Source organism: Schistocerca serialis, chromosome 9 (assembly GCF_023864345.2).
Source record: "Schistocerca serialis cubense isolate TAMUIC-IGC-003099 chromosome 9, iqSchSeri2.2, whole genome shotgun sequence".
Taxonomy (NCBI): Eukaryota; Metazoa; Arthropoda; class Insecta; order Orthoptera; family Acrididae; genus Schistocerca; species Schistocerca serialis.
In genome coordinates, this window is record NC_064646.1 from 102,889,759 (window position 1) to 104,043,191 (window position 1,153,433).

The 1,153,433-nt window shown below is 43.2% G+C and overlaps 2 protein-coding genes, 3 non-coding genes and 1 pseudogene across 9 annotated transcripts; 4 read left to right on the forward strand and 2 right to left on the reverse strand.

The window, feature by feature from the left end:
- Positions 1 to 50,042: 50,042 nt before the first annotated feature.
- Positions 50,043 to 935,954, reverse strand: LOC126418503 (TBC1 domain family member 4). 5 transcript variants are annotated; one of them, XM_050085291.1, is made up of 23 exons: positions 935,822 to 935,954; positions 935,204 to 935,484; positions 520,797 to 521,030; positions 107,279 to 107,413; positions 95,727 to 96,146; positions 93,914 to 94,071; positions 93,625 to 93,700; positions 89,589 to 89,711; positions 89,306 to 89,420; positions 88,703 to 88,819; positions 81,938 to 82,139; positions 80,369 to 80,534; positions 79,567 to 79,736; positions 74,775 to 74,896; positions 74,559 to 74,696; positions 72,155 to 72,316; positions 71,493 to 71,657; positions 64,551 to 64,702; positions 62,117 to 62,369; positions 56,941 to 57,110; positions 56,079 to 56,225; positions 51,854 to 52,809; positions 50,043 to 51,761 (listed from the first exon to the last, which is right to left on the reverse strand). In XM_050085291.1, the coding sequence occupies exons 2-23, from the start codon at positions 935,333 to 935,335 to the stop codon at positions 51,746 to 51,748; spliced, it is 4,329 nt and encodes a 1,442-aa protein (XP_049941248.1). In that variant the 5' UTR covers positions 935,336 to 935,484; positions 935,822 to 935,954; the 3' UTR covers positions 50,043 to 51,745. The 5 variants fall into 5 exon arrangements, with proteins under 5 accessions (XP_049941248.1, XP_049941252.1, XP_049941249.1 ...); XM_050085295.1 differs by lacking the exons at positions 520,797 to 521,030; positions 935,204 to 935,484; positions 935,822 to 935,954 and adding an exon at positions 478,847 to 478,939; XM_050085292.1 differs by lacking the exons at positions 520,797 to 521,030; positions 935,204 to 935,484; positions 935,822 to 935,954 and adding an exon at positions 415,995 to 416,130.
- LOC126420206 (5S ribosomal RNA) lies at positions 58,044 to 58,161 on the forward strand (annotated as a pseudogene).
- Trnas-cga (transfer RNA serine (anticodon CGA)) lies at positions 134,245 to 134,319 on the reverse strand. Its single transcript has one exon. It is a non-coding gene; the product is annotated as a tRNA-Ser (tRNA).
- On the forward strand, positions 267,756 to 267,827 carry Trnae-uuc (transfer RNA glutamic acid (anticodon UUC)). Its single transcript has one exon. It is a non-coding gene; the product is annotated as a tRNA-Glu (tRNA).
- Positions 676,833 to 676,907, forward strand: Trnas-cga (transfer RNA serine (anticodon CGA)). The gene has a single exon. It is a non-coding gene; the product is annotated as a tRNA-Ser (tRNA).
- A 709-nt stretch (positions 935,955 to 936,663) lies between the features above and the next one.
- LOC126418506 (proteasome subunit beta type-3) lies at positions 936,664 to 937,626 on the forward strand. Its single transcript, XM_050085298.1, has 2 exons — positions 936,664 to 936,821; positions 936,905 to 937,626. Exon 2 carries the CDS (start codon positions 936,919 to 936,921, stop codon positions 937,534 to 937,536), a length of 618 nt encoding a protein of 205 aa, XP_049941255.1. The 5' UTR covers positions 936,664 to 936,821; positions 936,905 to 936,918; the 3' UTR covers positions 937,537 to 937,626.
- The last annotated feature ends 215,807 nt before the right edge of the window (positions 937,627 to 1,153,433 follow it).

The following is a 1,153,433-nucleotide window of genomic DNA, read 5'->3' on the forward strand; positions in this document are numbered from 1 at the left end:
CAAATTTCATAAGTATATTGTGAGGCTACAGTGAAGATCTCTAGCTCTGTAAACAAGTGTCTGCAGGATGATCTTGGATGAGCTCCAGCAATTATTCTGATTACACACTTTTGTGCAATGAACACTCTTTTACTCAATGATGAGTTACCCCAGAATAAGATGCCATACAAAAGCAGAGAATGAAAATAGGCGTGGTAAGCTAATTCACTGAGATGTATATCGCCAAAATTTGCAATGGCCCTAATAGCATTAGTAGCTGAACTCAGACGTTTCAGCAGATCCTCAGTGTATTTTTTTTAGTTCAACCCCTCATCAATGTATATACCTAGAAATTTTGAATATTCTACCTTAGCTACCGATTTCTGATCGAAGTCTATATGTATTAATGGTGTCATTCCATTTACTGTGAGGAACTGTATATACTGTGTTTTGTCAAAGTTTAATGAGAGCCCATTTGCAGAGAACCACTTAATCATTTTCTGAAAAACATCGTTTACAATGTCACCAGTTAATTCTTGTCTATTGGGTGTGATAGCTATACTTGTATCATCGGCAAAAAGTAGCAGCTTTGCATCTTCATGAATACAGAATGGCAAGACATTAATATATATTAAGAACAGCAGAGGACCCAAGACCGAACCTTGCGGCACCCCATTCTTGATTGTTCCCCAGTTCGAGAAATCACCAGTTTGTTGCATATTATGTGAACTGCTTATTTCAACTGTCTGCACTCTTCCAGTTAGGTACGATTTAAACCATTTGAGCACTGTCCCATTCATACCACAGTACTTGAGCATATCTAGAAGTATACAGGTTCGTTTGGCCAGTGGGAGAATGTCACAGAGATGCTGCAAGAACTGAACTGGCAAATGCTGTCAGATAGGAGCAAATTATCCTGTGGGAGCCTGCTTAGTAAGATCTAAGAACCATTATTAAGTGATGACTCTAGAAATATGCTACAACCCACTATGTATCGCTACCACAGGGATCATGAACACAAGATTATACTAATTATGGTGCAATATGAGGCATTTAAACAATCACTATTCCCACACATACGTTAATGGAACAGGAAGAAGCCCAAATGACTGATTCAATGGGAAATATCCTCTACCTTGCACCTCTCAGTGCTTTCCAGAATATAGATGCAGATGTACACTTAAAGCCTACATTGTGCCTGCAAATGAAAACATAAACTGACGAACCAATTGTCATTAAATAATCTTTTATTGACAGTGAAAAGTCAATTTCACAATATTTGGATGGTACTTTCGCTATTGTTCCACTTCTCGACTGTTTACCATACACACTTTATCAAGAACACCCATTAAATATGATTTGGCGATTAACAAAATTTCCCTTAATTGTGACGCATCACAGATGGTTTCCCACCAGCTCACTTTCATCGTTTGGTACAGCAATAAAGTAAAGTGTCCTTAGTGTTGACGTTTTATCTAGTGCAAATATACCACAATTTTCGAAAGAGAGACATTTCAGTAGAAGTGAAGAGACACAGTTGTTGATTATTTTTAAAATAATTTCTGTCCACCACAATCACATTAACTAATTAATTAACATCATTTATTTATTTTGTCCATATAAATTTCTTCTTCAGTATGTATATAGTAAACAGGATATTGGATAGAAAACTTTTTAGCTATTGGTTTTACAAACATCATTTAAATTTTTATAACAAATTGGATCTCTACAGTTAATGATTACAAATTTGATTAAATACTGTTTTTTCTTCAGTTAAAGATCCGAATTTCATTTTTTATGCATGAGATACTGTAGGATTGAATAGTAGCAGTTCTGCAATAGTTAAGCTGTCACACATTTTTTAAGTTTTGTAGTTTAGGAAGAGATTTTATGTGTCTTGGTAATATGTTGTATGGTTTTGTTCATGTATGATATACACCTTTTTGGCATAATGTTGTGTTACAATGATTAACATCTATGTCACTGTCTGACCCGTACTGCAATCATGGACACTTTTGTTTTCAGGAAAAAAGTTTTCTCTTCTCAGAATACTTTTTTTAAGATCTTTAAAGAAAGGTTTATTTGATTCTCTGCTGTTTGCTTGTGTCATTATTCTTACAATAGCCTTTTGTTTCCTGAAACTGTTATGGCCTGGTGTATGTTCCCTCAGAAAATGGTACCATACTTTCAGTATTGAATGTGCACAAGCAAAGTATACAGTCCTAACCATTTCTGTACTATTGCAAAGAATTCTTACTAGATAGCTCATTTTTGCTAGTTTTGAATTTAGGAATGTGATATGAGAGCTGCATTTAAGAGTTTACTAGATATGAATCCCAAGAAATTTAGTTTCACTGACAGCACTAATGTTTTGGTTATCTATATATACTACTGCTAGTGTTGCATTTTTATTTTGATCTGTGTGGAAATTCATGAGTGATTTTTTGGGGGATTTACTATTAGCCCATTTCTGGTAAACCATCTGACACATCTTTCTTAATATCTTTTGCAGATGCAGTAAGATTTTCTTCTTTATTTTCTTCAGTCAATAGACTGGTGTCATCTGCAAACAGTTCTTGTTCTGAATCTCTAACGTGTAATGGGAAATAATTGATGTATTCCAAAAAAGAAAGGGACCTATAATGGAGCCCTGTGGAACACCATGACTTAACATACATTGTTCTGAAAAGTGTAGTGTTCAGTTCCTTCCATGTACTTAATTTCAGTTATATGAGAGCGATATTCCAAATCTGATTTAATCCCTTCTACTTCTGAAAGGAAAACTTTTTTAGCAATTTTCGAAAACCATGGCAGTGGCGACACAGGCCTATAGTTACCCATACATTGCTGATCACCTTTTTTAAATAGCGGTTTTACTTTTGCCATTTTCAGTTGCTTTGGGAACACCACATAATAAGGATTTATTGCATATGTCTAATAAAAGAGAGAGGATCTGTCCTGCTGTTATTTTTATAGTATAATCTGGAATATCATCAATACCAGCTAAATAATTACTCTTCAGTGAATTAATGGTATTTAGGAGTTCAACTGGGCCTATTTGACTGAGGAACATGGATGTATTATTTATTTCAATAGATGGAAGTTCTTTCAATATTGTATTAGGTGGATATCCAAATTTTTTCTTTACTATCTCCCCTAGGATCAGTGACATTCTTGCCATCATGCAGTATCACACTATTTTTGTGTGTCGTCTTCTCCCCCGTATGATCCTGCACAGCTTTCCACATGGACTTAGTTTTATTGGATGATATCATAATGTATTGGTCATTTTCCTTAATCTTTGCCGCCTTTATGACACATTTCAAAACTAACTTGCATTTTTTAAAATAACTAAGACATTATGGACTGCTGTCAGTTTTTGAGCGCAGAAAAATTTCCCAATTCCTTTTACTCTGATGCCCAATGTAATCCAGTTTTTGAATGTGTCTATGCTTCTGGAAATCACTTTCCTTTGTGGAAAAGCTATGTCAAAGTTATGCTTGAGACTGTTCAAAAATGTTCCATCTTTTCATTGGTAATACGGGTATCATATACTTCTCTACAAGATTGTTTGCTAATTAGATACTGGAAGAAACTGATGACAATAGATGTTAAGTCCCATAGTGCTCAGAGCCATTTAGATACTGGAAGAGTTGAGTTTTTTTATTGACTATAATTGCTTTTTGTACACTGGTCTAAATGTGATTCACTGGTAGTTTTTGTTACGTGTGTTGGCAAGCTAACAGTCAGATATAGATTGTAGGCTTTTATAATATTTAATAACTTTTCTCTGTGATGGCTATGGCTCAGTAAATCAGTATTGAAATCTCCACACAGTACCACTGTTTTCCCAGTTGTCTTGAATTTTAGCTGGCTTGGGTGGCTGAGCGGTTCTAGGCGCTACAGTCTGGAACTGCGCTACCGCTACAGTCACAGATTTGAATTCTGCCTCGGGCATGGATGTGTATTATGTCCTTAGATTAGTTAGGTTTAAGTAGTTCTAAGTTCTAGGGGACTGATGACCTCAGAAGTTAAGTCCCATAGTGCTCAGAGCCATTTGAACCATTTTTTGTCTTGAATTTTCCTAGAGCAAGTTTCAGGTTTTTGGGGAAAAAAACACTTATATTGCCAACAGGAGATCTACACACACATAAAATAATAGTTTTCTTCAGAAATTAACTCAACAGCTGAGATATCAAAGTCTCTTTCACAACGTGGTTTACATACAGAGGCTATACTCTTATGATGAACATTTTCTTTTATGTATATACAAGTTCCCACATGTTTTGATTCCATTCTGCAAAAGCAGTTTGCAAGGTTAACATGCAATATTTTTAAATGATGAATATACTCATTTTGTACTCAACGCTCACAAAAACATAAAACTGAAACATCTTTCCATTTACTGTTGAGGAGTATATTTATTTCATCAACTTTATTTGTTAATGAGTGTACATTCCACTGTACAATCTTTAGTGTGTATCTGCAGTTAAACCTTTTTTTATACAGTCTACTTCCCTAAAAATGTCTTTCGCTTTTTTTATTAGACATTGCATTTTTCTTTATGACCCATTGGTCCAGTGTACTTTGAACTGCTTCTATACTATGCCTTTTGTAACTCAAGTTGACTAAACGACAGATTTCTTCAACCAAAAATTGTTTCCAACTGTGATTTAAATGAAGGCCACGGCTGGTATGCATAGCTCTGTCTAATGTGCTTACATTTATAAGTTCACATACAAAATTTTTTTGCGTACATTATCTGTCTCTTTTTTTGCTCTTTCTATTAATTTATTTACACATGACCAAGAAGGTAGGTCGTATCGGTGTGGCTGATTTTCCATTTGGCCACGATAACATGACGATTTTGCTAGTGCTGCCAAAAGCGGAGGAAATATTCATTAGTCTCCAAGCGCTGACAACATCCAAGCTGCCCGTAGATGCGAAATATTACAGAAGGCTTGCGTTAACTTGCAGATAACTTCTGGAAGTGCTTCTGAGGTGTTTACATTAGAACAAAAATTTACTCAGGTTTACTTCTTCAAGTCACTGGGGCAAGTTTCTTTCAGGAACTCGCTACAAGTACTTGAAACACAAGTTGAGTTATTCTTAAAAACCAGAGCAGTGGCCACTGTTGTTGCATTATTTTTAACAAATAAAAATCTTGACAAAACACAAAAACCAAAACAGTAAAAAAATAGAGCAGTACAAATGGTGTTACCAAAAAAAAAAACACTATTCAATTAACTAAAATTGGAGGACATCACTTAGAATAAAAACTTTGAAGATGTATATAAATTTCTAACATCTCTTGTCTATTGTATAATCAAGTACTCGATAACAGGAAACAAAAAGGCGGCGTTGTGTCTCGCCAAGAGACTGCCTTTTTATTACTTTTCGATTTTTGCAAGCAGTGTTTACTAATTTTATCAAAAATGTAATGCATTTATGTTTACGCTAACATTTAAAAAACACAGCTAAAATTTAAAGACGTCTGTAGTGTCGCCCTACTTTGCCTTCTGGTGAAAGAAATTGATTGCTAAACTCATTTCACAGTTCCTTGACTGATGGTGCCAATTATTTGTGTTTATAGGTTCCAACAGTAACTTTGTTTCGGCCCGTCTATCCTTGGGTCAGTCTCCTTTTCGAAGATGATATTTTCGCAACAGTACCAAACGTACATAACTTCTGTACGTTTGAGAAGAACTTCCACGAGAAGACAAATTCGGCAAGCACTTGCAGCAAGCTGTAAGAAATTAGAACGAATTTTCACCCGACAATGGAGCCTGTCTTGCTTTCAAACTTTCTTACAGATTAAAACTGTGTGTGCCAGGCCGAGATTCGAACCAGGGAACCCCATCTAGCACACAGTTTTAATTTCTCAGAAAGGTTCATGCAAGAAGCTGTTTCCGCTAACTTGCACACTACTTGAATTTGAAGAAACTAGTGGGTATAGATGGTGGGGGGTGGGGGTGGGGGGGAGGGTGGGAACTGCAGATATGGTCGTTCATAATATTCCACCCAGTTTTGTGATGGCACAGATAATGTCCCATACCACAGCAGGAAGCTCGACATAATGCCTAATAAATACGATTTCAGGATTAAGATTTTAGGATGATTGCGACCCAGGCGAATAAACTGGATCCAGTGAGGAAGGTTGAACAGATATCTAAAATGAAGGAAAATAAACCAGACGTGAAAGTGTACGTCGTGGATAAAATCGCGGAGCGTAGAGGCCACAAAGTACAGTGTTTACCGCCTTACAACTGCGATCTGAATCCGACAGAATTGGCTTAGGTCAAACTAAAACACAATTTCAGAGAGCAATATCACTGGTCGCATGTCAAACGAAAGACTGCGGAATTTTCTCAATGCTGCTTTCCTTTCAGTTACTGCACAGAACTGGCAAGTTTAATGCAGGAATGTACATCTGCTGGACACCAGATGCAGTAATGGAAACGGCCATCGATTAAGTGATCATCAGTACAATGCCTTCAAGCAATAATGATGATGATGTCTTGAAACAAACACGAATGACAATGATCTTTAGTGAACATCATTTTGACAGTTCTTTTAGGTGTAGTTAATAACACTTTGTAAACATTACTGCTGTCTGCGTTTAGTAAACGCATTGTTCAAGCACATTACAAAAATCAGTTTTTTACTTTCTATTCATAGTGTCGTAAGTCGTACATACATTCTTTATTGTTTTCGACAGATAAATAATACATAGCTTATAAGTTAAACTCTGGAGCATGAACATGTCAACAAACTACTTGATTTCCGATTCGACATAAGCGCCCAACGAGTTAAAATTTCATAGAGTGGCTGAGATACTAGTTACAGCGCTCCTAGCGGCAACCAACGCTAACTCGGCCGCCATGTTCTCCTTAGTCAAAACATTAGGAAAGCGTTACTGTTGTTTGTGTTGGAAGTGTGTCAGCTGTTGTGATATTACTGCAATATTTAACTTTTCTAGTTGACTTTTTTGTTACAAAATATAAAGTCAACATGCCTGCAGTGTGTTCAGCGTTCCACTACACAAATCGCAGCGATAAAAGAACAAATATTTCGTATTATAAGTAAGTATATTAGTACCGAAATACGACACACGTTTTTTAATGTTTATTAAAGAGTCATTTGCATTGGAACTGTAATTATGCTTAAGACAAATGCAGGAAGTAATTTACTTATCGTTGATTACAGATTTCCTTTAAAAGATAAGGAAATTACAAAAAGATGGGTTATAAATATGAAGCGAGAAAAATGGTTTCCTACTACAGCCAGTTACCTCTGTTCAGCTCATTTTGAAGAGAAATCTATGTACCACACAAATGTCCAGAGGTGCCTTTTGTCAAAACCAGTACCTACTATCTTTAACTTTCCACCACATTTACAAAAGCAAGATAAAGTATTGCGACCACAACCCAGAAAGCGATCTTTCAACAATTTGCAAGATAGTGCTATTACAGTGACATCATTAGCACAAAGTAAGTCAATAATTTAATTTTACTCCGTGTTCTTATTACTTTGAATTACATACTTTCTATTATAATCTTATGGTGTAACTCTGTTATAAACTTATGATGTAACTACATTCTTTCAGTGCCTGTCGGACCCACATCTGTTTCTGCTGACCACAATTACTGTCTACCAAGCCCTAAGAAGTTGAAAACACAATATAACAGAGTACAAGCAGAGAATGTGCGACTAAAGAAGCGGATAAAGCAAATGAAGCAACTTAGTGTACGACACAAAAGAAGAATAGTGCAGTTACAGACTTTAGTTGCTGGTTTGAGAAGAAGGCTATGTAGTTCAGTTTCTGATATGTTTAACAGTGAACATGTTGTTGGTTTGTTGAAGGAGCTATTGGAACTTCAGTGCAGTGCTAAAGTATGCCATTATTCTCAGCAAATAAGGAAATTTGCCCTGACCCTACACTTTTATTCTGCCAAGGCATACAGCTACTTACGAAAATTTGTGAAATTACCCCACCCAAGAACGCTTCGACTTTGTTATTGAATTACTATGCTTGTGTTAACTACTTGTAACACATATTTCAAATAAATTCTCGTTCACAGTGTACTGGTTTTTGAGGCTTTGACTGTTTACTTTGAAAATATCGCATTTCTGCGCCCGTTACTGTTTCTAATAGTTAACCACAGCATGTTTAGAAGTTTCACTGTAATATTCTGGTGGTACCTGCTCTAATTGCATTAATTTATGGGCAACAAGTAACGTTATAGTGGATGGACAGACTTATTTGAGTTGTCTTGTAGTGTTATCTACATCGAAAAGTTTAGCCATATTTCGACAAAAACATCCCTTTTTGCTGTCAGTGTACACTGAAATCACTGCTGTCTATTGCTTGTTTTAGAAAAAATAAAGCTAGTATGGGTTATTTCAAGTAAGTCAAACGCAGTTACAAGGGGGCGGGACACAGCAGACGAATGCCTTGACTAAAGAAAACATGGCGAACAGAACTTCAATTTGCTTCAAACATGGCGGACCTATAGCCACTCTATGAAATTTTAACTCGTTGTAAGCGCCACTTGAACGGCAATACCTCCGCGAGTGCCGCCTGTGATTTCCTGTTACGCGAAAACACGGGTAGTGGTACTGTTGCAAGCAACCGACGCTGCCTTCCCTTCTTCCCTTCACCGCCCCTCTGCCGTAGGCATCCACAGGCGTCTAAAGCTAGCGAAATGAGGGATGCTCAACTACCGGACCTACCAATAGATGGCTCTAGCGCGTGCCGGCAAGAGATTATATCATTGAGTGTCCGTCATATCTGAATTTGACAAAAAAACAAGTGTCAAAACACGGATGAAAATGTTTTTCGTTCTGCGCCCTCATAAGTATTTTATATTAGATGTTCTAGATATCTACACATCAACATAATGAAGTGTTTCTAATCTAGCGAGAAAAAACAGTGACAGTTCTGCTATGAAATTCCTAAATTCGAGTGTGTTTTGAAAGTTTGACAAGCTGACCTATAAATTGTTTACTATTTTATGAGTGCTTTACTTATTTGCCCGTTTTAAAACACTATTTAAGATTCAATGGAGGTCAACAAATTACCTTACTTGCCGAAGCTTTTAACTACTGGTATAATTCGGAAAATCAAGTGTGGACAACAGTGAAGACGTCTCTTGAAAAAAAGTTGACATCCTGTGCTTAGGGGTATCTTTACTGACAACAGAAATTATAACAGAACTATTAAAGTATTACTTACGTATAAACAGAAAAAATCGTTATTTTTTCTTTATCTGAAGTGACGCATTACCGATCTGCATATATTCTGACACTGTAATTGCAACATGCACTTACGAATTTGGCACTCTCTTTTATCAGTAATTTAAATGCTGTGATTTTATTAACGCCTGTACATGACACGGTGTGTTTAAACCGAGTGATATGGTAGAAGCACCAGTTTTTAATAGTGCTACAGTCTTTGATACGAGACAAGAAATACATTTAAATGAGATAAGCACAAAGCCCAACGTTAAGGCTCCTCTTAAATGCTTGACTTATATCATTTGGAAGTTAAGTCTAGTAATAATATTATATTGGACTGATCCATGATGATGTAGGAAGTGAAGGAACTTGTTGAAAATAACCTCGATCACAGATGTTAATTTTAAGGTTGGGGTGTCTTAAAACTGTAATTTTCCAGTCTGACAATTTTAAAATTGAATTCAAAACATGTCAGTGAGCAAAATTAATTACACTTTGAATTCCAACCATAGAATTCTATTTCTGTGAATCTTGGTTCCAGTTTTTGACATGGTGTCAATCACTGGAATGACAGGTTGTCAGTATACGGCCCAAGCAAAAAACAAACCTGAAAGTGAAAGCTGCAGAAACTGGCCAGACAGGCACCTCAATGTCTGCTACAATATGTGTGAGACAAGGGTGACATTATATTGCAAATTTAGTGTAAAAAGTTCCATATTGTCTGAATTTGTCCTATACTGACAGGACAATCGAGTCCAGTCGATTTTCTTATCCGCAAAAGTACACTAGCCAATACCAGTGGCACAAAGGTAGTGCCACATTACAAACTATCTGGTAGTAACGGAAGTATTGGTGGACAATGTACAGTAAATAATATGTAATAACCTGAGAAATTCAAAATTGGTTTGAAGAAATAGGACAGTATTTGGAAAGAGAGTAACATTTTGAAAGTAACAAATGACGCAAGTAGAGTTTTCAGTTATGAAAGCTCGCTTAAATTCCCCCCCCCCCCCCCCCCCCTCTCTCTCTCTTTTCGATTATCAAGGGAAAAAATGTGATAACATAAAAGTGCAAGAAAGTTGTGTACATTGTTGGAAATGATGAAAAAGAAAATCTCACTATGCTTCCTCCTCCATGTGAAGAGTATTCCTGTAATAATAGCTAATAGCATACCAAGAACATAAGGGTGTCACAGTGTAGATTTGTTTTCTGGTACAGACATCTGATACAACTATTCCACAACAAAACGTACTTTCAATAGGTGTGGTACCAGTGCACTCCCATGGGATAACAGAATATTATGTCCTCCAGGAATCACATTGGGTACACCACATACAGCATAAACTGTACAGCAACTACAATGCTTTGTGAGCAAGTAATAACAGTCAGTATCTTTAATTTTAACATAACTCTTGACTCCCATAATTATCTGCTTCTACGTGTGCTTGTACTACAGGTTATTGGTAAAGCAAATACTAATTGAATACGTCTTCACACTTTTAATACTTAGCAGAAATTCTGAAAAAAGTAAATTGTTTTATTACTGTATCACCTCTATGGTGAATTAAGAGGTACTGACTGGTTTCTTTGAACATTTAATAGAAGCCTTCTTTTTTACCTGCTATTGATAAAGAGCCATTCCAAGTTCTGTACAGAACAATCTCTCGCATTTTTCATGAGGTTTGTTATTCTGTACACTAATATTTCTTCTTCTAAATGGTAAATAATGCATTCAGACAGTGCTGGTATTAAAGGTAATTCATGAAACAAATTATATTTAAACCAGAAAATTAAAGGTTCCACATGGCACATGAAAAGTACCTTGCTACACACATGTATGTACAGATTCCAAAATGTCTGTGAATTTGAGTTACAAACTTTTTTAAATAGAAATATGAAGATCACAATACTTTGGGTCTGCAATAACTCAAACGTAAAATACTTTAGTTCCCTATGAGAAACTTTGTTCTTTACGTGACTCATGCAACTGCCTTCACTCTTAATGGAAAACTAAATGGTTTATGTTAAAGTTAACTAGCAAAAAGTGTAACCATTGTTACATAATTTCTGTGAAGTAAGATTCCTTAATGTTATTTCCTTCCTTTGTCATCATAACTCGATAATTTCAGTTCCGTATGGGACATGTGAACTAACAAAATGAAATGCTTTTATTACTATGACCAAACAAAATCTTTTTAACATGTAGTACACAGTTCAAATCAGCAAAAAGTGTAACCGTATAATTAAGGTAAATGTTAATGAAAATTAGGCATGTAACATGAATATTGAAATTTCCGAGATTTCCACGTGTACCTGTAATCACTGTATTCTGCACTTTGTAGTGCTAGAAAGATAATTCTATGTGATTATTTGCATTCTCTTCTCCCCCCCCCCCCCCTCCCCTCTACACAGGAAAATATAATAGAAAGACATCCTAGCAAAATAAAGACAAAATTCAGAAAATTAGGTTTTGCCTGACTCAGGTCCCCTTATTCTAGAATGGTTATAAAGTAATAACAATGCTTATGATCAACTGGAACATTGTGTTCATTATAGGAAGTATTAAAACAAGAATTAACAGAGTAACAATTTTATTGCTCTTATGTTGCAGAGTATCCACAAACTTTACTGTTTGAAACATAGGGCCACTGCATACTTCATTAGATCACATCCATCCTGTGATTAAACTGTTTTCTTAAAGTGAAAAATTCAAGGTAACATAGTTATTGAGGGACATATTTTCTCACACTGAAAGCCATCTGTCAAATAAGTCTCAGAACATTTTTTTTTTTTTTTTTTCATTAATTTCACACAAATCACCCGTTTTTAATGCAAGTGCATATTTTGTAACACCAAACATCTTAAAATAAGCTTATATAATAAACAATTATAATTTTGTTACAATATCTACACAGGATGTAAAGACTTAATTTTACTTCAATGTGATTCATCTTTTGAAGTTCATCATTACACAACAACAAATCTATGGACAAAATAGTTTTAAAAAATCTGTCAAAATGTCACACCCATCTGCATGGAATGTCCCATTACATAATTTTTCCAATTTGAGCACTATACATGATTAAACAATGTGAGTTTATTTAACTTCTGCCTTATACTTGATTTGTTGTTTAAAATTTTCTCAGCAGGCTTTTTTTCCACATGTTTTTAAGCGTATGCAGGAGTATAGGGATGCAATCTTACAAACAAGTTGAGTCTGATGTAAGTCCTCAATCCTAATTTCATAATGGTAATCATGACCAAGAGCAGGAAATGGGTAATCTACAAATTTATTTTTAACACAATGCAAAATCTTGGCCTGTATATATTTCTGTCACATATCCCCAGGAGTCACAAACATCTAAAACAGTTTCTGAGTATTCTACAACAGAGTACACACAGTCACTTGTTTTAACCAGTTTTCCCCAGTTAACAAAATTTACAAATGCATTTTTATTGGCCATATTGGGAAAAGCACAGAGAGAATCACATTCTAATGCAGATTTAACTACTGGTGGCTTCAGTACGTGAAGACAGTCTTTGCATGTGATCTGCCTTGAAAGGCGCAATGACACATACCCTGCAATATAATAGAGTATGTTTTACTTGTGAAATGAGAACTTAATCTTATCAAGAATGCACACCACTCCTCTTCTTCATTTCCTGCAGCACTTTCATCACTTTCTACTACATGCTTTCTTGCATGAAAATCATAATCAGGTGGCAAACAACACACATTAAAATTTGAGCAATTCCCATTCATTGCAGTGACACTGTTACCCAAGAGCAACTTTCTCATGGCACATTTGAACTGGTATGCATTTGGATTGTTGTTCCAACCACATCTGGACCGATTGCAGGGGAAAAAAAGCTCTATGTGGTCTTGTGACAGTTTATATGTTAGCAAATGCTTCAAAGGAGATTCAACACGAAGCATACTTGTCAGAGCTACGTACCTTACTGATTGCATATTGAAAATTATCCCAAAAGCAAAAGTATTTCTTGCATGGAGCAGCAATGGAACACCAATGATTTTTAAGCTTTTGATATAATTTTCAGTGTGTCTGAAAATACCAACGTGTTGACTGGGTATTGTGTGATGTCCTTAGGTTAGTTAGGTTTAAGTAGTTCTAAGTTCTAGGGGATGATCATAGATGCTAAGTTCCATAGTGCTCAGAGCCATTTGAACCATTTTTTTTAATTTTTTTTTTTTTTTTAATACCAAGCCAATAAGATTTGTTGCCAAGTCTCGGGGGTCTCTTATACCCTTTACCTAATGGATTTCTGGAGTTCAGAATATCAAAAATCCTATCAATATTATACAAAAATTCTACTGTTGCTTCACTTCCTTTAATATTTGGATCACCAACCCTCCTCAAAAACTCTATACTATCTGCCACACTAGAACTCAAAGTCTGTGGAGCTAATGAAACATTCATTTTTCTATTTACATAACTTATATGTTGTCCTGATAGTTTGTTGGCAAATGTCATACCTTCTTCTTGTTGTAACTTGTTCAATTGCTCAATGAAATGCCATCTAATAAGGCCAGTTGGAGACTCAATAGCAGATACTTCTGCTAGAGCATTCCTGGCAAACTTCATCATATGACATGTCCAACATACAATAAACATTGTAGCTCTTAAAATCACCCTTGAAAAAATTTAAAGTACAGCCAAGTGTACGTAAACTGCTTATATTTACCTTGCAGCCATCACATGTAACACACCAAACCCTAATGCCAGAACTATGCAGCCTCTCTAAAGCGGATTTCATCAGTGTGGCCTGATTATTTGCCTGTACACCGTTGATAAAGAAATATGCAATCGGGCATATAAATTTGCCTTTAATAGAGACGAGCATGAAAACCAGAGCCTCAGATGTCTCTATTACTTCTTTTGACTGAGGCACTTCCCCACTAAACTCTAAAAAATCTGTGTATTGCTTAGTTCCTTGGTCCCAAACTACTTGCTTCCTAAGTGCCACACTGTCTACAATTAGACATGAATCGCTGAACTGGTCCGTTACGATTGGGTTCGAATCAACGTACTTAAAAACATCTTTTAAGAAGCCAGTTTCACAGTCGACACTTGCCACCCGTTTGGAAATCAATGATTTATGGGTCAGAGGCATTAATTTTTGCAGGTATTCATATGCTGCTGGTGAATAAAAGTACACAGTCATCGCAAACATTTTCACATTTGTTGTGTATCTATTACCCTTTGACGAGAGAGAGTTGTCCACTAAATTGCACACTAATTCCACTTGTGTTCCTTTCTGATGATTGAGGAAGTTATGTAACTTCTCAGGAAGGTGCCCCTTCTCCTTCAATGAACTTATTTCATTCATGCAAAACACTTTCTTCTCTCTTCTTCGAAGTTTTTCACGGACACACTTCAGTTTACGTTTTAATTCGTGCACAATGTCTGAGAAAAAATTGCAAGTTTTGGTCGCCTTGTCTTCCATTTCGACTGTATACCACAATCAATTACTTGAGAACCGACTGCACTCTGATATAAAGAAATAATTTCGTTATATATGATTGAAATAACTCAAGGCTTGATGAAAAAATATTATAAGAAAACTTTGGGGGTGTGAAAACATCCTTATACTAACGATTTCGACACAATTCGCAGCTTCTGCATTGGATAAATGGGACATGCTTTCCACGGAAGAATTCTCATTGACAACATTCTCCACGCAATCAGTAGCTTCTGCAGAGGGCAAATCAAGCACGGATTCCAGGACAAAACGCAAAAAACAAAAATATGGAACTGTATTACAACATTGCTTAGACCTATGCAGCCCATTAGTGTCCGTACGAAATAAATTCACAAAAGTCAAAACCACACACATAGCAAGGAAATTAATTAGCTACCTCAAATGGAGAAGCATCGTTGTCACTCAAAATCCTAACATGTCGTTGTGGCTGTTTATTTGATGGCATCAAATGTGTCGGAAAGTCAAAAATTGTTGGCACTGCTTCGGGTCAGACGTTTCTTCCACGTTCCAGGGCTCACTACGTAATCATCTTGCCGGAAAAGGTTTCCGCAAAGAAAACTGCAAGACGTAGGTTTAAAATCTTTCCGCTTCACGGAAGTAATCCACTTCTTTAGCAGCTCTGGGTGCTTTAGAGGAAACATGTTCAAAAACATCGAATTCGCAAACGCACTAAGTCTGTATTGTTGTCGTATTGTACCGGTAGTCCTATTACCTGTGATATGGTAAGTCACTTTCCTTACTCCATCGCTTCGTACACTTGAAAGCGGAACAAGAAATCACCATTTCGATAATCCTTAATTCCTTATACACCGTACAGACCGAGAGAAACTTCTTGGCAAATTCAAATATGGCGGGCAATACAGACGACAGTAATCAGCTGGTAGAGCCATCTATCGGTAGGTCCGGTAGTTGAGCATCCCTCATTTCGCTAGCTTTAGACGCCTGTTAGGCATCCATAATGCGGGGTGACGGCCGTTCCCGACACCCACAGCGCCACTCGTCAGCTTATCGCAGGCAAACAGTAGCACACTTTCGAGAACTGTGATGAGTTCGCTACCCTTATCTTTGGCAACATCATTTGCACCTGCACAAAATACGATACAGTCTTTTGGGCCAAGGTTTTCACACGATTTCACCACTGTTTTCGTCACTTTTTTCAACGCCTGCTCCTGGCTTGACAAAGGCCTGGACACTTACACTATTTTGTGTCTCTGCCACCTTTTATGCTATCTGACGGCTATGATTATCGACAAAAATTAAGACTTTTCGTTCTTATTTGCACTCTTGAGGCCAGTCGATTGATTTTTTAATCACATTTCGTTGTTAATTTGTGCAACACGAGCAAAAAATTTACAATGCACGGCTGCTGTTGTAACTATTTTCTGGACTCATATGTTCTGAGTGACATTGTTTGTAGAATCACTTTTGTCATTATAGCTATTTCATGCACTTACTTTTATATTGCCAAGTTTTGTGTTGGTATCCACAGTGATTCACTGGTAACCGATGTTTCTTTGGGGTTGAGTCGATGCTCTGTTTGTTGAGTTTTATTCACAACCAAGATTTTGCAGCTGTTTCCCCACTAAGGCTACAGTCCTTTCAAGTTCATCGATTTCACTGTTTCTTTCGTAATTAAAACTAGACGAAAGTCCTCGCAGTGTTTACACATGGGTGTCACTGAACTTACATTTGCCACAGTTCTTACAATCGATTTTCATCCTGTAATGATTTCGTTTGGGTTTTTTAGTTTATTTTCGCAGGAGTAACATTTTCCAAGTAGAGCCACGATACGTTTTTTTTTTTACAATCAAGACTCATTCTTTTTTACGTTTTCGACGATACGACCATGGCCATCATCAGCTATCTTCAGATCATAAAATACATACCACTGTTCAATCCCACCATTACAACTGACAGTTGTGGTTTCCATTGTGGTAGGAATCAATGATCTGAGGATGTTTTATGATCTGAGGATGTCTGATTAGGCAAAATAGGTCATTACATATGAAATAAGTGTGATTGTGCCAGACAAAAAAATCATTTTTAGCTACACTAGTTGGCGGTGATGTAACCCACCATTCCATCGATTCCATTAACATCTAGAGTGAATTGGCATTAAGACCATTATCGTATTTGCAAGGGATTTCAATTAGTTCAACAGTAGCTTTAAATCTCTGAAAGCACAAATAAATTTTCTGTTCCACTTCATTGTAATACTTACACTCAGTGATTAATGCAAATACTTATTATCATTATATTGAAATCACAGTACCTTTACAATATTGACTGTTCAGTTATATGGATCACAGCAAGTCCATACTATCAGTTACAATACTTTTGGAGTATGTTGTGTTACTACAATGTCACTTTCTTACTTTAATACAAAGAAGTGATTATAAGGAACTTCTGAAGGTTAGAATAAGATTCTTGCCACAAATTTGGCAGGGGAGTTCTGTTAGAATGTAAATATTTTTGGATTAAAGGAGCTGACTCACTGAAAAGCAGAAATGCTGAGGCATCGACAAACACACAAAGAAAAGAAAAGAGCTTGCTAGCTTTCAGAGAAATCCTTTTTCGAGCTAGATTACAAATACACACAGAAAACACACACCCCCCCCCCCCCCACACACACACACACACACACACACACAAACAAACACAAACACACACGCTGTGCCTCTACATGGCCCTAACTGGAGACGCCACCACAGAAGATGCCACAGTCGAGGATGTCCTGGTGATCACTCAGGCATTCAAAGTCTCACAGGTTGGGACTGAATACTTTGAGGACTTAATGGGCATAGTGGTAGTGCGTTTGATTCCACAGCAATGGCATCATTCACTGACATATTCTTCATGTTAATTTTATTCACACAGTTCGCTGTCAGACCATGGCCCTTGCTGATGCAGTTTTCCCTTGTGTCCTGATTGCTTCCATGTGCACACCCACAGTCGCTTCCCACGCTGGTGGACATAGCTGCCCATGTAGCCAGTTCATAGGTGTGGACTTAGATTTTATGGAGGTTCATATGGTTACACCAGTGCACAACCAGGACCTCAGCATTCCCAGCACAATCTATATTATGCTGCAAATTTGACAACAGCTATTCCATTTCCTGGTCGATACTGGAGCCTCTGTGTCACTTGTGAATCTTGAATGCTTCATCGCTTGATTCGGCCTTTCCTTTCCCCCACTAACATTGTTTGGTCATGGCAATCATTTGATTCCTCATGGGGGCAGCTCATGATCGACGTTGAGTATCAGCATGTCATTATGGCAGCTATGTTGTGGTCATTACAGTGTAATGTCTGAAACCATATTTGGTCTTGATGCATTTACAGTTTTTGGCTTTCTAACTCAGGGTGCTGTCCATATAGTATCCGATTCAGTCTCCTTACAGGCATCTGATGACCTCTGCTACAAGTTCAGGTCTTTGTTTTCACTCGGATTGAGTGCGGCAAAATATTATGAGGTTTGTGACACACTTAAACTAATGGCTGCTACTAAAGTCTGTCATGCTCGGCCTATTCCCTTTGCTCTACGACTGTCTGTCAAGCAGGAATTTGCAAGTTGCACAGCCTTTTTATCATTGAACTGTTCCCTCCAGCAAGTGGGCTATGCCTCTAATTGTTATCTGAAAGCCTTTGGGTGCACTTCATTTGTGTGAAGATTTTAAGTCCACCATTAATTCCCAATTGATAGCTGTTTTCTACACTACTGCCTGCCTTGTAGAAGTACTTATGAAGCTGGCAGGCAGTGAAAGTTCTTTGAAAACGGATTTGGTTGAGGCATATCTGAAGATTCGGCTGGACCCTGCTTCTCAACAGATTATGGTTATCAACACTCCCCTTGGGTTGCACTATTATGCGTGCCTGCCGTTCGACATTGCGGGCACTCCCACCATTTTCAAGAAATTTTTAGGGCAGTTATTGCAACATATTCCATGATGTGCAAATTACCTTGATGAGATTACTGTCACATGTTTCTGCTCATAGGAATATCCCACAAACCTTTGGGTTCAGTTCACCAAACTGCAACAGATGGGCCTTAAGTTCATTCTGCAGAAATCAAAATATTTTCAGACAGAAATCAAATACATGTGCAAATTTCTTTTGGAAGATGGGGTCAGACATATGGTGCACCATGTAGCAGCTATTGACAACCTACGTAAACTGCAAAAATTTGGAGGAATACCAACCGTTTTCGGACGACGTCAGTTATTATTCGAAATTTTTCCCTAGTGCTGCGGTTATCATTCGTCTGTTGAACAAATTACATAAAAAAATGTTCATTTCCTTTTGTCTGCAGAATGTGACAGAACATTTGCTTGGTACCTTTAGACTAGGATGCTTCCCAAGACAGGATTTTGGATGTTCTGGCTCACAGAAATGCTGACATCTCTGAGTACCCTATCGTGTATGGATCCAAGATGTTGGCAAACACTCGATGCAACTGTTCTTATATACAAAAGGGAACTTTAACCATCATGTATGCAGTTCAGAAGTTCCATGGATAGACTTCAGGTTATGGCCCATTTCATAGTGCAGGCCATCTTGCAGGATCCCATGCTCCAACATGTGGTTCTGTCTGTATGCAGAGCTTGGCCTGAGTGACTCCACACCAAGGAGTCTGGTCTGCCCCATAACTATTCTGTCCCCTGCCACTGGCTGGTAGTAGCTGACGGCACTCTCCTCCTTAGCACTGATTTGAATGACCCCCCACATTGTCATCTCTCTGGTCCTGTGGTCTTGCATCCTTGCTTGCCTATGCCTGACCTGGTACTGATTTGGCAATCAAAAAGATCATCTGTGAGTACAAACAGTGCACTGAGCAGCAGGCGGTAACACATGAACTTTCGCTCCACGGCCCACACTAAGTCAGCAGTGGGACTGCATCCACATTGACTTTGCAGGCTCCTTCCATAATACCATGTGCTTGATGTTGGTCAACACACTGTCAAATTAACCTTGTACCATGTGCACATGTGTCACCATGATAGAAGCTACTGTGTGAGCTCTCAACCAGGTCTTCGTGATTCAAGGGTTGCCCTGGACGATTGTCTCCAATAAAGGTCAACAATTCACTTCAGCCTTGTTTCATAAATTCTGCACCCCCAATGATATTACCCACCTCACATCCTCATCATTTCACCCACAGCCAAAGGTGAGGCTTTACTATATGGGGAGCACACACCTTTAATATGAGGTCAGGTACTTCATCATAGCCACTAGAGATTTTATTGGGTAACAATTTTATTATGTTCCTAATTTCATCAGGGTTTGTTTCATAAACAAACATTGTAGCATTAGTGCTGTTTGACGTATTGGTGGAACTGAAGAACGATACCTTGCAGTTTGCCTGAATGAGATCTTCTGCTTGTGAGGTGAAATATTCATTGAACTTGTTTACAACTGTGTATGGATCTGTGACCTTAGAGTCATTAAGTGTTAGAGAAATGTTTTCCTTTTTAGGTGTTGAACTACAAGTTTCTTTTTTAATAACTTTCCACATAACTTTCATTTTGTTTGAAGAGTTTCTTATGAAATTGTCATTCCATAAAAGTTTTGCCTGTCTAATCACTCTAAGATAAGTTTTTTTGTAGGCTTTACAATAGTCAGAAAATTCTTCAGTGACTATGTATTTTTTGGAGCAATATTGGAGAAATCTGTTTCTCTCACTAGAAATTTTGATTCCTTTTGTTACCCACGACTTTCTGTTTTGATTGCTTGAAGATTTTGTTTCAAAAGGAAATGCCGTATTAAAGTAATAAAGGAAGGTGTTATGGAAGCTTAAGAACATATTATCAACAGTTGTTTGCATGTGAAGTGCATTGTTTATACCTTGGAAGAGTGACTGATTTTGAGAGTTAGATGTTTATTTTATTTTTTAAAGAGCTGTTATCTCTGATTGTAAGCATACTAAATAAATGTCTCGAAGTATATGTGGGTGTGGGTATGATTTCTGACCTTAATGGTCAAGAATTTTATTTGTAATTCTTCGTTCTTCCTTGAAGATTCTTCCCTGATCACCTTTTGTGTTGAGAATCCTCTTGTGAAATGCCGAGTCCTTCCACTGTCTCTCAGTCTTGAAGCACCCATGCCAGTTTCAACCAGTGAATTGAAATTGTGGAGGGCTTGGTATTCAGCAATATTTTGCTGTAGCTACAGCAATGTTTTGCTGCAGAATTCTGTAAGGTCCGGAGTAAGGCTTTTGATCGGGCTGCATGGATAGTGTTGTCATGAAGCATGATATATCCACAATTCTGTGACTCCTAGGGCACAAACACATGATGCACACTGTGAGTCTGAGGAGGGTTGTACGTTTATACTCAGCAGGTCATTCTATTTATGGCTGATCATATGTATAGTATGAACAGGAACGGTTTCATTCAGGCAGTAGTCCCACTAGATCCAGGTGTAAGTGCTGCAATCTTTCTATAGATATTGCATATTTGCCAAACTGTGGGAAAGCGTGATGGCTGACAATGCTATGCTGGCAGCTAATGCATGTGTGTGTCCAATTGTTGCAGTCAGATTTTATGATGGGCCACATGAACTGCTCCATGACCAACTTGAATGTCAGTCAGACAGCAGGTTGCAACAAATTATGTAAGTTATCAGAAATTATTCTGTGAAAATTTTGAGGGGCAGAGTATGTACCCTATGTTGTGAATGAAGATGATATTTGGTTTTTGGGGCACTCAACTTCATGGTTATCAGCACCCATACAAATTCCCAATCTTTTCCCAGTCTAGTCTCGCCACTTTCCTGAATGACGATGAAATGATGAGCACATAGTCTCTGGGTGGAGAAAATCCCCAACCTGGCTGGGAATCAAACTCGGGACGCTGTGATCTAGAGGCAGCAACGCTAGCCACCAGACCACGAGCTGTCAACTGTGTTGTGAAGTATTACACCATAGGAGCATGTCTGTCCCAGGAACTGGTACTTACTCGACAGTCGACCCAGTGGTGCTGTCCTTCTAGTCCTGTTGTTTGTGCCTCCACCATTCCGTGTAAGTTCTATTGTGGCTATCAGTGTGTGAATGCAAGACAGAAAATCAGTGCCTACACTATTGGCAACCTTAACACAGCAAATATCTGTTGTGAATTGCCCACTGTAGTCTACATGGCATAAAATGCAACGAGTTCAATTCTTACTGGGTTGCTTATTGCGTGCACAAGTGGCAAGTGATCAGTAAACATTGTTGGTGGGTGTCCCTCAGTGTCCTCACAGAAATGTTTCCCGGCTTGATCGTAGGCTGACTGCTTCTGCTGTGACTCTGTGAGTTTCTGAGGAAAGAATCAAACTTATCTCTCCTTTGTTGCATGATTGCACCAATTGCAATTTCACTGTCATCTGCTATTATGCACTAATGAACTGAATGAATGAGTGCACCAAGGTAACAGTGCTATGGAGGCAACCTTTCATTGTATGAAATGCAGGTTGCATCTCCAAGGTCCACTGCAGGGGCTGTTTCTTATGACCCTCTTACTGTCTACAGTGTTAATCAATGGTGCTGGGATCTTCACTGCCTGTAGAATATGACAGCAATAAGAGTTTATCATTCCTATCTATCTCCACAGTTTACGAAATGTTGTTGGCCATGGCATCTGTCTGACAAAGTCCTAATGTTCCTCAGTGAGGCGCATTCAGCATCACCAAGTAGGCTAAAATAGTAACCTCCTGTCTGTGTAGCTGACATTTGTCATTGTTTATAACTATTCCAATTGACTCAAGCCTATTGAAGATCATGCACAAGTGCTCTTCATGCTTTTTTTATTTTTATTTTTTATTTACATTTTCTTTGTGTGGAGCCATCTTAATGATGGCTTTTGCAAATGTCAGACTTAATACTATGGTTATATTTACACTTATAAAATACACTATATTCTGTAGCTGTTGCTTCTTATGTCTATTTTTTACATTTATCACATTACAACTGATATGCTAATGCCTCATGTTACAATCACTATCTTAAAATTCGTTGAAAGAATATAAACATTTTTCTATTAGAAAAGATTTTAATTTTGTTTTAAAACATTTCCCGTGTACGTTCTTAGAGCGTTTGGTAGCTTGTTATACCAAATCAAACCACTGATAAATGGACTTCTATCAATCATTTTTAATGTTGTTCTGTTACGGAAATAGTTACACTTTGTTCTAATGTTGTGATCATATATATCACTGCCCTTGATAGCTTCTGTTGGTTGACTTATAAAAAATACAAGTATTTTGAAGATGTACAGAGAATATATTATTAGATATTTGTGCTGCACAAACACTTCACGACATGAATCTCTATGTCCCATCCCATGTATATGTCTTATTGCTCTTTTCTGTAGCAGTATTATTCTTTTTAAATGTACATCAGCTGCACAGCCCCATAGTTCAATCCCATAATTGAGAAAGGGGTAAAGTGTTCCATAATATACCATGAGTGAGAAGTGTGGGCTTTGCCGTAGGTTCGTGAGTAGTGGATTGCGGTGTGAGACTTGTTCGAAGTATTTTCACTGGGGGGGAATGCAGTGGGGAAGCCAGTGGGCATTCTGGTGAGATCCTCTCCTGGAACTGCAGGTTATGTAGCAAGAGTAAGTTGATAGAGGAGCAGGAGCGTAAGATCTGTGCCCTTCAGGTGCAGTTGAAAAACGCACAGGAGGAGCTAGATAGGATGAGGAGGGAAAAGGGGGTTGGGGAATGGGAGCTGGCTGTTGGCAAGAGATCTGCTAGGAGAAGATTTTCAGATAGTTTTACTATTGGTGTTTACAATAGATATGACCAACTGTCAGAGTCTAGTGGAGAGGAATATATAGTAGCTGTAGATGTAGGAAGTATGCAGCAGACCTCAGTAGTTACTGTGCCTAGAACAGTTGCAAAATCAAAGAGGAAGAAGAAGGTTCTGCTGTTAGGTAGTTCTCATGGCAGAGGTGTAGGCCAGCAGTTGCAGGAAGTGCTGGGGAGTGAGTACCAGGTCACCAGCATTGTGAAGCCTAATGCAGGGTTGGCTCAGGTGACTGTTAACATAGGGGGGTTATGTAGGGATTGTACTAAAGAGGATCAGGTACTGATTGTGGGTGGGGCTGGTAATAGTATTGATAGGGATGGGGGTATAACATAGATGGTGACCTGGAAAAGACAGCCACTCAGACTGGCAACACGAATGTGCATTTCGTGGAACTTTTTCAGCGTCACGATCGGCCTCATCTTAATACAGCCATCAGGCGTAATAATATGAGACTTTGGGGTGCGCTGATGACAGAAAGCATGGGTCACATTTCAGTTGTGTCGGTGGAGTCTATCAGCAGGACGGGTTTCACTAGATTGCACCTCAACAGGTATGGGAACAGGAGGTTGGCAAAGCTTATAGGTGACAGCATAGGTGGGGTTGGTGGGATCACTCATGGGAAAATTCCTGCAGTAGTGGGTGTTAGAGCTGCACCTTTTTTAGATTGAAGTCAGCTGATAGGTATTCCTGCTTAAGGGAAGTCTCTCTAAGAAGGGAATCACTTTTGACAAAGCTTAGGTATCTGAGTAATGAGGGAATTAGTATATTTCATCAAAATATACAAGGTATTACAGATAAAGTTAGTGAACTACTTATAGATGTTGACTCTGAAATTATTGGTATATCTGAACACTTCTTAAATAAGGAGATAATTCAGAGGCTTCCTTTACCAGGATACAGGTTGGCTGGCAGCTTTTCGAGGAGCTCTTTGCGGTGTGGGGGAGTAGGCATGTATGTGAAAAATGGCATCCCATTTGAGTCAACTGATGTTTCAAAGCACTGCACTGAAAAGGTGTTTGAATGTTGTGCAGGTGTGGTTAAATTTAACGGAGCTAAACTTCTAACTGTTGTTATTTATAGATCCCCAGACTCCGATTTCACAACATTTTTGCTAAAGCTAGAGGAGGTTCTTGGTTCACTTTATAGGAAATACAAAAAGTTAGTTATACACTCCTGGAAATGGAGAAAAGAACACATTGACACCGGTGTGTCAGACCCACCATACTTGCTCCGGACACTGCGAGAGGGCTGTACAAGCAATGATCACACGCACGGCACAGCGGACACACCAGGAACTGCGGTGTTGGCCGTCGAATGGCGCTAGCTGCGCAGCATTTGTGCACCGCCGCCGTCAGTGTCAGCCACTTTGCCGTGGCATACGGAGCTCCATCGCAGTCTTTAACACTGGTAGCATGCCGCGACAGCGTGGACGTGAACCGTATGTGCAGTTGACGGACTTTGAGCGAGGGCGTATAGTGGGCATGCGGGAGGTCGGGTGGACGTACCACCGAATTGCTCAACACGTGGGGCGTGAGGTCTCCACAGTACATCGATGTTGTCGCCAGTGGTCGGCGGAAGGTGCACGTGCCCGTCGACCTGGGACCGGACCGCAGCGATGCACGGATGCACGCCAAGACCGTAGGATCCTACGCAGTGCCGTAGGGGACCGCACCGCCACTTCCCAGCAAATTAGGGACACTGTTGCTCCTGGGGTATCGGCGAGGACCATTCGCAACCGTCTCCATGAAGCTGGGCTACGGTCCCGCACACCGTTAGGCCGTCTTCCGCTCACGCCCCAACATCGTGCACCCCGCCTCCAGTGGTGTCGCGACAGGCGTGAATGGAGGGACGAATGGAGACGTGTCGTCTTCAGCGATGAGAGTCGCTTCTGCCTTGGTGCCAATGATGGTCGTATGCGTGTTTGGCGCCGTGCAGGTGAGCGCCACAATCAGGACTGCATACGACCGAGGCACACAGGGCCAACACCCGGCATCATGGTGTGGGGAGCGATCTCCTACACTGGCCGTACACCACTGGTGATCGTCGAGGGGACACTGAATAGTGCACGGTACATCCAAACCGTCATTGAACCCATCGTTCTACCATTCCTAGACCGGCAAGGGAACTTGCTGTTCCAACAGGACAATGCACGTCCGCATGTATCCCGTGCCACCCAACGTGCTCTAGAAGGTGTAAGTCAACTACCCTGGCCAGCAAGATCTCCGGATCAGTCCCCCATTGAGCATGTTTGGGACTGGATGAAGCGTCGTCTCACGCGGTCTGCACGTCCAGCACGAACGCTGGTCCAACTGAGGTGCCAGGTGGAAATGGCATGGCAAGCCGTTCCACAGGACTACATCCAGCACCTCTACGATCGTCTCCATGGGAGAATAGCAGCCTGCATCGCTGCGAAAGGTGGATATACACTGTACTAGTGCCGACATTGTGCATGCTCTGTTGCTGTGTCTATGTGCCTGTGGTTCTGTCAGTGTGATCATGTGATGTATCTGACCCCAGGAATGTGTCAATAAAGTTTCCCCTTCCTGGGACAATGAATTCACGGTGTTCTTATTTCAATTTCCAGGAGTGTATGTGGTGACTTCAATATTAATTGTATAAGTGAGTGTGCAAGGAAGAGGATGCTGGTAGACCTCTTTAATTCATATAATCTTATGCAAACCGTGTTCTTTCCAACGAGAGTGCAAGGGAACAGTAGAACAACCATAGACAACATTTTTGTTCATTCCTCATTACTAGAAGGGCATTCTGTTAGCAAAAAGGTGAATGGCCTTTCAGATCATGATGCACAAATTTTAACTTTAAAAGATTTTTGTGCTGCAACACGTGTTAAATATAGTCATCACCTCTTCAGGAAAGCTGATCCAGTTGCTGTAGAGACCTTTGTAAACCTTATAAAGGAACAAGAGTGGCAAGATGTTTATAGTGCTGATACAGTAGACAATAAATATAATGCTTTTCTCAAGACTTTTCTCATGCTCTTTGAAAGTTGCTTTCCATTAGAACGTTTAAAACAGGGTACTAGCACAAACAGGCAGCCTGGGTGGCTGACTAGAGGGATAAGAATATCTTGTTGAACGAAGTGGCAATTATATCAAAATGTTAGAAACAGTCAGAATTTAAATGCAGCAGCCCATTACAAACAGTATTGTAAGGTGCTTAAAAATGCTATTAGGAAGGCAAAAAGTATATGGTATGCAGATAGAATAGCTAAGTCTCAGGATAAAATTAAAACCATATGGTCAGTCGTAAAGGAAGTTGCTGGTCTGCAGAGACAGGTCGAGGATATAGAATCAGTGCGTAGTGGGAATGTCCGTGTTACTGATAAGTCGCATATATTTACAGTATTTAATAATCACTTTCTGAATATAGCAGGTGAACTAAATAGAAACCTAGTCCCAACAGGGAATCATATAGCGCTCTTAGAAAAAAGTGTTCCGAGACTGTTACCTGAAACGCTCCTCCATGATACAGACAAGAGGGAGATTGAGTTAATAATTAAATCACTAAAGACAAAGAACTCTCATGGGTATGACGGGGTATCTAGCAGAATACTGAAGTATTGTTCTATGTATGTTAGCCCAGTTCTCAGCCATATCTGTAACTTTTCCTTTAGGAGTGGTCGGTTTCCTGACTGATTAAAGTACTCGGTAGTGAAGCCACTTTATAAAAAGGGAGACATTGATAATGTTGACAATTTTAGACCTATTTCTATGCCATCAGTGTTTGCTAAAGTTATCGAGAAGGTTGTATATACAAGGTTACTGGAGCATTTAAATTCACATAATTTGCTGTCAAACGTTCAGTTTGGTTTTAGAAATGGTTTAACAACTGAAAATGCTATATTCTCTTTTCTCAGTGAGGTTTTGGACGGATTAAATAAAAGGTTGCGAACTCTAGGTGTTTTCTTTGATTTAACGAAGGCTTTTGACTGTGTTGACCACAAAATATTACTGCAGAAGTTGGACCATTATGGAGTAAGGGGAGTAGCTTACAATTGGTTCGCCTCTTACTTTAAGAACAGAAAGCAGGGGGTAATTCTCCGCAATATTGAGAGTGGTAGTGATGTTCAGTCCCAATGGGGCACTGTTAAGTGGGGTGTTTCCCAAGGGTTGGTACTGCGGCCACTGCTGTTTCTTATTTATATAAATGATATGCCTTCTAGTATTACAGGTGATTCAAAAATATTTCTGTTTGCTGATGACACCAGCTTGATAGTGAAGGATCTTGTGTGTAATATTGAAACAGTATCAAATAATGTAGTTCATGAAATAAGTTCGTGGCTTGTGGGAAATAATTTGATGCTAAATCACAGTAAGACTCAGTTTTTACAGTTTCTAACTCACAATTCAACAAGAACCGATATTTTGATCAGACAGAATGGGCATATTATAAGCGAGACGGAACAGTTCAAGTTCCTAGGCGTTCGGATAGATAGTAAGCTGTTGTGGAAAGCCCATGTCCAGGATCTTGTTCAGAAGCTAAATGCTGCTTTATTTACCATTAGAACAGTATCTGAAATAAGTGACACTTCAACACGAAAAGTAGTCTACTTCGCATATTTTCATACGCTTATGTCGTATGGTATTATTTTTTGGGGTAATTCTTCTGATTCGAAAAGGGTATTTTTGGCTCAAAAACGGGCTGTTCGAGCTATATGTGGTGTAAGTTCGAGAACCTCTTGTCGACCCCTATTCAAAAATCTGGGAATTCTGACATTGCCCTCACAGTATATATTTTCTTTAATGTCATTTGTTGTTAGAAATATTAGCCTATTCCCAAGAGTTAGCAGCTTTCACTCAGTTAATACTAGGCAGAAATCAAATCTGCATGTAGAATGCACTTCCTTGACTCTTGTTCAGAAAGGAGTGCAGTATTCTGCTGCATCCATTTTCAATAAGCTACCACAAGAACTCAAAAATCTTAGCAGTAGCCCAAACACTTTTAAGTCTAAACTGAAGAGTTTCCTTATGGCTCACCCCTTCTATTCTGTCGAGGAGCTCCTGGAAGAGCTAAAAAATTAAGCAAATTCCAGTGTTACACTGTTGATTTTCTTCATTTAAACTTACGACTTGTCACATGAATATGTTTTTTTACATTTTATTTTATCTGTTTCTAATATCGTGTTATAATTTCATGTATTGACTCGTTCCATGACCATGGAGACTTCTCCTTAATTTGGTCCCACGGAACAATAAATAAATAAATAAAAAATAAATAAATAAAGATTCAGTGTTTGGCTAGGAACTATCTTTGCAAGCTGGCTGAGGAGATATATGACACTACTGACTTTTCTGCATATGAAATTAATGTGGTACGTCCACTGCAAATTTTCATCAACATACACATCCAGGAATTTATAGTTACCATTTTCTGTTGCAGAGATATTACACACACTATTCGTATTGTTGTGGTGAGAACTGCCCGTTTTAAATATCAGTAGTTGAAATCTGGTGACATTCACCTTGAATCCCTGATCATTGAAGTATTTTGTTACTTCTGTTACACCACTAGTAGCAAGAGACTCTAGCTCATTAGATTCACTTCCATAGAATGAGACTGACAGGTCATCTGCATGGCTTACAATATGGGAGTTAATGGGTTGTGCAATGTCGTTAATATATATAAGGAAGAGAAAGGGTCCAAGGATTGAGCCCTGTGGTACACCTTGTAATACAGGTTCACTGGTGGACTGGGAGTTCACGATTTTATTACCTAGTTTGTATGACAATTTAGTGCTTTGCTTACGATTCAGCGGGTATGTGGTTAGAAGATTCATGGCTTGATCCCCAATAGTATAAGACCTTGAGTTTTAAGAAGTACCCTATAGTTTACTGTATCAAATGCTCTTGTCAGGTTCAAAAATATACCTGCAGTCTGCAACTTCTGGTCAAACCGACAGTAAACTTCATGGATGAACTATGTAACTGCTGTGGCTGTACTTAGCTCTTTTCTGAAGCCATGCTGCGATTCTACAAGCAGTTTATGTTTTGTGAAATGGCACTTAGCTCAGAAAGGATAATGCTTTCAAATATCTTACTAAAAGTGGGAATTAATGATATTGGTCTATAGTTGGAGACATCTTCCTTACTTTCCTTTTTATACAATGGTACCCTCATTTTTAGAACCGTTGGATACATGTTTTCTCTAATGCTGCAATTAATCAGGTGAATAAGAGATTTAGAGTTGGAGACATCTTCCTTACTTTCCTTTTTATACAATGGTACCCTCATTTTTAGAACCGTTGGATACATGTTTTCTCTAATGCTGCAATTAATCAGGTGAGTAAGAGATTTAGAGATTTCTTTTAAGCACACTTTAGTAATAGCACTGGATACACCATCCCATCCAGATGAACATTTTTTCTTTAGCATGTATACTGCTCTGCGAACCTCCTGCTCATTCACTTCCACAAATTCAAATTCAGTACACTCGGTGAGATGGCACTGGTTCTCTACGTGTGAATCTATAAGATGGGTTGATTGTTCACCAGAAATGTAGTAGTTATTAAAAATATTACATGTAGTATCCGGGTTTTTTTATGTTATCATCATGTCTTATGCAGATATGTTCCATGTTCATCTTGTTGGGATCTTTTTGGCATTTGTCAATCACCTTCCAGGATGCTTTGCTTATGTTGTCAGACTGTTCTATTGTTTTGCTGTTAATCTGCTTCCTTAGGTTAACAATTTCAGTTTTAAAAGTTTGCTTGGCCCTATTGTATTTTTCCTTGAAAACCTGCATAGCAGTAGCTTTATAAAGCTGGTTTAGATCATGTACTTGCTGCCTGAGCCTAATCAGATTTGGTGGGAGTTTTAATCTAGAGTTACTTCCAATTTGACAGTGTTTAACTACCTTCTGGATTTCAATTTCTCTGTTTGGACTACTATATACATAATGATGCAGTAGGGGTGAGTAGAATACATTCCATTTCTCATCCGATCCTTTTATCTGGTACACAGAATCCCATTTCTCATTCATTAGTTTGTCTTTAAGAGCATTAATATTTGAGGTATTCTGCATTCGTTTCTGTAGTACAATTTTTGTTATTTTAGACACAACTGAATTTATGTATTCTATCACCTGACAGAAGTGGTCAGAATAAAGAAAATCTAAGTTACTGTAATTTACCTTATCTATAACATCTTTGTTGATTATAGCATAATTTATTCTAATGGAACATGTGTCCGTTACTCTGGTGTCAGAGTTCACTATATTTACAAGATTGTATGAGCTCAGTACACCACTGAGTTTCAAGTTTACTATACTGTTTGAGTTTGCATCTATATTAAAGACACCTAATATAGTAAGGTCATTAGAACCGGCCTGACCAACAACACTACTAAGTTTATCCATAAACAGCATTACACCAGCATTTGGTGGCCTATATACTCCAATCACTTTATGCTTTGGTAACTTAAGATCATTACTGTGGAGTACAATAAATGTCATTTCAATTGATCCTTCTTCGGTGTGGTGCTCAAGAAAGGAAATTTTTTTTAGCTTCTATGTCCTTATTAACATAAACTGCCACACCACCACCTTAACGGTTTTGCCTACAATAACTATTTGCTAGTACCCGTATGTAACCTTCTAATCTATATTATTTCACTGCATTTTAGCCCACGTTCTATTTTTACTAGTACATGTGGCAAGTGTTCCTCTATGAATATTTGTACTATGTCTAGTTTGTTTCTGATATATTGCACATATAAGTGCATTAACTTTAAGGGTGTTATCCCTTCTTGTTTATTTACCACCTTGCACGAATCAAAATTGTTTGATTTTTGCCACATTTTGCATACACTGGTTTTTTAGAACTGTCCTGCAATGACTGATCACTTATTTCCAGCCTGGCTTTTCTTTGCTTGAACGGGACTCAGTCATATCCGAAATACTCCCTGAAAACTGTTATTATGGCTCTTTATTCTAAAAAAGTTTCGTGGTTGTAGCCCAGAGCAATTGGAGCTTTCTCAACACTGTGTTTCTCGCACGGTTTGCTTATGTGGGAAACTAGTTTGGCCTTCCCTTTCCTGTTTAAGTGAAAACCGTGTTTTGTGTGTTCATCACGACTCATCTTACTTAAGTCTATCAAACGTACATGGCTAAATTTATCACAGTTTCTTTAGGTCGGATCTGTAGTGTTGAATCTCTCTGTTTACACACGACCACAGTGATAAATCATGTCACACTGGCACGTTTGTGATGACAATGTTCGTTTGAAATAGTTTTGGTAATGTGTTACGGAAACATCACAGGGCTGTCTTGCTTTCGTTTTTGTATACGCCGTTGCCGCCACCAATAATCACAACGTGAGCGTCTTTGTTCAATTGACTTGTGTCTGTTGTAATATTCTCCATCACTGCATTTAACATTGCACCAGGCTTGATTTTCGCGAATGCATACATTCGTGAAAACGTTTGGAAAGATCTTTTCCACGACTGTTGGCATACAGAAGGAGCCCTCTGGTGCATCTTAAGGCTGGCAAGTTCTTTCTTGGTTCTTTAGCGGGAGTTTTGTGATTACTTTCTGGTTCGTTTATGTCTGTTGTGTCACCACAATCCGCTACTAGTGCTGAGAATTTGTTTGATGATGATATCACTGGGGCTGTACTTACATGTAGCTCTTGCTTGTTTGTTTTTTTTTTTTTTGGCACACGCCACATTTTTTGTGCGGAATGACAATTAACAACGGCGTTGTCTTGAGTTAGGCGATAATTCCGATCCACTGCTTTATATTTCGTTTCCAACTCTTCATATTTCCCCATAAGTGCCGGCCTCGGTGGCCGTGCGGTTCTAGGCGCTCCAGTCCGGAGCCGCGCTGCTGCTAAGGTCTCAGGTTCGAATCCTGCCTCGGGCATGGGTGTGTGTGATGTCCTTAGGTTAGTTGGGTTTAAGTAGTTCTAAGTTCTAGGGGACTGATGATCACAGCAGTTGAGTCCCATAGTGCTCAGAGCCATTTTTTCCCGATAAGTTCTTGATATGTTGTATTGATTGACACTAAATCATCTGTTAACGCGCTTATTATTTTTTCTTTTGGCTTTAGCGTGTTCATTATTTCGTTTTCCGTGGCACTTACGAAGCATTGTCGGCATGTCCAGACATGTTCGTCTTTTATATATTTCAAATTGACTTTTACACATTTATCGTGGTACCAGTACTTGCAGTCGACACACAGGATACCTCTTTTGACCTTCTTCACGCAAATTTTATAAACCTCACTATCATTTTTTAAAGAAACTGAGACATGACTACACGAAAAACTTTCACTCGACGCCATCTTGCCTTGACATGCTGTTCAAGCAAAGAAAAGAAAATCAGGAAAGCAGAAACGGAGTTTACTGAGGGCCCTATCAGTGAAACACTGTCAAGAGTGGGTGGCGTTTTTGGACACAAATGGCACGTGCAGGAATTTGAATAGTTTGAAAGGATTGATAATGGCAGTTTTTGAAATATCATCTGGGACCACTGAGATCTTTACAGTCAGTAACACTGAATATTTACGTGCCAGGTTATGAATATTGGGACCTGGATATGTCAGGTACTGTTCGAGAGGTCATTGCACAATAATAACCACACGTTCTGTATGTGCCATGCTTTTTTAGATACCAGGAGGATGGGGGAAGCCCACCAGTTGTCACACAATACAGGAATTTAACAAATCTTCAATAGTTGTTTATGAATGTGTAACTTAGCTGACACTAAATGTTGAGCTTTATGATAGGTGGGGTCCTGGCTAGGTACTGATTCTGTGGAGAGTGTTGTACCTAAAGCCACATGTTGTAAGCACAGGACAGAGCAACTGGTAGCTCTGGGGGAAAGTGGTGGTTCAATAGCATTACTCTCATTGACCTGTATTTGCTCTGATGTTACCTCCCGAAGTCCCCAGTTGTTATGAGAAGGAAGGTGTCGAGGATCCCTTTTCTCCCTCACGGTCACTGACTGTGTTTGAAGCCACGTCCCTGATATCTGTTTTATGTTCTCTCTGCCCCATGTCCACACCATCCAGCCACAACAAGACTGTAACATTTTGTCCAGGTAAATCCTCCCTGGAAGAGCCACTAAAATTGTGCATCTTACTCTGTAGTTGTTCACATATTGCAAAAGTGCTTCAAGTTGGGAGGTCTGAAAGTGAAGCTAATTTGGTGCTGAATGTTATGCTAATCTTCAACCATGACAGCCAATGCTGACCTTTTCTAATTTGATGCTCTTGTCCAATGAAGTCTTGTGTAAAACTAAAACTGAACGTTCCACATTCTTTCTTGCACACGTCTGTTTTGTTGTGACCAGCCGTGTCCTTAGAGAATTTTAAGTGTCTCACAGCTCTTTGGATGATGAGGTGCGGGAATCTCTCTAGTTGCGAGACACAGGCAAAGGTTATTTGCCAACAATGCCAAGCACTGCATCTCCACTGTTGCTCTGGTGAAGTCTGCTGTTTATCTAATCCAGGCACAGATGGATGTGTCATAATAAACCTGCACCGAACAGCGGCTCATTGATGTTGAAGTAAATGGGGAGAGCAGACCCAAATTGACTGTGCAATTTATGGTGTCATACATTCTAATTCAGCTGTCATTTGCTGCCTGGAGCTGTAGAAGAGAACCTGAAATATGCGACTGAGCTGCTGCCCTTGGGATGATGCTTACTTCAGAGCCCCGGTCAACGAGAAATTACTGATTTGTATTTTTGTCAAGAAACACATAATTGAGGCAAACTGGTTTGGCTCACATGCTTAAAATGGTGTCATTTTTTAATCGAGCAGTGATCTGTAACACCCACTGGCGGTCATGACTAGTGTTTGGGTACATGCAAAGTGTAAAACATTAGTGAGTGTTTGCTCTGAAATGTGAATGGAACCACAACCAGGATGTCTTCTGTCAGTTTTAATTGTAACTGTCAGTCAGGTTGGCGGGGGGGCCAGTATACCGTGCACCGCTGATCGCTAGGATTCCTGTGAGACTGCTGTTGCAACACCTTGTCCCTCTGGACATATTCATCTCACTTCGGTTGCCAGTCCTTGTAATGGGGTGCATAATAGCTACTATCATTGTAAATTGCTGTTGGTCCCTTTGTAGTGACGATGATGCAGGAGTGCAAAATTTTGGTCAGCAATTCACGGTTTGGTCTCTCGCATTTTGCTCTCACTTGACATCAAGGAATCTTGTGTTTTGGAAGGCAATTTAAGTGACAATGTAGCCCACAATGCATTGTCGGGCATAAGAATGTACCCCCATTTCTTGCATGCGCCTCCAGAACTGGGAAGGTGCTCTGCTCTCTAGTTTCTCAAAACTAATCACCTGCCGTACTTGTTGATACAGCAATTTGGACAACCAGTGCAGTAGGTTCACCTTTGCTGTTTCAGATTTTAATGTGATTAGAGGAGTATGGTTCACACCACTGATAAGATATGTATAGTCACTAGTATTGCATAGCAAGGCAGAAAACTTTTACATCTCATCGACAATGTCACAAGTAGTCAGAATAGTCTATGTGATAGCAAACCAAGTCTGTGGATAATCAGACTGAAATAACGGCCATGGTGTAGAAATATCATGAAAATTGTATCTGTGTGGTACTAGGTTGAGAGATTTGAGGGTGTTACCAATTGGGACCATGTTGGTTGTGTGTGGTGCAGGAAAAAAATATGGATTCTTCTTGTGTAAACCAGTTTGTGGGCTTCATTTGGTGGAAGAAACAGATTCATATGTATAGGTTCCGGCACAGAAGTACAATGGAATGGATATGGCGCATTGTCTTGGTGGTCAAAATTCGCACAAAAATCCTTAGTAGAAGCATAAATACAGTTTTGTATTCAGGTAGCTTAATTGGTTTCATAAGTGAACTCAGTAAGATCAAAGATTTATGCCATGCTATATTCGTGCAGATTTTCCACGTGGTTACCCACCTGTGTGGGAGGAGGAACATAATCTCCCATTTTTCACATCACAAACTGTGTGATTCTTACTGTCCATCACACATTGCAATCTACTAAAAACATCATGTTGTCCAGCTAAATGTTCTTTAACTTTTGTCTTACCGAATGATAGTTTGTATGGCAGTGGTGCTCCATTGTTTGTTATGTGTGTACTGATAAATCAATGCTTCTACCCAGCAGGTCACTATCTGTGGCTGATACCATACCTATAATATGTAACAGAAATTAATTGATTCAGTCAGTGGTCCTACTAGATTTAGGTGTACGTGCTGTGATCTTCCTTTAGGTATTGCATTTTTGCCATGCTGCGGAATGTGTGATGGCCGACCTCGCTCCCGTGGCAGCTGATGCACATACATATCCAATTCTTGCAATTGGATTTCACGTATGGGCCACACAAACCCATCTGTGACTACCTTTGTGGTCAGTCTGATAGCAGGGTGCGACAAGTGATGTAAGTCAGCAAAAATTTTTCTATGCAAATTTTGAGGGACAGAGGATGTACCCTGTGTTATAAAGTATGACAACATACATGCATGTCCATGCCATGAATGGGTACTTGCACCATAGTCAACCTAGTGTTGCTGTCCTTTTAAGAGTGCTGTCATCTGTGGCTCCACCATTCTGCTAAAGATCTATCGTGACACTCAGTGTGTGAATGCAAGACAGAAAATCAGCATCTACACTGTTGGCATCATTAACACGGCAAATGTCTGTTGTGAACTGTCCAATGTAGTCTAGGTGACAGAAAAGGCAAGGAGTGCAGCTATTACTGGGGTTGCTTATTGTGCACACCAGTGGCCATTGTACAGTAAACTTTGTTAGATTGTGTCCCTCGTGCCCTCACGTAAAGGTTTCCTGGCTTCACATAGATCCAACAACTCTTTATTGTAGACCGATCGCTTCTGCTGCAACTCTGTGAGTTTCTGAGAAAAGAATCAAACTGATTGTTGTTGGTTTTCTATCCTCTGTTGTATGATTGTACCAATTGCAATTTCACTGACACCCACTATTATGGACCAATGCAGTGAATGTAATGAGTGCATGAAGGTAACAGCACTGTGGAGGCAATCTTTGATTGCACCAAATGTAGGTTGCACCTCCAAGATCCACTGCAGGGGTTGTTTATCATGACCCTCTTACTATCTAATGTATTAATCGGTGGTGCCGAGATCTTCACTGCCTATAGAATATGACACTGATAAAAGTTTATCATTCCCATCCATCTCCACAGTTCATGAAACGTTGTTGGTCGTGGCGTCTGTTTACCAGAGTCTTTATGTTCCTCGATGAGGCAAATTCAGCATCACCAAGTAGGCTACAATAGTAACCTCCGGTCTATGTAGCTGACATTTGTCATTGTTTACAAGTATTCCAGCTGATTCAAGCCCATTGAAGAACAGGCACAGGTGCTCTTTGTGCTGTTCAAGCAAAGAAGAAAACAATCAGGAGAGCAGAAATGGAGGTTACTGAGGGCTCTATCAGTGAAGCACTGTCAAGTTTGGGTGGCGATATTTTAACACAAATGGCATGTACAGGAATTCATATAGTTTGAAAGAAGTGATAATGGCAGTTTTATAAATATTGTCTGGGACCATTGGAATCTATAGGTATGCCATTTCAGTCAATAACACTAAATATTGACATGCTAGGTAATGAGAGGTAAAATCTTGAATATTGGGAATTGGTCATGCCAGGTACCATTTGAGGGTTCATTGAACTGTAATACCCATACATTTTGTATGTGCCATGCTGTTCAGGTACGAGGAGGATGAGAGAAGTCCACCGATGGTCACACAATACCAGAATTAAACAAATATTTGATACCTGCTTTAAGTATGTGTAACTTGGCTGGCACTAGATGTTGAGCTTTATGAAAGACGTCGTCCTTGCTGGGTATTGATTCTGTGGACTGTGTTGTCCCTAAAGCCATGTGTTGCAGGAAGATGGGAAGCACATGACAGAGCACTGGTATCTCGGGGGAGGGGGGGGGGGGGGGGGGGGGAAGGAGGTGGTGATTCAATAATATCTCAATCGCTGACCTGTATTTGCTCTAAAGTTACCTCTTGAAATCCGTGGTTGTGAGCAGAAGGGAGACTGCAAGACCCCTTTCCTTTGTGATGGTCATTGATGATCCCAACCGATCAGCACATATGTGAATTGACTTTAAAGAGCATACAATGTTGACAATCTACAGTGGTAGAAAATAATTTGAAATTTATTCACTGGCTGTGAATTCTTTGACATTAGCTGTAATAGGTATCGGTTTACTATCTATTGGTGACATGTGAAGATTTGTGCCAGGCCAGGACTTGAATCCAGATTTCCCACTTATCGCAAGCAGTCAGCTTAACTACTTTGATGTCCATGTGCACTCCCTGGACCAACTGGAACCTCCATATTCCAAACTATGTCCTATTGCCATAGTCCACTACATTCATCACCTAATGCTCGCCAATTATTAACTGGTTTCCTATGCCAGGAAGAATGGGTCTACAAGGAATCGAGACCAATATTGTAATCCTCATATGCCAGTCTAGGCATGTAAAACTGTCTTCCATTTGTGAATGTTTCAAACTGCATCCCTGTGCATCCGTTTTACATCCTCTCTGCCCACTGTGTCCACGCCATCCAATGTAAACAAGATCTTAGTCACTCTTCCAGATAAATAAACCTCTTATTTTCCTGGAAAAGCTATTAAAATTGCTTTTCATACTCTGTAGTTTGTCCATATCTTGCAAAAGTACTTCAAGTTGGGAGTTTGAAAACAAAGGTAATTCGGTGCTAGATGTTATGCTAATCTACAGCCATGACAGCCGATGCCTGACGTTTTCTTTCTGCTGCTCTTGTCCAATGAAGTTTGTGCGGAACCAGGTTTTCATCCACTAAATTTGAAGGTTCCGCCTTCATTCTTGCATACGTCTGTTGCATAATGATCAGCTGTGTATTTACAGAATGGTAAGCATCCCACAACTCTTTGGTCGATGACCTGCAGGAATCTCTCTAGTTGGCAGATGCAGGCAAAAGTGGTCTGCCGACAATGCCAAGTACTGCTTCTCCATTATTGCTCTGATGAAGTTTGCTGTTTGTCTAATCTGGGCACATGTGTAAGTCAAGTAAAAAGTCTGTGCCCAACAGTGCCTTGTGGATGTCAGCCACAGTGAATATCCCAGTAAACGGGATGTGTGGACCCAAATCGACTGTTGCAATTGGTAGTACCATACACTGGGTATCACTTGCTGTCTGGAGCTGTAGGAGAGAATTCAAGATATGAACTGAGCTGCTGTCTTTGGGATGGTGCTTATTCCAGAGTTTGAGTTAGTGAGAAATCACTGATTTCTGTTTTTGTCAAGGCCATATAATCTGCCACAATTCCTGTAAAACTTGGGCAAACTATGAGGGGCATTCAATAAGTAATGTAATACATTTTTCCTTGGTCAGTTTCAGTTAGCAAAATGCAGAATTTGTTCCAGGGGCATCGTGGAATGTTTCTGCTTCAGCTCCCATAGTTTCATGAAGTTCCGATAGTGGCGTATGGTAAATATTCAGGGATATGACAAGAATGATTATTCAAACCAAAAACGTTTTGTACACACAGGCTCTAAGATGCGTAAGAGCTATGAGCACCCATCTCTGATAGTGTGAAATGAATCTCTTTTACTGCAAGCTCTTTGCAAAATAAGGTAGCCATTTTACAGTCTTTGTTTACCAGACTAGTTTGCTTTGAATTACTGTTTCTGTTACATCCCTGAATACTCACAATTCTTCCTGGAACACTCTGTATCTGTAATTCTTTTTTTCCCCTGCTGATTTCCAAATTATCTTGCTAATATTGAAAGAAGATTTAGTGGAAGGGGGGATGTATGTATGGTATCTTTGCTTTACAGTGGTCTTTCAGTTGTGTAGTAGTTGAATGGAGGTCAGCATGGTGAGTGGTTGTTAATCCGGTATGCCAAAGGAAATGACATATTTATAGAAAGCATAAAAACAGGCTGTGTGCCGAATAGATAAGAATATCACCAGATGAGGAGAAGGCATAAGTGCGTATAAATAATTTTATGTTCAGCAGTTGGAAAGTAGTTGTTGAGAGTAGCAGCTGAACTCAAAGATGATATCGTTAGAAGATGAGATGGAAATCCCTGAGCTAAGCAAAGTGGTGCTCATATTCATTTGGGTGAACAACAACTTTCTATAGAATAAATAGTTTTGGTCCAATTGTGGTGTGTAAACAGTTATCATCTCCAAATGACCAAAATAGTGAGTGACACACCAGGATGTTTCAGGTGGTACAGAAGGTTACTTGTGACAAGAACACCACTCTACGCCTAGCTGGATGGGAGTTTTTATCATCTCTCTGTATATAATTGTGCAAATCAACTAGTGTGCTACAATATGTCATCCAAGTGTGTCTGCAACCCACACACTTATTTCCTACAGTTTGCACTCATGTAATTATAGTCAATAATATAACATGATTAATATTGATTTTCTTGTATTTATCAAGAACTCATGTCTTTTTACGTAAGAATCAACCATGTCCTACTTTTCTGGAGTGGAATTAGGAAGTACTCATTGTTATTTTTTATAAAAACAATGGCAAGCCGAAATTAATATAATTTCATAATTGTTGCTTATTAAATAAAATCAAACACATTTTTACAATCAGGAGCCTTTGTACTTTATCAGTATGGGTTAATACTCCAGCAAAAATCTATTGACAGTGTTGAGTTTTTTAAAATAAGTGGCACTAAAAAACTAAGTATCACATTCTCGTGTAACGGTAAAATTTCTCAGCAAAATGTACACTACTGCCTGAATAATAAGAATTTGAAAAACACAGTATGTTAAGCAATTTTGGTATTTGCTAGGTAACTGTTGTCCTAAAGTAAATTGCAAAACAGGAAAAAGGATTTATTTACTCTAGGATTGATACCAGACCAAGTAGAGTTCCTCCACTTTAGTACAGTTCAGTATATTTGTTTATCATACCCTCAAGGAAGAAATAGTTGTGGATGAGGATACAGCTTTTCATGTGTATTATAGATTCAAGCCACGAACTGAATGATACAGCAAATCATTTTCTGGAGTGAAGCAGCTTGTTTCACAATTAATAGGACAATTTATGATTACAGTAAAACACTGTACATCCAGTTTCTCCATGCTGGCATAAAGCTCCCCTACAACAGTTGCACAGTTAGTGAAGCAGAAGCCTCAGGTTTCTAGGAATAAAAGTGGGAAATGGAGAAGATCTCATGGGAGGCACATTTTAATGGCTACTAAATGTCACTAACCTTCCTGTTGGAATATTATCTACAGGTCATTTCTTGACATTGAGGGCAATATGCTGAAGAAACTATTGAAGGCAAAAAAATATTTTCAGCCCAAAAATGAACATCAAAGCACTATGTAGTATTACATCAAGAACTACATGTAGCTCTCCATTTCACAAGCTAAGAATTAGTTACAAAACATCTACTTGGTTATGAGATTGTCAATGTAAACTGTACAGAACCTTGTTTATTTATTCTGTCCTAACGTGGGTTTTCCAAATAATTCCAGTCAATTGTCAGGGTGATTGTCACTTGTAGTAGTAGGCCAAAGGTGACAGACCACCGGCGCTTACCCATTATTAAGCTTTGTAAAGTGAAGTAAATTTTTATGATTAATATTTATTATTATAATAATAATTATTGTTACTGTTTTAAACACTTTCGTTGTTTTCATTTTGACAATTCATTTATAGTGTGATATATTCAATGACCATTAGACAACTCCAGTGCTTAAAAAAGGAGGCCTGGTGATGTAGGTTTGTTTTGGTATCTAGGAAAACACGGCGTTTTGTGGTGGCAGGGTTGTAGGCTGGAGTAACATTGGTGTATATTGAGGTGGAATCAACATTACATGCAGGGAGCTGGTGGCAATCAATTAGGAACTGTTGATGGGGGGATAGAGCAAATGGTTGGTGTATTTGATAAAGGAAGTCAGGCTCTGGGCGATGTGTTAGAGGTGCTGATGAACCAGCACAGAAATTCTTTCATTGGAAATGCAGTGATAAGCCATAATGTGACATCTGAGGTGGTTACACTTGTGTAACATATAGAAAGTGGAAGTGAGGAAGGAGATGGATTTTTTTAAAATAGATTTTTTTGAAAATATAAGAGTATACAGAAACTGATCCCACAATATTATAAGTGTCTTTTACAATTGATGATGATGATGGATTGGATTGTGGGCTGCTCACAGTTATCAGCATCCATACAAATCCCCAACCTTTGCTCAGTCCAATCTCACCACTTTCATGAATGATGATGAAATGATGAGGACAACAGAAACACTCAGTCATCTCAAGACAGCTGAAAATCCCTGACCCCGCTGGGAATCGAAAGCAGGACCCCTTGCTCGGGAATTGAGAACGCGACTGTGAGACCATGAGCTGCAGACTTTTTACAATAGAGGCACTTACACGGGTGATGTGTATAAAAGTAATCAACAAGATGTAATAACATTCAAGATGGGAAGATGGAGAAAATGCAAGGCAGAATTGGCTTACCCCTGCATGTCATTAAGCTAATTAATGATAAACTATATGTTTATCAAATCATAACTGAAATTGAATAAAATTATTGCTCGTTGTATACTGGAAGTCACGAGTAGCCAATAAAATAAATATTGCTCTGCTTTGGTTACAACAGCATTTTACCTTTTTGCCTCCTCCCATGTTATAACAAATTCTATCCCACAATAGCACAAATTTCAGAATGGAGACATTGATTGGTGGGTATCTAGTACAAACACACATGCAATAGGTCAAAAAGTCACACTAGGTTTGGGACTATCATATGTCAGTTTTGCTGCAGTCACATGTGTGTGTGTGTGTGTGTGTGTGTGTGTGTGTGATACTCATCAATCAACTACATTTGACTGCTTGCTCTGCCTCATTTACTAAGTTACATACCTATACCCAAAACTAGTATTATTAAGGAATGTGAATGAAATCTTCAGTTTGTGATCTGCCAGGTAAGTATCACATTTATGATTATGAAAGACAGTGTTTGAGATTAAATACCGAGATCTAATTAAGGGTCTATATCTCATGAACTAAGGAACTTTTAACTGTAAAAAGACAGTTCATGTGTTACAGACCATATGGCATATGCATGGCTGTATACATAAGAAATAGTTTGAAGATTGTTGAGAACTTGCCTTGTATTTTGACAGTTGTACTTTGTATTCTACCCATACAACTAACAATATCCATTTGTTTACCTTTTCTTACTAATAATATGGCATACGGGGGTAGTGTCTTGACTAATAATCAGTATCCAAGATCTTGGGTTAGGACCTAACCATTTCTTAAATTTTGAATAAAAATTATCAAAAATGGTGGCCGAAGACTTCCGGTATAAGAAGTTGTCCTCATTCTGCTAAGATTCTTGACTAGTCCCCCATTTGGATCTCCAGCAGGGGAATCCCAGAAGGGAGGTATTTATGAGAAAAAGACGCAATGCAATAATGAATAATAGGGTAACATTCTATGAGTCGGGAAGTGGAATGTCAGAAGCTGGAACATGATAGGGCAGCTAGGAAATCAGGAAAGGAAAATGTAGAGACTCAATCTATATGTAGTGGGAGTCAGTGGAGCAAAACGGAAAAAAGTCATGGATTTCTGGTCCGAGGAATATAGGATAATGTTGACGGCAGCAGAAAATGGTATAATAGGATTCATTATGAATAGGTAGGTAGGGCAGAGAGTGAGTTGTTACGAACACTTTGGTGACAAGTTTATTATTATCAGAACTGACAGCAACTCATGCTGACAACAGTAGTTCCGGTATACATGCTGCAGTCACAAGCAGGAGATGAAGTGATAGAGGAAGTACAGAGTGTTCCACAAAGGACTTTACAACTTTGGAAATTTTTTCAAACTTATTCTTATGACCTACAGACTTAGTCTTGGTGTCATTTTGAAGGAAAACTGAGCAAGTTTTGAATCATGTGGTATGCTAGTACAAGTGCTAGTGGCAGTTGCAGCGAAGATGGCTGCTTTTATCAGTCCCAAGTGTGCTTGCCATGTGTTTTGGTTTGAAGAGTCAAAGTCAACACCAAGTGTGAAACTTAATTTTTGTACAGAGTATGGTAAAGATCCTCTACGTAAGCCAACTATTTATGAGTGGCATTAGTGTTTTATTGAAATTGGATATTGGTAGAGGCACCTGTTTTTCGCAAAGTGCAAAATCGTGAAATTTTCACGAAATTTCACACATTTTGCTGAAAACGCGAAACTATTTACTTTTAAGCCAAATCGCGAAATAATTCACAAAACTTTGCAAAATCTCGTCATTTGAACTTAACTGCGGAAATTCGATTGGAGTTATGGTAATACAGTCTGGATATCGATTGTACACCATTTCGATATGTATAATATATCGAGTATTCCAAAGACATTCTACAATGTTCTGGCGGTGTATTCAGTACTGCGTGTTGGAAAACGTTGTGGATCGCTGGTGCATTGAGTGTGGTATTTTGTGTTGTGTTGTCATGCTACAGATGATTAATATGGTAGTGACAGTTTTCGACCGAGAAAAGGAATTTTCGTCCGAAGGATTTTATGTTTTCGACAAAAGTAGGAAGGTACTGGCTGTCTCTGAGCACTATTGGACTTAACATCTGAGGTCATCAGTCCCCCTAGAACTTAGAACTACTTAAACCTAACTAACCTAAGGACATCACACACATCCATGCCCGAGGCAGGATTCGAACCTGCGACCGTAGCAGTCGCGCGGTTCCAGACTGAAGCGCCTAGAACCGCACGGCCACAACGGCCAGCTAGGAAGATACTTATGTGCAAATACTGCAATGTGCGTATTGAGTGGCAGAGGAAGGACACGTGCCTGAAACACATTAATAACAGTTCTTCCCATAAGAAGAACAAGGAGAAGGCACTAACAACTACTGGTATAAAAAGATAAGCTACGCTCATGGAAGTCACTGCAGGGGCAAAACGAGCGAAAAATGATAAAGATTAATTCATTTTATCGACTACTCGAGCTTTCCTTGAGGCTAACATTCCGATGGAAAAAGCTGATTATCCGAAGCTGAGAGAATGGATGAACAAATACATACCAGGTTTGTGTAAAGCTGTTGCAGAGGCTTTGTGGATCCCAGTCAGTAATGTTGATAGTGAGATATCATTTTCTAGATACTGCAACATAATGTCTGACAGGAGAACAGCTCTGACTCCCAGTAATATGAAAGTCATCGTATCCTTGTCTTTCTCGGGCTGACTTGTGTGTTGTGTACATAGACTAGGACAGAATAAATGTTTTCCAAACTTTCATGATTTATAGTTTTTATGCTTTTTCAATTTATGTAAAACAAAAGATTTTTCACTGCAAATGTGCCATAAATGTATTTCCTGTACCTTTTGTTGTGTCGGTATCTGGGCCGACACCGTGAAGTTGAGATGGCTGAAAAGGCAAGCTAGACTAACGCAGACGGGCGTGAAGTACTGGAACAGGATACGTAATTAATGTTAGGAAGAAAAGTACGGAGCAGGATTAATACTTATCTTTAATTAATCATGGTGGTACATCGATCTTGACGATACACAGGAGACTTTAAGTACAATCACTGTATGGCTAATGGCGCCTTGCTAGTTCGTAGCCATTAACTTAGCTGATGGCTATTCTGTCTCTCGGCTAATGAGAGAGAAAGGCTTCGTACATCTGGTCGGTAGCTAGGTTCTCGTACAACTGGGGCGAGTGCTCTCTCGTATCACGAGACCTGCCTTGGTGGTGGCGCTAGGTCTGCGATTACACAGTGGCGACACGCGGGTCCGACATGTACTAACTGGACCGCGGCCGATTTAAGCTACCACCTAGCAAGTGTGGTGTCTGGCGGTGACACCACACCTTTTACTGCTGAAAAGTGGAAATAAAATTTAACGAAATTATTGACGAAATGGAAAAAAACCTAGCGAAAAATATACCGAAATAACTTTTTAAAAATGACGAAATCGGGCAAAAATTTTCCCCACAAACAGGTGCCTCTAGATATTGGACATGACATAGCAAATTCTCCAGTCATCCCTGTGCACTTGACAACATTGTAAAGCATTTGAGACAAAGCTTTGTGAAGAGTCCTACAATATCAACCCGGCATGCTTCTCAAGAGCTGGGTATCCTACATATAACTGGCATGTGTTAAGAAAACAGTCGCATCTCAATCCTACAAGTTTACAATTGTGCAGGAACTAAAAGACACTGATAGGATCACTCATAAGAACTTTGGAACATGAACACTATAGCCAAAATGTGTTTTGTGCACTGAGCAGGGGCAAAGTTTATGGACCTTTCTCTATTTAAGAGAGAACTTAACAGAATAGTGCACTATGGCAAACTTTTTAATCCGCTTGATTGATGATGACCAAAAGTGCACCATACATATTATGCAACATGGTGCACTACCAAATAACTTTTTCGATGTCTGGCATTTCCTAACACTCTGTTTTCTATGTTAGTGGTATGCCAATTGCATGCCCCCATGTTCACTGGCCCTGACACCCCCTAACCTTTTCTTTTGGGGATTCATCAAGGATACTGTGTTTCTTCCACCCTTACTAGCTTCTCTACCAGAGCTAAGAGATATTGAAGAGTTCACATCTGACCCGCTGCAGGAAGTTTAGCACGAAATGGACTTCAGATGGGATGTGTGCCACATAACCAATGGACATCACATGCAGCCTGTTTAGGTATAGGGGGAAGAAAAAAAAATATGAATGCTGCTGTAAAATGACACCAAAGCTATGTCTATAAATCAAATGAATAAATCAATATGAGTTTTCAAAGTTGGAAAGTCCTTTTCGATACACCCATTATATGAGGATATTGAACAGGTAATTCAGTACATAAAGGGAGATGAAAATCTGATAATCGTGAGGGTTTGGAACGTGTTAGTAGGGAAAGGAGTAGAAGAAAGGGTTACAGGAGAATGGGGGCTTGGTAGCAGGAGTGAGGAAGGAGGGTTGGGTTGGGTTGTTTGGGGGAAGAGACCAAACAGCGACGTCATCAGTCTCATCGGATTAGGGAAGGAAGTCGGCCGTGCCCTTTCAGAGGAACCATCCCGGTATTTGCCTGGAGCAATTAAGGGAAATCACGGAAAACCTAAATCAGGATGGCCAGACGCGGGATTGAACCGCCGTCCTCCCGAATACGAGTCCAGTGTGCTAGCCACTGCGCCACCTTGTTCGGTGATGAGAAAGAATAATTGAGTTCTAATAAATTTCATCTAGTAATAGTGGATGCTCTATTTAAGAACAAAAATGGAGGTATATGTGAAAAAGGCCCAGAGACATTGTATGATTACAGCTGGAGTACATCACGATCAGACAGAGATTCCAAATTCAGGTACTGGATTATAAAGTGTACTCAGGATCAGATATAGACTCAGATAACAATTTAGTAATGATGAAAATCTGGCTAAAGTTTAAGAGAATCATCTGGAAGACTCAACATGGAAGTGATGTACTGACATACTGAGGGATGATGAGACAAGTTTCAAGTTCACTAAGGATGTGGATAGAGTGATAAGGAATACCAGAGTAGCTAGTTCAGTTGAAGCCAAGTGGACATCTCTAAAACAGGCTATCAGAGATGCTGGCCAGAGAAATATACATACAAGAAAAGTAACTATGAAGAAACCTTGGGTCACAGAAAATATGCTTCAACTGATCAGTGAAAGAAGGAAGTACAAAAATCTTCATGTAAAGACAGGAATACAGCCATATAAATTGCTGAGAAATGAAATAAATAGAAAGTGCAGGGAAGCCAAGGTGAAACGACTGCAGGAAAACTGTGAAGAATTAGAAAAAGAAATGACTGCTGGAAGGACTAGCTCAGCATATAGAAAAGTCGAGACAATCTTTAGTGCAATTAAAAACAAGAAAGGTAACATTACAAGAGCAATAGAAATTCCAATGTTAAATACAGAGGAGAGAGTTGTAATGGATCTGGGAGATGTGTTATTTTTTACCGGATTTGTCGATACCAAATTGTAAATGTTTTCTTATATTTTTTGTCAGAATTTTTTATTATAATTTGCCTTATTATATGTTAATTTACTTATATTTTTGAGAGTGAAAGCATATTGATTACTATTAGTAACTGTGATGAAGAATATCAAAGAGACTGATTACAAGTGGAAGCTTGTGTGTTGTGTAAAATGTCTTTGACACTGGAGTCGTCTTTGACTGTACTCAGTCGGCAGTGAACTCTTGGTGTCCATGGTGTTGACGGTAGAACAATGTGCAGGTCACCGTTATAAATAATTTGGAAGTGGGAAAAAAAAAGAAAATAAAATTATGTTACTATTTTTTTTATATAAACTTTAAGAAGAAACCACATTCGAAAAAATGGTATTTGAAGCACCAAAAATGAGGCGAACACGTTGAACCAGGTCATTTCTGCAACCGACAAAACTGCATTGTGGAATCATACTTCCACTAGACAACTGAAGCCAAGACAAATATCGCCTTGTAAACATTTTACGGAAAAGGTACTGTCACAAAATATGTCAAATTTAAGTAAATAAAAAGTAGTGACCATATTTCAAAGTGGATAAGTGGAACAAGTACTTTGAAGGCATCTATGAGAGGGAGGAATTGTCTGATGACTTAGGAGAAGAGGAAACTGGAGTCTATATGGAAGAGATAGGGGATCCAGTATTAGAGTCAGAATTTAAAAGCTCTTTGGAAGACCTAAGATCAAATAAGGCAGAAGGGATAGATAATATTCGATCAGAACTTCTAAAATCATTGTGGGTGAGAGGCAATCAAACAACTATTCAAGTAGGTGTGTAGACTCTATAAGACTGGCAACATACTATCAGACTTTCTGGAAAACATTATTGACACACTCCAAAGACAGCAAGAGCTGATAAGGGTGAGAACTACCATATGATCAGCTTAATGGTTCGTCCATCTAAGTTGCTGACAAGAATAATATACAGAAGAATGGGAATGAAAATTGAGGATCTGTTAGATGACAATCAGTTTGGCTTCAGGAAAGGTAAAGGCAGCAGAGAGGCAGTCCTAATGTTGCATTTGATTACAGAAGCAAGACTGAAGAAAAATCAAGACATATTCATAGGACGTGTCGATCTGGAAAAAGCATTTGGCATTGTTGAATGGTACAAGATGTTTGACATTCTGAGAAAAATAGGAGTAAGCTATAGCAAAAGAGGGGTAATGTACAATACTTCCAAGTACCAAGATGGAATAATAAAATTGGATGACTAAGAATGAAGTGCTCGGATTAAAAAAAAAAGAGTGTATGACAGGAATGCAGTCTTTCACTCCTACCTATGTCGAAGGAGCAATGATAGAAATAAAAGAAAGGTTCGGGAGTGGTATTAAAATTCAGGGTGAAAGGATACCAATGATAAGATTCACTAATGGCGTTGGTTTCCTCATTGGAAGTGAAGAAGAATTACAGTATCTGCTGAACGGAATGAAAAGTCTAATAACTAAGAATATGGACTTAAAGTAAACCACAGAAAAATGAAAGTAATGAGAAATAGCAGAAATGAGAATAATGAGAAACTTAGCAAAATTGATGATTATGAAGTAGACACAGTAAAGGAATTCTGTCAACTTTGAAGCAAAATAAGCCACAACAGAGGAAGTACGGCGATAAAAAAACAGACTAGCACAGGCAAAAATGGCATTCCTGGCCAAGCGAAGTCTACTAGTATGAAACATGGCCAAATTTGAGGAAGAAACTTCTGAGAATGTACCTTTGGGGCACAGCATTGTATGGTAATGAATCATGGACTGTGGGACATCCAGAAGAGAAGAGATTGAAGCATTTGAGATGTGATGCTACAGAAGGTTGATAAGTAAAGAATGAGGAGATTCTTCACAGAATCAACAAAGAAAGGAACATATGGAAGACAGTGACAAGATGAAAGCACAAGATGTTAGAACATGCGTTAAGACAGCAGGGAATAATTTATTTGGTACTAGAGAGGAAGCTGTAAAAACTGAAGACAAAGATAGATACTTCAGTAAATACAACAAGTAATTGAGGATGTAAGTTGCGAGTGCTAGTCTGAGATGAAGAGGTTGTCACAGGAGAGGAATTCTTGGCAGGCACACCAAACCTGTCAAAAAAAGGTGGGGCTGGGAGAGGAAGGGGGAGAGAGAGAGAGAGAGAGAGAGAGAGAGAGAGAGAGAGAGTGAGTGTGTGTGTGTGTGTGTGTGTGTGTGTGTGTGTGTGTGTGTCAGCATTTCTGATGCCCCATGGTAACCAATACACACTTTTTTGTTGCCACCAATGGGTATTATGTGTGGCTATTTTTTCTTTCTATCCCTGCACAGCTTTTGTAACTAACAAAAGCTTTAGTATTGGCTATTGGCAAAGGACATTTTGTCATCCTGTACCACAGCAGAGGAGAGCCACGAATCTACTTAGAAATCTTGTTGGCCTTTATTCATAATTCTGAATGATATTTAATAATCAAATATCTGTTGTAGGATTCTGTGAACTATGACTGCTTAAAATCAGCCAATAAATGAAAGAAACAGCACTACTTGAAAACTGAAATAAAAATTTTATTAAGTAAATATCATACATAGTATAGATATGTGTTTCACATACTACACTGAGTTACTGGTAACACGCAAACAACAACATGTCATCATTCTCTCTGAATACTGCTATTAATATATCTTACAATCTAACAACAGTAATGAATCACAGTTTCAACTAAGACATAATGACTATTTGGTGCCATAGTACACACAGCAAAATGAATTTGCTCACACCAAGTATTCCCCACATCACACACATTTTCATACTTTCCTTACTATCTTGTACATCTGAAGCCATTGTCTCAAACACACACACACACACACACACACACACACACACACACACACACACACACACACACAAATATATATACATGTACATACTTTACAGTTAACAGAACTGTTAAGTACAAGGTTTGACAATAGTATATTTACATACTAACGATACTGTATATGTGTCAGAAACAATTTGTAACAGAGATCTTTCCTTTTCTCACTTAAAATTTCAAAAAATAATGACAACAAGATTAAAGTTATATCTTAGTTACTTCTGGATAACTGTTTTTGCTAAAGAAGAGTTTTTACAATGAAAAATATAGTCTGAAATACAAATATTGGAAAAAAATACATCTCAGGTTTGACCTGCATTTTATAACCTTTCTAAAGCCATGAAAAATACTGGCATCTGAAAAAACTGTCATACATTTCACTATCACTATAATATCAATATTTTGGCTACAAAAATAAATATTCTGAATCTGAAAATGTTAAATAAATCATAATACAATCCTATAAACCAGTTTCACAAAAGCCACAGGACTTCTCAGTCATGGTGTCAGAAATAAAAATGTTAAACTGGATGTTACTACTAAACTTTAGAGAATTCATGTGTTTCAGTAGCTGAATTCCATTACTGATGTGTATTGTTTCAATACTGGCAAGATTCAAAACATGTATCACATGGTTTTTACTAGCCTTGGTCATTTTTCACATCTTGCAGGGCAGAAATTGATATGCTTGGTGGGAAGGAAATGTTAGAAAAGTAAAACTGCCAATACAATTGTATGAAAACTAGAGCTGAACAGAATTTCAAATCCCAAATTCTCAAAATTATAATGGGGAATATATACATGCAAAACAATGATTTATTTTATGATAATTTGTGCGGCCTGTCCTCTTAGATGCTTAGAACTCACATATTCATTCAGTTTCATCAATGTTTCTGGAATGTGGCTACATTTTGATAAGGAAGACAATTAGGTAAATACATTCAGTTTGGAAGATCGACAGATTTCTGTAACATTAGGAGATGGAAGAGGAGGAACACTGCAGGTGAACTTCAAGGTTAAAGCTTGAGTGAATGGACATAGGTTAATACTTCTAGCAAGTCGCTGTTTTGACACATCATTTACATTATAGACATAATCTATTTGCACCAGAAACAAGAAATAGAACAAATAATAAAAAACGCATTAGTGAGTCACTGAATAAACCAACTATCTGCCTCAGCAGACACTCAATTCCATTTTCAGTTTGAAATACACTTACTGTTGATTTTATACTGAAATAAATCAGTAAATAGTGAACATACATTATGCAAACACTACCAATATGAAATGCCTCGATTTTGTTGGGCAGACTGCAAATACCACATGACTCATCAGATTAGGTATTCTGAGATTCAGGGATTTGATACTAACATTTCAGCTGGAGCTAAAACTGAAAATCAAATAAATGAACTATTTTTCAGTGCTATTTAAACAATATTACATTATATTTAAACAATATTACATTAGCACAGCTCAGGTTACCTCGTGAGAACACCATTACTCTGTGGATTGACACCAACAACAAGGGGCTGTTGTTCCTTCGGTCTCAAATTGACCATGTCCAGTCCGTCTGTTCCAGGATTAATTTTTAGGCTCTCTGAACTTGGATTCCGCTGTAGATTTGCACGGAGTGGTCTTATTGTTTTCAGTTTGGTTGTCCCACTAAAGGAAAAGTTTACACCCAGGCAGCTGTCAAGCGGATGAACTTGGGTGGAAGGAGATGTTGGAGTCACATTTCCACTGTCACCACTGTCATCAACAAGCTTCACAATCGGAGTTGTCAACTCATAGGAACTCTGAGACGGCCGAAGGGGCTTTGGCTTGGATGCCAGAGGGGATTCAGATTTCAATGTAGATGTGTCAGATAATGTTTTAATTGTCTCTGGAGCATTTTGTCTCTCTGTCTTTACAATACCATTTGGCTTAGCCATCTTCTGCCCCATGTGACGAGTGTCTGATGTTTGAGAATAAGCCTTTGTAGGGCCACCGGAGGTAGCAACAGCATTCGGTTTCTGCTGTTTATTATTATTGTGAGTATTGCTGAAAAGTGATGACACTCCAGTGAGACGGGCAGAAAGATTTGGGGAACTAAGTGCAGACTTCAGGGGATAGGGAGCATGTCCATGATGCTGTGAACTCAGCTCGTCGGCAGCAGAACTCGACCTCTGAACTTCTGTGGCTGGTGTCTCAATGACACTTGGTGCTGGCGTTTTAAGCGCTTCAATCTTTGGTTTCTGTGTTGTAGACTTGCGTCTCTCTACAACTGCGACTTGCTGAATTAAGCGCCGTACTTCTCCTGGAATTTCTATATCCTTTCTTGTGTCTACCAGCTCTGAGATGAAATTTCCCATAGTTGTAATGCTCACTTCCAAGCTTCGAACTTGCGCTTCCAGCTTGTTGATGGTTTGTTGCTGTCTGTGGGTAGCACTTGTAGCAATCTAAACAAGAAATTTGATATAAAAGATTTGTATCTTTTACAAAACAACCTAGATGATTATGGTATGAACAATGGAGAAGAGAAAATACATATTAAAACAAACAATTGTATTAATATTTAATGCTCGACGTTTGCTTCTTGTTCTTTAGGTAAGAATACACAAATATGCTTTATCAAACAATGGAAACCCCAAAAAGTTCAACAATGGAAAATCCAGGAGGGAATGCAACAATATTATGAAAAGAATCAATTTTTGACAAAATAAGGTAACTGGATAGATAAAGAAATCTACTTACCAAGTGGCGGCAGAACACAGATATGAAAGATTATAATTAGGCAAGCTTTCAGAGCCACTAGCTTGTGTGTGTGTGTGTGTGTGTGTGTGTGTGTGTGTGTGTGTTTTTTTTTTTTGTTCTATCTCTGATGAACACCCTGTTGGCTGAAAGCTCATTTTCTGACAATCTTTTGGTTGTGCCTGTCTGTGAATCACCATCTCTGCTATATGGTGAGTAACACCTATCCTTTTCATAATATTGTTACAATATAAGGAAAAGATAGCTTGCTGTTTACTGTGAAGATGACTCATTAAGTTGCACACAGTTGTTCCTGTATGCAATGTAATGTGTTATCTTTACCCCTAAGTAGCAATCTATCTTCTCCTTATGTTGCAAATATGTAACCTTTTAATTGCTCCCTTTATCTATTCTTTCTTTCCAAATTATTTAACCTGTCATCATATATGAATATATGCGCAGTAAATTTGCAACAGTATTAATCCCTCTGTTCACATTCAAATTTATCTCTATTTTTTCATATAATTACCAAAACGTACCTCTTCTTTTGTAATACAGTTAATACAATTCTATAATGCATAAGTGGTTCTGATCAATCTAATACATGTAGCTTTCTGACAATTATTTTGGAACATTTTGCAAAGTACTACATGAACTTGATGTTTTCAAAAGTGTAACTTCCTTATTACTGTAGTGACTGCAACAAGCGATTGCACAGTTCAGCCAGCCACTGTACTATGACCTTCTAGCCAAGTTATTAACCAACAGCACAGGCTGGAAGGTGGCACTGTCAGCTGAGTTAGTCAAGCTGCGAGCTTACAGCACTGGCCACTGTACTGCGCTGCTAGCAGACGGATGTGCTGTCCGCCACTGAACTATAAAACTGGATCCCAATAATAGAGGGTGCGAGTTTTGTGTGCAGTTTATATCAACAGTATTTTCATCCCACTGTGTGCCCAATTTAACGGAGACCAACAGGATTATGGAGCAGAGGCTTCAGATGTGTCCCAACTGCTGTAACTTCACTAGATTTGCGTAGAACGCATACTCACACAGACACAGGATAGAACGTGTTGATTCGTTATGTGTCAACCAATCGAATGTCAGCAGTTGCTGTTTGTGCGGCGGGATATGCTGTGGTTTCAGTGGTCACCCGATCGACAGACTGTGTAGTGCATTAGTGGGAGCCTTTTTGATAGGATATGTCAATGAGTGCACTGGCCACTCAAGTGATGGAGTGTGTACAGTGTTATTCAGTAGTTGCTCCTCTGACATATGATGTAATGTGATTAAGTTGTGACCTGTGTGACAGTGTTTTGTAATACTGTCATCATTTCTGTGACTAGTTTCTTATACTAGGAGTGCTAACAATGTTAATTTAGTGATCAACTGTTTCTTTTATGTGCCAGAAAAATGCTTGCTCTGCTTTCTATATAAATTATCCCAAACTATACTGACACATATATGAAGTACATAATTAAGCAATAAACCAGGAATTAAATATCTGATTACTGCATGAAAAAAATCATGCAATTTTAAGAAATGGAATTAAATGTGTGAAATAGTCCTAAATAGTGAAACAAATACTAACAAAGAGATAGAGGGGCTGGCCAGTACTTACTCCAGCTCAGTACAGCCGATAGATACACATAAAACAGAACTGAAAATTTACATTCCTAGCTTTCGGAACAAATGTTCCTTCATCGGGGAGGAGAGAGGGGAAAGAAAGGGAAGAAGGGAAAGGAGATTCAGTTACTCACAACCCAGGTTATGAAGCAACAGGGAAAGGAAATTAGGGAGGGTAGCAAGGATGGAGGCATGGTTGTCAGAGGGAAGCCAAAGATATTCTATATCTTTGGCTTCCCTCTGACAACCATGCCTCCATCCTTGCTACCCTCCCTAATTTCCCCTCTCTCCTCCCCGATGAAGGAACATTTGTTCCGAAAGCTAGGAATGTAAATTTTCAGTTTTGTTTTATGTGTATCTATCGGCTGTACTGAGCTGAGGTAAGTACTGGCCAGCCCCTCTATCTCTTTGTTAGTATTTGTTTCACATCTTTATATGAGATTTTCCATTAATCATTTAGATCACCTACATAGTCCTAAACAGGATTATCAGTAATAGTTAAGTCATAGACATGAACAATGAAAATGCCCAGAACATTCATCTAAGCATGAAGAAACAGGTTTTCTTGGTAAAATTGCTCTCAATATTTTTCTAGTGCAATACAATTCTTACTCATGCCTTGTGAAATTTTAATGTGCAGATCACAATCAAGCGAAAGTTTGCACTTTGAAATGCCTATAGCACCCTACTTCAGTACAGGTTCATGTCTTGTTTACTGTGGTGGACTTTATCATCTTTTATGTTGGTGCTATTGGCCGGACTCACAAAAAACTTTATTCTTAGCTTTAAAACAAACAGTTGGTATTTCAGACGAAGTTGTATTGTAAAGAATTCAATAGAACTCTTTTTTGTACCAAAAAGGGGCAGTAAGTAATCTGGTTTGTGTTCATATTATAATAGCATATAAGCTTATGATAGCTGCAAATGTATTTATATATTTACAAAATAAAACTCCACATATGAATGTAAACATTATAAATCAATCCTCCTAATTCTCCTAGTACCTGTCCAAAGCTCAGAAATAGAATATGGAAAGTATTAAGTGCACTGGAAGCACTAAGCGAATGCTGTGGGGTGAGCAGCGGACAATGCAGCAAATGAGGCAAAGCAGGCACATATCTCACACCACAGCCAGGGATCAGTTTGTACATCAGTATGGTTCAATTTGACATACTTTTTCATTGGGCTTATGCTCATGACTAAATTAGCTTATCTGTCAAATATCAGGATGAGAAGAAATTGTCCCAGAAACATTCAAATGAATCTAAGAGTACAAAAGAGGTTACTATTTTGGCAGGTCTGATGACAATTGAGGGATGTTGAGAAACGGGATGAAATATGAGATACTTGCCTCCAGTTGTTCTATTAAATTCCTATTTTCCGCCTCAAGTCTATGTACAGTTTCCATGTCTACACGAGGTGATGCCATCTCCTCCTTCAGTACATGGTACTCTACCTCATAATCATGAAGTTGTTTTGAAACATCACTTGTGAAAACCTGCAACAGTAATTTAGATTCACACATAAGCGACACTAGTACCTCACAATCGATTTACAGTGTTCCACTGAAAATGTCTGGGCTACTTTCACTACAGCCTGAGGAAGTGTAGTAAATTTGTTGCTTATAACACGTTAACTCTCTGCTTAGGTCATATATTTATTTCACTTTTCTACTTAATTGTAAAAGTTACTTTGTTTACTTTGCATCACACTATTTTACCACGCAAGTCTGGTGTAAAAATGAGTTTCGATTCAAGTTGATTTTCAGTTTTAATCTGTGATATAATACTATTTCTATAAAAAATGTTTTATGTGTACATAAAATCAGCAATCAAACATACATTTTAATCTTATAAAAATGATTTATAAAAATATTGAGACAACATACCAAAGCAACACATAATCCACGATCACAATTTTTCTGAAATACTATTATACACAACAATGTTAGTGGTTGTCATCTCTATTCATGGTGTCCCAAAGTGAATTACATCTAAAAAGTTTGCAGTAGACAAAAAAGATAATCAGTCGCTTCTTCGACTGTGATTAGAGTGTCTTTCTTTTTCAGCACCTATACCAATTTTAAGACTGTGGTGACTGCCAGTATACTGAGGTAGTGCAGAAAATACGTGCCACAATACAGATATGAACCTAATATGCTAAATAAATTTGATATAAGGAGATACTGATTTAGAAACTGCAAGAAATCTCACCTGCTTCATGATGCGATCAAGTGTAGCTTTGTCAATGGAAGGCACCTTTCCTTTTAGGTAGTCCATTATTTCTTCAAAATTATCACAAGCTAATAGGCCTTCCCTGTGTTCATTTAAGAGAGCAACAGCAACACGAACCACAACATCTGTGCTTTCAAAGAACAGCAAATCTGCAAAAAGAAACACTGTAAGTAGCAGCTGTCAGAATAAACAACCTTATCTTACACATGGCTCTCATGCACTGCTCTGCCCTTTTCGATTTTCTTCATACTTATAACATTTGGTCAATGCTCGGAGGTCAATTTCCTAAAATAGCATAACTCAGTTCTCAAAAGAACCTTAAGAAACTGCCCTTGAAGATTAGGAGCTTTTCCAGTGCTTTTAAGTATAAAGCATATGTAGACTGTCAACAAATTCATTGGTAGCTCAGTGTGTAGTTTAACTGGACTGTAATCAGAATGTTTGTGGGTCAAATCTCACAAGTAGCATGCTTTTGTAAAATTCCATATTTATTAAGAAATGGAAATGTTAATTAACAAATATGGAATCATAATAAAATCTTTTATTTTTTTATTGCTGTATATTAAAAATTTGTACAAAAGCACAAAACACTAAATAGAAAAAGCAAATACTTGATGTAAATAATTTTTTTTTCGCTTAATAAAAGGGCATTTCACATATCAGTATAATTTTAATTTATTTTCAGATGACCAACAATCAAAATTAAAAAAAGATGTTTCTATTAAAAACTATTGTTCCTTATTTGTTAATTAACATTTTTTTTGTTAATAAATAAAGAATAAAAAAAATAAAAAACATACAATGCTAGTGAGATTCAGATCAGTGACCTTACGATTATAACCCAATTACACTATTCACTGAGCTACCAACAAATTCGCTAACCTACAAATGTTTGGTACTTAACAGCATTTAGAAATCTTTTCATCTTCGAAGGCCAATTTTTAAGTTATTTTGAGAAATGCATTGTACTACTTTAGGAAACTGGTGTCCAGGTGCTGGATGTTCAGATCCTATATGAAGACATTCAGAGAGGACCGCTCTGTATGGTTCCCTTATTAATATACACTGTATCTCAAATAAATGCTAATGGCCTTGCCGCAATGGTAACACCGGTTCCCGTCAGATCACCGAAGTGAAATGCTGTTGGGCTGGGCTAGCACTTGGATGGGTGACCATCCGGTCTGCCAAGCGCTGTTGGCAAGCGAGGTGCACTCAGCCATTGTGAGGCAAACTGAGGAGCTACTTGATTGAGAAGTAGCGGCTCTGGTCTTGTAAACTGACATATGGCTGGGAGAGCGGTGTGTTGACCACATGCCCCTCCATATCCGCATCCAGTGATGCCTGTGGGCTGAGTATGACATGGCGGCCAGTTGGTATAGTTGGGCCTTCAAAGGCTTGTTCAGATGGAGTTTAGTTCAGTTTTAGTATCTTGAATACAATTAACCGGGACTTCACGTAATCTGTAGAGGAATTCTAAGACATTGCTTGAAAATGTCAGCTATTGTCAGTCCCTAGTTGCTGGGGTTAATGTTATTTCAGGAGTAACAGATATGGCAAAGCTGTGCTACAGCCTCAGGTAACAAACCATACCACACACTTGAGCAGAAGAAAATATGAGTCCAGTAGCAGTTTTCCATACCACCAGATCTGAGTAGTTATGTGCCACAATTGACTATTCACAGAAGACACGAAATGACAAATTTTAGATGAACCAATAAGATTTGTATCTTTTTGGTGTTTAGTAAAAGCATAAGAAAGGTTCTTTTGGAAATTGCTAGAACAATGATTTGCTTCCAATAATGTCACACATTTAACTATGAAACAATGACTGACAAGACTGAAACTTCTTTGTTATAAGAAGAGCATCTGACTCATTAAAAATACAAATATTTAATCTTAAGCAATGTTAAAGAACATACCATCTCATGAACAGGGTGACTCAAAATCACTTGGGAAAAAAACTGTCATTGTGATACAAGTCTGAGCATTTTGTGGGCCACATAGAGTGTAAGAACTTCTGAAAAACAGGAAAACTATTTGGCTATGATGATGATGAGTGGTGGAGTGATGATGTCAAATTTTGGGGAGAAAAGAAGGATGAAAAATGACATTTGTAGCTTATGAGTCTCTAATAAACAGCAAATTGATAGAGTATTGATGTCGGGATGACACCCCTCAAGTGTTGTCAAGCAACACAATAACTTTGCAAGGATGTTGCCCTCTGATTCTGAACATTTACTGCACAAAAAGAGCAAGAAGCTTTTCAGAGCAGGAAAAGCATTATCAGCCAAAAGTTTTGGCACAAAACAGGTTAGTTTGAAATTATTATCTTATGCTTACACAACTGTTTAAATTTTTTGTGATGGTTTATTCTGAAAAGCATAGATAGCTACCCATCAAAAATATGACACACTGAGTTGCAGACAAGTACAACAAAAAGTTTGTTACATGTTGAGCTTTCAGCCAAAGCCTTCTTCAGAAAAGAAAACACACACATTCACACAAACAAGCACACCTCTTGCACATGATCGCTATCTCTGGCTGCTCTGACCAGAACGCCACTGGCAGCGGCCAGAAATAACAGTGATATGTGCATGAGGTGTGCATGAGACGGTCTTGCTTGTTTGAATGGGTGTGTGTGTTTTCTTTTCTGAAAAGGGCTGTGACCAAAACACAATGTGTACAGCCTTTTCATTGTGTCTGTCTGCAACTGAACATATCTTTACAGTGGGTACCGGTCTATCATTTTCATAATATTGTTGGTATTCCAAACTCGACTTTCCACTGTTTGATGTCTTACTTTTGTTGAGCGGAGCATGTATGTGACTATAATGCACAGAGTGTTCCACTTAGCTGTTTTACCACAGAGCACTGAAACTTTTTTTGCCACATGATAGTCTGCAAAGGGCTAAGTACTTTACTTTGTGGTTAATGTTCATAATTTTTTACCTACCAAGATACTGAAACTAATGTAATGATGTACAATTTTTAATTCCAATTCAGAGTCCTCACGGGAAGAGGGACATGTCAGCTAGAATGCTTCTCATTGTTTGTGTAGTGACATTTTCTTCTTCCATCCAGTACTGTGCCACCCTGGATCACACTAGATTTGTGAGTGCATGTAGGCCTGCAAGCTAGTGGCTACCATACCGAGCCTAAGCATCTCTGTGTCTGCCAGGAGGCAGTTTGCATTGAGCAGCTAACAAGCGACTCTTGAGCTGCTCAGAGCACCATTCACGCTAGCAAGTAATCGGCTCATTAGATGTCAGGTTGCCAGTGTGTACTCATCAATTTGTCCAACCAACATCACCATTTCACTCATATGCAGGTCATTAACTACCTCTATTATGTTAAATAGCTGTCAGTAAGTCTAATTTACTCCAGCATAGACATTTAGGTAAAGAGAAGAAGAAATATAGTACTACTTCCAAACTATAGCTTGGCATCTTGCTGGCAAGGGGAGGGAGGGGGGTGTTGAGGGGGGGGGGGGGGGTTTGCAGGGAAAGCGAGTATTATTTACTTCAGGAAGAGAGGGAGAGGTGGTGTGTGGCGGATAACAAGCTCTGCCTCCACATATTGTAAGTACGTAGCACAGTGCAGGCACCACAAACTTGTGTTTTGAGCTTTCACGAGATTCTAATAGCTGGCTTTCTTTTCCAAACTGGAGCAGAAGGTAACCCCTTTGATGGGCCACCCACCACACCATCACTCATTTCCGAAAACATCACAATGAAAATAGTGCAACAAAACACAGACAGTGACAGCACAGCTTAGCGACAAAGCAGACAACAACGCAGTCAACATCAGATAATGGTATGCTGCACAGTTGGCAACAAACATCTGTAAATCTCTACAGCACAAAGTCTCCCGTCTGCTGCTGATCAGATCTGGGGAATCCCCTTGCCAAGTTCCCACATAGTGTGTAGCACCAGTTATTGAATATGTTAATTTGCTCTTTCATCTCATACTTACAGATATTAAATCTGTATGCTGTGCCATATATACAACCTGAATCTTTGGCTTTGGCTGCTAGCAATTCACCTTCTGAGATAGAGAACAAATGGAGTATCTAATCTTATCTCACCCTGTTCACAACTCTATCCAACCAGTAAGGCTGAAATGTCATCAGTCAACTAATGACTTGAAAACCATTTGGATACAATGCTAATAACAATCATTTTCGGTATCACCACCTTTCCTTCCCCATCCCCAGTCCCATGCCTAAGGATGCTAACCATATCTTACTACAAGAGTTTTTGCAGGAGGTAAGTGATACATGTGTGTATCAAGTTTTGTTGAATTTGTTTCACGCATTCCACACTTATACTTGACATGTAACATACTTCCCACATCCACACTTACCAACCCCTAAGGATGAAATTATGTTGCAACTGCCGCCATTCAGCTTAGTGACACCAAAAACTATGGCTCTTACACTAATAATAGTTATTTTCAATTATTTGTACATGTCACGACCCCCTGCCCCCACCCCTCCTCCTATCCACTCCTAGCAGTGCTACAGAGGTCCCAGCCCCCTTCCATCACACTAGTATTTTTTTTCCTAGATATTAAGTCATATTAATTCCAAGTTGGTTGAAATTCCTCCATGTGTTCTAGGATTACGCCTACATGCCAACCTGTTTCCTCCCCTATGCCTCCCCCTAACCCTAAGAAAGCTAAGGGATGTCCTAACCCCATAGCATTTTTTTCAGATAATCAGTCATACACCTAGCAAGTCTGGTTGAATTTTTTCCAGGCACTGTACAATTATGCTCACATGTCATTAATGTCTACTGCTTTCAATGGGAAGTCCAGGCTGGACTTTCTCATTCGTATCAGACACAGTCACAATGGCCATGTGTGTGTATGAGTAGTGCTTGTTTGAGTACGTGTCTGTTTTCCACTTTGTTAGAAGGACTTTTTCTGAAAGCTTAAATTTGGCAGTCTTTTTCATTGTGCCTGTCTGTGACTCAAAGTCTTCTCTATGTGGTGAGCATGAATCTATCGCCTTTCCACATCACTATCATTTTTGTATACATAGACCTCTCCTGGCGAGATTATGGCCACGAGGCCTTCCTCTTACATCTAATCAGCCATGTTGCTATTTTTTATAAAGGTAGTCAGACATATTTCAGTTCTGAAGCTACTTGCTTACCAAAGATTCTGACCACAAAGCCCAGAGGAAACTGCGAAGCAAACAATGTTAGGACCCACGGCGCCGCATAGAGTGTTGGTGCTATATCGTGTGTGTCAAAATGTGCATACAGATCAGGTAATGTGTCACGCAGAAGGCGTGATATCTGATAGAGTTGCACTTGCAGAGCACCCATGTCGGGAACATACTGGCGACGCATGCCACGCTGGAGCATCAAGTGTCGCAACATCAAGAAAGCACACTCTTCTGACATCTGCAACAGAGGAAAAGACAAATGTATTTGCTATTGATATTCTTAAGGCAACAGTTATGAAAAGAAACAGAATCATGCTGTATAAAAATAATTAGAGTTTAGATGCAAGTTTCCACTTTGCACCAGTTCTACAATTGTTTGTGCTGCTTGCCATAATGGAATTCATTGTATGACTGTGTTTAACCCGGTTAGCATGGTGCATTATTGTAAAGTAAGTACTTACTCTGAAGAATGTAGTCTTACTGTTTCAGCACTATTAAGTGTGAAGAATGACATAACAGAAAATAATTTTCCATCTTACAGAGAGCAGGCCACTGAGAACTTAAGTCCTGTTCAGTCATCACATTTTCTGTGGAATTCTATAGTGACCCAATTCATTTGTAATATTCCATTAACATGCAATTCTTGCTTTCTGCTTGCCAATACTTATCTTCAGGGGCCGAAACGTTTGGTACTGTCGACAAGATACAAATAAATGTAGAAGTGGTGACATAATCCTAGCTTTCAGAACTGTTAGTTTCTTCCTCATGAAGGAGGGATGGATAGGTTGGAAAGATTAAAAAGGAAGGGCAGGTCACCGAGATGCCGGAAGTCCCTTTCACCTCTGCCTTTATCTTGTCCTCTCACTACAGCAGGATTCCTGGGGTCTCAGTGACCTGCCCTTCTTTTTTAATCTTCTGAGCCTATCCCTCCCTCCCTACTCAAGGAAGGAATTAACTGTTCCAAAAGCTATGACTGTATCATCACTTTTACTGTTAAACGTGCCTCCTGGCAGTACTAAACACTTCACCTCCAGAAGGTAAGTAAAGACAAGAGTTCTGTCTTACTGTTTCCTTGACTGAATTTTCCTTGGATATAATTCCTTCTTCTTCCTGTTTAAGGCACCGAAGATTTGCTGTAGGTCTGCTGAGATTAGTTTTAGTGATACTGAATGTTCTTGTCTGGCTGTTCTTTCAATTATGAGTCTCCCATTATCCAAATGCCTTGTAAGGGAAGCTGCAGTGTTCACTCGTATATTCTTCAGTAAACTAATGGAGGTCGAATCAATGCCATCTATCTCAAGAGCTATCACGAGAGATTTTGTTGAAATTGGGTCAAATTCTTTCTCAGACTCAGTGAATTCCCATCAAAGTGGTAATTCATACTCCTTACTTAGAACTGAAATTTCATTCACCACTTGCAAATGATCCACTGTGTTATATCCACTTATAAAGCCAACTTGGACTTTGTTTTATTAAAAGCAAATGAAGATTCTATGTAGTTGATGATATTTATAGCAAACCCCTTTAATGAGGGAAAGGAAGTTGACAGATCTGTAGCTTTTCATGTGTTGCTTGTAGAACAATTGTAGTACTGCCCCAGTTTCAAGAAATTGTCACAAGACCTTCTGAAAATAATTTTGCAAGTTTCTTTTGCACCATATTTTCCCCTAGATTTAAATATTTCTATTGACTTACCATCCTCTCCTGATGGCTTTACTTTCTTCATAATTTGAAGGGCTTTATGCACATTAGAGGCTAGCACTGCTTCCAAAATTTCATGCTGATTATATCACTCTCCAATCCACATTACTCTCTTAAACCGTACAAACATTAAAGAAACATTGGAATGTGATAAATTTTAATTGCTGTTTACTGTGCCATCTAATGTAATGAAAGATGACAGTTACCTAATGTAAGCTCTGCTTTGATTTCTTCATACGCCTGTTGTTGGCAATTATTTCTATTACCAAATTTTTGTTTTGTTTTCTTAAATCCTTTTAAAAAGATTTACAAATAGTTTTGTTAACTGTACCATTTTCCATTATTAATTGCCTGGAACTCTCATCCTCTCTTTAGTAGTTTTTTGTTCCATTATCTCATTTTCATTTTCTCATCTTTTAATTTCTTCACCAATACAACCCCTTTACCCGAATGTCTATGTACCTTTGTTAAGTAATTGCGTCTTCTGTTTATGTCCGTATAATCTTCAGTTGCTAAGAAGCTGACTTGTCCCTCATTTAATCAGTTAAGCCTACTCATTCTTAAATATTTTCCCATTACCTAAATTTCTGATTATGAATCTGATGAGTTACTGAGCTAAGTATTTCATTAACTAACTACTGAACAAACATTATGGAATGCTTTAAGTGCTATGAAAGCAAATGCATCTTACACACAAACTTTTATATGAGATACTCACATGCAATAGGAGAACACCAGCTACAAAGCTAAGGCCCTGACAGTAACCAACTTCTGGATCAAGGAGAGAATAGGCCTTCAATAGGTTAAAGAGTGACAACTGTCCAGGTCCTAGAGGCCGTGAGAAGAATGGATGACTAGGAAATGTTCGTCCTGAAATGCAATTAGTTCTCTATGTGAATGCAAAGACAAATGATAAATAATAACAAACTTTTGCAATTTATGGACGAGAAAACTGCATACTAGTCTCAAAATTTTCATGACTTCTTTATTCTATGTTTCCCCTTTTTTAAAAATCTTATTGCTTCCATAACTTCAATGAGATATTTTCAGATTCTCACCAAGATCTGAGCTTTACACTAAGTTTACAATTACACTAAGTTTACAGTTGTTATTAAAGCCCAACAGATACATATTAAACACATGCATATGTATGTAAGTTGTATGCAAGCAAAATTACTTCCAAAATGAAATTACAATGACATAAAGATACAAAAGACTATCACTTATCAACAGACTTAAAAGTATCCCGTATTTACTCAAATCTAAGCCGCACTTTTTTTCTGGTTTTTGTAATCCAAAAAATCGCTTGCGGCTTAGAATCGAGTGCAAAGTAAGCGGAAGTTCTGAAAAATGTTGGTAGGTGCCGCCACAATTAACTTCTGCCGTCGAATATATGTAGTGCTACACAGGCATGCTTTGCAGGCACAAAGATAAATACTGGCGCCAAAACCTTGGCGTCAGTAAAAAAAGTGGAAGACGACCTTTTTTTTCTCCACCCCGAGTTTCGACCACTGCATTTTCATACATTATTCAACGAAGTAAATACAAATTAAGTATTGTTCATCTTCAAATTTAGCAGCATTTCAATGTATTACGAAAATCCGACTGGCAAGACTGTTTGGGATGTTTGTCAATATGGCCAACTCTATGTTCTGAATTTTTTCTTACCTGTGAGAAGAGATGGTTGTCAATAGGAACTTTTATGAATTGTGAATCACATGCAATATTCTCTTCACCATGAGAATAATACGAATATAAACATTTTACCATGTATTCTTTCATGTTTGCTGCTATCTCATTTAAAACCTGTCTGCCTAATAAACTACGAAACTAGAGTGAGACAACAGCAAACGCGGAAGAATATACATATCATGTCATGTTTATATTCGTATTATTCCTGTGCCTAATAGTGATACAGTCAGAAATGAAGCACGGCAATTGACTAGACTTTTAAATCTAAGATGACTTTAATTTCTGTGCAGAATGTAATGTACTATAGAGGCGTCTGCAAAGATTTTCAAACGGAGAAAAATTTTCGCTAAACTCTCGTTCGGAACATCTTCAATCATACGCATTCTGTTATTTGGTTCTTGTTGATCACTATCAAAGAAAGCAACAGTATAAGTAACAACAAATCTCTTGGCATTGTTTCGCTAATGAGATGATTCCTCTCTCTCTGTCTCTTTCTCTCTTTTTTTTTTTATTATTAAAAAAAAAAGAAACGGTGGTAGCGTGCACAAAAGCAAGCCATGCCGCGAGCGGCGACAGGCCGTAAACACAGAAGCAACAAACAATGCGTGACACAGTATAGTAATACATTTTTAGCTTAGAGTGACGTAAACACCTATAACAAAGAGAACGGCACTTATCATATCAAAGAAAAATAAGCAATCAATTCAAACCAGACGAAGCACGTGAAAAAGGAAGGGTACCCGTATAAATACGGACGGAGTGCCTGACGCATAGCAATGGCTACCCTGTATAGCTTAACTGCTAAGCGTACGACTCGAACCAAACTACTGTAGCTGTATCGTCATTCATTCGACCTAAATTGTGTCTCATATTACAATGGACCACCATTGTTTCGATTTGGAGGTGCTGCCTAAAACTTTTCTCTCCCCTTGAATTTCGAGTCCCAAATTTCAGATGCGGCTTAGATTCGGGAAAATTTTTTTCCCTTGATTTCGAGTCTCATTTTTCAGGTGCGGCTTAAGATTCAAGTAAATACAGTACACAAAAAGTGACAGGTGCTACATTCTGCACCTATACCTCTTCTTTGCAAATCATTGTCTTGTATGCAACAAATGTTTAAATGTGTTTGAATTCCTAAGGAACCAAACCGTTTAGGTCATCAGTCCCTCGACTTACACACTACTTAAACCAATTTATGATAAGAACAATACACACACCCATGTCCGAGGGAGGACTTGAACCTCTCGGTTACGGCTCCTACCCTTGTAACTGCCCCCGGTGTAAAACCTGTCCCATGCACCCTCCCACCACCACCTACTCCAGTCCTGTAACCCGGAAGGTGTACACGATCAAAGACAGAGCCACGTGTGAAAGCACCCATGTGATTTACCAACTGACCTGCCTACACTGTGAAGCTTTCTATGTGGGAATGACCAGCAACAAACTGTCCATTCGCGTGAATGGACACACGCAGACAGTGTTTGTTGGTAATGAGGATCACCCTGTGGCTAAACATGCCTTGGTGCACAGCCAGCACATCTTGGCACAGCGTTACACCGTCCGGGTTATCTGGATACTTCCCATTAACACCAACCCGTCAGAACTCCGGAGATGGGAACTTGCCCTTCAGTATATCCTCTCTTCTTGTTACCCACCAGGCCTCAATCTCCACTAATTTCAAGTTGCTGCCGCTCATACCTCACCCGTCATTCAACAACATCTTTGCCTCTGTACTTCCGCCTTGACTGACGTCTCTGCCCAAACTCTTTGCCTTTACAAATGTCTGCTTGTGTCTGTGTATGTGCGGATGGACATTTGTGTGTGTGTGTGTGTGTGTGTGTGTGTGTGTGTGTGTGTGTGGGCGCGCGCGCGCGTGTGTATACCTGTCCTTTTTCCCCCTAAGGTAAATCTTTCCGCTCCCGGGATGTAGCGGATGTAGGAAGAAGGTAGAAGGTATGGGTGCGGGGTATTGGTGGGGTCAGGAGGTTGATGGAGTCAGGTGAAAGGTTTTGTAGGGGGCCTAAGGTTCTGAGGATTGCTTGAAGCTCCTTCCTAAAATTCACAAACCCAATCATCCCAGCCGTCCCATTGTAGCTGGTTACCAAGCCCCCACAGAACGTATCTCTGCCTACATAGATCAACACCTTCAACCCATTACATGCAGTCTCCCATCCTTCATCAAAGACACCAACCACGTTCTCGAACACCTGGAATCCTTACCCAGTCTGTTACCCCCGGAAACCATCCTTGTAACCATTGATGCCACTTCCTTATACACAAATATTCCGCACGTCCAGGGCCTCGCTGCGATGGAGCACTTCCTTTCACGCCGATCACCTGCCACCCTACCTAAAACCTCTTTCCTCATTACCTTAGCCAGCTTCATCCTGACCCACAACTTCTTCACTTTTGAAGGCCAGACATACCAACAATTAAAGGGAACAGCCATGAGTACCAGGATGGCCCCCTCGTACGCCAACCTATTCATGGGTCGCTTAGAGAAAGCCTTCTTGGTTACCCAGGCCTGCCAACCCAAAGTTTGGTACAGATTTATTGATGACATTTTCATGATCTGGACTCACAGTGAAGAAGAACTCCAGAATTTCCTCTCCAACCTCAACTCCTTTGGTTCCATCAGATTCACCTGGTCCTACTGTAAATCCCATGCCACTTTCCTTGACGTTGACCTCCACCTGTCCAATGGCCAGCTTCACACGTCTGTCCACATCAAACCCACCAACAAGCAACAGTACCTCCATTGTGACAGCTGCCACCCATTCCACATCAAATGGTCCCTTCCCTACATGCTAGGTCTTCGTGGCAAACGAATCTGCTCCAGTCCGGAATCCCTGAACCATTACACCAACAACCTGAAAACAGCTTTCGCATCCCGCAACTACCCTCCCGACCTGGTACAGAAGCAAGTAACCAGAGCCACTTCTTCATCTCCTCAAACCCAGAACCTCCCACAGAAGAACCCCAAAAGTGCCCCACTTGTGACAGGATACTTGCCTGCATCTCGGGGTCGTGCGGTAGCGTTCTCGCTTCCCACGCCCGGGTTCCCAGGTTCGATTCCCGGCGGGGTCAGGGATTTTCTCTGCCTCGTGATGGCTGGGTGTTGTGTGCTGTCCTTAGGTTAGTTAGGTTTAAGTAGTTCTAAGTTCTAGGGGACTGATGACCATAGATGTTAAGTCCCATAGTGCTCAGAGCCATTTGACAGGATACTTTCCGGGACTGGATCAGACTCTGAATGTGGCTCTCCAGCAGGGATACGACTTCCTCAAATCCTGCCCTGAAATGAGATCCATCCTTCATGAAATCCTCCCCACTCCACCAAGAGTGTCTTTCCGCCGTCCACCTAACCTTCGTAACCTCTTAGTTCATTCCTATGAAATCCCCAAACCACCTTCCCTACCCTCTGGCTCCTACCCTTGTAACCGCCCCCGATGTAAAACCTGTCCCATGCACCCTCCCACCACCACCTACTCCAGTCCTGTAACCGGAAGGTGTACACGATCAAAGGCAGAGCCACTTGTGAAAGCACCCACGTGATTTACCAACTGACCTGCCTACACTGTGATGCATTCTATGTGGGAATGACCAGCAACAAACTGTCCATTCGCATGAATGGACACAGGCAGACAGTGTTTGTTGGTAATGAGGATCACCCTGTGGCTAAACATGCCTTGGTGCACAGCCAGCACATCTTGGCACAGTGTTACACCGTCCGGGTTATCTGGATACTTCCCACCAACACCAACCTATCCGAACTCCGGAGATGGGAACTTGCCCTTCAGTATATCCTCTCTTCTCGTCATCCGCCAGGCCTCAATCTCCGCTAATTTCAAGTTGCCGCCACTCATACCTCACCTGTCTTTCAACAACTTCTTTGCCTCTACACTTCGGCCTCGACTGACATCTCTGCCCAAACTCTTTGTCTTTAAATATGTCTGCTTGTGTCTGTATGTGTGGATGGATATGTGCGTGTGTGCGAGTGTATACCTGTCCTTTTTTCCCCCTAAGGTAAGTCTTTCCGCTCCCGGGATTGGAATGACTCCTTACCCTCTCCCTTAAAACCCACTTCCTTTCGTCTTCCCCTCTCCTTCCCTCTTTCCTGATGAGGCAACAGTTTGTTGCGAAAGCTTGAATTTTGTGTGTATGTTTGTGTGTCTATCGACCTGCCAGCGCTTTTGTTCGGTAAGTCACCTGATCTTTGTTTTTATACATATATGTATATATACACATATATAAAATGTCTGCTTGTGTCTGTGTATGTGTGGCTGGATATGTGTGTGCGAGTGTATACCTGGACCTTTTTTCCCCCTAAGGTAAGTCTTTCCGCTCCCGGGATTGGAATGACTCCTTACCCTCTCCCTTAAAACCCATATCCTTTTGTCTTTCCTTCTCCTTCCCTCTTTCCTGACGAGGCAACCATTGGTTGCGAAAGCTAGAATGAATTTTGTGTGTATGTTTGTGTTTGTTTGTGTGTCTATCGACCTGCCAGCGCTTTTGTTTGGTAAGTTTCATCATCTTTCTTTTTAGACATATATATATACACATATATATACACACACACACACACACACACACACACACACACACACACACACACAGATATATATATATATATATATATATATATATATATATATATATATATACAAAGATGAGGTGACTTACCGAACAAAAGCGCTGGCAGGTCGATAGACACACAAACAAACACAAACATACACACAAAATTCAAGCTTTCGCAACAAACTGTTGCCTCATCAGGAAAGAGGGAAGGAGGGGGGAAGACGAAAGGAAGTGGGTTTTAAGGGAGAGGGTAAGGAGTCATTCCAATCCCGGGAGCGGAAAGACTTACCTTAGGGGGAAAAAAGGACAGGTATACACTTGCACACACGCACATATCCATCCACACATACATCCTTCCCTCTTTCCTGATGAGGCAACAGTTTGTTGCGAAAGCTTGAATTTTGTGTGTATGTTTGTGTTTGTTTGTGTGTCTATCGACCTGCCAGCGCTTTTGTTCGGTAAGTCACCTCATCTTTGTTTTTATATATAATTTTTCCCACGTGGAATGTTTCCTTCCATTATATATATATATATATATATATATATATAGAGGGAAACATTCCACGTAGGAAATATATATCTAAAAACAAAGATGATGTGACTTACCAAATGAAAGTGCTGGCAGGTCGACAGACACACAAACAAACACAAACATACACACAAAATTCAAGCTTTCGCAACAAACTGTTGCCTCATCAGGAATGATGAGGCAACAGTTTGTTGCGAAAGCTTGAATTTTGTGTGTATGTTTGTGTTTGTTTGTGTGTCTGTCGACCTGCCAGCACTTTCATTTGGTAAGTCACATCATCTTTGTTTTTAGATATATATATATATATATATATATATATATATATATATATATATATCTGTGTGTGTGTGTGTGTGTGTGTGTGTGTGTGTGTGTGTGTGTGTGTGTCAGTGGGACATAACATGTCGTATGCACTGACCCTGTTATACAAAAATAGGAATTTTACAATTTTTGCCCTCTGAACAGATAAATTTCTGTGGAGTTCCGTGTAAATATTACACACAGTATCACATAACTTGATTGCTTGTGTAAGGGAATACTGTAAATTGTTTTGTTGTTTGACTATAACAGCCTAGGAATTACCTTACGCAAATCTGCCTGTTTAAGATAACTATTTTAAATTAATTTCAAATGAAAATCTCTCTCTCTCTAGGTCATAGAGAGCATCTTCATTAAGTGTTCAAAAATGGCTCTGAGCACTATGGGACTTAACTTCTGAGGTCATCAGTCGTATAAAAGTAACTTTGATGTTTAAGGTAAGGGTATGTTAAATCAGCAGCAGCATCCCAAATATTGGGGGTACACCGTGGTACAGAGTCCCATATTAATAACTATATAGGCTGAGACTATCCGCTGATAACTCACCTAGGTCAATGAGAATTACATGCTGGTGAGCAGTAAGCTGCTTGAGCAGGCCTTCATATGGTACATTGTAGTTTGGGAATTTCGATATGTCAGGAGGAGCGTGGTTCAAGCAATACTGATCAGCAAGGAATTGCCACACTTCCCCTCTCTTAGTCCTTGGTACACCTGAAACAAAGATATCTTACTGATGCTCACTGCACGAGTATTATTTCATGACAATATTATGAAAATCATGGATTGCTGCTCACCACATTGCAGAGATGCTGAGTCGCAGACAGGCAGAATGTAAAGACTACTAAACAAGTAAGTCTTCAGCCGGAAGGTTTTCTTCTGAAACACACACACACACACACACACACACACACACACGCAAACACAGATCTCACAGGCATGACCACTGTGTGTGTGTGTGTGTGTGTGTGTGTGTGTGTGTGTGTGTGTGTGTGGTTTACTTTAGAAGAAGGCCTTCTGGCCAACAGCTTATGCATTTAGTAGTCTTTTCGTTGTGCCTGTCTGCGACTCAACATCTCCACTGTATGTTGAGTAGCACTCTATCCTTATTATTATTATTCCATCCTAGATTTTCCATTGTTAAATATTATTTCATGGTTTACAAAATTTCCAATACAATAAAGTTTAATAGACAAGTCTAGTTATTTTACCCTGTTTAATCGCTTGAAGTAACATCTGTCTGTCACAACGGGTTGAAACTGCTGATTCCCGGCTCAGAAGTAAGTCCCACACTTCTACAAGCTCACGAACACAAGAACCAATCTCATCATACTCCAGTTTCAAGCGTTTTACAGTTGCCTCCTCCTGACGAGCTGTAAGAAGTTACAAATTAATATAATTAGCATATACAATTTTCAAAAATAAATTCCACATACTGTGACTGTCAATCAATATATACAAACAATAACATAGAAACCATCAAATAAACAACAATCTGAAGCTTTTTAACAAAATATGTTACCTTTGTGAAATGTGGCAGGAATTTTGTGGACATTGGTATGAAAATACTTCACACAAAAACCTCAGGTTTTATTGGTGATAGAAAAGTAAGGTCATGTGTTTTGGGTAACTCTCGAGGTAAGGGCCATTTGTAACTGAACATAAGGACTGTCACTAACCTACAGTGCAGGGTCAAAGTAAGAATATCACACACACACACACACACACACACACACACACACACACACACACACACACGTACAAAAATGATTTTTTACCATTCTTTTCTTACCAAAACTGAGCCAAGGATTACAAGGCAGCTATAAACAGCAAATTTTTATGCTATATTCCTACGATCCTGATCTTGAACAAACTTGAAAATTTTATTTATACCTTTATCAGTTTACAAGATGCACAGGTTCAAAGTTGACTTACATGTACATGTAAAATACGCACACAAATTCTGGTGCAAGGTAAAATCTAAATACTAAATAACCACAGCAAACTGAAAAACACCCCAAAACATGGTCTTCTGATACCGAAATTGAGCAATGGATTACACGACAGCTATACACAGCAAATGGCTAAATTTTTTCTGACACGTTCTTAAGATTCCAATCTCAAAAAAACTTGAAAATTGTACTGATATCTTTATCCATATCCAAGACACATGGGTCCAAAGTTAAGATTATTTGCAGCAATTTGGGTGCACATGTTTTCATTATTTAATAAGATTGAGAACATTGATTCACATATGATATATATCAAGCACCACTATAACAAATATATTGTAATATATGTGCGTTTGAAAAGATTTATATCTAATATCAGAACTGGTCTAACTGGCCACATAATTATATGCCACTGTACCACTCTACATTTGCTCTTTCAATAACCCATCTTTCTTATGTGAAACTACTCTCCCCCTTATTGGGAGTGACACATTGAAATTCCACACTCACAATCCAGGTGCACAATTGTAAGGTGCACCACAGAAGTCTGACGATGCTAGCACCGGCAGAGGCCTCCATTCTTGGATGCATGCGCAGTGCCTCCACCTTGCACTCTACTGGCCAGCTGACGGCCTACAAAGTCAGGTCCGGTCAACATCACTCACAGTTATAGGTTGACATTTGGACTATGTTTATCATACTAGTACCATAGCCATTCTGTAGCAAGTTATTCTAGGTGTAACAAAGTTTTGTGTCTCTTATTATCTGGGTTTTCTTGTAGACGGAACAATATCCTCACAACTGGAGCTACTTCCAATCCATCCTTCAAATTCAGGTTTGCCAGTTTATTTATCCCCCTAAACCTCTCCAAAAAAATTCCTCTCTGCTTCATATGTTTCTTTGTGTTTTTGTTACACAAATGGTACACTATCATAATAATCTGCTTCCAAAGCCAATTCTGTGCTAAGATACCACTAACATTTATGTTCCTAGTAGCACGACTTCGTCACCAACTCACAGCTAATCTGTATTCAGTACAGCCCTCAAACTCCAATATATAATCAGATAAAAATTTTCGAGCAACATTTTAATCTGAGCCTTATAAGGACTATTTTTGTTCCCTTGGTCATGACACTGTAAGTGAGAGGCAGGTCCAAATGAACAGATAACAAAAACTACATACATCATCTGAATAATCCATGTTGACAAAATACAAACATGAGTTCATTTTGCTTACACAAAGTTTAGTAATGATTGCATTAGTAGCTACACCACAGATAGCACAAAGAGTCATCTAAGAGTTAAAAGATAACTATGGAACTTGTAAAGAGAGATTTTACATGAAAGGCCAGCTGGTGAAAGATTATAAAGAGAACAGTAGAGTTCAGCTGCTTTGGTATCTTCATTTTCCAGCAATACCAGTTACACATACTGATAAAACAATCTTTTCTGGGGACTATAATTAATGTCAGACAACTGTTAATGGGAGGCCTAAACTGCATGACTACTTTATAAATCTGACATTACCTTGTGTTCAGTTATTCTTCTAAATAAAGTGTCAAGCCACACACTGAACTTATGATGACAAAAACAGGTACAATCTTTTGAAACACATATAACAAAGTGCTTACTCACAATGTGTTTCTCTCCTATCAACACTCACCCCTGAGACGAGCGTTCTCTCTTTCCATGCGGATGAGCAGCAGCTGCTGATTTATAGCTTTACGCCAAAGTGCCCTCAGTTCAGCACGGTCACGTTTTGTCAGTTTCTGCGGCCCATCGAGTACAACTGGGCTCCCATCTGCAAAAGTAACAAATAGTGTAAATAGCCACCTGCAGTGTACATTATCTACACGGAGGCAAGAAAACTGGTCCTTACCAGGTCTGACTTTCTTCGGTGTGACACTGTCGAATATCGACTGGCGCCATGAGCCTGACTGCCGGGAGCTGCCTGTAGTGTCTTTGCCCGGAGAAATGGGTGAACTTCCCACTTTCAAAAATCTGTAATATGATTAACACTTACTGTCACTGATTAATCTCTGCAATATTGCTATTTATTATTTCATTCAGTTATCGTGATCATCATCTTTCATGTCAGATAATGCAGAAACATTTTAACTGAAAGTCTGCAGTTAGAGACCGAAATACATACTAAATGGATGCAATTGCCCAACATATTTAACATTGTTAACCCACTCAATTTGAATAGTACCATTTAAGATTTTGCAAAAATAATGAAAGAAAAACTATTTCTGATACAATTTGTCCTATTGTTTCTTATAAGTAATCGACTTTTAAATTTGTATATTTTTGCATATGTTTGAACTAATTCTGGATTTTCTTTTCCATTTTGCTGTTGATACCCAAGACACAAGACACAAGGTATTGGTAGGACTCAAAAGCATCCCGAGATTATGGAAATCGCTGTCTGTGCATCATTTGTTCGACTTTGGAGAACTGCAGGAAGTCGTTATCCAATAAATTGAGTGAGTATGGTTAATAAGGTGTTAATCTGATGTTTTTATCTGTCAAATACTTGTTTCGCATACTACATGACACCTGCCATTGTCAAGATGAAGAATGTGATTTTTCTGATTCCCGCACACCATTCAGCATAAATCATTATTCAATTCTTTATGTCAGCTGTCGCAATACGTTCAGTGTGACCAACGAAATGACTGATCAGTTTCTTCAATGTGTTTTACAAACAAACAACTTCTACTGGCTTCAGTTCATCCTGAAATGCCCAAGTGATTGACTGTTGCTTACTTTCAGTCTCATACAACAGCACTAACTGATCAGAAGTATCTGCAAATCACTATGTAATGCAGAATTGACCACTAGATGTCATGAGAGGAAGTACCACCAGTATAAAAAGAGGATGGAGAGTATTGTTTTTTCAGTGGAGATGCAGTAAAAGCAGAATAGGTTGGGTCAGGAGAACACTGACTTTGAACATGGAATAGTCATTGGTCGTAATTTGAGTAACAAATCCATCAGGGACATTTAAACCCTTCTAAAGCTGTCAATAATATTTTCATATTTTTGGGCCACAGTCATGTAATAATGACTGAATGATATTTCTATCATTTGTCTGTACAAACTTCTTAATTATATATTACTATCAAGGATTTGGCATTAAGCCACTATCAAATAAAACAATGCTGGGTATAATTAGAATTTGTTCAGTGAAGTCCATCATCAAGATCTACTGAACTGCATGTCCAGTGTGAAATGTGTGGCAGATAAGGAGATCGAATTACAACCTATGCTGTTCATCTTTGACCATCAGTCAACCAATAACTTCCATAATATATTTTCAGACCATGTTCACTGCACATGTAACTACTGTATTATCTACCATCAGTACTGACACTGGCGTATGCAGGAGGTGGTGTTATGGTTTGGGAGTGTTTTTAACAGTTATTGCACTTACAAAAATACTAAATGTGAAAGGATATGAACATATTTTTCAAAATTTTGTACTGTGCTCAGTAGAGAACAAGTTTGGAGACAATGGTTGACTGATTAGCACAAGACATATGTGAGACAATGGCTTATGGACAGTAATATTCCTGAAATGGGATGGCCTACCCAGAGTTCAACCTGAACCCAAGAGGACACCTTTGGAAAGAGTCGGAAAGTCAACTTCTCTCCAGGCCCCAGCATCCAATATCACTACCTTCTCTGTATTTGGCTCTTGGGGAAAAATGAGCTCCACAGACATTCAGACATATCACTGAGAGGGTCCCCAGCACAGTTCAAGCCACCTTAAAGGTGAACGATGGACAAATTTCATATTAATGTCTACTAATAGATGTCCGGATGCTTTCAATAAGATAGTGTACATGCAATTTCATTTTCTGTTTAGATTGTATACAGACTTTGCATCTCCTTGGTTGAATTATTTGGATACTTCCTTACCCTATTTGAGATATGCTTTAGTCAGATCGCACAGAGTCCAAAAGCTACAAATATTTTTCAAAGCTAAATATTTATGCAAAACTGATTGTTTTTCAGCCTTAGCTTTACTTATGGACACTACTAACACATAGTAAGTCACATACTGATCTTTCTCAACCATGGTTCTGTCTGGCCAGGATTTCACTCCTCTACCACAAGTATAAGGAAAGTGAGAAAGATGGAAATTGAAGCAGAGTTGACAAAATCCTAGCCTTCCGTTATTGCTACAATTTTGTTCATCAAATGAACGAACAGGTTTTATGATCAGTTTTCATGATCATTATAGTGTCGTTATTACAACTGACAAGTCTGTCATTTAGTGTTTTAATCTTTATCACTACATTCAAAATTTACCATTTATTTAATATTCATCATTTAGTGTTTTGCAAATTCACTTCCAGGTAAAAAGTGACTCTAAAATGGAAAATGTGAGGGAAGATTTTTAGTATTAGATTAGTAAGTGGATGAAGAGATGTGTGGCATGAAAGTTAGGAATTAAGTGTGACCCACACAAAGAGAAAGAGAGATTCATTTGGAAACTGAATGGCTGAGGATAACAAATATTATACAAGCATAAAATTCTGTTTATTTCCAGTTATAATAACAGAATTAGCATTGTGTAGAGATATTTACAGCAATTACTAACTGACCTTAACTGTGTGTATTTGACACATATGGATTCAATACAGGATGATAAGATGTAAGGATAAACACAGTACAGACTGAGATGAAAATAAAACTACTGAGTCCTCTACATGTTTTGAACATCAAGCTATCTAGAGGTGAAAGGAACAAAATTAAGGAAAGAAAATATAGTAGAAAATCAATGCTGAAACTGTAATTATGAAAACTGAAAACTGTACTGCTTCCATGGGATGCTGGATTAATGGGCATTATAAAGGCCAGTTTACACTGGCTGTCACAGCACCATCACGTCATGGCAACATCACACCAAAAATGTATTCACACTGTCCATCATGTCACATCAATTCAATTCAATTCAACTTGCATGGCTTCCTCAACTCTTTTCAATATTAACAAATAAGAAAAAATAACAAATAAAGGAATAACAAAGAATGAATTAAAGACATAGAACAACAACTGATATCAACCACAAAAACCATGACCTAACAAAACACAACAAAACATAGTACTGAGGATGAAATCACAGCTGTTTATCAGGAAGAAATGAGCTTACGGGTCATGTGATCAACAGACAATAATGTCATGTACCAAAAATTTGTTCCTGAGAAGCCTTGACAGTGCAGTGACGTGACACGATGTGAGGGCCATTGTGGATGCCGCCATTTGAAATGCATTGGGAAATGTTTTGATGTAATGCGATGTGATGTGATATGACTTGATGTGACGTGACAGCCCATGTAAATTGGCCTTTATTGTGCCTTTTTCAGCAGCATTTGACACTTTCTATTGGAGGCTGTTTAAGCTCGAGTGTCTGCCCATGGACAATGGGGCACCCACAGGCAGATGTGGACAGGTGCAGGTAAACAGGTCACATGCATGCAGTCAGGCAGCCAAGCCACTGTCTATGATGCCATATGCTTCAACCAAATGCGGGCAGGAGTAGCCAAATGGCTTGCTCAAGTAACATGACAAGGTGCAAAGGCAGTGCTACAGGACCACCTGACACGTAGCCTATACAACCTGCATCTGCCTTCAGGTGAGCTGAAGGGCACTCATGCCCAACAGGACAAGTGGAACAGTCTTTTCTATCATTTCGTACTGACTGCACATTTTATGTACTCTTGACATACATCCATGACACATTGCATCATTCCATTTTCCTTTCGAATTGTTTTATCATCAGTAACAGCTAGGTAGTGTTCGACCATATGACAACAAAAGTTATACTCATAACAAATTCAGAAACATAAATTTAAACTCTTAAAAGTTTTCGAACACACAAAGTGTTAAGACACAAAGGAATAACAGACAATGGCTGTCAGTAGGCACTGATTTAATCATTGGGGAAGGTTGAAAACGTGTGTCATACCAGGCTCAAACTCTTACAGAAATTGGCAAAATGCCACAAGTAAAGATGATAATACACAAGGGGAACTACCATCATAGTGTGTGGATAGGTTGACAACGTGGGTCTGATGGAGGGCATGCTAGGGTAGTCCACGCAGCTGCGATGACCTCTGTGCCCTGATGGCGCAGTGGTCAGTGCATCTGCCTATCAAGCAGGAAGCTCAAATTTGAATCCAGGATGGGCATGCATTTTTGACCTTCCCCATTGATTTAATCCACGCCCACTCACAGCCAATGTCTGCCAACCCTTTGTGTCTTAAATCATAGTGACTGCTTGATGAAAAATGGTGTCTGTTCTTTTGGACATGTTCACAAGAGACACACACAAAAAGTATTGCATTTTGTGTTGCGGTGAACGAGAGAATGGGATGAGTGGAATAAAAACAGGGAAACCAAAACAAGCTATTAGTTTACTCCATGGTTCTGCTGCATTATCAGTACATGTGCAATTTTAACTATTATTAGTGTCACTGCTACAGTGATTTTGTGTGTGTGTGTGTGTGTGTGTGTGTGTGTGTGTGTGTGTGTGTGTGTGTGTGTGTTTGTTTTACTCCTACTAGAAAAATAGCAAGAGCTCAAAGCTAGTGTTAACTGTTTCCTATTATGTGTTTCTGTGTGCCATGTACCAATCCTCTATAGGTTAAGTATTAACTAACATGTTTTTCATTGGGCTCTCCTTCTGGTGTATACCAGCACAATGTAGATCAGAGTTGGAACCAGATGCTGCATGACGCATTCTCTGAGAGGATGCATTAGGAGAGTCCGGAACTGGTTCTGCTTGTTCACTGGTTGGAGAAGCCCTGGAACTTGTGTTTGATATACTTTCCTGGAAATAAATATTAAAACCAGCTGATAACATTCTGTAAATAGATTGCTGCATAACGCAAAAGTAATACATGTATTTCTACTTTACTTGAGAACCACCGAACCAATAGAATTTTAATTACAGTCTCGCTAAGTTTGTTTTTAATAATGAAGCATGAATTATGATATACAGCACTCGTACACTGCATTTTCTTCATAAATTCTGAACAAAACAGTTAGAAATGAAACAGCGTATCACTTTAAAATTAAATGAAAGCTGATTAAAGACTGGACAACAGAGTCACAACTCCAAAACATCTGAAGATGATTAATCTAGAGCTTTCAAAACCTGAGGTTACTTACTGAGAGTTTAATGGCTTCTATGGCAAGAGCTAGGGATGTAGGCGTACACTATGGAAATGTAAGACAGTTAACAGGAGAAGGAAAGTCTTGCATGTAGAATGCAAGCATATGCAGTGGACTAAAACTGCCAAGATTCAAGCTCATTAATGGATTCTTCTGAAAGATAACAAAGTTTTCATTGTGGTTTGTGTGCCTGTCGACGACTCAACATTTTTACCATTTAGTGAATTGCCTCCTTTACTCCTAAATTACTTATGTTCTAAAATCACTTATGAATTACTCTTCATGTACCTTCCACAATGTGGCGTTGCTGGGAAGACTCATTTCCTTCAACATGGGTCCCAAGTCATCACGGGATCCTTTCCTTTTCAGTAGCTGGTCAAATGAATTTGTTAGCGACCTTTTTGCTTTCATAAAGATAGTGCTGCCACCTAAGTACTGATTCAAAAATTCATGTCTGAAACAGAAAAAAAAACACAAAAAATTATCACATTATAAATAAATTGGTAAAGCTTACCGCAAATGCTTATATCAAACAAGAATGGTTCCTTTCTTCTTCTGCTCAAATCACATTTCTACAACATTCCTTTTCTACTGTGCATTAACATGTATCTATAGTCTGGTGATGGTACTAGCCACAATTATAACTGAAGAATGAAGGGGTTGGCAGAAAATGAAATTTGGAAGAGGCTAATATCAGAGACCAATCCAAAACTGAAATAAAAAAGGTGTCCACAAACAACATGGCATTTTTTTAACTTTGTTTGTACAACTGAAATAATAAGACAGCAAGTAATTCAAAGACAAATCTTAACACATTAGCAAAAAATAATGACTATAATGAAAAACCATTTGCCATCACTGAGTAAGTAGTGCTATCCTACCTATGTCATTGTAGTAAAGGTTATTTCAGTTTCTAGATTCAAAAGAAAAAAAAATGTATCTACATGTAGAAGAACAATAAAAATGGAGCTACATTTCACAATATTAGAATGATTTACCTAGCATCTTCATGACAATGCAAGAGTTGGGACAGCAGGTGCCAAACAAGTGGGAAAAAGAGGTACTACGTGGAACAGGGAACATGAGAAGAAATGATGATTATGGTTTAACAGCCTGTCAGTGACAACATTGATACAGAGAGTGCTGAAGCTTATTCTGGACTAGGTTGTGGAAGGAAATTTGTCACATGCTTTGCAAAGGAATCATTCTGGCATTCAACCTACTCTAGTTTAAAGGTATCTTGAAGAAGATGGGCTGTGATTATGAGTGTTACCACCTCCTCCTCCTCCTCCTCCTCCTCATAATTATCATCTCTCCTGGACTGTATTCTCCATACCACTAAACTCTCATCTAACTGTTTAGTCCCCCCCCCCCCCCCCCAAAAAAAAAATCTTCCAAAACAGTTGTATTTGCCTGAAAATATGTTATAACAGCATCTGTTTAGCTTCTATCAAGAATATCTATTAGCTGTTAAGTGATTTCTTATGTTGCTTCGTATGGGAGTATATTAAATTTAAGTTAATAGCATTGTTAATACCTGTGCATTAAAAACAATCAGAGTAAGATGAGGAAAGGATGTGATAATATATATAAGAGGAAGGTCAAAATCACCCACATCCCAATATTACCTCCAGAAATTATCATTCTACTACCCAAGTGTGACATCATTCTATTCCAATTTCTCTTCAGTATCATATTTCTCCAACACATTTGCCTCTACATTGATTCATCTGCTTCATATATTTGATCAACTGCTTGCATTTCAAAGATGAAGTTCTGAAAGATCTTTACTGTGTTTTTTAAATGTTTCAGAAGTAATTCATAGCTCACAAATAAAATGATTAACCAGGATTGTACCTGTTTTCAGCTGTATCGTGAACATGTCTGGCCTGCTTGCTCTCACAGTGGGCACGGAGCAACATCATCAGGAACTCATTCTGTTCTTGTAAGCCTTGTGTTTCAGCACCACCAAATTTTGTAAGGATACTTTCCTGTTCAGCTTCAGGCAAGCCTTCTAACCTTCGAAGAATTGTTGTCTGTGTCCGTTTCTCATTCTGCCCTGGAGAAAATATAAAGTGAGCATTAGCATCTCATTACATACGAAGCACAAAGAGAAAAAAAAGGACAATTATTCCATTACAGAATTCAAAGTTCAGGAACAGTACTTCACAAAGGAAATTTACTTTACAAATTTTAGATCACTGTAAGCATTCATTCTATTTTGTGTGTGCCTGTCCATGACTCAATAATTCTCCTATTCAGAGGGTGGTCTCCAAGTCTTTATGAGCTGTATACAGGGTGTTACAAAAAGGTATGGCCAGACTTTTAGGAAACATTCCTCACACACAAAGAAAGAAAATATGTTATGTGGACATGTGTCCGGAAATGCTTACTTTCCATGTTAAGAGCTCATTTTATTACTTATCTTCAAATCACATTAATCATGGAATGGAAACACACAGCAACAGAACATACCAGCGTGACTTCAAACACTTTGTTACAGGAAATGTTCAAAATGTCCTCCGTTAGCGAGGATACATGCATCCACCCTCCATCACATGGAATCCCTGATGCGCTGATGCAGCCCTGGAGAATGGCGTATTGTATCACAGCCGTCCACAATACGAGCAGGAAGAGTCTCTACATCTGGTACCGGGGTTGCGTAGACAAGAGCTTTCAAATGCCCCCATGAATGAAAGTCAAGAGGGTTGAGGTCAGGAGAGCGTGGAGGCCATGGAATTGGTCCGCCTCTATCAATCCATCGGACACCTAATCTGTTGCTGAGAAGTGTACGAACACTTCCACTGAAATGTGCAGGTGCTCCATCATGCATGAACCACATGTTGTGTCATACTTGTAAAGGCACATGTTCTAGCAGCACAGGTAGAGTATCCCGTATGAAATCATGATAATGAGCTCCATTGAGCATAGGTGGAAGAACATACTGACGAAATTAAAATTAGCTCTAACATGGAAATTAAGCATTTCCGGACACGTGTCCGCATAACATCTTTTCTTTATTTGTGTGTGAGGAACGTTTCCTGAAAGTTTGGCCGTACCTTTTTGTAACACCCTGTATATCCTCATCATATGTGCTGGCACTGTCCTTAGAAAAGGGACTCCCAGATCTACTGCTTTGTTTGAAGTGTGGATGTATTCTGTTTGCCTCCACAGCAAAGTGGTCAGTGCTGCAGAATGCCATGCAAGGGGCCTAGGTTCGATTCCCAGCTGGGTCATAGATTTTCTCCATTCGGGGGCTGGGTATTGTGTTGTCTTCACCATCATATTATCATCACCAACACGCCACCAAAGTTGCATCAATAAAATGATTTGCACCAGGTGACCAGTCTACATGATGGGAGGCCCTAGCCACATGTGTGCTGGGAGGATTGTGCTTGGTGTGGTTTGCACAAGAATTTTTGGTTTTCTTGTATGTTAATGTTTAGTCCAAATTGAAACAATAGAAAATCCAGAATGGAATAATAACAGTATTACAAAAAGTATAGACTGCTGCCCACCAGGAAGCTATGTGAAATTTTTAGGAATGCAACTGGATAAATATCTATCATGGGGCTCTCGTATACCTTGCAAAAAAATTTAATATCCTAGCATACGTAATGAGGATATTGTACAATTCTACCAGTAGGTACATATGAAAAGTAGTATATCACAGCTACTTTGAATCAGTAATAAGATACAGAATTGTATTTTGGGGTAACTCCAACCATATGTGTCAAATATTAAAACTTGAGAAAACCATCATTAGAAATACGCACAATGTAGAGTGAAGACAATCACATGGCCTACTCCTAAAAAATCTAAATATATCAAGTGTTTCCTCACTATAAATTTATGAGCTGATTATCTTTGTACATAGTCCCCCTCCTCCTCTCTCTATTCCCCCTCCCTCTGTCCCACTCCTCCTGCCCCCTCCCCTCTGTTCCTCTTCTCTTGCCCCCCTCTCCCTCCATCCCTCCACTATGTATCTCAAACTACCCCCCCCCCCCCCAGCCGTGCCCATTCACACATATAGGGTGTCCTGCAAAACTCATCAATGAAGCAGGCCAATACTACCTGAACACAATACACATACCGCATTGGGCAGCTTATTTCAGGGGGTGGAAAACTGTTTCTTGCCTCTTATGTATGGACCGCCCCGCAAAGCAGGCCAATACTACTCTCATTCAACTTGCCTACTGTGCAGGGCAGCTTGTTGTCAGTCATTCCTTCTCCTGTTCCACTTGCAAATGGAGTGAGAGAAAAATGATTCTCTGTGTGCACTTGCATGAACTATCACCTTCGTCATTTTGTCCTTTTGGCCTTATATGAACTCTGAGGCAGCAGATTCATTCTGCAGTCTGTCAGAAATCCTGATCTCCAAATTTCTGTGAAGTGTGTTACAGAAAGATCATCATCTTCGCTCCAAGGACTCTAATCTAAACTTGCAGAGAATTCTGTAACACACTCAAACTGATGGAACTGACCAGTAACAAATCTAGCAGCATGCCTCTTAACTGCATCAGTGTCTTCCAATTGATCTGTACATGGTCTCCTTTACAGGAGAACTCCCCTAATAAACTGTTGTCGACCATCCACTTTCGCTAAAACTGACCCTATATGCTTCTTCCACATCATGCCGTTGTGCAACATTATGCCTAGATATTACGGCTGCTTAGGCAGCAGGAGGTGGACTGGGCCAAGCAATGCAATACTGCAACCTTGGTGGTAAAATGGAACTCTTGAAGATTGAGGCAAGCTGTTTACACACTCACAGGCCTAGGGATGAGGAAAATCCAGCAGTTAAAACCAGTATTGGTATTTTAGTTACGAATAACCGGTATTTTTCAGTATTTGTTTGGTCTCAGTTACAACAAGTGCTTTTTATTGTTTACTAATAAGAGGATAACAAAACCAAATATCATTTAGCCGTACCAGTAGTGGTAAAATTTTTGGTTTCTAAATAAACCATTTTAAAAAATGAGTCTTTTTTTTGTAAAATTTCCTTTGCTTTTAAACATTATGTTATTATAGAACATGGGAAAAGCAATCATTGCAATTTTAATAACAATGCCAGAAGAAATAAACACGGACACATGGCCTAAGAATTGGTACAACACTGCTGAGACAATAATGAACCTGTTACCATGTGGCATGGTCTATTGTACACACATACACATAGTGTGGGAGACTTCCCCTGTATGATCTACATGGTAGTTTCATGCTGTCATTGCGAGGCATTAATTGTATTACCATATAGCACCATCCTTACTCTGGAAGTATTTTACTGTGTATGGTACAAATGAAGTACAGTGGTCCATTTCCTTTAAAAGATTAAGAATGGGAGGAACTACAACAAACTTGCGACACCATATAATAAGGAGAAAACTTATAACTTCACAATTCATTCATAGTTTACAATAAAAAATGTCTTTATGTAACATGACTATCTACTTGCAGCCCTTGAAAATAATAAATTAACATAAAGAATAGAGCTCTTCAAACTCTGTTTTCAACCTTTAGCACTGATTATTCTTAATGCCCAAATAGTGGTATGATCCTCAATTACAGTATGATTTCTGATCAGAGTAAATTAGAATCAACAGGAGAATACTGGTGATTTTTGTATTATTCAACCACTTCACTTTTAGTGAAAAGCAGCAAATAGTGGGTGGACTAAGTTTTCTTTTATATGCCTAGTTGATTCAGTATTTTGATTCTAACGTATTTTGAAACTGAGGAATCTGAATTTTTCAATCTTTGTTTAATTTCCACATTTATTACAGGAAATAATAGGAATAAACACCAAAAATCAGTTATTTACAAAACCTGTTACTTTCGCAGTTTTAACACTCAGATTAAACTGGCACTGACAAAAAGCGATATAACTGAAAACCAGTCGTTTCAGTGATAACTGCCATCCCTACCCTGTGCACCAATTTGTCGTACCAATTGTGGATGGACACAGCCTGTCGGCATAAGTGAGCAGGGAATGGGTATAAATAATCGTCAATTTGAGCCAGGGATCAGCAGTCTTGCAGCACCTACAGGGATGAGAGATGCCGTGGCGGATGACTGAGCACGGTCTCTACAAATTTAGGCAATCCATCACCACACATTCTGGTAGTGCCAAGTCCTCCCCCTTGGGCTTGGTACTTCTTGACTGCCAAGCTGCCTCTTGGCCCACTCTAGCAGTGTAACAAGACCCAGGCAGTACAGCAGCCCCCCTTCCATGCTGATGTAGGCACCTAGGTGCCACATGTCAATTTCTAGGCCAAGTTCCCCCACTGAGGGCTGACTTCCCCTGCAAGTAACTTGGCAGTCTTCCGTGCTGCTGACCCAGTCCACAAGCGGCCATGTCCTGCTAACTGGACCACACACTGCTGCGTATGCTACTGGAGTCAGCATTGCTGGGTGCTAATGTCACCACACGTTAGGTGTCAGATCACCACAGCTATGCGCCGTCCTCGCCACGTACTGTGAGGGGCCATGGCTGCCACCTCCACGGAGACACTATCAGTGTAGTCAAATGAGTGTCTATAGAATATTTTGCCTGTCAATGATGTTTGATTAAGCTAGCAATGGCCTGATCCTGCAACTTTACTATACTGCCATGACCCAACCCTGCACAGAAAAGGTCTAATGCCCTCAGACCTCTTCAAAACAAATGTTTTTTGAACAGTGGGATACAATGTGTTAAATGAATGAATTTCAAATTAATTTCAGGTAGCAACTATGTGAAGTACCTACATTCCTGAAACTAGTTTCCAGTTTTTGATTACATAGCCATTTTGTTTACCTTTAGTGTACTATGAAGTTTCCTAAGTCAACTGTACATATATACGAGGGTTATTCCAAAAGTAAGGTCCGGTTATAAAAAAAAATCAAAACTAAAATGTTTTTTCAAAACAATTGTTTTATTTACATTCCTTACATCTTTATCTATTTTTCTACATAACTTCCATACTTATTTAAACATTTATCACATCGTTCAACAAGCTTTTGAATGCCCATGTTATAGAAATCGGCCGCCTGTGACGATAACCAGTCCTTAACTGCTTCTTTCTCTTCATCATCTGTGTCGAAGCGCTTGCCGCCGAGAAACTCCTTTAAGTAACGGAACAGGTGGAAATCACTTGGTGCCAGGTCCGGACTGTAAGGAGGATGGTCCATCTGTTCCCATCCAAATTTCTTGATCAGAGCTTGCGTTTCATTTGCAGTGTGGGGTCTGGCATTGTCATGCAACAACAAGATTCCAGACGACAAAAGACCACGTCGCTTATTCTGGATTGCACGTCGAAGTTTAGTCAGGGTAGCGCAGTAGGCGGCTTTATTAATCGTTGTTCGTCTCTCCATAAAGTCGACTAACAATACTCCACGTCTATCCCAGAACACAGTCGCCATAACCTTACGTGTTGAGATTGTCTGCTTTGCCTTGACCTTGACTGGCGATGACGTGTGACGCCATTGCATTGACTGACGTTTAGACTCTGGAGTGATGTGAGAAACCCATGTCTCAACCCCTGTGACAACATTGTCTAAAAGACTGTCACCTTCCTTATGATATCGCTCCAAAAAATCAAGAGCAAAAGCCATTCTTTTCATTCGTTGGGGCTCAGTAAGCAGCCTGGGAACCCAACTGGCACACAATTTGTGAAACTTCAAATGTTCAGACACAATTCTGTACAAAGTTGTTCTACTCACATTCGGAAAATGCATGTCTATGTCTGTAATAGTGAATCGGCGCTCTTCACGAATTTTTTTGTCAACCGCATTGACCAAATCGTCTGAAATCGCTGATGGTCGGCCACACCGTGGTTCATCGTGCACATTATCCCGTCCTTCATTAAAAGCTCGCACCCACTTGCGCACTTTACTGTCGCTCATTATGTTAGGACCGTACACTTCAGTAATCTGCCGATGGATTTCCGCTGCTGAATTGTTTCTTGCAGACAAAAACCGTATCACTGCCCTTACTTCACAATCGGCAGGCTGATCAATTGTCTTAAACATTGTAAAGTGACACTGTCAACTACACTCAGCAACAGTAACAAAGCGAATGGCGGCGTTTGACGCGCAAGGCTTGCCCGGAGTCGGCGCGCATGCGTGTTTTGTCATTGGCGCCAAATTTCAATAGTTACGGCGAATCGGACCTTACTTTTGGAATAACCCTCGTAATTGTGCTAGGGGAACACAAAATAAAACATTTTAACATAAAAGCTGTTAGTTCGAAGGTGCTGCTTTCCTACTTTATAACCGGTACCTGCAATTTATCTACTTCCTTTTAAAGTGAAAAGTCATAGGAGGAATACAATTGATGAAATGAGCAAAGAAAACCGTTGACCATACAGAATATAATTTGGATGGTTGATAGGCACACAAACAAGAAGTTTAACATTGTAGCCAAGATTCTGAAAATGTGATTTTTAGAGCACGTGTACCAATACATGCAGTTGGGAGTTTGATAGCAGAACTGTAATGCTCAGCTTCCTATTTATGCCATTACTGATAGCATGATGTCTTCTCTGTACAGTGAGCTAGTGCCATTATTCATTCCATTTACTGCTTAACATTTACATGAAGTCCACAAAATACATAAAAAATAGACATATGCATATAAGTCACCTTCTATTTCAGCACACAGCCTACTATACCAGACCATAGGACAGTGATCACATGAGAACACAGGCATCCTTTCTCGCCTCTGAGCCTCGGATGTCGCAACAAAAGCTTGCGTTATAGCTGTAACAGGTTGGAAATCTTCATTAGATGTTTTCCTAGATATTTCTTAGAGTATTGTTTCATGGCTGTATATTTTTAGGAAAGACTTAAAAACATTTAAAAAAATTACTCTAATTCTGGAACAATATTGTTTGTTACTTGTGCTTTCAAAATGTTACAGATTTATCCAAATAACTAACATTTTGCAAATTACAAAAACTGAACTGTTAAAAATACTTAAACACAAGTGCCATGTATGGCTTTTAGTCATAAAATTACTACATTTGCAAAATTATCTTCTAAGCTACAAGAGGAAAATATATGAAAGAAACAAAAGAATGAAACAGAGATCATAGCAAAAGTTTTTCCTTAAACTGATGGTAGATGGACTCAGAAATGTTTTAGTCATAGAAGCTGAGGGAAACATAAACCTTGACAGACAATCTGAAGAGGACTACAGTATCCGAAATACTATTCTGACAAAATATGATCTATAATTATTCTTACCACCAACAACATCATCAGCAACAGAAGCTGATTCACACTTGAAAACATATGCTATAAAGCCTTCTACATTTGCCTCACGACAAATGAATCCAAAATGCTCTGGATTTGAAATACCCTGTAGAAAAGAGAATGTGATATTTGTAAGAAACTATCAAGAAACATGTCTAGTGAAACAAAAAAAGGCTTGTGAATTGCAGCTATACTTACTATGCCAATTTATAAAAGTATTTTACATTGGAAGAAAATTTATTTATGACGTAAGTCCTGTTTCAGGAGTACTCACCTGTATACAACTAGCAACATCCTTTAAATGCTTGTGCAGCAAGGTCTGCTTGCGATCAGGACTGATAAGTCTCAGATCAACACGACCAACCAGGAACAACATTGTGCGATTATCTGATGACACCTACAACCAATAATACACAGTACATGAACATTATTAGCTGCTTTCTGATGGCAAGATAAAATGGACTGACAGTACACAAATAATAAAAAAATTAAGTCGAAATTTATTAATGCTGTCTTCCATCTACCTAAATTTGAATCCGCTATGAGCTTTAAGGTAGTGCTAGCTTTTAAATTTACTTCTCTAGCATTTCGACTGAATACCAAGTGTTTTGAGGGTCAACTGCAAATATAAATGACTTATACGTGTTCAGCTAAATATGCCACATGTTTCTGTATAAAATAGGATTACCTTCACATCAGTCAAAATGTACAAATGTGGTGATGTCTCAGTAGCAACTTAGAATGTTCATCTTACTGAACTATACAAAGCCTTCTTCAGGAAAGATCGATATCTCTCTCTCTCTCTCTCTCTCTCTCTCTCTCTCTCTCTCTCTCTCTCGCACACACACACACACACACACACACACACACACACACACACACACACACGGCCACTATCCTCAACAAACGCAGCTACAATACTAATCTCGCATTGAACGAAAGCCGCAGCGGCCAGAGATAGCGGTCAAGTGTGCATGAGGAGTGCCTGCTTGTGATGTGTGTGCGTATGTTTTCTTTTCTGAAGGAGGTTTTGGCCAAAAGCTCAATGTGTAATAGTCTTTTTTGCTGTGCCTGTCTGCAACTCAATATGTCATCTTTGCGGTGAGTAGCAAGCTATCCTTTTGATAATATTGTAGATATTCTGACCTGGACTTTCCACTGTTTAATCAATACAAAGAAAGGATGAGAAAACAAGGTTTTTTTATATTTTTAAATTATAAATCATAGTTGGCACAAGCACAAAAATTTACTCCTCTCATTAACTGTAATTTCATGAAGGAAAGCTTTCCTATATCCGTTCTTTGGGGTAAAACTCTAATTCTGAGTTTGTGATCAAACCTAACTTCATCTTATGATCATAAATTATGGATCAAAACAACACACTTAAATCAAAGATATAATAATGAAGAGTTTATTTATTCTTCATGTCATCCCAACAAAACATTATCATTAAATATAAAAAGACTATAATTCAGGCAGTTCAACTTTCCCGGCAATTTCAAATACCCTATTTAGACCAAAACAGGTTTCTCACTACTGTAATGCCCAGATCTTTGCACGATTCAATGTAGGGAACATTTTAACCAAACATGGAGTAAAATCTCTGTATGGCCAGTCTTCTTTTCCCCTGGAATTGCATAAATTGATTTTTGTTTTGTTTTGTTTAAATGTCACATAAATAGCTAGCACTCATAGGTGCAATGTGTTGGGATCTTACTCACATGTCAACTTATCACAGCTACAGAAAAATTCTCCATGAATCATTAAATATGATAAAATCTTCACACAGTAATCACAAGATGGTGGCAAATCATTAATATCTAGGAGGAAGGGTAACAGTTCCTGCATACACTATCAGACACTTCATAATTACTGTATCTTGTCCAAGTATCTATTTCCTGTTACGGCTCTTCGGGTTCATTCAGTACGAAATGCTCGTATTCAAGACTTAATTTTTAATTTACAGTTTACTTAACATAGGTATAGCATCAAATGCTACCGTGAAATCTATTACAACAGTGTCAACTACTGATTCACAATCTAAAGCCTAAATGATGTGCAGTGTGTTATTTGCTTGTAGACAATGGGTGTTAATACTAATTGACCCATAACAACTTACTTCAGAATTTCGAACAGCTTATGGATTGATAAATCCATTCAAGACGCTAATCACAAGTGTGCCTTCTTGTTTATAATGAATTTAATCATTTCTTCTGTTTCCAGTTAAAAATTATTTTTGGTAATCTTGAAACTTCCACGATAGACAATCTGCTACACACTCTTTGGTTTCCATAAATTGGAGAAAAATCACAGAAACAGCCACAACTCTGTAGACTTAGAGACACTGATATGAAACTTACATCGTTCTGCACAGCTGTCAATTTACACTGGCAACATTGTGTCAGAGAGCATTTAGCTGCTGGAGCTTTGGATAGCCAACTCACCTGGAGGCAATAAGGCAAATTATTAACTGACTAAATACATTGGAGGGCCATTCCAAGATTGGAGGTCAAACTGACATGGAAGTAACGAGGTGGTTTCAACATTCATACTTAAGCTGGATGACCGACAACTGGTACTACACATTCAAAGGAACAACACTGCAAACTCATCCCAACACTGGCCTGCTCTTGCTGAAGTTGCAAGGAGGATAACATCATACAGTTTAGTATGTAAAAGGTTTCACAAAGGAGTTGTTTATGAGAGAGAGCCAGAAACAAATGTACATCTAGACAGTAGTCTTGGGAAGAAACGTTTGCAGTGGACCAACCAACATATACACCACATTGCTGATTAATGCATAAAACTCTCTCTGCGCAAGGAAGTCTAGCACTGACCGTTTAAAATAATAACGGACATCTTTTAAATTAACCAAAAGATGGGATCTGATGTCATTCATTAAAGTGCTTCCTTACAACAAGAGACTTTCTGTGTTTGGGATAACATTTCTGGATGGATACAAATATGAGGCATGCTCAGAAAGTAAGTGTACTGTGGCCATAACAGGCTGTATTGTTTTGTTTTTTGGGGAGGGCGGAGTGACTTGAATTGGAAGGTGAAGATTTTCTGAGCTCTACTGTCACCGGAGATGAAATTCGGGCGACTCATTGCTCGCCTGAGACAAAAAGACAGTCATCACAGTGGCATTTTTTCCCATCTGCCAAAAAATTCAAAACAACAATTTTGGGCAAAAAAAATCATTGCCTCATTGTTTTGGGACTGAAAATGCATCATTTTGGTCAAATTTCTGCCTTAGGGGGAGATCATCAATGCACAATGACATTGTGAGACTCTAAAAAACTCAAAATGAGCATTCAAAATGACGAGAGGTGAATGGTGATGAGAGGAGTGTGTCCGCTTCACGAAAATGCCCACAGCCTTAGCCACCAAGGTGCTCTTGGGCTCATTTGGTTGGGATGTTCCGAATGCCCTCCCCCCCCCCCCCCCCCCCATATTCCCCTGACTTGGCACCTTCAGATAATCACCTTCTCACCTCCCTGATAGCATTCATGACAGGAATTAAATTTTCAACCAATGGGCACATTGCAGGAAAAGGCTCTGAAGTGGGAAACAAGTTGGTAGTAGAGTTCTTTGAGGAGAACATAAAGAAGCTTGTGCTGTGGCTCATGACATGCATTGAATGGGAGCGCAGAGAGACAACGTCTCTGATGATTATGCACAGTCATAAGCCAACATGAAAGATGAGGATTTCACCTTGTATTATGGCAATGCCTGGCTGCATAGGGCTCGTATTGTCTATGAATATCTTCAACAGCAAACAATACAGCACACAGAATAGCAGCTGAATACTGTGTGTGAGTTAATGAATGTGTGGAAATCTCAATATTTTAATATGGATACCATGGAACTTGTTTGGATAGATCTTGGGAGTCTCAATTATACATCCTAGATCCTTGCTATGCTGAGAACACCTTTACAAAAAGGAAATGGTGTAATTCCCATGGAGCACATAATCATGAACTTCATATGTTGCTATACTGCTGTTCCACCTAACTGATATCCATTTAGCAAGTTTCAAACATGTTCCAAGATTGAACATAAACACGTTGCCGTGTAAGGAACTGGGTTTTTCAGTTTCTATAATAGTTCATCATGTATTCTGTACTCCAGCTACGTTTAATCACATTTAGCATAGCTTTCTGATTTATCATTATTTTCATCTATTAATACAAACTAATGTTTTTAGACCAAAATGAAAGCAGTCTGGCCCCTCTGCACTGCAAATTATGACAAATGGTTTGGAAACACTGCACTGTTATCTTAAACTGCATAAAAAAAAAACAGCATACCGCACTATCACCCTTCCGAAAATCACGAGCACTTCCAGCAGAGGCAGCTCTGGCACGCATAGGTTCCAGTGGAGGCCTAATGAAAAGAAGAATTTTTATGACTTTGGGAATCAGTTCCATTTAAATGTTTTACACAATCTTTAAAATATGAAAATACAATAGTCACACAATTCTTGCAAAGCAGTCACATGGATATGAAATGGAACATAGAAATACTCCACAATACAGTTTTCTATATAAATTTAGGCATAAACATGTAACCTACAATATATTCTTCTAAACTACTCACAACTGCTTTATTGGAGCAACTGGATTTTCTAAAGATGGTGTCACACATCCAGACTCTGAACGAACAGCTTCATCGCATCTTTTTGACGCAATTTCTGATGCAGCATTTACATCAGACATGCTACGTGTTATGAGAGACTCCGCTGAGCTAGATTTATCCTAAAGAGAGAATTTGTTCTCAGATAAAAAGTTTAGTACATTGTATTTATCTCACAGAAGACTATATAACAATGTAAAACATATTAGTTAGCCACAGTAATCATTATACATTCAGCAATAGTCTTGCATCTACGTAACCTTAGGTCAACAGTTTGAAGCTTTAAACTCAGAGACCACCTTCATTATCAGTCTGCAGATGGCTTGAAGGAGAACTGAGGCAGATTTTCTCATAACAACACTTTGATTCAGTATTTCTGTAGAGAAATGAAGGCAGAGTATAATATTAACCACAAGTCTTTAATGGATTGAAGACTTTATGGCAACTGTATTCCTTAACTGCAATGTCACATGCCCTTAGTTTCAGCATCAACGACATCAAAAATATGCACACATAATAAACTTCCGCACTGTGCAGTAACCCAAAATGCAACACATAAAATCAAATATGTTCAATAGAGAATCATCAAGATGTACATAGGTAAACAGTGTAACATTACTGCATTCCCATAAACATTTGGTAACATGAAATATTCGTCTACCTCGCAAGATGAGAAACATCTGGATCCTGTAACTCAGGTATATTCTGAATTTTACATTATCACAACATATTTGTCACCAGTAGATGAGGTAAATTATTCCTTGTTATTTTTACCTTGTTTGGAACCACAGTCACATTGTAACTGTGAAATATGACTTTCATATTCCTCATTACATTTTATTGTTTTAGATGTATTTGCCCCAATTACCCACCCAGATAGTCGTACATGTTAAAGCACAGCTTCCAGAATGGGGAGGTGAGCCAGCTGTGGATCGAATGTGTCTACTGGATTAACGAAAAGGGTCAGTGTATTTGCCAGCCTGAATGTGGTTTTTAGGTGGTTTCTCACATCCCGCTACATGAATACTGGGCTGGGTAACTTTCATCACTTTCACTTGAACAACACTACTTAGCATATGCAGACAGTTAAAGTACACACATACCATCCTAGGGTTAATACGACAGCAACAGGAAGGGCATATGGCCACCCCTTACATTAGCCATGCCATATCTGCTCATAACCAATATGACCTTGTACTGATACACGACAAAGACACAAGGAAAAGAAAATTTAGTTGCCCTAATTAACAATACACCTCATTCTATTTTCTGACAAAGAGCCAGAAATGAACTATAAAAGACAAAATTTAACAATTGATACTGTTAGAAAAATAAATATTAATCACAGTACTATGGGTGAAAACATTTACTGTCTACCTTCAGCTTGCAACTGCATGTGTAAAAAGCAAGAGATGATAAAAAAAGTAATCTTTTTTTTTTCTTCCACAGGTTAAAAAAGTAGATTTTTCAATCTAATAACCCCCTTCTTTTATCCGACATTGATATTTTAGTTGGATCATGATCATTTTAATCATCAGTCAATGAACATTATTAATCATCATTCATTGAATGGGGGTTTACAGCAGAATCTAATACAAGTAAATTAAAATAATAGATGCAGATCTGAAGTTTCAAGGAATTATAGCGAATTTGCTAAAAAATCCAAAGACTCATGGCTCCCTTTTTTCCAATGACAACACAGTAATCAACAGATTTATAATACACAACAATTCTGTAACAAAAATAAGACATAACTTTTATGATATGCTCGAGTTACCTGGAAATTGGCTTCTTCCTGCGCATTTCTTTTAATCGCCTCTGGATTACATTCATTCTGTTCAATCACGTTGTTGTTTTTACATGTTTTCACAGACGAATTTGAATTACTGTTTGCTACAGTAACTGCACTTCCATCACAGGTAGCAACACAATTGCCATTGTTACTTATTGTGGTGCTGTCTGCAATACTATTACTGCACATATTATTATTTGCATTGACATTGTTTAGAGTACTGCTACTCTCAGTCTTATTGTTACTGTTGCTGCCACATGAATTGTTAATATTGTTCCCAGAAGTTTTCTGTGCCTTTAGTCTTTCTTTTTCGGCTTCATGTGCTCTGAACTTCTGAAGTGCATCATCAATAAATGTATCAGGAACCCTCTTGTGTGTCACTTTGATTTTTCCGATATAGAAGACCTGCAAAGGATAAAATAAGGGCATCACCTAAGTAAAAAAAAAAAAAAAAAAAAAAAAAAAAAAAAAAAAAAAAAAAAAAACATTTTCCTGAAGATTTTAGTAACACTATAACAGGATGTTTTCCAATAATTGTTCTATATGGTAATGAAACTACAGTGTTTTTAACATGCATTAATGATCTGCCACAGAACTAATGAACTAACTAACAATCAAAAGCTGAAACTTGGGATGGGGAGGGGGATTTAGAAGAGATTTTTTGTTCTGCTCTTCCGTCCAAAGACTGGTTTGATGTATCTCTCCATGCTGTGCAAATTTCTTACCTCAGATGTGTACATCTACCTCCATACCCTGCAGACCACCATGAGATACATGGAAGAGGCTATGTCCTATTGTACCAGTTATCAGGGGTTCTTCCTGTTCCATTCACATATGGAACACAGGAAGAATAACTGTTTGAATGCCTCTGTGTATGCAGTAATTATTCTAATCTTATCCTCATGATCCCTATGTGAGGGATACATAGGGGATTGTAATATATTCCTAGAGCCATCATTTAAAGCCAGTTCTCGAAATTTTGTTAATAGACTTTCTTAAGATAGATGTAAACTGTCTCCAAGAGCCTTCCAGTTCAGTTTCCTCAGTATATCTGTGACACTATCCCAATGGTTAAACAAATCTGTGACCACTCGTGCTGCCCTTCTCTTGTACATTCAATGTCCCCTGTTCATCCTATTTGGTATGTATCTCACACACCTGAGCAATATTCTAATTCTAGGATGGGTGGCACGAGTTATTTGTAAGCAATCTCCTTTGCAGACTGACTGCACTCCCTCAGTGTTCTACAGATAAACTGAAGTATAACACCTGCTTTACCCACAATTGAGTCTATGTGATCATTCCATTTCATATCCTTACAAACTGTTACACCCAGGTATTTGTATGAGTTGGCAGATTCCAAAAGTGACTCATTGATATTATAGTCACAGGATACTACAGTTTTTCATTTTGTGAAGCGCACAATTTTACATTTCTTAACATTTAAAGCAAGTTGCCAATCTTTGTAACACTTTGAAATCTTATCACAGTCTGACTGAACATTTATGCAGCTTCCTTCAGATAGTACTTCATTATAGATAACTGCATGATCTGCAAAAAGCCAGATGTTACTATTAATATTGTCTGCAAGGACATTAGTATACAACATGAACAGCAAGGGTCCAATATACTTCTCTGGGGTACACCCAAAGTTACTTCTACATCTGACAATAACTCTCTATCCAAGATAACATGTTGCGTCCTCCCTTCCAAAAAGTCCTCAATCCAGTCACAAAGCTTACTTGATACCCCACATGATCGGAAATTTGACAATAAGCATAGGTGTGGTACTGAGTCAAACACTTTTTGGAAATCAAGAAATACTCCATCTACCCAACTGCCTCGATCCAAAGCTATCAGTATGCCATGTGAGAATAGTGCGAGCTGGGTTTCACAAGATCGAGGTTTTTGGAATCCATGCTGGATGACACTGAGGAGGTCATTCTGTTCAAGATACCTCATGATGTTTGAGCTCGGAATATATTCTAACATTCTACAACAAACTGATGTCAAGCATATAGGATGGTAGTTTTCTGGGTCATTTCTACTACCCTTCTTGTAGATTGGTGTGACCTGTGGTTTTTTCCAAGAACTGGCCATGTTTTTTTTGTTTGAGGGATCTACAATGGGTTATAGTCGGAAGATGGGCTAACTCGGCCACAAATTCAGTACAGAATCTGACAGGGATTCCATCAGACCCTAGAACTTTGTTCAGTTTTAATGATTTAGCTGTTTCTCAACACCACTGATACTAAAACTTATTTCATTCATCTTTTCAGTGGTACAAGGAGTAAATTGGGGCAATTCTCCTGGGTTTTCCTTTGTAAAGAAACATCTGCAAATAGATTTAAAAATTTCAGCTTTTACTTTGGTACCTTCAATTTCAGTCCCTGTCTCATTCACAAGGGACTGCACACTAACTTTTGTGCCACCAACAACCTTTACATATGACCAGAATTTCTTCAGGTGTTGTGAAAGCTCATCTGACAATATTCTGCTACGGTAGTCATTGAAGGCATCCTGCATTGCTCTCTTGACAGCCAAACACGTTTCATACAGCATCTCTCTCTCTCTCTTTCTCAAACTTCATTTCTCTTCTACAATTGTTGAATCCCACACCTCATTCCATTACCCAACTAAGTCTCTCTTGATACCTCAGGATGTGTCAAGTTGTGCCACAAAGCTCTTTTTCCCCAATTTGACTCAGTACCCATACTTCCTCATTAGTTATCATATATATGCCCATCTAGCCATCAGAATTCTTATTTAGCACCACATTTCAAACATTTCTTTTCTCCTCTTGTCTGTATTGTTTACTGTCAACATTTCACTTGCATATAAGGCTAGACTTCAGATACTTTCAGAAAATACTTGTTAATATTTAAATGCATATTTAATATTAACAAATTTCTTCTAATACACTACATCGATTAGGCAATGAGCCTGTGTTATCTACACAAACTGTCCGCCCACCTGTTTCTCTTCTTCAAAAATGGTTTTCCTGCTATTGTCATTAAACATTTTCTATCCTCTTCACTTTGGTCATCACCAGTTATTTTGCTTCCCACATAGCAAGACTCATTTACTACTTTTAGTCTCATTTCCTAATCTAATTCCCCTTACTATCACCTGATTTATTTTGGCTACACTCCATCAGTCCTATTTTACTTTTGTCAGTATTCATCTTATAATCCCTTTTCAAGATATTATTATTATTATTATTATTATCATCATCATCATCATCATCATCATCATCATCATCATCATCATCATCATCATCATCATCATCATCATCATCATCATCATCATCATTATTATTATTATTATTATTATTATAACGATTGTTCCCCTTTAGGAGAGCGATTGAACTTGAATTCATAATTTCATCTTCGGATGTTTTTCTTCTTTGCTTCCCGAAACCTCCTCATCCTCTCAGAATGCTCCTTCCGTTCCTCTGTCCATTTTTTACCAGACTGACGCGATGTTCCTTCCCCAAACTTTACACTTGTGATTTTATGCCGGCACTCGGTGCGATCTTCGAGAGTTTCTATGTTGATCTGCTGTAGATCCCTCTGGACTTCTTTCAGCCATTCTGTGCCACATTTACTCCTTGTTATAATATTGAATAATTTCTTTGCTGTTCTGGAGTCTTCCATCCTGTAGATGTGTGTATAAAATTTGGCTCGGCACTTTCTGATTTCATCTCTTACTTTGTTGATCTTTCTATAGAGTTCGTTTTATGGTCTCTTAATCCAAATGCCATTTTTGTTGATTGGACTGTAAATCTTCCTGAGAATTTTTCTTTCCTGCTTTTCTATTTCCTTAATTTTTGAATGACCATCAATCACCATTGTTTCAGCTGCATAGATTGCTTCTGGAAGAATCACTGTTGTATAGTGCCTTAATTTTGCATCTGTCGAAATGCACTTCTTGTTGTAAAGCGTCCATGTTCGCTTGTAGGCCTTCTGGAGCTTGGTAATTCTTTGTTCATTGGCAATTCGGTTTAATCCTGAGGACTGTATAGTTTCACCGAGGTATTTAAAATGGCAGACTTGTGCAGTTTTACCATATTTTGTTGTTAAAGGGGATTTATTTTCTGGCTGCCTTTCCATATATTGGGTTTTTTCAAAAGATATCTGTAGTCCAGTTTTTTGTGAAATTTCATGTAGTTTTTCCACTGCATGAATCGCTTCTGTTCTGTTATTGGTGATAATTGCAATATCGTCAGCGAAAGCAAGGCACTTGACTTTAATTCGGTTCTCTTTCTTGATACCAATTTGGATACCCTTTACATGAGGTTCCCATTCCCTGATTATCTTTTCTAGAACAATATTGAAAAGGATTGGGGATAGTCCGTCCCCCTGTCGGACTCCAGATTTGATTTCGAAGGGTTCTGATACTTCGCCCATGAATTTCACTTTGGCCGTTGTTCCTGTAAGTGTCTGTTCTGTGATTTTTCGTGTCTTTCAGTCGATCCCAAATTCTTCCATGATTTTAAACAGGGTTCCACGGTCCACTGAATCATATGCTTTCCTGAAGTCGATGAATGTAACTACTGTGTTTCTGCATTTCCTCATTTGTAATATTGTCTTTAAGCACCAGATCTGTTCCGCACACGAGCGTCCTTTTCTGAATCCGGCCTGGTATTCACCAATTAGTGTATCAGCTTGGGATTCTATCCTGTTTAAAAGCGCTTTGGAAAGGATTTTGTAAGCGACTGGGAGCAGGGAAATTCCTCTGTAATTGTTCATGTCTGTCTTGTCGCCCTTTTTGTGTAGCGGGTGAATTAGAGCGCATTTCCAGTCCTCTGGTATCTGCTCCGTTATCCATATGTCTGACATTATATGGTGTAATTTCTGCATAAGTATAGGATCGTTTAGTTTCCAGAACTCAGCAATGATCCCATCTTCTCCTGGTGCTTTGTTATTTTTCAACTGCTTGACTATCTCCATAATTTCTTCAAGATCCGTGGCATGTGAGTCTGGGTGTGTGAATACTGGAGAAGAGAAGACAAGTTTTTCTTGGGGTGGTTCGCAGTTGAGGAGGGAACTGAAATATTGGGCTAAGATTTTGCAGTTATTTTTCGTGTTGGTTTCCAAAGAGCCAACGGGTTTCTTGAAGCACAAGCTAGGTGCTTGGTATCCCTGTAAGTTTTCTCTGAAAGTCTTATAAAAATTTCTTGTATTATTTTTGATGAAATCCTGCTGGATTTCAGAGGGTCTGTTGTTGTCATATCCCCGTTTTTCTTTTCTAATTATTTTTGAGGTCTGTTTTGAGTTTTAAGAAAGTTCTCTCAGATTTCTTCAGTTTTGTGACTGCTAAATTTTTTCCATGCAGTTATTCGGTTGTCGACTGCCTCATCACAGGTTGCATTCCACCAGCGATGTTTCCTGTTGCGAGGGGGTTGTCCTAATTTGAGGGCTTCCTGAATTTTCTCTGTTAGTTTCTTCCAGTCTGTTGATTTTTCCTGATTAATTTGCTTGATGATTTTTTCTTTGTTGAGTTGCAGATATTCCGGATCTGGTTTGGTACTTTTGGGTGGCCTTTTTAGCATTCTGTTGGGTCGGAATTTTGTTTTTATTTGGAGAAGATGATGATCTGATTCAAAGACACCTTTGCGGGTTCTGATGTTTTGAATTTCTTTTATGTTTTCTTTGGAAATTGCGACATGGTCTATTTGGTATTCACCCTGTCTAAGACTGGGTGATCTCCATGTGGTTAATTTATGTGCAGGTTTTTGAAACTGGGTACTCATTATTTTAAGTTCAAAGTTTCTGCAGAAGTCGATTATTTTTTCACCATTCTTGTTGGTACGTTTGTGTTTGCTGTGGGGTCCAGTGGTATCTCTGAATTCTTTTTTCCTTTCCTAATTGTGCGTTAAAATCGCCTACTAAGATTTTCACATGGTGCCTAGGTACTTTATTTGTTGTTTCTTCTAGTGTTTCCCAGAAATTGTCCACTGTTTCAGGGTAGATTTTATTGTGGTGATTTGTGGGGGTGTGCTCATTGATCAGAGTGTGTGCTTTATTAGCTGATTTTACTGATAATAGGGAGACTCTTTCATTGGGAGACGTGAAGTCAATAACTGAGTCGAGTACGGAAGTGTGTACGGCGAATCCTGTTCCGAAAAGTGGTAGTTTGTCTCTTACTTTTATGGCAGGTTTGCCCTTGTAGATCCTGTAATTCTCTGTGTTAAAGTGTCCTTCATTTGTGAATCTTGTCTCTTGCAGCGCAGTGATTTTTAGGTTAAATTTTCCCATTGCGTTGGTAAGTTGCTTTAATTTACCTGTTTTAGTGAGGGTGTTCACATTAATTGTACCAATAAAATTTTTATGTTTCGTTTTGAGAGAGTGAGGAGTTTTTGAGAAGCTCAAATTCTTCTTCGCATGGTGTCCCTGATCCCCCAGAATCCGATGATCAGGTGAATCCAGTCTATCGACTGGTGCTTGGGGTAGTGACTCTGTGGTCGTCTTTTCCATCATGCGTTCAAGTTGAATTTTAGTTTTTGTGGTGATCTCTGTTGAGACCACAGGTATATGACTCAATTTTTGAGTTCGAGAAGATTTTGTGCAGCCGCCTCAACTAGAGGAACAGACTCTGGCCACTCGCCGCCAGATGCTGAACAGACACCACTGAGTTTATTGGTTTTTGGTCCGCCCCTGGGTATTTCATTTCCCCAGTACCACCTATAACTAGGAAGCTAATAAAACAGAAAGAAACATTCTACATGGGAAAAATATATTAAAAAAAAAGATTCCATGACTTACCAAACGGGAAAGCGCTGGTAGATATGCACAATAAAAACACACACACACACACACACACACACACACACACACACACACACACACACACACACACAAAAAAAAAAAAAATCTCAAGCCCCCACAACACACGGCCGCCTTGCCAGGAAAGGGGGAAGGAGAGGGAAAGATGAAATGATGTGGGTTTTAAGGGAGAGGGTAAGGAGTCGTTCCAATCCCAGGAGTGGAAAGACTTACCTTAGGGGGAAAAAAGGACAGGTATACACTTGCACACACACACATATCCCTAAAAACCTGTGAGAAGCTGCTAAAAAATGATCGGTTATGTGGGAAAAAACGGGAATGGAAATAAAACTAAAGTTGTTGGAAATAGCTGAAATGGTTGTTTAATGGGTGGAAGGAACTGAAGCTGTGAAATAGTATTCACGAGTTTACACAAAATGTTTGTAAACTGGGAACAGTGGATTTTATAGCAGCGGTAATGTTGAAAGCGTTAAAAATTTTTAGGTTATTGTTTGAAAGTAAATTACGTATTATTGAATATATTTAGGCAGGATAAAATGTATGGTAGATTACGGAAAAAGGGAAGATGAACACAAAGTGAAACTACTTGTAGAAACAAAAAGAGAAAGTAAGTTGACAGAAAAGATTTCGAAATGCAACAGTGACAATAACAAACGTAATTGTTGGGTTCAAATTAATGATATAAATAAAACAGAAACATTCCACATGGGAAAAATATATTAAAAACAAAGATTCCATGACTTACCAAACGGGAAAGCGCTGGTAGATAGGCACAATAAAAAAAACACACAAACACACATACAAAATCTCAAGCCCCCGCAACCCACGGCCGCCTAAACAGGAAAGAGGGAAGGAGAGGGAAAGATGAAAGGATATGTGCGAGTGTATACCTGTCCTTTTTTTTCCCCCTAAGATAAGTCTTTCCGCTCCCGGGATTGGAATGACTCCTTACCCTCTCCCTTAAACCCCACATCCTTTCATCTTTCCCTCTTTCCTGACGAGGCGGCCGTGGGTTGCGGGGGCTTGAGATTTTGTGTGTGTGTTTGTGTGTTTTTTTTATTGTGCCTATCTACCAGCGCTTATATATAGCATCAGATGTTTGAAGGGTGCATTCCTGTAAATAACAACAAAAGTGTGTTTCTGTTGTAATTGTAGGTACATTTCTCTTTTCTGAATCTGTCTTCTGGTAAGTCATAGGGTCACTATGGGACTAAGAATGAATTAAATAACTATGCTGCCTGTTTCTTACACTCCACTACGTAGCACCTTGCAGGGATTCTTACGACCAATGTAAAATCAATATAACTTTTATTACAATGTTTTTGGTATGATTAATACTAACACCGCTCTTTCATTCACTCACTCATTAATTTGTCCATCCATTATATTCTGTAGCTCTAATCAAGGACAACCTCTGCAGATGAGGAATAACTCAAGACATACATTTAACAAAGAGCTTTTAGAAAACAGTTCTGTACTATCCTGGATGGCCATTCTCAGTGAGTATGGTGGGCAACTTGGGGAGAGGTTCCATTCTTCCAATGTTTTGAAGACACACAGTGTATTACACCTGGCACCATGGTGTAGGGAGCCATCCAGTACGACTTTGGGTCACGGCTGCTAGTGACTGAAGTGACTTTGATGGCACAATGGTACATCACATACAGCCTGTGTCTTTGTGTGTTACCTCTCATGCGCCAGTATTGTGGTGCCATTTTTCACCGTGACAAAGCTCGTCCACACATGGAACATTCCAATTGATGATAATGTACTCCCGTAGCCAGTAAGATCCCCAGATCGGTCTCCTGTAGAACTTGTGGTACCAGTTTGGATGTTAACTCCACCCCTGCACCAGTATCCTGGATAATGAGGACCAGTTACAACAGTGGGGATCAACGTGCATCAAGGAAAATACAACTGTATCAGTGCACGCAACCAGGGCAGAGGGGTGCAATATCATACTGATAAATGGGCTCATATAACAAAGCTCTTTGCAAACTTGACTATTTTCTTATCACTGAAATAACATCACGTATCCTCTCAAGTTGAGAAGTTTCATTTCTTTGATTTTAAACACTGTCATTTACATGAACTTGGCTAGATTCAATGACTGAAGACTGCTGTTTATCAGACAATTCGTAGGAGTGGCTAATAAATTGTGTTCTCATTTTTTTAAAAAATCAGATTCCTAATTTATTGCTTTATATATGCCAGCAGTTTGTTAAAACCTGTGTATCAGAATTCCTATCCCCACTCTGAAGTATACAGGTACTGCAGTTGTGTAAAATACAAATTATTTGAGAGTGTATTTATGCATTAGTAGCAAATACCACTGAGGAGTACTTTACACAGTTTTTAAATGTTATTTTTTTGCTCAATAATTACTTTATTTGCTTTAGCCACTTTACTGCAGGGGGTGAAGTATGCAAAATTAGTATCTAAAGTCAACGCAATAAATTTTAATACTATAACTAAAGCTTTAACTTATTGTGATTGGGGAAAAAAAAAAAAAAAAAAAAAAAAAAAAAAAAAAAGGAGAGAGAGAGAGAGAGATCTCTAACTATTTTTCACATCACAGTACCTGATTGACGATCTAATGCAGACTTTCACGGGGGGTATTTAGAACCTGAGATTTAGTTATATGGGCTTTGGGATGTTCTCTACAGCCTGTTTCTTGCTTAGATCATGGTCTAATGCCCATACACCTAAAGACCCACAAGACGCAAATCGTGTAATTTACTGTATCAAGTGATGAGTAGTAAAATATTTGCGCCAATGTATTTAGAAGCAGGTGTAGCTGGTCGTAAGTAATGAGTCTTACTTGAGAAGCAAATGCATTACAGAAGCTCTTCAAAAGTTCCACGACAATTACTGTTGAACAATTATACATTTGTTAATAAAATCAAACATCAAAATAAAATTAACATAGTTTGCTTACTTGGGTTGAGGGCTATATCAAAGGCTTTACAGATTTCATTAAGTATCCCATTAACCCGGCTTTGTTATGTACAGCATTTTAAATCTCATGAATGAAACGAGAGCAAGTCTGTTTTCACATCTTCAGAGCTTACTTAAATCATTTGATTCGTAAGAGTGATATTCAATAATCTCCAAACAAGAAACATGTAAATATGAAGTATATGTTCCACAATACTACAAAAAATTAAACTCAGTGACAGAGGCCCATAGTTCTGTGATGCTGCTTAAAGACAAATTACCAGTGCCTTTCATCAATTACACGGAACACTGCTGTCCCAGTGGCCTACAAAAGACTGTTGCTACAAGGAGGATGATTACTTCTGCATTCCAATACAGAATATGGAAGGTACCCTCTCACGTCCATCAATGTTTGTTCTATCAAGTGTCTTCAGTTGCTTTTCACTTCCATGTTGTTATCTACCATTTCCTTGCCTATGTGTCAATCAAAAGTACAAACTGTGTTATGATATTTGTGGGTGAGCCAACTTCAAAACACAGAAGCATTTCACCCTGCATTTGATCACCTGCCACTTTGCTGTCACCATGATCAAAAAGCAGCTGGACAGATCACTGTTCCAGTGACTGCTTTCAATTGTCACATTCTGTAAATCCCACCAAGAAAGGGCACTGTAGTATCATAGATGCATTCAAACTGAAAAAATTAAATATCATTACACTGAACATGCCATCTGCACTAACAAAGCGTATAAATGAACATAAAAGTATCACAAAAACTATTAACCTAAAAATTCACTGTTCATTCCTCAGTTTGCTCAAAATTTACATGACTACACTTATAACTATCAAAGAACAACAATTATGTACATACTGTATGTATAGTGGCCTATTTAGAATAATTGTATTACTGGAAAGTGAGAGTGCAGATTTATGTTGATCTTCATCTTCAGCAAATATGTGGAATAATAATCATGCATTTATTTTAATTACAAAACTCCAGAAAACAAAAATCCACAGAACAAATGGAAATAAGCAAAAAAAGCCTGCACCCCGCCCTCAAGTCAAGTCAATACAATGAGAAATACTCCTAAATTCAAAACATGCTGAACTGAGCTTTTTGATTAGTTCATCTGGTGTCTAGTTCAGTGTACGACTATTAATATCTGTTTTTCATACCACCCAGTTACTATTGTTCATATTAAATTGCTGCCCCTGGTATTTATCTCAACAAGGTGCAATGTTTAGTACAGCCAACAGACTATCCAAATTTTTGGAACTAGCAGGAGAAAGTGATCGCCTGAGGAAAGGTCCTGCATGCCAAAGTCCTTTTTAATCTCCCTCAACCTAAATCTGTCTCATCCCGTAGGAAGAAACTATTAGTTCTGATAAATGTGTGTGTGCAGGGGGTGGTGGTGGAGGGGGGGTGGGGGGGGGGGGGTGGGGGGGGACGTATCTGTGTGTCATGTCAGAATCACCAGATAACACGAGCTCTTTCATATCAAATTTAATCCAGTTTTTACTTTGAGGACAACAATACTGTTGTCCAAGACATTGGCAGTATTGTAAAGTTTTGGGAAGGTAACCTACATAGGTTACTAAAAGCAGTAGACCATCACTTAGAATTATGAGATTTCCAAATTTTATGTCCCCCATTCTGAGTTTAGTTTTACCCTTGTGTTGTAGTTTCTTAATGTGGCCACCAATTTACGATATGGTAGCAAGACTCTAATGCAATGGCGTATGGCGGGTTTGGAGGGAGTCAGTGGAAGTTTAGGTAAGGTTTTCATAGACAGAAACACAGGAGCAACTCACCTCAAAGTAGTGTGACGTACTGGGAGAGATGTCTGGGCCAAGGGCGGCCGCACTGCTGAGGGAGCGCTCCTTGGCACCAGCGAGCACTGCTGGGTCCTTGCTCTGCTCCCTCATGGCATTGAAGAGCTCCACCACCTGTAACAATGTGGCAAGCTCATCTCCAATGTCTGAAAACACATTATGTATGAAAACTGAAATGTTTAAAGCTCTGCTGTCATTACACTGCAACAGGTCACATGTTTAGACATAAAATGTGAAATAGCAAGGTGAAAATATCTCAACTAGAAGCGAGAGATTTTTTAATCTAAAAATACAATCATTTTCCATAGTATTTCCACTTTTTTTAACTCTCCGCACTTGGCATTTTTTTCTTTCACTAAAAAGATTGTATCACTCAGTGTGGTTTTGGGAGGTTACAAAATACCTTTCTACAGGTGCCACAACCACATTATTTGTATTGACACTTTTTCTGCAGCTTGATGTTGGGACAGATGTAAGCCAGAGGGTGCTAGTTTTGCTGAACTGATGGATACTCCAATGATTCATATGAAGAGTCCATTAGTTCTGTCACTGTCACTGAAACACACCTCATTGAAGTCATGTGTGTTGTCCTGTGAAAATATATTTTTGTTCTTTCTAAATAATAGCTTCTCGTCTTGGATAGTTTTATCAGGTTTGTTAAAATACTCATTTGGAACTCACCAGTTATTGTTTCAATCTTAACAACAAATAAATAAAAAGAATCCATTTCCTATCCCAGTAAACAGTCAATAACCTTTCTGCCAGATGGAAACGACTGTCTTTTTGGTTCATGGCGCCAAGCTTTCCGCTACTAATCTGGTATCTCATTTTTGTTTTGAAACTGTATGCCCATGCCTTCTCCATAACAACTAACTAACACACAAATGCCGCGTTATTCTTCTCAAAACACCCAAACATTTCCATTCCATTCTTTGCATATTTGTTGTAGACAGGCATTAGCTGCCAAGTAATGTGATGTTGGAAAAGTATAGAATAGATTGCAGATTAAAAATATTTCTGAATTTTTGGTAGCAAGTGCTCTCTCCAAACTTACGATGTTTTAAAAGCAGTTTTTTAAAAAGATGTTATAATTTATTTTGTTTGCTGCTGTTTTTATTTCACTGCTTCAGTTTCAGTATTTGTGCCACTGTCAAGGATAAGATTTTACGTTACATTGTATCATGAAAATAGGTTAAAAATAATTTTAGGGCTGATAGCTGAGCTAGACGTGACTATGGATACAGGTAAATATTTTCATGGTTCCTTTTACTCTTTAGGTCATACATGACAGGAATTTTTAATGAGATGAAAGACATTTATGGGAGAGACACGCAATTACCTGCGACATATATTTTTAAAACTGTGTATAGTTCACCAAATTCACTATTCGGTATTTGTGTTTACTTCATTCCTTATCCATCCAGTCGTCTATGCTCATTTAAATACGAAATCTTACTGACTGATTTTTGCAGCGAAATTTTTCCAGCTGTCTATGGGAAGCAAACTTTGTTCTTAGCCTAATATCAAAAGACGATCTTCCTCCTCGGAAGATGTAATTTATGTAGTGTCTACTTCCTCACAAGAATCTCACATACTTTAACTATCAAGCGCTGACCGACCTCTCGGCGATCACCGGAATCCTTTTTGGTTTATTATGAAGCTAACGCCTGACGCTTATTATTGGTATTAATTGAGTTAACACTTTCATTTTTTAATAGTGATTACATATACACAGCTATTAGTTGTTTAGTTGCCCGTAACATAATAATTAAAGGCAGCACATATCTTTGAAGTGCCATGCTTAACATTATTCCGAAACTATTATCCCAATAATCCGTGTGACTAAAAGTTCGCCGCGACTTCTGAATTAACTGAAATTATTGAATAGCATTACAGATTGCACGCGTACAAGTCTGGGTTGCTCTCCTCCGAATAAATGGGGTTCGATGCAAACTTGCCCCCTTCGAATCCTTTACCTATACACCAGTTGTGAAGCAGCATCAGAGTTCCCAAATGTTGTGGGGATCCTCTATTTTGGAAATCAAGAAGACGCCACAAATTATTAATTCTGCATTAAATAAGGGATGATTCACTTGTTACACACCAACTTCTTTCCAAGATTCCATTGTCTTCAACGCAGTTTGCGCAGAGAACTATACGCCTAAGACAAATACCTGACATCTAGCTCCGACATGTTTTTATGTTGTTGTCCATTGTCCAAAGATCTTAAGGCGATAGAGTGGTTTGTAGCCACCGTAGGCACTGACCTCAATCCCTGATAGCAGCTCCAGTTTTACAGAAGTGACAACTTATCAATTTCCACCTGCTTCGCTCGACTCGCGCTTCCATTCGTCGTATGAAAAACGTATTTTTAATTCGAAGTTATAGACAAGCGGCAGAGTCAATCTGAATCCCTTTTAATCATGGCATTTTACATATGTTCAACGTTTATCAAATATCGTAAAGTTTATTTTAACGTAAGGGTATAAATTTGGCCCCCAAATAAAGAATTACAAGTACCTGCAGTGAACTGTTCACGAATACCTATAATATTTTAAGTCACCACTAAATCATTACTCCCATAACTCTCACATCAGTACTACCTTCTGCCTGCGAATACTGCAGTGAAATTCATGTAGTACAGAATTTTAGAGCCATACATTGCAAATCATTTGCCGTACATCGTTTTGTGTCAAATAAAAATCTCTGAGACTACAGTTGATTGGGAAAAAATCTGAAGTCGCACAATGTGTACGTATCTCAAAAATGTCATCTCGTCGCTTACAACTTTGGAAGATAAACATCAGCACTGTTTTAAGTAGATTGGCTTTGTATTCAGGAGGGTGTAGGCTCCAGCCTTCACTCGGCCATCCTGATTTAGGTTTTACGTCGTTTCCCAAATTACTTAATGCAGACGCCAAGATGGTTCTACTGTTAAGGCCACGGCCGGCTATCTGTCCCATCCTTGTCAAACTAGGTCTGTAAGTAAGTAAATGCCTGTATGCATGAAATTATATTACTTTTTGTTCTTCTTAAATTTGAATACCATGATATTTCCAGTATCCTTGTAAAAGTGATCTACGGAATATTACTACCACTTCTATACTAATACACCAAACCTACAAACAGTGAACATTTACAGTGTATGTAATGGCAGAAAAGTGCACTGCAGGAAAATAAATGAATGAATAAAATCGCATTTTCAACCTTAAATAACCTTGTGTTGTAAAACCAGAGAACATTCTTCTTTTATGGGTTTTTTCCCCGACACTGAAGTTTGGTATTGGTTCGACTTGTCACTTGTTTGAAAGCCTGACAAGGAGGTCTCTGTAGGCTCGGGGCAGTGTAATTATCTCATAAATTAGAGGTCAGGGGTTCGAGTTCTATTATAGCGCCCGTGCATATTAAAAGGTTGCCGGTCCCTGTCCTGGTAACGCACTTCATTTTAGGTCTTTCCCTAATCCAGTGTTGTTTATAGATTCCCTCTTCCTAAAAATAAAACGAAACAATACATTCTGATATTCAGTTGGATGCTTGAGGTTCACAGTAAAACAGGACCAGAGGAGAGATCACGATTACTGTTTAGTTTTAATACTTCGTTGCTCTAGTCGTAAGAGTTGAGAAAATGGGAAGTATAATTTGTGTTACAACAACACTAAAAAAAAAAAAAAAAAAAAAAAAAAAAAAAAAAAAAAAAAAAAATGAATGCACCATTTCTAAATTTGGTTTATCCATATGTTTTAAACACTGGAATGGAATTCCCATTAAATTCCTTGTTAGTACCCACATAGCGCTAACGCTAGTAACGTACTTACTTAAGAGTTCAATGTAAGCATCGAATAAATAGACTGCTTTCGTCAGACGCTTGCCTTTTGAGACGAAAGGTAGTAACAATTTTATTTTTCTGTTTCTCTTTCTGGAATATATATGTCTAAAATGTTGACAGCATTATCTTATGGAAGCTAGCTTTCACTTTATTTTTAACTTCGGGTAAATTTCGACGACTACTTCGTACGAGGGAAAGGTGATAATACCCGAAAATCTTATGTGATTTCATATAAACAAGCCACGGCTAACCCCACAGGGCAGAAGCGACAATCGTTTCCTGGCCACTCGCTATTCGTGACGTTTGAAGGAGAATTATAATGGACTTCCAATGAATATTTTTCCGCAGAAGTCTGACACGCCAAAGACCTCAGGCAAATAGGAGCCACAGAGTCAAAACGACAGTCAAAACAATGGACAAAGGCTGGTAAAAGTGCACCCAAGACGGCAAAATCATTTTGTCCGCTGGTAAGATGATGACCACTGTTTTTTTTGGGATCCATAACTGGATTCTGTTATGATTGTTGGATCGTTTGAAACTTGCGCTGCCTGGAAAAAAATATCAAGGTTGGTACACAAGGAAGTGCTCTTTCACGAGGATAATGAACCACCCCACACATCAGTGATAACAACGGTGAAAGTGCATGGACTGGGCTTCGAATTGGTTCCTCATCCACGCTATTCGCAGACTGACGACTCAAGCGACTTCTTCCTGTTCACTAACTTTAAACTTTCGCTTGCTGCAAAGGAATTTTCATTGGATGAGGAAGAGATCGTCTCAGTCAAAGAGTATTTTGGAGAGTTCGACAGAACCGATTTTTGCGATGGGATGAAAAAGATGGAGGATCTCTGGATCAATTGCATAACCCTCGAAGAAGATTATATCGAGAAGTAAGGTGAATTGTTAACGAAACAAATATTTTTTTCTTGCTCTTTTACTATAGTTATCAAACCACCCTCGTATGTCAGCTATGTCGTGGTTGCTGGTTGGTTGGATAGAAGCGACATTAAGGCGAGACCTTCCAGGAAGCAATGTAAAGTGAGACAGCGATAGACTGCACACATGCGAACAGTTGCTCTGGTGTTTCTTATGTAACACATGCTTAACAACGGTACGAGAAAATCATTCTAAAAAAAGGTAACTGCATCTGATTTAGTGAGGCATTTAGTAGCACTGCAACTAAAGACGTACAAGAAGAACTCTAAACCTAAGACAAATAGAATTTGAGAGAAGAGTTATCTTGCTAATATAGCAAGAGATACTGAAATAAAGGACACCGTTTTGCGCCAGGCGATACGATAATCATATCAGTGTTGTATCGCAGTTGTAGGAGTGTGAACTAGTTGAGATGCTGAACTACGTTCGTACGCGCTCCACCGATGGCGGTTGCTTTTAAGTCTTATCGTATCACATAATGTATCGCGAGAACCGTGCGTAACAGTAAGAGCGAGATTTCAGGCCCACACTGCGTCTCGAATGCTTCAGCCAAATCTGGAACTGATACGCAGAAAAAATTAGGCCACGAAGGGGAATCTGCTAAGGTAGAATTCCACAGTAGTTGCTAAGAGGATTACGAGGGAAAAATGTGTGTAACTGCAACACCGTGAAGCAATCGTAATGAAAACAAAAAAGTCGCGCAGGGCTAATGGTGGAGCAAACAAACTACTGAGTTGCAGACTATCTCAACCACAACAAAAAACTAATAGCCGTGCCGTCATTAGCTTGAAGGTTCGTTTGAACACGACAGTGCTTAGTAGATGTGAGCATCCATTATGACAGCTTGGTCAATTACAGGAGGGCGAAAAGTTTAATGAGGGAGAGGAACCGCTTAGCTATTCAGCATACGTAAGGCATTGCGTCAGGCAAGTTTCTTTGTTAAGATGTGGGAAGGAAACTCGTCAACTACGGATTAGATCTATACATTTGGATACGCAATGCGCAACCTGAGCAGTCAGCAAGCCATACAAAATGTAACTGTATGACGACCAAAAAATTTTGTGACACCACCCTGAGCTGCGATAAGACCACTTCCATTTAAACCCAAGAACTCTGAAGTGCTGTTCTTGTGTTTTTGAGTCATTACTTCGCATACTGTTTTGAAATGGGCTCCCAGTTCACTGGTAACAGATTTCTGCAAGATACTTTTTAGGTCACCTTCCGCCTGGATAGCGTCGCGCATCAGCACGCCACTTCTGGGATTCGGGGAGGTGTGCTGACTCCGGGACGAATCCACTGGATGGATTAACGACGGCCAGCCTGGACGTGGTCTTAGGCGGTTTCGCCACATCCCTCTAAGCGAATACCACGCCGTTACCCAAGTACTGCTTCAGTTACACAAGTCACAAACATTTCGAAAACATTCTAGCACGGCATAACACTACAGTAGGAGTCACGAACGATGGCGGTCGAGTTTAGGCTTGTCCTGCACACCTACGTCACGTATAGTGACAGCCAATGAGCGTCGAGTAGTGTTCTGCGTGCTCTGTTGTGAACACGGGGGTGAAAGCTGTATGGGAGAAGAGGCAACAAGCCAGGTTGTTCCTTCCAGACCACTAGAGGCGCTAGTGGGCAAACGAAGCTGGAATTGACCAATGAGAGCTATCCAATGGCGGTTGTTGATATTATATCGTCTCGCTCTGTACTAGAGTCAACGATTACAGTCGTCTTTGCATATGTTTCATATTTGCATAGTACTGATTTTCGTTATAAACAGGTTTTTTACTTTAAATTTCATAAAGTTCACCGTGGAATTGAAGAGATCTTCTGCTGAAAAAGTCTTCGCAATTAATCCTACGGTTAGCCATTTAATTTTCAGTAAATAATCTCGTAGCCTATAAATGAAAAGTATTCTCTTCTGTCGTGAATGGAGCTGTGTGATTTCCGTTTGCTTACTTAAATAACTTTGATATATCAGTGGTAGTTTTATTTAATGAGGAATTCTATGTTTTTTCAGAATATTCAATACAACAAATTGACGTTGAGATACTCCTATAAATTCCCTGGCTGTTCATCTGGATATTACGTCGGTTGAACGGAGAAACTTAGCAACAAGCATTTCTACAGGTTTCCAAAAAAACTTCAAGGATTGCTTCTGAAGTGGAAAAGTATTTGTAAACTGTCACTTGATGTGAATTGTGCTACTTATTTTGTTTGTGAAGATCATTTTTTCGAGGAAGATTCTATGAATAAAACTAGGCATAGGCTAAACAGGGATGTGTTTCCGAAACATGTGGCAGGTGTTCCATGTGAAATTTCTAATATCACTAGTGAATCAGGGGAAACTGTTGTTCATAGTGAAATTTTTGTCGTGTGCTTGAGAAATAAAAAGTAAGTTTTGTTTTCATTTCACTGTTTTCCTCCACCTTTCCTATTTTTGGTACTTAATATTTATGTCTTCTTTTTTATGTTGAAGAATTTACAGTGGTAAGATGTAGGGACATTTTTTAAGAAATTAATGGTCAGTAGTGCAAGTTTCCTGGGCAATTACTCAGAAATTACAGTACTGAAACATAGCTGTAACAAATTTCAGAATTCTTCAATAATTAACACTGTGAAAGATTTCTTAGTTGAACCTCTTTAACTGCCGATTTTCTCTTAATAATAGGTTTTTTTCCTCCATTGACCGCACAGCTTGTAAGATGTCAAAGTATGACATTATTCCGGAATATTTGTGGTCCAGTTTAGCTGCAACAATTTTTATTTAGCCTGTGACAGTTACTTATACTACAAGCTTGTTTCGACTTACTGTCAGTTTCAAGTGTTGCGTCTTGTTTTTGTGACGCACAAAACATCCTGGAGCTTTTATATGTTGATCGATATAAGCGTCTGACAGTTCCTGCTCAAGAAAACATCATAGGAGCAGCGACTGTCAGACGCAAACGTCAAAAACAGACTTGTAAACTGCCACAATTATACTGATTTCTATCAACATATAAAAGCTCCAGGATGTTTTGTGCGTCATAAAAACTAGACGCAACACTTGAAACTGACAGTAAGTCGAAACAAGCTTGTAGTGTTAAAAGCTGAAGCTAAATAAAATTGTTGCAGCTAAATTGGACTTGTAATATTCCTGAACAATAAGTTTGTCACTGCTGTATTGCAATGTGCTATAGCCGTGTTTCAGTTATTTTATTATGATGCTAGCCAAAATAATTACATAGCACGCCCAGAAAACTGAGATAAGAAAATTAAAAGGAAAAAAAGCAGCCTACATAAGCTAGGAGGGTTGCAACCCGCAATGTTATCATTTTTTAGTTCATCTTCATACCACTAGAGGCGCTGCTGTCGGTCAGTGTTTCACGGGAGTTGCGCTTCTCTTTTCTTGTTGTTCTGTGGCTGTGAATGCTGTAGCTAATGCGAGCATTAAACGTGATCAGAGCGAGTTGTTAAGTGAATTTCGATTCCATTTGTTGCGAGCAGTCATCGTTGATTGTGATGGTAAGCGATAAATTCTGCATAAGAAATCGATAGACATAATCTGCAGGATATACACTTCCTTCAAGCGAAAAGCATGCGCATGGGGCGCGTACCGCAACTGTCACTTGGAATCGTCAACAATATAATCCCCTCCGTTCCTCGACATGCGGCAACCGCCATGTCTGTGGATCGGACTATAGACGCATACTGATGGGGCACACAAAATTCCGTCCCCGTGGGGAAGGGGTGGCTGAAGGAATGACATCCCACCACCCTGTACGACTAACACTGCCAAATCTAGACAGACATGCTGATCTTGCGACGATATGGGATGACGCTAGGAAGAAGAAGGGGGATACTTTTATATCACCTGCCAAATAACTATATCGCGCATTTGTGTAGTCGATTGCATCTTCGACAGGTGAGCTGTTATCGTGGTGAAATATGGTTCCATGTATGTTTTGAGAAGCATGTCTTTGTTCTTTAAAGAGGTGTACTAATTTCTACTCGAAAAATCCATTTTCACTGATATGTTACGAAAACATTAAGCATGTCTGTTGGTTTAACTTCCAAAAATTTGTATGCATTCATCACTGTTACTAGAAAGGGAAGCCCGTCCGATAACATCACCCGTTTCTTTCTATCCATCACTTTACGCTGACGTGCTGAGGGCCAATATGTCTTCAGCAATAACGCTATAGCGCATGCGCCATTAATGATCGCAACATTTGTGACCGTGTCAGCCTCTGTGGCAGCAGTTATCAATTAACAGTTGATTGTATGAGATACTGATTGCTAGGTATCTGTGTTTACACACACCAGACAAATGTCTAATTCAGTGTTCTCCCCGTAAGAGCTTTAATAGTCTATGGCGACAGCTCCATTCCATACCCATCATTATTTCGAGATACTGTATTTTCTGTACAGCGATGTGTGTGCCAGAGTTCTCGTGTGTTGTGATTACATGTGTCTCAGTTTTTAGTCTTAGGTAGTTGGGTTAAGCACATGTTCCATGGATTACGATTGCGATCTCTCGCTGTGATACGGGCAGCATCAGTTAGTCTGCAATCGCAAAGGCATCACGCAGACCATTGGCATGATTACCTTTTACATTAATTTTTAGCCACTTTTACACGACTCAATTTCTTGTTCCAGTAGATAACTCGTAGAAAGTCAGTCTGCTGCAGCGTCTCTGTAATACAGGGCTATTACAAATGATTGAAGCGATTTCATAAATTCACTGTAGCTCCATTCATTGACATATGGTCACGACACACTACAGATACGTAGAAAAACTCATAAAGTTTTGTTCGGCTGAAGCTGCACTTCAGGTTTCTGCCGCCAGAGCGCTCGAGAGCGCAGTGAGACAAAATGGCGACAGGAGCCGAGAAAGCGTATGTCGTGCTTGAAATGTACTCACATCAGTCAGTCATAACAGTGCAACGACACTTCAGGACGAAGTTCAACAAAGATCCACCAACTGCTAACTCCATTCGGCGATGGTATGCGCAGTTTAAAACTTCTGGATGCCTCTGTAAGGGGAAATCAACGGGTCGGCCTGCAGTGAGCGAAGAAACGGTTGAACACGTGCGGGCAAGTTTCACGCGTAGGCCGCGGAAGTCGACGAATAAAGCAAGCAGGGAGCTAAACGTACCACAGCCGACGGTTTGGAAAATCTTACGGAAAAGGCTAAAGCAGAAGCCTTACCGTTTACAATTGCTACAAGCCCTGACACCCAATGACAAAGTCAAACGCTTTGAATTTTCGGCGCTGTTGCCAACAGCTCATGGAAGAGGATGCGTTCAGTGCGAAACTTGCTTTCAGTGATGAAGCAACATTTTTACTTAATGGTGAAGTGAACAGACACAATGTGCGAATCTGGGCGGTAGAGAATCCTCACGCATTCGTGCAGCAAATTCGCAATTCACCAAAAGTTAACGTGTTTTGTGCAATCTCACGGTTTAAAGTTTATGGCCCCTTTTTCTTCTGCGAAAAAAACGTTACAGGACACGTGTATCTGGACATGCTGGAAAATTGGCTCACGCCCAACTGGAGACCGACAGCGCCGACTTCATCTTTCAACAGGATGGTGCTCGACCGCACTTCCATCATGATGATCGGCATTTCTTAAACAGGAGATTGGAAAACCGATGGATCGGTCGTGGTGGAGATCATGATCAGCAATTCATGTCATGGCCTCCACGCTCTCGCGACTTAACCCCATGCGATTTCTTTCTGTGGGGTTATGTGAAAGATTCAGTGTTTAAACCTCCTCTCCAAGAAACGTGCCAGAACCGCTAGCTCGCATCAACGATGCTTTCGAACTCATTGATGGGGTCATGCTGCGCCGAGTGTGGGAGGAACTTGATTATCGGCTTGATGTCTGCCGAATCACTAAAGGGGCACATATCGAACATTTGTGAATGCCTAAAAAAACTTTTTGAGTTTTTGTATGTGTGTGCAAAGCATTGTGAAAATATCTCAAATAATAAAGTTATTGTAGAGCTGTGAAATCGCTTCAATAATTTGTAATAACCCTGTATTATTCCCGAGCTGAAGCTCGCTTGCACGAATTGTCTGGTCGTCTGTGCTTACACGACGGCGCCAAAATTGTGTATGGTATGTTCTGCGTGCTATCTGTTGCTTAAACCTGTACTGAATAGTGAAAGTAGTAATATGACGAAACGTTATTCTAAATCTGTACATAGTAACAGCATTAACGCAGTATCAGTGATAATATGGTTTATTGTTGACCAAAGCAAAATTCATAGTACATCTTCTTGACAAAGATCGTAAGGTAAATTGTCCACTTTTGTGAAAACTGAAAGAACAGGAAAACTGCCGCTCAAAAATCTCAAAACTGTGTCGTTAGTGTGTCGCGTATGCCACTGTCGTAAACAACAGAAGAAGCAAATCTGTTGTTTTGATATAGGCGTAACAGAAAACTGCTTCGCAGAACTGAGAATGCTTTATCTGTCGCCGGCAATCGTAGGTTTCAAGCCGAAATGAGGTTAAAGATAACTGAACTTGAATTAAGCCGCAGACAGCTTTTAATTGATGATTACTAACGATCTTTTTCGCTGCTTTAAAACAGCATCTTCAGGTTCTTAGTAGTGTCACATAGATTAGCACGTGGAGACGCCCCCAACGTTCGTAGAAATAGAATTCAACGCCGTGAAGAAAGGAAGTGACAGTCTATAGTGCTTAACTTCGCGGCAACCACCTACGGGGTTTGTCATTGTAAATGGGGTGCGCAGTTATCTGATTTTTATTCACGGTTCTGTTAGTTCGATTAAAATTGGCTGGCCGAGGTGGCCGAGCGGTTGGTTCTAGGCGCTTCAGTCTGGAACCGCGCGACCGCTACGGTCGCAGGTTCGAATCCCGCCTCGGGCATGAATGTGTGTGATGTCCTTAGGTTAGTTAGGTTTAAGTAGTTCTAAGTTCTAGGGGACTGATGACCTCAGCAGTTAAGTCCCGTAGTACTCAGAACCATTTGAACCATTTTGATTAAAATTAACTTGATAGTTGGCGTCTTCAGTTGCCTCTACAGTGTTGCTTACTGCTCGATTATCGGCGACACACACAAACATGGCGGGTCACTTCACAAATGCTGTTAATGTGTAACGCGAAACAATGTTGGAAGCGGCAGACACGAGGTATGATGGACTTCAAATGGGAGGCGCTCTGTCGACAGCTGATTTTAAGAGACCAGTGACTGAACTGCCGCAGACGACGCGTTCTGTAGCCCTGAATTTAAGCTCATGTCCTAACCCAACCACAACATTGTGGTGCGCAATGTATCCGAGAACACAGCGCTCAACAATTTGCGGCAGAACTAAAATCACGAGCGCTTTGTTCACGGCGGTTAACGCAACCTCTACGCGCAAAGCAGACAGCAAAATTTCAGTTTTATCGTTAAAAGCAAACTGGAATTTCTGGCTGCCATTGGTTACCTGAAACTATCCTCACGCTTGCTACACGAGCTGCAGCGTTACCAACAGATGAGCATTCCTGATTGGCATTTGGTTGCAAATTATAGGCTAACGAAGAAAGAATTATAGGAAGAAAAATAAGAGCAAATAAAGAAGTCAATACGATTTTGAAAATGACGCGACAAATGATTAAAAATAAAAATTACATTTAACTCAGTTAATTGAATAAAATGATAGTCAAAATCTTTAGACTCAGAAATTTAAAATACATTCGCTGCTTTGGACGAGATTCGAACTTACGGCCATCTACACATCAGTCAAACACGTTAATCACTGCGGCGCGCCATTACTCTGCGAAAGAGCGCTACATTTAGGACTCTAGTGCCCCAGTCGCAACGATTAATTGCTGCCTTCAAAAATTCAGCTTCACGCAATGTCGTGCGAAGCTTATCTAATGTAGTCCGATCTCTATGATTATGATAACTGTACAGGGTTATTACAAATGATTGAAGCGATTTCACAGCTCTACAATAACTTTATTATTTGAGATATTTTCACAATGCTTTGCACACACATACAAAAACTCAAAAAGTTTTTTTAGGCATTCACAAATGTTCGATATGTGCCCCTTTAGTGATTCGGCAGACATCAAGCCGATAATCAAGTTCCTCCCACACTCGGCGCAGCATGTCCCCATCAATGAGTTCGAAAGCATCGTTGATGCGAGCTCGCAGTTCCGGCACGTTTCTTGGCAGAGGAGGTTTAAACACTGAATCTTTCACATAACCCCACAGAAAGAAATCGCATGGGGTTAAGTCGGCAGAGCGTGGAGGCCATGACATGAATTGCTGATCATGATCTCCACCACGACCGATCCATCGGTTTTCCAATCTCCTGTTTAAGAAATGCCGAACATCATGATGGAAGTGCGGTGGAGCACCATCCTGTTGAAAGATGAAGTCGGCGCTGTCGGTGTCCAGTTGTGGCATGAGCCAATTTTCCAGCATGTCCAGATACACGTGTCCTGTAACGTTTTTTTCGCAGAAGAAAAAGGGGCCGTAAACTTTAAACCGTGAGATTGCACAAAACACGTTAACTTTTGGTGAATTGCGAATTTGCTGCACGAATGCGTGAGGATTCCCTACCGCCCAGATTCGCACATTGTGTCTGTTCACTTCACCATTAAGAAGAAATGTTGCTTCATCACTGAAAACAAGTTTCGCACTGAACGCATCCTCTTCCATGAGCTGTTGCAACCGCGCCGAAAATTCGAAGCGTTTGACTGTCATCGGGTGTCAGGGCTTGTAGCAATTGTAAACGGTAAGGCTTCTGCTTTAGCCTTTTCCGTAAGATTTTCCAAACCGTCGGCTGTGGTACGTTTAGCTCCCTGCTTGCTTTATTCGTCGACTTCCGCGGCCTACGCGTGAAACTTGCCCGCACGCGTTCAACCGTTTCTTCGCTCACTGCAGGCCGACCCGTTGATTTCCCCTTACAGAGGCATCCAGAAGCTTTAAACTGCGCATACCATCGCCGAATGGAGTTAGCAGTTGGTGGATCTTTGTTGAACTTCGTCCTGAAGTGTCGTTGCACTGTTATGACTGACTCATGTGAGTACATTTCAAGCACGACATACGCTTTCTCGGCTCCTGTCGCCATTTTGTCTCACTGCGCTCTCGAGCGCTCTGGCGGCAGAAACCTGAAGTGCGGCTTCAGCCGCACAAAATTTTATGAGTTTTTCTACGTATCTGTAGTGTGTCGTGACCATATGTCAATGAATGGAGCTACAGTGAATTTATGAAATCGCTTCAATCATTTGTAATAGCCCTGTATATGTAACGCTGAATAGCGCCAGTGCGAAAGGATCCAGTAGTGTTCGGTTAGTGCTGTGTATGAAGCGTGTGTACATCGTTAGTGTGTGTGTGTGTGTGTGTGTGTGTGTGTGTGTGTGTGTGTGTGTGTGCTCTTCGTTGACGAAGGCTGTGGCCGAAAGCTAAGTGAGGGTCTTTTAATCGTGCCTGTCTGCAACATGACGTGTCTTCTTTACGGTAAGCCGCAATCTATCTTTTCCAGCATTGTTGACGTATTGTTGGCGAGTGAACGCCAGCCCGCTCGCTGTCAAGTGGCAACCGAGTTAAACAGGCCTGTAGAGCACCAACAGAACTGTAACACATTCGTGAAGTTCGCAGTCTGCTCTAAGGAGCAAAATATTAATTTTTGGAGTGTTCAAATAAACAAGCTTTGACCCTGGAAGTTGTTGTCCCGCCTAGTTGGAGTATACTCACAACAGATCTGGAGACGAGGAAGGCCTCCATGACGGGCTGAGATGCGCTGCTTACTGACCGCTTTACGCGCGCGACTCGCCAAACACCCAACACGTGTATCGGTTTACAAAGCACGCCTTCATCACCGCACCGGAGCGCCGCTGCGCAGCCAGAAGTCGGCCAAACTCTATCCGCTGCGCCTGGCGTCCACACACTCGCTTACTACGGTATCACGAGCTCCCAAATGCGATTTCCCTTATAAACTGATCTCTCACTACCGCTTCTTGCTGGTCATGTAGAAACCCCAATATTGATCCTGGAGATGCAGTTCTGGCTGCCGGATTTCGTCTTCCACAATCGGTAGCTCGCTCCGTGTATACTTTTAAGATCGCTGCTTGCCTTTTACAACAGTCATTTACGGCATGTTGCTTCGCCCCCCTCCTCCTCCCCACGTATGTGTGGGATACAACATCCAGAGGGGGGAGGGGATGAAGGAAGAACAAGAAGCATTGGACTGTGGGCGTAGTTCTTCGTTTCCTTTACTGAATTCACGTCTGGCGTATCTGATATTTTTTTCTGCACAAGGAGACGCATTAATGTTGATATATTTACTAAATCAGAAAAATCGAACTGTGTGACAGTGATCTTACAGCCAGCGTACATGGTTGGTTTGTAATTGATCTGTCGGCCGTAGTGGCCGTGCGGTTCTAACCGCTACGGTCGCAGGTTCGAATCCTGCCTCGGGCATGGATGTGTGTGATGTCCTTAGGTTAGTTAGGTTTAATTAGTTCTAAGTTCTACGCGACTGATGACCTCAGAAGTGAAGTCGCATAGTGCTCAGAGCCACTTTTTGTAATTGCTGTACACAATCTCGCTTTTCGTGTCACAAGCAGTTGCGCACCTTGACAAGCTGGTGAAAACATAACTGCTAGGTAAGTGTACATGATTAAGAACATGACATTATCTCCTAGGAATTAATATTTTAGCCATTCCAAGACCGCAAAACACTGGAATGCGGTAATCTTCCACCAGTGGTCACTTCGCACTTTTTCCACCAAAAAACCGTGTATTTTACTTAATTAAGAAAATGTGGGTGACTGCGGAAGCCCGACGGAATTATTAACGATATTCCAAAAAAATTAATCAAATACACCACATTAGAATTTTAATCAATATTAATACTACTTTGTAACAGAAAATACTTTTTTTAAAGGTGAAAGTTTAATGATAATTTGTCAATGCGACAGAACATACTACACTATTTTACAGTAGTGAAGTTAAATGTGGAGAACGCTATAATAATGAAAGCTTATGACCTGATTGTAATAAATACATGGGTTGGCGGCACAGGCCAGGATGGATTTATAATGTGGAGTTTAATTTGACAATAGACTGAAATTTATTTGCTAAGGCGAAAATGTTGAGAGTATTTGCATGAAGTTATATATGTGGATCAACATATCCTGAAACAAAGGACCGCTATTTTTCCTAATCTGACATTACTGTTTCCATCACTGATGCGTGGTGCTATGTTACAGATTGTAAACCGTAAATATGCACCATCTTCATGTACTGACCTCAAAATTATTTTTTATTTATTTGGACAAGAATACTGAAAGACACGCCAGCAAAAGAAAGAGTCGACACAAAAACAATATCTTTTCCCAATTTGCGAAACTGAATGCCTACGGCAGCTGCTTGATCATGCCTTACTGTGGTCGTAACAGGCACTTCTTATACACAGTCCAGTTACGTTAATGTGTCCACCTGTCGAAAGCCTGAATATGTTCCCCAAGGGTAGATGTATACTTATGTTGATTCACTGCGCCTTCTGGTCGAGCGGTTCTAGGCGCTTCAGTCCGGAACCACGCGGCTGCTACGGTCGCAGGTTCGAATCTTGCCTCGGGCATGGATGTGTGTGATGTCCTTTGGTTAATTAGATCTAAGTAGTTCTAAATCTAGGGAACTGATGACCTCAGATGTTAAGTCCCATAGTGCTTAGAGCCATTTGAACCATTTTTTGAACTATGCCTTCCAGAATTAGAAGGTCATCCAGGGAAAGCCACGAAAACATTGCCCAGATCATAATGCTCCTTCCTCCGACCTGGACCCATCCGACAGTTGTTGCAGGGTGTTTGTTCTCAGACTTTGACGCCGTTCACGCCAACGAACATCTGTTCGATGGAGCATAAAACGTGATCTGTCTGGAAAGGCCACCTGTCACCACCCAGTGGATGTTGCGGTACTGGCGTGCAAACTCCAGCCTCCATCGCCGACGAACAGCAGTTAGCGTGGGCGTATGAATCAGGCGCCCGCTGCGGAGTCCCATTCGCAACAACGTTCGCTGAACGGTCGTTGAGGAGACACTGTTGCTGGTCTCTTGTCTCAACAGCAGGACGCCTATTGGCCCGTACACACCTCCGCGGCAGTCGTTCACCACTGTCAACTACTGCCCGTGGAGCACCCTCAGTTGCCTAAGCGACGGTTTTGAATATAGCCATTTTGCCATGCACAGTATATTTTAACAACGGCGGCACGCAAATTTAGCCGTTTCGGAAATGCTTCCAGTGTTGGCCCGAAAGATAATGATCATGCCCTTTTGGACGTCAGATAAATCGCTTCGTTTCCACATTACGACTGCGACCATCACCGTTTTCCGCGTTAGTCCCTTATCTGGCGAACAGTTCTTGCCAGGGATGTGCGCAGGTTGTAAGGTGTCAGGCAAATATAACACCTTCCATGAAAACCCTGACATGATAGCAAATCCGGCAGTATGTCACATAGTTCCAAATAAATCCTGACATTAAATTAACCAAAGTAATACGATCAACGAGTGAGCAAATGGAATACCACAGACTAACACAAGAACGCCTAAATGCATGTCATACCTTCCCACCGTGAAAAAGACGCAGTTCTGAGGGGAGAAGCGAGAACAGAAGCCGAGAGCAGAATCGTGTAGACTAGGAGGCCCTACGATAAGGGACGGACACCCACGTCACCAGCCGACCGCCAAAATCACCCCTTGCCCATGTTAAAAGATAGAGCCCTTCAGCCCATGTTAAAAGATAGAGCCCTGCAGAAGGACAGTATAGATCTTACGATAACACTAAAAGGGCCACACCAGCTGCAAGTTTTAGCGTGAGACTTTTTCGCGTCTCTGTTATGTTCCAAACGTTAAAAACATTGCCCCACCGCGAAAAGTATAACGTTTCTCTTTGGATAGACAAGAGTTTTTGTAGGCAGAGCTTAAGGTTAACATTGAGGCCCTGATTGGTCAGTTGCAAACACAGCCAGATAGCTTTTTTTAAACCAACTTCGGTTAATTGTAGTAAGGAGAAGTTAGGAGAGAGTTGCTTCCGAGACGGCGAGGTGCGTGGAGCTGTGCCGCCCGCCGCCCCCTGGCGCTGCCTAAACACCGACAAGGTAATGAACGCACGCGATGCCGCATTTTTGAGCGCATAAGACTTCACTCAGAACTGCAGAAGTCTCATCTGTTACACCCCCGTTTTGTGTAATACTAGTGTCGATCGTCAATTAAAGCTCATGGCATTCACATTTGCTACGTAAGTTAAAATCTGAAACGCGATGATTTCTCTGTTATATAATTATTCAGAAGCCACATCAGCCACTGTAATTTACGACAAGTTAGATAAGTAATTAAAGATAGTTGAGGGTCACAGTAGACCATTTTGATAGTTTTCTCTATTATGAAACTTAACTTAAATCTAGATTATAGATGTGATATGGCATAGGTCATCCTTCGATCCATTGTAGAACTTGGAAACCCATTCAGGGAATATTCGTTCACATTTTTGTTGAACGCAGTTGGTTTTTATCATCCTGTATTAAAACATTTCCTTTTATCAATAGTGCAATTTATAAACAATGTTTTGTGAGTAGAATAAAATTTCCAATGGTAAACTTAACTGCTTTTTCGACGTTATTTTACCAGCTAACTAAAAATAGGAAAGCCTTGAACCCCTTCCACTAAATTTAGTTAGTATTACAGGGAGTGCAGTGGAGCTGACGCTGAAATCATGAAGTATTTGGTTATATCATTGCTAGTCTCACTGAACTCTTCTGAATTCTACATGTCATGTGTGGTCTGACGTCTCCTTACCAGCAACAGGTCCCAGGTTCAAACTAGTCAATTCCCTAAGAAACACGCTCAGAGCGTCGTTGCGCGAAAGTGGTAGGGAGACACGACTTAGAACAAACAGACACCACGCAGAATGTTAGAAGGTTATGCACTAGAATGTTATTCCTGCTGAACCTTCCGATGTTGTGTTATGATGAGGTGATTTGCTGGATTGACCCCAGGTGATGTCCTCAGGCTGTTGTGGAGAAAATTACTCTCGCAGCAAGACTGGCCTTTGGAGATGTGGAGGTGAATTGTTCTTTGGCTGCTGCGGAGGAAATCACTCTCGCAGCAGGTGCGGCCAACGTCTTCCCGGCCAGCGGTGTTGTTCGTGGCCCAGTTGCAGGACGAGCCGATTGTGGGACTGACCGGAACTTCTTGTAGATAGCGCGAGAGTCTGCCGAATTCTGCATTGTTTTCGGCGTCCTCTCCGACAGGCCTTATACTAGGATCGTTCAATAAGTAATGCCCACATTTCTTAAAAAAAGCCATTTACATACATCTTTGATGTTTTTTCTCTGCGCCGATGAGGTTCCGAACCGTTCTGGCCGATGGCAGAGCCGTAGTACAGCGTCAAAATGGCGTCTACACACGACTACGTTACAAACAGCGTGCTGTTATTGAATTCTTGAAAAAGAAACCGTGGTGAACATCCACAGCCGGCCGGTGTGGCCGTGCGGTTCTAGGCGCTTCAGTCTGGAACCGCGTGACCGCTGCGGTCGCAGGTTCGAATCCTGCCTCGGGCATGGATGTGTGTGATGTCATTAGGTTAGTTAGGTTTACGTAGTTCTAAGTTCTAGGGGACTGATGACCCCAGATGTTAAGTCAATCCTGCCTCGGGCATGGATGTGTGTGATGTCATTAGGTTAGTTAGGTTTACGTAGTTCTAAGGTCTAGGGGACTGATGACCCCAGATGTTAAGTCCCATAGTGCTCAGAGCCATTTGAACCATTTGAACATCCACAAACGTTTGTGTGTACAGTGTATGGCGATGGTGCAGTTGATAGTACAGCTGGGCGATGGGTAAAGAAATTTACAGCCTTAGGAAATGCAGAAACAGAGCTCCATGATCAGCCACGCTCGGGACGTCCTGTCACAGCCACCGCTCCAGACGTGCTGAATCGTGCGGACGCCATTATTCCTGCAGACCGGCGCATCAAAATTCGACAATTGGCTCTACACTTGTCGGACAGCATTGGAAGTGCGTCTGCAATGATCGAGACTCCCGGATACTGAAAGAGGTGTTCACGATAGGTTCCAACCTCCAAGTCCAGACCTGGCACCCTCGCACTCCCATCTCTTTGGGCCGCTTAGAGTGTCTCTATGGGGAACACACTTTGAAGATGACGACAGTGTCAGTCATGCAGTGAAAACATAGCTACGCCTACAGGACAAGAGCTTTTACCAGAAGGGAATACACGCTCTTCCACAACGCTGGCGTATGGCCATGGAACGTGATAGGGACCACATAGAAAAACAGGACATGGGGAAGATATGGTGATGTATATTGTCACCAGATTCTGACTCTTAAGAATAAAACTTTCTGAGAAAAAAATGTGGGCCATTACTTATTGAACGACCCTAATATATAAACCTTCCACCGCTAGTGCTGCCACCTGGCGTTTATGAGTGCTTATTGCACGTTGACATCGAACTCAGGCGGTACTCACATTAATGTGACTTGACTGTGCATCTCGCTGTAGCAGGATAATCGACTTAAGTGAAAGGTTAGTTTTCCAGCCCGTTAGGCTCACACAATCATTTACATCGTCCGCCTATGCCTCGTTTTTCCACTGGGTCTATGTGTCGCTGTAGGTACCCTTCGCTCCTCCTTCCTTTGTGCACGTTGTAGCCATCGTGACTTATTTGCCGAGATATGATTTCAGATTTAATTCTTTTCTTGCGTCGTTACTTCGGGTTAGGACGCCTATACATTAATGACCTTGCAGAGAATATTAGGATAGTAACGTCAGACTGTTTCTACATGATGAAGTTTAATAGTCAGATAGAGAAAAGATTTCAAAATGGTGCACGGGCTGGTAACTTTCTTAAATGTCCAGGAACGTATAATTGTCCTCGTAGCAAAGGTGAAAAACGTAGTGTGTGCTATGATCACAACGTCACTGAGTCACAGCTGGAATCATACAAGTCATAGAAACAGAAATGGATGTAACAATCTCTTGGAACGTGAAACTGAATGATCACATAGGTTCATATGTAAAGTAGGTGCCGACTTCGGGTCACAGGCAGGATACTGAGAAAAATTCAGTCAGTCTACAAGAGAGGTTGCTTACGAAACACTCGTGAAGATAGACGTCTAAGTATCGCGTGAATGCCTACTCACAAGGTTTTCAGGACCAGAATTAAGTGAAGAACCTAGGAATATACTAGAATCCCTTACATACCGCGAGGACAAGATTAGTTGAATTAAAGAGCGCGCAGAAGCGTTTAAACAGTTTTTCTTCCAAGCTGCATATTCGAATGGAAAGGAACTGAACCATCACATCTAGTACTATGAGATGTATCATCTGCCACGCACTTCACAATGTCTTGCAGAACATCAGTTTAGGCGTAGAGGAACTATGTTTTCCTTTCACTGAATTCGAATTCGTGTCGTCCTTGAAATATCTGACTGTTTCTATACTGACCACTTGTAGTCTTTCGCAAGTGCGGAATCCCGTTGTGTCCTCGTATTTCAGTCGCCCCAGTGACGAGCAGCTCAGGAATAACAACGTGACACACGCCAGGCGCCGCTACTTGTGTAGCTTTCACAGCCAAACACCCCGCGCCACCACACAATTCATTAGGACCCGCCACGCGCATGCAGGTTACGCACAGCGAACGTGGTCGTTGCTGTTCCGAACAACTCTCAGGCTGCGCTCACAGTGGATCCGATATCGGTGGATTCCGCCGACGACCGACATCGGCCAGAAACGACAGAACTTTTCAAATTAGTACTCCATTACGTGCGAACACTGTAGCCGATGTTATCTCCCGAATGTACAGACTTCTGACGACAATCGGTGAAATTCAAAACAGTTTGTTTTCTTCGGTCAAATCGAGCGACGTTCTCGCACACGAAGTATGGAGCGTGAGAATCTGATAATTTTAGCCAAAGAAAGAGTGAATTTGTAGAATCCTGAGGATCAAAATATCTTAATCGGGTTATAATTCGGAATCTGTGGCCAGAATCGTAGGTTTACTCGAAACCTTAAAAAAAAAAAAATAAATAAATAAATAAAAAAAAAATTGGCTCTGAGTACTATGGGATTTAACTTCTGAGGTCATCAGTCCCCTAGAACTTAGAACTACTTAAACCTAACTAACCTAAGGACATCACGCACATCCATGCCCGAGGCAGGATTCGAACCTGCGACCGTAGCGGTCGCGCGGTTCCAGACTGTAGCGCCTAGAACCGCTCAGCCACTCCGGCCGGCTTTCGAAACCTCAAATAGGTGAAATCTTTATTGGACATTTCAGACAAAGATTATAACCTCAGCAAATAATTTGTTCAAGTGAAGAGGGTGGTGTATCTTATATGCTTACATCTACTGTAGTGGATCTTTTTTGTGGTATGTTGTCATTAATTGCCTACAAATTAGTATTACTGCTTGCTGGCGTTCTATGCCAGTAGGGTAGTGATTCTGTTAATATGAAGTGGTTTGCAAATGTGGTGTACGGTATGTATTTCCAATTTTAAGAGCTGTAGGTTTTCAGAGTATCTTATGCCACACTTTAGCTTGTCTTTCACTCGTGTGCTAAATGACAGTCATTGAAGGTTAATTGACGTACATGTGCACAACGTTAAATACAGCAAAACAGAGTGTTTATAACTTGCTTTCCAAAGTCACCACGAATTATCTCGAGTATGTAACAGAATGTTTCTCCCGTCGTCTCATATATTCGTAAAACTTGTTTGGTCATTTCGATAACTGAGGACAGAGTGTATACTACTCGCCATGTTCTTTACCAGACAGGAAAACTCATTCACATGCATTCAGCGTCTCTTAATAGCAGAAGCCGCTGTGCAGAACTCTTATCCAAGCAGAGAGGCATCGTGGTATCCACCCCACCCTAAGAGGTTAAAATATAACCTACATCATACAGAGAATAGATTCTAACCTAACCTACCCTCCTTGACCCTGCCAAAAACTAACGAAGAAGATTGGATGCACTACGATCCCGCTGTCGGCCTACGTTATCGGGCGACCTTTCGCGACGTTGTCTGACGACCGTTGTCGGTGCCGCTGTGAACGCAGCGTAATAGGCGCAGACCTTTGGTCCTGCAGAAAAGATTGATTTATCGCTACTCTACGCGTCAATTTACACTACTGGCCATTAAAATTGCTACACCACGAGGTCGGATTGTAGCCTATCGCGATTGCGGTTTATCGTATCGCGACATTGCTGCTCGCGTTGGTCGAGATCCAATGACTGTTAGCAGAATATGTAATCGGTGGGTTCAGGAGGGTAATACGGAACACCGTGTTGGATCCCAATGGCTTCGTATCACTAGCAGGCGAGATGACAGGCATCTTATCCGCAGGGCTGTAACGGATGGTGCAGCCACATCTCGGTCCCTGAGTCAACAGATGGGGACGTTTGTAAGACAACAACCATCTGCACGAACAGTTCGACGACGTTTGCAGCAGCATGGACTATCAGCTCGGAGACCATGGCTGCGGTTACCCATGATGCTGCATCACAGACAGGAGCGCCTGCGATGGTGTACTCAACGACGAACCTGGAAGCACGAATGGCAAAACGTCATTCTTTCGGATGAATCCAGGTTCTGTTTACAGCATCATGATGGTCGCATCCGTGTTTGGCGACATCGCGGTGAACGCACATTGGAAGCGTGTATTCGTCATCGCCATACTGGCGTATAACCTGGCATGATGGTATGGGGTGCCATTGGTTACACGTCTCGGTCACCTCTTTTTCGCATTGACGGCCCTTTGAACAGTGGACGTTACATTTCAGATGTGTTACGACCCGTGGCTCTACCCTTCATTCGATCCCTGCGAAACCCTACATTTCAGCAGGATAATGCACGACCGCATGTTGCAGGTCCTGTACGGGCCTTTCTGGATACAGAAAATGTTCGAATGCTGTTCTGGCCAGCACATTCTCCAGATCTTTCACCAATTGAAAAAGTTTGGTCAGTGGTGGCCGAGCAACTGGCTCGTCACAATACGCCAGTCATGAACTCTTGATGAACTGTGGTATCGTGTTGAAGCTGCATGGGCAGCTGTACCTGTAGACGCCATCCAAGCTCCGTTTGACTCAATGCCCAGGCGTATCAAGGCCGTTCTTACGGCCAGAGGTGGTTGTTCTGGGTACTGATTTCTCAGGATCTGTACACCGAAATTGCGTGAAAATGTGATCACATGTCAGTTCTAGTATAAAATCTTTGTCCAATGAATACCCGTTTATCATCTGCATTTCTTCTTGGTGTAGCAATTTAATGGCCAGCAGTGTATCCGCCAGACGCTCGTTTTGCGGTTGACAGAGAGAGGTTAGCGATGTTTCAGAAACGACTGTAGCATCTATTAGGCGAGAACAAGACAGAGGAGAGAAACCTCGAAAGTTGCGAGCGTATCCTACGGCACTGTAAAAAAAAGTGTTCCACTCGTTCTCCTCCTGCTCCTCTTCCTCCCCCTCCTCCTCCTCCTCCTCCTCCTCCTCCTCCTCCCCCCCCCCCCCACCCTGCAGGAGTTCTTCAGGCTTGAGTTATTGGACTACATGAATTTATTTTGCGGAAATAAATGCAACATTAAGAGAAGTGCTGTTCGCATAAGAACTTTAAGCACGATTTATCGTGTTTTGGCAGAATGTTGGGGAATTCTGTGTGGGGTACCTCCGCTTTTCTTGCAATACAGCATATTGATTAACAAGTAAATAAGTGCTGCTTCTATAAACTGCAGAGCAAGAGCTGACTGTTCCGCCATTTTTAGCCGATCATCCACATAGCAGCGGTACTGTTTACACAGTTTTCTAGTTAAACTACGTTCCGTAGAAAGCATGAAGGACGAACAGATGCCAATTCAGCTGCCGAATAACACGACGTTTGCACCTCTCCTATTCCCTACACCTCCTCAAGACCTGTAGAGAGATGGTGCGAAGACATATCTCACTTCACACGTCACAGTCAATGACATGCGTTTCACGCTGGTTCTTCGCACATAAGCCTTACCGCGTCCATACAGTGTGATTAACAGCTTGTACACGTGCTCTAGCCAATAAGGTCTGTATGCAGAGAAGGCAACTCTTCATCTTAATACATAAGAGCAAATAAAGAACCTCGAACGATAATTAGAAGAGTAACATACATTCTTCATCACGTAGCTACGGGACATATTTTCTTACTTTCTGTAAAGTACGTATACAGTCCTTCAGTTTCTTCAAGTGACACTATCAAACAGTATGGGGACTACTGCATTATATTCAATCCTGTGTTAGCTTCCTCCCACTCCTCCCACCCACCCACCCACCCTTTGGTGAATACCGGGCGCGGGGGCGTTTTTGCTATTAGCACCACAGCAGAAAAAAAGAGCTTCTAATCGGAAACAGAAACATATAAATACGCAATACGCTATCCATCACCTTCCAAATTAACCTTTTTATGCTACATTTCGGTCTGTTACCCGAATCTCCATTAAAAAAGACAAAGCTTGTTTTGTGACACAGTCGTCGGATTTGACAAGTCACAGCCGCACGGTCACTTTCCAACCTCATGTAGACTCTGCTACAGATAATTCAGTCACCACAAAATTCACTTTTCAAACAACATGTATCTAGTTGCTGTGATAAGTCACTGCTCAAAACAGGACAATAGTACCGAGATTTTCAATACACCGCACTCTCTGCATTTACGATTCAACTGTCCATATGAACATACTCCCTAAGCGCAGCTCCTCCGCATACCCAGAATCAATTTAAATTTACACCGAGGCGACAGTCATGGAATAACGATATGCACATAACATATTCCGGTAGTTTCACGTACGTACGGTATTAAAGGCCAGTGTATTGGCGGAGCTGTTATTTGTACTCAAGTGATTCATGTGAAAAAGTTACCGGCGTGAATATGGGCGCAGCAGGGGAATTAACAGGCTCTGAACGCGAAATGGTAGTTGGAGAAAGAATGCGTGGAACATTCCTTTTCGGCAATCTTAGGGAATTCAATATTCCGAGATCCAGTGTCAAGAGTCAGTCAGTTTCAGGCATTACTTCTCACAACGGACAACGCAGTGGCTGACGTCCGAAAGCAGTGGCGTTTGCGTAGAGTTGTCAGTGTTAAAAGACAAGCAACAATGCTAAAACTAACCGCAGAAATCAAAGTGGGACGTACGACGAACGTATGCGTTGCGACAGTGCGCCGAAATTTCGTGTTAATGGGCTATGGCAGCAGATCACAGACGCGAGTGCCTTTGCTAACACCACACGACATCGCCTGCAATGCCTCTCCTGGGCTCGTGACCACATCGGTTGGACTCTAGATGACTGGGAAACCGTGGCCTGGTCAGATGAGTCCCAGTTTCAGTTGCTAGGGGCTAATGGTACGGTTGGAGTGTGGCGCAGACCCCAAGAATCCATGGACCCACGTGGTCAACAAGGCACAGTGCGAACTGGCGGTGGCTCCATAATAGTGTGGGCTGTTTTTCCACGGAATGGACTGGTTTCTCTGGTCCAGCTGAACCGATCAATGACTTGAAATGTTCGGCTATATGGAGACCATCTGCAGCCACTCGTGGACGTAATGTGACTTACCCGCCTATCCAACACTTATGGGACATTATCGAGAGGTCACTTCGTGCACAAAATCCTGCACCGGCAACACTTTCGCAGTTACTGACGTATGTAGAGGCAGCATGGCTCTTTATTTCTACAGCCCTCAACGACTTGTTGAGTCCATGCCATGTCGAGTTGTTGCACTAGGCCGGGATAAAGAAGGTCCTACACGATGTTAGGAGCTATCCCGTGTCTTTTGTCACGTCAGTGTAGAGACAACACTATCACTCCAGTGCTACAGCACATGTCAGTTATTAGGCACACATTTTAAACTATCGGATTCGGATTATATAAGTAATAGCTGCAGTATCACACACACACACACACACACACACACACACACACACACACACACACAGGCAGGCAGGCAGGCAGGCAGACAGAGAGAGAGAGAGAGAGAGAGAGAGAGAGAGAGAGAGAGAGAGAGAGAGAGATGGGGGGCAACAAGTTGAATGAAATGACACCAGATTTTTGTTATAGGTTGAGTATCACAGCCAAAGCTAAAGTTTCTATAATGAGATTTTCACTCTGCAGCGGAGTGTGCGCTGATATGAAACTTCCTGGCAGATTAAAACTGTGTGCCGGACCGAGACTCGAACTCGGGACCTTTGCCTTTCGCGGGCAAGTGCTCTACCAACTGAGCTACCCGAGCACGACTCACGCCCCGTCCTCACAGCTTTACTTCTGCCAGTATCTCGTCTCCTACCTTCCAAACTTTACACAAGCTCTCCTGCGAACTTTGCAGAACTAACACTCCTGAAAGAAAGGATATTGCGGAGACATGGCTTAGCCACAGCCTCGGGGACGTTTCCAGAATGAGATTTTCACTCTGCAGAGGAGTGTGCGCTGATATGAACCTTCCTGGCAGATTAAAAGTGTGTCGGACCGAGACTCGAACTCGGGACCTCTGCCTTTCGCGGGCAAGTGCTCTACCAACCGAGCTACCCAAGCACGACTCACGCCCCGTCCTCACAGCTTTACTTCTGCCAGTAGCAAAAGTTATTGTGCAGCACACGCTCTCTCGCCGTAGAGTACATGCGGGATCGTGAATGGCGCTCCTGAGAATTATCAGTTGCTGCATCGGGGCAGCGTTCTCCCACAACACGCTCAAGGCCTGACCCGGCATCTGGCCGAAGAAAAGCAGTCAGGGCCACCGCACACGTCATCCGCTTGTGTTTTGCTGCCGAACACAGCTTGTAGAGTGACACGGCAGACTTAGTAACCACCATTAGTCGATCAGCATATAAAGAAGATTGGTAGGTAGGTTTTGCGCGACCGTAATGTACTTATTATGGTACAAAGTTACTTGTGTGATTTTCCAGTAACGACAGACCCCTGCAGTAACATACGCTATGTACCCATCGTTCTACTTCAGCAGCAAAAAGATTCTAGCTGGCACATACTGACGAGAATACTAACAGGCAGTGTCGTGCCTGAATCAGCTGCCAGAAACACGGATCGTTTTTGGTTCATTGGTTCTTCCAAGCCGGCCGCGGTGGCCGAGCGGTTCTAGGCGCTTCAGTCCGGAACCGCGCGACTGCTACGATCGCAGGTTCGAATCCTGCCTCGGGCATGCATGTGTGTGATGTCCTTAGGTTAGTTAGGTTAAGTAGTTCTAAGTTCTAGGGGACTGATGACCTCAGATGTTAAGTCCCATAGTGCTCAGAACCAATTGAACCTTTTTTTTTTTTGCTTCTTCCAATTAGAAACTGTAAACAGAGGCGGACTGATAAGGTATGCTATGAGGTGATTCTCAGCAGAATCGGAGAGGGAAGGAATACATGGAAAACACTGACAGGAAGACGGGACAGGATGGTAGAACGTAAGTTAAGCAGGGAATAACTTCCCTGGTACTGGAAGGAACTGTAGCGGGTAAAAACTGTAGAGGAAGTCAAGGATTGGAATGTATCCATCAAACAATTGAGGACGTAGGTAGCAAGTGTTACTCTGAGATGAAGAGATTGGCAGAGGAGAGGTATTGGTGGCGGACCACATGAAACCAGTCAGAGTACCGATGACTCAAAACAAATTATATATACACTCCTGGAAATGGAAAAAAGAACACATTGACACCGGTGTGTCAGACCCACCATACTTGCTCCGGACACTGCGAGAGGGCTGTACAAGCAATGATCACACGCACGGCACAGCGGACACACCAGGAACCGCGGTGTTGGCCGTCGAATGGCGCTAGCTGCGCAGCATTTGTGCACCGCCGCCGTCAGTGTCAGCCAGTTTGCCGTGGCATACGGAGCTCCATCGCAGTCTTTAACACTGGTAGCATGCCGCGACAGCGTGGACGTGACCCGTATGTGCAGTTGACGGACTTTGAGCGAGGGCGTATAGTGGGCATGCGGGAGGCCGGGTGGACGTACCGCCGAATTGCTCAACACGTGGGGCGTGAGGTCTCCACAGTACATCGATGTTGTCGCCAGTGGTCGGCGGAAGGTGCACGTGCCCGTCGACCTGGGACCGGACCGCAGCGACGCACGGATGCACGCCAAGACCGTAGGATCCTACGCAGTGCCGTAGGGGACCGCACCGCCACTTCCCAGCAAATTAGGGACACTGTTGCTCCTGGGGTATCGGCGAGGACCATTCGCAACCGTCTCCATGAAGCTGGGCTACGGTCCCGCACACCGTTAGGCCGTCTTCCGCTCACGCCCCAACATCGTGCAGCCCGCCTCCAGTGGTGTCGCGACAGGCGTGAATGGAGGGACGAATGGAGACGTGTCGTCTTCAGCGATGAGAGTCGCTTCTGCCTTGGTGCCAATGATGGTCGTATGCGTGTTTGGCGCCGTGCAGGTGAGCGCCACAATCAGGACTGCATACGACCGAGGCACACAGGGCCAACACCCGGCATCATGGTGTAGGGAGCGATCTCTTACACTGGCCGTACACCACTGGTGATCGTCGAGGGGACACTGAATAGTGCACGGTACATCCAAACCGTCATCGAACCCATCGTTCTACCATTCCTAGACCGGCAAGGGAACTTGCTGTTCCAACAGCACAATGCACGTCCGCATGTATCCCGTGCCACCCAACGTGCTCTAGAAGGTGTAAGTCAACTACCCTGGCCAGCAAGATCTCCGGATCTGTCCCCCATTGAGCATGTTTGGGACTGGATGAAGCGTCGTCTCACGCGGTCTGCACGTCCAGCACGAACGCTGGTCCAACTGAGGCGCCAGGTGGAAATGGCATGGCAAGCCGTTCCACAGGACTACATCCAGCATCTCTACGGTCGTCTCCATGGGAGAATAGCAGCCTGCATTGCTGCGAAAGGTGGATATACACTGTACTAGTGCCGACATTGTGCATGCTCTGTTGCCTGTGTCTATGTGCCTGTGGTTCTGTCAGTGTGATCATGTGATGTATCTGACCCCAGGAATGTGTCAATAAAGTTTCCCCTTCCTGGGACAATGAATTCACGGTGTTCTTATTTCAATTTCCAGGAGTGTATATATATAAGCTATTCCCTGCTTATATCCCTGCGAATTCGTAAAGACGCTGTGAAAATCTGAAACCATCTGTGGAAGTCGTGGATCAGTTATTTCGGCAGTAAATGTAATCGTCAGATGGAACTAAGCTTCACGCCATACATTGTTCCATTATGGCCATACATTGTTCCATTATGGCCGAAAGTTGGGTCTGGCAACAGAAAAGTGGCGGGATCGAATCCTGGTCGGACCTCGGAATATTTCAGTCCGCTTTTAAACTTGCCTACACCTCTCAATGATGATAAGAGTCGTCTGGAACGACATGTGGTTCATATTCCACGTTAACCTCTACGACCCCTTTGTCCGGTAGCATCACTAGGGCAGGTTAGGGACACGCAAATCATGTCACACGGGATTTATTATGGTGGGGAAAGCGGCAAGCCCAACGATATTTCAACAGACTGATAGCTACATTTTTGCGACTAAGAAGTCTTATTTGATATAGAAATATTTCCATAGTACAGGCAGGCGACCATTCGGACTTAGCACAACTTTGAAATACAGAAATATAGATCGCACAATTCTTTACTAAGCGATGATATTTTGAAACGCGTAACGCTTAATAAAGAACTGTGCGATCAAGACTTTTCTATATTTCAAAGTTTTGCCAGATAAGGAGTCTTAGCCACATACTAACTGCTGTGTTTTCAGGCTACTCTGTTACGATTCTCAGTTTATTGTTAGCAAATAGGAAGATGCTTGAAGGAGGCAGAATACCTTGCACTTTTATCCTAACATTACTGGCGACAATTTGTGTTCTTTGCGGCTACAGAAACAGGTAATTTTAGCAGCCACAAATTGACTACCAAAGATTGTCACGAGCGCAGAAAGAAGAAAATAAAAAAGCACACGTCCGGAATGAACCAGTCAATACCACTTGGTGAGTGTTAGCGAGGTGGTACAGGTAGGGAACCAGTTATAAACGATACCGAGATAGATACGCAGACCAGAGGGGAGAGGGGGCTGCTATGTAATCTACGATAACTGAGCATAAACACAATCGAATAAGAGAAGCACCAAGAGGTGGACGACGGACATGAGGTGGAGGAGAGCTTATTATACATCCAAATCTACATCTACATACATATTCTGTAAATAAATGTGAAGTGCTTGGCAGAGTGTATGTGACATGGTACTACATGTTCTGTGCGGTATTTAAGTTCAAAAATTCGCAGAGATACTGGAGGAATAATTTTTGCCGAGTGCCATACACGAATGTTTTTGGCAGACACCACAGCACGTGATGTAGTGGAGGCTGCCCTCTAATGCAGACGCAGAAAACGAACAGCTAGTGGCCCGCACTTTTGAGAGCCTTGACGCATGTCACTAATGGGCGGAAAACTACCTCCGTAAGCAGTGGCGCCGACTACGATTAACTGTCGTGGACAGGCGTTCCGAGTAGTTAAGCCAGAGAAGTAATGACTATTTATTTCCTGCAGTAGCTAAGCAGACTTCTACTTAAATACCTAATACACACAAACCCGCTTCCATAGACATGGTAGCTACCGAGTGTGGTGTGTGCGATTCGGTCTTAGGTGGAGGAACCATACTCTAGCAAGAGGAGTCCATAAAGGGTGTGCCAATGTCCTGCGTTAGATTACGCTACTGACGATAAACAGAAACCACTGTAAAATAGATTGAAGTAACCGTCAGGAGTAAACGAAAGTGAAATGAATACAGAAAACTACCTGTAGGGAAAGCAGATGGGACGCTGAGATTCAATGCAAGAAGCTTAATCAACGGCGAAATAAATGGCCTACAAAACACTTGTTCGACAGATTACTGAGTACTGCTAATTAGGCCGGTACCATTATCAGACTGGGTAAGGGCAGTCGAATGAAAACGAGGCAGATGAGAAATAAAAAAATAAAAAAATCAGGTAACTACAAGTAGGACTTGCATACTGAAGGTTCCGTAAAGCTTTAATTAAGGATGCAGATAGTTTTCCATCCTGGAAATCGAGAATCTAGACGATTTTTGCCTGTTATCGGTATCAATACTGGCAAGATATTGGTTCCGAGAATTCTAAGATTTTCTAGATTAATTCCAAGATAACTTTCGGATTATTTTCGCTTAATTGTGCCGTGAAGTCTTGATTCCTGCCACTTTTCATGATTGTAGATCAACGAGAAGTACCCTATAGGTTTTGATGAGTGTATCTGCGAGTATAAAATAACACTATGTGATCAAAAGTATCCGGACACTCAAAAACATACGTTTTTCGTATTAGGTGCATTGTGCTGCCACCTGCTGCTAGGTACTCCATATCAGCGACGTCAGTAGTCATTAGAGATAGTGAAAGAGCAGAATGGAGCGCTCCGCGGAACTCACGGACTTCGAAAGTGGTCAGGTGATGGGCTGTCACTTGTGTCATACGTCTGTACGCGAGATTTCAACACTCCTGAACACCCCTAGGTCTACTGTTCCCGATGTGATAGTGAAGTGGAAGCGTGAAGGGACGCGTACAGCACAAAAGCGTACAGGCCGACCTGGTCTGTTGACTGACAGTTGAAGAGGGTCATAATGTGTAATAGGCAGACATCGACCCAGACCATCGCACAGGAATATCAAACTGCATCAGGATCCACTGCAGGTACTGTGACAGTTAGGCGGGAGGTGAGAAAACTTGGATTTCATGGTCGAGCGTCTGCTCATAAGCCACACATCACGCCGGTAAATGACAAACGACGCCTCGTTTGGTGTAACGAGCGTAAACATTGGACGGTTGGACCTATGTGTTACATGGGATTAACGGAGTACACCGAGAAAGTTCAACGAAGAGCAGCAAGTTTTGTGTTGACGTGAAACAGGGCAGATAGTGTCACGGACATGTTAAAGGATTTCGAATGGACACCATTAAAACAAAGGCGTTTTTCGTTGCGGCGGAATCTTCTCACAAAATTTCAATCGCTAACGTTCTTCTCCGAAAGCGAAGATCTACATCTACATCTACATTTGTACTCCGCAAGCCACCCAACGGTGTGTGGCGGAGGGCACCTTACGTGCCACTGTCATTACCTCCCTTTCCTGTTCCAGTCGCGTATGGTTAGCGGGAAGAACGACTGCCGGAAAGCCTCCGTGCGCGCTCAGATCTCTCTAATTTTACATTCGTGATCTCCTCGGGAGGTACAAGTAGGGGGAAGCAACATATTCGATACCTCATCCAGAAACGCACCCTCTCGAAACCTGGACAGCAAGCTACACCGCGATGCAGAGCGCCTCTCTTGCAGAGTCTGCCACTTGAGTTTGCTAAACATCTCCGTAACGCTATCACGCTTACCAAATAACCCTGTGACGAAACGCGCCGCTCTTCTTTGGATCTTCTCAACCCGACCTGGTACGGATCCCACACTGATGAGCAATACTCAAGTATAGGTCGAACGAGTGTTTTTTAAGCCACCCCCTTTGCTGATGGACTACATTTTCTAAGGACTCTCCCAATGAATCTCAACCTGGCACCCGCCTCACCTACAGTTAATTCTGTATGATCATTCCACTTCAAATCATTCCGTACACATACTCCCAAATATTTTACAGAAGTAACTGCTACCAGCGTTTGTTCTGCTATCATACAATAAAGGATCCTCCTTTCTATGTATTCGCAATACATTACATTTGTCTATGTTAAGGGTTAGTTGCCACTCACTGCACCAAGTGCCTATCCGCTGCAGATCTTGCTGCATTTCGCTGCAATTTTCTAATGCTGCAACTTCTCTGTATACTACAGCAGATATTTTGTTGACGCCGACCTACACAGGGAGAAACGATCATCACAATAAAATACGGGGAAATCAGACCTCGCAAGGAAAGATACAGGTGTTCGTTTTTTTCACGCGCTCTTCGAGAGTGGAATAATAGAGAATTGTTGTGATGGTGGTTCGACGAACCCTCTTCCAGGCACTTAAGTGTGAATTGCAGAGTATCCGTGTAGATGCAGACCCTGTAGAAGAGAAGAAAGATCCAAGGAAGAAGGGCGTTTTAAGTCACGGCATCGTTTAGTCAGCGTGAGAGCGTTACGGGGATGCTGCACGAACTCCGTGGTAGACTTTGATAGGCGGTGTGCGCCACGTTTAGGATTACTACCGAAATTTGGAGAGAGTGCGTTCAGAAGTATCTGGCAGGATATGCTTTCTCGCAGGTATGTTCTGCGAGATGACCACAACGAGAGAAAGAGAGGTCGTAACGCAGATTTACCGACAATCACTCCTTTCGCAAATGGAAAAGGGAAATGAGGGAGGCAGGGGGGAGTGAGATAATGGTAGCAGAAGTACCCTCCACCAAACACTGAGAGACTGCTTGTGGGATGTAGAGGTAGCTGCAGCTTCTTGGCAGTGAGGCACGACAGGTTACTGGTGTTGACAGCGGGGGACACACAGCTCGGCCGGAGTAGGTAGTAATCCGGTGCTGGGTTTCACACACTCCACAAGAACACAGACGCAGACAGCTGGGGCACTGGTTGCAGGCGGCGCGCGCAGCCCCGGACGCAGAGAGCGGCTTACGTAGGAGCCCCTCCTGGAGTAGTGCGTGGCGCGGGACGTGTCCATCGCGGCGCGGCGTCTGCGGCAGACTGGCGGCTGCTGCCGCTAGCGGGCCATCAGGCGGAGCGCAGCCTGATAGCAGCAAACACTGTGCGACGGCGGCGCCTGCAAGGCCACGGCGGGCGTGGCCAGGGCCGCGTGGGGGCAGTGGCGGAAGCCGGGGCCCGACCTACTTAACACCCGCCGGCTGCGGCTCTACGGCCGGTGTCTGCCAGAGCGCCGGTAAGCTCACCACGTCTCGATGCTCCGGCAACGGGACAGCGCGGCCGTAACCTTGATCTTGATCGCAGTCTTACAATTACTCATGCCTGTGCTCACGTTCGAAGTAATGCCGTTGTTGTTCGTGATGTTGTTGTTGTTGTTGTTGTTGTTGTTGTTGTGGTGGTGGTGGTGGTGGTGGTGGTGGTGGTGGTCGTTGTCGTCGTCGTCATGGCGGCGGAGATCGTGTTAATTGTTATGACAGTATCAGTTATGGAGACTGTGTTGGTGATGGTGGCAACTGTGGTAATCTCGCTGATCATGGTGGTTGATTGTGTTCACTGCATTCATACTGCAGTCTGTTTTAGGTCTGGTTGGAGTAATAGTCGTGATGACGATTGTGGGTGTGGTGGTGGTGGTGGTGGTGGTGGTGGTGGTGTGGTGGTGGTGGTGATTCTCGCTATGGCAATTATGATGAATATTGTTGCAGTGGCAGTTGTTGCGGAAATGGTGGTTGCAGTGGCAGTTGTGGTGATAATGGTGGTGGTTGTGGTTGCAAATAGCAGTTGTGGTAATGGGGGCTGGTTAAAATGATGGAGGTGTGAGCTCGTTGCAGTGGTGGTGGTGGTGGTGGTGGTGGTGGTGGTGGTGCCGCGCGGGATTAGCCGAGCGGTCTTAGGCGCTGCAGTCATGGACTGTGCGGCTGGTCCCGGCGGAGGTTCGAGTCCTCCCTCGGGCATGGGTGTGTGTGTGTGTGTTTGTCCGTAGGATAATTTAGGGTAAGTAGTGTGTAAGCTTAGGGACTTATGACCTTAGCAGTTAAGTCCCATAAAATTTCACACACATCTGAACATTTGAATTTGTGGTGGTGGTGGTGGTGGTGGTGGTGAATTACTAGTTGTTGTACTGGGGCTGGTAGGAGTGGTGGTGGTGGTGGTGGTGGTGGTGGTGGTGGTGGTGGTGCATTACTAATTGTTGTACTGGAGCTGGTAGGAATGGTTTTGGTGTTGGTGCAGCCGGTTGCAGTCACACTTGTTGGTGGTGGTGGGGTGGTGGTGGTGGTGGTAGCTGCTGACAGAAGTGGACGTGATTGTAGTGGAGAATAGAGAACAGTAATGTAATAAGACTAGAATTGACCACTGTCATTGCAATGTCAGACCTCGTTTCTGTTGTGGCTCTGGTTTGATTTCCGAAATTTTTCCGTTTGGGTCCTCACAGTCCCTTTTAGTTATTCTGACAACCGGATTTACTTCAAGATGGTTTTATATGTATGTGGTTGAATAGCACTTTCGTAACCAGCACAATGAACTTCACTTGACAGTTTTACATTAATGTCGTTTGGTTTTAATTAAATTATTGGTGCAACTCAGAACAACGCCTTATAATGTTTTTAGGATAGTTATTTAACTAGCCTCCTTTTTCTTTTTTGATTCTCTGGTGATGCCTACCCGCGGCCAAACGCGTTATTTCTAAATAAAGAGGACTTCGCAACCACGAGTGTTCTATGTTGGAGGTAACTCATCGCAATTATAATCATGCCTTTACACACCAATGTGATGGTTTATTTTAGAAATTATGGTCAACAGTTTTGTTTATATGGTATTAGCTTCCGAGATGATTAATGACTGATAGTTCAACCAACTAATGATGCTATAACAAACTGTATGGCATTATTACGCTCTAGTGCTGTATATAAGACAATCACATTGTCATCGGATGAGACAGTAGCAGAGGCAGGAGGAAAGAAGGCATTTGAGTCAGAAACGTAAGTGCAGTACTATAACGAGCCGATTTAGTGCGTTATTGCTCAGAAAAAAAGGGGAGGGGAGGGGGATGTTTTGGCTGCCTTAGTTATTACACTGGGAAATACCTTTGTCAAACATATTTTATAAAATCTTTGACAGTGTACTGAGGTTTTTTATTATATCGTTTACAAATGTTTGAGTGTGCTCCTAAGTTTTACGAAATACTTGTCAAAGGACTTGGATAGTATAATAACAGCCTTAGGGATAGAGAGAAAGAGCTCTGTGGTGTCATGCTGTTTATGGCAGGCAGGAGCTGACTATGTCAGTAAGGCGATAGGGCAGTGGAGTGTGTCGCAGTCGGGTGACAGCAGTATTTAAAAGGAGATGATGCTGCGATTTTAGGGCGCGTCGCTTTCATTAGCATTTAATATTCATCAGACTAATAATTTTGTGGGTCTACATACGTTTATTAATTGTGATGCCTTGTCTCAATGACGTATTTCATGTGTCTTGTTTGATGTGAGGAAAAGTAATTTTCGCGTATTGAAACAAAACTGAACCTGTGAATCTCTGAAGTACTACATGACGGAACCTGGCCCATAACCATGATTTCGGTGAGTACAACGGCAATGCTACTGTCGGACAAATCTGAATAAGGGCTTTACTCCAATCAGTGCTTCCTAGTGTCATCACCGAACTAACTTTTTAAAAATGAAAACACGGAAGCCAGCAGATAAAGAAATTACATTTAGTTGCTGGCTTAGATCCGCAATTTATGTCGATAGCGTTGTACATAAATGATGTACTGCAAGTAGGCCGACTATAAACAGCGAAAGGGCAACCACAAACAAATCTGGCGTCCGTGTCAACTCATTTGGCTAAATCAAAAGACTGTCCTTGCATTGTGTGGACCGAATGTGCCATTGTATCGACACGACAGTTGTGTGAGGCACTGTACCTATAGAAATGACGTTGCATTTTGACAAGAGACGGATCCTAGGCGTGTCACAACTGGAAGAATGCACATGACGTGCCTAAACAGGAGATAAAGTAAGCTGCCTGGAGAGCCGTGTTGTTTCTGTGCTTGACAGCAACCAAGGCGGCAGTCTGTGGTCAGGTGCAGTACACTGGCGAAAAGCCCGGCCTTCGTGTGTGTGTGTGTGTGTGTGTGTGTGTGTGTGTGTGTGTGTGTGTGTGTGTGTGTGTGTCCTCCAGTGGTACCCTCGCCTGTCAGCCGCACACCATGTGCAGCGCAGGTGTTTTCCATTATCTGAGACAACGTCTCCAGCAACGTGCCACAAGTTGGCGTGCGCTGCCAAACACACGGCGCAGCAGACGCACTGCGCCGTTCTTGCCTCTGTCATTCTAGGACGAGTAAAGTTTGTTCCTGTCGAGAGGCAATGCTTTTCTGGAGCCTAATCGAGGGAACATCTCGTTAGCTGAAATGAGCCTTCTTTCGCCTTGCAGAACATGTAAAGAGCACTACCGCGAATTTACATCAAACAAAAAAAGTGTAGGAAAGTGCGTAGAGAATTTTAGTCACCCTTGTATTCCTCTACAGAGGGAGGCACGTATATTGGAACATGTTGGAATCCGATAACAACCATTCCATAGGTCAATGCCTCCTTGGAAAAATATTTGCTGTTGCCTACGGAACCATGGCTGTACCCAGGCGAGCATATCTTGCCAAGGTTATTTCGACTACGCTGTAGAAGTTTCGCTGGAAAGCCGTTAAACATCCTCCCTTCAGTCCAAATCTCTCCCCACGCGATTTAAATATCTCTGGAGCCCTGATGAAAGACATTCGGGGACTCCGATTTGCTCCCGAGGAAGAGGTGCACGTTTGAAAGCAATCATGGTTCTGCATGCAACCGCAAACATTATTCCATGAAGGCACGGATCGCCCTGTCTCAGAGTCCGATAAAAGTGTTACGATACGGCGATTACTTTTGAAATAGTTAACGATTTACTTACCTTTCCATCTGTCTCGTTTTGATTCGGCTGTCCCTTATACAAACGACGGAACCGTGCGCTAGAGCTGGTCGCACTGGCGCCTTGAGTTCGATTTCTGGACTTTTACATCTACATCTACATGGATACTATGAAAATCACATTTAAGTACCTGGCACGGGGTTCATCGAACCACCTTCAAAATAATTCTCTATTATTCCAATCTAGTACGGTGAGTGGAAGAAACGAACACCCACAGTGCCGGTCGGAGTGGCCGAGCGGTTCTAGGCGCTACAGTCTGGAACCGTGCCTCCGCTACGGTCGCAGGTTCGAATCCTGCCTCGGGTATGGATGTGTGTGATGTCCTTAGGTTAGTTACGTTTAAGTAGTTCTAAGTTCTAGGGGACTGATGACCTTAGCAGTGAAGTCCCATAGTGCTCAGAGCCATTTTTGAACACCTACATTTTTCCGTGCGAGCTCTGATTTCCCTTTTGTTATTATTGATGGTCGTTTCTCCCTACGTAGGTTGGCGTCAACAAAACATTTTCGTATTCGGAGGAGAAAGTAGGTGACTGAAATTTCGTGAGAAGATTCCGCCACAACGAAAGATGCCTTTTTTTAATGATACTCACCTCAAATCCTGTATAACTTTAGTGACACACTCTCCCTTATTTCGTGATACAAAACGTGCTGCCCTTCTCTGAACTTACTCGATATGCTCTGTTAATCCTATATGGCAAGGATCCCAGACAGTGCAGCAGTACTCCAGAAGGACGTAAAAGGGTAGCGTAGGCAGTCTCTTTAGCAGATCTGTCACATTTTTGTGTCCTGCCAATAAAACACGGTCTTTGGGTTGCCTTCCCCACAATATTTCTTTTGTGTTCCTTTCCAATTTAAATTGTTCGTAATTGTAATTCCTAAGTACTTAGCTGAATTTACGGCCCGTAAATTTGATTGATTTATCTTGTAACCGCAGTTCAACGGATTCCTTTTAGCACACACGAGGACGACCTGACACTTCTCATTATTTAGGGTCAACTGCCAATTTTCGCATCATACAGATATCTTTTCTAAATCGTTTTGCAATTTGTTTTGATCTTGTGATGACTTTACTAGTTAATACACAAGAGGATCATCTGGAAAAAAACCTAAGACGGCTACTCAGATTGTCTACTAACTCGTTTATATAGATAAGGAACAGCAAAGGGCCTATAATATTACCTCGGGGAACGCCATGAATAACATCTGTTTTACTTCATGACTTTCCCTCAGTTACTACGAACTGTGACCTCTCTGACAGGAAATCACGAATCCAGTCACATAACTGAGACGATATTCCATAAGCACGCAATTTCACTACAAGCAGCTTGTGTAGTACAGTGTCAAAAGCTTTCCAAAATCCAGAAATACGGAATCCATTTGAAATCCCTTGTCAATAGGACTCAACACTTCACGTGAGTAAAGAGCTAGTTGTGTTTCACAAGAACGATGTTTTCTAAATCCGTGTTGACTTTTCTACATTCTTAACAAATATACGTCATCTGTTCGATTTAATTATTACAGACAGAACGTGTTTATTTCGTTTTATTTCGTTGCATGGTATTATTCGTTAATATTTCAACGCTGTAACGTGTTCATTATGTTCGTCACTTATATTGTACCCACGTACTATTGGGCTGCTCCACTTACAAAGGGCCTTACAGACTTACAGGACTTGAAGGACATCAGTTTCAGAAAGCGGTAGGACACAATACAAAAAAAACTCTAAAAAATCGCCTTAGAAAGTTAGAAGATTTCTGAGCCCAGTTACACACAAAACATTTGGCTAAGACCAAAACGTACAAAGAAATGAATGCAAGTTTTGTAAAAGTAACTGACAGGTAGAAAAGTGAACAAACATGTGGATATAGCTGTCCAGAAGTTAGATAACAATGAAGCTGTTATTGTAGTGTAGTCTATTTTCTAAAATCATGTAACTATTGGACATTCGTGTGAATAATGATTCATTTGCGTAAAAAATATATCAAACATAAAAGTTTTGTAATCTTGAGGTCACTGGTTCGAGTCTGGATAGGAACAACCATTTTTTACTAAATCGGATATTACATTTGATAATAAATGTTATATTTGAATAAAAATAAAAAGAAGTGGCTGCTACTGAGAATCGATCCAGCGAGCTCACAACTGCAAAACTCAGCTACCGACGACTCTCAAGAAGTACAAAATGTTTTACAATTAACAGCGCTCGGGAATCTTATAACCGCAGAGGCTGATTTTCTTCGAGCTTTTTCAATAAGAAAATTGCCTCTTGTTAGTTGTGGACGGGCACTGCATTGCATTATCTCACATTTCTTGCACGAAACACAAATTCTGCCCAAGTAATTCTGCATTCCTTTCCGATCGACTAAATGACGATACTTTCCAACAGCGTGGAAACAACACTGCTGACTATTTGACTGGAAGATGCACCGAAGTATAAGAGTGTGTAACGTAAGTGACGTATGAGAAAAAATCGTTTATCGCTTGGGAATAGTGTCACTGAGAAATTATTTTAACAGCTGACACCGACCAAGTACCTTCTATTGAGCCTTAATAGTAATGTAAGACTGAACAATCCGTAGCAACGGAGGCAGGAGCTATATTACTTCCCCACTAGCAAATTTCTAGGACGCACAACTATTAAATCACTTAGGAGACACAAGTGCGGCTCACATACGAAATTTTCTCATAACGGAGAGCATCCTTAGTATTTCACAAGTCTTTCAAGATACTGACAAGGTTTTGAGCAAGTGACTGAACAAAAGTCGGCGAGCATTTCATCCATCGTCGTTAATTTTTTTTGTTTTGAGTCAGTGAGATACTGAACGAACGGTAACTCTGACGTCGTTGAACAGGGTGTGAAAAAACTTTCAGCACGGAGATTTATCCATTTTTGATGTTCATAGTTTTTCCAGACGATACTAGTGTTATAATAAATCCCACTAGAGAGAAAGCAACAGAAGAGTTAGTTAAATGATATTTTCCAAAAAAAAAAAAAAAATTAAGTGGTTCTCTGAAAATGGACTCGGCCCAAATTTTGGAAAAAAAACACTAAATTGAGTCCTGTACAACAGTCATACCAACAACTGATGTAGCACATGAACAGGAGACAGCAAGTAGGGTAGAATGCGCCAAATTTTTGGTGTATATATTCATAAAAACTTTAACTGGACGAAGGATATTACTGAGCTTCTCAAACAGTTAAGTTCAGCTGCTTTTGCCCTTGGTATAGTTGCTAATCTTGGAAACAATCGTATCAACCTCCTGATAAAATGGTTCAAATGGCTCTGAGCACTATGGGACTTAACAGCGGAGGTCATCAGTCCCCTAGAACTTAGAACTACTTAAACCTAACTAACCTAAGGACATCACACACATCCATGCCCGAGGCAGGATTCGAACCTGCGACCGTAGCGGTCGCGCGCTTCGAGACTGAAGCGCCGAGAACCACGCGGCCACACCGGCCGGCTACCTCCTGATATATTTCGCATATTCCCACTCAATAATACCGTACGGAATAATATTCTGGGGTAACTCATCACTTAGAAACGGGGAACGCGAACAGTACGAATAATGTATGTTCACCCACGTACGTCATGTAGGCACCTCTTCAAGGAGCTAGGCACTTTACTCTGCCGTCACAGAGCTCTCTCAGTGCCCTATGTCAAGTTCACACGGCAATGGGAGTTGATCTGCGCTACTCTAGAGATTACTCTTATTATTTTATGATGACTACCATGGAAAGCGGAAAATACGCACACAGTGAGGGAGATGGTTATTTTCTCACAGTTGCCACTAACGTGTTGCCTATCAGAGGAAGTGCGTGACGTGACGTAATTTCAGAGGTCACCTTCCGCCGCAATGTCACAGTGACAGCGCGTGCAAAAAACCCTACGTCGCAACACTGGCGCCGTTCAGCTGGGACGCCTGCTCCCCCGGCTCTCATACCTCGTATCGAAGAAGGCGCCACAGTCTGAGGATATTACGTTTCTTCTAGTTTTTGGTTATGTGGTAGCAGGAGGATATACACTGAAGAGCTAAAGAAACTGGTACACTTGCCTAATATCGTGTAGGGCCCCCGCGAGCACGCAGAAGTGCCGCAACACGACGTGGCATGGACTCCACTAATGTGAAATAGTGCTGAAGAGAACTGACACCATGAATCCTACAGCGCGGTCCATAAATCTGTAATAGTAGAGGGGGTGCAGATATCTTCTGAACAATTCCTTGCAAGGCATTCCAGATATACTCAACAATGTTCATGTCTCGGGAGTGTTTAAACTCAGAAGAGTGTTCCTGGAGCCAATCTCCAGCAATTCTGGACGTGTGGGATGTCACATTCTCCTGCTGGAATTTTTCAAGTCTGTCGGAATGCACAATGCGCATGAACAGATGTAGGTGATGAGACAGGATGCTTATGTACGTGTCGTCAGTCAGTGTCGTATCTAGACGTATCAAGCGTCCCATATCACTCCAATTGCACACGTTCCACACCATTACAGAGCCTCCACCAGCTTGAACAGTCCCCCGCTGACATGCAAGATCCATGGATTCATGGTACATGTCCATCCGCTCGATACAACTTGAAACGAGACTCGTCCGGCCAGACAACATGTTTCCAGTCATCAAAAGTCCAATATCAGAGTTGATGGGCCCAAGTGAGGCATAAAGCTTTGTGGCGTCCAGTCATCAAGGATACACGAGTGGGCCTTCGGCTCCGAAAGCCCATATCGATGACGTTCCGTTGCATGCTGACACTTGTTGATGGTCCAGCATTGAAATCTGCGGCAATTTGGGGAAGGGTTGCACATCTGTACGTTGAACGATTCTCTTCAGTCATCGTTGGTCCCGCTCTTGCAGGATATTTTTCGGGCCGCAGCGATGTCGGAGATTTGATGTTTTACCGGATTCCTGATATTCACGGTACACTCGTGAAATGGTCGCACGGAAAAATCTCCACTTCATCGTCACCTCGGAGATGCTGTGTCCCATCGCTCTAGCGCCGACTATAACACCAGGTTCAAACTAACTTAAATCTTGATAACGTGCTATTGTGGCTGCAGTAACCGACCTAACAACTGCGCTAGACACCTGTTGTCTTAAATAGGCGTTGCGGACCGCAGCGCCGTATTCTGACGTTTACGTATCTCTGTATTTGAAATACGCATGACTGTACCAGTTTCTTTGGAGCTTCAGTGTAAATTCGAACATAAACCTTTTAGGCCAAACTGCATCGCATCTACATTTACATCCATACTCAAAAAGCAAATTCAATGTATATGGGAGGGGCGAGTCATTGATTTGCTGCCTCGCGAAGTTAAGTCATTCGAAAAGTAAAGAACGTTTTGGTCTAACGATCCACGCAATTCTCCCCACGCGACCGCTGCTGTTGTCATGGACCTTGTAACATGTATAATTTTTTTGCTGAATTGTATGTAAATATTTGTAATTTAAATGCTTTCTTTTAATAAGTAAGGACATTGCTTCACTGTATGTGTAAATTTAGGTGCAAGTCTGTTGAAATTTCATTTTATTTATCTGTGTCTTGCTGTGAAACTTATAAGCTCTGGGAAAAAGCCAAAGCAATTGTTATTTGCATCGACTAGCAACAATAATAGCAGTGCTTGTGCATTGTAAAATCTCTGGGTAGGGAGTTGTTGCGCGGAGCAAGGGAGACGGGTTCCAGCGGTTGTAGTGTGCGGAAGTGCGGCGTTAACGCTCTCGCAGTAGAGAGTACCAAATTCGGCGGCATCATGTACGCGCTCCGGCCAGATGCCTAGCAGCAGGAGTAAGGACAGTGGACGGGCGGAAGAGGCTGTATTAATTACGATTGCTCGTTCCTGTAATTAGCCGTGCTCCACAAGATGCTACCGTCTTCAACTACCGCAGCAGTTCCAGCAACACAGATTCGTCGTCGGCTCAGAGTTTCGTCGTATGCACAGCGTTGAAGTAAGACTTTTCATTGGTAGAAAGTATGAACGGCTAACCCAGCAGCACAACTGAATGTGATTTGGTTGATAAAATTTATTTAAATAATCATACAGTTTAATTGCTTATTTTCAAATAAGTACTCGACTTTTTTTTTCAAAATTTATGACAAACATGACGTAAGAGTGACTTCTGAGTTTTCTTTATCATTACATAGTCACTTAAAATTAGTCTCAAATAACGTGACAACCTTCAGTTGCCACGTCAGTGTCTAATAATACATGTTTTTCTTTCCCATCATCTTGTACAGGATTTTGGATGTAAATTGCTCTAGTTGGCTGGTGACTGTTAATTATTTCCTTTTGTTCATTAGTGTAACTTTTGGATTCATGATCAGTGGTACCCCCTTTTTTGTCCAGTGTTGTTCGTGAGTGAACGCACAAAAGCTTTCATTTTTCCGAATTATAGCCCTGTTCGGTTTAATTACTTTTAATTTTAGTAGACTTTTCCATCAGAAGGGTCTGTTGTACGCTTTTCCTGCTTATCGGTATTATTTCTTCGGGAAAGATAGCCTTATCCGGTTAGTAAAAATCCATTAGACATACACGCGATCCACTGTCATATTTTATATCGCAAGCAGGATAGGACGATTAAGTAAGGGGGAGGTTACAACCTTCCTAATCGCTGGCGACAGTATGATGTGAAAAGCAAGCGGGAAGAGTTATTTACTGATTATTTATGTGGTTTAAGAAAAATACGCCAAATCGAAATTTACAGATATATAAAGTTTTCAGTGCGATAGGGTTCGCAGCTGCGATGAATTTTTTGAAAGACTTCTTGATGCCTTCAGCCGCCATTATCTTCATTTCACGTACGATTGTACAATTTCGGCCTTAGGAGATTTTCAAGTATTTTATGGATTATTGTTTAGTAGTAAATTATGTCATGTACGTCGCTGCAACAAGTGTTCGAAAGTAACGTGCGTCTAAAATAGCGTGACCATCTCTGATTTATTTTATGAGCATAACATGGTGTCATAGGAGCAACGACGTACATGACACAATTTACTACTAAAAAAAAATCATCCCTAAAATACTTGAAAATGGCCTAAGGCCTAAATTGTATAATCGTACATGAAATAAAGAGAATGACAGCTGAGGGCATCAATAAATCTTTCAAAAAATAAACTAAGTTTACAGAAATGTGATGAGTGAAGTTTCAATTCAAAAATGGTGCATCATGTTATAATGGCGAATTCGTGACAAAGAACGATGCGACCGACATTCAGTTGTGACTGAAGAACTAAAAAAAGGACTGAGGAAAACACTGAACAGAATAGATGTTTCTCTATTTATGGACTAAGGTCGTGCTTTCCTAAAGTTTCACGATTAGTTATTTACGAAATTGTTAGTGGTGATCTGGGTTATAGGAAAGTGTGTGCCAGGTGAGTTCCTACCCATTTACGATCCCCAACAAAACAAAAAAGGCCACGTAAATTCTGAACGCCAAAAAGGTTGTGAACACAGTGTTTTGATATCGAAAGCGCCTCCTATTCACCGACTTCACGCCTATCAGAGGAGAGACCAGAAATGCATTATGCAACCCGCTGTCGGAGCCTGCGCCGTTCAAAACAAACGGCGTGGACTGCTGTCCTGCAGCAAAGTGCTTCTTCACGATGACGCCTCGCCCGTATACTCCTGCGTTGACGATTTTGTACGGCAGTTTAAGAGTGAAGTTTGTGGGTGTTCTGTCTATACCCCGAACTTTGCTCCGATTGATTACCATCTTTTTCCCATGTTGAAGGATTTTATGGGGGACGGAGGTATGGAAATGGCAACGAGCTGAAAGACGCAGGAAACTTTTGATTTGGAAAGCGATTATGTAGAAAAATAGGAAAGATATCTAAATATATTGTAAAATAAGTTTTCTGTGCTTATCTTGAATAAAAATGTCTGGAGGAAAAAATTTCGTTACTTTTATCCTCCTATATATAAAGAATGAATGCGGTTTATTTTGTACTTTAGAAATTTTCGTGTTTTTAAACTGAACTTCTGTAGTTTTCTTTTAAAAAAAGCACTTTTTAACTTACTGTATCGGCCACCTTCACCTTCAGTGCTTTACAAAGAAATGAGAGGGACTATAGATACGTAGGGTTTCACGGCAGCCCTGTTAGGTTACCGGTACCTAATTATCGACATTACCTGCAATATACACGATTGTGATTTAGCACTCAGTTTTATGTCTCCTATGGTTAGGTGTGTGTCCATTGGCTCTTGTGTGAGCAAACCTCAGTCCACTGCGCGCCACAGCCTTTCAGTTTTGTACAATGATCAGCAAGGTTAAGACACGCTTTTGATTAAGAACTCTACAAAGTAGTCTGAGACTATGAGCGCTTACCCAAGGGCCAACGAACACACAAGCAAATCATATTAGACATAAAAATGAGTACTAAATCACCAGGCTGAACTTTTAGATAGCGTTAATATTAATGCAATCTAACAACGCTACCAAGGAATGCTACGCGTTCAAGGAAAAATGTAGTTTAGCAAACAGTTCTCTCTTTAAAACCATAATTTGTAATATGTGGAAGATGCGGTGAGAAAAATCCTTTGTTTGCGGTGACATGACGTCCATTATCAAACCATCGCCTTCATCGTAAGTACTGACATGTGATAAAACCAATAACTTTGCAAATAGCCACAATCGGCAATAATGAGTAACAAGTGCTGATCGCAAGAGGCACTGACAGTACACTGTAGATGAGTTTGTATATGTTACTCATGATTGCTGATTGCGTCTGTTTGCAAGCGTACTGGTTGTATTGCGTGCCTATACTTCATGCAAAGGCGACGGTTTGATAATGGACGTTGTGTCCGAAACTAGTTAGGTTGGGTTGTTTGGAGAAAGAGACCAGACAGCGAGGTCATCGGTCTCATCGGATTAGGGAAGGACGGGGAAGGAAGTCGGCCGTGCCCTTTCAGAGGAACCATCCCGGCATTTGCTTGGAGCGATTTCGAGAAATCACGGAAAACCTAAGTCAGGATGGCCGGACGCGGGATTGAACCGTTGTCCTCTCGAATGCGAGTCCAGTGTGCTAGCCACTGCGCCACCTCGCTCGGTGTCCGAAACTAGTCCCCGTAAATAAAGGATTTTTTTCACCGAAACTTCTACAGAATTACAAATAATAGTTTTAATAAGAGTAAGTTACTGACCCATTTTTCCTGCCTCATGCTGGAGGTTCGTAAATTATGTCTTTTCTTTGTCTGTAGACCTCTCAATATGCCCGAGATAATCAGATGAAACATGTGTGGCTGAAAACGATGACAAAAATGGAATTGCAGAAGATGAGTAGTAGTTATTCGTATCCGCTATATAAACAATCCAATCCCAAAGAAAGCAGGTGTTGATAGATGTGAAAATTACCGAACTATCAGTTTAATAAGCCACAGCTGCAAAATACTAACACGAATTCTTTACAGACGAATGGAAAAACTAGTAGAAGCCGACCTCGGGGAAGATCAGTTTGGATTCCGTAGAAATACTGAACACGTGAGGCAATACTGACCTTACGACTTATCGTAGAAGAAAGATTAAGGAAAGGCAAACTTACGTTTCTAGCATTTGTAGACTTAGAGAAAGCTTTTGACAATGTTGACTGGAATACTCTCTTTCAAATTCTAAAGGTGGCAGGGGTAAAATACAGGGAGCGAAAGACTATTTACAATTTGTACAGAAACCAGATGGCAGTTGTAAGAGTCGAGGGACATGAAAGGGAAGCAGTGGTTGGGAAGGGAGTGAGACAGGGTTGTAGCATCTCCTCGATGTTATTCAATCTGTATATTGAGCAAGCAGTAAAGGAAACAAAAGAAAAATTCGGAGTAGGTATTAAAATCCATGGAGAAGAAATAAAAACTTTGAGGTTCGCCGATGACATTGTAATTCTGTCAGAGACAGCAAAGGACTTGGAAGAGCAGTTGAATGGAATGGACATTGTCTTGAAAGGAGGATATAAGATGAACATCAACAAAAGCAAAACGAGGATAATGGAATGTAGTCGAATTAAGTCGGGTGATGCTGAGGGTATTAGATTAGGAAATGAGACACTTAAAGTAGTAAAGGAGTTTTGCTATTTGGGGAGCAAAATAACTGATGATGGTCGAAGTAGAGAGGATATAAAATATAGACTGGCAATGGCAAGGAAAGCGTTTCTGAAGAAGAGAAGTTTGTTTACATCGAGTATAGATTTAAGTGTCAGGAAGTCATTTCTGAAAGTATTTGTATGGAGTGTAGCCATGTATGGAAGTGAAACATGGACGATAAATAGTTTGTACAAGAAGAGAAAAGAAGCTTTTGAAATGTGGTGCTACAGAAGAATGCTGAAGATTAGATGGGTAGATTACATAACTAATGAGGAAGTATTGAATAGGATTGGGGAGAAGAGAAGTTTGTGGCACAACTTGACCAGAAGAAGGGATCGGTTGGTAGGACATGTTCTGAGGCATCAAGGGATCACCAATTTAGTATTGGAGGGCAGCGTAGAGGGTAAAAATCGTAGAGGGAGACCAAGAGATGAATACACTAAGCAGATTCAGAAGGATGTAGGTTGCAGTAGGTACTGGGAGATGAAGAAGCTTGCACAGGATAGAGTAGCATGGACAGCTGCATCAAACCAGTCTCAGGACTGAAGACCACAACAACAACAATATAAACGGTGTTGTAGTTGCAACTGAGGAAGAACAGATGCAGACTGTAACGATACTGAAGTCTGCACACGTCTCCGATCCTCCCGCAGCGAATAGAGAATGGTGCAGACGTACTGCTGACGTCACAGTGTACAGGTGACGTCACACTGCGCGCCTCGGTAGTTGGCGAGGTCGTTGACGCACAGCCGGCTCCTCCAGTCGTGGCAGGAGCAAATTTCCATCCCCGGTATACGTTCGCAAAGGGGAGGAAAAGGGGAGTGGGGACATTAGCGTACCGCGCAGTAGTACCTGGACTAACCTGAAAACCCACATGCCGGTCCTGAGATACAGCAGTCAGCACGTAAAAACACTTAACCAACTTTGATTCCATCAGGAACCGTCATGCGCAGCGACCGCAGACTATAAGGAAGGAGAGGCACCCAGCAGTCAGCCGCAATGCCATTAGTTTTTATTATTCTCGCAAATCCAGATTTCGGCTATAAATAGCAATCTTCAGTGCCTTTTCTTTACAGTTCAACAGACTCACGGCAATTCATATCACCATACGTTCTCACAGGTGTGTAGGCAGACAAGCTAATGGCATTGCAACTGACTGCTGTGTGCCTCTCCTTCCGCAAAAACATTTGTTTTAAAAGATTTTCGGTCAATTTAATATATTGGCAGGAATTACATATACGAGAATGGGAAAGCTGGTAGAAGCCGACGTCGCGGAATGTCAGTTTGGGTTCGTGACAAATGTACAAAAACGCACGGCCGTACTGCCCCTACGGCTTATCTTAGAAGACAGACTGAAGAAAGGCAAATCTAAATTGATAACTTTCGTAGACTTAGATAAAGCTCTTCACACAGTGTTCACTGGAATACACTCTTTGAAACTCTGACTGTACCAGGTGTAAAACACAGGGAGGAAAAGTTACCTATGTTTCTGAAAAGCGAAATTTGTTAAACCCGAATATAAAAGTAAAAGTGTTAGGAATTTTTTCTGGAGGTAATTGTGTGGAGTGTAGCCTTGTAAAGAAGTGAAGCGGGAACACTACGCATTTCAGGCAAGAAAAGAATAGAAGCTTTTAAAATGTGGTGATACAGAATAATGCTGAAAATTGGATGGGTAGATCACGTAACTAAATCGAATACGAGGAAAAAAGTAATTTGTAGCGTAAGATGACTAAAAGAAGGGATCGGTTGATGGGACACATACTGAGACATCAGGGGATTAATAACTTACTGTTGGAGGGAAGAGTGGGGGGGGGGGGGGGGTGTAAAATCGTAGAGGGTGACCAAGAGATGATATGAATACAGTAAGCGGATTCCGAAGGATGCAGGTTGCATTCGAGGTGAGGAGGCTTGCACAAGATGATGCAGCATGCACAGCTGCATCAAAGCAGTCTTCGGACTGAATACAACAACAACCACCACGACAACAGATAAATACGTTATCAGTGACAGCTTTAGAACTGAATTTCAATGCTCCTCGAGTTTACTTAACAAATAATGATTTATGCCTATCCCCTTGAAGTCCCACAAATTCAGCATGGACACGTAATTCTATCGGTCTCATTGGGCATTCCATTAATCGAGAATAGTACAGACTATCATCCGACGAAAGCTAGGGTTTTATGTGCTGCGAATCTAAGCAAAAAGGCAGACTACATCCATGATGAGGGTGCGACTAGAACGTACGTGTCATCCCGGCCATTTCGAAACGATAAAAGTTAAGGCGGCCACAAACCGCTGTCCAGACATTGAAGTTTTTTTCTGTTTCTCTTAATCACCTCAGGTTAAGGATGCGACGTTCACAACAACACTCTCCCTTCTCCCGGGTCAGTGCATCTAATGACAGATACGTTGACGGAACGTTGCTACCTTCCGCTAAATACGCCTTTGACTACTACGTCATTAGAAGACTCCCATTACGTCATCTACATGTATTTTTATTTTGCCACGTCTACAAGTATTTTAATTTGCCACGCTAACGTGTCCAGCATGTAGAAGCGAAAGTGAGAGGGTCTCTGCTGCCCGAGAAATTCACCGTAGCTGATTGGTTAGTTGATTTGGGGAAGGGGACCAAACAGCGAGGTCATCGGTCCCATCGGAATAGGGAAGGATGGTGAAGGAAGTCGGCCGTGCCCTTTCAAAGGAACCATCCCGTCATTTCCCTGAAGCCATTTAGGGAAATCACGGAAAACCTAAATCGGGATGGCCGCACGCGGATTTGAACCGTAGTCCTCCCGAATGTGAGTCCTGTGTGCTAACCACTGCGCCACCTCGCTCCGTTTCACAGTAGCCACAACAAGACAGCTGTCTCCTCCGCACGAAGCGGCAGTTCTTTTCCACGAAAATCCGAACGCCAACGGCCTGCCGTTAATGGAAGGCCTCTCGATAAACAGACTTAACGAGCGCAAACAATGCGACGGACCGCGGCTCCTGGCAGCCGATGTAATTCGCCCGGCACCAAGACACAGCATTGCCAAGAAAGCTGACAGACTAAGTTCGCGCGCACCTCTATAGTACGCTAGTCACCTTTTTTAGGGTGTGTGTGTGTGTGTGTGTGTGTGTGTGTGTGTGTGTGTGTGTGTGTCGGTCTGTACTTGTAGCGTTACTGTCATCCACTCCATGCCCTGTTCCACTGGCGAACATTGTGCTGAGTTTATCGTCATGATCTTTTCCGGGACGTACATGTGAAGAAATAATATGTTGGCGGAGTTTTGTTGGAACGTACGCTATCGGAATTTTAACTGTAAGCTTATCCGTGATGCACAATTCCTCTCTTGTAGCGTCTGCCAATGGAGCTTTATGAATGTCTCGGTAACGCTCTCGCGAATACTAAACGAACTCCTGCTCTTCTTTTTATCTGCGGTACCTCCTGCGTTAATCTTACAGAGTAAGGATCCCAGATTAACGAGCAGTAATAAACAATCGGCAGAACTAGTATTTCGAACGAGCGGTTCTAGGCGCTTCAGTCTGGAACCGCGCGACCGCTACGGTCGCAGGTTCGAATCCTGCCTCGGGCATGGATGTGTGTGATGTCCTTAGGTTGGTTAGGTTTAAGTAGTTCTAAGTTCTAGGAGACTGATGACCTCAGATGTTAAGTCCCATAGTGCTCAGAGCAAGTTGAAGTTAGTATTTCGAAAGCCTCTTGTTTCATGGAGAGTATTACATTTCCTTAGGATTCTAGCAATGATTATCATAGAGAGGCACCTCTCTTTTCTGCAGCTATTTTTGCCTGGTCGTCCCGTATTAGATATCTCCGGACACATACTGTCAGATATGTCCAATGCGTCTCAATACCCCTTACCATAAAAATAAAGAAACATCAGACTTTACTTTTCCTGCTTCAAATTTTATTCTTAAGAATTCGAATCTTCCTTGATGAGCGCACGAGAGATGTGCAAATACCCTAACAACGAGAAAAGTGAGAGATTTCGCTGCATTCTGCTGTTTCTAGATAAGCAGTTCAGTTCGCTGCAAAACAGGCTCGTCATTGCTATAAGAATGTGGTTCTGCTAGTAAGGCAATCGGAATTAAGCGAACAACACAGGTATTTATGAAGACCACATTTTTATTCTATTTCATTTATTTGTTGCTTATTATTACAGTGTATATGACGTGCCATTGAGGGGCAAAAACAGGCGGAATTTATCAATATTTTGCAATTATACACTTTCCTTTGTTAATAGTACATAAGTAACCGCCGAACTGCATCAGATAATCACACGACCTCCGCCATATTGCTCTGCAATATTAATAATACTCAATAAAATGAATTTACCTTTAACCTCTTCTAACTAAGGCTATTCCTTAGGAAGGGCAAGGAAGACGATCGATTCTTTACGAAGAAATGGCTGTGATATGACTACTAGTGGTACAGGGTATTCTCCGCCACGTACTATACGATGCAGATGTAGTAGAGAAATAAAGACTATAGAAAAGATGATCCTGCCAGCAAAGCCGCGCGAGGGTGGAGACCTTGCAAAACGATTCAAGACCTGTACTCCTGCTCGGATGCTACTTTTATGTACTGGTGCATATCTAATGCCGATAATCTAATGCCAATAATGTAATAAAACAATCTAATATCAAGTGTGGCGTGTGTCCTTGACAGGGAAGATACAACAATCAATAGCCTCCATTTGATTATTGACCCAGAAGAAGGTGTGGCGCTTAATGAGACCTGTCACAGTATCACGGGTTGTTTACGACCTACGTTATAGAGAAACCCCACTTTCTTGCTCGCACAGCCTCTCCTGAAATTGACGCGAGATAGCTGCTAGATACGAGTAAATACTATGACGATGAAAGGCCACCCTTTACATGGCCATCAGGCACATCCTCGGCTGAAATAAAGAAAGAGTTTCTTGGCAACTACTGAAGCTATTACAGGAACACCACAGCGAGTGCGGTGTAAATGTCAACGTTTGGAGAAGTGGATGGTTCAGAAGTAAGAGCTCCCCCTGGGCATTGAGACAAGTGGACAAGATGACAAGCCCTCAGCAGATTACACTCCAGTACCACGAGATGCAAGATCAATCGACAGAATTGGGGCCTTCCTGTGGGGTCGGTTTTTTGCATGTGTTATGCCGTGCAGACTAACAAGCATCTACTATAGTGTTCTTCATCTCCAGCCTCAATCACCATGAAAGAGTGGAGAGGACGAAACACAATGCACTCGACGTGGCCAGTTTCTGGTCTACTAATGTATAAACTGATGACAACTATTTGTACTTCCGACACGACAATAATGCACTCGAAGACAAATTATCGAATGGGGCGTAAATTAGTAGGTGCTACGCACATGTACGGACAAAAAAGTTATTACGATTTCAGGAAAAAATTGGGCGATATATTCAAGATGAAGTGCTTCAGAAACTGAACAATTCAATAACTCGTTGGTCCACCTCTAGCCCTCATGCAAGCAGTTACTCGGCTTGGCACTGATTGACACATTTGTGGAAGTCCTACTCAGGGATATCGTGCCAAACTCGGGGCCTGGAGTTTCACTGACTGGAATAGAATTGTCTTCAGTGGTGAGTACCGCTTCAAAGTAGGCCCCGATGACCAGCGAAGGCGTGTCTGGAGATGCCCAGGACAGCAGTGGGAAACCAACCTCACTGTCCCCCCCGCCCCCCCCCCCCCAATACTACCTGACAACTAGGGGTGATGGTCTGGGGCGCCATTTGTTTTCCTAGCAGGACCCCTTTTGTTGTCCTCTGCGGCACCCTTGTAGCACGGCGGTACTTCGGCGATATTCTAGGCCCCGTTTTGTTGCCCTTCATGGCAAGTTATCCTGGGATTTCACTTCAGCAACATAATGCCCGCCCGGACAAAGTGAGAATTTCTACCGCTTGTCTTAGTTCTTCCCAAACACTACCTTGACAGCAAGGTCACCAGGTATCTCCCAAAATTGAGCACGCATTGAGCATTATGGGCAGGGCCCTCCAACCAGTTCGGGATTTTGACCACGTAACGCGCCAATTGGACAGAATTTGGCACGATATCCCTCAGAAGGACATCCAACAATCTATCAATCAACGTCAAGCCGAGTAATACCTTGCATAAGGGCCAGAGGTGTACCAACGCATTACTCACTTGCTCAATTTGTGAAGTTCTTTCTCTTGAATAAATTATCCAGTTTTTCTGGAAGTGAAAAATGGCTGAGCACTATGGGACTTAACATCTGAGGTCATCAGTCTCCTAGAACTTAGAACTACTTAAACCTAACCAACCTAAGGACATCACACACATCCATGCCCGAGGCAGGGCCGGCCGGAGTGGCCGAGCGGTTCTAGGCGCTACAGTCTGGAACCGCGCGACCGCTACGGTCGCAGGTTCGAATCCTGCCTCGCGCATGGATGTGTGTGATGTCCTTAGGTTAGTTCGGTTTAAGTAGTTCTAACTTCTAGGGGACTTATGACCTCAGCAGTTGAGTCCCATAGTGCTCAGAGCCATTTGAACCATTTTTTTGAACCATGCCCGAGGCGGGATTCGAGCCTGCGACGTAGTGGTCGCGCGGTTCCATACTGAAGCGCTTAGAACCGCTCGGCCACACCGGCCGGCTTCTGGAAGTGAAATCGCTTCTTTGTCTGTGCATGTACATCAACTACCGACTTCCATCCCATTCGGATAATTCCTTAGTGGTGCGTCGTCTTCTTCTTCTTCTTCTTCCTCTGTCTTAGATTGTACATCACCCATCTTAGCAGTGCTGTGAGAACTACTTTGGGCAGTATTCGTGGGTTTTCTTTTGTAACTGAACGATAGGAAACTGAGTTAAGCATTTCTAATTTTGTTTTGCAACAGGCTCTGTTCCCATGTCATCCACGAGTGTGTGGAAGTTTTAGTGCCGCTTGCTGGCGGCGTTGCTTATGTTGTAGTCTCTCTCTCCCTCTCTCTAGGTTGAGGGAAAAACGAGTCTGCTGGGAAGCACTCGCTTTAGAGATCAACACCGACTCTAGCAAGCAGTGTTATAAGAACAGTTTGTGACCAAGAGTCCGACGCTGATTTTAAAACTTTAGAGTACAGCTAGCGTTCTAGAGGTATCGGATCGCAACTGCTGTACGTAAACACGTACAGCGATGAGTCAGAGGACACGGGCTAGAAAGCCATACTTTCAAGACGAGTACTGACGGTTTAGATTTGGGCACAACTATTCACTCACCGCCAACTAAGCGCGCACGGTGGCCGTGCAGAGGTCGACTTTGTACGCTTGCTTCTAGCAGTCGCCCATAAGCACGCGTTGCACAATGGGCACTCCCATTTTACTGCTCACTTGTCGCCTCTGGCTGCCGCTGGCCTGGATTGCGCTAACCGGATGGCTCAGCTAATAAGGAATGTAATCTTCAGCTCTTTTACTTGCAACAGGTTTTATGGACATAAACACCGTGTCATAACCACCTCTTGTGTAAATATATTGTTAGTCCACAGAAGTGCCGTAATGATACTGTGTTACATTTTAGCCGCACACTCATCGTGTAATAAACCCTTGAGTTGAGGACGGTCGCTCCAGCACGAGTGTCGACACGTGGCTACAACTAGCAATAGTGGCCGACCATCGCCTCCTGGCGGTGGGAAAATCTCTGAAAAATGTCGCCCGTTCATCACAGACACCGAAGCTCCCTTGAGAATGAAAGTAGGTTTCGAGACACACCGAGGTGACAAAAGTTGTAGGATACCTTCTAAGATCGTGTAGAACCGCCTCTTGCCGGGCGATTTCCATCAACCCCTACAGAAGTACTGAGCCACGCTACCTATATAGCGTCCATATCTGCGAAAGTGTTGCCGGTCCAGGATGTTGTGCACGAACCGACCTCCCGATTGTATCCCACAAATGTTCGATAGGATTCATGTCAGGCGATCTGGGTGGCCAAACCTTCGATCGAGCTGTCCAAAATGTTCCTCATAACAACCGCTAACACCTTTGAACCGATGGCTCAAATGGCTCTGAGCACTATGGGAGTTAACTGCTGAGGTCATCAGTCCCCTAGAACTTAGAACTACGTAAACCTAACTAACCTAAGGACATATCACACATCCATGCCGGAGGAAGGATTCGAACCTGCGACCGTAGCAGTCGTGCAGTTCCAGACTGTAGCGCCTAGAACCGCTCGGCCACTCCGGCCGGCCTGAACCGATGGTATGGCGCACTGTCCATCATTATTTGGGAACATGAAGCCCATGAACGGCTGCAAACAGTCTCCAAGAACAGATAGTAACCATTTCCTGTAAATGATCGGTTCAGTTGGACTACAGGGCCACGTCCCTTTGATGTAAACTCAGCCCACACCTTTATGGAGCAATAATCAGCTTAGACAGTACATTGTTGACAACTTGGGTCCACGGTGGCGTGTGATCTACGCCACACCCTAACTCTACCACCAGCTCTTATCGACTGAAATCGGGATTCATGTAACTGGATACGTTCCTCCTACGTCCCACACTGATTTCTACGATTATTTCACGCAGTGTTGCTTGTATGTTACTGCTGACAAGTATACCCAAACGCCGCTGCTCTCGGTGGTTAAGTAAAGGCCGTCGACCACTGCGTTGTTCGTGATGAGAGATAACGTCTGGAATTTGGTATTCTCGGCACGCCCTTGACACTGTGGATCTCTGAGTATTGATTTCCCTAACGATTTAAGAAAGGGAATGTCCCACGAGTCCAGCTCCAACTACCATTTCACTTTCATCGTCTGTTAATTCCCGTCGTGCGGCCATAATCACGTCGGAAATTTTTTTTACATGAATTTGTCTATCTATCTATCGCTTGAACCTCGTCCCGCAGTTACGCAGGGTCAGCCATCGTTAAACGCATTTGGCATGTTAATGTTTAAGGGATGGCCAGATGCCCTTCCTGCCGCCACCCCGTACCCCCGGGACGGAACTAGTGCACCACAACTGTCTGCGTCGAGTGTAATCCATGGAATAGTGGTGTTCAGATGTCTGCGAGCCGTGTAACTGATGCGGAACGTGGGGACCAGCCAGGTATTCACCTAGCGGGATGTGGAAAACCGCCTAAAAACCACATCCAGGCTGGCCAGCACATCGGCCCTCAGCGTTAATCCGACATGACCACAGCAATATGCTGCACGCATTTTGTTGGTGACACTCGCAAATTTTTGCGATAGGTATAACCTCCTGAAGAAGGGCACTACGTGCCTGAATCCTGTTACGTAATTAAATGTATTTTATGCAACTGCTCGCTGGTTATAACGAGATATTTCACAAAGTTACCGTGACAGGAAAAATCAGAGAAAGCCAGTTGGTTGATGTATTGAGTATACGCCCACGTGCAGCTGCTTAATTTTTAGGTCTGATATGGTTGCAAAGGTGAAACCGGTTATCAGTTTCAATAAAAATTACGATACCAAGACATTGACTTTTACAATCTAATCCTATGCGAAGGTCAGCAGTCTCCTCGGGACAAACGGCCTCATATCCCTCCTTTTTTTCTGGCCTTTATCCCCTATTTGCACGGGGTCGGCATTTTTCTCCGGAATTGGCAATGTTAGTGGCGGAAAGATCTTTGGGTCTGCCCAACAAGGGAGCTCGTGGAGCCGTAGAAAACAATCAAGAATTGTATGAGCTAATGAGGCAACCGAACGTCGTTCAAAAACTGAAAGCGCGGAGAATAAGCTTGGTAGGTCACATTGCTAGGAGACGAGATATATTGTTGTTGTGGTCTTCAGCCCTGAGACTGGTTTGATGCAGCTCTCCATGCTACTCTATCCTGTGCAAGCTTCTTCATCTCCCAGTACCTACTGCAACCCACATCCTTCTGAATCTGCTTAGTGTATTCATCTCTTGGTCTCCCTCTACGATTTTTACCCTCTACGCTGCCCTCCAATACTAAATTGGTGATCCCTTGATGCCTCAGAACATGTCCTACCAACCGATCCCTTCTTTTGGTCAAGTTGTGCCACAAACTTCTCTTTTCCCCAATCCTATTCAATACTTCCTCATTAGTTATGTGATCTACCCATCTAATCTTCAGCCTTCTTCTGTAGCACCACATTTCAAAAGCTTCTATTCTCTTCTCGTCCAAACAATTTATCGTCCACGTTTCACTTCCATACATGGCTACACTCCATACAAATACTTTCAGAAACGACTTCCTGACACTTAAATCTATACTCGATTTTAACGAATGTCTTCTTCAGAAACGCTTTCCTTGCCATTACCAGTGTACATTTTATATCCTCTCTACTTCGACCATCATCAGTTATTTTGCTCCCCAAATAGCAATATCCTTTACTTCTTTAAGTGTCTCATTTTCTAATCTAATTCCCTCAGCATCACCCGACTTAAATCGACTACATTCCATTATCCTCGTTTTGTTTTTATTGATGTTCATCTTATATCCTCCTTTCAAGACACTATTCATTCCGTTCAGCTGATCCTCCAGGTCCTTTGCTGTCTCTGACAGAATTACAATGTCATCGGCGAACCTCAAAATTTTTATTTTTTCTCCATGGATTTTAATTCCTACTCCGCATTTTTCTTTTTTTTTTCCTTTACTACTTGCTCAATACACAGATTGAATAACATCGGGGAGAGGCTGCAACCCTGTCTCACTCCCTTCCCAACCACTGCTTCCCTTTCATGTCCCTCATGAGACCAGACATCTCTCGGGCAAAAGCTGTGCTTAAGGGAAGACTTGATGGTAGCCGTCTAATCTGAAGACCCATAAAGGGATGGAAGGATGAGCTACATTTAGGAGTCCGTGACAATTGGATCCAAAGTGCACCAGATCGCCATCTGTGGAGGAGCATTGTGAGGTCGGCGCATGATCTACAGGGTCCTCGATCGCCTATTTGATGATGATGATGATGATGATGATGATGATGATGATGATGATGGTGGTGGTGGTGGTGGTGGTGGTGGAGGGTGAACGGATGCCTTTCCTGTCAGCTCTGCTCCCTGTCAGCTCTGCTCCCCCTCCGGTTAGCAATCCGGCGCGCTGACCATGCAGCAACCGAGGCGGACACGCTGAATACTTGCTCCCAGATACGACACGCTGTGACCCAACGACGCACGCCTCAACGTGGCGGACCAGGAAGCGAGCGGCGACCTCGACTTGACGAGGGGAAAAGCAGCCAAATCGCCGGCTGACGCGTAAACAAACAGCAGCAGCAGCAGCAGCAGCAGTAGTAGGAAGCGGACGCTGTCAGCAGAGCCACGGGTCAGCGGCCACTCAGCGTCCCCTACCCGTGTCAGCGATAGTGTTCTGAGCGCGGCACCAGCTGCGGTACATTTAATGAGCCCAAGTCACACTTATCGTAAACGGTTCCTCGATTTACTGAAGAGCAAGAACAGTACGCAGAATGACGAAAAACTGAAGTTGCATTCTTCTATATCTACACTACTGGCCATTAAAATTGTTACACCAAGAAGAAATGCAGATGAACGGATATTCATTGAACAAATACATTATAGTAGAACTGACATGTGATTACATTTTCACGCAGTTTGGGTGCATAGATCCTGAGAAATCAGTACCCAGAACAACCTCTGGCCGTAATAACGGCCTTGATACGCATGGGCATTGAGTCAAACAGAGCTTCGATGGCGTGTACAAGTACAGCTGCCCATGCAGCTTCAACACGATACCACAGTTCATGAAGAGTAGTGACTGGTGTATTGTGACGAGCCAGTTGCTCGGCCACCACTGACCAGACTTTTTCAGTTGGTGACAGATCTGGAGAATGTGCTGGCCAGGGCAGCAGTCTAACATTTTCTGTATCCAGAAAGGCCCGAACAGTACCTGCAACATGCGGTCGTGCATTATCCTGCTCAGATGTAGGGTTTCGCAGGGATCGAATGAAGGGTAGAGCCACGGGTCGTAATACATCTGAAATGATACGTCCACTGTTCAAAGAGCCGTCAATGCGAACAAGAGGTGACCGAGACGTGTAACCAATGGCACCGCATTCCATCACGCCAGGTGATACGCCAGTATGGCGATAACGAATACACGCTTCCAATGTGCGTTCACCGCGATGTCGCCAAACACGGATGCGACCATCATGATATTGTGAACAGAACCTGGATTCATCCGAAAAAATGATGTTTTGTCATTCGTGCACCCAGGTTCGGCGTTGAATACACCATCGCAGGCGTTCCTGTCTGTGATGCAGCGTCAAGGGTAACCGCAGCCATGGTCTCCGAGCTGATAGTCCATGCTGCTGCAAACGTCATCAAACTGTTCATGCAGATGGTTTTTGTCTTGCAAACGTCCCCGTCTGTTGACTCAGGGATCGAGACGTGGCTGCAGGATCCGTTACAGCCATGCGGATAAGATGTCTGTCATCTCGACTGCTAGTGATACGAGGCCGTTGGGATCCAGCACGGCGTTCCGTATTACCCTCCTGAATCCACCTATTCCATATTCTGCTAACAGTGATTGGATCTCGACCAACGCGAGCAGCAATGTCGCGATACGATAAACCGCAAACGCGATAGGCTACAATCCGACCTTTATCAAAGTCGGAAACGTGATGGTACGCATTTCTCCTCCTTAGACGAGGCGTCACAACAAAGTTTCACCAGGCAACGCCGGTTAACTGGTGTTTGTGTATGAGAAATTGGTTGGAAACTTTCCTCATGTCAGCACGTTGTAGGTGTCGCCACCGGCGCCAAACTTTTGTGAACGCTCTGAAAATCTAATCTTTACATATCACAGCATTTTCTTCCTGTCGGTTAAATTTCCTGTCCGTATCACGTCATCTTCGTGCTGTAGTAATTTTAATGGCCAGTAGTGTACATATAGGAGCGTACTCCATAAGCAATCGCACGGAGCGTGGCAGAGGGTACTCTCTACCAACACCAGTCTTTTCCTCTCATGTTCCAGTCGCAAAAAATGACAGTCTAAATGCCTCCTTATGAACACTAATTTCTCGTATCTTATCTTCGTGCTTCTTACGCGAAATGTAAGTTGCGGCAGTAGAGTCGTTTTGCAGTCAGCTGCAATTGCAGTTTCTCTATATTCTGTCAGTAATGTTCCCCGAAAAGAACGTCGCCTTTCTTCCAGAGATTCCTGTTCGATATTACAAAACATCTCCGTAATCCGTAATACTTGCGAATTGTTCGAACCTACCGTTAACAAATCTGGCACCGCTACTCTGTACTGCTTCATCGCCTTCCTCGAATTCGACCTGGTGCTGATCCCAAACAATCGAGCAGTACTCATGAGCAGATCGCAGTAGGCTGCTACAAGCAGTCTCCTTTACATATGAATCACACTTTCCCAAAATTCTTACAATAAACCGAGCTCTGGCATTCGCCTTCCCTGCCAAAGTCCTCACACGCCCGTTCCGTTTCACATCGCTCTGCCACGTTACGCCCGGATATTAAATCGACGTGTGTGTGCCAAGCAGCATACCACTCTCGCTGTATTCTAACATTACAGGTTTGTTCTTCCTACTCGTCAGCATTAACTCACACTTTTCCACATTTCGAGCTAGCTGCCATTCGTCACACCGACTAGAAATATTGTCTGAGTCATACTGTATCCTGCTACAGTTACTCAACCTCGACACCTTACCGTGCACCACAGCATCATCGGCAAACAACCGCAGATTGCTGCCAACCCTGTCCGCCAAATCGTTTATGTATGTAGACACCGACGAAGGGCCTATCACACTTCCTTGGGGCAATCCTGACGATAGCGATGAACACTCGCCATCGAGGACAACATACTGGGTTCTATTACTGGAGAAGTCTTCGAGCTCGAACCTTCGTAAACATTTTGCACTGGGTCACTGTGTCAAACGGACTCGGAAAACTAGTAATATGCAATCTGTCTGTCGGCCCCTCATCCATGGTTCGCAGTATATTGTACGAAAAAACCATAACTTGAGTTTCGCAAGAGCGACGCTTTCTAAAACCGTGCTGATTCGTGGACATGAGCTTTCCCCTCTCAAGGAAATTTATTACATTCCAACTCAGAATATGGTCAAGAATCCTGCAGCAAACCGATGTTAAGGATATGTACCTGTAATTTTGTGTTCACTTAATCTGTTTTAAAGGCAATGGAGTGGAAAAGAGAGCAGGTCACTTTTGTTTACAAAATGCACAAAACCTGGATTAACAGGACGTCCGTTTGCTTATTGTAACCTCGAAAATTATGACGTAACTCGACGATAGCAAGTTCTTCTGAATGAATCAGCACAGATTCAGGAACAAAAGAGACAACTGCGTGTTCCGTCCGCCTTTCAGAGCGTTAGGTAGCCTCCGAAGCGTAGATATGGAAGCAGGTGAAAGCTAACGCAATGATTGTCGCAGGTTTAGTCAAGAATATACGCCTTCCGCATCATATGGGATTTTCCGAAGCTACGCCCGTTGCATGTTCGCCCCGAAATAAACAACGTTTGTTGGATAGGCATCTTGTACGGTGGCCAAAATCTGTACGAAGTTAGTATCGTGTTTGCGATGGAAGAAGCCGCATGCACCGCGCGTCAAGATGCTGACGCGCCGTGTTTATTAAAGGTGGGGGCGGAACGGCAGGAGCCAAGAGATGGTGTTTTCTGCGTAGTATCGGAGTCGTTTCGCAGTTTACGAGCTACGTATCCCGCACATGCTCAAGGACGCGGCTGGAACAAACTCTCATTAACAAGGCGAACACGCCGTGCTCCTAATTCAGAGCGGAGTAGCGCTTTAGAGGTGAAAATCGCATCCGGAAGGATGGAATTCCAGTTCAGTTTATACGGCACTGGCCCCTTGCTTAGCTTGCATTTATAGCGAATCTCTCGTCCGGAGAATAGTCCTAAGCGAATGGCAAATAGCGCAAGAGACTCCTGTGTATACCAAAAGGTAAGAGAACTGACCGGCACAATTACAGACCAATCTCCTTAACATCGGTTTACTGCAGAATTCTTGGGCGTATCCTGAGTACGAATACGATAAATTTCATTGAAACAAAAGTTTATGCCCACGAATCGGCACGGTTTTAGAAAGCATCGCTCGTGCGAAACTCCAACTTATCGTTTTCTCGTACAATATACTGCGAACCATGGATGAGGGTCCGATAGACACATTGCATATTACTAGATTTCCGAGTGCGTTTGACACAGTGCCCCAGTGCGGAATAGGTTCACAGATATGTGATTAGCTCGAAGACTCCTTAAGTAATAGGTCCCAGTACGTACGCCTGAACATAAAGTGTTCATATCATCAGGAGTGCCCCATGGAAGTGTGACAGGACCGTTCTTGTTCTCTGTATACGTATACGTAAATGATCTGGCGGACAGAGTGAGCATCAGCTACGACTTTTTGCTGATGACGCTCTGGTGGGTGGGAAAGTGTCGTCTTTCAATGACCGTAAGAGGGCAGAATTTGTATTTGGTCTGATGAGTGACGACCTGTTGTGGATATAGGAAAGTAGTAGCAAATGTTGGACTGCAACACTGGTAGTATGCTGCCTGACAGTCACTTCGGTTAAATATCTGGCGATACGAAATGGACCGAGCAGCGTGAGGGCAGTGTAGGGAAGGCGAATGCTCAGAGAATTTTAGTAAAGTGTGGCTCATCTCTAAAAGAGACAGCATATAGCACTGCTAGAGTGTTTGAAATCCCCAACAGGTAGTAATGAAGTAACACATCGAAGCAATTCAGAGGCGTGCTGCTAGATTTGTGATCGGTGGGTTCTATCAATACGCGAGTATTACGAAACGCATCTTGAACTCAAATGGGAATCCCTGGAGGAAAGACAAAGTTCTTGTCGCGAAACACTATCGAGTAAGTTCTGGAAACCGTGATTTGCGGCTAACTGCAGAACTATTCTAGCGCCACCGACGCACCTCACTGTTAAGGACCGTGAAAACGAGATAGATCAGAGTTCTTACTGAAGCAAACAGACATCGTTTTTCCCTCGCTCCGTTTGCCAATCGAACAAGAAGAGGAATGAGCAGTAGTGGTGCAAGGTACCCTCCGCCATGCACCGTGTGGTGACATGCGAGGTATGTATATAGATGGTTGTTCAGTCATACCGTAGTCACCTCGATGCGGATTTTTCGTAGAGTGTGTGTGTCACTTCGTTCTTTTAGAAAAGGCTTTGCTCACCTGAAATCTAAAGACAATTTTCGATAAAATAACGAGCGAATCACTTCTGCTTGAACGCTTAGCTTAAAAAAATATATATTGTTCCCAATGGATTTCACACTAACTGAGATGAGCTTGTTTTTGTCCTTGGGTCAAACTGTCCAAGGGAATGTTCAAAAAATTCTATCGAGGAAATGCAAATCGTGTATACAACATCGTAGCAGGAGACGAAATTTGGACGTATTTGAACGAGCGAGAAAGTAAGCAACAGTCAACTGCTTGGGTGTTGCAACGAAAGAAACAAATGCTGTTCGTTTGCGAAGCAGTTCCCTTCTTTCTTTGGTTACACTGAACGTGACATAGCCATCGCTGTACAGAATTTAACAACAGTTAACGTTGAATGATACGCAACAATTTGTTTCCATAATTCATGGGTGAAATCAGGAAAAACTACCGAAAACTTCCCATCATTCATCATCATGATAATATCAGTTGTCACAGAGTACGTCAAACAATCCCATCATTTACTTAATTCTAACACTGAATTGGTATGAGAATACATTTGTAATTGGTTAACTAATGTTTCCGTCTGAGTTTCAAATAATATTTTTTTATTAGTTTCGAATATTTACGTTCGTGTCAAACCATTACCTACATAAGAAAGTAGAATGTTACTAACAAAACATGAAGTTCAACATTTTCAAGAGAAATGTACACATTACAGCGATACTATAATCTTTTACTTGTTTTGCAAATCTAACTACCTTTTCCCGCTGCTGGTTATTTTATTTATCCCATACGCGTTTCGCCTTCTTTTCTAAGGCATCACCAGGGATCTATAATGATACAGTTTTGTTATAGATTATCAAACAGTTCACTTCGCGATTTTTTTGTAAAAATGTAATTACTTACGATTTGCTGATCTGTGCTCCCTCACATCTGCCCTGAGGTCGCACCACCACTTTTATCACTGTTCTATATTCACATCTTTGTGTTTTCGCCATCCACACACTGTTCACCATGTTTCTCACTCTTTTTTTTGTGGTGGACTATCGTTCTTCTGTCACTCGATACAACTATTTCGTCGTACACTTCTTTTCACAGCGTAAATATTGCGACTCCATTATGTGTTTCATTGTCTTTGGTATGTTTACCTATGTGTTGCCACCCTAACGAAGTATATGTTCGTTACTAACTTCTGTTTATGATGTTTATACCGTGTGTGTGAGTATGAGAGAGAGAGAGAGAGAGAGAGAGAGAGAGAGAGAGAGAGAGAGAGAGGGGGGGGGGGGATAGAGAAGATTTTCTTTTGAGGGGGCGGGGCGGTTGTACTAGCTGTTAGCGAGTGGCTGCAAACTTTGGTGACAGCTGTTTTGACTTTTAGTTTTAATATTCTGGGGAGGGGTCATGGATGAGTGAGTGTAAAGATGTTGGGTTCTATTATTATTACATTGAACAGTATTATTATATTTACCCTTTTTGCGAACATTATTCTATTATTTTATCTATGAGTGTAAATAATGAATTGCTTGGCATGTGTACTTGGTCATTCAACAGGATTTTCTCCTCTGCTTTGGTTCTATGCATGTGGTAATTTTCTTGCGTGGTCAGAAGGTGCTTTTTATTGTTGATTCTAATTATTCTCATGTCATCTTTTATAACATATCTGCATTTATAATAGGTAACTGTACATAATCCACATAACAGTTTGAGAATGAACGAAACAATGCGAAAGTGGTCACTAATAAAAACATTATTTGCAATTCTGACAGAAACATTTATTAATACGGTTGCAGGTCCGAATCCTGCCTCGGGCATGGATGTGTGTGGTGTCCTTAGGTTAGTTGGGTTTAAGTAGTTCTAAGTTCTAAGAGACTGATGACCTCAGAAGTTAACTCCCATAGTGCTCAGAGCCACATTTATTAATAAATAACAAATTTATCATTTGCCGGAGGGAAACATGGAACTGGTGTCTTGCTGCCCATACTCCCTCGATTTTCCGCTTAAAGATTAGTTTTTGCTCCCTTATGTCAGACAAAAATGTGTGGACAGCAGAGATTTCCTCCACCTCAAGAACCGGTCATACTCTTGCAAAACCATGCAAATGGTATTAATTTTATTGGCAAATGTTGTGAGAAACAATGAAACGATTTCTACCAACAAAAGTTTTCCTTCACTTGTTTTTGCAGAAACTTACTAGTGGCTGTTGCACACAATTCGTGTCGACGCACTGCAGTTGTTACAGAGAGCACGGAGAAATGCCGTGGAAGGCTAGGCTAGCAATCTGCCTGCCTGCCCACACGCAGACTGGAGAGATGGGAGCGGTCTAGTGCCCGCCGCTTGCTGCCTGCTGGCTGGTCCACTATTTCGAGAGGCCAAGGATAGCTGGATAGCTGGCGGCCGGCGGTAAACAGACGGAGCTTCATCGTCCCAGCAGGACTGCCCGTCTCTCCGCGTCGCCATCACCACTGCCCCGTAGAGACGCCTGGCGCAAGAGGTTCGCTATCGCTGCCAGCGTACGGTAGGGGTCTGTGTCTCGTCGCTAACCTGACATTCTCCACTCCTGCCAGAATCTTTAAATTTCATCTCTGTGTCTGGAAGCAATTTTCCTTCTTTCGTGCACAGCTGTGTTGCAGCGAATAAGAGAGCAAGGAAAACGGACAGTAGCGCCGAAGTGCCACAGACGGCATAGCGCTTTCCTGTTGGTACCAGCGGAGACTTGGAAGAACTGTCTGCAGGGATAGACAGGGCACGTGCCTTAGTTCCATGTTTCTCCTTTCTTCTCGGTCATAACTCTTCTGACTGCTTTCAAAAATGCAGTGTAACCGTCTTGCGGGGGATAAATGTTACCAAAAGAAAACAATTCCAAGTAAACGTCTTTACGAAATATTAATTTTGCCAATAGTAGCAGAGATAAATGTTCTTAAAGTTGGGTCGTTGTAACTCAGTTGGTTAAAAGTAATACACGTTGACCAGACCTTATCTTTCCGTCGATGCTTCGCCGGAGTTGACTCCTATGTTTCTTAGCTGAAGACGGACAAAGAGAATACACGACAAAAGACGTGAAAAGTCAGTGTTTCAGGTGTACAGATTACTACGTCACACAGTGCTGCTCAAGAACTTACATCGTACTGGCCCTTGCACACGATTTCTCGCGGGCCTTTTATACTCTTGGCCGGCAGCTGTGACCGAGCGCTTTAGTCCGGAACCGCGTTGCTGCTACGGTCGCAGGTTCGAATCCTGCATCCAGCATGGATGTGTGTAACGTCCTTAGGTTAGTTAGGTTTAAGTAGTTTTACGTCTAGGGGACTGATGCCCTCAGATGTTAAGTCTCATAGTGCTTAGAGCCATTTTATACTCTTCCTAACAACTGATGTGTTAGTATTTTGCAGCCGTGACTTATGAAACGGATAGTTCGGTAATTTTCATATCTGTTACGAATGAAAAAACTGGTAGAAACCGACCTCGGGGAAGTTCAGTTTGGATTCCGTAGAAATGTTGGAACACGCGGGGCAATACTGACCCTACGACTTATCTTACAAGATAGATTAAGGAAAGACAAACCTACGTTTCTAGCATTTGTAGATTTAGAGACACCTTTTGATAATGTTGATGGGAATACTCTCTTTCAAATTCTGAAAGTAGCAGGGGTTTAATACAGGGAGCGAAAGGCTACTTACAATTTGTACAGAAACCAGATGGCAGTTATAAGAGTCGGGGGGCATGGAAGGAAAGCAGTGGTTGAGAAGGAAGTGAGACAGGGTTCTAGCCTATCCCCGATGTTATTCAATCTGTATATTACGCAAGCAGTAAAGGAAACAAAAGAAAAATTCGGAGTAGGAATTAAAATCCGTGGAGAAGAAATAAAAACCTTGAGGTTCGCCGATGACATTGTAATTCTGTCAGAGACAGCAAAGGACCTGGAAGAGCAGCTGAACGGAATGGACAGTGTCTTGAAAGGAGGATATAAGATGAACATCGACAAAAGCAAAACGAGGATAAAGGAATGTAGTCGAATTAAATCAGGCGATGCTGAGGGAATTAGACCAGGAAATGAGACGCTTAAAGTAATGAATGAGTTTTGCTATTTGGGGAGCAAAATAAATGATGATGGTCGAAGTAAAGATAATATAAAACATAGACTGACTACGGCACGGAAAGCGTTTCTGAAGAAGAGAAATTTGTTACCATCAAGTACAGATTTTTGTGTGTAAAAGAAGCCTTTTCTGAAAGTATTTGTATGGAGTGTAGCCATGTCTGGAAGTGAAATATGGACGATAAACAGTGTAGATAAGAAGAGAATAGAAGCTTTTGAAATTTGGCGCTACAGAACAATGCTGAAGATTAGGTCGGTAGAACGTGTAGCTAATGAGGAGGTACCGAACAGAATTGGGGAGAAGAGGAATGTGGGGCACAACTTGACTGAAGAAGGTATCGGTTGGTAGAACACGCTCTGAGACATCAAGGGATTACCAATTTAGTGCTGGAGTAAGGCCTGGAGGGTACAAAAACCAAGAGACGAATACACTAAGCAGATTCAGAAGGATGTAAGTTGCAGTGGTTAGTCGGAGGTGAAGAAGCTTGCACAAAATAGAGTAGCAAGGAGAGTTACATCAAACCAGTCTCTGGACTGAAGACAACAACAACAAATGATGTATTGTTGCGTACAGTAAATTCGCTGATTACAATTACAGAAATTGTTGATGATAGCAAAAACGTTATCATCCGATGATTGCAATTGGAATGCATGGAATAAGATACAAAGACAATTACAAGTCTTTTTAGTGTGAACAGAATATATAATACAGCAGCCCACATAATCACTTTGTTACAGTGTTAATCTGGTTTCGTTTCATAAATTATAATAAATACGAGATAATTAGATGTCGTTACGTTGCCCTGTTACATAGTAAGTTGACAGTATGATAAACAGGGTTGTTACAGGTTTCAAACATTGTAATTACAGTGGATTTGGTAGCCCTTCTGTTACTCGATTGTTCGTAAATGAAAAGTCCTAATTGGAGATAAAGGAACTGAGCGTAGTCTACATGTCTCTACCAGTGGATGGAAGTAATATTGGTGAGTAGTTTGACATGAAGTTGTTGAAAATTACGTCACAGAGCTCAAAAGGCGATGTCACTGATGTGGATCCTGCCTAATGACAAAACACTTAATCACGCAATCCAAATTAGCTTCGAAATCCTAAGAAAAATGAGCTGTTACGTATCAAAAGTGGTCCGCTACAATTTTCTCTCCTATCCCCAATCTCTTCATCTCACAATAGCATTTACACTGAACATCTTCAGTAATTTGAGGGTATACATTCTACTCTCTGTCTTTCCTACATATTTTTCTCTCTACAGCTTCGTAGCAGTCTTAACACATGTCCTATCATCGTGATTCTTTTTTTGCTTAGTGTTCCCACACGTTCCTTTCCTCGCTAATGTGAGGAGGATCTCCTCGATTCTGTCTGTTGCTTCCACAGCGCTGGAAATCAGTTTCTCATCCTACCACTCCACTTTATTTTAAACGTATTTGTGTAATGCCAAATCTCGAAGGCAACGATTCTCTTTTCTTCAAATGGTTCAAATGGCTCTGAGCACTATGGGACTTAACTTCTGATGTCATCAGTCTCCTAGAACTTAGAACTACTTAAACCTAACTAACCTAAGGACATCACACACATCCATGCCCGAGGCAAGATTCGAACCCGTAGCGGTCGCGCGGTTCCAGACTGTAGCGGCTAGAACCGCTCGGCCACCCCGGCCGGCTCTACGAAATAAGTTTTTATTTTTAAATTGTATACTTTCAGCTGATAGTAGGAGGGCAACGGTTTTCTCAGGATGGTATTTAACGTATTTGTAACTTGCATATTTGATGGGCAATTTCTAGCTAGTAACAAAGCTCGGAAGCGGTGGATTCTTGTACCTGAACGTTACGAGTAACAGTCCAGTGCTATGAAACGATTATGTGGCTCGGCAGCACAGTGGCCGGGTGCCAGAATAAAGGTCTGCGGTTAAAACCACAGTCGGTGCTAGCATCGTTTCTGTCATTTATTGCGTCTTTTACCCATGCCAGCGATATGGAAGGCGAAAAGGAAATGCCAAGTTGGTTTGTGATTTGACGTCAACGTTAAATTGTAGACACCAGTAAAGTGTGCTTGTAAGCCAGTTAAAAGGTAAGAGGTACGCAACGGACCAATAAGACAGTACCTACTGAATCACTGTTATTTTACATATAATTTCAGTTTCAGGAAAACGTTAGTTTTTTTAAAAAAAGATAAAACAATGTAAAAATGTCGCCAGGCGACTGTCTCAAAAAGAAACAAGGAGGAGAAGAATAAATCGGTGGTGGAACGGGAGAGGAGGGTGGTGGTGTGGGGGGAGGAGGGGGTGATGAGGTGGAGTTGGAGGGGAAGCAGCCGTAGCATTACGGAGCACAAACACCTGCTGACTGCGCTCAAGGCCGTTGTACAGGCAGTCAGAGAGTGGGGTTGGGTTGAATGTCACATCTGCTCAAGGTGAGGGACGCAGAACGCGTCAGGACCTCGGCTTGGTTTTATTTGCGGCTACGTGCGCAACCACAGTGCGCTGCGTAGCTAATGACTACCTGTCAATGCCTCAGACTCTCGCTCAGCAATCGATCTAATATCGCTAAATGCATCCATTAAACGTGCTCCAAGCAAACGGCGATTCAAACAGAAAGAACAGATTTCACGCACGCATCATGAGGTCCCTGTTCATTGGATCGACAGCTTCAGCAATTTTATTTCTCAGTTCTTGCAGAGTAGGTAGGTAGGTTGGTTGGTTGGTTCGGGGCAGAGGACCAAACAGCGAGGTCATCGGTCCCATTGGATTAGGAAAGGTTGGGGAAGGAAGTCGGCCGTGCCCTTTCGGAGGAATCATTATCCCGGCATTTGCCTGAAGCGATTTAGAGAAATCAGGCAAAACCTAACTCAGGATGGCCGGCCGCGGGTTTGAACCGTCGTCCTCCCGAATGCGAGTCCGGTGTGCTAACCACTGCGCCACTTCCCGCGGTGCCATAGATAGGGCAAAGACCCCGTCTCTTATGTAACCCCTTCCAAAAAATCGTAGGGTTTGAGGTCTGGTGACCCGGCAGGAACATGATCTTATTGTCCACCTCTTCCAATCCAGTGTTGTGGGATAATGCTTGTTTGGTTTTATGGGGCGCTCAACTGCGCGGTCATTAGCGCCCGTACGCATTCCCAATCTGTACACAGTCCCAGTCTGTACACAGTCCCAATCTGTACACAGTCCCAATCTGTACACAGTCCCAATCTGTACACAGTCCCAATCTGTACACAGTCCCAATCTGTACACAGTCCCAATCTGTACACAGTCCCAATCTGTACACAGTACCAATCTGTACACAGTACCAATCTGTACACAGTACTTTCACGAATGAGGATGGAATGATGAGGACAACACAAACACGAAGTCCCCGGGCAGAGAAAATCCCCAACCCTGAAGGGAATCGAACCCGGGTCCCCATGATCCAGAGGTAGCAACGCTATCCACTAGACCACGAGCTGCGGATCGTGTTGTTGGATGGTGTTGTTAAGATAATGCTGCACCTGAAGGTGAAAGTGAGGCGGGGCGCCGGCACGCATAAAAATGAAATCACTGGAATCTTAGAGAAGTTTAGGAAACAACCAATTTTGCAAAATGTCCAGGTATGTATGACATTCCTGCCACAGTTTCCTCCGCAAAAAAGAAACATCCATAAACTTTGTGAATGGAAACGGCACAAAACACATTCAGTTTCGAGAGTCTCTTTCACTTTTGACGACCAATCGAGGATTTTACGCTCCCAAATTCTTACATTATGGCGGTTTACTTTACCCAATATATGAAAAGTCGATTCGTCCGAAAAGATGAGTCATTCGGAGGAAGTGTCCCCTGCCATATCCTGGAGCACTGAAGTGCAAAATTCGTGCCTTCTGTTATGGTCACCGGGACGCAATTACCGCAATAACAGAAACTTGAAAGACTTCATATGCAGGCGACATTTCAGAAAACGTCGCACCATCGTCTGACGAAGTTCAAGTTTCTGGCCTGCCCCGTCTTGTGGGCTTCCCAAGGCTCCCTGTGAACGCATCTTCGATACGCTCGACGTTTTCGTCAGACGTGCGTGGCCGACCAGTGCTCTTCCCTTTCCACATGCGACCAACTTCCAAGAATTCTGTATGCCGGTCATAAATCTACTTCAACAGAGGTGGCTTCTTGCTGAACCGACGGTCGAATGCACATTGCACTTGAACAATGGATTTCAACACAGAAAACGATTTCCCTTGTGGTTTAGCCGCCATGTTGCTATCCAGTGACATGCGTAATGTGGTTCTATCTTTTAAACTTGGTCCCTGAGGAACAACTGAAATCTATTCTCTCTTTTTGCATTACCCGGCCATTTTACAAAAAATGGTTCAAATGGCTCTGAGCACTATGGGACTTAACAGCTGTGGTCATCAGTCCCCTAGAACTTAGAACTACTTAAACCTAACTAACCTAAGGACATCACACACATTCATGCCCGAGGCAGGATTCGAAGCTGCGACCGTAGCAGTCGCGCGGTTCCGGACTGCGCGCCTAGAACCGCGAGACCACCGCGGCCGGCGCCATTTTACACTTCAAATTTTACTTCCAGCTCTTTCGTATGTGGATATTGTGAAATCGCGGTGTTTACCAAGCAGTACACTCGACAAAGGTTTCAGAGTCCGTTCAAAATCTACATATTTCTTGTACAATGTGGAATGACAAAACCAGAATAGAAGCATTTCATCGAGGCCCGATAACGCGCAAGATCTGTATGCATATAACAAAATAGTAGAAAAAGGGAATGTAATCAAATAGTTTTAAAATATCAAATCTGAACGATGTAAATGTACCAGAAAAAAGTTGTTAAGTCAATAGGAACAGTAATGAAATCCTGTACACAACAGACTCGCACCCGCCTATGCGAAACCTTGGCAACACTTGTGCTTTTTACTATGGCAGCGAGGCATGGAATTTACATAAAATGAACGAGAGCATTATACCAGCTAATGATATGTGGTTACTGCAACAAACAGAAGGCTACACATAGAAGGTTGGAGAAAAAAAGAGGAGACCCAACTTGAACTAGGCGCAGTATTGTAGTCCGTACATCATTACCACGAAAAATAGCTGCAAAGTGCTACCCGCGGGCCGAAAACAAGAATTCCAAATGCAGTCCTCAACTGCAGACATAACGGCAGAGGATGCCCGAGGTGTCCCACAAATTGTTGGATGGAAAAATTTAATTTTAACTTCAGTTAATATAAATAACACGTCATATTTTTAATTTTAGACCATAAAAGTCCTACCACATATGATGATGATAACTGCTGTACAAAGACCGCCCACAAGAAACATGGGTCAACTTTCGCACCATATGATCACCTAGAGGGTGTTTTAAGCTCACTGCTTACGTCAGTGATCGCTTAACATGTTTTGAGGACGCTTTTTGGACGTTAGCTAACTTTTATCACTTTAACGTAATTTAGGTCACAGACTATTTGTGGCAGTATCCATATAGGGTTCAACAAAAGGGCACGCAAATCTCTCACGACTTCCTTCCACAAGAAAAAGAAAATATGTTGTATGGGCGAGGGTCCGCAAACGGTTTATTACCACACTAAGTTTCACTTTCTATAACTCTTCATGGCACATTAATAATGTGGAATGAACGGGTACACAGCGTACCAGCATGCCACATGAAACATTTTCTTACGTGGCCTTTGGGAAACGCTCTTTCGGTTTCATCTGATTACAAGTGCGATTGTCAGTTAACACCGGCAGAGTTTTGTGTTCCACGCCAGTGATGATGATGTTGACATTCGAATCACGTTATTGCGTTACTTACAAGCAGGTCGAACTGTTTCAGTGCGATGGAGGGTAATGATGTATCAATACTAACAGAGGACATATTGACAGTTCATGCACCATAAAGAGCTGTTGAAAACCGGTCTCACACAGAACCAAACCATTTCCGGAATCAATGTCCTGCTAACATACTCTCCTGGAAATGGAAAAAAGAACACATTGACAACGGTGTGTCAGACCCACCATACTTGCTCCGGACACTGCGAGAGGGCTGTACAAGCAATGATCACACGCACGGCACAGCGGACACACCAGGAACCGCGGTGTTGGCCGTCGAATGGCGCTAGCTGCGCAGCATTTGTGCACCGCCGCCGTCAGTGTCAGCCAGTTTGCCGTGGCATACGGAGCTCCATCGCAGTCTTTAACACTGGTAGCATGCCGCGACAGCGTGGACGTGAACCGTATGTGCAGTTGACGGACTTTGAGCGAGGGCGTATAGTGGGTATGCGGGAGGCCGGGTGGACGTACCGCCGAATTGCTCAACACGTGGGGCGTGAGGTCTCCACAGTACATCGATGTTGTCGTCAGTGGTCGGCGGAAGGTGCACGTGCCCGTCGACCTGGGACCGGACCGCAGCGACGCACGGATGCACGCCAAGACCGTAGGATCCTACGCAGTGCCGTAGGGGACCGCACCGCCACTTCCCAGCAAATTAGGGACACTGTTGCTCCTGGGGTATCGGCGAGGACCATTCGCAACCGTCTCCATGAAGCTGGGCTACGGTCCCGCACACCGTTAGGCCATCTTCCGCTCACGCCCCAACATCGTGCAGCCCGCCTCCAGTAGTGTCGCGACAGGCGTGAATGGAGGGACGAATGGAGACGTGTCGTCTTCAGCGATGAGAGTCGCTTCTGCCTTGGTGCCAATGATGGTCGTATGCGTGTTTGGCGCCGTGCAGGTGAGCGCCACAATCAGGACTGCATACGACCGAGGCACACAGGGCCAACACCCGGCATCATGGTGTGGGGAGCGATCTCCTACACTGGCCGTACACCACTGGTGATCGTCGAGGGGACACTGAATAGTGCACGGTACATCCAAACCGTCATCGAACCCATCGTTCTACCATTCCTAGACCGGCAAGGGAACTTGCTGTTCCAACAGGACAATGCACGTCCGCATGTATCCCGTGCCACCCAACGTGCTCTAGAAGGTGTAAGTCAACTACCCTGGCCAGCAAGATCTCCGGATCTGTCCCCCATTGGGCATGTTTGGGACTGGATGAATCGTCGTCTCACGCGGTCTGCACGTCCAGCACAAACGCTGGTCCAACTGAGGCGCCAGGTGGAAATGGCATGGCAAGCCGTTCCACAGGACTACATCCAGCATCTCTATGATCGTCTCCATGGGAGAATAGCAGCCTGCATTGCTGCGAAAGGTGGATATACACTGTACTAGTGCCGACATTGTGCATGCTCTGTTGCCTGTGTCTATGTGCCTGTGGTTCTGTCAGTGTGATCATGTGATGTATCTGACCCCAGGAATGTGTCAATAAAGTTTCCCCTTCCTGGGACAATGAATTCACGGTGTTCTTATTTCAATTTCCAGGAGTGTATTTTAATCCTCTATGTGTTGGGAAAGTTTGTTAATTTCGTATTTTCCAGATCCTGTGTACTTGTTTGTCAATATAGCTTACCTTTTCAAATAAACTGAATACATCCGCATATGAACTTGCAACACCACCAAATCACACACAAGTAAACGCGAAAAAATAATAATAACAGCTGCTTCCTCAACTGATTTTCTGATGCTGATGTTTTGTATTTTACATAATATCCTCGAGTATAGCGAAGAGCTGAGCTTCTCGTTTCATTTCCTGGTGAGGGAAGTGATGTGTGTTGGAAAGTGCAACGTGGGACGGAAAAGTTGTGCGTCATAGCATAGAACGCATCATTCTTAGCGGCTTACTTTTAACCAGTAGTAGTCTGTGTGCAATGGCGTTGTGACGTATCAAAACCAAATGGTTGCTCCCGTGTTTCTAGATGTTTGCGCTGTAGACATTTGGGATGGAAACGTGCATGATCGAGGGACGCCCACCCTCTCTTCATTTCGTCCGTTCCCTGGAGATGTTCTCGTTTTCCATCCAGTGAACTGCTATTCCGTCATTGGAGCACAAAGTAAAAACTGGGTTTGATCGTCAGTCACGATGGTCCCTTGAAAATCGTTATCGGTTTCCCCAACGACAACGTTCGTAATAATCCTTTGGTTTTTATTTTGATGCTTGAAAAGCAACCGCATTTGCAAAATAAACTGTATCATTGGGTTTCACCTGTTTATGCAGAGCACAAAATCTTCTACTTTTCGACGGAAACAGACGCTACATTGTCAGTGGGTTCTTGTTTGATTGAAATCTGAATTACCTATTGGTGAGGCTTTTCTAGGCCTTCATTATCGATCAGATAGCGTGTCATAGTTCCGGTGTTCTTGTCATTAGGCTCTTGTTATTCACGTGAAGAGCTAGCCACAAAAACGCTGAGGATGCTGCTTTTGTAACAGCACTCACGAACCAGTTAATCACTAGATGTCGAAGTGTAACAAGTGTGCCGAAACATTGGCGAGAGAAATAACCCTCTACGTAACTTGCAGACGAAAATTCCGTCCTCAGTTTCTTCGTTTGTGCAGTGGATCAGTCACTAACGCGACATGTTTTGTTCGTTTGTTTATAGGAACGTCCTTGGGAACCGCCAACGGTAGAAACAGACGGCTTGGCAGACATCCTGGTTCGTACCGTCAAAGCGCGGCAGATGATTTTTCCACAGCACAGCTCTGCTGTAGGCTCACCATTCCATCTTCTTCCGGAGTGGCATACGTGAAACCCCTGCAAAATGACAGGTATGCCACAGTCACTCGACGCCATGTGCAAAGTAGCCTGCCAGCCAAGCCGGAAAGCAGTATGGCGTTTCCAAAATTATGACCGCCTTCGGCTTGGGTCACTACAGAAATTTTTCGTGCAATTTGTGGGCGGGGTCCTTCGTTTCGCGGCTCCACGAAATGTTTGTCATGTGATCATTGCATGTATGAGTCAGGCTCATGCTCTTCCCACTTACCGTTTGTGAACTACAGAACGGTATTGGCAGATTTGTAAATAATAGTTTGTATAACAAAAATACTGTATACGTTTTAGATTTCTCTCTGCATGTTATGTACATTGTTTGATTTTCGGTAGATAGGTAAAAATCACTCTGTATATCAGTTTCTTTTGAAAAAGGCTTTTCTTTCATTTTTTTATACAAGTCTGTTCTGTAATTCATACTAAAATGTTTGGCAGAGGCTTCAGAGAATTACCTTCAGACTCCCTCTCTACCGTTTCGCTTGCTAATAGCACGTGGGGATAATGAACACCTAAATACTTTACTTTCACAGAGACTAGTTCGACTGCAGTAACAACCAAAATAAGTGGTAACCAGCGGAAAAATGCTCCTATCGGAGCATTAAATTTACGAATATGTTCCGATTTTGACTGAAAAGTGAAGTTCCAACTGCCATACTACCTTCCTCAGCACCTTTAAAAATTTTCCAAAAATTTTGGCATGCGAACATATGTGCATTTTTTTTTTAACATGCAGCTCACCTCAAACGCTTACAAACTCCCCTCACTCAAACCCACTAGTCCATCACTGTATGTCGCTCATACCCATCCTCTCCCAGTTGCCCTTTCTCACCCACTCACTCAATCCAGTTGATTGTCAATCTCTTTGTGTTCCTCTCTCACTGTCTCCTGTGTCACAGTCCCAGTCCCATTCGTTCTGCCCTACTACTGCTGTCTCGTCTCTCTCTCTCTCTCTCTCTCTCTCTCTCTCTCTCTCTCTCTCTCTCACTGCTACTATTTCATTCCTTCTTCCCTACTGCTGCTCTCTCTTCTCGTTGTCACTATCTCTCATTATCACAGTCTCTCACTTACTTCCACTTCCTCTCTCTCTTTATTCCTCTCCCGCCCCCATACCCCACCCCCTGGCATAGTCTCCTCCACTCTTTCCCTAACACTGTTTTGTCACTGTCAACTATATTCCACTCTCTCTGTGTCCCTCTCTTTCCCTCACATTGCCATTGTCTCCTCCTTTCTGTAACACAACCACTGCCTACTACCTTCCGGTATTTACTACTTCTCCGTCTCTTGGCCACTACCACTCGCTTCTTCTCTCTCAGCACAAAAAAGCGCGAATATATTTGCAGGCAATAATTTTTGGGAACATTTTTTCAAGGTGCTGAGGAAGGTAGAATGAGGCAGATGGCACCTCACTTTTCAGCCAGTCTTTTAAATAAAAGGAACTTTTTTTGCATTTTTGTGCTCTGATAGCATTATTTTTCCGGTGTTTCCCTTCTTTTCACTGCTGCAGTAGAATGGGGTAAGAGTAGGGAAAATTATTTTTTAGGAAAACATATTATACCTCTAAGAATAAATGGATGGAGCAATGAAACTTTTACACAATGTTGCCAAGATGTGAAACTAGGTGTTGCATGCATAACTGATATAATATTGGTGCAAGCCTTTTTTATTATACTTAGTACAATAAAAAAATGGTTCAAATGGCTCTCAGCACTATGGGACTCAACATGTGAGGTCATCAGTCGCCTAGAACTTAGAACTACTTAAATCTAACTAACCTAAGAACATCACACACGTCCAGGCCCGAGGCAGTATTCGAACCTGCGATCGTAGCACCCGCCCGGTTCCGGACTGAAGCGCCTAGAACCGCTCGGCCACAGTGGCCGGCGTACAATAAAAATGCGTATTTTTATCCCTGCCTATTCCACTTTAATCTTCCATGTGAATAAGTCTGTCTAGTAGTACCAAAATCTCTACAGTAGTTCCTGAGGTTAGCTTTCACATAGAGACAGAAAAACACGGCGGGGACTACAGATTAAAATATGTCTAGATGAGGGGGTACCAAAGCGAACTGAGGAAAAAGAAATTCATGGCACAATTTGACTATGGCTAAAAGAAGCGATCGTCTGATAGGAGCCATCCTGAGCCATCGAGGAATCGTAAATTTGGCAATGAAATGACGTGTAGGGAGTAAAAATTGTAGAGGGAAAGCCGAAGCATGGACACTTAACGAGGTAGGTTGCAGTATTTACTGAATTAAAAAAACATTTCTACCTGATCACTTTTCGTATCATTCGCATAGGCCGCGCAGGGTAGCCGTGCAGGCTAGGGCGCCTTGCCACGGTTCGCACGGCACCCGCCCGTTGGAGGTTCGAGTCCTCCCTTGGGCATGGGGGGGGGGGGGGGGCATGGGTGTGTGTTTGTCCTTAGTATTAAGGGGGGTAGGGCGTCAAACGGACCGACTTGGAGCAGGAGAGGCACCACAGGACATTTTAATTTCCACTGTCTATACTTTTACAAAAAAATTCACAAAACTTTGTCAGCATGACCAGGGAGGATTCAGAATTCACACTCATAGCAGTGGAAGTTCGAAAACATAACGAAATAATTTTTTTTACATGTGAAATTTCATCATTTTTTTCACTTACTAATGGCCGTATTTGTTGCTATAGGTACACTTTTCTTCATAAGTAAGAGAGATTCTTCGAGGAATTGTGCATGGCATACAAACCATACTTAAAGGTGTATGAAACTCTAGAATTTTCGGAATCTATTAAAAACTGTGGTAAAAATTGAGGTAATTAACTATATAAAATTGGCGCTGCAGTCATGGACTGTGCGGCTGGTCCCGGCGGAGGTTCGAGTCCTCCTTCGGGCATGGGTGTGTGTGTTTGTCTTTAGGATAGTTTAGGTTGAGTAGTGTGTAAGCTTAGGGACTGAAGACCTTAGCAGTTCAGTCCCATAAGATTTCACACACATTTGAACATTTTTGAACTATAAAATTTGTGTTTTTCCTACACATGAAGTTTAAAATATAACAGTTCATTCGTTTCTTCATAAATTAAATAAATTCTAGAGTTTCATACACCTGTGAGAATGGTATGTATGCTGTGCAAAATTCATCGAAGAATCTCTCTAACTTATGAAGAAAAGTATACCTATAGCAACAAATGCAGCCATTAGTAAGTGAAAAAATGATGAAATTTCACACGTAAAAAAAAAATTATTTTGTTATGTTTTAGAACTTCCACTGCAATGAGTGTGAATCCTGAATCCTTCCTGGTGATCCTGACAAAGTTTTATGAATTTATTTGTAAAAGTATAGACACTGGAAATTAAAATGTCCTGTGATGCCTCTCCCGCTCCAAGTCCGCCCGTTTGACGTCCTATCCACCTTAAGTTAAAGTTAGATTAGATTAGATTAAGTAGTGTGTAAGTTTAGGGACCGATGACCTCAGCAGTTTGGCCCCATAGAACATACCACGAATTTCCAATTGTTTTTCATTCGCATAGCGTTCGTGTAACCGGTTGGATGGGCATTACAGGGAGGGGGGGGGGGGGGGGGGGAGGGAGGGATGGGACGAGGGGGCGAAGGCTGTCACGCATCGCTTGTCCGTAACTCGCCACAGCAGCGGAGCGTGCGATTTCAGGCGCTGTTAACGACCTCTGGCATCCAACATCCGCACGTCAAGGCCTCCGACTAGGCTAATATGTGTATACGCGAGCGTGCCAGCGGAGAGAGAGGTGTTTGTCTCTGGCAGCTCTACGTACACGCGACGGGACATGGCAGTGTTTGCAAACGCCTACCGTGTGGTTACTGCGTTGCGGTGGTGTTTGTTTGTGGAAGCCTTAGGCCGCGCCTCCGACCTTCGAGTCCGGACGAAAGGAAAAGTGACCATGGGATGCGGAGGCAGCGGTATCATCTTCAATAGCAGCGGTAGCAGTACCGGTAGTAGCACTTTCTCAAGAGTAGCTCACGTAAAAGTTCGCAGCTGTCAGACTGAAGAGAGAATTTGTTTTCTCTCACCTACATCGAGACGCTGTAACTCGCCTTACGGTGTACACTATGAGATCAAAAGTATCCGGACACCTGGCTCTCAATGACTTACAAGTTCGTGGCGCCCTCCATCGGAAATGCTGGAACTGAATATGGTGTTGGGCCACCCTTAGCCTTGATGACAGCTTCCACTCTCGCAGGCATACGTTCATCTACTTCTACATTTATACTCCGCAAACCACCCAACGCACACCTACACCTGCCCATGTTAGGCAAAATTTTCTGCCTGACTCATGTAGTACTATAAGCGTCAGAGGGTGGTACGGGCCTACAAGTCCCACCGCCACACCTCCAAAGTGAATTGCAGTGACGCAGTCACTGCCCTGTGGAAATATACTGCCTCACCAACACAGTTAGACCGTAATAGGCCGGTGATGCTGTATTGCAACATATCACTAACTCCCTTTCCTGATCCAGTCGCGTATGGTTCGCGGGACTCAGCAATTTTACATTCGTGATCTCCTCGGGAGGTATAAGTAGGGGTAAGCAATATATTCGACACCTTATCCAGAAACGCACCCTCTCGAAGCCCGAACAGCAAGCTACACCGCGATGCAGAGCGCCTCTCTCGCAGAGTCTGCCACTTGAGTTTGCTAAACATCTCCATAACGCTATCACGCTTACCAAATAATCCTGTGACGAAACGCGCCGCTCTTCTTTGGATCTCCTCTGTCAACCCGACCTGGTACGGATCCTACACTGATGAGCAATACTCAAGTATAGGTCGAACGGGTGTTTTGTAAGCCACCTCCTTTGTTGATGGACTACATTTTCTAAGGACTCTCCCAAACAGGTGCTGGAAGGTTTACTGAAAAATGGCAGCCCATTCTTCACGGACTGCTGCACTGAGGAGAGGTATCGATGTTGGTCGGTGAGGCCTGGTACCAAGTCGGCGTTCCAATACATCCCAAAGGTGTTCTATAGGGTTCAGGGCAAGACTCTGTGCAGGCCATTCCGTTACAGGGATGTTGTTACCGTGTAACCACTCCGAGACAGGCCGCGCATTACGAACAGGTGCTCGATCTTGTTGAAAGATGCAATCGCCATTCCCGAATTGCTCTTCAACAGTGGGAATCAAGAAGGTGCTTAAAACATCAATGTATGCCTGTACTGTCATAGTGCCACGCAAAACAACAAGGGCTGCAAGCCTCCCTCCCTGAAACACACGACCACACCATACCACAGCCTCCGAATTTTACTGATGGCGCTACACACGATGGCAGATGACATTCACCGGGCATTCGCTATACCCTCACCCTGCCATCGGATTGCCACAGTGTGTACCGTAATTCGTCACTCCACACAACGTTTTTCCGCGGTTCAATAGTCCAATTTTTACGCTCCTTACACCATGCGAGGCGCCGTTTGGCACTTACTGGCGTGATATGTGGCTTATGAGCAGCTGCTCGATCATGAAATACAAGTATTTTTACCTCCCGCCTAGCTGTCATAGTACTTGCAGTGGATCCTGATGTAGTTTGGAATTCCTGTGTGATGGTCTGGATAGATGTGTGCCTATTATACATTAAGACCCTCTTCAACTGTCGGCGGTCTCTGTCAGTCAACAGACGAGGTCGGCCTGTGCGCTTTTGTTTCCACATCACTATCGCATCGGAAACACTGGACCCATGGATGTTTAAGAGTGTGGAAATCTCGCGTACAGACGTATGACCCAAGTGACACCCAATCACCTGACCACGTTCGAAGTCCGTGAGTTCCGCAGAGCGCCCCCTTCTGCTCTCTCACGATGTCTAGTGACTACTCAGGTCGCTGGTATGGAATACCTGGCAGTAAGTGGCAGCACAATGCACCTAATATGAAAAACTCATGTTTCTTGGGAGTGTTCGGATACTTTTGATCACATAGTGTATGTACGTGTGTGTGTGTGTGTGTGTGTGTGTGTGTGTGTGTGTGTGTGTGTGTGTGTCGGAGGTCCTAGAAATACCACCGTCCTTTTCCCTCTTCCGTGTTCCAGTCGCGAATGGCGTGAGAATAACTAGTGTCGATAAATCTCTGTGTGACCTCCGATTTCTTTGGTTTCCTTGTCGTGGTTATTTCGGAAGATGTGTGCTGAAGGAAGTAAAATGCCGTGAACACACGGATGCTCTCAGTCTCAACAGTCTAAATACAGGGTGATACTGCACCATAATAAATAAAGTCGTCGTAACTTCTGAACCGTTTGCGTTAGGATGTTCAAATTGCACGGTTGGTGCAAGCAATTAATAAGCGCTGTATGGTTTGGTTTGGAGTCGAAGTCCACATTCATTTGGATGGGTTCGTCATGAAGCGAAACTGGCGCATTTGGGGGTCTGGTAATCCGCATACTACGATCGAGAATCTCTTCACCCCCAACGGGTGACTGTGTACTGTGCAATGTCCGCTCACGGAATAATCGGTGCAATATTCCTTGATGGTACGTGAAGGTTTTGGAAGATTATTTTATCCCCATTGCCCAAAGTTACCATGATTTCGACAAGATGTGGTTCATTCCAAGACGGACCTCGACCCCATCGATGAAGGTAAGTGTCTGGCGTCCTGGAGGAGCACTTCGGCGACCGCATTCTGGCTGTGGTTTACCCACAGGCCGCTGGCATGGGCCTCGATTGAGCGCCTTATACTCCGCATCTGAACACGTGCGACTCCTTTTTGTGGGGGTATACTAGAGACGAAATGTACAGCAGTGACCCCAAAACCATTGCTGATCTGAAAGCAGCCATTCAGGAGGTCATCGACAGCATCGATATTTCAGTGGGTCATGCAGAATTTTGCTAATAAATGGCAGGCATATCGAACGTGTCATCACCTAAATCCAAATATCAGTAGCGACGTTTACATCCTGAATTAAGTGTGTGCACGCCGTAGTTAGTAAATAATTTTAGTTTTTTTCATATAGCTCAATAACTGCTGCCCTGTAAATCATCTTTCGCTACTCACAGGCTCAAAACGGAAACACCAGGATAAAAAAAATGGCTCTGAGCACTATGGAACTTAACATCTTAGGTCATCAGTCCCCTAGCACTACTTAAACCTAACTAACCTAAGCACATCACACACATCCATGCCCGAGGCAGGATTCGAACCTGCGACCATAGCAGTCACGCGGTTCCGGACTGAAGCGCCTAGAACCGCACGGCCACCGCGGCCGGCACCAAGATAAACATGGAAGAAAACTTAAGAGATATTACACTCCTGGAAATTGAAATAAGAACACCGTGAATTCATTGTCCCAGGAAGGGGAAACTTTATTGACACATTCCTGGGGTCAGATACATCACATGATCACACTGACAGAACTACAGGCACATAGACACAGGCAACAGAGCATGCACAATGTCGGCACTAGTACAGTGTATATCCACCTTTCGCAGCAATGCAGGCTGCTATTCTCCCATGGAGACGATCGTAGAGATGCTGGATGTAGTCCTGTGGAACGGCTTGCCATGCTATTTCCACCTGGCGCCTCAGTTGGACCAGCGTTCGTGCTGGACGTGCAGACCGCGTGAGACGACGCTTCATCCAGTCCCAAACATACTCAATGGGGGACAGATCCGGAGATCTTGCTGGCCAGGGTAGTTGACTTACACCTTCTAGAGCACGTTGGGTGGCACGGGATACATGCGGACGTGCATTGTCCTGTTGGAACAGCAAGTTCCCTTGCCGGTCTAGGAATGGTAGAACGATGGGTTCGATGACGGTTTGGATGTACCGTGCACTATTCAGTGTCCCCTCGACGATCACCAGTGGTGTACGGCCAGTGTAGGAGATCGCTCCCCACACCCTGATGCCGGGTGTTGGCCCTGTGTGCCTCGGTCGTATGCAGTCCTGATTGTGGCGCTCACCTGCACGGCGCCAAACACGCATACGACCATCATTGGCACCAAGGCAGAAGCGACTCTCATCGCTGAAGACGACACGTCTCCATTCGTCCCTCCATTCACGCCTGTCGCGACACCACTGGAGGCGGGCTGCACGATGTTGGGGCGTGAGCGGAAGACGGCCTAACGGTGTGCGGGACCGTAGCCCAGCTTCATGGAGACGGTTGCGAATGGTCCTCGCCGATACCCCAGGAGCAACAGTGTCCCTAATTTGCTGGGAAGTGGCGGTGCGGTCCCCTACGGCACTGCGTAGGATCCTACGGTCTTGGCGTGCATCCGTGCGTCGCTGCGGTCCGGTCCCAGGTCGACGGGCACGTGCACCTTCCGCCGACCACTGGCGACAACATCGATGTACTGTGGAGACCTCACGCCCCACGTGTTGAGCAATTCGGCGGTACGTCCACCCGGCCTCCCGCATGCCCACTATACGCCCTCGCTCAAAGTCCGTCATCTGCACATACGGTTCACGTCCACGCTGTCGCGGCATGCTACCAGTGTTAAAGACTGCGATGGAGCTCCGTATGCCACGGCAAACTGGCCGACACTGACGGCGGCGGTGCACAAATGCTGCGCAGCTAGCGCCATTCGACGGCCAACACCGCGGTTCCTGGTGTGTCCGCTGTGCCGTGCGTGTGATCATTGCTTGTGCAGCCCTCTCGCAGTGTCCGGAGCAAGTATGGTGGGTCTGACACACCGGTGTCAATGTGTTCTTTTTTCCATTTCCAGGAGTGTAGATGAATTTCTTGGAGGAATTAGAAATATACAACCACATTCACAGTAAGCCTAACTGCATGCTGAATGATCAACTAGAATTAAAAAAACCAAATCTACCTCCGAAATTTAATAGAGCTCCTATAACTTTAAATGCGAACATTTTTAGGTTAGGCTTTACCGTGACTGTTACTGACATTAAATGAAACAACAATTTCACTGTTACCAGTCACCGTTTTTTATTTCCACGACGCGTTTCGAAGGTTTAAACCTCCATCATCGGGTGGGTTTACATTAGTAAGTATTACATTTGTGTGTGTGTTGTGTTACGATTTTTGGGGGAACTTGTGGCACTGCCTAGTGGAGAAACGAGACACTATTTCAGAATATGGTTTAGGATAACTTTTATGAAAAACTAAACTGATATCTAATGGTAAACATTAAATAAGTAAACTACAGTACCTTCAGTGATCACAGGTTCCTTTTGCTGTCGTAACACATCACATGTATACTGCCACATTTGTAAACAAATATGGCGTCTGGAATCAGCTGGGTGCAAAGTTCGTATAGCAGAAGTGAAGACATAATCGCAAAGCGCAAAGAATATATATCATAACAATATAATAACAGAATGATTGCTTTAAGCATTTGGCGGTGTTTGTTTTCAGGTGTCAAATATATGTGTGTGTACTTCAGGTGGTATATAAATCCAATTCTGACAAGTTAAAACAGCAAACATTCGTACTTGTTTATACAAACAGGTGAAATGTTAAAATGGCTTAAACATCATACTTATTGATAACAATTAGGTGAAATGTTACAGACTATAATTTCAATGACCATATTGGCTACAACAGTAAAATCATACATACATTACACTCTTTGATTGGGGTTAATAAACAGGTGTGAAGTGAGGGGCTGGAGGCAGAAGGAGAGGTAGAGAGAGAAAAAGTGTGTGTGTGTGTGTGTGTGTGTGTGTGTGTGTGTGTGTGTGTGTGTGAGTGTGAAAGGGTGAGGGAGAGGGGGGGGGGAGAGAGGGAGAGAGAGAGAGAGAGAGAGAGAGAGAGAGAGAGAGAGAGAGAGAGAGGAAAGAGTGATTATTGAGAGGAAACATTTACATGGCAAGGAGTCTTATGATTGCATGTTGCATATAGTAGTTGCCTAAAGGTTGGGGAATACATTGGTTAATGCTATGAAATATGCAGATAGATACACATTTGTGCCATTAGTTGATGTACATACAGTTTTAAGCTGACAAGGGGTACAAGCTGTTGGTGTGATGAATTATCTTTGAATGAGGTCAATCTCTTGTACTCTTGGCAGCTGTCAATATTTATGGTAAATATTAGGTGTGTGTGTGTGTGTGTAAGTGTGTGTGTGCATTTTTATGAGTGTAGGCAGTTGCTGAAAACGGAGATGATACTATTGTAAATATTGTCATTTTTGTCATTTAAGATAGATTCTGGTTGTTTCATTTGATGTTTGTATATTTGGAGTGTTTCAAGGATGTCTAGTTTTCTGCCTTTTGGTTGGGTGTGTAGGATGCTAATGCTTGTGTTGTTAACATGGTGTTTTGTTTCATGCAAGTGTGTAGCTATTGCTGATGTGTGATATTTTTTTGTTTTTTAGTGCTGCCATGTGTTCCTTGAACCTAATCTCAAATGATCTGCCTGTCTGGCCTATGTAGAAGCAGTCACAGTCCAAACATTCAATTTTGTACACACCTGTGTGATGAAGTGGGTTTCGTGTGCCGATGTTGTGGGGTAACTTCTGTCCAATCTTGTTGTCTGTTGTAAAGGATATGCTTATGCCTTTCCGTTTGAAGACATTGGCAATCTGGTATGAAATGTTACCCAGAAAGGGGATTGTATGGAAGACGTTATTTTCTTTTTGTTTTTTGTGTTGTGATTCCTTTGCCATTATTGAGTGTTTTAGGGTGTCTACTATGGAGCTGTTATAACCATTTTCAATAGCTGTTTGTTTTATTATTTCAATTTCTTGATCACATTTATCTTCTGAGAGTGGTAGTTGGATAGTTCTATTAATCATGTACCGGAATGCTGCCATTTTGTGTGCTGCGGGGTGGCAAGAGTAGTTGTGGATTGTGGTATGTGTTGTGGTAGGCTTCCGATAAATTTCAAATTGATGTCTGTTATTCTTTATTCTAATGGTAAGGTCTAGGAAATTTATACTGTCGTCTTTTTGGTGTTCAACTGTGAATTTTATGTTTTCATGGGAGTTGTTGAAAAACTGATTCAACTCACTGATGTCATCTTTAGTGCCTTTGATTAAAATGATGGTATCATCTACATATCTGTAGTAGTAGATGATATTTTTGAGGAGACGGTGATTGGAATTCAGAATTTTGTCTTCTAGGTTACTTATAAATATTTCTGCTAGCAACCCGGAAAGATTTGAGCCCATTGCCAGACCATCTGTTTGTTGGTAGATTTTATTGTTAAATTTAAAATAGTTGTGTGAAAGTGTGAATTCAAGTAGGTCCATTAGTTCATTAATGTGAGTTGAAGGGATATTTTTGTGTTTATGTAGGTTGGCATTAATTATCTGTAGTGTGGGATCTATTGGCACAGAGGAATATAGGTTTTGTATGTCAAATGAGGCAAGTGTGGCTCCCTCAGGTACTTGTATGTTTTTGACATTTTGTGTAAATTCTGTTGTGTTTCTAAGTGTTCTCTCATTATTGAATGTGTATGCTTGTTTGAGAATTCTGAAGAGTATTTTATTGAGCTTGAATGTTGGGCTGTTCCTACAGTTCACTATGGGCCTGATGGGGGTCCCGTTTTTGTGGATCTTTGGTTGTGATCTAAGGCAAGGTGGTTGTGGGCTCATTGTTACAATGTTTCTTGCTTCTTGGATGGTGAGTAGAAAGTTAATGTTGTTTGAAATGTGTTTAATCTCCTTTTGTATTCTGGCTGTTGGATCTTTACGTATTTCAGTTATGTTGCTGGTTTGGAAGAAGTCTAAAGTTTTTTCTATGTATGTTGTTCTGTCCATTACAACAGTTGTGTTGCCCTTGTCAGCTTTTACAATTATAGCATTATTCACATTTAATTTAGTCTTAATGGTACGTGTAAGGGCTTCTTCTCTTTTCTTGTATGCTGGGAAAGGTTTTGCAATCTCCTTTTCAATGATTTCGTTAATTTTGTGGCAGGCTGATATTCTGTCAGTTTGCTTCTTAAGGGCGATTATGTCTTCACTTCTGCTATACGAACTTTGCACCCAGCTGATTCCAGACGCCATATTTGTTTACAAATGTGGCAGTATACATGTGATGTGTTACGACAGCAAAAGGAACCTGTGATCACTGAAGGTACTGTAGTTTACTTATTTAATGTTTACCATTAGATATCAGTTTAATTTTTCATAAAAGTTATCCTAAACCATATTCTGAAATAGTGTCTCGTTTCTCCACTAGGCAGTGCCACAAGTTCCCCCAAAAATCGTAACACAACACACACACAAATGTAATACTTACTAATGTAAACCCACCCGATGATGGAGGTTTAAACCTTCGAAACGCGTCGTGGAAATAAAAAACGGTGACTGGTAACAGTGAAATTGTTGTTTCATTTAAAGAGCTCCTATAACTTGAAATGATAGATGTAATAATTAACTGACAGAGAGAAAATTCTTCACTACCCATACCAGCATCTTTCAAACCTAAATAATTAAATATATAATTGTATAAAATAATCTGAACTACGAAGCACTATCTATGCAGTAACTAAAGAAGTGTACGGTATGTGTACCCGTACCACGTTCTTTGGCACACCAAATCAGCAGCCGATGTTAACAAACGTATTTGCGATCTTGTGTTTAAGATCGCAAAAGAAAATCAAACCTCTGGCTTGTAAAACGTAAAGGAAAGCTTTTCATGAAGTAAGTACAATGTATAGAGCATATATAAATGTAAAACTGTGTGATCACAAAAACTTTGTGATATTTTAGGACACAAAGGTAAAACTCGCAAAGAAGTGAACGCTACCGCTTGACGATAGGTTCAGGCCCGAAACTAGTAACGGTGCAATAAAATTATTTAAAACAAACTTGTGGCTGGTTGCAGTATTTCCTACAGCGTAACTTCAGCAGTGAAGATCACTCCATAATGCACAACGCTTCTCTGGTACCGTCTGCCACTGGAGCTTAATGAGCATCTTCCTTAAGTTCCCGCACTTGCTAACGACTTTCGTGGCGAAACACGCCGCTCTCCATCTGGTCTTCTCATTGTCTCCAATTAATCCCCACTTGTAAGGGTCCCAGAATCATAACCAATGGTCAAGAATCGGGCGAAGCAGAGTTTTGTAAGGTACCTCTTCCGTGACTGAATTAAAGTTCCTTAGTGTTCTTGTAACGTAAGACTGCTATCTGCTCTTCCTACAGCTACTTTTACGTGGCCGTTCGACTTAACGTCGCTCTGGATGGTTGCTCCTAGGCACTTCATGGGTGATAGTGTTTGCTGTGGGTTGTCGCCAACTGTGTGAGCTAACAGTAATGGTCCTTCCCACCTATTTACGGTCTACACGCTAAATTTATTTACGTTCAGGGTCAACTGGCACAAATCGCAGATCCTGCGCAGCTCGTGCTGAATTTTAGTGTAGTTTTGTAGCGTTGAAACTTTCCTACATGCAGTACCATCATCGAGATCATGCTCACAAACCTACCAAAGATATCCACCACATCATTTACATGCATCGTCAACCTTAACGCTGTTACAACAGCCCTTGGCCTATTCCTGAATCATTGCTTTAATTCCTTTATTGATTTGTCGATATAGAGAAATGGCATTAACATTCAGGCAGAAAGGAAGTAAATTATAGCTTTCGCTGATGACACTGCTATCCCCCGTGAAAGCGTGGAAGGATTACAGCACCTGTTGATTGGAGTAAACACACTGCTGGAAGGAGAATTTAATTGAAGGTAAAAGAAAAAGCATTCAGAAGAAGCAGAAATGAGATTTGCTACAAAACCAGCATCAAGACTGGAGTCCACGTACTAGAGGAAGTGAAGTAATTTTGCTCTGTTGGAAGCAAATTAACTCGGACAAAGTACGGACATGAAAGACAAGCTAGAGCACGCAAAGAGAGTATTCTTCGCCCAAAGAAGGCTGCAATCATTAAAGATAGAAATTAATTTGACACAGAAATTTCTGAGAATATACGTCTGGAACGCAAATCAATCTTGGGTTGGAAAAACCAGAAAAGAACACACTCGAAGCATCTGACATGTCGTGCCACAGAAGGATACAGAAAACTAATAACTAAATAATTCCCATTGCCCTAAATTGTACCGTAATAGGTAAAAATTGCTTGCAAATAAATATATTGCAACGCGTGGAACAAGTAATGGAGTAGCTAAGTGTTTAAGCGCTGTTATGAAATGAATATATTGGAACAAGAGAAGGAACTGTGGCGGACCAAATCGTAACAGTCGGAAAACTAACTTTTTTAATTTTATTTTACATTTGGTCCATAAAACCTTACATTCATCTTATTTCACTTAACGAAAGCTGTACATTGTAATTATCGTTCTTCTATCTAAAATGAGTCATATTAAATTTTTTGAGATCGATTCTACACAATAAACCCATGAACCACCTATAAATTAAATTACCTCTCAATTTCAAACAGTAAAACTGCTTTTCGGTATGAACTGAATGATTGCTGTAGGAACTTGGGCATTGTTGTCACTGAAAAATGAAGTAATGCTCCGTGGGAACTGGACGTGTGGTGAACTCAAATGTTGCAAACTTAAATGCCTCGCACGCTGCAAGGGAACAACAAACAGATGACTTAGATCTCCGACCGAGAACCGACAGCCACAACATGGCGCTGCACTGATGTTGATTCTATACAGGTTAGACGGACACAGCCACAGCCAATAAACTCGTTTAATCAGAACTAGCGTTTCATATCTATTGGTAGCGGTATCGATGCGAAGCTATTCTCGAACTTTCCTAGCTTCCGTTTGCCACTGGAAGTGACGTAATACACTATTCTGTACGTACTGTCTCTAGCTGTAGTGCTGGAATTGTTGTGGTCACTTGAGCGGGTATAAACTCTGCTGAAATAGTGAGAACTTTTCCGCAGGAGGGAGTTGCAGCCACGACGGCCTCTGTTAGTTCGCCGGTTCGATCCCCGCCACAGCCGGCGGCCGGCCTTCGCAGAGGTCCGTGGCCACGGCCCGCGTGGGCACAGCCCACTTCGTTCGCCACCTGTTGTGCTATGCTTTGTTCTTGCAACGGGCACCATTAGCTTAGGTTTGCAGGAGAGGAGCTGTGAAGTTTGGAAGGTAGGAGACAAGGTACTGGCGGAATTAAAGCTGTGAAGACGGGGCGTGAGTCGTGCTCGGGTAGCTCAGTCGGTAGAGCACTTGGCCGCGAAAGGCAAAGGTCCCGAGTTCAAGTCTCGGTCCTGCACACAGTTTTAATCTGCCAGGAAGTTTCATATCAGCACACACTCCGCTGTAGAGTGAAAATTTCATTCTAGAGCCATTAGCTTAGTTTCTTCCGCCGCTGTGGTGCCAATCGCCAGGGCACGATTATCGCATAGGAAACTCGCTATAGTCTCAGAGTGGCCAGGAACATTTAAGGAAAGGCACGAGTGTGCGATTGGGAGCAGCGCGAATGGATTGAAACATGTAATATTACATATGAGGCGCTATCAATAAAAACATTATGTGGACGTACCCTGTTGTTTCGATTGCCAATTCTACGGGTTCAATAATACCTTTTAGGGCATTAGGGCACGTCATTTTAAAACCAAAATCAGCTACAGAAACCAACGTTTCGTAACTTTTTTCGGCGGTCCTCCTCGAGCCTAACATAATGCTGGAATCTGGGGATGATCTTCCGGATACATACTGTCCTACTTCGGTTGTCGCGTGACAACAGAAGTCATTATACAACAACATCATTGGACAGTTCGAAGTGAGGATGGTTGTGGAGTGGTGGCTGTGCTACTCTGGCAGATGAATGGTAAGCAACAGCGAATAGGCAGCTTCTACCCAGCATCGAGCTTATGTTGCTTCTAACTTCGCACGTTATTTTTTTTATTTTTATTTTTTATTTATTTTTTGCTACGGAGAGGGTGGTGCCTTCCATTGCGCAGATTGTTGTTTCGCTTAAGGCTCATAACAACATACCCGTGATTAACTGGCAGTTATGATCCTGGACCGGAAATCTGGATGCTCTCTAACTGTTGTTTGCAGTTCAGCGCACGTGAGAACCAGATGGTCAGTTGGCCGGTGTTCAGAAAATGAGGAACGAACTTTGCTGCAACTCGTCTCGTGTTCAGTTCATCTGCTGTAATGGGTTGACATATCCCGTGTGAAATTCCAACGATTTCGCAAACATCGTGGACTGTCCTGTCTGCCTTTTGTCCTTGTTGATCACTCCACGCGCTTTCGCGATCGTTTCCGGAATTGGGCAATATGACGGCCGACTAGAGTAGTTTTCATTCTCCACAGACTCGCGGTCATCTTTGAACAGCTTATACTCAACTGTTCTAGCTTAGCTCAACGCTTGCTCAGCAAAATCCTGCCTTAGCGTGCATTTGGTTTCAGCTGCAGTTTTGCGAAGCTTAACACGAAACTTAATGCAGATATTTTGGTCGTTCTAGACAATCATTTTGAAATTCGTAGAGACGGTTGCACGGTAATGAAATCAACAACAGTGTACACACCGACGAACTCACAATGACGCCATGTGGTATCCTGACAACTGAAAGGCACAACTGGAGCCACCTAATGGTGGAAGCTTTTGTACTGCTCATAGTTTGGGCACAATGTTAAAATTCTCGGAAATCGTACAGTCGGTTTTCAGAGTCCTAGAGTATCACTCATTGCAGCAGGTATACTGGATACCACCGCCGTGATACAGGCGCCAAACTTCTGGTGAAGTGTAGTGAAGTACACAGTCGAGATTGCAACGGCGGCCAGTTCAACATGGACAGGGACGATGCAACGTATGGAATCCAGCGCTCATTTTGCGTATATCACACCAGGAAACACGTCAATGCCCCCCCACCCCCTCTCTCTCTCTTTAGAAATATGTGCCTATTAAATCGGTTTCTGGTGAGGCCATTGTCTTAAGACATTTTCCTTGCTTATAAAACTATGTTTAAGTTTTGGCGTAGCCTTCCTGTTGTATATGAATTTCTGCCGAGTGTTTTATTTGTTACGCCATCTGGTAACAGTAGCTAAGGCGGTGCCACTTGTGTGCCATTCACATTTTGGTTGGCGTTAAAACAGCAAGCAACGAAATCTACGCTCCTCACCTGACGAAGATGGAAATAGGAAACTTGTCGAAATATCGCGGACAGAAAAATGATAGCATTAACTCGGCAAAAAACGCAGACGGAAATAATTATTCATATCACACTGCATAATAACCTAGAAATATCAAACACGGAGTAGGGATGGAAAAAACAGACTGGTCAAAGCCGATACCGGTATTTTACTCCTGAATAACTGGCATTTTTCCGTATTTTTATGGTCTCTGAACAACAGCTTTTTTTTTTTTCAGAATGAGATTTTCGCTCTGCATCGGAGTGTGCGCTGATATGAAACTTCCTGGCAGATTAAAACTGTGTACCGGACCGAAACTCGAACTCGGGACCTTTGCCTTTCGCGGGGAAGTGCTCTAACAACTGAGCCACCCAAGCACGACTCACGCCCCGTCCTAACAGCTTTACTTCTGCCAGTATCTCGTCTCCTACCTTCCAAACTTTGCAGAATCTCTGCTGCGAACCTTGCAGAACTAGCAAGGTCCCGAATTCGAGTCTCGGTCCGGCACACAGTTTTAATCTGCCAGGAAGTTTCAGCTTTTTTTTTAATTTTTGCTAGTAACGGGTAAAAGAACGGGTAATCAATTCGCCAAGAAAGGCGCTAAAATTTTTGGCTTTTAAATAAAACTTTTTTAAAAAACGAGCAATGTTTTTTCGTAATTTTCCCATTTGCTCAGAGATAATGCGGTGTTACAGAAAATGGGAAAAAGGATCGGTGCCATTTGAATAACAACCGCGATAGAAGCGACAACAAACACATGACATAAGGATCGGTACAGCATTGCTGAGACAACACTAATGTACAATGTGGCGAGGCCCATTAGACGATGAGCAAGACTGACTGACAGCTGGTTATAAAGTAAGTAAATGTACCTGACCACAAAACGAGTTTTTAATTCGAAATAATTACGTCACGAATTTCACACATAAGCTTACTGTCTGCCATTTCTGAAATAAATAAAGTGAAAGGAAACCATGACAGCAGCAAAAAATCATAAAAATTTAACACTTCATTCATAGTTCACAATGAAAAGTAGTCGGTCTGCTGCTGCGTCTACATAGCACGCCTTAATCTGCTTGTAGCCTTACTACGAAAAATAAGAATTATCCAACCTTACTTTTCACTCTTTAGCACTCACTGTATATTCAGCAAGCAGTAAAGGAAACAAAAGAAAAATTCGGAGTAGGTATTAAAATTCATGGAGAAGAAGTAAAAACTTTGAGGTTCGCCGATGACATTGTAATTCTGTCAGAGACAGCAAAGGACTTGGAAGAGCAGTTGAACGGAATGGACAGTGTCTTGAAAGGAGGATATAAGGTGAACAGCAACAAAAGCAAAACGAGGATAATGGAATGTAGTCAAATTAAGTCGGGTGATGCTGAGGGAATTAGATTAGGAAATGAGACACTTAAAGTAGTAAAGGAGTTTTGCTATTTGGGGAGCAAAATAACTGATGATGGTCGAAGTAGAGAGGATATAAAATGTAGACTAGCAATTGCAAGGAAAGCGTTTCTGAATAAAAATTTGTTAACATCGAGTATAGATTTAAATGTCAGGAAGTCGTTTCTGAAAGTATTTGTATGGAGTGTAGCCATGTATGGAAGTGAAACATGGACGATAACTAGTTTGGACAAGAAGAGAATAGAAGCTTTCGAAATGTGGTGCTACAGAAGAATGCTGAAGATAAGGTGGGTAGATCACGTAACTAATGAGGAGCTATTGAATAGGATTGGGGAGAAGAGAAGTTTGTGGCACAACTTGACTAGAAGAAGGGATCGGTTGGTAGGACATGTTTTGAGGCATCAAGGGATCACAAATTTAGCATTGGAGGACAGCGTGGAGGGTAAAAATCGTAGAGGGAGACCAAGAGATGAATACACTAAGCAGATTCAGAAGGATGTAGGTTGCAGTAGGTACTGGGAGATGAAGAAGCTTGCACAGGATAGAGTAGCATGGAGAGCTGCATCAAACCAGTCTCAGGACTGAAGACCATAACAACAACAACAACAGCACTCACTATTCGTAATGCCGAAATAGTGGTATGATCAACAATTAGGAGATAATTTTTGAGCAGAGTTTCAAAAAATTAGGTTCAGTAGGAGAATACTGGTGATTTTAGTTGTTTTCAGTCCCTCATTATTTTTCGAGAAAAGCAGCGAATCGCCGAACAATCAAGTTTTCATGTGACTTCTGAAATTTTCCCGGCGTATTTCTTCATTGGGACATTCAATGGAATACAATGGAACAAAAATTTTAGCCCCGGTTTCCGGTTTTTGGGAATCCGTAATCAAGGAATCAGTGGAAATACGTCTTGCCAATAATCTTATAAATCGTGACAACGGCTTTCAGCTGGATAAAAATTGGAATCCTGTTACTAAAATTATACAATCACAGCGGAATCGACAGTGTCATTCGATACTCAATGACTAGATGAACCTTTATTTTCACCACCGAGGGCAGCACGTACAACTCGGCTATGCTGCGCATGTCAACACCTGACGCATGCGCTGTAGGATGCCAGTACATTTCGCATGCGCGAGATTCGGCATAAATACCGCGACTGCACCTGGGCTCTTCAGTAGTTGTGTACTCAACTGATGATGGCCGGACGTCTCTGGGCCGAAATATCGTGGCAGAATGTCGACGGGATCCGGCTGCATACCCGGAAATTATTAGAAGAATCAAGTTTTCTTTTATCTGCCTATTTCATTTGATATTTTGAGTCTAAGTATTTTGAAACGTGCTATACAAACGTCTGCGGGAGTCTTAGAATTTATCAATCACAATTCTACGTTGATTTCTGGAAATAGTAGCAGTAAAAAACCGAAAATCGGTTATTTTCGAAACAGGTTATTTCGAGCGGTTTTAACAGTCACGTTAAACAGGAGATGAAAAATATGGTATAACGGAAAACTGGCTATTTTAGCGATATCCGCCAACAACAACGCGGAGTGACTAAGTACCTGTAGCTGCAGGGTGACACAAAAAGATCACGTTGGTCGTACCAGTGGCTGCGCTGTCGCGCGCTGCGTCACGAGCTCCCTGTATTCTCGGTGGCAGTTCGTGCCGCTCTGAGGCGAGGCGAAACCAATGACGTATATAAACAAGTATATAAAGTTTATATAGGTGAAACAACCCGCAGACGAGGGTCTGACCACTACCACTAACAGACAAGGCCGCGGCGCGAAATTCATAGCAGGTCGTGACGTCACTACGAGGGGACCACCATGTTGTGTTTGGAAGCGTTCGTTTATCTATACGTTTATTGGATCGAGTGCTACATTCGTTCTTAGAACTAGCCATTACAGTGTTTACGTGTATTGAAGCTACTGTGAACATGGTTCAAATGGGTCTGAGCACTATGGGACTTCTGAGGTCATCAGTCCCCTAGAACTTAGAACTAATTAAACCTAACTAACCTAAGGACATCACACACATCCATGCCCGAGGCAGGATTCGAACCTGCGACCGTAACGGTCGCGCGGTTCCAGACTGTAGCGCCTAGAACCACTCGGCCACTCCGGCCGGCACTGTGATCATGTTTTACAAATGTTGTGTGCCAAGGTGTCGTGGGAATTGCGGAACTGGACCGAAACTAATGTTGTTTTCCTTTCCGAAAGATGCGAATATGCATCGGAAATGGCTTCCAGCGATTATCGGGACAATTTCCAACCCACTGAGCACACGAAGGTATGTGAAAACTATATACCTAGTATAATTATTATTGTTTCTAGTGGAATATCTTGAATTTTGGATACATTTGACTAAAATTGTGAGCAAAAGTTCACAGTAAATAGTATTCGTTTTCAAATGGCTCTATTTTGATTTTGAAAACGAAATATAAATTTGTGGATACTGAAGGCAGAGGAATTTAATATTATACGCAGTATTAGTGCAGAATTTTTTAAGTGAGTGTAAATAATAGTCGTCTGGTCCAGAAAAAATGTAGTTAATCACAGTGCATTTTTCACAAATGTACCCTATTCTATCATGTATATCGCAATGTTATTTACATCCCGCACTCGTACGTTTTCACTGGCTATTGATAAGTCTTAAGCAATTACATTACCGGTAGAAAAGAATTATAAACTATAGCTTCTGCTATATCGCGATAGATAAAGTTACGTATTTTAACCATACGGCAAAGTACTCTCCTCTTTGCGTGGTATCATTTGCCAAAATCTTGTTTCGTTATCTCCGGCGGTTTACGAGATATGAGAGGCGTTACGAATATTTCATTCCCGCGCGTTGCGATCGGAAGTGAACTTGCTGCAGATGCTCAATTTTTTCGAGATTGGAAGCAGATATTGATCCAAAGTTTTACGAAAATTTCAAAACCTCATTTGTATTTCATACTCAGCAATAGAATGCATAATATGCATCAAACACAAATTCATAGCGCCTCCTATTTTTGATGACAACGTTCTCAAATTTGATACTCATATGTGAAATACCACGATAGTTATGACCATTATCGAAATGATTGGCACTTCATCATGAAGCTGCCATATAAAGCTAAAAGTATTTCAGAAATCAATTATTCTTTACGGGAGAGATTCTGTAAAACCGTTTGACAAAGATTTGCAGGCCGTGCGTCTCGATTCTTTCTGCGCAGCGCCAAGCCAACCCTGGCCCGCTTTGCGTGACGTCACAAGAGCGCGCCGCGGCCTTCTCTCTAGGTGGTGGTGGTGGTGGTGGTGGTGGTGGTCTGACGAGATGACGGGTGGCGAGCGTTTAGCGGGATGCGGGATACCGGCAGCAGTATGCGGGCTCCAGCGCCGCTATTACACAGGCGCCGCGTTTACATAAGCACGTGAGGCGCCAGGAAGCCCGAATACTGCTGCCGCTAACGGCAGCAGCAGTAGCGGCAGCCATAGTCCGACACCAAACTCGGCAAATGTGCCGTGTTCAGCCTCTCACTTAGCATCTCCCACCACGCATTATGCGCAGTGTTGCAGCAGCGGCGACCGCTTGCAATTATCTGCTACACGGCTCCACCCCCGTCAATGCCACGTGGGTTCCTTCCTGCCAGTGCCTAAGCAGAACAGCTCGTAGGAACATTCTCACGTACGGCCCGTACCATACCGTCCGCAATGATGTTGTAATGTCACCGCCAGACACCACACTTGCTAAGTGGTAGCCTTTAAATCGGCCGCGCTCCGTTAGTATACGTCGGACCCGCGTGTCGCCACTAGCAGTGATTGCAGACCGAGCACCGCCACACGGCAGATCTAGTCTAGAGAGACTCTCTAGCACTCGCCCCAGTTGGACAGCCGACTTTGCTAGCGCTGGTTCACTGTCTACATACGCTCCCATTTGCAGAGACGACAGTTTAGCATAGCCTTCAGCTACGTCATTTGCTACGACCTAGCAAGGCGCCATAATGAGTTACTGAATGTATTCTGAACAGATAAAATTGTGAATCATGTACCGTCAAGAGCGACGTTCATCATTAATGAATTAAAGTTAAGTATCAAACTAATTATGTCCGCTTTCTGAATTCTCATTCCTTGACATGTTCCAGGCCTTACGCCGGTATAGTTCTTCCCTTCTCACGCCAGCCTGCTTGAGATAAGACGCGTGCATTTCGGCCCCCACTCGTAACACGACGTTGGCTCTTCTGCCAACACAACAGATGTACTTCTGCAAGCGTCACAAAATAGGAGGGGGGGGGGGGAACTAAACATTTTCTGCAATGAACAATTTAGACAATTTCTAACTAACCGACCTGTTTCTCCCAGATTTTTGGGCTAATTATCTGTTTTTCTTTCCCTGGCGTGTTTTTAGGATTCTGTGGCTCAGTCTGTAAAGACGGAACCCTTATACACAAAACGCCAAAGAAACTCTTATATAGCGCCGGACTTGGTGGCCGAGCGGTTCTAGACGCTAGAGTCTGAAACCGCGAGCCGCTACAGTCTCAGGTTCGAATCCTGCCTAGGGCATGGATGTGTATGATGTCCTTAGTTTAGTTAGGTTTAAGTAGTTCTAAGTTCTAGGGGACTGATGACCTCAGAAGTTAAGTCACATAGTGCTCAGAGGAACCATTTTGAAACTCGTATAGACATGCGTATTCAAATGCAGAGATATGTAAACAGGCAGAATACGGCGCTGCGGTCGGCAATGCCTATATAAGACAACAAATGTCTGGTGCAGTTATTAGGCCGGTTAATGCTGCTACTATGGCAGGTTATCAAGATTTAAGTGAGACTGAAAGTGGTGTTATAGTCGGAGCACGAGCGATGGGACACAGCATCTCCGAGGCAGCAATGAATTGGGGATTTTCCCGTATGACAATTTCACGAGCCTACCGTGAATATCAGGAATTTGCTAAAACATCAAATCTCCGACGTCGCTGCGACCGGAAAAATATCCTGCAAGAACGGGACCAACGACGACTGAACAGAATCGTTCAACGTGACAGAAATGCAACCATTCCGCAAAATGCTGCAGATTTCAATGCTGGGCTATCAACAAGTGTCAGCGTGCGAACCGTTCATCGAAACATCATCGATGTGGACTCTCAGAGCCAAAGGCCCACTCGTGTACCCTTGATGACTGCACGACACAAAGCTCTATGCGTCGCCTGGACCAAACAACACGGACATTGGATTGTTGATGCCTGGAAACATGTCTGGTCGTACAAGTCTCGTTTCAAACTCTATCGAGCGGATGGACGTGTACGGTATGGAGACAACCTCGTGGGTTCATGAACCCGGCATGTCAGCATGGCCGGCCGGTGTGGCTGTGCGGTTCTAGGCGCTTCAGTCTGGAACCGCGTGACCGCTACGGTCGCAGGTTCGAATCCTGCCTCGGGCATGGATGTGTGTGATGTGCTTAGGTTGGTTAGGTTTAAGTAGTTCTAAGTTCTAGGGGACTGATGACCACAGATGTGGTCTCATAGTGCTCAGAGCCATTTTTGAACCATGTCAGCATGGGACTGTTCAAGCTAGTGGAGGCTCTCTAATGGTGTGGGGCGTGTGCAGTTGGTGTTATATGGCACACCTGATACGTCTAGATACGAGTCTGACAGGTGACACGTACGTAAGCATCCTGTCTGATCACCTGCACTCACTGACATCCATTGCGCATTCCGACGGACTTGAGCAATTGTAGCAGGAAAATATGAAAAACCCTACACGTCCAGAATTGCTACAGAGTGGCTCCAGTAACGCTCTTCTGAGTTTAACACTTCCGCTGGCCACCAAACTGCCCAGAAATGAGCACTATTGGGCATATCTGGGATGACTTGCAACGGGCTGTTCAGATAAGATCTCCAGCCCCTCGTACTCTTACGGATTTATGGACAGCCCTGCAGGATTCATGGTATCAGTTCCCTCCAGCACTACTCCAGACATTAGCCGAGTCCCTGCCACGTCGTGTTGCGGCACTTCTGCGCGTTCGCAGGGGCCCTACACGATATTAGGCAGGTGTATCAGCTTCTTTGGCTCCAGTGTAGCAACGCTTTGCTGTTCGTCCGACCGTCTGTCACTGTTAAGAACCCTTGGAGGTGTAAAAATTTTAAGCTTCTAATGCTCTTAAAAAAATAAAAAGATACGGCCATTTGTGTCACATATTTTGATGCACGGAAACTCACCCAACAAAAGCTACAGGGTGCTTCCCGTTGACCTAGAATCAAGATATTTGGCAGGAAGCAAGATAAAATAAACAGTACAAATAAAGAAAAAATCCTAAAATTGTTAATTTGTAATTACATCACACGAAGAAATATTTCAGTCTTTTAAGACCCCTTTTTCTCTGGAATAGGTCGGCGTATCAAATTCAAATTTATGTTACATACTGAAGTCTATAGTCCCTTGGCGGTGTAAAAACTTTAGGATTCTAAGCTACTGCAATCTAAAGATTCCGTAAATTACGTCACATAATTTTGATACTCGTAAACGCACACATCAAAACCTATAGGGTACTTCCCCTTGACCTAGAACCATGAAATTCGGTAAGAAGCACGGTTTCACAAAAGGTAAAAAATGTGAAACTTGTTAATTTTGTGTTTATATCCCATAAAAATATCTTCTGCCATTTGATCATACATTACATAATAGACGAACATTACTGCATGCAAACACAAGCTGTAAACTGTAGTCAAGCTGTAGTAAGTAAATAAAAATATAACACTTTTAAACATTGCCGTTAATCAGCAACCGTATAGCAGTTTCAGCATAGGATTATACAGCCAACCGGTTGCAAATAATTGTCAGGTACACTGAGCTAGGCTTCGGCACCTAACAAGGGTGTCTTCATCACTATGAAATTTTGATAAACCGTATAATTACATAGTCAAAAGCTCTTAAATTCCGACTTTTGTTTTCGCCCTGTAATTTTACGGTTTATGGAAACTTCGTTCTCAAGAAGAAACCCTTAGTACGTGTCGAAACCTAGGTCGATGTACCAAACAGTTATCTGCAACCGGTTCGTTGTATAATCCTACGTTGAAGAAAAAATGTATCATCAAACTATTGAAACTCCAGGCAGGAATATCAACACTGTAAGATTGCTAGTTACCGTTAAGTTAGCACGCTAAGTTGCAGACAGGCACAATTATAAGACACTTACACAGAAGCTCTCGGCTACAGTCTCCGTCGGAAAAAGAGAAACATGAACCATTCATTCACGCGAGCAAGCACGCCTCACGCACACATGGCCCGAGCTGCCGGGGTTGGCGGTCATGTGTGCGTGAGGTGAGCTTGCTCGCGTGAATGAATGGTTCGTGTTTCTCTTTTTCCGACGGAGACTGTAGCCGAGAGCTTCTGTGTAAGTGTCTTTTAATTGTGTCTGTGTGCAACTTAGCATGTCATCTTTACGGTAAGTAGCTATCTATCTTTTATTACACTGTTAAAATGTATCATTAAATTTTCTCTCTCTACATATATAATTTAAAGTTCCTCGCTCGCTTTTTTTGGTTGTCCGGGATAGTCTGAGGAAATACTATCGATATTCTGATACGGTTAGTGCGGGAGTCGTTCTCGCACTTGGCCAATTTTTTTGTTTTTAATCGCTTCTTCCTCTCCACACAGACGTTTCCAACTGACATCACTAACAGGTACTTACAAAACACTACTGGGTAGATTTCCACTCCCAGTGGTATTATTAACGCACATCCAAGTCGCTTTCAGGTTTCACTAGGTCGTCGTCTTGTTCTTCCCAGCTCTTGCAAGCCAGAACAGAACTCCCTCAGTCTGTCTACTATCCTGTTTTTGGCTACAAACCCCGTCCAACTCCCCTTCGTTTTAATTTGTCGTGATTACATCTGAAAATACAGTATGTTACCTAAATCATTCATTTGGTTATTAACTTCCTGTAGAATTCATTTGGTTATTAACTTCCTCTAGCATAAGTCCTGTAATCGAATTTATCAGTAATACAGTATCATCATTTAGTAATGAACGCGATACATCACATAAATTCACTAAGTGATCCAATAAGGATCAATTTGCATTTTCATTTTTGTGCAAGTAGTTTGTAGTTTAAAAGACGTAAATAGAATGTTTATATGTGTTTACTAGAAAAACACATGAATGATATTAATTTGGTGTAGGTCTTGGGGTTTTCCCGGCGAGGCGTTGTCATCTTGGAAAATTATGTTTTCTGCTGGTAATCCGCGTCGTGTTTACACGATGTTGTATTATGCGATCGAAATGTCGTACAAATACGATGCGAACTACCAGCAGAAAACTCGATTTTCCAAGATGACAACACTGTCGTAAAGTAGCTGCTATGTCATTGTTCTATTCTCTTTGCTATTAATACATTTTTCGTTCTTTTTCGGTCTGGCACGGTTGGAAGGGAGGCACTTTACGCTGCGTCGAGTCGTGTATGGATGGGGAGGCATGATGGAACTAGTTGGAAAGTTGTGATTATGGTGTGTCAAGAAGTTGTAAGGAATATAATATAAAAGAGGTGTATGAAAGAAAAATATGTCTGCAGTAAGTTCTTTAAATGATCACATCCATATTGTAAACTAGCACTTGGAAATCATCCTGCAAGTAGGAACCAACAAAAACATCAAAATACATCGATCGATACTGCAAGTTAATTGGAAACTTTAATATTTATAACAATCTCCATTTGAAGAGCAATTTAATTTTATCTGTTGTTTATTAGAGTAAGTAGAACACATCACGCAAAGATATTGGCAGAGGTGATGTGTAAGATTTCACGGATTATTAATTATATTTCCACAAAGCAAAATAACAGAGGAGTTAGAATCGAATTGTTTAAAGGCCGTCGTTTTTTGCTTATGGCTGTTGAGATTTTTTATCGTGCTACTGCATCGATGCGCGTCAGCCAGTTCGCCTGGTCGAGCTTTAGTCCTATAAATTGTTAGGCGAACGCGTCAGAAATAAAGTGTGGGCTGGCAGCAGATAACAGGAAGGCCTGCAAAAGAGCCGAAACGAGAACGCGTCCTCGCTAGACAAGTGCAGGAAGCTTACACAGTGCAGGCGGCTAAAGCTGCCGTGTTTGTGTTCTCCAAGTGTTTGGACTAGCAGCAAGGCCTTGGTTGTTAGGCCGCCCAACACATCTCTCAAGAGCGGCGGGCTGCCTGTCCCTGTCGCAGAAGGCGCACCTCCAAGGCGAGCCAAGCGCTGGGTGCGTTCAAACAAGCACTCAGAAACCCTACAAGCGGTCACCACTGCCATCGTTTCCCCGTCGCTGTTCCCCCCTCGTCTCTAAGCTCTGCATTTCGACTTTTCTTCATTTCTACTCTGACCTTTCTTCCTCTTTTTTTCCCTACACGATTACAATTCACAGTTCGTCCTTTTATGGTTGCTGGGACACACAGGTTCCACTAAAGCAGGGGGTGAGCGATAGTTCTGGATCACGGACCATTTTGTGGAAGCGTAAGTTAGCGGAGGGTCGCACATTATAAAATGATTGCATGCATTGGCTAACTCTACATTTCAGAAAACATATACATTTTTTACATAAAAATTCTGACTGTCTTGGTGGACTGCACAAGAACCATTAGCACCCGGCATGCCGCCCGTGGGCTGTTATTTGCCACCACCTGTACTAAAGTAATATGCAGATTTGATTCTGTGTTCCATATCTGTTTAGCACTACCATCCAGAGAGGAACTTTCGTAATTTGGAGAAAAATACTAGGGATCGCGGCAGAATATATAGAAGGCTGTGAGAGATCAACTTGGGTGAGGGGGGGGGGGAGGGGGGGGGGGAGGGGGGGAGGGTATTCATAGGTGGCACACTGTATCTGTTTGACGAAATTAAAATCAAGTCACCAGCTCCTCCGTTCGATGAATGTCTCTCGTGAGTAACTGTACTTCTGGGCCGGCCAATGTGATCGAGCGGTTCTAGGTGCTTCAGTCCGGAACCGCGCTGCTGCTACGGTCTCAGGTTCGAATCCTGCCTCGGGCATGGATGTGTGTAATGTCCTTAGGTTAGTTAGGTTTAAGTAGTTTTAAGTCTAGGGGACTGATGACCTCAGATGTTAAGTCCCATAGTGCTTAGAGCCATTTGAACCATCTCTAACTGTACTTGCTCATATATTATAGACAATGTTTTGAAACATTACTACACTCACAGTAATTCTGCTGGTTTTTGCATTTGTAGTTAGATGTGTATGCCCATAAAACTTTAGGTAATTTAAAAATCGTTGGTATGTGATATGACAAAGCCAACTTAAAGTTTTATATTGACGCTTTGCATGCAATCTTTCACGTTTTTCACTGTTGAGGTGATAAATGTCTTTCGTCCTAATGTGTTACTTTTCCAAAATAAGTCAGCTTAGAGAAATGCAATATCGATTGTGACATTTTAGTCAGCAAAATGTTGAACAAGCATTAAAGGAAAGCAAAGAAAAATTTGGAGAAGGAATTAAAGTTCAGGGAGAAGAAATAAAAATTCTGATGTTTGTTGATGACATTGAAATTCTGTCAGGGACAGCAAAGGACTTGGAAAAGGTGCTGAATGGAATGGACAGAGAAATTCTGAATTATAGTTACTGTAATTTCTCTGGAACTACTTACTGGCCTTTGGAGAGTGAAACATCGATGAATTTGTCTGTCTGGGATTTATGATAATAGCGCCAAATTTACCACATATGTCTTCACGTTAACCAACAAACGTTACTGGGCGAAACTAAATTTCTTCCTAGCCACGAAATGCAGCTCAACTCGCGATCTACAGACCGACAGCAAGCAGATCTTGTAGGGTGAGGTGGCTAAAGCAGCGGTTAGCATGCGCTGGACTCGCAGTTGGAAGGACGGAGGTTCGATTGTCCAGTCGGACATCCAAATTTAGCTTGTCCGTAATTTCTGGCAATCGCTTAAGGCGAATGCCGGGATGGTTTCTCTGAAGACGGCGCAGCCGATTTCCTTCCCTAATCCGAGCCTGCGGTCCGCGTCTGACGACCTGGCCGTTTCCTTCCTCCCTTTCCAGTGAAATCGCAGTCTACAGAGTGCTCACTTCTCATTGGCCACTTTCAATTGCGTTGTTTCGTGAAGCACAGTCTCAAACCGCTTATCAGTGTTCCCTCACAGTACCTTCCGTCTAGAAAGATCGCTGTACCTCTGCGGCTGACATCAAAAACTTCGTGTTCTCTGTCAGTGGCTAAGAATGGAATGTACAGCACTTTCGTTGATTGTTTGTATATCGGTACTACCGAATTACTTATCTTGTTTACGACAGAGGAGTATCGAAACGTGAACCGTTATCTGCTGACGTTCTCGATCTCGCCTGAGAAAAATTATCGTGCTGGTAGTAGTCGCTTCTTATCCTACGAAAATGCTTGTCGCACCTAAACCTCGCATAAGTCCTCCTTCCTTTAGCGCCCTAGCAGTGGGGAGGGAGGGAAGGAGAGAGAGAGAGAGAGAGAGAGAGAGAGAGAGCACGTGTTGGCGCCGAGCACACAACACGCACATCGCGGCCTGAGGCCATCTATAAACGGCACAGTGCCGTAAACAAGGTGCGGCGAAAACACACCGTCCACCTCCATCCGTGGGTGGAGCCTCCTGCTAGGATCTCTTTCTTTTTAACGAGCACCTCTACATTAACTATTACCGCCGTAGGACACGATTCATTATCGTTTACTTCCAGTAATTAAGTTTCTACTCGACTACTATAGATATCTTTCTAGGTGACATCCGGCCAGTGGAGCCGACAACGTACGCAGCTCACACTCAATACCCTACCTTCAGACTAGTTCGTGGCGACTTCTGCGGAAATCCCCACTGGAGCGAACACAGGGTACTGGGTGGGAGGCTCGTACGTCCAAAGTCGCACCAGAGACAAACACTTCTAGTCTGCAAGTAAGCAACTGCGGCTTTTTCGCTTCAATCAGACCTCTCCAGCAGGCGCCGCCATGAAGTTAATGGCTCCACCTCTGTTTACCGATCACCTGCAACACTCGCCCACAAAACCATTTTTAGACTGTGATGGCCCAGAAGCTTAGCTTGAGCATTTCCGAAAATGCACGACTTTTCAGGAAGTGCTGCGGTGAGTGTCTTCAACACATGGCGAAACCAAGGTGAAACCACGTCCAGAGGTCGTGGGGTTGGGTGGCCACCCCCACAGATGTCGGTCGTCGTAGGCAGGGCAGACTGTTAAAATAGGACAGGCGGTGAACTGTGCCGGAACTATCATTAGACAGAGTACAAGTGTGAATGGAAGCACAGTGCACAAAACACTCCTAACGATGGGGCTCCGCAGTCGACGACCCATGCATGTGCCATTTTTCAAGAAGGGTGGTCGAGCAGATGCGCAAAACTACAGGCCTATATTTCTGACATCGATCTGTTGTAGAATTTTAGAACATGTTTTTTGCTCGCGTATCATGTCATTTCTGGAAACTCAGAATCTACTCTGTAGGAATCAACATGGATTCCGGAAACAGCGATCATGTGAGACCCAACTCGCTTTATTTGTTCATGAGACCCAGAAAATGTTAGACACAGGCTCCCAGGTAGATGCTATTTTCCTTGACTTCCGGTAGGCTTTCGATACAGTTCCTCACTGTCGCCTGATAAACAAACTAAGAGCCTACGGAATATCAGACCAGCTGTGTGGCTGGTTTGAATAGTTTTTAGCAAACAGAACACAACATGTCGTTCTCAATGGAGAGACGTCTACAGACGTTAAAGTAACCTCTGACTTGCCACAGGAGAGTGTTATGGGACCATTGCTTTTCACAATATATATAAATGACCTAGTAGATAGTGTCGGAAGTTCCATGCGGCTTTTCGCGGGTGATGCTGTAGTATACAGAGAAGTTGCAGCATCAGAAAATTGCAGCTAAATGCGGGAAGATCTGCAGCGGATAGGCACTTGGTGCATGGAGTAGCAACTGACCCTTAACATAGACAAATTTAATGTATTGCGAATACATAGAAAGAAGGATCCTTTATTGTACGATTATACGGTAGCGGAACAAACACTGGTAGCAGTTACCTCTGTAAAATATTTGGGAGTATGCCTACGGAACGATTTGAAGTGGAATGATCATATAAAATTAATTGTTGGTAAGGCAGGTGCCAGGTTGACATTCATTGGGAGAGTCCTTAGAAAATGTAGTCCATCAACGAAGGAGGTGGCTTAAAACACACTCGTTCGACGTATACTTGAGTATTGCTCATCAGTGTGGGATCCGTACCAGGTCGGGTTGAGAAGATCCAAAGAAGAGCGGCGCGTTTCGTCACAGGGTTATTTGGTAAGCGTGATAGCGTTACGGAGATGTTTAGCAAACTCAAGTGGCAGACTCTGCAAGAGAGGCGCTCTGCATCGCGGTGTAGCTTGCTGTCCAGGTTTCGAGAGGGTGCGTTTCTGGCTTAGGTATCGAATATATTGCTTCCCCCTACTTATACCTCCCGAGGAGATCACGAATGTAAACTTAGAGATTTGGAGCACGCACGGAGGCTTTCCTGCAGTCGTTCTTGCCGCGAACCATACGCGACTGGAAATGGAAAGGGAGGTAATGACAGTGGCACGTAAAGTGCCATCTGCCACACACCGTTGGGTGGCTTGCGGAGTAGAAATGTAGATGTAGATGTAACACCACGACAGAGACAACTACGACTGAAATGGGTTCAAAAATGGCTCTGAGCACTATGCGACTTAACTTCTGAACTCATCAGTCGCCTAGAACTTAGAACTAATTAAACCTAACTAACCTAAGGACATCACACACATTCATGCCCGAGGCAGGATTCGAACCTGCGACCGCAGCGGTCACGCGGTTCCAGACTGAAGCGCCTTTAACCGCACGGCCACACCGGCCGGCGACTGAAATGGGCATCTGAGCATTGTCACTGGACGTTGGCGCAGTGGCAGATCGTTGCATAGCCTAAAGAATCACGATACCTTCTTTATGATGCCGATGGGACGGCGCGAATCCGTCGTCTTCCAGTGGAACAGTTGCCTGACACATGTACTGCGAGACGGAGACGAGCTGGCGGCCGCTCCATTACGCTCGGGGGGGACGTTCACGTGGACATCTATGGGCGCAGTGGAGCTCGTGCAAAGCACAATGACGGCCAAGGAGCAGACCAGTACAGCTCTTAATGAAGACCATGTTTCCCGATGGCAGTGGTATTTTTCAACAAGATAATGCGCCATGTCACAAGGCCACATCTGAACCCAATTGAACACATCGGGCGTGTGAGTGAAAGTGGCATCAGAGCTCACCGCCCCCTCGCCGGAATTTATGGGAATGAGCCGACTTGTGTGTGCGGATTTGGTGCCAAATTCCCCAGTGACCTACCAAGGCCTCACTGCTTCCGTGCCACCATACGGCGGCGCCACCATTATCCGTGCCAGAGGTGGACACACTGCCTGTTAGGCAGGTGGTCATAATGTTCTGCCTGATCAGTGTGTGTGTCCCACGATAGGTTAGCAGAGAATCAGTGGGATTTTCTGCGTTTTATTGCTGTGTATCATGTGTCAAATTCGTTTCTGTTTAACTTGTCTTTTAAAACCTGCCATAGCACCCTTCACCCTTTCCCCGTTGTCTTATGCGTGAGACAGGGAGAGAGAGAAAACGGGAGAGTGAATGCGAATGAGGTGGGAGGGAGTGCATGAGTGTTGTTTTGTTCGTTTCATCCCCACTGTGTGCACCAATTTAACCGATTTTTACACATTCGCTTCTTTTAAAATGTGTCAAATTGCTTTGCAAAAAAAATTGATTGATACCTTATCACAGACAGGAAGATCGATGTGACTGTCACATGAGACACTCCAATTTGCGTGCAGTGATGAACAGCTCGTCATTTGGAATAATTACTGAAATTTCACATATTTATAATCGTAAATACGATCCAAGTGCTTTTCTGAAAATATACATCATAAATGGAAATAAAGAACGATCATTCATTTCATTAGCACTGGGACGTATAGGTCCCACGTCAAATTACCACTCGGACACGTACGTCACATCCCCCCGTGTTGGAAAACGAAACGGTGGTGAATATTTGTTTGATACTGTTACGACGTTAATTAAAATAATCAATACCGATAACTTTCACTTCGAAATAAACACTGGTAGTGTGTGGGGCGGCGAATAATTTGCTAAAAAAAAATCTAATTGCTGTATAAATGCTTGCATGTTGAATCAGTTTCTGGCTTTTAAAATGTTGTTAATGCTGTCTTTCGCCGTTCTCAACACTGGCTCTCTATTTACTTTTTAGCACCCAGAAAGTGATTTAACAAAACGTGAAGCCAGTACTTAGAGATCCTAGTGCCCACTTCATCTGAGAATACCATTATAGCTGCAGCTTATAGCTCTGCGGAATTAGGAGATTGTCCGGGATTTCTAATCAAAAACTGTTTTCCAAAATAGTTGAGTATATTCTGAAATTCACTGATAAAAAACACAAGTATCCCTACAACCTAACTAACAGAGCAGTTCAGAGTCTAATGCGCAGATGCAACTATAAATGTCCGAATTAAATGTTGAAATGAATGCTCGCCATAATTTGATGAAAATATTTCATCAAACGCCACGCTAAATATTTGGTAGAATGTCTGTCCCGCAGCGGCACGTGAAAATACGACAATACGCAAACTGAAGCTAGATAATGAAAATCATCCCAGAATTAACACTTCACTTGAAATGTTTTCATGGTTCCGCGTATCTCTAGTAACTTAATACGGCACCCGAGGCTGTTTGTAGCAGTGATACCGATGCGACGCGACTCCTGACACAGATGGCGTGTCATACAGCGTCTGGAGAGAACTGGGGCCTTACATCCTCGCGCAGCGTTCTTATATATAAAGCCGCGGTGCGGACGGCTAAGGGAACGCCTGATCAAATCGGCTCTCCCGACTAGCCGCTGGGCTAGTAACGCACCACTTCAAGTTACATACTAATTTATAGCTTCTTTTGCTGATGGTCGATGAAGCTCTTAATTTAAACGTGCATTCAGCACGCAGGTAAGTATTGATAATAAAATTTTGACGTGGCTAAATTAAATATTTTGGGCGAGAGAATTAATTAAATTACACTGCACGCAGTAGATGAGCTCTGAACTGGCCCTTTTGAGATCCGCTATCGCTATAATTTTATAAAGAAACTTTTCACATCTTCATAGTCATAGCGGACCTCCAACCTATTTAAATCTAAACATCCTAGCCTTATTTATTAGCCTACTTAATCTATCTTGCTTCCTTCAGTTTTGAGATGAAAACCAGAAAATCATGAATTTCCACTAAAATCTTAATTTGTGAAATCCAAAGTACTGTTTTTATTAAATCATTATGAAAGATGAATCTAAATATAAATTTTGAAGTCTCTAGCTCTTTTCTGTTGCGCCAATGATTTTTTCAGAGAAACGTCCAAATTTCGAAAATGGCTGAAGTTATCGATCTGATATTTAACACACATTAATTTAGTATTATTCCTGACATGCTAAAAAAGTTTTAGGTCATTTGCTTGATTTTTAAGGTATTGCGCAACATTTATGACGTCAGAGCTAGTTACAGCAGACTGGCTGGCACACAATGGAAACTGATGTGAATTTACTACAGCCTGAGTAGGCTGCTTCCCTACAAGTGGTACGCTTAGGGCAGCCTAGCAATCTCACGTCATCGTATATGTGGCGTAGCGATCATGAAAGAGTTATTAGCGTGTGTACAGAGGTACACAGACAGTCATTTTTCCCCCGCTCGATACGTGAAAAAGCCACAGACTTTATGGTTGCTTCCAGAGTATATTTATAGATGTACACCACAACACTGAACATTTATTTAATTCACGTGTGTATAAAAATTCTGCGTCAAGGTTGCAAGTTTTCTGTACTGATTGCCGGTTTAGGCTCACCCCGAGATATCTTCAAATCAGTCTAAAACGTTGTTCACTGCGTGACACTCATTGCAGATTGTCATATTCTTTTTTTTTAATGTAAGTCGCCCTAGTTCAATGAAATCCTAAAGAGGAAATCTTAGATCATTATGTAAATTGACAACGTTAATCGCTAGTCAAATATTTTACAGTGCCCGTTTTCCCCAGACATACGTGTCGATCGTTTGTAAGCATGTGTGCCAAAATGGGCACTGTAAAATATTTTATTAGTGATTAACGTTGTCAGTTTACATAACCAACTACGATTTCCAGTTTAGAATTTGATTGAACTAGGGCGACTTAGCTCTAAAAAATACATAGGCCTGTATCGAGTGTTAGACACTGAACAACATTTTAAACTGATCTGGAAATGGCTTGGTAATGGAGCCGAAACTGGTAATCGGTAATGGAAATTTGCGATCTTGAAATAGGATTTTTATCAACACATCTTTTAAATCAATAGGTCACATGTCTCCCCCCACCCTAATTGACCATGTCAAAGAAAATATTTATTTATTTATTGCTCGGATACATACAGGTGTACTACCCAGAAACTACAGTAGACCGTAACTGTTTATTGTTCACGATGTGTATTATTGTAGTATAATTTTATTGTCTGCTCTGCTGGTCTAGCGGTAAATCGCGTTCATGTAAACCGAGAGGTCGCGGCAGCAAATCCCGGTCGGACCACGGAAATATTCAGTCTGCCATCCACTGTTTAAGCGTGCCGCCAGCGCTGTGGTACTGGCAGCGGCCTGTTGGTTTGGGCAGCGTGTGTCCTGGGCCTGCAATGTACTTTTTTTACTGACGGTATCAGTGCATGAAAACATCAGTGACAAATTTAGAAAACGTATGTCGTAATTTTTATTCGACTATTCATTACAAAGAAGGCTTTAGATTAGCATGTATTACAAAAGGTAACCGCCTGTTTAGTTAATTTTCTCGCTGCATTGTGCCCGGATGCTTTTGTGCTTGCCTTGTAACAACCAGAACAATATCTATTCACTTTATGCACCTTTCCTTACTTTTTGTCCAACGAGTGTTTGCTTCTTCCTGTATCGATACTGACTGGAGTCTCTTCACGTAAATGCCGTGTGAGCGCACCTGTCAACTGTTTCCGAAGTATCGTGATTGACGCTTTCCATCACGTCAGGTCTTGCAATACATACACTGAACAACCAAAACATTATGACCTCCGTCCACCGCGACGTTGGATGCCACAAGGTGACATTGCGGGCACGTGACGCAGTAGCAAAGGTGTGGAAGTGGAGCAGACACGGACCAGGGGATCACCCAAGCGAAGATATGGGCTGCAAATGCGGATATATATTGAAATAAGCAACTTCGACAAAGGGACGATCATTATCACGCAGAGCTTGTACACTAGTACTTCGAAAACATTGAAGCTGGTCGGATGTTCACGTGATACTGTCGTCAGCTTATACGAAAACAGGTAGAAGGACAGTGAAACTACCACTAGGTGCTAAATAGTTGCGCTTCCACGACTCTTCTCAGAACGTGCGGTTCGGAGGCTTGTCTGTTGTGTAAAGAAGAATATATGGTGTTCTGTGGCATCTCTGCCGAAAGATCACAATGCTGGTGCACGCACAAATGCTTCGGAGCACACCTTTCACGTTACATTGTTGAACATGGAGCGCCGCAGCAGACCACCGCTACGTCTTCACATGTTGATCCAACGAGATCGTCAATTACGACTGCAGTGGGCACGGGACCACCGCGATTCGACAGTCGATCAATCGAAACGTGCTACAATGGTTTGAGGAGCATCATAGTGAACTAACGTTGATGTCTCGGCAGCCAAATTCCCCTGATGTAAATCCTATGGAATCCATCTGGGTCGTTATCGGGCGCCATCACTGCGTACGCAAATCAGCGCCCAATTATTTACGCGAATTACACGACCTGTGCATAGAGATATAATGCCACATACCTCCACAAATCTACCAACAAGCTGTCGAATCCCTGATATGCAAAATCAGTTATGTATTTCGTTCACAGACGGACAAACAGGCTATTACGCAGGTGGTCATAATGTTCTGGCTCAACAGGGTATAACGCATTCACAACAGCGGTGTTAAAAAGAGATCGAAAGCTAACTTCCGACCATTTTATTGTCTTTCTCAGTGGACTGCTCTATGCACTCATCTGACCTGAAAGGTGAATAGCAGTTTCTCCGATAATATTCAGTAACGAGATTTGGTTTTCGACAGACACCCCTTCTGGTTGTCACGTATTCCATTTCACTCGGTCGGCCGGAGTGGCAGAGCGGTTCTAGGCGCTATAGTCTGGAACCGCGCGACCGCTACGGTCGCAGGTTCGAATCCTGCCTCGGTTATGGATGTTAGTTAGGTTTAAGTAGTTCTAAGTTCTAGGGGACTGATGACCTCAGAAGTTAAGTCCCATAGTGCTCAGAGCCATTTGAACCATTTAACTCGAAAACGCTGACAAGCGGGACTGCCGCCTCAGCGGAAAGCCCAGTAACACCGACTCCGCACCCGACGTGTTAGTCTGGCCTACTATGTTAAAGACGCCAGGAGCGATCCATCCGTGGCTTGGATTCCAAGTTACACTGCGGGTCCCCCCCCCCCCCCCCCCCCCCCTCTCACCAGTTGGATAACTGGGGTAGGTCAGGGACACGCAAATCGCCGAAATGCCGTCCAATTGAAAGACATGCAAGCGTCCAAACCACACGAAATTATTATAATAATAATATTAAGTACATTTTTACAGAGAAAAATTATCCGACTATTTTTTTAAATGAAATCATTGCCGCCATTGGACTGCAAGCTTCTTATTGTTTATTTCACGATCGTCGCTTCGGCTGTAGAGCCATTTGCAAGCGCAAGCGCAAGGTGAAAACTGAAACCAATAAAACATATGGATAACAGACTGGTAGGTATAACATGGTAACACTTTGTGAACACAATTTAAGGAGCATTCCTCACAAATTCCGTAGGTACCAGACATATCTAAATACGTGGTCGCGAAACAGAATACATACTTCACGAACAGCTTACTAATTATTTGACATTGGATAACCTTTCAGATGAATACTAGTCCGGTTTCCGGCAAAATCGCAGCACGACGACTGTTCCTATATAGGTGATTCACGAACTGAAACAAGCTGTGGATAAACAACATGCGACTATTATACGCTCTTTGGATTTCAGCCAAGTTTTCGACACTGTCGAGTTTGACAGTCTACTTGCTAAACTTAGAGGTAAACACTTTTCTTCAAGTTTTGTACAGTGATACCACTCATGCCTTACATCTCGCCAACAGTGTGTTATAGTTGGAACAGAAAGGCCATAATGGAGGGATGTAGGATCTGGGTTTCCACAATCAACAGTACCGGGACCATTACGCTTCTCATCAAATATTAATTATGTGCCAACTATTTCCTCCTGCTGCAGATATCACCTATAGGCTGACAACATTCAGTTATATCTAACTTAAGTGCAAGTCCAAGAAACCTACACACTGCCATCCAGTACAAGATTGGAAGCAGAGGTTAGGTTTCAAACTTAACCCATCTAACTCTCAAGCAATCTCATTCGCTCGCAAAGGAATTATTAACCTTCAGTTCACAGAATCTCTTCCGTCATTAATCCTAAACAGAAATAACCTTTTCTTGTTCTGCAAGGAACTTGGGGATGGTTCTCGACCATCGTTTAGAGCGGACTGAAAACACAACTGCTCTCTGTAAGAGGGTGTCAGCGTTACTTCAGTCACTACAGAAATATAAAAAAGTTTTTCTTTTCGACCTGAAAAAGAAGCTCTTAGAGACGCTAATGCTCCCATACTTTTCTATGGTGATGCCATTCTCCAAGAACTTTCCTGTGAAACTTAACACAGACTGAAACTGGCAACTAATACTTGTGGAAGATACATTTGTGACGTACGCTTTTTCGATAATATTGTAGCATCCTACTAACATTTACCAAGGTTACGTGCCGATGAGTGTAGAGACAATCGTACTCTATGTTTGATGGTCATCTCAGTCACTGCACTCGCTCTTATTCCAAAATGGTTCAAATGGCTCTGAGCACTATGGGACTTAACTTCTGAGGTCATCAGTCCCCTAGAACTACTTAAACCTAACTAACCTAAGAGCATCACACACATCCATGCTCGAGGCAGGATTCGAGCCTGCGACCGTAGCGGTCGCGCGGTTCCAGACTGTAGCGCCTAGAACCGCTCGGCCACCCCGGCCGGCCCTTCTTATTTGTTTCAATTCTTACACTACTATCTGTACAGCACAACAGAAACACTCGTTCTCAACAAAGTAAAATTCCCTCTGTACCATGACCTAGCACTGTCATGTTTCCTAAATAATTTTCGTATCAGGAACCCAACTTTGGAACAATCTTCCTCAAAATATCAGAGAAACTAAATACCTTCCAAACTTCAAAAGACAGCAAACGGACCACCTTCTATCACAGTAGCGGCCTCTCCTACAATCCTTACAGCTCACTCTCGTCAGTCCCCCTCCGCCAGAACTTATTCCTACCCCGTATCGACAGAGTTCCCTGTGAATATTTTGTTCTTTCCTAACACAGCCACTTTTATTGTCATTTCAATCTTCTCCTCTTCCTTCATCCAATCCGCTTTTAATAATACTAAACATGGTTTCATACCATTCTAAATGCTCTTTATTATCATCATCATCATCATCATCATCATCATCATCAACAACAACAACAACAACAATATTATAATTATGGTTGAATAGATTTTGTAATGTGTTTGGTACGTGTTGTTCCTGGTCAGATGTAGGAGAAGGCCTTAATGCCGTAATTAGCCATGCTACGCAAGCAATAAATAAGTAAATACAGGCAGACAATTATTTAACTAGATGAAATAAAATCGTCATAACTTCTGAACGGTTTGCTTTAGGACGTTCAAACCGCACGGTTGGCCACGAGGCATGATGGGAATTAGTATGCACAAGCGCACGTGCATTGTTCTAGTCGGCCATTTGCACGTGAAAATGTCACGTTACAGCTCACTTGTGGTAATGAGAATCCTCATTTCCCGATTGAAAAGTCTCTTCACCCTCAATGGGTGACTGTGTGGTGTGCAGTGCACACTCACGGAATAATCGGTGCGATATTCCTTGATGGCACGATGACTACCGAACGGTATGTGAAGGTTTTGGAAGATGATTTCATCCACATTGTCCAAACTGACCCTGATTTTGACAAGATGTGAATCATGCAAGTCGGAGCTCGGCCCCATCGAAGCAGAATAGTGTTTGAAGTCCTGGAGAAGCACTTTGGGGAGCGCATTCTGACTTTGGGGTACCCAGAGGTCACTGGCATGGGCCTCGACTGGCCGTTATATTCTCCCGATCTGAACACATGCGACTCCTTTTTGTGGGGCTATATTAAAGACAAGGTGTACAGCAATAACCCCAAAACCACTGCTGAGCTGGGAACAGCCATTCTGAAGGTGATCGACAGCATCGATGTTCCGACACTTCAGCGGGTCATGCAGAATTGCGCTATTCGTCTGCGCCACATCATCGTCAATGATGGCAGGCATATCGAACATGTCATAACCTAAATCCGAATGTCCTTAGTGACGTTTATATTTTGAATAAAGTGTGTGCACAGCGTAGTTCGTAACTATTTTGCGTTTTTTTCATATAGTTCAAACATTGTCCCAGTGTGTGTCTTGTAGGAAACTGATGTTAGGGCACTGACCTTCAAATCCTAGAAGAAAGAAGAAAATAGGAGAGGCCTGAGCAGTTCGTGAAGCCTCCTTGCAAGAACGCTTTGACGAAATGGGACGGAGGGTGGTGAGCGGAATTTTATTCACGAAGAATGACGCCGCCATCTTGCAAATGGCACGGCATTCCGCTACACAGCGCAGGGCAGTGCTTTAGGAGCCGCCCCAGCAGTAATAAAAGAGACGGCACTCCAGGGCAGTAAAGCCGGATGCACGAAAGCGTGGCGGCAGGTTCTGGCGACCGCGACAGGACGCTGGGGGCCGGGGGATTCCCCGGGCAGTCGCCACACACGGCAGCGTAGTGGAGCCACTTTGCAATTTCACTGGCGGCCACCGCCGCGAGACAAACCCACCCGGTAGTGTGCGAGTGCCAGTCGCGGCATTACCCGCCATAACGGGCGTCGAACTTCCGTCTGCCGCATTTAATTCTATCTACCTCTCAGTACGATCACCATAATGCGTCAAGCGCTCCTCGTACTCTGAGCTGCTGCAGCGTCGCGAGTCTACGGGCCGAATATGTTCCAAAGATTAGCTACGAAACGTTCATTAATGGTTCAGAATCCGAAAAGATAAAAATATTTGCTTTAATGCACACTCTGAATTTTTTTTTTTATTTTTTTGCCTACTCGCTGCCGGGTTCGAAACCAAGGACCACCATTAGGCCACCTCCGTGCGCGCAGTCATCACGCTAATTTTCCAAAGCGGATTTGTCATACATGACGCACCAACCCAACAAGCACCTAGAAGCTTCCCCAGTTTCGAAAATTTCAAGCGAGCAACAAGCTGATAACTACAATCGTATGAATGCCTAATAACCATTGTTTTAAACCTTCCCACTTACCCAGGACTGCAAAACATTGTGAAATTGAAAGTACCCTTTCCAACAAGTCCTTCTCTTTTATTCTCTCATGAAGATACTCAAATACACTGAAGACCCAAAGAAACTGGTTCGCCTGCCTAATATCGTGTAGGGACCCCGCGAGCACGCAGAACTGGCCCAACACGACGTGGCATGGACTCGAATAACGTCTGAAGTGGTGCCGGAGGGAACTAACACTATGAATCCTGCAGGGCTGTCCATAAATCCGTGAGATACGAAGGGGTGGAGATCTCTTCTGAACAGCATGTTGCAAGGCATCCCAGAAATGCTCAATAATATTCATGCTTGAGGAATTTGGTTATCAGCGGAAATGTTTAAACTCAGAAGAGTGTTCCTTCAGCAATACTGGACGTGTGGGGTGTCGCATTGTCCTGCTGGAATTGACCAAGTCCGTCGGAATGCACAATGGACATGAATGGACGTAGGTGATCAGATAGGGTGCTTACGTACGTGACACCTGTCAGAGCCGTATCTACACGTACCAGGGGTCTCATATCACTCCAACGGCACACGCCCCACACCATTACAGACCCTCCTTCAGCTTGAACAGTCCGCTGCTGACAAGCAAGATGCATGGATTCATGAGGCTGTCTCCACACCCGTACACGTCCAGCCGCTCTATACAGTTTGAAACGAGACTTGTACGACCAGACATGTTTCCAGGCATCAACAATCCAATGTCGGTGTTGACTGGTCCAGGCGACGCGTAGATCTTTGTGTCGTGCAGTCATCAAGGGTACACGAGTGGGCCTTTGGCTCTGAGAGTCCACATCGATGATGTTTCGTTGAACGGTTCGCACGCTGACACTTGTTGATAGCCCAGCATTGAAATCTGCAGCATTTTGGGGAATGGTTGCATTTCTGTTACGTTGAACGATTCTGTTCAGTCGTCGTTGGTCCCGTTCTTGCAGGATCTTCTTCCGACCGCAGCGATGTCGGAGATGTAATGTTTTAGCGAATTCCTGATATTCACGGTAGACTCGTGAAATTGTCGTACGGGAAAATCCCCAGTTCATTGTTGCCTCGGAGATGCTGTGTCCCATCGCTCGTGCGCCGACTATAACACCACTTTCAGTCTCACTTAAATCTTGATAACCTGCCATAGTAGCAGCATTAACCGACCTAATAACTGCACCAGACATTTGTTGTCTTATATAGGCGTTGCCGACCGGAGCGCCGTATTCCGCCTGTTTAGATATTTCTGTACTTGAACAAGCATGTCTAGACCAGTTTCTTTGATGCTTCAGTGTATATGCAGTCCTTTATTTCATACAAGGTAGTAACGTGTGCTTATGAAGTTTGGTGTCCCACCTGTGATCGGATTGCATAAATATTATAATCTGCAGTTACATCCCCCACTCCCCAGTCTCTGTTCAGTACCGTGAAATACAGTACTGTAAACTAATCTCAAATCATTGTTAAAAATATTAATATTGAGCTTTACCTGCACATAAACAAATGAAAGAAAAAGGAACAACCGGAGATGCGGTCACCGCGCCGCTACACCGGACGGTCGCTCTCCCGAGTTTGTTGGCGTAACCTCCAGCCATTCCAGTTGCGTCGACAAACACCCCAATGCTGACGTCAAACGCGCCGATTGCGCAGCAGTTTCTAGCCACAGAAATAATCACCTCCAGTGTCCGACAATCTGACATGTGCGCACCTCAACGACAGACACGATCTGTCTGTCCGCTCTAGACAAATGGCGGAGCTTATTAACAAAGTTAATGAATTTCCTGTACGAATCCGCGAGCATTGGCGATACTTCTGTGAATAAAACCTTTTATAGCGCTTAAAGAAAATGGCGGCGCTGCTATAGGCCGATCGTGGGTGACCTCGGCCAAGGACGGCTCTGTCTTGCCGCTGATGGATGCAGCCTGGCCACCTATAGCTACACAGATTCAGTGCCGGCAACTATCGCGCCCAAGCTGGCCTCAACAGTCAGACTTTTAACCAGTGGCGGCTCGTGAGTATACGTTCTGGGTGTCCACAGATTTTTAAATTCTGATAAATACGAGAGTGTGAAATTAATAGCATCCGCTGTATAGCAGTTACGCTTATCGACATATTTACACAACTTCAGCCGCTGTCAATAACGACAGTAATAATAACGAATGGGAAAACTAGTAGAAGCCGACCTCGGGGAAGATCAGTTTGGATTCCGTTGAAATATTGGAACACGTGAGGCAATACTGACCCTACGACTTATCTTAGAAGCTAGATTAAGGAAAGGCAAACCTACGTTTCTAGCATTTGTAGACTTAGAGAAAGCTTTTTACAATGTTAAGTGGAATACTCTCTTTCAAATTCTAAAGGTGGCAGGGGTAAAATACAGGGAGCGAAAGGCTATTTACTGTTTATACAGAAACCAGATGGCAGTTATAAGAGTCGAGGGGCATGAAAGGGAAGCAGTGGTTGGGAAGGGAGTGAGACAGGGTTGTAGCCTTTCCCCGATGTTATTCAATCTGTATATTGAGCAAGCAGTAAAGGAAACAGAAGAAAAATTCGGAGTAGGTATTAAAATCCATGGAGAAGAAATAAAAACTTTGAGGTTCGCCGATGACATTGTAATTCTGTCAGAGACAGCAAAGGACTTGGAAGAGCAGTTGAACGGAATGGATAGTGTCTTGAAAGGAGGATATAAGATGAACATCAACAAAAGCAAAACGAGGATAATGGAATGTAGTCGAATTAAATCAGGTGATGCTGAGGGAATTAGATTAGGAAATGAGGCACTTAAAGTAGTAAAGGAGTTTTGCTATTTGGGGAGCAAAATAACTGATGATGGTCGAAGTAGAGAGGATATAAAATGTAGGCTGGCAATGGCAAGGAAAGCGTTTCTGAAGAAGAGAAATTTGTTAACATCGAGTATAGATTTAAGTGTCAGGAAGTCGTTTCTGAAAGTATTTGTATGGAGTGTAGCCATGTATGGAAGTGAAACATGGACGATAAATAGTTTGGACAAGAAGAGAATAGAAGCTTTTGAAATGTCGTGCTACAGAAGAATGCTGTAGGTTAGATGGGTAGATCACATAACTAATGAGGAGGTATTGAATAGAATTGGGGAGAAGAGAAGTTTGTGGCACAACTTGACTAGAAGAAGGGATTGGTTGGTAAAACATGCTCTGAGGCGTCAAGGGATGACCAATTTAGTATTCGAGGGCAGCGAGGAGGGTAAAAATCGTGGAGGGAGACCAAGAGATGAATACACCAAGCAGATTCAGAAGGATGCAGGTTGCAGTAGTTACTGGGAGATGAAGAAGCTTGCACAGGATAGAGTAGCATGGAGAGCTGCATCAAACCAGTCTCAGGACTGAAGACAACAACAACAACAACAACAACAACAACAATAACAATAATAATAATATGGGTAGCTTGTCTGAAAAAAAAAGAATTGTTTTTGTCGAAATTTGTTGTTTTGTTCATGATTAAGCACAGCTTATGGCAGGAACGAAATAATGTTTAATCTTTCACTACTCTCCGTTTCGCATTTGTGACGATGTGGCCAATTCTACACCTTATTTTAGATCTAAGTGACGATGCTGTGCTGAGTATATTTATATGTTTTGACGATGCCATTACGGCCTTATCACTTTAGGACATGGTGTAGAAAAGATCTGAGGATGGTCATTACTGACTGAAACCGCTTATCGACAAAAAAATGGTATTGTGCTCAAAGACTGGAATAAAAAACGTTCAACGTCATCTCAATGACTCATAGAATGTCTTTGGGAGAGGAAAAAGGAAATTTACCTTCTGTGAAGCAATGCAACTTCAGTATGTCAGTAGGAACATTTTTATCACCGTTGATACCAGAATGAACTGAACAAGCAGCAGTTTTTAATTAAGTGAGAGTACGCTGCGGACTACGCGCGTGATACAGATTTGCAATATTATTCAGTATTTTAACTTCTGAATAACGGTACAACAGATGCATTGCGTACGGTTTGCTATACGACTACATGTTTTAAGACGGTGAGCCAGCGCCGCAAATTCCACACATTGTTGAAATTAACACTTTATACCAATATATTATCTTAACCCTTAACTAGTATGGATAGTCTCTCAGTCCGGTGCAGGTTTTTGTCTCGTGATATTGCACACACCCTTATGGGGTGAAGTATACTCTTCTAATTACCTTCCTATTGGATGGCAAGCTACACGTGCCAGAAAAGATAGACCTTCTATGCAACTTTTTCTAATGCGAGACGGATGTGGGTGTTCAAGAACGCCTCAGTGAATTCTCAAATGAAGACTTTGATGACAGTGTTAATGACCCTGATTTCGAGTATTTAATGATCACGATGCTAACCTGGAGAAGGAAATTGAATCTAATGAAGATGTGACAGGTGATGAAATAATGAAACGTACTTCGTCGGTAAGAACAGAAAGACGTTTTCAGTCGAGAAAAGAGAAACCGCTAACGTAAGAACAGGATAACACAACATTGCTTTTGAAGCTGCCTGGACTGCAACAGATTCTGAAAAATCTCTGAGGAAACTTGCTGTTTTGGAGATATGAGCCTCAAATACGGAAATAATGTTTTGAAAAACGAAAAACCTCAGCCTTTTGTTATCCTTCTTTGAAATGGGGAAAAAGATATCCATGTCAACAGTGTGGTGTTCCAATTTGATCCGAGAATTGTAGGAGGGTCTGCGTGAAATGCATGCGAGCTGAAAGCAATCAAAATTTGATTCAGGGCCTCAGATGGGTAGTAAAATCAAAGCTGATTCCAAACACAATTTGTCATAACTGAAGTGTGATTTTCCATACAGTTACGTTGCGAATCTGTAATACTATCTTCCTGACGATAATCTGTGAGTGAGTAGAGAGGTAACTATGTACTGTTATTTTAGTAAGACAAAAAATAAAAATAAACTGCAAATTTTGCTGTTTTAGTTTTCAAAGTGTTTTAAATTCTGCATTGTTAAAAAATGCAAATTTCCATAAAGGATGTTCCCAAGAAGTATAACGAACAACAGGAAGATATGAAAATATGTTTTCACCAAAACAGTGGTTTTGTACGTAAAAATAAAAAGACGGTCTGAGAGACTCCTCCATAGTAATTGTATTCCTGTCAATATCCATAGTAGCGAAGGGTCCGAGTGAAAAGCATCGTGGGACCACACAATATGCGTGGACTTGTATTTCAAAACCTGGTTAGAAACACATCCAACATGAAACAGATTTCTAACGTGGGACTACTACGCCACTGCCGGGTGGACGATCCACGCAACACTTCACATCCTCACCCACTGCCTCGCATCTTTCAACCACGTCTCTCGTGCTATACAGAGTAGCAGAAGATTTTCCTGCACGTCTTGCGGAAGTAGTAGTGCCGGAGGTAATGAGAGACTACGGAGGGCATTCGAGACAGCCAGTGGGACGGGGCTGGACCACTAACCTGGCTTACCACGAAAGAAATGGCCGCGACTGAAGTCCCTGCCCGATGCACAGTTTTAATCTGCCACTGTCTCTCATAACCTATAGTGGTCCCCCGCAAATGTCTCGAACGCCTACAAATTGTGCTTGGAAAACTAATGTTTGAAATAGTTAAAAACATGGAAAAAAGGGATACAATTTAAACACTTTAAAGGCAGACTTCTCACAAGCAAATCAATCTGCACGAACTGTACTCCATCCAGGCAGATTACGTCCACCCACTTGAATTCCACAGATGTGTACACAAATGGCGATGCACGGTATCATGAATAGGAAGTAACCAAGATGAAGATGTGCGAAGAATAGCAAAGGAAAGAAAAAACAATTAAGTCTGATGATAGAATTAGACCAACAGGACGTATGATAAGATGGTAAATATGCTGCAACAATCTGTTAGCGAGAGAGAAGCGGAGTGAAAGAAAAGGACGTTCAAAAAAGGGAGGCACGTAAACGAGATGAGAATAATACATGTTATAAACACGCCATGCATCAACATGACGAATTTGGAGGTGCTGAGATTACGTTGTCACAAAATGCCGAAAACACTTGGAGGGAAATTTAAATTTCCCAGTATCGTGTAATGGAGCGATGTGTGAAGGCACGGGCTTGATTACGGAGACGAGGTTCCGGTGGATGTAGGTTGTAAGAGTTATGCAGAGATGAACAGAATTGCACACGACAGACCAGCTAGGAGGGCTGTATCTACTTTCGTACTATGCACCCACTTTACGGTATGTGGCTGAGGGTACTTTTTGGTACCACTGTCTTCTCCCCACTCCCCTGTTCCAAACGCGTATTGCGAGAGTGGCAAGAACGTCTGTGAAACTCGGTACTAGATAAAATTGTCTGATTTTCTCGTTATGGTCATCAAACCAATCTTCGGACTAAAGACCACAACAACATGAGAATACAGTCTTTCACGGCAAATTTCACTGCTGAAACTTTCTGGTTAACAGCAGATGCCAGTTCGTCTCGAAGCACCGAACCGGAAAAAGAGAGGGGGCCGAAATGTCGGATTCGGTCTTCCAAAATCGTTTCACCGCAAAGTACGTAACACGATCCCTCCTTTCAATGGTCATACGAACGTCAAAATGCCAGATACTGAGATAACAGATCGCGGAACAGAAAAACATCTACAGTCGCTTAGTAGTGGAAAGGCGTCTCGATCAGATGAGATACCTATAAGATTCTACAAAGATTGTGCGAAAGAACTTGCTCCCCTTCTAGCAATAATTTATCGTAGATCGCTTGAGCAACGAAAGGTACCTATTGACTGGAAGAAAGCGCAAGTCATTCCCGTTTTTAAGAAGGGCCTTAGGACACATGGACACAATTACAGACCTATATCGTTGACGTAAATCTGTTTTAGAGTTATGGAACATGTCCTATGCTCAAGAATTAAGACGATTTTTGAGAATGAAAATCTCCTCTATAAAAATCAAGAAAGATTCCGCAAACAGAGATCCTGCGAAACTCAGCTCGCTCTGTTCCTCCATGAGAATCGCAGTGCCTTAGGAAATGGCGCTGAGGTTGATGCCGTGTTCTTTGACTTCAAGAAAGCATTTGACACCAGGCCGCACTGCCGTTCACTGAAAAAATACGAGCTTATCGAGTATCTGAGTAGATTTGCGACTGGATTCAAGACTTCCTTGCAGACAGAACTCAACACGTCGCTGTTAACGTAACAAAACCCACAGATGTAAGGGTAATTTCTGTTGTACCTCAAGCAAATGCGGTAGGACCGTTACTGTTTATAGTATATGTAAATCATCTAGTAGAAAGCGTCGGATGCTCTCTAAGGCTGTTCGCAGATGATGCTGTTGTCTGTAACAAGGCAGCAACGTCAGACGATGGTAACGATTTGCAGAATGACCTCCAGAGAATTGATGAATGGTACAGGCCCCAGGAGTTGACCATGAACGTAAATAAATGTAACATATTGCGGATACACAGGAAAAGAAATCCACTACTGTATAGCTACACTATTGATGATGAATCGCTGGAAACAGTATCTGCCGTAAAATATCTGGGAGTAAACAGTATATGCCGTAAAATATCTGGGAGTAAGTATTCGAAGCGACGCTGAGTGGCAGGACCACATACAACGGGCAGTGGGAAAAGCATACGCCAGACTCAGATTCATGGGAAGAATCTTAGGGAAATGTATCTAATCCACGAAGGAAGTGATTATAAGGCGCTTGGGTATTTTTCTTCTATCTAGGTTCTCCACCAGACAAAACTGATAGAAGATGATCCAGCGAAGAGCGGCACGTTTCGTCACGGGATCGTTTAGTCGTCACGAAAGCGTTACGAAGATGCTCGACAAGCTCCACTGGCAGACGTTACAAGAGAGGCGTTGTGCACCGCGGAGAGAGTTACTATTGAAATTTCGAGAGAGCCCTTTCCCTGAAGAGTCTGGCAACATACCGGGTGATCAAAAAGTCAGTATAAATTTGAAAACTTAATAAACCACGGAATAATGTAGATAGAGGGGTAAAAATTGACACACATGCTTGGAATGACGTGGGGTTTTATTAGAACAAAAAAAAAAGCAACAAAGTTCACAAAACGTCCGACAGATGGCCCTGGACAGCAAAACGTCAGTGACTACGCATGACAAACGTGTATAAAAGGAGCTGTAATGAGAGAGATAATCAGATGCGCCAGCAGTCGCAGCATGTTGACGTTACCTGAAAAGTAGCTTTTGGTGAAGCTGTGTTATCAGAATGGGGAATGTGCTAGTTCAGCGTTACGATCCTATCACCATAGGAAGGGGATTCGAACGGGTAAAGGTCCGTTGATAAATGCAGCTGTGGCAAGAATGATATCAAAGTTAGAAGCCACGGGTTGTTTAGACGATATATCCCGCAGTGACCGACCGAGCACAAGGCGTAATACTGCTGAGACAGTTCAGGAAGAAATGGAGACTAGCGGGTTCGTCTATGCACGGGGGAGTAAGCGCTCGTGCAGTCGCACGTAGCACCGGCATTCCATACACTACTGTTTGGTTGGCACTTAGGCGTACACTCCGATGCTATCCGTACAAAATCCATCGGCATCATGAACTGTTACCTGGCGATTTAGTGAAGCGGAGGGCATTTGCGATGTGGGCGTTTCAAAAGATGGCGGAAGATGACGACTGGTAGAGTAACTTGTTGTGGACCGACGAAGCTCATTTCACACTCCGAGGGCCTGTCAACGCCCAAATGGTTCAAATGGTTCTGAGCACTATGGGACTTAACTGCTCAGGTCATCAGTCCCCTAGAACTTAGAACTACTTAAACCGAACTAACCTAAGGACATCACACACATCCATGCCCAAGGCAGGATTCGAACCTGCGACCGTAGCGGTCGCGCGGTTCCAGACTGTAGCGCCTAGAACCGCTCGGCCACTCCGGCCAGCGTCAACGCCCACAACTGCAGAATTTGGGCTACCGAAAATCCTAGAACTGTCGTGGAAACTCCATTGCACGACGAGAAAGTCACGGTATGGGTTGGATTTACCACATCTACCGTTATCGGACCTTTTTTCTTCGAGGAAATGCGTGATTCTGGTTTTGTAAGTGCTACCGTGACGGGTGAGAAGTACGCCGATATGTTACAGAATCGCATCATCCCCAGCCTGGCTGATAAACACCTGCTGGAACGTACGATGTTTATGCAGGATGGCGCTCCACCCCATATTGCCAGACGCGTGATAGATCTCTTGCGCGCGTCGTTTGGTGATGATCGTGTGCTCAGCCACCACTTTCGTCATGCTTGGCCTCCCAGGTCCCCAGACCTGAGTCCGTGCGATTATTGGCTTTGGTGTTACCTGAAGTCGCAAGTGTATCGTCATCGACCGACATCTCTAGGGATGCTGAAAGACAACATCCGACGCCAATGCCTCACCATAACTCCGGACATGCTTTACAGTGCTGTTCACAACATTATTCCTCGACTACAGCTATTGTTGAGGAATGATGGTGGACATATTGAGCCTTTCCTGTAAAGAACATCATCTTTGCTTTGTCTTACTTTGTGATGCTAAATATTGCTATTCTGATCAGATGAAGCGGCATCTGTCGGACATTTTTTGAAATTTTGTATTTTTTTGGTTCTAATAAAACCCCATGTAATTCCAAGCATGTTTGTCAATTTGTACCCTCTATCTACATTATTCCGTGATTTATTCAGTTTTCAAATTTATACTGACTTTTTGATCACCCTGTACATTGGCTTCAAGTGTTACATGGCTAAGGTCTGGCGGAGCATTTGTCCGCTAGGTATTCAGATTATCGTGGATTTTGCTCATTCATTTCATAGGTTTCTTAATAATTTGCATTAGATGTTTCCAGTGAATTCGGGCAGCGTTATGAAGATGCTCGACAAGCTCCACTGGCAGACGTTACAAGAGAGGCGTTGTGCATCGCGGAGAGAGTTACTATTGAAATTTCGAGAGAGCACTTTCCGGGAAGAGTGTGACAACATATTACTTCCGCCTTGCGTAATGACCATGGGGAGAAAATTCGAGAAATTAGAGCAATACATAGGCTTACCGACAATCATTCTTCTCAGGCGCTATTCGCACGAGTGGAACATGGTTGGAGGGCTCAGTTAGTCATACAAACAGTACCCTCCGTCACAAAGCATTAGGTGGCTTGCGGAGTTTGCTGTAGATGTAGATGAAACCAGTTATCACCAGGAGAACTTTCCGTGAGGATGAGCGTTAGGAAAGTGGTTGAAACGTTGCCTCAAGACGACGCTGCCACTCGGCTGATAAGTGAGAGGATTTCACCGCCAGTGAAATAATTCTCGCTGTCCTTTACTCGGGGTTGGCTACGGACATGGGATCTGCTGTTAGTGTCGGCTGCGTGTGTGAGGTGGACGACCCCGTGCAGCTAATTGCCCTCGCTGCTACGACTACTGCCAGTTGGTTCGACTTACAGAGAAGCGCGCCTCGCTTCCTGCAGCGGGTGCCAGACCGCTGGCGTACAGGTGCGTCGCCGAAGGCCGCCGGCTGTGCGACTGGCTGCAGCGGCGGAGGCCCCGGCCCGCGAAAACTACAACTACGGCTATAATTAGGAGGCGAGAGGCGGAATCCGGGGCGGGCAGGGCGGGCGTGTGGCGACCAGCTGGCGTGGGTGCCAAGTGTCCCCCCGTCCTGGTCAAAGTCCACCCGGGAGGGCCGCAGAAGGAAGGGACGTGGCACCTGAGGCGGAGACGACAGCGCCTACCTTGTCGAGTTGCCATGGCGTGCGTCCACTGAAACAGTTTCATTTCGGGACTACAGTCTACTTTGATTGAGTGTATGCAAAATACTGCTTCTGAGGTGGAAACTCATGTTTTAGTTCATTCTGGGAACAACATAGGATTATACAGCCAACTGGTTGCAAATAACTGTTTGGTTAGTGGCTATAGGTTTCGACACCTGAGAAGGGTGTCTTCATCAAAGTGAAATTTATATAAATCGCAAAATTACGTTGCTAAAAAAGCAATGGTCAGAATTTAGAGCAGCTATGCTCAAGTCAAAAGTGAACTAAAACTTTTAGCACTGTAATTTTACGATTTATCAGAATTTCATTCTGATGACACCCTTAGTATGTCCCGAACTCCAGCTCATTGTACCTCACACTTACACTACTGGCCATTAAAATTGCTACATCACGAAGATGGCGTGCTACAGACACGAAATTTAACCGACAGGAAGAAGATGCTGTGATGTGCAAATGATTAGCTTTTCAGAGCATTCACACTGGGTTGGCGCCGGTGCGACACCTACAACTTGCTGACATGAGGAAAGTTTCCAAACGATTTCTCATACACAAACAGCAGTTGACCGGCGTTCCCTGGTGAAACGTTGTTGTGATGCCTCGTGTAAGGAGGAGGAATGCGTACCATCACGTTTCCGACTTTGATGGAGCTCGGATTGTAGCCCATCGCTATTGCGGTTTATCGTATCGCGACATTGCTGCTCGCGTTGGTCGAGATCCAATGACTGTTAGCAGAGATGGAATCGGTGAGTTCAGTAGGGTAATACGGAACGTCGTACTGGATCCCAGCGGCCTCGTATCACTAGCAGTCGAGATGACAGGAACCTTATCCGCATGGCTGTAACGGATCGTGCAGCCACGTCTCGATCCCTGACTGAACAGATGGGGACGTTTGCAAGACAACAACCATCTGCACGAGCAGTTCGACGACGTTTGCAGCAGCATGGACTATCAGCTCGGAGACCATGGCTGCGGTTACCCTTGACGCTGCATCACAGACAGGAGCGCCTGCGATGGTGCACTCAACGACGAACCTGGGTACACGGATGGCAAAACTTCATTTTTTCGGATGAATCCAGGTTCTGTTTACAGCATCATGATGGTCGCATCCGTGTTTGGCGACATCGCGGTGAACGCACATTGGAAGCGTGTATTCGTCATCGCCATACTGGCGTATCACCCGGCGTGATGGTATGGGTTGCCACTGGTTACACGTCTCGGTCACCTCTTCTTCGCATTGACGGCACTTTGAACAGTGGAAGTTACATTTTAGATGTGTTACGACCCGATCCCTGCGAAACCATACATTTCAGCAGGATAATGCACGACCGCATGTTGCAGGTCCTGTACGGGCCTTTCTGGATACAGAAAATGTTCGACTGCTGCCCTGGCCAGCACATTCTCCAGATGTCTCACCAATTGAAAACGTCTGGTCAATGGTGGCCGAGCAACTGGCTCGTTACAATACGCCAGGCACCATTCTTGATGAACTGTGGTATCGTGTTGAAGCTGCATGGGCAGCTGTACCTGTACACGCCATCCAAGCTCTGTTTGACTCAATGGCCAGGCGTATCAAGGCCGTTATTACGGCCAGAGGTGGTTGTTCTGGGTACTGATTTCTCGTGATCTATGCACCCAAATTGCGTGAAAATGTAATCACATGTCAGTTCTATTATAATATACACTCCTGGAAATGGAAAAAAGAACACATTGACACCGGTGTGTCAGACCCACCATACTTGCTCCGGACACTGCGAGAGGGCTGTACAAGCAATGATCACACGCACGGCACAGCGGACACACCAGGAACCGCGGTGTTGGCCGTCGAATGGCGCTAGCTGCGCAGCATTTGTGCACCGCCGCCGTCAGTGTCAGCCAGTTTGCCGTGGCATACGGAGCTCCATCGCAGTCTTTAACACTGGTAGCATGCCGCGACAGCGTGGACGTGACCCGTATGTGCAGTTGACGGACTTTGAGCGAGGGCGTATAGTGGGCATGCGGGAGGCCGGGTGGACGTACCGCCGAATTGCTCAACACGTGGGGCGTGAGGTCTCCACAGTACATCGATGTTGTCGCCAGTCGTCGGCGGAAGGTGCACGTGCCCGTCGACCTGGGACCGGACCGCAGCGACGCACGGATGCACGCCAAGACCGTAGGATCCTACGCAGTGCCGTAGGGGACCGCACCGCCACTTCCCAGCAAATTAGGGACACTGTTGCTCCTGGGGTATCGGCGAGAACCATTTGCAACCGTCTCCATGAAGCTGGGCTACGGTCCCGCACACCGTTAGGCCGTCTTCCTCTCACGCCCCAACATCGTGCAGCCCGCCTCCAGTGGTGTCGCGACAGGCGTGAATGGAGGGACGAATGGAGACGTGTCGTCTTCAGCGATGAGAGTCGCTTCTGCCTTGGTGCCAATGATGGTCGTATGCGTGTTTGGCGCCGTGCAGGTGAGCGCCACAATCAGGACTGCATACGACCGAGGCACACAGGGCCAACACCCGGCATCATGGTGTGGGGAGCGATCTCCTACACTGGCCGCACACGACTGGTGATCGTCGAGGGGACACTGAATCGTGCACGGTACATCCAAACCGTCATCGAACCCATCGTTCTACCATTCCTAGACCGGCAAGGGAACTTGCTGTTCCAACAGGACAATGCACGTCCGCATGTATCCCGTGCCACCCAACGTGCTCTAGAAGGTGTAAGTCAACTATCCTGGCCAGCAAGATCTCCGGATCTGTCCCCCACTGAGCATGTTTGGGACTGGATGAAGCGTCGTCTCACGCGGTCTGCACGTCCAGCACGAACGCTGGTCCAACTGAGGCGCCAGGTGGAAATGGCATGGCAAGCCGTTCCACAGGACTACATCCAGCATCTCTACGATCGTCTCCATGGGAGAATAGCAGCCTGCATTGCTGCGAAAGGTGGATATACACTGTACTAGTGCCGACATTGTGCATGCTCTGTTGCCTGTGTCTATGTGCCTGTGGTTCTGTCAGTGTGATCATGTGATGTATCTGACCCCAGGAATGTGTCAATAAAGTTTCCCCTTCCTGGGACAATGAATTCACGGTGTTCTTATTTCAATTTCCAGGAGTGTATTTGTCCAATGAATACCCGTTTATCATCTGCATTTCTTCTTGGTGTAGCAATTTTAATGACGAGTAGTGTATTTGCAACCGGTTGGTTGTATAATCCTATGTTGAAACTAGTATGCTGATGCTGGGTAACAGCCCTGTTTAAAACTGAAAGTGCTTTGACCATCCGGACACCCTGATTTAGGTGTTCCGTTGCTTCCCTAAACGACTTCAGGCAAATGCCCGGGTGGTTCCGAGTATACTTTGCAAAAGAAGACGAAGTAAATATTCCAGAATTCGAATGAAGAACAACTGCTAACATGAGCAACTTGGGAGAGATCTTCGGTGTACTTGACACGTTAAAACACTTAAGAAAGGCCAGGTCTCCGGTCCAGATTGTATACAGTTAAAGTTCGTTTCAGAGTACGCTGACGATAAAATAGCCCAATAGTTAGCAATCATGTACAACCGCTCGCAGGTAGAAAGACCCGTACCCAAAGACTGGAAAGCTGCACAAGTCACACCAGTACCCAAGAATGCAGATATGAGTAATTCATTGAATTATAGGCCCATATCACTAACATCGATTTGTAGTAGGACTGTGGAACGTATACCGTGCTCGAACATAATGAACCATATCGAAGAAGACGATTTATTAACAAACAGCCAACGCGGATTCAGAAAATACCGTTCTTGTTGCACACAAATAGGTCTTTATTCTCACGAAGTAATCAGTGCTGTCAACAGATGGCGTCAAATTGATTGCATATTTATAAGATTTCGGAAGCCTTTTGACACCGTTCGTCACAAGCTACCTCGGATTAAACTGAGTGCCTGTGGAATATCATCTCAGTTGTGTGACTGGATTCTTGATTTCCTGTCAGAAACGTCACCGTCCGTAGAAAGTAAACGATTAAAACAGGAGCAATGTCTGCCGTTCACCAAGGACGTGTTATAGGGCCTATGGTGTTCGTGATCTGAGCAGCCCTCTTAGATCATTTGCTGTCTTTTATCGTCTCGTAAAGTCATCAGATGATCAAAACGAACTGCAAAATGACTTTGACAAGATATCTGAATGGTGTAAAACGTGGCTATTTGTTCGTAATACTAAAAATGTGAAGGCATCCTCGTGAGCACTCAAAGGTATCCGCTAAATTTTCGTCACACGATAAATCACACAAATCTAAAGGCTGTCAGTGTAACTAAATACTTAGGCATTACATTTATGAATAACTTAAATTGAAACGATAATATAGATAATGTTGTGGGTAGAGCAAACCAAAGACTGCGATTCATTGGCAGAACACTTACACGGTGCAACAGGTCTACCAAAGAGACTGCTTACGCCACGCTTATCCGCCCTATTCTGGAGTACTGCTGTGCGGCGTGGGATCCGCATCAGATGGAACTGACGGGTGATACCGAAAAAGTGCGGCTTGTTTTGTATCATAGGGAAACAGGGGACACAATGCCACGGGCACGATACGTGCATTAGGGCGGCAGTCATTAAAACAAAGGCGTTTTTCGCTGCGACAGGACCTTCTCGTGAGATTTCAATCACTAACTTTCTCCTTAGACTGTGAGAATATTTTGTTGGCGCCCACCTACAGAGGGGGAAACGGTCATCATAATAAAATAGGAGAAATCAGAGCTCGCACGGAAAGACTTAAGTGTTCGTTTTTCGCGTATGCTGTTCGAGAGTGAAACGGTAGTCAAGTAGCTTAAAAGTGGCTCGATGAACCGTCTACCAGGCATTTAATTGCGAATTGCAGGGTACTTATGTGGATGTGGACACGTCCTTGTCAAACTAGATCTGTAAGTAAATGTCTGCACGTATGAAATTTGTTTTTCATCTTAAACGCTAATACTATGACATGAGCAGTATCATTGTAAAAATGATCCGCAGATGACTAGCGCTGCTACTAAACTGCTGCGTTAAACTTGGGGCGCCACGCTGGCCTCACGCGGACTGTGGTGTGACTTTCCAGTCGGATAGCCAGCGATGCCAAAGTGTTGCCAAGTGGTTTATTCATTCTTGGCACTCTCGCCTTGTAATGGAACTGGTCAATGAATCACTGCCACCGTTTAGTTAACAACACGATACATCCTGTAAATTCACTACGTGTTTCAATAAAGACCAATTTGCAATTTCATTTTTATAGAAGTGGTTTGTAGTTTAAATGACAGAAATACAATATTTACGAATTTACAAAGAGTATGCATTTGAACAGAATAAATATACCGTATTTCGAAATTTTTATAACATTCTACGACGCGTTTCGATACTAAACACCTTATCTTCAGCAACATAACGGTCGATGTCCTGGGCGAAGAATATTTGGCATTATGCCAGATCGCACTGACATTAGGAAACGTGAAAGAGATATACTATTATTTAAGGAAAGATATTTCCGCCTTTTCCTGCGTTGGAACGTTAAAGTAACTCAGTGCCGACAGATGAAAATTCGTGCCGACTAGAGAATCGAATCCGGATTTCCCGCATTACGCGAGCGGTCGCCGACCGTCTGAGCACATTCCCCGTCCGTCCCCGATCTCCAGAATATGCTGCAGACTACAAATGAGCGTCCCCTCTCCAGTATTCCTCGTGGCTTACAGCCCCACTGTATTCCCGCTAGCCGGCCGCGGTGGACGAGCGGTTCTAGGCGCTACAGTCTGGAACCGCGCGACCGCTACGGTCACTGGTTCGAATCCTGCCTCGGGCATGGATGTGTGTGATGTCCTTAGGTTAGTTAGGTTTAAGTAGTTCTAAGTTCTAGGGGACTGATGACCTCATAAGTTAAGTCCCATACTGCTTAGAGCCATTTTGAAACCACGGAGGCTCCTTTTCATCCTTAATCCACTTACGTGACACACGTGTCTCCAGAGCGCTATTTACACTCAGTTTAAACTGTGCCCCTAATCCCTCTACGGCTGTCACTCTGGAGCTAACTGGGTCGCTAACAACTGCTTATCTGCTTTTCCTTGCACGAACACCCTCCTGGCCTTCTTGTCGAGTGTATTAACTTTGGTAACAATTGTCGCTATGATTACATCACGATCAGTAATCAGTGTCTATACTGGCATTGTCGTTAAGGTCAGACCTGTTTGTAGCTACAAGGTCTGAAAAATTTCCAATGCGTGTGGGTCGTCTAAATAGTTGTCCGAGGCAGTTTTCTGAAATCGTGATCAGAAGTACTTCTTACAGCGCGCGTATAGTACGGGTGCCATTATTGTTTCCCTCGTTCCCTGTTCGAAGAGTGCACGGTGTCCGCGACAGCAGAGTTCTTATACAGGGTGGGGCAAATAAAAGTTGCCGGGAGAATACAGTTCTAGGGTACAAAGAGATGCTGCAGAGTAAAGGAAATACAGAACTATCTTAACCAAAGCAGATGTTGAAAGTGACCACCATTCATCTGTTGGCACTTTTGGGTCCTGGTCCGCAAGTTGTTGAAGGCAGATCGAAGTTGTACTGCTGGAATTGCTACAGTCTCGTCCCAAGCGTTCTGCTGCAGTTCTTGAAGACTGTGAGGGTTGTTGCGATACACCTTACTCTTGAGGGCTCCCCACACAAAGTAAAAGCACACTGTCAGTTCAGGTGACCTAGGTGGCCAGCTGGGACCTCGACCAGACTGACCTCTTCCAACAACTCTGTCAGGCATGAAGATTGTGTAAATGTGCTCCAAGGTTCGACTGGCTGTATGGGCAGTTGCTCCATCCTGTTGGAAGTAAGTGTGTGTCTTTTCCTCCTCCGTTAATGCTGCCACAAATTCACGTCCAATAGTGTCCACTCTTCCGGACCACTTTGATTTGCCTCACCCTGTACTACTACTTTGCACATTCACGGCAGGCTCAACCAAAAAAAAGTTTCTTTTTTTTCTATGAAAGAGAGAAAGAACACGATAGTATCCGTTTACAGCTTTAGCACTGGTCACCTTCCGGAGTTCGTCGACTCTCATAAACGTCGGGAGGTAGTCCTCGCAATGAATGGAAGTAGTAAGGAGAGATAACTGAAGATTGGACTTGTTGAGACTATTGTGGGAGAGTGCCGTGCATCTGTTAAGGAGCCAGCACGCAAGACGCGGGTGCGACACTTTGCAGAGTACTAATCCAATATTTGGGTCGGTTGTGAAGTTGGCCTGGCGCCAGACGACGAACGAATTCAGGGTCGTGCTGCTGGAACTACAACAAGTCGGCATGTGTGAAACGGAAGTGTAGCAGAGACACTAAAGGAACTTAAACTGGGCCGGCCAGTGTGGCCGAGCGGTTCTAAGCGCTTCAGTCTGGAACCGCGCGACCGCTACGGTCGCAGGTTCGAATCTTCCCGCGGGCATGGATGTGTGTGATGTCCTTAGGTTAGTTAGGTTTAAGTAGTTCTAAGTTCAAGGGGACTGATGACCTCAGAGGTTAAGTCCCATAGTTCTCAGAGCCTAAACTGGGATAGCAGGGAAAAGACGACGATGTAGGTATCGCGATATTCTATCCAGTAAATTTTTGTAGCAACATTCGAGGGTGTGTATGCAACGGTTCTAGTGTCTGCACGATACGCCTATATTGCTGGTAGGGGCACAACAATAACAGAGAGGTTAGGGCTCGCTCCACCCATGAACGGAACAGGACAGGGAATGAATAATATAGGTAGTCACTCACAACTATGCATCGTGAAGTTGCTTGCGGGATGTATGAAACTTCTAAAGTTTGCAGCTGAGTGAAGAGTGATGGGATAAACATTTTAATGAAATTTGGTGTTTAGTACTCTGGAACGAGGAAGAAGTGATATTAATGATCCACAGCATTACGAGCTCCTGGGATGTCGCAAAAAGCAAGTGATTCAAAGGAAGAAGAAATGTCCATGACCTAAGGGAAGATGTGCAGACAACATTAGAAAAGATGTGGGAGCATTAAAGATGCGTGGAAGCGTATGGTCGGAGACCTTAATGCAGGAAGGCCTTTGTCAAACAGTAGATTTCAAATGGCTGATTATCATCCTCAATATTACGAACATCACTTTGAGGTCGGTCACGTAGTCCAATTACTACCATTACTTAAGGGATCTTGTGTCCTGCGGCTGTCAGGAACGGAAATTTCCGATCGGAGTTGTCCAGACCATTAAACGTGTACGAAACGGAATTTTGTAATATCAGTTAGCGTAATATGGCGGATTGACAGAGGCGATGTTTCAAATGCTGCATACAACGAAAGACGTTATCGCCTATTTTTCTCAATACTTTCTTATAAAATTAGTGTCGTAGATAAAAAAAGAAAAAATACGTGTTAAGTCCTGCTTCTAATAATACTGCCAGGTGCGAGATCCAAAGAGGTCACTGTCGCATTAGCCAAGCCCGTTGTGCGAAAGGTGTGTGTGTGTGTGTGTGTGTGTGTGTGTGTGTGTGTTTTGCTTCGCTCGGCCTGTGACAGGACTGAAAACGAGAACCCGGTTGCACTGTTGTGTACGAGACACAGCCAAGTTCTGCTGCCGCAGCGGGGTTTCCACCTGCGAACTATCATCTCTCTACAGAGAGGTAGCGATTCTGGACTTTCTCTAGAGCTCAGAGAGAGTAATGATAATTCTCTCAAACGTGCCCATTGTTAGCGCAAGTGTTTTGGAGGCTTTTTTAGAAAAGGATGCGCAGAATGTGTGGCTCTTCTGCGACGGACACCGGGGGAGATTTGGGACGTGTGAACAGAAGTGGACCACGTCCTGCATACACTGGGGCATTGTCTCGGCGCTGTGCCGAATTGTCTGCGGTCTGTGTATGTGTTTACTTGTACCACAAGCTGTCGCTAAAATAAGAACATTCCAACGAGCGGCGCTCACTTCCTGAAACTTGACTTTTGCTTCAAAACAAAAAAACCAATCAATCAGTCAATAAAAAAAGTAAAAAAAATCACATGCTGAGGCTCGAGTCAGATAATTGCTTTATTCATAAGTTACGAATGCAAATGAGTCATGACTCCAACATTAATGGCGAAGGATAAAATTAAGCAGCTGTGAAGGTGGTTGCAGTACAAGTACGGAGAAGAACGTCCTACGGTGGACAGTGAAATCTGAGTCCTCCCTGTAGCACGCTATTTCGGAATCCATCCATATATATTGATCGTATACAACAGTAAGTGTGTGTTTTCCACATCACCTCCTAAACCACTGGACCAATTTCAACCAAACTTAGTACACACATCCCTTATTGTCAGGCAACAATCCCTACGGGGTAAAAAGCACGTAACTACCATAGTTGTTGAGTTATGACGAGGTAAACAATGTGACGCGTGAAACACTGGCGCGTCATCATGATGTTTACATTTACTCGCAAAATATTTCATTGACAGTGTCCATATATGCCTCTGAATGTACCTACACAAATGTATCAAGGTACGACTCTCAGTTCAAGAGACATGTCGTCATAAACACTCGGACACGTGAAAAAATTCTGCATCATGTATGTAGTTTTAATACATTTATTCTTCACTACTGAGACACTCCTGCAGTCGAGCCGTCTTAGGGAAATCCCTCGCAGCGCTTTTAAGAGCTTTCAACTGCGAAGCGGAAACAGCTGTAAGGGAAAATGACTGCCGTCTATAGAGCTATGATGAAGGGTCGAGTTAGAGACGTTAACAAAAGAAAAGCGAAACAGCTGCGCACAGCATACAGAAACTGCCCCGCATCATGTTTCATAATCTGTTTACTGTACTTGTAAGTACGAATGTTTTGTGATTTCAAAGGTGTTTTCACGAATACATGAAAATTACATTTCCAGAATGAGATTTTCACTCCGCTGCTGAACGGAAATCTCATTCTGGAAACATTCCCCAGGCTATGGCTAAGCCATGTCTCCGCAATATCCTTTCTTCCAGGAGTGCTAGTTCTGCAAAGTTCACAGAAGAGCTTCTGTGAATTTTGGAAGGTAGGAGACGAGGTACTGGCACAATTGATGCTATGAGGACGGGTCGTGAGTCGTGCTTAGGTAGCTGAGTTGGTGGAGCACTTGCCCGCGATAGGCAAAGGTCCCGAGTTCGAGTCTCGGTCCGGCACACAGTTTTAATCTGCCAGGAAGTTTCAAAATTACATTTGTTTGATACTTTGTAAGGTGGTCATGTCATTCTAGTTTTTGTATGTTATCGATGTGCACGTCAGAGACAGAGCAAGTTACGTTACTGTAAAATAATATTTGGTCTCGTTGCGCCACAGTCATTGCCTCTGCGCAGACCGATACATTATTAGTTGGAGTGTGGCAGGTGATGGGCGTATTCAGTAGAGCTGTGTTGCCTTGAGACTGTATCTGTTACATGAAGAGAGCATGATTGTAAAGGACAGCAACGAGGAATAAGATTTATATGTAAAAAAGTGAAGAGAATACGCATTTTGAATAATGTTATTTTTTTAAGAGAAGAGGTTTGAGGTAAGACTGCAGCATTGCGCAGCTAGTTTGTCCGTATGATTATTGTCAGGTAGTAACTTGCTCAGAGGTGAAATAAAGACCACCCCACTTCCCTGAGTCACGCATCAATATATATACTGATTAAACTGTTTGATTTAGACATTCTAAAATCGTTGTCTTGGAATATCATTTCATAAGAATAGTTACCCTCTTCGTCCCATTATCATTTCGCTTACCACATTGTACCATGTACCGTGAAACAGTTTGAGAATAGTTTGGAAATTTTATAAGGAATAGGAATCTAGATTAGCCGCTGCCTGTTTCCTGTTTGCTGCTGTGTTATCAATACGCGAGGGATATCAGTTACAGTTCAGTTCAAATTAGGTTCTGTTTAGTAAAAGGTTAGCATACGAGTTTAAGTTGGGTTGCGGAGACATAGTCTTACTAATATGTAGATTTTATACAGTACGAGGTTAAGTTGGGCCTAATTCCATACAGAAACGAATATATTGGAGAGATTACAACTTCACAACAAACACAGTTCATTTGTTTTCCGTTTCTCATACAAACATGGCAAAATGAATACCCGGGTAGTGCCGAGTTTGTCCGTCTCTCTCTCTCTCTCTCTCTCTCTCTTTTTGTCATCAGTCTTCTGACTGGTTTGATGCGGCCCGCCGCGAATTCCTCTCGTGTGCTAACCTCTTCATCTCAGAGTAGCACTTGCAACCTACGTCCATAGTTATCTGCTGGATGTATTCCAATGTCTGTCTTCCTCTACAGTTTTTACCCTCTACAGCTCCCTCTAGTACCATGGAAGTGATTCCCTGATGTCTTAACAGATGTCCTATCATCCTGTCCCTTCTCCTTGTCAGTGTTTTCCACATATTCCTATCCTCTCCGATACTGCGCAGAACATACTTACCTTATCAGTCCACCTAATTTTCAACATTCGCCTGTAGCACCACATCTCCAATGCTTCGATTCCCTTCTTTTCCGGTTTTCCCATATTCCATGTTTCACTACCATACAATGCTGTACTGCAAATGTACATTCTCAAAAATTTCTTCCTCAAATTAAGGCCTATGTTTGATACTAGTGGACTTCTCTTGGCCAGGAATGGCCTTTTTGCCAGTGCTAGTCTGCTTCTGATGTCCTCCTTGCTCCGTCCGTCATGTGTTATTTTGCTGTCTACATAGCAGAATTCCTTAACTTCATCTACTTCGTGACCATCAATCGTGATGTTAAGTTTCTCGCTGTTCTTGTTTCTGCTACTTTTCATTACTTTCGTCTTTCTTCGATTTACTCTATTCATCTTCTGTGCTCATTACACTGTCCATCCCATTAAGAAAATCATGTAATTCTTTCTCTCTTTAACACAGGATAACAATGGCATCGGTTTGTCAGCTAGCATCTCAAAAAAAAAAAAAAAAAACAACTGTTGGCGTATTTTTGAGAGTTGTATCTCACGTTCTACCGATAGCTGTGTGTCTTTGTGTATTCCTCTTTATTCAGTTGTGCTTTAGGAAACAACTTAAATTTTATCCTTTTCCTTTCCTTTGTCGTCTTTTAGCGCCCGTCGAATTGTCCATTCTCGTGTCCGTACCATCCGGAACCAAAGAAATTCCCGTCTAACTTCACGCGCCGGTGTCGGTGTATGGCTAAAGGTGTCCACCATGCAGGCGCGTCCATCCGCATTTCCCGACTCGTGGTCGCACTGTGTGTGTGGAGGTACCGCCCGGCTATTCCGCGGACGTCTTTCGCCAAGGCCAAATAGTGGCCGGGATACTCTGCTGTTTTCGACCGCGGCACAAACAGCACAGTTACTCTCCTGCCAGCCAGAAATAAACTGAAGCGAACCGTGACGTCGTGCCAAGAGGCTACCGCCGCCGACCTTCAGCTAGCACGCTTCTGGGAAAACGGATGCTGGACCAGAGGCGCACGCGCGAAGCAAAGAAAGCGATTAGCGAAGTTGACCGTCCTGACACCTGTTACGTCTCAGACTAACCGCTTATACACTCCCGTTGGAACACACGATGTCACAATTCGTGCTGTCCCTGGATGCAGACAAACCCCTCATCGTCGACGTAAAGTTTGTTGTTGAAGAAATGGCTTTGATGCACTTGCTTGCTTGCTTTCACCCACAGTCCTTCGAAACATGTGGAAGGTAAGGTCAGTGACCGACTATTAACCTAACTGCAGCTAGAGCGCATGACTTCTGACTGGCGCGGCAATAGCAGGGGGAAAGTTGGTGGGTTCCTCGCACCATCCCCCTTTTATCCAGAAAAACCTGACCGATAGTCATTTCGACAGCTGGCTGAGTGGACCTGGAGCGATCGTGGAGAGACTGCCACGACGGAAATTCCCCGCCCTCACCCGATATTGGACTGGAAGGAGACCCGGTAGACCAGTACGGCTACTTTGAAAAGGGTCTAGATAAAACACACTGAAGCTCGTATAGGCATGCATATACAAACACAGAGATATGTAAACAGGCAGAATACGACGCTGCGGTCTGCAACACCTATATAAGACAACAAGTGTCTCGCGCAGTTGATAGATCGGTTACTGCTGCTACAATTACGGGTTATCAAGATTTAAGTGAGTTTGAACATGGTGTTATAGTCTGCGCACGAGCGATGGGACGCAGCATCTCCGAGGTAGGGATGAAGTGTGGATTTTCTCGTACGACCATTTCACGAGTGTACCGTGAATATCAGGAATCTGGTAAAACATCAAATCTACGACATCGCTGCGGCCGGAAAAAGATCCTGCAAGAACGGGATCAACGACGACTGAAGAGAATCGATCAACGTAACAGAAATGCAACCCCTCCGTAAATTGCTGCAGATTTCAGTGCTGGGCTATCAACAAGTGTCAGCGAACCATTTAACCGAACATCATCGATGTGGGCTTTCGGATCTGAAGGCCCATTCGTGCACCCTCGATGGGTGCACGATACTAAGCTTTACGCCTCGACAGGGTCCCGTCAGCATCGACATTGGACTGTTGATGACTAGCAACATCTTGCCTGGTTGGACGAGTCTCGTTTCACATTGTGTCGAGCGTATGGACGTGTACGGGTATGGAGAGCCCGCCCGGCTAGCCGCGCGGTCTAACACACTGCTTCCCGAGCGGGAAGCCGTGCCGGTCCCTGGCACGAATCTGCCCGGTGGATTAATGTCTAGGTCCGGTGTGCCGTCCAGCCTGTGGATGGTTTTTAAGGCCGTTTTCCATCTGCCTCGGCGAATGCGAGCTGGTTCCCCTTATGCCGTCTCAGTTACACTATGTCGGCGATTGCTGCGCAAACACTGTCTCCACGTACGCATATACCATAATTACTCTACCACGCTTACATTGGGGTTACACTAGTCTGGCATGAGACGTTCCCGTGGAGAGGGGGGGGGGCGGGGAGGGGGGATGTCCACTGGAGGACGAACCGCTCAATAACCCTGGGTTCGGTCTGAGGCGGCGGTGAAGTGGTTGGACTGCTGTGGCCTGTTCTGGTGTTGTGAACCACTGAGGGCAACGGCGGGGCGAAGCCTCTCCGTTGTTTCTAGGTCCCCGGTCCAATACACACAATACACGGGTGCGGAGACAACCTCATGAATCCATGGACCCTGCGTGTCAGCAGGGGACTGTTCAAACTGGTGGAGGCTCTGTAATGGTGTGGGGCGTGTGCAGTTTTAGTGATATGGGACCCCTGATACGTCTAGATACGACTCTGACATGTGACACCTAAGCATCCTGTCTGATCACCTCCATTCATGTCCACTGTGCATTCTGAGGGACATAGGCAATTCCAGCAGGACAGTGCGACACCCCACACCTCCAGAGTGGCTACAGAGTGGCTCCAGGAACACTTTTCTGAGTTTAAACACTTCCGATGGCCACCAAACTCCGCAGACATGAACATTATTGGGCATATCTAGGATGCCGTCTTACTCTCGCGGATTTATGGACAGCCCTGCAGGATTCATAGTGTCATTTCCCTCCAACACATTAGTCGAGCCCATATCACATCGTGCTGCGTCACTTTTTCGTGCTCGCGGGGGCCCTACACGATATTAGGCAGGTGCACCAATTTCTTTGGCTCTTCCACGGAGCAGCTACACAGACTAGTTCGCATTCATTTATGGATTAACTAATTCATTCTTAATCTACTAATGTAATCTGGCAATTCTCCTCTGACAATCCTGTTTCTGAGTCCATCTCCTGCATCTTGCTCTCTCATACTTTGTTTGTAACTGTCAAGACACGACTAGCCTAAAATGCAACGGAAATCTCCGGTTTCTGTACGTTTATAGTCGTCTAACATTTCGCTCGATGCTAAACGACTTTCCTTGCATTACCAGAATGTTTTGTCTATTTCTCAATAAGTAAGCGCCTCTATTACAAAACGTTCTTTCCATTTAAACTGTGTTTCGTACTTCTAACGCTGGATTTACTTTGCGACAGAGATTGAAAACAATGTAGCTATCGATATTTGTGCACAGTTCAAGCAGAGGTTCCGAAAGAGTACCAAGAATCAGTAGTGCGTCGGCAGTCATACTCGTAAACTGAGGAGCAAATGCGTTCGACGTTGTGCATCCAGGCGAAGTATCTTTTTATAGTGTTCTTTAAGTGCCACGTCACTGAAGTAGTATCTTTTCAAGTTATTAGCATTTCAGGAACGATGAATGAAAAGTGGTTCTCTGTGCCATGTGCTATTAATATTCTTCCCAACGATTAGTGCTACCTTTTGAGCATCAAGGGAACCGAAAATGTGGCCGATTAACATGTAATTTAGAGCATTCAAGACAAAAGTACACACTTCACGCTGCATGGTGATTGTTTAAGAGGCACCAACTGCTGTAGTTAAGTGATTCTGGACTTTTACGTGGTTAGCAGTTTTGAACAAAAGCTAGCGGTGGACAAGTGATTCTTTTCCATTCAGCAAGAATCCAGCTGCTTCATAAACATTTATCTAAATCTAATTGCTTTGTGGTATATATAATTCTTAAATTTATGCGTGCCACATTTTCTCGAACTACAACACCATTTCCGACATTTGTTGTCTTTACCCAAATGTGAATGTAAGTTTCAACTAGATGGCAGCAGTGTTTATCTACATTTTGGACTAATCATGTATCACTCTCTCCGAGTAGACGGGAGAACTTAAATGATGGTGTTAAATGACTTTCTCAGTTAATTTCGATGGACGTTTCAACGTAACTGCGTCTTATTGTTTTTCTTTTCTACTTTAGAATATTTTTTACTTAGCTTACGACATGAGTCGAGATACTCTATAGGTACTCCGTTAGTAGCGGACCAGGTTTTTTTTTTCTTTTTAGAAACAATTGCCTTAATTGTAGAGGTATTTATTTTTAATTTTTGATACAGAGTCAGACTTTTTAAGGATGAACAAATAAGTGGAGATTTGATTCTGTTACATAACCCCTATCATTTTCTAAACTTTTCGAAGAGTTATGTATTCAAAAGTTATTTACCTGCTTCGTCTTTAAAGACTGTACAGATGACGATCAAATGGGGACTGTTGAGATATAAAATTAGCAATCATTTAAAGTTTGTCATTTTTAATTGTTAAGAAAATTTCAGTTCAGAAACTGTCCCATTATTCCTTTTCAGTAAGTGTCTACAAAAGTCGCTCTCTCTTTAGTACTCGTTTGCAGCAGTACGCCATTCCCCCTGTTCTGTTTGCCTTCATTTTCATTTCCTGCAAGGAATGCATCGCACATCATTCATAATCCGCCTCATGTATGACATCCTTGATCGTCCCTGGCGATTCTTTCCCTCATCATCTTCTGCTATTGCTCCGATCATATTTTTGTGTCTAACTGTTTCCTACGAGTTTATCTCTTCTTGTCTGAATGTGCTCCACAGGAATCTGGTTTCCTATAGTCTTCCTCAGCACCTCTTCGCTGGTAACTCTGAAACTCAAGCTGATCTTTGTCACCCATTTGCAGCACTGTATGTCCAGGTCTTCTAGTCATCTTCTCTCTTGTTTCCCTATTGTCCACGTTTCACACCCGTACAGTGTTGTGAAAAATAGGAAATTTAAATGAATATTTTCATTGGATAATTTGTTTACCATTTTCGTTCAACCTTCGTAATCAATCGCCTTCAGAAACGCTGTTCACAAATGGTCTGCAGAATTTCGTCGTGGTAGTGATTCTGTCAGCAATATTTTTAGTGAAGAACGCCTTTTGTTCCAAAAAATCGGGTCTGTACTGCGAAATGACTGAATAGGAATGAGAAGTGTATCACCGTGAGACAGAGCGTATCCCTAGGAATTTGGAAGACTGAAGTGCATTCGATTTTGAAAGGACATTCAGCTGTGAAAAAGACATGTTCCCGACGCATTCCTGACAATACGGTTGAAGTTAAAAAGTAGTTTCGTGTCATTTGGTGTAGGACACGCTCAACAATTCTGACCGCGAGGAAATGCAAAGTCTGTATACGACAACGTAACAGGAGATGAAGGTTGGATATGTTTGTAGCATCCTCGAAACTCAGCAGTCAACTGTTTCCGCCTTCCTAGAGGCCGGAAACCAATCAAAGTGGTTCGTTCGAATAACGCTCGCATGAAAATCATCGCTTGTTTCTTAGGTTACGCTCAACAGGTCGCGACCGTTGCCATAGACTTTAGAGGACTGAGGAACAGTTATTGCTGAATGGTACACCGCAATTTGTTTGCCGGAAGTCACCGATGAAATCAGGAGGAAGGACTTACTGCCATCTGAGACACAGTGCGTCACCGTTTATTACAGAGAAAAATATCAAATTAAACGTCTCATTGCCTGTATTCATTTGAATTATCGCCTAACAACTTCTTTTTGTCCCGTTTTGTTAAAGAAAAAGCTCGCAATTTCCATCACCTCCAGAAATTGACAGCGAGTAAGTTACTCGTCACGTACAGCAATGCACCTGTAAGAATGCAAGTGTAAGAAAAAAATTAGCCAAATATTAAGAGAGCCCAACTGTAAGGCAGTCGCGTCCCAAGTGGGAATTTCTAGCTTTTATTTTTATTTTATTTGATTTTATTTTACGCGTCTAGTTCCACAGGATCAAATTGAGGAGCAAATCTCCAAGGTCATGGAGTGCGTCAGTACATGAAATTACAACATAAAAATAGTAACACATAAAATGAAATGTTCATGAACAAAAAAAAAGCCATAAGTTTAAGTAAACGTAATCAACAATATAACATAGGAATCAGCTTAATTGTTTAAGGAACTCCTCGACAGAAAAGAAGAGTGACCACGAGGAAACTCTTCAGATTCGATTTGAAAGAGCGTGCCTTACTGCTAAGATCTTTGAATTCTTGTGGTAGCTTACTGAAAATGGATGCAGCAGTATACCGCACACCTTTCTGTACAAGAGTTAAGGCAGTGCGATTCAAATGCAGATTGGGTTTCTGCCGAGTATTAACCGAGTGAAAGCTGCTAATTCTTCAGAATAAGCTGATATTGTTAAGAAAAAATGGCAGCAAAGAATATATATATTGAGAGGCCAATGTCGGAATACCCAGACTAGTTAACAGGGGCCGACAACAGGTTCGCGAACTTACACCACTTATTGCCCGAACACCCGCTTCTGAGCCAAAAATATACTTTGAGAATGGGAAGAGTTAACCCAAACTGTAATACCATACGTCATGAGCGAATGAAAATAAGCAAATTAGACCACTCTTTCGTGTCGAGCTAACACTTACTTACTTCGAATAGTAAAAATGGCAGCATTAAGTCTTTGAACATGAACCTCACCGTGGGCTGAGCTGAGCAGGATTTGGAATTTTATAATTTTAAAGAGATGGTTTCAAGGCCGAGTTTTCTGGGATGTCGTCTGAGATCTTTCTTAGTCAGTTTCACTGCCAAACTGAAACGTACTGCCTAAATTTATGAAAGTGTCGAAGTGGTGGGAAGACGATGAAAGAAAGGGAAAGGAAAAGCAGATTCGCTGGAAGGATGTTGTTAAGTACATAAATGTAACTGATCCACGAAAGTAATGGCTTGCGAAACTCTCGTAAGAGCGACTCTTCGTATTCATCACTCTGGAACCCTTACTGAATTTGATTAATAGAAAGATATATGTAAGATCCGACAAAGAGCGGCGCGTTTCGTCACGAGGTCCTTTAATAGTTGGGAAGCGCTATGTATCAGGGAAAGATTTACTATTGAAATTCCGAGAGCGTACGTTCGAAGAAGAGACGGGCAACGTATTACTCTCCCTCCCCCACCCCCACCAACATTTAGCATAATAAACACGACGAGGTGTTTACCCATATGGCACAACTACTGTAACACATGATAGCGGATATAGCACATACGGGAATGACACTTGCTTAGGGCTGTGTGTGGAAAATAGTGTTCCATTACAAATAATATATCTTTAACATAAAATTGTTTGTTTTCCAAAGATTCATGAATACACAAATCGTAATTCTACTTTATTAAACCGCATTCTACAGCTTTTAAAAATGGTACAATAGTTTTAATTACATCTTCTGTTTCAGTATGCTGAGCTGTGTATTACCACGAACATGCGGTACGATACTGTCCGCAAATATGATTTGCTTTATACTGTTCAGAAAGCTCGCCTAAAAATCATTCGTTTGTATGTTCTCGCACTAAATAACGTACGTCACTAAGCAAAACACACGGACACCAGAATTCTTTTTAAATCACGAGTGGTGATAGCGCGGCTCAGTTGGTCTTAGTTCAACCAGCGTGCCTTTTCAGTAGCTCTGTGTGTCATGTTCCAACGAATTTCTGTAAAGTTTCCACGCGAGCTTTAATGCTGAACCTACTGAGACACTCCCGACGAATGTTGCGATGTTACATTCCCCGTTTTCATCAACATGCATCCGGATTTCCCAACAGGTACATGGCTACGTTATAATGTGTGCCACAAACCTGTGGAATGTGTCGCGAATTTTTTGCTGTCCAGAAGTCTAATGTTTGTAAGTCATAAATGTAAGGTATTTTACTTTTTAATGTGAGCTTTAATAATTTATAATCAACTTTATGCACGCAGCTTCGTCTGCGCACGCATATGTGATATATATATATATATAAAATGTTTCACAGATGTTTTTCATTCGTACCTACAGCGAATTTCGCTCTCCAGTTTCATCTGAATTCTGATGACGCCATTAACTGATCGTCGTTTCGAGATAAAGGGCTACCGCTGGTAACTCTATGATTCCCCGCTGTGTTACACCATGCGACATGCGACTCTGTGGTATCTGGACGTGTGTTACGATATTTGATCCCGAAACACGATGCAGTGCCGATTCCCACGGTGTGCTGACGCACTGGACAGCGCAAATAAGAGAGACGTCGCGCTTGATACTTTCATCGTATTGGAAGTCACCTAATTGCAGGAAATTAATTACTAACAGGTCGTATTCGGGCGTTTCTACATATCATCCCATGCTATCGTCATTCCTGTCCCTACCGGTAGTAGGGACAGCTTACTGCGACATTTATATATAAAATGAGTAACGTATATACCACATTTGGTTGAAATTTCTGAAGGCGTTCCAGAGTTATGCTTTGATGTTACGCCTTTTTACACCATAAGGCCATATGCGTTCTAGGGGTCTATTACTGCCAAAGCAAAATTTTTCCAGTGATACGGCTGCCAATTTTGGTGGAAATTCCTTCAGGTGTTACAGAGATGTGCTGCTATGTCAGTCTCTCTGCACCCCTTCCCCCCCCTACCACCCCAGCCCCCGGCAGTCTAGTATTTCAGAAAGTAAATTTTCGGAGGCAACATTCTCGAATGAACTACGAAAGAGGAGTGAAGTACCTTCGTCTTGGCGGGACGGGGCGAGAGGAGAGGGTAGATGTAGATATAGGAAGATGATAAGCGCCTTAGTTGGAGAGGAGAAGGAAAGCAGTGGGCAGTGAACTCGAGAAAAACTGGCAGGACTTCAAAGTTGGCAGATGTGCAACGTCCAAAGACCAATAATGGTTCCGCATGTTGACACGAAGTCCGATACGCTCACATTCGAGCACAACGCACTGCTGGGGCCTTTTTGAATGACAGCTGCGACAGGCAGGTCGTTGGCTGCACGTGGCTCGGTAGCGAGGCCCACGAGAAAGACACGCTGTGGCTTGTACGTCACAGCTCGTGACATTGCAGATCTTACAGGAATGCCTGCAGCCGTCTCCGGCGGCGAGCGAGTAACTAATTCGGACGAATTTAATAATTCCTGACTGCGCGATTGAATGCATGCATGTTCTCGATAGCAAACAACAAAATGAACGCTACAAATAATTCAATACCTTCTCTTGTACGGGTAATGTAACTGATGATGATAAACACAAGGCCGAAATTCTAAACCTAGCTTTCAAAGACTCGTTTATGATAGAGGACTGCAGCACCATTCCCCCTTTCAATGATCGAAAAACGAAAGGATGGCTGACATTTTAGTGTATCTGGGATTGTAAAACAGTTAAGATCCTTAGACGCCAGAAAGGCATCTGGCCCAGACGGTATCCCCGTAAGATTTTATGTTGACTATGCTACAAATATTCTTATCCGTCATCTATCAGATATCATTGGAACGGCGGAAAGTTCCACGGGACTGGAAGAAGGCCCAGGCCATAGCAATCTATAAAAAGGATAGAAAATCGGATGCACATAATTACTGGCCAATTTCACTGACAACGATTTGTTGTAGAATCATGGAACATATTTTGTGTTCAGACATAATGACCTTTCTAGACTCTGAGAAACTCATCTGCAGAAACCAGCACGGTTTTAGGAAACAGCGGTCATGCGAGACACAGCTGGCACTCTTTGTGCATGATATACAACAGGCTCTAGATACCGGCTCCTAGGTTGATGCAATACTTCTCGACTTTCGAAAGGCGTTCGACTCAGCTCCGCACTGTCGCTTGCTACAAAAAGTGTGCGCTTACCGTCTATCCAATGACATATGCGGTTTGATAGAAAGTTTTCTAACAGACAGCAGTATGTCGTCCTGAACGGGGTAACTTCAACAGAAACAAGAGTAACTTCAGGTGTGCCCCGGGGCAGCGTAATAAGTCCTCTGCTTTTTACGATTTACATAAACGATCTGGTTGATGCTATTGACAGCGGCCTTAGACTGTTTGCCGATGATGCTGTAGTCTACAGGAAAGTAGTATCACACGAAATTTGTGAACAAATCAGTGAGGATTTGCAGAAAATAAATGAGTGGTGTAATGACTGGCAGTTGTCTCTCAATGTTAGTAAGTGTAACCTACTGCGTGTAACAAGACGAAAATCCCCATTAATATAGAGTAAAAAATAATTGTCCAGTCTTTGGAAGCGGTAAGATTCGTCAAGTATATGGGTGCGACTATTCGAAATGATCTCAAATGGAATGATCAGATTACACAAGTAACACGCAAGGCGAACTCTACATTGCGGGTTATTGATAGACCCCTGAAGCGATGCAGTCTTCAGTAAAAGAAATTTCTTTCAATACGTTAGTTCGTTCAGTCTTCGAGTATTGTTCGTCTGTACGGGACCATTACCAGTTGGGTCTGATTCAAGAGATTGAGAAGGTCCACGGCAAGATTCGTGACTGGTACATTTAGCCATCGCGAGAGCGTTACAAATCACATAGAAAGTTTGAAGTGGGATACACTTGCAAGACAAGTGGCTGCTCTCTAAATTCCGAAATCCAGTCTTCACCGAGGATGCAGAGCATATATTATTACCACCAACTTTCAAATCGCGTAATGATCATCATTGAAAGATAAGGTGTTGTGTACATAGTTCCGCGTAGTCAGCGCGTACACAACTCTCCCACTAGAGCGCGCCCCGCTAAGCACAACCGCGCAGGCGCAGCGCTCGTCCGTCTCCGCACTACGAGATGGTGCTGCCATAGAGACAGACCAAATTCTGCTTCCGCCGATCCGCGTATTAATATGTAATGCATTTTGGTGGTAACGTAGAACCCTTTCTCGTCGCGGATCACACTCGCGCAGTGATACATGAACGCGCGAAGTATTGTAACGAGTGCACAGACCTCCGATTAGTCGGTCTACATTTGTCTGTACCAGTCTGTACTAGTTCTACATTTGTCTGTACCAGTCTATAGTCAAGTTTCCGTCTGCGCCTAGTAAGATTACCATATTCCTGTACATAGCCATGAAGATAAATGTATAGACACTTTTGTCAAGTATCAGAGATATATGTGAGAATAAGATTAACATACCAATACCAAAGGAACTTCAGACTGTCAGTTGTAAATAGCATCCACAGCCAAGTTAAGTAATTTTTATGCTTGTTATTATTTTAATAAACGTGTGTGAAAATTAATCAAGTTCTGTTTAAAGTTGGTCACCGTCAATCAGCTACTCAACCATGCAAGTGGCATTTCTATCGTCTGACGTAACGGTACGCCACGATAAGACCACGAGACATATTGCTGACACTCGCCTACTTCGTTAGAGCGACAGGTCAAATAATCTGATGGTGTGTGTACCGAAGGTCTTACAGTACGCACACCACATAAGGGAAATAAGAGCTCGTACTGAGGCGATCCGCGAGTGGAACAGGGGGGGGGGGGTAATATGACTTTGGCACGAATTGTGCCCTCCGCCACACACCGTTTTGTGGCTAGCGGAGTATATATGTAGATGTAGAAAATGAAGACCATTAGTTGTCACTTTTTCAGTTAAACATAGATTCCCTGTGGGCCGTGCATGGAACCGAGCGTTCCTGCAGCGTGGTGAACAGGACTACTAGTGTGACGTCACAACTTCGTTTCAGGGCCCGTATATCTCGTTGGCCCCGCTGGGGCGTGAGGGGTCAGTGTAGGGTAGGGAAGGTTGGGCGGTGCACGCCGCCACCGCTGACTCACCTGTGGCCCCCTGCGCAGGTTGAGGCTGCTCGCGTCGCTCTGGCTGGGGCTGTGGTACGGGCTGGACTTGCCAATGGGCACCGTGATCATGGCCGCCGCGTGCTGGGCGTGCCCCACGCGTCACTCGGATCTGAACGTGAACGTTATCGCGAACGCGAACGTGGCGCGGCGAACGCGGACCGATGACGGAGAGAGCTCACTGGGTCGGCGCCTCTGGCGGTGCCACTAGGCGCACAGTGGCCGCGGTGCTTTCAGCTCCCCCCGAGACGGCGGGTGGCTACTGGCGGGCGGGCGGCGCAGCCTCTGGTTTTGTGGAAGCGGCGCGGCGTCAGGGGGTGACGCAGATGGGCTGCCAGCTGAGGCAGGAGGAAGGCGGGCCTAATTTTAGCGCCGGCAGGGCGGACTAGAGGACGCGCCGGCCGGCCGGCCGGCGGTGTCCACGCGGCCGCTGCGTGCCCAGGGCTGGCCACGCCACCGCACGGCACGGCACGGCCGGTGTTCCCGCAGCCAGGGACCCCACATACACGGCTCCGTAGCCGAGCTGGGATGTTATTTAAGATCAAATATGACACGTTAACGCTACAGTTCCGGAACGGTGGCCTCAACCTCACAAACGTGCCAAACAAAGCTCTGGCGCTTTACATGCGAGCGATGATACGAAATTGGCAACAACGAAAGCATACCATAACGTCAGCTCTGATAGAAGTACTTGTTCCGCCTTCGTACGAACCCCCTATTGCGGTGGGCAATATTTCGCCTTCTCTTGCACACATTGCCTCATTTCTTGTTGATTACAGTTACGTTCGTCTGAAAGTACCTTCGACGAGTATACCCACGACTCGGGAGATCTATAGATGCTTGATGGATCACCATGGCCGCAACATAATGGAATTCAAATACCCGTCGAGAACGTGGAACCACATTTGGTGTGCAGTGCATGCTCCGTTACTGTCAACAGCAGCGAGATCGATGTGGTATATTCTTATAAACCGTAAACTTGTGACCAGGAGTCGATTACATACAATTCATATGGTCGATTCTCCTCTTTGCACATACTGTGGACTGTTTAGCAACGGAAGAACATGGTTTAGTGTGTGGCGCAGCGAGGGACGTCTGGATTCTGACGCGTCGAATACTGGCCTTCCTTCGGCGCACTAACTACACAGAAATCACATCAGATGTATTTTTTCTACCGGACAAGACCTTTTTTCCCAAACAAAAGACGTATGCGGTCAATTGGATCGCTGGACATGCGACGAAATATTTGTATTCGTACGATATTAAGTCCGTGATGGATTATTGGATGTATTTACAAGAACAACACGAGCTCATACGGAGTCATACGAAATACAGGACTTACTTTTCCAATTTTTTAGGAAGTGTTTTTCACAATCCGCCCGACAGCTCGGGTGTCCCAAAACTGAGAAGACTCCTTCAGCAGAACGACTAGAGACAGTACTGCGCGGTTCAATTATATTGGTATATAGCACACTGAGAAGAAAACTGGCCCCTACCTGTTGGCGCCAGTTATGACTGGATTATGTTAAAGTGAACAAGAAAAACAAAACAAAAAAAACAAAAACACACACACTCAACGATGGTAAACACCGAAACCGCCTCAGATAATGGTCCTTGGAATGGTCGACGCAGGAGAAATACATGCCGCCCACAAAGGCAGAAATGGTCAAGATTATATGGCTTTCTGCCAGACTTACGATGCGACACCGTGTGCTGCAGGGTTTGTGATGCAGATGATAATTTCATTTTCACTCCCGCCCGTGACTAGGACTGACATTTACTTTATTCATGCTAAAAAAAAAGAAAAAAAGGCCGGCCTTTACGTTGATTTTATGGTTTCCAAATTGTTTTTGCTGTCTCGATAATTTTCTTATCCGTAGAACAGCACAATTGTACGAATAAAGATTGTTTACCCTTCCATCCTGTCCCCCCCCCCCCCAACCAAAAAAAAAAGCTCGCTAACGCAAGCTTGTGAGTTGGTACTCGGCTCGGCAGGTAAGCCAGTTCAAAACCTGGTGGTGGATCAAATTTTGACTTCCATTTTATCACCGGCTCCTAAACTGACAAACGAGGGGCGTTTGAAAAGTCCGAGAAATGGCTCGACCGTGTAATGGTACTTGAATTACGTAACCATTACGGCACCTCACCTCAACCCCTCGATATTAGCAATGTTCTACTGTGTTTCTGTAAAGTAGTTAACATATTTCTGAAACAACATTCAGATTTGATTTCATTAATGTAGAGCTACTTTGATACATCGATATGTTTATATTGCAATGACATTATTCTTATGTGAATTCTTTCCTTTGTCACTATGATCTCTGACGTACTTGTAACTCTCATTTTTGGGCGCGTAAGCGGTTATTACAGAGTCAAGTCTTGGTCGTCATGTTGAAAAGACGCAAATTGCAGTCAGTTTATGAAATGTTAGCTCTAAAACTGAGGAAGATATTTTCAAGTATGTTTTATATTGTGAAGTGTTGGTGCAACAAAAGTAATAAAAAAGAAGTGTAACTTAAATTCGGAGTGCCGATTTTTTTTTGCCGGCCGAAGTGGCCGTGCGGTTAAAGGCGCTGCAGTCTGGAACCGCAAGACCGCTACGGTCGCAGGTTCGAATCCTGCCTCGGGCATGGATGTTTGTGATGTCCTTAGGTTAGTTAGGTTTAACTAGTTCTAAGTTCTAGGGGACTAATGACCTCAGCAGTTGAGTCCCATAGTGCTCAGAGCCATTTGAACCATTTTTTGATTATTTTTTTACATCACCATTGTCCTAACTTGCAAAAGTTTAATCTTCAAGAATGGTTTATGAAACACATCTATAAAACTTTCGAATATCGCAGAAAAACACCTAGGCCTCTTTGCATCCGAGCTTGGAATCATCACTACCTAGATTTTCGACGATTGAGCCATGAGTTCACAACGAGACCAGCGAGGGAAACACGAAAAGATGAGTGCCTAGTTTATCCATTATTTCAAGAAATGACTTTATTAACTGTGCTCTAATGATACCTGCCACATAATATAACTTTGTTGTTGCCCGAAAATGCAATATTTAGAAGCGTGAGCAACACTACAATCATAATTAATTTATGACCTTTGCTGTGGCAGGGTTGTTAGAACCGTCACGTATCAAGGTCATGTTTAGTTGGTAGCATCTTTGGAAAGAATGCACACCAAGTTTCAGCCATATTGGTCTATTTCTTTCTGTTTGGCATTCGTGTGAATCAAGGAAGTTGAGTGATTGTCAAAAAATGGACGAAGAAGAATTTCGTGTGGTGATTAAACATTACTTTATGAAGGGAGACTAAAGAGAAGCTTGATAAACATTATGGTGACTCTGCACGTTCGATTAGAATAGTTTATAAGTGGTTTCGAACTTTTCGGAGTGGCCATATGGGCACAAGTGATGCTGAACGTTCTGGACACCCTGTGGAGGTTACGACTCCAGAAATCATTGATAAAATTCATGATATGGTGATGGATGACAGAAGAGTTAAGGTGCGTGAAATTGCTAGTGCTGTGGGCATCTCGAATGAACGGGTACATAATATTTTGCATAAACATTTGGACATGAGAAAGCTATCCGCAAGATGGGTTCCGCGATTGCTCACGCTTGACCAAAAACGGAATCGTGTGAAGTGTTGCAAAGGGTGGTTTGCAGCTGTTCAGGAAGAATCCGCAGGAATTTAAGCGTCGTTTCGTCACTGTGGATGAAACATGAATACATTACTATACTCCTGAGACTAAACAACAAACTAAACAATGGGTTCGCCGCGCGGGATTAGCCGAGCGGTCTAGGCGCTACAGTCATGGACTGTGCGGTTAGTTCCGGTGGAGGTTCGAGTCCTCCCTCGGGCATGGGTGTGTGTATTTGTCCTTCGGATAATTTAGGTTATGTAGTGTGTAAGCTTAGGGACTGATGACCTTAGCAGTTAAGTCCCATAAGATTTCACACACATTTGAAGATTTGAACAAACAGTGGGTTACCAAGGAAGAATCTGCACCGAAGACCAGTCCTTCGGCCGGAAAGGTTATGGCGACTGTCTTTTGGGATTCGCAAGGGATAATCCTCATCGACTATCTGGAAAAGGGTAAAACTATTACAGGTGCATATTATTCATCGTTATTGGATACCGGCAATTGGACCGCAAAAAAGTCTTTTTCCATCACGACAGTGCACCAGCACACACCTCAGCAGTTGTGGCCGCAAAATTAATGGAAACAGGATTCCAACTCGTTTCACATCCCCCCTATTCTCCAGACTTGGCTCCCTGGGACTACTATTTGTTCCCCAATTTGAAGAAATGGCTGGCGGGTCAAAGATTTTATTCAAACGAGGAGGTGATTGCAGCAACTAATAGGTATATTACAGACTTGGACAATTCCTAATATTTGGAAGGGATCAACAAATGTGAACAGTGTTAGACGAAGTGGATAAGTCTAAAAGGAGACTATGTCGAAAAATAAAAAAAAGTTTTACCCCAAACACGTAAGTAGGTTTTATTTTTGCACTGACTTTTCAAACGCCTCTCGTACGGCCGGGAAAGCGATGTGCTGACCACATGCCCCCCTCCCCCATCTCCGCATCCACTGATGCCTGTGGGCTGAGGATGGCACGGCGGCCGATTGGTACCGTTGAACCTTCATGGCCTGTTCATAGGAAGTTTGCTTTACTTTAGTTTTCTAGTACTTCAGTGGCAAGGTTGGAACACGGGGTGGAGTTCTTGATGCCAGTCTTTGCGCTAATGTGTGCTGGATTAAACTCCAAATCTCTACGCGGTGTCTTATGAAACGAGACCATCTGGTACTGTTGATGGTGATGCGTTCGTCGAATGGGGACCTCAACTCTGGCTGAACCACTGTTATTATTTGAGAGGAGTACGCTATCTGCCGGCAGCAGTTTTCACCCTCTCCCCTCTATCATCATCGTATCGCACCAAAACTTGGTAGGTATGCTAATGCAGTAATGCGGAACCGATTTACGCTGCAAAAACTCAATTTCAGTTCTGGCCACCAGGTGCAAAGCTGGCGCTGTACACTGTCTGTATGACAATGATATAACATCCGCGCTATCATCTGACAAACCGTAGCGTGAGTCAACAGTACGGCTATCGAGAAGAGAGAGAGTGAGCTGTTGCTGAAACTGTTTGATGTGAACGCAGCATCTACAGTGCTCCACTGAGACAGTATCACCGACTGAATGTTCTGAGGAGACACCTGATGTCACTAAATGGTTTGAAGATGATGATAATGAAATTCGAAAAACGGATGAGCTTGGTGTGTCATCTGGAAAGCGAAGCCGTCCTATCCTGGTGCAACTTATCGACGAGGTTGCTGCTTCTGTAACTGACCGTGTAGCACGCGTCTCAAGTGGTGCTAGTGCTCTGCAGTGTCACGAAAATCGTCCGTCCCATGGTCAACAGTACGGAAATATTTGCATCTGTATTACGCTGATACCCAGGCAACAACTGAAACCTCATGATCCGTAGCAATGTTCTGAATCTGCTCTTCGGTTTCTGACACGGGTCGACATGTGGCCAGGTAATATTCTACGGACTGTCGAGGCACATTTTACGGTACATGGTGCAGTGAACAAAACAGAACTGCGGAATTTCAGGTACTGTTAAACCGCGTGTTGTGCACGAAGAGCCACTGCGCTGGCTGTATATGGCTGTGTGTTGTGGATTCACAAGCACCTTTATTCTCGCTTGGTTCTTCTTTGAAGAGAATGCACCCAGAGCGCTTGTCATCTGTGCCGTCATACCAGTACGTTATCGAGATAATCTCCTACAGCTTATCATTCCTGCTTCGGAAGAGTGCAAACCACTTTTTTCATGCAAGATGGGTCAACACCTCACGTCGCTCGTATAGTGAGAGATGATCAGCCTTCCACGAACGTTTAATCTCCAGCCTGTAAGAGCACCGGACCTGAATCCTTGTCGCTTTTGGCTCTGCGGATATCAAACTGACAAGTCCGGTCTTTACCTGACGTGAAGACCAGTACACAGCAACTCGTTGCTCAAGTTCCACCGGAAATGCTGCGAGCAACTGTTGATCACATCGTTTTGTAGATGCAGCATCTTGCAGACATCCCCGGCGCTCATATTAACGAAACTGTGTAAAATCAGTATTATGCCTTTCTCACTTGTTTGACCTTTTCTGCCTACATCCCGTTCCTAATACACTACATAAGGAAGTCTTTCTTGCGTTCACAGTGCCGTGTTTGGATCTCGTGGCCAAAACTGGAACTATTTTTTTTCCGGCTTAAGTCGGTTCCGCATTAACACTTTAGCATATCTACCAAGTTTCACTGTCATACGATAGCCGGCCGGGGTGGCCGAGCGGTTCTAGGCGCTTCAGTCTCGAACCGCGCCACCGCTACGGTCGCAGGTTTGAATCCTGGCTAGGGGATGGAAATGTGTGATGTCCTTAGGTTAGTTAGGTTTAAGTAGTTCTAAGTTCTAGGGGACTGATGACCTCAGATGTTAAGTCCCATAGTGCTCAGAGCCATTTGAATTTTTGTCATACGGTAATTTCAGCACACATTGGACCTCTGAGTATAAGCAACCGTTACAATTAAACATAACACTGCACTAAACACGCATCCACTATGCTCACCTACAAAAAAAACGGGTCAAATGGCTCTGAGCACTATGGGACTTAACATCTGTGGTCATCAGTCCCCTAGAACTTACAACTACTTAAACCTAACTAACCTAAGGACATCACACACATCCATGCCCGAAGCAGGATTCGAACCTGCGGCCGCAGCGGTCGCGCGGTTCCAGACTGAAGCGCCTAGAACCGCTTGGCCACCAAAGCCGGCTGCTAGCATGGGGAAATGTCGCGTTGGATGAGGAGGAAAAGGAATATTGCATCGCCGCAATACCGGTACAAAAGGGGCACAAAAACCTATCTATTCTGTGTAGTGAGCATTTGGCGTGTGCCGCTAGTCTCAGTTGATGACGTCATCAAGCTGTCGCTTCCCGCCAGCAAGACGCGACAGTTCCGCGTGACGTCACCAACTCCAGCTTTCGTTAAATCGGTCTGATCCGGAAACAAGATACTAGCAGCAGAAATTACGATACTCTTATTTTACAAAACAAGTTGATAGCAGTATCTCTGTAACAAATATTAGAAGTCAGTGAAAACTAAAAACAGCATCTTATCTGGGTGAAAACAAAATTTCCGTTTCTGGTACGATACTGAATATAATTTAAAGTTAACTGCTTATGTGACTCACTTCTTTTGGTACACGTAGCGGACGTAATTTGTTCACAGCAGTAGCTATCTACCTGCTGCCTCCCATGTGGTCTAGTGGCTAGGATAGCTGGCTTTCACCCAGCAGGCCCGGGTTCGATTCCCGGCATGGGAAAAATTTTTATTTTGTTCACCCAAGATCACCGGAATCTTAAGGTTACAGAAATTATAAAGTTAGGTCTATTGCTATGTTAAAACTATAAATTTCGAAACACGTCCTCGACCGGTTCCTCTATGGCTTCACAATGTCTCAAGAATATTTTCTGTATAACGATCTTAGATGTTTGGCGTAACTATGACGTAAAGCTGAGGAAGACCCAATCTTGTAACGACCAACTCCTCCCTCAATAAATTCCGCTCCTTCATCGTCGTGCAGAACTACCTATCACGACCCTTGGAGCAACTTCCTACGTATTACGAGGACAATCACGTCACACCTAATCGTGCCAAAACTCTAACACGTGTGTGCCACATACAGAACAGACAGGCCACTAGCACCCTTCAGCTGACCTGGGAGGGCGCTCCACTGGAACACTGCGCGACCCCAAAATATCCAGACGTCACCTTCGACGGAACACTCACCTACAGCAAACACTGTGTGAACACTAAACAGAAAGCTGCAGCGGAAACATCATCCACAGACTGGCAGCAACTTCATTGGATGCACAATCCTCGGAGATAAGAACTATAACCCTCGGCCTGTGACATTCAGTAGCAAAGTGTGCGTGCCCGGAATGGCATAAAAGTCATGTCACGCCAAGCAGATAACATACCCCTTAGCGAATTGTGTCGTGTTTTTTAATAGGATGCCTCAGGCCAATAACGAAGGACAAGTTGCACTTTCTTGAACCACCAGACATCAGACGGAAACTGATTGTCAGAAAGGATAAACAAAGGCATTAACCTCAGCGATAAACTATCTATACGGCAACCTACCAGTCTACCTAATCGCTTAAACGTAGGTTCAAAGGTATGTGAATTCCCAAGGGACCAAACTCCTGAGGTCATCGGTTCCTACACTTACACACTACTTAAACTAACTTATGCTAAGAACACCACACGCATCCATGCCCGAGGGAGGACTCGAACCTCTGGCGGGAGCGGCCGCGCAATCCGCGACATGACGCCTCAGACCTCGCGGCCACTCCGCGCGGCTTAAACGTAGGCAAAGCCTTTTGTAGACCACACAGAGCTTCACTGATACTCCACGATCATACAGAACAACTGTTTCCGGGCCACACCGAGAAGTGGGCGACCTGGACATCTCTCGTAAGACGTCTCGAAATGGACTGCGCTCTGAAGCTACTAGGCCCAAAGAACACACGTGGGGGTGACTGTGGACAGCTAAAGACTACCAGCCACCTCTTGCAGCAAGAGCTGCGTCCAGAAACCTAGACAATGCAGGATCCACACAAGGCTAACCCAAACACACTCGACGTGGGTAGCGTTTGTTCCAAGACAATAAAATCTAAAACTATAGTATTGTTATATATATATATATATATTTCCTTTTTGCAGTTGCTTACATCAGTCGGTGAAAACTGCACTGTTATAAGATCACTTTGTTGTCTGTTTGTGCGACTGTCAAAACCATTTTTTCTCAGGATCAGGTAGATGTATTAAATTCAAATTTATCTCATACTAAGGTCTTTGATCCGTTGCTAGTGTAAAAACGTTAAGCTTTTCAGTCAATTCAGTCAAAAGATACGATCATTTACGTCGCATAGTTTGACACTCGCAAACTCACTAATCAAAACCTAGAGGGGTACATCCGTTCACGTGGCACAACGAAATCTGGCGAGAAGTAAGGTTTCACTGTACTAGTAAAGGTAAAAATTAGAAAATTGTTAATTTGTTTTGTCGTTCGATATTTGACTTCAAACTTGAAATAAAAACGGTGTCGATATATTTTTGAACACGGCTACAGTACAGCACCGGTTACGGAACAGCAGGCGTAACAGGCAGGCAGCCAACCAGATGCAATAAACGGTGGTTTTCAAATAACCTTTACCACGGTTTCGACGGATTGAAACCCGCCTTCCTCAGAAGGACAAACAAACTTCACATTAGCAGTCAGTCACTAAAGCTGCCTCCCCATGACGTATCGACAACTGTCTATACGTCCATAAGTAAAAACTAAGGCCTCTAGAATCAAGGGCTTGACACACCAGAAAAATCACACTCTTAAAATAACAGACCATGTAAGTAGCTACATGTCGGGATGTAGTTACTAACATAGCCCATTATTTTAAGAGAGTGATTTTACTGCTGCGTCAGGACCTTGATTCTAGGAGCCTTAATTTTTACGTACTTGGTAATGGCGTGAAAGCCGAGATCGAAATACTACACAGGAAATATACAGAAATATGCGGTGCAATAGGGGTGAATTCATTCAAAAAATGCTGGATGACTATGGGTCGGCACCATGGAAAACTTATTGCTCTGCGGTGAGGGCTGGACAGCAAGTAGAGGGAGCGAGGAAGTGGTCAACACTGCAGAACTTCCGCGAAACGTTTGCCTCCTCTGTTCGAGCGCCGCGTTCTGGCAGGCAGGCGGGCCGTGCATGGCTGCTCGACTGACGGGTGGCGTCCGAAATACAGCAAGGTGACCGCCAGCATGCGGGGGGCGCGTGATCGCTGCCCGACGAGGGGCACTCTCGCCTTTCTAGAAGGCGCGCGCTCCCGCCTAGGTTAGCGCGGGGGCTCCCGCTACCGTAAGTACGGCCGGGGTTAGTGTACAATGCGATGCCGCGCCGACAGACCAATGATGTCATAAACACGGCGGATTATCAGCCTCAAGAGTTACCAATGAATGACGTCACTTGCGTATTAACAAAATAAAATCCGAAGAATTAAGCGGACCTTCATGGGACCTTCAGAAGTGTTAAAAACTTGAAAATTTCAAACCATACGGGACTAAATGTGACTGTTGCGTACTGATGGTACCAAAAAAGGGTACTGTTCGAAGCAGAATGTCAATATCGCGGTCTTCAATGCAGCCGACATCTCCATTAGATCCTCCAACGTATTTCTTGGTCGAGTTTATCTGCTTGTTTTGTGGCTGTTCTGTACGCCAGAGGCGGTTTCCGCTGTCTGGCGTCGGGAGGATTTCTCCAGCCTGCAGATGATCGGTCAGCTTTCCGTACTACTCCTAAATGGGTTGTGGTCGAGACCAACTACACTGATTTCTACGGCGAGTAATTTTCCCCTAGACGGCTGATGTTCTCCAACAACCTGGTACGAAGAAACTTCTGAGGATGCTGATAAGATGGAACACCTTCTAGAGATGTTCTCTCAGGGCTAATGGAAGTCGTAAGCCTCCCGTACTATTTTATTGGCTCAAATGGCTCTGAGCACTATGGGACTTAACATTTGAGGACATCAGTCCCCTAGAACTTAGAACTACTTAAACCTAACTAACCTAAGGACATCACATACATCCATGCCCGAGGCAGGATTCGATCCCGCGACCGTAGCAGTCGCGCGGTTCCAGACTGAAGCGCCTAGAACCGCTCGGCCATCGCGGCCGGCACTATTTTATTGTTTTCTTTCCATGAATATAGGAGATTAATACTTGCTGTTATCCATTTGGGAAAGTTAGGCATCGGACATTAATACGTAGCCAGTCATAGAGGGCGAAGTTACTCCCAACGTACATACGCCGATAATGTTCTGACCGTGAACCTACGACGCATGCCCAATCTATTCACTGTTGTATGGCTCTCAAGTACATAAATCCAACACGCGGCATTGTGCACTTTCTCACGGGCCATGGTCCATATCCTGTACATCTCCACAGATTCGGCCTAAAACAGATTCACACTTGTACCTGTGGCGAGGGCACACCTGATCACCCAGTGCTCATCTGCGATGCCCTAGGACACACAAGACCGAGTTAGGATGACTTGAACTCTATAAACAAAATCGGAGACGAAGTATCGCGAGCACTATATGCGGCATACAAACAGAAGAGACGATACGCTAAAATAAGACAGGCTCCACATCGAACAGATCAAAAGTACACGTAAACGACACAGACGCAAGCACAGATATGGAATCGGATGCTATATCACACACATGGAGTGAAGACGAGATAAACATACAAATATAGCAAAAGTAAGTGGCGGTTCTGCAACACTAAACTGAGTCAGTCTGAAAATGTAACTCTCTATGTAGCTGTTTGTTATACTATTTCGTAGCATGTAACACTATCTGAAGATGTGACGTTTCTTCTTCTTTCGCTGCATCAAGTGTGACTGCTCGAAGTTTTACCGAGCCCTCGCACCTGATGCAGCTGACTATGACAAATGGCTCTGAGCACTACGGGACTTAACTGCTGAGGTCATCAGTCTCTTAGAACTTAGAACTACTTAAACCTACTAATCTAAGGACATCACACACATCCATGCTCGAGGCAGGATTCGAACCTGCGACCGTAGCGGTCGCGCGGTTCCAGACTGCAGCGCCTAGAACCGCTCGGCCACTCCGGCCGGCTGACTACGACATTTTAAATCAACTCCCCATCTCAAGTGTTACCGTAAGCTCGGAAACACATTACAACCTAACTAATCACCTTATTAAATTAAGTATTACCACTGTCAAGACAACATATGCAACCGGTGGAACCGTACATCATAACTAAGACAAATTGCCATCTCTTGTCTCTACCATTAAATACACTTCTAATTTTAATTTAAAATACAACCACAACCTATTATGTATCTCATTTATCACCATTATCTAAGTTACCAATACATCTAAACAAAATAGTGTACATGCATTTGTACTTATATGTATATATAATATTTATTCACTATCTTTTGTTTTATCCTTTCGTACACTTTTCCAACAAAAAATGTACCAGTAATAAAACAACTTGTATGACATAACATGTCAAATCCTATTATATAGTAACAGGCAGCATGTCTTTGACCAATAAATAAATAAAAAATAAAAATGTTCTATGGATTCTGTTCCTTTCCAAAATATTGTATTAGTAACGAACAGGTTTTAATCAGTGGACCCTTTTGTACGCTACCACTACTTTATTCCACTTTAAATTCAAGTAACACGTCCCTACTGGTTGAGACTGCATTCGCACTACAATTTCAATCAATCATTTATCACGTGCCTGTGAGTCTTCCATTGGAGGTTCATGACTGTACGACTGTTTCATTACGTAACAATTATGCCGGATAATAAATATAATTCGGAGCTTCGGAATTCAAGCTTTGCTCACAAACATGCGTGTTTCACCTCTGGTACTAGGATCAGTAAAATCTTCCACTTTAGGTGCAATCGCGAGTAGCGCAGGCACTCGGGATCTCTCTCTGAGCATGCTCCGACTCTGCTACAATATTCCATAAAAAAATCACGAAAGTAACTGACCATTTTACGCGTGATGCGTGGAGCACGAGCTCCCGCGACCTGCCCTGCAGGCTTGCTAAAGTCGTCGGCACACGGACCGTGCATTCGAACGTTGGGCGTGCTGAGTTCCTCACGTCACACCATGGCATAGCACGTTGCTGAGTCTTTCCGAACGTGCAGAGCAACACCTAGCACGTCAGATATCCGGAACGTGCGTTTGAACGTTGACCAACGAGATAACAGATCTCGCTTCAGTAGAGTCGCGAGACGCCACATTGAGCACCAGCACCAGAAAATTGAGCATGTCTCGAAAACCCGTCGTTAATTTAAGATTCGTTGTAATAAAATGACGAGAAAAGGCATGTTCGTGGTTAAAAAATTATCGTAACTTGCGTATTAGGAGAGTGTGCCGTTTGAAGGCAACTGCGCATTGAGGATCTATTAAAATCGCATTGTTCTTGGTAGAGTTTGTCACAATTCAGTTTCAGTTAGTAACATAGCTACGATTAAAGCTTTCAGGAGTTGGTAACCTGCTATGTACCGTCATAGTGGTCGGTTTACTGCAGTGGCTAGCGATACAAATTCGTAAGGAAAAATGTGACACGTTGGTGCTTCTCGTTCCAGTTCATTCATTGTACACTAAGCGGATTCAGAAGGATGTAGACTGCAGTAGGTACTGGGAGACGAAGAAGCTTGCGCAGGATAGAGTAGCATGGAGAGCTGCATCAAACCAGTCTCAGGACTGAAGACCAGAACAACAACAACAACAACAACAACAACAACATATTTTTTATTAGCTTAATGTAAATATATAGACAATAATACTCGACGTCATGTAAATACAAGAGCACACTTTTTGAGTCTGTTCGATCGGCTTAATCCACAGGACATCAGGTACTACTTGAAATAAGATAGTTTGCCTGCTTTTTTTCCCCTTAAGCTTTGTAATTTACAAGTTGTAGAGATTCTGCTAATTATTAGGAACAGTGCTCAAGTAATAATGACCTTAAGGTTTTAATAAACAGTGAGAATGATGAAACAATTTCTATCTCACGTGGAGAAAGATTGTAAATTTGTATCGCGGTATTTTTAATGGAAATCTTCTAAGCCGATGTCCTCATTGATAGGAAATGGCACTCTCATTTCTGCCTTTTAACATGTTCACCGACATACAATTATTTATTTACGTATACTACAGACCGAACAGCCTGACTAGCATACGGACAAGGCAGGAAAGTAAGTTTTAATAGAGCTAATATAGGAATTTTACGCCCGTCCATTTGGTAAACAGTGTGATTTACGGCCCAGATGGAGCTGACAACTGCCGCTGGAGCAAGTTGCGATCGTGTATAGCACGTCGGAGCCCACGTACCGTATGCACGAAGTCCACCGTTTCTGAGCGTTCAGCTGCGCGTTGGTCTCGGCAGGCTAAACGTTGACGTTCAAAAGCACGGTCCATGTGTCGGCGGCTTAAGGCACAACTGACTCACTCCTTCGCGCTAAAAGATCTCCACGGGCCAGTCTCTCCCTTCTACAACTGTGGCGCTGGGATGTAGCACAGGACGTAAGAATAGATGCGATCCTTCAAGGTAGCTTCGTTATCAGTATCAATACAAAGTGCCTAAATTCTGTTCCTAAGCTTAATTAGATCAGAGCTTCGCGGAACGTTTGAGAGCTCGTGAAATTGATGAGTCACCTGGCAGCTCCCGTTGAGTGTGCAAGTTGTGTGGCCTCCGGGTTGAAGATGATATTTCCTTAGCATATTTCTGAAGTCAGTGGTCGATGATCCGTTGTGATCAATCAAGTTATTTCTCTAAGTACGGACGACAGAGAATCCGAAAGCGCTTTCCCGCCCGCATGGATTTCAGGCTGAGTCATACAAGCTATTTTGAGCCAGTGTTGCGTCTACTGTGTGCGACGTCTCTCAGCAGGCAGAGACCGGACAACGGCCGAGTAGGTAGCTCGACCATGGTGTTCACTGAACGACACGGACTTTTGAGAGGTTTAAACGGAGGTACCTAAGCGGTACTGGTTGGTCATTCTAGGCTGATCAGCCTGAATTAGGCAAATCCTACGGTTTTTTACCCTACATGGGACAAGTGTGACCACCTCTCCTTCAGCAAACAGTCTAAGAGTAAGAATTGATGAAAATCTATATTGGATTGAGCACGCAACTGCAGTGTGCAAGAAGGCATCAACGACTCTCCATTCCCTACAAAAATATAAAAACTTCTTCCTCTTGACCTGAAAAGACAAATATACTTCCAGTCATTGATTACAGCGATGTTTTCCTGCAAAGCCTTTCTCAGGAAAGCTGACAGCGCGTGGAACTACACTTCTGGAAATTGAAATAAGAACACCGTGAATTCATTGTCCCAGGAAGGGGAAACTTTATTGACACATTCCTGGGGTCAGATACATCACATGATCACACTGACAGAACCACAGGCACATAGACACAGGCAACAGAGCACGCACAATGTCGGCACTAGTACAGTGTATATCCACCTTTCGCAGCAATGCAGGCTGCTATTCTCCCATGGAGACGATCGTAGAGATGCTGGATGTAGTCCTGTGGAACGGCTTGCCATGTCATTTCCACCTGGCGCCTCAGTTGGACCAGCGTTCGTGCTGGACGTGCAGACCGCGTGAGACGACGCTTCATCCAGTCCCAAACATGCTCAATGGGGGACAGATCCGGAGACCTTGCTGGCCAGGGTAGTTGACTTACACCTTCTAGAGCACGTTGGGTGGCACGGGATACATGCGGACGTGCATTGTCCTGTTGGAACAGCAAGTTCCCTTGCCGGTCTAGGAATGGTAGAACGATGGGTTCGATGACGGTTTGGATGTACCGTGCACTATTCAGTGTCCCCTCGACGATCACCAGTGGTGTACGGCCAGTGTAGGAGATCGCTCCCCACACCATGATGCCGGGTGTTGGCCCTGTGCGCCTCGGTCGTATGCAGTCCTGATTGTGGCGCTCACTTGCACGGCGCCAAACACGCATACGACCATCATTGGCACCAAGGCAGAAGCGACTCTCATCGCTGAAGACGACACGTCTCCATTCGTCCCTCCATTCACGCCTGTCGCGACACCACTGGAGGCGTGCTGCACGATGTTGGGGCGTGAGCGGAAGACGGCCTAACGGTGTGCGGGACCGTAGCCCAGCTTCATGGAGACGGTTGCGAATGGTCCTCGCCGATACCCCAGGAGCAACAGTGTCCCTAATTTGCTGGGAAGTGGCGGTGCGGTCCCCTACGGCACTGCGTAGGATCCTACGGTCTTGGCGTGCATCCGCGCGTCGCTGCGGTCCGGTCCCAGGTCGACGGGCACGTGCACCTTCCGCCGACCACTGGCGACAACATCGATGTACTGTGGAGACCTCACGCCCCACGTGTTGAGCAATTCGGCGGTACGTCCACCCGGCCTCCCGCATGCCCACTATACGCCCTCGCTCAAAGTCCGTCAACTGCACGTACGGTCCACGTCCACGCTGTCGCGGCATGCTACCAGTGTCAAAGACTGCGATGGAGCTCTGTATGCCACGGCAAACTGGCTGACACTGACGGCGGCGGTGCACAAATGCTGCGCAGCTAGCGCCATTCGACGGCCAACACCGCGGTTCCTGGTGTGTCCGCTGTGCCGTGCGTGTGATCATTGCTTGTACAGCCTTCTCGCAGTGTCCGGAACAAGTATGGTGGTTCTGACACACCGGTGTCAATGTGTTCTTTTTTCCATTTCCAGGAGTGTAGTTATGAATGCTTGTGTTCATTACATTTGTGATGTTGAATTCTTTAATCTTATTTCACCATCATTTGCACAGCTATTCTGGCTGCGTGCGGACAAGTGCAGATATTTCCATACCATCTGTCTTCTCTGCTGTGTTATCAACGTACAATGTGCCCCCTATCTCTCCTCGACCTTAATGCTTTTGTCTGAACAACAAGGCCGAAATACCCTCTCCCATCAGAGAAAAATCCCTTCTGTCCCACTCCTCGTTCAGCCATTTTCTCAAAGCCTTCCAGTAGCAGGAACCCGACTGTGGAACAGCCTCTCACATGATGTTAAAGAACTGAGTAACATCTCTAGCTTAAGGAGAGATGACATATCTACTAAAGCAACAATAACGATTACCATTGTCCCCGTAGCCCCGCAGATCCTGCTTTCCAACCAGGGCTTTCATATTTCCTACTTTTCTTAGCTGGTGCACCCTCCTTAAATTTCTTTTCCCAGAACCTACTACACATTATTATGATACAATATGTAATTAAATGTATCCGGGCACCTGGCTGAAAATGACTTACAAGTTCGTGGCGCCCTCCATCGGTAATGCTGGAATTCAATATGGTGTTGGCCCACTCTTAGCCTTGATGACAGCTTCCATTCTCACAGGCATACGTTCAGTCAGGTGCTGGAAGGTTTATTGAAGAATGGCAGCCCATTCTTCACGGAGTGCTGCACTGAGGAGAGGTATCTATGTCGGTCGCTGAGGCCTGGCACCAAGTCGGCGTTCCAAAACAACCTAAAAGTGTTCTATAGGATTCAGGTCAGGACTCTGTGCAGGCTAGTCCATTACATAGATGTTATTGTCGTGTAACCACTCCGCCACACACCGTGCATTATAAAGAGGTGCTCGATAGTGAGGAAAGATGCAGTCGCCATCCCCGAATTGCTCTTCAACAGTGGGTAGCAAGAAGGTGCTTAAAACATCGACGTAGGCCTGTGCTGTGATAGTGCCACGCAAAACAACAAGGGTTGCAAACCCCCTCCATGAAAGCAATCCCCCTCCAGGAAAAACACGACCACACCATAACACCACCGCCTCCGAATTTTACTGTTGGCACTACACACGCTGGCACATGACGTCCACCGGGAATTCACCATACCCACACCCTGCCATCGGATCGCCACACTGTGTACCGTGATTCGTCACTCCACACGACGGTTTTCCACTGTTCAATCGTCTAATGTTTACGCTCCTTACACCAAGCAAGGCGAGTCGTCGTTTATCATTTACCGGCGTGACATGTGGCTTATGAGCAGCCACTCGACCATGAAATCCAAGTTCTCTCACCTCCCGCCTAACTGTTAACAGTATTTGCAGTGGATCCTGATGCAGTTTGGAATTCCTGTGCGATCGTCTGGATAGATGTCTGCTTATTACACATTAGAACCCTCTTCAACTGTCGGCGGCGTCTGTCAGTCAACAGACGAGGTCGGCCTGTACGGTTTTGTGCCCTGCGTGTCCCTTCACATTTCCACTTCACTGTCACATCGGAAACAGTGGATTTAGGGATGTTTAGGAGCGTGGAAATCTCGCGCACAGACCTGTGACACATGTGACATCCAGTCACCTGACCACGTTCGTAGAGCGTGAGTTCCGCGGAGTGCCCCATTCCGCTCTCTCACGATGTCTAATGACTACTGAGGTAGCTGATATGGAGTACCTAGCAGTAAGTGTCGGCACAATGCACCTAATATGAAGAACGTATGTTTTTGGGGGTGTCCGGATACTTTGGATCACATAGTGTATATCACAAAACATCTAGAATTTGAAGCCATTTTGACTATTTTTCGACAGTGACGGTCTCAAGGTTTTTTAAATTACCGCTACCAGTCACACAGCTTAACTATTGTATTACTTATTTATTTAACGACATGTTTCGAGGGAATACCTCATCTTCAGGCTAAATGGCATTACAAAAACAATTTTACAGTAATGTCATACTGATGTTACATAGTCTTTTCATAAATGCAGTGGTTAACCTGAGGAAGAAGAGAAAACTTAGTAAGAGGCGATGTCACTTTGGCAGCTGGACTGATGTTTCGTAACGGCCACTCACTTTGTTCTTCTGGCGTGGCAGTCTCTTGTATTATTTCACAGAAGAGGCAGATAAGTCTTCACTCTTTTAAAGCATATCAAACATTGTACTCCATTGCTCCGTCTCTTCGTAAGACTATTTCCAGACGACGGTTGGTACAATTCTGCAATACAACGGATGTACGGCGACAACTGCCGAACAGACCAGGTTGGAGCGATTCTTACACACTGCGTGAACGTCCGTACCTTAAGCCACGATATGTGGCAACAGGGACGTTATTGTATTCTTACGCCAAGTGTTTGTTACTCGTTTCTGTTGGCAATCGTATTACAGTAGCAGTGATCGCTTTTTCCATTTTCTATAACAACACTATATCTCAAACCAATGCAAATTTCACAAATTAAAAATACTTCCTTTTTAAAAAAAGGCTTATTCAAAAACGAAAAATTTTAGCATTGTTGTTTTGTCTAATTGATATTTCGGTATTTTTATGGTTATTAATACAAAAACAAAAAAACTGTTTCATCGAGACAAAAATTATAGATAATATCACTTATTCGGAACTGAAACACCATTATGGTTTTAACAAGTCAGTTTTTCCCGGCCCTAGCGCTGAAACGAGCGCAGCCGTAGCAGACGGAAGCCGTAGTATCTGGAGCGGTCTTTCTCGGAGAAGTGACGAGTCCGGGCACGGAATCACAGCACGATTGAGGGGGGGGGGGGGGGGTATGGGAGTGGGGTAGTGGATGGCGGATGCTGGTGGGGGGTGTTGGAGGGAGGGTACAAGTGCGCAGCTGTTGCGTCGCCGCGCAGTCTGGCCGGTGTTGAGAGCCCCACCCTGGCACTGTGTGCAGGCCGCCTGCCAAACAAAACCGGCCGCTCCACGCCGCTCCATCCCGCAGCGCCACGGCGCGGCTGGCCAGAAAGCGTCGCCTAACCTCACCCCTGTTACTGCTGTTACACTGAAGCAACAAAGAAACTGGTGTAGGCATGCGTATTCAAATATAGATATATGTAAACAGGCAGAATATGGCACTGCGATCGGCAATGCCTGTATAAGACAAGTGTCTGGAGCACTTATTAGATCGGTTATTGCTGCTACAATGGCAGGTTATCAAGATTTAGTTGAGTCTGAGCGTGATGTTACAGTCGGTGTACGAGCGATGGGACACAGCATCACCGAGGTAGCGATGAAGTGACGGTTTTCTCATTCGACCATTTCACAAGTGTACAATACCAGGAATCCGGTAAAACATCAAATCTACGACATCGCTGCGACCAGAAAAAGATCCTGTAAGAACGGGACCAACAACGACTGAAGAGAATCAACGTGAGGGAAGTGCAACTCTTCCGCAGATTGTTGCATATTTCAATGCTGGGCCACCACCCAGTGTCAGTGTGCGAACCATTCAACGAAACATCATCGAGTACGAGTAATCCACTAAATTACAGGCCCATATCGTTAACGTCGATATGCAGCAGGATTTTAGAACATATATTGTGTTCTAACATTATGACTTACCTCGAAGGAAACGTCTATTGACACACAGTCAACATGGGTTTAGAAAACATCGTTCCTGTGAAACACAAATAGGTCATTATTCATATGAAGTGTTAAATGCTGCCGGCCGCGGTGGTCTAGCGGTTCTAGGCGCGCAGTCCGGTACCGCGCGACTGCTACGGTCGCAGGTTCGAATCCTGCCTCGGGCATGGATGTGTGTGATGTCCTTAGGTTAGTTAGGTTTAAGTAGTTCTAAGTTCTAGGGGACTGATGACCACAGATGTTAAGTCCCATAGTGCTCAGAACCATTTGAACCATTTGAATTTTGTTGAATGCTACTGACAAGGGATTTCAGATCGATTCCGTATTTCTGGATTTCTGGAAGGCTTTTGGCACTGTGCCACATAAGCGGCTCGTAGTGAAATTGCGTGCTTATGGAATATCGTCTCAGTTATGTGACTGGATTCGTGATTTCCCGTCCGAGAGGTCACAGTTTGTAGTAAATGAGGCTCTGTAATGGTGTAGGGCGTGTGGAGTTAAAGGGAGTACATATGGTGAAACTGGTTAAAAAGTGGGATTTTCTGATTATTATCTCTTACTAAAATTTGATCTCTCCTGAACAATCTGATGCGTCATTTGTCGATTAATTCCAGTTGGGAGTGTACTTTTTATCGTTTGAAAGTTAATAGTGCAAGTGTGAAAAAATCCGGTATTTCTGCATAGACTCACTATCTCTGGAACTATTCAATCTACAAGGCTGTGGTTTTACGCTACTTATTCGTTGAATTCGTGTGAAGAGGTTGGATGCACTGTGTAAACAGAAATGGCAGTATTGCACAAGCATCTTGTGGATTTACTTTGTGGGTGTAGTGTTTTATAGCTGCCTAACTACGAGACATAGTGGTTTGGTGTACTATTACACGTTCTTATACCTCTTTTCAATATGACGAAAACAAAAAGTTCTTTTATGAAGCGACGTTTCCATGGAAATCAGCATACGACTGGATCTGAATCCAGTGCTGATCCTGAAATAGATGTTTCACTGACAGACGAAAAGGCCACGCCTACTAGTGCTTGGAGGAGGAAACTTGGAAACCATGAGGATTTATTTATTGACAAAGGAGATCATGTAAATAGTTTAGGTTATGTTTTATTAGATACGAGTGTGTTATGAGAAGTTTTACAAGATACTGTATCATGTAAGGTTTGTGGTGGCCAGACATCTGCAAGGACTGGACTAGCTAACAAACTTGTTGTTCAGTGCAAAGTTTGCAGCCTCTCTACGTCATTTTGGACTTCTCAAAACTGCAAGGATGACTTATTTGAGAGCAATGTTAGATTCTTGTATGCAATGCGGTGCACAGGTAAAGGACTGACTGCAGCTCAAGTATTATGTGTGACACTGAACTAGTCAAACCCACCAACCAGATCAAGTAAGTACACAGAAGTAATTGGTGAATGTGTCACATCTGTTGCTGTTGCTTCTATGAAAGCCGCCGCTAAAGAAGCAGTAGAATTAAATGACATGACAGATTTATCTGTGGTAGTTGATGGTACATGACAGAACAGAGGCCACACATCTAAAAATGCAGTTGCAACTGCCATTAGTGTAGACACAGGTAAAATTTTAGACATCGAATTGCTAACTAAATACTGCCATCAGTGTAAATCAGTTGACAACGAAAGATGTGAAAGTCATAAAACAAATTGTGCCAAGAATTATGAAGGAAATAGTGGGAGTATGGAGGTTGCTACAGTTGTTTTTATGTTCGGACGCTCACAGCAGGAAAGAGGTCTTTACTACGCTGAGTACTTGTGGGATGGTGGTTCGAAGGCCTTTTTATATTTTCTCCTTTCATCAAATTAAATTCAAGTGAATTACAGATAAAAAAATGACAATCGATAAACAAACCCATAGCAAGCGGAACACCAACACGCAAAACAAAAACGGTACGAACTTATGCACCAAACTATTACAAGGTATTTTGAATAATCTGAAATCAGTGTACCAAAACATCTGATTCCCAGTGGTGATAGAAGAAAACCGACTTTCGTTCCTGGACGTGTTACTTAAGCGGAGACCGGATGACACACGAGGACACAGCGTGTGCCGACGCATGCAGATCAGTACTTGAATGACTCCAGCCATCATGCCACCTCACAATGAGAAAGCGTTCTCATTACACTGCTACACAGCGCTCGCTAAATCTCCGACCAAGACAGTTTAGCAGCGGCGTTGCGGCACCTACATACAATTTTACGCAAGAATGGCGACAACCACCACCAGATCCAGCGCAGCATAAAGCCAAAGGTGTTAAGGCCACAACTTCCAGGGGAAAATCAGAGACCTGCTTCAACGGTGATTATCAAGTGCGTCGGCAATGCATCGACGAAAGCAGACATAATACTCCGCAAGTATGTATTTTGCCCACCATGCAAGGGGAAGACCTTGTCGAGGTCTGATAAAGGCGATCCTGGACTCCTAGGGGTCTACTGCGTACTGTCTCGATACGGTCAAATATACGTAAGCCGTTGGAGGCAGCCTTGAACGTGATCAAAGTATGTCTACATCTACACTCCGCAAGCCACCTGACGGTGTGTGGCGTAGGGTACCTTGAGTAACTCTATCGGTTCTCCCTTCTATTCCAGTCTCGTATTGTTTGTGGAAAGAAAGATTGTGGATATGCGTCTGTGTGGGCTCTAATCTCTCTGATTTTATTCTCATGGTCTCTTCGCGAGATATACGTAGGAGGGAGCAATATACTGCTGGACTCCTCGGTGAAGGTATGTTCTCCAAACTTCAACCAAAGCCCGTACCGAGCTACTGAGCGTCTCTCCTGCAGAGTCTTCCACTGGAGTTTATCTATCATTTCCCTAACGCTTTCGCGATTACTAAATGATCCTGTAACGAATCGCGCTGCTCTCCGTTGAATCTTCTCTATCTCTTCCATCAACCCTATCTGGTAAGGATCCCACACTGCTGAGCAGTATTCAAGCAGTGGGAGAACAAGTGTACTGTAACCTACTTCCTTTGTTTTCGGATTGCATTTCCTTGGGATTCTTCCAATGAATCTCACTCCGGCATCTGCATTACCGACGATCAACTTTAAATAATCATTCCATTTTAAATCGCTCCTAATGCCTAGTCCCAGATAATTTATGGAATTAACTGCTTCCAGCTCATGACCTGCTATACTGTAGCTAAATGATAAAGGATCTTTCTTTCTATGTATTCGCAGCACATTACACTTGTCTACATTGAGATTCAATTGCCATTCCCTGCACCATGCGTCAATTCGTTGCAGATCCTCCTGGATTTCGGTACAATTTTCCATTGTTACAATCTCTCGATATACTACAGCATCATCCGCAAAAAGCCTCAGTGAACTTCCGATGTTATCCACAAAGTCATTTATGTATATTGTGAATACCAACGGCCCTACGATACTCCCCTGCGGCACATGTGAAATCACTCTTACTTCGGAAGACTTCTCTCCATTGAGAATGATATGCTGCGTTCTATTATCTAGGAACTCTTCAATCCAATCACACAATTGGTCTGATAGTCCATATGCTCTTACTTTCTTCATTAAACGTCTGTGGGGAACTGTACCGAACGCCTTGCGGAAGGCAAGAAACACGGCATCTACCTGGGAACCCGTGTCTATGGCCCTCTGAGTCTCGTGGACGAATAGCGAGAGCTGGGTTTCACACGATCGTCTTTTTCGAAACCCATGCTGATTCCTACAGAGTAGATTTCTAGTCTCCAGAAAAGTCATTATACTCGAACATAACACCTGTTGAAAATTCTACAACTGATCGACGTTAGAGATATAGGTCTATAGTTCTGCACATCTATTTGACGTCCCTTCTTGAAAACGGGGATGGCTTGTGCCCTTTTCCAATCCTTTGGAACGCTACGCTCTTCTAGAGACCTACGGTACACCGCTGCAAGAATGGGGGCAAGTTCCTTCGCGTACTCTGTGTAAAATCGAACTGGTATCCCATCAGGTCCAGCGGCCTTTCCTCTTCTGAGCGATTTTAATTGTTTCTCTATCCCTCTGTCGTCTATTTCGGTATCTACCATTTTGTCATCTGTGCGACAATTTAGAGAAGGAACTATAGTGCAGTCTTCCTGTGTGAAACAGCTTTGGAAAAAGACATTTAGTATTTCGGCCTTTAGTCTGTCATCATCTGTTTCAGTACCATTTTGGTCACACAGTGTCTGGACATTTTGTTTGATCCACCTACCGCTTTGACATAAGACCAAAATTTCTTAGGATTTCCTGCCAAGTCAGTACACAGAACTTTACTTTCGAATTCACTGAACGCCTCTCGTATAGCCCTCCTTACACTACATTTCGCTTATCGTAATTTTTGTTTGTCTGCAAGGCTTTGGCTATGTTTATGTTTGCTGTGAAGTTCCCTTTGCTTCCGCAGCAGTTTTCTAACTCGGCTGTTGTACCACGGTGGCTCTTTTCCATCTCTTACGATCTTGCTTGGCACATACTTATCTAATGCATATTGTACGATGGTTTTGAACTTTGTCCACTGATCCTCAACAGTATCTGTACTTGAGACAAAACTTTTCTGTTGAGCCATCAAGTACTCTGAAATCTGCTTTTTGTCACTTTTTGTCGGACGACGCGCTACTAAAGAGCTGGGAGGACACCATTTGGAAGTACGAGGGTTGCCCAGAAAATAATGCACCGCATTTATTTTCTTCAACAATTCTTCATTGAATATAATGAGAATTATACACACGAAATAATGGTGTTTTATCTACATACGCTATTTTTCCAGGTAATCTCCCTCCCGTTCTATGGCCTTCCTCCAGCGTGAAAAAGGGCGTGTATGTCCCGTCGGTACCAATTCTTGTCCTGGCGGTGGAGCCAGTGCTTCACTGTGCGAATCACCACCTCATAGTTCTCAAAATTTCTTCCACGAATAGCATCCTGTAATGGTCGAACATGTGGAAGCCCGAATGGGCTAGGTCACGTATGATAGCCGTGGATGATGACCCCGACAGCTGCAAATCGTGGATCTTTGCCGAACCGCCTTCTGATGGCCTCATCCTCCGTGCCCATCGACTAACTGTACTTCTATCGACAGCAGATGCTGCATAGGCTATGTACAAGCGCTTGTGAATATTCCCTATAATTTCTCTCTCTGCAGTGACAAATTCAATGACGGCATGTTGCTTGTAACGGCACATCACCTACAGACGCCATTTTGAAACTGTCCTGCAGCTACGCTATTTGTCGTAAGTGACGGAAACTTGGCGCGCTCACTCAGGAGACTTAAAATAAAACATACGTAACGTTTCGCGTTCGCTGTGTTGTTTTCGGCATGCACTCCAACAGCCCAGGCGAATGTCCGCCATAGCATAAAACTTCCCCCCGCGACCTACGTCCTTGACGCCGTATGTGTTTTGAGCAGCCGTTCGCCTGGATGGCCGCATATCGAGCTGCCATTAGGAGAAACGTGATTCATCCCACCCAGGCGACACGTTTCCATCGATCTGCAGTCTTGTCTAGATGATCCTGCGGCCACTGCGATTGTAATTAAAAATGTCGCTGCGCCAACATGAGAATACGTAGGTGTCGCCCGCTGCGGAACTCCATTTTCAACAGTGAGCACTGAACGCTGTACTCCGAATCACTTCTGAGCCTACAGCAGTGTTGCACTCTGCCGACAGACCTCCAACAGATCGCCGTCTAACCGTTTTACAGAGCGGGTAAGCCTACGACATCGCTACTCTCTCATGAGACTTTCAACCCCTTTTCGAGATGCTCGCGGGAGCAGTATGCGAACAGCCGACCAGTTTCGCCGTTTCCGGCCTGCTCGTTCTCTAGGCGCGGGTACGTAACAATCTGCCTTCTGCCGAAGTCGTTTATGTCAGTACAAGTCTCCATTTGTGGCATTCATTCTCACGGTGGGCAGTGGCCGTAACGGTTTGGCCAGTCAGTGCATACCGGATGATTCAAAAAAGGAAAGAAAATACTTCAGTTGTTAGTTACAGACAAACTATACAACATAGAAACGGATTGGGCATGTCACTGAATAGAGGAACTTTCAAAGTTTTGACACAGCTGCACGTGTTTCTAGCATCATCGCGACTACACCACAAGACAAATTACACTACTTGTCATTAAAACTGCTACACCACGAAGATAACGTGCTACAGACGCGAAATTTAACCGACAGGAAGAAGATGCTGTGATATGCCAATGATTAGCTTTTCAGAGCATTCTCACAAGGTTGGCGCCGGTGGCGACACCTGCAACGTGCTGACGTGAGGAAAGTTTCCAACCGATTTCTCATACACAAACAGTAGTTGACCGGCGTTGCCTGGTGAAACGTTGTTGTTATGCCTCGTGTAAGGAGGAGAAATGCGTACCATCACATTTCCGACTTTGATAAAGGTCGGATTGTAGCTTATCGCGATTGTAGTGTATCGTATCGCGACATTGCTGCTCGCATTGGTCGAGATCCAATGACTGTTAGCAGAATGTGGAATCGGTGGGTTCAGGAGGGTAATACAGAACGCCGTGCTGGATCCCAACGGCCTCGTATGACTAGCAGTCGAAATGACAGGCATCTTATCCGCATGGCTTAACGGATCGTGCAGCCACGTCACGGTCCCTGAATCAACAGATGGGGACGTTGGCAAGACGACAACCATCTGACGAGCAGTTCGACGACGTTTGCAGCAGCATGGACTATCAGCTCGGAGACAAGGGCTGCGGTTACCCTTGACGCTGCATCACAGACAGGAGCGTCTGCGATGGTGTTCAGAAATGGTTCAAATTGCTCTGAGCACTATGGGACTTAACTTCTGAGGTAATCAATCCCCTAGAACTTAGAACTATTTAAACCAAACTAACCAATGGACATCACACACATCCATGCCCGAAGCAGGATTCGAAACTGCGACCGTAGCGGGCGCGCGGTTCCAGACTGAAGCGCCTAGAACCGCTCGGCCACTCCGGCCGGCTGCGATGGCGTACTCAACGACGAACTGGGTGCACGAATGGCAAAACGTCGTTTTTTCGGATGAATCCAGGTTCTGTTTAGAGAATCATGATGGTCGCATCCGTGTTTGGCGACATCGCGGTGAACGCACATTGGAAGCGTGTATTCTTCATCGCCATACTAACCGGCGTGATGGTATGGGGTGCCACTGGTTACAGGTCTCGGTCACCTCTTGTTCGCATTGACGGCACTTTGAACAGTGGACGTAACATTTCAGATGTGTTACGACTAGTGGCTCTACCCTTCATCGACTGCTGCCCTGGCCAGCACATTCTTCAGATCTCTCACCAATTGAAAAGGTCTGGTCAATGGTGGCCGAGCAACTGGCTCATCACAATACGCCAGTCAATACTCTTGATGAACTGTGGTATCGTGCTGAAGCTGCATGGGCAGCTGTACCTGTACACGCCATCCAAGATCTGTTTGACTAAATCCCCAGACGTATCAAGGCCGTTATTGCGGCCAGAGGTGGTTGTTCTGGGTACTGATTTCTCAGGATCTATGCACCCAAATTGCGTGAAAATGTAATCACATGTCAGTTCTCGTATAATATATTTGTCCAATAAATACCCGTTTATCATTTGCATTTCTTCTTGGTGTAGCAATGTTAATGGTCAATAGTGTATTTTGTGTGTTACAGTTTGAGCGAAGTCAATCAATTGTTCAACCGCAAAGTGTATTGCGCCACCGATTCAGCAAGAACTCGCCTCTGCACAAGCAGATTTATGACTGCCATACTGTACAAAATTCTTGGAAGTAGGTCGCATATGCAGAGAGAAGAGCGCTGATCGGCCACAACTGCCTGATGAAAATGTCCAGCGTATCCGAGAGGCGTTCTCACGGAGCCCTCTGGAGTCCACAAGACGGACAGGCCAGGAACTTCAGCGCCCTCAATCAGCGGTGTGGTGGTTCTCAAACGACTGCCTGCATGTGAAGCCCTACAAGTTGCTGTTACTGCAGCAATCGCGTCCCGGCAACCATAATAGCAGGTACGAATTTTGCATTTTAATTACCCAGGATATGGTGGAGGGCACTTTTATTCCGAACGATTCATGTTTTTGGAAGAATCGACGCTTCATCTGTCGGGTAAAGTGGACCGCCATAATTTAAGAATTTGGGCGTCACAAAATCGGAGCGTCGTCGTCGTCCAACATGGAAGACACTCCCTGAAACTGAATGTGTTTTGTGCCGTTTCTGTTCACAATGTTTACAGATCTTTCCTTTTTGCGCAGGAAACAGTGACAGGAATTTTGCAAAATTGGTTGTTTCTTAAACTGCACGACGATTACAATGATTTAATTTTTATGCATGACTACTGCTCGCCTCGCTTTTAGCTTGAGAAGAGCCGTTATCTTAACAATGTATGGTATAGCGTCTCTGCGAACATATAACTTTGAACCTTCCTCCATCCAGTGACATGCGCAATGTGTTTCTATTTTTCACAGCATTTGTGTAATAAACAACTGAAATCTGTCCTTTGTTTCTCAGTCACCCTGTATATGACAGCCACTGTGTATATACAAGCACCTAACGAAAAATGACGACGGTTAATAGTCTCATGACACATTTATGTTACTGGAGAGAGGGGGCATATTAGATGGCAAGCACGATTCTCAATTTATGGAAAAGTATAGCCTTCTGGAAATGGAAGAGGCGTAGATGGAGATGAGAAGGGAGAAATGATACTGCCTGAAGAATTTGACAAAGCTGTGAAAGACCCCATGAGTAGACAACATTCCATTAAAGCTACTGATAACCGTGGGAGAGCCAGCCATAACAAAACTCTTCCATCTGGTGAGCAAGATGTATTGACAGGCGAAATACCCTCAGACTTCAAGAAGATTATAATAATTCCAGTTCCAAAGAAAGCAGGGGCTGACAGGTGCGAAAATTGCCGAACTATCTGTTTAATAAGTCACGGCTGCAAAATACTACCACGAATTCTTTGCAGACGAATGGAAAAACTCGTAGAAGCCCACCTAGGAAAAAATCAGTTTGGATTCCAGAGAAATAAAGCAAAACGCGAGACAATACTGACCCTAAGACTTCTCGTAGAAGATAGGTTAAGGAAAGGCAACGTACGTTTATAGCATTTGTAGGCTTAGAGAAAGCATTTGACAACGTTGACAGCAATACTCTCCTTCAAATTCTAAAGGTGGCAGGGGTAAAATACAGGGAGCAAAAAACTGATAACAGTTTGTAGAGAAACCAGAGGGCAGTTATAAGAGTCGTGGGGCACAAAAAGGAAGCAATGGTTGAGAAGAGACTGACACAGGATTGTAGCCTATCACCGGGTTTATTCAATCTGTACATTGAGCAAGCAGCAAAGGAAAGCAAAGAAAACTTTGGAGAAGAAATTAAAGTCCAGGGAGAAGAAATAAAAACCTTGAGGTTCGCAGCCGATGACTTGGAAGAGCAGTTGAACGGAATGACCAGTATCTTGAAAGGAGGTTATAAGATGAACATCAACAAAAGCAAAACCGGGATAATGGAATGTACTCGAATTAAATAAGGTGATGCTGAGGGAATTAGATTAGTAAATGAGACACTTAAAGTAGTAAAGGAGTTTTGCTATTTGGGGAGCAAAATAACTGATGATGGTCGAAGTAGAGAGGATACAACATGTAGACCGGCAATGGTGAGAAAAGCGTTTCTGAAGAATAGAAATTTGTTAACAACCAGTATAGACTTAAATGTCAGAAAGTCCCTTCTGAAAGTATTTGTATGAAGTGTAGCTACGTGTGGATATGAAATATGGAAGATAAACAGTTTAGACAAGAAGAGAGTAGAAGCTTTCGAGATGTGATGCTACAGAAGAATGCTGAAGATAAGATGGGTAGATCAGATAACTAATGAGGACGTACTGAATAGAACTGGGGAGAAGAGAAATTTATGGCACAACCTGGCTAGAAGAAGGGATCAGTTGGTAGGATACGTTCTGAGGTATCAAAGGATCACCAATTTAGTACTGAAGGGAATCATGGAGGGTAAAAACCGTAGAGGGAGGCCAAGAGATGAATACAGCAAGCAGATTCACAAGGATGTAGGTTGCAGTAGGTACTGGGAGATGAAGAGGCTCGCACAGGACAGAGTAGCGTGGGGAGCTGCATTTTTTGACTGAATACCACAATAACAGCATAGCTTTCTGACTGTACTTTCAATGATACAAACTTGACACATAAACTCAGCTGCGAAATTTGTGTCCGTTTCTGCACTTTAAACTGATAAAGCAACTCTAGCACGCCGTTAAGTAATTACTAAAGCATGTACTTGCTGGGTTTGCTACACTTTGGGCATCTTTTCGGGTCCCAATCGAGGTTATAGTGCTCGATCAACGCTACGCCGCTGGAAGTTTTGGGAATAACCGGCGTACTTGGGACACAGCAACAGAACTCCTCACGTCATTTCATTTCTGAGAAGGGCGCTTACGACTGTCAACTGAAGCTCCGTGATACAACACCAATTTTAGTGACTGGCTGCAAAACGTGTTTTTCCCTTCAAGAGATGCTCTTAAGGGCTGCCACCTAGTCCTAAGAAAAAAGTGGTTTAGTTTGAGTTCCTCGCGGAAGTTCCGGTGTGGTCGTCGTACCCCCTACACACACCAGCGACAAGGCCGTATTTTCTGAGCTCTTCTCCCCTCCCCTGCCTCGAGAAGGCGATTTGCCACGAGAGCGAGTAATCGGGGTCAACTGGCCGTTACGTGGGCCCTGCCGGCTCTTTGCGTAACGCAACCGCCGGTTCAACGCCACCTCGGAAAAAGAACTTGGCTCCTGGGACCGGCCGGCGGCCAGCAGGCAGGTAGCGAGCAAGCTGCAGAGGCCAGCGGCCAGGCGTTCTTTGTGCCCACTTCTGTCTCCTCAGCAAGTCTCCTTCTGCGACCATTAGGCGGGACACCCTGTGTTCCCTACGAGGTCTGTTCAAAAAAATCCGGAAGATTCGCAATTTCGCGCCAATGGTGTGTTGGAGCGAAATGCGGTTGGCATCCCTCCACACGCCTTTGTTACACTACTGGCCATTAAAATTGCTACACCAAGAAGAAATGCAGATGATAAATGTATATTCGTTGGACAAATATATTATACTAGAACTCACATGTGATTACATTTTCACGCAATTTGGGTGCATAGATCCTGAGAAATCAGTACCCAGAACAACCACCTCTGGCCGTAATAACGGCCTTGATACGCCTGGGCATTGAGTCAAACAGAGATTGGATGGCTGCCCATGCAGCTTCAACACGATACCACAGTTCATCAAGAGTAGTGACTGGCGTATTGTGACGAACCAGTTGCTCGGCCACCATTGACCAGACGTTTTCAGTTGGTAAGAGGTCTGCAGGATGTGCTGGCCAGGGAGGCAGTCGAACATTTTCTGTATCCAGAAAGGCCCGTACAGTACCTGCAACATGCGGTCGTGCATTATCCTGCTGAAATGTAGGGTTCCGCAGGGATCGAATGAAGGGTCGTAACACATCTGAAATGTAACGTCCACTGTTCAAAGTGCCGTCAATGCGAACAACAGGTGACCGAGACGTGTAACCAATGGCACCCTATACCATCACGCCGGGTGATACGCCAGTATGGCGAAGACGAATACACGCTTCCAATGTGAGTTCAACGCGATGTCGCCAAACACGGATGCGACCATGCGACATGCATTAAACAGAACCTGGATTCATCCAAAAAAAATGACGTTTTGCCATTCGTGCACCCAGGTTCGTCGTTGCGTACACCATCGCAGGCGCTCCTGCCTGTGATACAGCGTCAAGGGTAACCGCAGCCGTGGTCCCCGAGCTGATAGTCCATGCTGCTGCAAACGTCGTCAAACTGTTCGTGTAGATGGTTGTCGTCTTGCAAACGTCCCCATCTGTTGATTCAGGGATCGAGACGTGGCTGCACGGTCTGTTAAGCCATGCGGGTAAGATGCCTGTCATCTCGACTGCTAGTCATACGAGGCCGTTGGGATCCAGCACGGCGTTCCGTATTACCCTCCTGAACCCACTCATTCCATATTCTGCTAACAGTCATTTGGATCTCGACCGACGCGAGCAGCAATGTCGCGATACAATAAACCGCAATCGCGATAGGCTACAATCCGACCTTTATCAAAGTCGGAAACGTGATGGTACTCATTTCTCCTCCTTACACGAGGCATCACAACATCGTTTCACCAGGCAACGCCGGTTAACTGCTGTTTGTGTATGAGAAATAGGTTGGAAACTTTCCCCGTGTCAGCACGTTGTAGGTGTCGCCACCGGCGCCAACCTTGTGTGAATGCCCTGAAAAGGTCATCATTTGCACATCACCGCACCTTCTTCCTGTCGGTTAAATTTCGCTTCTGTAGCACGTCATCTTTGTGGTGTAGCAATTTTAATGGCCAGTAGTGTAAATGTGCGAGTGTTGTATTTACTAGAACGTTATGTCGCACAGTTTGCGAATTTCGAGATGGCAGAGTTAGACGAACAACGCGACTGCATTATATTCTTCATGAAACTCAAGAAATCCTTTACAGAGACACAACGAATGATGCAGGAAGCCTACGGTGACGAGTGTTACGAATCGTACATACGGTCTAAAATTGCCCGAACGGAAGTTAAGGACGACCGTCGTTCAGGACGCCCTTCGAAGTCTACCGACGACCCTCACGTCAGGAACGTCGACAAAACTGTGCCTGCCAATGGAAAACTGATTGTCCGAGAGATTGAAGAAGAATAAAACATTTCAGTTGGATCATGCTATGAAATTATGACACAGCATCGTGGAATGCATCGTGTTGCCGCCATGTTCGTCCCACGGTTCGTCAGTCCAGACCAGAAAGTCCTTCGCCTCGAAATGTGTGAAGAGCTTTCGGATCGCGCAAATGAGAACGAGATGTTCATTAAGAGAGTCGTAACTGGTGATGAGGCGTGGGTCTACGATTGCGATGATGTGACCAAGATTAAATATTCACAATGTGTCGGTAAAGGTTCTCCGTGACCGAGAAAGCTCATCAGCTCAGGTCAAATGTCGAAGCTATGCTAATTATTTTCTTTTACTTTGAAGGAGTAGTTCATCATGAATTCGTGCCACAGGGAGAAACTGTTAATCGATGGCACTATCGAGAAGTGTTGCGACGCCTACGAGAAAGTGTGAGAAGTAACCGGACAGAAATGTGGCGAGACAATCCGTGGCTCCTGCACCACGATAACGCACCAGTTCTTTCATCCCTGTTGGTGCGTGACTATTGCACAGAAAACGAAATCACTCTCCTGCTTCATCCTCCGTTCTCTCCAGACCTGGTCCCTGCGGGCTTTGTTTCATTCAGAAAGTTGAAAACCCCTTTGAAAGGACGAACATTTGCAACGATAGACGAGATAAAAAGAAAATTCGCAGACGGCGCTTCACGCGATCCAGCAAGATGTGTACCAAGACCTCTTCCTGAAGTGGAAAAGCCGTTGGGAGGGGTGTATCAGTTGTGCAGGAGAGTATTTCGGACACGATGCGCAACAAGCAAAACGTAAGTGTAGAAAACTTTGGTGGACAGAGTTCCGCAATTTTTTGGACAGGACCGCATTCATCCCCCCCCCCCTCCCAAAAAAATATATCCTTAGTATGCTGTGCGGGAAGGCAAACTGATTTGTTTTCAACAACGAACCTATATCCACAAACGCACAGCTTGGGCGCTGGAGAGCATCGAAGTCTGAGAACGAACGGGTGTGAGGCTTTGTTCCGATTTTTTTTGGTGTACGGATACGAAAGTTATGCAACTCTTTAGCAATCGGTGTACTGCGGATGGACGACCTGAGCGTAATAGCATTCCTGCGCATGAGCTACATTCCTCTACACAGGCCTTGTGCGCATTCTACTGCGGACCTTGCGTTGTCTGCTAGTGCAGTAACGATCTCGACAGGCGTGCCACATGTACCAGTACACAGCTATGAAAATGACCGACGTGGTGCTTGCATACGGAGGCGTATTAAATTGGAAGAGCTGATGCAAGATTGTATTGGGAACGCTTTCCCAACAGATGTACCCCACATCATTCCATGTTCGTGGCCATCGAGAGACACCAGAGAGAAACCAGAGAGAAACCGGAGAGAAACCGGAAGGTTGCAAAAGTGTGTGAATCTTACGGGACTTAACTGCTAAGGTCATAAGTCCCTAAGCTTACACACTATTTAACCTAAATTATCCTAAGCACAAACACACACACCGATGCCCGAGGAAGGGCTCGAACCTCCGCCGGGACCAGCCGCACAGTCCATGACTGCAGCGCCCTAGGCCGCTCGGCTAATCCCGCGCGGCGGGACGGTTGCACATAGGTACCTTCTTCCTGAGCTGTGTCCATTGTACAGTACAATAGTAGCACTCTGTGCTTGGTACATCTACTCTACATCTACATCCATACTGCGCTAGCCACCTGACGGTCTGTGGCGGAGGGTACCTTGAGCACCTCTATCGGTTCTCCCTTCTATTCCAGTCTCGTATTGTTCGTGGAAAGAAAGATTGTCGGTATGCCTCTGTGTCGGCTCTAATCTCTCTGATTTTATTCTCACGGTCTCTTCGCGAGATATACGTAGGACGGAGCAATATACTGCTTGACTACTCGGTGAAGGTATGTTCTCGAAATTTCAGCAAAAGCCCTTACCGAGCTACTGAGCGCCTCTCTTGCAGAGTCTTCCACTGGAGTTTGTCAATCATTTCCCTAACGCTTACGCTAGTACTAAATGATCCTGCAACGAAGGGCGCTTCTCTCCGTTGGATCTTCTCTACCTCTTCTATCAACCCTATCTGGCAAGGATCCCACACCAGTGAGCAGTATTCAAGCAGTGGGAGAACAAGCGTACTGTAACCTACTTCCTTTGTTTTCGGACTGCATTTCCTTGGGATTCTTCCAATGAATCTCAGTCTGGAATCTGCTTTACGGACGATTAATTTTATATGGTCATTCCATTTTAGATCACTTCTAATGCCTACTCCCAGATATTTATGGAATTAACTGCTTCCAGTTGCTGACCTGCTATATTGTAGCTAAATGATAAAGGATCATTCTTTCTATGTATTCGCAGCACATTACACTTGTCTACATTGAGATTCAAAAATGGCTCTGAGCACTATGGGACTTAACTACTGTGGTCATCAGTCCCCTAGAACTTAGAACTACTTAAACCTAACTAACCTAAGGACATCACACGCATCCATGCCCGAGGCAGGATTCGAACCTGCGACCGTAGCAGTCGCGCGGTTCCGGACTGCGCGCCTAGAACACATTGAGATTCAATTGCCATTCCCTGCAGCATGCGTCAATTCGCTGCAGATCCTCCTGCATTTCAGTACAATTTTCTATTGTTACAACCTCTCGACGTACTACAGCATCATCTGCAAAAAGCCTCAGTGAACTTCCGATGTCATCCACAAGGTCATTTGCTACTTGCTACTGTCCGTCCTCTGGTAGGTGCCGACACGTGATGGGGGTCGTTCACGTTCAATTCGAACACTGCAGTTGGAGGAGGAGTGCTGCAGTGTTCAAAGAAGACGCAGCCACTAGGTCTCACCATGTGGCAGAGGCACTGCACACGGGTGAAAGTGCCGCGTGGAGTGTTGTGCATGACCGCAGAAAGTCCAGGCATTAGGGGAGGAGGATTATCCATGACAGCTACAGTTTGAGTAGTGGTATTTACAACAATGCATACTCCAGCCACAATTCCCGATCTCGGTGAAATTCACGAATAAATGCACTTTACGACAGATCGCATTTGAAACCTGCACAACACGCACGGTTCGTTCAAATGGCTCTGAGCACTATAGGACTTAACATCTGAGGTCATCAGTCCCCTAGAACTTAGAACTACTTAAACCTAACTAACCTATGGACATCACACACATCCATGCCCGAGGCAGGATTCGAATCTACGACCGTAGCAGTCGCGCGGTTCCGGACTGAAGCGCCTATAACCGCTCGGCCACAGCGGTCGGCTCACCACGGACAGCGCAGCGGCCGACGGGTTCCACTTAACGACCGAAAGCAGCGGCGTTGGCGTAGAGTTTTCAGAGCTAACAGACAAGCAGAAATCAATGTGGGACGTACGACGGAGGTATCCGTTAGGAGAGTGCGGCGAATCGTAGCGTTAATGGGCTATGGCAGCAGGCAACCCACACGAGTGCCTTTGCTAACTGCACGACATCGCCTGCAGCGCCTCTCCTACGCTCGAGAGCACATCGGTTGGATGCTACATAATTGGAAAACCGTGGGCTGGACGTATCAGTCCCGATTTCAGCTGCTAAGAGCTGATGATGGGGTGCGAGTGTGGCGCAGGCCCCACGAAGCCTTCGACCCAAGTTGTCAACAAGGCACTGTGCAGGCTCCATAACGGTGTGCACAGGGTCCTCTGGTCCCACTGAACCGATCACTGCCTGAAAATGCTCACGATCAGCTACTTGGAGAGCATTTGCAGCTACTCATGGACCTCACGTTCCCAAACAACGATGCAATTTTCATGGATGACAATGCGCCATGTTATCCAGCCACAATTGTTCGCCACTGGTTTGAAGAACATTCTGGGGAACTCAAGCGAATGGTTTGACCACCCAGATAGCCCGACATGAATGCCATACAACATTTATGGAACATAATTAAGATGTTTGGTTTCTGGGGCGCTCAACTGCGCGGTTATCGGCACCCGAACAAATTCCCAACCTTTGCTCAGCCCAGTCTCGCCTCTTTCATGAATGATGATGAAATAATGTGGACAACACGAACACCCAGTCATCTCGAGGCAGTTGAAAATTCATGACATAATCAAGAGGTCAGTTAGTGCACAAAATCCTGCACCGGCAACACTTTCTCAGTTACGGACGACTATAGGGGCTGCACGGCTCAGTGTTCCTGCAGCGGACATCCAACGACTTGTCGAGTCCACGCGACGTCGAGCTGCTGCACTACGCTGGGTAAATGAGGTCCGTTACCATATTAGGAGGTGTCCCATGACTTCTGCCACCTCTCTTCAGTTAGCACGGATTCAGAAAATATCCCTCTTATGAAACACATCTAGCTCTCATCCATGCGATGTGATGAGTGCAATCGACAGCAGATGTGACATTGATTCCACATTTGTAGATTTTGAGAAGGCTGTTGATACCATTCCTCATAATCGAATTCTAGTCAGATGGCGTGCCTATGGAGTACAGTCTCAGTTGTGCGACTGAATAAGTGATTTTCTGACAAAGGTCTCAGTTTGTAGTAAGTGACGGGCAGTCATCGAGTAATACAGAACTGATACCTCGCGTTCTGTAAGGAGGTGCTGTAGGCCCTCTGTTGTTCCTAATCTACAGAAACGATTTAGCAGGCGATCTGAACAGCCATCTTAGACTGTGTACAGATGATAATGTCGTTTACACTCTGCTACAAATCAAAACGAATTGATGAATGATTTAGGCACGATATCTGTATGGCGCTAAAAGTGGTACTTGACATAACTGTAAAGCCCTCCACATGAGCACTTAAAAATTCCATGAAATTTCGGGTACACGATAAATCACAGAAATTTAAAGGTTGTCAAAAAAATGTTCAAACGTGTGTGAAGTCTTATGGGATTCAACTACTAAGGTCATCAGTCCCTAAGTTTACACACTACTTAACCTAAATTATCCTAAGGACAAACACACACACCCATGCCCGAGGGAGGACTCGAACCTCCGCCGGGACCAGCCGCACAGTCCATGACTGCTGCGGCCTTCGACTCCTCGGCTAATCCCGCGCGGCTAAAAGTTGTCGATTCAACTAAATAGCTATGGACTACATTTACCAACAACTTAAACTGGAACAACCACTTAGAATATGTCGGGGAAGACGTATCAAAGGTTGCGTTTTACTGGCATAAGCTGTCAGGATGCAACTGATCTATTAAAGAGACTGGCTACTTAGTTTGTCCGTCCTCTTCTGGAGCATTGTTGCGCCGTATGCGATCCTTACCGGACAGGAATGAAGGAAGACGTCAGAAAAATTCAATGAACTCAGTTCGTTCTGTATTAAAACGAAAGATGGGGGAGTTGCGGATAATAGACGCTACTTTGCCTAGCAATGATTAAAACAAAGGCGTTTTTCGTTGCAGCGAGATCTATTCGAGAAATTTCCGTCACCAACTGTCTCCTCCGAAAGCCAAAACATTTTGTTTTCTATCTCAATTTTTGCTTCTGTGAAAATACCATCAAAGCTGTGAGAAAGCTTATAATAAGCAGTCACCAGAAGGTGTCCGCCCCCTGTAGCTGAGTGGTCCTAGCAGAGGACTGGGTGTTGTGTGTCCATCATCATTGACTCGCAAACCGCCGATGTGGCGTCAACTAAAAAGGACTTGCAATACGGCGGTCGAACTCCCCGAATGGGGCCTCCCGGCCAACAATGCCATACGATTATTTCCATTTGGAGAAATGATAATGGCAGAAAAATAAGCGAAATCAGAGCTCGCACGGAAATATTTAGGTGTTCATTTTTTCCACGTGTTATTCGAGAGCGGAACGGTCGAGAAAATGTGTTAAAGTTGTTCTATGAGCGCTCTGGCAAGTACTTAGGCATCAAATTCAGAGTAGTCGTGTAGATGCAGGTGAAGGAAGTTGTCATTCCGAAAATATAATGACGGAAAAACAAATTTTAGGTGCAAAAAAATAATAAACTTAGAGTAATGAATTTTCGGGAATACATTTGTCGAGGTAACGTATTTAACTAATTAACACTGCAAGATCACAGGTTAATGTAAGCGTAAGATAAGATATTGCAAATGTGCTGTACTGGTACATTAATAACCGGTGTAACCGCCAGAATGTCGAATGCGAGCATGCAAACGTGCATGCATTGTACTGTACAGGTGCCGGGCATCAGTTTGTGGGATGGAGTTCACGCCTGTTGCTCTTGGTCGGTCAGTACAGGGAGACGATTAATGCTGGTTGTGCATGGCGCTTGAGTTGTCGCCCGATGATGGCCCAGATGTGTTCGATTGCAGAGAGACCTGGTGATCCAACAGGCCGAGACAACATGTCGATGCTCTGTAAAGCATGTTGGATTAGAACGGCGGTATGTTTGTGAGCGTTTTCCCGTTGGAAAACACGGCCTGAAATGATGTTCACGAACGGCAGCGCAACAGGTGGAATCATCAGACTGGCGTACAAATTTGCAGTCAGGGCACGTGGGACAACCACGAGTGTGGTCCTGCTCTTGTACCAAATAGACTCCAGACCGTAGATCCGGGTGAAGGTCCAATGTGACTAGCACACAGACGGGCTGATTGCAGGCCCTCAACTGGCATCCTTCATCTACATCTACATCTACATGGATACACTGCAAATCACATTTAACTGCCTGGCAGAGGGTTCATCGAACCATCTTCACAATTCTCTATTATTGGACTCTCGTATAGTGCGCGGAAAGAATGAACATCTATATCTTTCCGTACGAGCTCTGATTTCCCTTATTCTATCGTGGTGATCGTTCCGCCCTATGTAGGTCGCAGTCAACAAAATATTTTCGCATTCGCAGGAGAAAGTTGGTGATTGGAATTTCGTGAGAACATTCCGTCGCAACGAAAAACGCCTTTCTTTTAATGATGTCTATCCCAAATCCTGTATCATTTCTATGACACTCTCTCCCATATTTCGCGGTAATACAAAACGTGCTGCCTTTCTTTGAACTTTTTCGATGTTCTCCGTCAGTCCTATCTGGTAAGGATCCCAAACCGCGCAGCAGTATTCTCAAAGAGGACGGACAAGCGTAGTGTAGGCAGTCTCCTTAGTAGGTCTGTTACATTTTCTAAGTGTCCTGCCAATAAAACGCCGCCTTTGGTTAGCCTTCCCCACAACATTTTCTGTGTGTTCTTTCGAATTTAAGTTGTTCGTAATTATAATACCTAGGTATTTAGTTGAACTTACGGCTTTTAGATTAGACTGATTTGTCGTGTAACCGAAGTTTGAGTTCCTTTTAGCACTCATGTGGATGACTTCACACTTTTCATTATTTAGGGTGAACTGCCAATTTTTGCACCATTCAGATATCTTTTCTAAATCGTTTTGCAATTTGTTTTGATTTTCTGATGACTATTAGTCGATAAACGACAGCGTCATCTGCAAACAACCGAAGAGGGCTGCTCAGATTGTCTCCCAAATCATTTATATAGATAAGGAGCAGCAAAGGGCCTATAACACTACCTTGGGGAACGCCTGAAATAACTTATGTTTTACTCGATGACTTTCCGTCAATTACTGCGAACTGTGACCTCTCTGACAGGAAATCGCAAATACAGTAACATAACTGAGACGATATTCCATAAGCACGCAATTTTACTACGAGCCGCTTGTGTAGTACAGTGTCAAAAGCCTTCCGGAAATCCAGGAATACGGAATCGATCTGAAATCCCTTGTCAATAGCACTCAGAACTTCATGTGAATAAAGAGCTAGTTCTGTTTCACAGGAACGATGTTTTCTAAACCCATGTTGACTGTGTGTCAAATGGTTCAAATGGCTCTGAGCACTATGGGACTTAAGAGCTGAGGTCATCAGTCCACTAGAACTTAGAACTGCTTAAACCTCACTAACCTAAGGACATCACACACATCCATGCCCGAGGCAGGATTCGAACCTGCGACCATAGCGGTCGCGCGGTACCAGGGTGAAGCGCCTAGAACCGTTGGGCACTGAAGCCGGTGACTGTGTGTCAACAGACAGTGTTCTTCGAGGTAATTCATAATGTTCGAACACAATATATGTTCTAAAATCCTGCTGCATATCGACGTTAACGATACGGGCCTGTAATTTAGTGGATTACTCCTACTACCTTTCTTGAATATTGGTGTGACCTGTGCAACTTTCCAGTCTTTGGTTAAGGATGTTTCGTCGAGCGAACGGTTGTATATGATTGTCAAGTATGGAGCAAATGCATCAGCATACTCCGAAAGAAACTAACTGTTATATAGTCTGGACCAGAAGACTTGCTTTTATTAAGTGATCTGAGTTGCTTCACTACTCCGAGGATATCTACTTCTACGTTACTCATGTTGGCAGCTGTCCTTGTAATCAGCACACGGCTATCACCGGCTCCGAGGCAGAACCAGCTTTCATCAGAAAACACAACGGAATTCCACCTAGCCCTACAGTAAGCTCTCGCGTGACACCACTGAAGTCGCAAATGACGGTGATTTGGGGTCAGTGCAATGCACCCTAGAAGGTATCTGGCTCGGAGTCGTCCTTGAAATAACCGATTTGTAGCAGTTCGTTGTGCCACTGTGGTTCCAACTGCTACTCACATTGCTGCTGCAGGTGCAGAACGATGCACCAAAGCCATATATCGCACACCAGGGCTTACCAACCTCTTTAGCTGGCGGACCCCTTCTTCAGTCGAAAATCCATGGCGCACCCCTAGTCAGTCAAGAGCACAGTAACTTAAAATTTCAGTGCGAAACCCTTGGGAACTGAAAGCTTCTTAATGCAAGTGCCATGTTCCCAATTACTCCCCCCCCCCCTCGCCCTCCCCACCCCGAAGTACAATAGTCTTTGGTTTAGAGATGAATGAAAACAACTTGAAATTAACGATCCAATTTGAATTCCTTCTGTATCCAGACACTTACTAGTGGATTTACTCCCTTTGTTCAACACACTATAGTCTGATTAAAATTACTTGCTAATTGAAATTTCACACGATGGAGCTGTCTTCCTCCAAGAGCAATCAACGTCACGTCCAAACTGTTCGCTGTTGACAGCTACCGCTTATGGTCTGTTCACTTCGGCTACTGTTGTGTAAGGAGCATGTATATTTCGTAACAGTCGTGTGTGTGTGTGTGGGGGGGGGGGGGGTTCGTGAAATCCGAAGAAAAATGTTCAAATGTATGTAAAGTCTTCCTTTGGTCGTCCTCCCTCCTCATTCATTTCAACTGGAAACTTCCCTTGCTGTGAAGGCGATGGAGAATCTGCACCTTTCTTCAATAATCCTGACTTCAGCCACCGATCCATGTTAGAAGTAATGAACTGGTCAAAAATCGACCTATGAAGTAGGCAGTGCACTGACAAAGCAAGTTTAACATTTAATGATGTCTGGGGCCGCATACGTGCCAGCGAGCGCATGCGTAAAAGGTTTCAGCGCCGGCAGAACGAAGCAGTCGATCAGAGAAGCCGCATTCTCCGGCACTAAACTGTGTATGCGTTCTCACTTAGGAACCGCAAAGGCTGCTTGGGGATACGACCTGAAGTAAAAGTACGCATGTTTTTCACACGAAAAAAAAAAATGATGAATTTGATTTTCACATTTTTATTCAATAATTTTACTCATTATTTTACACTATTTGGTGAAAGATGGACGCCGAGCCCCTAGAAAGGGCCGGCGGACCCCTGAGGGGTCCGCGGACCACACGTTGGGAAGCCCTGCCCTACACGATGGTCTTCCTCCTCGGTAGTGCCAGGTGACCGTCCGGAGCCCGGTCTTCCTGTGACGGTATATTCCCGCGACCACTGCTGCCAGCAATCATTTACAGCGGCTACATAACTACCAAGTCATCCTGCAGTATCGCAGAAGGAACATCCAGCTTCTCGTAGCTCCTTTACACGACCTCGTTCAAACTTAGTGAGGTGCTGATAACGACGTTTTTTCACCTTAAAGGTATTCTTGACTAACATCAACCCACGACGTCCGCTCTTGAAGGTAACTGACGCTCACGGACCGTTACAGCGTGTACTCAAAGTAAACCTGATTTGCATCCTCACAGTAGGCTAATAGCGTCGCTCTTATGCGAATGGAGCGAAACCAGACATCATCTTTCAGCGGTAGATACACGACTACCAACTTTCGTTTACGTCGCACAGCTCGTTCTTGGTGTTGCGATTTATTTTCCAGCAATGTAATTTATGTGATCTTCAAGCCAGCAGAAACGTTATTCTGTGGCTATCGCAGTCCTTCAGACGTCTTCGTTTAGTCCCGCACAATGGGAAGGCCGCGCCCTGTGGAGCACAACGGAAATCCAGCAGCTGCAGCGTTGCGAAGTCGGCGCGCTATTCTCGGTGTGCTAAGAAGTCGCGGCCAGCCGCCCCGGCACTATTAATACGGACGTCGATGGCACGTCAAACTTCGCCTCCGCAGCGGTGCGCTTACTGTGTGTGTGTGTGTGTGTGTGTGTGTGTGTGTGTGTGTGTGTGCGCGCGTGCGCGCGCTGAAAGCAACAGGGCGTGAGAACAACTTGGCGGCTTTAGCCGCACCGTGTGCAACCGCAACAGCAATCACAACATACAGATTACGACGAACCGTAGCAACTGATAGCGAATCTCCTATATCACTAGATGATTAAACAGTCACCTGAGTCTAAATCATAGAATGTGGACGGGTAGATTTATTATAATGAGGAACAATTCTGAAACTCAAAGAATCCCAGCTGCCAGTGACACGTAAAAATCAAACCCTGTTGTTCGATTTCTTTGTTTTCCGAGAGTCATACACTACTATACTTTCCGGTAGATGCGTGTATTTACCAATATCGTTAACACAGAAAAGCTCCATCACGATAATATATGCTGTAAGTTCGCCACCATCGTGTTAGCTACTATACAGGGTGGTCCATTGATAGTGACCGGGCCAAATATCTCACGAAATAAGCATCAAACGAAAAAACTACAAAGAACAAAACTCGTCTACCTTGAAGGGGGAAACCAGATGGCGCTATGGTTGGCCCGCTAGATAACACTGCCATAGGTCAAACTGATATCAACTGCGTTTTTTAAAATATGAACCCCCATTTTTACTACATATTCGTGTAGTACGTAAATAAATATGAATGTTTTAGTTGGACCACTTTTTTCGCTTTGTGATGGCACTGTAATGGTCACAAACGTATAACTACGTGGTATCACGTAACATTCCGCCAGTGCGAACGGTATTTGCTTCGTGATACATTACCCGTGTTAAAATTGACCGTTTACCAATTGCGGAAAAGGTCGATGTCGTGTTTATGTGATCAAAATGCCCAACGGGCGTGTGCTATGTATGCTGCTCGGTATCCTGGACGACATCATCCAAGTGTCCGGACCGTTCGCCGGATAGTTACGTTATTTAAGGAATCAGGAAGTGTTCAGCCACACGTGAAACGTCAACCACGACCTGCAACAAATGATGATGCCCAAGTAAGTGTTTTAGTTGCTGTCGCGGCTAATACGCACATCAGTAGCAAACAAATTGCGCGAGAATCGGGAATCTCAAAAACGTTGGTGTTGAGAGTGTTGAATCAACATCGATTGCACCCGTACCATATTTCTATGCACCAGAAATTGCATGGCGACGACTTTGAACGTCGTGTACAGTTCTGCCACTGGGCACAAGAGAAATTACGGGACTATGACAGATTTTTTGCACGCGTTCTATTTAGCGCCGAAGCGTCATTCACCAACAGCGGTAACATAAACCGGCATAATATTCACTAGTGGGCATCGGAAAATCCACGATGGCTGCGATAAGTGGAACATCAGCGACCTTGGCGGGTTAATGTATGGTGAGGCATTATGGGAGGAAGGATAATTGGCCCCCATTTTATCGATGGCAATCTAAATGGTGCAATGTATGCTGATTTACTACGTAATGGTCTACCGATGTTACTACAAGATTTTTCACTGTATGACAGAATGGCGATGGACTTCCAACATGATGGATGTCCGGCACATAGCTCGCGTGCGGTTGAATCGGTATTGAATAGCATATTTTTGATGGGATTGGTCGTCGAAGTGCCATACCATGGCCCGCACGTTCACCGGATCTGACGTCCCCGGATTTCTTTCAGTGGGTAAGTTGAAGGATATTTGCTATCGTGATCGACCGACAACGCCTGACAACATGCGTCAGCGCATTGTCAATGCATGTGCGAACATTACGGAAGGTGAACTACTCGCTGTTGAGAGGAATGTCGTTACACGTACTGCCAAATGCATTGAGGTTGACGGACACCATTTTGAGCATTTATTGCATTAATGTGGTATTTACAGGTAATCACGCTGTAACAGCATGCGTTCTCAGAAATGATAAGTTCACAAAGGTACATGTATCACATTGGAACAACCGAAATAAAATGTTCAAACGTACCTACGTTCTTTATTTTAATTAAAAAAACCTACTTGTTACCAACTGTTCGTCTAAAATTGTGAGCCATACGTTTGTGTCTATTAAAGCGCCATCTATCACAAAGCGAAAAAAATGGTCCAATTAAAATATTCATATTTCTTTACGTACTACACGAATATGTTATAGAAAATGGGGGTTCCTATTTTAAAAAAACGCAGTTGATATCCGTTTGTCCTATGGCAGCGCCATCTAACAGGCCAACCATAGCGCCATCTGGTTTCCCCCTTCAAGCTAGACAAGTTTCATTCTTTGTAGTTTTTTCGTTTGACGCTTATTTCGCGAGATATTTAGCCCGGTCACGATCAATGGACCACCCTGTATACAACTGTATCGTTGATCCTGTATCTTATTTCCCTACTGTGTTTCCCGCAACTTATCTTTACTTCGGTGCTGGTACTGAATACAAAACGCACATATAAACACTCAATAAGACAACGCAACACCTGTAGAATTTTCATAAAATTAACTCTTTCTGATAGTAGAATTCATACGTCACACGTCGTGAGTGAGTTTCTTGCTTACTACAGAAATTAAACATTGATGAGCAGTCAGTAACAAGAATACAGTCTGTTTTGTCGACTGTGGACTGTCGTCTTTTTGATCTCACACGTCAAAGGGCCACTTATTGTTAATAATGTTAACAAATGGATCAAATGGCTCTGAGCACTATGGGACTTAACATCTGAGGTCATCAGTCCCCTAGAACTTATAACTACTTAAGGCCAACTAACCTAAGGACATCACACACATCCGTGCCCGAGGCAGGATTCGAACCTGCGACCGTAGCAGTCGCGCGGTTCCAGACTGAAGCGCCTAGAACCGCTCGGCCATCGCGGCCGGCTCTAATGTGTTCTGCCAATACATCCCAGTCTTTGGTCCGCTTTACCGACAACATTATCTGTGTGTTCTTTCCAATATAAGTTGTTCGTGACTGTAATTACTAGATATCTAATTGAATTTACGGCCTTTAGGTTTTGATTTATCGTGTAATCGGAGTTTAACGGATTCCTTTTAGCACTCATGTGGATGACTTCACGCTTTTCATTATTTAGGATCAATTGCCAATTTTCGCATCTTTTCCAAACCGTTTTGGAATTTGTTTTGATCTTCTGAGGACTTTAATAGACGATAAAGGACAGCATCATCTGCACACGATCTAAGACGGCTGCTCTGATAGTCTCCTAATTCGTTTGTATAGATAAGGAACAGCAGAGGGCCTATAACGCTACCTTTGGATCACCAGGAATCACTTCTGTTTTACTCGATGACTTTCCGTCAGTTACTACGAACTGTGACCCCTCTGACAGAACATCACAGATCCAGTCGCATAACTGTGACGACATTCCATACGGTGTCAAAAGCCTTCTGGAAATCTAGAAATACGGATTCAATTTTAAATTCTTTGTCGATCGCACACAATACTTCGTGTGAGTAAACAGCTAGTTGAAAATCGTAAGAACGATATTTTTTAAATCCAGGTAATTAATAATGTTCGAAAATAATATATGTTGCAGAATACTGCTGCATATCGACGTTAATGATACGGGCCTGCAATTTAATGGACTACTTCTACTGCCTTTCTTGAATGTTTGTGTGACCTGTGGAAATTTCCAGTCTTTTGGTAACGGTCTAGTTAGTGTATCAGCATACTCTGAAAGGAACCTAGCTGGTATACACTCTGGACCGGAAGACTTGCTTTTGTTAAGTGGTTTAAGACTAGGTTGAAACTGGTCAATTAAAAAAAAAAAAAAAAAAGCATCGCCAGCTAGTGTTGTTTTCAGTGATTTTTATAAATGTTTAGATTTCTTACCCTTTCTTGCATACATAAAGTGTGGAGAGACTGGCGGATCACACCCCTCTGTGCGTGATTTTATTTGCCTAATACTATCTGCATGATCTGTACCAGAAATTTATGTAGTGCGGTGAAGAATATTCGTAGCTTCTACCTTAAAAAGACGGGTTCTCGAACTTTTCCGTGCAGTTGCTTACGTAATATACGGTGTCTGCTTCGAAAGCCAGCTACTTACAATTTTTGAGCATTTCTGTTTCACTCTCTCGCCAGTCGAGCGGACGTGTGACAACTCGCACCGCCCTTCTTTCGTACTCTCGGTGTCTCCTGTCAGACTCTACATGGGTTCCTATACACTTGTTCAATATTCGTTTAAGTCTCCTGAGTCTAATATCGTTTGCAGACAAATTTCAGTTTCCCCGTCAACTTGCCAATGAATGGCAGCCTGCTAGTTGCTTTACCCACAACTTTTCCACTTTGGTCGTTCCACAACAAGTCTCTACACATTGTTGATCAATGAACAACCATTTGTCGAACACTACTTGAGTCCAGTTGTCATTTACTTCCGGATGGGCATCACAGTCTAGATAAATCTCATAAGAGACATCATTCCACTGAGTTATACTTTAAATTGTACTTCATTCAACACTACTTGCGCCGGCCATGACTCACTTTCAAGTGCCTCTGGAAATATAACAACACATCGCAATGAAAAGAACGTTAGAACATAAAAGCCGTACATTTACACTGGATGTGCTGTTTGCGTAAACATACTAAGTACGTATGGAGATACGGATGCATCGTGCTCGTCACGTCAGACACAAATCGCGTGCCAAGTGTAACAGAGCACAACGCGCTCTTCCAAGTGCAAAATCTGAAATATAAAGTGCACATGGTGGCTACGGCTGTGAGAACTATCGCAATAAGAGATTATTGTTATGCCTCATATGACCAACAACAACAAGAAGGCTTACCTCGGACGTGCAGCTTCAAAATACACCTACACACAGCTCTTTATCGTATTGACATGTATACAAGTGTGCAAGGTGTGACCGCTCAATGTCATTCAATACGATCACGACGACACCCCTCGATCGACGTTAGCACTCTTGGTGTCACTCGCCTTCATACATGGCAGTGGACGTTTGAAAATTCGTGACGCTAGCTCGATGGTCATCAATTGATTTAAATGTTATTCCCGGCTGACTCTTCAATTACTGCCACGGGGGTGAGGAGAAAGAACACATCCTGGTGATACCAGCATTATGCGTATTTAGATGTTCGATTAATCTGAATGGTTTGCAATGTTCCAGCGATTCTATTCGAACTCTATGCTGATGTACCGACAAGGACCATTTTCGCAGATAAACATGCAAGTACGTAATGGATGTTCAGTTTCTCAATATAGTTCGTCGCACTCACACATTATACATCCGCTGTAAGAACAATTTCATGCATTTACATTTTTGGTGTCCCACAAAATTGGTTGGCTAAATATTATGACGATACGTTGCATACAACTTCCACAGATATTGTTTATCATGTAGTCAAGACTACGTAATGAAGTCAAAATCTTGGATAAAATTGAAATGTAGTTTGTTTGTTACACTTTTCTTTTCACTAACTAAATATGAAATATGAATGGGGATTGGAGGTGATGATCCTATCCTTCTTTTCAGTATTAGAATGGTCGATATCGTGTTCTGAATCGCGTGTCATATAATGTCCAAATATCGACACGACCCAGGCTCTCAATTCGGCACTTAAATGTCTATTCTTCGCTCTCGAAATGTTCGATGTGATTGCCTTTCACACGCAGGGTTCAATTTAACGGTGTATGCACTGTTTTTAGTATTTTAGGTCCCCGTTAATTAATAAGCGAGCTATTTTTATGCTGGCGCGTTGTTTGTATCAGTTACCCCCGCAACTATCCAAGGATAAGATTCTCTTAATGTTCCGCGCACACGCGTTTCACAATTTCATAAAATGCAGAATTACGTAAACTTTAGCTTTCCGTTGCGTACAACTTTCGTGGGTTCCACAACCATAATAGTTTCCCAAGAGTATTTTTTCCCAGCTAACACAAAGTTCGAATTATGTTGTCAGGATCATTTTCACTTCACCCGACAATAAACGTCTCTGATCACTTCGCCACACGAAATGTATTTTGAACGTGCTTGAAGAGTCTTTAAATAATCTCCTTAACGAATTTCGCAGTCGCGTACCCTTTTTTTCATCGACTAGCCCGATCGCGATAACTGAAGGTAGAGAGCTCAATAATGTGTTACATGTTCTTTTTTATGTATTAAAAAACAAACGCGCCCCTATATCTTTCTGTACCGCTTGGTCTTTGCTACTTTGCTTTTTATTACTTTTTATTATATTGCTTCTTAATAATACTGTGCAATTATTGAAATTCATATTACTTTCCCCTTTTTAATTCTTGCAAAATAAAATCTATTTATCTCCGATTTTAATTAATATGATGCTAACTGACACGCCTGCCCGCAAAGTACCGTTATAAAGGGGAAATTATAATTAACAGTCAAAGAGAGTAAATACAAAGGATCTTACAGTACTAACGACACACAATTTCAAAGTACACCTTCCGTCTTACACTAACAGTTACATGGACGACAGAGAGACAGATCATATTAATATTTACGAAATAGTGTCGCGCACAAGCACCGTTGGCTATGGATAATGCAGAACCACATTTATGTATCGATAAAAAAAAAAATCGTTCAAATCATCTATGGCACATGTAGCTAACTGACATGAAAGGTCGACAGATGAATTCAGAAAACATGCAGCCAACAGCGTTGGTGTGTAAAGACGATGACCATAACCCATAGAAAGATCCAGAGAAGGCCTTGATCCACCAATGGGTGTGGTAAGGCGGCGGCTGCTGCTGCCGATGATGATGATGATGATGATGATGATGATGATAATAGTAATGATGAACTGATGAAACAACTTACAGAGTTTCTCAAAGAAAACATATTGAACAACTATTGCACCATTTCTCACAAACAATCTCGCAGTAAGGAGTTTGTTTTTATTGGCTAACGGCATAAGGAATAATATTCTGCGGTACATCACACTGCGTAATACCACTTCATCGCAAAAAAAAAGTGGGCAGTAGCATGTAGTGCTCACCTCTGATTTCCTCGTAGAAGCATCTTTGTGGGATTAGGCATTCAAAATGGAACGGGACACGATATAAGCTCTGTAAATAAATTTACCGCCAAAGAATCAGTGCTTATCGAGAACTGTAAGCTGTCAATTTATTATTGCCAGTGCTGAACGAATTCTATTTTTTTTCCACCACTAGAAATCGAACTGGCCAACCCCCAGCGGAAAGACACGTTCTACGTGCACCTGCCGGCCACCACACTGGTATCGTCCCTGTATTTTAGTTTTAAGGAAATCACGGCTGCGTGCGAGTACGATGTAACTCACGGGACACCGCTGCTGACCGCTACGAAGCAACGTCTTTACAATTTCTACGCTCCTGACCCCCCTCCTCCGCCTAACCAACAATCTCATCATCTTGCGATAAAATGGAAATGCGAAAATAACAAAGAACAAAAGAGAATAACTTTTGTCTCGCTGTCGGGTCACCGGACTTGCAACGGGACTGCAATCTCGCCGCTGTACGAACATTTTCCTCCAGCCGTCCAGCCGCCGCGGCGAGAAAATTAGAAACTGCAGTTGCCTGGCGCCCTCTTTATGAATGCCCAGAACCGCCGATCTGGTGCCTCGGACAGAGATCCCCCATTCATTCAAGCTCTGCCCACGCCGCCTTTGGTCTGCCCCCTATTGTTTCCCTGTGACGTATTGTTCCCTGGAGTCCATCGGGTTATGGTTCCGCTCCTGCTAACGTACGATAGGCAGCAACCGGACGCATGAAGTACGCTGCGAAAAGGAAATGGTTTAATGTCAGCTCGAGAAATAGGCTAATTCCGAGTCACATACTCAACCGCCAGTTACCAATTCTTTATGTACAGCTTTAATTAACTCTGTTACAGTCACTGCCGTGTATGCTTGTGACTTTTGGGTAAAACTGGCATGTCGATTTTGCTGTATTTTATTCAGCCTTTTCTGCTGTGTTTCTACATATGCAACGTCAGAACGGCAACTCCATAACACATTTTTTTTTTAACTTGATCAACTTCGACAACTATGCATTCGTTCTGGCGAGACCCCAGCTTTTCATTCTAACCGAGAAGTAGGCTTGGGTTGGTTGTTTCGGGAAGGAGACCGGACGGCGAGGTCATCGGCCTCATCGGATTAGGGAAGGATGGGGAAGGAAGTCGGCCGTGCCCTTTCAGAGGAACCATCCCGGCATTTGGCTGGAGTGATTTAGGGAAATCACGGAAAACCTAAATCAGGATGGCCGGACGCGGGATTGAACCGTCGTCCTCCCGAATGCGAGTCCAGTGTGCTAGCCACTGCGCCACCTCGCTCGGTAGTAGGCTTGGGGAGTGTCATTTTAGCCATCGTCATTTATTAGGCGGTGATTCCCAACCGCTTTTTGCTCATTGTCATCAGCCTTTGACGGTTCGCCATTTCGTGACAATCTTTTTTTTTTAACCACTTACGTTCTAGTGTATGTTTGCCGTCTGAGTTACGGTCACTTTAGCGAACGACAAGCGGGCTCTCTACCGCGTTTTACTTTTTATCCATCGTAGCAATATGGCGCAGGACATTTAATCTTTAGCTTGGGACCTCCGCTGTCTCCACGGCGTATTTTGTAGACCTTTGTTCTTAGCTGTCTTTCCTTCCATCGACTGCGCTTAACGTGTAGTCGTGGGCGCTTATGACTTTAGGTGTTTTTGCGCCCTAAAACAAACCAAAACAAACTACAGAATACTCTTATGAGGACGATCGTAGCGTGGCAACTGGGTTACCTACTACTGTATAAACGTCTCCCTCCCTTTTTGATTTTCATATTAAAGTCACAAAAAATTACTCCAGTTTAAAATAAATCCATAACGGCTTCACCTAAACTTAAAAAAAAGGTTTCCTTCGGTGCTTGGCAGGACATGACAATAATATTACAAAGGTAAGCGCTTCCTAGTGTTCGGCAAAATTATATTTATTTGGTAACGAACCGGCTTTCGGCTTCTGAGGCCATCTACAGGTGACAACTGAATGTCACAAATACAGATAAAAAGATGATGCGCGATTTACACAGATAATATTTCTACAGATGATACAAAAATATCAGTGTGTTTACAACGGAAAACATTACATTTTTGTCACATAGAAATAATTTAATTAACTAAATATGGGTTAAACAAAAATTGTTATGGGGAGATACTGGAAATCAACAAACCCATGACACAGAATGTCAGCCTAGTATTAAATGATCGGACTCGATTTCCATTTTCCCCTTTCTTAAATTAAGTTTTCGTTACAAATACTATATGCAAACTGTAAAGTCTTCACATTCCTCATCAGCTGTTAAATGTACCTCCACATAAAATAAATTTCATTATCCCCCTATTTTAGTTAATGTAATTATTTCTGTGTGACAAAAATGTTACGTTTTCCTATGTAAACAGTCACTTTTTTATCAAAAGATGACGTGATGAAACTATTTACTGTCGTAACTCAGTTTCTGCCTTAGATTTCCGTATTCAAATACGAGAGCGCACAGGAATTGACTTATAGAAGGCGATGAGTCGTTATGGGCGGCAAAGCTTCGGTAGTTGCAGCGGCTGGAAGCCAGATGCGTGTGTCCTCTGCGAAGGCAATCTTAGGCCGAGTTCACAGCGGCACCGACAACGTCGCCAGGAGTCGCCCGATAGCATCGGTCGATAAGATGGTCGCAGTGCGTGGTACAAGTATTACGTCCTGATTCTTTCTCCAGTTTTATAATCTTCAGGCGAGCAACAGTTTCTTTTACAGGCTTTTGTTTAACCACCCGTGTGCGGTGCAGTTACTTTGTACTATTCTCCAGTTTTATACCTTCAAAATTCAAATATCTTGCGCAATAAATTACATTCTCCCATCAACCACTTAACGTGTGTATAGTTTATTTCGTTACTGAGTACCAGCTTCACTATAAATTCTATGAAAAACATTACTGAGAGACATATCAATGGCGCCCAAGGGAAGACGTCCACCATATAGCGTATCAACGTCTTCGCGTGTTCTCACAAAATTCTCGTGGCAGACATGACTTGTAACTATCAGTATCTCGCTAATGTGTAACTCAGATTCAGAGAGGACACAAGTGCCTCTAAACTACAGTGGTCGTTCATTGTAGTTTCAACTTGATTATTATTTAGTGGTTAGCCACTTGCTTCCCAGGGCACTCTTTCATTAAGTTTCTTTCACAATAATTACAGCGTGTAGTGGCGAGGGTGGAACAGCAGGGCTATCCTTGAGTGCTGACTCAGAGAGACGCTAAAATGTGAGGTTTTGCGGCGCTCTCGGACTTACAAGCAGTAGAAATTATGTTGGCCCTTTGCCTAGCCTGGGTACCCAGCAGGGTGGCACCCATACACGCAAACAACTGGACAGTGACACCCATAAGATAATTATTCTAATACCTTTACGTCTGATTGAATTTGCTCATTATGAGAGTAACGGCGACCTGTTTTAATTGTTAAAAACCATTCAAAAGCCAAGATCGCACTATTTTTAAATTCTAGACAACCGCTTTCAACAGTCATAGCTGTCATCTTCAGGTCTGTAAGATGAAATAAGTGTGATTTGATATAAAAGATTTTTTTATAACACCAACCAAAATTTTTATATCAAATGAGACATATTCCACGTACTGCGTTTTCTTACAGACCTGAAGATGACACCCAAGACTGCTGAAACCGGTTGTCAAGATAAAAAAAAAAAGGTTTGTGCGATCTTGGCTTTTTAATGGTTTTTAATTTTCTGGTTTGGTATTATTGTAAACGATTATAGCGCATGTAAGAAGGAATTAATATTTTTAACATATCACAAGTCTGATAGCTACCACCATAACTTTTACGTTTGATGGAAGAAAGGTTGTTATCTTAAAGCCCAAGTTACGGAATATTAATAAATGGCAAAAACAAGATGGAAGGAAACGCAACCAGACACTGAAGCACTTTTGACAGCTCAGAAGTCTGGAATGTTGTCCTGCTCGGACTGCTCTTCCTCCTGGGCCAGTCTCTGTTGTTTTTAATTCACGTGCTACTTTGAACGGTACAATGGTTTCCAAGACGCAGGACCTACGAATGTCTTCCCGCCATCCCAAGCGATAGGAAAAGATCCAGACGACGACGTGACGGAAGGTCGGTACATAGCTTTATAAAACATCGGGAGCAACGTGGAGGTAAGGTTGGAAGCCTGGAACCTTAAATATCCCGTTAATTACGAGGTTAGCAGAGGCGAAAGATATTTGGGAGTAACAATGTGTAGCATTATGAAGTGGAACGACCACATAGGCCCAGTTGTAGATAAGCAAAAAACACCATTCATTGAAAGAATACTGGGAAACTGCAATTCGTTTACGAAAGAAATAACGTGCAAATCACTTGTACTGCCCTTTCCTAAATACTGCTGAAGTATGCGCGACCCGTATCGCGTCGGCCTAAGAGGAGCACGGTATAGGCTTGTCTGCTCGGTGGAACCGTCTAACAGAAATGCTGACAAATCTCGAACGGCGAACACTCGAACTAAGAAACAAAACATTTCGAGAGACGATTCACTGAAAAAAGAAGGAAAAAATCAATGACCACCTTTGAGAGCAGAAAGTTCAAATATTCTTCAGCCTCCTACGAATCTACACTGCCTGGATGAAAAGGTAAAGCGAGCAGATGGCGAGCAGGGAACGAAGTGAAACTTTACTGGTCGGGAGGATATGTGAGGTCATCGCAGTGATTACAAAATCAAATCAAATTTAAAACCCTATCCATATGACGTCGGCATGGATGCGTGCAGTGGGCTCACGCACTAATTCGGGTTACGAACAGCGCCATAAAGCCGTTCCATCGTCTCCCGAGACAACTGTTGTAACGGCTCCTTGATATCTCGGATACTGGCACGGGGACGCATTTGACATCAGAGCTGGTCCGAAATGTTTGTCGCGTGACCTTCTGCGGTGCTCTTGCTTTCGCGAAGTTTTCTCTGTCTACACCAGATACCAATAGTTCCCAATGTTTCTTAGACCATTACCTCTGAGCGCAATTAGACATTAGCTAGTACCCCTGCCCTCCCTGTTCTCCCCCAACTGAACTGCAGAATGAAATACTTTTCTTGGAACCCTTATTTTTAATGAAAGATGAATGATATTTAGTGTGTGTGTGTGTGTGTGTGTGTGTGTGTGTGTGTGTCTTAGAATTAATAACGAAGGTATCCGTGGTGAGAGCTACTCACAACTCCTCCTCAGATAAATTCAACTATCCACAGTGAGTGTGGACCCTTGTCACAAAACATACTTCCCCTGCATCTCTCCTCTCCATTGCAGCACTTGCTGGACCTGTGCACTGCAACCACATTTAAGATCGACCAAGTTAAAATGTGTGCACTGTACTTACTCTTCGTAAATTACTTGATTGCTGCATTCCTTATTTCTGAACTGGTAGAAATTGGAAGACTTCAGGCTGTTAATGCTTTGTGTCTGACCACAGCCATTAATAGTAATAGCAGTAGTAGTAGTAGTAGTTGTTATTGTTGTTGTTGTTGTAGAAGTACTAATAATAATAATAATAATAATAATAATAATAATAATGATAAAAGCAATCACTCATATAAATACATCGGCTCCACCAATGCAATGTCATAACCTCTTCTACAACCCTTTAGATCACATAACATCAACAGATAGAAAGAAAGTAAATTGGAAAAAGAAGCACCCGTATCATCTAACACAGCCACACATCGATCAAGACGCATCCAACACATGGCTAAGAAAAGGCAATATATACAGTGAGACGGAAGGACTCATGATTGCAATACTGGATCAAACAATAAACACCAGATATTACAGCAAGCATATTATTAAAGATCACAATACCACAACAGATAAATGCAGACTTTGGAAACAACAAATAGAAACAGTAGATCACATCACAAGCGGATTTACAATACTAGCAAATACAGAATACTCCAGAAGACATGACAATGTAGCAAAAATAATACATCAACAACTTGCCATAATGCACCACAAAATGTACTGGAGAATGATGAATACAAATTATACTGGAACAGAACCATTATAACAGATAAAACACCACCACATAACAAACTTGACATCATACCAATAAAAAGAAGAAATTAACACAACTAATCGAAATATCCATACCCAATACAACAAATATACAGAAGAAAACAGGAGAAAAAATTGAAAAATACATCCAACTGGCTGAGGAAGTCAAGGACATGTGGCATCAGGATAAAGTTGACATTATACCAATTATACTATCAACTACAGGAGTCATACCACACAATATCCACCAGTACATCAATGCAATACAGCTACATCCAAACTTATATATACAACTACAGAAATCTGTAATTATTGATACATGTTCAATTACCCGAAAGTTCCTAAATGCAATATAACACATACCATACAGTTAAAACGAAGTGACGCTTGATCAAGGTCCGCGTCACTTTCCATTTTTAACCAGACTTAACGTCTGAGAAAGTAAAGAAATAATAATAATAGTAATAATACTGTGTACAGCACTATAGTAGCCCTTGTACTTACTGCTGTGTCGTGCTGTCAATTAATTATTTTTTCTGTCTCGAAGCGGGTACTGAAGCAATGTCTGGACTATTGCATGTGCTACACGGTTACAGTTATTGAACTATGTTAAAAAGAAACGCAAGTTAGTTACAAACTACGGCGTGCACACACTTTATTCAACATGTGAATATCACTACAGATATTCGGATTTAGGTTATGACATGTTCGATATGCCTGCCATCTCTGGCGGTGATGGGGCGCAGACGAACAGCGAAATTCTGCGTGACCCGCTGAAGTGTCGGAACATCGATGCTGTCGATGACCTCCTGAAAGGCTGTTTTCAGTTCAGCAGAGGTTTTGGGATTATCACTCTTGTCTTTAATATATTCGCACAAAAAGGAGTCGCATGTGTTCAGATGGCGGCCAATCGAAGCCTAAGCCAGTGGCCTGTGAGTACTCCAGAGCCAGAATGCGGTCCCCAAAGTGCTCCTCTAGGACATCAAACACTCTCCTGCTTGGGGTCAGGCTCCGTCTTGCATGAACCACGTCTTGTCGAAATCAGGGTCCCTTTGGATAATGGGGATGGAATCATCTTCCAAAACCTTCATGTACAGTTCGGTAGTCGCCGAGTCGTCGAGGAATATAGCACTGAGTATCCTGTGACTGGGCATTCCGCACCACATAGGGTCACCAGTTGAGGGTGACGAGATCTCGATCGCGAAAGGCGGATTCTCAGTCGCCCAAATGCGCCAATTTAGCTTTTTGACGAACCTATCCAAATTAAACTGAGTATGTGTATATGCATGCGCATACTAATTCCCATCATGCTCCGCGGCCAACCGTACACTTTGAACGTCCTAGCGCAAATAGTTCACAAGCTATAACGATTTTTCAGAATGAGATTTTCACTCTGCAGCGGAGTGTGCGCTGATATGAAACTTCCTGGCAGATTAAAACTGTGTGCCGAACCGAGACTCGAACTCGGAACCTCTGCCTTTCGCGGGCAAGTGCTCTACCATCTGAGCTACCCGAGAACGGCTCACAACCCGTCCTCACACCTTCAATTCTGCCAGTACCTCGTCTCCTACCTTCCAAACTTCACAGAAGCTCTTCTGCGAACCTTGCAGAACTAGCACTCCTGGAAGAAAGGATATTGCGGAGACATGGCTTAGCCACAGCCTGGGGGATGTTTCAGAATGAGATTTTCACTCTGCAGCGGAGTGTGCGCTGATATGAAACTTCCTGGCAGATTAAAAGTGTGTGCCGGACTGAGACTCGAACTCGGGCCCTTTTATAACGATTCTATTCCATACAGTTCAATAACTGTTACCCTGGGTTATATAGTAACCTATGCATGATGGATTAGGTATGTTTAAACAGAAGTAGGGTATAGTAGTTATGCAAAGATGAAGAGGCTTGCACAGGATGTATCTGCATGGAAAGGCGCATCAGAGCAGTGTTTGGACTGAGAATCACAACATCGACAACAGGGGCATTTCATGGAAACCCTCTATTTTCCATTGCATGAACTCGGAATTCTGTTAATATTTAGTAGCGTAGTGTTCATCTTCAACTAATCACGTCCCACGGCTACGATAACAGAGTATCAGTTTAACATTAGCGTTGTGGCACATCTACCGGAGAGGACGGCGCGGAGTTGCAGAAGGCGCCGCTCTCCGTATTACCCCAGCCGGCAGACAGGGCCCCCCATTTAATATCCGCACCTCGCGGACTCACTTTTACGAGCTTACGTCTGGCGCCAGTCCTGGCACGCACTGCTTACCCTCGCCAGCAATGTCGCGATCTTGATCCTCTTTTACAGCGTTCAGTGCCACGCGCAAGGTCGCGTATACTGTTGCCAGCTATATGCGTGCGTCTGGGGCGGAAACTTTCTTAATGTAACCGGCTGGCAAAACAACGCTATAAAACATCGAGAACGGCCTTTCTTTCGCTAACTCTAATAATAAAAGGCACAACCGCGTTTAGTCGCAGCTCTCCAAGTGACTGGTAATTCGTAGTCGGCAGAGATTCTCAATGAAGCATTACGTATCGCCCCTCCGCGCCCCCCCCCCCCCCCCCATCCCTCATACCGACACTAAAATGCCTAAATGAACAACATGAGTCAAGCTAGGAGACAGCTGTTGCACGTTCAGGATGTTCGTGAATACATGCGTCAGTAACCGCGTAATTTTACCTTAGTGTTAATAGAGACATGATGCAAGCCATTCAATTTGGGTTTCAGTTTCACTGTTTAACTTAGATAAAACAAATTCCCGTCATATTAAAAGCTGAGGTGGTCATCAGATATCGAACGCGGGCGCCCCCACGCTACTTGCTAACCACTACACCGTATAGACGACATACTGAGCTCTAACTTATCATTATTCTACCTCCACATATGTAATTGCAAGCCACTACATGGTGCGTGGCGGAGGGTACTCTGTACCCCTACTACTCGTTTCCTTTCCTATTTCACGCGCAAATAGAGGGAGGGAAAAGCGACTGCGTGTATGCCTCCGGACTACCCCAATTTCTCTGATCTTATCTTCGTGGTCCTTACGAGAAATGTACGTTGGTGGCAGTAGTATCATTCTGCAGTAAGCCTCAAATGCTGGTTTTGTAAATTTTCTCAATAGTGTTTCTCAAAAACAACGTCGCTCTCCCTCCAGCGATTACCATTTGAGTTCACGAAGTATCACGGTAATACTTGCGTGTTGTTCAAACCTACCGATAACAAATCTAGCAGCCCGCATCTGAACAGTTTCAATGTCTTCCTTCACTCCGACCTGGTGCGGATCCCAAGCAATCGAACAGTAGCCAAGAGTGGGTCGCACCAGTGTCCTATATGCGGCCTCCTTTACAAGTGAACCACACTTTTCCAACATTCACCCAATAAACCGAAGTCGACCATTCGCCTTCCGCACTAAAATCTTTACATGGTCATCCCATTCCATATTGCTTTGCAATGTTACACCTAGATATTCAATCAACGTGACTCTGTCAAACAGCACACAAGTAATGCTGCACTGGAATATCACGGGTTTGTTTTTCGTACTCGCCCGCATTAACTTACACATTTCTAGGTATAGAGCTAGCTGCTATTCATCACACCACCTACAAATTTTTTCTAGCTCATCATGTTTCCTCTTACAGTCACTCAACGACGAAATCTTCCCTTACAGCACAGCATCATCAAACATCCGCCGACTGGAGCTCACCATGCCCGCCTGATCATTTATGTACATAGAAAATAAGAGCAGTCCTATCACACTTCCCTGAAGCACTTCTGAGGATAGCCTTGTCTCTGATGAACACTCGCCGTCGAGGGCAACATACTGGATTCTGTTACGCACGAAATCTTCGAGATACTCATATACCTGGGAACCTATACCCTATGGTTATACTTTCTTGAACTGAAGGTATGAAGCATAATCACCTACTGAACAATAGGGCAGATATTAAGCCTACGGTCATCCGCTGTGGAAGACATCTGGATGAAAGGAGATAATCTTCAGGTCCAAACCTGAAGATCACAGCAAAGAGTGTCGAAACCGGTTGTTGTGAATAAAGAAATTTGTATGTGATCTTGGCTTTAGAAAGTTTTGATCAAGCAGAAAAGTTCAGCGGACTTGACAAGAAGATTTTCTGAGAAGTGCGTTCTTCGCAGCTTTAGCTTACGCCAGGACACGCTGTGCATGGCGAAAGTAAAATTGATAACTGTGCGCATAGGCGTAGAAAAATCGATGGTAAGTCTGTCTAGACAGCTAGCAAAAGAGCTGACGACTTTCGCGGATTGACGGCTGCAGTACAAAGAAGTGGAGTTACTATTGAGTAAATGTACAGTGGAACGTCCCCTTAGAAAAATTATACAAGACTATGCTTAAACTGACACACAATGTTTTTAGCGCAAAGCAATCTGACTTTCAAAAATCCCTACAAAAAAATGGCCCTGACTAACATTAACCTATGCGTTTCACAAATCGCTTACCTCACAAAAATCTTGGTTACTCGAACTACTGCAATACAGCGAGCGCCACTACTGCCAGCTAAATAAAAGATTCAAACTACGGAAGGCACTAACTACTGATAGGCATAGTTAGCAAATGAAAGATTTTGATAGAGAACAAACAATGTATTTACCTTAATAGTGTTGAAAAATCATAATATACATAGCAGTTCATGATATCCAGTATTACAAATTTCAAAACTCCGCCATCTCTCTCCCCACATCCACCACTGCTGGCGGCTCACCTCCAACTGCGCAACGCTACGCGCTGGTAACAGCCAACTGCCCAACGCTACAATGGCAGACAACAATGCAAACTAGCCACAGACTGCACTCAGCACAGCCAGTCATTTTTCATACAGAGCGCTACGTGGCGTTACCAATAAGAAAATCTAAACAGCCTACTTACAACATTTTTAATGTGGCTAATAGCATAAAAGCATGTGGCTTATTTTGGAAAAGCGACTCAATAATCTGGTAAACAGAAAGGGACTGATTATAGAAGCAACATGCACGCGCTCACGTGAAGCTGTCAGGCCAACAACAAAATGGCTCTGAGCACTATGCGACTTAACTTCTGAGGTCATCAGTCGCCTAGAACTTAGAACTAATTAAACCTAGCTAACCTAAGGACATCACACACATCCATGCCCGAGGCAGGATTCGAACCTGCGACCGTAGCGGTCACGCGGTTCCAGACTGAAGCGCCTAGAACCGCATGGCCACACCGACCGGCAGGCCAACAACAGCACGAACTCAAACATTTAGGTAATATGATCAGACATGCATACACATTATAAAAATAGATGCATGTATGTGACTGTGCTCCGTATCTGCTCCTAAACCATTGGATCCATTTTAGCCAAACTGGTTGCACATAACCCTTACTGTCAGGCAACAGTCGACACGGGGTAAGAACCACCTGCCCACCATAGGTCAGGAGACTGACATCATAAACCATGAAATATGAGAAAAACTGCCGCATCATGCTTGACGTTTAAATTTATTTCTACTTTGCTACGAACTCTATTCGCTACCATATTTCTCATACAGCATCCACATATGCCGCTGAGTGTACCTTCGCAAATATATCATTGGACGACACTTAGTTCTACATCTACATCTACATTTATACTACAAGAGAATGACTGCAGTAAAGGCTGGGATCCGCGGAAAAGTGCCGCATCATGCATGAATTCTTAATACGTCTATTCTTTGCTACTGAGACACACCTACAGTCAACTCAACTTAACGGAAACCCTTCCACCCGGCAGCGCTTACTTACTTAAAGACCGCTGATGATGCTTTACCTCAATAAATCGAAACGCTTCAGATGGAAAAAGAATCACGCATTTTTGTGGTTGCTTTACAGTTCCTGAGGGCATTTTTTCCTGTCGTTGCAACTACGGACAATATGGCCACACAACTGAAGAATCTTTTTTTTATCTCTCGTGTCAACATTAAATGCGACTCATCAATCCAGACAATTTCTCCATGCTTCGAGTGTCCAACGCCGATGTCCCCACAAACATAACTGCGTGTCTGGCCCTCAACCTGCGCTTAGCAGACGTACCGTGGGGGACAGCTGTTCCCGTACTACTGGAGTACCGTTGACGGCGAAGTTATCAGAAACGGTGCACATAGGAAAGGAAATCGGTTATATACTTCCCTAAGGAACCATACCAAAATTTGCCTTTAGCTACTTGAGGACACCACTAAAGACATGATCTGGGTGGGATTTAAACCTCTTGGCGTTCCTGGTGCAGGACGGAGTCATGATGGATGAACGTATGGAGCGCAGTATCTAATTTGGTAACTGAAGGAATCCTCGTATCGCACAGAGGAGCAGGGCTGAAGTGCTGCAATCATACGTACTGCCTTTGACAAGCGCATTCAGTCCAGACGTCGTCCACGTGAACCATCACGCCTGTCTTCATCGAGTGGTTGAGGTGTGTGATTGTCTCACAGCTTGCAAATTATGCACCTCTTGGGCTGGCCAGTGAAGACTACGAATCTGAATCCTATCCAGGGTAACTAGTATGGTTTGGGCAGACAGACTGGACCTAATCAGCCGTCACCATGAGTCTTCAAGACTCCGCAGAAATCTTCCTGGGGAATGATACCAACTGGTTCAAGAGGTCTTGAACCGTCTCATAGAGAGCCTTGTAGGAGTCATGTTTGGGAAATGCCGCTTAATTGCATCTCTCGTTAACTGTTTTCTTTTTGGAGAGATTTTTTGGTTGTAAGCCAAAAGCATTTAGTTAAGGTTGTAACCCATCGTACAGGCAGTTCAGCGACCTCCCTAAATGCTGTTACACACGGAGCTAGTCGGCAGGAACGCTTATCTGTAAGTTACTGGGGGTGCTACAAGGACCCAGCAAGGACTGTTCTAGAGAAGTGAATGCAGTCATGATGGACCACTTCAGTGGTTGCAGGTATTGAGAAATGTGGTGTCCCGTCTCTCTATTGGTATATTCAGTGAGGGCTTGTCTTACAAATTCTATGCGGAAATAGCGTGGGTGCGTTTAGGATGTATGATACACCGCTGGAACCGAACCGCTTGGTCATAGTGGAAGTCTCTGAGATTCGGAAGGTGGCCCATTCTTGTTTACGGCGCCCGTTTGTACGACTACTGTCGCCACACGCAAGTCTGACGCGTCGGTGTCATTACTGAGAGTGCAGTGTCTTTGCTAGGCAGTATCAGTATACTTTGGATATGACACACAATGAGCAACTTCGTATGAAGTATGGCTGCAAGCTGCTGTTGATCATGATAATTCTTTAGGATATGAAGCTCAAGCATTTCTTTTGGAAAAATTTCCATTCTCCATCACCAAAGGACAAAACTCATATTTTCATAGCCGCTCATAAAGAAAATTCAAACTATGGCGCGTCTGTAGATCTGACATACTGTAATCTAGAAACAAAGTACCACGACAAACAGAACAGCCCACGAGGTACCCTGAGCGCCACTGTAGTTGCAGCAGGGCTCACGGGTGATTGTTAAGTCTGCATGGTCGGCGATAGTGCGTAATGGAACCTGAGCTCCGATTAACGACCATAAACATTATGATGCAGTGGGACATGGAGTCCAGCAGATTGTAAACGAGACATCGGCGAAGCAAACATAGCTCAGCAGTCCTTTTAGAGGAACAGTTTTCCGCAAATTTCTGTCAGTTGAAGTGTTGGCAGACTGCGTCGCTCAAGAGTAGCAAAAACTGTCTGCAAATAATTGGACAGCCAGTACAAAGAACAAGAAGTGGCCATCAACTATAGTACAATGATCCGTGTGAAGTTTGCAGACAAAAAGGAGACTGTAGGTTTCTACGTACTCCGGCAGTGAGGAACTGTTGCCCACTTTTAACTTCTGGAAAAAAGCTGCTACAGGATTTCGTCGTGAATTCTCTCTCTCTCTCTCTCTCTCACACACACACACACACACACACACACACACACACACACACACACACACACACACACACGCAAAAATTGCGGTGTGAATGATTAATTCATACTGAGATAAAACCAATGGTTGTACGCTCTAATTACATTCCTGAAGTAGGCACACACAATCCTTTAATTCCGCTGATTGCAAATGTTCCACTTGCGTGTAGTTTTATTAGTCTGTCTGTGGTTGCAGATTGCCACAGTTAAACGGATAATTTTTAAGTGGCAGATGTAATTAGCGTAAATTATCTCCATGAGCTCCATGGAATACTGAATAGATAACTATATAAATGAAGGGCTCGAAGTGCGCTCAATAAAAAGTACATCATCGAAAACAGTTTTCTTATGTGAAGCGCTCAAACTGTTATCTACAAATCTGCAAGTTTGCATTACGTAGATCACAATACGTGAGGCATGCTGTCAATGCTATCACTGAAGTACAGAAAGTAATACAAGCTTCCTAGTCAACAGATGGACAGTACCGAGGGATTCCCCAGAGTGAAGTCACGCGAGCTTTGCGGTCTTATACCGGCAATTCACTTCTTTTACGTAATCTGCACTTAATTTGCGTGCGATTTACAGAAATGATGTGGAACTAGTCAGTTTGCAGGTCACGTATGCAGGTTTAGTTTGGGAGTATTGTTGTACGCTGTTGACTAAATAGGATACGCTGTTAATAAATAGGACGCTGCCTTAAATGTATTAACAATGAACATCTTAGTCTTTAATCTCACACATGTAACTACTGAAACACTTAAATACATTTTTAGCTAAACATGCCACTAGTTTTCAATCAAAAAGTCATTTACGTGACAGTAGTAGTCGTCCACATGTTAAAGAGTTTAGGCTAGATTCAAAATTTGTTACCTGCAAACGTATTATATTATTGGGTAAAACAACCAAATTTATTTGTGGCTGCATATTTTGAAACCACTTCTGAACGACTGACTGCTTTAGTAAGAGGTTGTAAAGCTAATTTTTCCTAGTCTTTCAGGTGTGGACGTGACTATTCTTCTCAAACTGTGATGGAATATTTATGAATAATTTCAACAGCCAATATACACACGGTGAAGGAGCGGTTACATACGTAACTCCTTGTAGATCCAACTAGTACAAGCCAATTGTCAGCGGACGCTACGTTTTATCCTCACTGTTCGGTTTTGAGCAACCAATTTTTTTTCTAAGCGACGAGTTACGTCATGAAAGTATTCACGTGTGTGGCCATGATGTCCGGAGTTGTTTTACGATTATCTTTTAAAAAATTAGGACATCAGAAAATTATGCCTTTAGACACTGCTGAGTGCAAATTGTCAAATACGTCTAAAAGTTGATTTGTTGTTTCTAATATTTCCAACTATATGAAGAACAAGTAGTTGTTTGAAGAACTCAGTAACCTTTTCCTTGCGGTTGACTTTTCAATCAGTATTTGGAATATCTACAGATTCCTGTTTATGTGCTACACTAACTGTTGGTGTTACACCATTTTTTGTACAGAACTTGATGTACAGTGTTTTCCCTTTAATTAAGGGAGAATCTATTATGTGAGGACAACCCAATAATTCTTTGAAAAACATTGTTAGCTATATCTTCCGCAGCGGTCTCTCTGACAGAATCAACTACAAAACTTGTGTCATTTGAGAAGAGCACTAGCTCTGATTGATATATGTTAAATGGGAGGTCACTTACTCATGTAAGGAATGTCAGTGAAAAAAACCAAACCGCGTGTGAACGCTAAGATTTCGCATAATTCACTGAAATTATCTGTCCAACCAGCGCTGTCTATACTGTTTTCCATAAAGGTTTGCATGATTAGAACCAGTTTGTAAACTCGCCAAATAGATAACAGCTCACCTTTCCTAAAAGATTATCAAGATCAAAACGATCAAACCCTTTTGCAGGACTCAAAAATACCAATGGGCAATATTTTAAAGTAATACAATATTTGGTGAATAAATGTGTGAATGGCCTTTTCTGTCGAGCATCTCTTCTGCAAACTAAACTTCAACGTACTAGATAAGCGTTTCTGAAGAAGAGAAATTTGTTAACATCGAGTATAGATTTAAGGGTCAGGAAGTCGTTTCTGAAAGTATTTGAATGGAGTGTGGCCATGTATGGAAGTAAAACGTGGACGATAAATAGTTTAGACGAGAAGAGAATAGAAGCTTTAGAAATGTGGTGCTACAGTAGAATGCTGAAGATTTGATGGGTAGATCACATAACTAATGAGGAGGTATTGAATAGAATTGGGGAGAAGAGGAGTTTGTGGCACAACTTGACTAGAAGAAGTGACCGGTTGGTAAGACATGTTCTGAGGCATCAAGGGATCACAAATTTAGCATTGGAGGGCAAGGTGGAGGGTAAAAATCGTAGAGGGAGACCAAGAGATGAATACACTAAGCAGATTCAGAAGGATGTAGGTTGCAGTAAGTACTGGGAGATGAAGAAGCTTGCACAGGATAGGGTAGCATGGAGAGCTGCATCAAACCAGTCTCAGGACTGAAGAAAACAACAACAACAACAACAACAACAACAACAACAACCTAGATGAAATAGTTTCTGTTTATTTAATTTTCTTATTTTTTTCACAACACGCAAACTTACCTAGGCTGCTCACTACTTTTGGCCAAGTGTTACTGTCCTTTCTTTCTTCACCCTGGCAGGCTGCACAGCGGCATTTAGTGTTTACCGTTCCAGATGTGAGTCGCGGTGACGCGCTTCCTATACGCACGCTAGTCGCCTCGCCGCGTCTCGGTCCCTCCCGGCTCCGCGCGACATGCGTCACCTTCCAACGCCACACAGTGGTTGGCGGGCGTCTGCTCTGCCCTACTTCTGGTTCCAGTGCAGCGAGGGCGCTGCATAGGCAATTCCCATGTAGCGGACGCGGCCAGCTCTTCTCGTACGTGGCGCCCCTGGAGAGGGCTCCGGAATGTAAATAATGCACGCGTCTGGGGCGCCGCCGCCGTCTGCGGCGGCAGCGGGCCACCTCTGCGGGAGGTGTCGCATAGCCGCAGAGGAACGGCAGCTTCTGGCTACTGTGCGTAGCTCTGGAGGCGTCCCAATAATACGAGGGGGCCAGTTATGACGGTTCGCTTTACGTAATATCAAAAAGGCTTTCAGCAATCTAACCGCAAGTTGCACATGTGGTTATTCTCAGCTGAAGGATTTGCTGTGCCGAGTATTCATGGTGCTCTAAAACCGGGGCTTGCTAATATCACGATCTACACAAATCCCTCATTACGCGGCAACGTAAGGATCACGAAGAAAATCCATATCAACTGGGTGCCCCAGTAGGAATGGTCAATATTCACACGTATGTCAGGATCGATCATTCGAAGCAAAAAACTCTTGTAAGTATGGACTCTAAAATACATACCTTCAGAGCTTCATTAGGAGAGATGTGTTTCACAGAAGTGAAAATGAAGAAGTGTTCATAGCTCTTAAAATTTACATTTAAAGGCGATGTTTACTAAATTTTCTTTACTTCGAATGATCGTTCCTGTCATATCCCTGAATGCTGACTATTGCTCCTGGGACAGCCTATGTAATTAGTTCACACCGTTTGTTTCACAAATATCAATTGTATAACTGCAACACCGTACTTTTCGAGGAATGTTATTTACAAAATTTCACTTATAAGGATGACACGCAATTGATTTCACAAGGTCTTTGATGTTTGGCTCAATTGCTGGGGAAGACACGCGCAAAAGTAACTCTAAATTGTCATTCGCCAAGCGTTTCCTATTTTACGATTTGCTAACGTTCAGTTCAAATGGTTCAAATGGCTCTGAGCACTATGGGACTTAACTTCTGACGTCATCAGTCCCCTAGAACTTAGAACTACTTAAACCTAACTAACCTAAGGACATCACACACATCCATGCCCGACGCAGGATTCGAACCTGCTACCGTATCGGTCGCGCGGATCCAGACTGTAGCGCCTAGAACCGCTCGGCCACCCCGGCCGGCTGGTGTTCAGTAACGAAAACGTTCTGTCAGATACGTAATGACTTTGTTTATAAATAACTTTCTGCTACCAATCACGATTTTCTTTTATTTATGTTTTACGCGACGCGTTTCGGGAAAATTTTCCATTTTCAAGTGTGTATTTCTTTGAATTATGCCACTTTTTCGTAATATTCTCGATGTGTGACGCTCCGCTTTGTTTTGTTTTGTTGATTTTACTGCAATACATTATGCAATTTTGCAGTAAAGCAAAAAAGCCGAAGTAGAACCTCACACATCGAAAACATTACGGAAAAATTACAGAATACAAAGAAACACACATATGAAAATACGAATTATTTCCCAAAACGCGTCGTGTAAAACATAAATAAAAGAAAATCGTGACAGGTAGCAGAAAGATATTTGTATTCAAACCCGTTGTTTTGATAGTCCTAGGCTTTCAAGAAAACCGCGTATAACGGATAAAATCAGATCACATATATGAGTTTAGCAAAGGAGGCTACCCCATGTTAATGCATTACCTACCAATAGCTTGTAATTGTTTCTACCGACAGAATGACAGAAATTCAACAGGTTTTAATTCATCGCACGTAATTCGCAGTATCTGACCGTTTTGCTTCTCGGCCAGTTCCAGCAGAACCACTTCTGGTGCTTTCTCAGGCAAAATGGCGAAAGAGTTGCTAAATAAATCTAGCAGTAGCTTTAATTTCTGAAAATCAGTGAAAAGAGACTTGAAGGCTAATATCAAGCTATGAACTTTTCCAACGTATGCAATTTTAAAGCTGGCGTTTAAATTTTTTGACACTTTCTTGCAATTAGGAAAATGGACGTGATTGGTCGATTTCACTTGGGCTTCACTGGCAATCAAATTGAGTAATCAACTGATTTTTGCCTTGAAGCCTGGTATTTAAATTATTCAAATGATTAGTGATGCCGGTCAAAAATGGTAAGTTACAAAACGAACTCGTATTTTTAAACTCAGAAACATTTCCGCTCATTTCTTAACGGAAATTTCCGTAACCAACCAGTCGTATGGGAGGAATTAATAACTACTGATTTAATTTTGTAAATTTCTTTATTGGGTTTCCGGTGATTCTATTCATCCACCTACACGCATAATAGGCGTCAAGTATACTAAGATGATAAGTAATATTTAGCTAAACAATGACAGTACGGCCACAAAAAATGTGGCTACAGATTCGAACATTAAAATCATTATTTCGTATTTCATGAACGTCTCATACATCTACTCTTGCTTCAACTGTTTGAAGCTAACAGCACAGGTACCGAGATTTGTCAATGATGTTTCAGACGGCTAAAGTTTCTTAGTAAGTGCTTTAACAGGTCCTTCCCGCGCGCGCGCGCGCACACACACACACACACACAGACACACACACACACACACACACACACACACACACACACACACACACACACACACACACACGAAGAAAATGTTATTTAGGTAGGTCCCAGACTTCAAGGCAGTCGTACAGAGAACGTAATATGATGCCGACAGGATGCAAGTGGTATTGGAATCTATCGTGACTGAAAATGAAGCAGTGCGCAACGACTGAAAACTCCCGCCCGCAGCGTAGCCTATGGTAACAAGTTTTGTTTGGTATCACTGGCGTTAACATAGCGTACTGTCTTCGTCTTGTCGCCTGCCGGGCTCTCTACTCTTTGTCCCCAAATTTTGTAACGAGTTAATTAGTTTTGAATACATTGTGGGAGCGAACAGTGATCGAAATGTTACAAATATTTACTATCAAAAACAGTCTTGATCACAATTTATTTATTACGGTGACCGGTTTCGACCACTACTGGCCAAGACTGTTTTCGATAGTAAATATTTCTAACGAGTTGCTTTGGCCTGTGGAGGAAGTGTCTAGAGGTCAGTCTCGGGAGCTGCGGTGTCAGCGCGGCGGATTGCAAAGCGGAGGCGCCCGGGTTCGATTCCTGACCGGTTCGGGGGTTTTCTCCGCTCAGGGATTGGCTGTTGTGTTGTCTTAACACTCTTATCGTCATAATTGACATTAATATTGAGATGGACGAATGAGCGCGGCCCTAAGGTCAATAAACTGAAAAAATAAAGTGTTTGGACGGTACTTACTTGTGGTCTTTGCCATCGTTAATGGCTTTCTTCGTAAGAGCGTAAGTTATTTCATTGACATGTCTGCTCCTAGTCAGCCTACACATGCTCGTGACATCAAATAGGCTACTGGATAGCTTCCCCGGGTTAAAAAGCAAGGATGTTGTAGTTTTAAGAGCCCGACAGAATGACACCATGCTTGTCCAAATAGCCTCAGACTTAGACAAGATAATAATTGCGGTTCCAAAATAGTCTGACGCTGACAGGTCTGAACATTACTATCGTACTGTCAGTTTAATAACTCATGGTTGCAAAATACTGACAGGAATTATTTACAAAAAAAGGATAAAGTGGTTGAGGCCAACATACAGAAAGGTGAGCTTAGGTTCCGGAAGTGGAAATGCCGTGTGGCTAGGGCCTCCCGTCGGGTAGACCGTTCGCCTGGTGCAAGTTTTTCGAGTTGACGCCACTTCGGCGATTTGCGTGTCGATGGGGATGAAATGACGATGATAAGGACAACACAACACCCAGTCCCTGAGTGGAGAAAATCTCCGACCAAGCCGGGAATCGAACCCGGGCCGTTAGGTATGACATTCCGTCGCACTGACAACTCAGCTACCAGGGGCGGACTAGGTTCCGGAGAAATGCAGACATGAGCAAGATAACACTTACCTTATAACGTATCTTAGGAGATAGCTAACCTATGTTCATAGCACTTGTACACTGAGAGAGAGCTTCCGACAGTGTTGGATGCAAGACACTCTTCGAAATTATGATGTTGGCAACGATATAGTACAGTCGGCTAAAGGTTATTCGTAAACTGTACAGAAACCCGACTGCGGTTGTAACACTCGAAAGACATGAAAGTGAAGTAGTAGTTTGGAAGGGAGTGAGACACCGTTGTTACCTCTCCCAGATGTTATTCAATCTGTACACTGAACAAGCTGTGAAGTAAACCAAGGAGAAATTTGGAAAGGTAGAATGGAAAAAAAATTGAGAGACGCCAGGGGACCTGAATGGGAAGTAGTTGCAATAAATCAAGTGATGCAGAGGGAATTACATTAGGAAGTTAGACGCTAAAAGCAGTCGATGAGTTTTGATGTTTGGTCATCGAAATAACTGATGATGGTCGAAGTAGAGAGGATATAAAACGTAGACTAGCAATCAAGAAGAGCGTTACCGAAAAAGAAAATTTCGTTAATATCGAATTTAAATTCGTTAGTGTTTTTTTCTGGAGGTCCTGCACAGAAGTGAAACATGGACGATAAACAGACGAGAAGAAAACAGATGGTTTTGAAATGTGGTGATACGGAGGAATGCTGAAGATTAGATCGAGTAACTAATGAGTAGGTAGAACATGTTGAATGGAATTGGGAGAAAAAGAAATTAATGGGAGAACTTGACTAAATGAGCGGATAGATTACCAGGACACGTACTCAGGCGTCAAGGAAATGCCGGTTCGGTGATGGAGGGAAGAGTGGAGGGGTTTAGGAGTTGCAGAGAGAGACCAGGGCTTGAGTACAGTAGGCAGGTTAGGGCAGTTGTGCCGAGATGAGGAAACAGCCGGCTGTGTGTGCGCGCGCGCGCCTCGTCTGGGGCGGGACAAAGGAAGGAAGCGGCTTGGAGGAGCGCCACGCAGCACCGCCGGCTGCTTTGGGAATGGCTCCAAAGGTCGCCCGCCCGCCCACCCGCCATCTTCCACGCAGAAGGGCGCCTCTGCGTAAATCACCAGCAACAGCTCTCCTCAGGTCCGCTCTTAAAAGTATTTCAGGTCCCCGGCAACGGGACTCCGCCGCCCATCTGCACTCGCAAATATAGGAGCGTCGCTGACCCAGCGAAGTGAGTGCCACGCCAGCAGAGACACGCAACATCTTCGCGGAACCACGCAACAAAAGAGGGTACCTTTACAACAGCCTACTCTATGCAATCGGTCGCACCTGTCAGTCACACTTACTACACTACAAGCTTCTTGAATCATACGGTGCTCACCTGTCGATATCGCTATTCTCTCTCTCTCTCTCTCTCTCTCTCTCACGGTGCGTGTGTGTGTGTGTGTGTGTGTGTGTGTGTACTGTTTCCTATGTTAATACTGTTTCATACTCTTCACAAATAATGCGGGAAGAACCTTAGAGGTCAGATCTATGAAGGCTGGCTGGTTGGTTCGTTGGTTGATTTGGGGGAGGGGACCAAACAGCGAAGTTCAAATGGTTCAAATGGCTCTGAGCACTATGGGACTTAACTTCTGAGGTCATCAGTCTCCTAGAACTTAGAACTACTTAAACCTAACTAAGACAAGGACATCACACACATCCATGCCCGAGGCAGGATTCGAACCTGCGACCGTAGCGGTCGCGCGATTCCAGACTGTAGCGCCTAGAACCGCTCGGCCCCCCTGCCGGCTTCCCCCCCGCCCGACGGAGGTTCGACTCCTACCTCGGGCATGGGTGTGTGAGTGTTGTACTTAGCATAATTTAGTTTAAGCAGTGTTTAAGTCCAGGGACCGAGGACCTCAGCAGTTTGGTCCCTTAGGGATTCACACACATTTGATCAAAATCGGGACATTCGGTTTGTCGCTTAAGGCTTACGGGGGACACCCCGAGAAAATCTCGACCTCATGTGACCCGTACGCTGAGGCCCTCCGGTTGTCCAGCATGCGGCAAGTGGCAGCAGCACTTGCAGGAGACACGACGCGCGGCCTGAGGGACAGCGGACGCTCCATCTCTGATTTACGAGCAGGAGGAGGGGAGGGCGCAGTGGTGGCCACTCACACAGCGCCGTGTACGTTCAGAATTTAGTGCGGCGCGGGTAATTTTCTGTGCGGATGCGCCCCGCGGGAAATTTCGCGCACCGGCAAAATGCCGCCTGCCTGCCGGCCTCGTTTGCTGACGTCCGTATCGACAGGGCGTGGCTTCAGCAGTCCGTAACCTGGTAACCAGCGTCCAGTGTCCGCCCGCGCAACAGTAACCAACGCCAACGACAGCGGATGATTCTTCTTGTCAGCTAGAGGGTCACTCCAGGCAGTAGACAAACTGCAGTTTAAGCTGTCAACATCTGCGGGACGGATAGCATTGGCTCGACGTTAATTCGCAAGGTAGTAGCGTGCACTGAATGCACTCAGGGCAGGGTCCCAGCATAGTGTTTAGTCTCGTACGGTGATATCACTTGTTTATTACAGACATGCAAGATAGAAACGGACCGGACACGTCACTGGACAGAGGGAGGTTCAAAGTTTTGACACTGCTGCGCTGTTGTATCTTTGTAGGAACAAGGCGACTAAACCACAAGAGAAACGATTCTGTGTGTTAGAACTTGCGAGAAGTCAATCCGTTGTTCAAGTGCAACGTGCACGCCGCCGTCGATTCAGCAAGAAGCCGCCTATGCACGAGCAGATTTACGACTGGCTTTAAAAATTCTGGGAAGTTGGTTGAATACGCAAACGAAAGAGCACTGGTCGGCCACGCACATCTGATGAAAATGCCGAGAGCATCCGAGGTGCGTTCACACGGAGCCCTGGGAAGTGCACAAGATGGGCGGGCCAGGAACTTCAGTTCCCTCAAACAACGGTCTCACGTATTCTGAAACGACCGCCTGCATATGAAGCCTTAAAAACTGCAACAATTGCGTCTCGGTGACCACAACAGAAGGTACGAATTTTGCATTTCAGTTGTAGAGAATATGACAGCGGACACTTTTTTCCGAACGACTCATCTTACTGGACAAATCGACGTTACATCTGTTGGGTAAAGAAAACCACCTTGGTAAGATTTTGTGGGTCACAAATTCCTAGTGTCGTCGCCGACGATGAAAGAGACTCACCTAAACTGAAAGTTCTATAGATCTTATAATTAAATTTTCCTCGAGGCATTTGAGTCATTTTTATCTACGATAATGATGGAATCTTATGGAATGAACTAAAATTTGTACCATGGCCGTGATTTGAACCCGGGTCTCCTTGCTTAGTTGGCAGGAATGCTAACCAGTACACCAACGCAGCACTCTGCTTAACATTGCTAAACGGACTGCCTAAGTCTAGTGCCCTCTGCAACACAAACTTCAGTTCATATCTTCAGCTTATTTTCCCCTTCTTAGATCGTCGCTATTGCCGAGGCTCTCCGGCATTAGTGACGATCTAAGAAGGGGAAAATAAGCTGAAGATATGAACTGAAGTTTGTGATGTTGAGGGCACTGGACTTAGCCAGTCCGTGCAGCAATGTTAAGCAGAGTGCTGCGTTGGTATACTGGTTGGCATTCCTGCCAACTAAGCAAGGAGACCCGGGTTCAAGTCCCGGCCATGATACAAATTTTAATCCATTCCACAAGATTCCATCTTTATTGTAAGCAGGAAGTGTTTTGTGCCATTCCTGTTCACGAAGTTGATGAACCTTTCTTTTTTGCGGAGGAAACTGTGACAAAAATGTAATATATAGACAAGCTGCAAAATTGGTTGTTTCCCCAACTTCGCGAAGATACCAATGATTTCATTTTTACGCATGACTTCGCCCCGTTATCTTAGCAACACAATCCCACAAAACTGAATTGGAAGAGATGGACGACAAGAATGTGTTAATTGTCTTTGGCCTTCCAGTTCACCAGACCCCGCAGCTTGCAATGTTTTTTGTGGGGAGTACATAAAAGACAGAGACTTTGTCACACATATGGCAGCTGCTCTTCAAGACCTGAGACATCGAACTGTTGAAGCTGTCGAGTCAACAGACAGGAAGCTGTTGATTCATGTGTGAGATGAAACGGACTGCCGTTTCGATGTTTTTCGTGCGACTCATCGTATTCGTGTTCAGTGTACTGTGTAGTGTCTGTGAGAACATAAAACTTTCAGCCTGCCTCTATCTAGTGACATGCGCAATGTGTCTATCTTTCGTACTTTCTCTGTAATAAAGAATTGAACCTATGGTTTCTATTCCAGTCACTCTGTATTTTACGGATAGCGATGCCTCCACAATTCTGAGTACAAAATAGACGGTATAGTGTTTTAATTTTAAATTGGCTGACTGCGAGAGGGGTTGCGCGGAGCAAACGAGCAAGTAAGCAAGCACCGCCCTCACACAGACCTTCATGTGGTAAGTAGATTTGGAGGGGGGGTGGGGGTGGGAGGAGGGAGGGGGACGGAGCGTCCAAGCCCCTATCGACTTCGACAGCGCAGGCACCTTAACCTGTACTTCATGCTTTCGTGAGAGCAGAAGCCACGCAAAGAGCTATAAATTACTTAAATGTTTCTAGAATGAAATTTTCACTCTACAGCGGAGTGTGCGCTGATATGAAACTTCCTGGCAGATTAAAACTGTGTGCCGGACCGAGACTCGAACTCGGGACCTTTGCCTTTCGCGGACAAGTGCTCTACCAACTGAGCTACCCAAGCACGACTCACGCCCCGTCCTCACAGCTTTACTTCTGTCAGTACCTCGTCTCCTACCTTTCAAACTTTACAGAAGCTCTCCTGCGAACCTTGCAGAACTTGCACTCCTGAAAGAAAGGATATGCGGAGACATGGCTTAGCCACAGCATGGGGGATGTTTCTAGAATGAAATTTTCACTCTACAGCGGAGTGTGCGCTGATATGAAACTTCCTGGCAGATTAAAACTGTGTGCTCTAGAGCACTTGCCCGCGAAAGGCAAAGGTCCCGAGTTCGAGTCTCAGTCCGGCACACAGTTTTAATCTGCTCAAATGTTGTTCACACTCGATACCAAAATTGCCTTATGTATCGACACGACAAAAGGAAACGGTAAAAAATAGAACAGGGGTGTCCTGCCTTTTACCAGATAGATAAAACCGCAAAAATATAAAAAAAGCCGAAGAAAGAGAGATTCCCAGTCAACACGAAAACCAAACGAACAATCCAAATCTCTGAATAAGAAACGAAAGCAACATCAGAAAGAATGAAACAATACTGGCCTAATGGGCACAGAACGTTAAAAGTTTGTTTAACGTACCCCAAAGTAGAGTGCAACGAAAGGAGAAAAAGCGTGACCAGTAGGCGTATTGTAACACGTTTCTCTCCACATGCAGGCAGTTCTTACTTGATGCGAACTGCCTGCCTTTCTACCTTAAGAGTTCGTTATGTCTGAGTCTCGTCTGCATTAATTTCCGGGTCACGTACTGCAGGGTCATCAAGAGGGGAGGGGAGGGGAGGGGAGGGGGGGGGGCGTGACGGTGTCAAGTAATTAGGCAGCGTAACCCGAGTGCGCAGCGTAACTTAAGTAAGTGAGTGAGCAGCTAGGTAGGCAGCCGTGGTACGCAGAAAACGACCCACCTTCCCGGCCCTCCGCAGCACGAACGTAATTAACACACTAGGCGTGCCACTGTGGTTAAGCACCAGGTCGAGGAAATTTACTGGCCTCCCGTGTTAACGACATTACAACTCAAACGCGTATCAAAACGCAGCCTCTTTCTATGCTCTGTAGCTACTGAGTGAGTCACGTTAGCAGCGAGCACCATCTGATGTTGTCGGGTCCCCTTTCAATCGAAGACGAATACGAAAAAGAAGAAGAAGACGATAACGGCAGGAGGAGGAGGACGAGGAGGAGGGAAGAAAGCAATCGCTTGAACGCTAGCGGCCAATCTCATTAAAAAAGTGAACAGTGCTCAACACCTTAAAGTTAATCGGCCGAACATGTGACGGAGACTAGTTACTGAACGGTCAAATTATTAGTGTACGGACAAAAATATTCGTCACCCACACACCTTGACGCTTATGCTTCAGTTACACAACTACTCAGTACATAACGCCAATGTGATTTACTCGTCGGCAAACGACTTACAGAGTTTCTTTCTTTAATTCCAGTAAACGATCACGAACAAAATGCCAGACAGTCTATTTCGGTCCACGATGCCCATCTTGAGATACGAAGATGGTCATTATAAATTGAAATCGATACTCTGACGACCTCGCCGTCTTTATTCGCGACTAAGTCGCAACTTGTAAAAGCAGAGTTATAGATTATCCTATTATTAACAGAACTACTGACTGTTTTGATTCTTCTTACACATTTCTAAGACTCTTACAGACAAGTCAATGGCACGTAACAGCTGGTTAACTGTACCAGCGGCGGCTACTTAAAGTCTTGTATATAGAGACAAAATACGAGATAGATCTCTGCAAAAAGCCGCTGTACGGGAAGGTAGGTTTAGGTGAAACAGGAACACATGAATAAGTACTGATCTTCGATGACAAGATGAAGAACGGAAAACCCACATTCATAGCAGAGATATGGAAAAGGCGTTTATCAATTTAAAGAACAATACACTTTTTGATATCCTGAAGCTTTCAGGGATAAAATAAAGGGAAAGAAAGGTTGTCTGCAGCTTTTAGGTGTGCCAGATTGCAGTTATTGGAGTCTAAAGAGTTTAAAAGCAGCCTGTAGTCGAGAAGGGAGTGAGAAAGGGTTGTGCCTATCCCTAGTGTTACTCAATCTGTACATAGACCAAGCAGTAAAGGACACGAAATGGTTCAAATGGCTCTGAGCACTATGGGACTCAACTTCTGAGGTCATTAGTCCCCTAGAACTTAGAACTAGTTAAACCTAACTAACCTAAGGACATCACACACATCCATGCCCGAGGCAGGATTCGAACCTGCGACCTTAACGGTCTCGCGGTTCCAGACTGCAGCGCCTAGAGCCGCACGGCCACACCGGCCGGCAAAGGACACGAAGAAGAAATTTGAAAAACGGATTACAGTTCAGGGAGAAGAAATGTAAAACTTCGAAGTCTGTAAATGATTTTGCAGTTCTGCCAGTAATGGTAAAGGATGCTGAAGTCCAGCTTAACAGAATGAACAGCGTAATTAAAAGGGATTGTATAGTGATCATCAACACAAGTAAAAACAAGAGGCAGGGAGCAGCAATGGATTTCTGTCGAAATAAGTGAGAGTGATGCTGCGGGAATTAGTTTAAAAAGTTAAACACGAAATGCGGTAGACGAGTTTTGCTAATTGGGTAGCACAATAACTCAGAATGGAAGGAATAAAGAGCATATGAAGTATAAACTGAAGAAAAACTTTCCCGCAAGAGACAACTCTATTAACGTCTACCATCAACTTGTCTGGTAGCCTTCTCTGAAGGTATTTTTCCCGAGTGTAACTTTACATGTAACTGAAACTTGGGACCAAAAAAGTTCAAATAACAAAAGAATGAAGGATTTGGAAAACTGTGCCAAAGAAGAATGCTCAAGATTAAATGGATAGATGGGGTAACTGACGAGGAGGTGCGGAATCCAATAGGGGAGAAAACTAATGAATGGAACAACTTGACTAAATGGAGGGATTCGCTCATGGCACAGATCCTGACGCATCAAGGTATGGTGAATTTGGTTATGGGGGAACACGAACTGAAGAGCGAGGCAGGTGCTTGATAGCAGCTCAGGTGAATGTAGGTTGCAGTTGTCACGCGAAGGTGAAGAGGGTTGAAGTAGAGAGACCAGCACGGGGGGGCTGCGACACACCAGTCCTTCGACTGAAGAGGACGACGACGACAACAACAACAACAACGTAAGACCCGCGTCGGAACTGGTGGAGGACAACACATGAGAACACAGCTTACACGTCATAGTTCATATGGGCGACATACTGTATGACGAAGTGGGTAATGTCAACCGTGGAATCCCTGTACAGACGAACTAATTACATGAACAGGCCGGAGGTCATGAAACGTTCCTCCATTATTACAGCTGTTTACGCAGGCGAGACAGAATTCTGCGGCAGCTCGCTGACAGGCACTTGTGGTTGCTACTGCAGCTGTTGACGTCTGCAGTCCAACGACTGGTGCTCACTTTACCTCACGGACATGTTCTCACATCTGCTTTAACACTTCAACTGCGTCTGAACCAGCTTTTTGTACAAATGCTGGGTCCGCCTCAACAATTTTTACCTCGTACTCTTCCCTGCACATCAAAGCTGACAGTTCTTTTACGCCTCAGTGCGTGTCCCAGCAACCAATCCCTCCTTTACCGAACAAGTGAGGACGTATGCAATACCTGACGTAACTTTTTTTACTGCACGGCAAATAACAGGTAGACTTTAACGACTGCAGTCATAGAGTACAAACATCTCCGGAGTGAGCACTCTGATGCTCAGAACGAGAATTTTGTCCGCAACATCTCCTGCAGCTCATGTCACGTGATTCTTGAACGGCGCAATATTAGCCCGTATAGCGCTTAGCGTATTTTGAGCATTATTACTTCGCTGCTACAGACAGATCACCTTCAGAAGTACTGCGAAACTTACTATACGCGTTTTGGAGACATCTTATCACGAACTGAAGTTAGCATAAAGATGTGAAGACCAATGGTACTATGCTTTTTCGCCACAATATCGTAGCTCAAGTTCCACATTATTTACGTTTTTTTGTTAATGGGATATGAAGTGACGGCCAACTATAATTTTTTAACTTTTCTATTGCACTTATGGGCAGCAGCCTTTCAGTAGTTGCAGGGGCAACGGAAGCAGTGGTTGGGAAGGGAGTGAGACACGGTTGTAGCCTCTCCCGATGTTATTCAATCTGTATATTGAGCAAGCAGTAAAGGAAACAAAAGAAAAATTTGGAGTAGGGATTAAAATCCAATTTGAGGTTCGCCGATGACATTGTAATTCTGTCAGAGACAGCAAAGGACCCGGAAGAGCAGCTAAACAGAACGGACAGTGTCTTGAAAGGAGGATATAAGACGAACATCAACAAATGCAAAACGAGAATAATAGAATGTAGTCGAATTAAATCGGGTGATACTGCGGGTATTAGATTAGGAAATGAGACGCTTAAAGTAGTAAATGAGTATTGCTATTTGGGGAGCAAAATAACTGATAATGGTCGAAGTAGAGAGGATATAAAACGTAGATTGGCAATGGCAACGAAAGCATTTCTGAAGAAGAGAAATTTGTTAACATCGAGTATAGATTTAACTGTCAGGAAGTCGTTTCTGAAAGTATTTGTATGGAGTGTAGCCATGTATGGAAGTGAAACATGGACGATAAATAGTTTAGACAAGAAGAGAATAGAAGCTTTCGAAATGTGGTGCTACAGAAGAATGCTGAAGATTAGACGGGTAGATCACATAACTAATGAGGAGGTATAAAATAGAATTGGGGAGAAGAGGAGTTTGTGGCACAACTTGACTAGAAGAAGGGATCGGTTGGTAGGGAATATTCTGAGGCATCAAGGGATCACAAATTTAGTATTGGAGGGCAGCGTGGAGGGTAAAAATCGTAGAGGGAGACCAAGAGATGAATACACTGAACAGATTCAGAAGGATGTAAGTTGCAGTAAGTACTGAGAGATGAAGAAGCTTGCACAGGATAGAGTAGCACGGAGAGCTGCATCAAACCAATCTCTGGACTGAAGACCACAACAACAACATTGCACACTACAGAATCTCTGTTCTAATTAATTACGTTACTGTGACACTACAGACGGCGCCGAAGAGTCACAAAAGAACAACGCATTTGGCGAAGTTTTTACAGTAAGCACGGTAAGCGATTTGCAGCACCTGCGTGTCCGTAACTTTTTTCAATTTTTCTTTACTTCCGTTCTGGTTTTTATAGCCAAGTAAAGGTCTACGATATTTTTTCGCCATCCCATCAGAAAAGTAGAGCCGTAGACCATGCACAAAAAATAAAAAATACAACATCAGTTCTCGGATTCTGGAGTAATAAAAGCAGTGACAGCCAATAATGTTTTTTTACGTCTTCTGTTGCACTGATTCATACTGTCTAATGTGTTCCAATTAATTACGATCTAATAATACTTTTTAGGAAACTGTCTCATGCAGAAATACTTAGATAACGTAAGGGTTTGAGAAACTGCATAAATTGGAAGAAATTAATCAGACTATCATGTATAAATTTTATCTGCATATGAATGTAGCGCCAACATGTATATAGTGACTGCCAGTTGACACGAACACACTTGCAGATTTATCAAGCGCTTGTCTCGTAAACGTAGGGCCATAAAATCACAGAAATTGTCTCTAAATATCGGGCCAACATACTTTTGGTTGGTTGAGACGAAATAGCGAGGTCATGGATATCATCGGATTAGGGAAGAATGGGGAAGGAAGCCGACCATGCCCTTTCAAAGGAACCGTCCCGGCATTTGCCTGAACTGATTTAGGGAAATCACGCAAAACCTAAATCAGGAAAGTCGGACACGGTATTGAACCGTCGACCTCCCGAATGCGAGTGCAGTGGTTACTGGTGGTACTGCAGTACACCACCAGCCACAAACAAGAGGGTTGCCATGCGCCACCGCCTCCGGCAGTCATTCATGGTCTGAAGACGGTCTGATAAAAAGATCGAAACCGGTCACCATATTAAGAAAAGTTAAGCGATCAAGAAAGCTTCTAGTTTATTTATAATAATTACAGATCGCTGTTTTCCTATATAAGAACTATGTTTTTTTTAAGTGTTAAACAAGATTGTTCTTGATCACGCAACTACAGTGGCATAACTGTTGAATCACTGTCGTTGGCAGCAGTGAGACAGAGGACAATAGCGAAGAAGTGTTCCGAATGGTGCCGACATGAAGCGATCAGTACCTTTCGTACGCCACCGACAGTCCTGCTGGATGAGGAAATCACGCGCTTCCACGATTCCAAGATCAATTTGTTTATATAAGAGGTGGGTAAACAGTTTCATCTAATTGTTTTGAAAATGAACCGTAAAGATTAATCATTTGTGTGGATTTTTTTCAAGAAAGTAGGGGATAACAGTCATTTTGTAAAGTGCACCATCTGCATTAGAGATTATAAACATGATTAGGGAATAGGACTAATTTAAGAGACCACTAAAAAGAAAGCACGGTGAAAAACTAGGAACCACGTATTATCAATGGAAGTGTAAGGTGAGAGATCAGCTTGTGAGCTAGAACAAGTGCAAGAGGTGCAACCAAAAGAATCGAGACGGCCGCGGTGGCCGAGAGGTTATAGGCGCTTCCTACGTTCTAGCGGACTGATGGCCTCAGATGTTAAGTCCCATAGTGCTCAGAGCCATTTGAACCATTTTTGGAAAAGCAACGGGAATGAACGCATACTGCCATTGACTTTCCACTTTGTTATAGACGAAAAATTAGTTTTACCCATATTACAAGTGACAAAAACTGCAGGTCATCACAACGTACAATCTGTGCACACGTAACTAACATTTTTTTAAAATGTTTCTTTCTTTAACTCGTTAATGCCAATGCTGAGTTTCGTTCGAGTCTTGTGGTCGGTACATGTCGGTGTATGTCAAACCAACCTTGTTGATAGAAATCAGAAGCCGTCGTTTCATTTGTGTTGTTTACGGACACTACCAACCGTAATAAATCATTGAATAATTGCGTTACAACAGGCTTAATATATTTTCTTCTTCATTTCTACAAATAAGTAACACATTTGAACATAAATGTCTCTATAATGCGAATTCTCAAAACATTGTTACTTTCGCGCCCATAGTTTTGACTTGAGAGTTTGTGCGAGAAACGAACGTGAACCCCGACACCGCCTGAACCGAAATTAATACGGCATAGAAAAATCAGCTCGCAGAGGCGTTACAATCACTGTGTTGCTGTCTTCCGAGTATATAAACAACTTGCTTTTGTGGCGATTTATGCGGAAGTGCTTCCATTGTGTTAGCGGATCGGAACAAAATTAAAATTTTCGGTGCTTGTAAAACAGCGTCAATGTTAATGAATACATTTCCCCCCCCCCCCCCCCAAAAAAAAAAAAAAAAACCAATCGCAGCAGGTTGTAAATATAAGTCTTACAAACGAATCGGAACTTTCCAGTGGTAGTAGAAAACTCTCAGCTATTGTGTAATGGCAACTGCTGCATCGGCACTGCAGTGAAGCCGACGAAACGCTATCAGGTTCTGTCAAGTGTAAAGATTAAACGGCGCGGGTATATTATAGGAATGCATCAGTATGGTGGGTGAAGGTGCCAGCCAGCAGTGCTGTCTCTCGCCGCACGTTTCCTTATCCTTCATTAATACCATACTGTGTTCTTTATACCGCTCCGTGTGCTTCCCCCGACGAAAGGTCAAACACCCAACATAACGTCTAGAAGCTACACACTTCATGTCGACTGCACTAAGATCACAAGTGCCGCCGATCTCAGCGATGTAGCAGCTGTAGCACTGCAGTAGAGTGAGGGTGCCGGCGTTGTGGCCGAGCGGTTCTAGGCGCTTCAGTCTGGAACCGCGCGACCGCTACGGTCGCAGGTTCGAATCCTGCCTAGGACATGGATGTGTGTGATGTCCTTAGGTTAGTTAGGTTTAAGTAGTTCCAAGTTATAGGGGGCTGATGACCTCAGATGTTAAGTCCCGTAGTGCTCAGAGCCATTTGAACCATTTTTAGAGTGAGAGTCCCTTTGTTTTGTACTGAATGTCAACGCAACTAAGAGAAAACATAATGAGTGAAAAAGCCACCCGTGATCTCTTCAACGCAGTTTCATTCTTGTTATTCCCATGTGCATGGAGAGCTGCATCAAACCAGTCTCAGGACTGAAGACCACAACAACAACAACAACAACAACAACAACAACATTCCCATGTGCAGTTTGTACCGTATCTACCGCAGTTCATCAGCAAGCAGGCATATCTAAGGCAGCAGCATTGCGTGGCATAACAGGAACCACTTCCCCTCTCGCATCCCTATTCCTTATGGTCACCTTCTTCTTCTTCTTCTTCCTCTTGCTCTTCCTGCTTTCCCCATGCTTCTAAGACGCGGAAGCTCAACGTAATATCGACAAGTAATACACTGGCCCAATTTCTATAATTTTTTTTGTATACGAAACTAATTTTTCAGATAACAAGACGTTGAAAACAAATTTTTTGACAATATTATGCAAAATTTCGGTTACTTTAACATTACATTTTTTCAGGTCATCAATCAAATCTTACTAGAATGCAATATCCGTGATAAGACAGTACTAATGGTTACAGACGACGCTGCAGTTACGAAAAAGCTGCCTAAAACTTAAGGTTTCGACAAAGTACAAACACCCTCCCTCGCCCCCCCCCTCCCTCCCCCACCCTTCCCATCGCTGCATCAACTTAACTCTACAAGATTGTTCCCAAGCAGAAATATTTTCCAAAATTTTATTGAAAACAAAGGTTATTGTGTTTTTCCTTCATAACTCTACACTAACCAGTGACAAACTGCGCAATGTTAAAAAAGGGCAAACAAAAAAAGAACCTGAGACACATGCAAGAGTTGACGACTCGACGCAACAGCTCATGCCGCACGCTCAAAAGAATTTTAGGGAGTACGAAGTGAGCTTGACATTGCGATCAATGAAAGTTCCAAAGCACTGCCTACCCTCACCGCAAAAAATTACTTAGCTATACAAGAGATATTAGATCATCTTGGACCTTTTGAAGTAGCAACAAGAACAATCTCAGGGGAGTCATACATAACTGCTTCCTTAATTATATCTGTTATACGAAGTATTACTGCAAAGTTCTCAGACTTGTGAAATACCTTAACAACTAATGAAGGACGAAGTGTTCTGGATTCCTTAATTACATCAGTCAATGAAAGAGTGAAACAATTTAACGCATTGACTGTTAATATGCTTGTGACATTATTAGATCCTAGGTTAAAAAAAAAACTTGCTTCACGACATTTCAAGAGGCAGAGAACGCTGCACAAGTACTTCAGAAAGAGCACGTTGCATCAATTACAAGTTGAAACATGAGTCCGTGAGCAGTGCTAGGACGTGTACTGATATACGTCTAACAGTTTAAAGAGGATCATCAACTGTTTTTTGCCCAATTAGCAACAGGGAACATCGATGTCGTTACGCCAGTCACTGATTTGATGATTGACTTAAATCAATATCTTGAAAAATTTGTAATAGACAAGCATGCGTGTATATTACAATATTGTGGAAAATCTAATAGTATGTAGCGTGTAATGGCCACTAAATTTTTGTGGTGCCCAGCGACTTCAGTTCCTTGAGAGAGCGTTTTCTGCAAGGCAGTATGAATAATTACTTAAACGCAACAAACTAAATAAGAAGAACTTAAGCACTTTATGTGTATCTGTTAGTGTTGTATTTTAAACAACAGATTAAAGGACAAGAAGTAAAATACCTTAATTTTTATAAAATAAAATTTACATATCTTGTATTGTTGTATTTTAAGCAATAAAAATTGTTAGAAAGCTACACTACTGGCCATTAAAATTGCAGCACCACGAAGATGACGTGCTACAGACGCGAAAAATAACCGACAGGAAGAAGATGCTGTGATATGCAAATGATTAGCTTTACAGAGCATTCACACAAGGTTGGCGTCGGTGGCGACACCTACAACATGCTGACATGAGGAAAGATTCCAACCGATTTCTCATACACAAACAGCAGTTGACCGGCGTTGTTGCGATGCCTCGTGTAAGGAGGAGAAATGCCTATCATCACGTTTCCGACTTTGATAAAGGTCGGATTGTAGCCTATCGCGATTGCGGTTTATCGTATCGCGACATTGCTGCTCACGCTGGTCGAGATCCAATGACTGTTAGCAGGATATGAAATCGGTGGGTTCACGTCTCGATCCCTGAGTCAGCAGATGGGGACGTTTGCAAGACAACAACCATCTGCACGAACAGTTCGACGACGTTTGCAGCAGCATTGACTACACTGGTCAACACTCATTTTCTTGCCAAGGATATTTGAGTGGCTTTAGGATGGGTTAGTGGTGCTGAGGACGAATATAGCAACCATTTATGCAGTTTGGCTCTAGTTTTTGAGATAATGCATGATTTATTCAAAAAATTAGAAAAAATTGCTAATACTGAACTCGAGCGCTACAAACTACAATGAAAAAAGAAAATAATCTTTATAAATAGCTTCTATGAAAACCTGATAGGCATTTGTCCACGTATAAAACATAATTGAAAAGTTTCTCTATAAGTATATCATTTTCCGTCCATGACGAACCGCTTCCTGCACGCTTTCCTTTTATAGGTCTCTTCAGAACAGTCACGTTGCAGATTCCAGCAATAATCTGCCATCATATGCCTGTCCCATTTTCCTTTATATCTTTCCTCTATTCCTTTCATATCTTGATGGAACCGCTCTCCTTGTTCCTCACTGAAATCACCTAGATTACGAGGAAATCGATCCAAGTGGCTGTGAAGGAAGTGCAATTTTATGCTCATGTTAGCTCCTAAGTTTTGAAAGTTAGTGAGCATGTTTTTGACCAGTTCCTCGTAATTGGGAGCTTTATGATTGCCCAAAAAACATTTTACAACAGCGACAAAACTGTTCCAGGCCGATGCTTCAGTGACAGTCATGACACTTGTAAAATTGGTATCGTTGATGAGCCTGCGAATTTGAGGACCATCAAATATTCCTGCCTTAAGTTTTTCACTACTGAGTCCAGGGAACGTATTGCAGATGTATGTGAAGCAATTACCATTTCTGTCTAAAGCTTTGGTGAATTGCTTCATTAGTCCTAACTTAATATGTAATGGTGGAAGAACAATCTTGTCCCTACTAACCAGAGGTTCATTGCTTCACCAACAGCCATATGTTCCCTTGGAGGCCATGTTTTCTGCTTCCAATGTTCGTGCTTTGCCCTACTATCTCACATGCAGATAAAACATGGGTGCTTTGTGTATCCACTTTGTTGTCCAAGTAAGAAGTTCACCATTTTCAAATCAACACAAATCAACCACTGGTGCTGCATATACTGAATTTTCTGCAGAACCATCTTGATGTTAGCATATGCTTCACAAAGTTTTGTTGAGTGGGCAATTGGAATAGATGCGTAACGATTGCCATTGTGTAGGAGAACACATTTTAAACTTCTAGTGGAACTGTCTATGAAGAGATGCCAGTCCTCTGGTCTATATTCCGGCAGCCCCAATTCAAGTAAAAGTCCAGGTATATTGCTGCAATACACTATAACCTCTTCTTGGTTGAAGTATGGAAGAAGGTTTTCTTCTCTCGTCCGGTAAGCTGTTATTTTAACACTTGGATGAAGACAGTTCTTTTCCTTAAGCCTGGATGCTAAGAGTTCTGATGCTTGCTTTGAAAGATTGAATTCTCGTATCAAGTCACTGAGCTTCTTCTGGTCGAACTGCTGGGGTTGTGTCTCACGTCCTTCGTATTCCGAACCACTACTTGTACATTCCTCGCCGTGCACATCGTCATCTGATGATGTTAGCGTGGGTAATGTTGTGAAGGTTGGTACAGGAACATCGTTGCTGTGCACCACCGGTCTTCTTGCTGACTCCAAATCGGGATACTCCCACTTTCGTTTTTTGAACCTATTAAAACCTTTCACATTAACAATGCAAAAATAGCAATCATCTGTATGGTTCTTCTGCTCTCGCCATACCATAGGCACTCCGAAGTTTAAGCTTTTCCTTTTTCGTTTTGTCCACTGCCGTAAGCACTCCACACAGCATTTACAAACTTTATGGTGTGCCCACGCCTTGTCTTGATCTCCAAGTTTAATTCCGAAATATGCCAGATACGCTTCCTTCACAAAAGGAGTGATATTCTTCCTGTTCTTTTGAAGAACGTATTCACCACAAATGTAGCAGAACTCATCTGGATGGTTCACGCAAAGACGGCGTGAAGAACTCATGTTTTCCTAATACAAAATTGCACAAATACTACATATTATGCAGAACTTTCTTGTATTTGCATGTCAATCACATCCAACAAACATCATTAATTGTTTTGTGTGAAATGAATACTCACCTTTTATTTGCTACGTCACGATGAAAAGGTTCTATCTCCTTGAAGCTGCACTGCACATGTGTGTGACTTTTGACCATCGCCATTTTTCTTGTTTACACTGAACGCTACCTATCGGCTGTTGCGGGGATTACCTCGGCCAACAAATGAATGTCGAGTACCGCCGAATTCAAATCTGCGCAACCCTCAATATCTTCAACACACGCACCGCACAACAGGACTGAACACATGCTGACAGTGTGATGTTTGCATGATGTAATCCTCAACCACACAGATGCACTCCCTGAGCAAAATTGTTTAATAAAGATAGTACAATATCACTAATTAAAAAACAGGTAGCAAATACATTACACCATATATGGACCCTGCAGTCGATATTATCCACATGAAACTCTCATTTCCACAAATAACCTATATCTCAAAAACCAGAGCCAATTTGGAAAAAAGTACAAATATACTCGGAATGAGTATCATAATAATATCCCATTTTCGTTCAAACTTCCCTGGCAACGAAAAAAAAAATTTATTTTGTAGAGCTGTGCTATCAGCTCGGAGACCATGGCTGCGGTTACCCTTGCCGCTGCATCACAGACAGGAGCGCCTGCGATAATGTACTCAACGACGAACCTGGGTGCACGAATGGCAAAACATTATTTTTTTGGATGAAGCCAGGATCTGTTGACATCATCATGATGGTCGCATCCTATTTGGCGACATCGCGGTGAACGCACATTGGAAGCGTGTATTCGTCATCAACCGGCGTGATGGTTTGGGTTGCCATTGGTTACACGTCTCAGTCACTTTGAACAGTGGACGTTACATTTCAGATGTGGTACGACCCGTGGCTACACCGCTCAGCCGGCCGGAGTGGCCGTGCGGTTTTAGGTGGTACAGTAAGGAACCGTCTGACCGCTACGGTCGCAGATCCGAATCCTGCCTTGGGCATGGATGTGTGTGACGTCCTTAGGTTAGTTAGGTTTCAATAGTTCTAAGTTCTAGAGGACTGACGACCTCAGAAATTAAGCCCCTTGTGCTCAGACCTATTTGAACCATTTTTTTTTCCTACCCTTCATTCGATCCCTGCGAAACCTTACATTTCAGCAGGATAATGCACGACCGCATGTTGCAGGTCCTGTACAGGCCTTTCTGGAGACAGAAAATGTTCGACTGCTGCTCTAGCCAGCACATTCTCTAGATCTCTCACCAACTGAAAACGTCTGGTCAATGGTTGCCGAGTAACCTGCTCGTAACAATACGCCAGTGACTACTCTTGATGCTGCATGGGCAGCTGTACCTGTACACGCCATCCAAGCTCTGTTTGACTCAATGCCCAGGCGTATCAAGGCCGTTATTACGGCCAGAGGTGGTTGTTCTGGGTACTGATTTTTCAGGATCTATGCACCCAAATTGCGTGAAAATGTAATCATATGTCAGTTCTAGTGTAACATATTTGTCCAATGAATACCTGTTTATCATCTGTATTTCTTCTTGATGTAGCAATTTTAATGGCCAGTAGTGTATTTTTCGTTTGAAATACCTTCCCAAAAGAATCGACAGTTAATTACATCGATAGTATTCTTAAATACTATCTATAATATCATACGTGACCACTATCGATGTTTAAGTGACGCCGGTAATGGCTTCCAAGAATCTGGCAGTAAAGGTTTCGACTTTGGCTACCGCACAGGTGCACAGCACTGTTTTTAATACTTTGCCTCGTAAGGGTAAGACTGAAAATTGTAACAGAATGTTGCGAGAAAGACGGATCGGCAGCCGGAAGCCAGTGGGAGCAGATTATTGTCAGTGCTGCTGTGCAGCGTCTCGTCGCATTCTGCCTGCCTTCCGCCTCCCCGACGCGATCTCTCCACGCGGAGGCCGGGAGGCAGAGGCAGAGGAGGAGGAGCCGAGGGCGGCGACGGCGACGGCGACGGCGCCGGAAATTGGCTGCAGCTTCCGGCAGCCTCCGAGCTTTTTTCCTCAGACGCAGTGCGCCGTCCTACCACCAGATATCGCCTCGTCAGTCTTTCTGCTCTGCTACGGAAATTTGTTGCTATTACGCCCGCCTCTGTCGTCGCAAAGGACTTTGGACGAACAACGGCAGGGAAAATAGAGCATCCGGTTCCTGCATTACCTTTTAAATTTCCCGTCCTTATTCGCCGCCTCCCGTATTTTTTTGACGATTCCGTTCATATCCAAATAATTCTGACTGCTTCGTTGTTAAAAGCGAACTGCTATGCGTCTTCTTTATAGACAGAAAAAAAATTACCGTGTACTTCCGACAGTGATGTGGAGGCACACCATTTCCTCGCCGCTCTGTTACTTGCACGGTAAGACAGTCTGCTCACGTGATGACTCTCTTTGGACTCACATTATCGGCATTACGTTACTTATTTTCGTTCATCATAAACGAGGTTTTTTGAAAGTCTACAACTGCGCTTATTCGAGGCATACTGCTTCGCGATGATAGGTTCAAATGGTTCAAATGGCTCTGAGCACTTTGGGACTTAACTTCTAAGGTCATCAGTCACTTAGAACTTAGAACTACTTAAACCTTACTAACCTAAGGACATCACACACACCCATGCCCGAGGCAGGTTTCGAACCTGCGACCGGAGCGGTCGCGCGGTTCCAGACTGTAGCGCCTAGAACCGCTCGGCCACCTTGGCCGGCGATGATAGGTCCGCAAATGTTTAGTGCTGAGGAAAATATGATAATTTTTTCCGTTTCAGTTGCATGAATATAGAGTTTATTGCTGCAGTGGTTATTGGTTTTTCGCTGACTCGCCCATTCTCGAACTACACACCTTGTTGTTAATTGTAAATAGCTACACAAGATGGTGCTAAAAGACACGAATAGCGTCGTAGAAGGAAAGTGAAGCTGTGAGCAACAAAAAGTTTCGTTGATAAGAAAGAGTGGGTGTCTACTGTTGCACCTGAACGACATAATTAATCGTTCAGGTGAAACAAGAGACACATAGGCTTTCTTATCAATGAAACTACTTGTTGCTCACAGATTCACTTTCAAATACGAAGTTATTCGTGCCTTTTCGACTATTTTATGGTTAACAAGGTGTGTGGTTTCAAAATGCGAGTAATCTCGAAACTGGTCCTGACTGACTGACTCAGCATCGCCCAGCCCAAACCGCTGAGGACAAAACTTGACGTTTGTAGGCACCGTTTAAGAAGGGACTGTCCAAGATTCCAACCGTAAGCACGTGAAATAGCGGATGAAAGGCTTTTGGAAAGTATGTCGCTATTAAGGGAATTCTGAATATCAACGAAAACTGCAATCTGATTTCTCATTCGGAAAATAAAAAATTCGTGTTTCAGTATTTTTGAAAATTCAACCCTAAGTGGGTAAAATAATGGGTGCAAGCTATTTTTGAAAATAAATAATTACTAAAAAAATACTAACGGATTTTTAAGGCTACACCTATGATAACTGGTATTTTACTTCTCAGTTATAAAATTAAAAAAATACTTGTTTCACTTTTTCTGGAAATTCAACCCCTAAATGAGTCCAATAGGGGATGAAAATTTTTTGAAAGTATTTCGTTACATTAGAAAAAGATTTAAAGCTAAATTTATGAAAATTGTTGGGAGTGAAAGTTGATACGGTAATATCTCCAGAAGAACGCAAAAGGCGCGATGACAAAAACTTTGGACTTCAGCAACCAGAATCGCTGTTCAGTCGGTATTACATTTGGAAAACACCACGCTCATATGGCGTTAATTAGCGTGAAAAGCTTAGAATGTGTCACAATTGGTGAACAACATAAAATTTCGATTAAATAAAAAACAAAAAAATCCCACTTAGTGTACGCGAGAGAAGCAGTGGGCGCTATTCTAGTAAACTGTATATTTATGCAACTGTGACGGACAAAATGAACTACAACTGTTTCAATATGATGCACATAATAAAATACTGCAGCAGTTACGTTTGTTCTCCCGTACCACGAAGCGATTATGAAATTTATTCCCATCTTCAAGCGCTGTGGGAGTTAACATTACCATTCTACGTGACGTCTCCATGAGCTAGAGTTCGGCAACTTTACGACTACAGTCCTATTGCAGTCTTTTGTTTGTATCGCGTTATTTATTTTATTTATTTATCGTGTGGCAATACAAACTGAAATTCTCCTAACGCACATGAACTGCTTAATTTTACAAAATAAATAGAATTGAAACACCAAATCTAGAAGTTAATATCTAAGTTTTCTGCTCATTGAAGGGCAGCCTCTGTCGCTTCAAGGAAATCTTCTCCATTTTCATGGTAAGCTCGTCTGCTACAAGATACAGCTTGTTGCAACATGTATGATGGTCTGATGCTCACTGACGCACTCACAAAGGGAAGACAGAGCCTTTCCCCATCGGTGGATGCTTTCCTCATAGTTGCCACGGTACGTACGAATCATGTTATCTTCCAAGCAAGCCGCGCAAATTCCATGACGCCTGGCCTAGTACCAAGTCATATTAGAGTCTCATGTTCCTCATGTGGACAGCTATTCGACGCTTTGACCACTCTATTCGACGCTTTGACCACTCCCTCCTGGTGTTTAAAACCATTGCTTCAATCGATCCTGCAAAATGATCAGTGACTGCCTGGACTACAGTCGGCTAATTCTTCGTGCAGGCATGTCACAGTGGATTACGAGCTCGGGATTTTTATTAATTTTTCATATTCCTTCACAGGGGCACTCTGATTCCGCTTATCTGATGCCGTGCGCGCGTGCATGAGCTAGTGCGTGTGAATTTCTGCAAAATAAAGGATGTGCAGAAGCTTAGACCCATAAAAACGTGACTGCGGCCTAGGGAAGCAGAACAGGACACACGCAGACATCACACATGATACTAACGTAAACTGCCAAAGCACCTGAAAATGGAAACATTGCTGAAACGCTATGGATGAAAGTACATAACCGAGGTAGCATTTTATTATTAAAATAATTACTTTCCTCTTGTTGCTCTTTTCGTATAAAATGTAAAGAAGCAATGAACAACAGACAAAAGTGTGGAAGATTTATTCTCCAGGTACGCTTTGCTGAGTGCCGTAACAACAGAGATGGGGACTGCGAGAATCAGTTGTGCTGCTTTAGCTGCACACCTGTGCTGCTTGGTCTAAAGTTCTGTACACGTCGCACACCAAAGACTACACTAATCTCTTTGTCTGTGTTGCGCTACAAACACCGAATGACGTGGCGCAAGGATGAAGACACTGGGACTCTATTTCCAGAGAACCGTTGTTGAAATCCCCATCTAGCCATCCAGATTTAGGTTCTCCGTGGTTTCCCGAAATCGCAAAACCCTAACGCTAGGATTTCTTTCCGTAAGAATTTGAGTTTCTCCATAACTATCCACCACACACTTTATTAAGATGTTCAGTTCATGTATTGCCAATTTTAAGACTACGTAGTATCAACAACACATTCTAAACATGCCACAAATTGAGTGCTATAAGTGCTATGAACGTTCGTCCACAGCAGGGGACCTCCGTAAGCACTACAATACTCTGGCTGGTTTAGTTTTGCCGCCCTTCTCTCTTTTTTGTTTGGGTTGTGGGGCACTCAACTACGTGATCATCAGCGCACATACAAAGTCCCAATTTGTACACAGTCGAACTCCTTTCCCGCAGCCCAACTCCTTTCCCGCAGCCCAACTCCTTTCCCGCAGCCCAAATCCTTTCCCGCAGCCCAACTCCTTTCCCACAGTCCAACTCCTTTCCCACAGTCCAACTCCTTTCCCACAGTCCAACTCCTTTCCCACAGTCCAACTCCTTTCCCACAGTCCAACTCCTTTCCCACAGTCCAACTCCTTTCCCACAGTCCAACTCCTTTCCCACAGTCCAACTCCTTTCCCACAGTCCAACTCTTTTCCACAGTCCAAATTTTTTTCACAGTCACAAATGATAATGACGACGATGGTGATGGAATATTGAGAATAACACAAACACCCAGTCACCAGGCAGAGAAAATACCCAACCCGACCGGTAATCAAACCTGGGACCCTGTGATACAGAAGCAGCAACACTTGCCTCTAGACCACGAGCTGCGGACTTGCCGTCCTCCTGTACTGGACCAATGCTCGTGGTCCGTATGGTACTCTCTTTTTGAGTATCTGATGGTGGGACAATACAGTCTTCAGATCGATTGTACATCAAATCAACATCATGATAGATTCTGCGATACACAGATACCTGCTAACACCAACACCAAGGGGGCAGCCTAGAAAGTCGCGTTTGGCTTCCCCTCACGTGCGGATTCCTCCGGAGGCATAGGCCGTGTTGTGACACGTATGACTACTCTCGCCGGCCGGAGTGGCCGAGCGGTTCTAGGCGTTACAGTCTGGAACCGCGCGACCGCTACGGTCGCAGGTTGCAATCCTGCCTCGGGCATGGATGTGTGTGATGTCCCTAGGCTAGTTAGGTTTAAGTAGTTCTAAGTCCTAGTGGACTGATGACGTCAGAATTTAAGTCCCGTAGTGCTCAGAGCCATTTGAACCATGGTGACTACACTCTACTATTATTTGAATTCATCTCACACCAACGAGATCATGAAATCTTTTTTATGTGTTTGCAGCAATATTTCAAAAGAATCACCTATAAATTCGTCGTAATTGGGAGGGATGGTTATCTAACTTAAATAATATCTCTGAGTTTTGCGTCGAATTATTAATAAAGTCTGCATGTAATATTTTCCTTTTTACTCACGTTTGGTACCCATAATTTTCTTTCTTAAGGAAAACAAAAAAACTCTGATGTCTGCTGAAGCCATACTTCCTGAGTAGCTTCGGCTCCCATGGTTGCATTTCAAATATATAATCTACTGTAAAATTATCTGTACCGCGTAACCGAATAAAGTACCGGACTTCGAAACCAAATAAACTATGTGCAGGTTCTTTTGGACGGTAGACAGAAGTAATGAATAAAAGGAAAGAAAATAACTTAATGGCGCTACGCAAAACAAACTAGCTTCCATTAGTACAATCCCACATTTAACTATAATGTTTCGGAATGGTAAAGGATAGGAATTGACGCAATGAAGGTTGAAACAATGTTTTCAATCGTTATTATTTTTATTAGAAACAGACAATTACATTCACCAGAACAAAGGCAGTAGTCGCAGTGGTAATCGTAAAGACAAAAAGAAGAGCGTGAAACAGAATAAACGTGAATAATTCTATATATTGAAATACGAAACACGCCAGGAGTGTGTATGCTTACTATTTGACAAACATGACACTGTACACAAATCTTAACACTGTAGAATACAGATATTTCCATTATATACGTAGAATTACTTTGAAAAACTAATTACTAAGCGGTTCATGAAGAGGAGCCGCACACTCATCCTGCCCTGTGTACCATACACACCAGTACAAACCGAAATCACCACAACACCACTACTCACATGTATGGCTCAGTTCCATAAGCCACTGTGTTGAAGCCCACCGCTTTGGCCGAGCGGTTTTAGGCGCTTCAGTCCGGAACCGCGCAGTTGCTACGGTCGCAGGTTCGACTCCTGCCTCGGGCATGAATGTGTGTGATGTCCTTCGGTTAGTTAGGTTTAAATGGTTCAAATGGCTCTGAGCACTAAGCGACTTAACTTCTGAGGTCATCAGTCGCCTAGAATTTAGAACTAATAAAACCTAACTAACCTAAGGACATCACACACATCCATGCCCGAGGCAGGATTCGAACCTGCGACCTTAGCGGTCGCTCGGTTCCAGACTGTAGCGCCTAGAACCGCACGGCCACTCCGGTCGGCCTGCTGTCAGAAAGGTACATTTTTGTCAAATGCGCATTTTTTTCAGAACAAGAGAAAAGACTGCTTTGTACAACAGCAACGAAAGTTGCTAATTAATAACTCGCTTGGCGAGACAAACGATCAAAGGCAGCCAATCAGATGTAAGGACATGCTCAGAGAAAATTGTTCAAGACTATAGAAGAGAAAAATGGTTCAAATGGCTCTGAGCGCTATGGGACTTAACATCTGAGGTCACCAGTCCCCTAGAACTTAGAACTTTTTAAACCTAACCAATCTAAGGACATCACACACACCCATGCCCGACGCAGGATTCGAACCTGCGATCGTAGCAGTCGCGCGGTTCTGGACTGAAGCGCCTAGAACCGCTTGCCTATAGAAGAGAGAGACATTCCTGGACTTTATGTGAGCCACTTCGAAATCTGCTGAGAGCTTTCACAAAACAGTTCGTTTGCGAAATTCATGCTCCCGACTTATTCATTGCTGTTGGCCGTCTATTCCAGTTCAGCATAGCAGCTAGATGCACACCCACTTGCGGACGCTGGTCTTCTCTGGTGTACAGTATGGACACCGCCCAACCAGCGACTATGCCTGACTACATTACGAAGTAAAGCAACCCAGAAAATGCCAACCTGTCGGCATTTTGTCTCTGGCAAAAAATTAACAGTTGAGAAAGCGACCATGTACATTAGACATGTAATTTATATCTGCCTCTAAGTATACACGGCGTGTGAGAAAACTAATGAGCATTATTTTTTATCTAAAAAAATTGTTTTTTTTTTTTTTTCAAACAGCAGTATTGTCCCCTTCCAAGTAGCTCCTTTCGGTAGCTATACACGAGCAGAATCATTGTTCCAAGTCTCGGTAGCAGCGCTGAAAGGCTTCAAATGTTGCGGTGCTTAACACGCCGGTCCCCTTCTTTTGTGAACGGGGGGGGGGGGGGGGGGGGCAGGGTGGGGGCGGGGGCGGCTATGAAACAACAGAAACTCCTTTTGAGATCAAAAATTTCGTCGTGGAAGTGAGCGTGTGACACGGGGCGTTGTCATGATGCTGCATCCACATGACTGTGATGTCCGGTATCACTCGATTCACCTTTTCCTGAGCCTTTCAAGGACATTTTTGGAATCAGTGATCAATAAAATATTATGTTTTAACTAAAGTTCAGTCTTGATCATAACACTCATGTCTCAATAACATAGGTGACTGGTTTCGGTTATATTTATATAACCATCTTCAGAGCCATGGCTTCCTTGGAGGATGGTAAGCGGAGCTCTCCTCAGCTGCTACGAAGTCAACTGATGACTTCGTAGCAGCTGAGGAGAGCTCCGCCTACCATCCTCCAAGGAAGCCATGGCTCTGAAGATGGTTATATAAATATAACCGAAACCGGTCACCTATGTTATTGAGACTTAAGTTTTGTGATCAAAACTGAACTTTAGTTAAAATATAACTTTCAAAAACATCTTTGTAAAAGAATGGGTTGAGAGTTTATTCTCATGGGCTGGTATCACAAGAGCATGCACACGTTGGGGGTGTTCGTCGGTTTTTGAACTTGAAGGTCTCCCTAAGTGAGGTTCATCTTCAACGTGTTCTCGGTGTTCCAAAACTGATTTGTGCCAGAGAAAAAATTGTACTGTTCATAAAGAATGTTCTCCTTACGCCTGTTTCAACTTTTCAGAGGTCACACTCACGGATTTCCAAAGTTTAACATAAAACTTGATTACATAACGTTGCTCCAAATTTGGCTGTTCCATTTTCGTAACACACAACAAGGAGACACTGGTGGGGCTCTCAAAAATCACGTGATGGCTTGTACGAAGCTGAAACTCGGACTGAGCATCTAGAAGGGACGAACATACCGGTCTACACAAGCAAAACAACACAGCGCTGCCAGATCGATCGCAGTGCTGTGTGTCTCATTGCTTTTATAACACACATCGTGGTGTTGTGGTGGTGCACATCGCCTGCTCTCCACTTTCTCAAGCAAGTGGAACCCAAAGAGGCCGTACCGTGTGGCCCTGACAGTAACCGACTGGATCATACATACAGCTGTGAATCAAACCACCAGTATGAATATCGGGTAACTGTATGCGAGCAGAAAGGGCCGCGCTACCAACAATGGGAGGAACTCTAATTTGACTCATTTAAGATTTACATGCAATCAGTCAAACGAATATTAACCACGTAAATCTGGAGGAAAGAGTGCATTAGTATTCAATATCAGGTTTCCCATGTGATCAAGTAGCAGTTAAAATAAAAATAACAAAACTATGTCAAGGAAGATATTACAGTGTTCAAATGAGCAATATAGAGGGAAATACTAGCAATAAGGAGCAACAGTAGGGTACGCTGGCGTGCTACCCACACTATAGGCCGTAGCATTTTGCCGTGTTACGGAGATAGCAATTGGCAGTCTTTGGATCGCGTGAATCACGTGATGTCTCGCGAATATTCGATTTTCAAAGACTCTGACTGCTTCTCTCAATGTGTCATGCTTTAGAGCCAGATTTATGCCAACATGACGGCTACCACGAGATTCTCTGCGATGGACATAGACTTAGCGGACGCTACACCAGGACAAAAATGACTCTGAATGACCCTGCTACGTACTACAGCAAGAAAATAGCACTGTCAGCCACCTTAAACGACCGTTCCTTGAGAAAGCTATGTCTGTGTTACCAGAGACCCCTGAGGGATCTCTCCAGATGTGTTATGTTCTAAACGCCAACTATGTCCCACGAAAGTATCCCTGGGTTCTTGTCGACTTCAAACCAAACCAACGAGCCTCTCTGATGGTCACATCCATTTTGGTGGCCACTAATAACGACGATTTCAAATGCGTTGCATCAACATTAAAATGCTCTAAAATTCCTTGAGGCAATACTGTGAGACGTCCCCTTTGGAAAATTATAAATGACTGTGCTGATAAACCTCTTACGTTATCTGATTTTCAAACAGCTGAGCAAAACTCAACGTACTCAGACATTTCTCTCTCTACTTATTCTGATCAACACTAAACTGACACACGATATTTCTTAGCGCAACGCAATCTGACTTTCAATAATCCCTACAAAAGAATGGCCCTGACTAACAATAACCTATACCTTTCATGAATCACTTACCTCACAAAAATCTTTGTTACTCGAACTACTGCAAAACAGCGAGCGCCAACACAGCCAACTAAATAAAAGATTCTAACTACTGAAAGCACTAACTACTGATAGACATAGTTAGCAAATGAAAGATTTTCATAGAGAACAAACAATGTATTTACCTTAATAGTGTTCAAAAGTCATAATATATATAATCAGTTCATGACATCCAGTCTTACAAATTTAGTGTCTCTGATGGACACACGTCCAGATCGTCTGCTCTCAAAACTCCATCTCTCTCCCCACATCCACCACTGCTGGCGGCTCACCTCCAACTGCACAACGCTGCGCGCTGTTCACATCCAACTGCCCAACACTACAATAGCGAATATTCTAGCAATGCCGACCAGCCACAGACTGCACACAGCACAGCACAGCAGAGTCACAGAGCGCTACGTGGCGTTACCAACATAAAAACCTAAACAGCCTACTTACAACTGATACATAATTTCCGTCTTTCTCTAGTCGGCGAGACAAGTAGAAAATTAGAACGAAAGGTTCTTTGAGACAAAATGAATGTACCATGACGGGGTCCGATATAACGATATTGTTTGAGAATAAGTTTTGTAAAGAGTAATTGCTATCAGTCTAGCTGTCGTCCAAAACTGATACTTTTTGTAGAGATGAAACGTTCCCAATTAACTCTAAGTATAGTCCCGCAGCCGACGAACCCAATCCTTCAATTTGGTCCTGATTCGTACTGTCTCATTCAAGTGCAGCCTGGCCAAACTAATTATCATCAGCGTAAATTAGCTTATCACCGTTAACTAGCTTCACAACGTGCAGCTTGATACGAAAACCGTCGTTATATTAGTTAGTTTTCCAAAATGAATGTGGTACAGCACACTTCCAAAATGACGCCCAGCGAGGTGGCCGCATTTCCAGAACCCATCACCACATTACGGCAGCAACGAAAGGTACGATACTCCTCGATCTGTTCTCCAGGATTTTTCGCAAGCCACCTCCTTGTGGAATCCTTTAAGAGACAGTGGGAAACTTTCTGCCGCTTGCGGCCTCGCGCTCGTTGCCAGAAGATGTGACACAGGCCGTCAGCCCCGGCCTCGTGTCTCTCTCTCTCTCTCTCTCTCTCTCTCTCTCTCTCTCTCTCCGTCAGCGGGAAGCATCAGCGACACTGCCGGAGTGGACTCACCCAGACCGCCGGGCCGCTGTGTGTCTCGGAAAGCCAGCGAGTGGTTGTAGCGAACGGGGGAAGAAATGGCGAAGCGTCTGCAGCACGCGAAGGGAAGGCGAGAGGAGAGGAGAGGAGAGGAGAGGAGAGACAGAGGAAACGCAGGAAGGGCGGGAGGGCCCAGGAGGGCCCACTCACTCTCCAGAACAATGGGCGCCTGCCCTGGGGACGCACCCACGCACGAGCTCACGCACTCCTCTCTGCTGACTCACGCACTACTCCCGGCTTCCTGTCCTCGCCCGCTCTGCCTTCTGTAAGTCGCCAGCTGCCACTTGCGCTACCGGCTGCGCCTGGGAGCCACCGTTTACTACACAATCGACACATCTTCAAGCCAGGTTCTCTGTTTACGAACTTACACATTATTAACATTTGCAGCGAATCTTCCTCAGTCAATACTGTTCATCTCTATACAGGATGTTACAAAAAGGTACGGCCAAACTTTCAGGAAACATTCCTCACACACGAAGAAAGAAAATATGTTGTGTGTTCGGAAACGCTTACTTTCCATGTTAGAGCTCATTTTATTACTTCTTTTCAAATCACATTAATCATGGAATGGAAACACACAGCAACAAAACGTACCAGCGTGACTTCAAACACTTTGTTACAGGAAATGTTCAAAATGTCTTCCGTTAGCGAGGATACATGCATCCACCCTCCGTCGCACGGAATCCCTGATGCGCTGATGCAGCCCTGGAGAATGGCGTATTGTATCACAGCCGTCCACAATACGAGCACGAAGAGTCTCTACATTTGGTACCGGGGTTGCGCAGACAAGAGCTTTCAAATGCCCCCATAAATGAAAGTCAGGAGGGTTGAGGTCAGGAGGGCGTGGAGGCCATGGAATTGGTCCGCCTCTACCAATCCATCGGTCACCGAATCTGTTGTTGAGAAGCGTACGAACACTTCGACTGAAATGTGCAGCAGCTCCATCGTGCATGAACCACATGTTGTGTCCTACTTGTAAAGGCACATGTTCTAGCAGCACAGGTAGAGTATCTCGTATGAAATCATGATAACGTGCTCCATTGAGCGTAGGTGGAAGAACATGGGGCCCAATCAAGACGTCACCAACAATGCCTGCCCAAACGTTCACAGAAAATCTGTGTTGATGACGTGATTGCACAATTGCGTGCGGATTCTCGTCAGCCCACACATGCTGATTGGGAAAATATACAATTTGATCACGTTGGAATGAAGTCTCATCCGTAAAGATAACATTTGCACCGAAATGAGGATTGACACTTTGTTGGATGAACCATTCGCAGACGTGTACCCGTGGAGGCCAATCAGCGCTGATAGTGCCTGCACACGCTGTACATGGTACGGAAACAACTGGTTCTCCCGTAGCACTCTCCAGACAGTGACGTGGTCAACGTTACCTTGTACAGCAGCAACTTCTCTGACGCTGACATTATGGTTATCGTCAACTGCACGAAGAATTGCCTCGTCCATTGCAGGTGTCCTCGTCGTTCTAGGTCTTCCCCAGTCGCGAGTCATAGGCTGGAATGTTCCGTGCTCCCGAAGACGTCGATCAATTGCTTCGAACGTCTTCCAGTCGGGACACCATCGTTATGGAAATCTGTCTCGATACAAACGTACCACGCCACGGCTATTGCCCCGTGCTAATCCATACATGAAATGGGCATCTGCCAACGCCGCATTTGTAAACATTGCACTGACTGCAAAGCCACGTTCGTGATGAACACTAACCTGTTGATGCTACGTACTGATGTGCTTGATGCTAGTACTGTAGAGCAATGAGTCGCATGTCAACACAAGCACCGAAGTCAACATTACCTTCCTTCAATTGGGCCAACTGGCGGCGAATCGAGGAAGTACAGTACATACTGACGAAACTAAAATGAGCTCTAACATGGAAATTAACCGTTTCCGGAAACATGTCCACGTAACATCTTTTCTTTATTTGTGTTTGAGGAATGTTTCTTGAAAGTTTGGCCGTACCTTTTTGTAACACCCTGTATACAAGGTGTAAATTTTAAGTTGACATACCAGAATAACTCGGAAAATAAGCTTCACACGAAAAAATGTGTAGAATCCAAAGTTGATTATTTTAGAGAGGGGACATCTGCTGGTGCTAAAATTAGCCCGCCAATCCAGCCCCCCGTGGGTGGGACGGGAGGCAACTTTAAAATTTCAAATGGGAACCCCCATTTTTTATTTTAGAATCAGATTCTACATAAAAAACTACGTACATTTTGTCTTAAACATTTGTTTTGATTCTTAGTTGTTGGCGCTGTAATTCAAGAAAATCCGTGTTCTCATTTTTACATGGAAAATGGTTGTGGGTAAATAAAAAATACTTATTTACTTCGGGTTTGAAAGAGAGGAATTAGAGTTTTACAAATGTTCACCCAAATATTTGGGTCAACAGCTGATGTCCCCCTCGAAAATAATCAACTTTGGATCCTACACATTTTTTCCTGTGAAGCTTATTTTTGTAGTTATTTTGGTTTGTCAACTTAAAATTTACACCCTATATAACAGAACTGCCTCGCCATAAACCAGGCCAAACAGTTAAGTTTAGAAACTTCAAAAATATGGCCACCGAGTTTATCTTTTAGTGTAGGCATCGTTTACTACGGGATTGTTCGAAATTCCACCCCTAAGGCGATAAAGTTGGAGATTAAAGGTGTTCTGGAAATATGTCGCTGTCATAGCAATTTTGAAGCGAGAACTACGAAAATTTGTATTTGGTTTCTCGATCAGAAATTAAAAAAATGCGTGTTATAGCGTTTTTGGAAATTCGGCCAGTAAGGGTATAAAATAGTGAGTGAAAGAATTTTTTTAAGTAAATCTTTAGTAAAGTACTAGTAAAGCCTTTTTAAAGCTTAGTCTATGAAAACGGGTATCTGACTTCTGAGTTAGAAATGTGAAAAACAGCGTTTCAGTGTTTTTGGAAATTCGAAACCTAAGAAGGTGAAATAAAGGATGGAATTTTTTCATTATGAAAACATTTTTAAAGCTAAATCTATGAAAACCGATTTTTGGCTTCTAAGGATATATATGTTATGGCATGAAAGTTTCTATGGAAATAACGCCACAAGAGCTCAAAAGGTAGGACTAACGAAGAGTTCCGAATCGAGCTACCAAATCACTTTTTGCTCAGAAGTACATTCGGAAAAGACCAATATTCAGCCGGCCGAAGTGGCCGTGCGGTTAAAGGCGCTGCAGTCTGGAACCGCAAGACCGCTACGGTCGCAGGTTCGAATCCTGCCTCGGGCATGGATGTTTGTGATGTCCTTAGGGTAGTTAGGTATAACTAGTTCTAAGTTCTAGGGGACTAATGACCTCAGCAGTTGAGTCCCATAGTGCTCAGAGCCATTTGAACCATTTTTTGAACCAATATTCAACGGCGTAATTAGAGCGAAAAGTTTGTAAGATGTTGCACTTTATCAGGAACAAGAAAATTCGGTTAAAGAAAAACAAAACAAAATCTGTCCGGGCCATATAGTCTACGCAAGCGAGGCAGGGGGCGCGAAACTAGTCCATTGCTTTAGAACAACAGCAGCAGTGAACCATGTACTATTTAAAGTATCGGACTCCCATGTGTAAAAACAGTTTGAAACGTCTGATTACTTTACGAATGACTTAATGTTTTAAATATTTGATGTTAAGCATGTAAGCGGACAAAAAGTTTAGGAAAAGTTTGAAATTATGCTTAAAATTTGTTGCAAGTCGCTAAGAGGCCTTATTATGAGACACTGGATGAATGTAAACTAGGTAATTTCCGCTCCATTTTACGCAAAAGTAAGTTTTTCACGCACCTCAATGTTTATGTGTGGTAAAGTGGTATAATTTTGCAGCTGCATTCAGTGGTATATGTGCTCTGTACGCGACTACAATGGGTAACAAAGAAGCAACAATTTGGACGGTAGTAAGTTTTAGTTCATGAACAGGGAAAACGTAGTAGCGAGTAACTTTTTTCCTTTCATCTTTTTTTAGGGGTTCTCAACAGGAAAAAGTTTCATAAAGGTTTGAAATTATGTGTAAAGTTTGTTGCACGTCGCAAAGTGCTCTCATTCGCAAATACTGGACGAATAAAGTCAGGGTATTTCGGCGCCATCAGTTACGCTGTTTCGAGACAAAGACATAGCTTTCAACTGTAATACTCGTCTTATTGCGCTAAACTTTTGATATGAGACTATACCTCTTAATCAGTAGATGACAGTCTTTCAAAATAACGGAGCACAGCAATCAGTCGTCACTTCCTTTCAGGTTTTATTAAAGCAAACATAGATTTCCGCTATTTCCTCGCTATTATCAATGCACTATTTCACAGTTTCAATACATGTCCTAGTATGTTAGTTCCCTGTTCGGGCTTATGTCACAGTTCATTCAAGACTCCACGGTAGTCAAAGGACTGACATACTACGACATCTATCGAAACTATGAAATAGCGCACTGATACTGGCTAGGCACTGGCCGAAATCTGAATTTCCTTTTAATAAAGGCTGAAAGGAAAGGACGACCGATTGCTGAGCTTCATCATTTTGAAAACCATACCACAGTAGTCGAGTGCACTCCACATTCGTGATGAGACGTTACTTTATTTTCAGTAGATGACAGTATTTTAATATTTTAAATTCTGTCAGTAATTACAAGAAACATTGAAGATCAAATTTTTGTTGCTGTCTGAAGTAGTTAGGCAGCCTGCTACGGATAACGGGTTTCGGGATAGTCTATTTACTGATACAGATGTCCTTGTCGATCGTAGATATAATATGGGCATTAGGCCATGGTCGCAACCATGTTTTCCTGTCTAACTATCCGCCTGATAATGGTGGAGAAATTCTCAAACCTTATAAAGAAGGCGACAGTCTATTTCCGAGCCGAGCTAGTTGCACATAACCGCAGAACGATCGGTTCGTGACGTCATCCGACCGCTGGCACAGGTAGCGGGGTCGCGCCGGCGTGTGTCTACGGCAGGAAGAGGACTCACGTGAGACAAAGCTGCGGGCCTTACGGTTAGTATTAAAGAAAGCGAACAGCGCAAACCCTCCTGCACTACAAGCTCCGGAACAAAGAACGGCGCGAATCGGTGGTCTTCGTAGCCTCACTAGAAATACGGGCTCTGCAACGGTCTTGTCACGTCACAGCAGTCGGCTCGTGGCCGACGAAAAGGGCAGGCCCCGGCGCATACGTCACGAGCTGACTGTCACGTGACCAGGGCGCGCTGGCTCAGCTCAGCAGACGAATGACGTTTCTAAATCTTTTGACTGGTAATCGGCTGTGTACGTACAAACGAGGAATGCGTCTTCTACTAGATTCCGCTATTTCGGATTCTTGCTGATTTTGGTGCTGCAGTGGAACACAAGTTTGCGAGTATAGCGTAACTTAAGGTATACAGGGTGAGTCGCGTAAGACGTAACAACCCCTTTATTCCGGGTTACATGCACAATAATCACAACGTTTATATTGACCGAGATAATAAGGCAAGTACATGTTTTTTAAATGGGACGCTGTACTTTTTTTTACCATCGTTCGAGCGCTCTGGCAAAGACGCGTATAGTGATGCAACGCATGTTGCTATTGTGATTCAAACTTTGCTTAAAAGAGGGCGGATGAGGATTTACCTACGTAGCGTAGGCCGTGCGTGCTGCATAGAGCACGGCAACTCGGCCTGCGGATCGCGCGAGGCGTGTTTACAGTCTGCAACCGCTTCCGGCCGCCTCGACCTTCAATCGTACAATATTTCCCATCGTCTTTTAAGCGAAGTTTGAATCACAATAGCAACATTCGTTACATCACTATACGCGTCTTTTCCAGAGCGTTCGAATGATGGTAAAAAGAGTATAGCGTCCCATTTAAAAAACATGTACTTGCCTCATTATCTCGGTCAATGAAAACGTTGTGATTATTGTGCATGTACTAACGTATGTGCCCCATAGTCCGCTATGATTCGCCGAACACCGCTTGTCGATACGTGCAATCGCCCCCGCAATAATGGGGGGGGGGGGGGGTGTTACGTCTTACGCGACTCATCCTGTAGACTCAACACAAAAGATATAACCACACGTTTTTAGTTTTCAGTCTCTTCTGTCGAGTTCTTGTTTCGTACTACATGCAGTGCCTCATGCAATTGATAATCATACTGGAATGTTTTTTCAGTTTATTGTACATAGCACACACACGACAAATTGCTAATGGATCTCAGCATAAAAATACAAGGTAACTTAAAAAAATGGTTCAAATGGCTCTGAGCACTATGAGACTTAACTGCTGAGGTCATCAGTCCCCTAGACTTAGAACTACTTAAACCTAACTAACCTAAGGACATCACACACATCCATGCCCGAGGCAGGATTCAAACCCGCGACCGTAGCAGTCGCGCGGTTCCGGACTGAGCGCCTAGAACCGCGAGACCACCGCGGCCGGCGATAACTTAAAACTTATGCACATCACTCAGAGGATTCTCACGGGAAACGTCAATCGTTTATTTTAGATTAAGGATTGTGATATAGTCGTGATGCCTCTCGACCGTTTCCATCTACTTGGTCGTACACAGACACCATCTCGGTTTGTTCCCGACACGGATATCGGACCATTCAGCTGCTTACAGTACGCTGCGTCAATCACACAGTCTGCAACACACAAGGAAGACACGGCACGTGGTCAGAGGACCCTCCATTCGTCACCGGCGTCTACCGCGGCAACGATGCATTTCCTGACGCATGTTCATAAGAACCTCTTCTCTTCCATTTCCAGTCAGGAATCCTGCCCTGCAGTTTACCGGTTTTATTCATGTTCACGCTGTGTATGAAAACGCAGCTTTTAACTTGTCGAGCTCGATTAATAGCAACAAAGAAAGTGAAGAAAACCGCGTAGCAGTAAATGTAAGGAGTCCGGCACCCACAACGACACCAGAAATACTAAAATATCGCACTGTTCCAGCTGAGGGTTAAACCGGCCTCCCTATAAATTCTGCCTCCGGCCCTCTCACAGCGCAATAACAGTCGGAGACTTGACGCGTCGTGAAATGTAAATTTATCAGACGGCACAGTCGTGAGGTAGCAGAGAGCTGTTAATATCCTGGGAGGCAGGCTTGCGGCGTGAACATAAAACCAGGCACCCCGGAGCTAACGCCCGTCACGCAATAGCTACTACTGTGTGGGACCAAAGGGAATGTGGGCCACTAACAAGTAAACTCCCCATCGCACCCCCCTCAGATTTTGTCGTAAGATGGCCCAGTGGGCAGCCCGTCTTTAACTGAGGACACATCACGCACGAAAAGAGGAAGACGGAGTAATGAACTGTGAAAGAAGAAGCACAATAGAAACAGTGAACCGTCCAAGCTGAAGAAGTGCAGCATCGCGCATACTTAGCTAACAACGGCGTCGTGGTTATGTGGTACAGGTGTTGCACTGCGAACGGGGAGATTCGCCTTCAATCTTTTTTCACAAAATTATGAACAGTCCGTGCGGTTATTGACGTGGCTGTTCACTGTATTCAGGTTTATGTCTGCGTCGTGGTATAAAGTCCGTCGGAACAGCCAGATACAAGAAAGGGACCTCCAGCCGTACGTACCTCCTATTTGTTCTACACTAGTGCCACATGTTACGACTGCTGTGTTCCGTTTTGGAAGTTTTGACCTTCGAATTCCTTTATTGTAATACTGTTCACACCCGCTTATTTGCTGTTTTCATTTCTGTTAAAGATCGATGCGGTATCTCGCCTGCTCTCACTATTCATCACACTGACTTGCGACGGTAATATATTCTTACCACATGCCGTATTCTATAAACAACATATAGTATGACAAATATATGACAATTTCCAAGACCATAGAAGGAGAAAACACACGTCAACGACCGGATGGAAAGTTCATAATTTTGTGAAAAAAAAAAATTGGGGCACGGGCGAGATTTGAAGACGATGCTCCTCCGCAGTACAACACTGTGACCGCGCAACTACGACCCCGTAGCTGCCTAAGTATGCCCGATGCTGAACATCTTGAGCTTGCACCGTTCACTGTCACTACTTGGCTTTTTTTTTCGCAGTTAAGTACACCTTCCTTCTGTTTTCATGCCTGATCTGTGCTCAGTTTTCGACTAGCTGTCCACTTGGCCTTCGTACGACTAAATCTGAGGGGTGGGAGGGTGGGGGGGGGGGGGAGGGAGTTTCCCTTGTGAGTAGAACGGTGTGCATCTGACGACGCGAACGCTTTGGAGACAGGGAAAGGAGAGCGAATAAGTTCGGCCGCTATAAAGTTTCCAACACGTCTCCTTCGACAATAGATCCTAGTGCGTGAACAACAAACCACAGGCGTACCGTCCGGCGAACCGTGGTTCTACGGCAACGGGCGCACCCCGAATCCTCCCGAAACCAGGTAGGTAAGCAGGTAACAGGACCGAATCCTCCCAAACTGACACATTGTATGTTGTATTATAGACAATAATATAATTATCTCTGCCATGTTCCTTATATCCTTCCCCTACCCCTCCCATGTTTTAAACAAAAAAACGTTGATTCACTTATGCACGCTTTGCGCGTGACCTTGAGCGGGACTTGGTCGCTGGCGCTGTGTCGGCTGGACTTTATCTCAATAAGATAAAACACACGCGAAATGTTTTTACATCTTCTACTGTAACTTCATAAGCTTTCCTTTGCCTGCTTGGAGTATTCATAACGTTTAGAACTGCTACTTGCTGCGCCTGCGGCAACTGCTGCACCCCACCGCGATACGGTGGGTTCCAGGTACGGCCGGCGGCTTTTAACTACGCCACTCTTTGTGGCTCAGACTCGGCACACAATAGGAGACCTGTATAGACTGGGGCGCAGTGCAAACTGGGTATGAGAGTCTTGTTTTCGACGGCAAGTTTATTAACTGAAGACTCCCTCCAAATTGCTCGCAGCTTCTTCTAAATACAATCGTTAGTTAAATGGCTGCGACATTTCAGAATATTCATGCAACATATAGCTAGTTAATAAGCATTAGTCGCTAATGCCCCTCCCGCCGGAGGTTCGAGTCCTCACTAGGGCATATATATATATATATATGTATATATATATATATATATATATATATATATATATATATATGTGTGTGTGTGTGTGTGTGTGTGTGCGCGCGCGTGTTTTGTTCGTACCGTAAGTTAGTTTAAGTTTGTTCAAGTAGTGTGTAAGTCCAGGGACCGATGTCCTCAGCAGTTTGGTCCCTTATGAATTCACACACTTTTTTTTTCTGCTGCCGTTTGAATATTTTTGGCTCTAAAAGCCTGGCACATACTGTATCATAGCAGTCCACAGAAAGTTACTCAAGAGGAGGGACGTTCGGCTTTGTTATGTATGTAAGTGATTCTGTGACTAAGAAATGCAAAGAAAGTAATTTAATTTGACGGATGGTGCGAAATCTTGCTACATCTCGAATGTTTGATATAGCAGAAGATGTCAAGGCGACCGCTCATGACAAGCGGGAAATCCGGGTTCAAGTCCTGATCTGGCACAAATTTTCCTTTTTCACAAGTAGCTGACGCTAATACATATTCACAATATATGAATCCATTTCATGCTATATACTTTTTAAAGAAAGATTACTATAATAACTAAAAGGTAAGCGAATTTACTAACTGTATGTGAAGTACATTTTTTTGATGTAGTTAATGTGCGTACCTACGTCACCTTTCTGCCGTACTTCTCTGAAATTAAAGCCACATATGATTATGTGCAGCGCTTGCAACGACTCCAAAAATTAAGCTAGAACACATTTACAAAAGGATTTTTATTCATACACCTGTAATTCTTGGTTAGCTCTGAAAATTAAAAAAATTGAAACAGAAAAAAGATTCACTGAAGAAACCGTATTGGATATAAAAATGACTAGCAAAGAACGCCACTGATTAACAACCTTCAAAGTGGAGAAACAGGAAATAATCTTGAATAAGTGTTTCGTAACTGTAAAGCCATTCGAAACACTATTTTTTTTCTTTCCAAAATTAAGATCTGAAGGTGTTAACTCATTTATGGCATCATATTTACGTTCACGGCTTTTATTTGTGAACAAAACGTCTGTTTACAGGAACGAATACATTATCTGAGTCATTTCGGTAAACTACGTTTGACTGAGGACCAGCATATGACGAGATGAATATGGCAAACTTCCAAAACAGCCCTCAAATTGGGCGATACCCCTGACTACCACAGAAAAGAGAACAGTCCTCGTTTCTGTAGTTTGTCATCTAATTGTGTAGTCACGCCAACTGGAAACATGAAACAATAACTTCCACGGTATTTTGGTGGAGCTGCAGAGATAAAAACTGGAGACGAAGACAGAGACTGGAACACATACCCAAACAAATATCTGAGGACACTGGGTGTGAGTGCCCTTCTGAGATTAAGAGGTATTCGTAGCGGGTTCATTTAACCAGTCAGAGGACTGACACACCCACGCAAAATAAAAATAAACAAAATAGTCAAACAAGAATTGAGAGCGATTCTGATTGCTTCAAGACGCTGTTGAATATTTTCAAAACCTTGTTTTTGAAGTACCAGCATCAAAGTGGAAATGAAGTTTTGAGAACTGTATCGAATACGTACTCAAGGATCTGTATTTTAAAGCCAGATGTTTTGAGAAACAGTAAATTTGTAAGAAAACATTGTTTTTTATTGTTCTATTAAAACTTTTAAAAGGTAGCTCTAGTACGTGGGATTATATACACGAGTATTACTGGAAGAATACAGTTACGGCAATCTAAAAAACACTTCTTACTAGACAGCCACACACATGTTACAGAATTGCGACGCTTCGCCGTGTGTTGTGCGCAAAAAAAGAAGGTAGGGCCTTCATTACGGCGCATCCGCAGAGGCGAAAAAACGACAACAAAGACCAGGCCAGAGCGGTGTCGGCTCGTCGGACGAAAATGTGTGCCGCGTCCCGCGGGTGGCGTGCCTCGCTAATTAAATACAGCGGCCGACGCCCAAAGCTAGGGCCGGCCTGACGCCGCACACACGACCATTAATCTCCGGCTGGCGTCCGTTCACCGGCCCAGCGCTAGAAGTGCGTAGCCAAGCTCGCCGAGCAGCGCCGCTGCCTACTCCGTCTTGCAATGTAGCAGTACAGTCTGCATTTGTGTGGGACAGACTGCATTGGGAGCGTGGTGTGGGAGGGGGGAACAACAAGTGTTGACGGCTTGCAGCCATACACACTTCAGGTACCTGCTATATAGGCTGTATAGCGAGCATACGGCATTCAAGATAAATAAATTTCCATTCCTATATTGCGTTCGGAGATATGATACTGCGTGAAGAGTTTGACAAAGCACTGAAAGGCCTGAGTCGAAACAAGTCCCCGGGAGTAGACAACATTCCATTAGAACTACTGACAGACTTGGGAGAGCCAGTCCTGACAAAACTCTACCATCTGGTGAGCAAGATGTATGAGACAGGCGAAATTTTATCAGACTTCAAGAAGAATATAATAATCCCAATCCCAAAGAAAGCAGGTGTTGACAGATGTGAAAATTACCGAACAATCAGTTTAATAAGCCCCAGCTGCAAAATACTAACGCGAATTCTTTACAGACGAATGGAAAAACTACTAGTAGCCGACCTCGGGGAAGATCAGTTTGGATTCCGTAGAAATGTTGCAACACGTGAGGCAATACTGACCCTACGACTTATCTTAGAAGCTAGATTAAGGGAAGGCAAACCTACGTTTCTAGCATTTGTAGACTTTTTACAATGTTAAGTGGAATACTCTCTTTCAAATTCTGAAGGTGACAGGGGTATAACACAGGGAGCGAAAGGCTATTTACAATTGGTACAGAAACCAGATGGCAGTTGTAAGAGTCGAGGGGCATGAAAGGGAAGCAGTGGCTGGGAAAGGAGTGAGACAGAGTTGTAGCCTATCCCCGATGTTATTCAATCTGTATATTGAGGAGGCAGTAAAGGAAACAAAAGAAAAATTCGGAGTAGGTATTAAAATCCATGGAGAAGAAATAAAAACTTTGAGGTTCGGCGATGACATTGTTATTCAGTCAGAGACAGCAAAGGACTTGGAAGAGCAGTTGAACGGAATGGACAGTGTCTTGAAAGGAGGGTATAAGATGAACATCAACAAAAGCAAAACGAGGGTAATGGAATGTAATCGAATTAAGTCGGGTGATGCTGAGGGAATTAGATTAGGAAATGAGACACTTAAAGTAGGAAAGGAGTTTTGCTATTTGGGGAGCAAAATAACTGATGATGGTCGAAGTAGAGAGGACATAAAATGTAGATTGGCAATGGCAAGGAAAGCATTTCTGAAGAAGCGAAATTTGTTAACATCGAGTATAGATTTAAGTGTCAGGAAGTCGTTACTGAAAGTATTTGTATGGAGTGTAGCCATGTATGGAAGTGAAACATGGACGATAAATAGTTTAGACAAGAAGAGAATAGAAGCTTTCGAAATGTGGTGCTACGGAAGAATACTGAAGATTAGATGGATAGATCGCATAACTAATGAGGAGGTATTGAATAGAATTGGAGAGAAGAGAAATTTGTGGCACAACTTGACTAGAAGATGGGATCGGTTGGTAGGGCATATTCTGAGGCATCAAGGGATCACAAATTTAGTATTGAGGGCAGCGTGGAGGGTAAAAATCGTGGAGGGAGACCAAGAGATGAATACACTAAGCAGATTCAGAAGGATGTAGGTTGCAGTAGGTACTGGGAGATGAAGGAGCTTGCACAGGATAGATCAGCATGGAGAGCTCCATCAAACCAGTCTCAGGACTGAGGACCACAACAACAACAACAACAACAATACTGCGTTCATCGTAAGAATAAACTTGATGTAAACTTTACAGTATGCATTCTTCCGCGTTTGGTGGAATCTCATTGGATTTCGTTTCACGTGGCGAGGAAGCTAAGCAGTCTCGAGGACAGTCAATTACAATAAGCGTACGTTTCATGTTGTGCGTTACGGGTACATCGATTGAGCAACGATACGGGACAACAGCTTCACTCGGCACGATGCTTCTTACGTGACCAGACGGGAAACATAACATTTTCTCGATCTTAGCTAACATAGTACTCTATTTCAAAACAAGAGTGATTAAAGTTCCAATCTTAAGGGGGGTAGGACGTCAATCGAGCCGACTTGGAGCAGGAGAGTCACCACAGGACATTTTAATTTCTACTGTCTATACTTTTACAAATAAAGTCATAAAATTTTGTCACCATGACCAGGAAGGATTGAGGACTCACACTCATTGCAGTGGAAGTTCCAAAACGTAGCAAAATACCTTTTTTTACATGCGAAATTTCATCATTTTTTCCACTTATTACTGGCTGCATTTGTTGCTACAGATACACTTTTCTTCCTAAGTAAGAGAGATTCTTCGATGAATTTTTCATAGCAGACAAACAGTATGAAACTCTAGAATTTTCCAAATATATTAAAAAACTATGGAAAAATTGAGATAATTAACTATAAAACTCGAGTTTTTTCTAAACATGAAGTTTAAAATGTAACAGTTCATTCATTTTTTCATAAATTAAATAACTTCTAGAATTTCATACACATGTAACTATGGTTTGTAAGCTGTGCAAAAGTCATCGAAGAATCTCTCTTACTTAGGAAGAAAAGTTTACCTATAGCAACAAGTGCAGCCAGCAGTAAGTGAAAAAATGATGAAATTTCACATGTAAAAAAAATGCGTTTTGTTACGTTTTTGAGCTTCCACTGCTATGAGTATGAATCCTGAATCCTTCCTGGTCGTGCTGTTAAAGTTTTATGAATTTATTTGTAAAACTGAAGACAGTGGAAATCAAAATGTCCTGTGGTGCCTCTCCTGCTCCAAGTCGGCCCGTTTACGTCCTACCCCCCTTAAGCCTTTACGTGTGACGTAAAAGCGTACTGCAGGGATTACACCAGGTAGTTAAATATTGAAGCCACTGAAGATATACGTCATTCGTCTGGTAATGTCTGAAATACTTCCATATCAAAGTCCGAGGAATACATTTCAGTAACTGTCATTTGCAATCTTGATAACGAGGTGATCAACACAGAATCATCGAAGCCACCCTAAAAACCACATTTTCTCCTCTTCTGTTGTGATGGGTTGATGGTTCAAATGGCTCTGAGCACGATGGGACTTAACAGCTGTGGTCATCAGTCCCCTAGAACTTGGAACTACTTAAACCTAACTAACCTAAGAACATCACACACATCCATGCCCGAGGCAGGATTCGAACCTGCGACCGTAGCAAACGCGCGGTTCCGGACTGAGCGCCTAGAACCGCTAGACCACCGCGGCCGGCGATGGGCTGATCAGCATTTCGGCAGGGATCTACGACAAGGCTCCGTGCAGTAGTTCCAATAGCCTGACAGCTTAAATGTTTTGTTAGTTCTTCGAACTAATACCTTAACTTGGCTCCACATTAATTTTATTGGGTTCAGATTAAAGTGGTACGCTGGCAACTATAGAAAATGTTGCATTTGTACAGTGTACTCTATGCCGTGAAAATTATTGTTTTTCCATATTTCTAGGACGCTTATCACTCTGGCTCATGTGAAACCACATCTGTAGTACAAAACAATGGGCATATCCAAATAAACCGTATCTGATTTTTCATTTTTCTCCACAAAATCTGTGTAATGCTTTCTTAACGTAGCAATCTTTAACACTGTTTTATAAAATATCGATAATTAAGAACGTATTTGCAAGCAAAACTGGAATTTTGCGTATGATATGTAACTGGAAACACGAAGACGCGCATTTTTCATTACAAATGATCATAAGTATATGATAATTAGCTTGTATTTGATGAATTTCATATTTAAATGATGGCGGTGCTCAAAATGGACGAAAAAATTGCCCACAACGAGATTCGAACCAGCGTACCACCCCACAGTATACTCGATTATCAGGCTTCAACACTACCGACTGCGCCACCCGGTTCATAGCAAATAACGCCTTACAGTTAGTAAATACTACTTCTGAAAAAACTTCAAAGCCGATTTTGTCTGTAATCTTGCAAAAAAACGAGAACTTGTTTCTAAACATTTTTAACGGTGTTCTGCTCGCGCGTTTTACTACGAAGCGGGAAGGTGTGATAGCCATTTTCACTGTACGTATTAACAGCGCGACAACCATAACATAACACAACACAACACTGTACACCAATTTTGAAGTGAAAACTACGCGACCAAAGTATGATTAAGAAAAACGCTGATGGTTGTTAACACATTAGAATATCTCCAAAGAGCGTTGCACTACCAGTGTAAGCGTGCTACTGCTGCTGACCATTCATCGTGTACGTGTTTGCTTACAACAGGTTTATTGTTGTGATGAACGAAGTATAGCTGTCATCCAGAGCTACTCTGGACATCTTCAGAGGCGCCGGCTGTCAAGACACAGGTGAACCTCTGAAGATGTCCAGCGTAGCTCTGGACGAACGTTAGGAACGGAAAAGTTTGATGGACCACGGCCACACAACTTTAAGATTCACCAGCAAGTGAGATATACGGTAGTAAAACCTTCGTTGTATGATTCCAGACAGAAATTCGATTAGCTGGCACCTGGCATACCAACAGACATTCTGAAAGATGGAAGAGTTCGCAAAACGGCCATAGCTCTCAAATGAACTCCGATTCCTAAACAACCTACAATATATGCCATACTTAGGGGATGAACAATAGAAAATAACTCATCATCCTAAATACAGGATTACATATGCGAGTTTTCTCAAGATTCCAATATGTAAAGCTTATGACAGTATTTTGACATAAAACCATACATAACAAAACCTTAATGTGAATTCTGTGAAAGTGTCATCAACGAAATAGTTTAATGGACAATGCCTCAGAGATTACCGGAAAAGTGAATACGTTGTAGGTATATAATTATTTACAAAATAATTATTTTCTTTTATGTGATTTTAATACGTGAAAATTTTAAATACTATTTTGAAGAAAAAAAATTCGACTCGCTGGAATCTCAATAATACACAAATGCAGAAGTTATATGTCACAACAACGCTACTCATTACCGGACGAAGGAAACGCTTTGGGAGGTCTCGAGTTCGAGTCTCGGTGCAGCCCACAATTTTAATCTGCCAGGAAGTTTCATATCAGGCACACTCCGCTGCAGAGTGAAAATTTCATTCTGGAAACATTCCCCAGACTGTAGCTAAGCCATGTCTCCGCAATATCATTTCTTCCAGGAGTGCTGGTTCTGCATGGTTCGCAGGCGAGCTTCTCTGAAGTTTGAAAGGTAGGAGACGAGGTACTGGCAGATTTAAGCCTGGGAGGGAGGATCGTGAGTCGTGCTTGAGCACTTGCCCGCGAAACACAAAGATCCCGAGTTCGAGTCTCGATCCGGCACACAGTCTTAATCTGCCAGGGAGTTTCGTATCAGCGCACACTCCGCTGCAGAGTCAAAATTTCATTCTGAAGATTGTCAGTACTCCTATTTAAGAGGCGAAATATCCTCTTCACCTTCTGTGTCGTGGCTGCTTTGTCCTCCAGAAAATATGGACCACCGCCATACATACAAGAGCGCCGAGCTGCCTAGGACTCAGGCGCAACCGAGTACGGGATACTTCCAACAAAGGGCGTACAAGGCAAGACTACTTTACGCATCCACCTTACGTCACGCAAATAGTTCCCTAGTGGACATCCGCCAGCCAAACACAGATATAAGCCAATACACGGCTCCACTCAAGTCAGTATATCAATAGGGTATCGGTAGTGTATAAAAGCAACACCAGGATTTTGTCTACAGTCGCGGCCAACAAGGGTCCAACTGGACATTTTCCAAGTGATCGTAGTTATCGGTCATCACTTCTTAGCTGTGTGTATTGTCTTTTATATGATATTCCTTTTGTGTGTAAATGGTGCGTCTTTGCAGATTTTAGTGTATCCATTTTTCGTGTGTGTGTGTGTGTGTGTGTGTGTGTGTGTGTGTGTGTGTGTGTGTGTAGACTTCTAACTGTTTGTGCTGTTTTTATTTGTAACACATTACAGGAACTTTACAAATAAAAACAGCACAAACAGATAAAGTCTACACACACACACACACACACACACACACACACACACACACACACACACACAGATAAAATGCAAACAAAATTCAAATTTGGCGCCGAACTGTCTGGTGAACAAATGAACACTGCCTGGGCTGGGAGACACAACAAACCACAATCACACTTTGTTTCGGTGAAGTCAAAAGTGTTTTACTATGTCATTTGTGGAAAATACTTGTTATAGTTACGTGTGCATCACAACACCTCAGCATAATGCGGAGAATGGAAGTGCTTGCCACACGAAAACGTAAGTTAAAACGAATATAGGTGCGAAAACATCGCGACAAACTAAATTACATTCTAGAAGATAGGTTAACTCTCAGCAAAAAACTTTCTCATCAACATCGTTTGGTTACAGATGACAAGCTACCTGTAGTAATTAACACACAAGTGATCCACAAAATTTATGCACACCAAATGCAAAGGTATTTACAAAAAGAACCGATCTATTGTTTGAACTAAAGATGCACATAATTTTATAATCATTTAAGAAAAATGTTCACATTACAGAATAAATAAAAACGAAAACCCACTGATGATGGCACAGTGGTGCCGAAACATGTTTGGGTACTGAGAAGAAACGGTGTTTTGCATAACTGGCGGACCTCACATCCAACAAATTACATGATTAAAACGTATTGAACATTGCGGTGATATTACCACCGACTACGGCGTGTTGCTGTCTAAACATTTTTCTCGCCGAAAGTAACAGTGACACGCACATGATAACAAAGAAGATGCGTAGTCTTAGGAGCACGAGGCCATCACACGACATGTTTCACGACAGTCGACGGGGAATCTTTCTACACACTAATGACGCTCAGTCGCCTTCGAGATCCGTCGATGTCAGCTTTTGTAACATGTTCGTCGAGAAGGTCAAAAAAAGTGTTGTGAACAGGCTCTTCAACAACAACCCTCAACTAGCAATGAAAAATAATTCATTGGCAGTAGATACAACAAATATCTCAGAATTTGCACAAAAAACTAATCAATTTGTGCACGCCAAAATAAAAAAAATCATCCTTCCAATATTTTGCATCATTAGGAAGACAAGTAAATGCCATCAACACTGGTAAAGGCATTGTTTATAAGAATGGGTGGCGCTCGTTCTTCGGGACGTATCCTACAGAACACATACGACACACTCACTCATATAACTGATACGCCCAGATGGGCAATCAATCCACAACCTTCAGTGAGGATGCACATTTACGTTAGACCTCCAGCAGCAACTTAAAACTAGCGAGCATAGAGGATATGGATAGCTTTTGTGGATAGCTGGTGCTAGATGGGGATGTGAATCGTCCAGGGTGCGTGCCGAGATAGTCCGCACATTTGCGATTAAGACTGTGTTTGGGTGGCGCAGTGGTTGATGCAACTGCCTCATAAGCAGGTGATCCTGGGTTCGAATCCTAGTCCGGCAGAGATTTTGAATCCCCGCCGCTGATTCCGCATAAAGTCCCGACGCAGCAGATATCAATAGTTCCATCCGTTTCCTTTCCGTCCTCCCCCCTCCACCTTCAATTTACATAAAACACATACCTCATGGCATATAATGTTTGTGTAATTACATCATTAAATACATCCTTCCGTGTGTTTTAGTTTATGTTTTGCAAGGTCGCTGACATTACCGCAGTTCCCTACGAAATTATATATATGACGTATAGATCGTTTTAAATTAAAATGGTTCAAATGGCTCTGAGCACTATGGGATTCAACTTCCGAGGTCATCAGTCCCCTAGAACTTAGAAATACTTAAACCTAACTAACGTAAGGACATCACACACATCCATGCCCGAGGAAGGATTCGAACCTGCGACCGTAACGGTCGCGCGGTTCCACCAGACTGTAGCGCCCAGAATCGCTCGGTCACTCCGACCTGCGTTTTAAATTAATAACAGAACACAATTCCTCTAAAAATTTTCGTTAACTTTACCTGAGGACCCCGCTGACTTCTTTGGAATGAATCCGACTGAAGTAAACTGACTCTTACGGCACCTGTCTCATATTGCCTCTATCACCACGTTACAGCCTCAACAAGACTATGCAAGGGGTTAGGACTGAAATCATGTTGTTTAGCGCCTGACCAGTGTTACGAGGTCCGGCACACAGGAGAAACCATAGCAGGGCAAACCCGCTTACCGCGACTCGGGCGCTAGACGCAGCCGATCGTCCGTAGTCACACCCTCAGACACACAAATAACCAAGCACCGCAGACAACACATCGCTGTGAGACCTAATGTAATGGTGTTGGCGCGTTATGGTGAAGGCGACTGACTAGGGAGGGGGAGTGATTATCTCTTCTTTCCACTCATCTTTACAGTTCAGAGCAACGTTGTACCACAGAAGTCTGCTGTTCTACCATTCGAAGCCTCTCAAGGCTCCAGCAAGATAACGCTCGACCTCACAATGTTGCTGCACTTAGCAAGTGCCCTCAGGTCACGGGCAGCTGTCTAAGGCGCTTTGCAGCGTCTTATCTCTCCTTGAAGGAAGAAAATCGGCAGCGTAGTTTTCAAAGAGGAATCATCCCGGCATTAGCATTTAACGATTTACGCCGAAAAGGGGTTTGAACACCTGTCTTCCCCGAATGCTGATCCAGTAGCACATAATCTCGCACCATTTCGTAGTATAACATCCATGGTGTCAAATCGGACACGTCTTACGTAAGACCCTCCTCAAGTGCAGCAAACTCAATCCGCCTAGGGTCATTCTTAACAGGACGTTGCAGGCGTATTACCGTCCTGCTAGATGTTTGACAAACGAAGGTGACAGTGCTAAATGCTGCAAAATCAGGATGCCTATGACGTGTGTAATAATCATTGTCGGAATTATTACCGTGTTGTAGCGGCCGCAATACTGTTATTTATCTATATCTTTTCTGTTCATGATCGCAGAGTATTTTAGTAACACTGTCGTAGCCAAGCATTTTATATCGCATGATAGCGTATAACGCACTGCAGCTGGTCATATATTAATAAAAGTACTTTGTGATCGAGACAGAATTTTTTTTTAATGTTGCGAATTATTTCGCACTTCTCGTTAAGTGGTAGTGGTAGTAATTTCACATGGTCGGTACCCTCTTCATCCAATACAACTTTCTGGGTAGCGATGTAGCACAGGAGTGAGTCTCCTCACTGCCTGCCTTGTTATCCAGATACAACTCCATCCTCTGTCTACTTCTATACTCTGCAAGCCGTCTCACTGCCTATGGTGGAGAATACTTCTGTTAACAATTTTCCCCATTCTCATGAAACTTCCGAATGATGCATCGCAAGAAAGAGCCTCTGTATCTGCTCAAATTTTTTTGATAATTTGCGAGATGTACTTATGGGAAAGTAGTGCGTTGCCTGACTCCTCGTGGAACGCATGCTCTCGGAATTTCAATTGTACATCTCTCCGTGATACTTAAGCTCCGTCTTAATGCTTCTGCAATAGAGTCCAGTTGATTCTATCAAATACCTTCTCCCAGTCGATAAAACAAATATACACTTTTTTCTTAACTTCTGTCATTCTTTCTCCAATCGCCCTCAGACAATCTATAACATCTCTTGCTCCTTTTTGAACCCAAACTTCTCCTTAATATGACACTTATTACAGCCTTTATAACAACAAAAATAAGAGAAGTTCCATGAACAATTCAATGATGCTCTCGGGCTTGCTAAACGAACCCACCAAGAAACGCACCGCTCTTTTTTGGATCTCATCTATGTCCTCTAAAAGGAAGAAGCAAGACTGGCTTTAATGTGAGGATGTCGAGGTCAGTAGAGACGGAGCCGATTGTGTCAAGGATGAGGAAGGAAATCAGCCGTGTCCTTTCAAAGGAAAATTTACCGGGAGCGATTTAGGAAAATCACGAAAAGCTAAATCTGGATGGCCGGACGAGGGTCTCAACCGTCGTCCTCCCGAATGCGAATCCAGAGTGCTAACCACGGCGAAACCTCGCTCCTATCTTCTCTATTAATCTTACCTGGTAATGATCCCTCAATGACGAGAGCAGTTCGAACGAGTAAATATAAGCTCCGTCTTTCGTGGATGAATTACACTAAAGCGCCACAGAAACTCGTATAAGCATGCGTGTTCAAATACAGAGATATGTAAACAGACAGAATACGGCGCTGCCATCAGAAACGCCTACATAAGACAACAAGTGTCTGGTGCAGTTATTAGATAGATTACTGTTGCTACAGTGGCAGGTTATCAAGAATTAAGTGAGTCTGAACGTGGTGTTATTTTCGGTGCACGAGCGATGAGACACAGCATCTCCGAGGTAGCGACGAAGTGGGGATTTTCCCGTAAGACCATTTCACGAGTGTACCGTGAATATCAGGAATCCGGTGAAACATCAAATCTCCGACATCGCTGCGGCACGAGAAAGATCCTACAAGAACGGGACCAACGACGACTGAACAGAACCGTTCATCGTGAGAGAAGTGCAACACATCCGCGAATTGCTGCGGATTACAATGCTGGGCCATCAACAAGTGTCAGCCTGCGAACCATTTAAGGAAACATCATCGATATGGGCTTTCGGAGCTGAAGGCCCACTCGTGTACCCTTCATGACTGCACGACACAATGCATTACACCTCGCCTGCGCCCGTCAACACCGACATTGGACTGTTGATGACTGGAAACATGTTGCCTGCTCGGACGAGTCTCGTTTCAAATTGTATCGAGAGGATGGACGCGTACGGGTATGGAGAAAACGTCATGAATCCATGGACCCTGCATGTTAACACGGGACTGTTCAAGCTGGTGGAGGCTCTGTAACGGTGTGGAGCGGATGCAGTTGGGGTGATATGGGATCCCCGATACTTCTAGATACGACTCTGACACTGAAACGTACGTAAACATCCTCTCTGATCACCTGCCTCCATTCATGTCCACTGTGCATTCCCACGACTTGGGAAATTCCAGCAGGACAACGCGACACCCCACACGTACAGAATTGCTACGAAGTGGCTCCAGGAACATTTTTGTAAGTTTAAACACTTCCGCTGGCCACCAAACTTCCGAGACACGAACATTATTGAGCACATCTGGGATGCCTTGGAACGTGCTGTACAGAAGAGATCTCCACCCCCTCGTACTCTTACGGATTTATGGACAACGCTGCACGATTCATGGTGTCAATTGCCCCCAGCATAACTTCGAACTATAGTCGAATCCACGTCGTGTAGTGGCACTTGTGCGTGCTCGCGGGGGTCCTACATTATATTACGGAGGTGTACCAGTCTCTTTGGCTCTTTAGTTTTTTAAGAAACCTTTTTAACTCCTGTGTCGCTATTGTAGCAGCAGTAGATAGATATTGCACACCCTCCACTTCACACCTCATGATTGGAATGTTGTCCGTGGGAAATCGTTGGATAAAGAGCGCTCAGCTAACAGTGCAGCATTTTAAAACAAAGTGAGTTTTGTTTCACTAAAAAACCGCTCATTCGAATGTCAGATGCAGAAAGTCAGCCTTCTCCACGAAACGAGCCGCAGTTGCAGCCTGCTGACGATGCCGTGGGAAAGGTTGCGAAACGCTTCCGGCGCTTTGCACGCTGGCTTCACAATGCAAGGACGACGCGCCGATTGCCGCCATCCTCTGAAATTTCACGGTCAATTATGGTTACACAATCACTGCACGACAACGGGACCGCGGACAGGAAAGAAAAAAAAAAAGCTGTTCTATGAAATTCGTACATGAAGCTGGTTCAAAGAGCAGCCACTACATAGTATTAACTTCACTGTTCGTATTCCTTGTCCTAAAAAATGTCTGTGAATTCCTAAGGGACCAAACAGCTGAGGTCATCGGTCCTAGACTTACACACTGCGTAAACTAACTTAATGCTCAGGACAACACTCACACCCATGCCCAAGGCAGGACTCGAACCTTCGGCGGGAGGGGCCACACGATTAGTGACATGGCGCCTCTAACCGCGCGGCCACTCCGCGTGGCTTCGTTATCCTACTTGCTCACATTTATTGGAGACTAGTTTCGTACAAACTGTTCATTTTCAAACTCTTACCTCTATTTTAAAAGCACGTCACTTCAGTCAAGATATTCACTATCCGATCAGAATCATTCAAACACCCCTATGTACTGGGGAACTGACCACTAGCTGTCACGGCAGGCGGACCCACTAGTATAAAAGGAGGCAGGAAGTATGGTATTGCCAGTAGAGAAGCAGTAATCGCAGAATAGGTCCGTCGGAAGAGCACCATGACTCAGGACGTGAACTAGCCACTGGATTTCGCGTAAGTAACAAATCCTTCAGGGACATTTAAAGCCTTGTGGAGATGCACAAGTCGACGGTTGGTGATGTAAAGTGGAAACAGGAAGAAACGACCACAGCTAGATCAAGACCAACCAGAACTCACGTACTGTCGAGAATGGCAGAGGATGGCTGAAAAAAAATCGCATCAAGTCAGCGGATGGAATCACTTGTGTGTCGTGAGTGCTGCCAGGAGTCCAGCTAGCACAATGACTGCGCATAGGGGGTTAAGAAGAATGAGGATACAATGGCCGAGGAGCTGCTCAAAAGCCACGCACTTCTGTAGCTGCAGTACTAAGCGACGCTGGGGGTGGAGTAAAGAGCGATGCCACTGTGCAGTGGAAGACTGGAAATGAGTAAGTAGGAGTGACGAATCACGCTGTACCATGTAGGAGTCCGACGGAAGGTTTACCTGTCATCATTTGTAGCGCCAACAGTGAGTAACAGATGAGGTGCTGTTACGGCATGGGTTAATTTTCGAGTTTAGGGTGTGGTTGTCTTACTGCGCTTAAAGAACTCTAAATTCTGAAGCATATCAACACATTCAGACTATTGTGTACTGTGTGCGGTAGATGGCAGCTGCGAGACGATGACTGTATCAGCACGACAATGCACCCTGTCATAAAGCAGTATTCCGTGAGGCAATTGTTTATGCACGACAACATTCCTGAAATGGACTGGTCTACACAGAATCTAAACCTAAAACTCAATGGGACACTTTTTTTAAGAGTAAACGGCCGTTTGACTGTGTATAACTATATTTATCTTATGTACAATCTAGATTTCGGCTTTTACGTCACAATCAAGTACAATGCCAAAAGTTGTAAGACTATTATTATACCTGCTAAGGCAGTCCAAAGCAGGTGTTTTGGATTGCCTTAGCAAACAAACAAACAAACAAACAACGTCCGAAAAGGCCTTAAACGCCCGACAACACCGACGACCGCCGTGTCATCCTCAACCATTAGGCGTCACCGGGTACAGACTGCCTTAACAGATATGACATAATTATCTAACAACTTTTACCACTGTATTTCATAATGGCATAAAAAGCAGACATCTAGATAGTGCAGGAGATAAATGTAGTAATACACACTCACATGGCGGCTTACTCTTTTAAAAGAATATTGCATGGCTGTGGCTCAGCACCATCAAAATGTCTTTTCAAAAAAATGGTTCAAATGGCTCTGAGCACTATGGGACTTAACATCTGAGGTCATCAGTCCCCTAGAACTTAGAACTACTTAAACCTAACTAACCTAAGGACATCACACTCACAGTCATGCCCGAGGCAGGGTTCGAACCTGCGACCGTAGCGGTCGCGCGGTTCCAGATTGAAGGGCCTGGAACCGCTCGGCCACACCGACCGGCTAAATGTCTTTTCAATGGGACACTTTTGGGATGAGTCAGAACGTCGCCCTTGCTCTAGACCCCAGCGTCCAAAATCACTATCTTCTGTAGTTTCCGCTCTTGAGGAACAATGGACTGCCATTCTTCCACAGACATACAGACTCCTAATTCAAAGTGTCCCGAGCAGAGTTTAAGACGTCATAAAGACGAAGGGTGGACACATGCTATATTAAGTCCACTAATAAGTGTCCGGGCACTTTTGATCAGTTATTGTATGACAGGGCGAAGCATTATTATCAGCACTCTGTGTGTAAAAGATCTCAGTGTGCTTCACTATGATAATCACAAAGGTGCGTACAGTGTTAATAATCACCATGAAATAATTTAATCGCAAACTTACGAGCATGGGCGGCGGTGGGGGATGGGGGGCGGGGTTTGCAACCTGCTTCTCTGCCCTATTCCCCCCCCCCCCCCCCCCCCCCACGACACCGACCTAGGAAAGAAGCAGCTATGATCTTCGCAAAGGAAACTCTTAACCTGCCTTGCCACAAACACAGACGTTATCACTTATCATTTTGAAATAAGGGAGAACATGCAACAGATACTGGGAAGTAGTAAGTTTACCCAGAATTGTTGTGTCATGGAAACTCAAGAAACTCAAAACTCTTCCGCTGTTCGCCCCCTTTCCTTTACCTGAAAATGACAAATGGCGCTGTATTCTGGAAGCTTCTATTAGTGTTGTACAACATTAACTTCGCGTATTATTCCTCGTACTACCAGCGAGTGTCTAAACTACTAAATATGCTAGTACAGAAAGTATTCGCATGCATCCGAACGTTGTCTGCCTGGCAGAAAATAATGCCGACAAATTTTAAACAGAGACCACTATAAATTCGCTGTCGAATGCCCCTTTTGCGTCAAGTGGCGTGTAATACAGTTACTTGTAGTTAATGTGCAATCTGAATGATTGATTCTCGTGCATATCAGTGGATAACAGAAAAGCAGAGGTTCGGCGCCGTATTTAGTGACTTTCAATGTCTGATCGTTATAACGCGAGTCACCTGTACTCCAAGCAGTTGAAAGTAAGAGATGTTACTATTGGTCAGGCAGAGCAGCAATGGTGCAGATTTGAGCGAGATCATGTTAACAGACACCGAGCGGTGGCATGCGTTAAAAAATGCGTTGGGGAACTACTGACAACGGTAACCCAAAGCCATCGGTACTGCACACATGTGGTTCAAATGGTTCTGAGCACTATGGGACTTAACAGCTGTGGTCATCAGTCGCCTAGAACTTAGAACTACTTAAACCTAACTAACCTAAGGACATCACACACATCCATGCCCGAGGCAGGATTCGAACCTGCGACCGTAGCGGCCACGCGGTTCCAGACTGTAGCGCCTAGAACCGCACGGCCACTCCGGCCGGCGCACACATGTGGAGACAGCTAATGTCGACGTGTATCCAGACTGGATATGCAACGTCACGAGAGAGATAGCACCGACGGCACACGGGACGAGCTGGTTAACGTGATTATGCGCTCTCAGCGCTCCCCAGCGACACTTGTCGGCTTTATTTCGCTCTCACACAATACAACAATTTTCACGACAATGGACGCGTTTAAGATTCCTACGCTATCTCTACCAAAACGCGCATTTCCTGCCTTGTCCATGTGTCAGCCATGTTGTTCTGTCTGTGGCATACATAAATAAAAACTTCAATGCTTGTGAACTCGTAACAAGATAAAAAGGAAAGATACATGTCGAACCGGTAAGTTGACAGAATCGAACAAACTCACTTCTGATACAGAAATTTCTAATATTTACGTAACATCAAGTATACAGAAATTATTTCTATCAATCTCGTAAGAAAATCCCACAAACTTTTAGGAAGTGCGAAGGTGAAAAAAAATGAAAGAAAGATAATAGATTCAGCAGGACTCGAACTCTCAGCCAACGTTACCCCTGTTTCCTAACATGATGCCTCTACGCACTATTAGGCTGTAGCTTCAAGGAAAGTGGCTTAAAAGTTAGTATTATAGTCTTTTATAGGCTTTAATCGCCGAAATATTATTAATTTACATTCAGTTCTAACAAATTCTAAGCCGGCCGAGGTGGCCGAGCGGTTGGTTCTAGGCGCTACAATCTGGAACCGCGAGACCGCTACGGTCGCAGGTTCGAATCCTGCCTCGGGCATGGATGTGTGTGATGTCCTTAGGTTAGTTAGGTTTAAGTAGTTCTAAGTTCTAGGGGACTGATGACCTCAGAAGTTAAGTCGCATAGTGCTCAGAGTCATTTTTGAATGCAGGTTTCCCCTGAATCTTCAATGAGCCATTGCATTAAAAGAGCTTACTCTCACAACACACGAGTTATAACGCCATTATAACTAAATACGAAAGTTCTTGAAGAACCAATATGACGTTTCACTCCTTTTATTACAACAAATCGTACCAATAACGATTCGTTCTCGAGACATGCAATGTGCTAGTGCTTAAGAAACAGCATATTTTTATGGATTATTAGCAATAACACAAAACCCTCCGAATATGAGTTTCTACTGAGCACGAAAAATAGAAGACTGCGTCTTGCTTTTTACGGGCCTCAATCTTTCTGGTTGTGGCGTAAGGAACATTCATCCTTCCTACTGGTTATACTTTACTTGCCACGTCCCCCGAAATTTTGCGGAACTTATAGTGCGTTTCATGTGAGGAAATGGCTCCTCAACTTGAAACAGCAGCAGGGCCAACGATAAAGGCAGGCCTCGGCGTTTACGTCACAGCACGTGATACTGTAGGTCTTACGAGCGCTAACAGCCGTCTCCGTCGGGGAGCAAGTAACTATTTCAGACGAGTTTAATAATTCTTGACTGCATATTTAAATCACGCAAGTCCTCGACAGCAGGCGACAAAATTAAGATCTTTAGTGCGTACCTTTTCAAGTAAGTATTGATTTCCCATCAGCCCTACACTGAGTCGTGTGTTCGCAAAGTGTGGCGCACAAGCCCACTAGTGTGACGTCACAAGGTCTTTACAGGGTCCGTATACCCCGTTGGCCCCGAATAGCTCGAAGTGATGCCACAAAACTCGTAGAGAGCAGCGTCATAATTAACGCGCTGTTTAGTTATGCGTTAGAAGTTACGAGAGTCACTTCAAAAGAAATGCACACTATTTTTTTTTTTTAATCCATCTTTTATTCTACATGTTTGAAAGTTTTACAGTGTGTACATACATCCTTTAGGAACAATATTTTCATTTCTCCACATAATTTCCATCCCTGTCTACTGCCTTACGCCATCTTGGAACCAGCGCCTGTACAACCGCACGGTAAAATTCTGGACAACCTGTTGGAGCCACTGTTTGGCAGCGTGCACAAGGGACTCATCATCTTCAAACGTTGTTTCACGAAGAGAGTCTTTCAGTTTCCCAAAAAGGGATAATAGTCACATGGAGCCGGGTCAGGACTGTAACACGGGTGTTTCAGTGTTGTCCATCCGCGTTTTGTGATCGCTTCCATGGTTTTTTGACTGACATGTGGCCGTGCGTTGTCGTGCAACAGCAAAACATCCTGCTTTTGCCGATGTGGTCGAACACGACTCAGTCGAGCTTGAAGTTTCTTCAGTGTCGTCACATATGCATCAGAATTTATGGTGGTTCCACTTGGCACGATGTCCACAAGCAAGAGTCCTTCGGAATCGAAAAACACCGTAGCCATAACTTTTCCATTAGAAGGTGTGGTTTTGAATTTTTTTTTTTTCCTTGGGTGAATTTGCATGATGGCACTTCATTGATTGCCTCTTCGTATCTGGTGAAAAGTGATGGAGCCATGTTTCATCACCTAACACAATTCTTCCAAGAAACTCATCTCCACCATTCTCGTACTGTTCCAAAGTTCGCTGCATACCGTTTTTCTTGTTTCTTTGTGAGCCACTGTTAACATCCTGGGAACCCACCTGGCACAAACCCTTTTTAACGCCAACACTTACAGCATTCTGCCAACACTTCCTTCCCCTACCCCAACGTAGCGCGACAATTCATTCACTGCGATGCGTCTGTCAGCAGTCACCAATTCGTTACCTCCCTGCAAACTGTCTGGAGGGTGTGCAGTACGAGGCCTGCTGCTGCTGCTGCGAGGACAATCCTCAATATTGCCGTGCCCGCTTTCATCACGTAACCTGCTTGCCCACCGACTAATTGTACTATAATCGACAGCAGCATCTCCATACTTCTTTTCAACCTCTTGTGGATGTTTCTCACTGTCTCGTTTTCACAGCACGGGAATTCTATGACAGCACGTTGCTTCTGACGAACGTCAACTGTAGCAGCCATCTTGAAGACATGCTGTGACGGCGCCAGTCACGGGAACATGTTGAACTAACAAGGAGACGGCACGAGCGTGGGGTCGGGGATTTGTCCGAAATTTTGTGTGGTGAAAGAGGACCCCTAATACCTCACATGGTTAAAATATTAGGACGGACTACCCGGAAAATCCCGGGAAAAATCGGTCTAAAGTTTCTTAGGTGCCTTATGAGTATAAAATGTTAGTCCATTGCCGAGCCGCCGCCTGGCCTAGATGTTTAAGCCTCGGACTCTTACGCCAGAGGTCTCGGGTTCAATTCCTCCTCTGGCACTTTTCTTCTTCGGTTTCATTTTCTTTTGTTAGTCCACCAATTATTCAGAAAGTTTCCCAAACCTACATTATCTTTAACAAATTAGTTACATTACTGAATAAAAATTATTTTCTTTTTGTCCAACAACACAATTCGTGGCAGTGTGTTTTCCATTTTTCATTGTAAAGTATATAAGGAGAATCATGGGGTTTTTAATCAGAAAAACAAATTCGATTGGGAAACATTCAATTTTTATACATATAATAATTATAAACAAGAAACGCAGTGGTAATTATCGTAAAAGCAAACAAAGCAATAATTTTTGCGACATCTTGCGCTACATACAAAAGCGGATTTTTTACAATCACAGGGCGTTTGCAATAAATCTGTACAAAAATATGCCCCATTAACACTTACGAAATAGTTTTGAGTTTCTGATAATTTTGAGCCAAACCAGGCATATTGAATCATGTCTCGGAATATTGGTGACGATAACTGATGGTGAATTATAGAATGAATTTTTAAACAGTCTTCCTGGGAATTAATTTCACGATTCTCCTGTAACGATGCGCTGCAATTTTGCAAGCAACAGAAGAAAGAAAAAAGTACGAGAGGAGGAATGGAACCCGAGACCTCTGGCGTAAGGGACCAACTGCTAACCGTGTAGGCCAGACGGCGGCTCGGCAATGGACTAACATTTTATACTCATAAGGCACCTAAGAAACTTTGGATCGATTTTTCTCGGTATTTTCCGGGTAGTGCGTCCTAATATTTTAACCACGTGAGGTGTTAGGGGGTCCTCTTTGACCACACAAAATTTCGGACAAATCCCGGACCCCAGGGTCGTGCCGTCTCCTCGTAAGTTTGAAAACAAGCGGGAAGGATGTATCTACACACTGTAAAACTTTCACATATACAGAATGAAAACTGTATTTTTACAAAAATAGTGTGCATTTCTTTTGAAGTGGCCCTCGTACATACAAACTCACCAACTTCCAGGTTTCCAGCGTTGCTGATGACAAGGTTTGCAGACATACATTCGCGCGGCTGACAGCTCTCAAAAAGTCACGAGAGCCTCCCTACCATAGTTTCAGACACCACGTAGATATAACGCACCGTAAGAAGATGGGGGAAGCGAGAGTACTTGACCGGAATTTGAGACACGCATGTGCTGGTTACTCGTGGCTAGCGGCCAGCGCCCGCGTCGCCTCCTAGCTGTGTTTACCACTCTCTCTCTCTCTCTCTCTCTCTCTCTCTCTCTCTCTCTCTCACACACACACACACACACACACACACACACACACACACACACCAGTGTTTGTGGGCCGCGCGCCTGCATAAATCCCCCGGCCTGTCCTGTCGTCGCCGGCCGCTGCACGGTCCCCTCCCTGGCGACCTTTCGGTCCTTTCCCGCGCCTGGCCTGCACCGCTGATCCTTCGCGACGCAGCGTCCGCCAAGTTCCTGACTGCCTGGCATTTCTTTCCGCCACTGTCGCCGTCGCCGCACGCCCCCTACTGCCACAGCCACCGTATCGCTGCAGGCTCGCAGCTCTGCGACACGCCCAGTTCGCCACCTCCTAACGTTCACTGGGTTGATGCTTTTAAACCTTCCACTGTCAGTTTTCTTTTTCGCAGTGAAAGATATCAATGTATGGTTATTCCAATTATCGTTTAGCGAGTGACAATATGAGAATAATGTAAGACGTGTATATTTCTATTGTCAAATCACAATTTATGAAAGATGTTTATATTTTATTAATTGGATTAAGTAGGAATAATTAATAATTGTCATGTTGGAAATAATTGGGGTAGCAGGGAATGTCTGCACCAAAGTATTGTTGACAAGAGAGACCGCAAATTGATATAATTTTAAAAAGGGCGGGAGAGACCGCGTATGGATACATTTTAAGAAAAGAGCGGAAAAGACCGCGCATTGATACATTTTGTAATGGTAGTTGGGACTGTTTGCACCAGAAAGCATTGTTGGCAGGAGAGACCGCACTTTAGCGTTCTTAGGAAGTCAGTAGTAAGCGAGAAGTGAAGCGAGCCGGTAGCAGGTCTGAAGCGAGAGGTTGAGTGGAGCGGTGTGCCTGCCAGCCACTAGCTAGGATTTACAAGAGATTATAAACGGATGTACAGAGACATCACTTAACTATTATCGTAAGAGGAACTAATATTTTTTTTTTTTTTTTTTGAGAAACTCAAGACAACTGAAGGTATGTTTGCGCAATGCTAGTTGTAAGACTATTGTAAAAATAAGTCCCATTTGAACGTTTGTAAAATTATTTCATTACCAACAGTAAATATTTGAAGAATCATTTTCAGAATATAATTATTTTTGCCAGCAATATTGCATGAATGGTTATAATCCATCCCAAAAACCATCAACATAAAACTTTGCAAAAATTTTATTGTTGTCAAGAAAAATTGTAACTATGAATTACGTAACTTCAGTCAAATTAATTAAAGAATAACGTCAGCTTTGCTAGTAAAGAATAACGTCAGCTTTGGTAATAAATACAGCCACTTATTATGAAAGCCCACCAGCAGCTAACAGAGTATAGTAAAACAGAGTAAGTATATTCATGTCGCAGTTCGATGTAGCAGTCAGATGGCGATCCAGTAACAGTAAAAAAGGTAAGGAACAGTTTTTGAGGGCCACACGACGACACATTCTGTGTTTCGTCGAAATTCTCCGAAAATCACTTTTAAAAAGCAGCAACTAAATTTGTATGGGAAGATTGAGAAAGAGAATAAATTTCAAAGGGAAGATTTCATTTGTTATTATTAAGCAAGAGATAGAAATCCTAAGGAAAGGTTACATAGGTTACTGTAGAAGATTATCATTAACAAGAGAGATATAGAGGAGACGGGAAGGTTTCAATAATATTGTAAATGTCATTAGCAAAAACAGGATCCTCAATAGCAGTAAACTTAATTTCACTATTAATTACTGGGAAAATATTATTAGTATTAATTCTAGATCAGCAGTCGCACTAAATCAAGCTCTTGTCCTCTCAGTTCTAACAAGGTGGGCCCATGACGTTGGTATCACAGATTTACTTCACACTTTGTACACCTTTTGTAGGCGATCAAGACGCCACGATCTGCAAGTAGCAAGGTGCATTACTCCGGCAGTTCCGAGAAAATCGCGAGAGAATCCTCACGCGTCTATTACGTGGCTCATGTTTCTGTGCTCAGTACCGGACGTTGGAGATAATTGTGCTGAAGTGGTTAGCGTTCGAGCTTCGTTAAACGAACTTGTAAGAGGCGGCGGTTCGACTTCCGCTCAGACTTAACTCTTAATCTATGTTTTTTTTTTCATCACTGGTCAGACATCTTTTGCACCCAAACTATCGAAAGAAAGATAAATTTTTTCAGAATGTCAATGAAGTGTGTTTTCCCTTAGAAACTCCGAACGTTCCTTGAAAATGCGGAAAAACTGCATTCATTCGATGTAGTAGATGCCGTTTCAATTTATGTTTCCCATGTGTGTATGACAAATACCATGTCGAGTGCACATCCGACGAAAAGTCTAATTGCACATTACTTTTGTGGCCTGACACATTGCGAGACACTATATTTTCTGAATGTGAATAACGCTATTCGCATCATTATTTGTCGAGGTTTGACTTGGCCTTTCCAAGCCTGTCCCTCGTCCTTGAAAATTTTAATCAAAAACAATAAACAGTCAAATAACATATGAAATTCACTACTCCTTCATGAAAATGCACGTGTTTTTTTCCCCTCTGTATTACCTATCAAATGCCATATAACTTAAATAAAGTGACCAGTGATTGAAAAAATATAGATTACAAAATTAAGAGGCAATGAGATTCGAACCGCCGCCCCGTCCATGATACTCTTGCTAAGCGCGAGAGCTAGCCACTTTTTTTGTGATCTCATTTTGTTCGTTTTCGTTCATTTTATGTGTTCGGAACGGACGTCCCATGACGCTTGTTCAAGTTCATCGTTGAGCGAATAACTCAGTTTTATTATTTTTTTTTTTTTTTTTCAGAGGCCATCTAACCCTCTGACCGACCACGCTGAGCTACCATGTCGGCATACCAGTGGACCACGCTACCGTCTTACGGCCGGCACCTTCTCGCAGGTACACCAGATACACCATGAACGAATGCCAGAGCAGCGCTTACTGCTTGCACACTGTTGCTTTAATCGCCGAACAAAGATAAACAAAGTTTGAAGTAAATCCGTGATCCCAACGTCGTGGGTTCCCCTTGTAATACCTCTGTATTCTAGTAAAGACTGATAAATTTGCAGGGAAGAGATCCTCAGCGGTGGAATTGACTTTTTGCAGCCGTTTATACAGTGATGTAGATTAAGTCCTGAGGTATCATACCCTCCAGCCATCCATCCTGGTGGGCCCTTCTTTTCCAGTAATCGATGAAATAAAAATTTCGGAATTTCACATGATGATCTACAGCTGTAAAAAAGTGCTACAGAGACAGACTGTGCAGCGTAACGGTTAACGTACAGGCCTAATGTGCGGAGCCTAGTGGGTTCGAACCGTGTGCCCTGGGTGGGAATCGTCATACAAACATTTAAAACATAAACTCTTGTTGCGCTACGGACAAAGTAATGCAGATGAAGGTTTAAATGAAAGAAGGAATTATAAGTAAAACTAAATGCAAGCAAAATGAGGTATAGAAGCAACGAGTGCAAGGACGAAACAATAGGACTATAAAACAAGATATTAAATCGAAGTTAATATATAAAAATTATTAGAATAACATGAACAAAGAATCTAAGGGAAAAAAAATGATAGGAAGAAAAAATGAGAGCAACTGGAAAAATTAATGCAGTGATTAAAATGATGTGACAAAAGGAGAGAAACAAAAAAATATCTTTAAACCAATTAATTAAATGGAAATAATCACCAAATTCATTTTGACAAATACAAACAAAAAATTTCGAAGTATCTGATAAGATTCGATCCTACAACCCTCTGCTTTACACTACACAACTAGTCTGTGTAGCACACCATTTATGATTCTGTAGTCCACCTGCTTAACTGGGTGTGACCGTGCTTGCTTCCCATGCAAGTGGATCCGGGTTCGATTCCCAGCCGGGATGGAGATTTTCTCCGCGCGTGGACTGGGTGTTGTATTGTCCTCATCATCATTTCATCCGCATCTCCGGCGTGCAAGTCGCCCAATGTGGCATTCCGGCCAGCGATACCACACACACACACACACACACACACACACACACACACACACACACATATATATATATATATATATATATATATATATATAATCTGTACATAATATAGCCGGCCGGAGTGGCCGAGCGGTTCTAGGCGCTACAGTCCGGAACCGCGCGACTGCTGCGGTTGCAGGTTCGAATCCTGCCTCGGGCATGGATGTGTGTGATGTCCTTAGGTTAGTTAGGTTTAAGTAGTTCTAAGTTCTAGGGGACTGATGACCTCAGCAGTTAAGTCCCATAGTGCTCAGAGCCATTTTTTTGTACATAATATATAATCTGTACATATATAATCTGTAGAACAGCACGTGAAGTTCTGAAGTTTTTTTATCGTCAATTCCTCATAAATGAGGGCCCACCGGGATGGATGGTTGCAAGGTGTGACACCTGGGACCTTAACCTAAATCACCGTATGAATGGTTTCGGAAAGTCTATCGCACTGCTGGCGACTTGTCCTTGTTAGTATATCATAGATCTTCACCATCAACAGAACCAACTGGAACAATAGTTCTAGCATCAGGACTAGTTAAATAACTTCACCGCCGGCCGGAGTGGCCGAGAGGTTCTAGGCGCTTCAATCTGGAACCGCGCGACCGTTACGGTTAGTTAGGTTTAAGTGGTTCTAAGTTCTAGGGGACTGATGAGCTCATATGTAAAGTCCCATAGTGCTCAGAGCCATTTGAACCAATAGATGTGTTCGATCGGGTTCACATCTGGCGAGTTGTGGGGCCAGCACATCAATTGGAACTTGCCTCTGTGTACCTCGAAACACTCAAGTCCTCAACACACGTTTTCACACACTTGCCAGTCACTAAGCCTCAGTCCTCTTGCAAAATATCATTGGAGTGAGGAACCTGCTAGTCAAATATATAACATACTCGAGGTTCACGAATGAATGTTCAGTAACTTTTACGTAATTAGCATTCGAGACATCTATCGATTTATTTGAAACTGCCTCTTAAACACAAGAAAACTTTTCCCCTGCTGACTTAGGCTCTGTTCCGCGAATGCTGTACAGGGTGAGTGAGCCGTACGAGGCTCGTGTTCGTGCCATACCTCACTTGACATCCTGTTTTTACTGTCCTGTTTTTACTGTACTACCACCTCGTTATGTTAATTTCAATTACTGGTGTCACCGAGTTGCCGCCTTGCCTGCCCGTGAGCGGCAGCAGCGGCGCGCTTATCGTTATAAGCCCTGGCGTCTTATCTTTGCTGACTGCTATTACTTCCCGGTTGTCGTGTGTTCGAAGTTAGTTCGGATCTGCCAGTGAGTTGGGAGGCGGTATCAGTGCAGTTCGGACCTGGCAGTATTTGACTGAGGACGCGGCAGAAGTTCAGTCGGGGCGCGGCTGCGGTGAGGTCCGGATAGCCATGAATCGCCCGACGGTTGCCGGTACATATCACTGAAGTGCGGACCACCTTGGTTGGTCGTCGGTCGGTCGTCTTGTCGGACGACGTGTAAGTTGGCCGGCGATCGCTTATGAGTTGCCTGCGTGTGCCGACTCGTGATTCGTCCTTGTTATTGCACAGTCGCTACCGTTAGTATTGTCTAGTCCTTCGTGCAAGTGTTCGTGAAACAGTGTGTAGCTTGTGAATTCGACTGCTCAGTTATTGTAATGCTGTCTCCGTGCCGATGTGTGGGAATCGGTCGGTTGGCGTGGAGCAGCGAGGAAATCTCCGCGGGGCGTGGTTTGGCCGGGCCCGCTGGCGGTCTCTGAGCAGTGTCGGAGTGTGTGGGGCTGCTCCCATTGCTACAAGGTCCGTGGCTCACCGACCCTGGACACGGAAGTTGAGTTTGGATTTAATTTACCAGGAAGTCAAGACTGTCCACATTGTGCCGTCTGGTTCTCGTTGTTGGTTGTTGGGAAATTCCGGCAAGCAAAAACGTGTTTGCTCGAGTTGGCGAAGATTTAGCCACTGTCTGGTGGAGTCTAACTGTATTTGGTTATTTGCAATTGAAGTGCACCAGCGGAATTTTCTGCCTTGTGGCCGTTAACGTTCCGGTTGCCTGCCCTGGCCGTTGACGTAAATTTCAGGCAGTGTGGTTTCCTCATCGTCGCTGTCCAGCACGGTGTGTAGTTCAACATCTTAATGTATACTTGGTTGTCAGCGCCCACGCCTTTTACGTTTGCATTGAACTCCCAGTTGTGTGCTTGTCGAGTGGAGCACAAGTTACCTTGTCGGTGGGTCCGTTGACTGTCTTTTGGTTGGGTTTTCGTCGGATCGAGAATGGTTGGGCCGACTGCCTGTCTCACCTAAGTGATCGTTAGTATTTCAAGTGCTGGCCGACCCCCGAAACTTCTGAGCGTCCTTAGCTGCACTGCCTTTTCTTATTTTCTGTGGTGTGTATTTGTATGGCTCATAGCCGATGGTTTTGAATTAAAGTTAAATTGCTTTTAGCGGGCCTTCAGCCGCTTTAAAATTAAAATTCCTCGCCTTTCAAGTATTAGATTGTTTGGGGCCTTCAGCCTAAATTAAGATAAGGCTTTGTTGTTTAAATTTATTTTACCTTGAGTATTAAGTCATGGTGTCTTCAGCCGTTCTTAAATTAAGGATCTTGGTCTTTCGAGCATCACACTGTTTGGGGCCTTCGGCCTAATTGAAGATAAGGCCTTCTGCCTTGTGTTTTTTTACTTAATTTTACCTTGAGTCTTAAATCATGGGCCTTCAGCTGTCTTTAAATTAAGGTTGTTGCTTTTCAAGTGTTAGATTTTGGGCTTTCAGCCAAATTGTAGAACTTACTTAACGTGAGGCCTTCTGCCCTCTAAATATTCTTTTTGGCGTCTGAATTTTGAGTTAATGGCATTCAGCCTTTTTTTAAAAATTAAAGTGGTTGTGCCCTTAAGGGATAAGATAGTGTGGCGTATTCAGCCGATAACTAAGTTCAAGAATTTGTACTGTACTTGTATGTGTTCGAGCGTAACTGACAACCGCTCATTTTGGCCCCGTTCCACAATTCCAACTACGTGTCCTGTCCAGCGGGTTTAGCACGGCGTGTCAGTGATTTTTTCCACAGTGTTCAAACCCTGGGGATTGATCGATGAGAAGATACGGAGCAAAGAAGGTCTAATGAACTTCGGTCCAGAAATGCATGGTTTCCATGCTAGAGACCATTTATTCAGTCATACATTGTTACAGAGACCGCAATCTAATACACTTCTACCACGCAGCCGCCGTTACAGTATGTGTTGAAAATGCTTTCCATGTGCCTCAACGCATGCGTGTACGCGCCGTAACGTGTTCTGTCTCACACATTCACATTGACCAGGTTGCATCCGAACAGCGTCAAAGGCAACACGAACACCCTGCTCCAGCGTCTCCACATCTGGAATGGGCTCTGCATACACGATACTTCTGAGCTGACCTTAAACCAGAAATCGCACGGGTTGAGATCCGGGGAACGAGCAGGCCATGCAGCTGGACCCCCTTGTCCGATCCATCGACCACGGAAGACACGACTGAGATGCGTCCAGACATGACGGCGAAGAGGGCTGGAGAACCATCATGTAGCAGCCGCATAACCCTTCGAATCGTCAAAGGCACCTCTCCCAGCAGCGGAACCAAAGTCACCCGCAAAAAACGTTGATAGTACCGGCCTGTTAGGAGACACTGAAGGAAGGACTGGTCACAAAATAGGTCGCCTCTTATCCCGGCCCACACATTCCGGCTGCACCCATGCTGATAATTCGCTGTAACTGTATCATGGGGACCATGCATACTATCCCACAGATGACTGTTATGAAAGTAGAAATATCATTCCCCGTGAAGGTGGCCCCATCTGTGAATAGGATGGATGACACAAATCCCGGAATCGTGGTTGCCTGGTGAAAAGACCACTGACAAAACAGCTCCTGATGTGGAAAGTCTCTCTCTAGTGAGCTCTACGCACGCTGTAAGTGATAAGGGTAGTAACAGTTGTCTTGGAGAATTTTCCACACGATCGTCTGGATTATCCTTCACAGCGTTAATCACATTTTCCTCCATCTCTGATGCCCGAACATTTCGGGTACGTCCTTCATGATTTCCTGCTTCCTGAAACGACCCTGTCTCAGACAAACGGCGAAACACTATTGCAAAAATTGAATGCTGTGGTTGTTGCCGGAGGGATTAGGGACCCTGAAATGCCGGAGGATTAGGGGTCCTGAAACGATCTTGCTGTGCGCCGCCCGTTGACATTTGCCTTTCCGTAAGTAAACATCATGTCGGCGAGCTCTCGATTCGAATGCGTAACCTTCGTGTGCAACGCTGTATCACATCCACTACTAGGTAAGTCAGCAAGAGGTGTGAATCGGACCCATCACCAATTACTGTGGCAGGGGAGGGCACTAGGGAGTGACTGATGAGGGACAGTACCACCCACTAGGAGGAAACCGCGCAAACTGCAACTGTGGCTGCATGGTGCAGCGCGTATTAGACCGCAGCGTCTATAACAACGTTGTTGTTGTTGTTGTGGTCTTCAGTCCCGAGACTGGCTTGATGCAGTTCTCCATGCTACTCTATCCTGTGCAAGCTTCTTCATCTCCCAGTACCTACTGTAGCCTACATCCTTCTGAATCTGCTTAGTGTATTCACCTCTTGGTCTCCCCCTACGATTTTTACCCTCCACGCTGCCCTCCAATACTAAATTGGTGATCCCTTGATGCCTCAGAACATGTCCTACCAACCGATCCCTTCTTCTGGTCCAGTTGTGCCACAAACTTCTCTTCTCCCCAATCCTATTCAATACTTCCTAATTAGTTATGTGATCTACCCATCTAATCTTCAGCATTCTTCTGTAGCACCACATTTCGAAAGCTTCTATTCTCTTCTTGTCCAAATTACTTATCGTCCATGTTTCGCTTCCATACATGGCTACACTCCATACAAATACTTTCAGAAATGACTTCCTGACACTTAAATCCATACTCGATGTTAACAAATTTCGCTTCTTCAGAAACGCTTTCCTTGTCATTGCCAGTCTACATTTTATATCCTCTCTACTTCGACCATCATCAGTTATTTTGCTCCCCAAATAGCAAAACTCCTTTACTACTTTAAGTGTTATTTCCTAATCTAATTCCCTCAGCATCACCCAACTTAATTCGACTACATTCCATTATCCTCGTTTTGCTTTTGTTGATGTTCATCTTATATCCTCCTTTCAAGACACTGTCCATTCCATTCAACTGCTCTTCCAAGTCCTTTGCTGTCTCTGACAGAATTACAATGTCATCGGCGAACCTCAAAGTTTTTATTTCTTGTCCATGGATTTTAATACCTACTCCGAATTTTTCTTTTGTTTCCTTTACTGCTTGCTCAATATACAGATTGAATAACATCGGGGAGAGGCTACAACCCTGTCTTACTCCCTTCCCAACCACTGCTTCCCTTTCATGTCCCTCGACTCTTATAACTGTCATTTGGTTTCTGTACAAATTGTAAATAGCCTTTCGCTCCCTGTATTTTGCCCCTGCCACCTTTAGAATTTGAAAGAGAGTATTCCAGTCAACATTGTCAAAAGCTTTCTCTAAGTCTACAAATGCTAGAAACGTAGGTTTGCCTTTCCTTAATCTTTCTTCTAAGATAAGACGTAAGGTCAGTATTGCCTCACGCGTTCCAGTGTTTATATGACTGCATAAATGGTCTCTAGCATGGAAACCATGCATTTCTGGACCTAAGTTCATTAGTCCTTTTTTGTTCCGTATCCTCTCATCGATCAATCCCTAGAGTTTGTACACGGTGGAAAAAATATCACCCTGTACATTCTCCAATTGTCAATTTGTCCTCAATGTCCTTAAATTTGGTTTGTTCATTTTGCTGCTTCCACCGTTATGATAAATGAGCTGCGTGAAACTACCTGCGCAGACATGTGCGTAGCTATTCTGACGTCAAGGCGGACGGACAGCACAACCTGTTGTCAGGCGCAGCAGGCTGAATGGGTCGCGTGAAGCTCGCCAAGGTTGCGGAAACTCCAAGTTGGCCTGTTTTAATCACCGTGCTTCAGTGCACGGTAAGTACTCTTTCTGTCTCCGTTGCGGCAGGTTGAACTGCTTTAATGGCTGCAGTGGAGAAAAGGGCAGCAAGGCTGGAAGGAGAATATCTGATATCGCTGAGCCTGGCTCTGTACGAATTTCCGTACTGCAGCGAGCAGGTAAACTATTCCCCGTGAATTACAAGAAGCGCACGACAGTAGCGCTGCATTCTAACTAAAAACTTTATTGGAACTTGTCTCGCAGTTCCAGGAGCGACCAAAAACTGAGAGGCAAGTTGGCGGGCATGAAATTTTGAAGAGCCGCAACTGCGTTCCTTTTTAGCCTCGGCGCGGCGGGCATGGTCGCCGGTCGTGACGGGGGTTGTGATGGGGGGGGGGGGGGAGGGGGGTGTATCGGGAGCTCGCGGAGGAAGGCGGTGTTTACCGGCAGGACGTGCGGCTGTTTACCGCCGGGCCCGCGCGCCTAATTAGCTGCTCTTCTGCGCCGGTAAACACACAGTCGCGTAGCACGGAGAACGTCACCCGCTTCGCGTCGACTCCGCATTCAAGGGTGACGACAGGTCAGTTTTCGGGCATCGACGTTAAGGCGGTCTGCTCCTGCGCCGACACAATATAGGTCTGTCTATACTCTTCCCAGAATCCCTGTAGTAGGGACAGTTAAGCAGGAAGCAGAAAGGTGAGGCCTGGGTACCCTTCCACCTAATCTTAGGAAACCTGCAGCAGCAGCCACCCCCGGTTCCCGAACTTTTACCAGCTCGGCTACAGAATTTCCTCCCCGGACTATAATGTGGCTTCAGCCAGATTACTCCTCTGTATTCGAAGCAAACTGTCGTTTTGTCCGTTTTCATTTCTTACAGTTGCACGAGTTAGTACGAGCGGCGTTCAATAAGTAATGCAACGAGAAAAATGCGCAATTTGTTGTGGGTCATCGTGGGATATTCCCGCTTCAGTCTCTCTTAATTTCATGAAATTCCGATACGTGCCAGCGTAATATGCAGCTTTCAAAACGGCAACTGTAACTGAGATTGGTTCCAAGCAGAAAGCTGGCAATACGTTTCTTTTGGCGGAAAAACAGAGCGTCGCAGATATTCAGAGGTTCTTGCAGAATGATTATGGAGACCTGGAAGTGAACAAAAACACGGTGAGTCGTTGGGCGAGGCGTCTGTCATCATCGCAACAAGGTCGCACAAATCTATCCGATCGCCCGCGTGCTGTCCGATCACACGCAACTGTGACTCCTGCAATGTTGGAACGTGCGGAGGCACTCATTCGAGGTGATCGATGGATCTAGGGAAATCACGCGAATGATGGGGATATTATCCATACAGCAAGACGTTGTCTCCAAAGTCTGCCAGTCGAGTGGTACCATGCGGGCATACAGGCCCTCCCAATAGGACGGCGTCGCACAAAACGGAGATTAAGTTGAAAAATAGGGTTTTGTAGCCAAGAGAGTGGAATATAATACGCTGTATTGCAATCCCGAATAAGACGACCAGCTTTCAGAAAAAAAGTGTTGCACTGCTTTTTGGATGGCCCCTTGTATGTTGTTTGTTGTGTAATAATGAATAATAAGTAGAAGCAAGTTCGTCAAATGTTGGGAGTAGCAATGTTCAGCGCCGATCTCAGTCAGGGGCCTCCTGTACAAGGTAAATGGAGAAAAAGGGTTTTGCATGTTACTTGTGTGTTTCCACAAATAAAAAAATGTTAATAGAGATGCGGGAATGTCAGTCAATAAAATCATCGAAAGCACTGCTGCAACTGTGAATACAAACAGAAACGCTGTTATACAGATGAGCAACGAAATGTTCGAGACAGAAAGGAAGGTGAAAAATTATCGTAGAACAAAATTCTAGGGAACGATGCTATACGGATAGGCGAATTACCAAAATAAATAAATTTGTTAAAGATGTGGCTATTAGATATGTTTATGATTCTGATCTCTTTCAAGGCAATAGCATATCGTTATTTACTGTTCGGCACAGGAAGCTGTTGATTTAGACGACGCTATACGTGGTTACGTGACTGGTCATAAAAGTAAAAATAGCTTAATATAAATGACCAGTTACAGGAGCATATCCCTACTTTTAAGCCTAATTTGATGGAATCAACCAACCACATACCCAGAGACTGTCACAATGACACATATTGATATACAAAATTAAAATGCAATAGTTCAAATGGCTCTGAGCACTATGGGACTTAACATCTGTGGTCATCAGTCCCCTAGAACTTAGAACTACTTAAACCTAACTAACCTAAGGACATCACACACATCCATGCCCGAGGCAGGATTCGAACCTGCGACCGTAGCAGTCCCGCGGTTCCGGACTGAGCGCCTAGAACCACTCGGCCACACCGGCCGGCAAAATGCAATAGTATTTCATGTTCCTTACCTTACTTACCTCACAGACTCTATCATTATAACAATGTAACTTGTAACACTGTAATATTGTGCAATTTAATCATGTATTGCGTTTAATGTTGAGCATTGCGTGAACTGTGATTTACAATGTAAAACAACTTCGTTGCGCAACATAAATGAAGAGCGCTCAGATTGACAGTTTTGTCAACCACTGTCAAGACCTCACAAAATTTAGTATAATAAGCATTATAATCATATATGTAATCTCTAATACTGCAGCACAGCGTAGATTCACTGTTTATTGTGCTTAATATTATCCATCGTGTAAAGCGAAATTTCAAGGCTAAAAAACAAGTTTGGTGCACAAAATTTTGTGGAATTGCATTGTATTTTTGCTTATAATTGTTAGTTGCCTAATAACTAATGTGCCTAGCAGACGCCAGTCAGTTTTTTCCTGAAGATGGCCCAGTAAGCTCAAAACTAGTTAGAAATAAACAAATACCAATATAACAAAAATAGTGCACTGTTCATTCGACCTTAAATATGGGATTACTATGCCAAGATGTAACGGAAGAGTCCCTAAATAATCTTAATTACGAAGCTAGTGACCTGTTTCTCATAAGGAAACCCAGTGGGGCGACCACTAACCTCTTGACGTGAAAGCAATCGGAAAACAACGAGTTCTATCTTTGTATTATGACTTGTTCGCGAGTTTGAGCGGGTCGAACCAAATGCACAAGGGACAGCGAAATGAAAACGGGATACTCGCCACAAGGGGACCGTGGTCTGGCTCCATTCGAAAGTAATCACCACACGTGTTTAGACATTTAACCCACTGGGAGACGTCATGAACAATGTGTGTTTCGTAGAACGCGGTCGGCCGCTGACGGATCCACGAAATCACCCGCTCTTGGACTTCCTCGTCCGACTGAAATCGACATCCACGCATATCTTTCTTCAGGTCGCCAAAAATTAGACAATCATACGGTGAAAGGTCTCGGCTTACAGGGGATGTTGCAGTGTTTCCCAAGCAAATTGCTGAAACGTAGCTTCCGTTCGATTGGCAATGTTGGGGCGGACGGGTGTAATAGTTCAACAGGATGATACCGTCCATCACATTACATTACGAACTATGCTTACTCGAACAGCCACACACGTGAGGGTAGCTGACGTCACTGGACGTAAAATAGCTTGCTTACTCAGCGTCGCTCATCACAATCACTGACATGCGAGCAGAGCCGCGGGTAACAGCCGGTTGTTGCAGAAATACGAGGGCCGCGCCGGGGAACCACGCGGTCTGGGGCGCTTTACCACTGTTCGCGCGGCATCCGCCGCCGGAGGTTCGAGTTCTCCCTCGGGTATGTGTGTGTGTGTGTGTGTGTGTGTGTGTGTGTGTGTGTGTGTGTGTGTGTGTGTTTTTTTCCCCTCAGCGTAAGTTAGTTTCAGTTAGATTACGTAGTGTGTAAGACTAGGGACCGATGACCGCAGCAGCTTGGTCCCATAGGAACTTACCACAAATTTCCATTCCAAATACGAGTATAAACAAAAAATGTAATTCTTATGTATAAGGACGGAATTCAACTCAGTGAAAAGCAAATAATACTGAAACAAAAATCTTCCAGTTTACATATAACACTGAAGAGAAAATAATTGGTACTTTCATAATATGCAGTGCTCCCCCCTCCCTACACATCTCTCTCTCTCTCTCTCTCTCTCTCTCACACACACACACACACACACACACACACACACACACACACACACACACACACACACAATTAATGTAAGACAGCGTTGTGTGCGAGAGCGAAACTCATCACGTAGAGTGTGTATCATATTACGATCCTCCGCCATTCTTTCCATTAGCTGCTGCAAAGTTTACGTTTCAGCTCATCGCCGGTAGCTTTCCTCGTCACGTCCTAGCCGCCTCTACATAATGCCCTGTCGAAACTCAGGAGATTTCCACTTGTTATTATCTCCGTGTGGCAGCATACCAAGTTAGCACAGAGTAACACGAGAGGTCACAATCTGTATATCGAAAACCATATCGGAACTGATCGAGAGAACTGTTAAGATTTCCTAAAAACCTATTCGCGCAGATTCCTACAAGTCGTCATACATCATGCATCGAGGCCTACGAGAAAGACAGGCGGCGGCGCGTACGTCATGAAGATAGCCTGCGCGCTCGCTCGCTCACTCCAGCAGACAAACTACGTTTGTACACCTGTTAACTGGTAACTAGGTGTGTACGTACAAACGAGAATTGCATCTCCTACTGTAATCCGCTATTATGGAGTCTTACTGTTGTTAGTCCTACAACGATCTGGAGTCCATAGGCCTATTTATAATTTGTTACGGCTATACTGGGGTACAATAAAATTAAAATCGTGCCAAAATGATTATTAGTTGCATAAGGCACCACTTCTTGTGTGAAATGAGGACTGTTAAGCAGAAGAGAGTGAATGCCGTAAAAAAGCCATTATACCATTTACATCGATTATTGGTCGAAATTAAATTTTGTTCTAGCCGGCCGGCATGGCCGAGCGGTTCTAGGCGCTACAGTCTGGAACCGCCGACCGCTACGGTCGCAGGTTCGAATCCTGCCTTCGGCATGGACGTGTGTGATGTCCTTATGTTAGTTAGCTTTAAGTAGTTCTAAGTTCTAGGGGACTGATGACCCCAGAAGTTAAGTCCCATAGTGCTCAGAGCCATTTGAACCATTCTTTTGTTGTAGTTCTGTTAATCAGTAAGACTTCATAGCAGCAGATTACAGGAGAAGATATATTTCTCGTTAGTACGTACACGCCCAGCTGCGATTTAACAGACCTAGAAACGCATTTCGTCTGCTGAGCTCAGCGAGCGAGCGACTTCAGGCCTGCCTTCGTGACGTACGCGCCCCGGCCCGTCTTCCTCGTGGGCCTCGTCACACGATCGCGCAACACACGCACGCTCCTTTTATCCCAAAGATCAATGGAGTGACACATTGTTGTTGTTGTTGTTGTTGTTGTTGTCTTCAGTCCTGAGACTGGTTTGATGCAGCTCTCCATTCTACTCTATCCTGTGCAAGCTTCTTCATCTCCCAGTACTTACTGCAACCTACATCCTTCTGAATCTGCTTAGTGTGTTCATCTCTTGGTCTCCCTCTACGATTTTTACCCTCCACGCTGCCCTCCAATGCTAAATTTGTGATCCCTTGATGCTTCAGAACATGTCCTACCAACTGGTCCCTCCTTCTTGTCAAGTTGTACCACAAACTCCTCTTCTCCACAATACTGTTCAATACCTCCTCATTAGTTATGTGATCTACCCATCTAATCTTCAGCATTCTTCTGTAGCACCACATTTCGAAAGCTTCTATTCTCTTCTTGTCCAAACTATTTATTGTCCATTTTTCACTTCCATACATGGCTACACTCCATTCAAATACTTTCAGAAACTATTTCCTGACACTTAAATCTATACTCGATGTTAACCAATTTCTCTTCTTCAGAAACGCCTTCCTTGCCATTGCCAGTCTACATTTTATATCCTCTCTACTTCGACCATCATCAGTTATTTTGCTCCCCAAATAGCAAAACTCGTTTACTACTTTAAGTGTCTCATTTCCTAATCTAATTCCCTCAGCATCACCCGACTTAATTCGACTACATTCCATTATCCTCGTTTTGCTTTTGTTGATGTTCATCCTGTATCCTCCTTTCAAGACACTGTCCATTCCGTTCAACAGCTCTTCCAAGTCCTTTGCTGTCTCTGACAGAATTACAATGTCATCGGCGAACCTCAAAGTTTTTATTTCCTCTCCATGGACTTTAACACCTACTCCGAAATTTTCTTTTGTTTCCTTCACTGCTTGCTCAATATACAGATTGAATAACATCGGGGACAGGCTACAACACTGTCTCTCACCCTTCTTAATCGCTGCTTCCCTCTCACGACCCTCGACTGCCATCTGGTTTCTGTACAAATTGTAAATAGCCTTTCGCTCCCTGTATTTTACCCCTGCCACCTTTAGAATTTGAAAGAGAGTATTCCAGTCAACATTGTCAAAAGCTTTCTCTAAGTCTACAAATGCTAGAAATGTAGGTTTGCCTTTCCTTAATCTATTTTCTAAGATAAGTCATAGGGTTAATATTGCCTCACGTGTTCCAACATTTCTGCGGAATCCAAACTGATCTTCGCCGAGGTCGGCTTCTACCAATTTTTCCATTCGTCTGTAAAGAATTCGCATTAGTATTTTGCAGCTGTGACTTATTAAACTGATAGTTCGGTAATTTTCACATCTGTCAACATCTGCTTTCTTTGGGATTGGAATTATATTCTTCTTAAAGTCTGAGGGTATTTCGCCTGTCTCATACATCTTGCTCACCAGATGGTAGAGTTTTGTCAGGACTGGCTCTCCCAAGGCCGTCAGTAGTTCTAATGGAATGTTGTCTACTCCCGGGGACTTGTTTCGACTCAGGTCTTTCAGTGCTCTGTCAAACTCTTCACGCAGTATCGTATCTCCCATTTCATCTTCATCTACATCCTCTTCCATTTCCATACTATTGTCCTCAAATACATTGCCCTTGTATAGACCCTCTATATACTCCTTCCACCTTTCTGCTTTCCGTTCTTTGCTTAGAACTGGGTTTCCATCTGAGCTCTTGATATTCATGCAAGTGGTTCTCTTTTCTCCAAAGGTCCCTTTAATTGTCCTGTAGGCAGTGTCTATATTACCCCTAGTGAGATAAGCCTCTAAATCCTTACATTTGTCCTCTAGCCATCCCTGCTTAGACATTTTGCACTTCCTGTCAATCTCATTTTTGAGACGTTTGTATTCCCTTTTGCCTGCTTCATTTAGTGCGTTTTTATATTTTCTCCTTTCATCAATTAAATTCAATATTTCTTCTGTTACCCAAGGATTTCTACTAGCCCTCGTCTTTTTACCTACTTGATCCTCTGCTGCCTTCACTACTTCATCCCTCAGAGCTACCCATTCTTCTTCTACTGTATTTCTTTCCCCCATTCCTGTCAATTGTTCCCTTATGCTCTCCCTGAAACTCTGTACAACCTCTGGTTCAGTCATATCCAGGTCCCATCTCCTTAAATTCCCACCTTTTTGCATTTTCTTCAGTTTTAATCTGCAGTTCATAACCAACAGATTGTGGTCAGAGTCCATATCTGTCCCTGGAAATGTCTTACAGTTTAAAACCTGGTTCCTAAATCTGTCTTACCAATATATAATCTATCTGATACCCTCTAGTATCTCCAGGATTCTTTCATGTATACAACCTTCTTTTATGATTCTTGAACCAAGTGTTAGCTATGATTAAGTTATGCTCTGTGCAAAATTCTAGCATACGTCTTCCTCTTTCATTTCTCTCCCCCAATCCATATTCACCCACTATGTTTCCTTCTCTCCCTTTTCCTACTCTCGAATTCCAGTCACCCATGACTATTAAATTTTCATCTCCCTTCACTACCTGAATAATTTCTTTTATCTCATCATACATTTCATCAATTTCTTCGTCATCTGCAGAGCTAGTTGGCATATAAACTTGTACTACTGTAGTAGGCGTGGGCGTCATGTCTATCTTGGCCACAATAATGCGTTGACTATGCTCTTGATAGTAGCTTACCCGCACTCCTATTTTTTTATTCATTATTAAACCTACTCCTGCATTACCCCTATTTGATTTTGTATTTATAACCCTGTATTCACCTGACCAAAAGTCTTGTTCCTCCTGCCACCGAACTTCACTAATTCCCACTATATCTAACTTCAACCTATCCATTTCCCTTTTTAAATTTTCTAACCTACCTGCCCGATTAAGGGATCTGACATTCCACGCTCCGATCCGTAGAATGCCAATTTTCTTTCTCCTGATAACGACGTCCTCCTGAGTAGTCCCCGCCCGGAGATCCGAATGGGGGACTATTTTACCTCCGGAATATTTTACCCAAGAGGACGCCATCATCATTTAACCATACAGTAAAGCTGCATGCCCTCGGGAAAAATTACGGCTGTAGTTTCCCCTTGCTTTCAGCCGTTCGCAGTACCAGCACAGCAAGGCCGTTTTGGTTAGTGTTACAAGGCCAGATCAGTCAATCATCCAGACTGTTGCCCCTGCAACTACTGAAAAGGCTGCTGCCCCTCTTCAGGAACCACGCATTTGTCTGGCCTCTCAACAGATACCCCTCCGTTGTGGTTGCACCTACGGTACGGCCATCTGTATCGCTGAGGCACGCAAGCCTCCCCACCAACGGCAAGGTCCATGGTTCATGGGGGTAGGGAAGTGACACATAGTCGCACAAAATGCACTATACGCATTCCCTACCGCAATGCCGTCTACGCTCGCTAGGGATATTCCGTTATCCCTTACTTCTCCGTCGGTAAGACAGCTTCTCGGCAGACGTGACGTTACTGGTAATATCTCCCCACCTACAATCTGCTCGCATTACTATAATGTTGCCGGCACTGAGCACGATCACGTTCTAACACTGGTTCGACAGCATCCGCTGCCTGCAAATATCCATCGTCCCCGTCGGTGCCTCAGAGCGTCTGCGTGCTCGCTTTCGTAGCTGCAACGGATTATTAGCACGGCTGCACGCGCTCGAAGCTTTTATTGTTGTCTTGCATGTCGGGAACTGCCAGAAGGTGTCCTGAAGAACAATAACTTAAAGTCACAGCTTCGCACAGACAGTTATGTCTGAAACGTGCGGTGCATAAAGCCACTGCCTGTTACGTCACATCAGGCTGCAGCCGCGCGACCGCTACGGTCGCTGGTTCGAATCCTGCCTCGGGCATGAATGATAGGTTTAAGTAGTTCTAAGTTCTAGGGGACTGATGACCTCAGCAGTTAAGTTCCATAGTTCTGAGATCCATTTGAACTATTTTTTTGTTACGTCTCGTAGTCAGGATCTATTCCATTAACGGCAGATGACACGTGTTTCGTCGAGCACCGCGTCATGAAAATTATGATCGACAGCTTGCATGTATTGTCATTAAAACAATCCGTCGCGTCGCACTGAAATCTACTCATCCTTTCTGCAAATAAATATTTTTGCTCGTACATAACTGACAAAATCAATTTTTCGTTTCTAATAACGCAAGAACTATGAGGGTTTCACTACTGCACTCTGTTCTTCGCTCTATTAGTTGTTTTATAATGGACACCTTGTTGATGCAACATTTGTCCTTTCTAAAACCATTCTGTTCATATGAAAGAGTGTACTAACAAAAACCAACATAGCACCTATAGACTATGTGAAGCCGTTTGGCAGACTGGATGAAACACTTAGCTTGAACGTGATGGAAGAAAGAGGATACTTAAGGAATATCATACTTCTATTGAAAAATACAAATAAAATAAAAATAAAAAAATACAGACCAAAACGATCTCTTCAGAACGTGGACATTTTTAGTTTACACTGGTTTGAAAACACCATACCACACACAAACACACACTTGTTTATTCGCTGATAACAAGTTACTCACAGATGACGATGAAAATACGTGGTCGTGTTGAAAAGCAGTGCCTCCGGATTCTCTGTGTGGACACTCTTCAAGCTTTATTGCTAAAACAAGCGATATTAACATTCTACATCTTCATTCTTCATGTCTACGTATTTATTTCTCAACGTAGGGGCCTAGTCACCCTGGTGAGAAACATATTTCTCTCAACGGCAGACCGTTTCGTTGATACTGTCGACCACCGTTCATTCACGACTTCAATGAACTCTGACAGGAGCCCGAACAACAGGTGTAGGTGTGCTAGGGCAGTTATAGAAACATTGAAATGCTGCACTGATAATGGCTCCTTACTAGCCGAAATGTGGATCTGCTTTAATAAAGCTAGAAAAGAAACGACGACAGACTCATGGTCTCTATCATTTCGAAATACAGTCTACTAATTCTTACAGAACACCAGCAACAAAAATAGATTTCAAATGTAATAAAACAAGTAAAAAGGGTTATCTTATTTTGTCTTAAATTTTCTGAGCTATTATGACACCATGGGCTTAGTCGTTCACTTACAAAATGTAAAACTGACGTTTGCGTAAATTTTACCTCACTATTTTGTGAATTTTAACAACATAAAATTAACAGGAAAATCTGTTTGTTTCTCTGGCCTTCTTACTACGAAAGAGCTGTGCTGGTGAGGCTTAAAATGAGATCGATTTGTTAAGGCAATTAATGCATGCATAACACTTGCAAAAGTCTTTTCTCTCAATACCCCCACGGGAAAGTTTAAATTGATAATGTTAATTAAACAAACGACTAAGATGGTGGCGTCATAGCCAAGTGAACGGAGACCAGAAGGTCTAATATCGCGAATAATACGTGCAGTCGCAAATATTTTTTACAGTGTAGGAGGAAATGCTAAAAATCCTGACCGATGGGGGCAAGTGTCATGGTGGGGTTGCCTTCGCAGGCCACTACCGTACATTTTTCTTAAATTTGTATCTGTATCTACATGCACATCTACATTCATTTGCACACCACTGTATGGTGGGTGGGGAGGGGTACCCTGCATCACTACTAGTCATTTCCTTTCTTGTTCGACATGCACATAGAACAAGTCTATACGCCTCCGTATGAGTACTAATTTCTCGTACCTCATCTTCGTGGTCCTTACGCGATATGTACGTTGGCGGCAGCAGAATCGTTCTGCAGTCAGCCTCAAATGCCGGTTCTCTAAACGTTCTCAACACTGTTCCTCGAAAAGAACGTCGCCTTCCCTGAAAATGATTGCCGTTTGAGTTTCCGATGCATCTCCGTAATACTCGCGTGTTTTTCGAACCTACCGGTAACGAACCTAGCAGCTCACCTCTGAATTCCTTCGACGTCTTTTTCTAATCGGAACTGGTACAGATACCAAACACTGGAACAGTACTAAAGAATAGGTCACACCAGCGTCCTATATGCGGTCTCCTTTACAGATGAAACACACTTCCCTATAATACTTCCAATAAGCCGAAGTCGACCATTCGCCTTTCCTACTGCAACCCTCACATTCTCGTCGCATTTCACATCGTTTAGCAACGTTACGGCCAGATATACAAACGACGTGACTTTGTCAAGCAGGACACAACTAATGCCGTATCGGAACATTGGGGGTTTCCTTTTCCCATCCACTCGCATTAACTTACATTTTTCTACATTTAGAGCTAGCTGCCAACAACTAGAAATTTTGTCGAAATCTTCTTGCAAACAATAACTCGAAAGCTGCGCGCTCATTCGGAAGTGTATTCCAGTACAGAATGAAACTACGTTAATTTCTTACGAAAGAGATCATATTCAGTTTTTCTCTAGGACCAACAATTTGCGTACAGAGAGCGGGAAAACTGAATAACGCGCAGACCGCGCATGCGCTGCAGCTTGTATGGTTTTTGTAGACCAATTTGTGGTAGTTTCCCCGACTTCATGGACTGTAAGGGTGTTATATCGGGTTGTACGACTCGACATGTTCTACAACGCAATGTTACGTTGTAAGCCAGGAGTCTCCAACTAGGGCTGTTCATAGAATATCGATACCTTTCCGAAAATATCGGTATATATCGGCGATATTTTCTAACCCAATATGTCGATATCAAAACGGCAATCTCGCGTGCCGATACTTTTATATTATATTATATTTTTTCACAATTTTGGGTACGTATCTGAAGTTGTTCTTTTTAAACTGTAGTAGAAAATAGTTTTACTTTCACTGTGTGAAGGAGTCTTACTACTTTTTGAGCTTTCAACACGTCTAATCTTTCTCTCTGACTGTGTGAGGCTAGTATGCCTGGCGCAAAAGAAGTAGTCCGATTTCTCTGGGAAGTGTCGGTGTGAATGAAATAAGATTTCCAATGTGGAGAAATAACACACCAGTTTCGTTAAAAAAACTATTTTTAACGCAAGTAGTGTGCTATTTCTTCACATCGACATTATTTGAAAACAGTTGCTGAAAATTACGAACAAAATCTGAATGCCGAAATTGTCTTTGCGTTAGGCGGAGACGTGTGAGGGAAACGCTGACGTAATCGGCGTTTGGTGGTGCGAACAGAAATTGTGGCGTTTAGCTTCACCACTACAATTGTTAGGTCGCTGGCGTCGACAGAAATGAAAACAGGGAAGGCGACATGAGGTCTTCCGGACGAAACCGAACGATGGACCAATTGGACACCTTTTATTGTGCCACTCACACACAATTACCTTTGTCAACAAAGTGGTTATCGCCAAGCGCGAAAGTGCATTGTTTTCGTTTAAGTTCTTGCTGGAAGGAGGATAGGCAGGCTGCTAGCTTGCTGATGTGCAGAATATCTATGGCTCTGAGCACTATGGGACTTAACTTCTGTGGTCATCAGTCCCCTAGAACTTAGAACTACTTAAACCTAACTAACCTAAGGACATCACACACATCCATGCCCGAGGCAGGATTCGAACCTGCGACCGTAGCAGTCGCGGCAGAATATCTAATAATAAACCAATACTAAAATATACAGCTATGTCTTTACGATTTGCAGCCGATATTTTTGTAAGCAGCAACGTCGGTATCTTTCTCCACCGATATATCGACGCTTTTTCTGTGTATCGAGATCCAGTAATGATATTTTTTTAAATATCGATGTATCGGATTAACGATATTTTTAAAAATATTAACAGTCCTTCCTCCAACACGCCGCCCACTAGTTGCATACCGCCAAAAGCAACTATCAATGCGGTCCAAAAAATATTTCATTTATGTAAAGTTACGATAAGTTGAATATTTTGAATTTGAAAGCAATGCTCTACTTCAATCAGCGAGAGTCGCATTCTTTTAACTGGCCAATCCGACACACGCACTGGTCTGTTATCTTACACCTACTTCAGTTGCAACTACGAGAGACTTCGCGATGTACAAAGAAATTAATTTGCGGAAATACAAGGAAATTCTGTTACTTTTCTGCAGTTGTGGTGGTGAACATTTTTCACCACTGTGCGTAAGCTGTCTCCAGCACACGAGTCGGCAAAGACGTAGCGTGAAGATCGATAGTAGGCGCTGGGTCAAGCGCGCCTACCACCAGAGGGTCCAGAGACACACCGACAAGAAACCTGCCGCCAACGCCATCTCGACAGCAAGCACTGAGGCCGCCGCCACCGGCCGGAGGGCATCACAGATTCACTCTCACTCCACTGACTCACACTCCAGTTTGGCGTTTGCAGTTCGATCGCAGAGCCGGTGCAATCGTCTCACGCCACGAGAATGCACAGCGATCAGAGCACTGAGACAGAAGTCTGTAACTGCAAGATCACCGATCTTGACTGCAAGAGAACTACTGCTGATGAGCTTGTACCACAACACATGTGCTCTTTCTTCCTTATGTTACAAGACACTACGCTGGCGACAGTGATACTACAACTGTGATTCTGATCGGTAGAAGATGGAAATGCTGATATGGATTGAATTGCAAACGTCTTGTACCTACCATTACCGCAATTCTGGCCTCCCCCCCCTTTTTTTCTCAGGATTTACAGGTAAGCTAAAGGGCTGACAGCCCTGTTGTTCCATCATACTACACTTAAGTCACATGGACGAAGATCACTTCAAAAGAAATGCACACTATATGTTTTTAAAATCCATCTTTTATTCTACATGTTTGAAAGTTTTACAGTGTGTAGATACGTCCTTTAGGAACAATATTTTTCTTCACATAATTTCCATCCCTCTCAACTGCCTTACGCCATCTTGGAACCAGCGCCTGTATACCCGCACGGTAAAATTTTGGATCAACCTGTTGGAGTCACTGTTTGGTAGCGTGCACAAGGGACTCATCATCTTCAAACGTTGTTCCACGAAGAGAGTCTTTCAGTTTTCCAAAGAGATGATAGTCGCATGGAGCCAGGTCAGGACCGTAAGGCGCGTGTTTTTTTTGACTGACATGTGGCCGTGCATTGTCGTGCAACAGCAAAACATCCTGCTTTTGCCGATGTTGAAGTTTCTTCAGTGTCGTCACATATGCATCAGAATTTATGGTGGTTCCACTTGGCATGATGTCCACAAGCAAGAGTCCTTCGGAATCGAGAAACACCGTAGCCAAAACTTTTCCAGCAGAAGGTGTGGTTTTGAATTTTTTTTCCCCCTTGGGTGAATTTGCATGATGCCACTCCATTTATTGCCTCTTCGTCTGTGGTGAAAAATGATGGAGCCATGTTTCATCACTTACCACAGTTCTTCCAAGAAATTCATCTCCACCATTCTCGTACTGTTCCAAAAGTTCGCTGCATTAATTTTTTCCACTTTCAGCATTCTGCAAACACTTCCTTCCCCTACCCCAACTTAGCGTGACAATTCGTTCACTGTGATGCGTCTGTCAGCAGTCACCAATTCGTTACCTCCCTGCAAATTGTCTGGAGCGTGTGCAGTACGAGGCCTGCTGCTGCTGCGAGGACAATCCTCAATATTGCCGTGCCAGCTTTCATCACGTAACCTGCTTGCCCACCGACTAACTGTACTGCGATCGACAGCAGCATCTCCGTACACCTTTTTCAACCTCTTGTGGATGTTTCCCACTGTCTCGTTTTCACAGCACAGGAATTCTATGACAGAACGTTCCTTCTGACGAACGTCAAGTGTAGCAGCCATCTTGAAGACATGTTGTGACGACGCCACTCACGGGGACAGTTTGAACTAAGTTTGAAAACAAGTGGGAAGGATGTATTTGCACAATGTAAAACTTTCACACATGCAGAATGAAAACGTTTGGAGTGACCCTCGTACATCCACTACCGTGTTCCGTATCCCAGACAACCCCTTCCGCAGGATGTAGGGAACACGAGTGACGTGACGTGACGTGACGTGACGTCACGTGAGAGGGGACGTCAGGGGAGGGAATAAGACGGCAGAGGCAGGCAGCCACTCACCGAGACACACTTCCGGAGGCGGCGAGGCTCCTGCGGGATACGGAAGCGCACCACCCGGCCCCCCAACGTGACGGGAGGCTGTGTGTGGACAGCCATGCTGCGGCTGCTTTCTACCGACTACCTGCTAGCGGCTGCAGCCTTCGTCGCCACTGCAGCCACTGCCACACGCACAGGTGGCGTCGCGGCGGCCGGGCGGGAGGCGCCGAAGCCCAGCGATCGGCGCCGCTGCCTGGCTTCCCCCACTAATACACCAGGCGAGCCTGCCTGCCTTAAAGCGACCACCGTCGCCCGACACGCAGCTGTCTGCGTTCCCCCACGTGTCTCGCCCTCGCGGAAACAGAACCACGCTACTGGGCCCGTTTTGTAACCGGGGTGAACAAGCTGTCAAATGAAACTTCCTGACAGATTAAAACTGTGCCAGAGCGAGACTCGAACTCGGGACTTTCCCTTTCGCGGGCAAGTGCTCTACCAACCGAGCTACCCAAGCAAGACTCACGACCCGTCCTCAGAGCTTCAAATCTACCAGTACCTCGTCTGGCAAAGTCCCGAGTTCGAAGCTCGGTCTGACACACAGTTTTAATCTGTCAGGAAGTTTCATACCAGCGCACACTCCGCTGCTGAGTGAAAATCTTATCCTGCAAACATCCCCTAGTCTGTGGCTAAGCCATGTCTCCGCAATATCCTTTCTTCCAGGAGTGCTAGTTCTGCAAGGTTTGCAGAAGAGCTTCTGCGAAGTTTGGAAGGTATAAGACGACGTACTGGCAGATTTGAAGCCGTGAGTCGTACTTGGGTAGCTCGGTTAGTAGAGCACTTGCCCGCGAAACGCAAAGTCCCGAGTTCGAGTCTCGGTCCAGCACACAGTTTTAATCTGTCAGGAAGTTTGCCGGCCGGAGTTGCCGAGCGGTTGTAGGTGCTTCAGTGTGGAACCGCGCGACCGCTACGGTCGCAGGTTCGAATCCTGCCTCGGGCATGGATGTGTGTGATGTAATTAGGTTACTTAGGTTTAAGTAGTTCTAAGTTCTAGGGGACTGATGACCTCAGACATTAAGTCCCATAGTGCTCAGAGCCATTTGAACCATTTTTTTGTCAGGAAGTTTCATATCAGCGCACACTCCGCTGCAGAGTGAAAATCTCATTCTGGAAGTTGTCAAATACTATACTTAAGGACAGGCTAGATAAAATGGAAGTTCTCAAATACTATACTTAAGGACAGGCTAGATAAAATGATATAACATACACTGACGAAAAAACTGATCGCAACTCCAACAAGGAGTTGGGCGACATAAACGAAAGTTGCCAGGCGTGTTTCTAAAAAAAAAAAAAAAATGTGTGTGAAATCTTATGAGACTTAACTGCTAAGGTCATCAGTCCCTAAGCTTACACACTACTTAACCTAAATTATCCTAAGGACAAACACACACACCCATGCCCGAGGGAAGACTCGAACCTTCGCCGGGACCAGCCGCACAGTCCATGAGTGCAGCGCCTAGACCGTTCGGCTAATCCCGCGCGGCGGCGTGTTTCTACATCTGAAAGTTGATGTCTATTCAAATTTTGCGCCAGTCGCGTAACAGTGGTATTAGTAGCACTAAATCAGGTTCGCTTCAAATACACGCTGTAACAGTCGTGAGCGTTGGTTATCTCCGCTGAGATGATGCTGGTGAAGAACGCCTTGAAGGCCACAAATATCCACCGCACTGACGTTAAACCAGGTCGTGTAATATGGCTACGATAAGTTGGATGTTCCTTCTGCGATACTGCAGAAAGACTTGGCAGGAATATAGCTACTGTACATGACTCCAGGCAGTTGTGGTCACGGGAATGTACGGCCGCAAGACGATCGGGCTTCGGATGGCCACGTAGCACTGCCGAGAGGGAAGGCCATCGTGTTCGGCGTATGGCTCCGGCGCATCGTACTGCATCTGCAGCAGCAATTTGAGCAGCAGCTGGTACCATAGCGACAGAACGAACTGTTAGAAACAGGTTACTTCAAGGACAGCTCCGAGCCATGCGCCCTCTAACGTGCATTCCAGTGGCGCCAAACAACGGCCATTTGAGACTTCTGTGGTCTCAAGGGAGAGCTCATTGGAGGCCAGGGTGGAGATCTGTTGTGTTTTCTGATAAAAGCCGACTCGGTGCCAGTAATGGCCGTGTGTGTTAGAAGCAGGCCAGTCGAGGGACTGCAACCGATCTGTCTTCGTGCTAGACAAACTGGACCTACACCTGGTGTTACGGTCTGGAGGACGATTTCTTATGACAGTAGGAGCACTTTAGTGGTTATCCCACGGACCCTTGCTAATCTGCACGTCAATCTGGTTATTCGATCTGATGTGCTGCCATTCATGAACAGCATTCCAGACGGTGTTTCCCAAAAGGATAAAGCTTGCCCATATACTGTTTTTGTAACGCAGCATGCTCTCCAGAAAGCCGACATGTTCCCTTGGCCTTCTCGATCACCAAATCTGTCTCCCGTCGAGCACATATGGGACATCATCACAACTCCAGCGTAATTCGCAGTCGGGCAGTAGTAGCCGGCCGAGATACAAGCAGCAACAGGGACGTCACCGATTTTCTGACTTTTACGAGTTCCTAACCAAGAGCGAATTTTATAATATCATCCGTGTGCTTTAATCTACATCTACATCCTTACTCCGCAAGCCACCGGACGGTGTGTGGCGGAGGGTACCCTGAGTACCTCTAACGGTTCTCCCTTCTATTCCACTCTCGTACTGTTCGTGGAAAGAAGGATCGTCGGTATGCTTCTGTGTGGGTTCTAATCTCTCTGATTTTATCCTCATGGTCTCTTTGCGAGATATACGTGGGAGGGAGCAATATACTGCTTGACTCTTCGGTGAAGGTATGTTCCCGAAACTTTAACAAAAGCCCATACCGAGCTGCTGAGCGTCTCTCCTGCAGAGTCTTCCACTGGAGTTTATCTATCATATCCCTAACGCTTTCGCGGTTACTAAATGATCCTGTAACGAAGCGCGCTGCTCTCCGTTGGTTCCGCTCTATCTCCTCCATCAATCCTATCTGGTACGGATCCCATACCGGTGAGCAGTATTCAAGCAGTGGGCGAACAAGTGTATTGTAACCCACTTCCTTTGTTTTCGGATTGCATTTCCTTAGGATTCTTCCAATCAATCTCAGTTTGGCATCTGCTTTACCGACGATTAATTTTATGTGGTCATTCCATTTTAAATCACTCCTAATGCGTACTCCCAGATAATTTATGGAATTAACTGCTTCCAGTTGCTGACCTGTTATTTTGTAGCTAAATGGTAAGGGATCTTTCTTTCTATGTATTCGCAGAACATTACACTTGTCTACATTGAGATTCAATTGCCATTCCCTGCACTATGCGTCAATTCGCTGCAGATCCTTCTGCATTTCAGCACAATCCTCCATCGCTACAACCTCTCGATACACCACAGCATCATCTGCAAAAAGCCTCAGTGAACTTCCGATGTCATCCACAAGGTCATTTATGTATATTGTGAATAGCAACGGTCCTATGACACTGCCCTGCGGCACACCTGAAATCACTCTTACTTCGGAAGACTTCTCTCCATTGAGAATGACATGCTGCGTTCTGTTATCTAGGAACTCTTCAATCCAATCACACAATTGGTCTGATAGTCCATATGCTCTTACTTTCTTCATTAAACGACTGTGGGGAACAGTATCGAACGCCTTGCGGAAGTCAAGAAACACGGCATCTACCTGTGAACCCGTGTCTATGGCCCTCTGAGTCTCGTGGACGAATAGCGCGAGCTGGGTTTCACACGACCATCTTTTTCGAAACCCATGCTGATTCCTACAGGGTAGATTTCTAGTCTCCAGAAAAGTCATTACACTCGAACATAATACGTGTTCCAAAATTCTACAACTGATCGACGTTAGAGATATAGGTCTATAGTTCTGCACATCTGCTCGACGTCCCTTCTTGAAAACGGGGATGACCTGTGCCCTTTTCCCATCCTTTGGAACGCTACGCTCTTCTAGAGACCTACGGTACACCGCTGCAAGAAGGGGGGCAAGTTCCTTCGCCTACTCTGTGTAAAATAGTTTAGTTTTTAGAGTTTCTGCGTATTTATTTAATATCCAATAGCCACAGTTCTCGCGTTTTCGTTTGCGTCGGAAAGTAAACCGATTTTGTCATATATTACAAGTTCCTAATCAGACGCGAATTATTTAGTTTACCTGAGGGCTTCGGTAGTTGGGTTTTTGAATCTCTGCGTATTAATCTAATTTATTAGACACTGTTCCTGCGTTTTCGTCAGGGTCTGCTCAGCACGCGCCGATAGTCCGTTTATCTGCATAGTTAAGTTTTCCACGGTCTTTAGTGTGGACAGAGACTGCGACTGTTGTGTGCGGATGCGAGCCGAGTTGGTGACACTTCCCTGTCGGCTTCAGGCTGTGATGGCTTCGGTCGCACAGCTTGAGGCTGCAATGGATGGGCACCACTGTTGTGGGCCGGCCGTGAGGATCCAACGGACGTCCAGCAACTCCGAGTCCTCCGATCGGTCCTTACCGGTGGCCAGCATAGTTACTGCTCGGACTGAGGTCTGGTGGGAGGTCGCCCTGGGGCGTAGTAGGTGGCGAAAGACCTCTCCGGTTTGTCTGACAAACAGGTTCCAGGTGCTGTCTGTGGCTGACACTGTCGCTGAGACATATGCTGTCGCCTGTCCTTTTTCAGAGGAAATCTCTCAGTCTGCAAGATCCGAACAATCACAGAGGGTGGGATTATTGGTAATTGGGTGGTCCAACGTTAGGCGCGTTATGACGCCTCTTAGGGGCATGGCTGCCAAGAAGGGACATTCCAAATGTGGAACGGGTCCTCCCTGATGCCATGAAGAGCACAGGGTGCAGCCAACTGCAGGTGGTTCCTCACGACGGTGCCAACGATGTGTGTCACTTTGGATCAGAAGAGATTCTCTCTGGTTTCGAGCGGCTAACAGAAGTGGTAAAGGCTGCCAGTCTTGCTTGCAAGATGAAAGCAGAGCTGGCCATTTGCAGCAGGGCCGGTTGCAGACCTCTGGTACAGAGCCGACTGGAGGGTCAGAATCAGAGGCTCAGACGGTTCTGCGACCGTGTAGGCTGCAGATTCTTCGACTTGCGTTAAAGGGTGGATGGGTTTCGGGTTCCGCTGAATAGGTCAGGTGTCCACTACACGCAGGAGGCGGCTAAACGGGTACTAGGGGCCGTGTGGCGTGGTTCAAATGGCTCTGAGCACTATGGGACTTAACATCTGAGGTCATCAGTCCCATAGAAATTAGAACTACTTCAACCTAACTAGCCTAAGGACATCACACACATCCATGCCCGAGGCAGGATTCGAACCTGCGACCGAGCAGTGGCGCGGTTCCGGACTGAAGCGCCTAGAACGCTCAGCCACAGCGGCCGGCCTGTGTGGCGTGGACTGGGCGGTTTTTTTAGGTTAGAGGGTCTCGCGAAAACACAAGAAGGGCTTCAGTCACAAAGGGAGCAGGCCGAACACAGGAAGAACGTAGATACAGGAACCATCAGTATAACAGTTGTAAATTGTCGTAGCTGTGTTGGGGAAGTACCAGAGCTCCAAGCGCTAATAGAAAGCATTGATGCTCAAATCGTTATACGCACTGAAAGTTGGCTAAAGCCGGATATAAGCTCAGCCGAAATTTTTGCGAAGAACCTAACGGTGTTCCGATAGCATAGGCTGAACACGGTTGGCGGTGGCGTGTTTGTTGCTGTTAGAAGCAGTTTATTTGTCGCGAAATTATAGTAGATAGTTCTTGTGAATTACTATGGACAGAGGTCATTGCTGGCAACCGGAATAACATAAAAATTGGATCATTTTACCGACCTTCCAATTCAGATGACCAGTTGCTGAAAGGTTCAAGGAAAACTTGAGTTTGATCTCAAACACGTACCCGACTCTTACGATTATAGTTGGTGGCGACTTTAATTTACCCTCGATATGTTGGCGAAAATACATGTTTAATTCGGGAGGCACGCATAAAAAAAACATCATCCGACATTGTGCTAAACGCATTCTCTGAAAATTATTTCGAGCAACTGGTTCATCAGCCCACGCGAATAGTAAACGGTTGTGAAAACAGACTTGACCTCTTTGCAACAAATAATGCTGAGTTAATAACGAGCATCAAAACTGATACAGGGATTAGTGAATACAGGGTTGTCGTAGCCAGAATGAATATTGTAACGCCAAATCCTCCAAAAATAAACGAAAAATATACCTATTAAAAAAAGAAAGAAATTCACTTGACGTCTTCCTGAGAGACAATCTCCATTCCTTCGAAATTAATAATATAAGTATAGCCCAGATGTGGCTTGAATTCAAAGAAAAAATATCGGCGGCAATTGAGAGATTTATACCAAATAAATTAACAAACGACGGAGCTGTTCCTCCTTGGTACACAAAACGGGTCAGAACACTGTTGCAAAAACAACGAAGCAAACATGCTAAATTTAAACTAACGCAAAATTCCCAAGATTGGCGATCTTTTACAGAAGCTCGAAATTTAGCGCGGACTTCAATGCGAGATGCTTATAATAATTTCCACAACGAAACTTTGTCTCGAAACCTGGCAGAAAATCCAAAGAAATTCTGGTCGCATGTGAAGTACGTTAGCGGCAAGAAACAATCAATGCCTTCTCTGCGCGATAGGAATGGAGATACTATCGATGAAAGTGCTGCCAAAGCAAAGTTACTAAAGACAGCCTTCCGAAATGCCTTCACAAAGGAAAACTAAGTAAATATACCAGAATTCGAATCAAGAACAGCAACATGAGTAACGTAGAAGTAAATGTACTCGGAGTTGTGAAGCAAGTCTTCTGGTCCAGACTGTATAGCAATTAAGATCCTTTCAGAGTATGCTGATGCATTAGCTCCATACTTAACAATCATATCCAACCGCTCGCTCGACGAAAGATCGGTGCCCAAGACTGGAAAGTTGCACAGGTCACACCAATATTGAAGAAAGGTCGTGGCAGTAATCCACTTAATTACAGACCCATATCATTAACGTCGATATGCAGCAGGATTCTGGAACATATATTGTGTTCGAACATTATGAATTACCTCGAAGCAAACGGTCTATTGACACACAGTCAACATGGGTTTAGGAAACATCGTTCTTGTGAAACACAACTAGCTCTTTATTCGCATGAAGTGTCGACTGCTATTTACAAGGTATTTCAGATCGATTCCGTATTTCTCGATTTCCGGAAGGCTTTTGACAATGTACCACACAAGCGGTTCGTAGTGAAATTGCGTGCTTATGGAATATCGTCTCAGTTATGTGACTGGATTTGTGATTTCCTGTCAGAGAGGTCACAGTTCGTAGTAATTGACGGAAAGACATCGAGTAAAACAGAAGTGATTTCAGGCGTTCCCCAAGGTAGTGTTATAGACCCTTTGCTGTTCCTTATCTATATAAAAGATTTGGGAGACAATCTGTGCAGCCGTCCCCGGTTGTTTGCAGATGACGCTGTCGTTTATCGACAAATAAAGTCATCAGAAGATCAAAACAAAGTGCAAAACGATTTAGAAAAAATATCTGAATGGTGGGAAAAGTGGCAATTGACTCTAAATAACGAAAAGTGTGAGGTTATCCACAGGAGTCCTAAAAGGAATCCATTAAACTTCGGTTACACGATAAATCAGTCTAATCTAAAAGTCGTAAATTCAACTAAATATTACAATTATAAACAACTTAAATTAGAAGGAATACACAGAAAATGTTGTGCGGAAGGCTAACCAAAGACTGCGTTTTACTGGTAAGACACTTAGAAAACGTAACATATTTACTAAGGAAACTGCCTACACCACGCTTGTCCGTCCTCTTTTAGAATACTGCTGCGCAGTGTGGGATCCTTACCAGATAGGACTGACGGTGTATATCGAAAAAGTTCAAAGGAGGGCAGCACGTTTTGTATTATCGCAAAATATGGGAGAGAGTGTCGCTGAAATGATACAGGATTTGGGCTGGACAACATTAAAAGAAAGGCGTTGTTCGTTACGAAGGAATCTTCTCACGAAATTCCAATCGCCAACTTTCTCCTCCGAATGTGTAAATATTTCGTTGACACCGACCTACATAGGGAGAAAGGATCACCATGATAAAATAAGGGAAATCAGAGCTCGTACGGAAAGATAAAGGTGTTTGTTCTTTCCGCGCGCTATACGAGATTGGAATAATAGAGAATTGTGAAGGTGGTTCGATGAACTCTCCGCTAGGCACTTGAATGTGATTTGCAGAGTATCCATGTTGATGTTGATGTAGATTCTCATACATCATTAACCGCCCCTGTACTGCTGGACCAAGTGCAACAAGTAAAGCACTCCATCCCACAAACTGACATCTGTCACGAGAACAACTGAATAATCTGGCGGTCACGTTTGCAATAGCTTACCTCGCGCTTACATCATGCTGTGATCTTCCAATCTAAATTACTTAAATATGTTCCCTAGACAAACGTATTCCCGAAATTTCGTTACTCCACATTAACTATGTTTCGATTTTTTTTTCCCGTCAGAGCAAATGCTCTCAGCAGAACCCGATCAAGGAGCTGTTAACAAAGTAAGAAAATGAAAATTCATAAGATAACGGCCGTTCATCGACTGGCTAATTGAGACATGGCTCTTCAACGTCGCTACTGCAGTCTGCGCATGATGGAGATGCCAGTCCTGAAATGCTCTTTTTTCTGATGAGACATGACTGAATTTATCGCCGTAGATGAACTAGTAAAACAATCGCCGCCTCATAAGGCTCATCAAGAGCTTCTGCACGATGTGAAAACAGGGCGTGGTGTGCAGTTAGTGCAACACGAATAACTGGACCGACGTTTTACGAGCAGATCATTACTTCTGATCAGTACATGAAGCACGTACGGCAATTTTTTGTGCATAGAACCTACAGCTAATGAAGAGACCAACGGTTATTTCATACAGAACAACGTAAGAGCACACATGAACTTTCCATTCATGACGTACTACGTGGTGTTAGGTTTTGTTGACAGGAACTATGCGCAGATATTAACACAACAATTAATTTGATCACAAGTGAGAAGGGTAATATAATGATATTCCTAATCTATACTTGTAAAATATGCGTCTTTACAAACAGAGAACTTACGCTAGTGTGACACTTTAGTACCTTCGATTGATAGCGGTATTGACACATAAGGTCTCTGACTTATAATTAAATCGAAGTACAGTTGTTTGTGAGGTGTCAGTCGTGGTTCGAATGTGACATTTTTCAACTCTTGAAAGGTTGGACGCAGTGTATAACTTTATGGATAGTCTGAACAATGTTTAAATTGTAATACATTGAGTTCAGTAGTCGAGATCTAGTTTTTGGCAGGAGGCAGAACGAATTGGAACATAATGTAAACGTCCATCCGTACACAATAATTGTTTACGTCTTTTAAGTTCTTTATAAGATACTGTAAGGTGTACAACTTTTGATCGTTGTATTTTTACGAACGCCTGTTTACGTTTGTAACCAAGTGCCTAATGGTGGCTAGAAACAATCGAAATTAGTAGCAGTAATGATTTTTAGAGCAGCTGCCATAGGTCCAACATGGGTTCGATAAATGTCTGCAGGCTGTGGGGCACCAACTACTGAAAATAGTTACATCAATCTTCGACAGCTATTTGAAGCTTATTTCCACGGTTTACGTCCACGTACATTAAGGATAGGTGACATAATGCCCGAGCCCGTAGGATATAAACGTTCTAAAACGACTAAGCGCCTATATCACATGGAGCAGTAGAAACATAACACGCATCAGATCACAGTTGCAGTGTAGATGATTTGTTGCGCAAAATACGGTCCCGCACAGCGCGACCGACAAAGATAAAATTTATCTAGGTTTGAAATTTCAGCTCTTTCGTATATCAGTGCCGTACGCAGCGCTGTCTGCGTCTAATAATAAAACAAACACAACCGGCTGGCACTAGCGCGGACGCGAACATCCACAATAGGTGGAATCTCTGTCGGAAGCATTGATGTTCTGTCGGGTGCAGGATTGTATCTAGAGACTGCCCTGGTCTGTTACAGACAAGCATTTCATTTCCATGCCGAGTTTCCGCTACAGAGCAATGGTACTCCATCATGAACAAAACGAACAATTCAAATTCATTTGCAGCATTTTTGCAAGCCTTCAACCACGCTCCTGGTATTGTATTAATGATCGTCCAACTATTTGTATGAAGGACACTTCAGGGGTCTCTACGGTATGGCACGAGCGCTGTAATTAACCAGAGGATGCGCTCAGAATCTTGCACATCGAGAGTGACGATACAAAAAGTTTGTACTGGTGGAATTAATGCCACTGTTATATGTGTCACGGCTGGTATGTAACACAGTGCACATCAATACTAACGCTTCGTTGCTTCTGATTTCATTACTAGCTTACGGGGAAACCTACTTTCACATCTGCGAGTTGGGGTGCATAGGACTGATAACCTTAAGCCATTTACAGATGATAAGGGGCATTCACCACCAACCACTGCACCAAATTTCACCTCTGCTATCGCACAGTCCCAGAAATAGTGCTTTGGCTCAAGTCTGAAAACACTTTCTTTCGCCTAAAATCGTGCTGAAACCTAGGGGTCATGTTTTCGATTTTCTAAGTCTTGAAAACAGATACTAATAGAATCTATTACTAATAATACCTTCTGATACTGAGACTGGGTAGACAGCACAGGAAATAAATAATGTAGAAATGACCTGAAGTGATCTTGGTAAGCTAAATAGAACTTTCAAAACGAAGTTCGCCATAAGTCTTTATTAGCAGTTTTGTGTTATAGCAGTAAGACAGAAAGCATGAAAAAAACTAAAGGTTACCCAGTGTGCAACGCAAGATGGGAATTATTAGGAAAGAGAGGGAAATAAACACAAAAGGACCAGGAAAAAAACTCTACTGGAACCAGTAATTATGATCGTAATGGAAGAAAAATGAATGTGTTCACTGGTGGAATACACTGAACATTTGGAAAATTTCAGACGTGATACTAGTCTTTTTTAAAAGCCAAAGAAACGACTGTAAAAACTATAGAATACTTTGTCTCCGAAAGTCGGCGTATATAGTATTTACAGAAATAATTTATAGCCGTATAAAAACTGTAACAGAGACTGTGCTATTACATGGACAAAGTGAAGTCTGGAAAGGCTGTTAATGAAATGATTAAACTTTTACCACAATAAGAATTTTAGAGAAACGACGAGAAACCAATACAGAGAGACACATAATTTTCATCTTTTGAAAGTATGAGCAGAAGGAAACGGTGGTATATAATGACTAAAGCTGTACGTCCTGTACATCTTATTGAAGCGATAAAAAGCTTATACAAGAACAAAAAATAATAATAGAAGTTTACACTAATTAAACTGAAGAAATCACTATCAATAAGGGGGGTTAAAAAAGATTGTGGTCTGTCACTAATCTTATTTAACGTGTCTACAGGAATGGTCAATATCCGGGATATGGCAGGACCGATCATTCGGAGCAAAAAGGTCTGTTACGGTGAAAATGGGCTCTAAAACACGCACCTTTAAGAGTTGTGAACACTGCTTCATCCTCGATACGGTGAAGGAAATCGCTTCTACTGCAAGCTCTATGCTTTCCATATTTTAGGAGAAGATAGTATGGACAAAAACAAGAAGAAAACTGCCTATCAAACATGGGCTCTAAAGTGCATACCTTAAAGGCTATGACCACTTTTTTTCTCGTGGAAGAGGTGTGTTTCATAGCAGCGAAGATGGACAAGTGCTCATAGCTCTTAAGGTATGGAATTTGGAGCCCGTATATACTAGATTTTTTAGCTTCGATTAATGATTTCTATCATTTCAGGAACACTAACCATTCCTCCAAGGACGCCCTGCAGAAATGATTTGATTAATATCTGCAGACAGGAAGTAAATTTGGGTATTAGGGTCATAGAAACAAGAAATAAATGTGTTAATATCGTTTCGTACGCAGATGGTCCTACAAAAACATAGTGTATAAATTAGGAAAAAGAAAATATAAGCTTAATGTATCAATAAATAGAACTAAAATCATGATTCATCATGGGAATTACCCCATCCGATCAAAAAGAAAAACAGATAATACCTCACTTCAGCGAGTCTTTAGCTTTACATTTTCACAACGTGATATAAAGTATGATATCGACAAGAACACAGAAAATAAGATTAATAAATATCAATTAATATACGAACAGATAAGCAAGCCGGCCGGGGTGGCCGAGCGGTTCTAGGCGCTACAGTCTGGAACCGCGCGACCGCTACGGTCGCAGGTTCGAATCCTGCCTCGGGCATGGATGTGTGTGATATCCTTAGGTTAGTTAGGTTTAAGTAGTTCTAAGTTCTAGGGGACTGACGACCTCAGAAGTTAAGTCCCACAGTGCTCAGAGCCATTGGAACCATTTGAAAACATAAGCAAAACACACCAAAACAAAATACGGAAGGACACAAAATTAAAATCTCACAAAATAATGGCTACACCTTTATTGCTGAATGAAAGTGTGTTCGGGATATATACAGGGTGTTACAAACAGGTACGGCCAAACTTTCAGGAAACATTCCTCACACACAAAGAAAGAAAATATGTTATGTGGACATGTGTCTCGAAACGCTTTTTCCATGTTAGAGCTCATTTTATTACTTCTCTTCAAATCACATTAATCATGGAATGGAAACACACAGCAACAGAACGTACCAGGGTGACTTCAAACACTTTGTTGTAGGAAATGTTCAAATTGTCTTCCGTTAGCGAGGATACATGCATCCACCCTCCGTCGCATGGAATCCCTGATGCGCTGATGCAGCCCTGGAGAATGGCGTATGTATCACAGCCGTCCACAATACGAGCGCGAAGAGTCTCTACATTTGGTACCGGGGTTGCGTAGACAAGAGCTTTCAAATGCCCCCATAAATGAAAGTCAAGAGGGTTGAGGTCAGGAGGGCGTGGAGGCCATGGAATTCGTCCGCCTCTACCAATCCATCGGTCATCGAATCTGTTGTTGAGAAGCGTACGAACACTTCGACTGAAATGTGCAGGAGCTCCATCGTCCATGAACCACATGTTGTGTCGTATTTGTAAAGGCACATGTTCTAGCAGCACAGGTAGAGTATCCCGTATGAAATCATGATAACGTACTCCATTGAGCGTAGGTGGAAGAACATGGGGCCCAATCAAGACATCACCAACAATGCCTGCCCAAACGTACACAGAAAATCTGTCTTGATGACGTCATTGCACAATTGCGTGCGGATTCTCGTCAGCCCACACATGTTGATTGTGAAAATTTACAATTTGATCACGTTGGAATGAAGCCTCATCCGTAAAGAGAAAATTTGCACTGAAATGAGGATTGACACATTGTTGGATGAACCATTCGGAGAAGTGTATCCGTGGAGGCCAATCAGCTGCTGATAGTGCCTGCACACGCTGTACATGCCACGGAAACAACTGGTTCTCCCGTAGCACTCTCCATACAGTGACGTGGTCAACGTTACCTTGTACAGCAGCTACTTCTCTGACGCTGACATTATTGTTATCGTCAACTGCACGAAGAATTGCCTCGTCCATTGCAGGTGTCCTCGTCGTTCTAGGCCTTCCCCAGTCGCGAGTCATAGGCTGGAATGTTCCGTGCTCCCTAAGACGCCGATCAATTGCTTCGAACGTCTTCCTGTCGGGACACCTTCGTTCTGGAAATCTGTCTCGATGCAAACGTACCGCGCCACGGCTATTTCCCCGTGCCAATCCATACATCGAATGGGCATCTGCCAACTCCGCATTTGTAAACATTGCACTGACTGCAAAACCACGTTCGTGATGAACACTAACCTGTTGATGCTACGTACTGATGTGCTTGATGGTAGTACTGTAGAGCAATGAACCGCATGTCAACACAAGCACCGAAGTCAACATTACCTTCCTTCAATTGGGCCAACTGGCGGTGAGTCGAGGAAGTACAGTACATACTGACGAAACTAAAATGAGCTCTAACATGGAAATTAAGCGTTTCCGGAAACATGTCCACATAACATCTTTTCTTTATTTGTGTGTGAGGAATGTTTCCTGAAAGTTTGGCCGTACCTTTTTTTAACAACCTGTATATACAGGGTGCTGTAAAATTCCCTTTACAAACTTCTGACACTTGAAGAGAGATTGAGTACGCAATATTCTGGATTGGAACCGTTGTCCGGAAACGTACAGTTTTCGTGCTACATTAGTTCGAAAACATGCTTGCTAGGTGGTATGCAACAGGGCAGTCATGGTGCGGGACAGGAGACGTCGGACCGGGTGATGTCGTTTGACGTCTATCGTATCCTACCCCTGTGACCTGGTTCGAGCGTCATTCACTTGACCGTGAGTGTTAGAGCAACATGGTCGAGTACACATTTGCGGAATACACCGACATGATCCTTCTGTACGGCGAAGCTCTCGGTAATGGAAGAGCTGCTTGTCCCCTCTGTCAAGATCTTTCTCCACAACGTCCGATTGCATCGCAAACCCTTTTCGCCACAAATATGCAACGGCTTTGAGAAAGTGTGCCTTCACAGTGAGCAGTCGTGACTGTGGCGCTTCAAGGAAACGCCGCACACCCGAGCTGGAAGAGGTTGTACTGCGTTACACTGAAGAGAATCTTTTTTGTTTCTTTGGTTATTAATCAGTGGAATTATAAAACTAGTGATATACTAGGTCACGCCCAATAAAGTAGTTGTAAAAGTGGTCACGTTACCAACATGTTTTCAAATGGCTGCAGCACGTAAACTGCAGGTTTTCGGACATGGGTTCCAATTCTACTCAGGCCCGTCTACAAGTCCTAGAAGTTTGTAACGGGAATTTTACAGCACCCTGTATATATAAGGACGCCAGGGAAGACCACATAAGAAACGAGGAGATTAATAATCGGCTAGTTATTTGCAGTATTAATGAAAAGATGGAAGAAAATAAAACATTCTGAGAAAAGGACCTGCAAAGAGTGAGTGTAGAAAGAATCTCTTGTCAGGTCATGTTTTATCATCCACGAGGAAGAAAGGACGTAGAAAGAGCCAGAAAGAGGTGGCAGTGAAATGAGAAGACAAAAAAGGAACAAGCGTCTAAACGTAGGAGTACGGAAGAACAGGATGAAAAAAGAAACTGAGGCGAGCGCGACACCAAGTCCAAGGAGCTAACCTGATGCATCAACAGACAGATGGAAAGAAAGAGACGGCAACCAAGTGTGAAGTGAGTACATCACGTTGGAAAGTATGCGGGAATAAACACTGAAGACCGTAAGGGATGGAAAAAACCTATGAAAGAAATTTAGAGTCAAGACTAAACCACACACAACTATTCTTGTTTTTGCCACCTCATAAAATTTTATTTGAGATTCCCCCTTTCCACCCTGCGTCCTGCCTACGAGGACAGTGACCACCGGGCTGAAAGTCTGGGCAACAGCTTGATTTTTATAACTCAAATGTGGAGTCTTTAAGATCCAGACTGGAGGCTTGAGCAGTTATATTTCCCCACCGTTGCTGACGAAATTACGAGACAGGCGTTTTGAATTATTCATAAACCCGCACTCTCGTAAACGATACCCGCAGTACAGTGTGCATCTGAAAATCAGATGACGCTCGCGTCAACGACCTGTTAGAGAGAGAGAGAGAGAGAGAGAGAGAGAGAGAGAGAGAGAGAGAGAGAGGGGGGGGGGGGCTGGAAAATGCGGGTTATGCATTGCTTACTTGTCAAGTCCTTTACGTGATGCATCGTTCGCTTATTACAACTTTATGTGCGTTACGGAACTGATGCTGTGTCAGCGCCATTCATCATCATCATCATCATCGCCGGCCGCAGTGGCCGAGCTATTCTATGCGCTGCAGTCTGGAACCTCGCGACCGCTAGGGTCGCAGGTTCGAATACTGCCTCGGGCATGGATGTGTGTGATGTCCTTACGTTAGTTAGGTTTCAGTAGTTCTAAGTTCTAGGGGTCTGATGACCTCAGATGTTAGGCCACCCAGGGCTCAGAGCCGTTTGAAACATTTGAACCATACCATCATCACTATCATCATCATAATCATCACCACCATCATCATCAATAACATCAACAACATTACATTTCCTAGCTTTAAGCTAAGCGGTCCTTTACTATGTTCCAGGATCCAGCAACCAACTTCTTCGCTCCACCGACTCCTCCATTCGACTGGCATCTGCATTTCATTCCCACTACGGGCAAAATTATGTCTACCACTCCATTCTGTTCCCTGATCCTTTTGTCGCTTTCCTTCTCCCTCCGAAAACAGCAGTCCGTATTCAGGTCACAAATGGCCCATCGGGACCATCCGACCTCCGTGTCGTCTTCAGCTGTGGATGCGGATAGGAGGGGCGTATGGTCAGCACACCGCTCTCTCTGTCGTTATGATGGTTTTCTTTGACCGGAACCGCTGCTATTAGGTCGAGTAGCTCCTCAATTGGCAACGAGGTTAAGTGCACACCGAAAAATGGCAACGGCACATGGAGGCCCGGATGGTCACCAATCTAAGTGCTGGCCAGACAAGACACTGCTTAACTTTGGTGATCTGACAGAAACCGGTGTATCCACTGCAGCAAGGCCGTTGTCCCTCCGAGGGGGACGAGAAATTATATGAAGGACAATGAACATGAATTACCCCTTTAACACGTTTTTAGAAAACTTTTGAGCCAGTTTCAAGTAAATCTGCACTAACAAACAGCCGTCGAGAAACAAGATACTAGTTCAAGATATTCAGTGAAATAAATAATGTATACGTCAGTGCTAGAACTCATACCATACTTCAACTAAGACAGTAGAAAATCCGGAACTCAAATAGATCGGGACAAGGACATTCCTTATCACTCAAACTGTTCTGTGCCTGTGCAATACAGAGACAGATTTAGGATCCTTACTCTGGGAAAACGAAGCAGTAATCATGATATTGGAACATATATGAACTATTTTCGTTTTTGGGATGATGTAGTGCTATTTGCCTCTATCACAGATGAACTTCAACAATAAATGGAGGAAATTTATAGAGCAAGTGTGAAACGAGATCTGGCGACTTGAAAATCAGTTTAATGTGACCTAAACAATTGATAACTAACATATTGAAAAGATTCGGTATATTAAATACAGCTTTCGAAACTCTACTTCCGACGTGTCAGGAAAGGTACATTTACAATGAGTAGATACTGCTAGGCCGGTCGCTGTGGCCGAGCGGTTCTAGGCGCTTCAGTCTGGAACCGCACGACCGCTACGGTCACAGGTTCGAATCCTGCCTCCGGCAGGGATGTGTGTTATGTCCTTAGGTTAGTTAGGTTTAAGTAGTTCTAAGTTCTAGGGGATGACCTCAGATGTTAAGTCCCATAGTGCCCAGAGCCATTTGAACCATTTTTTGATACTGCGAGTTTTGACTTACGGCGGTGGCAAATTGACTATTAATGTGAAAACCAGTAGGGGGGGGGGGGGGGGAAATGTTTACTAGCGAGCCATGGAGAAATGCATGACGGGAATATACCATTGCGTAAACTGCGCTTTCCACTGCACAAACTTTCTTTGTAAGGGTGCAGATCATGAAAAAATGCGTCGCTTGTTTAAGAACTTTCATGCAAAATAAATTCACCAGGGACGTGTGCTGGGAAAGTATGGTAAGGAGATTGTTTTAACCACTGTACAGATGACTGCTAGGCGCGAGGAAATGCTCACGCGCAGAAAACGTATGGAGCTTTGAAAGACAGAGTCCAGCCAACTTTATGCACTATGATCGAGAACAGTCAACCAAATAAACAACCGTATGCGTATCTCAGATACCCGTATTCCACGTGACAGAGTCAGGAATCTGGGTGCTTGGCTACGGAAACATCAGGAATCGGTGGTTGATTGTTTTTGTTTGTTTGTTTACGTGCTTGCTTCCTATATGTTATAACATGAAACAGTTGGTATTCCTGTTAGGAGTTGCTACTGACGATGACCCTCGTCAGGATTACGTCAGTGCAACGCAGGAAAATAACGATTTGCGTAGACATTAAAAAGCCCTCGTTAGAAAGGCCAGTACTCGCGTACGGAAGACAATGTTGAGTGTCTCGCCAGACACGATGGCACAGTGTTGTGTGGCTTCCAGAAATAGACGGCACTCGTGACATTTATTGCCGGTAATTCAAAACGCCGAGCAGTGGTATTTGAAGTACGACAGCTGGGTGGAGTGCAACAGGGTACCGCAAGCGCATAGGACCTACAAAAAGTAATCATGACAGCTCGCATTACTGGGGAAGTATTTGTCGATGCGGGTTAGTGTCCGCTTTAAAATTCTGCAGATAGCAAAGATACTAAACAGGGAGCGAAAGGATATTTAATTTACAACTACTACAGAAAAAAAACTGCAGTTACAACGGTCGAAGGACATGACAGGGAGGCGGTGGCTGTAGCTAGCCCCCGAATTATTCAGTCTGCACCTAGACAATGTAGTAAAGGAAACCGAACAATTGGGGAAAGTAATTAAAAGAAAGAAGAATAATTAAATATTTTAAAATCTGCCAATGTCCTTCCGTCGTAGATGGCGAAGGAGTTGCAGAGCAGCTGAATGGAATGCACAGTATTTTTGAAAACTGGTAACAAGGTGAACATCAACAAAAGCAAAACATGAGTTATGAAGTGTGGTCGAGTTAGGTCTGGTGATGCTGACGGAATAAAATCGGGAAATGAAATACTAAAATTAGTCAATGAGTTTGGAAGCTAAATAACCGATTATGGCCGACAGTATTTCACGAAAACTGAATTTTAGAGCCATAGATGAGGTTTTCAGATCATTAAGCTGGGGTGGAAAAGGAATGCGCATAAATAAATCTTATCTCAACCACCTTCTACTTGCAGGCGACGATGTTTAGTTTGCTTCGTATTCAGAACAATTTCAGCGAAGGATGAAGAAACTGAACAGAGAAATTGTGACAGTAGACCTGAAGAATAGTTATAGTAACGCCAAACTAATGGAGAATGAGTATGCTGATCGGAAAGTAGGAAAAATTAATAATGAAATTATAGAAGCAGTTGATGAATTTGTGAACGTAAGAGAAATGAAAAAAATGGTTCAAATGGCTCTGAGCACTATGGGACTTAACAGCTGCGGTCATCAGTCCCCTAGAACTTAGAACTACTTAAACCTAACTAACCTAAGGACATCACACACATCCATGCCCGAGGCAGGATTCGAACCTGCGACCGTAGCAGTCGCGCGGTTCCGGACTGCGCGCCTAGAACCGCGAGACCACCGCGGCCGGCAAGAGAAATGAAACCAGCATATAAATGGGCAATTAAAGCACTAAACAATACGCTAAGCATGGACTGGATACCGTTTCGGAAACTGAATGCTGTATTCAGAAGTAAATTCACCATGTGCTTGAACTGAAGGTTTTGAAACCAGCCAAAAAGATACAGTAAAACAAACAAGTGTACAAGACGGAAGACAGGAGTTGAGGACGTGATAATGACTGTTGTGAAGCTCACATGGAGATGGGTCGGGCACATGTCGTCGTCGTCGTCTTCTTCTTCTTCTTCTTCTTCTTCTTCTTCAGTCTGTCCTGTGCAAGTTTGTATATCTCTGTATAAGTGTTGCAACCTGTATCTGTTCAAATGTGCGTGAATTCCTATGGGACCAAGCTGCTGATGTCATCGGTCCCCAGACTTACACACTACTTAAACTAACTTATGCTAAGAACAAAACTCACACACACCCACCCATGCCCGAGGGAGGACTCAAGTCTCCGGCGGGAGCGGCAGCGCAATCCGTGATATCGAGCCCCATACCGCGCGGCCACTCCCCGCGGCGCAACCTACTTCCGCCTGCTTATTGAATGTAAGCCATGGTCTCTCTCTCTGAAGATTTTACCCACTGCACTTCCCTCCACTAGCAAATTCGCTGTTCCTTGAGGCCCCCTGATCTAACCACCTAATCTTCAGCATTGTACACCGGAATCACATTTCAAAAATTTATATTCTTGTCTGAATTGTTTATCGCCCATGTTTCACTACTGTACCAAGCTACAGTCCAGACAAATGAGTTCATAAAAGATTTTCTTACACTTAATTTGATATTCAGTGATAAAGGTTTTCTCTCTCGGAGACACGCTTTCTTGCTGTCGCTAGTCTGTATTCTGTATCCAGTCCGCTTCACCCACCGTCAGTTATTTTGCTGTGCACAAAGCAAAACTCAACTACTACCTTCAGCGTCTCATTTTCTGATCAATTTTTTTCCAACATCGCTTGACTTAATTCGACTGCACTCCATTACCCCCGTTTTACTTTTGTTAATGTCCATCTCGAAACCTCTTTTCAAAACCGTACACTTCCGTTCTGATTTCCTTCACAGTTCGCTGAATAATATGCCCTGATTCAACCGATCTCACTTGCCTCTCAACTACTGCGCCCCTCTCATGTCCTTTGACTCTTTTATAACTGCAGTTTGGTTTCTGTATAAATTGTATTATAACCTTTCGTTTCCAGTATTTTATCCCTGCTACCGTCAGAATTTCAAATGATGTATTGCAGCCAACACTGTCAAAAACTCACTTTATGTTTACAAATGCTACAAACGTAGATTTGCAAAAAAAAGGCTCTGAGCACTATGGGACTCAACTGCTCAGGTCATAAGTCCTCTAGAACTTAGAACTACTTAAACCTAACTAACCTAAGGACAACACACACATCCATGCCCGAGGCAGGATTCGAACCTGCGACCGTAGCGGTCGCGCGGTTCCAGACTGTAGCGCCAGAACCGTAATTTGCACTTCTGGACGCTATCTTCTAGGACGAGTCATTCGGTCACTACTACCTTGCATGTTCCTACATTTCTCCGGGTTACAAACTGATCTTCCCCCGAGGCCAGGTTCTCTTCTGCTGCAATTGATTCGTGTAAGTATTTTGCCACAGCAAATTATCAAAACAGATTTTTTTTAATGCAGTGACTGTCGCCACTGACTAAGGTTTTATTGTCCACTAGCGCCGTGCCCCAGCTTCGCAAGAGTACTACCAAAGATCTATGGCTGGATAACTTTTCTGCTTTGGCGGCAATTTTGTTTTTTGGCCGTTGCGTAGAGTTATGATCAAAATTCAGAGAAAAACATTAATTAACTGTATATCGTCACCTTCATATGACTTAAAAAAATTTAAACAGCGCACACTAGTTAAGTTCTCAGGAGCCACGAGCGTTGTCTGTCCCATATTTGATAGACGTCTGGAGTGACATCTTTGGGCAATCATGGCAGATGCGAGCTACTGCACCACCTGGTCTGCCCGACTGGAGCGCCATTCCGGCAGGAGCTACATTTACTGTCAGACCTCTTCCCGCTCCATAACCATTGACTTTATACTAAAAATCCTGTTCTTATCAGCTGAAGATCGTACACATCAGCATTGGAAGTCCGCGGTAACTTGTGTCAGTCTCCCGGTAGCGGCATCTCAAGTTGGGCGGGCTTAAGCTTATCTCCTGTGCCCATAAAAATTCCTCGTGAATGAGTCTAGCTGCAAGTGAAAACCGCGTAAAATCCCCACAGCAGTCCCTGTGAGTAGCTCAAACATACAAAGGGACTTGATACACAGGGTCTCACTCAGTTAAGAGACGTCACGGGCTTTTTCTCTGCTGTTTCGACAGTTTTTGCTATTTCGTTTTTTCATAGTATAGCTGGAGTCAGCTCAAATACTGCTCATGAAGTCTTTCATACAGCTCCCTATGTGGACGTCAATCGCCTGTTTGCAAATACAATGATTTTTACATGCCCATTCGATAGAGGGGTCCCAGATTAGTCTAGTGCGATGTACGCTTTACCGGTGTGTATTAACAGGGACAGTAAAACACGAAGAATAGCCAGTACTGCAGCAGTGACAGCGCCTCCCTGGCTCCCACTGCCTGCCACAGCTATGCAGAAGCAGCGCGGCTCAGTCGCTACTGCAGTACTGGCTATTCTTCGTGTTTTACTGTCACTGTTAATACACACCGATAAAACGAACATCGCACTAGACTAATATGGGACCCCTCTATCGAATGGGCAAGTAAAATTCCGCTTTAAAAATAATTTTGTTTGTAACGGCAAACAAATTGGCGATTCCCATCCACAATCGGAGTCGCATGACCTGCGAGAGCGGCAGTATTTGTTTGGGCTGATTTCAGGTGCAAAAACGAAACTGGAAAAATTTATCAAAACACTACCTAAAAAGCTCCTGACGACTGTTGGGAGAAACAACCGGTATGTATCGAAGAAAAAGATTTCTTTCAATATAGCGATTAGGGCAATAAAGCCATTTTCAAGTGCAAGGCGAAAAAAAGTCGCTAAGCATCAAATACGTCTGAATAAAATTTCGTCGTCGAAATTATTACAAAATATACGCCCACGTACACTGATGGCAAAAGAATCGCAACACCAAAAGATAATTAATGTAGAGTAATCAAATTTCGGGAATAAATCTCTCTTCGTAACATATTTCTGCGATTAACATTGCAAGATCATAGGTTAACGTAAGCGCGAGATGAGCCATTGCAAACGTGAAATACTGACGTATTAATAACAAAGTAATCACCAGAATGTTGAATGCAAGCATGCAAATCTGCTTGCATTACATCGTATAGGTGCCGGGAGTCAGTTTGTGGGATGGAGTTCCAGGCCTGTTGCATTTGGTCGGTCAGTAAGGGACGGTTAATGGATGACGCTGGAGTTGTCCGATGATATCCCATATGTGCTCGATTAAAAGATCTGGTGATCGAGCAGGCCAAGTCAACATGTAGACACACTGCAGCGCATGTTGGGTTACAACAGCGGTATGTGGGCGAGCGTTATCCTGTTGGAAAACGCCCCCTAGAATGCTGTTCATGAATGGCAGCACAATATGTCGAATCATCAGCCTGACGTACAAATTTGTAGTCCGGTTGGTTCAAATGGCTCTGACCACTGTGGGACTTAAGATCTGAGGTCATCAGTCTCCTAGACTTAGAACTACTTAAACTTAACTAACCTAAGGACATCACATACATCCAGGCCCGAGGCAGGATTCGAACCTGCGACCGTAGCGGTTGCGCGGCTCCAGACTGTAGCCCCTAGAACCGCTCGGCCACCACGGCCGGCTTGCAGTCCGGGAGAGTGGGATAACCGTGATAGTGTTCCTATTATCATAAGAAATCGTACCCCAGACCATAAATCCAAGAGCAAGTCCAGTGTGACTAGCATGTAGACAGGTTGGTTGTAGGTCCTCAAGTGGCCTCCTCATAACCAATAACAGCCATCACTGACACCGAGATAGAACCAGATTCCATCAGGAAACACACCAGACCTCCATCCTGCCCTCCACTGAACTTCCGCCTGAGACCACTGAAGTCGCAAAAGGAGGTGGTTTGGGGTCAGTGGAATTCACACTAGAGGTGGTCTGGCTCGGAGCTGTTCTTGAAGTGGCCGATTTGTAACAGGTAATTGTGTCACTGAGGTACCAACTGCTACTCAAATTGCTGCAGCAGAAGCGGTGCGATGCGTCAGAGCCATACGCCGAACACGATGGTCTTCCCTCTCGACAGTGCTATGTGGCCGTCCAGGGCCCGGTCTTCTCGCAACCAGATCTTCCCGTGACAACCGCTGCCAGCAGTCACGTAGAGTGCCTACATTCCTCCCAAGACTTTGTGCAGTATTGCAGGAGGAACATCCAGCTTTTCGCAGCCCTATCACACGACCTCGTTCACCCAATGAGGCATAGATAATGGCGACTTTGTCGCCTTAAAAGTATTCTTGACTAACACCAACACACCACGTATAATCTCGACGGCTACTAACTCTCCCAACCGTTGCAGTGCGTATTTACAGCAAACTTGATTTGCAGCCTCACAGTGGCGCTACTAGCGCCACCCTTACGGTACTGGCACGAAATCCGAATTGACATTATCTTTCAGATGTAAAAACACACCTACAAACTTTAGTTTTTTTCGCACAACTCCGTCTTGGTGCTGCGATACATATTTTGAATTAGTGTACATACCACTCGTCTCATCACACGATGTGAGCCCGAAATTAAAAACAGGGATTACGACTAACATTAAGCATGGCAGACACAGTTTACGGTACTGTGCTGTGACGATGCTAGCCAACAAATTGCTGATGATTCAACAATATTCACACACGCTGTGTTTGGAGCTGGAGATGAAGTGATGTTAAGTGGAATAAGTAGATACTGTTCACATAGTTCTGTAAGAGTAGTAGGTTGGCGAGGTCTCTTCCCATCATATCCCACACATGCTAAATTGGAGACAAGCCTGGCCTTTGTGCTGGCCAGGGAACGTGTTGCACGCCTTGCGGAGTGCCTTGCGTTTCACGGGCAGTGTGTGGGCGAGCATTATTTTGTTGCAACAAAACATCAGCGTTCTGTTGAAAAAAAAACGGGTCTAACAGCATTCTGCACGGACTGAGCGCTGGTTAGCGTCCTCTCCAGAAACACCAAAGGCGAACGAGAGTTGTAGCTTATAGCGCCGCACGCCATGAGGCCTGAGGTGGGGCCAGTCTGGGAGACAGCGCTCACCAGGTGCACGTCGTACGCACGAACAACCACCACTTGCGTACAGGCAGAATCTGCTTTCATCACTGAAGTCCACAGCGCTCCATTCCATATTTCAGATGATCCACTAATCTCACCAGTCGAACCGTGCACTTCGCTGCTGTGGCTTGAGTGATAAAAGGGACTGCAAGTGTGCATGGCCGTATTTCCACTGCCGGCCGGTGTGGCCGAGCGGTTCTAGGCGCTTCAGTCTGGAACCGCGCGACCGCTGCGGTCCCAGGTTCGAATCCTGCCTTGGGCATGGATGTGTGTGATGTCCTTAGGTTAGTTAGATTTAACTAGTTATAAGTTCTAGCGGACTGATGACCTCAGATGTTAAGTCCCATAGTGCTCAGAGCCATTTGAACCATTTTCGTATTCCCACTGCTAATAACCAGTTCGCAACTGTTCTACAGCCAAACTATTTGCCACTGCTTCCCTTACAGTACGACGGTTCTGGCGGGCATCTGTGTTGCGTGAACGTCCAGAACCTCGTCTACGCGTGTGAGAATGTGCACTTGACACTGATGCCATCGTTGCACTACTGACGCGGCACGTCCTACTTGTGTCGCAATTCTCCGAAAGGGCCATCCCGCCACTCGAAAGGCCGCAATATGACCCCTCTGAAACTCGCACAGTTGGATGTAGGAAGGACAAGTGCATGTCGGTGGTATGGTTACTCGCTTGCTTCACACATTTGCACAACAATGGGCCCTCTGTCTGTGAGCACCCTCTAACGCAGATAGCGCTCTGGTAGCTATGCCACTACCATACGCTGTCTGCTGGCGGACGACGCTGAAACCATTAGCAGTACATCTACTAATCCCACGGTGACATATCCCGTCATCGGACGAAAATCACAGTCTTTCCAAGTGGACTGTTGCTTTCTTCCGGCAGTGTATATGGAGACCACTGGAAGGGCCATGTATGCAAGATTGCATGATAAATGTCTATTTCTATTCTGATGAGGAAGATCTCTAGGAAAGTTGACCAGCAACAACGCAGCACTTTGTTCTTCCACGTTGCAACGTGGAGGAAATTTGTTTAGCGAGTCTGGCACGCGAAATACACCACGCCGTGGCAATTAATCACTGCTCGCCACTGGAATGTGGAGGTGCGGCGCCGCCGAGCTCAGGTGCCAGACGCCCCCCTCCAACACCTTGCCCGTCTGGTACCGTCCAATCGCAGCCGCTGCCCCCGCCCCCTCAACTCCACCTACGTCACTCGTCGGCGCAGAGACACCGCGTCGCGGCCCAGCACAACCCACACGCCTGGACTCGTCTAGCGTAGCAGCGGCTAGTGGTATCGACAACTGCGCGAGTGGTATCGACAACGATGTTCCCCAAGGAACCGAACACAAATCCTAGAACCGACAACGTTTAGAGTACAACGTAGCTGGTAAACTCACTGTGCACTTCAACGACGCAACCGACGGTACCACGCGTACAGTCTTCAATTTGACACTCAGCGTGAAGGACCTGGCCGCAGCTCCCACGTGCCGGGGCAAATCGCAACCGACTGATGGGCAATAAGTGGCAATATGCAATGTTTTCATAAGGTGAGGTTCAAGAGACGTAAAGTGTTTTATAAAATGCATTTTACCCATCAGCTGTTTATTTGTCCCATTAGTCATCCACCGTTTTCGGTTATTAACCTTCATGCACGTTGCAGGGCACAACAGATCAGTTAAAAGCATCCCATATTCCTTTGAAGCTGAACAAAATATAAATTATCCACTGAAATTGTACAAACACCTAACATAATTTGTGATATTACAAAAAAAGAAAGAAAAGAAGAAAATGGAGGCTCTAAGCACTATGGTACTTAACATCTGAGGTCATCAGTCCCTTAGAACTACTTAAACCTAACTAACCTAAGGACATCACACACATCCATTAGATTAGATTAGATTAGATTAGATTAATACTAGTTCCATGGATCATGAATACGATATTTCGTAATGATGTGGAACGAGTCGAATTTTCCAATACATGACATAATTAGGTTAATTTAACAACATACTTAAGTTAATATAACAACTTTATTTTTTTGTGTTTTTTTGTTTTTCTTTATTTTTTTTTAAATTTGTTTTTTTTTCTTTTTTTCTTAATTTATATCTAAAAATTCCTCTATGGAGTAGAAGGAGTTGTCATTCAGAAATTCTTTTAATTTCTTCTTAAATACTTGTTGGTTATCTGTCAGACTTTTGATACTACACTCCTGGAAATTGAAATAAGAACACCGTGAATTCATTGTCCCAGGAAGGGGAAACTTTATTGACACATTCCTGGGGTCAGATACATCACATGATCACACTGACAGAACCACAGGCACATAGACACAGGCAACAGAGCATGCACAATGTCGGCACTAGTACAGTGTATATCCACCTTTCGCAGCAATGCAGGCTGCTATTCTCCCATGGAGACGATCGTAGAGATGCTGGATGTAGTCCTGTGGAACGGCTTGCCATGCCATTTCCACCTGGCGCCTCAGTTGGACCAGCGTTCGTGCTGGACGTGCAGACCGCGTGAGACGATGCTTCATCCAGTCCCAAACATGCTCAATGGGGGACAGATCCGGAGATCTTGCTGGCCAGGGTAGTTGACTTACACCTTCTAGAGCACGTTGGGTGGCACGGGATACATGCGGACGTGCATTGTCCTGTTGGAACAGCAAGTTCCCTTGCCGGTCTAGGAATGGTAGAACGATGGGTTCGATGACGGTTTGGATGTACCGTGCACTATTCAGTGTCCCCTCGACGATCACCAGTGGTGTACGGCCAGTGTAGGAGATCGCTCCCCACACCATGATGCCGGGTGTTGGCCCTGTGTGCCTCGGTCGTATGCAGTCCTGATTGTGGCGCTCACCTGCACGGCGCCAAACACGCATACGACCATCATTGGCACCAAGGCAGAAGCGACTCTCATCGCTGAAGACGACACGTCTCCATTCGTCCCTCCATTCACGCCTGTCGCGACACCACTGGAGGCGGGCTGCACGATGTTGGGGCGTGAGCGGAAGACGGCCTAACGGTGTGCGGGACCGTAGCCCAGCTTCATGGAGACGGTTGCGAATGGTCCTCGCCGATACCCCAGGAGCAACAGTGTCCCTAATTTGCTGGGAAGTGGCGGTGTGGTCCCCTACGGCACTGCGTAGGATCCTACGGTCTTAGCGTGCATTCGTGCGTCGTTGCGGTCCGGTCCCAGGTCGACGGGCACGTGCACCTTCCGCCGACCACTGGCGACAACATCGATGTACTGTGGAGACCTCACGCCCCACGTGTTGAGCAATTCGGCGGTACGTCCACCCGGCCTCCCGCATGCCCACTATACGCCCTCGCTCAAAGTCCGTCAACTGCACATACGGTTCACGTCCACGCTGTTGCGGCATGCTACCAGTGTTAAAGACTGCGATGGAGCTCCGTATGCCACGGCAAACTGGCTGACACTGACGGCGACGGTGCACAAATGCTGCGCAGCTAGCGCCATTCGACGGCCAACACCGCGGTTCCTGGTGTGTCCGCTGTGCCGTGCGTGTGATCATTGCTTGTACAGCCCTCTCGCAGTGTCCGGAGCAAGTATGGTGGGTCTGACACACCGGTGTCAATGTGTTCTTTTTTCCATTTCCAGGAATGTATTTGGCAAGTGACCAAAGACTTTAGTGCCAGTATAATTCACCCCTTTCTGTGCCAAAGTTAGATTTAATCTTGAATAGTGAAGATCGTCCTTTCTCCTAGTATTGTAGTTATGCACACTGCTATTACTTTTGAATTGGGTTTGGTTGTTAATAACAAATTTCATAAGAGAGTATATATACTGAGAAGCTACTGTGAATATCCCTAGATCCTTAAATAAATGTCTGCAGGATGATCTTGGGTGGACTCCAGCTATTATTCTGATTACACGCTTTTGTGCAATAAATACTTTATTCCTCAGTGATGAATTACCCCAAAATATGATGCCATATGAAAGCAATGAGTGAAAATAGGCGTAGTAAGCTAATTTACTAAGATGTTTATCACCAAAATTTGCAATGACCCTTATTGCATAAGTTGCTGAACTCAAACGTTTCAGCAGATCATCAATGTGTTTCTTCCAATTTAATCTCTCATCAATGGACATACCTAAAAATTTGGAATATTCTACCTTAGCTACATGCTTCTGATTAAGGTCTATATTTATTAATGGCGTCATACCATTCACTGTACGGAACTGTATGTACTGTGTCTTATCAAAATTCAGTGAGAGTCCGTTTACAAGGAACCATTTAGTAATTTTCTGAAAGACAGTATTGACAATTTCATCAATTAATTCTTGTTTCTCAGGTGTGATTACTATACTTGTATCATCAGCGAAGAGAACTAACTTTGCCTCTTCATGAATATAGAATGGCAAGTCATTAATATATAATAAGAACAACAAAGGACCCAAGACTGACCCTTGTGGAACCCCATTCTTGATAGTTCCCCAGTTTGAGGAATGTGCTGATATTTGCATGTTACGAGAACTACTTATTTCAACTTTCTGCACTCTTCCAGTTAGGTGGAGTTACAAGCCTGTTCCACTTGGTCGGTCAATAAAGTGATGGTTAATGCTGCTTGTAGGTGATGCTGGAGTTGTCGTTCGATGATGTTCCATATGTGCTCCAATGGAGACAGATCTGGTGATCGAGAAGGCCAAGACTACGTCGCCACTATGTGGAGCATGCTGGCTTACAACAGTGGTATGTCGACGATCGTTATCCTGTTGGGAAACACTGCCTGGAATGGAAATGGAAACGAGCGTATGGCGTTATTGGCCGGGAGGCCCCTTGCGGGGCAGGTCCGGCCGCCTTGGTGCAGGTCTTATCACAATCGACGCCACATTGGGCGACCTGCGCGCCGGATGGGGATGAAATGATGGTGAAGACAGCACAACACTCAGACCTTGAGCGGAGAAAATCCCTACCCAGCCGGGAATCAAACGCGGGTCAGTAGGACGGCAATCCGTCACGCTGACCACTCAGCTATCGGGGCGGACACTGTCTGGAATGCTGTTCATGAATGGCAGCACAACAGGTCTTATCACCAGACTGACACACAAATTGGCAGTCGGGGTGTGTGTGACAAGCACGAGAGTGCTCCAGCTGTGATAAGAAATCGCGCACCAGACCATAACTCCAGGTGTTGGTCCAGGTTGGTTGGAGGTCGTCAATTGGCCTCCTAATCATTACACGGCCGTAAGTGACAGCGACCCGGCTTTCATCAGGAAACACAACAGACCTTCACGATATCGTCCAATGAACTCCTGCTTGACACCACTCAAGTCGCGAATGGCGGTGGTTTGGGGTCAGTGGAATGCGCACTACCAGGCGTGTAGCTCGGAGCTGTCCTTCAAGTAACCGATTTGTAACAGTTCACTGTGTCACTGCGACGCCAACTGCTGCTCAGATTGCTGCTGGAAGTGCAATACAATGTGCCAGAGCCATACGCCGAACACAATGGTCTCCCTTCTAGGTAGTGCCACATGACCGCCGGAGCCCGGTCTTCTTGCGACCGTACATCCTCGTGATCACCGCTGCCAGCAATCACGTACAACGGTTACATTCCTGTCAAGTCTTTGTGCAATATCGCAGAAGGGACTTCCAGCTTCTCGCAGCCTTACTAAACGACCTCCTCCAGATTCAGTGAGGCGTTGATAATGGGCATCTTTGTCGTCTTAAAGGCATGACCAACATCAACTCACCACGTCCAGCCTCAAAGGTAACTAACCCTAACGACCGTTACACCGTGTATTTAAAGCATACACGATTTGCATCCTCATTATGGCACCGGCGCGAAATTTTAATAGCTATCATCTTTCAGATGTCATCAGTCCCCTGGAACTTAGAACTACTTAAACCTAACTAAGCTAAAGAGATCACACACATCCATGCCCGAGGCAGGATTCGGAACTGCCACCGTAGCGGTCACGCGGTTCCAGACTGAAGCGCCTAGAACCGCACGGCCACACCGGCTGGCGGTGTGTGTGTGTGTGTGTGTGTGTGTGTGTGTGTGTGTGTGTGTGTGTTCCTCGCTTGAAGGACAGATGATGACGCGTTGAGTACATTATTAGGCGCGACCGCCTGTCGAAGATTCCGTCAAACCTCGCCTCGAGGAGGCTGGTCCTCCGCCAGTCCTTTTCGCTGTGTGCACTAACACGGCTGAGACCGGAAGCGACCTAACATTCGCCGCTTAGACCTCTCGGGTCAGCCAGTTTTCTTCAGGAATTCGTAAAATGAAATAGTCGTTCTTACCCGTCGCGAAGAAGTATTTCTTTTCCTGTTACAACCTCGTGATTCTCTCTGCTGGTACGACTGTGTGTCCACGCTTGATCTAAACGAATTACGTAAGCGTTTTGGAAGAGAGAAAGTAGGTTAGCCTCCATACGAGCTCCGATTTCCGTTGTGTACATTACTCAAATGTTCGTGATACGGAGGGATAGTTAGTAGCCCGACTCTTCCTGCAACGTACGCACGCGAGATTTTAACGGCACACCTCTCCGTGATGCTCAGCGCTACTCTTGTAAAGTTTGCCAGTAGAGATGCAGCTGTATTTCCAAAAATTTGTCGCGCCGTACTCCCTTGAAACTTCTCTTCCTACCTTATTCTAAGTGGTCAGTGCCGCTAACTGGGCACCAGTAGCCATTCGAGAATCGGTCGAACTAGTATCTTACAAGTCACTTCCTTCACGGCTGAGTTGCATCTCCTTAGGGAGCTTCCAAAGTCTCTCGGCCTGACATCAGGTTTTCTTAAAATTAATGTTATGTGGCAGTGCCACATAGCAAGTTTTTGTATGCGCAGTATGCGACATTTAATCACGTTCTGATTCAGGATCGAGCGAGGTGGCGCAGTGGCTAGCACACTGGACTCGCATTCGGGAGGACGACGGTTCAAACCCGCATCTGGCCATCATGATTTAGGTTTTCCGTGATTTCCCCAAAGCGCTTCAGGCAATTGGCGGGATGGTTCTTCTGGAAGCGGACGGCTGACTCCTTCACCATATTTCCTTAATCCTATGGGACCGATGACCTCGCTGTTTTGTCTGCTCCCCCGAATCAACCAAGCAAGCAAGCAACCAAACAGAATTCTGACCGTAACCCTGGTGGTCTGCGGGCAACGGTTTGCCAACAGAAGTGTCCTGGAGACAGTCCGGCTGAAATACACGAAAAACCAGATGGAGTGTGTATGTCAAAATGATCGACAGTACTATTATACAGCACGATGCAGGATATCATCTGGGCGATTTTGTATATAATCGATTATTAAATTACAGTTTTATGGCGGAAGAAGATGTCAAACGCAACAGACCGATGGGAAGACCAAGGATAAGATGGACTGACAGGATCAGAGAAGACACGGACGACAATGGGGCCAGCTGTGGAGAACACATGGACCGACGAAGATGGAGGACACAGACTGCCGAGGCCACACACCGGCTGCGGTTTTTATAGCCAAAATACGGTGAAGATTCAAAGAAACTGGTACACCTGAACAATAACGTGTAGGGCCCCCGCGAGCACACGCAGAAGTGCCGCAACACGATGTGGCATACTCAGTGCTAAAGGATGAAAACTGACGTTGAAGAACTCTTTTTGTCGTGTTAATTAATCCGTTTTCAAGGTCTACAAGCACATAAAGGCATATTACATGGACAAGAACAACAGATCAAAATGGCTCTGAGCACTATGGGCCTTAACGTCTGAGGTCATCAGCCCCCTGACTTAGAACTACTTAAACCTAAGGACATCACACACAGCCATGCCCGAGGCAGGATTCGAACCTGCAACCGTAGCAGCAGCGCGGTTCCGGACTGGAGCGCCTAGAACCGCTCGGTCACCGCGGCCGGTAACAACAGATCAGCTACTTTCAGTTTTTTATTGTAAACTACTACTAAATTGTTAAGTTACAAGTTCTCTCTTTATATGATGTCGCAAGTTTGTTGTCGCTCCTCCTCTTCACTGGTACCGCAGTTCGAAAAATACTTCCCTTGCAATGGTGTCACTCTGTAATACAACTATTGCCCAAAGACGTTAGCGTGAAACCACCATACAGACTGTGGTGTCACCACCAGACACCACACTTGCTGGGTGGTAGCCTTTAAATCGGCGCGGTCCGTTAGTGTACGTCGGACCCGCGTGTCGCCACTGTCAGTGACTGCAGACCGAGCGCCACCACACGGCAGGTCTAGAGAGACTTACTAGCACTCGCCCCAGTTGTACAGCCGACGTTAATAGCAATGGTTCACTGACAAATACGCTCTCATTTGCCGAGACGATAGTTAGCATAGCCTTCAGCTACGTCATTTGCTACGACCTAGCAAGGCGCCATTATCAGTAGATATTTAACTTGTGATGCCTGTACCGTCAGATCGATGTACACCACTTATGGATTAAAGTTAAGTATTACATCAACTACGTACTTTATTTGCTACTAAAAATTCCCTTAACTGTTCCAGACCTCACGCCAGTCTGCGTGAGCTTAACGCGTGCCTTTCGGCTTCCTCTCATAGTGACTTGGCTGTCTTGCCAAGTCACAACACAGACCATATGGGACAAGTCTCGCATAATGTATTTACACGCATACCTTCCAATAGGCCGCGCCGCATGCTAACAGGTACAGTGTTGTCTCAGCAATGCTGTACCACGGAAAACTTGAAGCCAACAGAAATTTTACGAATAAAAATTACTCGTTTTCTAAAAAAAACGTTTATTTAAATCCAAAAGTTTTATTTCTGCTGCTATTGTTAATTATTTTCGCTTTTTATCCGGTTATTAGTAAAAAAACACGTGTTATAACAGAGACCAAACAAATTCCGAAAAATACCGGTTATTCCGAACCACAATACAGCTACCAGTTTTAACAGGTAGGTTTTCAAATCCCTATCTAAAAACAGATAGGTCAAGGGATCGAATTCTGGGTGGACCACGGAATTTCTTGGATTGTCTTTCACCTAGCCTTCATCTCTCATTCGTGTGAGGAGTCGCCATAAACAACAGGTGGTTCGGATTTGGTTCAACTGGTTCAAATGGCTCAGAGCACTATGGGACTAAACTTCTGAGGTCATCAGTCGCCTAGAACTTAGAACTAATTAAACCTAACTAACCTAAGGACATCACACACATCCATGCCCGAGGCAGGATTCGAACCTGCGACCGTAGTGGTCGCCCGGTTCCAGACTGCAGCGCCTAGAACCGCACGGCCACTCCCGGCCGGCTGGTTCGGATTCCACGTTAACCCATTCACTACCAATTTTTTCGGAGTGCAAGACGTCAATGTACGACTACTTTAATTAATGTTGTATTCAGTACGAAACAAAATGAAAAAAATATTTCTCGCCGTTTCGCTTTCCAGCGCGGGGAGATGTGACAGAGACAGGGTACTTGTGGCGTTTCAGAGGACGAGTGTGCAAAAACTACAAGGCATACAGAAAGTAGACACACATCAGTGAATAGATCATACCTCCAAGTTTTTAATTCAAATTACAGGTGCTGAGTGGGGGCACCGTACGTAACGAGACAGTCAATGAGTGCACGCAATTCACTGACGCGAGCTGCTCTGGAAGTCGAGACTGCAGCCCGTTTTGCAGATCTCTTCATTCGGTTGCCTACCTGCAGGCGCCATCTAATTCGATGCGATAATACGGGCGGAGCAGTGCAGACTCTTAACAATGAAACTTTAATACAGCACAACAGGCTGAAACTATACGAGTTTTGAAGACCATTAAGCAGCCTTCTTTTTACCACTGTAACAGTGATGCATACCAATAGTATGTAGCAAATTCCTTCTGGTCCTCTGCCAACCTATCGTGGGATACATAAGTCCCAATAGCAGGTAAAGGGTTAAATTGTAAGTCCCCTTTATTCGGGAGGATTTCACGGATAGGTTATCGACATACAAGTCGCCGAAGTGAAGTCCAATTGAATGACTTGTAACAGGCCGTTCAACTAATGAAATTATCATTATACACGAAATTATCATCGTTATCCATCCGTGCTCTTAGACCTCTAAGCTAGACAACACGAACTTGGATAAACATATCAGCGACCGCAGGTTACGAACTCGTGACCCTACGGCTAGCACATTCACATCCAAACGGACCAACAAGTCTTGTGATTTATGACACGAGATATTCTTGTTCGTACAGACACACAAGTTCCGTCGTAAACACAGCTCGCTTATGCACCTGGCATCTTCAGCTTCTCCAGAAGTTCAGACTGCTGTGATGCAAGCTGGTTGCACCGCGTAGCGAGCGCTGGCTTGTTTTTGTACGCATTTGCGTCACAGGCAGGCACACAAACAACAGCGCAGACTTCCTCGTTAAGCACACCAGAAGGCTACGGCATACTACTGACTGCTAGTCCCGAGCCAATCTCTATTCGTGTACGGTATAACGGGTACTGCACTCTGCATTCAGGGGACGGTTTCGACCACTCAAAAATACTTGTTGCAAAATTCTGACAATAATAGGAAATATACACTTTCACTGTAGCTCAGTCGCATTGCAACCGACGAAAAGTGAGAGCATATTGGCTGGAAGAAGTTACAGCATGAAGAAACAAACGAGTGGAAAAATTTGAATGAGAAGTACGTAACTCTGTGACAAAGCACAACATCCTCAAACAATGATTTCAGTCTGGTCCTTCTACAGAGTTCAGCTGTCAGTAAACTGCACGGCGACAGTTGTAATAAGAATTTTCGAAGGTTGTGTTCCTGCGTAATATCTTACATTTATTTTGGATTCGGTTGTTGCTCTTAAAAGTACTTTACCCGTATTGCAGTAGATGGGCGGAGTCATAGCTGGGTGGAGGGGCATTAAAGTGCAACGAGGGATGAAGTGGATAAATAAGGAAAACAAAAGACACTTTCATATGGAGAAGAAGAGGAGGAGGCACGAAGAACAGGAAGATGCGGAAGTAGGGAATGAGGAGGTCGCGAATGAGAGAAGAAAAAACAACAGTAGTAGTAGTAGTAGTAATAAAAGCGAAATGTGAAGGATTAAAAAGAGGGCGGAGAAGAACAGAATGAGCAAACATATGAGGAACTGCGAGAAAATTGCTAAGTGAATGTGAGTTGCAGAGGATAATAAAAATACGGAATATATAAGGAGGACTGAGAGTCCTGGATGAGTTTTGATGAGTGATTTTTGGATGCATTCCCACGTAGGTAGTATCAAAATTATGTCCTTCCGATTACTTTTAGAAACATGACAGAAAAAATTATTTTCATTAATTAAGATATCATTTTAAGCTTGAACTTACTATAATATTACACATAATTGCCATTCAAGTGAACATACCGTCAGTCCAAAAAGTTTCGAGACTAGATTAATATAAAATAGGGAAAAGTTAAGCAAGTTGACTTGAATGTCGGTTATGTTGCCGAAGCGTAGACCTTTCTTGTGATTTTCTGCACTCTGCCATTTTGTGGTAGCTTCGTATTGACAACACTAAGTCTCTTCAGCAGAGATGATTTTTTCCAGAAAAGAATTGATGGCGTTTTGAATTTGGATCAAATCGTCCTCGCACAGTTGTTTTTGTTAGGTAGTCAAAGTGTGCTGGGAAAACTTTGCACACACTTTCCTCCTTTTCAAAACATACTGGAGACTGTATTGACATTTTATTTAGGGATTTTTACTCCAGTGGGGTTTGCGACACAGAGAATTTGACACACTAAGGTCGCACGTCCACTACTCAACACCGCCTGCTCACAAATGACTGCGCCAGGACTACAATCAGTCACAGAACTCTCTGGGCGGCCAGTGTATGCGCTTCTAAGCCCGTGTTATATTCTCCTATCGGCATGACAGCTGATACCAGTTTACGAAAAAATAGTAAACTTCATAGGACAAGTCACAATATTTTAAGAAGCTCTGGAAACGTAAGCACTTTTCACAACTGTCAATCCCACGTAGTCATAACACCGACGCTTGACCACGGCCGGATGGGAAGGCTGAAACCGCTTGGTGGAGGGCAGGGGGGGGGGGGGGGGGATGGGAGGAATCTAACGCTTGTTGCGCGCAAGATCGGTCAGACCGACTGTTCTGAAGAACAAAAGGACACAGATAAATCTTCGCCATTGTGCTACGCGCTCCTCTCTTTCCCAGTGACACCAAGACATCGTCATAAAATCCTGTCTCACTCTGCTCCCGCATAAACTCATTTTCCAGGGGGCTGTAAAATGCAGGCGTAAAGTGATTGCCGTCAACTCTACACCAACAACAAGAAAGGATTAACAAAGATCCTAGTGTGGAAGTCGAATGAAAAATAATAGTATCCTTTCTTCTTTAAAATTCAGGTGATGACTTGAATTTAAACGAAATTGAAAAAGACTTCCAAAAAAGCAACACCAGGAGTTTTTATAACACCTCAACAAATCTAAATGGATACAATGCTCATCTCTGAGTTAGGAAGGAGAATCAACAGCTGACATAACAACCAAGAAAACTGCAGAGAAATCTGCAAATATTTGCAAAACTATTAAATTGCGCTGTGCCCACGGAACGGTTTCCACCAGAAAATACCCTAAAATGCAATCCAGATTCAGAAGCACCTAATGAAGAATAAATTGCTAGAGAAATTCAAAGATTAAAAAAAAAGCATATTGTGAAGACGGAATTATTGCAATATTTCCGAAATCAGCAGGCCCAAAGAAAAATCTTAAAATAAATTACTCTAATCAAGCAAAGGAGTTGACAAATTGCGGAAAATTCTGAATGACCGAAAAACTGCATGGATACATCCACTGCATAGAAAGGGAGACAGAAGGATGTTAATAATTATAGAAGAATTTTTCTTCGTCTCGCACCACACAAAATACTATCTACTTGACCGATTAGGACAACAACTTCAATCTAAAATTGTGGAGCATAAAAAAATTTCACACCTAACAGATCATGAGCAGAACAAATTTTAGTTCTAAAACTGGTTCTCATGCATAAAAAAAAATTGTGTAATGAAAGTGGTCCGTACCTTTGTAGATTTTCAGAAGGTGTATAATTCATTGGATCGTAAGTGTCTGCTCCAAATTCAGAGAAAAACGAGGCCTGGACCCCCAAAACCACTACAATTATTAGTGAAACACGAAATGGTAGAAAATTCGAGGGAGAAATATTGCTACAATTTTAAATTTAAATAGGAGTAGGACAAGGTGATGGATTCCCTCCATTACTTTTCAACTGTATCTTAGAAAATGTTCTTTTCGAGTACTCGAAACTAAAACCAGAGCTAAAAATTGACGGACCAGTAACTAATATTGGGACAGACCGCTTACGTTTTGCTGACGACCAGGCGATTCTGTGTCAGGGTATTTAAACAGCACAAAAAGAAACAGAAATTCTTATAGACACAGCAGAAAAAGTAGGCTTCGAAAAATCATTTGAGAACAGTAAGAACGTGTGTGTGTGTGTGTGTGTGTGTGTGTGTGTGTGTGTGTGTGTGTGTGTGTGAGAGAGAGAGAGAGAGAGAGAGAGAGAGAGAGAGAGAGAGAGAGAGAGAGAGAGAGAGAGAAAATTCAAAAGAGAGGTGAAAAGGTAGTCAGGAAAGTTTTTGGACCAAATTATACTGAAGAAGGAACGTACAGACTCAGAGCAAATGAAGAAATTGAACAGGGTAATACCAACATGTATTTGGATACGATAAAACGCAGGCTGAAACTCTGTGGGTTGTGGAATTGTACGAAACTCCAACTAAAGCAAAAACTGAACCGATGAAAGAAGACCTGAAAGGATAACACAATTTGATGTACAACATACGAAAATATTGGGCAGAAAATTCGCGGCTAAGCAGTTGGCTAGCACCTGCACCAGTTATTAGGGCTTCTTTCCGTTCCAATTATGACTGTTTAAACGCCTCTGCGCCTTCTGTAATTAGCCAAATCCTGTCTTTGTGATTGTGACGGAAGCGATACGTAGGGACTTGAAATACATTCTTAGATTCGTCACTTAAAGCTGGTTCTCGAAACTACCTATACCGGTTTTCACCCAATAGTTCGCATCTATATTACTGAGTCTGCCAGCTGAGGTATATCATCATCCCTGTGACTCTCAACAATAAAACCTGCTAGCTGTATATGGTACAGCTCCCATACTCGTTAGCAAAGGTCTAACATGACTCGCAGGTATGGTTCGAAAGCAATCTCGTCTGAAGTGTGATTACATTTTCCCAGTATCCTCGCAATAAAACGAACTCTATCACATGCTTGCTCTCCAACTGAGCCTATGAGACTGTTCCATTTTCAGAGCCCTACAGAATCTTAAACCAGTGTACACTCCTGGAAATGGAAAAAAGAACACATTGACACCGGTGTGTCAGACCCACCATACTTGCTCCGGACACTGCGAGAGGGCTGTACAAGCAATGATCACACGCACGGCACAGCGGACACACCAGGAACCGCGGTATTGGCCGTCGAATGGCGCTAGCTGCGCAGCATTTGTGCACCGCCGCCGTCAGTGTCAGCCAGTTTGCCGTGGCATACGGAGCTCCATCGCAGTCTTTAACACTGGTAGCATGCCGCGACAGCGTGGACGTGAACCGTATGTGCAGTTGACGGACTTTGAGCGAGGGCGTATAGTGGGCATGCGGGAGGCCGGGTGGACGTACCGCCGTATTGCTCAACACGTGGGGCGTGAGGTCTCCACAGTACATCGATGTTGTCGCCAGTGGTCGGCGGAAGGTGCACGTGCCCGTCGACCTGGGACCGGACCGCAGCGACGCACGGATGCACGCCAAGACCGTAGGATCCTACGCAGTGCCTTAGGGGACCGCACCGCCACTTCCCAGCAAATTAGGGACACTGTTGCTCCTGGGGTATCGGCGAGGACCATTCGCAACCGTCTCCATGAAGCTGGGCTACGGTCCCGCACACCGTTAGGCCGTCTTCCGCTCACGCCCCAACATCGTGCAGCCCGCCTCCAGTGGTGACGCGACAGGCGTGAATGGAGGGACGAATGGAGACGTGTCGTCTTCAGCGATGAGAGTCGCTTCTGCCTTGGTGCCAATGATGGTCGTATGCGTGTTTGGCGCCGTGCAGGTGAGCGCCACAATCAGGACTGCATACGACCGAGGCACACAGGGCCAACACCCGGCATCATGGTGTGGGGAGCGATCTCCTACACTGGCCGTACACCACTGGTGATCGTCGAGGGGACACTGAATAGTGCACGGTACATCCAAACCGTCATCGAACCCATCGTTCTACCATTCCTAGACCGGCAAGGGAACTTGTTGTTCCAACAGGACAATGCACGTCCGCATGTATCCCGTGCCACCCAACGTGCTCTAGAAGGTGTAAGTCAACTACCCTGGCCAGCAAGATCTCCGGATCTGTCCCCCATTGAGCATGTTTGGGACTGGATGAAGCGTCGTCTCACGCGGTCTGCGCGTCCAGCACGAACGCTGGTCCAACAGAGGCGCCAGGTGGAAATGGCATGGCAAGCCGTTCCACAGGACTACATCCAGCATCTCTACGATCGTCGCCATGGGAGAATAGCAGCCTGCATTGCTGCGAAAGGTGGATATACACTGTACTAGTGCCGACATTGTGCATGCTCTGTTGCCTGTGTCTATGTGCCTGTGGTTCTGTCAGTGTGATCAAGTGATGTATCTGACCCCAGGAATGTGTCAATAAAGTTTCCCCTTCCTGGGACTATGAATTCACGGTGTTCTTATTTCAATTTCCAGGAGTGTATTTTGCACGAGTTGAAACTGTAGTCTTAGGAAAATATGTTTTTTTTCTCATTTTGTGACGTGCACAATTTCACATTTCTCAACAGTTAAAGTAATTCGCCAGGCTTTGCACGACTTTTAAATCGTATCAAGGCCATGCTGAATATTTGTGCAGCTTTTTTCCGACAGTAATGCGTTCTAAACAGCTGCATCATCTGCGATAGTCTCAGGTTGTTATCAGTATTGTCTGCAAGTTCATTAATAGACAGTATAAACAGCTAGGGTCCCAAAACACTTTCCTGGAACACAACACACGTTGCTTTTTCGTCTGTCGATGACTCTCGAGCCAATATAACTTGCTGCGTCTCGAAGTACGAAAGCCTCAATCCAGTCACAAATTTCGCTTTATACCCCATACGATCGTACTTCCGATAATAAGCGTCAGGTGATACTGAGTCAAATACTTTTTCGAAGTCCGGAAATACTCCATCTACCTGACTTCATTGATACGCGATTTACAGGATGTCATGTGAGGAAAAACGAAAGTTGGGTTTCACATGACGATGTTTTCGAAATACCGGCTGGTTGGCATGGATGAGGTCATTCCATTTGAGACACATCACTGCATTCTGAGCTCAGAATAGGTTTCAAGGTTCTACAAAAAATGTAAGTCTAGTGTGTTCTCTTCCAACTACGGGTGGGAGTTTTTGGTTCGATAGTTTTGCGGTATAATCATTAAATAGGGTGCTCCCCGGGCCTCCTATCGCACAGCATAAGCGCCAGACAAGGGCCAGCAGGGTGGCGTGCGCAGTAGACGACTGCGCATCTATCGCGGGACACGGTCTGTCACGGCCGAGTTCAAGAGTTCACTCATCGCTGAGCAGCAGCCGCATAAACACGGGAAAAAGTTTCTCAGAGGCCGCTACCAGTCAGAAAATTTGTTCACTTACTTGAATTATTTAATAAAGCAATGTGTTTCGAGATATAAACCTTCTCTTCGGGCTACCACGGCAGTACAAAAACATTTAAAAAAGCACACGTCGCTGTTTTAGTCAGCCCTGTCACGTGCTGTTACCATCCTACGAATAAAGAGAAGGAAAACTTGATCAAATGAACACACTACATGTCTGCCTCTCGCCGGCCTCTACTTCGGCTGCGATGGCAAGCAGAGACGAAGAACTGACAGGCATTTCTAACTTCCCTCCTTCAGCATACGTTAGTCATCAACACATGTTGTAGTTCTCCCCCCCCCCCCCCCTCCCCTCCCTCCCTTCTTACATCTGTTGTCCACGTTGCACGTTAAACAAAGTCAGTTCAAGAAATTAATAAGCAGTCTTTTATGAAGATTTGAGAGCAGCGAAGATTACAATAAACTTTAAAGTTCACCTAGCTTTTCATGTTGAGATGGCTAGATTTCTTCTTGCCTAGGGGTCTGATTTTTGAAGCTAAAAATCTAACATTAGGCCCTCACGGTTGGTTTGAAAAATGGTTCAAATGGCTCTGAGCACTATGGGACTTAGCATCTATGGTCATCAGTCCCCTAGAACTTAGAACTACCTAAACCTAACTAACCTAAGAACAGCACACAACACCCAGCCATCACGAGGCAGAGGAAATCCCTGACCCCGCCGGGAATAGAACCCGGGAACCCGGGCGTGGGAAGCGAGAACGCTACCGCACGACCACGAGATGCGGGCTAGGTTGGTTTGAACTAAATAAATTGTAACGTTGTTGTTGCCGAATTTTTTACGTAAATATATGTTCCACTGATTTTCTCACATTTTTGTATATGACACAGTATTTTGAATTTTTAGATTAAAAAACCGAAATTACATTGTTCGCACCTATTATACACAAATACGTCCGATCATATCAGAGGCAAGCTTACGACTCTCTCATTCTGCGAAAATAACAATATTCCAAAGGGTATGCAATTTTTCTAAACAAATGACTTCCTACTAGTTTTCGTTACATTATTAATTTCGATTTTTATTTCATAAATGAGTCCGTAAATAAACATAGTAAACAGTACAGGATTGCGCAATTAATAATAGAAATTTTAAGTGTGCAAATAATTCGTAATTTCAGATATTTCTTAAAAAAATAATTTTAACTGTATATTCAGAACTAGTACTTATCAATTATATCATCGAAGATAAAATATTTTTTAAACTAATTCCTTTTCATAAATTTTAGCTTGAAATATAACATTGTGTGTATAATACACTACTGGCCATTAAAATTGCTACACCACGAAGACGACGTGCTATAGACGCGAAATTTAACCGACAGGAAGAAGATGCTGCGATATGCAAATGATTAGCTTTTCAGAGCATTCACACAAGGTTGGCGCCGCTGGCGACACCTACAGCGTGCTGACATAAGGAAAGTTTCCACCGATTTCTCATACGCAAACAGCAGTTGACTGGCGTTGCCTGGTGAAACGTTGTTGTGATGCCTCGTGTAAGGAGGAGAAATGCGTACCATCACGTTTCCGACTTTGATAAAGGTCGATACAGAGATACGTAAACAGGCAGAACAGTTTGCGGTCGGCAACGCCTATATAAGACAAAAAGTGCAAGTGTCTGACGCAATTGCTGGATCAGTTACCGCTGCTGCAGTAGCAAGTTATGAAGATGTGAGCTTGAACTTGGTGTTACAGTTGGCGTTCGAGCGATGGGGACAGCATCTCCCACGTAGCGACGACCATTTCACGAGTGTACGTGAATATCAGGAAACCGGTAAAACATCAAACCGCTGACATCACTGCGGCCGGAAAAAGATCCTGCAAGAAAGTGACCATCGACGACTGTAGAGAATCGTTCAACGTGACATAAGTGCAACCCTTCCGCAAATTGGTACAGATTTCAATGCTCGGCCACAAACTAATGTCAGCGTGCGAACCATTCAAAACGAAACATCATCGATGTGGGCTTTCGGGGCCGAAGGCTCACTCGTGTACCCTTGATGTCTGTACGACACAAAGCTTTACGCCTCTCCTGGGCCCGTCAACACCGACGTTGGACTGTTGATGATTGGAAACATGTTGCCTGGTTGGACGAATCTCGTTTCAGATTGTATCTAGCGGATGGACGTGTACAAGTATGGAGACAGCTTCATGAATCCGTGAACCCTGCATGTCAGTAGGGGACTGTTCAAGCTGGTGGAGGCACTGTAATGGTGTAGGGCGTGTGGAGTTAGAGTGATACGGGACCTGTGATACGTCTTGATACGGCTCTGGCAGTTGACACGTACGTGAGCAGCTTGTCTGATCACGTGCATCCATTCATGTCTGTTGTACATTCCGACGGACTTGGGAAATTCTAGCAATACAATGCGACATCCGACACGTCCAGAATTTCTACAGAGTGGCTCCAGGAACACTCTTCAGATTTTAAACATTTCCGGTGGCAACGAAACTGCTTAGAAACTTCCTGACGGATTAAAACTGTGTGACAGTCCGAGACTCGAACTCGGGACCTTTGCCTTTCGCGGGCAAGTGCTCTACCAACTGAGCTACCCAAGCACGACTCACGCCCCGTCCTCACAGCTTTACTTCTGCCAGTATTTCGTCTCCTACCTTCCAAACTTTACAGAAGCTCTCCTGCAAACCTCGCAGAACTAGCACTCCTGAAAGTTGGAAGGTAGGAGATGAGTACTGGCCGGAGTAAAGCTGTAAGGACGGGGCGTGAGTCGTACTTGGGTAGCTCAGTTGGCAGAGCACTTGCCCGCGAAAGGCAAAGGTCCCGAGTTCGAGTCTCGGTCCGGCACACAGTTTTAATCTGCCAGGAAGTTTCGTATCAGCGCACACTCCGCTGCAGAGTGAAAATCTCATTCTGGAAACTGCCTAGACATGAAAATTATTGAGCATCTCTGGGATATGTTCAAAAGAGATCTCCACCCCTTCCTACTCTTACAGATTTATGGACAGCCCTACAGTATTCATGGTGTCTGTTCCGTCCAGCACTACTTCAGACATTAGTCGAGTCCATTTCACGTCGTGTTGCGGCACTTCTACATGCTCAAGGGGGCCTACACGATATTAGGTAGGTGTACCAGTTTCTTTCGTTCTTCAGTGTATAAAACAGTTTCAAATGTCTAATTACATTACAAATGAGCCTTTTGGAAATCCGTTAAGTGTTATCATTATCAAACACCGGATGGGTTTATCCTACGTAATTTGCACTACGTTTTGAGAAAAGCTACTTTTTGACGCACATCAATCTTTATGACATATCTACTAAACTGTGTTTCGTACGATGATACCGGGTACAGCTCAATTCCATTTACAGACTTTGAGGGACCAAGACGGCTAAGTCCTGCCTAAGAACTCATGTCCGGAAACGTTCCGTTTTCCTGCTATACCCAAAACACCACAACACACGTTGCTCTCTGACTCCTGTTGCTTGTCGTCTGGGTCCACTTACAAGTAGGGTTCGATATGAGGACCACCAACGTCAGTACAGATGCGATGCCACCGCAACACGTCCCAGTGCACACGATCACCACTCCCTGGTCCTCTAGCATCCGCCACTGCCAGTACGTCCTCCTCTGGTGCCAAAGGGGTCTCGTAGATCAAGGACTTCATGTGGCCCCACAGCTTGTAGTCTACCGGGTTGAGGTCGGGGAAACGTGCAGGCGAAGCAATCGCGCCACCAAGATCTATCCACATATGTGGGAAACGTGCCATCGCGCTGGAACGATATGTTCCATGCAGTGGAATGGGACATCAGGTGATCGGTCAATGACGTACGTAATATCCAAGTCACTTGCGCCGAAAATGCGGGAGACGTAAGCGTGTGTTGCGGTATCTTGTCTCTCGCGCGGAAACGGCACGTTTCCTATGCTACACTTCGTGCCATGGCGGCTTCGGCGAGGGCGTGCACGCTATCCTAATGGTGCTACTTGTGCGTGCGTTCCATCGATTCTGGCCCCCGCCGTATCGCTTTTTCCTGGGTATGTGTTCCCTCTGGGGTTATGTGGTAGTGGGTGGTGTGTGGGACACGGAGCTGGACGGGTTTGCCCGAGTACTCGGCGTCCTGGCAATTGCAGCGAATTGAAACCGTTGACCGTTGGGCTATGCAGGCCCGCGTTTTCCTGCAATATTGAAGAGCGGGCAAGGAGCGGCTCTCGTTGGGTGTAACCTACTTACAAAGTGCGTCAGTCAATTCTGGTGTCCTAAACACGCTGATATGTACTGAACAACTTGTTAGCAGCTACGAGCAGCAGAGCAGTATTATCCGGTGCCTACCTCGAGTCCTGAAGCTGCTGGCCTCTTTGGCGTTTATGTGGAATTATGTATGAAGGCTGTGCAGTAATTGCTGTACTTAAAGACTTAATTCTGCCCCGCTGTGAGCTGGCCAGGTGTCCGGCTCCTTCATGCCTTTCGGTGGCCCCTTTTAGGGCTGGGAGTGTCAATTTTGAGGTTTCTGTAAGCGCCAAGCTAGTATTTTTGCAATGTTAATCCGGTACTTGAAATCGTTGTTTGTTATCTTCGAGTATTTGATACTACTAATTGTAATTTCTGTTTGTTGTAAACTTTATGGCCCTTCCTGGGGCGAGTTATTGGATTTGGCCTGTAACTAAAGTTATGCGCGCTCAGTCTAAAGGGACGCACGTGTGGGTCATGTGTGTGTGTGCGTCTCGTATTTGCACACTCTCTTATTCCGTGTTGAGGAGCCCTTCCGGTTATCGGTATACGTTTTAACCGGTCATTTGCTATTCTTTGCGTATCCTAATTACAGTGTCTGTTCGTTCCTAAGAGGCGCCAGTAAAGGTATGCGCCGGCCGCGGTGGTCTCGCGGTTATAGGCGCGCAGTCCGGAACCACGCGACTGCTACGGTCGCAGGTTCGAATCCTGCCTCGGGCATGGATGTGTGTAATGTCCTTAGGTTAGTTAGGTTTAAGTAGTTCTAAGTTATAGGGGACTGATGACCTCAGCAGTTAAGTCCCATAGTGCTCAGAGCCATTTGAACCATTTGAACCTTCTGCTCCGACAGCTTTCCCGTCATCACACGAAGCCTAGGTGCTAGCAGGTCACATGCGCTTCTGCGGATCTCCCGTTCCAGCCTGAAGTTGACTAGTTAGTTGCCTTTCTTTTGGTAGGATTTGGCTTCAGTGTTTCTGGGGAAGTAATTTACTCAGTGTTTCTATTATTGCAAGGTCCTTGCATGCATGTGATGAAAGTCTTTGGGCAAACTGAGCACAGAGCTTCTTGATTTATATTTTTAAAAATATTAGGGTTTAATTATCATCATCATGTTAATAGTGTTTTAGGTGCTCGGTAGTTTATTTAAGTACTTAACTTCATACACACACATCAAAAAAAGTTTTGCATCACCCCGGTTCCCAGAGCTCCTGAAGATAGACATTGATTGTGGATGTTGTATAACAGTCACAGTCCCTTTGACTGTTCAGGGATGTCACTAAACCCGCCCAAAGATGTAAACAACCATGAATGAGCAGCGCCTATTAGACGGAGCGGTCCGACAACCGATCAGTTCCAGTCATTACACCAGGAAGGAGGTACACGGCTCGTATTGTCTGTAGATCAACCACGCCTAGACGGTCTATACCGCGGTTCGATCGGTCCGCATTGTCACTTTGTGCCACGAACGGTTCTCAACAAGGGAAGTGTCCAGGCGTCTCGGTGTGAAACAAAGCGATGTTGTTCGGACATGGAGGAGATACAGAGAGACAGGAACTGTCGATTAAATGCCTCGCTCAGGCCGCCCAAGGGCTACTACTGCAGTGGATGACCGCTGCCTACGGATTATGGCTCGGAGTAACCCTGACAGCAACGCCACCACGTTCAATAATGCTTTTCGTGCAGCCACAGGACGTCGTGGTTCAAATGGCTCTGAGCACTATGGGACTCAACTGCTGAGGTCATTAGTCCCCTAGAACTTAGAACTAGTTAAACCTAACTAACCTAAGGACATCACAAACATCCATGCCCGAGGCAGGATTCGAACCTGCGACCGTAGCGGTCTTGCGGTTCCAGACTGCAGCGCCTTTAACCGCACGGCCACTTCGGCCGGCAGGACGTCTTGTTACGGCTCAAACTGTGCGCAATAGGCTGAACGATGCGCAGCTTCACTCCCGACGTCCATGGCAAGGACCATCTTTGCAACCACGACATCACGTAGCGCGGTACAGATGAGCCCAACACAATGCCAAACGGCCTGCTCAGGATTGACATCACGTTCTCTTTACCGATGAGTGTCGTATATGCCTTCAACCAGACAGTCGTCGGAGACGTGTTTGGAGGAAACCTGGTCAGGCTGAAGCCTTAAGTCACACTGTCCAGTGAGGGCATCAAGGTGGAGGTTCCCTGCTGTTTAGGGGTGGCATAATTTGGGGCCGACGTTCCCTGCTGGTGGTCATGGAACGCGGCGTAACGGCTGTGCGATACCTGAATGCCATTCTCTGACCGATAGTGGAACCATATCGGCAGCATATTGGCGAGGCATTCGTCTTCACTAACGACAATTCGCGCCCCCATCGTGCACATCCTGTGAACGACTTCCTTCTGGATAACGACATCGCTCGACTGTAGTGGCCAGCATGTTCACCAGACATGAACCCTATCGAAAATGCCTGGGATGGATCGAAAAGGGCTGTTTATGGACGACGTGACCCAGCAATCACTGAGGGATCTACGCCGAATCGCCGTTGAGGAGTGGGACAATCTGGACCAACAGTTCCTTGATGAACTTGTGGATAGTATGCCACGTCGAATACAGCCATGCATCAGTGCAAGAGGACGTGCTACTGGGTATTGTAGGTACCGGTGTGTACAGCAATCTGTACCACCATCTCTGTAGGTCTCGCTGTATGGTTGTACAACATGCAATGTGTGGTTTTCATGAGCAATAAAAAGGGCGGAAATGATGTTTATTTTTATCTCTATTCCAATTTTCTGTACAGGTTCCCGAACTCTCGGAACCGAGATGATGCAAAACTTTTTTTGATGTGTGTATGTGTAACAGTCTTGTGGCTAATCAGTTAAGTATTACAGTTTGCTTCGGTTTTTACATATGGGTAGCGTTTGTCCACTTTTGTCGTATCTTTTTTAAGAGACCAAAGTGTGGTCAATTGCCTTACGCTCTCTCGTATTGTTAGTAAAAGGAAAATTTAACGTGATGTGTACCTCCTAGTCATGAGGTGGCTAACAGACTTCGGATAGCAACATTTCATGTACTTGTGTCTAACTTAATACCTTGGAGTAGGCCTGGAGCTCATTGTTGCTGTGGAGATGTTGCATTTTAATGTCTTTTATTTAACATTTGTTGAACTTATATTCATGTCCTGTTGTGTTATTAGCCCACAGTTGTGACGCTGGTCGCGCGGACAGGTCACCGCCTCAGGTTTATTTGATCAAATGTCTGTAATCGGGCCACTATTGTATCGCACAGTTGACATATTCTTCAAGAATCATTTATAATTATATGTATAATGCAAATTTTCCTATGCATTATGATATTAACTGAGAAACGTTAATTATTTGTATGAATCTGGCAAGGATCTTGGTAACTGTTCGTTGGCTAATGATAGAACTGTTATTAATAAAATATATTTGTTTGGGAATGGTAAATGACGCATCAAGTTGGGCCACCCTTTCACTTGTTTTCCTTACTTTAATCTCGATCCTTGTCCTGGTTCTCGCACTTAACCGTCTTGGTGCCCACTACAAGTTTTCAACGCCTGTAAAGAGAATTTAGTAACGCCCTGTATAATTTTGCACGAACATTCAGTAGTATACGTGGATACTGTCTGGCAAAAAATGTGTTGCGAGTAGAGTTACTAGTAAAGAAGTAATAAATTAAAACGTCATATTGAGTACCATAGTGAAAGAAAAAAAAGTCATATCTGATGCTGATGTTTGAGTGCATTAACAGCGAAAAGTAGCACCTGATAAACTTTTGCATTATTTTCTGGGGGATGCCAGCGAGAGAAAGTTTCTGAGCTGCTTGAAATTATGTGTTAAGTTTTTTGCGAGTCACTAAGTGCTCTCACTCTGAAATATTGGATGAACTTAGCTTTGGTAATTTCGGCGTAGCGAGTTACGATGCTTCAAGCATACATACAGTTTATAACTCCAACACCTGACGTACTGTGTCAAACCTTTAACGCCAGATTATAACTTTTAATAAGTGAATTAAGAGAGTAATTTTAATTTTAAAGTCGATCGATAATTATACACTCCTGGAAATGGAAAAAAGAACACATTGACACCGGTGTGTTAGACCCACCATACTTGCTCCGGACACTGCGAGAGGGCTGTACAAGCAATGATCACACGCACGGCACAGCGGACACACCAGGAACCGCGGTGTTGGCCGTCGAATGGCGCTAGCTGCGCAGCATTTGTGCACCGCCGCCGTCAGTGTCAGCCAGTTTGCCGTGGCATACGGAGCTCCATCGCAGTCTTTAACACTGGTAGCATGCCGCGACAGCGTGGACGTGAACCGTATGTGCAGTTGACGGACTTTGAGCGAGGGCGTATAGTGGGCATGCGGGAGGCCGGGTGGACGTACCGCCGAATTGCTCAACACGTGGAGCGTGAGGTCTCCACAGTACATCGATGTTGTCGCCAGTGGTCGGCGGAAGGTGCACGTGCCCGTCGACCTGGGACCGGACCGCAGCGACGCACGGATGCACGCCAAGACCGTAGGATCCTACGCAGTGCCTTAGGGGACCGCACCGCCACTTCCCAGCAAATTAGGGACACTGTTGCTCCTGGGGTATCGGCGAGGACCATTCGCAACCGTCTCCATCAAGCTGGGCTACGGTCCCGCACACCGTTAGGCCGTCTTCCGCTCACGCCCCAACATCGTGCAGCCCGCCTCCAGTGGTGTCGCGACAGGCGTGAATGGAGGGACGAATGGAGACGTGTCGTCTTCAGCGATGAGAGTCGCCTCTGCCTTGGTGCCAATGATGGTCGTATGCGTGTTTGGCGCCGTGCAGGTGAGCGCCACAATCAGGACTGCATACGACCGAGGCACACAGGGCCAACACCCGGCATCATGGTGTGGGGAGCGATCTCCTACACTGGCCGTACACCACTGGTGATCGTCGAGGGGACACTGAATAGTGCACGGTACATCCAAACCGTCATCGAACCCATCGTTCTACCATTCCTAGACCGGCAAGGGAACTTGCTGTTCCAACAGGACAATGCACGTCCGCATGTATCCCGTGCCACCCAACGTGCTCTAGAAGGTGTAAGTCAACTACCCTGGCCAGCAAGATCTCCGGATCTGTCCCCCATTGAGCATGTTTGGGACTGGATGAAGCGTCGTCTCACGCGGTCTGCACGTCCAGCACGAACGCTGGTCCAACTGAGGCGCCAGGTGGAAATGGCATGGCAAGCCGTTCCACAGGACTACATCCAGAATCTCTACGATCGTCTCCATGGGAGAATAGCAGCCTGCATTGCTGCGAAAGGTGGATATACACTGTACTAGTGCCGACATTGTGCATGCTCTGTTGCCTGTGTCTATGTGCCTGTGGTTCTGTCAGTGTGATCATGTGATGTATCTGACCCCAGGAATGTGTCAATAAAGTTTCCCCTTCCTGGGACAATGAATTCACGGTGTTCTTATTTCAATTTCCAGGAGTGTATTTGGTAGGTGGGAGATGAGTACTGGCGGAAGTAAAGCTGTGCGGTGGTTTCGTGAGAAGTGTTCGGATAGTTCAGTTGGTAGAGCACTTGCCCGCGAAAGGCAAAGGTCCCAGGATTGAGTCCCGGTCCCGATCACAGTTTTAATCTGCCAGGAAGTTTCGGTTCATCTCACATTTTACAGACAACTTTACGAGGTCGTTTCGCGCGCGCGCGCGGACACACACACACACACACACACACACACACACACACACACACACACTTTTTTATTTTAATTCTGATTGCGGGTTATCCATTATTCACGCCGCTACGCTTCCCAAAACGCGTTGAAATGACCGCACGGAATTACATGATGGGAGCGGTAACGTTTGTTTATGTATGCAGCAGCCATTAACAGGGCGTGTGGAAGGAAGCCGGTGATGAATTTTCAGATGAAATTGTTCACACACCGCTTATTAAGGGCGACGATGAAAGCGCTGGGACGCAATTATGCCGCGCCAGTTCCGGAACCAATTAGCTTTTATCAGGCACCAGTGGGTGCTCACACACGCGGGAAACCAGCGCCCCACCGCTACGGGGGACCCCAGCTCGTTCGTCTGGAGGCGACCTAGTGGGCAGCATCTGCAGCCTCAGGCGCCGGCCTTAGCTGGGGACGGGGAAGTAATGGATCTCATAATGCAAACAAAGTTTTAAAATGTCTAGAGACGAAGCTCACTAGCTCTGCACTGATTATTATTCAGCTTGCATTTAACACGAATCTCTCAGTGAGTGCAATGTCCCAAGCCACTGGTAAAAAAAGGTGGTTGGTTGATTTGGTGGAAGAGACCAAACAGCGAGGTCATCGGTCTCATAGCATTAGGTAAGGATGGGAAAGGGAAGTCAGCCGTGCCCTATCAAAGGAACCACCCCTGCAATTGCCTGAAGCGATTTAGGGAAATCACGGAAAACCTAAATCAGGATGGCCCGACGCAGAATTGAACCGTCGTCTTCCCGAATGCGGGTCCAGTGTGCTAACCACTGCGCCACCTCACTCGGTGACTACTGTGGATGAGAAGGGTAAGTGAACAAACCCACACAATTTCAGACTACATCTAGATCTACTCTGCCAATCACACTTAAGTGATTGGCAGAGTCTTCATCGAACCACCTTCACAATAATTCTCTATTACAGCAATCTCTTAACAGCGCGTACCAAAGAAACGAACACCTACGCCTTTCCGTGCGAACTCTGATTTCCATTATTTTATTACGATGATCGTTTCTCCCTATGTAGGTCGGCGTCAACAAAGTATTTTCGCATTCGGAGGAGAAAGTTGGTGATTGAAATTTCGTGAGAAGATCCCGCCGCCAACGAAAAACGCCTTTGTTTTAATGAAGTCCACCACGAACCCTGTATGATGTCAGTGACACTCCGTCTCCCCTATTTCGCGATAATATAAAACATGCTTCTCTTCTTTGGACTTTCTCGATGTACTCCGTTAACCCAAACTGGTAAGGATCCCAGACCGCGCAACAGTATTCCAAAAGAGGACGGACAAGAGTAGTGATTGCAGTCTCTTCAGTACATCTGTTACATTTTCTAAATGTTCTATCACTAAAACGCGGTCTTTATCTTGCCTTTTCCACAACATTTCCTGTGTGTTATTTCCAAATTAACTTGTTCGTAATTGTAATTACTAGGTATTTAGGTGAATTTACGGCCTTCGGAGTCTGATTTATCGTGTAACCGAAGTTTAACGGGTTCCTTTTAGCACTCACGTGGATGACCTCACACTTTTCATTATTTACGGTCAATTGACAATTTTCGTACCATTTTTTTGATCTTCTTATGAGTTTACTAGACGATAAACGATAGCATCATTTGGAAACAACTGCTCCTAAATCGTTGATATTAAGTAAGGAACAGCAGACGGCCTATAACACTACCTCTGCGAACGCCAGAAATATGCGAAGTGGGCTGCTATCGAGCCGTACGGGCAGTTCGTGTCAACGAATTGCACGCACGGATTCACGATTGCCGGTTCACAAACAGCGCCAACATGAAGCACCTATAATGTGAGTTACAAATATAATGACATGCTCTATCCAATGATGGGTGTCCGTTTACTGCACGTCTTGGTATTTTTCAACAGTCGTGTTCTCAAATCTGCAGGTATTTGAATCCTGCCTCGGGCATGGATGTGTGTGATGTCCTTAGGTTAGTTAGGTTTAAGTAGTTCTAAGTCTAGGGGACTGATGACCTCAGATGTTAAGTCCCATAGTGCTTAGAGCCATTTGAACCATTTTTTGCAGGTATTTGTGAATAACGCTGTAAATAGTGATCGACATTTAAAAACCATTCATACGCATTCGTACACATTCTAAGAAAAAAAATTATCCGAACAGAAAATCGGTGGATGACATGTCCATGTACACAAAAACAAATTATTACAGTTTCAGAAAGATTGGATGATTTATCCAAGAGAAAGAGTTTCACATATTGATGAAGTCAGTAACGCGTTGGTCAACTTCTGTTATTCGGCTTGACATTGATTGATACAGTTGTTGGATGTGCGGCTGAGAAATACGGCGCCAAATTCTGTCCAATTGGCGCCTTGGATCGTCAAATTCTGTAGTTGGATGGAGGGCCCTGCGCATAATGCTCCACATGTTCTCAATTGGGACGAGATCCAGCGACCTTGCTGGCCAAGGTAGGATTGGTAAGCAAGAAGACAGGCAGTGGAAACTCCCTCAGTGTGCGGGCGGGCATTATCTTGCTGATATCTAACCCCAGGATGGCTTCTCATGAAGTGTGCAAGAAAACGGGGAGTAGAGTGTCGTCCACGTACCACTCTGCTGCAAGAGTGCTGCATTTGACAACTAAAGGGGTGCTGCTGTGAACAACAATGGCACCCCAGACCGTCGCTTCTGATTCTCGGGCGACAATCAGTTGATGTCCCACCGCTGGCCATGGCGTCTTCAGACACGTCCTCCTTGGTCAGCGGGGTTCATCACCAATGTAATGAGGTCCCAGGCGGAATATTACTGAACGAATTTGAAAATTTAAAATAGTGTCATTATGTACTTACTAGCCTTTCCCCATGGCTTTGCCCGCGAACCTGTTTGACACATACAGGGTGTCTATAATGAAGTTCCAGTTTGAAAACGCCGCAGAAAGAGAACTACTACTCAGAACGAGGTCAAATTTGAACAGCATATTATTGACGCAGGGGGAAACGTCGGAAAGCACTCAAAAAAACTGACCAACAGATGGCGCTGTAAGCATAAGAATGTGCACAATAACAGACGCGCGGCACAGGGCTGTTCCTCATCTACGTGATTACTCTGCTGTTCACGATAAAGTGCCTGGCGGAGGGTTCAATGAACCACCTTCAAGTTGTGTCTCTACCCTTCCTCTCTCGAACGGCGCGCGTGAAAAACGAGCACTCAAATTTTTCTGTACGAGCCCTGATTTCTCTTATTTTATCGTAGTGATCATTTCTCCCTATAAAGATGTGTCCCAACAGAATGTTTTCGCAATCGGAGGAGAAAACTGGTGATTGAAATTTCACGAGAAGATCTCTTTGTTTTAATGATTGCCACTCCAATTCACGTACCATGTCTGTAACACTATCTCCCCTATTTCGCGATAATACAAAACGAGCTGCCCTTCTTTGTACTTTTTAGATGTCATCCGACAGTCCCACATGATGCGGGTCCCACACGGTACAGCAATACTCCAGTACAGAGCGGACAAGCGTGGTGTAAGCAGTCTCTTTAGTAGATCTGTTGCACCTTCTAAGTGTTCTGCCAATGAATCGCAGTCTTTGGTTTGCTCCACTCACAATATTATCTATGTGATCGTTCCAGTTTATGTTATTTGTAATTGTAATCCCTAAGTATTTAGTTGAATTTACAGCCTTCAGATTTGTATGACTTGCCATGTAATCGAAATTTACCGGATTTCTATTAGTACTCATGCGAACAACTTCACACTTCTCATTATTCAGGGTCAATTGCCACTTTTCGCAGCATACAGATATCTTATCGAAATCATTATGCAATTCGTTTTGGTCATCTGATGACTTTACGAGACGGTAAATGACAGCGTCATCTGCAAACAATCTAAGACAGTTAACGTCCGAGACACTCAACACGACTGTCTCTACGAAGGTAAAGCTCTTTTCTTTGCGCCAGGAGTCCTGCAGAAGTTCCGGATACTCAAGGGTATGAAAAAAGGCATTGGTTCGATGTCTGCTAAGAGTCTGGAGAAAATAATCACAAAATGTGAAAAGACAGGTTCTTCTGAAGTATAGTGTAACAGAGGAACGAAAGCAGTTGATACGGCGTCAGCTCAAGATGTGGCCACAGCGCTGTAGCGATGGTCTGCAAACATGCGGTGCACGGGAAATTGCCTGAACGTTGGACATACCTGTGAGCATGGTGCATAAAATCCCAAGAAACACCCTGGATTGCTATCTATATAAGATCATCCATGATCAGGAGTTGTTGCCTGCTGACCTGCCAGCAAGACAAAGATTTGTTCTGCAATTTCTTGCTCTCATGGAAGTGAACAATCAATGGCCATGGAACATTCTGTGGACAGAAGAAGGCTAATTCTATCACCACGGACATTTCAACACGCAGAACTGCAGAATATGGACACGCACGTACGCACATCAACCGGTATTACTTCATTCTGCATAGGTGCGTGTGTGGTGCCGATTGGTGGCATCGTTTGTCGTAGGCCCGTATTTTTCCGGGGAGGTGAGTCCTGCGGATCTTGTTACCTGTACCGTTATCCTATGAGTGTCTTTTGCGCACCAGCGTCATTCCGATACTTCAACAGCCTGTATGTGTGGGTAGGATCATTTTTATGCATCATGGCTCTGACCCACACATTACACAGGCAGTTAAGCGGCTGCTGCAGAGGAATTTCCGAAATGCTAGAATTATCAGCCGTCAGTTCTCTACAGCCTGGCCGTCCGGATCACCTGATCTTAATCCGCCTGATTTCTGGCTGTGGGGCTGTGTGAAAGATGTTGTGTTTAGTGTACCAGTTACGAACGTAGCTGAATTCAAGCCACGCTTTGCGCACCGCATTCTGAACGTGACCCCCGCGAAACTCCGATCTGTTGTCGAATGTGCTTTTTGTTGATTTCAACTTGCGGCAGAAAACTGTGGACAGCGGATTGAACGTGTATTGCGGCAGTCTCGCGAAAGTTAGAAACCGGTCCCATTTTGCTTTATATGCGGTTTTTAGCCCCAGAACAATTAAAAACCAATTTTTCCCGACAGATGTGGAACCACTTTCCTGTGGCGGATAGATTACCTGACAAACAGTGCTACATACTTTGACTGCTCAGCTTATGTAATCATGCACATTGGAGAGTACTGATGGTGTACTGTGCAACTCGAACCACAGCCATCGTGTTGAGATTCTGCTGTCATTTGTAGTTGACCTCATTTACATTAAGACGCTAACAGTGCCACATATTGGTAAAACTTACATTAATTCTTTTTGTTCTACGACGTTTCCCCCAGCGTCATAATACGCTGTTCAAATTTGACGTCATTCTGACCAATGGTTTTCTTTCTACAGCATTTTGAAACTGGAACTTTAATTATGGACACCATGTATATTGCGCCCATCTCCTTCTCCCTCCCCCCTCTCTTTCTCCTGCCTCACCACATTCTTTCGTTCATCTCATTCTCCCACTTCTATTTGTCGATCTTCTCCTCTCCCCTGTCTTTGCCAATATCTCCTCCCTCCCCCTCTGTCCACATCCTATTTCCTCCCTTCTCTCTGTTCATTTCTTCCACCTCCTTCTCTTATGTTCTCCTCCAAACTGTGTATATCTCCACGTCCCCTCTCTCTCAGTACATCTCATTCTCTTACCCCTCTCGCTACATCCCCTTTCCCTTCTCTCTGTTCATTTCCCCCACTCCCTTCTCTGTGTCCTGTACACTGTGTGGATCTCCCTCTCCTCACTCTCTCTGTGCCTCTCCCCCTTCCCACTCTGTCCATCTCGTCCTCTCCCCCCTCTCTCTTCATCCCCTCCTCTCCCTCTCTCAGTTCATACACTTCATAATCTCCTCCCCCACTCTGTCCATATCCTCCTCCCCCTTTTCTCTGTCCACGACATCCTGGCCCCTCACTCACTAGCCATCTCCTGCCCCCCCCCCTTCCCCCCTGTTGTCTCTGTTCAGCTGTGTCCATCCACAATTGTAGCCCCTGCAAGACATGCCGATACTAGCTGCACAGCATGTTATCACACAAGGCAGCCTACTTGTCAGGGGTACAAAACACTTTCTTTGCCCTTATCCCTTCTCCTATGGAAGATAGCAGGTTACCTCTACCCCCCTCAATACTGATTCTCAAATAAGGAATGTGGCAAGCAGTATGTGCAAAAAATTTGGTTGAAATCTGTCCAGTGGTTTAGGAGGAGATGATGGACAGAGATGGATAATCCTATGTTAAAGGTTTAATACAGTAAGACAAGAACTCCAGTTAGAATGTATGTCTATGGCTTGAGTCAGTGTATGTCACAGCTGTGCAAATTTCTCAGAATACATTCATCCATTATTTGAAACTAAGAGCACTTACTGACTTGCAATATACTTTACACATAATGCCAGACCTTTTTTAAACTTTTTCTGTCTTACATGCTTAACGTCAAATATTAAAGGCACTGACTCACTCGTAATGTAATCAGTCGTATGAAGCTGCTTTGTACTTGGGAGTTCGATTCTTTAAAAACTCTGTAGTTCACTAGTTATGACGAACAGGGGATAGTAAACATATACAAAGAAAGGCGGCACAAATGTTGACAAGTTTGAGCCACAGAGGAGCGTTACAGAAATCTTGAAAAGCCTTTATTTGTAAACTCTTAAGGATAACCACAAATTATCCCTTGAAAATCTACATACAAAATTTCAACAACAACTATTAATTGCAAAATGCAGAAACATTCTTTGTTCCCCCCGCATATCATGAAGGCAAAATTGAAGAGGTATTTAAGCCGTCTTTATTCCCGCGCTCCATACGTGATTGGAAATGGAAGCAATATTAGTACCCTCTGCCACGTAGGAGTAGACATGGCGGACGGTATAAAGAGCAAGACTCTGCAGGCAGGAGAAAGTCACACGCTCGGCGACCAGGAGTACCCCAGCCGCGCAGTGTGGTCACCAGCTAGAGCGCCTGGAGGGCGCCGCAGCAGAACTGCGTCTCTGGGCCACAGCAGCGGGAAGTGGCGCGGACGGACACTCCCCCCACCTCGCGTCCAGCACAACCTGTTCCTTGCAGGCGCCGCGCCAGCCAGTCTGATGAGCGCTGCGATACGATACGTGGGAGAAGCCGCGTCGCCCGACACGAAAAACCTGTCTCGGAAGGACACAGGTTGGTGCAGGTTAAGACATCGCCGACCGGACGACATTCCCAGCGTCACAGCGTGTCCGGGTAACTCTATACGCGAGGCCTACTTGCTGGTCGTTTTAAATGCTGCACCAGAGGCTTCTGTACCTCTCTGCTCCTACAAATTATACTCCACAAATACAGCAGTCAGTGAAGTGTTAATGTGGCGTCTAGGAATTTTCGCGTACCCTGGCATGCGCTATTTTCAACAGCAGAAACCCAGCATATATCAGCTAGGAGCTAGCGACAGTTGCCGTTATACGCCCATACAAACGACCAGCAGAAAATATACAGTCTGATTCCGTGACGATGTTACAGTCTCCCAGCGATGATGGACAGGGATTGAAACACCCCCTTTGGAAAATTATAAATGACTGTGCTGGTAAACTTCTACGTTATTTGATTTTCAAACAGCTGAGCAAACCTGAACGTACTCAGACATTTCTCTCTTTACTTATTCTGATCAACACTAAACTGACACACAATACTTTTTTAGTGCAACGCAATCTGACTTTCAATACTCCCTACAAAAGAATGGCCCTGACTAACAATAACCTATACCTTTCATGAATCACTTACCTCACAAAAATCTTCATTACTGGAACTACTGCAATACAGCGAGCGCCAATACTGCCAGCTAAATAAAAGATTCTAACTACTGAAGGCACTAACTACTGATAGGCATACTTAGCAAATGAAAGATTTTGATAGAGAACAAACAATGTATTTACCTTAATAATGTTCAAAAGTCATCATATTTTCATGATATCCAGTATTACAAATTTACTCTTTCTGATGACACACGTCCATATCGTCCGCTCTCAAAATTCTGCCATCTTTCTCCCCACATCCACCACTGCTGGCGGCTCACCTCCAACTGCGCAACGCTACGCGCTGTTCACATCCAACTGCCCAACACTACAATAGCAAAGCCAGTGCGCTGATCAGAGGAGTACATGTTGGTATAATATAGCACTGCTACGGTTTACCTGGCACACAACGTTTCAAGGTCTCTGAGGTTCTTCGCAGACGACACATTTATATACTGAGTACAAGTTGCTATGCAAGAGTTACGAAGTACAAATGACGTAGCCGACAGCTGATCCACAACAAAAATAAATGTAATACATTTGAATAAGCGAAAATCATCCGCAACTGGTCGACTCGGCCCATGGCGATCAATAAGAAAAATTAGTATGTTAGTCTAGGATTTTCAGTATGCAGTGATTTAAGGTGAAACCCTACGTAACTCTTGTTATGGTGAGATGGAGATACCAGAAGGAAGTGTAGCTCACCCACTAAACGAGTCATATACAAACCGCTTGTTCGGCCAGTCCATGAGTGTTGTTGGTCGGTCTGCGACCCACACTAAGTTGTGTTAACAGAAGAGGTAGAGATGCGAAGAACAGCTGCAAGATTCGTCCCCGGCTTGATGAGGCATTGCGAAAGCATCACGGAAATGCTCCGGGAACTTGAGAGGGAAACTTTAGAATCAAAAGTGTAAAATCGTCAACGTGAGTACTAAAAAATACTATCAAATTTCGGTTACACGATAAATCACACAAATTTAAAGGTTGGCGATTCAAATAAATACTTTGGGGGTTACAATGACGAACATCTTAAATTGGAATCTTCGCACAGAAAATTTTGGGGAAGGCGAACCGAATTCTACGTTCTATTTATTGGCTGTCAATGAAACCATCCGTGATGAAATATGAATTGTGTCGCCAGTTATCGTCGGTGAAGGTAGGGTGATAGTTACTGAAAATTGAGCTATTCCAAGATTTCTGCACGCCGAATATCGAAAACGTTGACCGAGCAGAATAAAGGTGGCATGGAAAGCAAAAGCATCCAGTCTGTTGCAGCGCTTTAAAGTCGATGGTGATGGCAAGGAGTTTTCAAAGAAGAGCAGTTCGTTTCGTATTATCACGAAACAGGGTAGAGTGTATCACAGACATTATAAGTGAAATGGTATAGCATTAAATCAAAGGCGTTTCTCGTAGCGGCGAGATCTTTTCACGAAATTTAAAACAACTGTCACCAACGAATGCAAATTCTTTTTGTTGATTCCCTCCTACAAAGGGAGAAAGGATCGTCATAATAAAATAAAAGAAATCACAGCAAGCACGAAAAGACTTAGGTGTTCGTTCTTCCCACGTGCCCTTCCAGAGTCGAACGGTCGAGAAATAGTATAAAAAATGGTTCAAATGGCTCTGAGCACTATGGGACTCAACTGCTGAGGTCATTAGTCCCCTAGAACTTAGAACTAGTTAAACCTAACTAACCTAAGGACATCACAAACATCCATGCCCGAGGCAGGATTCGAACCTGCGACTGTAGCGGTCTTGCGGTTCCAGACTGCAGCGCCTTTAACCGCACGGCCACTTCGGCCGGCAAGAAATAGTCTACAAGTGGTTCTATGAATCTTCGACAAAACAATGAAGTGTCATCCGCAGAATAGTCATGCAGATGTGGACGAAAGGCGCTGCGCGTCGTGAAAATCCTACTCTGGGAGTTTCCAGATCCCGAGGCCAACACTAGTGAAGAAACATACAGATTTCTTCGACACACACTTCGCATAATGGCACCCACAGTGAAGTGACAGAAATTCAGACTTATAAGAGGCGTTTCTGTGAAACATTTTATTTCAAAAGCACACGTATCTAGTTATTGTCGCCTCCAATTCACTCCCCCCCCCCTTCCCCGCCACCCATCTATTGTTACAAATAAAACAGTGTGATGCGTGCCGCTTTGTATTTCACTGCTTCAACGACCGGGAATTTTGTTCCTTTTAATGCATATTTGAACTTGGGGAATAGGTAAAAGTCACAGGGTGAAAGATCAGGCGAATAAGATGTGTGTTCTAAACTGCGATGCTGTACTTCACTAGAAATAGACAATGCAGAAAGAGTCGATGGGTTGTCTTGATGCGGAACCCTCGATTTGCTCTTCCAAAATTCGGGGCTTTTTTCTTATTTTCTCACGGGGCAGAGGAAGACTTATAAGGTAGTAATGTTGATTAATATTTTGATCAGCAGGAATCCAGTGAAGGTACGCAACGGAAAAAGCAGTCATCATCACTTTAAATCTTAATTTGCTCATTCGAGATGTTTTCGCTCTCGGTGAAGTTGGGCCTGTCCAGTGCATGAAATGGTGCTTAGTTTCTGGATCGTAATTGAAAAACTAGGAATCGTCACATGCTACCACTCTTTCCAAGAAATTAGGATCGTTTTCAATAGTATTCAAAATGTCAGTACCAAAATTTTCACAAGCTACTTTTTGTTCCATCATGAGAATTTTCGGCAATAGTACCACACACATTCTCAAGTTAAACTGGTTATGTACAATTTTCCTTAGCACTCTTTGTCAATTCCTACAGTTGCAGTAATCGATCAAATACTCAACCGATGGTCATATCGAATCAGATTACCTACTGTTTCCATCAGTAGAACGAAAAATCAGTCCAAAGTTGCAATTTTTTTAAAACTCTTTGTTCACTATACGATTAGTTTAGGACCGAAACCCATTTTCAGATCATCGCAACATAGTCGAAAGTGGCATTTCCGAAGATGTCAAAAATGTGCAATAAACAGTTACAACGTCTACAGGTAACACAGTTACCTGTATGCAGTGTAACGATTTGAAAATGGGTCTCAGCCAGAAACTAGACATCGAGTGAATGAAGAATTAAAAAGAAAATTGTAACTTTGGCCTGTTTTTTCGTTCTGCTGATTAACAAAAAAATGATTCAAATGGCTCTGAGCACTGTGGGACATCTGAAGTCATCAGTCCCCTAGAACTTAGAACTACTTAAACCTAACTAACCTAAGGACATCACACACATCCATGCCCGAGGCAGGATTCGAACCTGCGACCGTAGCGGTCGGGCGGCTCCAGACTGTAGCGCCTAGAACTGCTCGGCCACCCCGGCCTGCTGCTGATTAACAGAAGTTGCTGATCCAAGACTACTCCAGCATGCTGAAGTTCGTACTTTTTCGATATTTTCATCCGTTTTTGATGTTGAAGGGCGTCATGGGCGCGGGCCATCTTCTACATCTTGTTGGCCATCTTGGAAACGCTTGAACCACTCAATAACTCGAGTATGTGATGAAGTCTTCGCGATTCACTTCGTAAAAGATAGGTTTCAGTAGCAATTTTTTTTTTCAAGTTTCATGTGAAACTTCACGACAATTCATTGCTCTACTATTACACTTATCATTTTTCTCCGAAACATAGCAACAACTGTTACATAAACGAAGGCCACGGCCACAGCGATTTTTCTACGAACGCCGGAGACGCCGCCTTCGAATCAGAAGGCTTCACGCTTCACAGCTACTAGTCGATTCATCTTTGGCGCACGCGAACTCACTCTGTGACAGCATCAATCTCGTTATTTTGTAGCCGCACAACGTATATAGGTGTAGCGACATCTTTTCTTCCCGTGTACTGTGCACACGCGCAGCAGGTAAACAGGAAAAGTGTCCCCCCACCGTACGCCGGCAGTGAGTGACGCGCTTGGCAAGTTGGAGTCCCCAGCAGGGAGAGGGTAACACTGTTACCGGGGCGGGCACTCACCCAGACGAGGTCGGCGCGCGCCGCCAGCTTCCGGTTGCGCCCGGCCACCACGGGCCTGGAGTAAAGCAGGCCACACAGGGGGGTCCCGGAAGACATGGCTGGAAGGCGCGCTCGCTAGCTGGACACCCGCTGCGCCTGTCGCCTGCACGCGCCGCAGTCTCTGACTGCCACTGACCACCGCGTACCCACTGACGTCAATCAGGCGCGCCCTCGCTAAATGGAGCCAAATGGGAGCGCGGGACGCGGACTGGGATCAAGTGCGGCCGGTCAGCTGGAGGCACGGCAGGCGCTCGGCGCGACTCAACTCAGAAGACGTGAGCGCAGCGACCACTGTAGGCGGCGAACTCACTGCAAGGAGCCACGCAGTGCAACAGCACTTTTGTTAACAATTTGAAGCAGCGAAGGCTTCCATCCAGTCACTCACTTAACAGTCTGGCCTGGCAACGAAAGACAGCAAAACGAAAGCTGAAATTTTAAATTTAGTATTTGAGAAATCTTTCACGCAGGAGGATCGTATAAACGTACCGCCGTTTGAGTCTCGTAGAGATTCCCGTATGGAGGACATAGTGATAGACATCCCTCGGGTTGTGAAGCAGCTGAATGGGCTGAAAATAAATAAATCGCCAGGTCCTGATGGGATTCCAATTCGGTTTTACGGAGAGTACTCTACTGCACTGACTCCTTACTTAGCTTGCATTTATCGCGAATCTCTTGCCCAACGTAAAGTCCCGAGCGACTGGAAAAAAGCGCAGGTGACGCCTGTATATATGAAGGGTAGAAGGACGGATCCTCAAAATTACAGACCAATAGCCTTAACATCGGTTTGTTGCAGGATTCTCGAACATTTTCTCAGTTTGAATATAATGAATTTCCTTGAGACAGAGAAGTTGCTGGCCATGCATCAGCACGGCTTTAGAAAGCATCGCTCCTGCGAAACGCAGCCCGCACCTCGTGGTCGTGCGGTAGCGTTCTCGCTTCCCACGCCCGGGTTCCCGGGTTCGATTCCCGGCGGGGTCAGGGATTTTCTCTGCCTCGTGATGGCTGGGTGTTGTGTGATGTCCTTAGGTTAGTTAGGTTTAAGTAGTTCTAAGTTCTAGGGGACTGATGACCATAGATGTTAAGTCCCGTAGTGCTCAGAGCCATTTGCGAAACGCAACTCACCCTTTTTTCACATGATATCTTGCGAACCATGGATGAAGGGTATCACACGGATGCCCTATTCCTTGACTTCCGGAAAGCGTTTGACTCGGTGCCCCACTGCAGACTCCTAACTAAGGTACGAGCATACGGGATTGGTTCCCAAGTATGTGAGTGGCTCGAAGACTTCTTAAGTAATAGAACCCAGTACGTTGTCCTCGATGGTGAGTGTTCATCGGAGGTGAGGGTATCATCTGGAGCGCCCCAGGTAAGTGTGGTAGGTCCGCTGTTGTTTTCTATTTACATAAATGATCTTTTGGATAGGGTGGATAGCAATGTGCAGCTGTTTGCTAATGATGCTGTGGTGTACGGGAAGGTGTCGTCGTTGAGTGACTGTAGGAGGATACAAGATGACTTGGACAGGATTTGTGATTGGTGTAAAGAATGGCAGCTAACTCTAAATATAGATAAATGTAAATTTATGCAGATGAATAGAAAAAAAAGAATGCCGTAATGTTTGAAAACGCCATTAGTAGTGTAGCGCTTGACACAGTCACGTCGATTAAATATTTGGGCGTAACATTTCAGAGTGATATGAAGTGGGACAAGCATGTAATGGCAGTTGCGGAAAAGGTGGATAGTCGTGGTTCATCTGTAAAGAGATCGCTTGTAAAACACTAATACGACCTATTCTTGAGTACTGCTCGAGCGATTGGGATCCCTATCAGGTCGGATTGAGGGAGGAAATAGAAGCAATTCAGAGTCGGGCTGCTAGATTTGTTACTGGTAGGTTTGATCATCACGCGAGTGTTACGGAAGTGCTTCAGGAACTCGGGTGGGAGTCTCTAGAGGAAAGGAGGCGTTCTTTTCGTGAATCGCTGCTGCGGAAATTTAGAGAAGCAGCATTTGAGACTGACTGCAGTACAAGTCTCTGCCGCTAACTTACATTTCGTGGAAAGACCACAAAGATAAGAGAGATTAGGGCTCGTACAGAGGCATAGAGGCAGTCATTTTTCCCTCGTTCTGTTTGGGAGTGGAACAGGGAGAGTAGATGCTAGTTGTGGTACGAGTTACCCTCCGGCACGCACCGTATGGTGGATTGTGGAGAATGTATGTAGATGTAGATGCAGCTAAAATTTTACAGCCGCCCACAAGTCGGATGTAACTTTTTCTTTAATTTACGTGATTCATTCGACCAACGCGAGCGTCTTCAGAACTGTGGAACTACAATGTGTTACACCACCAAACAATAAGATAAATTCACAGATTCTGCTACACAACATGTAACTTTTATTAAGTAGACTGTGGCCACACGTTACAAGTCTCGGGCTGTGTACACCGCCCTCGTCACACATTAACTGGACTAAGTTGTACCATTCAGTCCACTCCGTCGTTATGCTGATTGATACACACAATGGTTTTTGTGTGTTATATTGAAAATAAAAGAGTTACCATTGCAAGGTTATTTTCGTTTACTGCTCATATTGCTGTAACAGTTGTTTTATATATATGTGTGTGGTTGACAGAACTTTAGATGCCGGCGCAATGAACTCCATTTCACAGTTTTACATAATCTGAAGATGTCTAACCACGGCGAAACGCGTTATTTTTCAACAAAACTTCACAACCGCGACTTTTTTTTCAGTATACTCGAGTAAGCTGATAGTGTACAGTTAACCTCCCTTTCTTAAAGAGGCGTTACTTTATACAAGTGGCAACGTGGGGTCCAGCGGGTCCCCATGATATGTTAATGTTGCTACATACAATATTAATAACTGGGTTATTTAGTACAAATTAATGTAGAGGCAACCATATAAACTGTGAAATTGAATCAGTTAATGCTTATTTGAAGAAATAATACATTTTATTACATTAGATAAAAGATAATACCTACAGTTATGTTTTCATAATATAAACTGAATATTCATTGATTGAACAGTCTTCTTCTGATGACTCATTGCAATTATCATTTAAACACTGATCACAGGCTGTCAGGAAATGTTTCATGCACATATGTTTTACACACTGACGACCAGTAAATTGAGTTTATACACCCTTACTTACAGGCCAGATGATGCACCTCCTTTTTGTAGCTGGAATTACTTCTTGTGCTGGTTTGGCATTAACAGCATATGTTGATCCACTCACGTTTGCTGCCCTCTGACAAATTTCTCTGCGTAAGCAATTCAGTATTGCCCTCTTCTTTAGCTAGTCTAGCACCAAGCCGATTCCAATTACCCAAACAAAATCCTCCCTTGCCATTTTAAGCATTAGTATGCGACTCTACACCTACTTGTTCGGCGCTATCTTGTAACGAAAGGGTTGATGTGGGGGTCTAGGAACTTCCCAACCACTAAATAACTGTAAAACGCTAACCACAATGAGCAGCACAAGAATGGAAAACTGGTGACCGGTAATAAACAGATGTGAGAGCGGATTGCTAGGCGGCAGGCAGTGTTGCCAACTTTGTCGGTATACTAGCTAAACTAAATGAGATGGGGATGTGTCGGACCTCACGTTAAGAGTTAAAGATTAAGGTAAACTCCCTGGTTAGGTGCGTTCTAAGATTAAACAGCAAGACATACCATTTATAGCTGAGTGAGTCGAAGTCCTTTCGATGTGCGCTTTTGTTGAAGGTACCCCATGAAGCCAAATGTAAAGCAATGTAATACAAAAAGCGCTAGTATCAATAAAGTGTGCTGAAGCGTGCTGCTGGGTCGAGTTGAGCAATTTCTTTGCCGGTTTAAGAGTCTTCTGTTTTCTCTCTTTGGTAGGAAGGCAGGAGTGGAGCGAGTGAGAAGGAGGTGGTCGAAGCTAGCAGAGGTCGGTAGTTGTGTCCGGCGGAGCGTACGGTTTCCTGCGGAGCAGTTGGGAATTATTTAAGGGGCTCCGGAACGCCCTATACTTGCAATGTTAAAATAACGCTTATAAATTACATCTTTCCTCACAAAGTATTTGAGGTAGGAAGTTGAACTTTTTACAGATTATTTATTGGAATATGGGCTACAACTTAACACAGGGATTTTACAAAATTTTAGTTCAGTTATTAAAAATGATTTTTTTTTCAATTGTAATGAAAATTCACAACATTTTTTTGCAATTTTTTTATTTATATATTCAAAAATATATAGTTTTTTGGAAAAAGGCTGTGTTAAACTATGCAGAAGGTACTGTGTAACATTTACTGAAAGTTTGAAACAAATATGTTTGGAAGATCCTTAGAAAACATGTAATTAATATGAGAAAATAAAAGTTTTGGGAATCGAGCGACAAAGATTGGATTAACTTTTTAGTGCATTCCAGGTCCATAGGATGGATTATCTTCATCCTCTGCAAACTCCTCCTCCAGCTTCCTCTTGTTCCTCCTCCTGTTTACTCTTGCTTGTATTTCTAGACTCTTTACAGCCCTGTCTGCAGCCCGAAGGCGTTCCTTGTCTAAAGCAAGCATCGCTCGTTGTTGTGTTCGTAGATTTTGCTACCATTTTCTTCAGTTGCAGTTACTGCAACACTGTTCCAAAAGGTGGTCATGTATGAACACTTATCACATTTCAGTTGTATTTCACTAGCAAGTCCTACGTGCTTTATTATGGAGAGTTCCAGACCAACTTCACTACAATGAATACATCTTACACAGTTTGAAAAAATTCCTTTGAGAAGCGACATATCAAATATTTCATTCACATCCGATTCGCCCATAAAACATTCATAGTTTTCACTCATTGAACCAAGCTTCTTCTGTGAAGTATTTTCTATCCCACTTTGACTGCTATGGGCAGGTGTACTTGAGAGGTTGGGTTCACTCACTTGGTTATCGTCTTTATTGTTTACAGTAATAACACATACCTTTGGCTTTCCAACATTTCTCCTTTTCTTAAAAGCCTTCACAGGATTTCTAATAACTTTACTTTTACTCATTATTATACTTCAACAACACAGAGACTCAAGAAACAGAATTAATTACGAATATTTTCGAGATAACGACAGAGTAAATAAACATGAAACAATCGACAATCACACCAGCGATATATATTGAACCATCACAGGTTAGCCACAACACATACTTTATCTCACATCACTAAAATGTACCTGATGAACACGGACGTTAATAATAACACCATTTGACAGCAGTTTAACAGCGCCACAGTGGGTCACGCCCATGTAGAACACATTTCAAAAAAAATTTAAAAATAGTTGTAGTCTTCGGAATTGAATAAATTATATATCTATTAAAAGGTAATAGTCTGCAGATTCAGAAAACGCAAAAAAGTAAAAATTGAACTTTTCATGATTTTGAGCCTTTCCGGAGCCCCTTAACCGATGCAAGGATTTTCCGCTGCGTGCTTCTTGAGCCGGTGTTTACCGTACGTGGCGGTGAGGTTATTGGCGTGAGGCGCTAGGCGGGGTACTGCTGCGCTGGCTGCGCTACTTCACGCGTTTTTGGAGTTCCTCGTGCAGAAGTCAGCGCGATTCGGCGAGACCTACGAATCATGCCCCGCGCTGCCCTAGTCGCTTGGAAAGCCTTCGTTGTAGGATTTTGCCGGGCAACCGAGTCAAAGCCTTTTTTAGTTTCCGGTCCCGCTTCTTTCTGTTTTGGGTGAACTTCATATGTAATGTTCGCCACAAAGTCGTCTAAATCGTCTGCGGTTCGAAGCAGCTTGGCGCTTGCCTTCCGCTTGGTTTTCAACTTCAGTTGTGCAGTGTTCCCGCATTATACATTTAATTCATGATTATTTGGAGGGACAGCTGGCATGTGCTCAGCTCCCTCCCGTATGGTGTATCTGTTTATAGAGTTTTTTTTTTTAAATTTTGGATTCACAACTTTAAGTAAAAGTTTAAACTGTTGTTTTCTTATGATCTTGATTTTTTTAAGGCCTTGCGTTCTGTTCTCAATTTTAGGTTTAGATCTCATCTTTCCACTGTATTGAACATAAGAAAGGGGATCCAATTTAATCAATAGCAGTGACTTGGTTCTTGACGTTAGTAGAATATTTCCCTCTTTACTCTTTAATGGAATAAAAATATTTTGTATTATAAATATTTTGTATGATACTCAAATACTTACTGTACATTTATAATATAAATAACCTTTTAGTCTTGGTTTCTTCTGTGTGTATACCTATTCCAGGTGATATATTTCAGAGCTGAGCCAAAACTTTTAGTTTTGTTTTACCCTTTTACTGTTTACGAATATATTTGCTGCACATATAGCTGCAGTTAATTTAGCCTCTCTTGCCTTGCTGTCAGCTGGGGCCCGAGGTCTACACCTGGGGCCTACTGTGGCGCCAGCGGCCTTATGTGGTGATCTGAAGTCGAGTTGGTCAATATAATTTAATGTGTTTGATCTTTTGTAATCCCTTTAAAATTGTGAAGCGTATCTGAATTATTTAACGTCCGGTATTTGGAGTTAAACAATTTTTTCTTTAAGCTGATCTTTAGTATTTTTCCGTTCAAACAGAAGAGAATCATGTTTTCTGAAAGTAATCATTTGTCAGTTTTTAAGCACAAGTAGTAATTAACTTCTTGTTGGTTGATAAAATTTTGGAGGAGGTACTTATTTTATAAATGATGTTCAATGGTTTTCTGCACCGCTTCCTGTACGACCTGACTGTGCGTTCTCTAATTTGGTACACACCCATGCTGCCTGTTGCATTCTGGTAGCAGAGGGTGCTTTCAATCCATGGACCACTATAATTCCGCGCATTCACATACAAGTCTAAAATTTACACCTGATTATTAAATTAATTTTAAAAACGCATAGTAAAATTAAAAATTAAAATTATAACTGCCACTTTTCCAGGCGTTATTTCACGTCACATACATAACAAGTTATTAATGGCACTAAAGCTTATCTATATTAACGTAGATTAAACACGCTTTTCAGACATGAAAGTGGGAATTACAATTTTAATTTGTAATTTTATTATAAATGATAATTAATTGAAACCCTCAGCTGCCGACAGGTGTTGTTGACATACCTTGATGGTGACAGGTGAAAATGTGTGTCCCGACCGGGACTCGAACCCGGGATCGCCTGCTTACATGGCACACGCTCTATCCATCTTTTTTTTTTTTTTTAAACTCTTTGTTGATCTCATTTTGCTCTACTTTGTTCGTTGTATATGTTCGGCGCGGACGTCTCATGACATCCGTTCAGGTAGTTCGTTGATCCGTTCACTCAGTTTTTTTTTATTACAGAGGGTAGCTAACCCTCTGACCGAACACGCTGAGCTACCGTGCCGGCTATCCATCTGAGCCACCGAAGACACAGATGAATAGCGCGACTGCAGGGACTTATCCCTTGCACCGCTTCCCGTGAGACCCACATTCCCAACTGTCCACAATCTACTGTACATACGTAGTGTCCCTAATAGATACTTTACCCATCCACTCGTTACTCGCGCCCAGTTAAGTTGACGATTCCCGTAAGAGTTCGGGCAACCTGTGCGCACTCGCACAGACAAAGGTCAATGGCCGGGTAGCCATTTAACTGTATATGAAGATAATAACTGTTCTCAAAAGAACAGACACCATTGATGACTGTGCATCTTCTCTAGAATAAATTATTATTAATTGAAACCCTCAGCTCAGCAGGAGATCCCGGGTTCGAGCCCCGGTCGGGGCACACATTTTCAGCTGTCTCCATCAGGGTATGTCAACAACCACAGTCGGCAGCTGAGGGTTTCAATTAATTATCATTTATCCTGGAGAATCTGCACAGTCATCAGTGGTATCTGTTCTTTCGAGAACAGTTACTATCTTCATATGTAATTTTATTGTATCTTTCTAAAATTATTTTAATAGACAGGTATGCTTTTTACACTTCTACTGTGAGCGGCTGAAAAAGCGGTGGATATTTCCCATAGTTTAATGATATTAGTGTTTTTTTTGCATAACATAGCTTTACATTAGGCTTCACGAGATACCTTCAATAAAAGAGCATATAGATAGGAATTTGACTCGCTCAACAACAAGTACTATTTCTTGCTGTTTAATCTTAGAATGCACCTCCGGAGAGTTTACGTTAAATGTGCGCATCCAACTTACTCAACTTTCTGTGGGGTGGCGCCGTTATACACAGCCTGATATTTGTAACGTGTGACCCCTGGCTACGTAATGTAACCATAGGTTAAAAATATCGCTACAGTTGTAAGGTTCTTTTATTTAGAACACGACCGGTTTCGGGCTCTTATACGCCATCTTCAGGTATTATTAGTTCGTGCTGTGACCCGAGCGCCGCGGTGGACTAGTACAGGACGTGGTGTTTTACCGCTCCGTGCTCTGCCAAATAGTGGCAAGTTCAGGGAACGATGATCGACGTGGATATCGATCATGCAGCCTTCTCTCCAGAGTAGACCATGAAGGCTCAGTATTAGCCAGATCTGGTGACTGTTCGCCTGGAGAGACGCGCCAGTTCATCCTCCTGCTCATACAACCAGTTCTGGACGATGCGAGCTGTGCAGAATCACCACTGGGGAACAAACACTGTTTGGTTTCCATTGAGAACCATGCGCGACTTTTTCTACTTCATAACGAGACGACTGGAAGAATTTTTTAATGTCAACGGTTTTCCTATAACGTATCAGGCCTGGTGATGTGTTGTGCTTCCGGTGTTTCGACACTTTTGTTCACTCCTTGTAAAGCTGTGCGGTAAAAATCATGGTTCTCTTATTTCAACCACTAGCGCAACTCACATCTCTAGATACAATTTTCGCCAGCCCCCCCCCCCCCCCCCCCTCTACGACCCCCGCCACTTAACACCGAAGCGCTGCATCGGACTGGATGCAGTTATTGTTTCCCTTGCCCTCTTTATTTTGGTCGGTCAACGTTTTCGGAACCCAGCGTGCAAAAAATTTTGAATAACGACCATTATCCTGCCTACACCGCTGGATACCTGGCGGCAAAATCAATCTGTTGCTACCCGATGGTCGTGACGCTTTGTATGGTCGACACGCTGAATTTTGTGTGACTTCACTGCAATTACTGACCGAGCGACGTGGCGCAGTGGTTAGCACACTGCACTCGCATTCGGGAGGACGACGGTTCGAACCCGCGTCCGGCCTTTCTGATTTACGTTTTCCGTGATTTCCCTAAATCGCTTCAGCCAAATGCAGGCATGGTTCCTGTGAAAGAACACGGCCCATTTCCTTCCCTAATCCGAGCTTGTGCTCCATCTCTAATGACCTCGTTGTCGACGGAACAATTATCTCCTCCTCCTCGCCGGCCGGCTGTGGCCGAGCGGTTCTAGGCACTACAGTCTGGAACCGCGCGAAATAGATGACAGAACAATACGAGACTGTAATAGAAGGGAGAACCGAGAGAGGTACTCAAAGTACCCTTCCTGCGGAGTATGGATGTAGATGTATATGTAGTTCGTTATACGATGTTATTTGCAATTTTGTTCTTCAGCTGTTGTTGTACTTACTGTATGATGCACCGTGTTTGCCCTTTGATGTTTTGTCTTCTACTATAAAAGCATATGGATGTTTGTTATAATGTTGCTGTAAAGTGCTTTTTGTAATTCTGCTCTATTGGCCTTATCAATGCTGCCGTCGGCTGTCTGGTGTTTGTCTAAGAGCGCTTTTATTTCACTTTAAGAGTTTGTTTGTATGCTAACTTCGTAATTTTGTGCTATTCTGCCTTTTTGCGATTATGGTTCTTTGGCACTTTATAACCCTTCTTGGCTGTATGGTCGTTGTAACCTAAAGCCGAAATAAAGAAACAAAAAACAGTCCTGTGCGTTAAACGACTCCCTCACCTCGCTTGGTTGTCGCGCCGTGCGCGCGCCTGCCGAGGCTCCTATCAGACGAGCGACTTCCCCGCTGTAACACCACTTCTCGTGGTAGGCGCGCGCGACACGCTATCGTCTAAATCAGCCGCCGAACGCGGCGCGAATGACGTCAGTGATCAATTTATCGTGGCATCCGTGCAGCCCTGAATCCCCAGCACGCGGAAGCAGGCTCACGCGCTGCAGAGGAAGCACAGTGTTTGCCGCAGGTTCAATTACGGAATTCTCCTACTGAGTTTCCAACGCCATTTGTCGGTACAATTCCTCCAGTTACCACTGAGTCAAATGAAAACCGAACACCCGCCGCAACGAGACCATGGAATGATCCTTAATGTAGTGACCTTTCGGTGGTCTCGCGGTTCTAGGCGCTCAGTCCGGAGCCGCGCAACTGCTACGGTCGCAGGTTCGAATCCTGCCTCGGGCATGGATGTGTGTGATGTCCTTAGGTTAGTTAGGTTTAAGTAGTTCTAAGTTCTAGGGGACTGATGACCACAGATGTTAAGTCCCATAGTGCTCAGAGCCATTTGAACCATTTTTTTGTAGTGACCTTTCCTCTCTTAGTGTGTATTTTTATTCGAATTTATTTTATGTTTAACGTTTAAGAATAAATGGTTGTACTGATCTTACCTGGTCGGTTGTTATGCAACCGGAATTGCCTGCAGTAATTTACATACACGCGCGCTGCAGCTGCTCGGCGAGTGAAAACAATGAAACGAACAACGACAAAACAGAAAATTACCTTGTCTTTGTCGCTGTTAATGATTTGACATTACGTGTGGTGTCACCGCCAGACACCACACTTGCTAGGTGGTAGTTTAAATCGGCCGCGGTCCATTTAGTACATGTCGGACCCGCGTGTCGCCACTGTGTGATCACAGACCTAGCGCCACCACAAGGCAGGTCTCGTGATACGAACAAGCACTCGCCCCAGTTGTACGGACGACCTAGCTAGCGACTAGATGTACGAAGCCTTTCTCTCTCATTAGCCGAGAGACAGAATAGCCTTCAGCTAAGTTAATGGCTACGAACTAGCAAGGCGCCATTAGCCTTACAGTGATTGTAATTAAAGTCTCCTGTGTATAGTCAAGAGCGATGTACCACAATGATTGATTAAAGATAAGTATTAATCCAGCTACGTACTTTTCTTCATAGCATTAATTACGTAGCCTGTTCCAGCACTTCACGCCCGTCTGCGTTAGTCTAGCGTGCATTTTCAGCCATCTCGAACTACAAGGTGTCGGCCCAGTTGCCGACACATCATTACGTGAGCAAAAGCTTTTGAAATATTGTTAAAATTTATCTTGCGAACCAATATATCTGCTAAAGCTTCGTGTATATGAGGTCAATAGTATAAAATCGTTTAGGTTTGCCCGACATACAACGTACACTATCGGGAGGGATTGCCAATACAAACACTCACGTAACGAAAAATTATTGTAATGAAGTAATTGTTATTATTGGAGCACTCAGAATGAAAAAAAACTCGACTCTGGTTACCAGTTCACCATTTGCCTTCGAGTTAATTCTGCAATAAAACATTCACTGTTATCAGATTTTGCGAAGCGAAATCGATCAACTCAGAATAATTTATTACGATAAAAAAATCTGAGCACTCGTGTTTTGCGGTGCCATTAAAAGACTAAATATTCTACTGATTTTTATTCCTGTACTATTATTCAAGAAGAATGGTGAAGTCCGCAAATTATTACATAAATATAAAGCTGTTAGCGGGTTATGGACGCGATTCAGCTATCATCTCAATGGCTTACGGCCGTTAGAAAACTCTTTACGTATTTACTTAATAATTCAAGGAGAGCAACTTTTCAGAGAGGAACAAAGTAGATTAATATTTTAACTGTTGAATTATATTCTGAAATTAAGCATAAAGTAACACAACACATACATTTTCATTTTACAAGCGATAAGCGTCAGAGGTGCTATTACACAACAACTTCCTTCTTGTACAGCGAGGCAAAAGAAAGATAGTCAATTTTCTCACTGGCGGCGCTTTATGCGTTTATTACGCCACAGAATTTGATATCCAAAGTAAACATTGTCATCTGCTATTCTTTATACAGAGTATACGTTGTGGACGCACTGATTGGCTTTCATTGCACACTTCAACATATTTTCACAACACTGTTTCATATTTTATCGCCGCGGCACATACACACATCGAAAAAGTTTTGCATCACCCCGGTTCCCAGAACTCCTGAAAACAGACATTGACTATGGATATTGTATCACAGACACAGATCTCTTTGACTGTTCACAGATGTCACTAAACCCGCCCAAAGATGTAAACAACCATGCATGAGCAGGGCCTATTAAACGGGGGGGGGGGGGGGGGGGGTCCAACAGTCGATCAGTTCCAGTCATTCCACCAGGAAGGAGGTATACGGCTCGCGTTGTCAGTAGTTCAACTTTGCCTAGCTAGACGGTCAATACCGCGGTTCGATCGCGTCCGCTTTTTTACTTTGTGCCAGGGAGGGCTCTCAACAAGGGAATTAGTGTCCAGGCGTCTCGGAGTGAACCAAAGCGATGTTGTTAGGACATGGAGGAGATACAGAGAGACAGGAACTGTGTATGACATGCCTCGCTCAGGCCGCCCAAGGGCTACTGCTGCAGTGGATGACCGCTACCTACGGATTATGGCTTGGAGGAACCCTGACAGCAACGCCACCACTTTCAATAATGCTGGTGCTACAGAAGAATGTTGAATATCATATGGATAGATCAGGTAACTAATGAGGAGGTACTGAATAGAACTGGGGAGAAGAGGAATTTGTGGCACAACCTGACAAGACGAAGGGATCAGTTGGCAGGACTCATTCTGAGACATCAAGGAATCACCAATTAGCATTGGAGGGCAGCGTGGAGGATAAACATTGTAGAGGTAGACCAAGAGATGAACACAGAAAGCAGATTCAGATGGATGTGGGTTGCAGTAGTTATTCGGAGATGAAGAGGTTTGCACAGGACAGATTAGCGTGGAGAGCTGCATCAGATCAGTCTTTGGACTGAAGCCTACAACAAAACATAGCCAAGAGCAAACAGATGCCGAAAGAAATAGCGGTTATTCAGAACTAAAATACCGGTGTCGGTTTTAACCAGTCGTTTTTTCCCATCCCTAGTAGGCAGGCGCATATAAAGGAAAAACTATGCGATCGAGCGAGATGACCGTGGCTAGCACACTGGACTCACATTCGGGTGGGCGACGGTTCATAGCCGCGTCCGGCCATCCTGATTTAGGTTTCCCGTGATTTCCTAAATGGCTTCACGCAAATGCTGGGATGGTTCCTTTGAAAAGAGCACGGCCGACTTACTTCCCCATCCTTCCATTTTCCGATGGATCCGATGACCCGCTGTTTGGTCCCCTTCACCAAATCTTCCAACCAACCATTCGGCTCGGACAGTGGTGCCTCATTGGGAAGCGTGCTTCACGAAGTCCACGCCACCTCTGCTGCGGGCCTCAGAAGCACGTTTCTACGTCCGCTTCCTCCGCTTGAGACACTACGCTGGCGCATTAACGGAGCGCCGCCGCCAGCGGTGGGTCAAGGTATGCGGCCGTGGTGAGGACGTGTTTACAGCGAGCGGGGCGGTGCAGGGAAGCTAGACAGCCGGCAGCCGGGCGAGGCCAGGGCAGCGTCAGTGGCGAGGACGACCGCACTTGCCGGTCGGCTTTTGTTTTACAATCGTGACAAATGGTCCAGAGGACCTTCGCTCCGCGCGCTGGGAAATACTTCACGCCACTGTCCCGGCGGATTACTGACCCGCTAAAAGCAAACGGAGGACCCTACGTTAAGTAGATCAAGTCTTATTCCTAATCCCCCGAAAGAACTGTTTGTTTCCTCTTAATAATTTATCAAGTGTCCGCCAGATTACAGCCGGCACGGTAGGTCAGCGTGTTTGATCAGAGGGTTAGCTGCACTCTGTAATAAAAAAAAAAAAAAAAAGAGTGAACGGATCAACGATGAACTTTAACAGGTGTCAGGGGACGTCCGCTCCCGACAAATGCTACGAACATTAAGGAACAAAATGAGATCAGAAAGAAAAAACAGATAAATAAATAACAGCGGAGTGGTAACGTGTCTGCCTACTATGCAGCGGGTCCGGCTTCGATTCCCGGCCGGGTTGGAGATTTTCTCTGCTCGTCGACTGGGTGTTGTGTTATCAGCATCACCATCACCACCACCACCACCACCACCACCACCACCACCACCCACGCGCCCAATGTGGCGTCGACTGAATAAGACTTGCAACTCGGCGGCCGAACTTCGCCGAATGGGGCCTGCCTACCATCAATGCCACACGATCATTCATTCAGTCATTAAGTCATATATTCAGCTATGCTTAAATGGCGTACGATAACAACAAACAGGAGGAGCAGTTTATTCTTCTTGCTGTCAGAAAAAAAAGTGAGAGGATCACACTGCGCGTTTCATATGTGCGAGTAATTTTGAACTGTCATGCAAGCGGTCATATTAACAACTGTAAATCTATCTATACCAAGGGTACTTAATCTTTTTTCACTTACCGACCACTTTTGCATCTCTGATGGTAGTGACATTTTTCTACTCGCCCATCGCTTCCGTAGTAATGGTGATGATGATGATGATGATGAGCGTTTGGCGTCATTGGCCGGGAGGCCCCTCGCGGGGCAGGTCCGGCCGCCATATCGCAGGTCTTATTACATTCGGCGCCACATTGGGCGACCTGCACGCCGGATGGGGATGAAATGATGATGAACACAACACAACACCCAGTCCCTGAGCGGAGAAAATCTCCGACCCAGCCGGGAATCGAACCCGGGCCCAGAGGACGGCAATCCGTCACGCTGACCACTCAGCTACTGGGGCGGACCGTAGTAATGGTGACATATGACGAGCGTTGAATAAGTAATACAAGATGTTACGCTGTGGTCCAAGAAGCTCTTCCGTTCCAGACGTTTCGTCCAGGACTGCGCTGGACATCATCAGAGGCGCTCCTCCGCTGAGTCTTGCCGACTGACTGATCGGACATCCGAGAGCGACACATATACTTTTGTTGTGGATGGTGATTGGAGTTTTTATGCAAATATCTGTCGATATATGTTACTTTCCGAAAAACTTTATGTTCCAAGCTTCCATCGGATCGTCTCATAACGAAAACATCCAAGAAAGACAGTGGAGGAGCGGCTCTGTAGATGTCCAGCGCAGTCCTCGACGAAACGCCAGGAACGGAAGAGTTTCTTGGACCACGACCTAACATTCCGAAAGGTTTACCAGTAGCTGTGTCATCCGGTCGTGAAAGCCTTCATTCTATGATCAGTTATACAAGACTTTTTTCCTGAAAGCAGGTTGATTTTACTCAGGATGCCACAATACACCATATTATTCCCCACTCTTTTTGCCTCAAAGACTGTTTTTCAACATAATCTCCATTCAGTGTGACGGCCTTACGGCACCTTACTGGAAGGGCCTGTACAGCCGCATACTACCACCCTACAGGTCGACGTCGCAGTCAACGTTCTGCTGCATCACTAACCTCCCAATCATCCACGTACTGCCGTCTGCTGTGCATCCTTCGTTGGGCCAAACTGATGGAAGTCAGAAGATGCGAGATCCGAGTCGTATAGTGGATGAGAAAGAACAGTTCAGCGAAGTTTTGCGAGATGCTCTGGAGAAATTAGTTTGCATTGTTGTGGCGATGAACACTCTGAAGTCATTTCTTCAGTTTCCTGAGGATAGTACAATACAATTCCGAGTTGATCGTTGCAGCATGGGGGAGGACATCAGACAGAATTACATCTTTAAAGTCTCAGAAGACGGTCGCCATGACTTTGCCACCTAAGGTTGCGGCTTTGAACTTTTTCTTCGGAGGAGAAGTGGTGTGACGCCACTCCATGGATTGGTTCGAAATGATGAACCCATGTTTAATAGCCAGTGGCGATGTGCAACAATATATTGTCACTATCAGCCTCGTAACGCGCAAGCAACTCTGCACAGATGATCCTTCGTTGCTCTTTACGTTCTCCTGTCAGGCAGTGAGGTAACAACTGGGCACACACCTTTCAGTACCTGAACTGGTGGACGATTGTGTCACGACTGCCAACAGAGACATCCAGTTAAGATGCGAGTTGTGTGATTTTCATCGGCTGATCACCTCTAATGAGAGTGTCCGCACGTTCCTACACTGAAGAAATTATAGCTTTGTGCCGCCAGTCGGCACGTGGGAAATTTGACAAGTTTCGCGCCACCTTGTTCCAGTAATGACAGACGCCTCATCCACCGACTCAGCGTGCTTTTGTTGACTGCCAGGTCTCCGTAGACAAGCTGCTAGCGTCTATGAATATCTGCGATGTTCTGGTTTTCCGCCAAAATAAACTCAATGTCAGATCTCTGCCTGGAACGCACTTCCATTACAGGCGCCATTTTGGAGGCTAGGGATAGCGCCGCCACCTATAGGCACTTCATGAAAGCATAGGGGCCGAAGTGGGAACATTCCACATCCCGCATTTTTTCAAACGAAATCGGTCGACAGAAAGCAAGGTGCTGAATTACTTACGGATCAGCTCTCGTATAAAGCAAGTAAGTACCTCCACTTTATAAAATTTATAAAACAGAGTTACAGCAAGCTGAACCACATAATAATAATAATTATTATTATTATTACTTACCAAAGACTTTACTCAAAATTTTATGAAAACCTAACGAAAATGTTTTTAAAATCCCTACCGTCTGTTGCCTACCATGAAAGCTGGAACGCCAACTATTAGACGGTTGGGACCAGTTTAACTACCACTGAAGTATACTGTCTATGATAAATACAGACCTATCTATGCAGATATCATGTACTGAATTCATGGATACATTCTAAAGCTAATTATTTATCGCTAGCGACGTGGATGCCATGAGGAAGGTGGTAAATTTCAGTGAAATAATGGCAAATTGCAAATCCGATTTATAAAGACCGGAAGAATCAATATGGAATGAGCGACTGCTATTTGCGCTGTAGAATGTTGTTGGAGAGGACGGGATTGGAGAAATTATTACCTGAAGTGGTGTGGTACTGTGCACATATCAATTCGCCAGCCTTCCATAATATCCCGTTTCTAATTTTAGGTAAACAATCAATTTTTCGCTGGAGTAAAGAACTTTCGTTGTGGGTTCTTAATTTATTTGCAAGATGTCTTCCGTACAGTAAATTCATCTGTACCACGGACTGCCTCTTTTGAGTCCTTGATGCAGTTTACGGTTTACCTCATGATAAAATCTTCATCTCCTTTTGAGTAGCAGCGGCATTCTGAATTATTCTTTGTTGCCGACTTTCCCTGGGTACTCTGCCTTGTAGTAAAAACTGTAATGAGTGGTAACGAAACCAATTTGAATTCTTTGGAGAAGAACTTATTTTTACTCGCACAGGTTCTTGTGTTCTCTTCTGAACTGTGATTTTAAATTGCGTAATTTTTTGGACATCGTGTGCGACATTTCGTTGGTGAAATGCTGCGCAGCATCCTTCGTTTAGCCTCTTTTTTGTTGTCTGGAAATGTGACATCCCAAAGCCAGGTATAAACTGTCTCGGCAAAACGTACTACAATGAGTCGTGCAACATTGTCGCATGTTCCCCGTTGTGCTAAGGAACACAAGGCTTCGAATTTTGTGTCGCGACTGTCGCGGACACGAGAAAACTGTCGTCTTACAACTCGTTGTCACTACATGTGTGTACGGGGCTTTAGAATACGTTTGGTAAATGAAAATGGGCGTTTGGCGTCATTGACCGGGAGGCCCCTAGCGGAGCAGGTCCGGCCGCCTTGGTGCAGGTCTTATTACATTCATCGCCACATTGGGCGACCTGCGCGCCGGATGGGGATGAAATGATGATGAAGACAGCACAACACCCAGTCCCTGAGCGGAGAAAATCCCCTACCCAGCCGGGAATCGAACCCGGGGCGTAGGACGGCAATCCGTCACGCTGACCGCTCAGCTATCGTGGCGGACAGATTAAGTTTGGTGATGCGCATTGTGTTTGCCTGACCCCTCTTTCAATTCTGAATGTCTAACTGTCTTGACGAAGTCCAACAAAAGCTGTAGCGTTCACACAGATATTGTTAACTAATGGTATACAGACATACGTTGTTTCCTGGGAGAGGTTAATACAGATTTTGTACAGACTAAATCAAAAGATTTCTCTAATGCTATTTCTCGCAGTTAAAGGGCTAACTGATATGCATTACCCCATTCTATCTTACTCTTCACAATTTCAAAAGTGGTTCGTTATGTTATACCGAATTGTTAAGGGAGTTCGTTTCTCGTCTGTTATCAGCAACTCTCAACGTTTTTATTTCTTCTCTTTCGACTTTAAGTCTTTCCCAAAATTTCTCATTCGTTTCCTTTTACGAATTTGTCAGTATACATATTTAACAGTATGAAGGATAGGCCGCAACCCCGTGTTGCTTCGAGATCCTTCGACTCTTACACCAGTCGTCTCGTTTCAATATATATACAACCTGAAGAAAATTTTTCACTAAGCCATGTTTTACTCCGGAAAACTTCATAATTTCAGAGGGTATAATTTCTTTAATATAGACAAAAACGTTTTTTGTACGTTTGTCTTTCTTCTTCCTGTCTTTCTTTTCTGTCTTTCTTCTCTCTCTTATCTGTCTGTACCAATAATAATTTTGTAAAACTGTCGTTTCTCTCTGTTTATTTGAATACGCTTCTCCAAAACTACTGGCCGAATTTTATTCGGGTTTTCTCAGGTAAACTGAGTATAGGTCGAGGCAACGTATAGGCTTTCTTTCATCAAAGTTTGATCGCAGAATAAAAGATACCGTAATTAAAGTTTTATAGACACTAGTATTATAAATGCGGAAGTAACTATGCCTGTTACGTTTTCACGACTAACCTGCTGAACCGACTTCAATTTGGCATGGAGATAGCTTCAACCGTGGGCAAGATCAGAGGCTACTTTACAATGTTTGCAGTACACGAAGCTTTTTGATTTGAAGAATATTAAGGAATTAGAGAAAATATTTACTCTTTGACTTTCGATCTTTATCGTATTTGTGAAAATGCTTTTCTACATGCATAGTATAACGCATTTTTTTACACTGGCTTTTAGGACGTGCCCGTACAGCTGAGTAGTGTAATATCAATTATGACGACACGAACGTAAGGGCTACACGACACCCAGACCCCAAGCGGAATCTCTAGTTTAGCCAGGAATCGAAGCCAGGCCCCTTTGGTTAGCAGCCCGCTGCACTCACTACACAACTACAAAGATGGACTAGATTAACGCACAGCTGCCTCAGTACCGTGACGCATAGATATGCGCTCCCGCCCACGCCCCTCTGTATGCATCGCTGGGCAGCGACGCTACGCATGTTGAAGAGTCGGTGCGTCGGGACAGCTTGAGAGGTGGAAGAGCAGACTGCACGTCTCGAGCGAGGCTTAGCCCGCAGGGCAGGGCAGCAGACTGACGCTACTGCACGTACAGCAGCTTACCTACTCGCCAGTTCTCACCGGAGCGAAACTACTGATAGTTTGTTGATTCATCTTGGACATAGGACATGGCTGGTCAAGTAATTATCAATGAAATTCGCCGACAGCCATGTAATGGAGATGTTATTTTATTTTTACAACTATCCTCGGCATTCCACTACGCCATCTTCAGGCCCCATATGTGTATCTCAAAAATAAAATGGTATTGTCATACGGTGACATACATCTACATGATTACTCTACAATTCACATTTAAGTGCTTGGTAGAGGGTTCATCGAACCACAATCATACTATCTCTCTACCATTCCACTCCCGAACAGTGCGCGGGAAAAACGAACACCTAAACCTTTCTGTTCGAGCTCTGGTTTCTCTTATTTTATTCTGATGATCATTCCTACTTATATAGGTTGGGCTCAACAAAATATTTTCGCATTCGGAAGAGAAAGTTGGTGACTGAAATTTCGTAAATAGATCTCGCCGTGACAAAAAAGTCTTTGCTTTAATGACTTCCATCCCAACTCGCGTATCATATCTGCCATACTCTCTCCCCTATTACGTGATAATACAAAACGAGCTGCCCTTTTTTGCACCCTTTCGATGTCCCCCGTCGATCCCACCTGGTAAGGATCCCACACCGCGCAGCAATATTCTAACAGAGGACGAACGAGTGTAGTGTAAGCTGTCTCTTTAGTGGACTTGTTGCATCTTCTAAGTGTCCTGCCAATGAAACGCAAGCTTTGGCTCGCCTTCCCCACAATATTATCTATGTGGTCTTTCCAACTGAAATTGTTCGTAAATTTAACACCCAGGTACTTAGTTGAATTGACAGCATACATTCAAAACCATCTCGCATGTTCTTCATTCGAGGACTTGACTGTAACTACCAGTTGTAATGAAGTCTTCAAATGAAGCATTATGGATACAGTTTTGAATTCAAGTCGTCCAGGAATACAGGGCACTGTATGAGAATATCGTTTAATTTTTGAGGTATGCATATGGGGCCTGAAATAGCATAATCGAAAGCCGAAACTGGAAGTAAAATCTCAATTAGATAGCTGCTGACGAATTTCATTGATAAGAACTACTGATAAGTGAGCACAACCGTGGCTAGCAGTTAGCTGGTATTAAAACAATTATTCCAATAAACAAGAGGGTCCAACTTAGAGAGAGATTCATATTCATTGCCCACATAACGCGATTTGGCAAGGTGTTCACAGACTAAGGTGTAGCGTAGTGCTCAATAAATCCAAGTTCCTAGGCGGAAACAAACTAAGGACGGCTGGGGTCTGACTGTAGCCCACTGCCGTACTAGAGGTGTACCAGTGTGGCCTGTACCCCGGTACACGTGGATGCTAGGGGCACGGATGGTGCCAGGGGCCAACACCTCTCACGGCGGCTCTCGCGCCCACGTGGCGAGGCGCTGGTTATTACCAGCCAGCCGGCCGTCCGTCCCTCGCCAGTGTCGCAGCGGCTGCCACTGCGCGCCTAATTGACCCTAGCGACCCGCCGCGCCTGGACCAAGGTCAGGGAGGAGGCGGCGGCTGTCTTCTGCTCTGATCTTATCTACTTCTGCTGCTACTGGGAACGCGACGCGGCGACACCCGACAGGTTCACGCTGAGTACACACCCAACTACTTTACCCAGGGGGAAAAAAGATGTTCTCCTACGGAGGCACCATGTAAGAGAACTGTGTCTCCTACACTACTGACCTTTCGTTAGCATGCGCTAGCCAGAGAGTCTGACGTCAGATCCCCTTTATTTAGTGTTCTGACAGGCGGCAGAAAATTTCTGCCAACATTCCTTTTCATATTAGGTATAGATTTTATAATGAGGAAAACTACGGACAAGTCCAATATAAGCATAAGTTGGTATGAGCAGTCTACTCACATGGACATCGTTCTTCTAGCAGGAAGGCCAAAAAGTTTATAACTAAAGACTACGAAATATGCAGGGTGATTCTTATTAACGTTTAAAAACCCGCGAAACGACGTAGACGTCGCTGAAACAAGTGATTTAAGACACATGGGTCGTAAACGTCGGCAAGTACCCAAGAAGGTGGATGACAAATGCTGAACATGTGAGGTCACCAGGTGACCCACCTCGCCACACGGGCAGCGGTGGAGCATTTCAATCTGTCGCAGCTGATGATCCCAATCCAAGTCGGTACTGCTCTGGCTACGTCCGCCACTTCAGCTTGTGGGAGATCAGAGTTCGAGTCTCGCGGCAGACAGTATTTTGTTTTATGTCGTCTCGTTGTCTCTGTAGAGCTGTACCATGGGAAGCAAGGAAAGGATGTTGTTTGGTGGCAGGTATCCTCTTTCTATAACCAAACTGCACGCGTTGATTAACTGGGTTCTTTATTCGTAAGAATGGAAAGTTTACTTAAGTCAAGGTATTCGTTGTTGTACAAGCTCTTCTGTATAGTCCACGTTAGCCTCACTGCTGATGAAGTACAAAGTCCGCTATGTTCACAATTATGGTTGTTATGTGCCGCGTGAGTTGGCGGCAGAGCTAACTGCTACTGCGATTCTCGCTGGGCCACGACTAACGTCACTGTAACTAGCTCGGTTTGACAGACTGCGCCAGACTCGAACAGACTCGCCCTCCGCTCATACTGGCAGCCGAAGGGCGTTGGTGGCACGTTTCCTGTGAGTCTGTTGTTGGCCTCTATCTATCGTCTCACAGCCTCTTTGCTCCATGGTGTGCTGGCGCCAGCTTTCACCAGCACATTTTGTTTTATATTGCGTTAGACAATCATATGTTTACAATGCGGTACGAATGAGTATTTCATTTACCGGTCTCACAGTCTCTGTTGAATAACTGCAGAGTACAGTACAACAAAAACCTACTGTATTGTGTCACAAGTCAATAAGTATAAGCTTTCTAACTGCATCGTTACCAGTAAATGACCTACTTTTTTTTACTAAACAACGCCTATAAAAAAAAAGAAGGGTCATAGGAAAGAAACACAAAATAACAACAGTTTTTGCTTTGTTACAGCGAGGACAATAATTTTGTAACTTCGATGTCTACAACAGGTAACATTAACAAAAGGTGTTGAAAAATAAAGCGTAGCCTGCCAGAGCGCTATGTAGCACTGCCGACTACTGGAGGGGGCAAAATCGGCAAGGCCCAACCGCTGCACATGTGTGGAGACATGTCATCTGGTGACGTCAATTGTTCAACATCTGTCATCCACTTCTACATCTACATCTACATGATTACTCTGCAATTCACATTTAAGTGCTTGGCAGAGGGTTGATCGAACCACAATCATACTATCTCTCTACCATTCCACTCCCGAACAGCACGCGGGAAAAACGAACACCTAAACCTTTCTGTTCGAGCTCTGATTTCTCTTATTGATGATCATTCCTACCTATGTAGGTTGGGCTCAACAAAATATTTTCGCATTCGTGAGAAAGATGGTGACTGAAATTTCGTATAAATAGATCTCGCCGCGACGAAGAACGTCTTTGCTTTAATGACTTCCATCCCAACTCGCGTTTCATATCTGCCACACTCTCTCCCCTATTACGTGATAATACAAAACGAACTGCCCTTTTTTGCACCCTTTCGATATCCTCCGTCAATTCCACCTGATAAGGATCCCACACCGCGCAGCAATATTCTGACAGAGGACGAACGAGTGTAGCGTAAGCTGTCTCTTTAGTGGACTTGTTGCATCTTCTAAGTGTCCTGTCAATGAAACGCAACCTTTGGCTCGCCTTCCCCAAAATATTATCTATGTGGTCTTTCCAACTGAAGTTGTTCGTAATTTTAACACCCAAGTACTTAGTTGAATTGACAGCCTTGAGAATTGTACTATTTATCGAGTAATCGAATTCCAACGGATTTCTTTTGGAACTCATGTGGATCAACTCACACTTTTCGTTATTTAGCGTCAACTGCCACCTGCCACACCGCACAGCAATCTTTTCTAAATCGCTTTGCAACTGATACTGGTCTTCGGATGACCTTACTAGACGGTAAATTACAGCATCATCTGCGAACAACCTAAGAGAACTGCTCAGATTTTCACTCAGGTCATTTATATAGATCAGGAACAGCAGAGGTCCCAGGACGCTTCCCCGCGGAACACCTGATATCACTTCAGTTTTACTCGATGATATGCCGTCTATTACTACGAACTGCGACCTTCCTGACAGGAAATCACGAATTCAGTCGCACAACTGAGACGATACCCCATAGGCCCGCAGCTTGATTAGAAGCCGCTTGTGAGGAACGATGTCAAAAGCTTTCCGGAAATCTAGAAATACGGAATCAACTTGAGATCCCCTGTCGATAGCGGCCATTATTTCGTGCGAATAAAGAGCTAGCTGCGTTGCACAAGAACGATGTTTTCTGAAACCATGCTGATTACGTATCAATAGATCGTTCCCTTCGAGGTGATTCATAATGTTTGAATACACTATATGCTCCAAAACCCTACTGCAAACCGACGTCAATGATATAGGTCTGTAGTTCGATGGATTACTCCTACTACCCTTCTTAAACACTGGTGCGACCTGCGCAATTTTCCAATCTGTAGGTACAGATCGATCGGTGAGCGAGCGGTTGTATAACTTCTTGGTTATTTCTCGGCATTTGCGGCCCCATGCTTCTGGGATTTTTTTTAACATTGATAAGAGTCATGCTGTGTAAAATAGCCACCACTTGTGCAGGGCTCAAAATAAATGGTGATAAGAGGAAAACAATGCGCGTCGAAAGTGGCATGTATCTACTCAAATTTTAATGGAACTGCCGGTACTACAAGCTGGTGACCGATTTCCATATCTCGACGGTGTTATCTGTAATAATGGAGGTGTAGATGCAGACACAAGCAGCAACAGAATTAGGAGTGGTTCTGATGTCTTCCGAAGAATGCGACGCATCTAGCCATTGAACTCTGTGTGTCCACACAGCTTTGGCTGTATTCCTCTGTCATCCTACTGATGTTATATACGCTCGTGAGAGCTGGAAGAAGATAGTAAAACTAGCAAACAGTCTCCATATTTTTCAGGCAACTACGCTTGAGGCGAATTTTGAAGATCATTTTTCACGACAGCGTTTCAAATGATAAATGTAAATGTCGTGTGGCTAGGGCTTCCCGTCAGGTAGAACGTTCGCCGGGTGCAGGACTTTCGATTTGACGCCACTTCGGCGACTTGCGCGTCGATGGGGATGAAATGATGATGATTAGGACAACACAACACGCAGTCCCTGAGTTGAGGGGACCCAGCCGGGAGTCGAACTCGGGTCGTTAGGATTGACATTCTGTCGCGCTGACCACTCAGCTACCGTGGGCGGACGTTTCAAATGATGAAGCGATGAGAAGAAGTGATCTACGTAGCATACACAGAACCGTTACTGAAAGAAGACTGGAGTTGGAGGGGCGCGTTCTGTGCATGAATGACGGAAGAATCTCGAAATCCGCACTGTTGTGAAAACCAACGGCTGCTGAAGCAGAGGAGGAGATCGTAACAGCTGGGAACGAAGTTTTGCAGAAGAACTTTAATGCGTGGACATAGTGGGAGGAAGCTGAAAACCTGACAGCTGATCGAATTCGCCGCAGGAAACTTGTTGCCAGATATGCTGCTTATCACTGGAGGGAGAAAGTAAGTACGTAAGTAAGTCGGTTAAAAATCGGGTTTCATCTCGTGGTTGGGAGGCAGATTCTATTTAATGAGCTGCACATGCACAACTGCGAAGCTGCTCCTAACTGGGAGGCCTTTAACCCCTTACCATCCCGTAGGTAATTGTCTGCAAAGCACCTATAGTTCTCCATCACTTGTGCAAGTCATTTGCAACATGAAGTCAGAATGGAGACAGGTAATATCAGGCGTCCCCAACATTACGTATCCCACACACTTTTCGTTGTACGTGAATGATACGTCATCAATTTTGTCCTACTGCAAATACGCTCATGATCTCCAGTTGTCTCCTCTACTGTCTTATCAACGTATACTGTCCCTCATATCTCTCCTCGATCCTAACGCTTTTGTCTGAACAACATAGCAGAAACACCCGTTCCCACCAGAGCAAAATCCTATCTGTCCCTGTCCATCATTCAGCCACTTTCTGGAAGTGTCTCTCAGTAGCAGGAGTCTGACTCTGCAATAACCTCCAGCATTATACTACAGAACTGAACAAGACTTCCAGCTTCGCTTAGTGACATATCTACTACATTAACAGTAATGACTAACATTAACCCCGTACGCACTCTTTGTCCTTGTACATCCTTCTTTCCAACCAGATCTTCCTCAGTGCCCAATATTCTTACCTGGTGCAGTCTCCTAAAATTTCCTTTCTCCAGCACTCGCTATATCAAGAAACATCTATTTTGTACACCTATAATTTCTTTTCACATTTTCCACTATCATTAATACCATCATTATCATTATTAGCATTATGTATTACTATTATTACTATTAGCGGCAGCAGCAGTACAAGTACTGCCAGTATTAACTCTATTAGTTGACAGTCAGTACAGTTTACTCACATTGCCACCTGAAACACTCAAATGATTTAAATACTAGTTGCCATATTAAAATCGCTTTTTTCCACGTAACTATGATGTAAAAAATGTACTGTGTGTGTGTGTGTGTGTGTGTGTGTGTGTGTGTGTGTGTGTGTGTGTAACCCCGGTCCGATGTAAAAGAGAGACTGATTGCCCTAATCAAATCACGCTAAATAAAAAAAATAAATACTAAAAAGCAAATAAGTACATAACATAAAATGTTTAAAAATCTTACACTTGTGTCACTTTTGTTCAAACTAAACTATAGTGCCTGGAGATAGACTATAGTGCCTGGAGATATACACTGATCAGCCAGAACATTATGACCACCTACATTATAGCCGGTAAGTCCACATTTGGCAGAGATAACAGCGGCAAGGCGTCGCGGCATGGAAGCAGTAAGGCCTTGGTAGGTCGCTGGAGGTCGTTGGCACCACATCTGCACACAAAAGTCACCTAACTCCCTTGCCCGCATCTCGTGGTGGTGCGGTAGCGTTCTCGCTTCCCACGCCCGGGTTCCCGGGTTCGATTCCCGGCGGGGTCAGGGATTTTTCTCTGCCTCGTGATGGCTGGGTGTTGTGTGCTGTCCTTAGGTTAGTTAGGTTTAAGTAGTTCTAAGTTCTAGGGGACTGATGACCATAGATGTTAAGTCCCATAGTGCTCAGAGCCATTTGAACCTAACTCCCGTAAATTCCGGGGAGGGAGCGATGAGCTCTGACGTCACAGTCAATCACATGCCAAATGTGTTCGATCAGGTTCAGATCTGACGAGTTGGAGGGCCAACATATCAACTGCAACTCGCCACTGTGTTTCTCTAAACACTCCGTCACACTCCTGGCCTTATGACACGGTGTATTATCTTGTCAAATCTAAATGCCTTCGGGAAACGTGATCGTTATGAAGGGCTGTACGTGGTCTGCAACCGGTGTACGATACTCTTTGACCTTGCACGAGCCCCAATGGACCCACGGATGCCCATATGAATGTCCCCAGAGCAGAATGGAGCCGCCGCCAGTTTGTCTCCTTCCCGCAAGGAGCTAATCCCCTGGAAGATGACGGATTCGTGCCTTCCCATCGGCATGATGATGAACGTATCGGGATTCATCAAACCATGCAACACTCTGCGACTGTACCAACTTCCAGTGCCGATCGATGGTCACGAGCCGATTTTGGTCGTAGTTGCCCATGTGGTGGTGTTAAAACTGGCACATTCGAGGGTCGTCGGCTGTGGACGCCCATCGTTAGGAGTGTTCAGTGCACTGTGTGTTCAGACAAACTTGTGCTCTGCCCAGCATTAAAGTCCGATGTTAGTTCCCCCACAGATCGCCGCCTGTCCTGCTTTGTCAGTCTGCCCAGCCAACGACATCCAATGAGGGGTGGCCACTCAACTCCACGACGTCTGGATGTGGTTTCACTTTGGTTTCTCCACCTCTTGAAGACACTTACCACAGCACTCCTCAAACACCCGACAAGACGTGCAGTTTCCGAAATGCCAGTCGTGAGTCTTCGGGCCAGCACAATCTGCCCTAGGTCTAACTCAGATAGATCGCGCGTCTTCCCCATTCTACACACGGACAGCGCACTCACTGATACTAAATGCACCGAGCGAGTGTCTGACTAGCAATCATTGCTCGCCAGGTCACGCTGCCATCGCCTGGACGAGTTTATATCGACAGTAGGTGATCATGCACTGACGTGGAGGGCAAACAATCAACACAACACGGTATCCAAGATGGAGTAAAAATGGTTCAAATGGCTCTGAGCACTATGGGACTTAACATCTGAGGTCATCAGTCCCCTACAACTTAGAACTACTTAAACCTAACTAACCTAAGGACAACACATACATCCATACCCGAGGCAGGATTCGAAACTGCGACCGTTGCGGTCGCGCGGTTCCAGACTGAAGCGCCTAGAACCGCTCGGCCACACCGGCCGGCCAAGCTGGAGTACCCCAAGGAAGCATCCTAGGGTCCATCTTATTCAACCTGTACATTAACGACTTCCCAGCAACACGAAACACGACCTTAGCCATCTACGCGGATGACACAGCCATCCTTGCGCAAGATTGGAAGCCGTCGAACATTAATTCACGAATACAGACGGAACTCAGAAATGCCAAGCCTTGGTTGGAAAATGGCGTATTAAACGTCGACAAGTGCGAAGCAGTTCTGTTTACACGCAGACCGAAACTACTGCGCAAACATCAACACAGCAGACAGATAATTCTTCATGCACGCCCAATACGTTTCCGAGAGAAAGTCATATATCTCGGAGCCTGGCTGGACCGGAAACTTACATCGAACACGTTGCCAACAGATCGCACGCGAGGCTCAAACAACTCTACCCAATGCTCAACAGGGAAAGCACACTGAAAAGGAGGGTGTCGAGGTACATATATATGACAATGATTAGACCTCTGATGACGTATGCAGCTCCCGTCTGGGGACATGCAGCTCCTACACGTCTGCGCCGCCTGCAGATCGTACAGAACAAAGTGCTACGCATCATTAGCAACGCTCCACGCTACACACGCACCGTGGATCTTCACAATGGATAACGCCTTGAAACCCTCAAGGAAGTATTGAACAAACACGCCACACGACTATACAGGAACTCGAGACACTCGAACCATCCTTTCATCCTTACTCTGGGAAACTATGATCACAAGCATAAGCGGCCAAAGACACTACTAGCTACGGTATAACCACCTGTGGCAAGCTAACTTACACCAACAAGCGACAAACGTCGGCAAGCCCCAGCAACGTTGACTGGATATCCCAGCTGCTATTAAAGCCGACCAACAGGCTACAGCAGGGAAACCGAGGAGCTCGCCCACTGACGCACAAACAAATCGCCATCACCCTACACTGTGCATCTGGTACGTGACCTATAGGACACAAAACGATTATGAATCTGTTACAGGTTTGCTGACGCTGACCGAGAGATCAACCCCGGCACCCAGCGGCAGCCGCCGAGTAACAGCACCGCACAACGTCAAAGGTATCGACGTGCATGGTACCCACTACTAACAAAGCCTACCCTTGCGTGACCTGTCGCAGGCAGCAAGACATCTGCTACTGCTCTTACTACCCGACCTAACTATTGCAGAGGTTTTTCCCTTGGCTCTTGCCTTGGCACCTTTTTTCCTCTGCTCTTCAAACCGCTACCCTTCGTTCGACTTTCGACCCAATATATCTCCAGATGAGCGCGTATTAATGGTTAACCTTAACCAGACGTACGCAATCATCGCAGTACCCACATCCTGCGACACCCCACGTTAGTGAAAACTAACCCTTATGCAGAGATGGCAGTAGACCTATTGAGTTGGCCATCATGCTGGTGTGGGCGTGGAGGGGCTCCAACTCTTGTAAAAATAAAAGTATGTGGTCACAGTGTTATGGGTGACCAGTTTAACAGACAATTGAATTACCTGTACTCGAGCCGAACAAGCGTTATTGGAAGCAATGAAAATCAGTAACTTTCAAAATGGCTCTGAGGTCATCAGTCCCCTAGACTTAGAACTATTTAAACCTAACTAACCTAAGGACATCACACGCATCCATGCCCGAGGCAGGATTCGAACCTGCGACCGTAGCAGTCGCGCAGTTCCAGACTTTAGCGCCTAGAACCGCTCGGCCACCACCTGGTGCCTGACACTGCTACTATTTTTAAAAAGGAAGGAAGATTAAGGTTTAACATACCTCGCGCGCTTCGATCACTGTTCGCGAAAACATAACCCCTTTCTGGCGTGGCGCCCCACGTTACGCTACACATGCCGAACGAAACGCAACCGTGGTCTGATGGTAGGTGTTCTACGAAAAAAGAATACACCATACGCGGGAAAAAAAGAAGTCATTCTGAAGGACACTTTCATGCACATGAACTTTTTAATTGACAAAGAATGCGTTGCGACTATATTTATTTCTCAGTCATCTCCGATGATATCGGCGAGGACATGTAGAAAGACCACGTCCTACGTTCGCATTCCTCGCATCAGCATGAGGAGGCACAAGAACGGCTGATCTCTGTAACCTGGCGGTTGCGCCATTTCACGGTACGTGCATGCGCACACGGACTTAACAGAGTCATAACAGGCAGCTGCAATTACGTCGCGCAGCGAAGCCGAAGCACTAGGGGCTACAGTGTAGCGAAGTTACGTCACCGACAGCCCGGTGTGTGTGTGTGTGTGTGTGTGTGTGTGTGTGTGTGTGTGTGTGAGAGAGAGAGAGAGAGAGAGAGAGAGAGAGAGAGAGAGAGAGAGAGAACTGGGCAAGCAGGTTCAGGCTGCAAGAAGTCCGCTGCGAAGTAGTTAGCGAACTACCCCTGGTGGTCAGAAAAAACTTCCGTCTCTGATTGCCATGTCCTACCAATCAGCCATCAAAACAGGTCGTGCGCGAAACAAACGAAGACGAGCGGAGAGGAAAAAGAACACAGAGAAGTTTAGGTCAAGAGTTTCTGGTAGATTAACTTACTGCTTTCCGATTGTCGGTCTTTTCAGCAACACCTGCTCGCAGCACACTGTCCCCAGAAAGACATTTGGAGACAAGAAGGCCACTCAGAAGGGTCTTGACAGCAGAAACATTATCTCTAAAAACTAAGTCAGTGGTACATCTTCTTCTCCAAAAGCACGTGTACTTTTGCTTCTTTCATGACGCAGTAAAACACACACAATCATGTTTCCATCATTTGCTTCCTATAATCGAAAGAATACAGTTAGCGATGACGTATTAGTCCCCTGTTTATCCCGCTCTCGTAGTTATGCCGTATACGAGTAGATTATACAGGACGATTCAGCAGGCCTTACCGCTGTCGATTTATGCAACCTGCAATGTTATAGCTGGTCTTCATCAACCACATGCGAGATTTTCGTATTCTCTCGCTCGCTACGCGCAAACTATCAGCCATTCAGAAAAAATGAGCAGGACCATTTGGTAGCAAATTTAATATACAGGGTGAGTCACTAACTATTGCCACCTACAGTAACTCCGAAAGTATCATAGTAGCTTTAAAGTTTGTGGAACAAATGCTGCATGGGACAAAGGAGGCCATAATATGACTTTTTTTGTTGTTAGATGGGGTCGCGTCAGATATATGAAGGTCAACTGCTTTATTAAATGGGATGCTATCGTTCGGTATTTATTTTCTGATAGCGGCTATCGAGACGAATCCAATGATGTGTAACACGTGAACGAAGGTCAAAAAGATGGAATGAATGTCCATTTACAGAAGGTGTTCGAAATGATGACCATTAGTATCAATGCAGTGCTGCAATATTCTTATCATGCATTGAGTGGTATTCCTTATCACTTCGGCACTTACCGAAGCACATGCTCTGACAATTTTCTCTCGTACATCGTGCAAATAGTAAATATTCGCCGAATACGGAGTATCAATCTAACGTGTCATTGACACGTAAACACAGTTCGCTTGTTTCGCAATATAACACTAATAGGAACGTTAAAACTAGTATCGTCGAATCAAATGAATGATGTATTCCTTCGAATAACAAGTCGATATGCTTCTCATTTACGCAGAATGCCAACGAAATTCAGTGAGAGCTAGAGACATACACTGAAAGATATCGTCAAAGTACTCACCTTACACGTCGTACAGTTAAATATGCGTACGATAAATGGAGAACAACTGGATCTTTAAAGCATCGGAAACATATCCGCCAAAGGAAAGTTACTAACGAGGAAACAGAAACTGGTACTGCCACTGTGGTTCGAGATGCTTCTGTTAGTTCGTATCAAATCGCTAGGGAATCTGGCATGAGCCAGAGTAGTGTTGTTCATGTTCTGCATCGCCATAAATATCATCCTTACCATATCAGTCTCCACCAACAATTAACTGATACGGATTGTATGCGTCGCACTGAATTCTGCCGATGGGCTCAAATTCAGATTCAGAAGACTGACACATTTATTAATTTGATATTATTTACTGACGTGGCTACATTCACGAATCATGGAAATGTTAATTTGCATAACATGCATTTTGGGCAACTGAAAATCCATGCTGCCTGCGGCACATTGCACATCAAAAACCGTGGTCGGTAAATGTATGGTGTGGGATTCTGGAAGACAGAATTACAGGCCCCTATTTCGTCGAAAGAAATCTTAATGGTAGGATGTACACCATATTCCTGCAAGAAACATTAGATCTGTTCCTTTAGGAACAAGGAACAGACTGTAGTATTAACACGATAGGTGTCCGGCACATTTTTCGCTGATGGCTAGAAATGAGTTGCACAGACAACTCCCAAATCGTTGGACTGGACGCGGAGGAGATGTGTCGTGGTCGGCTCGTTCGGCAAACTTGATGCCTCTAGATTTTTTTCTTGTGGGGATTCGTAAAAGACATTGTTTACAAAGATGTTTCAAGTACACCTGAAGATATGCGAGAGAGAATTGTTAGAGCATGTGCTTCGGTAAGTGCTGATGTGATAAGGAATAACACTCAATGCATAAGAAGATTGCACCACTGTATTGATACCAATGGTCATCACTTCAAACACCTTCTGTAAATGAACGTTCATGCCACATTTAAGACCTTAGTTGACCTTCAAAGACCTAACTGTTACACATCACTGGATTCGTCTCGATACGCGCCATCAGAAAATAAGAACCAAACTATAGCATCCCATTTAAAAAAACTAAGTTGATCTCCATATCTCTGAAGCGACCTCCACCTAGCACCAAAACACGTCATATTATGGCCCCCGTTGTCCCATGAAACTTTTGTCCCACAAACTTTTCAGCTCCTATCATACTTTCGGAGTTATTCTTGGTGGCAACAGTTAGTGACTCACCCTGTAGTTAAATGACAGACTGGGGTACGTTGGACGCAACGGTTTACGAGTTATTCAAGAAAAAGCGTACAGTAGTAACCTTCAAACGTACCTCCACCCCACACTCATGGCTCACCAGTGAGGACTTCTAGTCTCCACTCTAGTCTGCACTCCATACTACCACTGTACAAGTATTTCCGGCCACAGGAACTATTCCCGATATTCGACCTTCTTGGTCTCTATTGATTGGGCTACCTATTCCCGATATTCGACCTTCTTGGTCTCTATTGATTGGGCTACTACGCCACTAGCATAGTCGAATATTCCAAAGAATGTGTGTCAAATCCTATGGGACTTAACTGCTAAGGTCATCAATTCCTAAGCTTACACACTACTTAACCAAAATTATCCTAAGGACAAACACACACACCCATGCCCATGACCGAGGGAGGACTCGAACCTCCGCACAGTCCATGACTGCGGCGCCCTAGACCGCTCGGCTAATCCCGCGCGGCTCGAATATTCCGTTAGCGTTATTAATTTAAAAGTGCCCGTTAGGGCCATGAAAGAAAAACGACTTTTGTAAACGTTGAACTGAAACTAGTAACTCTGACAATTCGATCCAAACGTAACGCTTACAGGCACAGTAGTCTCGTGGTCAGAAGATCCGACGAAGAGAGCGCTGTAATTGTTTATTTTATGCTGTTAAAATTCACAAAATTGTTAGGCAAAATTTACACAGACAGCAGTTTCACAATTTGTAAGTGCTCGACTAATCTGGTGGCGTAGAAACACCAGTCCATGAAGGCCAAAGAAAGATCTAATGTGGGAAATAATTCGTGCAGTCGCAAATATTCGTACAGTGGTAGGAGGGAGTGCAAAGAAAATCATACTAGAAATCCTGATCTGTGGAAGCCGAGTGTGAGACTGGAAGTGGCTTCGAAGATCACTCTTGCACGTTCTTGTTGAATAACTCGAAATTTGCTGTCTCTAGAGAAAACGTATCCTAGCACAAACTTTAATAACAATGAATTTCCTGTGAAAACATCCAGCCCAATATTTTTTCTGTATAACTAATAGTTTGCAAGTAGCGAGCGAAAGAATAAGGTAATCTCGCACGTTGTTTATGAAGGCCAGGAATAACACTGCGGGTTGCATAAAACGACAGCGTGTGTTTGTAATGAGCCAGGTAGAAAAAACGAACCCTTAAGCTTGATTGTCTACACGTATTAATCTGGCGTAGAAACCAGCTTACTGGAAAACGTATCTAACTGTATTTAAGGCTTCTTATATCCTGTGCAAGCACTATGAAAATAGTGTAGGGTTTTTCCACGTCATATATTGGGTCAATGAGCTTAACAGAGTGCAAAAGCGAACTCCAGTGACAAATATTCATACAACTTAGAGCCTTCAGTACGTCTATCCAGAAATCATTCGATTCTAACTAGTCGAGCCAAAGAGTAGTGGGTAACAAAAGTTCTGAAAACCGTCACGCGTGTAATCAAAACAAAATTATAGCAAATGATTAGTATCATTCTTTTACACACTGCTTTCTTGAAGCAGCTGTTGCCGATTTCACACAGCATGACTACAAGTCGTACAAAAAAGCGATATGCAGTAACCTCTAGCACGCACACAGCTCCAGCAGCTATATTCTTCGCCACTTCCACAGAAATCTGTCAGACTTCCCGCGATCACAGAAGCACATCTGCCTCGGTGTCGAATGGTATCACAAGGTCCAATCCCCTTTCATGTCACTCTGCACTGCACAATCTTTGCTTGTGCCAGTTTATAAAAGACGGTGGCCAATTCGTAAAAAACAAACTGCTAGCACTGTAAGGCAGCCCCATACGCTACCAAAAACTGCTAGCACTGTAAGGCAGCCCCATACGCTACCAAAAACTGCTAGCACTGTAAGGCAGCCCCATACGCTACCAAAAACTGCTAGCACTGTAAGGCAGCCCCATACGCTACCAAAAAGCTATCTGGTTTCTTAGCTCAAATAACTGCACCTAATGAGGGATGTGTAATGCTTCGTAAAGTCTGTTGTTGACGTTAGTAAAAGTTACTTGTCACGGTTGATTGTGTATTTCAACAGATATACTGATGTTCAAGAGCCAAGCATAGGTTGAAAGTTATGAATTGCTGGTCTACACAAAAAAAATTGTTTGAAAGAAACCAAAAATCACGAAGCATCAAAGCTGGACTGAAGTGCAGTAAAGTTTTCAAGTTACATCCATCGTATAGGCAAGACCTGAAACCAGTCACTTCAGTAGCAGCGAGCTATAAATGCAATTGGATCAACATCATCGTCGGTCAGCAATATTTGGTAACTCCACCTATGCGACTACACATGTTGTTCAGTCCTTCGTCAATATAGTTTCCTGACTCTTCAAAATGGTTCAAATGGCTCTGAGCACTATGGGACTTAACATCTATGGTCATCAGTCCCCTAGAACTTAGAACTACAGGGCTATTACAAATGATTGAAGCGATTTCATAAATTCACTGTAGCTCCATTCATTGACATATGGTCACGACACACTACAGATACGTAGAAAAACTCAAAGTTTTGTTCGGCTGAAGCCGCACTTCAGGTTTCTGCCGCCAGAGCGCTCGAGACGCTGTGAGACAAAATGGCGACAGGAGCCGAGAAAGCGTATGTCGTGCTTGAAATGCACTCACATCAGTCAGTCATAACAGTGCAACGACACTTCAGGACGAAGTTCAACAAAGATCCACCAACTACTAATTCCATTCGGCGATGGTATGCGCAGTTTAAAGCTGCTGGATGCCTCTGCATCTACATCTACATCTACATCCATACTCCGCAAGCCTCCTGACGGTGTGTGGCGGAGGGTACCTTGAGTACCTCTATTGGTTCTATTCCAGTCTCGTATTGTTCGTGGAAAGAAGAATTGTCGGTATGCCTCTGTGTGGGCTCTAATCTCTCTGATTTTATCCTCATGGTCTCTTAGCGAGATATACGTAGGAGGGAGCAATATACTGCTTGACTCTTCGGTGAAGGTATGTTCTCGAAACTTTGACAAAAGCCCGTACCGAGCTACTGAGCGTCTCTCCTGCAGAGTCTTCCACTGGAGTTTATCTATCATCTCCGTAACGCTTTCGCGATTACTAAATGATCCTGTAACGAAGCGCGCTGCTCTCCGTTGGAACTTCTCTATATCTTCTATCAACCCTATCTGGTACGGATCCCACACTGCTGAGCAGTATTCAAGCAGTGGGCGAACAAGCGTACTGTAACCTACTTCCTTTGTTTTCGGATTGCATTTCCTTAGCATTATTCCAATGAATCTCAGTCTGGCGTCTGCTTTACCGACAATCAACATTATATGATCATTCCATTTTAAATCACTCCTAATGCGTACTCCCAGATAATTTATGGTATTAACTGCTTCCAGTTGCTGACCTGCTATTTTGTAGTTAAATGATAAAGGATCTATCTTTCTGTGTATTCGCAGCACATTACACTTGTCTACATTGAGATTCAATTGCCATTCCCTGCACCATGCGTCAATTCGCTGCAGATCCTCCTGCATTTCAGTACAATTTTCCATTGTTACAACCTCTCGATACACCACAGCATCATCCGCAAAAAGCCTCAGTGAACTTCCGATGTCATCCACAAGGTCATTTATGTATATTGTGAATAGCAACGGTCCTATGACACTCCCCTGCGGCACACCTGAAATCACTCTTACTTCGGAAGACTTCTCTCCATTGAGAATGACATGCTGCGTCCTGTTATCTAGGAACTCCTCAATCCAATCACACAATTGGTCTGATAGTTCATATGCTCTTACTTTGTTCATTAAACGACTGCGGGGAACTGTATCGAACGCCTTGCGAAAGTCAAGAAACACGGCATCTACCTGTGAACCCGTGTCTATGGCCCTCTGAGTCTCGTGGACGAATAGCGCGAGCTGGGTTTCACATGACCGTCTTTTTCGAAACCCATGCTGATTCCTACAGAGTAGATTTCTAGTCTCCAGGAAAGTCATTATACTCGAACACAATACGTGTTCCAAAATTCTACAACTGATCGACGTTAGAGATATAGGTCTATAGTTCTGCACATCTGCTCGACGTCCCTTCTTGAAAACGGGGATGACCTGTGCCCTTTTCCAATCCTTTGGAACGCTACGCTCTTCTAGAGACCTACGGTACACCGCTGCAAGAAGGGGGGCAAGTTCCATCGCGTACTCTGTGTAAAGTTGAACTGGTATCCCATCAGGTCCAGAGGCCTTTCCTCTTTTGAGCGATTTTAATTGTTTCTCTATCCCTCTGTCGTCTATTTCGATATCTACCATTTTGTCATCTGTGCGACAATCTAGAGAAGAAACTACAGTGCAATCTTCCTCTGTGAAACAACTTTGGAAAAAGACATTTAGTATTTCGACCTTTAGTCTGTCATCCTCTGTTTCAGTACCATTTTGGTCACAGAGTGTCTGGACATTTTGTTTTGATCCACCTACCGCTTTGACATAAGACCAAAATTTCTTAGGATTTTCTGCCAAGTCAGTACATAGAACTTTACTTTCGAATTCACTGAACGCCTCTCGCATAGTCCTCCTCACACTACATTTCGCTTCGCGTAATTTTTTGTTTGTCTGCAAGGTTTTGGCTATGTTTATGTTTGCTGTGAAGTTCCCTTTGCTTCCGCAGCAGTTTTCTAACTCGGTTGTTGTACCACGGTGGCTCTTTTCCATATCTTACGATCTTGCTTGGCACATACTCATCTAACGCATTATGTACGACGGTTTTGAACTTTGTCCACTGATCCTCAACACTATCTGTACTTGAGACGAAACTTTTGTGTTGAGCCAAAAGGTAATCTGAAATCTGCTTTTTGTCACTTTTTCTAAACAGAAAAATCTTCCTACCCTTTTTAATATTCCTATTTACGGCTGAAATCATCGGGGCCATAACCGCTTTATGATCTCTGATTCCCTGTTCTGCGTTAACTTTTTCAAATAGTTCGGATCTGTTTGTCACCAGAAGGTCTAATATGTTATCGCCACGAGTCGGTTCTCTGTTTAACTGCCCAAGGTAGTTTTCAGATAAAGCACTTAAAAAAAATTTCACTGGATTCTTTGTCCCTGCCACCCGTTATGAACGTTTGAGTCTCCCAGTCTATATCCGGCAAATTAAAATCTCCACCCAGAACTATAACATGGTGGGGAAATCTACTCGAAATATTTTCCAAATTATCCTTCAGGTGCTCAGCCACAACAGCTGCTGAGCCAGGGGGCCTATAGAGACATCCAATTACCATGTCTGAGCCTGCTTTAACCGTGACCTTCACCCAAATCATTTCACATTTCGGATCTCCGTCAATTTCCTTCGATACTATTGCACTTCTTATCGCTATAAACACGCCTCCCCCTTCACTGTCCAGCCTGTCTCTGCGGTATACATTCCAATCTGAGTTTAGGATTTCATTACTATTTACGTCTGGTTTCAGCCAACTTTCTGTCCCTAGTACTATATGAGCGTTGTGACCGTTTATTAATGAGAGCAGTTCTGGGACCTTTCTGTAGACGCTCCTGCAGTTTACTATTAGCACATTAATATTGTTATTCCCTGTTGCATTTTGCCTACTCCTACCTTGCTGCGTCTCAGGAGGCGTCTTGTCGGGCCTAGGGGGAAATCAACGGGTCGGCCTCCAGTGAGCGAAGAAACGGTTGAACGCGTGCGGGCAAGTTTCACGCGTAGCCTTGGAAGTCGACGAATAAAGCAAGCAGGGAGCTAAACGTACCACAGCCGACGGTTTGGAAAATCTTACGGAAAAGGCTAAAGCAGAAGCATTTCTTAAACAGGAGATTGGAAAACCGATGGATCGGTCGTGGTGGAGATCATGATCAACAATTCATGTCATGGCCTCCACGCTCTCCCGACTTAGCCCCATGCAATTTCTTTCTGTGGGGTTATGTGAAAGATTCAGTGTTTGAACCTCCTCTACCAAGAAACATGCCAGAACTGCGAGCTCGCATCAACGATGCTTTCGAACCCATTGATGGGGACATGCTGCGCCGAGTGTGGGAGGAACTTGATTATCGGCTTGATGTCTGCCGAATCACTAAAGGGGCACATATCGAACATTTGTGAATGCCTAAAAAAACTTTTTGAGTTTTTGTATGTGTGTGCAAAGCTTTGTGAACATATCTCAAATAATAAAGTTATTGTAGAGCTGTGAAATCGCTTCAATCATTTGTAATAACCCTGTACTTAAACCTAACTAACCTAAGGACACCACACAACATCCAGTCATCACGAGGCAGAGAAAATCCCTGACCCCGCCGGGAATCGAACCCGATAGTTTCCTGACTCTGTCCTTTCGGGTTTATAGAGGGACAGTTTACGTGGAAGCTATTCTCCAACACCCGAACAACACGCTGGTGCCGTTTAGACTGGTAAGTCGGTACATCGCGTAACATTTCTTGTACAAGTCGCGTTTGCTTGTGTTTTTAGTACTCACTTCGTCAAGTAAAGTAACTTCAGTTAGGGAACTTAAGAATCTCATCAGTGCCGTTTATGTTAGAGCTTTCCTATTTTGTCGAATAGTCCATCACTCCCTCCAATATAGCCGCTTTTGATATCAGCTTCTGAAATCCGATGTGTATTTTGTTTTCCTTAATTTCTTCGCAAATTCTATTTCTAATAGTCAATTTAATTTATTTTACTCCACTAAATTCTTCCGTCTGTCTATTGGCTTTGAAAAATTGCGAGAAACGGCTACCAAAATAGATGGCTGTCATAAAACGTTTTCGAACACACATTAGGTACGGTATAGCAGATAGTAATACCCCATGAGGAAACAAACCACAAGTCTTGGTTACAGCGGTGTAGTAGCTATTCATTTACCAATGATGCATTTCGTCTGATTCAGACATCCTGATATTGGCTGATTATTAGATGGTGTTAGCTAGTGGGGTACCGATCCTACAGAACGTCCCGGAAAATAGCTGTCCTTGTCAAATATTTGGAAACATTGCACGGTGTCCTCCTTGCGGCATGGGACGTAGTTCAGTGAATGCAAAAGAGGATCAGGCCTAAAGAGAACTGCCATCATACAAATGTGTCTGAGGTTTAGGTGCATAGACCGGATACGAGCGACTACACCTGTGGGCCTGATCCTACTTTGCATTCACTGGACTACACCGCATGCCTCAAGAAGGATATCGCGCAATGTTTCCAAGTATCTGACGAGAGCAATTATTTGTTGGGGTGTTATGTATGCTCAGTGTCGCATCTATCTATCACCATTTAATTTCGGCCAATATGAGATGCCTGAATCAGGCGAAAGTCGTAATTGGTAAATAAATAATTAATATCCCTGGAACCAAGACTGACTTCTTATGTTTTGATCATGTTAGAATTTCAAGGACGGGTTACGATAGTTGTTTGGCTAGTTTCACTATGAGAGTCTCTATGTTGTATCAGCTCAAAAGGAAAATGGGATATGTTTGTAACTGAAATGACATAATTTCAGAGACTTTACTGCTCTGAAAAAAGATATGGTTTTATGTAGCTATATAGATTGAAGGGGCGAGCGAATATTTGTACCAAGGCCGGAAATTGAACCCTGGTCTGCTGCTTACTAGGCAGCTGCGTTGGCCGCTAAGCCACCTTGTGGTTCACTCAGCTGCACCCTGGCACGCCTCCCTCTTCGATCCAAATTTCCACTGCCGTTTCAGTCTACTTTAAATTCCCCCTTACACCCGAACAGAAAGAACGCCCGATAATGAGGCGCTATTCTAGAACGTGGAGAGCCTCGGCTCTTCTGTTCGTGTGCAAGAGGGAATTTAAAGTAGAGTGGGACGGCAGTGGGAATTTGGATCGAGGAGGGAGGCGTGCCACGGTAATCCATGCAGTCGTGTCAAGCACTGTGCGAAGGTGGCTTAGTGGCTATCGCACCTGCCTAATAAGCAGGAGACCCGGCTTCAATTCCCAGCCTTGGTACAAGTTTTCACTCGCCGCTTCAGTCTATATACACACAGGGTGAAAAATATTTAAAGCGGCAAACTCAGGGAGGTTGTAGGGGACATCAAAACAAATATTTTTCCCCAATGTCATTTTTTCCTATGAGGATTATTTAAACCGGTGGAGGCCGTATTACGCTCTTCAGTTGTTAGAGGGCGTATTACGCTCTTCAGTTGTAGGCAACTGCTGTCCACCAGTGTAGTAGTGCACTGTCGATTGGTAGAGGTGGTCCAGTACCATGGCCTGCTCGATCCCCAGATATGTCCCCTCTGGACTTTTTGTGTGAGAAGAGATGCGCAACTCTGTTTACGCAACTCCTGTTGCATCAGATGAGGATCTGGTTGCCCGGATAGTAGCAGCAGCAGGAACAATGCAGGATATTCCTGGAGTTTTTGCCCATGTCAGACAGAACAAGATCCGATGGCGTAACCTTCCTTTACGTGTCAATGGACGCATTTTTGAAAATGTACTGTAACTGAAAATGGGTTGTGTTAATGTGTTGTTTCTTGGTCATAAAAAAGGAAAAGTTTTTGTTGGTTTAATTACTTTGCCGCCAGAGAAATCTTCCTCTACTGGTTTAAATACTCCTCGTAAGAAAAAATGACACTAGGGAAAAATATTTGTTTTGATGTCCCCTACAACCTCCCAGAGTTTGTCGGTTTAAATACTTTTCACCTGATCTGTTTTACCCTACATCCAGCGATAGGGTTGTATAGCCCAAACCGGTAGATGATATATAGATTAAATAAAACAGCTCATGGTTAAAAGACATTTCCAAGACCGACTGCTTTTTCATCAGATATCTGTTACCTGTTCTGGTATTTGCTACAGACTGAATTTTTTACTTTACCATTTACACTCACTGCAATTGTTTTCGTTTCCTAAATTTTCGTACTTGAATTTGTGGGAAATTTTTTTTAAGTTCGTATGCAGCCATGAAGCAACTGGAGGGACTGAGTAACTCTCAGCATGCAGTGCTCTGTGTTTTTCAGAATACAGTCCTTTTTTATTTTTCTAGGAGGGCACGGAGGGGAATTGAGAATAAACAGCTGTTGTCTCCTGGGTCCTGCTCAGTTCGCCCTTTGACCCCCACTGCAGGGCAGTCAGACGTACTGACCACTCAGCCCCGGGGAGCACCGTGAACGTGGTACTATTTGACGATGCCACTCCGTTCCACAGTGGGTCGATGTGAAGGCTCTGCTAGTGAGAGAGTGGTTGGTGTACTCACGTCGCTGGGGTCGGCGGCGCGGTAGAGGTGGCAGGTGAGCAGGTGCGGCGAGGCGGGGTCTCGGACGACGTACAGGAAGGAGCCGTAGTCGCCGGGCGCCAGGCACAGCCGCGGGCCGTAGGCCTGGGAGCAGGAGCCGGCGGCGGCGGGGGTCTGCGCCAGCAGCGGCGCCTCGGGCACCGGGCCCGACAGGCAGTACGCCACCAGCAGCCCGTCCTGCACGCCCACGCACACCTGCAACAACACACACTCCGTCAGGCCGTATCGTATATTTCTATACCAGCCTATTACCCGAGGCTTCGCTCCTGTATACTGCATACGTACTACGCATCTGAATCTCACACCCTGTACCACTTCCACCTGTCCCCTCACAACCTGTTCCTCTTCGCACTGACTCCTTGCACCCAATCTCACATCCACCTTTCTCCCCACTCCTTCCCACATCCATCTGCCTCCCTCTTCTGCCAAACACCCTCTCTTCTACCACCCACCTCCTCAAATCCTGTTCCTTTTCCACCTGTCACCTACCCCTTCCATCTGCCACCTGCCCACTACATCTACCCCTGCTCCTCTTCTCTCATATCGTTCCCCCTCTCTCTATCCACCTCATGCTCCCTCCTCTTTCTCCTCGGCCGCTCGCATAATGATATATGTATCCCCTGGAACACATGCTACCTGCACAACATGCCAGATGTGCAGGGCAGCCAGGATGTCGGGAGTCACCAAACATTTCTCAGCCCCAGCCTACGAGAACTGCACAGTACTGAACAATCCCCACCCACCAATACTTCTCTCTGCACAGTAAATAGTACTCAGGTACAGAAACAGTCTTTGTTGTACAAGATAGATTCATTTAATCTTCACATGTGACCCATGTCACCTGTTCTAGGCATCATAAGACATATGAATAAAACTCTTGCTAATCGTGACTGAGGCGTCGAACGTAATTAAAAGTCCTACACATTCAGCAGGTGACAACCAGGTTGATTAAATGATGACTAACTGAAACTCTCAGCTGCCGACAGGTGTTGTTGATATACCTCGATGTGGGCAGCTGAAAATGTGTGCCGTGACTGGGATTCTAACCCAGGATCTCCTGCTTACATGGCAGACACTCTATCCATCTGAGCCACAGAGTGGCCACCGGTGGCTCAGATGGATAGAGCATCTGCCATGTAAGCAGGAGACCCCGGGTTCGAGTCCCGGTCACGGCAAACATTTTCAGCTGTCCACATCAAGGTATATCAACAACACCTGTCGGCAGCTGAGGGTTTCAGTTAGTCATCATTTATTCCAGGGAAAAAGCTGCACTGTCATCAACAGTATTCTGTTCTTTCGAGAACAGTTACTGTCTTCATGTATATAACCAGCTTGATGCTTCATTACATCACTGATAAAATTGTTCCTACTCATATCAGAGAAGTCAAACATCATTAAAAGTCCCAAAGCCGACCAATGGTGGCCAAGCGGTTCTAGGCGCTTCAGTCTGGTACCGCGCGACCACTACGGTCGCAGGTTCGAATCCCGCCTCAGGCATGGATGTGTGTGAGGTCCTTAGGTTAGTTAGGTTTATGTAGTTCTAAGTCTAGGGAACTGATGAGCTGAGATGTTAAGTCCCATAGTGCTCAGAGCCATTGGAACCAAAAGTCCCAAAGAACTGGGAGAAAACAGCCAGACAGCCACTGTCAATGCCTCTTTGTATCATCCACCTGAAGAAACGGCACCATGAACACAAATGTTTTTTTTGCGACTTTTTGAGCATCATATTTATGTTCATGGAGCAGTTTCCTCATGGGTGATGCATAGCGGCATTGACAGTGGCCATCTGGCTGTTTCCACTCAGTGTTTTGGGACTTTTAATCACATTTTACGCCTAGGATACTAGTAGGGAAAATTATATCGTTGATGTAATGAAGAAATCGACTGTGACTATGTGGCTGTCATCTCCTGATTCTACAGGACTTTTAATTACGTTCGAAGCCTTAGTCACGATTAGCAAGAGTTTTATTCGATTATATTATGATGCCTAGAACAGACCAAAAGCGTCACAAGTGAAGATTGAATAAACATATCTGGTGTAGCCACGACAGTTTTTTTCTACAAAGTTCGGTTACGGTTGCTGTACAAGTGCTACCGTCATAGCTATGGAGTGGAGTGATTTCAATAAATAGTATGCATATAAAATTTGACTGATATCGACAGTGGTTTACGAGGAGATGTGAAAACTACATACACACATACCATACATACATAACACGCTGTTTTGGTTCAAATGGCTCTGAGCACTATGGGACTTAACTTCTGTGGTCATCAGTCCCCTAGAACTTAGAACTACTTAAACCTAACTAACCTAAGGACATCACAGACATCCATGCCCGAGGCAGTATTCGAACCTGCGACCGTAGCAGTCGCGCGGTTCCGGACTGAGCGCCTTAACCGCGAGACCACCGCGGCCGGCGCGCTGTTTTGGTAACTCTGGTATATTTCCATGAGAGAGTGAAATAAATTTGATGCACCTTCAAAGCTAGTGTGGTTGATTATTCTAAGGATCGCATAAAAACTGTCAACACTTCAGAGTGTATAGATCATTGTTGACAGCTGTCTGGATTGGTCACTGCGTCAACTGCTACTGAAAATAGAGAAAATGTAGTACCGTGCTGTTATTGAACCTCTTCATTTGAAAGGTTGGACTGCCGCACAAATCAAAACAGAATTGGGTAAAGTTCAAAGAGGACTCTGAACCAACAGTCAAGACCATTTACTTTTTGATTAATTAATCTTAATGTGGTCGAACAAACACCGAAGACAGAGCGCGCCCCACCATTCAATTTATGTCACAACGGAGAAGACAACTGACAAAATACGTGACATCCTCATGCAAGACTCGTGATATTGCTGATGCTGCAGGCATCTCAACCGACCAATGTGTAATATCCTGCATGCCAAATTGGCTATGAAGAAATTGTGTGCGAGGTGGGTGCCGCAATTACACATAATCGACCCAAAGCGCATCCAGCGTATTGGAATACAATATCTGGCGATGTTTAATCGCGATCCGCAAGACCTTTTTTCGCCGATTTGTGACTGTTGATGAAACCTAGATCCATCATTAGAGTCAAAATGTCAGTCAAAACAATGGACAAAGGCTGGTGAAAGTGCACTGAAAAAGGTAAACACCAGGACTTCCCATGCAGGAGGGTGTGGACGCGCATCTCGTCAGGTGGAATAATTTTTTTAAAAGTTTTAAATCTTTATCGAAATGACTTTGATCATCATTTTTATTCAATTACTTGGTTTAAATGTAATTTTTTTATTTTTATTCCTTTACCATATAATTTAAAAAAATATTATATTGAACGCTTTATTGTAGCCAACAGACACGAAGCCCACGCCTACCACCATAGTACAAGTTCATATGACAACTAGAGCGGGATATGAAGAAGAGAATTGATGAAATGTATGATGCGATAAAAGAAATTGACTGGAATACTCTTTCAAATTCTGAAAGTGGTAGGTGTAAAATACAGGGAGCGAAAGGCTATTTACAATTTGTACAGAGGCCGCAGTCGAGGGTCGTGAGAGGGAAGCAGTGGCTAAGAAGGGTGTGAGACAGGATTGTAGCCTGTCCCAGATGCTATTCAGTCTGTATATTGAGCAAGTAGTAAAGGAAAAACAAAAGAAAAATTTGGAATAGGAATTAAAATCCACGGAGAAGAAATTAAAACGTTTAGGTTTGCCGATGACATTGTAATTCTGTCAGACAGCAAAGGATCTGGAAGAGCAGTTGAACGGAATGGACAGTATCTTGAAAGGAGGATATAGGATGAACATCAACAAAAGCAAAACGAGGATAATGGAATTAGTCGAATTAAACCAGGTGATGCTGGGGCAATTAGATTAGAAAATGAGACACGTAAAATAGTAGATGAGTTTTGCTATTTGGGCAGTAAAATAACTGATGATGGCCAAAATAGAGGATGTAAAATGTAGACTGGCTATGGCAGGAGAAGCATTTCTGAACAAGAGAAATTTGTTAACATCGAATATGGATTCAAGTGTTCGCAAGTATTTTCTGAAAGTATTTGTGTGGAGTGTAGCCATGTATGGAAGTGAAACATGGACGATAAATAGTTTAGACAGGAAGAGAACAGATCCATCGAAACGTGGTGCTACAGAAAAATGTTGAAAATTAGATGGGTAGATCACGTAACTAACGAGGAGGTACTGAATAGAATTGACCAGAAGAAGGGATCGATTGGTAGGACACGTTCTGATGCTAATATGGCGACCGCTCAACAGAAAGCTTTTTGTGTTATTGAGTACGGCAGAAGTGAATCGACGACAGTTGTTCAGCGTGCATTTCGAACGAAGTATGGTGTTAAACGTCCTGATAGGTGGTGTATTAAACGTTGGTATAAACAGTTTACAGAGAATGGATGTTTGTGGAAAGGGAAAAGTTCTGGACGGCCGAGAACGAGTGATGAAAATGTAGCACGCATCCAGCAAGCATTTGTTCGCAGCCCAGGAAAATCGACTCGCAGAGCTAGCAGGGAGCTGCAAATTCCACAATCAACTGTATGGAGAGTCCTACGAAAAAGGTTAGTTATGAAACCTTATCGTCTGAAATTGGTTCAAGCACTGTCTGCAGCTGATAAGATTAAAAGAATCGATTTCTGTGATTTTATCCTTGCTCAAATGGAAACAGATGAATCTTTCGTTTCAAAGATTGTGTTTAGTGATGAAGCAACTTTCCACACTAACGGGAAAGTCAACCGTCACAATGTCTGTATATGGGGCACTGAGAATCCGCCGGAAACAACCCAGTATGAACGTGACTCGCCTAAGGTGAATGTTTTCTGTGCCATTTCAGCCAATAAAGTTTTTGGTCCCTTTTTCTTCGAAGGTGCTACTGTAACCGGACTACAGTATCTGGAGATGTTAGAGAATTGGCTGTTCCCTCAGCTCGAACAAGAAGCACAACAATTCATATTTCAGCAGGATGGAGCGCCACCACATTGGCACTTATCTGTCCGTAACTACCTGAACGTGAACTACCCGAGGCGATGGATCGGCCGCCAGGCAGCCCGTGACAGAGCACTTCATCACTGGCCTCCAAGAAGCCCTGATCTTACCCCCTGCGATTTTTTCTTATGGGGGTATGTTAAGGATATGGTGTTCCGGCCACCTCTCCCAGCCACCATTGATGATTTGAAACGAGAAATAACAGCAGCTATCCAAACTGTTACGCCTGATATGCTACAGAGAGTGTGGAACGAGTTGGAGTATCGGGTTGATATTGCTCGTGTGTCTGGAGGGGGCCATATTGAACATCTCTGAACTTGTTTTTGAGTGAAAAAAGCCTTTTTAAATACTCTTTGTAATGATGTATAACAGAAGGTTATATTATGTTTCTTTCATTAAATACACATTTTTAAAGTTGTGGTATTCTTTTTGAATCACCCTGTATATCAACTCCTTCATTTGCTCTAATTTTTCTTTGTGTGATACTTTTTCCAATTGAAATCTTTGTTGACGTGTCTTGATTTAATTTTATGTATTAATTTCGCTTTAATTTCTTTTGTTTTATGACCCTACTTTTTCGACCAGGCTCTATTTATTATATCTATTCTTCATTTTGCTCGAATTTCGTTTTACTTATAATCTTTCGTTTAAATTTTTATTTATTTATTCTATCCAGAGTGCAACAGGAATTTAGGCTCTGTTTCAAATGTCTGTATGGAGATTATCATGAAAAAACAAACTTGCACATCTTGTAACGAAAAATACGTTTTTTACATCAATGCACAGTCAATATAAATAGATTATTTCATATTTTGATTTTTAACGAATGAATCGGAATTTTCAAATAACTGAACATATACATAAATATACATAAATATAACTACATTCACATTGACAAAAATTCCGAGTGAAAAAAGAATGATTTAAAGAAAAATGAAAGAAATGAAAAAGTTCATACAGTAATTAAAATCATGTGACAAGGAAGTAGAAATTAAAACATTATATTTAAACTAATGAACTGAATAAAAATTTAAGTCATTTCGAGAAAGATGTAAAAAATAAAAGAAAGATTCTAACCCACAATCTTCAGCATGTGAAGGCCTTACGCTAGCTATTATATCATACAAACAGTCTAAGCGGTAAAACTTTTTTTAACGATATACAGCTTCATGTAAATTTTCGAATTTTTTTTGTCAGCTACTCGCAAACAAGGGCCCGCCAGAATGAGTGGCTGCAGGATGTGATACCTGGGATCTTAACCTACACCACGGTACACTTGATTTCACAGAATCGATCCGATTGTAGGGAACCTCTCCTTGTTAGCAACTTCCAACACAATTTTAAACCTTTTCAAAACTTTTCCTCACTGACATCTCCCCACCCCACCCCACCCCCGCCCTCCCCCCATCTACAAAGTAATGAATGGAAAAGATTTTATCGACTACGCCATTGTTCACTGTTCATACTGTGAAACAATCACTATCAAGCATGATATTTTCATTTATTACTTCTTCACTACCAACTCTACTGAAAACATTTTCCAGAACGAATCCAAGTGTGTCAATGAATACTTGCAAAAATATATCACTGTACCACACGCAATTCAATGGCTATGCTGATCTAGCACCAGGCTCTTGCCCTGGAGATATGGGATTCAATTCTAGATAGGGGTGGGGATTTTTTCTCGTTCCAGTCGTTTCAGAATGGCCGCAGGTACACTCACTGTACCGGAATCCTTCCAGGCAGAGAAAGGTGGCAGGGGGCGAGGTACCCCTCCTAGTGCTGTGGCAAATGCCTGACTGCAGGCCGATAGTGCGGTGCGTCAGAGACTTTACCTTCCGCCTTTACAAACCAACTGGCATGTGTCGAAAACTGGTTCAACACATTAACTCATTTTTAAAGCAATAAAACGGCTGAAGCTGTTAAATATAGGGTAATTCGTTCCTTTAAAGAACCGGAGGTGGAGGGTTACTGGTCTAACAGAAGTACACAGATACGATATACTGCAGAGAGAACTCAACACGTCACTCTTAACCGGACAAAACAAACAGATGTAAATATACATTCAGGACTACAGCAAGAAAGTGCGCTTGGGTCGTTACTGTTTAAAATAACTATACATGACCACGTGGATAAGGCAGATCAACGAGGCTGTTCATTGAGAACGCGGTTGTCTATAAGAAGGTAGCATCGCCGGAAGCCTGTAGGCAACTGCAGCAAGACCTGCGGAGGATGATGAATGGTGCCAGTCGATCCCGAACGTAAATAAATGTAACATATTGCGCGTACACAAAAGAAGAAATACGCTATTATACGATGTCACTACTGGGGGAAAAAATCGATGGAAACAGGAACAACTGTAAAACGCCTAACCGCATACAACCATTCGGAGTGATGTAATATGAATTGACCACATGAGAATGATAGGAAAAAGCAAATGGCAGACAGATTTATTGTGGAATAATTATTTTTGAGTTATCGTTCTTCTGACTGGTTTGATGCGGCAACGAATTCCTCTCCTGTACCAACCTCTTCATCGCAGAGTAGCACTTCCAACCTACGTCCTCAGTTATCTGCTGGATGTATTCCAGTCTCTGTCTCCCTCTAGAGTTTTTATCTACTACGGCTCCCTCTAGTACCACGGAAGTCATTCCCTCATGTCTTAACAGACGTCCTATCATCCTGTCCCTTCTCCTTGCCACTGTTTTCCACATATTCTTTTCCTCTCCGATTCTGCGGAAAACCACCTCATTCCTTACGTTACCCGTCCACCTAATTTTAACATTCGTCTATAGCACCAAGTTTCATATGCTTTCTTTCTCTTCTGTTCCGGTTTTCCCACAAAATGGTTCAAATGGCTCTGAGCACTATGGGACTTAACATCTGTGGTCATCAGTCCCCTAGAACTTAGAACTACTTAAACCTAACTAACCTAAGGACAGCACACAACACCCAGCCATCACGAGGCAGAGAAAATCCCTGACCCCGCCGGGAATCGAACCCGGGAACCCGAGCGTGGGAAGCGAGAACGCTACCGCACGACCACGAGATGCGGGCGGTTTTCCCACAGTCCATGTTCCATTACCATACAATGCTGTACTCCTGACGTACGTTCTCAGAAATTTCTTCCTCAAACTACGGCCTATGTTTGATATTAGTAGACTTCTCTTGGCCAGGAATGCCCTTTTTGCCACTGCTAGTCCTCTTTTGATGTCCTACTTGCTCCGTCCGTCATTGGTTATTTTGCTGGCTACGTCGTAGAATTCCTTAAATTTATCTACTTAAAGAGCATCAATCGTAATGTTAAGTTCCTCGCTCTTCTCATTTCTCCTGCTTCTCATTACTTTCGTCATTCTTCGATTTACTCCAGTCCATATTCTGTACTCATTAGACTGTTCATTCCATTCAACAGATCATGTAATTCTTTTTACTTTCACTGAGGATAGCAACGTCATCAGCGAATCGAATCTTTGATATCTACGAGGGCAGTTCAATAAGTAATGCAACACATTTTTTTTCGCGGCCAATTTTGGTTGAAAAAAACGGAAATTTCTTGTGGAATATTTTCAAACATTCCCGCTTCGTCTCGTACAGTTTCATTGACTTCCGACAGGTGACAGCACTGTACGGAGCTGTTAAAATGGCGTCTGTAACGGATGTGCGTTGCAAACAACGGGCAGTGATCGAGTTTCTTTTGGGGGAAAACCAGGGTATCTCAGATATTCATAGGCGCTTGCAGAATGTCTACGGTGATCTGGCAGTGGACAAAAGCACGGTGAGTCGTTGGGCAAAGCGTGTGTCATCATCGCCGCAATGTCAAGCAAGACTGATCTCCCACGTGCGGGCCGGCCGTGCACAGCTGTGACTCCTGCAATGGCGGAGCGTGCGAACACACTCGTTCGAGATGATCGACGGATCACCATCAAACAACTCAGTGCTCAACTTGACATCTCTGTTGGTAGTGCTGTCACAATTGTTCACCAGTTGGGATATTCAAAGGTTTGTTCCCGCTGGGTCCTTCGTTGTCTAACCGAACACCATAAAGAGCAAAGGAGAACCATCTGTGCGGAATTGCTTGCTCGTCATGTGGCTGAGGGTGACAATTTCTTGTCAAAGATTGTTACAGGCGATGAAACATAGGTTAATCACTTCGAACCTGAAACAAAACGGCAATCAATGGAGTGGCGCCACACCCACTCCCCTACCAAGAAAAAGTTTAAAGCCGTACCCTCAGCCGATAAAGTCATGGTTACAGTCTTCTGGGACGCTGAAGGGGTTATTCTGTTCGATGTCCTTTCGCATGGTCAAACGATCAACTCTTAAGTGTATTGTGCTACTCTTCAGAAATTGAAGAAACGACTTCAGCGTGTTCGTAGGCACAAAAATCTGAACGAACTTCTCCTTCTTCATGACAGCGCAAGACCTCACACAAGTCTTCGCACCCGAGAGGAGCTCACAAAACTTCAGTGGACTGTTCTTCCTCATGCACCCTACAGCCCCGATCTCGCACCGTCAGATTTCCATATGTTTGGCCCAATGAAGGACGCAATCCGTGGGAGGCACTACGCGGATGATGAAGAAGTTATTGATGCAGTACGACGTCGGCTCCGACATCGACCAGTGGAATGGTACCGTGCAGGAATACAGGCCCTCATTTCAAGGTGGCGTAAGGCCGTAGCATTGAATGGAGATTACGTTGAAAAATAGTGTTGTGTAGCTAAAAGATTGGGGAATAACCTGGTGTATTTCAATGCTGAAGAAAACAACTCCTGTTTCAGAAAAAAAATGTGTTGCATTACTTATTGAACTGCCCTCGTATTCACCTTGAATTTTAATTCCACTCCTGAACCTTCGTTTCATTTCCATCATTACTTCTTTGATGTACAGACTGAATAGTACGATCGAAAGACTTCTTTTTCTCACACACCCTTTTTAATCCGAGCACTTCGTTCTTGGTCGTCCACTCTTATTATTTCCTGTTGGTTTTTGTACATATTTTATATTACCCGTCTCTCCCTATAGCTTACCCCTATTTTTCTCAGGATGTCTAACATCTTGCACCGTTTTACATTGTCGAACGCTTGTACCAGGTCGACAAATCCTATGAACGTGTCTTGATTTTTCTATAGTCTTGCTTCTATAATCAACCGCAACGTCAGAATTCACTCTCTCATGCCTTTTCCTATCCTGAAGCCAAATTGATCGTCATCTAACACATCCTCAATTTTCTATTCCATTCTTCTGTATATTATTCTTGTCAGCAATTTGGGGATGTATGAGCTGTTAAGCTGATTGTGCGATAATTCTCGCACTTGCCAACTGTTTCACTCTTCGGGATTGTGTGGGCGATATTTTTCCGAAAGTCAGTTGGTATGTCGCCAGACTCGTACATTCTACACACCAACGTGAATAGTGGTTTGTTGCCGCTCCCACCCCCCCCCCCCACCCCCACCCCCACTCCTATGATTTTAGAAATTCTTATGGAATGTTATCTATCCCTTTAGCCTTATTCGAGTTTAAGTCCTCCAAAGCTCTCTTAAATTCTGATTCTAATACTGGATACCCTACCTGTTCTAAACCGACTCCTTTATCCTCTTTTGTCACATCAGACTAATCTTCCTCCTCATACAGGGCTTCAATTTACTCTTTTCACATACACGATCTCTCCTCTGCACTTAACAGTGGCTTTCCCATTGCGCTCTTAATGTTACCACCTTGCTTTTAATTTCACCGAAGGTTGTTTTGACTTTCCTGAAAGCTGAGTCAGTCCTTCCTGCAATCAGTTCTTTTTCGATTTCTTCACATTTTTCATGGAGCCATTTCGCTTTAGCTTCCCTGCGCCTCCTATTTATTTCATTCATCAGCGACTTGTATTTCTGTATTCCTGAATTTCCCCTCAACATTTTTGTACTTCCTTCTTTCATGGATCAGCTGAAGTATTTTTTCTCTCACGGTTTCTACGGAATTGCCTTTCTTGTACCAATGTCTTTGTTTCCATCTTCTGTGATTGCCCTTTTTAGAGATGTACATTCCTCTTCACCTTTACTGCCTACTGGGCAATCTCGTCATTCCTTAGTACTTTCGTATCCCTATTCTTTGCGTACTGATTCTTCCAGATTAATCTCATAAACTTCAGCCTACTCTTCATCACTATCAAATTGTCATGCGACTCTACATTTGCACCTGGGTACGCCTTACAGTCCAGTATATGATTTCAGTATCTCTGTCTGACGGCTACGTAATCTATCTGAAATCGAAATATACCTCCTCCTCTTGTGATTCTTGATAGAATATTCGCTATTACTAGCTAAAATTTATTACAGAACTCAATCAGTCTTTCTCCTCTCTCATTCATTGTCCGAAGCCGTTATTCTCTTTTAAGTCCTTCCCCTAAACTGCATTCCAGCCACCCATGACTATTAGATTTTCATGTCCCTTTATGTACTGTATTACCCTTTCAATATCCTCATATTGTCTCTCTGTATCTTCATATTCACCTTGCGTTATCGGTGTTAGTTTGCTGTGGATTCTGGTAAAAACAACCCTATCACTGAAATGTTCGTAGTATCACAATCTCTGCCCTACCTCCCTATTCGTATAGAATTCTACTCCCATTGTACCTTTTTCTGCTGTTATTGATATCACCTTATACTCCCCTGCCCAGAAATCCTTGTCTTCTTTCCATTTCACTTTACTATATATAGAGACATTACGTTTCCCTTTTCAGGATTTCCCTACTACGTTTAAGCTTCTGAAATTTCACACCCCGACTCGTTATTATGGAAATGTAATTCATCAACGAAACAAATGGCTTTTTTTTTTATTTTTTTTATTTTTTTTTTACACGTGCAATTCGATCTCTGGGTGTTGTCCACTATTTCCGACACACCTGGTATACATCCCACAGAGTGACAGACGTCGCGCATGCTGGCCTCGTCCTGTGTGCAAAATTCTCCTGCACGCCACGGCGCCCACTTTTTGTCACTAATATTTCACCATTCCTAGTAACAGAGCACGCCTGGGACCGTGGGAGTAGCAGAGGGCCGGCCGGAGTGGCCGAGCGGTTCTAGGCGCTACAGTCTGGAACCGCGCGACCGCTACGGTCGTAGGTTCGAATCCTGCCTCTGGCATGGATGCGTGTGATGTCCTTAGGTTAGTTACGTTTAAGTAGTTCCAAGTTCTAGGGGACTGATGACCTCAGAAGATAAGTCCCTTCTAGGCGCTCAGTCCGGAGCCGCGCGACTGCTACGGTCGCAGGTTCGAATCCTGCCTCGGGCATCGATGTGTGTGATGTCGTTAGTTTAGTTAGGTTTAAGTAGTTCTAAGTTCTAGGGGACTGATGACCACAGATGTTAAGTCCCATAGTGCTCGGAGCCATTTGAACCATTTTTTTGAGTAGCAGAGGGTTTGTATCACGCTGCTGTTTCTTAGTTAATTGTTAACATAGTAATTCCAACGGGGGCGGAAAACAGAGTTTCAGTTCCATGTAGATCACGCAAGAATAGGCTGTTAGTATATGATGCAATCAGTCATGGTGTTCCGCAGAGCTCTATTTTCGTTCTTCTGTTGCTTCGGATATACACTCGACGACAGAAAAAAAAGAAGACGCACGAAGAAATTTCCAAATGGGACGGAAATCAGTAGATGTGATGTGTACGTAGAGACAAGCAAAAGATTATAATTTCACAAAAATTGCAGGAGTTTTGAAAGAGAAAAAGCTTGAAAATTGAGCAAGTCAGTAACGTGTTGGTCCATGTCTGGCCCTTAAGCAAGCTTTGAATCGGCTTGACATTGATTGGTAGAGTTGTCGGGTGTCGCCATGAGGGATATCGTGCCAAATTCTGTCCATCATGGTGCATTACATTGTGAAAATCCGGACTTGCTTGGAGGGTCCTCCCCGTAATGCTCCAAGCATCCTCAATTGGCGAGAGATCCGGCGACCTGGCTGGACAGAGTAGAGTTTTGTAAGCACTAGGGCAGGCAGTGGACCCTCTCGCTGTGTGCGAGTGGGCAGTATCTTGCTGAAATGTAAGCTCAGGATAGCTTGCCGTGAAGGGCAACAAATCGGGGCCTAGAATATCATCGACGTACCGCTGTGGTGTGAAGGTACCACGGATGACAACGACAGGAGTCCTGCCATGAAATTAAATGGCGCCCCAAGTTGGAAATTTGTGGTAAGTTCCTATGGGACCAAACGGCTGAGGTCATCGGTCCCTAGGCTTACACACTACTTAATTTAACTTCAACTAACTTTCGGTAGGGACAAAACACACACACACTATATATATGCCCGAGGGAGGACTCTAACCTCCGACGGGGAGATGGCACCCCAGACCGTTACTTCCGGCTGTCGGGCGGTATGGCGGGTGACAGTCAGGCTGGCTATTCCACCGCTGACTGGGACGTCTCCGGACATGTCTTCGGTGGTCGTCGGGACTCATCACTGAAGAGAATTCTACTCCAGTCAATGAAATTCCAGGCCGGATGTGCCCGACACGACTGCAAACGGTCTTGTTGGTGTACAGAAGTCAACGGTTGTTGGCGCAAGGGGCATCGCAGGTGCTGAACCCTTTCTGTGGGTGTTCTGGTAACGGTATCGATGATAATGATGAACCTGGGGCTCTGAGTGGCTCTCTTCCAATTGCTCGGTCCTGATGTCGTCTCCCTAGGTCGCCTGTTTCCTTCGTGACGCTGTGTTCGGCCATGGTTCAGCCATTCCTGCCAACACTGCCGAATAGTGGCATCGCTCCATTCAAATGTCGAGCGATTCGCCTATTACCCCAACCGGCTTCTTCGAGCCCAACTACACGTCCTCTCTCAGACCCTGAAATCTGCGTAAACTGTTCACGCGCCTCTCTGCGAGCCATAGTTACTGTCAAACTGTGTACAATGAACGAAATTCGCAAAGACTTTATGCCCTTTTATCGACATGTCCCCGGCTGCATAGTGAAAAAGCGCTGCAGCGTCAAATATTCGTCCATCAGCTACCAAAGTTTACAATTTTGCAATTTCCGTCGATACATGCACAAATATAAATTTGTGGCCAATTCGCAGAATTCCTTCGTGGTGCGCCTTTTTATTTTTTGAGTGTTAATAAATGTTATTCTATTTGCAGTTTCGAAAAATACAAGTTTCGTCCTTTCCGTAGATGATAACAGACACCTTACTAACTGAGAACTAGAAAAATTTTTGAATATTGGGCTCCATAAGGTTCCCTTCCTGTGCAGCGACCGTGGAATATAAAATCATAAAGAACGTAGCAACCAGTCAGTCGCAGACACGTATCGGTTAGAAAAAAACGGTATATTATGACTTTGTATTTCAAACATCTGTATATGTTGTAATTGATGTAACTATGTTTCATTGTCAATTTTTTCGTTTCTTAAAGTAGTTGTGTTTATGCCTTGTCTCATGTATTTGTTTTAGCACCGATGATGACTGATATCAGTCGAAATCGATTTGCAACAAGATAAATAAATTATGTTTCCACTACTGGTTGCTACATTCTTTATAACCAGAAAAATATTTGAGAACGTTTCAGATGGCTCAAGGCATACTGACTATCCGAGCCTTTTGCCAAGAATATATACAATTCTGTACAACACCGCAAACTGTAGTAATATACTCGAACATGAGACACAACAGGGCACGACGACCAGTGTGACCTACGTAAATGACATCCTGCGATCCGTGACCATACTCTTTCTGCACAACACCCCAGACGCCATTTTTCAGCAAGACAATGCACGACGACATGTTGCTGCACGAACACGTGCCTTCTTGGTGTCACAGGATGTCAGCCTTTTGCCCCGGCCGCCAGATCATCAGACTTGTCGTCAAACGAAAATGTGTGGCATACGCTGAAGCGACTGGTGCAGCGCTGTGACCCAGTGCTAACCACCACAGGTGAACTTTGGAACCAGGAGAATGCAGCCTGGATGGCTATGCCACAGGACGTTATTGGCGCCTTATACTCGTCGATGCCATCACGCATGGAACAACTTATCGGGGCCTACTAGGCAACATGACACATGCTGAACCGATGTGACTGAAATGCTAATAGTTTCTGAAGAATATACTAATGTACATGTCCTGTGGATATGAAAGTCCTGTCTGTACTCATTCACGGTGTTCCGCTTGTTCTCAACATGAGCGTATTTAGTATAAGGGCCATCACAATCTTAAATGTCTTAAACTGGAGACCTTACTGTCTAGATTAATGAATGGCTTTCATTCCGTTATGTTTTGAGTACTCCTATAGATAATTTAAAAAGGAGGAAAGTTGTTCTTTTCTGCGAACCTTGGTTCACTAATTACTTGCACCATAATTCTATGGGAAAACAATGTACAGAAATTAATGGGACGACCTAAAAGTTTCCGTTCCAACGCCGTACAGTTGTAATGGATTGTAAATGATGAAAACTTAGAATAAGGTGCGGGGAATTATTACATGTGGTATAAACTGCCTGCGAGAATTTGGACGATCCGTAGTACGGACGCATCCCTATGGAATAAGTAACCAAAGATATACAGGGCTATTACAAATGATTGAAGCGATTTCATAAATTAACTGTAGCTCCATTCATTGACATATGGTCACGACACACTACAGATACGTAGAAAAACTCAAAGTTTTGTTCGACTGAAGCCGCACTTCAGGTTTCTGCCGCCAGAGCGCTCGAGAGCGCAGTGAGACAAAATGGCGACAGGAGCCGAGAAAGCGTATGTCGTGCTTGAAATGCACTCACATCAGTCAGTCATAACAGTGCAACGACACTTCAGGACGAAGTTCAACAAAGATCCACCAACTGCTAACTCCATTCGGCGATGGTATGCGCAGTTTAAAGCTTCTGGATGCCTCTGTAAGGGGAAATCAACGGGTCGGCCTGCAGTGAGCGAAGAAACGGTTGAACGCTTGCGGGCAAGTTTCACGCGTAGCCCGCGGAAAATTGGCTCATGCCACAACTGGAGACCGACAGCGCCGACTTCATCTTTCAACAGGATGGTGCTCCACCGCACTTCCATCATGATGTTCGGCATTTCTTAAACAGGAGATTGGAAAACCGATGGATCGGTCGTGGTGGAGATCATGATCAGCAATTCATGTCATGGCCTCCACGCTCTCCCAACTTAACCCCGTGCGATTTCTTTCTGTGGGGTTATGTGAAAGATTCAGTGTTTAAACCTCCTCTACCAAGAAACGTGCCAGAACTGCGAGCTCGCATCAACGATGCTTTCGAACTCATTGGCGGGGACATGCTGCGCCGAGTGTGGGAAGAACTTGATTATCGGCTTGATGTCTGCCGAATCACTAAAGGGGCACATATCGAACATTTGTGAATGCCTAAAAAAACTTTTTGAGTTTTTGTATGTGTGTGCAAAGCATTTTGAAAATATCTCAAATAATAAAGTTATTGTAGAGCTGTGAAATCGCTTCAATCATTTGTAACAACCCTGTATATCTGAGGACTCTGAAGCGATTACAGAGATCGGACGTGTTTTATGTTGGAGAAATTTTGTTATTGATATAAGAACGCTATTAAGCTGCATTTTGAGTGTTTAGTTAGTTTATGGCACAATAAACAAATTCAAGAAAATAATACGCATTCAAGGTGTTTACTTATCAATTTATAAAAGATTTGACAAACATTCTTTAGATATCACGCGACGTAGATCGATCGGAGGTGCAGTGTGGAACGATACTGCGAGCCTGCATCTTTCCACGGTCAATATTCTTCGAGAGAATATCTCAGAAGCGATAAACTTTTCGTTGATAAAAAAGTTAGCCACATCAATCCATACGTACCATACAACATAGCACCTAGTTGGGCTGAGTGATCTTCGTAGCGAAATAAACATTTTACAGATTTCAGGTGGAGCAGTTACGACGAGGAGTATCAGCGAGATGGACGCTGCGGGAAATACAGGGTGTTTCAAAAATGACCGGTATATTTCAAACGGCAATAAAAACTAAACGAGCAGCGATAGAAATACACCGTTTGTTGCAATATGCTTGGGACAACAGTACATTTTCAGGCGGACAAACTTTCGAAATTACAGTAGTTACAATTTTCAACAACAGATGGCGCTGCAAGTGATGTGAAAGATATAGAAGACAACGCGGTCTGTGGGTGCGCCATACTGTACGTCGTCTTTCTGCTGTAAGCGTGTGCTGTTCACAACGTGCAAGTGTGCTGTAGACAACATGGTTTATTCCTTAGAACAGAGGATTTTTCAGGTGTTGGAATTCCACCGCCTAGAACACAGTGTTGTTGCAACAAGACGAAGTTTTCAACGGAGGTTTAATGTAACCAAAGGACCGAAAAGCGATAAATAAAGGATCTGATTGAAAAATTTCAACGGACTGGGAACGTGACGGATGAACGTGCTGGAAAGGTAGGGCGACCGCATACGGCAACCACAGAGGGCAACGCGCAGCTAGTGCAGCAGGTGATCCAACAGCGGCCTCGGGTTTCCGTTCGCCGTGTTGCAGCTGCGGTCCAAATGACGCCAACGTCCACGTATCGTCTCATGCGCCAGAGTTTACACCTCTATCCATACAAAATTCAAACGCGGCAACCCCTCAGCGCCGCTACCATTGCTGCACGAGAGATATTCGCTAACGATATAGTGCACAGGATTGATGACGGCGATATGCATGCGGGCAGCATTTGGTTTACTGACGAAGCTTACTTTTACCTGGACGGCTTCGTCAAAAAACAGAACTGGCGCATATGGGGAACCGAAAAGACCCATGTTGCAGTCCCATCGTCCCTGCATCCTCAAAAAGTACTGGTCTGGGCCGCCATTTCTTCCAAAGGAATAATTGGCCCATTTTTCAGATCCGAAACGATTACTGCATCACGCTATCTGGACATTCTTCGTGAATTTGTGGCGGTACAAACTGCCTTAGACGACACTGCGAACACCTCGTGGTTTATGCAAGATGGTGCCCGGCCACATCGCACGGCCGACGTCTTTAACTTCCTAAATGAATATTTCGATGATCGTGTGATTGCTTTGGGCTATCCGAAACATACAGGAGGCAGCGTGGATTGGCCTCCCTATTCGCCAGACATGAACCCCTGTGACTTCTTTCTGTGTGGACACTTGAAAGACCACGTGTACCGCCAGAATCCAGAAACAATTGAACAGCTGAAGCAGTACATCTCATCTGCATGTGAAGCCATTCCGCCAGACACGTTGTCAAAGTTTTCGGGTAATTTCATTCAGAGACTACGCCATATTATTGCTACGCATGGTGGATATGTGGAAAATATCGTACTATAGAGTTTCCCAGACCGCAGCGCCATCTGTTGTTGAAAATTGTAACTACTGTAATTTCGAAAGTTTGTCTGCCTGAAAATGTACTGTTGTCCCAAGCATATTGCAACAAACGGTGTATTTCTATCGCTGCTCGTTTAGTTTTTATTGCCGTTTCAAATATACCGGTCATTTTTGAAACACCCTGTATATCTAGCTCTCCTGTGGTATTTGGGCAACGGCCTTGGCGCAGTGGATACACCGGTTCCCGTGAGATCACCGAAGTTAAGCGCTGTCGGGAGTGGTCGGCGCTTGGATGGGTGACCATCCAGCCCGCCATGCGCTGTTGCCATTTTTCGGGGTGCACTCAGCCTCGTGATGCCAAATGAGGAGCTACTCGACCGAATAGTAGCGGCTTCGGTCAAGAATACCATCATAACGACCGGGAGAGCGGTCTGCTGACCCCACGCCCCTCCTATCCGTATCCTCCACTCAGGATGACACGGCGGTCAGATGGTCCCGGTAGGCCACTCCTGGTCTGAAGACGGAGTGCTGTGGTATTTAAAACCAAAGACTTACATTCTTTAGCTTTTAAAAGACCCAAGCTAAAATCTAAATAAAACCACTGGAAACCATAACTAAAAATACCAAAAATAAATAAGAAGCAGAGAATTTCCTTAAACAAAAGTTCCTAAATAAATAAATGAATTAAAATATAGTAAACACTCCGGAATCGGTACGACAATCAGGCAAAGTCGCCGTGGACACTGAGGCAATCTTCCCACAGACGCACCAGGTTGAAGTTACACCTTTAGTTAAACACCGTGTCACGCTGCGTGAGAAAGTCCATACTCGCCTGCCGCTCATTCACGTCCTACAGGAATTGTCAGCCCTTCAACGCCCTTCTTTGAGGGGCTGAACGCGTGATAACCGCATGGGGAGAGATCAGGACTATAGGGCGGGTGCTCGAATGTGTCCCACCCGAGTTGGCGTTAACTTCTGTTTTATGGCATTTACGATATGGGGATGTGCGTTATCATGAAGCAACATCACCCCTTATTGCACTTTTCCCGAACGCTTCGTCTCAATTGCACGGCGTAAATTCTCCAGCGTCGCGCAGTACCGTTCAATGAGTCCCAGATTGACCGGTGTCACGTGTCGAGTCAGTGCCAGCACGGAATTTGGCGCACCCTCCCACAACGGTGGCTTCCCACAGATATTTTTTACTCTCCGATGGATGTCTACCGCTGTTTGTCCTCTGGCAGCCAAAAAAAGAATAACAACACGTCGATCCCGTTTCGCCGGTTCATCGGATCGATCAGCGCGTGGTGATCGGAAAAAAAAAGAAAAATAGTCCAGTACTGGCAGCAACTGAACTTAGAACTGGAGATCTGATTTTGTATTATTCTGCATAACGAACTTAGACTGCTGCGAATAAATTGACGCGTGAATTGCGTTTCTGATGACGTGTTCGTGTCAGGCAAACGTACACGGCAATTCAAACACCGGAAGAACCCGTAAATACTTAAGTAAAACTGTTTAGCGACGAGTTGCAGACGAAGGACCTTTCCTCAGTCTTCTGACTAGCTTCTCAAATCATCGTGTTGTTGCAAATGACAGATTCTAATAGCTCTAAGCACTATGGCACTTAACAACTGAGGTCATGAGTCCCCTAGACTTAGAACTACTTAAACCTAACTAACCTAAGGACATCACACACATCTGTGCCCGAGGCAGAATTCGAACCTGCGACCGTAGCGGCCGCGATGTTCCGGACTGAAGCGCCTAGAGCCGCTCGGCCATAGCAGACGGCAGATGACAGATTACTTCATCGTTTAGTTATTGTTCTGCAGATGCAAAAAAACTTAGCAGTTACATTAAAAAAAAAACATACAAATTACAACAGGCACAACAAAATTTTTTGATCTAATTTTTCAATCGGCACTGTTATCGCAAAACAGTTTGTGTTTCAGATATGCAGTAAAATACTGGATCACTGACGGCTGAAGCATGTTTCGCCTTGAAAACTAAGACCAATTTGCGTCCTGCATGAAATTCTACGAATGCGTCTACTTTCTGAACAATAAAAACCTAAGGGCAATACGGAACGATCGTTCGTCTGTGTGTCGGATCTCCAGTGGAATCGCAGGCAGTCTCGCAGGCGGCCGCGCCCAATCCACGCGCTCTGGATGCGCCGAACAAATGACACGACGTACCGCTGGCAAGGTGAACTGGAAAACGCTTACCGACAGTCACCGTTCAGAGTTTTCTGCACTGCTGCACAACTAAAACCATTTCACATAAAAGTCGCCAGTCTAGGTTGGACTTGTGACACAAGGGTAAACGTGTCATAGTTCCAAAACCAATTATTGACGCCCAATAGCATCCGACTTCATCCAGAAAGATCCTGAAATGAGATTATTGAACTGGGGACGGAAGGCTGTCTCTCTCTCTCTCTCTCTCTCTCTCTCTCTCTCTCTCTCTCTCTCTCTCTCTCTCCCTCTTTTTAATGGGTGGTGGAGAAGAGGAGTTTCTGGCACAACTTGACAAGAAGAAGGGACCGGTTGGTAGGACATCTTCTGAGGCATCAAGGGATCACAAATTTAACATTGGAGGGCAGTGTGGAGGGTAAAAATCGTAGAAGGAGACCAAGACATGAATACACTGAACAGATCCAGAAGGATGTAGGTTGCAGTAGGTACTGGGAGATGAAGAAGCTTGCACAGGATAGAGTAGTATGGAGAGCTGCATCAAACCAGTCTCAGGACTGAAGACCACAACAACAACAACAACAACAACAACGAAGATCTTATGGGACCAAACTGCTGAGGTCATGGTTCCTTAAGCTTACGCACTACTTAATCTAACTTAAGCTAGCTTACCCTAAGGACGACACACTCACCCATGCCCGAGGGAGGACTCGAACCTCCGACGGGGGGAGCCGCGCGAACCGTGACGGACGCCCTAGACCGCACGGCTACCCTGCGCGGCTCCCGTTTATTGTTCAATCTCAGTTGCAAATTTTTAGTTAGATTACGCGTTTCCATCCGTCTGGATCATCTTGCAAGTACTCTGCTGTGTGCTTCTGAATAGACAGACGGGTTGCTGTCGTAACTGCTTAGACCTGAAGATGATCCAAAGGGACCGAAACATGTAATCTAATTAAAAATATGCAATTGATACCGGACAATAATTGTCTTAAATATCAATAGGATTGATGAATATCTCAAGACGGTTATGTCGTCCACAGAAAAAATAGTCACAGTTTTTAAATTGCAGCAAATGAGCCACAAGAATAGCAACTATAAGTAGTGGTCGGGGTCATTGTAAAGGGTATTTAAAAAGCTCGACATTCTTATTGCACCAAGTAGTTATATCTACGAATGTGTGGTACATATAAGGGAAAACATTACTAAGTATTTCGCTAATAGTTCTACTCACAATTAACGAACAAGAGCCAGTTTGGACTTACGCTTACCAAGAAAAAAAAAAAAAAAATCTGAAAACAGAATAACTTATCTGGTAAAATAATTGTATAATAACGGCCAAAAAAAAAAAAAGACTACAAAACACATGTGTTCAAAAAGGCAACAAACACACTCTTCATAAGTAATGCATATTACACGAATAAAGATTGCTTTGGGGACAGAGTAATGGCTAATAATGAAAGAGGATAACCACACCATCCTGTCACATTACAAAACATGATCACACTGTACGGCTTTTAGAAGAAAATCACGTGACAAGATCTGTACTGGATGACACTAATGTCTTTTCCGTCTTCTGAATTCATCGGCTCACTAACCAAGGGGTTGCTACTGACTCAGTTTCTCAGGTGGACACAGGGAAGGGCAGCGAGACCTACATGGTAGCACAGCTAAATGTTCGTTACCCTGGAATCAGTTGCAGACTTTGTGGCCTAGAATTCATCAAAAGCCGGCCAGGGGGGCCCGAGCGGTTTGGAACCGCGCGACCGCTACGGTCGCAGGTTCGAATCCTGCCTCGGGCATGGATGTGTGTGATGTCCTTAGGTTAGTTAGGTTTAAGTAGTTCTACGTTCTAGCGGACTGATGGCCTCAGAAGTTAAGTCCTATAGTGCTCAGAGCCATTTCATCAAAAGGTGTCCTTAGTGTGTCCGGCGATGAACAGTAGAACTATGTTATATGTTATAAGTTATTTAAAGCAAATTGTGTGTAACTCAAAAAATATTGTGAAGTAGACACCAACCGAATGAGACGCTACAGCTATAACATACGTAACTCATATTCGGGAGGATGATGTTCACTCTGACCGACAATCCCGATTTGGTTTTTCCGAGGTTTTTCTAAAAAACTTCAGGCAAATTCGGGGATCGTTCCTTCATCAAGGCCCCGGCCGACCATCTGTCCTACATTTACACATTGTAATTATGTTTTCTGTGTATATCTGTATGATTCTTTTATCACCACGGACAATTCCTATATCATTGTGAGATGATGCTTGGATGAAATATATATATATATATAAATGAAATAAAACGTACGCCGTTAACTGTCAGCACACCGCCCGCCTCTATCTGTTCCGAGTAGCCCCGGCCGATTACCTCCACAAAGGCAAGCCAGAGCAAAAGTTCAAAGGTCGAAGCACACACAAAAGAGCGCACTTAGTTTCCATAGCAACAAATATAATTTACTGGCTTCCATTAAACTCGCCCAGATCATCTCTTTTATTAAACATCACTGGCTCAGCGATCTTGTACGGTATGAGGCTGCTGTCTAGAGGGCAGACGCACAGTCATTGTGTGGTAACACACACGTTGGAAAACGGAAAATGACGGAACGCAGTTGCAAATTTTTTCGTACTTCTCTGACGATATTTGCCAAAAAGGTCACTTTTACAGTCATTTCCTCTTACTGTTTCGTTTTTCACTGAGACATTTGACTAATAGCACGAAACTCGTTTGGCAGTTTTAATCCCAACTGCTGAAAATTAAAAAGTGGGTTACGAGATTCTGCTGAATCTGCAACAGTAGTGGCGATTCCACCCCCCCCCCCCCCTCCTCCCAAATTCGTATACTTTTTTTCTCCCCACAAAAGTGTCGTCTGTGTCCAGTTTTGAGTAACACCTACAATTCGCCTCTTGGCATGTTAAAATTTACTTCTTTTTGCCAAAACACAGCAGAGTCTACAAAGATTAATGTACTACCATTCTAACGCAGCTGAATTGCGACAAGCTAGCAACTGACGGCAAGATGGATCAATAGTCTAAGAAAAAGTATAAAAATAAACGCGTAATTTCTTCACTTACACACCTGGAAACTCACAGCAATTCAGATACGAAAATTTCGCGTACTAATTCTATGGCTCGATACTCTCCTAAGGTGTGCTATCATGTCTCAGAATCTCATTTTGATATTTCGGACCATGTGTGAGATACGGTGGATGTTGTGTACGTCATTCTCGTGGTATGTATAGTTCACGTGCAACCTAAAGTGAACGTGTTACACACAATCTATTTTCTGAATATTTTATATAGATGTATATATACTCCCAGCTGAAAAGAAAAATTCAGCACACATTTCGTATATAGCAGTTTATGATCTAACTTGCACCAAAATTATAGCGATTCCTATTTTTCAGCCGGCCGGAGTGGCCGTGTGGTTCTAGGCGCTACAGTCTGGAGCCGAGCGACCGCTACGTCGCAGGTTCGAATCCTGCCTCGGGCATGGATATGTGTGATGTCCTTAGGTTAGTTAGGGTTAATTAGTTCTAAGTTCTAGGCGCCTGATGACCTCAGAAGTCGCATAGCGCTCAGAGCCACTTGAACCATTTGAACCTATTTTTCAATGCAAGCTATTCGAACTTGGTGCAGTGGGTTACTTCCAAGTAAATCTACCAAAGGGATACACTTACATTTTGATCGGCTTTGAATATATTGTAGTAGAGAAAATTAGAGAATTATTTTTTTATACGTCCCCATACGGCCGTTGAGGGGGTGAAACACTCCCTTAAAGAAAAAAATAAAGCTGATTTTAATATTTCCGAATGAATACCGTTAAAACGGTGACAGATATTAACGAAAAATTTCAAATAAAACTACTGTGGTTTTTAATGTACGTTACAATGATTCTCTCATATTTGTCAAAAAGGTCACTTTTAAAGTCCTTTCATCATACGTTTTGTTTTTGATTGAGACATTTGACTAATAGCAAAACGTGTATCATCTTCAATACCAAATTCATTATATATAATATGTTGTGTTGCATTTGTATATTCTCTTTACGCTTTGTGTATCGTTTCGTTTTCAAGTTGTATTCTTTTCAGAATTAATTATATATTTGAAATTGTTTGTACATTATCGTTGTAACATCGTTGTAAATCTGTACAGTAACGAAGTGCGGAATTTTTGCGGTATGGGATGTGATTTTGGAAAAATGAATTCTTCAGTTTCAACATTTTGTTGACGGGGAATCAGCAATTTCATTTAAGTCCTCTAAGCTTTTATTAACGATTCTGTCAACAGGTTCAGTATTTATATTAGACTAGTTTCGATCCTAACAAGTTCATTTCCAAGCCTGGCCTGCTGAGGCTGCACTAATCTTAATAATACACATCAAAGTGGCAACGCATGCTTTATAAATGTTTGCAGAACCAATACCACAATCCAACCGTGCTTCTTACCAAGTCAAAATCAAAGTTTGACTCCACTATGCGCCGGCCTCGGTGGCCGAGCGGTTCTAGGCGCTTCATTCTGGAACCACGCGACTGCTACGGCCGCAGGTTCGAAGCCTGCCTCGGGCATGTATGTGTGTGTTGTCCTTAGGTTAGTTAGGTTTAAGTAGTTCTAAGTTCTAGGGGACTGATGACATGTTAATTCCCATACTACTCAGAGCCATTTGAACTCCATTTTTATGTTTATTACTAATGTAATACACCGCCAGTGCAGCCTCAGTAGGCTAGGCTTGAAAATCAACCTGAGAGGTTCGAAACTGGTCGCCTAATATAAATACTGGAACTGTTGACAGAATCGTCAATAAACGCTTTAAGGAAAAAATGAATATTTTTGACAAAAATGGCGCACAGTTGTAACGTACATTAAACACGATAGAAGTTTTATGTGAAGTTTCTTTGATGTCTGTTAGCGTTTAAACGGTATTCATTTAGAAATATTAAACTCAGTTTTTTTCAAGGGGATGTTTCACCTAACTAACAGTCATACAAGCACAAGTAAAAGGATGTGTGTCTCTTAATTATTTCTACAGTACATAATATTCAAAGTTAATCAAAATCGAACTGTGTCTCTTGGGTAGGTGTACTTGTTAGTTTTGTAATATCACAACAACTATGATCGTTAACTCTCTGCCCATAAGGTGGATTGAAAGGACGTTAACAATAAGATCGGGTAGACTCCCATCTGGGTCCGAAGCTACTAGGTTGACTTCAGCCCGTCACACAAGGAGAACGTTTCGCCATAAGCTTGCTAGGTGGCGTGCTTGGCTGTTGGAAGTGGGCACAGTACAGACTACACAAAAAGTTTTTCATCACCTCGGTTCCGAGAGTTTCGGAACCTGTACAGAAAATTGGAAAGAGATCAACACAAACATCATTTCCGCCCTTTTTATTGCTTATGAAAACCACACATTGCATGTTGTACCACCATACAGCGAGATCTTCAGAGGTGGTGGTCCAGATTGCTGTACACACCGGTACCTCTAACACCCAGTAGCCCGTCTTCTTGCATTGATGCATGCCTGTTTTCGTCGTGGCATACTATCCACAAGTTCATCAAGGCACTGTTGGTCCAGATTGTCCCATTCCTCAACGGTGATTCGGCGTAGATCCTTCAGAGTTGTTGGCGGGTCACTTCGTCCATAAACAGCCATTTCCAATGTATCCCAGGCATGTTCGATAAGGTTTGTCTGGAGAAAATGCTGGCCACTCTAGTCAAGCAATGTCGTTATCCTGAAGGAAGTCATTCACAAGATGTGCACGATGGGGGGCGCGAATTGTCGTCCATGAGAACGAATGTCTCGCCAATATGCTGCCGATATGGTTGCACTAACGGTCGGAGGATGGCATTGACGTATCGTACAGCCATTACGGCGTCTTTCATGACCACCAGCGGCGTGCGTCGGCCCCACATAATGCCACCCCAAAACAGCAGGGAACCTCCACCTTGCTGCACTCGTTGGACAGTGTGTCTAAGGCGTTAGGCCTGACCGAGTTGCCTCCAAACACGATTCCGACAATTGTCTGGTTGAAGGCATAGAGACTCATCGGTGAAGAGAACGTCATGCCAATCCTGAGCGGTGCATTCTGCATGTTGTTGGGCCCATCTGTACCGGGCTGTATGGTGTTGTGGGTATGAAGATGGACCTCGCCATAGATGTAGGGAGTGAAGCTGTACATCACGCAACCTGTTGCGCAAAGTTTGAGTCGTAGCACGACGTCCTGTGGCTGCACGAGAAGCATTACTGAACATGGTGGCGTTGCTGTCAGGTTTCCTCCACGCCATAATCCGTAGGTAGCCGTCATCCACTACAGTAGTAGCCCTTGGGCGGCCTGAGCGAGGTATGTCATCGACAGTTCCTGTCTCTCTGTATCTTCTCCATGTCCGAACAACAACGCTTTGGTTCACTCCGACACGCCTGGACACTTCCCTTGTTGAGAGCCCTTCCTGGCACAGAGAAAGAATGCGGACGTGATAGAACAGCGGTATTGACAGTGTAGGTAGGGTTGAATCACAGACAACACGATCCGTGTACCTCCTTCCTGGTGGAATGACTGGAACTGATCGGCTGTCGGACCCTCTCTGTCTAATAGGCACTGCACATGCATGGGTGTTTACATCTTCGGGGTTTAGTGACATCTCTGAAACGTCAAAGGGACTGTGTCTGTGATACAATATCCACACAGTCTATCTTCAGGTGTTCTAGGAACCGGGTGATGCAAAACGTTTTTGGTGTGTATATTACACCTCTTCAACGACCACTATACCGACTCTGCAGAAGGGTTCCAGCTGCTAGACGTCTTTGCCTGGACACGCTGCTTCGTGCTTGGTGTTCAGGAAACTTTAACGTGCATATAAAAGTGGAGAGAGAAGGGGGGGTAGAGGGGAAGAGGTAGGGAGGGAGGGAGAGAGAGAGAGAGAGAGAGAGAAACGGAAAGCGTTACTTCTTCCGCCGCGCCCTGTGGGTGCGGTGAAGTGAAGTGAAGCGTAGATCTGCCCGCGGCTGCGAGATTGGCCGCCGTAAATAATCGATGGCGGGAGGTTCCTCGGTAAATGGCCCGAGAGCTGCGGATCCCTGGGAGAACCGCCGGCGGTAGTGGGGCCATAAACACCGGCTAACGGAAGCAGCAGCAGAGCGAAGCGAAGCGAAGCAGCAGCAGAGCGAAGCGAAGCGAAGCAGACCATCGACAGCACGGGCTGGGGGCTGGCCCCGACCTGCGCTTTCAAAGTTGGATGAGGTCGCTCAGCGAAAACGGCCGCCTGCACTCCGTCTTTAAAACGCTGCCGTGCACACAGCCACCAGCTAACTGGTGCGCTACTCGAGAAACACTGTGCGAATAGCAAAGTTTCAGTGATTTAGTGTTACTACTGCATCCTGGCAGGAATTAACAGGAAAATTACATTTTAAACAGTCGGAGGGACGTCACATATTACTGCAGGAGGGACGTCACATCTTACTGCAAAAGACTGCGTTGTAATAAAGACTCCAAGTAGCTCTGGACAATTTAGTCTGATTTTTCCAGTCTGCATACAATTTATTGGTTGGATGTTGAGGCGTAGCGCCGTATAACGATCCTGCCTTGGAGGCGGTTAAGTGGGAGATGTGTCTTGGAGCTGGATAGTGGCAGATGGTGACGCGAGACTGGACGCGCACGTAGTTTATGTATCAGCCGATAGAGGACAGTATTGGATAGGGGGACTGTGATTTTAGTTTCGATTGTGCCCACTAGAGTGCACTGAAGTAATAGAATGTTTTTCATAAACTGTTCTAGTATTTTCATACAGTGTTATTATGTCTTTTTGTGTATGTAAAATGTTATAAATGTGTTTTAGCAGTATGAATGATGCGTGAGTGTGTTTTAAGGTTAATATGAAGATAATTGTTTAACGAGTTATGTAGTAGGATTTAGTGTGGGAACATTTCGAAGAAGTATGGATATGAACAAAGGGGATTTTTGTAGAATAGATTTGTAAAGTAAGTTTATGGTAAAGAGAAAGTTAATTCAGGTATAAATAACAATAGTAAATAACTTTACGCATAAGAAAACTTCAGCATATTAGGTAATTACGTCGGTAAAAAGTGCAGTCTTGAGGTTTACTATTTTGGGTTTGGTTATGGATGAAAAGCGCGGACTGGCGCGGGAGAATGTTGTTTTGCTATTGGCTGTTGAGTAAACTGACCAATGGTAAAGCAGTATTCTTCGCGCGCCGTTCTCTGCTGGTATAGAAAACTTAGAGTATTCTAGAGAGGAGTCGGAGCCTAGCCATGAAAGAGATCGGACGTGTGCAGTAGTAGTTCCGATGGAAATGATAAGTTGCCGGATCTAGCAGTGTTTTACAATCAAAAGTGTTGGAAAGTGACGGCATAATTATTCTGATGTGCGTGTAGAAATTTCGGAATTTTTAAGTGAATTTTGTGACCGGAAAAGACATATTCCGCGTGGCGTATTGAGCAGGTCGGTGGCTGAAAACTGTGACTGCATTTGGTACCGACAGACTTAATATTTGGCGAGCATTATCAATCAAAAACAATCAGTATTTTTGTAGCTATTACGTTTTCGGGAAATGCAACACCATAAACTTGCTAACGTGAGTGACTGTGTTAAGACTAGCACGGGCTTGGCAGTGATACTTGTTCACCTAAGTTTCAGATTATATTAATTGAGGACAAAATTTCCAACCTTTCATTTCGTGTTTCTCCCGAAACGTGAATTAGTGACTTTAATTGCAGCCTGGTTCACGTGGAAGTACAGTACGTTTCACTCGGCTTTCCTACTGATGATCTGCTGAGACAATGTTCACAGGTAGGTGCAGGTCCGTCGTAAAGGGAGGGAAAGAACCGCGCTGCCGCAATGTCTTAGCCATCGTAACGTCTCTAAGTACGTTAAGACCTACCTACGTCCGCCAATTTTTCCAGTATCTTGATGTCACTATAAAAATGCAGGGTGTCTTTGTCATGTCCGAAAGAACAGAAACGACGCATTCATATTATCGATTTGTTCTCGAAGGGCAATGAATCCACAATCTTCAGTGAAGATGCACATTTACGTTCGACCTTCACGGGAATGTAAAATTAGGAAGCATGGGGAGACACGGACATAGAATGTGGATAGGTGGCGCTGGGATGGCGCAGTGGTTACCGCACCTCCCTAGTAAGCAGGAGATCCCAGGTTCGAGTCCCGGTCCAGCACACATTTTCACACGTCGCCGCCGATTCTGCATAACTTCCTTGTGCAGCTGATACCATTACTTTCTCTCCTTTATCCCCCCTCCACCTTCGATTTCTTGGTATCAGTTAGTCCCTTTTCGAATCAGTTCTCTCCACTCCTCCTCGGGCTTACCATTCCTGAAGTGTATGTACAGTGGAGGCCGTTACTGAATGGATGTAGTATTCTAAATTTGATTTTTTTTATATTTCAATTGATGGTCACCAGTGCCTTCTGCCTGGCGGCTAGTTTCAGCTCGCAAGTCACGTTGCATTATACCGGACAGAACCACTTCGAACCTCAAGTGTTGAACCATCAGCAGCTAAACTCACGTGTTGCTGACGAGGTAACGCTACTGAACAACGCGTCTACAGTTCGGCTGTCCAATAGGGAGGTTTGGAGGTGGTCACGTGGGGGGGAGCGACGGCCAGCCGCCGGGAACGGACACGCCGTCCGCTCTCTTCTGCTGGCAGCTTCCGACCCAGTTAGACGCTCTCCTCTCCTGGACAACAGCCCATTCAGTTTCGGCAGCTTCTCTAGGCCTGCCTTCAAGCACTTTTTACTGGAATAAAACATCATGTCTATCATAAAATGTTTAACTTCACCACCTCAACAGTCGCCTATTGCTTTCCCTTCCTCGCCAATCCTGACCCATTAACATGTAGAAACTAAATTTTCATTGTCGTCTTGCCTTCTAATGTGATACTTGCCTGTTTTAGATCACCGCCCCCCTCACTTCCTCCTCTCTCTCCAAGCCATCTCGTGCGAGTGTGTGTGTGTGTGTGTGTGTGTGTGTGTGTGTGTGTGTGTGTGTGCGCGCGCGCGCGTGCGTGTCCCCCACCTTTTTCACCTTATTTCCACCTTCATCACATTTACGTATTTATTTGTTAATTCTTCCTTCTACCACTCTCTTGATATTGCCATGAAATTTTAAATTTCCATTTCCATTTTTTTTTTAAATCTTATGGGACTTAACCGCTAAGATCATCAGTCCCTAAGCTTACACACTACTTAACCTAAATTATCCTAAGGACAAACACACACACACACCCATGCCCGAGGGAGGACTCGAACCTCCGCCGAGACCAGCCGCACAGTCCATGACGGGAGCCACTTAGACCGCTTGGTCGATTTCTAATGTCGTAATGAATAATTCATTTCTTACGCACACCTCAGTGTAAACTATCCGTCAGTGTATTTCCGTTATTTCTCCCTTTCTTTGTTTTTCTCGATTTTTACTTCCTTGATCTCCTGATCAAAGACAGTATTTGTCATATGTAAAGACATTCTGGTTTAATGACAGTGATGGAATTCAAGGTACATGTCGTTAACTATCGAGAGACAATTCCTAAGCGATGGCCAGATCCAAATTATTCTAGGCAGTATCATTACCACTCTCCTTTTTCTGTGAAGCAGAAAATTAGCCCTGTTTTCCATTCTTTTCAAATTTATTCTTTCTGCCATTAATGGAAAAATGGTTCAAATGGCTCTGAGCACTATGGGACTCAACATCTGTGGTCATAAGTCCCCTAGAACTTAGAACTACTTAAACCTAACTAACCTAAGGACATCACACACATCCATGCCCGAGGCAGGATTCGAATCTGCGACCGTAGCGGTCGCGCGGTTCCGGACTGAGCTAGACCACCGCGGCCGGCACCATCAATGGAATAACGTACAAAAGAAATTCATCTTGCGTCACATGTGCCTACACTTGAGTTTGATGCCAGTGGAAGGAAATAGCTTTCAGTAAAAGTTTTACTCTACTTAATACACTTCATAAATTAGCGTATTCTATCCCAGTAAAAGGATAAGCAGTATGTGGCGAATACTAGAAAACAGTCTTCGAAATTGTGAAGGTAGCAGGGGTAAAATACATGGAGCGAAAAGTTATGTACAACAACCACACTACAGTTTTAAGACCGCGAAGACATGAAAGGGAAGCAAGGGTTCAGAAGGGACTGATAAGGGGAGGCCGCCAAGTGTGAAATTCAGATTCGATTCATACTGCGCATAATAAAAGCTCATGGCCAGAGGTGTAACGTGGCAAAGCACCAAGATGCACTTCTCAGCCGCTGTCGAGAAAATCGACAGTTAAAAGAAACCGTTGCCGCGAAATACTCTCTACGATTAATAATTTTCTATAGCGTTGTGGCGCAGCGGTAAGCGCTCGGGTTCGTAATCCGAAGATCGCCGGATCGAATCTCGCGCCATGCAACTTTTTTTATTATTAGTTTTTTGTAATTCAAATTATATATATATATATATATATTAATGAATTGCTTATGCATGTTGGTGAAGGCGGATCGCTCTCCAATTGTACCGCCTCCATTCTTCCCTTTTTTTTTAACACGGTGTACCAAAGCTCTCCCGTCCGCACTGATTTTCGACGATGTTATAAGTTGCGCTAGGGACCGCATCTACCTTCTTTCGAAGTTAGCACGCAACTACGCTGTTATGCGGCGGCTCGTTTCGGCCCATTCAACATCTGTCATTCAAGTGTAACGAGCGAGTAACGGAGTTTATATTTCATACCTGCCACAGCAAATTTGTGTTCGTGGGGTCTCTATTCTAATTCGAACGTTTGACTTACGCTATACGTATTCGTTTTGAATATCGTTTCTACGTCTTCCGTTAACTATACGTGGTTAACATTGTGAAGACAATTAATAACATTTGTGAAATACAACTTTGTTTGCGGAAAACATAATGATGTTCGAAGTTGCCAGTTTTTCCACGACAAACGACTTTCAACAACTTATTATATGCATAACTGTTGCAACTGCTTGCCGGGAATTATATATATATTTGAATTACAAAAAACAAATACTAAAAAACGCTGTAGAAAATTATTAATCGTAGAGAGTATTTCACCGCAACGGTTTCTTTTAACTGTCGATTTTCTCGACAACGGCTGAGAAGTACATCTTGGTGCTTTGCCACATTACACCTCTGGCCATGAGCTTTTATTATGCGCAGTATGAATCGAATCTGAATTTCACAATTGGCGGCCTCCCCTTGTGAGACGGAGTCGCAGCCTATTTCCGGAGTTATTCAGTCTGTACAGTGAGCAGGCTATGAATGAAACCAAGGAGAAATTTGGGAACGGAATTATATTTCAGGGAAAAGAAAGAAAAAGCTTGAGGTTTGCCAGTCACATTTTAATGCTGTCACAGAAGGCATAGGGCTTGCGTAAGCAGTTGATCGGAATGGGTGGTTCAAATGGCTCTGAGCACTATGCGACTTAACTTCTGAGGTCATCAGTCGCCTAGAACTTAGAACTAATTAAACCTAACTAACCTAAGGACATCACACTCATCCATGCCCGAGGCAGGATTCGATCCTGCGACCGCAGCGCCTAGAACCGCACGGCCACTCCGGCCGGCGGAATGGGTGGTTTCTTGAAAAGAGGTGCAAGGTCGACATCATCAGAAGAAAACGTAACAGAGTGTAGTCAAATTGTATTAGACAGTACTGACGGAATCAAACTACGAAACGAGTCACTAATAGTAGTAGATAACTACTGTTATTCGTGTAGAAAATAACTGACGGTAGCCGAATTGAAGAGGATATAAAATGCAGTCTCGCAATAGCAAAAACGGGCTTCTAAGAAAGAGAAATTTGTTAACATCGAATATAAATGGTTGCTAACAGTTTTCTGAAGGTATTTGTCTGGAGTGTAGCCTTGTACGGGAGTGAAACGTGGACGATAAAAGCCGCGCGGGGTGGCTGTGCGGTTAGAGGCGCCATGTCCCTAATTGCGCGGTCCCTCCCGCCGGAGATTCGAATCCTCCCTCGTGTGTGTGTGTGTGTGTGTGTGTGTGTGTGTGTGTGTGTGTGTGTGTGTGTGTGTGTGTTCTTACCCTAAGGTAGTTTAAGTAGTGTGTAAGTCTAGGAACCGATGACCTCAGCAGTTTGGTCCCTTAGGAATTAACACACATTTGAACATTTTTTTGGACGATAAACTGTTCAGGTAAGAAGAGAACATAAGCTTTTGAAATGGCTTACAGAAGGATGCTCTAGATTAGAATGGTGGATTGCGTAACTAATGAGGAGGTGCTGGATAGAAACGGGGAAAAAAGAAATTTGTGGGACAACTTGACTGAAAGAAGGGATTAGTTCGTAGTACATATACAGCTACATCAAGAGATCACCAATTTAGTAGGTATTGCATCGAAGTGGAGGGAGGCGGGGTGGTAAAAATCGTAGAGGGAGACTAGGAGAGGAACAGAGTAAGTAGATTCAAAAGATGTAGGTTGCAGCAGTTGCCGGCCGGGGTGGCCGAGCGGTTCTAGGCGCACAGTCTGGAACCGCGCAACCGCTACGGTCGCAGGTTCGAATCCTGCCTCGGGCATGGATGTGTGTGATGTCCTTAGGTTAGTTAGGTTTAAGTAGTTCTAAGTTCTAGGGGACTGATGACATCAGAAGTTAAGTCCCATGGCGCTCAGAGCCATTTGAACCATTTGCAGTAGTTATTTAGAGATGAAGATGCTTGCACAGGACAAAGTAGCATAGAAAGGTGATTCACACCAGTCTTTAGCCTGAAGACCACAACAACAATAATATGTAACGGATTTCGTACTGCCTGGCGGACTGGTTCATTTGCAACTAAACCTTATTTGTTTATAGAAACGCTAAGGCTTTGTGTGTTGCAATCTTCAGTCCGAAAACCGGTTTCGTGCAAGACTCCACTCTGTTCTATCCGGTGCAAGTGTCTTGATTTCTGGATTACTTTTACACCGTACTGCAGTCAAGTATGATCCACAAGTTTTGCGCACCCCTCATATCCTTCCATTACGAAACTGACAAGTCCATGATGTCTGAGCTTGTGTCCCATACTTGTCCATTCTTTTAACAAAGTTGTAGGAGAATGCTCTTTTCTCCCCTTATCGGTTCAATAGCACTTCTTCCGTTGTCTTATCTACCCACCTATTCGTCAGCACTATTTCATAGCACCACATTTCAAAAGCTTGTACTCTAGTCTTGCTGAACTGTTTATCGTCCACCTTTTATTTCAGTTACTTTGCAGAGAAAGACGTTCAGAAAAGACTACTACTTCTTCGTTCTTGATGTGTTGGATATTTGTCTGTTAAGAGTCCTCTTGTTCAGTGCTTGTATTTTCTTTGGCTAGTTTGTACTTGATCTGTTGACGTCTTTCTCGGGTACCGATCCATATTTTCTCTATTGGTCACTAATTAATTACACTCCTGGAAATTGAAATACGAACACCGTGAATTCATTGTCCCAGGAAGGGGAAACTTTATTGACACATTCCTGGGGTCAGATACATCACATGATCACACTGACAGAACCACAGGCACATGGACACAGGCAACAGAGCATGCACAATGTCGGCACTAGTACAGTGTATATCCACCTTTCGCAGCAATGCAGGCTGCTATTCTCCCATGGAGACGATCGTAGAGATGCTGGATGTAGTCCTGTGGAACGGCTTGCCATGCCATTTCCACCTGGCGCCTCAGTTGGACCAGCGTTCGTGCTGGACGTGCAGACCGCGTGAGACGACGCTTCATCCAGTCCCAAACATGCTCAATGGGGGACAGATCCGGAGATCTTGCTGGCCAGGGTAGTTGACTTACACCTTCTAGAGCACGTTGGGTGGCACGGGATACATGCGGACGTGCATTGTCCTGTTGGAACAGCAAGTTCCCTTTCCGGTCTAGGAATGGTAGAACGATGGGTTCGATGACGGTTTGGATGTACCGTGCACTATTCAGTGTCCCCTCGACGATCACCAGTGGTGTACGGCCAGTGTAGGAGATCGCTCCCCACACCATGATGCCGGGTGTTGGCCCTGTGTGCCTCGGTCGTATGCAGTCCTGATTGTGGCGCTCACCTGCACGGCGCCAAACACGCATACGACCATCATTGGCACCAAGGCTGAAGCGACTCTCATCGCTGAAGACGACACGTCTCCATTCGTCCCTCCATTCACGCCTGTCGCGACACCACTGGAGGCGGGCTGCACGATGTTGGGGCGTGAGCGGAAGACGGCCTAACGGTGTGCGGGACCGTAGCCCAGCTTCATGGAGACGGTTGCGAATGGTCCTCGCCGATACCCCAGGAGCAACAGTGTCCCTAATTTGCTGGGAAGTGGCGGTGCGGTCCCCTACGGCACTGCGTAGGATCCTACGGTCTTGGCGTGCATCCGTGCGTCGCTGCGGTCCGGTCCCAGGTCGACGGGCACGTGCACCTTCCGCCGACCACTGGCGACAACATCGATGTACTGTGGAGACCTCACGCCCCACGTGTTGAGCAATTCGGCGGTGCGTCCACCCGGCCTCCCGCATGCCCACTATACGCCCTCGCTCAAAGTCCGTCAACTGCACATAAGGTTCACGTCCACGCTGTCGCGGCATGCTACCAGTGTTAAAGACTGCGGAGCTCCGTATGCCACGGCAAACTGGCTGACACTGACGGCGGCGGTGCACAAATGCTGCGCAGCTAGCGCCATTCGACGGCCAACACCGCGGTTCCTGGTGTGTCCGCTGTGCCGTGCGTGTGGTCATTGCTTGTACAGCCCTCTCGCAGTGTCCGGAGCAAGTATGGTGGGTCTGACACACCGGTGTCAATGTGTTCTTTTTTCCATTTCCAGGAGTGTATTTTTGGCATTCTATTTTCTAACATTTCTGTTTTCATTCTCAGAAAAAGTACCTAACACTTAAATTTACATTCGATGTTAACATATTTTGATAGAAGCATTTCTTGTTATTGACAGTCTATACTCTATTTCTTCTTTATTTCTGTGTCGTCAGGTATTTAGCAACAGAAATACGAAAACGTATCTACTGCAGTCTGCATCTCACTTCGTAATTCTTTCTTGTAGGTATTTCAGGAACGAGAAATCGCCAATTGGATTTCCGGGGAAACGGCACCTCCTGCGAACACACATCCCATTCTGAACCATCAGGCGGCACATTATGATGATGATGATGCCCAGGTATCATCTGTAATATTTGCTTGGTTTAAGTTTTTATCATATCTGGCATCTGACGAATTTGTATCAGACCTCAAATCTACACCATCCAGTCGCGGTACGATAAGTGAGGCCATTGGGTTATATCACTTGAGGTTCAAACAAGTGATAACAAATTTTTATGTATGAGATTAATTCAAATGAAGATGGTCAATGCGTCTACCTTTGCCTTACACGTAAGGTGGCACAACGTAACTGCGGGTATGGCGGCGCTATCTATTGTTACAGAGACTGGCGCGTGGGCACCGTTTGATGTTGCAAAGTTCCAGTGTCGTTTCACGCCGGAGAGAAGGTGGTCACATAAGTCATCGTCCACTACCGAACATGCAGGCGAGTAAACAGGAACAACGAGGAGTGATTGGATTTTCGCCGGCGAGGGAGTTGGAGGTCGCGAAATGTATCAACGGATGAGGGATGTGTACGGTGAGTACAGTCTGAGTCGTTCAAGTGTTAAGGAACGGCGCAAACGATTTCTTGAGGGGCGCGGGTCAGTGTAAGATCATGCTCGTCCTGAACAGGCTCCTTGTGTCATGTCACCGGAAGCTGCTGCGGAAGTGTATGATTTAGTCAGTTTTGGCGACTATTTCTGAGTATGTGTACTGTGTGTAACAACATTTTTGAGTTAATAAAATCGTTACCGTTACTTTACGCTAGTGACCGGGTTTCATTTAAATGCCCCTTATATTATGTGGAAAATTTTCGTAAGGTCACGTAAAATGCCATTCGTTTTTTGATTTGGAAGGCAAGGGGGAGGGCTAATAGTTTCACCTTGCAGGCAGGTAAGTAACAGGGACTCAATTTGTTCTTCCCCGTGTCTTTTAGGGGAAATGTCATTTCCTTCAATTGATGTTATGAAATCATCACACATGTTTGTACCAAGGTGGCAGTACTTAACTCTCCTTAAATTATAGCACCTATTTCTGTGCGTCAAAGCAGTAGCAGTAGTGTGCAATTGAAAGACTTACACCACCCCGTAGACCCATACACAATTATTAGTATTATGCATAGAGACCCATACAGAATTATTATTATTATTATTATTCTTTCTTTCTTTTCTCAGATGTTATGTCTGGTCAAAAATGGAAAGTGACGCGGACCTTGATCAAGCGTGACTTCCTTTTAACTGTAAGGTATATGTTATATTGCATTTAGGAACTTTCGGGTAATTGAACATGTATCAGTAATTACAGATTTCTGCAGTTGGATATATAAGTTTGGATGTAGCTGTATTGCATTGATGTACTGGTGGATATTGTGTGGTATGACTCCTGTAGTCGATAGTATAGTTGGTAAAATGTCAACTTTATCCTGATGCCACATGTCCTTGACTTCCTCAGCCAGTTGGATGTATTTTTCAATTTTTTCTCCTGTTTTCTTTTGTATATTTGTTGTATTGGGTATGGATATTTCGATTAGTTGTGTTAATTTCTTCTTTTTATTGGTGAGTATGATGTCAGGTTTGTTATGTGGTGTTGTTTTATCTGTTATAATGGTTCTGTTCCAGTATAATTTGTATTCATCATTCTCCAGTACATTTTGTGGTGCATTATGGCAAGTTGTTGACGATTATTTTTGCTACATTGTCATGTCTTCTGGGGTATTCTGTATTTGGTAGTATTGTACATCCGCTTGTGATGTGATCTACTGTTTCTATTTGTTGTTTGCAAAGTCTGCATTTATCTGTTGTGGTATTGCGATCTTTACTAATATGCTTACTGTAATATCTGGTGCTTATTGTTTGATCCTGTAATGCAATCATGAATCCTTCCGTCTCACTGTATATATTGCCATTTCTTAGCCATGTGTTGGATGCGTCTTGATCGATGTGTGGCTGTGTTAGATGATACGGGTACTTGCTATGTAGTGTTTTCTTTTTCCAATTTACTTTCTTTGTATCTGTTCATGTTATGTGATCTAAAGGGTTGTAGAAGTGGTTATGAAATTGCAGTGGTGTAGCCGATGCGTTTATATGAGTGATTGCTTCGTGTATTTTGCTAGTTTCTGCTCGTTCTATAAAGAATTATCTTAAATTGTCTACCTGTCCATAATGTAGGTTTTTTATGTCGATAAATCCCCTTCCTCCTTCCTTTCTGCTTAATGTGAATCTTTCCGTTGCTGAATGAATGTGATGTATTCTATATTTGTGGCATTGTGATCGTGTAAGTGTATTGAGTGCTTCTAGGTCTGTGTTACTCCATTTCAATATTCCAAATGAGTAGGTCAATATTGGTATAGCGGAAGTATTTATAGCTTTTGTCTTGTTTCTTGCTGTCAATTCTGTTTTCAGTATTTTTGTTAGTCTTTGTCTATATCTTCTTTAATATTTGTATTATCTATTCCTATTTTTTGTCTGTATCCTAGATATTTATAGGCATCTGTTTTTTCCATCGCTTCTATGCAGTCGCTGTGGTTATTTATTATTATTATTATTATTATTATTATTATTATCTCAGAGAACGTCTCTCAGCAGCTGAGAACTGTTTCTTGAAAGAATATGTAGTTCTCGTACTATATTTACGTTAGACATGTAGATATACAGTTTAGTACAGTGGCCTTTAACTAAGTCGGAGGCGGAAAGACGAGGATTTACATTCTGCATTCATATAGCTAGTTTCCTTCTGCTAATCGAACATCGGGCAGTGTCAGAATTTCGAAGGAACATCCTCGTCAGACGACGCCTGGCAGCTATAGGGAAATGTCTCTTTCACCCCGAAGGACGCAGGAAGGTGGAAGCGGCACGGATGTGGGGCGGATCGCAGATGTCTCTCCCTACCCCTGAGGAGGTTGCTGCGCTGCCGGGTGGAAATGACGCGCCCGCGGAGTGTCGGATGTGATCGATCAGACGGACAGAGGTAGGCGGCCGCGCTGGATTCACGGCTACAGGGAGCAGCGGGCAGCGCGCGCGCGCGCGCGCGCACACACACTGGCAGAGCCGCGGCTGGACACGGCGCTGGGCCGTAGCCAACAGCCGGCAGCGGACACGCGCGGAACGCCCATCACTGCGCCGTGAGAGTCTGTAACCGAGTTTCCGCACACACCAAGACACCCGCTGGAAAAAACCACTCCGTAATAAGCGAGAAACACAGGGAACTTACACCGAAAGATCCAAAAAGAAAGAACCCATTTAGATTGTTTATTTGTTGTTGTTGTGGTCTTCAGTCCTGAGACTGGTTTGATGCAGCTCTCCATGCTACTCTATCCTGTGCAAGCTTCTTCATCTCCCAGTACCTACTGCAGCCTGCATCCTTCTGAATCTGCTTGGTGTATTCATCTCTTGGTCTCCCTCTACGATTTTTACCCTCCACGCTGCCCTCCAATACTAAATTGGTGATCCCTCGATGTCTCAGAACATGTCATACCAACCGACCCCTTCTTCTAGTCAAGTTGTGCCAAAAGCTCCTCTTCCCCCAATTCTATTCAATACCTTCTCATTAGTTATGTGATCTACCCATCTAATCTTCAGCATTCTTCCGTAGCACCACATTTCGAAAGCTTCTATTGTCTTCTTGTCTAAACTATTTATCGTCCATTTTTCACTTCCATACATGGCTACACTCCATACAAATACGTTCAGAAACGACTTCCAGACATTTAAATCTATACTCGATGTTAACAAATTTTTCTTCTTCAGAAACGCTTTCCTTGCCATTGCCAGTCTACATTTTATATCCTCTCTACTTCGACCATCATCAGTTATTTTGCTTCCCAAATAGCAAAACTCCTTTACTACGTTAAGTGTCTCATTTCCTAATCTAATTCCCTCAGCATCACCCGACTTGATTCGACTACATTCCATTATCCTCGTTTTGCTTTTGTTGATGTTCGTCTTATATCCTCCTTTCAAGACACTGTCCATTCCGTTCAACTGCTCTTCCAAGTCCTTTGCTGTCTCTGACAGAATTACAATATCATCGGCGGCCCTCAAAGTTTTTATTTCTTCTCCGTGGATTTTAATACCTACTCCGAACTTTTCTTTTGTTTCCTTTACTGCTTGCTCAATATACAGATTGAATAACATCGGGAATAGGCTACAACCCTGTCTCACTCCCTTCCCAACCTTTGTTTATTACAAACTATAAAAGACAGAAACACACTGCGCGCGTCACTGGAGACAGGAAGACTCAAGTTCTGGACACAGATGCTCTGTTGTGTGCAGCAACATGCTGACTAAACCACAAGAGAAATCATTGTGTGTGATGGAATCTACGCGAAGTCAATCCACTGTTCAAGTGCAACGTCCATTCGGCCGTCGATTCAGCAAGCCGCAGCCTATGCACAAGCAGATTTATGACTGGCATACGGTGTTCTTGGGAGTTGGTTGCATATGCAAAGGGAAGAGATCTGGTCGGGCACGCACCTTTGATGAAAATGTCGGGCGTATCCGAGTCTTATCCAGACTTACGTCATACACTTCGTTTTGATATCAATAACCCACATTCGACAAAATCGTACCGACCTGCGCGGCGTAGGGCTTTCTGCGTATCTAATATTGACACGTTTCAGCTCACTTTTTGAAAAAGTGTTACTGCTCGTTATAGTTACTCTCATACAGCAAAGAATGCTGTTGGTGGCCCACTCGGAAGAACTTAATGTAGATATTCGTCTTGTTCACTAAAACGATCGGTCGTATTTGATAAACCACCAATCTTATTTTCAAAACAGCCATCCTGAGCTTCAGTTTAAATTTGTTATATGGTGGAAACAGAAAGTGTACAATTTCACAATACGAGGTGCATTCAAGTTCTAAGGTCCCCGATTTTTTTTCTCCGGACTGGAAAGAGATAGAAACATGCGCATTGTTTTAAAATGAGGCCACGTTCATTGTCAATACGTCCCAGAGATGGCAGCACCGTGTGGCAGATGGAATTTTACCGCCAGCGGCGAGAATGAGAACTGTTTTAAATACTTAAAATGGCGACGTTTTCCTTACTTGAACAGCGTGCAATCATTCGTTTTCTGAATTTGCGTGGTGTGAAACCAACTGAAATTCATCGACAGTTGAAGGAGACATGTGGTGATGGAGTTATGGATGTGTCGAAAGTGCGTTCGTGGGTGCGACAGTTTAATGAAGGCAGAACATCGTGTGACAACAAACCGAAACAACCTCGGGCTCGCACAAGCCGGTCTGACGACACGATCGAGAAAGTGGAGAGAATTGTTTTGGGGGATCGCCGAATGACTGTTGAACAGATCGCCTCCAGAGTTGGCATTTCTGTGGGTTCTGTGCACACAATCCTGCATGACGACCTGAAAATGCGAAAAGTGTCATCCAGGTGGGTGCCACGAATGCTGACGGACGACCACACAGCTGCCCGTGTGGCATGTTGCCAAGCAATGTTGACACGCAACGACAGCACGAATGGGGCTTTCTTTTCGTCGGTTGTGACAATGGATGAGACGTGGATGCCATTTTTCAATCCAGAAACAAAGCGCCAGTCAGCTCAATGGAAGCACACAGATTCACCGCCACCAAAAAAATTTCGGGTAACCGCCAGTGCTGAAAAAATGTGTCCATGTTCTGGGACAGCGAGGACATAATCCTTACCCATTGCGTTCCAAAGGGCACTACGGTAACAGGTGCATCCTACGAAAATGTTTAGAAGAACAAATTCCTTCCTGCACTGCAACAAAAACGTCCGGGAGGGGCTGCGCGTGTGCTGTTTCACCAAGACAAGGCACCCGCACATCGAGCTAACGTTACACAACAGTTTCTTCGTGATAACAACTATGAAGTGATTCCTCATGCTCCCTACTCACCTGACCTGGCTCCTAGTGACTTTTGGCTTTTTCCAACAATGAAAGACACTCTCCGTGGCCGCACATTCACCAGCCGTGCTGCTATTGCCTCAGCGATTTTCCAGTGGTCAAAACAGACTCCTAAAGAAGCCTTCGCCGCTGCCATGGAATCATGGCGTCAGCGTTGTGAAAAATGTGTACGTCTGCAGGGCGATTACGTCGAGAAGTAACGCCAGTTTCGTCGATTTCGGGTGAGTAGTTAATTAGAAAAAAAAATCGGAGGCCTTAGAACTTGAATGCACCTCGTATATCGCCTTAGCGAGCATTATTTACCTACTTCATGCTCCTGTTGCGTGTTAAATGGTAGAACTTGTCGTCTTCGTTTACTAATAAAATATTTTGAGGCGAAGCAATTTAGAGACAATGTACCTCACAAGTGGCTTGTAATCAAAGTGCTTACTTATGGAATATCGTCTCCGTTATCCGACTGGATTCGTGATTTCCTTTAAGAGAGATCACAGTTCGTAGTAACTGACAGAAAGTCCTCGAGTAAAACAGAAGTGATTTTTGGCGTTTTCAAAGGTAGTTCTATAGGCCCTTTGCTCTTCCTTAACTATATAAACGATTTGAGAGACAATCTGAGCAGCCATCTTCGGTTGTTTGCAGATGACGCTGTCGTTTATTGACTAATAAACTCATCAAAAGATCAAAACAAATTGCAAAACGATGTAGAAAAGATATCTGTATGGTGAAAAAATTGGGAAGTGGCCCTAAATAACGAAAAGTGTGAGGTCATCCACATGAGTGCTAAAAGGAATCCGTTAACTTTGGTTACACGACAAATCAGTGAAATCTAAAGGCCGTAATTTTAACCAAATTCCTAGGAATTACAATTGAAAAGAACACACAAAAAATGTTATGGGGAAGGCAAACCAAAGACTGCATTTTATTGGTAGTACACTTGGAAAATGTAAAAGATCTACTAAAGAGACTGGCTACGCTACGCTTTTCCGTCCTCTTTTGGAGTACTGCTGAGCAATGTGGGACCCTTACCAGATAGGTGTGACGGAGTACATCGAGAAAGTTCAAAGAAGGGAAGCACGTTTTGTATTATCGCGATGTAGGGGAGAGAGTGTCATTGAAATGATACAGGATTTTGGGTGGACAACATTAAAACAAAGGTGCTTTTCGTTGCGAAGCAGTCCTCTCACGAAATTTCAAGCTCAAGTTTTCCCCTGTGAATACGAGAATATTTCGTTGATGCTGACCTACAAAGGGAGAAATAATCATCATAATAAAGTAAGGGAAATCAGAGCTCGCAGGGAAAGATATATGTATTCGCTTTTTCCGTGTTCGAGATGGGAATAAAAGAGAATTATTGTGAAGGTAGTTCGATGAACCCTCTGTCATGCACTTAAAGGTGATTTGCAGAGCAGCCATGAAGATGAAGGCCCTTCTGCATGGCCAGGCAAGTTCCATAAAAATTGGATCGTATTTCATGAAAAGTCAGCTTTCTTAATTTTAGTTGTGGCTGTCACCAAACGACCAAATGCCCATGTAAGACTTCAGGGGCTAAATGGTCAGAGCGGACGAGTGGGAAGGAAGGCGTCCTGCGGCCAGGTTCGTTGACCCCGGCCGGCAACCCGACCTGTGGCGGTCGCCACCCGCCACAGCGCTATGCTAACCCAACACCTCGCCAGACACACCACCTACCGCTGGTCACCTGTATTGGCGGGGCGGCGAGAAGGCCTCCAGCCGAGCGCGTGGTGGTCCACTTCGCACTGTGTTGAGAACCCCAGACCACCCATTTACGTCATATGGATTATACGTACGCGAACGATAACTGGTCTACACTGGTTGTCCAAAACTTTGTGAGAATTGGGTCTGTGTGGTAACAAAGCCAGTACAGCGACACAGACGATAAGACTTGAGCTTATTAAAAGAAACGGAGATCCAAGTGGCAAACTAGGATCAATAAATAATTTAAACAATTTCTACGTTTACATACAAGGTGACAGTTATTGAACTATATGAAAAATAACGCAAATTAGTTACAGACTACGGCGTGCACACATTTTCTTCAACATGTAAATGTCACTATAGAGCCGGCCGGTGTGGCCGAGCGGTTCTAGGCGCTTCAGTCTGGAACCGTGCGACCGCTACGGTCGCAGGTTCGAATCCTGCCTCGGGAATGGATGTGTGTGATGTCTTTAGGTTCGTTAGGTTTAAGTAGTTCTAAGTTCTAGGGGACTGAAGACCTCAGAAGTTAAGTCGCATTGTGCTCAGAGTCATTTACAGACGACGATTCTTTAGCCTTTCGTACAATTGTTTTAGTTACGAATCACTAGTTTGTTCTTGGCATAAATCACGTAATCTTAACGTTTATTAATCTAAGTTAAGTTAATGTTCAAGACTTGTATTATGTTTTAAATTAACGACGTCAGTTTATTGACAAGAATTATTAATGAATAGGTTCACTCATACGAACTCATTCAAAGAAGTTCTTTAATTAGATGTCCCATAGCGCTCAGAGCCATTTGAACCATTTGTCACTATAGGCATTAGGATTTAGGTTATGACAAGTTTCATATGCCTGCCATCATTGGCGATGATGTGGCGCAGTCGGATAGCTAAATTCTGCGTGACCCGCTGATGTGTCGGAACATCGACGCTGTCGATGACCTCATGTTGATTTGGTGGTAGAGACCGACCAGCAAGGTCATCGGTCTCATTGGATTAGGGAAGGAAGTCGGCCGTGCCCTTTCAAATGAACCACCCCGGCATTTGCCTGAAGCGATTTAGGGAAATCACGGAAAACCTAAATCAGGATGGCCGGACGCGGGACTGAACCGTCGTCCTCCTGAATGCGAGTCCAGTGTGCTAACCACTGCGCCACCTCGCTCGGTGATGACCTCATGAATGGCTGTTTCCAGCTCAGCAGTGGTTTTGGCGTTATTGCTGTACACCTTGTCTTTAATATAGCCCCACAAAAAGAATTCGCATGTGTTGAGATCAGGAGAATTTGGCGGCCAATCGAGGCCCATGCCAGTGGCCTGTGCGAACCCCAGAGCCAGAATGCGGTCCCGAAAGTTCTCCTCCAGGACGTCAAACACTCTCCTGCTTCGGTGGGGCCGAGCTCCGTCTTGCATGTATCACATCTTACGGAAATCAGGGTGAGTTTGGATAATGGGGATGAAATCATCTTCTAAAACCTTCATGTACCGTTCGCTAGTGACCGTGCCATCAAGGAATATCGCACCGATTATTCCGTGACTGGACACTGTACACCACACAAAATCAAATGGTTCAAATGGCTCTGAGCACTATGGGACTTAACATCTGAGGTCGTTAGTCCCCTAGACTTAGATCTATTTAAACCTAACTAACCTAAGGACATCACACACATCCATGCCCGAGGCAGGATTCGAACCTGCGACCGTAGCGGTCACGCGGTTCCAGACTGAAGCGCCTAGAATCGCTCGGCCACACCGGCCGGCTCGAAAAAGTAAGTTCCGATCGGTCAAGAAATGGAAACCACTGTGAAATTCTATTAGCTTTGCACATATGTGTTCGTAAATGTCTCTAGTATGCCTGTCGGTTGCATCACTTCGCTCTTTTCAGTTCTGAGCGCATGGTGAGCACATAAAGATGCGGAGATAATAGCGTCTCCCGCCAAGTATGAGGTCCTGGTGAGAGATTTCGCCAAATGTTATGCAGCCCACACTACACTCGGTCGCAATCTGCATGACCAACGAAAATGTTCTTGCAGTCTTTTCGATGGGAAGTGTTTGATCACCCGCACTACGGCCGGTAACTGCTCCCTCTGTGTTTCATCTCTGCTCACATTAACTACTGGCTATGAAGACAACATTTTCGCACTGACAACGAGCTATAGATAAGCGTATAGAATTGGCGGGAAGCACAGGCGGCTGCCTTCTATAACGAGGGTATTGGAAAGTTGGTACAACGCTACGACAAATGTTTAAGTCGGAGTGGTGACTACGTAGAGCAGTGGCTGGAAGCTGTAGCTAAATGTTGCAGATAAAGTATTTCTGAATTTCACAGTTGTTTCCATTTCGCGATCAATCGGAACTTACTTTCCGAATAGCCCTAATAAATAACTGCGCGTAACGCTGCGAAGTGATATGAGGAGGGACGAGCATGTGATTACTATGGTAGGGAAGGCGAATGGTCGACTTCGGTTTGTTGGGAGACTTAGGTAAATGTGATTCATCTGCAAAGGAGACCGCATATAGCATGCTACTGCGACCTATTATGAGTACTACTCGAGTGTTTGGGATGCTCACCAGATCGGATTGAACACAGGCGCGCTGCTACATTTGTTACCGGCAGGTTCGATCTGCATGCACGTGTCACGGATACGCTTCGGGAGTTCATGCGGGAATCTCTGAAGGTAAGAAGATATTCGTTTCGAAGAACACTACTGAGAATTTGATGCTGACTTCAGAACAACTCTACTCCCATCAACACACATTCCGCGAAGGGATCAGGAACATAAGATACGAAGAATTAGCACTCATACGGAATCATATAGACAGTCGTTTTTACCTCCTCCTGTCTGCGATTGGAACAGGAAAGGAAACGACTAGGGTACGCTCCGCCACTAGCCGTACGGTGGCTTGTGGAGTATGGCTGTAGATGTAAATGTAGATCCGTGTTCGTATCATGACCTTGGTACAAATATTCATTCGTCGCTTCAGTTACCATGTGTACATCATGGATTCGCAGGAGAGCTTCTGTGAAGTTTGGAAGGTAGGAGACGAGGTACTGGCGGAAGTAACGCGAGTCGTGCTTGGATAGCTCAGATGGTAGAGCACTTGCCCGCAAAAGGCAAAGGTCCCGAGTTCGAGTCCCGGTCCGGCACACGGTTTTAATCTGCCAGGAAGTTTCATACGAAACGCTTTAAGTCGAAAATAACCGCCCTAGCCCGGCAGCGTCTGGATGGGGTGCGTACGCGGGCTCGAGGCGAGGACGATCTTACGCAGGAACGTACGTCGTTATACCACGTGATAAGGGAGACACGTAGAGGGAAACAGAGAATAAGAACCGCGCTGGTGGACGATGACGGAGGAGAGTACACTACTCAGACCGTCGTAAAACAATATGTGGCCAAGTATTATAGGAATCTCTATGCTGGAACGGAAACAGATAGACGGGACGGCGAAGAACTTTTAGCAAACGTTACGACGGGAATACGTGAGGAGGATAATGCCAGTCTAATATAAAATATAACTCAGGACGAAATAAAAACCCTAATTAGCGACGCTCCGAGGAAGAAGTCAGCTGGTCCCGATGGGCTCCGGTACGCATGTGGGATGTAATAGGGAATGATCTCACAGATATGTACAGTGAGTTATTAACTAACCAGGCGTTCCCTCCTATATTTATGGAGGGAATGATTGTACTCATTCCTAAAAAACAAAGCAGCAAGAGTATTCACGATTTAAGACCACTCACCTTACTAGCGCTGACTTTAAGATTCTCACTCGCATCCTGAAAAGAATGAAGACCCTCCTGCAAAATGTCATAGGTCCTTGCCAAACGAGTGCAATAAAGGGTAGATCAATATTAGATACCTTATGTGAGTATAGGGGCGTCATAAATCTTATTTGGTTAAGTGACAATAGTCTTTCCTCATTGTTTTTAGATTTTGATAACGGCTTTGATAGGATCAATCATGGCTTCTTATTCAGCACCATGAAGAAAATGGGTTTCGACGACCACTTTTTAACTGTCATACGTAAATGTATCAATGGTGTTTCTTCAAGGATTAAAATCAGTGGACAACTAACAAACATTTCCAGTTCAACTATCAGTAGATCAAGGATGTCCATTGTTTATGGCATTATATGCGTCAGCGGCGGGACCTTTGCTTTCAACAATGCATCAGAAACTGAGAGGACTACAGGTCTTCAGTATTAATACAGTTTGTCACGGTTATGCTGATGACAGAAGTGTTACTGTAAATTCGAATAGTGAGGTTGATGAAGTGCGAAGTTTTGTACACCAGTACTCACGATCCTCTGGCGCAAAACTGATTCTTCAAAAATACAAAATAATACATCTCCGTTCTTACAAAAAATGGTTCAAATGGCTCTGAGCACTATCAGACTTAACAGCTGAGGTCATTAGTCCACTAGAACTTAGAACTACTTAAATCTAACTAACTTACGGACAACACACACATCCATGCCCGAGGCAGGATTCGAACCTGCGACCGTAGTGGTCGCGCGGTTCCAGACTGAAGCGCCTAGCTACCGTTTGGTCACACCGGCCGGCTCGGTTCTTGCAGTAGATGCGCGCTGGTTAGATGTAACAGAAGAGAGACTCCAACTCTGATTGTGGTTAAGGGCGAATCCCAAGCTCATGGCTATGAACGAATGGTTCAAATGGCTCTGAGCACTATTGTACTTCTGAGGTCATCAGAACTACTTAAACCTAACTAACCTAAGGACATCACACACACCCATGCCCGAGGCAGGATTCGAACCTGCGACGTAGCGGTTGCGCGGATCCAGACTGTAGCGCCTAGAACCGCTCGGCCACCGCGGCCGGCGGCTATGAACAATTGGGAGCGAAAACAATGTCATCAGAGCCTTGCTGAAGGACCATAACATGCGATCATTAGACCGATTCCACGAAGTTCAGTTTATAAATACATACATACTTACCAAAATATATCATGTCGCACCAGTCTTACTGATACTGCAGGTCTTGCAACGTGTGGAAACAAAGTATCTTCAAAGTATCCTTCCACACGGTGGCTCTGTAGAGGCATAACGGGGAATACGTTAAATCTAGATGTGACGCACTGTTTCTAACTCGTGCTTTTAAACTAATACATTCCACTAAGACATTCATGTTGATGTAACACATATAGATGCCAACTCAGATTACGTCCGAAAGTACTGTGCCGATTGGAGCTATATAAGACTTCCACCAGCACAAACCTAGAACCGTCTATGACTGTATCACCAGAAAACCTTTTCACAACCCAATTCAGGTAAAATATGCTGCTAAAACCTGGATGAACATTTGGAAAAATATCAACAATAAAATTCTACCAACTAGAGTCAGTGCCGTAAGGTATGACGTAGTAAACGAAACCATATCCACAGCGGAACGATTATGGAAAATCAAACTGCGACTATCTCCATACTGCGACAAATGTAGAAACTGTAGCGCATATGTTCTTATGTGGAAATCAAATCAGAATTTGGAACTAGACGAGGAAGAAATTAGCACTTATCAACAGAACCACAGAAAGTCATGAAGCTTTGCAACCCGAATGGAAATGTTACCCGTCCGCTAAGATAACAGTTATTCATGTCTTCTGCAGTTTGTGTTTTACGTATTAACAAACAAAACTTCGAACTTAGGAGAGTGCATGTTTTATATTGCAGAAGAACATCTTAAGTTCAAGAAGAATAACAAATATAAGGAATGGTTTCACATTTTTTTATCCTTTGCTTTATGTGAGCTACAAAGAGGAGGAAAATTTTATTTGTTCGAAGCAGAACACTTATTCTTTCTTGTTTATTATTCCTGGAATCTTTTTTATGTTGGTTCTAAAATGAGAACTGTTCTAATTTGGCAAAACCCCTCTGGCTCCGGAATTTTTTCATTTGTTGAAAAATATACGGCTTCCTTACAGACATCATGTCTTCAGTGCATAAGAACTTAAATTGTGAAAAGGTTTCTGAATGAATGTTTGTTATGGATTTTTCCGTCACTTTTTTGCCTGTTATGAGTTATGACCTACAAGGAACTCACGCCATTGGAAGTGGCAATCTGTTTTTTATTTTCCCTAGTTACTACTTCAGTTTTGTTCTACGGTTTAAGGCATATATGGGAATACATGGGAATAACGGAGCTACTCAGCGACAAGTATGGGGGAGCCACCGTGGCCAGGCCTTGGTTTCATCGACCCTTGCCCTCTTTGCCTCCGCTTGCCTGGTGCTGAAAGTCTTCTCAAAGGAAAAAAAGAATTGGCCCAGACGGATAGAGTGAGATAAAAATAACAAAAAACAAAAAAAAGTAGCCGAGCAGTCTGACGGTTGGGAGCCATGCGAATGACCTCGGTTCGATTCCCGATACTGAGCTGCCCTCAGCCTGATAAGACAAACTGAGGAGATGCTCGACCCATTAGTAACGGTTCCAAGGTCAAAAGAACCTGACGATGACCACGTCGACGAAGAGAGTGGTGTGCTGACCACATGCGCCTCCGTACTGCATCGAGTGACACCATCGGCAGAGGACGACACGGCGGTCGGTCGTGACCCATTGGCCTGTCTAGGACCAGAACGCGAAACTTTACTTCTACCTTCTAGCCAACGATTTACTTCTCGCCCAAGATTTGTTAAGTATCGACTAACATCAACTTGGAATCGTCTTGCAGTATTACCACGAAAAACCGCCATGTCATTCACGTGCTTCGCGTGTCGAACTCTAATAAGTGGACAAACGTCGTCGAAGCTCTTATTCTGACTACTCATGATATAATTTTATCAGTAGAGACTCTACTCATGGTCACATGGCCTTTAACTGAGATACATTAAAAGTCTTTTATCCTTAGATGGACTGGTAGTACAGGCTGCTATAAAGAGGAAGCATACCACCGCACCACCACCATTTGCAAATCCACCAGCACCTACTGCGTCGCCAAGTTTTCGTGGTGCTTTTATGATCGCACTTTCTCATTTCAATGCGAAAATTTACGAAGCCATTTCTCTTCATTTTCTCCGCCGCGTACCTGAATAAAGCTTTCGCTGAAAGGCGTAACAAATGAACGACAACAGCTCGTACATCAAAGAGAGAGAAATCTTGAGGAGGGTGGCGGGTGGGACCTGCCTTACAGTTATGTGCACGTTAGAGGGCGAGCTCCAGTTAACAACGTGAATTTTACGGAGCACTTAGAACACTTAACGTAGATTTTTCGTGTCAGATCTCTTACGACGAGGGTACTTATCCACTTTAGTGTTCATTATGGATGGCATAAAGCAGGGCCGGTCACGGCGTGCTGAAGAGCAGGCGAACATGGAGTGTTGGTCGCGGATGGGCCGTGGTTCGGCGTGCCTCGGCTACGGTCGTTCCTTTCCGGAAGTACCCGCTACAGCACGACATTTTCTTTTAGTGCTGCGGCGCGGGATTTTTCGGCCGGCGTAAGGAGTCGTGGTGTCAGCGCTGTTAACCCCTCACTGTTTGTTCTTGTTATAATGGATGTTCTTAGGTCCAGTGGCTGTTCGCCAAGGAGAGGCAGTCTAGCTGTCTATCACCATGAATCTTTAAAAATGAATATCAGCCACAAAATAGTGGATGAGCACTCACATCTACAGTGAAGCACCAAAGAAACTGGTATAGGCATGCGCATTTAAATACAGAGATATGTAATCAGCCGGAATATGGCGCAACGGTCGGCAACGCCTATATAAGGCTAGTGTCTGGCGCAGTTGTTAGATCGGTTACTGCTGCTAAAATGGCACGTTGTCAACATTTAATTGAGTTTGAACGAGGTGTTACAGTCGGCGCAAGAGGACACAGCATCTCCGAGGTAGCGATGAAGTGGGGATTTTCCCGTACGACCATTTCACGAGTGTACCGTGAATATCAGGAATCCGGTGAAACATCAAATCTCCGACATCGCTGCGAGCCAAATAGATGCTGCAAGAACGGGACCAACGACGACTGAAGAGAATCGTACAACGTGACAGAAGTGCAACCCTTCCGCAAATTGCTACAGATTTCAGTGCTGGGAGACCACCAAGTGTCATCGTGCGAACCATTCAACGAAACATCATTGATATGGGCTTTCGGAGCCGAAGGCCCATTCGTGCACCCTTGAGGACTGCATAACACAAAACTTTACGCCTCGCCTCGGTCCGTCATCATCGACCTTGTACTGTTAATGACTGGAAACACGTTGCCTGGTCGGACAAGTCTCGTCTCGAATTGTATCGAGCGGATGGACGTGTACGGGTATGAAGGCAACCTCATGAATCCATGGACCCTGCATGACAGCAGTGGACTGTTCAAGCTGCTGCAGGCTCTGTAATGGTGTGGGGCGTGTGCAGTTGGCATGATATGGGACCCCTGATACGTCTAGATACGACTCTGACGGGTGACATGTACGTAGGCATCCTATCTGATCACCTGCATCCATTCATGTCCAATGTGCATTCCGACGGACTTGGGCAATTCCAGCAGCACAATGCGACACGCCACACTTCCAGAATTGCTACAGAGTGGCTCCAGGAATCCTCTTCCGAGTTTAAACATTTCCGCTGGCCTCAAACTCCCGGCACATGAGCATTATTGAGCATATCTGGGATGCCATACAATGTGCTGTTCAGAAGAGATCCCGACCCCCTCGTACTCTTACGGATTTATGGACAGCCCTGCAGGATTCATGGTGCCAACTCCCTCCAGCACTACTTCAGATATTAGCTCAGTCCATGCCACGTCGTGTTGCGGCAGTTCTGCGTTCTCGCAGGGGCCCTACACGATATTAGGCAGGTGTACCAGTTTCTTTGGCTTTTCAGTGCATTATGCAGCTGCATAAACAACGTGTACAGCAAATTTGCCACGAAACGGCGTTACACCATGGAGGAAGTAAAAGAGGACTTATTTGACAATGAAAGAGTAAAAACCTACAACGGTCCACAGAAGCGGTTCATTGTTCTATAGATGAAGACCTTATTCCACTGTCTCTTGCAACTGTTTTCGACGGAAGTGAACCAAGAGCATGAAGCCTTTATATATTACTGTGAAGTACGTTGGTTAAGTCATGCATGCTACGATTTTCGGTGTAAGGCCCGCTATTGTTGAATTTAAGAAGGAAACAGAATGCAGAAACGAAATTTAGAGCATCCGGTTCGGAGTGTACACTCGCATTTTATATGGACTTGGTGCACGCTGCTCGTAATAAGACTTTGTAAGGTGAGAAACAAGTTAATTTCTGACTTTATAAGGATGCATTTAAAAAAAAAATTGCATTGTAGAAGGGACAAATCCTGAGGACAAACTCAGTCCAATTCTCTAATTTATCAGACGTTACAGAAAACGCGAAGTCTGAAGGATTCATCGTGACCTTGAAAGAATTGCGAGGGTAGTTAATTAAAGGTTTTTGAAGACATTGACGATCTTACATGTTTAAGTGTTTTCGAAACCGTCCGCCGTTTGAGTAGGATACGCCCCTGTACTTGTGCAGATATAACTGATTGATCAGCTAGTAATTTCCCTTTTCAAAGACAAATCCTTTTACGTTAAAACTGCCCAGAACGGCTACACTGTTCGCCTCAGTGTGTTTTCCCGTTTCCATAATGAGTCTGCAAACATTATAAAATATGTCGATCAGAATGTGTAGGACAGGCTTTTTTTCGATTATGAAAGTCACGATTACGTGCGAATGTAAGTACAAAAATATGTGAAATTGCCCCCGTCTGTTAGAATGCCAACAGTTTGTACCAGACAAAGATTATTTTGTATGTAAAGCATGCCGAAAATAATTAAGTAATACTGAAAATTTTCTTTGTTTGTCGTCTCTGTTGTTGAGAAATATGATACCAAGCCGTATGCACTACGACTGCAATGCCATATAAATATGGCGCGTCCGCTGTTTACCCCTCATCCTGCTACATGTGGCGTGGTGGTGGAGAGTTTGCCGTCTCACTGACAGGGGAAATTCCCCACCTCACTCCCTCAGATTTAGTGGTAAGATGGCCCTGTGGACAGCCTGTCAGAAACTGAACAGAAATCAAGCATGCAAACAGGGAGAAGGTGTAGTGAACAGCGAAAAAAAATGAAGCAAAATACAAACATTGAATGGTCCATGCTCAGGATGTGCAGTATCGAGCGAACAGCAAGAATCACGGCGTCCTGGTTACATGGTCACCGTGTTAAGACTGCCAAGTGGGAGATGCGTGTTCAAACTCCCCTAGCGCCTCCTCCTTTTTCACGAATTATGAACTGTCCATTCGGTCACTGACGTGTCTGTTCTCCCGTAATCTTGGGAATTGCCATACTATACATTGTTTATAAGAGTACGTCATGGTGGTAAGGCTATATTACCGTCGCAAGTAAATGCGATGAATAGTGAGAGCAGGCGAGATGCCGTATAGACTTCTCACACAAATGAAAACAACAAATAAACGGTTGTGAACTGTGTTAACAACAAAGGAATTCAGAAAACAAAACTTCCAAAACAGAAAGCAAGAAACGTAACATGTGGCACTTTACGGAACAAATAGGAGGTACGTACGACTGGAGGTCCCTTTCTTACACCTCTCTGTTGCAACAGAACGTTACACCACGACACAGACATAAACCTGAATACAGCAAACAGACACGTCAATAAACGGACGGCAGTTCATAATTTTCTTGGGAGGTTTGGACATGGATCTCCCCCTTCGCAATGCAACAGGCCGTTGCTACTGTATCTCGGCCGACGCTGCACAACTTGAGCTGTTTCTATTTCGCTTCTTTTTCCACTGTTCAGCACACCTTTTTCCTGTTTTCGTGCTTTATCTGTGTTCAGTTTTTGACGGGCTGTCACACTGGACCGTCTAACCACTAAATCTGAGGGGGATGTTTCCCTTGTGAGCACCATGACACACGCGTCAAGGCACGGCTGGCGCACCGGATTGTTGGCCAGACTACGATTTGTATTACTTACGGGAGCGGCAGAGGTAGTTTCCCAAGCACATGAATTTTCCTCGGGGCGGTCAGAATCACAAACAGTGTCCTGATGTGGCGCTCACTCCCCAGCTTTGCCAGTCAGTAGTGTTGGCCACTTCTTACTTAAACACCACTGTAACATTCGCCGCTCCATGTGCCTGCGAAATTATGTCAGCCTCAATTATCTTCATAGGTGGTATCCGTCACGATGTTTTCTTATTTTTCTTATTTTTTTAATTTTTTTTTTTAGGTGAGCTCGTATCTGTACTACTAAAACGCTGTCCCAGAACCCGCTACCAGGTGCAGTGTAGGGGCAACAGATTTTCTCTTTTTAATATGTCGCCAAATTACTGACGAATTAGAAAATTTTAAAATGATGATATAATGTGCTCATGAAAAGGTATAACTTTACCTTAAGATTTTAATGCAATAAGACAAATACAACTATTAGAAACTGTGTGCTTTGGACTTGAGGAAGCAAAACTGGCGGCGCGCACATATCCAAACTGTATTCATCCATTATTTGAGAATGAGAGCACTTAGAAACATTATTTCAGACCTCTACGAAATGTTTTCTCACTAACTGCCCCCATAAAATAACGAAAGACAAAGTTTATCGCTGACTACATTTTCGCCGTTCATGCAATCAAACTTCAGTACGAGGCAAGATGCCCCTCCTGTCGCCAACCCGTTATCGCCAGCGAAGGAGTGTGTGTACCCCAGCTGTCTGCGTGTAGTGTTAGCCACGTAGAAGTGAGCGAACCTTTACGAACTGCATATTATTATTATTATTATTATTATTATTATTATTATTTCTTTACATTCTCAGACGTTAAGTCTGGTTAAAAATGGAAAGTGACGCGGACCTTGATCAAGCGTCACTTCCTTTTAACTGTATGATATGTGTTATATTGCATTTAGGAACTTTCGGGTAATTGAACATGTATCAATAATTACAGATTTCTGTAGTTGTATATATAAGTTTGGATGTAGCTGTATTGCATTGATGCACTGGTGGATGTTGTATGGTATGACTCCTGTAGTTGATAGTATAATTGGTACAATGTCAACTTTATCCTGATGCCACATGTCTTTGACTTCCTTAGCCAGTTGGATGTATTTTTCAATTTTTTCTCCTGTTTTCTTTTGTATATTTGTTGTATTGGGTATGGATATTTCGATTAGTTGTGTTAATTTCTTCTTTTTATTGGTGAGTATGATGTCAGGTTTGTTATGTGGCGTTGTTTTAACTGTTATAATGGTTCTGTTCCAGTATAATTTGTATTCATCATTCTCCAGTACATTTTGTGGTGTATACTTGTATGTAGGAATGTGTTGTTTTAAAAGTTTATGTTGTAAGGCAAGCTGTTGATGTATTATTTTTGCGACATTGTCATGTCTTCTGGGGTATTCTGTATTTGCTAGTATTGTACATCCGCTTGTGATGTGATCTACTGTTTCTATTTGTTGTTTACAAAGTCTGCATTTATCCGTTGTGGTATTGGGATCTTTAATAAAATGCTTGCTGTAATACCTGGTGTTTATTGTTTGATCCTGTATTGCAATCATGAATCCTTCTGTCTCACTGTATATATTGCCTTTTCTTAGCCATGTGTTGGATGCGTCTTGATCGATGTGTGGCTGTGTTAGATGATACGGGTGCTTGCCATGTAGTGTTTTCATTTTCCAATTTACTTTCTTCATGTCTGTTGATGTTATGTGATCTAAAGGGTTGTAGAAGTGGTTATGAAATTGCAGTGGTGTAGCCGATGTATTTATATGAGTGATTGCCTTATGTATTTTGCTAGTTTCTGCTCGTTCTAGAAAGAATTTTCTTAAATTGTCTACCTGTCCATAATGTAGGTTTTTTATGTCGATAAATCCCCTTCCTCCTTCCTTTCTGCTTAATGTGAATCTTTCTGTTGCTGAATGTATGTGATGTATTCTATATTTGTGGCATTGTGATCGTGTTAGTGTATTGAGTGCTTCTAGGTCTGTGTTACTCCATTTCACTACTCCAAATGAGTAGGTCAATATTGGTATGGCATAGGTATTTATAGCTTTTGTCTTGTTTCTTGCTGTCAATTCTGTTTTCTGTATTTTTGTTAGTCTTTGTCTATATTTTTCTTTTAGTTCTTCTTTGATATTTGTATTGTCTATTTGTATTGTCTATTGTATTGTCTATTTTTTGTCTGTATCCTAGATATTTATAGGCATCCGTTTTTTCCATCGCTTCTATGCAGTCGCTGTGGTTATCCAATATGTAATCTTCTTGTTTAGTATGTTTTCCCTTGACTATACTATTTTTCTTACATTTGTCTGTTCCAAAAGCCATACTTATATCATTGCTGAATCCTTCTGTTATCTTTAGTAATTGGTTGAGTTGTTGATTTGTTGCTGCCAGTAGTTTTAGATCATCCATGTATAGCAAATGTGTGATTTTGTGAAGGTATGTTCCAGTAATATTGTAACCATAATTTGTATTATTTAGCATGTTGGATAGTGGGTTCAGAGCAAGGCAGAACCAGAAAGGACTTAATGAATCTCCTTGGTATATTCCACGCTTCATCTGTATTGGCTGTGATGTGATATTATTTGAATTTGTTTGGATATTAAGTGTGGTTTTCCAATTTTTCATTACTATGTTTAGGAACTGTATCAATTTAGGATCTACTTTGTATATTTCCAATATTTGTAGTAACCATGAGTGGGGTACACTATCAAAAGCTTTTTGGTAATCAATGTATGCGTAGTGTAGCGACCTCTGTTTAGTTTTAGCTTGATATGTCACCTCTGCATCTATTATCAGTTGCTCTTTACATCCTCGTGCTCCTTTGCAACAGCCTTTTTGTTCTTCATTTATAATTTTGTTCTGTGTTGTATGTGTCATTAATTTCTGTGTAATGACTGAAGTTAATATTTTGTATATTGTTGGTAGGCATGTTATGGGACGATATTTAGCTGGGTTTGCTGTGTCTGCTTGATCTTTAGGTTTCAGATAAGTTATTCCATGTGTAAGTGTATCAGGGAATGTGTATGGGTCTGCAATGTAACTGTTAAATAATTTAGTTAGATGTGAATGTGTTGAGGTGAATTTCTTTAGCCAGAAATTTGCTATTTTATCTTTTCCAAGGGCTTTCCAGTTGTGAGTAGAATTAATTGCTTGGGTGACTTCATGTTGCAAAATTATCACTTCAGACATTTGTGGTATCATCTTGCACATATCTGTTTCTGCTTGTATCCACCGTGCATGCCTGTTATGTTGTACCGGGTTTGACCATATGTTGCTTCAGAAGTGTTCCATGTCTGTTATGTTTGGTGGATTGTCTATTTAGTGTGTGTGTTATCTATTGTCTGGTAAAATTTCTTTTGGTTTGTGTTGAATGTTTGGTTTTGTTTCCTTCTATTTTCACTTTTTTTGTATCTTCTAAGTTGTTTGGCCAATGCTTGTAATTTGTGCTTCTTTTCATCTAATTGCTCTATCACTTCTTGTTGTGAGATTTTACCTAACATTTTTCGTTTTTTTCTGACATTTCATTTCTTATAAATTGTGTTAGGTGTCCGATGTCTTTTCTCAGTTTTTCTATTCTGATCTGTAGCCTGTGTTGCCATGCTGGTTTTGTGGGTTACTTCTGTCTGTTGGTTGGTTCTGATCTCTGCCTAGTGTGTATATTTAGTGTAGTGAGTGCTCCTATATAAATCAGCAGTTGTAACTCTTCCATAGTTGTATTTTCATTTATTTTGTTGTGTATGATTGTGTTGATAGTTGTTATTGTTGTTTCGACTGGTGGGCTATTTGGCGGTCTATGCAGGAATGGTCTAATGTCTGTATTTGTGTCTTTGTATTCTATATATGTCAGCTGAAATTTTTCTTCTATATCTAACATGTGTGTCACTTCGTGTTCTATTTGTGCTTGTTCTGGTGGCTGTCTTAAGATTTCGTTTTCCTTTGACTGTTTAATTGATGTGTGTTGTTCTTTGTTTGTTTGCTCTGGGATGTTTGAGTCCATTACTGTATTTTCTTCTTCTTCGGATTGCACATTATTTTGTTCCAGTATTTGTTGTACTTGTTGTTTGATGTTTTCTAATTCTGACTGGGGTATCCTGTTATTTTTTTATTACTACACGGATCTGATCAGCTAGTCGTTGTTCTGTTAAAAATTTTAATTCTGGATATTTGGTAATAAATATTGTGTATACTTGTGATCTGCATCCAGTTGTGTTGGTTCCTAGGTTTGTTGCTTGGTAATAACAGAACATGAGGTGTCGATTAACTTCATCTGACCATCTCATCCTCTGTCTTTGTTTTCCTTCTAGGGTGGTTGCAGGAAGCATATCCTGCAAAACACCTTTATTTGGATTTGAATCCTTTTCCAGTTGGCTAGCAGTGTCGTTACCATTGTGGGCGGGTATAGGGTTCAAGCGTCGTCCCCGACCATGACGGCACTTGTCCGAGGCTTCTTTAGTTCTGTCCTCAACCAACTAATCACACTAAAAGGGGGGTTAGCCCTATTAGTGGTTTGTTCTTTTCGTCGCCTTTTACGACTGGCAGAACATACTGGAGGCCTATTCTTTTCCCAGGCCTCCACGGAAATTATTATTATTATTATTTTGCGAATAAGCCGGACTACAGACAGTACATAGAGGTGGGTATTTTCATTGCTTTTTGCCCATATTTCTTTCATTCTCTACCTCTCGGATTCCTCTTCCTCTCCCCCTCCCTGCCCCTCTCCCTCCATCCACCACCCCTGCCTTACATTCTCAGAAATTTCTTCCTCAAATTAAGACGTATGTTTGATACTACTAGACTTCTCTTGGCCAGGAATGCCCTTTCTGCCAATGAAGGTCTTTTTTATATCCTCTCTGCTCCGTCCATTACAGATTATTTTTGTGCCTAAACTCCATCTACTTCGTGACCATCAGTCTTGATATTAAGTTTCTCGCTGTACTCATTTCTGCTACTTCTCTTTACTTTCGTCTTTCTTCGATTTAATCTCAATCCATAATCTGTACTCCACATCTACATCTACATACATACACCGCAATCCACCATACGGTGCGTGGCGGAGGGTACCTCGTACCACAACTAGCATCATCTCTCCCTGTTCCAATCCAAAACAGAACGAGGGAAAAATGACTGCCTATATGCCTCTGTACGAGCCCTAATCTTTCTTATCTTATCTTTGTGGTCTTTTCGCGAAATACAAGTTGGCGGCAGTAAAATTGTACTGCAGTCAGCCTCAAATGCTGGTTCTCTAAATTTCCTGAATAGCGATTCACGAAAAGAACGCCTCCTTTCCTCCAGAGATTCCCACCCGAGTTCCTGAAGCATTTCCGTAACACTCGCATGATAATCAAACCTACCAGTAACAAATCTAGCAGCCCGCCTCTGAATTGCTTCTATGTCCTCCCTCAATCCGACCTGACAGGGATCCCAAACGCTCGAGCAGTACTCAAGAATAGGTCGTATTAGTGTTTTATAAGCGGTCTCCTTTACAGATGAACCACATCTTCCCAAAATTCTACCAATGAACCGAAGACGACTATCCGCCTTCCCCACAATTACCATTACATGCTTGTCCCACTTCATATCGCTCTGCAATGTTACGCCCAAATATTTAATCGACGTGACTGTGTCAAGCGCTACACTACTAATAGAGTATTGAAACATCATGGGATTCTTTTTCCTATTCATCTCATTAGACTGTTCATTTCATTCAGCAGATCCTGTATGATCCTTCAGTTTCACTGAGGATAGTAATGTCACCAGCAAATCTTATCATTGATATCAAATGGTTCAAATGGCTCTGCGCACTATGCGACTTAACTTCTGAGGTCATCAGTCGCCTAGAACTTAGAACTAATTAAACCTAACTAACCTAAGGACATCGCACACAGCCATGCCCGAGGCAGGATTCGAACCTTCGACCGTAGCAGTCACACGGTTCCAGATTGTAGCGCCTAGAACCGCACGGTCACTCCGGCCGGCCATTGATATCATTTCACCTTGAATTTTAATTACGCTCTTGAACATTTCTTTTATTTCCATCATTGCTTCTTCTCTGTATAGACTGAACAGTAGCGTTTCTTTAATTCGAGCACTTCGTTCATTATCTTCCACTCTTCTTGTTCCCTCTTGGTTCTTGTACATTTTGTATATTACCCGCTCTATAGCTTACTCCTGTTTTTCTCTGAATTTCGAACGTCTTGCACCATTTGACACTGTCGAACGCTTTTTCCAGGTCGACAAACCCTATGAACGTGTCTTGATTTTTCTTCAGTCTTGCTTCCACTATCAACTGCAATGTCAGAATTGTCTCTCTGCTACCTTTACCGCCCTTGCAATCTTTGGAATTGTGCGTATGATGTTTCTCAAAAGGCAGATGTTATATCGCCAAACTCATACATTCTACACACCAACGTGAACAATCTTTTTGTTGCCTCTTTCCCCTATGACTTCAGAAGTTCTGACGGAATGTTATCTATAACTTCTGCCTTATTGAATCTCAAGTCCTCCAAGGCTCTCTTAAATTCAGATTCTAATACTGGATCCCCTATCCCCTATCTCCTCAGTACAGACTCCTGTTTCTTGTTCTATCACGCTATCAGACAAGTTATCCCCCTCATATAGACCTTCGATGTACTCTTTCCACCTATCCGCTCTCTCCTCTGTATTCAACAGTGGAATTCTCATTGCACACTTAATGTTACCAAATTTAATTTCACCGAAGGTTGTTTCGAATTGTCTATTTGGGAAGTCAGTCCTTCCTACAACTATTTCTTTTTCGATTTTTTAACATTTTTTCATGCAGTTATTTCGTCTTAGCTTCCCTGCACTTCCTATTTATTTCATTCCTCACCGACTTGTGTTTCTGTACTCCTGAATTTCCCTGAGCGTTTTTGTACTTCCTTCTCTGATCGATCAACTGAAGTATTTCTTCTGTTGCCCATGGTTTTTTCGAAGTTATCTTCTTTGTACCTATGTTTGTCTGTCCACCATCTCTATCTGCCCGTATTAGATATGTCCACTCGAACTGAACTGCCTTCTCTGATATTCCTTGTGTCAGTATCGACATCCTTAGCGACCTTGAAACGTATCTTTTCATTCCTCAGTATGTGATAATCCCACTTCCTTCCACAATGATTCTTCCAGACAATTCTCTTAAACATCAGTCCACTTTCTTCATTACTAAATAGTGATCTGAGTATATAATTGTTCCTGGGTACATCTTACAATCAAGTATGTGACTTCGGAATCTCTGTCTGAGCACGATGCAATCTCACTGAAATCTTCCCTTATCTCCCAGCCTTTTCAAAGTATACCTCCTCCTCCTGTGATTCTTGAACAGAGTATTACGTATTACTAGCTGAAATTTATTGCAGAACTGAACTAGTCTTTCTTCTCTCTCATTGCCATCACCAAGCCCATATTTTCTCGTAACCCTTTCTTCTACTCCTCTCCCTGCAACCACATTCCAGTCCCCCTGACAATTAGATGTCCATTTCGCTTTACGTTCTGAGTTACCCGTTCAATATCCTCATATACTTTCTCCATTTCTTCGTCCTCTGCTTGCGACGTCGGCATATATAGCTGACCCATAGCTGCCGGTGATGGTTTGCCGTCGATTCTCGTAAGAACAACCCTATCACTGAACTGTTCCCAGTAACACTCTCTCTGCCCTAACTTCCTATTCATAACGAATCCTACCCCCGTTATACCATTTTCTGCAGCTGTTGATGTTACCCTATACTCATCTGACCACAAATCCTTGTCTTCTTTCCATTTCACTTCACTGACCCCTACTATTTGTAGATTGAGATTTTGCATTTCCCTTTTCAGATTTTTTAGCTCCCGTAACATCGTCGTTGTTGTGGTCTTCAGTCCTGAGACCGGTTTGATGCAGCTCTCCACGCCACTCTAACCTGTGCTTCTTCATCTCCCAGTACTTACTGCAACCTACATCCTTCTGAATCTGCTTAGTGTAGTCATCTCTTGGTCTCCCTCTACGATTTTTACCCTCCACGCTGCCCTCCAATGCTAAATTTGTGATCCCTTGATGCCTCAGAACATGTCCTACCAACCGATCCCTTCTTCTTCTCAAGTTGTGCCAAGAACTCCTTCCCAATTCTATTCAATACCTCCTCATGAGTTATGTGATCTACCCGTCTAATCTTCAGCATTCTTCTGTAGCACCACATTTCGAAAGCTTCTATTCTCTTCTTGTCTAAACTATTTGTTGTGGCGTAGGTTAACAGCCACGCCACTCGGAAGTAGCCGAAAGGCACGCGTTAACTCACGCAGGCTAGAGATAGGTCTGAAACAGGATACGTAATGAATGCTATAAAGAAAAGTACGTAGCTGCTGGAATACTTAACTTTAATGCATCCTTGTTGTTCATCGCTATTGACGTTACAAGTGAGACTTTGTAGATTTAGGCAATAAACTACTAATGGCGCCTTGCTAGGTCGTAGCCATTGACTTAGCTGAAGGCTATTCTAACTATCTGCTCTGCAAATGAGCGAGGCTTCGTCAGTGTGCATCGCTAGCTACGTCGTCCGTACAACTGGGGCGAGTGCTAGTCCGTCTCTCGAGACTTGCCGTGTGGTGGCGTTCGGTCTGCGATCATTAACTGTGGCGACACGCGGGTCCGACATGTACTAATGGACCGCGGCAGATTTAAAGCTACCACCTAGCAAGTGTGGTGTCTGGCGGTGACACCACACTATTTATCCTCCATGTTTCACTTCCATACATGGCTACACTCCACACAAATGCTTTCAGAAATGACTTCCTGACACTTAAATCTATACTCGATGTTAACAAATTTCTCTTCTTCAGAAACGCTTTCCTTGCCATTGCCAGTCTACATTTTATATCCTGTCGACTTCGACCATAATCAGTTATTTTGCTCCCCAAATAGCAAAACACCTTTACTATTTTAAGTATCTCATTTCCTAATCTAATTCCCTCAGCATCACCCGACTTAATTCGACTACATTCCATTATCCTCGTTTTGCTTTTGTTTATGTTCATCTTATACCCTCCTTTCAAGACACTTTCCATTCCGTTCAACTGCTCTTCCAAGTGCTTTGCTGTCTCTGACAGAATTACAATGTCATCGGCGAACCTCAAAGTTTTTATTTCTTCTCCATGGATTTTAATACCTACTCCAAATTTTTCTATTGTTTCCTTTACTGCTTCCTCAATATACAGATTGAATAACATCGGGGAGAGCCTACAACCCTGTCTCATTCCTTTTCCAACCACTGCTTCCCTTTCATGCCCCTCGACCCTTATAACTGCCATCTGGTTTCTGTACAAATTGTGAATAGCCTTTCGCTCCCTGTATTTTACCCCTGCCACCTTCAGAATTTGAAAGATAGTGTTCCAATAAACATTGTCAAAAGCTTTCTCTAAGTCTACAAATACTAGAAACGTAGGTTTGCCTTTCCGTAATCTTTCTTCTAAGATAAATCGCAGGGTCAGTATTACCTCATGTGTTCCAACATTTCTACGGAATGCAAACTGATCTTCCTCGAGGTCGGCTTCTATCAGTTTTTCCATTCGTCTGTAAAGAATTCGTGTTAGTATTTTGCAGCTGTGACTTATTAAACTGGTAGTTCGGTAATTTTCACATCTGTCAGCACCTGCTTTCTTTGGGATTGGAATTATATTCTTCTTGAAGTCTGAGGGTATTTCGCCTGTTTCATACATCTTGCTCGCCAGACGGTAGAGTTTTGTCAGGACTGGCTCTCCCAAGGCTGTCAGCAGTTCTAATGGAATGTAGTCTACTCCGGGAGCCTTGTTTCGACTAAGGTCTTTCAGTGCTCTGTCAAACTCTTCACGCAGTATCATATCTCCCATTTCATCTTCATCTACATCCTCATCCATTTCCATAATACTGTCCTCAAGTACATCGCCCTTGTATAGAACTTCTGTATCAGGGTATCACAACATACGTGCTCGCGGAGCAAGCTGTGAGCAGCAAGGCGCGAGCACGGAGCAGCGCGAGCACGCTACCCCCACTACCGGACCAGAGCGGAGAGTGGGGAGAGTCACGTGGGGCACACAACAGCTGCCGCCAGTCAATGTAAATCCGCGACCACCTGCAGGGATATCACTCACGAATTATACTGCGACAAATGCAACAAATAAAGGAGAATGTACACGTGCCAGATAATTTTATTAGCTTAGTGTACGCCTCCACATTCGTATTAATTTGTGAACTGTTACACAATAAAAGGTGTCACTGAAGTGTGGCATTCTTGGTTATCTTGTACTTTTTGCCCTTTACAATTGCGTTTATGTTCGGAGTAATTGTTCTTGTGCATTGTAGGCGCAGCGTGCAGTTTAAATTTCGATCAGAAAATGCGTTTCTCAGGCGCGTCTTGTTACACTTCATTGCAGAGAACAGTTGTTCACAAACATACGTGGAACCGAACATTGATATTATTGTAGCCGCCAGTTTGTGCAAACGAGGAAATCTATGCTGAGGGAAGTGTCTGTAGAATTCCAAAATGTTTTTCTTGTTCTGAAATTCGTCCCCGTATTCTCTGGCACACTGCAGGTCAATAATTTCTAGTTGCAGCTCAGGACGAATCTCTTCAATATTCGATGAATATGGAGAGGAGAACAGATCAGAATCACTGTCTAGTGCTGTCAGATCTTGAAAGCGTTGATCAAATTCTTCCTTATAGGCAACTAAACTATGTGAATAACGTTCACAGTCTTTGTGAACATCTTGCATGGATGATAATTTACGAAAATGAGATAGATTTCCAGTTTCCAGCTGACTCACCCAAAGTGTCAATTTCATTTTAAAAGCTCGTATTCGATCTATGAAATGAGTAATTAGCAGATCTTTACCTTGTAGTGAAATGTTCAAAGCATTCAGTTGGCTAGTTAAATCTGCTAAGAACGCGAGATCACATTTCCATGAAGGCTCTTTCAATTCAGGAACACACATGTTATTTATTTCCATGAACATATTTATCTCATCTAATAGGCAAAAAAATCGATTTAATAATTCGCCCCGACTAAACCAGCGGATCTCGCTGTAATAAGGCAGGTTACCATACTGGTTTTCTACATCCCCAAGACAGCTTTTAAATTGTCTGTGTTGTAGCCCATGCTTCCTTATAGAATTGGTTGTACGAACAACAACACTCATCACATTTTTTAGAGTGATACTCTTTGCACATAAGTTTTCCTGGTGGATCACACAGTGAACGCCCCTTATTTCATTCGGCACGGTCAGTTTTTGCATTTTCTCCTTCAACAGCGCAACGAAACCTGATTTTTTCCCTGTCATCGCTGGTGCACCGTCTGTAGACACTGAAACTAAAGAATTCCACGACAATCCTATATTTTCAACACTTTTTTGAACACTACTTAAAATATCACCTCCAGTTGCTGTGTTCTTCATGACTACTACATCGAGGAGCTCCTCCCTCACCTGAAGATCTCTATTAACACCTCTAATAAATATGGCAAGCTGTCTGTTCCAGTGATATCAACACTTTCGTCCAGAGCTAGAGAATACGCCATAAAATCTTTACAGATATTGGCAAGCTGGCTCTGGACGTCGTCTGCCATGTCCTGTATGCGACGCATAATGGTCATGTTAGATAATGGCACAATCAGAAACTGTTCAACTTGAGATGGACACAAATGTTCCGCTGCAGCTACCAAACATTCTTTTATTAAATCGCCATCAGTGAAGGGGTGCAGGGATTTTGCTAAAAGCAAAGCAATTTTGTAACTCACTCTGAGAGCTGCCTCAGTTGATTTTTCTTCGTCGTCCAGATCTTCTTCGGATAGCTTCCTTTTAAGTTTAATAACTTCCTGTGCACGATCTGGTCCATCACATTTTCCACTTCCGTCGTCTTTCGCGTGGTACGACATATAATGTCGCTGCAAATTAAGTTTCCTAAAAGAATTCAGCGTTTTGTGACATACTAAACATTTTGCAACTCCATCTTTTTCTTTAAACAGATACAATTCCTCCCAATGGGGATTGAACTGCGAAAGCATGGTTGGGGTTACACAACGGCGACTTGACATGATTCTTAACCAGCGAAGTGATTGTTAGAGCTGATCGTAGTACTTTAAACGTTACACAGTCGGTGCGAATTCAATAGACATGCTGCGGCCCTATTCAAACGTGCGCGCGCATTTCCCCTCCCTCCCTACTCCTCCGCCTTGCACCTGCTCGCGAGCACGTGCCTGAGCAGACGCGAGTACTCGCGCTCAAAACCGGCCAATTGTTAAGCCCTGCTCTATATACTCCTTCCACCTTTCTGCTTTCCCTTCTTTGCTTAGAACTGGGTTTCCATCAAAGCTCTTGATATTGATGCAAGTGGTTCTCTTTTCTCCAGAGGTCTCTTTAATTTTCCTGTAGGCAGTATCTATCTTACCCCTCATGAGATAAGCCTCTACATCCTTACATTTGTCCTCTAGCCATCCCTGCTTAGCCATTTTGCACTGCCTGTCGATATCATTTTTGAGACGTTTGTATTCCTTTTTGCCTGTTTCATTTACTGCCCGTAACATCATCAAGGCACTATAAGTTACATTTTCTCCTGGCTGGCTGGTAACTCCGTTAGTAGGCAGGAGGAAGGAGCTCAGTTTTCAGCCACGACCAGCGAGTTGCGGGCAAGGTGACAGTGGCGGCTCAACAGCTGACCGCGGGTACGGCACAGCTGACAGCTTCTAGCCCACTACTCCGCAGGCAGTACCCCACACGGAGACGGCGGCGACATCGGGCGGCGGCGCTGCCAACTACAGCTGCTGCTACTGCTGGCACGCCGGCCTCCCGCTGGGACCACCTTGTCCGTCAGCTGGCGGAACTGGGCCGTGACGTCCGGCTACGCTAACCCAGACTGGGCCGTTTTATCTCGCCATCTGCACTCCCGGAGGTACTTCCGCTCGTTCTCTGTGGCCAGCGACCCGAAGTCTCACTGATGCACGACTTCTAGAGGTGCTTGGGCCGAAAAAGTAAAGTGAAAGCTTAAAAAAAAAAAAAAAAAAAAAAAAAAGAATGCATGTTAGCTCATGCAGAGAAGATACCACAACCGCAAAGTTGATACTCAGCACAGTGGCTGATGGGAGCGACCGTAACGCCATTTCCCACTTAGCCCGGTATTACACTACCAAATTTCTTTGTCAAATATCTATGTAAAAATCTCTGTCAAAGATATTTGATGGTGTAATAGGAACTTTGTCAAATGTGGTCCTTATTTGATCAAATCTAGGGCCTCGCTTGTCTATCAGTTTAATAAGTCACAGCTGCAAAATACTAACGCGAATTTTTTACAGACGAATGGAAAAACTAGTAGAAGCCGACCTCGGCGAAGATCAGTTTGGATTCCGCAGAAATGTTGGAACACGTGAGGCAATACTGACCCTACAACTTATCTTAGAAGATTAAGGAAAAGCAAACCTACGTTTCTGGCATTTGTAGACTTAGAGAAAGCTTTTGACAATGTTGGCTGGAATACTCTCTTTCAAATTCTAAAGGTGGCAGGGGTAAAATACAGGGAGCGAAAGGCTATTTACAATTTGTACAGAAACCAGATGGCAGTTATAAGAGTCGAGGGGCATGAAAGGGAAGCAGTGGTTGGGCAGCTTGTGAGACAGGGTTGTAGCCTGTCCCAGACGTTATTCAATCTGTATATTGAGCAAGCAGTAAAGGAAACAAAAAGAAAAATTAGGAGTAGGTATTAAAATCCATAGAGAAGAGATAAAAACTCTGAGGTTTGCCGATGACATTGTAATTCTGTCAGGGACAGCAAAGAACTTGGAGCCGGCCGGTGTGGCCGTGCGGTTAAAGGCGCTTCAGTCTGGAACCGCGTGACCGCTACGGTCGCAGGTTCGAATCCTGCCTCGGGCATGGATGTGTGTGATGTCCTTAGGTTAGTTAGGTTTAATTAGTTCTAAGTTCTAGGCGACTGATGACCTCAGAAGTTAAGTCGCATAGTGCTCAGAGCCATTTGAAAGGACTTGGAAGAGCAGTTGAACGGAATGGACAGTGTCTTGAAAGGAGGATATAAGATGAACATCAACAAAAGCAAAACGAGGATAATGGAATGTAGTCGAATTAAGTCGTGTGATGCTGAGGGAATTAGATTAGGAAATGAGACACTTTAAGTAGTAAAGGAGTTTTGCTATTTGGAGAGCAAAATAACTGATGATGGTCGAAGTAGAGAGGATATAAAATGAAGACTGGCAATGGCAAGGAAAGCGTTTCTGAAGAAGAGAAATTTGTTAACATCGAGTATAGCGTCAGGAAGTCGTTTCTGAAGATATTTGTATGGAGTGTAGCCGTGTATGGAAGTGAAACATGGACGATAAATAGTTTGGACAAGAAGAGAATAGAAGCTTTGGAAATGTGGTGCTACAGAAGAATGCTGAAGATTACACGGGTAGATCACATAACTAATGAGGAGGTATTGAATAGAATTGGGGAGAAGAGGAGTTTGTGGCACAACTTGAAAAGAAGAAGGGACCAGTTGGTAGGACATGTTCTGAGGCATCAAAGGATCACAAATTTAGCATTGGAGGGCAGCGTGGAGGGTAAAAATCGTAGAGAGAGAGACCACGAGATGAATACACTAAGCAGATTCAGAAGGATGTAGGTTGCAGTAAGTACTGGGAGGTGAAGAAGCTTGCACAGGATAGAGTAGCATGGAGTGCTGCATCAAACCAGTCTCAGGACTGCAGACAACAACAACAACAACAACAACATCTGTTCACTGCAATGTGACATGTTACCACATGGAGCGCTAGCATCGCTGCAGCGTTCTGTCGTCTGTAGTGTTTTTATAAACATTGCCGGTAAATAGAATTGGTGTGTGCCGACAACTACAAAATTAATAGAGATGTATGAAGCTGATGAGGCGCTTTACAACGTGGGGCACCCTGAATACAAAAACAGATTAAGAAGATTGGAGACTTGACTTGACCTGACCTGACCTAACCCTCTGCTGTAGCAAGGAATCGGAGTGTTACAGTGAGCCTGTATTCTGAAGATGTGGCAGTTCTTAAGTGAATATTGTGCTTTGTGATATGAGGATACACTTCACTGAGCACATACAGAAATGTATGCTCATCGATTCTTAAGTAATTGATGTACGACTTGACGTCTTCCACTGTAAGCTCACGTAACAAGTTTTGTTGAATGCTTTTATCGTGTCGTCGTAAAACCGACGGCTTCACCCAGGTTAGATTAGTTTTTCGTTCCATAGATCCGTGCTGAGGAGATCCTCGTGGATGTGGAACATGTCAATTTTTTTTAAGCTGAAATAACAATACTAATAGTATGAATATATACAATACATCATTTGTTTCTATTAAAAAATTCGTCAATGGAGTAGAAGGAGTTGGCCACTAGTAAGTCTTTCAGGCTGATTTTAAACTGATCTTTATTTGTAACTAAATTTTTTATGTTCGCTGGCAAATTATTGAAGATGAGTGTTCCTGAGTAGTGGACCCCTTTTTGAACTAAAGTAAGTGCTTTTAAGTCCTTGTGCAGATCATTTTTGTTCCTGGTATTGTATGTATGAACTGAGTTGTTTGTTGAAAAAAAAAGAGATATTATTTAGGACAAATTTCATTAAGAAGGAAATATACTGAGAGACAGTAGTTAGTATACCCAGTTCTTTGAAGAGGTTTCTGCAGGACGTCCGTGAATTTACTCCACAAATAATACGTATTACATGCTTTTGGACTCTGAAAACTTTTGTTTGACTTGAAGATTTACCCCAACATATTATACCATATGACATTATGGAATGAGAGTAGGCAAAGTATGCAAGCTTTTTCATTTTTACGTTGCCTATGTCAGCTAACACTCGAATTGCAAATACAGATTTGTTAAGGCGTTTCTGCAGTTCTGTGGTGTGCCCCTCCCAACTGAATTTATTATCAAGTTGTCATCCCAGCAATTCAAGACTGTCAACCTCGAATGTATGGTTCCTTTCCCCCCCCCCCCCCCCCACTTCTTTTCCGCATGTGCACACAATGCAAAGCTGGCCGCGGTGATCTCGCGGTTCTAGGCGCGCAGTCCGGAACCGCGCGACTGCTACGGTCGCAGGTTCGAATCCTGCCTCGGGCATGGATGTGTGTGATGTCGCCGGCCGAAGTGGCCGTGCGGTTAAAGGCGCTGCAGTCTGGAACCGCAAGACCGCTACGGTCGCAGGTTCGAATCCTGCCTCGGGCATGGATGTTTGTGATGTCCTAATGTTAGTTAGGTTTAACTAGTTCTAAGTTCTAGGGGACTAATGACCTCAGCAGTTGAGTCCCATAGTGCTCAGAGCCATTTGAACCATTTGTGTGATGTCCTTAGGTTAGTTAGGTTTAAGTAGTTCTGAGTTCTAGGGGACTGATGACCACAGCTGTTAAGTCCCATAGTGCTCAGAGCCATTTGAACCATTTGAACACAATGCAATTGCGGTACGTGCAACTGCTGCGGTTAATAACAAGTTGTTGTCAGCGATCTTGAACTTTGACGAAAAATTTGATGACAGTGTAATACTCCTTCTAGCGCTACGTCAAAGATCTTAGTCAAATATATTTGACGCAATATTTGATTTGTGGTTCATGGTGTTGGTTCCTGTAGTCATGTCCTAGTTCATGAACCACGGGCCACGTATGAGTGGCCAAATAAGTGGTCCCGACAGTCGGGATACCAGTTACTTTGGAATAAGGCTGGGCATCTCAGACATATTCTGAGTCGTGGTCACCTTCGTGCTCATACGGCAAAGACTACCAAATCCACCGGTTAGTCCCTCAACCGTTAGGGTTAAAACCCAATGGGACTCGGGGCAAGTAAGACTAGCAACCTGCTTCCCTGGTACTTTAAATATGATGCTGGCAACAATCAGAGCAAAATGCCTCGGACCTTTGGAGGTGACGGAATCCCACCTCTAACTGACAAACCACGGACTCCTAAGATACGACTTGCAAACAAATGGTAATGAGTTGGGGAGCTATTAATATCAATGGGGGCTACTCTGGGAAGAAGGTAGAGCTGGCAGAGGCTGCAAGTAAGATGGGGCTGGACGTTTTAGCTGTTAGTGACATTCGGGTAAGAGGTGAGAAAGAAGAGGAAGTGGGAGAATGCAAGGTCTACCTGTCAGGAGTCAAAGCAGGAATAGCACAATGGGGTGTAGGGCTTTACATCAGGAAAGAAGTGGAACCCAGCGTAGTTGAGGTATGTAAACGAACGACTGATGTGGATAAATTTGACAGTGCCTAGCAAGAAAATTAGGATTGTGTCAGTATATTCGCATTGTGAAGGGACAGATCAAGATAAGATGGATAGTTTTTATGAGGCACTCAGTGATGTAGTTGTTAGAGTAAAGGACAAGGACAGTGTTCTGCTCATGGGCGATTTTAATGCCAGCATTGGAAATCGAACAGAAGGGTATGAAAAGGTTATGGGTAAATTTGGAGAGGATATGGAGGCCAACAGGAACGGGGAACAACTCTTGGATTTCTGTGCCAGTATGGGCTTAGTAATCACTAAATCCTTTTTTTAAACATAAGAGCATTCACCGGTATACTTGGGAAGGCAGGGGAACCAGATCTGTCATTGACTATATAATAACAGATCAGGAATTCAGGAAGGCTGTGAGGGACACACGTGTATTCAGGGGATTCTTTGATGACACTGATCATTATTTAATCTGCAGTGGTATTGGGATTGTGAGGCCGAAAGTGCAGGAGGTCAGGTCCATATGTAGGAGGATAAGAGTGGAGAAACTTCAGGATAAGGAAATCAGGCACAAGTACATAACAGCGATCTCAGAAAGGTACCAGTTAGTTGAATGTAGTCAATTACAGTCACTGGAAAAGGAATGGACAAGGTACAGGGACACAGTACTAGAAGTGGCTGAAGAATGTCTTGGAACAGTAGTGTGTAAAAGTAGGATGAAGCAAACACCTTGGTGGAATGACACAGTCAAGGCAGCCTGTAAAATGAAAAAGAAGGCGTATCAGAAATGGCTACATACTAGAACTCAGGTAGACAGAGAAAGTTATGTTGAAGAAAGAAACAAAGCCAAACAGATAACTGCAGCATCCAAGAAGAAATCTTGGGAAGATTTTGGAAACAGGTTGGAGACTATGGGTCAAGCTGCTGGAAAACCATTCTGGAGTGTAATTAGCAGTCTTCGAAAGGGAAGTAAGAAGGAAATGACAAGTATTTTGGACAGGTCAGGAAAACTGCTGGTGAATCCTGTGGATGCCTTGGGCAGATGGAGGGAATATTTTGAAGAGTTGCTCAATGTAGGTGAAAATGCGATCAGTAATGTTTCAGATTTCGAGGTAGAATGGGATAGGAATGATTATGGAAATAGGATCACATTTGAGGAAGTGGAGAAAATGGTCAATAGATTGCAGTGCAATAAAGCAGCTGGGGTGGATGAAATTAAGTCAGAACTCATCAAATACAGTGGAATGTCAGGTCTTAAATGGCTACACAGGATAATTTAAATGGCCTGGGAGTTGGGACAGGTTCCATCAGACTGGACGAAAGCAGTAATCACACCAATCTTTAAACAAGGAAACAGAAAAGGTTGTAACAACTACAGAGGTATCTCTTTAATCAGCGTTGTGGGTAAAATCTTCTCAGGTATTGTTGAAAGGAAAGTGCGAGTATTAGTTGAGGATCAATTGGATGAAAATCAGTGTGGGTTTAGGCCTCTTAGAGGCTGTCAGGACCAGATCTTTAGCTTACGGCAAATAATGGAGAAGTGTTATGAGTGGAACAGGGAATTGTATCTATGCTTTATAGATCTAGAAAAGGCATATGACCGGGTTCCTAGGAGGAAGTTATTGTGTGTTCTACGAGATTATGGAATACGAGGCAAACTTTTGCAAGCAATTAAAGGTCTTTATATGGATAGTCAGGCAGCAGTTAGAGTTGACGGTAAATTGAGTTCATGATTCAGAGTAGTTTCAGGGTAAGACAAGGCTGCAACCTGTCTCCACTGTTGTTCATATTATTTATGGATCATATGTTGAAAACAATAAACCGGCTGGGTGAGATTAAGATATGTGAACACAAAATAAGCAGTCTTGCATATGCGGATGACTTAGTTGTGATGGCAGATTAGATTGAAAGTTTGCAAAGTAATATTTCAGAGCTAGATCAGAAATGTAAGGACTATGGTATGAAGATTAGCATCTCCAAAACGAAAGTAATGGCAGTGGGAAAGAAATATAAACGGAATGAGTGCCAAATAGGAGGAACAAAGTTAGAACAGGTGGACGGTTTCAAGTACTTAGGATGCATATTCTCACAGGATGGCAACATAGTGAAAGAACTGGAAGCGAGGTGTAGCGAAGCTAATGCAGTGAGCGCTCAGCTACGATCTACTCTCTTCTGCAAGAAGGAAGTCAGTACCAAGACTAAGTTATCTGTGCACCTTTCAATCTTTCGAATAACTTTGTTGTATGGGAGCGAAAGCTGGGTGGATTCAGGTTACCTTATCAACAAGGTTGAGGTTACGGATATGAAAGCAGCTAGGATGATTGCAGGTACTAGTAGATGGGAACAATGGCAGGAGGGTGTCCACAATGAGGAAATCAAAGAAAAACTGGGAATGAACTCTATAGATGTAGCAGTCAGGGCGAACAGGCTTAGATGGTGGGGTCATGTTACACGCATGGGAGAAGCAAGGTTACCCAAGAGACTCATGGGTTCAGCAGTAGAGGGTAGGAGGAATCGGGGCAGACCAAGGAGATGGTACCTGGATTCGGTTAAGAATGGTTTTGGAGTAATAGGTTTAACATCAGAAGAGGCACCAATGTTAGCACTGAATAGGGGATCATGGAGGAATTTTATAAGGGGGGCTTTGCTCCAGACTGAACGCTGAAAGGCATAATCAGTCTTAAATGATGATGATGAATATTTGATCAAATCTTTGACAAAGAAATTTGATTGTGTAATACCGGCCTTACAGTCGTTCCCGTCAGCAGTCGCGCCGAGTGTCAACTTTGCTTGCCCGAGTATTAACAGCGACCAGCCACTTTTTACAATACTACTTATTTACCTATATAAATAGCGACGTTACCGGTTTCATCATCAGACGGCCTGTTCACGTTAAGACCAACTTTTCTTACTTTACGTTAGTTTTCACTTCTTATTCCCCCAGAAGATTAAATTTCCTTGGAGTGGTGGTGCCCTACAACCAAAACATGATGTGAGAAACTGTCTATTTAACTGTAACTGTGCCTCACAACAATTTTAAAAGCTCCTGTTATCTTCTCTGCAAAAATCAAGATGTGTTTTGTACACAGCTACGGGCTCAGAATGTCAGTTTTCGACAAAATAACTTCAAAAAAAGCCTCTCCGATAAGATTAATGGCAGTGTACAGAAATGAAAAAATAATAATAAAAAATAACTATGCAAGAAATCAAAACTCCGGACCCTGTTTCAGCCTTAAAGGATTGTGACCGATAACCAAACCTTCAGATGTCGCACGTTCACATCGGTACCAAACGCTGTATATCGGCAGAGCATCAACCAAAACTGCGATTTAGTTCGCAGTATGTGCTGTCATCCAGTAGAACATGCGTAAACGTTAATTAAGAGTAACACCAGAAGTACGGAGCACAGGAAAAGCATTACTGTGAGTAACGAATACGTATGGCTTCCATGTGGAAGTTCGTAAAACGTTAGATCGTTTCATCAAGGGTCCTGGGTTCATACCCCAAAGAGAATAATTTTTTTTACTATATTGTGCGTGAATGTGTTATGTGGGTGAACACGTTAAAGGGCGGTTTGGAGTCAACAGCAGTGTTTTTATGTTGGCAGTATACTTCCGCTTAACTGCATCAAACGTGCGAAATTATTATTATTATTATTATTATTATTATTATATTATTAATAATAATAAATAATAATATAATAATAATAGTGGTTGACAAATGGAGCTTGTGTTTGCTGGAATTATGCGAAATGTGATTTTGTCTTCTGGTAGGTTGTTTTCTTCGTGCAGGCCACGAAGAACTCTAGATTATTAATACTTCGGCACGTGTGATGCAACTGTTTCTTTATTCTACTGCTTCGATCATTTACGTTTATTCTGTGAAACTACAAATGCGCTAGAGGCTTAATTACGAGTGGTGCCCGTTCTGTAGCACTTGTCCGAGAGAACACCACACCTACCTATACAAATGTACTCTACAGGATTGCTACTTTCAACTAAAGAAGCGAAAGCAGACTGCTAAAAGAACATTGTAACAAACTGCGAAAAGTCCTTTTACATGTCAGAAAAATTTTGTCCCAAGTAAGTCTCACGCGTAAACAGTTAAAAAAAAAAAAAAAACTAGTCATCACTGGGTTCGAACGCGGAACCTTTGATACGACCACCTCACTCTCTCTACCAACTCACCCACGCAAGATGTACAAAACAGTTACTCACAGAACCACTTTTTCTTTGCTCCGTAGCTCTGTTGTTACTTTTAATTACCGTTTATACGTGCTCTACTGGACAACAGCACACAGCACGAACTAAATCGACATTTGGTTGATATTCTCTCGACATACAACGTTTGGTATCGATCTGAATGTCTGACATCTGGAGGTTTAGGTGTAAGAAGAATGTTGTGGAAATAAACCGTTTAAGTTTTTCAGAGGATGCCACTGTTAATGAGACATAATTGGAAACAGCAACAGAACAAATTAGTGTAATGAAAGATAGTAGCAGAACAACGTGGCACGCAAATATCTTCTGGAAAAAGAAACTAACAAAATTTCAACTGTGAATGACGCTACAGCCCCAAAGACCACATACGAAATACAAAGCATTTGAGTATCTTTACATGTTTGTACGAACAGACTGAAGCCTAGCGTCTAGGCACAAATGCCTTGATAGAAACTGCAAGAAAAAATATAAATTGCTTTCGAAACGACACGAAACAAGCGGAGCTGAGAGTTTTCGATGAATATTACAATCCATTACTACAATTCTGTCAAAACATGTCGATATGCATCCGACTGTATCACCGTTCCAAGAGATGTTTACTAGCGGAATTAAAACTAAGCGACAGAAAGATCCCAAATGATACAATCGAAATCCACACAATAAAAATGAAGTATGTTCTACAGCAGAAAAAATTGCGTATAAAATGCGCAAACTCATAGATCGATTTTATGGCCGCATACGAAGAATGAATGATTTCAAGCGAAAGAAATACAAATTCAACATCTCTCACCCGAAACCGAAAAAAACAATATACTAATACAATAATGTCCAAGGAGGTTCAGAGGACGAGATTTAGGAACAGAACTCCCCAGCAGGGAGTTCCGCATTAAAGGACTGCAGAAGCATTTCGGAACCGGTTGGGTTAATGTACTCTAGGGCGCCTTCGTAACTTACTTTCTGTTGTTGAGTACAATCTCCACAATAGGTAAACAATACGCGCCATAAGACGTACTACTCGACGTAACATTTTTCCATATGCCCTGGTCGCAAGAACAGCTCTCATTACCCACACAACACAAACTGCTACATGTGAAGGGCTTCTCTAGTGTAAACCTGTCAACGGGTTACGGCGTTCATCAACAGGCATCCATGCTGATCTTGTGTGCTCTGTAACGTCATTTCCGTATCTTCCCTTACGCAGTCATCTGTCATGTTTTCATCTCTTAGATTCCAACGAAGAACTTCCTTGGCCAATTAAGGTCATAATCATGTCATCCACTCTATTCGGTTATCTGACGCTTTTCTTCGATTTTCCTCTCTCTGCCAGCAATCTCCAGCGCGTGTTTCTCCACAGTTCGCCGGGCTACCCGGTTTTCGCATTAAAAGTCCATGTCTCACTGTCATAAGTCGAAACTCCTAATAGAAACTGAAACTGATTCAAAACATCCGTTTCCACACATGCTGGAAACTTACTTTCGAAAATCATGTTTAGTGTACTAAAAACAATCGAGCCCATGTTTACTCTTGTAGGCATTTCTTAACCGCCGCTCTGGTTACTGCGCCTGAGAGAAATGAGTAAATCTGCAGAGGGCACGTCAGGAAGCACCAAAACGAACCGGGGTGGGGGGAAAACAACTGGAAACAAGAAACTGAGCATATCCGGATCGTTGAAACTCAAGGCAAATGAGAGAAATTAATGAAAAACCAAGTAACGCTGGACACCAGGGAAAATAGGGATAAGAGTCAAAAATATGGTTCAAATGGCTCTGAGCACTATGGGACTTAACATATATGGTCATCAGCCCCCTAGAATTTAGAACTACTTAAACCTAACTAACCTAAGGACAGCACACAACACCCAGTCATCACGAGGCGGAGAAGGAGAAGAGTCTGAGTGTAAAGAGTTGCTAGATATGTAAAAGTTTTTTAAATTACCGCTACCATTCACAAACTGGTAGCGGTAATTTAAGAAACCTTTAATATTCCTTGAGGCAGTCAGGGTCGTAAAATAGTCAAAATGACTTCGAAAGCGTCACTAGGATTACGTGTCTGCGGCGTTGGAGACATATTTAAAAAAATATCATTATCAGGTCACGATATATTTAAAGGAAGTATCGATATATCGACCTAAGATCCATCGACGTATCTACCTATAAAATTATCGGCCACACATTCTAAATATGCCAGCCGCGGTTCTAGGCGCTTCAGTCTGGAACCGCTTCTGCTACGGTCGCAGGTTCGAATCCTACCTCGGGCATGAACGTGTGTGATGTCCTTAGGTTAGTTCGGTTTAAGTAGTTCTAAGTCTAGGGGACTGATGACCTCAGATGTTAAGTCCCATGGTGCTTAGAGCCATTTGAACTCTAAATATAGTGCCGCTTTAAGAGCTGTATAAACGTACTGATTTATCACTAGATATTCTGTAAATCAACCAGCCTATCATCCATATAGTAAGAATAGAAAGGAAAGGAAAGCGATGCATGTTTACGCTTGGCGAGAACCACTTTGCTAACAATGATAACTGCATGCTAAGTGGCACAATGAAAGGTGTCCGATGGTTCCATCGTTCGGTTTCGTAACATATCGGATTTGTCCGGAACACTTCATGTGGACTTCCCTGTTTTTTCATTTGTGCCACCACCAGCAACCTGTAGCGTCAAAATTGCGCGGTGAAGCTAAATGTTGCACTTCCTGTTGGTAGCGCCGAGCGCCGATTGCGTCTCCGCTCAACGCTGCGACCAGTCTTGTCATTCAGATTTTTGTTCATCATTTTCAGCAACTGTATTTGAAGAATGCTGATAAGAAGGAATAGTACGCTAGTCGTGTTCAAAACTGTTTTTTAACGCAACTGTCGTGCTGTTTCTTCACATCGGCAATTTCGTTATTCGGTTCACAAAGGCACCCCCCTTAGTGCAATCGGACTAGTTCTTTTGCGCCACACATGCTTGCTTCACACAGTCAAAGAGAAAGATTGAACACGATGAACTTAAAAAGTAGTAAGACTCCTTGATAGTGAAACTAAAATTACGTCCTACTACAGTTTGAAAAGAACAACTTCAATTATTTAGCAAAAATTGCGAAAAAAATATAACACGAAAAAATATCGGCACTGGATATTCCCCATTTGATATCGGTGTATCAGGGGAAAATTTACTGGCGATTTATACAGATATTTTTTGAAATATGTCGATATATCGATATTTTATTGGCTCTGAGCACTATGCGACTTAACTTCTGAGGTCATCAGTCGCCTAGAACTTAGAACTAATTAAACCTAACTAACCTAAGGACATAACACACATCCATGCCCGAGGCAGGATTCGAAACTGCGACCGTAGCGGTCGCTCGGCTCTAGACTGTAGCGCCTAGAACCGCACGGCCACTCTGGCCGCCCCGATATTTTATCTACAGCCCTAGGACACACCACCCAAACAGAAATCGTGAAGTGATATTACGTGTCTCGTGGCACATTTCAGCATAATCATCACCCCTTTTATTCAGCCCGGTAGTTATGACTTTGTGGGAAGCTAAGGAAGCCAATGGAGGTACTATATACACCCCTGGAAATTGAAATAAGAACACCGTGAATTCATTGTCCCAGGAAGGGGAAACTTTATTGACACATTCCTGGGGTCAGATACATCACATGATCACACTGACAGAACCACAGGCACATAGACACAGGCAACAGAGCATGCACAATGTCGGCACTAGTACAGTGCATATCCACCTTTCGCAGCAATGCAGTCTGCTATTCTCCCATGGAGACGATCGTAGAGATGCTGGATGTAGTCCTGTGGAACGGCTTGCCATGCCATTTCCACCTGGCGCCTCAGTTGGACCAGCGTTTGTGCTGGACGTGCAGACCGCGTGAGACGCCGCTTCATCCAGTCCCAAACATGCTCAATGGGGGACAGATCCGGAGATCTTGCTGGCCAGGGTAGTTGACTTACACCTTCTAGAGCACGTTGGGTGGCACGGGATACATGCGGACGTGCATTGTCCTGTTGGAACAGCAAGTTCCCTTGCCGGTCTAGGAATGGTAGAACGATGGGTTCGATGACGGTTTGGATGTACCGTGCACTATTCAGTGTCCCCTCGACGATCACCAGTGGTGTACGGCCAGTGTAGGAGATCGCTCCCCACACCATGATGCCGGGTGTTGGCCCTGTGTGCCTCGGTCGTATGCAGTCCTGATTGTGGCGCTCACCTGCACGGCGCCAAACACGCATACGACCATTATTGGCACCAAGGCAGAAGCGACTCTCATCGCTGAAGACGACACGTCTCCATTCGTCCCTCCATTCACGCCTGTCGCGACACCACTGGAGGCGGGCTGCACGATGTTGGGGCGTGAGCGGAAGACGGCCTAACGGTGTGCGGGACCGTAGCCCAGCTTCATGGAGACGGTTGCGAATGGTCCTCGCCGATACCGCAGGAGCAACAGTGTCCCTAATTTGCTGGGAAGTGGCGGTGCGGTCCCCTACGGCACTGCGTAGGATCCTACGGTCTTGGCGTGCATCCGTGCGTCGCTGCGGTCCGGTCCCAGGTCGACGGGCACGTGCACCTTCCGCCGACCACTGGCGACAACATCGATGTACTGTGGAGACCTCACGCCCCACGTGTTGAGCAATTCGGCGGTACGTCCACCCGGCCTCCCGCATGCCCACTATACGCCCTCGCTCAAAGTCCGTCAACTGCACATACGGTTCACGTCCACGCTGTCGCGGCATGCTACCAGTGTTAAAGACTGCGATGGAGCTCCGTATGCCACGGCAAACTGGCTGACACTGACGGCGGCGGTGCACAAATGCTGCGCAGCTAGCGCCATTCGACGGCCAACACCGCGGTTCCTGGTGTGTCCGCTGTGCCGTGCGTGTGATCATTGCTTGTACAGCCCTCTCGCAGTGTCCGGAGCAAGTATGGTGGGTCTGACACACCGGTGTCAATATGTTCTTTTTTCCATTTCCAGGAGTGTATATCCCTTTTTTTGGCGCGTTATTGTGAAATGTCGCCGAGTTGTTGTGAAAAGTCAGAAGGCGCCTGTGCCTTTTTCTGTTGTTTTCCGTAATGCTACAATGTTAGGAAACGAGTTTTGGCTCGTACCAGCTGGCTACTCGCTGTACTGGCGCCAAGACCGGCTGCTTGGGGAGAACTCGGTACATCAGGCGCCTCAAGGTGGTTCGGGCTGTAACAGACACACACAACCAAGCGTACTGAACTCTTTCGTGCCATGGTGAGAATTAGGCGGTATACGGCTGTTAAGCACTTTAATTCGAACAATGCCTCACAAGGAGACCGCGCCTTCCCGTCGTTACCGATTTCGTCCTAATTCATGGAATATGGGGCACTTGACCAGAAATGAAAGTGACAGAAGTGAGCACTCCACGTGGTCAGCCGTTTAGCAAAAGAAAAAAAAAAAAATATTTTCTGGCACAAATCGAACGGGGCATGTGCCGCGTATGTTAGCATAGTTACCAGGCAGCGGTTGGCATAACGTGAAAACTACAGAACGGTATTCTGAGGGTCGTCGGGTACAGTGCCTACGCAGAAACGTTTTTTTACTCTCAATTCTTACGTTACTTACACTACAAATGAACCGAAATAATGCTCAATGTATCGTATTTACTAGTATTTTGAAGAAAGTCATAAAAAGTTCAGGCAAAGGAAAATTTGGGATTAAAAATAAATTTCCAAAAGCAGGTTGTACTTACAACGTCTTCGAGGACTCTGCAAATAATTATCCAAGCAAGGATTGAACTGAACTGTCAGATCAAACGCCAAAGTCGAAAAATCTCATTCGTTGACGTATCTTAATACTCCGTTTAAAGTTAAGTGTAGTAAAATATTTACATTTGTATGTTCTCTTTCCAGGATGTTAGTACCCTGGAACACCGAGGGATAAAAGTAGTTCGCCGGCCGAAGTGGCCGTGCGGTTCTAGGCGCTGCAGACTGGAACCACGAGACCGCTACGGTCGCAGGTTCGAATCCTGCCTCGGGCATGGATGTGTGTGATGTCCTTAGGTTAGTTAGGTTTAACTAGTTCTAAGTTCTAGGGGACTAATGACCTCAGAAGTTAAGTCGCATAGTGCTCAGAGCCATTTGATAAAAGTAGTTCACGTGAAACGTCAGGATATAAACAAAGTAACCGACTCGCATACAGCGCAGTATACTGTAAACCTTTCCACGAAATTACTGCTAACAGTCTACGTATGCCTACAAGACGTTAATGGCTGATTTGGACGGATTCAAAATGCTATAGATGAGTACGCGGCAAAATATAGGGAAGTCGTCATTACTCCAACAAAATCTGACAAACTTACAACGGCCTCATACAAAAAACTTGCGAACGACGTGATGGAGCCCTACGTGCAAGAAAACAAATTTATTCTGTTAACTGACTCGTGTGGACGACAAGCAAATCCACAATTATACTACGAGACTTCTCAAGCTGAAGGAGTTTGCCACCGAGCAGAATTAAAGTGACTCCCAAATGCACTCCGTTAGTGCAACCTTCCGATGTCCATTTTTATCGTCAGATAAAGAATTTGAACAAAAAGTTTAAAATCTGCTCTTATCTCATCGAGAAAGACTAAGAAATCGTTCCCGACAAGACTGCATGAAAATAGATTCCATTGTACTTATACATCACCAGCGTCTTCGGAGCAACATTTGGCGAAATGATGCGTTAGGCTTGGTTTGCTGGCAAATTGTGTGATGGCAGAATACCTTCAACGATTGTAAACCAAGTTTGTTTTCTTATAGAAACTTTAAAACAGCCAGCGATTGCAAAAGTTCGGTGCTTTTAACGCGTGCAAGAAGCCGAAAAAACTACCGATGCCTTGTTTTTACGATGAATATCACTCCAGCACGTGTGTATCTTCAACTGTACAACAATAAAATTATCTAATATTGTATACAAAGTACTCGTGTACGCCTTAGAATCCCTCCCAAGATATTTTTTTGCAATCTACAACTATCCTTTGCCTTCCTTTTCATGCATTTTATGAAAATATTAATTAACACACGCCAAAAAGAGCTTTATGTTGTTAAGCTCCTAGGAATATATCGGCAGAGTCATCTCAAGAGGATTACACACATTAAAGCTCTTAGAACCAAGCTATCATCAATCTGTGCTACGGATACTAAGCACAAGCTGTAACAGAGAAATAGTAATACAGGCATATCACACACATTTCCAGTCAGCAACCCGATGTGGAATAATATTTTGGGGGAATGCACCCTGTAGTCAATCTGTTTTCAAAACCCAGAAACGAGATGTCGGAATCATCTGCAACATAAAGAGGCAAGGTTCATGTCTCTCTCTCTTTTTCCTACTCTAAAGATACTGAACCTTCCATGCCTATATATATTTGATAAAATAGTCTTTGTAAGCGAATATTTAAGAACCTCCAATGCCTATCAGCTGAACAGCTCTGTGCACAATTACACAACAAGAAATGGCAATAACATTCATGTCTCATATGCCAGAACATCAGCCTACCAGAAGCGTGTCCTTCATAGAGGCACACAAATGTATAACCACCTTCCTAACAACATCAAGTTGGTAAAGCAAGACAGCTTGTTCAAAAAAAGGCTGAAGTCATTTCTGATGGACCACAGTTTCTACTCTGTAAATGAATACCTTACCTTTCAGAATGAAACAGAATTTTATAATGTTAAATTAATAAACAATTTATGGCAATTATTTGTTTATTAAAGTGTAGTAGTTGTACTCATTTATTGACCTGGCCTATATCTGTACAAGATGTCACAGGACCAAAACTAAATAAATAAATATGGAGCATTATTTCTGTTTATTTGCAATATAAATAACGCAAAATTTGAAAATAAAAAGAAAATGTTTCTGTATAGGGGCTCGAGCTCACGACTCTAGGATTACTGTTCTGTACCCTTTCCTCTACACCCAGAAAGTACGCGAACATGAACTACTGTTCTTCACCCTTTTCTCTGTGCCTGGAAAACGCTAACTCAAAGTGCTCAAAGTTCGCCCGAACCGCGCCAAAGATGCAATTTTTTCCGAACACTTTGCCACGTATTTCACAAATCTGGACGATATCGGTAATGTTGAGTAGGCGGGACCTCCTTGTCAGCTGGTAAGTAAGGAAGTAGTAGACTGTAGTTTCGGAGTCCGATGTCGCATCTCGACTGCTTTCATCATCAGTATTATTACTTCTTTCCTTTCTCAGGCGTTATGTCTGGTTAAAAATGGAAAGTGACGCGGACCTCGATCAAGCGTGACTTCCTTTTAACTGTACGTTATATGTTACATTACATTTAGGAACTTTCGGGTAATTGAACATGTATCAATAATTACAGATTTCTGTAGTTGTATATATACGTTTGGATGTAGCTGTATTGCGTTGATGTACTGGTGGGTATTGTGTGGTATGACTCCTGTAGTTGATAGTGTAATTGGTATGATGTCAACTTTATCCTGATGCCACATGTCTTTGACTTCCTCAGCCAGATGGATATATTTTTCTATTTTTTCTCCTGTTTTCTTCTGTATATTTGTTGTATTGGGTATGGATATTTCGATTAGTTGTGTTAATTTCTTCTTTTTATTGGTGAGTACGATGTCAGGTTTGTTATGTGGTGTTGTTTTATCTGTTATAACGGTTCTGTTCCAGTATAATTTGTATTCATCCTTCTCCTGTACATTTTGTGGTGCATACTTGTATGTGTTATTTTATTAGTTTATGTTGTATGGCAAGTTGTTGATGTATTATTTTTGCTACATTGTCATGTCTTCTGGGGTATTCTGCATTTGCTAGTATTGTACATCCGCTTGTGATGTGATCTACTGTTTCTATTTGTTGTTTGCAAAGTCTGCATTTATCTGTTGTGGTATTGGGATCTTTAATAATATACTTGCTGTAATATCTGGTGTTTATTGTTTGATCCTGAATTGCAATCATGAATCCTTCCGTCTCACTGTATATATTGCGTTTTCTTAGCCATGTGTTACGACCGGGAGAGCGGTGTGTTGACCACACGCCCCTTCTATCCGCATCCTCAACTGAGGATGACACGGCGGTCGGATGGTCCCGATGGGACACTTGTGGCCTGAAGACGGAGTGCTTTGTTAGCCATGTGTTGGATGCGTCTAGATCGATGTGTGGCTGTGTTAGATTATCAGGGTGCTTGCCATATAGTGTTTTCCTTTTCCAATTTACTTTCTTGGTATCTGTTGATGTTATGTGATCTAAAGGGTTGTAGAAGTGGTTATGAAATTGCAATGGTGTAGCCGATGTATTTAGATGAGTGATTGCTTTGTGTATTTTGCTAGTTTCTGCTCGTTCTATACAGAATTTTCTTAAATTGTCTACCTGTCCATAATGTAGGTTTTTCATGTCGATAAATCCCCTTCCTCCTTCCTTTCTGCTTAATGTGAATCTTTCCGTTGCTGAATGTATGTGATGTATTCTAGATTTGTGGCATTGTGATCGTGTAAGTGCATTGAGTGCTTCTAGGTCTGTGTTACTCTATTTCACTACTCCAAATGAGCAGGTCAATATTGGTATAGGATAAGTACTTATAGCTTTTGTCTTGTTTCTTGCTGTCAATTCTGTTTTCAGTATTTTTGTTAGTTTTGGCTATAATTTTATTTTAGTCCTTCTTTAGTATTTCTATTATCTATTCCAATTTTTTGTCTGTATCCTAGATATTTATAGGCATCTGTTTTTTCCATCGCTTCTATGCAGTCGCTGTGGTTATCCTATATGTAATCATCTTGTTTAGTGTGTTTTCCCTTGACTATGCTATTTTTCTTACATTTGTCTGTTCCAAAAGCCATATTTATATTGCTGAATACTTCTGTTATCTTTAGTAATTGGTTGAGTTGTTGATTTGTTGCTGGCAGTAGTTTTAGATCATCCATGTATAGCAAATGTGTGATTTTGTGTTGGTATGTTCCAGTAATACTGTATCCACAATTTGTATTATTTAGCATATTGGATAGTGGGTTCAGAGCAAGACAGAACCAGAAAGGACTTAATGAGTCTCCTTGATATATTCCACGCTTAATCTGTATTGGCTGTGATGTCATATTATTTGAATTTGTTTGGATATAAAGTGTGGTTTTCCAATTTTTCATTACTATGTTTAGGAACTGTATCAATTTAGGATCTACTTTGTATATTTCCAATATTTGTAGTAACCATGAGTGGGGTACACTATCAAAAGCTTTTCGGTAATCAATGTATGCGTAGTGTAGCGACCTTTGTTTGGTTTTAGCTTGATATGTCACCTCTGCATCTATTATTAGTTGCTCTTTACATCCTCGTGCTTCTTTGCAACAGCCTTTTTGTTCTTCATTTATAATTTTGTTCTGTGTTGCATGTGCCGTTAATTTCTGTATAATGACTGAAGTTAATATTTTGTATATTGTTGGTAGGCATGTTATGGGGCGATATTTAGCTGCTTGATCTTTATGTTTGAGATAAGTTATTCCTTGTGTAAGTGTATCAGGGAATGTGTATGGGTCTGCAATGTAACTGTTAAATAATTTAGTTAGATGTGAATGTGTTGAGGTGAACTTCTTTAGCCAGAAATTTGCTATTTTATCTTTTCCAGGGGCTTTCCAATTGTGTGTTGAATTAATTGGTTGGGTGACTTCATGTTACAATATTATCACTTCAGGCATTCGTGGTATCATCTTGTATGTGTCCGTTTCGGCTTGTATCCACCGTGCATGCCTGTTATGCTGTACCGGGTTTGACCATATGTTGCTCCAGAAGTGTTCCATGTCTGTTATGTTTGGTGGATTGTCTATTTTAGTGTGTGTGTTATCTATTGCCTGGTAAAATTTCTTTTGGTTTGTGTTGAATGTTTGGTTTTGTTTCCTTCTATTTTCACTCTTTTTGTGTCTTCTAAGTCGTTTGGCCAATGCTTGTAATTTCTACTTGTTTTCATCTAACTGCTCTATCGCTTCTTGCTGTGGGATTTTACCTAACCTTTTTCGTTTTTTGTCTGATATTTCATTTCTTATAAATTGTGTTAGGTGTCCGATGTCTTTTCTCAGTTTTTCTATTCTGATCTGTAGCCTGTGTGGTCATGCTGGTTTTGTGAGTTTCTTCTGTGTGTTGGTTGGTTCTGATCTCTGCCTAGTGTGTATATTTAGTGTAGTGAGTGCTCCTATATAAATCAGTAGTTGTAACTCTTCCATAGTTGTATTTTCATTTATTTTGTTGTGTATGATTGTGTTGATAGTTGTTATTGTTGTTTCGACTTGTGGTTATTTGGTGGTCTATGCAAGAATGGTCTAATGTCTGTGTTTGTGTCTTTGTATTCTATATACGTCAGCTGAAATTTTTCTTCTATATCTAACATGTGTGTCACTTCATGTTCTATTTGTACTTGTTCTGGTGGCTGTCTTAAGTTTTCGTATTATTATTATTATTATTATTATTATTATTATTATTATTATTATTATTATTATTATTATTATTTGCGTACGGACCCTCTTGAATCACGGAGTGTTTTTAGATTCGTTGTTTCCCGATCTACCATGTGGCCGTTTTGTCTCTGTGAGCACGTAATGCGCCAAACGCACTCAGCTCGACAAAGCGCTTCAATTGTTAATATCGCCTCGACTTACTATCGACTTTAAATGCTTTAAGTTAATGAAGAGTTTGTTAAGAGGTTTGTAAAGTTTTCTTAGAGTCTGCGACGGGGACGGAAATCAAACGTGTTCAAAGTAGTTCTAAGTCCTTTAGAAAGATATTTTGAGAAGATTATCGGGGGAAGGAATTCGGCCGTGCCCTTTGAAAGTAACCATCCAGGTATTTGCCTGGAGCGATTTCGGGAAATCACGGAAAACCTAAATAAGAATGGCTGGACGCGAGACTGAACCGTCGTCCTCCCGAACGCGAGTCCAGTGTGCTAGCCCCTGCGCCACCTCCCTCTGTGTGCAATAAAGGATAGTAGCGTTGCATTACATTATTGTGGTTGTATAGATGTACGCAAGCACTGAGGAATCGTGACTTAGCGATATTTGGTTCGGATTTATTATGTTACTTCGGCGTGAGCGTCACAATATAGTAAACTCCTGAAATTTCGTTGGATGTACAGAATATGTAGTCTACACTCCTGGAAATGGAAAAAAGAACACATTGACACCGGTGTGTCAGACCCACCATACTTGCTCAGGACACTGCGAGAGGGCTGTACAAGCAATGATCACACGCACGGCACAGCGGACACACCAGGAACCGCGGTGTTGGCCGTCGAATGGCGCTAGCTGCGCAGCATTTGTGCACCGCCGCCGTCAGTGTCAGCCAGTTTGCCGTGGCATACGGAGCTCCATCGCAGTCTTTAACACTGGTAGCATGCCGCGACAGCGTGGACGTGAACCGTATGTGCAGTTGACGGACTTTGAGCGAGGGCGTATAGTGGGCATGCGGGAGGCCGGGTGGACGTACCGCCGAATTGCTCAACACGTGGGGCGTGAGGTCTCCACAGTACATCGATGTTGTCGCCAGTGGTCGGCGGAAGGTGCACGTGCCCGTCGACCTGGGACCGGACCGAAGCGACGCACGGATGCACGCCAAGACCGTAGGATCCTACGCAGTGCCGTAGGGGACCGCACCGCCACTTCCCAGCAAATTAGGGACACTGTTGCTCCTGGGGTATCGGCGAGGACCATTCGCAACCGTCTCCATGAAGCTGGGCTACGGTCCCGCACACCGTTAGGCCGTCTTCCGTTCACGCCTCAACATCGTGCAGCTCGCCTCCAGTGGTGTCGCGACAGGCGTGAATGGAGGGACGAATGGAGACGTGTCGTCTTCAGCGATGAGAGTCGCTTCTGCCTTGGTGCCAATGATGGTCGTATGCGTGTTTGGCGCCGTGCAGGTGAGCGCCACAATCAGGACTGCATACGACCGAGGCACACATGGCCAACACCCGGCATCATGGTGTGGGGAGCGATCTCCTACACTGGCCGTACACCACTGGTGATCGTCGAGGGGACACTGAATAGTGCACGGTACATCCAAACCGTCATCGAACCCATCGTTCTACCATTCCTAGACCGGCAAGGGAACTTGCTGTTCCAACAGGACAATGCACGTCCGCATGTATCCCGTGCCACCCAACGTACTCTAGAAGGTGTGCGTCAACTACCCTGGCCAGCAAGATCTCCGGATCTGTCCCCCATTGAGCATGTTTGGGACTGGATGAAGCGTCGTCTCACGCGGTCTGCACGTCCAGCACGAACGCTGGTCCAATTGAGGCGCCAGGTGGAAATGGCATGGCAAGCCGTTCCACAGGACTACATCCAGCATCTCTACGATCGTCTCCATGGGAGAATAGCAGCCTGCATTGCTGCGAAAGGTGGATATACACTGTACTAGTGCCGACATTGTGCATGCTCTGTTGCCTGTGTCTATGTGCCTGTGGTTCTGTCAGTGTGATCATGTGATGTATCTGACCCCAGGAATGTGTCAATAAAGTTTCCCCTTCCTGGGACAATGAATTCATGGTGTTCTTATTTCAATTTCCAGGAGTGTATATTGAAGAGAACGGTCGTCCTACTTAATAGTTATTCATGAAGAAACAGTCTGAAGTTTATCGAGACTGCTAGCTGAATTTTAATTTCTTTGAACTTTGCTTTTACCAACATACCGGTCTTTTATTTTATTGACCATTGGATACAGTTTGATACGAGAAGATATGTTAGAGATATTAGTCTGCGTTGAAATAAACTTTTGAATATTTTCTTGTAATAATTTAGGGATAGAGGACAAGTCGGATATTGACTTTTTCAGCTTAAAACAATTAATTCTTTATTTCCTGCCATTAATTCGTGTAAAGGTGCAAATCAGCGTTTTACTTTACGAGTGCTGGTTCTCTATTCAAAACCCCACTGTGTAAGCGGAAACTTAATAAAAGCGCCACTTTTCAACTATATGAACTTTAAATAATCAAACAAAGCTAAACTACTTCAGGCGTTGACTTCCGCGACCCACTAATATTTAAAGCTCAAAACACAGCATTCGACGAGGGTTTCCCCTTGTCCATAAACGACAAATCGAAAACCATTTATTAGGGAACACGCAAATTCTCTTTAAAAGAGATCATCGACTACTGTGTTTTGAGGTTTAAATATTAGTGGGTCGTGGAAGTCAACGCCTGAAGTGGTTTAGCTTTGTTTGATTATTTAATGTTCATATAGTTGAAAAGTGGCGCTTTTACTACGTTTCCGCTTAGTGGGGTTTTGAATAGAGAACCAGCACTTGTAAAGTAAAACGCTTACTTGCAGCTGTACACGAATTAATGGCAGTAAATAAAGAATTGTTTTAAACTGAAAAAGTCAGTATCCGACTTGTCCTATATCCCTAAATTATTACAAGAAAAATATTAAAAAGTTTATTTCAACGCAGATTAATACCTCTAACATATCTTTTCGTATCAAACGGGATCCAAAGGTCAATAAAATAAAAGACTGGCATATTGGTAAAAGCAAAGTTCAAAGAAATTAAAATCCTGAAGAGAAGGTATAATATTTTTCAGTTAATAACTTGCAACGAAAAGGACGATTATTAATCTTTATTCAGACAGGGAAACCAAGTTTACGCTTTATTGCAAAGTGATTAATTGTGAATGAAAAGTTATTCCATTTAATTCTGAAAGATTGGGATTAACGAAATAGTTTGTTACGATAAAATTTCAATAGAGTCAAGGATGTTGTTGTAGCAACGCTCTACTTATAGAGGTTATCGTTGATTGACAAAGAAAGATAAACAACATTACATTATATCTTTGCCTTGTGAATGTGTTCTCCAATTCACGTAAAAACTTATAACGTTGCACTGATTGAGTGAATGTACGATTATTCATTGAAGGTTTAAAAGAGGAGTAAACTACAAGAGGTAAGGGATCTACATGACGTATTCATCAGTTACGTAGTCCACCGGCTTAGCTGGGTGGTAACGCGCTTACCTCCCACGCCCCAGGCCCGGGTTCGATTCCCGACCGGGTTGGAGATTTTTCCCCGATCGGGGACTGGGCATTCTGTTGTCGTCACCATCATTTCATCCTCATCATCGGCCGCAGGTCGCCCAACATGGCGCCGACTGAAATAAGACTTGCACTTGGAGGCCGAACCCGACTGGGACAACCAGGCCAACAATGCCACACGATCATTTCATTTTCATTACCGGTTACATACGAAAGCTATAGTTTCTGGTACCTACGTTGTTTAGAAAGTGTTTACCTGGGTTGTCAGAGCCCACACAGTAAGCTTCATTATAGGATGTTATTATGGTCATCTTTTTGTACATAGTGATGATCAAGCGAGCTGTAGTGTGATTTATAGCATAAAAAGCTGAATGTCAAATCTTACGTGACGTCGTCGTGTTAGTATAGATGATTGTTTCAAGTCACACAGATTACGTCGTTGAGAGTAAGCAAGGTCTCGTCAGTGCAATTTATTGTATTATTACGAGAGTGAGGTACATTGTCCGACTTTGGCTTTCACCTATGTATTGCAGTCTGTTCATGCAGTTTATCACCCACGAGTTAGTGGTATCTAAAGGATGGCGTAGTACCTGGGCTTTCTCGAGGTCCTTTTTAACTTGTTGGCTCCACGGCATATTTATTTAATTTGCCGATGTATGTCAATCTCGTTGGAAACCTTTGAACATGTCCATAAGCTTTCGATCTTCGTTTTCTAGTGTCTGCTGCCAGGTTTGACAATATCTGTTGCTTTACGGAATTTTAGTCTACATCTGCCCTTTTTTCTGGGCCAAAGCTTTGTTCTTCCTTCGTGTTGCTTGACGTTTTCTAGATCGCCTTTTCAGTTGACTATTTACATTTCGCTCGAGCACATAGATTCATGTTTGTTTATTTGGACATATACTTTTTCTTTAGATATCATGCGTTCTCTCGTAATCGAACACACTGTGCTTCTTTTCCTAGTCGCATTGGCTCTATGATTGCTCCGAGACATTTCAAATGTCTGACTCTCTTGATTTGCCCGTGTTTCGTGTTTTATATCTGGATGTTAAATTTTGCACAGATGAACTCAGTTTCTTTAAGAGAGATTCGTAGGACACGTATTGCAGCGCATTCTTTCAGGAATCATCTGTGAATGATTGCCCTGATTTCGCTGTCCGCTGCTATAACTAAATCGACTGCGAAACAGGAGATCTTAATGTAATTTTTTCTTCTCTGAAATGAGTATGATTCCAGCCATTTTTGTTTTTACTTATTTTCCCATTCCTTAATGAAATTGTTAATATTTTTATTGTTAATTGTTTTTGTTTTGTTATTTTATTGTTAATATTTTTAAAATCACTTTAAAGGTAATCTTTCATCTTTAGCAACGTCTCTCTCTGAAACTGGAGACGCGGCAGCAGCTGGGCTTTTTCCAGCGACTTTTATATTCACTGAACGGCTGTCATAACCGGTTTCTGTCAAGGCTCCCACCTCACGACCTTTCTCTGTGTTAACAGTAGCAAGAATGCGCCTCGATAGCGCGCCCACCTCTGTACAGTCAATTGATCAGACTTTGCTCTGACCAAAGAAAACCAGCAATAGTAACTTAAATTTCAAACACTATAATAAACCAAATCTGGGTAGAGGGGATGCTTGATTGCTTGAAGAAAGGAATTAAATCTTAATTATTTTTTTTAACACAACAAAAAGTTTTAACACGTTTTAATTGATAAGACCTTTATTTCGAAGACTAAGTCCATTCACTAGTGCTACTGTTTCGAAGATGTTATACATGTCTTATAGTGTATAAAAATGCTGCTTAATGTTAACTATAAAGTATACATTTTTTGTATATGTATAAATTTCATGTTCCGGAACGTCAATGATTTGTGTCCACTTCTAGCAAATAACGTGCTACTACACTGTTAACGCAGATATTGTATCGAATCATTAGGGTTCTTGTGTTTGCTGGCATTTGCGCTACGTTTTCCCTCAGTTTATTTTTGCTGTGCAACAAATTACGTGCGTCTGATATAAGGCGGTCCAGATCCGCGTCCTCTTCTGGATTTTCTCTAGAGGTGGGACAGTGTCTCCTGCTATCCAAGGGTCATATCTGCCCCGGAGCCTTTTCGGAGAACTGGTATCAACTGTCTCCTAGTCAGATCCTTCTATGCGAGAAAACGGGGTTTGGAATCAGAAATTTACGTGCTCTAAAATAAAATGTTGTGGAAAAGGGTAAACATGGGTGATTGCTTGTGAACTATTTACAATCTTTTGCAAAAAATACACAGTACGTTCAATTAAAATTATTATTAAATTTCTGACAGAAACTATTGCAAAACTGAAACACACAGAAGCCATTTATAGCCGGACGTTTATTTAAAATTAACACTCTTCTTGAGATGGTTCGTCATCATTTTCTATCTACGATATGATTCTCTGTTCAAAAGTCTGTCTACTGTATCTAACTTCCTTGGTTATCTTTTTTACATATTCAAGCTATGTTCAACCACTACAATTTTTTTCCTCTCTCTACCACTGCTTCCACACTTCTGGTAAAGACCTGCCATAGATATCTATCCAGAGTTATTCTTTCTTAGAACTTCTTCATTCGGTATTTTATCTGTCAACTTAGTAATTGATATTCTTATATACCACATCATCACAAATATTGCCAATTTCTTCTTCTTCCATTACTACTACTACTACTACTACTACTACTACTACTACTACTACTGCCACCACTACCACCACCACCACTATTATGAGTTTCTTCTGTAGTGCCACATTTCGAAAGCTTCTATTCCCTTATCGTCTGAACCTCTTATCATCCACGTTTCAGTTCCGTACAATACTACGCTGCAGACAAACACCTTTGAAAAACACTTCCAAACACTTACACTCGTATTCAGTGTTAACAAATTCCTCTTTCTCAGAAATGTTGTTCTTGCTCCGGCCAGCCTCAATTTTATGTCCTTCATACTTCGGTCATTGTGAGTTATTTTGATTCCCAAGAGGCATACTTCATCTACTACTTAAGTGTCTGATTTCCTAAGATGTCCTGAGAATCGCTTGGCGTAATTTGATATTCCATTACCATTTTTTTATAACATCTTCACCGAACAAAATGAATAAAAATCAATTGGGAGTAACTGATTTGCAAGAACGTTCATATCTCTAGCAGCTAGCTGATTTTTACAATTATAGAGCATTAATTGCGTTCAGGCGTGATGGCTTTCCTCAAGATGGAACGAATCTTAGAATGGAATGAACTTTATTTCTGTAAGCATCTGGCTTACTGCGTTCGTCGGTGAAATCCAGGACGTACCACATAACTTAAATTATGTTAATAAAGTATTCTCGGGTTTCAAGCAGCGCCATGTGGTTAACTGCTCACGAGCTTTCGGCAGACACCTCCTCTGCATTTTCATTCGGCTGACTCTAGATTGATCGCTGCTGCCGTGCTTATATAGCCGAGCCACCTCCAGTGACGTCACCGGTGCCTAGTCCCTCACCACATACGGTAATGTTTTCGTGGTGCGAGTGATTTCCCTAAACCGCTCCAGGCAAATGCCTGGATGGTTCCTTTCAATGGGCACGGCCGACTTCCTTCCCCATCCTTCCATAATCCGATGAGACCAATGACCTCGTTGTCTGGTCTCCTCCCCCAAAACAATCCAAACAATCCAATCGTGGTGCGACCGCCGCGTCACAGGAACCCGTGCCGAACTCAGCTGCACTCTGTCTCGGCCCTGAGCTCATGGACAGTTAACTACTTAACGCGGCTTGAAACATGAGAATATTTCAGTAATGGCTGTCGCTGGGAGAGTACGCATTCGTACAGGAAGTTATGTTGTTTCCGTGTCTCATGATATTCAAAAATACTGTACGACACTAACGCCTGGCAAACATAATAATTTCAGACGGAATATCACAACACATGTGCGATTAGATTGAAAAATTCCTAGCAGACATAATTCAATATATATCCCATAACCGGGGCCGGCCGGAGTGGCCGAGCGGTTCTGGGCGCTACAGTCCGGAACCGCGCGACCGCTACGATCGCAGATTAGAATCCTGCCCCGGGCATGGATGTGTGTGATGTCATTAGGTTAGTTAAGTTTAAGTTGTTCTAAGTTCTAGGGGACTGATGACCTCATATGTTAAGTCCCATAGTGCTCAGAGCCATTTGAACCGTAACCTGGAGGCAGCGTGCGACATCAAGTTGGTGTGACACGGCCTTGCTGTTAACAGTATACGTTGTGTTACACAGTTCCTGTTACAGGTTTTCAGAGACTGTAGAGGGGACTTAGCAGATAAAGTTTTGGTAAGAAATCCGTTTGGGAGTAAAATAACTTTTAAGACAGGATAATTTTCCAATCTTGCGCTTCACTGTGCGTACAAGGCGCAGACAATGAGCTGCACAGGAGCCCACGGCAAGGGCAACGTTTTGAGTACTCGTCCTCGAGTTGTCTGCTACGTGACGAAGAACATCCTCTTCAAAGTCGCGAGTGGAGCGCGTCTTTGGAGTATCACAGTCAACCCTTCTAGCTGTGAACGTACCACTCTCTCTCGGCCACTTTTGTAGGCGGACGAAAACGGTACGCATGAAACGTATTCGCATTTGCGATTATGCACAGCCTTCAGTCTTATAAAGGAAAGACGACATTGAAAATTTGTGCCGTACCGGGACTCGAACCCCGATTGCCAACTTGTTGCGAGCGGTCGCATTGACAGCTCTGGCTACAACAGCACGCTTCAGGGGCAGGCCCGAACTTCCATAGGCCGTCGTCCACGACTCAGTGACTTGCACTCGTACGTACATTATGTACAGGAAGCCAATTATTGAACTGTATGAAATAAAATCGTCATAAATGCTGAACGGTTTGCGTTAGGCCGTTCAAACTGCACGGTTAGCCGCGGGGCATGATGGGAATTAATATGCGCATCCGCATTTGGTTTAGCGATTTGGGTGGGTTCGTCAATAACCAAAATTGGCGCATTTTGGGGCCTGAGAATCCACACTTCGCAATCGAAAAGTCTCTTCACTCTGAACGGGTGACTGTGTGGTGTACGATGTCTACTCACGGAATAATCGATGCGATGTTCCTCGATGACAAGGTGACTACCGAACGGTACGTGAAGGTTTTGGAAGATTATTCCATCCCCAATATCCAAAGTTACCCTGATTTCGACAAGGTGTGGTCATGCGAAACGGAGCTTGATCCCGTCGAAGCAGGAGAGCGTTTGATGTTCTGGAGGAGCACCTTGGGGGTCGCATTCTGGCTCTGGGGTACCAAGAGGCCACTGGCATGGGCCTCGATTGGCCGTATGTGAACACATGCGACTCTTTTTTTGTGGTAGTGTATTAAGGACAAGGTGTGCAGCAATAATCCCAAAACCACTGCTGAGCTGAAAACAGCTCCTGAAAAGGTCATCGACAGCATCGATGTACCGACACTTCAGCGGGTCATGCAGAATTTCGCTATTCGTCTGCGCCACATCATCGTCAATGATGGCACGCATTTCGAACGTGTCATAACCTAAATCCGAATATCTGTTGTGACGTTTACATGCTGAATAAAGTACGTGCACGCCGTAGTTTGCGGCTAATTTACGTTTTTTTCGTATAGTTCAATAACAGTCACCTTTTATATTCCCGTGGAGCGGAACAGAAGAAATGCGTCCCCTGTACGGGAACGTAGGTAAGGTTGTGGACACATGGACTGTTAATATGGTATGTTAATATGGTAGTTTCGGTCTGGCCGTGAAACGTGTTCGGATAGCCTAATGGTAAGGCGACCGCTCGCAAGGATGGTTCAAATGGCTCTGAGCACTATGGGACTTAACATCTGAGGTCATCAGTCCCCTAGAAATTAGAACTACTTAAACCTAACTAACCTAAGGACATCACACACATCCATGACCGAGGCAGGATTCGAACCTGCGACCGTAGCGGTCACGCGGTTCCAGACTGAAGCGCCTAGAACCGCTCGGCCACACCAGCCGGCGCTCGCAGGGAGCTGGAAATAGAGACACGCATGCACTGCAATATAGAAAACGGTACGTGACGTCACAACAGGAACTGACAGCAGCGCCCTCTTCTTACTTTGCGTGCGTACCGTGAAGCGGGAGATCAAAAACTGGTCCCACCTCCGAAATTGTCATCCAAACGATAAATTTCCAGGCACGGGGTTCGTGATCAAAATCTTGTCTCTTAATTGCAAGTCCTCTCTACAACCGCTAAAAGCCTGAAATATAAATTTCGAAACCTCCTGTATATAAATGACTTGGCGGATAACATCGGTACCAATGTGAGCCTCCTCGCCGACGACACAGTTGCATGCAAGGAGGGCACTTCGTTAGAACCTTGCAGATAATCAGCGTCTGACCTACAACAAACACAAATCTAACGTAATGCATGTAAAAATGAAATGATCGTGTGGCGCTGGTGGCCGGGAGGTCCGATCCGGGGATTTTCGGCGGCCGATTAGCAAGTCTTATTTCAGGTGACGGCACATTCGGCGTCTTACGTGTCGGTGAAGACGATATCATGATGAGGGCGACACGACAGCCAGTCCACGAGAGGAGAAAATCTCCAACCCGGCCGGGAATCGAAGCCGGGCCCGCTGCATGGCAGGGGCACAAGTTACCATTCAGCTGAGCAGGCAGACGTGATGCATTCGCACTCACGTAAAAAGTCTAAAATCGTTCGACTACGTGATCCTTGATCAGTCACAACCTTCAAGTACCTAGCAGTTACAGTCCGAAATGAAGTAGGGCGGAAAGCCCGCGTGAATGTAACCTTTGCGAAGGCCGAGTAGTCTACGACGTTTCGGAAGACTTGTAAGGAAAGAGTAGTTGAGGCGCGAAAGAGGTCGATTTCAACACCCTCGTTCGCAAAAAAACACCAGTACTGTTCGTACCGAGTTGAATTAACGGAAAATATAGAATAGATTCAAATACGAACTTCACGATAGTTACAGGTGTGTTTAGTCAGCATGTAATCTGCAGAGGAAGACAGTACAAAAGAGAAACACTGAAAATTCCGAAAAATACGTTTCGAGGCCAGAAGCATACTACTTCATCCAACATTCGTATATTTCTCGTAACGAAGAGGACGCTACAAGCAGAAGCCCAGAGTCAGGCAGAGGGTACACCACCGGCGAACGGATTTTTCTTTCTTTTTTGGGGGGGGTTGGGGGGGGAGGGAGTGGGATGGGTGGAAAATGGACGATGAGAGAGAGAGAGAGAGAGAGAGAGAGAGAGAGAGAGAGAGAGTGAGTGATTAGACTAGACTGATACATGATTCACTCCGTACGATGGCTTACGATATACAAATGTAGAAGTACGTGCTGAAAAGTAATGCCTCCGAGCTTTTTTGTCGAAGCTTTTAAGGTTTTTTAAAATAAAACAAACATTCTACATTTTTATTCTTCATGTCCACATATTTATTTTCCAACATAGTCGCCCTGGCGACGAATACGTTTCTCCCAGCGAGAGGACGGTTTGTTAATAGCACTACTGTGGAATGTCTGACTTTACTGACGGAACCACAGCCCCACGTGTGGTTGCACTCCTTCATCACTACCAAAGTGAAGTCCTCAAAAGTATCCATCACGTTTTGGAAACAGACGAAAATCTGATGGGGCCAAGTCGGGACGGTGTGGAGGATGATTGACGACGGTAACGCAAGGTTTTGAATCGTCGCAGCGCTCGTGTGTGGTCTACACTTACACCTACATGGATACTCTGCAAATCATATTTAAGTGTCCGGCAAAGGGTTCATCGAATCACCTTCACAATAATTCCCTATTATTCCAATCTCGTACAGCGCGCGGAAAAAACGAACACCTATATCTTTCACTGTGAGCTCTGATTCCCCTTGTTTTTACTATGGTAAGCGTTTCTCCCTATGTAAGTCGGCGTCAACAAAATATTTTCGCATTCGGAGGAGAAATTTGGTGATTGAAATTTCGTGTGATGATTCCGCCGCAACGAAAAACGCCTGTGCTTTAATGACGTCCACCCCTCATCCTGCATCAGTTCAGCGACACTCTCTCCCCTAATTCGCGGTAATACAAAACATGCGGCCCTTCCTTGAACTTTCTCGATGTACTCTGTCAATCCTATCTGGTAAGGATCCCACACCGCGCAACAGTATTCTAAAAGGGGACGGACAAGCATAGTGTAGGCCGTCTCTTTAGTAGATGTGTTACATGTTCTACGTGTCCTGCCAGTAAAACGCAGTTTTCGGTTAGCCTTCCGCAGAAACATTTTCTGTGTGTTCCTTCCCATTTAAGTTGTTCGTAATTCCTAGGTATTTAGTTGAATTTACAGCCTTTAGATTTGAGTGCTTTATCGTGTACCCGAAATTTAAGGGATTACTTTTAGCACTTATGTGGATGACCGCACTTTTAGTTATTTAGGGTCAAAAATAGTTCAAATGGTTCTGAGCACTATGGGACTTAACATTTGAGGTCACCGGTCCCCTAGAACTTAAAACTACTTAAACCTAACTAACCTAAGGACATCACACACATCCATGCCCGAGGCAGGATTCGAACCTGCGTCCATAGCAGTCGCGCGGTTCCGGACTGAAGCCCCTAGAACCGCTCGGCCACCGCGGACGGTTATTTAGGGTCAATTGCCAATTTTTGCACCATACAGATATCTTTTCGAAATAGGTTTGTGATTTGTTATGATCTTCTCATGACTTTACTTCTAGATAAACGATAGCGACATCTGCAAACAACCTAAGATGGATGCTGTATTGTCTCCTAAATCATTTATGTAGATAAGGAATGGCAGATGGACCCTAACACTACCTTGAGGAATACCAGAAATCACTTTTGTTTTATTCGATGACTTTCCGTCAATTACCACAAACTGTGATCTCTCTGACACGAAATCACGAATCGAGTCAAGTGACTAAGACGATATTCTATAAGCAAGCAATTTCACTATAAGCCGCTTACGTGGTACAGTGTCAAAAGCCTTCTGGAAATCTAGAATCACGGAATCAATTTGAAATCACTTGTCAATAGCACTCAATTGTCCGTAGTCATTCAGAAGGAGAGGTTGTTCCATGTGTGGACGAACTCTTCGAATTCGAAAGTCGATTACAGCACGCTGTTTCTCACGCACCGACATAGTTCCGACACACACCGCCATGTTACACACTACAGTTGGGAGCCCTTTGGTGGCAGACGGCTGCAAATATATGTAAAACATTCTCGGTATTCTTGCCGCGTTAGTTCTGGATAAAATCTGGAGCTTTCGACGATTACCTCCATCGTCATAGTCAGGAGCAGACTGTCTTCACTGCTGCTGTGGTAGCCTTTTTATAGGCCGCGGACGGCTTCTGATTGGTCGGCTTATGATTGGTCGGCGATTAAGTACTGCTGTCGCAAACGACGTCACTGTGTGCGCCGGTGGCGCCACCGCTTCTGTTGGAACGTAAAACTTGGAAGGAACGTCTCTGCTGCTTCTCTGCATCAAGCGCTCGTTTCCACGCACAGCTCAGATGGTATCAGCTATCCCCGTTAAAGTTCTTTTGGCTCATTCTTGTTTCAACAGCCTCCTTAATAACAGACTCCCAGTACGTGGAGGCATGGGACAGAATTTTAGTTACATCGAACAATATTTTACGTTTGTTCGTGAGGCTGTTCTCAGCAATTGCCGATTTCTCCAGTTCTCTATTTTTAATGTGGCGTTGGTGTTATGCACAGCGGTCGAAAACTGTACGAATCGTCTGACCTATCTGCGCCGTGTCGCCAGATCATAAATGTATCGTCAACGTAACGATAAAATAAGGATAGACGGTGGGGAGCCGAATTTAATGCACGTTCTTCAAAATTCTCCATAAAAAAGTTAGTCAGTGATGGAGACAACGGAGAGTCCATCATCATACCGTCCGTCATTTCATAAAATTTGTTACCATACAAGACGTAGATGGTTGTCATCACAAGCCGGAACAACTTTATAGTTTCAGGAGGAAAATGATCCGCCAGCATCTTCAAAGTGTCCTACACAGGAACTTTCGTGAACAGCGATACCACATCCAGGCTGACTAATATGTCATTTGGACCAACTCTAATCTGTTTGATTTTCTCAATGAACATCTGGGAGTTTTTGATGTGCTGTTCACACCGGCCGACTATAGGAGTCATCAACTTTGTTAGGTATTTGGCCAGCTTATAAGTAGGAGAACCAATTGCACTGACAATAGGTCTTATGGTAACATTATCCTTGTGGTTTGGTAGTCCGTACAACCTGGGCGGTCTAGGAGCTCGTCTGGCAGCCCGGAATTCTTCAATAACTTCAAGGTTTTTCTGTTGTACGTCAAAGTTGGGTCCCGTTTAAGACAGCTCGAGATTTTATCCAGAACTGACGCGGCAAGAATAACGAGAATGTTTTACATGTAAGTGCCGTCGCGAAAAACTTCGTTCCCAGGCTGCAAATATGTAGACATGAAGAATAAAGATCTACTATGTTAATGGCATTTGTTTTAGTTTGAAACTTTTACGAGTTTTCATATAAAAAATTCCGAGGCATTACTAACCAGCACGCCGTCGAAGATGCGGTATTGTCCTGTCCTTTGTTCCAGTGGCAGACCGTCTGTTCCGTGCTAGAGGAGATTGCCTTGCGCCAGTGCTCGTTTAAGAGCTTACAGCTAAACAGAGAAGCGAGCGTCTATCAACTGCTTCCCAGACAAAGAGGCGCCGCACACACGCGCACACACGGCTTATCTCGCAGTGGGAGGACATTCTGTCCGCCGCCCTATCGCGTATCCCGCACGGCGACATATGGGAGCTCACACGCCACAGTAATTCTCCAACCACACACCTGCTGCGTACGTGGAACGTCCCCGCCATCGAAGAAAGCTCGGGAAGCATTATAAGTTTAATACATCGCCAGACACATGTAAAACTGTCATAGTACCTCTGCCAGTTGTAGCAGCCCTTTTTCTGTTTTCGCTTTTTCGTCTAATAGGTGAAAGTTTGATTTTATTTTTTACACATTGACTATCATTGAAGGGTTTAACTTTTATTTAATATTGTCCCGACTAAGTATCAGTTTGATTACTTTTAAAACCCAATGTTAAACGTGGCTCACTACACGTATAGTCTTCCCAACTCTGAGAGAAAAAAATCTTTAGTAGCTTTACTACCAATGTTTACAGACGAGTCTGGAGCCGAGCGACCGCTCCGGTCGCAGGTTCGAATCCTGCCTCGGGCATGGATGTGTGTGATGTCCTTAAGTTAGTTAGGTTTAATTAGTTGTAAGTTCTAGGCGACTGATGACCTCAGAAGTTAAGTCGCATTGTGCTCAGAGCCATTTACAGACGACGATACTTTAGCCTTTCGTACAATTGTGTTAGTTACGAATCACTAGTTTGTTCTTGGCATAAATCACGTAATCTTAACGTTTATTAATCTAAGTTAAGTTAATGTTCAAGACTTGTATTATGTTTTAAATTAACAACGTCAGTTTATTGACAAGAATTATTAATGAATAGGTTCACTCATACGAACTCATTCAAAGAAGTTCTTTAATTAGATGTCTAAGTAGGAGTCCCGCTAGCATCAGAGATGTTAGATAATATCCTGTCACTTTCGATAAATAAGTTATTTCTATCTAACATCCGCAAACTGCCATTAACTATGATCACTAATCGCGTGAAGTTAAAGTTTCCCACTATTACAATTAAAAGTCCGAATCCGGTTAAAATTCTCAATTCGGTGAAGCATTTAAAAATTCACACGAATTGACATTAAAGCCAAAGAGATTACTATGCACCTTCCCGTTTATCTAATCTGATAAATGTCCAAATTAAAGTCTTTAATTGACAATCCTCAAAAACAATCTCGTCACGATCTGTTCTTGATCCCCGTTTAATAAAGTCCCAACTGTTGTTCTCTAATGCTGTACGTCCTAAATAACTTCCCAACTAGAACAGACTACAGACTGGACTATCGTAATTACAACGTATAGCTATTTATACTTTAATAAACACTATCTTTGGTGTCCCAGACCTACGTTCTATGACTATAATATTGACTTTCTTACGTATTGGACTAACTAATATTTTAATATTTTCTACTGTTTTTCCCCATTCCCATGTTTCTAAAATTTATAATTAAATTTTCCTTTTCTTTTCTTTTGCTTTCTATAATAGATATTTCCCTCCATTTGTTTTTTATTTATTTTTCGTAATTACTACTTGTGGAGGGACTTGGGTCATTTTGTGAATTGAAATTGTAAGGACATGGGAGCTAATTTGGGAGCTATTTTTGTTTTTTCAACACCGAGAGGCGCTGTAGGTGTTACACAGTCCTCAAGTGAAAAATCTTATACTATCTCTTCTAAAGATGGAAGCAACAGTGTATCTCAGCCATGACAGAGCGTAGTTTTCTATAGTATAAATCGAAATATTCCGAATCCTGTACATTTCCAGCTCCTGACGGGCCATTCGGTACCGACCGGTCGCCGTGTCACCCTCTGCCAGTGGTGTCATTGGGGTACGGACACAACACCGCTCTCCCGGCCGCTATCAGCTTCCCAATTGCTATACAATGCCGTACCCTTTTAAACAATGCCCATCATTCGAAGTTGGTTGGTACCGTATTATTAGGGTAAGGCGTGAGCGCTGGGTCCGTTGGCCTAATCGCATCGATTAAACTTTGGTAAGGGCGTTCCGAAGAGAAACTCATTAGAATATTCTAGGTTGAGCAAATTGAAGGTTTCCATTTCTTAGAGAATGTGGATTACATGTTGTAATAATTTCCAAAATCGATTATCGAAGCGAAAGTCGATCGCAACACTTACCAACAAAAACTTTGAACCAAACGCTAAGATTCTACATGAAGTTAATTCCATTTTTTCACAAAAGGCTTATTTATGACAACAGTACAATAGTGCTGATTCCATTGATAGAATACAATCTTTCCGAAATTGTATTTTAGGGTTTCTGAAAGAAATCGATACTTCGAATCTTCAAACCACTTTAATGTATCACTTCACATTTTTCTGCCACGAACAGAGGAGCGATAAGAAAGAGAGACCATAGCAGGATATTAGGTCTTGTGAATGACCCATTCAGGTGGCCAATACCAAAATTCTACGGCATATGAACGAAGGGAGCAATTGCGCTATATTTACATTCAATTAAATGACTCTTCTGAAAAGTAACATTAATTCAGCGGATGCTAGAGCACAAAAGCAGTTTTTGAATCACCACGAAAATTCCTTTAAGTTGAGACACTTTTAAATGCCTGGAATCGACTGCACCAATCGAAGTCATCACATTACACTGAAGAAATCAACAAGTTGGATTTGTGCTGAACTTATGCTATATGGAAAGGATCTTTAGATATTTTAATCGATTCCAAGCACAGGTAAAGCCACACTGTGTAGATAAAACAGCATATACCATCTTCGTGGTGACCTATTTTTGCGTATTCCTTCGATTTTGGGAAATATATTCAACTTGGCCTGAAGCCGCTTACAAGTTGCTAGCAATGAAACCGGCCGATTTAGTACGATAGCAAGTATTAAAAAGATCAGTGTATTTGAGTGGGGGTAATTAGAAGAAAAGCATCGCTCTTCTCTGTTGCGCACGATTCTGAGAAACAGTAGTAGAGGGAGTGTGAAAAATATGTTACTGCTTCAGTTACTGACCGTAAAAGAGAGGGCAACAGATTGACATGAGTGCTGTGGTATACACTGCATTCTCTACATGCATAATGTATTTTCCCTAGCAAATGAAAATCCGTTCGCAATCTCGCAGATGTTCATCATATCGGTTTTCATTTACTGTGCTGGGTGTGCTATTACAGTGACTAATCTCGCGAATTAGATCCACCTTTACGCTCTAGATGTAGAACTGCATAGCTCTGATTTTACGTTATTACGCCATTCTACGGAAATATGGGACGTCATCAGCCATTAAATGTTGGTCTATTTCACAATACCGTGTGGACCATGACATGCTGAATAATGCAAGCTTATAGCGCCAAAGGCGTGAAGTTAAATAACCACCAGTGTCTGTCTCAAATCAAAAAACAGCGTCGTACAGACAACTTCTTTAGAGGAATTTAATGCAGCAATGAACTCAAGCACTGAAAAGATTATTTAGCAATATATTGTTACGACTGTAGTAGTACACCTGTAAATTTGTTCAACATGTGCTCTCTCTCTCTCTCTCTCTCTCTCTCTCTCACACACACACACACACACACACACACACACACACACACACACAATTACGCATGAGCGTAGAGCTCAGAGCGAGGATTTCTCAAGGGCAGTATGCGATAATGTACCTCTCGTACAAAAATAACACCACCAGCAAAACAGCGTACATTTATACAAAACAACAGACGGAAGACGTGTGCACCTGCCGCCTATGCAGGAACATGTGGTTGCGTGCGTGGGACTGGGCGAGTCATCATGGGGGCGGAGAGCGTTGCCCGTGCAGACCTGCCGCCGGCACGACACTTTACGCAACAAACAACTCACGTGACGTCACACCCACGAGTGTTACCGTGGTCAACAGCTAACACTGCCAATGCAGCCACAGACACTCCGTTCTGAATACGTAACGTGTTGTGAAACGATTACGCCAACTTCTCAGCGCAACATACGCGCTAACCTGAGTACTGCAGTTTCCCTTACTTGACTGACAAGGAGAGGCCACGACCTTGGGATCACGGATTTACTTCGTACTTTGTACACCTTTAGTAGGCCATTAAAACAACGTAATTTTCAAGTTGTAAGGTGCACCTCTCCGGCAATTTCGAGAATCGCAAGAGAAGTTTTACGTGTCTTATGTAAATCATGTATCTGTGGAAAGGTCCCCCCCCCCCCCCCCGAAAGAATTCGTCGTGGTCATGTAGTTAGCGTTAAACACATGCATTTTCACGAAGCTGTGAATTTCGTATGTTATTTCGCTATTTATTATTTAAATTTTCAAGGACGAGGACAGGATCGGAAAGCCCAAGTCAAAGCTCGATAAAAAGTGATGCGAATGACGTTATTCACAATCAGTAATATAATAAGTCACAGTGTGCCAGACCGAAAGAGTAACGTAGAATTACTTGTCCGATGAGCTCCCGATATCACACGTCGGAGGATGTTAGTTGACATACAGACATGGAAAACAAATTGAAACATCAGTCCAAATACACGTGTTTTTTCATTATATTACCTTTCAAATGTAATATAAATTAAGTAATGAGACCAGTCATGAAAAAACTTTAGATTTAAAAACGAGTACTAGCGCGATTCGAACCTAGCCCGCGACCGTCTTGCCATGCGCGAACGCTAACCATACGACCACCACGAATTCTTACAAGAGGTACCTTTCCACAGATACACGATTTACATAAAAGGCATGTAAAACTTCTCTTGCGATTTTTTCGGAATTGCCAGAGTAGTGCGCCTTATTCCTTTCACATTATGTTGCTTTAATGGCCTACTAAAGGTATACAAAGTTTGAAGTAAATCCGTGATTCCAACGTCGTTACCTCCCTTTGTTAGCTCTGCAGCACGTCAAGTTGCAAATATTTACCTTCCTCCTCATTAGTTTCCCGTTATAGATACTGGGCGACAGCGAATATTTTGCTGTTGGCGAGTCCGCAGCTCGTGATCGTGCGGTTGCGTTCTCGCTTCCTACGCCCGGGTTCCCGGGTTCGATTCCCGGCGGGGTCTGGGATTTTCTCTGCCTCGTGATGACTGGGTGTTGTGTGATGTCCTTAGGTTAGTTAGGTTTAACTAGTTCTAAGTTCTAGGGGACTGATGACCATAGATGTTAAGTCCCCTAGTGCTCACAAGGGAACCTCCCCATCGCACCCCCGCCTCAGATTTAGTTATAAGTTGGCACAGTGGATAGGCCTTGAAAAACTGAACACAGATCAATCGAGAAAATAGGAAGAAGTTGTGTGGAACTATGGAAAAAAATAAGCAAAATATACAAACTGAGTAGTCCATGCGGAAGATAGGCAACATCAAGAATAGTCTGAGCTCAGAAGCGCTGTGGTCACGTGTTAGCGTGAGCAGCTGCGGAAAGAGAAGTCCTTGGTTCAAGTCTTCCCTCGCGTGAATAGTTTGATTTTTTATTTTCAGAGAATCATCACCACACGTACTGTTTATCAACAAATGTAGGAAATAATCATACAAATGTTCGACAAACGTTCGATCCCTTAAGGAACTTTCCGATTCCTTACAGTTCGGAAAAAATTCATTGACCTTGTTATTGAAGTTGCGAGCTATATTTGCTGGATTCATATTGCCCACGGAATACATCTCACGTATTTAATGCACTCTCGTCCAAAGTAGCGAACAGTCAACTTTAGCCAGGGAACCTCGTTAGCAGGAATACTCTCTCTTCCGTGCGCTGTAGTGACTGATGTCGTGTGTTTCGATGTTTGTTTAGGTGTAGCGTCTCCATACTACGGCCCAGTTTCCTCGCATTGGACGGACGGACGGACAGATAATAATTGTCTGAAAATAAAAAAATAAACTTTTCACTCGAGGAAGACTTGAACCAAGGACCTCTTGTTCGGCAGCTGCTCACGCTAATCACGGGATCACGGCGCTCCTGAGCTCACACTATCCTTGATTTTGCCTATCTTGCGCAGTTTGTATATTTTGCTTATTTTTTTCATAGTTCCACACAACTTCTTCCTGTTTTCTCGATTGATCGGTGTTCAGTTTTTCAAGGCCTATCCACTGTGCCAACTTATAACTAAATCTGAGGGGGGTGCAATGGGGAGGTTCCCTTGTCAGAGCAATTTGAACCATTTAGCTGCTGCCGAGTACAGGTGAGTAGCAGCAGCAGACAAACCCTTAGGAAATAAATTCCAGAGTAAGATTTTCACTCTGCAGCGGAGTGTGCGCTGATATGAAACTTCCTGGCAGATTAAAACTGTGTGCCGGACCGACACTCGAACTCGGAACCTTTGCCTTTCGCGGGCAAGTGCTCTACCAACTGAGCTATCCAAGCACGACCCACGTCCCGTCTTCACAGCTTTACTTCGGCCAGTACCTCGTCTCCTACCTTCCAAACTTTACAGAAGCTCTCCTGCGAACATTGCAGAACTAGCACGCCTGGAAGAAAGGAGGTCTGGAAGGTAGGAGACGAGGTACTGGCGGAATTAAAGCTGTGAGGACGGGGCGTGAGTCGTGCTTGGGTAGCTCAGTTGGTAGAGCACTTGCCCGCGAAAGGCAAAGGTCCCGAGTTCGAGTCTCGGTCCGGCACACAGTTTTAATCTGCCGGGAAGTTTCAGGAAATAAATTGTCCAGTCAAATTAATGTGACCCCTGTCAAAAGACGGAATAACATTGGACCGATGGGAGACGCGAGCAGCAAGAGTGTTATTGAAGTTCTGGAAGGCACCGGAAGGGATGTGGAGCCATACCGAATTTAGTGCCTTGGCTAGCTGTTCTATTTTTCTCGGTTGAGGATCCATGGCGACATCAGTCTGATCGAGATTGTCCCACAGATTCTCGACTGGGTTTAAAATGCGAGGAGGTTGGTGGCGAGGGGGAGTACGGTGCTCTTCGAATCATGCACGTACACTGCGACCAGTGTAACATGTTGCATTGTCCTGCTGTTAGATGCCATCGTGCCGAGGGGAAAGTAAATGCGTATAGTGGTGGGCATGGTCCCCAAGAATAGATTCAAACGTGTGCTGACCCACTGTACCTTCCAGAATGACGAAATAACCCACGGAACGCCACGAAAACATCCCCCACCTCATAACGCTCCCTCCTCCGGCCTGTACCCTTTCGACGATTGATATTTGCTTTGAGACGTTTCACGCCGTATACGCCAGCGGCCATCTGTGATCTGAAAATGACACCTGTCGCCACTCAGAGGACGTCCAGGCGAGGTACCGGCGTGCAAATTCTAGCCGTCGTCGTCGATGAACGGCAGTCAGCAGGTGTGTATGGACCAAGCGCCTGCCGCGGAGGCCCGTACGCAACAACGTTCGCGGAACGGTAGTCGACTAGACAATGTTGACAGCACCTCGGTTCACCTGGGCTCTCAGTTGCTCAACAGTTGCGCATATGTTGGCCAGTATACAGCGTGTTACAAAAAGGTACGGCCAAACTTTCAGGAAACATTCCTCACACACAAAGAAAGAAAATATGTGGCAAATGCCGGGATGGTTCCTTTCAAAGGGCACAGCCGACTTCCTTCCCTGTCCTCCTCTAATCCAATGAGACCGATGACCTCGCTGTCTGGTCTCCTTCCCCAAAACAACCCCAACTCTTTATCATCGTTCCGGGAGATGTTTACTAGCGGAATTAAAACCAAACGACAGAAAGATCCCAAATGATACAATCGAAATTCACACAATGAAAATGAAATACGTTCTACAACAGAAAAACTTACGGATAAAATGCGCAAACTCCGAGATCGATTTTATGGCCGCGTAGGAAGAATGAATAATTTCAAACGAAAGAAATACAAATTCAACATCTCTCACCCGAAACCGAAAACAACAATATACTAATATATTAATGTCCACGAAGGTTTAGAGGAAATGGGCATACAGCCAGAAGATCTTCAGAACACTTACGTTGACATTTAAGAAGTTTCAGGGCAAGAGATGGATACTTGACGCCAAATGATCCAATGAATGCCGTGGTATACACAATAAACCGAAACAATTAAAAACTGCGAAATTGATGCACTCTATTGCGCATTGAAGGACTGCAGACGCATTTCGGAACCAGTTGGGTTAATGTACTCTAGGGCGCCTTCGTAACTTACTTTCTGTTGTTGAGTACAATCTCCACAATAGGTAAACAATACGCACCATAAGACATAATACTCGACGTAACATTTTTCCATTTGCCCTGGTCGCAAGAACAGCTCTCATTACCCACACAACACAAACTGCTACATGTGAAGGGCTTCTCTAGTGTAAACCTGTCAACGGGTTACGGCGTTCATCAACAGGCATCCATGCTGATCTTGTGTGCTCTGTAACGTCATTTCCATATCTTCCATTACACAATCATCTGTCATGTTTTCATCTCTTAGATTCCAACGAAGAACTTCCTTGGCCAATTAAGGTCATAATCATGTCATCCACTCTATTCGGTTATCTGACGCATTTCTTCGATTTCCCTCTCTGCCAGAATCTCCAGCGCGTGTTTCTCCACAGTTCGCCAGGCTACCCGGTTTTGGACGGTTTTCGCATTAAAAGTCCATGTCTCACTGCCATAAGTCAAAACTCCTAATAGAAACTGAAACTGATTCAAAACATCTGTTTCCACACATGCTGGAAACTTACTATCGAAAATCATGTTTAGTGTACTAAAAACAATCGAGCCCTTGTTTACTCTTCTAGGTATTTCTTAACCGCCGCTCTGGTTACTGCGCCTGAGAGAAATGAGTAAATCTGCAGAGGGCACGTGAGGAAGCACCAAAACGAACAGGGGTGGGGGGAAAACAACTGGAAACAAGAAACTGAGCATATCCGGATCGTTGAAACTCAAGGCAAATGAGAGAAATTAATGAAAAACCAAGTAACGCAGGATACCAGGGAAAAAAGGGGTAAGAGTTTGACGTGTAAAGAGTTACTAGATATGTAAAAGTTTTTTAAATTACCGCTACCAGTTTGCGACTGGTAGCGGTAATTTAAGAAACCTTTAATATTCCTTGAGGCAGTCACGGTGGAAAAATAGTCAAAATGGCTTCAAAAGCGTCACTACGATTACGTGTCTGCGGCGTTGAAGACAGATATTTTAAAAAATCTTGTTATCGGGTCACGATATACAGGGTGTTACGAAAAGGTACGGCCAAACTTTCAGGAAACATTCCTCACACACAAACAAAGAAAATATGTTATGTGGACATGTGTCCGGAAACGCTTACTTTCCATGTTAGAGATCATACTTCTCTTCAAATCACATTAATCATGGAATGGAAACACACAGCAACAGAACGTACCAGCGTGACTTCAAACACTTTGTTACAGGAAATGTTCAAAATGTCCTCCGTTAGCAAGGATACATGCATCCACCCTCCGTCGTATGGAATCCCTGACGCGCTGATGCAGCCCTGCAGAATGGTGTATTGTATCGCAGCCGTCTACAATACGAGCACGGAGAGTCTCTACATTTGGTACCGGGGTTGCGTAGACAAGAGCTTTTAAATGCCCCCTTAAATGAAAGTCGAGAGGGTGGGGGTCAGGAGAGCGTGGAGGCCACGGAACTGGTCCGCCTCTACCAATCCATCGGTCACCGAATCTGTTGTTGAGAAGCGTACGAACACTTCGTCTTAAATGTGCAGGAGCTCCATCGTGCATGAACCACATGTTGTGTCATACTTGTAAAGGCACATGTTCTAGCAGCACAGGTAGAGTACCCCGTATGAAATCGTGATAACGTGCTCCATTGAGCGTAGGTGGAAGAACATGGGGCCCAATCAAAACATCACCAACAATGCCTGCCCAAACGTTCACAGAGAATCTGTGTGGATGACGTGATTGCACAATTGCGTGTTGATTGTGAAAATTTACCATTTGATCATGTTGGAATGAAGCCTCATGCGTAAAGAGAACATTTGCACTGAAATGAGGATTCACACATTGTTGGATGAACCATTCGCAGAAGTGTACCCGTGGAGGCCAATCAGCTGCTGATAGTGCCTGCACACGCTGTACATGGTACGGAAACAACTGGTTCTCCCGTAGCACTCTCCATACAGTGACGTGGTCAACGTTACCTTGTACAGCAGCAACTTCTCTGACGCTGACATTAGGGTTATCGTCAACTGCACGAATAATTGCCTCGTCCATTGCAGGTGTCCTCGTCGTTCTAGGTCTTCCCCAGTCGCGAGTCATAGGCTGGAATGTTCCGTGCTCCCTAAGACGCCGATCAATTGCTTCGAACGTCTTCCTGTAGGGACACCTTCGTTCTGGATATCTGTCTCGATACAAACGTACCGCGCCACGGCTATTGCTCTGTGCTAATCCATACATCAAATGGGCATCTGCCAACTCCGCATTTGTAAACATTGCACTGACTGCAAAACCACGTTCGTGATGAACAATAACCTGTTGATGCTACGTACTGATGTGCTTGATGCTAGTACTGTAGAGCAATGAGTCGCATGTCAACACAAGCACCGAAGTCAACATTACCTTCCTTCAATTGGGCCAACTGGCGGTGAATCGAGGAAGTAGAGTACACACTGACGGAACTAAAATGAGCTCTAACATGGAAAGTAAGCGTTTCCGGACACATGTCCACTTAACATCTTTTCTTTATTTGTGTGTGTGGAATGTTTCCTGACAGTTTGGCCGTACCTTTTTGTAACACCCTGTATTCTGCATACCTCCTCACCCGCCGTGTGCACCACAGTTGCCTCTCAGTCCGGTTTGGGTAACGCTATTTGGCCAAGGACGTTACACTTTATCCACAGCGGCACGCAGACACTTTGAAAACTTAGCCGTTTCGGAAATGCTTCGAACTTTGGCCCGAATACCAACCACCATGCTCTTTTGGACTTCCAATAAACCGCCCCGTTTCCGCTTACGGCACGTGTCCTGGCCATATGCTATGTATACCCTCCACTGCTCATGCTGCCAAAAAAAAGGCTCTGAGCACTATGGGACTTAACAGTTACGGTCATCAGTCCCCTAGAACTTAGAACTACTTAAACCTAACTAACCTAAGGACATCACACAACACCCAGTCATCACGAGGCAGAGAAAATCCCTGACCCCGCCGGGAATCGAACCCGGGAACCCGGGCGTGAAAAGCGAGAACGCTACCGTACGACCACGAGCTGCGGACGCTCATGTTGCCAGATGGCGTCTACGAGTGGTTAGCGCACGTTGACGCCGAACGTATCTGATAGTCGCATTCATGTGCCTGGACTGTGTAGGCCGCAGAAAGCAGTAGATAAGTTTTGTTACTTCAAAAACAAATGGTTCAAATGGCTCTAAGCACTATGGGACTTAACATCTGAGGTAATCAATCCCCTAGACTTTGAACTACTCAAACCGAACTAACCTAAGGACAACACACACATCCATGCCCGAGGCAGGATTCGAACCTGCGACCGTAGCAGCAGCAGCAGCAGCGCCGTTCCGGACTGAAGCGCCTACAACCGCTCGGCCACAGCGGCCGGCTTTCAAAAACAAAACAGATGTACCACAGAAGACACAAAATCGATGTATCAGAGAAGATACAAAATAGGTAACACACAAAATTCATAGTCACAGCTTCAAGAAAAAGTTCTCTAAAAAAGGGAAGTATGTTAGAATCTAAAATTTAAGTTTCAGCAAGTTATTTTTAAAGCTACTTGCTTGCTTTGGAATTTTTGTGAAAGCGAAATGGGCGATAACAGTACTGAAAAGAAGAGAATGAATATGCATTTTTGAAATGCGGTGGCAGAAAGCTGAAGGTTAGCTGGGTAGACCTGATAGCTCGTGAAGAGGCACTGAATCGGAAAGAACAAAAAATATCGCGTAATTCCACCAAAAGAATAAATAAGCTGAGATGAAACATCCGCGATTTCTCACTAACACCTACTTTGGTAACGGAGGAAGCTATCGGCGGTAAGAACTGTTGAGAGAGAGGAGGAAACAAGATCAGGGTGTAACGTCAGGTCGATGACGAGGTCACTAGAGACGCAGCACGTGCTCTGAATGGGCAAGGCTACAGAAGGAAATCGGCAGAGTCCTTTCAAAGGAACATCTTAGCGTTCACCTTATGAGAGTTCGGGAGAGCGGGAGAAATCCTTAATCTGAATGCCTGGACAGGGTTTTGAAACCTCGTCCTCCAGAATCAAGCGACTTACCACTCCGTCATCTCGCCGAGTTTGAAATTAAAAATTAAAAGCAGTTGCAAGTGGATGTACGGTCTAGTAGCTATGGAAAAAAAAGAAACAATGGATGGAATCTCTCTCTGCACTCATGTCAATAAGAACAAAAACTAATGATATCAAGGCGACAGTCATAAGTTTAGACACGTAAATTTATCACTCGACGAACTGGGAAAGGATGTTACGACAAACTTTAAAGGCCGTCAGACGAAAAATTACAAAATGAAGACATCTTTTAATTTTCATACGCAAATGATATGCAGACGCCAAAACGGTAGTGGAACCCTGTTGCTGGTTGCCTATCTAACAGCTTCAAGGGCAATAAAAAATTGTTTTTCAATGTTTCATATAATTACTGACCGCATTAAAAATTCAAAATATTGTCATAATCTACTCAATATGAGGTGTAACCTTACGTTAAAGATTCAACACAGTAAGTCTATTAAAGTTAGAAACCGTGTACATGTCTTGAGACAGGAAAACTCATCGTGCGCCAATTATCCAGACTATATTCCTCCAGAATTTGAAAATGCGAGCACTTAGCGACTTGCGAAGAAAACTTTACACATCATTTCAGGCCTTTACGAAATTTTTCTCGCCGTCATTCCCACAAAAAATATTTATCACTTACTACCTTTTCGCTGCTCATACAGTGGAACCTCAGCATCAAGTATGACGTTTTAATTTATTGATTCTTTATTATTAAATCTATTCGCATTATAACTTAGAAAGTATCCACATGTACCACTGAATGTATCTGCAAAATTATATCATTGTACGAAACGCAGTTCATGAGATTTGACCTCTTGTACATGGAAGTTCGATTCTTTAAAGAATACGCGATTTGGGAAGGGAAGTGGAGTTTACAGGTATACCACTAAACACGTTTGAATGAAAAAAAAAACATGTTTTGTGCTACAGGCTTTACTTTTATAATTTCTGTTTATTTAGCGGACGGACTAAAACAACACGTCCAGTGTTCCGGGAGATGGTTAATGTTGTTTCCACTAAATGCATGTAATACAGTCAGAACAGTGAAATAACACACACACACACACACACACACACACACACACACACACACACACAGGGAGGGGGAGAGAGAGAGAGAGAGAGAGAGAGAGAGAGAGAGAGAGAGAGAGAGACACCAACCTGTGCCCCTCCGCTGACTTTCAGTATGAGAAACACCCTTCAAAACACTTTGTGACGATTCGAAGCAGCAAAATCTGCACCAACAATTCCCAGCCAGTCGCAAAGAGATTAAACTGGCGAAATCACTGCTAGGACGCCGCTTTCGCTCTGCCCACGCGCTTGGAGGTTGGAAACTACAGCTCGTACAAAGGAAACGTAACATTCACTGCTCTGATTGAAATATCAGAGTAAACGCGACACCCATGGTAAAGCAACAACATCAACCGATACTATAAAGTACAGTAGGACGGCCAGTTACCATAGTTACCAAGTGTTTATTTCGTTACTGATTTAGCAGATTCTCGATTGACGTTTACCTCGAGCTGTACTTAGCATCCCGCACTTACGTTTCGCAACACTGTATGGTTCAAATATACAACTGTTTGTGAAAACGCTGGCGGGTTGCACATTATCTTTGAGAGCAGCTTATATGACACATGTAAAAATGACGACAATTACAGTGCTGACGGCCTAGCAAAACCGCCAGGACGGCCGTTTTAGCTCTTCCTTCACCTCCACAGCTGTGTGTACACCGCTTCATGCACCGGAAACGGAGTTATGTCGGCAGTCATTGTCTGATCATTCAGCACATCTCCCTCCTATTTTGGGAGGACTCTCCATTACCATCGACAAGATAGCGTGATAAAAAAAAAATTACCTACATAAAGAAGTCCAAAAAGCAGGGCATCAGTTACCGTATTGGCCAAAGCATTTACAGAGAGGAGGCAGTGGCTAGTGGGAATACGGTGCCTTCATCTCTGAGGTCACACACACTGAGGTGACAAAAGTCATGGAACACTTCCTAATATCGTGTGGGGTACTGCAGCAACTCGACGTGGCGTGGACTTAACAAGTCGCTCTAAGTCCCATGCAGAAATACTGAGCCATGCAGCCTGCAGCACGGAGGTTCGACTTCTCCCTCGGGCTTGTGTGTGTGTGTGTGTGTGTGTGTGTGTGTGTGTGTGTGTGTGTGTGTTTGTTGTCGTTAGTGTAAGCTTAGATTATGTAGTGTGTAAGCCTAGTAACCGATGACCTCAGCAGTTTGGTCCCATACGAACTTACTCAAATTTCCAAATTTTCCGTGCTGCCTCTGTAGGTGTCTATACTTGCAGAAGTGTTGCCATGCACGATTTTGTGCGCGAAGTGACCTCTCGATTGTGTCCCATAAATGTTCGATGGAGCGATCTGAGTGGCGAAACCGTTCGCTCTAATTATTGACAATGTCCTTCAAACGAATCGCAAACAATTGTAGCCCAAAAACATGGCGCACTGTCATCCGTATAAAATTCCACCGTTGTTTGGGAACATGAAGTCCATGAATGGCTGCAGACGGTATACAAATAGCTGAACATAACCATCTACATTAAATGATCGGTTCATTGCACGTAAACACAGCCCACATAATAATGGAGCCACCACCATATGGCACAGTGCCTTGCTGACAACTTGAATCCGCGGTTTTGGGTGTTTGGGCCACACTTTAATATTACGACAAGCCCTTACCAACTGAATTTGGCACTCATTTGACCAGACCACGGTTTTCCCGTGATCTAGTGTCCAACCCATATGGTCACGAGCCCAGGAGAGGCTACAGGCGATGTTGTGCCCTTAGCAAAGACACACTCGCGTTGACTGCATGCTGCCAGAGCCCATTAACGCCACGTTTCATCGCACTGTCCTAACTGATACGTTCGCCATAAGCCCCAAATTGATTTGCTGTTATTTCACGCAGTTTTGCTTGTCTTTTAGCACTGACAAATCGATGCAAACGTCGCTGCTCTCGGTCGTTAAGTGAAGGCCGTCGACCACTGCATTGTCCGTGGTTAGAAGTAATGCCTGAAATCTGGTATTCTCGGCACACTCTTGACATTGTGGATCTCGGGATACTGAATTGCCTAACGATTTACGAAATGGAATGTCCCATGTGTCTAGCTCCAACTACTTTTCCGCATTCGAAGTCCATTAATTCCCATTTACGGCCATGATCACGTCGCAAATCTTTTTGCACGGATCTCCTGAGTACAGATGACAGCTCCGCGAATGCACTGCCCTTTTATACCTTGCCTATGCGATACTACCGCCATCAGTGTACGTGCGTATCGCTATCCTCCGACTTGTCATCTCAGTGTACATACAAAATGGCAATCTTTAAAATTACAAGTTTTCTAATTTAAAATATACATCACGATTTTAATAGGTACATCTGAAAATTAGCGTTTCTGATGAGTGCAATATGTACATCTGAAGGTAACATAAGTAACGATCAATCGATATTACAAGCTCCGTAAAATATTTTTAAAAAAATGCTTGACATGCTGCTGTGATTATAATAATTGTTTTCGCATTATATAACTATTCGTGCCCATACATGAACACTGTGCTGTCACCACTGGAATTTAACTACGGCATGTTAAGGAATTCAAAAAAGTTCAATTTTTCCGACAGGTGCTAGAAGTATCAAATGGCGACAGTCACATAACAAATCGAAGGTTTACTAAGGATTAGTGAAGGTCCTTATGTCTTTCTAGCCCTAGAGGTATACAAGAATAAAGACATACACATACATATATTTTTATCAACTTTGATTAAAGGATCTACACGTTGGACGGATACCCCTCACAGCGGCTACTTCGTGGCACAGATTTACCAAATACATTCAACACGTGGATGGTTGAACTTCTTTAACTGTTACAGTACTTTTCTGCTCATCCCTCACTACGGCGATGAGTGGGAACAGCGATAATAAACACACCATTTGCGATTTCTACCTGCTGCAGTGTCCCCCCAGTGAGTCCCCACGGCGATCCCCCAGCCAGCATTCCGGCCGCCCACTACTGCCAGATAGCCATCTATCCTTCAGGCTCCCCGTTCGCTGGCTAATGGACAGTCGTCGTACGGTCGCTCGAAGACAAGATAACACGCACTGAGACATTCCACAGTACCTGTGGAGGCGACACAGCTTCTGAGGATATGAATCTAGCTAGAGGCCACGCTTCGAGCCGACAAACTTCATTCTTCCCGGAGAATCTAAAGGTTTCGAGCTGACATTTCCGTTTGTGGGGAAAACGGCCTAATTTTCTTGGTATAAGAAACAAAACAGTGTAACACATCAGCGGGTACAATGAATGTTCAGTTCTCTTTGACAGCGAGAACGGCCATCACAGCTGATTAGTGTTGTTCGTATTTAGTGTTGTTACCAGGTCTGGTAGGATATACGAGGGGTGTGAACAGCTTCAGGTGTTGAGCGGTCACTGCGAAGAACGCGGAGATACCGAGACAGCCTTATCAGCGCCTGGAGTCTGCAAGGGACTTCGTTGCGGATCTCCAATTGCCCGGTTGGTCGAATCGCGCAATGTCCAGATCTGTGGGGCATTCACAAGTGACGGTGGGTGGCCTGCTGTGGGGAACGCACGGGAACGTGAGCGCAGGCACGCTCGTCAAGTTCAGGTCGACCATGTGTGACCACGACAAGGGGGGATCGGTGTATTGCGCACCAAGCACACCGTAACCCCTAGATGTACGCCTGGAATCCCAGAACAGGTCATAAAAACTTTGCAATATTCTTTGTCATTCGGCGCTGATAGTCGGCGAATAGCAGCACTGTTAATTGCGAATCACTGTCCGACGCGCATGCTGCCGCCAACATCTCTACAATTAGCTGTGGCCCTCCAAGGGGCTTGTATATTAATGTTTCTGAAGTGAAAGGATCAGCCGTCATTTCTTGACGCCCAGGATATGCCCGACTGCTTGTCTCGTTCACAATGGCCTTCCCCAGGGTAGAGCATTGGCTGCAATTCGGTCCAGTATAATGACCAAAACCATAGTTCCCAGCCGGCCGTTGTGGCCGAGCTGTTCTAGGCGCTTCAGTCTGGAACCACGCGACCGCTCCGGTCGCAGGTTAGAACCCTGTCTCGGGCATTGATGTGTGTGTGATGTCCTTAGGTTACTTAGGTTTGCGTAGTTCTAAGTTCTAGGGGACTGATGACCTCAGAAGTTAAGTCCCATAGCGCTCAGAGCCATTTCAACCATAGTTCCCAACTGAAGAAGTTCCTTGTATGATGATCTCCCTCTGGCAACCCAAACACAAACTTCGATTCAATACAAAGCACCATAAAGAGTGCTCTTGAAGATCTGTCAAAATACTACAGAATAAACCAGCTAAAACCACACTCATCAAAGACAAGGTTAAAGACAGAATGGTCAGGGTTAAATTGGAACACTGACACACACCAAAATGCCTTGGAATAACACTTTACGTACCTCTGACGTTCAGTAAACACTGCATGAATGAACAAACTTCGACGATGGCATTATGCTACTCCGCTGCGGAGTATGCCTGTCCTGTTTGGCGTAAGTCAAGACATGCCAAACAGGTTTGGTTTTGGTTCTTCGGGCTAATATGACTTGGAATGTTTACTTTTTAGAAGCGTACTGAGATAACGAGATTTTGATGTTGCTGAGCAACAGACATACAATTTTGTTTGATTAAGTGCAACCCAAACTTCGTGCTTCTATGACATTTTTAAATATTTGCTAAAAGCAAAAATTGCGTACAGTAAGATCACGTAAAATTTCAAAAGATGTAAAAGGTCTTAAACAATGAATGTAAATTGGTGTATAATTACGGAATATATACTTACATTTTATGTCTTTAAGATACATTGCAGGGCAATTAACATGTTGTCAAGCTCAAAGTTGGCCATAAACTAAGAAAAATATTGGCTCCACACGAAATACTAGATGTAAAAATCACCATTTTGTAACAGATCTGTAAATAATCGTGGGAGCAAGTCATATTTAGTAAAAGCGGACTTACGTTGGTAATTAAAAGAAGAGCCCATGTCCTTTAAACGTAATGATAGTGAAATTAAAGAGGATGAGTGACAGAACAGCTGAATACTAGAGTGACAATGTCTCATAGATATATGATTATTAACGTTAAGTATCTTCAGACCATGCTACCCCAAAGATAATTATATATAGTCTGAAGATATTTAACATCAATAGTCATATCTATGACACACTGTCAGTTTAGTATTCAGCTGTTCCATTACTCATCCACTTTGATTTCACTATCATTATGTTTTAAGGTCATGACCTCATCTTTTATTTACAAACGTAAGTATGCACTTACCAAGTATGACGTGCTTCAACGATTATATACAGATTTGTTGCAAAATGGTGATTTTACATCTAGTATTTCGTGGGAAATCTATATTTTTCTTAATTTACAGCGAACTTTGAGTTTGACAACTTGTTACGTGTACTGAATTATATGTTAAAGACATAAAATGTCAGTACATATTTTGTATTATACAGAGTGGTCCATTGATCGTGACCGGACCAAATATGTCACGAAATAAGCGTCAAACGAAAAAACTACAAAGACCGAAACTTGTCTAGCTTGAAGGGGGAAACAAGATGGCGCTATGGTTGGCCCGCTAGATGGCGCTGCCATAGATCAAACGGATATCAACCGCTTTTTTTTAATAGGAAATCTAGTTTTATTACATATTCGTGTAGTACGTAAAGAAATATGAATGTTTTTGTTGGACCACTTTTTTTGCTTTGTGATAAATGGCGCTGTAACAGTCACAAACATATGGCTCACAATTTTAGACGAACAGTTGGTAACAGGTAGCTTTTTTAAATTAAAATACAGAACGTAGGTACGTTTGAACACTTTATTTCGGTTGTTCCAATGTAATACATGTACCTTTGTGAACTTATTTCTGAGAACGCATGCTGTTACAGTGTGATTACCTGTAAATACCACATTAATGCAATAAATGCTCAAAATGATGCCCGTCAACCTCAATGCATTTGGCAATATGTGTAACGACATTCCTCTCAACAGCGAGTACCTTCCGTAATGTTCGCACATGCAATCACAACGCGCTGACGCAGGCGTTGTCGGTGGATCACGATAGCAAATGTCCTTCAAATTTTCCCACAGAAAGAAATCCGGGGACGTCAGGTCCCGTGAACGTGCGGGCCATGGTATGGTGCTTCGACGACCAATCCACCTGTCATGAAATATGCCTTTTAATAACGCTTCAACCGCACGCGAGCTATGTGCCGGATATCCATCATGTTGGAAGTACATCGCCATTCTGCCATGCAGTGAAACATCTTGTAGTAACATCGGTAGAACATTATGCAGGAAATCAGCATACATTGCACCATTTAGATTGCCATCGATAAACATGGGGGCCAATTATCCTTCCTCTCATATGCCGCACCATACATTAACCCGCCAAGGTTGCTGATGTTCCACTTGTCGCAGCCATCGTGGATTTTCCCTTGCCCAATAGTGCATATTATGCCGGTTTACGTTACCGCTGTTGGTGAATGACGCTTCGTCGCTAATAGAACGCGTGCAAAAGATCTGTCATCGTCCCGTAATTTCTCTTGTGCCCAGTGGCAGAACTATACACGATGTTCAAAGTCGTCGCCATGCAATTCCTGGTGCACAGAAATATGGTCCGGGTCCAATCGACGTTGATGTAGGTTTCTCAACACAGACGTTTTTGAGATTCCCGATTCTCGCGCAATTTATCTGCTACTGATGTGCGGATTAGCCGCGACAGCAGCTAAAACACCTACTTGGGCATCATCATTTGTTGCAGGTCATGGTTGACGTTTCACATGTGGCTGAACACTTCCTGTTTCCTTAAATAACCTAACTATCCGGCGAACGGTCCGGACACTCGGATGATGTCGTCCAGATACCGAGCAGCATACGTAGCACACGCCCGTTGGGCATTTTGATCACAATAGCCATACATCAACACGATATTGACCTTTTCCGCAGTTGGTAAACGGTCCACTTTAACACGGGTAATGTATCACGAAGTAAATACCGTCCGCACTGTTACGTGATACTACATACTTACACTTTTGTGACTATTACAGCGCCATCTATCACAAAGCGAAAAAAGTGGTCCAACTAAAACATTCATATTTATTTACGTACTACACGAATATGTAATAAAAATGAAGGGTTCCTATAAAAAAAAACCAGTTGATATCCGTTTGACCTGTGGTAGCGCCATCTAGCGGGACAACCATAGCGCCATCTGGTTTCCCCCTTCAAGCTAGACGAGTTTTGTTTTTTTCGTTTGATGCTTATTTCGTGAGATATTTGGCCCGCTCACTATCAATGGACAACCTTGTATACCAATTTACTTTCATTACTTAAGATATTTCACATCTTTTGAAATTTTACGTGGTCTTACTGTATTCAATTTTTCCTTTTAGCAAATACGTGACGTAAAAGGCCGAAACCTGGGTTGTACTTAAAGAATGAAACAGTCAAATGGCGGTGTGTGTGCATTTAAGAAAAATAGCGAGCTTTCTCTGTGCACCTGAAACGGTATAAGAACTGCAGAAAAGGTAACTGCGCCCGATTAGCCGACTTCCCCTACATGTCTCCGTCGGCCGCAATGGTCTAGCGAGGAGATAAGGAACTGCCGGATAGGCAGTCGCCGCAGTAAAGGGAGAGGTGCCGTAAACAAGTTTCCCCACACGGAGGTTTCATGCCAGGCGGTCTTACCAGACGGCGGCGGCGGCGGCGGCGGCGGCGGCGGCGCGTTATGGCTCAAGCGGGGCGCTCTGCCCGCCTGCCCTGTCCTGGTGCGGCCTCGAGCCGACACGACACGCCTCGCCGAGATAAGCGGAGCTACTTTCCGCGAGCTCCGTGGTCTCTCTGCCCGCTGCCTAAACACTCCACAATTACAACCCAAACAGCCCGTTATCCGACTCTGCCAGGCTACTATTACTTTCGCATATCACTCCCTTCTCGGCTCCACCCCAGACCCACGCGTGAAATGTTATCTGGAATGGTATCAGTCGTCCTACAGTTATGAATCTAAGACTGGCATCGTTTTTCTGTGTCGTCCACTGAACACCTGCACCGAAACAGTAACAGTGTTACGAGTGCATTATCTCGTAATTAATATTACTCCAGACAGTGAGTATAGACTAAGGTATGTAGTATCTGCATACCAGCAGTGTTTGCGACGATCCATCTAAGATCACTACACATCAAAACATCACCGCCAAGCAAATAGCTCACCTGCTACTGCTAAATGGGAAGCCCAGCAATAAATAAAAAAAAAGAAGTACGAAGAACTGAGCAAGAGGAGAATAATAACTTTTCACTCCCATTCACAACGGATGAATTACGAAAGACTATTAAACAGAGCAAAACTAGTAAGTCAGTTGGCTTGGAAGATGTACGAACTGAGCAAATTACGTACTTTCGATTAGCAACAAAGGAATTGTTTCTCCAACTCTCCAATAGATGTACTGATAGACGCCAAATTCCAAAGATGTGGCGGAAGAGCCGAGTAATTGCCATACTGGAACCTGGTGAAGAAGGAAACAGTCCAATGAATTTTAGACCAATCGCACTACTGTGCCACCGACACAGACTGCTAGAGACAATGATTTTAAACCGTCTCTCACATGTTATTAGTCCCCTTATTCTACCTCGACAAGCTGGATTCCGCCCTGGTAAAAGCTGCACAGGACAGTAACTCAGTCTTACACAGTTCATAGAAGATGGTTTTGAAACCCGTAAGGTGACAGGAGCGGTATTTGTGGACTTGGCAGCAGCGTACTACATCGCCAACCACCAGTTACTGTTAAACAAGGTCCACAACCTAACCAAGGATTTCAGCATCACCAGGTTCATTGCCAATCTTCTGCAGAACCAAAGATTCTTCTCTGACCTCCAAGGACAGCGTAGCCGATGGAGGCAATAGAAAAATAGCCTACCTCATAACGACCAACCCATTGTCCCTAACTGTAGGAGTTTCCTGTATGCAGATGCTTTCGCTATGGCAACCCAATGCACGAACTACGATTCCATACAAATCGCCCTAAAGAACGCTCTTACAGATCTGTCAAAATACTACAGAATAAACCAGCCTAAACCAAAACCACCAGAGACACAAATGTGTTCTTCCCATTTGAGAAATTGAGAAATAGGAAAACCATCCGCAAGTTAAAGATAGAATGGTCAGGGGTTAAAATGGAACACCGTGACACTCAAAAATACCTAAGAATATCACTTGACAGATCTCTAACGTTCAAGAAACATTGCATGAATTTCAAATCGAAAGTCTCGTCCCCACTGCTCTCAACCTTCGAACGGTGAGATACCTTTTACTTCAATGCCCCTATTTTAATCTCCTACTCGCCCGTTTGCAGTTTTCCCCTGATATAGCTTCCCTTTTAACAGATGACACGCGCTCAGCCGATCGCGTCATTCAGTTTATCAGTGTCAGTATGACATCGGTCATTTGAAGCTCTTTTTTGGGGAAACAACCCCCCCCACCCTTCAGTAGTAGTTTTCTAGGATTCCCTTCCGCTTTTAGCTTCCCTCCTTCTTGAGTTTCGCTCCAATTACTGCTGATTTAACATTCCGTTTTTTACCCTTCCCTAAGCCACAGAATAGGCGCTCATGATCGTAGCAGTTTTGCGCCCTAAAACCATATTTAAAAAAATCGACCAGGAACAACCTACTGAGAAAACTGGCCGGATCACAGTGGGGCAGTCAAGCTGAAACCATCCGAACTTCTGCGATGGAATTACGCTACTCTGCTGCAGAGTATGCGCGTGCTGTTTAGTGTAAGTCAACACATGAAAACAGGTGGATAATGCCCTAAACGACAGATGGAGAATTATAACAGGCTGCTAGAAGTCAGCTCCAGTCGAATGGCTCTACCACCTTGCAGGAACTGCACCACCTCGTATTCGAAGAGAAATAGCAGCAAACATGGAAGGAGCGAAACTGCAGCAGGTAAAAAACGCAACAACCCTACCCACAACGACTAAAATCAAGGAAAAAATTTCTTCCGAACATCGGAGAAACTAACAACCAGTGACGAAGAAGCCAGTCTGCAACTTTGGAGGGCTGAGACATCCCACCCTCCTCATTAGAAAAGATTTTTAGAACCTTTATCCTCTGCTCATGATGAGAACCGACCAATCTGGAAGTCCTTGAATAGGCTGAGGTCAGCAGTGGGCAGCCTACGGGGATACACCGAAGAGAACAAAACGCAGTGTGACTGCGGGGAAGAACGGTCAGTCCAACGTATGCTTCAATGTCGACTGGGTCCAGCCGCCTGGACAGAAGGTGCCCTTCACCAGGCACTGGGTAATGCATTGGAAGTGGGAAAGTTTTGGTCAAAGATTATATAAAGTGTTTCGATCTGTAAATAATACTGTGTTTTATTTGTGTTTGTGACACGAAGATAATAATGATTTCACGTTCTTTGAAACTTAAGCACTGCATTCCTTCAATATGTCCTACTTTCGGAAGCATTCACCCGGATGGAGTCCTGGCTTTCTGGAAATGTGTTACAGTAGGAAACAGTTTCCCTTCTAGATTTTACCTTCCTGTTGGACTTTTTTTCAGAGTAAATGAAGTGTGGCTACTTGGATAGTCTCTCCACGTCATAGAAAGTAGATGGTCTTACCCTCTTCCTCCGTTCGTGTTCCATACATTTCCAAACAGAGCTTTCAGAAGTGCAACTCTGTATCTCTTGCGGAACAGCTTGCGTTTCTGGTCGGAAGCAGGATCCAGGTTGTACAAAATTAACCTACTGACCACTGCTACCTCCAACAGTCAGAAAAGCATCTTACGCCAGGTAATTTTTAGTTTGCCGATGAAGCTGTAAGATGCACATTACTGGTCATTACTACTACTACTACTACTACTACTACTACACCTCCACCTGTAGACTCTGGGTGTTCATCTCTATCAACTTCTGTACTTTCAGCTTCACGCTCGCTGTTTCGTGAACTATTAATTAATGCTGTCATTGCTCAAACCACTCTTTATTAATAATGCTTTCATCCAGTACCTCCAATATTGCTTTAGGATTATCGCGTAAATTAGTCATTTTTGATGTTATATTTCCGAACACCTCCTTCGCCCCTCGGAGTGAACTAGAAACACGAAAACGAAACAATAGCGGTATGCGTTCGACAAATTCGTTTCCTTGTTGATACATCGCTTTGCAACAGATGTCAGAACACTTCAGCACAAGAAATACGGTCTTGAGTCCCGACATTCGAGTCACAGCTAATTGAAGTTTGCGACACGCTAGTCTTTTGCGATATTTAGATGGTCGAGGCTGCTCCGCCGATCGAGCGCTAAGGGTTAACAAGTCGGCCCTCTAGATATGCGATTTCCCTCTACACACCCAGCGGCATGTATCCGGTATCGTAATGAGGTGTAACTGTGACGTGACGTTCGCAGTCAACTCGTCATCACCCGACGCTGTAAGGTGATCGTTCTTACGACACACCAATCAACCGGCAATCATGTACGTATTCTGCAAAATGCCATTAGCAGCTTCCAGTCACCCCCACCGACAGCGAGACGCAGAAACGACGATTCAGAGGACGACTTGTTTTTCTGAAGTCAGACAAACAGACGGCAGTTCGTGAATAAACATGGCGCGTGCGAGTATTAGCCGCCATTCATAATGCGCGGTGTGGAGAAGAGAAATTTCGAGACGAAAACTTGCTGGTAGCAGAGCGGTTCTACGAAGGCGGCAGTAACTCTACGACACGTTTATCCAGTATTTCATAGTTCATACTTCGGACTGTGCCACAAAATCTAGCGTCGATACTCGGTTTACTGTGACTTCGTCAAGATTATGGTCACATGACCGGCGAAAGTGTGGGTGCTGTGAAGTATAAGGTAAAAAGTCACACTGACCCTTGTCAGAATCGACTTCATCAGCCAACTCCGCTGCTCAAGTCCTCTTTCGGATACCCTCCACTGCCCTGTTTCTTTACGCCGAGGTTGCCGCTGCTAGAGCTTCAGTCTGGAACCGCGCGACCGCTGCGGTCGCAGGTTCGAATCCTACCTCGGGCAGTTAGGTTTAAGTAGTTCTAAGTTCTGGGGGACTGATGGCCTGAGCTGTTAAGTCCCATAGTGCTCAGAGCCATTTGAACCATTTTTGAACCGCTGCTAGAAAATGAAAGATCTGTCTTTAAATATCACACGAGCAATCGACCTCGTGTCCATGACAGCACGTAGCAATGTGATTTCACGCTGGCCAGATTAAGGACAGGGATTTAGAGCAACCTGTTCCGTCCGTCATTTGGCTAAAGTGTAAGGACAGGGCTGCGCCAACATGTGCACAGACATAACATTGAAAACCTATCCCGTCGAACGACAACGGGCTCCGATTAAATTTTAGCAAGCACAACCATCAGTAAATTTCTCATGGAGGCATACCAAACCATTGCCGTGCTGTTGTACAGCAATTTCAGAAAAAATTGAAGACTCAGGAACACAGTCGCGGTACAACTTGTGAGAAGTTATTTAAGAACGTTTATCAGTTTGGTGTTTGCGAATAAAAGCTGGAGGAGACTGAGGAGGTGCTGACGAGCTGTAACTGAGCTGACTATAGTATTTAACCCGAACCTCCTGGATTATTTGATAATGATTCACCTACATTCTACGGACATACTTAGATTTAATTACAAAACGTAGCTAGCTACAAGCAACTTTTATATCTACATCTACTTGGAGACTCTGCAAATCACATTTAAGTGCCTGGCACAGGGTTTATCGAACTTGCTTCACAATTCTCTATTATTCCTATCTCATACAGCGCGCGGAAAGAACGAACATCTATATTTTCCATGCGATCTCTGATGTCCCTTAGTTTATCATGGCGATCGTTTCTCCCTATGTAGGTCGACATCAACAAAATATTTTCGCATTCGGAGGAGAAATTTGGTGATTGAAATTTCGTGAGAAGATTCCTCCGGAACGAAAAACGTCTCTCTTTTAATGACGTCCAGCCCAAATCCTGTACCATTTCAGTGACACTCTCTCCCATATTTTGCGACAATACAAAACGTGCTGCCCTTCTTTAAACTTTCTTGATGTACTCCGTCAATCCTATCTGGTAAGGATCCCACACCGCGCAGCAGTATTCTAAAAGAGGACGGACAAGCTTAGTGTAGGCAGTCTCTTTAGTAGACCTGTTACAATTTCTAAGTGTCCTGCCAATAAAACGCAGTCTTTGGTTGGCATTCCCCACAACGTGTTCTGTGTGTTCCTTCAAATTTAAGTTGTTCGTAATTGTAATTCCTAGGTATTTAGTTGAATTTACGACCTTAAGATTTGACTGATTTATCGCGTAACCGAAGTTTAACGCATTACTTTTAACACTTATCTGAATGACCTCACACTTTTCGTTATTTAGGGTCAATTGCCAATTTTCACACCATACATATATCTTTTCCAAATCGTTCTGCAATTTGTTTTGATATTCTGATGATTTTACTAGTCGATCATCTGGAAACAACCTAAGACGGATGCTCAGATAATCTCCCAAATCGTTTATACAGATACGGAACAGGAAAGGGCCAATTAACACTAGCTTGGGGAACGCCAGAAATCACTTCTGTTTCACTCGATGACTTTCCGTCAACTACTACGAACAGTGACCTCTCCGACAGGAAATCACGATCCAGTCACGCAACTGAGACGATATTCCATAAGCACGCAGTTTACTACAAGCCGCAGCGTGAAAAGCCTCCCGAAAATCCAGGAATATGGACTCCATTTGAAATCCGTTGTCGATAGCACTCAACACTCCTTGCGAGTAAAGAGCTAGTTGTGTTTCACAAGATCGATTTTTTCTAAATCCGTGTTGACTTTAAGTGATTTGGAGGAAGGTGGCAAACAGTAGCTTACGAAGGGATGTTTACAGGAACATTTACAATGCTTTGCACTTCCGGAAGTTTAAACATAAATGTGGGTTAAGTAGAGACAGGAATTTTAAACTGTGTCTGCGTATCGGTTCTAGATCAAATGTGAAGTGAGTAATGAGGTTTTAGTTTTTCCCTTGCTTGTTTGAGTACCGTCAGTAGCCTGGAAGGAGACTTAACCATTTATGGGAAGAATGCTCGTAGTAATGATTCGTGGATTGTCCCAACCCAAGTACTCACGTTTGAATTTAAATGTAGGCTGAAAATATAAAGGAAAACTTTTCTAATGAAAAGAGGTATATGAAGATCGCACAAAAATAAAAGAGTTACGAAGTCTTCTCTGAAGGTATTATTAGTCTGGAGAGCAGACTTGTATGAGAGTAAAATCAGAACGATAAACACTTCACACAAGAAGAGAACAGATGCTTTTTAATTACGATGCTACAGAAGAATGCTTGAGATTCGGTGACTAGATTTGAAGATCATTCGAGAGGTGCTCAATCAAGTCAACGAGAAAAGAAATTCGTGACACAATATGATAAGCAAAAGAGATCGGTTGACAGGGCACATTCTGAAGCCTCAAAGAATTGTCAGTTTAGCAGTGGAGGGTAACTTAATGAAACGTCCCCTTTGATCAATTATACATGACTGTCCTTAAACTGACACACAATATTTTTAGCGCAACGCAATCTGACTTTCAATAATCCCTACAAAAGAATGGCCCTGACTAACATTAACCTATACTTTTCACAAACCACTTGCCTCACCAAAAATCTTCGTTACTCGCACTACTGCAATACAGCGAGCGCCACTACTGCCAGCTAAATAAAAGATTCAAACTACTGAAGGCACTAACTACTGATAGGCATAGTTAGCAAATGAAAGATTTTGATAGAGAACAAATGATGTATTTACCTTAATAGTCATAATATATATAGAAGTTCATGACATCCAGTCTTACAAATTTCAAAACTCCGCCATCTCTCTCCCCACATCCAACACTGCTGGCGGCTCACCTCCAACTGCACAACGCTACGCGCTTTTAACAACCAGCTGCCCAACACTACAATGGCAGACAACAATGCAAACTAGCCACAGACTGCACACAGCACAGCCAGTGATTTTCATACAGAGCGCTACGTGGCGTTACCAATATAAGAACCTAAACAGCCTACTTACAACTTGTTGGGGATGGGGAGGGGGGGAGGGTGTAAACTGTAGAAGGAGACCTAGACTTGAACGCACTGAGTAGGCTGAACTGGATGTAGGTTACAATATTATGTAGAAGTGAAGAGACTTGCACAGGAATGACTAGCGAGGAGAACTGCTTGAAACCAGTCTTTGGAATGAAGACCACAAAAAGAAGTTTGTATGAAGGGGATAGCAGGTATTAATAAAAAGTACGACCGAATGCGCCGCTTCTGCCGCACATGGAGTATTACTAAAGTTCTACGTTCGACACGCGATAACACAACAGTGATCATCAAGCTTTAAAACATGAAGTTGTAATGGAGAACGAAGGGACTTTACACATCCGTTGCGCCAGTGATTTATTACTCCAGGTTCAGCTGTGAGTCCTTCTTAAAGTAGCGGCCTCTACGACGGCAGACGTAGTTCCACTTTCGGCAACATATCGAGAGCCGATAAAATAACTTATTGCTGGGAACGGCATGTCGCGCGAGACTTAAATGATTCGTAACAAGTTCTCTGTCTAAAGCGGTTGACCTTTAGGAGACAATTGCCAAGAAAAGCAATCGGGAAGTAAGACTGTACACGGTCTAGCAGTAAACTCAGAACTTGAGTGCCATCGTCACATTATCCTCGGCGCGTAAGACTGTATCACACTAACTTAAGCTAGACATTTGCATACAAGTCTAAGAGAGCACAAAATTCGCTACAGCAGCTGGTGTGATGGATACACAGCTGTCTGGACTGACGTCGTCGTGTTCGCCGGCCAGTCTTTGCTGCAACATTTGAGAAAACTGTGCCACGTTACGACCCGCCCAGGTCAGCTTACTGCAGGCAAGCGTCCTCAATCGCGGGCACAGTGATAATTATTACGAGCGTAACCACCTCATGTACCACTCACTTTCACGTCAAGCTGTCCTGGAGGTGAATATTGCTAGCTTAGACAACCAGTGGCCGCAGCAGTTATCAGGATCCGGCGCGCCAGCCACAGACTTTGCTTCCGAAAATAATCACGCGAAGAAGCTGTGTTAATTTTATTATTAACGGTCTAAGACCGGCGGTAAATACCTAGAGATGGCAATGAATTTAAAATGGTGGTTCCCTATCTTTCATTACCCGCCAGCACAATCAGACATTAGCTAGTACCCCGACGTCCCCCCCCCCCCCCCCCCCCCCTGCCGTCTGTTGCCCCTTCCCCTCATTATCACCAAATTTAGCACCGAACTAAACTGTGGAACACTTTCATTTTTTTATCATGTAAGATGAATGGTATTTAGTTTGTGTGTGTGTGTGTGTGTGTGTGTGTGTGTGCGCGTGTGCGTGCGCGTGTGAGCGTGCGCGCGCGCGCGCGCCTGACCGCGCGCACTGAGCAGTGCATCTGGCTATTGAGTTAAAAACTCCAGATACATTTCCTGTAATTTTTTTTACTCGGTGCAATAAGCAGCTGTCCCGAGCAACGACAATCACCAGTAACTGTTCGAAGAAAAGAAATTCATCTGCGCACAAGGGACTAATCTGTTAGATAATGCAAGTCTGGCAAGGTATCATTACATCGATCGGGTCATTCCAAACTAAATGAAAGGACAGCATTGCACAATAGCGACTGCTTTGCAGTGTTTCAATGTGGTGATTAACGTTACGTCTTGTGACTTGTGTGTCCGGGTAGCTGCCGAGTAATTTTGCTGTCACGACTGCGTGAATGAATATACTACATTTTTTGTCACTTCATGTCCACAAGGCTGTTTGAAGTAATGTGATACCTGCAGCGTCGTAACTGGCGTCGTTGTGCAAATTAACAGTGTTGTATGTTAGTGTGTACGGAGTTACTCTTTATATTACTCTGATTCCATTGAGTAACCTTACCTGTAGCAGTTATAGGCATTGTCCTAGCTGCGACATGTCCCATAGCGCTTCTTATTATAAGATTCAGGTCTATTAGGCAGCAGGATTAACTAAAAGTTCTCGAGAGAAAAACTCTACTGCGCGACACACACACACACACACAAACACACAAACACACAAACACACACACACACACACACACACACACACACACACACACACACACACACACACACACACACACACAGAGAGAGAGAGAGAGAGAGAGAGAGAGAGAGAGAGCGCGAGCGAGCGCGCTGGAGAAGACAGTTCTCCAGAGGCCGACTGCACAGTTTCGCGTAGTATGTAGATGGTAATTTTGTAATTACACATGCAGCGTATACAGGCCGCTGTTAGCAGCCTGTTTGAATAGCGCGCACTCTGCTACACTCAGAACTCAAACGGCCGTCGAGTAGCAAACACAGCTGTGGGACGTAGCGGCTACGTGCTATATACGTGGTGCTTAATTGCTGGCAATCAACGTGGTGACTGGTCTTGGGGCAAACAGTTTGAGTAGTAAGATCCAACGTGTAAAATGGTGCATGCGGAAGTCGAAATGTGTTTCACGAGATGCGCGATCTTGCAAATTGCAGTGCGTCCATTTTGTTCACATATGGAATTTCCGGTGTGTAAAAATAACTCCGGGCACTCATAAACCTTCAGCTTCCACTCTGAAAAGCCATGTTGCGACCGTGAAGGCTGATGACAGTGTTATTCTGAATATCTACCCTGTAAACCTTTGAGTCTACTAAAAGAAAGGAAAAAAAATTACTATAAAAGTTTTCATAAAATTGACCTTTATCATCAAAGTAAGCAAAGAATACAAGAAAGATTCGAAAAAAAGTAAACAATCAGTTGTTCTACGGAGGTAGTTTCACTTTGGAACCACTTCACATCTCGAAACTTCCACGCCTAACACAAATTATAGTCCTAAAAAACAATCAAAATGGGCCTAAAATTTAATAAATACGTATCAAAAGTACATACTGCGTCAGTGGTCTCATTTCGAAACCACTCATAATACAAACAAAATTTTATGTTACAATAACTTTAGATGTAATTACTTTCAATTTCAATAATTACCTAAATATGTTATGTGTAAACATGTCAGAACGTCCTATAGTCAAGTGGCAGCTATTGCTTTGAACGCTGCTACAGTGCACTACATACGTACCTCTAGATACCTCTGTCTTGCAATAGCATCGGCGGTTTCATGCGAAAGGCCCTAGAGAGTTAAAATTTTTTTAAAAAATCCTGGTTTGCGGCAGAAACTACTGGTACTCAAAGAGTTAGTGCAAAGCGTTGTTCCCGACGGTGGATGACTTTCCAGAGGCTTCGGTTGTGTAACTTTGCATTTTGGCAGTTCAGGAAACGTCCCACCTCGAAAATAATACCACACTATTTCCGTAAATAACTTCCACGTAATTGTTTCTTCATCCAGGGATGGAGGAGGTATCAGTATGTGCCATACCACGGGAATACCGCAGGGTGAAACTAAATTTTGTAACCCAAAACAGCACAACTTGTGAATACTGCGTGTGCAGAATGACCTGGTGCGCTGTTGTGAAACGTAAACACACTCGTCGTTAACAGGTGCCGTGTCACCCTAGATATCAGGCGCCGACAGCACCACGTACAACTTAATTGTCGTGCGGGTTGCAGCGAGCTCAACCCCTACAGTGCAGACGACATCGGATTTCGCAACACCAGAATTCCACGGCCAGATCAGCAGAGGGCGACAGGAACACTCCGGCAAGGTCACCAGGCAGCGTGCACGGTGACAGAGGTCGTCGGCAAACGGTGCCTCTTCACGCATCCACCATGTCACGTGCCAAAAATAGGCCGGCCACATACCTGTCCACAAGACAGCTAATTAGACCGGCACACGAGCTACGAGGAGCAGTTCTGTCGCAGCCAGAAAGAGGAAGATCAAGGACTGGGCCATCGACTTCTGGACAGCACGCTGCCTCCTCAGCTGGAACTCCAAGCGATCAGCGACATGCTCGTTGAGACTTGGTATAATTCTAGTGTTGTTCTCCTAGGCGACAAAATAGTATCACACTGGAAGTTTCTACCCTGTGACTTAAATATTTCATAGCTGTTGGCTCAATACTCCTTCACCAAAGTACACCGTAAGAGTAGTTTAGTCTTTATTCCTCTACAATGAAGCTTGTATTTGGAATTTGGTTATTAAACCTACAGTGAGAAACTTATTTTTCAGTTTCAATCTAAAGTTATTAGCACTAGAAGAATCTGCTCATTAAAAAGCAAGTGACTACAGAAACTTAATTCGCTGTTTTTGTGTAAGGTGCTTAAGACTTTAAGATTGTGTTGCTCACTTTCAAGTATCATAGAAATTACTTAGTTTCCCATTCTCAAAGTGTAAGTGGCTCCATTATTTATGAACCATCATTTATTTTGTTTCACTTACTCGAGGACTAGCATCAGTTTCGTTTGAGTTACTGAGGAACCACCCTTTCTTTTATTTCATCGGGGAGAACATTTTTGTGGAAATTGTGGTCAATGAATTTTGGTTCGTTCCCTGTAGCTAGACTGTTTACTTGTGCCCTCCAGTGGTGTACACATCAGCTGCTTCCCGTAAGCTAGTCAGGAGATTTCGGAGGTACTATATGCTCCTGTGACGATTTGTCACTTGCAGACACAATCTCTCAGCCCAACGCCATGACAGTCACAAGAAATACTCAGCATCAGCTTGCACGATGATGGCTGGACACGACTCCACTGCTTCCTTAGTGATATACGCAACTCTCGTCCATGGTGACTAGGAGATGAAGACAGAGCTGCAATATGTGAGCACTGATAGAACCATCTTCATCTGCGTGTTTTGACAATTTCTTTATTCAACGAGACTGGTTTCGGTGACGCACTGCACCGTCATCACGCCCTCGACAGGGCTAACTGGATCTGTACTAACGATACATCTTGCCATTACAAGGGACAAAATTAAACGGGCGGCTGGATATTTACTCATGTATGAAGCGCTCACTACACAAATCCAACAACAACTGGTCTGAACCACGTTTCCAAGTGAACAAGTCATCGACGCGGCTACTCAGTTTCAATGACAGTGCCATAGCTTCGGGTCCGCCGTGAGGTTTTGCCAGAAGCAGAAGTTAGGATAAACATTCACGGATTATCGCAAATCGCTGAATCCTCTTATACCGCACACCTTATTAGGACAAACGGCTACGAATAATTTTGTTTCATTAGAGTACAGTTATCACTCACATTTTAAAATATTGGCCTTTCTTTAACGGGATGAAATGATAGGTCGAAAAGTAATTTCGGGAGTACGCCAAGGGAGTTCGATAGTGCCGTCAAGGATTACAATATACACTACTGGCCATTAAAATTGCTACACAAAGAAGAAATGCAGATGATAAACGGGTGTTCATTGGACAAATACATTATACTAGAACTGACATGTGATTACATTTTCACGCAATTTGGGTGCATAGATCGTGAGAAATCAGTACCCAGAACAACCACCTCTGGCCGTAATAACGGCCTTGATACGCCTGGGCATTGAGTCAAACACAGCTTGGATGGCATGTACGGGTACAGCTGCCCATGCAGCTGTAACACGATACCACAGTTCATCAAGAGTAGTGACTGGCGTATTGTGACGAGCCAGTTGCTCGGCCACCACTGACCAGACGTTTTCAATTGGTGAGAGATCTGGAGAATGTGCAGGCCAGGGCAGCAGTGGAACATTTTCTGTACCCGGGAAGGCCCGTACAGGACCTGCAACATGCGGTCGTTCATTATCCTGCTGAAATGTAGGGTTTCGCAGGGATCGAATGAAGGCGAATGAAGCCATTGTCTCCGAGCTGATAGTCCATGCTGCTGCAAACGTCGTCGAACTGTTCGTGCAGATGGTTGTTGTCTTGCAAACGTCCCCATCTGTTGACTCAGGGATCGAGACGTGGCTGCACGATCCGTTACAGCCATGCGGATAAGATGCCTGTCATCTTGACTGCTAGTGATACGAGGCCGCTGGGATCCAGCACGACGTTCCTTATTACCCTCATGAACACACCGATTCCATATTCTGCTAACAGTCATTGGATCTCGACCAACGCGAGCAGCAATGTCGAGATTCGATAAACCGCAATCGCGATAGGCTAGAATCCGACTTTTATCTAAGTCGGAAACGTGGTGGTACGCATTTCTCCTCCTTACACGAGGCATCACGACAACGTTTCACCAGGCAACGCCGGTCACCTGCTGTTTGTGTATGAGATATCGATTGGAAACTTTCCTCATGTCAGCACGTTGTAGGTGTCGCCACCGGCGCCAGCCTTGTGTGAATGCTCTGAAAAGTTAATCATTTGCATATCACAGCATCTTCTTCCTGTCGGTTAAATTTTGCGTCTGTAGCACGTCATCTTCGTGGTGTAGCAATTTTAATGGCCAGTAGTGTAACATATACTAATCTGGTGGATACAGAGGATGACGTTGGGAGTTCCCCGGGTCTATTGACAGACGGTGCTTTTATCTGTGGGAAGGTTGCAGCGACAGAAGGCTGTAGCGAAATGCAGGAACATTTGTGCAGGATCGACAGCGGGATTGGCAGCTGGCCCTGAACGTAAAGAAACACAGTCTACTAAGCATAAACAGGCGACGAAACCCTTTACTGTTCGACTACGCAGCTGGCGACAGATAACTGCGAACTATAACGAACTTAACATACTGTACTTAGGAGTAACTCTCTGGAGCGACCTTAGGTAGAATGATCACACCGCAGATTCAGCGGAACTACCTTAAGAGAGTTTAATTCACTTAGTAAAGAAGTTTCACAAGCTGTGACAAAGTCGCGAATACAAACAGTGATCCAGGTACTGTCAATTTTTTTTTATTACAGTCTTTGATCAAAATATGAAGTCCTTCGACGATGACCGTTTTCAGTCAGTAATGACCATCTTCCTATTTACAAGCTACTGCACTTCACAGTTAGTTTGGTACAGTAACGCCAGTTGCAAAATGAGTGTGTGGACGATGTGGCCCATTTTACCCCATTTTTTAGTTCTACGTGACGATGCTTTGCTGAGTGTATTTATATGTTTTGACGATGCAATTACGGCTTTATCACATTAGGACATGGTGTAGAACAGGTACGCTTTACCCAATTCTATCTGTACATTCCCAGTTTGTATGAGAGTACATCGTGATATGAAATATTTTATTGTTTTGAAAGATAGACTGCCCACTAACTGTATATTTTTTATATTGTAGATCTGAAGATGGTCATTACTGACTGACAACCGGTCAACTTCGAAAGAATTTATATTGCGACCAAAGACTGGAATAAAAAAAATATTTTCTAGAAAAGAAGTGACGTAGAAAACCCCTTTAAGATCGACTTCTGAGTATGGAACATCTGCTCACTAGTATGGAGCTCTATTAAGAGAGGAGACATAGAAGATCCAACAAAAAAACGCCGCATTTCGTTACTTGATCGTTTAGTACGTGTTACGGAGACTTTGGATACACTCCAGCCAAATACCCTACAACAGAGGTTTTGCGCATCACGGACACGTTTACTGTTAAAATTCCAAGAACGGAGAGGTGTCCTGCCAGATACTATTTCCTCCGGCACACGTTTCTCGAAATCAATACGACCACACAATCGGTCAAACTACAGCTCATATGGACAGTCTTTCTTTCCTTGTTCACCTGCAGCATTTGTGAGTGGAACAGGCATGATTGAACGATGTTGGTACCAGAAGTTGCAAGGCGGCGTCCTATCTCCAAGTGCAAGGCCCACATTGTCCGCCAATCTGCAGTTTTTATACTAAATTGACGCTTCCCGTGGTTACCAACAAAGTGTGGAGATCAAGTTGTAAGTAGGCTGTTTACGTTTTTATGTTGGTAACGCCACGTAGTGCTCTGTATGAAAATCACTGACTGTGCTGTGTGCAGTCTGTGGCTGGTTTGCATTGTTGGAATTTGCTATTGTAGTGTTGGGCAGTTGGATGTGAACAGCGCATTGCGTTGCGCAGTTGGAGGTGAGCCGCCTGCAGTGGTGGATGTGGGGAGAGAGATGGCGGAGTTTTGAGAGCGGATGATCTGGACGTATGTCCATCAGAGACAGTAAATTTGTAAGACTGGATGTCACGAACTGATATATACACTCCTGGAAATTGAAATAAGAACACCGTGAATTCATTGTCCCAGGAAGGGGAAACTTTATTGACACATTCCTGGGGTCAGATACATCACATGATCACACTGACAGAACCACAGGCACATAGACACAGGCAACAGAGCATGCACAATGTCGGCACTAGTACAGTGAATATCCACCTTTCGCAGCAATGCAGGCTGCTATTCTCCCATGGAGACGATCGTAGAGATGCTGGATGTAGTCCTGTGGAACGGCTTGCCATGCCATTTCCACCTGGCGCCTCAGTTGGACCAGCGTTCGTGCTGGACGTGCAGACCGCGTGAGACGACGCTTCATCCAGTCCCAAACATGCTCAATGGGGGACAGATCCGGAGATCTTGCTGGCCAGGGTAGTTGACTTACACCTTCTAGAGCACGTTGGGTGGCACGGGATACATGCGGACGTGCACTGTCCTGTTGGAACAGCAAGTTCCCTTGCCGGTCTAGGAATGATAGAACGTTGGGTTCGATGACGGTTTGGATGTACCGTGCACTATTCAATGTCCCCTCGACGATCACCAGTGGTGTACGGCCAGTGTAGGAGATCGCTCCCCACACCATGATGCCGGGTGTTGGCCCTGTGTGCCTCGGTCGTATGCAGTCCTGATTGTGGCGCTCACCTGCACGGCGCTAAACACGCATACGACCATCATTGGCACCAAGGCAGAAGCGACTCTCATCGCTGAAGACAACACATCTCCACTCGTCCCTCCATTCACGCCTGTCACGACACCACTGGAGGCGGGCTGCACGATGTTTGGGCGTGAGCGGAAGACGGCCTAACGGTGTGCGGGACCGTAGCCCAGCTTCATGGAGACGGTTGCGAATGGTCCTCGCCGATACCCCAGGAGCAACAGTGTCCCTAATTTGCTGGGAAGTGGCGGTGCGGTCCCCTACGGCACTGCGTAGGATCCTACGGTCTTGGCGTGCATCCGTGCGTCGCTGCGGTCCGGTCCCAGGTCGACGGGCACGTGCACCTTCCGCCGACCACTGGCGACAACATCGATGTACTGTGGAGACCTCACGCCCCACGTGTTGAGCAATTCGGCGGTACGTCCACCCGGCCTCCCGCATGCCCACTATACGCCCTCGCTCAAAGTCCGTCAACTGCACATACGGTTCACGTCCACGCTGTCGCGGCATGCTACCAGTGTTAAAGACTGCGATGGAGCTCCGTATGCCACGGCAAACTGGCTGACACTGACGGCGGCGGTGCACAAATGCTGCGCAGCTAGCGCCATTCGACGGCCAACACCGCGGTTCCTGGTGTGTCCGCTGTGCCGTGCGTGTGATCATTGCTTGTACAGCCCTCTCGCAGTGTCCGGAGCAAGTATGGTGGGTCTGACACACCGGTGTCAATGTGTTCTTTTTTCCATTTCCAGGAGTGTATATACTTACTTACTTATCGCGAATGGACACAGAAGGATCACGCAAAGCTTTCTGACATCGTTTCTTCCATACTTCTTTCATGCGTTCTCCATGTTTTCTTTTTCTTTCTTCTGTCCATTTTGTTCCTGGTCTCTTTAGTGCTTCCTTCTCCGACAATACAATCCACTTTTCCACCTTATTTCGAAAAGTTTTTCTATCTTTGACATATTTAAGTTCAATATTTGCTTTTTGTAAATCTAATTTTACTTGGCTAATCCATGGTGTTGTTGATTTGACTTTTTCTATGTAAGTGAGAATTCTGTTGGTGAGTCGTGTGGGGGGAAGTCTAGTGACATGTCCATAAAATTTTAATCTTCGCCTTCTTATGTCTGCTGCCAGGTTTGATATAGTTTCTGTGGTTCTTCTTGATTGTATCCGGTATCCTTCTTCTGTTAATTTTGGACCTAAAATCTTTCTCATAATTTTGCGTTCTTCTTTTAGTATTTTTTCTAAATCACATTTTGCGTGGAGTGTGAGCGTTTCACTAGCATATAGTGCTGCTGGCTTAATTACTGCGCAGTAGTGTCTGATTTTTGTGTTCGAGGAGATGCATTTTTTATTGTATATTTCATGTGTCATACCATATGCTCTCTTCATTTTCTGTTGTCTGATCTTCTGTGCAACTTTCTCTCCTCCGGTTGGCTCCAAAATTTCACCTAGGTATTTAAAATGTTTTACTCTATTTATTTTTCCATATTTTGTGTTCAAACTGTGTATATGGAATTTCGTACAGAAAAATTCTGTCTTTTGAAACGAAATTTGTAAACCTACTTTATCCGCGCATTCCTTAAGGATCTCTATTTGTTTGGTGGCGATTTCTTCATCATCTGCAAGTATGGCCAAGTCGTCCGCGAATGCTAAACAAGATATCTCCATGTTGTCTTTGGTTCTACCAAGATGGATTGGTTTCCAGTAGGATTGATTTTTTAATTCTTTTTCCCATTCCTTAATGACTTTATCCAGGACTATATTAAACAGAAGTGGAGATAGCCCGTCACCTTGACGTACTCCAGTTTTTATGAGAAAAGGTTCAGAGATTTCTCCCCTGAATTTAACTTTAGATACAGTGTCTGTCAGTGATTCTTTGATAAGCCTTAGTGTTTTGGAGTCAAGTCCAAGTTCCTCTAAAATGTTAAACAAAGATTGCCGGTCAATTGAGTCATAGGCTTTCTTAAAATCTACAAATGTACAAATTATGGGGGCATTTCTATTTCCTTTGTGTTTTAATATTGTCTTTAAATTAAATATTTGTTCGATGCATGAGCGACCGGGGCGGAAGCCTGCTTGATAATCACCAATTTGGCGTTCCAGCTGCTCTTGTGTTCTTTTCAGCAGACATGTTGAGAGAATTTTGTAGGTGACTTGTAAAAGTGAGATTCTCCTGTAGTTATTGACATTTGTTCTGTCTCCTTTTTTATGTAACGGGTGAATAAGGGCACATTTCCAATCCTCTGGTAATTTTTCTGTTTCCCATATTTTTGTTATTATTTTTGTGAGCTCTTGCAACGTCTTTGGTCCTAGGTTTTTTAATAGCTCTGCAACAATGCCATCTTCGCCAGATGTTCTATTATTTTTTAAGTTTTTAATGTGACATTTGATTTCTTCCTGTGTTGGTGGTAATGAATCCGGTTGAGCGTTGGCACTGATTTCTTTGGGAAACCTTAAACTAGGTTCTGGGCAATTTAGTAGGTTAGAAAAATATTGAGCCAATACTTGACAGTTTTCCTGGTTTGTTAGGGCTAATTTACCATCTGGTTTTCTGAAACATAAATTTTGAGGGATATATCCTCGTATTTTATCTGCGAAAGTTCTGTAGAAGTCTCTTGTATTATAGTTTTGGAAATTTTCTTCTATGGCATCCAGTTGTGCCTTTGTGTACTTCCTTTTTGCTTGCCTAATAGATTTTGAAACCTGTTTTCTAACCTCGTTAAATAAATGTAGACTTTCTTGTGATTTTTTACTGTTATATTCTTGAAATGCCTTTTTTCTTCTTTCCAATGCATTTTCACAGTCTGAATCCCACCAAGGGTGTTTGAATATCTTTTTCAAGGGAATAGTTTCCTTAGCTATTCGCGTGATTTTAGAATGAAATTCTTCCCATGTGTTTGCCTTTTCCTTCTCCCATTCTTCTTTTACTTTAGATTCTTTAATCTTCTTGGTGTCATATTTCTGTATTTCTGTTTTCTTCTGATGACTTCTTCGTGCTGTAAACTTGATTTTAATTCTAGTTAGGTAATGGTCTGAATCAATGTTTGCTCCTCTGCGTACTTGGACGTCGTAAATTTCTTTTTGTACTGGGTATGAAATCGCCACATGATCTATTTGAAACTCGCCAATTTGTTGTATAGGAGATCTCCATGTCTTTTGTTTTCTTGGACATTTTCTTAGAGATGTTGACATTATCTTCAGGTTATTCTGCTTACATACTTCGACGAGCCTTGTACCATTTTTATTGGTAAATTTATGTGCAGGATATTTGCCTACGGTTTTTTGGTGGATTTTCTCTCTACCAATTTGGGCATTAAAATCGCCGAGTAGAACTATTGTATCATCTTTTGGAATCTTGGCCATTATATTCTCCAAATTTTCCCAGAACTTTTCTGTTTCTATGGGGTTTTTCTTGTTGTCTCCGTTTGTGGGAGCATGAACATTAACCATTGTGTATGTTTTGTTGGCACATTGTAAGCGCATCGTCATTATCCTATTATTTACGGGAGTAACTTCCTTGATGGAGCTGAGCACGCTCTTGTGTATGATAAACGCCATCCCGAGATGGGGGGCTCCTCTTCCGATTCGTTTATCCGTCTTGCTCTTAAAGATGCGATAGTTGCCATAATCTGATGTTTCTTCATCTGTAAAACGTGTCTCCTGTAAAGCTAGTATTACTATCTTTTGCTTTTCAAGTTCTGTTGTAAGGTTTAGAAGTTTTCCTGGTTGGATTAATGTATTTATGTTAAAGGTTCCAATGTATGTAGGTGTTTTAAGTGGAAGTTTGCCAGAGAGCTCCGACTTTCTCTGATGTAATCGTGTAAGTCCAGGTTCCCCAGAATCCGAATTCCTGGTGGCCATCTGTTGATGGGTGGATTGGTTACCACCTGGGGTAATGTTGTTATTACTTGCACGAGTCATACTTGCTTGTAATCAAGTTGGTCCAGTGTTTCCACTGGGTGTTTAGAACCAGGGATTGTTAGTTCCTGGCGCATTATGACCAGCCGCACATTATATATAATCTATGACTTTTGAACACTATTAAGGTAAATACATTGTTTGTTCTTTATCAAAATCTTTCATTTGATAAGTATGCCTATCAGTAGTTAGTGCCTTCAGTAGTTAGAATCTTTTATTTAGCTGGCAGTATTGGCGCTCGCTGTATTGTAGTCGTTCGAGTAACGAAGATTTTTGTGAGCTAAGTGATTCATGAAAGTTATAGGTTATATTGTTAGTCAGGGCCATTCTTTTGTAGCGATTATTGAAAGATTGCATTCCGTTAAAAAAAGTGTGTGTCAGTTTAGTGATGATCAGAATAAGTAAAGAGGGAAATGTCTGAGTACGTTCAGTTTTGCTCAGCCGTTTGAAACTCAAATAACGTAAGATGATTATCAGCACAGTAATGCATAAATATTTCTAAGGGGACGTTTCAAAGTTAAGGGTTCTGCACGCAAAATTGTAACTGTCACAGGTCTATTACCGAGAAAGATGGCGCGGTGGCTAGCACGTTGGACTCGCATTTGGGAGGACGACGGTTCAAATCCGCGTCCGACCATCCTGATTTAGGTTTTCCGTGATTTTCCTAAATCTCTTCAGGAAAATGCAGGGATGATTCCTTTGAAAGTCACGACCGATTTCCTTCCCCATCTTTCACTAATCAGAGGGGACTGATGAGTTCGCTGTTTGTTCCCCTGCCTCAAATCAACCAACCAACAAGGTCTATTCAAACGCAAAATGAGCACAATCTGCACTGCAGTAAAAATCATGTATCATGAGGAACTTTTCCGTGGCAGAGTTCTCTGCCGGAAACCACTGCAAGTGGGCTCGGTGCTGGACAGTAGGGGGGAAGTCGGCATCCTGTGCAGAGGACCTCACCCTAGACCAGACGCCCGTACCAGACAATGGCGGCTCCGTCGTCGGGTGGGCGGGGGGGGGGGGGCGGGGGGGGGGGAGGGGGCTGTCAGACCTTCCGCGAATTCTGAAAACGGCGCCGGTGTGGTGCTCGGGAAGTGACCTCAGACATCAGGGACCTCCCAAAAGTAGCGTTGATTGAACGGCCGCTGGGCGTCCAGAAAGCGAGCGGGAGTGTCGGTGATTGGGTGGTTCATAAGAAAATTGTTACTATTGGACGGGCCCCGACGCGGAGCGCCAAGTCCGTCTGATAGTTACAGAAATTAAGGACTGGCAGTCTTGCTTGGAAGCGGTCGCTTTTGCTCTTGTATATCGTCCGGCAGCCCCGCCATTAGTTTTGCACGTACGCGACCGCGTGGGGCAGTCATACCTGCAACAAGAAGCTGATTCACTTCTCGACACCAAGGGGGTTGGGACACTTGTGAGGAGCGACAGTTGTGAGGAGCGACAGTTGTGAGGAGACCCGGCCGAACAGGTAGCGGGCGGTCTACAGCGGCACCAAACAGGTTGCGCGCCGCAGTTCAGTACTGCTGTGGATTTAGCGGAATATACCAACAATGAAGGTGTAAGTTATTGGCGGTGCGTAAACGTAGACAAGAAGTGTAAAGAAAGACTAACTATCAGAAACAACTTAATTTAAGGTGAAGGCAGCCATACATGTATTACGGACGTCGCAGTTAATGAAGTGCGAAAACACGTAGCAAACGCCAAAAGGCGTGCAAAAGAAACGGACACTTCAGTTTCTTCTGTTTACGCCGAAGAAGTAGGACCGCTGTTCAATCAAGGACACGACATCGTCACATCACCGCCGTCACACAGGAGTGCAAAACGATCGCTGCAACGCTAATGAATGATGGGAGCAAATTTTTTCCTGCAAATGACAACAGAGTACCAAATGATAGGATATTGGTGTTCGCCAGCGAAAGGGGAAAATCCTGTTTAACAGGCTGCAATTCGTTCTTTGTCGATGGAACGTTCAAAAGCTCCAGCAAGCAGTTTGGACAGTTATTTATTGTTCATGCCGATATTTCTAGTTCTGGGGAGGAAACAAACACAGTTCCAACCGTGTACGCCTTGCTACCCAATAAAAAGCGAGAAACGTACGATCGCTTTTTCACAGCTGTTAAGAGCAACGTACCTGGATGGAATCACACAGCTATCATGATAGATTTTGAAGCTGCAGTCATCCAATCAGTAACACATTTGTTTCCTGATGCAAATATTAATGGCTGCAACTACCATTTCAACCAGTGCTTGTGGAGGTAAGTGCAGAATTGTGGCCTTGTTGCTGCCTACAAGGAAAACGAAGAAATTCGTTTTCACATAAGATTGTGTTCCGCTCTGGCTCACATTCCACTGGACATGTTAGATGATGGATGGCTATGGATTCAGGAGAGCACGCCAGATAATGAAAAACTGCAGGATTTTTACGACTATTTTGTTGAACAATGGCTGGATAATGACGACATGCCAAGGGATATATGGAATTGTGCAGGAAGGCGTCACCGCACCAACAATGTTTCAGGATGGAATCGAACGATAAATACATTAATTGTTCATCCAAATTTTTACTCCTTAGTAAAACTTCTCAGAGAGGACACAGAATAGACTGTCATGGGCACCAATTTGACCGACTAGTTTTAAATCTAGTTGGGGAAAGGAAGAAAGAAGGCCGCAATTAAGACAGATGAGAGAGTTTCTAAGGCCCTTACAAGACTCCAATGTAAAATCATTTCTTACTTGCGTGGCCTAGGCACAGAAATTACAATGAAAAGGAAATGGCTGAAGCTACAGCAATACTTGTAAATATTGAAAAGGGGTTCAGTTCACGTCGATCACTCTATTGTAAAAATTGTATATAAATAATCATCCTGTAAATATTGTGAATAAATATAATGGAGGACGAAGAGAGACTATCTCCTCGTGGTGTTCCCTGGACACGACACAAAGTCGTCTAAATGTCTTTTGCAAATTGACAAAGAATCACTATTGAAGTATGAAAAGTCATAGCTTTTCTAACAGTCACAATCAGCATTTTTGTGTAGAGAATTTTAGAAACAATGTCTGTTTGAGTGGACGATGAATACAGCTTGTTTCAATACAGAAATTGCATTCCTTAACGCTAATTGCTAGCACGACTCACATTAGACCTCAGTACACTTCCCTGCGTGGTACGGGAAAATAGAGTTTTATTTCGAAATAATTAAAGAAAAAAAGTTTCTACTGAGAACCAAATTCTTTAGTTGGCTCCTCTTAATATATGGTAAAAGGTTGCTACTCCTATCATCTGTCCACAAAATCATTATGTATATGGAGAACAAAAGCGGTCCTACCACATCTACCGTTATCGGGCCTTTTTTCTTCGAGGAAATGCATGATTCTGGTTTTGTAACTGCTACCGTGACGGGTAAGGGGTACGCCGATATGTTACAGAATCGCATCATCCCCAGCCTGGCTGCCGACCGGAGTGGCCGAGCGGTTCTAGGCGCTCCAGTCTGGAACTGCGCGACCGCTACGGTCGCAAGTTCGAATCCTGCCTCGAGCATGGGTGTGTGTGATGTCCTACCATACTTCCCTGGGGCGCTCCTGACTGTACTCTTGTCTCTGATGAACACTCGCCGTTGAGGACAACGTTCTGGTTTCTACTACTTAAGAAGTTGTATCACCATTATCGATTGTGAGTAATTGGTACCGAGTGAATTTATTATGAAGTGTTTATTCTGTATGAGTTCAGATCTTTGAATTGTTGGAGGGAAAGGGAAATTTGTGATATATGATTTGCTTAACTTAGTAGTGTGCTTAAATAAAGGAATTTTATAAAATATTTATGTTTGTAAAAAACAAAATTGTATGTAGAAAACTGGTTCATACTTAGGGAAATCATATGATGTAACTTAAAAGGCGTAGGGAACCCCCTCCACATGGAAGGGGCTTTGCGCGCAATTAAAGGTGGAAGTGACGCTCTATCTGGGTGGCAAGAGAGGAAGGGCGTTAGGCAGTCAGTGGCCAGCAGTCGCATAGTCAACACCGCAGGTGCCAAGTGAGGCATTCTGAATCCAAATCTATGATGCAATGGCCTCGGATGTGGTTCCGGCTGTAAAATGGTGCTCTGGTATTTAGAATGGCTCTAAAAATGATTAACTCGCCGCCAAGAAGAATTGAAATAGAGGATTAAACCGCCAGGGTTGAGACCAAATAGCTGCCACGTGCTTGCCACCACTATTGCGCAACTGCCTCAACAACTTTGGAGAACATATGTATACTAGAATGAACCAGTGTGCTTGTGTGTGTTTAAATGGTTCAAATGGCTCAGAGCACTATGGGACTTAACATCTGTGGTCATCAGTCTCCTAGAACATTACAACTACTTAAACCTAACTAACCTAAGGACATCACACACATCCATGCCCAAGGCAGGATTCGAACCTGCGACCGTAGCAGTCGCGCGGTTCCGGACTGAGCGCCTGACCCGCTAGACCACCGCGGCCGGCTGTGTGTGTTTATTGCAATAGTAATTGAACTGTTGCAAAATACGTGTTTAAACTTTGAACTGCCCTCTTCATGATACGAAGTAGGGTCCTATCCTAATAGTGCTAAAAACCGAGTATCTTAATTATGAAGAAATGCTAATTTGTTTCTATTTAAATGTGCCTAAGATCAGTTTTAAAGAATATGAAAGTTGGAAGTTAAATCATTTGTTTCACACATAAAAAGAGAGGCACATAATATTTAACCGATGAAAAGTTTTAATTTGCTATGAACTGCTTTAATTTGAAAGTGCCAAAGTACTAATGAACATAAATGTGGTTAGTTGGAATCACTTGCTTTACAAGTGTCGTTATGAGGCACTTAAATTTGATCCTATTTGAAACTTAAATTGAACTTGAATTTATTTCCAAAGCTTAATAAGAATAGAGCAAACATCAGTGATGCAAATTTACATAACCGTTTGCTTTTGTCTGTATGTAGAAATTTTGTTCCAGACATTAAACGTATTGTGAACCCCAACTGTGATAATTAAATAAAACGTATCGTAGGTAATAGGTACTCTTTTAGACCATGATTTCTTTGAAGCACTCCTACTAACCTTATACCTTCATTCAATAAAGCAAGCTAGGAAACAAAACGCATTACAGACGAAGGAGCGGCGAGACGGTATGGAGGGTAGGGGAGAGAAGCGGGTGGTCAGCTTGCCGCTGTGTGCACGCAGAACACCTGTTAACTGCACACGAGCAAGTGCACCGCACACGTGCAGGATTCCTGCCCGCCCCTGTTCTAAATTAGTCTTTCTGCTTTCTACTAATTGCCACTCTTACGAAATTTAGGTTCGATTCCCTCTGTCCGTCAGGTTAAAGCACGGTCAAACAGCACAATTCCTCCCAGAGGGTAACGCTTACTGCATTTTGAGGTCATATTTGGCATTATACGAGGTGCGGCTAGAAAAAAACCGGACTGATGCTGGAAAAAACATTTATTTACAATTATTTACAATTTCATGTTATCTCCTTCAATGTACTCTCCTCCTCGGTCTCTACACCGCTCCATACGAATTTTCCACTGTTCATAGCAATGCTGCAGATCATTTTCGGTAAGTCCATACATTACTTCCGTCGCTTTTTCTTTTACTGCTTCAACAGTCTCAAATCTAGTTCCTTTCAAAGCTGACTTGACTTTAGGGAAAAGAAAAAAGTCACAGGGGGCCAAATCAGGCGAGTAGGGTGGATGATCTAAGATGGGAATGTTGTGTTTTGCCAAAAACGTCTTTACTGACAACGCACTGTGAGCTGGGGCATTGTCTTGGTGAAGGATCCATGACTTTTTTCTCCACAAATCGTTCCGTTTTCTCCGTATTCGCTCACGTAGGGTAGCCAGGACGCTAATGTAGTAATGCTGATTCACTGTTTGTCCCTCTGGTACCCAATCAATGTGCACAATCCCTTTGATGTCAAAAAAAAAAAAAAACAATCATCATTGCCTTGAATTTCGATTTTGACATTCGTGCTTTTTTTTTTGTCGTGGAGAACCAGGAGTTTTCCAATGCATCGATTGGCGTTTAGTTTCGGGATCGTAAGTAATAACATTTTGTAAGAAGGTGGGATCACTTTGAATGTTTTCCAGGATGTCAGAACAAATCATTCTTCGGCGTTCCTTCTGTTCAAATGTGAGACACTTTGGAACCATTTTTGAACACACTTTGTTCATGTTGAAACTTTCATGAAGAATCTGCCTAATACTTTCCTTGTCAACTCCTGTTAACTCAGACACTGCTCTGATTGTTAAACGGCGATCTTGTCGAACAAGTTTACCGATTTTTTCAATGTTTGCATCAGTTTTTGCTGACAATGGTCTGCCAGTGCGAGTGTCATCACAGGTGTCTTCGCGGCCATCTTTAAATCGTTTAAACCACTCAAACACTTGTGTTCGCGATAAACAATCATCGCCGTACACTTGTTGGAACATTACAAACGTTTCACTTGCAGATTTTCCTAGTTTGAAACAAAATTTGATGTTAACACGCTGTTCTTTCTGTACACGCAACATTTTCCGACGCACAGACAAAACGTCAACTACTTAAAACAGACGCCACGGGCAGACTGAGTGCAGGAGGCAGATGAAACTCGAGCAGTAGGCGGAGCGAAAGTCACGTGACAGGCCACGCGACTTTCAGCCTTATTGCATTCGTTTTATTGTTTCACCAGTACTAGTCCGGTTCTTTTCTAGCCACACATCGTACATTTCGCGGTAGCGTTGTAAGGTCTTCGAACCACTCACCTATCGGTGAACTCAGTCCACATTCACGACCAGTGTCGGTACACAGGGTATCAGACGTGAACGTCGCCGGTAGAGGAGGTTGCAGGCAGGCAGGCAGGCAGGCATGACGACTTCGGATAGACAGCGAGCGCCTGCAGCCGTATGGACCTGCGTTCCGAAGATCGGTCGGTGCACTGCAGGGCGCCTTCCGAGGCTCCCGACGCTCTGAACGGAGGCGCTCGCCTGTTGAGCAGGCCGCAGCATGCTAATGAGGACGCGCGGGGCCCGAGTGGCTCCCCGTAAGCCATCACCTCAGGTGGGAGGGGCGGGCCGCGAGCTTTTACCATTCTCAACTACTCGATAAATATTTTGCAGCCCACCATATGTGCGAACGTGGGTGGCCACAGTAATTAAAGAACAAACCTCATCAAACTAGAATAAATAAACACCAAACAGCACCCAAAATAAAACCAACCCCTCGAAAATGCACGACTGAGATATAAAAATGTTTTTCTGGAATGGTTCTTTCACTCTGCCACCTGCAGCGGAGTTTCCGCTGTTTTGAAACTTCCTGGCAGACTAAAACTGTGTACTCGATCCTGAGACCTTGCCTTTCGCTGGGAATGCTCTTGCGTGAAGAGGTCTTTTAGAGACCGCTACCAGTTACAAAATTTGTTGACATTAAAATTAATGAAGGAACATGTTTTGAGGTGTAAACCCCATCGTCAGCTACGATGGCAATACAAAAACATTTAACAAAAGTAGACATAGATATTAAAAAGTTCTCATGTACAGTGTTGCCATATGTACATGGTATGCGGTCAGTGTGTATAAAAAGAGAAAGGGTAACATAAATGGCTCTAAGCACTATCGGACTAAACCTCTGAGGTCATCACTCCCCTAGACTTAGAACTAGCCGGCCGAAGTGGCCGACCGGTTCTAGGAGCTACAGTCTGGAACCGCGCGACCGCTACGGTAGCAGGTTCGAATCCTGTCTCGGGCATGGATGTATGTGATGTCCTTAGGTTAGTTAAGTTTAAGTAGGTCTAAGTTCTAGGGGACTGATGACCTCAGAAGTTAAGTCCCATAGTGCTCAGAGCCACTTGAACCATTTTTGAACTTAGAATTACTTAAACCTAACTAACCTAAGGGCATCACACACATCCATGCCCGACGGAGGATTCGAACCTGCGACCCTAGCAGCCACGCGCTTCCGGACTGAAGCGCCTAGAACCGCTCGGCCACAGCGGCCGGCAGAAGGGTAACATAATGTGATGGAATGTTGACTTCGACCGTCGATCTGCTGTTCACACAAAAACTTTTTCAATGACCACGCACCTCGTTCATATCAAATGTCTCCTTGTGGTGTGTTCAGTTACCTCCATTGCTACGGCTTCCTGCAAATTGTTAACCAGCGCTGACAAATTTGCAAAGGATGCTTAAAACACGGCATTAGCATAATCAAGATGGCGCTCAAAACAAAGCTTATTTCAATTTAACCATCGATATCTCGATCCTGGTGCTATCAGTGAGTTGCAGTTTATGTGAGACCACCACTCTCATTCGTATGGACTTCAGTTATTTGATTCAGAACGTAAATGTCTGGTTTCGTCATCATCAGTCATCCTATGGGATCTATTCATTATGTTAGTTGTTTCCATTTATTTTCGCTAAGTTACCCAGTTATTAAAAAGAGTTTGAGGATTAACTCAGTGTCAAATGTACAGGCTCTAAAGCGATGGTCGATAACGGACCCCTTTGTCATCACAAGTAGGCAAGCCAACAAATTAGGTCGTGCATTGCCCAAACCGATAGCTGCCAATAAAACCACCGGTGAACGAAATAACAGAGTGACAATAGGGCGTGTATGCTATTTAAGGCTAAATGTCATCAATTTGATGGTCCATGTTCAAAAAGAGACGACCAGCAAAGTAATCGTGGATAAAAATCAGTTGAGAATTCTCGAAGCTATAGTGGAATTTGTGTTGTAACAATAGACAAGTTGCAAGTGTGAACTTTAGCTACTGGGTTGTAGAATTCACGCTTTTCAAATAAAGTAGTAGATTAGGTTAGTGACTCATTCTGAATAAATGGATAGAGACTATCGGCCAACCATAGATAAACTGAATAGTACGACTAATGGTCAAGACACTGACTTGGATGGGGTGCTAGGAAGACGGTCACAGTTTCTAATATTTTGGAAAAAAAAAACCACTACCTTCCCAATTTAGTTTCCCGTAAACCGATTCCCAATACGGCTACTGTTTGGTCACAAACACTGCAATATCGAAGTTATTCATTTCCTTCATCTAATGGGAGAAATGCACATTTTATTTTAACTAGATGGAAAGAAGACAGATGTCGTTATATCACCGTGAGAATACGTGGGAGAGGAAGACATAAATTATGACATTTTCTGCTATCGAATTGTTTGGCAGCACATCTGTATCCTGAGAAGATTGCTAATTTGTGGTCTGCTATAACCAGCCCAACTCTAGAGGAAAAGGCTGCTGCTGATGGTGAGTGGCTAGTGACAAAATATTAGCTAACTGTGTGCACTCGAGCGGAATGATTCTAAACCCTGCATATCTTCAAGTTCTTTGAGAACAACAAGGGCGTACAACGGATGATTTGGAACATTTTCCTCCCCACAACGAGTGTGTTTTAGGCGTGTGTAATGAAACAGTACCGCGCATGACTCGGATAATATTTTGGGAAGGAGTCTCTACGACTTCAATGACACCCACAAGGGCAACCTACTCTCTAATTCTTAAAAAAATTACAAGGGTAATGGCAACTGCACATTAAAGCTCTGAATAAATCGGAGCAGCTCGTCTAAAGACATCATTCGTGATGACATACTAACCCTCCGAGAATCGATTTGCCGTATGGCTAGACAAAAACATCTAAACACAGTTCGTGTCGGATGTAAACGTAATGTATGGGCACACCGCTCTCATGTCCTCCGTCTCCAACTAGTTAAACACTGAGATGACGAAAGTCAGGGGATACCTACTAATATCGGAGATACTATCGGAGACAGTGCTGCCAAAGAAGAGTTACTAAACACAGACTTCCGAAATGCCTCCACAAAAGAAGACGAATTAAATATTCCAGAATTCGAATCAAGAGCAGCTGCCAACATGAGTAACGTAGATGTAAATATATCCTCTGAGTAATGAAGCAACTTGAATCACTTAATAAAAGCAAGTCTTCTGGTCCAGACTGTACAGCAATTAGGTTCCTTTTGGAGTATGCTGATGCATTAGTCCCATACTTAGCACTCATATACAACCGTTCGCTCGACGAAAGATCCGTTCCCAAAGACTGGAAAGTTGCACCGGTCAGACCAATATTCAAGAAAGGTAGTAATTACAGGCCCATATCATTACCGTCGATATGCAGCAGGATTCTGGAACATATATTGTGTTCGGACATTATGAATTACTTCGAAGAAAACGGTCTATTGACACACAGTCAACTTCGGTTTAGAAAACATCGTTCTTTATTCGCATGAAGTGTTGAGTGCTATGCACAAGGGATTTCAGATCGATTCCGTATTTCTGGATTTCCAGAACGCTTTTGACACTATACTACACAAGCGGCTTACAGTGAAATTGCGTGCTTATGGAATATCGTCTCAGTTATGTGACTGGATTTGTGACTACCTGTCACAGAGGTCACAGTTCGTACTAATCGACGGAAAGTCAGAGTAAAACAAAAGTGATTTCTGGCGTTTCCCAAGGTAGTGTTATAGGCCCTTCGCTGTTCCTTGTCCACATAAACGATTTGGGAGACAATCTGAGCAGCCGTCTTAGGTTGTTTGCAGATGACGCTGTCGTTTATCGACTAATAAAGGCATCAGAAGATGAAAACAAATTGCAAAACGATTTAGGAAAGATGTCTGAATGGTGCGAAAATTGGCAGTTGACCCTATAAGGAAACCGTTAAACTTCGGCTGCACGATAAATCAGTCAAATCTAAAGACCATAAATTCAACTAAATACCTGGGAATTACAATTACGAACAACACAGAACACGTTGTGGGGAAGGCTAACCAAAGACTGCGTTTTATTGGCAGCACACTTAGAAAATGTAACAGGTCTACCAAAGAGACTGCTTACACTAAGCTTGTCCGTCCTCTTTTAGAATAATTCTGCGCGGTGTGGGATCCTTACCAGATAGGACTGACGGAGTACATCGAAAAAGTTCAAAGAAGGGCAGCACGTTTTTTATTATCGCGAAATATGGGAGAGAGTGTCACTGAGATGATACAGGATTTGGCCTGGACATCATTAAAAGAAAGGCGTTTTTCGTTGCGAGGGAATTTTCTCACGTAATTCCTACCACCAACTTTCTCCTCCGAATGCTGCGAAAATATCTTGCTGACACCGACCTACATCGGTAGAAACGACCACGAAGATAAAATAAGGGAAATAAGAGCTCGTACAGAAATATATAGGTGTTCGTTCTTTCCGCGCGCTATGCGAGATTGGAATAACCCTTTAGTGACCAGTGGGAACTACAGTTCCCACTTATTTGTTTTCACTGTAAGTTCAGTGGTACCCCGTTTTCCCACATCTAACTTGTGCTGTCATCTCTATTAGAGTATGCTTAATACATGTAGATTGTCAACGGGTGTGCGAAAGCGGTTGTACTTCTACCTTGTTAGTCAATCAATGCAGAAGCGCAATTTCGACCGCTACAGCGTTTTTTGAACAGTGTGCTTTCCTTTTGCGTGTGAAATGGCCTGTGTTGTAGTTAGCTACTTTTATATTTACGAGGGAGATAGTATTCGTGTATATTTGCTTGATTTGACTGAATATTATGTAAATAATACAAGGTAAGTTAGTGGGAACTATTTTTCCCACTGAACTTGTGTGAAGTGCAATGCATATGGCTGTGCAATCGCCATTGTAGTTATTGTTTGTTTCTTATCGTTTAGAATGTGTAGACTGACGCCAGATAAGGTTTTCAGAATTTTGTATGCTTTACCAGAAGATTTAGAAGATAATCGAAGAGGAAGGCCCGTTCATTTTCAGACACCAAAAAGAGGCGTGTCTGGAGTACCAGATGAAGTTTGTCTGGAGAAAGTTGGAACTCGTTTCCCTACAAAAGGTACAACAAATAGAAGATGCCGTCAATGTAGCACCAAGAACAAAGAAAAGAGAACAAAAATGTGTAGCAACTGTTGTGTACCTTTGCGTGTAGCACTATGCTTCTCTAAGTTCCATAGTACATCACCTTAGTGAACTCAAAGGACAATATGAACTAATACAAATATAAATGTAATGTTTAACATGCTTTTTGTAGTAAAAATAAAGGATATACATTTTATTTTAAATTAGCAAGTGAAGTTACTCCAGTTACTCTACTCTTTAGTAGACCTGTTACATTTTCTAAGTGTGCTGCCAATAAAACGCAGTCTTTGGTTAGCCTTCCCCACAACATGTTCTGTGTTGTTCGTAATTAGTTCCCACTAATTTTTTTATACTCGTAGGCTAAACTCGCACTTTCAAGATTTAAACTACGATTTTATGAATGGTTTCTTAGCCCAATAAAGTGCTCATAAAAAGTCTACAACTTCTGGAAATAATTTCGTCACTAAAGGGATAATAGATAATTGTGAAGGTGATTCGATTAACCCTCTGCCAGGCACTTAAATGTGATTTTCAGAGTATCCTTGTAGATGTAGATCGCGTCGGATCTCCTTTTACCCACCGTAGTGCATCAATTCAACTTGGCATAGAGTCAACAAGTCATTCGAAGTCACCTGCAGGAATACTGAGCCATGCTCCCTCTATAGCCGTCCATAATTACGAAAGTGTAGCCGGTGCACGAGTTAATGCATGAACTAATCTGTCGATGATGTCCCATAAACGTTCCATGGGCTTCATGTCGGGCGATCTGAGAGATCTGTGTTCGAATTCTCTAGAAAATCCTTCAAAGCGGTCGCGAACAATTGTGGCCCGGTGACACGGCGCATTGTCATCCACAAAAAATCCGTCATTGTTTGGGAATATGACGTCCATAAACGGTTGTAAACGTTCTCCAAGTAAGAAACTTCCTGGCAGATTAAAACTGTGTGCCGGACCGAGACTCGAACTCGAGACCTTTGCCTTTCGCGGGCAAGTGCTCTACCAAAGCTGTGAGGACGGGGCGTGAGTCGTGCTTGGGTAGCTCAGTTGGTAGAGCACTTGCCCGCGAAAGGCAAAGGTCCCGAGTTCGAGTCTCGGTCCGGCATGTAGTTTTAATCTGCCAGGAAGTTTCATATCAGCGCACACTCCGCTGCAGAGTGAAAATCTCATTCTGTTCTCCAAGTAGTCTAACATCCTGATGACCCAGTACATCCATGTAAACACACGACAAATCATTATGGAGCCACCATTAGCTTGCACAATGCCTTGTTGACAACTTGGATCTATGGCTTCGTGGGGTCTAGGCCACATTTTAACCCTAGCTTCAGCTCTTACCAACCGAGATCGGGAATCGTCTGACAAGGTCACGGTTTTCCAGTCGTCCAGGGTCCAACCGGTATGGGCACAAGCCCGGGAGAGGCGCTGCAGGCGACGTCGTGCTGTAAGCAAAGACATTCGCTTCTGTCGTCTGCTGCCATAGGGCATTAACGTCAAATTTCGCCGCACTGTCGTAAGGGATACGTTCGTCGCATGTGCCACACTGATTTCTGTGGTTATATCAAGCAATATTACTTGTCTCTTAACACGGCCAACTGCACGCAAACGCCGCTGCTCTCGGTCGTTAAGTGAAGGCCTTTGACCACTGTGTTGTCGGTGGTGACAGCCAATACCCGAAATTTGATGTTCTCCGCGTTCAGAGTCTGTTAATTTCCGCCGTGCGACCATAATCACGTCCCAAACGTCTGATATGAATCACCTGAGTACAAACGACAATTCAGCCAATGAACTGCCCTTTTATACGTCGTGTACGTGACACTGTCTCCATCTGTGCTTGCGTGTATCGCTGTCTCACGGCTTTTGTCACCTCAGTGTGCGATACGATAACTGACTACATGATTGCAGGTAGCTTGCGCGAGTTCGTGTGCGCGTCTGTGAGTGTGTATGTTTATAGACAGAGGAAGTGAGTGTGTGTGTTTATAGACAGAGGAAGTGGGTGCTGCCGGCACGGAGAGCTGGGAGATGCCGAAAGCGTGACGCGCCGCTGCCACCGGCTGAATCATCGCAGGCGGTGGCTAACCGACCGTCACGCAACTGAGGACACGGGAGCGGCGGCCGGCTAGACTTTTAAGAGTTTCACCAGTGGTCACTGCCGGGTTGGCAACCAGCGGTCACGTAAGCGTGGCGTGCCTCTAGCAGCTGGCTGAGAACTGGTTGCTGATTGGGTGCCGCTCATTACTTCATAATAAGCAGTTTAAGCGAAACGTACTCATAGGTTCCTGGGTAACCACACTCTGGAACGTCACAAACGTTAGCCAGTCAGCAACCCCAATTCCCTGGGAGCCTCGAGATGCTCTTGACTGTGAGGCTGCCAAACCAGCGACCTACACTGATAAACCAAAACACTATGAACACCGCCGAATTCCAGATTGATGGCGGTTGGTGGCGCTGCGGGGACGTGACACTGTGGAAATTACGAGGGCGTTTCGAAAAGTAAAGATACAATGGCTCGCAGTCCTTAAATAGAACATTTATTTTGGAAACGTCAGTTACATCTTATTAACCGGATTATTTGTTATTTTTCGACATAATCACCCCCGTTATCCAAACATTTGTTAAGCCGGTGCACAAGCTTTAGTATGCCACAGTCATAGAAGGTTACCGCCTGTTGTCGGAACCACATTTCGACTTCACATTTGATCTCTTCATCGTCGCGGAATGATTTTCCACCAAGATGTGACTTCAGGTAACGGAAGACATGGAAGTCGGTGGGCGCAAGGTCAGGGCTGTATGGCGGATGGTCCAATACGTCCCATTTGAATTGTTTGAGTAGTGGTTTGGTTACGAGCGCTGTGAGAGGCCGAGCGTTGTCATGAAGCAAGCGGACTCCACTTGTCAGCACTCCCCTGCGTTTATTTTGAATTGCCCTTCGAAGACGTTTCAAAGCCTGGCAATATGCAGCACATTAATTGTCGTTCCAGGAGGCATAAATTCCAACAGAAGAAAGCCTTGTCTGTCCAAAAAAACAGAAGCCATGATTTTCTTCGCTGAAATCGATGTTTTGCATTTCTTGGCTTTCGGTTAATTCGAATGGCGCCATTGCATTGTTTGTTGCTTGGATTCAGGTGTATGGTGATAAACCTACGTCTCGTCACCTGTCAATGTGATCAAGGAACTCATCACCTGCTTCAGCATAGCGTGTGAGGTAGTCGAGTGCAAAGCCCATCCTTTTCTTTTTGTGTTCTTCCATTAACAGTTTTGGAACCCAGCGCACATACAATTTCCTGTACCCTAACTTGACAGTCACGTCATAAAGAGTTGTCATTGGCACGTCCGGTATGATCTGAAGCAATTCTTTCAATGTGAGACGTCTATTCGCACGAATTGCGTCCTCCGTTCTCCGAAGAAGGGCATCAGAGGTCACAGATGACCGACCTGTTCTTTGTTCGTCATGAACATCGGTCCTACCTTCAGAGAAATGACGACACCATTTCGTTACATTTTGTCGATTCATAATGTTCCTATAAACAGAAACAATTTCTTTGTAAATATCCGCTGGTCGCTGACCTTTTGCATGAAGAAAACGTATGACGGAACGCACTTGGCATTTGGCGGGATTCTGAATCGGCGCAGTCATTTTAAACACGACCTACTCCAACCAGAAGCAACGTTCAACTGCCGAACGACCGCGAGGAGAAAGCTAGGTTAACACCAGTGTTGCCGACTTGCTCGGCAAAACTCTTCTGTTCCTCTGGTGTACGGTGTATCTTTACTTTCCGAAATACACTCCTGGAAATTGAAATAAGAACACCGTGAATTCATTGTCCCAGGAAGGGGAAACTTTATTGACACATTCCTGGGGTCAGATACATCACATGATCACACTGACAGAACCACAGGCACATAGACACAGGCAACAGGGCATGCACAATGTCGGCACTAGTACAGTGTATATCCACCTTTCGCAGCAATGCAGGCTGCTATTCTCCCATGGAGACGATCGTAGAGATGCTGGATGTAGTCCTGTGGAACGGCTTGCCATGCCATTTCCACCTGGCGCCTCAGTTGGACCAGCGTTCGTGCTGGACGTGCAGGCCGCGTGAGACGACGCTTCATCCAGTCCCAAACATGCTCAATGGGGGACAGATCCGGAGATCTTGCTGGCCAGGGTAGTTGACTTACACCTTCTAGAGCACGTTGGGTGGCACGGGATACATGCGGACGTGCATTGTCCTGTTGGAACCGCAAGTTCCCTTGCCGGTCTAGGAATGGTAGAACGATGGGTTCGATGACGGTTTGGATGTACCGTGCACTATTCAGTGTCCCCTCGACGATCACCAGTGGTGTACGGCCAGTGTAGGAGATCGCTCCCCACACCATGATGCCGGTGTTGGCCCTGTGTGCCTCGGTCGTATGCAGTCCTGATTGTGGCGCTCACCTGCACGGCGCCAAACACGCGTACGACTATCATTGGCACCAAGGCAGAAGCGACTCTCATCGCTGAAGACGACACGTCTCCATTCGTCCCTCCATTCACGCCTATCGCGACACCACTGGAGGCGGGCTGCACGATGTTGGGGCGTGAGCGGAAGACGGCCTAACGGTGTGCGGGACCGTAGCCCAGCTTCATGGAGACGGTTGCGAATGGTCCTCGCCGATACCCCAGGAGCAACAGTGTCCCTAATTTGCTGGGAAGTGGCGGTGCGGTCCCCTACGGCACTGCGTAGGATCCTACGGTCTTGGCGTGCATCCGTGCGTCGCTGCGGTCCGGTCCCAGGTCGACGGGCACGTGCACCTTCCGCCGACCACTGGCGACAACATCGATGTACTGTGGAGACCTCACGCCCCACGTGTTCAGCAATTCGGCGGTACGTCCACCCGGCCTCCCGCATGCCCACTATACGCCCTCGCTCAAAGTCCGTCAGCTGCACATACGGTTCACGTCCACGCTGTCGCGGCATGCTACCAGTGTTAAAGACTGCGATGGAGCTCCGTATGCCACGGCAAACTGGCTGACACTGACGGCGGCGGTGCACAAATGCTGCGCAGCTAGCGCCATTCGACGGCCAACACCGCGGTTCCTGGTGTGTCCGCTGTGCCGTGCGTGTGATCATTGCTTGTACAGCCTTCTCGCAGTGTCCGGAGCAAGTATGGTGGGTCTGACACACCGGTGTCAATGTGTTCTTTTTTCCATTTCCAGGAGTGTACCTTCGTACATACAAAAAAAAAATTAATGTAGAGTAATGAAAATTCGGGAATACATTTGTCTATATAACATGTTTAAGTGATTGACATTGCAAGACCGCAGGTTAATTTTAGTGCAAGGTAAGCCAATGCACATGCGAAATCTGGTACATTAATGACCGATGTAACAGCCAGAATGTTGAATGCAGGCGTACGTGCATTGTGCTGTGCGGGTGCTGCATGCCACTTTGTAGCATGGTGTTCCATGCCTGTTGCACTTGGTCAATACAGGGACATTTAATGCTGTTTGTGGATGACGCTGTCGTCCGGTGCTGACCCATATGTACTCGACTGGAGACAGGTCTGCTGAGCGAGCAGACCAATGCAACATGTCGACACTCTGTAAAGCATGTTATGTAGCAACACAGTATGTGGGCGAGCGCTATCTTGTTGGAAAACGATGTAGAATGCTGTTCGCAAATAGCAGCACAACAGGTCGAATCGCGAGGCTGACGTGCAAATTTTTCAGTCAGGGTGCGTGGGATAACCACGAGAGTGCTCCTGCTGTCATACTAAATCGCATCCAAGAGAAAAACTCCAGGTGTAGGTTCAGTGTGTGTAGCACACAGACAGCGTATCTAGCAGGCCCTCAACTGGGCCATCACTGGCACAGAGGCATAACCAGCTTTCATCAGAAAACACAAACAAAACCGTACGCTCCAATGAGCTCTAGCTTTGCACCCATTAAGCCGCAAATGGCGGTTGTTTGGGGTCACAGGAATGCACGCTATAGGGCGTCTGCCTCGGAGCTGTCCTTGAACTAATCTTTTTGTAACACTTCTTTCTATCAGTGTGGTGCCAACTGCTGCTCAGATCGCTGCTGCAGAACAGTACGAGGCGCCAGAGCCATACGCCGAACACGGTCTTCCCTCTCGGTAGTGCCACGTCGCCGTCCGGCGCCCGGTCTTCTTGCAACCGCACATTCTCATGACCACTGCCAGCAATCATGTACAGTGGCTACATACTTGCCGAGTCTTTGTGCAGCATCCCAGAATGAACTTCCACCTTTCGTAGCCCTGTTACATGACCTCGTTCAAATTCAGTGGGGCGTCGATAATGGTGTCTTTGCCGCATTCTTCACTAACATCACCTTCCCACGCCCTGTCTCAAAGGTAACTAAATCTGACGACCGTTAAAGAAAAGGTTCAAATCGCTCTGAGCACTATGGGACTTAACATCTGAGGTCATCAGTCCCCTAGAACTTAGAACCACTTAAACCTAACTAACCTAAGGACACCACACACATCCATGCCCGAGCCAGGATCCGAACCTGTGACCGTAGCAGTCGCGCGGTTCCGGACTGAAGCACCTAGAACCGCTCGGCCACCGCGGCCGGCGACGACCGTTACAGCACGTACTTAAAGCACACCTGATTTGCATCCTCATACTAACTGTACTAGCGCCACTCTTACGCGATACTGTCGCAAAACTTTAATGGGCATCTTGGTGTTCCAAATTTTCCGTGCGTGTACAGACAGAGAAAAAGCAGAAGAGTCGTTGGAACAATGACCGGCTACGAGCAGCGAGAGAGCTCGTTGGGGACGGCTCCAGATTGGGTTGCAGTCTTCTCGGAAGCTCTTAGCTGTGTGAGAACTGAGTGGCGGTCGGCCCCGCGTGTTCACGGAACAGTACGTGCGCTGACACGGAGACACAGGCGGCCTAAAACGGCCAGTCCGCCCGCAGGACTCGGGTCACCGCCGCCCGCGGCTGCGGTCGCGAAATCCGCCAGCGTCAGCCTCTGAGCGACGCGCACCGCCCTTTCTGTAGACTTGGTCTCACGCCACTAGGGCTAGAAGAATTACAAAATTGTTAAGGCTTTCGTGGCCACTTGTTGACAAACTGCCTATTGGCTTCTGTCTCGGGTTCTTCGGTCGAACATGAACGTTGCCCGATGAACCCGAGACAGAAGCTAATAGGCAGTTTGCTAAAAGAATTACTTAAACAAAAACAAGTTTTTAATATAATACGTTTTCAAATGGCACTAAAAAGTATAAAATAATTTCTCATAGCCCCATGCAGATTACTAACCCCCATACAGACACACGTCAAAATTTGTGCTTGCAAATTTTTAATACTTACGACAGTACAAAAAGCGTGGAGACCATGCTATACATAATTGACACACGTCAAAATTTGTGCTTGCAAATTTTTAATACTTACGACAGTACAAAAAGCGTGGAGACCATGCTATACATAATTGACGCCTAAACAGTTCGCCAACTAATTATTATCTATTGCATTCAACGGAGCAACTGTCCGATATCTTCAGGTGGTTGAACCTTTTCTTGATGTTTTGGTGCGAAGGAAAAAGCAGATGGAACCTTGGGACACAGCGTCTACCGCAAGTCAACGCTTATAGATCTATAACTGCAGGAGACTAGCTGCCATCACTCAGCACATTGCCGTAGTACATTACCTACGTTAGTTCATAGAGCGTGTGTGGTATCTGATCCCGAAAGGAGATACGACACTGAGACACTGTTCCGACAAAACGATTATCCTGAGAGACAGATAAGTCACACATTCAGGCAAAAGCGTGTTCAGCCCATGGAGCAGAATGAAGATACGAAGAGACCTACCACTTTGGCCTCCTTGCCATAGTTTGCTGACGTGTAGTCAAGAATCGGAAGAGTACTCGGAAGATAACGCATTAATTGTGTTTCCCGTCCATCTACAAAACTGAGGTACCTCCTGGGGCCGGTTAAGGATGATCTTGGTCTGGGGAAACGTGCTGTGTATAGGATTCCTTGTCAGTGTGGGGGCGGCATATATAGACCACAAGCTAAGTACAAGAACGCTGCTATGAACATCAGCGTCATACCTAGTACACGCCTACGCCAGCCGGAAAAGTCAGCAAATGCAGAACACTGTTTGAATACAGGACCTCGCATGATTTATGAAAGGACGGAAGCTTCATCCCCGGCATTATCTTTCTGGGATTGCGTCATTAAGGAAGCAGTACATATCCGCACAGCCGATAATGTCATCAACAGGGATGCGGGATTTCAACTGAGCACAGCCTGGAACCCTTCATTGACTGCCATTAAATCACGGAGGGAAAATCAAGATCTTTCGTTAACAGACCCGTCGTAACATTGGTCCAGTACGGTTTCTCAGAGAGTGACGTCTGGCCGCACTGTTAGTACACACAGCGTACAGCGCACGCGCAGGAGAGCCGCCCTGCGATTTCCGGCAGAGGGCGTTTGAGCATGGCGCCATGTATCTACAAATCATTGCGCACGCGTGATTTCCGCGCCTGCGCATTCTTCTCGCTCGTGTTCTATATACAGCGGCGTGGACGTGCGGTTACCGTCAGTCGTACCTAGCAGACAGCAAGGTTCAGCTTGCCGAAGATGTCTAACAGTTGTTCCGAGGAAATAATGTGGAATTTTCAAAACGTCATGTGGCGTCAAACCTGCGAAGACTATTTACGACATATCCGCCGGGAAAGCTTGAAGAGTCACAAATAGATTTTTTGTTTGATTTCTTATTTATGCCATATTCTGGACACTTCCATCTATTTTCAGTAGATTATCTAGGCTCCACCAAGCTCCTTACGCTTTGTGAACACTAAATTGTCAATGAGTCTGCTGCAATACAGTTGGTTTGCTCAGCTACTTCTCATCAGAACGGAGGGGAATGGTAGAGCTTGTTCACGCGTTTCATTAAATAACGCTGCTTGAGGGAGTTCCCCCAATTATTTTTCACGTATACAGGAGATAATTAGTTTGACGTTACACAAATTTTTAAGGGATGCCAGCCATCGCACGCGATGGCGATCCAGATCATTGGAAGCCGGCCTACAGTTGTGAGACATTAGACTAGAGGTTCATTTCCGCTCGTCGACTGTCTCGGTATTAGGGTCAGAGAGCAAATAGAAGATGAAAAGCGAGACTGGTCGGGCTATTTATATTACGTCTGCTTCTCGTTTAACCCGTCCGGAATTCCCAGACAGTAAACAGAGACAGGAAATTGATGTTCTCGTCTGGAAGAAAGTGCGTGCCTAGTACGTGGTATTCCAGCTGCTGCGACAGAAATTTTCTCCGTTCTTAGCAACGCAGTTTTTATTGTTGAACTATCCGAAGCAAACAACATTTAGTCGTACTTAATTTAGCATACTGAGATACTTGGTTGTATGCACTCTCTAATACAATGGTCGTGACGTAGGTCATGCGAACCATTTTCGGTTTTCGACGTTTAGTTCAGCTACACAGTTCTGGAAGCTAGTGACGCACCAAACATTACGTCATCTGCATAAGGCGTCTGACTTCCAGTGACACCGAGTAGTAAAGCCGCTATGCGACCAGGTGGTCCTCGATTCCCTGAAGGACGCGAATATCGCTTTTTACAACGCGACTGTCATTAGCATTTGTTGGGCCTAATTAATTTATGCATCCTATATTTATGTAAAACGTTGTGGGCTTTTCATCGAATGTGTAGTGAGTGAGCCATTATTAGTAATTTGTAAGAATATCTATCATTTCACAATCGTTTTCTGTGAGGCCTATCCCGTGGAATCATTTTAATAATAAAAAGAGTGGAATTCGTAACAAAAAGAGACTAAGCAGTTGCATGCGTCAACATGATTTCTTTACTCAAAAATTATGGTGAGTGAATTTTTCCAAGGGAAGCAAACTTCCTTGTGCTTTTACTGGAAGACGTTCTCCTATCGCTTGTAGACGTACATGGTCAGTAACTGCACTAGCTACGGGTCAGGTTTGGTGAGAATATCTCCCTTCCCTCTCTTTACCCTTCATCCAAGTGAAAGCTGGCTTGCAAGAGCAAGGGTAGGGGTAAGGGTAAGGGTAAGGGTAAGGGTAAGGGTAAGGGTAAGGGTAAGGGTAAGGGTAAGGGTAAGGGTAAGGGTAAGGGTAAGGGTAAGGGTAAGGGTAAGGGTAAGGGTAAGGGTAAGGGTAAGGGTAAGGGTAAGGGTAAAAAGACACTTGCCCCACTGCCATCCGTTGTAACAGTTTTATATAATGAAACTGTTCACTGCTGAGACGTCTAAGACAAAGTAGAAAAAGACGCCATATTTTATTGACTTCAGCACACTTTCTCACCAGGAGAAAAGAAAGTACCCCGTAGAAACATATAAGACATAGAAATATAAAGGTTTGGTTTCAGATTAAAGTAAGTGGCTAAAAAGTGGAACACACACACGCTGCCTACACGACAAAACCATATGATCACTTCAAGAGAAACTTATTCCTGAAATAACGTGGCAACTGTATATATGTATTAGAGGTAAGACATACAGAGTGAAGAAAAATTCTGTGCACTCTAACTCCGCAGCGCGATTCCTCACATACTGGCAATACAAACATGTCTCTCACAAAATTTCGTCCTGCGCATATTTCGGGCAGTAAATGGACGTTAAACATGTGCGATCTGGCAACACTGTAATCACGTGTACAGTAACTATCTCTGTCACATTACAGCCACAGTGCTGTGCAGTGGATAACGTTTTGGGTTAGCATGCAGGAGGCCGAAGGTTCGATTCTGGTTAGAGGCTCATTTGATTTATTTGCTAAAAGTAGTCTGCGTGGTACGGTACCTGGCGTCTTAATCGTCATACGGCAATTACATTGGGTTTCTACAAAACATTTGCAGTTACGTCATATGAACACGGAAATGGAAGTACAATCGCTTTCATTTGTCAGCTTTCAAATAAAGCTTTTGCACGTCGTGAAAACGAATTGTTTCGCACAATTGCATCTACTAGATTCCAAACTTGTTTTGTGTGTACCCTCACGCAGTGGTCCCATCGATTAATACGAACTCTTATTCTTTGCCACGTTCAGGTCCATTACATTTCATTATGGTCTTACGTCACCAGTACCGCTCGCAACGTGCTTTGCAAATAATTTCGATGGGGCCATTGGTGGAGGGTACACAGAAAACAAGTGTGGAATCTAAAAGACGCACTGGCGCGAAACAATTCGCATACACGAAGTGCAAAAGGCTTCTGTAAAAGCGGAGCAATGACAACGATTATACCTCCATGTTTTGTAGAAGACCCACTGTACTCTCTGGCTGACGATTAAGACTCCAGATTGCGTCCCATGCAGACTACTTTTAGCAAATAAAAACAAATAATCCTCGACCCAGAATCGAATCCTCGACCTACTGCATTCTAACCAAAAGGCTATCAGGCTTTCCATCGCACCAACTGCACAGCACATTCCTAACTGTTGACGGAGACAGTTACCGTACATGTGATTACAGTATTGCTAATCTTTGACGTCCATTTACTTCCCGAAATACACTCCTGGAAATGGAAAAAAGAACACATTGACACCGGTGTGTCAGACCCACCATACTTGCTCCGGACACTGCGAGAGGGCTGTACAAGCAATGATCACACGCACGGCACAGCGGACACACCAGGAACCGCGGTGTTGGCCGTCGAATGGCGCTAGCTGCGCAGCATTTGTGCACCGCCGCCGTCAGTGTCAGCCAGTTTGCCGTGGCATACGGAGCTCCATCGCAGTCTTTAACACTGGTAGCATGCCGCGACAGCGTGGACGTGAACCGTATGTGCAGTTGACGGACTTTGAGCGAGGGCGTATAGTGGGCATGCGGGAGGCCGGGTGGACGTACCGCCGAATTGCTCAACACGTGGGGCGTGAGGTCTCCACAGCACATCGATGTTGTCGCCAGTGGTCGGCGGAAGGTGCACGTGCCCGTCGACCTGGGACCGGACCGCAGCGACGCACGGATGCACGCCAAGACCGTAGGATCCTACGCAGTGCCGTAGGGGACCGCACCGCCACTTCCCAGCAAATTAGGGACACTGTTGCTCCTGGGGTATCGGCGAGGACCATTCGCAACCGTCTCCATGAAGCTGGGCTACGGTCCCGCACACCGTTAGGCCGTCTTCCGCTCACGCCCCAACATCGTGCAGCCCGCCTCCAGTGGTGTCGCGACAGGCGTGAATGGAGGGACGAATGGAGACGTGTCGTCTTCAGCGATGAGAGTCGCTTCTGCCTTGGCGCCAGGTGGAAATGGCATGGCAAGCCGTTCCACAGGACTACATCCAGCATCTCTACGATCGTCTCCATGGGAGAATAGCAGCCTGCACTGCTGCGAAAGGTGGATATACACTGTACTAGTGCCGACATTGTGCATGCTCTGTTGCCTGTGTCTATGTGCCTGTGGTTCTGTCAGTGTGATCATGTGATGTATCTGACCCCAGGAATGCGTCAATAAAGTTTCCCCTTCCTGGGACAATGAATTCACGGTGTTCTTATTTCAATTTCCAGGAGTGTATGTGCAGGACGAAATTTTGTGAGAGACATTTTTGTATTGCCAGTATTTAAGGAACCGCTCTGTGAAGTTCGAGTGCACGAATTTTTCTTCACCTCGTATACTCACTAACTTTGCCTCTCTTATAATTCAACGTCAAATAGAGGAACGCACCCGATAAACCACTGTGAACATACCGCTTCAGGCGACACACAATGGGCATGTTGCCGTCAAATAGTTTTTAAATATACTGTAGCTCATACTGGCGCTTTTGTATTGTATTGTATGGAACTGGAGACCTAGAAACGACGGAGAGGCTTCGTCCTCGCCGTAGCCCTCAGTGGTACACAACCCCACAACAAGCTTCAGCAGTCCACTCACCCCACAGCCGCCACACCGAACACAGGGTTACTGTGCGGTTCGGCCCCTTTTTCTTCTGCGAAAAAAACGTTACAGGACACGTGTATCTGGACATGCTGGAAAATTGGCTCATGCCACAACTGGAGACCGACAGCGCCGACTTCATCTTTGAACAGGATGGTGCTCCACCGCACTTCCATCATGATGTTCGGCATTTCTTAAACAAGAGATTGGAAAACCGATGGATCGGTCGTGATGGAGATCATGATCAGCAATTCATGTCATGGCCTCCACGCTCTCCCGACTTAACCCCATGCGATTTCTTTCTGTGGGGTTATGTGAAAGATTCAGTGTTTAAACCTGCTCTACCAAGAAACGTGCCAGAACTGCGAGCTCGCATCAACGATGCTTTCGAACTCATTGATGGGGACATGCTGCGCCGAGTGTGGGAGGAATTTGATTATCGGCTTGATGTCTGCCGAATCACTAAAGGGGCACATATCGAACATTTGTGAATACCTAAAAAAAACTTTTTGAGTTTTTGTATGTGTGTGCAAAGCATTGTGAAAATATCTCAAATAATAAAGTTATTGTAGAGCTGTGAAATCGCTTCAATCATTTGTAATAACCCTGTATAACTGAGGCGGAATTAGGGGAACCAGCCTGCATTCGCCGAGGCAGATGGAAAACCGCCTTAAAAACCGTCCACAGGAACCGCCGGGCGAATTCGTGTCGGGGACCGGCATGGCTTCCCGCCCGGAAAGCAATGCGTTAGACAGCTCGGCTAACCGGGCGGGCTCACTGGGGATTTAATACCGATTGCTTGGATGGAAATACGATTTCTTGCCTGTCATTGTATCCCCATCAGCAGATAAGAACCCTGTGAACTTTCTGTTGCCTGGACTGCGCGGACATCAGGCTTCGTCCGCTACAGCAAGTGCTCCTATTGCCTGTATTTATAAATTCATTAAGGAAAGGGAGAGGGGAAAAACTATAGATTAGTAAAGACAGTGAACCGGAAATTAATGAAATATACTGAAGGCAAAATACACTGCGAGCTAGTCTTGTCACGTAGAATGGAACGTACCTAATGCACAATACTGGATTATGAGGTGAGCTGTCGTCTCGATTAGGACAAGAGAAATAGGTGGAAAGACATTGAGAAGCACCTGAGAAACATCGATAATTATTCCAATCTCTAGAGAGACTGATAGTCGTAAAAGCTGTGACGACTTCAGGGAAGTGAAAAATCATGAAAAGAAGTTGTCAGCTGTCAGGAATCACACAACGACACGTAAAGAGGGCTCTGAGCACTATGGGACTTAACATCTGAGGTCATCAGTCCCCTAGAACTTAGAACTACTTAAACCTAACTAACCTAAGGACATCACACACATCCATGCCCGAGGCAGGATTCGAACCTGCGACCGTAGCAGTCGCGCGGCTCCGGACTGAGCGCCTAGAACCGCTAGACCACCGCGGCCGGCCGTAAAGAGGGCCAGCGTGACAAAGCTTACTGCTTTGGAATCTATGAAATCGTAACGCCAGTTGGCCGCGGTGCAAACAGCATATTTGCATAATTGCCGTTACTGAAGTCGGCAATAGTGCTCTGCTGCGAAACATTACAACCATAACTGACAGTCTACAAATGACTGCTTCCAAAATGGTGGACGACGACACACGTACGACAAAACGGCGGCAAGTCACACACCACCACCCTACCACAACCACCAACGAAGTGAAGCCTGCCTGTGAGCTCAAGTATCTCAGACTTTACCTTCATCGTCCTTTCGAGAGATATATAAGAAGCAATAAATTGGTTGATTCTTCTAGGAACCTATGCTGTCGAAATTTTAGCAGAGAAGTATATCGTGAAGCATAACACTTTTCTTCCAACGTCTGCCACTGGAGTTGGCTCAGAATCTGAGCGATACTTTCGCGCTTACTAAACGAACCTGTAAGGAAACGCGCTATTCTTGTTTCGATCTTCTCCATTTCTTCTGTCGATCCTATCTGCTACGGATCCCAGATTGACCACAAGTATGGAAGCAGAGGTCGAACGAGTGTTTTGTAAGCTACGATGGATGCTCAATGAACAGTGCAAGACTGTTTTCTGAAAGCAGGTCAGTTTCGTTCGGGATTGCAAAACACCATATTCTTCCTCACTCTTTTGGCTACAGAATCCTACACTACTGGCCATTAAAATTGCTACACCAAGAAGAAATGCAGATGATAAACGGGTATTCATTGGACAAATATATTATGCTAGAACTGACATGTGATTACATTTTCAAGCAATTTGAGTGCATAGATCCTGAGAAATCAGTACCCAGAACAACCACCTCTGGCCGTAATAACGGCCTTGATACGCCTGGCCATTGAGCCAAACAGAGCTTGGATGGTGTGTACGGGTACAGCTGCCCATGCAGCTTCAACATGATGCCACAGTTCATCAAGAGTAGTGACTGGCGTATTGTGACGAGCCAGTTGCTCGTCCACCATTGACCAGACATTTTCAATTGGTGAGAGACCTGGAGAATGTGCTGGCCAGGGCAGCAGTCGAACATTTTCTGTATCCAGAAAGGCCAGTACAGGACCTGCAACATGCAGTCGTGCATTGTCCCGCTGAAATGTAGGGTTTCGCAGGGATCGAATGAAGGGTAGAGCCACGGGTCGTAACACATCTGAAATGTAACGTACACTGTTCAAAGCGCCGTCAATGCGATCAAGAGGTGACCGAGACGTGTAACCAATGGCACCCCATACCATCACGCCGGGTGATACGTCAGTATGGCGATGACGAATACACGCTTCCAATGTGCGTTCACCGCGATGTCGCCAAACACGGATGCGACTATCATGATTTTGTAAACAGAACCTGGATTCATCCGAAAAAAATGACTTTTTGTCGTTCGTGCACCCAGGTTCGTCGTTGAGTACACCATCGCAGGCGCTCCTGTCTGTGATGCAGCGTCAAGGGTAACTGCAGCAATGATCTCCGAGCTGATACTCCATGCTGCTGCAAACGTCGTCGAACTGTTCGTGGAGACGGTTGTTGTCTTGCAAACGTCCCCATCTGTTGACTCAGGGATCGAGACGTGGTTGCACGACTCGTTACAGCCATGCGGATAAGATGCCTGTCATCTTGACTGCTAGTGATACGAGGCCGCTGGGATCCAGCACGGCGTTCCTTATTACCCTCTTGAACCCACCGATTCCATATTCTGCTAACAGTCATTGGATATCGACCAATGCGAGCAGCAATGTCGCGATACGATAAACCGCAATCGCGATAGGCTACAATCCGACTTTTATCAAAGTCGGAAACGTGATGGTACTTTCCTCATGTTAACACGTTGTAGGTGTCGCCACCGGCGCCAACCTTGTGTGAATGCTCTGAAAAGCTAATCATTTGCATATCACAGAATCTTCTGCCTGTCGGTTAAGTTTCGCGTCTGTAGCACGTTATCTTCGTGGTGTAGCAATTTGAATGGCCAGTAGTGTATTTTTCAACATAATCTCAATGCCGCGGCCTTACGCAACCTTATTGGGAGAGCCTGTATGCTCGCACGGTACCACCCCACTGATTGACGTCGGAGCTAACGTCTTGCTGCATCAATAACCTCCCCATCATCCACGTACTGCATCACACGGAGTGCATTCTTCATTGGGCCGAACAGACAGAAATCGTAAGATGCGAGTCCATGGCAGCTGAGTGGACGAGGAAGAGTCCAATGGAGTAGTGTGTGTTCCTATCGCGTGAGTAGATTTGTTTGAGGGCTTGAGTTGTCATGGGAGGAGAAGTTTGTTTGCATCACCTCTTTATGATGTCATTCACTGTATGGCTACCAGCTTCGGTGCTCCAGTACACCATCACAAGGACGGCTGTACGTATTTCATTTCCTTACGTAAATGAACGGTCGTAGTCTCTCAGACCTCCATTCACAAGGATGGACGTACAAAAAGTCAAATGAGAGTGTCCGCACGTTCCAACATTGCGGGAGAGACAGCTAAGAGCGGCAGGTCTGCACGCGGGAGATCGGACAGGTTTGCGCGACCTTGTTGCGATGATGCAGACGCCTCGCCCAACGACTCAACAAGCTTTTGTTCACCGTCAGCTCTCTGCAGGTGTTCTGGAAGCGGCTATGAATATCTGCGATGCTCTGGTTTTCCGCCAAAAGAAAGGCAATGACAGATTTCTGCTTGGAATGCACCTCCGTTACAAACGCCATTTTCAAGGCTACTTGTATCGCCGCCAGCTATCGGAAATTTATGAAACTGCAGGGGCTGAAGCGGTAATATTCCAAGAAATTTCACAACAAATTCCGAACCGAAAGTGGCCGAGAAAGAAAACGTGTTGGATTAGTGACTGAACTTCACTCGTACCTCCTTCGCGAGTGGGAAGATTGTTCTACACTTGTGTGCGTATAGTTCTGCCGCGTTGACGAAGGCGTAAAGCCTCCATTAGTAAGTCTGCAGGGCAGCGCCGGGCTCAACAATGGCCACGGATTTCGCAGAAGGAGGGAGGGGAGTTAGGGAGGGAAAGAGACCGTCGGCAGGTGTCTGGCATCGCGCATGGCGGTCACGCCTGAAGGTGCCCCTGGAGCTGTTATGTGTGAGTGTGTGCGCTGCAGAGAGCGGCGCGCAGGGAACTCCCGTAGCCTTAGTGCAGCAGCCGTCGCCTTCGCCTTGTGTGCTAATCAGGCCCACCTGTCCTCCAATAGCGGCGGGCGGTGCCGGATGCAGGCCACGCTATAACGCGATACGAAGAACGCGCCAATGTAGCCTGTCGTGACGTGCCGTTCCTTCAACGATCATCGTGGGTCTGGCAGTTTGGCTAGCTGGAGGCTCTGCGTAGCGCCAACGGGGACGCCACGCCGCATCCGGAATTACAGAGCAAGACATCGCATCAGCAGCGTCCCTCTCTCATCAGGGGAGCTACCTAAGGCTACGAGGCTTCACATCGAGCACCGCTGCTACCAGCATCTACAGCAGGGGCGGCGAAGTCGGCGGCTCGCGGACCGCGCCCTGGCGCGAGTGCCACAGCGGTCAGCCCACTCCCACACCACTGTCTGAGCGCGAGGAGGCGAAAGAGGGGAAACTGCGGACGCGATGCATACTACTCTGTTTTATGTTTCACATTCCTCAACAACGCAGATCTGAAACAAAACAAATTTTCAATATTGTTTAATTATTTTTCGCGCGCTAAAGACATACGAGGGGGTATCCAAAAAACTGGAATTATTTTTCAAACGCTATATATTTTCAAACTTTTTTACAGAAGAACCTTATCCCTTCAAAATACTCTCCTTTACAACTAATACCAAGCGAGGTGGCGCAGTGGTTAGACACTGGACTCGCATTCGGGAGGACGACGGTTCAATCCCGCGTCCGGCCATCCTGATTTAGGTTTTCCGTGATTTCCCTAAATCACTCCAGGCAAATGCCGGGATGGTTCCTCTGAAAGGGCACGGCCGACTTCCTTCCCCATCCTTCCCTAATCCGATGAGACCGATGACCACGCTGTCTGGTCTCCTTCCCCAAACAACCAACCAACCTACAACTAATACATTTGCCCCACCTCTGCTTCCACTGATCGAAAGATTTTTTTGTAGTCAGTTTTATAAATGGCTTACAGCTCCTATCACTTATTTTTCTTGACTTTTTCATTGTTGTCAAATCGGTGTCCTTTGATGTCCTTTTCATGCGTGAAATTAAGAAAAAGTCGCACCGAGCCAGTTCAGGTGGGTAAGGTGCGTCGGACAGCGGAACCACGCCATTTTCAGCCAAAAACTGCCTAACACAGATGGCTGTGTGCTGCAGGTGCGTTGTCGTAGTGGAAGAACCAGTCTCCTGTCAGCCACAAATCGGGTCTCTTTTGACGAACACTGTTGGGCAATCTTCTTAAAACTTACAAGTAAAAGATTTGATGGACGGTCTGACGTGGGGGAAACAGACTTTGAACTACGCCCTAGGCATCAAAAAAGGAAATCACCATTCTTTGGATGTTTGATTTGACTTGACGGCATCTTTTTGGACGTGGTGACGATGATGTCTTCGGTTGGCCTTGTTTCAGCGTCGTAAACATAGCACCATGACTCATAACCAGTAAATGACCTTTGACAGAATATCTGGATCAGTTTCAAGCTCTTGTCACAAAGCAAGAGATGATTCAGCTCGACGTTCCTTTTGATTGTCAGTCAGAACCCGAGGAACAGATCTGGCAGCAATGCTTTCCATTCCAAATCTTCCGTTAAAATTCGCTGAACCGAGCTCCAAGATAACTCACTAATCTCTGATAGTAGATCAGTTGTCTGTCGACGATCTGTGAGCACAAACTCTCCAATTTTTTCAACATTTTCGTCGATTCGTCACCAAACGACATGTCGACATTTTGAAATCGAGCATAGCCGCGCGGAGTGGCCGCGTGGTTAGATGCGCCATGTCACTGATTTTGCGGCCCCTCCCGCCGGAGGTTCGAGTCCTTCCTCGGGCATGGGTGTGTGTGTGTGTGTGTGTGTGTGTGTGTGTGTGTGTGTGTGTGTGTGTTTGTTTTGTTCTTAGCATAAGTTATTTTAAGTAGTGTTTAAGTCTAGAGACCGATGACCTCAGCAGTTTGGTCCCTTAGGATTTCAGCCGGCCGAAGTGGCCGTGCGGTTAAAGGCGCTGCAGTCTGGAACCGCAAGACCGCTCCGGTCGCAGGTTCGAATCCTGCCTCGGGCATGGATGTTTGTGATGTCCTTAGGTTAGTTAGGTTTAACTAGTTCTAAGTTCTAGGGGACTAATGACCTCAGCAGTTGAGTCCCATAGTGCTCAGAGCCATTTGAACCATTTTTGAACCTTAGGATTTCACACGCATTTGAACAAATCGAGCATATCACTCGGGTACTTGAGTTGTTACCACAGCGTCACTTTGGTGAGCTGTTTCCAATATTAAAGCAGTATTTTTACCGATTAGAGAAAAAAATTTCACAGCTGCACGTTGCTCATTTAAACTCGCCACCAATAAAAAACGAAACAAGAACAAAACAGTGCTAGCAAAAACAGTTACTGCAGATGAACAGAACAAGCCGGATCCACATCAAAGGCGGCATTGAACTGGCAGTGAGTTGTGCGATACACACCCAGCGGCAGAAATGCGTGCTATGCAAAGTCAGCCCAAGGCAATGTTATTCCGGCTTTTTCTTGTGGGGTACCATCTCGTACAAGTTTTATCTAGTGCAAACAGTCGGCATACGGATCGACGTAGACAATTTCACAGATTTCCGCACTCATTTTGCCACATACTCTTGAGTTATTTAATTTCATAATCGAAAAGCGGTAATCGCACAAATATGTCGATCAAAATATTGTAGCACTTTTGCATCCTCGTTACGGAGACATGTAAACTCCACGTGAGGCAAGTAATGAAGATTGACACATTTAACGTAGAGGGGTTTGTCATTACAACGGGAATTACCTTGCTAATTAATCACACCTGCACAAGCACATGCAATGGGGGCACTTTCACCTGAATTAGCAAACGGTCTCGGGAACAGATTAACGCTGCCAGTGCCCTTAAAGCGTTCACGAAACTATCATTGTAATTCATTCAAGGCCACAATGAATTCTTAGAACCTCCCGTTCTCTTTATCGGCAGTGACCTTCGGGAAGTGGACTGTATTTGACAGAACGTGTCCCTTCCATAACGCAATTTTCTTTTCACATGCATACCCAACAAATCCGAGAGAAATTTTTTCTCACTTCTCAAAATATGGTTCAAATGGCTCTAAGCACCATGGGACTTAACATCTGAGGCCATCAGCCACCTAGAACTTAGAACTACTTAAACCTAACTAACCTAAGGACATCACACACATCCATGCCCGAGGCTGGATTCGAACCTGCGACCGTAGCAGCAGCGCGGTTCCGGACTGAAGCGCCTAGAACCACTCGGCCACAGCAGCCGGCTCTCACTTCTCAATATGATACAAACTGTGGGCAGTGTGCCTTCAAGTCCACTTAAAATGTGAGGTCTGCAACGCATTCCGGATGTTCTAATTTTCGTTCCCGTACTCCTTTTTCCTTCATACATTCAACAGTTGCGAGTTTTAAACCGAAAAATCGTTCTGGACATGCCCCTTGACTTAATCAACGTACTTTTTAGTACTACATAACCTCTCCATATCCTTCGCGCACTTCTGTCGAAAACTGTTGCAATTGACAGCATAACAATGTGTGCAATTTCAGATACTTTACTATTCATACAGACAATTTCTTCACGCGGTGCATGCCCTCAAATTTAGCACGAAGTGCTTCTTGATCTACTGAGCAATGAATCCCATCTGTCGATCGTTGCAATTTTTTGCCCTTTCAGTGTCAATTACATCCTTAATTTTTTTCTGCCTGGTATTGTAAGATCTTTATAGCCGAAGAATATTTGTGTGTTCTGCCCTGAGAGATGACTCTAGGAGTTTTCTCACCTAGCCCTCATAAAGCGTACCCGGTTTTTTCTTCGAATGTCTGGCAATTAAGATTTTTTTTAAACGTACCTGCTACAGACGCTAGGTAGCACAAGGCTGCGACCGTTCGCGGCCCTCTTTCTTTGCATACGCTCCATATCAGCCATTTGTTCGACATTCGTCCCCCGAGCAACATTCAAGTATGGGCAAAACAACTCATTTCTATGCACTCATTTGCACGCGAACTACAGTTTCCTAGTATCCAACAAGTGAACAGTAGCCAGCCACTTGCTTTAGCTGTGACTAGTCTCATCGTTCCATGTCATATCTCTGCACACAGTTACTCCCAAATGCTTTGACTTCAGCACATATAATTGTGACGGAGTAATTCGACAGTGAATGGATATTCCCTCACAGTTGCCCACATTAGTTGACAGACTACGGTCCAGCCTGTACTTTGTTGAGATTGAACTGGAATTACTATGTCCATATGTCACTCATAGAACCACAAAAGTCGCATGGAGGAACATGCTAGCGCGCACTTCCCCCATGCCGGTCTCTGTACTGTCCACTGATAAACGCGGAACGGGACTGAAGCCACTACAAGTAAATAGTATGGAAATTTCTGTGTTTCGTGCATCTGACGCAACTTTTGGGTAATCTAATGCGTAAATGGTCCGGCACCAAAAGGTTGTGGGCAACTCTACGTACGCAAACTGATTGCGAGACTTCCATACCTCACCATCTGTGCAGTCGTTACAGACCTCCCGCGGAGGACTGACGCTTGCCTTCGCACGGCGAATAATCCGTCAGCTGTGGCGCTTTCGGTATAGCGTAGTGCTTAGCATCGCTGCGGGTCTCAGTAACGTGCTGTCAGAAATAAACGTGCTTTCAGTTCTAAAAGTGTTCTCCTTCACTGACGACCCTGCCTTCGGATTTGGACTTCACTGTGGTTGTGACATGGCTGCGTACAATAATTGATGCTCTGATGGTCAGACATGAAAAACCCTCTCGCAAGTAGCGCACATTAAACTCCTCGCTACCACTGAACGAAGCGCACCATTTACGAAAAACAAAATAAACAAATAAATAATATTAAAATGAAAACAAATCACTGGTTTGGACCTACTCGTGTAGTGCAAAACTAACAGAGAATCCCGTACGCTGTTACTCTGCCACCACCGTGCAGCGTCTTTGGCTCGTGCTTCAGTACCAACCGTAATGCTACAGTTGCCAGACTGCAAACTTCAGAGCCACGGAATACGTATTGCTATTCCGTAACACTGCTGCGTGACTGGCTTTGCCGGCGTAATGTATCAAGTGTTCACTTGTAGCGCCCATCTGATTGGCTGCTCGTTAAACTATGCGAGGAAATCAAAGAATTTTGTACTCAGAGGCAGCGTTGCAACAGAAAGCGCGTTTAAAAACACACTCGCCCTGGCATCTAAACCGATACATACGTCTGCCCACTCGTATATGGAGAAACCACCTTCGCACCGTCTTCTCAGAAATCAAATTTATTGCTTGATGCTTTAGTTTACCTAACCCCTGTGAACGTCTCTACAATGCTTCCTTATAGAGACTGGATTCTCTCTCTCTCTCTCTCTCTCTCTCTCTCTCTCTCTCTCTCTCTCTCTCTCCAATATTTTTTCTTTATTTAGTAGTATTTGCTATGAATTCGAAATAAAGCATTCGCCAACAACGTGCTATCTCGCAACGTAACCTTAGTCCTGACAGCTACTTCCAACTTAAAGCAGATACTCAACTACGATGTTTAAAAGCTTGAAACCATACAAAAACGAATTCCATGACAATCAGTGAGCAACTACAGTTAGCAATTATGGCCTACTTGCTAACTACGAGAACGTGCTGAAAAGTAATGCCTCCGAATTTATAAGCTTTATTATTAAAACAAATGTTATTAATATTCTACATCTTTGTTCTTCACGTCAACATATTCGCAGCCCTCTGCCGCTAGGGTACCCGACAATTGTAGAGTCAAACACGGCAGTGTGTAACGTAACACTGTCGGCGCATAGAAAAGCGTGCTGCAACGAAGCATCCACTTCTTCAGCATGAAATCACGGCCAAACCAATATTGCTCAAGTGTCTGGTTATTGAACATATAGAGAGAAGGGCAGCACCTATGGTCACAGGTTTGACCCACGGCAGAATGCCTCGAAGACGCTGAAAGAATCTGAACCTGAACTGGTTGAGGCTCGAAGATAGATGCCAAGTATCCCGCAGAAGCCTACTTAAAAAATTTATTGAACCACTAGGAGGGACTAATATAAGAATATAGTAAAACCCCTACTTATCGCTCCCGTATGGACAGCGAAGACAACATCGACTAATACGGGGTGTTTAAAAAGTCTCTCCGCAGTGCCGTATGATTGTTAGCCGCACGTGTCGTATGCCGCAGTGAATATACCTATACCGAAATGAAACTCAGTGAAATACAAGTTATTAATTTATTGAATATTCATTTTTACTTACAAATTCTTACATTAAATGTTGAAAGTGTCCCCCCTGTTGTTGAATACACAATTCAATTCGTCTAATCATGTTTCCAAACACAAGCTGTAACATTTCTTCTGTAACAGAAGTAGTGAAAAAGGATATTGCAGTTTTCAATTCATCGATGGATTTTGGACGGTTTTTATACACAGTTGCTTTCGCTGCACCCCAGAAGAAAAAGTCAGGTGGTGTTAGGACAGGCGATCGTGAAGGCCAAAGTTCCTGTGAAATTATACGATCGCCAAAAACATCAGCAAGCAGTGAAATTGAAACGCGAGCTGTAAGCGCGGTTGCACCATCTTGTTGAAAATAGCCAGCTAACAACCATACGGCACTGCGGCGAGACTTTTTGAATGTTGAAGGAGTTCACTTGAAGGGAAGTAACCCAGGCAGGCGAACAATCATACGGCACGCGCTGCTAACAGTCATACGACATTGCGGAGAGGCTTTCTGGACACCCCGTATAACAGCGCTTCCCCAGGTATTTCAACAGTCACTCTTTCTGTAATTCACACGCTAATGGAAGAAAATATTAGGTAGAATAGAAAGTATCCTTATCCATGCCCTTCACACTGGTTTGCAGCATGAAGATGTCGGCCATTTCTTAACTATAGTGTGTGGTCATGTGAAAGAAGGCAATACTGATACACTGCGTCTCGACATAGTGTAAAGTTTATAGATTACGATAATGTAATGGTTTTTATGAAGCTGGGATTGCAGATATAACATAGGCTGTTTCGCTATCTGCAATATGATCTGCCTTTTTACTTGTTCATTTTATTCCTAATGGATTCGGGCAATTGCCCATAAAAATGGTTCAAATGGCTCTGAGCACTGTGGGACTTAACATCTGAGGTCATCAGTCCCCTAGAACTTAGAACTACTTAAACCTAACTAACCTAAGGACATCACACACATCCATGCTCGAGGCAGGATTCGAACCTGCGACCGAAGCGGTCGCGCGGTTTCAGACTGAAGCGACAAGAACCGCTCGGCCACAGCGGTCGGCCATTGCCCATACAACCACGTACATCATTTGACTGCCGCAACACAAAATTAAAGTCGTATTGCACAAGGTGACTGAGCTGCCCCTACCCATAGGTTTTATGCAACACACGCCACTTTCAAAAACCCTCCTACCCTGGAATAAAGTAAACAGAGCTTAATTATAGTTACCGTGGACATCTTATAGGCAATTGCTTTAAAACACGGACGGAAAAAATCGCAGCGCCAAGAAAGAGGTGTGCGACATACACGAAAGTTGGTCTGCATGTTTCTGCACCTGAAAGACGATGTCTATTCCAATTTCGCGCCAGTCCCATAAGAGTGGCGCTAATAGCGCCACTATGAGAATGCAAATCAGGTTTGCATTAAATACGCGCTGTAACGGTCGTGAGCATTAGTTACCTTCGAGAGTATACGTGGTGAGTTGACGTTACTCAAGAACGCCTTTACGCCGACAGCGACACAGACGCCATTATCAACCCCTCACTTAGTTTAAACGTATAATAGGGCTACGGCAACTTGGATGTTTGTCCTGCAATATTGCAGAAAGATTTGGCAGGAATGTAGCAATTGTACATGATTGCTGGCAGTGGCGGCTACCAGAATGTACGATCGCAAGAAGACCGGGGTCTGAACGGCCACGTGGATCTATCGAGAGGAAAGACCATCGTGTTCGGCGCATGGCTCTGGTGCATCGTAATGCATCAGCAGTTGGCACCGCAGTAACATAAAGAACTATTCCAAAGCGGTTCCTTCATGGACAGCTCCGAGCCAGACGCCCTGTAGCGTGCATTCCACTGCAATTTGCGACTTCAGTGGTGTCAAGCGAGAGCTCATTGGAGGACAAGGTGGAGGTGTGTTGTGTTTTCTGATGAAAGTTGGTTCTGCCTTGTTGCCAGTGACGGCCGTGCGTCGGTTAGACGCAGGCCAATTGAGGGCCTGCAACCAAGCTGTCTACGTGTTAGACACATTGGAACTACACCTGGGGTTACAGTCAGAGGTATGATTTCGTATGACAACACGAGCACTCTCCTGGTTATGCCATGCATCCTGACTGAAAAGGCCGGCTGGAGTGGCCGTGCGGTTCTAGGCGCTGCAGTCTGGAGCCGAGCGACCGCTACGGTCGCAGGTTCGAACCCTGCCTCGGGCATGGATATGTGTAATGTCCTTAGCTTAGTTAGGTTTAAGTAGTTCTAAGTTCTAGACGACTGATGACCTCAGAAGTTAAGTCGCATAGTGCTCACAGCCATTTGAACCATTTGACTGAAAATCTGTGCGTCATTCCGGGGATTCGATCTGCGTTGCTGCATGAACAGCATAGTAGGGGGTGTTTTCCAGCAGGATAACGCTCAGCCACATACCGCTTTTGTAACTCAACGTACTCTGCAGATTGTCGACATGTTGCCTTGACCTGTTCGATCACCAGGTCTGTTTCCAGTCCACCACATACGCAACATCAGTTCCATCGGACGTCAACTCAAATGTCATCCACAAACAACATTAAACGTCTCTGTATTGACCAACCAAGTGCAACGAGCATGAAAGTCCATCCGACAAACTGACATCCAGCAACTGTACAGCACACTATGCACATTTGCACGCCTGTATTCAACATTCTGACGCTTACACCGGCTATTAATGTAGCAGCATTTCAGATCTGCGATGGCTGATGTCGCGCTTACAATATTAATTTCTTAAATACGATACCTACACAAATGGTTTCGCGGAATTTCATTACTCTACATCAATTATTTTTTGTTGCGATTTTGTTTCCGTTAGTGCACTACAGCCTCTGTTCGAAAACTCATTGCCGACTAAGGTATTTTCTGCGGGAAACGCACTGTCTGCCGAGTGTATATAGCCACAACAATTTCCTAATGAACGCACGATAACGGTAATAGGCCCAAGTAATTAATTTTCGTAATCTGCTTACCGCCGTTATGTTGTATTACTCGCCGTAATTAGATATTCGATTAAAGAGGCCAGCTTCGGCTAATGTCTGCCGGATATTGTGTCGGCTGAACGCAGCGGCCGTTACGGTGGCTTGCGTAATCGTCACAGTGAATTCCCAGCCAGGCATTAATTTCCGCTTCTCCCTGCCCCTTCGCTTAACGGGCTGCACCGAAGGTAACTCTTTTTACACCTGTTCGGTTTTCCCTCTTCCCTGCCGCGTCGAGGTTGTATCCGCGATTTTCGACGCGAATATGAACAACACAGCCATTGACTCAGGACCCATTTGACCTTTCACCCAATCTCTCCTGTTGTCCTTCATCTGCTGATACCCACGTACCTTACGGCAAAGTAGTTGTGCGGATAAAGCCAGGGATCCTTGACGGTGGTACTCAAGCACATTGCAGGTCGAACGCATACAAGGAAACAAAACACTTAATGATATCAGTGAAATTATTCTTTTGCGTTGTAAGCGAAACTTGTAGATGTTCTTTCATGAGACACTAAATGTGAAGTCTGATTTAGTGTCAAGGTTTGATTTCATTCTGAATTTTTTTGATTTTTTACCCTAATTTACTATAATCCGTTTTCACTTTGTTACTCTCTTGCACAACTCGTTTAAATTACACTACTGGCCATTAAAATTGCTAAACCAAGAAGAAATGCAGATGATAAACGTGTATTCATTGGACAAATATATTATACTAGAACTGACATGTGATTACATCTTCACACAATTTGGGTGCATAGATCCTGAGAAACCAGTACCCAGAACAACCACCTCTGGCCGTAATAACGGCCTTGATACGCCTGGCCATTGAGTCAAACAGAGCTTGGATGGCGTGTACAGGTACAGCTGCCCATGCAGCTTCAACACGATACCACAGTTCATCAAGAGTAACGACTGCTGTATTGTGACGAGACAGTTGCTCGGCCACCGTTGACCAGACGTTTTCAATTGGTGAGAGATCTGGAGAATATGCTGGCGAGGGCAGCAGTCGAACATTTTCTGGGTGCAGAAAGGCCCGTACAGGACCTGCAACATGCAGTCGTGCATTATCCTGCTGAAATGTAGGGTTTTGCAGGGATCGAATGAAGGGTAGAGCCACGGGTCGTAACACATCTGAAATGTAACGTACACTGTTCAAAGTGCTGTCAATGCGAACAAGAGGTGACAGAGACGTGTAAACAATGGCACACCATACCGTCACGCCGGGTGATACGCCAGTATGGCGATGACGCATACACGCTTCCAATGTGCGTTCACCGCGATGTCGCCAAACACGGATGCGACCATCATAAGCCGGCCGGAGTGGCCGTGTGGTTCTGGGCGCTACAGTCTGGAGCCGAACGACCGCTACGGTCGCAGGTTCGAATCCTGCCTCGGGCATGGATATGTGTAATGTCCTTAGCTTAGTTAGGTTTAAGTATTTCTAAGTTCTAGACGACTGATGACCTCAGAAGTTAAGTCGCATAGTGCTCAGCGCCATTTGAACCATTTTTACCATTTTTTCCATTTTTAGCAGTCCCTGGTCCATCCTGCTAAAACTAGAACTGTAAGCACGTGAATACCTTTATAAGCGAATTGCGTATTTTTTGGTTTTCACAACAAAACACAATGACACGTACAATATCCTTCTAAAACCGAAACACAACTGAATAAATACATTGAGGTGACTAAAATCAGGCGATGCCTCCTAATATCGGATCACCTTTTAGCCTGCGAAGAGGAGCAACTCGATGTCACACAGACTCAACAAGCCGTTGGAAGTCCCCTGCAGAAATATTATAAAGTCATGCTGCCTCTACACCCGTCCACAATTGCGAAAGTGTTGCCGGTGCGAGATTTTGTGCACGACCTGACCTCTCGATTATGCCCCATAGATGTTCGATCTGATTCATGTTGGGCAATAACACTTTCGGAATGACGGACGGCTATACAGGGTGTTACAAAAAGGTACGGCCAAACTTTCAGGAAACATTCCTCACACACAAAGAAAGAAAATATGTTATGTGGACATGTGTCCGGAAACGCTTACTTTCCGTGTTAGAGCTCATTCTATTACTTCTCTTCAAATCACATTAATCATGGAATGGAAATACACAGCAACAGAACGTACCAGCGTGACTTCAAACACTTTGTTACAGGAAATGTTCAAAATGTCCTCCGTTATTGAGGATACATGCATCCACTCTCCGTCGCATGGAATCCCTGATGCGAAGAGTCTCTACATTTGGTACCGGGGTCGCGTAGACAAGAGCTTTCAAATGCCCCCATAATTGAAAGTCAAGAGAGTTGAGGTCAGGAGAGCGTGCAGGCCATGGAATTCGTCCGCCTCTACCAATCCATCGGTCACCGAATCTCTTGTTGAGAAGCGTACGAACACTTCGACTGAAATGTGCAGGAGCTCCATCGTGCATGAACCACATGTTGTGTCGTACTTGTAAAGGCACATGTTCTAGCAGCACAGGTAGAGTATCCCGTATGAAATCATGATAACGTGCTCCATTGAGCGTAGGTGGAAGAACATGGGGCCCAATCAAGACATCACTAACAATGCCTGCCCAAACGTTCACAGAAAATCTGTGTTGATGACGTGATTACACAATTGCGTGCGGATTCTCGTCAGCCCACCCATGTTGATTGTGAAAATTTATAATTTGATCACATTGGAATGGAGCCTCATCCGTAAAGAGAACATTTGCACTGAAATGAGGGTTGACACATTGTTGGATGAACCATTCGCAGAAGTGTACCCGTGGAGGCCAATCAGCTGCTGTTAGTGCCTGCACACACTGTACATGGTACGGGAACAACTGGTTCTCCCGTAGCACTCTCCATACAGTGACGTGGTCAACGTTACCTTGTACAGCAGCAACTTCTCTGACGCTGACATTAGGGTTATCGTCAACTGCACAAAGAATTGCCTCGTCCATTGCAGGTGTCCTCGTCGTTCTAGGTCTTCCTCAGTCGCGAGTCATAGGCTGGAATGTTGCGTGCTCCCTAAGACGCCGATCAGTTGCTTCGAACGTCTTCCTGTCGGGACACCTCCGTTCTGGAAATCTGTCTCGATGCAAACGTACCGCGCCACGGCTATTGCCCCGTGCTAATCCATACATCAAATGGGCATCTGCCAACTCCGCATTTGTAAACATTCCACTGACAGCAAAACCACGTTCGTGATGAACACTAACCTGTTGATGCTACGTACTGATGTGCTTGATGCTAGTACTGTAGAGCAATGAGTCGCATGTCAACACAAGCACCGAAGTCAACATTACCTTCCTCCAATTGGACCAACTGGCGGTGAATCGAGGAAGTACAGTACATACTGACGAAACTAAAATGAGCTCTAACATGGAAATTAAGCGTTTCCGGACACATGTCCACATAACATCTTTTCTTTATTTGTGTGTGAGGAATGTTTCCTGAAAGTTTGGCCGTACCTTTTTGTAACACCCTGTAGAGGCAGCATGGCTCAATAAATCTGTAGGCGACTTCCAACGACTTGTTGACTCTATGGCACGACTAGTTGCTGTCGTATGCCGGTCAAAAGGAGTTACAACACTGTGTTCGGAGGTATCAAATGGTTCAAATGGCTCTGAGCACTATGGGACTCAACTTCTGAGATCATCAGTCCCCTAGAACTTAGAACTACTTAAACCTACCTAACCTAAGGACATCAGACACATCCATGCCCGAGGCAGGATTCGAACCTGCGACCGTAGCGGTCTCGCGGTTCCAGACTGCAGCGCCTAGAACAGCACGGCCACTTCGGCCGGCTGTTCGGAGGTATCCCATGACTTTTGTCACCGTAGTGTAAATTTCGTACGACATATCGCCACGAACGCTTGGGTTCCGTACGGCGATACGCGTGGGGTTGCAGCGCAACGCCACGGCAGCTCGGATGGCCGATTGAGGATACGTTTCCAGATGACCTCCTGTGGTGACTCGTTAATAGCTTAGGCTGAAGTTACACGCGTTCTGAGCGGCAGGAAGCTGTGCTCGTTCGTCAGTGCGGTGCTCGTGCACCACTTCCGGTCCACGTGAACGGCGGTGCACAGCGGCCGCTCAGTCGCTGGCAGAGCCAGGCGCAGCTGACGATTGTGCGGTTGACGTCACAAACGGAGCGAGTACGACTCTCACGTCGCGGGTTGCATACTTCGTTCCCGCTGTAGTTCGGCGAGTACGACGCGTCTGAGACCTGCGGCGCTGCGGTCGCTTCATACTAGTAGACTCGTTCCCTCTTACTGGAGTGTGCAGGAGTGTCAAGGTTAAGTATGTACCTGTATTGAAAATCGAGCGATTGTCTATGGCCATTGTAGAAGGGTTGTCTGTAAACCTGTAGCTAGACAATGTAAATAGGTAGTCTACATACTTTGGGTAATGTACGCACTTTAATTCCTTCTTCCTCGATGTTTGCTAATTATGGCTGACCTTGTTGGGATCGCAGCTTGTGAAACGATATTGAAAGAAATCGAAAGAGGTGGGAACATCAACTGTTTGTGGAGGGACCTCATTTCGGATATAATTTACTTTCGACTCTGAAAGCAGAAGACAAAATGTTTTTTTTTTCAGCATCACTCACTCAATATTTTTTCGGCAGCTGTTCGATAACCAGCCTCTTTTTCTCCGTTGCCCACATCTTGATAAGTCATGTTTAACGAAAAGAATAAAAAACCGACGAAGCCTACCGCAAGTCGAAAAGAGAATATAACTGAGACCATGTCCACCAACACGTCTATACTGCGAAATGTCACGCAACGTTGTCTAAGAATTGTCTCATGCCTCCCACTTCAAACGGGAGTCAAAAGTTCTGTGATTTTTATCCAAAATTGTGTCTATAGACAAGAAATGTCCTTCAGTTGTTTTTACACAAAATCGCTCGATTGTCTATATACACTGTTCCAGAAACCAAAATCGCTCGACTTCGTGTAGTAGTGTGTACAAGGCCTAAAGCTTATTGTTAGGACGGAAGACGAGTAGACGATCGCTGCTGACAAGGAGAAATGATCGATTGTCGGCATTTGATAGCCTTTAACGAAACTGTTTCGTGAGACTGTGCAGGGCGTAAGACGGAAAGCGTGGAACTGCAATAGCGTGCAGTTTCATGCTGTAGTCCACGCTTCATACGACATACATACAAATTTCGCCCAATGCAATAAAATCTGATTGTACTGTTGTTTATTCCACTTCCACCATGGGAGAACATCTGCGACAGACTAAAACTGGGCACAGAAGAGCAATGTCAGTGTTGTTTCCCTGTGACAAAAAAAGAGCTATTTCTGTATTTGTGTGGTCATGGCAATTTCCGTTTATGGACTAACAGCGAGTTGCATTGCTTATCATTCATTTCTGAAATTTATTTTAACAATTAATCACCATTTACAGATTGCTCTTCAACCTAACGTCACGTTTTCTGGTACTGTCGTCACAGATGCGGTAACGCCTCGAAAGTGTGGATGTGTCAACGTAGCTGCCAGACATTCAGTGAATACGTTATTAAATATTCAAATAAATTTACAGCAGTCTTCGGGAAAGTTTTATCGATATGAAAGTATTTATTATTATTCACTTATGGGCCCAATGGACCACGCAAGGTACAATCACTGTCGCTTTTGATTGTTGGCCTTCGTTTGTGTCCCGATTTGTTTCACCCTTTCAGAATGAAATCTCTTTTCTTTCATCAGACCACAGCGTTCCAGTCCGTTTTCTAATTTCCCTCTGACCAACTTTCCAATCAAATACCTTTTGTCTGAATCTTTTTCTATCTGTAAGGTCTGCCTGAGCTATACCGGCTGTTTTAAGATCCTCCGTAGTCGCAGCCATCCGTTTAATTGCCACAGTTTTGGCCTCACTTCTGTTTTCGTAGAATTCTACTATTTGTTCTGTCAACCTAGTGGGTGCCATTCTTTTAATGTGCCTATAAAATTTAAGTCTTCGTTTTGTCATGTCACCACGTATGTTTGTGTATTATTCTACTTCATTATTGTTCCTCAGCCTGAAAACTTCCTCCATCAGTAATTTTGGGACCCAATATTTTCCTAATAATCTTTCTTTCTTTCTTTCTTTTGAATTGCTTCAGTACCCCTCTTTTTATTTAAAGTTTCTGCTCCATAAAGACATTCGGGTTTCATTTGAATGCTGTAATGCCTAAGTTTACTGAATTTAGAAACAGATATTTTTATCACAAATATTTTGTGTTAATCTGAATGCAGTTGCCATTTTTTTGACAGCGATCTTCATTTGCTGCTTTTTCCAGACTGTTTTCATGTCTGATTTCCACCAAGTATTTAAACTGAGAACCCTTTTTATTTTTCCATATTTCCTGTTCAAAATCTTAGTGCTTGTCTATTGCACGTCATATATTCTGTTATTTCGAATGATATTTGTAGTCTTCACGGTAAATGATGACAGCCAAAACACTTGCAGGATAAAGATTTATTAAAATTCTTCACCACTGTTTCGGTGTATCTGACTATGCCTTCATCAGAAGTAAAACACACTAAAATTACATCCTGCAATGGAGATTTATAAAACAATTGTGCCAAAGGCGTCGTCAGTAGTTAAAACATCTCCATTTATACAACATGATTATGGACAGAGGGTCGATGCGAACACAGCTATAGGCGAAATACTGATGCTAAGCTCTGTTCGCATCGACGCTCTGTCCATAATCATGTTGTATAAATGGAGATGTTTTAACTACTGACGACGCCTTTGGCACAATTGTTTTATGAATCTCCATTGCAGGATGTAATTTGAGTGTGTTTTACTTCTGATGAAGGTATATTCAGATATACCGAAACCGTGGTGAAGAATTTTAATAAATCTTTATCCTGTAACTGTTTTGGCTGTCATCATTTACAGTGAAGAATTTCAACAGTTGCTGTTTCAGACAAGTTTAAAATCTTCAGATATTTGTAGTCCTACTTTTCAGCAACTACTTTAAGAATTTCAATTTGTTTTTGGGTTGTGGTAATATCCCTAGTTAGAAATGCCAGATCATCTGCAATCTACTCTAATATTACTTCTACCTAACCTGATCGACTGATACATATTTTGACTCGACTTTTGCTCTCACCATTCTGTAATTACTTCCTCAAAAACACAGTTAAACAGTAATGGGGAGAGTGCATCTCCCTGTCCAACACCAGTCTTTGCATCAAGCGACTCAGAAATTTCTCCCGTGAATCTAATTTTATATATACATATGTATAAACAGAAAAATATTCATTGCGAATCTGTCAGTCGTTACACTGGTTTACAACTTGGTTCTGTCATTTAAGCAGGTCGGACATTTTGTGACATTTCAAGTTGCAGTTTAGAATGGATATAAAGCCGAAAGCATGATTGTGTGATACAAACGAATAGTAATACTGTATACGATTTAATGGCAGAAATTCTTTCATAATAGTTGCGTATGTGGCGGGAACGCCGCGGGTCCGCGATTGCACTTGAGACCTCGTGTACCCGCTCTCCTTGCTGAGCGCGTAGCGTCCACCAACTGTACTCGACATCAGACTCTGGCGACGACTCGGCTGCTGCAGAGATTCACGAGTCGGGTCGACGGGCACGCGGGGGACGGCGAGTTCGGACATGACGTCACAGGACGCACTGGCGGGTGTAGAGCCCAGTACACGGAGCTCATTTCCGTCCTCTTCTGTCCTGCGGCGGCCGCGGAAGGCACGCCGGCCGGCTGTTTTGAGCCTGACTCACGGCCAGCACCATCCTCCGTGACTCAGCCGTCCACCGCAGTCTTATAAACGCTCTCTCTCTCTCTCTCTCTCTCTCTCTCTCTCTCTCTCTCTCTCCCCTCTTCGACCGCCACAACGCTCTCTCCCGATTTGCGAGCTTCGGCGGTTTAGATTTTAACACAGCTCACACTGTGGGTCTTTGTATCCAGATACCGCATCGGCGTCTATGACAGATGAATACCGACCACTGGTCTCATCATCGACATTTGCGATTGCTGGCCTTAACAAATCGAGACATCTTCTACACCAAACCGTTTTCCCGCTTTGGTAAGGTACGCTTCTCGAAATAACCGATGGTGACAAAGGCGAAGAACATATGAAATGTAGACTCGTTACAGCAAGAAAACCTTCTCTGAAAAAAAGAACATGTTCTGAAAATATGCTACTTATATTATTTACAGGGTATTTCCGTAAGAGCGTGCAAAAATTTAAGGAGGCATAGAGCATGCTCCACTGAACAATTTGAGGTAGGGAACCCGGGGGTTGGAGAAGCCAGCTTAGGGAAATAATAGATTCCTATTATTAATGTGTACTTTTTTATTTACATTAGTTAAGAGTTAACTGCAAATACCATCACTGAAACAATGAACGTACCATTTGCACTGTATCTTACAAAATGTGCTGAAAATGACGGCCATCATCCTCAATGCAAGCTTCACATCGACGAACAAGATTCTAATCATACAATGAAGGCTTTCACGACCGGATGGCACTGTTGTTGATAATTCTTCCGGGTTATATGGCTGTGGTCCATGGAATTATTCTATTCCTAACGTTTCGTCCAATACTACGTTCGACATCCTCAGAGGTATGGTTGGTCAGTCGGCAGGACTCAGCAGGACCAGCCATACCTCTGAGGATGTCCAGCGTAGTATTGGACGAAACGTTAGGAATAGAAGAATTCCATGGACCACGGCCGTATAACCCGGGAGAATTATCAACAACAGAACAAGATTCTGACGCGCCCTGACAAATACCCTGGAGTGTTTCGAATCACATCACGGCCAGCTACAACCCTGGCAACTAATTCCCTCTCCGTATCCACTATGGCCTCGTACACCATTGATTTAGATATCCCCATCGCAAATAACGAAGGGGATTCAGGTCAGATGACCTCGCACGCCATGGAACAGGACCTCCCCTTCCAATCCAGCGATCAGGAAATACAGCACTGACATGGTTGCAGACAGCCACGCTGAAGTGAGGGGTGCAGTGTCATGTTGTAGCCACATCCTCTCACGTGCAGCCTAAGGTACCTCCTCCAACTCAGACAGAACTTTCTGCACGAACCTCAAGTACAGGTGACCATTCAGGAGGCCAGGTAGAAGATATGGCTCAGTGAGATCGTCACCTACGATGTCGACCCAGATATTCAAAGCAAAACGTACTTGATACTGCAACTCTACTACAGCGTGAAGCTCATCCCACACACGGCTATTCCTGCTGTTCGAAATAGTTTCCACGACCAAATGAAGCCTCGCCAGTAAACAGCACGATTTGGAGAAAATCTGGTCGATCAGTCCAGTGTTGGAGCTACCACTGACACAATGCGACCCTTGGTGCGAAGTCGGTCACAAGCGTTGCACGGACTCGTTGTGGGTGATATGGGTGTAATTGTTGTTCATGGTACTCGTCACACGCTAGAATCTGCAGCGCCTATTCCACATGCAATACGACCAGTACTTGTATTGGGGTCCAGTGCAACACGTTCCAGCACCACCTCTTCAAAATCGAGTGTGCGAGTGCTCCTCATGTTGCCACATCCCTCGTTTCTTGTTTCCAATGAAACAGTCTGACGCATTCGTCGATCAAGAGAAATAAACACGCGTCGTGACGGATGATGCCTGTCAGGAAATCGTTCCCTGTACAACCTTTCAGCAGAGATAGCGTTGCAACGTACTTCCCCATACCCGAGGTGCATGTCAGTGACTTCTGCGAAACTGTACCAGTACTCGATCGTACTTTACCGTACCTCGCCGAACAGCACAGTGATTCACAGCACATTCTCTCATGGGACACTGTAAATACGATACAAGACAGCCATCTTATGGACAAGTAAAGATATTGAGTATGGAAGGATGAAAGTTATAGAGGAACATATGAAGTGGGGTCTAGAAATAAACATGGGAAAAAGGAAAATATTTGGTATTTTGGGAACTGGTTTCTAACAGACACAGAAAAACTAAAAATAGTCGGGAATTCAGATACCTTGACGTCATTGTAACTTCAGAGAAGTCATATAAAGAAGATGTGTTCAATAATACAAAATTAGAATGAGAGAAAATAAGAGAATAGAATTGAAACCTACATAATGACTTCCTAGTAATCTGGATCGTCGTCCTTGTTTCACTGCAGGAAATGAAGAACGTACACGTAAATAAACAGCACATTAACTTTAAACTTTTACGCATGTCGGTTGTAAATAAGCTGGGAAAGAGTAATGCTAGACAGAACAGTAGACAAGTTTACTTCCACATCTCCTTAACCTGGCTTCTCCGATGCTAGGATCCTTACCTCAAATTGTTCAGTGGAGCGTTTTCTATTGTTCATTGGAGCGTTTTCTGAGTCCTGTTACATTTCTGCACCATTTTACGGAAACATCTTGTATATTTCCGCAGCGTATTCATTACACATCTAGCTATTGTATTGATGTTCATTCTGTAACTCAATTGTTTTAATGACTGGAAAACATGTTTACTACCTGTCTGCCACAGATTTCCGTGATTTTGTATTTATCTACACAATGGGTCCCCTCTTGAACACATCTTCACGTTGGTTTCACTTACAGTCCAATTACATAGAGCATTTTTGTACTTTTTTAGGTTTTGAGGGATTGGTAAGATCCACCACGGTTTAATAGCCGTGTTACAAAAGCGCTGCGTATACAACGAGCACTTCATCTCAGATTCAAGGGCAGTAAAAACCTAGTTGACAGACACAAGCTGAAAGAAGCGAAAATGAGCGTAAGGAGAGCAATGAGAGAAGCGTTCAATTATTTTGAGAGTAAGACGTTGTCACCCGAGCTGAGTAAAAACCCTAAGAGATCTTGGTCGCTAAAATCAGTAAGTGGTTCAATATCATCTGTTCATTCTCTCAGCGACCACACCGGCACCGAAACAGAACATAACAGACAGAAGGCAGAAATACAGAATTCGGTCTTCCGAAGTTGTTTCACCGCGGAAGATCGTAACACTGTCCGTCCTTTCAATCGTCGTACGAACGTCGAAATGGCAGATACAGAGATAACCGCTCGCACAACTGAAAAGCAGCTACAATCAGTTACTAGTCTAAAGGCTCCAGGACCAGATGAGATACGTATAAGATTCTATAAAGATTATGCGAAAGAATTTGCTCCCCCTCTAGCATTAATTTATCGTAGGTCACTTGAGCAACGAAAGGTACCTAACGACTGGAAAAAGCGCAGGTCATTCCCATTTTTAAGAAAGGCCGTAAGACAGATTTACACAATTATAGACCTATATCGTTGACGTCAATCTGTTGTAGAATTCTGGAACATGTTTTATGCTCAAGAATTATGACGTTCTTGGAAAATGAACATCTCCAGCATAAAAATCAACATGGATTCCGCAAACAGAGATCCTGAGAAACTCGGCTCGCTCTGTTCCTCCATGGTATCCACAGCGCAGTGGACAACGGCGCTCAGGCTGATGCCGTGTTCCTTGATTTCGGTACGACATTTGACACCTTCCCGCATTGCCATGTAATGAAAAAAATAAGAGCTTCGGAGTATCGCAGCAGACCTGCGATTGGAGTCAAGACTTTCTTGCAGATAGAACTCAACACGTCGCTCTTAGCGGAACAAAATCGACAGATACAAGGGTATTATGGGGAATCCACAGGGAAGTGTGATAGGACCGTTGCTGTTTACAATATATATAAATGATCTAGTAGAAAGCGTTGGATGCCCTTTAAGGGTATTCGCAGATGCAGTTGTCTGTACCAAAGAAACAACGCCAGAAGATAGTAAGAATTTGCGGAACTACCCGCAAAGAATTGATGATTGGTGCAGGCTCTAGCAGTTGACCGCAAAAAAAAGTAACATATTGCGCATACATAGGAAAAGAAATCTACTACTGTACAGCTTCAATATTGTTGACAAACAGCTGGAGACAGTGTCTGCTATAAAATATCTAGGCGTAACTATCCAGATCGACCTTAAAGGGAATGACTATATAAAACAGATAGTGGGAAAAGCAGACACCAGACTCAGATTCATCGGAAGAATCTTAAGAAAATGTAACTCATCCATGAAATAAGTGGCTTATAAGGCGCTTGTTCGCCCGATTCTTTAGCATTGTTCATCTATCTGAGATCCCTATCAGGTTGGACTGATAGAGGAGATAGAGAAGATCCAACGAAGAGCGGCGCGTTTCGTCACGGGATCGTTTAGCTGGCGAGAGAGCGTTATGGAGATGGTAAAAGAACTCCACTGGCCGACGTTACAAGAGAGGAGTTGTGCATCACGGAGAGATTTACTATTGAAATTTCTGGACAGCACTTTCCAAGAGGAATCAGACAACATGTTACTTCCCTCCTGCATACATCTCGCGTATTGACCACGAGGAAAAAAATCTAGAAATTAGAGCCAATACAGAGGTTTACCGACAATCATTCTTCGAACAGGGTTGGAGGGATCAGATAGTACCCTCCGCCACACACCATTAGGTGGCTTGCAGAGTATGATGTAGATGTAGATAATGTCTTAAGGTTGAAACCATAACAGTAATGTAAAATAAAGAAATTTGTACACTCAAATGGCGGAAATACCATTCAAACGTAATGCTGGTCTACCGAATTCGTGTACAAATGAGACACGAAGTTAGATGTTTAGTAAATGCTTTTAAGAGCCACTTATCTTCTACTCACTGAAATTTATTACAACTGGATTTAATACAGGTGTTCTATTTTAATCCTCGGTGCCGACTTGTTTCTCTGGGAGGCACCAGAACGCCTTTCCGGCCGAAATTAAACCGTTTCCGTCCAATCGGATCGAAACGTTATGCTCGGCGGCCATTTTTGTGCTTTTCGTGAAGACTGGTCTGCGTGGCCGCACCGGATTTCGCCTTCTGCCTCCTCTCATCATCATCATCATCATCATCATCATCATCATCATCATCATCATCCATCTCCTCCAACACAAACATGATACGACACTACACAGCGCGCACGCACGCACACACACACACACACACACACACACACACACACACACACACAAGTGTCAAATCGCACGATTTAACAGGTTTACCAGTGATGAACACAGACGTCTTACTCTTTTAATAAATCCGTAACTAGCTGCCAGCTTAGTTTACTGGGTGGTTATAATTAAACTTGAGTCAGTTTCGACGAAAAACTGTTCGCCTTTCGTTATCCAACTTTATAGGAATGATGTTCAGACTATGGGCTTCAGGATTTGCGGTGTCAGTAGCGTCGGTACGGTTAAGGCGACGTAGGGGGAACTTGGACGCGGAGGCCCAAGGACATGCAGCGTGAACGGCACACGTTAGGCCGCGTTCACACTGCCGGCCGGGCCGCGCCGAGCCTGGCCGGGCCGCCGCCCGCTTCGGTATCAAACACATGGTTTTGAATTGCGGTGTTCACACTGGCGGCCGGGCCGCGCCGACACGGCGTGAGCCTCCCGGAGCCGAGCCGGCGACATCCCGAGTGTTTAATATTGCCGGCGCGAGCCGACCGCAGGCGCGAGCCTGTGGAGCAGCACTACAGCTTCTGCAGTACACGCAACACACGTCTCCCTTCTGCTTTCATCACAAGTGTGACTGCACACGTCTTTTATTTTAAGATGTTACCTCACATTTCACAATCAGTGAGGAAAAATTACGTTTATTGTAATGATACATGCGAAATTACTTTTATTTCATTTATTTAATCTACCGTATTTACATGCATTTACAACAATAGCTTGCCAGCGATCGCGGCATTGCCGCCACTGAATAGTTCGCATTTACTTGTAAACAGACACAGATATGAGTGTCACTGAGGGACGGAAATGTGTCCCTACCAGATGATAATGCATTGTAAAGTCATGCTGTGGCAGTTCCTTATCAGTGGAAATAGAACCACTAAGTCAAAGGGCATTATCTCAAAACTCTTCGCCTATCAATCTGTCTATCTTACAAGGAAATGAAAAGAATTCTGTGAGGTCATCAGCAGCTCCACATGATGAACCATTACCACTGCCAAGCGCTGCATCATGAAGAAAAAAGAAGAAAAAAGTTGGAAAATTCTGAAGGAGTATTTCTGCAATTCTTCGTTGAAGGCACAGCAAGACATTACCCAAAATGACGAAGCTAATTGCCGGCCGAAGTGGCCGTGCGGTTAAAGGCGCTGCAGTCTGGAACCGCAAGACCGATACGGTCGCAGATTCGAATCCTGCCTCGGGCATGGATATTTGTGATGTCCTTAGGTTAGTTAGGTTTAACTAGTTCTAAGTTCTAAGGGACTAATGACCTCAGCAGTTGAGTCCCATAGTGCTCAGAGCCATTTGAACCATTTTGAACGAAGGTAATTACTTCCTAATGATTCTCAGGAGTCCCATAAACATTCTTCCCCTCAGAGGTAAGCGTTTGTGAAATTTAAAATACAAAAGCATGACTACAATTAATTGGAGGTAGTGAATGCCGTACAAAGTTCTACTGCAAACCAAAAAGTGTGTACTAACGAATCTTACCTTATCGTTATACACTATTTTTCTTCTGCTGTTATACTTCGGCGAAAATTTGTGTTCTGTTTAGAAATTTTGTCTTGAATGCTCTGCAGCACATACTGAAATGTATGATGATTCATTCTGTAATTTGAATAAAATTTTTCAGGATAGTTTTTAAGTTCTTCATATAAAGAAAAAAACTCTCCTAAATGTCTGTCGCTATTTATGGGATGAATCCATAACCTCCTAGTTCTTCTGTACTTCAAAACTCGACGAGTTACTGCAGAGTCAAAGCGATACCAATAAAAGAGTGAAGACATTGTTCTACACGACAGCACAGACTAGCTAAAGGCGAGCAACTGTTGACTGCAGCTTAGTTTTCTACTGACTTGCTTGTCAGCTGTCGAAGGGTGGGGATTTTTTTAAATTTATTTATTTGGCCTCCCGCCAGCCATTTAGCCAAAGAGTGGGGATTACCTTGACAGTGCAGCGCAGCCCGCCAAGGAAGAAAAAAAAAACAATGAAGAACAATGAAACGCACATCTGTGCCGATCTATAGCAGTTTCATTAACTCTCCATTATTTTTTCTGCCAAAGTAGAAAACGAGACTACAGAATTGTGCTTCAGTTATCTTTTAGTTCGAAATACGAAATGTACATCATAGTAATTGTAGGATGTTGATGACAAATAATTGTTTGTCTTTTGTGATGCAACGTGTGGCCAATTATAAAAGCATAGCAGATGATTGTCCAGTAGCCGAGGGAAAAATTCTTATACATTTGGATTTATCTAGAGAATGAGACCATTAAAATAATAAGAGGGGCCGGCACTAGGTCTGCGCTGATCACTAGTAATTAGTTTTTATCTGTGCTGCATTATATGACTACACTAAACCAAGCTGTAACCGCGCGAACTCCGTGGCTTGCGGACGCGGCACTGCCGCCACTGAATATCTCGCATTACTTGAGACCAGAGACAGATATCAGTGTCATTATCATTTCAAAAACTTTTTGGTACTTTTAGCTACATTTCATTCCCAACAATGTATGGTCTAAAACGGATCTAACAGTAAGCTACCCGCTACATAACTTTTTCACTACAAGATTTGTAAATCAAGTGCACAACGTTGGCAAATAGCATCATTTCACAATGACTGTTAAGAAATGTGGAAAGATAAATGATTCAATACGAAGCTAAGATGTTGAACTACCACGTGTACAAAATCAGATTCTTTAGCCGCATACTTTCTTCAAAATCGGTTGGGAAGCGTTACGAAACTAAGAACTCACGCGAAACGAAAAGCAGACTTTTTCTTTTTTCACGACGTAAGTAACGCTTTTAAGGAAAAAATAAGTTCATAAAACGATGTGGCGAAGTCTTATATACCGCTAAGAATTTTTAAAACATGAAAATCGGAGAAGTGGATTTTCCCCCATTTCGCCGTCCCGGCTCGGCGCGGCGCGCAATGTGAATGCACTACTCGTCGGCCTGGGCTGGCTAGGCACGGGCCGAGCCAGTACGCGTCAGCCCGGCTCGGCCCGGCCGGCAGTGTGAACGCAGCCTTACTGTGATCCGCTTCACTAACGCGTGATCTCCGCTCCACGGGAAAGAAGTGCTTTGGACTCAACTGTTGTGATGTACTAAGGACCTTCGCCTGACATTGCTCGTGAGCTCACTCAGTTACTCCGTAACACATTTGGACAAAACCAAATCACTGGGCAAAACCAAATCATTGGGCAATCTTTCGAAACTGCGCGACTACCAAGTCCATCAGATTTGAGCCCGTGCGATTTCTGGCTGTGGGGTAACCTGAAGGACAGGTTTTGTCACTGGGACACTAGCACACTTTGGAGGCTGAAGATGGGTGTAGTGAGGCGGGTAGCCAACATCCCGCGTGAGATGTTCAAAATGGTTCAAATGGCTCTGAGCACTATGGGACTCAACATCTGAGGTCATCAGTCCCCTAGAACTTAGAACTACTTAAACCCAACTAACCTAAGGACATCACACACATCCATGCCCGAGGCAGGATTCGAACCTGCGACCGTAGCGATCGCGCTGTTCCAGAACCGCCTAGAACCGCTCGGCCACCCCGGCCGGCTACGTGAGATGTTTCTGGCAGCAATAGGGCAATCTCTAGTACGCTTCCACGATGTCGTCGATGCAGATGATCGTCCCAATGAGCAAAATTTGAAACTTGGAACGGTAACATGGTACGCAATTAACAAATGTTGCCCTCTCATGTCGAAATTAAATTAAAATGTGCTTCTTTCAATGATTTATTCGTTACTTTTCTTCCGAATGTCCTTAAAAACGTCTCCACAAAGTTTCACTGTCCTATGGTCACACACCTTTCATGGGGGTTCCCCTAAAGTAGGGAAAGTGTAATTGTAACCATCCTATACATTCCGACTGTCGCAGAAGAAATAAAACTGCGTTAAAAGTGATGAAGTTTTCCGCCAAAGGTATGCGAAGTACACACACACGCGCGCGCACACACACACACACACACACACACACACACACACACACACACACACACACACACACAGACCTTACAAGACGTAGAGGATACTGTTATTTTCTCGAAGCTGAATACTGAGCGCGATGTCCTGCTGCCTTTAACAAGATTCCCTCGCCCTTTTTCGTTAGTGTGCTCGTCACAAAGTGTATCAAATATTTCATTATACGACATGTTTTACGTGAAGTAAGTTGTGTTGATCAGGGCCTGCACCGCACGAAAGTTTCTGAGAATACAAGCTTCCATTTGGTTTTGAAGTCAGTGTTTGTACGACAGTTGATATGCATGTGATGTTCAGACTGTAAGACACCTTCACCATCAAATGTTTTTCGGCGTACGAGGCAGTTACGGATGAGTGCTTCGCCCGCGCGACGCGACGTACGCGAAACGACGCGTTTTGCGCGACACACAGCGTGGAATGCACCCGCGTTCCGACACAATCTAGAGCAGAGTGCGGCCTCGGCGATACGGCAAGGTGACCGCCCACTTCCGGGACACGCTGTGTCCTGTCAAGGTCACCACCGCTTTTGTTCCACAGCCGGGAAAACGAAAGTTACGTTTGCGCGTGTGAATACCGGTCCGCACCAGAGTCGCGACACATTCAGATACCGAATCGCTCACGGGCGGCCGTCCAACCAGCGTTTCTCGCGTAATTTTCTGCTTCTGTGCTGTTATTGTTATTCTTTAAAACTAGCTGGTTCTTGCTCACAGATGACGGAAAAATTCGGACGTGATCTTTCCCAGCGTCTCCCTAGCGCAATTTAGTAACTGCAGCGAAAACAATTACGGTGTGCTATGCGTTACTACACAACTTAACTGTAATGTCATCCTCAGTGTAAACCGTCCCTGCACGACAATGCACCGTACCACTATGATCCAAAAAGCCGGGCGCAAAACACGGTTTATCAGGAGGCATATCTAATGATCACAGACAAGCGGTCATGAGTTTTAGATATATCTTTGTCTAGCATATACAGGGCGAAAAGTATTTAAACCGACAAACTCTAGGAGGTTGTAGGGGACATCAAAACAAATATTTTTCCCTAATGCCATTTTTTCCTATGAGGATTATTTAAACCGGTGGAGGCCGTATTATGCTCTTCAGTTGTTAGAGGCCGTATTACGATCTTCAGTTGTTAGAGGGGGTATTACGCTCTTCAGATGTAGGCAACTGCTGTCCACCAGTGCAGTAGTGCATTGTCTCTGTTTATTAATGGATACACCTGGAGTGAGTACACTGATACGTTTCGTGTACTACGAAGCGTACCACAACGGACGAGCTGCACAGCGGGTTTATCAACAACAATATCCTAATCGCCGTATCCCGCATCATACGACCTTTTGTGCGGTGTACCAACGTCTGCGTGAGACCGGGTCATTTAGCAGATTACCTGGATAGGGACGCCGTCGCATGGCAAGAACGCTGCAAGTTGAGGAAGCTGTCTTGCAGCAATGTGGAGCGGGATCCTTCAATCAGCAGTCGCGCAATTGCACGTAACAAGGGGACGAATCAGAACGAATGTAAGAACTGTCCTTCGCGGGCAATTGTTACATTCATTTCACTTACAGCGTGTCCACAACCTGGAATCAGTTGATTATCCACCCAGAGCACAGTTTTCGCAGTGGTACCTGGAACAGTGTGAAATGCATCCTACATTTCCATCCTCTGTGTTGTTTACCGATGAAGCAACGTTCGGGGGTGATGGAGTCGTCAACATGAGGATAACCCACATGCTACAGTTACTAGCGCTCATCAAGTGCGGTTCTTCGTTAATGTGTGGGTCGGTGTTGTTGGAGACTGTTTAATTGGGCCGTATCTGCTACCTAGTTGTTGTCTCTTGGTCATAAAAAAATGGAAAAGTGTTTGTTGGTTTAAGTAATTTGCCGCCAGAGAAATCTTCATCTACCGGTTTAAATACTCCTCATAGGAAAAAATTACTTTAGGGAAAAATATTTGTTTTAATGTCCCCTACAACCTCCCAGAGTTTGTCGGTTTAAATACTTTTCACCCTGTATTGTAGCTATGCTACAGTACAGGTCACCCTGTATTGTAGCTATGCTACAGTACAGGGTCAAGATTTAAACATTACACCCTTCCTCCAGCTATGGCAAATTGTGTAAATCGGTTGGCTCGTTTTGCCTTAAGCTGCTTATGGTTGATTGGTTGGTTGGTTGGGGAAGGAGACCAGACAGCGAGGTCATCGGTCTATTCGAATTAGGGAAGGACGGGGAAGGAAGTCGGCCGTGCCCTTTGAAAGGAACCATCCCGACATTTGCCTGGAGCGATTTAGGGAAACCACGGAAAACCTAAATCAGGATGGCCAGACGCGGGATTGAACTGTCGTCCTCCCGAATGCGAGTGCAGTGTCTTAGGCGGCTTATGAAACCAGCATTTGTTCACGGGCTTTTCCTGAGGAAACCCCGAAAAACCATGTTCTTTGGGTGCGAAAAGTACCAATTGTGGGCATGGCCACTTCTATTGTTTCTATCCATGACAAATCATCGAAATTGTTACTATACGTTCTTAAGATTTTCTTCTCGGAGGAAGTCCAAACTTTTTTCGTTATCGACATCCGTTGCCGAGATCCAGAGGTTACGCACGTAATATCCGGTCTGAGGCGTAAATCTAGTTTGATTTAACTTTGTGAACACGTGGCAAAGGTTCTGGGGTCTTCGCAAGGTACGTGAGATCACCAAACTATGTCTTTACTGGCCATTTTTCACCACCGACTTTAAAACGCGCCGTCTCTGTACAACGGTGACTTCACATCTATAGAAGTATACCCAAAGTGGTAATGCAGCGACAAAGAATGGGCTGGAAAGAACTTAAAGTAACTGCCAAAAATTATGTAGAACTCCGAAGATGGCAAATTCAGTAAAATATTTCTAACAACACTTCTACAAATTGCAAAACGATTTAGAAAACATATCTGCATGGTGCGGAAATCGGCAACTGACCAAAAATGAAAAGGGTGAGGTCATCCACATGTGTGCAAAAAGTAATCTGTTAAAATTCGGTTACACGATAAATCTGTGAAGTCTAAAGACCGTAAATTCAACTAAATACCTAGGAATTACAATAACGAATAACTTAAATTGGAAAGAACAGACAGAAAATGTCGTGGGGAACGCGAACTAAAGACTTCGTTTTATTGGCAGAACACTTAGAAAATGTAACAGATCTACTGAAGAGACTGCCTACGCTACGCTTGTCCATCCTCTTTGGGAATACTGCTGCGCGGTGAGGGATACTTAACAGACAGGATTAACTGAGTACGTCTAAAACGTTCGAAGAATAGCTGCGCGTTTTGTATCATCGCGAACTACGGTAGGGAGATTGTCACTAGCATGATACAGTATTTGTGGTGGACATCATTGAAACAAAGACTTTTTCGTTGCGGCGGATTCTTCTCACTAAATTTCAATCACCAACTTTCTCCTCCAAATGTGAAAAATATTTCGTTGACGCCGACCTACATAAGGACAAACTATCATCATAAAAGAATAAGGGAAATCAGAGCTCGCGAAGATATAGGTTTCGTTTTTTCTGCACACTGTTCGGTATTGGAATAATAGAGAATTACTGCGAAGGTGGTTCGATGAACCCTCTGCCAGGCACTTAAGTGTGATTAGCGCAGTATCTTTGTAGATGTAGATGTTCTCTTTAGATCAAATCTTAAGCTATATATTTGTGATGAACTGCGATTGATGGGTAAAGTACCCAGAAAAAAATGTAGAGGAAACGATTGTGTGTGTAACCCTATATTATGCCTACTCATTTGTTGTTTGTGTGTGTCAAAGTATATAGATATGTTGAAGTATATAAATGAACTGTTAACTTAACTGACCTGCAAAATATGTTTTATATAAGCACCACACTCTGCTGCAGCAGGGAAAAAGAGGGGAACCAGCGGAAAACTGGTCCTGTCTGAGCGCAAACTGGCTCATGGAGATGCAGTCAAAGTGGATTGCACGTATTACATCTTTTAGGATTGCCGAATCTGATTATTGTCCAGTCACTATGTTTTCTGATACAATCATAACGCAGATCCATTCAAACAAACGGTTGAAGATAATGGAGCTGAAAAATACAAAGAAAGGAAACTTACCAATAGAATTTGTTGCTTTTGGGAAAAAGCTTCATTTCTTGCACTGCAACCATTGCAAACACACATAATTTAATTTCTTTTTTATCTTGAATGAATTATCCAATTGTTCTGAAATTGTGATCATTTGTTTGTCTGTACATGTACATCACAACTACCGATCTCCGTCCGAGTCAGGTAATTCCTTTGTGGTCCGATGTTGATTTTTTTTCTTTTTTATTCTGTCTTAGAGTTCAGTTTAGAAGAGAAAGTACCGGGAAATTAGTGAAGATCTACAAATTTCTGCACGCTTCCAAACAGGACTAAATTGTGCTTTATATTTATTACCACTCTACATGAAATTAAAGTTTCTGGGAGTGTACATGTTACTTAACTGTGACTTTTATTCTCAAAAAAGCTTAAACGCAGAATTAACAAAATAAATTCTTATCACAGTAAGTAGTTGCCTTCCATAAATATAGTGCCTCTTTTTACTTGGTGTAACTTTTTCTGTCTTAAATACATTTTTATAATTGAGTATACCTCGGTTCCGCGCAATGGCAGTTTTATCTGGTATTCTAGCTGGTCTGCCTTCCAAGTGCAGTGCTCGTAACATGCTGCCTACGGCAGAGCAGCTTAGCTGCTCATTTCTAGTCGTTGACAGACATTCCGCTAGGGCATTTAGTCTAGTATTTGTGATTTCTGACGCGTGAAGTCCACATGCCCTCAAAGAAACGCCAGCTTACAAAATTATTTTCCGGCGCGCCGTACGCACCAATCGGAAAGTAAAGTGAGACATGCCTTCGCATTTACTACGCCTATTTGAAAGTGTGCCGCGATGCCAAAACGCTGCTGGGTAGTGAGGAAAATGGAAAGCGACCCAGTCCAGAGCAAACGCAATCAGTTTCCACACTTCTTGCTGTACTGGGCAACGTGCTTCCTTGCAACTACGTTATGCAGACGGGTTTAAAGAACTTACAAAAATTCAGCCATTATATTTGCTTTGTATGACTCTGTTCCATCAGCTTCTTCAAAACACAAGTTGTTCTAAGTTTACTTCACCCCATACACGTTTCAGCACGAGCACCGATCATCACTAGGTCCTTACTTTTACGATGCAGTGACGACTGAAACATTAGAATCAAACTTTTTACTTGTGTGTTCCGATATTTTTGTTTCTTATTTCAATAGTTAGCCGGTTAGGTTGTGTACAAGCTTCAACAAATGACTGGCCTGTCATCTGCAACCAGATGGTTTTTTTTTATTAAAGTAATCGAAAAATTAAGGAAAAGCACTTCCAATGTAAATATTCCGTGAGTACTTACTATACAGTGTCCCATTTATCTTGACCACCCTAAATAACTGTTTGTCCAGATGCAAATTACAAAATGTTTCGAGCAAATGTTCTTTAGCCGTCAGGGGGACATCAATCAGCACGATAGCCTTCGTTGTAGCTTTGCTTTTTACAAAGATATGAACAGCGATATGACTTTTTATTCGGTGCTTCATTTCCTCTCCTAAAGACCTATTCAAAAATGTATCACAGTGTACCATTCACTGAAACACAACGTTATTAATTACATAATACAACAACGACGATGATGCTCCCAGCGCTTAGTGCATGCACTAAGGGTGATGGAACACATCCACGTGCTGACGTTGTCAGAGGACAAATGTAAACATAAGTAGAATGCACAGCCCGTCATTCTGTCAACCATCGTCAGTTGAAGAGTTGTGTGAGTAGAATGTACACCAACGAAGAGAAGGTAGAAATGCTAATAATCTATGGGGAATGTAAGTTAGCAGAACAGTAATTGCAATACTGTTTTCTTACGTACGGGTACATTTAGTACAGTATTTTAGTCCTTTTAAATACTGTTGTGTAGAGTAGACATACAGTAAAGGCTGTCCTTCCTACAAATTGCATCGACATAACGTTTCTTCTATTGTTGAAGGTAGGCGAAATGCTACGCAGGCAACGGAACTGTACAGAGAGCTATATCCTGACAAGAACCCACCTTCCCGACGGATGTTTTCTCGTCTTGTTGCGACGCTTCAGGAAACGGGAAGTTTCAACCCACGACAACACAGTCGTCGTAGCACTCGCGCAGACGAAGCTGCCGAAGTTACTGTTCTCGCTTTCGTTGCTATGAATCCACACGTGGGCAAACGATAGCTTGAACACGAGATTGGAATTCCTAAAACCAGTGTACATCGTATCTTACACGTCACCGGTCCCGTCCTTACCATGTATACCTAAATCAAGAACTGCAAGGGAATGATTTCCAGAATCGTGTGCAGTTCTGTCAGTGGGCAAAGCAGCAAATCTTCGCCAACCCGAACTTCTTCTCCGATGTTCTATTTATCGATGGATGTTCCTTCTCAAATGAAGGACAGGTAAATACAAGGAACATCCATTATTGGTCCAGCGACAACCCACGATGGCTTAGACAGGTGGAACATCAGCGTCAATGGAGAGTTAACGTCTGGTGTGGGATGCTTGGTACTACAATTACTGGCCATTATTTCATCAATGGTAATCTAAACGGCACAGCGTATGCCAACTTCCTCAGACGATTTCTTCCTCCTCTTCTGGATGAACTGCCGCTAAGAACAAGAATGCTTATGTGGTATCAACACGATGGATGTCCAGCACATATAGCCTTACGTACACGTCGTGTACTGAACCGAAGGTATCCTGCCAGATGGATTGATCGTGGAGAAACAGTTACTAGGTCTCCTGATTTAAATCCTCTGGACCTTTTTCTTTGGTGATGCATCAAAGACGTTGTCTATCGCGATATTCCAACAACTCCAGATGACATGCAAAAACGTATCGTGCTTGCTTGTAATTCTCTTCAGTGGGCAACATTGGAAGCAGTAAATAATTCTTTCATTTAACGAGTGCACCGGTGTATCGGTGTCCGGGGTCACCACTTTGAATGTTCTACTCCTGGGCAATGGCACAGGAGAGTGAAAGTCAATTTTGTGTTACGCCTTTACTTGGTTTTCATTTGTTTTCTGACAACTCCAGCAAGTGGACGAGTTCGTGATCTCGGGCTCAATGTTGTTGATCTGTTTCAGTGAATGGTACACTGTGATACATTTTTGAATAGATCTTTAGGAGAGGAAATGAAGTACCGAATAAAAAATACAGGGTGCCATTTAAAAAAGTCATACCGCTGTTCATATCTTTGTAAAAAAAACAAAGCTACAACGAAGACTATCGTGCTGATTGATGTCCCCCTGACGGCTAAAGAACATTTGCTCGAAACATTTTGTAATTTGCATCTGGACAAACAGTTATTTAGGGTGGTCAAGATAAATGGGACACCCTGTATAATCTAAGGAGACTGCGAGACGATTGACTTTGTTATACAACAACACACATGTGCTACCTAAAATTTTTACCGAACTAGTATACTGTAAATATTATTTGATTATTTTTTCTGCAAATCTAAAAATCTAATGTGTTAACTGAAAGTGGACTATGTCTTTGGTAAACTATGGAAATACTGTACACCTGTGTAAATCATTTCTGTAACATCATTAAGGCAGGGTGTGACTGGACGCTGGAGTTGCGTGTATAGTGAAAAATCTGGCCACAGGGGCATGACAGATCTGGGTAGATGCACGAGGCTCTGGTAACATCAACATTCTGCCACACAACTGGCCAATGCGAATCAAAATGTGCCCGCTATATATGGAGAAACAGAAGCGTTGTGGACGACGGCCGAAAACGTCGTCTCAACATCTACGACGATGTGTAAGATAATTTTATCTTCCCTTCACGTTTTGAAATATTGCGACGTGTTACCCAGTGACTTTATATGAACTTTATTTCAGCACTAAATGTAAAACCTTCGAATCCCAAATCTATTTTTTATTCTACGTCCGTGTCACCTACACAGCGATCTAATCGTTTCGTGCTACTAAATATCCGACTGTTATCGCTTAAGATTAAAAGAACGTTAGTAAGAAAGATTAAAAATGCCGGTTATTCCCTTGTTGAAAGTCTAACTGAGGGTCATTATCAAAGACGATTCAGTAAGTTAACTGGTCTGTTCAGTACTATTCAACAATAACAATAATACTTAAAATAATGATAATAATAATAATAATAATAATAATAATAATAACAGGCAAAGTTAATCCTCAAAATGTAAATGAGAAGTAAGCTAAACTAAATTAACTATAATCGAAGTATTACTGGATAATTAAAACTGATATAAAAGATCGCATTAAATTTGCATATTTCAATTTATGCTAATTTTCGAAGTGTTCTTGTGTGTGTGTGTGTGTGTGTGTGTGTGTGTGTGTGTGTGTGTGTGTGTGTTTCGTTTATATTTCGGTGTTGCAAATTCGTTGAAGTTCAATTGTTGCTTATTCATTGGAGTGGTTCTCAAATTACTTATAATATTCCTACGTTCAAAAATGGCTCTGAGAACCATGGGACTTAACATCTGAGGTCATCAGTCCCCTAGAACTTAGAACTACGTAAACCTAACTAACCTAAGGTCATCACATACATCCATGCGCGAGGCAGGATTCGAACCTGCGACCGTAGCAGTCGCACCATTCCGGACTGAAGCGCCTAGAAGCGCTCGGCCACAGCGACCGGCTATTCCTACGTGTTTAGCTATATGCATGTAAGTAAAAGTTTCTGTCCGGTTACGTGATTATTACAACAAATTTTACGAGTCAACCATTATGCCGCGCGGGTTTAGCCGAACTGTCTGGGGCGGCTGGTCCCGGCGGAGGTTCGAGTCCTCCCTCGGGCATGTGTGTGTGTGTGTGTGTGTGTGTGTGTGTGTGTGTGTGTGTGTGTGTGTGTGTGTGTGTGTGTGTGTGTGTGTCCTTAGGATAATTTAGGTTCAGTAGTGTGTAAGCTTAGGGACCGGAGACCTTAGCAGTTAAGTCCGATAAGATTTCACACACACGTGAACATTTTGAACAACCATTTTTCAGTGTCGTGTGTAACTTACTAATTTCAACTTCTTAATTGTGATTTTATTAACGACTGAAAGTGAATACTAACGTTTCCTCATTATTACTTTGTACTGTGTTGGGTTGTTGAGAATGTGTGTGTGTGTGTACCTTCTGTTGCCACACGTGCCGTAAACAGATACATGATCACTGATGTTCTCATTATCGTTTAGGTAGGCAGCAGATATCATCCATTTCGACTGGCGAACGTGTTAATTATTTTATAGAGTTTTATCTTGAGTATTCGAGTTTTGTGGTACGCCTTTTCGTTTCGTGCTTTACGTGTGCAGTTGTAATTGCGCTGTTTTACATTCATTATTCCGAATTGAAATGCGCAGAGGGGAGACGAAGCGGAATGAGCTGCCCTTTAGGATAACTCGGTGTACACTTCTGCCCCCTAAACGGTAATTCTCCCCGGAAACGCTCGCCTTAACAAAAATTTGTTGTTACTCGCACGATCACGGTCAATAAATTCACATTAACCGAGAAGTAACTTAGCTTCATGAATCGATACAAATCGACTCGTTTCTGGCCGGTACCAACTTTAGATAACAGGTAACACTGTTTAATGCGTCCAAGACGTCAACAATATAAATAATATTATTTGATATTCAATTGCACACAACGTATTAGCGACGTTAACGGCACATGTCACTCCTGCTTTCGTAAACCGACTTAATACAGTGTGGTCTGCTGGATAAAGTTATCAGGGATCATAAATTATCCTGTACTACTAGATATCGTACGATTTCCGTCGACTAAGCTGCCAGCAGCAACCTCACTGATAGTCTTCTTGTAGCATGGCTTCTTCTGAAAGTTTATTCTTATGCCCATGTTTCTCAAGTGAACCGAGAATTGTTTTTCAGAAACAGCCAGAAAACAGTCGTGTTATCTTTCCTCCAAACACGGCTACTTTTAGTGCTACTCAAACCCAAGGAAGATAATCGTACCAACTGTGCTGCAAATGTAGGTGTGATACGAGACGTCACTCCAAAACCCACGAACGTCGTGTCTTAGATGGTTTCTACTAATGATATTTCAGTTCGAAGATGAGCAGTTTAGAAAAAAGGAAAATTCGTTCCTCACTATAGGAGGGAGTACCCAAGAAACGTGGAATTATTTTTTAAAAGCTACATATTTTCAAATTGTTTACAACACAACCCTATCTCCTTCAAAATACTTCCATTACAACTAGTACATTTGTCCCGCGGGTGCCTCCACGGTTCGAAAAACTTTTTGTAGTCAACTTTAGAAATGAGAGCTCGTCTCTCGTTTTTTTCTCGACTACATCAATGTTGTTAAATCGGCGTCCTTTCATGTCTCTTTTCATGCGTGGAAATAACAAAAAGTCGGACTGAGCCACGTCCAGCGAGCAAGGTGCATAGGACAGCGGAACCACGCCATTTTTAGCCAAAAGCTGTTAAAGCTGTCTAACAGAGATGGCAGTGTGTGCAGGTGCGTTGTCGTGGTGGAATAACCAGCCAGTCTGCTCTCTGCCACAAATCTGGTCTTTTTTGACGACGGTGTTGCGAAATCTTCTTAAAACTTCCAAATAAGAGGTTTGATGGACGGTTTGACCTGGGGGAACAAACTCTGAATGAACTACGCCCTTGGCATCAAAAAAGCAAATCAGTATTGTCTTTGTGATTGATTTGACTTGACCTTTTTTTTTTTTTTTTTTTTTTTGACGGGATGACGATGACGTCTTTCATAGGTTTGACTGTTGGCTTAGTTAGGGGTCCTAAACATAGCACTATGACTCATCACCAGTAATGACCTTTGACAGACAATCTCGATCAGTTTCAAGCTGTTGTTTCAAAGCACGACATGTGTCGACTCGACGTTCATTTTGATTGTCAGTCAGAACCTGAGGAACAAACTTGGCAGCAACTCTTTTCATTTTCAAATCTTACGTTAAAATTCGCTCATCCGAGCTCAAAAATAACCCACTAATCTCTGACAGTTGATCAATTGTCTGTCGACCATATGTGAGCACAAGTTCTCCAATTTTTTCAATATTTTTGTCGATTCGGGCAGCTGATGGACGTCCAGAACGAGGTTCGTCATCAATCGACATGTCGACATTTTTAAATCGAGAAAACTACTCTTACACTCGAGTTTTTCCCATAGCGTCATCTTTGTAAGCCTTTTTCAACATTAAAACAGTCTCAGCAGCATTTTTACCGATTAGAAAAAAAATTTCATAGCTGCACGTTGTCCAGTTAAACTTGCCGCCGGCCGAAGTGGCCGTGCGGTTAAAGGCGCTGCAGTCTGGAACCGCCAGACCGCTACGGTCGCAGGTTCGAATCCTGCCTCGGGCAAGGATGTTTGTGAAGTCCTTAGGTTAGTTAGGTTTAACTAGTTCTAAGTTCTAGGGGACTAATGACCTCAGCAGTTGAGTCCCATAGTGCTCAGAGCCATTTAAACTTGCCACCATAAAAAACGAAACAAGGACAAAAAAAAACGCTATCAGAAACTTTCACTGCGGATGAACAGAACAAGCGAGGTCGAAAACAAAGGCGGCACTGAACCGGCACTATACACGCCTAATGCGAGAAATGCGTTATTACACAAGCTCCGCCCACGGCAATGTTATCCCCGTTCTTTTTCCTTTTTTTGGGTCCCTCTCGTAATCTATGCAAGCCTTTTTTTTCATCAAAATGTGCTCTTCCTAACACCAAAAAAAGAAATGTGAGAAGAGGCTATTTATACCACCGAAAGAACAATCCAGATACACTATGGAGTGAAATCAGGTTAGCGGCACAATACACAAAGTACGGTGTAGAGCGAGCGATCGCTAAAACAGCATAGGCGTACAATGTGGAAAGAAATTGCGTATCACCATATGATCAGTGCAGATCTTAAAGACGCGTTATTTACCAACACTAGCATCAAGTTGACAGGTGCCAGTTCAATACCACCCTCAACTGACACCTATGACTACAGCTATTCATGAAATATAATCCTACTGCGAATACATAAATCATCAGTATATCAGCTGTATGAAAAAAAGTGATATAAATATGACACAAATAGCTATCGAGAAACCAGACCAGCTCTAAGGTTTGTAGGAGGTTGAAGATAATGTGGAAAACTACCACCTTCAACAAAACAATACAACAGAAGACCGGGAATAAAGAAGGAAACCTCGTCTCCGTATTCAGAAATAGTGCCAACAACAATTAAGCAGTGGCGTCAATTGAAGCTCACATGCGCATTTTTACTTATTAATTAAGAGTCTTCGCCTACCTAAACGTTCATAAATAATATTAGACAAACAAAATAAACCAGAAGAACACAAACCATGGCCGACTATTAAAGAAAAGAACATATACAAGTGTGAAGAATTAAACAGCCGTCAGTAAAGAATATCATGGAAGTACATTGGTTATTCAGACAGCGAGATCTTGATGTAGATGGTCTGCAGTTGCATTTAGTGAGATACGTGGGTTGTTCGGGAGGGGCAACCCTGATGATTTGCCAATGTGTTTCTTTCAACGGTATAAACTTACACGTATCTAGCAATCGAAGGTGCGGAACCGTATTTCCGTAATTGCTTCTTAATGTCGATGGTCATACACACAAACAAAAATGAAGGAATACCAAAAGTAAGCGTCAAACAAATTTATTAGTTTGTAGATTACACGATGGGGCTGAGGGGATGGTGGGTCATACCCTGATCGTGTCCCAGGCGACCCCAGTTCCCACACACTGTTCCTTAATCGCGGAACGTCATACGCTCAGGCGATACAGAACGGTAGCTTTCCCGCCCTTCTCTTACTCCTCCGCTCCAGCACTCTTATTTAGGAGAATACGCAGCTGGTGACTCATTTCACATTATGTTCCATCAAACACGAAGTTCAGTGGTTACACGAGGCCCAGATAAACAACACGGCGTTGAGTTTCTACAAATTTGCAGCCTAGGGAAGGTGCGCACTATGGAGCATCTTTCCAGGTACTATAAAGTTTGAGTATCAACACATCAGCAGTGCGAAAACCGACCTCTGCAAATACGAGATACACGAAAGGTGTCAAGTCTAACGTAATGCGGTGCTCTTTGCAAAAAAACCAAAACAAGATAGTAAGTTCGAGCAAACTCACTAACTCACAGTGCAAACAGTTATGTTGACAAATCCGCTGTTCTGATAAAGCAGCTCTCCGTCTCTGTCTTCGCGGCCTTGTCCTGCGTCTCCAGGCTGTCGGCAGCATGTTTTCTCGGATTTGGCACTCTTAGTTGTATTTGATGTCCGGACCCTCTTCTTGACGCCACCATTTACACCCCCCCCCCCTTCCACCCTTTCCCCAAGGACGGTATTTGTGAGCCCCATACGTCCGCGTCTAGTTTCATCCCATGCGGAAATGTCATAAGGTTTCCCAAATGTTTGTGCAGCGTGTAACCGAGATCGGACGTGTCAGCACAGTATTCACATAGTGGGATGTGGGAAACCGCCTAAAAACCACATCGTGGCTGGCTGGCTGGCTGGCATGCCGACCCCCATAGTTAATCGATTGGACAGATTCGCTCCGGGTGCATGCGCGCCTCACCCCTCCACAGGTCCCAGGACAGTGTGTTTTAGCGCGCTCGGCTACTCGGGCGAAAAACCAATTCTCAGTGAATTAATATTCTTTCATTTCGTCACAATAGTCGCTGGAGTATTCGAAATTATTACAGGAAGCCGTAACATTATCAGTTTTTCTGAGTAAATCTGATTTTACAACACAGAATCCCATGTTGACTGCGGACTGAGCATTCCGTAGAAATATACAATTAGGAGCGGTACAAACTGACTGTAATAGTGTCGCCAGTGAAAGGCACGTGTGTCAAACTCATTTAACTCGCCTCTGAACAGCAAACCAGGATAAAGGGCAACAATTTCTTCCCCGTGTCTTTCCCCCTCTGTAAAAAGTAACTCCTAAAAGTTTATTGAGTAATTAGCTGTAGAAACATTCGAGAACAGTCTAAGTGCGGGGAAATAACACTGCGACTGCTCATTTGTCAGTTTCAGAAGCTTGATTTATTGACTGAAGTAGTAAAAAAGTGTTCAAATGTGTGTGAAATCTTATGGGACTTAACTGCTAAGGTCATCAGTCCCTAAGGTTACACACTACTTAACCTAAATTATCCTGAGGACAAACACACACACCAATGCCCGAGGGAGCACTCGAACCTCCGCCGGGACCAGCCGCACAGTCCACGACTGCAGCGCCATAGACTGCTCGGCTAATTCCTCGCGGCACTGAAGAAGTAGTTCACAGCACTATGCAACGTGACATCCTCCTCTAGCATACTTTTCCTCAACAGTATTTGCCGATACCACTATTATTTTTCCAATTTTGGTCAGGTCAGTATTACCTCAGTTGCTTTTCTGAAAACTTCCATATAATTTTATACACAGTATGTTATATTTGAAGTAAAAATTTGTGAAAAGGAATTACTTAATAAAATATTTTAGTTTCAATGCTATAATCGAAAAGTACTAGTTCAGAGTGTACAGTTAATTTTTTTTGAAACATTTAAAATTACGAATTATTTGGACACTTAAAATTTCTATTATTAATTACGCTATCCTGTACTGTTTACTATGATTATTTCCGGATTTACTTATGAAATAATAATATAAATTAATAATGTAACGAAAACTAGTGGAAATTCATTTGTTAAGAAAAACTGTAAAACCTTTGCAAAATTGTTATTCCCACAAAGTGAGAGAGGCGTAAGCTTGCTTCTGATATGATCGGACGTATTTTTCTATAATAGCTGCGAACGATGTAATTTCGGCTTTGTCAACATGATAAATCAAAATACTGTATGATATACTAAAATGTAAGAAAGTCAGTGGAAAATATATTTACGTACATATAATATATATTTCTGCAACAACAATCTTCAAATTAATTCAGTTCAAATGAACCGTGAGGACCTGATGTTAGGATTTCAGCTTCAAGAATAAGACCCCCAGACAATAAGAACTGGAGCCATCTCACCATGACAGACTAAGTAAACTTGAAAGTTTATTGTAATCTTCACTCCTCTCAAACCTCCATAAAAGACCTTGCCGCAAACTTTTAAAAGTCTAATTATAGCTGTGGAAGAGAGGGTTAAGCTGAGTACTTTAAGGTCTGGGACTTATCATCAGAAATTAATGTCATTTTTTCGTACTACGCATGATGGCAGTTCTTCAGAATGATGAATTCTCTCTAAACTACTACTGACTGAGCGAGGTGGCATAGTGGTTAGCACACTGGACTCGCACACGTGAGGATGACGGTTCAAATCCGCTTCCAGCCATCCCGATTCAGATTTTCTGTGATTTCCCTACATCGCTTCAGCCAAATGCCGGGACGGTTCCCATGAAAGGGCACGGCCAACTTCCTTCCCCATCCTTCCCTAATCCGATGGGACCGATACCTCGTTGTTAGGTCCCCTCCCCCCAAACTAAACCCAATCAACTATTCCTGTTACCTGTTGTAAAATGAGATAATCAGTCAACACACTAACAAACATTTCCTGATCTGTTTCTACTTCGGTTTTGGAATGCCAACAAGTTTATGTAAATGGGTATAAAAAATAATTCCTAAAGGACCCGGCAATCGCACTGGCTAAGGACCAAGACCTCTCGCCACAGTCGAATGATGACACTCGTTGTTTAGCTGTCACGGACATCACTGCACCACCCTGTAACGACCGCATTCTCTCGCTAACAATAGGAAATAGAGTCCGCAAGTCCTGTGGCAGCACATCTCGAATGAGCACCAGGTAAAGTGCAGCAAATTAAATGGGAACAAACAGTGTTAGTTTATTCCGGCACTACAGTTTGCAGAGAATCGTTTCTAGACATCGGAGACGGGCATGGCGTACGGAAATTTCATCACTGTAGACGTGGCTATTGCGGCAGGAAGGCATTTGTTCGTTATGAAATATCAACAGGTGTCTCACTCACATCTCTCACTCGAGACTTCGCAGCGCCTGACGTACATAGTGTATGACAACGTGTCATGAGCTTTAAGGATTTAATCTTGACCGTATAATATTACAGGAAGTTTATATCGACACGTCCGAAACTTCTAGTGACTCCAGCATGTGTAACTAACCTAAAATTAGCTTTCTTGTTTACAGTTGGTCATGGCGATTGTTTTGTTTCGCGTAATTTGTCGTTTGTTTCCATCACAACAGGTCGCAACGATGAGAGCAACATCTGAAATGACGGATACGCATTTCACGTGCGGCCTACCAGATGGGAACGCAGACGTTGTACTTCAGCCTCATGCTGAACGTCAGAAGGCAGTCAACTTGTACAGCAGGTTTGTACGATTCTGCTAACGTTTGCGAGAGTCGGGCTCATTTGAGAAGACAGTTGCAGATGGTGTGAGACAACGCGATGTACTATAGTCCGAGCTTTAAAAACAGGTTGATCGTACTGCGGACGAAACTCCCTCAACTAGTGCAAGGAGGACTGCTAGAGGAGAAGGCGTTAATGATGTGACTTTGTGGAACGTTCTGCGTCAAAATCTTCTGTACCCGTACCATCTTAAACGGATGCAAGGATTAAAGAAGCAGACTTTCAGCCAGTATAACTTTGCGTCGACTCATGTTAGGGCAGCATGCTGTGTTGCTGCCGTTCATACCAGATACCTTACTGACTGACGAGGCTAGCTTTTCACTTGGTGGGATCTTCAATTATAACACAATAACGTCTGGGCTTATGAAAACCGTGTCGATGTGCAACAAGATAGATGTGAACACAGCTTCAGCCTCGACGTGTTGGATGGAATCATCCATCAGCGTCCCATTGGGCGCTACTTATTTCCGCAGCGCGTAACTGGACAAACGCACCAGTTTCTCAGACAGGAGATACCCCATTTACTTGATTATGCACCTCTAGGCGTCATGCAACGCATCTGATTATGGGAGGCGTCCTCCGGGTAGAGGACGTGAGGCGGTATGCACATCGTGCATTATGCTAACTCGGAATTCTACAAAGAATCTCCCTGGCATGACTCCTACACGCAATATCTGACTTTTAATCCCCCCCTGTTGAAGGAACATGCCAGGTGAGGACGTACACTGCACATATAATAAGAATCAGTTTAATAGAAACAGAAAATAATCCCCGAAGAGAATGCTGGGTTGAGAGGACTGCAGGTAATTTTTTCCTGAACACCAGACATACTGTGCAGATTGAAAGAAATTTTTATTACTACTAAGGTTTTATATGCATGACGGGGTGATGCCTGCTGATTAGTTATGGCACAGTGTGCGTAAATAAAATAGACAACTGACACAAAAGTACTAATTTTTTTCAGTTTTCAGTACGGACTGGCATCTCTACTATTGCTGACATACCGCACGAGCTCCTAGTTTATTTACCTATCAACACGAAGGTTACTGACATGCAGACGAAAGCTACACTTTGAGCAGACATTCCACTGCATATACGGCACATAACTAGCCCTCCTGTGCTTATCCCGGCAAGGGCGATTTGAGTATGGCCGTGCGGTTACTTACCCTGCAACGTCGAAACCACAGCAGGAGCCGCTCTCTTGGCGTGGAACAGCTTTCTGATACAGCTGTGACTACCACATGCGATCGCGTATAGCAAAACTAAGACTTCACTATCAGTCCGTCGCACACACCGAGCAAAAGTGTCCGCTTCTCTTCGAAACCAAACGCGAGTCCTTAATTTCTGTAACTATCAGATGGACTTCGGCACTCCGTGCCAGGGCCCGTCCAATAGTAATAATTTTCTCATGAACTGTCCAATCACCGCCACTGCCGCTCGCTCTCTGGGCGCCCAGCGGCTGTCCAGTTAGCGTTGCTTTTGGGTGGCGCCCGTTGCGTGAGGTCACTCGCCCGAGCACGACACTGGCGCCCTTTTCAGAATTCAGGGAAGGTCCCTCTGCTGCTCCGGCGACGGCGCCGCCATTGTCTGGTACGGGCATCCGGTCTAGGGTGAGATCAAAGGGACGCTTCTGCACGGGATGCCGACTAGAAGGCCCTCTCTGTGGCTGGTACAAAGTCTCCCCCCGGCTGCTCAGCACCGATCCCACTTGCAGTGGTTTCCGGCACAGAACTCTGGCACGGAAAAGTTCGTCATAATACGTGGTTTTTACTGCACTGCAGCTTGTGTTCATTGTGCGTTTTAATAGACCTAGGATAGTTATACACTACTGGCCATTAAAGCTGCTACACCAAGAAGAAATGCAGATGATAAACGAGTATTCTTTGGACAAATATATTATACTAGAACTGTCATTTGATTACATTTTCACACAATTTGGGTGCACAGATCCCGAGAAATCAGTATCCAGAACAACCACCTCTGGCTGTAATAACGGCCTTGATACGCCTGGGCATTGAGTCAAAAAGAACTAGGATGGCGTGTACAGGTACAGCTGCCCATGCATCTTCAACGCGATACCACAGTTCATCAAGAGTAGTGACTGGCGTATTAAGACGACCTAATTGCTCGGCCACCATCGACCAGACGTTTTCAACTGGTGAGAGATCTGGAGAATGTGCTGGCCAGGGCAGCAGTCACGATGACGAATACACGCTTCCAATGTGCGTTCACCGCGATGTCGCCAAACACGGATGCGACCATCATGATGCTGTAAACAGAACCTGGATTCATCCCAAAAAATGACGTTTCGCCATTCGTGCACCCAGGTTCGTCGTTGAGTACACCATCGGAGGCGCTCCTGTCTGTGATGCAGCGTCAAGGGTAACCGCAGCCATCGTCTCCGAGCTGATAGTCCCTGCTGCTGCAAACGTCGTCGAACTGTTCGTGCAGATGGTTGTTGTCTTGCAAACGTCCCCATCTGTTGACTCAGGGATCGAGACGTGGCTACACGATCCGTTACAGCCATGCGGATAAGATGCCTGTCATCTCGACTGCTAGTGATACGGGTCTGTTGGGATCCAGCACGGCATTCCGTATTACCCTCCTGAACCCACCGATTCCACATTCTGCTAACAGTCATTGGATATCAACCAACGTAAGCAGCAATGTCGCGATACTATAAACCGCAATCGCGATGGGCTACAGTCCGAACTTTATCAAAGTCGGAAACGTGATGATACGCATTTCTCCTCCTTACACGAGGCATCACAACTGCGTTTCGCCAGGCAACACTGGTCAACTGCTGTTTGTGTATGAGAAATCGGTTGGTAACTTTCCTCATATCCGCACGATGTAGGTGTCGCCACCGGCGCCAACCTTGTGTGAATGCTCTGAAAAGCTAATCATTTGCATATCACAGCATATTCTTCTTGTCGGTTAAATTTCGCGTCTGTAGCACGTCATCTTCGTGGTGTAGCAATTTTAATGGCCAGTAGTGTAATAAAGCGTGCGGAACCCTTAAGTTGATCTCCGCAATGTGCTGATGTCATAGCAATCCTCAACTCAATAATATGACGCCCCCTTTCAGTTGATACACAATGGAGCACCACCTCAGTTTACATCGACAGTTCGCCAGTACCTCGACAACTAGTGTCCGAATAGGCGTTTTAAGAGAATCCACTGCATGTCCTGTTAGATCACCAGATTTGAATGCAATGGATTGTCTCCTTTGAGACAATTCAAAATCACCAATGTCCTTGTTGTGGAGAAGCGTATCAAAGATACCTTTGACCTAATACGGAACACACGAGGAACTTTTTACAACTGACAGCAAAGCACGCATAGCGTATACATCGGAGCAGGAGCTGGTCAATTCGAGCAATTTTTGGAAATTTAAATAAGTTTGGTAAATGTATTATTCCTGTGACTTGAATCTTTTCATGTGTCCCTAACGAAGGATTTTCGGACCCACGCCCGTATGAAGCTTTTGTCACGTTTTAATGTCAAGAACAAATCCCTAAAGTTTGACATGTTTTTATACGCCCTGTATTCATTCTTCTCAAATCCATGGCTATGATCGTCTACAGGGCTTGGTTGGAATGGACTGAGACACCATGATCGTAAATCTCAGTGCACTAGGAACCGACTGTCGCTATGAGAGGCACGAAATGTGAGCCACGGGAAAATCCCTGGTAGCCACGTTACTCACCTCGTTACGTATCTAATCGAAGCCTATGACAACAATGACTAATGTGCTGCTGTGTGATGCACGCTTGCCGCAGTAGTCTGCACTCACGCCGGGATGACACGACGTGATAACTACGTGGAGCGTAGCTTATCGCAGTGGCAGAGCCAGTAGACTCGTCGCCGGTCCCACGGCAGGATAGCCGTCGCGGGCGACTGCCTGCCAGTCGCGCTGTTTTCTCTGGGCGGTTGCCAGAACTGCGACAGCCCCGCAAGCGCCTGCCAGCCTACTGAAGGGGAGCAGCGGCAGCAGGTGGCGTGTACCAACAGACGGTCCCCAGTGTCTCCGGCGGGTCGACGACCAGCGCACTTGTCGACGGGATACAGAGCCCCACACACTCGACAGGCAGACCGCGTGACGTCACCAAGACGGTGCCACGCCGAAGCGAGGTCACTTACCGCAGGCTACGGCTGCGTGCTCCACGCTTCCTGTCGGATTTTAACACTTGCTTACACCATACATACACTGTCCTGATATTAATATAGGGTGTGCCCACCCTACACTTTTAAGACGGCTTGGATTCTGCTGGACGCGTTTTCAATGAGGTGTCTCAATGTATGCGGAGGTAAGACAATCCATTCTTCCTCTAGGGCCGAAGTCAGAGAAGGTAGTGATGATGACCGCTGCTGTCTGTAACTAAGTGCACGTTCTAACTCATCCCGAAGGTCTTCCGCTCAGTCGGCACTCCGGGCAGGCCTGTACATCTCAGTAATGTTACTGTACACAGACCATGGCCTCACAGATGCTGCTTTATGACATGGTGCATTGTCATGCTGGTAGAAACAATCACCGTCTCCCAATAGTTCCTCTACAGTACACAACGTTGCAGAAAATGAACATCCTTCCGCATTTAGCGTTTTCTTAGGTGCAATAAGGGGACCGCACCCTAATCACGAAAAGCACCCCTTACATCGTAACATGCCGCGCGGGATTAGCCGTGCGGTCTCAGGCGCTGCAGTCGTGGACTGTGCGGCTGGTCCCGGCGGATGTCCGAGTCCTCCCTCGGGCATGGGGGTGTGTTTGTCCTTAGGATGAGTTAGGTTAAGTACTGTGTAAGCTTAGGGACTTGTGACCTTAGCAGTTAAGTCCTATAAGACTTCACACATTTTTTGATATCGTAACAACTCCACCCTCTAGTTCCCTCTCGGCACTACACATGATGGCAGGTAACGCTACTCAGGCAGTTGACAAACCCAAACCCTTCCATTGGAGTGGAACAGCATATTGCCTCATTCATCTAATAACTGCTCCCTTGTTTGCTTCAAATGGCTCTGAGCACTATGGGACCTAACATCTGAGGTCATCAGTCCCTTAGACTTAGAACTACTTAAACCTAATCTAAGGACATTGTGGTGTCACCGCCAGACACCACACTTGCTAGGTGGTAGTTTTAAATCGGCCGCGGTCCATTAGTACATGTCGGACCCGCGTGTCGCCACTGTGTGATCGCAGACCGAGCGCCACCACAAGGCAGGTCTCGAGATACGGACTAGCACTCGCCCCAGTTGTACGGACGACGTAGCTAGCGATGCACACTGACGAAGCCTCGCTCATTTGCAGAGCAGATAGTTAGAATAGCCTTCAGCTAAGTCAATAGCTACGACCTAGCAAGGCGCCATTAGTAACATTGCATGTATCTAAAGAATCTCACTTGTATCGCCACAATCCCCAGATGTACCAAAAGGATGGATTAAAGTTAAGTATTCCAGAAGCTACGTACTTTTCTTTATAGCATTCATTACGTATCCTGTTTCAGACCTCACGCCATCCTGCTTTAGCTTAGCGCGTGCCATTCGGCTTCCTCTCATTGTGTCTAGGCTGTCTTGTCTAGACACAACAGACATCACACACATCCGTGCCCGAGGCAGGATTCGAACCTGCGACCGTAGCAGCAGTGCGGTTCCGGACTGAAGCGCCTAGATCCGCTCGGTCACAGCGGCCGGCGCTCCCTTGTTTCTACGATGACATCGTTAATGTGTAACGTTTTCTTTTCATTATGCTGGTTACACACTGATCTAGACTTCTTTAGTTTAAAGCCTACTTTCAAACACCCGGTACAATTTTTTCCGCTCGTATCTGCACTAAATTAAGCCGCACAGCGTCAAAGCAAAGTGAAGGCGGTTCAGACACGTTGCACTAACAGATATAGCTTCTTCTTCTTCTTCTTCTTCTTCTTCTTCTTCTTCTTCTTCTTCCCAGTTTCAGCCTGTAACAAGTTCCTGTAGAACTGCTTTTAATAGCTTTTGGTGGTATGCAATGTCCTTGTCCGACTTTAAATTTCGAATGCCTCATTATACTACTGAAGCCGAAAGAAGTTGTAGCACTGACGTAGATATTCTTCAGAGAACTCACGCAGGCTGAATTACGAGTACTACCTTACTACTCCACGGCTGTCAGCGCACAGTTTGTTGCAACTAAGTCTCAGGATTTTTGTCTGCGATTCATAGACTTTTCAAAGTCGTATTTCGTAGTCATTGCTCCGTTCTGCCCAGTCACATTAATTTGACCACTTGTCAAAAGCCTGAATGACCATCTGTTGCAGCGCGAGACGTGCAAGAAAGCGTCAATGAAGTTATGAAAGGTAGCGACAGGAATGTATAGCCGCGCAGACTCCGTCGATAGCTCAAAAAATGGTTCAAATGGTTCTAAGCCCTATGGGACTCAACATCGGAGGTCATCAGTCACCTAGACTTAGAACTACTTAAACGTAACTAACCCAAGGACATTACACACATCCCCCGATCAAGGTTATGTCACTCATTCTGGATTGGGTTTAAAACTGGGGAATCAGGTGGCCAGACCAGGACGGTAATCGCTTCCCGGTGCTCTTCGGACTATGTACGTACAACTGCGCGCTTCGTTAAACATTGCATTGTCCTGGTCGTAGATGCTATCGTGTCGAGAAAAAACGAGTTGGATGCAGAGATGGACTTGGTCCCCAAGGATACATACACACTTGTGTTGATCGACTGTGTCTTCCGGAATGATGAGATCACCCAGGTTATACCTCGGAAACATACCCCAGACTATTGCGTTTTTCCATGGCGTTTGATTTGAGACCTTTCACGCCGTGCACGACAACAACAATTCGTCCCATGGAGCACAGAACACGATTTATCTGAAAATGCCACCTAGATGACGTCCATTTGCGGTATTGGTGTAAAACTTCCAGCCTTCAGCACCGATGAACAGCAGTTATAACGGGTGCATGAAGCAGGCGCCTGTTGCAGAGGTCCATATGAAGCAACGTTCGCTCAACTGTAGTTCAGGAGACGATGTTCGTAGCCCCCTGGTTCATTTGGGCCGTCAGTTGCTCAACAGTTGCATGTCTATTCACTCATACACAAAACATGTCCGCAGCCGTCGTCCACCCCTGGTGCACCACAGAACCCTCCGCGGCGGTTTTGGACACCGGCATTTCGCCATGCACGGTACACTGTTACCACGGCAGCACGCGAACTGTTTACAAATTTAGCCCTTTCGAACACGCTTCTACCGTTGGCCCGAAAGCCAATGATCGTGCCCTTTTGGACGTCAGACAAATAGCTCCGTTCCCGCATGTCGACAACGACTGCACGGTTTGCACCCCCCCCCCCCCCCCCCAAACAGGCTTTGAATGCTCTCCACTGTTAGTGCTCCCACTTGTCGCCTCTGAGTGATTGCTGGCTGGTTGGTTGATTTGGGGGAGGGGACCAAACAGCGAGCTCATCAGTCCCATCGCATTACGGAAGGATGAGGAACGAAGTCGGCCATGCTTTTTCAATGGAACCATCCCAGCATTTGCCTGAAGCGATTTAGGGAAAACTGAAAACCTACATCGCGGTGGCCGGACGCGTGTTTCAACAGTCGTCCTCCCGAGTGCGAGTTCAGTCTGCTAAACACTGCGCCACCTCGCTCGATAGTGATTATTGCATTTTCACGTCAAACTTAGGCAGTGGTCACATTAACGAGACTGAACCCGTGTATACTTCTGTTCACCGCTTTGAAGTGATCATTGTCTTGTATCTGTTTCTAAAGACAGGTTGTTGTTCTGTTTACTTAACACCTAGTGGTTTTTCTTTTGTGCATTTAAAGACAATTTTAGTTAACGTCTTGTACTTTACGGATAAGTTAACAATTATCTTATGTCTTTCCTATTACATTTCTTGATACGAAGAAAAACTGCAGCGTTCTCCAATTCTGAGGAGTTGCAAACATTCTGTGAATGATTTTGCACGTTATTTGCTACAAAGTTTCCCTGAGCTTTAATCATTTCCACTGAAACACCATTTCCTGGCGCCTTACCGTACAGTTACATCTGACATATCCAGAATGTCGTTACTTTAATTGTCACTATCTATGTTTCTAATTCTTCTCTTTAAGTATCGAAGTATCAATAGAAGCTTGCACAGGATAGAGTAGCATGGAGAGCTGCATCAAACCAGTCTCAGGACTGAAGACCACAACAACAACAACAAGTATCAAAACACGTCAAGGCGATTATGCCTTATGGTGTGTTCACAGTGGCACCGACAACGGTCGTCAGACACGGTCACCGTAAGTCGTCCGATAACATCGGCCGACAGCGTGGTCAAGTGCGTCCGATCTCTTCGTCAGTTTTTCGCAGGGTTTAGGAGGTGAGGTTAGGTTAGGTTGGAATGTATTGTTTGCATGAAGTAGGTTAGATTTTAACCTCTTAGAGTGGGGTGAGTACGACGACGCCTCTGTGCTTGGATACGAGTGGTGCATAGCGGCTTCTGCTATTTAGAGACGCCGAATGCATGAGAATGAGCTTTCCTCTTCCGTAAAGAACGTGGCGAGTACTATTCACTCTGTCTCAGTTATCGGAATGATCAAACAAGTTTTACGAATATATGAGAAGACGGAAGAAACGTTCTGTTAGATACTCGAGATAATTCGTGATGACCTTGAAAAGTGAGAGGCGGTTCTAGGCGCTACAGTCTGGAACCGCGCGACTGCTACGGTCGCAGGTTCGAATCCTGCCTCGGGCATCGATGTGTGTGATGTACTTAGGTTAGTTAGGTTTAAGTAGTTCTACGTCTAGGGGACTGATGACCTCAGATGTTAAGTCCCATAGTGCTCAGAGCCATTTGACCATTAAAGGAAAGTTATAAACACAATACTTCGCTGCATTTATTTAAAGTTGTGCAGACGTACGCCAATTACGCTTCAATGACTGTCCTTTAGCACACGAGTCAAAGACAAGCATAAAGCGCATCATGAGATATTCTGAAAACCTAAAGCACTTAAAAGTGGAAATACACACCGCACAACACGTTTGTAAACGACTTCAAATTAACAGAATCACTGCCCTACTGGCATAAAACGGCAGTAAGCAGTAATAATAATTTGTAAATAACTGATGACAATCTACCACAAAAAAGATCCCGTACATTAGTAGGTATAAGGATATAAGACACGCCGCCCTTTTCACTTGAACAAATTATTTTTTGAGGTTACAATCTATGCCTAAAATTTCCAAAAAACATTTTGTCTATTTGACGTTTTGAATAAACCTGCCATTTCAGTCCATAGATTCCAAACTATAATGGTTTCATCCTCTGGAAGCTACAAACTCAAAACTCACTATTTCTTAAATCAAACTTATCAGTTTCTCATCCTCTATATTTCGTGTGCGAGAACGTCGGCAGATTTCACCGAAGAGAACAAATTGATCGGAATTTCACCGATTCTCGTCCGAAGACTGTACGTTCGGGAGATAAGATCGGCTATAGTTTTGACCGCGCGCGTGCCGGGGGTCTAGTGTAGCAGGGGATACAACCCGTCGGCTTTGAACAATGACGTCACAAGTCGCCAGAGAGCATGTATTACAAAGATGAAAGAGCTGAGGAGAATGTTGAGAAACAAAGGAATGCGAGAGAGATAAACTTTATTTCACATATGTAAGGGCCAGTAGTATTTTCAAGTTAACGATATCGCGTGTTTGTATCTTAGTATTTCTCCGCAAAATACAATGGAAAGAAATGAATGAAATTACTAGCAAAGAATACATCACGTTACATGTATGTCAGTTGTATCTCGAAAGTCTTTCGAACTGTATTGCTTAAGTGCAGTACGGGATACAAGTTCAACGTGGTCGATTTCTTAGTTTCAACTAGCATTGCTGTCCTGTTGTTCACTTGAACTATGTATCCCCTGCTTCACTAAACCGCAAATGAAACCCGATACAAATTAAAAGCTCATTCGAAGTGTGTTGCTTCAGTACAGTCCAGAATACGAGTTTGTCGTAAGGCGATTTCTTCGTTTTCACTAGCATTACTGTCCTGTTCTTCGCCTGAACGATGTATCCTCCACTACAGTAAACCCTAAGTGGAACACGGGATACAAATTGTAGATGTGCTGTTTATTTCGTCTCCGCTATTACTAACATAAAGTAGTATCAGTTTATTCTATCTCGTGATATTATTTTTAAAGCCAAAAAACACTTATCAGCTACTGAAGCAACTGTATCTTAGGATCACTTTATTCTATCTCGTGAGATTTTTTTTAAGCCAAAAAACACTTATCAGCTACTGAAGCATCTGTACCTTCTAATGGGTGCGGGAGTTCCGACTCCTGGGGAGGTGGGTGGGTGTGAGTCGGAACTACCGCACCCATTAGAAGGTACAGATGCTTCAGTAGCTGATAAGTGTTTTTTGGCTTAAAAAAAAATCTCACGAGATAGAATAAAGTGATCCTAAGATACAGATGCTTCAGTAGCTGATAAGTGTTTTTTGGCTTTTTAAAAAAAATCTCTCGAGATAGAATAAACTGACCCTACTTAAGAATAGGTGGAAATACACGTACGTTACAATTGCAACCTGTTTCATTTTATATGTTTTGATTGTTTATTTAACCTTTGTGTTTCACTTGTCTTTTGCTGTTATGTTTTAGTTTAGTTTTTTATTGATTGCTTAATAAAGTAGGATCAGTTTATTCTATCTCGTGAGATTTTTTTTAAAAAAGCCAAAAAACACTTATCAGCTACTGAAGCATCTGTATCTAATATCAATCGATCGCTTTTAGATTCACATTCAATTATTTTAATGATAGCGCTTATTAGAACACAGAACTGCTTTATTATCTATGCCTCGAAGTGAAGATATTACTATCCATGACTAAGGAATGACGTCATTGTTCAAAGCCGACGGGTTGTATCCCCTGCTACACTAGACCCCGTGCCGGCGTACTGATTTGAAAAAATCGGCTGTCTCCGACCGATGTCGGTCGTCGGCGGAATCCACTGATATCGGAGCCCCAGTGAGCGCAGCGGCGTGCATTAAGCCTCCTCATATTAGTCGAGGGCGTACTTGAGTGACGGGTAGCACCTCCAGGGTCTGGAAGCAGTGTGCTGACTCCATACCGCACACAAATAACGCCTTTGACGGCCGGTCGGCAATGAATGGGGAACAGAGTGTGTTGCTGGTGAACAATGGCGTCCCAGTTGCTGGCAGCACCTGCTTACTGCAGCGGCAAACAAAACGCGAACAATATAGGGAAATGTCTCATAGAAACAGACGCATTTGTCAGCCTGCTATAGTCCGATCCACGAACGATGGCGGCTCGCGCATGTCGAGGCACGCACGAGGACTGCATTGTTGACGATTCCAAGCGACAGTTGCGGTACGCGCATGGGCTTGCTTTCCGCTTGAAGAAAGCGTGTATCCTGCAATTTACGTCTCTCCGTTGCTTACGCAATGTATCACTTAGCACCTCCATCAGCGATAACAACTCGCAACAAATGGTACAAAAATCCAGAAAACAACTCGCTACGATCACGTTTAATGTTCTCACTAGCTACGGCATTCACTGCTTAGCGCCCAGAACACTACTGAACGCTCATTGGTTGTCGGAGAATGCGTGACGTACGTGCGCAGAACAAGCCTAAACGCCGGCCGCTGTGACCGAGCGGGAGCGGTTCTAGGCGCTTCAGTTCGGAACCGCGCTGCTGCTACGGTTGCAGGTTCGAATCCTGCCTTGGGCATGGATGTGTGTGATGTCCTTAGGTTGGTTAGGAATTTAGTGGTGCACTTTTTGCCAGATTTCACCAGTCTGGAAACTGGGAAAGCCTCTCCGCTCTCCATATCGCCACTTTTAAAGCCTCAAAACCGACTGTCTGACCCTTCCGTCGCTCATTACCGTTGTCTCACGACCTCGCCACACGTCCTGACGAATTCAGGCAGCTGTAGATCCGCTTTCAAACAAGCATCAAATTACAGTACGTGATTTCATCCAGTCACTGCATTACTGAATCAAAACGGCGACTTCTGCGACTCTGTAAACAATCAATAGATGGCGCTTCAGTTGAACAGATTGTTCTGAGCTGCCAGCTTGTAAATACAGGGTGACAGTTATTATTGGTTAAGAACTTCTGAAGCGACGTAGATGACGCTGAGACAAGTAATTTAATGTACGACACATGGGGCCGCAAATGTCGGGAAATAGATCAAAAGTGGATGATCAGTGTTGAACATGTGACGTCTCCAGGTGACGTACCGCGCCGCACGTGTAGCGGTAGAGCCTATCAGTACGCCGCAGCTGATCTTCCCAACCCAACCCAAGTACTCACGTCGGTGTGGCTCCGGGCGTATCGGTAGGTGCGCAACTTCAGCGCGCGCTGCTCAGGCTTCGAGTGTTGCGCCTGGCAGGCAGTTTTATTTTCACTGCGTTAGACGGTTGTGTGTTGACACAGAGGTATGAATTTTATTTTATCCACTGGTCTCGCGGTCTCCGCTGGATTACTGGAAAGTACAGCAGAACAAAAACCTACAGTACTGCGTGAGACGTAAATGTGTACAAGCTTCCTAAATGTACGCGCTCGAAAATACCCTCCGTATTTTGGACGTCATATCACATGTTCTAAATCTGTCATCCGCTTTTGGGGCGACTCGCGACATTTCCAGTCTCGTGTGTTTTGTATTAAATTACTTATCTCAGCGACATCTACGTCGCTACGGGGCTTTTTAAGATAAATAAGAATAAGGATTGAGGGTAAATCTAAGAAAGACGAAAGTAATGAGAAGCAGTAGAAATGAGAACAGCGGGAAGCAACATCAGGACTGACGGTGACGAAGTATATGAAGTTAAGTAATTCAAATACCTAGGTAGCAAAATAATCAATAACGGACGGAGCAAGGAGGACGTCAAAAGCAGACTAGCACTGCCGAAAAATGGGCATTCCTGGCCAAGGTAAGTCGACTAATACTAAACACAGGCCTTAATTTGAGGAAGAAATTTCTGAGAATGTACGTTTGGAGCACAGCATTGTGTGGTAGCGAAACATGGACCGTGGGAAAACCGGAACAGAAGAGAATCGAAGTATTTGAGAAGTGGTGCTACAGACGAATGTTGAAAATTAGGTGGACTGATAAGATGAAGAATGAGGAGGTTCTGCGCATAATCGGAGAGGAATATGTGGAAAACTATGACATGGAAAAGGGTCAGAATGATAGGACATCTGCTAAGACACCAGGGAACGACTTCCGTGGTACTAGAGGGAGCTGTAGAGGGCAAAAACTGCAGAGGAAGACAGAGATTGGAATACATCCAGCAGATAATTGAGGACGTAGGTTGCAAGTGCTACTCTGAGATGAACAGGTTGGCAGAGGAGAGGAATTTGTGGCGGGCCGCATCAAACCAGAAGCATGTCCATCATGTCCGAGATTAATACCTCTGATAACAAAATCAAAACAATTTGGAATATTATTACAATGGAGCAACCAAGAATATAGGATGACGGCATTACCATCAAAACGAATGGAAACTTGACAAACAACAAGCAGGAAGTCGAAAACATTTTGAATAACCATTTTTTAAATGTTGTAGAGAAAATAGGATCTAAATGTTCATTAGAAGAAGCAAGGCAGTTAATGGAAGAGGCCTTACCCACACAATTTGATACAACTGAAATTCCACCCATCTCTCCTTCTGGAATTAGGAAGATAATAAACTCTCTCAAGAATAAAATCTCACGTAGAATTGATGGCATTTCCAGCAGGATAATAAAAGCTTGTTCCCAAGAGATAAGTGGGATTCTTAGCCACATATGTAATAGCTCTCTGAAGCAGGGTATTTTCCCAGATAGACTGAAGTATGACATTGTTAAACCACTGCATAAAAAAGGGGGATACGTCTGATGTCAACAACTACCACCCAATCTCTCTTCTGACCGCCTTATCCAAAATTCTTGAAAAAGTATTGTACAGTAGCTTCACACCTTTGTAAAAATAAAGTTTTAACAAAATGTCAGTTTGGTTTACCGAAAGGTTTTTCAACGGAAAATGCTATATATACTTCCACTAATGAAATATTAAATGCTCTGAGTAACCGGAAGTCACCCGTTGGGATTTTTTTGTGATCTCTCAAAGGCTTTTGACTGTGTAAATTGTGGAATACTTCTAGATACGCTCAAGTACTGTGGTATGAACGGGGCAGCGCTCAAATAGTTTAAATCATACCTAACTGGAAGAGTGCACAAAGTTGAAATAAGCAGTTCACGTTGTTGTTGTTGTTGTTGTGGTCTTCAGTCCTGAGACTTGTTATGCAAAAACCTGGTGATTTCTCAAACTGGGGAACAATGAAGAATGGGGTGCCGCAAGGTTCGGTCTTGGGTCCTCTTCTGTTCTTAATATATATTAATGAGACTTGCCATTCTATATTCACGAAGATGCAAGGCAGGCACTTTTTGCCGATGATGCAAGTATAGCTATCACACCCAACAGACAAGAATTAACTGGTGAAATTGTAAACGAAGTTTTTCAGAAAATCATTAAGTGGTTCTCTGCAAACGGGCTCTCATTAAACTTTGGCAAAACACAGTACATAACACTGTAAATGGAATGACACCATTAATAAATATAGACTTCGATCAGAAATCGGTAACTAAGATAGAATATTCAAAATTTCTAGGTGTATGCATTGATGAGCGGTTGAACAAGAAAAAACACAATTAAGATCTGCTGAAACGTTTGAGTTCAGCTATTTATGCTATTAGGGTCATTGCAAATATTGGCGATATACATCTCAGTAAATTAGCTCACCACGCCTATTTCCATTCTCTGCTTTCGTATGGCATCTTAATCTGGGGCAACTTATCATTGAGTAAAAGAGTGTTCATTGCACAAAAGCGTGTAATCAGAATAACTGCTGGAGCTCATCCAAGATCATCCTGCAGACACTTATTTAAAGAGCTAGAGATCTTCACTGTAGCCTCACAATATATATATTCACTTATGAAATTTGTTATTAACAATCTGAACGAATTCAAAAGTAATAGCAGTGTACATGGCTACAACACTAGGAGAGAAAGGATGATCTTCACTACTCAAGGTTAAATCTAACTTTGGCTGAGAAAGGGGTAAATTATGGTGCCACGAAAGTCTTTGGTCATTTACCTAATAGCTTCGAAAGTCTGACAGATAGCCATATAGCATTTAAAAGGAAATTAAAAGAATTTCTTAATGACAACTACTTCTACTCATTAGATGAATTTCTGGGTATAATAAGCGAGTAATTTCCCCAACCCCACAAAAAAATTAAAAATATTCAGTGTCATATAATATTTTGTGTAATGTAATATCTTGTATAGACACCTTTTATTAACCTGACACGTTCCACATAATTACGAAGTGTCGTATTCACGGTCCGTGGAACAAGTACTAATCTAATCTAATCTAACCAGTCAGAAGAAAGATAACTAACAAGAAAGAAAGAATAAGGAATGGCTTTACTATGAAATTACAACCCTTAGCTGCTTACAGACGTTGACATATGTCAACGGGGACACATGAAATTGTGTGCCCCGACCGGGACTCGAACCCGGGATCTCCTGCTTACATGGCAGATGCTCTATCCATCTGAGCCACTGAGGACACAGAGGATAGTGCGACTGTAGGGATTTATCTCTAGCACGCCTCCAGCGAGACTCACATTCTCAACGTATTGTCCCGCACTACATTCGTAGTGCCCCCGCCCGTTATACTCATTACTCGCGGCGCGCTGCCGATTCCCGTAATATACACTCCTGGAAATTGAAATAAGAACACCGTGAATTCATTGTCCCAGGAAGGGGAAACTTTATTGACACATTCCTGGGGTCAGATACATCACATGATCACACTGACAGAACCACAGGCACATAGACACAGGCAACAGAGCATGCACAATGTCGGCACTAGTACAGTGTATATCCACCTTTCGCAGCAATGCAGGCTGCTATTCTCCCATGGAGACGATCGTAGAGATGCTGGATGTAGTCCTGTGGAACGGCTTGCCATGCCATTTCCACCTGGCGCCTCAGTTGGACCAGCGTTCGTGCTGGACGTGCAGACCGCGTGAGACGACGCTTCATCCAGTCCCAAACATGCCCAATGGGGGACAGATCCGGAGATCTTGCTGGCCAGGGTAGTTGACTTACACCTTCTAGAGCACGTTGGGTGGCACGGGATACATGCGGACGTGCATTGTCCTGTTGGAACAGCAAGTTCCCTTGCCGGTCTAGGAATGGTAGAACGATGGGTTCGATGACGGTTTGGATGTACCGTGCACTATTCAGTGTCCCCTCGACGATCACCAGTGGTGTACGGCCAGTGTAGGAGATCGCTCCCCACACCATGATGCCGGGTGTTGGCCCTGTGTGCCTCGGTCGTATGCAGTCCTGATTGTGGCGCTCACCTGCACGGCGCCAAACACGCATACGACCATCATTGGCACCAAGGCAGAAGCGACTCTCATCGCTGAAGACGACACGTCTCCATTCGTCCCTCCATTAATGCCTGTCGCGACACCACTGGAGGCGGGCTGCACGATGTTGGGGCGTGAGCGGAAGACGGCCTAACGGAGTGCGGGACCGTAGCCCAGCTTCATGGAGACGGTTGCGAATGGTCCTCGCCGATACCCCAGGAGCAACAGTGTCCCTAATTTGCTGGGAAGTGGCGGTGCGGTCCCCTACGGCACTGCGTAGGATCCTACGGTCTTGGCGTGCATCCGTGCGTCGCTGCGGTCCGGTCCCAGGTAGACGGGCACGTGCACCTTCCGCCGACCACTGGCGACAACATCGATGTACTGTGGAGACCTCACGCCCCACGTGTTGAGCAATTCGGCGGTACGTCCACCCGGCCTCCCGCATGCCCACTATACGCCATCGCTCAAAATCCGTCAACTGCACATAAGGTTCGCGTCCACGCTGTCGCGGCATGCTACCAGTGTTAAAGACTGCGATGGAGCTCCGTATGCCACGGCAAACTGGCTGACACTGACGGCGGCGGTGCACAAATGCTGCGCAGCTAGCGCCATTCGACGGCCAACACCGCGGTTCCTGGTGTGTCCGCTGTGCCGTGCGTGTGATCATTGCTTGTACAGCCCTCTCGCAGTGTCCGGAGCAAGTATGGTGGGTCTGACACACCGGTGTCAATGTGTTCTTTTTTCCATTTCCAGGAGTCATATATATATACGAGGGCAGTTCAATAAGTAATGCAACACATTTTTTTTCTCGGCCAATTTTGGTTGAAAAAACCGGAAATTACTTGTGGAATATTTTCAAACATTCCCGCTTCGTCTCGTATAGTTTCATTGACTTCCGACAGGTGGCAGCGCTGTACGGAGCTGTTAAAATGGCGTCTGTAACGGATGTGCGTTGCAAACAACGGGCAGTGATCGAGTTTCTTTTGGCGGAAAACCAGGGCATCTCAGATATTCATAGGCGCTTGCAGAATGTCTACGGTGATCTGGCAGTGGACAAAAGCACGGTGAGTCGTTGGGCAAAGCGTGTGTCATCATCGCCGCAAGGTCAAGCAAGACTGTCTGATCTCCCGCGTGCGGGCCGGCCGTGCACAGCTGTGACTCCTGCAATGGCGGAGCGTGCGAACACACTCGTTCGAGATGATCGACGGATCACCATCAAACAACTCAGTGCTCAACTTGACATCTCTGTTGGTAGTGCTGTCACAATTGTTCACCAGTTGGGATATTCAAAGGTTTGTTCCCGCTGGGTCCCTCGTTGTCTAACCGAACACCATAAAGAGCAAAGGAGAACCATCTGTGCGGAATTGCTTGCTCGTCATGTGGCTGAGGGTGATAATTTCTTGTCAAAGATTGTTACAGGCGATGAAACATGGGTTCATCACTTCGAAACCTGAAACAAAACGGCAATCAATGGAGTGGCGCCACACCCACTCCCCTACCAAGAAAAAGTTTAAAGCGATACCCTCAGCCGGTAAAGTCATGGTTACAGTCTTCTGGGACGCTGAAGGGGTTATTCTGTTCGATGTCCTTCCCCATGGTCAAACGATCAACTCTGAAGTGTATTGTGCTACTCTTCAGAAATTGAAGAAACGACTTCAGCGTGTTCGTAGGCACAAATATCTGAACGAACTTCTCCTTCTTCATGACAACGCAAGACCTCACACAAGTCCTCGCACCCGAGAGGAGCTCACAAAACTTCAGTGGATTGTTCTTCCTCATGCACTCTACAGCCCCGATCTCGCACCGTCGGATTTCCATATGTTTGGCCCAATGAAGGACGCAATCCGTGGGAGGCACTACGCGGATGATGAAGAAGTTATTGATGCAGTACGACGTTGGCTCCGACATCGACCAGTGTAATGGTACCGTGCAGGCATACACGCCCTCATTTCAAGGTGGCGTAAGGCCGTAGCATTGAATGGAGATTACGTTGAAAAATAGTGTTGGGTAGCTAAAAGATTGGGGAATAACCTGATGTATTTCAATGCTGAATAAAACAACCCCTGTTTCAGAAAAAAAATGTGTTGCATTACTTATTGAACTGCCCTCGTATATATATATATATATATATATATATATATATATAGAGAGAGAGAGAGAGAGAGAGAGAGAAGGCTCACCGGCCACTTTACCATCTTTTTCTTCTGTGCGGATGCACAAACAGTGCCCGAACTCTTACGGAAAGCGGCAACGCGCCGCGAGTAATGAGTATAACGGGCGGGGGCACTACGAATGTAGTGCGGGACAATACGTTGAGAATGTGAGTCTCGCTGGAGGCGTGCCAGAGATAAATCCCTGCAGTCGCACTATCCTCTGTGTCCTCGGTGGCTCGGATGGCTGCTGGTACGGTAGCTCAGCGTGCTCGGTTAGAGGGTTCGCTACCTTCTGTAATAAAAAAACTGAGCGAATGGATCAACGAAGAACATGAACGGGCGTCATCAGACGTCCGCCCCGAACAAATTCAACGAACAATGTAGAACAAAAAATGAGGTAAAAAAAAAGATGGATAGAGCGTCTGCCATGTAAGCAGGAGATCCCGTGTTGGAGTTCCGGTCGGGGCACACATTTTCATTTGTCCCCGTTGACGTATGTCAACGTCTGTAAGCAGCTAAGGGTTGTAATTTCATAGTAAAGCCATTGTAACGAGATGCATGGTTACTGGCGGTATCTGTTCTTTCGGAAATGTCCGAAAGAACAGATGCCAATATTCGTATATAAAGGAATGACTGTTGCTTTTAGAATACCCTTCGTGGTATCTACTGGACAGCAAGGTTGCAAATTTGAGGAAAATTTTGTGTGTACGCTATCTGCGTGAGGTGTAGGACAGGTGACGCTTGGAACGGGCTTATAGCGAGGACGGCGGAGAGGGGTTCCCCGCCACACGCCTCCTCCTCCTCCCGTCGTGTCGTTGTCGTGTTGGCGGGGCGGGGAGGGGGAGGGGGGCACTTTCAGTCTCGGTAGCGGGCGTTGCACAACGCCACGGCGCGCCTTGCCGTCTGCTCCTCAGCAAACAGGTTCGGCGAGCGCCTGCGTGGGTTGCGGGTAGACGGCTGGAATCCCACCTCGACCTGTCCGTCACGACCCCCCAGTCTGGCTGGAATGCGGGGCAAGCGGCCGCGGAATGTCTCGCATTTAAATCGCATCCGCCCCGCATAACTGCCGTGAGAGTTCTGCGACACTGTATCCTCGAACAAGCAACGACACGTATTCCAAAACTTGCTTGCATTGAAACAGTAGCCGCAAGGAACAATGTCTGACGAATACAGCGCCACTGAGGAAGATCGTAATGGATCAAGTCATTCCATACGTCGCACGGACACACATCGAAGTGTGATAATTCTGGCTTTGCAGCCATCATATTCGGCTACAAGAAGCTCTTTCTGGAGCAGTTGAGAAGGCAGCTGTGGCAAGATGACGTAATGTGGTGTGAGGTGCCGATGACAGATGGTTTGTTCGGTACAGATATCCTGAGAAAGACTGCCTGAATTATGGTTCTTGGCTGCTGCGTTCCGAAGCTGAGCGCCAAAATGGTAATCTGTCATTAATATTAGACAAACTAATCAGCATATTACTTGAAACTTTCTGGCAGATTAAAACTGTGTGCCCAACCGAGACTCGAACTCGGGACCTTTGCCTTTCGCGGGCAAGTGCTCTACCAACTGAGCTACCGAAGCACGACTCACGCCCGGTACTCACAGTTTTACTTCTGCCAGTACCTCGTCTCCTACCTTCCAAACTTTACAGAAGCTCTCCTGCGAACCTTGCAGAACTAGCACTCCTGAAAGAAAGGATATGCGGAGACATGGCTTAGCCACAGCCTGGGGGCTGTTTCCAGAATGAGATTTTCACTCTGCAGCGGAGTGTGCGCTGACATGGAAGGTAGGAGACGAGATACTGGCAGAAGTAAAGCTGTGAGGAGCGGGCGTGAGTCGTGCTTCGGTAGCTCAGTTGGTAGACCACTTGCCCGTGAAAGGCAAAGGTCCCGAGTTCGAGTCTCGGTCGGGCACACAGTTTTAATCTGCCAGGAAGTTTCATATCAGCGCACACTCCGCTGCAGAGTGAAAATCTCATTCTGGAAGCATATTACTTGCATGCCATGTTTAAAGCATCTCTCAATAGCGTGCTGTCATTCCATTACTTCACAAGCATTAGTAACCAACAGAATAATAAACAACTGCGAAACGAAAAGGCAGAGATCTTCGGATCGAGCCTAAACTGAATGGCGGGCGAAGAGGTTCGGCTGTAATATAGCTGGTTCGGCAGTCTCGGAGGACGGACATGTTGCCCGCAACGGTATCAGTTAAGACTTAATTTTCAATGTCTAGTTCGTGAATAGAGCTGTTTCGGCAGTATCGGAGAACAGAAATGTTGTCTGTAGCGGTCAGTATTAGTTAATACTTTATTTGCAATGTATGGTTATTTGGACATATAGTTGACAACAGTGTGATACTAATTACGGCCGCGCGGGGTACCCGTGCGGTCAAGGCGCCTTGCCACCGTTAGCGCGGCTGACCCCCCCCCCCCCCTCCCCCTCCCGTTGGAGGTTCGAGTTCTCCCTTTGGGGCATGGGTGTGTGTGTGTGTTGCCCTTAGCGTAAGTTAGATTTAGTAGTGTGTAAGCCTAGGGACCGATGACCTTAGCAATTTGGTCACGTAGGAACTTACCACAAATTTCCAAATACTAATTACGGAAATAAGCAGTTCACTAATTTGTTGAAAAATAGGAATCATTTGTGCACTCTGTTGTCTTCTGCTAGTAAAAAGCGAGTGCCATCCTGCATAAACAAACTGATTGGAAATTTCATTATTCCTAAAATAAGAGTTCCTCGTCAAGCGTTTCTTACAGCTTCAAGATTACGGATTCACGACCTATGTGTTGGTTTCTGCGCAGGGGACATCAACTATAGAAGACTGCAGGTTGGTCAACATTTATTAGAACTTATGCATTCCACTCAGGGCGGTGGAAGGAAATGGGCACCTCGCGTGTACTGCGGTCTTAATATAAATGAGATCACCGACACGTCATCTGTGGTAAAACACACGAAGTATGAAGGAGAGAAACGTTTTTGAGGGAGAGGTTTTATCGTACACGTATCCTATCACCTTATCTCTCCTTCTCACTTCTTTTTCAACTTGTCGTAGAAGCAAGTGGCCGCTGAAGAGACAAACAAGTGAAATCTCTCAACAGAGGAAAGGCCACTGCACCTGATGGGATACGTCTGTGATTATAGAATCAATATGCTCTACGATCCAAGAGTTGCTACTGAGTGGAAAAATGCGCACCTCATCCCCGTTTTCAAGAATGACCGTCCAACAGACGCCCACAGCTGTAGACCCATAGCGTTGACTTCAGACTGATGTAGAATATTAGAAGGCGATTCATGGCTGGTTGGTTGGTTGGTTGGTTGGTTGATCCAGTGGGGGTCATCCGTCTCATTGGATTAGGGAACCATCCCAGCATTTGCCTGAAGCGATTTAGGGAAATCAAGGAAAACCTAAATCAGGGAGGCCGGGCGCGGGTTTCAACCGTACTCCTTCCGAATGCGAGTCCAGTGTGCTAACCAGTGCACCACCTCGCTCGATGGCGATTCATGCTTGCGTATCATGACCTTCCTGGACACAGAAAAATCTTCTCTGTAGGAATCAACACGCATTCCACAGATAACAACGTGTGTAGCCCAGCCCGCTTGCTTTGTTCACGGGACCGAGAAGTTAGTAGAGACCGGCGTCTAGATCCACGACATGTTGCTTGACTTCGGAAAGGCGTTCGATGCACTTCCGCACTGTCACCTAATGAACGAAACAGGACCGTACGGCAGATTAGCCGAGTTGTGTGACAGGACAGCAGAATTCCTAGCAAACAGAACATAGCACCCGTGGGTCGGCATGTTTCAAATGCTAATGATTTCTGTACAACTGTGACGTACGTTTCCTGTCAATACGAACGACCTCTCTAGTCGTTCAAGGTGCTCTGTTTTTTTTTTTTTCTTCTGAATATGAGTGTAGCAAGAATTGAACCCAAACCGACGAACTGCCAGTCGCTGCACTTGCACCATCGCGCCTCTACGTTAAGTATTGCTAGGAAATCCTTCACACACTATTCGTAAATCTTTAGAGAACGTTTTACCTTTTCCTGTGGCACATTCAGACGGAATATCCTTCTACTCGCACCGTTTGAGCCAATTCAGAGTGACCACTGCCACATGCTCACCTTTTCGGATTTAAACTTGCAGTAGGTCAACATAGCTCTGCAACTCTCACTTTCTCCTCAAAAGATCTATTGGAAAAGGGACTCTTTTAGCGTATCATTTACAGAAATTGCAATATTGTTAGGAGAATACCGTAATTTTCAACGAAAAATACTAACCTGATGCTGTGAGCGACGTAGCACTCTCGGTGCCTGCATCGATGACGTCACATCAGAGCATGCTCAGTCGAAAACAGAAAGCTGCGTCCCTTCTCAGAGCTGATCGTAGCACGGCTGACCTTCTTTTCAGCCGCCGACACTTGTTTCTAGCTGTTGCAGAAAGAGCGCTACAAAATACGTTTTCGTCGTTTTTTTTTCTGCTTACCAGCACGCATTCGAAGAGGATTGGCGTAATTTCAGTGCGATTTCCGCCTCGCATTCGAAGAGAAAAGGCATAATTCTAGTGCGACATTTACAGTGTTCTGCAGCACATTAACACATTATCACCGGCCACCACTGCCTCGGAACATTCGCGGGCAGTTTCCTCGCCGTTAGATGACGTTTCACACATTTTGAAAGTTCCGTACCTCTGTGTCAGTTCATAAATTACTCGTTACACTCGCCCATAGAAATAAACAGCTCACTGCGACCAGGTCGTCGTAATGGTAGCGTGTGATATGACAGCCGAAAGTAGTGGACTGCTAGATCCTCGCCGTCTCGCTAGTTAGGCCAGTTAGCGATCCCGTGGGTCCAGAAGCGGAGGCGCTGACGAGAGTAATTGGCACAGCACCTGTGGACGAGATGCCTCCCGTACCTCGTACAATTATAACTACCGTGGTAGGTGGTAAACGTCTTACTCAACTAGCATCTGTACACCTCTGACGTCACTAAGTCTGCATTCGCTACTACTTGTTTTAACACCTGTTGCATTTTCGGCCGCCAAGTCTACAGACACTTGACAAACGCAAATCTATAAGACGCTGCGTGGTCAGGTTTAGTGTAAAGGTCACTGTAATCCAACAGACTTTTGGAAAAGAAAAAGGCTGAAGATATGGCCTCTTCAGAGAACCAGCCCTAATACTTTAGAATGGACCAGTAATGAACCATTTTGCAAACCGACGTGAATGAAAATGCAGAGACTATGCAGAATTGAATTTAGTGAGACTATCGCACAGGTGTAGCACTGATGCGCTGTACCTTGTGATTCAAAAAGACACAACAGATGTCAGTTGTTCATTACAGACAACATATGTAAGACAGAAACACATTGCCATGTCACTGGATAGAGGAAGGGCCAACGTTTTGACACAGCTGCGCTGTTTGTTAGTAGAAAAATAGCGACTACATCAAAAGAGAAATCGTTTTGTGCGTTGGAATCTGCGCGAAGACTTAGCGTTCAAGTGCGACGTGCATTCCGGCATAGATTCAGCAACAAGCCGCTTTTGCACAAGGTGATTTATGATTTGCATGTGCAAAGGAAAGAGCACTGGCTGGACATTCACGTTTGATAAAAATGTCGAGCGTATGCGAGATGCGTTCACACGGAGCCCTCGAAAGTCCACAAGCAGGATAGGCCACGAGCTTCAGCCTCCTCAAATAACGTTGTGGAGACGCCTGCATATAAAATGATAATTATATCGAAACCCTTAGTGCCGACAGGTATTGTTGATATACCGGGTGATCAAAAAGTAAGTATAAATTTGAAAACTTAATAAACCACGAAATAATGTAGATAGAGAGGTAAAATTTGACACACATGCTTGGAATGACATGGGGTTTTATTAGAACCACGCGCTCCACCCCATATTGCTAGACGCGTGAAAGATCTCTTGCGCTCGTCGTTTGGTGATGATCGTTTGCTCAGCCGCCACCTTCGTCATCTTGGCCTCCCAGGTCTCCAGACCTCAGTCCGTGATGTTATTGGCTTTGGGGTTACCTGAAGTCGCAAGTGGATCGTGATCAACCGACATCTCTAGGGATGCTGAAAGACAACATCCGAAGCCAATGCCTCACCATAACTCCGGACATGCTTTACAGTGCTTTTCACAACATTATTCCTCGACTACAGCTGTTGTTGCGGAATGATGGTGGACATATTGAGCATTTCCTGTAAAGAACATCATCTTTGCTTTGTCTTACTTTGTTATGCTAATTATTGCTATTCTGATCAGATGAAGCGCCATCTGTTGGACATTTTTTGAACTTATGTATTTTTTTTTTGGTTCTAATAAAACCCCATGTCATTCCATGCAAGTGTGTCAATTTGTACCTCTTTATCTACATTATTCAGTGATTTATTCAGTTTTCAAGTTTATACTGACTCTTTGATCACCCGGTACATCAACGGGGACAGCTGAATATGTTTTCCCTGACCAGGACTCGAACCCGGGATCTCCTGCTTAGATGGCAGACGCTCTATCCATTTGAACCACCAAGGGCAGAGAGGATAGCGCGACTGCAGGGCACGCTCCCCGTGAGACCCACATTCCCAACTGTCCATAACCTACATTCGTAGTGTTCCTAATAGAATAACCAATCAGATTTACAAATTTGTCATTTTTCAGAAGCTACGTCATCTTGAAACTGGCCATTGTAAGAGGTAGCGAACTATAACTGACTGCAAGATTCGCTTGTCAGGCCACACCGCCTTCGACTGTTGCACTGCCGCACACAGCTCTTCCTGAAGAGTGGCAGAACGTGGTTCGCCAACTCTTCGGTAACAACATCTGCTCCACATCAGCAACCGGACACAAATGACTTTAATAATGATAATAAAACTAAGAGGTGTATTTGAATCCAACGTCGTTCATTCTTTTTAACACATGTCACCAGTTTCCACACCAAATGTGCAATGGACAGAGCCGCATGCAGCGAGACCAAATGAGCCCGATACAGTACATGGTAATAACAACTGGCAATCAAAACAGAAATGGCGTACGTCGCCGATGCTCCCAAGTACTAACCAGATTTACAGGTTTTTCGTCTGACCATGCTGGGCTTGTTATTGCCACGCACGGAATCCAGTTAATTTGGCCGCGCTGCACACGATTCTGTTCAGTGCGCCTGAAAAGGGTTGTGGGTGGCAGTTTACAGTTGGAGCCTCAAGATGACACCATTTGGTGTTAAAAAGAAACGATGTTGGATTCAAATACAGCCGTTGGGTTTGTTGTTATTCTAGCACTCCACATCACGTGCGCGCAAAGCAGTACTGCCCTTCCGACGACACCACAAACATTATAGTAAGATAAATCTGTCCTCAGGTTTTACATCAATAACACAGTGCTCCACTAATGGTGCTGCAGAGGTGCTATAGACTCGTCATCTTCCTACTCTGGAACTACTCTTGACTACATTTCCTCCACACAGGAGGAAATGTAGTCAAACGTCACTCCGAACCACGATGGAACTCAGAATTTTCACATATAAGCAACATTGCAAGGGTCGGTTCGTCTGTTTATGAGCCATTTCTCCGGTAGAAATTTTGTAAATGGCTCCACCCGTCGTAAGACTAAATACCACAGAGTGCCTACATACTGTATTCCAGAGTAATTCGCTGTATTACTCCGCCGGCCGGTGTGGCCGTGCGGTTCTAGGCGCTTCAGTCTGGAACCGCGTGACCGCTACGCTCGCAGGTTCGAATCCTGCCTCGGGCATGGATGTGTGTAATGTCCTTAGGTTAGTTAGGTTTAAGTAGTTCTAAGTTCTAGGGGACTGATGACCACAGATGTTAAGTCCCATAGTGCTCAGAGCCATTTGAACCATTTTTTTTGTATTACTCTATCTACACAGACGGAAAAAAAATTGCAACACCAAAAAATAATTACTGTAGAGTACTGAAGTTTCCGGAATACATTCCTCTGGGTAACGTATTCAAGTGACTAACATGCAGTGTGTTGTACAGGGATGGAGTTCCATGTGTGTTGCACTTGGTCCGTCTATACAAGGACGGTTAATGGCGTTTGTGGGTGACGCTGGAGTTGTCGTCCGATGATGTCCCGTATGTGCTCGACTGGAGAGAGATCTGGTGATCGAGCAGACAAGGCAACCAGGCGACACTCTGCAGAGCATGTTGGGTTACAACAGCGGTAGGTGGGCGAGTGTTATCCCATTGGAAAACATCCCCTGGAATGCTGTTCATGAATAGCAGCGTAAAAGGGAGAATCACCAAACTGACGTACAAATTTGCAGTCAGGATGCGCTGGATAACCACGAGAGTGCTCCTACTGTCATACTAAATCGTACCTCGAAGCATAACTGTAGGTGTAGATCCGGTGTGTCTAGCAGGGGGACAGGTTCGTTGCAGGCCACCAACTGGCCTCCTAACCAACACACGGCCATCACTGACACCGGGGCACAAACAGCTTGCTGCAGAAAACACAACAGACCCTCATCCTCTGCTCCAATGAGCTCTCGCTTGACACCACTGATGTCGCAAATGGTGGTGGTTTGGCGTCAGTGGAATGCACGCAACAGGGCGTCTCGCTCATAGCCATCCTTGAAGTAATCGATTTCTAGCAATTCGTTCTGTCACTGTGGTGCCAACTGCAGCTCGCATTGCTGCAGCAGATGGAGTACGATGCGCCAGAACCATACGCAACATGAGTGTGTTCCCTCTCGGCAGTGCCACGTGGCCGCTTGGAGCCCGGTCTTCTCGCGACCGTAATTCGCATCACTACCGCTGTAAGCAATCGTGCACAGTGGCTACATCCCTGCCAAGTCTTTCTGCAGTATTGCAGAAGAGACACCCACGTTCTCATAGCCCTGTTACACTACCTCATTCATACTCAAAGATGTGTTGATAATAGCGTCTACATCGCCTTAAAGTCCGCGGCTATCAACAACTTACCACGTCCAGTCTGAAATGTAACTAACGCTCATGACAGTTGTATTTGACGCTAATCTTCATAGTGATGCTACTAGCGCCACTCTAGCCGACTGACGCGAAGTCCGAAGAGACATCACCTGTGACGTGTCGGAACACGTTTCCAACTTTCGTTTATGTCGCACAACTCCAATGCGATTTTTTTTTTTTTTTTCCGTGAGGGGCCGCCGTGAGACCAGCGAGCCGCGCTGCGGACAATACCAACGGCGCAGTCAGTCGCAAAGTGAATCACGTGGCGTCACGCCGCATTTCATGTTCTCGCTAAACGGTAGCGGAGATTATTACACGCACAAACACAGAGCTACCAGCCAGAGCCGCAGGTGAAGACAGTCGTAAGGTAAAAGAAAGGACTCTCCTTGTGTGCCGAGTCACGACATCTAAGAAATGTATAATTTTCTCTGCAACACAACCAAATCATTGTGTCAGTAGATGCACAGTGGAAAGGATATGTGATACTCCACGTCAGATTCAGCAGGCACTTTAAACTTTTCGCTACATCACGTCTACAGATGATATGTGTACTTAAGTTATGTGCTACCAGTGCAAGACGTAACGAAGCTTCGTACTCATCTCACAAGCTACTGCAAGAACAGTCACTTATTGCCGCTGAAAACGGGTGTGGAAAAGATGTCTCTCACATGAGGTTGTTTCACCGTCGGAGCGTGTAGTGAATGAAATTATAATCTTGAGACTGACTGAGAACCAAAATTTTTCGTATGTAACACACGTCAGGGCTGCGGAATAGCTTACCGCTTGACCCACCATGCACTAATGGGGAAAGTCGCTGCTGAAGCGGCTCTGTCGAAGGACAGGTGCTAACGTCGCTCGCTAGGATCTGTCCCAAGTGCCTGATGACAACCAACGACAGGGAGATCCCCCTCTAGACCAAACAAACATTAGACTTTTATCAAATGGTTCAAATAGCTCTGAGAACTATGGGACTTAACATCTAAGGTCATTAGTCCCCACGAACTTAGAACTACTTAAACCTAATTAACCTAATGACATCGTGTCACATCCATGCCCGAGGCAGGATTCGAACCTGCGACCGTAGCGGTCGCGCAGTTCCAGACTGAAGCGCCTAGAACTGCTCGGCCACCCCGGCCGACCGGTTATTTTAAGGCTTCCATCACTGCTCTATAAAACCACGCGAGACTCATTCCACTGCCGTTCAGCTTATGTGACGAGACGACGAACGAGGTTGGTGGCGTATTACCGGAAGCAGCATGCAATAGAATTATTTCTCTATACCACGGCCATCTGAAGCAGTATGGTGAAAACATGTGTGCTAAATCGATGATTTTTAACACGCTAAGCTAATCTGTCGGGTTTTTTGTGAACACGAAAACCAGTCCTTTCTGGCTGTAGAACGACCCAAGTCTTGCCTGAAACAGCAATTTCACAACGCAATTACGACGAAATTACGTAAACTTTTTTTATCATCGTACCTGCGGAAAGGCCAAGAAGTCTAAGAAAAATAACCTTTAAGCAAGAAAGAGCTTTCACTAATTTTAATTCAGGAAAAGACGATGCTTTTTTAAAATCATTATTTAGATGGGATCTGAAGACCGTTTGGGCGGATTTCTTAGAATGAAAGTGTTTTCATTTAAGATTACTTTCAGGTCCGTAACACAGCACGTACTATTTATGGCCGACTTACCACGTAGTTTTCTTGATATTTACAGTGGCTTCCATATTTCAAAACATACAAGGAGGAACGATGTGTTGTATTTAAAAGAAACAAAATTCAAACACGACTGGTTGGTATCATGCAAAGTTCTCTCCTGAGAATGTGGCTGCTTCTATCACAAAAAAACCGTCGACCGTTAGTTCTGCAACCAGTCTTTAACTAGCCTTACTCTGGATGCTTGACGCAGGAAATCGTCTTTGACAGTAGTGAGCGGTAGAGATTAGTCCAGCAAATTGGCGCGCAGACAGTACCCCGTTCTGTTCCATATAACAGAAACCTCGAAACGACCAATTGTAAAGGCGCGAGTAGAGGTTGAAGTTACGACCAATAAATTTCGCAGGAGAGTGCCGCATCCAGAGAATTTTAATCATACTTACACAAGATAGCCGCGACAGAGCGAAACTTCGTCCATTCCGAACTCCCAAATTTCACATTAATCCAGATTTTCTGGAGACGTACCTGAAAAAAAAGCGTAAATATCATTATGATCAGCATTAATAATAGCACTAACAGAGGTTTCATAGAATAGAACTCTAACTCGGGACCTTTGCCTTTCGCGGGCAAATGCTCTGAGCTACCCAGGCACGATTCACGACCCGTCCTCACGGCTGTTTATGATTTCTTTGTTGCACCTTGAGGTCAGTTTCTAATAATTCTCACTGGGTAAATCTGTATCTGTTTAAAGCGTCACAGTAATAAGTTCTTCTGTGGAAAATATAGTAGAAAAATATACCAATGAAACAGTTCAACAATCTTTATTTGTGTGGTGCCATCATAGCGAGAATCGGACGTTGCGTACTGCGAACGCATCTCTTGAGTGTTACGGAACCAAAGATTTTGTTTTATGGATTCTTTGTGAAGAAAATGGACAGATCGGACGTGAGAGACAAGGAGAGAGATTGTATTGTTGTGAGACGCCATTACGGTATTAATAAATGTCCAAATAGTTTTATGCACAAAATAAAAACCAATTACTAACATTAAGTACTCAAGGTGAGTATATCTCCATACCGAAGTTAGTTAATTATCACGGTGCACGTATTACGAGATGTAGATCACTAGGAGGTGAAGTTTGGAACGATAGTGCGAACCTACATTTGCCACGGTCAGAATTCGTCGAGAAATTATCTCCGCATTAATAAACTTCAACTTGCTAAATTGTTGGACCTATCATCTCGACTCATCAAACAACATAGCACACAGTTGTGCCGAACGATCTGCGTAGCGAGTAAAGGTTTTAGAGATTTCAGATGGAGCAGATAACGGCAAGCAATTTCCGCGAGATCGCCGCTGCGGAATACATCTCTTGCTGTCCTGTGGTACTTGAAAAGAAACATTCATATTTTCCCAGTTTTCAGGAAATTAAAGATAAAAGGAAATAAGGAACTAAGCTAAACCAACTAAAACCAGTAACTAAACCAATAATTAAGTTAAAAGCACACACGAAGAATATTTATTTATAATAATAAATAAAAATATTTTTGATTAACTAACCAATAAAAATGTATTAAACCAGCCATGCACCTCTTCGCCCGAAGAAAAATGATGGTCACGAGTGTCTTTCTTCAGGGCTCCAAAAATATGAGAAGAAAGTCAGGACTTTCCGCCGCTTTAGCTGAGTAGTCAGCGCATCTGACTACCATGCAACGGGCCGGGCTTCGATTCCCGGCAGTGTCGGAGATTTTCTCCGCTCGGGAACCCTGTGTTACGTTGTCCTCTTCATTATTTCATCATCATCGTCATCATCATTGACACGCAAATCGCCCAGTATGGCGTCAACTGATAAGACTTGCAACTCGGCGGCCAAATTTCCTGACCTGGGGACTTCCAGCCATCAATGCCATACGATCCTTCTTTCATTTCGTTTCACAGGGACTGCATGGAGCGCACGCTGGACAACCTTGGCGACATGTGGGCGGGCAGAATGCAGCAGAAGTTTCAGTGCGAAACCCTCACACACCAGCCATACAGTCCCGATACATCTGCATGCGATTTCCATATTTTTGAAGCCCTGGATAAAGACATTCGTAGCCGTCGATTTGCTTGCCTGGGTGCGATTATAGTTTCGTAGGCAAGTGCAAACATTTTTCCATGTAGACACTGACCGTCTTTTCTCACAATGAGATAAATGTATTAAAAGTTAAGGTGATTACTTTTGAAATAGTGAGCAGTTTTTTCCCATCTGCCTCATTTTCATAAAATTGACGGAAGGACAGTATTCAGTCGCAAAATTCGTTATTTATTGCAGATCTAGATTTAGACTATAACTTACGACAAAATGACACTAGCTTTTACATAGCTAGTGTCATTTTTCATACTTTATGCTCTCAGACAAAGGGACCTATTTGACTCTTTCGCAATGCACCGATGACGACTATGCTATAGTCGAAATCTAGGTCTGGAATCAAATACGGATTTCGCAACAGACTGCTGTCCTTCCTTCAGTTTCAGCGTTCTGATGATGTTTATGCATCTACTAGAACACTAATCTTTTATCAAAAAAGTTTTTCGTTTTATTGACACTAAACTACTTCAACAGTTTCGACGAAATGCTACCACCGTCAATGCTTTATGCTAATAGCATTAAACGCATATGGTGAAAATCCATTAATTTCGTACTGATTTCAACGGTATCAAAATCAATAAAGGTGACAATCACCTCCTGTTATAGTGAAAAAATAATTTTGAAAAATTAACGCCTTACGCTCGATAGGTATTACAGCACACTGGAGGTATCTGAAACGTGTAAACTTTCACGGCCGGAAACATTTCGGGTTATTATGCCACAGTTGAATGAATTTTTTGGAGAAACCCAACGTTTCGTCCCCACCTTTGGAGAACATCTTCAAGCCGTCTTCGAACTTCTATGCACGCTCAGTTCACACCTGGCTGGCTACTGACTGCACAGAAAGGTCTTTCCCGCCTGCTCTGGCGCAGAGGCGTTACGTCACACGTTTTCAAAAAAATCTTCTAGCGTAATATCGGCCATTGCCATTTGTTGCCATCTGCTATTGCTATCGCACCACTATGGAAAACTGGAACACATCATTTTCAGCATAGGAATCCTGCTACCATTTAGGCTCATTCACATCCTTCTCCTCGCGATTGTCGTGCGACTGATCGCTATCGTAAAGCATATACACAGACGCAAAAAAAAAACGCAGTTCCAAGGAGGAGTTGTGAGACATATGCGAAAGAAGTTCGTAGGGATGTTTCTACATCTGAAAGATGTCTATTCAAATTTTGTGCCAGTCGCGTAAGAGCGGCGCTAGTATCGGCACTGTGAGGATGCAAATCAGATTTGCTTTAAATACACGCTGTGACGGTCGTGAGCGTTAGTTACCTATGAGACTGGACGTGACGAGTTGATGTTACTCAAGAGTACCTTTACGGCGACAAACACATTAACACCTCACTGAGTTTGAAAGGGGTCATGTAACGGGGCTATGAGAACGTGGGTGTACCTTCCGCGATACTGCACTGTGCATGACTGCTGGCACCGGTGGTGGCGAGAATGTACGGTCGGTGAAAGACCGGACTCCGGACTGCCACGTGGCACTATCGAGGGGGAGGACCACCGTGTTCAGCATATGGCTCTGGCGTATCACACCGCATCTGTAGCGTCCGTTCCACTGACCCCAAGCTACGGCCACTTGCAACTTCAGTGGTGTCAAGCGAGAGCTCACTGGAGGACAGGGTGGAGGTCTATTGAGCTATCTCATGAAAGCTGGTTCTGCCTCGCTGCCAGTGATGGCCTCGTGTTGGTTACGAGGAGGCCAGCTGAGAGCCTGCAACCACCCCGTGCCAGTGCTAGAGACACTGGACCTACACCTGCAGGTAAGGTCTAGGGTGCGATTTCGCACGACAGCAGGAGCACTCTCGTGGTTACTCCAAGCACCCTGACTGCAAATTTGAACGTCAGTCTGTTGATTCGACTTGCTGTGCCGCCATTCCTCGACAGCATTCCAGGGGTCGTTTTCGAACAGGATAACTCTCGCCCACATACGGATGACACAACCCACATGCTCTGCGGAGTGTCGACACGTTGTCTTGGCCTGATGGATCAGTCGCTCTGCCTGCAGTCGAGTATATATGGGACATCATCGGACGACAACTCCAGCCGGCCGGTGTGGCCGAGCGGTTCTAGGCACTTCAGTCTGGAACAGCGCGACCGCTACGATCGCAGGTTCGAATCCTGCCTCGGGCATGGATGTGTGTGATGTCCTCAGGTTAGTTAGGTTTAAGTAGTTCTAAGTTCTAGGGGACTGATGACCTCAGATGTTAAGTCCCATCGTGCTCAGAGCCATTTGAACCATTTGACAACTCCAGCGTCATCCACAAACACCATTAACCGCACCTGTACTGAGCAACTGCGACAGGCGTGGAACTCCATCCCACAACCTGACATCATGTACCTGTGCAACACATTCTTTGCACACCTGCATGCTTTCACTGAACATTCTGGCAGTCAGACCGGTTATTAATGCACCAGCATTGCACATTTGCAATGGCTTATCTAGCGCTTACATTAACCTGTGCTCTTGCAATCTTTATCACTAAAATATATTACTTAGACAAATGTATTCTCGAAATTTGATTACTCTGCAGTAATTACTTTTCGCGTTGCCATTTTTTTTCCATCAGTGTGTATTCGCCTGTGGCAGCCCGAGACGTGAATCTTTACCAAATGTAATCTGATTGTCTCTCGACTGCATGCGTCTTCCACAACAGCTGACCTATCCTCTTCCCCCTTTTTCAGTTGTCCTGCGTTCTTCCAGACATTCTATACCTCTATGCCTTTTATAATGGTAATTTTATCTTTTGAAAACTATGAAGTTTAAATTGCTGACATACAAAAGTGAAAATTTCTTAGACTCGTGATCGAGTATCTGCACACAGACCGAGTTCTTTCTTGGTTTCACTGCTGGCAATGACACAGATGTTTTTTTTTTTTATCTACGCAATCATGCATTCATCTGAAGTTTATAAGTTCGAAGACTCAATGAATAAATGGAATGCACTGTGAATAAATAGGCGATAAGAACTCTTATAGTCCAGTCACTCTATTGCCATCACTTGGAATATTCTTCTTCCTTTTTTTAGTGTTCAACCCTGAGGCTGGTTTGCAGCAGAGCGCCATTCCTCTCTTCTGTCTGCCTTCCTCTTCATTTCCACGTATGTCTTACATCCAACGTCATTCTGTCGTAGGATGTGCCCTAAAAGTTTGTCTCTTCTTGTTTGAATCTGCCTCTACAGAGATCTGGTTTCCTGTACCCTTCTAAGCACCTCTTCATTTGTTACTTTGTCTCTCCAGCTGATCTTCATCACCCTTCTATAGCACCACATCTCCAGGGCCTCTAGCCGCCTTCTCTTCCAATTGTCCAACTTTCACATCCGTATAGGGCCACACTCCAAACGAAACCTTTCATGATACGTTTCCTTATTTTCAGACTGATGATGTTGATGGTGAGTAATTTCCTTCTCCGATTAAATGCAATTTTGCCCTTTTGTATTCTGGTCGCAATTTCTTTCCGGCTTCTACCATCTCTTGTGATTTTGCTTCCCAGGTAAGGAAATTCTTCTACCACTTCCAACTCCTCTCTTCCAAGTTCATAGTCTGCTCCTGTACAGCATACCATCACTTTAGCCTTTTTCTTGTTTATTCTCATTTCATACTGATTGCATAGAAGTTTTTCCATTGTTCTGAGGACTTCGGCTAGATCTTTTGTCTCCGTGACTATAGCAATATCATCTGCATAACGTAGCATGTCTATCTTCTGCCCATTAATTTTGATCCCCACCTCAGTAGTTTCTCGAACTTGGTCTATAACTTCCTCGATGTAAGCATTGAATATAAGAGGAGAGAGAGAGAGAGCACATCCTTGCCTTGACCCTTTTCTAATATTTGCTTCTTGTTCATGGTGACAGTTCCTAATCACTGCCACCTCATTCTTATAGAAGCTGAGTACCACACGGATGTCTTTGTACTTTATTCCACTTTTCCTCAGCACTCTGAACATCTCTTGCCAGATAACGTTATCAAAGGTCTTTTGCATGTCTACAAAGGCAATTGCTTTTCGATAACGAGTCTCAGTGCCAGAATCGTCTCTCTTGTTCTCAATCCTCTTCTGAAGCCAAACTGATCTTCACTAAACATATCTTCCATCTTCTTTTTAATTCTCTTCAGAAATATTTTTATGAGAATTTTTGATGCATGTGATATTAGGCTTAGAGTTCGGTACTGTTCGCATTTTGTACTTGGAGTACTAGCAACAGTAAAACACGTTTCCGTAATCGTTAGGGGTGACCTAAAGTCGAAAGACCACACCGTAACAGATGTCGCGCTGAGAATCATTGAAAGAATGATAAGGAAGTGTAACGCAGCCATTAAAATGGTAGCTTACAAAATTCTCATTCGACCGGTTCTTGATTATCGCTCGTCAGCCTTGGCGCTTAGCAGGTAAGACTGGCAGAGAAGATCCACTGAAGAGGGCCGCGATTTGCCGCGGGTTCGTTAAGTACGCGCGAGAGCTGACGCTAAAAGAGAGGCGTATATCACTGAACAGGTTACTAGTAAAATTTCAGTGGCGTATGTTCAAGTTAGAGTCGGGCAACACATTGCTCCGTCCCCTGTAGACCTCGCGGAAGTAGCACGGCGGCAAGATCAGAGAGATTATACACTCCTGGAAATTGAAATAAGAACACCGTGAATTCATTGTCCCAGGAAGGGGAAACTTTATTGACACATTCCTGGGGTCAGATACATCACATGATTACACTGACAGAACCACAGGCACATAGACACAGGCAACAGAGCATGCACAATGTCGGCACTAGTATAGTGTATATCCACCTTTCGCAGCAATGCAGGCTGCTATTCTCCCATGGAGACGATCGTAGAGATGCTGGATGTAGTCCTGTGGAACGGCTTGCCATGCCATTTCCACCTGGCGCCTCAGTTGGACCAGCGTTCGTGCTGGACGTGCAGACCGCGTGAGACGACGCTTCATCCAGTCCCAAACATGCTCGATGGGGGACAGATCCGGAGATCTTGCTGGCCAGGGTAGTTGACTTACACCTTCTAGAGCACGTTGGGTGGCACGGGATACATGCGGACGTGCATTGTCCTGTTGGAACAGCAAGTTCCCTTGCCGGTCTAGGAATGGTAGACCGATGGGTTCGATGACGATTTGGATGTACCGTGCACTATTCAGTGTCCCCTCGACGATCACCAGTGGTGTACGGCCAGTGTAGGAGATCGCTCCCCACACCATGATGCCGGGTGTTGGCCCTGTGTGCCTCGGTCGTATGCAGTCCTGATTGTGGCGCTCACCTGCACGGCGCCAAACACGCATACGACCATCATTGGCACCAAGGCAGAAGCGACTCTCATCGCTGAAGACGACACGTCTCCATTCGTCCCTCCATTCACGCCTGTCGCGACACCACTGGAGGCGGGCTGCACGATGTTGGGGCGTGAGCGGAAGACGGCCTAACGGTGTGCGGGACCGTAGCCCAGCTTCATGGAGACGGTTGCGAATGGTCCTCGCCGATACCCCAGGAGCAACAGTGTCCCTAATTTGCTGGGAAGTGGCGGTGCGGTCCCCTACGGCACTGCGTAGGATCCTACGGTCTTGGCGTGCATCCGTGCGTCGCTGCGGTCCGGTCCCAGGTCGACGGGCACGTGCACCTTCCGCCGACCACTGGCGACAACATCGATGTACTGTGGAGACCTCACGCCCCACGTGTTGAGCAATTCGGCGGTACGTCCACCCGGCCTCCCGCATGCCCACTATACGCCCTCGCTCAAAGTCCGTCAACTGCACATACGGTTCACGTCCACGCTGTCGCGGCATGCTACCAGTGTTAAAGATTGCGATGGAGCTCCGTATGCCACGGCAAACTGGCTGACACTGATGGCGGCGGTGCACAAATGCTGCGCAGCTAGCGCCATTCGACGGCCAACACCGCGGTTCCTGGTGTGTCCGCTGTGCCGTGCGTGTGATCATTGCTTGTACAGCCCTCTCGCAGTGTCCGGAGCAAGTATGGTGGGTCTGACACACCGGTGTCAATGTGTTCTTTTTTCCATTTCCAGGAGTGTAGTTGACACGGAGCTCTTATGAAGTTATGCTTCCCACGAATGGAAGGAGGATGGTGGGCAGTGGGCATTAATAGTGGTACCAGAAGTACTTCCTGCTAAACATCGAATCGTGACGTAACGAAGTACCGTTGCAGGTGTACAAGAGTTATCAGTTGGGATAACGACACGACTACTAGTGATGTACCCCACGCGTCGGACTGCTTGCTAGACATCGCCAGCTTCTCTGAGAACACCGCATCGTCTCCAAAATCCCTGTCAGCTCTACTGTAGCGTGCTTCGCTGTGAGATGTGTTGTGATTTATTATACAGCCATCTCTCAGTATTTTAGGAATTATCTAGGGTTTTACGAGGTGAGGTTACAGTTACATCAAAAGTTCATTAGTTTTGAAAGTAATATATTACTTTGATGAGGAAAAGCTGCTACAATAGTTGTTAACCATTAACCTCATCAACACCGATCCTTTAGAACCGCTACGTCCAGTGTATAAAACAGCTCTAAACGTCTGATTACGAACGAGTCAACGTGTTAAATATTAGACGTAAATTCCTAATTAAGTCGCTTTTATTAATTTCGTGTTACCCACCCACGGACTAACGAATAAGCCAAAACCAAAAGTAGTAAGCCTAAAATTTTTTAACGACTTTATATATCTATTTAAGACGTTTTTGGCAAATACTGAAAGTGAGAAATCGCTTTAAGAAAAACTAGTTTTTCACGAATCTCAGCGTTTATCATATTACTTTTCATGAACTAGGAGTCATGCAACGATATATTTTTAATGGTGCATTGAGTGGCATATGTAATACTGTCTGCACAAGTGTTGAGAACAGAATTTGTAGTAAAGAAGTAATAAATTACAACGCTGTTCCTGATGCTGAAGTTTTACAACATGGAAAATGAATGTTTGGTAAGCGATAAATATTCTTGCTTTCGTTATTTTATGGGATATGTCAGCGATGAAAAGTTTCGAAAAGATTTTAAACTACATGTAAAATCTGTTTAAAGTCGCTAAGTGCTCTCATTTACAAACACTGGACAAATATTGTTTGGTTAATTTTGTACCTCAGGAGCTACACTACCTCGAAACATACTGTGTACATAGTTCACAACTTGAATACTTGGTTCATTGTAGAATGAGATTTTCACTCTGCAGCGGAGTTTGCGCTGATATGAAACTTCCTGGCAGATTAAAACTGTGTGCCGGGCCGAGACTCGAACTCGGGACCATTGCCTTTCGCGGGCAAGTGCTCTACCATCTCAGCTACCCAAGCACGACTCACGCCCCGTCCTCACAGCTTTTGGTTCATTGTGTTTGTAACACCAGATTTTTACCTCTTAATGAGCAGATTATGACAGCATTTTAAATTTTTAACGCGTGCAGTAATTACACTAAATACTACAGAATCAGACTGCTGTTACCCCTGCAAGCCGCTGTATAGGCAACCTGCAACTCGGCCAACTGATCGTTTTAAGTGGTTGATGAGATGTGATCAACTGTTGTATGGTATCAATTTGCTGGTTTGCAAACAATTTACATTAGAAAAAGATGTGATTGGTACCTCCTACTGTTGCTCCATTACATTTAAAAGAGGGATTATCTCGAATGTGTATTCGGCGAAGACGGCTGGTGAATGATCAACGGTTAAGTCTCATGTGAATTATGGAACTTTTATACTCTTTATTCGCCTTAATTGCGTGGAACCAGGGCTTTGGGGTAATGTTTGGCTGGATTTGTTCATAATATTTCCTATACTGCGTATCGATCAACCATATTCGTCTTACCACTGGTGCCTTCAAATCTGATGGGGGTAATAAAACCCACTTAAATGTGTCGTTTTGGTCGGCGGTCTCCACCAAGTTATCGACTATTTCATTATTAACATGTCCCTTAATTAACATAGATTTTACGTTCGCCCAGAGATTTTCGATTTTCTTGGTGGCTTTCATAATGTGCAGCACCAGTCCATTAGTTTTCATGAGAGGGGCCAGTTGCTCTTTATTCTTGAATAAGGTTCTACAGCCCGTTAAAGTCAATTTTTCTTAATGCGAGGTTCTACAAGTCATTAAAAAGCTGTAAGTATAGCTGGGTCTTCTGGAAAAAAAATTAGAAGTTTCACTGCGAAGCGAAATCAATTTCTTGTAACCTATGCTGCGACACAAGAATGGGCAACCCACTCTGCCAATACCTGTTGCTTTGGAGCCATTAGTATGCGCCTCAGAAGTATCACGAATTAAGTTTTTTGCTAATTGCTCTGATCCGGTGAATTTTTTTTTGTCGAAAAACAGAACGCTATGTGCAGACCATTTTTTTTTTTTTTTATCCTGGCAGTAGGAGTTACGGTATGTTGCCGGTCTTCGGAGATTATGTAAACCTTCACTGAGACATAAAATGCTTGTACACAATTCCGGTTTTTGGGCAGCGTTTGTTCTCTCGAGTTTTGCTGAGGCGACTTTTGCGAGCAGTTCTGTAACGGCCTCGCCTTGCTTGGCACATCTCCGTACCTGCGGCCGCGGGATTCCAGAGCGCGGATCACGTTGTGCAATGGCATTGTGACCTCGTCTCCTCCCCACCACACTCACTCCCCCCCCTCCCTATCTCCTCAACGGTAACACCGAACGGGCATGCTTAATGCGACCCACTTGGCAGAATCATTCTCAGCAACAGAGCTAAGCAAGTACTTTGGAAAGGACGAATTACACGACTGATCCACTAGTATGGAGCAGAAGGAGATGTATTGTGGTACACTTTGGTAACAAGTTACGGGAGACGTCAACACAGAGACACACTATACTGAAGGCAAGTGCATCTACATCTGTTTCTACATCTACAGTGTGACTTTTTTCCACCGTGTACGAACTGTAAGGACTGATCGATAAGAGGATACGAAACAAAGAGGTCTTATGTCCGCAAATCCATGGTTTCCATGTTAGAGACCATTTATTCAGTCATTCTTCATTACATAGACTGCGGTCGCCGGCCGGTGTGGCTGAGCGGTTCTAAGCGCTTCAGTCTGGAACCGCGCGACCGCTACGGTCGCAAGTTCGAATCCTGCCTCGGGCATGGATGTGTGTGATGTCCTTAGGTTAGTTAAGTTTAAGTAGTTCTAAGTTCTAGGGGACTGATGACCACAGATGTTAAGTCCCATAGTGCTCAGAGCCATTTGAACCAATTTGAAGACTGCGGTCTATTATCGGTGTACCATGCAGCCAGTTACGCTATGCAAGGTTTCCTCCTAGAGGATGGTACTGTTACCTATACGTCATGCCCTAGCGCCCTCTGCTGATGATGTGTCCGATTCACTTCTCTTGCTGACTCACATTCTAGTGTATGTGATACAGCGTTGTACACAATGGTTCCGTATTCGAACCGAGAGCTTGCCGACTTGCTGTTTACTTACGGAAAGGCAAATGGCAACGCGCGGCGGGCAGCGAGGTTGTATCAGGGACCTATCCCCGCTGACAACAACAACAGCATTCAATTTTTGCAGCAGTGTTTCGCCATTTGTCTGAGACAGGGTCGTTTCAGGAAGCAGGAAAACATGAAGGACGTACCCGAAATGTTCGGACACAAGGACTTGGAGAAAAATGCGATTAATACTGTGTAAGGCGACCGCCGTGTCGGTACCAGGCAGTTGGCTCGCCAGTACAGGATAAGCCAGACGACCGTCTGGAACATACTCCATTACAATTGTCACTACCCTTATCGCTTGCAGTGTGTGCAGGTCTTAGTAGCGACAGACTTTGCATATCGGGAACAGTTCCGTCACTGGTTTCTCCAATAGGCAACCGCGATTCCGGGATTGGTGTCAACCATCCAGTTCACAGACGGAGCCACCTTTACGCAGTGTGGTATCTTCAACTTTCATAAACCATCTGAGGGATAGTATGCAGAACCCCCCATTGTATGGTGACAGCGGATCGTCAGCATCGGTGCAGTCGGAATATGTGGGCCGGGATAGGTGGCGACCGTTTTTGGGACCATTCCACGTCGTCTAAGAGGCCGGAAATATCAGCGATTCTTGCCATGACTGTATCTCCTTCTGGAAGAAGCGCCATTGATGATTCGAAGGGTTATCTGACTGCTACACGATGGTTCTCCAGCCCACTTCGCCATTAGCGTCCGGACCGATCTCAGTCGTGTCTTTCCTGGTCGAAGAATCGGACGAAGGGGTCCAGTTAATGGCCTGCTCGTTCAGTGGATCTCAACCAGTGCGATTTCTGGTTATGGAGCCATCTCAAAAGTATCGTGTATACAGAGCCCATTCCAGGGGTGGAGACGCTGGAGCAGCGCATTCATGCCGCCTTTGACCCTCTCCGGATGCAGCCTGGCGATGGGAACGTGTGAGACTGGACATGCTACGGCGCGTAGGGGCATGCGTTGGGGCCACGTGGAAACCATTTTCAACACATACAGTAACCGCGGCTGCGTGGTACAGCGCGTATTAGAGCGCAGTCCATGTAACAATGTATGGGTGAATAAATGGTCTCTAGCATGGAAACCGTGCATTTCCGGACGTAAGTTCATTAGACCATATTTGTTCCGTATCCTCTTACTAGTCAATCCCTGCAGTTTGTACCCGGTGGTAAAAATCGCCCTTTAAACTCTACTTGGCACTTTGCCGTTTGTGGCCGAGCGTACTTTCTATACCAAATTTTATCTCCACGCCGGCCGAAGTGGCCGTGCGGTTAAAGGCGCTGCAGTCTGGAACCGCAAGACCGCTACGGTCGCAGGTTCGAATCCTGCCTCGGGCATGGATGTTTGTGATGTCCTTAGGTTAGTTAGGTTTAACTAGTTCTAAGTTCTAGGGGACTAATGACCTCAGCAGTTGAGTCCCATAGTGCTCAGAACCATTTGAACATTTTTTTTTATCTCCACGGTCTTTTCGCGAGACATCCGCAGGAAGAAGCAATATGTTTGTTGACTCTTCTAGAAAAGTATTTCCTCATAACTTTAACACTAAACCACGCCGCGATGCAGAATGCCTCTCTTGCAGCATCTGCCACTGGAGTTGGTTGATCGTCTCTGTGACGCTTCCGTTCTTACTAAATGCACCTCTAATGAAACGCGCCACTCTTCTTTGGATCTTCTGTATTTGCCCTATCAGTCCTTTCTCATACTTGACGAGCAATGTTTAAGTTTTCGTTGAACGAGTGTTTTGTACGCTACACGGAACTTGGGATGTCATTTATATATGTAGTGAAAATTTAGGGTCCTACAATACTCTTCTGGGGCACGTCCGAAGTTACTTTTATGTCTGAAGACTTCTCTCCGTTCAGAATGAGATGATGTGTCCTGTTTGCTAGGAATTTTTCGGTCCAGTCAAACAGATGGGTTGATATTCGCTGCGCTCGGTTTTGTTCATTAGACGGCAGTGGGAACTGTATCGAATGACTTCAGGAAATCCAGCAACACACGATCTACCTGGACGCATGCATCTGATACTTTCAGGCTTTCGTGGACAAACAGAGCGAGCTGGGTTTCACACGATCGCCGTTTTCGGAACCCATGTTCGTTCTGACAGAGGAGATTTTTGGCCTCCGGAAATGTCAGAATACGCGACCATAAAACGAGTTCCAAAATTCTGAAACTGACCGACGTCAGAGATAATAGGCCTACAGTTCTGTGCATCTGTTTGACGACCGCTTCCTGAGAGTGAACAATATGTCCGAGCCAGGCGGAATTCCTTTTACAGTCCACATTCAATATGCTGTGCAATTAGCCCCTTTCATAACTTCTGTTTATCTAGAATATCTATATTGAAAAACTTGCCCGAGCAAATACACTCCTGGAAATTGAAATAAGAACACCGTGAATTCATTGTCCCAGGAAGGGGAAACTTTATTGACACATTCCTGGGGTCAGATACATCACATGATCACACTGACAGAACCACAGGCACATAGACACAGGCAACAGAGCATGCACAATGTCGGCACTAGTACAGTGTATATCCACCTTTCGCAGCAATGCAGGCTGCTATTCTCCCATGGAGACGATCGTAGAGATGCTGGATGTAGTCCTGTGGAACGGCTTGCCATGCCATTTCCACCTGGCGCCTCAGTTGGACCAGCGTTCGTGCTGGACGTGCAGACCGCGTGAGACGACGCTTCATCCAGTCCCAAACGTGCTCAATGGGGGACAGATCCGGAGATCTTGCTGGCCAGGGTAGTTGACTTACACCTTCTAGAGCACGTTGGGTGGCACGGGATACATGCGGACGTGCATTGTCCTGTTGGAACAGCAAGTTCCCTTGCCGGTCTAGGAATGGTAGACCGATGGGTTCGATGACGATTTGGATGTACCGTGCACTATTCAGTGTCCCCTCGACGATCACCAGTGGTGTACGGCCAGTGTAGGAGATCGCTCCCCACACCATGATGCCGGGTGTTGGCCCTGTGTGCCTCGGTCGTATGCAGTCCTGATTGTGGCGCTCACCTGCACGGCGCCAAACACGCATACGACCATCATTGGCACCAAGGCAGAAGCGACTCTCATCGCTGAAGACGACACGTCTCCATTCGTCCCTCCATTCACGCCTGTCGCGACACCACTGGAGGCGGGCTGCACGATGTTGGGGCGTGAGCGGAAGACGGCCTAACGGTGTGCGGGACCGTAGCCCAGCTTCATGGAGACGGTTGCGAATGGTCCTCGCCGATACCGCAGGAGCAACAGTGTCCCTAATTTGCTGGGAAGTGGCGGTGCGGTCCCCTACGGCACTGCGTAGGATCCTACGGTCTTGGCGTGCATCCGTGCGTCGCTGCGGTCCGGTCCCAGGTCGACGGGCACGTGCACCTTCCGCCGACCACTGGCGACAACATCGATGTACTGTGGAGACCTCACGCCCCACGTGTTGAGCAATTCGGCGGTACGTCCACCCGGCCTCCCGCATGCCCACTATACGCCCTCGCTCAAAGTCCGTCAACTGCACATACGGTTCACGTCCACGCTGTCGCGGCATGCTACCAGTGTTAAAGACTGCGATGGAGCTCCGTATGCCACGGCAAACTGGCTGACACTGACGGCGGCGGTGCACAAATGCTGCGCATCTAGCGCCATTCGACGGCCAACACCGCGGTTCCTGGTGTGTCCGCTGTGCCGTGCGTGTGATCATTGCTTGTACAGCCCTCTCGCAGTGTCCGGAGCAAGTATGGTGGGTCTGACACACCGGTGTCAATGTGTTCTTTTTCCATTTCCAGGAGTGTAGAAAAGGATGCAAGAAGAGACTGAAAAATGAGAAAGAGTTATATGAAAGGATGTACAGAATAACAAAAGAATATAGCTGACTTACATCCGTTTGTAACACGTTAGAGCACATACTGAACTCAAAACTGGACGACGCTTGGTGTACCTTCACAGAGTATATGCAGCGTACTTTTTAGACTCTGTCTTCCTGGATCTGCGCAAGGCACACGACTCTGCATCTCATTTCCGAATGGTAGCTATGCTATTATTTTCCAGACTGTGTGTCTGTTCAACAAATCACTGGAGCCTGTTTCATGTTTGGAAACACAGTACGGTTATGCTGGATGGCGATTTTTCAACAGGAGCGAAATAAAATGACGATCACACAGGATCACTATAAAGGTGAGTGAAAGACCTGGACCTGTTGGAAGAGATTTTCTCTGGAAAATGCATAGCATCTGTAACGGACGTCCACCGAAGACGCCAGTGTGATCAGTTCCGCAGTCCAGTGTTTGGAGTCGGTATCAAGTAGGCGTGGCAGGAGACGCTTGTCTTCGAGCTGGCCAATCCCTACTTTGACCAGCAAGATCGCCGGATCTCTCTCCAACTGAAAACGTTTCTAACATTTTGGGCAGGGCTCTCTGACCAGCTCGAGGTTTTGACGATTTAAAGCCCCAATTAGACAGAATTTGGCACGATATCCACGAGGAGGACATCCGATAACTCTGTCAGCGAATGTCGAGCAGAATAACTGCTTACTTAAGAACTAGAGGTCAACCAACGCTTTAGTGACTTGCTCAATTTGTATATCTCTGTTTCCTTAAATAAATCAAGCAATACTTCTATGACTGTTTGTCTGTACGTGCACATCACACCTACCGATTTCCGTCCCAGTCGGATAATTCCTTCGTGGTGCCTCTTTTTTTTCTCTTAGACTGTATTAGCGACTGGTCTCGGCTCCGTACAGGTGGACGACTTGCTTTGTGCAGCGGTACTATATTCTATACGGTAAATTTCATCTTGATTCAGTATATACAGGGTTTTTCCGTAAGAGAGTACAAAAATGTAACAGGAGAGAGAATGCTCCACAGAACAATCTGAGGTTGGGAAGGGGTCACAGAAGTTAGCTTAAGGAGATGGAAGTAAACTTGTCTACCGCTTTGTCTAGAATACTGTTTTCCGGTTTGTTTACAACTAACATGTGAACAAGTTTACAAGTACTGTGCTGTTTACTTACATGTATATCCTTTATTTCCTGCAAGGGGCCAAGGAGGACGAGCCTGATTACGAGGAAGTCATGATGCAGGTTTTGTTTACTTTACTTGTTCATGAGGTGGCTCTATTGTATCGTGCTTACATCGTCCCACGACAGAACGTGTTATAAATCAATGGCAGACCCATTCATTACTCAGTGATATTCAGAGACTTACAGTGCAAAACGATGAAGCAGTATCTATACAGTACTTCCTGGTCACTGGATTGTAAGGGCAGGCCCTATTCCATGCCCTGCGGTGTCAACTGACTCAGGTGCCCTTGATTATTTACTATGGGGATATCTGAAGTCATTTGTGTATGACGAGATGGAAGTAGTTGTCAGACTTGTAGCTGCCTGTGACGAGATTGGAAACATACCGGGCATATTTGTCAGGGTGCGTCAGAATCTTGTTCGCCGATGTCATGCGTGTGGTTGATGGCCGTCAGTTTCAGCACATTTTGTAAGATACAGTACAAATGGTACATTCACTGTGTCAGTGATGGTATTTGCAGTTAACCTAACTAATGTAAATAAAAAAAGTACACAGTAACGTGATTTCATTCCTATCACAAGTATATCATTAAGCTGGTTTCTCCGACCCCAGCTTTCCTGCCTCGAACTGTTTCGTGGAGCATCCTGTATGTCTTGTTAAATTTTTGCACCCTCTTACGCAAACACCCTGTATTAGTGAAAACCGTATGATAATCCCTACAGAAGTGCCTAAGATTAGCCTTCATATACGGCAGAAAAACTGCAGCGGGGGACTGATTTGTAGTACGTCTAGATTATGATACGTACGGAGTATTTCTTCAGACTAACGCTTCTCGTCGCCCTGGTTCTGCGACGGCCCCAAGCTAAAGCGAGAGTTCGCAGCCCGGTGACGGCTCATGGCAGTGAACCAGGCCTCCTCGGTGAGAGCTTGCGAAGGCACTCAGCTTGTTAGCGCTAATGACCTGAAACACGTGCCGCTTCGCTCGCTTTGCCACCGGAGATCCACCCGCAGGAAACTCATCCAGAGCTGGTGAGAGCTTATTACGCGTCTGCGCCCTCACTTTCAAGGGCCAAGTTCCGGCGCGGCCGTTGATCCCTTTACTTAATCAATATACGCCAAATTCAGCGTGACTGCAAGAACAGCTGAAGGCGATATTTCGTCACGAACGAAGTAATAATAAAATTAACTTTTACTATAGCTAGTTTCAGTACAGGCGCGGAAGGCGAACAGACGGCAAGCCTACGATGAAATAGGAACGGATTAGCACTCGGTCTCCCGAAGCTGGCTTGGAAGAGTCGCACTGTCTGACAACAGGGGGTATTCGCTCCTGACTCTCCGGGATAACATTTAGCGGTTGCCGTCTACCCACTGGAAAAAAGTTCAACAAAGTGTGCTGATCTGTAAGACGAATACATTCAAAAGTAAGAGCAAAAAAAAAAAAAAAGTTCAAATCGCTCTGCGCACTATGGGACTTAACAGCGGAGGTCATCAGTCCCCTAGAACTTAGAACTACTTAAACCTAACTAACCTAAGGACATCACACAACACCCAGTCATCACCTGAAGGAACTCACACCACGAATCCTGCAGAGCTGTCCATAAAGCAGTAAGAGTACGAAGGGATGGAGATTACTACCGAACAGTAAGTTGAAAGGCATCCCAGATATGCTCAATAATGTTCATGTCTGGGCTGTTTGGTGGCCAGCGGAAGTGTTTAAACTGAGATGAGTGTTCCTGGAGCCACTCTGTAGCAATTCTGGACGTATGGGATGTCGCATTGTCCTGCTGGAATTGTCCAAGTCCGTCTGGATACACAATGGACATGAATGGATGCAGGTGATCAGACAGGATGCTTACGTACGTATCACTTGTCAGAGTCGTTATCTACAGGTATCAGGGGTCCTGCATCACTCCAACTGCACACGCCCCACACCATTACGGAGCCTCCACCAGCTTGAACAGCACCCTACTGACATGCAGGATCCATGGATTCATGAGGTTTCTCCATACCCTTACACGTCCATCCGCTCGATACAATTTGAAACGACACTCGTCCGACCAGGCAACATATTTCCAGTCACCAACAGTCCAATGTCAGTGTTAACGGGCCCAGGCGAGGCGTAAAGCTTTGTGTTGTGCTGTGCTGTCATCAAGGGTAGACGAGTGGGCCTTCAGCTCCGAAAGCCCATATTGATGGTATTTCGTTGAATGGTTCGTACGCTGACACTTGTTGATGGCCCAGCATTGAAATCTGTAGAAATTTGCGGAAATGTTGCACATCTGTCGTGCTGAACGATCCTCTTCAGTCGTCGTTGGTCCTATTCTTGCAGGATCTTTTTTCGGCCGCAGCGACGTCGGAGATTTGATGTTTTACCAGCTTCCTGGTATTTACGGTACACTCGTGAAATGGTCGTACGGGAAAACCCCCACTTCATCGCTACCTCGGAGACGCTGTGTCCCATCACTCGTGCGCCGACTGTAATACCACGTTCAAACTCCCTTGAATGATGATAACCTGCCATTGTAGCAGCAGTTACCGATCTAACTGCGCCAGACACGTGTTGTCCTCTATATAGGCGTTGCCGAACGCAGCGACATATTCTGCCTGTTTACATATATCTGTATTTGAAAACGCATTGCTATACTAGTTCATTTTTTTTTTTTTTTTTTTTTTTTTTTTTTTTTTTTTTTTTTTTTTTTTTGGCGCTTCAGCGTATGAATGCGCGCTGTATGTGATATGGTATATTTTGTTTTTCCATGTTCACTTATTTGTTATTTTTTGCTCCCGCCGCGTTGACTGTCCAAAAGAAGTTGAATTTGGTCTTAACAATGGGACGCATCTGAACAAAAACGGCATTCGAACAGTGACAACCAGTCATCTTCTACTGTGCTAAGCATCGCAATCATGGAGATATTGCTACTTTTCTAAGTATATCTGAAAGCACAATTGGGAATATTACAATACAGTCTGAACAGGAACGCATAGAATTTGTTCCTCAGAAAGAGAAGCTTAATCAAACTTAGAGAGAATTAACCATATGAAAGATTAAAAGTAACCCTCGATCAAAGGAATTTACAACAGGAATCCAGCTGCCGAAAGGAAGTTATACCGAATATGTGAATCAACTGCGCTAAAAATTATTGGAGGAGGAGGAGGAGGAGGAGGAGGAGGAGGATACAACGTAACAGCGGCAAGAAAAAAAAACTGTAGATGAAGGAAAGTGAGCCGAGGCAAAATGTTCCAGTTCGTAAAGAACCCGGTTAGCGTGTGGCCCGAGTGGTGGAATGATGTTATATTTGCTGTTAAGACCAAATTCAACTTCTTTTGGACAGACTGAAGGACTAAGATCTGGCGAAAGGCTATTGAGGAGTTGCAGGTTGGACATAAGCAACCTACTGTAAACCACGGCGTGAAGAGAGATTTCGTATGGGGTGTGTTTCATCATTTATTGTCAAAGAAAATTTTTTTCATTGACAGGACGTTAAACAGAGATGTATATCAACATCGTGAAGAAAAGTTTGGACGGGAGAGCAGAAAAGTTAGGTTTTAGGAGTACATTCAGTTTATTTTCCAAATAATAATCCGAAGGACGCATTGCGTCTTTCGGGAGAACGGCGTCTTTGTAACTGCCCCAAAATCCTTGAGACACTGCCTCTGGGTACACAGCTGAACCTGTAGATAATTTATGGGACGAAGTCAATACAAGGGCCGAAAGAACTACAATCAGTTCCAAGGAAGATCTGAAAAGAAATAGGGACCTGAGTAGACAGCAAAAATCGTCGAAAATATTGAATCTGACTTGAAACTGCTATAAAACAGAAGGGATATCGCATGAAGTACTGAGCTGCAGTATGTCCTTCCGTATTCAAGGAAAATTATGTTGTGACCTAATATTAGACATACAGTTTAAGCTGCGAAATATTATTTTAAAAAATCTGCGTTACTACGTTACTTAAGATCAGCCTCCGTAACCGAGTTCGCAGATTTCACTGTCAGTATTAGGCCGGTGGCAAAGGGAAGAGAGGCGGTAGCGCCAAGTTACTTACCACCAGTCTTGTGCCAACGCCATGGATTAAATCCATGCCTCACCACGTGAGGACATGCGACACTGTTGATGGTGATGGCGGGGTGGGACGGTATCATCGGCTGCCCTCTTGGTGTAATTCGAAAGGAGTACGCCATGAGTCGGCACCTGGTTTCCCTTCATCCGTGACAAGACAAACCTAACGCTACACGATGCAATCACTCATCACAGAGATCCACACGACAGACATACACACTAGACACTTCATTACAGGTCGGAGGGGCGCAACGGCAAACGATCTACACTAGAATCTTGCCGTGAGCGGCAATGAAGGTTTTCTGCAGCTGTTCCCTTGCGCTCATTACCTGAGTATGGGACTACTTCACGTTACCTGAGAAATTGTATGCCAATTTTTACATTACTCAAGAGAAGGTATTTTTCCATTTACTGAAATTTCACTTGTTAGTCAAATATATATTCGAAAAGAAAACACATACAAGTAGTAGTAGAAATAGTGGACTGGCGGGACGTCTACATACAAAGCATTTTTTTCCACTACAAAGACGGCAAAGTAAAGTAATTATTGTACGCTCACATTTTCTTGTCCTCAAAACACAGTGACATGCGAATTAAGTAGTTGCTCAGAGCAAACGGCAACACGGTATGCTGGCTCTGAATCACGGGGTCCAGGGTTCCATTCCCGGCCGGGTCGGGGATTTTCTCCCGCGGCGGACTGGGTGTTTGTGTTGTCCGCATCATTTCATCATAATCCGGGAAAACTGCGAGACTGGACTGTGACAAGATTGCGAATTTGTACGAGCGCTGATAACCGCGTCATTGAGCGCCCCACAAACCAAACATCATCATCATCACCATCATCAAAGCTGCAAGTATGACAATACAAAACAGTTTCTTAGCACTGATTTGCCAACCAATATAGCGCAAAATGTATTACAAATCATGCAATAATCGTGTAACGTCTCTTACAGGTCACAGCAACCTTTTAAATCAGCGGCAGACATTTCACACCGCCGTTGTGTATCCAAACTCACGGCCTCCTGCCGGTATTTTCCGAACTTTTTCTGAGATGAATGCCGTGGCGGTCATGGCCCATTTGCTTCTCCATTCTAGCCTCTGTTTCTCTCTCTAATGAGCTCGTCGTCGACAGGCCGCTCAAACCCTGCTCTTCCTTCAATAGCACTCGACAGCGTTTCCTTTTAGACGCTACTTGGCTTCATAGTATTATAAAACAACGTCAGTTTCAATAATACCTTTAACTCTGCACGGTGTGCACGTAGTTATGGTACTTCCTGGCAGATCAAAACCGTGTGCGAAAGGTAAGGTTCCGCATTCGTGTCCCGGTCCGGTACACAGCTTCAATCTGCCAGGAAGTTTCGTAACGCCAGCTAGTACCTAACAAAACGTGCAAGGTCACGGTCAGAAGTGTTCTCTGCCTGAAATTTTTGAGGCCATTGGCACTTTGTATGTTAGTCAGCACGCGTCAGCCGAGGCGCTTCTGTAACACAGACCTCCAGAGTTACGGCCACGTTACGGCAGTGCAGGCAAATGATCCACTGCGTATCGCCGCATCCAATTAGTTCGCGCCTGCCGACAGGCTACCCTGCGAACAGATTACTGTCTCCCCTTCCCGGGTGTGTCGTGTCAGTGACTTCAATGACGAACTGATGTTTGTCTCGTCACAAACGGTGCCCCTACTGAGCACCTGTAATGTGAGTTACGAACTTGGACAGATGCCCTATCCACTGACGCGTGTTTGTTTAACCCCCCAAGCTAACAGAGGGGGGGGGGGGGGTTAAGTTTAACGTATTGATCTGTGTCTTTGTATCTGTCCGTGGCATCGTAACTCCCAAATGACAGGTCCAATTTTTATGCACTTTTTTAATTTGGAAGCTGGTTTAATTGGGATGGTTTTAAGCTATGTTCCATCAAAGCCCGTTCAGCCGTTTAGATTTCATCAGATAAATTATAATGTTTTCCGACAGCGCGGTCCCTTGATATACGCTACGACATACCTAAAAGCTACATCAGGTTACTTAGTAACAGATTCTAGAGCTCAAAAAGAGCTAAATAAAATTCCGCGAGGACACATGTTTACATTTTACGGTTGACCAACAATGATTTTTTTTCTTTTTAACTCGTCCGTTTCAACACTACAAAGCAGAAAACGGGGACTGTGACTCAACTGTAGGACAAATAACTAGGAGAACGTAAAGGTGGTTTTTGAAAGGGAAAATACTGCACAGAATAGATTTCTAAAATCAATAATATGCCACAGGAAGTTAACTAGCAAACCTATAACAGTATCATTTATTGACTTCAAGAAATGAACTGATTGGATTGGATTGGATTGTTTGGGGGAAGAGACCAAACTGCGAGGTCATCGGTCTCATCGCATTAGGGAAGAATGGGGAAGGAAGTCGGCCGTGCCCTTTCAAAGGAACCATCCCAGCATTTGCCTGGAGCGATTTAGGGAAATCACGGAAAACCTAAATCAGGATGGCCGGACGCGGGATTGAACCGTCGTCCTCCCGAATGCGAGTCCAGTGTGCTACCACTGCGCCACCTCGCTCGGTAAATGAACTGATTCAGAGACAGAGAAATAATAGATAAAATCATTACAGAGTTTGGTGTTGAAGCAAAATTCGGAAACATGATTCGTCAAAATCAAACAAGTGCCATGTCTAAAGTTAAATTTATGGGAGAATTGTGTCAAACAACTGAAGTAACAACAGGTGTTAGACAAGCGAGTGGTTCATCATCTTTACAGTTTAAATGCGTTCAAGGAAAAATTGTAAGGATCTGGAACTTGGCGCTACAAAAATCACAAAATTGAACCAACAACTCAGGGAAGAAAACAAATGGAATTAAGATACACTGCATAGCTTTTGCAGACGATTTTTCAATACTCTTAGAAAATCTGAACAAAGCAGTTTTTCAAATATAGCACATGCAAAACTAGCACATAGAACTGGTCTTAAAATTCTGGCTGAAACAAAGAAAACATAAACAAAATGCATGCCAAATATAAAAAATGTAATAAAATTCAGAGAAAAACATATAGGTAAAATAGATAGAGTAAGTAAATTTAAATAACATTGAGAAACTCTACAACAGAATGGACTAGAAAAAATTGCAACAAATGTAAGAGTTCTCAAAATGGAAACAGCACATTGTCTGACAAAAATATTAGAATAAGAAACGCATATCTAGAAAAGCAAAAGACTACACGATCAGAATATTTGCATGCTTTGAATGCCTAACGATGCACCATAAACTAGACAAAATAGATGTTCTTGAAAGTCGGATTATTTGAAAAATAATGGGATTATCCGAGCGGTCTGGGCGCTGCAGTCGTGGACTGTGCGGCTGGTCCCGGCGGAGGATCGAGTCCTCCCGCGAGCATGGGTGTGTGTGTTTGTCCTTAGGATAATTTAGGTTAAGTAGTGTGTAAGCTTAGGGACTGATGACCTTAGCAGTTAAGTCCCATAAGATTTCACACATATTTTTGAGATCTACAAAAATATAAAAAAATATAAGAAGTAATAGCTAAGCGAAGATTAATCTTTTTTGGATACCTGTACCGAACGACTGAGAACAGGCTAACGAAACAAATATTCATGTATTTCTGGAGGAATAAACAGCCAGCAGCATGTATTACAGAAATGAACAAAGAGCTAGGGAAAAAAATCAAAGTCTCGGAAATAACAGAAACAAAAATAATAAATTTGGAAGGCTTTCAAAGCAAAAGGAATAAGAAATCGGGAACAATATGGACAAAAGGAAGGAAAAGACGACATGAGGAGAAAATGTAGGAGACTGGAAAAATGGGAAACAGCAGCAAAGAAAGAAGAGTAATTGCACTTGTTTCGTGATCCTTGTTGGTCAATACCAAAAGAAAAAGGAACTGCCTAAAGTGCAACGAGAAATAATCGTCACTGGGTGCGGTGATGGAAATTAAGAGTTGGTTGGTCGAAAGGTTCCTAACGGTAATGTTGAATCTTGCCCTCGATACGGCAGCGGTGTGCCGACTCGAGTGCTCGTGGAGGGGGACAATGTAAGAATGGCCCGTCTCCATTGCCCGAGTGTAATTGTTGACCTAAGTGCCATAGAGTAAAACGAGAGAACGCCGTTTTTATCCCAAGAAACAGTAACCATCACTATTCGACTAAAGTCGGACGATGACTAAGTTTTTCGGTACTGGCGAAGTTGGGTAGCACCACAATGTGATCGTGTATCGGTTTAGGTTAACCGCGTCTCGTCGGAAATTGGAAAAACAACTAGTGTCCACTTTGTTGATCTGCTCGACATTCTTTTGTCTTTGTATTGAAGGGTAATAATTTTCCTTCCGTTTTGCACACTATTTGCGATACCCGAGACAGTGTCAATAGTCCAGCACGAGGAGATATGCGTGCCAGAGCACTAAACTTAAATCGTCGATCAGATCGTAGTTGCTGGCCCACTTGTTACACGATTTCATCGGTCTGGCTACTGGGTCTGCTACCACAAATGTAGAGTTTTACGGCCTCTTTCAAAGTCTTGAACCCTTTGTCCGACCTTCCCATTACTTGTAAAGCTATCCTCTTTACAGATGGTGGACTTCACTAAATAATTAAACCGTAGGAAGCGTTCGAGGCCATAAATAACGCAGGAACTTGAATTCGTTAAGGGGCGTTTAATTTCTGTTACTGGTTTTGTTTGTGGTGCGAGGAACAAGACAGCTAATACATGGCTAATGATGATATATCTAGGCAGAGAGAGATTTTATCCATAAACTCTGGGGATCGTTATTCCATTTCATTAGTAAGTTAGCAGTATTCGCCAAGATGACGTGAAAAAAAAAGTGTTTGTGGTACATTGAACAGTGCCTCGCACGCAAGTGTGTATCAGAGAGATGCCTTCAGCAGTTAGAAAGCGTGAATCCCTGGCAACCTAACAGGGCTGCTTCGCATTCCTAAATGCTGTGAAAATGAACTCTGTTAGGTTGGCTGTAAAAAATCTAATCATATCGTCCCCCCCCCCCTCCCCCCCAAGACAGTCGACTGTTGTCTTTGAGCGCTGGGATTGTAACCAGCGTCCAACCCCAGCGGCCGCTCACAATTTGGTGACTGATCTACAGGCAACACGTGTCTTCCGCGGTCAGTATAGTCCGACTCCGGACCACGTGGACCTACAGCTTAGGCGCCATGTTGTAGTTTACCCGAGAGCACGAGGCCTCAAATTCGGCAGGACGGCTGCCGGTCTGTGGAGTACAACGGTAAACAGTCTCGTAGCTCGCAACGCACGACGAATTACGACGTGGACTCGCAGTTGCGACCGCATCCCGACTATCCTTCGCCTTCGCCGAGGTAATCTTCCACGTTGCACTGGCGAGTACCGCCACGAGAAAATCTCTCTCCCTGCCCCTCAGTGTTCGAAGTTCGAAGTTTCGATCATCACATTGTTCCTTGATTCCGTGAATTTGGTCTTTTTCTTATTGAATGAGTACTTCCTTTTGGTTCCTTATCCTCGGATTACCTACAATAACACAGCTTCTGCCACCCATTTCGGGGCTTCCTAATTAATTAATAGTGTGAGCCTTCTTGGAAATACAATGACTGGGCATTATATTGTAAATTTCGTCAAGTGGAAATCTTATATACAAATCTTTCTCCAGTTCCTCGCCGCCGTCGAAAGACGATACTTTCGAACAGAAGCGTCAGCAAACAATGCGGTAATGCTGTTAGCCACATCCGATAAACAATATACGAGGGCTATCCAGAGAGTAAGTTCCGATCGGTCGCGAAATGGAAACCACTGTAAAAATCCGATGAAGCTTTGCACATATACACTCAGTCAGCACGTAACGGCGCACAATTTTGCAGTTTCCCGCATGAACAAATACAGAAATTGCACTTTTTAACGTATTTGGGACTCTGGGTACGATGTTGCAACGTGAAACACGCATCAAATACGCAGAATTGTTGTTGGACATGTGTCTGTTACGTAATATTTCCTGAAAACGGCATGGGAAGGTGCAACAAAAGTATTCGGACAAAGGCGGACAACGTGAGAGAAAAGTTCATTCAGAGACGCACAGAGGGTGAAGCGACTGCAGTGTGTCCGACATTTCCGCGAGACGATAGCGATGATTAGTAAACACGTATCGCGAGCCTGTGCAGGTCGACGATGGGACGCAGAGGGAAGTGTTCTACGCTCTAGCAAAGGGAACTTGTCGTTTATCATCACGCGAAGGTGAAAACCTGCAGGGAAATTGTCGCAATAGTGAACATGAAAAAAAGTACAGTTCACGACATTATTAAACGGTTCGAGAAAGAAGACCAATTGGAATTCCGTTGCAGTACAGGACGGCCACGGACATTTTTACAGAGAGATGAACGTATGATTGTGCGAAAAATACAACAGAATCCGAAAATATCTGCCACACGAATTGCAAGTGAGGTGGTGGGAGACCTTGGTATAAAAGTTCATCCCGAAACCGTGCGGAGAGTACTACGACGATCGCAGTACCATGGTCGAGTGGCACGGCGAAAGCCATTCATAAATGCAGTGAACCAGAAGAAACGTATGCAGTTTGCGAGGGAATACGCCGAATACGATCAGGCTTGGTGGAATCGTGTGATACACGTCCGGGTTCCCGGGTTCGATTCCCGGCGGGTCAGGGATTTTTTCTGCCTCGTGATGACTTAAGTAGTTCTAAGTTCTAGGGGACTGATGACTATAGATCTTAAGTCCCATAGTGCTCAGAGCCATTTGGACCATTTGAATCGGGTGATATTCTAGGACGAATGTAAATTTACATTATGGCAAAGCGACGGAAAGGCAAACGTGTGGCGAAAGACCAATGAACAGCTGAATCCCAGGAACCTCAAACCAACAATAAAGTTTGGAGGTGGGAGCATCATGGTGTGGGGATGCATGTCCGGCAATGATGTGGGTGATTTAGTGTTCATTGATGATACGATGAACAAGGAAGCGTATTTGAATATACTGCGAGGACATTTGAAGCAGAGTGCACGACATCTAGGTATTGCGAACAACTCTCATTTTTATCAGGATAAAGATCCCAAGCATACCGCGCATATTGTACAAATGTGGTTGCTCTTCAATTGCCCGAAAGTATTGCACCCCACTCCCCAATCACCAGACCTTAACCCAATCGAACATTTGTGGGATAAATTGGAACGGACCCTCCGCGCGGACAACATCTATACGAAGGAGACCTTGAAAGAGAAACTGCGCCAAGAATGGGCAAATATAGGCCCAGACTTCACGAAAAAATTCGTGGAAAGTATGCCTAGTAGATTGGAGGAGGTATTGAAAATGAAAGGTGGACTCACAAGGTATTGACATTTTCGTCGTACAACTTATGAACATTTATTGGACAGTGCCCGAATACTTCTGTAGCAGCAGGGTGTGCAGGATGTTTCATTTTTGTTGTTAATTTTTCTGTTATTCATGTTTTGGAAACGAAATAATACAATAATTCTTTTGTAATTAACGTTGTTACGCATATATATTGCTAATAAATATGTTTGGGTTTCATAGTCAGTGTTTCTCGAGTACTCATTGTGAAACTTCCCACTGTCCGAATACTTTTGCGACTGAGTGTATGTTTGGCAGTGTCTGTAGAACGCCCGTCGATCGTGTCACATCGCTCTTTTCAGTTCTGAGCGCGCAGTGAGCGCTTAAATGTACCTCGAAAATAGTGTGTCCCGCCAAGTAAGAGGGCCTGGTGAGAAGTTTAACCTGAAGCTGTGCAGCCCACGTAACACCACTGTCACGCCGTTCCGTCTTCATGACAGTTCTCAGCTGCACTCTGCAGGGGCAATGAAGATCCTCCAACAGCGTTTTCAGTGAGAAGTGTTTGATCACCCACAATACAGACCGCAACTGACCCCATGAGATTCATCTCTGGTCGCACGAACCGCTGACTATGAAGACAACATTTTGGTACATACAACGAGCTGTAGACTTGCGTAGAGAATTAGCGGAAAGCACTGGCAGCTGCCTTCTATGACAACGGTATTGAAAATTGGTACAACCCTACGACAAATGTGTAAGTCGGAGCGGCGATTATTCAGATAATTAGCTGGGAGTTGTGGCTAGCTGTTGAAAAAAAAAAAATTGTTTTTACAGTAGTGACCATTTCGCGGACGATCGGAACTTACTTTCTGGATAGCCCTCGTATGTCCGATTACGCTTCGCTGGGGCACGTACAATGCTACTTTAGTTTGTGTTGACGATTCGCAGTGCAGTACAACGTACATAGTTCCATTAGTCACACAACCATCGGACAAGTCGAGTACGTGTGAATACATTTCATAAGGTCCTATTCTACATCTACATACATACTCCGTAAGCCAACATACGCTGTGTGGCGGAGGCTACCCTATACCATTACTAGCCGATTATTTTCCTGCTCTTCTCGCAGACAAAGTGAGGAGAAAACACTGTCTATATGCCTCTGTAAGAGCCCTAATTTCTCGTTTCTTTTCTTCCAGCTCCTTACACGAAATATGCGTTGGCGGTAGTAGAATCGTTCTGCAATCAGGCTCAAATACCGGTTGTCTAAATTTTCTGAACAGTGTTTTGCGAAAAGAACGACGCCCTTTATCCAACGATTCCCATGTGAGTTCCCAAATCACCTCCATAACACTTGCGTATTGTTCGATCCCACCATTAACAAATCTAGCAGCCCACCTTTGAATGTCTTCCTTTAATCCGACCTGATGCGGATCCCAAACACTCGACCAGTACTCAAGAGTACGTAGCACTAGCGCCCTATATGTGGTCTCTTTTATAGATGAAGCACGCTTCCCCAAAATTCTGCCAATAAACCGAAGTCCACCATTCGCCTTCCCTACCTAAAGGCAGCAACCGCCAGCCGAGCAACAGCAGTAACAGGGATGTAACAGATGTGTGACGTTTCACGATTTCCTAACAAGGATCGGATTATATAGCTTCGTCTGTGCGCAGCATAGTCGACAGGACCGATTGTGGACATCCGGTACAGAGCAGAGTGAAGGGTCTGAATCAGAGGCTCAGACGGTTCTCCAACCATGTGGGCTGCAGATTTCTCGACTTGAGCCGTAGAATGGTGGGGTTTCGGGTTCCGCTAAATAGGTCAGGAGTCCATTACACGCAGGAGGCGGCTGCACGGGTAGCGGGAACTGTGTGGCTCGGAGTGGGCGGCTTTTTTGTTTCTTGTTTTAAGGCTAGAGGTTCTTGGAGAAACACAAAAAGGGCTTCCGTCTCAAAGGTACAGGTGGAGCACAGGAAGAACGTAGATCTAGAAACCATTGGTGTAACAGGTCTAAATTGTCGGCGCTGTGCTGAGGAAGTACCAGAGCTACAAGCGCTAATAGAAAACACTGATACTCAAATCGTTATAGGCACTGAAAGCTGGCCAAAGCCGGAGATAACTTAAACCGAAATTTTAACGAAGGGATAGGCTAAATACAGTTGGCGGTGGTGTGTTCGTTGCTGTTAGAAGTAGTTTATCTTGCAGCGAAAGTGTAGTACAGAGTGATTATAATTAAAGTTAAATTTTCAAAACGCTGTAGAAATAACACCACAGGACATAATGACGTTAAATTGTAACGGAATATTACCGTAGGAGGGGGAACACGTATGGCAGAAGAAAAATAGTTACAAAATGTGGCAATAGATGGCGCTGTAAGCATTATAACCGACTCACAATTATACTGTGGTGATGTCAAATTACCTTTGATATGTTGCCGAAAATACATGTTTAAATCCGAAGGTACGCATAAAACACCATCCGAAATTGTGCTAAAATCATTCTCTGAAAATTATTTCGAGCGGTTAGTCTGAGTCGAATCCTGGCAGATAATCCAAAGAGATTCTGGTTGTATGTGAAGTATGTTAGCGGCAAGACACAACCAGTGCCTTCTCTGCGTAATAGCCCGGAGATCATCGCCACCAGTTTCTCGTGTGTGTGCCATCGTGTTTGTGTTTAGTGTTCTTCTCCGTCACGCTCCTTCGTTCACCTGTGCCGTCGAAGTCGTCAATGTTTGTGCGCCGTGCCGCCAGTTTTTAGTGTTTTTTCGTCGAGTGTGAACGGCTTCGTGTTCTTTGTTTCTGTGTCTACGGTATTTTTGCCTACCGCTTTGTATTGTATCTTCTGTGTCTCCTTTGCATTTTCATGGTACAACTTGAGGCTGAAGAGCAGAGTAATATGCTGCTGCCAGCCCACCTTATGTAAGGTGTTAAAATAACAATAAAGGAAAAAAACTGCGTGATAGCAATCGAAATACTACCGAAGACAGTGCTGCCAAAGCAGAGTTACTAAACACAGCCTTCCGAAATTCCTACACCAAAGAAGACGAAGTAAACATTCCAGAATTCGAATCAAGAACAGCTGACAACGTGAGTAACGTAGAAGTAGATATCCTCGGAGTAGTGAGGGAACTTAAATCGTTTAATATAATCAAGTCTTCCAATCCATACTGTATGACAATTACGCTCCTTCCAGAGTATACTGATGCAATAGCGCCATATTTAACAAACGTATACAACCGCTCGGGCGGCGAAAGATCAGTAAAACAGAAGTGGTTTCTGATGTTCTCCAGGGTAGTGTTACAGCCCCTTGCTGTTCCTTATCTGTATAAACGATTTAGGAGACAATCCGAGCAGTCGTCTTAAGTTTTTCCAGATGTTGCTGTCCTTTATCGTCTACTAACATCAGAAGATCAAAACCAATTGCAAAACTATTTAGGTAAGGTACCTGCATGGTGCGACTATTGGTAACTGATTCTAAATAATGAAAAGTGTGTGGTCATCGACATGAGTGCTAAATGGAACCCGTTGAACTTCGGTTACACGATAAATCAATCAAATCTAAAGACCGTAAATTCAACTAAATACCTAGGAATTACAATTACAAACAAATTAAATTGGCAAGAACACGTAGAAAATATTGTGGGGAAGGCGAAGCAAAGATTGAGTTTTATTGACAGAACACTTAGAAGATGTAAAAAGGTCTAGTGAACAGACTGCCTACACCACGCTTTCCCGTCCTCTTTTGGAGTAATGCTGCGCGGAGTGGGATCCTTATCAGAAAAAATTAACGGAGTACATCGAGAAGGTTCAAAGAGCGACTGCACTTTCTGTATTACCGATAAATAGGGGAGTGAGTGCCACGGATGTGATACAGGTTCTGGGGTGGGAATCATTACAAGAGACGCGTTTTTCGTTTCGGCGGTGCCTTCTCACGGAACTTCCATCATCAACTTTCCGAACGCAAAATATTTTGTTGACGCCGACGTACATGGGGAGAAACGAGCATCATAAAAGAATAAGGGAAATTAGAGTTCGCACGGAAAGATATAGGTGATCGTTTTTTCCGCGTTGTTCGATAGTGGATTAATGGAGAATTGATGTGATGGTGTTTCGATGAACCCTCTGCCACGCACTCAAGTGTGGTGTGCAGAGTAGCCATGTAGATGTAGATGTAGATGCACCACAATCCTCACATGCTCGTCGCTTTGCGACGTTACGCCCACGTATTTAAGCGACGTGGCTGTGTCAAGCAGAACTCTACCAACGCTGCCCCTAACATTTTTTATTCTCATCCGTATTAACTTACTTTTTGCTACATTTAGAGCCAGCTGTCATTCATCACACTAACTAGAAATTTTGTCTAAGTCATTTTGTACCTTCCTACAGTCACTTAACTTCGACATCGTCCCGTACACCACAGCATCATCAGCAAACAGCCACAAATTACTGCCCACCCTGATCGCCAGATCATTTACGTTCGCAGAAAATAATAAGAGTCCTATCACACTTCCTTGGGACACCCCTGAAGTTACCATTGGTCTATGATGAACAGTCGCCATCGAGGACAACGTGCTGTGTTCCGTTACCTAAGAAGTCTTCGAGCCACTCACATATCTGTGAACTTATTCTGTATGCTCGTACCTCCGTTAACAGTCTGAACCGAGGTACTGTGTCAAGCGCTTTTCGGAAATCTGGGAATGTGAAATCTGCATGTTGCCCGGTTATCAGTCGACGATGTGGTACAGTGTTGAAAGATTTCAGAACTCTCGGAAGACGGAATGTACTTCTTCATCTCCGCCCACTGTTTGTTACATTCCCCGAGTGTCTACGGTGAGCTCTGAAACGGACTACGTCATAAAAGATTTACTAATTCTGACAGGCACACAGTGGTCTCTGTGGACCACTACGGGGCGGACGACACACACTCGTTGGTCAGTACAGGCAGACGACAGACTCGCTACCTTGCGCAACGCATTCAGCTGAAGTGTGACGAGAGGTTTAGAGGTCGCAGGTTCCAATCCTGCCTCGGGCATGGACGTGTGTGATGTCCTTAGGTTAGTTAGGTTTAAGTAGTTCTAAGTCTAGGGGACAGTTGACCTCAGATGTTAAGTCCCATAGTGCTCAGAGCCATTTAGAGGTTTGCAGGCTCGCGGCGAGCGGTCGAGAACAACGTCGACCTTTAGTGGAGGAAGCAATGAAATGCCAGGGGGCTGGCATGCAAGCGGGTCTGCTGCCAGAGTGAAAGCAATCCGGCGGCAAGGCGGGGGAGGGAGGGACCGCCATGGGACCTGCGAGCTGCGCTGCGCTGTGGACAATACCAACGGCGCAGTCAGTCGTACAGTGAGTCACGTGGCGTCACACCGTATTTCATGTTCTCGCTAAACGGCAGCGGAAATTATTACACGCACAAACAACGAGCTACAGGGAAAAGCCTCAGGTGAATACAGTCGTGAGGAAAAAAAAAGTGACTCTCCTTGTGTATCGAGTCATGATGTCTATGAAATGTATAATTTTCTGTGCAACAACCAAATCACTGTGCCAGTAGATGTACGGAGGAATGGATATGTGACACTCCACGTCAGATCCAGCAGGCACCTTAAACTTTTCGCTACGTCACGTCTACGGATGATACGGGTACTTAACTTACGTGCTACCAGTGCAAGACGCAACAAAGCTTCGTAGTCATCTTACAAGCTACTGCAAGAACCGTCAATTATTGCCACTGAAAACAGTTGTGGGAAAGATGTCTCTCTCACATGATGGTTGTTTCACCGTCGGAGCGCGTAGTGAACGAAATAGTATCTTGAGACTGACAGAGAACCATAGTTTTTCGTCAGGGCTGCAGAATAGCTTACCGCTTGACCCTCCATGCACTAATGGGGAAAGTCGCTGCTGAAGCTGCTCTGTCAAAGGACAGGTACTGAAGTCGCTCGCTAGGATCTGTCCCAAGTGTCTGATGACAACCAACGACAGGGAGGTTTCCGCGAGACCAAACAAACCTTAGACTTGTAAATACATAAAACTGAAACCTGCCAATTTTTTGAATCGTTATTTATTATTCCATGAACCGGTTTTCACACCTTTTCAGGTTCATCTTCACATGGGTTTCTGGATGTTTGGTCACTATTTCTATCATTTCTGTGCCACGAAGATGGAACACGCTTTAATTTATCGCCATGACTATCGTTTATCTGTCGATACGGATTCAAGATTTAGTTCTACACTTCCTGCGACAGGATGTGCGGCTTTTTTTGTTAGTATCTGCTTCCATTTTGATGGCCAGTTGGTACATCACTTCACACACTTCTACACAGTCTGTATTCATTTACACAGCGAAAGTTACAAGCAACAGTTGTATAGCACATGCTGGATGCTGGGAAAGTTTCGCCGTCACAGTGTAAATAAATACAGACTGTGTAGAAGTGTGTGAAGTGATGTCCCAACTGACCATCAAAATGGAGGCAGATAGACGGACACTAACGAAAAAAGCCGCCCATCCTGTCGCCGTAAGTATAGAACTAAATCTTGTATTCCGTATCGACAGATAAACAATAGTCATGGCGATACATTAAAGCATCTTCCATCCTTTAGCCACAGGCCCAGCATTATGCTAGAAATAGTGATGTAACATCCAGAAACCCATCTGAAGATGAACCACAAAAGGTGCGAAAACCGTTTCCTAGAATAATAAATAACTATTCAAAAGTGGCTAGTTGCAGTTTTATGTATTTACATTCAACTGAAAAATTGGAAATTTGTGGTAAGGGCTTATGGGACCAAACTGGCCTCAGACCACGCGGCCCTACATTCAACTGACAGACACGGGTTCTAGAATATCCATAATCGATAAACTTAAACATTGGACTTACATTAAAAATATGAGAAACTTACCAACTCAGCATAGCGTAAGACTAAAACGATTCGCAGCATGCCTGTCAAAATATTACCCTAAACGAAGCATTCGCCTCAGAACTGAACCACTTAAATTTTCGAAATCGCTGCTACTTCCGCAAACCAGTCCTCTAGCTGTTGTAACATTATGTGATTGCCTTATCATTTTAAATCATTCACTAATCGAGCAGTCGCTCGGCAACAGCTACATTTAGCAAATAATGTTGCGAGAATGTAAAAGGTGAACGACCTGTGACGTAACTTGTTTATTGTCGAAGCGCCGTCAGAGATGCAGTGAGTTACTGATTTTGAAAACCGCGGAGCGAAAAACGGACAGAAGAACACTTTTACACATTCTTTTCATGTACGAGATATTCTCGATGAACAGCTACTCATTTTTTTCTTCTCTTGTCTCTTGTAACTTGTGTCGGACGCGTATGTCTTGCCGCCGTATCATTATTGTAAAAAATAATATTATTTTAGTGTAAAGTAAAAGTGCAATACTGCATAGCAGTAGATTTATTGTGCGACGTGTATGTGAATAAGTCAGAGGAATTATTTTCATTACGAGAAGAGAAGTGCCAGTCAAAACGGCATCCATGTTAAATCCTTCATTGCAGTGAAAGTTGATGTACACTCCTGGAAATTGAAATAAGAACACCGTGAATTCATTGTCCCAGGAAGGGGAAACTTTATTGACACATTCCTGGGGTCAGATACATCACATGATCACACTGACAGAACCACAGGCACATAGACACAGGCAACAGAGCATGCACAATGTCGGCACTAGTACAGTGTATATCCACCTTTCGCAGCAATGCAGGCTGCTATTCTCCCATGGAGACGATCGTAGAGACGCTGGATGTAGTCCTGTGGAACGGCTTGCCATGCCATTTCCACCTGGCTCCTCAGTTGGACCAGCGTTCGTGCTGGACGTGCAGACCGCGTGAGACGACGCTTCATCCAGTCCCAAACATGCTCAATGGGGGACAGATCCGGAGATCTTGCTGGCCAGGGTAGTTGACTTACATCTTCTAGAGCACGTTGGGTGGCACGGGATACATGCGGACGTGCATTGTCCTGTTGGAGCAGCAAGTTCCCTTGCCGGTCTAGGAATGGTAGAACGATGGGTTCGATGACGGTTTGGATACCGTGCACTATTCAGTGTCCCCTCGACGATCACCAGTGGTGTACGGCCAGTGTAGGAGATCGCTCCCCACACCATGATGCCGGGTGTTGGCCCTGTGTGCCTCGGTCGTATGCAGTCCTGATTGTGGCGCTCACCTGCACGGCGCCATACACGCATACGACGATCATTGGCACCAAGGCAGAAGCGACTCTCATCGCTGAAGACGACACGTCTCCATTCGTCCCTCCATTCACGCCTGTCGCGACACCACTGGAGGCGGGCTGCACGATGTTGGGGCGTGAGCGGAAGACGGCCTAACGGTGTGCGGGACCGTAGCCCAGCTTCATGGAGACGGTTGCGAATGGTCCTCGCCGATACCCCAGGAGCAACAGTGTCCCTAATTTGCTGGGAAGTGGCGGTGCGGTCCCCTACGGCACTGCGTAGGATCCTACGGTCTTGGCGTGCATCCGTGCGTCGCTGCGGTCCGGTCCCAGGTCGACGGGCACGTGCACCTTCCGCCGACCACTGGCGACAACATCGATGTACTGTGGAGACCTCACGCCCCACGTGTTGAGCAATTCGGTGGTACGTCCACCCGGCCTCCCGCATGCCCACTATACGCCCTCGCTCAAAGTCCGTCAACTGCACATACGGTTCACGTCCACGCTGTCGCTGCATGCTACCAGTGTTAAAGACTGCGATGGAGCTCCGTATGCCACGGCAAACTGGCTGACACTGACGGCGGCGGTGCACAAATGCTGCGCAGCTAGCGCCATTCGACGGCCAACACCGCGGTTCCTGGTGTGTCCGCTGTGCCGTGCGTGTGATCATTGCTTGTACAGCCCTCTCGCAGTGTCCGGAGCAAGTATGGTGGGTCTGACACACCAGTGTCAATGTGTTCTTTTTTCCATTTCCAGGAGTGTATTAATTGCCACAAATTCAGAGTTAAATGGAACTGGTGTATGGACTATTTATTTAGTATAGAATCTATGTCTCACTCCTTCATGAAGTTATTTAATTTTCTTTATGTTTCTGCCAAATAGAGAGTTCACAGTCACGAATTCTTTCGTCGAAATCGGACGGAAGTTGTATGCGGCGAAATATTTTCTCCGCGCCATATTCTACTGGTAAATGCATGATAAGCTCCGGTCCCTTAGGAAATTCATGTTGAGCTATCCAAAATAATTATATTTTGAATAGGCATTTACTCTCCTCTGCAATGCAACTTCCGACTGATCAGACGATCCAACAAAAAACAACCGCACACGGTCGGCCTTCGCAAATATATTTCCACCGCTGATTATAGCTATATGTTACAGCACAAAAGTAAACATATTGTTATAATTAGCGACTACGAACGGGGACATTTATAACTGTATGTTTATATACACACATTACGTAAACATATCGTTATAGTGTTCCACAAAGGATAATGGCTTTTTGGCCATAAACGAACCTCCATCGGTCGTAGAGCGAACTAAGTTCTGTAGAGAGTATTTCTCTCCTTGTGTCTTCGCCCCACATTCCTCCCACAGCGTATACGAGGAAGCAAACATTCAGTAGCCACTTTTTCGCCACCAGGCTGAGCTACGACGTCTCTTACACGTTTCTCCTGCTTTCTGCATTGCCCTCCAGGAAACTTGGTTCCCAAACATCTCTCCGCGTTGGAGTAATTCTTTCGTTCAGAAGAGATTGCTGGAGCCATTTGGACGTCAGTCGTTGGTTAGTCTTCTGCCTACTTCGTTGTTCACAGATACCTTGTGTCATGAGCAACCTATAATGTTTACATTCGCATGTGGAGCTTACTTAGTAATAGATTTACACAGTCAGCATTCTGATCTTGTTCTGGTGTTACATCTTCAGAATAACATAGCGTATCACTTATTGTCTTACAATGTACATGTGGATATGCCTAATTTTCTCATTACAAATGGGACGCAACGATCCCGACGTAGGTACAAACTGTAGTCTCAACTTTCGTCTTTTTGTGGTGTCTTCATGCACTATACCACCACTGTTCTGTCACATTAATGTAACCACTTGTCATAAGCCTGAATAACTACCTTTCGCAGTGCGGACCGCAACGAGACGTGCACGAAGAGAGTCAGTGAGGTTCTGGAAGGCACCAACAGGGATACAAAGCCATGTCGATTGTCGTGGCCAACTGCGCCAGGTTTCTAGGTTGAGAATCCATGGCGTGTGTAGCTGGCTCTCGATCGTGTTTAAACCTGCCGGATTTGGCGTGCAAGGGAGTGCACTAGACTCACCATGGTGCTCTTCAAAACACGCACTAACACTGCGAGCTGTGTGAGATGTTGCATTGTCCTGCTGGCAAATGCCATAGTGCCGAGGAAAAACAAACTGCATTTAGGGGTGGACATGGTCCGCAAGGATAGGTACTTAGTTGTGTTGATCTATTGCTTTCAGATGTTTCACGCCATACATGCCAATGATCACCCGTCCAATGGAGGATAAAATGTTATTCATCTGAAAAGGCTACCTGTCGTCACTCAGTGGACGTCCAGTCAAGGTACTGGCGTGCAGATTCCAACTGCCGTCGCGGCTGAACAGCAGTCAACATGGGAGCATGAACCAGGCGCCACTTGGCCAGTACGCAGCAACGTTCGCTGAACGATCGTCGAGGAGACATCGTTGGCAGCCCCTGGCGGTCAGCTGCTCAGTAGCTACACGTCTATTCGACCACGCGTATCTCTGCAGCTGTCGTTCACTCCCTTTCAGCCATGCTTCGTGGTGCACACCACAGTTGCCTCGGCGCCGGTTTTGGATAGCGCCATTTTCCCATGCACGGTATAGAGTAACCACAGTGGCGCGCGAACAGTTTACAAAGTTAGGCCTTTCCGAAATGCTTCCATCCTTGGCTCGAAAGCCACCGATCATGGCCTTTTGGACGTCAGATAAATCGTTCTGTTTCCGCATTACGACGATAACTGCACCATTTTCCGTGACCCCCTCACACGCTTTATATACCCTCTACTTCTAGTGCGACTTGACCGTATATAGCATGATATTAATAGGTATTTTAGATTAGTTTCATCATTGTTCCATCGGGCAGTACAGGGTGATCCGGAAAGAACGTCCCTTTCCAACTGTTTGCGAAATTTTTATTAACACAGTGTAACCTCCCCCTTGCTAATCGGCCTATCCTGCATGCGATGTAAAATATGACTGTGGATCGAGTATATACCTAATGGAATTTTTCTAATTGGATAAGGCTATCTTTCTCGAAGTAGTAATACCGATAAGTAGGGGGAAAGTGTACAACCGATCTTCCTGATAGAAAAGTCTACTAAAAATAAAAAAAGTAATTAAACCGAACAGGGCTACAATTTGGAAAAATGAAGTTATTTTGTGCATTCACTCACGAACAACACTGGACTGAAAAGGGGTACCACTGATCATGAATCCAAAAGTTAAACTAATGAACGAAAAGGAAATAATTACTGTCGCCAGCCCACTAGGGCGATTTACATCCAAAATCCTATACAAGATGATAGGAAAGAAAAACATTTATTATTAAACACTGACGTTGCAACTGAAGGTTGTCACGTTTTTTGACACTAATTTTGAGTATGTAATGATAAAGAAAACTGAAAAGTCACTTTTACGTTAAGTTTGTCATTAAATTCTGAAAAAGGAAATCGAGTAATGATTTGAAAATATCCACTTAAACGGTATGTTAGTATAGAACTTCTTTACGTGAACGATGACTTTCAGAGACCTCAACATAACGTCATCAAAGAAATTTAGAGAAAGGCGAGCACTTTTTACTTTGCAGTTACCTAATTTTCAAATCGGATTTCATTTTATTGTCTGAACAACTGAGACTTTTTTACTGACTTGAACAGAATTAAATACTAGAATACGTACCAAACCAAACAGCCACGTGCTCCAAGTTATATGTAAAACAAATAAAACTTCCGCACTCTTAATTTGTGCATTTTCTTTAGATTTGGATTTTTTCCAGTGATAGATTCTCAAACTTTGGTTGCATATAAGGAAAAAAAAGGAACAAGGACCCTGCTTGGTAACAATGTCTGGGGACAAAGAGGACACAATCGCCCTGAATTTAACTGATTATTATTTAGATAAAGTTCATTAATCAAATCACATTCAGTTGCGCTGCAGGGTTAGCCGTTAATACTTTCTACCAATGAACAGTCTTACTTCAGTGCTGAGCGTGCGACGAAACTCGGAGCCGACGACGAATCTGTGTTGCTGGAACTGTTGCTGCTGTTGAAGACGGTAGCATCTTGTGGGGCCACAGCCAATTACAGGAACGGGTAATTTTAATTAATACAGCCCCTTCCGCCCGTCCACTGTCCTTCCTCCTGCTACTAGTCATCTGGCCGGCGCGCGTACATGATGCAGCCGAATTTGGTACACTCTACTGCGAGAGCGTTAACACCACACTTCCGCACACTACAGGCGCTGGAACCCGTCTCTCGCTCTCTCCGCGCGCTCTCTCCGCAACAACTTCCTACCCAAAGATTTTACAATGCACAAGCACTGCTATTATCGTTGCTAGTCGATGCAAATAACAATTCGTTTGGCTTTTTTCCCAGAGCTTATAAGTTTCACAGTAAAACACAGATAAATACCATGAAACATCAACAGACTTTCACCTAAATGAACAAATACAGTGCCGGCCGCGGTGGTCTAGCGGTTCTAGGCGCGCAGTCCGGAACCGTGCGACTGCTACGGTCGCAGGTTCGAATCCTGCATCGGGCATGGATGCGTGTGATGTCCGTAGGTTAGGTAGGTTTAAGTAGTTCTAAGTTCTAGGGGACTGATGACCACAGATGTTAAGTCCCATAGTGCTCAGAGCCATTTCAACACATACAGTGAAGCAATGTCCTTACTTATTAAAAGAAAGCATTTAAATTACAAATATTTACATACAATTAAAAAATTTATATATCGGTAGAAGGTGCCATGCTTCCTGCATTTTCCGTGTTACAACAGGACTTCACGTTTTACAAATGCAAGCGTGTTTGTGGTATACAGCACTCACTTCTTAAAGATCACATCACTCAGATGAACACCGCCTGTATCGGAGCAGTCCTGTAGACGCGCTATGAAGCTGCTGCGCACAGTGTTCTCCAGTACAGCAACAGAATTGCCGGCTTCTTCTCTGCGGACGTTGGGTGTCAGTGTCTGGAGGTTTGCAGGGCAACTTCCGAACGCTCTGGACTTATAATCTCCCCAAAGGAAGAAATCTGTTGGCGTCAGATCGGGTGAACTGATGCCCGTACACGGTCGATGTTTTCCGTGTCCACACATTTCGTGGACGCCCAGGAGATATTTTATCATGGACGGACACTTCCTTACGCCACGTAACTACCCAACGCAGTATGGTATGGCCATCCGGGACATGTCTACGTTGGTTTAATCTGCGAGAGCTCGTTGGATCGCGCTACTGACTCAGTTTCAATGTAAAGCTCTACCACATGCACACTGTCTTGCACACTCCACTTCCGCATCGTAACTGAATTTCTCTCTCTCTTTCAATCCTGGTAGCGTGCCAGCGACTACGTGCTGGGCGCACCCGCAGTCACAACAGACAACCGAAAGTGGGTGTTCTTTCTGACTCACCGTGTATAACAAGCAATGTAGTTTAGACAAACTTATTACGATGTGTACCGCAAATTGGTGATGTACACTAAACAAAGAAGTAACTGTAGTATGTACTTTGTGATACAACTATTTTATCTGAAGAGTTTATACAATATTATTTTCTTGGATGCAATTTTCTGTGTATTACAGTTCTGAAGGTAGCTAATTAATTTATCCACAACTGGTTATGAATAAAAACTTATACTTGCCATCTTTGTTAAAGGAGGATTTGTTTCTGAAACCACAACTTGCAATAAACACGCATTGCGTATCTTCAATTTGACTAATCAAATAACGAAAATTACCAACTTTTGCATTAATAGCAATTATGACAGGCAAATTTTATGGACAATACTATTATACCGTGCATCATCACTGTCCGAAATTCTCGTCCGCTCTCGCAACAAACACAAAAATCACTAATAAATTATAGTTCTAAAGTGATAAAATGTGTGTGAATTCCTAAGGGAGCAAACTGCTTAGGTCATCGGTCTACACACACACACACACACACACACACACACACACACACACACACACACACATATATATATATATATATATATGCCCGAGGGAGGACTCGAACCTCCGGCGGGAGAGCGTATAGTTAGTATTGATTAAAAACATTGGAACTATCAGCCAGTCGATTTCAAATAACTGTTTGGTACAATTGACGTAGGTTTCGACACCTACTAATGGTGTTTCATCAGAATGAAATTTAGGGGAATAGTACAATTGCCGGCCGGAGTGGCCGAGCGGTTCTAGGCGCTACAGTATGGAACCGCGCGACCGCTACGGTCGCAGGTTCGAATCCTGCCTCGGGCATGGATGTGTGTCATGTCCTTAGGTTAGTTAGGTTTAAGTAGTTCTAAGTTCTAGGGGACTGATGACGTTAGAGGTTAAGTCCCATTGTGCTCAGAGCCATTTTTGAATAGTACAATTACACTGTGAGAAGGCAATGGTCAGAATTGAGAACAGCTATGCTCAAGTCTAAAATAAAATACGTTTCAGCCTTATCACGAATGCCTAGCTAGGAACAGCAGTCAGATGTTACTTCTAGCTAGGCATACGCGACAAGGCTGAAACGTATTTTATATTAAAGTTGAGCACAGCTGTTCTCAATTCTACAATTGCTTTCTCGCAACGTAATTTTACTATTCCTCAGTATTTCATTCTGATGAAGACGCCCTTAGTAGGTGTCAAAACCTAGGTCAAGTATACCACAGAGTTATTTGCAACCGGTTTGCTGTTTAATTCCTACGATTGCAAATTGTATACTGTTGCTGACAAACGGCAATGTCTGAAACTGTAATACTGATTACTTTACATACTAATGTCTTTGACAGTCTCAAAAGGCTTATTAACCCTTTCAGACACTTCGACTACAATTGCGTACATTAACTTTTACTGTGTCTCAACTACAATAGAAGTATTTTTTGCCAATAGGAACCCGAGGTACACATTTGAAAATGTTCAACATTTTCGTCATCCGCAAGTGCTGCCAACTGTTGGGCATCACTATGAAAATATCAGCAGGTCTATGTAGCAGTGCTCAGCAGCTCGTGACCGCCATAATATACGGACGTGGTTGGTTCGCTATATTCCACTGTGTAATTGAAATTCGTTACTGTTGTTTTGCATGGTAATTATTGAACGATCATTTTGCTGATTATTACGATAGAGAATGTTTCGCAATTAGTTATTTTAGTCCATAAAATGAGGCCAAGGGTACAAAGTATGTTTTGAAAATGGATACATATTTTTGTATAAATCTTGCATCTAAAATAATTAAAAATCCACTAGAGCATTACCACATAAAGAAAAAAATTTCCTTCCTCCAGAAAAAAATTCAGGTCTGAAAGGGGTTAAGTTGCAATCATCCTAATCCAGATGTGAGGTAACAGTTCGCCACTCTTCGAGAGAGGGCAGTATCACAGCGGCCGGAAGAGCAATTTCAGACCATGGCTTCGCAACTAGCGCTTCTCTTAGCTGGTGGTGGAACTTTAAAGTAGTGCGGCACGCCCTGAGTGGGCTATAAAGCAGTGTGAACGAACTGCGTAGTCAGCCCAATCTAACTGGCTGCTACGTCATTGAGACCGTCATCAAAGAGGAACGCCTACTACGCGCTGCACTTATCCTTGCGGTTCTCGGGGCGGGAAAGGGGGGGGGGGGAAGGAGAGGAGGGGCAGGGGGAGGAGGGGACGTTAGGCTCTGTTGAGGAGTGGATTATACCAGTATCATACATATCGACCTGCATCCCTCCACAAGAATATCGTCGCTGCCGCATGACAATAATGGTGCTAAACGCTGCAGATTATCGAAGGGCACGGTCACCAGACCCGATAAATTACTGCCCATCAAATTAGTGGGGTACAAGTGAAAACCGTTTCACACCTGACAGAACACTTGTTTGTAGTCTAGAGTAATTTAATACATCCAGTGCTCCGAAGTACCTGTCCCTCGTCCGTGTCAAAGGCATAACACTGCGGGGATAACAGGGCAGCTACCCCAAGTATTAAAAAGCAGATTCGCAAATCGAAATTCGAATGGTAACTCGTCGCACAGTTCATTATTAGTCTGAAAGGAGCCAGAAGGTACGATGGCTAGCAACTGGTATGAAGTGTACCAAGAGTCATTCATCACGAAATCTCAAAATTATTTCGCAGTTCGCTGCTGTTCTCCTTGCAACTGAAAATACCAAATCTCCGAATGTTAAAAGCTACACCTTCAATTGGCGATGTTTTTCCTCGTGTTACCCGGCACTCAATAAACCACGAAAATGTTAACACAGAAAATACTGACTTGGAGTTGCACGTTATCTGCCTGACAGCAACATAACATGTATAAATCTCATACAACCTGTACTCTTTCTGGTTAGTACGCTGTAGGTAGTAGGTACTGAGTATGAAGTGGTAACAAGACTATGATTGATTCAATAGTTTTTACTTTTACTTTGGACGACGACGTTTTCGCATCTCCCCCCCCCCTCCATCCACCCCTCCAATCACACTAATATGAAATGCCGCCGCCGCCGCCCCCACTCGCTCTCGCCCACCCGCATCCCCTCCACCACCCCCTCCCAATAGGTGAATGAAAACACGAAAAGCCAGTACACACACTTTTTCACACTGTCATCTCCAAAATCTGCTGTTATCCGTAATAGCAAAGTCACGGAGCTTTGGCGTTTAAGATGAACTGAAACTCATGACTTCCAGTTCTGGTTTCTATCAATAAAAACAGCAAAAAATTCAGTGTTTTGTTTCACTTAATCATTTACCCTTCGCGTTATTTCTAATCGTATGATATGGTTTTGTACAGTACTAAAGTTCGTGTCATGTAAGAAGGCGGGCCGATTTTTAGTCGTTCTGCGCATCCCCCTGCACTAGCCACTGGCAGCCAATAATGTTCACTGACTTTCCGAGCGGCTGGCAGAGAGTTACAGCTAGAGAGCGAGAATCTCGCTCCTACATGCTGCACCAGTGCCTTACTTCGCGACAGCCGAATTATTCATTCAACTATCTTTTTTTTTTTTGTCTTGCAGCACTATAGCTGTGAATGTATATCTTGTAAATGTCTAAGCGCGATTAAAGGAAAGTCAGGTGACGGCAGTAAATGTGAAGTGTTTCACAAGTAGGCGAGGCGGATTATTTACCTCATTTATAACTTTTTGAAAAGTGAATTTAAAAACAGGTATCCTACTGTTGACATTGTAAAACACAAGAACGGACTCCAGAACCATGTGGTGTCGGAAAGAGAACTGTAAAGAGAGTTGTAAACGAAAGTGTCACAGGTGTAGGTGCCATAGAAACAGTTGGTTTTGTGTCGCCTGGACAGCATCGAAATCGCAAGGAACCTGTAACACAAATAGATCGTTTTAACAACGATGTATTGAAGTGCTCCATGTGAATGATGAATCCCCGACATAACAAAAACGAGTTACAGTTATGCAGGCTTCAATGGTAAGCGCTTCGCCAAGGTAAAGAATTTTAAAAGACGTTGGTTCCAGGTATGTTAAGAAGAGAGTTTTTAGTTCACAGAAGTAACATAGGTGCAGCACTAACTGAATCCCATACAAACATTCACGATACGAGAGGAGGAGGTAGTTCAACAGTGTATTAACTTAATGAAACATGGGTCAATTAGAATCATTCCAAGATAATCTGCTGGAAAATGTGTGATGGCGGTTTTAAAGTTCTCATAGGGATAGGTTCTCGGATAATTATTCTGCATGCTGACTCTTCTTCTGGTTTTATTTCTGAGAATAACCTTGTAATTACGTGTAAGAAAAACGGCAGTGATTACCATTTGCCAATGAACGCTGTCAGTTTCGTGACGTAATTCACAATTCTTGTCATACCTTGCTTCGAAGTCGGTCATTGCCAATGATAATTCAACCGCTATAGAGAAAACATCAAGTACATACACCAGAAAAGTGAATCTTTTTTCCCCAGCTCAAATATAAAAATATTAAGTACCGTATAAACCAGACTCGTGCCGATCTCCTGCAGCTCGTTAATTTATACTGTACAAGTCACGTGACAGAACGTACAAACTTGACTTCCTTGCACGTGAATGGGGTCTCACAGTTTTGCATCTACCCACGTGTCACTGTCAATTGTAACCCCATGGAATTAATTTGGACAAAGTGTTTTAAGGCTATGTGGGAGAAAAAAAAACAAAACATTCAAGATAACATGCAGTGAATCACTTGTGCATGAGGCAATGCACAATGAGGTATCAGACAACATACCACCTGTCGGGTGGACGCAGTCTATGTGGCATGCTGAACAGCTTCAGAAAGAAGAATTTGACAAAGAAGTGATGATTGTAAATTTACGATGATAGGTTCAACGTTTATATCAATCAGATTGTTCGGAAAGAGACTCAAATAGAAATGACGATGGCATTACGATGTAGACTTCGGAACAAAGTAATAATATTTCTTAGTTTTAAGGACTCGTGGTTTAAAAAATGTGTTTGTCAACATATCAGTTGCGTACATAATAATGACAACTTCCTAGCCGTTTTGATTAGGACTTTGTATCCTTTTAATTACGCAGACTATAATGTTCAACATATTGCCTAAGGAGAAGTTAAGCTTCTCCCACCATGGTGTCATTTTCAAGACACAAATTGGATAAGACCTTAAAATAAGAGAACTGTTACTTGTCGAGATATCGATTGTTTTCGATGTTATCGGCCAGAATCCCTGGAGTTATTCGCATATGATGGTTAATTGTTTGCTTGTTCATTGGATTATAAATGCGGTCTGTCACTGTAATATCGAAAGTGTTAGTTTACACTCATAATGCCCGTTAACGACGAAAAATATGACAACTTACTGACCATTTTTACGATAGTCTTTTACATTAATCTTTTCTACCACTAATTCCTTTTTTTACACGCTGTGATTATACGTAACTATCGTCAAACACATCCCCCGCCCCTCCCCATCCCGCCGCCCCCCCCCCCCCCCCACACACACACCTACCTTTAAAAATTCTATTAAGCAGAAGCAGTTGTCAAGCAAACATAATGATTTCGGTTTTTGCTTGAAGTTAATTTTGTTGTGTATCAAATTTTTACTTATAATGCAGTTCAAATCGCAATAAATGGTAATTATTGCAAGCAGTTTTGTACTTTAGGTCTTCACAAAGTTGTGTTAGCTGTTCTCGCCTCCCAACGACACGCAGAGTAAATCTGTAGAGCATGACGACTGAACGAAATTGGTTTTAATAATTATTGTTCCCCTCATAGATCTGAAAGTATAATACGATGTACCGTAGGCAAACGAGCCTGATTATTGTCCGCACAATGCAGTTCGGAAACGTTGACTTTTGTTTGCCCGCTCTCTGCTACCGCGCATGCGCAACTCTCATCTCTCCACGCTTCCTTTCCGCTTCGCCTCTATGCGCGGAAGCGCCGTAGGAGGTGACGCGGGCTGTAGTCACTGACAATAAAATTTTATATGTATTTCAGATGCTGTAATGTATTAAGTAGGCATTACTAAATACTTGGATCGACACAGGATAGTGTTATTTATGCTCCAGGGATATATGATGCATAATGTGTATATAACATGAACAAAAGAGGACCCATGTACGCTGAAGAGCCAAAGAAACTGGTGCACCTGCCTAATAATATCGCTTAGGGCCCCGGCGAAACGCAGAAGTGCCGCAACACGAAGTCGCATGGACTCAACTTATGTCTGAAGTAGTGCTGGAGGGAATTCACACCATAAATCCTGCAGGGTTGTCCACAAATCCGTAAGAGTACGAGGGTATCTGGATCTCTTCTGATCAGCACGTTGCAAGGCATCCCAGATATGCTCAATAATGTTCACGTCTGGGGAGTTTGGTGGCCATCGGAAGTGTTTAAACTCAGAAGTGTGTTCCTGGAGTAACTCTGTAGCAATTCTGGACGTGTGGCATGTCGCATTATCCTGCTGGAATTGCCCAAGTCCGTCGGAATGAACAATGGACGTGAATGGATGCAGGTGATCAGACAGGATGCTTTCATACGTGTCACCTGTCAGTCATATCTACACTATATGATCAAAAGTATCCAGACACTCCCAAAAACATACGTTTTTCATATTAGGTGCATTGTTCTGCCACCTACTGCCAGGTACTCCATATCAGCGACCTGAGTAGTCATTAGACGTCATGAGAGTGCAGAATGGGGCGTTCTGCGGAACTCTCGGACTTTGAACGTGGTCATGTGATTGGGTGTCACTTGTGTCATATGTCTGTACACGAAATTTTCACACTCTCTAACGTCCCTAGGTCCACTGTTTCCGATGTGATAGTGAAGTGGAAACATGACAGGGCACGTACAGCACAAAAGCGTACAGGCCGACCTCGTCTGTTGACTGACAGAGACTGCCGACAGTTGAAGAGGGTAGCTATGTGTAATAAGCAGACATCTATCCAGGCAATCACATAGGAATTCCGAACTGCATCAGGATACACTGCAAGTACTATGACAGTTAGGCGGGAGGTGAGAAAACTTGGATTTCATGGTCGAGAGCCTGCTCATAAGTTACACACCACGCCAGTAAATGCCAAACGACGCCTCGCATGGTGTAAGGAGCGTAAGCATTGGACGATTGAACAGTGGGAAAACGTTGTCTGGAGTGACGAATCACGTTACACAACCTGGCGATCCGAGGGTAGGGTGTGGGTGTGGCGAATAGCCGGTGAACGTTATCTGCCAGCGTGTGTAGCACCAACAATAAAATTCGGAGGCAGTGATGCTACGGTGTTGCGCTTTTCATGGAGGGGGCTTGCACCCATTGTAGTTTTGCGTGGCACTATCACAGCACAGGCCTACATTGATGATTTAAGCACCTTATTGCTTCCCACTGTTGAAGAGCAATTCGGGGGTGGCGATTGCATCTTTCAACGCGATCGAGCACCTGTTCACAATGCACGGCCTGTGGCGGAGTGGTTACACGACAAAAATATCACTGTAATGGACTGGCCTGCACAGAGTCCTTACCTGAATCCAACACAACACCTTTGGGATGCTTTGGAATGCCGACTGCGTGCCAGACCTTACCGACCGAAATCGATACCTCTCCTCAGTACAGCACTCCGTGAAGAATGGGTTGCCGTTCCTCGAGAAACCTTCAAGCACCTGATTGAACATATGCCTGCGAGAGTGGAAGCAGTCATCAAGGCTAAGGGTGGACCAACACCATACTGAATTCCAGTATTACCGATGGAGGGCGCCACGAACTTTTAAGTAATTTTCAGCTAGGTGTCCGGATACTTTTGATTACATAGTGTAGACGTATCAGGGGTTCAGTATCACTTACGTATGCGTCACCTGTCAGAGTCGTATCTAGACGTACCAAGGGCCCCCATCACAGTAACTGTACACGCCCCACACCATTACAGAACCTCCACCAGCTTGAACAGTACCCTGTCGACATGCAGGGTCCATGGATTCATGAGGTTTTCTCCATACCTGTACACGTCCATCCACTGGATACAATTTGAAACGAGACTCGTCCTACCAGGCAATATGTTTGCAGTCATCAACAGTCCAATATCGGTGTTGACGGGGCCAGGCGAGGAGTAAAGCTTTGTGTTGTGCAGTCATCAAGGGTACACGAGTGGGCCTTCAGCTCCGAAAGCCGATATCGATGATGTTTCGTTGAATGGTTCGCACGCTGTCACTTGTTGATGGCTCAGAACTGAAATCTGCAGCAATTTGCTAAAGGGTTGCACTTCTGTCACGTTGAACAATTCTGTTCAGTCGTCGCTGGTCCCGTTTCTTGCACAATCTTTTCCTGGCCGCACCGATGTCGGAGATTTGATGTTTTACCGGAGTCCTGATATTCACGCTACACTCATGAAATGGTGGTACGGGAAAATCTCCACTTCTTCGCTATCTCGGAGATGCTATGTCCCATCGCTCGTGCTCCGACCACGTTCAGTCTCACTTAAATCTTGATAACCTACCATTGTAGCAGAAGTAACCGATCTAACAACTGCGCCAGACACTTGTTGTCTTATATGGGAGTTGCCGACCGCAGCGCCGTAGTTTGCCTGTTTACATATCTCTGTATTTGAATACGCATGCCTACACCAGTATCTTCGGCACTTCAGTGTAGATCCCTATGGTGTATCTGTAGTTTTATCCGCTACGTTTCGCTCCGGTAGTTTAAACTGACTGCTTCAATATTTTCTTACATGTGTTAAGTGTCCAGTGAGGCACGTTAATAACTATGACGTGGCACTTAGGAAGCAATGAGGAAAGTGAGTTAGTACCAATGACAAGACACGAATATTATACGTTAAGAAAAGGAGGGAAGAGAGGCTTTAAAACCAGGTCTAGTATCGGTTTTCCTATGGAGAATTCCGCACAAAATGACCTTCGTCAGCGCAAATTACAGGTTAATGACTAGTTGTGATGGCTGCTAACAGAATCAATGATAATATTCAAGCATCGCAACTGTGTACGAAATTGTGATCCCTACGGAGCATTGATTTATGAAGATAAGTGTGTACAGCAAAACTGTTTCGCTTCACTCATAATTATCTAGAAATGACTGTCATTGTAGCAAAGGCCAGTAGACCAGGATCTGAAGAGAAGCTAGGACGCTCCAGGGAGGTGTGACTAACCGCAGACAGCGATACGCGGCTTATCAGCTCTCCACACGACAAAGGGAAGCGGCGCAATCTAAACAGCAACGCCGATGACAGAGCACTGGAACTTACTACTCACTGTGTGCCAGACACACAAACACAAACAAAAACACACACACACACACACACACACACCCACACACACACCCACACACACACCCACACACACACCCACACACACACCCACACACACACCCACACACACACCCACACACACACCCACACACACACCCACACACACACCCACACACACACCCACACACACACCCACACACACACCCACACACACACCCACACACACACACCCACCCACACACACACCCACACACACACACCCACACACACACACACACACACACACACACACACAAAATGGTTCAAATGGCTCTGAGCACTATGGGACTTAACATCTGTGGTCATCAGTCCCCTAGAACTTAGAACTACTTAAACTTAGCTAACCTAAGGACATCACACACATCCATGCCCGAGGCAGGATTCGAACCTGCGACCGTAGCGGTCACGCGGTTCCAGACTGAAGCGCCTAGAACCGCACGGCCACATCGGCCGGCCGGCCTGCCACACACACACACACACACACACACACACACACACACACACACACACACACACCTCTGCTGACTGGAGTTATTTATTTTCGTGGTCTTCAGTTCTAGGACTGGTTGGATGCAGCTCTCCATGCCACTCTATATTGTGCAAGCCCCTTCGTCTCCGAATAACTACTGCAATAACTGCAACACACATCCATTTGAACATCCTTAGTGTATTCATCCCTAGGTCTCCTACATATTTATTCCCTCCTCCTCACACTTCCCTCCATTGCCATAGCAACTACCCCTTGATGCGTCAGGATGTTTCCTATCACCCAATCCTTCTTTTAATCAAGTTGTAGCAAAAATTTCTTTTTCTCCCAGATTCATTCAGTACCTGATAATCAGTTCCATAATCTACTCATCCAATCTACAACATTCTTCTGTAGCAACTCATTTCAGAAGCTTCCCTTCTCTTCTTTTCTGACCTTCTTATGCCTATGATACACTTGCATACAAGGGTATCGTCCAGACAAGTACGTTCAGAAAACACTTTCTAATACAAAATTTTTTATTAGATACTAACAAATTCTTTTTCTTCAGAAATGCTTTCCTCGCTGTAGCAAGTCTCCATTTTATGTAGTCTCTACGTCGGCCATAATCAGTTGTTTTGCTGGTCAAATAGCAAACCTCATCTACTACTTTTAGTGTCTCACTTCCTAATCCAATTCCCTCAGCATCGCTTGATTTAATTTGACTACATTTCATTATCCTTGTTTTACCTTTGTTGATGTTCATCATATAACCTGTTTTTCAAGACCCATCCATTTCGTTTAACTGCTCTCTCAGGCCCTTTCCCGTCTTTGACAGAATTACGAGCTCATCAGCGAACCTTGCGTTTTTTCCATCCTGAACTTTAATTACCTTGCCAGATTTTTCCGTGCTAAATGACGAATTGAACAACATGGACGGTTGGCTACAATCTCATCTCACTCACTTGAAAACTACTGGGTCCCTTTCATATCCTTGGACTTGTCGCTGCAGCCTGGTTTTTGTACAAGTTGTAAAGAACCTTTCGTTCCCTGCACTGTATCCCTCCTACGTTCAAAACCTCGGACAATGTAGTCCAGTCAACGTTGTCAAGAGCTTTCTCTAAATCTACAAATGCTACAAACTTGGATTTGCCTTCCTTCAACCAGTCTTCTAAGATTTGAAATAGGTCAGTATTACCTCACGCGTTCCTACATTTCTCTGAAACCCAGATTGATCTTTTCCGATATCGGCTTTAACCAGTTTTCGCCATTCTTCTGTAAATAGTTGGCGTCAATATTTTGCAATCATGACTCGTTAAACTTATGGTTCGATAGTATTCAAACCTGATAGCAACTGCCCTGTTTGGTACAGGAATTATTACGTTCTCACAATGATGGCCATAGCAGGTCATCAACATTATCCATATCGTGTATTGAAAGTTTATCGCGGCCTTCGAGCATTTAACGAAGTGCGTCACATGAGGTTTAGCAGCTAGGTTTGCGACAATAATACCAAATAGAAATTATCGTGTCTGTTAGCGCTCTGCCAAATTCCGAGATGCCGCTATACCACACACGTAGCATTCAAGCTACAAATTACTTGATGCCAACATACCAGGCACGCACTGCCTGGTAATGAAATGTGCTGACTCACCACAGTAGAAGTCAACCTGCCACGTTCTGTTTGGCAACTAATATCTACAACAGTTCTCCTGAGATGATTATCGATGAAACTGGTGTAGTATCGACTTTAAATTTAGTTTGTCATCGAAATATTTTAGTCAGTTTGTTAGAACACTTCAGAGTAAGTTACCAAATAATTCTATAAAGCCTAAGCGTAACAATTATCGGTTCGCTATGGTCCAAAATGGATAATACCTGTTGAATTACAACGGGTGATACAGTTTAATTTAATTCTTGCCCCAATGCATCCAAGCCTTCACTGTTGCTCACTGCTAAGCTAACACTCAAGACGATTTTTTGTGATTGAAATTTGTCTGCGTTAAGCGTTTTCATTTGGCAAATTAGTTTCTTGAACTGAGTAGGATAGAAAATCTATCACCACGTAAATGTCTCGACCGAAGTTGCGAACAAAGACCGTCAGATGGGATTGCCAGGAGCAGTAACAGGGCAGCTACGTACTTCTACTTGTTTGGAGCTACCAACGAAACCATTTTTCAGGTTTGAAGGCTGTGTAAAACACAAAGGGATGTTCGTTACTACATTAATTTGCCGCAATTGAGAACAAGGCATGCAACAAACTTATTACACATATTTAGTGCAAAATGTTAATTTATCTCACTTTCCAAATGTAGAAGTAGAAATGGAAAGTATTCTAAATGCGAAATCTCACATTTTTCAGACGAATCAGGGGACAGTCGAAGTCTTTTGTACGTAACGTTTATGTATTCAAAAGTGAGGAAGTATTCTGAGACCACAGAATTATGCTACCCATTTCATCGCTGCAAAAAATAATGAGACAAATTAGAAAATAAATAACTTGCCAAGAGCGTTCTACGTAATACTAAGGATATTCATCCCAGTTGTCGATCGGGTGACTATTGGCACAACAATTGTTTGCAGATGGTGCTGTCATTTACCGTCTTGTAAAGTAATCAGATGATCAAAACGACTTGCAAAATGATTTAGATAAGATATCTGTATGGAGCGAAAAGTGGCTATTGACCCTGAGTAAGGAAAAGTGTGAAGTTATTCACATGAGTACTAAAAGAAATCAGCTAAATTTCGATTAAGCGATAAGTCACACAAATATGAGAGCTGTAAATTCAACTAAATACTTAGGGATTACAATTACAAATAACCTGCATTTGAACGATCACATAGATAATGTTGTGGGAAGAACAAACCAAAGACTGCGATTCATTGGCACAACACTTAGAAGGTGCAACAGGTCTACCAAAGAGACTGCTTACACTACGGTTGTCCGCCCTATTCTGGAGTACTACTGTGCGGTGTGGGATCCGCATCAGGTGCGACTGACGGATGACATCCAGAAAGTACAAAGAAGGGCAGCTAGTTTTGTATTACCGCGAAATAGGGGAGACAGTGTCACAGTGATACGTGAATTGGAGTGGCAATCATTAAAACAAAGGTGTTTTTCTTTGCGACGGGATCTTCTCATGAAATTTCAATCACCAGTTTTCTCCTCTGACTGCGAAAACATTCTTTTGGCACCCACCTACATAGACCATCACGATAAAATAAGAGAAATCAGGGCTCGCATGGAAAAATTTAGTGTTACAAACTACCTGAGTTATACCCTACCATCCACGTGTTGTGGCAATGATCACACGACTGACAACTAGGCCGAGTATCCTCAATATAACATTTGTGCGGCGGCTTCACGTCAGCATTGTGTCAGACCAGGAAAGTAACTGGTTTCGAGTGCCAGCAATAATTTTTTTTGTTCCAAGTTCCATTAATGCATAGGCGCTATGTTTCATAAGTGAGTAGCCGTTACGCTCGGCTGCGCTCGCGAATCAGTAAAGTGACCGGGCGACCCCTCTAGGGGAAGTTCAGGCGCTCGGTGAAAGTCTTTTTATTTTACACCACTTCGGCAACTTGCGCTTCGATGATGGTAAAATTATGATGAGGACAATACACACACCCAGACGCGAGCGGAAAAAATTTCACCCTGCCATAAACTGAACCTGGGATCCCACGTACGAAGGTCAAAAGCGCTCAGCACAAGACCACCAACAGCTAACGTGAACCATTATGCATCTTAGAAGCTACATGAAACATGTGGCGCTCAGCGGTCATAATGTAATTGCTTGTGACTGAAATTAGTATGGAAGTACGGATTAAATACGTAGATGATTGTATAAGCATTCTACTCATTACGTTGATTCGTGTTGCACATACCAAATAAAACAATAAAAACATTATCACAAATATAACAAACTTCGAAAGTCAAACAGGATATAGATTTTTCGAAGAGTAATTATTGTTCCATATTTCGCGTTGACCACATTCTGACCGTTAGTGAAGTGATAAGCAGAGCGAATGAATACCAACTGCCTCTCTGCATTGCCTTTGTTGACTTTGAAAAGGCATTTGACTCCGTTAGCCATGTAGCTGTCCTCCAAGCTTTGAGTGAGCAAGGAGTGGGACCAGCATACATTCAAGTGCTCAGGAAAATCTACGAGAATTCTTCAGCTTATGTTAACATCGGCGAATCAACTCAAGAATTCCGCATCATGAGGGGTGTCAAGCAAGGCGATCCCATCTCCCCAAAACTGTTCTCTGCTGTATTGGAAATGCCTATGTCAAAGCTGAGGTGGGAAGGTAAGGGAATTAGAATTAATGGAAGAAGGCTTACCAACTTGAGATTTGCTGATGATATTGTCTTACTGGCCAAAGACTTCGCAGAGCTCCAAAACTTTGTTACAGATCTTGCGTCGGAATGTCAGCTGTTTGGCTTGAACATGAACCTTTCCAAAACAAAAGTAATATCCAACAAATGGGTCCCAGCTGGAGATGTGAAAGTCAAGGACAGTCTACTAGAAGAGGTCAGTGAATATATCTACCTTGGCCAGATTATAAATATGAAGGGAGACATAAGGCCAGAAATCTATCGACGCATCAAGCTTGGCTGGCAAGCATTTGGGAAGAATTCAAAAGCATTCAGATAAAAAATGCCAGTAAATCTGAAGAAAGCAGTATTTGATCAATGCATTCTTCCTGTGATGACGTATGGCTGCGAGACATGGACACTGAACTCATTTACAAAAGGGAAACTTAGGACAGCACAGAGAGCCATGGAGAGATCAATGCTGGGCTGTACAACAAAGGACAGGAAAAGGGCAGATGACATCCGGTCTGTGACGAAGGTTAATGACATCTTAGAGAGAGTAGGTTCCTTGAAATGGCAGTGGGCTGGCCACGTCGCAAGAAGAAAAGACAACAGATGGACGACGCTAGTACTGGAGTGGAATCCGAGAGAGCACCGAAGGTCTAGAGGAAGACCACCAGACAGATGGGACAAATACATCAAGAAGATCGCTGGTAACACCTGCCAGAGAACTGCCCAAGACCGTCCCACTTGGAAAAGACTGCTGAAAGCCTACCTGAATCCACGACTCGAAGAGGCCACACCATCTAATGATTGAATTGGCTGATGATGATGATTTCGCGTTGTATTCATCAAGTCAATAAACATGTCGCGCGGGGTAGCCACGCGGTCTGAGACGTCCTGTCACGGTTCGCGAGACTCTCCCCGTTGGAGGTTCGAGTCCTCCCACGGGCATGGGTGTATGCATGTGTTGTCCTTAGCGTAAGTTAGTTTACGTTAGGTTAAGTAGTGTGTAAGCCCAGGGACCGATGACCTCAGCAGTTTTGTCTCACAGGAACTTACCACCACTTCAATAAACATATTGTCCTACACACTTTCTAAAGTAGTCTATGTTCTTTCTCCTCAGCGTTCGAGCAATCTCCATAACAAATTTCATCACAATCGGTTCAGAATTTTAGTCGTGCAAGCGTTACAGACAGAGTTACTTTACCACTTATAATAGTAGTGTAGACGTATGGATCGTCGTCGTCGGCTGATACTCGTATCCGAGTTTTCATTTCTCTCCTGAGATTTCCTTTGTCACGTTTCAGGCGTGGAAGTGTCGTTGATAGCTTAGCAATCCGATCCTAGGGTGGAACAGACGGCCACAGACATTACAGCTGATGGAAGGTGGAGGACGTGGCTGAGCCTGGAGGAGTTTACGTCTCCGGCGTTTGTCATTCTTCATTCTTCGACGTTCCAGCTCAAAGTTTTGAAGAGCATTTGAGATAACTGAGCGCCATCGACTTCGATCTTCTGCTATTGTGGACCAGTTACTCGGATCGATGTTCAAGTTTTTCAGATTTTTCTTGTACTGATCCTTATAACGTTTGAGAGGGGCGCCTCGTGGCCTTTTACCTGTGCTCACTTCGCTGTACAGCATTTGGCGTGGAAGTCTGTCATTTTTCATCCGCTGGACATGTCCGACCCATCTGAGTTGATGCCCAATGATAAGAGCTTCCATGCTATACATTTTTACTTTCTCAAGAACAGCCGTGTTGGACATGAAGTCATCTCATTTCAGGTTCATGATATATCTTAGCTTCTGTTGGTTGAAGCGTTCTAGTTTCTTCAGATCACAGCAATATAATGTCCAGGTGTCGCAACCATATAACAGGGTTGAAATGACTACAGCTTCGTACACCATCAGTTTGGTGTACAGTGTTAGGTCTTTATTCAGGAAGACACGCTTGTCTCTAAAAACTAGACTCTTCTCACTCATTCTATTAACGTGGGAAACCCGCAAGGTAGCAGCTGACTTGAAGAACTCTACAATTGTCACCATCTTCAAGAAGGGCGACAGAAGCGTCTGTGGTAACTACTGGGGAATATCTCTACTCTCTGTCACTGGCAAAATTTTTGCAAGAATCCTTTTAAATCGCCTCCAGACACTTTCAGAGACTATACTACCTGAGTCTCAATGCGGGTTTCGACCTTCAAGAGAGACAATTGACATGATTTTCTGTCCACGACAACTACAGGAGAAGTGCAGAGAACAGCAAAAGCCTTTACTACTTGTTTTCTGCGATCTAGAAAAGGCCTTTGATACAGTTCCCAGAGTAGCCATGTGGATGGTCTTAAAACGCTTCGGCTGCCCTGAACATTTTGTTGACTTGATTGAAGCTCTCCACGATGATAAGACTGGACAGGTCCTCTGCCAGAATGAAACAACTGGTGAATTCCCAATAACAAGAGGGCTTAAACAAGGATGCGTATTTGCATTGTATCTGACAGCTATGCTTTACGAGACATCCGTAAACAATGCAGGAATAGAACTAAAGTACAGGTTCGATGAAGGATTACTCAATCAGTCCAGACTCCATTCAAAAAGGTTCACCAGTACCACTCGTGTGACAGAGCTGCAGTATGCTGATGACAATGCTTCTCCAGCTCATTCACCTGCAGAGTTGGAGCTGTCAGTTGATTCCTTCAGCAGGGTGTACGAACGATTTGGTCTCTCCACCAATATTCCAAAGACAAAGGTGATGGCGCAGCCAACTCCTGGCTCCTACGTTCCTGATTTCAACATATCCATATATGATACACCCTTGGAACAAGTGGACCATTTCCTCTACCTGGGAAGCATACTGTCATCTAACTGCCCATCTGGAAAAGATGTGGAGAATAGATTACGTGCTGCCCATGTAGCATTTGGACGTATGGATAATGCAAGTACATAAAAACGGCAGAAAGATTTTGTTTAGTATTCTTGTGGAGGATCTCACATGTTTTATTGTTAAGGATCAATTAACATTTTCTCCCCCTTGCATATCCGTGGTGTAATTAGTTTTGATCCTCTGATGACTAACAGATGCTAAACGACTACGTCATCTGTAACAATCTAAGACGTGTAGCGTGTAACGCCGGAAATGCATATCCTCCTATTTCCATCTGCTGCACTATAAATTTTTTTCCTTATTTTGTCACCTGAAGATATGACATTTCTGTCTCTTTATATATTGTAATTGTTTTACTGTTTGTATATATATATATATATATATATATATATATATATATATATATATATATATATATATTTATGCATTAATGTTGGTTTGTTTTGTGAATATTATTTGTATTTATACGCTGGGTCTGGCCTAGGGAAAACTATGCTATCGAACGAATACATCAATAGGTCGTGTGGAGAACCAAAGTGTTTAGGATCTTTGGTAGTGTTAACTCTGCCGCGTGGAGCGCGGGCTGAGCAGGTAGTCTGGCTGGGGTGGTGCAGTGGAGCAGGTGTGTTGTGTGACGCTCCCGCGAGTTGCCGCGCTTTCGGGGTTGGGCAGCATGTAATTGCGCTCGTCTTGCTATGATAGTTTCTGACACGGTGTCGCGGACGGGAAGCATTAGCTGGCGCACATCAAGAGCCCGTTTCGCCTGGTGACCGTGTCGAGAAAAAGGCGCGCCAACATCCAGCTTCTGCAACAGCGACGGCCGACAATGAGTGACTGTCGCCACCTCCTCGATCGACGGCTTCAAACCTTCAATCAACCAACAAGGAAGACTGGAAGCACGTAAAGTTTTAGAACTGTATGGCAGACCTCAGCTTTTCAAACTGTTCCATTTTCGTAACTATTATTACAGCAACTTAGCATGAACATTTGTTGCTCATTGTCCCAATTGCATTACCAAGCAGGGTCCCTTCCTTTTCCGGAATGAACTCTAGTGTCGTTGAAATTCAAACGCCAGCATTAAAGTAAAAGCGTTCGATTTCACTGCTTTAATTTCAAAGTTCAGTTAAGGTATTCATAGCTGGCTACAATATTTAGATTACACAAGCACAAATTAAGAGTGCGAGTTTTGTTTGCATAATTTAGCTTACCTGTGACTCCAGCTCAGCTTGGTACGTACTAAATTTTACTATTGTTAATTGTTCAAAATCATTTAATTCAAGTTCAAAGTTAAATCTCTTGTTTCTAAATTGCGTAGATTCAAGTAGCTTCTGAAATGATTGTTGAGGTAGCCCAAGACTAACCGTATTTTACTGAATTTCGATGTGCTTCAGAAACAAAGCTCACTATTAATTTCAGTCACTAAATTAACTTTCAATTTTCCGGTTTTATTAATTCTTTTGCTAAATTAAGTCAGAGTGTAGCGAAATTTATTACTTCTGACAAACTTTTAGTTTTCACACTACACGTGTCAACCTTCAGTTGCCACGCTTCTAGTGCTAATTATATGTGTAATAACCTTTCTTTTTCAGTTACTGTAGTAATTGTCCTTAGGACTGGCGACCGTAATTTCCCCCAAATCTCAAATATCTAATTACCGCTAGTTAATTGTTAACGTAACGGCCGCACATTTACTTTCTTTATTAACTTTACCCCTTTTCAAAATTAATTTCCACCAGTTTCATTTGCATTTTTCCTTTCATTTAGATGTAACCCTTTCCTCCCTCTTTACCGACAAATTAATTTCGGTGACGATTGCTTTTCCCAAATTTCCATTAGGTACACGCGGTTTAATTTTTCACTGTCATTAAGGTCGATAAGTGAGGGGGAGGTTACAAGTGTCCTGGGTTGAGACTTCTGCCGTTGTCGGATGACGGAACGTGGAGTGCGGTGGAGCAAACAAGCCGGTGCGCTGGCTGATAACGATGCAACATTAGCGGAACAAGAATTTATTACACCTGAGTCTACAATCGTATATTCTGTTCTACATCGGCGCCCAGGGTAGCGGCGGTGCAGCAACGCGGCCTCGACAGTTGTTTATGCTGTCTCAGCGACCTGTGGCGGATGTCGCCCTGGACGTCGGACTCACGTTCACGTGATCTCGGTGACGTGCGGGTGGTGTGCGGACATTTGGCGCGATTTTACCTGCTCCGAAGGGTTGGGTCCCTTGTCTCCCCCTCCTCCTCATCGCTGTCGCGCAGTAAAGGTACATACTGAGCCTTTCCGCTGATTTACTTAACATACAACCAGAATCTCTTTGGATTTTCCGCAACATTTCTAGAGAGAGCTTCGTTGTGGAAACTATTAAATGCATCTCGCATTGAAATCCGCATCAAATTTTGAGCCTCAGTAGTAAAACTTCGCCAATCTTGGAGATTTTGCGCTCGTCTAAATTATACGTGCCTTTTTCGGTGCTCCTGCAGCAGTCTTCTGTCGTGTTTCGTGTACCATGGGGAATCAGTTCCGACTGTTATTAATTTATTTGGTACGAATCTCTCGAGTGCTGTTGATACTATTTATTTGAACTTAAGCCACATATGGTCTTGACTTACATAGTTTGGAGGGATTTGAGACTGTCTCTTAGAAAGACGTCAACCGAATTTTCAGCTGCTTTTAGTAAATAGATATATTTCGCGTTTAGTTTTGTTAAATTTCTCTGTTAGGGAATTGAGCCTCGCTACGACTGTGTATTCACTAATCCGTGTATCCGTCGTGATGCTCAGGATTATTTTTGGCTAAGAGGTCACGAGTGTTTTCGTAATCATTTACAATTTGAATGGCCTCGTGAACTAATTGTTCACAATAATTTTAAAAAAGCATTTAGAACAATTACGGAAGTTGTTTCCTATCTACAATAGGGTCTCAAAATGTGTTTTTGTCAACATACGGAAGGTAGATTCAAGTGACTGTCAACTATAATTGTATGAGTAGGGTACCTATTTGCGATGAGACTCGCGTTTTCTTTGAAATGTTCAGCAACTGTTTCATCTGAGACCAGAGGTCGATAAAAGGAGCCAGTTATTATTCCGGTTGTCTAATATAAACTCTGCCCATACTAAGTCACAGGAACTACCTGCTTCAATGTCGCTTGTGAGCTGGAACACACATTACATTATTTTTCCTTAAGTTGTGCTTCTTGTTTCTGTTGTTGTGGAGATCATTACAGTTACGGCTTTTCCCTCCCAAACCAAGTATGCTTTCTCTGTGACCCTGTAAATACCAGAGCTAGACAATGTAGAACAACGTACGTCACAAGCATAGCATTCTGTATTACTTCATTTCCTTATTTCTAACATTTTAAAACTGTACGTCGAATTTAGATAACATATCAATCATAGATGTTCTTATTTCTGTTTATGAACGTACTTTGTCATGTTTTGAACACTGTCCCGCTACACTTTATTAACTAATGTCTCGCCGCAAGGGATATCAGATTTTAGAGAGTAAATTAATATGGAGTATGTCGTTCTTCTTTTCGAACATTCACATACCCATTTCTTCTTTCCTTGTTGTCTTTTGGGAATGCAGTTGTAGTAATTAAAGTAGGCACAAATGCAGTGATCAAAAAGAAATGATTAGCGTACATTCGCATTCTCTTTACATCGTTCCTTTCTTGTTGCTCCCATGGCGATGGACTGTTTCCATCGCATTCAGTAAGCGTGAAAGGAAGCTACCGTACAGACGGAGGGATCTATATTTATACTTGGAAAAACTAATTACATACCGACATAATCGTCGGAATTGCTTTAGTTTACCAAAAGTTATAAATATTTCGTTTTCGGAAAAGCTCTGTATTTCGCCAAGATGTCGAAGAATAAGGTCCCTTGCGTACTTGTTGTATCGAGTAAGACGTGGAGACGGCGGTTTGAAAGCGGACAGTAGTAGTACGAGAAAGGGCGTCCCTTACCTGAGGGATTGCTATAGTCTGTCGGTAAACTGAAGAAACAGCGAGCGAGTCCCCACTCTGCCAACCCAACTACGTCACAGGGCGCTTCTACAGGCTGTTTCACAACGTAGTACAGGCCCTGCCGCGGCGCGCGTTTCAAATCTGTGGCGAAGCCATGTACATATACGTCTCGGCTGCGTTTATTTTTAGACAAATGCATTAAGACCATAAGGAATACAAAAAACGATATCTTCTTCCGAAACACAACATTATAGAGTAAATAATAACATAAGAACGGAAGTCAGGATTCTACTACAAACATAGAACCAAATGCCTGTTCATGTGGATGTATGTTCCTCTATTGCTATTCGTAAAACGAACACCATACATTGCAATCAGTCTGTAGAATTTAAGGCTTGTTCTTATTTTGTGTTTCCACTAAAAGGTAGAAGTTTTCTTTGAAACTTAACAATTCTTTCAACACAAAAAGTGTTTAAAAAGTAAGCAGAAATTTATAATTTAGTGTGTTGTATCAGTCCGATTTGCACTACTTTTTTATCACTGTCTTCGTAAACATGCCTCAAAAGTATGTGTTCAATGTTATGCATATTGGGTATTTACTCTGTTGTCAGCTGTCAGAAAGGTTACATGTGTTTTCGTAGCATCAACGATTATTTGTCTTCTATAAAAATAAATTAGAGAATTTGTATTAAATTTTGTTATAAGAATCGAATAAAGTGTATGAATTTGTAGAAATGGTAAACATTGCTTTTGGTGAGCCTGTTATGAGTAAACCAAGGTCAGACAAGTGGTATAAACATTTCAAAGCAGACCTTAAAGGACAGCGGTTTTACAAGCATGGATGAGATTAAAAATGCACAGTTAAGAGGCCTATAAACCATCTCGAAGAAACAGTTCCTAAAGTGTTTCGGGAATTGGAAAAAGCACTAGCGTAAGTGTATAGTATGTAATGGGGAATATTTTGAAGAGGATAACATTGCTGTAGATTAACAAATAAAGTTCTCACCAAAAAATAAAAATTAGTATGTGAACGCACCTCGCATGACAAGCTTTTTGCTTAGAAGTCCAAAATCGGCGTACATGTTCCGCAGGAAATTTCAGCAGTGTTTAGAATAGCTATTGCGCAAATGTTTTAAGCAATATGTCTTAGAATCAGGTGAAAAGTGACCAAGATAGAGATTTAGTGTTCCATAAGCATCAAAGGATTTACGTGATTTTGAAACTGTCTATAACGATGGGTTTCCTCCCAAAACTATTGGTTTTCCTTCGTGGCGATTCCAGTAAACCATGCGGCTTATTTTTCCATTCCTTACTTATGCGTCCTATTAGGTGAGGCTGACGTTTGCATAAATTGCAGCCCTTTGATTGGACTGGTAATATTAGCCAACAGTTCTTCTTGGGTCGCCTCTTAAATACACCCTGTAATAACACTAGAGACAATCGAAAGCTCGTTACTCCCCAAACACCTCCTCTTCGTTGTATTCTGCACATTTTCTTGCAATGCTAGACGATTATCCATCACTCCCGGATATCGAAGTACATCAGTAAGTATACAAAGTTAACTCAGTGGCACTGGCAACTAAGATCCCACGATCAGAAACGACGTATATGACTGAACGCCGATCTATACTGCTAGACAGATATAGTCTGTCGGTAAACTGAAGAGCGAGCTAGCGAGTCCCCACTCTGCCAACCCAGCTACGTCACAAGGCGCTTCTACAGGCCGTTTCAGAACGCAGTACCGGCCCTGCCGCGGCGCACGATTTAAATCTGTGGCGACGCCGTGTACAGATACGTCTCGGCTGCGTTCATTTTTAGACAAATGTATTAAGACTATAAGGAATACAAAAAACGATACCTTCTTCCGAAATACAATATTATAGAGTAAATGATATTAAGATAAGACTGGAAGTCAGGATTATGCTACAAACATAGAACCGAATGCCTGTTCATGTGAATGTATTGTATGTTCCTCTATTGCTATTCTTAAAACGAAGCCCATAAAATACAATCAATCTGTAGAATTTGAGGCTTGTTCTTACTTTGTGTTTCTACTAAAAGGCAGATGTCTTCTTTGAAGGACTGCATTGAAACTTAAAATTTTTGCAACACGAAGAGTGTTTAAAAAGTAAGCAGAAATTTATAATTTTGCGTGTTGTATGAGTCAGATTTGCGCTACTTTTTGTCACTGTCTTCGTAAACATGTCTCAAAAGGGTGTGTACAATGTTATGCATTATAGGGCATTTACTCTGTTGTCAACAGTCAAAAAGGTTACATGTGTTTTGGTAGCATCAACGATAATTTGTTTTGTATAAAAATAGATTAGAAATTCTGTATTAAATTTTGTTATAGGAATGGAATGAAGTGTATGAAAGTTTTAGAAATGTCAAATATTGCTTTTGGTGAGCCTGTTACGTGAACCAAGGGCATACAAGTGGTATAAACATTTCAAAGCAGGCCTTAAAGGACAGCGGTTTTACAAGCATGGATGAGATTGAAAATGCACAGTTAAGAGACCTATAAACTACCCCGAAGAAACAGTTCCTAAAGAATTTCGGAAATTGGAAAAAGCACTGGCACAAGTGTATATTACATAATGGGGAATATTTTGAAGAGGATAACATTGCTGTAAATTAACAAATAAAGTTCTTACAAAAAAATAAAAATTAATACGTGAACGCATCTCGTATGTCAAGCTTTTTGAATTCCAGAATCCACGTACATGTTTCGAAGAAAATTTCAGCAGTTTTTCGAATAGCTATTGCGCACAAATTTCAAGCAATATGTCTCAGAATCATGTGAAGGGTGACCGAGATAGAGATTTAGTGTTCCATAAGCATCAAAGGTTTTACATGATATAGAAACTGTCTATAACGATCGGTTTCCTCCCAAGATTATTAGTATTCCTTCGTGGCAATTCCACTAAACCATGCGGCTTATTTGCGCGTTCCTTCCTTATGCGTCCTATTGGACGCGGCTGACGTTTGCATAAATTGCATAATTGCAGCCCTTTGATTGGGACTGGTAATATTAGCCAACAGTTCTTTTTGGCTCTTTAATACACGATGTAATAACATTAGAGACGATCGAACGCTCGTTACTCCGCAAGTACGTCCTATTCCTGGTATTCTGCACATTTTCTTGCAATCCTAGACGATTATCCATCACTTCCGGAAATCGAAGTATATCAGTAAGTATACAAAGTTAACTGACTGACACTGGCAACTAAGATCCCACGAACAGAAACGACGTATATCAGTATATCACTGCACGCCGATCTACACCGCTAGACAGGTAATGGGCAACAGATTTTGGGTGCCCCTGTAGGACGGTGGCAGCGTTCTTCCGGGAAAGGCCACTTCCCCCACCAAAAGCGCTGCTCGCTCTTGAGTTTACAGACAGACTATAACGGGCAACAGATTTTAGGTGCCCCTGTAGGCCGGTGGCAGCGTTCTTCCGGGAAAGGCCACTTCCCCCACCAAAAGCGCTGCTCGCTCTTGAGTTTACAGACAGACTATAACGGGCAACAGATTTTAGGTGCCCCTGTAGGCCGGTGGCAGCGTTCTTCCGGGAAAGGCCACTTCCCCCACCAAAAGCGCTGCTCGCTCTTGAGTTTACAGCCGGACTATACTCAAGCTACCTGGCGAAGGGGCAAGTGTGGCAAATGTCCGGCATTCGGCAGGTACCAGGCCGCGGAGGTCGAACGCTGCAGCCCATAACACAGGCGGGGCGACCCAGACGGAAACTCTAAAGTACCCGAGCACTCTCGCCCTCGTCGAAGGGGATGTGACTGGGTAATCTCGTAGCAGCTTTGCAAGGTGTGGAAATGGCCCACAGCATAGGCCTTCAACCAAGGTTGGCCGGGGATGTCTGTGACCGCTTACAGGTGACAGCAGCAGCGATTAGCGCGCCTCCCAAATACTGCGACAGGTGTAGAGTGCGTCAGGCAATATCAGTTCGGCTCTGCAAGCTGTTAGTAGAAGGGTGGAACTCTTTTAAGCCTTCTCGTCAGTGGCTGCGACGGCAGCAGGTCAGAATCTGGCAGACGAGACAGGTAGCAGCAGTCTTGGAGGCGAACGATGGCAGCACATCAAAGGCTCGGCTCCTTAGCTGCTTTACTGCAACGCAAAGGTTGACACAAAGGCCAGGAAGACTGAGTGTTTATTACTGCTAATTTGAGGCAGTGACGTTATGTCGGGCCGGCGTTGACCGAATGCGGCCTACTTTTTCGGGCTAATCAGCCGTCCTCAGCGGCGCTGTATTTCGCGAGAATGGCTTCCAGGACTTCAGCTTGTTGCTTCTCGGCCATGTCAGCTGGCTGATAGGTGTTCTTGTGAAACGTTTGTTCTATGTTACGAAACCAAGCTGTGCTGTTACAACGACGTGACGGCTTCTGCTTGCTTAGTTGATGTTGCTAAGTGATATGCCTTGTGTGTTTCTTCCGCTTTTCCGCAGTGTCGCCGTTGTGCCCGTTTGTTGTTTTGATTGTGTTTGGTCCATACTACCTCTTCCCAAAATATAGGATGCAAAGAACTTACAGTATAAGGTATTTCTTTCAGACTATCTAAGATGAAGAAGTGCTCATAGATCTTAACCCTAGCTACACCTACGCATTTTCGGTAACGTTTACTACTAGAGTAAGGTGGGGAAGGGGGGTAGTTTATGCCCACGACCAAAAAATAAACAAATATTGTTAACTGCTCTTAATTTTTATTACCGACATATTTTTAAATAGGTACTGATGTGGAAGTAGGGTCTAGAAGCTGAGAATATCCTTTAGCACAATCGCATCAATACCATCGCATTTTCCGTAATATGGACGCTGAGGGGACGGGGTACTTTATGACCACCGCAAAAATTGTTTAAAGAAATATAAATTTCGTTGCTTTTTGTTGACTTTTAATCAAAACATACTTTTTAAAGATATAAAAATGTGTAAGAAGCGTCATGAACCCAAAATATGAATGAAGCGTTTGTTGTGAAAAGTCACATTCACTGCTAGTACATAAATATTTGGATTAAGTTTTACTGAAGAATTTAAAACGATTACAGAATCTGAAATTCTTCAGTAAATAGTTGGCGTCAATATTTTGCAATCATGACTCGTTAAACTGATGGTTCGATAGTATTCACACCTGATAGCAACTGCCCTGATTGGTAAAGGAATTATTACGTTCTCACGCTGCTACAATGATGCCCATAGGTGGTCATCAACATAAGCGATACCGTGTATTGAAAGTTTATCGCGGCCTTCTAGCATTTAATGAAGTGTGTCACATGAGGTTTAGTAGCTGTTGTTGTTGATGGTGGTGGTGGTGGTGGTGGTGGTGGTGGTGGTGGTGGTGTGGTTTTCAGTCCTGAGACTGGTTTGATGCAGCTCTCCATGCTACCCTATCCTGTGCAAGCTTCTTCATTTCCCAGTACTTACTGCAACCTACATCCTTCTGAATCTGCTTAGTGTATTCATCTGTTGGTCCCCTCTACGATTTTTACCCTCCACGCTGCCCTTCAATACTAAATTAATGATCCCTTGATGCCTCAGAACATGTCCTACCAACCGATCCCTTCTTCTAGTCAAGTTGTGCCACAAACTTCTCATCTCCCCAATCCTATTCAATACCTCCTCATTAGTTACGTGATATACCCATCTAATCTTCAGCATTCTTCTGTAGCACCACATTTCGAAAGCTTCTATTCTCTTCTTGTCTGAACTATTTATCGTTCGCGTTTCACTTCCACACATGGCTACTCTCCATACAAATACTTTCAGAAATGACTCCCTGACACTTAAATCTATACTCGATGTTAACAAATTTCTCTTCTTCAGAAACGCTTTCCTTGCCATTGGCAGTGTACATTTTATATCCTTTCTACTTCGACCATCATCAGTTATTTTGCTCCCCAGATAGCAGAACTCCTTTACTACTTTAAGCGTCTCATTTCCTAATCTAATTCCCTCAGCGTCACCCGATTTAATTCGACTACATTCCATTATCTTAGTTTTGCTTTTGTTGATGTTCATCTTATATCCTCCTTTCAAGACACTGTCCATTCCGTTCAACTGCTCTTCCAAGTCCATTGGTGTCTCTGACAGAATTACAATGTCATCGGCGAACCTCAAAGTTTTTTTCTTCTCCATGGATTTGAATACCTACTCCGAATTTTTCTTTTGTTTCCTTTACTGCTTGCTCAATATACAGATTGAATAGCATCGGGGACAGGCTACAACCCTGTCTCACTCCCTTCTCAACCGCTGTTTCCCTTTCATGCCCCTCGACTCTTATAACTGCAATCTGGTTTCTGTACAAATTGTAAATAGCCTAACGCTCCCTGTATTTTACCCCTGCCACCTTTAGAATTTGAAAGAGAGTATTCCAGTCAACATTGTCAAAAGCTTTCTCTAAGTCTACAAATGCTAGAAACGTAGGTTTGCCTTTCCTTAATCTTTCTTCTAAGATAAGTCGTAAGGTCAGTATTGCGTCACGTGTTCCAACATTTCTACGGAATCCAAACTGATCTTCTCCGAGGTCGGCTTCTACCAGTTTGGATTAAGTTTTACTGAAGAATTTAAAACGATTACAGAATCTGTTATAGCAAATCACTAAAAAGAAATTTTTCAAAATTTTAAAATTAAAGTAAATAACCACATAGTTCCAAATTATGGGCATGAAGTACCTTTCGCCGGCCGGGATGGCCGAGCGGTTCTTGGCGCTACAGTCTGGAACCGCGCGACCGCTACGGTCGTAGGTTCGAATCCTGCCTCGGGCATGGATGTGTGTGATGTTCTTAGGTTAGATAAGTTTAAGTAGTTCTAAGCTCTATAGGACTGATGACCTCAGAAGTTAAGCCCCATAGTGCTCAGAGCTTGAAGTACCCTTCCCCCTCGCCTTCCTATTGCGACGGATAAGGTACGCATTTTACAGTCCACATATTCGACTTTCTTGCTTCCAATCACCGTTCCTGTCATATCCCTGCTTTTTGACCATTCGCTGTGGGATAGACTGTATAGATTAAGAACACCTAACATGTCTATTTCTACTGACACTCATGGGACTGATTTGCAGATGAGAATCTATGAGTAAGGCAGATGTAAAATCAAGCACCAGATGTGGGAGGCATCTGCTATTTCACTGACACCACGATCATTTACTAACGCTCACGTTACGTAATAGAGTAAGATGTTTAGGAGAGGAATTTATGGTGGAATTTCTTCTAACTATGTGCTCTCTTTCATTTAGAAATGCTTGCTGCAAACACCAGATTAATCCAAAATTTGGATCAATAGAGGTTTGAATTTTGAGTGAACGCACCAGAATTCGCTGGAATGCCTGACGACCGCGTCCGATCACTGTAGCGTGCAGGTTGGTGAGCGCCAGGTGAAAATGCAACTCATCCGCGACAGGGCCGGAGCGAAGCGTTTGGACGGTTGTGGCGCTCGCATACTGCTGCAAAAAACTAAGGTAAGTCCATATTTTAGCGGGGCACACGCCCCTTAGCAACAACCGGTTTGACTCTTCTCAGTCCACGAAGGGTGGGAGACGTAAAAGTAGTCCATCCAGAAAAATTCCTTTTGCAGGAGATAACACGAACGCAGAACAATTTCAAACAGTATCACTACACAGATGGCACGGTAGTAATTAGTGTTCAGCAGAGTAATACGAAAATTGTGACGTCACAATAGACGAAAACGTTGTTAGGAGGAGTTGCCAGCCACTACTGGAGGCAGAACACGACGCATGTTGACTAAAGACGGACCTGTTGCAGATCGCAATTCCATCTCAGTGATGCAGTAAAGATGTTTGTAGTTCATTTAATTTTTCCAGAGACGTAATAGCCGGCCGAAGTGGCCGTGCGGTTAAAGGCGCTGCAGTCTGGAACCGCAAGACCGCTACGGTCGCAGGTTCGAATCCTGCCTCGGGCATGGATGTTTGTGATGTCCTTAGGTTAGTTAGGTTTAACTAGTTCTAAGTTCTAGGGGACTAATGACCTCAGCAGTTGAGTCCCATAGTGCTCAGAGCCATTTGAACCATTTAGAGACGTAATATGAACAGTCGCGCAGGAAGTGACTAATTGCTGTTTCAAAGTTATATTTTTCATTGTGATTATACCTACTACCTTAGATGTTGGTCACTAAGATGAACAAAGTTGATGTCGCGTCATTGCGTCATCTGTCACTTTCCTGATGGTAAACAGGATGGTGCTTATTATCTTGCTGTGAAGTTTCTCAGTGTTGTGTTAAACAGTCGCCGATGGCCCTTTTGGTCGCGATTGTGGGTGTCATTTCTTATCGTCTTGGACAGTATGGCGTGTGTTAGTGCGATACGGATTCAGGACTATCCTAGCGTTTCATTTACAGAACCCCGCGTGGCAGCAGTTTTCTTTCTCGGACTGGAGTAGTGAAACGAGGTACATTTAAGGGGAGATTATTATTCATAAGAATGAACGGCTACAGTAAAGGCTCCGTGATTCTGGCGCGTCGTTGTTTTATCTTTGTGTCTGTATGCCCAATTAATCGGAGACGCAGGGCCTCGAAAATATAATGCGTTTGTACCAGAGTGGCGCGTTACTTATTTGATCGTGTAAGAAACTCTTCCTGAATTGTTTTTGTTAACACAAAGATAAGTTAACAACATCTGTTGGAGTGGCCAAACAGAGGTGTCTTCGGTCCCATCGGATTATGGAAGGATCGGGAAGGAAGTCGGTCGTGCCCTTTCAAAGGAATCATCCCGGCATTTGCCTGAAGCTATTTAGCGAAATCACGGAAAATCCTGGTCACGATGGCCGGACGCGGGTTTGAACCGTCGTCCTCCCGAATGCGAGTCTAGTGTGCTAACCACTGCGTCACCTTGCTCCGTCAGTTGGTGTGCAGCGTTAGAACGACTACAGGGCAGGTAGGTTTTAACAGGTGGAAGATGTACGGACTGACAACGAGTGACCACAGGTTGGTTGGTTGGTTGATTGGGGTGGAAAGGGACTAAACAGCAAGGTCATCAGTCCCTTGTTTCACATGTGGTCCATTCCGATAGTGTGACGTCTCAGAAAAGTCAGAACGATAAAAGGGAAAAGGCTAAAAAACCTTAAAAGTGCAGTCATGTCGTCAATGGTAAAAACAAGATGAGGTAAGTCAGCAAGAGAGCGAACCCAACGTTATGCTCGAGGCAGGAAATTTCCCACCTCGGAAGCAGTAGGGGCAAGACCACCTGCGACTTATAAGCGTGAAACTGCTAGAATGTAGAACTGCGTATGGGAAAAGGAGACTAACCAATCCTAAAAAGTGATAAAAACAGAGTAAAAGGGGAAGAAAAGAGGACCTCGGCCAGGGAGAGGAGTCGGGAATCTCCAAACACGGCTTACAGTGGGAGATGCCCCAACGCTCACCGCCCTACCCCAACACCAGAGAGACAGTAAAATCCTTAAAACTGAGAATAAAAACCACTTTCCCAGAGGAAACCGAGAACCAGTTCAACCATCCGGGAATCGTCAGCCAACATCAAAGGTAAAGTGCGGGGGAGTCTGTACTTAGCACGCAGAGCCAAAAGAAGGGGGCATTCAACCAAACTGTGGGCTACTGACTGGAAGGATCCACAACCACAAGGGGGGGGGGGGGGGGGTTTGCTAATCACGCAAAAGAAAACCCTGGGTCAACCTGGTATGGCCAATGCGGAGACGACACAGTGTGGTCGAGTTCTTCCGGGAGAGGCGAAAGGAAGAACGCCACGGGTCTCGTGTCACCTTAATCGCACAAAGTTTATTAAACAGGGAGGTATCCTCCCAAGAGTTGGCCCATGATTGTGCGAAGTGGGATTTGATGTGAAGCCGTAAATCTGCTGCAGGAGGGGTTACAGAAAACGGGGGTAAGTGACTGCTTCCCCAGCCAAACGATCAGCGAGCTCATTACCTGGGATACCCACATGGCCAGGGACCCTAAAGGTGTGATCACAAGTGGCGGGAAGGTCTTTGCTATCGCTGTACGACGCACCTCTGTAGCTGCGCCGCTTACGGCAGCAGATACTTTATTCTAAAATATGGTGCAGACTTCTTTTGGGCTTTTCTTCTTATCCGTTCGAAATCGATACAGTAATTATTAATGGCATGGTTTGACGCTTCAAGAAGAATGAATTTTCTTATCAGCCAGTCAATATCCTGGTCACACTAGAGTTTTTAAATGATACACCAAAACTGTCGTCCTTGTTTACAGTAGTTTCGTGATGACTGGGTGTTGTGTGCTGTCCTTAGGTTAGTTACGTTTATGTAGTTCTAGGGGACTGATGACCATAGATGTTAAATCCCATAGTGCTCAGAGCCATTTGAACCATTTACAGGAGTTTTGAAACAAGTAATTTCTTTCCTTCTCCAAACATCAGGTAGATGCGACGCAACAGATTCATGTAGGCACAGAATAGTACAGCATTTTCTCTTACGTTATACTCATATTTGGTGGCCTCCGTTTTGCAGCTATACATGGAACGAAATGCAAGGATTCTTGACTGGTATGCTCAGGGAGCGGCAGTTCGATTTCGGCTTAGATTAGATGAAGAAAGCTCAAGGGAGCGCTCGCAATAGACAATGAAACATAGGCCAAGATCAAATGTCGAACATGCAGGCAAGGAAGCGGCCGGTTACCCTTTGCGCCTGCACTGTATAGTGTTTACAGTAAAGCAGTCGACACACGGACTGTGAATTCGAACGTGAACACTGACGTTGGGGGTGCCGACTTCACCGTGCTGCAGAACGCTCAGGAACGATGCGTGTTGTGCATACGGCATAGCCTGTAGGACGGGAAAAGCGACCCGGACGGAAAAGGCAATTATAAGAGCGCTTTCGTTCACGTCGAAGGCGATGTGCTCGGGTAATCTCTCCGGAGCTCTGCGTGGAGTGGAGAGGGTTCACATCATGGCCGTTGCATCAATGACTGCTTACACGTACCAGTCGGGGGCAGCAGCAGTTATCACGCCTCCCAAATACTCCAGTCTCGACGTGGTAAACGACATCGCATCGCGATCCAGCGGCAGTTGTCGGCTTTATCTGGCTCGTAAATCACACTATTAGTTCATGAGATGGACCGGCGTAAAACTTCTATGTCAGCTCTGTTAAAACGCACATTTCCTTTCTTTTCTGTAAGCGAGTCACGCTGTTCTGTCAGTGACATGCATAAACAAAAACTTCACAATCCATGGCATAAGTTAATAAAGACAGTTCCACGTACTGTCAGTAAGGACATTAGTTCCATTGCAAATAGTGCGATATCGAGTAAAATTGAAGAGATATCAGGTGTTCCCCAGGGAAGCGTCCCGGGACCTCTGCAGTTCCTGATCTATATAAATGACCTGGGTGACAATCTGAGCAGTTCTCTTAGGTTGTTCGCAGATGATGCTGTAATTTACCGTCTAGTAAGGTCATCCGAAGACCAGTATCAGTTGCAAAGCGATTTAGAAAAGATTGCTGTATGGTGTGGCAGGTGGCAGTTGACGCTAAATAACGAAAAGTGTGAGGTGATCCACACGAGTTCCAAAAGAAATCCGTTGGAATTTGATTACTCGATAAATAGTACAATTCTCAAGGCTGTCAATTCAACTAAGTACCTGGGTGTTAAAATTACGAACAATTTCAGTTGTAAAGACCACATAGATAATATTGTGGGGAAGGCGAGCCAAAGGTTGCGTTTCATTGGCAGGACACTTAGAAATGCAACAAGTCCACTAAAGAGACAGCTTACACTACATTCGTTCGTCCTTTGTTAGAATATTACTGCGCGGTGTGGGATCCTTACTAGGTGGGATTGACGAAGGACATCGAAAGGGTGCAAAAAAGGGCAGCCCGTTTTGTATTATCACGTAATAGGGGAGAGAGTGTGGCAGATATGATACGAGAGTTGGGATGGAAGTCATTAAAGCAAAGACGTTTCTCATCGCGGCGAGATCTATTTACGAAATTTCAGTCACCAACTTTCTCTTCCGAATGCGAAAATATTTTGTTGAGCCCAACCTACATAGGTAGGAATGATCATAAAAATAAAATAAGAGAAATCAGAGCTCGAACAGAAAGGTTTAAGTGTTCGTTTTTCCCGCGCGCTGTTCGGGAGTGGAATGGTAGAGAGGTAGTATGATTGTGGTTCGATGAACACTCTGCCAAGCACTTAAATGTGAATTGCAGAGTACTCATGTAGATGTAGATATTAATTTACAAAAGTCTTCCACATAATATTAATATTAATCATCATTCTCACTTTTTAGTAAAACCCTAAGGTCATTCTTATTTTGTTCAAATGGCTCTGAGCACTGTGGGACTTAACATCTGAGGTCATCAGTCCCCTAGACTTAGGTTAGTTAGGTTTACGTAGTTCTAAGGACATCAACACATCCATGCCCGAGGCAGGAATCGAACCTGCGACCGTAGCAGCCGCTCGGCCACAGCGGCCGGCCATTCTTATTTAATCGCTGTTTCTATTCAGTAGCATAATTTCTTACAGCACACAGTGTGACCTCTCTTGCTGATAAAACCAATCTAAGAAACACTCTCCTAGAGAGAGCGCACTTTTATTTACATAACATCGAATATTACAGAATGCACAAGTTAATAAGCAAGCCTCACAACCTATTAGGAGCAAACTCAAAAAAATCTGGATCAATTGAGACGCGAACCCGCAGCTCTGTTTACTGATTATCCTATGCTGAACTTCCCCGCCATGAACCATGGATCTTGCCGTTGGTGGGGAGGCTTGCGTGCCTCAGCGATAAAGACAGCCGTACCCCACAACGGAGGGGTACCTGTTGAGAGGCCAGACAAACGTGTGGTTCCTGAAGAGAGGTAGCAAATTCCCTATCGAGGCTCTTCCGGGCCAGCTTAGTTCATACTTGTATGATTTGTTAGTATATTTAAGAGCATTTCTTAAGCAGATTCTCCTACAGAATATAAAAACATCGCCAACGTAATCAAAATTTCATAAATTTTTCCTGAATTGAGGACTATTCACTAAATTTTTTTTCTTCCCAAGGAAATATTCCGGGTAATTAAGTGGTACATCAACTCGGGTGGCGATCCGCGATATCTTCTGTAATAAAATCTCAATTTAAATTCACATAGTAATGTACAGGCTACGTAATAGGTTAATTTTCCATCAGCTACACTAACTGTACTGGGTATTTCTGAAGTGACTGCCAGTAATTCACACATGGAAAGTACAGGCCAAAAGTAGCTAAATAGCTCTAATAAACATGGGTCCACAAATCAACCGTTGTATCTCGACAACACATTTTCCGTTGCGGTTCCGAGCGCGGGGTCCCGAGTTCGATTCCCGGCGGGGTCAGAGATTTTCACCTGCCTCGAGATGACTGGGTATTTGCGTTATCATTTCATCATCACTCATGAAAGTGGCGAGATTGGATTGATAAAAGGTCGGGAGATCGTGCGTGTGGTGATAACCGCGCAGTTGAGCGCCTCACAAACCAATCATCATCATCATCATCATCATCATCATCAGTTGCGGTTCATCGGTGTCTAGGCACACATGACATCTCTACACGTTAAATTAGTTGTTCGAAATGTTGACAATGCGTCTGAATGCAACACTGAACTCGTCTTTGAAGTGCCTTGCGAATCATCCCAGGCAGTCCTGGAGAATTCTGTAAATGCTGGATGGCTGTTTCAGTCCGCAATATTGCTGAGGTGAGTTTACCTCGGTAGCGTAGACCAGGTTTCTGACATGATCCCACACACAGAAACCCTTGGGATTTAAATTCGGAGACCTTGGAGACCACGGAACAGGCCCTCCTTTACCTATCCAATGTTGACCATACGTCCGAGTTAGAAGCCGGCGCTCTCGACAATGAGCTGGAGCACTGTAATGCATGAACCAGGTGTTCAGGCGTTGGTTCAGTGGGACATCATCATATACATCTGGAAGTACAGTCTGCAGAAACCACATGTACTGCTGTCCTGTTAGTCTCTGTGGTAGGAAGTGTGGTCCAATTATACGGTCTCGGGGCAGTTGTGCCCAGACGCTCAACGAATAACGCCGCTGATGTTGCATTAGGGTCGATATCGGTCCAAATGTGACAGCAATGGTAATTAAAAATGCCGTCACGGGTAAATCCACCCCCATCCGTGAACAGAATACTGGTTAAAAACAGGGGATTCAGGATACACTGTTGTTCCACCCATTGACAGAAATTCTCTCTAGGAGGTAACTCTGTATTGCTGAGGGCTTGCATTCGCTGGAGATGATATGGCTAGAGTACTTGCCGATGTAAAATCCGCCACACACTGCTACGACTCAGGACACGCCCTCGGGTAGCAATCCTCCTTGTTGAAGTATTCGGTCTTTCGTGTACTATGCGTAACACCCTTTCCTCAACCTCGGGTGTTATGGATCTCGATCGACCTTTTCATACATGGTGTGCGAAACTCCCAGTTTATCTAAGGCGCTACGTAACCGGCTAAATGTAAGCCTGTCGGGCTGCCTGCAGAGAGGAAAAACTTCTTCATACAATTGCGCAGCCTCAAAGGCATCGCCATTCGCTTTACCGTACATAAAGCGCATGTCAGCGTGCTCTTCACTGGTGTAACCTCTGTCCATGTGGCTCCACGTTCGTAACTGACTATGGGGCCGGTACGGCACAGTGTACGGAGGGGGAAAGGAAGTACCTGCGCATGCGTAAACTAACATAGTCGAACCCAGACCTCGACCAACGTAAATACCGCGGTTTCAAAGCGGCGTTTACAGTTGGTTCCCAACTCGAATTAATGCGATACCTCGGCAACGGTTGACCTGCGGATCCATTTTTTATTGTAGCCTTTTAGCTACATTTGGCCTGTACTTTTAGTTTGTGAATTATTTACCATCTCTTCTGAAACACCAAGTATAATTAAACACATGCGTAGTGGAGCACGTCGTCGCTCACGTTAGTAATTACATTTGATCGAAGCCGTATTGGAAAGTCCGGATTGGAATCCTAGAGGCAGTAACTGGCGCCGATTGTTTGTTGTTGTTGTTGTTGTGGTGGTGGTGGTGTCTAGTAATTGCGGAAACGCGGTTCCACGCTGTCACCTCTCTGCACAAGTAGTGTGTGTGTGTGTGTGTGTGTGCGTGCGTGCTTGTGTTTTGGTCGCCACGCGGCGCGCTTGATGAGGTCCGCCGCCGGTGGAGGCCCCGGCAGCCAATAAGCGTTCAGGGGCGCCCCGCAGAGCCGCCTGTCGGCGGACAGCGCAATTTCACACCAGGCTGCGCCGGAGAGCGCCGGTCCGCTTTATTTAGGGCTGCAGCTCGCAGCGTGATGGGCTTCGAAAAGTTGGCGAGATTAACGCGCCAGGATTACGGCCGACTTAACGCGGCACACACACGCACAGTGGCGCCAGACCGCGCTGTTGTGACCACGACTCCCAGGAGAGGGAAGATAGGGCGGAGCTCACTCACTGGAACTAACGAACTGCGATGTGAATTTCATTCTCCAGCCCGAATGCCTTAGACAACGTTGAATGAAAACCACTCAGTGAAATTCTGAAGGTTACAATGATAAATTACAGAGACCAAAAGGTTATCTACGACTTGTACAGAAAGCAAACTGCACTCTTAAGTGCGAAGGAAAATCAAAGGCAGGCAGTAGGTTGAGTAGGGCGTTAGACACTGGTGTAAATGGTTCAAATGGCTCTGAGCACTATGGGACTTAACTTCTGAGGTCATCAGTCCCCTAGAACTTAGAACTACTTAAACCTAACTAACCTAAGGACATCACACACATCCATGCCCGAGGCAGGATTCGAACCTGCGACCGTAACGGTCGCGCGGTTCCAGACTGTAGCGCCTAGAACCGCTCGGCCACACTGGTGTAACCTAACCCCGTAGTCATTTGGTCTGTATATGCAATAAAAGAAAATAAGTAGGAATTTGGAAAATAATTTCAAGTTCAGGGCGAAGGACTTAAAACTTTGAGGTTTGCCGACGACATCGTAATTGTGTGTGACAGAGGGTGGCATCAAAGAATTTGAATTGAAGGAATTGACAGTGTCTTGCTAAGAGAGAAGGTGAACATGAGGATAATGGACTGTAGTGACATGAAGCCATGTGATGCTGGTAGAATCAGATAAGGAAATCAAACGCAAGATAGTAGAACAGTTTTGTGATTTAGAAAGTAAGACTGAAGCACAGAGGATACAAAATGCAGAGTGGCAATAACAAGAAGAACTCTTCTGAAAGCGAACAGTATTCTAACATCTAATATAACTGTTACAAAAGCTTTTTGTGAAGGTATTTTTCTGGAGGGCAGCAATGTATGGAAGTGAAACGTCGTACAAGAAGGGACTAGGTTTTCAAATATGGTGATACAGAAGAAAGCTCAAGATTAGATGGCTAAACGTAACTGCTAATTGGGGGGTCAACAAACTGGGAAGAAGAAATGTATGGCAAAACTTGACTATAAGAAGAAATCGGTTCATTGGAGAAGTCCTGAGGTTTAAGAAGGAACAGTCGCTTTGCTTATGGAGGTAAGTGTGGAAGGTAAATGATGTCGACGGAGACCAAGACATGAGTGCAGTAATCTGGCTGAAGTTGATGTAGGTTTGCGTACTTATGCAGAGAGGGACAGAATGGACTAAAATTAGAGCTGCATGAAACCAGAAGCCCAGACCACAACGGCAGGCACATCTAGCGGTAGAATGCTCTGTTTGAGATTCAGCCCACTGTAGATTTACTTTCATTCCAATTGATCCGTAATGAGGAGGTCCTCCAGGATGTAGAACACGTCAGAAAAACAACAATACATGACAAATATTTACAACTCAAACAAATACGCTAATGTACCATTCCACAGGTTCCAAGTGGAACGATCGTCATTTTTTAATGAATACTATATGAAAGAATCATTTTACAAATACTAATGCACTGAATTTAAAATAAATTTTTTTTTAAATTTATTTATAAGGTAATAAACGTGTAATACAACTACTATAATACTTATTTACAATGAACTTACTGCACTGAAATGGTGCAGAAGTTATATTGTACTTACACACACACACACACACACACACACACACACACACACCAGTTGGTTCTACTGAGAAATTCATCATCCTTTAGGCTTCTCTTGAACTGAATTTCATTGGCTGTTAAGCTTTTATGGGTGCTTGCAAGTTATTGAAAATGTGTGTTCCTGAATAATGCACACCTTTTTGTACAAGACTAAGTGACTTTAAACCCTTGTGAAGATTATTCTTATTTCCAGTATTGATTCCATGAATTGAGGTGTTGGTTTGAAAAAGTGATATATTTTTAATGACAAATTTCATTAAAGAATAAATATACTGGGAAGCAGTAGTTAGTATCCCTAGTTCGCTAAACAGGCTTCTGCAGGATGTTCTTCAGTTCACACCACATAACTCTTACTGCACGTTTTTGTGCCCGGAAAATTTTAGCTTGGCTTGATGAATTACCCCAAAAAATAATCCCATATGACATTATGGAATGAAGGTAAGCATAGTATGCCAGCTTTTTCATATTTATATCCCCCATGTCTGACAATTCGCATTGCAAATAGAGATTTGAGAATAACAAGAACAAGATGTTCGGAGTAAACTAAAGTTGGTATGCGTGTTTCTACAGCCGAAAGATTACGTCTACTGAAATTTGTTAAGACGCTTCAGCAGTTCAGTTCAGTGATGTGCTTTTCCCAGTTGAATTTATTGTCAAGCTGTAATCCCAAGAATTTAACACTGTCCACTTCTTTTATTTGTTTGTCATCATATGTTAGGCATATATTCGTGGGACACCCTTTGCAAGTTCTGAGCTGCATGTATTGTGTTTTTTCGAAGTTTAGTGACAAGGATTTAGCTAGGAACCAGTGATTAATGTCCACAAAAATTTTATTACCTGATCTTTCGAAGACTACACTTTATTTGCTATTAATTGCAATGTTTGTATCATCGGCAAGCAAAACGAACTTGGCATCTGGTAATGTTACTGATGAAAGGTCATTGTTATACACAAGAAAAGGTAAGGGCACTAAAATGGAACCGTGTGGGACCCCACATGTCTCTTTCCTAATAACACCCTCAGTTTCCTGCCAGAGAACTCCGTTCTTTTTTAGCTGAATTCCAGCGATCGTGCAATGGACGCGAGGGTACACAATTGGCAATGTCTGGAAGGGGAATAACAGTTCTGACACTTCTCCCGTAACAGATAAGTGCTTCCAGAAAAAAAAACTTTGGTGGTATCTCGGTTAATGAAACTACACCGACGGAAAGAAAGCAGAATAGCAAGAACAAGATGTTCGGAGTAAACTAAAGTTGGTATGCGTGTTTCTACAGCCGAAAGATTACGTCTACTGAAATTTGGCGCCAGTCGGGCAGGAGTGGCGCTAGTGGCGCCACTATGAGTATGCAGTCAGGCTGACTTTAAATACAAGCTGTGAAGGTTGTGAGCGTATCCCAACGATCCAGCTCCATCTCACCCAGATCACCTCCTGGTGCAACCAGAGACTCCCTACGTACCAACCCGCAGGCAATTACTGGCCGAACCACTCGCAGCTTCCGTCCCCACGATTTCTACCCCTCTAACTTAAGACCGTCCTATCCAGTTAACTAGAGCGCTAAAATATCTCTAACACTTGATCGCCGACTGTCATGGAAGCCCCATATACTGACCACTCAACAGAAGCCCACGATAGACTAAAACTAGCAACAGACCGAACACGGGGATTGAACACTTCCACAGATCTCCACATTTGTAAAGCCCTGGTCCGACCCATCCTCTGTTGTGCAAATGTGGCACGGATTTCGGCTCCTCCCTCCTTTTATCACGTCCGACAGGTCCTCTAAAGTCACGCACTTCGTCTAGCTTTTCGGATCCGCTTATGCTCCTCCAGCCGCATCCTCTACCAACTTATAAAGCTCCCCTCGCACCTCTTCTATCCCTACCACCCCCGAATATCTTAAATTAACAGTTCTCCCACTGATCACTGATCCTGGTACTCTGCCTGCCTCTACTACCACATTCCCCAAACGCTACTCCAAATCCTACCCGATCACCAACTCCGCCCCTTCCTACCAGACCTAAACAAATCCACCCCACCTCCCCCAGTCAGGGCTCCCCTCTCTTTCCATGAACTTCCTAAGGCTTGGTCTGGAATGGCATTCCTCTTCACTCTCCCGAATTCCTCCTCCAAACACCCGCCGACACTAATACCCTTCAAAAATGGTTCAAATGGCTCTGAGCACTATGGGACTTAACATCTGAGGTCATCAGTCCCCTAGAACTTAGAACTACTTAAACCTAACTAACCTAAGGACATCACACACATCCATGCCCGAGGCAGGATTCGAACCTGCGACCGTAACGGTCGCGCGGTTCCAGACTGTAGCGCCTAGAACCGCTCGGCCACACTGGTGTAACCTAACCCCGTAGTCATTTGGTCTGTATATGCAATAAAAGAAAATAAGTAGGAATTTGGAAAATAATTTCAAGTTCAGGGCGAAGGACTTAAAACTTTGAGGTTTGCCGACGACATCGTAATTGTGTGTGACAGAGGGTGGCATCAAAGAATTTGAATTGAAGGAATTGACAGTGTCTTGCTAAGAGAGAAGGTGAACATGAGGATAATGGACTGTAGTGACATGAAGCCATGTGATGCTGGTAGAATCAGATAAGGAAATCAAACGCAAGATAGTAGAACAGTTTTGTGATTTAGAAAGTAAGACTGAAGCACAGAGGATACAAAATGCAGAGTGGCAATAACAAGAAGAACTCTTCTGAAAGCGAACAGTATTCTAACATCTAATATAACTGTTACAAAAGCTTTTTGTGAAGGTATTTTTCTGGAGGGCAGCAATGTATGGAAGTGAAACGTCGTACAAGAAGGGACTAGGTTTTCAAATATGGTGATACAGAAGAAAGCTCAAGATTAGATGGCTAAACGTAACTGCTAATTGGGGGGTCAACAAACTGGGAAGAAGAAATGTATGGCAAAACTTGACTATAAGAAGAAATCGGTTCATTGGAGAAGTCCTGAGGTTTAAGAAGGAACAGTCGCTTTGCTTATGGAGGTAAGTGTGGAAGGTAAATGATGTCGACGGAGACCAAGACATGAGTGCAGTAATCTGGCTGAAGTTGATGTAGGTTTGCGTACTTATGCAGAGAGGGACAGAATGGACTAAAATTAGAGCTGCATGAAACCAGAAGCCCAGACCACAACGGCAGGCACATCTAGCGGTAGAATGCTCTGTTTGAGATTCAGCCCACTGTAGATTTACTTTCATTCCAATTGATCCGTAATGAGGAGGTCCTCCAGGATGTAGAACACGTCAGAAAAACAACAATACATGACAAATATTTACAACTCAAACAAATACGCTAATGTACCATTCCACAGGTTCCAAGTGGAACGATCGTCATTTTTTAATGAATACTATATGAAAGAATCATTTTACAAATACTAATGCACTGAATTTAAAATAAATTTTTTTTTAAATTTATTTATAAGGTAATAAACGTGTAATACAACTACTATAATACTTATTTACAATGAACTTACTGCACTGAAATGGTGCAGAAGTTATATTGTACTTACACACACACACACACACACACACACACACACACACACACCAGTTGGTTCTACTGAGAAATTCATCATCCTTTAGGCTTCTCTTGAACTGAATTTCATTGGCTGTTAAGCTTTTATGGGTGCTTGCAAGTTATTGAAAATGTGTGTTCCTGAATAATGCACACCTTTTTGTACAAGACTAAGTGACTTTAAACCCTTGTGAAGATTATTCTTATTTCCAGTATTGATTCCATGAATTGAGGTGTTGGTTTGAAAAAGTGATATATTTTTAATGACAAATTTCATTAAAGAATAAATATACTGGGAAGCAGTAGTTAGTATCCCTAGTTCGCTAAACAGGCTTCTGCAGGATGTTCTTCAGTTCACACCACATAACTCTTACTGCACGTTTTTGTGCCCGGAAAATTTTAGCTTGGCTTGATGAATTACCCCAAAAAATAATCCCATATGACATTATGGAATGAAGGTAAGCATAGTATGCCAGCTTTTTCATATTTATATCCCCCATGTCTGACAATTCGCATTGCAAATAGAGATTTGAGAATAACAAGAACAAGATGTTCGGAGTAAACTAAAGTTGGTATGCGTGTTTCTACAGCCGAAAGATTACGTCTACTGAAATTTGTTAAGACGCTTCAGCAGTTCAGTTCAGTGATGTGCTTTTCCCAGTTGAATTTATTGTCAAGCTGTAATCCCAAGAATTTAACACTGTCCACTTCTTTTATTTGTTTGTCATCATATGTTAGGCATATATTCGTGGGACACCCTTTGCAAGTTCTGAGCTGCATGTATTGTGTTTTTTCGAAGTTTAGTGACAAGGATTTAGCTAGGAACCAGTGATTAATGTCCACAAAAATTTTATTACCTGATCTTTCGAAGACTACACTTTATTTGCTATTAATTGCAATGTTTGTATCATCGGCAAGCAAAACGAACTTGGCATCTGGTAATGTTACTGATGAAAGGTCATTGTTATACACAAGAAAAGGTAAGGGCACTAAAATGGAACCGTGTGGGACCCCACATGTCTCTTTCCTAATAACACCCTCAGTTTCCTGCCAGAGAACTCCGTTCTTTTTTAGCTGAATTCCAGCGATCGTGCAATGGACGCGAGGGTACACAATTGGCAATGTCTGGAAGGGGAATAACAGTTCTGACACTTCTCCCGTAACAGATAAGTGCTTCCAGAAAAAAAAACTTTGGTGGTATCTCGGTTAATGAAACTACACCGACGGAAAGAAAGCAGAATAGCAAGAACAAGATGTTCGGAGTAAACTAAAGTTGGTATGCGTGTTTCTACAGCCGAAAGATTACGTCTACTGAAATTTGGCGCCAGTCGGGCAGGAGTGGCGCTAGTGGCGCCACTATGAGTATGCAGTCAGGCTGACTTTAAATACAAGCTGTGAAGGTTGTGAGCGTATCCCAACGATCCAGCTCCATCTCACCCAGATCACCTCCTGGTGCAACCAGAGACTCCCTACGTACCAACCCGCAGGCAATTACTGGCCGAACCACTCGCAGCTTCCGTCCCCACGATTTCTACCCCTCTAACTTAAGACCGTCCTATCCAGTTAACTAGAGCGCTAAAATATCTCTAACACTTGATCGCCGACTGTCATGGAAGCCCCATATACTGACCACTCAACAGAAGCCCACGATAGACTAAAACTAGCAACAGACCGAACACGGGGATTGAACACTTCCACAGATCTCCACATTTGTAAAGCCCTGGTCCGACCCATCCTCTGTTGTGCAAATGTGGCACGGATTTCGGCTCCTCCCTCCTTTTATCACGTCCGACAGGTCCTCTAAAGTCACGCACTTCGTCTAGCTTTTCGGATCCGCTTATGCTCCTCCAGCCGCATCCTCTACCAACTTATAAAGCTCCCCTCGCACCTCTTCTATCCCTACCACCCCCGAATATCTTAAATTAACAGTTCTCCCACTGATCACTGATCCTGGTACTCTGCCTGCCTCTACTACCACATTCCCCAAACGCTACTCCAAATCCTACCCGATCACCAACTCCGCCCCTTCCTACCAGACCTAAACAAATCCACCCCACCTCCCCCAGTCAGGGCTCCCCTCTCTTTCCATGAACTTCCTAAGGCTTGGTCTGGAATGGCATTCCTCTTCACTCTCCCGAATTCCTCCTCCAAACACCCGCCGACACTAATACCCTTCAAAAATGGTTCAAATGGCTCTGAGCACTATGGGACTTAACATCTGAGGTCATCAGTCCCCTAGAACTTAGAACTACTTAAACCTAACTAACCTAAGGACATCACACACATCCATGCCTGAGGCAGGATTCGAACCTGCGACCGTAGCAGTCGCGCGGTTCCAGACTGAAGCGCCTAGAACCGCTAGGCCACACCGGCCGGCACTAATACCCTTTTACGCACTGCTACGTTCTCGTGATATCCCTCTTCCTGGCAGATTAGGCCCACGTTGGGTTGTTTGGGGATGGAGACCAGACAGCGAGGTCATCGGTCTCTTCGGATTAGGGAAGGACGGGGAAGGAAGTCGGCCGTGCCCTTTCAAAGGAACCATCCCGGCATTTGCCTGGAGCGATCTAGGGAAATCACGGAAAACCTAAATCAGGATGGCCGGACGCGGGATTGAACCGTCGTCCTCCCGAATGCGAGTCCAGTGTGCTAGCCACTGCGCCACCTCGCTCGGTTTAGGCCTACGTCACTTCACTCATTATGCCTTATTGATTCAACACACCGACTTTTAACTTTTGACTTATGTTAACTGTCCCTCATCATTGTCAATATTTTAATTAGTAAACAAAACCGCCTTTCACATTTTACATTACGCAACTGAATTTACGTCTTCTTATTATTTCAAACGTTCATTTTGGCAACCACCGTGCCCAATTTTATAATATGTTTTAATTTTCTTACTCTTGTGTTGCTGAAGAGCGTCGACTTGCATCAGCTAACGACCCATCTCCCACCCATATGGGGGGGGGGGATGAAATGACAAAGGGAAAAGAAAGTCGTGAGCGTTAGCTACGTTCGATACTGAACGTAGTCAGTTGATGTTACTGAAAAATGTCTAAGACAACGACGCCGCCATTATCAAGAGCTCACTGAGTTTGAACGAGGTCGTGTAACAGCGCTACGAGAAGTTGCAAGCTGCTTCTGCGATGCTGCACAAAGACTTGACAGGAACATCCACTGTACACGATCGCTGGTAGCAGCGGTCACGAGAAAGTAAGGTCGCAGGAAGACTGGGCTCCGGACGGCCATGCGACGCTACCGAGAGGGAAGACCATCGTGTTCGGCGTACGGCTCTGCCGCATCGTACTGCAGCTGCAGCAGCGGTTGGCACCACAGTCGGAGAATGAACTGTTACAAATCCGTAATATGAAGGACTGCTGCGCGCTAGATGCCCTATAGCGTGTATTCCACTGACCCCAATCCGCCGCCATGTGCGACATCTGTGGTGTCCAGCGAGAGCTCATTGGAGGGCAGAGTGAAGGTACGTTGTATCTTGTGATGAAAGCCGGTTCTGCCTCAGTGTCAGTGATGGCCGTATGTTGGTTAGAAGGATGCCAATTGAGGGCGTGAAACGAACCTGTGGGCGCGCTTTACACACCGGACCTGCACCAGACGTTATGGTCTGGAATGCAATATCGTATGACGGAAAGAGCACTCTCGTGAGTATCCCACGCACTATGACTGCAACGTTGTACGTCAGTGTGGTGATTCGACCTGTTGAGCTCTCATTCGTTAACAGCATTCCAGGGAGGGTTGGGGGTGGGCGGTGGTTCCTAACAAGATAACGCTCGTCCACTGAGCCGTGGTAAAAATTTCTGTTTTGAAGAGCGCGCCGCAGCGCGTAGTGTGAAAGCAGTCGCCCTCCGTTTCTGGCGGTGGCGCCGCTGTGGCAATCGCAGCTTTGGTGTCTCCCTCTGGTGGGAAACTGGAAAGGTTGCCTGTTCACGTGTATTTAAGGGGCGCTATGAGCTCGCCAGTCTGTCAGTCTCTCGTCCCCCAGCTTGCTAGTCTGTCCCTCGTCCGCATTTGTTAGGCAGTTAGTGTGTCTGCTGTTCGGAGTGCTAGTATGTCTGTCGTTCGGATCAACCTTTAAAGCCGGCAAAATGACAGTCTTTCCACTCCGCCAGTAAGAGAACACAGCGAGTGGTCGCCCGGTCGGGGCTTAGTTCCTGTATCTGAGACTGCAGCGTTCGGCCGCCAGCCTGCTCGAGTTTGCTCGGGCAATGGTCATTGGCGGTTGGATCGATCGGTTGGTCGGTCGCGCACTGGGACACAAGATGACTTGTCCGTCTTGAGCGTCGGCACATGTGAGGCCGCCACGTGAGTCCAGTGGGCCGCGTCGTATAGCGAGGGTTAGTGACTTCGCTGTCGACACGAGAGCAACAGGAGTCAACCCACGACATCGGTCTGGCCGGTGCGAGCTGCGACGCCGTGAGACGGGAGATCGGCGCGCCTTCCTGCGTCCGTTGAAGCGGCTGGCAGCGGACGGTTCGGGAGAGCGATTTGGGGTGCTGCGCCAGGTCTTCTAGAGAAATCGCAGTTTATTAGAAGTTTAGTGATTGGTGATATGTTAGTTGATTTACTCTTGTTAAATTCTACTTGTTTTCTTGGTGAGCTCACAAGCCGTTTTACTTTGGGGTCGTCCCACCATTCTTCTCCGTTTGCCCACCCGCTGGAAGATGGTTGTTTGTAAACTGGGTGGTCCGTTTTTCCCTTGTGGGGTAGGGGTGGGTTAGAGCAACCTCCGGTTCGGGTTGTTTGGTAATCTCCCTATCAATCTACCGTACGTTAGTAGCTGCCTCTGTCATGTTTGTCGGATTTGGTATTTTAACGAATTTATTGCTTGCAGTGTAACGGCCTAATACCTGAAATATGTTTTGATCTTTGGAAACTTTGATATTATTGCCTATGATCTGGAGAGGCGGTATCTATGTACTGTAGAGCATCTTAACTATTGTTTGGCCAACCTTGTAGAATTTTATGTACGATTGAATTTCATGGGCTTTTGTTTAAATGACCATTTTAGTATGTAAAGTTGCCACCGTTTTAACGTAAGACTTTTCTTAGAAGCTAAAATCAAGTTGCACCTTCGCTGGCAAAGTTAATATTTTAATTGTTAGTGTTTTGTACCGTTTCCATCCCACCTACGGGGGGTGCACAGTTTGTGTGCTTGTGTAAATTGTTAAAACTCTTAGTTTAAAGTAATCTGGTGTGTTGCAGATTTGCACCAGTGTAGTCTTTCAGAGACTGTTGTGACCGGTCGTAACTACGGCCGTGTCAAATGGGAGCGGCAAGGTTCTCTGCCCGAAAGCTCATACAGTCAAAACTTGTTTCTTTCTGCCTCTGAATAAACTGTAACTTTGATATTTACAGTGTGCTTTCTGATTATAATTTTTAATCTGTTTCTTTTAAAAAATGCTTTTAGGCGCTATTAAAGTGAGTAAAATTCCCATTTGTTAAAAGGAATTTGGTTATGATTTCATCAGTTACTCCCTGGCAACTACTTCCATGCTTACATAGTGTGATTAAATGTGTTAATGTTCTTGATGAATCGCTACTAAATGAAATAAATTCTTAAGAATATTCTTTGAAAATAGATCACGGCTCCTCCAAATTCCACCGTTGTAACTCAACATGCGCTGAAGGGTGTCGAATGGTGCCTTGGCCTGCTAGATTACCATATCTGTCTCCGATCTAGCACATATGGGACACTGTCGGACAACGTTTCCAGAGTCATCCACAAATACCATTAACAGTTCGTTCATTGACCGACGAAGTGCAACAACCATAGAACTCTATCCCACAAACTGACATTCAGCACCTGCACTACACAATGAATACACGTTTGCATGCGTGCATTCAGTATTCTGGCGGTTATTAACGTACAAGCAGTTGACAACTGCAATGGGTTTGTCGTGCTTAGGTTAAAGCTGTGATCTTGGAATGTTCATCACTTAAATACACTACTGGTCATTAAAATTCCTACACCAAGAAGAAATGCAGATGATAAAAGTGTATTCATTGGACAAATATATTATACTAGAACTGACACGTGATTACGTTTTCAAGCAATTTCGGTGCATAGATCCTGAGAAATGAGTACCCAGAACAACCACCTCTGGCCGTAATAATGGGCTTGATACGCCTGCGCATTGAGTCAAACATAGCTTGGATGGCGTGTACAGGTACAGCTGCCCATGTAGCTTCAACACGATACCACAATCGATTAAGAGTAGTGATTGGCGTATTGTGACGAGCCAGTTGCTCGGCCACCATTGACCAGACGTCTTCAATTGGTGAGATATCTCGAGAATGTGCTGGCCTGGGCAGCACTCTAACATTTTCTGTATCTAGAAAGGCCGTACAGGACCTGCAACATGCGGTCGTCCATTATCCTGCTGAAATGTAGGGCTACGCAGGGATCGAATGAAGGGTAGAGCCACGGGTCGTAACCCATCTGAAATGTAACGTCCAGTGTTCAAAATGCCGTCAATGCGAACAAGAGGTGACCGAGACGTGTAACCAATGGCACCCCAAACCATCACGCCGGGTGATATGCCAGTACGGCGATGACGAATACACGCTTCAAATGTGCGTTCACAGCGATGTCGCCAAATACGGATGCGACCATCATGATGCTGTAAACAAAACCTGGATTCATCCGAAAAAATGACGTTTTACCATTAGTGCACCCACGTTCGTCGTTGGGTACACCATCGCCGGTACTCCTGTCTGTGATGCAGCGTCACGGGTAACCGCAGCCATGGTCTCCGAGCTGTTAGTCAAAAATGGCTCTGAGCACTAAGGGACTTAAAATCGGCGGTCATCAGTCCCATAGAACTTAGAACTACTTAAACCTAACTAACCTACGGACAGCACACAACACCCAGCCATCACGAGGCAGAGAAAATCCCTGACCCCGCCGGGAATCGAACCCGGGAACCCGGGCGTGGGAAGCGAGAACGCTACCGCACGACCACGAGATGCGGGCAGCTGTTAGTCCATGCTGCTGGAAACGGCGAACTGTTCATGCAGATGGCTGTTGTCTTGCAAACGTCCCCATCTGTTGACTCAGGGATCGAGTCGTGGCTGCACGATCCGTTACAGCCATGTGGATAAGATGCCTGTCATCTCGACTGCTAGTGGTACGAGGCTGTCGGGATCCAGCACGGCGTTCCGTATTACCCTCCCGAACCCACCGATTCCATGTTCTGCTAACAGTTATTGGATCTCGACCAACGCGAGCAGCCATGTCGCGATACGATAAACCGCAATCGCGATAGGCTACAATCCGACCTTTATTAAAGTAGGAAACGTGATGGTACGCATTTCTCCTCCTTACACGAGGCCTCACAACAACGTTTCACCAGGCAACGCCGGTCAACTGCTGTTTGTGTATGAGAAATATGTTGGAACCTTTCCTCACGTCAGCACGTTGTAGGTGTCGCCACCGGCGCCAACCTTGTGTGAATGCTCTGAAAATCTAATCATTTGCATATCACAGCGTCTTCTTCCTGTCTGTTAAATTTCGCGTCTGTAGCACGTCATCTTCGTGGTGTAGCAATTTTAATGACCAGTAGTGTATGTTACCTAGACAAATGTATTCCCGAAATTTCATTACTGTACACTAATTATTTTCTGGTGTTGCAATTTTTTTGAGTCAGTGTTTTTATTGCTACTAATATTAAAATCGTAGGAATGTGTAGTGGAGGGAGGGAGGCAGGGACGGAGAGAAAAAAAAATTTGTTTCCCCAGTACGGAACCTTGGATGCGCGGCTGCTTAACAATAGTCGCGATAGCATCCGTCTGGCAGCGCGCTCTGTTGGAAATCCGTCAAGAGACGGACACGTGTCGGGTCGCGCGGCGACCTGTTGGCTAGCACGGCTGCCCCGCGCTTCTGCTATGCCGGGTGTTTATATTACGAGCGCGCCACGTGCGACCGCCGTGTCGCGGCCAGCGTCTGCAGCAGCGTAGCTAAACACGGCCAAGGTCTGAGGTGTGGCGGCAGCCAGCTAACGCCGCGTGCCGCGCCTGTTTGCGGTCGCCGTTAGCGTCCCGGGCCCGGCGCTACGGTATCCCAGGCGTGGGGCGGCGCGCCGGCGGCGGCGGCGTGGCACAGTGGCGGAGCGCGCGCTCACACACACACACACACACACACACACACACACACACACTCTGAAAAGACCGATACCAGAACTAGTGACGTTCTCCATACAACAGTCGCGTGATTTTTCTCGCACATTTTGAGTAATTTCCTTTTCGTCTGTTTGTACTTCCGCTTCCTTCACTACTTTATTTTCTCTTTTCTGTCGTGTAATCTTAAGGGTGGTTCAGAAAGAGCGCCGGTTTTGAAACGGTTGGTGAACTTTTGTTGGCCGGTTGGTGACATTCTTTCGATTCGTTATATATTGACATCGGTTTGCAGTAAGGTTTTGGAACATATACTGTATTCAAACATTATGAATCACCTCGAAGGGAACGATCTATTGATACGTAATGAGCATGGTTTCAGGAAACATCGTTCTTGTGCAACGCAGCTAGCTCTTTATTCGCACGAAGTAATGGTCGCTATCGACAGGGGATCTTAGGTTGACTCCGTATTTCTGGATTTCCGGAAGGCTTTTGACACCGTTCCTCACAAGCGACTTCTAATCAAGCTGCGGACCTATGGGGTATCGTCTCAGTTGTGCGACTGAATTCGTGATTTCCTGTCAGGAAGGTCGCAGGTCGTAGTAATAGACGGCATATCATCGAGTAAAACTGAAGTGATATCAGGTGTTCCCCATGGGAGCGTTCTGGGACCTCTGCTATTCCTGATCTATGTAAATGACCTGGGTGACAGTCTGAGCAGTTCTCTTAGGTTGTTCGCAGATGATGCTGTAATTTACCGTCTAGTAAGGTCATCCGAAGACTAGTATCAGTTGCAAAGAGATTTAGAAAAGATTGCTGTATGGTGTGGCAGGTGGCAGTTGACGCTAAATAACGAAAAGTGTGAGGTGATCCACATGAGTTCCAAAAGAAATCCGTTGGAATTCGATTACTCGATAAATAGTACAATTCTCAAGGCTGTCAATTCAACTAAGTACCTCGGTGTTAAAATTACGAACAACTCCAGCTGGAAAGACCACATAGATAATATTGTGGGGAAGGCGAGCCAAAGATTGCGTTTCATTGGCAGGACACTTAGAAGATGCAACAAGTCCACTGAAGAGACAGCTTACACTACATTCGTTCGTCCTTTGTTAGAAAATTGCTGCGCGGTGTGGGATCCTTACCAGGTGGGATTGACGGAGGACATCGAAAGCGTGCAAAAAAGGCAGCTCGTTTTGTGTTACCACGTAATAGGGGAGAGAGTGTGGCAGATATGATACGCGAGTTGGGATGGAAGTCATTAAAGCAAAGAGTTTTTCGTCGCGGCGAGATCTATTTACGAAATTTCAGTCACCAACTTTCTCTTCCGAATACGAAAATATTTTGTTGAGCCCAACCTACATAGGTAGGAATGATCATAAAAATAAAATAAGAGAAATCAGAGCTCGAACAGAAAGGTTTAAGTGTTCGTTTTTCCCGCGCGCTGTTCGCGAGTGGAACGGTGGGGAGATATTGTGGTTCGATGAACCCTCTGCCAAGCACTTAAATGTGAATTGCATAGTGATCATGTAGATGTAGATGAAACATTCCGATTGGTGACTCAGTTTGAATTCTCGCATTAGTGGTTCAAATGGCTCTGAGCACTATGGGACTTAACTTCTGAGGTCATCAGTCGCCTAGAACTTAGAACTACTTAAACCTTACTAACCTAAGGACATCACATACATCCATGCCCGAGGCAGGATTCGAATCTGCGACCGTATCGGTCGCGCGGTTCTAGAGTGTAGCGCCTAGAACCACTCGGCCACCACGGCTGGCTCGCATTAGTGTGTAAGGCCGGTATTACACTATCAAATTTCTTTGTCAAAGATATGATGAAATATTCGTCAAATTTATTTGACAGAGATCTTTGACGTGGCGCTAAAAAGGGGTATTACACTGTCATAATTTTCGTCCAAGTTCAAGGGGGGCTGACAACAACTTGTTATTAACCGCAGCAGTTCCACGTACCACAATTGCAATGTATGCACATGTGAAATAGAAGCGGAGGAAAAAAAAGGAAACGTAACTGGGTGAAGCCATGAGTTTTACGAAGAGACGATAAAAGCATTCAACAAAATTAGTTCCGTGAGCTTGTAGTGGAGGACGTCAAGCCGTACATAAATTACTTAAGAATGGATGAGCACACATTTCAGTATTTGCTCAGTGAAGTGTCTCGTCGTATCACAAAGCACAATACTCACAAGAAGTGCTACATGGCGGCGAGTGAGTGACGTGCGTTAGCTTGGCTCGCAAGTTTACGTGAAATCTGGAGGTGTTTTAAGCAGTTAGGATAGTCTGCATATACTAAAGCCGTATATCTACTGCCGAGTGTCTTATTTTACATCACAAACTGAGCACCAATTACACGGAATCGCACTTAAAATGGAAAATCGCCGAACAACGCGCAGTGCAGCCAACGGCCAGGCCGGCGACAGCGCAGGCGTGGAGTCTACACCGGGAGCTGCGGCCGCTCCGCCCGGCATCGCTGACATCGCCACACTCGTGAAGGCTGAGGTGAGTGCCGCGCTGCAGGCTAAGGAGACGCTCGGGCTCGTTGTTCAAATACAGAAAACTCTGGAGGCGAATGCGAGCGAGATCCGTGCACTGGACACATCGTTAAAAGCAAGTGAGGAGAAAGCACGACTGCTCGAACAGAAATTGATCGAGAAGACGGACGAGCTCGAACAATATCAGAGACGCAATAATCTCAGACTGTTCGGCATTCCAGAGAGCAGCAGAGAGAACACAGATGAACTTGTGATAAACCTTGTCCAAGAAAAGCTAGGCGTGCAAGTGACTCTGAGTGACATTGACAGAAGTCATAGAGTGGGTCGTAAGTCGCCAGGTTCTACAAAACCAAGACCTATAATAGTGAAATTTATGTCGTATAGGAAAATATCTGAAATCTTCAGAGCAAAGAAGAATTTCGCGAAGTCGGGTCTGACAGTACGCGAGGATCTGACCTCTGAAAGACTAAAAATTTTGAAGAGCGCGATTTCGAAATTTGGGGTACAGAATGTATGGACAAATGACGGCAGGATAATGGTTAAGACCGAAAACGGAAAGAAAACAATTTGCAGAGTTAATGAACTCGAAAGCCTGTGCTTTAGAAGCTAAATCATATCTAATCTTGCTGCCAATAAACCTATATGTTTATATTGTTTACACTGTCAATCATATCTTAACTAATGTATTATCAAATTGTTCGTTTCTCTACATAACTACTTTTTTTTATCTCTAATTATTTTTCTCGTGTAATTTTTCTTATTATTTGTGTTATCAACTTTTCGTTTCTCTACATAACTATTATCATCTTTAATTGTTTTTCTCATGTAATTTTGTTAATTATTACATAAGGTAGTCTCACTTCCATGCTTAATTAGCAACCCACCATCATACTTTAGTTGTAATCCTCGTAAGTGAAATTAATATCACACTCTGTCGTAACGTGCAGATTACTCCCGTTGTGTTTAGCGAAATTCCTTCTCCTGCCAGCCCACGGCTACTTCCAGAACCGTTGCAGACCTCGCTGACCTTGGCCGCAGATCCCGTTGCCTCCCCGGGGACCTACCCCCTCACCCCTACCGGCCGCTTTCACTGCACAGAACTGGGAGGACACTCCCTCACCCCTTTCTTCACACGCCTTCCGCATTCCTCATGCCAGACCCTCTTGTTACCGCCAACCACGACCCACAAACATTGGTCGGCAGCCTCCTCGGGCAATCAACACCCGAACGCACCAAGCTGCATATTGCACATGCAAATGTCCAGTCTCTGCCAGCTCACTTCGACGAGTTAAAATATATATTTCAAACTGCTGATATACACGTAATACTTTTATCAGAGACTTGGCTCAAACAAAGTATTCCTACAACTTCCGTAAACCTAGATGGCTATATCTTTCTCAGATGCAACAGACGAGGGGGCGGAGTAGGGGCGTACATACGCTCTGATTTGTCACCTACAGTACTGCACACATCCGACAACAACGTAGATAAACAAGTGGACTATATGTTCATAGAGATCAAATCACTTAACAGAAAGTGCTTAATGTATGTCCTTTACAAACCTCCTAAAGTAGGTGGGTTCGCCTGCTTCGAAACTACCCTCAGTTGACACTAACATCAATTTTCTGTGCAATAGTCCTTCCACTGGGAAATTTAAGAGGATGCTTTCTTCCTCAAATATGACGCTACTTCAGCTGGCACCTACTCATCACACGACTACCAGTCACACTTTCATAGATATATTCGCAACGAAATCTCCGAACAGAATAATCCGCACCTCTCAAATATCTGCGCCTGGCATGTCTGCCCATGACATCATTTCCATGACGTATTCACTAGAATGTCCTAGGAAGAAACAAAAACTGTCTACATACCGAGACCTCAAACGCATAAATTTGCCTGAACTCGAAACTGAGGCACAAGAAATAGTTTGGGGGATGACCTCTACGCCCCTCGTGGACATAAACGACAAACTCCAGGATTTCACTAACAAAATTACTCAACTATATGACAAATATGCTCCAATAAAGACCAGAAAAGTAAAAAGGCAACCTACACCTTGGCTGACTGATGAACTAAAACAGCTCATGAATCTCAGAGATGCTGCACATCGAGCATACAAGATACACCCTACACCTGAAAATCATGCTGTATACAACTAGAAACGAAACAAAGTCAGTCAAGCGGTGAGAAACGCTACGCTCAGACATGCCCGTACATTACCTGACAATAGATGTAGACCAGCTATCCTGTGGAAAAATCTCCGTAGTCTCGGTTTAGGCAAAATAAAAGTTGCAGAAAATCACATGGTCCCACCTGAAGAACTAAACCGATTCTTCACATTACCTACAACCAAAATTGAACCGCAAAAAAAAAAAAAAACCAGTATCATTGGTTACTTCATGGGGATGAACGACTGTAGCGAAGAAAAATTCTATCTACAGCACGTCACTTGCAGTACTGTCGAGAAAGCCATAATGCGGATTAGATCAGCATCTACTGGGCATGATGGTATCACTATCCAGATGGTAAAACTTATTATTGACCAACTACTGCCCTCTATAACAGACATTTTCAACGATTCATTAATCACATGTATTTTCCCTGAGGCCTGGAAACTGGGACAAATTAAGCCACTTCCTAAAAAGGACATCGCCACAGCACCCTCTGACTACCGCCCCATCTGCCTTCTTCCTGCACTATCAAAGGCCTTAGAATATATAGTTCATGACCAGCTCACCAACTACCTAACTACTAATAAACTACTAGACGAATACCAATCAGGTTTCCGTAAACATCGAAGCACAACATCCGCTCTGATAAAGGTGACAGATGACCTGAAACTTGCCATGGACAGACAAGAAGCTACTATCATTTGCTTCTTAGATTTCAGCAAAGCATTTGATACTGTCGACTTCGACATCTTACTGGCCAAACTTAGAGGTCTAAATTTCTCACCAAGTGCAGTGCAACGGTTTCGCTCATACATGACGTCTCGTCAGCAACGCGTCCTGTCTGGGAATATAAAATCACAATGGCGGCAGGTAGTGTCAGGCGTTCCCCAAGGCTCAGTATTAGGTCCTATACTCTTCTCCCTGTATGTCAATGATGTGTCATCGGTTCTGACCTACTGCAAATACCATATGTATGCTGATGACCTTCAGTTGTATCTAAGTGCGAAACCAAGCAATCTCAAGAAAGCTATTGAAAATTTCAATACTGACCTCGATGCACTGTCAAAATGGGCACAGGACATAAGTCTAAAACTAAACCCATCTAAAACCCAAGCGGTACTTGTTGGTCACTCTAAGCTCATTAGCCCAAAACATCGGGAATCCGTACCACCTCTTATCCTAAATGGAACATATTAACTTCTCTCCCTCAGCAAAGAGTTTGGGAGTAATAATAGATTAAAATCTAAATTGGACAGAGCACGTAACTGCAGTGTGCAAAAAAGCATCAGCATCCCTTCATGTCCTACAAAAATATAAAAAACTCTTCCCTTTCGATCTGAAAAAGAAATTAGTAGAAACGCTTATACTCCCAATCATTGACTACAGCGATATTATCCTACAAGGCCTCTCTCAGGAAAATTCCCGACGTCTAGAACTCGTCATGAATGCCTGCGTCCGATATATCTGTGACGTTCGACTTTTTGATCACATTTCACCAGCATATGCAAAATTGTCCTGGCTGCGTGCAGACAAACGCAGAGATTTCCATACACACTGTCTCATCTACTGCCTTATAAATGTACACTGTCCCTCATATCTCTCCTCGTCCCTAACGCTCATGTCGGAACAACATGACAGAAACACACGTTCCCATTATAATAAAATCCTCTCCGTTCCACTGCAGCTCAGTCACCTTCTCCAAGTCCTTTACAGTAGCGGGAACCCGACTCTGGAATAACCTCCCTCGTTATGTTAGAGAACTTAAAAACATGTCCGGCTTCAAAAAACAGTTAATGACGTATCTACTTAAGCAACAGTAATGCCTTTCTCTGTACATGAATGCACTTCACCTCATTACTTACCTCTTTCCCCCTCAAATCTCCCTTCCCCAAAACTCGCTATACTAGTAAACATCTACTTTACACACCAAGATATTATGTACATCTGCACAAACCTTCATTACTATTGCCAATCCTTCTCATGTTTATCATTATTATTTGATTTTTTTACTGTTATTATTATTGCTTTTATCATAATCTGTATGTATAGCACCTGTTGTAAAATACTGCCAGCATTTACTTTATTAGGTCTTAGTCACTACTCTTTATTCATATTGTCACTAGAGTAAGCTAATTTTCTCATTTAAACTATGGTCATGATGTAACTCTGATGTGTGAAATGCTGCATGTGTGGACACTGGTCTGATGTAAGAGAGGGCCTGATGTTCCTAATCTGATCAGGTTAAATAAATAAATAAATATATCTGCAGAAGACAGGCTCACTGTAACACTGATTTCTTGCTACAGGAGAAAGTTAGGTTAGGTCTCCAACCTTCTTAATCTATTTTTGTATTCAGGGTGCCTCACGTTGTAAAGCGCCTCATCAGCTTCATACATCTCCATTAATTTTTTAGTTGTTGATACACACCAATTGTATTTACCGGCCATGTTTATGAACACACTACAGATGACCGGACGCTGCAGCGATGCTAGCGCTCCACGTGGTAACATGTCACATTGCAGTGAACAGCGGCTTTTATGATCAAGTCTACACCGAGGCCCTAGATTTCATCGATTTTATTTGACGACAGACGAGATTTGACAAAGTGTCCTATTACACCATCAAACTTCTTCGACAAAAATATTTGACATATCAACTTTGACAAAGAAATTTGATAGCGTAATGCCGGCCTAACCATGGAGCAGTTCACTTGGGTGTGCCAACCCTGAAAAGAAAAACTTCTTTGAGCCGAGCTCAACAATAAACACTTAAAATCCTTGGCGTCGTTATTCTGGTCAGAGTGAGCAGAACATTAAGATGGTTCGTGACAGTGTGGCTGTTAGTCCAGGGAAATCAATTCGACACCGTTCCCGTAATTCGCCTCAAGTTGTTCTTCAGTACGGAAAATTCTCCGGTATGGTCTCCATTACTACCCCTGTTAAATTCAGTTGGCGCAGAAGCTCTAAGAGACTCATCACCAGAAGTGACTACAGTTTGTTGACAGGGTTCTCAGAGGACGACAAGACGGCGACAGCTCTACAGACGGTATCATCTTCAGTGATGAACCACATCTCCACTTAAATCGCTTTGTGAATGAGGAGAACTGCCGTACCTGGGTGGGGGGTCAGAAAAACCTTGCATGAGACAAGAAAGGGAAACGCACCCACAAGGAGTTGCAGTATGGTGCGGATTTTGGCCGGACGGCGTCCTCGGCTTTTTTTTTTTTAATGAGGCAGGACAAGCTGTGACAGTCAACGATGACCGATACGGTACGACGATAAGGCAGTTTGTGGCCTCATTTGGATGGATTCGACATCTAAGAGTTATGGTTACAGCGGCGTGATAGTACCTGCCATACTTCCGGCGAAACAATTCGTTTGCTCCATGAACGATTCCCGGATCGCCTCATTTCGCGCAGAGCTGATAATCAATGGTCACCAAGGTCGTGTGACTTAAGTCCTTGTGCTTTTTTTCTCTGGGGTCATCTTAAATCAGTGTTGAACGCCAGTACACCCAGAAGTATCCATGATTTGGAGGAGGAAATTCGATGAGTTGTGAGCTAATCGAATGTGGAAACGTGTCGTGCGGTCATTGTGAATTTCATAGACAGCCAGCGCGGTAGAGAGGTCATATGTCTCATATTTTTCATACATGAAACCGTGGGATTTGATGAACTTTATGTATTTTGTTTGTGTTTTTTGTAAAAATGAACTTGTTACTTTGATATATCAAGACCGGCGCTCTTTTTGAACCACCCGCCAGTATTGTCGTCTCGTCAACAGCATTAGTATCGGACGTTAATCCTAGCACGCCTATCCAATAACGTGTACTACCAATGAGAGTTGATTCCTATTCCACAAAAGCAGGTGCTGACAGTCGTAAATATCACTGAACTATCAGTTTAATAAGTCATGATTGCAAAATACTAGCACCAATTCTTTACATAAGCAGAATGGAAAAACTAGTAGAAGCCAATCTCGGAAGAAATGTTGCCACACGCGAGGCAGTACTAATCCTACGACTTATATGAGAAGATACTTCAAGGAAAGACAAAACTATGTTTCAAACATTAGTGGATTTAGAAAAAGCTTTCGACAGTGTTGACCGGAATACTCTGTTTGAAATTCTAAAGCCAGCAGGGGTAAATTACAGGGAGCGAAGGGCTATTCACAACTTGTACAGGAACCAGACTGCAGCTACGAGTTCAAGGATGTGAAAGGGAAGCAGAGACAGGGTTGTAGCCCATCTCCGATTTTATTCAATCTGCAAGCAGTGAACGAAATCAATGAAAAATTTGGAGTAGCAATTGAAGTTCAGGGAGAAGAAATAAAACTTTGACGTTTGCCGATGACACTATGATTCGGTCAGAGACAGCAAAGGGCTCTAAAGAGCACTTGAGCGGAATGGACAGAGTCTTCGAAGGAGGATATAAGATGAACATCAATAAAAGCAAAATAAGGTTAATGAAATACAGTCGAATTAAAGCAGGTAATGCTGAGGGAATTACATTAGGAAATGAAACACTTAAAGTAGTACACAGGCTTTGCTATTTGGGCAGCAAAATAACTGATGATGGCCGAAGTAGGAAAGATGTGAAACATATACTGGCAATCGCGGGAAAAGTGTTTCTGATCAACAGAAATTTGTTAACACTGAATATGGACTTAAGTGTTAGGAAGTATTTTCTGAAATTATTTGTTTGGAGTGTAGCCATGTATGGAAGTGAGTCATGGAAGGCAAACAGCTTATGCTGAATATCAGATGGGTAGATCACGTAACTAATGAGCAGGGACTGAACAGATTTGGAGAGGAAAGAAATTTGTGGCGCAACCTGACTAGAAGAAGGGATCGGCTGGTAGAACCCATTACGAGACATTAAGGGATTACCAACTTAATACTGGAAGGAAGGGTCGGGGATAAAAATCGCAGAGGGAGAAGACTTGCGTAGGATAAATAGCGCGGAGACCTGCATCACACCAGTTTTTGGACTTACGATCACAAGAACAACCAACGGGAGGAGGAGTAGTATTTTATACCCGTAACAAAATTGAAAATAAACAGAATTTTCGTATTTTTTACTTTTATTAACAACATGCTTTTTGAAGATTCACTGGTGTAAGCAGGGTCCAGAAAGTAAGTGGGGTCCTGCAACTATTACTTAAATTTTTGGATTGAGTTTACAGGAAAAAATTAAATCAACGACAGAATCTGGTCAAAGAAATCACTAACAACGACAAATAATTTCCTAAAAATTTTGTAGTATGAAGTACAAGACTAGATCATAATAATAAGAAAAGGTGGAAATAAACTCTTTTTTCTTACATTACCGAAGTCTAAAACCGATTGAAGATTTTTCTCAATTTCAGTACCCGAAGATAAGTGGAAACACCATCAGCAACAGCCATTGGTTATCTTATTTGGCTTAATTAAAAAATAAGCCAACAAAACTGGGTGACGTTCCGCAGAACTCAGTTATAGGCGTACGTGAAATCTATTGGTGTTAGACTATTTTTGTTTTGTGTTGGAGAAAGGTATGGAATTTCGTATTATTTTGTTGCGACCGCAGTCTTGTTTCGTAATATGCGAGTTTTAGTTTACTTCTATCTTGCTGTATGGCAATCTTTGTATGCACACTGTTCTCCTATGCTCGCTGGTTGCAGAACACTTTCCGCTGCTCCTAGGAGCTTGCAACACACTTAGATCGGATCTTTATTATTTCTCGCCAGTCTGGGATCATTACCAATTCCGATTAATGGAAGAGATAGCGAATACCCAACAAAGACGCAAGAAGAAGGAGCATTGTACAACACAGAGGTTCACTGTTTAAATTGCGAGAGCATATGTTCCAAGAAGAGTTTAGCGTCATGTTACTTCCTCCCACATACGTCTCCGAAATCACAACAACGAGAATATCTGAGAAATTCATGCTCATATGGAGGCTTAGCGACAGTTTTTCTTCCCAGCAACGTCCATGAATAGAACAGGAAAGGCATGGGGAAGGAGGGGGTGAGGGTGGAGGATAATAATAGGGTAGAAACCTCTACCACATACGATAAAGTAGCTATCGTAGTTTTGACTAAAAATAGTTAAGCAAAGGGTGGGACATCAAATGGAGCGAAATTTGCCGCGTAAGCACAGGTCGGAAATGCAGGCACCTTCGTGCATATGTGTGTATGTATGTTTTCGGAGCCCTGATGGATGTGGTGTCAAACGAATAATTATTCGATCAGTACTTCAGTCCGGGGAGTCCTATCACGAGCTTAAACTACTGCAGTGCGGCAGACCACTGAGTCGTTCAGAGATTCAGCGGGATTTTCGGCAGGCATGGATGATGCCCTTCTCGGCAGCCTAAGTGGAATAGTGGCGGCGGGTGATTTACCTCATATCTGAGCATACCGTGCCACTCTGGAATGGTTTAAGCGAACAATACTGAAAGTGTTTCACGCGATGTCACAGGAACTGAGATCTCAGCTTGCCAAATTCGGTCACAAGTGAGTTACGACTTGCTGTAGAGGACTTGGGCGAGAAACAAGCCAAGCGTTCTGCAGTTACATCGCTTATTGATTAAGAACTCTCAAAATATTGTTAAAGATTACAGAGTGAGAAGTGTGAAGGCTCAACACAGAGTTATCAGCAACTTTCGCACAAGGAGTAAATTCCAATTTGTTACAGCAGCCTGGGGTGTCAAGTGCACTGCTAACGAATAGGTTGTTGGAAGTAAATGCGAACCCTAACACTGTTACTGTCTTACTGTAATCAGCATTGGAGAAACAGTTGAATACAACCCTCCGTCATCAGCACAGTCCAGAATCTATAGCACTTTTCACAATCTGCGTAAATTTTGTTGATCATCGATGGTAAAATCTTCATCAAATATAACAACCTTATTTCTTGGAGATTTGTGTTGTCCACACAACATTGCGCACGTAATTCAAAAACTCACCTTTGCCCAGATGAGGCCATCTTATCTTGACTACTTCAGCTCTTTGGAAGAATTTCTGTACTTCTTATTTGAATCCTTGTTGTAATTCACTGAAAAATACCATACGCACAAATTCAATATGTGCGAAATCTGACCAACTACTGCAACTTTCGGTTTTTAGTTCTTCTTGTATCGTACAAATATTACTAGCAGTTCACAGATAATGTAAGCACGCTCATATGTCTTGTCATTCAGCGATCTCACTATATTAAGTTGTTCAAGTAAGTTCGTCTTTTATAGTGCTCGTCATCATGCTACAGTGTATAAATAATATATTGTACCGTGACAAAATATTACAATCTCCTACAGTTAAATTTTAAACGCTAAATAACACGGAGGGGATAAATACTGCACTACTACACGTTAATAATTGTTAGTTCCTGAAGAAATGTGCTCGTCTGATTTTAACGAAAGCAACATTTGTATTGTAGTACGATGTTTTACACAGGTCGCGGGTGTCTATGTAACTTGTGTGCTACAAGGAGTCATATTATAGCAATACGACCACAAAGTAAAGCCAAGCCTGATTTTTACAGCAGTTATGTACACTGGAACGTTAACACGATTCAAGTATTATCACTGTTCTGGCACAAGATGATTTCTACGCTCGTAAACTTCTGATTCCTCACAACTAGAGACACCTCATTTTAGCGCTCGTTGTTGTTGTTGTTGTTGTTGTTGTGGTTGTAGTCTTCAATCCGAAGACTAGTTTGATGCAGCTCTCCATACTACTCTATCCTGTGTGAGCCTCTTCATATCTGAGTAACTACTGCAACCTATATCTTTCTGAATGTGCTAACTGTATTGATCTGTTGGTCTCCCTCAACTATTTTCACCCAGCACACTTCCCTCCAATACACTACCCTCCCATACTAAACAGGTGATCCCTACATGTCTCAGAATTGTATTGATCTGTTGGTCTCCCTCAACTATTTTCACCCAGCACACTTCTCTCCAATACACTACCCTCCCATACTAAACAGGTGATCCCTATAGGTCTCAGAATGTGTCCTATCAACCGATCCCTTCTTTTGGTCAAACTGTGCCACAAATTTTTGGTCTTCCAGTTCTATTCAGTACTTCCTCATTAGTAACGTGGTGTACCCATCTAACCTTCAGCATTCTTCTGTAGCACCACATTTCGAAAGCTTCTATGCTCTTTTTTATTCAAACTGTTTATCGTCCATGTTTCACTTTCATACATGGCTACAATCCAGACAAATACATTCAGAAAAGACTTCCTATCAGCTAAATCTAAATTTGATGTTAACAAATCTCTCTTCCTCAGAAATGCTTTTCTTGCCATTGCCAGTCAATTTTACATCCTCTCTACTACAGTTACTTTGCCGCCGAAACAGCAAAACTCATCAAATACTTTACGTGTCTCCTTTCCTAATCTGATTCCTTAGCATCAACTGATTTAATTCAACTACCTTCCATTATCCTTATTTTGCTTTTATTGATATTCATCATGTATCCTCATTTCAAGACACTGTCCATTCCGTTCAACTGCTGTTCCAAGTCCTTTACTGTCGCTAACAGAATTATTATGTCATCACAAAACCTCAACGTTTTTATTTGTTCTCCCTGAACTGTAATTCCTCTTTCAAATTTCTCTTTGGTTTCCTCTATTGCTTGTTCAATTTATATACTGAATAATATCGGGGATAGGCTTCAGCCCCACCTCACTCCCTTTCCAACCCCTGCCTCCTTTTCACGCCCCTCAGCTCTTATAACTGCCTTCTGGGTTATGTACTAGTTGTGAATAGGCCTTCGCTATCTATATTTTACCTCTGACACCTTCAGAATTTCGAAGCGAGTATTCAGTCAACATTGTCGAAACATTTCTCTAAGTCTACAAATGCTATATATGCAGGTTGACATTTCCTTAACTTATCCTCTAAAGTGAGTCATAGGGTCAGTACTGCCTCGCGTGTTCCTACATTTCTCTGGAATCGAAAGTTATTTTACCCGAGATACAGTTGTACCGATGGGACTAGGTATTAGAGTGTTTCATGGAACAACAGTGGAAGTTTGAAGTCGTATTGGAAGCGTTGGTCAGCTATCAGTGTTCACACTATACGCCCGGCATGCGGGAAATGGAACGAGGACAGCGAGAATTATAGATAAATGTTTACTTCGGTGAAGACATAGCTTTACGCTGACGCAAATTATATTGAGAAGTGTGAAGCATCGCGAGTTATTGTGAACAGAGATATTTTATTGGAATAATATGACTTTTCGTTAAGTAACGATCATAAATTCGTACGTTGAGCACAGCGTGAACATTTACAACTGAACTTTGCCATCGAGGCCAGAGAATCTAGGAGAGGGAACCTTTTATCGACATGAATGGAAAGCTAAATAGCTATCTCTGGTAATGGACAGGTTTGTGTGAAAGAACTGTCACTTCCATATTGAGTGTGTGTGGTTTCGAGGTGTTAGAAATAATGAACTTGTGATTTGAGAAAAAATTTTTTTTAACTCTGTCCGCCTTCATGCACAGGATGATTTAGTTTCCTCTACCGCTGTCGTTTTATGCAACCCGCAATGTTATAGCTGGCCTTCATAAAACAGGCGTGGGAATTTCCCATTCTCTCGCCCGCTCCGTGTCAAACACTACAGAAAAAAATGAACAGGATCTTTTCTGTAGGAAATTTAATGTAGTGAAATTTTGTACTGGGATATGGTGGTGGTCGTAAGTTCCTGTGGGACGAAACTGCTGAGGTCATCGGTCCCTAGGCTTACATACTATTTAATCTAACATAAACTAACTTAGCCCCCACTGGTCAGGATTTCTACAATGCTGTTCGTAGCACTCCCTTCTAGAACTGTAAAACAATTTGTGGGTGCACGAATTATTTCCGACATTCGACCTTCTTTTGGTGTTTATTGACTGGCCTTTTTGCTTAGTCGAGCACTTACAAACTGTAAATTTGATTTCCGTGTAAATTTTACCTAACAATTTTGCGAATTTTAATAGCACAAAATAAACAAATACATCGTTGTATTCCTCAGGCCTTCTGACTGCGAAGGGCCTGTGGTTGTAAGGGTTAAGACTGGATGGAACTGTCAACGTAATTACTATTAGCGTAGCGTTTACAAAGGTCGTTTCCTGTTCGTCACTCTCACGGGCTCGTTTACAGTAATATTAACAAAGTAGCTGATTATGCTGATGCCGCAGTAGCGCAATCAGTAGAGACCAAGAACGGTCGGATATCGGGGTTAGTTCACGTAGATGGAAATTTTTGTACAGTCGCAGGAGGGAGTGCCACGAAGAATATACTAGAAATCTTTACTGATGAGTCATGGCTGTGGGGTAGAGGTGCGTTTGAAGGTAACTTTGGTACTTTTTGATAACTCTGAAACAGTGGCCTCCAGAGAAACCGTATCCCAGCACAGAATTTAACTACTTTACATTTCCTAGAAAAGGGTCCTGCTCATTTTTTTTTGTAGCAGTAACAGCTGGCCAGTAGCGAGCGAGAGCGTATGAAAACCTCTCCCGTGGTTTATGAATGCCACCTCAACACTGCAGGCTGCATAAAACGACAGCGGTAGGGGCACCTGTATCGCCCTGCATATCTTGCTCAGGACTATGACGGCAGGCAGACCGAGTTACCGCAGCAAACACGGATGATGGTGCTAGACTCTTCTTCTGACCAGTGCTAGACTCTTCTTCTGACCAAGGCCCCTGGGAGGCTCAAGGTGACGCTATCTCTCACTGAAAATAGCTTCTTGAGATATATATTTCATTTTTTAACCCGAATGCTTTTGACTGTGTTCGAATATATTCTTTGAAATTCTGAACGTGGGAAAGACAACATAAAGGAAGCGAAAGGCCGGCCATTTACAGCTTCAACAGAAACCAGGTTGTACATAGGAGTCGAAGGGCATGAAAGCCAAAAAGCAGAAGTAGTACTAGCAGTAGTAGTAGAGAATGGAATGACACATAGTTGTACCCTAACTCCAATTTTAATTTGTACATTGAGGAAGCAATAAAGGGAAGAAGGAGCAATTTGGGAAGGGATTTAGAGTTCATGGAGAAGAAATAAAAACTTTACGTTTTGCAGAGAACACAGCCTGAGACATCAAGGAATTTTCAGTTTATTGATGCAGGGAAAAGTGTGTGTGTGTGTGGGGGGGGGGGGCGGGGGGGGGGGGGGGGAGGCTTCTGCTAAGAACTGGAGAGCCAGAGCGAGGCCTGAATTTAGTAAGCAGGTTGACATGGATGTAGGTTGCAGTAGTTGTTAAGAGACGAACAGCCTTGCATAGGATGCACTTACATGGAGAGCTGCATCAAACCAGTCATCAGAGTGAAGACAGCAGCAAAAATAACAACAACAATAAAAACATTGAGTGATTTATAGGATATCATTTTTGGTAGATTAAATAACTAAATTGACTGAAGGCGCCTATAGGTTTAAACGCTGTTCCCTGCGTCACCACGTATAAAGCCAAGAAACGTTGCTGAAAGCCCTCTAAGAAAGGATTCGGTTACGAGGCAAACCCGATTACTTTGCAATAATACGGATGCAAACAGCACCTCAGGCCTTATGCAGCTAACTGCTAATTGTATCGGCTCTGTAAGTGCACCGTATAATCTCGGCTGTAATGTATGCTTTAGTAGCACACCAAGAGCCTTCTGGGGCTAGTCATTACGTTTCCCTCAGTAACGGCACCGTACTTTCATTACACTTGTGACGGAACACGCTTTCAGCTATAACCGGCAAATGACTTGCTGCCGCAAATGGACTGCAGAAACTTGTTCGTGGAACTATCACGGAGTCACAAGAAAGTTTTCCTCGTACAGCACCCACCAAATCCAAGGAGCGCTACTGAGTGTCGAATGTGTGCGCCTCTGCCGCGAATGAGCCGCCGCCCACAGCTGAAGGCAAAGCTGACCGCGTTTTCTGATAGCAGTGATCTGATGATCGACTCGCCATAAAACTGTTGACCAGCAGCACTGCAATGAACCACGTCTGGCCACATTGTCCTCTTTGTGAAATAATCTATCTGGGACAGGCATCCTCTAGATATGATAAATTCCACCCTCTACTGGGAAGATCGAGAGCTGATTGAGTAGGCTCTGAACAATTTACTGGGGTGACAGAAGTCATGTGATACCTCCTAATATCGTGTCGGATCTCGTTTTGACCGTCGCAGTACAGCAGGTCGACGTGCCATGGACTCACCCAGTCTTTGGAAGTCCCCTGCAGAAATATTAAGGTGTGCTGCCTCTACAGCCGTCGATAGTTGCGAAAATATTGCAGGTGCAGGATTTTCTGCACGACCCGACCACTCGCTTACATATCAAATACGCGCCAGGATTCATGTCGGGTGATCACTATGATTGTCTAGAATGTTCTTCAAACCAATCGTCAACAACTGTGGCCCAGTGCAATGATGCATCTTCATTTGGGATCATGAAGTCCCTGAATAGCTGCAGATGGTCTCCAAGTAGCCGAATATAACCATTTGATGTCAATCATCGGTTCACTTGGGCCAGAGGACCAAGTCCATTCTCCATTCCATGTAAACACAACCCACACCATTACGGAGACACAACCAAATTGCACAGTGCCTTATTGAAAACATAGAGCCATGGCTTCATGGGGTCTGCGCCACACTGTAACCCTACCATCAGCTCTTACCAGCTGAAATCTGGACTCACTCTGACCTGGCGACGGTTTTCCAGCCGTCTAGGGTCCAACTGATACGGCCACGAGATCTGGAGAGCCACTGCAGGTGATGTCGTGATGTTATCAAAAGCAGTCGCGTCAGAAGTCTGCTGCCATAGTCCATTAACGCAAAATTTCGCCGCTCTGTCCTAACGGGTACGCTCCTCATACGTTGCACATTGAGTTATGCGTTTATTTCACGCATTGTTGCTTGTCTTTTAGCAAAATGTTCAAATATGTGTGAAATCTTATGGGACTTGACTGCTAAGGTCATCAGCCCCTAAGCTTACACACTACTTAACCTAAATTATCCTAAGGACAAACACACATACGCATGCCCGAGGCAGGACTCTAACCTCCGCCGGGACCAGCCGCACAGTCCATGACTGTAGCGAATTAGACCGCTCGGCTAATTCCGCGCGGCTGTCTTTTAGCACTGGCAAATCTACACAAACGCCGCTGTTCTCGGTCGTTAAGTGAAGGTTGTCCGACACTGCGTCGTCCGTGGTGAGAGGTAAGGCTTGAAATTTTGCATTCTCGGCACACTCTTGAGACTGTGGATCTCGGAATACTGAATCCCTGACGACTGCCGAAACAGAATGTCCCATGCATCTAGTTCGAACTACAGTTCCGCGTTCGAAGTCTGTTAATTCCCGACGAGCGGTCATAATCGCGTCAGAAACCTTCCCACATTAATCACCTGAGTAAAAAATGGTTGAAATGGCTCTGAGCACTATCGGACTTAACATCCATGGTCAGCAGTCCCCTAGAACTTAGAACTACTTAAACCTAACTAACCTAAGGACATCACACAACACCCAGTCATCACGAGGCAGAGAAAATCCCTGACCCCGCCGGGAATCGATCCCCGGAACCCGGGCACCTGAGTACAAATGGCAGATCCGCCAATGCAGTGTCCTTTTATACCATGTGTACGCGATACTACCGCCATCTGCAAACGTGCGTATCACTATCCCATGACATGTCACCTCAGTGTAGAAGACACTACTCATGCACCGGTGATGGGTGGAACAGGTAGAATCTGCGGACTGAAATGTAGTTTTGAGCAGACCACATTTCTCAAGCCAGTACAGGTACTGCAGAGCGTGCAAAATAATAATAATAATAATAATAATAATAAACTACTGGCCATTAAAATTGCTACACTAAGAAGAAATGCAGATGATAAACGGGTATTCATTGGACAAATATATTATACTAGAACTGACATATTATTACATTTTCAAGCAATTTGGGTGCACAGATCCTTAGAAATCAGTACCCAGAACAACCACATCTGGCCGTAATAACGGCCTTGATACGCCTGGGCATTGAGTCAAACAGTTTGGATGACGGGTACAGCTGCCCATACAGCTTCAACGCGATACCACAGTTCATCAAGAGTAGTGACTGGCGTATTGTTGCTCGGCCACCATTGACCAGACGTTTTCAGTTGGTGAGAGATCTGGAGAATGTGCTGGCCAGGGCAGCAGTCTAATAGTTTCTATATCCAGAAAGGCCCGTACTGGACCTGCAACATGCGGTCGTGCATTATCCTGCTGAAATGTAGGGTTTTGCAGGGATCGAATGAAGGGTAGAGCCACGGGTCGTAACACATCTGAAATGTAACACCAGGCTGAAAATGACTTCCAAGTTCGTGGTGCCCTCCATCGGTAATACTCGAATTCAATATGGTGTTAGTCCACCCATAGCCTCGATGACAGCTTCCACTCTCGCAGGCATACGTTCAATCAGTTGCTTGAAGGTTTCTTGAGGAATGGCAGCCCATTCTTCACGGAGTGCTGCACTGAGGAGAGGTGTCGATGTCGGTCGGTGAGGCCTGGCACGAAGTCGGCGTTCCAAAACATCCCGATGGTGTTCTATAGGACTCAGGTCAGTACTCTGTGCAGGCCATTACATTACAGTGATGTTATTGTCATGTAGCCACTCCGCCACAGACCGTGCATTATGAACAGGTGCTCGGTCGGGTGAAAGATGCAATCGCCATCCCCGAACTGCTCTTCAACAGTGGGAAGCAAGGTGCTTAAAACATCAATGTATACCTGTGCTGTGATCGTGCCATGCAAAACAACAGGGGTGCAGGCCCCTTCCATGAAAAACACGACCACACCATAACACCGTCGCTTCCGAATTTTATTGTTTGCACTACACGCGCTGACAGATGACGTTCACCGGGCATCCGCCATACCCACACCCTGCCATCGGATCGCCACATTGTGTACCGTGATTCGTCACTCCACACTACGTTTCTCCACTGTTCAATCGTCCAATGTTTACGCTCCTAACACCAAGCGAACCGCCGTTTGGCATTTAGTGGCGTGTTGTGTGGCATCTGAGCAACCGCTCGACCACGAAATCCAAGTTTTCTCACCTCCCGCCTAACCGTAATAGTACTTGTACTGGATCCCGATGGAGTTTGGAATTCCTCTGTTAGCGTCTGGATGGATGTGCGCCTATTATACATTACGACCCTCTTCAACTGTCGGCGGTCTCAACGGACTAGATCTGCCTGTACGTTTTTGTGCTGTACGTGCCCTTCGCGTTTCCACTTCAGCATCACATCGGAAAGAGTGGACCTAGGGATGTTTAGGAGTGTGGAAATCTCGCGTACAGACGTGTGACAAGTGACACCCAATCACCTCACCACGTTCGAAGTCCGTGTGTTCCGCGGAGCGCTCCATTCTGCTCTCTCATGATGTCCGATGACTACTGAGGTCGTTGATATGGAGGCCCTTGCAGTAGGTGGCAGAACAATGAACCTAATTTGAAAAACGTATGTTTTGGGGGTGTCCCAATACTTTTGATCACATAGTGTAATTCGCGAGGCATAGGACTGTGTTGCTGATACATGTTATTTTATTTCTGTCCGGATGGTGTTGCACTTGATTTATTGGTCGTTGTCCAAGAATTGCACAAGTCTCTAATCGTAATCCGTGACGATAGTCTGTCACTGAAACCGGTCGATATCTGGGTTTGAATAAACCCGGCTGATGGTCAAACATGCATTTTATACAAAATTGTTAACTAACGTTATTAACTTTGGGCTCCATGTTGTATTACTAAAATAAACATTAGTCTAAAAACAATCTTCCGATGTGTAACACTGAAAATACGATTTACCGTCATCAACATTGACGTCTATTGTTTCAAATATTAGGGAGTGTCTAGCAAACATTCGAAATGCGTCCCTCTCTATTTTCAATATACAATGTCGTTGCCCCCCCCCCCCCCCCCCCCATGAACCATGGACCTTGCCGTTGGTGGGGAGGCTTGCGTGCCTCAGCGATACAGATAGCCGTACCGTAGGTGCAACCACAACGGAGGGGTATCTGTTGAGAGGCCAGACAAACGTGTGGTTCCTGAAGAGGGGCAGCAGCCTTTTCAGTAGTTGCAAGGGCAACAGTCTGGATGATTGACTGATCTGGCCTTGTAACAATAACCAAAACGGCCTTGCTGTGCTGGTACTGCGAACGGCTGAAAGCAAGGGGAAACTACAGCCGTAATTTTTCCCGAGGGCATGCAGCTTTACTGTATGATTACATGATGATAGCGTCCTCTTGGGTAAAATATTCCGGAGGTAAAATAGTCCCCCATTCGGATCTCCGGGCGGGGACTACTCAAGAGGATGTCGTTATCAGGAGAAAGAAAACTGGCGTTCTACAGATCGGAGCGTGGAATGTCAGATCCCTTAATCGGGCAGGTAGGTTAGAAAATTTAAAAAGGGAAATGAATAGGTTGAAGTTAGATATAGTGGGAATTAGTGAAGTTCGGTGGCAGGAGGAACAAGACTTTTGGTCAGGTGACTACAGGGTTATAAACACAAAATCAAATAGGGGTAATGCAGGAGTAGGTTTAATAATGAATAGGAAAATAGGAATGCGGGTAAGCTACTACAAACAGCATAGTGAACGGATTATTGTGGCCAAGATAGATACGAAGCCCACACCTACTACAGTAGTACAAGTTTATATGCCAACTAGCTCTGCAGATGGCGAAGAAATTGAAGAAATGTATGATGAAATAAAAGAAATTATCCAGATTGTGAAGGGAGACGAAAATTTAATAGTCATGGGTGACTGGAATTCGAGTGTAGGAAAAGGGAGAGAAGGAAACATAGTAGGTGAATATGGATTGGGGGACAGAAATGAAAGAGGAAGCCGCCTGGTAGAATTTTGCACAGAGCACAACATAATCATAAATAACACTTGGTTTAAGAATCATGAAAGAAGGTTGTATACCTGGAAGAACCCTGGAGATACTAAAAGGTATCAGATAGATTATATAATGGTAAGACAGAGATTTAGGAACCAGGTTTTAAATTGTAAGACATTTCCAGGGGCAGATGTGGACTCTGACCACAATCTATTGGTTATGACCTGTAGATTAAAACTGAAGAAACTGCAAAAAGGTGGGAATTTAAGGAGATGGGACCTGGATAAACTAAAAGAACCAGAGGTTGTACAGAGATTCAGGGAGAGCATAAGGGAGCAATTGACAGGAATGGGGGAAATAAATACAGTAGAAGAAGAATGGGTAGCTTTGAGGGATGAAGTAGTGAAGGCAGCAGAGGATCAAGTAGGTAAAAAGACGAGAGCTAGTAGAAATCCTTGGGTAACAGAAGAAATACTGAATTTAATTGATGAAAGGAGAAAATATAAAAATGCAGTAAGTGAAACAGGCAAAAAGGAATACAAACGTCTCAAAAATGAGATCGACAGGAAGTGCAAAATGGCTAAGCAGGGATGGCTAGAGGACAAATGTAAGGATGTAGAGGCCTATCTCACTAGGGGTAAGATAGATACCGCCTACAGGAAAATTAAAGAGACCTTTGGAGATAAGAGAACGACTTGTATGAATATCAAGAGCTCAGATGGAAACCCAGTTCTAAGCAAAGAAGGGAAAGCAGAAAGGTGGAAGGAGTATATAGAGGGTCTATACAAGGGCGATGTACTTGAGGACAATATTATGGAAATGGAAGAGGATGTAGATGAAGATGAAATGGGAGATACGATACTGCGTGAAGAGTTTGACAGAGCACTGAAAGACCTGAGTCGAAACAAGGCCCCCGGAGTAGACAATATTCCATTGGAACTACTGACGGCCGTGGGAGAGCCAGTCCTGACAAAACTCTACCATCTGGTGAGCAAGATGTATGAAACAGGCGAAATACCCTCAGACTTCAAGAAGAATATAATAATTCCAATCCCAAAGAAAGCAGGTGTTGACAGATGTGAAAATTACCGAACTATCAGCTTAATAAGTCACAGCTGCAAAATACTAACACGAATTCTTTACAGACGAATGGAAAAACTAGTAGAAGCCAACCTCGGGGAAGATCAGTTTGGATTCCGTAGAAACACTGGAACACGTGAGGCAATACTGACCTTACGACTTATCTTAGAAGAAAGATTAAGGAAAGGCAAACCTACGTTTCCAGCATTTGTAGACTTAGAGAAAGCTTTTGACAATGTTGACTGGAATACTCTCTTTCAAATTCTAAAGGTGGCAGGGGTAAAATACAGGGAGCGAAAGGCTATTTACAATTTGTACAGAAACCAGATGGCAGTTATAAGAGTAGAGGGACATGAAAGGGAAGCAGTGGTTGGGAAGGGAGTAAGACAGGGTTGTAGCATCTCCCCGATGTTGTTCAATCTGTATATTGAGCAAGCAGTAAAGGAAACAAAAGAAAAATTCGGAGTAGGTATTAAAATTCATGGAGAAGAAATAAAAACTTTGAGGTTCGCCGATGACCGTGTAATTCTGTCAGAGACAGCAAAGGACATGGAAGAGCAGTTGAATGGAATGAACAGTGTCTTGAAAGGAGGATATAAGATGAACATCAACAAAAGCAAAACAAGGATAATGGAATGTAGTCTAATTAAGTCGGTGATGCTGTGGGAATTAGATTAGGAAATGAGGCACTTAAAGTAGTAAAGGAGTTTTGCTATTTGGGGAGCAAAATAACTGATGATGGTCGAAGTAGAGAGGATATAAAATGTAGGCTGGCAATGGCAAGGAAAGCGTTTCTGAAGAAGAGAAATTTGTTAACATCCAGTATTGATTTAAGTGTCAGGAAGTCATTTCTGAAAGTATTCGTATGGAGTGTAGCCATGTATGGAAGTGAAACATGGACGATAAATGGTTTGGACAAGAAGAGAATAGAAGCTTTCGAAATGTGGTGCTACAGAAGAATGCTGGAGATTAGATGGGTAGATCACATAACTAATGAGGAAGTATTGAATAGGATTGGGGAGAAGAGAAGTTTGTGGCAGAACTTGACCAGAAGAAGGGATCGGTTGGTAGGACATGTTCTGAGGCATCAAGGGATCACCAATTTAGTATTGTAGGGCAGCGTGGAGGGTAAAAATCGTAGAGGGAGACCAAGAGATGAATACACTAAGCAGATTCAGAAGGATGTAGGTTGCAGTAGGTACTGGGAGATGAAAAAGCTTGCACAGGATAGAGTAGCATGGAGAGCTGCATCAAACCAGTCTCAGGACTGAAGACCACCACAACAACAACAACAACAACGTCGTTGCAACACTATCAAAATCGGCGACCCACATGTCACACTCTCCCCTTTCAAGTCCCTTCTATAGCCGCCAGAAACCTGTAATAGGAATTATGGAACTCATTATGTATTGAAAATTTTAATCGAACCGTGTCACAATATTTAGTATTATAGCATCCACTCATTTCCCGCGTGTCTAACGCTATACTGGAGGTAAAATTTGATCATAGCTGCAATGACGATGCTACGGAGGAACAAGCAGTCTGCGCTGAAGCTGCAGGTAGGTAAGAAAGGCTAACAGTTGTAAAACATCAGCACTCTTCCCACTCGGTACGGTCATATATATTCCAGCCACGTCGGTTACATCACCTATCAACACAGGCCTCATTTGGAGTACTGGAATGCTGAGGCAGAAATATGGGGATAAAAAAGGATAACAGAGAAAAAGGACCAAGAAGAGGATGAAGGAATGAAGAATAATCTCCATAAATTGTTGGCGGTGTACAACAAGCAGCCACAAATTAATTACTTTATTGAGAAAGTACCGTTACCGGTTTAGAATGCACAGAACTGATCATCAGACAGCTTTCAAACTTTAGTTAAAACAAATAATACATTGGTGTGCTGGTAAATTGCCTTAGGATAAACAATAATTCAGAGTTACAAACGTGTAACGAAGATGGTTGCGCCATAGATTTGTGCTAGAATCCACCTTACGTGAAATGTCCATCTGCAGCATTAGTTTTTGCAGTTTTCTTCCAACGAAACACATTCGCAAAGATGTTCGTATTTTCACCAACACGTACTTTGGTCTGCATTATGAAACACATTCGTTTGGTCACGTAACGATTTTCCAATGAGCGCCACATGTTTTGGTTCACAACATATGAAAACAAATATACGAAGTACAGGGGTGTCAAAGATGCTACGATACAAAGATGTGGCATTTTTGGGAAGGATGCGAAAGTTACGGCCGTGTTAAACTGAAAAAAAAGTTCATATTAACTGTAGGGCTTAAATACGGATAGATATAGACAAATGGGATTTTATGAATCAGAACGTTAGAAACTTATTTTACAGAACGACAGAGAATCAAATGTAGGCAAGAAGATATGTCGAACAGCACATGAGATTTTCACATACTTTCTTGTCTACGTGTTTCTTTATCGTTGTATAAAGTTTGTAACGTTCTAATTCCCAGAATCCCATTTATCTCTATTTGTCTGTATTTAATGCCCTATATTTAATGTAGAATACTTTTTGTATTTAACGACAATAATTTACGCTTTCTTTCCCAAAAATGCCCTATCTTTTCATCGCAGCATCTTTGACGCTTACGCACTTTGTAAAGGATGTTTTTTTAATATGTTGTGAGCCAAAATATGCGGTGCACGTTGCAAATTCGTTGTATGTCCAAACGACAGTGTTTTATAATGCAAACCAACGTAAGTGATGGTGAAAATACGAACGTCTTTGTGAATATGTATCGTTGGAAGAAAACTGCAAAAAGGAATGCTGCAGGCGGACATTTCACGTAAGTTGCATTCTAACACAAATCTGTAGCGGAACCATTTATATTACACGTTGACAACTGTGAATTACAGTTTATCCTAGAGCAGCTCACCAACAAAGCAATATATATATATATTTTTTTTTTGTTTTGAAGAAGGCATGAAAGTCGTCTGATTATTAAGTGTGTGAATTCAAACCGGTAGCGGTACTTTTTAAATAAAGTAAACTAAAACCAATTTGTGGCTGGTTGCTGTGCACCATCACCAGTTTATTTCATGTCACAGCAACGGTGTCCAATCATGTCTTTGACGAAATGGCATTAGAACAACCACTTTCACTTGACACATCGAAATTGTACGGTGCCACGGGTGGGCGCTGCCTCTTCAACATAGCGGTGGCCTGTTTCACTGGCGGGGCTGAAGCAGTACCCGCTCAGCCACAAAAGCCAGTCTAGCTTTCCTGCACGTCGCCAGAGGACGCTTTGACGGTACGGTGGGACGTTATCGTTAAAACGAAGTGGGGAAAGTGCCGCGACGCCCGTAACGTGTACGTCGTATGAAAATATTGGACCAGCCTACTTAACCCTGCTGTTCTGTTCGGGTCTATATGACCCGAAACGAATATGAACGTTATTTTACATTATGTAAATACCAATATATATTTATGAAACTTTGTGACTTTGTCTGAAAATGGATGAGCAGCATGTGTTTTAAAAGGTTTTAAAAAAGTTTAAGAAGTTTGGGCTTCAACTGTAATAGTTGCATATGTAATGTTCGGGTCATAATGACCCGACACAAATATGTTTAGTGTAACTCGTATTTATTTCTAAAATCTGGAAATGGCGAAAATTATTTTTGTTGTGTTGTGTGGGAATAGTGACTGCATCATTCCAACTTACTCTCAACAATCACCTAAAGCTCCATGCGTTCACAACAATGGGCTTGTTTGTTGCTTTCCCCAGGAAATAATAATTGGCAGTTCTCAATAATTGGAATGCTTTGTTTCTGCCCAGTTTGACTTGTGACACCATGGCGATGAGACCATTGAATGATCGTGAGTTGGAAGAAATAGTAAATGCCTCACCAGATGAAGGATCACTTTCTGAGTTTGAAGATCACATCAGCAATGCATCTGAAAGCGAGTGTTCCGATGACAGTTACGACAGTCCACAGCCCATACAAAATAGTGTAGAGACTTTTCTTTCTAAAAATGGGAATATAGAATGGCAGTTGCATCCACCAGCACAACATGGTCGCCTACCAGCTTCGAACATCATCAAGAGTACCCCAGGAGTTACCAGGTATGCAGTCAGCAGAATATCTGATGTAAAATGTTCATTTGAAGCAGTATTTCACACAGCGCTTCAAAATGAAATAATAGAGATGACAAATATTGAAGGGCAGCGAGTTTATGGTGAACAGTGGACAGATATTGATGGTTCTGTTTTCCATGCATACTTAGGACTCTTACTCCTAGCGGGTGTATATCGATCTCATGGGGAGTCTACAAAAAGTTTGTGGGATAAAGATACTGGGCGAAACATATTTCGAGCAACCATGTCTCATGAAACATTCTGTAAGATATCACGTGTCCTGCGATTTGACAAGAAATCTACTAGAGAGGAAAGACGACGTACTGACAAACTTGCCGCAATTCGTAGTATTTGGGAGAAGTGGGTAGAGGTCCTTCCTAAACTGTATAATCCAGGAGAAAATGTTACTGTTGACGAGCAGTTAGTAGCATTTAGAGGTCGCTGTCCATTCAAGCAGTATATCCCAAGTAAACCGGCAAAATATGGGATCAAAATATGGACCATGTGTGACAGCAAAACTTCATACGTACTGAAAGCCCAAATTTATACAGGAAAGGTGAGTGGAGCGGCACCAGAAAGAAATCAGGGAATGAGGGTGGTATCTGATCTCACTTCTGAGTTACGTGGTCAGAATATCACGTGTGACAACTTTTTTACGTCGTACAATTTGGGGCAGCTGCTTCTGAAAAGGAAATTGACTATGTTGGGAACTATACGGAAAAATAAGCCGGAGCTTCCACACAAAATGACCAACAAGGAGGTACACAGCTCTTCATTTTACTTCACAAATGACACTACTGTGGTTAATTATATTCCTAAGAGACACAAGAATGTTGTACTTATGAGCACTCTCCACCATGATGCGGAAATCAGTGACAGGGCTGATAAGAAGCCAAAAATGATTTTGGACTATAATTCAACCAAAGGTGCTGTAGACACGCTTGATCAGTTATTAGGTACATATACATGCAAACGAAAAAGTAATAGGTGGCCAATGATAGTTTTCTACAATATTCTTGATGTTTCTGCTTATAATGCATACGTTTTGTGGATTTCGGTTGACCCTAATTGGAATGCAAGCAAATTGACTAGAAGGAGAATATTCTTGGAGGAACTTGGAAAGTCACTGATAAAAGAACATATTGCATCAAGAACGCATTTCCCAAGAACAGAAGATTCTTTGAGAATGGTCACAAGCATCCAAAACCCGAATGATGTGGGTGGTGTGTCAGAATCGGTAACAACAAGAAAATCTACAAAACGTGCACGCTGTAAGTTCTGTCCATCAAGTAATGACAATAAAACAAACATGGTGTGTGGAAAATGTAGTAAACATATTTGCAAGAAACATGTAACCTACTTGTGTCCACAGTGCAAGCAGTAAGAAAAGAACTGTAGTATTTTATAAGATGATTGTATTGAAAATTCTGTTGTTTCAAATTTATGTGAATACTTGTGCCTAAACTACAATCAGTAAGAAGAGAGGATTCTAAAGTTGTAGTGCTTTCTATGTTGGAATGTAATAAAAAAACTGTAGTGTGTTCTGTACTGTAGTGTGCTCTAAGATGAATATCTGTAATGACAACTGTCTGTTGTTAGAAAATGTCAATACTTACGTCTAAACTGTCAACAATAAGAATAGAAGTATGGAAAAACTGTAGTGCTTTCTAAGTTGAATGCCTGTAATGGAAACTGTCTGTTGTTTCAAATTTATGTGCATATTTAAATGAAAAATATCCCTCAATAAAGTTGTATGCATTGTTATTATTATTATTATTACCATTATTATTATTATTATTATTATTATTATTATTACTAACAAGGTACTGGAATAGAACAACAATGTCGATAGCTAAAACTGTACCAAAATTTATGTTTCTAAAGCATTTTGATATGTCGGGTCATATTGACCCGAACAGTATATATGTCAAGTAAAAGTGAACAGAACAGCAGGGTTAAACACGGCTGCGTTTGCACTGGGCTATTACGTAAAAGCAGCCGTTCACCAGCTGAGGCTACGCTCGCTTTCCGCAAGTCTGAGGCCCAGCACAAAAAAGCAACTTCTGCGCTCCCCGTGACTGGTTGGAAAAAAATGTAATCACTCCGAGTAAATTATATTATTTGTCATTAACTCCTTCTTCCCTCGGTTCTTGACAGAACAACATAATAAACGAGAAGCACTATATCACTTGTATTCTATAGGATTAATTTGTTGCTTGAACCGGTTTTCAGCTTACACGGCCGTCCTTGTTGCCGAAGAGGTTATAATGTTTGTAAACAACATTGGGAAAGATGTTACGTATCTAGATTGAGGCACAAACACACAGTAAATGACATCTTCGACAGTGTAGTGAAACTGCAAATTAGAAGGTAAAACGTTGAACAACGCATAAACGTGAAGGGTGGAAACAGGAAAAACATTAACATTATACTAAGAAAGAGAATTTCAGGAGGTATTAAGCACGGAAAGTGATAAAGAAACCAACTAAAAGAATTAACAGTAGTAACTACAGAATTTAGGCAGTACAAAGGCAATCTCAATAAAATAAATCAATAAATACATGAAAAATGGAGGAATAAGAAAGAAAAGGCAGTGTGGGAAGAAATGGAAAACTCTGTTCCTATTCCTCCATTTTTCTGTATTGATTTATTTTATTGAGATTGCCCGTTTACTCCATATACAAGATGAGTCAACAATGACTTTGGAATGATATAGTAATTTATAATTGAATATAAACTGCAGTTAGGTTCCTGGAGTCTGCTGATGGTCTATAACGGTTTGAAACGGGTAACCTTAGACAAAAAATATGTTTATTGCGGTTGTGACTGTTCGTATTCAATTTTAAATAATAAACAAATCGCTGCACTACAGAGAAATAGGTTCTCAAAAATTAATAATACAGAAATTTATTGAGATAACTTACAGAATCGGTAGATGTATCATTTTGTAGCAGATACCCTCAAATTTGATTCACGTAGTGTATCAGTACCCCATTCTGCCACCAGGAGCGCCAGCGTAGTGCACAGTTATAATTGGTCCGGAAAGTGCTCGCTGCGTGTTTTGGTTTCATGAAACCAACTCTGCAAAAACTGGCCGGCGTAAATTTCGCACCGAATACACTAAAAAAACCACCGAGCAGGCCTACAATTTACTCTTGGCACAAGAGCTTCGTTGAGACGGGTTGTTCATTGCAAACTGAAAGTGTACGGCCCTTTCTTCTTCACGGAGAAATCTGTCCTGGTATTGTGTATGTGGAATTTTTTTTTTTTTTTTTTTGGTCATCAGTCAACTGACTGGTTTGATGCGGCCCGCCACGAATTCCTTTCCTGTGCTAACCTCTTCATCTCAGAGTAGCACTTGCAACCTACGTCCTCAATTATTTGCTTGACGTATTCCAATCTCTGTCTTCCTCTACAGTTTTTGCCCTCTATAGCTCCCTCTAGTACCGCGGAAGTCGTTCCCTGGTGTCTTAGCAGATGTCCTAACATTCTGACCCTTTTCCATGTCATAGTTTTCCACATATTCCTCTCCGATTATGCGCAGAACCTCTTCATTCTTCACCTTATCAGTCCACCTAATTTTCAACATTCGTCTATAGCACCACATCTCAAATGCTTCGATTCTCTTCTGTTCCGGTTTTCCCACAGTCCATGTTTCACTACCATACAATGCTGTACTCCAGACATACATCATCAGAAATTTCTTCCTCAAATTAAGGCCGGTATTTGATATTAGTAGACTTCTCTTGGCCAGAAATGCCTTTTTTGCCATAGCGAGTCTGCTTTTGATGTCCTCCTTGCTCCGTCCGTCATTGGTTATTTTACTGCCTAGGTAGCAGAATTCCTTAACTTCATTGACTTCGTGACCATCAATCCGGATGTTAAGTTTCTCGCTGTTCTCATTTCTACTACTTCTCATTACCTTCGTCTTTCTCCGATTTACTCTCAAACCATACTGTGTCCTCATTAGACTGTTCATTCCGTTCAGCAGATCATTTAATTCTTCATATGTGGATATGCTTGAAAAACTTTAGGCCGGTCGCTGTGGACGAACGGTTCTAGACGCTTCAGTCCGGAACCGCGCTGCTGCTACTACTACGGTCGCAGGTTCGAATCCTGCCTCGGGCATGGATGTGTGTGATGTCCTTAGGTTAGTTGGGTTTAAGTAGTTCTAACAAGGGGAGGCCGCCAATTATGAAATTCAGATTCGATTCATACTGCGCATAATAAAAGCTCATGGCCAGAGGTGTAATGTGGCAAAGCACCAAGATGCACTTTTCAGCCGTTGTCGAGAAAATCGACAGTTAAAAGAAACCGTTGCGGTGAAATACTCTCTACGATAAACAATTATCTACAGCGTCGTGGCGTAGCGGTAAGCGCTCGGGTTCGTAATCCGAAGTTCGCCGGATCGAATCTCGCGTCATGCAACTTTTTTTTAGTATTTGTTTTTTGTAATTCAAATATATATATATATATATATATATTTTCCCGGCAATCAGTTGCAACAATTATGCATATAATAAGTTGTTGAAATTCCTTTGTCGTGGGAAAACTGGCGACTTCGAACATCATTACGTTTTCGGCAAACAAAGTTGTATTTCACAAATGTTATTAATTGTCTTCATAATGTTAACCACGTATAATTAACGGAAGACGTAGAAATGGTATTCCGAAACGAATACGTATAGCGTAAGTCAAACGTTCGAATTAGAATAGAGACCCCACGAACACAAATTTGCTGCGGCAGATATGAAATATAAACTCCGTTACTCGCTCGTTACACATGAAGGACAGATGTTGAATGGGCCGAAACTAGCCGTCACGTAACAGTGTAGTTGCCTGCTAACTTCGAAAGAAGGTAGATGCGGTCCCTAGCGCAACTTACAACATCGTCGAAAATCAGTGCGGACGGGAGAGCTTTGGTACACCCTGTTAAAAAAAAACGGAAAAATGGAGGCGGTACAATTGGAAAGCGATCCGCCTTCACCAACATGCATAAGCAATTCATTAATAGTTTATATATATATTTGAATAACAAAAACTAATAATAAAAAAAAATTGCATGGCGCGAGATTCGATCCGGCGACCTTCGGATTACGAACCCGAGCGCTTACCGCTGCGCCACGACGCTGTACAAAATTATTTATCGTAGATAGTATTTCACCGCAACGGTTTCTTTTAACTGTCGATTTTCTCGACAACGGCTGAAAAGTGCATCTTGGTGCTTTGCCACATTACACCTCTGGCCATGAGCTATTATTATGCTCCGTATGAACCGAATCTGAATTTCACAATTGGCGGCCTCCCCTTGTAAGTCTAGAGGACTGACGACCTCAGATGTTAAGTCCCGTAGTGCTTGGAGCCATTTCATTTGAAGAACTTTTGATTCCACAGATCGATGTGTGTGACCGAGGGGGGATAGTTTACTACCAGCAAGAATGTGAACCACCTCATTTCCTCACCAGAGTTAGAGGTTTCCTGGATAATCGCTTCCCAGGTCTGTGGTCTGGCAGTAAAGGGCCTGTCGCATGGCCACCTCGCTCCGCAGACTTGACACTACAGGATTTTTTTTTCTCTGGGGTTTCAGAATGTTCCTCCCCTACCAGACAATCTAGCTGACTTGAAAAATGGAGTCTACGCTGTCGTTGCACAGGATACGCTCGATTTGGTGCAACAACTGTGGGGAAGAATTGATTGTCAGTGGAATATTTGCCACATGACAAATGATAGTCACATCGAACCAAGTTGACACTTATGTGAAATTTGAGGTTGGTGGCTACAAAATGACATCTACTGGTTCTGTAAGTTCTCAATAAATTTATATATCATTTCAAATTTGTAAAGTCCTTTTTGACTCATCCTGTATTCTCTATTTAAAATATTAATTCTTTTTTTAATGGTTTCTTTATCACCTACCGGTTTTAAAAAGTCTTGAAGTTGTCTCATCAAGTAACAATTTCATTTTATTTGGTTTGTTTATTTAGTATAAACTGTTACACAGGCAATTTCCTTAGTGTGGTGTAAACGTTTCTGCCCTTTTACTCCCTTTGTATTTATCTGTTGTCCAACTTTTTATCTTTGCAGTACAACCACAGTGTCTACGTGCGCACCTCAATCTAGATATCTAACATCTTTTCCAGTGCTGTTTACAGACATTGCCATATCTTTGGCAACAACCACCAGTTGAAGTCTGAAAATGGCCTTTTAAGCCGAAAACCGGTTAATGCATTAAATTAACCGTGTAGAGCATAAGCAATACAGTTCTTCTCATTTATTACATTATTTGTGTTTGTTTGTCAGTACAGTGTTCGTAAATTGAATCTTTGCACAGTGTTGGGAAAAATGCAATGTACGCTGTGCTATCAATTCACATTCATCTAGTCTTCTAAGACTCAAACCGGACTTAATCAGGAAGTTGGATAGTACCTTGATTACGGTAATTATTACAGATTAGTGACATGTTGTTGTTGTTGTTGTGGTGGTGGTGGTGGTGGTCTTCAGTCCTGAGACTGGTTTGATGCAGCTCTCCATCCTACTCTATCCTGTGCAAGCTTCTTCATCTCCCAGTACCTACTGCAGCCTACATCCTTCTGTATCTCTTTGGTGTATTCATCTCTTGGTCTCCCTCTACGATTTTTTACCCTCCACACTGTCCTCCAATGCTAAATTTGTGATCCCTTGATGCCTCAGAACATGTCCTACCAACCGGTCCCTTCTTCTTGTCAAGTTGTGGCACAAACTCCTCTTCTCCCCAATTCTGTTCAATACCTCCTCGTTAGTTATGTGATGTACCCATCTAATCTTCAGCATTCTTCTGTAGCACCACATTTCGAAAGCTTCTATTCTCTTTTTGTCCAAACTAGTTATCGTCCATGTTTCACTTCCATACATGGCTACACTCCATACACATACTTTCAGAAACGATTTCCTGGCACTTAAATCTATACTCTATGTTAACAAATTTCTCTTCTTCAGAAACGCTTTTCTTGCCATTGCCTGTCTACATTTTATATTCTCTCTACTTCAACCATTATCAGTTATTTTGCTCCCCAAATAGCAAAACTCCTTCACTACTTTAAGTGCCTCATTTCCTAATCTAATTCCCTCAGCATCACCTGACTTAATTCGACTACATTCCATTATCCTCGTTTTGCTTTTGTTGATGTTCATCTTATATCCTCCTTTCAATTTAGTGACATAATAAAGATTAAAACAGCAGTGCGAATATGAACTTACATACAATACATATAGTCCGTCGAGGCATTAGAGTTATGTACAGTAGAAAGCTGTCAGTTTAATTCGCCAAGTATTGCCACGCGCCACTCATCTTGCTTCCGCCATATTCAGAAGTGGAGCTATAACAAGAGTTAAGTTAAAAGAAAAAGAAGAGGTATAGGAGGATAAGAGAAGGAAGAATATAGAGGAACAAAAAAGGGGAAGAACATACAGTATTACATTACGCGTATGCATTACTGCATCTTCGCATACTTATTTATGAAGGCAGAGTACGACCTTTTCTTTTAAATGATCCTGTAAATTTCAGATAAACTTAACCAGTGGTGACCCGTGACTTGTAATCACACTTTCGTTCATTAAATGATACTCGTTTTGGGAGACTGAACATCCTCGTTCAGGAACTTCACAAGTGAAAACTACAGCAACATGGCATACGGTGGCCAGTGATACCAGAAAAGATTATGGTACTATGTCACGCTTATTTTTTCGTAAGAACAAAGGTGTGTACATTGTCCACAATCGAATCTGTGTATTTTAGAGAAACTCAATAAGAAACTGAAGTTCTTTCGTTCTTTTAACTGACAGATCAGCTACCTTACTCTTGTTGTTAATTTTCTTGTTAATAAATTTAACTTTTTCAGTAGTTAAACCATTCTGTTTCCTAACAATAACGCGCGTAGTACCCAATGCAACAGTAATGGCGCATATTGAGTAGTGTGCAAGAGTGAAGGACGAAAGTAACTTGTGTTACTGCCGGGCAACACAGCTCGATGAGACTAGGACCACACATAGAAACAACTGCTACAGCATAGTAAAAAAAGCAACTGAAACAAGAATGCAAAGAGACCAACAGATATGACACTTTTACTGAAGACAATAATTACACTGAATTCACCGCGACTTATGATGGTTCCCTGGACATTACAAAAGGCAGACCATGGTCCTTAACAGCGTGTGTGATCGCCACTGACGCCAGTGCACGCTCTGATGAGTGGCTGCAAGGTTGGTGAGGAGTTCTCGTGGCAGAGCGTTCCATCCCTCCACCAGCACGACTGACAACTGCTGTATGCTCACTGGAGCACGTGGACGTGCTGCGATGCGACTCACCAACGCGTCCCACATATGCGCGATTTGATTCGAGTCAGGGGAACGAGCAGGCCAGTCCATGTGCAGAGATGTCCTCTTATTCCGAAAGGTCCTCCACTGCGGTGTTCAATGCGGTCGCGCATTGTCACCAATAAAAATTAACTGATGGCCGAATGCACCCCTGAAAAGACGCCCTTGTCGAATGAGTACAGTGTCACTATAACGTTGACGTGTGACTGTTCGGTGTTCAATGATTTGGAGGTCAGTACGCCCGAGCAACATCATACTTCTCCTGTACCATAACAGAAGGACACCAAGATCATACTCGACGGTGTTCCTGAGTCCATTAAGTGTTCTACCTCCAGCCGTGAGGGTACGTCCAGCATTGACGAACACTTAGTTTCGGTGGTCCAGGTGTTGTGTTGTGGTGTGGTGGAGGTATACTGTTGCATGGGCGTGTTGACCTCCTAATCTTTGAACACAGTACATTCACCAGTCATCGTTATCGTAACGCTGTACTCCTTCCCCAAGTGCGTATTTTCAGAGGTGCATTCGCCCATGACTTGATGTTTCCCCGACTTAAATCGCAGATCCTTTGGGGAGACGTATGGCTGCAGAGCCAAATGCAGCAACTACCGTCCAGCTGGTGAAGGAATGGGACGTCTTGCCACAAGAACCCACCAACATCGTGGCCAGCAAGGGAGCCGTCCGTGGTGAGCATACACCCTGTTAAGAATCACGTTCCGCCTTTTGTAATGTTGAGAAGACCATCATTAATCGCGGTGAATTCACTGGGTTTATTGCCTTCGAAAGAAACTGTCTGCTCTGTTAGTCTCATCGGGAATTTCTTTCAGTCACCTTCTGAATTATACTGCAGCACCTCTTTCTATGTATGGTTAAAGTTTCATCGAGCTATGTTACTTGGCAGTGACACCACATTCGAACGTTACTTTCGATCTTAAAATGGTTCAAATGGCTCTGAGCACGATGGGACTTGAGATCTGAGGTCATCAGTCACCTAGAACTTAGAACTACTTAAACCTAACTAACCTAAGGACACACACACATCCATGCCCGAGGCAGGATTCGAACCTGCGACCGTAGCGGTAGCGCGGTTCCAGACTGAAGCGCCTAGAACCGCTCGGCCACTTCGGCCGGCTTTCGACCTTAACTCGAAGTTGGTAATCCATCGTATGTCATGTGGTTATAATTTTCCATTGTCAAGTGCTTCTTATCTCCTGACACAGGTGGTCTTCAATAAAATGAAGTTCGGAGGAGGCAAATTTTGTTTACTGGAAGTCTATTTATGGGTTTATACTCTCTGTACCCACGTTTGGTGGCAAGTGGTTTGCGGCAAGGTGTTTGCAGAGCAGACTTTTCGCTGGTTGAGAAAGCACAGCAAGGAGGAATAAGTTCCACGACAGACGGAAAAAAACTCAAAATTTTGACAATGACTGTATCTACTGTAGCATGTTCCAGAAAGATAAGCTACAGCAGTATCCAGTCTGATGCACCGTGCATGTTTTAGTAATATTCAGCTGTTGGAAGCTATCGAGACGCGACCCAGTAGTGCTTAGCACGAGATGGTATCTTCATGTCACGTCAGTGTGTAAAGGGGAGCATTTTCACACTTATGTTTTTCCACCTTTCCAAAATCGGCTTGAGTGGGAGGCAGCTCCTTGTGTGTTTTCCCTCTCCATTTTTCGGTTTTTCAAGCTTTATGACCACGCGATTTCAATGGCTCAACAAATTGAACAGGAAATATCTCTGAAGATAAAAAACGGCTCTGGAACTGAAGTAACGGCAGCTGACGCAGAAATCGCCTTTCGTGAAGAAGAGGCCCGCTGCAGTGATTCATTCACACTTTGTTGATAATAGATCAATAATAACACAGCCAGCAATCTCTTAGGATTGGGTGTTACACAAGCATCTTCATACCAGGAAGTCGGTTAGTCGGCAGATAGCCAATCGTTTAATCCAGGAACATGGAACTCAGCATTTCAACTTGTGTCAGCATTTAATTCTGGAAGATATGAAGTACGTTCAACGTCCTAACTGCGGACGGTACGTGGTTGCGACTCCATACATGTGGCCAGAGGAATACCGGTACCACACCAGTATGCAACTTGCCGACGGTGCGAAGCCAACATCGGTGAAGACGTCCGGTTCTTATAGGCCGAAGAATTGCACCATTCGGCAAGGGAAGACAGTTCCTGCTGATACTTATGCTGCAGAAACAAACCACTGTTTGGGTCCAAAACCGTGTATCCGTGAGATGCTGTTACTTCATGAAAACAGGGCATCCAGACCACGGATTCTTCATTCAAACAATTCGCGCATCAACCTTACAGCCAAAATGTAGCCTCTTTTGAACTGTTACGCGTTCCCTTCAGAGTAATAAAGAATCCTTTGTCATCATTTTGAGTCGCCCAGTAGACTAACGCTCTCAATTTTTTTTATCAACAATTTCCACATTGCCTGTCTTACGGGGGCAACGGCCTTGCCGCAGTTGATACACCGGTTCCCGTGAGACCACCGAAGTTAAGAGCTGTCGGGCGTGGTCGGCAGTTGGATGTGTGACCATCCGGGCCGCCATGCACTGTTGCCATTTTTCGGGGTGCACTCAGCCTCGTGATGCCAACTGAGGATCTACTCGACCGAACAGTAACGGCTTCGGTCAAGAATACCATCGTCACGACCGGGAGAGCGGTGTGCTGACCTCACGCCCCTCCTATCCGCATCCTCCACTGAGGATGACACGGCAGTCGGATGGTCCCGGTAGGCTACTCGTGGCCTGAAGACGGAGTGCTTTTGTCTTACAAGGGAAACTCCCGATCGCCCCCCCCCCCCCTCTCCCACCCGTCAGTTTTAGTGCTCTTGGCCCTGAATACAGATCAAGCATGAAACCAGGAAGAAGGTGTAGTATACGCGCCTAGTGTCAACTTTTACTGAACAGTGTAGGAAAAAAAAAAAAAAATAGATACAGCAACCGGTCCAAGCACAACAAGTGCAACACAGAACAGTCTGGAACAGCCACGGCTTCGTGGTTAAGTGGTCACGGTGTCGGTATGCAAAGCAGGCGTGCCGTGTTCAAACCTGCCTCTTAGTAATTTCTTTTCTTTTTTTTCGCTGTACTCAAATTTGTGTCTGCGTAGTGGTGTACTGTCCGTTTGCAATAGCTAGGTGTAAGGGGGGGGGGGGGAGACATTATCAACCGAGAGGAAGTGGCTTTCGAATGGGAATTGCAGACCTTTGATGACAAGGACAGCAGTCAACCAAGTCGTGTACCGGAAAAAACGTCTGATGTGTGTCATACACGGCATTAGTGACGGTACGTATGTCATACGATAGGAATCTCTTACCGACGCACTTAAGTTGTACGCCTGATGAGTGAGTCACATATGCCTCCTCGCTCAGTTTAGGTGATCACTTCCAAGGTAATGATGAAAACATTGTAGTTTGTCACATAAGCTACAACAAATGAACGCAACAGTTTAGCAATCACACAGTTTTTCCTGAACTCAATCAAAATTTACGTTTTTAACATTGTATCCCGTTTTGACTAATTTCTTTGTTGTAACGTAGTTAACACCCATTTATTTGTCGTTTTCATTTCTGTGAGACGTCTATGTGGGGTCTCGCCTGCTCTCACTACTCATCTCATTGCGACGGTTATGTATTCTTACCACATGACTCATTCTGTAACCAACGGATAGTATGACAACTGCCAGGACTACAGAAAGAGAACAAACATTTCAATGACCGGACAGACAGTTCGTAATTTTGCGAAATAAACAAATGGCATGAGGGAGTTCTGAACAAGGCTCGTCCACTTTGCAGTCCAACACTGTGATTGCTCCAACACGTGGCCATGGCTCTTACACTTCCCTCGGTGTCGAGCTTGGACCGTTACTGTTTCTATTTTGCTTTTTTTTCCATAGTTCAATGTACCTTCTTTTTGTTTTCAGGCTTGATCTGTGTTCATCTTTTTACGGGCTATGCCCTGGGCCATATTACCACTAATTCTAAGGGAGAGGGGGAGGGGGGGGGTGGCGGTGCGATGTGGAGTTTCCCTCTTCCCTTGTTAGAATTTTAATATGATGAATTAGCCGGCCGGAGTGGCCATGCAGTTCTAGGCGCTACAGTCTGGAACCGCGAGACCGCTACGGTCGCAGGTTCGAATCCTGCCTCGGGCATGGATGTGTGTGATGTCCTTAGGTTAGTTAGGTTTAAGTAGTTCTAAGTCTAGGCGACTGATGACCTCAGAAGTTGAGTCCCATAGTGCTCAGACTGTAGCGCCTAGAAGCGCTCGGCCACTCTGGCCGACGGTCGGTTAGTGTTGTGCTTCAAATGCGCACTGTTAAAGTATGACACTACTTCTATCTCCCCTACGACCAACCTAGCATTTCCGCGATGTGGGCAGGCTACCCGAAGTAAATTAGAATAAAAACAATAATAATTAACGGAATATCTCTTCTATAATTTCTCAAGTTTTCTCGTATTGTTCTGTAGAGAAACCGATTTACTTTTGTTTGCAGTACTGAACTACAGATTTAGGAAGAGTGCCATGGGTTTGCCTGAATCGGTACTGCAGAATCTACAGGACCAGGATATAACTGGGGTGACAAAACTCACGGGCTACCTCCTAATATCGAGTCGGATCTCCTTTTTCCCGGCAAAGTGTTGCAACTCGACATGGCATGGGCTGAACAAGTCGTCGTAAGTAACCAGCAGAAATATTAAGCCTCCACATTGCGAAAGTGTTGGCGGTGTAGGATATTCTGCACGAACTGATCTCTCGATTACGTACCATAAATGTTTGATGGGAATCATGCCATCAGTAAGTACTGCATTGTTGTTCGGGAACATTAAGTCCTTGAATGGCTGCAAATGGTCCCGAAGCAGCCTTCAATGATCAGTCAATGATCGGTCCAGTTGGACCAGAGGAGCAATTTCATTCCATGTAAACGCAGGCCACACCATTATGGAGCCACCACCAGCTTGCATAATGCCCTGATGACAACTTTGGTCCACGGCTTCGTTCGGTCTGCGCCACACACGACAGCTCTTACCCACTGAAATCGGGACTATCCGACTAGGCCACGTTTTACCAGTCGTCTAGGGTCCAACCGATATGGTCACGAGCCCAGGAGAGGCACTGCAAGCCGCCAAATTTCGCGGCACGGATGCGTTCGTCGTATGCCCCACATCGATTTATGCGGTTATTAGACACAGTGTTGCTTGTTTGTTGCCACTGACACTTTTACGCCTACGCCGCTGCTCTCGGTCGGTAATAGAAGGCCATCCGCCACTGCGTTGCCCAGGCTGAGGTACTACCTGAAATTTGGTGTCCTCGGCGCACTCTTGACGCCGTGGATCTAGGAATATTGAATTCGTTAACCATTTCCGGAATGGAATGTCCCACCCGCCTAGCTCCAACTATCATTCCGCATTTAAAGTCTGTTAATCCCGGTCGAGCGCCCATAATTACGTCAGAAAACTTTCCACATTAATCGCCAGTTGTGCAAATGGATGCACCGCCAGTGCACCACCCTTTTATGCCTTGTGTAGGCTATACTACCGGGATGTGTGTATATCCGTGTCGCTAACCCACGACTCGTCACCTCAGTGTAATTGCCTAATGGAGTAATACAAAAATGGTTCAAATGGCTCTGAGCACTATGGGACTTAACTTCTAAGGTCATCAGTACCCTAGAACTTAGAACTAATTGAACCTAACTAACCTAAGGACATCACACACATCCATGCCCGAGACAGGATTCGAACCTGTGACCGTTCCACACTGTAGCGCCTAGAACCGCTCGGCCATCCCGGCCAGCCGGAGTAATACAGGGTAGGACGGAACTTCAAATAGCGAGTTGCGCATGCCGTCCCAGCCTACGACTATTGGGCAAGGGGAGTGGCGTGACGTTAGGAGAGAGAACACGTTTTGTGTCTGCTGTAGACTCATCATAGTGTGCGAGGGAAATAGCGAAGCAAATGGAAACGTACTCCATAGTTCAAATAAGCCGGACATTACGGTTCTTCAGGGCGATATGTCTGAATTGCATACAGCGCTGATAGGCAAGAAGGGCCATTGACATCCACTGCAGGCGATGACGTCCAGGCAGCCGAGGAACTGAGTCGCAGCAGTCACACATGTTCCAACGATAACAGCGTTCACACAGCGGTTCTCGAATGACTGTGACAAATCACCCGATTCCTTTAGTCGAGCGATTTAGAATGTTTCTACCGTTGTTTGCTACGTCGAGAAGTAGTGTCATGTATCTGTGTCAGATTGAAATTCAGCGCAGCATTTAGTGAAATTCCCTTGGCCTTTCAGAATAATATCTAACATACTTTTTTGAGGTCCCCTCGTATTTATGAAGAAGATAACCAGTGTACGAAAAACCCAGTGCGTAATAATAGGCGAAGAACGTTGCACATGAGAAAATCTCTGTCTTCAGACCAGCCAGCAGACACGGCTCTCCAGTAGACAAGCATGAAGACTTCCGTTCTCACGGAAGACAAAGGACCTTAAGGAGCACCACAGGCGTCTGTTGCTATTAGGACAAATTTACGTGGAGGTCGAGTACTCTGATGCTAATAACGGATCCCACGGTGGTTGCGCAACAGCTGGGCAATTAAGTGTGAGTGTGTGTGTGTTTGTTGTCCCATTTGGAGCTGCAGCCGGAATAGCATTATGAGGTTGGCAACCGAGTGTCGAGTGCGTGACTGCCACCTGCAGCAGGCCCACTGATGTATGGGAAAAGATCTGTCAAGTATAGTGACGATCCCCGAGCGAAATACGACGCCAAAGGATTCCGCTTTCGCCAACCCTAACGTCTGATTACTATCTCAATCCTATTATACTTGGCACACACGTCGGTTGATGTAGACGTCCAGAGTATGTATACCATCTTATGTTTCTACTTTGGTGTACATGTCCTGCAGCAAAAGTGATCATCGGTTTGATTTGAATACCCGATCCAACCGTACAAAGACGAAAGCCTTAGTAGTAATGCAGATGTAGTAACGTGCCGGCTGTAGGCTTGTCCAAGTAACAAGGCCAACAGAGGGCGAAAAAGATTACACTGAGGTGAGGGAAGTCTTGTGATAGCGATACGCACATATGTAGATGGCGGCAGTATCGTGTACACAAGATATGGAAGGGCAGTGCATTGTCGAATCAGTCATTTGTACTCAGGTGATTCATGTGAAAACGTTTCCGACGTGATTGTGGCCGCATGACGAGGATAAACAGACTTGGAACGCGGAATGGTAATTGGAGCTGCACATGTGGGACGTTCCATGTCGGGAATCATTACGGAATTCCATATTCCGAGATGCACAGTTGCAAGAGTGTGCTGAGAATACCAATTTCAGGCACTGGCTCTCACAAAGGACAGCGCAGTGATAGACGGCCTTCACTTAACGGACGAGAGTCGCGGCGTTTGGTAGGGTTATCAGTGATAACAGACGTGCAACAATGCGTGAAATAACCGCAAAAATCAGTGTGGAACGTAAGGCGAACGTAGCCGTTAGGATAGTGCGGCAAAATTTGGCTGTAGCAGCAGACGATCGACGCGAGTGTCTTTGCTAACAGCACGATATTGCTTGTGGCGCCTCTCCTGAGCTCTTTACCATATCTGTTGGATCCTAGATGATGGGAAAAGAATGGCCTGGTCACACGAATGGTTCAAATGGCTCTGAGCACTATGGGACTTAACATCTGTGGTCATCAGTCCCCTAGAACTTAGAACTACTTAAACCTAACTAACCTAAGGACATCACACACATCCATGCCCGAGGCAGAATTCGAACCTGCGACCGTAGCAGTCGCGCGGTTCCGGACTGAGCGCCTAGAACCGCTAGACCACCACGGCCGGCTGGTCACACGAGTCTATTTCATTAGATAAGAGCTGATGGTAGTATCTGGAAGGAAGTAAAGGGTGTCCCACATACAACTGGTACGCCTCACGTAGCGGTGAATCATCTAGTCGAATTGCTTGTGAAGTGGCAACACTATCTCGAAAGTTGGCTACACTGCATTTCATAGGTAAGTTGCGTGCAACTGTGAGCTCGTGAGTCAATTGCTGCGATAAGCTCTTATTGTTGAGGTGTTACAGAAATTACGCAGTTTGCATTAGACGAGCGAACTGGTATTGTGGTGTGTTGCATACAGTCTCTATGAAGGAATGTAAAGAAGTAATTCAAGTGAACTATCCTAGTAGAAACTCCCCGCGACCAACACTAATCGAGATCTGTACAAGAAATGGAGGGATGTAGGATCCGTTCAGAACGTGCGGGAGGAATAGGCGACCGATGGACAGAATTCGCACGGACATCGGAACAAGCCCTCGCAAGATGTTAAGGACGTTACTGCAGCAGGCTGGTGTATCTCTTACACCGTGTCATCCTGCACTAAAGTATATGAAATTAAATGCCTATCGTGTGAGTGTCGTGCACGAATTGAAGTCTGGGAACGAGGAAAAGGAGAGTTCATTACTGTAACTGACTGATAAACAGCTAATTGTAACTTGGAGCCCTTGCTTTACTTCCTGTCAAATAGGGGCCTGGTTTCATTCTTCAGGTTCTGTAAATATTGGTCGCAGGACAATCCACATATTCTGCATGAAGAACCTCACCACTCAGAGAAGGTAGGTGTGTGGTGCGTGCCATGCAGCACGAGTATATTTGCCCCCATATTTTTCACTTGCACTGTAAAAAGTGTCAGATATCTAGAGATCTTTGACTCTTTCCATGCACAGTTAACAGATGCAGAGAAGGTGTATGCAGTATTCCAACAAGATGGAGCAACCGCTCAGACATCCAACCAAAGTATGGCCCACATCATCAACGCGTTCCCTGAAGACAAACTTGTCAGTAGAAGGCTCTGGCTCCCTGGACTTAACATCGTGTGGTTTTTGTTTATGAGGCACACTAAAAAGTAAAGTGTATGCTGACAGTCCTTGCACAATGGACTATTTTAAATGGCATTTTACTAGATAAATTAAGAAGAGCACACTTGCAGAATTATAGCGTTTTGCTGTTAACATGACACAAATCAGCGATGCCCGAATGCCCATGGCCCCGCTTCCAGCATCTCTTATGAACAGGTAACTACACGCTTTTTAATTTTGTTATTACCTGTTCCTTTTTAGTTCATTGTTACTTGAATCTCGGGCGTGAAGCGTACCGGTTTTACGCGGGACACCCTGTATTTAACACCACCACTTATACCTGCAGCAATAAAATAGCTCGCTACACTCCGTCATTAGGGAAAGTTCATAGTCTAGTAGTATGGCGTCGCTGACTGTAGATCGCTGTCTCTGGGATCGATTCCCGTTCAGCTTACATTTTTTTTTTTTTTCCTGTTGGGGACTGCGTGATTGTGTGATCCCAATCGTTTCATCACAAAGATGCTGAAATCGACGAAGTTGGTTCAAATAGAAAGACTAACTGAATAAATAGAAAAATACGAACAACTGTTGTACAGGTGGAACACTCATGGGCAACTGACTTAGACGAAATCTGTTATGATCGTGGGAGGGGAGGGGGGGGGGAGACAGAGAGAGAGAGAGAGAGAAAGAGAGAGAGAGAGAGAGAGAGAGAGAGAGAGAACTGTTGCGCGCGTCACGTGATTGGGACGTCTTCTACAGACCGTTAGCGTGACAGTGGGAGGCAGTGTGGACAAAACAAAGAGCGACGCCAGTGGACTCTGTATGACTGGAAACGAGGGATTTGGAGTGACTAGTCGCGCTATTCCCTGCGACACTGCGATGGAAGGGTTTGAGTTTGGCGAACGTGACCTGCCATCGTGCATGGTGCCTTAGAGCCATCAGTAAATTACGCCAGAGATGGTGTTGCTATATCGGGGTTCGTGGTTTGGGTGTGGTCGCCTTACACCGCCTAATAAAACCGTAACTTCGGAAGGATATGAACACAATTTACAGCATTGTGTACTGCAGGGGAGACAATGACTGTTTGCATCAGCATGGCAACGCATCCTCAAAATACATTACTGAAATGGACAGGTCTGTGCAGAGTGTCAAGCTGAACCCAAGGGAATACTTTTGAGATGAGTTTGAATATTGACTTAACTCGAGACCCCACCTTCCAGCACGACTACCTTACGTGGTTTCGGCTCTTTAAGAAGAACGGGCTGTCATTCCTCCTCAGACATTCACACACCTCACCGAAAGTGTCTCCCATTAGAGTTGAAGCCGTTATAAAGGCCAACGCTCAACACGTTCCATACTGATGTCCGCTAACAGGCGTCCAAATACTTTTGATCAGACAATGATGTTTTTTGGTTTGTGGGGCGCTCAGATGCACGGTCATCAGGGCCCGTACGAATTCCCAATCAGTACACAGTCCCCTTCACGAATGATGATGGAATGATTAGGACGACACGAACACTTTGTCCCTGGGCAGAGAAAAAATCCCCAACCCGGCCGGGAATCGCACCCGGGACCCCATGATCGAGAGGTAGCAATGCCTGCCACTAGACCACGAGCTGCCGACTGATGAGAATGCATGGCATGCACACTAGACGATGTTATGGTCAGTGATTCACCGTTATTTTTGTTATTAAAATCCTTAGTGCGTCACTAATATGAAGACTCTTTGTAGAGAGTGTACCCACAGAAATCTCATTCGCGGGGCAGTTAAAAGCTCGAGCAGAGAGTGATATTTGTCGTGCTGTGAAGTGAACTCCTAACGCCATTCGAATCTTACTCGGGCACAACTCTGCACTTTGGATGCACTCTGAGATGTTGGCAATGCTGGTCACGTCCCCAGGCGCGCACTCAGGGTCGCGCCAGCGTGCAACTGCCGGCCAATCGGTTCGCCGCTGCACGCTGCGCTGCGGTGCGGTGCGGTAAGGAGACTTTCACTTGTTGTGCAAGCCGGCTGGCCGCCTCGCCGCCACTGGAAGGCGCGGCCACCGTGGACGCCAGGAGGCGCACACCCACTGCACGTAGACACGAACGTCTCCGAAGCGGTGCTCGTCTTCGTATCGCACCGCATGCAGGGTTGTTCAGGAAGGACGCTAAATGCGGGTGGCAATATGGGCCGATGCGAATTAAACATTCCACCTAAAGTGTGCCGGCCGGGATGGCCGAGCGGTTCTAGGCGCTACAGTCTGGAACCGCGCGACCGCTACGGCCGCAGGTTCGAATCCTGCCTCGGGCATGGATGTGTATGATGTCCTTAGGTTAGATAGGTTTAAGTAGTTCTAAGTTCTACGGGACTGATGACCTCAGAAGTAAAGTCCCATAGTGTTCAGAGCCATTTGAACCAACCTAAAGTGTGCCCAGTTTTCATTGGTTACAAAGACACAACTTTTAGTATGTAAACCAAACAAATACTCACATGATTAAGTTCAAAATCTGTTTGCACAAATTCCACCTCCGACTTCAGTGTGCTTTCGAATTTGCTTCACAACACCACATGTAGCATGCGATGCAAACAAGCCTAATGCTCACTATGAACCTTTCGATACCGGTGAATATCGAACACTTCATTTATAACCAAAAGCAACTTAGTATAAATTGATTGCTGCGTAAACGATGTACTTTATGAACTACTGCTTTCATTCAATATGAACAGAGTAATTTTGAGATTAATTAGCAGGAAACCTAACTTGGTTCAAATGGCTCTGAGCACTATGGGACTTAACTTCTGTGTTAAAGCGTACCCTAGAACTTAGAACTATTTTAACCTAACTAACCTAAGGACATCACACACATTCATGCCCGAGGCAGGATTCGAACCTGCGACCATAGCGGTCGCGCGGTTCCAAACTGGAGCGCTCAGAACCGCTCGGCCACTCCGGCCGGCAGGAAACATAACGGTGTGGATGTTAGAGAGTTGTTTACAACAATGTTTTCACAAAATTTTGTTATATATACAGTAGCGAAAATCAGTATAAACGGAATGATATTTACAGGAAAATTAACATTGTCGGTTTGAATAATTGGTTGATTGGTTGATTGATTAACTAATTGACTGATTGATTGTTTGATTCGTCGGGGCGGGGGGGAGGTGGGGGGGGGGGGGACCAAACAGCGAGGTTATTGGTCTTATGATGTAAGACGGCAGAAATTAAGGGAGGAACAACACGAACACCACAGTCCAGTCAAGGGGGAGGGATAATGGCCGAACAAACAGAGAACGTCAGGGTAGCAGGAAGAGGAAAGAACAGGAGGGGGTGGATGGAAACGGGGAGAGCAGGGGTCCCCCAGAAAATCTACGGGCAATGGGGCACTAGTATTATCACCGACCCGTCTCGACAACCAAACCGTATCATCATCACGATAGAACGAGGACAACACGGGGGAAGAAGACACAAGAAAAGGGGGAACAAAACAGCACAACAGACCACACGAAAGTAGGGAAAATGGCCTGGCCGTAGTGGAGGCAAGGCCAAGGTCTCCATAACCAGCGCCTATGCCGAGGGACTTCAGTTCCAGAGGAAAATTCAAGGACATAAACCTGAGAGGACAAACTACTCCTGCGAAGAAAACCGAGGACAGATGTAACCATGCGTCGGCTAACACCCGAGATAATGAAGGTGGAAGGGCTTATCGGTTGGCCGGCCGTTGTGACCGAGCGGTTCTAGGCACTTTAGTCTGGAACAGCGCTGCTGCTACGGTCGCAAGTTCGAATCCTTCCTCGGGCATGGATATGTGTGATGTCCTTAGGTTAGTTAGGTTTAAGTAGTTCTAAGTCTACGGGACTGATGACCTCACATGTTAAGTTCCATAGTGCATAGAGCTATTTGAACCATATCGGTTGGAACAGTTGCGCGTAGTGTAACGCCCCAATTATAGAACCCGTAATGAACACCCTTTTGTTGCAAAAAGAAGTAGAAAAATCAGTCATCCTGACAGTGATGACAAATACTTTCATTAACAAGAATGTTATGTAAACACTAATGCTTATGATAGAGAAAGGACTGAATGAAACAATACCAGATACGGAACAAACTTTAAAGAAAGAATTTAAAAAAATATTATTTACGAAGGTTAAAGCCGAGACCATAAACTGACCAAAGATAACATTTATCCTAGAAGAAAGTTGTAGACGCATTGAGCTGTAAGTTCGCTGTGACTGCACTGTAACTCGGCAATGGAGATATTAACTTCACTTCGCTCTTGTACTCTTGCAATAGTAGTACGCATCTTAAGCGCTATTAGATTGTTTTACAACCGATGTGAAGCTCAAAAGTTTTACGGTTGGAACTATTAGTCAGAAGTCGAACTGAAATAATATCATCTTTACCGTTTAGACAGATAATGGTATAGTTGATACATGTGACAGAAAAATAACTCGTGTGATTGCTGATTTGTGATGGGACTTAGCCTTCGTGAAACTTAATAGTCACGAACATCAAAGGACGCAGAAAGAGACTGATCGCCGACATAAACTCAATTATTAGACTTGAGCAGGCAATAGATAAACGCAATCACGAAGAACTTACAACTGTGCAGTGTTGTCAGAAACTATCGTCAAAGTCAGAATTGCTGACGCTAACGGACGCAATTCCCTGAGTGAAAAATCGCTGTGTGCGCTCAGTGTAGGGACAAACTACTAAGAAGAACAATAAACTTTAATCAACTTTAATTCTTCGTGTCGCATACATCATTTAATGGACATTTAAAGTATATTTGTGGAATTGACTGATTCTTTGGATAATATAAAAGTGAAAAGTGATTTAGTGACAATTTAACTGTACACAGCAATAAGTTTACACCGAAATACGACGCATTATGGACATTGCTCAAGGGTATGTTATCTCTGGAATTACGTCGTGCAGTTGTTGAACACGCGACGTAGCGCCGCCTTGACGACGGAATAATAATTAACAACTCGATATTCTCGCAAAAATCATGATGTGACATCGGCTTTGGTGATGGATTGATGATTCAAGACATATTTTCAACGTTTGCATGCCCATTCTCAAACCGGGCATAAGAACTACAGTCAGCAAGTTCGCGTAAACTGAAAAGTCTGTCGCAAACACCCAAAGGACTTTTGGTTATCGTTTCAGATCAAGGGAGTCATCCCGTTATCGAGTGGTGCAATCGCTATATTTATAAGTGGGAAAAATCGATAGACATCGACCACCACTGCTTTTATTACAAGCACGGACGTCGCATACCCTCCGGCGTGCTGCTCCATCGAGACATTGATACCAGTTTTGAGAGACAGTATTTGAAAAATAACCAAACCGCGCGAGGAGTTTGTTTTTATTATAGCTACAGATTGGCGTTGTGATCGACGGACGCCGTTCAACGTCATCTCGACTGAGACAACCATCACCACAGAGCCGAGACAAAACGAGACGTCACAATAGTGTATATGCAATAGCACGAGATCCAGTGTAACGAGCAGTGCAGTTAAACAGCATCGCATCTGACGTCAGCACTACAGCTTATAACAAGACATCAGCGACTCAGGTGGAAGAGGGTGGAACTCCGTGTAAAGGCAGTCGGCTATGTGCCGTGTTAGTGGTTGCGTACGTGCCTTTACAACACGTAACAGACAGACAACATTAGCCGCGCTGCATGTTTTGTACACAAACCACGAATGTGATAACGCCATGCGCAAAACAGCTGTCACGCGATGAAAAAGTAAAACTCGGCGTGCACAAGGAAATGGGATTCTCTAATCGTCAAATCGCCCAGAAGTCGATATGTTCAAGGACAGTGATTGATAATTCCGTCAGACTGGGCGCACGATAGGGACAGAACGGAAAATACGGGTGAGGTTGAAAACTGTCCGAGGCATCGAAATGATAACTTCTGTGCAAGACAAGGGCCACTACCTGTTATTCTTCTCAGCTTGTTGCAGATTCACGGTTGCCAGTAACTGCCAGACGTGTACGACAAATTTTGTCAAATGAAAACATCTTGCATTCAAGAAACGATTGTAGAAACCTGCTCTAAAACCCAAACAAACAGGCTAGGCAGGAGTTTGCTGAAAACATACGTCATGGGCTTGAGAATGAGATAAATTGATCTTCGGTGATGAGAGCGCAAGTTTTCTTTAGGTGGTACGGATGGATTTCAATATGGTAGGTACGATCCGAGAACAGAACATCATGTAAGAATGAGCAGAAATTTTGGCGGTGCGAGCGTTATGATTTGAACAGCATTCTTCAACAGAGGTAAATCATGCATTGCTTGGGTCAATTATAGAATGAGCTCTACTGTGTATACAGAGATGCTGGAGAAAGAATGGAGTAGAATATATGACGAGCTAGGGGACGAAAGGCTAATGTTTCAAGAAGATAATGCATCTGTGCAGGTTTCTACACAACAGAAAAATGTGTTTGAGATAAAGATATCGATATCTTGCCCTGGCCTGCACGTAACCTGAATTTGAGCTCCATACAAAACCTTCGGGTAATACTTGCAAGGCGTGTTTATCGCAATGGAAGGGAATTTGAGGCCTCGTGTAAGCTGAGAAGAGCAATACTAGAAGAGTGGGCGACAATTTCGCAGAAAAACCATAACAAACTCAATGACGAGAATGTTTGACGTAATTAGAAAAACAGATGTTGGAGAAAGCACTAACAACGCAATAACACAATAGGACAGAGAGTGCCTTTACCATCAATTTACTCCCAGGAAATTTAAGCACATTTTGTTAGTCGTGTTATGAAAGAAACAATGTAATTTCCCCATGATTGTTTATGAAGTATGTCTTATGTATCTACTCCTTTCATAAGAAATTCGATTCATGTGTGCTTCAGACATGTACATTACTTTCGTTTCATCCCTGCCTTTACACTGACTTCCACCACCATACGTAAAAAATACTTGTGAAGTCAATTTAAATGTTTTCACTGCCGCCATCGTATATGACTAGATTCTTTGGTTACAACCGCAATCTCATATCTCTAGCTTGGCGGGAAGACACGATGGAAAGTCAGACATTTTCTATAAAAATTTCCTTTACTTTACGTCTATGGTCACAAATTTTTTGTCATCAGATGTCTATAATGACCATCTTGAAATCTGTTTTATAAAAACCTATGCTCCACTACATTAGGACATGTTTTTATAAAACAGATATGAAGACGGTCATTACAGAATGAAACCGATAGTCAGATGACAAAAAATTTGTGACCATAGACGTAAAGTAAAGGAAGTTTATGCTATATTCGGGTCGCTGTTTTTTCGCGACCATGTCGCAGCTTGGGAAACTATATTCCGTGGAAGTTGAATTGTTGTGAACTAGTTGTTTGAGTGTCCAAATAACACAGAAGCTGAAGTAAAAGAATTTATTACTTAACAGTTAATGTGGCCCACTCAGTTATTGCCATTTTGTGAAGGCCCCAATTTCCTTCTTATATATTTTTTTTTAAAAGAAAGAAAAACTTCGAAACAACAATCACACCCTGAAGAAGACGACGAAGCCAACGTATAACTAGCTAACTGCGAGATATATAATTTATCAAAGTGAGGACAACTAATTTAAGTTTTACGAATAATGATTATCTTTCAAGTTGATACTGTAGATGCAGCATCCGTCTGTTCTCCTGTGGCAGAACTAGACTGGCGATACGGGTGATAGAAATTAAAATGGCCGCCCGGCTTCCGATTCCCAGTTACCTGGTACGTTTGATCTCACCTGTTTATCTTCTGTCTTTTTTGGCCGTCGCCTTTAATTAGTAATCAGGGGTTTTTGATTATTAATTGAAGGGTTGTGAGAGGCAACAGGAGAATTCTACAGAGCAGAAGTCGGACAGATCTTTATATTTTGACTGAAGTTCAGTCTTGATCACACCATTTATGTTTCAATGATATAGGTAACCGGTTTCGGTTATTTTTACATAACCATCATTAGACCCATGGCTCCCTTAGGATGGTAGGCGGAGCTCTCCTCAGCTGCTATGAAGTTTACTACCATCCTACCATCCTAAGGGAGCCATGGGTCTGATGATGGTTATGTAAAAATAACCGAAACCGGTTACCTATATCATTGAAACATAAATGGTGTGATCAAGACTGAACTTTAGTCAAAATATAGTAATCTATTGATCACTGTATTCCAAAAATGTTTACCAAAATCGGACAGACCTATTAAAATCTTGCATATATTTCCATAACAACACAAATGGAAATGAGAGATAACCTGCTGCGATTCAACCATCGCATACTACACACATAGCAATCGCAAACACCTGACGAAGAAAACATCTTGAAATATAGACGAGCATTCTGTTAAATCGTCCAGCCCTTTATCAGAGAGATAGAATGAGCACACTGAAACATACACTGCAATGATTAATAATCACGAGAAAGAATAAACTGAAGCCCAGGCAGGGGCAGTACAACCGTGGTTAGCTTTGTAACCCCTACCGATCGAAAAGCAAACCGTTGCATCTCTGGAGGTTGACCACCGAAATTATCGCTGTTGCGTTAACTTTGATGCAAAACAGTACTAACCGGAGTTTTAAGGCCCATGGCTGCTACTGAGAACAGTAACCATGCTCAAGGACGTACAAATGGCGGGAACTTCTGCGCTGCTGAACTCCACGGCCTACTCTAACTCACCGTTGCAAACAATTGAGGACGAGAGGGCGCCTTCAGTCAGTTTTGTTGCCGACCCAGTAAGCGTCCGCCGGCAGAATCACGAGCCCGCAGAAACTTAATTTGAATGACGGTGAAATTTTGTTCTGGCCTACAAGACATGGTCTCACGGTTCCGAAGTTGTGTTTCTTGCAGTGAAGGCAACTCGTCGAAAGGGCAGAGACAGATTGGTGTCCCTCCGCCAAAAAGAAGACGTAGTTTGTAATTCAAAACAACGGCTCGAACACTTTTGTGTCTATTCGCTATATTGCAAATCGTTAGGAATATTTAAACCAAGGCTCGGAAAACGACTTGCGCGCCCCCCACCCCCCCATGGAATCACAATCCTCTGGTTAGGCAAGCCTATGGTGGTATCCGACTGCAGGGGAAAATTAGTTCGATGGGGTTTAATTGACGATTAATATTATCGACCTCCTGAATATTAAACGGATCGACCTCTGCGGTATATCAAATGATTTGTAAATCTGTGTATAATTTGACTATCACCAGTAAAGTGAAATGTATTTTGATATGATACTCTCACTTTGTCAGAAAAACTGGACAGGGTTACAGTCATTTCTACTACACACCCTGTGGTAGGCCAGAGAGAAGTCTGCTCTAGTAATATACGTAGGTTGGAACTTAAATAGTGGCAACTATTTATTCACAACCGATACAAAAAAAAAAAAAAGTTTCAAGTGGCTCTGAGCACTATGGGACTTAACATTTGAGGTCATCAGTCCCCTAGAACTTAGAACTACTTAAACCTAACTAACCTAAGGACATCACACACATCCATGCCCGGCTACGGTCGCAGGTTCGAATCCTGCCTCGGGCATGGATGTGTGTCATGTCCTTAGGTTAGTTAGGTTTAAGTAGTTCTGAGTTCTAGGGGACTGATGACCTAAGATGTTGAGTCCCATAGTGCTCAGAGCCATTTGAACTTCCATGCCCGAGGCAGGATTCGGACCTGCGACGTAGCGGTCACGCGGTTCCAGACTGAAGAGCCTAAAACCGCTCGGCCACATCGGCCGGCCCCGATACAAAACAGTTACATGCTTGCACCTGTTACTGTCCTTCAAAGAAGTCACCAGCGTTGTATAGAGCCCGTTGCCAGCGATGTGGAAGGCGTAGTATACCGTTAGCAGAGCCTGTTCTGTTGATGGTGCGAATGGAGCGGTCTACTGCCTGCCGAATCTCTGGAACAGTTCTGAAGCGAATACCACGAAGTGGTTCCTTAATCTTCAGAATAAAATCAAAGTCAGGAGGACTTAAGTCCGAGGAGTATGGTGGATGGTGTAGTGCTTCCCAGTCCCATCGACCGTAGAGAGCAGCCACAGCTTGCGCTGTATGCGCCCGCGCATTGTCGTGCATAATGATGGGTAGGTTACGCAGAAAGTATCGCCGCTTCTTTAGCAAAGCTGGTCGTTTCTGAAGCATCACCTGCGACTAGATTTCTGGAGTAGTGACACATCTTGAACCGACCACTGCGCGGATCTTCATCTAAGCTCTCGCGACCGAATTTAAATTCATTTGTCCACTAACGGCCTTGCCGCAGTGCCTGCACCGGTTGCCGTGAGATCACGGAAGTTAAGCGCTGTCGGGCGTGGTCGGCACTTGGATGGGTGATCATCCATGTCGCCATGCGCTGTTGCCATCTTTCAAGGTGCACTCAGCCTCGTGATGCCAATTGAGGAGCTACTCGACCGAATAGTAGCGGCTTCGGTCAAGAATACCATCATAACGACCGGGAGAGCGGTGTGCTGACCTCACGCCCCTCCTATCCGCATCCTCCCGTGAGGATGACACGGCGGTCAGATGGTCCCGGTACGCCATTCGTGGCCTGAAGACGGAGTGCTTTTTACTTGGCAACAGTTGAATATGAAGGAGCACAGTGCCCCAGCGTATTCTGGGAATCGGCATTAATGTCCTTTGCTTTCATATCTTTCTTTACGAAGTACTTAAGCACTGCTCGAATCTCTTTTCCATCTTCGCAAATCACTACGCGGGAACAACAACAGCTCTCTTCCAAGAACATTGACGTGGCACGTGTTTACAGGCAACAGTCCAATGAATATCACGTGAACAACTCATTGCGCTAGCGCTGACCTCACGTGGTGATTCCGAGAACTTTTCAAACCCATTAGAAAGTTACGATTTCTTGTCGAACATGTGGAACTCTGTGGCATAAGGTCCGCAACTGCAGTAATTACTTGGAATACGACAGCAGCACTAGCTGCACTGTTATTTTTCAATCACAACGATCGGTTTCGGACACCAAGGCCAAGTGTGTCGTATGCATCTGTGTACTCGAAAATACAAATGGAACTGGTACCGTTATTTTATTCGCATATGGTCGCCCTTATTGCGGACTAATTTAAGGAGTATATTCGCTTTACTAATAAACTACAACTGATGTTGATCTGCCGGGATGACCAGGTCGTTATCGTCTTCAGGAGCTGCGAACAACACCGATGTGCACTCGCTGCCTCGTTTTCAACCAGACTGTTCGGATACAGTTTTTTAACTATGCGGAGCAAATTTCGCACGTTTCATTACTTAGTTGCATTTGGTGTGGCTCAAATTTAAGGTCGTAAAGGTTTCACCCAAAGTAAGATCATTTTGTCAAATCAGTACTTGTTATAGCTAGTTATCAACACGCGGAAGTTACTCTAATCCACCCACAAATTAACTGCACCTGTGAGCGGGATGTGACAATTTCATAAAGCCCTTTGTTTGCTACATATCTCTATTTCCTCGAACACCTCTATCTTTGGGAGTTGACGCACGCAGAGTAGAGAACATCACGCACCGACGGATGAACCTCGTCGTAGATGAATAAGGGAGCCCGTATTCAGATTTCTGGCCACTGCTACTGTCTTGTCGAGAGGTCACCGGAGAAACTGCGAGCACACACACAGGCCGCCTCTTATTTCCGCTGACAGGATGGGAGCCCGTTATCTCGGGCCATTTCGTCGTAGTAGCCTGTCTGAATTTGTCCTCTTGGAGATATTTCACCGGCACTGCAGCTTGAGGCAAGAAATGTGTCCACTCGGCTGTTTCCTGCGAAATTCCCTCGACAGACCTGCCAGCAAGAGTTATAAGACTGAACATTTCCGGAGAAAACTTTTATTAGAACGACTGCCTAACACAGCCTGTTGCCGAGGCCATATGTATGTCTGTTAAAAATGGGAACGCACATATCTGCACGAAAGTGGAGAGACAAGCTGGGAAACCCCACATAGTGATATACGCACTAAGACTGAAACTGGCTTGTCTCATGCCTGTATTGTAAGTACTGAGTATGAAAAGTTGTTGTGCAATGGAGCACCAATCTGATGTTTCTGTTGCGATTTTCAGTCCGATGGCTGGTTTGATGGAGCTCTCTCTCCATACTACTCTATCCCGTGCAAGCCTCTTCATCTCCGAATAACTCAAAAATGGCTCTGAGCACTATGGGACTTAACTTCTCAGGTCCTCAGTCCCCTAGAACTTAGAACGTATTCGAATCTGCGACCGCTATCCTGACTGTAGCGCCTAGAACGGCTCGGCCACTAGGCCGGCTCCGAATAGTTACTGCAACCTACGTTCTTCTGAATCTGCTTACTGTACTGATCTCTTCGTCTCCCTCTACGATTTTTACACCCCACACTTCACTGAAGTATTAAATTGGTGATCCCCTGACGTCTCAGGATGTGTCCTGCAAACCGATCCCTTCTTATAGTCAGGCTGCGCCAGAAGTTTTTCGCTCCAATTGTATTCAGTACCTCCTCATCTACCCATCCAATCCTCAGCATTCTTCTGTAGCACCACATTTCAAAACTGTTATTTTTGTCTGAACTGTTCATCATCCATGTTTCATATCCATACATTGCTACACTCCAGACGAATACAGGGTGGAGCAGAGGAAACGGATGATTTTCACTATTGAATGACTTGGACAGGGTTTGATAAAAATAATAAAAACAAGCACTGAGTGATGGATTTTTTAATGCAGTTTTGAAATATACATACAATTAGGTTCGAAAAATGTTTTGGAGAAAACGTCCTTCTTGCTGGATACAAATATGGATTCTCTCCCGAAAGTTACGCATGGCTCTCTCTCCAACATTTCATTCGGCATAGTTTCAATTTCCAGACGATGGAATTCTTCAGTTCTTCGATTGTGCGAAGCTTGTTCATGTAGACTTTTGATTTTAAATATCCCGACAAAAAGAAGTCCCATATAGACAAATCAGGTGAGCGAGGGGGCCAGTAAACATCACCATATCTCGAAATAGCATGTCCTGGGAATATCTGTGGAACCACTTCCATGGATGCTCTCGTCGTGTGAGCTGTGGCATCGTCCTGCTGAAACCGTATTTCTCTCATGTTCACTTGACGCCTTTCAAGTTCTGGACGAAGAAAGTCGTTTAACATTTTAACGTAACTTGCTGATGACACAGTAACTGCAGTTCCTTCCTTTTAAAAAAAGAGGGTCCAACAATCCCCCATCTTTGAAATGAAGCACCACACTGTTACCTTTAAATCGTGGAGAGGTCTTTGGTGTAATTCGTGTGGGTTCTCCGGCGCCCAATACCGACAATTTTGAACACTGACGTTACCGTCTACATGAAAAAGTGATTCCACTCGTGAAGACTGTAGCATCTGCATCTTCCGTAAAATTTTCGTCCAGTATGCGACAAAACTCTCTGCGCTGCACAAAATCCCCTTCACTAAGCTGGTGGATGATCATTATCTTGTATGGGTGAAACTCAAGATCATCATGTAAGATGCGGTGAAGCAAACAACGTGACACACCAAGCCCTACAGCCTGTCGTCTAGGCGATCGTTTCGGACTAGCAAGAACTGCCGTTCTCACTCGGTCTACATCTTCTGGAGTACGTACTGAACGGGGAAGACCAGGTGGTTTCTTTTTCATCACAGATCCAGTACTTCTAAACACTGCAACCCATCAGAGTACAGTATTTCGAACAGGCACTGCACCTCGACGTCCAACTCTAAAATTTTGACTGTGACTGCGGAATCATTGTTTCTAAAGTACTGCTCGACAACGAACACATGATGGTCTACGCTCCAACGCTCCATAGCGACTGAAACTGGACTGTATGGGCAGTCTGCCAACATTCATTCAAGGTCAATACCCCCTCTCGTCGCTGTGTACTAGCGGTTCAAAAAACATGCGTTTTTTCTGCTACACCCTGTATCTTCAGAAAAGACTTCGTAACACTTAAATCTGTACTCTATGTTAAATTTCTCTCCACAAATGTTTCTGTCATTACCAGCCTACATTTTATATCCTCTCTACTTCGACCATCAGTTATTTTGTTGTACAAATAATAAAAGTCATCTATTTTTAAGTGTCTCGTTTCCTAACGTAATTTTATGAGCACCGCCTGATTTAATTCGACTACATTCCATTATCCCTGTTTTGATTTTGATGGGGTTCATCTTATTTGCTCCATTCGACTGCTTTTTCAAGTTCTTTGCTGTCTCTGACAGAATTACTAGGTTGGCAAACCTCTAAGTTTTTTGTTTTTTCTCCATGAAGTTTGATTCCTTCTCCACATTTATCTTTTGTTTTGTTTACTGCTTACTCATTGTACAACCACGTCTCACTCCCTTCTCAACCACTACTTCCCTTTCATGCCCGTAGAGACTCTCAGAACAACCGTCTGGCTAATATACAAGTTGTAAATAGCATTTCGCTCAGTGTATCTTGAGAATTACCAAGAGAGTATTCCAGTATAAAGCATCATATCTCCACAACCAGGTGTCATCCAAGGGCATCATTTTCCAAGTACGTGCAGTAGTATATCCGGATACAGTCTGCAAAAAGTGTTCCAAATACAATTAGCAGTAAAGAAGTAAAATTAAAACGTCATGCTTGTTGCTGAACATTTACTGCATGAACAGCAAAAATGTACTAAACGATAAACTTTCTGTGGAGGCGATCAACGAGCAAAAGTTTTCTTAAGTTTTGAAATTATGTGTACATTACCCACTATTTCGGGACACAGGTCTTACTCTTTCACAACTCACCGCAGACTGGCTAAAATTGTTTCGATCAGCTTTCTTTTACAGTCCCATAACAAAAAATGGGGCTAGCTATTGTTACTAGGTTTTCACAAAATGCAATTAAAGATTTACGTTTCCGAGTAACTGTATAGTGGAGGGATATTAATTTTAAAACGACTTGTAGATAGAATTTCTATTTAATTACGCTGGTTAGTTTGTACAGATACACTATTTATTTCAGAAACTTTACTGGTGAACTTAATTATTCCGTAATGAAATTTGTGCAAGTTTTGCTAACATGTTTTCGTCATTGGTTGTAAGAATGCTTTACTTATTTCTATACCTTTTTCATCCACCTTATCAGGAAATTAGTAAATGGGTATATGTTTACACATGAACAATGATAATGAAGTCAGATTAATGTTTTTGTAATTGGCAAAGGTTTTGGGTAAATTATGTAGCTCATTTTACTCCTGACGACCAAAAAATGTCACAGATAATAAAGTTAAGTTGTGTAAGCCCTGTGTCAATATTCGACATCGATATTGAAGATATCACAAAATTTGGGAAAAATACTATTGGGGGGAGGGGGGAACTTAACAGCAGGACAGACTACACTAAACCCATTAATTGCAACAAGAGGATGATTATGATGATTGTTACAAATTCGCGCCAGCGTGGAACTCCAGACTCGGCACCGATATGGCATACTACTACGAACGTCGATCAGTTTTAGAATTTTGGAATACGTATTATGTTCGAGTATAATGACTTTCCTGGAGACTAGAAATCTACTCTGTAGGAATCAGCATGGGTTTCGAAAAAAGACGATCGTGTGAAACCCAGCTTGCGCTATTCGTCCACGAGACTGAGGGCCGTAGACACGGGTTCACAGGTAGATGCCGTGTTTCTCGACTTCCGCAAGGCGTTCGATACATTTCCTCACAGTCGTTTAATGAACAAAGTAAGAGCATATGGACTGCCAGACCAATTGTGTGATTGGATTGAAGAGTTCCTTGATAACAGAACGCAGTATGTCATTCTCAATGGAGAGAAGTCTTCCGAAGTGAAAGTGATTTCAGGTGTGCCGCAGGGGAGTGTCGTAGGACCGTTGCTATTCACAGTATACATAAATGACCTTGTGGATAACATCGGAAGTTCACTGTGGCTTTTTGCGGATGATGCTGTAGTATATCGAGATGTTGTAACAATGGAAAATTGTACTGAAATGCAGGAGGATCTGCAACGAATTGACGCATGGTGCAGGGAATGGCAATTGAATCTCAATGTAGACAAGTGTAATGTGCTGCGAATACATAGATAGAAAGATCCATCATTCAGCTACAATATAGCAGGTCAGCAACTGGAAGTAGTTAATTCCATAAATTATCTGGGAGTAGGCATTAGGAGTGATTTAAAATGGAAAGACCATACAAAATTAATCGTCGGTAAAGCAGATGCCAGACAGATTCATTAGAAGAATCCTAAGGAAATGCAGTCCGACAACAAAGGAAGTAAGGTACAGTACACTTGTTCGCCCACTGCTTGAATACTGCTCACCAGTGTGGGATCTGTACCAGATAGTGTTGATAGAAGAGATACAGAAAACCCAACGGAGAGCAGCGCGCTTCATTACAGGATCATTTAGTAATCGCGAAAGCGTACGGAGATGATAGATAAACTCCAGTGGAACACTCTGCAAGAGATACGCTCAGTAGCTCGGTACGGGCTTTCGTTGAAGTTTCGAAAATATACCTTCACCGAGGAGTCAAGCAATATATTGCTCCTTCCTACGTTTATCTCGCGAAGAGACCATGAGGGTAAAATCAGAGAGATAAGAGCCCACACAGAGGCATAGAGGCATACCGACAATCTTTTCTTCCACGAACAATACGAGACTGGAATAGAAGGGAGAACCGATAGGTACTCAAAGTACGCTCCGCCACAGACCGTCAGGTGGCTTGCGGAGTATGGATGTAGATTAGATGTCTTTACCGCAAGTGGTCCCAGCATGATTTTCCCCACATCAGTCATCACCCTCACACCACATAAAAAACAATAACCATGCGGCATCCACTGCTGGATAAAGACCCAACTTAGACTATTACCATTCATTACAGCCTCCAGCTACATTCTGCTACCCCTACTCTTCTATTGTGAGCCATCCATTTTTTTCCATTAAATCGTTACCTCGGCCTTTCGTGTACCTCTTCCAATACACAAAACAACTTCCTTAGCGCACCTACCGCCCATTCGTATAGCTGCAAGTACTGTCCACCGTCATTTAATGCTTAAGGACAGTCGTAATTGAGTCTTCAGCCTTTTTCCCAGCAATGATTTTAATGTCAATTAACGTTGATGCTCCGTTTTACTACCACAGGAGGTAGTAATGTTACAGTCGCTGTGCCATATGAAACAAATCTTTTAAGGTTGGCCGGCCGCGGTGGCCGAGCGGTTCTAGGCGCTTCAGCCCGGAACCGCGCGACTGCTACGGTCGCAGGTTCGAATCCTGCCTCGGGCATGGATGTGTGTGATGTCCTTAGGTTAGTTAGGTTTAAGTAGTTCTAAGTTCTAGAGGACTGATGACCTCAGATGTTGAGTCCCATAGTGCTCAGAGCCATTTGAACCTTTTAAGTTTGGTGACCTGCCTGGAAAGACAAGCTATCAGGTGTTTCTTCAGCGTGTAATTAGTAACAAATAACATCTAAAATGAATTTAATATCTGAGTGTGTTCTTTCGCACTTACTGTGTTTCCACAACTGTAAATCCAAAGATTGTAGCAAACTCTTTGTGAAAATGCGAGGGTGATTTGATAAGTCTGGTAAATTTACATGAAAGACTGAACATTTGTGTTGCGCCTACGTGATTGGTAAGCTTGGCTATTCCAAGGTTCATGTAAATAACTTCAATGTACAGCCTTCTGAACTGGTCAGTGTGTCGACTGCGACTGAAAATAGAGTTTCATGCTGTTAATTAACATCTTCATTTGAGTGGTTGGACTGCCGCACAAATCAAGGCAAATGGTTGAAGTTCATGAGGACTCTGCACCATCCCTGGAGACCATTTACTTTTGGATTAATGAATTGAAAGGTGGTCGGACCAGCACCGAAGACGAATCGGGCTCCGGCCGTCAAACTGAGGTCACAACAAAGAACAGAATCTACGAAATCTACGATATGGTAATCCAACACCGCTGAACAAAAATTTTTGAGACTGCAGAGACTGTAGGCATGGCATCTGGGCGAATACATAATATCCCGCACGGAGAATTGGCTATGGATGCCACGATTGCTCACAGTCGACCAAAAGTGCATCTGGCACAACATTTCAACACGTCTGGCAACGTTTAATCTTAATTCGCAAAACGTTTTGCGCCTACTTGTGACTGGTGATGAAACGAGGACCCATTATTACACACGAGAGTGAAAAAGGCAAAACAACTGACAAAGGCTGGTGAAGCTGCACTGGAGGAGGCGAACACCATTTTGTCAGCTGGTAAGGTGATGGCCACTGTTTTTTTTGGGATAATCCTCAGATTACTTATTAAAAAGCATAACTGGACTCTATTATGCTTCATTGTTGGATCGTCTTAGAGTAGCGTTGGCTGAAGAAAGACCAATATTGGCACACGAAAAATGCTCGTTCACCACGATAATCCACTGTTGCACATACCAGCGATAACAATGGTGAAAGAGCATGAATTGTGCTTTGAATTGGTTCCTCGTCCACTCTGTTCACCAAACTTGGCCCCAAGTGACTTCTTCCTATTCCGTAACTTAGAAACTTTCGTCTGCTGGGAAAAAGTTTTCATCAAATGAGGAAGTGACAGCTGCAGTCAAGAAGAATGTATTTTTATGAGGGGGCTGGAGGACCGCTGGAGCAATTGTATATCCCTCAAAGGAGACTATATCGAGAAATAAGGAGAAATGTTTACGAAAAAAACATTTTCTTGCTTTTTTTTCCCAGACTTGTCAAACCATCCTCATGATGGGTTCAAATGGCTCTGAGCACTATGGGACTTAACATCTGAGGTCATCAGTCCCCTAGAACTTAGAACTACTTGAACCTATCTAACCTAAGGACATCATACACATCCATGCCCGAGGCAGGATTCGAACCTCGTAATGGGGCTACTGGTTTTTACACTGTATTGAAACGTGGACAATGAGCAAGAAAGTGCAGAAACGTGTAGGTTTTCGAGATGATGACATGGCAGAGGTTGGCAAAAGTGGGAGAGCAGAGAAACCAGAGAAAAATAATCATTATTGTGTTATAGTGGAGGTCCGTCACCTTCTTACTGCTGCTGTCCAGCAGATCATCCTGGATGTGAAATCAGTTTCTCCATAGATACCTCTTCAACCTCCTACACATCCTCTTAGGTTACTTTGTAAGTCAATCCTTTCTTTATATGTACCTTATCAAATTTCTTTTCCCTCTTGTTGCCAGGGGCGTTCAATAAATAAGGCAATTCATTTTTTTCTGAAAGCAGGTGGGTTTTATTTAGGATTCCAGTACACCATATTATTCCCTATTCTTTTGGTTAACAAACCCTGTTTTTCAACACAATCTCCCTTCAATGGGAGGCCTTACGCCACCTTACTCGGAGGGCCTGTATAACAGCATGGTACCACTCTACTAGTCGACGTCGAGCTAACAGCCTGCTGCATCAATAACCTCCCTATCATTCACGTACTGTTTCCCGCGAAGTGCATCGATCACTGGACCGAACGGACGAAAGTCAGAATGTACGAGATCCGGGCTGTAGGTTGGATGAACACTCCCATGAAGTTTTCTCAGATCGTCTCGGGTCGCAAACTTGTGTGAGGCCTTGTGTTGTCACGGAGAAGTTCGTTTTCGCTTTTGTGGCGACGAGCAGGCTGAAGTTGTTTCTTTAGTTTCCTGTGGGTAGCACAGTACACTTCAAAGTTTATGGTTGCACCATGATGGAGGGGTACGTGTGTGTATCTGGCAGGGGAGACGGGAGCCCACGTTCTGACCCAACCGGGTTTTCTGCAGACAGCCCAAGTACGAGAAGTGTACAACGGTGTGACACTGTTCGCGTCCTACCAACAAGGCGTTGCGACTTTCACAAGCAACAGGAAGGTGGGCAGGGTTAAGGCGGTTATTGTAATGAGGAGACAATGCCCCGCGCCTCCGTGGTCCCGAAGAGAGCGCCACACCCACCGCTATGGTCTGCCCCTCTCCTTTCTTTCCGGTACACAACTTTTCCGCCATCACCCTGTATAGTACATACGGGCATGTTTCTTATGTGTCCTGAAATTCGCACCCAGAAAAGGTCGAGGAAAAGTCCTCTAATCTCTGCGTCCGATCTCCGCCCGGCAGGTAGAATCGTCGCTCGGTAGGTAGGAGAGCCGAAGACCTTATTTTACGGTCATGTGTGGCCGCAATAGTGTTGCCAGCAACATTGCTGCAAAGCCCAGGCCACATCCGTCTCAGTTCTTGTCTGTATGTGTCTCCCTTTCACTTTCCGCCTCGATTCTTCTTCCTCAGCCGACAGTGCTGCTGTGTCAAGTCAAGAGAAACAGCATTATTTTGTTCTTGACGATTAGGTTCGTCTAATGAATTACACGAAACACTGCTCCAAGCATAAAGAAGCAGCTACAGATATGTAGAATTGGGTAAACGAGACAACCAACGAGAAATCCATGAACGTGATAAAAATATCAACAACAAGAGCGAAAGAAACAGAAAGTAATGTATAAGAAGAGTGAATTCTCAAAAAGGACGGTCACACTGCTATCGTTTTAGATCTGTAGTGCTGAACAGAAATTGTTCTACATCCGTTATTAAGACGCCTGAACGCTTTTGAAGCTTCATTACGAGTTTTAAATGGGCATCAATTTGCGAACTTGTTATTTTATTGCGATTGTTGTATACATTACTTTGCATGCTCTGTAATTGTGGTAAACTCTGGTCTATACTTTAATAGATTCTTTGAGCTCTTCCACCAAAGCATTGCAAATAAATTGTACAAAGAAGCATATGGATGAGAAATGAACCTTAAAGATATAAAATTTTTCACTGCGTCGCTTCTGGCAGCTCAAAAATGTGGAACAATAGGCATTTTTAAACATTTACATCAAAGTTGCTAATTAATTATTTAGTGTTGGTTGATTAGTTGCGGACTTCACCCATTTTCACAAGCCACTTTTTACACAGAACAAAATCTGTTACGGGTGGATGCATTGATTGTAGAAAATAAAGGTATCATGTACGATATGGTTCTTACGGTAACTATTTACGTACTTTGTATTTAGGATGTTTGGTGTGGACAGTTCTGTTTATATTACCAAACTTGAATGCATCTCAAATCTGCGTTCGAAGGTAGCCAAAACATGACGATATAACTATTCTGGCAGTTAAAAATCGAATGCAACGGATGTAATAAAGCCTACGTTGGACAAACTGACGTTTAAGGGGACCTGGACGTGAAATGACATTTTTGCCACTTTCTGAAAGGCAAATTTCTCCAGTTTCGAAAAATGTATTTTTGATCTACTTTTCAGCTGTTGATTTGGTCTTAAATGCTCTTTGAACAAATGTATGCGTACCAGCCACGCTCATGCGACAGGCAAGGAATATCACCATAAACATTTCTTGCCTGCCACAGTGATGGAAACAATAAAGCCAATACACAGTGACCTTGCAGATACAAAATTATTTAGCAGATGTCTACATGGCCATACACCAAACCGTAATGAGACTTAACAGCTGCGTGCAGCAAAGAGTACCTAAAACAGTGTTTCTTCGATTGACGGTAATCAGGTGTAATGGATGCTGTCATCTGTTTCAGTGGTGGTGTAATTAGCAAGACAAAACTAATGGACAAATGAGGCATCGAACCAGGAAATCATATGATAGCTGTGTTGAAAGCCAAAGCAAGTAGCTGAAGCTGAAAGGGTTGCGAAAGTCAGCACTAACCGTCAAGGGTAAGGAAACGACTCCTGAAAAAGTCTACGGAGGATGAAGAAGCAGCTGGCCAACAAAAATAATGCTGCTGGAATGTTCTGAAAGAGGCATACGGTGAGTCGAAAACACTGAGAACAATCTTTTCTCATTTTCTCAAAACTACTTTTTCAGGTCATTAGGTACATATATTTTCACAATGATTTGCGCTATGTCTACCGAATTCCTCCAAAGTGAACCGTCTATTATACAGACTGTCGTATTTCTTAAACTATAACAGATAATTACATAGCTTTCCTTCCACAGCTATAGTTAATGTCATTCAGTGTTGGTACAAATGCGCAACTTCCTTTGCATTACGGATCAAGAGTAACGCGCGATGAAAGAGGCGTAGATATGCAGCCCGAACTCCAGTTCCCCTTAAAACGAGATATACAGGACATACAAACAGAAGCGAAAATAACCTTTCAATTTTCTGCATAATACACACTCCATTGAAAATATCGAGAGAAATTTCACTACTTTACAGACGTCTTCAAAGGCCAATTGATGGACATGCTAGAAGAAATACCTGTACAAATCTACATTCACACCACTAAGCTCCCGGAACAACTGTTAAATCGACAAACAGAATCGCGCAGCAGAAAAATCGTAGAAAATTTCCATAGCACCCAATCAGCACATGAAAGGCACTCCACCATGTATTAATCTTCAAATACGCGACTATAAACCTTCAAGAGTATCTTAACCAGCATATCAATCGCAATTTATACAGTGAGAATTGTAACAGCGGAATACTATTGTATGTAGATTTCATTGATATACAAATTAAACAATATGTTTACTTTCAAACAGTGCTGAAAGCAAATGAAATATTTATTGTACAACTGTGACGTGATTGTGCACTGTCTTTCTCTGGATATAGTCATTTACCTTCATACAGTCGCGAAGCAAACTGAATACATCAAAGATCATATGAGACATGAATATCTGTCAAAATTGCGATAATATTTACGATAAGTAAGCCAGCGTGACGCACAGAGTGGAGTGTAGTTCATTGAGGAACTTCTCCATTGTATATAAAATATCGTTGACACGTGACTCACATCATGCTGGGTAATGAAGGTACGACAATTAAGGAAAATATATATTATGCAAATATATGTTAACATTATACAGTAAGGTGTAACTACAATTGTGACATATTTTATCGCAGATCTGAGATACATGTAAGTATTATGACATAAATAGAACTGTCCACATCAAACACATCCTAAATACAAAATACATAAGTAGTTACCATATGAACCATACTATTACTGATAGGCTACATTTATTACTCACATTCGACGCATCGACTCATTACGAATTTTATTCTCTGTAACAGGTGGCATCTGAAAATAGGTAAAGCCTCGAAATTTGTCAGCCAACACTGACTAACTAGCAGCTCTTGTATAAACTTTTAAAAATGTTTTTTTTTCAGCTCTTGAAAGAGGAGTATCAGACCTCTGTATCAACCCCCACTAGCCGAAAACTGAACGGTTGCAACCCGTACATAGTAGATAATAGTAGTATTGGTTTTAGCAATTCTCGGACGAATTACTTTTAAATGATGTATTCGAAATCATAATTCAGCATTCCAGAAAAGGCGTCTTCCCAGTATCAGGTTCAAAAATTGGTTCAAATGGCTCCGAGTACTATGGGACTTAACATCTGAGGTCATCAGTCGCCTAGAACTTAGAACTAATTAAACCTAACTAACCTAAGGACATCACACACATCCATGTCCGAGGCAGGATTCGGTTCCAGACTGAAGCGCCCAGAACCGCTCGGCCACACTGGCCGGCCGTTCCCAGTATCAGTTACCAAGCTAAAGTTTCAGAAGCAGTTCGCCTACTTTAAAAAAGAACGCATCCATGATGGCCTATTTATTTTGTTCTTGCTAATTTTTTTCCTTGTAGAATGCAAATATAGGAGAGTTTCACTCACATCCACTTCCTTGCTTTTGTTCATTACGCTGCCAAGGCGTGGCTCACGTAAACATATGTGTTCCGGAAATGTTATGCCGCAAACATTGCCGGGCAACAGTGGCCGGCAAATATTGCCGTACATTTGGCTGTAATTCGTGTGGCCGTGATATTGCAAGACAACACTGCTGGCCTATATTGTCAGCAATAGCCAATTTTTACAGTCCGTGTGAACGTACTTTTACGTGGTGTATAGGAAAGGGGACTAGTGATCGAAAAGATTCGTAGTGCCACATTACTTATTATGAGAAGTGATCATTTTTTTCTGCTAGATGATTTTTACTTAGTACTGTATCTTCAGAGACTACAACCGAAAACAGAAAAACCAATTTACAAACACAGAATTTAAAGATATAACCGCTTCTATTTCACAAAGAATACTTTAAAATAAAGTAAAATATGGTCCACAGCCGTGGATCAGCATATGGTACATGTAATGCATCTAAGAATGGTTGTCACACTCACTAAAAGTCCTGGTTTAGGCACGAGTATAGGTGAAATTAGCTGTACACGGCTTCTCACGTCACACCTAGCGGTACATACGCAAAGCCCTTGTGCAGGGCACCTTCATGTTGGCACATTATGCGACAAGCATATTATGTAATTTATATTACAGATACATGATATCACATCCGTTGTTATGGGCCATACTTTATTTTATGTTTATTTTAAATTATGCTTTTGACAAGTAGAGGAGATGACTTAAATTATATGTTTGTAATTTTATATATATGTTTTAGATTGTTTCTGGAGATGGACGATGTTGGCCGATAGAGGGCATATGAGAAAATTTTGTGATTGCATCAGAGAGAAAACAAAAAAATTAACCGTCAATCATGGTACGCCATACATGAAACGTAGTTTCTTATAGAAAGTGATAATGTTGTGTCTATGAATTTTTCGTAACAAACAGCCTCCCACCACACTTTATCCCGGCTTTGGACTGGTTAAATGGCAAGAGCAAACTGTCATTTAGGCGTGTTTAAAATCGGTTTTTGAATTTTTATATTTTTTTTATTTTGTATTTAATATTTTAAATTTTGTATTTTATTTTTAAATTTGTAAGGTACTGTATTTACATTTTGTACATTCTTTTCATATATCTCGTTCAGCACTAACATACGGCTTCATTCAAATTTTTGGAAGTAAGAGACTGCTTTCAAACAAACCCTGATTCACCATCCTCTTCATACTTTTCTACGATTTTTTCCAGCCTTTCATCAAGGTTCCTATAAGTTGTTTTCTTTCGTTTGTCTTCCAAACTTAATTCTGACCTCATTAATGCACATGCAGAGTTCTCTGCTTCTGTCTTCATACACTCTATCACGTCTTTAATTTTAGGATTCGATTTTCCGAGAAGATTATTAATTTTGTTGTGCCAACCTTATACACAGTTGGTGGTACGATGACGCCGTCTGTAGCAGTTCCAAAGACTGATCGGGTTTTCGTCATTTTCTAACCATCTATCTACAAAATAGTCGAAAAACAGAGAGCTTGGCGATATCGGGTGCTTGTTAATGTATCACGAGTGAACCATCGCAGGCATCTCCAGGTCGAAAGAACGCCAGAGCAGCACACATGCTAATTTGCAGCCTTACTACTTCGTTTTCTCTGTATTCGCAAGTAAGTACCAAGTTTTGCACTTTCCTCCAGAGAGATTTCTTCATATGGAAATGGAAGCCATGCAGCTGAACCGACTGGATCATAACTTTTAGCGCAGAAATCACAGCTGATTCGAAATCAACGGTGACATTAGGTTTCCATTCTGATAAATTATCCAAAACACCGCGGAAAAGATGGATATGTGTTTCTTTTCTTTTGTTTGGCAAGGATGCAAAATCCACCGGATAGATGGTTGTTTCGTACTTTGAACTACTGAAGTCTGCATGAATAGCATATGTTTGTGAAAACTGCTTGCTACAGCATTTCAAGGTCGCATCCATAAAAAGTCTCGTTTAGTCTTTAAAGCCTTTTTTCCTGCTTTTCCGCTAAAAACTACGACCCTATCTCCAAAGCTGTCACGCTGTCATTACTTAAGAGAAAACTGCTGCCGTCATTCACAGTTAGTATCTCTGCTTGAAGATGAACTTCTTGTGTTTCTGGCTCTTTCTGATTACCGTGTGATTTGGCCCGGTGCATATCCTCTTCATTGCTGGCTGTTCTGGCATTTCGGTAACAAAATCATACCCTCGATTGTGCAAGTCGCCTAACTCTTCGGTATGTATTTTAGAAATCGAAGTCTCTTCCTCTCGTGATCTCTTCCTCGCCTGATTCCGGTTCCACACATTGATGCTCGTTTGAACTAAGCACGATACAGTCTTTGGTTTTAAGCAATCCTCGGCAATATGTTGTTCTGTTTCGAACAGCGTCGTATCACAGTCCCATCTGCTTTGGCTCTCTTTACGATGTACGAATAACCATTATAGTGGGCACATGGTTTACCGTGGGTAGATGTTGACAGTTCCATATCTAACGTATAAGCACACAGAGGCACAAGGGGAACGAGCTGAACACTCGGAAAGTTAGCCTGACACTAACAGTGGCTAGACAAGCTGTCAGTCACTTGAGTGGACGAGGACTTCCCGATTGCAGGTACGCCGTGCAGCACAGGGATGGTTTCCGGTGGATGACCACTCCCTGGGGCGCAGGTAGGCTCTGCCCTTGAGCAGATAGCTTCCAGCGAAACTGGGTGCGAATTTCACAGATTTCTGGCTGGGTGTGATTTTCACACATCCGTTTCTTATGAGGCCTTTATTGACAAGTGCTAATCGTACATTCCTTCCCAAGTTCAAGTAGACGCTGTTGGAGGATTCTGCGTATCATTTCGGTCGTAAAGTAGTGGTCAGCCAGAAAGCTACGTTGACAGTTTGCCAGACATCCGATACTGCAGCACGCCTTCACTTGTCCCGTTGGCCAGCATCCCTTAAAGAAATATGACGACAATGTGGCTTGCATCAAATGAGAGGTGATTTGTTTGTGTCGACCAGAAACCTGAAACAAAGCGCCGATTACTAGAAGTGTTCAATTATTTAGAGACAGACCAATTCGTGACAAGGAATTTTGACTCACCGAAGAGACTACACGACTTAAGGTTACGCAGACTAAATGCTGTAGGTCTCGTTTCCTCTTTTTTTTTTAAAAAAAAAGTAAATCCATCGTCGCTGTAGGAAGCCCAGATGACAACGTCACTGATCTTACGCGAAGTCAAGCGGTCTACGAGGTGTACCGCAGGATTCACGTAAACGGCCGTGGAAAACCGCCTACGAACCACGCACACGCATAAACTGGACACCTCCCGGACCTCTCGTTCTTAATCTGAGGCGAAGATTCGTTCCGAGCCCGGGCTACTCCCCTCGGTCATAAGGTGTCCTGTAACAGAATACTCTCCCATTACTTTCTTGTCTGGGCATCCTCGTCACTTAATTATCCGATCGCGTAAGGTTAGTCATAGCGGTCTGTTGTTTGTTCAGTGACAGTTTCATTTCTGGCACTGGATCCGATTTACAGGTTTGGATTCTACGACAGAATTTCAGTCCTACTAAATAAAGAGAAATGCCTGAAAGAAAAAGGAACAATGGATGCTGTGATGGGAGAGGTCTTTCCAGTGTGACTGACATACGTGTTTTCGAGAGTGCAACCTACGCTTGCTGAGAGACGAAGATCATTAATCCCAGCTAACTAATGTAACTTTTTTACTGTATTCTAGATCGACACCAGAGAAGACAACAAGAAGATATGACGCTAGACCAATGAGAACGTCTGAAGGGATAGCATCCAAGGATAAATCTGCAGAGAGGAACGGACGCTTTGCGAGTTCAGTAGCCTGGTTGGCGATGTGTATTTCTTGACGGCTTATATACATGAATAAGTTCATCTAGAAGAAATGTCTATCTGTAAGGTGGACATGTTATTCTGATTTTTGTATGTTATCGATGTGCTTGTCAGATTATATATAAAGAAAGTCACGTTGCTGTTAAACAATCATTGACCTATTTAGTGGTGCTGTGTTGACATGTGTTTGTACCTGTTAGATGAAGAAAGATTGATTGTAAAGGACAGCAAGGACGAATGATGTTTATATTACAAAGCAAAGAGAATATAAATTTTGAATAATGTTATTTCTTTTTGAAAAGAAAAAGTGTGAGGTAAGACTGCAGCACTGCGCACGTAATTTGTAGAGATGATTATTGGGAGCTAGTTAACTTTGTTCACTTGCACAGAGCTGAGAGAAAGACCGCCACACTTCCTTGAGTAATGCACTAACATATTAACTGATTAAGCTGTGTGTTAACAGAAAAATTTCTATAAAAATCATTGTACCCTACTTAAATCATTGAACATTGTTAAGCATAGAACTGTTCAGACCTATATTATGTGTGAAGAGCACGCGGATTTTAATATATATAATTACTTCATTCTAAAATCGTTGCCTTGTAATATCATTTCCCAATCCCACAACAGTTGGAAATTTTATTTAGAAACATAACCCTAGCTTAGTCGCTGTTTGCTTGCTGTCTGCTGTTGTGTTTTCCAGAAATCTGCAACAATGTTGTCAAGACGCGTGGTAAGTGGAAATTTTAATTAGGGCCAGATAATTGTTTTGCTACAACTGTGCATTTAACATACAGACAAGTTGTATTCAGACCAGTTACAGTTCAATTCAAATTACAATCTGTTTAATCAAACTTTAACATATGAGTTTAACTTGGCCAACAGTTGTCTGTATATAGTTTTGGCAACACACAGACTTTAAAGTTTCGCTAAATTTCATACAGAAACAAATATAGTGAGTAGGTTACACATCCCTCAACATGTTTTGTCAACAACAAGCCTCGGGATAAAATTGTACATCGGGTTAAAAACCTGACAGCCTTATGGTGAAATTTCCTCTTTTCTAGCAAGTATGATCCTCGTTTGATTAAGGCGGAAACGGTTTACACTTTACAGCACAGAATAATTATTGTTGCGCACCGTATTAGATGTCCAAGTTAACCCGACACTCAGAATTCCCTCACCGAAAACTGCATCTACCAAGTGCGCATTAAGCGGCCGGACAACAAGTTCTAGATCACAATAAATGTTAACAGACGCAACAAAAATGATCGACCCGAAGTGCCGACACCAGAACGGCTCATCGACGTGTAAGCTGTCTATTCTTTGAGTACTATAAAGTGTTTGCGACCCTAAATTATCAGTCTTTCCTCTCTGTTGCTAGTGCCCACACGGTGTTACACTACGTTATAATTATTCAGCCGCGTAGAATTTGTGCTGCTCGTGAGTTGTTCTCTGGAGACAAATGGAACACTGTAGATATATGTCCGTGGTTTGTACCATCTGTAACACCAGATGGGGAATAACTTTACCGTTGGTTTCGGTCGACTGAGAAATGTTCAATCTTTATAAACACGCAATGCATAGAATTCACGCATATGCGCTACGAAAAATCTTAGCTGCACGAGTAGGCTAATCATTTTCACATTCTTTCGTAATCTAGCAACAGTAAGATCTACACACGGTGGCAACATGCAGTCACTGTATCTGGAGGCTGGCTACGTTAGCTTTGTTTCAGCCAGATAGTGCTACAGTTCACACCCTAGAGTTCCTGGGGTCCGTGCTTTACTTGCATGTTACTTCGTGATGACGAGTCAATTTACAGATGATTAACTCAACTGGCAATTTACACACGAGTTCAAACACATAGAAGCATAGTTCATTTAACCCTCTATGGCCACAATTACAAAGCAAAGACGACAAAACATCCTACATTCTATATTTGTGTTACTTAATGGTTTCATATATTATATATAGGGTGCTCCACAATTGGTGTTACACACTTCTATAGTTTGTAGAGGGGACTTAGTATATCAAGTTTTACTAGGATGCCATGTACGGAAATGTCATCCGACGCTACAGAGCGTCAAAGTTACAAGCGCCGGCGTCTGTAAATGTATGTATATATACAGGGCGACTACGTAATTATGTTACAAACTTTCTAGGACGATAGAGAAGGATAAGTGTATCAACTTGAGGTAAGGGTACCAGAAAAGGAACGAGGCAAAAGTTGTAGTTTTGATGCCTCTAAACTATGGAATACTTGTACTGGTACGATTGTTGGCAAGACTGTAAGGTAGGCAAGTTTCAGAAAACGTTCAGTAAACATGCAATCTAAAACGCATACCTGAGGAGCTATAAGCAGTTTTTCCAACTTCCCTAGCGTAAAATTCATCCCATGTACTGAACAAGTGCCCGTAACTCTTACGGTATGCGTTATAGCGCCCATGTTCAGTAGAAATTTTTTCTTGTTTTCGTCAATACTACCACCTCTGAAAGTGCCTACCCTACAATCTTACTAACAACAGTACAAGTACATGAATTCCACTATCAGTAGGGTTTTCACTTATAACTTTCGACTCATTCGTTTCCGGTACAGGAACCCTTACCTCAAATTGACGCATTTATCCTTCTCCATCGCCTTAGGAAGTCGATAACTCCATCCCGGAGTCACCCTGTATATACAGACATTTACAGGCGCCGGCGCCTATAACTTTGATGTCCCCTAGCGTCGTCGGAAGAAGTTTCCGGACATGGGTTCCTATGTGAAACTTTATCTACTAAGTCCCCTCTACAATCTCTAGAATTGTGTAACATGTATTAAACACATAAAGGATAAAGAGGTACATAATACACAAATACACATTTATAACGTCAGGCATTAAAAAATACAAATCAAATTTTGGCTTGTGAATAATGACACTTTCGTGGCATTTGAAAATATTTGAGAATTTGAAACTTTTGACCCTCACAGTTTTTATTCTGTGTGAAACTCCAGCAAACTTTTCTCTTCTTCTCGATACAGAAATTAACATTACACGTCTGGCTGATAACTGATGACTTTCAGGCTTAACTGGCCAATGTCCAACATTGTCCTGATGAACAACCTTTTGCGGAACTGGCTTTGATACAAGCCCTACTTTCTACTTCTCTGCAGGAGATAGATCTTCCAAAGAAGAGCGGCGCGTTTCGTCACAGGGTTATTTGGTAACCGTGATAGCGTTACGGAGATGTTTAATAAACTCAAGTGGCAGACTCTGCAAGAGAGGCGCTCTGCATCGCGGTGTAGCTTGCTCGCCAGGTTTCGAGAGGGTGCGTTTCTGGATGAGGTATTGAATATATTGCTTCCCCCTATTTATACCTCCCGAGGAGATCACAAATGTAAAATTAGAGAGATTAGAGCGCGCACGGAGGCTTTCAGACAGTCGTTCTTCCCGCGAACCATACGCGACTGGAACAGGAAAGTGAGGTAATGACAGTGGCACGTAAAGCGCCCTCCGCCACACACCGTTGGGTGGCTTGCGGAGTATAAATGTAGATGCAGACATGCAGGCCCTGTGGTGACTACAGCCGTTATGAACTACATGATATGTATTGGCTGTTGCATGCAGTGTGTTGTTAAGAACACAGGCCCTGCAATATCGTATTTATATGTCGACGCCAGGCAGCGACTTCCTACGGGACTATGCGTGAAGTACGAATGCAGGTTGTGATACGGACGAAGACATATGGAATTTTTGGTCTAGCCGTGAGTCGTGCACCGATAACCAAATTTGTTAAGACGACCGCTTGCTTATAGTGGGAAATCCGGGTTCTAATCCCTGACCGGCACAAATTTTCATTGGCATTCAATTATACAGCTGTTGGTTCTCCGTAATCGCAGCTGCGAATACATTCCATGAATTTGAAATCTGCCGCGCTTGCGGCTTGCGCTTTGCGATTGTGCATTTCGCTTTCAGTGCCATCGCAAGTTCTTGGAGGGAAGGTTTTGTTGTTCCTGGTAGCCTCCAAGGATCTTTTTTTTTCTTTTCCTCCGCGAAGGTCGTTGGTTTATAGACGGCTAGTACCATGTTACTTCGGTAGTTCAAAGAGCCAACTGGCTGGAACAGTTAAAGTTTTCTGTGATTTATCTGTAGAGTTTTGAGTAAATGCGACTTTTTTCAGGGATAATGCGTCAGTTTTCGTACTCCATTCTTGTCTAACTTGACCGACGGTCTGCCCTTTATGATTGTGTCTGCGAATAAATTGAAACTGATTTCTTTATTTCGTTTGTGTCAATTTATTCGGCCTCTTCCACATGACAACTTAATATTGACTCCGACGGTGAAATTACTGGCATGTCTGTGCGACCATAATCATTTCAATTGGTGTTCTATTTTTTTTTCAACAAAATTCCAGAACCTCCAAGAGAGGCACTGTGCCTCACGGTGATGTTTACTATTAAAATCCCGAAAGCACACAGTCCAAGGACAGTCAGGTAATGCCTTACTTCTGCCCATGAAGATCTCTTAAACTTACCTAGACGACACAACTGGGAAATTTGAGCTCACACGGAGGTTTGTGGACAGTAATTTATTCGCGAAGGAGTATCAGTGGCACAGAAACTGCCCTCCGCAGACGATTTGCAGAGTATAGATGTAGACTGATGGTACCCTCTATATCTATACTCCGGTGTGTGGTCTACCAAAGTCCCTTCCCATTTCCTGTTCCAATCGCGTGTGGTTCGCGGGAAGAAAGCTTACAGGTAAGCCTTCGTGTGGGCTTTAATCTCTCTGATTTTATCTTCATGTGCTTTTTGGGAGATATACGAAGGAGGAAGCGATATTTATGTTGACTCTTCTGGAAACGAAGCCTGTCGGAACTTTTTTAACAGTCGTGCAGAACGCCTCTCCTGCGGCGCCTACCACTGAAGACAATAGTTGCTTATTTCCGTGACGTTTTCGTGCTTGCTAAACGAAACCGCAACAAAACGCGCTGCTCTTCTTTGGATCTTTTCAGTTTCTTCAATCCTACCTCGGATGGATCCCACACTGACGAGCAATATTCAAGTACTGGTCGGACCAGGGTTTTTGTAATTACTTCCTGGACTATTTCCTGTGAGTTTCTTCCGATGAATCCCAGTGGCGTCTGTCTTACCTACAATTAGTTTTATGTGGCCGTTTCATTTTAAATCGCTCCATACGCTTACTTCATATTTTATCGAAGTAACTATTTTCAGTAATTGATCTGCAGTCGTATAATACAATAATAGGATTTTTTGTCTATCTATGCGCTGTACGTTACATTTGTTTATGTTGGGGGACAATTTCGACTCACTGCACCAAGCGACCATTTACCAAGCAATTTTTCGTATTCGCAATATATTGCTTATTCAATAATTCGGGGAGAATACGCTAACTTCTTAAGTTTAGCAAGTGCAATACTCTCTTGCTGGAGAATGCGTGCGTCCGTTGGTATCCAACTCTAGTGGTCACGTATGTTATACAGGATCAGTTTTTTTTGGGATGTGCACATTATTTAACGTGGAACTGACACCTAATAACAAAATGTTTGCATAAATTTTGTTTACAGTATTTGTTGTTTAGTCGCCACGCAAATGTCTAGATAAGAGAGACCATTTTACCACTACGTACCATCACTGTCAAATTACAGAAAACAAATACAGCTGAATGCGTCAACAGTTACTACAATTTCCAATCAGTATGTCAAAGAATACTTTCGAGTGAACGGACGAACAATGTGTCAAAGTTTTCATTATTAATTTTAGTGTTTTTATAGACTTCAATTAAATGCCATTTCTTTCCAGACTGTTTTGCATTACAACCTTACATGTATACAACGAAAAATAGCCTGAGTAAGATCTGCTCTGACAATCCACTGATATAAAACAAAGTAATGCAATTCCAGAACGAACTTTGTAGATTACAAGCTATTACCTAAACAACTAAATGAAATCTGAAAATAAAAGCATGACAGACTATGGTTATGGCTGTACCACTACCTATTTTATGAAAGCAAAAGTTAATGCCAAAAAGGGCGAAAGCCAGGTAGAGAGATCCCTTACATCAAAGGATATTCATTATCCTAGTAAGAAACAATTTAGTCAGGAAATCTTGTACAGATTAGTATCATTGTACCGATGATAAAATCAAAAACCATGGAAACAAAGAGCATGGGAAATAGAATGCCAAAAACAGTTTGAAACTACAAGGCAGTGGGTCGAAGGAGTATTAGGAGACCTGGAAACAGATGGGAATCGTGTTAGTTTGAACATAAGATTCTTTCAATAGGAGAAAAGAGGAATACTAAGAAACAGCAATGCATCGCTTCTGTGAACAATGATTCTCAACTTTATAGACGAACAGCCTCTATTTCTTCATTTGTTACTATCTTTAATCGTTGCTGCTAGAACAAGACTTCGGCGCCAATGACGGGATGCTCCGGAAAAAATTCTGAATGAATGAGACGGGGTTATATACTTCTCGCACGTAGTACGCCGACGGAATCACCTCAGATTTCGGAGAGATCTTTAAGCTCGCCGTCATTGTACATACCAACCAATCCTGTCGCCTCTGGGTGCTCAACAAGCAACTGTGGGAGTTCGACCTTGCGTAACCCAGGGTCACAACGGCTCCAGCCGCCGCGCTACAGCTGACTGTGCACCGGTCCGTTGCCGACATTAATACCCATTGAAAAAGAAAAGATCAAACGCATGTTTACCAAAAATAAGGCAACATCAGTAAAAATGTCATCAACACTACCAGAAAAACGCATGGTGACTAGCGACCAATGGAATTTCGTCAGTGTGGCATAAATTGAAAATCATTCAAAACCTAAATCTAGCTATCCATTGCTAGAGCAAGAATTCAATGTCAAGTTAATCATTTGTGTGCCAAACGAACAATTAAAGAACTAAATTATCACAGCAAGCCGTAGATTTGTGTTCGCTCCATCGCTTAAGTCCTCCAGTTTGATACCATGGACACATTGTTAACAGTGATTACTGATATACAGCTCTGTGTTTATGAAAGAAATAATAAAATAAAAAATTCTAGATAATTCGTACACGTATTTCCGGACTGTGATGTCATACCCTTAAAAAATCATGAAACACTTAGCTAACGCAAACGATGATGTGCCGTAGTGCCACCTTTCCCGTATCTTAATCACAGAATTTCGTTGCAAAGAGACGACAAACTGCTGGCAGTTGCTTTTGGTTTTCAACCTTGACAAGAATAATTTTATTAAGAAAAAGAAATACATTCGAGAACCATCTTCGGGAGTTTCGGCAAACAGATATAAGATGGTCTATATGATATGACAGTGTTTTTCTTCCATCGACAAGTGCGTTCGCACCGAGTAAACATCCATTTCATATTTAAGAAAATAAAATTGATTGCCACTGAGTACATGGTAAAAATTTTCCATGTTATTACATGTAATCCACAGAAAATATCAAAAGCTCCCTCCCTGTCCAGTAGAACTGTGCCTTACCTTTTCGGAGAAACCGCGTTTCTTGATTTCTGCAATAACCCATCGCACCATAGGTCTTGAAAATCGTTTGTCTATTTGAGTGCTTCCTAAATATTCCACTACGTACAACTTCGTATCAATTTCTCCTGCCATTTTGCATTCACGATACGTGAGAATTACAGTATAAACACACAACGGAGTCGGCAATAAAATTCACTTCACAAACACAATTCACTCCACTTCTTGCAATTAGAAAATTAATCTTCTCTTAATTCTTTCGTCCGTCTCGAAGTTTTCATTATCTGCAAAGAGATATGCACCATTATCACAAATATACTGTTTAACAATATTTAAGGAAGTAGCGAAAAAATTTTACTTATTCAAAAACTAATCCTTGCGCCACGCAAAAAATTTGCTGTTTCTTGTGACTACACACCAGTAATTACAGACAAGGTAATAAGAATCGAGATTAATTTAACAGCTCCAAGACGTATAGCACTGATATAAAACTGTAAGGAAGATTATACGTTTGTTTACAGTAGCCTCAAACACCACGTTGTTTACAACCACGCCAACAGCTGAGCAAGCTACTTGTCGGAGGAAATCTGTGACTCAAAAAGAACAGCAAGAAAGCTTTACCTGCACGTCTAAGACGCTTCAGCACTGCAGAATGCCTGCATTATGTCAGTCTTTCGCTTTGCGTTATCTTATGCTCACGTATATTTCACTCGACATACGTTTTCTTTACTTACAGCACTTTCCCATTTCAAACTGACACTCTCGTGGCCGAAACAAAGTAGTTTTATATGGCAACAGAGAGAAGGCGGTGCCACCTAGCGGCCGCTCACAGAAACAAGCTAGGCAGTAAACGCGCGACTCTGTTCTTGAAAAGTCCGCGTCACATACAAAATATATCACTGGACCACAGAACTATATCTTTGTTTTCGCAAACGACGATTATCCATTGCAATTATCCATGCTCCAGCTACTGATTATCGAGTCGAAAAGCGGAGATGGAAATATTAATAGTCCAGACTTTCTTCGTGTGCCCGATCTGATACGTAAGACTAAATTTGTCATATAGTAGCTTGATAGTGATCTACCAGTAAAATAAATTGTTTGCTAAACCTACAGAGAGTGACTGATTTTTTAATGTGTGTTGAAGGACAAAGGAAAGAATTAGCAGTGATCGCTGTTGTTATCAATGATTCAATTGTATTTTTATTTTAAATTTAGTTTAGAAAGTTTAACGATTAAATTGCTTGCAGGAAATATAAAGTTATTATAAACTGTGTTCAGTTCTCTTCACCCGAAAATAAACAGAGGATATACGTGAGAATTTTCGGAGCAGATTTCCTGTCGTTAGCTAAACTGATTATTGTTCTGAACGTATATTTACGTAACTGTTGTACATCTGAGGGATAAATTCGCAACATGGATGCGAGGAATATGAAATTAATTTTAAAAAAAAGATCCGTCATTGCAATTTAATGGCTGTCAAACTGGAGTCTCTGCTACGTATGATCTTTGCAACATCGAATATGTATACACTATACACTCTGGATGAAACTGCAGCATTACAAGTGAATATATACAAGTTGTTTGTTTCTCGTGTTGGAGCCTGTTTGTGTCATTTGAGGTCGGTAAATGAGACATTTTTGTAACATAACGTTGTATTTTGATTGTATAGTGTCTTATTAATTGTGTCGTTCTTTATTACAGTCAGTTCCGCCGAAATGTCTGTACTTGCCTATAACGGTGGGGCGATTATCGCAATGAAAGGTAAAGACTGTGTAGCTATAGCATCTGATAAAAGATTTGGAATTCAAGCTCAGACAGTGTCAACCGACTTCAAGAAGATATTTGAAATGGGACCACATTTATATATGGCTTTGCCAGGTTTAGCTTCCGACACGCAAACCGTGCATCAGAAGCTGAAGTTTCGCCTTAACCTCTACGAGCTGAAAGAAAACAGGAATATCCACCCTAAAACATTTGCAGCAATGGTTTCGAATTTACTTTATGAGAAAAGATTTGGACCTTTCTTTGTCGAACCGGTAATTGCGGGTTTAGATCCTAAAACGTTTGAGCCATTTGTTTGTAACATGGACCTCATAGGTTGCCAAAATATCCCAGAAGATTTTGTAGTCGGCGGAACTTGTACTGAACAACTCTATGGAATGTGTGAAGCTCTGTGGCGACCAGACCTAGGTCCGGATGAGCTCTTCGAAGCCATATCGCAAGCACTGTTGAATGCTGTTGACAGAGATGCAATTTCCGGATGGGGAGCAGTTGTGTACATCATTGAAAAAAACAAAGTCACCGTGAAGCAGCTGAAGACGAGAATGGACTAAGTGGAGATCCAGTGCAACTAATGTGTGTGTGTTGGAGATTGGTGCATTACATTGTTTATAAAGAAACAAATAAAGCTGTGTTTCCTTAAATTCATGTGTTTTGTAAATTTGGCCTTGGCAATAGATATGTTCTCTTCTTTTCTCTCCACGGTTTAAGTACTGACACTAGTGCCTAGAACAGTGCCATATTGCCTCCCCCTTTTCACTCCCTTGCTATTCTACCTTTTCATAGTCTTTTGTTGTGTTAAGGTTTATTTACTTATTAATACAGTGTAAGTAGTAGCTCCAACATATATATACACACAGAGTATGTAACAAGAGTCAACATAAATCAACATAATTAATGGACATACGGTGTGTGTGTGTGTGTGTGTGTGCGCGCGCGCTGAAAGGCTGTTATAAGTAACACGAATTGTTCTGGGACTTTTGGAGGTGCATGATAGCTGAACGCAGAGAGGCGAGTATCAAACCATTATTGCACAGTTTTACATGATTCTCTAATGATATGTTTTAGTTTCACAGAAAAGATGATACCATTCTTGAACTCGTATTATATTGACCAACATGGTCAGCTTCAGCAAAACTGTATCTCAAGGGGTAGTGTTTAACTGTGGTCACTACATGTACTTCAGTTATTGTGTTGGAAGGTGTTTTTGACCAAGGTCAGATCCCAGTGCTCCCTGTTCCTTTTTATTCATGGTTGCTTTTTCCTGCATGTCTGCATCCCCTCAGTTTTCTAAATGAGGTGGCTAACTTACTGATTTGAGTACTGCTCACAGGTTTTGATAAAAAGGAAACTTCCATCACTGTTACACAGTTTGCTATAATTTTTATTGTAAATTCCTAATTATGATATCCTTGTAACTTGAATTCCAGACGACAGATTTTCTTGCATCTTATTTCTTGATTGTGCTCCAAGGAGCACATTACGACAGTCAGTTTGCTTGGCTCTTACGTTTAGGTTTCCTTGCACATATCATCTTACACTGTTCTGATTGCCTGTCTCACTAGTGTGATTCATTGGCGTGGGGTGTGATTTATCCCTAGGTTTCAATGACAACATTGTATTCGGCCATAGAAAACAGCTCATTTGTTTTTCAAATTGTTCAAATGGCTCCTGCACTATGGGACTTAACAGCTGTGGTCATCAGTCCCCTAGAACTTAGAACTACTTAAACCTAGCTAACCTAAGGACATCACACACATCCATGCCCGAGGCAGGATTCGAACCTGCGACCGTAGCAGTCGCGCGGTTCTGGACTGCGCGTCTAGAACCGTGAGACAACCGCGGCCAGCTCATATTTTCCTTTCTTGGTCTTGATGTCTCTTTAAAAGGCAACTAGGTTTTTGGCCACAATGCCTACGTGTTTCTTTTGTTTGTGTATGAATAACCATTCATTTGTATTTTTTATAATAATGCCACTATTCTACCAGGCTTTCCTTGTCTGGTACTGTGTAAACTGCTATCACATAAAGCAAAAACGTTTAGTGATGTCATAATACAGCTGAACTTCTGGTTAAAGAGGAATGCTCGATATATGAGTCAGTAGGTTTGGCCAGCGATGTAGGAAACGTGCCAAACATCATAAACCATGTTGTCACTAATGGTGGTATTTTCGAATTGACTAAGCTGCGGAGCAGCTTTTCATCATAATCAGGTTTCACAGTTTCATGTCTGTTGGTTTCATCAGTCACAACCAAACTATCAACTTCCAGTGCAACCTAGACCTCAGATCAATATGTCTCCACAACGTCCCCCTCTCCCAATTTGTTGGCTATGCCAACTGTCACAAAACTGTAACAGGTGCACCCCAAAATCTGAACATCACAGCAATCATTAACATTACATCATTTGTCGAAGCCTCATTATCAAATATTCCTATTGACATGAACCCTCTCCACATTAATTTATTTCAATTTCAAATTGTTAAGAAGGATGTTGAAAAGGTACGTATTAGGAGTAAGATCTACTTAGAAAAGTGAGGAGTTATGTGTTATGAAGCACTTAACTTGTTTTCTGATTTTCTCAAAATTTAAGAAGTTAATATTAGATATGATGTGAAACATCATTTTTGTGTGGTTTGAGACCAGTTACAACCAAACTGTCAACGTCCAGTGCAACCTAGACCTCAAGCTAAGGTACAGATTTCTGTGATGGGTTTGAGCAGACTAAACAATCCAGTCCTCTCTCTGTCTTTCTCTATCACATTTATGTTGGTACAGCTAACTGAAGAGAACTGAGTGAGTGTAGTTCTCTGTGCGGACAAGAAGTTCAGCTCATGAAAATGGAAGGAGGTTAATATTTATGTATCCTGGATGGTGGGTATGATGTACTAGTGTAAAATCTGTTGTATTTTCATTGTGTGCTGTAGCTTGTCAGAGGTGTTTCTTATTAATGTGTGTTAATTTTGTAACAATCCCTGTATAGTGATCTCCAATTAATCCTTTACTGTGTAGTATATATTAATTTAACAGCCATATATATCTTTTAGTTTTCCCTTTAATATCCTTAGGCAATTTATTGTGCAATTTTTTTTCGGAGAGAAGATAGTGTTTCATATTTTTTGTTCATTTTTACCCCTGTTAAAATACATTGGGTTTGGTCTCTACATCCACATCTGTACTGTGCAAACCACTGTGAAGTGCAGACAAAATGGTATGTCCCATTGTGCCAGTTATTATGGTTCCATTCACATTGGAATGTGGGAAAAACAATTGTTTAAATGCGTCCGTGCATGCAGTAACTTATTTTACCCTCACAATCCCTGTAGAAGCAATATGTAGGGGGTTGTAGTATATTCAGATTCATCATTTGAAGCCTGTTCTTCAAACTTCAACAGTAGACTTCCTCGGGATAGTTTCCTTTGGGTCGACCAAAGTGTCCGATCCCACCTGTCGGCTTTGACTCGTGACGTAAGGCTGTTGTGATGTGTGACGTCATGACGGCATGGAGTTTGGATTGTGAGTGTGGTGTGTTTGTAGGTGTCATTGTGTTGCGTTCGTGGTGCCCTCTGGTGGTGTGTTTAGGGGTTTCGTGTTGTGTGGTGTAATGAGTTCGGTTTGGTCTTACTGATTATAGTGGCTGGTTCACGTTTTGGCTGTGTTTCGAGCGGAATTGGTTTCAGTGAGTTAAAGATTTAGTGGTTTTGTGTGAAAGTTATTGTAGTGCTGTTCGCTGTATGTCGTGTGTTAATTTGAGTAAATTAGTTTGTTGCTGTTTTTGTTGGGTATGGATATGAAGGATAAAATCAATAGTATTTGCTTGAATGCAATGATGGGTGCGACTCTGTTGGAGCTGATTAAATTTTTGCAGTTGTTTGGTTTGATAGCAGAGGTGGTCAAGTGCTCCGTTTGTGGGCATGAAATGAGATTGGCCAAAGTCTCAGTGTCTCGGACCAGGATGGCTGGTGGCGCTCGATGCGTCGCAGTTTCTGGTTTGAGAAGTCTAGGTTGGGCATGCGCGATATTATATTGATGACATATTACTTTTGTTATAGATCCTCACATAGTTTTTGCGCGCATGATACTGGTGTGAGTGAGAGGAGTGTGCTTGACTGGTTTTCGTTTTGTCGTGGAGTATGTTCAGAGTTTATTAAGTACAGGGATAAGTTGGGTGGGCCTGGGGTTGTGGTGGAGGTGGACGAGTCGCAGTTTGAGAAAAGGAAGTATGGCAGGGGTAAGTCTGTGGTTGGTCTCTGAGTGTGGAGGGCTGGGTGTTCGGAATGTTTTCAGGGTTGGGGGGGGGGGGGGGCATTCTAAGGCGGAATTAGTGGGGTTAATTGAGGAGTTCATAGAACTGGGTTCCACTGTAGATTCAGATGCTTTTTCTTCTTATAGGGGGTTGGGTGAGAGAGAGGGTACAATCATTTAGTTGTTAACCATAGTTTAGAGTTTAAAAATTATGAGACAGGGGCTTGTACGAATATTATAGAGGGGGTGTGGGGGGCCATTAAGTCAGTTCTTGGGAGGAGGAAGAGGCGCTCTTCCAACCTTCATTCACATTTAGATGAGTACTGTTGGCGGAAGAGCGTCCCTGAGGGCTATTTTTTTTTTAAGGGCTATTAGTAAGGTGTACAGGCTGAAGGTGGTTAGTTAGGGTTGGTGAGTGAGTGGGTGAGTGAGTGGCTGCGGCTCGGGGGGAGGGGGGGGTAGCTGTTGGTACTGTTTGTGGGGGGGGGGGGGTGTTGGTTTGTGATTTAGTTATGGAGGATCTATTTTGTTGCAGTTTTTGTTGAGTTGTAGTGTGTGATTGAAATTTTTTTATTTTGCGTTTGCTTTTTGTTTATGGGTATTTTATTTTGGGGGGAGGTTGGGTTGGGGGGTGGAGTGTGGGTGGGTTGGGTCTTTCTTTTGGTTGTGTATTTTTTCGTTGGTTTGTGATATATTTGAGCGTGTGTGCGCGCGCGGTTGTGGTGGCCGACCCAGGTTGCAGCGCCGGAACTTTGTTGTTGTAAGTTTTTATTTTTCTTGTTCTTAGTGTATTTGTTGTGTGTTGGGGTCGAGGGAAGTGTTCCATTACAGTGTGTGGTTGTGGCTGTGGGTGTTCCGTATCGAGAGTTGCTGTTGAGCTATACAGGTCAAGGGAAGTGTTAGATTCCAATTTGTGGTGGTCGCTGTGCGTGGTCCGGTATCGGTACTGCTGTTGAGCTATATAGGTTAAGGGAAGTGTTCGATTCCAATTTGTGGGATCGGGAGCTGCTGTTGAGCTATATAGGTCAAAGGAAGTGTCCAGTTCTAGAGGGTATTGTGTTTAGTGGAATTTGGGGCATCTTGTATCGTCGTTTTTTTTTTTCGTCGTTTTGTGTGGTTTGGTATGGGGGTGTGTGTCTAAATTTGTTTATATTTACTTTGTCCCCACTCAAAATCTCCCAATTTCCCATGCTTGTCCCATTGGTGTCATTAGGTTTTTTGTGGAACGTGTGTGTGTGTGTGTGTGTGTGTGTGTGTGTGTGTGTGTGTGTGTGTGTGTGTGTGTGTGTGTGTTGTTATGTTTACGTAATGACGTCATAGGCGCCATATTGGAGTTGTGGTGTATGGTCATTTGCTCCATATTTGTGACGTCATGGGTCCAAGCAGAGGGGTGGAATCGGACACTGCCAGTTCAGTGCTGGTAAACCTCAATGACACTCTCCTAAGAATCAACCAAACCTGTGAGCATTTGTGTCACCCTTCTCTGTATTGGTTCAATATCCCCTACTAATCTTCTTTTGTAGGAGTCCCCCACACCTAAGCGATATTCTAGGATGCATCATATGAATGATTTGTAAGCAACCTCCTTTATAGAATGATTGCATTTCCCTAGTATTCTGCCAATAAACTAAAGTCTGAGATGTGCTTTACCCACGAATGAGCATAGGTAATGTCTCTTTGAAGTGTTACACCCAAGTATTTGTATTACTACAGATTCCATCTGTGACTCACTAATATTATATTCATAGGGTACAAGGTTTTTTCATTTTTTGAAGTGCACAATTTTATGTTTTGAACATATAAAGCAAGTTGCTAATCACACAGTAGGTAGTTACTTGGCTGTTACAACCAAGTATTGTCAAAAATTAAAGTACAATAAATTTTCATTAAAATGGTCTATTGCACTTGTTGAGAAACTCATGGATGGAAAAGGAGTTGGCGGCCAAAAATTCTTTTAAATTATGTTTAAATTGTGCCTTGTCTGAACCTAAACTCTTAATGGTTGCTGGTAACTTATTGAAAATATGCGTTGCCGAATACTGGGCTCCTTTCTGGGCAAGAGTAAGTGATCTTAAATCTTTATGTATATTGTTCTTATTCCTAGTATTGATACTGTTAGTTGGAAAAAGAGATGTATTATTTACAACAAACTTCATTAAGGAAAAAATATACTGAGAAGCTGTGGTTAATATGCCCAATTCTTTGAATAGGTTTCGACATGTTGTTCTTGGATTTACACTACTAATTACCCTTATTATATGCTTCTGTACTCTAAAAATTTTTTCTCTGTTTGTGGAGTTACCCGAAAATATGATACCATAGGACATAATGGAGTGAAAATAAGCAAAATATGCCAGTTTTTTTAAATTTACATCTATGTCTGACATCATTCGCATTGCAAACACAGACTTGTTTAGGCGCTTTAATAGTTCGTTAGTATGTTGCTCCCAACTGAATTTATTATCAAGTTGTAATGTTAATAATTTTACACTCTCAACTTCTCCTATTTCCATGTCATCATATTTTACACACACCAGAAGGAAATCTCTTGAAAGTTCTGAACTAAATATAGTAGGTCTTTTCACTTGGCTATGAACCACTTATTAATGTCAGTAAAAATTTGATTTGCTGCCCTTTCTAAATTTATATTTGACTTACTATTTATTTCAATGTTTGTATCATCTGCAAATAAGACAAACTTGGCATCTGGTAATGTAAAGATGACAGGTCATTGATATGCACAAGAAACAGTATGGAACCTTGGGAACACCACATGTAATTTCTTCCCAGTCAGATGATGTCTGATTGCCTACTGCTGAAGTGTTATGTAATGACACCCTTTGTTTTCTGTTAGTAAGATATGACTGAAACCACTTTGCAGCACTACCATTGAAGCCATAATATTTTAATTTACTTAAAAGAATGCTGTGATTCACACAGTCAAACGCCTTTGACTGGTCACAGAATATGCCACTTGCCTCTAATTTGTTGTCCAATGAATTAAGGACATTTTTGCTGTAAGTGTAAATAGCTTTCTCAATATCAGAACCCTTAAGAAACCCAAACTGTGACTTTGACAGTATGTTATTTTCACTAAGGTGCTCAAGTAGACGCTTGAACATAACCTTATCAAAGATTTTTGAAAAAGCTAGCAAAAGTGAGATTGGTCGGTAATTTGATGGCATTTCTTTGTCCCCTTTCTTGTGGAGAGGTATAACTTCAGCATATTTAAGCCAGTCCGGGAATGTTACTGTGACAAGTGATTGATTACACAAATAACTTAAGATATGACTAAGCTCACATGAACACTCTTTTATTAACTTTGTTGATATGTTATCATAACCACTAGAATGCTTTGATTTCAAGGACTTTATGATGGATTCTATTTCTTTGGATGAAGTAACTGCCGTCTGCTTCACATTTGCTGTGCAGCGAGCTACATTAATTTAAGTATTAACTGTATTTTTCTTACTTGTCACTTCTTCTTCCATGTGTTTTTGCTTTTAATAAGCTTTAATTTTCGAGTACTAGTAATAGTGTTCCATAGATTTTGTGTTTGTTTTGAATACAGTCAGAGAGAGTCCCTGTAGTCAGCTGTAGTGCCAGTACTGCTAGTGTCTGTTTTGAATACAGTCCAGAGGTGGGTAATGCTTATTTTCATTGTTATCAACGAGAAGTGTCTAGTAACCACAGTTTAGTCAGCTATCAGCCGCCTTTAGTGAAATAGCAGTCTAGTTAAAAGTTGATTAACTCTCTACAGTAAATTGATTTCTTAGGATGGATAGGATCTGTGACTGCTGTGTACGGATGCAGGAGGAGCTGGCCACTATTCGCAATCAGCTGATGGCCGTGGTCAGCCGTCTTCAGGCTGCTGCCTCAGAGTGTAGTGGCAGTGGGGAGTCTGGTGCGTCGCATGGTACACCCCAGGTGTCGGGGAAGAAGGCCAGTGTTCACTCTGTCTGCGGTTGGGCCACCCTCTGCCCAAGGGGAGTGGCGGGTTCAGCGGTGTTCATGGCGCACGAGGTGGAGGGTCAATGTGGCCGTTTGGCATCGCCCGCTCAGCCTGTGAGTGGACATGTGGCCGCTCCTTCAGCGAGGTCCGAGCAGGCACACGGGGGTAGGAGTTTTTTAGTGATTGGGAGCTCCAATGTTAGGCGGGTGATGGAGCCCCTTAGGGAGATAGTGGAAAGGTCGGGGAAGAAGGCCAGTGTTCACTCTGTCTGCTTGCTAGGGGGTCTTGTCCGAGATGTGGAGGTGGCCCTGCCGACGGCGATAGAGAGCACTGGGTGCACCTGACAGCAAATTGTTGCTCATGTCGGCACCAATGACTCCTGCCGTCTGGGTTCAGAGGTCATCCTCGGTTCATACAGGCGGTTGGCAGAGTTGGTAAAGGCGGAAAGCCTCGCTTGTGGGGTGGAATATGAGCTAACTGTTTGTAGTATTGTTCCCAGAACCGATCGCGGTCCTCTGGTGTGAAGCCGAGTGGAAGGCCTAAACCAGAGGCTCAGATGATTCTGCGGAGATCCGGGGTGCGAATTTCCCGACTTCCGCTATTGGGTAGAGATATGTAGGGTCCCCCTGAATAGGTCAGGCGTGCACTACACACAGGAAGCGGCTACAAGGGTAGTGGAGTACGTATGGAGTGCATATGTGGGTTTTTTAGGTTAGAGAATTCCCTCCCTAGGTCCAACAAGACACCTCCTAAGACACGACAAGGTAGTAGTAGGTAAAACGCAACAGGAAATAACAATATTAATGCGGTAATAGTAAACCGCAGGAGCATCTATAGAAAGTTCCCAGAACTGCTCTCTTTAATAAATGGTCACAATGCCCACACAATACTAGGGACAGAAAGTTGGCTGAAACCAGATGTAAACAGTAATGAAATTCTAAATTCAGATTGGAATGTATACTGCAGAGACAGGCTGGACAGTGAAGGGGGAGGCGTGTTTATAGTGATAAAAAGTGCAATAGTATCAAAGGAAATTGACGGAGATCCAAAATAGGAAATAATTTGGGTGAAAGTCACAGTTAAAGCAGGCTCAAACATGGTAATTGGATGTCTCTATAGGCCTCCTGGCTCAGCAGCTGTTGTGGCAGAGCACCTGAAGGAAAATTTGGAAAATATTTAGAGTAGATTTCCCCGACCATGTTATAGTTCTGGGTGGAGATTTTAATTTGCCAGATATAGACTGGGAGACTCAAACGTTTATAATGGGTGGCAGGAACAAAGAATCCAGTGAAATTTTTTTAAGTGTATTATCTGAAAACTATCTTGAGCTGTTAAACAGAGAACCGATTTGTGGTGATAACATATTAGACCTTCTGGTGACAAACAGACCCGAACTATTTGAAACAGTTAACACGGAACAGGGAATCAGTGATCATAAAGCAGTTACTGCATCGATGATTTCAGCCGTAAATAGAAATATTAAAAAAGGTAGGAAGATTTTTCTGTTTAGCAAAAGTGACAAAAAGCAGATTTCAGAGTACTCGACGGCTCAACACAAAAGTTTCGTCTCAGGTACAGATAGTGTTGAGGATCAGTGGACAAAGTTCAAAACCATTATACAATATGCATTAGATGAGTATGTACCAAGCAAGATCATAAGAGATGGAAAAGAGCTACCGTGGTACAACAACCGAGTTAGAAAACTGCTGCAGAAGCAAAGGGAACGTCACAGCAAACATAAACATAGCCAAAGCCTTGCAGAAAAACAAAAATTACGTGAAGCAAAGTCTTATGTCAAAGCGGTAGGTGGATAAAAACAAAATGTCCATACATTCTGTGACCAAAATGGTACTGAAACAGAGGATGACAGGCTAAAGGCTGAAATACTAAATGTCTTTTTCCAAATCTGTTTCACAGAGGAAGACTGCACTGTAGTTCCTTCTCTAGATTGTCGCACAGATGAAAAAAATGGTAGATATCAAAATAGATGACAGAGGCATAGAGAAACAATTAAAATCGCTCAAAAGCGGAAAGGCCGCTGGACCTGATGGGATACCAGTTTGATTTTACACAGAGTACGCAAAGGAACGTGCCCCCCTTCTTGCAGCAGTGTACCGTAGGTATCTAGAAGAGCGTAGCATTCCAAAGGATTGGAAAAGGGCACAGGTCATCCCTGCTTTCAAGAAGGGGCGTCAAACAGATGTGCAAAACTATGGACCTATATCTCTAATGTCGATCAATTGTAGAATTTTGGAACACTTATTATGTTCGAGTATAATGACTTTTCTGGAGACTAGAAATCTACTCTGTAGGAATCGGCGTGGGTTTCGAAAAAGACGATCATGTGAAACCCAGCTCGCGCTATTCGTGCACGAGACTCAGAGGGCCATAGACACGGGTTCGCAGGTAGATGCCTTGTTTCTTGACTTCTGCAAGGTGTTCGATATATTTCCCCACAGTCGTTTAATGAACAAAGTGTGTGATTGGATTGAAGAGTTCCTAGATAACAGAACGCAGCATGTCATTCTCAATGGAGAGAAGTCTTCCGAAGTAAGAGTGATTTCAGGTGTGCCGCAGAGGAGTGTCGTAGGACCGTTGCTATGCAATATACATAAATGACCTTGTGGATAACATCGGAAGTTCACTAAGGTTTTTTGCGCATGATGCTGTGGTATATCGAGAGGTTGTAACAGTGGAAATTTGTACTGAACTGCAGGAGGATCTGCAATGAATTGACGAATGGTGCATGGAATGGCAATTGAATCTCAATGTAGACAAGTGTAATGTGCTGCGAATACATAGAAAGAAAGATCCTTTATCATTTAGCTGCAATATAGCAGGTCAGCAACTGGAAGCAGTTAATTCCATAAATTATCTGGGAGTAGGCATTAGGAGTGATTTTAAATGTACACTCCTGGAAATTGAAATAAGAACACCGTGAATTCATTGTCCCAGGAAGGGGAAACTTTATTGACACATTCCTGGGGTCAGATACATCACATGATCACACTGCCAGAACCACAGGCACATAGACACAGGCAACAGAGCATGCACAATGTCGGCACTAGTACAGTGTATATCCACCTTTCGCAGCAATGCAGGCTGCTATTCTCCCATGGAGACGATCGTAGAGATGCTGGATGTAGTCCTGTGGAACGGCTTGCCATGACATTTCCACCTGGCGCCTCAGTTGGACCAGCGTTCGTGCTGGACGTGCAGACCGCGTGAGACGACGCTTCATCCAGTGCCAAACATGCTCAATGGGGGACAGATCCGGAGATCTTGCTGGCCAGGGTAGTTGACTTACACCTTCTAGAGCACGTTGGGTGGCACGGGATACATGCGGACGTGCATTGTCCTGTTGGAACAGCAAGTTCCTTTACCGGTCTAGGAATGGTAGAACGATGGGTTCGATGACGGTTTGGATGTACCGTGCACTATTCAGTGTCCCCTCGACGATCACCAGTGGTGTACGGCCAGTGTAGGAGATCGCTCCCCACACCATGATGCCGGGTGTTGGCCCTGTGTGCCTCGGTCGTATGCAGTCCTGATTGTGGCCCTCACCTGCACGGCGCCAAACACGCATACGACCATCATTGGCACCAAGGCAGAAGCGACTCTCATCGCTGAAGACGACACGTCTCCATTCGTCCCTCCATTCACGCCTGTCGCGACACCACTGGAGGCGGGCTGCACGATGTTGGGGCGTGAGCGGAAGACGGCCTAACGGTGTGCGGGACCGTAGCCCAGCTTCATGGAGACGGTTGCGAATGGTCTTCGCTGATACCCCAGGAGCAACAGTGTCCCTAATTTGCTGGGAAGTGGCGGTGCGGTCCCCTACGGCACTGCGTAGGATCCTACGGTCTTGGCGTGCATCCGTGCGTCGCTGTGGTCCGGTCCCAGGTCGACGGGCACGTGCACCTTCCGCCGACCACTGGCGACAACATCGATGTACTGTGGAGACCTCACGCCCCACGTGTTGAGCAATTCGGCGGTACGTCCACCCGGCCTCCCGCATGCCCACTATACGCCCTCGCTCAAAGTCCGTCAACTGCACATACGGTTCACGTCCACGCTGTCGCGGCATGCTACCAGTGTTAAAGACTGCGATGGAGCTCCGTATGCCACGGCAAACTGGCTGACACTGACGGCGGCGGTGCACAAATGCTGCGCAGCTAGCGCCATTCGACGGCCAACACCGCGGTTCCTGGTGTGTCCGATGTGCCGTGAGTGTGATCATTGCTTGTACAGCCCTCTCGCAGTATCCGGAGCAAGTATGGTGGGTCTGACACACCGGTGTCAATGTGTTCTTTTTTCCATTTCCAGAAGTGTTATTATCATATAAAGTTGATCTTCGGTAGAGCAGATGCCAGACTGAGATTCATTGGAAAAATCCTAAGGAAATGCAATCCGAAAACAAAGGAAGTAGGTTACAGTACACTTGTTCGCCCACTGCTTGAATATTGCTCACTAGTGTGGGATCCACACCAGATAGGGTTGATAGAAGAGATAGAGAAGATCCAACGGAGAGCAGTGCGCTTCTTTACAGGATCATTTTGTAATCCCGAAAGCATTATGGAGATGATAGGTAAACTCCAGTGGAAGACTCTGCAGGAGAGATGCTCAGAAGCTTGGTACGGGCTTTTGTTGAAGTTTCGAGAACATACCTTCACCGAGGAGTCAAGCAGTTTATTGCTCCCTCCTATGTATATCTCGCAAAGAGACCATGAGGATAAAATCAGAGAGATTAGAGCCCACACAGGGGCATACTGACAATCTTTCTTTCCATGAACAATACGAGACTGGAATAGAAGGGAGAAATGATAGAGGTACTCAAAGTACCCTCCGCCACACACCGTCAGGTGGCTTGCAGAGTATGGATGTAGATTTACGTGTCAATCCCATTTTACTGAGATTGCATGTGTGCACTGGTCTCAGATATTCCATTGCATTATTTACCGAACCTGACAACCCCATGCTATCAGTAACAGAGACAAAATACTTCTTTAAATGGTTTGCAACACAACATGCGTTTGTTACCTGGGTTTCATTTATTTTTACAGCTATTTGTTCCTCCTCATTTCTGGTCCTACCTGTCTCTGACTTAACTATGTCCCATATTGTTTTTATTTTATTGCTGGATGTATTTTTCTTCTTCTCATAATGCAGATGTCTAGATTTCTGGATAACCTTCTTCAATATTTTGCAGTAATTTTTGTAATGAGCTATAGTGCTAGTATCAAAGGTGTCCCTATGTATCAGATACGAGTTTCCTTTTTGTCTCACATGATATCTTTATCCCTTGTGTGATCCATGGTTTCTTATTAGACTTCTGCTTAATTTCAGTTACCTTCTGGGGAAAACAATTTTCAGATAAGGTGCTAACTTTATTAATGGATGTTTTGTATTTTCCATTTGTGTCTTGAATGCTGTAAACATCCATCCAATTATTTTCTTTGAGCAATCCTAAATTTCTCAGTTTTTGACTGTTGTATTGGCCTTCTGTACTCAGTTCTGATGGATGGTTTACCCTGTCAATTTTCAAAATTTAATGTTAAGTGTTGCATGTCATGGTCAGATAGCCCATTTACTACTGGTTTTGTAATGTGGCTTAGTTGCATAGAATTTACTTCTGAATCTGAGAATGTCACGTTAGAGGAGTGAGAGTTTGGTTTCACATGATCTGTTTTTTTGAAATCCATACTGGTTGGCATGGAGGAGGTTGTTCTGTTTGAAATACATAATTATGTTTATGAGTCAGAATATGTTCTGAGATTCTATAACTGCTAGATGTAAAGGATATTGGACAGTAGTTTTGTGGATCACCCTGCTTTCATGCTTGTAGACAGGTGTGAGCTGTGCTTTCTTCCAGCTACTGTGTGCAGAATTTTGTTTGTGGGATCTACGACAGATTATAGTTAACAGAGAGGCAAACTCAGCCATGAATTGGGTGTATAATCTGATAGGAATTCCATCAGGCCTGGGGGCTTTGTTCAGTTTTAATGATTATATATTTTTTACGTTAATATGTATTTCACTTATCTTTTTAGTGATACAAGAATTAAATTGAGGCAACACTTCTGGGTTTTCCTGTGTAAAGGAACATTTGAAAACAAATATATGCTTTTCAGCTTTTCCATTGATACTTTCAGCTTCAGTTCCCATCTCATCCACGAGTGACTGGACGCCAACTTTGCTGCCACTATCACCCTATACATGTGATCTGGATTTCTTTTGGCGGTTTTGTGAATTCTTTTGGCGGTTTTGTGAAAGGTCATTTGATGACAGCATTCTGCTATGGTAGACACTGAAGGCTTCATGCATTGCTTTCTTAACTGCCAAATGCATTTCATTCAACATCTCTCTTAGTGTAGTCCTGTGCTCTGTTTTATACGTATTATGCAGTAGTTTGTGTTTCTTTACAGTGACTGTCTACCTTCGAGGATCTCTCCCCTTATGAAATGTCCTGGTGGGTAGATGTCAACCAGTGCATCGTCAACTATTCTTTAAACTTGAGCCATAGTCCCTCTATGTGCTCCTGTCCTGAGCTAGAAGTTTATAGTTCTTCTTTGAGGTATGACACTACTGTATCATCTCTGTCTAGTTTCCTGGACATAACAAATCTTTCTGCTTGTTTAGTTGCCCTTTTGTTTCGGTATTCATTGTTGCAATAACTGTCTCATGGTTACTGATACCTGTTTCAATGTGCACTTTCTCAAAGAGGTCAGGTCTGTTTGTTCCCATTGGATGTAATATATTTCCATCCGGGGTGGGGTTCTGAATCATCTGTTCTAGGTAATTTTCAGAGAAGGCATTTAGTAACATTTTGTAGGATGTCTTATCATGCCCATCACTAACAAACCATTCCAGTTGATTGTTGGGTGATTTAAAGTCTCTTCCAGTGATTATACAGGGTTAGCCAGTGAAACGGGCGGATTGGAGATGGCCTTGACAGCTGGAATGTGAGAGGTGCAGGTAATGGTGGCCGGCTCCACTCTACCTGCATCTCCCGTCATTTAGTTGCGATGAATTGTTGGACAGGTGAACATTGCGGCTACGCGGTTAGAGTGTATTATATGAATGGTGAGAGTTTGGTGAAAACGCGATGTGCTTTTCGACGCCATTTCAACGTACCACGCAACAGGTTTGTTCCCTTGGATAACGCAATTAGTTCATGGGTAAACAACCTTGAACAAACTGGATCAACGTCTTAAAAATGAGGTGGGAGTGCAATAACCATTCGAGCCCCTCAAAACATCGCTGCTGTTCAACAGGCAATGCTCAGAAGTCCACGCCGATCTGCCAAACAACATGCTCTATGTCTTGGAATAAGTAACACTTCGGTGAGAAGGATTCTTCGTCAAGATTTACATATTCACCCACACAAAATACAGATTGTGCAATCACTCAAACCAAGTGACTATCAGAAATGATTACAATTTTGACCAAGTAAACCACTTGTGGATGAGCGATGAGGTGCATTTCCACCTTTCTGGTTTTGTTAATAAACAAAATTTCAGATACTGGTCAGAGGGAAACCCTGGCGCACTTCACGAAACGCCTCTTCATGCTCAAAAAGTGACTGTTTGGTTTCGCAATGTCGGCAAGAGGAATCATAGGCCCATTTTTCTTCGAGGATATCAATGGAAGTGCTGTGACTGTTAACTCTGTGTGTTACGTCGCAATGATCCAGAACTTTCTTATGCCAGAACTCGCCCGTTTTCCAGTGAATGAACACACAATGTTCCAACAAGATGGGGCAACAAGCCTCACTGCAAGACTTGCCGTGATGCTGTGAATGCTTTGTTTCTAGGTGGCGTCATTTCCCGAAACGTGGATATCCCTTGGCCTCCTCGCTCTCCAGATTTGACAACCTGTCATTTTTTTCTGTGGGGTTACTTAAAAATAAGAGCTTTTCAGAACGATCCACCCAGAACTATCCCAGCCCTAAAACAATGAATTCGGGACGAAATTGAAGGAATACCAGTCAATATGCTGCAAAGTGTCATTGGAAACTTCCAGGCCTGGCTGCAGAAGTGCATGGATTCCAATGGAGGACATTTGGCAGGTGTTATATTCAAAAAATAATTTTTTCGCTTATTGTATAGTAAATGGCTGCCTTTGTACTTTATATTTATAACCATTAAATTAAAAAAGTAAATTTTCTTAAAGAATTAGTTACTTATTTAAATCTTCCCATTTCATTGGCTAACATTGTAGTATGATTAGGGAACTTACATACAAATAAATTGAGGTTTTCTGTAAAGTTTTCCATTACATCAGGAGGAGAATCTTGATGTAGTCTTGCCCATATAATCCCACATGTGGCTTCAATTTCTGTCCCAGTAGATTTGAGTTTCTTATCTACTGTGACAAATGCATCATATACGTTTCCTGTTTCCCAATTGTTCTGGTTGTTGTTGTCGTTGTTGTCTTCAGTCCTGAGACTGGTTTGGTGCAGCTCTCCATGCTACTGTATACTGTGCAAGTTTCTTCATCTCCCAGTACCTACTGCAACCTACATCCTTCTGTATCTGTTTAGTGTATTCATCTCTTGGTCTCCCTCCATGCTGCCCTCCAATACCAAACTGGTGATTCCTTGATGACTCAGAACATGCCCAACCAACCGATCCCTTCTTCTAGTCAAGTTGTGCCACAAACTTCTCTTCTCCCCAATCCTATTCAATACTTCCTCATTAGTTATATGATCTACCCATCTAATCTTCAGCATTCTTCTGTAGCACCACATTTCGAAAGCTTCTATTCTCTTTTTGTCCAAACTAGTTATCGTCCATGTTTCACTTCCATACATGGCTACACTCCATACACATACTTTCAGAAACGATTTCCTGGCACTTAAATCTATACTCGATGTTAACAAATTTCTCTTCTTCAGAAACGCTTTCCTTGCCATTGCCAGTCTACATTTTATATCCTCTCTACTTCGACCATCATCAGTTATTTTGCTCCCCAAATAGCAAAACTCCTTTACTACTTTAAGTGTCTCATTTACTAATCTAATTCCCTCAGCATCACCTGACTTAATTCCACTTTGTTCTGGTATATAACTTAAATTTTCTCCAGAGATCTCACTACTTAAACTCTAGGTTTTAACCAGCTCTCTGTGCTCAATATTAAGCAAAATTCAGTGCTTTTCAGGATTGCTTCAATCTCTGGCACTTCATTACGAATGCTTCAGCAGTTAACTACTAGGATTTTGATACTCGCCTGCGGAAGGGATTTCTTTGGATCCTATCATGATACTACTGGGTTTCCCACATATATCATTATCTGGATTCAATAAGAGTTGGATAGTCTAAAATACCTATGGCTTTTGTTCCATGATTAGGAATACTGCTGTTAGTAGAATGCTTGTCAGTAATGTTTTTAACAGTAACAAAGATAACAAAATTACTCATAGACCACGTGACTTAAGCTTCACATGCCCAGTAGCTTTCAGCTGGCCAGGTCACAGGGGTTTCTAACTTTTTGAGGGGTAGGAACAGTTTTCTTTTTAAGAAAAAATTATGAAACTTCTTAACAAATAAAACATTTTATTTTAATACAATTTCACAATATTTTGCTTACTTTTTTAATTACAGCCAATAAATTGTGGTTACCTCTGTTAACCACGACCCATAATACTCGCTAATTTTTTATTCATTGACAGATTTTCAGAGGTAAAATGAAACAGATTTCTCAGGAAATTATATACATGACATGTACATTGTTATTGAGAATGAAATATCTGAAAGCAAGTTTTGCCTTTTCTTGGACAAAGAGGCACATTACATGTTGAACACATCCACAATGTTCTAAAAGGAACACCATGTGTGCTGCATACTGCACAACTTCTAGATGTACCCTATTTTGGCTGATATGTGCTACCTTCCAATCTGATTTATTTATCCACATATGACATATGTTAACTAAGAATTACTGTATTTTACAGACTATGATGCTGTGGACTACAAAACACACATTAATTTTAAAGCAATTAAAAAAAAACACCATTTTTATTATAAGATCGCAAAAAAACTTTCTTAGTTTATAAACCCGAACTGACCTTTAAAATCCCTGGACATCATCATCTGAACCAACACCTCCTCCTCCTCCTCCTCATCCTCATCATCATCATCATCATCATCATCATCATCATCGTCCTCTTCATCATATGAATACCTTTCATCTTTTCCATTACAAAACCAGCTACTGAATTATGTATTGTACTGTTACTGATAACACAAATCAATTTCAATTCAAGTTCACTGGCACCATTGACTGCAATGACACAGTGTAGACTAGACAGTGTTCTGGGTATATGATGGTGGGGTGTGAGGGAGACAATTTTAGCAACGCCGAGCGAGGTGGCGTAGTGGTAGCGCACTGGACTCGCATTAGGGAGGACGAAGGTTCAATCCCATGTCCGGCCATCCTGATTTAGGTTTTCCGTGATTTCCCTAAATCGCTCCAGGCAAATGCTGGGATGGTTCCTTTGAAAGGGCACGGCCGACTTCCTTCCCCATCCTTCCCTAATCCGATGAGACCGATGACCTCGCTGTTTGGTCTCTTCCCACAAACAACCCAACCCAACAAATTTTAGCAACTTGTGAATTACTGCAAACTATGTTCATCACATTGGTGCACTGCTGCTGCCAGTTGAATCCAGTGTTGCCAGATAGAGACAAGTTTCGTGTAGCATTGAATATGTGGCCATTTTTAAGACTAGTGGCAGTTTTAAACTAAAACACTGGACATTTTTACATCAATTTTGGAGGCAATTTTTAAAGGAAAAAAATGGATCTTATAGTCTGTAAAATATGGTACGCTCTTCCGTTTCTGACTTGCTCCACTGCTGTGGATAATTGCTTTCGCAAATAGTCATTTAGTTTTACGATCATGGCCACAGCCTCCTTTTAGGCAATCAGAATTGTCAACGCAATTCGTGCTCCTTGTATGCTCACTCAACACACAGGGACTAAGGATAGTATTTTATTTTTAAATATCTGGCATTTTTTGGCATTTGTTTGATCTCCATAATAACGTATTGCTCATTTGCTACAATAGTGTCATAACTTGAAAAATCATGATTTTTCAGCATACGCCTTTGAAGTTTAGAAACATATGTAATTTTTTGAAATTATAATATCAAACCAACAAATTGCTACAATCTAAAGTAACATCTTGTTATGATGTGGATGTAAATTACAAGCTGAAATATATACTACACAATTATCCATGATTTTTTCAAACTGTTCACTTTCACTTATGACACTGTTGCTGCTAAAATCAGTTTTTTTACTTTATGTAAGTGGAATTGTGATGTTACTGTTGATGACAAAAAGTGTAATTACCCAATGTCTAACACAAATTTGCTCTTATGACAGTATTAGTTTTTATCGCAAATGTCAATAAAAACAAAAAAAACATGTTGAAAAGAAAAAGGGATGAAAATAGTAAGTATCACATTCATAGCATACTTTATTTATTCAAACAAATTGTACAAAAATTAATTGAAACACAAAAATATAATTTATAGCTGCTCATAGAATGGTGCATAAAATTTAGGTATGTGGTTTTTCTGGGTTAATTCAAGCAGGTCTTGATTCTTGTTGGTTGCTGTTTGAGGTTTTGTATGAAAACCTCGTGTCAGTGTAATATGGTCCACCCTCTTTTTCGTTCTAGTGATAATATTTATCACATTGAAGTTCTCATCCTTGTATGACTTTTGAAGAAAAGTGTAGTTGGTGATTCGCCTTCTACTCTGAGAACTTTTGCTGTCGCTATTTTCACCTGTGACATATTCAGAGGCCCCATTTCAATCGCTAAAGCTTTAATATATATAAAAAAAAAAAATCTTCAGAGTGCAGTTCCGTAACATTGAATAATTCCCCAGTTTTTTTAGCACCACAGATAACAGCAATGAATGACTCTGGCAAGTACATTGGGCTGCCCTTCAGCTGTTGTTTCAGAATCTCCCTCTTTTTGCATGTGGCCTTTGTTAAGGTATTTATGGGTTATGCTTTTTATGTTGATATGAGATATAGCATAGAGGTAAAAAGCAACCATGAACTTATGTTTTTGCTGGCCCTCACAATTATCAGAATAAAAAATGAAGTCTCAATTGCGTGAAACAGCTCTTCTGTTCAAAAATCAAGAATGCAGGAGCCCAATTCATTAATTCCTCTGTGTCTTATGGATTGAACCCATTCACATTCATTAGTCTTGAGATCGTAAATTGTAAAATTAAATACATTTAATTTAGACTTGTAATGAAAAACTGAGACATCGCCCTTGGGAATTTGCATAACTGCTTGTTAGTCATATGCCACTACAGCAGCATTCGATTCCTCCTTATTGTACTTTTCCGTTCTGCACATTTCTTTCTCCAATACATGCTGATCATAATATTCTCTTATCATTTTCATCCCCCTCAGTATTATCATAGGCACAGCACATTTCATATAAGTCTTCTTTGGGGTATAAAAATGAAATGTTAAAATCTTCTGCAATATCTGTTAAAACATTACATAGTTGACAAATGGGATATTTTTTTCTTTGCAGTAAGCTCTGTAGTCTCTGATTGTCTGCAATCGTTTTGCTTCCATCAATAAAAAGTTTACTGGTGTTTGCAAGATTACAGTGACTTTCGATTTTTGGAATTTTATCGATAAAGTTTTTAACACCCTCCTATAAATCTTCTTCAACTTTCCTGTGTTTGCCTTGTTTTTCTTAGAACATTCATTTTTCCTGTACTGTTCTAATGGGGTGATCGTTCGTACTTAATGTCTTGAAAAACTATTTGCACACTCTGACTTACTGATCATTCAGACGGAAACAGAAGGTGATATCATTCCTTTGCTTCCTTGTACCACCAACATGCACATACCAATATTTTGGCTGAATGGGCTCCGTATTATTGTGAATATACTGTCATTGTTTGTGTACATCACCCAATGACCAATAGGAAGTAAAACATTTGTATCTGTTTCTCTTCTGTAAACATCACAGAACATTTCCACTTACACTTTTCCATACACAGAGGTTCCATTTTCCTCTCATTTCAGATTTTTTTTCCTGTGGTGTCCATTTTGCATGCCCTTCTACTGTTTATTAACTTCTTATTAACATTCCTTATCCAGGTGTGCTCATTCTTTTTTAACTTAATTCTTTTCTTTGCTGGACTCATTAATATTATTGGAGTTTCTATTTCAGTGATATTAGAAACACAGTTCTCTCTGTTCGAATTAGCTGCACTGTTGCTGTTACTGTCACTCTCACTGATAACATTGGTTGGCACATATGTGGCTTCAGTAACATCATCATCATCATCATCATCATCTTCAGAAAATGAACATGAACTTGAGGAAAAATCTGACCTCGTTCTGACAGATGAACTTCCAGCCGGCCGCGGTGGTCTCGCGGTTAAGGCGCTCAGTCCGGAACCGCGCGACTGCTACGGTCGCAGGTTCGAATCCTGCCTCGGGCATGGATGTGTGTGATGTCCTTAGGTAAGTTAGGTTTAAGTAGTTCTAAGTTCTAGGGGACTGATGACCACAGAAGTTAAGTCCCATAGTGCTCAGAGCCAGCCGGCAACAGCCAACATAATCCCTCGAAAATTAAAGATGTGGTATTAGAGTGCAGAACTGATTGTTACAAAATCAAAAGATGAGGGATATATTTTTGTGGGGGAGAAAAAAAGAAGTAATTAACAACATATCTCTTTCTTCTGAAAGTTCTTCACTAGATACAGAATTGGTATTCAGATCTGCAGAAAGAGCTGATGAGGTACATTTTACCTGCCATTCCTCCACATTTCCTACTTGTTTCTTGTGAGCCATTAGTACCAATTTCGTTCATCGACTATCTGATTGTACGATTCTGTGACTGGAAATAAAATTATACTGTCGAATAAACTATCTCACTGATTTGTAATAATTGTCCAAGTCCATTTCATGGTCATAAAATATTAAGTTATGGTAAGTTATTACAACAATGCTGACATAAACATAGATAATTCAAAGTAAAATGTAATTATTGATGACGACTTAGTGTAAGAGTATTGAAACAGCACATGATTCTAAAACCAACTGTTACAAAATGAATTCCCGTTATTTGTAACAGCATATTGAAACAAAACAGTACTGCAATGAAAGTATTTCTTTTCTGCAATAATGTCATAACATAAAATAAGACAAACAGAACTCATTCCAAAGTTTAGCCACGTGTCATATCTTTAAATAAGGCATTATGCATTGCAAAGAAACAGATAGGAAGTGCTCTTACCTTTCAGAAATACTGTCATAGCCAGTTGAAAGTACAGTTGACTGGCATTGCACTTGTACTATTAACTCAAAATTTGTCTTTTTTGAGTTAAGATGTTGTTGCAGCAAATGAGCGTATATTTTTTCACAAATGACTGGGTAAAAGAAGTGGCACACCAGTTTGTCATAACAACAGTGCTAAAATTTTTCATTCTTAAATGAATGTTTTTTTTAAAAAAAACAGGTATTGCTCATTTGCAAAATTTCCATTGTTCATACTGCACCTGTTGGCGTGTGGCGTGACCTGTTAGATGGCATGCATATACTTGCAATTAGCAAGCCTTGCCTCCATCTGGTGCGTACAATAGTTTCTCGCTGTCATCCTCAGACATCAGTTGTAGTGCTTGAATGCCACCACCCCTAGTTGGACATACTTCGTGAGATGCGGTAGCAGTGAAGTAGGTACAATGCTCCTTTTGCTTTAAGATTAATAAACTTGAGACTTCGTTTAAGGAGAAAATGTACATTATGTACCTTGAAAGAGAAGGTAAATTTGATTGATATACAGGGGGTTTATACATTTGCTCTACAAATTAATTTTTAATTGTAAAAAGGATAAATAACTTACAGAAATGTTTGATACAGCACTGAGTGCAGTATATCTTCAAGTTTAATTCCCACATAATGATGTTACTACCTGACTTCCCTTTAGGTGACATTCACGATAGAGCTGTTCCTACAGTCATTGTGCAGTCGTATATTAGTGCAAACCGTGCACTGTGTTTATGTTTTCATGAATCTGTATCCACTACTACACTTCAGGGACAATTCAGGACTAAATATTGTAAGCCACCTTCTCAAAGACAAGTCCTTATTGGTTGGTACAATTATTTCACTGAATTGGCTGTGCAACACAGGACAAGTCAGGGTTGACCAACAGTCACTGATGCAGCAGTTAAATAGTAACAGGCATATCACATCTGAACATCCTTGAAAGTTATGTAATGCTTCAGTTACAACAGGATATGGGCACAGAATTTATTTTCCAGTAAGATGACATGCCAATGCATTATCATTGTGAAGTTGCCATGTGTCTTTGTAGGAATATACCAACTTGGACTGGATGAGTTGCAACAATATCCTGGCAACCACGATCATCTGATTTAATCCCAAGGGACTTCAGTGTATGGGATTACATTAAAGACAAGTGTGTCAGTTCCTCCGCTTGCAGGAAACGATAAGCTGCAAGAATGGATAATGCAAGCAGTTGCTACCATACATCAAGACTTGCTGCAACGGCTTTGACAGGAAAATTATTAAAGATAGGACATTTGCCATGTTGCAAAAGGTAGCTACATTGGACATTTGCAAATAAAACTTGGAGATATACTGCATTCAGTGATGTACCAAACATTTCTGTAAGTTATTTTCCTGTTTCACAATTAAAGATTACTTCTGTATAACTAATTTATAAACACCCTGTACCAATATGCTAATTTTATTGACAAGCTATAAATTTTGGATGATAACTGAATCCATAGTTTTGTATGTGTTCAGGGTGAAAAATTGTGACCACCCAAAAGTGACTCAGCAGGGAAGTCGTCAACTGTGATCTTTTTGCACACACCATTGCCACATTTGTCTCCTTCACTTTCACCATCTCTGAGGGAGACAATGGGACTGATTTCTGCCACAGTCTCAACCTCATATCATTAGAGATCTCCCGCTTTTTCATCATAGAATTTTTCAGGCTTTGTTCAAAGTCTGTGTTTATTACAGGAAATAATAGCAATAAAAAACCAAAACTGAGTTGTATCAGAAACTGGTTATTTTGAGTGGTTGTAACTGTCCGGTTAAATTGGAGATGAAAAACAGCAGTTAAATGAAAAGGGGATGTTTCACCAGTAACCACCGTCTCTAATGAGGGCATGCCACTGTAATACTGGATTTGTCTTTTGCCTACCTATCTTCACTTGTGGAGTCAATTGGATACTCCACAGTGGAGATCAGGTTCACAGTTTGTTTGTCAACTCACTTGCAAAATGCTACACCATGACTGCTGACTGCTGTCAAAGTCCTCTTGTTTCATCCTTTTATCTTCCTGTAGTTTTGGGACCAATTTACATGTAGGGTTTACATTTCTAATTGCAAATATTTTCTGGGCTTTTAGTAGGACAAAGAGGTTATAAGATGCGAAGAAGAAACTGAACATGAAATCAATAAGCTTTTTACCGTAAAGTTCTTTTCTTAAATCTGTCACTACCTATGCACCCTGTCCCATTTCTGGCCTATCTTTAGCCACTTTCCCAGTATAAATTTGGAACTTCAAATTATATACAGATTCATCACAGAGCATCCATATTTTTTAGTCTGTTTTCACAGACTTGTTCTTAATTTACTGTTTTATTGAGCTTCTGCCTTTAAATTTTGCCATTGACTTGTCAGTTGCTACTTTTTGATGAGACTGATAACATTCTGCAAACCTTTTATTCAACATTTCAATAAGTGACTTTATTCTATGAAGCTTGTCAAAATTGGTCTGTCATCTTTTATGTATCATCAGATTGCAATTTGAGTGGATATGACTCGAGAAAACTGAATTGTTTTATGGTCATCAATTCACATATATATGATTCATTTAAATCTGGAGATGAAGACCAATAATCTCAATAACTTGGTAACTAATTTTTTGACACTCGTAAATAAATTGATACCTAAGAAAACTTATCCCACCTCCAGTTGTTGAGATGAAAGGCTTTCCTTTTTGTGTGACATACAGATGGACATCACTAAAAAATTCACAAAATATTTTATGTGATGACAGATATGACATCTCTCTCAAAGAAGCTGTAGCACCAATTTTTCCACAAAATTAGGCAATACTTCAACTTTCAAATTCCGATTCCATATTGGAGCATCATTCTGAACAATAGTTACACTTGCAGGTCAGGTAAAGATGACAGAATGAACTGGTGTGTTTGGTTGTATGTGTGAAGAACAAATTGCCACAGTTGCTGTTACTATATCCAGTGGTGGTCTAAAACATCCAGGCATGGACAGAGAAATTGATTCAGAGGCTAAGGAAATAACGTTTGGTGGATTTTTAACCTTGGTAGGTTGTTTACTATTGCACAAGTTGTGGTGTCACCGCCAGACACCACACTTGCTAGGTGGTAGCCTTTAAATCGGCCGCGGTCTGGTAGTATACGTCGGACCTGCGTGTCGCCACTGTCAGTGAGTGCAGACCGAGCGCCGCCACACGGCAGGTCTAGAGAGACTTACTAGCACTCGCCCCAGTTGTACAGCTGACTTTGCTAGCGATGCTACACTGACAAATACGCTCTCATTTGCCGAGACGATAGTTAGCATAGCCTTCAGCTACGTCATTTGCTATGAGCTAGCAAGGCGCCATTATCAATAGATATATAACTTGTGATGCCTGTACCGTCAGACCAATGTACACCACTTCTGGATTAAAGCTAAGTATTCTACCAGTTACCTCCTGTTTTGCTAGTCTTATTTCTCTGACCTGTTCCAGACCTCACGCCAATCTGCGTGAGCTTAAAAGCGTGCATTTCGGCCTCCTCTAGCAACACGGTGTTGGATCTTCTGCCAACACTTCACAAGTGACAATTACTTTGCAGTAAATTATCATCCAAATCATTGCTATTTTCTCATGAACATAATATATTATTATCACGGTTGGGTTCATAACCATTGTCACTATCAGAGTCCTGAAACAAATTTACTTCATTATTTGACATTGATGGAAGGTCCTTGAAAAGGAGTAATCAAATTTCATCAGTAAGACACCTGCCCATACTGGATGAAAATTTTTCCCAGATGTATAGTGGGTAGCAACACTACACCTAGATTAAAGTAACAAAATTATGAAGTAAGTAAACTTGTTTCACCTAACTATTGTGTTGAAGCTCATTGTCATGAACTATGAAGCTGCTTACTTGAAAATAAAAGGAGCATATACATGCCAAATTTGATCTTCGAAACTTACACCACCTAAACCGAGCAAAACAGCTTCTAGCCAACAAACTAATTGTAATGTACCAACAAAGGAAAGTGAAATGTGTAATATCCAATGGCATACCATAGAGCAAGAACTCCCTCAGTTAACTGTGTGACTCAGAACAAGAACAGCTGCATAATTCAGCTACCAGGTGTCTTAAAATAAGTGGTTAACATGGGTTATCACTGTTCCTGAGAGAATTAAGTAGTGGAATATACCTAGATCTTGCAATATTAATTGGATGTGACTTTAATCTACTTGGCATATAGTGGAGATGCTGAGTTGCTGATAGGCACAACAAAAGTTATTTCACAAAATGAGCTTTCGCCCAACAAGGCCTTTGTCGAAGAAAGACAAAAAACAAAACACACACACCAATACAAATATGCAAACACAACTCATACACTACACACATGACCACATCTCTGGCAGCTGAAGCCAGACTACGGGCAGCAGCAGATGCTGGGAGAGGCAACCAGATAGGGGTAAGGAGGACACTGGGGCAGGGAGGGGGAGGGATAGCAGGATAGGGGTGAGTGGCAGTGAAGTGTTACTAGTGGGAGTGTGCAGGGACGAGGTGGAGAGAGTGTAAGGCAAGTTGGAAGGTTAGACAGAGGGAGGGAGAGGGGGTTAGCAGGAAAGGAGAGACGTAAAAAGATAGTGTGCTGGCGGAATAGACAGCTGAGTAGTGCTGGAATGGGAACAGGGAAGGGGCTAGATGGGTAAGGAGAATGACTAACATAGTTTGAGGCCAGGAGGGTTACAGGGACATAAGATGTACTGCAGGGAGTGTTCCCCAATTCAGAATAGCTTGTGTCCGTGGGAAGAATCCAGATGGCACAAGCTGTGAAGCAGTCATTGAAATGAAGAACGTCGTCGGGCGGTGTGTGCAGCAACGGGGTGGTCCAGCTGTCTCTTGACCACAGTTTGTCAGTGGACCTTCATGCTTACATACAGCTTGTTGGTTGTCACACTCACATAGAATGCAACACAGTGGTTGCAGCTCAGCTTGTGATTACATGACTGGTTTCACAGGTAGCCCTGCCTTTGATGGGATAGGTGATGTTTGTTACTGGACTGGAGTAGGTGGTGGTGGGGGTATGTATGGGACAGGGCTTGCATCTAGGTCTACTATAGCGGATATGGGCCATGAGGCAAGGGGTTGGGAGCAGTGTTTGTGTAGTGATGGGCGAGGGGTGGGCAGCAGGATACCACTGTGGGAGGGGTGGGAAGGATAGTGGGTACAACATTTCTCATTTCAGGGCATGACAAGAGGTAGCTGAAACCCTGGCAGAGAATGTAATTCAGTTGCAGCAGTCCTGGGTGGTACTGAGTCATGAGGGGAATACTCTTCTGTGCCTCAGTGGTGGGACTTTGGGAGGTGGTGGGTGACTGGAAAGATAAGGCATAGAAGATGTGTTTATGTACGAGTTTGGGATGGTAATTACAGTCTGTGAAGGCCTCAGCGAGACCCTCAGTATATTTCTAGACAGACTGCTCATCGCTGCAGATGCTATGGCCATGGGTGGCTATGCTTTGTGGAAAGGACTTCTTGGTCTCACATCTTTGTAATCTGGATCAAGGGTGAAGACACCCTGTTCACATTCTTCCAGAACCTCAACACCTTCTCCCCCATTTGCTACACCTGGTCGTACTCAACCCAACAAGCCACCTTCCTCGACGTTGTCCTCCACCTCGAAGGTGGCTAAATCAGTACCTCCATCCATATCAAACCCACCAACCACCAGCAATACCTCCACTTCAAAAGCTGCCATCCATTCCATACCAAGTAGTTCCTTCCATACAGCCTCACCACCAATGGCCGTCGCATCTACAGTGAGAAGCGGTCCATCTTGAAATATACTGAAGGTCTCACGGAGTCTTTACAGACCGGAGTTACCCTCCCAGCCATGACAAAAACAGATCCCCTGTGCCTTATCTTTCCAGTCACCCACCACCTCCCAAAGTCCCACCATCCGTCCACAGAGCAGCATTTCCCTCATGACTCAGTATCACTCAGGACTGCAGCAACTAAAATACGTTCTCTGCCAGGGTTTCAGCTACCTCCCATCGTGCCCTGAAATGAGAAATGTCCTACCTACTATCCTTCCCACCCCTCCAACATTGATATTCCACCACCCACTGAACATGCACAATATCCTCATCCATCCATACAAAAACCCTTCTCCCAAACCCTTGCCTCATAGTTCATACTCCTGTAATAGATCTAGATGCAAGACCATCCCATACGTCGTCCCACCACCACCTACTCCAGTCTGGCCACAAATATCACCTGTCCCATCAAAGGCAGGGCTTCCTGTGAAACCAGCCATGTGATCTACAAGCATAACTGCAACCGCTGTGCTGCATTCTATGTGGGCATGACAACCAACAAGCTGTCTGTCCACATGAATGGCCACTGACAACTGTGGCCAAGAAACAACTGTACCACCTATAGCTGAGGATGCCACCCAGCACAATGTTCTTCACTTCAATGACTGCTTCACAGCCTGTGCCATCTGGATCCTTCCCAATGCCAGCTTTTCTGGACTGTACAGGTGAGAATCCTCCCTGCAATGTATCCGAAGTTCCCGAACCCTCCTGTCCTCAACCTATGTTAGTCATTGTCCTTACCCATTTAGCTCCTTCCCCATTCCCATACCAGCACTATACAGCTCTCTATTCCACCAACACAGTCAGTCTTTTTACTTTTCTTCTTTTTTGCTAACCCAATCTGTTCCCTGCCCTCCATCTAACCTCCCAACTGCACGAAACTGCCCTACCCTCTCTATGCCTCATCCCTACATGCTTCCACTAGCAGTATTTCAGTGTACCCCACCCCTACCCTGCTATCCATCCCCCTCCCCACCCCAACCTCCTCCTTACCCCCGTCTAGTTGCCTCTCCCATCATGTGCTGCTGCTCGTAGTCAGGTTTCAGCTGTCAGAGACTGTGGTCGCGTGCGCGTTTGTGTGCATTTTTGTTGTCTTTCTTCCAGAAAGTGCTTGTTGGCCAAAAGCTCATTTTGAGACAGTCTTATCTGCGACTCAGCATATGATTAGCGGCAACTATACTTTTCATAATATTGTTACATTCCATCCTGGATTTTCAATTCTTTGATTTAATGTACTGAGTAGAGACTTGGAGGTTTATGAATTCATTGCTGGTAGTATGGACAGACCGTCTTGTGAAGTACCTTTGAACATGTTTTCTGAAAACTGCCTTTAAGAAGTAATGAGGCAGCCCACAGGCAATGGAAATATTTTAGATCTTGTAGCTACAAACAGTCATGACTGGAATGAAATTCTGGAAGCATCAACCATTGTGTGGATAGCACCATGTCTCCACAATTTCCTGTCTTCGAGAGATGTTAGTCTTGCAAGTTTCGCAGGAGAACTTCTCTGAAGTTTGGAGGGTAGAACATGAGGTACTGTTAGAAGTAAAGCAGTGAGGATGGACCGTGAGATGTGATTGGGTGGCTCAGTCGGTAGAGCACTTTCCTGTGTAAGCAAAGGCCCTGAGTTTGAGTCTCAGTTCAGCACCCAGTTTTAATGTGCCAGGAAGTTGCATGTCTGGCCTTATCAACAGCATGAGTATAGGGACTGAGATTAGTGACCATGATCTCATCGTAGTGACAATTGTTACTAAAGCTAATAAATCCACCAAGAAGGCTAGGAGAGTATTCGTACCAGAGAAAGCAGATAAAAAGTTGTTAGTAGTGTACTTACACAATGAATGGACTCCATTTCTTTCGCAACAAACTGTTGCCTCATCAGGAAAGAGGGAAGGAGAGGGAAAGACGAAAGGATGTGGGTTTTCACCTGACTCCATCAACCTCCTGACCCCACCGACACCCCGCACCCCTACCTTCTACCTTCTTCCTAAAATTCACAAACCCAATCATCCTGGCCGTCCCATTGTAGCTGGTTACCAAGCCCCCACAGAACGTATCTCTGCCTACGTAGATCAACACCTTCAACCCATTACGTGCAGTTTCCCATCCTTCATCAAAGACACCAACCACTTTCTCGAATGCCTGGAATCCTTACCCAATCCGTTACCCCCAGAAACCATCCTTGTAACCATTGATGCCACTTCCTTATACACAAATATCCCACACGTCCAGGGCCTCGCTGCGATGGAGCCCTTCCTTTCACGCCGATCACCTGCCACCATACCTAAAACCTCTTTCATCATTACCTTAGCCAGCTTCATCCTGACCCACAACTTCTTCACTTTTGAAGGCCAGACATACCAACAATTAAAGGGAACAGCCATGGGTACCAGGATGGCCCCTTCGTACGCCAACCTATTCATGGGTCGCTTAGAGGAAGCCTTCTTGGTTACCCAGGCCTGCCAACCCAAAGTTTGGTACAGATTTATTGATGACATCTTCATGATCTGGACTCACAGTGAAGAAGAACTCCAGAATTTCCTCTCCAACCTCAAATCCTTTGGTTCCATCAGATTCACCTGGTCCTACTCCGAATCCCATGCCACTTTCCTTGATGTTGACCTCCACCTGTCCAATGGCCAGCTTCACACGTCCGTCCACATCAAACCCACCAACAAGCAACAGTACCTCCATTACGACAGCTGCCACCCATTCCACATCAAACGGTCCCTTCCCTACAGCCTAGGTCTTCGTGGCAAACGAATCTGCTCCAGTCCGGAATCCCTGAAGCATTATACCAACAACCTGACAACAGCTTTCGCATCCCGCAACTACCCTCCCGACCTGGTACAGAAGCAAATAACCAGAGCCACTTCCTCATCCTCTCAAACCCAGAACCTCCCACAGAAGAACCACAAAAGTGCCCCACTTGTGACAGGATACTTTCCGGGACTGGATCAGATTCTGAATGTGGCTCTCCAGCAGGGATACGACTTCCTAAAATCCTGCCCAGAAATGAGATCCATCCTTCATGAAATCCTCCCCACTCAACCAAGAGTGTCTTTCCGCCGTCCACCTAACCTTCGTAACCTCTTAGTTCATCCCTATGAAATCCCCAAACCACATTCCCTATCCTCTGGCTCCTACCCTTGTAACCGCCCCCGGTGTAAAACCTGTCCCATGCACCCTCCCACCACCACCTACTCCAGTCCTGTAACCCGGAAGGTGTACACGATCAAAGGCAGAGCCACATGTGAAAGCACCCACGTGATCTACCAACTGACCTGCCTACACTGTGACGCATTCTATGTGGGAATGACCAGCAACAAACTGTCCATTCGCATGAATGGACGCAGGCAGACAGTGTTTGTTGGTAATGAGGATCACCCTGTGGCTAAACATGCCTTAGTGCACGGCCAGCACATCTTGGCACAGTGTTACACCGTCCGGGTTATCTGGATACTTCCCACTAACACCAACCTATCCGAACTCCGGAGATGGGAACTTGCTCTTCAATATATCCTCTCTTCCCGTTATCCACCAGGCCTCAATCTCCGCTAATTTCAAGTTGCCGCCACTCATACCTCACCTGTCATTCAACAACATCTTTGCCTCTGCACTTCTGCCTCGACTGACGCCTCTGCCCAAACTCTTTGTCTTTAAATATGTCTGCTTGTGTCTGTATATGTGTGGATGGATATGTGTGTGTGTGTGTGCGCGAGTGTATACCCGTCCTTTTTTCCCCCTACGGTAAGTCTTTCCGCTCCCGGGATTGGAATGACTCCTTACCCTCTCCCTTAAAACCCACATCCTTTTGTCTTTCCCTCTCCTTCCCTCTTCCCTGATGAGGCAACAGTTTGTTGCGAAAGCTTGAATTTTGTGTGTAGGTTTGTGTTTGTTTGTGTGTCTGTCGACCTGCCAGCACTTTCATTTGGTAAGTCACATCATCTTTGTTTTTAGATATATATTTCCTACGTGGAATGTTTCCCTCTATTATAACTCAAACATACACACAAAATTCTAGCTTTCGCAACCAACGGTTGCTTCGTCAGGAAAGAGGGAAGGAGAGGGATAGACGAAAGGATTTGGGTTTTAAGGGAGAGGGTAAGGAGTCATTCCAATCCCGGGAGTGGAAAGACTTACCGTAGGGGGAAAAAAGGATGGGTATACACTCGCACACACACACATATCCATCCACACATATACAGACACAAGCAGACATATACAGAGGCAAAGAGTTTGGGCAGAGATGTCAGTCGAGGCGGAAGTGCAGAGGCAGACACCAGTCTGGGGTGGCACCAGAAGATAGCAGAAGGAAAGCTGACATTTTAAATTTTGTATTTAAGAAATAATTCATGCAGGAGGATCATACAAACATACCATTGTTTGACTGTCACACTGACTTCCACATGGAGGACATAATAATAAGCATGTCTGACATAAAGAAGCAAATGGGTGAGGTGAAAATTTATGTCACCAGGTCCAGATGGAATCCTGTTTTTGGTTTAATCTGCGGCATTGGCCACTTGCATTGACTGTGAATCTTTTACCCAACACAAAGCCTCAAGTGACCGGGAAAAAGTGCAACAGTATATAATAAAGATAAAAGAACAGATCCACATAATTACAGACCAGTACCCTTAATATCAGTTTGTTGCAGATTTATTGAACGTATTATGAGTTCAAATATAATAAATTTCTTTGTGACATTTTGGCACAGATTTAGAAAACATCACTTGTGTGAAACTCGGCTTGCTCTTTTCTCACATGGTATCATGCAAACCGTGGATGGAAGGTAATAGGAAGATCTCAAATACCTAGTTTTCCAGAAAATGTCTGACATGGTGCTCAAACACAGAGTGTTAACAAAGATCCAAGCATATGGATTAGGTTCCCACATATGTAAATGGCTCAAAGACTACTTAAGTAATAGAACCCAATACATTGCCCTCAGCAACAAATGTTTGTTGCAGATAAGGGTATCATCAGTAGTGCCCCAGGGAAATGTGACAGGACCACTCTCTACATACATAAGTGATCTAGCAAACATGCTTGGATACCATGGGGCCCCAGCCTTTGCAGCATTTTTTCCCTTTTGTGCTGCATGTTTATCCTCTTGCTATTCTTTTTCCCCTCCCTTGGGCATCATGTCTGGGGTCTTATTGAAAATGTTCTGCATTGTCTGTCACTGACCTAAGAACAGTCTCACCTTTGTTTTTCACTCCCTTTTCCTTTCTATGTTTCCCTTGTCCTCTCATTCCTCCACTTTGGTGTTTGAGGTTCCTCTTTTTTTCTTCTTCCTCCCTGTGCACTCCTGAATGGCAGCCCACATGTCTGACGCATAATGGGTGACTGGGTAACACATAATTCCCAGCCCAGGGTCGACAGGTAGGGTTTGCACCTACCCCCTGGTACAGGCCAGACTCAGGGAGGGGTGACTGCCTGAGCTGCAGCCTTTCCAAATTGCCGATTGGTCCCGCTGTCAGGTGTTCGGGAATTGTGACCTGAGGTGTGAACAATCACCTAAGGCAGGTGTGCCCCCTTATGTAGGGGGTCCCCAGTTGGAAGGAGCGTGCCATCGGAGACACTGGCAATCATGGGGGATTTTCTCACAATGAACCAATCATCTTCCCAATCAGTGTCTATGAAACGTAAATGTAATGAGGCTAATGATTCAAAGACCCTTCCCGCTGCACCATGGTTCCTCGAGGTCTCACAAACTGAAGATGGTCAGTCCTTCACCATGGTAAATCCATTTATTATTCAGAAAGATGTTGATGCAATTGCAGGCCCTGTGAAATCCTGCTCTTGTTTACAGAATAGCACTTTGCTTTTGGAGACTACTTTTGATTCTCAAGCACAACAACTGCTTGCCACCTTGCTTCTCCACCGGCTACCCTGTTCATGTCAAGGCTCATAGAACTTTGAATTCTTCCCATGTACATAACCAGTAGCCCGGAAAGGACAGGAGTAGTGCTCCCGTGAAGACTTCCTCCGTTCCTCCAGCCAAACAACACCCGAGTCTTCCTCTGACCAGAAAGACTCAAAGAAGTCCACCTAGGGCAAATGGTCTTCCCCTTCACTAACTCGAAGACCCTCTTCGACGGTCTCACCACGTGATACCATAGCCCAGCTGGCCTTCGTGTCGCCAGTGTGCACAATCAACTGTTTTTCAGCGTTGGACTACAAGATCGACCACACAAGCAAGCTGATGCTTCTGTGGACCCCATGGAGCAGGATCCCCCTGCTTCTGTGCCCTGTAGTAGTGACTCTTCACAGGCTGTCACTCAGCAGCTGCCGAGGTGACACCCCTAGATCTCTTCCTCATCATGACTCCTCCGATGGAATGTTCATGGCATTCGGTGCCACAAAGACGATTTACGACTGCTTTTAGCATCGCAACATCCCCTTGTACTCTGCCTTCAGGAAACGAAATTGTGCCCTCACGGCCACTTTGAGCTTTCACATTTCTTACCAATTTGTTTTGACCTTCCCCCTGAGGTGAGCATTCTATCTCACAGTGGCATCATGCTGCTCATATAGGATGACATTCATTGTCAACCCATCTCCCTGACTACCCATCATCAAGCTGTTGCAGTTAATCTTTTCCTTCCCCACCTGACTTTTTATGACATTCATAGTCAACCTATCTCCCTGACTACCCATCTTCAAGCTGTTGCAGTTCGTCTTTTCCTTCCCCACCTGACTTTTAAACTCTGTACCATTTATGTCCCTCCATCATTCAATATCACCGGGGCAGCCTTCCTTCAACTTATTGGGCAGCTACCTTCCACATTTTTGCTACTTGGTGACTTTAATGCACATCATCCCCTTCGGGGTTCTCCCAGGACCTGTAAGAGAGGTGCCCTCTTGGTTGACCTTCTTAACCAACTTAACTTCTTCTGCCTTAACACTGGAGCACCCACTTTCCTTTCCGACTCCTCGCACACCTATTCTCATTTGGACCTATCCATCTGCACTGCCTAGCTTGCCCATCGTCTTGAGTGGTCTGTTCTTTCTGACACCTACTCGACTGAGCACTTCCCATATGCTATCCATTTTCTGACTCCTACCCTATTCACGTGCATGACCAATTGGCAGCTTACAATTGCTGACTGGCAGCTTAGCTTTACTCTTCCCTGCTGACCTTTGAAGAACAAGATTTCCCCATTTGTGATGACCAGGTGGAATAGCTCACAAACATTAGCCTTAATGCTGCAGAACATTCCATTCCTTGCACTTCCTCTTTATCACGTCATGTCCCAGTCCCTTGGTGGACTGAGGCATACCGCAAAGCAGTTCGAGCACAGAGACGTGCTCTCCATGTTTTTAACCACCACCCTAGACTGGCAAATTGCATTCATTATGAACAAATGCATGCAAAGTGTCATCACATTCTTTGGGATACCAAATGAGCTACCTGGATTTCATTCACTAGTTCTTTCACCAGTTCCACCCATTTCCTCTGTCATGTGGGACAACTTCTGACCGCTCTCTGGGACCAAGATCCATTCCCAAATTTCCAGCCTGATAGTAGCAGATGATGTCATCGTGGACCCTGTTGCTATCTCCAACACCTTGGGCTGCCATTTTGCAGAAGTTTTGAGCTCTTCTCACTGTCATACTGCCTTCCTCCATCAGAAATGAGCAGAGGAGGCTTGGATGATACCCTTCTCTTCTCCAAATCGTGTGTGCCACACTGCTGCCTTTACTAGGTGGGAGCTTGATCATGCTCTCAGTTTATCCCTATCCTCCACCCCAGGGCCAGACACCATCCACATTCAGATGTTGCAGAACCTTTCTCTTGCAGGCAAGTACTTTCTGTTTAACACGTACAACCACATCTGGGCAGAAGGCACACTTCCTGGATGCTGGCGTGAAGCCACTGTCATACTCATACCTCAGCCCTGTAAGGACAAAAACCTCCCTTCTAGCTACCACCTCGTCTCTCTACAATACCCTCTGTGGCATTGTAGCAAGAAGGAAGCGACTCTGCCGTACTTCTCTGGTTTCTGTATCACTGACCTGGTGTTTTGCTGCTTCGGTAGTCCCTCGTTGCACAGTAGTAGCGCTCAGGCACCAGGTTCCATGTAGGTTGTGGTCCTGCTGAAGTGGAGTGTTTTGGGATGCCAGATGTTAAATGTCAACAACGTTTTGTATGATACTCGTTTTAATTTTTTTATTTTATTTTATTTTAGTCTAGCCTTTGGAACTATTTGTATTGCCTCTCCATTCATTTGATCCAACCTGAGAGAACACATTTTATAATTCTGAGCAATAGACATCAAAATAGGTGTTTTGAATCATTTGTGGCTACAGTAATGTTTCTGTGACTTTTTCTATTAATAGCATGTGAAGCAACTTTTGATCACTTCGTCTGTAGTGTGAGCCCTCTTACTTTGTAATGAGATAAGAACTATTAAGCTCCGCGTATGTCCATACTTGGTCATCATCACTAGGATCTTAAAGACATGGTTAAAGATTGGCAAACTTCCAGTCGTGAACTTTTTTTAAAAAAATAAAAGAAGAAGAAGCTCCTGGCTATTCATTTTAAGGATAAGTCCTACAGCAGCACTTCCAGGAGCTGAGATGTCAAAATTGCGCAGCTACCAAGGATTATCCAGTAACAAGTAGGACTAGTTATGTGACATGGGAAGCTTCCTGTAGTTTATTTACTGGTGGAAGTAAGTAATTCTGTTCATTCGAAGGACTAGAGGTGTCTTAAGGGTTTTACTGAGACCAGCAAAGTTTTAACAACTACTTTGTTTTAAGCTAGGGATTGCTAGGCACTACCCTAATAGTGTTACTGTGAATTTAAAAGTAATAGAAAAGCTTCTATCTCACTTTGTATTCATGTGTTTTCATTAGTATTTAGTCTACAGTTTCTTTAAAGTGTTTTCACATGTCTTCTGTTGTCGCTGCATTCAAGCTGATTGTGTTAAATTTGAGTATAGCAGAATGAAGGGAAGAGTTGTTCACTTAACTTTATTTATTATTGTGTTTTTATTCTGGAAATTAGCAGTCAGAAGGGCATGATGCACCACAGCTGGTAAAATTACCCTGTCTCATGGAGTCAACATTTTGCAGTGGGGCTGGCAATTCTATTATTTACAATTATTTGTCTCAGGAGAGTTTATATTATAGGTAGTTGAAAGTGATAAATTTTATTTGGGTAACCTTAATAAGGGGGCAGAACATCATATAACAGGCTTCTCGAGAGCAGTAAAGTGGAACTGGGGAGTGGTAACTCAGATAAGGTATCCCATGTAGTTCAGCAATGAGCCAGTTGTTCTATACGAATGTGACTCTTGTGCACACATCAATATCCGTGAATCCCATGATGAAGATCAATCTGGAACCAGTTACACTGTGTATTACCAGGTAGAAGCAGCCCATGCAGCCAACTTCTGTAAAATGTAAAAACAGCCAATTATGACCAGGGCTAATTAACTTATGCTGATAATTGAGAGACCAAAGAAAGTGGCTCTGTGTTAAAACATTGGCCTCACAATTTGGTAGATGATGGTTCAAACCCCTGTCCACCCATTCAGCTATAGATTGCCCACACAAAATTCTGGAATGGTTCATTTGAAAGGAAGTGGCTGATTTTCTTCTCCAACCTGAGCTTATCCTGCATCTTCAGTGATGTTATTAATAATGCAGCAATAAATCTTGATCTTTCTTCCTTTCCTTATTTTTCATGTGATTTACTTTTAGATTATTTTTTGCACACATTAGTAGATAAGCAGAAACATCAAAATAAGGCTATTGCCCTTACTCTTACAGCATTTAGTTACTGTTTTCATTTATTTATTCACGTGAAAAATTTATGTGGATGTGATGATGTCAGAGAAAGCTGTCAGCTATATGTATACTGGCACAATTAAACTGTTAGCTAGAGTTGATGTTACAAGTTGAAATATCCTGTTAACTTCTAGTAATATAAACTTTTGCTGTATTTTTTAATGTATGCTGATTTCCCAGATGGGAACATAAAATGTATATGAAAATTATTTTTACTGTTAATATTACAGTTGTGAACTTCACAGTTAATTGTACATTCACTCTAATTATTAACTACAAATATCATTATGGGCTATATATATTATTATATTTACATGAGAATCCTGGTCTATAAAATACATTAAATGGTTTATGTTATTACAGTTTCAAACATATTGAGAATGCATACAGTTTATTATAGACAATCGGAGTGAAGTTGATTATGGTTATTAACGCAGCATACAGACAGCTTAAAACAGCTTCTTGTTCCTGCCAGATTGTGAGTACTTGATCAAGCTCCAAGAGGCCATGCAGCTATGGATTCAAGCCATAAAAACTTACAAGTCAACAAAAAAAGGAGGCTGGTTATGACCTACCAACACAGTAATTGTTAGACAATAGGCCATGTGCATGCTCTGGGCAGTAGTTTGATTTTCGCTAACTGTATCTGTGTGACTGAACAGCCGTCGGAGAAGTACAGTCCTTTGTCAAGGAAAAAAAGAAAACATTGCCTTAGGCAACAGGATGCTGACTGGTTGTTGGACATCCACCACCTATGTGTGCAGAACATAGATATCACCTCCTTTACTTCATCTCTGAAGGTGGCAGGGGTAAAATACAGGGAGCGAAAGGCTATTTACAATTTGTACAGAAACCAGATGGAAGTTATAAGAGTCGAGGGGCATGAAAGGGAAGCAGTGGTTGGGAAAGGAGTGAGACAGGGTTGTAGCCTCTCCCCGATGTTATTCAATCTGTATATTGAGCAAGCAGTAAAGGGAACAAAAGAAAAATTCGGAGTAGGTATTAAAATTCATGGAGAAGAAGTAAAAACTTTGAGGTTCACTGATGACATTGTAATTCTGTCAGAGACAGCAAAGGACTTGGAAGAGCAGTTGAATGGAATGGACAGTGTCTTGAAAGGAGGATATAAGATGAACATCAACAAAAGCAAAACAAGGATAATGGAATGTAGTCAAATTAAATCGGGTCATCCTGAGGGAATTAGATTAGGAAATGAGACACTTAAAGTAGTAAAGGAGTTTTGCTATTTAGGGAGTAAAATAACTGATGATGGTCGAAGTAGAGAGGATATAAAATGTAGACTGGCAATGGCAAGGAAATCGTTTCTGAAGAAGAGAAATTTGTTAACATCGAGTATAGATTTAAGTGTCAGGAAGTCGTTTCTGAAAGTATTTGTATGGAGTGTAGCCATGTATGGAAGCGAAACATGGACGATAACTAGTTTGGACAGGAAGAGAATAGAAGCTTTTGAAATGTGGTGCTACAGAAGAATGCTGAAGATAAGGTGGGTAGATCACGTAACTAATGAGGAGGTATTGAGTAGGATTGGGGAGAAGAGAAGTTTGTGGCACAACTTGACTAGAAGAAGGGATTGGTTGGTAGGACATGTTTTGAGGCATCAAGGGATCACAAATTTAGCATTGGAGGGCAGCGTGGAGGGTAAAAATCGTAGAGGGAGACCAAGAGATGAATACACTAAGCAGATTCAGAAGGATGTAGGTTGCAGTAAGTACTGGGAAATGAAGAAGCTTGCACAGGATAGAGTAGCATGGAGAGCTGCATCAAACCAGTCTCAGGACTGAAGACCACAACAACAACAACTTCATCTTCACTTACTGGTCCTGACGGGCCATTTAGTGCTGACCAGCCGTGGTGTCATACCATTATTTGAATGTTGTGTGGAGGGGCAGCACACTGCTCACCTGGCCTCAGTCAGTTTCCCAGACCAAGGAGCCACTACTTATCATTCGAGTAAGTCCTCAATTGGCATCACAAAGCTCAGTGCACATAGTTTCAGAACTTCTGTGAAGGAAAAATTCTGTCAAGACTCCCCTGTGTCAGACTGAATACAGAAAATTCCTGTCACAGGGAATCTCCATTTTTAGCCCCCTAAACCAGTGTAATCCAATGTTATACCCAGTAGTAATTTGCTTATACTTTTCCTATGTTGTAAGTTATGGTTTAATTATAAAGAAAATTTAGAATATATTCTGCTTATAGAATCAGATTCCACCATCAAACAACAGTCCTTTGTGTCTAATAGTGACCCAATATTTACTCAGTACAGTCCTTGGATCACACTTCTCACACTAGTGTGACTATTATGTTCAGCGTTCTGTCACCTGTAGCAAAATACGTAAAGATAAGATGCAGCTTCTTAGATAAAAGTTATTCTTAGCCAGCATGTGTTTTACATTTTTGATCAGACCATCATCTGCCTGATCCCATTGATTTCCCATATTTTCATTAGATCTACTGAGGGGTGATTTTTATGAAAGGAAGAGCTGTAGGGTAAAAGAAACACAGTCAAAACAAGCAAACAGAACAGTACAGTTTATACTCCATCAGGGATTAGAGAGAGCACTCTTTTCTTGTATGTTTGATTGGAGCCTGAGAAGCATAAGAATGAAAAGGAACAACTTTTAAAGCTAGGATAGGGAAGTATGAGGGAAATGAATCATATGTAGGTGTGTAAATTTAATTTGAACCCAACATAAGAAGTGTGATCAAAAAGTTCGCGGCTTTTATACATCTGAATTTCAAAACTTTTTTTTTGTCGTGTTTGTACACATGTTCCTAATGTTATCCTGCATTTGCAGGTATTTTGAACACTTAGTTTATTGTTGACAGCTGGAAAGGTTATATGTTTTTTTCAAGTCCTCAGCAAATTTTTACTTACAAAATAGATGGAACAAAGAATTTGCATTAAAGCTTGCTTGAAAACTGAAATAAAGTACACCACCACTTTCAAAATGTTGACTTAACTTCTGGAGGATCTACTATGAGTAAACAAGAGCTTATAAGTGATACAAACATTTCAAAGATGGGTGAGAAGATGCTGAAGACAACACCCACCTTGGACGCTGTACCACATCAGTTACCAATGAAGAGGTGGAAGAAGCAAAGAAAATGACTCTAGAAGATTGCTGAATCATCATGAGAGAAGTTGCTGATGACAGCAGCATATGCTGCATATGCTGCACAATAATTGTGTTCCAGAAGCACTTCCAAGTCTGTAAAAATTATGGCAATAGTGTATTACTGTATGTCTGAGGGAGGAGTACTTTGAAGGGGACAGAGTTGATGTTCATGAATAAATCAAGAAAAAAAAACTTGCCGTTACTTTTTGATCACACCTCGTACAGTAAATATAGCAAAGTTGAGTGAATTCACCATCATAAACTGAAGTAATTTTTGTATCATTTTATAGCTTGTGACAAACCAAGAATTAATAACTCTTGGCAGGGAACAAGATATCAAGAAGTAGTTATTTCAAGTTAACAAGAACTGTAGATGGTCTTACAATTCTAACCCTCACAGCTAGCAAGCCTTAGACCACAGCCTAATCATTAAGGAAGTTAATAAGGTGGTGTTAAACTTTCTAGAATTAACTAAAGGCTATTGTATGCAAAAACTTAGACATATTTTGTGTATCTGCCTTGTGTTGGGGGAACTTAAGGAAAATGTAAGTCTCTCTCTCTCTCTCTCTCTCTCTCTCTCTCTCTCTCTCTCTCTCTCTCACACACACACACACACACACACACACACACACACACACACACACACACACACACACTCTCTCTCTCTCTCTCTCTCTCTCTCTCTCTCTCTCTCTCTCTCTCTTCTCTCTCTCTCTCTCACACACACACACACACACACACACACACACACACACACACACACACACATATTCACTCACTCACACCTAATGTATCATTCTCTTATGTTTGTACATACTTGAAACCAGTTAATAATATAAAATAATAATTATAAATTCCTCATTTATTTTCTTCCTGTTCCTTACTGCCCATAATCATATACAGCAGCAAACAACTTTAGGACTATAGCCAAGCTACCACGTCTTTGTTACATCTCAGTGTCTTCCATCCTGGCTGCCTGAAAAATTAAGTCAGTATCTTCTCATCTGAGTTCACTAAGTAATAATTAATTATGTAGTATGTGATATTTAAAAGGTATGCTTTGACAGTCTTTTTAAATAAATGTATCTTAGTCCTCTATTTTGCTATCCACATTATCTCCTTGGAGAAAATACTATACAATTTTGATCCATCTGGGGTCAGTTGGCTTGCAATTGTCACTGCTGGTCCCAGATCAGATAAAGGAGGGATGCTGGGCATTGGGCTAACACCCCAATCCCTTAAAAAGCATTTTATTACAAAACACAAACTAGCCTTGGACTTGAATGGATGCAATGGAAGCTGAACAGTGCAAAAGAAAAATGGTCTATGATTTGGAAATTTTAATTTTGGATCCTGGAGTGTTCAAAGCCTATATAGGTGAGGAACTATCTAGACTATGGTCTCAGAAATTTAGCAATATAAACTGGACTTGCTGGTAATACAAGTGACAAGATGGCTGATTAAGGGTTCTCACAAAAAAAGATGGGTACGTACTATTTTATGGTGGATGTGTAGATGGGCATGAATTTGACACTGGCTTTTATGGTACATGATTAAGTAGCAAATTTGGTTAAATAATTTAAAACTGTTAACAAAAGAATATCCTACATTGTACTTAGAAATCAAATGTCAGACATCACACTTATCTATGTTTGTGCCCTATGAGAGGCACAGTTTGAGCAACACCACCAATGAGAATTCTCAGACAGTGATCAACCTAGCTATCTCATACAAACTGTGAGTAGGTTCCACTTCTACAAACACATGAGAATACACAAGGAATCAACTGCCAACCAGATAGATCACATTTTGGTGGACTAGCACTAGTGCCATACAGTTGTGGATGTCAAGTTGTACAGGGGAGCCAACTGCACATTGGGCCACTTCCTTGTAGTGTTAGAGCTAAAATTGATATTAACCTGTGTGGATAAGATGGAGATGGAGACTCTAGAACCTGCTTTGAACGTTGGGAAAGTGCAGCTCAAGAACAGTACGCTATAGAAACCAGAAACTGTTTTGAAGTCCTAGAAGCCCTGGAAACAAGAGAGAAGGTGGAGGGAAAGTGGAAAGAAATAAAGACCATTGTATTAAGTATAGCATAGGATGAAAGAAAAGAATGAAGAAGAGAAAATGGTTAATGAGACATGCCGGAAAGCTACAGCAAGGTAAAGGAAGATGAGGGAGAAGTGGCTGGCTGTCAGGGAGAATGAGCAGAAAAGGAAACATCTTTTTAACATCAGAAGGGAGACAAAGTGAACCCTGAGAGCAGAGAAGATAATATAGGTAACTGGTTTTTAGAGCCATAACATGAATTCAAGAATTTTTTCCAGTGCTTCAAATTTCAGAAATGTGGACTTCAGAGCCTGACCTTTTTCGTTAGAGATATGAATAACTTGATAAATGACAGGTAAATAATTGTAGAAAGATGGAAAAATACTTCTCAGAACGCTTGAATCACTGAGACTCAAATGAGATGTTACCTGCAGACACCACGCAGGAAAGGAAAGGTGAAGAAGAATTGGCGGTGATGGAATAAGATGTGAAGTTTGCAATCAAAAACTCAGAAACAGGGAAGTCCCAGATGAGGAGAGAATAACAGGAGAATTAATCAAGGAGGGAGGGGAAAGCTTGCACTTGGAGATATGCAAACTAATCCAGCTGATAAGGAAGAAAGATACATCGCCATAAGAATGAAAATTGGCCATAATATGGTTGATATACAAGAATGGAAGCAAAAAAGAATGTGGTAACTACAAAGGTGTCAGTTTGCTGAATGTAACCTAAAAGGTGCTGTCTATTGTTGTTCTCAAAAATTGCAACAATTCACAGAGAACAACATACAGAATATCAAGCTGGCTTTCGACTTAATTGATTGGGAATTTTCACTCTAAGACAAACTCTGAAAAACTCTGGGAACATGATAAAGACATCTACAGCCTGTTCGTCAATTTTTAGCATGCATACAACATCATCCATAGGAGTAGCCTATACAATGCACAGCGTGACTTCTGAATACTGAGAAGGAAGTGAGAATGGTGCAGACTTTTATGGTAGGCCAAAGGCTGCAGTGCATTCCTAATGAGCCACATTAGAAACATTTGAGACCCAGACAGCTCTCAGACAAGAGGGTGCTCTCTCATGTGTTCTGTTCAATGTCATCTTAGAGAATACAGTGAGGGAATGTGGGCAGCAGGAATGGGCTGGAGTGCAGATGGATGGTAATTTCATGGGCTGAATAATTCCTTATAATCTATACTCTTTTCTTGTTGACAACCTCTGACAACCTGTCTGGCCTTATATCAAACATCATCTTTGATTTTAAAGATCTCTTTGCTTGTTAATATTTCTTTCCCTTTTGCCTCCTCTGGGTTGACCAACTTGCATGTTTCATTCTGTTCAAGATGTTTCTTCTATTGCTTTTAACCAGTTTTATTTGTTTGGACCATTAATACAGTCCTCATATGTAAGTAATGCAGTTCAATAATCATCATATTTTAAAGATTTCTTCAAATTGCTTCTATCCCTAAGACTGTAGTTGCCTGTGTTTTCATTACATGCTTTTACTTCTTGATATGCTTCTCCTTCATTTCCTTGATCTTGAATTTCATTTGCTAGTTCACAAATAACAAGATTTTTCTGTAGAGTTTTGTTTGTCACTCTCCATTCAAATTCAATGTCTCTTGGAACATCAATATTTCTTCTTTCTGCATCAATCATTCTGTAGCCATTTGGAGCATAACCAACAAAAATACATGGATTTCTTCTTTCATCTAGTTTCTCCAAGTAGCCTAGGTTTTTGACAAAAACTCTTGATTAAAAAATTCGAAGTCGTGACAGGTCTGGTCTTTTCCCAAACCTCTTTTCTGCAAGTGTGGCACTTTGACTGATAATTGGGCACCTATTGATCAAATATGGAGCTGTGGGCACTGACTTTCCCATTGCTCTTTCTTCAGTTTGTTGCTGAATAGCATAGCTCCTGCCTTGTTCATTATTGTCAGATTTAGTTTCTCTGCTTTCCGATTTAGTTGAATCTATAAGAAACGTTATTATCTAACACAATTCATTTTCCTTTGCATCAGTTCTTAACATGGCTGGTGTATTCACAACCTTTATCGCATATCATTTTTGACACTTTCAGATTGAATTGATGTACACTTTCTAACATATATTTTCTTATGAATCTTGCAGCCTCTGACTTAAAAAATAAGCTGTACAAAAGTGAGTGAAATCATCTAATACTGTCATGTAGTATTTGTGTCCATTAAATATTGGGGGTTCTATCTCTCCACATATATCGGCATGTATTACTTCATGTGGTCTTGTTGCTCTTTCTCTCACAGTAGAAAATGACCTTCTTGCTAGCTTACTCTCACACAAGCTTCACACAATTTTTCTGCTGAGCATAAACTATTAGGAACCCTCTCACACCTACTCTTGATCTTTGAAGTACAGCTTATGCCTAGATGACCTAGCTTCTCGTACTGTTCTTGGTTTTCTTCTTGTATCAGTAGTGAATGCGTTCCTAATTTAATGTTCTTTGTATAATCCATTTCCCATTTTGTGTCCATTTAAAATGAAAATTTTATCTTTATGGATTTGAACACAATGTTTAGTAAAGACAACTGCACAATCTTTTTCAGTGATAGTATTCACAGACATCAGATTTCTACTCAGTTGACTAACATGTATGACATCTTTGAGAACACAGGTATCACCTACTAAGTTGTCTGTTGCTACTATTGTCATTGATCCACTTTGTTTGGCAACTTTCACGACACTGTCATACTCCATAATCTTTCATGTTTGTTAATTTGTCCACTTCATTAGACAAATATCCTGTACATGCATTATCAACACCCATGACTATATCTTCTTTCTCATTGGCTTATTATAAAATCTTTTCTTCGTTACATTCATATTCAATAAATGCATTGTCATCATTTATGCCTTGTTTCTTGTTTTCTTGAGTGACAAGATCTTCTTTAATGATTTCAAAACTGAATATGATTTTCTCGCAATGTCTTTGTTAAAAAAAATAACAATATTCTTTCTTATGGTTTGTCCTTGTGTGGTGACAACACTAATACTTCCACAGATTCTTGTTTAGGTGATTTTGTCCCTGAAATATGCTGTGGGTATGCATGCTGTGCTGTCAATGCTCACTGCTCAGCATGCATTTAAAAGGTAAAGTAAGCAGCAATGCAGTGGAATGGAACGCATATTTCAGAAAAGTACACAGAGTTAGAATTTCAGCCACATGATTATTTATTCACAAACTACATGCTATTGCAAACTACTTACAGAATTGTTTAACAGTGTGTTTATTACAGTTCAGATTCATGTTTGTACAGTTCTTAGTTTCTCCAGTCATGGTAAAAAATTAAGTTCCAGACAGAAATTCAAATATGTGAATGCATGGTGTCTGTTCCTTTGAAAGAACAGACACCATGCAGATCCTGCAGCTGTGAAATACTATATGTAAATATAGCTGCGAGATCTACATGGTGTCCATTCTTTCAAAGGGAAAGACACCATGCATTCAGATAATTGATAAGCCTGGCTGGGCAATGGATCCACTTTCTTCAGTGTGAATGCAAAAATATGTCTGACCCCCTGTGGGAATCTCTAAGTAGTGAACAGGACTATAATGGAGAGGAACTGCGAATAGGTGGTGGTGCTCGACGGGTGTGTGGATCAGCTGTGAGGCATACCAAGATAGTCCGTGCAGTTGCGATAACGCTGTGTCCGGGATGGTGCAGTAATTACCACACCTGTGTAGTAAGCAGGAGATACTGGGTTCAAATCGCAGTCCAGTACACACTTTTGCTCGTTGCCACTGATTCCGCTTAATGTCTGACTGCAGCTGATGGCAGTGATCCCCCTTCAGATTACATATAGAAATTCTAATAATTGACACATTGTGACGAAGCAAGATGGGGTATTTTTACTTCCCCTCTTGTTTTGCCATCTGCCTGCTTAAATTAGTTTTTTCAATTTTAACTAATTACCATTAACATATGTGAATATTATCTGCATTTCCATAAAAGAGAAAGGTTGGCCCTTAGTTTTAAAGTACATAACACCAGATCTAATTTTGTGCTTAGTTTTATTTATGTAATTGATTTTCTAATTTATTTCAACTATTCCTAGGTAATATCTTTTGTTATAGGGTGAAATCAGTTATATTGTTTTGTAACTTAAATTCTGTTATTGACATACAAACAAATATAAATTCTATTATAATTGTATACATTTGGAAGATGAAATGCTAGTATCTTAAAGTATCTATTTGGCTCTATTCAAAAACATGTTAGCAAAGCTAGCCCTTAATTGATTCCAAGGTAATTAACAGTTTTGTCATAAGTGTTGTTTAAATAACCATATTTGTTAATTTCATGATATAAACAAATAATTTGGCTTAACTCTTGTAGTAGAAGAAAATTTTAAAAAGAACCAATTTTTCAATGTATTCAGTTAATTTAATGAGTTAATTTTAATTGTAATTTCTGTAAATTTTTTTAACTTTGAACAATGTGTAGTTTCAGTACCTATTATTGTGAGGATATAGAAGGGCCCGATTTTTGGTCATGAGACAGTCAGCCCACAACTGAGTTTCAGACGAGAGACCTTTATTGGCTAGAACAACAACAGTGCTTAACTGTGAAATAAATGTTACACAGTTAGGCCATGTGTAAAAACAATGACAGTGTATGCTCCATCCTTCTATTCTTCAAGAGCTGTGACTGTTGTGGTTAGGTGTTTACTGCTCATAGATGTTCAACAGGAAACTATTGTAGCAGTATGTGGATGTTTACCTGCAACCTATTAATGAGGCTTATTGAAAGTTAAACAATAGTGCACTGGCCACATATAACTGTGTATTATATGTTGGTTGTAAACAGAGAAAGTAAACTACTGTGAAATGCACCTGTCAGCTACATCATTTACAGTAGACACCCCGTAGTTTTTCAGCCTGTACGTCAACACTGAGGACAAAAAATGAGGAAACAAAGTAGGCGAACAACAACATATGGTGCCTCGGTGTGAGAAATATTGTATGTGGGCACAATAAACTAGGACTCATGAAATTTCACAGTGAAATGTGAACTCGAGTGGTTTACAGTACCGTTTTAATTGGAAGAGATGGTACAGCCAGTCAGCACTGGGGTTTCATAAGGAAGAAAGTGCAGCAGTCAATCAGCGAGCAGGTTCTAAGGAAGCAGCCACTGAGTATGGGAGCAGCCAATCAGCACACAGGTGGACACAGATGACCAAGATAAACAAGACACCTTGCCCAGAGAATTACGACTTGCCACAGCCGTGCAGATGTTGGACCAAGTTGACAAACACAACAGGAGAGCAGCAAAAGAAGAATGAATGAAAAAAGGTAATTTCTTAGCAAAAGCTGTTTTGTATTAAGTGATACATAATGAGTGACTTTAACAAACAAGACTGTGTGACTAAGAACAAAGCTGTAGAGGTTAAGTTTTTAAGTGAACAGGAAGAGCTAAGTGGGAATGATTCTGTAGACGGTTGTAGTTATAAATCAGACATGAATGTTACTTTGAAAGATGGGGAAGAAAGTCCTATTATAAAGAGTGAAGTGGATGAAATCATTAAGGTTAAGGGGGAGGAACATAGTAGCGAAAATCAGCAAGGGCTAAAGTTTATGGCAGATGGAAAATCGGAAGCAATGTTAATGCAAATTATGAGTAGTTTGAGTAACATGAGTACGAAAGACAACATGAATAGTGTGGAAAGTAGTATGAAAGAAGACAGTAGGGTGGAAAATAACATTAGTAGTATGAAAGAAGACATTAGCAGAGTGGAAAAGAAAACTGACGGCATTAGAACTGACATGGTTAGTTTAAAGGATGAACTGATAGAAAGAAAATAAAAAGAAGATTCAGGTAGTCTGCTCCAATCTTTCAGAATTAAATAAGAAGGTTGAGGCAGTAGCTAAAGATTGTGATGAAAAGATAAAGACAGTAATACATAACACTAATGAGAAATTAACATTGATGAGTAGCAAATGTGTGGAAGAGAGAAAAAAGCTTTGTGATGACAATAGTAGGAAGGTGGAGGCTTCTGAAAAACAGTGTAAAGATGAAGTCAAAGCTGCCAGGAAATGTTGTGTTGAAAACAGGGTTAAACTTGTGAACCAAATAGATCAGATTAAAAATGATTTTGAAATGGAGGTAGAAACCAGGTGTGCAGTAGTGATAGAGGAAAAACTGGTAAAAGTAAATAAAAAGGTAGATTCAAAATTGGCTGAAATAGAGAAAATGATGGAAGAGGTACAAAAACACAGCCATCAAATCGAGGTTAGAAGGAGAAAGCATGTTGCCCATGTGCTTGACTGGGATAATTATGATGTCGGTGCTGGTGTTGATGAGAAAGCGAATGCCTGATGACAAATCGGTGACATAGAGGCATCACGCTGCCAGAGCAAGTTGTGCAGAGTTGGACAGTAGGCACCATGAAGAATCGTGGCAGGATGTGGTGCCTAAGTGTGGCCACTGGTCTTGGTTGGGAAATGCACAAGGCGCGCGACAGTTGTATGCGGCATTCCCGTAAGTAGTGTGGAACCAGTACAGTGCAGCTGACTGCGTTGGGGCGGGAAGCCAATTGGGTTGCTGCTTGGGTGAGGTTGGCAGCTGTTGGGGGGCTGCAGGCAGTACCTCCTGTAGGCTGCTGGGTGGCAGCTCCTGACATGCAGCTAAGGTGCTGAGGCGAGCACACAGGTCTCTTTGTCGGCACAAAGTGTGGAACTGAAGGTGCAGGCTTGCCAACAGATGGCGACGGGGATGTTGTCTGTGACAGTCGGTATCGGTGACGAATGATTGCATATGCCCGATTGGCCATGCATAGGTGAACCTCAAGAAGGTCAGTGACTTGAGATAGCAGGTGGAGTTGTAGGTCCACAGTAGTTTGACCAACCACAAAGTCCAAAGTGCGGCATCTAGTAGTGATTGATCATCAATTCATGCATGACAGCACCACCAAAGCTGCGAAGGTGTGTGGCCATCGAGGTGCTCATCATGGATGATGTGGTGGATAGCCTCTTCTGGAGGGCAAGAAAGGCGTTCGATAAGTCAAGTTTTTACCATCACATACTTGGGTGAGGTGGGTGGTGAGATTAGCAGATCACTGATTAGGTCGGGATGGGCATGGAGGTGGCTCACCAGGCAGACGAAACGTGCATCATCATCCAAGATCCCCTGGATATCCAGTAGATGGTCCACCAGTGCAAACCAAGTCTTAAGGTTGTCTTTTTGCAATGCAGGCAGCTTAGGAAATCCTCTGGGTAGCACATGTTGGTGCAGCACAGGCAGGCGAAGATCATTGTCAGCAGTTGAGGGAGCCCCCGACTCCAGGTGTGCAGTAGCAGTGGACGATGTGTTGCCCGAGGTCTGCGTAGGGGGGTGGCCGCAAGCAGCACATGATGTGGAGTGAGCCATTGCAACCGGTGGCACAATGTGTCCCAACTGCAGGCCTAGAGGCAGGCGCGGCGTGGGTGTAACGGGCGGTGCTGTTGCAAGGCGGTTGCAAAGCGCTTGCAATGCAGCCAAGGTTTGACTGATTCTGAAACCAGTGCAGAAGAAACAGCTGGTGCCATTATGAGAGCAGGCAGTAGGTGAACTTGACGTGACCACAGAGTGACGGTTGCGGAAACTGACGCGGACGAGGTGACTGGTGTCGCCGAGATGGCTTGCGTGGCGGGGGAGGGGGGGGGGGGGGGTTACAATGATGTCAGGCATGTAAGAATGTGCAACCCCCTGAGCATGAACGTTTGAAGTATAGTTCTTGAACTTCATCAGCACGTCAACCCAATCTGAATGCAACTGCGTAGCTGACAGGTGAAACACAACGTCCTTCACACGATTATAGTTCACAATGTCGCTAAGTGGCATGCACTGTCTGGGTGGCAGGCACTGCTGCATAGTAGAATTTGTCAGTGGCCATGTTGGGCCAGTAATGGTTTAGTGGCCACTGGTATGGAAGGTGAGAGGTAATTATTCACTTTTAACCAGATGTACACTAGGAAACCTTGTGTATACGCAAGCACAGTTAAAAGGGTGCATGGCACTAGCACGAAACAACACTGGTAGATGCGTTGTTCTGAAGACAACGTGGACCAGCACATGAAGTTCGTTAACAATGAAAATAAGCACAAACTAAATCCCAAATACACGATGTTGATGTCGGGGTCACCACTGTGGGTTTTATGTGGTGTTTAACTGTAATAACACACTTTTAGGATCGAAATGACATTTATTTCATCACTTAATAGAGCAAACACAGAAAGGTGGCTGTCAAATTTAGAGCTAGAACTCAAAGAAAAGAAGACAAAACCAAAGAGCATAGTCAAAGGACTGTCACTTTGTATCAGAGATGCCACTAAGGTATGCATGTTAAGTGTTTACTGGACAGTGGTAATGATGCGAATTGTATTTCACAGGCATTTTTTGAATCTATTAAGAATACAGAGGGTATAGTAGTACCGCATGTTTCAGGAATAAAATTATTGGTGATACTGGTAAGTTCTCAAAGAGTGTGAAACAAGAGGTACTATTAACTGTGGAATTGGCAGGACAGCTGTTGGAGTGGAATTTCTTGGTAATTAAAAATCTTAGTATTGATGTAATATTTGAGACTAATTTCTTGTGAAAACAATGTGTAAATATTGATTTTGCTAGTGCTAAGTTTAGTTTTAAGTGTAATGGAAGTAGGTAAAAAGTAACATTTTGGGAAATATGGACAAGTGTATGGAAACTGAATTAGATTTGTCATTAAGAGTTTTGACCACGTAGCAGGTTACTGAGGAAGAAGAGGAGGAGGAGGAGGAGTGAGATTGGAGATCATAAAGAGAGTTGAGAATATTGAAGGTATTACCAATAGTCAAAGGGAGCAATTAAAAGGTATTTTCCTGAGCAAATGTAAGGCATGTTCAGACAGGCCAGGTTCGGTAAAATTTTGTGAATGTAAATTAAAGTTTAAAGATTTGAACAATTTTTCAAGAAACCTTATATTATTCCATTTTCAAAAAAGGGAGTGATGAGGAAAGAAATTCAAAACATGGGCTCATGGGGGATTATTGAAAGGTCAACCAGCAGGTATAATAACCCACTTGTGGTGGTAAAGAGGAAGAACGGTGGTGTCAGGTTGGTTCTGGATGCCAGGAAGTTGAATGCAATTGTAATAGAGGAGAGTGACAGACCAGCTAACATAGCTGAAATTTTGCAAAAGTTCCATGGATGTAAATTTCTGACTTCTTTTGATGTGACTTGTGGCTATTGGAATATGAGTTTGGCCAAGGAATCTAGGCCATGTACAGCATTTTTACATGAAGGTAAATGTTACCAATTCTGTGTGGTACCATTTGGTCTGAACTTCTCTGTGTGTGTTTATCAATGCGATTGACAAGGTGCTAGGTGAGATATTAACCAATGAAATAATGGTATATGTAGATGATACCCTAGTAGTGAGTGCAGAATGGTTCAAGAGCTGTAAGATTATGAATGAAGTACTGAGAGCTATGCATAGAGGAGGCATTAAAGTAAAATTAAGTAAATCTGAATTTGTAAAGAGGGAAATTTCAGTTTAGGCCCACAGGATTAACAAGGAAGGCTTGCTGCTATTGTGTATTTCCCACCCACAAAGAACAAGAAGGATCTTAAAGCTATGTTTGGCTTGTTTGGCTTCTACTGATAGTTCATGTCAGATCAGTCATTTAACCATCCTTGCCTTGGTAATTTGTTGAAAAAGAATGTGGTGTGGAATTGGACAGAGGAGTGTGAAGAGGCATTTTAGAGTTTGAAAAAAGAAGTAGTAAATAGTAAGATGTTAGGACATCCAAATTTTTCACGTCCTTTCTGTATGAGTACTGATACAAGTTTTTGTGGCGGGGGTGTGGAAATTTTCCAATTAGTACATAATGAGATGTGGGTTGAACACAAAACTATTGCTAGGAGAACATTACAGCCACATGAAAAGAACTTCTACATTTCAGAATTAGAGGCTTTAGCAATTATTTTTGGATTTCAAAAGTTTGAGTACTACTATTTGCCTGGACATAAGACCATAGTGTATTCAGATCATAAGGCTTTGAGTTACCTTCAGAAGTGCAGGCTGAGATGCACCAGGTTAGGTAGGTGTGCTTTGTATTTGCAACAATCTGATTTGGAGGTAAGGTATGTAAAAAGGAAAAGACAATATTGTGGCTGATGCATTATCTAGGATGCCAGCAGGGAAGAAGGATACTGAAAGTAGTGAAATCCGTGAAGAACAAGTAAGGTTATTTTATTTGCAGGGAGTGAAGGATGATAAGCTTATTAGGAGGATTTGCAAGCAGATGAGAAGGGAGCAGAATGAGGATCCAAATTTAAGGTTGGTTAAGCAGTATTACAATTCAGACAACATGCCAAAGGTGAAACAATATTGTATTATACATAAAGGGTTGTTGTTTAGGAGGAAAAATTTGAATGATCAGCACTGAAATGTATGCTTTCCAGACCAACATGTTGGTAAATTTATTGACTACTTGCATGAGAGTTATGGACATTATGGGACCAGTAAAATAGTAGCTAAGCTACAGGGGATAGTAATATTTAATGACTTGTGGAGAAGGGTTAAGCAGAGGCTAGAAAGGTGTGATAAATGTCAGAGAGTAAAGACAACTGGGGTGCCATCAAAAGGCTTAATGCATTCTGTCCTTCCTCGTGAGCCTAAAGAGCTTATAGCAATTGACTTTCTAGGAGAGTTGCCTGAAACCACAGGAGGTTGTAAATATATTTTCATTGTCTTAGACTCATTCTCAAAATATCGAAAACTGTAGCCAGTTAAGAAGGAAAATACTAGTACTATAATTGAGAAGCTGACATTTGATTACTTCTGCAGGGTAGGGGTACTGAAATCACTTTTATCTGACAGTGATCCACAATTTGTTTGAGAGAGGTTTGAATACTGTATGGCAATACATAACATCAAACACATAAAGATTTCTACCTATTTTCCACAAGGTAAAATGAGTAAAAGGGTTATGAAGGAGATTAACAGACAGAGCAGGACTTATTGTAGTAAGAAACACACTGCTTGGGTGGGTCATATTAGGCATTTTGAAAACATTATCAACAACTTATGGAATGAATCAACAGTATATGCCCCATGTGAACTTATGTTCAGTGAGAGACCCAGCAACATCATCAGAGAAGAAGTGGACTTCCCTCAGGTAAGTGAAGTAGCACAGGATGAAAAGATCAGTTTGGCTAAAGAGACGATAAGAAGGAAAGCAGCAGGAAGGAAGAGAAGGCATGACAAAGGAGTGAATCTGACTAGTTTCAGAATAGGTGACCTTGTCCTTGTCAAAACCAAAGAAAAATCTATCAAAGTAAATGATGAGATAAAGAAATTTTTGATTATGTTTGGAGAATGGAGTGTGCATTGAACCAGAAATAAGACCTACAAGTAAGTAGGGGGTTCAACATTCTGTGTTGGATTCATTATGTGGTGATAATGCTTATCCCAGTTGTCTGTCTCAGTTTTCATGTTTTCTGAGGCAGTCAAACTCTTCTCCTGTCCTATCTGTACTTTATAAGCGAATCAGGAACAGTCTGTCTTTGACTTTCATGTGATTTGGTGCAGTTGAATCCTTTAGTATAGAAATATTGTAGAAAAAGTTTCTCCAGTGTTGTATGTATATGTTATGTTGTGTTAGTGATAAGTAATGCAGTCATAAGAGGATGGAAGAAAGTAAAGTGGTACCATGGTTAAAGAATTTCTATCAAACAATGAGGAAAGGTAAACAAAAAATGAAAGGTGTCAGCATATGTGGAGGATAATTAACATCTGGAGTAATCAGCTCATTGATGCAGAAGCAGAGGCAATAGGCATTAAAAACCATCTTAAATATGAGGTCTTAATATTAATTGTGGTCAAGTAGAAGTTACTGTGTTCAGAGCAGTCAGAATATTGAGATAACTTCTACCTACAGAAGTGTGTCATGGTACAGCCATTTCTAACATTAAGGAATTACAACTCTAAACAAAGTTGCCTGGAGTAACGTGTGTGGAAAGAATAAGCAGGGTTTGTATGTATATCAGGCTAGAATCTTAAGTAATTTGATGCTGGTCGTTGTGGCCAAGCGGTTCTAGGCACTTCAGTTCGGAACCACGCGACTGCTACGGTCGCAGGTTCGAATCCTGCCTCGGGCATGGATGTGTGTGATGTCCTTAGGTTAGTTTGGTTTAATTAGTTCTATGTTCTAGGGGACTGATGACCTCAGATGTTAAGTCCCATAGTGCTCAGAGCCATTTGAACCATTTTTTTAAAGTAATTTGATGGAATACAGTGAGATAATAGTTTCTCAGAGTGATAATTTTGTCTGATCAGTAATGAAGGTTATGTTTGCCTTGGCGTAAGGATCTGTAGCTTGGAGTGTTTTTCAGTAGAATCAATTCTGTAGTAAATAAGCAGAGCAGGTGTTTATTTATTAGATAATGAAACAATAATGAAATAATAAAATAATGAATAATGTTAGGGTATTAATGGTTAGGGAGCCTGTCTCTGCAGTAGGGATATTTTTTGAGAATGCACTCCACTAGTTAACAAGCTAAGAAATGTAAGTGAAATAATGGTGCTGACAGACATAATTAATGCAAAAGATAACTGTATACAAACAAATGTGTTGTATCTGTAAGGCAACATTGGATACTATTAATATTGTGCGGTTCATGGCACTACAGCTGGGAATGAGATCTTAACAGAAAGAGCAATACTTTAGTGAGATACAAGTCATATAATGCTGCATTATTGGATCTATAGGTTAGCTGAAAACTTCTATTAGTGTTCTGAGGAATTATGAGCTTGGAGTGGTAATGCTGGAACAAAGAACAATAAGTTTGCTGATTAACTAATAACTGTGTTGCTAGGCCGATGTGAATATTCTGAGAGGTCAACTATTTTGTAGCATTTTGCGAGGATGTAATTTTCTGATTGAATGAGAATAGTGCTCAGAGTTGAATAGAGAAAGGGGGGGGGCAATGATTTGATATAATTTCCATCCTCTTAATTTTGATTATAGTAGTAATTAAGCTATGTAATGGTGACTCTATTCATTTTTCATAACATCTTGATTAGCAAATTTATACTACTGTGCATCTTCAGCTTTTGCTGTTTTGCAAATGGGAAAGAGACCTACATCTTTCAAGTTCAACCAGTTTCAGACAGTTATGACTTAAAGTATTGTTTTGTAGTGTAATGTGCACTTGATTTTAAATTTTTTTCTCGTCACCACCTTTCATACTATAGTCAATTATAGTGCTAATTGTTGTAATGTTATAACAACTATGAAATGTCACTACTGAGCCTTATTCTAAACTGTACACAGTCTGAAAAGTTCACACGCACATCTCATTCATAACCATAGCCAGTTTATGGTAATCCTACACTTAAAGTTTACAAATGGATTGTTTATTTTAAAATTCCTCACTAAAATGTTGCAAGTATTAGTCTCACGGAAAAAATGTCCAAGTTCACAAATAAGCAACATGCCACATAGTAATTAATGATTTAAATATCACTAAATGTTCTGAAATTTTACACTGTGCATTAAATCAAATTCTCTTCCACTTTTTACAGATCTTCTCAAAAATTTTAGCACTGAAATATCACACTATTAATAATTTTCAGCAGAGTGCATATCAGTATGTTTGATCACTCTGAGATACAAGCCCCAGCTGTGGTGTCTAGCCGGCCGGAGTGGTCGAGCGGTTCTAGGTGCTACAGTCTGGAACTGCGAAACTGCTACGGTTGCAGGTTCGAATCATGCCTCGGGCATGGATGTGTGTGATGTCCTTAGGTTAGTTAGGTTTAAGTAGTTCTAAGTTCTAGGAGACTGATGACCACAGTAGTTAAGTCCCATAGTGCTCAGAGCCATTTGAACCATTAGTGTCTAGGAAGCATGCATACTCAGCCCACTTGACGAACATTCAAACAAATCATATTAATGAGTTTTTTTACAAAAAGAAAATTACAGTACTTAACTTTTGTCAATTACACAGATCTGTCACAAGCAAAGGGTGACATACAAAATAATCAAACTTCTTCAGTGTAAACAATCCCAAGTCTGTGGTACATAAATCCCCCAGTACAGATGACTAATACACATGTTATTCTCAAACACTCCTCATGTGACCATATAGTTCAATGTATAGCATAAAAACTTTACATAAAACAGTATTTCATATTCACTCTCATAAGTGAACATAATAATAGTAGTACTTAATAAACAATTACAAATTTAAACAAACAAAATTGGAAATAAAACTGACAGTACTTTGACTGCCTCTAAAACAGTGACTGTCAGCTAGTGGTCTCTATAATATTGCATAGAAACTACATACACTTGAGCCATCTGATGCCATATGGCTGGTGCTTGACTCACACTGCGCACATGTTCACAGATCTCCCATCTCAATAGGGACAATGTAGAGGCACTATGTCTCACATGTCCTTTAATTTTGAAAAAGTTTGGAAGTAAAACTTTTGGATAATTAAAGTCAAACATTGGGCCTATTCCAAAATCAAAAGATAGTAAATTACATTTCTGTTACTTCAGACTTGGTAGTTCTAAAACTAATATAACCTTTGAGTTTACAAAATTATATTACTTTATTTATTTATTCTCCATGGACAAATACAAGGATTTGTTTTGGTTAGCTTACATATTGATCATTTCCCCTTACAACATTGCGGGAAACAATTATATACAATAGGCATACAGACAAAAAATTATGTTGCTTTTTTTTTGGTACATCAACATCAAGTACATCAGCTTAGTTTTTTTTGTACAAATTCTTTTTCAAAACAACAAATTAACTTATGTTCTTGTTTACAGTTTTTTTTTTTTTTTTGGTCATCAGTCTACTGACTGGTTTGATGTGGCCCACCACGAATTCCTTTCCTGTGCTAACCTCTTCATCTCAGAGTAGCACTTGCAACCTACGTCCTCAATTATTTGCTTGATGTATTCCAATCTCTGTCTTCCTCTACAGTTTTTGCCCTCTACAGCTCCCTCTAGTACCATGGAAGTCATTCCCTCATGTCTTAGCAGATGTCCTATCATCCTGTCCCTTCTCCTTATCAGTGTTTTCCACATATTCCTTTCCTCTCTGATTCTGCGTAGAACCTCCTCATTGCTTACCTTATCAGTCCACCTAATTTTCAACATTCGTCTATAGCACCACATCTCAAATGCTTCGATTCTCTTCTGTTCCGGTTTTCCCACAGTCCATGTTTCACTACCATACAATGCTGTACTCCAGACATACATCCTCAGACATTTCTTCCTCAAATTAAGGCCGGTATTTGATATTAGTAGACTTCTCTTGGCCAGAAATGCCTTTTTTGCCATAGCGAGTCTGCTTTTGGTGTCCTCCTTGCTCCGTCCGTCATTGGTTATTTTACTGCCTAGGTAGCAGAATTCCTTAACTTCATTGACTTCGTGACCATCAATCCTGATGTTAAGTTTCTCTCTGTTCTCATTTCTACTACTTCTCATTACCTTCGTCTTTCTCCGATTTACTCTCAAACCATACTGTGTACTCATTAGACTGTTCATTCCGTTCAGCAGACCATTTAATTCTTCTTCACTTTCACTCAGGATAGCAATGTCATCAGCGAATCGTATCATTGATATCCTTTCACCTTGTATTTTAATTCCACTCCTGAACCTTTCTTTTATTTCCATCATTGCTTCCTCGATGTACAGATTGAAGAGTAGGGGCGAAAGGCTACAGCCTTGTCTTACACCCTTCTTAATATGAGCACTTCGTTCTTGATCGTCCACTCTTATTATTCCCTCTTGGTTGTTGTACATATTGTATATGACCCGTCTCTCCCTATAGCTTACCCCTACTTTTTTCAGAATCTCTAACAGCTTGCACCATTTTATATTGTCGAACGCTTTTTCCAGGTCAACAAATCCTATGAAAGTGTCTTGATTTTCCTTTAGCCTTGCTTCCATTATTAGCTGTAATGTCAGAATTGCCTCTCTCGTCCCTGTACTTTTCCTAAAGCCAAACTGATTGTTACCTAGCGCATTCTCAATTTTCTTTTCCATTCTTCTGTATATTATTCTTGTAAGCAGCTTCGATGCATGAGCTGTTAAGCTGATTGTGCGATAATTCTTGCACTTGTCAGCTCTTGCCGTCTTCGGAATTGTGTGGATGATGCTTTTCCAAAAGTCAGATGGTATGTCGCCAGACTCATATATTCTACACACCAACGTGAATAGTCATTTTGTTGCCACTTCCCCCAATTATTTTAGAAATTCTGATGGAACGTTATCTATCCCTTCTGCCTTATTTGACCGTAAGTCCTCCAAAGCTCTTTTAAATTCTGATTCTAATACTGGATCCCCTATCTCTTCTAAATCGACTCCTGTTTCTTCTTCTATTGCATCAGACAAATCTTCACCCTCATAGAGGCTTTCAATGTATTCTTTCCACCTATCTGCTCTCTCCTCTGCATTTAACAGTGGAATTCCCGTTGCCCTCTTAATGTTACCACCTTTGCTTTTAATGTCACCAAAGGTTGTTTTGACTTTCCTGTAAGCTGAGTCTGTCCTTCCGACAATCATATCTTTTTCAATGTCTTCACATTTTTCCTGCAGCCATTTCATCTTAGCTTCCCTGCACTTCCTATTTATTTCATTCCTCAGCGACTCGTATTTCTGTATTCCTGATTTTCCCAGAACATGTTTGTACTTCCTCCTTTCATCAATCAACTGAAGTATTTCTTCTGTTACCCATGGTTTCTTTGCAGCTACCTTCTTTGTACCTATGTTTTCCTTCCCAACTTCTGTGATGGCCCTTTTTAGAGATGTCCATTTCTCTTCAACTGTACTGCCTACTGCGCTATTCCTTATTGCTGTATCTATAGCGTTAGAGAACTTCAAACGTATTTCGTCATTCCTTAGTACTTCCGTATCCCACTTCTTTGCATATTGATTCTTCCTGACTAATGTCTTGAACTTCAGCCTACTCTTCATCACTACTATATTGTGATCTGAGTCTGGGTACGCCTTACGGTCCAGTATCTGATTTCGTAATCTCTGTCTGACCATGATGTAATCTAATTGAAATCTTCCTGTATCTCCCGGCCTTTTCCAAGTATTACTCCTCCTCTTGTGATTCTTGAACAGGGTATTCACTATTACTAGCTGAAACTTGTTACGGAACTCAATTAGTCTTCCTCCTCTTTCATTCCTTGTCCCAAGCCCATATTCTCCTGTAACCTTTTCTTCTACTCCTTCCCCTACAACTGCATTCCAGTCGCCCATGACTAATAGATTTTCGTGCCCCTTTACATACTGCATTACCCTTTCAATATCCTCATACACTTTCTCTATCTGTTCATCTTCAGCTTGCGACGTCGGCATGTATACCTGAACTATTGTTGTCGGTGTTGGTCTGCTGTCGATTCTGATTAGAACAATCCGGTCACTGAACTGTTCACAGTAACACACCCTCTGCCCTACCTTCCTATTCATAACGAATCCTACACCTGTTATACCATTTTATGCTGCTGTTGATATTACCCGATACTCATCTGACCAGAAATCCTTGTCTTCCTTCCACTTCACTTCACTGACCCCTACTATATCTAGATTGAGCCTTTGCATTTCCCTTTTCAGATTTTCTAGTTTCCCTACCATGTTAAAGCGTCTGACATTCCACGCCCTGACTCGTAGAACGTTATCCTTTCGTTGATTATTCAATCTTTTTCTCATGGTAACCTCCCCCTTGACAGTACCCTCCCGGAGATCCGAATGGGGGACTATTCTGCAATCTTTTGCCAATGGAGAGATCATCATGATACTTCTTCAATTACAGGTCACATGTCCTGTGGATACACGTTACGTGTCTTTAATGCAGTGGTTTCCATTGCCTTCTGCATCCTCATGTCATTGATCATTGCTGATTCTTCCGCCTTTAGGGGCAATTTCCCACCCCTAGGACAAGAGAGTGCCCTGAACCTCTATCCGCTCCTCCGCCCTCTTTGACAAGGCCATTGGCAGAATGAGGCTGACTTCTTATGCCGGAAGTCTTCAGCCGCCAATGCTGATTATTTATCAAAATTTTGGCAGTGGCAGGGATCGAACCCAGGACCGAAGACGTTTTGATTATGAATCAAAGACGTTATACCTAGACCAAGGGTCCTATTGTTTACAGTATTTTGGTTAAATAATGAAATTCAGTCTTTAAATTTTTCCTGCACTTTTTGCTTTATAGTGCATCCATGTATTGTTTGTAGGTTAATCCTAGTTCATAGTCGGTACTTCTCTATTGTCATGCTACATTATGAATTATGTATCTCACATTGTTATGGCACCTTATTTGTGTGATGTCCATGACACTTCAGCGTCACTTCCAACATAGTTCAGGATTTAATTAGAAGTCCATAGTCCCTGAAAACACAGTTTCGTCTAAGACTACAACTTTACATGACAACTTTCTGGAAGATAAATATTGTAATTAATATTTTTCTTAAAATTTTTCTTTTTATTTATATAACTAACAACATTTTTAAACAATGGGAAATCCTGTAACAATACCAGAGAAGGAAAGTTGATACTCGCCATGTAGCATAGATGCTGAGTCGCGATAGGCACAACAAAAAGATTCACACACACACACACACACACACACACACACACACACACACACACACACACTTCTGCAGTCTCAGAGAACTGAAACCACACTGCGAGCAACAGCACCAGTGCATGATGGGAGTGGCGACAGGGTGGGGGGAAGGAGGTGGCTGGGGGGGAGGGGGAGGGGGCGGGATAGTATGGTGGGAGTGGTGGACAGTGAAGTGTTGCAGTTTAGACGTAGGGCAGGAGAGAAGGTGCGGAGGGGGGAGGGGGTAAGTAGCGGAAAGGAGAGAAACAAAAAGAAATTAAAAGACTGAGTGTGGCAGTGAAATGATGGCTGTGTAGTGCTGGAATGGGAACAGGGAGGGGACAAGATGGCTGAGGACAGTGACTAACAAAGGTAAATCTTTTTGTTGTGCCTATCACGACTCAGCACCTCCGCTATATGGTGAGTAGCAACTTTCTTTCTCTGGTTTGTAACAACATTTTTAATTATTTTCAATATTTTCCTCATCAGAAGTAAATTAAGAGACAATATTCGTCACCTGGTATACTCAAGTGGTACTAATATAAAGCACTTGAAAAATTATTACCTCTCAGTGAGAATCAAACTGTGACTTTAGTAAAGCGGGTTGCTAATGAAAGCATTTTCTAGATTTACTTAACTAACTCAGTAAATTTTACTTAACTAGGTTTGGAAAATTTTTTTAGAAAAGAAAACTAGCACAAATCATTCTTTTACCAAGTTTTACAACATAATACCAGTTTTTACTACTTTGCCTACACAGTTTATATATTCAGTTGGATGTATTGCAGGTAGCCTACAGTGCCTTTCAGAATCCTCACAGTAAAATTATTTGCCCCAATACAGGAAGAATTACATCCAGAATCTTGAAATTATTTACAAAATTCTTCATATCACTTTCTTTCAGTCTTTCCCTCACACACTTGATTTTAGTCATATTAGAATAACTAGTGAGTATTCCCAGTAAAACTCTACTGTATCATATTTCTTAGTTTGTTTGAATTAAGTCACATCTCGTATTTCTCCATATGACAAAAATTTGTTAACCATTTTCCATCAGAACAACATGCCATGTCCTTGCAACATCTCATCTTACTCTGTCATTATCTGTTTTTCATCATTATCACACACCTCTGGGTGCAACAAAACACCTTATTCCTCATTAGTCCCTGTTTATTAATACGTTTCTTCACATGTCATCTTCAGTACATTTTTCGTACTCAATTCGATTCAATATATTGCTCATAACACATAATTTTACGTGCATGTGCATTTTTGACTGAGTATAAATATAGTTTTTACAATTACAATTTATTTTAGTTTACATTATTTCTTATTGCATGATAAATTCGAGTTATAAGGGATTTTTGGATAATACAGTGTTTGACTCACTTTTTAAAAGTATCTCCTGTCAATATCTTAACTTCATTTGGTAAGAAGTTACTCAAAACAGCTCCTTTGACATAGGGGCTTTTAGCTGTTAATCTTCTGTTAACCATATGAAAATCTTTTCTATGCCTTGTTTCATATTTGTGAATATTCATGTTTTTTTTATCTTAGTGTCTTCTTTCACTAGCATTGTAGTTTCTAGTATATACATGGCATAAACTGTGAGAATATTTTGTCTAATGAATAGGGGTTTGCAAGAAGTTCTTGGTTTTACTTGTGCTATGATCCTAAAGGCTCACTTCTGCAGTATGAAAACTCTGTTTTATATTAGTTTGGCATGTCCCATCCCAAAACACTATCCCATAAAACAAGAAAGGATACGCAATCCATAATATACAGTCCTTGGGGTTTCAGCATTAATGTAAGGTGATAATGTTCTTAATACATACAGATTGGGTGTTTTTTTTTTTTTTTACAGACATAATCAGCTTGCTGCGTCCATGAAAGTCAATCATCTATCCATAAACACAAGAACTTACAGTCTATACAGGTTTTTGGTAGAATATCATTACTCACAGTATTTTGTCTGTTTGGACCACTTGGTTTCCAGAAGAAAGTAGCAAGGTGCATTTTTGGTTTACAAAACAAATTCCTGCAAAGAATACTTCACCAAATACAAAATACTTACTGTTCCCAGCTTGTACATACTCTCCTATGCCAAAGAAAATGCGCTTATATATGATACTAGGGCTAATGTCCATACTTATGACACCAGGAACAGAAACTTGATACATGTCCCCTGGACTAGACTATCCAAGACCAAAAACAATTTTACACACATTGGCAAGGTGTTTCTGAACAAAATACCACACAGTATTAAAGAACTGCCACACAATAAATTTAAAATGGTGATGGAATCATGACTAAAAAGGAAGGCTTTTTGTAATGCTCAGGAATTTTTATGTAATACTATAAATGATTTAACTGTAATGTGAACTAAATTACGTATATTATCAATTGGGTAATATAAAAGTGTAAATTGAAATTTTTGTAAGTTTAAAATGTAACATTGTATTCTGTTGCCCACAAAGAAATAACTTATACAAGTATAAACTAAAATTTATGTAAGTTATATGTAACATTATATTCTGTTGTCCACAAAGAAATAACTTGTACTTGACAATGTTTTATGCAACAGCAATGTTGTCTTCAGTCAAATAAAAGGAACTGACTGATGATTGATTGATTAAAATTTTCAATGGTGATCAATTGCTTATTGTCAAGAGAACTTGGGAAATCATTTACATAGCATATGAATAGGACTGGACCTAAAATAGAGCCCTGAGGAACACCAAACAATATATTTCTTATACTTGGTCTTGTCCCCTCCAGTATTTCTGCATTAGAGTACATAATCTCTGTGCACTGTTGTCTATGCTTTAAATATGTTTCTAGCAATTGCCTGAGTTTTGCAGTGACACCACTCTTTGCAATTTTTGATAAGAGCATGTCATGATGTAATCTGTCAAAAGTCCTTGAGAGGTCCAGGAATACTCCTGCTACTTGGGATTTTTCATTTATTTTTTCAAGTAGATTATGGACAAATTGTACTCCTGCTGATGTGGTACTTTGACCTCTTCTGAAACCATGCTGGAAATCACTTAATATGTCCACTAACCATTTTCATCAGCGTAACACCTCTCACTACCACCACATTAACTTAAATCATCATTAATCACATAATTTTCACAACTACATCCTGTAAGCACTTCAAATTATACTATCCCTTTCTTCCACAATTAAACATGTCTCTCTGTTTAATACCTTAAACATGATAATAACGCGCAGTTGATAGACACTGGACTCGCATTCGGGAGGACGATGGTTCAATCCCGCGTCCAGCCATCCTGATTTAGGTTTTCCGTGATTTCCCTAAATCACTCCAGGCAAATGCCGGGATGGTTCCTCTGAAAGGGCACAGCCAACTTCCTTCCCCATCCTTCCCTAATCCGATGAGACCGATGACCACACTGTCTGGTCTCCTTCCCCAAACCATCCAACCAACCAACCATGATGATAACCCTGGCTGCTTCAACTCAACTACAGAAGTGAAAAAAGTTAAAGATGGTTGACCAAAGTCTAAAATGACAGAACAGGAAGACGGACAACATGAAAAGAAACTGAAATAATACTGTCAATAACTCAAGTAGCCAGTAATTGTCATTTACCTAGCACTGCAAAGAGAGCAATCCCTCTGAGATATTTACCCCAACTTCTTTCATCTGCCAAATACCTTCAGCATTACAAGACTCACTATGTTCAAGGGCCCATTTCTGAATTTATTTTTCCTTGGCTATCCAATTATTAGAGTTCAATTCTCTCTCCATCTTACTGTCACATGGTTTAACAAAATAAATGTGCCTACTCAACCTTTACATTCATATCACATGCAACAGAATGTTGCTATACTTCATCTCTTATGTCTCCAGGTATCACAACAACATTGACACCTTTTTCCTCCACATGAACCTATATTATTAAAGTTAGCTTCCTTTTGGGTCTTATTATTTCAACTACAACATGTGACAGGGGAACCACTGACTGTTCGTTCCAAACTTCCACCTCTTGATTGTAGTAAGTACCCCTTTTTGGGCATTGCTACCTACAAAAACCAGCTTCAGGCCATACTGCCTTTACTAAATAACCACAGACTTTCACTGAAGCAGACTCCACTTTGCTTCCTTCAATATTGTTACTTTTTCCCATCATTAACCTCCAATCACCACAGCACACATTCATTTTAACAAACTCCAAAGTTGACTCTAATTTACCATCCAGAATGAACACCACAATGTTATTACTTCCAATTCAACTTTCATACAGAACATTGAACCCCCAGCATATAAAATATGCTACAACAGTATTTCTTGCTCTGGTTTACAAGAATTTTTGTTAATGCACAACGTGGCAGATGTTTTAAGGGTAGAACTGCTGAATCACCTCATTTACAGAAGCTATGGTCACATACAATGTGATAGACCCTAGATATAAAAGAGTAAAACAAAAATTGGTGAGCACAGTGGGAAGAGAATCTGGATAGGAAAGAGTTAAGATAGAGTGGACTAGAAAATAAGAATGGACACAACCAGCTAGGGAAGGCAGCACTTGCCAAGTGGTGTGCCTACCAAAGTCAGGAGGCCCCCTACCTCATTTTACTTCTACTGTTAGTGTAAATACCTCTTCCAATCAGAAACTCTTCTGGATCAATTCCCCTTTCCTCAGTGCCATATTCATTATACTCAACCATGTATTACATTTTTCTGCAATACTTAGATTCATCTAGCAAATTGCGTACAACTTCCCTTCTCTCAAAACCTTCCCCATGGCTAGAGATTATATAGATATTTGAAAAATTATTTTCACTATTTGTCCTTGTAGTAGCAGGCAGTCCATCCCATAATGACAGATTAAAACACCTTGGCCCATCCCCTGTCTCTTCCTCAACCTTCTCTAAACCATTACTTAACTGACCCCCACTATGGTCATCCTCAATGTGCACCTCTGCCCATACTAAAAACAAATTCTCATTATCATATCCACAACATTTCTCTCATCTAAATCCTGCAATTATTTACTTCCTGTGCTCTCTCCTACTTCATGGAAAGATTCCTCATCTGTAACATTGCACACATTTCCCTGTTGATTTGCACCTGTGCCATTATCTGTACACACACATATCAAGTCCTCATTGCTGCAGTGTTTGCCTGTTCCTATTCAAAACATCACCAAGCCACCATTAAATACACATATTTTGATGTTATTTGCCTCATTTGTGCTACCCACATTATTACTTCCTAATTTAGTCACTTCTTCATTACACATCACAAAAGGATTTTCTAGCCATTTTAAACTAGCATTCCTGTCCTGCAAATGGCAACATCTTCAATGCTCTCTCCTGCTTGCTCTCCCCTGTGTTGTTTGTTTCGGACTTCAGTATTGTCATGTACTGGAGACTGCGATCCATTATCATGTACTTAAGTGGAGTTGTTATGTTCTACTTTAGTTAGTCTGTTGTTATGATCACACAACTCAATTGCTAGTGCCCCCACCTGACTAGTCAACTGACCTATTTTAGTTTATACTTCTTCCATGACACAACCTTTACAGCTTTTAAACAATTTTCAATTTCTTCATTGATTTTACTAATCAAAATTGTATGCTCACTTTCACATATACCTAGCACTCCAGCTGTTTTGTGCCCTACTATCTGAACATTTTCTTGAATCTCACCCTCTCTTTGCTTGCCTTCATTAGCTACCATTTGTATAGTCTCTCTTAATTCCTTCTTAGATTATCTGAGAATTTCTTACAGTTTTCCTCAACTCAAGAAACTTTAACTTCTACCTTTTCATCAAAAACCTTCAACTCATTTCACCACATTTCCTTTAGAGCAACAGCCTGTTTTTTTAAACTTAGTATCAATTTCAACTTTGAACTTTTAAAGCTCATCAGCTAAACCAGTATCAGACTGCTGATTAATTTCATTAGCTACATTTTTATTTACTTCATTGATGCTAAGCATAGTACCAGACTGCTGCTTAAGCTTGCTAGCTAAATTTATATTTGCTTTGTTAATGCTAAGCATTAATTCTGTTAACATCTTTACACTTTTCTGTACAGTTTGGTTTAGTTGCAACATATCAAGTTTGGCATTGCCTCTCTTGCCTCCTGTTCATTTATGTCACCCTTGCTCATGTCAAATAAATCAGATTCACTAAAATCACTCAATCTATTTTTAAAAGAGCTGGTACTCTCTCCCCTACATACATCTGTTGAAACATATTGTCCCTGTTTCTCTCCTACTAGTGGAGATAAGTGTTATAAATTGGAAACTGAAACATCATTAATTTCTAATTCACCCACATTTCTCTGCCCTGTAGTGCTTGTCTGACTGGAATGTTCATCAAACTGAATCACATTCTCTTCCTTCACAACTACAGAATTATCATCCCCTTCCATTTTAAAAAGTATTTTGACACAAGCAAACAACAGATGAACTAAACTTAACATATCTCCATTTGTCACCTATAGTCTCAGCGCACTGGAGCTGTGGGTCCATCGTCTGCCTCCAGCTATCCTATTCTTGATTGCCATCTACCACAATCCGATCAATGCAGTTGTTGAAATATTGGCTGCTGCTGCATCCATCGTTCCATCTGCTAACTCCACAATGGTTCTTATGTCATATCTGTGATGTCCTTCATCTTCCCACCATAGGATTAGAATTCTCGTTGCAGTGTTCTGCTTTTTCACTTTGTCACACACTGCTCTATCCTGTCTTTCGATTACTGTTTGACACTGTTCGTTTTCACATTTATTCTCAACCACGGTTCTGTTCTCTACAGCTTTTTATACTTCCTGAGCTGAGATGCACCATTTTTTGTCACACAACATGATTTTTTAAGTTGCAGTCACCTGGTGGTCCCTTCTAAAAGCTTTATCCAAAATTTTTGAGAAAGTAATGTATTCAAACATCTGTAAAAATGAAGTACTAACAAAATGTCAGTTTGATTTCCAGAAAGGTTTTTCAACAGAAAATGCCATATATGCTTTCACCAGTCAAATTTTGAATGATCTGAATAACCGAACACCACCCATTGGGATTTTTTGTGATCTCTCAAAGGCTTTTGATTGTGTAAATCATGAAATTCTGCTAGACAAGCTCAAGTATTGTGGCATGAGTGGGACAGTGCACAAATGGTTTAATTTGTACCTAACTGGAAGAGTGCAGAAAGTTGAAATAAGCAGTTCTCATAATATGCAAAGATAAGCACATTCCTCATACTGGGGAACTATCAAGAATGGGGTTCCACAAGGGTCGGTTTGGGTCCTTTGTTGTTCTTAATGTATATTAATGACTTGCCATTCTATATTCATGAACAGACAAAGTTAGTTCTCTTTGCTGATGATACAAGTATAGTAATCACACCTGACAAACAAGAATTAACTGATGAAATTGTCAATAATGTCTTTCAGAAAATTATGAAGTGGTTCCTTGTAAACGGACTCTCACTGAATTTTGATAAGACACAGTACATACAGTTCTGTACAGTAAATGGTATGACGCCATTAATAAATATAGACCTTAATCAGAAGCATATAGCTAAGGTAGAATATTCAAAATTTTTAGGTGTGTCAATTGATGAGAGATTAAATTGGAAGAAACACATTGATGATCTGCTGAAACGTTTGATTTCAGCTACTTATGCAGTAAGGGTCATTGCAAATTTTGGTGATAAACATTTTAGTAAATTAGCTTACTATGCCTATTTTCACTCATTGCTTGCATATGGCATCATATTTTGGGGTAATTCATCACTAAGGAATAAAGTATTTATTGCACAAAAGCGTGTAATCAGAATAATAGCTGGAGTCCACCCAAGATCATCCTGCAGACATTTATTTAAGGATCTAGGGATATTCGCAGTAGCTTCTCAGTATATATACTCTCTTATGAAATTTGTTATTAACAACCAAACCCAATTCAAAAGTAATAGCAGTGTGCATAACTACAATACTAGGAGAAATGATGATCTTCACTATTCAAGATTAAATCTAACTTTGGCACAGAAAGGGGTGAATTATACTGCCACTAAAGTCTTTGGTCACTTACCAAATAGTATCAAAAGTCTGACAGATAACCAAAAAGTATTTAAGAAGAAATTAAAAGAATTTCTAAATGACAACTCCTTCTACTCCATAGAGGAATTTTTAGATATAAATTAAGAAAAAAAGAAAAAAAAAACAAAAAATCATAAAAAAATTAAAAAAAAAACAAAAAATTAAAAATTTGTTATATTAACTTAATTATGTTGTTAAATTAACTTAATTATGTAATGTATTGGAAAATTTGACTCGTTCCACATCATTCCGAAATATCGTATTCATGATCCATGGAAATAGTATTAATCTAATCTAATCTAATCTAATTTCTTCTTAAAAAAACATGCCTCCTTGTGGATACCAGCTTACATTTCTCAGCCGGAAAAAGCTATAGAAAAAACAGCTGTACATGCCATAATCTTCAAGTCAGACTAAAATTGTTTTGGCAGTGGAAGGAAACAGTTAAATGAAAGTATTTGTTTGCATAATATTTCACTCTATTACAATAAGCTTTCATACACATTGCTACCAAGCCTTACTCTAAACTGTACACAGTCTGAAAAGTTCGCATGTGCACCTCATTCATGATTGTAGCCAGTTTATGGTACTCCTAAACTGACAGCTTACAAACAGATTGTTTTTTTCTTTTCTTCTTCTTCTTCTTCTTCTTCTTTCTCTCTCTCTCTCTCTCTCTCTCTCAAATATTGGTGGTATTCGTTTCACGGAATAAAATGTTCAAGTTCCCAAGTAAGCAACACGCCACATAGTAATGAATTATTTAAATGTCACCAAATGTTCTGAATTCTACACTTTGCTTTAAATCAATTGTCTTCTACTCTTTATAGCACTGCACAAACACTTTAGTACTGAAATATCACAATATTAATAATTTTCACTAGAGCACATATCAATACGTCTGATCTCTATGAGATCCAAGCCCAGACTCCACTCATCTCTCCATGCCAAGGAAGCTTCTAGTTCCCAAAATACACACAAATACGCTAATTTCTGATTGGCAGAGCAACATCACAGCCAGTCAGAAAGCAGCACCAAGCCCGCTCAATCCTGCATGATATATAGAACCAATCAAAATTTGGTCTCTGAATCAGAAAAGCTAATTAACATAAATAAATTTTGAAAACCCACAAATATAAAATTAATTCCCTTTAAACAAAACTATTTTTCTGAAATCATATTCTCTTTTCCCCAGTACCATAAACTGACTAAATAGTTTATAATAAAGTCCCCGGTATGAATGACTAATACAAACATCTGCCTTGAACACTCTTCATGTGACTGATTACTTCAGTGATGTATAGTATTAAAAACTATGCATAAAAAAGTACTTCACATTCACATCACCATTCACTCTCATAACTAATTACAATGATAATAGCAATTAATAAACAATTACAAAATTAAATAAATAAAATTAACAGTATTTTGACTGCCTCTCCCACAGCGACCATAAGGTCTCTATCATATGGTGCAGAACTACATACAATTGAGCCAATTGCTGCCACCTGTCTTGCGTGTGACTCACACTGCACTTCTGTTCACAGATCTCCCATCTCAAAAGGGATGATGTTGAGAATCTACACCTCAAATTGTAGAGCAACTGGGCGCAGCAACCATGTTTGGGTGCCATGAGCACTGCTGTTGGCAGTTTGCTGCATCACTGCCAAGAGCTCGTGGTACCAGCATGTGGTTCCTCCTGCTCACCAGATGGGTGGGGGAAGGGGTGGAGGTTGTCACACCTGTGCAGCTGTGCACACTGGTAGTTGCGCAAACCATTTGGGTAATGGTCTCAGGCTGTGAAGGGTAGGGACAAGGGGAGGGGGGGGGGGGGGAGGGGAGAGTTGGAGGCAGAAGGGTGTGAGCACGCAAGGGTGGCAGTTGAGTTGGACATCTCACTGCTCAAGTGCACTGTGATGTACGCTAAATTGGATTGCATGTCCTGAGGCACAGGTGGTGGCATCCTCCTCGGCTTTGCTTTGGAGCAGCTGGGAGACTTGTTGCATGGTGGTGGGGGGTGGTCAGTGTGATGGGAGGCAAGTAAGAAGAACTGCCAGCATGTTGAGGATTTGAGCACCCTATCTGCTATCATGGTGGCTGCATCAGCGTCTGTATGATCTTGCTTGGTGAATGCAGTACAGATGGCCACAGGCAGGCAAGAACTCCAGTTGTGGAAGAGGAATTTGTTCGGCAAGACACAGGGTTCAGCTAAGGTGTGGAGGTGCTGCAGGAGCTGGTTGGGTCTCATGTCAGTTATTCAATGAAAACAAGGTCCAGGAATGATGCATTTCTGATGAGCCTAAGAGCGTGATTAGGCACTTTTTCATGTTATTTTAGCTGCCAGAGGGTGGGGGGTTGGTGATAATGTCATGACCACCATGACCTTGGGTCAAGCTGTGCTATGATAAGGGTGAACTTCATTCTGTCACTCATGATTCCAGACCTGATTAAGATTTCCTCAGCAGAAGCAGACCATAGGCATGGGTCACAGCATTGAAAGTGGCAAAGTGGGTGGAAGTTATACCCAGATGACTGGATGGTGCTGGGCCTGTGCCAGTGGCACAGCAGTGCTCATGAGTTGGGCTAATTGCATGAGGGACTGATTAAAGGCAGGTCTCTGTGATTGAGGATTGGAATGACTATTTGCATGGCTGTGATTAGAGGGAATCCTCTCCACTGTGGATGAGGTTTCAGAGGTTTGCTCTGTGGGACCATTCCCCATGACATGCTGCATCTCGGTAATAAGTGTAGCTGGACAGATGAGGACAGGGGAAGACAAGGATTGGATGTTTGGTGCTCATGCAGACATGGTGTGGCACAGAGGTATACAAGGGGCACTCTAATGGAAGGACACACACTGCGGAAAATTCAAGAATTCGGGTCACCAGTGTGGGTATGGGTTCTGTGCTATCAGTGCTCACTGCACAGTGTGCATTGCTACTAAATTTAAAAGGGAGAGTAGGTGGGGGTGCAGTGGAATGGAACACATATTTTAGAATACTACACAAGTTAGAATTTCAGCCACATGATTATTTATTTATCCACAAACTACATGCTGTTGAAAACTACTTATAAAATTGTTTAGCAGTTTGTTTATTACAGTTCAGATCCATGTTGGTACAGTTCTTAGTTTCTCCAGTCATGGTACAGAAATTCAAACCATTGACACGTGTTTTAACTTCTGACCTGTGTAGAATGCAAGAAACACAGTCTTGATCTAAGCGAGTACTATGACCAGGTGGTGCTGATGTATGTGGAGGGTGAAATCAAAATTATGTGAGTCCAGAAAGTGAGCAAGCAGGGTGCACATGGTTGTTAGGCATAGACAAGAATCAGTTAATAATTTGCATGGCAAAATTATATCACTACATGCAGAATTTACTGTGCCCGATATTGGAGGGAGGGGCGCACAATGACAAAGTCTGTGATTAAAATAGGCAGCTGTACATTCGAGCAATGCTGGCAGGTATGCCACTGGTCCTGTTTGGTAAATGAGGTGCCTGAAAGTTATCTGAAAAATGCAATTTCAAGGGTGACTCAGCAAAACATGTCCATGCACTGCCATTGGGAAGCCATCGGGTTGCAGCAGTTATAAGTCTTCATACAGCACCCAGGCCCTCAATAGAAAATACTGCACATTCATCGGGTAGCAAATAACACACTCATGTAGCCACTGTTACTACTGCTCGGCACACATACACACACATGAGAATGGTGTCATCTCTAGCTAGGGAAAATCCAGCAGAAGCATCTGTTTTGGCTTGTGGTGGTGGTGGTGGAGGTGGTTGTGGTGGTGGTGGGGGGGGGGGGGGAGACACTCCTGTCAGCAGTTGCCTATCACACATGGGCTCTTTGAAGAAAGTCCAGGTGTGGCTGTGTGGATAGAGTTGTCTGCTAGGGCAGACTGTAGGGATCTCGAAATTTGGAATTTAGAAGTGCCACAATAGCAAGGGTCTCACAGACCAAAATATGCTCCCCACTTTTTTACTGAAACTAATCTCACATTCCTTGTCTCTCCCTTCTGTGACATGATCTCAATCACTTGGTATGGGCTGTGGTATCATATCACAAACCTTTTGTTTCCATTTTGGAGTATATGGACTTGACCACATCACCCATTGGCTCACTTTCTATTGAGGTAATGCTTCCATGCACTTCACTGCCTCCTCTTGCCTCTTCAGTGATTCGGTGTTTGCTTTTTGGATCCTCTTCCAAACTTCTCTCACAGATCTTGAATTCTTGGACTCACTCTCTATTCCTGCTCCCTTCCTGGTTAACCATATTGAATGGCAATGACATTTCTTTACCATAAACTACCTAAAATGGTGAAAACCCTCTGCTGGTGTGTATTTTTGAATAATACGCACACACCACAAAAGATAAATGTATATCCCAGGCATTGTGGTGGGAGCAACCTCCTGATTGTTTGATGTACCTGCCTCATCCCTCCAACTGACTGAGTATGAAGTGGACTAATTCTTAATTTCTTCACCCTCAACAACTAACACAGCTCCTTCATCAGGTCTGACATGATGTTCCTCCCTTATTTAATTATTATTGTCTCTGGTATGCCGAACTTCAGCATCCATCTTTTCACCAACATTTGTGTGACTGTAACTGCCTGCTGGTCTGGCATCAGCACCACCAGATGTAATGAGAGAAATGGTCTATTACAGTCAGCACAAGTTGATTTACTGCTGGAATTTGGTTAACCCTGTGGTGCAGTTGCCCACTACAGTGGACAGCTGTTAATGATCGCTTCTTTGGTGTTTTTAATCAGTCCTGAAGATGCAAATACACGTAGTCTGCTCTAGTGGATACTCCCTACAGAGTGCTGTGCCTTGCGTGCAGTTACAGCCTCAAGACTGATTAAAAATGCCAAAGATGTGACATTAAGAATCATCCACTGTAGTGGGCAATTGCACTGCAGGGTTAAAACGACCCTATCACATCCATCCGAATAAACTGAAATAGTTCCACAGCTTCTGGAAACATCTGCATCAGTGCTTATTTTTTACTTAAATTTGCACATTGCACACAATGAACACAATCCCGAACATATTGATTGACATCACTTTTCTTTCTTTTTACCAGTACTTCTCTGATGCCCTCCAGTGTTTTGCTCTGTATCCTCCCTGGGCAAACAAAAAGTGATCATGCATCTCTTTAAGCACCTCTTCCCTTAGCTTTGCTAGTATGATCAATCATGGTCCCATTCTTGTCCCCTTACGTAACAACCATGACACATGCTGAACTGCTGCTGCTGACTGTATTGTTTACATTCTGGATCAGTACTCTGTGCTGCTTGTCCCTCAGCAAGGTCATGACCTAGTTCCTCTATCGCCACTACCTTCCTGCATTTCCATGTTTTTCCCCAGTTTGTAGATTATTTCATCGTCAAATTCAATGAGCTTTAATGCTCATCTCATCTGTCTACTGGACTGGTTCTTCAGTCCTAGTAACCACTTCAGAGCAGCATTATTGGTCGATGCTTTAAACTGTCTCCCATAAAGGTAACACTGGAAGAACTTTATTCTGTACACCAGACTAAGCATCTTCCTCTCCATAGTGGAATAATTTCACATGGCTCTGTTCAATTGTTTCGATGCAAAAGCAATAGGGCTGTTCTTCTCCACTAGCCTCCTGGCTCAAAACACATTGCGTGATAATATAAATTCCTTCTGAAGATCTGGGAACACCAGTAACTGACTCAACATAAATACTTCCTTCATCAAATGCTTTCTGACATACCTCCAACCACAAAAATTTGATGCCCTTTCTCAGCAATTGTGTAAGAAATCATGTGATATCTGCAGATCTTTTCATGAACTTCCTATAATAATTCACAAGGCCCGGGAAAGATTGTAATTCTTTGCTTGTTCCTGGTATTGGAAAATCTTGTGCTGCCTGTATTAACTTCAGATCAGTCTCACAATGTCCTTACTAATTACGTGACTAAATAATTCCTTCTCCCAATCCAAACTGACACTTTCCAATATTCAGTGTTAAATGTACAATCCGAAATTTCATGAATACTTCTCTCAGCCACTGCCTATATTCTTGCATATCTCTTGAAAACACAATTATGTCATCCAAATACACTAAACACTGATGAGGTTTTAATCCCTTCAACACTTCATCTAACAAATGCTGGTGCATTTTTCAAAGCAAACAGCAGCCTTCTGTACTGATAGTGACCCCAAGGTACCAAAAATGCAGTCTTTGGTCAGTTGGGTGGAATCACCTCCAACACTGTTCTACAATTCTTCAAATCAGTCATTGAGAAATCCTGGCACTGCACAAGATCGTCAACTGTTTCTATGATGTTTAGAGTGGGGTAAGCATTTGTGATTATCTGACAGTTCCAATTACAGTAGTCTTTCTTGAACCATCTGTAAGACTTTGTTGGTACGATTATGAATGTTGCCCCCCATGGGCCACTACTCTCTGCTGTTATGCTGTTGGCTGACTGCTGATTGATAAATTCTTCTAAAATTGGCTGCAGGAACCATGGTATTCTGTTCAGTTTCCAGTACACCAGTGCTTTGTTCCCTGTAGGAATACTGCGTTGTGTCACAGGTGTTACAGGCAATAGCCCCAATGGAAAGAACAAATCTTGAAACTCTTATAGTAGTTCTTCAACCTATGCATTCTCTGTTCACCTCAAATGCTTAACCTTCTCATAAAATGCAGTATTAGTGGCACCCTGCATGATTTGATAGCTTACACCTTTTGTGCATCAATCTTCCTCTTCTGGAATTTCTAATGTTGCTACTGAAATCCTGTTTAACAGCTTAACCTCCTTGGTGCCAAAATTATCCACATTGGTGAGTATTACCTCACCTCTGTCCTTTTCCTGTACGTGTACAATACTTCATCTCATTAAACTGTGTCCAATACATCACTAACCTCCAGCAGTTCCACTGTACACAACATACCAACTAGTAAGTCAGGGTCCCCATTCATCCACAGTGACTTCCTAGTGCCATTTAACTCACAGTCATTTGAATGAAGCTTTAATGACATTGCTTGCAGTTTAACTGGATTGCCTACTATGACAGATGCTGCTTGTGACAGATCAACATTGATGGCAGCTTCCGCTAGCCATAATGTCTCCCCATTAAGTACCACGACAAGTTGTCAGAGGTCAATTAAGGCACAGTACCGATGCAGAAAATCTAACCCCAAGATCATGCTGTAGCCCTCACATGAGACACCACCTCCACACTATACATAAGCTTGGTTGCCTCTAATTGTAAATTCACCATATTGATGCCAGTGGCCACATTCATTATTACCCACCCCACACAAATTGTAGAGTGGGGGAGAGGGGCGGTTCACTGCCTCCTACCCACTAAGTCACTCGAGGTCACAGACACACGTGTCCCATGTCTAACAAAAACTTAGTTTTCCCATCTACTATACCCACTATGGCCCAATATGGCTCTGCATTCATATTTCCTTGATTTTGTTTTAGTGGGAATGCCTTCTGAAAGTTTTGGTGTTCCTTCTTGATTTTAACAAGAGCTTATTATCTCCCAGACTAACAACTTTTACTATTCCCATAATATGCTGATGGTTCATACCACCCCTATTGTTCCATGGCTGGGAACACTGCCTCTGCACATGCCCCATACACCCTTGATTAAAGTAGTTTACACTCACTGCTAACACACCATTTCTTACTCCTGGAGTTGCTGGCACCCAGTTGTCTCATTGTCTATCAAAGCCCTGGCATCATGGTAATGCCACTTTTGATGGTCTATTATCTGGCACCTGTCAAATAACTCATGACACGGTTCTTGCCCTAATGTGGTGAGTCTGTATTGCCTACTCCAGCTATTACCACTGCATCGTGCAGGTTTCCCATAGCACAGCTAGCTCATCCAAAAATGGTTTTGCATACATATTTCTATAACCTAGATCTCAACACATTGCACTTACAGGCCATGAGTAGCTTATGCAACTGTCCATAGCGGCTTTCTTCCAAATTCCTACAAGTTTTACTTAAAGCAAAGCAGAGACACTATACCAATGAACCATACACATTCACCTGCCCTGTTGGCCATCAGCAGAGATACTAACACAGAAGTTCAGTTGTTTATTTAGTATGGCCAAGCTCCAACAGATGCAAGCATCAAACACACTGCTTTCTTGGACAGTGGACTGTGCTTATCAAAAACTTATACCTCCAAAATAGCAACCAAAAAACTACATGTTCATTTTAATGGACATGGGCTCTCAGGAGAATATTAATATTTAAATCTCAACATATAAGAATAGGTCATTTAGGAGTATGCACCATGTCTTGCACTTGCAATAATTTTGTGAAAATGATATTGACATCACTGTTTAGAGAACTATATAATGATAGTATAATAAGTTTTCTTAGTAGTATCTTGCTCTTTTAACACTACCACTGATAACTCAAGGTGTACTTGTTCCCCCAAAGACATTATATTGCTTCTAAGTATGAACTGAAGTCCTCACCTAATGTAAATACACGAGCCTCCCCATCTCTTTAATGTTCTGCTATAGAATGGCTGAAAGCAAAGGGAAACTACAGCCATAATTTTTCCTGAGGACATGCAGCTTTATTGTATGGTTAAATGATGATAGCATTGTCTTTGGTAATATATTCCGGAGGGAAAATAGAACCCCCATTCAGATTTCCAGGTGGGATTATTCAGAAGAATGTCGTCATCAGGAGAAACAAAACTGGCATTCTACAGATCAGAGCATGGAATGTTAGACCTCTTAATTTGGCAGGCAGGTTAAAAATTTAAAAAGGGAAATGGACAGGCTGAATTTAGGTATAGTGGGAATTATTGAAGTTTGGTGGCAGGGGGAGCAGGACTTCTGGCCAGGTGAATACAGGTTTATAAATACAAAGTGGTAATGCAGGAATGGGTTTAATAAAAAAAATGTGGGTAAGCTGCTATGAACTACATAGTGAGTGCATTATCATACCCAAGATAGACACAAAGCCTACACCTACCTCAATAGTACGAGTTTACATGCCAACTAGCTCCACAGGTGATGAAGAGACTGAAGAAATGTATAATGATATAAAAGAAATTATTCAGACAGCTAAAGGAAATGAAAATTTAATTGTGATGAGTGACTGGAATTTAATAGTAGCAAAAGGAAGATATGGAAAAATAGTAGGTGAATATGGATTGGGGGAAAGAAATGAAAGAGGAAACCACTTGACAGAATTTTGCACAGGCCATAATTCAACAATTTGTTTAAGAATCATAATATGTGGAAGAGACCTGGAGGTACCGTAAAGTTTCAGATTGCTTACATAATGGATAGATAGAGATTTAGGAACCAAATTTTAAATTGTAAGACATTTCCAGGGGCAAATGTGAACTCTGACCACAATTTATTGGTTATGAACTATAGATTAAAAGTGAAGAAATTGGAAAAAGATAGTTAATTAAGGAGATGGGACCTGGATAAGTAGAAACAACCAGATGTTGAGAGCTTCAGAGCAATCACTAGGCAATGGTTGACTAGAACAGGGAAAAGAAATATTGTAGAAGAGAAATGGGTAGCTTTAAGAGATGAAATAGTGAAGGCAGCAGAGGATCAAGTAGGTAAAAAGACAAGGCCTAGTAGAAATCCTAGGATAACACAAGAGGTATTGAATTTAATTGATGGAAGGAGAAAATTTAAAAATGTAGCAAATGAAGCAGGCAAAAGGGACTACAAATGTCTAAAAAATGAGACTGACGGGAAGTGCAAAATGACTAAGCAGGAATGGCTAGAGGACAAATATAAGGACATAGAAGCATATATCATGAGGAGAAAGGTAGATAACATCTACATGAAAATTAAAGTGGCCTTCAGGGAAAAGAGAAGCAGCTGTATTAATATCAAGAGCTCAGACAGTAAATCAGTCCTAAGCAAAGAAGGAAAAGCTGAAAGGAGTATGTCGAGGGTCTGTACAAGAGAGATGAACTTGAAAGCAATATTATAGAAAGGGAAGTGAATGTAGATGAAGATGAGAGGGGAGATATGATACTGCAAAAAGAATTTGATGAAGCTCTGAAAGTTAAAGTCAAAACAAGGCTCTGGGAGCAGACGATATTCCATCAGAACTAATAACTGCCCTGGAAGAGCCAGCCATGACAACAGTCTTCCATCTGGTGTGCAAGATGTATGAAACAGGTGAAATGCCGTCAGACATGTAGTAATTCCAATTCCAAAGAAAGCAGTTGCTGACAGGTGTGAAAATTACTGATTTATCAGTTTAATAATTCATGGTTGCAAAATACTGACATGAATTCTTTACAGAAGAATGGAAGATGACCTTGGGGACGATCAGTTTGGGTTCTGGAGAAATGTAGGAACATGGAAAGCAATACTAGCCCTATAACTTGTCTTAGAAGATAGATTAAAAAAAGGCAAACATACATTTATAGAATTTGTAGATTTAGAGAAAGCTTTCAACAATGTTGACTGGAATACTCTCTTTAAAATTCTGAAGGTAGCAGGAGTAAAATACTTGGAGCAAAAGATTTTATATAACTTGTACAGAAGCCAGATGGCAATCATGAGAGTTGAGTGGCATGAAAGGGAGGCAGTGCTTGAAAAAGGAGTGAGACAGGGTTGTAGCCTATCCATGATCTTATTCAATATGTACACTGAACAAGCAGTAAAGGAAACCATAGAAAAAATTGGAGTAGGAATTTAAGATCAGTGAGAAGAAGTAAAAATTCTGTAGTTTGCCTGTGACATTGTAATTCTGTAAGAGACAGCAAAGGACTTGAAAGAGCAGTTGAACAGCATTTGAAATGAGGGTATAAGATGAACATCAACAAAAGCAAAATGAGCATATTGGAATGTAGTCAGATTCAGTAGGGTGATGCTGAGGGACTCAGGTTAGGAAATGAGGCACTTAAAGTAGCAGATTAGCTTTGCTAAATAACTGATGATGGTCAAAGTAGAGAAGATATAAAATGTAGGCTGGCAATGGCAAGAAAAGCATTTCTGATGAAGAGGAATTTGTTAACATCAAATATAGATTTAAGTGATGGGAAGTCTTTCCTGAAGGTATTTTTCTGGAATGTAGCTATGTACATGAGTGACACATGTACAATACACAGTTTACATAAAAAGAGAATAGAAGGTTTCAAAATGTAGTGCTACAGAAGAATGCTGAAGATTAGATGGGTAACCCACATAACTAATGAGGAAGTACTGAATAGACTTGGGGAGACAAGGAATCTGTGGTACAACTTGACCCAAGGAAGGGCTTGTTTGACAGGACAGATTCTGAAGCATCAAGGGATCACCAATTTAGTATTGGAGGGAAGCGTGTGGGGGTAAAAATTATAGAGAGAGACCAAGAGATGAAAGCATTAAGCAAATTCAGAACTATGTTGGTTGCAGCAGTTATTCAGTGATGAAGAGGCTTGGATGGGACAGAGTAGCATGAAGAACTGCAGCAAACCAGTCTTTGGACTGAAGACCACAGCAACAACAAGACAGTAGATACTGATTCATAAGTAGGTAAAACTATGTATGTACTCAATTTTAGTTCCTTTGTGCCATTTGTGATGAAGGAAGCTGGTATATTTTTAATTCCCCTCTTGTTTTGCCATCTGCCTCCTTAAAATTCATTTTTTCATTTTTGAATTAATTACCATTAGCATACATGAATATAATCTGCATTTTCATGAAAGAGAAAGTTTGGCCCTCAGTTTTACTGAATATAACACCAGATCTAATTTTGTGCTTAGTTTTATGTATGTAATTGATTTTCTAATTTATTGCAATTATGCCCAGTTAGTATCTTTTGTTATGGGGTGAAATCAGTAATTGTTTCATAAATTAAATTTTATTGTTGACATATAAACAAATACAAATTCTTACTAAGTATAAACATTTAAAGGAACAACTAATAGTATTCTTAAAGGATCTATTTGGCTCTATTCGAAAACATGTTAACAAAGACAGCCCTTAATTAATTTCCAAGTAATTTTCAGTTTTGTCGAAAGTATTGTTTGCGTGACTATATTTGTTTGTGTTTATCATGTAGGATCGGTTTGAGATAACACACACTAAGCATCGAATGCGCATTTATTAATGGCTGATACATCACAAACATGGCAGTAGTACAACTCATGCATCAAAAAGTGAACACTAGAACAAAGCAGTCCAAAGAAACAAGAGTCACAAAGATAGGTGAGTCAACTGAGGGTGATGGAATTGTCATTCATGACAGGTGGCGTTGGTAAAGAATGATAGCATTAGCCTGATCCGCCATGCATAAACTAACCTCTAGTGGGTTGGCAACATGAGACAGTAGATGTCACCAGACATGGCCTGCACCTCAACAGGTATGGGAAGGGGAGGTTAGCAAAGCTTATAGGTGACAGCATAGGTGGGGTTGGTAGGATCACTCATGGGAAAATTCCTGCAGTAGTGGGTGTTAGAGCTGCACCTTTTTTAGACTGAAGTCAGTTGATAGGTCTTCCTACTTAAGGGAAGTCTCTCTAACAAAGGAACCACTTTTGACAAAGCTTAGGTATCCGAGTAATGAGGGAATTAGTATATTTCATCAAAATATACAAGGTATTAGAGATAAAGTTAGTGAATTGCTGATAGATGTTGACTCTGAAATTATTGGTATATCTGAACACTTCTTAAATAAGGAGACAGGATAAAGGTTGGCTGGCAGCTTTTCGAGGAGCTCTTTGCGGTGTGGGGGAATAGCCATGTATGTGAAAAATGGTATCCCATTTGAGTCAATTGATGTTTCAAAGTACTGCACTGAAAAGGTGTTTGAATGTTGTGCAGTTGTGGTTAAATTTAATGGAGCTAAACTTCTAACTGTTGTTATTTATAGATCCCCAGACTCCGATTTCACAACATTTTTGCTAAAGAATGAGACTTTCACTCTGCAGCGGAGTGTGCGCTGATATGAAACTTCCTGTCAAATTAAAACTGTGTGCCCGACCGAGACTCGAATTCAGTTCGAGTCTCGGTCGGGCACACAGTTTTAATCTGCCAGGAAGTTTCATTTTTGCTAAAGCTAGAGGAGGTTCTTGGTTCACTTTATAGGAAATACAAAAAGTTAGTTATATGTGGTGACTTCAATATTAATTGTATAAGTGATTGTGCAAGGAAGAGGATGCTGGTAGACCTCCTTAATTCATATAATCTTATGCAAACCGTATTCTTTCCAACGAGAGTGCAAGGGAACAGTAGAACAACCATAGACAACATTTTTGTTCAATCCTCATTACTAGAAGGACATTCTGTTAGCAAAAAGGTGAATGGCCTTTCAGATCATGATGCACAAATTTTAACTTTAAAAGATTTTTGTGCTGCAACACGTGTTAAATATAGTCATCAGCTGTTTAGGAAAGCTGATCCAGTTGCTGCAGAGACCTTTGTAAACCCTATCAAGGAACGAGAGTGGCAAGATGTTTATAGCGCTGATACAGTAGACGATAAATATAATGCTTTTCTCAAGACTTTTCTTGTCCTCTTTGAAAGTTGCTTTCCGTTAGAACATTCAAAACAGGGTACTAGCACAAACAGGCAGCCTGGGTGGCTGACTAGAGGGATAAGAATATCTTGTTGAACAAAGTGGCAATTATATCAAAACGTTAGAAACAGTCAGAATCTAAATGCAGCAGCCCATTACAAACAATATTGTAAGGTGCTTAAAAATGTTATTAGGAAGGCAAAAAGTATGTGGTATGCGGATAGAATAGCTAAGTCTCAGGATAAAATTAAAACCATATGGTCAGTCATAAAGGAAGTGGCTGGTCTGCAGAGACAGGTCGAGGATATAGAATCAGTGCGTAGTAGGAATGTCCGTGTTACTGATAAGTCACATATATGTACAGTATTTAATAATCGCTTTCTGAATATAGCAGGTGAACTAAATAGAAACCTAGTCCCAACAAGGAATCATATAGCGCTCTTAGAAAAAAGTGTTCCGAGACTGTTACCTGAAATGCTCCTCCATGATACTGACAAGAGGGAGATTGAGTTACTAATTAAATCACTAAAGACCAAGAACTCTCATGGATATGAAGGGGTATCTAGCAGAATATGGAAGTATTGTTCTATGTATGTTAGCCCAGTACTTAGCCATATCTGTAACTTTTTCTTTAGGGGTGGTCGGTTTCCTGACCAATTAAAGTACTCGGTAGTGAAGCCACTTTATAAAAAGGGAGACAAGGATAATATTGACAATTATAGACCTATTTCTATGCCATCGGTGTTTGCTTAAGTTATTGAGAAGGTTGTATATACAAGGTTACTGGAGCATTTAAATTCACATAATTTGCTGTCAAATGTTCAGTTTGGATTTAGCAATGGTTTAACAAGTGAAAATGCTATATTCTCTTTTCTCTTTGAGGTTTTGGATGGATTAAATAAAAGGTTGCGAACGCTAGGTGTTTTCTTTGATTTAACGAAGGCTTTTGACTGTGTTGACCACAAAATATTACTGCAGAAGTTGGACCATTATGGAGTAAGGGGAGTAGCTTACAATTGGTTCACCTCTTACTTTAAGAACAGAAAGCAGAAGGTAATTCTCCGCAATATTGAGAGTGGTAGTGATGTTCAGTCCCAATGGGGCACTGTTAAGTGGGGCGTTCCCCAAGGGTTGGTGCTGGGGCTATTGCTGTTTCTTATTTATATAAATGATATGCCTTCTAGTATTACAGGTGATTCAAAAATATTTCTGTTTGCTGATGACACCAGCTTGATAGTGAAGGATCTTGTGTGTAATATTGAAACAGTAACAAATAATGTAGTTCATGAAATAAGTTCATGGCTTGTGGAAAATAATTTGATGCTAAATCACAGTAAGACTCAGTTTTTACAGTTTCTAACTCACAATTCAACAAGAACCGATATTTTGATCATACAGAATGGGCATATTATAAGCGAGATGGAACAGTTCAAGTTCCTAGGCATTCAGATAGATAGTAAGCTGTTGTGGAAAGCCCATGCCCAGGATCTTGTTCAGAAACTAAATGCTGCTTTATTTACCATTAGAACAGTATCTGAAATAAGTGACACTTCAACACGAAAAGTAGTCTACTTCGCATATTTTCATACGCTTATGTCACATGGTATTATTTTTTGGGGTAAGTCTTCTGATTCAAAAAGGGTATTTTTGGCTCAAAAACGGCCTGTTCGAGCTATATGTGGTGTAGGTTCAAGAACCTCTTGTCGACCCCTATTCAATAGTCTGGGAATTCTGACATTGCCCTCACAGTATATATTTTCTTTAATGTCATTTGTTGTTAGCAATATTAGCCTATTCCCAAGAGTTAGCAGCTTTCACTCAGTTAATACTAGGCAGAAATCCAATCTGCATGTGGAATGCACTTGCTTGACTCTTGTGCAGAAAGGAGTGCAGTATTCTGCTGCATCCATTTTCAATAAGCTACCACAAGAACTCAAAAATCTTTGCAGTAGCCCAAACTCCTTTAAGTCTAAACTGAAGAGTTTTCTCATGGCTCACTCCTTCTATTCTGTCGAGGAGCTCCTGGAAGAGCTAAAAAATTAAGCAAATTCCAGTGTTACATTGTTGATTTTCTTTATTTAAACTTACGACTTGTCATTTGAATAATATTTCATTTTATCTGTTTCTAATATCGTGTTATAATTTCATGTATTGACTCGTTCCATGACCATGGAGACTTCTCCTTAATTTGGTCCCATGGAACAATAAATAAATAGATAAATAAATAAAGTTGCAGATCCGAAGGCTTCTTGACCATCCACAACATCCAAAGTGTGGCATCAGGTAATGCTTGATCGTCAATTAATGCACGTAGGCGCCGCCAAAGCTGCGAAGTGGTGTGGTTGTCGAGGTGCTCATTGTGAAAATGTGGTGTACAGCCTCCACCAGAGGGCAAGAAAGGTGCTCGATGAGCAGTGCTTTTGCCGTGAGATATTTGTGCGGGGCAAGTGGTGAGAGAAGCAAGTCACTGATGAGGTCTGTATTAGCGTGGAGGTGGCTCACCAGGCAGGCAAAACAGGCATTGTCGTCTGAAATGCCGTGGATGATCCACTAAGGTGAACCGAGTCTTTGGATTATCTTTTTGCAAAGCAGGTACCTTAGGAATCCTGCCAGGTAACACATGTTGAGGTAGCACTGGCAGACAGAGATCGGTGCGAGCAGAGCAGGATGCCTCTGACATCAGAAATGAATGGTGCATCGCCCGAGGTCTGCATGGGGCATTGGTCACATGCAGCACATGGTGCGGAGGGAGTGGGTGTATAAGTCAGCATGGTGTGTCAAATCTTCAAGCCCGACAAAGAACACAGCGTGTGATGTAACGGCCAGTGCCATTGCAACAGCGGGTGGGAGGCGGTCACGTTGAAGCCACGGGGTGGCTGACCCAGTAACCAGCACGAGTGGAATGGCCGGTGCCATTATGTAAGCGAGTGGAAGTCAGTTGTGATGCAACCATGGTGCAATGGGCGCGGAAGCTGGTGCGGTCGAGGCGACCGGCGTTGCCGAGATGGCGTCGGTGGGGGGTGCTGCGACACTATGCATATTAGAATGTGCTACTCCGGGCATAGAAATGTTTGATTCATTGTTCTGGAACTTCATTGGCACCTCAAACCATCCCAAAGGTAGTGACATAGATGAAGGATAAATCAGAATGTCTTTAACTGGAAGGTCATCCATGTTGTCATTAGGTGGCATGCACTGTCTATGATGTGGTGGTTGTTGTGCTGTCATTCTAGGCAGTGCCCATATTGTGCCGGGTAAGGTTAGGTGGCCGCCATCATGGCCAGGCATAAATAATTGTTCACTTTTAACCACATCTGAATTTGTTTGTCCACTCGAGGCCACAAGCGTAGTTAATGAGGCCCGTTACACTTGCACCGAAAGACACTAGTAGATCCATTGTGGCAGAAACAAGGTGGGTTGGCACACAAAGTTCATAAATGATGAAAACAAGCAAAAAATAACTCACAATGGGACAATGACGGTGTCGGGGTCACCACTGTGGTTATCAAGTAGGATCGGTTGGAGATAACACATGCTATGTATCAAATACGCATTTATTAATCACTGGTACATCACAAACATGCCAGTAGTACAAGTCATGCACCAAAAAGTGAACACTAGAACAAAGCAGTCCAAAGAAACAAAAGTCACAAAGATAGGGCACTGTGCTCCAGAGACACCAAATGATTTAAACAAATAATTCAGCCTAGCTCTTGTAGTAGAAGAAACTGTTAAAAAGAACCAAATTTTTGATGTATTCAGTTAATCAAATGAGCTAAGTTTCAATTGTAATTTCTGTATATTTAACTTTGAACAATGTGTAATCTCAGTACCTATTATTGTGAGGATATATAAGGGCCCAATTTTTGGTCTGGAGGCAGTCAGTCCACGGAGGATTTTCAGACGAGAAACCTGTGTTGGTTAGAACAACAACAATGGTTCAACTTAACTGTGAAATAAGTGTTACATAATTAGGCTGTGTATTAAAACAATGGCAGTGCCTGCTCCATACATATCTTTCTATTCTTCAAAACTGTGAACATTGTGGTTAGGTTTTTACTGCTCATAGATGTTCAGTAGTAAACTATTGTAGCAATATGTGGAGGTTTGCCTAAAAACTATTAATGAGGCCTATGGAAAGTTAAAAAATAGTGCACTGGCCAAATATAACAATGTATTACTGGGGAGTTGTGAACAGAGAAAGTAAACTACTGTGAAACACAACTGTGGACCTGTTGGCTACATTATTTAAAGCAGGCATTGTTGTACTTCTACACCCCACTTTTCAGCCAGTATCATGATACAGTACCTTGACACTGAGGACAACAAACGAAGAAATAAAGAATGTGAACCATCATGCATTGTAGGGTAGTACAGAGAATCAAGCTGTCTTATAACTCCCAGTTCAGTTTCTGACTGCTGCACATTGTTCCTTATTGATTGAACAGTCTGCTGAGACACTGTTAAATAATTAACTTGGGCACTTCTTATTCCTTCTTCCTAAAAAAAATCCATGTTCTTCTGCTACTGAAGTTGTCAATTTCATCTGTACTTGTGAGAAGTTATTGCTTCCATTACTACAGTTTCTTCTGGGTCATCAAAAATGTAAAAGGGGACACTATTTCCCTTTTGCCCACTTCATTGTACCTTGAATCATCTGCTGCTACTGATTTCACATTTCTTGTTGTTTTGGCTGTTGCAGTAGCTGCTGATGCTATTGAATATAATGATACTGCCTTCTCCATTGTCAATATTATCAAAGTTGTTCCAGTTTCAACTGCTGTTTCTACAACATCTACAGGTAGGAGCACAGGCTTATCTTCAGTAACCAGCTACTTTCATTCTTGAGGGTAACCTCTACTATCTGGATCTTTTGTTGTCTATAATGGTTTTGGCTCTGTACCACTGTTCATGAAGATAAGTTTTCATTATCTCTCCAGGTTATTTACATAAATAGGATTTGTTTTTCACATTTAAGTGCATTTCAAGCTTTGTGATGCATATTCTTTCCAGATCAGTTTTATCAAGGGAAAAAAAAGCATTATTGTTAGCTCCACAGATTTTTTGGTGGATCCTGTTGGCTTTCTGGATTTTCTTGTTTACACATGATCAGTCCATTAGATCATGCCTCTGAGTTAAGCCTATTATAAAACATTTTGATTTTTTAAAAATCCTAGTTATGATTGTCTTAAATATCTGAGCAGGTTCTTTAAGCTCATTTTTATATAGGCATACATCATTCGTACTACCAGCCACATACTGTGGCTTCAGCTGCCAGAGACTGCAGTCGTGTGTGTGAGTTGCATTTGCTTGAGTGTGTTTGTGTATCTGTTGTCAATTTTTCACAAAGGCTCTGTTGGCCAAAAGCTTATTTGTGACAGTCTTTTTGTTGTGCCTCTCTGCTGGTTCAAATGGCTCTAAGCACCAAGGGACTTAAGACCTGAGTTCATCAGTTCCCTAGACTTAGAACTACTTAAACCTAACTAACCGAAGGACATTACACACATCCATGCCCGAGGCAGGATTCGAACCTGTGACAGTAGCAGCAGTGTGGTTCTCGAATGAAGTGCCTAGAACCGCTTGGCCACAGCGGCCGGCTGCCTATCTGCAACTCAGCATCTCCATTATATGGTGAGTAGCAACTTTTGTTTTCATAATATTGTTGCACACTGATTTTGCAATACCTGATTACTACAGTTACTGTCTTTGGCCATTTCTTTCAAACAGGCACCTAATTTAATAAAATTGGTAGCTTTGAGTTTGTTCTGATGTCATAAGGTTTGTGGTAATTCTCTTACATGTCTATCTGGACACAAGTCAACATCTTTTGTTTTACTATCCAGAATGTCTTGCCTTAATTTATTGGAATTTATAATTAACTGTCCGTTTTAACAGGAATAATTTCATGTTGGTTCTACAGAGAGAAAATTTTAGTTTAAAAATAATATATTTTTAAGTGCGATAAGATTTTACATGTCTTTACAAGGTCAGATAATAATAATAAAGTATTTACAGTACATACATAAAGTTACACTGTTCATGACATTGTATAAGTTACTACATTAAAATCATGGACCACATAGTAAAAAGTCTGTAACATTTCAGTTTCAACCACCAGTCTCTGCACAACAGCTGATCCTTTGAGGTTCTTTCTGCATTTCACTAGTCTTCTGGCATTGCAATCTTCTTATAGACAAAAGAGTCATTGTCAACAACCTCATGAAGTATTATCCACGAGATCAGTTTTATAAATACTGGAAACAGTAATGACACCATAACACACCCTTGGAGTAGTCCCAAAATTGATATTCTTCACAGGTTTGCAGCTGGATCATGTCATCGTCCAGACACAATATTTCAGTGGACCAGTTGGCCGCCATCTTCAGGTGAGTTAATGCTAGTGCACTGCCTCACCGAAACTGAATTCCAGCCACAATGACGGAAACCTTTATACACCACAAATAGAGCACTGTGCATGCATGAGATGATGGGCAGTGCCTCCTGGCGGCAAGTAGACACGCATCACTCCAGTGGGAGAAGACGGCAGAAACGATAAATCGCAACAGCACTAGTTGGAAGAATCCAATGATCGAAAAGAAGACCATTGTTGTTTAATGTCGGACAAAATCAGATTCCATATCTTACTTAGAGGAAAACCTGTATCCCTGTTAATAATATTACTGGATAATCTAATTTCAATGAATTCTTTAAGAACACATTCCCAATAGTGAGAAGCAGGAGAGATCAATTGTGTCTTGTCATAGATCATCCTGTGTCCTTCGTTAAGCCAATGTTCCGCCACTGCCAACTTCTCAGGCTGGAACAACCGAGTGTGTCGATGATGTTCCACGCACCGGTCCTGACTAGTTCGAATAGTTTGACCAATACACTTCTTTCCACAGTGACACAGAATTTCATAAACCCCGGGCCTCCTCAAGCCCAAATTATCTTTAACTGAGCCAAGAAGGTCTCTAGTCTTGGCCACCGGCGTAAAAACACTTTTAATATTATATTTTCTTAAAATTCTTGAAATTTTGGATGATATACTTCCCACAAAGGGTAAATAAGCAACAGCTTCAAAAGTATCCTCTGTTGGCTCACATGATGGACCAAACTGAAGAGCACGGCATTTTTGTTGTTCTGTTTAAAAACAATCTTCAAATGATCAAGTTCTTCTCTTCAAATGTTCCTCATCAGAAATGGCATAAGCTCTTTTCACCAGAGTCCACAAAACTCCTCTATGTTGGTGTGGTGGATGAAAGCTGATTGTATTGACATCTATTGACTTTGTTCCATTAAGAAGAATGTGTTGAGTCTGTCTGTTAGGAAGTCATGAACCTCCTCAAAAATCTAGTTCAGAACTGTGAAAGCTCTCATTTTTTTCACTAAATGACAGTGCAGTACTGCATCAAATTCCTTACAGAAGTCAATGAACAGGACATCAACTTGGACACCGTCTTGTTGCTCGTTTCTGCTGCATAAATAGTTTGTTGTCTTTGGGTGGACTACACTGGAAGGTGACAGTGGTACTCTAAATTGTAATTCTCACTCTACTCTATAACAAATGTCATACATCATAGATTGTAATGAACTAATAATGAAAAGAATAGGATAGTACAGGCATTTCATTCTACTTGTTGGGAAAAAAAGTCACAATAGGTACAATTTCCTAAGAAATTGTGGCCAAAAAGCGTAAGAAAAATTTGATCAACATATATTTTATATGCTGTTTCCAAAGGCATTTAACTTTGGAAATGTAAAAGTGACAATAAATACTACCTGCTGTAATTCCATTCAGAATGGTGGATGGTTGTGGTCATGTGTGTATGAGGTGTGCTGGCTTTGGCTTGTGTGCATGGGTGTGTGTGTTTTCTTTGCTGAAGGAGGCATTTGCCAAAAGCTATAATGTGTAACAATCTCTTTGTTGTGCCTGTCTGCAACTTAAAAGGTCATCTTTACGATGAGTAGCAATCTGTCTTTTTTCTAATATTGTTGTTAATTACTATAATAATTGTTTATGCCTCTTGTCTGGTCTAAATATGATGTTTCAATTCATTACATTTGGAACAAGTCAAGTCCTTAAAAAAGGTAATGGGCAAGAGTCAGGACAAGACAGTTCCACTGGTTCTTACATTATTTAAGAGGAATTTAATAAAAAGATTTTTAGAATTTTTTTTTCCCTCCTAAGACATGGCATAGCAACACAAAATATGTTTCTACATCTACATCTACATGATTACTCTGCAATTTGCAATTAAGTGTCTGGTAGAGGGTTCATTGAACTACCTTCAAACTATTTCTCTACTGTTCCATTCTTGATTGGCACATGGGAAAAATGAGTGCTTAAATCTTTCTGTTCAAGTTCTGATTTCTCTTATTTTATTATGATGATTATTTCTCCTTATTTAAGTGGGCACCAGCAGGAGAAAGTTGATGATTGAAATTTCATGAGAAGATCCTGACACAATGAAAAACACATTTGTTTTAATGATTGCCACCCCAAGTCACGTATCATTTCTGTGGCTCTCTCTCCCCTATTTCATGATAATACAGAATGAGCTGTCCTTCTATGAACTTTTTTGATGTGCTCCTTCATTTCCATCTGGTGCATATGCCACACCTTGCAGCAATATTCCAGGAAAGGGCAGACAGCTGTGGTGTAAGCAGTCTCTTTAGCGGAACTGTTGCACTTTCCAAATGTTCTGCCAATAAATCATGTGGTTTGCTTTCCTGACAATGTTACCTATGTGATTATTCAAATTCAAGTTATTCATAAGTGTATTTTGAGTTTGTTGTCTTTTTTTACACCACACATATACCTTGCCTAAATCATTTTACAATTGATTTTGATCATATGGTGATTTTACAGGATGGTATACAATACCATCATCTGCAAACAATCTAATAGGGCTGCACAGAACAGTCTAATAGGGCCACTCAGATTTTCTCCTACATCATTTATGTAGAACAGGAACAGCAGAGGGCCCATAACACTTCCTTGGGGAATACCAGATTTTACTTCTATCTTACTTGGTGACTTTCCATCAGTTTCTATGACCTGTGATCTTTGTGACAGGAAATCACAAATCCATGCAAATGTGGACTAAATTCTTGAGAATAAAGAGCTAGTCATGTTACACAAGAATTTTATTTTCTGAATCAGTGCTGACTATTTGTCAATAAATTGTTTTGTTTGAAGTAATTCATAATGTTCAAACACAGTATAGTATACGTTCCAAAGTGCTACTGCAGCTCTTTGTTAGTAGTTTGGGTTTGTAATTCAGCAAATTATTTATATTTCCTTTCTTTGGCATTGGTGTGACTTGTGCAACTTTCCAGTCTTTAGGTACAGATCTTTTGATGAGTGAGTGGTTGTATATGATTGCTAAATACAGAGCTATTGTATCAGCGTACTGAAAGGAAACTGATTGGTATGAAATCCGGACTGGAGGCCTTGCATTTATTAAGCAATTTGAGCTGCTTTGTTACACTGAGGATATCTACTTCTAAGTTATTTACGTTGACAGCTGTTCTAGATTCGAATTCTGGAATATTTACTTTGTCTTCTTTGGTGGAGGAGTTTCAGAAAACTGTGTTCAGAAACTCTGCTTTAGTGACATTGCCTTCGTTGATGCCACCATTGTTACGGTATCATGTAGTGAAGGTATTGATTGCGTCTTGCCATTGGTATACTTTACATATAACCACTATGTCTCTCAGTTTTCTGTTATATTTTGAGACCGTGTTTTATTATGTAAAGAATTAGAAGCATCTTGCACTGAAGTTCAAGCTAATTTTTGAGTTCCTCTAAAACTTCACTAATCTTGGGGATTTTGCATTAGGGAATCAGTACCATTTATTATTAATTTATTTGGTATACATCTCTCAATTGCAGTTGAGTCTCTTGAACCACATATGGTCTATCCTTATATATTCAGATTGGAAGGAGTGAAGGCTGTCTCTTAGAAAGGCTTAAGAAACTTTTTATGTGATTTTTTTTTAGGTTGCTGTACTTTGTACTTATTTTTGGTGGGTTTAAATGTTACAGTGTTCAGTCTTGTTACAACAACCTCATGGTCACTAATCCCTGAATCCAGCATGATGATTTGTATTTGCTAAATATGCTTTTGCAATGATTTATAATTTGATTGGGCTGCTAAGCTAACAGTTCAACATAAATTTCTGAGAAAGCATTCAATACAGATCACTATTCATCCCTTCCAAGGCCTCTTTGACAACCATGTCTTCATTTAAGTCCTTCCTTAAGTAAAATTGTCAGACCTTTTCTTTGGTTTGGTTCTCCACTTGATCTTTGAGGTGTAACCTCCTGTAGAATCCATGTTTTGATTTTCATGTTCATCTTGAGCTTCAGTTTCCTCTGAATTATTCTCAAAACCATAAAAGTCTGTCTTATCACTCTCTGCTGATTTAATTTCTTCTTCCATATGTGAAGTGTTGATGTCTTGAAGAACTATTTCTTGTTCCAATCCTGAGACATTGGTGATCTTAAGTTCCTCTGTCTTTGAACTCAGAAAATTCTCATCATCCAGGAAATTTGCATCCCTGCTGACAGTTATCTGGTAAGTCTCCCTGTCAATGAATCAATAACTTTTTGTTGCTTGGCAGTATACTACAAATGTCAGCTTCTGTGACTTCTTGTCCAACTGCTTACAATGTCGTTTTGGAATGTGACCCATTGCACTGCACCCATAAATTATTAAGTGTGATAAAGAAGGCTTTCTTATATAACAAAACTCATGTGGCTCTTCATCCTCAAGCATGGTGTATGAAGGACAATTTGATAGGTATGGAACTGTAGAAACAGCTTCTGCCCGGTAGTCCTTTGATAAGTTGGCATCAAACATCATGGTATGGGCTTTTTCAACGAATGTTTGATTTGCTGTCTCATCAACACCATTTTGTTGTGGACTGTATCATACTGTAGCTGGTGGACGATACCTTCAAAATTCAGATATGTTTTTAGTTCATCATTGGCATATTGCTTTCCATTGTCAGACCACAACTTCTTCATACTTCTGCATGTGCACTTTTTCACGATAACTTTGTAAGTTTCTGAATATCTGTGTGACCTCAGCATGTTCTTTCAACAAACAGGCAAACTTGTATCATTGTAAGCCTGTCACACATAGGGTGTTTGTTTTAACTTGAGACAGACAAATATCTCAAAAGTCCTGCATCATTAAAAAAAATTCTAGGTGAAAAGTTTATATTAATAAAAGGGACATTTGTCTGTGCTACAACTGGCTATGCTGACCCCCCCCCCCCCCCCGCCCCCCCGCCCCCCGCCTCCCGCCTCTCCCCTCATGTGGGCAGGGTCAACTCTATGTTTGCAAATGAGAACCCCTTTTTTATTGCATATTTGGATTCTACACCAAAAAAATACATAGGGTTTATTCAAACTATTGTTTCCCATTCGTGGTAGATGATGCTGTAATTGATGAATATCTGGTGTGCCTGTTTTTACAATGAGGAATGGACGCATTTGATTCTACATTTCATTTATGGTTTAAATATAAAGTTTTGTATTCTAACGATTGATATTGATGTTCAGATGTCACTTGAATGTAGTAAATGTGATTGTACAGTACAAAGAATATGGCTAGACAGTGACATTTCTCGAAAATAAGCTACTTAAATGGTAATGTAGTATTCTGTTCCCCTCGCGGTTGATCTTAGCGAATCATGAAACCATCAGAATGCTTGATTTTGGTGGTCACCCTTGAACCCTGCCATCAGGGTGACTGTTTTAAGTGTGTGTTTGCATCCAGTCACCATAAGTCTTGTGCTGCCTGCTGTGTGGCTACTGGCAGAATACAAACCACAACCACTGTAAGAAAGTAAAATGTCCACGGAGTGGTATTGACAGACACACCTGCCATGGATACTCACCAAAATTAAGTACCCCAATGGTGAGGGGCAAGGGGCCACACTGGTATTAAGCATCCTTATAGGAACAGAAAACTATTACATACATGTTGTTGTACCTGGAGCAATCTAAATGTAGTTTCTAACCAAACACTGAAACAGCTAACCATACTGTACTGTGCAATCAAATTTGCAGCACTAAAGTAAATTTTGAACATAAATATCAACACTTAGAACACAAAGATTTACATTACATCATAAATGGAATATACAATCAAATGCGTCACTTCTTTATTGCAAAAGCAGGTACACTTTTTATTTATCAATTACAAGGCCAGATACCACAAATGTAAATAATAGTTTGAGTAAACTGTACATATTTTTTGGCATAGAATCTGAATACAAAATAAAAGTAGAGGGTTCCTATTTAAAAATATGAAATTGATGCCATTCACACAAGCAGGTTTTGAGGTGGTGACCATTTGTAGCACAGACAGATTCCCCTTTATTAATATTAACTTTTTAACTCGAAGGTATTTTTAATAAGATGCATCATTTTTGAAATGTTTAATTGTCTCATGCTACATCCAGAATCTCCTCCTAAATCCTTGGATAGATTTCAACCAAATTTGCCACAGAAACAGCAGGCCTTATGAGTATTAGTGCTGTGGAATTTATAACATCCTAGCTCTACTAGCAACAGAGATCCTGAGAAAAAAGTGTTTTTCCCAGCCTCTGGCATGTAGGTTACCTTGCACAACATGCATGTTGTGTGGGAACAGTGTCAGCCTGTCAAATCACCCTGCCTTGCAGGGCAGCCTACATGTAAGGGGCAGTAAATCATTTTCCAGGCCTCAACATGTAGACTGCTCCACAAGACAGGTGTGTTCTGTTGGAGTAGTATTGACCAGCTTGATCAACCTGGTTTGCATAGTGACTTACACGTCAGGGGTAAATAAGAGAGTTACAAGCCCCTGATATGTAGCCAGCCCTGCGTGATGTATGTGTTATGAGAGAAGTATCATCCTGCTTTATTGAACTGTCAGTATAGCAGGGGCTACATGTGCCAATGAGCATCATTGGGGCAGGTTGACATGGACAGAAGAGGAGATGGGCAGAATGGCAGTGAGGAGGAAATGGACAAAGATGGTGGAGAAGAGGGAAATACACGAGGCAGATGGAAGGCGTAGAGGGGCAGTGGGCACATGGAAAAGGAAGAGGAGGGAGGTGGAGATGGAAACAAAGAGAGGAGGTGGATATGGTCAGAGGAAAGAGGGTGGAAGATACCATCAGAGAAGGGGCTGGAGGAAAGTGACAAAGAGAGGGGAAGGAGGAGGTATGTTCAATATATGTCTCAAATACATATGAACATATGTGTTGAGTACATATGTGGGTGAAGTTGCAAGGGAAAAGCTAGTCATCAACAAATGTGAGAAAAAAATGATTTTCACCAATAGAATATGCTGTCTCCATTAGCCCACACTATTTTTTTCAGTTTTATTTACTTTTATTCTCCATGGACAAATACAAGGATTTGTTTTGGATAGTTTACATATTGATCATTTCCCCTTATAACATTGTGAGAAACAGTTATATACAGTAGGTCTAACAGACAAAAAATTATGTTGCTTTTTTTTTGTACATGTAAATACTTTTTATACAAATGGAAGTATTCTACTTCTCTGAGAGGAATTCCTTAATACTATAGAAACACTTATTGCTGAGGAACTCCTTCAAGGCAATTTCAAGGCAGCTTCCATTTAAGCTTTTTAATTTTTTTGGAAGTTTGTTGTAAAATTTAATCCCCATGTAATAGGGGCTCTTGTCTGCACTTTTTGTATTATTTCTTTCCAGATGATAATAATTGTCCCTCCTAGTATTGTACATGTGCACTTCTCTATTTAGATAATTGTACTGCTTGTATTTTAGCATCAGCTGAACAGTTTTATAAATATATAGTGATGGGAGTGTTATTAGTTTCTTAATTTTAAAAATTGCTTTGCAAGACTCATTATATCTAAACTTACACATGATCCTAACTGCCTTTTTTTGAAGGATGAATACCCTATTTACATGTTTGGCAGCAGAATATCCCCATACTTCAAGTCCATATGTGAGGTATGGATACACCAAACTAAAGCATAGTAGATTATACTCATTTGGTCATATTTAAGAAATTGTAACATTGTCTACATTGCATAAATTGATTTGCTAAGTTTTTGTCATAAGAAATTGATGTGGTGCTCCCAAGAGAGATGCTGATCCAACATTATGCCAAGCAAGGAAGTTTTATCTTTCAATTTTATTTCTGAACCGTCATCAGACACAACACTCCATTGCATTTCATCTTGCTTGTGGTGTATTTGAAATTCCATTAGATTAGTTTTATTGATGTTTAAGCTTAAGTGATTGTTTTGGAAGTAGTTCTTCAATCCAAATAAGACATCAGCACAATTTTGGGCCAAATCATTCTCGTTGGTTCCCCAGTTAACAACAGTTATGTCATCCACACAGTTAAGTATCTTGCTGTTGTGTTCTGTGGGCAGATCATTAACATATAGTATGAACAATAAAGGACCCAGAACTGGCCCTTGGGGCACACCATACTTTACTATAGCTGGACTGGAGCTGTACTTCTTCATAACATTGCCCACTTTGTGTGTGTCTTGTGTGACCTGATATATGTCTTGTAGGTATGACTGTATGAGACTTTTGGCTATTCCTCTAATACCATTAGTTTCCAGTTTATCAAGTAGCAGCTCATGAAATACTGTGTCAAATGCGTGCGATAAATCTAGGAACAAACATGCCACCCTTTCTTTTTCATCTAATTTCATAAGTATCATACGTACTACATCATATATGGCAGATGATGTTGAATAGCCTTTCCTAAAAGCATGTTGGGTTTATTGTAGCACTTTTTCTTTGACAAGAAAGTTTTCTAACCATAGTGAATAAATATTTTCTAACACTTTGCTTAGGATTGGAATTAAGCTAATGGGTCGGTAGTTTTCAACTTTGTCGATACTACCTTTCTTGTGCAATGGCTTGACTATTGTATATTTTAATTCAGATGGAAACATCTTTATTCAAACTTTCATTGAAGAGGTGGACCAGAACAGGTATGAGTGAATGTTTTCATCGTTTTAATATAATGGAGGAAATTTCATCCCATCCTGAAGAGAATCTGTTTTGCATTTTATTTATTATTCCCTGTACTTCAGTTGTATCTGCTTCATACATAAACACTGATTTTTGTACCTGGTAAGGAGTTCTATAGTCATCAGTGTCAGAGGTCACATGCATGTTACCTGAATTTATAAAGTGGGTATTAAAACATTGCTGATCATATATATTTACATTATCAGTCGTTAGTTGAATATTGTTGACACTAGGCTTTGGTTTTCTGCTGATTCTCTCATTTACACTGTTCCATACTGATTTTCTTATGTTATTTGAGGTAGCAATTTTTTGCTGTATAGTTTCCTTTGTGTATACATCAGTGCTTGTTTATATGCTTTTTGACATGTTTGGTAGTTGTCTCTAGTTGATGTGTCCTGGAACTCTTTATATATTTTCCAAGTAATAAACATTTTCTTCTTCAGCTGTTTTACTTCTGAAGGAAGTCTTATACTGCTTTGAGTATATTTCTTTTTAAAAGTAACTGGACACATTACATTGAAATGGGAAAAAAAGTGTTATAAAAGTTATTCCATTTGTCTGCAACATTTTCTGCACAATATATGTCATTCCATGTCTCATACTGTAGTGCGAACCCCAACTTCTCTAATCATTTTTCATTTGTATATCTTATTTAAATTGTCTCATATGTACTTTGTGAATCGTACATATTCAGTATTTCCATTGTCTGGCAAAGATGATCAGAGAGGTGAAGATTTATTATGTCAACTCTGCAGTTATCTAAGTTGGTGTAAAAGTGATCTATACAGCTAGAGGAGTCTTTAGTTAGTCTGGTTGGCCCATTAACCCTGTCTGACAAATTATAGTTACACAGAATATCATTTACGTTTTCATAATCTTTAGTGTACTTTATGGACTCTATATTAAAATCACCAGCTATAACAATACCTATGTTTTGATACTTACTACATACAATTTCTATCATTTTTTCCATGTTTTGTAAGAAATTGTCCACAATACTACTAGGAGATCTGTACAGACCTATAACAATCAGGGGCACTTTGTTTACCAACAGCTTTACTGCTGAGATCTCAAATTTCATTTCCACACTAAGTTCTGTGATAAAATCCAGTTTTAGAAGAGGAGATGGGCAGAACGACAGGGAGGATGAAATGGACAAAGATGGGGGAGAAGGGGGAAATACATGAGGCAGATGGAAGGTGTAGAGGGGCAGTGGGCAAGTCCAAAATGTTTTTAGAATACCTTTCACTAATTTTGAATGGAAGATTTGACTCTCTCCCCATGATACACAACTCACAGGGACCTTTGTGCAAAAACTTCCCAAAACAGAAAATTGTGGAGCTTAGTGACTGACATTTGGGATCACCATTACAGTGCTTAATGAAAGACAAAGTGATCATTGTGAACAGGAAGATCGTATAGTTGCAGTATTACTAAATGAACTGTATCTCAACTGGTACTCACAATGCTTTCGCAAGTAGACATTATAGTTATTTAACAACATTATGAGAGCCAAGGCTCCATGAACTGTCTAATGTATTTGTCTTCTTAATGAACAGCCAAGTGTTTGAAGCAGTAAGTGCCAAGGTGAACGTAATTACAATTGTGAATTAGGTGTAAGAACTCACTGAGCTCCCAGTCATGGGAGTCATATCCAAATGTGATGAACAGTTATACCATGGTTGGAAATTATCCTGAACATTGTACCAAGTGTAAAACAAGAACTAGATGTGTAAAATGAGTAACAGATGTGTGCATGCTAAAACTGGATTATTACCAACAGTTACGTCTATTCAGGGGTGACCTGCTAAATGCCAAATGGCTTTGCAGCATAACCAAGAAGAGACTTTACTAGCACACTTTGCCGTGAAACTATGACAGTTGGAGATGACACAATAACTTCATCTGCAACGTTACAAGGCACTGCCGTCATCTCAATATGCTGCCATGCTTCTCCAACAATAAACGGATAACCTGCATTGCCATGCTCTCTCCCCAGTTAAAGACTAACAGAATTTAGCACTTCAGTCTGTAAATCATTTGTTTCATTATAAAACTATTTTCTTTCTTTTTCTCTTCTTGACTTCTGATACACAAATAAAATTGCTTGAAGTAAATAATTAACTTTCAATCTAGGTTTGTTGACCTGCCTTAGTTATAAGAATTTTTCTTTTACTTAAACCATCTCTTTCTTTTAAATTAATGCTGCTGCAGTTGCACATTTTTTGTGTGCCTTTTGAGGGGATGTGTACAAATGCTTGCGCAGTATTATTTTCAGAGTGAGTTGGTATACCTCGATGATTGATGTCATCTCAACCATAAATTATGGTGCCTGCCATTAGTTTCAGCAGCAACCAATAGAATTAAAGCTGCTTGTTTGCTGTTGGTGTATGCTTCATGATGAGGGTAAATTGAATGTGACAGCTGTGAAACCGTGCAGGTTATGTTTGTATTGCACTTTGAGTCACGTTACCACACTTTCATGAGTAATAACTTTGTTGTTGATGATTACAGGAATAAGTGAACCAGTGTACGGTCTAAACCTAGTGTTTACAAGATTAATAACAGAATTGTGTGTGATTTACAGATCTAGTGGCTAGGTGGAACCACATTCTCCACACCCAAATTATTCGGAAGTGAAACAAGTTCTTTTGGGGAGGAAATACTTGGACATCAATCCATTTACGTTATTTCTAACAGGACATCTTATAAGTATATGGCCTATAATCTCATGGAATACACCTCTGGAAACTGTTTTCTCTGCAATTGTTGGAAAGGGAGCTCTCTGAAATCATCAACACCTGTGGTATCCCACCATCAAATCCAAAGTAGTTCTCTACTGTGAGCTGAAGCACCTCCACCCCCCCCCCCTCCCACCCTCACCCCCCAACCCTCTACTGGAGTGAAAAGCATCATCAAAATTTGGGGGGGGGGGGGAGGATGGTATGACATTGTGGGGTTTGTTAATTGCAGAGTGATAGGGAACTTTTACCGAGAGTGTCATGCTGAACTGTTTTTCTGATATGCAGGAAAATGGGTCCAGTAAGCTGCTCAGCCTGTGCTCCAGCTTGATTTATACTCACATGTTTTTGATGCAGTTAATTGTGGATCCAGTTTTATCCCCTTCCAAAAGATATTCCCACTAAACAGGTGTTTATTAATGTTCAGATTTGCAAAAAAGGAGGATAAATGTGTGCCATATGGATACACCTGAGGTGATTGATGCTATGGGCATTATAACTTTGAGGGATCTGATTCCCCAGCACAAATCCAGAACTACCAAAATGAGAGGCAGATCCTAATTATTTGGCTCATGAGTGTAGTTTACATGTAGATGAGAGAAAAATGGAAACCAGGAGATATGAAGCATAAAGTAATCAGACCCCTCTACTTTTCCAAAGATCCAGTCAGTGTCCTAAACATGTAGATTTACTGCAAATCTCCAAAGGTGAGAAGAATAACTATCTCTGTATCAGGAATAAGACCCAAATGAATAACAATGAGCATAAACAGAATTTTTTTCCACAAATACCTCAACTCCTTCGCCACAAGTGTATATTTAGAAAGACAGCTAATTGGTTGCTCATGCCAGGAACTGATGTGTGGAAATTCCAACTGAGGATAAAATGTTCTTAAAGTTGAAGATCGCTGTCTCATTTGCATACACACTGACTTTTAGTGCTTTCTATGTCCTGTGACACATTGTGAAGGTGGTCCCACAGTCTCTCACACCACTCTTACAGACCAAGATGTACCATTTTCATCAGCATATGAAGTTGTTTGCTCATATGATTCCAGTCAAAACAAATTTGAGTCATATGCTGGGGATAATCATGTGAGGTGATTGCTCTCTGAGCTTGAAAAACTGACACTGGGTGTGTATGTTCTTTATAGCAACAACATTCCAATGACCAACTCACAGGACAGTGATGCATGAGGAAGATGAATCTCATATTTGTGGGCTACATTTTGACAGAAAATCAGAAACTCCATGTAAATACTACTGTCATCTAATGGGGAAGTCCCACAGTGAAGCTGACAATGCATGTAATTTGAAGTACAAACTGCCATGACACATAAGCATCTTCTTCCATAATTTGAGCAGGTATGATGCTTACTTTCTTGTTGAGCACATGAGTGGTCTCAGCTTGGAGAATCATAGGTTAGTGTCACACCTGACAATGTAGAAAAATGCGTTTCATTCTCCAGGTGAATCACACCAAGAATAGTGCTCCACTTACTGGATTATTTACAATTCATGCATGCACATCTGCAGAAACTTGCTGAGACAATGTGTCAGGAGGATATGCATATCAGCAGAGTTGCACATCCCAATAATGCAGAGTTCAAGCTTGTGACAAAGAAGGGGTCTTTCTTTTCATAATCCTAGATTTGATGGAGAAACTATCTGAAACCACATTACCTGATATAGTTACTTTCACCAGCAAACTCGTAGGCACTGTCATAATGGAAGCAGAGAACAGGCATGTGGTGAATGTTTGGCAGGTGTTGAACATATCAAATTTAGAGGGATATGCTAAACTATACATGGAGACAGATGTGCACTTGCTCACAAACGTTTATGGGGAATTCTGAAGTGAAAGCATGGGCACATACATTTTGGATCCTGTCTTGTATTACACCATGGGAGGGCTTTCATGGGATGCAGTGTGGAAAAAGACACATATCTGCATTGAACTGTTGACTCGCATTGATGTGTTGCTTTTTTTTGAAAGCAGGATTTGGCAGGGGCTTTACCAGTGCATCCACAGATATGCCAAGGTGAACAACTCACAAATGAGGTAGGAGGAGTACAGGCTATCTGACGATTTGAGTTACGTCCTTTATTTGGATGTAAACAATCCCTATGTGCATCCTGTGCAACAAACTCTACCATTTGGAGGGTTGTAATGGCTGTACAAAGATGAAATCATCAAGCTGAAGAAAAAGATCCACTGTGTGGTTGCTGAGGTTGGTAGGAGACATGTCCTTGAGCCAGACCTGGAACATCCCATCAATTTGCAAGACCCAAGCTCATGGTAACACTGGGGAATAAACAATTACAGCCCAAGTTCACTAGATATTTTTGTCTTGATTTGGTTCATACTAGCACCACTCAAAATATGGCACACTTTTAAAATTATAATAGCACAGATTAAAAAAAAAAAAAACAAAAAAAAAAAAAAAACGTCTACATACTGTTTATATTTGTGCAGAAAAGTAAAACAATAACAGTAGAAACTATGGGAAGATAGGTTTTAATTATGAGAGCTAGCAGCAATGGGAATGAGAGAAAGCGATGGGGAAGATAGAGAAAGCAGAATGTGATAACACACAGTTAATGAACAAAAGGGACAAGGAAGTGGCATGACTGATAGAGACAAGAAAAGAGGAAGAAACATGTCTGGTATACTATGTGGGAGTGGGGAAATTGGCCATATACATTAATTTTTGGGGAAACATCATTTGTTGTTGTGGTCTTCGTCTGCAGCTTGTGCTCGCGCGGTAGCGTTCTCGCTTCCCATGCCCGGGTTCCCGTGTTCGATTCCCAGCGGGGTCAGGGATTTTCTCTGCCTCGTGATGACTGGGTGTTGTGTGATGTCCTTAGGTTAGTTAGGTTTAAGTAGTTCTAAGTTCTAGGGGACTGATGACCATAGATGTTACGTCCCATAGTGCTCAGAGCCATTTGAACCATTTTTTGTTGTTGTGGTCTTCAGTCCAGAGACAGGTTTGATGCAGCCCTCCATGCTACTTAATCCTGTGCAAGCTTCTTCATCTCCAAGTAACTACTGCAACCTACATCCTTCTGAATCTGCTTAGTGTATTCATCTCTTGTTCTTCTACGATTTTTACCATCTACACTACCTCCCAATACTAAATTGGTGATCCCTTGATGCCCCAGAACATGTCCTACCAACCAATCCCTTCTTCTAGTTAAGTTATGCCACAAACTCCTCTTCTCCCCAATTCTATTCAGTACCTCCTCATTAGTTATGTGATCTACCCATCTAATCTTCAGCATTCTTCTGTAGCACCACATATTGAAAGCTTCTATTCTATTCTTGTCTAAACTAGTTATTATCCATGTTTCACTTCCATACATGGATACACTCCACACAAATGCTTCCAGCAAAAGATTTTCTGACAATTAAATTGATATTCGATGTTAACACGTTTGTCTTCATCAGAAATGCTTTCCTTGCCATAGCCAGTCTATATTTTATATGCCTTCTACTGTGACTATCATCAGTTATTTTGCTCTCCAAATAACAAAACTCATCTACTACTTTAAGTGTCTCACTTCCTAATCTAATTCCCTCAGCATCACCTGATGTAATTCGAATCCATCCCATTATTCTCATTTTTCTTTTCTTGATGTTCGTCTTATATCCTCCTTTCAAGACACTGTCCATTCCATTCAACTGCCCTTCCAGGTCCTTTGCTGTCTCTGAGAGAACTACAAAATCATTGACAAACCTCAACATTTTTATTTTTTCTCCATGGATTTTAATTCCTACTCCAAATTTTTCTTTTGTTTCCTTTACTGCTTGCTCAATATACAGATTGAATAACATTGGGGATAGGCTACAACCCTGTCTCACTCCCTTCCCAGCCACTGCTTCCCTTTCATGTCCCTCAACTCTTATAACTGCCATATGGTTTCTGTACAAATTTGCTCCCTATAATTGATCCCTGCCACCTTCAGAATTTTGAAGAGAGTATTCCCATCACCATTGTCGAAAGCCTTCTCTAAGTCTACAAATGCTAGGTTTGCCTTTCCTTAATCTGTCTTCTAAGATAAGTTTTAGGGTCAGTATAGCCTCATATGCTCCAAGTTTTCTACGAAATCCAAACTTATCCTCCCTACGATTGACTTCTACCAGTTTTTCCATTCGTCTGTAAAGAATTCGTGTTAGTATTCTGCAGCTGTGACTTATTAAACTGATAGTTCAGTGATTTTCACACCTGTCATCACCTGCTTTCTTTGGTATTGGAATTATTATATTCTTCTTGAAGTCTGAGGGTATTTCGCCTATCTTATACATCCCACTCACCAGATGGTAGAGTTTTGTCAGGACTGGCTCTCCCAACGCTATCAGTAGTTCTAATGGAATGTTGTCTACTCCCAGGGCCTTGTTTCGACTTAGGTAATTTAGTGCTCTGTCAAATTCTTCACACAGTATCATATCTCTAATTTCATCTTTATCTATGTCCTCTTCCATTTCCATAATATCACCCTCAAGTACATCGCCCTTGTTTATACCCTCTATATACACCTTCCACCTTTCTGATTTCCCTTCTTTGCTTTTCCATCTCAACTCTTGATATTCATACAAGTGGTTCTATTTACTCCAAAGATCTCTCTAATTTACCTGTAGGCAGTATCTATCTTATCCCTAGTGATATATGCCTCTACATCCTTACGTTTGTTCTCTAGCCATCCCTGCTTAGCCATTTCGCACTTCCTGTCGATCTCGTTTTTAAGATGTTTGTATTCGTTTTTGACAACTTCATTTACAGCATTTTTATATTTCCTCCTTTTATCAGTTAAATTCAATATCTCTTGTGTTACCCAAGGATTTCTACTAGCCCTCATCTTTTTACTTAGTTGATCCACTGCTGCTGAGGCAGTGGAGATCTCTTCTGAACAGCACATTGCAAGGCATCCCAGATATGCTAAATAATGTTCACGTCTGGGGAGTTTGGTGGCTAGCAGAAGTGTTTAAATTCTGAAGAGTGTTCCTGGATGCACTTGCAGCAATTCTGGACATGTGGGGTGTCGCATTATCCTGCTGGAATTGCCCGAGTCCATTGGAATGTACAATGGACATGAATGGATGCAAGTGATGAGACATGATGCTTGCTTATGCATCAGCTGTCAGAGTCGTATCTGGACGTATCAGGGGTCCCATATCACTCCAATTGCACATGCCCCACACCATTACAGAGCCTCCACCATCTTGAACAGTATCCTGCTGACATGCAGTGTCCATGGATCAGTGAGGTTGTGTCCATACCTGTACATGTCCATCCACTCAATACAATTTGAAACGAGACTCGTTCGACCAGGCAGAACGTTTCCAGTCATAAATAGCCCAATGTCGGTAGTGACGGGCCCAGGCGAGGAATAAAGCTTTGGATTGTGCAGTCATGAACGGTACACAAGGGGGTCTTCGGCTCCGAAAGCCAAAAGCGATGATGTTTCATTGAATGGTCCACACGCTGGCATTTGTTGATGGCCAAGCATTGAAATCTGGAACAATTTGCGGAAGGGTTGCACTTTTGTCATGTTGAACGATTCTCTTCAGTCGTCATTGGTCCCGTTGTTGCAGGATCTTTTCCTGGCCACAGCAATGCTGGGGATTTGATGTTTTACCAGACTCCTGATATTCACAGTTTACTCGTGAAATGGTCGTATGGAAAAATTCCCACTTCATCGCTATATCGAAAATGCTGTGTCCCATCGCTCGTGTCCGACTATAACACCACGTTCAAACCCACTTAAATCTTGATAACCTGCCATTGTAGCAAAAGCAACCGATCTAACAACTGCGCTAGACACTTGTTGTCTTATATGGGCACTGCCGACTGCAGCGTCATATTCTGCCTGTTTACATATCTCTGTATTTGAATACGCGTGCGTATACCAGTTTTTTTGGCGCTTCAGTGTGTAACGTTAACACAAGTTTGCTTTACATTTTTTGAGGATACTTTGCTCATCGATTGCAATTAATTGGAAACGACTAGTTCATCATTTGTGTGTTAAAAGAGTAAATAGTTATCAGAAATATTTTACCACTTTTGAAGTCTTTCCAGTTTTACGTAAGTTTTGGCATGTTGTGACCCTTTTTAGCCCATTTTTGTCACTGCTATACCATTTGGAGCATATTTTTATAAGCATGAAGGACTCATTAGACAGAGACAGCGTTCCATAAAGTTATGTTGGAGAAAAACTGTGGACTAAAAACTTAGTTTCGTATCGGTCTCCTTTGGATTAGAATGTCAGTAAGCGTCAAGGTCGGACGGGTGAGGTGGTGACACTTTAAGTGTTAAGAGTACGTGCTCCATGGGCTGGTGACCGAAAGACGTGAGTAAGACAGCGGTATCTGTAATGGCATTATATTAACGTTATTGTTACAATCCATGTTGTCTTCACTGGTGCTCAGGAAATGAGCCCGACCGCTCGCTTAGGCGTCATTGAGGAATGCTTAACACAGCAGTCCAGCAGATTGCGTAGCTTGTGCCAGATCAGACACACTGCCTGAGAGGGAGGCGGAGCAAGGTGCGGCGCCAGGGAGCAGTGACGTGGCCCACAGACACACATTTGAGGATACGATGGGCCTCAGTGCTCTCGAAGACGAACGTGCACTTCACCCTGGAAACACAACATTTTTCGATTGTCGTGAAGGTGAAAGCCCAGGGCTACCTCATCACACACAGCGCTCAGGCGCCAACCCAGCAAGTAGAATACGGCAGTTGGCTGCCAGTCGGTTTGGCTCTTCGCCAGACGAAGCACAGTAAGTCTACATCTTCTTTCAGTCATGACTGTGACCAGTCGGTAGTAGCATTGTGGAGTGATGAAGTCCATCCACAGGCGGCAAGCTGCAGTCTCGTAGTTGAAGATGTTGTATCCACGGACTCAACCAACCAACCAACTAACTCGCGCACACGCGCCCTGACCGTGACATCGCTGGCCACAGTTCCTGTCGTGGCCGTCGGCGTCTCAGGCCGTTACCGCCGACGGAAGAGGTCGCGCCATGGCTGAGCTAGGGTCCGCAGCGCCCTCTGCCTTTTGCATATAAGGAGGAGCGCTGGCCCCGAGACGGACAGTCTATTGTCGATTGTCTATTGCCTATTTCTAGCCTTTCGTGGAGTTTATAGCGGAGCCATTGCAGTGTGAGATTTGCTATTGTATTTGACTAGGCTCAGTACACGGATTACTCTTGGATATTACTTGGACTTGTATCGCTGGTGCACGTTTCGTCAGAAATAAAGATAAGTTATCTCTTCATTCGAGCGTGCGCAATTCTTGTCATTAATTATTTTTCGGCCAACAGACATAGCTACATCCTGGTCACTACCCACGCTTTATACAATTTGTGGTGGCTGCCCCAAATGTACCGCCGAGGTCCTTGGGTTTGGGAGCCGTCACAAAAGAAGACATCAAACAGATGCAAGCACTCCATTGTGGTTCCCCAGCAGAGTTAATCACTGTAGAGTCTTGTACCACAAGGAAGCAAAGGAGAGGATGTTGTGTTATGGGTGGCTGGTATCCTCTGTCGGCAACACAAATGCACACATGGATTAATACGGTTCTTTATTTACATGAGCTGGAAACATTTGCTTAACTTGAATACAGTCCTTGTGTTGTGGTACAAGCTCATCGGTAATAGTCCTCTTAGAGACAGTATTGGTAATCTTGCTATTAAAAACTTTAGTTTCATTTCTGGTAATTAGAAGTCCCTCTATAGTTATTAATCTGGTCTCTACGAATTGTCGCAACCTGCAACATGAACTGAGCCAGCTCTGCGACTATCTGACAGACGTCAACTTGATGAGTGAGTCAGTGAGGCCCTCTGGTCAGCGACACCGGGCTAAATACAAGCGGTCGAGAGGGCATTGGCGGCGTGTTCTCTCCGCATTCGTCTCTGGCCTCTCTCGTAATCAATGCGCTCGATCCTGTTCCTACCTATCGATCTTTGCGCTTCATCTTTGCCGACCGGTGTGCTGGCGACAGCTTATGCCAGCAAAAACTTTAACTAGGGAGACTGTAATTCCACCAGGATTGGTGAAGGACTGACAGTTTTACGCCTCAAGTGTAGGTAGAGTATACAAGTTGCTACAGGAAACACGGCTATGCTGGTAGTAGAAACACTTACAGTAATAACATTCCACCGATGTTGTCCTCGAAACTTTCGAATGTGCCTGAACAAGTGTTCCATACTAATATGTTCGTTTTTCCGTGAATAGCACAGTGATCGAGTGTGGGAGTTCTGGATTCAGGGTGTCGTTAAGAAAGATTAGATTTCGGGTAGGCAAGATACTCGGAGGTCTGTTTGGTCAGTACAACATTGCTGTTGACAACTTAATCACGGTCGTACCGGAAATGGCTGCAGGTAAATGAAAGTTGCCCCTTGCTGAATCAAAAGTGGTGCCATTGATCAACATACCACTATTCAGTAATTTCGTCCTTTCCATGCATCAAGGTTTCCCACTTCATCGTGTAGTCTATGGGTGAGTGGCGTAGCAATGATAACGTGCGTTTCGATTTACTACCAGAAATCGGAGCGATGTGAGTGATCTCTCCTTATCTGTTGTAACCTCGACGGTGGCTGTGCTATAAAACAGCGCTAAATTCCTTTAAGTCAGTCCAACTACATGGTGAAGATCTGTCAGGCACTGTCTCTGTACTGTAAGTAATCCTTCCAAAAATTGTGGCGGCATCAGAGCTGAATTTAATTGCTCACGTTCCAGCACTGCTTCGAGAATTCCTGCAACTTGAAAACTTGCGTCACTAACACTGACTGTCAGTATCCATAACAATCCAGCTATAGTAATCATCCCGTCAAAGATCCTCATTCGTTTCTGAATGACTGGCAGGTTGTCACTGACTGTTGCTACTGTATTGCACATACATTTCTTGAGTACTTTAGCTACTTCCCGTATCACTTTGGTACTGGTCAGTACATATTACGTTCGAGGTTCGTTAGTTGAGTGGTATGCCACTCTGCCGTGGCTTGTACGCCTTCTACTGTACCTTGCATATGGCTTACCGTCGTACAAAGCTCTTGTAAATCTTCTAAGTTTTAGGTTTTAATAAGGTCCCTCTTTCTACGTATAGCCGCACTTGCATCATCTGTACTCTTAACTTGTCATCCGAAAGTTGCAGCTGCTGGTGATCGTCGCCAATCACTGAGACGACGGCTTCTTTATGTGTCTCCTCGCGTAACTGTCTGAATATCTCCCGTAGCCTGCGCATCTCGTTTCGAAATTTCCATGCCTCGAAAGTTAGTCTGTGTCGAGCGCCAGCTTCGAAAATTTATTGGTGCATCTGGGGACAAGGTTGTTGTGCAACAGTTTGATGACCTCAGAATCCTCGCGACGGCACTAGAACGTTTGACATGTGTTCACTACTCCAGTTAAAACCACGTTTCCGCCCCAGACTGGAAATTACATGCTTTTTTTTTGCTTTCGTAAGTACGGTAATTGAACTTCTGGATCTCGGTAACGGGTAATGATATCGAAGAAAGTTTCGAGGTTTCCCGAGAACACCAACTTATGAATATATCGTTAAAATCTCGATGATATGCCATGAATAGAAATTGTAAAGCGAACATCTACACTATTAGTACTTCTGATATCCAAAAATCGTGGCGTTTAAGGTTTATCGTGATAACGGATACAGACAGATTTCTGAAAATGGAAAAATGACGCGTCTAGATGAATGTCTAGAGAAACTACAGTTAAAACTTGAACCATTCACTATCGTTAGTTATTTAGATAATTGGCACGCACGCTGCAAAATCTTCTAAAAACCGGGTTTTGCGGTTTTCTGCTTAAGTACGGTGACCTTGAACCGCTGTATCTCGGTAACGGATAATGATATCGAAAAATGTTTCGAAGTTTCATGAGAATAGCGTCTTAAGAACATTGACCATATGGTACCTTTCGTACACAAAAAATCATAGTTTTTCGGGTTTTCTCTGAAAGTGCCAACGAACAAACGGTGCTTTTATAAGCCATCCTGGACCATAACTAACGCAAAAGTACCAACCGATTTGCTCAATTTGTCTGGGCCGGAAGAAGTGTGTGATGTTTAAATTTTCACCCTGTACGATGGGACAGCTGCAGTACGACTGTTCTTCCGATGGGTATAAAATGGTTCATATGGCTCTGAGCACTATGGGACTTAACTTCTGAGGTCATCAGTCCCCTAGAACTACTTAAACCTAACTAACCTAAGGACATCACACACATCCATGCCCGAGGCAGGATTCGAACCTGCGACCGTAGCGGTCACGCGGTTCCAGACTGTAGCGCCTAGAACCGCTCGGCCATCCTGGCTGGAGGTGGGCATAGAAATGGTCACCAGGCAAAGGGCTTTTCAAGATACTTGACCCATTATTTCTGTAGCGAATAGAATCCGAGATATAACCCTCTGAAAATCGCATTTTCGTGCGCGTTCTTAGAACATATTGGTACTGTACAAATAAAACAGTTTCTGTGTCAGTCACTTGTTCATTTTGCCGCTGCGCGTTTTGATGGTTCACACCATCGTCTTCAAGTGGAGAATTGTTTATTTACATGGCTCCTGTTGGTGAAGAGTAAAGACGTCTTTTCACAGTCGCAGACCAAGGACGGTGTAGGTTATTTTGTGTCTTTTGCTAACGATAAAAATTGTTTATTTAGCAAAGCACTTTAGTGGTTAAAAACATTAGTTTCTGACAGTGAACTGTACTTTCAGGGACGGTAGAGTTGTAAAAGGTCTGCATACTGTTGCCTATAATATGCAGTGGAGAGGACACTATGCGAACCTTTTAAAAAACTACCGTTCGTGTAAGTACGATTCACTGTCAGAATTTCATGTTTTTTAACGTCTAAAGTACCTTTTCTAAGTAAACAATTTTTATCATTGGTAAAAGACGCCCACACTGCCCTTGGTCTGCGACTCTTCACCAACACCAGCTACGCAACTAAACAATTCTCCACCTGAAGATTATGATGTGAGCGAAACGTGTAGTGGCATAATAAAGAAGTGATGGATGAAGAAACTGTTTTATTTGTATTGATCAACAGTCGCTGCCGTCATTATGCCGTCCCTTATGAACGAAATTTTCATATTGATATTGTGTACTGCCGTGTGCAGACCGATGATGGTGAGAGAAGGAAATATTTAAGCTTCTTATTAAAAGCAACAGGACATTGAATTGGGCGCAGAGTGAAGGACAGCTCATTCCAGAGGCGGGCAGCAATAGCGAAGGGGTTAACGAATGTTTTTGTTTTAAGGATGGGCACTGCTACGAGGGCAGGTGCGGAATCACTGCAGATGTCAGCACAATGAGATTTCCGTGTAACAATAGGTCATCGTCTACGAGTCAATACGAGACGCGCTAGTGTTCTGCGTAGAGAGCTGTGATGCAGACGTCTTTTTGTTGTTTTTCCCATGTAGTGATTTGTGAAGATGGAAAAAAAAAACCAGACTCGAGCAGTGGTAAGGCAGTGGTACCCTGGAAAAGAGAGGTATGAAATTCATGTCGACTTTTAGAACATAATGGGGATCGTTCATATTCAACTATTGCCAAGTGGTCAGGCGAGTTTAAATGTGGTCGGGATAGTGTAATGATCCGATATTACAGTGTTCGTGTTATTCGGAGTTATGATGCAATGTTCCATTGGACATGCAGTTGCGAATATGGACAACCATCAACTGTGTAATGGAATGGCGACAACGAAAATTTTGTGCCGCACCGGGACTCGAACCAGGATTTCCCCCTTATAGCGAGCGTTCGCCTTACCATTTTTTTGCTGATCTCGGAGCTTTGTTTTTTGTTTTCTAATTTATTGGAGAATAATGATTTAATATTTATTTATTACAATTTCCGTTTGACTAAAATACATTATTTAAATAAAAGTAGAAAGAGAAAAAAATTACTGTTGAGAAGATTCGAACCAGAAAATACTCTTCCGGCATTACAATACAAGAACGACGACCATTCGGAAATGTCGGAAAATAAATGCTTCTTATTGTAGAAGTTTATTTGCCCAGATCGCCCAAAAATACACAATGGTTACTAGTTTCAGTGAAACTAAATCTCCATCTTTGGGTGATTTGTGTGGCAAAATTTTTATAGGACCTGTCCATTTCGTCGACTTTCACAGTAACTGGACGCACTGCATTAATGTTAACAGTCGACGAAATGAATCGGCCCTTTAAAAATTTCGCTACATAAAGCATTTAAAGATGGCGATGTTATTTCGCTGAAAATAGTAACCATTGTGTATTTTTGTGTGTTCTGGATAAATTAACTTCTGTAATAAGTAGAACAACCATGTTTAGATTCTGAGATCGCCTCCAATGTAGCTCCCATAATATCTGTGTTATCGATTCGTATTGCCATCTCTGGCGTGGGACCGCGATCTTTGGACGATGCCACAATATAGACGACCGTTGCAGATGAGACATACATAAGCATTCATTGCTAGATCCAACTGTATAGTGTTGAGTTACATCAGAATAGTGGAAGTTGAGTAAACTAGTGACTGCACGAATTTGCGTTGCACATCCTGTGGAAATATGTCCCGAAATTTTCTGAGGGCATGGAGGTAAGAGGAAACGAGGATTTCGCAATAATATAGTAGTATTTTTTAAAGGAACAACCCGCCATTTGACTTTTATTGTTTAAGTACAACCAAGGTTTCGGCTTTTTATGCGATTTTCACCAACGTAAACCTATTTTTACTAAATATGACATCCTCCCACAATTATTTACTGATCTGTTACAAGATGGTGGTTTTACATACGGCATTTCGTGGGAGCTAATATTTTTCTTAATTTACGGCCAAATTTGAGCTTGACAACATGTTAAGTACCCTGCAATAAATGTTAAAGACATAAAATCAAGTACTTGAAAATGGCATACAATGCCGAAACCTGGGTTGTACTTGAATAAACAATAAAACAGTCAAATGGCGGTGTGTTCCTTTATAAAATACCGTATGACTATTGCTCAGGGACATAAAAAATGCAGTAGTAATTTACCAGAATCTGCATATTGGGTACATATATGTCTCCTTTGTACTGATCTCTCGCCCTAATTTCATGACGAAATTTATTACTTGGTGTACTGTCGTTTTAAAATGTTCCGATGTAATTCGTGTTTTCGGCTAAATAACGTCCGTAGTTTGGAGCTTTCTCCCTGGAGGGAGCCGCGTCTCTGCAAGCTGCTCGCAGAAGTGAATATTTGGAACGATGCAATAAGTTATTTCCGCCTACTTAGCGTGTTTAATGTCTCATATTTTACGCTCGCAAGCAGCGACTCGTAAGCGAGCCATGTGCACGCTCGCCTGGAACCGGGCAGTAATGCCATTTCGAAATGAAGTAAGGGGAATAATAAATATAAAAAAAATAAAGGGAAAGAGGGTAGCAGCAGAAGGATTGCTGCGGCCCAGCTCATATTTCACTGGAAACGCAGATGTAACAACACGTGAAATAAGGACGAGGAAAAGCGGTCTCGCCATTCGTTCTGCATATTGCGGAGCAGCAAGGGCCGCGCTTTTTCCTGGGGCAGAACATGGCTTGCGGCTTTGCGGGGATGGAGAGCCGGATCTAACGGCACGTGCGGTGCGGCGAAGCGCGGGGGCGGCGCGGTGTCTCGGAAATGCGGATACTCCGTCGCGAGAACACCATTTGTCAGCAGAGCTCAGGGGCGAAGCTACGCAGGCAGGGCTGATCCATCTACCCAGCCATGGGGGCGTCTTCACACACTGTTCAGGTAACGGGCGGCTGTCTGCGACGTGGGAGGCAGAGCTGTCCACCAAGGTACCTCAGCGTCTACATCGGCCCTCCAGTGTGTGGTCAACCCCCATTTCCTGTTCCACTCGCAACTAGTGCTTGCGAACAACAACTTTTGGTGCGCTTCTGATTTTCTCACCGTCTCCATTTTGCGACGCAAGTTTATTTACGCTATCTCAATCAAGAGCTCAGATGGAAATCCAGTTCTAAGCAAAGAAGGGAAAGCAGAAAGGTGGAAGGAGTATATAGAGGTTCTATACAGGGGCGATGTTTTTGAGGACAATATTATGGAAATGGAAGAGGAGGTAGATGAAGATGAAATGGAAGATATGATACTGCGTGAAGAATTTGACAGAGCACTGAAAGATCTAAGTCGAAACAAGGCCCCGAGAGTAGAAAACATTCCATTATAACTACTGACAGCCTTGGGAGAGCCAGGCCTAACAAAACTCTACCATCTGGTGAGCAAGATGTATGAGACAGGCTAAATATCCTCAGACTTCAAGAAGAATATTCCAATCCCAAAGAAAGTAGGTGTTGACAGGTGTGAAAACTACCGAACTATCAGTTTAATAAGTCACAGCTGCAAAATACTAAAGCGAATTCTTTACAGACGAATGGAAAAACTGTTAGAAGCCGACCTCGGGGAAGATCAGTTTGGATTCCGTAGAAATGTTGGAACACGTGAGGCAATACTGACCCTACGACTTATCTTAGAAGAAAGATTAAGGAAAGGCAAACCTATGTTTCAAGCATTTGTAGACTTAGAGAAAGCTTTTGACAATGTTGACTGGAATACTCTCTTTCAAATTCTGAAGGTGGCAGGGGTAAAATACAGGGAGCGAAAGGCTATTTACAATTTGTACAGAAAGCAGATGGCAGTTATAACAGTCGAGGGACATGAAAGGGAAGCAGTTGTTGGGAAGGGAGAGAGGCAGGGTTGTAGCCTCTCCCCGATGCTATTCAATCTGTATATTGAGCAAGCAGTAAAGGAAACAAAAGAAAAGTTCAGAGTAGGTATTAAAATCCATGGAGAAGAAATAAAAACTTTGAGGTTCGCCGATGACATTGTAATTCTGTCAGAGACAGCAAAGGACTTGGAAGAGCAGTTGAACGGAATGGACAGTGTCTTGAAAGGAGGGTATAAGATGAACATCAACAAAAGCAAAACGAGGGTAATGGAATGTAGTCGAATTAAATTGGGTGATGCTGAGGGAATTAGATTAGGAAATGTGACACTTAAAGAAGTAAAGGAGTTTTGCTATTTGGGGAGCAAAATAACTGATGATGGTCGAAGTAGAGAGGATATAAAATGTAGACTGGCAATGGCAAGGAAAGCATTTCTGAAGAAGAGAAATTTGTTAACATCGAGTATTGATTTAAGTGTCAGGAAGTCGTTTCTGAAAGTATTTGTATGGAGTGTAGCCATGTATGGAAGTGAAACATGGACGATAAATAGTTTAGACAAGAAGAGAATAGAAGCTTTTGAAATGTGGTGCTACAGAAGAATGCTGAGGATTAGATGGGTAGATCACATAACTAATGAGGAGGTACTGAATAGAATTGGGGAGAAGAGGAGTTTGTGGCACAACTTGACCAGAAGAAGGGATCGGTTGGTAGGACATGTTCTGAGGCATCAAGGGATCACCAATTTAGTACTGGAGGGCAGCGTGGAGGGTAAAAATCGTAGAGGGAGAGCAAGAGATGAATTCACTAAGGAGATTCAGAAGGATGTAGGCTGCAGTAGGTACTGGGAGATGAAGAAGCTTGCACAGGGTAGAGTAGCATGGAGAGCTGCATCAAACCAGTCTCAGGACTGAAGACCACAACAACAACAAATCTCATGACAAGTGCCCCGACAGCTGTTAATAGCCATTAACATCTGGCAGAAAAGCCAAAGAGATCATGCTCATACATAAAGCACACCAGTGGCAAGACGCAATCGATACCTTCACTGCGCTATAACAACGGTGCAGTCACTGATGAGAGCGCAACTAAAGCAGAGTTATTAAGAACGGTTTTCCGAAGCTCCTTTACCAAAGACGACGAAGTAAATATTCCTGAATTCCAATCAAGATCAAATGCAAAGATGAGAAACATAGAAGTAGATATCCTCGATGTAACAAAGCAGCTTAAATCACTTAATAAAGCCAAAGCCTCCGGTCCACCCACATTGTATACCAGTCAGGTTTCTCTCAGTGTATGCCGATACAATAGCTCTATATTTAGCAATTATATATAACCGCTCGCTCACAGAAAGATCCGTACCGAAAGAGTGGAAAATCGCTCAATTCACACCAATACTCAAAAAGGGAAGTAGGAGTAATAAGCTGAATTACAGGCCCATATCACTAACGTCGATTTGCAGTAGAGTATTGGAACATATACTGTATTCGAACATTATGAAGTACCCTAAAGAAAACTATTTATTGACACATAGTCCGCACTGATTCAGAAAATATCGTTCTTGCGGATCTTTTTATACTCATGAAGTAATGAGTGTTATCGACAGGGGATGTCAAGTTGATTCCATATTTTTAGATTTTCGGAAGGCTTTCAACACCGTTCCTCACAAGCTTCTTCTAACCAAACTGTGTGCCTATGCAATACCATCTCTGTTGTGCGACTGGATTCGTGATTTCCTGTCAAAGAGGTCACAGTATGGATTCGTGATTTCTTGTCAAAGAGGTCACAGTTCGTAGTAACAGACGGAAAATAATCGAGTAAAACAAAAGTAATATCCGACGTCCTCCAAGGAAGTGTTATAGGCCCTCTATTGATCTTCATCTATATTAACGACATAGGAGACAATCTGAGTAGCCGTCTTAGATTGTTTGCAGATGATGCTGTCATGTACCATCTTGTAAAGTCATCAGACGACCAAAACGAATTGCAAAATGATTTCGATGAGATATCTGTATGGGGCAAAAAGTGGCAATTGACCCTGAATAAAGAAAAGTGTGAAGTTATTCACATGAGTATTAAAAGGAATCCGCCAAATTTCGGTTACACCATAAGTTATATAAATATGAAGGGTGTAAATTCAACTAAATACTTAGGAATTACAATTACATATAGCCTGAACTGGAACGAACACATAGATAATGTGGGTAGAGGAAACCAAAGATTGTGATTCATTGGCAGAACACTTAGAAGGTGCAACAGGTCTACTAAAGAGATACTTACACCACGCTTGTCAGCCCTATCCTGGAGTATAGCTGTTTGGTGTGGGATCTGCATCAGGTGGTGTGGGGCAGCGGGTGGAAGTTTTATTACTATTGTATTGTTGCCGTTCTCAACACAGGCCCTCCAACTGCAATGTTGGCAACCAGAAAGTGATTAGCAAAAACGTGATGCCTGTAATTAAAGCTCACTGTTCCCACTCTGATGGAGAAATAAAGTTATTGATCACTCAAGTTCATTACTTTGAGGATTTAGGATGTCTGGGATTCCTAGAAAATATAGTTTACTATAACAATTTTCACTATATTCTGTAAACGATAAAGCATAAAATTCCAGACAAATAAATGTTTAACCAAGCAATGCTACCATCAGCTATTGTACTATCAGAGCTGTTCAGACTCTATTGCGTGGATCCTATTATCGCTAGATAACGAAACTGTTCAATAGCCGTTATCAATGTAAATGTTCAAAGTGAATGCGCGCCAAAATTTGATGTTAATACTCATCAAACGCCACGCTAGTAAAGATAGAAGGTCTGTCCTGCGGCGACACGTGAAAATACGACATACGCAAACTGAGAATAAATCACTGGAGTCGTTCTGCAATTAACACTTTACCCCAATGCGAACTCGTTACTACTTGCATACCTAGTTATGTAATACGGGATCCAAGGCTATTCCTTGCAACTGCACAAATGCGACGCGGCTTCCGACACGGAGCTCACTGATACGAATCTAGAAGAGAACAGGGGCCTGAATCTAGCTCGCAGCGCTCTTATTTATATAGCCGCGTTGCGGACCACTGAAGGCGCAGCCGACAACATTTGCGTTCCTAACTAGCTGCTTGGGCTAGTAAAGCACCACTTCAAGTTACTAAATAATTAAGCGCTTCATTCACTGAAGGCCAATGAAGCTCTCAATTTAATTGTGCTATCAGCACACAGGTAAGTATCTGTAATGAAATTCTGATGTGACTAGGCTAAATACTTTTGGCGAGAGAATTATTTCAGTTGCACTGCACGCAATAGATGAGCTCTGATCTTGCCCTTTGGAGAGACGCTGCAGCTATAGTTTTATAGCTACATTTTGGAAACTTCTCACATCGTTGTTATTATAGCGTATCTCCATTCTACCTAAATCTAAACATCCTAGCTTTATCTAATCACTTACTTAATCAACCTTGCTTCCATACTCTTAGGACACAAAAACAGAAAATCACGAATTTCAACCAAAATATTACTTTGTGAGATCCAGCATGCTGCTTCCATTAAATTACAATGAAAAAGGAATCCGAATAAAAATTTTGAAGTTTCTAGCTCCTTCCAGTTGCGCCGATGATTTTTACGAAAAATGTCCAAATTTCAAAAACTGTTAAAGTTACTAAACTGAAACTTAACACATTATCATTTTGGCATCACTCCGGACAAGCTATTAACTTTTCATATTATTTACTTTATTTTTAAGGTATTGTGCAACATTCGTGACGTCATAGCTGGTTACAGAGGACTAGGGCGGCACACAATGGAAAGCATATGAATTCTATATGGCGTGAGTAGGCTACTTCCCTACATCACCCTCTACTTAATTTTTTTGAATGTAAATGAAAAAAGAATTAATTACAAAAGGGGAAGTAAGAGTACAGCTTAACTCCCTATGAAAATGGAAAAAATTGAAATTTAAACATTTAGAAATATTAAAAGAAAACTTATTACCTACTCCAATTATTTAGATTGCTGGCATGGTCACTGCCTCTTAAGCAAAATTGCAAAACTTGTAAGAACATCTATAAAATACGTAAATTGCAAGTCTGCAAAATTCATGACACTAATGCCTTGCATATTAAATTATTCGTGAAACAAGTACTAAACGGACGGCATGATACTGCCTAGAAAATCACTAAATATTTTAAGTGTTTCGAAAATCAATGAAACAGCTTGGCATACATATTGCCTCAAATAAATAAACACACAAACATTTAAAATTATGAAAATGTGTTGCTCAAGTTTCACTTAATTAGGTGAAAATCTTAAACCTATTAAACTGTCTGTAGATATTTTTACATACATAGGTACAAAGAAAATGTCATGGTTATTCTTGTTACATAAGTAAACAATGAAATCTTAGCAGTCTTTTCTACACCTGAAAGAGAATTTCATGCATCATAACCCTTTCACTTTTACATACGTTGTTGTAGCCGCTTTGGCAGGCGTTCTGCATTACGATTCACAAGGGTAGAGGAGGGAAGTTGCTATGGTGTGCGTCCTTCACGTCCACTCTATACTACAACGGGGAAAGGGGAGGGGTCACTGTGAGTTGTGTCGAAGTCACTCCACACTTTCACGAAGGTACCGGGCTGCCATTATCTGGTTTGTCCTGTAGAACAAACAATGAAATGGGGATGTATACATTTTACCTCTCACTCGTTACTGAAACAAAGTTAACAGAACGGTTTTCTATTTCAATCTCATGGTTGCTTTATTGCAATTAAATCGGTAAACAAATGGCTGAATACGCCATTAATCACGTACTAAAGAAAAATTTATGCCCAAGGCATACAATCATGAAACCTTTAAATCTCAAATTACTATTTCTGGGCCGGAACACTGAACCAATGCTCGGTACATTCCTGACACATCTGTATTTATTTACAGGCTGACTCATCGTCAACTATCTAATTCTTAGACATGGTATGAGTATACTTATTTATTAGTTGTCATTTTTAGCTTCTCTGTACATTTGAGTAACTTGTGGTAATTGAAGTACAATTGCTGAGTGTTCAAAACACACTATGATTAGCCGATTAGTAAATTAACTTATTGGTCTTTCGCTGCTGTGTCAGTTCCACATGTCATTGAAGTTTAATTATGCTGCGCTATTAAAATGTTTCACATCTGCAGTTAGGTTATTCAGCTACGTTGCTAGCTAGTGTTTGTACTTATGTAATACTCACTCTACTAATAATTTAAAGCACAGGATACCACATTGATTTCATTTCTATGGTATATTGCAGCTGATCAGTTTGCTCACGTGGCAATCCATTTCCACTCGATCGGATGCTGAAACCATAGGTAGTCTCTCTCGACTTACCACTAAAGTGCGTTAAGTAATCATGGGTATGAGAATTCCTTAAACCTATAGGACACCATGTGCTGCTTTGTCTCATCTAACGTAAGGGTACCTGCGGTCGCATTCATGCCTCCAACTCATAAACTTAATACGTGTAGGTGTGTCCTAGCACACATTACACCAAAATAATGACCAGCTCCAACCTCATAAACACTTCAAGGACGTGTTCTTCACGTCTCAACCACAAACAGTGTTCAATTCCGTAATTATTGCTATTCCTTGCTATACAAGGTGAGTTCATCATTGCAACTTATATGCATATATTCCACTGTTGTTGTTGTGGTCTTCAGTCCTGAGACTGGTCTGGTGCAACTCTCCATGCTACTCTATCCTGTGCAAGCTTCTTCATCTCCCAGTACCTACTGCAACCTACATCCTTCTGAATCTGCTTAGTGTATTCATCTCTTGGTCTCCCTCTACGATTTTTACCCTCTACGCTGCCCTCCAATACTAAATTGGTGATCCCTTGATGCCTCAGAACATGTCCTACCAACCGATCCCTTCTTCTGGTCAAGTTGTGCCACAAACTTCTCTTCTCCCCAATCCTTTTCAATACTTCCTCATTAGTTATGTGATATACCCATCTAATCTTCAGCATTCTTCTGTAGCACCACATTTCGAAAGGTTCTATTCTCTTCTTGTCCAAACTATTTATCGTCCATGTTTCACTTCCATACATGGCTACACTCCATACAAATACTTTCAGAAACGACTTCCTGACACTTAAATCAATACTCGATATAAACAAATTTCTCTTCTTCAGAAACGCTTTCCTTGCCATTTCCAGTCTACATTTTATATCCTCTCTACTTCGACCATCATCAGTTATTTTGCTCCCCAAATAACAAAACTCCTTTACTACTTTCAGTGTCTCATTTCCTAATCTAATTCCCTCAGCATCACGCAACTTAATTCGACTACATTCCATTATCCTCGTTTTGCTTTTGTTGATGTTCATCTTATATCCTCCTTTCAAGACAATGTCCATTCCATTCAACTGCTCTTCCAAGTCCTTTGCTGTCTCTGACAGAATTACAATGTCATCGGCGAACCTCAAAGTTTTTATTTTTTCTCCATGGATTTTAATACCTACTCCGAGTTTTTCTTTCGTTTCCTTTACTGCTTGCTCAATACACAGGTTGAATAACATCGGGGAGAGGCTACAACCCTGTCTTACTCCCTTCCCAACCACTGCTTCCCTTTCATGTCCCTCGACTCTTATAACTGCCATCTGGTTTCTGTACAAATTGTAAATAGCCTAACGCTCCCTGTATTTTACCCCTGCCAACTTTAGAATTTGAAAGAGAGTATTCCAGTCAACATTGTGAAAAGCTTTCTCTAAGTCTACAATTGCTAGAAACGTAGGTTTGCCTTTCCTTAATCTTTCTTCTAAGATAAGTCGTAGGGTCAGTATTGCCTCACGTGTTCCAGTATTTCTACGGAATCCAAACTGATCTTCCCCGAGGTCGGCTTCTACTAGTTTTTCCATTCGTCTGTAAAGAATTCGTGGTAGTATTTTGCAGCTGTGGCTTATTAAACTGATTGTTCGGAAATTTTCACATCTGTCAAAACCTGCTTTCTTTGGGATTGGAATTATTATAATCTTCATGAAGTCTGAGGGTATTTCGCCTGTTTCATACATCTTGCTCACCAGATGGTAGAGTTTTGTCAGGACTGGCTCTCCCAAGGCCGTCAGTAGTTCCAATGGAATGTTGTCTACTCCGGGGGCCTTGTTTCGACTCAGATCTTTCAGTGCTCTGTCACTCTTCAGACAGTATCGTATCTCCCATTTTATCTTCATCTACATCCTCTTCCATTTCCATAATATTGTCCTCAAGTACATCGCCCTTGTATAAACCCTCTATATACTCCTTCCACCTTTCTGCTTTCCCTTCTTTGCTTAGAACTGGGTTTCCATCTGAGCTCTTGATGTTCATGCAAGTGGTTCTCTTATCTCCAAAGGTCTCTTTAATTTTCCAGTAGGCAGTATCTATCTTACCCCTAGTGAGATAAGCCTCTACATCCTTACATTTGTCCTCCAGCCATCCCTGCTTAGCCATTTTGCACTTCCTGTCGAACTCATTTTTGAGACGTTTGTATTCCTTTTTGCCTGCTTCATTTACTGCATTTTTATATTTTCTCCTTTCATCAATTAAATTCAATATTTCTTCTGTTACCCAAGGATTTCTACTAGCCCTCGTCTTTTTACCTACTTGATCCTCTGCTGCCTTCACTACTTCATCCCTCAAAGCTACCCATTCTTCTTCTACTGTATTTCTTTCCCCCATTCCTGTCAATTGTTCCCTTATGCTCTCCCTGAAACTCTGTACAACTTCTGGTTCTTTCAGTTTATCCAGGTCCCATCTCCTTAAATTCCCACCTTTTTGCAGTTTTTTTCAGTTTTAAGCTACAGGTCATAACCAATAGATTGTGGTCAGAGTCCAAATCCACCCCTGGAAATGTCTTACAATTTAAAACCTGGTTCCTAAATCTCTGTCTTACCATTATATACTCTATCTGATACCTTTTAGTATCTCCAGGGTTCTTCCATGTATACAACCTTCTTTCATGATTCTTAAACCAAGTGTTAGCTATGATTAAGGTATGCTCTGTTCAAAATTCTACCAGGCGGCTTCCTCTTTCATTTCTTAGCCCCAATCCACAACCACCTACTACGTTTCCTTCTCTCCCTCTTCCTACTACCGAATTCCAACTAAATTTTCGTCACCCTTCACAATCTGAATAATTTCTTTTATTTCATCATACATTTATTCAATCTCTTCGTCATCTGCAGAGCTGGTTGGCATATAAACTTGTACTACTGTAGTAGGCGTGGGCTTCGTGTCTATCTTGGCCACAATAATGCGTTCACTATGCTGTTTGTAGTAGCTTACCCGCACTCCTATTTTTTTATTCATTATTAAACCGACTCCTGCATTACCCCTATTTGATTTTGTATTTATAACACCGTATTCGCCTGACCAAAAGTGTTGTTCCTCTTGGCAGCGAACTTCACTAATTCCCACTATATCTAACTTCAACCTATCCATTTCCCTTTTTAAATTTTCTAACGTACCTGCCCGATTAAGGAATCTGACATTCCACGCTCCGATCCGTAGAACGCCAGTTTTCTTTCTCCTGATAACGACGTCCTCCTGAGTAGTCCCCGCCCGGAGATCCGAATGGGGGACTATTTTACCTCCGGAATATTTTACCCAAGAGGACGCCATCATCATTAAACCATACAGTAAAGCTGCATGCCCTCGGGAAAAATAACGGCTGTAGTTTCCCCTTGCTTTCAGCCGTTCGCAGTACCAGCACAGCAAGGCCGTTTTGGTTAATGTTACAAGGCCAGATCAGTCAATCATCCAGACTGTTGCCCTTGCAACTACTGAAAAGGCTGCTGCCCCTCTTCAGGAACCACACGTTTGTCTGGCCTCTCATCAGATACCCCTCTATTGTGGTTGCACCTACGGTACGGCTATCTGTATCGCTGAGGCACGCAAGCCTCCCCACCAACGGCAAGGTCCATGGTTCAAGGGGGGGGGGGGGGGAGCATATATTCCATAGCACTAAGCAATTTCTTCTACTATTTATTAGTTAGCTCTAATGCAGACAATAGGTCTCATTGCCACTTCAGCTTCTGCTTACAAGCGAATTTGCATATCTTTTTAATATTACTGTGGAACCATTTCCAATAAAACAACAACAAAATCAAGGTTTTTCCTAAAACGTATATATACATATTTGTTATTCAGATACATTTACGTCTTCATTACTTCATACCTCTCTATTGTTTACTTGTCACTATTAGGTCTGTCACATCCAGTAATTTCTTCACTAATTGGTGGATAGAATGGTTACAGAACTCATGGTTTGTTACTGGCAGTATTTGCAAAATTTGTTATGGGAAGAAAAATCGAAATCTTGGGAATAGGAAAGTTGAAGAATGAGTGAGACCTGAAATGGGGAAAGAAAGTCTCACACAGCTGGGACTGCACAGCAGCCACACTGCGTAGCGGTTACAGATCAACCTCCTCCCAACAGAATTCATTCACTACCTATGAATTTCTTTAGGTCGATCACGTTTCTGAGCCCAAACACTTTTTTACTCTTCGGGTACTCCCGCCTATACACATTTGGATGTGGTTTTCCTATAATCCCGAAAGGTCCTCGGTATGCGAACATGAATTTCTTTGTTTCTGCTTCTGCTGTGTTCAACCTACCTTTACTAAGATCAACATCTTCGTCCCAATACCTTCTACTTTTCGGAACTCGTATAGGCAGCTCCCAAGTCTCATCATTAGTTACTATGTGTTTGTCAAGAAATGGTACCGTAATTACTCCGGTTATTGGCAAGACCATTTTTAACTGGCTTCTTTCAAAGTCAACAACACCTTGATACTTTGACAAGAAATGAATGCCAATTAGAACCTCGATACTGAGATTGTTTACTATTAAGCATGGATGATCAATTACATTACCATTAATATTAAAAGGGCAGCAAAGCTTCTTGCTTTACCGTTTTTGACACCTTGCCAATAGCACCATTTATTCTCAGTCCTGGTACCCTCGTTACTGTAAGCTTTTCTTTACTAGGTAAGGCATCAAAGAAGGACTGAGACAACGCACTCACCTCACTGCCGCTGTCTAAGAGACAACGTACATTGATACCTAATATATTTACTAGTATTATTGGGTGGCTTATTCTAGATTGTACATATGGTTCCTCAAATTCATCCAATATTTCCTTTTGGATTTGTCTACAGCTAAAGTAATTCACATCTGTCTTCATTACATTTAGATCAAAGTGTGTAGGGGTTTCCTGAACCACATTTTCAGCTGCCTTTTCCGGTCGGTCTACTAATTTCAAATCAAAACACCGCACGACTTCATTACATTTAGTTTGCTGAACGTGACCCAAATTATTGTGGTCGGAGCGACTCTGCGTCTCCAAACCGGGCATAACACTAGTTACAGCTAAACCACTTTCATTATTATCGTCGGGTTCCTTCTCAAGCGACAACTGGTCACAGCCACTGGGTTCATCGACCCACAACAGGCTACCCTCTACGTTTTTAAAAATGGTTAAAATGGCTCTGAGCACTATGGGACTTAACATCTTAGGTCATCAGTCCCCTAGAACTTAGAACTACTTAAACCTAACTAACCTAAGGACATCACACACATTCATGCCCGAAGCAGGATTCGAACCTGCGACCGTAGCAGTCCCGCGGTTCCGGACTGCAGCGCCTAGAACCGCACGGCCACCGCGGCGGGCTCTACATTTTCACTTACCTCCTGTTCTGAATCTATCAGCACAGTATCAACATCCTGCACAGGCACTTTAGATAAGAGCACATCATTCTCATCGTAGATATAAGCATGAATTTCTTCTGCTTCTTCGCCTGATAATTCAGTACTTTGTAGCTCTTCCCTAACATTACGTTGCTGCGCCTTCACTTGCTCTTCCCACTTAGAAAGTGTCTCTAACACGGTACCAACTAAATACTGTAAGTGGTTTAATATTTCTGCTGTATCATTGGAGGCTACCGAATCATCATCCGAATGCTCGGTTTGAGTATTTTGATCTGTCTTACCAATCGCTGTAATTACTGGCTTAGGAAAAGTAACCGCCCGGTGAGCGCCAGTGTCCTCATAGACGGGAACTAGTTTTCCTGCCTCTGCCAACTACTGTTTCCCTTATTGCCATTATTGTTAACTGAAACAGCATTGCTTTCAACACTGTTGTTTACCTGCACATTTCGTTACAAACAAAATTACTATCATCAGGTTGCCATTGTTGGTTATGGTTATTATTTCTCCATTTCCTACCTTTCTTAGGATGGGGAACACCTAATGTTCGAATGTTTACATTGCCATTCTGCTCATTCTTAAAACTACTATTAGTGCTATTACTCTTTCTATTATTGCGTTCCTGCTTATTAGCAGCAACACGCTCTACACGTTCCAAATATTCAATGAAACGGTCAAGATTGTCTCTAGAGGCGGATATGATTCTAGTTTGCCAATAACATGGCAATTTAGCTTCAAGACCTAGTATTATGATTTCAGGTTTCAGCTTTTCCGTCAAATGTGGCAGACGTGAAATCCAAGATCTGGCAAATTCTTTAATAGATTCTCTGTCTGCATTGAAGCGTTTCCCATTCCAAAATACTCTTAACACCTCATTCTGCTTATGACTAGACCAGTATTCATTAATGAAAGCTGTCTTAAATTCCGCTAATGTGCTACACTTCGATATGACATCAGCTGACCAACGCATTGCACCACCTGCCATGTGACTTCTAATAAATGAAATTTTCTCTCGTTCAGACCAAACTGATGGAAACACATCTTCAAAATCGTTCCACAGATCTGACGGATGGATATTTCTGTCTGGATCAAATCGTAAGAACTGCCGACACCCGATAAAAGCGGCGTTTGCAGCTACAACTTGTTGTACACTACAATTACCAGAAGCTACTGAAGCTAATTTGCTCTCAATTTTAGCAATGTTAGTGCTAATCTTTTCTACTTTCATTTCAACATTACCTACTCTTTGCACAACATGAGTAGTATCAGTCTTAATTGCAGTATTGGAACAAATCCAGTACCATTCCAATGCCGGTACCATTCCAAAGTACCGTTATCCAAGATGGCGGCCACGTCGTCAGAGACACACCCCCCGCCTACATACACGCGCTAGGCATAGCCTTTCGTAAATATTTTCATAACACCACCACCATTCCAAAGCACCGTTATTCAACAGCAACAAGGCCGCACCCAGTGTGTCCACCACGTCGTGCATGTCTAGTTCCTATCGCCGTCGAGCGGTGCGGGAGAGAGAGAGAGAGAGAGATAGCGTCATCTCTCTATGTCACCCCCCCCCCCCCCCCCCGCCTACATACACGCGCTAGGTAGGACCTATACAAATCAGTGCACTGTCCACCTCACTCTCACTCTGCTCCTATACTTCGTTCGTCCAGTACTTGTCACGTCTTCGTAGTTAAACGTGCAAAAATGAAGCGTTCAGGATCCGCCAGTTGCAGCAGCAGCAGCAGCAGCAAACGGGCTCATGTGGACGAAGTTCCATTCCCTGGTAAGTAAATTTTGAGTATTCCGATATCTGTACCCTCTAACTCTGTGTATGAGTGCTACATATCTTTTATAATGCTCTCTATAAAGATCGCTCGTCCACGTGTTGTTTGTTCCGGCTTACGACTTTTACCCCTTTAGGACATCTCTCTCTATAAAAATTGTTTGTCCACGTCTTGTTTACCTCGATCTTGCGTGTCTGAATCTTTTATTTTACGTGTTATATTTGTTTTGTACTGCTCTCTATAAATATTGTTCGTCCACGTGTTGTGTGTTACGTGTTATACCCGTTTTTGACCTCTCTTTGTAAATTTTCCTATCTCTTTTAACGGATTCTGTGTTTGTGTGTGTGTCTCAATGTTATACCTCTGTATGTTATGTGTTCTGTGTGTTACGTCTTATATCCGTTTTGGATCTCTCTCTGGCCTGCCGGAGTGGCCGAGCGGTTCTAGGCGCTTCAGTCTGGAACCGCGCGACCGCTACGGTCGCAGGTTCGAATCCTGCCTCGGGCATGGATGTGTGCGATATCCTTAGGTTAGTTAGGTTTAAGTAGTTCTAAGTTCTAGGGGACTGATGAACATAGATGTTAAGTCCCATAGTGCTCAGAGCCATTTGAACCATTTTTGATTACCATAAGCAGAAAGAGGCTGTAAACTTGGCCGTGGAAGACTCTACTTGTGTTTCTTTAACGACCGATATTTGGACCTCACTCAAGCACTCGAGACATTCCGTTTCCCAGAAAAGCATACAGCGCTAAAAATTAGTGAGGCGTTAGATAACGTGATTTCAAAATGGAACATTGAAAACAAAGTTGTAAGCATCACAACTGACAACGCCAGTAACATGATGGGATGGCAGCCGTACAACTTATTCACAGTGGCAACATAGACATGCAACATGTGCCTTGTTTAGCACACACCATCAATTTGGTTGTGAAAAGTTCTTTGAACAGCAACAGTGAGCAGCCGTGGGATGGCAGCCGTACAACTTATTCACAGTGGCAACATAGACATGCAACATGTGCCTTGTTTAGCACACACCATCAATTTGGTTGTGAAAAGTTCTTTGAACAGCAACAGTGAGCTCTGCATAATGCGGGAAAAGGCCAAAAAAATTGTTAGCTATTTTAAAACAAGTTGCAATGCTAATGAAAAACTGGCTCTGAGCACTACGGGACTTAACATCTATGGTCATCAGTCCCCTAGAACTTAGAACTACTTAAACCTAACTAACCTAAGGAGGACAGCACACAACACCCAGTCATCACGAGGCAGAGAAAATCCCTGACCCCGCCGGGAATCGAACTAATGAAAAACTCCATGAGATCCAGGATCTAATGAAAAAACTTGTTCATAAACTGATTCAGGAAACCGAAACCCGATGGAACAGTACGTTTTATGTGCTACAACGTCTAGTGGAGCAAAAGAAATGGTTTGCAGCGTGTTTATCCTCTTTGTATTCAGGCGTAGAGAACCTCACAGCTGACGAGTGGCGAATTTTGAGCGAAAGTTTTTGTGTACTGCAGCCATTTGAAGTGGTAACAAGTGAAATCTCAACTGAGAACTATACTTCTCTTTCTGAAGCTATTCCAATAATCAGACAGCTAATCCTAACCATATACAATGGGAAGTGGGCTACCACGACAGTGCAAGAGCTACAGCAACATCTGCACAACTCACAGATAGCCCGGCTAGGATTAATAGAAACAAACAAAGTACATGCCGTTGCCACAGTTCTCGACCCAAGATTCAAAACGTTACCGTTTATGAATCTCATGCACTCAAAACATGCCGTTACAAGCCTAATTGCAGAGCGCACAAACGTGGTAAAGACCGTACGATCTACTCATTCGGCTGTTAACGACACTAGCCACGAGTACCATTTCGTACAAAACGCCAGTAGTTCCTTATGGGCTTCTTTCGATGAAGAGGTTTCCAATAAAAATCTAATGAAAAGTGATTGTGATAGCATAGACCTGGAGGTACAACGATATTTGGAAGAACCGTATCTACAACGCACGGATAATCCTTTACACTACTGGAAAAAAATGAAAACAGTTACCCAGGTCTAGCTGTCGTGGCAAAAAAAAAAAAAAAAAAAAAGTACAACGATATTTGGAAGAACCGTACCTACAACGCACGGATAATCCTTTACACTACTGGAAAAAAATGAAAACAGTTACCCAGGTCTAGCTGTCGTGGCAAAAAAAAAAAAAAATCTTGCAGTACCTGCAACTGCTGTTCCCAGTGAAAGAATATTTTCGAAAACAGGATTACTTATAAACAAACAAAAAAGTAGACTAAAAGGCCAATTGGTTAATAAAATCATATTTCTAAACAAAAATTGACGGCAGCGTAGCAATGGGATGTAAAAATGCCTTCTGCTGAACAACTTTTGTTTCCTTTCTTTCTTCAGTAAGTAAACGATTGTACGCAGTTTCTGTATATAAAAAAAAAGGCTACAGCACTTCTCTTTTTCGTTTAAGCATGCATGCATACATGCAGAATGTACAAGGTAGGTTTATTTTGTAAGAATTAAGCTTCTGTTTTATGAGAATTCTGTGCTTTGTTTTAAACAACAATTCTATGATTTTTGTCTTATGAGACATATACTAATACTTCAGTACACATTAATAACGGTAGTACAGTTGATATCAACCATCCTAAGGACATCACACAACGCCCAGTCATCACGAGGCAGAGAAAATCCCTGACCCCGCCGGGAATCGAACCCGGGCGCGGGAAGCGACAACGCTACCGCACGACCACGAGCTGCGGACTTATGGTAAACGTCCTCAATCATGAGGCGCAACTTTTTTCTATTTGGTATCGAGAATTGTGGGTCCAACAGTGAAAGAAAACGTCGAAAACTAGTGTCCTCGACGATAGAAAGCGGTTGAAAATCGTCTGTTATCATGGCCACTAGTGCTTCATCTAGCTGTTGTTGCCGTTTACTTCCCTCTATGAAGAGAAACGTAAGATTTAGATCTGTGCTCCTGCGAGGGGATACGTTATGCTCGACAACTACCCCAATAAAATTACATATCGTATCGTGCAAAAGCTAGGATAGTATAGGTTTGATTTTGGTTGGCTGGTTCAAATGGCTCTGAGCACTATGGGACTTAACATCTGTGGTCATCAGTCCCCTAGAACTTAGAACTACTTAAACCTAACCAACCTAAGGACATCACACACACCCATGCCCGAGGCAGGAGTCGAACCTGCGACCGTAGCGGTCGCGCGGTTCCAAACTGAAGCGCGTAGAACCGCACGGCCACACCGGCCGGCGTTTGATTTTGGGGTATGTTGCATGTTATCGGAGTACGATTAAAAAATCAATGTTTATTAAGCGTGGCGGCCCGCTTCGGACACTATCCGAACTTTTCCACGGAATTCACCTTTTGTACTGTACGTACCTTGACAAAAATGGTTCAAATGGCTCTGAGCACTATGGGACTCAACTGCTATGGTCATAAGTCCCCTAGAACTTAGAACCACTTAAACCTAACTAACCTAAGGACATCACACACATCCATGCCCGAGGCAGGATTCGAACCTGCGACCGTAGCGGTCGTGCGGTTCCAGACTGTAGCGCCTTTAACCGCTCGGCCACTTCGGCCGGCCGTACCTGGACATTTTGTCTGCCTCGCACTATTGGAAGAATGAGCATCTGTATCCACGGACGTCGCAGTTTTATTGCTCGATAAATTGTGCAGTTTAAGATGTCTAATCATGCCCGTTGTATTTTTTTATACATTACGGAGATTTTTACGACAAATGTTGCAAGTAACGTTATCTCCATCCTCTGTAAAGTAATGCCAGCAATATGACGTTCGTTTTCGAGTGTCCATATTGATTTGAATAACAACTTTACTCGAATGAAACCTGAGACATACTAGTTACGAGCACAACGAGCAGCGAGCGTGTTTGTCTAGTGGCGGCATTCAATCCATAAAACGACAGCGGCGCGGCGTATGTTGTCGCAGCCAACTGGCGCGCAGCGGCACACGCCGCCGAGCCGTTTCTCGTGAGCTTCTCGAGAATTGCTTGAGAACTAGAGGATCGAGGAACTCTAGGTGCGCTCGAGTCGCCGCGCCTCGCCATCCCACCACTGGCCGGGGGTATCGCGATCCTGTAAGGTTTTTGGAGGCGTGCCTCCCCGTCTTGGAGACCGTGCTCCTCAAAGTCCTAGAAGATCCGGCATTTAATGCCATTAAATGCAGTGCAGTATTATGCTGTGAATTGAGTCACCCCCCTAAACATCAAGGTGACGCGGAGACGACGACTCTGCACTATATATGGGGTGACAATGGCGTTATTTCTCGGAGCACATCGATTGCTGAGTGGTACCGAGAATCCTCCTTGAGCGCTATTATGGCCCGATTTTCCGAGATGGAAGTACGTGGGTCTGCTAAAGCGCTCAGCAGTATACCACACCTCGACATCCATATACATTAAACCCCCTATAGATATTGAGAAAAAGCAGGCGTGCATTAATGTTCAAAATAAGTATGATAATGCGTGTTTTGCATGGTCAGTCCTGGCTTGCGAGAGAAATTACAATTGGAAACATCATCCCGAGCGTTCTGGCAGTTACAGAGTCAAAGATATTAAGAGACAGTATAACTTTGACAGAATAGAGTTCCCTGTAAGATTCCAGTACATACCTAAGTTTGAGGCTCAGAATACCGGAATATCGGTCCACGTTTATGGCCTGGAGAAGAAAAGCAAGTCAGATGAGCAGGACAAGCATACAATAGTAGGCCCCCTCCATTTCCCAAAATTTGCATGTGAGCGAGAGTTGCATGTCAACATGCTGCTCTTCTCCGAACGTGGTAATTATCACTACGTCTGGAACAAAGACATGTCCCGACTCCTTTCCTCCCAGTTAAGTAAAAGTGATCATAAACAACATATTTGTTTAAGGCGTTTGAATTATTTTTCATCTCAAGAGTTACGAGCGACACATCTATTAGATTGTGCTTCCAAGGACCCGGTACGTGTTGTTATGCCCACTGAGGAAAATACTTCATTAAATTTAAAAATGCTCACCACCAGCAGCGTTGTCCTTTTGTTGTGTACGCCGATTTTGAATGCTTGCTGGCTCCTATTACTCGTTGTGAAGGGAACCCCCTAGCCTCACACCCAAACTTCACACAAATACACGTACCTTATGCGGCGGCGTTCCAAGATGCAAGGGCGTACCCAGGATCTGAACTGGGGGGGAGGGGGGGGGGGGCGGCAGGTCATACTAGTCTAAGGAAACAAGGACTTGAGACAACATACAGCACTTCTTATTAAATAAAACAGTAAACCAATGAAAAACTGCTTTTAATAAACATTTTAAATACAAGAATGCACTTGTACAATCCGAGAAAACATGCAGCATTTCTTATTAAATAAAACAGTAAACTAGTGAAAAACTGCGAATATCTTCTTAAGAGGGGGGGGGGGGGGGGACAGCTGCCCACCCCCCTGCCCCTCGCTGGGTACGCCCATGCCAAGTTGTATATGCATACGATTCTAAACTTAATAGCTATCAGTCTTATGTAGAGAACGATCCGGCGGTTTGGCTTCTCACTGAGCTTCAAAAACTTTCATGGGAAGTTGACAAGCCCTACAGCATCAATATTCCCATTCCCATGATCAAATCAAAGGAAAATGATCAATCGTATGAAAAGGCTGTTAATTGTCATATTTGCGGGCTGGCCTTTGATAGAAAAGCGGAGACTCCTCGTAGAGATCATTCCCCTCTTACGGGTAAGTTCGCGGTGCAGCCCATAATGCATGCAACTTGAAGCACCAGTTACCTAGACACATACCAGTCTTTTTTCATTATTTGAGCGGGTATGACGCTCATTTTCTCGTTGAGCACTTGGCTAAGTTCGGTATGAAGAATGATCAGGTCAGTGTCCTCCCTGAAAGTGTTGAGAAGAACATTTCTTTTTCAAAACGAATGACGCCAAAAATTACGCTCCGCTTCCTTGACTCTCTACGATTTATGCAGACTTCACTCCAGAAACTGGTTGAGACTTTACCTCGGAATGATATGCATATCACTCGATCTGCATTTCCCGATGAGGAAAAGTTTCAACTTGCGATTAGGAAAGGAGTTTTCCCGTACGAGTATCTTGATAGTATGGCGAAACTCAATGAAACCAGGCTTCCCGACATAAGTTCTTTTACCAGTACTCTCACTGGCGATACCATAACTATCACAGATTATGAGCATGCCGTTAATGTCTGGCGGGAATTCAACGTCCCCAATTTGGGAGAATATGCAAGGTTATACATGGACACGGACGTGCGTTTGCTTGCAGATGTTTTCGAAAAGTTCCGGAGTGTATGTATGACCACGTGCTCTCTGGGCCCCACCTTTCATTACAAGGCCCCTGGGTTCTCCTGGGACGCTATGCTGAAAAAAAAAAAAAAAAAAAAAAACGGACGGCAGCATTGAACTTTTGACTGATGCTTCGATGCTTCTATTTTTTGAGCGAGGGATCCGCGGCGGACTTTGTCAATGTGTTCACAGGCACGCCAAGGCAAATAACCAGCGGATGGGTGTCGAGTACATCGCACCCCTTGATTCTAGTTACATTTTGTACTTAGATGTTAACAATTTATACGGGCATGCTATGATGCAACCGCTGCCGGTTTGTAGGTTCCAATGGGTGCCCGAAGACGAATTGAAGGGATTAGGTGGACAAACAATGGGTCTTGTTGCTGATTCTGATGTAGGGTATGTGCTTGAGGCAGACATCGCATACCCTAATTATTTGCATGGAGAGACAAGCGACTTGCCGTTATGTCCAGAGCACCAAATTCCACGAGGAAGCACCATCCCTAAACTGCTAGCCACTGTTGGGGATAAGCAGAGGTATATTATTCATTATCGTAACCTCCAGCAGTGCCTCAGATTAGGAATGTAGCTTGTTAGAGTCAACCGGGCAATCTCCTTCAAGCAATCCCCCTGGTTGAAGGAGTATATTGAACTAAATACCGAAAAGAGGGCGGTCGCAAGTAATGATTTTCAAAAAGACTTTTATAAATTAATGAATAATTCCATTTTCTGGAAAACTATGCAGAATGTACGAAATGAACGCGTTATTGTTATTAGAACCGCATGGGAAGGGCGTTATGGCGTGAGAAAATGTATAGCCAGGCCAAATTTTAAGCGGGCCACCATCTTCAATCAAAACTTTGTTGCTGTGGAGATGTCGAAGACTGCAGTAGAGTTTATGAAGCCTATCTATTTGGGGATGTGTATATCGATATCTCCAAATTCTACATGTACCGATTCCACTATGAGTTTGCGAAACCTCATTTCGTAGATCAAAAATTACTTTATATTGATACAGACAGCTTTATCTACTGGATCAAGAACTGTGATCCATATGAAGTAATTAGGTGCAATGGTAAAGAATTCGACACCTCTTCTTATGGGGTCAATAATCCTTATGGTATTGTTCCACAGAACAAAAAGGTTATCGGTCTCATGAAAGACGAGTCGAATGGTTTACCAATTGTTGAGTTTGTGGGACTGAGGTCGAAAATGTAAGCATATCGCACAATAGACGGGAGCACTCTGAGGCGGGCAAAGGGCGTTAGACGGATCGCGTCTCGTGCGCTTACTGTCGAGGACTATTTGCAGTGCCTGTATGGACGTAGCGTTGAAGGCGCTCGTCCACATATGGTTCAACAAACTAGCATTCGATCACGAACTCACGAGGTGTACACTGTGCTACAGTCTAAAGTCGGACTGTCTCCTCATGACGATGAAAGAGTCATTTGTGAGGACGGGGTGGGAACCCTCCCATACTCACACTATTTACTTGAAACGAAAGTAGGGGCGGGGGACTCTGGTTGAGTGATAGAGAGGGAATGAGCTTGTGAATGTTACGAATGTGGGTTATGCGTGGAAATAGTATGGCTCTTTTATCATAGTGTAAATACTGGATGAGAGTGTTTTGTTGTGTGTATCAGTTTGCGTGCTTCCATGTATGTCTGAGTGTGCGAATGTGCGCGAACTTGTGTTAAGTGTGTGTGTATGTAAATATATTCATTATTTTTTCAAAGAAAATGATAAAAAATAAATAAAATTGAAAAAATATTTAAAAAGTCTTTATATGTACATATTGTTGGCCAGTATTAATATACAGGGTGTCATCTAACATTACCGCTGGATATATTTCGTAAACCACATCAAATACTGACGAATCGATTCCACAGACCGAACGTGAGGAGAGGGGCTAGTGTAATTGTTTAATACAAACCATAAAAGAATGCACGGAAGTATGTTTTTTAACACAATAAAAAGGTGTTAGTATGTGGACGTAATGTGCTGTTCCAGTCTCTTCTGTACCTAAGGTCCATCACCGTTCCCTTTGGATCCCTACGTAATTAGGTGCTCTCCGATACACACGATCGAACAGCGGAGGAGTGGTACTCAAGCGTCAACTTTAGGTTACAATATCTCCGGATGTAATTAACATTTTACAATGTAACAAACTGCACTGATTACGTATTTGTTTATATGTTCAGATGTGCTAACAAAACTAACGTGGTTCCATTTAAAAAAACGTAGGTTTGTGTTAAAAAACATACTTCCGTGCATTTTTTTATGGTTTGTATTAAACAATTACACTAGCCCCTCTCCTCACGTTCGGTCTGTGGAATCGGTTCGTCAGTATTTGATGTGGTTTACGAAATATATCCAGCGGTAACGTTAGGTGACTCACCCTGTATATATGAAAAGACTATAAATTTTGCCAATTAACTTATGTATGAACAAAAAAATAATAAAATTTTCTCACTTCATATGTGCTTCAATGCTAGTCGTTATAGAGCTTAGATTTTAGTTTGTAAGTTTCACCTACCGCTAGCCATCCAGTCAGAACTAGTTTTTAAGTGTGTGAGTTCCACTAATTAAATTCTTTCTGTATGTTCACTTGCTTGTTCTAGTCTAAAATGTTTACAGGCAACGACTTCAAAGAAAAATGTATATGTTCACCTTGTTCTTGTAGTTGAAAATCTTTAAATGGACTTACTTGAGAAAAAAAATATATTCAATTTGTTGTTCTTTTGGAATATGTTTAGAGCCATCGACTTGAAACAAATACGTTTGCCTTTACTTAAAAATGTTTTTATTTTTTCTGGTGGAACTTCACTAGCGATATTATTTACTTTGTAAGATAGTGTCTAATTAGCTTGTAGTAGTACCCCTGCATTAGCCTTAAAATTATATATAATTTATCTGAGCAGAATCTTTATATATTTCTTAATGATATAAAATATTTTTAAAATAATTATCTGGAAAGATGTGAACGTTCATATTTTTTGTCAAAAACCAATCTCTTATCTGTAAACTCATGTATATATAACGTGAAAAATGTTAAATACTGAATTCAATAATAAACTCAATTATTTCATTCTAAAAAAATTGTTATTATTATTTCATGCCGTAATAATCATTATTCTTTTTATTAAAAATATTATAAATTTATTTGTGTGTATGTAGAATACGTAGATACAGCCACATTCCACTGCAGAAAGTTATAAGTAGACCATGGATTTTTTGGTCGTAAAAAAGTGTGTTTTAGGCATCTAAAATAGGCTCCTTCAGTAGTTCATTTAGGCTATATAAAACCTAAAATAGGCTCTAATAAAAATGATGCAGAGAAAATAAAAATAAATTAAAATACACAGTGTTGACAGTATGAAAATCTTATAAGTCATTAACACAAGGAGAATGAATATTTACACAGTTACACAGCACAGCAAACTACAACATTAATGCTGAACATAACTCCAAATATTTTTGAGTTCCTGGAAGAAAAAGATCTCCGTAAAAAAATGTGGCAATGGTTTAATTAATACATTCGTAGTTTCACATATTCTGACCATAGTTGGCTTCACAATAAATAACCAAAATCTTTTCTAGGTTTTCTAGTGAAAAACTGTGGCGCTTGTCAGTCAGAATCAATTTATACGCTGAAAAATAACGTTCTACATCAACAGATGTGTCAGGGGCGTACTTCATTTTCGGCACACGTTGGACAGGAATGCTACAGTCAGGAGTGCTGGATTTTCCACTAAGTATATCGGCAGCTGCGCACAACTCCTTCAGGCCAGTGTTCTTCTGCAAAACCGTTTGCATTTTTGCCCGTACTTTTTCCCCTACTTCACCTGGCGCTTCATTAATTTTCATTTTGACTTCTTCAAGCAAAGAAATATGGTCGTAGATAGGTCTCCTTGAGCCTTCTAAATGTGAAATTATTCTTGCCATAAATGTGTAGTGGGCCCTAATGTAAGATAAGTCCCGTTTTAAAGAAGAATCTTTGAGTAACTCCATTGCTGCAGTTACGGATGCATCATCCTCCGGTATATTTTCAACTAGCTTCTGGACAGCTAAGAGATGCGTACTATAGTATTTTGCTGCTATCAGCCACGTGCTCCAGCGGGTGACAACAGGCTCTGACGGCAATGGGACATCTGGAAGCTGTTCTTTGAATGCCTGTATTCTTGATGGTGCCTTAACAAAAATTTTCTTCACCATAGATATTACTTTATTTACTTTAGGAAATTGTAGCCTTACTTGCTTTGCTGTGCGGTTGATCCCATGCACTACACAAGTTACGTGCAGCATCAATGGGTAGAATACTTTAAATAGTTGAAACGCTGCTATCATATATGCAGCAGCATCAGTGACGTCCAGAAGCACCTTATTCTCATCCACTCCGTTTGGGTATAGCACCTTAAGCCCATTGTTCACAAACTGTGCTATTGTTTGTTGGTTAGTTTTTGCAAGCTCTTTTGAGTAAATCAAATGAGCCCTGGACGGAGTATCTGAATCTAGCTTGCCAACAATCAGGTTTGCAATGTAACGGCTAAGACTGTCAGTAGTTTCATCCACAGAAATCCATATACAAGATTCTCCAACATCTCCTCGTATTCTGTGCAATGCAGCATTGTAAGCTGAATCCACATAATTCTTACGTAAAGTTGACTCTGCAGGAATAGACTGATGGCATACTTCTCAAGAAAACCGCTGAAAATAGGGTTTTCTAGTTTCCGAAAGGGGATGTTTGCTGCCACAAGTGCATGACACAAATCACTGCAGAACGTGTTTTTTTCGGAGGATTCACCAGATTTATTGTTTAAGAGAGTTTGCTTCAATTTTGACTTTCGTTCAACATTAGCTTTATGTGCGATTCCATCTGCATGCTGAGTTAAGTGAAATTTCTTAACACTCGAAACCTAATACGAGAGAAAAGGGAAATTCAGTTTAGAATCGCATATAAAGAGTATTTCGTATTATTAGCGATAAAAAAGAATCCTAAGCGACAGGAAAATAGGAAGTCTTAGGAAAACATCAACTAACCTCCTTGTTGCATGCTTGGCAGAAAATAATTTTCCCATCTGTTTAACACTTAACACGTCAGTCGCTACACAATGTACTAATTTGCTTTCGCTGGGAAAAAGTGAACAATGACTTTTTTTTTTTTTTTTTTTTTTTTTTTTTTTTTTTTTTTTTTTTTACTGCGGTGCATGGGAGCGGTAGGGGAAGTACCGTACTCGTTGCTGGACATACGGCACCTGACAGATGGCCGCCCCTTCTGAACGAGCGAAATGAAATCTACAGGTGCTCTCACTACTAGCAAACTATTTTTGAAACCGGAAAATTCACGTATAATACCTTTCACGAAACTGAGTAGTTTGATAGGACTGCCTGTAGACAGCAGCGAGAAAATGCGCGAAGGGCAGTAATTTAGCTGTAGAGGGCGTCTACGATGAACATTGTGATTTTTTAATCCGTGCTCAGTTTAAGGCGTATGAAACCGTTTCTTTGCGAAAATACACAGCTGGCCAGAATCCTACGAACGAAATATTTTCAAATATAACATTTAGTATTCCCACGTTCGATTCTAATATGTAACTCAAATCTTTGACCGGTTCCCATTCGCTCACCGAAGTTAAGCACTGTCGTGCTCGGCGCGTACTTGGATGGGTGACCATTCAACCGTGCCGAGTGCTGTTGGTAGTGAGGCAAGCAAAGTAATTGTAAACAGTCTCTAACGACCTTCGCCTTCGACGAGACGTAAAGCCCTAAGTTCACTTACTTTTTCTAGTCTTTGAAAACACAAGAACTCTATGTCAGATTAACGAAATAGGTACTTTTGAGGATTTTGATGCCGAAATAGGCAAAATTAGGCGTCAACGTCGAAATACGCAATTTTAGGTCCTATAGAACTAACGGTATTCAGTTTAGTTCGTCCTGAAACGCATAAGTACCAACTTATATGCAAATTGGAATTTAGGAAAAAAATAGGTTTTAACCTAAAGATTCGTGATCTATTTTTTACATATGAATAATCAACACCTATAAAGAGTATTTGGTATTAACAGGGATAGAGATATAAAAAAATAAAAAAAAGACCGAAGTGTTAGGCAAATACGAAGCATGAGCCACCTTGCTGCACGCTGGGCAGAAAATATTTTTTTTTCCATCTGTCGTATAGTGCGGAAAAACTTGGAGCCACTGTCTTATATGATGAAATAGGTATTAAAGCCGAAATAGGGAAAAATAGGCACTAACGTCGAAATAGGCTTTTTTAGGTCCTATAGAATTAACGCTATTAAGTGTAAATAGTCATGATACGCTTACATACAAATTTTCATGCAAGTAGGAACTCAGGAACAAAATAGGTTTTTACCTAAAATCCGCGGTCTAGTTATAAGGTTTCCTGCTTTTAATGACAAGTGCCGGGCTTGGGCTGGTAGTCACGAACACACGCAGCGCTCTGCAACGCTATCTGTTACAGCCCTACGTCAGCAGCTACTTAGGAGACCTTAATCTGACGCAGCGGCAGTAACTGTGACAGCGGGTGAGTGCAGCGCGCCGCTTTCGACGGCGGCCGCGAGGCCGGCAACTGGCGCAATCCCCTACCAAACGTCAGCGGCTGCGCGTCTGTCGCTTTCGACGGTGGCGGCTAGATCGGCATCTAACGCATTGGCACCAAACTCTGACAGTAGGTGTAGTCCTCGTCAAAGGCCGAGGTATGTGTCTCTCTCAGACAGTTCCAGTGGAATTCCCTTCATATACAATATCAACGAGTAAACTTACAATTCTAGGGACGTTGGTAAAATACAGAGAGCGAAAGGCTAATTACAATTTGTACAGAAACCATATGGCAGTTACAAGAATAGAGGCACATGAAAGGGAAGCAGCGGTTGGGAAGGGAGTGAGACAGGGTTGTAGCCTATCCCGATGTTATTCAATCTGTATATTGAGCAAGCAATACATGAAACCAAAGAAAAATTCGGAGTAGGTATTAAAATCCATGGAGCAGAAATAAAAACTTTGAGATTCACCGATGACATTGTAATTCTGTCAGAGACAGCAAAGGACTTGGAAGAGTAGTTGAACGGAATGGACAGTGTCTTGAAAGGAGGATATAAGATGAACATCAACAAAAGCAAAACGACGATAATGGAATGTAGTCGAATTCAGTCGGGTGACGCTGAGGGAATTAGATTAGGAAATGGGTAGTAAAGGTGTTTTGCTATTTGGGGAGCAAAATAACTGATGATGGTCGAAGTAGAGAGACTGGCAATGGCAAGGAAAGCATTTCTGAAGAAGAGAAATTTGTTAACATCATTTTTGAAAGTATTTGTATGGAGTGTAGCCATGTATGGAAGTGAAACATGGACGATAAACAGTTTGGACAAGAAGAGAATAGAAGCTTTCGAAATGTGGTGTTACAGAAGAATGCTGAAGATTAGATGGGTAGATCACATAACTAATGAGGAGGTATTGAATAGAATTGAGGAGAAGAGGAGTTTGTGGCACAACTTGACAAGAAGAAGGGACCGGTTAGTAGGACATGTTCTGAGGCATCAAGGGATCACAAATTTAGCATTGGAGGGCAGTGTGGAGGGTAAAAATCGTAGGTGGAGACCAAGAGATGAATACACTAAGTAGATTCAGAAGGATGTAGGTTGCAGTAAGTACTGGGAGATGAAGAAGCTTGCACAGGATAGAGTAGCATGGAGAGCTGCATCAAACCAGTCTCAGGACTGAAGACCACAACGACAACAACGGGTGGCATAGAAAGAAAAGAACAGTCAATCTTATAAATTATTATTTATTTCTAATAAAGGTTAAAAGTAATTTTACATTCTCATATGCAGATACAAAAGCACTTTTTTGGTAAATGTTCTTCAATCGATGGATGGATGGACATCCGTACCTATCAAGGTCTTGAATAGATGCAAATTTAAATATTCGACGCATCCAGGAGATTTTGTCCTTTCCCTTCACGTAAACGACGGTGTCCTTGTGATCGAATAATTTAAGTGCAGTCACCATATCTTTATAGGGTATGCCAGGATCATCCCAGTGAATTCCATGATAAAAATTAGTAAACCACAGTGCACTGGTCCGTGTTTTACAAGATTTCACTTGCGTGGACGGTCTTGGTGATCGAATATTTGCAGAGAAGGTTTCAATTATTCCTGCGTCTTGTGTATAGGCTACAAAAGCAACATCTTTAAATACGAACTGTCTTCGCTCTCCATCATGGGATCCTTGAACATCTACAATGATCTTCAGCGGCTGAGACGCCATCGTCAAATGATCAATGCACAGGACAGCACATATTCATTTATACAGTTCGCTGCACAATACCAGTGAGCGGACAGTAATTGATTATCCTGTCGTGTAGGACTAAAGGTGAACACAGACTACTCTGACGTGACGTGTTCCCACGTCACGTCAGGCAGCGTGGGACCACGTCAGACATGAAGCTGTGTTCGCATTGGTTTGACGTATAGCAGCATGAAACAACTACTTCGTCTGCATTGTATTTTTCGACAGTTTGTTTTGAACCTGCAACCATGGATGTACTGCGTGTTTGTGATATGCTGGAAGGTTATGCGGGAGAGTACGGGGTGGGCTGCAATCTCAAAGGGTGCATGGCAAATACAGGACGTGCGTGGATCAAGGAACAGTCGGAATTGTAGTTGTAAATTGTTGTAGTTGTGCTGGGAAAGTCCCTGAGCTTCAAGCGCTAATAGAAAGCACAGAAGCTGAAATCGTTATAGGTACAGAAAGCTGGCTAAAGCCTGAAATAAGTTCTGCAGAAATTTTTACGAAGTCTCAGACGGTGTTCAGGAAAGATAGATTAGGCAGAATTGGTGGTGGAGTGTTTGTGTCTGTCAGTAGTGGTTTATCTTGTAAAGTAGCCGAAGTAGATACTACATGCGAATTGGTATAGGTGGAGGTTATACTTAACAGCGGAACTAAGTTAATAATTGGCTCCTTCTACCGACCCCCAGACTCCGTTGATATAGTTGCTGAACAGTTCAGAGAAAATTTGAGTCTTGTAACAACTAAATACCCCACTCATACGGTTATAGTTGGTGGGGACTTCAACCTTCCCTCCATATGTTGGCAAAAATACTTGTTCAAAACCGGTGGTAGGCAGAAAACATCTTCCGAGATTGTCCTAAATGCTTTCTCCGAAAATTATTTCGAGCAGTTAGTCCACGAACCCACGTGAATTGTAAATGGTTGCGAAAACACACTTGACCTCTTAGCCACAAACAATCCAGAGCTAATAGAGAGCAATCATGACTGATACAGGGATTAGTGATCACAAGGTCGTTGTAGCTAGGCTCAATACCGTTTCTTCCAAATCCACCAGAAACAAACGCAAAATAATTTTATTTAAAAAAGCGGATAAAGTGTCACTAGAAGCCTTCCTAAGAGACAATCTCCATTCCTTCCGAACTGACTATGCAAATGTAGACGAGATGTGGCTCAAATTCAAAGATATAGTAGCAACAGCAATTGAGAGATTCATACCTCATAAATTGGTAAGAGATGGAACTGATCCCCCATAGTACACAAAACAGGTCCGAACGCTGTTGCAGAGGCAATGGAAAAAACGTGCGAAGTTCAGAAGAACGCGAAATCCCGAAGATTGGCTAAAATTTACAGACGCGCGAAATTTGGCACGGACTTCAATGCGATATGCCTTTAATAGGTTCCACAACGAAACATTGTCTCGAAATTTGGTAGAAAATCCGAAGAAATTCTGGTCGTATGTAAAGTACACAAGCGGCAAGACGCAGTCAATATCTTCGCTGCCCGGTGCCGATGGTACGTTTACCGACGACTATGCTGCTAAAGCGGAGTTATTGAACGCAGTTTTATGAAATTCTTTCACCAGGGAAGACGAATGGAATATTCCAGAATTTGAAACACAAACAGCTGCTAGCATGAGTTTCTTCGAAGTAGATACCTTAGGGGTTGCGAAGCAACTCAAATCGCTTGATACGGGTAAGTCTTCAGGTCCAGACTGTATACCGATTAGGTTCCTTTCGGATTACGCTGATACAGTAGCTCCCTACTTAGCAGTCATACACAACCGCTCGCTCACCGATAGATCTGTACCTATAGATTGGAAAATTGCGCAGGTCGCACCGGTGTTTAAGAAGGGTAGTAGGAGTAATCCATCGAACTACAGACCTATATCATTGACGTCGGTTTACAGTAGGGTTTTGGAGCATATACTGTATTCAAACATTATGAATCACCTCGAAGGGAACGATATATTGATACGTAATCAGCATGGTTTCAGAAAACATCGTTCTTGTGCAACGCAGCTAGCTCTTTATTCGCACGAAGTAATGGCCGCTACCGACAGGGGATCTCAAGTTGATTCCGTGTTTCTGGATTTCCGAAAGGCTTTTGACACCGTTCCTCACAAGCGACTTCTAAAAAAGCTGCAGGCCTATGGGGTATCGTCCCAGTTGTACGACTGGATTCGTGATTTCCTGTCAGGAAAGTCGCATTTCGTAGTAATAGACGGCATATCATCGAGTAAAACTGAAGTGATATCAGGTGTTACCCAGGGAAGCGTCCTAGGACCTCTGCTGTTCCTGATCTATGTAAATGACCTGGGTGACAATCTGAGCAGTTCTCTTAGGTTGTTCGCAGATGATGCTGTAATTTGCCGTCTAGTAAGGTCATCCGAAGACCAGTATCAGTTGCAAAGCGATTTAGAAAAGATTGCTGTATGGTGTGGCAGGTGGCAGTTGACGCTAAATAACGAAAAGTGTGAGGTGATCCACATGAGTTCCAAAAGAAATCCGTTGGAATTCGATTACTCGATAAATAGTACAATTCTCAAGGCTGTCAATTCAACTAAGTACCTGGGTGTTAAAATTACGAACAACTTCAGTTGGAAAGACTACATAGATAATACTGTGGAGAAGGCGAGCCAAATGTTGCGTTTCATTGGCAGGACACTAAGAAGATGCAACAAGTCCACTAAAGAGACAGTTTACACTACACTCGTTCGTCCTCTGTTAGAATATTGCTGCGCGGTGTGGGATCTAGGTGGGATTGACGGAGGACATCGAAAGGGTGCAAAAAAGGGCCGCTCGTTTTGTATTATCACGTAATAGGGGAGAGAGTGTGGCACATATGATACGCGAGTTGGGATGGAAGTTGTGGTGTCACCGCCAGACACCACACTTGCTAGGTGGTAGCTTAAATCGGCCGCGGTCCATTTAGTACATGTCGGACCCGCGTGTCGCCACTGTGTAATCGCAGACCTAGCGCCACCACCAAGGCAGGTCTCGTGATACGAGAGAGCACTAGCCCAGTTGTACGAGAACCTAGCTACCGACCAGATGTACGAAGCCTTTCTCTCTCATTAGCCGAGAGACAGAATAGCCATCAGCTAAGTTAATGGCTACGAACTAGCAAGGCCATTAGCCATACAGTGATTGTACTTAAAGTCTCCTGTGTATCGTCAAGATCGATGTACCACAAAGGAAAGAGTAAAGTTAAGTATTAAACCTGCTCCGTACTTTTCTTCCTAACATTAATTACGTATCCTGTTCCAGTACTTCACGCCCGTCTGCGTTAGTCTAGCTTGCCTTTTCAGCCATCTCAACTTCACGGTGTCGGCCCAGCTACCGACACAACAGAAGTCATTAAAGCAAAGACGTTTTTCGTCGCGGCGAGATCTATTCAGGAAATTTCAGTCACCAACTTTCTCTTCCGAATGCGAAAATATTTTGTTGAGCCCAACCTACATAGGTAGGAATGACCATCAAAATAAAATAAGAGAAATCAGAGCTCGAACAGAAAGGTTTAGGGTGTTCGTTTTTCGCGCGCGCTGTTCGGGAGTGGAATGGTAGAGAGATAGTATAATTGTGGTTCGATGAACTCTCTGCCAAGCACTTAAATGTGAATTGCAGAGTAATCATGTAGATGTAGATGTAGAAGAAGAAGAAGAAGAAATGGCTGCTCTGTGCATTGCATCCATTTGCTCGTCTAGAAAATGGGTACATCCTATCATTATTGGGGGAGACGATTTCGGAGAGTTCCAAAATTTAATGCCTCAACTAATAGAAGATGAAGAGCGGTTTAAGTGGTATTACAGAATGACAAAAACTGAATTCTACCATCTCCTGAGCTTGGTTGGTCCGATAATAAAAAACGCTCCACTCAACTCAGGGAAAGCATTCCGGCGGAGATACGACTTCCAGTTTGCTGGAGATAAGTGCTAATACTTTACTGTATTATATATATGAGAGGGAAAAAATTATCACAGAGACATTTTGGAATTTTTATTGATTTTCTTTTCACAAAGTGCGTTTTATTATACATCAGAAAGGTAATTACAAATTAGAAAAGTTTTCTTGCTGTTTCTCTTGCCATGTGTAGGACAACGTTGAGTCCGTTGAGCAGTCCAAGCTGTGTACAGATCGTTGAGGAGATGGTGTTGAGGATGATTGATAGAATGACGATGGATTAGTATTAAGAGTATTATGGTAATCAGGGTTCACCTGAATTGAGCTCCAACGTGCTGCTTGCAAAGCTGCCCCCAAAACAATGTTGCTCACTTCCATCTTCACTCTAATTTGCTCATCAGGACGTAATTTTTTCACATTTTTTTCCATGCTGAGGAAAAAAAGTTCGCATTCATCGTCTACGTTGTCACCTGATGTAGCGTGTGCACTTTGAAGAAGTACTTGGGAGCGCAAGCGTTGGTTGTCTTTCATTATAACAGTGGGATTGTCGATGGCCTCCGCCATTGTAGGGACTACACTTTTCAGTAGATCGTTTCTTGGTGGATTGGATTGGGAACGAGGCCACTTGTGAGTCTGTTTCATCAATCGGACATAAACCAGTTTCTTCTCGTGTTCCATCATAATCTTCATTCTTCCGCAATTCCTCGAGTTTTCCTTGTTACGAGGGTTGGATTCAAAAAAGCCACTTCATCTTCAAATTTCCATTTGCTCAAACTCTTTGCTGCCTGACCTGATTTTGTGGCTCTACGGTGTTTAGTCTGGATGTACGCATTCCGCATTTTATTCCAGTTGTCTTCACATTCATTACCTAGAACAGAGACATTAGTTTAGAATTCTAGGCTAGCCTTTATAGTGCGTTTAAAATTAGTTGCGAATTTTGACGTTTGGCTTGCCGGAGGTGAAGTGATTCCGTTACCCAGGCAACACCAATGGCGAGCCAGGCTTTCCCCCGAGCCGCCACCGGTGTCGGCCTGTAAGGCATTCCTGTCGCCAGGCCGTAGGTAAACACTACCACAATTGTTTCTTTGCCGCCAAAGAACGTTCTCTGTTCATTATTGTCGTTTCTCTACCGCTAAAGAATGTTTACCTGGCCTATTGAACTAATAAAAAAATATGAAAAAAGTAACTGTTTTCAGTAACCTGTAATGCCGAGTTTTTCTCCTATTTCGTCCCAAGCCTCTTTCCTTGAATGCTGGTTACGATATTCCCGGTTTGTAGGGTCATACAGCACCGGATTTGACCGAACGTATTCAATCAACATCTCCTCCATCTTCAAATAATAACTGCAAACGGTAGAGGAGAAACCACTTCACACTTCTGACGCCTTCCCACGACTGACGAAAATCTAGAACTTAAGATATTCTTTCCACGCGTCATAAGGCGTGTAGCGTCAGATTGCATCATCCAATGCATTCCCACGTCACGTCAGCTCAATATAAACATAAGCGCAGAAAACCCTGTGTTGGATTTTTATATCACGCGCGTTATGACGTGAGCCCACGTGTTTCCACGTCACGTCATAGTAGTCTGTATTCGCCCTAAGGCATATGCAGCTGTGTGTTCTGGGAAATTTGTCGATGATTCAAATTCAATTCGAACGTCTATAGGTCCAGACTTAATTATCTCATTCTGTTTAGAGCAGTCTATTACAATGATCGGTGAAAGCTCTTTTAACTTATGAGGGCTCAGTAGACACCCCTCTCCCTCTCCTTCAGCAATTTCATAGTAAGAATGACGAAACCTTGCATACATGTCATACGCGAGGCTGTATACATTTTCATTCCATTTCAGATGTAGATTGTTACATGGGTAGAATTCTGAACTGAGGTAGACTTTGGCGTTAGTTAACTTGCAGTTATCGAACACGATGGAATCATTTGCTGTATTTGTTCTTCTATCAGTCTGAAACGCAAGTATAATGAGTCTGGGTGTCTCTAGATGACTGGAGGTCTTAATAGCCCATGTTTGTCTGCTCGCGGTCGGTAACACTGGATACTCGAAGATCTCCCATGAGCGGAATGTCAGTGACAGAAATGTACCTGAATTCAGCACTTTTAAAAGCTTCAAACGTTCCTCGTCGGATACACTGATGTGAGGCATTTAACATATTAATTTGTTGATTGTGATCCTATTCTCTTCTTGAGCTCCTTGAATGTACGAGTTATTGTCTGTCGCACTCCGCACGAGAATGAGTTCCTGTTTAGCGTTCTTAATAATCTGTCTCATATCCTCAAAATATCCCATAAGTATTTTTAGAGGTATGCATGCAGTAAATCGCTTGTACTCCTGGGGTGTTCTATCCCTCGCCTCGTCTATGAACCATCCAGAATTTTCTAAACTATGCAGATCTGCTGGTGATGCCGAGACGTATGTTTTAAGGGTCGATGTTATGCCAACATTGCGTGTACGATCAATCTCAGAATCATTCAGTTCATAGCGAATCTCTTGGAAGAGGAATGCCAATGCGTTACATGTCAGCTTGGACCCCACTGTATCGGTGCCATCAGTTTTCTTGAATGACCCCTCGAGATATATGAAACTCTTGCACGGAAGCGCGAGTGCGTCCTGGTGCTGTATGACAATCCTGATTTCATCATTCTTGTTAAACGGGGCTGAAGCGTAAGATTTATGAGAGAAGTATTCCTGACGTATAATTCTGTCATCATACTCCACTGGACTGGTTATATTGAGTGATGACGTCACTGCGGCGTTTGAGACCAACTGCTTTAAGAAATTCGTAGTTCGCAGGTGTTATCAGTTTGCTGTTCGGTAGCGAAGTGGCGCGCTGTGGATTGCGCGCACTTGTTTTATACCGCACGCCCATCTTGTCTTAGATGTAATCGTACAATGATTTCCTCACCGCGAAAGTCAACAAGTTTATTAGTCTGATTCACAATACGCAGTTCCAAATAGCCCGATGTCTGAGCAGTCATTAGAAGGTATATTGCATTGGCAGGGGTCTCAACAATCTTATACCCCGTTGCAACCGAGGGGAAGAATCCGTAAATAGTGTGAGTGAGAGTATCGTTGAGATAGGAGTTCGTAGCAATGTTACACTCGACACGTATTGTACTGACTGGGATTATATCGACTGACTGATTCGACTTGCAAAATTTAGTTGGATCTTTCTTCAAAATCTGCCCTTTTGTGAATCCAAGCAGGGGTCCTATTAAATGTTTCTGGTTAAAGTCAATCGTTGCATTTAGAGTTCTTATTTCATGTTTAAGTGTACTGATGTTTGCATATATCTCCAGAGTTATGACCTGCATGTGCACGGATAGAATATCTTGCACACTGAGCACTTTGGCATGAGACAAATGAGGAAGCAATGTATGTACTAGATGTTTATGCAGCACAACGTGTTTGTATGGGTATCAGGCATGCACGCAACATGAACATATGGAGGACAATCCTGGGCCGGCCGCGGTGGTCTAGCAGTTCTAGGTGCTCAGTCCGGAACCGCGCGACCGCTACGGTCGCAGGTTCGAATCCTGCCTCGGGCATGGATGTGTGTGATGTCCTTGGGTTCGTTAGGTTTAAGTAGTTCTAAGTTCTAGGGGACTGATGACCACAGATGTTAAGTCCCATAGTGCTCAGAGCCATTTGAACCATTTTTGACAATCCTGGAACGTGTATCTGAAAAGTAGCTGCAATGTAAGATGTTGCTAAGTGTGTTGCCTGGGCAGTTCTCCACGAACAGTTGCTCTAGCCCTACCACATATATCGAGGTCTAGCTCTGCTACCACACGATTGGCCCACCAGATTGCAATTCTGCTAATGGTTTCTCCAAACATGTGCTCATGGTGAAGATGCTGTTTACTGATAAGGTGGGTTTCATGAGGGATGGTATCGTAAATTACTATACTTGGCACGTATGGGCCAAAGCCAACCGGTTTGCACTTGAAGTGACACCAGCACACATTTAGTATCAACGCTTGGGAAAGTATCCATGGGGACAGACTGCTAGGTCCCAACATTCTGCATAACGCGCTGAATGGTGCTGGGTATCATCATTTCCTTGCTACCTGTGTTGCTGGAGAATATGCCATTACATCAGCGACTGCATGTGTGGTACATGCGTGATGGGGCAGTCACCCATTTCCAGCTTTGGGTGAGGCGACACCTAATATGAATCTTTCAGGAGCGATAGATTGGTCAGATGTCCTGACCTGAACCATGTGAATTTTTGTCTTTGGAGACATGTAAAGAACCTTGAGTTGTGCAGTGCCCAAAAATGATATGGATACACAACAAAGGAGTGTGTTCAATGCTTGCGACGACATCTGGCAACAACTAGCGGTGTTCCAATGAATGCATGATTCCGTGAGAAATAAGGTGGAAGTTACGTTGCAATGGATAACTGTAAAATCAAGCACATGTTGTGAAGAGTAGCGCAGACGCATGGTGATCATTGAATGTAGTGGCAGCAGACCATGGTCCTCAAGACATGACATTTACGACCAATGTTTATCATAAATTTTTTCTTCTCTTGTTGCATAGTACATCTTCTGTAAAGCCTGGAACCTTTTTTCTGGACATTCTGTGCAGTGTGTCCACCCTTCATCTTAATGACACATTGAAAGGTGTCCCATTTGTGGGCTGTATAAAAAAATGATTGGTTGAGAATCTGGAAGGGTTGTACACAAGGAAAGTTAACACTTGGGGTGACTACATAATAGTGATGATTTGATTGAGGATGTAAGCAAAATTTAGTTTACTGATAACATTTATTTCCCCCCCCCCCACCCCCCAAAAAACAAAGGCAGACATAATTAAAGTTAAATAAATTAAGTTAGAATATGGGCGGTTTAAGACACAATGGACAAGGATCCTGGGTGGCACAAGTGAGTCAAGTACTCCGGCTCTAAAAATGTGGATAATGGTACCTGTGTTAATCTGACGCTGAGCAGACTTTGACGGTTCAAATCTACAGCAGTTTCTATTGGTGCAACTGAGAGCGAATGGCGGCTGGGATTTGTATGCCCAGACAAGGCCGGAGCAGCAGTACGTTACCCTGTTTGCTTCCTGCAGCGATGTAACTTGCAGCTGGCGAGACGTGGGCGGCAGATGCGAGGCGTAAGACGGCACCTGTGAATCGATCGCGGCCACGAAAGAAATGAAAAATCCCACGATCTAGCGATCAGGCTGACGGATCGCAATTTACTCTCTACCAGAGACCTGAAGTCATGGTAGATTTCAGTGGCTGACACACCCGTTCGCTGGTCGTACCAAGGACCAATCTGGCTGAGTTATACGACGGAGGGCACAATGATGCCAAGCGTCAAGACTGGTAAACCAAAAACGAGTAAGTGTGCCCTCAGCAAACGAGTAGTCCGAGACGTTTGAAGCCATACTGTCGGTACAGTAAGAACTTCACCACATGTTGCCCATTCTAAACTACTTGCAAGTGGAGTCAGTCTCAGGACAGGTCCCAAGCACCAACCACACATGCCAGAGCTTTAACTAGGAGTTACTTTCAGACTGAAGTCCAGAACCATAACGGGACACGCCTCCAGATCAGAACAATTCCCGTTTCTCCGCAAAGTGCACAAACGACATCACCTTCACCCCGTCTTGAGCCAGTCATAGGGCTTTAGAGGCGCTAAATCTCCCCTCCTACACGACAGCACAAACTCACGACGATCCAGCGCAAGAATCAAGAGACCTGCGTCTCTGGAAAAAAGAAAGAAACCGCCAATCACTGACTTCTTTAAGTTTTAACGGTGGGAGAAGATGTTTTTCTCCGAAGTCGCTTCGCTTCCCACGGCAACAAGTGAACAGATACAATCTTTAAGATGTTTATCTAAATTGCCTCTGCCTTGGAGCATGTTAGTCCTAGCTATGAGGTGTAATAAAGATACTATCTCTAAACGTTTCCCAGACGCCAGCATTTCTTTTACGACCAAGGCGGCCGATGGAAGTGGGTCACTGGCCTATTTGCAGTTTCGGCAAACACGAAAACTTGTAAATTTTTATTAGGTGTGGCGCAGCCCACAATGCCCAGTTTACGACTCCACTGTGTAGGCGCGTCCCTTCAGTCCGTCGCCCCCAGCCTTGCTTTCGGATGGCGCCGATGCAGGTATAGCGGGCATTGTCCTGCTGGAGAGCCATCTCGACTAGGGGGTACTCTGTCGGCCCTATATGGCCGTGGGCCTGTCCGGCAAGATTTACTGAGGGATGGGCTCGCCACCGCTTGCTTTCAACTTCCAAACATGCCGTTTCTACGAACTAAAAAAATAGCTCTGAGCACTATGGGACTTAACATCTATGGTCATCAGTCCCCTAGAACTTAGAACTACTTAAACCTAACTAACATAAGGACAGCACACAATACCCAGTTATCACGAGGCAGAGAAAATCCCTGACCCCGCCGGGAATCGAACCCGGGCGCGGGAAGCGAGAACGCTACCGCACGACCACGAGCTGCGGACATCTACGAACTAAGAAGCACAAAAATACCTCATACTTTTAGCGCCCTACCAGGCTCCATCGGCCCCTGCTCAGGTCGTTAACTTTCTGGAGTCTCGCAAAAGCTGCATAACGTTGTAACAAAATCTTTATGAAAAATAGGTGAGAGAGTAACTTGTCCTCTCTCAACACTGAACTCTACTGGTGACACTTTTAATGGGGTATATGAATGCCTGTAGAGGAATGGCAGCCCATTCTTCCTCAAGAGGTATTCCACTGGATTCAGGTCTATACTCTGGGCAGACCATCCCATTTCAGGGAAGTTATTGCCCATGAACCATTGCTTGACGCATACTGCTTTATGACAAGGTACACCGATATACAAAAAATCATCATCTCTGAACTGTTCCTCTACAGTACACCGTACAAAATACTGTAAAATAGGTTCATATCCTTTCGCAATTAGCGTTTTCTTAAGCGTAATAAGGGGACGACACTCTACGAAAAACAGTCCTGTACTGCAACATCACCTCCACCATACTTCAGTATTGAGGCTATATATGATGGCAGGTAAAGTTCTACAGGCATTCGCCAGACCCAAAAGTTTTCGTCGGAATGCCATGAGGTCTAACGGTTCTAGGCGCTCAGTCCGGAACCGCGGGACTGCTACGGTCGCAGGTTCGAGTCCTGCCTCGGGCATGGATGTGTATGATGTCCTTAGGTTAGTTAGGTTTAGCTAGTTCTAAGTTCTAGGGGACTAATGACCTCAGAAGTTGAGTCCCATAGTGCTCAGAGCCAATGCCATGAGGTGTAGCGTCGCTGGTCACTCCAAAATACTCGTTTCCAGCCATCTGTCGTCCAGTGGCGTCGCTCATCATTGACTAAGGAAATGTATGGCTTATGACGAGCTGCCCGACCATTGTACCGCATTCCTTTTAACTTCCTACGCACAGTCATTAAACTTGCTGGACTCCTGGTAGCATTTTGAAACTCAAGAGTTAGTCTTTCCGCTGATATCGTGCGATTTTTACAGCCACCTTCTGCGATGCTCTACGACCCGTGGCCATCAGTAAATGAGGTCTGCCAAGAGTTGGTTTCGCCGCGTTTGTTCCTTCGCGTTTCCACTTCACAGTCACATCACCAGCAGTCGACACGGGCAGCTTTAGAAGGGTTGAAATGTCCCTGATACATCTGTTGCGCAGGTGACATCCTGTAACTAGTCCAAGTTCGAAGTCACTGAGCACTCCTGACTGACTCATTCTGCTGTGGAGGAGGATATTAGTGTTTAACGTCCCGTCGACAACGAGGTCATTAGAGACGGAGCGCAAGCTCGGGTGAGGGAAGGAAGGGGGAGGAAATCGGCCGTGCCCTTTCAAAGGAACCATCCCGGCATTTGCCTGAAGCGATTTAGGGAACTCACGGAAAACCTAAATCAGGATGGCCGGAGACGGGATTGAACCGTCGTCCTCCCGAATGCGAGTCCAGTGTGCTAACCACTGCGCCACCTCGCTCGGTCATTCTGCTGTTACTGCCTCTCTCCTGACAACACAATACTTCCAACTTCTTCTGATACTGCCGGATTCGCCTCTAGTGATGTCTAGTGGTCAATTCCGCGCTACAAAGCGGTGTGCAGATACTTTGGTGAAGTACGAGGGCCGTTCAATAAGTAATGCCCCACATCAATAAAAAAGTCATTAATATACATAGACAAACGTCCTTGCTGGTGCTTCACATTTGACGTGTGTTCTGTGCGCCGGTGAAGTTTCGAACCGTTCTGGCAGATGGCAGAGCCGTAGTACAGCGTCAAAATGGCATCTACATACGACTCACGTTACAAGTAGCACGCTGTTATTGAATTCTTGTGTGCAGAAAAAGAAACCGTGGTGAACATCCGTAAACGTTTGTGTGCAGTGTATGGCGATCCTGCAGTTGATAGGAGTACAGTTGGGCTATGGGTAAAGAGAGTTACAGCCACAGGCAGGGCCTGCGCAAGCCTAAGTGCCGCCCCGTGCGAGCTGCTAAATTGCCCCCCCCCCCCCCCCCACTCACCCCGCCCGGAAACAGCATATTTAGCATCGTTTACAACAAGATTGAATGAGTGACTGCTACATGGTACATAAAATGCTCTCTTGTTCATATCTGAAATTCTTTTCTGGAGACCAGACTTTTTCTTTTCATGTTTACTCCATTGTCGTACCCTTGCCCTCTCATATTACACAGTAGCATTTTTTTATCTTCCAAGAACTTGAGTACGACCTGCGTCAAAGTGGAGCTTGAAGAGTCGGGCACTGGAAGAAATCCCAGGAAATACTCCCGAATTCGGACATCGTATACCCCGTCGAGTCTTGTCTCCTGGACGAAACAATAAGTATGTGACCGATGATATGGACAAATGTATTATCAGGCAGCAATTTCTATGGCATTGCAAACAATGGAAAGAAATACTAACTTTGCGAAAACTGCACAACTTTTGTCAAACAGAAATGAGCTTCAGAGCTAGCAAGGAAACGCTTAGAAGCAATGTTCTGTCTATGGATTTGCGTTTTAGAAGGTGTCAAAATTAACGTTTTGTTTTGTGCGGACGAGAGGGCATTGTTGCTAAAAGACCATACTTTCTCAGGTTTTCATCACTTTCTCAGGTTTTCATCAGAATCAAAGCGACCAGCAGTTTACTAAGATGAAACATGGATTGACACGCATTATACAGTAAATAAATGTTGGCAAAGTAATAGTATGCGATTAGTATTGTCAAACAAAAGTGCCGGTCAGAGTTTAATTGTTGTTCATGCAGGTGGAGACAGGTGTTTCATGGCTCTAAAACCAAAACGTCCGACTATCACTCAGAAACGGATACCAAAAATTTTGAAAAATACGTCGAAACCCAACTTATGCCAGGCTTATTAGCAATGTCTTTATCCCTTGTAATTACTCGCAGCGTATGCACCCATTCAGAATACTTCTAGCCATTGTAGGTGATGGACATGTTTGACTGTAGTAATTGATTAACCATTTTTTCCATAATGTCGGAAGAATAAAACACTCGGAAACTGCCATTGAAGGGCTTAGCAAAATTGCTTCAGGCTTAACATGTAACCGCAGTATGAAACACTGCATTCGAATTTCCAAATTAGATTTCGTCTTCTGCAAGATTAGTTGTGAGTAAACGCATGGCGCGTAACAGGCTGGCGGCGCTCCACTCATAAGAATACTGGCGTGTAGACTTGGCCACTGTTTCTATGTTTCGATACAGTGTATCGATACGTGGAACTGTTTCAGTGTTTCGGGACGGCTGTGGTTCCCTGTTTCGAAACAGTGGTGTTTCATTCCGCCCCTGTCCCAGATAACCGGACCAGATTCGATCTCGAGCCAGACACAGAAACTGTATCGTTGTTTCAAAATAAGGATGTTTCAGTCCACCTGTGCTTGGAACGGACTAATTGTATCGAAACAGCGATGTTTCATTCCGCTCTGTGTCGGACGAGATTCGGGCTCGGCACAGGTATTGAAACACAACATACCACTTCGTTAAACACTTTCAAGAGTGTCGACATCTTTTTGACGAGCAATAGCATGAAGCTTAAGATATCCGAAAATAAAGCTTCGTTTCTAGCTGACTGTCCTATTCCGAAATGGCGTGACATCTGCTTTATAAACACTAACCAAACAATAAAACAACGCATACCATTCACATTCAAAATAATAAATATGTGAAAATCATTTAGTTAAATTACACTTTTTTAATAACATACGCTTCTCTGTTCATGTGCAGTAATCATATTAAGAAACGCAAGTAAGCCTACAACATTTTGAATAAAAAAAGGCGTAGAGTGACTGTTATTAGACATATACATAAATTTGATGTAGGTATAATTGCAAGCAATCTGATTGACATATCACTGATAGTGTAATGGTGAACGGGAAGGGCTGGGAAGCATGGTGAATTTATAGTAACGGTTCGAAACACCTTGAAAGACAAAATTTTTTTGTTATTTTTGGTTATTTATTCAAATTATTTGGCTTTATTTGTGAGTCTATAGTCACTGTGCCTATTATCCACAATGATTCCCTTTGTGTGCATGGAAATTAGCAGAATGGGTATATTACCTATACTAACGGAATGTGGGAATCCCAGTAGCATATCCGTTGTTTCTGCAGTTTGCTCCCACCGCCACTTCCGTTCGTGGTGGTTCTTCTGTCTTCAGCTGTGGCTGTCCTCAGCCAATTGAAAAGTATGAAAGTCACACGACACGAAGGCAGCGCATTTGCTGCAGGAAATACGAAACTGCCAAGATACCTAAGTGATAGTTTCATACTTTCTGCGATATGATTAGCGCTCTCGCACCTCATTTGTGTTTATATGGACATACTTACACAGTAGACGTTCAAGATGATAAAATGTGTAGGGATATTAGATTACAAAACACAAACTGTTTCACTGTTTCGAAACAGCGTATCGAAACATTACATTGTACTGTTTCATTTACTTCGAAACAGTTACGTGTTTCAGTTTGCCCATCTCTACTGGCGTGTACGCCAGACTGCTTCCCCCTCTCTGGTCCTCCGGCGTAAACACGACGGTGCTGCCACAGTGGCGAGGAACAAATTAGTCCTCCTGCCTCCCCTTGTTCAACAGGGGCGGCCAGCCGGTAGTCGAGGCGCCATGCCACAGTTCCCGAATCCGCTCCCTCAAATGTTTGTTTTCCAATCCCCTCTTAGGCGTGAATGTTGAGTTTGTCCAAAAAATGGTGTGGGGGGTGGGAGGGCGGCGTCAGATTTGCCGCCCCTCGGAAAGTGCCGCCCCGTACGGATGCACGTTTCGCACGTGCCTTGAGCCGGTTCTGGCCACAGGAAATGCAGAAACAGAACTCCATTATTAGCCGCACTCGGGATGTCCTGTCACGGCCACTGCTACAGAATTGTTGGATCGTGCGGATGCCGTTATTCGTGGCGACCGGCGCATCACAACTTGACAAGTGGCTCTGCAGTAGTCGGTCAGCATTGGAAGTGCGTCTGCAATGATCGAGACTCTCGGATACTCAGAGAGGTGCTCACGATGGGTTCCACGAATGCTCACAGCGGACCACAAGATTCAAAGAAAGGCCACTTCATCTGAATTGTTGGAGCGTTTTGAGACCGACAGGGGGGCCTTTCAGTCACGGATCGTTATGGAGGACGAAAACTGGGTGCATCACTTCACGCCGGAACAAAAAAGGCAGTCCATGGAGTGGCATTATCCCCATTTATCACAAAAGAAGAAATTCAAGACATCCCCCTCTGCCGGAAAAGTCATGGTGACAGTCTTCTGGGATTGTGATGGCGTCATTCTCGTGGATGTGATGCCATGGGAGTCAACCATCAATTCAGAGGCATACGTGAAGACTCTGAGTATACTCAAGAACCGTTTCCGACGCGTTAGATCGAACAAGAATCCAGCAGAAATGTTGCTCCATCACGATAATGCACGCCCACACACAAGTCAGTACCTGGGAACACAGCGCCAAATTGGGTTGGACATCATTGCCTCATCCACCCTACAGTCCAGATCTGGCACGCTCCGACTTCCATCTCTTTGGGCCGCTTAAAAATTCTCTGTGTGGAACGCACTTTGAAGATGAAAATATGTCTACACCTGTAGGACAAGAGCTTTTACCAGCAGGGAATACATGCTCCTCCACAACTTGGCATACGGCCATAGAACGTGACGGAGACTACGTAGAAAAATAGTACGTGGACAAGACACGTTGATGTATATTGTCACCAAATTTTGACTCTGAACAGTAAATATGTTCTGAGAAAAAAGAAATGGGGGCATTTCATTTAACGACCCTCGTAGCGTATTTACCCTTTGTTAAAGCCTATTACCTAATATATACTTATATGAATATGGTGTCTGTTCTTTCCGACATGTCCGAAAGAACAGACACTATATCCATGTCAGTATATAGTTCTGGCAATACCGACCTCCTTTTTCTGTGCAGATGCACACATATTCCCCGAACTCTTACGGGACTTGGTAAGAATGTCTTCCACGAGTAGTGAGTGTGTTGGCGTGGGACACTACGAATGTAGTGTGTGGACATACAAGATGAGAATGTGGATGTCGCGGGAGGCGTGCGCGAGATAGTCCCTGCTGTCGCACTATCGTCTATGCCCTCGGTGGCTCAGATGGATATAACGTTTCGCTAGCTCTGTGGTAACGTGCTGACCTGTGAAAAGGCGTCTGTTTTGCCGGCACGGTAGCTCAGCGTGTTGGGACAGAGAGCTGGTTGGCCTCTGTAATAAAAAACTGAGTGAAAGCATCAACAACGATGTTGAACGGATGTCATGTGACGTCCGCAACAACTAAACACAACGATCAACAACGAACAAAATGAAAAAAAAGATGGATAGAGCGTCTGCCATGTAAGCAGGAGATCCCGGGTTCGGGTCCCGGTCAGGGCACACATTTTCACCTGTCCCCGTTGAAATACAGGGTGTTACAAAAAGGTACGGCCAAACTTTCAGGAAACATTCCTCACACACAAATAAAGAAAAGATGTTATGTGGACATGTGTTCGGAAACGCTTAATTTCCATGTTAGAGCTCATTTTAGTTTCGTCAGTATGTACTGTACTTCATCGATTCACCGCCAGTTGGCCCAGTTGAAGGAAGGTAATGTTGACTTCGGTGCTTGTGTTGACATGCGACTCATTGCTCTAGAGTACTAGCATCTAGCACATCAGTACGTAGCATCAACAGGTTAGTGTTCATCACGAACGTGATTTTGCAGTCAGTGCAATGTTTACAAATGCAGAGTTGGCAGATGCCCATTTGATGTATGGATGTGCTAATCCATACATCAAATAGACGTGGCGGTACGTTTGTATCGAGACAGATTTCCAGAACGAAGGTGTCCCGATAGGAAGACGTTCGAAGCAATTGATCGGCGTCTTAGGGAGCACGGAACATTCCAGCCTATGACTCGCGACTGGGGAAGACCTAGAATGACGAGGACACCTGCAATGGACGAGGCAATTCTTCGTGCAGTTGACGATAACCCTAATGTCAGCGTCAGAGAAGTTGCTGCTGTACAAGGTAACGTTGACCACGTCACTGTACGGAGAGTGCTACGGGAGAACCAGTTGTTTCCGTACCATGTACAGCGTGTGCAGGCACTATCAGCAGCTGATTGGCCTCCACGGGTACACTTCTGCGAATGGTTCATCCAACAATGTGTCAATCCTCATTTCAGTGCAAATGTTCTCTTTACGAATGAGGCTTCATTCCAATGTGATCAAATTGTAAATTTTCACAATCAACATGTGTGGGCTGACGAGAATCAACACGCAATTGTGCAATTACGTCATCAACACAGATTTTCTGTGAACGTTTGGGCAGGCATTGTCGGTGATGTCTTGATTGGGCCCCATGTTCTTCCACCTACGCTCAATGGAGCACGTTATCATGATTTCATACGGGATACTCTACCCGTGCTGCTAGAACATGTGCCTTTACAAGTACGACACAACATGTGGTTCATGCACGATGGAGCTCCTGCACATTTCAGTCGAAGTGTTCGTACGCTCCTCAACAACAGATTCGGTGACCGATGGGTTGGTAGAGCCGGACCAATTCCGTGGCCTCCACGCTCTCCTGACCTCAACACTCTTGACTTTCATTTATGAGGGCGTTTGAAAGCTCTTGTCTACGCAACCCCGGTACCAAATGTAGAGACTCTTCGTGCTCGTTTGTGGACGGCTGTGATACAATACGCCATTCTCCAGGGCTGCATCAGCGCATCAGGGATTCCATGCGACGGAGGGTGGATGCATGTATCCTCGCTAACGGAGAACATTTTGAACATTTCCTGTAACAAAGTGTTTGAAGTTAGGCTGGTACGTTCTGTTGCTGTGTGTATCCATTCCACGATTAATGTAATTTGAAGAGAAGTAATAAAATGAGCTCTAACATGGAAAGTAAGCGTTTCCGGACACATGTCCACATAACATATTTTCTTTCTTTGTGTGTGAGGAATGTTTCCTGAAAGTTTGGCCGTACCTTTTTGTAACACCCTGTATATCAACGCCCGTCAGCAGCTGAAGGTACTAATATAATTCTAATATTACCTAATATTCTACAATAGGTGGCATTTTCTGTTACGCGAGCCTCTCTTTATTGGTAATGCGTGAAGGTAGGGTCAGCATTTCTCACATTAGTGCCTCGGCGTTCTTTACTTTTTTAACCCACGCCCACAGCGGTGCAAGATCGTCGCAGCGACTTGACCCATTCGCACGCAATGAGAAGCTAAATTAAAAGCCTCACGTCATGAATATTGTGCTGGAACATTAAAGTATTTAGTGGCTTTTTATGTTGCTCTCTCAATAGTGCTGATTCATCCGAGGAAAAAAACTGCTATATTTTCACGGTGCGCTCGAGAACTGAAGGTTCAATTGAAACTCTGATACAATTGCCGAACCGCCACATGATGGATTCATAACGTAGACACACACTCGTATGTTTCTTGCTGTTGACGCAACAGCTTGACATGTACGTAGATCTGATTCATTTACCCCAAATTATCAATATTAAAATTTCTGTACAATAATCGCATGCAATATGTACATTTTTGGACAGCTCCTGGCGTTGTGCTTCAGTGAAGAAGATATCGAGATCTTCTAAACCAGTGTTAACTTTCTGAAGATGACAAATTAATTTGTCGAAACCGGAAAAGCGAAATAAAAACATCTGTGCAGCTAACAACTGAGTTTTATTCCGAAATATACGGTTGCAGCAAAAATAGAAGTTATAAATAAAATAACTACCAATAATTATTTTATCTTCAAATATTAGCATTAACTTGTGACACAATGTGGCGGAGGCTACAGCTTGTAAAATAAATTTCTTAATATCTTCCTCACATAGGTCACCCACAGCACACATACTTTGTAATTTGTAACATGCACCTATGACAGTAAAATCAAGACAGGTACATTACGTATGCTTAAATATCTCACGAAAATGCGTTCTAAGAGTTATAAGTACTCGTAATTTCCACAGTTCATCATAAATTGCTTTATTTATCGCTTTATCCCTTCGCAACAATGAATGAGGTACTGTAATTAACATTACAGCACCAAAGTAACAATGTAATGGCTACTACGCTGCTGTAAGGCCCATACACTATTATTATTATTAATGGCAGTGGTGTGCCGCAAAGCATTGGCAGCCTGAAGTCTACCAGTTTATGGCCGTCCAGAAGTAGGGAATCCGGCAATCAAGTGACTTACATTTTAAAAATGAACAAACAGTAAATATAGTGCAAACATTTTTTATTGGTGGGTTTTAAAAAGGGTGCAGGGAATGGGTGGACTATGTACTGCTAGGGAGAGGAGTGGTGCAGAGAAAGTATGTTTTTAACATGTTTCTACCCTCAACAGTGTGTAATTAGCTCTATTTCTTGAGAAGGAGTGCCAGGTAGCAATTGTGAGGCACTGAGAATTGCTTCATCCTTCTGTAAAGAAATGATTGTTACAAATAAGTAGTATTAAGTGTGCAACTGACGTCTTAGTTCGTGGTTTAATAAAACGCCTGCAAAAATTAAATATCATTTGTCTTCTGACATTTTAAAAATAAAAACAAACAAAACTCTTTTTCTTTCTAAACTTAAGTTAGGCGTTAATGATGTTGATGGTGCCAGTCGGAGTGGCCGAGTGGTTCTAGAGGCTACAGTCTGGAACCGCGCCACCGCTACGGTCGCAGGTTTGAATCCTGCCTCGGGCATGGATGTGTGTGATGTCCTTAGGTTAGTTAGGTTTAAGTAGTTCTAAGTTCTAGGGGACTGATGACCTCAGAAGTTAAGTCTCATAGTGCTCAGAGCCATTTGAACCATTTTTTTATGTTGATAGTGAGGAGAGGGCGGCGGGGGAGGGTGTTTAATAGCTGATATCTGCAGTTTAATCAGATCTGGTGGCGATCCCAAATACTCTAGCAAGTACTAAAGAATGGGTTGCACTAATGGTCTATAGGCGTCCTCCTTTATAAATGACATATTCTTTCCTTGAAGTCTAGCAGTAAACCGAAGCCGACAATTCCTCTTCTGTACTAGCCATCTCACGTGCTCTTTCCATCGCCAGGTAGAGCTTAAGCACTCACAACAGCCAAGGAAATCCGCAATTGCTGAACATTGCCACGGCACTAGTCACCCTGTGGAATACAACAATACTGAGGTTCTGACGTGCATTTATTCGTTCTGGGCTAGTGTTATTATGGAAGCTTAAAATAGTAACTTACTTTGTAAATAGAGAAGGATGGCTCTGCTTAAATTCTACTTGCAGTCCGGCTGTCTCCTCGGTCAAATAACCAAGGGACAGAGGTAGCACCACTGATAACCTGTTTGAAACATCGTTGCCTTCAGTAATCTTTTAAGAAACATATTGTAAAGCGCCTACGCCGTCGAAAGGCTCGAGCAACACCTTTTTTACATCCTCTCTAAGTGGCAGTGTTATTGGTAGAAGACTGGCATGATGTAGAGAGAATAGTAGTCATTCTTTCTGTTGTTTCTGTCTGATATCAGCTGCTTCCTTTCTGTTTTTCTTTGTGTAGCTCAACACTGATCTTTCCATTCCTGCGTGGGCTGCTATTAGTTTCCTGACAATGACTCATTTAATGTCTATGTCTCGCAGCCATAAATTATTACTGGCGGGATATATTAGCCAAAAACTGTATTGTGTGTCGAATTATTCGCCATGATCTTGGTTTCATCATAATTCATTTTTAAATCATCTTCAGAACCAGTATCTAGAATTCTACACTTCAGCGAACCTCAGGTTATTTAATCGTTCCTATAATTCGGATTTCATTTGACTCCCAAACCAATTTTGACATAGCTTTTTCGAGGACTGGTGAAAATAGTTTTGGAGATACAGAGTCCTCTTGTTTTACGCCCTTTTCGTTGGGAAATTCATTGGTTTCTTCAACTACATTCACAAACGCTGTGGAGGCTTTGCATATTTTGTTTAAAACTGTTCTATTCGTTTCTGTGTTAGCATCTCAAACACAGCTGGGCGACAGATCGAATAGAAGCCTTTCCGAAATCTATCGAGGTAGATGGTACTCATTTGTTCCACTGTTTCGTGTAAAGTGAGGATATGATCAATTGTACTAAACTCTATGTGGAACCGAGCTTGCTCAATGGGTTGGGCCAGATCAAGAGTAGTGTTCAATCTGGTAGTCAAAAATCTAGTAAACACTTTGTACAGTGTGGACCGGAGGCTGATAGGGGATAGTTCTTTATATCTTCAGTACTACATTCCCCCCCCCCCCCCCCCCCCCAAGAACCATGGACCCTGCCGTTGGTGGGGAGGCTTGCGTGCGTCAGCGATACAGATAGCCGCACCGTAGGTGCAACCACAACGGAGGGGTATCTGTTGAGAGGCCAGACAAACGTGTGGTTACTGAAGAGGGGCAGCAGCCTTTTCAGTAGTTGCAGGGGCAACAGTCTGGATGATTGACTGATCTGGCCTTGTAACACTAACCAAAACGGCCTTGCTGTGCTGGTACTGCGAACGGCTGAAAGCAAGGGGAAACTACAGCCGTAATTTTTCCCGAGGGCATGCAGCTTTACTGTATGGTTAAATGATGATGGCGTCCTCTTGGGTAAAATATTCCGTAGGTAAAATAGTCCCCCATTCGGGTCTCCGGGCGGGGACTACTCAGGAGGACGTCGTTATCAGGAGAAAGAAAACTGGCGTTCTACGGATCAGAGCGTGGAATGTCAGATCCCTTAATCGAGCAGGTAGGTTAGAAAATTTAAAAAGGGAAATGGAGAGGTTAAAGTTAGATATAGTTGGAATTAGTGAAGTTCGCTGGCAGGAGGAACAAGACTTTTGGTCAGGCGAATACAGGGTTATAAATACAAAATCAAATAGGGGTAATGCAGGAGTCGGTTTAATAATGAATAAAAAAATAGAAGTGCGGGTAAGCTACTACAAACAGCATAGTGAACGCATTATTGTGGCCAAGATAGATACGAAGCCCACACCTACTACAGTAGTACAAGTTTATATGCCAGCTCTGCAGATGACGAAGAAATTGAAGAAATGTATGATGAAATAAAAGAAATTATTCAGATAGTGAAAGGAGACGAAAATTTAACAGTCATGGGTGATTGGAATTCGGTAGTAGGAAAAGGGAGAGAAGAAAACGTAGTAGGTGAATATGAATTGGGGCTAAGAAATGAAAGAGGAAGCCGCCTGATAGAATTTTGCACAGAGTGCAATTTAATCATAGCTAACACTTGGTTCAAGAATCATCAAAGAAGGTTGTATACATGGAAGAACCCTGGGGATACTAAAAGGTATCAGATAGATTATATAATGGTAAGACAAAGATTTAGGAACCAGGTTTTAAATTGTAAGACATTTCCAGGGGTGGATGTGGACTCTGACCACAATCTACTGGTTATGAACTGTAGAATTTAAGGAGATGGGCCTTGGATAAACTGAAAGAACCAGAGGTTGTACAGCGTTTCAGGGATAGAATAAGGGAACAATTGACAGGAATGGGGGAAAGAAATACAGTAGAAGAAGAATGGGTAGCTTTGAGGGATGAAGTAGTAAAAGCAGCAGAGGATATAGTAGGTAAAAAGACGAGGGTTAGTAGAAATCCTTGGGTAACAGAAGAAATAATGAATTTAACTGATGAAAGGAGAAAATATAAAAATGCAGTAAATGAAGCAGACAAAAAGGAATACAAACGTCTCAAAAATGAGATCGACAGGAAGTGCAAAATGGCTAAGCAGGGATGGCTAGAGGATAACCGTAAGGATGTAGAGGCTTATGTCACTAGGGGTACGATAGATACTGCCTACAGGAAAATTAAAGAGACCTTTGGAGAATAGAGAACGACTTGTATGAATATCAAGAGCTCAGATGGAAACCCAGTTCTAAGCAAAGAAGGGAAAGCAGAAAGGTGGAAGGAGTATATAGAGGGTCTATACAAGGGCGATGTACTTGAGGACAATATTATGGAAATGGAAGAGGATGTAGATGAAGATGAAATGGGAGCTATGATACTGCATGAAGAGTTCGACAGAGCACTGAAAGACCTGAGTCGAAACAATGCCCCGGGATTAGACAACATTCCATTAGAAGTACTGACAGCCTTGGGAGAGCCAGTCCTGACGAAACTCTACCATCTGGTGAGCAAGTATATGAGACAGGCGAAATACCCTCAGACGTATAGAAGAATATGATAATTCCAATCCCAAAGAAAGCAGGTGTCGACAGATGTGAAAATTACCGAACTATCAGTTTAATAAGTCACGGATGCAAAATACTAACGCGAATTCTTAACAGACGAATGGAAAAACTGGTAGAAGCCGACCTCGGGGAAGATCAGTTTGGATTCCGTAGAAATATTGGAACACGTGAGGCAATACTGACACTACGACTTATCTTAGAAGCTAGATTAAGGATAGGCAAACCTACGTTTCTAGCATTTGTAGACTTAGAGAAAGCTTTTGACAATGTTGAGTGGAATACTCTCTTTCAAATTCTGAAGGTGGCAGAGGTAAAATACAGGGAGCGAAAGGCTGTTTGCAATTTGTACAGAAACCAGATGGCAGTTATAAGGGTCGACGGACATGAAAGGGAAGCAGTGGTTGGGAAGGGAGTGAGACAGGGTTGTAGCCTATCCCCAATGTTATTCAATCTGTATATTGAGCAAGCAGTGAAGGAAACAAAAGAAAAATTCGGGGTAGGTATTAAAATCCATGGAGAAGAAATAAAAACATTGAGGTTCGCCGATGACATTGTAATTCTGTCAGAGACAGCAAAGGACTTGGAAGAGCAGTTGAACGGAATGGACAGTGTCTTGAAAGGAGGGTATAAGATGAACATCAACAAAAGCAAAACGAGGATAATGAAATGTAGTCGAATTAAGTCGGGTGATGCTGAGGGAATTAGATTAGGAAATGAAACACTTAAAGTAGTATAGGAGTTTTGCTATTTGGGGAGCAAAATAACTGATGATGGTCGAAGTAGAGAAGATATAAAATGTAGACTGGCAATGGCAAGGAAAGCATTTCTGAAGAAGAGAAATTTGTTAACATCGAGTACAGATTTAAGTGTCAGGAAGTCGTTTCTGAAAGTATTTGTATGGAGTGTAGCCATGTATGGAAGTGAAACATGGACGATAAATAGTTTGGACAAGAAGAGAATAGAAGCTTTTGAAACGTGGTGCTACAGAAGAATGCTGAAGATTAGATGGGTAGATCACTTAGCTAATGAGGAGGTATTGAATAGAATTGGGGAAAAGAGAAGTTTGTGGCACAACTTGACTAGAAGAAGGGATCGGTTGGTAGGACATGTTCTGAGGCATCAAGGGATCACCAATTTAGTGTTGGAGGGCAGCGTGGAGGGTAAAACTCGTAGAGGGAGACCAATAGATGAATACACTAAACAGATTCAGAAGGATGTAGGTTGCGGTAGGTACTGGGAGATTAAGCAGCTTTCACAGGATAGAGTAGCATGGAGAGCTGCATCAAACCAGTCTCAGTACTGAAGACCACAACAACTACAACTACATTTCTTACGTGTTAGGATTATTTTAACTTTATTCCAGTCTCCTGGTAATTTTTCACTGTTTAAACAATTTTAATATATTGTAGCTAAATACTTTATATATTCGTTATCCATCAGCTTTGAAATATCAACTGAGAAGTCATCACTACCTGGAGTGGTTCCTTTTTTCGCCTTGTCTGTAGTATGTTTGATTTCTGATGGGTGTATTTACGGGATATGAGAAACATAGGCATCCAATTCGTCTATGATGAAGATATAATCATTGACTTTATTATACAAGTTATCATAAAAAATCTCAATACATTTCAGTATTTCTTTTTTACCTGTAATTCGGCGTTGGTATGTGTCTAACGCTATTAGTTGATCCTTTCCAATCAAAAGTTTCCGCTTGGCTATCTTTAAACTAGATTTACTTTCAAGACTGGCTTTTAGCGGATCTTGTTCATATTTCTTGATGTCATCTTTCGTGCTCTTTGTAGGGTTTTGCACAGTTCTGTATATTCTGTCTTATCTTTGTCTGTTTCTACTTTCATTTTTCTTCTTGTCCATCAAACGTATGGTTTTATTTGTTACCTTATTTGGCTGGTTTTCAGATTTGCAAAAGCCAAGTATTTTCACAGCTGTTGTGATTAATATCTTTGCTACTGCTTCTGCTTCACATTTCTAAAATTTCCTCTTAATTCTTTCTTGAAATTCCTCTTTCCGTTTTTTGAGACTTTTGGAATTTAAAATTTCTCTTCTTTCCTTTAATTGGTTTGAGTGTTTCATCTTTTGTATTCAGTTCAAATATTGATCTTCTTAATCGATGATCACTTTTTGTATTGAAACTGGTCAGCACAGAGACACCTTTAACGTTTTGAGGCCTGTTGGTAAGAACGAAGTTTATTTCATTTTTCAGTTCCAAGTTAGGATCACTCCAAGTCAATTTGCGACTAGGATGCTTGTTGAAGAACGTAACAGGTGGTTTCACGTATCCTCCAAACTGAACCAGTCTCTCACATCCGTCATTTCTTTCATCTATTCAATGTTTGCCAATAACTGAATCAACTTCCTTGTACGTTCCAACTTTGGCGTCAGCCACCAATTATATATTTATAGAAGCAATCTCCCCCTTTTTCACATATTTCTTTCAAGCACTCATCCGAATAGCTAGAAGTAAGTGCAAATGCTTGAACCATTTGGATTCTGTATCTTTCTGATATTCTAACGACCAAACGTGCAATTCTGCTTGAAGTTCCATCTAATACTGCTATCTTGTCTACTATGGTCTTCTTCACTAAAGACCGGACCCCATTTAGTTTTCCATTTCGTTCACCACAGTGGAACTTAACATACTTAAGAAGAGTCGTGACTTGAGAAAGTTTCGTGTAGGGAATAAATGTGAAAGTGGTACAAAGAGCGAAGGATATACGAATTTCTTCTCAGATAACTGAATATTTTTCTGGACTGCATATAAAAGAAGTAAACATACACAAATGTTGAATATTTATTATCAGCTCACATGGTGTTTGACCTCTGTGCAATTGAGAGAGTGAAAAAGGAATGAAAATTACATTAAAATGTTTGACGATAGTCTACCAGAAAGTAGGTATAGCTATATTATCTGATTGAAAGTGCTTTGCCATACGAAAGTACACTCAGCGGCACAACAGTAGTTTCTTTACTCGGTCCTAGAGGAGAACTGGTGGAAACTAAAACATGTAAAGTATTAGTTCACTTTATTACAATATAGATATTCTACTTATCTTTGTATAATCAATTTATAAATGAAATTTCTGAGTATTTACAACTGTCTCTGAACATTAAGTCTCGCTTGGTACCGACTATCTTACGAGAGTCTTCACTTGCAGTACGTTGACATAATGTTCACTGTTCAGGTTCAGCATAAGACATAATGTACACTGGTGCCTTATAGACGGTGCTGTTGCCTTATCTGTTGAATACGAACTGGGGCCGAGCGATCCTCTGATCGGTTGTCTCGCCCTCCGTGCGGTGGCGCTGCGGCGATGGGAGAGGGGGCGTGGCTTCGGCAGCGCCTCCCATTCGTCGCTGCGGAACGCACCAGACATCGCTAACTTCTGAGGTACTGATGCGAGATGCCAACCTTGTTATGGCACTTACATCTACATCCATACTCCGCAAGCCAGCTGACGGTGTGTGGCGGAGGGTATCTTGAGTACCTCTATCGGCTCTCCCTTCTGTTCCAGTCTCGTATTGTTCGTGCAAAGAAAGATTGTCGGTATGCCTCTGTGTGGGCTCTAATCTCTCTGATTTTATCCTCATGGTCTCTTCGCGAGATATACGTAGGAGGGAGCAATATACTGCTTGACTCCTCGGTGAAGGTATGTTCTCGAAAACTTCAACAAAAGCCTGTACCGAGCTACTGAGCTCCTCTCCTGTAGAGTCTTCCACTGGAGTTTATCTATCATCTCCATAATGCTTTCGAGATTACTAAATGATCCTGTAACGAAGCGCGCTGCTCTCCGTTGGATCTTCTCTATCTCTTCTATCAACCCTGTTTGGTACGGATCCCACACCGGTGAGCAATATTCGAGCAGTGGGCGAACAAGTGTATTGTAACCTACTTCCTTTGTTTTCGGATTGCATTTTCTTAGGATTCTTCCAATGAATCTGTCTGGCATCTGCTTTACCGACGATCGACTTTATATGATCATTCCATTTTAAATCACTCCTAATGCCTACTTCCATATAATTTATGGAATTAACTGCTTCCAGTTGCTGACCTGCTATATTGTAGCTAAACGACAAAGGATCTTTCTTTCTATGTATTCGCAACACATTAGACTTGTCTACATTGAGATTCAATTGCCATTCCCTGCACCATGCGTCAATTCGTTGCAGATCCTCCTGCATTTCAGTACAATTTTCCATTGTTACAACCTCTCGATATACCTCAGCATCATCCGCAAAAAGCCTCAGTGAACTTCCCATGTTATCCACAAGGTCATTTATGTATATTGTGAATAGCAACGGTCCTACGACACTCCCCTGCGGCTCACCTGAAATCACTCTTACTTCGGAAGACTTCTCTCCATTGAGAAAGACATGCTGCGTTCTGTTATCTAGGAACTCTTCAATCCAATCACACAATTGGTCTGATAGTCCATATGCTCTTACTTTGCTCATTAAACGACTGTGGGGAACAGTACCGAACGCCTTGCGGAAGTCAAGAAACACGGCATCTACCTGGGAACCCGTGTCTATGGCCCTCTGAGTCTCGTGAACGAATAGCGCGAGCTGGGTTTCACACGGTCGTCTTTTTCGAATCCCATGCTGATTCCTACAGAGTAGGTTTCTAGTCTCCAGAAAAGACAAAATACTCGAACATAATACGTGTTCCAAAATTCTACAACTAATCGACGTTAGAGATATAGGTCTATAGTTCTGCACATCTGTTCGACGTCCCTTCTTAAAAACGGGGATGACCTGTTCCCTTTTCCAATCCTTTGGAACGCTAAGCTCTTCTAGAGTCCTACGGTACACCGCTGCAAGAAGGGGGGCAAGTTCCGTCGCGTACTCTGTGTAAAATCGAACTGGTATCCCATCATGTCGAGCGGCCTTTCCTCTTTGGAGCGATTTTAATTGTTTCTCTATCCCTCTGTCGTGAATTGCGATATCTACCATTTTGTCATCTGTGCGACAATCTAGAGAGGGAACTACAGTGCAGTCTTGCTCTGTGAAACATTGGAAAAAGACATTTAGTATCTGGGCCTTTAGTCTGTCATCCTCTGTTTCAGTACCATTTCGGTCACAGAGTGTCTGGACATTTTGTTTTGATCCACCTACCGCTTTGACATAAGACCAAAATTTCTTAGGATTTTCTGCCAAGATCTACGGACGATGCTGCATACAGTGTCTGGACGCCTCTATGCAATGCAGGATTGACCACTAGATGTACGAGAGGCAGACCTCCTAGTGTGAAGAGACGGAAGTATTGTTTTGGCAACAAGAATCAGCCACAGCAGAATGGGTCGGTCGGGAGAGTTCAGTAACTTCGAACGTGGACGAGTCATTGGGTGTCACCCGAGCAACAAATCCATCAGGGATATTTTGGGCCTTCTATATGGGTCGGTCAGGAGAGCTCAGTAACTTCCAACGTGGACGAGTCATTGGATGTCACCCGAGTAACAAATCCATCAGTGATATTTTGGGCCTTCTATAACTGCCCCAGTCGGCTGTTTGCGATGCAATCGTGAAGTGCAGACACGAAGGAACAAGTACAGGTGAGCCAAGACGAGGCTGGCCTCACGTAGTGATGGACGGTAACTGTCGGGCGTTGAGGAGGGTGGATGCGAAAAATCGCGAGAAATCAACGACTGGAATCACTTGTGAGTCATGAAGTGCTACTAACAGTTCAGCTGGCACAGTGACAGTGCATAGGGCGTTAAAAAGAGTGGAGTGCGACGGTCGAGCTGCTGCTTGGAAGCCATGCAGTTCTGTAGTCAGTGATAAGTGACGTAAAGTGCGACACCACTGGATAGTGAATGGCTGGAAGCGAGTGATTTGGAGTGATGAATTGCGCTATGACAATCCGAGGCAAGGATTTGGATTTTCGTGAACGTGCGGAGAACATTACCTGCCATCGTGTGTAGTGACAACAGTGAAGTATAGATGAGATGGTGTTACGGTATGGTGTTGTTATTCGTGGTTAGGGTGTAGTCCCCCCATTGAATTTAAGAAAACTCATAAAGGTGGAAGGATGTAAACAATTTTACAGCACTTTGTACTGTGTTCAGCAGAGCATGAGTTTTGAGACGAATATGTCTCAACATTGACAATGCAAACTGTCATAAAGCAGCAACTGTGAGGTTTCTGCGCAATAACATTCCTGAAATGGACCAGTCTTCCTGGAGTCCCAACCTGAACCTACCTGAACACCTCTGAGATGAATTACACTACTGGCCATTAAAATTGCTACACCACGAAGATGACGTGCTACAGACGCGAAATTTAACCGACAGGAAGAAGATGCTGTGATATGCAAATGATTAGCTTTTCAGAGCATTCACACAAGTTTGGCGCCGGTGGCGACAACTACAAAGTGCTGACATGAGGAGAGTTTCCAACCGATTTCTCATACACAAACAGCAGTTGATCGGCGTTGCGTGGTGAAACGTTGTTGTGATGCCTCGTGTAAGGAGGAGAAATGCGTACCATCACGTTTCCGACTTTGATAAAGGTCGGATTGTAGCCTATCGTTTCGCGACAATGCTGCTCGCGTTGGTCGAGATCCAATGACTGTTAGCAGAATATGGAATCGGTGGGTTCAGGAGGATCATACGGAATGCCGTGCTGGATCCCAACGGCCTCGTATCACTAGCAGTTGAGATGACAGCCATCTTATCCGCATGGCTGTAACGGATCGTGCAGCCACGTCTCGATCCCTGAGTCAACAAATGAGGACGTTTGAAAGACAACAACCATCTGCACGAACAGTTCGACGATGTTTGCAGCAACATGGACTATCAGCTCGGAGACCATGGCTGCGGCTACCCTTGACGCTGCATCACAGACAGGAGCGCCTGCGATGGTGTACTCAACGACGAACCTGGGTGCACGAATGGCAAAACATCATTTTTTCGGATGAATCCAGGTTCTGTTTACAGCATCATGATAGTCGCATTCGTGTTTGGCGACATCGCGGTGAACGCACATTGGAAACGTGTATTCGTCATCGCCATATTGGCTTATCACCCGGCGTGATGGTACGGGGTGCCATTGGTTACACGTCTCGGTCACCTCTTGTTCGCACTGACGGCACTTTGAACAGTGGACGTTACATTTCAGACGTGTTACGACCCGTGACTCTAACCATCATTCGATCCCTGTGAAACCCTACATTTCATCAGGATAATGCATGACCACATGTTGCAGGTCCTGTACGGGCCTTTCCGGATACAGAAAATGTTCGACTGCTGCCCTGGCCAGCGCATTCTACAGATCTCTCACCAACTGAAAACGTTTGGTCAATGGTGGGCGAGCAACTGGCTCGTCACAACACGCCAGTCACTACTCTTGATGAACTGTGGTATGGTGTTGAAGGTGCATGGGCAGCTGTACCTGTACACGCCATCCAAGCTCTGTTTGACTCAATGCCCAGGCGTATCAAGGCCGTTATTACGGCCAGAGGTCGTTGTTCTGGTTACTGATTTCTCAGTATCTATGCACCCAAATTGCGTGCAAATGTATTCACATGTCAGTTCTAGTAAAATATACTTGTCCAATGAATACTCGTTTATCATCTGCATTTCTTCTTGGTGTAGCAATTTTAATGGCCAGTAGTGTAGAACATCGATTTGCTTCCAGACCCCAGTGTCTAACATAACTGCCATCTCTGGTTTCGGCTCTTGAAAATGAATGAACCACCATCCCTCCGTAGATATTCAGACACTTCTTGAAACTATTCTCAGCAGATTTCAGACTATCGTAAAGGCTAACGGTGGACGCATCCCAAGTTAATGTGCACCAATAGGCGTCCAGATACTTTCGATCACATAGTGTATTTCTTGAAGTCTAACTAGGAAACGTTTATCAGTGTTCACGGGTTTATTCTTTGCAGCGTTATACTTACTAAATAGTCTTAGTACTGGATCAGTGAGACAAGGTAAAACTTGGCAGTGCTTCAGTGCCCGTACCTATTTAACTACATCTACAATCGTTCCGAGGTCGGACTGGGCACTTAAACCATTAGCAGTCAATAAACCCCTTCCACCTGCTTCCTAACAACTTAACACGGATACTCTCCAAAAAGGGGAAAACAGGATAACACTCCATAGAGGAAATGTCGCACAACACCAAATATCAAGTTTCCACAGAAGCAAATGTGATTTATTGTGTACTGTTAGACCTCAAATAGCGTGTCACTTTTATTAAATACCACCTCCAACTAGCTAATGCCTCCATAGTATGATGTAAGACGTAGTGCTACTGAGCACGTGGACACTCGGGCTTTAATCACATGAATAAGTCCTGTCGACGGGGATCAAAATACATTCCATATTTCTAGATTTCCAGAAGGCTTTTAACCCTGTTCCTCGCAAGTGGCATCCAAACAAACTGCATGCCTTATAAATATCGTCTTGGGAAGCGTTTTGAATACAGACACTGCTGTCCAGTGGAGAGGAGATGATCGACTAAGGCCAACTACAGCAGAAGATGACAGGCATGTTGCGCAACGCATGTTAAACAATGGGCGCACTTGCAATCACATCTAACAGGAGTCCAAAGCACGCAATTTCACGCTCCACAATGGCAGGGCGACTGCATGGGGATGGTCACTTTATCGGACGACCAGTATGATGTGTTCCACTGCCATTGACGTATTCTGATGATGCCGAGAGCATAGAGACTGGAGTAACAAGGAGTGGGGTCTCGTGCTGGACTCGGATGAGAGCGGTTTCAGACTGAGGAGTGATTCCTGATGCGCCCCTGTATGGAAAATGATCCTTTTGGTGGTCCAGGTGTTACAGTGTGAGGAGGCATAATGTTGCATGGGCGTACTGAGCTCCCCCTCTTTGAACATGGTACGCTCACCAGTCAAAGTTATTGCGAAACTATAGTTCTTCCCAGTGTGCGACTTTACAGAGGTGCATTGAGCCTTGACTTTATTTTTATGGGTGACAATGCGGGACCGCATCGAACATTGCAGGTGGAGGAGCTATTGTAACAAGAGGGTCTTTGACGAGTGGGCTGGCCTGCGCGTTCCCTGACTTATATCCTACCGAGCATGTGTGGGATGCTTTGGGAAGACTTATTGTGGCACATCCATGTGCACCAACGATCATCCAGCACTTGCAATCTATGCTGGTGGAGGAATAAACGCTCTGCCACAGAACTCTTACCGACCTTGTACTCAGCATGGGAGCACATCCCAGAGCGTGCACTGACATCTGCAGTGTCATCTGTAGTGATCACACACCATGTTAATGACAATGTCCCGATTTCATGTAATTACTGTCTTTGAATGAAAGTGTCATTTCTGTTCATCTCATTGTGTATTTCTTTCAGTTACCATCTGTATTGTGTTGCAGCAGTTCTTTTTGTATATTGTTCAAGTTTGAGCAAGCTATGTTGCTTGGCAGTGATACATCATGAGAAGGTTATTTTCGCATTTAAGTTCTGCACACCAGTGTACTTAGGCGGACTACGAAAAGACCAACCCGTCAGATCTGGGCTGAACAAAGCACCCTTTGACCAGATGCTGGAAGCCGACTCTCATGTTTTCAACAGCCAAGAGAACGACCACATGGCGCGCCAGGAACAGTACTTTACAAACTGAGTTTGGATTTCATCATATTGGAATCACATATACACACACACACGCAAACAAAACACGATACTTCCAACAATAAGGGCAGTATCTCTCTCAGAAACACACTGCAGGCTTCAGTGGTTACGAGGGAAGGACGCAGATGTTGGCAAACAGCTTTACTATGCCTCCCTCACATTTACTTCAAATCTACATCGATGGCTCTTCGCACCCGTAGCATGGGTATTCTCAGCAGCTCATACGTGACTATTGCGATTATTATTGAACTTTACGCCACTGGTGAAGCAGACTTCGTCCGAGAAAATTGCATACTTAAGGAAGTGAGCATCAACTATACAGTCCTGCACTGACAATGTTGGTTCAGCACGACACGAGGTCTGAAGTCAGCAGGAGTCCATATCATACACTCTGTATATGGTAGGGCTGTGGCTGCGTTCCCAGAGTCACTCTGTGCACAATGTTACTCGACCATAGACTTTATTATTCGGGTCGAAAGTCCGTATAGTTCATTGTGTCCTCAATCACCATATCATGCTGCCATTTAGTCTTGTTACATTGGTTGTTAGAAATGTCTTACAATCGGGGTCCTTTCAGTGGGTAACTGTCCATTTACATTCGTTTTTTTATTCCCAACTAAAATACTAATTACAAATTGAAAGCTACGATTATTAATCTCAAACTGTTGCTGAGCAGTGTGGAGCTCTTTGACTGGGAGCTAGTCAGCTCCATCTTAATCTCGAGTGCTGTTATTTATGACTCTTGCTTTAGTGTATCGTGCAATGAAACCTCAATCTTACAAGCAAGTGGTGAATCGTTCTACTCTGCAACTAGTACAGGCTCTCGTATCCCATGTTGGTGACCTGGTTTTTACCGCATCATACCTTTAGTTTTACTTGTGACACTGACGAACATTGCCAGACAATGGATCAGTTTTCCCCAAGTGTTCCATTGCCGACTCTTGCTCCATACATCAACCGTATTTCACAGCCATTTCCGCTTGTGCAATTATCAAGCCTTGTCACAAGACATGCTGGCATATGTACAGTCATGCTCAAAAGTATCCGAACGACCTGAATTGCATTTCGCCTGATTCGCATGCAACCCACATAACGCACCTGTCTAGCAGGTCCTCTAATCGCTCCTTGGTACAGTCGTTTGACTATTGAAAATGGTTCTACGTCACCACTAGAAAGCACTGCTCTGTATCGCAATAACTCAAGATGTAAAGTAATACCACGACACTACAAATATCAGGGGACACCCTATCACAGGTAAGACTGTCCTTAACGCTTGTAAGCACACGTTATTGTAATAAATGACATGCCTGAAATGTTACCACTCTCATTATTACGTCAGATAGGCAATGCACGTAGTAAGTTCGTCGTATTCATGATTTCCTCTTCAAAGTAACATACCGTACTTGTTTTTTAACACAAAATGACATTAAAAATTTAAGTTATTCACGAGCAGCTAGTTGAGAATATGGATGAACTTCAAATGACACGACGAACCGTCTCATTCTGCATATGGATTCAAACGTAAATCATGCAGACTATCATTTCGTAACTGACGGAAACTAGCAGTCATTCCTAACTAGGCATACAGAGAGTGATATACCTCGATTTTAGACAGTATCAGTTAGTAAACATCAACTTTAAATTACATAACGTAAACGTTTTTAACGGACGCAAATTCCTACCCAGCATCTATTGTCCTTGTTAAGGAACTATGAGAGATGTTAAATATTGCTTCTTCACAAGTAACTTACTTGAAATGCCGTGACGTAAAGCTTTGCGCTGGACAGGGATTCGAACCCAGAACTTAATCGTATTGATATGGAAGCACAATAAACTGTGACATATCGGATTTTCTCGGCAGTAGCTAGATGTTTCAACTGAAATGACGAGACGAAACATTAATTTTTTCCTTCCCAGGACTCCAACCCGGCACCTATAGCTGTTATATTCTAGAGAAAACGAACGTTAAATGCGCGTTTGTTACACCAGCAGCGACATGTGAGCATGTTTGAACTAGAAATATGACGAAGAGTTCAGTGCTGACTGGGAATCGAACCCGACACATATCGTTGTTGACTGCACACAAAGAGACGTCAGTTACCGAATTTTTCTCCACCAGCAGCTCGGAGTAATATCCTTGAACTTACAGTGATCTCTCAAATAGTACTGTGTCTCACTGGGAGTCAAAAACGTCAGATATCGTTAGTGTTGACAACGAATGAAAATTCATTAAAAATCAAAATTATTATCCACCAGCAGATATGTGTTCTCATACTAGGCCTTGATAATACATAATGAGAACTTTAGTGTTGAGCCAGGATTCGAAAACATTCACGCGCAATATGTGGAGATGTTGAGGAATCTGTAGTTTTGAACAAACAACCAATTGTAGTCGAGCTGTATTGTCACGAAGGGATCAAATTACGCGTTAAGGGCGGTCTGAGTTGCATTCCCTGTTCAGAACCAATTTTATCGACATACAGAAGCTCAAATAAAAGATGGAATCAGTGTCCTGTGACCCTATATAGCTTTTGCTTCGTCACTAGAAATAAATACCTAGTATAAGCAAGGTTACTGGTGATAGAGTTTCTACATGTCGCCACTCCTGACTTAATTGTGGTTCAACATAACGTCTACTTGGTAGAGAAGGAATATTGTGTTTAATGTGAATTTCAGACCACAATGCCATTATAGCTTCTTCGCTTGGTGTAGCCAGAAGCGAATAGAATCTGACTCTCCCTTTGAAAAACCATTGGCAGAAGTTGGAATCGAACCTAGACTGTCAGTATATGAATCTATCGTCAATCCAACCGACGACCAAATCCTTTTCTCTGTTACTCATTTTTCTATCATAACAGCGTTGTGGCACACTCGATGAGAATTCTGACACACAGGCTCCCAGCATGTTCAGTACATTCATTTACTTGGTTGACCGAATCGCCATGAACTAGCTTCCTCGGTTACCCAGTGCGTACATTCGACTCTATTTTGTAATCACCGAAATAAAATAATGTAACTGCCACCTACACAGAACTGCCAACAGTTTTTGGTGCAGAAATTTAAATAGAAAATGTTCCTTTACAATTGAGCTACTCTATTACAGTATCTGTTTGTTAACACCCTAGCGCAGTGCAAAAGAAAAGCTGTAACTGTCTGTCTCTCAGAAGTCTAGATCCGGCCATATGCATTATCTCACTGCAGTGTGGAATGCGGAAGTTCTTGAGGAACTGTTGTTGACTTCTGACGTGACAGATAGTAGCGTAATGGTGAGCTTCGCGCTCTGTTACTAAGACGTCGTGAGTTCTATTACATTCGCTGCTACATTTTTTAAAATGAAATTCTACTGTCTTCTGAAGTTATCAATTTAATGGAGCTTTGAACATAATTCCCCTCACTTCTCAAACCAAAATAGTCACATGTGGAAAAAGGGCTAACTTCTGCAATATTTTGTTCTTTTCAGGTTTAATAGATGGCCAGGCAGCAGATGTGTCTCAAAGCTTTTTTATTATGTATGGGGAGTGCACATCGTGCCAAAATAGTCATAAAAGTATTTTCTACATTAGCTATCGTCTGGTAGTGGCATTTTATTGTTCTTCAGACCTTGTTTAACAGCTTTAACTCAGAACAGGTTTTCTACATGCATGTAATCAATAAACTGCATGTGCACTGTCAGACTGTTACAGATAACATAAGAGAATTCGCATATATCGTTGATGATTAATTTCTCTCTCATGTTTAGTATTGTTTTAACAACACTAAAAGAAACCTTACGAAAATTGTGCACTGTATTATAAGTAATGAAATAAAACTACCCACGATAACCTTATGACGAAAGTCTGTTTTAATAAAACTGAGTATCTGCACACAAGCGTGGCTCTATCGGCTCAAATTATTAAAATACTAATCACCTAAATTTAGATTGGCTCTGCGTTTAATTAGTATGCTATGTCATACTCAAGAGGTATGCAAATATGCCATTTTATAAATAAAGTTATGTATTCCTAGAAACCAAAAATTTGCTTGTCAGCAGCGGAAAGAGGCGTTACCTGTTGTGGAGCATTGTAAGTTTTTCACCATTGCACTATGAGCTGAAACTATTTTCTTACGATATGCTTATCGATGTTTGATCTGACTGCTTGTAGCTCTTTCACAGAAGGAATAAGAACTTGACAGCCAGCGAGACTGGAACCGCAAACCCTAACAGACACTTTTTCACAGGCCAGCACGCCACCACAAAGCTAGCGAAGTGGTATATGTTGTGCTTTCCTCTTATGAGGCCAATAATGGCTAGAACCCGTAAACAGCTATTTAAAGGACGAGATTAGTTGCGATTTCCACGTGCAACGACTTTCCTGGGCTGAAAACCGTAAATTTTCAATCTTCTGTTACACCTCAAGCGATAATAATTATTCAGTGGAAATGACAGGAAACATCAAGTGAACTTTGAGGCTTAATTCCGTGCACACCAGGAAGTAACTGATCGATCACAGAGTTGCCAAACTTACCTTTGTCAGTTACAGTACCAGCAGGAAGAAGAAGAACCGATGTGATCCTACAGCGGGCTGGGAAGTGACCATAACTGGCGTCTCAAAGACATGGCTGCTACGGCCTGAAATACGTAATGCGTCTGATTCGCATTTCTGTAACTAGGTTTAGGGACTGGAGCGTAGTTACTAATAATACTCAGAACTGACTGCAAACTAAGCATCATAAATCAGTAACTCTCATAGTTGTTTTTATATTTCTTTAGTAACTGTACTCAGAACTAAGAAACTCATTCACGGACGTTTTCGTGCCTCGCAGATAGTCGAGCACAACAAACAAATAAAAATAAAAAGAGAATGTGTGTGTGTGTGTGTGTGTGAGAGAGAGAGAGAGAGAGAGAGAGAAAGAAATAAAAAAGAATGAGAGAGATTGTAAAAAATTGTTGTAAAGAAATTGAATACTGGTATGTAAAGAAATCTTTCATTAAAATGACACGTTTCACATCATTACGAAATGTCGTATTCATGATCTACCGAACAAGTATTAATCTAATCTAATCTAATTATATCATATTGCTGACTAGCCTTGAAGAATCATGAATTACCTAAATTTTCGCCAATATCAGTAAAAAAACTTGAAAATAAAAGACGACAGTTTTTGTAATAAACCGGGACTCCTATCAAGACCCTTTCATCCCTGTTAACTAACCACGAAAGATGTCTGATATACCTCCATTCAGAAGCAACAAAGTGTGTCTGCATTGAAAGATGAAGTGGCGATGTGAAGTTCTGTGACGGAGATACGAACCCAACAGTAAAAGTAAATGCCTGAACCCACGCATTAATTGAGTAAAATAAAATGTTACGTATCGGTTTTTCTTACCAGCTGCTAGGTGTTTGGATCTAAAATAAGGATACAAATTTTTGTGGCTGAGCGACAATCGAACCACACTCCTATCGTTCTTCTTTATCGTCCACGAATATAGCTTAAGAATCAATTGCTTACTCACTAACAGTAAGACGTGTGCGTGTTTGACCAAAAATTATTGGCAACACATGAACGGACATTAAAAATGCACGTTAATTTCCACTAGCAGGCCGGTGTGCACGTAATAGGGCTTGAAATGAAATTATGAATATTTTTGTACTGGATCAGGATTCGGACCCACATACTTACCTTTGGAGGAGACCTAGAGAAGATTGCAGTCTTGGGAAAAGGAACGAAATGATTGAATAATACTTTTCCGAGAGATTCAGACTCTCGAAAGAGGAGATACGAATTCGAATCACAGTCCAGCACCATATTTTTAAACATCTCTAGTTCAGTCAAGTACAAGTCAAATAAGAGCCCTGTTCTTTAAATGGGTATCGGTTCATCAAATAAAATAAAATTTTCTAATGTAAGTAAGTTTGCTGGCGACAGTATTTCTGTTTACCATGACCTCCACCTATGTCATTTCCCATCGTAAATCGGCTTTGAATAGTTGGGAATGAAGGAACGTGATGTTTAATGCGGATTCCGTATTATAACATCTTTCTCTTGAGGTTACCAGAGGCAAAGTAAATCTGTTTGTTCATCTTAAAAGTAAATACCTGAACCCACACATTGCATTTGATGTAGTTGTTCCACCAGACCATCGTGGCCACATTTCCCAGCCCCAAGAGTGTGCTGTAACGGATAATGCGCTTAGCTTACAAAATTAGTCACGGTGGAAAAACTGCGAGTCTATTAAATGGTTAAATATAAGCAAGCTTCTGACGTGGAGATCATGCTATTCTCATGTTAGCAGGATGTAAAGACACTTCTAGGCATCATAGCCTCGATGTGAAGCCATTTTTAAATTTTCACTAATTCACGAAATGTCTTAGTTCCAGAAAATCCACTGTGAAGTGAATTCGATTATTACCGTCATTATTACTATCATTTTTTTCATACTGCTACTGGAACACATGTGCTTGAAAATCATTTAAGGCCTTTTGGTCATTATAGAAGTAGTTTCCCACAAACAGGTTCCTTCCCTGTCTACGGAATCCTTTTCATGTTAATATCAAACATCAGCAATTACTCGTAGATCACATTAAAACTAAAGTAATTGATGAAGACGTTACTTGATAACAAAAACGCGCTGCCTCTCTTCATTTACTTGCGCCTAGAAATGGCAGTCGAATACTGCCAAACCAAAAGCCAAGGGATCTTACTGCCTTCCGATATACGTCAGTCAGTTCTTCCATATGATTTGGTCGACTTGACCTGTTTCAAGTTGTGTATGACAGAGAATGTTTTAGAAAATCAATTGTATTTCTTTGCTATAAACAGAAAGATTTTCATTCTAAGCTATCCAAGTTCAAAATTTTCGCAATATTAGTTCAAATTTAATATTCGCTTCTATAATGTAGGAAAGTATTTCACAGTTGCAAAACTCGCATTGGACTCATTGTCCCTACACTTAGTCGCTGACCATAAATTCTAGCTCAGAGTGACACCAGATTAAGCTACCTAATGTAGCGAAGACTGTTTGCCAGCGCTCTTTCTCACCGGAAAATATGCAATTCACTCATTGGGCTCCATAAGTACACTGTAATTTCTGTGTGTATGCAATGCATACGTATTGTAGAATTTAGTGGTGCTCTCTCTTCCACTTCTGTATACAATTTGCCTGACCTAAACGGGCCCTTTATCATTACAGACCCCGGAATGTGCAACACCATATTGACAACAGTAATTTGCTGACAACATCACTGTTCGTTTTACCTGATTTTGTACTCATTTGAAGAAAAGAACATGACCTTCCAGTGGGAGACATTTCGTCCCCCTTTTCCTTCTGTGAAATTTGCCTTCCAGCCAGCGAAATGCGGCAGAGTACGGCCGGTAAACGAGTCATAAACCACGATTTAGAGCTCTTAAGACGATTTCTTTAAACACTGGCGTAGCTGAAGGTATTTAGTTTCTTCTGAAATCGTCTTAAGCAGTAAAGTTCACAGATATCTCAAATAGGAAAAGCTCTTTATCCAGGTATGAAGGTTGTAAAACAAATTTCCCACATTTTCTGTCAGGTTGATCTTTTCGCCTGATAGCACTATGTAAGTATTTTGTGTAAGAGGTATCACAAGTAGTGTTCCTGTAACTGTAGGAATCATTGTTTGTAAACGAGTTTAACACCAATGGGGATAGCAGTGTTAAACATTTATAATTATTATCAACCTAAGTCTGAGTTCATCCACCAGCTGAGGAGTATTTATAATATTGAAGCTAGACTGTGTATCCTTGTCTTCCTTGAGTGGGCATTGGAAGGCCTTTACACACACGTATGCGAGGGTAATCCCAAAGGTAAGGTCTCCAAAGGGACATGCAAGTGCCAACGCAAGCACAAACGAGAGATACTTAATTTTAATGCCAAGCATAATCCACAGTGTTGGCTGCATGGTGGGAAGGTGATAAAGAGCAAGACTACGAATACGAAGGTCTCAGGTTCGATTCCTCGTCAGTCCCAAGATTTTTATGTGCCATTTTACACTTATTTCCCCTCGGGCAGTGTTTGTTGATGTGAAAAATGCCGAGTTGGACTGTGGTCCGAAAGCCACGTTAAACTGTACGTTCCCCTATTAACTGGCTAGGTAGGTCAACTCAAAGGTCGAAGGACAGCAACGGTTTACCACCTCCAACAAGACCGTGCCTATTAAAGCGCTGTGGTGTTCAAACCACTCTTCCGACTGATGACTGCTTTATTTTCTATGGGTTCCAAAATTAATAATCTTCGTGTTATTAACATTTTTGTGTTTTCATGCTGAAGCTTTGATACCAGTAAACGTAAGTAACCGGCCGAGCACTGTCACCGTTCGAGTTGTCAAGGTGGTAGACGACGATGCTGTCGACCCCATTTACAATCTTGGTCATGGCTATGTTTCAGTCGAATACCTCTATATGCCTTTCTGCGTATTTCAAGATAAACTTTTATACACTTGGTACGCATCCAAATTGATATCTGATAGAGATGTATTTAGCAACATGAATCAGATATGTTTTCCGTGCAATATATCGAACAACACGTCAGTGCAGCGAGATTTCGTTTGCGTGTTGCGCATGGTGCAAGAAATATTTGTGTTTTGCTTGCTTCTGTGACAGGTTTCACTCCACTGAATGCGAGCAAGCTCACGAATAGACTGTCAATAACTGGAATTACGCAATAATACACTTAAAAGTTATATTTTTGCATTATGTATCCTGATGAAAATAACTGTGCCGGCCGAGGTGGCCGAGCGGTTCTAGGCGCTTCAGTCTGGAACCGCGCGACCGCAACGATCACAGGTTCGAATCCTGCCTCGGGTGTGGATGTCTGTGATGTCCTTAGGTTAGTTAGGTTTAAGTAGTTCTAAGTTCTAGGGGACTGATGACCTCAGCAGTTAAGTCCCTTAGTGCTCAGAGCCATTTTCGAAAAGAACTGTAAACAGGTTACATGCCTACTTGCTTATTATTCGCGCTTCTCGATGCTTTCGTCAAAAATTAAATATAAAAATAAAAAGAAAGAGAGAGACAGAGATAGAAAACAGAAATGTATTCCAAATATCAGCTCAGTGATTCCATGTTCGTCTCGTGATGTAAAGCTAGGATAGTTGATAGGTAATATCTTGTACTAGTGATATCTATGGCTGCAGGGTTCTTTCTGTTCTCTCTGCAAACAATGAGAACAGAATTCAGTAACAAAGTGGTAAGAACACCTTCGCAGTGCGCCAATTAAACACTCAGCCTTTCTTGGTTATTTTGTTAATCGTTTTTAATACAGTAAACATCCTTGATTATTGATTTGTTATTTCTACCACTGTTATTGTTATTCGGCACCTCATAACAGCTTTCCTATTACTCATTGCTGCCGATGCACCTAACGAAAGGATCAGGATGAATGGAATGTGGGATGTTTCGTCGCGGAGAATATACACATATATCTCGGCGTCTTGTGTTCAGGGTAATACGAAAATCTCAATAAGAGAAGACGACAATGGGATGCCGGTGATGCAGGCAATAACACCCAACTATTTCTGTCCACTTAACACCATGACGACAGACAAATTGGCGTCTCACTTTATTTTGATTATAATTCGGTAGCCTTCTTACGACCTCGTTTTAATACCTCGCGGGAGCAGGCATAATATATTGCTTTTTGAACACCGGACAATAACACGCAAAGATAGTAGATGGAAGGATACGAAGAAACAATCAGACTCATGGGTGTGGATCCAATTCATCATCAGAAGACTAAACAAGAGGAAAAATACTACGAAAGCAATGAATACGCTGATTGGTATACATTATTTGTATAGATCTGAAGATGAAAAAGCGCGGATCTGCAGAGTGCCCGCATCTACAATTTAGTTTCTGTCTTAATGGGCATAATTTTTAGTTTCTTCTCTTCTGAATTTTCAAATGAATTGATTATTACGTGGTACAGAATTATTAGTTATCTGTGTTTCTTACAGCTTCCATTCGCACCAACATTTTTCTACATTCTCGTGCAATTCATGAAATTCTACTTGTATGATCACAAGACTGCACATAGATGCATTAGATTTCGAGGTTCAAAGTGTTTCTTATCTTACTTTTCGTGACAGGTGGGCAAAGTTGATTTCCTAAGACTTTTTATTGTACCGAAATAATATTTTGTCACAAAGTAACAAGTTAAATGTTTTATTCGTATATATTTTGTGGGAAATTGTAATCGTGATGGAAGATTACACACATGAATGTTTGACACAACTGGTAGGAGAAAACGTTGCGTATTAACCACACCTCGAGCCTCCTCTCTGTATCCTCCTATGACACGAGCACGGGATTCTCCTCCTATAGCGCTACAGAGCTGTTCCTAGCACAGCTGAGAATTGGTAACATCGACACAAACATTTGGCAACACTGTGACACTGCAATCACTTCCGTGTGTGGTACTGAATTGACTCATTACATTCAGTTGATATTCTCTTTCCATTTGAATGACTCTTGCTATATAATCCTTATGTAAACTAAGACACTGAGACAGCAAATTCAATTTTTTGGCTAAAAAAATGCTATTCTTGACATAAATGACAACTTTTATTCTCTTTCACGATGCGTAATGAGACTGAGCGACCAATACCATGATGAGAGCGGCGTGCTAGCATTGGTGTCTCCGTAGCCCTGTGGTACCGCCCGAGTTTCGTGTTGCAGCGGTTTTAGGAGTCGTCTGTTCTAACTATAGTCGGCGCCAGCGCATGCGAGCTTTTTTTGTGGTTTATTTTATAGAGCAGCGAATTTCCAGAAAAAATTCTGTAACGAAATCAGAAGAAAAACTTTACACGTCAAATCCTCTTGGTAGCTCGACTCAGTAAGTTGAGTTAATAGTCATAGATCTCGGGTTTCTGACTGCCAAGCTGCTTCACAATACAAGCGTCTCTGAAGAAATTCGAATCGAGCGTCAACGATACGAAATTCAATATTGTTCTTCACTTAAGACTCACATGCCAGGGTAATAAGTATGAAGGAAATGAATTGATAAACAAATAGCAAGAAAATACTTTCAGCTCATAGTGCAATTGTGAAACCCTTGCAATGCTGCACAACGGGTAACGCCTCTTTCCGCTGCTGACAAGCAAATTTTGGGTTTCTAGGAATACATAACTTTATTCATGAAATAAAGAGGCCGATAGAGGCACGCTTGTGTACAGATACTCAGTTTTATTAAAACAGACTTTCGTCGTAAGGTTATCGTGGGTAGTTTTATTTCATTTCTTATAATACAGCGCAAAATTTTCGTAAGGTTTCTTTTAGTGTTGTTAAAACAATACTAAACATGAGAGAGAAATTAATCATCAACGATATATGCGAATTCTCTTATGTTATCTGTAACAGTCTGACAATGCACATGCAGTTTATTGATTACATGCATGTAGAAAACCTGTTCTGAGTTAAAGCTGTTAAACAAGGTCTGAAGAACAATAAAATGCCACTACCAGACGATTGCTAATGTAGAAAATACTTTTATGACTATTCTGGCACGATGCGCACTCCCCATACATAATACAAAAGCTTTGAGATACATCTGCTGCCTGACCATCTATTAATCCTGAAAAGAACAAAATATTGCAGAAGTTAGCCCTTTTTCCACATGTGACTATTTTGGTTTGAGAAGTGAGGGGAATTATGTTCAAAGCTCCATTAAATTGATAACTTCAGACGACAGTAGAATTGCATTTTAAAAAATGTAGCAGCGAATGTAATAGAACTCACGAAGTCTTAGTAACAGAGCGCGAAGTTCACCATTACGCTACTAGCTGCCACGTCAGAAGTCAACAACAGTTCCTCAAGAACTTCCGCATTCCACACTGCAGTGAGATAATGCATATGACCGGATCTAGACTTCTGAGAGACAGACAGTTACAGCTTTTCTTTTGCAATGCACTATGGTTTTAACAAACAGATACTGTAATAGAGTAGCTCAATTGGAAAGGAACATTTTCTATTTAAATTTCTGCACCCAAAACTGTTGGCGTTTCTGTATAGGTGGCAGTTACGTTATTTTATTTCGGTGATTACAAAATAGAGTCGAATGTATGCACTGGGTAACCGAGGCAGCTAGTTCATGGTGATTCGGTCAACCAAGTAAATGAATGAACTGAACATGCTGGGAGCCTGTGTGTCAGAATTCTCATCGAGTGTGCCACAACGCTGTTATGACAGAAAAATGAGTAACAGAGAAAAGGATTTGGTCGTCGGTTGGATTGATGATAGATTCATATACTGACGGTCTAGATTCGATTCCAACTTCTGCCAATGGTTTTTCAAAGGGAGAGTCAGATTCTATTCGCTTCTGGCTACACCAAGTGAAGAAGCTATAATGGCATTGTGGTCTGAATTTCACATTAAACACAATATTCCTTCTCTACCAAGTAGACGTTATGTTGAACCACAATTAAGTCAGGAGTGGCGACATGTAGAAACTCTATCACCAGTAACCTTGCTTATACTAGTTATTTATTTTTAGTGACAAAACAAACGCTATGTAGGGTCACAGGACACTCATTCCATCTTTTATTTGAGCTTCTGTATATCGATAAAATTGGTTCTGAACAGGGAATGCAACTCAGATCGCCCTTAACGCGGAATTTGATCCCTTCGTGACAAAACAGCTCGAATACAGTTTGTTGTTTGTTCAAAACTGCAGATTCCTCAACATCTCCACATATTGCGCATGAATGGGCTAGAATCCTGGCTCAGCACTAAAGTTTTCATTATGTATTATCAAGGCCTAGCATGAGAACACATCTCTGCTGGTGGATAATAATTTTGATTTTTAATGAATTTTCATTCGTTGTCAACACTAACGATATCTGACGTTTTTGACTCCCAGTGAGACACAGTACTATTTGAGAGATCGTTGTAAGTTCAGGGATGTTACTCCGAGCTGCTGGTGGAGAAGAATTCGGTAACTGACGTCTCTTTGTGTGCAGTCAACAACGATATGTGTCGGGTTCGATTCCCAGTCAGCACTGAACTCTTCGTCATATTTCTAGTTCAAACATGCTCACATGTCGCTGCTGATGTAACAAACCCGTATTTAACGTTCGTTTTCTCTAGAATATAACAGCTATAGGTGCCGGGTTGGAGTCCTGGGAAGGAAAAAATTAATGTTTCGTCTCGTCATTTCAGTTAAAGTATCTAGCTACTGCCGAGAAAATCCGATATGTCACAGTTGATTGTCCTTCCATATCAGTCCGATTAGGTTCTGGGTTCGAATCCCTGTCCAGCGCAAAGCTTTACCTCACGGCATTTCAAGTAAGTTACTTGTGAAGAAGCAATAGTTAACATCTCTCGTAGTTCCTTAACAAGGACAATAGATGCTGGGTAGGAATTTGCGTCCTTTAAAAATATTTACGTTATGTAATTTAAAGTTGATATTTGCTAACTGATACTGTCTAAAATCGAGGTATATCACTCTCTGTATGCCTAGTCAGGAATGACTGCTAGTTTCCGTCAGTCACGAAATGATAGTCTGCATGATTTAGGTTTGACTCCATATGCAGAATGAGACGGTTCGTCGTGTCATTTGAAGTTCATCCATATTCTCAACTAGCTGCTCGTGAATAACGTCTTATCTGTGATAAGGTGTTCCCTAATAATTGTAGTATCATGGTATTATTTTACACTTGAGTTATTGCGATACAGAGCAGTGTTTTCTAGATGTGACTTGTTGGAACCATTTTTAATAGTCAAACGACTGTACCAAGGAGCGATTAGAGGACCTGCTAGACAGCTGCGTTATGTGGGTTGCATGTGAATCAGGCGAAATGCAATTGAGGTCGTTCGGATACTTTTGAGCACGACTGTACATTACCTGAGCGGGACAATGCTGCCATAGCAAGAACAACACACCATGCCGTCACCACATGCCATGGCTTCCGCTGGTAGCTAGGATCCTGTGAACATTTCGCCTCAGAGACAAGTACCGTTTAAACACGAACATAGTGAGATTTTTGCAGCATCGGAACATCCTTGCCCGCTTTTGGCTATCCACTTACAACCAGCAAGTGGCTTGTGTTTCCTATAGGAACCACCAGTTACAGCTGAACGACTCTGTGTGCTTCTCAACGGTTGTGGCCCCTCCATCCGCACCGGTCGTGTCTTCAACTGCGCCTACAGCGCCGTGTTCCTCATGCAGTCATCTCCCAGCACGCAGCCTTACTGAGACCTCAGGCGAAGCTTCACCCAGGACACTGCCGTAGCACTCACTTCGGATGTGTTCCACCCGCCTCTGACACACTGGTGCTACGGACTGCCGCTCCGCCGTCACCCCCCTCTACACTGGGGTTCCATCTCGGTAGTGCAACGAGATCATGTCGAACATTTCCTCAAGCTACCTCAGCTGCTTAAAGACAATCTGAAAACGTGGTTCGCGTTGGTCGACAGTACAGAGTGTGCCATTTATCTTGACCACCATAAATAACTCTCTGTCCAGATGCAAATTGCAAAATGTTTCAAGCAAATGTTCTTTAGCCGTCAGGGGGACATCAATCAGCATGATTGCCTTCGTTGTAGCATTGTTTTTTACAAAGATATGAATATCGGTATGACTTTTTTAAATGGAACCCTGTATTTTTTATTTGGCAGTTCATTTCCTCTCCTAAAGACCTATTCAAATATGTATCACAGTGTACCATTTACTGAAATACAACGTTATTAATTACATAACACAACATTGACATTGACGCTCTCAGCGCTCAGTGCAGTTTTTCGGGGTAATGGAACACATCCACGTGCTGACGTCACAGAGGACAAATGTAAACATAAGTAGAATGCACACCCGTCATTCCGTCAACCATCGTCAGTAGAAGAGTTGTGTGAGTAGGATACATCTACATCTACATCTACATCTATACTCCGCGAGCCACCTTACGGTGTGTGGCGGAGGGTACTTATTGTACCACTATCTGATCCCCCCTTCCCTGTTCCATTCACGAATTGTGCGTGGGAAGAACGACTGCTTGTAAGTCTCCGTATTTGCTCTAATTTCTCGGATCTTTTCGTTGTGATCATTACGCGAGATATATGTGGACGGTAGTAATATGTTGCCCATCTCTTCCCGGAATGTGCTCTCTCGTAATTTCGATAATAAACCTCTCCGTATTGCGTAACGCCTTTCTTGAAGTGTCCGCCACTGGAGCTTGTTCAGCATCTCCGTAACGCTCTCGCGCTGACTAAATGTCCCCATGACGAATCGCGCTGCTTTTCGCTGGATCATGTCTATCTCTTCTATTAATCTAACCTGGTAAGGGTCCCATACTGATGAGCAATACTCAAGAATCGGACGAACAAGCGTTTTGTAAGCTACTTCTTTCGTCGATGAGTCACATTTTCTTAGAATTCTTCCTATGAATCTCAACCTGGCGCCTGCTTTTCCCACTATTTGTTTTATGTGATCATTCCACTTCAGATCGCTCCGGATAGTAACTCCTAAGTATTTTACGGTCGTTACCGCTTCCAATGATTTACCACCTATGGCATAATCGTACTGGAATGGATTTCTGCCCCTATGTATGCGCATTATATTACATTTATCTACGTTTAGGGAAAGCTGCCAGCTGTCGCACCATGCATTAATCCTCTGCAGGTCCTCCTGGAGTACGTACGAGTCTTCTGATGTTGCTACTTTCTTGTAGCCAACCGTGTCATCTGTAAATGGCCTCACGGAGCTACCGATGTTGTCAACTAAGTCATTTATGTATACTGTAAACAATAAAGGTCCTATCACGCTTCCCTGCGGTACTCCCGAAATTACCTCTACATCTGCAGATTTTGAACCGTTAAGAATGACATGTTGTGTTCTTTCTTCTAGGAAATCCTGAATCCAATCACAAACCTGGTCCGATATTCCGTAAGCTTGTATTTTTTTCACTAAACGTAAGTGCGGAACCGTATCAAATGCCTTCCTGAAGTCCAGGAATACGGCATCAATCTGCTCGCCAGTGTCTACGGCACTGTGAATTTCTTGGGCAAATAGGGCGAGCTGAGTTCCACATGATCTCTGTTTGCGGAATCCATGTTGGTTATGATGAAGGAGATTTGTATTATCTAAGAACGTCATAATACGAGAACACAAAAAATGTTCTATTATTCTACAACAGATTGACGTAAGCGAAATAGGCCTATAATTATTCGCATCTGATTTATGACCCTTCTTGAAAATGGGAACGACCTGCGCTTTCTTCCAGTCGCTAGGTACTTTACGTTCTTCCAGCGATCTACGATAAATTGCTGATAGAAAGGGGGCAAGTTCTTTAGCATAATCACTGTAGGATCTTAAGGGTATCTCGTCTGGTCCGGATGCTTTTCCGCTACTAAGTGATAGCAGTTGTTTTTCAATTCCGGACACCAACGAAGAGAAGGTAGAAATGCTACTCATCTATGGGGAATGTAAGTTAGCAGAACAGTAATTGCACTACTGTCTTCTTACGTACGGGTACATTTAGTACAGTAGTTTAGTCCTTTTAAATACAGTTGTGTAGAGTAGGCATACAGTAAAGGTTGTCCTTCCTACAAACTGCATCGGCATAACGTTCCTTTCATTGTTGTTGTTGTTGTTGTTGTTGAAGGTAGGCGAAATGCTACGCAGGCAGCGGAACTGTACAGAGAGCGATACCCCGACAAGAACCCACCTTCCCGACGGATGTTTTCTCGTCTTGTTGCGACGCTTCACGAAACGGGAAGTTTCAACCCACGACAACGCAATCGTCGTAGCAGTCGCACAGACGAAGCTGCCGAAGTTATTGTTCTCGCTTCCGTTGCTATGAATCCACATGTGAGCAAGCGACAACTTGAACACGAGACTGGCATTCCTAAAACCATGTGCATCGCATTCTTACACGTCACCGGTTCCATCCTTACGATGCACACCTACATCAAGAATTGCACGGGAATGATGTCCAGAATCGTGTACAGTTCTGTCAGTGGGCAAAGCAGCAAATCCTCGAATGTTCTCGAATGTTCTATTTACCGATGAATGTTCCTTCTAAAACAAAGGACAGGTAAATACAAGGAACACGTACACTCCTGGAAATGGAAAAAAGAACACATTGACACCGGTGTGTCAGACCCACCATACTTGCTCCGGACACTGCGAGAGGGCTGTACAAGCAATGATCACACGCACGGCACAGCGGACACACCAGGAACCGCGGTGTTGGCCGTCGAATGGCGCTAGCTGCGCAGCATTTGTGCACCGCCGCCGTCAGTGTCAGCCAATTTGCCGTGGCATACGGAGCTCCATCGCAGTCTTTAACACTGGTAGCATGCCGCGACAGCGTGGACGTGAACCGTATGTGCAGTTGACGGACTTTAAGCGAGGGCGTATAGTGGGCATGCGGGAGGCCGGGTGGACGTACCGCCGAATTGCTCAACACGTGGGGCGTGAGGTCTCCACAGTACATCGATGTTGTCGCCAGTGGTCGGCGGAAGGTGCACGTGCCCGTCGACCTGGGACCGGACCGCAGAGACGCACGGATGCACGCCAAGACCGTAGGATCCTACGCAGTGCTGTAGGGGACCGCACCGCCACTTCCCAGCAAATTAGGGACACTGTTGCTCCTGGGGTATCGGCGAGGACCATTCGCAACCGTCTCCATGAAGCTGGGCTACGGTCCCGCACACCGTTAGGCCGTCTTCCGCTCACGCCCCAACATCGTGCAGCCCGCCTCCAGTGGTGTCGCGACAGGCGTGAATGGAGGGACGAATGGAGACGTGTCGTCTTCAGCGATGAGAGTCGCTTCTGCCTTGGTGCCAATGATGGTCGTATGCGTGTTTGGCGCCGTGCAGGTGAGCGCCACAATCAGGACTGCATACGACCGAGGCACACAGGGCCAACACCCGGCATCATGGTGTGGGGAGCGATCTCCTACACTGGCCGTACACCACTGGTGATCGTCAAGGGGACACTGAATAGTGCACCGTACATCCAAACCGTCATCGAACCCATCGTTCTACCATTCCTAGACCGGCAAGGGAACTTGCTGTTCCAACAGGACAATGCACGTCCGCATGTATCCCGTGCCACCCAACGTGCTCTAGAAGGTGTAAGTCAACTACCCTGGCCAGCAAGATCTCCGGATCTGTCCCCCATTGAGCATGTTTGGGACTGGATGAAGCGTCGTCTCACGCGGTCTGCACGTCCAGCACGAACGCTGGTCCAACTGAGGCGCCAGGTGGAAATGGCATGGCAAGCCGTTCCACAGGACTACATCCAGCATCTCTACGATCGTCTCCATGGGAGAATAGCAGCCTGCATTGCTGCGAAAGGTGGATATACACTGTACTAGTGCCGACATTGTGCATGCTCTGTCGCCTGTGTCTATGTGCCTGTGGTTCTGTCAGTGTGATCATGTGATGTATCTGACCCCAGGAATGTGTCAATAAAGTTTCCCCTTCCTGGGACAATGAATTCACAGTGTTCTTATTTCAATTTCCAGGAGTGTATTATTGGTCCAGCGACAACCCACGATGGCTTAGACAGGTGGAACATCAGCGCCAATGGAAGTTAACGTCTGGCGTGGGATGCTTGGTACTACAATTATTGGCCCTTATTTCGTCAATGGTAGTCTAAACTGCACAGCGTATGCCAACTTCCTCAGACGAATTCTTCCTCCTCTTCTGGATGAAGTGCCGCTAAGAACCAGAATGCTTATGTGGTATCAACACGATGGATATCCAGCACATAATGCCTTGCGTGCACGTCGTGTTCTGAACCGAAGGTATCCTGCCAGATGGATTGGTCGAGGAGGAGCAGTTACTTGGCCTGCTACGTTTCCTGATTTAAATCCTCTGGACTTTTTTCTTTGGGGATACGTTAAAGACGTTGTCTATCGCGGTATTCTAGCATCTCCAGAGGACGTGCAGCAACGTCTCGTGCTTGCTTGTAATTCTCTTCAGCAGGCAACATTGGAAGCAGTAAATAATTCTTTCATTCAACGAGTGCACCACTATATCGGTATCCAGTGTCACCACTTTGAGCACCTTTGAATGTTCTACTCGTGGGAAATGCTACAGGTGAGTCAAAGTCAATTCTGTATTATGTTTTTACTTGGTTTTCATTTGATTTCTGACAACTCCAGCAAGTGGACGAGTTTTTGATCCCGGCCTCAAAGTGAAGTGAATGGTACACTGTGATACATTTTTGAATAGGTCTATAGGAGAGGAAATGAATTAACAAATAAAAAATACAGGGTGCCATTTAAAAAAAGTCATACCACTGTTCATATCTTTGTAAAAAACAAAGCTACAACGAAGGCAATCATGCTGATTGATGTCCCCCTGACGGCTAAAGAACATTTGCTTGAAACATTTTGTAATTTGCATCTGGACAAATAGTTATTTATGGTGGTCAAGATAAATGGGACACCCTGTATACTGAACATAATGGCATCCACAATGATGGCGCTTGATTCTTGTACCTAATACGCCACCCCTATAAGAACATACAGACTTGATCAGTGGCCGGCCGCGGTGGCCGAGCCGTTCTAGGCACTTCAGTCCGGAATCGCGCGACTGATATGGTCGCAGGTTCGAATCCTGCCTCGGGCATGGATGTGTGTGATGTCGTTAGGTTAGTTAAGTCCCATAGTTAGTTAAGTCCCATAGTGCTCAGAGCCATTTGGAGCATTTTTGATCAGTGACTTGATTCTGAGCCCTCGCCCCCCCCCCACAAAAAATATGTCAATGGATGTGTAATTATCGTCGAATGATTGTCTTGTTCCCCTGAGGGTGTTTTACAGCACATCATCCATGATGAGCATGTAGGAGACAAATCCCCTTCACAGCTCTGGCAGAGATTATGTGTTCTTGTGGACCCAGAGGTGATGGCTGATGTTGCCATATGGACATTATAGTTGGTCAGACTGCCTCATGTCCTCCAGCTGCAGCCACTGTCATATGCCATGGAGCCATTAGATCCTCAACTACAGCTCGCTGATCATGGTTAGGACATTATTCGCCATCGTCAACTTGTACCTGCAACAAGTCACTCTCAGACAGACAAGGTTGGTAGCAGTGCTTCAACTGCCGCCTCCCCTCTTTGCTCTTATGGCAGAGGTCACACAAGACCTCGTGCAGCCACCTAGGTGGTAGCCCTTGCCACTACAGGCTCCTCCTTCCTCTCTACTCCGGCTGCCAACAAACACTCTGCCACCGCTAGTCACCAGCATGGCGCAACAGACGATGCGACACGCGCCTCGTCCCACACCCCATCTACCTGCTATGCTGGTTCCATGTGAGATCTGGCGATGCTGCAAGAAACTGTTGGTTCCCGTGTACACAGCACCCAAAGTAGTCATGCAGGCCAATTTAGGTGCCTTGTTCTGTGTTGCTACAACAAGCCGGTGTCCTCAGCGTCAGTCATCAGCCTCGGTGCCTTTTTTCCGCTGTCGGACGGGATGTGTTTGATCAAGCAATTAATATAAAGTTCCTTGCCGACACAGGTGCAGATTGGAGTGTTATCCTTCCCTCCTTCAAGCCTTCTCCCAATGTCAATATTTATTTGAGTGATAAACAACTTCGAAATAACTGTCCACGGCTCCAGTGATCTTCAGCTTCTGCTTTCACTCGATCTTCAATTCTCTTGGACCTTCCATGTGGCTGAGTTGGAGGGTCCTGTCCTCGGTATCGATTTTCTTAAACATTTCAATCCCTCCCCTGTCCCAAATTCTGCTGAATTACTTAGGTATGCATTGGGCATGCGCATTCCCGGCTCTTTCGCCCCTTTCCTTCTCTCATCTATGGTGCCGTGTGACCCCCTTGTTCACACTACCTCCTAGTGCTCTCACCTGACAGCTAACATTGTCAACTCATTGGCAGAGGTCGTAACTCAGCGCCAAGACATTGACGCTCTCTGTGTCAACAACAACAACATCCTCCATCCGCTGATCACTGGTGCTTCAGCCAAAATGGCGCGTGATCTCTGCACAGTCGATGACATCACTGCTGTGTGGATGCCTCCTCTCCAGGGTTCCAATTGCGCATCTGTCATTCCCTCATCGCCGCCTTCACTGTAGACACTTCAACTCAGTGACTCACAGATTATCAATGTTTCGCTTCAAGGTGCCTCCCACATACTGTAGCTCTGTGTACAGTGCTCAGCTACTCCAAAGACCATCACTGGTGTGATATCTAATGGTACCTGCCATAGGTTATCCATGACGAAAGGTCCTCCCATCCACCAAAAAGCTAGGTGTGTCACATGAAGACTGCCATGTAAGAACTCATAGATGCAGGTATCGTGTGTCCATTTGCTAGCGATTAGTCATCACCCATTCAACTCGTTCCTAAGAAAGGCGGCAGCTTCAGGTTGTGCAGAGAGTATCACAAGCTAAATGCATGTACTGTTATGGACAACTCTCTAACCCCTCACACTCAGTGCTTTGCGCAGCAACTCCACAGATTGCAGTTCTTTAGTGTTATTGACTATCAGAAGGCTTACCAGCAGATACCAATGCGACAGGTCTATGTTTCAAAAACTACCATCACCACACCATTCGGCCTTGGTGAGTATTGCTTTATGCCTTATGGTCTGAGTAATGTTTCCCTGATATGGCTACCGTTTAGCAACCCTGTACTATTTTCCTTACCTTTTTGCTACACTTCCCTGGATGATATTGTCATCTTATGCACCTCCTCTGTACTACACAGGAGACACCTATCTCTGGTGTTCAAAAATCACAACTTTGACGCTGTGGCATTACCTTCCTCAGCAACACTGTTACTTCTGAAGGAGTCCATCCGACAACCGACCATGTAGCTTTCATTAATGAACTGTCTCTACCCAAAACTTATCGCGACCTGAGATGGTTTCCTTTTTGGCGTCATATTCCTCACTCTGCTTCTCTTCAGGCCCACTGAAGGCACCCTGACAGGCAAAAACCCTTCCAGCACACACAAGGTGCAATGGTCCAAAGGTATGACACGCATGTTCAGTGATCTCAAGTTAGCTCTTACAAACGTCATCACTCTCAGGCATCCAGTCACTGACACTCGCATCTCCATCACTATGGACGAGAGCAAATCTTCGAGCAGCAGTGTTTTGCAAAAACATGTCGGTGACACCTCATAGCCGCAATTAACATTTTCCAAAAAACTTTCCTCCTAACGATGCAAATGGTTGACCTTTGATAGAGAATTTTAGTAATCTATGAGGCCGTCCATTACTTCCTTGGCAGCGTAGAAGGGTGAGAGATCACAGTGTTCACCGATCACTGACCACCTGAGGATGTGCAGCTGACTTCCCACCAGGCCATTTCTGGCACATGGACTTTATCTGCCAGTATGCTATGGACATCTGATACGTTAAAGGAGTTGACAATATTGTGGCTGACAGTATGTCGCGTGCGCATGCTATTGCCTCCACTCTTGACTTAAATGAACTAGTGCATCTGTGTGTGCAAGAGCCCGACATTCAAAACTTTCTACATGATACCTCTTCTTGTTTGAGTATTCACTCACGTCATCTTCCTAGTTTTTCATTACTGGTTTTGTGGGACACATCTACAGATACACCTCGATCTGTGGTTCCCACATCTCTATCGAATAAGGTTTTTTCGACTTCACATGAGCTGGTGCACTCCACCATCAAGGCTACAATGCACCTTGTGACCAAACGTGTGTCTGGCCAGGAATTAAAACTGACTTTTGCACGTGGGCTCATGCTTGTTTACCCTGCCAACATAGCAAAGTTGGCTGACACACCCAACCTCCTACGGAAGATTTTGAGATCATTAAGGACCAGCTTCACCACATACATCTCGACCTCTTAGGCCCATTCTCCTTTCTTATGCTTTTAGGTACATTCTCTCCATAAGCGACCGCGCCAGCAGATGGTTGGAAGCAGTGTCTCTGACTGACATTTCGTTCAACTCAGTTGTGTGAGGTTTCATCAAAACATGGCTTGCCTACTTTGGCTGCCCCTCCTACACCTCAACCGATCAGGGAATGCAATTTGAGTCACTAATTTTTTCCAATCTGTATGCCTTGTGCAGTGTCAACCAATTCCACATAACCTCATATCACCCTCAGAGTGATGTGTTGGTCAATTGTTGGCAGCGCACTTTGAGACCAGCCCTGATGTGTCACTGTTGGTCTTGGTCCAAAGCGCTACCTTGGGTGTTACTTGGTGTATGTATAAGGACGATCTCAGCTCCTCATTTGCCAAGCTCCTCTATGGTGAACCTCTTGTACTTCTGGATGAGTTTGTTGATCCTGCTCCCCTTTCTCTGCCTGGGCTTCCAACACTAGTTGAGTGCATCTGCTCTTACATCGTCCTCATACATACCTGTCCCCCTCCACACACTCATTCTACAACTTGAGTGTTTGTCCATAAGGAACTGGACTGGTGAGAGATTATTATGCTCCATAGTGACTCTGTTTGGGAAGCTTTGCAGCCCTCATACTTGGGACCTCACAGAGTATTTCACTGTACAGACAAGGTGATGGACAGTTACCTGAATGGCAAGTGCCAACCTGTATCTCTCAACAGTGTCGAACTGAAGCGAACACTGAACAAGAACGCCGATTCTGGCTTCAGATCTGAACAACCTTGTTCCTATTGCCTCCCACTTTGACTGTATTGGCCTAGAGCCACCCATATGTGATTCACCGAATGTGGTCTCAGATCCAAGTGTTACATATGATGTATCCCCCGCTATTTCTCTTTCTTGTTGTTGCCCCAGTCTCAGGGTTCCCCAGACCCTCACACTGTGTGTGCTCGCAGATACGAGTGCTGTGTGTGAAGCGCTTTCTCCCTTGGCGCCTTGTTCAACGTCGTCACCCCCCACTCCATGCCATGCAGTGTGGTCATCTTTTGCGTTGACGTTTCGTCACACACCGTTGATGACCTCTCCCTCCAATTATGTGATGGAATGCTCTTTGTGCTCTACAGACTCCCTCACTTGCTCGACCACTCAACCACCGGCCACATCATACTTCTCCATTCTCATCACCTTCCACTGACAATGAGAACATTTCGGCTTCGATCGACAATGACCATCTTATGGTCATCACACACCTCATCTCATCCACCCCTCTTTATGGCATGTGAGCAAATGATTCCACTTTCTTGTGCAGGCCATCCTAAACATCTACCGCGCTGGTTACCATACTACATCCTCTTGCCCTTCAGTATTGAGTTGCCATCACACTCCACAAGAAGTGATCCAGTCATGTCTCCCACCAGGGCCAATCACAACATGATTGATCAATGGCGTTCAGAACTCCGATTGATTACTATCTCTTCCTGCTGTCTGCTCCACTGTGCACTTATGATTCCCCCCCCCCCTTCCATGCTCTGCATTGTCAGAGGGAGGGGGCTCTATGCCGACTATCAATAGTTACACCACTGACAGTATCTAGAGCTTTAGCCCAAGTTCTTTGACTGGTCTCTAGTCGGCTCCTTCTTGTTCCAACAGAAATATATGCATCTTATAGGTGAAATACTCAGTTTGTGTTCTTTTGCTTTCAGTGTAATAAGATGAAATTACATGCAGCTTCGATAGTAAGACTTCACGATGAAATTGTAACTCATGTCATTTCCGTCATGAATTTTATTCTGTTCACAGTTATTTTACTATTATTCAGTTCTCTCGACATTTTATAACACTCGGGACTCAAAAATACAATAAAGAATAAAAAACAAACATTAGTGTTATGGCACGCATGACGCTAAGTGACGAATAGCTTTCTCGCCACTAGGGGCACTTGCGTGTTTTCCTCTGTCAGACAGAGGTGTCGTGACAGTATACGTTAGATTGCGTGGCATCCGCAAGCGGCCTTTTTCACGAAAAAAGAAGACAATTTAGACATTGTAACAGTCAGTCGTTCATTATTTTGATTGTGGACTGACTGGTTTATAACTTCGCCAGAGCCACTGAAATTATCACTGATATTTTTCAAAGACGTAGGCAGTTATTATTGTGAGGCGGAGTGGCTGTAATATTATTTGAAGACTATATTACATTTTAAGTTCGGAGAGCAATGGTTTAATTTACAAAGTTAATTTATACATTTATTTTTGGTAGTTTTGCTTAGTGTGCAGTATTTAAATCAATCTGTGAGGGTGAGACAAACATTTACTCCTTGTTCTTACTTTTTATGTTCAACTGTTTTACGAGCGGCGCCCACTGAGGCGGAACATCTTTTTATTGCTGTCACATGCTAAAAGTAGAGCCCCAATTATGATTGTTGCATTCGTTACTTAACTTTTCCAGGGGATATTTATTGAATCCATTTACTACGGTAGTTCGCCCGAGAGAAACTGTAGGAACCAAATTATTACTGAACTTTAGCGCTTAGGACTGAAAAACGTTTAATTAAATTGAAACTTCATCTTTAACAAAGGGTAATTGTTTAGGCCATGGAACATGAGAGCTACTGTGCAATTCCCATTTGCTTGCCTGTACACGAATACCATGTCCATAATCGAGTACTTTGGAGAATCGGCTACATGTTTCAAGCTTGCAGATATGGAATGCTAGTTTTGTAGACCTTTGCATCATTACTGATCATGAGTTCAAGACGTCTTCTACTAATTAGCTGAGTTTTCCTGTTTCTAGCGCTCAGCATGTTCTTCTACATGCTGGTTGGATTAGCTTACCCTGCAATATAAGCAACTACGTCCATATTACATTGCACAGAGAAAGATTCGTAGGATTGTATTTTATTGACACACATATCCTTTCTTCTTCTTCTTCTTCTTTAGTGTATAAGTCTTATGACAGGTTTCAACCAGAGGCTCTCCATTGTGTCCTGTTTCGAGGATCTTCCTTCATCTATTTGTGTGTGCGTCCTGTTGTAATATCACCCATCATTCCAGTTCTTTTCTTCTCATTCCTTGCACTTTCCTCTCTATAATTCTTTGTCGCAGACAGATGGTATGCAGTATTTCTCTATTAGTTAATTACTTCTTCATTCTTAAGTCTGTCAGTCCATTTCACCTTAAGCATCTTTTCATAGCCACATTTCAAAATTTTCTTAACGTCTTTCTTCTTTGTTTTTACTGTCCTTGATTTGCTACTCTATAACACTACACTCGAGACGTAACATTCAGCAAGTTTTTACCTCATCTCCATTGCAATTCTTCTAGATGTTAGTAACTGCTTCACCTTTTCAAATGCTCTCTTTCTCATAGACATCCTTCTCCTTGTTTAGTCTGTTCAGCTCCCATTCCATGTCATTAAACTCCCTAGGTACAGAAACAATTTTACTTGATCTATCTTTTTTGATCTGGGAATATGTTATCCTGCTTGCTTATTCTCATCACTTTTATCTTCCCTATATTTATCTTCATTCCATACTCCTCTACCATTCTTGCAATATATCCTTCAACATCTTCTGGAGCCCCTCTTCTGACTCTACCAGCAATGCTTGATCTTCTGTGTATGTTATAGCCTTTATCCTTTCTCCTCCGATCACAATGCCCCTGCATTCCCTATAGTCCTGTCTATCAGTTCTTCACTGTAGATATTGAATAGCTACGCTCACAGTAAGCATCCTTGCCCTACAACACTTCCAATGCTCATCTCTTCCGTCTCCTAATTCCCTACTCTGTCATTTTTGCTTTGTATGTATCTCCTTTATTAACTTTCTGTCATTCCAATCTATACCAACGTCTTTTAAAATTCTCAGCCGTGTTTTCCAGTTGGATCTATCGAAAGCTGTCTTCCAATCAATACAACAAATATACACGTCTATGTTCATTTCCATCATTCTTTCTCCAGTCATCCTCAGACAACCTATAACATCTCTTGTTCATTTACATTTTCTGAACCCTAACTGGTCCTTCTCAATATTTTTTTCAATTCTCCTTAATACGACTCTCATTACATCCTATGGAACATGACTGGTAAAACTAGTTGTCCTACAGTGTTTGCATTCTTTTGCGTTGTGCTTTTTAGATAAAGATACTGGGATGGTCTTGAGTAGGTCTTCAGGCTAAATTCCTGTGCCATAAATTTTGTTTTCTACCTCACTCATTCTGGCTATTGAATTTGGACCTAAGACTTTCTGTGCCCCTGATGGTATTCCACAGCAATCCATTGCTTTCTCTTCCCAGAGTTCCTGAACACCTTTCTTCAGTACCCATTCCAGTGTCTTAGGACCTTGGTCATCTTCATCTGTCCCCTTTCATCCTTCAAAAACTGTAAAACTCTAAACCCACCGGCTGTAGCAAGCCAATAGTTTCATTTTTATTAAGCGCTTGAATTAATTCTGTAATTTGGTACGTAGATTTTATGTTTGATAGGGTAATGGATGCATAATGTGGGATTTGATTCGTATATGGGGCAGGAATGATGATTGCGGGGTCATGCTTCCCTATTTTGTAATGTTTTTTCTGTAGTCCTTAAAAGACATACACAGCACAGTATGCCCAAGAGACTACAGACTGTTGACACTTATGTCTTACAATGTAATGAGGAATATCTTGCATTTTATACAGCTAAAACAAAAAATGTTAAAGTTGATTGAAAGTAGCAAATTCAACGAGGTACGTATAAGGAAGAAAATTACTCCAGCATACACCAACATCAAAATCGTCACAGTACCCAAACTTGTGCCTAATTTCGAGTAATATGGATCACCTGAATCAAGATATGTATCTCGCTCACTTAAAACGTAGTAACAGTACAAATCCAGTTTTTCTTGTTTTGCTGCCTATACGTTTTTTTGGAGAAGTTTCTCCATCTTCAGTGGGTTTTATTTGTTACCTTATTATTACATATTGGTGTTCACAAGTCTGTCTGGTATTTGCAGCACAGCTACAGTTATTATTGCCTTCTAGTATGTCATTTTTTGTAAATCTCAAGTTTTCTTGCTACTACAGGGTGTTTGAATGGAGCTTCCTAACACTCACTGTTTCAAATTTTTAGACAAGTATGTAGATTATATTAGTCATCCAATAAGAACCTCACACAAAAAGAAAATTTAACACCTTATGGAAACACAATACTCCACGAGAATTTTGGTACAAAACCAAAGATCCCCTTAATAATTTTATAAGAGAACCGAAAATTTAACTGACTTTGTGTTCCCAGTGCTGGAACATACTAAACTAGATAATGGATTGTCCCTATATTTCACATTACAGCTAGGAAGCATCTTATAGCAAAAACAAAGGTGTTGATAGACCTAGCAAAAAATACCATTACAACAACAGAACAAATTAACCATTATAGGAGTGCATGTGGTAGAAAAAGAAATAACACACAAACACAATAAATACAATAAGAGTAATATACAGCTCATAACACTAAAACAAATCCATCATAAACTGACAGTCAATAATGCTATAGCAATAAAGGCAGACAAAGGTAACAATTTAGTCATTTTAAAACAAAACGACAGCATACAAAAAGTTAACGACTGTCTTACAGCAAATAACACTGGACGAATAAGAAGAGATCCCACAAACAGATACATGACACAAACAAAGAAAATTGTTAAACAGTGTACTACTTTTCTAACGGACTATGAAAAATGAGGATGTACAGTGATGAATGCTGGAACACCTAGACTACTTGGACAATCTGAAATACATAGCCACTAGCTCTGTTGTGTCCAGTGGTAGATGGAGTAGATAGTCATGCATGTCTATTTAGTAGGAAACTGAACAACCTTCTAATGAAATTGTATGCACATAACAGGAAATTCACATCAAGAAACTCAAGAATCTTGGCAGAAAAAAATAAGACAGTGAAATATCAAAAATGGAAAATTCATATTGTTTATTATTACAAATCTTTATATTAATATCCTGACCCAAGGAATCATTATTACAATTGAGGACAACATACTACAATACAAAAAAGTCCATCACAGGCACTAAAGAAATTATACTACTATTTTAATTTGTATTACAGGAGAATGATTTTCAGTTTAACATCAAAATTTATGCCAAACGGATGGAGTGGCCCTTGCATGCAGTATATGTCACACAATGGCAGATATACTCCTAAATACACTTGAAGAAAAAATTTTCAGCAACAAAAATAGTTTGATTAAAAACATTGTGTATTACTTCGGATTTGTTGAGGATACAGTAATGCTAGTAGATGGACGCAGTTCAGACATCCAACAAATACAAAAGGCACTAAATGCATTCCATCCCAAAATGAAATTTACTATAGAGGCAGGAAATAATAAGGCAATACATTTCCTCGACCTTACCATAAAAAATATTAACAACACACACAAGTTATAAATCTACCAAAAGCCTACTATAACAGACAATATTATTAATGTACACTCGTTCACCCAAAATGTACAAATATGCGTACTTTCACGAATAATAAATAGAATAATAAATCTATGATTAGAAAACAACTTTGTACTAAAGACATTAAAATCATACAATATGTGGCACAGCAAAATGATTATAATCCAAGAACAGTCACTCAACTGCAGACCAAACAATCAAACCAGTAAAATCTATTATACAAAAAAGAATAACACTTACAAGAGAAACACCAGTCAACCAGAAATTCCCACACATACCATTTACATACCCTGCAAAGGTATCTAATAGAATTAACTCGCTACTAAAAAATATAAAAATGAGATTCACTTACCGAACACGATACAGTCTTAGTCCACAAATTGCATTGGGTAAAACGAAATAAATTACCAATTTACTCGAACCCAGGTGTATACAAAATTCACTGCAATAACTGCAGTACAGTCAATCAGGGCAATTTTTTACCGTTCGGGATATCTTTGCACCACTTAGAACTTTTGTTTTAAGTGATTGGTGTTCCACCTAGTGGCATTATTTTGTTCCAAAAGTAACTGTTTTATTATCACTGTCATTCTCAGAATAAAATAATGAGAGTAGGTGGAACATCAGCCATTTTAAACAGAAATAGTAAGTGGTACAAAGGTACCCCAACCGATGAAAAGTTACTCTGTTTGACTGTAAGTTCCACATAGATCACATGGATAGAGGCTTCAGTATTAGATACTGCGAACACATAAGATACAGCAACAACAATTCATCTACTTTATTCCACCACTTAAAAAAGACAGCAGATAACTTAGAACAACTATCCAAACGTTATGCGTAACGTCCAGAGGACCCCTAATGAACATTTTAGAAGAGATGAAAATTATTTACATACACACACCTACCGACTAAAAATACTTAGTGAGCAAACAGACCGAATTTACAAAAATACATTGAAAACTTTACTGAAATTATCAATCAAGAAATCGGATAGAGACACAAAAATATTCAGAAACAACCAGAGATTGCAGAAGACTACTAATGATGCCACTAGCAAAGATTACCGAAATTATAGCTGACACCCAAAACTGATTGTAGCCTTACAATAACGATGCTACATCTGTCAAATAGTCTGTAGGAAGTGTTCCAAAAGAACGGCTTTGGTTCACATGCTACGAAGTCAGCATTCTCCAAGAAAAGGAGACATGAAAATGTTGACAATTCACGTGGTGAGCCACCGACTGTGTTCCTCTTTTCTGTGGTGCGACATCCAGAAATATAGTCAGACCTCTGGGAAGACTAGGTATGAGACCTATTTTCGAGCTTCTAAGAAGATAAAGGAAATACTACGCCCTGTTAAGGACTGTCTCGGCCTCAGAATCGCTGAGATTTATAACATCCCTTGTAACTGCGGAAGCAATTACGCTACTGGCCATTAAAATTGCTACACCACGAAGATGACGTACCACAGACGCGAAATTTAACCGACAGGAAGAAGATGCTGTGATATGCAAATGATTAGCTTTTCAGAGCATTCACACAAGTTTGGCGCCGGTGGCGACACCTACAAAGTGCTGACATGAGGAGAGTTTCCAACCGATTTCTCATACACAAACAGGAGTTGACCGGCGTCGCCTGGTGAAACGTTGTTGTGATGCCTCGTGTAAGGAGGAGAAATGCGTACCATCACGTTTCCGACTCTGATAAAGGTCGGATTGTAGCCTATTGTTTCGCGACATTGCTGCTCGCGTTGGTCGAAATTCAATGACTGTTAGAAGAATATGGAATCGGTGGGTTCAGGAGGGTAATACGGAATGCCGTGTTGGATCCCAACGGCCTCGTATCACTAGCAGTCGAGATGACAGGCATCTTTTCCACATGGCTGTAACGGATCGTGCAGCCACGTCTCGATCCCTGAGTCAACAGATGGGGACGTTTGTTAGAGAACAACCATCTGCACGAACAGTTCGACGACGTTTGCAGCAGCATGGACTATCAGCTCGGAGACCATGGCTGCGGGTACCCTTGACGCTGCATCACAGACAGGAGCGCCTGCGATGCTGTACTCAACGATGAACCTGGGTGCACGAATGGCAAAACATCATTTTTTCGGATGAATCCAGGTACTGTGTACAGCATCATGATGGTCGCATCCGTGTTTGGCGACATCGCGGTGAACGCACATTGTAAGCGTGTATTGGCCATCGCCATAGTGGCGTATCACCCGGCGTGATGGTATAGGGTGCCATTGGTTTCACGTCTCGGTCACCTCTTGTTCGCACTGTCGGCACTTTGAACAGTGGACGTTACATTTCAGATGTGTTACGACCCGTGGCTGTACCCATCATTAGACCCCTGCAAAACCCTACATTTAAGCAGGATAATACACGACCGCATGTTGCAGGTCCTGTACGGGCCTTTCTAGATACAGAAAACGTTCGACTGCTGCCCTGGCCAGCACATTCTCCAGATCTCTCACCAATTGGAAACGTCTGGTCAATGGTGGCTGAGCAACTGGCTCGTCACAATACGCAGGAAAAAAAAAAAAAAGAAATGGTTCAAATGGCTCTGAGCAATATGGGACTTAACTTCTGAGGTCATCAGTCCCCTAGAACTTAGATCTACTTAAACCGAACTAATCTGAGGACATCACACACATCCATGCCCGAGGCAGGATTCGAACCTGCGACCGTAGAGGTCGCGCGGTTCCAGACTGTAGCGCTTAGAACCGCTCTGCCACCCAGGCCGACACACAATGCGCCGGTCACTACTCTTGATGAACTGTGGTATCTTGTTGAAGCTGCATGGGCAGCTGTACCTGTACACGCCATTCAAGCTCTGTTTGACTCAATGCCCAGGCGTATCAAGTCCGTTATTATGGCCGGAGGTGGTTGTTCTGGGTACTGATTTCTCAGGATCTATGTAGCCAAATTGCGTGAAAATGTAGTCACATGTCAGTTCTAGTATAATATATTTGTCCAATGAATACCCGTTTATCATCGGATTTTCTTCTTGGTGTAACAATTTTAATGGCCTGTAGCGTACATCGGTCATTCCATCCATTCCGTTCCGATCGCTGTGCAGAACGTCAGCTACATATTAAAAACCGAGAAATGGAGAAATCTGCAGTTGCTGAACACAGCCTCACAAACAAACACAAGATACTGTTTGAAGAAACAAAAGTTATGTGACAGGCTCCTACATAATGTGATTCTGTACTGAAAGAGGGTGCAGAAATAATAATGTGCTAGAAGAGCTTCAACCGTGACAGCGGATATAATCTTAGCGTTGCATGGAAGCGAGCTCATGATACAGAGAAGAATATTCGTCGCAGTGTTTACGCTACGACGGGAGCAGTGGCGCCGAGGTTGACACAATCTGCCACAGCATTATGTAATTACCGATCAGTCAGAAGGCGTCTATGGGCCACCACAGCAGCAGTTTTGACAGTCAGTTGCTCCTGACGAAGGTGATGGACGCAGTCGTCGAAAGTTCGAGATTTTGCCCTGAACTGATGCGGCAAGAAGTGCTGTCGCGAAAGACTTCGTTCTCAGTCTGTATGTAGTTACTGGCTGTAGCAGTCAAGCATGGCCAAGGCGGTTACGTTAGGAACACAGCAGTGGAGGTTACGATTGGGCCCCCAAACTGGTCAGTACTTGGATTTTAGCATGTCTGTGGCCGGACGCCGTGTCGCCCCACCCGCTCAGGTGGGCAGTCGGCAAGCACTGTTTGAGAGGATTAACATTGCGGCGAACTGGTGGAGCGCTAAGCTGGCGCGGTCCTCTTACCGTCTAAAGCTAATCCGCAAGGCTACGACACTTACCAACAGCGCGTTTCACGCCCGCCAGTGACCACACGCAAAGTGGTCGGGGCGACTGTGAACAGCGAGCGCCTCCTGGTTCCCCCGCATCATAAGATCTGCTCATAACATGGGAAATGCATAGCACCACCGTTAAGGGAAAACTTCGTAGTCTACGACTCCTTGCTCCTCCGCCACACACCGTCAGGTGGCTTGCGGAGTATGGATGTAGATGTAGATGTAGATGCTGTTTAGAAGCGGTTCACGTGGAGTTCTGGCACGAAAACCAAGACGCATTCTATTTGGGTGGCGTTCGCAAACTTTAAAAACAGAGCTCTGCCATTCGTTGGACCCTGAAGCTTTCTGAAGCAGGGGTCCCCCACCACATGCTTAACCTACACTACTGGCCATTAAAATTGCTACACCAAGAAGAAATGCAGATGAGAAACGGGTATTCATTGGACAAATATATTATACTAGAACTGACATGTGATTACATTTTCACGCAATTTGGGTGCATAGATCCTGAGAAATCAGTACCCAGAACAACCCCCTCTGGCCGTAATAACGGCCTTGATACGCCTGGGCATTGAGTCAAACAGAGCTTGGATGGCGTGTACAGGCACAGCTGCCCATGCAGCTTCAACACGATACCACAGTTCATCAAGAGTAGTGACTGGCGTATTGTGACGAACCAGTTGCTCGGCCACCATTGGCCAGACGTTTTCAATAGGCGAGAGATCTGGAGAGTGTGCTAACCAGGGCAGCAGTCGAACATTTTCTGTATCCTGAAAGGCTCGTACAGGACCTGCAACATGCGGTCGTGCATTATCCTGCTGAAATGTAGGGTTTCACAGGGATCGAAGGAAGGGTAGAGCCACGGGTCGTAACACATCTGAAATGTAAAGTCCACTGTTCAAAGTGCCGTCAATGCGAACAAGAGGTGACGGAGACGTGTAACCAATGGCACCCTATACCATCACGCCGGGTGATACGCCAGTATGGCGATGACGAATACACGCTTACAATGTGCGTCCACCGCGATTTCGCCAAACACGGATGCGACCATCAAGATGCTGTAAACAGAACCTCGATTCATCCGAAAAAATGACGTTTTGCCATTCGTGCACCCAAGTTCGTCTTTGAGTGCACCATCGCAGGCGCTCCTGTCTGTGATGCAGCGTAAAGGGTAGCCGCAGCCATGGTCTCCGAGCTGATAGTCCATGCTGTTGCAAACGTCGTCGAACTGTTCGTGCAGATGGTTGTTCTCCAACAAACGTCCCCATCTGTTGACTCAGGGATCGAGACGTGGCTGCACGATCCGTTACAGCCATGTGGATAAGATGCCTGTCATCTCGACTGCTAGTGATACGAGGCCGTTGGGATCAAGCACGGCGTTCCGTATTACCCTCATGAAGCCACCGATTCCATATTCTGCTAACAGTCATTGGATCTCGACCAACGCGAGCAGCAATGACGCGATACGATAAACCGCAATCGCGATAGGCTACAATCTGACCTTTATCAAAGTCGGAAACGTGATGGTGCGCATTTCTTCTCCTTGCACGAGGCTTCACAACAACGTTTCACCAGGCAACGCCGGTCAACTGCTGTTTGTGTATAAGAAATCGGTTGAATACTTTCCTCGTGTCAGCACGTTGTAGGTATCGCCATCGGCGCCAATCTTGTTTGAATGCTCTGAAAAGCTAATCATTTGCATATCAAAGCATCTTCTTCCTGTTGGTTAAATTTTGCGTCTGTAGCACGTCGTCTTCGTGGTGTAGCAATTTTAATGGCCAGCAGTGTAATAAAAATGATGACACTGGCTAGAGCAATAACAAAATTCGGCACAACAGAGATAAATGTTAGAGACATACACTCTCATTGACCTTGATTGATGCAATCTCTCAGATTGACCTACGCGTAATTTCGGCAGTGTCTCGGGATAAGGTACAACGCAGAGCAAGTTTTAGTGTTATTCAGGTTAGAGATTTGTTTTATTAGTTTGCATTCATTTGAGCTTTAGCTTCCGTCGTTCGAGTTGCAGACTCAGATTCAGTTTGGAGATTCGGCTTTCGAGAAATGCACAACAGCCCTTTGAAATCCATCATCTGCTGCAACGTAAAGTCGCTGTCCAGTTCACAACTGTAAGTTCATGCAACAATGAGGCGAGTCAGTAGGACAGTGCGATCTTATGTTCAAATGTTCAAATGTGTGTGAAATCTTATGGGACTTAACTGCTAAAGTCATCAGTCCCTAAGCTTACACACTACTTAACCTAAAGCATCCTAAGGACAAACGCACACACCCATGCCCGGGGGAGGACTCGAACCTCCGCCGGGATCCGCCGCTCAGTGCATGACTGCAGTGCCTCAGACCGCTCGGCTAATCCAGCACGGCGAAATCTTATGCTTCACATGAGCAGCGACTGGGTCGATCACGTACCGTGATTTGATAGCCTGGCCATGGCTTCCGTATGTGGTTTTGACACGTGCCTGCCTCCATTTTTCGTAATCGACACAGTCATTATGACCAATGCGATTCCGCATTTTCTATTCATTGTGAGTTTGAGTTTCATCCATTCTTTTATGGTGTATCCTTTACGATCCAATTTGGTAATGGTAACTAGTTATCACGGGTTCTGATTCTGTCTTGCACCCATTTCCAGTTTGTTAGGTAATGATATTTGTATTTTCATGTCCTGTGTTGCCTTACATGAGGTCAAAATTCCACTTTACTTTCAGTAGTGAATGTCCTCTCCCCATTACCCAGAATTATTAATTCAATACGAGATGTACAACTACAATTCATTCGCCAGGATCATCCACCTATTTCGTTCCCTTGCGCATACCTCAGTATCAAACATTTGCATTGGAGTGGGGCGATCTGTATATCGAGAGGAGATATTCGAAACGGGGTACTGATTTAATACGTACATATTTTCGCACAACCATAGTGCTGTCCTGCAAATTCTTCCACGTAAATCATCCAAACTGACTTCCCTTTTATACATATTGTCTTGTTCCGATGTTTATTTATCATTCGTTGTTTGCTTATTTTTTTACTTTTCTTCTCGTTAAGGGGTTCATTGTTCGGTACACTTTCTTCCAATTTTTATTTTTTTTAAATACTTTCATTTCCTGGCACTGATTCATCATCCAATCCTCTCTAGACCTGATCAGTTATATTTATCCCACAAAAAAGTGGCTCTGTAATTTTTGGTTCACTTAAAATTTCTCATCGCCCTTTCACTTCAATTAATTGTAAAAATCTGAGCTTTCGATAGTATCCAGAACTTGCTTCGTGAGAAAGGGAAACGACTATCAAAAGAAGTAGCGGACTCACGCAGATGTAAATTTATTATAGTGGTCACTACGACAAGAGATTACAATGGTGACAATGACGAACTGTCATCCATAGCTTCTATGTTTCTATAACCTTGTATACTATGGAACGTGCACCCCTGCAAGCCTCTTGATTCTGTCAGCAGCAAATGGCCCCCTCCATGCATTAACCACTTCTCCATAGCCGCGGTCGCTAATGTACGCCTGTGCAGTGTCAGTCGACTCAGAGGTAAGCTATTTCGAATCCTGGCTTTGGAAGAAATTTTCTGTTGTGTGTTATGCAGGCCACAGAGTGATGGAGCGACTGTGGTCGTAGGAAAGCTGGACAGGGGCAGAAATGATAAGCGAACAAGTAACACAGCAAACAGAGGATTTACATAATTTGTATTTCTCCAAACAAATGATGCAACAAGAAAGGGTGCAGTTGTCACTGTCAATAGGAAGAGGCTGCAAGCGCGAGTGGGCTGAGCCACTGCCGCTGGCCACCTTGTATCGTGGCAGCAGAAACTCGCAATTCTGTTGCCAAATGCGGCATGCTGCTAGAGTGGTATCGATACGTTATAACACGTTTTCACCACCTGTATTCGACAGGTAAAGGCATGAGGGATGGTAGCGTAAAAGTACAGATAACTAGACTTTCAGCCACAGTCCTTGGTTAAACGCCCAAGTCATTCCACAGCATCTCATCGACTGGGGGCATGTGGCGATGTTGATGTCAATCCCCCTGTCGAATGGTGTCATTAAGATTGGTGGTATCTTTGGTGCTGTTCTAGAGCAGTAGGCTGTGTGCAGGTACCCGATTTCCCTGTCTCCCTCTCTCATCGTTATTCACTACAAGCATGACACGAAATATCCATTACACATGTCCTTCACTCTCGTTTACACTCACATGATACAGATATACCTCTCTCACACACCATACGTTTAGGGACTATCGTGTCTGGAGTTAGGAAACCCTTTCCAATGAGGTGGATGAACCCACCACTTTGGTTGTTCTTGTCAATAGTGCAGTATGACTCGTTTCCTCTTTCTTTTTTCTCTTAAAATGGCATTGTGGAAGATACTGAAAATATTTGTAGAAACATAACTTATTTTCAGCAAAATTCAGATTTAATCAGTGGTACCTGTAACTAAATTACTTGTTTGATTAAATCAAAGTCGCAGATTTGACCTGGCTGGATAGCTGAGCATGTTAGCTCACTGCTTCCAGTATTCGGGGAACTGTGCTGCCATCGGATCGAATCCTCCTGGCGGATTAACGACGAGGGCCTGTGTGTCGTTCAGCCTGGAAGTGGCTTTTAGGTGGTTTTCCACATTCGAGTAGGTGAATACCTGGGTGGTACTTACGTCCCACCTACATGGGATAACAGTAGACCAGGGATTCCCAAACTTTTCCTCTAACAGTACACTTTGAGAAACCCGGTACTTTAATGGAACACTTTGTTTATTTCGAATGTTAATAAAAAGTTTAAAAATGAAAATAACTTGTTTAATTCAGTGATTAATTTTAAATAAAATGTCGAAAAATAAAACACCGTGTTATTAACAGTTTCTTGCGGAGCACTATTCGAATCCTACGGAACACCAATGTCCGTGCAACACGGTTTGGAAAACCTTGCACTAGATGCCGACAGTTGTGATACACTAATTCCGTTCTAGGAGGAGGAGCAAGAGGGAGTGGATTGGTTGGTGTGTGTGTGTGTGTGTGTGTGTGTCTGTGTGTGTGTGTGTGTGTGTGTGTGTGTATGTGTGTGTGTGTGTGTGTGTGGTGGGGGGGGGGGGGGCTTATTCGACCTGAGTGAACGAAAGCTCGAAAAATTCGTTTATTTTGTGTTTCGGTGTCATTCTAAGATAGATAGACGATTTAATTATCAATAAAACTAGCTGTTCTCGAAGCTGAAGAATGTGCTGTTTGCCGGCCGATTGTGGCCGAACGGTTCTAGGCGCTTCAGTCTGGAACCGCGCGACCGCTACGGTCGGAGGTTCGAATCCTGCCTCGGGCATGGATGTGTGTGATGTCCTTAGGTTAGTTAGGTTTAAGTAGTTCTAAGTTCTAGGGGACTGATGACCTGAGATGTTAAGTCCCATAGTGCTCACAAGGGAACCTCCCCATCGCACCCCCCTCAGATTTAGTTATAAGTCGGCACAGTGGATACGCCTTGAAAAACTGAACACAGATCAATTGAGAAAACAGGAAGAAGTTGTGTGGAACTGTGAAAAAATAAACAAAATATACAAACTGAGTAGTTCATGGCAAGATAGGCCACATTAAGGACACTAGTACCGCAGCAGCGCCGTGGTCTCGTGGTAACGTGAGCAGCTGCGGGACGAAAGGTCCTTGGTTCAAATCTTCCATCGAGTGAGAACTTTAATTTTATATTTTCAGTTTATGTGACAAACTCTTATTTTTTCATCACTTTTTTGGGAGTGATTATTACATCCACAAGAAAACCTAAATCGGGCAAGGTAGAAGTATCTTTTTACCCATTCGCCAAGTGTACAAGTTAGGTGGGTCGACAACATATTCCTGTCATATGACGCACATGCCGTCACCAGTGTCGTATAGAATATATCAGATGTGTTTTCCTGTGGAGGAATCGGTTGACCTATGACATTGCGATCAAATGTTTTCGGTTCCGATTGGAGAGGCACGTCCTTTCGTCTACTAATCGCACGGTTATACGATGCGGTCGCAAAACACAGACACTAAACTTAATACAGTGAACAGAGACGTCAATGAACGAACGGACAGATAATAACTATGCAAAAATAAAGAAAGTAAAATTTTCACTCGTGGGAAGATTTGAACCAAGGACCTCTCCTTCTGCAGCTGCTCACTCTACCACGGGACCACGGCGCTCTTGAGCTTACGTGCTCCTTTATGTTGCCTATGTGGCCAAGACTGATGACCAGTTTGTATATTTTGCTTATTTTTTCACAGTTCCACACAACTTCTTCCTGTTTTCTCAATTGATCTGTGTTCAGTTTATCAAGGCCTATCCACTGTGCCAAGTTATAACTAAATCTGAGGGGGGTGCGATGGGGAGGTTCCCTTGTCAGAGCCGTTTGAACCATTTTTGAATGTGCTGTTTATTTATCCAGACGGAATGTATACAATTTCATCGAAACTAAGGAACAGGCTATTAACAGAAAACTACTTGATGATTCTCTAAAGCACAAGATTCTCTATGTTTCCTGTTGATGTACGGCCGCCCGCTGTGGCCTAGCTGTTCTAGGCGCTTCAGTCCGGAACCACGCAGTTGCTACGGTCGTAGGTTCGAATCCTGCCTCAGACATAGATGTGTGTGATGTCCTTAGATTAGTTAGGTTTACGTAGTTCCAAGTCTAGTGGACTGATGACCTCAGATGTTGAGTCCCATAGTGCTTAGAACCATTTGAACCATTTTTTGTTTATGTAAGACACAAAACACGGCTGTGTAATGACCTCTACTGTCATGTTTTTTTGATGTAAATGCGAGAGAAAGATTTTAAAGAACGATAAAACTTAATGCTCAGGGATAAAGGGACACGAGTTTACTCTCATGCTGTCGCAACCACAACGTTAAAATATGTCTGCTGTTGTACCCAGCGCGGCGGTTTCTGCGGTGTATCGGCAAACCTGCCAGGCCTTAG

Excerpts from the sequence above, each read along its gene's own strand:
- LOC126418503 (XM_050085291.1), bottom strand. The coding sequence starts at position 935,335 with ATGGCAGGAGAAATTGATACGAAGTTGTACGTAGTGGAATATTTAGGA. Across the intron at positions 93,701-93,913 it reads GTTGCTCCAATAAAGCAGTT|GCCTCCACTGGAACCTATGC; the intron begins GTGAGTAGTTTA and ends TCTTTTCATTAG. Across the intron at positions 57,111-62,116 it reads CTTTGTGGTCAGAATCTTTG|ATTTGCTGTTCTTTGAAAGC; the intron begins GTAAGCAAGTAG and ends TTCTTTTTGCAG.
- LOC126418506 (XM_050085298.1), top strand. The coding sequence starts at position 936,919 with ATGTCTGTACTTGCCTATAACGGTGGGGCGATTATCGCAATGAAAGGT.